General features: G+C 42.8%; 13 protein-coding genes and 4 long non-coding RNA genes across 47 annotated transcripts; 11 read left to right on the top strand and 6 right to left on the bottom strand.

The window, feature by feature from the left end:
• Positions 1 to 126,603: 126,603 nt before the first annotated feature.
• Positions 126,604 to 141,810, bottom strand: PDCL3 (phosducin like 3). Its single transcript, XM_006113551.4, has 6 exons — positions 141,531 to 141,810; positions 138,120 to 138,252; positions 133,221 to 133,311; positions 132,226 to 132,369; positions 131,192 to 131,400; positions 126,604 to 128,288 (listed from the first exon to the last, which is right to left on the bottom strand). The coding sequence occupies exons 1-6, from the start codon at positions 141,534 to 141,536 to the stop codon at positions 128,146 to 128,148; spliced, it is 726 nt and encodes a 241-aa protein (XP_006113613.1). The 5' UTR covers positions 141,537 to 141,810; the 3' UTR covers positions 126,604 to 128,145.
• Positions 141,811 to 143,579: 1,769 nt separating this feature from the next.
• LOC102459197 (histone H2A-like) lies at positions 143,580 to 146,015 on the top strand. The gene is made up of 2 exons (XM_006113550.4): positions 143,580 to 143,716; positions 145,426 to 146,015. The coding sequence occupies exon 2, from the start codon at positions 145,427 to 145,429 to the stop codon at positions 145,862 to 145,864; it is 438 nt and encodes a 145-aa protein (XP_006113612.1). The 5' UTR covers positions 143,580 to 143,716; position 145,426; the 3' UTR covers positions 145,865 to 146,015.
• Positions 146,016 to 151,082: 5,067 nt separating this feature from the next.
• On the top strand, positions 151,083 to 153,965 carry LOC102460152 (histone H2A-like). 8 transcript variants are annotated; one of them, XM_075917082.1, is made up of 4 exons: positions 151,196 to 151,237; positions 151,866 to 151,963; positions 152,171 to 152,359; positions 152,984 to 153,965. In XM_075917082.1, exon 4 carries the CDS (start codon positions 152,996 to 152,998, stop codon positions 153,407 to 153,409), a length of 414 nt encoding a protein of 137 aa, XP_075773197.1. In that variant the 5' UTR covers positions 151,196 to 151,237; positions 151,866 to 151,963; positions 152,171 to 152,359; positions 152,984 to 152,995; the 3' UTR covers positions 153,410 to 153,965. The 8 variants fall into 8 exon arrangements, with proteins under 8 accessions (XP_075773192.1, XP_075773202.1, XP_075773201.1 ...); XM_075917081.1 differs by lacking the exon at positions 151,196 to 151,237 and adding an exon at positions 151,270 to 151,405; XM_075917083.1 differs by lacking the exon at positions 151,196 to 151,237 and adding an exon at positions 151,329 to 151,350.
• A 9,771-nt stretch (positions 153,966 to 163,736) lies between these two features.
• Positions 163,737 to 164,515, top strand: LOC142827038 (uncharacterized). The gene is made up of 3 exons (XR_012901407.1): positions 163,737 to 163,930; positions 164,149 to 164,240; positions 164,452 to 164,515. It is a non-coding gene; the product is annotated as an uncharacterized LOC142827038 (long non-coding RNA).
• A 984-nt stretch (positions 164,516 to 165,499) lies between these two features.
• Positions 165,500 to 200,313, bottom strand: NMS (neuromedin S). Its single transcript, XM_075917050.1, has 13 exons — positions 200,159 to 200,313; positions 199,139 to 199,231; positions 176,535 to 176,728; positions 175,256 to 175,311; positions 174,393 to 174,440; positions 173,865 to 173,924; positions 173,745 to 173,771; positions 173,600 to 173,653; positions 171,488 to 171,562; positions 170,462 to 170,497; positions 170,022 to 170,063; positions 168,682 to 168,731; positions 165,500 to 166,517 (listed from the first exon to the last, which is right to left on the bottom strand). The coding sequence occupies exons 3-12, from the start codon at positions 176,668 to 176,670 to the stop codon at positions 168,693 to 168,695; spliced, it is 573 nt and encodes a 190-aa protein (XP_075773165.1). The 5' UTR covers positions 176,671 to 176,728; positions 199,139 to 199,231; positions 200,159 to 200,313; the 3' UTR covers positions 165,500 to 166,517; positions 168,682 to 168,692.
• On the top strand, positions 199,424 to 232,239 carry CHST10 (carbohydrate sulfotransferase 10). 7 transcript variants are annotated; one of them, XM_075916987.1, is made up of 7 exons: positions 199,525 to 199,658; positions 208,848 to 208,984; positions 213,206 to 213,303; positions 219,142 to 219,216; positions 221,917 to 222,151; positions 225,301 to 225,406; positions 229,693 to 232,239. In XM_075916987.1, exons 2-7 carry the CDS (start codon positions 208,885 to 208,887, stop codon positions 230,228 to 230,230), a joined length of 1,152 nt encoding a protein of 383 aa, XP_075773102.1. In that variant the 5' UTR covers positions 199,525 to 199,658; positions 208,848 to 208,884; the 3' UTR covers positions 230,231 to 232,239. The 7 variants fall into 7 exon arrangements, with proteins under 7 accessions (XP_075773141.1, XP_075773102.1, XP_075773096.1 ...); XM_075916981.1 differs by having other exon boundaries at positions 199,526 to 199,658; positions 208,845 to 208,984; XM_075916997.1 differs by having other exon boundaries at positions 199,626 to 199,762.
• A 25,642-nt stretch (positions 232,240 to 257,881) lies between these two features.
• On the top strand, positions 257,882 to 310,303 carry LONRF2 (LON peptidase N-terminal domain and ring finger 2). The gene is made up of 12 exons (XM_006113553.3): positions 257,882 to 258,597; positions 288,522 to 288,640; positions 289,620 to 289,742; positions 291,736 to 291,885; positions 294,089 to 294,314; positions 297,153 to 297,252; positions 297,614 to 297,728; positions 299,309 to 299,430; positions 300,704 to 300,862; positions 303,575 to 303,737; positions 305,014 to 305,163; positions 306,001 to 310,303. Exons 1-12 carry the CDS (start codon positions 257,964 to 257,966, stop codon positions 306,157 to 306,159), a joined length of 2,220 nt encoding a protein of 739 aa, XP_006113615.3. The 5' UTR covers positions 257,882 to 257,963; the 3' UTR covers positions 306,160 to 310,303.
• Positions 310,304 to 310,447: 144 nt separating this feature from the next.
• On the top strand, positions 310,448 to 871,884 carry AFF3 (ALF transcription elongation factor 3). Of its 8 annotated transcripts, XM_075916945.1 has the most exons (26): positions 310,448 to 315,237; positions 327,498 to 327,748; positions 329,854 to 329,952; positions 332,131 to 332,203; positions 337,915 to 341,453; positions 468,497 to 468,617; positions 473,068 to 473,865; positions 598,461 to 598,505; positions 666,056 to 666,142; positions 675,129 to 675,165; positions 684,246 to 684,297; positions 743,094 to 743,145; positions 760,533 to 760,573; positions 805,190 to 805,355; positions 821,320 to 822,354; positions 825,000 to 825,124; positions 828,815 to 829,016; positions 830,234 to 830,358; positions 836,678 to 836,731; positions 848,382 to 848,445; positions 850,449 to 850,585; positions 852,370 to 852,441; positions 854,626 to 854,719; positions 857,756 to 857,805; positions 857,927 to 858,141; positions 860,365 to 871,884. In XM_075916945.1, exons 7-26 carry the CDS (start codon positions 473,128 to 473,130, stop codon positions 860,502 to 860,504), a joined length of 3,531 nt encoding a protein of 1,176 aa, XP_075773060.1. In that variant the 5' UTR covers positions 310,448 to 315,237; positions 327,498 to 327,748; positions 329,854 to 329,952; positions 332,131 to 332,203; positions 337,915 to 341,453; positions 468,497 to 468,617; positions 473,068 to 473,127; the 3' UTR covers positions 860,505 to 871,884. The 8 variants fall into 8 exon arrangements, 7 of the variants coding, with proteins under 7 accessions (XP_075773060.1, XP_075773054.1, XP_075773069.1 ...); XM_075916939.1 differs by lacking the exon at positions 310,448 to 315,237 and having other exon boundaries at positions 324,956 to 327,748; positions 341,363 to 341,453; XM_075916954.1 differs by lacking the exons at positions 310,448 to 315,237; positions 327,498 to 327,748; positions 329,854 to 329,952; positions 332,131 to 332,203 and adding an exon at positions 335,038 to 336,120.
• On the bottom strand, positions 536,800 to 543,878 carry LOC142825195 (uncharacterized). Its single transcript, XR_012899647.1, has 2 exons — positions 543,565 to 543,878; positions 536,800 to 537,000 (listed from the first exon to the last, which is right to left on the bottom strand). It is a non-coding gene; the product is annotated as an uncharacterized LOC142825195 (long non-coding RNA).
• Positions 643,614 to 688,180, bottom strand: LOC142825196 (uncharacterized). The gene is made up of 3 exons (XR_012899648.1): positions 687,802 to 688,180; positions 685,017 to 685,113; positions 643,614 to 644,381 (listed from the first exon to the last, which is right to left on the bottom strand). It is a non-coding gene; the product is annotated as an uncharacterized LOC142825196 (long non-coding RNA).
• A 33,319-nt stretch (positions 871,885 to 905,203) lies between the features above and the next one.
• Positions 905,204 to 1,015,721, top strand: REV1 (REV1 DNA directed polymerase). Of its 5 annotated transcripts, XM_075916874.1 has the most exons (24): positions 905,204 to 905,340; positions 907,511 to 907,616; positions 925,625 to 925,691; positions 930,426 to 930,558; positions 935,369 to 935,537; positions 945,157 to 945,309; positions 948,569 to 949,290; positions 950,197 to 950,304; positions 952,429 to 952,545; positions 961,322 to 961,451; positions 962,980 to 963,108; positions 963,854 to 964,008; positions 967,040 to 967,159; positions 971,328 to 971,548; positions 980,039 to 980,211; positions 989,660 to 989,762; positions 990,667 to 990,832; positions 991,447 to 991,649; positions 992,724 to 992,957; positions 1,003,851 to 1,003,971; positions 1,010,728 to 1,010,948; positions 1,011,218 to 1,011,374; positions 1,012,218 to 1,012,320; positions 1,015,295 to 1,015,721. In XM_075916874.1, the coding sequence occupies exons 3-24, from the start codon at positions 925,635 to 925,637 to the stop codon at positions 1,015,404 to 1,015,406; spliced, it is 3,807 nt and encodes a 1,268-aa protein (XP_075772989.1). In that variant the 5' UTR covers positions 905,204 to 905,340; positions 907,511 to 907,616; positions 925,625 to 925,634; the 3' UTR covers positions 1,015,407 to 1,015,721. The 5 variants fall into 5 exon arrangements, with proteins under 5 accessions (XP_075772989.1, XP_075772986.1, XP_075773001.1 ...); XM_075916871.1 differs by lacking the exon at positions 907,511 to 907,616 and having other exon boundaries at positions 905,207 to 905,340; XM_075916879.1 differs by lacking the exons at positions 905,204 to 905,340; positions 907,511 to 907,616 and adding an exon at positions 905,402 to 905,996.
• A 5,084-nt stretch (positions 1,015,722 to 1,020,805) lies between these two features.
• On the bottom strand, positions 1,020,806 to 1,083,051 carry EIF5B (eukaryotic translation initiation factor 5B). The gene is made up of 24 exons (XM_075916862.1): positions 1,082,869 to 1,083,051; positions 1,066,334 to 1,066,459; positions 1,066,159 to 1,066,243; positions 1,065,090 to 1,065,744; positions 1,064,387 to 1,064,607; positions 1,062,168 to 1,062,318; positions 1,060,021 to 1,060,119; positions 1,057,787 to 1,057,870; positions 1,055,686 to 1,055,775; positions 1,050,737 to 1,051,041; positions 1,047,436 to 1,047,543; positions 1,044,378 to 1,044,488; positions 1,038,827 to 1,038,894; positions 1,035,157 to 1,035,298; positions 1,033,253 to 1,033,384; positions 1,032,148 to 1,032,330; positions 1,031,887 to 1,032,048; positions 1,030,688 to 1,030,819; positions 1,028,782 to 1,028,913; positions 1,028,165 to 1,028,241; positions 1,027,868 to 1,028,032; positions 1,023,363 to 1,023,501; positions 1,021,910 to 1,022,071; positions 1,020,806 to 1,021,561 (listed from the first exon to the last, which is right to left on the bottom strand). The coding sequence occupies exons 1-24, from the start codon at positions 1,082,901 to 1,082,903 to the stop codon at positions 1,021,454 to 1,021,456; spliced, it is 3,672 nt and encodes a 1,223-aa protein (XP_075772977.1). The 5' UTR covers positions 1,082,904 to 1,083,051; the 3' UTR covers positions 1,020,806 to 1,021,453.
• Positions 1,083,052 to 1,091,241: 8,190 nt separating this feature from the next.
• Positions 1,091,242 to 1,109,515, top strand: TXNDC9 (thioredoxin domain containing 9). Of its 2 annotated transcripts, none has more exons than XM_006113543.2 (5): positions 1,091,242 to 1,091,399; positions 1,095,531 to 1,095,749; positions 1,096,698 to 1,096,816; positions 1,098,141 to 1,098,395; positions 1,107,698 to 1,109,515. In XM_006113543.2, exons 2-5 carry the CDS (start codon positions 1,095,561 to 1,095,563, stop codon positions 1,107,813 to 1,107,815), a joined length of 681 nt encoding a protein of 226 aa, XP_006113605.1. In that variant the 5' UTR covers positions 1,091,242 to 1,091,399; positions 1,095,531 to 1,095,560; the 3' UTR covers positions 1,107,816 to 1,109,515. The 2 variants fall into 2 exon arrangements, with proteins under 2 accessions (XP_006113605.1, XP_075772955.1); XM_075916840.1 differs by lacking the exon at positions 1,107,698 to 1,109,515 and adding an exon at positions 1,101,602 to 1,101,728.
• On the top strand, positions 1,101,918 to 1,103,615 carry LOC102457410 (uncharacterized). The gene is made up of 2 exons (XM_006113542.4): positions 1,101,918 to 1,102,566; positions 1,103,478 to 1,103,615. Exons 1-2 carry the CDS (start codon positions 1,101,918 to 1,101,920, stop codon positions 1,103,552 to 1,103,554), a joined length of 726 nt encoding a protein of 241 aa, XP_006113604.2. The 3' UTR covers positions 1,103,555 to 1,103,615.
• A 151-nt stretch (positions 1,109,516 to 1,109,666) lies between the features above and the next one.
• LOC102457002 (lysozyme g-like) lies at positions 1,109,667 to 1,123,274 on the top strand. 2 transcript variants are annotated; one of them, XM_006113541.4, is made up of 6 exons: positions 1,109,667 to 1,114,566; positions 1,115,071 to 1,115,159; positions 1,115,612 to 1,115,701; positions 1,117,715 to 1,117,911; positions 1,119,430 to 1,119,568; positions 1,121,896 to 1,123,274. In XM_006113541.4, exons 2-6 carry the CDS (start codon positions 1,115,117 to 1,115,119, stop codon positions 1,122,039 to 1,122,041), a joined length of 615 nt encoding a protein of 204 aa, XP_006113603.2. In that variant the 5' UTR covers positions 1,109,667 to 1,114,566; positions 1,115,071 to 1,115,116; the 3' UTR covers positions 1,122,042 to 1,123,274. The 2 variants fall into 2 exon arrangements, with proteins under 2 accessions (XP_006113603.2, XP_075772968.1); XM_075916853.1 differs by having other exon boundaries at positions 1,109,667 to 1,115,159.
• A 7,735-nt stretch (positions 1,123,275 to 1,131,009) lies between these two features.
• On the top strand, positions 1,131,010 to 1,147,748 carry LOC102456758 (lysozyme g-like). Of its 4 annotated transcripts, XM_075916781.1 has the most exons (8): positions 1,131,253 to 1,131,268; positions 1,134,329 to 1,134,436; positions 1,135,098 to 1,135,188; positions 1,135,340 to 1,135,423; positions 1,136,260 to 1,136,361; positions 1,137,857 to 1,138,053; positions 1,144,493 to 1,144,631; positions 1,145,618 to 1,147,748. In XM_075916781.1, exons 4-8 carry the CDS (start codon positions 1,135,342 to 1,135,344, stop codon positions 1,145,749 to 1,145,751), a joined length of 654 nt encoding a protein of 217 aa, XP_075772896.1. In that variant the 5' UTR covers positions 1,131,253 to 1,131,268; positions 1,134,329 to 1,134,436; positions 1,135,098 to 1,135,188; positions 1,135,340 to 1,135,341; the 3' UTR covers positions 1,145,752 to 1,147,748. The 4 variants fall into 4 exon arrangements, with proteins under 4 accessions (XP_075772904.1, XP_006113601.2, XP_075772896.1 ...); XM_075916789.1 differs by lacking the exon at positions 1,134,329 to 1,134,436 and having other exon boundaries at positions 1,131,010 to 1,131,268; XM_075916798.1 differs by lacking the exon at positions 1,131,253 to 1,131,268 and having other exon boundaries at positions 1,134,329 to 1,134,346; positions 1,135,098 to 1,135,186.
• On the bottom strand, positions 1,133,238 to 1,147,879 carry LOC142825107 (uncharacterized). 2 transcript variants are annotated; one of them, XR_012899619.1, is made up of 3 exons: positions 1,147,742 to 1,147,879; positions 1,135,519 to 1,135,662; positions 1,133,238 to 1,133,623 (listed from the first exon to the last, which is right to left on the bottom strand). It is a non-coding gene; the product is annotated as an uncharacterized LOC142825107 (long non-coding RNA). The 2 variants fall into 2 exon arrangements; XR_012899620.1 differs by lacking the exon at positions 1,147,742 to 1,147,879 and adding an exon at positions 1,141,896 to 1,142,679.
• Between the last annotated feature and the right edge of the window lie 5,554 nt (positions 1,147,880 to 1,153,433).

Below are 1,153,433 nucleotides of genomic sequence, written 5' to 3'. Positions count from 1 at the left end.
AGGATCTTTGATTAATTTTGGATGTCTTTTGGGAGCAACTGGCACCCGTACTGCTTTTTTATTTTTGTATTTCAAAGACAGATATTTTCTTTCATTGGGAAAGTGACCATTTTTATTATCTAAACATAGGCAGAGACTTTAAATTATGTGCCCACCGCAGGAACTCACATGATTGTAAACCACTTGTCAAGTCCCCCGGTGCTAAATTAGAGAATCTTCCGTCTTTTCTGGTTACCCCTGTATAAAGTGGGATTAATCTAAAGAAGGCTCTTAGCAGAAAATATTACAGTTACCTAACATACTATACATTACTCAAAACATCAAAATCACTTGAAGTAGCATATTCCTACAGAGAGGAGAAGGCCATTGATTGGTAATAATGGGAGTTCCAGTACATGCCAAATATAGCCAAGTGATAAACCTCATCAACAGATCAAGTTACTTTATATCTCAGTCACAATGGCTATATGATTTAATAGAACAAAACAGCTCATTTTAATTTGGGTCGAAGTGGGTGTCTACTCCCCTGTACACAGAATTTTAGGGTATATCTACATCGTGCAGCTTTTAGTGACTGACAAGTCTGTGTTGACACATCCCTGTCATTAAAAGCATGTGTGAATGCTGTTTGTTGGCAGTTCTGCCAACAAAATAATTCCACCCCTAACAAAGGGGTTTCACTTTGTCGGCAGAAGAGTGCTCCTGCTGACAAAGCAACATCCACTCTTTCACATTTGTCGTTCATAGGGGCTGGTGGGTTTAATCCCCTGTGAACGATAAAACGTTTATCATCCAAGTGCAAATGTAGACATACCTAAGAGGCAGAATTTCTGGCGCAAGTGACACTTTATATGGAAGTAAAAAGGATAAAAATGAGAGACACAGTTTAAGAATAGCATATATATATAGCAAATGTGTATCTGAATAGTGAGACTCTGAGAATTAAAATTAATAAACGGGGGAGATTTAAATCCCCACTTCATTAGCAATTGCGATACGTCTAATTTCCATCCTTTTTCCGAAAAAGGGATGCAATCTAGACGTAGCCTGTGGGAAGGCAGGAGAAGCAGAGTGACATGGAAGTGAGGTTGAAGAAGGGAAGTTATGTATGTAGGTATGGAAAGAATTTGATATCACTCAAGTTCCTTGTTCCATTTTAAACGAGAACTTACTGTGCACACAAGTCAGGGAGAGTTTGAAAGGAGATCAGTTCTCCAACGCAGTGGGAGAGCTCTCACTGATTTTCCTTTCCTGGCCTTACTTGAAAGAGAAGCTAAGGGAAGAAGCGGCAATACATAGGGGACAGAAGGAGGGGACAGAGGCTTAAGAGAGAAGGGAGAAATTTAACAAAGGGGAGAGAAAAGAAGGTCACAGTAAAATATTCAGTAGGAATGATCATGGATGAGGGAACGGGGAGACAAGGAGCTAAAGAAAACCACAATTAGAGAGACGTGGAGTGAAAATGGAATGATTTGAGAGGAAAAATGTACTGACATTCAAACCAATATAAATATGACAATATTTATTTGTATTTATTTATTTAAAATATTTTTACCCCGCCTCTCTATTTAAAATATTTGAGGCAGCTAACAAATTGTTTTAAAACACAATAAATAAATGTATATAAAATAAAATATAAGACCCCAAAGTGGGGGGAGGGGGTGAAGAGACATAAAATAGGCAGATGAAAGACTAAAAGAGAGGAAAAGATGAACCAAGATAGAAAGTAAAAGAAAGCAATGTGAGTAAAAAAAAGGAAATAAAATTAGGAGGAGTAACAAAGACAAGGGAGACACATTAAATTAAATATTTTAAAAAATGTTATTGGATGTACAAATTGGATTAACTCTTCTGGTTGTGTTTAGTGATGGCCTCCAAAATGAGTGAGTTCTCCACTTCGTTAGAGCTCTATTGTGTGAAATAAACCCTATGAATAGTCTGGCACTGCTGTTAATGTCCCTTTCTTCAAAGCCAGTTCTGAGCACAGATAGTAAAGCTGGGAGAAAAAGATAAAATGGCATTGCAAGTTTTGTATTCTTTAGTGCTGGGTTTACAATGGTGCCAGTGCTCAGAACAGCCCCTGGTCTGCCAGCCCGTTAACTCCCCTCCCCCAACCCACACCCAGCTTCTCTCTGCCTCTTGGCCAGACCTCAGTGCACTTCTGTCTCTGGGCAGTCTCCTCTTCCCACTACTTGTGGTGTCCCAGCTGAGCGACCTGGGACTGGTGCAGAAGCCTGGCCAGTCTCAGCCAGTTTGGGGAGGGGGTGAGACTGCCCAGGGCTGTTTGTCTGGACCCCCTCCAGGTACCCCTCTGAGGGCACCTGGCTAGGATAGGTCCTGGCCTGGCTGACTGTGCCACTCTTAAGGCTCCAAAGTGATTCCCCACCCTAGAACCATTCCTGGCTGCTCTGGTGGCTCTGTCTCAACACATCCTCTACCTGGCTATCTAGAAAGCTTTTTTATATTGATTTGTACACCTAGCACAGTTGTCTATGGAAGATTGTATGTGACAAATGACCACTGCGTAGGAGCTGCTTTTTTTACAAATGCATGGGAAGGCAGGGGATACAAGAAGCCTTCTCCACACTTGTGACTCTAGGGCCCGTCATAACAGCAATCTCTGTGAGAAGGCTCAGCATTTTCTGTTTCAGGGAGCAAATCTCCCCAAGCAGGATGGGAAGGAGTCAAGCTGTTGTCCCAGTTGGGTTGCCAGGTGTCTGGTTTCGACTGGAACTTCCAGTCGAAAAGGGAACGTGGCAGTGACTGAACACTGAAGGTTGGCTAGGCCACAGTAACTGGCCTTTGCTGTACTCCGCACAGCTGCTGACAAAGAGCAGTGGATGGCTTTGGCACCCAGTGGCAATGTTCCCTCTAAATTTTTCCATCCATGTGTAGAATAAATTGTTACGTGCACCAAGGCATGTACGGATGTGCACCACCAGTAGAAACACATACTGCCAGCTGCAGGTGCTGTGGGTGCTGTGGGTGCTCTGCTAATCAGCTGGGCAGCATATGAATCTCTCCTGGGTGGCCACCCAACCGCTCAGCTTACAGGGAACACTGCCAAGTAGCTCCAAGAGGTAAGTGCTGCTGCCTGAGTGGGAGTCCCGCCCACCTCCACCATGCCCCAATCGCCCTGGCTGTTGGGACTGATGAGCGACACCTCTTCGTCCTGGCCCCTTGCTTCAAAGGCCAGCCAATGCATAGAGTGGGACCAGTGCAGTGGAGAAGCAATTTGTGTCACACTAGTACAATGTGTGCTGTGTCATGCCCTAATGCAGTTGTGTGCAAACTGCACAGCTGAACCCTTAAAATTCATGTTGCATAAATAAAACACACTTCAAAATGTAGTCTCTTAGGGTATGTCTACACTAGCTCGTTAGCTTGAGCTAGGTAGGGTAATTAGGGCAAGCGGAGTTGCAAATGAAGCCCGGGATTTAAATATCCTGGGCTTCATGTTCCCAGGCCCCGCCATTTTTCAATCCCTCTTAGTCCGAACTCCGTGCCTCGTGCACGAGGAGTAACGATAGTTCAAATTAGGATCTTTAATTCGAACTACCTACTCTGTGCCGCGTGTAGCCGCGGGCATGGAGTTCGGACTAAGAGAGATTTAAAAATGGTGGCGCCCAGGAACATGCAAACGAAGCCCGGGATATTTAAATCCCGGGCTTCATTTGCAACTCTGCTTGCCCTAATTACCCTACATGAGCTAGTGTAGATATACCCTTATTGAGCTCATACAGCTCTTTGTCAGTAAATGCCAAGAGGGGCCGGGGAGGGGGAGAAGTCAGTGATACTGGTCTCATCTCTTCCACATTCAGTAGCTTCTTATGTAATAGCAAATATAAAGTCACATCACTTGGCAATAATGCTCTAGTACTTCCAGGAGTAACATTTTTATACCCATCCATGTCATGCTGCCTTTGTATTTTCCCAATTTAAAATGACCCTCTAACCCAGACTTCCTGATTTTTCAGCAGCACAATACAGACATGCCCTCCTGCCCTTTATCACCGGTCTCTTTTTAATGTTGTTTTAACCATCGCTGCTCTTGTGAGATGATTACAGAGACTTTGGAAACAAAGGCAGACAAAAGACAACCAGCCCACAAGAAATGCTAATCTGAATCATTGTTTAAAGAGTGAGTCATGCCTCAATACATGCATATGTCAGGCATACGAGTCTGGCATATACTCACTAGATTAATCAGCATCAGTTTTGTTTAAGTCTATTCTTATATGCTTATAATAAGGGAACACAGTCATATATAACATAGCACCTGTTTGGATGAATAATTATTGCCTATTTATCCAGGCACTTGAATGGCTTCCATCACTATAGTGTTTGAACTCTTCCCGCATATCAGTGAATTTATTCTCACAGCATGCCTGTGAGAGAGGGAAGTATTATTGCACCCATTTTACAGATAATGAACTAGGAATAGAGGGTGTGTCTAGACTACATGGCTCCGTCGACGGAGCCATGTAGATTAGGCAGCACGACAAAGGGAAATGAAACTGCAATTTAAATAATTGCCACCTCATTTAAATAAAAATGGCCTCTGCGCTGTGCCGATCAGCTGTTTGTCGGCACAGCGCAGCAGTGTAGACGAGGATCTGCCGACCCCAGAAGCCTCTGTTGACAGATCCTTTATGCCTCGTGAAATGAGGCTTACAGGATCTGACGACAAATGGTTCTGGGGCCGGCAGATCCCCGTCTATGCTGCCGCACTGTGCCACAAACAGCTGATTGGTGCAGATGAAGTGGCGATTATTTAAATCGCAGCTTCATTTCCCTTTGTCATCCTGCCTAATCTACATGGCTCCGTTAACGGAGCCATGTAGTCTAGACACACCCAGAGAGATTAAGGCTGCATGTATGCTATGTGAATTGGACCACAAATAATTGAATTAACTGGTCTGCTCTGGTATAAGCATCAATAGGTCACTACATCTACAGTAGCCATCCCCTTTAAGATGCAGTTATGATCCACATACACACATGATGGACCAGATCAGCTGCTGGTGTAAATTTGCATAGCTTCACCAATGTCAGTGGAGTTACACTGATTTACAGAAAAAACTTAGGCTATGTCTACACTACGTGTTTTGTTGGAAGAGGCAATGCAAATGAAGCTGATGAGCATTTTCTCGCGCTTCATTTGCATCGTCTATTCCTATCTATTTTTGTGCAAGAGGCTTTTGCGCAAAAACATGCAGTGTGGATGTGTCCGTTTTGAGCAAAAAACCCTTTTTGCACAAGATCCTTAAGCCTCTCCAGAGGCATGTGATATGTTTCCAGTGTGTGAAGGGGGCAATATGCCAGAATTTGCTAGTTTAAACAGGACCTAAATGATTTATTAAAAGTCAATCAGGAAATCTCCAAGTTCCCAGTCAGGGCTTAGCCACATAAGAATGAAGCTATAATATTATTTAAATTTACTATCAATTGGCCAATGTTTGTAAATCACACTGTAAATTACAAAGTTATGTAAGTGCTAAGTAGCATTTCCATTTTCTTCATTACTGATGCAAATATTTCTTTCTCTGATGTTTTTCTTTCATTTGTTTCAGAGTGGTGGCCGAGTTAGTCTGTAACACGAAAAACTTAAAAAACAACAAATAGTCTGGCAGCACTTTAAAGACTAACAGCAATTGCTTAAACTTCTATAACATTTAGAAAAACTGAGGTAATGTGTGATACATTAAACCAGGACTAAGCAAAAGAGTCATGTTAAAAATGTTCGTGATAATCTGTTTATCTTTCTCTCCCATGTTATAAGTTATGCATTTAAAATATATAATATGGAAGCATGTGATTTTTTCCTAAATAACTTCAAGCTTTAGTAAAATTCTGTGCTACATTATATGTAAACAATGTATTCCTATTTAACTTGTATTTCATTTGGCATTCATTCTGTACCTTGCAGTAGCATAGCTCCTTTTCCTGCAGGCAAAACTCTGCCTTGTTTTGACAGTCTTCCCTACTGGTTTTTGCTTTTGCATGAAAGAAATACACAAGAAAAGACTCAGCACAGCTTTGCAGGGCCTAAATCGATATGCCCAAAATTGATGAGGCATTTGTGCTTTTTTCATATCAAGCAAAGTAGTACTTTTTCCTGGGAGCTGGAGAGTCACGTCATTGTTCATCAAAACCCTAAACATCTCTGATTTTGTCAAAACAAGAGCATTGCCATTAATAAGGTCTTGATAGGAAAGCTAATCCTGATCACTGAATAAAGTTTGGATGAACTAGTTTTCAGGTGCAATGACGGGAGAAAAAAAAGGCACTCGGAAAATAATGCTGCAAAAATTATTCCAATACATGGAGGGGTAAACTGCATCATGTTATGAAATTAAATCCAAGAAAATTTACAACCTGAGCAGCAATCAGTAGCAGTAGTTTCATGAAGGGTTGATGTCCCAAATCTAAGGAAAAGCTTGTTTGCTTCCATTCTGTACAGAACAGCTCCTAAAGGGTGCATCTACACCGCATGGCTTAACTCGAAATAAACTATGCAAATTGAGCTACATCAATTGTGTATCTTATTTCAAATAGCTTATTTCTAAATTGGGAGGGTCTACACAGCACTTATTTTGAAATAAAGCAGTCTTCCTCCAACTGCCCTTATACCTCATACAATGAGGCTACGTCTACACTGGCCCCTTTTCCGGAAGGGGCATGTAAATTTCACTAGTCGTCGTAGGGAAATCCGCGGGGGATTTAAATATCCCCCGCGGCATTTAAATAAAAATGTCCGCCGCTTTTTTCCGGCTTTTAAAAAAGCCGGAAAAGAGCGTCTAGACTGGCCCCGATCCTCTGGAAAAAGTGCCCTTTTCCGGAGGGTTTTATTCCTACTTCAAAGTAGGAATAAGAGCCTGCAGAAAAGGGCACTTTTTCCGGAGGATCGGGGCCAGTCTAGACGCTCTTTTCCGGCTTTTTTAAAAGCCGGAAAAAAGCGGCGGACATTTTTATTTAAATGCCGCGGGGGATATTTAAATCCCCCGCGGATTTCCCTACGACGACTAGTGAAATTTACATGCCCCTTCCGGAAAAGGGGCCAGTGTAGACGTAGCCTGAGGGTTACAGGAGTTGGAGTAAGAAATCCTCCAGCTTGACAGCATTTTGACACTATTTGAAATAACTGCCTGCTGTGTAGACGCGGATCTAGTTATTTTGGAATATTGTTGCAGTGTAGACCTACCCAAAGGTTCAACATAGAACAGGGTCCAAAAAATACTAGAAATCATTTCAGATATGAATCATTTTTCTCCTCTCAGACACAGCACAGTGGCAGTTGATAGTGTCAGCAGGAGAAGATAGATAAGAACAATACAAGTGAGTAGGCAATGGGAATACAGAATCAGATTCTGAGCTGCAAGCTTGCCCTGTTTTGGTACTCCAAAGGCACTGGAGAGCAGCCTGATCCATAGCCGGGGAATCCCCAGGCAAGAGGGAGCATTCAGTATTGACCAGCATTGGCAGAGATGGCTGGAGTCCTTTGGAACAAATACTCCTTAAATGTCCTTTTCCCTGAGCAATTTCACAAAGCAGGCATTGCAAAATTCAGATAAAGATACATATAAACAAAAAAGCAAGTGTGCAGCTTTGCTACTCCTAGGTAGAGAGATCAGGAAAAAGAGGCTGAGTTTAGATTGCTTACACAAAAATGCTTCCTCCTTTTTGGGAGCTTTTCATGGACTTAGTGTTCCGTTTCTATGTTCCTTCCTTCCTTCCTTCCATTTTGAAGAGGGGCAAGAATCTTTTCATTGGCAATGTTCTGCCTAGGGATCAGATGGGCACTTCAAGGAACAGCCTTTCAAGAGAGTTAGTTTGCCAAAAAAAAAAAAAAGTATCTATCCTAACCTTTTTTTTCCGTACAAAATAGCTAAAACTGTTATGCATGTTGATTGTGACTTACATAGATGTTCACATTCTCAACTGGAATCAATTGGTCAATTACAATTTATAATAGCTGAGAATCTGGCCCAGAAACTCTGTTCAACTGGCTTTTTATTTAAATAAATTCTTACGGGAAGTATTTAGTACAATATTTCAATAAAATATTCTAGTTTTCAGCTATTGCTAGTTCTTTAATGTAACTTCTGTTTTCTCTCTTCTTTCCCTACCACACCTTCTGTACCACAAATGTATCTTATTCTGGGCCTGATTCCCTGCTGCATGACAAACTGGGGCATTCATTTACATATCTACAAAAAAGAGTGTACAGTGGGAGTAAAATACTTGATTCTGCTTGAGTAGCATTCTGCTCCCACTTTGCACATGTGCAAATGACTCTACAAGCATAAGGCAGTAGAGCAAAGAATCAAGTGAAGAATCAGGCCATTTATTTGTATATCAACATTTACATGGATGGTTCTACCTGAAGCCCTGATCGTGCAAACATATATGCTCATGTTTAATTTTACACATGTGAGTATTCCCATGAAATGGAACATGTCCATAATTCTTTTCAGGACTGGGATTTACCTTATTACTGCTACTTCAGGTATAAGGATTTCTTCAGGTGGGACAATGGCACATTTACATAAATCATGTGGGCTGGAAGTTAGGGCAGCTGTTATGTTTTTCTTCCTCTGAATTTTGTGTTTGACCTTTTCCAAGTTTCATTTTATTTTAAGAAAGTAAAAGCTCAAAGCAGAAAGTAATCAAAAGAACATTTTAAGTTTATCCTGTAAAGACTAACTAGGCTACCCCCTGAAGATTTATAATTCAGTCACTATTGACTGTGAAAGCAGCAGCAAATAGGAAGTTGGCTCTATTTTTCCTACTTCTCTTTCCTTTGCCACCTCAGAACTTGTTGCTGAAATACAAATATAGAAGTCTACAAACATTGAAGTCTATGGAGTTTTGGCATCAACTTTAGTGGGAGCAAGATCAGGCTCTAACCAATTAATTTGGTATTTAGGCAGGATTTTACTCAACGTTCATTTCAGGAGGGACCCTAATAGTTTTATTATACAAGTCTGTTCTTGCCAATAACACAGCATCTCTTAACTCACTCATAGGATTACTGTACTCCATCTTATAAGGGATTTAGCTCTTCCTTTAAAAATCAGTGGAGTGGGAATATATTAAAAGGATGAGAATGCTAAAAATAATTTCCAACAAAAATGCCTTTTTAAAATCTAGTGCTTTCCTGAATTTGGAAATATTTCATCTAGTAAAGGTTTTTACTCTTAATACATGTGGTGTAGATAGAAGAGTTGCTATTTTATTTTGGTCTATAAGCAAGATCACTGATGTAAATCCATTGGGCACTACAGAATAAAGACCTGAATCAAAATAGTAACTAACGTTGGAGTTAGGAGGTAAAAAAAGTAGACTTAATTACACACACATTAGAGATGGGGCGGATGTTGAAAAGGCTTAAATTAATATCAAACATAGCTCTTTTAAGGGATCTTCCTAGAATGAGAATCTAGAGCAGGGCAGTAGACTATTTTTTTAGAGAGAGCTACATGAATTGTTAAATTACTATACTTGAAAAATGGAAAATATCTGTAATGTTGAATGTTTTAGGTCAGTGTGTTGATCTGACAGTTCTAGTTAATTTTGATAGGGGTTCTTACCAATTAATACAAAAGGAATTTGAGAGGATCTGCTGTGAAATCCTGATCTCATGGAAATCAATGGCAAAACATCACCAATGGAGCCAGAATTGCTCCCTGATAGATCCTATTTTATTAGGTAGGACTCTGTCCTCTTCTCTGTAACTAGAACCATATCTTATTTTTTCATTTCATGTGTTATATTTCGGTTTGGAAATAATTTTAATGGTTTGTTTTTCCTTGTGTTTTATATTCTAATATTCTTCTGTAATTCTTTTAAAGCTTTTCCAAATTCCTAACAGAATAACACAAGTGTAGAGCATATGATAGTAGGGCTAAACAAGATCGCCCTAATTGGCCAGCATTTTGGTTGAATCCATACTTATCACATTCCTCATTTAAATAAGTGATTTATTTTTACGATTTCTATCTTATCACCAGGATATATAGCATAGTTTTCACAAAACAGTATAGAAATGAATAATTCCAAAAAAATTCTGGCATTAGTTGCAGTCCTCTTTTATCCATAAGTCTTCCTGAATGTCTATGTCATGCTTCCTCACTATGGTTCTTAGCATGTTCCCTTTGCAGTCAATGGAAAAAAGCCTAATTAATTGGACCCTACAGTCATTACCAGAGAATATTATATGAGAATCGATCAGAATAAAGGATTAAATTGTTTTGAATACAAATTATTTGATCCAGAAGCCCAACACCAACTAATTTATATATGAAGAAAGTGGAAAATACTGTATAACCCTAAGGAATTCTTTTAGCATTATGGTTATCTCTTGAAGATTCTACCAGGATGCACCTAAAACTGATCTGCAGATTATAAATTTTCTTTAGGGGGGTGGAGGGGAGAGAGAGAGAGAGAGAGAGAGAATGGCCAGGTTTTCAGAAGTGAGTTGCATTTTTCCCCAAGCTAACTTAAAAGTCCCCAAGCTTTTATGAAGAAACTTAAGTCCATTCCTATTTAGCAAAGTGTTTCAGTGCATGCTTAACTTTAAGTATGTGATTAAATCCATCTCTATGCAAAGTTATGTCAAATCTTTAAAGTTAAATGCATGAATATGTGCTTTACTGAGTCAGGACTAAATTATTCATTATTAGCTGCCATATTTTGTTTATCTAAGTCAGGCATCTTCTAATGCCTAGTAAACTTTGTATGACAACTAGTGAGTTTATATCCCTATAAATGTAACACAAGAAAATTAATAATACAACTAACATGATCTTTATCTCTCCAGACTTTGGACAGATCTATGCTCTGGCTGCACAAGGGGACAAAATATTGCATTAATCTGTCAGCTTGAGATATACCTTGTGTACGTGTTACATGTGAATGAACCCGTACAGCTCTTGAAGGGCTCAGCTATTAGAGCTCAGCACTCAGAAAATCAACTCCCAAAAGGAGTCAAAACCCCCAATAAATCTGTCTCACTCTGTGTAAAAGTTTGACACAGGGAAAGCTTATTAAGTCAGTCCCCTATATCAATGAAAAAGTAGTTGCTCCTCCATCCCCCATAACAATTATCTACACTGGGCTTGATCATGAACAAAATATTTTTATTAAGTATAAAAAGTGGGATTTAAGTGGTTGCAAGTGAAAACAGTCAGAAAATTAACAAAAACACTTTCCTAGTTCTAATCTGTCATGTGATTCGATTTATTTTAGATCCAAGGGAAACCAGGACACTTCAGGGATACTTAACCACTTTCTTATTTACTGCAAGCTTTAAGCAGTTAATACAGTTGTTTAAGTTTCACAAGTCTTAAAAAACAATTACAGTAAAACTCCGATAGTCCGGCATCCAACTGTTCGGCACTCCTGATACTCCGGCATCAAAATGCCAAGCGCTCTGACCAGCTGATTAAAAAGTCTGCCACTCAGTACATGTGCTGGCTGTAACCAAAGGGAGCATAAGGTTGGGGAAGGGGGGGACGGAGTGGGATTGTGTTACAGTATGGACAAGAGCATTTTGCTTCAGCGAAGGGGAAAGGGGAGGGGAAGGGGATGAGGATCAGGTTACAGCAGAGAGGAGATGCGAAGAGGAAAGGGAAGGGGAGAGGGAGGGAGATTGTGTCCTGGCCAGCTGTTAAGACGTACAGCTGTACCGGACCTCCTGATTCTCTGGCAAATCTGATAATCCGGCACCACCTAGGTCCAAAAGGTGCTGGATTATCGGAAGGCTACTGTACTATACAATTTAAACCTTAAATACTAAATTCTAAAATACTTAAATTCTAAAACAATTTATACAACACTAAGCAATGCAAAAGCAATTAATAGAAGACCTACTATAATACAATAATAACGTCTAGTTAATTTACATTTTGCCTGTATGTTACCTACAGTACCAGGCAGGAGGTCGTGGTTCCTTTTCTTTCCACGCATTGGAACACCATGCACTGGGTTGCCGGTGTGTGAAGGGCCTATTTACTTCTAGTTACATCAAACAGGACCTGTGGGTCAATCCTGCCCATTCCCTCTCATTCATTGTTCTTACTAAGCACATTTTATAGCAAAGCAAGACTTGGTCATTCTAATAATATTTACCAGTTGATTTTGTATTGTGTAGGATACATAAAATGCCCAATACTCTATTTGGAGTACATCCTGTCACTCAAGATGTTGCTTCTATGTATGTAGTTGACTGTTGTATGGCTGTGTAGTGCTCCCCGCCTGGGAGGCCATGCCTTGGCCTGTTAAAGGCCTCACGTCAGCAAATTGCATAGCTTATTTTGAGTGTGTTTCAAAATAGCTTATTTTGAAATTTGGCATTGTCTAAACAGTGCCAAATTTCAAAATAAACCACTATTCCGAAACGTCCCTTGATCCTCCTGGAACGAGGTTAATAGGGATGTTGGAATAGCAAGGCCATTAATTTGAAAGCTATTTTGAAAAAAATTGGCTTTTTTAAAAGATCCGGAATAGTTATTTCAGGATACCAGAAGTATCCTGAAATAGCGCCACAGTGTAGATGTACTCTTAGGGCTTACAGGACAAACCTGACCATTCACAAGTAATGGGTTTGAGTACCGAGTCATTAAGTACCAGAGCATTAGTGATGGTTTTCTGCTTATTAGGTGCACTTGAGGATCTGGCTTCATACTCTTAGTAATTCTAGGATAAAATTCATTGGGCCCACCATCCTAACTCAGACATAAAACTCCTCTTTGATTCCCACATATGCAAAAATAATTTTAGGTTGCCAGTATTTAAAAACAAAACAAAAAGCCCACCCAATTTTGACTACTATCCTGGTTATTAAAACAACTTATTCTTGTGCTGTGTGTTTGTTATAGAGTTTGTAGCCAACTTTAGATGAGAGGACAGATGGAGTTTTATGGTCCATAAAAAAACAGGTTCTGGTAATAAGTCCTATGTTACACTGGTATGTTCTGTTACACAATTAAGATTCTTCCTTTAGCAAAGAGCAACAAAAGTTGGAAAAGAATTAGAATCATAGCATTTTGACTTAGCATTCCTGTAATGAAGTGAGCAGAACTGCAGCTGCTATAGTCAATGATTTGTGTACTTCCCTTAGGAATCTACCCAGAAAAATAGCTTTTTGATTTGCTGGCACAAGGAAGCTTGGTGAGCTTTCTGGGATATTCAGCAATAGAAATTGATTCTTTGCTCTGAGGCTATGGCTAGACTGCAGGCTTCTTTTGGAAGAAGCTTTTCCGGAAGAGAGCGTCTACACTGCCAAAGTGCATCGAGAAAGCGATCTGTTTTTTTGAAAGATAGTGTCCACACTGAATGGACGCTGAGATTACTATGGGTGGGAGTGGCCACCAGTGGCTCGGGCTGCTCGGGCTGAACATCATGCTGCAGTCTGTGCACGTGAAACCATGTGCAGTGTAAGTGTGCAACACATAGATGCAGCTGGCAGTCCCTGAGCATGGGTGGGATCGTGGTGGCAGGCTCATGGGAGGTCACACATGTGCTGCCAGGGGAGGTGGGGGGATGCCATGGCTGGAAGCGGGAAGAGAAATGGCTGTCCAAGGGGGGTCCCTTGAAAGCGCTTGTCTCTGCAAGGCTCTGGCACCAACACTAAGAAGCAACTAATGACCTAAAGCCCTGCCTGAAGTGGTTCTGGGTGGCCTTTTTGCGCGAGAGCGTCCCATCAGTCTGGATGCTCTCTTTCAAAAAAGTGCATCACTTTTTCGATACGCTTTTGCGTGTGGACACTCTCTTTAGGAAGTTTTTTTGGGAAGATCCAAAAAAACCTTCTTCTGAAAGAAGCCTGCAGTCTAGACATAGCCTGTGTTCCATGACAGGCAACTAGTTTCTAGCACAGTAGTTGGCTGGGTCAAGGATCTCAAGAACCAATCCTGTCAATATTTACTAGTATTGTCAAAATGAACCACAGATGTAGGCAATATTCTTGTACTGCTTCCCTCCTGCCCACTTTCCTTTTGGCCCACTTGCCCACTGAGCTGGAGAAAAGAAGGAGTTCAACAGTTTTTTCCTTCAGTTCCATTACAAAACTCTGTAGTATAGACATACCCATAGCATCTTCTCTGGCTACCTGGAGCTGAAAGCCAGTCTAGAGCATTTCAAACTATGGTAGATGTGGAACTGCATTGATAGAGAGGTGAAAGGTAACATTGGAATTAAAAAAAAATCACCTGGTTTGAGTAAAAAAAGCTGAAGGGAAATGTACTTTTCTACATGCACATGCCCACACACAAAAGGGGGTACCTATATGATCTCTGCTTAAGAACAATGACATGATGTTAATTTACTTTTCAGCCTAGCATTCAGTGTGTTGAGTTTTGAGGCTCAAAAACTAGCAATGCAGGGACCAGGCATACTTGAGAAATCAAGGCCATCATCATTTGTAGCTATATTGGAAATTCTGCCATGTGTTTTTCACCTTGATTCAACTCTGGATTCTAAGTCTCTCTCTAATTAGTAATTACAGAGCAAATTGAAAAAAGTGGAAAGCGGGTAAATTAATGTGAAAGAGCTCTGGAATGTTCACATCAAGAAATTCAGAACTTACCACTTATGTTTTATATTTCTTAAAAAGGACAAGCTGATTTTAAAATAAATTGCTTCTTGACTCTCATGGATGGAAAGAGCTACGGGAATAATCTGAATCTACATAGCAAAGAGACTTGAAACCTTGACAGGGTTTTTTTTTTTTTTTGGTAAGAATAGGTCTCCAACATTTAATCCGATTGTACATTATTATTTCAGCTACGAAATTTTACCTTTAATATTCTGGAGTTATGTATTGAAGTGGAAGGTGGACAACTGAAAATCATTTGGATCCATGGTGAGATTTAATCTATCTGAAATAATCACAGATAGAGGGATTTGGGGGGTTTTGTGATTCAAAAATGCATTTTGCGGGTTGTGTAGAAGTGAGCAAAAAGAATGTTAAAGATATAAATGCTGTATGACAAAAAAAAATAAAGAACAGATGATCATAGATTCTGGCAGGAAATTTCTGGAGCTCTCTTTGAAGTCTGACAGCAGGAATTGATGCCAATCAGACTTTTATCTCTGACAATTAAATTAAGGAGCACTGAAAGAAGATACTGCAGTCATTACTTGTGGTGGGATTAGTTACCCTCAAATGGAAGAGAACCTCTACCTCTCATGGTGTTATTTAATATAGCTATGTCCATTCACACACTAGCTGGTCCTTAGACATTGAAAATGTACTGGAAGAAGCAAAGACTGCAGTTCAGAAGTTGGCTAATTAGGGCCTTACATTAACTCCTCAAATAAAGAGGAGAAGAAGTATTTAAAAAGCCAGCTGAAAAAGTAAAGTACACAGATTTGATTCTTATAAATCTACAAGGCCAACTTCTGGATTCTGTCAACCTCTTCATAACATTTACAGGTGCCTGTCTTGTAAAACATTGACAGTTGAGTGAAGTGAGGCACTACCTGCAATGAGGCTGCTGTGTGATCAGTGTACTAACCAAGGGTATGTCTACACTACCCCACTAGTTCGAACTAGCGGGGTAATGTAGGCATACCGCACTTGCAAATGAAGCCCGGGATTTGAATTTCCCGGGCTTCATTTGCATAAGCGGGGAGCCGCCATTTTTAAATCCCCGCTTGTTCGAACCCCGTGTAGCACGGCTACACGGGGCTCGAACTAGGTAGTTCGGACTAGGTTCCTATTCCGAACTACCGGTACACCTCGTGGAACCCGCTACACGGGGTTCGAACAAGTGGGGATTTAAAAATGGCGGCTCCCCGCTTATGCAAATGAAGCCCGGGAAATTCAAATCCCGGGCTTCATTTGCAAGTGCGGTATGCCTACATTACTCTCCTAGTTCGAACTAGGAGGGTAGTGTAGACATACCCCAATTGACTTACCATAGGGCCGAAACCAGGGATACATAGGAGTACCAAAAGGATCTTTAAAAGTTAAGTGTCAGATATGTAGGAGACTTAAAATTCTTCTGTGTGCCAGAGAAGAGCTACATGATAGGTCTCTGCTGCTTACTATGGATGAATAGAAGTAGCTGGCTGGTAGTAGATCCACTGGGCCATGACCCCCATGAGGTGAGCACTAGGTTGTGTCTCCTTGCTTCCCCCTTTACATTTTAGTGGCAGTCGTGGCCCTAACCAATTGTTGATGAAGATTCTTCCCTCGTCTTCATATTGTTTTCAGGCACAGAAAACCCCTTTCACTTAGCTACTCTGTGCCTCAGTTTCCTCATTTGTAAAATGGGGATAATGATTGGGAACTTCTTTTGTAAAGTTTTCTGAAATCTACTCACAAAAAGTGTTGTGTAAGAGCCATGAACTATTCCTACTTGAGCTCTGCTCTATTCCCAGGATTTGCCCCCCTCCCAGTAATTTGCTATAATCTTGTTTTAGATATTGAAATGGCAAGCAGAAAATAACAAATGCATATTTAATGCACTGCTGTATTTCTCCTGGCTTCTAAGGGGAAGAACTAGAACCATCTGACCTATTATAAATCCAAGTTATCCTTTGGCTGAGATACGCCATGCTTTTAAAACCAGGAATGCCCCATAGCATCACAGAAATCTCATTTTGGAGATCTCACTAAATAGGATTTAGAAAACTCACATTTAAAAATCATGCTGTTTAATGAAAACTTGTGACTGTTTTCTTGTGTTGGGTGAAATATTGCTTGAGGCTAAACAAAAATACAGAGTTTGTAAAATATTGCTGTCAGTCTGACATTCTGGCATCTCATCTCAGGTCCTTGATACATCTGACAGGCAATATTGATTAGTTACTAGAGTCAATATTTATAAATCTGTAACAGTTGACATGTATATTGACAGAATGGAAACTTACTAGATTGACCATTCATTGACCATTGATCTTTATTTAAGAGATAATATGATCCTAGATCAGAGGTCAGCAATCTGTGAGCCAAAGATTGCCGACCCATGTCCTAGACATTTTTATATTGCATCGGTGATGTGAATTTTCTAAGCAGCCAGTAGATTTGCTCTTCAAAGTCTCATTTTTCTTTCAATAAATGAGAAAACATGTTCACATTGGGCCAAATCTCTATCTGTGGGCTAAACCACACCTTTTTGTGACAGGGCATGCAAACCACACACTGGGGCCACACTGTGTTAATGAGCCCATGATGCTGAGTCAGACTGCCGATCACATCCATGAGCCATAGTTGGAGAAAGGAGCTCAAAGAGAAAACACACAGTGATAGGCCAGAGAGGAGAGCAGATCTCCAGTTTTCAGGTCCCAAGAGAGGGCTGGATGAAAGCAATTGCTCCTTGAATGACTCTTGCCTGATGATCCCTCCCTGAAGGTATCAATGCTCAATGCTGATCTATCTTTGATGGGACTACAGTATTTCTTCATATTAGTCTGTGAGGCTGGTAATAGAAACATAGCACACTAGAATTGGAAGGGACCTCGAGAGGTCATCAAGTCCAGCTCCCTGCCCTCATGACAGAACGAAACATCTAGATTATCCATGACAGATGTGTATCTAACCTGCACTTAAATATCTCCAATGATGGAAATTCCACAACCTCCGTAAGCAATTTATTCCAGTGTTTAACCACCCTGACAAACATTCTTTTATTAAAAGCCAGTGCTCAAGGTGATGCATGAACTCACAGCCTCAGCATATCTTTTCAAGTACTACTCTACAGGGCCTGTGCACTAACTAGTTGCCTCTCTGGAGCAGAATTTAATGCAGGGGTGGGCAATACACAGCCTGCAGGCCAAACACAGTTTGCCAGGCATCATAGTCCACGCTGCTTCCTGCAGCTCTTATTGGCCAGGAACCAGGAGTGGCCCTAGACAAGCTGCCGGCAACTGGCGCCCTAGGCGAAATGCACGATCAGCGCAATCGGCACCCATGCCTCCAAAACCCTTAACGGCCGTTTATCTTGGCGCCCTAGGCGACCTCCTAGGTTGCTTGTATTGACGGGCTGCCACTGCCAGGAACTATGGTCCACAGTCAACCAGACCTGCAAGTGGCCATATCTGTGGATGCTCAGGTAAATATAGCACCAGCAGCCTGCAAGGAGTTAACCTTGACTAATTGCATTTGTCCTGCAGGCCACTTATTGCCCACTGCTGACTTAACAGAAGCTTCTTTGAAGAAAGAGGGCCTTAAACACAAAGCAATTGTGCCACAGGCTGTTTGCTGACCACCTGAAACAAGTGGATTCCCCTGCCCTCAGCACAATCATTGCAGCTCCAAGTTCCTGCTCCAGATCATGACCACACTCTCTGTACCTCCATCCTAGACTCTTCACCCCCTCCTATACCCTTCCTCCAGGCCAGAATCCTCTCCTGCACCCATCTACCTCCCTCACCTTGTGCCTCCTGCTTCAAACCAATCCCCTGCCCCAGGTGACCCACCCTGTGCCTCTCCTGCACCCCTCCCCAAGACCAGAATCTTCTCTTCCACCCATACCAACTCCCGAACCCTACTCCCCAATCCCCGTACCCAACCTCCATCCCAGACTCTGAACACCCCCCGCCCCATAGAAAAGTGCAGCCCTTGCCCACTTAGCAAATATTGGAGTGGCCCTTCCATCAAAAATTATTGCTCATCTTTATCTTAGCCTCTGTTTGCCAGAAGCTGGGAATGGGTGACAGGGGATGAGATCGCTGGATGATTGCCTCTTCTGTTCATTCCCTCTGGAGCATCTGGAATTAGCCACTGTTGGAAAACAGAAACTGGGCTAGAGGGGCCATTGATCTGAACCCATAAAGTTCTTCTTTTGTTAAATTATCTGCCCATCTTGTTCATTCCCAAATGATAAGCAAAGGCACTACAGAATCCAGACATGAGCTTTACTGAGCCCGTTTAATTGTAATTTTAATTTAATTTTAATTTTTAATTCTGGTTCACATCAGTTGGAGCTGATGAGGGATTTGAGCGCCTGGGAGGAATCAGTTGTTGAATTTGTTTTCTCAACTTGTTCTTAAAATTCTCAATAGGAGGTAGACATTATTGCACTTTGGTTAGTATGAGAATGTCTCCCATAGGTGCCCCCTCCGTGAGTGCTCCAGGGCTCAAGCATCCACAGAAAAGAAATAGGGTCAGTTCCCAGCCACAGAGGTTCCACAGCCTGGGGCTGGCTCCCAGTGAGCAGCTGTTCCACATTGCTCTGGGTCTGGCTGCTCATCAGTGAGCAGCTGAAGAAAGTGCTTGGGGGAGGGAAGTGAGCAGTAGGGGAGGGGAGCCTTGAGGGAGAGAGAGGAGTGGGTGCCGGAAGAGACAGAGTGAGGGTAGGGTGGAGGTGAGGTGGCAAAGGAAGAGTCAGCTCCTGTTAGGTTTCCTGAGTGTATGCTTCTCTTGAGTAAAAGGGAAAGGAGACAGGCAGGACTGCGTTATCTGTCATCAATGGCTCTTAGCCAGGATGGGTAGGAATGGTGTCCTTAGCTTCTGTTTGCCTGGAAATGGATGAAGGAGAGGGATCACGTGAGGATTACCTGTTGTGTTCTCTCCCTCTAGGGTACCTGGTATTGGCCACTGTTGGCAAACAGGATACGGGGCTGGATCGACCTTTGGTCTGATCCATATGGCTGTTCTTATCTTCAGCTTGGCGCACTGGTGTCACTTTTCAAACAAAGCTGGAAGACTTGCTAGATCTGGACAACTTTGATTTCTTCTTTTCTCTTTCCCCTCCCTCGGTACCCAAAATGAAAACATCAATTTCTGATCTGGATTCCTAAGATATGGCACAATGTCAACGTACTTTGTTTTTAACCTGCATGACTAACAGTTATCTGACACTTTAAGTGATATTTCTCGACACTGCTCCATCAAATCCAAGTTAACTTACCGTGAGATTCAGCATCACAGTTAAAAACTTAAGAAGCCTCTTAATACTGTGGAACTATAACCTTAACCCTGGGTGGTAACATTGCCCCAACCTATCCTTCAGTACCATCTTCATTTATGTACAACTGGAACCCCTTCAATCTTGTTATTTCTAATGCTGAACAAATGCCAGCGCGTCAGGTCAGGTAAACTATTATTAGAAATGTGTTCTTCACAAGAAGTGGTTTAGCAGCAAGCAACAAAACATGTCCAGCTCTGCATTTCTGGAGGTTGACTGTTTGCCTTGGGGGAGTGGTAAGGCACACCACTGAAAGCAGAGGGCCTTACATAACCAGGCCAGAAGTGCAGTAACCTTTCAGATATGCAATGCCATGAGCTGTTTTGATATGAAACATCTGAACCTTTATGTGGCGGGCAGCACATGTGTAACCCCTCCTGTTCTCTAGCCCAGCCTGAGTTTATTCAGCATAGGGGAAGCCTTGTGACTTCTTACCCCACTCTGTGTGTGTGTGCGTGTGCGTGTGCGTGTGCGTGCGTGTCCAGACCGACTCAGACAAATCACCAGGAACAGGCTTTATTCTTTAAAAAGCATAAAACAGAATCATAGTAGCCCCTTCTCTCAGCATGCAGCCTGTGTGCTGCTTCTAGCACAGTCCCTGCTGAGACCCTTCCTGGGTGCAGGGGTTACAGCACACAACACAGCCCCTTACAACATGTTCCAACTCCCACAGTATCTAAACACCACAATAACCAAGTCCAGGTTCTCCCTTTGTGTCACTTAAACTCTTCTCAGGGTGCTCTATAGCCCTTTCTGGTCCTAGCTGTAAAAAAACCCATAAAACACAGTTCAGCAGACCCAACTCCCAGCATGCAGCCTGTGTGCTGCTTCTAGCCCAGTCCCTGCTGAGACCCTGCTGGGGGCAGAAGGCACATCCTGGCAGGAACCAGGAAGTTCTCTCAACATGCTGCAGTTTGTAGTCCGCAACTTGTAGTTCCCAGGGCTGCTGCTGAAACACACTGGACCTTGGGCTGCACATGGAAGAGCTGTTTGGGGAAAATTCATTTAGAAGCTTTAGTTGTGGGCCTTTGCAGCTGCAGGGCCTGATCAGATGGTATGGAGTGGAGTTCTGTGTGTCTCTTTGATGCATTGCTCTCTGGGTGGTGAGGAGTAGTATACATCACCTCATGAACAGGCTGGCGAGGGGTTCTTCCTCTCTTCCTGATTACGTGGAAGAATGGAGATCTGGGAATTTTGTGGCTGTAGAGCAGCCAACATACAGGCTGGTGCCCTGCTTTGTGTTTTTCTTTGCTTCTAGTCCCCTCCCCTGAGATGTGGAAAAGACTCAGGGGGAAAAGTTGCAACGTGGCTGGTACTGAAACTAAACAGGCTGGCTTCTTCTGCTGTTGTTTGCAGCAAAATCCAATAAGCACCTACTTAAAAAACAACAAAACCAAACAGCTAAGAGATGGATGGAATTTTTCAAACAATTGTTTTTCATTTACAAAAATAGCCTTTAAAAATCAGTCTTACTTTTTTTCATTTTTAAGTAAACATTGGAAAATTTAAAACTAAATCCTTTTTGCAGGTTATAATTTTATTTCCCCTTATCTGTTTCAATGACAGAAGGGAAATAAAGGAGTGATGGGAGGGATATAAAAAATAGATATCCCTCCTGACATTTTGAAACAAATATTTTTAATTAAAATCCTCAAGTATTTGAATAAACAAAAACTAGTTTCATTTCAAAACCTACTGGTAACATATCTTTGAAAGTTCTGAAATGTTGTTCAATTCCCCACTTTTTTGTCTAGTTTAACTGCTGAGACAGCTGAATGGCTACACCAAGTCATCCTAGACAAGGTATAGTGTTCCTGCTTAGCCCAGCAGCTTAACACCTTACGGAAAGCTAGAAGAGTGATCATTATAAGCAGGGCTCGACAAACTATGTAATCTATTCACTCGTGGCGAGTAGATTACAACCCGGAAGAGCCAGGTTCGGGCGATCTGCACATGTGCAGAACGATATGCGCATGCGCAGATCGATGGACAGCACGGCTGGCGAGCGGGGCTCACCACAGCTCGGCGAGCCCTGATTATAAGAGCTACTGCACTTGCTCAGTCCACTTCTCATTCCATTGGGACTCTCTTTTCCCTCTTGGTCAGAAGCCATAGACTACATCTATACTACGAGTTTTTGGGGCAAAAAATATTCTAATGAGGGACTCATTTGCATGAGTCATGATCTCATTTGCATATTTCCTGCTGATCCATTTTTTCGCTAGGGTTTTTGCGCAAAACCAAGCAGCATGGACGTTTCCTTTTTGCGCAAAAACCTTTTCCCGCAAGATCTTTATGACTCAAAAAAGGAGGTTTACCGATCTTGCACAAAAAGGGATTTTTAGGCACAAAAAGGAAAATGGCCATGCTGCTTGTTTTTGCGCAAAAACCCTAGCGAAAAACACGGATCGGCAGGAAGTATGCAAATGAGATTGTGACTCATGCAAATGAGTCCCTCATTAGCATATTTTTTGCAGCGAAAACTCATAGTGTAGATGTAGCTATAATGGCTAATCAGCTAAGTTTCCAGGTAAGCTGTAGGCAGCTGATAGCAGCATTAGCAGTTGCCCAGTTAGTACTGCCCCCAGGGAACAGATGTCAGTTAGGCTAGAAAGGGGGTGGTCTATAGAATGATAGAAGGGGGTGGTCTATAGAAAGAGGGTGGTCTATCGAAGTATAACACCCACCTGCTCCAGCATATCGGGAGTGGGGATCAAACCTGAGACCTCTGGAGTTAAATGCATAAGCCTTTACTGCATGAGCTAAATGTCACACAGATATAGTTACCCAGTCTCATTGTTCTGGGGGCCTAGCCACCACTAGAGGGGGATAGAGTTCCACTCCAAGCAAGCAGGGGGTTAAACAAGCTATTGGGTATTGCAGATTTTATGACTCCCAAACTTCAGTGCACCATAACTCATGGCTGCAAGGGAAAAACCACTGACAACCTTAGCAATTGGTTTGCATTGGGTTACTCTATTTAAATATTCAAGGCTATTTTCCAAAGAAAAAGGGCTAGGGACTTGCTTTAAAAGTAAGGAACCCCAAGATGATATTTGCAGTGTTGCATCTAATTCTGTAAAATGGGAGACCTGTGACCCTGGGCTTTGTAAGACCCAACGTCTAGTTCTGTTCATGTCGAGACAGATTCTATAGACTTATTCACTCCCTCGTTGGGCAAAATTCCCAGCTCTTAAATGGCATGTCAGACCAAAAATATAAATGTGTGTCACCGATCCTGAAATATGTCTTCATAAAGTTGCTCAGTCTTCCAGAGGTGTTCTTGATATTTTGCAGCATTAATATTTAAGCTGCGTTGAATTATGTTTTGCTTAAATAATGAGACATTAGTGTGTCAAGGTTATAATACAGTAATTGGAGGGGAAGAAGGAGGGGCAAAAAGGGCCAGACTTTACCTTTAATCCATGGACACAAGTCCTACTTATGTCAATGGAAGTTGTGTGCATGCATCTGAGAGTGGAATTTGGCCCTATGCGTCTGTTCTCTTTCTTGCAGTGTGCCCCTGTTCTGTTGCTTTCATTAGCACTAATAGGAGTCTTGTGAATTGACAGGAGAACAAATTTCTAAATTATTCATTGTGCTGCTAACCTGGCAGCATTTTCCTGCTTTCTTATTGTAATATTTCAAACTGCAATTATTCATGCATTGGGGATTGAGACTTTTTCAAGTGGTAACCTGTAAACATGCATTAGCAAAATGGGATCGCATTGCTCATAGAAGATGTCTCTGGTAAATAAGTCTTGTGTATCAGGACATCACTGTATCTTTCTTCCTAATAGGGATCTGAGTTTAACTTCCCTTTGTTAGCTCAGGTCCTGATTCAGGACAGCATTCAATTTACGCCCATACCTAGCTAACAGTGAATTTAAGTGGAGGCTTAAGTACTATCCTAAGTAAGGATACCTTCCTGAACCACAGTATTGCAGCTTGTAGAAAAATGAAAAAGATTCATATTTTCAATTCTGTTAAAATGATGATTTTTTTAAAGTCCTCAGAGTAGGGTTGGTCACAAGACTGGGGGAAACATGACATTTCATTGCATTTTTTTCCATTTCCTCTCTCCCCCAATTTAAAATTTCACAGAAATATCAAAAATAGAATAGTTTTGATCAGCTCTACTCAGAAGAAATGAAGCATCATACTATGACTTAAGAAAAGTTACGAATCATGACATAATATTCAGCAGAAATAGATTTGACTTTAAAGCAGGCAGTGACTGGTATTGTGGAGAAACTACTATGAGGACAGCAAACCAGGTAAATATTAGTTTGAATTTTCCAAAGTCCATTTAAGTCTGTGGCAGTCTTTCGATTTATTTCAATGGGTTTGCATTGGTGCTGAGTACTCAAAAGTGGTGGCTTCCAAAATGAGGTCCAATCATGGTCCCTGGAACACTGGCTGGTGGTCAGCAAAGAACTGTGCTGGGAACGTGCTTCTAGTTCCCCATACTTATTCCATGGCTAGATTATCCATTAGGTACAGTAGGCACAGTGCCCTAGGGCCTGTGAAAAATTTAAGGCCTACAAAAAATGTAGGGCCTAAAAAAATTAATAATTGACTCAAAAGTAAGAAAAGAAAACTGCTAAATCACATTCAATAATTTCCTATTTTTTATTAGAAAATGTGCAAACAATGAAGATCAATAAAATGCAGGTGTATTAAATCTTTAGTCAATAACATACATGTATAACATACAAATAACGCATGCAGTTAATACAGGTTCCCAGTAAGTTGGGCCACAGCGTGGCCTTCCAGCTGCTTAATGAGCCCTGTCCAAGAGCTTAAGGGTGCTTCTCAGGGAGCTGCCTTACTGGGGGAGGGAGTAGCAGTTCTATTCTCAGCAGTAGCAGTTCTATTCCGGAGATGGTGTTTGCCTCTTCCAGCTGATAGGGAGGGGACATAAGAAGTGGGGCAATAAGTGGCTGCGGGAGAGAGGAGTTTGGGGCATCCTGGCTGGGCTGGGAGAGGAGAGGATTGGTGTGATTACAGCAGCTGCATTTGGCTGCAGTTTCATGTGAGAAACCCAGCACTCCCTAGCCTGCTGGACCGGGAGGGAAGGAGAGGTGGAGCAAACTTCATGGGGGTAGGTAGATGGGGGAAAAGGGGGGTGAACATAAGAACATAAGAACGGCCGTACTGGGTCAGACCAAAGGTCCATCTAGCCTAGTAGCCTGTCTGCTGACAGTGGCCAGCACCAGGTGCCCCAGAGAGGGTGGACCGAAGATAATGATCAAGCGATTTGTCTCCTGCCATCTTTCTCCAGCCTTTGACAAAAAGAGGTCAGGGACACCATTTCTATCCCCTGGCTAATAGCCTTTTATGGACCTAACCTCCATGAAATTATCTAGCTTCTCTTTAAACTCTGTTATAGTCCTAGCCTTCACAGCCTCCTCTGGCAAGGAGTTCCACAGGTTGACTACACGCTGTATGAAGAAGAACTTTCTTTTATTAGTTTTAAACCTGCTACCCATTAATTTCATTTGGTGTCCCCTAGTTCTTCTATAATGGGAACTAATAAATAACTTTTCTTTATTCACCCTCTCCACACCACTCATGATTTTATAGACCTCTATCATATCCCCCCTCAGTCTCCTCTTTTCTAAACTGAAAAGTCCCAGTCGCTTTAACCTCTCTTCATATGGGACCCGTTCCAAACCCCTAATCATTTTAGTTGCCCTTTTCTGAAACATCTCCAAGGCCAAAATATCTTTTGAGGTGAGGAGACCACATCTGTACACAGTATTCAAGATGTGGGCGTACCATAGTTTTATATAGGGGCAGTAAGATATTCTGTGTCTTATTTTCTATCCCTTTCTTAATAATTCCTAGCATCCTATTTGCCTTTTTGACCGCTGCTGCACACTGAGTGGAATTTTTCAGAGAACTATCCATGATAACTCCAAGATCTCTTTCCTCATAGCCAAATTAGCCCCCATCATACTGTACATATAAAAGGGGTGGGTAGGTGCAGGCATCTGTGTGGTGAGGTGTGGGGAGTTTGTTAGGTGTCCTGACTCACTTCTGTCTGGGCTGCAAGTGCTGGTGCAAGGGAGAGACAAAGGACTCTCTCCTGGGCTGGGGGAGGGTGGGAAAGCAGGCTGCATTGGAGTGTGGTGGTGGTATGCTGATATGCTGGGATATAGGCGCATATGGCTATATGGGAAATAATGGGGATGCTGCTGTGGAAACTTCATTTTCTCATTAATGCAAGAGAGGGAGCTTAGTCAAATATATCTTCCCTTTTCTTTTTGAGGCTGGAGTGAGGAGGGATTGGTATTAATTACCAACTGATTGGTGAGATAATTAAAAGATCTTAAATATGCCAGGAAAATATGATGGGGGGAGGGGGAGAGAATAATGTAGTACCCACTGTTAGACTTGTGACGCATAAAACAGTGACTCCTCAGCAGTTTCAGACCAAAATATTTGTTCAGTATCAGGAGGGAAAGATAAAGAGCTTGCTTTTGGCCATGTTGAGTTTGTTAAGAAGAGTTTGTTTGCCTGGAGATGTTAGCCTGAGTTAAAATTAGTTTTTTTAGAGGGAGACAGTTACAGAGCAGACAAATAAAGAGGTTGCAGAGATTCTGCATTAGCGGATCTTAATGCAGGATCTGACCTCACTTGTATTAGTGTTTTTCCATTTTAAAGCAGTTTGCTTTTGTAGATAAGGATTATGTGGATAGGTCTAGCTCATGACATTTGCATGATTACATTTCAAAGAAAGTTTACATAGGTGTTAATGGCTTAAGTTATGGAAAGAAAAGGATTCTTTTAACAGATTTTTTTGTAGTGTTGTAGATATTTGAAGACTCTGATTTTTATTTTTTTTAAATATCCTGTGTTACTAATTAATACATAGTAAATTGTTAAAACTGGAAAAACTTTGCCATGGAACCTGTTTATTTGTTTGGCCTTTCAATTAGAGTTGGATTCTAGACAAGTTATTTCCATTACATTTTAGAATTTGTTTGGGCAGGGGCATTAAGGCCAGATCTTTTCCTATATGGTATAGTTCTGGCTCTTATCAGTTGATGGGCATACTATGTGTGATGCTAGGTGTGTTGTAGGATGAAGACTGTATCTGAAAGCTCTTTAAAAATGGATCTGCCTACTAACTCTGAAGCCATGTGTTAAAGTGCTGCTCTGGAGCTTCTACTCTTTGAGTAGGTGACATACACAATGTGAAGATTTAAAACAAGGATAACATTTATCTTTGTTTACAGGTCTCTGATTCACTTGCATAGTGATCCTAAACATTCTTTTAAAATACCCATCACCAACCACCTGATGTTTTACTTTTCTTCCTATTTTCACATTTGTGGCTTTATTTGCTTTCTGTGTTGCTTTATTACTTTTTTTTATTGTTCTATGTTTGTGCACTCTTAATTCAATTAAGAATTGACATCCCATAGAAACTGTAGAAGCCTGAGTGCATGCCTTTTCTCTTTACTTTCTAAGTAAATAGTGTATTAATATTTGCAAGGAGAGCATGACTGTTTCCAGTTGACTCATAGATTGCTTTAGCATCTTAGAGCTCAGATATGTGTGGATAATACATATTTTGGTGTGTTTACTAGCTTGAGTTGTTAGAAAGAATGATAAAGTCCATGTAGTCCCATGGTAATGTTCATTTTCTTTTTATTTGATATTAAATAAATATCATAAGCATTGCTCCTTGTTAATTATCCCTTGTTTTAAAATTTTTGTCTTCCATACCTACGAGCTGTTTAAAGTATATATTTATATCTAGGTTTTTTTATTTGTCCTGGTGGTGCACATAAGAAAATTCAACCTGCCCAAGGATGGAAAATGTTAGAGGGAACACTGCTTATTAATACAGTGTTTGCACATCACAGTGGTGTTTCAGAAACCCTAGGCTATTACTAAACACTGGTTCTAGCAGAAATGTATGGCCAGCATCAGCCAATGTACTCTTATTTCGTAAATGACATTGAACAATCTTGAGACACAATGTTGCCAAGTTATCAGCTCTGTGGCGCAATGCATTGCTCTGTGGATTTTACAGTTGTAGCGGCAGCAACATCACCTTGCTTTTCTCCTTATCAGCTGATTAACTGTCACGTGACTCCTAAGTATAATTGTATACAACAAATGGCTGTTATTTTAGAATGAAGTACCATGAATTTCTCACACCTTGCCTCTTTCAAGACCGAAAATTAAAGTGGGTGGTATTAGGCATATAGGTGATAGGACATTTCTCCCTTATATATTTCTATATAGTCTAATTCAAGGGCCTACAATTATGAGAATGCTTAGGGCCTATGAAGAACTTAAGAACATAAGAACGGCCATATTGGGTCAGACCAAAGGTCCATCTAGCCCAGTAGCCTGTCTGCCGACAGTGGCCAGCACCAGGTATCCCAGAGAGGGTGGACGTAAGACAACGATCAAGCGATTTTTCTCCTGCCATCCCTCTCCAGTCTCTGACAAAAAGAGGCCTGGGACACCATTTCTATCCCCTGGCTAATAGCCTTTTATGGACCTAACCTCCATGAAATTATCTAGCTTCTCTTTAAACTCTGTTATAGTCCTAGCCTTCACAGCCTCCTCTGGCAAGGAGTTCCCCAGGTTGACTACACGCTGTATGAAGAAGAACTTTCTTTTATTAGTTTTAAACCTGCTACCCATTAATTTCATTTGGTGTCTCCTAGTTCTTCTATAATGGGAACTAATAAATAACTTTTATTTATTCACCCTCTCCACACCACTCATGATTTTATATAGCTTTATCATATCCCCCCTCAGTCTCCTCTTTTCTAAACTGAAAAGTCCCAGTCGCTTTAACCTCTCCTCATATGGGACCCGTTCCAAACCCCTAATCATTTTAGTTGCCCTTTTCTGAACCCTTTCCAAGGCCAAAATATCCGGCCCTGCTTATTGCCAGCTCTTAAATGGCATTAAAATAATATAAAATGCACATTGAGTACTCTCACAATATTACCTTCCTATATAAACATTTACTATAGTTGTCAGAGAGATATGATGTGATCGTGAATGGGGAGAGAAGCAGCCCCCACCACTGTGAATGGAACAGGATACGTTTCATGAGATAGCTCTCTATTAAAATGTGCTCCACACAGTCAATGTGGAGAACCCGAGCCAATGGCCTAAATAGTCAAAAGTGACTAGTGATTTGGGTGTCTCTCTTTTTGAGTGCACAACTAGAGACACCCACAAGGAGCCTAATTTTTTTAGAGGAAAGGTGCCCCACACTTTCTAAAAATCAGACACCTACAAGCTTTCTCAAGGTGAGTATCCAAATATGGAGATAATCCCAAATCACTAATAACTTCTTGAAATTTTGTCCTTAAAGTACATGATATGATAGCAACAAAGCATGGGAAACAGCAACATTCAATTTTTGGTCAAAATGAAGTCAACTGATCTGCAGCGCCCCTGCCAAAAACATCAGTTGCAGCCTTAAGTATCTGTTGGCATCACAAGAAAGAAGAATCAGTGCTGAAAGTAGTGAAAAGAAAGCCATTACACAGGATTCTGTACAGTGTGTACTTTAGTGTTTGAAGATGGTAAGAGGCTTTGGGAGCTATAGCAGTGTTTCCTGCAGTATTGCCAAATATTTTTATATGAAACGGTTTGGCAGAGTTTGCGGGGGGGGGGGGGGGGGGGGGGGTAGAGTGCTGGCTGTGCTAAGGGCCTGATCTTTCCCTTTCTGAAATAAATGGGATTTTTTTCCTGAGTAAGATCTGAAAAACCACATGATTTGACACTAAAAAATTAAGCTTCACAATATTACTGTGTCTAATATTATCCCTCTGGGAGCTTAAGTGATTTGCTTAAAGTCACACACAGGGTGTCGGGGGCTGAGCCAGGCATAGAACAGAGTACTCCTCTTTTCCAGGCATGTGCTCTCACCACTAGACACAGCTCCAGATGTAAAATGTAATCCACAAAAGGAAGATAACGTGAAATTAAAGCTGCCTCTCGGTTCTTAACATATCTAAGTATAGCACTGCAGCACAGATCTAGGGCTGAATCTCATTGCCTTACTTATGCAAGTACTGCTACTGATTTTTTTTTCTGCAGAATTACTTACCTGAATAAAGCAAGCAAGATTTGATTCATAATGCGTAATAGTCAGACCCCTGCAATACTGATGGAGAAAAGGAAGAAACGGGATTGTAACTCTACTTTTAAACTCTGGATATCTTTGCTTTTGGGGGTTTCAATTTGAGGTTTCAACCAAACTTATTATATAAAAAGTACAGCTTAATGTGTGCTAATAACGGGTGCTCTATTAGTTAAACTGCCAAGGAAAATAATACTGGTGGAGCTCTAGGTACTGCCTGGCAGCAAAGAAAGGAGAGGTTAAATACAAAACACACCATATGTGAAAGAAGATTAATAAATACAACAGGGTCAGTATTGGACTTTTAATGGTCCTAATCTGTTCATTGACCCAGAGTGAGAGAGAGAGCAACTGTAGGCCAGTTAAATTGGCTGAGTGTTAGTGACAGAAAATTTGCAGCACCTGGGGGTAGCTGAAGGAGAGTGGATTGTGTGAATAAAAAGGAAACGGGGCAAATAGCAAAAGAAGATCAAAAGCAATTACATTTCACAATTATAGGTGTGACAAATGCGAAAGGAAACTCGTGTTTATAGGATATCAACAAAATACAAACCGTGAGATTGAGTAAATAGGAGGGAAATAGGAGGGAACTGAATCAGAAGCTTCTCTCTAAAAATATCTCCCATGCACTCACAGAGAATAAATAAATAAAAAAGAATCACACTGAGCTGCTTCCCAGGGATTTGAACTCTGACAAATAAATGCTCTCAAAAGGCTTACTGGGAAAAGCTTCTAAACCATCACTACCAATCTCTATTCTGGTTAGGTACAGGATAGGGGGTAATGCTGGAAACCACCAGGATTTAACAGAGGAGCACCCAGATAATGCCATCATAACAGTTTTAGGACTTTTAAAAACGATTTTAGACTTAGTTGTCAAAACTCAGTCAGGGCTGAAACTAGCACATACAGGGAGGGAAAGCAAAGTTACATGGCCATTTGAGCAAATAATGGTTTAACAATTTTATTTTTTTGAAGAAAAATGCATGTAGTTTCAGATTATATTTATTCTGTCTGTAACATATGTGTGGAGGCACTAGTCATGGCTACCCAATTTAATGAGGAGCTGAATTTTACACTTCGGCTGTGTCTACACTGGCGCGATCTTGCGCAAAAGCAGCCGCTCTTGCACAAAAACTTGTTGCCTGTCTACACTGGCCGCGTGTTCTTGCGCAAGTAAACTGACGTTCTAATGTATAAAATCAGGGCTTCTTGTGCGAGAACTCTGACGCTCCCACTCAGGAAGAAGCCCTTTTGCGCAAGAGTTCTTCCTGAAGAGGCCAGTGTAGACAGGCAACATAAATTTCTTGCGCAAGAAAGCCCTATGGTTAAAATGGCCATCAGAGCTTTCTTGCGCAAGAGAGCGTCTACGCTGGCATGGATGTTCTTGCGCTCTCTTCTGGAAGAGTTTTTGCGTGAGAACGCGCCAGTGTAGATGTAGCCTTCAATTACAGCAGGGGTTCAGCTTCTCTGGCCTGCTTCCTCCCTTTTGTGCCGCTCCTAGGGCCATATTCTGCACACCCAGAACCCTCTGTGCCCTTTACTTCCATGAGACCAGGATCTTTAGATGTTTAGATCTTTAGATGTTTAGAATAGATGTATTAAGGGCCTGGTCCTGTCCTAAGAGAGGCAGGAACCCTCTGATGTGGACTCTCTCACAAAGCTAACTTCTGCACTTGTACATATAGTTTATTACTGCAACTGATTTTGCAAGTCTGAATCCAACTTTATAACCTACAAAAAGAGAGGCACACGTCTTCAGTAGGCTTCCTGAAAATTCAGCTCCGCATCACAACCCTTCTCAGAAAACTAAAAGAGGACACTGAACTGTTTTCATCTGGCCACAAGACCAGCTCCTTCCCTCCCCACTCCTCCCACTGCACCCCCTACAGAATTGCTGTATATAGGGAAAGGGTACATACCCCAGAGACGGATTGCACAGACTTTTTAATCTTTTGAGGGAGGGAAAAAATGCTGTAACTACCATCTCCTTAGACAACCATCTGAAAGTTTTCTACAACTGTGTTCTGTTCCCTTCCCCATCCAGCACCGTCCTCCCCTGGACACCTCTCCTCCATCATTGTTCCACAGGGCTGTGATGTCGAAAGGAACTGGAAGATCTGGGGTGGGAAAAGCACTGAAACCTGTGAAGGAAGGAAAAAAGACCACTGTAACTTAACTTTCTCTCTTAGGCAACCAACTAGGGTCAGGTCCACCCTCACTGCAGCGCTGATCTCCCAGTAATCGAGCCTCTGGCGGTTGATTTAGCAGGTCTAGTAAAGACCCACTAAATTGACTGCCAAACGTTCTCTCATCTGGTACTTAGCCAGAATGAGAAGTGCAAGGGAAATCTATTATGGTTACCCTATCCTCACCCCCAACGAGAAAGCTTTGCTGCTGCAAGTACTAGTGCAAACAGTGCTTTGTTGGCAGGTGTGCTGTCTTGCCAACAAAGCAAACACCGCTGGTAGGGGGTGGAAGTTTTTTATCTGCAAAAGTGCTGATGAACGGTATTTAGACACATTGCCAAAAGCTGTGCAGTGCAGACATACATAACATGACAACATATAAACAAACCAAAGCAGCTTTTTAGGAAGCAAATTTTGGTGGAGCCTTTTTTTGGTCTAGGGAAAGGGACAGGGTTAAGGCTCAGAAATGGGAGGTAGGAGAGAAGGGTTTTTCTGTTCCTGGGTCTATTAACAACTTCCTGGCCATGCTATAGGTCTGACAGTGCTGACACATTTGCTTTGACAAATCCATGTTTTAACACAACACAGTTAGGTTTGTCAGTGTGAACAGGACAACTTGATTAATGTAATATGCTAAGGAATATTATGATACTATATATATCGTGTAGAAGAAAAGGAGCAATCTCAGCTGTGAATATTTTAGTGGGCGTTGTCACTTTTTTATATTGGCTGTTTTCAATTCAGTAAAGCTCCTAGACTGTGGACAATTTAAGCCAAAAGGAAGGGGAAAAATACTGCAGCTTGAAGTACATTTGTGAATAGCATTTGTCAAACTAGATTACTGGTTCACCTAGTTGGTATTCTGCAGACATCAGCCCATAGTACCTGATGCTTCAGAGGAAGTTAATGAAACAAAAACCTACCATCATTGAGGGTAATTTTTTCAAACATGCCCGAGTGACTTAGGAGACCATTTTCATAAGTGACTTGTCATCACCCAAACTTTTGCCAGTTTAGTTAAACCGGTAAAAAGGCTGTGGGTCGAGTGGCTTATTTTGGTTTTGTTTACATTAGTTTCTAATAGATTACCTGCAATAAGGTAGCTTTAAACCAAATACATGTCCCTGCAGCCTGTTTGCACTGATTTAACTAGGTGAGTTTACATTTAGGGTATGTGTGCTCTTCACCAACTATACTGGCATAGCTGCTGACATAATCCCATGCAGTTTATCCTGAGAGATGATGGTAACTAGATCAACAGGAACCATGGATTTTTCACACTCCTGACTATTGTAGCTCTCTCAATCTAAATTTTAAGTACAGACCAGGCCTTAGTTGTACAGATGCAGCCCTCTGTGTAGGCAAGCCTGTAGGCCCTTAGTCTCCTAAATCCTATTGGTTTTCAAGGGACTTGGTTTCGAAGCTGCCTAGGTACTTTTGAAAATTTAACCACAATGCTGCATAGGTGGGATTCTGGGAACATAGTCTCTAAGGACCACATCCTCACAGGTATTTAGGTGCCTAACTCCCATAGATTTGAGACAACTATCCGGGGCCCCAGTCCTGATGGTGACTCTGAACACTGGAATACAAATACCTATCATGGTCTCATCCTACATAACTACAGATGTAACTATTGATTATCAGTGGCCTGACTCTGATAGTTTCCAAATACCTGTAATTCACGTTAATGTAACCAGTTGCCCTCTTGATATGCCTGCACCACTCTACTTGCAAGCACACTTTTCCAGTTGTTTTATATATCTTTATTTTTATCTTATTCCATTTATTTTTACTGAATAAAAATTCCCTGTGGCCTTGAGGACCTCTTTGAATCCAAGCACTGTTGACTGGGCAGGCAGGATGCAGAATGATTAAGCTTCCACAGTTCAGTCTTTATCTTCTGATCTGAACCACTATTTATATTGAAAAAAATATAGCCCTGGTTGGGATGTGACTATGCTGAGGACAAACCCCTTCATCCACAAACATTTATTTAGGTAAAGAAATACTGCTTAAGCTCCAGGCACCAACAGCAGGGACAGCTGGAAAAGTGGAAACAATCTGAGAAAGAAAAGAAAAGAAAAGAAAAGAAAAGAAAAGAAAAGAAAAGAAAAGAAAAGAAAAGAAAAGAAAAGATTATATTATTTTTACATAAAATCCAGGAAAGGGATAGATATTCCCACAATATGTTGGAGAATATTTAACCCTTAGAAGACCATGATCAATTTCTGAGTGGATGATAACTGGAAACAGATGCTTTTAAGGTGCTAAAAGTGAGTTTTATAGGCAAGTCTCAATTTGCGCTTTCTTTTTGCTGCTAGGATGTCTCCCAGACCTACATATGATCTGCCCCACCCCCACCCCGACCCTGTCCCAGTTACCAGTTCCTGACTCATGACTTAGCTCCAGATAAAGGCAGATAGATAACTGGAAGAATCAGGGATACATCTGGTGTGGAAGCAAGGGAGAGAGCAGATGTTCAGGTAAAAGAAGAAATGTACAGCATGTTAGTGGGCTTGTGTAAAATTGAACCCTTTTAGGAGGTTGCAAATGGGTGAAGCAACCAGGAGATGGTTGAGTCTAGTGGCAGGGTGGGGAAAGAGGTAAGTCTCTCTCAGCATTATATTATACTACATGTTTTTTTTTTTTTAGTTTTGATTTGCCAGGGTTTTTTTAAATGTGCTGATAAGTACCAGTGTTCTATCCAAATTATTTTGGCCTAATCAAGTGAAGGAAACATTCACAGAAGGCAAAACATGTGCCTCTGTTGGTTTGAGAGGAAGATAGGAACTTCAGGTCCAATCCTTTATTCCCTGCACACTCTGAACTGGCACTGATTTTTGGAGAGGGTTGAATGCATAAGAGATGCAGAACTGCAGCTATGCACACACCTCATATGGAAGTTTGATCTGCTAGCAATGTCAGCCTAATGTCCAGACAAGGGCTGTATAGTCCCTGACAGAAAACTGAAGAGATTTTAAATGGCTGCCAGAATGCACTTTGTGACTAAAGTGGCAACTCTGCTAAGGAAGCATCTGGCACATTTGTTCAGATGAGCAAAAATTAGGTCGCTCAGAAAACTAGTTGATGTTCTTCTTGAAGAATAGAAGGCTAAAAATGTGTAAATCGAGAATGGCCAAATTATTTTCTCCGATTAGAATGTTTTATTTTATTCTGAGCAACTGCGCTATTTTGTGAATGTATTAAACAGTACACTATGCTTCATATAAACAATCCTCTTTCTCCTGACAGTAATAGGAGTTTAAAGGCAGAGGTTGGTTAAAAGGATTTAGGGTCAACTACTTTGATGCATTATATTGCTGGGTATTTTTAATAAAGACTTTTCAAAACATGTTACTTGCCTTTATGTTGAAGTAAACACGTATTTTTTTTTGTTTAAGATAGACTTGTTCCCCCAATACCATTATGCAGGGGGAACTCAGATCTTTAAATATTATTTTGCTACACACATTTCATAATGAAGTTATCGACCATGGGCTATTAGTTTTCAGATACCTTACAAGACATATTTTGTACAAAATTATTACAATAGCTTGTAGTGCGTGAATTCAGTGGTGCACTTGGTCACAAGATAAATTAATGCATATGGTGCATTGGCATGCATTTTTGCTTGATCATGAAAATGTGAAGTACCTGAAAAGAAGATCCAAACTGTGGGTAAGTACTAATTAATCTCAGTGTTGCCATGTGATTGGTTTAGCCAATCACAATCCAGATTATTTAAATACCACTTTATAACATAGAAGAATGTGTTTTAAATGAAGTCAATAAAACATGGCTCAGAATATATAGTTTTTCATTTTCAAAGAGCTTTATAAATAAACCAATTTATCATCACTATGTGACGTATTTAGAATTATCCCCATTTTACCAAGAGGTAAACTGAACCCCAGGGAGGCAAAAGAAAAAGTAATTTGCCCCCAGCCCTGTAGCAAGTTAAACACAAATCTAGAACAGAACTCAGGGTCTTCTATCATCCAGTCATGAATTTAGACAACTGGATCCTGCCTCTTCCTGAATTCTCTCGTTCATTCTTTATTTTAATTTCTTGGAAGGATTTTGCTGCCCACATAAATCACAAGTGCAAAGCCTTTGACTGGCTTGCTAGTATTAAAATAATTTAAAAATAGAATTATAGATTAAATGTCTGTATTTTGAAATAACATTAATGAATACTGGGTATCAGATAGAAAGTATGGTCAAAAAAAGCTTGATCCTCCCAGTCACCTTTTGTGTACCTGGCCTTTACTGCAGCGTTTTCATTTTTTTGTATCTTGTCCTTCTCTGATGTTCAGTTTGACAATTTCATTGTTATGTTTTCCTAAAATAAATTGTTCTAATTTTCCTGTTATGATCTCAGTATTGCACTTTAGCAACATTGTGAACACCCATTTTGCTAAACCTATGCCTAGCTCAGATCTGATTTGCAATAGAAAAAATTTTGCTGACACAGGTATTCTGATTTAACTACACTGAGAAACATTCCCTGTGTAGGAGCAGCTTCTACTGGCAAAAAAGTACTTTTGCCAATATAGACTAGTGTACCCCAGTTTCCAAAGAGATGCACTTTTTTGCTGGTATGACTGTGTTACAATAGAGCTTTTGGCATTTAGAAAAATGCCATTTAGAAAAAATATCACATACCTAAACTATATTTTTTCTACCATAAAAAGCTTCTAGTATCTTTCTGAAGTGAGTTGAAATGTTTGTATTTTGCAGCATGTTTTTCCCAAATGAATAAACAAAAGGAAACAAACAGGGAGAGAAGGAAATTCCATTTTGGTAAATGATTCTCCTTGTGGGAAGCAGAGTAATTTTTGGTGACATGAAAATATTTAGTTGTTTCCTTCTTTCCTCTGTGCCAGAAACCTAAAACATGCAACCCTTGCTGTACAGCTGTCTGCTAATTCTAAAGCACTTAGGCTACATCTACACCACACACCACTGACTGTGGCTGGGTATGCAGTGTTGGGCGAAAAGCAGGCTGCGTCCACAGTGTGCTGTGTAGCTACATGTGTCAATTGAAGGCTCTGGTGAAAGAGGATCAGCAGGGAAAGGCTTCAGCAGCTCCCCACTGCCAGTGCCTGGGCACAGATAGATAAGGGAGTCCTGGCTAGGGTGATGAAGGCAGCCAAAATGTAAGTGCAGCCATCCTCAAATTTAGGTTTCTTGGATGCAAAGCAAATTATCAAGAGAAAAAAAAAGAATAAAGGTCTTATATTCCATGCCTATAAGCTTGCTTTGATAGCCAATGTACAGTACGTATTTCCACTGCTTTACTGGGGATGCAGTTAACTGCTGAAATATCCAAGTAATGGAAGCAAAAGACATTGCAGTTATTTCACTACAAAGCAGATTCATGTCTGGGTTTGGAGCCCATCTCATCTCCCATAAAGGTCAGGATTGTCTGCATCTTGGGTTTGGGGTCTGGCCTACCTCTAATCCCCCATAGCAAATGCTGTCTCCTGACTTTTTGAGTTTTTCTCCAGAAATAAGTTTTTCTCCAGAAGGCAGCTGGGCAGTCTTTTCCTGCCAAGTGCGTCAGAAGGCATCCCGTCTTTTATTCATTACTTTTTCACTCTCCCTTTGCCTTAAGTTAAAAGCAGTGTAGCTGAGTGTGCACAAGTTGCATAGGCTTCAGCGAAAACGTATTTGTGGGATCCTTTAAATGTCAGGTTACATCATGTAAGCTGCGGAGATCACATTCAAACAATTGTAGAACTATTTTCTTGCCCCACAGAGCACACCAGGATGCCATTTAGCTGGAACCTGAAGCTATTGGTATCCCGCTGTGGTATCATGTGCGGCAAGCCCATGTGATTGTTCTCCTGGGGCATTTATTACATGCGTCTTGTTAACTCTAGTTCAGTCAAAATAATTGTGTTCTCTGATGCCTGACCTATTTTTTCATAATTTAGCCCCTGAATGCAGTGCATTTCAGTTGCAATAAACTCTTCAGCTAGAAATATTTTCCTGGCAAATATAACACAGGAACTTTTCATGGAATTGCAAGACTTTGGAAATGTAGTTTTATTAATCCAACAGTATCAACTTCCTAATGTATGCAACTTTCAGAACGGACCTACTAGTTAAACATACATACTAGAAGAGACTAATCAATTCCAGAAATTAATTTTTTTCTTAACCAAACCAATTTTTGCAGTCTTTAGAAAAAGGAATATCATTTGAGAACTCACATAATATCTTGCTAATATCTGACCCTTAAAGGAGTTCCCAGATCATATTCTTATTCAATGGGAAACTAGGATTCATTGTTATTCCTAGTATGATAAGAACAACCATTTAGTGTCCCTGAGGCTTATGCACTGTGACTAAGAGCTTGATTCTGGAAAGCATACTTATTTAAAATTACTTAACAAGATAGCTAATGTCAGACCTATTAGAAAATCAACAAAAATAAACCCTGGTTCCCTAAGGGACATGCACAGGCCTAACCTCCATGATTACTTTTTTTGATGTCATTGGATTTGCTCACATGCTTGAAGTGAAGCATCTGCTTAAATGCACAAACACTGAGGTCTAAAAAGTTCTTGTTTGAAAGCTTGCTTAGAAAATGGGCTATACAGCGCTGCATACCATGACATACAGGGATATGGTACATGAATACAACATAACAGTGGATACTGGGATCCCATGGAAAAGTTATAATACATTTGTTTATTTTAAAAATAAATGCTGTGGCTATATTTTGACCTCATTAGCCTTAAAACATGGTACCTTTTAAGCAGAGCCGGCCCAAGGTACGGGCCAACCGGGCTACCTCTCAGGGCTCCTCATTGTAGGAGGTGCCGTGCAGGGCCACGCATTCAGCACGCTCCCAGGGATGGCGCCGCGCGCCTGGGGCGCATGAATGGCTGGGGCCGGCCCTGCTTTTAAGGCTTACATTTCCTGGTGCTAGCTTCCTTTTCATGGGTTTAAACCACATATACTATTTTGTATCCACAGACATTTTTGCTGGCAATTTAGGTCACTTAGCCATCTAAATCTCTGATTTTTTGGGTTCAGTCAGAGACAGGCACAAATGGTGGTCGGAGGAAAACTGCACCCAAACGACACCCATAAAAATGGAAGTCCATTAAAGCCTTGGCTCCTGAATGAATTATGCTCAACAAATGGCATTATGGAGGTTTCCTAAGTAACGTATATGAAATGAAACTCAGCTTCCTTTGTCAGCTTGCTCTGTTGACTCACTAAAGATGCTGAACCACCTAGTTAGGGGAAGAGAAAGGAGGGTTCATATGAACTGGAGGCAAGCAGTCTCACTAAAAGATTTGAACTGCCATGAAGCAAGGATTCATGACCAAAGGCATAAATGTGTGTGTTGCCTAAAAAAATTAATCTAGTCTTTTGCTACATCTAATACACACAGCACACAAACTAACATCCCTTGGGTTTTGGAAGACTATGTAAATCAGAACTTTTGGACAAAAGTGAGATAAATGGACTTAACCTGATGGTAGCGACAGGGCTTCAAATTTCTGATTTATTCATTTGTCATTTATTGTCCTTCCCAAACGTAAATGAAGATGGCTTGGATTTGAAAACCTTTATTTAGGATTTGTTGGCTTTTTATTATTATCATTAGTCTGTTAAAGCTCCAGGCAGCTATGGAAGAAACTTTATGTTTCCTACAAAAGAATGTTTAGAGCAAGGGGTGTAAGTAAGCATTGTAGTTGGGTGTTCACTGACTTTTGTTGGGACATGGGAGCATGGGGAAGAACTGGTTCCTTTCTTAAAAATAGTAGATGAGGCTGAGAAATGGATAATACCCAACTAAACCACCTTTTAGAACTAATTTTCCCCTCTTCCCCCCCAAGAATCACAATTACTACAGGGGTACGTGGTATCTCTGTGGGCTAGAAACCGAGTTAGTGTTAGATGAATGAGATTTCTGTGTCCTATCCTGGTTTAGACATAATGCCAATCTAGTTCTGGGTTATTAGAGATGGCTAATTTCCCAAGACCTGTCATGGTTTTGTGATGTGCACAAAGGGGATTTTGTTGAGGACAACCAAACTCATTTTCCCTTGACAACTGATTGAAATTTACACCTGGATGTCCCAAAGGGAAAGACCAAGCCATGTATTTAGCAGCCCATCAAGCACCCAATCTGAATACAAATATCATCATAGCCTCATCTGAACTTTTTGGGATTACTGTAAGATTCCTCTAGTTAGACACGCATGAAACAGTAAGTAAGTACTCTGAAGTGGCTTATCCATCCAAAGAAGAGCTGACATCAAGATACATCAAAGAAAACAATGAATGCATACTGCTCTGACCTACATATTTCACTCTGAGAGACTCAACTACATCTGCTAGATCACTAGGAACAACTGTTATCCTCTAGAAATGAAGAATCATTTCTATAGAGGATAAGAGGAGGGGAAGCTATGGTCCTCTGCTTGGGCACTGAACATTTAGTCTCAGCTGTATTGATTGAATTTTATGATTGAATGCAATCACGGCTGTGTCTATATTTTTCTTTTACAGTGAAACTATCAGGCAGTGACATATGCTGTGCATGTAACCTGGAAGAGAGTTCAGAGAGGCTGTTGATGAGTCGCAATCCAAAAATAGTATTGGCATCTTCTACTTTGGAGGACAGGATGCTGAACAGTTCCCTTGCTTTTGCTCTACCATTATATATATGTTTTCTTCCAGTTATATATTCCATCCTCTAAAATATGTAACAGAGTGAGGAATATAATTACAATTAAGAGTCTTCTCTCCCATGCTGTTCCATAATTAAATAACAGCTATAATAGAAATCCTACCCCTTCTTGCATCAACATCTCAAACTCTTATAGGCTTTACCAAGGTCACATTTTTTTAATCTTAAAATATCTTACAATAGATCAAGTACAAGGCTGCAATTTGAACTATTCACTGAAAGAAAATGTAGTATCATTAGACAAAAACAAACTTAATTGGCCTACTGCTGGATATTCAGAGATGCATACAGAAAGGCTAGAAATCTGGACAAAGGAAAAATAATCTTATCCTATTTAATTTTAAAAGAATGTATTATTAAACATATATAAGAGGTGAAAACTTGGAAACATATTTAATTGGTAGGTTTTAGTTCACCAGATTTGTTTCATTCTAATAAACCAGAATATTTGTGTGGACCTCTTCATCTTTAGAGGTGTTGGTGATGGAGCAAGTTGTTAAGACTTCAGCTAAGCAGGGGAAAAATACCTTAATTAGTAACAACTGCACTAGAAATGAGGCTGTCTGGCTACCAACCTGCAGAGACTCAATAGGTAGCTGTGACTGTAGCCTGATTCAGCTACACAAGGTACTGAATACAGATTACAAACTGAGAGACTTCCATCTACCAGTCAGATGGAAAGTAGTTACTGCTGCATTGAACAGAGAAATGCCAGCATGCAAGCAGCTTCAGGGGAGATTATTTCCTTCGCTGTTTAGCCAAAGAGCTGAGAATCTGATCTGTCTTGTGCTTACAGTTAAAGAACTCCAACAGCTACAGAATGTGGCACATGGACTTTGTGGGTAGCCCCATCGAAACCCTGAAAGATTCTGGAGATGTGCCCTCTCTAATTGCAGTAGCTGGCCATTACACAAGATGGCTCAAATGAAGTCATCAATAGCTTACTTCCTGTCTATAACAGATAGGTTGGTATGAAGGAGATGCTGAGTCATGGTAAGGCTCTTCAGCAGTACTGGTTTTGTCCATGAACTCCCAAAGTTCTTAGTGCAGGGGGCCTGCTGGGGTCATGTAGAGAGCAAACTAGAAATGGGAAAAAACACAGAAGGGCTGTGTCTAGACTGGCAAGCTTTTCCGCAAAATCATCTGCTTTTGCAGAACAACTTGCCAGCTGTCTACACTGGCCGCTTGAATTTCCGCAAAAGCACTGATGATCTCATGTAAGATTGTCAGTGCTTTTGCGGAAATACTATGCTGCTCCCGTTCGGGCAAAAGTCTTTTTCCGAAAAACTTTTGCGCAAAAGGGCCAGTGTAGATAGCAGAGATTTATTTTCCTCAAAAAAGCCCTGATTGCGAAAATGGGCTTTTCCGTTAAAAGCGTTTCTGGAAAATCATGCCAGTGTAGACATAGCCAAGAGGTTTTCGTGTACTCAGGCTATTCTCCATCAGCTAAATGTCACTTGATTAAGTTAGGGCAACTGGCATACAAGTTAAGACACTTCTCAGGGTGCTCCAATATGTGTAAGGGGCCTAAAAGGCTTCTTGCAGCTGCACCATAGGAGAAGGGGTGTCAACTATCTCTTCTAGGTTCCTCACAGGGCTCTGTACTCACATGAGGAGTCTCCTCAAAGTCCGTAGGATAGTTTGTGTATGATGCTAAGCACACACATGTACAGGAGGAGGACCTTATTCACTTACCAAAAAAACCCCTACTATATTAGAACAGTCTTTAAGGGCATTAGGTAGAGCTGGGCCTGTCAAAGTTGATGATGTCTCTTTAAATCTACTGCAACATTTAATATTCCTTGAGATATGTTATGTGTTTCTGTCTCTTGATATTTAGACAGTTATTGTGCCAACTTTTCTTCTGAGGCATCAACCATATTTTCTGACATAAATCTACTTCATGTATCTCACAACTCGCTCTATTTTTTGAGATGGCTTGCTGAATTCATCTGAGTGTCCAGGGCTTAAAGTTGTTATGGCCATGGTAGCAACATCTGGCTGGCAGAAATAAGGGTAGCCTATCGGTATTTTTCTGACCTGTGGTTTATTGTCTACTTAGATCCTCTTCTTTTTATGGAAAGATTAAAATCAGGCACATTCTTGGTAACTGGAGAAAGCAGATGAAGGCAGGTTTATTTTTTTTCACTGCATCTTGAGCAGGTGTTGTGAGAGGAGACATTGTGGCACATGGTGTGCAGTGATGCCAGACTGCATGAGTTAGAAATTAGAGAAAAACATGAAGAACATTTTTTTAAATCCTCTGTTTTTCTAAACAACAGACAGTTTGTTCTTTTTTAAAAAAAAATCTGTCTCATGCAATTTTCGTTTCTGGTAATAAGCAGCACCCGGTCATCGCCATCTGAACATCTGACTTCAACTTAGTGGCTTATTAAAAGGGGGCAAGCAATTTGATAGAATCACCTCTCTGGATTTTATGGACTGATTTTTGAACCCCATGCTGCATGGATGCCACATAGCACACAGGCAGTAATACAATGGCAAAAATCAAAGACATCAATAACAAGTAAGGGAGGATTTAAATCTCCTTTATATGAACAGTGAATATACATTTTACTACTATGAGACTGGGTATGCCAGCTCTTGATAGGACATCTACATCTGAAACTTTGTCTTGCCACTTAATATTCATGATTCTGCGAAGGAAGCGAAGGTGGAAACTGCTCAATTTTTTCTCTTGGAACAAGTAGGTAGTCCAGGTCTCAGATCCATAAAGCAAGACACTTAATACGCATGCTTGGTATATCAGTATCTTTGTTTTCAGTGTCAGTTTGGGATTGTTCTCTGCTTGTTTTGTAAGTCTGCCAAAAGTTGTGGCTTCCTTCCCAATTCTGATGTTCAGTTCTTCGTCCATGGAGAGATTTGTAGTGACAGTAGACCCAAGGTAACAGAATTGTTGAACCACCTCTAATGAACTGTCATTCAGAATGACTTTGGGTGGTTGAGATGCACCGTGGGCAAACATAATAGTTTTCTTCACACTTAGGTCGAGAGAGAATAGTTTACTAAGTCAGGACAGAGAATCCATCAGTGCCTGTAGCGTGTCTTCATTATGTGCAACAAGTGCTGCATCATCTGTGAATAGGAGTTTTCTAATGAGGACTTTTTTTACCTTAGTTTTAGCCTTGAGTCGTGTTAGGTTGTAAAGAGAACCATCTAACCTTTTGTGGAGAAATACATCACAGTGAGTTTAAAAATGCACAGTTTAATAGGACTGAGAAGAATATACCAAAGAGGGTAGGAGCAAGGACACATCCCTCTTTGACTCCACTCTTCACCACAAAGGGTTCAGATGTAGATCTATCATAGTACGCTGTTGCTTTCATATCTTCATGAAAAGATATTATGAGCTTCAGTGGAGTTGGTGGACAGCCAATCTTAGTTAACATTTTGTACAGTCCTGATCTACTGACTGTATCGAATGTGTTTGCTAAGTCCACAAATGCTATAAACAGCAGCTTTGCTTGCTCTCTGCATTTTTCTTGTAGTTGTCGAAGAGAAAAAATCATGTCCATTGTTGACCTGCCAGCCCTGAAGCCACACTCTGTTTCTGGATAGATCCAATTTGCGAATTTTTGCAGGAGATTAAAAATGACACGGGCAAATGCTTTACCTCTAATGCTTAGCAAAGAGATGCCTGTGTAGTTGTTACAATCCCCCTTATCACCTTTGTTTTTATAGTAATAGAGATGTAGCTGTGTTAGTCTGGTCTTGCTGAAACAAAAGACAGGACTATGCAGCACTGGCCCACGAAAGTTCATCACCTAATAAACCATCTTGTTAGTCTTTAAAGTGCTGAATAGTCCTGTCTTTTGTTTTTATAGAGAGTAATGATGTTTGGGTCCCTCATATCATCCCGCTCGCCAACATTTTATAAGTAAGTCATAAAGGAAGGGGATGAGGACAGCCTTGTTAGCCTTCAGGACTTCAGCTGGAATCCCATCTTTAACTGGTGCTTTTCCACTGGAGAGAGCATCAAGTACTTGGGAAAGCTCTTCCACTGTAGGCTCTACATCTAGCTCTAACGTTTCTGGAAGAGTTGGAATGAGGTTATCAAGTTCAGGATGTATAGTACGCTCACGGGAGTAAAGACTTAAGTAGTGTTCCACCCATCGGGACATCTCTTGCTTTTTATCTGTAATCATCTGTCCATTTAGATGTTTCAATGGAGCAACTTTGGTAACATTTGGTCCAAGTGCTTTCTTCAGTCCATCAGACATGGTTTTCAGGTCATCCATATCAAATGCTCTTTGAATTCCAGAACACAGATCAGCCCAATACTTGTTTGCACACCGCCTGGATTCTCTCTGAAGAATAGATCTTGTATAGCGGAGATGATCTCTTGAACTTTGCGATGGATTCTTTATGTTATTCAGAAAAGCCTTGTTTTTTTCTTCAAGAAGAGGCCTGAGAATGTCAACGTTTTCATCAACCCAGTCTTTGTTGGAAAATTTCTGTTTTCCAAAGGCAGATGTGGTACATTCGTATATTGCAGCACTCAGCATGGACCATGTCTTGTCAACAGACTGCTAGTCAGGTGTGTCTTCCATTTTGTGAGTGAATTCTTCTGCAAAGACAGAGCATTTCAGTGCATCTCTAGTATTAAGGGTGTTAACCTTTGGTTTTCTGCAATCCTTTGACGTATGGAGTTTCTTTGGAGCAATTTTCACTCTACTGATAATCAATGCGTGATCAGTGTCACAAGTCTGCACTGTGATACTTAACGGAGTTGAGATGTTTTCTGCGGACCAGTACAAGGTTGAGTTGATGCCAGTGACCAGATCTGGGGTGGTACCATGAGACCTTGTAACAGTCTTTTAAGTTGAAAAAAGTATTAGTGATGGAGAGATGATTCTGAGTACTGAATTCAAGAAGCCTTTGACCATTTTCATTCATTTTCCCAATGCCGTGATGACCTAGGCAAGTGGGCCAGGACTGGTGATCGCATCCTACTCTTGCATTAAAATCACCAAGGATGTACAGTTGTTCACCGGACAAACAGGAATTGACAACTTTCTGAAGATTACCATAGAAGCAATCTTTGTCTTCAGTGCATGACGTTAGTGTGGGTGCATAAGTACTTATGATGTTAACATATCCTGACTTAGTGCTAAGCTTTAGGGATATGACACATTCTGATTCAGCTATGGGTGTATTGATAGAGTTCATCAGATTGTTTTAAACAGCAAAGCCAACTCAGTAAAGACGGCGTTTCTCTGAACTCAAACCCTTCCAGAAGAAGGTTTCTTTTACTAATGCAGCATCTACCAGTCTGGTCTCCTGGAGAGCAGCAATATCAACATTCAATTTATGTAACTGTTGGTCTATGACTGCTGTTTTACGTATTGAATCCATGTTTGTAAGATCAGGATCAGGTTCAAGTCCAGGACACATTGTCCTCACATTCCAGCTACCAAGCTGGAGGCAAGTTGGCTTATTGTATCAACTGTAGTAGCTGTGTATAGCTGTGTGTGGGTAAGTGTCTCCTCCGGCGTGCTGCATTGCCTGGGCTAGGTTTGAGGAAAGAGCGTTGCCCAAGCGGCACTATCGCCCTCTCGGTCACCCCAGTTAGATCCAAAGGAAAGACAAAAGCCAGTACGTTAGAAACTGAGGTGACTGCAGGAGATGCTAGAAAAACAGATTGGATGAAACTTCACTGTTGACCGCCTTAGGGTCTCCACTCCGGATTATCTGTCTGGGTTTACTCCCATAGCCTTTGGATCTCCCGAACCTACCCACAAGGCAGTGGGGAATTTTTTGTCATGGTTCTCTTCCCTGGGGTGATGTAAGGAGTCGCTATCCCTTGGATGCCGGTGACCAATCATGGTTCATACTCCAATCGGATTATCCAAAGTAATCCAGGGACCCAAGTATCCCAGACCCTCAACCAACAGAGTGATGCGGTAGGGCAGCCTTATTTAATGGCGGGCTACACTCTCCATGTCACAACATCGTCATTGGGCACTTGTGACTTTTAGTCAGAGCATCAGATACCACCCAATGTCCCGTCACACCCTGGTAATGTTGCCGGTGCTGGTCCGTGGCTGCATAATCGCACGACAAAGTGCACTTATTTTGCACTTATTTAGCAGCAAACCTCTGAAAAGAGGCCCCCTCCTATCTGCCACCTGGAGACGTGCTGGGTAGCATTCAGCTCTGCCAACCGGACATGAATATAGCCCTGTCGAAAACTACAGGTAAGACTTTCAAAAATGACTAAAAGATATAACCATGTGGTTTAGCCACAACAAATCCTGCATCTCAGCAGACAAGCTGACCCTTGCAGTCTCTTCTAACTCTGTGGTTCTATGACTCCCATTAAGTGGAATTTTGAGCATAAGTCCTTTTTGTAAGTTTTGAAGATCTCAACTAATGGGTCAGACAAGTGTAGTGATGGGGAAGTCACAAGAAACCCTAAAATGTAAATTTTACAGCCACTTTTCCCAATAGAACCACATTTTAAATCAATGTTGTACAGATTAGGTTTGTGCATTACTCTGAAGATGTAAAATATATTATAACAACTATTTATTATCTCTGCAGGTTGTACACTTATGTAAACATCTCTTCTATTAGCCAATGTCTGTGTCCTGAAATCAAAATTCAAATATGATCAGCACTAGTAATGTCCCAGCGTAGTTCCACAAAAAATGAGAACCTTCAATCACAGAAGTTCTGAACGTGACAGGATATTTGCACTAAAGTCCTATTCCAAAGCTCTGACATGTTGTTTTCTGACTATTCTGCAGGTAATGCCCCAAAACACTACTTTTGTAAACGAGAATATAGCTGTAGCACATAGGAGTGCAGGTACTGTGAGCTCATTCATAATAGAACAGTCTTCCAGATGCCAAAACAGGGCATTTCCTCAGACTGTTTTGAATTTGCTGCATGTGAATTAGATAATCTGGAGGATTTCCAGGCATCTTTTAAGGACTCTGTCTTCTTGCAAAAATAAAATAAAATAAAATAAAATAAAATAAAATAAAATAAAATAAAATAAAATAAAATAATAACAAAAAAGATTCTGGGATGCTGTAAAGGACTCTCTCTTGCTCCTGCTCTCTCCCTTTCTCTCTCTCTTCCCCTTTTGGCCAAGGACATATCCCCAGGACATATCCCCAAGGACAGGTCCACAAGCTCCCATTCCAATGATGGGCTCTGGGAATGGAAGGTATCCCAGATGCCCTTTCTTCCGGGTTGCCTCAGACCTAGCTTCTTTCCTTCCTCCTTGAATAACTACTGGGGGAGGAGGATTGGGGAATGGACCCAGGGCCACCCACTCCTCTGGGGCCCGGCCCAGGGATCCTGTAAATAGCTGTTGTCCACTAAGTGTCAATCCTTACAGTTCCACTGCTACTCATTCTCTGGGCCACTTCCCCAAGGATCTGCTCCGATCTTGCCCTCTCTCAGGGCTTTATCTCAAAGTCCCAGCAGCATCCGATTCAAGGTTCTATAATTCTCCTTACCCACCACGTCCATCTTCAACCATAGACCTGGGCTTCAGCTAGGCCTGCAATCCACCCTACACACTGACCTGTCCTAGGTACTGCTGCTTTCCTAGTCAGTCAGTCCCTGGTTCTGTCTGTCTTGTGCTCCAAAGAGGAACTGACAGGGCCTGGCCCAGCAACTTCTTTATACTGGCTTGCTGGGCCCTGATTGACTGCAGTGGAAGCAGCCACTCTTGCTCATCCTGGGGTGAAGTGCGGAAAGGCCACAAGCCTCCAGCAGGGCGGTTTGGGACCTAGTTCACCCCATCACAGATACATTGTGAGCAAGACATAAGAAATAATTCTCCCTGTCTACTCTGCATGGATTAGTCCTCAACTGGAGTATTGTGCCCAGTTCTGGGCACCACATTTCAGGAAAAATGTGGAGAAACTGGAGAGGATCCAGAGAAGGGCAACAAAAATGATTAAAGGTCTAGAAGACATGACCCAGAAGACTGAAAGAACTGGGTTTGTTTACTTTGGAAAAGAAAAGACCGAGAGGTGACATGATAACTGCTTTCAAGTACTTTAAAAGGTTTTACAAGGAAGAGGGAGAAAAATTGTTCTCTTTGACCTCCTTGCAGCAAGGGAGGTTTAGGTTGGACATTAGGAAAAACTTCCTAACTGTCAGGGTGGTTAAACACTGGAATCAATTGCCTAGGAAGGTTGTGGAATCTTCATCACTGGAGATACCTTTCAGGGATGATCTAGATCGGGGGGTTTCAAAGTTGAGTTGCAGGCTCGCCTGCATAAGCTGTTGGTGACTTACGAGACACTTTGTTTATCTTAAGTGTCCATCAGCACCTGGCCTCATAGCTCCCATTAGCTGCAGTTTGCCTTTTACAACCAAGGGGAACTGTAGGATGTGGCGTGGGCCAGTCTACCGCTTCCCACAGCTCCCCTTGGATGAAAACTTCCAATTGCAGCCAAAAAGAGCTGTGGGGCTCTGTGCCTATGAACGCTTAGATCAGGGGTTCCCAACCTGGGGTACGCGTACCCCCAGGGGGTACGAGAAGCTTGTCAGGGTGGTACAGGGACTATTTGGTAAATAACTAGATTATCCTAATTGAAATATTCCAAAAGTAGTAGTGTTAGTAAAAAAAAGTTGTGGATTCTAGAGTCTAGAATGTATTTCCTTTCATATTGAATAGGGGGTACGGGAAGGTTTACTAAAAGCCAAGGGGGCACAGGGACCAAAAGAGGTTGGGAACCCCTGGCTTAGATAAACAAAGCGTCTTGCAGCCCGTCTGTGGTTATCAGGATGGGCCCCTGACCCAACTTTGAAAACCTCTGATCTAGATGGTGCTTGGAGCTGCCATAAGGGCAAGGGACTGGACTTGACCTCTCAAGGTCCCTTCTAGTTTTTGTATTCTGTGATTCTATGATTACATGATTTGGTCTTGCAGCAAGGTATTTTCCCTCTGGCTATGAAGACATTAAATTACCTCAGATACATCACTTTTTGCCATAATTCCATAAGTTAAATTTTGCCTGCTAGGCTTTAACATAACCCCATTCTAGTTATGCACAGTAATCTCTTTCATCTTGTTGAAATAAATCCTGACTAAAGGATTGTGCATCATCCATTCTCCTGCAAAGAAGGACTAAGTTAACCTCCATATCAATAATGGACTAGAAGTATTTTATATTGCAAAGGTAAAATGGATATTATGGGACAAACCCAGACCTGTTGTCAGTAAAAATAATTATATTAACTTTATTAGGGTATGCCTACACTACAGCACTAATTCGAACTAACTTAGTTCGAATTAGTTAATTCGAACTAAGCTAATTCGAACTAGTGCATCTAGACCTAAAAACTAGTTCAAATTAGCATTTTGCTAATTCGAACTAGCATGTCCACACTGAGTGGACCCTGAACCGGGGTTAAGGATGGCAGGAAGCAGTACTGGCAGGGCATCAGATTAGGACTTAGGGCGTGGAGCTGCTGCCTCAGGCTAACCGAAGGCTGTGCTTAAAGGGAACCGACCACCATCCCGGACAGACAGTTCTCAGGGGTTCCCCCCCAAGAGTCGGTCGAGGGCGGGGAAGTAGGGGCAGTTGGCAGCCCCTGCTGCGGCGCCGCCCCTGGTGGCGCTGGCATACGCCTGACGCAGCTGCTTTACTTTCAGGCATACCTGCTCCTGGGTGCGCCTGTGTCCCTTTCGGGCCATGGCGGCTGCTATGTGGCCGTAGACAGCTGCGTTCCTCCACCTAGTGCGGAGATCATGGAGGTTGGGGGCCTGCCCTCAAACCTCAATGAGGTCCATGACCTCCGCACTAGACCAGGAGGGCGCGCGCCGTCTATGGCCCCTGGGTGCTGGGGGACTGGGCAGGGGACAGCTCGCTGGCACTGGGTCCCTGGCTTATCATGGGGCCACTGGTTCGGGGCAGAGACTGCTGGCAGGGCTGGCTGTGTCAAGTGCAGTCTGGCCAGAGTCTACCTCTTTAAGGGCCCGGGGCTGGGGGAGAGGAGAGGAGTTTTCCTGGTTGTGCCCAGAGTGGCCACCAGAGGAACCTTGGAAGGACTAGCCTCCCACTAGTTCGAATTAAGTGGCTACACAGCCCTTAATTCGAACTAGTTAATTCGAACTAGGCATTAGTCCTCGTAGAATGAGGTTTAGCTAGTTCGAATTAAGCGCTACACTAGTCCGAATTAAGTTCGAACTAGCGGTTTGCTAGTGTAGCGCCTATCAAAGTTAATTCAAACTAACATCTGTTAGTTCGAATTAACTTTGCAGTCTAGACATATCCTTAGAGCTTATAAAAGGTCTGAATGTGGCCCTTTATGAAATATGTTTAGGAATTACCATCAGATGTTCCTCATCCTGTATTAGTGCATTAGTTGGATAGTCGCCACAGCATTTCAGAAATAATTTAACTCCTTTGAAACACAGCTTATCTCTCTAGGGCCAAATTTTCACTCTGTTACTCTTGTGCAATCCCACTGAAACCAATGGATTGTGAGTGTAGATGAGGATAAATCTGTCATGATTTCACTTCTTCCTGCTACATTCCTATTCCTTTCTTCTTATGGCTCCCTCTCTTCCTTACATTCATTTGCTTCTTTTTTTCTTCAACATCACCTCCTTTCTATAAAGAATCCTTATTTCCTCATCTACATTTATTCATCAGAAAGATTGAAAAAGACAGAAGCAAACAGAACAAGAAAGCTATAGGAAGGAACTTTAATTTTTTTCTTCACCTGTTTATATTTTATGTATCAGCAATTTCACTTTTGTCATAATAGAAATTTCTATTTATATGATGATTAAATTAAATATTGCAGCATTATTATTAAGCAGGATGGTAATTTACAAAGGCCCCCATCAGAATAAGAGTCATGATGGCTCATAAACACGTAGGAAGACACTGTCCTGAAGAACAGGGGAGAGTATATATATAAATATAAATATATATATATATACCTGTTGTACACTTACAAATAAATTGAACAAAGATAATTCAGAAATACCTGACTGCCCCTCACCTTGTCCCTTCTTTGTTCTAGACTTGAATCTGCCTATTGATCACCTCTTTATACCTGTTAAATTAAATAGACTTATTTATGAAAAGTAAATAACTGTACATTTGCCTTCACCTAACTTAGCTTCTTTTCAATCCGAAAAAGAAAGCAGCTGATAATTAAATAAAAAAATCGATGTATAAAAATCAGAGTATAAATGCTCTTTTTGCACTGTCAATTATTTTTTAAAAATTGACTGCTTAAACTAATTCCAAATTGAATCTCAATTGCATACACCCACAGAGTAAAAAGCAGGCATTTCAGACTTTCACAATATAAGTTCAGTTATACATTCATATCAATTTTTTTTGCTTATTGAGACATCAATAATAGATGTTCTAAATATAGGAATGACTAACAATGGCTTCAATGCAAACTGTAGAAAAAACAGATCAAAGAACTGCAGCAATCAGAATTTCAAACAACTGGTTCCAACCAGTACATAAAAGTAATGATTACTGTGTTTGCCTCATTAGAAAGGCAGCTATCATACAGCCCTCTACCTGGACAGAAAGAAATGAGTTAGCACAGTGCTTTAACATGATTTGCTCTATGCCTAAATAATGTCTCTTTTAGTGCATTTTGCGAAAAGAATGCTAGGACATAAAATCCTTCATTCTAGATAATAGTAAAGAACTGTCACGTTTCCATTTTTCTAGCACTTTGTCAGTTTGTATAAAATAATCAGCATCACATAAAGGCATGCTAGATGATTTCAAGAACTTCTGGAGACTTCAGAGCAGTGATTCTGACGCTGCGTCAAACAGAAATGACAAAATGGTTAAAGATGTCTGAACACCCTTGCAAAGATCAGTTTCATCTCTTCAAGATACAAACCTTGACAAGAAAGTACCAATACAATTCAAGAACTACAGCCTTCCATCCAAGAAGATTAGTTGTGGCCGCTACAGAAGAATACAGTCTCAGGATCTAATTTTCAAAAGTGATTAGTAATTTTGCATTCTTCAGTTTGGGCTGAACCTGAGTCACCATAATGGGTGATCTACAGAGTGTAGATGAGCTGCGAATCAGGCTTTTTTAAAGTGTCTCAAATTGTACACCACAAATGAATAGTCATTTTGAAAATATAGGCCCAAGAATAAAAGACTAAGCTTTTTAGATGAGTTCCCTGTTTTAACATAGCATTATGATATCATATACAAGGGTTGAACAAATGTGATTGTCTGGAAGGTGTTGGCTAACTACTGTGGACTGAAGGTGAACTCCACACCTTGCATGATTGGGTTCTTAGACAATTAAACTGTGCCAGATGACAGCTATGTTTTGTGTAACCCACACACACCTGCTGGGTGTGGTGTACTGTCCTATGTAATGGCACTTAGACCACTTACAGAGAGAAAGAATTAATCTGCTCTACAGCCTTAGCTGAGAAGTTCCAAGGTCCCAGATTCAGTTCCGCCTGTGGGAGTTATATTTGCACATAGGAAAGTTAGGCATTCCTGTTCCCGAAGGGAAGGTGGTTCTTTCCTTCAACTTTCCAAGTCTTGAAAAAAATTAAAAGTTGAAGTTTGTCTGAACAATTAAAAGATGCAAATTATTTTCCAATTTTTAGTCAATACCGGTGTTGACCTCACTGACTATGATTACTCTTTGGTGTAAATCCACTGTGTTGGAGTCTCATGAGGGATTCTATTTGGGGGTGACAGAGTCTTTCTGAAAGTGGGGAGTCCATGATTTCTGGGTCCAATCTGATTTGTATACTGATCTGGGTGGTCCTTTTGGGATCAGAAGAAGCTTTAACTGGGGACATTGGTTTTAATAATCATTCATCCCGATAAGCAGTGCTTCTAGAGGTGATACAGAGGAACTGGACTATCTGACTCCTTGCTAGCCAGGGTGGTGAAACGGAAGTTCTCTTTTTTGACTGGTTTGGTGTACCTTAAATGTGGAGGACTGGCCATCTTGTGTTCTGACTTCCCTTTTTCTCAGCAATTTGTCCTGAATTGGATACTCTCTGTAGTGTCCTATGAGAGCATACATTGTTTACAGAGCTCTAAAGTGCAATTCACCTGGGGTACCGTATTTTCCAGCGTATAAGACGACTTCTGATGTTAAAAAACATCCCCCCAAAATCGGGGGTCTTCTTATACGCCAGGTATGGCTTTGCAAAGCCTCGGGGGAAGCCAGCGGCGGGGCATCCCAGGCGCGCCTGAGCTGCCCCGCCGCCGGAGCCCCTCTGCGGCTTTGCAAAGCCTTGGGGGAAGCCGGCGGCGGGGCAGCCCAGGCGCGCCTGGGATGCCCCGCCGCTGGCTTCCCCCAGGCTTTGCAAAGCCGCGGAGGGGCTCCGGCGGCGGGGCAGCTCAGGCGCCCCTGGCTCCTGCAAAGCCTCAGAGGCGCGGGACCCCGCCGCTGTTGCGGCTTTGCTCCCGGTGCCTCTGGTCTGCTGGGGACCATCTCCAGCAGACCAGGGACACCGGGAGCAAAGGAGGCGGAGGGGCGCTGGGGTATAAGACGAAACCCTATCTTTTAACTAAAAAATTAGGGGGTCGTCTTATACGCCCAGTCGCCTTATACGCCGGAAAATACAGTAAGTGACTGCTCCTTCGGGCCTGGAATTGTGTTGTGACTTGTGGTGTAAGGGGACAGTCTATCATAAATGCAGACTTGCCTGACTGGCAAGATAGATCATGGTATCCTGACCCTAGGGAGTGCAGGACCCGGGACAATTCCTCTTCACACCCGGCACACCTCTTCCCACCCTTGCTCTGTTCCAAATTGTGCCATGCTCCACCCCTTTCCCCAAGACCCATCCCTTTTCCACCCTGCCTAGTCCCATCCCCACACTGCCCCACCCCTTCCCCAAGTCCCACCTCCTCCCACCACTGTTCTGCCCCACATTGCACCCTTTTCCCTAAGCTCCCTTCCCCAAGACACATGACCCAGGAGATTACTAGGGGGTGGGGGGAGAGGATGGCAGGGCACCTTGGCCCCGCACTGTAGAACAGACTGTGGGCAGGGCCCAGCTGGCTGAAAGCGCCCCTCCCCCACGGACTTGGCAGGCATGCTCACAGGTGAACTGGTGTATAAGAGACCCTGAGACAGCTCACTTAGGGCTGACAGCTGAAGGGGAAGGACCTGTGGAGCCAGCTCCAGAGCGGGAAAAGCCGATGCAGCCCGACCTGATGCAGAAGCCGCTACAGCCCCAGCAGCAACTGCCACTGCCACAGTGACAGCCCTGGCCCTGGAGACAGGCTGGGGTACGGTGACGGGGAGATGCGCAGGATGGTAGGAAATGGCCCAGGGTGGGGAATTGCAACTCCGAGTGCTCAGCGTGTTGTGGGGAGGGAGCCTTGCTGAGTGAGCCATGGCCCAAGCTACTTGGAACCCAGTGGAGTGGGAGGGACTGAGTCCCCATACCCCTCCCTCTGCAGCGCTCCAAAGCAGAGGTCGCCCCTGAAGCATGTGGACTAGGCTCCAGAGCCGTATTTACCCCAGAAGGGGGTGTACTTCAAAGACAGGGCTGCAGGGCCATATTGACCCCAATAGAGGGGCACCACAAGGACTAGGCCACTAGGCCATATTTACCCCAACAGAGGAGAGTGCGGCAAAGACTAGGCCCCAGGGCCGTATTTACCCAGATAGAGGGAAGTGTTACTAAGTTTGGGCCTCTGGACCGTAGTGATCTCGATAAGGGGAGAGCACTATAGGGACTTAGGGAATGTCTAAACTACATCCCTTTTTCGATAAAGGGATATAAATTAGACATATCGAAATTGTAAATGAAGCTGGGATTTGAATTTCCTGTGCTTCATTTATATAATGACGTCCACGACTTTTTTTTGAAAAGATGCTGAGGTTTTTTCAAAAAGATGCTGACGCTGAGGAAAATGAGGTTTACAGGATCTTTTGAAATGGGGCATTTCTGTCAAAAGATCCCCATCTTGACAGCTTTTTTTTTAATCCGAAAAGCTGCACTAACCCCATAAGAGGAGGATCTGAGACTCACACTCCAGTCATTGGGTCGTGCAGATCCTGATAGTGGACCTGTAGGGGGATTTTGACCACGGGAGTCCGCACGAGGGGAGCCCGCCCCTAGACAGGGGGCCTGGTGCCAGCAGCAGAGGTTGGATCTTGTACCCTCACTGTGGTGGCGGGAAGCGGAGTGAACCAGCCCCACTGTGCTCTACTGAGCCCTGCTCCCAGGTAATCCCCCAGCTGCCCTAAAGCACGGAGCCCGGGACAGCCACCCTGAACAATCCTATGGATGGGACTGTTTGTGATTCCATGTTAAGGCTGTTGTAGTGTTTGAGGAGTTTATACTTAATAATTGGTTAGTGAAATCTAAGTACAGAACTCACAGTCAATTTGAAGTTTGGTGCCTGCTTCTTAACAGCTCGTCCTGAGGTTGATACTTATGGTCTTGAGCTTCTCCAGACAGTTTAATATCCTAATTTGGAGGGACTTGAATCTTGATTTCTCAAAGCCCAGGTGAATGCCCTAACCACCAGACAATAGAGTCAATCTCTTTCTGACCCAAGGCATATGTCATTATTTATACAAAGTTGAACAGTTCTAGAAACTGAAAGAGAGACAGACTGACTGGAGAGCCAAGGGCTTCACACATTCACCAAGGATGTGGGAGACCCAGGTCTTCTTAGTTTCTGCCGTGCCTGATTCAGAAAAGGGACTTGAACCTGGGTTTCCCACAACCCCAGGGAGCAGGCTAATCTCTGGGCCATTAGCTATTCTAGGATCACTTTCACTCTGGGGGGGAAAACTGCAAAAGATCTCAGGTTGTCCTGATGCAGAATGGGACATTTTCTGAAATCTCAGGAAGTTTTGTGGGATGTGGAAATTCTAGTGATGGGACTGCAGGAAGAAGTTCTGTCCGTCAGAAGAGATGTCCTGCTGAGACTCTTAGGAAGCCCCCATGATACTTTTTGCAAAAGCTGGGGTAACATATGCCCATTTAACCACTTCAGCACTTGGAGGAAGGTGACCTACTGGAGTCTGGTCGGTAGATATCTGAATTAAGAAAAAAATACAAAACTACTATTGATTTGATCTCAGTTCTTATACTGAGACCATGACTGTAGGATCTCTATAGCCAGTTTCAATTGTATTCACATGTCCTTAAAGGCACTCCCAAAGTTACAGGCATTTGACTGACACATATATGCACATACAAATCGCAGCTCTCCTGCACCCAGACCCTCGAGGGAGCAGGCACGTGCTGTCCAGAGGACTCTGGAGGAGATAGGGGGGCAGTCACACAGCCAACAGCTGGAGAGAAGCGGCACTTGGAAGGGGAAACTGTTGCCTCTTTCCAGCTGCTGGCTGCACAGCCGCCCACTTCTCCTCCAGAGTCCTCTAGCCTGCGCTTGCACCATTCACCACCTCCTGGTGAGCAAGGCTGGGTTCAGCCCATGGGGGAGGGGAGGGAGTATGGTGGCTGGGGGATGGGGCTGGCCATAGGAGCTGGTTCAGAGCCCACAGCGAGAGTATGTATGGGACAGTTGGGGGATGCCCAGAAGTCCCCTTCAGAATCTCCACCTCCTTCTTCATCCTCCTCTAATTAAACCTGCCTTTCCTCAAGCATCAGCATTCAAGGTTAAATAAAAAACTATTTCTACTATTTTTCACTGCAAATATACAGTATTTCAACTTCATTATGGACTAAATAGGCTTCTGTGGGTGAGCCGTTTATAACATGGTTTCTATGGGAAAATGAGTTCTGAGTTCCAAATAACCAACTTACAAATGAACTTTTGGAACACAACCCGTTTGTAAGTTGGGGACTTCCTGTGCATATCTTCACATTTTTTCCCTTTTGGTTGAGGTGGAAGGTTGGATTTATATTTTATTAAACAATAAAAATGTCAAACTGAACTTCAATTCATTTTGCTGCCAGGTGATTCTGGCTGACACAATGGTTTGCTTTTGAAGCCACTAAATGCAGTTTGCCAAATAAAAAAGAAGGAATGAAAAGACATATGTGATCAGTTTCATCTAGAGAATCCTGCTTCTCATATGCAGGAAATGAAAAGATCAATGTACTTTTTTCTGCTTCTGTTGTGGCAACATTGGTCTGTTTGGGTGGCTAGACCATCAACCCCTTCTGTTATTTCAGTGTATGCTGGTGACATGTATTCAGCGGTGAGCATTCTTTGATGGGTTTAACAAAACATTGCTGGCTGACCTATCTGTGCTGGAGACATGATTTCATTGCTGTTGTCTGAAAACAAGACAGTTGCTTGTCCCTTCCAGCTGGAATACCACACTGTTCACGTGTTCCCAAATATTTCTTTATCTGGACAACGTTACTACCTTCAAGTCCCCCTAAGAACAATAGCCTCTCTTTCTTCCCTCTCTGCTCTCCTCCTCAGAATCAAGGAATGAATTATTTTTGCTCTAATTTACAGATTAATCTGGCTAATTGAGATGAATCTACTGCAAACAGAAAATTAAATGATTGCTTCTTGGGACAACTAGTTCTAGAGCAATGGTGCACAGACTTTTCCAGTTGCATCCCCCCTAACTAGTCACAAAATTTGCCATGCCCTTCTCCCTCCATTACTTGTGATCTGAAACTGATTTTTTGTTTGTTTTTTCCCCAAGGACTTTACCCAGCGATCAGACTGGGATCCTGCAACCCAATAGCAAGAGTAGGATAAAAATTCAACAAATATTGCAGGACCAGGTGGGAGAGGCTAGTGCAGGGTGGGACAAGAGCAGGATTTAAAAAAATAGTCCCAAACAACATACACACCTTGGACAATGATAGGCTGCCCTTACTTCTGCCCTGCTAGCGGTAGCAGTGCTACTCTCAAATCTGGGTGGTTGAAGAGCAGCAGCTAGTGGCGGGGGTGTTCATGTTGTTTGTGGAGCAGGAGGACTCTTTTTAAAACTCCACTCCTCTCCTGCCCCACAAAACCCCCTCTATTTTTATCCCGCTCCCGCTGTTATGGCAGCAGAACTTGCAGGACTCGCAGGATTTCAGTTTTTTTGTGCCACCCCCAAGAGATCCTCCTGTACCCATCCAGTTTTCACCCCCTTTGTTCTTTAGCACACAGTCAGATGTTAGTCTCAGCTTAATACAACGTAGCACATAGGAGTTGATTCAAAAACCCACTCTGGGGAGTCAGTAAGTAATAACCAGAATATTATTAGATTCAGTATCCTCAGGGCAGTACCAAAACCAAAGCATCCTGGGGCAGATTTTCAAAGTCTAAATATTCTGCTCCCCTAGGATATCAAAGGAAGCTTGAGGGAGGGGTGGAACTGGCTTTTTTTTTTTTTTTTTTTTTTGGCCTTTGAAAATCCCCCCCTAAGTGGAGAAATTAACACAGCGAAACCAGTGGGTCCACTGATCTAGGCAATAGGACTACATCATTTAAGGTAATCAGCTGCTCATGGCCCAGATGCTCCAGGGTATTTAAGTACCTAAATCCCATTGAGCAGAATGAAATTCCTTTGAGTTTCTGGACCAAAATGCATTGCTAGATCAGAGCCAGGGTGCTCTCCACTTTGCAGGCTCAGCCAGGTGGCAAGCCTAGGCACCGGTTAATTATGCACCGGTTTTTTATGTTAAAAATATTTCCTTTATCCATTTAACACTTGTTGCCAGATTTCCTGCTCCTCATAAGGGGCACAAGGGGAAAATCTGGCAACAAGTGTTAAATGGATAGAGGAAATACTTTTTAAAACATAATGTATAATTAACTGATGCCTAGGGTTGCCACCTGGCTGATATTTTTAAACTGGCCTGATTGATTTTGTGCTGCCTGGTCACTTAACAGATGTAATGTGCCAAAGATTTTTTTTTCCACGTGTAGGGTTGCCAGGTGTCCGGTTTTGAACCAGATAGTCCAGTATTTGAGCTTTCTGTTCAGGAATCAAATTGAGAAAATATAAATGAGAAAATAGAACTGTCCAGTATTTTCTAAACAAGATGTAATGTAGATTGTGATGAAATGTCAAGTGTGTCCAGTATTTTTGTTGAAACCATCTGGCAACCCTATCCATGTGGGACACTTTAAAAGACTCTACAATTAATTCTCCTGGAGTCTGTTAGGATTAACCCTCCTGTGGTGTCATGTTAGGATCATGTAAGAATTATTTTTGTGTACAATGGTTCTCTTAAACTTTTAACAATAATTAGCTAGAGGTGGCCCCAGGATCCTTTCTATTGGTGGGAGGTGATCAGTGGCTGTTTTCTCCTGAGTGTCAGTGGTGGCAATGGCACAAGTTATAATTGAGGCAAAGATCTGAGTATAGGCTTGTCTACATCAGTGGCTCTCAACCACAGGTACACAAAAATCTTCTAGGAGGTAATCAGCTCTTGTAGATATTTGCCTAGTTTTATACGTAGAAAGCACAATCAGCACAAACAATGATTTGTTTATTCCACATACAGTACCTTGAAATGTAGGTACAATATTTCTGTGCCAGTTGATTTCTTTTAGAATGATATGGTAAAAATGAGAAAATAAGCAATTTTTCAGTAATAGAGTACTATGACTTTTTTAATTTTTATGGCAGATTTTGTAACCAAATAGTTTTTAAGTGAGGTGAAACTTGGGGGTGCACAATGTAAGTTAGACTCCTGAAAGGGGCTGAGAAAGGCTGAGAGCCACTGGTCTGTATGGCTCTGCAGTGTGGACTACAGATGGGGTGTGGCAGGCCAGGTCATCAACTGCACTGTGCTGCTCCGTAACTACTCTAGGTAAATCCTGCTAGCATGAACAAACAGGTCCCTAGTTTGAAGTAAGGTTGTAGAAACTGTAGAAACCATTTCATATTTAGCTAGAAGCCATCTTGTATAACAGAAACCATTTCAGCTTTTCTCTCAAGCACGTAGACCAGAGTGAACTTTCTGTCACCCCGTGAGAAGAGGCCTACAGGCTGGGCTATTGGTATGTGTTAATTGGGCTGGTTGGGACAGGAGATGTACTCCCTCGTACCTGGCCGCCATCTTGCTGATAAGACTTTGTTTTTCCAAGTTTAATTGATGATTTCTGTAATTGGATCCCCTGACGTCAGACTGTTTGGTTAAGGGTATAAAAATACTAGGATTGATTGTATTAAGCAGCCTTTGTGGGCCTGGCTTTGCTGTGACCACATTTGGCTCATGCTGTGCTTTATTAATTAATAAAGCTGTTTGTTAGCTGCCTAAACAGAGAGGAGCGTTTTTGCTTCGACAATGTCCTGTTTCAAACAAGACAATGTTAAAAGTGACAGTTGGCATGAGGAAGGTCCACACATATGGGAGATAGAAGGGTGTATGTGAAGAAGTGTAGTCCCCACACCAGTCCTGGAAGAGCTGAATTAAGCCAGGCTGGCACAATCAGTCAATGAAGCTGCAAACAGGGGAAGTTTAGGGTGTGTGGCAGCCACTAATTAGAAGGAAGCTCATTTGGGAGGGAACAAATGGGGCTTCTATAAAGCCAGGAGTGTGGGCCCAGTACTGTGCTGGGAGGAAGCTTGTAGTGTCTTTTCCTGAACTGGGGAGGCAGAAAGGAAATAGGAATCCCTAATGAAGGCTTTTCCCTGACCAGAGGTCTGACTAGGCCATCTGGTGAGGGAAAAAGCTTAAAGAAGGATGGTAAAAAGTAGTACAAGGAAGAGAGCAGTACGGTTTCTGAGGATCCAGGCCATAACTCCTCACTCTAGGGCCCTGGACTAGAACCCAGTGTACAGCTTGGGCCTGTGTTCTTCTGCCAACCACTGCAGAGTGGTATTGGTGGGGGCAGCGAATGGGGAAAACTGAACCCCTGTGGAGTCCCATAGTGAGGGCAGTGTGCATGAGGAGTGCCCAATGCTGCTGGGGCAGAGACTTTGAATAGGGTTACCATATTTGAACTTTCAAAAAAGAGCACACTCCTGAAAGGGAATGTATCTGTATCAGGGTCTACCAACTCACGTTGTATTCATTTGACATGGCACAATGTGAACTGGTAGATACTGATATAAATGGACACGCCCTCTCAAGAGTGTCCTCATTTTTGAAAGCTCAAATACCCTCTGGCTGCTTGGAAGGGGAAATCAGTATGGCCTAACTGGAGGGATGAGTCACAAAGAAGCCATGCTGTGATTCTATGAGTGGGAGGAGAACTGCAATAGCAGAAAAGGTGAGGTACTGAACTGAGCAGAATGAATTGCCAGAAGAGGGTGGTACCTACTGATGAACAGAGTACTCTATGAGGGCAGGTTATTTCATAATTGTTCTCTTGAAAGTTTATTACTTGTGACTTCTTTTGGCAGAGACTTGGAGTTGGCCTATGTGTGAGACAGGATATTAGATAGATCGCTGGCCTGAGAATTGCAACAATGATGGTTTTATATTCTGTGGTTTAGACAGCCCTACCCCTCTAAAATATGCTCCTGCTTCTAGTGATGCAGAATGAAGTTCAGTGAAATACAGTAGCTAATCTGTGAATGGTTACCTGTACGTAACATAGGGTTGCCAGGTGTCTGGTATTGAACTGGACAGCCTGGTATTTGCATCTTCCATCTGGTAAAAATATTCAGAAAATACCAGACATCTAAAATGTCCGGTATTTTCTGTTTTTCCTGAGGCCTGCCTCGGGCGCCCAACGTAAGACCACTTGGGACATGCTGCGCAGCTCACACTGACTGGTATGGGGGGAGCGGCCCAGGAATTAAAGGGGCCATGACCTGGCCTTCTTTTTTTTGCTCAACAACTTTTCCTGTGCCCCCTTTTTTTTTCCTCAACGGAATTCTTTCCTAGCTTGGGGGAGGGGGAAGGAGGGGCTTGGTATTTTTTGTGAAACCATTTGGCAACCCTAATGTAACGTGCTCTGAGCCAGAACTTTTTGTGGTAACACGACATGGAGAATGTGCTGGAGAATGACATTTCTTACTTCAAGTTCATTTGTCAGTATTTTTCAGGTATCTGGATTTCAAAGGGAAATAACCCTCTTCTGACCTGATCTAGCCACTTGTTTTCAGCAGTTGGCAGGTTTTTTTGTTTGTTTTTTTAATTTTCATTGAGAATTATTGTAGCAAATGAAATACGGAAACTAAACAGCAAACGAACTTTATGGAAAAATTACATTTTCAAGCCTGCCTTAGTGATTCACGCCCTCTTTCCCTGGTATGATTATTTATGTATTCTGCATTATATTAGCACCTTACTAAAAGATGGTCTCTGCTCCAAAAAAGATCAATCCAACAGTTCCTAAGAGAACTCTTACATGCAGTCCAGCTCAGTGTATGTAAATATATTGCATAGGACTTCTCAGGCCACTGATCTGTATCTTCTTTCTGGTAATTCTGCTAGTTTCTTGTCAGCAACAGGCAGCCAGCTGTTTCCCTGCTTGGCTTTCCCTACTAGCAATAAGAGTTGATTCTCCTGGCCTTCCCTCTGTAGCTAGATCCTAGGCTGCTCCTTACCTGTTTCTCCTGTGCACATGCAGTCTCTGGCCCTTCACTGAGCCATGTCCTCGCACAGTACTCCTTTGCCCTGTATTCTGGGGATTATTCAACCCTCCACTGACTGGCTATTGAACTGGTGAGTATGACAGTACTATGAAATGAGCCCACTGGTTCATTAGGCTGTGTAAGTAAAGCTTTATTACAATGAATGGATATTTACTTGCTTCCCAGTTAGGTATGGGTTAACCTCTAGCTCAATTTGGTAAGCGAAAATAATACAATATAAGGGGTTAAATCTGCCAGGTTCTTATTCCGATGAGCATTCCCACTGAAATCAAGGGGTCTACTTATGTAGATAAGCTCTAGATATGAGTAAGACCTTTCCGGGATGGGCTATATAAAGTTAGGCTCAAATGAAGAGTGCAGCACAACCAAAACTCTCACTCAATATGTGTCCTTGGAGAACTGGCAGGACTAAATTTGTTTGTAGTGTTGTAGGTATGTTAATCTCAGAGTGTAGAGACACAGTGGGTGAGGTAATATCTTTTATTGGATCTACTTCCATTAGTGAGAGGGAAGCTTTCAAGCTATACAGAACTCTTCTTCAGGTGAGATTTAAATTTAACAGAACATTTAAAATACATTACTAGTGGAAACAGCTACAAAAATCACAACTTTTTTCAATGACTATTTTTCCATGTGATGCCTTCTGTCAAAGGAAAATCTGTTCCTCGCTCAATACACACACACTGCCTCAGTTCATCTGTACACATGTTCTGAAATAAGTGGCAGGCAAGATTAAGGTACATGACTTTGACATGCAAACCACAGGTCTCTCTTAGGATCCTTTTGCTTTATCTCTGAGCTGGACATGCAGTTCTGTTTCTTCTGAAGTATTTGTGATAGCTACAGTATTTTCCAAGGAAATATTTCTTGGGGCAAGCTTTAGTCAAACTTAATCCAAATCACTCTATGCAGCTCTGTTTGTTGAGAACAGTTCCTTTGCTCCATTGCTGTTCCTAGAATATTGCAGAACACAATAAATAACAACATTAAACTCAATCCCCTTAAGGGGCAGTTATAGTGGAGGGTCATATTTTCCTTCATTCCAATTAACCTACTTGTCATATTCAAAGGTATATGCACTCAATAAACTGCCCTAAAGTGCATCTCATGCTCTTTTAATAATACAAGCGGGGGCAGGGAAATAGTTCATGCTATGCTGTTAGACTTGTCCTTGGTATTCTATCTTATGGAGGAAACACTCCGAAATTGAATTTTTTAAAAAATAAGAGGTTAAACATATAAACAGGCTGATAGCTCACATTTCCTGAGCTAGAAATATGCTCTTAATCTTATTATTCCTGAGTGGCCAAATCCTTAAGGGCTTCTGCAGATTTTATTCAGTCCTTCCTCAGGCAAAATTCGTACTCAAGTTAACTGATACTTGCCTGAGTAAAGGGCACAGTAGAATCTCAGTGTTAAGAATGCCACAGTTACAAACTGATTGATCAACCACGCACCTCATTTGGAATCAGAAGTACACAACCAGGCAGCTGTAGAGACCACTGCCTCCTCCCTCAACTCAATAGTACAGTACAGGTATTAAATGTAAACTACTAAAAGGAAAGCAGCATTTTTCTTCCTCATATTAAAGTTTCAAAGCTGTGTTATGTCAATGTGCAGTTGTATGCTTTTCAAAGAAGAACCATGATGTTTTGTTCAGAATTATGAACGTTTCAGAGTTATAAACAAGCTTTATTGAACAGAGTCGTGAACACTTCAGGAATAAGAACTGAGGGCTGGATTCTGCAAGCCCGAGATTCCAGTGGGTTAGATTGTGCTTTGTTTTCACAAGACATCACCATAGGGGGGCAGGAGGGAAGTGAGTAAGGACTCCTCTCTGTTAGAATGACCACCCAACCCAAATTGGATAGGATGGTTCCCAAATGCAGGGTTCAATTCCCAGTCCTGGGTCGGATGACTCTGGAACAACATTTGTCTTGGCTCACCACTTTGTGCCTGCCTGAGGCTCAGGGGCAGTGCCAGCCTCTTCCTGGTTGAAAGAGAGGGAGCTGAGATGGGCCTTAGCTGCCCCTTGCCATGAGATCCCAGATCCTGTTTCTCCTCTTCCTCTGGAGGTCTTGTACCTAGCCAGGCCAGATGCTGGAGACTGGTAGAAATAAGAGCCATCCAGAGAACCTGGGCTGTTGTGGGTAGCCCTGGATCCACCTCCTGCTCTAGGCGGTGCGCCCCATGGGACAGCAACATAGGCCGGGGGTTACTTCTGAACACCCTGGCACTTCATGCAGGACAGATGGGAGGTCCAGAGCTCCCTACAGTTCTTGTCCTGGCCCAGCACTGGCCTGGCCATAGGTGAGGTCTCTGGGGGAAGAAGAGGGCAGAGCCACAGAAGGGGCAGGGCTTCTCCTGCATGTATCCTGCTTACGAAAAGGTAGTCACCCTCCCCTCCGTTAGCGTGACCCACAATACAGCTGCCCAGCAACAGAGCCCAAGTGCTACTGAGAGCCTGGATACAGCTACTGAATTCTTGCTGGCTCCAATATGGCTATTAGCATCCAGTAATTGCAGCTGTTCTTGGTTATAGACAAGGCCTGAAATTTCCCCCCACACGAGCAACTTAGCAAACAAAGAGAAGGGGAAGGACGGGAGTGGGGCTCTGCCTTCTCCTGATGGTTTGCAGAACAGGCGGATTGCAAGGAGGAAGGGAAACCTACATGCTCTGAAACGATGTGGAATGTTTGTCACAGGGAGCATTTTGTGCCTTTGAGGTAGAATGCCTCCTGGTGCTCTGCCTGGAACTGTGTAGCTCTGGTTGGCCTGCAGCATGAGCCTGTGCATGCAGACCCTGCCTCAGCAAAGCATGTAACCCATATTTAACTTTAAGATTATGCTTATGTGATTTTTTTTCTGAATTGTGACCTAATGTACATATCCTTGCATAGGGCTAATATGTTGGGGGAAAGGCATCAAGGAGAGCCTTATTGAGGGTGCAGATACAAATCATCTCAATGTGCAAATGCATAGCAAATACGGCAGGCAACTAGCTTGCCTTAACAGAGACATCTTGAAATCTTCCTTCTTGTGTTTAAGTTCACTGAAGAAGTGGAAAGTTGGCCAGATGACTAGGGAGGAGTATAAAAATATTGCTAAAGCATGCAGGGGTATAATCAGGAAGGCCAAAGTGCAGTTGACGTTGCAGCTAGCAAGGGATGTGAAGGATAACAAGAAGCGTTTCTACAGATAAGTTGGCAACAAGAAAGTCATAGAAAATATGGAACCCTTACTGAATGGGAAGAGGCAATCCAGTGATAGATGATATAGAAAAAGCTGAAGTACTCAATGCTTTTTTCCCCTCTGTCTTTACAGACAAACTCCAAGACTGCTGCACTGGGTAGCACAGTATAGGGAGGAGGAGAGCAGTGATGAAAGAACAGGTAAAGGACTATTTAGAAAAGGTGGACATGCACAAATCCTTTGCGCAAGATCTGATGCATCTCAAGGTGTTGATGTTTGCAGAGTCGTTGTCTTTAAAAACTCATGGTGATCGGGGGAGGTTCCAGGACAATTGGAAAAAGGGAAATGTAGTGCCCATCTTTAAGAAAAACAAGAAGAAGAATCCAGGGAACTACAGACTGTTCAGCTTCTCCTCAGTCCCTGGAAAAATCGTGGAGCAAGTCCTTAAGCAATCCATTTTGAAACAATTGGAGGAGAGGAAGATGATCAGGAACAGTCAACATAGATTCACCAAAGGTAAATCACTCCTGACCCACCTCATTGCCTTCTGTGACGAGGTAACTGGCTCTATGGATATAGGGAAAGTGGTGAATGTGATATTCCTTGACTTTAGCAAAGCTTTTGATATGGTCTCCCACAGTATTCTTGCCAACAAGGGTATGTCTAGACTATAGGGTTTTGTCGACAGAAGTTTTGTCGACAGATATTGTCGACAAAGCTTCTGTCGACAAAGAGCGTCTAGACTACATCCAGTTCTGTCGACAAAGCAAGCCGCTTTGTTGACATAACAGTGTGGACGCAAAGGACAGTGTAGATGCAATAATGCCTTCTATCGACAGAACTCTGTCGACAAAAGGCGTTATTCCTCGTAGAATGAGGTTTACATACGTCGACAAAACTGCTGAGTTTTGTCGACATTATGTCGACATAACTCAAAGGCAGTGTGGACGCAGGTATAGTTTTGTCGACAAAAGTCCACTTTTGTCGACAAAACCCTGTAGTCTAGACACACCCCAAGTTAAAGAAGTATGGATTGGATGCATGAACTATAAAGTGGGTAGAAAGCTGGCTAAATCATCATACTCAATGGGTAGTGATCAATGGCTTGATGTCTAATTGGCAACCAGTATCAAGTGGAGTGCCCCAGGGGTCAGTCCTGGGGCCAATTTTGTTGAACATCTTTATTAATGACCTGGATGAGGGAATGGTTTGCATCCTCAGCAAGTTTGCAGGTGACACCAAACTGTGGGGAGAGAGAGATACACTGGAGGGTATGGACAGGGTCTAGGGCAGGCCTACTCAACGTGCGGCCCATGGGATGCATGCGGCCCACAGTCCATTTATTTGTGGCCTGCGGTGCAGTTTGGGTTTATGTGTGGCTCAACGCATGGCCCGTGGGTGGGATCCTGTGAACATGCTCCACAACAGCGACGCATCTCCCAGGCAGGGTGAGCACTGAAAGATGCAAGCAGATGGTCTGGCTGGAACAGACGGGTACAGGGTGTTGACATTTCTAGCCCCCAGGGAGGAGGTGCCGGGAGTACCAGAGCATTGTGTGAACGAAGCTATTTGCATATATTTGCATATATATTTGCATTTATATGCAACCACACTTAAGTTGTGGCCATTGGCATGTGCTGTGAGTATCACTGTGGCCCCCGGGGCTTCCAAAGTAGAGTAGCCCTGGCCTAGGGTTACCTAGACATATTGGAGGATTGGGCTAAAAGTAATCTGAGTTTCAACAAGGACAAGTGCAAAATCCTGCACTGAGAATAGAAGAATGAGAATGTTTTTTAAGTACATCAGAAGCAGGAAGCCAGCTAAACAACCAATAGGGCCTTTGGATGATCAAGATGCTAAAGGAACACTTGAAGATGATAAAGTCATCGTGGAGAAGCTAAATGAATTCTTAGCTTCAGTCTTCACGGCTGAAGATATTGGGGAGATGCCCAAACCTGAGCCATTCTTTTTAGGTGACAAATCTGAGGAGCTGCCCCAGATTGAGTTGTCATTGAAGAAGGTTTTGGAATAAATTGGTAAATTTAACAGTAACAAGTCACCGGGACCAGATGGCATTCACCCACGAGTTCTGAAAGAACTCAAATGAGAAATTGCAGAACTATTAACTGTGGTTTGTAACCTATCCTTTAAATCAGCTTCTGTATCTAGTGACTGCAAGATAGCTAACGTGATGCCAATATTTAAAAAGAGCTCTAAAGGTGATCCTGGCAATTACAGACCGGTAAGTCTAATGTCAGTACCAGGCAAATTTAGTTGAAACTATAGTAAAGAATAAAATTGTCAGACACATAGATGAACATAATTTGTTGAGGGAAAGTCAACATGGTTTCTGTAAATACCTTACTAATCTGCTAGAGTCCTTTGAGGGGGTCAACAAACATGTGGACAAGGGGGATCCAGTGGATATACTATACTTAGATTTCCAGAAAGCCTTTGACAAGGTCCCTCACCAAAGGCTCTTAAGTAAAGTAAGTTGTCATGGGATAAGAGGGAAGGTCCTCTCATGGATTGATAACAGGTTAAAAGGAAACAAAAGGTAAGAATAAATGGTAAGTTTTCCGAGTGGAGAGAGGTAACTAGTGGGGTCCCCCAAGGGTCTGTCCTGGGACCAATCCTATTCAACTTATTTATAAATGGTCTAGAGAAAGGGGTAAACAGTGAGATGGCAACATTTCCAGATGATACCAAACTGCTCAAGATAGTTAAGACCATAGCAGACTGTGAAGAGCTTCAAAAAGATCTCACCAAACTGAGTGATTGGGTAACAAAATGGAAAATGAAATTTAATGTTGATAAATGTAAAGTAATGCACATTGGAAAAAATAATCCCAATTGTACATACAATATGATGATGACTAATTGAGCTACAACTACTCAAGAGAGATATCTTGAAGTCATTGTGGATAGTTCTCTGAAAACATCCACTCAGTGTGCAGCAGCAGTCAAAAAAGCAAATAGAATGTTAGGAATAATTTAAAAAGGGATAGAGAGTAAGACAGAAAATATCTTAATGCCTCTATATAAAACCATGGTATGCCCACATATTGAATACTGTGTACAGATGTGGTTGCCTCATCTCCAAAAAGATATATTGGCATTAGAAAAGGTTCAGAAAAGGGCAATAAAAATGATTAGGGGTTTGGAACGGATCCCATATGAAGAGAGATTAAAAAGACTTGGGCTGTGTCTAGACTGCATCCCTTTTCCATAAAAGGGATGCAAATTAGACACATCGCAATTGCAAATGAAGCGGGGATTTAAATCCCCGCTCCCCGCTTCATTTCCATAAAAATGGCTGCCGCTTTTTTCGGGCTCGGAGCTTTGCCGGGAAAAAGCAGCAGTCTAGACGTGGATCTTTCGGAAAATAAAGCCTTTTCCGAAAGATCCCTTATTCCTTATTTTAAGAGGAATAAGGGATCTTTTGGAAAAGGCTTTATTTTCCAAAAGATCCACGTCTAGACTGGCGCTTTTTTCCGGCAAAGCTCTGAGCCGGAAAAAAGCGGCAGCCATTTTTATGCTAATGAAGCAGGGGGGATTTAAATCCCCGCTTCATTTGCAATTGCGATGTGTCTAATTTGCATCCCTTTTTTGGAAAAGGGATGCAGTTTAGACACAGCCTGCGACTTTTCATTTTAGAAAAGAGGAGACTAAGGGGGGATAAGATAGAGGTTTAGAAAATCATGACTGGTGTGGAAAAAGTGAATAAGGAAAAGTTATTTACTTATTCCCACAATATAAGAACTAGGGATTACCAAACAAAATTAATAGGCAGCAAGTTTAAAACAAACAAAAGGAAGTTTTTCTTCACTCAGCACACAGTCAACCTATGGAACTCCTTGCCAGAGGATGTGGTGAAGGCTATGACTTTAACAGGGTTCAAAAAAGAGCTAGATAGATTCATGGAGGTTAGGTCTATTAATGGCTATTAGCCAGGATGGGTAGGAATGGTGTCCCTAGCCTCTGTTTCTCTGGAGGTGGGTGACAGGGGAGGGATCAGGAGAGGATTACCTATTGTGTTCCCTCCCTCTGGGGCATCTGGCATTTGCCATTGTCGGCAGACAGGATACTGGGCTGGATCGACTGTTGGTCTGACCTAGCATGGCTGTTCTTATGTTCACTGCTACAGGCTGGGGACTAACTGGCTAAACAGCAGTTCTGCAGAAAAAAACCCAGGGATTATAGTGGACAAGAGGCTAGTTATGCATCAACAGTGTGCCCTTGTAGCCAAGATGGCTAATGGCATATTGGGTTGTGTTAGTAGGAGCATTGCCAATAGATCGAGGGAACTGATTATTCTCCTCTAGTCAGCAATGGTGAGGCCACGTCTGGAATGTTGCATCCAGTTTTGGGCATCCCGCTACAGAAAGCATTTGGACAAATTGGAGCGAGTTTAGCAGAAGGGAAAAAATTGATTAGGGGGCTGGAGCACATGACTTATAAGGAGAGGCTGAGGAAACTAGACTTAATTAGTCTGCAGAAGAAATTAGTGAGAAGGGATTTGACAGCAGCCTTCAACTACCTGAAGGGGGTTCCAAAGAGGACACTATAGTCAATGGTGGCAGATGACAGAAGGAGGGGCAGTCGTCTCAAATTGCAATGGGAGGTGTCTAGATTGGATATTAGGAAAAAACTATTTCACTAGGAGGGTGGTGAAGCACTGGAATGGGTTGCCTAGGGAGGTGGAATCTCCATCCCTAGAGTTTTTAAGGCCAGATTTGGCAAAGCCCAGCCTGGGATGATTTAGGTGGGGTTGGTCCTGCTTTGAGCAGGGAGTTGGACTAGATGACCTTCAGAGCTTTCTTCCAATCCTTATCTTCCATGATTCTATGACTACTCTTATGCTCCATGTGAAGAAGGGCTGCAGAATCAATTGGAAAGTAAGGACCTTAGGATTTGTCCTAAGAGCTCTCTACCCTACAAAGGACTTGAATTTTAAGAGTGGATTTAATTATATAATATAAAGCATCTTCCTTTTAGGCAGAAATCTGGGAGCAATAATTACTGAGGTGTCTTGGGAGCTGTTTGTACATTGCATACGGTCTACACCGTCCGCTCTTAACTAGGGTGAAGAGAGAGAGAGTAGACAGAAGAATCACATGACAATCTAGAAGATTCTTTACATTTTATGTTGTTCTCCTGCTCTATCCTGGCTCTCTGACCCATGTAAAAATCCATGTGGTAGTCTTCTAAACCATCCTGAGCCTATGAAGTTTATCCTGCCCCTTGACACTCAGCTCTGTTGGCTAAGAAAGAAAGCACTAAGTAGCCTGAATTACTACAATCACATAATCAGTTAATTTAAATATCCATCTTACGTTGGAGAAATACAGTTACTGAGACCAAAAAATCTTTATTACAGGGACTTAATCAAGGAGGCAAAGAAACACTCACATAATTTTATTTCTACAATCACTTCCGCATGTTCCTTTTTCCAGTAAAACTATTTCAAGCATCTAAATGTTTTCTGACAGCTAACTTGGTAAAGGATGACTTTTTTTTAAATTGGGGTGCTTCTCAACATCAGAAGAACTCACATCATAAAGAAGCATTAATGTGCAAAATCAAGGTTGGGAAAGATGAGGCCTTTAAAAGTCTAATGAAATTAATTCTGCTCATTAATTATGGCCTCAAGAATATGTATGTGGGGCTAATCTCATTTCTGCGGTATATGGTAATGTCTGAAAAATGATTTTTTTTTCTGGATTTCCCAGTGACAGGGAATGTAGAGAAATGTATATATATTACATATCAGTGCTACATTTGGAATGATTATATATAATTTTTTTCTGTGCAGTAAATGCTAGTCAATGTAAGACAAAAATAATAAGTCTAATATTTAATTTTGTAAATGAGACCTATTTTCGTCTCAGTGATTGAAATAGGTTTTTTTCATTTTTGGTACATGGTATGCTTTTCTCTTTGCTGTCCACCTCACTGCTTGAATTTGTAAAATCTCTGTTCTTTACAGTTCACCAGAATGAATTCCAATTTCAGCCCTTCTGTCTTCTTTTTAAAGAGGGAGCCTCAGAATGGGGTATACTTAATAAAGGGGAACTTTTATGCGGAAGGTTTTTAGTTTGTTTTGTTTTGTTTTTTTGCCAGCAGCTTTCAATATTACCTTTGCTGTTACCTAAGACTATATTTGATGTAAATAAGATACTGTCATCTCCATAAGCAGCCTGCTCTTCTACTTGATCCTGCAAGGAGGACTAAGCTTGTGATTATTTGCTAAAAACAAATAAATGTGTGTGTGTGTAAAAGAAGGTAGAACTAGTCTTTAAGTGCAAATAAATAAATACCTTAACCATCAGTGTGTTCAGCAGCTCTCTTATCTCCAGAGAGTTCATCCTCCTGTCTTTTTCATCACTTTCAGTGCTTGTACAAATCCTCCAGCTGTCCTGTATCTACTTAGCCTAGAGGCTCCTTGGGGAAGAGACTGCAGCTCAGGTCTGCATAGATATTTAGGCATCTATCTTTCTGTTAAAAGCCATGCACTCTTCTAGCACAACAGCAAAATAAACATAATAAACAGTAGCATAGGCTGCATTGGAAATACAGCAACTATGATATAAAAAACGACTTACAAGGAGCTAATCTCAGTAAAAGCCTTGGAGAGCAGACATAGAAAGGAACATGAGAAGTGGGCTACTGTGAGGCTCTTAGAAGGGAAAGGTAGACTGTCCTCCCTCTCAAATAAATTGCCACCTATGCCCTGGTTAGTGGAGGCTGCTGACATTTAAAAACAGGCTGGCAACATTAATATGCAAAGGCCAATTCATAGTACTAGTTAAAAATGATCATCTATCCATATTTGATTGTAAACTGGTTAGTCAGTGCTTAGCCAGTCTGCAGCAAAGAACTTCCATTGGCCTCAATTTTCTCTAGTATGTCTCTTCATGCTTGCTTCAGGGGGCGTTGTTTCCATCTTGTTGCCTTAGTGTTTGTTGAAGACACAGCCTAGAGGCAAACTTTTCCCCAGCAGTGCCTGCCTTTATTGAGCACTGCAGTACATATATTTGACAGTGTTAGTTCTGCACTGGTACACTGTTTCCCAAACCGGCTGCAAGAAGAATTGTGCAAAAACATGTGTTGAGTGAGAACAGTGACTTCAGTTCATGGGTGAACATTTTCTTTGATTTTGACACATGTAGAGATCTCCCTTCCCCACATCTCAGTTGAGCTTTGAATCCGAAAGCCTCAGAGCAACAACCAAATTTTACCTGATTTCACTTCAGGTTTACAGACAGGGTCATGGGCTACAAACTGTAGATCCATATTCTGAATACTCTGAAGTTTTGGGGATGTTCAGACCTAGGATTTTGGCTCAATCCACCATACAGGTAAGGGCCAGCTATAGAAATTAGACCCAGATCAAGGTTCATATTCCAAGTCCCATCTCAAGCCCTCAGAGCTCCATGTGGCTGTGATCTAGGGTATTGGTTTGTTCTCTAGTCAAAACTATGTGAAAATGTGACTTTTGCATGAAAATGTTGCAATCTTGGGAGTCTTTTAGCAATCTCTGTCTGGTTTTTTTTTCTTTCTGACATTCAGAATAGGAAAAAAGAAATTGTAATGACACTTTCTCACTGCTCAAGTTGCCAGAAACATTCAACAGCATTCAAAGCACTGCAAATTGAGCATTTATGCAAATCTCTGTAGTATGAATAGATAATAAATGCACAGGACTCCCTAAGCCAGCGATTGTCAAACTGGGGTTCAGGACCAGTGTTCCCTCTAAGATTTTCCATCCATGAGTGTGACGGACCGGGCCGTGTCTGGGCACAGCTGAGGGCGTCCGCTCAGGGCGAATTGCTCAAATCCGGGGCTCCTTACAGCTCCCAGACTGGTGACCTCTCCAAACAGGCCACAAACCAGTCCCACAGAGCGCTTCAGCTGCTGGCCTGAAGCCTCACGAGCAAAACCCCTCTGACACCCCAGCAATATCCGTGCCCCAGATGGCCCCAGGCCTCATACACCGGTGGGGGGTCCTAGCACCCAATCCCACCTACCCCGAACAAGTTCTGTCCGGTTCCAAGAAACCAGCCACAGATCCCTGGTTAATTTACCCTTTGGACCTTACCCACAAATCACGCTGGGCCAATCCTTTAGCATCTAACAACTAAAGGTTTATTATTACAATAAAGAAAAGCATGAGAGTAAGGTTGTTAAAGAATAGTACATTACATGCACCGAATCTCCCAGTTCTCGATGCAGGCTCTAGCAGAGATGTTACAGCTGCTGGTTTAAAAGTTCTTGTTGCGCATCCTAGGATCAGGATGGGTCCACAGTTCTTTCGGGCTCTTCGATCCCTGCATTGCTGCCTCTGGGATGAAGTGCTGAGCTGAAGACCAAGATGGCGTCGACCACATGGACTCTTTATACATCCTCCCTGGTCTCTTCTTGGCTGCAGCAGGTCACCTGGCGCAGCGGCCTATCCCTGCTGGCAGCTCTCAGGTGTCAGCCCTCATGCTTTAGGAGTGTCCTTGGCCCATCGAGTGCCATTGTCCCACAGGGTCCCACTAATTAGCATGTCCATAGGCTGGGCTCTGCCCAATGCTCAACCACATTCAGAGAAATATTCAGTATCCACACAGACTACAGATTCCTACCTACACACACAGACATTATGCAACCACATAAATAGCGTACACAGGATCAGCAGACAGTAAGCTCCTATTCAACACCCCATATGGCCCCCCTTTTATACCATTTTTGGGGCCAACACCACCCCATGGGTGCAGCAGTGATCTGGCTGCTCCCTTCAAAGTCCAGTAACGTGACAATGAGCTTAGTGAGTTTTGTCTTGTGCACCAATATTGAGGTCATGTGCACTTGTTTGGATGTGTGCCACTCTGACACCTACCAGTGGTGCTGCTCCCTGAGGGTATGTCTACACTACAGAGTTAGTTCGAACTAACTTTCATAGGTGCTACACCAGCGCTCCGCTAGTTCAAACTTATTTAGAACTAGCGAAGCGCTTAGTTCGAACTAGGTAATCCTCATTTTACGAGGATTAAGCCTAGTTCGAACTAGCTAGTTCGAATTAAGGGCTGTGTAGCCCCTTAATTTGAACTAGTGGGAGGCTAGCCCTCCCCAGGTTTCCCTGGTGGCCACTCTGGCCAACACCAAGGAAACTCTATTGCCCCTCTCCCGGCCCCGGACCCCTTAAAGGGGCACGGGCTGGCTACGGTGCCCGTGCCAGGTGCAAGCCTGCCAGCACCCAGCCAGCAGACCCTGCACCTGGCACGGCTCGAGCCAGCCACCCGATGCCCCCCAGCCCTCCCCCTCTTCCCGGGACCAGGCTGGCGGCTCCTGGGAGCTAGCCCGGGACCGCAAGAGGCGGGCACCCACCTGGGCTAGTGCGGACATCGTGGACTACGTCCACGATCTCCGCACTAAGCGCAGGAAAGTAGCCGTCTAGGGCAGGAGAGCTGCCAGCCTGGCCACCCAGGAGCAGGTGTGCAAGAGAATCAAGGGGGTCCACTGAGACCCCCGACCCTGAGCCCTGAGCTTACAATGGCCGTCCTGGGTCAGACCAAAGGTCCATCTAGCCCAGTAGCCTGTCTGCCAACAGCGGCCAACCCTAGGGACCTTGGAGGGGATGGACCGAAGACAGTGACCAAGCCATTTGTCTCGTGCCATCCCTCTCCAGCCTTCCACAAACCTTTGGCAGGGGCACCACTCCTACCCCCTGGCTAATAGCACTCCATGGACCCAACCTCCATGATTTGATCTCACGTCCCTTTAAACTCTGTTCCAGTTGTAGCCTTCACAGCCTCCTGCAGCAAGGAGTTCCACAGGTTGACTCTTTGCTTTGTGAAGAACAACTTTCTGTTACTAGTTTGAAGCCTGCTACCCATTCCTTTCCTTTGGTGTCTTCTAGTCCTTCTTTATGGGAACTACCGAAGAACTTTTCTGTATGCACCCTCTCCACCCAACTCCTGCTTTTAGAGACCTCTCTCCTGTCCCCCCTCCGTCTCCTCTTTTCTAAGCTGAAAAGTCCCAGTCTCTTTAGCCTCTCTTCATATGGGACCTGTTCCCAACCCCTGATCATTGTAGTTGCCCTCCCCTCTCCCAGCCTCTCTCTTCCCCTCTTCCACCTCCTTTTCCCAGTCTCCCCCAGTTTTGTTCAATAAAGACAGATTCCATTTTTGAACACAATTGTCCTTTATTTTGTACATCAAGAAAAGGGGCTAGGGAAGGGTAAGTGGAAGGAGGTGAGGGAGGAATGGGGTACGAACCCCCGATAGGGAGGACTGGGCTGGCTCTGCGGGCTTCTGGGGGTGGAAGCTCTCCTGCAGCCCCCCAATTGCCCCCTCTCCCCAGATGGCAGCCTGCGGCAAGTGCAGCCGGGCTGATGGCCGAGTGCTGTGATGTGCCCAGTGTGGGCACTCTGGGTACTCAAAGCCAGGACTGGTTTGCAAGCGGGGCACCCCTGAGAACTGTCTGTCCAGGGTGGGGGTCGGGTCCCTTTAAGCGCAGCCCTCGGCTAGCCTGAGACAGCATCTCCATGCTCTAAGTCCTCCTCTGATGCCCTGCCGGCCCTGCTTCCGGCCATCCTTAACCCCGGTTCAGGGTCCACTTAATGTGGACATGCTAGTTCGAATTAGAAAAACGCTAATTCAAACTAGTTTTTAGTTCTAGACGCGTTAGTTCAAATTAGCTTAGTTCGAATTAACTAAGTTTGAGTGCTGAGACTTGGCGGAAGCAGGCTTCAGTCCCTCGCTCCTGGGTTTATGTAGTAATTTTTGTTGTCAGAAGGGGTTTGCAGTGCAGTGAAGTTTGAGAGCCTCTGCCCCAGCCCAAAGGCATTTTTGATTGTATCATAGGCTATGTCTAGACTGCAGGCTTCTTTCAAAAGAGGCTCTTTCGAAAGATCGCGTCTAGCCAGCAGGCGGATCTTTCGATAGAGGAAATCCGCTTTTTCGAAAGAGAGCACCCAGCGAGTCTGGATGCTCTCTTTCGAAGACGGCCTCTTTACATTGAAGAACGCCTTCCTTCGAAAGAGGAACTTTCGAAGGAAGGCGTTCTTCCTCGTGAAACGAGGTTTACCGCCATCGAAAGAAAAGCCGCGTTCTTTCGAAATAATTTCAAAAGAACGCAGCTTGAGTCTGGACGCAGGGGAAGTTCTTTCGAAAAAAGGCTACTTTTTTCGAAAGAACCCCTGAGTCTGGACACGGCCATAGTGAAGACACACTCAAAGATTTGCTTGACCCTTATCTGCCCCCATTTCTTCCATTGCACTTGAGTTGCAGTGTGGCCCATGAACTAATTTTAGCCCCAGCGATAAATACTGAGGTTTTTACTTCTGCTGCAGAGGAAAGGTGGGAGATGACTCAGGAGTTATATTCCATAGTTCTGAAACACAAAAATTAGGTGCGGTGCTATTTTGTAGCAACTCAATGGGTAATCATAGCTCACGTAAGGCTAAAACAGATTTGTGCAATCTGGAAGAAAATAGTCACAGCCATATATACCAAAGGATACAATTAAAAAAAATGAACACATATGAAAAGGACAAATCAGAACAGAAGGAGGATGCGGGGGGGGGGGGGGGGGGAGAAGGTGAATGCCTGCGAGTTAATGATATTAGAGGTGGGGAAGGGTAGATGTCTGTGAGTTAATAGTATTAGAGGTGATAATTGGGGAAGCTATCTTTGTAATGGGTAAGATAGCTGGAGTCTTTGTTCAGCCCCCCGCAGAGAGTGTCGAATTTTAGCGTGAATGCCAGTTCAGAGGATTCTCTTTCAAGTGCAGATTTGAATGTCTTCTGAAGTAGGATGCAGGTGAGTAGGTCATTGAGACTGTGTCCTTTCTGGTTGAAATGGCAAGCAACTATTTTTTCTTTGTGATCCTGTCTAATGTCTGTTTTGTGGGCATTGATTCTTTGGCGAAGTGTCTGAGATGTTTGTCCAATGTACATAGCAGACGGACACTTTCGGCACATTATAGCATAGATTATATTTCTGGAGGCGCAGGAATATGTATTCTTGATCTTATAACTCACTTGGTTAGGCCCAATAATGGTGTCAGCAGAGTGAATATGTGGACAAAGCTGGCAACGGGGCCCTTGTGTTCATTTTTTTTAATTGTATCCTTTGGTATATATGGCTGTGACTATTTTCTTCCACTATTTGATCTGAGGAAGTGGGTCTGGCCCACGAAAGCTCATCATCTAATAAACCATCTTGTTAGTCTTTAAAGTGCTACATAGTCCAGTATTTTGTTTCAGTTACCACATAGTATTTGTTTAAAAACTATAGGCAGCCATCTGTACAAATATCTCTTATTAGTTATGTGAGTCGGAGCAAGTGTGTATGTATGAAGCTTTATGGGCTCGTTTCTTACTGCTACTTCGGGTTTGGATAGGGTTATGCATAATGGCTACTGGGGATACATTTCATTTCCTGCACATGCTTTTGTCTGTTTCTAGCAACATTGTTCATTTTTTCTTCTTTGTTGAATAGTATTCTCCAGCTGATGTGTTTGAATCTAATGAGGAATTTGTTCTCATGTAAGCATCTAGTTAGGCAGGCACATTTTTTAATGAATTTTATAGGTGAAATAATGAAACCATATTTTGTGTGCCTTTTCAATGTCTTTGGCTTTATTTGTCTTCAGCAGTGTATGCAGATCAGACAGACTATTGCCAAGGAATGAATCAATACAATTTGTCTCTTTTCATCTCCGTGTGTGTATGTGTGTGCATGTGTGTCAGAAAGGGCGGGGTGAACTCTTTAGCGCATAGAATCATTCAGGATTAAGCATACCTAGACTGTAATGCAGCTACCTGAGCTGTACACTGACTCATTTCCCCCCTAAGTCAGAGCTGGGCAATAATTTTAGACTAGGGCCCACTGCAGAAATTTTGAAGTGGGCCCCAGCCTACCCCTGAAGGGGCAGGGCTAGAACACTTTGGTGCTTCCCTGCCCACAGACCCTGATTGGCCTGGGGATGGGTTGAGTGCATGAAGTCTTTGCCCTCGCCCACCTCAGAGAGAACCACCAGCTGTTCAGAACAGCTGGCAGTTCCCTCTAGGCACCTGTGCTCCCGGCAGCCGGAGGAGACTACGTGCTCCCCCAGACCAATCAGGACCTGGGGGTAGGGGGAGCACAGGAAGTCTCGCACTCCCTGCCCCCATCCTGCAGGGGGTGCTGTGCTGAGAGTCAACTGCCAGCTGAGCAGCAGCTGGCAGTTGATTCTAAGCACCATGTACCCCTTGCAGGGTGGGAGGAGACTTCATGCATTCCCCCTCCCCGAGGCCTGATTGACCTGGGGGCCGGGGAGCGGCAGGACATCTGTGGGCTGGTTAAACCCACTTGGTGGTCCAGAGCCAGTCCACGGAGGCCCTTTTGCCCACCCCTGCCCTAAGAGCTTATCTACAGGTGTAGTAATGCCTCCGTCACTAACACTACCCCATTTACAGTAGGCTAATTGTTTTATCCAAGTTGAGACAGGAAATCAGGATCAAAGCTGGAATTACTATTGAACATGTAAGAGTTCTCATCCTTATCCTGGACTTCAGATTACTAAACTAGCTTGTCTGTGAGTACAAAATAAAAAAGTAGGTATCAATAAATAAATGCTGTTTGACCAGAACATTCATAATCGCCAGGACTGGTTTGCTAACTGCAGAAATGTAGAATTTCACTGAGGTTTGGTTGGTGGCTGTTTTGAGTTGAGTGCCAGTAAAAGATGCCAGATTGACTGCCCGTGAAACAAAAAGGGTAAAATCCTGGTCCCCAGGATTAAACGAGTGGGGTTTTTGGCATTGACTTCAATAGACACAAGAATGCACCAACAGATACAGCGCAGGCAACAAGAGTACAAAAGTTCCCAATTGCTTTATGGTTCTGCTTCACTTGCCATTCAACTACTGATCTGACAGTAACAAGCCTGATCCCACAAGCCCTCCCCATGCAGAACTCTCAGTTCAGTCGGAGGTCTACACACAGAGAAAGGCAGGATCAGGCACCAGGGCACTAGTTGTGATAGGGACACCAATCTACTAGGATTTGAACTGAGATCAAGAATTCAGGCAGGTTGTCATGTGAGTAGACATCAGATAGTTTCATAGAATCCCAGAAATCAGGAGGTCATCAAGTCTAGTCCTCTGCCCTCATGGCGGGACCAAGCATTGTCTAGATCAGGGGTCTCCAAACTACGGCCCGGGGGCCGGATGCGGCCCGCGAGGCCCTCTCATCCGGCCCGTGGAGACCTTTTTGGATTCAAAGGCAGAAGAAGTGAGATTGTTTCAAAACCCATTTGAAGCAGATGTGGCCAGTTGCCCAGATGAACTGCAGCTGGAAGTCATTGAGTTGCAAGCAAATGACCTCCTTAGGGACAAGTTCAAAATAGGACTGGTGGGTTTTTACCAGTTTTTGCCCAAGGAAGACTTTCCTAATGTCAAAACTTTTGCATCAAGGTACCTTTCAATCTTTGGAACAACATACCTGTGTGAACAAACATTTTCAAGAATGAAATACGTGAAGAACAATTTGAGAACAAACTTGTCCGATGATAATCTCAGGTCACTGTTGATGTTAGGGACAACAAATCTAAAGCCAGAAATGTCTGCTATTTTGGCATCCAGGAAACAATTTCACCATTCACACTAATACAGGTGTTCATGTGTAGTGTATGAATGTGTTATTAAATAATAACTGAATAAAATAATATTAAATAAATAATTAAAAACAACATCCATGTTTTGATTGTTTTTTATTTGGACCTCAAGTGTGTAGTCTGCCCCCGAACTGCTGTTTGATAGTTAATGCGGCCCTCGGGCTGAAAAGTTTGGAGACCCCTGGTCTAGATCATCCTTGACCGGTGTCAGTCTAATCTGCTCTTAAATATCACCAGGGATCAAGATTCCACAACTCCCTTAGGCAATTTATTCCAGTGTTTACCCCCCTAACAGTTAGGAAGTTTTTCCTAATGGCCAACCTAAACCTTCCTTTCTGCAATTTAAGCCCATAGCTGCTTGTCCTACCCCCAGAGGCCAAGGAGAACAATTTTCTCCCTGCTCCTTGTGACACCCTTTTAGATACTGTACTTGAAAAGTGCTATCATGTCCTCTCTGTCTTCTCTTTTCTAAACTAAACAAGCCCAATTCTTTCAGTCTTCCCTCAGAAGTCATGTTCTCTAGACCTTGAATCATTTTTGTTGCTCTTCTTTGGACTTTCTCCAATTTCTCCACATCTTTCTTGAAATGTGGTGCCCAAAACTAGACACAATAGTCCAACTGAGGCCTAATCAGTGCAGAGTAGAGCAGAAAAATGACTCCTCGTGTCTTGCTCACAACACTCCAGTTAATGTATCCCAGAATCATGTTTGGTTTTTTTGCAACAGTGTCACACTGTCTTATGTTTAATTTGTGGTCCACTATGACCCCTGTATCCCTTTCTACAATACTCTTTCCTAGACAATCACTTCCCAGTCTCTCTGGCTACGTCTACATTGGCCCCTATTCCGTAATAGGGATGCTAATGTAGCACTTGGGAATAGGCAAATCCACAGGGGATTTAAATATCCCCCGCGGGATTTGCATTTTCATGGCTGCCGCTTTTTTCCGGCTTGTAGATAAGCCGGAGAAAAGCGCCAGTCTGGACACGATCCTCCGGAAAATAAGCTCTTGAAAGTGGGAATAAGAGATCCTCCGGAAAAGAGCTTATTTTCCGGAGGATCGCGTCCAGACTGGCGCTTTTCTCCGGCTTATCTACAAGCCGGAAAAAAGCGGCAGCCATGAAAATGCAAATCCTGCGGGGGATATTTAAATCCCCTGCGGATTTGCCTATTCCCAAGTGCTACATTAGCATCCCTATTACGGAATAGGGGCCAATGTAGACGTAGCCTCTATGTGTGAAACAGATTGTTCCTTCCTAAGTGTAGTACTTTGCATTTGTTTCCATTAAACTCTATCCAGTTCACCCCAGACCATCCCTCCAGTTTGTCCAGATCATTTCAAATTCAGTTACTGTCTACAGAGACTAAACTTAAAGCTGTGACCAAGATACGAAAGGTGCTATCCTTCAATCTTTTGAGTCTTCCAGGCCACTTCAATATTTTTTTAATGTGTGTGTTTCGCAATAGGGTACTTTTCTGCAAGCATATGTAATGGTGCTTGTAAGTATTGTATTGGTTTTTAGAATGGCTTCAGGAGCGGGGTAAACTCTGTTTGTTTGTTTATTTAATCAATAAGTCTCGTTATTCTGTTTTAACTTTTCTAAAATAAAAATGCAGTTTTTGTTTATTTACTTGAAACTCTTCTGTCATCCATAATTTATATTTTGCAGTATACACCACTGTATTTCCAAACTACAGTACTTGGGATGGATGGCATGATTTATGTTAAACAAAGCTGCCTTTTGGTTATTGTTTTTTCCTAGCAAGGTTGCAATAGGAAATCAAAGCTCTTATTCTCCAGTCTACAAAGTGGAATGAGCAAGAGACAAACCAGAAGTAGAGGATTGTGAAAGCCTCTGAATTCTTTTTGCATAAAGAGAACTGGGGGGAAAGGGGAAGTGAATGGTTGGGGGACAAGCAATTCATCTTTGCATTCAGTGTCCATATTTTCCTAGGACGAAATATGAATCTGAGAGAGACCCTAATATTGGACTCAAATGTTAATTTTCCATATTACCTCTTGAATTTGCACTGTTTACAATAATGAATTAGATTAGGCTTGGTTCCGCTTCTTGACACTGCTCTGGCCATTTAATTTGGAGAGGATTTATGGAAGGTGCAAATGGAATTTAGGGTATTGCTATACGTAGAGCACTGCAGTGGCACTGCTGCACCAACATACAGGTGCAGATGCTCTTTGGGTGTGGGGAAGCAGCAGAGGGAAGGGGACCATTCAGTGCAACAGAATAAATCTTTTCACAAAATTGCAAGCTGGTAACTTGCTGCTTTATCAAGCTGCATCTCCGCACAGGGAGGGGGAAAACTACCACAAACGAAACAGACGGGGGGAGGGTGGATCATGTCTCTGTCCCATAATAGGCTGAGTGAACCCCTTGATAATCACTTTTACCCCAAAGGTGGGATTGGGGACAGGGGAGAACAAAGACTGGGGAGCAGGGACCATTTATTACAAACACAGGGTTTATCAGCTCAATCTTGGCAAATATTGAATCCGGAAGGAGAAGGGCTGGAGGAGTGTGCATGTGTGTGTGGGAGCAAGAAATGAGTCTCAGCCGAGACTTGGAGGGAGGAAAGGAGACTTCTGGTGGGAGAGAAGTGTGAGCTTCCAGGGTCAAGTGGAAAGGGGATAGAGGCAGGTTAACAAATAACTGGAGAGAAAAGGACAAAGCTACTCTGATGCAGGGACTAGGTAGGGTTGCCAACCATCCAGGATTGTCCTAGAGTCTCCAGAAACTAAAGATTAATTTTTAATGAAAGATTATGACGTGATTAAACTTCCTGGAATACATCGAACCAAAATTCCCAATCCTAGGATTGAGCTGGGGCAAACACCCCTTCCCTCCATAACCCAATCGTTGGACCTTGTGACGGCGCGTTGGGGTTCCCCCGTCTCCTGCACCCCGAAATGGCACAAACAGACTCCACCAGCCAGTAGAATTGAGGGTGGTTTATTGCTCCTCCAGGATACAGCATAGCACAGATGTAATCTGGTTACAGGAACTGGGGCTAAGAGGCCTCAGTGCCCCCCTTGAGATAGGGGAATCCCAGCCTCCTCCCCAGTTCCTTCTCCCCTGCTTTCCAGCCAGGAACTAACTCACTCTCCTCCAGCCCTGCCCCCCAGCCAGAGCAGCATTCCACCTTCCTTTGTTCCTCTCCATGGGGGGTCAGCTGGCCAAACCAGTTGGGATACCTTCTTTGCATAGTGACTCATCGCTTGTCTGCTCGATGGTGCTACAGACAGCAGCCAGAGAGTTAGCAGGTTACCCCCCACTACGTCACAGACCTCTTTTGGGCTGACCTCCATTAACCCTACACATTACCCCCTGCCAAATGACAGAAGGTGGCAGAGGTATCTCTCTGGTGCCCCCTGATGCTGCCTACACATCATAGGGCAGCAGCTTCTCCAGCTGTTCTTGCTCTTTAGTGTAGGGCTTGGAGTAACTGTGCAAGTCTCTAGTTAGTACTGACACCAACTTCAGCATAGTTACGGCTTTATATTAAGAATGTTCACCTGCCAATATAGTGCTGTATGAGTCTTAAACCTGTGTGTGTTTCAACCCGCTACTTCTATTCAGCTCTCTGAAAAATATTCTGTTTGATGTTTTCCTAGACATCCTCTTAAGGCATTACTTCAACTTTTTCTCTAGAGCTGCCCTTTCTGAAGTCATTATTACTCATTAGGTATATTGTGCAGAAAGCAGAAGTAGGTCAAGGATGAAAAGCCCCATCTTAGCAAGCGGCGCAAGTGTTGTACAAAGCTATTTTCAACTTTCATGTGATGAAAAAAAAATGTTTTCTGCAGGATGAAAGCTGTCAGTGCTGACTTACAAATGAATGCCAAGCGTGTAAAACTTTCACTTCAGATTTCCAGTCTTTCATATGTTAAACACATTGTTTTAGAACCCTGTTTCAAAGATAACGCTGTGTGTATAATGTGTACCATCTAAATCCTGGCAACAATATACACCAAATCAAGGGACAGATCCTCAGAAGTTTGACTGTTTACATCAGCTGATGCTTAGCCCCCACGAATCCCTAAGAGGAAAGGAAAAAGAAGGCAATCCACACTGGCTACTTAAAAATCAATTTCTTAGAATGAGACCCTAGATTATGACTACTGGAGAAATAACTAATGCCCCTGGCTCATGACATCAAAAGGGTGAATTTGCGTCAGCAGGTCAGAATGACCTCTAAAACATGGACGGTAGCTCTAAAAGCAATGCCTCAATACAAATTGTTGTGACATGGCTCTTCCTTTGACTCATAACTTTCTGGTAAAAGCAAAGCTTTAATTTCTCTTTGGTTAGTGTATTAATCAGATTTCAATTTGTCAACAAGGTTATTTTTAGGTATAATATAAACAGTCCATCCAGATTAAGGATTTCTGAGGTGATACTGAATCTTTTTAAAATGGTGATCATCTCTCTGATAGGCCCTGATTTAGCAAAATGTTTAAACTAACGTTTAGCTTTAAAGCATATAGGGGTGTAAAATTCTGTTTAATTGGTTACCTGGTTAAACTGATGTTTAACCAGCTAACTGATTAAAGGGGCAGAGGGTTTAGGGCAGTATGGCCAGGCTGGAATGCCCCTGTCTGTGGTGGGCCCTACGGAGTTGGAGCAAAGTCCTGCCCCACCAGTTAATCTTTCACATCCCTCAAAAGCATATGCTTGACTTCAGTGGGATTTAAACATTTGATTTCAGTGGGAATTGGAGTGTAACCCTATAATGTGTCCCTTAATAAAACAGAATATATTGGAAGTACTTTTGGTTATTGTATGTGCAAGCCACAATATTGTGTTATTTGAGTATTAATTTATTTAGTGCTGTTTTATGTGTAAATGAATTTTCTTGTTTATAATCACTCAGCTCTCTGTCCAATAATAATGATCACATTATTCTGTTCCTGGCTTTGTTGCTGCCCTGTTGTGTGTTGTTGGTAGCTCACTTCAACCTTTTACTACCCTTCCCACCTTCTCTGTTTAGATCGGGGGCTGTTGACCCACAGAAAAATCAACTGGGGGCTGCACACAAGTAAGAAACAAAACAAAACCATCACTGACATGGCCCCCAATTGAGATGCAGAAGAGCACTTCCTACCAGGGGCTGATGAGTGTGCCATGGGGCCCAGGGCAGTGCCGCGCGTCCCCGGGCAACGAAATTTCGCGGGGCCTCCACTTTGACACGGCGCATGCGCCGTGGCACCACAGCACATGCGCGGGGCCTTGGGAAGCACGGGACCCGGGGCAGCTGCCCCACTCGCTCTGCTCTAAATCCACCGCTGATTCCCACATTCCCCTCACACACCAGAGCTTAGTGGGGCCAAGGCCCTAGTAGATTTTATGTGCTCTAGCCCAGGAAGGAGGCACCGGGGGGGAGGGGCTGGAGCACCAGCACAGGCTCCCCAATGCTGTGGGGAGCCCAGAACACTGAGGGCCAGATCCAGGCAAGCTGGGGGCTGCATCTGGCCCCTGGGCCTTATGTTCCCCACTCCTTGTTTAGATTGTAAGTTGTCTGAGGAAGTACCCAGCACCATGGGTGGCAGGTGAAGGCCCAGTTGGGGAAAGCAGTTGAAGCCCCATCCCTTCCATCTAAAGCCACACCTCTTCCCCCGAGACTATGCCCCTTCTCAACGTCGCCCACTCCCACCCCAGCCAAGCTCCGCTTACCCCCAGCTGAGGGCCGGAGTTGCCATGTGGCACGGCCCCAACCTTCCTTAGCCACAAGGAAGCAGGCTGCCACACAGCACTGGGGATCCGGGGAGCTGCTCGGTGTGGTCCTGGCCTTCCTCAGCTGCTGGGCTGCCACACAGCATGGCCCCAGTCCCTCCCTGGTGGCTGGGCAGTATACGCCACTTTGGGAAGGCATTGTCTTCCCTTGCTTACATTACCCGCCATGCATTCCTGGCACAATGCGGCCTTGATCTTGGGTAGAGCCTCAAGGGGTTACCACAGTACACACAGATGATATAATATCTTTATTTCTCCTCTTTTCTTGATGCTGATATCTGCATTCACCATGCACGTAATTCACGTGGTTATCTGATTGCTAATTTCAGAAAAGTATGAGCTAAATCGAGGGGAGTGAATTATGTCTATCTGTTTAGTGTCTTATAACAAAGCCCATCCTGACAGCATCAGAATATCCAGGTCTTCCATGCACTCAATAAGAAAAATCATATCAACAAAAATCATATAGTCAACAAAAAGAAAAAGAGCTTTAGAAACAAATTGCTCCATGTATAGAATCAGAAAGAAATCTTAGGTTAGAATTTTCTTCTAGACATTTCAAATGTATTTTCTCTAAATTCCTCCAACAGATTTTAGATTTGTTAACATGTTGTTTTATAGAGCTGACACATCACTGAAGAGTTCCAACTCTGAAATTGAACTCCTAGTGCTGACATTGGATTTCCTGGAGGCAGCTTTGAATGGAAATGTCTTGCTAGTCACAAAGGTGGTTAGAAAATGCAGAGAGAGGGGGAATAACTGTGGACCAAACCAGAAAAGTATGAAACCAAGAAATTCTGCTTGGGCTAAGCAAAGGAAAGGCTAGGTGTGTAATCAAAGGGGAAAAGGAATGTGAAAAAAACACTTCTGCCTGAAATGTCCACACAGGGTTGGACATTTCAAAAACAAAAACAATGCACAGTAAACTACTACCGGTTGAAACTAGGGATGTAAAGGACTAGTCGACTAGTCACTCCCCCCACTTGCTGCCTCTATCATATAAAGGCAGCAAGCGGAGGGGGGGGGGCAGAGGGTGAAGAGAGGAGTACTTAAAAGTGGCAGTGCTCACAGAGCCCAGGTTTAGCTGGAGACTCCCCAGCTGACCTCGGACTCCAAGCAGCTCTGCTGCTTTGAAATGCCAGGTGGAGCCTGGGATCAGCTGGGAACTCCCCAGCTGACCTCAGGCTCCATGCGAGCCCAATGGGGGCTCTGGTGCATTTCAAAGTGGAAGTTCCCACGTGGAGCCCTGAGTCAGTGGGACTTCCCGCTGGCCCTGGTCTCCACACGGCATACCATTCCACTGGGGCTCTTGAACATTTCAAAGGCGGAGCACAGAAGTGCTTCTCAACTAGTTGAGTAGTCGTTTGAGATCATGGACATTCGGGGCATCCCCCCCAAACCTGAATAAGGTCCATGATCTCCACCCTGGACCAGGAAGGCACCCGGCTTCTCCAGCCCCTGGAAGGCTCCTGGGAGCTGGCAGACTGCTCCTGGGGAGCGGTGGAGGGCTGGCTCTCAGTGGCTTGCTGGCTCATGTTTTGGGGCCACTGGGTCAGGTGCCCCAGTGCCCACTGCTGGCTCTGAGCTGGCAGGCTTGGAGCTGGCACAAGAATTGTGGCCAGAGTCTACCCCTTTAATGGCTCTGGGGCTGGGGGAGAGGAGAGTAAGTTTTCCTGGTTGTGCCCAGAGTGGCCACCAGGGCTCCTTGGGAAGGGCTGGAGGCCTCCTATTTCGAATTAAGTGTCTACACAGCACTTAATTCGAAATAGCTATTCGAATTTGGCGTTACTCCTCGTAGAATGAGGTTTACCAAATTCGAATTAAGAACTCTGCTATTTCGAATTAAATTCGAAATAGCAGTTTGCATGTATAGACACTATTAAAGTTAATTCGAAATAATGGCTGTTATTTTGAATTAACTTTGCAGTGTAGTCATAGGATTGTGTAGTCAATGGATTAAAGAGTTAGAAATTCTTGTGTGGTGTGATCACTGGTGATATTTAAGAGCAGATTAGACTGACACCGGTCAAGGATGATCTAGACAATGCTTGGTCCCGCCATGAGGGCAGAGGACTAGACTTGATGACCTCCTGAGTTCTGGGATTCTATGAAACTATCTGATGTCTACTCACATGACAACCTGCCTGAATTCTTGATCTCAGTTCAAATCCTAGTAGACTGGTGTCCCTATCACAACTAGTGCCCTGGTGCCTGATCCTGCCTTTCTCTGTGTGTAGACCTCCGACTGAACTGAGAGTTTTGCATGGGGAGGGCTTGTGGGATCAGGCTTGTTACTGTCAGATCAGTAGTTGAATGGCAAGTGAAGCAGAACCATAAAGCAATTGGGAACTTTTGTACTCTTGTTGCCTGCGCTGTATCTGTTGGTGCATTCTTGTGTCTATTGAAGTCAATGCCAAAAACCCCACTCGTTTAATCTTGGGGACCAGGATTTTACCCTTTTTGTTTCACGGGCAGTCAATCTGGCATCTTTTACTGGCACTCAACTCAAAACAGCCACCAACCAAACCTCAGTGAAATTCTACATTTCTGCAGTTAGCAAACCAGTCCTGGTGATTATGAATGTTCTGGTCAAACAGCATTTATTTATTGATACCTACTTTTTTATTTTGTACTCACAGACAAGCTAGTTTAGTAATCTGAAGTCCAGGATAAGGACGAGAACTCTTACATGTTCAATAGTAATTCCAGCTTTGATCCTGATTTCCTGTCTCAACTTGGATAAAACAATTAGCCTACTGTAAATGGGGTAGTGTTAGTGACGGAGGCATTACTACACCTGTAGATAAGCTCTTAGGGCAGGAGTGGGCAAAAGGGCCTTCGCGGACTGGCTCTGGACCACCAAGTGGGTTTAACCAGCCCACAGATGTCCTGCCGCTCCCCGACCCCCAGGTCAATCAGGCCTCGGGGAGGGGGAATGCATGAAGTCTCCTCCCACCCTGCAAGGGGTACATGGTGCTTAGAATCAACTGCCAGCTGCTGCTCAGCTGGCAGTTGACTCTCGCACAGCACCCCCCTGCAGGATGGGGGCAGGGAGTGCGAGACTTCCTGTGCTCCCCCCACCCCCAGGTCCTGATTGGTCTGGGGGAGCGTGTAGTCTCCTCCGGCTGCCGGGAGCACAGGTGCCTAGAGGGAACTGCCAGCTGTTCTGAACAGCTGGTGGTTCTCTCTGAGGTGGGCGAGGGCAAAGACTTCATGCACTCAACCCATCCCCAGCTTTGATAGCAGAGTCACCACCAGCAGCAGTTTAGAGGTAAAGATGGCATGTTATTGTATTGCCACCTTATTTCTGTGCTGCTGGTGGCCAGGTGCTTTCTTTAGAGCTGGGCACCTGGCCAACAGCTGCTGCTGTCTGGCCACTCAGCTCTGAAGGCAGCACAGAAGTAAGGGATTCAATACTGCAATCCCCCTAAAATATACTTGTGACCCCTCTGCAGCTCCATTTTGACCCTCAATTTGGGACCCTCAATTTGGGAAACATGGAAAATCTCCATAGTATAAAGTAAAAGCACACAAAAGACCAGATTTCATGAGGAAAACCAGGTGTCATGGTCTCTGACACACTTTTTGTGGCTGTGAATTTGGTAGGGTCCTAGGTATAGAAAAAGGTCTAGCCTGATCTTATTTTAAGGTATAAACCAGGCCTATCTACATTACAGAGATAATATTGGCATAGCTGTGCCTAAATAGACTGTGTATACACAGCATACATTGACAAAAGGATTTCCCCCCTCTTACTAGGAACATCTTGCGTCCCTGTGTCAATGGAAGCACAGTATACTGGGAGTCATGTTGGCAGAGCTATTTCTGTAAGGGATGAGTTGATACAGCTTTCAGGTGTAGACTAAGCTTAATAAATGATGGGATGGATGGGAGGGATACTACCTTTTTCTAAACATCCCAGTATTCAGTAACTAAATTGCCTGTAAAGGGTTAAACCCAGAACAGTGGGTATCCAGGAAGTGTTGGCAGGGACTGAGGAGAGCCAATGAGAAGAAAGTGTGAGATTTGAAATTGAAAGTAGTGATGTATCTGCTGCAGTTTTTGTATGGTTTTAGAGCAAGAGCTGGGGAGATAAATGAAATAAACCTTGGGAGCCAGACATGGAATTTCCAGTAATATTCATGTCTAAAAAGGACAGAATCTTGGAATAACAAATCTGAGTAGACAGGGAATGTGTAGTTAGATGCAATCAGATTATTATTATTATTATTTTATTATTATTATTTATTTCTGGTTTGTGAACTCTGTGCTGAGCCCATGTAAGACTCCTTCCCCCCCCCCCACACATATGCCTCCATAACTGAAGCTCAGGGGTAGATGACTGTTTTGCGGGGCCCCAGGCAGCATAATTCTGCGGGGCCCCCCCTTGCCACGGCGCATGCGCAGTGACGCCATGCGCATGCACAGCGGCGCCACGGCGCATGCGCGGGGCTTTCTGAAGCGCAGGGCCCGGGGCGGCCGCCCCGTTCGCCCTGCCCTATATCCGCTCCTGCTGAAGCTAAATCCCAGGAAAGTAATTCTCTGTGTTTTAACCTGTTTTTCTCAGTTACTCTGTAACACCTGGCAACCAAGTATGATTTACTAAGTATGGGTATGTCTACACTACCCTTCTAGTTCGAACTAGGAGGGTAATGTAGGTATACCGCACTTGCAAATGAAGCCCGGGATTTGAATTTCCCAGGCTTCATTTGCATAAGCGGGGAGCCGCCATTTTTAAAACCCCGCTGGTTCGAACCCCGTGCAGCGCGGCTACACGGGGCTCGAACTAGGTAGTTCGGACTAGGCTTCCTATTCCGAACTACCGGTACACCTCGTTCGGTGTACCGGTAGTTCGGAATAGGAAGCCTAGTCCGAACTACCTAGTTCGAGCCCCGTGTAGCCGCGCTGCACGGGGTTCGAACCAGCGGGGTTTTAAAAATGGCGGCTCCCCGCTTATGCAAATGAAGCCCGGGAAATTCAAATCCCGGACTTCATTTGCAAGTGCGGTATGCCTACATTACCCTCCTAGTTCGAACTAGCGGGGTAGTGTAGACATACCCTATGCCTTTTTTTGTTTTGTTAATGAAATCACCGTTTTTAAGACAATGATCTAATTCCTGTGTCCTGAAAGGCAGGAGAGTCTCTGTGCCTGAGACTAAGGATACGTCAAGACTACATGCCTCTGTCGCCAGAGGCATGTAGATTAGGCTACCAGGCATAGGAAAATGAAGTGGCAATTTAAATCATCGCTGCTTCATTTAAATTTACATGGCTGCCGCGCTGAGCCGACAAACAGCTGATCAGCTGTTTGTTGGCTCAGCGCGGTAGTCTGGACGCGCGGGGGTCGACATTAAAGGAATTTGTCGACCACCCAGGTATGCCTCCTGGGATGAGGTTTACCTGGGTGGTCGACAAATGCCTTTGATGTCAACCCCCGTGCATCCAGACTATCGCGCTGAGTCGACAAACAGCTGATCAGCTGTTTGTCGGCTCAGCGCGGCAGCCATGTAAATTTAAATGAAGCGGCGATTATTTAAATCGCCACTTCATTTTCCTATGCCCGGTAGCCTAATCTACATGCCTCTGGTGACAGAGGCATGTAGTCTAGACGTACCCTAAGAGGTCAGCTATTAGAAAATTAGTTTGTTTTCAAGCTCTCTCCAGAGGAAAGATAAAAGAACTTAGGGATACCCCACAGGAAGAAATTCCCAAGTGAGTCTTCCTGGGTTTGGAAAACGGATTTTACACTTGGTTGGCGGCAGCATACCACCCAAGTGAATCTGTGACCTTGTGTGGGAGGGGAGTTAAACAGACGCCTATAGAGGCAGGTATTTTTAAAGTGTCTTGCGGGGAAATGCCAGAGCAGGGAACAGCCTTGACAGGTGAGCATTTGTAAGATGAAGTCATGATGTATCTATGCTCCCTGTTAACAAGAATGTGAGATGGGAATTTTTAATGTTGAATTTAGCCTGCCTCATTCTTAAGCATAGGAGTAAGGATGTGAGAGGTTAATCACTTACCCAGTAAGCATCACCCTTAACAGTTAACTGATGAGGGCTAGAGCAACAGACTCAGGTTGTCCAGAGCAGCCCTTGTCCATAGTGGGCCAAGTGCATTGCAGGCAGCATCTGCTCCAGATGACCAGAGCTGCCTGGGCCCACCGAAGACAAGGCCAGGCTGGAGCAGCTTCTGGCTGCGGTGGGGTGAGGAGAGGGTGCAGGCAGAGTATGGTCCAGCCAGACTGAAACAGCCCCTGCCTGCAGTGGGAGGAGCCACTCCAGCCCAGCCATAGCAGGCGGGGAAGCGGGGAGGGGCACTTCAGCTTAGCCAGGCTGAAGCAGCCCTTCCTCTTTCCCTCCCTTTAATTGGTTAACCGATTAAACATTGTTTAACCGGTTAACCAATTAAATGGGATTTTATGTCCCTACATACGAGTCATGTAAAATGTTTAGGATTAAATTGAAATGTGAAATATATTGTAAGGATGAAATGCCTTATGATTCTGCATCAATAATATAAACCAATTGTATAGGTAACCATGGCTCTGCAGTGTGTATAGTTACAGTACAATTTCTCTGATAGTTGATGTTGTCTTATAGGTGTGAAAAAAACACTGTATATTAAATCTGATCTGCCAGATCCTTGCAATCTCTGAGCAAAAGGTGTTTCAGTCTCTAACGTTCTCCTAGAATTTACTTTTTAGCTCACGTTACTGAACATTGATGCATATTTAGGGGAAATTATGTACATGTGCTTTATGTAAGGCAATAATGTGATGGAGTTTTTTTCCTTCAGCAAATCAGGGAGTTTCTTTCAGTTTAAGTTTGCATTATTGACCCACTGACCTACTTTCCTGTATCTGCCTGGCATAACTTGGTATCCCCGAAACTGGAGATTTCATCTCCTCCACAGATTTGTTATGTTTAGATTCTGTGACAGAAAACATTAGAGTAATGACACTGCAAATAAAAATGAAATGTGAAGGGGTATTTGGTGCTGCAAGTGTATTTTTATTTAATTGTGTAACTGTTATCCATCATGATAGATTCGTCTGCTTCCTTATTTTATTGCCTTGTGTGTGTTTTATTGGATTTCCTTCTCTCTCCTTCACATTAAAATGAAAAATGAGTTGTGTACAGTTACCCAGATTCTAAGCTGTGCTGCTTCTCTATCAGTTACAGGCTGAGAGTGAAGGAAAAGGCAGACATAATGGATCAGTCAGGAAAGGCATCTTCTGCCGGTCTTAAATCATCTGCTTGACAGAGAAGCTGAAATTGCTAGAAATAAAAAAGTTCCTTGGCAGCTCAAAACAGCATATAAAACAAATCCTATTTTTCAGTGAATTGTAAATGTCCCCATCTCAGATAACATTTCTACTTGAATAGGAATGGGAACTGATTGGAGAATTAATTTTCTCTGGCTGCATCATTAACTGACTTTGGATCACATCACCTCCTTAAAAGGAGTGCAAGCCAGTAACTCGGAACAATGATGCAGGGAATGATCCAGTGTTGTGTGTGTGTAAATACAGAGCGGCATCTCTTCAGCAGAGGGATCTGCATATTTGAAATTACTAAATAAAGATTGACTGGTTAAAAGGCTGCAGAAAATGAACAACGAATGCTTATCAGAAGTGACTGACAGCCTGCGTCCAAAGCTGAAATGAGGTCCTTTTGGCCTATTCCTTTCAGCTGGTGTGCAATGACAGGAGAAGAGATGACAAGGAATGTGATGGATTGTGATGTAATTGTCTGACTAATATGTCATACTGCCCTTTTCCCTATTGTATTAAACCAAAATAACTTCAGCATATTACTGCACTATCTAGCTGTACACTTATTTAGTCTGCTCAACAACATAATACGTGAGTGCCTCTCCAGCATTGACAAACTCATCCTCACAACACTTGTGCAGCAAGGAAATGTTATTTGCAGATGGGGAATTGGGATTAAGTGACTTTTCCAAGATTACACAGGGAGTGCCAAGGAGCAAGGATTGAATGCTCATCTCCTGACTCTCAAGATGGTGCTCTGACTATTAGATTATCTCTGCTCCCCTTCACATATGCCATAAAAAGGCAATTTCAGTGTTTAGTGGTAATACAGGATAAGGGGCTGAATTTAGCCATGTAGGGAGTGGATGCATTTCCCACTGAAATCAATTAGTTCATTGCTTAGATTGCGAGTGCAAGCTGCTAGGTTTTCTAGTGTGTTCTGAAAGTTATCTACTTCCCCAAGCAGAGGAGGATGTAAAAAGGAGCAGAAGTGAGAAGTTTTAAACTCTGGTTAGAGATCTGTGATTTGGAGTAAGAAGGAGAAGCTGCTGTTGGTGAGGTTTTATTTCCATGTACTTGTATATTTGACTTATGGAAAAGGTGCCTTAGGGTATGTCTACGCTACATGGCAAAGTCAAATTAAGATATGCAACTTCAGCTACGTTAATTGTGAAGCTGAAGTAGCTTATCTCGGCTTTTGGTGCTGTATACACTGCAGGAATTTGAAGAAAGAACACTCTCCCTTACTCCTCGTGAAAGCAGATTACCAGCATTGACCAGAGTGCTGCTCTCACTTTGTATTAATGGTCTTAACTATAACGCTAATTGAAACCCTGGAAGATTGACAGCAGCAGCTTCAATCTTCCTCTGTAATGTAGATGTACCATTAGAAACTGAAATATGTACTTTAAACATATTAATTACAAATCTATATAAATAGGTCAGTGGGCAGTGTCTGACAACTCTTGTGTGCTACTGTAACCCACACACCTCATGTGGTTCACTGTCCCATGTAGTGGCACTTAGAACACTTACAAGGAGATATAAGAACAAGTGAGCTCTACAGCCTAAGGTAAGAACCAGCTGGCTTTATAGCTCAAGCTGTAGAGGCTCCTACAATAAGCTCCAGAGATTCCATGTTCAAATCTACAGTTTTTCAGGTATGTTAAAGGTTGTTACAAGGAGGGAGAAAAATTATTCTTCCTAACTTCTGAGGCTAGGACAAGAAATAAATTATCTTAAATTGCAGCAAGAGCGATCTGGGTTCAACAGTAGGAAAAACCTTCTGTCAAAGGTGCTTAAGAACTGGAATAAATTGCCTGGGGAGGTTGTGGAATCTCCATCATTGGAGATTTTTAAAAGCAGGTTAGACAAACATGTGTGAGGGATGGTCTAGATCAGGCATGTCCAAAGTCTGGCCCGCGGGCCAAATGCGGCCCGCGGTCGGATTTAATACGGCCCTCCGCTTCTCCCGGCTCCCCGGTGCTTTTTTTAACTGGCGCGCTCAGCGCGCCGCTTCGGGCCGCTGCCGCGGTCCCAAACCCTGCCCCTGCACTCCGCTTTGGGGCTGAGAGTGCAGGGACAGCCCCCGCTTCCTCCCCCTCTCCTGGCTCCCCGGCGCTCCTCTGACTGGCGCCGCTTCCGGCCGTGCCGCGGCCGTCCATGGCGGCCGCTGCGGTCCTAAAGTCCACCATGTAGGGCACGTCCGCAGCCCCGCTCCCCTGCTTGGCTACGGGTTCGCCCTGCCCCCGGGCCGCCGTGAGGCCAGCGTGCCCTGCACTCTCCGCCCGCCTCTGACCCTGCAAGCCCTCTACCTTGGGGCTGAGAGTGCAGGGACGGACTCCGCAGCTGCTGAGATCAGGGACTGCCTTTGAACCAGACCTAGCCTATGTACTGCAGTCCAGATCTCAGTTTCACCCTTCACATTAGTGTAGGCAAGTTTTTTTTTCAATTGAGATGAATACATTGTAAAATCTCAGTTAATGTCAGTTGGTCTAAATCAGTTATAAATCTATTTGGACACAACATGTATAGTTGGTGTTATGTCGTTTGCCGTTTGCAATAAACTTTGCATAAAATAGTTAATTTGCATTTAATTTTAATGGTTCAAAGAATGTCAGGCAAAATGGTCGGCCCTCACGCATGTTCACTTCATCAAATCTGGCCCTCTTTGAAAAAAGTTTGGACACCCCTGGTCTAGATGGTGTTTGGTTCTGCCATGGTGCAGGGAACTGGACTAGATTGACCTCTCAAGATCCCTTCCTGTCCTCGAGTTCTATGATTTGGGATTTGATCTAACTAACGGGTTTCTCATACTATAGGGAAATTGTGACCGCTGGGCTAGATTCTTATATATTAGCCATTTTCACTGCAGGACAGTGACATTTGGTATATTAGTCTAAGTGATGAAAAGCAGTTTTTAGCATCAGGTTTCAGACTGATGGGAAGGAGGTGGTCTTATTTACCTAAGCTTTATCTTCAAACCATCCTCTGCCTTCAGCCTAATTCCACTCATTCATGTAACCAAAATGAGATGCCACTCAGAGTAGATTGTACTGAACTTCATAGTATGATCGTCGCTCTCTTTCTTCATGCTTTGATCAGCAGCCATTTAAATTATAGAATCCAAGCCTGTTGGGTCTTGGGTTGTCCATTAAGGTGGCTTTATTGGTTTATTTCTGGCTCATATTTTTTAAGATTATCTTCACAAGTATAAGAGTGACCGATTTAGACCAACATTTTTGAAAGGATGTTAATTTTGAATATCTGAATTATCAGGTTCTGTTGATGTCAGTGAAAACTGATTGGTTAGTACCTCTGGAAATTCTAAAGGCCCAAAGTTAGGTACACTAAAATGGAAGCACTGCAAATTAGTTGGCATATTTTTAAAATGATGGCCTTGATTTTTTTTAATGAAAACTCAGATTCTGTGACACAAGATGCAGCTATCAAGGAAAGATATTGAATTGCTGAGCCACTGGGACCTGGCTCAGTTGAAGTCTTGGCCACCAAGTACCCAAAGTGTGTCACATTGCTTATAAAGTCCTCAGCCCAAAACAATGTCCAAGCATCTTAAACCCATATACTCAGTTTTTATGCATTTCCTTCCACCCAATCCCATGATAGGATATAAGGGCACTCCCTAGCCCAGTCCCTTAAGGGTAAAGGCAATTAATCAAGACAGTCAAGCCAATTAATCCAGACCTAAGAAATAGAGGAAATATAAAGCATTACTTAGGGGTAGCAAGAGAGAAAACAGATGGCTACAAGCTGGGACCTTACCTATAGGTTTGTATAAACTGCTGGTTTTGGTTGCTTTCCGTTTTATTAATGTAGGTTTTTGTTCTGTCTGGACTATTTATAAGTTCCCAAAAAGGAGTCACTAGAACAAGAAGTCCACAACTGACGTAAGCCTGCCTGCCTGTCTGATTACATGAGCTGGTAAATGAATGCACTCATGATCATACCTCACTTCTCAGCTTTTATTTGCTCGTCCCATATTCACTTTGTTTGGGTCATGTTTAGCTAACCCTTTTTATAGACTAAATTCCACACACACCCCTTACAGATTGGAAAATATGAGCAAGGCTTTTGTAGAAACAGAAAAGGAACTTGACGAATAGCAAATACAGAGATTGCCCTTATTTTTTTTATGTGTTTTGAATGGCACAAAATATATTGTGAAGAAATAGATCATCCATCTATTTACTGAACTTAGGGTCAATCCTGCATCCCTGTGAGGAATTGAGCACCTTGTTCCCACTGATTTCAGTTGAATGTGAGAGCATACACCACCTCACAGGAGTGCTCAGTGTCTTGCAGAATTGAACCATTGAGTTTCTTATCTTTCTTCTGCGTCTCTTCTTCACTGTTTGTTCAACCAAAGAGTTATCTGTCATTTCTGTCACTTTCATTTCCAGTGTGTCAACCCGGATTGTGAAAAGTAAGCCACCATTTGCCCATTTAATGGAGTACATCACTGCAGATAATCCATCTGGAATGCAAATTAGTTTTCTGTTACCTGGTTACTGTTGTTAAATGTGAATGACAGAGGGAAGACAGATTTAAGGTACTGTAGGTTTAGCGTGCAGTTAAGAATATATCAAACGCAATTTTGTTCTAACAAGTGTGTTCAGGATGGTTATATAGGAAGTGCATACAGTTTTTTGTATTTGTGTATATTTATAGGAGCCTTTGAATTCATAGTTAATTCTCTTAGGGTACGTCTACACTACACACTTATTTAAAAATAAGCTATTCCAGAATAGTTATTCCGATATAGCTTATTTCAAAACAGCACGTCTACATTGCAGGGGAGCCTCAAAATTAGTCTGAGGCAGGCTTCCCTAATGTAGACATGCTATCTTGATTTAAAGCCCCAGGAGGCACTGGGGAGGAATAACTTAGAATGGGTCTGGTGAGGAGCTATTTTGAAATAACAGATGTGGAGCGTCTACACACACCTTATTTCAAAAGAGCTATATCGGAATAGGCATTATTCCTCATAGAATGAGGTTTACAGATTTCGGATTAAGCCATCCATTATTTCAAAACTATTTCAAAATAATGGAATGGCTGTGTAGATGCTCACATTGTTATTTCGAAATAACGCTAGCTATCTTGAAATAATGATGCAGTGTAGATGCACCCTGAGGGTATGTCTACACTACCCTCCTAGTTCGAACTAGGAGGGTAATGTAAGCATACCGCACTTGCAAATGAAGCCCAGGATTTGAATTTCCCGGGCTTCATTTGCATAAGCGGGGAGCCGCCATTTTTAAAACCCCGCTGGTTCGAACCCCGTGCAGCGCGGCTACACGGGGCACGAACTAGGTAGTTCGAACTAGGCTTCCTAGTTCGAACTACCGTTACTCCTCATTTCACGAGGAGTAACGGTAGTTCAAACTAGGAAGCCTAGTTCGAACTACCTAGTTCGTGCCCCGTGTAGCCGCGCTGCACGGGGTTCAAACCAGCGGGGTTTTAAAAATGGCGGCTCCCCGCTTATGCAAATGAAGCCTGGGAAATTCAAATCCCGGGCTTCATTTGCAAGTGCGTATATGCCTACATTACCCCTCTAGTTCGAACTAGGAGGGTAGTGTAGACATACCCTTAGAGTGTTATGTTGACAAGACATGTCCCCTCACTCCACCAGAAGACTTTAAATGGAATTTCTCTGGCACACCCATTATTCCTTCAGAGGAGATATTTGCAACCCTATTGTTAAGGATTTGACCACAGGCTAAATTCTCATCTCAGAACTACTGTTGTAAATCTAGAGTAGCTCCGTTTGGTTCAATGGAGTTGCTTGGGATTTACTGCTGTGTAAATAAGAGCAGAAATTTGTCCCATGTTTCTATTTTCAGGATGTTGAGATAATAATAATTATAATTGTGTGATTCAGCACCTTCTAAAGATCTTAAAGAACATTATGAACACGGGGGTAAGTATTATTATCTGAATTTATATATACCTTAAAATGAGATACAGAGTATGTTTGAAAGCTCATTTGAGTCGAGCAATATCTTTCCATAGACATCAATGAACTTTGGATCAACCCTAAGGCCAGGTCTGCAGTGGGCTTTCTGTTGGTAGAATTATGTCAGCTAGGAGTGTAATTTTAATGACATTTCTACAGTCACAAAAGCCGTATTGTAAATATACTCGTAGTGCTATAAAATTGCTTTTGCAGCTATAGCTCGTTTCAGTACACATTGCATCTGTATTAACAGGGTTTGCAATAATTGTAAGGTGTAACCCAGCCATGGTCAAAATGTCTTACCTGCAAACAATTTCATCCCGGGTTTTATCTGTGTAGAGCAGGAATGGGCAATAAGAATCCCACTGCTTCTTGTAGCTCCCAGTGGCCAGGAACAGTGAACCACAGTCAACTGGAGCTTCAAGTGGCCATACCTATGGATGGGCAGGCAAATAAAAATCCAGTGGCCTGCCAGAGGCTAACCCTGGTGAACTGTGTCTTTTTTCTTTTTAAACTGCAGCACTAATCAGTTAACTTTACCTTCTAGTTATTGACAAATATGTGTAGACTTAGTTTCAGATTAACACAGTTTGTGCCTGGGAATATATTACTATTCTCTTAACTATTCCTTTTCCAATTCACTTTTTCTTGCTACTCTGCTGCATTAACCCAGCTTAAAAATAAACACTTTCTTCCCCCCCAAGGACCCCCTTTTTCACTGACCTATTTTGCTTTCTCGTACTTCTGTTTTTTGTTTAGTATGATGCATGTTTATTGTATCATGAGCAAGCACATAGTACAGTGTTAACAAGAAAATAAACTGCTCTGAGACTGAATCTGCTAACAAATTGTCATGCAGCACAGGAAATGAGGAACAATTAAATGCATCACTGTCAAATAGAGGTCACTGCTCCTTTAAGGGATTAACATGAGTGCAAGGTAACATTCTGTACCATTTATTCATCTAACAATGAAACTACTGCTGAAGTTTTAAGTTGCTTGTCGTTGAAAGATCCTAAACCCTTAAAATCAGTTTCTCCCGTACAATCAGGCTTTCTTTTATATATTCAGAGCAAAGTGCTGCCCTTAAACTCAAGACACGTTTTCTTGGTAGTGCTCCTTGTAAAAATGCTGAATAAATTGTACTAATGGTGTAGGCTTGCTTCTTTTTGTCCCCACAAAGCTAGTTAGCATAGAATCCAACTTCAGTTAAAGAGTCCAGTTTTTACATGAAAGATATGTGGAGACGTTTGTGGAGAATGACCTATTTTACTGCATCTGGCATGATGAGATATCAATTAAATGAACCAGACAAAATGAAACTTTGTATTTGTGAACAAAGTAAAAGCATAGTGAAGTGTTTGATTGCAAATACCAATACATTTTCATTGTCACTCATATGGATATACTGAGTCTTCCTATCCACCCTAAATTTTGAGTACCATGGTACAGTAGTTTTTATTTTTTCCTGAGCTACGTCTAGGATTTATCTCTAAGGGTACGTCTACACTGCATCCCTAGTTTGGACTAAGGGCTTTAGTCCGAACTAACGCGTCCCGGCGCGCACTTCCTGTTTAGAATCAGCTGTGATTCGAACTAGCGCGCCGGCGAGATCATGTTAATGAAGCGCAGGATATTTAAATCCCCGCTTCATTAACTACTTTGGTCTTCTCCATTTGCATCCCTAGTCCGAACTAGGGATGCAGCGTAGACGTACCCTAAGGTTCACATAGTGGGAAGTATACTAGAACTGGAAGGGACCTTGAAAGGTCATCAAATCCAGTCCCCTGCCCTCATGGCGAGACCAAGCACCATCTAGATCATCCCTGATAGATCTAACCTGCTCTTAAATATCTCCAGTGAAGGAGATTCCACAACCTCACTAGACAATTTATTCCAGTATTTAACCACCCTGACAGTTAGGAAGTTTTTCCTAATATCCAACCTAAACCTCCCTTGCTGCAATTTAAGCCCATTGCTTCTTGTCCTGTCATCAGTGGTCAAGGAGAACAATTATATGCCTAACTACCTTTTGAAGGGCTGGGGTTTATTGTTTTTGGCTATTGAGAGCTGAAAATTTCTTAAAGTTATTTCCACATCAGATTGGTAATAAGAACATATGCAGTGAATCCACCACTTGGAGAAATTTATTAAACAGCCTTTGTCCTCAATCATAGTCTGGTCTCCAACAAAGAAGGAGCTCTCGGGTGATATGGTATATGTTGATTATCATGCGGTTGCCATATATAAGTCATTTTGAATGAGACTGTCACACCTCAAGTTTGGTTTGCTCTTGAGTGGGCTTTATGAATTTCATAGTTGCTTTTGTCACCTATGTCTGGCTTGTCCTCATTCGTTCCTCAGGAAGGCAAGTCAATTCCACACCATTCTGTGTTCTTTTGTTTGGACCAAAAATGCTCTGGGCCAATCCCTTGATAAAACTTGGCCAAAAAATGGAAGGATGTGCTTGCAACAAAATAATAGTTGTTTTAATAAATGGGCGGGGGGACTCACCCTGCTATCACTGACCAGAATTTTGCCTCATTATTGCAAGTTGCCTTCACTCTTGAAGTGGCAGAGACTATGCTTTCGCAAAGTGGTCTCTCTATAGTGGCCAAATCATGAGCGATGCATTTGGAGCATGTTGCAAAGTAGCTAGGGCACAGCTACAGATGTCTAGAGCTATTGGAGGGGCACACATCCTCTCACCTGGAGAATCCTATACCCCTGTGAGTGTGACATTTGTGAACTGCAGCCTCAGCATCTTTCTTGGAATGGAAGATTAAACTTTCCTTCTCTGCTCATAGAAGAATCCAGAGGAAACTCTACAAGGAAATCTTCTCATTTCCCTGAGCTCTGCAGGAGTATTTGTGCACAGTAACGCAGTCTAGCCTAGACAAAGTAGTTCTTTGGTCTAATATGCAAGGTTTCACAAATAGGGCCACCAGGGGCTTTTCTTGGGGGATGGGGAATGGAAGCAAAGTAGCGGTCCCTTCTCCTCCATAGCATGCCTGGTTGCATGGCCTTGTGTGTTGGTTGCTGGGACTGGCCGAAGGAATTGGAGAAGCAGGCAACTGGCAAGGTCCCCACCTTCCCAGGAGCGGTGGGACTCGGGTTTTGTCCTTCAACACTGAAGTTGCAGGAAGTAGGCTCTGGCTGCAGGTGCTTCGGGTTCTAGCCCTGGTCTCCTGTTGTGCAGCTTCAGGCTCTGTCTTCCAGCTGCAGGGCTTCAAGCTGCAGCCCCCTGCTGCCTCCTTTGGTCCTTTCTCTCCCCCCCCCCCCCCATCTGGGGCCCAATTTATCACCAGACTGTGCTAGGGCTGAGTAAGTCTGCTTCTGGGGAAAGTGACACCTGTATGTTTGCAAATAGCACTTTTCACAAAGGCTTGTTAGCTAGCAATAAATACAGGACAATGAATTGGGCATGTGTATGTGCATATTTATTTATTTTCCTGAAGCTAATTAAGCATTTTAGGGATAAGTGTGAAAGTGGCCACCAGCAAGAGTTGGTGGTCTCACTCTGAGACAACCAAAACATTTGTCCCAAGAAGTCCTGGTCTAATGCCTTCAATTGGTGTTTTGTCTGGTTAAGCATTTAGACCATGATACTCTCTGACTTCAGTTGGGGTTTGCTGACACAGAGGTCTGCATATGTGGATTTGAAGAAGCTGGGCCTTCGTAAGAACTTCAAGATTTAGCCTCTGTGGGATTTTTTGTGAGAGTAGTGGTGGTAGGGCTCAGACCTGAATTATTTAGTGCTGATCAGCACTTTTCAGATGTTAAATGCTATACAGGCAGTCCCCGAGTTACACGGATCCGACTTATGTCGGATCCGCAGTTACGAACGGGGCCCGTCTCCCTGGTCTCCAGCAGACCAGGGAGAGGAAGCAAAGCGGCGGAGCACGCAGGCAGCGGACAGCCCAGACGCGTCTGGGCTGTCCGCTGCCCGCATGCTCCTTGGCTTTGCTCTGCTTTGCTCCCCGTCCCCCTGCTCTGCAGACCAGGGGGACGGGGAGCAAAGCGGCGAAACACGTGGGCAGCAGACAGCCCAGACGCCTCTGGGCTGTCTGCTGCCCGTGTGTTCTGCTGCTTTACTCCCCGTCTCCCCGGTCTGCAGACCAGGGAGACGGGGAGCAAAGCAGAGCAAAGCCGCGGAGCCCGAGGGCAGCAGGACAGCCACGGCGCGTCTGGGCTGTCCCGCTGCCCCCGTGCTCCGCGGCTTTGCTCCGGACGCCTGTGGTACAGCAACTGGGGTGCTGCCGGCTGGTCCCGTAGCGCCGCTCTGGGCGCTACTGGACCAACCCGGCAGCACCCCAGCTGCTCTGCCCCAGGCGTCCTGATTCAGCCACTGCTGGTCAGTTTCAGCAGCGGCTGAATCAGGACGCCTCGGGCAGAGCAGCTTGGGTACTACTGGGTTGGTCCAGTAGCGCCGAGGAGCAGCGGCGCTACTGGACCAACTCAGCAGCACCCCAGCTGCTCTGCCCCAGGCGTCCCCAAGTCAGCCGCTGCTGAAACTGACCAGTGGCTGACTACAGGAAGCCCCTGCCCCGGGCTTCCTGGAATCAGCCGCTGATCAGTTTCAGCAGCAGCTGACTTGGGGATGCCTGGGGTTCTTAAGTTGAATCTGTATGTAAGTCAGAACTGGCGTCCAGATTCAGCCGCTGTTGAAACTGATCAGTTTCAGCAGCGGCTGAATCTGGACGCCAGTTCCGACTTACATACAGATTCAACTTAAGAACAAACCTACAGTCCCTATCTTGTACGTAACCCGGGGACTGCCTGTACTCTAGTATTATTTTTGAGCATTGTAGGGAACTAGCTGGAATCGTATTAAGGGTTGAGAGAACCCCTCCGCCCACCTTAGACAAAAGTTGTGTGTAATCCTGCTCAGCAGCTTTTGGCTGAGTAGTGTTTTGGGTTGGGTGGGAGGAAGGCAGAACGGAAAAATTGAGAAAAGTGAGGGGAGAGAGAGCACAGTGGCTGATCCTGGAAGAAACCTACAGGAAGATTTTTGGGTCTGGGGAGCAGGTTGAAAAGGATGCAGTTGGTGCAGTGAACAAAAGAAGCATTTCCTACCTTCTGCTTTCAGACACAGAGCTCTCTACATTCTTGGTAAATAAACAAATCTGCACTAACCCTTCCCCCGCCCCGACTTTATTAATTTCTGGTTCTAGCTGAACATCCCCAGGGCCCCAAAACTTTGGCTAGCTGCTGGGTTCAGAAATGGGTAAACGTTACAATTTATTTTAAAAATTAACTTCAGTTATTGGAATTCCCCCCCCCCCCCCGTGTAGTTAGAAACATCTGTTTTTATCCTAAAGGTTTAAAAGTTTCCCTCTTCTTGCTGATGGATTCATTTTGCAATAGTTCTCCCTCCACAGCCTACACCACAGAATTTTAGAGATACTTTTCTAAATTACATTTGATAATCTACTCAAGTAGACTCTTCAGCCCACACAGGTATCTTTCTCATTATCCATTGGCTAAGATATTCATCCTACAATTGTATCTGAAGCTTGTACATATGGAATTACATAAAGTTAAAAGAAGAAAGATTCTTGACAGCTTATTGTGTAAATCCTTCTGACACAGTTTCCACATTTCTGGTGGAGATGAGAACTGATCACTACAAAGTAAGCCAAGAATTCCTGAGAGACATATTGACTGCCTTTTGATTTTTCTACCTTGAAGTTCAAAGAGCATGAATAAGTTCATTGTAAAAGGGAAGAATTGAGTTATTTTAAGAAATAAGGAACACGCTTAGCATGAAGTACACTAAGAACTTGAGAAAGAGAGCTGGCCATGAAATAAGTCAGTTTGGTGAAAAAAAACTCTGTGTGAATTGAATGTCATAATTTTTGTTTTTGGACAGTAGTGTTAATTCTTAACAAAGATGTTCTATCATTTAGAAACTACTTTTTTTTTCTTGGGGATTGAGCTCAGTGAGAAATGTAATGCTGTAAATTAAATTACGTAAATTGTGCTTCATACTGATTGCCGAGTTTGGTAACTATTCCTTTTAATATTTTATTTAGGGCTAGTCCCACAAAGGAGACTTAGGTTCTGTGTAGCAACGCCTCAAATGCATGTGTCCTGCCACTTAATGGAACCTATACTCCCAGATTAGGCCATCAGGCTTTCTATACAATGTACGGGGGCAAGTTAGTTGTCTTAAGAAAGGGAATCCACAAAAGCCAGCATAAATGGAGAGCCATGTAAAATTGACATTTCCTATTGGTTAAGAGATGCATGTGGCTTAAGCCTATCCCCTCAACAGGATTCAGGGCAAAGTGGTCCAGCATAGCTATTGGGCACTACTACAATATAAACCTTAAACAGTCATACTACTGCTGCTACTATTACCAATAATAATCATAATACAATGACAATGGGCTCTCAAATTCATATGACAAGACTTGGAAGCCAAATCAGTTACATACAGCAGTTTAGAGCAATTCTCTTTATAGTCCCTACCACACAGGGGCTTTGATCCCTGATTAAGAACCCTAATAGTCAGTGATAATAAAGTAAGTTGGAGTTAAGATTTCAATTTTAGACAGACCAGAATCTTGATGAGTGACAACATGATTCAGTTCCGTTAAATTAGGATAGAAGTTTGGAAGTGTCTTCTGCTTCCCTTAGCTCACCTCATGGAGAAAAGTTCTGCAGCTCTGAAGCCAACTGGGAGGACTGGCTGGAAAATGAAGTTTCTGTTCTGAGGGAAGTTCTGGCACTTTGAAATTGACCATTCATTATCAGTGGTAAATAGGTCAATGGAGGGATGATAGGAGTTACTATAGAGAACTTTCTGGGTGTCTGGCTGATGAGTCTTATCCACATGCTCAGGGTTTAGCTGATCGCCATATTTGGGGTCAGGAAGGAATTTTCCTCCAGGGTAGATTGGCAGAGGCCCTGGAGGTTTTTCGCCTTCCTCTGTAGCATGGGGCACAGGTCACAGCTGGAGGATTCTCTGCATCTTGGGGTCTTCAAACTATTTGAAGGCTTCAATATCTGAGATATAGGTTAGAGGATTATTCTAGGAGGGGGTGGGTGAGATTCTGTGGCCTGCATTGTGCAGGGGGTCAGACTAGATGATCATAATGGTCCCTTCTGACCTTAAAGTCTGTGAGAGCAATTAGAGGTGCTCTGCTTTGATCTATGGATTGGAATTTGGCAGAGGCAAGATTAATATAGCAGAAATATAAACAGATAGAAATAGAGATGTGTGCATGCATACATACAAGTGCTTTTGTATATAAATACCACCGAAGTAATATGGGCCTTTAAAAATTTGTTAGCGAGGAAAGTTGTATTTTTCAAAATCAAACTTCTGGTAAAACCTAGTTCAGATTGTGATTAGAAATTGCGTGAATAGTTTTGTAGATAGCTTAACTGTTTTATAATGTATCCATAGAAGCCTCTGTACCCTGGTGGAGTCAGTTAGCAAACAAATCTGTCTGCTGATTTCAAGGTAGTATGAGTAATGATTGAGAATAATTTTTTTTTTCATTCTGTCATATATTAGTGACATTAAGTGAGGGATTTGTCATACTACTTACTGGTGGCAGAATGTCTCAGAGCTTTAAGGAGCACATTGCAACACACACTACTTTTTCAAGAACATTTGGCTAGTAATAAAGTCAGGGCCTGCATACGCAGAGTGCTTATTTCCTTGGGTATCATATGAATAAGTTCCAGTTGTGTTTTGAGAGTAGCCAGAATGGCTCATTCTTCCAAACGCATCGTGTGGCAGTGGCTGACCAAAGACAATTTAGACCAGGGATCTCAAGCTCATGGCTATCTATGGTTTGAGTATTTCCACAATCCGGCCGACATTTGGCTGCCAAGGGTGTGTGTCTTTACCCATCCATCCCAAGCCCATCCCCTGCTCTGTCCCCACCCTGCCCCTGCTCCCTTTCCCCAACTGTACTCCTTCCCCCAAGCACTCTCCTCCAAGGGACGTGTCCTTGGGGATTGCCAGGGGCTAGGCACAGGGTGGTAGCAGGTGTTGGGCTCCTGCACACTCACTTTGGTGGTGGGAGCCATGGGGAAGTGGAGCAACAGGGCTGGCCCAGCAGATGGCAGCAGAGCAGAACAGAAGCTGCTGTGTTGCTCCGCTTCCCCATGGCTAACACCACCATGGTGAATGCAGGGGGGAAAGGAGGAGAAGGGCCTGACCCCTGCTATCAGCCCCAGCCTGCCTAGGACCAGGTGGGACAATCTGAGTATGGGGGGATAGGACAATTGGGGCAGCCATTGCAGGAGCCTCCCAAAGCATGTTGCTGCCCTGAACTGTGCTATGGATGGGATGGCTCTGAACAAATCTCCTCCGGGCCAGAGGGATGTGCCAGCAGCGCTTTGGAGCTAACTGTCAGAAGCCGCTCTAGCTCCATTGTGCTGACGGTGGCGATGGTGGAAGTTCAAGGGGGGAGGTTGAATCTCCTGGGAGTGACAGGCCAGGTCAGGGGACATCCACTGGGGTGGAGGGAGCCCACTGGGAAGATTTGAGGACTGGCCCTGAGGTAAATTGAGTTTGAGACCCCCTGGTCTAGTCTCTCCTTCCACTTCTAGAGATTAGCTTGGCCACTGGCTAGAAACAAATGTTCCCTGACTGGCAATCTGAGTGGGCCGCCTGTCACCACATGGCCTTTTTATAAGGTTGGCAGCAGCTGGGAAAGGGAGTATCTGAAGGATGCCCCAAGAAGCAGTCTTCTCTCCTTAATGTGAGTTAGGGGGGAGCATCAAGTTTCCTGGGCAGAGCTGCCAGGAAGGCATGGGGATACCACAAGGGCACTTGTCTTTCTCTTTTGTGAGATGGGCTCCCTCTCTACCCCTGGCAGTAGGACTGTTGTGTGATGGTAGGCAGTAGGGCTGTTGTGTGGTGTGGTAGGGCAGCAAATTTCTTCCAGTTTCTTCTCCTTCCTTCTTCCCCAAATGTGTGAGGGAAAGCATCATCAGCTGCAGCATGTAGCTTCCCCTTCTACTTAGAGTTGCCAGATGGTTTCAATGAAAATACCGAACACACTTGACATTACATCACAATCTACAGTACATCTTATTTAGAAAATACCGGACATTTAAATTTTCTCATTTATATTTTCTCAATTTGTTTCCCGAACAGAAAGCTCAAATACTGGACTGTCCAATTCAAAACTGGACACCTGGCAACCCTACTTCCACTCTATGGAACCACTTTTTCAGATGACTGTAGGATAGCTAATGTAATACTGATTTTTAAAAAGGGTTCTAGAGGTGATCCTGGCAATTACAGGCCAGTAAACCTAATGTCAACACCAGGAAAATTGGTTGAAATGATAGAAAAGAATGGAATTATCAGACATAGAGCAACGTGGTATGTTGGGGGAGAGTCAACACTGCTTTCATAAAGGGAACTCCTGCCTCATCAATCCATTACAATTCTTTGAAAGAGATCAACAAACATTTATAAGGATGATCTAGTGGAGATATACTTGGACTTTCAGAAGTCTTTGAAAAAGTCCCTCTTAAGCATACATGAGATAAGAGGAAAAGTATTCTCATGGATCAGTAAGGGTATGTCTACACTACCACCCTAGTTCGAACTAGGGTGGTAATGTAGGCAACCGGAGTTGCAAATGAAGCCCGGGATTTGAATTTCCCGGGCTTCATTTGCATCTCACCGGGCGCCGCCATTTTTAAATGTCCGCTAGTGCGGACTCCGTGCCGCGCGGCTACATGCGGCACGGACTAGGTAGTTCGGACTAGGCTTCCTATTCCGAACTACCGTTACTCCTCGTGGAACGTGGGCTTCGTTTGCAACTCCTTGTGGGCTTCATTTGCAACTCCAGTTGCCTACGTTACCACCCTAGTTCAAACTAGGGTGGTAGTGTAGACATACCCTAACTGGTTAAAAAAATAGAAATAAAGGGTAGGAATAAATGGTCTGTTTTCACAGTGGAATGAGGTAAATAGCACAGTCCCCCAAGAACCTGTATTGGGACCAGTACATTTCAACATATTCACGAATGATCTGAATAAGAGAGAAACAGTGAGGTGACAAAGTTTGCAGAGGGTACAAAAGATGTTTAGGTCCAGTGTTCCCTCTAAGCTGTGTGGCAGCACAACTTCACAGGTGATTAATCAGCCCTGCTCAGTCAGAGGCTCAGGGCTCCACTTGCAGCCCGTCATCCCCCTGGAGAAGCAGGTCGCTATTGCCCTGTGGAAGCTGGCCACCCCCGACAGCTACTGCTTGATGGGACATCAGTTTGGCATGGGGAGGTCTACTGTTGGGGCCGTCTTGATGGAGGTAAGTCACTCTCTGGGGACAGTCCATTGGGGGGGGCATAAAGGGGACAGTCAGGACCGGGCAGAGGGAATGGGGGATGGGGTGGGAGTGGTAGATGCCCTCCTGGCCTCACCCTGCTGTGGTACAAGGTGGGGAAGAAGGGTTGCTTGAGGGCAGGCTCTTGGGGTCTGGGAGGGGAGGAGTGGGGGAGCACCTCTCATCAGCTCAGGCAACTCCTCTAATTTCCTGTTATGTGTGTTTCTATTTGTCCCTTTCTGCAGGTGGTGACGGCCATCAATTTGGAGCTGTTTCACCGGACTGTCTGCCTCGGAGACCTGGATACCATCATCACCAGATTTTCAGGGCTAGGATTTCCGAATTGCGGTGGAGCACTTGATGGGACTCACATCCCGATCCGTGCACCACCCCATCGAGCAGCCCAGTACATTAACAGAAAAGGCTAATTTTCTATGGTGCTGCAGGCCCTGGTCGACCACTGGCGACAATTCACAGACATTTGTGTCAGGGGGTCGGGCTGGGCACACGATGCCCGGACCTTCCGGAACTTGTACCTGTGCTGCAGGCTGGGACATTCTTTCCAGAGCGCAACTTTGCAGTCAGAGACGTGCAGATGCCCATGTGCATTCTGACTGACACGGCGAATGCCCTTATGCCGTGGCTCATGAAGCCATTCACTGGACACCTGGATGCGAGCAGGGAACTGTTTAACTCCCACCTGAACTGGGCTCGCTTGCAGGGTTCACTTTAGGCATCTGAAGGGCAGGTTTAGGTGCCTGCTCACTTGCTGGACATGGGGGAAAGCAACATCCCCAAGGTGGTTGCTGCCTGTTGTGTGCTGCACAACCTGGTGGAGAGGAAAGGGGAGGCCTTCCTCTCAGGGTAGGGGACACAGGCTGATGTGGAGGGGAGGCAGTTTGGTCAGCTGCCATCCGCCAAGCCCACTAGTTGGGCCCTGAGGGAGAGATTCTCCCAAGGAGCCTGATGACTTTCCCCAGGGCCTTCCAAATGTGGGTTTGCTCCACACCCCCACCGCCTTCCCTCCCAAACCCATCCCTGCCCCACTTTGTACACATACACAGAAGAGAGAGAGACAGGTGTGCTTTACAAAATGCTTACAGTTTATTGCACTGTTGTATGTAACAAAACCAGTATAACTCTTTTGTAAAGAAAAATAAACTGTTTGTTAACAAATTAAAGTGCTTCCCTTACAGACTGTCACTGGCGGGAAGGGGGATGTAAACCTGGAAGCAGGGAGAGAGGCTCAGGGCTGAGGGTGCCGCCTGGATGAAGAGTGTACGGGTACAGGGGCCTGTGCAGAGATGACCATGCATGCGGGCTGGGACAGTAGGGGGCTGGCCAGGAGGTGGGGTTGCACCTGGGTCTAGGATGGCAGGGGGCAGGACCAGGGACAGGACCTGGGAAGGCCATCACCTCCTGGATAGAAGCTCAAATTGCAGTGCACTGCTGGACAAACTCGTCCAGCAGGCAACTTCATCACTCTGCCTCTGCCTCTGCCTTCATCACTCTGCCTCATCCCTGCATCCTTGCAGGACTGAGATGTGCTGGTGCGTCAGGTCCAGGTACGTGCACCAGTGCTGAGGGGTTCCATGCAGCTGTCTGGGTGGTGGAACAGGTGTGGTGCACCCCTCCTGGAGAGATGGTCTGGCTGTGGAGGACAAGAGGGAAAAGTTATCAGTCATGCATGCTCACACTTTCCTGAGAGGGCATGCCCTCCTTCTCAGCAGTCAGTGCCTGTCCTAGAGTCAGAGGATGCTTATGTGGTCTCATCAAGGCATGGTGTGGCCTGGCCAGCCGCTACGGCCTCCCTAGAGTCCAGAAGGTGTACAGGCCACCATCCTGCCCCCCACCCCACCCCCACACACCATGGCCAAGCAACATGGACAAGTGTCAGGCCACAGTTGGGGTTCCTACAGGTTGCTGAGAGGCCTGAAGCTGCATGGCAATCCCAGGGTCCCCAACCCATGCCTGCACCTGGCATCACTGTCTGCAGGAGCAGGTGGTGCCTCGCACCCAGATGGGTGCAGGGATAGGACAGTCCTCTCTGAGATTGGCCATGTGTGGGGGGCCCCCCCAGGCTGTGATCCGCATGACACGTCACAGTATCGCACCATCCACTTTGCTCCCGCCTCCCCTGCCCTGTGCATGTTGAACCCTCACAGCACTCACCTGATGTTCCCTCCCCGGTGTCCAAAGTTGTCTGGGTGTCTGGCTCCTGGGTGAGGGTGATTGTGCTCCTGGTGTCCTCCTCCTCCTCATCTTGGAGCTGCTGGTCCTCAGGGATGTCATCCTGGATCTGCGGCCGCTGCTGCACAGGGGTCTCCATCCCTGACTCCACAACCTTCAGTGGCGACAGGGGTTCCTCTTCCCCCCAGGATCCGGTTCAGGTCCTCATAACAGGTGCAATGGTGTGGTGCTTCCCCAGAGTGGGAGCTGCGCTCACGGGCCCTAACATGCCCCTTCCTCAGCTCCTTCACCTGTGCTCTGACTTGGTCTGGTGTGTGGGAGTGTTGGCCTTTCTTTGCAAGGCCATCAGCCATTCGGGCATAAATGTCCACATTTCTCCTCCTGGACTGCAAGGCCTGCAGAGACTCCTCCTTGGACCAGAGCTCCAAGAGGGCTTTGAGCTCAGGTGCAGACCAGGAGGGTGCCTGACATTTGGTGCCCCTGGCTCGGTGTAGGGCTGTATCCCTGGAAGGGGCAGGGGAGGCTTGTGCCTGGGACATGGCTCTGAGTGGGCCTACCAGCAAAAGCCAAGCAGTCAGGGTCCTGCTTAGAGCTGGCTTGCTGCCACAATGCTACTCCTGGATGCCTGTGCCTTTAAAAGATGACTACAATCAGGAACAATAGAGGTGAAAGGTTTGGCAAGGAGTGTCCACCAGGGCTTCTTCCTGGAAGCCTTTATTTTCGAAAAAAAAAAAAAAATCCACACATACCTTTTTTTGACAGATCTCTGTTGAAAATAGCATTGTTCCTCATAAAACAAGGTTTACTGCCCTCGACAAAACCGCCGCGTTCTTTTGAGTTACTGTCACCAGAACACGGTGGAAGTCTAGACGCAGGTAAAGATTTTTTGAAAAAAAGGCCACTTTTTAAAAAAAATCCCTGTACTCTAGACCAAAAGAGAATACGGTGCATTTCCTATCCTATGCTGGGATGGGAGGATTTGCTCCAAAAATCCTCATATGGGCCAGTGGATCTGAGCCCCAGTTGATCCATAATACTTAAATCTTATAAGCCTATTTTCTTTAGGGGTTTTTTTAATTACATTTTGTATGCCACCTCAAACTATTCTAAAGCCAACATGCCTAATGTATTCTAAGATGCTTGACAGAGATTTGGGTGATTAATGAAAGCAGTGAGAACTCGCATTAATAAAAAGTGTATTTCAAACTTTTCAGCAGTTAGTATTGATAATGGCTTATTTCCCCCAGTGAATTCTTTTACTCTAAATCTTCAGACACTTTAACATTTCTTTGAATATTTGTTCCAAAGCCGAAGATGGTATCTAGGCTCTTTCCCACTACTTTTAGTGATCTCCAAAGATGAGAGAGAATCTGTTCTCCTTTGAAAAGCATTGTAATATTCATTTGATCCTGTACCTGGAAGTGTTCTTATTAAAGAAGATGGAGAGTATAAAATGTATAGAATCCAAAGTGTTTTCATTTTTAATGTGCCAAAATAATACATATTAAATGTTGTGCATGGATGTCAGAGATTCCTCCATCAATTAATAGGTGCTGGTATGTATGGGCAGAACAGGTTCTGTGAGAATGTCAACTAGATTTACTTTTTTTTAGCAAAAGATAAGATAATGAGGCAGAAGTGGGGTTTTTTTTCAGTTTCCTAACCATCTTCCTAAAAACAGCCTTTAGCATTGACCCTTGTTGTTCCCAAATGTATAAGAAGCTTCTATGTAATTCTGGGGCTCAGGTGTTTAATCTTCTTTCTACTGTATGTGCAATATGCCTCAGGTGGCATGTGACCAGGATTCATCAGCAAATTTGGTTTGCTGCTTGGCACATTAGCTTCCCTGGCCTGGCTCAGGTACTGGTAGGGGAGTGATGCGGACGCTAATCCATGCTTAAATAGTTCACCATTTCAAAAAGGATATTTTGGGCAGAGTCCTCCCTCAGTGCATATGCATGATGCTCAAGTATGCCACTGATAATTGTATACATGAACCTCTGAGGGAGAATATACTTGGGCATATGCCTGAGACAAAGCAACCTAAGTATGGGTTGGGTTTTACTTTCAGCCCCCACAGATGGAAAGTGTATATCCACCTGAACAGAGCTGGGGAGCTGCTAAGAATTCTAATGCACTCACATAAAGCTTGAATGGTCCAACACTGTGCCAGTGGGGTGATTGGGAAGATGGCATGCATCTGTCTAACCCAGGGCCAATACGTGGTGCCACTCTGCAGCTGTTCTGCAGCCTCTGTTCCAGACTGTCTATTGCATTGAGTCCAGGGCCAATTGACTTGGCTCACGCCCAACCCTGCCTCCATTGTGATCTTCCATACCAGATTATATTGAGCTGGGACAGTGATGCCTTGTGCAGCATGTAGCAAGGGTGCCACCACCCCAGTATAGCCGCTCTGGCACCAGACATCTGACACCATTCCAACGCAGTTTTGCATAAAACAAGAGCTTTCCGCTGGCTCTCATGTGTGACTTTCACCCTGGGAGGGGATTGCTATTGGATTCTGTCTGGCATTTCAACTTAAGCCACTGTATGATAGAGAGAGGTGAGGCTGAAGAACAGTAATAGTATACTACAGTGTTATTTTAATAGGATTACTCTCTTGTGATGTTTGAGGGGTTTTTTTTCTCTCTCTCCCTCCTCCCGCCTCCCCTAAATTTTTCTCTGTCCTCTATCAGGCTTCTGTGTTAATGCCCTCTGGTGATACTGAATTCTATCCAAGCTTCACTTCAAAAATTCCACCTGTGTTAATTATTGTTCCAGGAGGATGTCTTGCCCTAGAGAGAAAAGCTTTTTCTGATGCCATCTGTCTGGATTCCCCTCCCCCCCCCCCATGACAGGGAGAGCAGTTAACCATTCAGTACTTCCAAGGGAAATTTTGTAGCCAGTGAAGATAATCTGAATGACCCTGGTGCCCCAGGAAGGGAAGTGTTGTCTCAAGTGTAGTATGCTATGTATGTTACCTATCCACCTACTTCAGTTAATGAGGCTCCTGCTTCTTCACACTGGTCAAAATAAATACAAAGCTTTCTAGCCCTGAAATCACCATAGTGAGGTTGCCATGGTAAAAAAGAAAAGTGCAGTCCAACCATCACCGATTAGACGGAAAGAGATGACACAAAAAGAAGCACTAACACTGCATTGGCATCACACAGCATTTTGTCAGACCAGCACTATCAGGATGCAGTGAACTTCTAATTTTAGTTTATATTTTTGTGCTCCATATAAAACTAGTCTCTCTGTTCAATATTCATTGCTGTCTGCACAGCTCACCAGCAAGGATACTAGCATTGTTAGGGATTTTGTTTTCTTGTGAGAGAGGTTGGCTTTTTTTAAGAGTGGTCTGAGAATAATAGAGGGAGGCCAGAGATTCCTAAATCCTATCTTATTATATTACTGACTCCTCCTGTAGCTTAGGTCCAAGTAACATAACCAAGTTGCCTCTGTTTCCCCCTATAAAATAAGGACAGTAGTTACAATTGTGCTTGAAATGGAACTCCTGATCCAAGCCTACCTGCATTTGGGGGAAGTTCAGCACCATTTCAATTTTATGACCAGAGCTGCAAATTCAGGAGGTGGGATGTGTGCATGTGGGGGGTGGGGGGAGATGCTAACAATCGCTTTCCCTCTTCTACACTCACTGTGAAATCTTGAGAAACCAGGAGGAAGTGCAAAGCAGGATTGGGAGAGAAGGGGTGAATTAGGAAACCAAGTATTTTCCAATACAAAATATTGTGAAATTCTGATTTGACCAAGTCATACTTATGTTTGATCATTGGCAGCGGGGAGGGAAGGATTATTTTAGCACATTTTTATTTCATTTTGAGAAGTGTTTTTACATTTTTAGGAGCAGCAAGGTCTGATTAAAAACCTGTCTGTATTTTTGTTACTTGTTTTTTATTAACATGATGGACACACGCACTAACCCAGAAAGGGGGCAAAGGCTTCTTACTTTGGATACAGTCTTTCTTCAATGCTTATCATACCATAGCTCTGAAGCAAAGAGACTGACTACTTACTAAAACCAACAAGGGCCTGATTCTTTCCATTTATAGGTCATGTTGCAGGGTTTTTCTCTTGGTAGACCTGTCTTCAGTAGAAAAGCAGAATGGAGCAAATGGCCCAGGGAAATTCTCCTTGAGAGTTAAGCTTTGAAAATGATCCGACCCTGGACAGGCACTATAACAAAATATGAACAGAGTTTATAGCTTAGAACAGGGCTATTCAACACACGAGTCATTGCTCATTAAAAGTGCTGTCATATGGGTGGAAATTGGGTAAATATTGCATTTCATTAATAACAGCAGAACTGACTTAAATGGGGCCTGCATGTTGTATAGTCTTTCCTTAATTGTTGTATTCATGTCTATCAGTGTGAAAGAAGCTATTTGCATATATTTCCATATATTAGAAAAAGTTCCTAACTGTCAGGGTAGTCAAACACTGGAATAAATTGCCCAGGGAAGTTGTGGAATCCCCATCTCTGGAGATATTTAAGAGTAGGTTAGATAAATGTCTATCAGGGATGGTCTAGACAGTATTTGGTCCTGCCATGAGGGCAGGGGACTGGACTCCAGGACCTCTCGAGGTCCCTTCCAATCCTAGTATTCTATGATTCTATGATATTTGCATGTATATGCAACCACACTTAAGCTGCGGCCCTTGGCATGTGCTGAGAGTATCATTGTGGCCCTCAGGGCTTCCAAAGTTGAGTAGCCCTTGCTTAGAACCTGAAAAGACTAAGTCACGTGCTTACTTCACACACTGAGTCAATGGGACTACTTGGTGCATAAAGTTCAGGCTGCACCTGAAGCTTTGCAAAAAATGTGTGTAAGTCCCTTTTTGAAGACTGAACTCAATGTGAAGACTATGTATATACATGGTGTCTAGATGCTATGGTGACAGATGCATTAGAAATGCATGTAGTCAGTTATTATTGACTTATATGGTCAGGGCTCGACAATTATGGCAAGCTACTCGCCCGTGGTGAGTAGATTTTAGCCCAGCACGGTGCCACAGCGTGATCAGCGCATGTGCAGCGCGGTCTGCACATGCGCAGCGTGCCGAACTGGGCAGCTGGCAAGCGGGGCTCACTGCCGCTTGTCAAGCCCTGCATATGGTGATATCACTGTTTCTCATGAAAATCATATGAAAATCATGTTTTGGCTTTAATCTTTTAAACCAACATTGGTGTACTGTGAATGTTCAGATTTTTATTTTATTTTATTTTATTTTATTTTATTTTATTGCAATAAACATCGACATGCCCATTGTTTTTCGGTTAAGTGGAGTAGCTTGAAAGAAAATTAATGCACTGAAACCAGATAAACATGACAGGTATATACGTAGCTTTTATCAGTTAAATTAGAATGTCAGAAAGACTATGTCTGTGTTCAATATAAAAATATCATACTAATATGTGATACTGTTAAAAACCTTGAAACATAAACACTGGGATGTAGTCTCATATGTTCAGTGAGGGGTATCAATTTTTGCCCACTAGCATGAGTGTACTCTCAAATGGCCCAGTCTACTAGACACAGTGCTAATTATCAAAACCAGCATCACTGATATTCCACTGGAATAAGCAGTATGTGAAGGATTAGCCCAAGGAAGTTGCGATGGTACCTTTCCATGGAGAACAATGCCATCTTGTGGGCAGTTATAGTTTCCTCTATAGTTTCCTGGCATATTCTAAGAGAGGATCCTTCATAATAATTTAATCACCTCTTTTTACCTCATTACTCCTAGTTGCCTGAAATGCTCCAAGCAGAGTCTGAATCATTAAAAAGCAAAGTTAAAAAATCGGTGTATGAAAAAGGCCTCTGAAAAGAGATCAGATTATTCCCAGTCAGGAGTGGCCCGAGGCCAGCTGCGGCAGCTGGCACCCCAGGCAGAAGGCGCAATTGGCGCCCCGGCCTCCACGGCCGTTAATGGCTGTGATGTAATCATCGGGCTTTAACATGGCACTGTGGCCGTGGCAGAAAAGCTGAGAGAGAGTTCTCCCGGGGTGCTCTAGGTAAAATGTCTTTTGAGGGGAGTAGGTAACAGCACGCTGGTTTACACTGGCACTTTATAGCACTTTAACGTGTGTGTGTGTGTGTGATGTTCCCTGTAAGCTGAGCATTTGGTGGCCACCCAGAAGAGATTCAAATGACACCCAGCTGATTATCAGAGGCCCCACAGCTCATAGCATGTGTTTCTATCTGCACATGCCTCGGTGCACATCATACAATTTATTCTGTGCATGATGGAAAAAATAAGAGGGTGTGTGAGTTCTTTTTCATATCCCTGAGCCAGAAAGATGCAATTCAGTAAAGTGAAATGCCTCATCTTCTCTTGCAAAGTGGTACACTGCAAGCTTTTTGCTCAAAAACAACTGTTTTTTCGCAAAAACACATGGAGCGTCCACATCTTAAATGCGCTTTTGCGTGAGGAAATCAAGAGTAAAATGGCAGAACAGAGGGCTTTTTCCATCACAGGTAAACCTCCTTTTATGAGGCATAACTCCCTTTTGCGCAAGTGTGGACACTCCAGAGGGGTTTCTTGTGCAACAAACCCCTATGGGAAAAAGCACAGGTGCTCTGATGGCCATTCTCTGAATGGCCATCAGAGCTTTCTTGCACAAGAATGTCCATATAGTGTAGATGCTCTCTTGCACAAATAGGGTTGCCAGGTGTCCAGTTTTGAACCAGACAGTCCAGTATTTGAGCTTTCTGTTCGGGAAACAAATTGAGAAAATATAATTGTCCGGTATTTTCTAAATAAGATGTAATGTAGATTGCGATGTGCTTTGAGCTGTGGACAGGCTCTTGCGCAAGAATTTTTTGCACAAAAACTCTTGCGCAAAAGGCTTCTTGCACAAGAAGCATGTAGTGTAGACATAGCCTTAAATTATTATAATAATTTCTTTAAAAATCCATTCTTTTACAGTAAAATTAATCAGAGTTGAAAATAGAGACCAACAAAGTTCTGTAAATTAAGATCTATTAAAAAAATCCTTTAACAAGATGAATAGAATTATTAGTTATTCACTTAAGCCTGAATTCACCAATGGATTTAGGTGCTGCTCAGAGCCTTAACTTTTTGGCTCTGAGGAAATCACTACAAAGGCAATGGCATCCCTAACGTCTATTGAGGAGCGAGGCTCGATGCATGAAGAGAGGTAGGTGTTAACAATGTGATTCACAAAGTTTTCCTGCTTTTTATGGATGTCTCTTTGTAAAAGAAAAAAAAAAAGAAATACCTGTATACATTCATAAGAACATAAGAACGGCCGTACTGGGTCAGACCAAAGGTCCTTCTAGCCCAGTATCCTGTCTGCGACAGTGGCCAGCACCAGGTGCCCCAGAGAGGGTGGACCGAAGACAACGATCAAGCAATTTGTCTCCTGCCATCTGTCTCCAGCCTCTGACAAACAGAAGCCAGGGACACCAATTCTATCCCCTAGCTAATAGCCTTTTATGGACCTAACCTCCATGAAATTATCTAGCTTCTCTTTAAACTCTATTATAGTCCTAGCCTTCACAGCCTCCTCTGGCAAGGAGTTCCACAGGTTGACTACACGCTGTGTGAAGACATTTCAGAGTCAATTGCTGAGTTTGAAAAGATCACTGTAATATGAAAACAAAAGCTTCGAGTTCTTGGAAAGAGAAGAAACAAAGACCAATCCTGAATAATATGTCCAAAATGCCAAATGTGCATAGAGCACTGTAGTTGTACACTTATAGTCTGAATACATTATTAGTACTCATTTTTATAATTACCACAGATGTAACATGTTTTGCAAAACAGACAAATACTTTCTGACCTGAAGAATTCACATTCTTTGCAAAGCCGCTGAAGGTTAGCACAATTTGGGCATGTCTAACACAATAAGACCAACCACGTTTAATCTTTTGCTTGAGGAATTCCAGGAAATAACTGGTTCCACAGTGCAGTTGATTTTGAGTGCTCAGTCGCTCCCTGAGTTACGAACAAGTTACGGACCAACACTTGATCTGTAACTCTAAGTGTTTGTAACTTGGATCCCATAGAGTTACATGGCGACCGCGCTGTTTGTAAGCGCGGATTGCCGTTCGTAACTCGGATCCGCATTTATGACTGCTTTGTTCGTAAGTGCAGATGGTCGTAAGTCGGGGAGCGGCTGTATTCATAGATTATAATAAATAGATTCTGAGGCCAGAGGAAACTAATCATCCATTCTAACCACCTCCATAACACAGACCAAACGTCTTCCATGAATTAATTCCTGATTGAATTAGAAATATCTGATCTCGATTTTAAAGTTACCAGTGATGGAATAAAAGTAGGACTGTTAATTAGTCACAGTTAACGCATGAGATTAATTCAAATGAATTGAAATGTTTAAAATCACAATTAATCACAGTTTGAATCACACTGTTAAACAATAGAATGCCAATTAAAATTGGATTACTCACATGCATAAGGGCTTGGTGGACTGATACCTTATTCTCATTGTCCTGAACCTTATGCCTTCATTTACTCCATTGCAAATTAATGTAAAATGGTTCTATTCTGGTTTGGTAGAATTTTACATCCATTCTATGCTGATATATGGATAATGGAGATTCAGACCCATAGTCCACTCAGAACAGGGCAAGATGTCTTGGCAGGAGCAGTATGGAAAAGCATGCATTGCAGCTCTCTAGAGCTGTGTCTAGACTACACCATTCTTCCAGAAAAAAGATATGCAAATTGCAACTACAATTTGCGTAGATTTTTCCGCTTTTTTCGGAAGAGGCTTTTCCTACACTGGGCCGTATGTCAGGAAAAAAATAAACATCCCTTCTTCCTCATAAAATGAGGTTTACAGGGATGCTGAAAAAACACGTCTGCTCTTCCAAAAAATTTTTTGGAAGAGCAGACATGTTCCTTGGACATGGCAGTTTTTTGGGGATACCGTTGGTATCCCGGAGAAGCTCTGTAGTCTAGATTTACCCTAGGCTATACCTATAGTGGGGATAGGTGATGTCAGTTACCAGTGATGCAAATAAAGGTACTTTTTTATAAACTTTCAGTTCACTTAATATAGCTATCTGTCAGGTACCTACTTACTAACTACAAATTATAGCTATGTAAGCAAACAGACTTTAGAGTAAAAGTTGCTCCTATGGTTGTGTTTTACCCTTCATCCTGCTGAATGTCATGGTTAAAAATCTGTTCATTTGATGGAGGTGCCTATGTATCTGGTTAGTTAGGGGGAGATTTCCACAGCAATGCATGAAGTAGTTACCCATACCAGGGCAGTTAATAGACTTAGTTCACCTAACGTTCCCCATAATGTTGTAGCTGTTGGGCTAGTTTGCCTTTGTTATATTTACTGCTACTGTATCCTAACTTCATTATATTCACGGTTACATTTTATTTATTAGATTCAGCAGCAATACAAATTAACCTACAGACTTTCATCCTGTAAAGATATTAGCTTCAGTAAGTTAGTATAAATCTTCAGGCCTATAATATCTAATCAAAGAAACTTGGTACAGACTAACAGCCCAGTGGAAAATCCCAGTTTTGGGGGATCAGAAAATAGAGATAAGTACATCTGGAGACATAAAGCATTTGAGATAGTCAGTGTTCTGTGTGGACTACAGGGAGAGGAGTACGTAATCGTCATCATCATCATTATCATCATTATCATGCCTGGTGAGGCTAAGTGGAGGATGTTGGTTACCTACAGTAATCTATGGCCAGTTTTGAGTGGTAACCAATCAAAAAGGTGCCAATATATATACCAATGTGTACTTTGGAGTGTCTCATCACAAATCCAAATTTCTGTTTTACTCTAAAATCTCATACTTTGATGGGGAACCAAGCATATCCCCCTATTAACTATAATCCTAGGGAAAAGTCATTGTTAGCTCATAAAGAGACCCACTTCATAGAAATTACTAAAAATATGAATAAAGCAAAACCAGCTGTTCCCCCAATTAACAAAGGAAGGTAATGAGTCTGTAACAATCCCTGATGTGGATGTTGGATTAAAAGAATGGGTATAGATCAGGGTTTATTGAGATTATTTTCATTATTCTAATATACAATTTAGCAGGTATAAGCAAAGTCCTAGACAAGTAATTATCATTGAACGCATTTATTATATCTATAATATAAAATGGCGCACATGACACATCCCAGAAATATACCAAGAGTATCATCTGTATAATACTCAATCTCCACCTCGAGGGGGGGAAAATAGCATTGGTATATAATAACATCTGACCATTTACATCCGTGCCAATGTGAGGGGGGTTCATTTTACATTTCACCCCATCCGGGGCGGGGGGGAGGGGGAGTATAGCCAATAGAACTAACCTGCCTGCTTGCCTATAGATACAGAAATTTATTATTTCCTTATGGTTTTGATGATGTGTTTATTATAAATTACATTAGGTTTCTATTGGCGTTAACACAACGGACTTACAGGCCACATCCTATATGATGAGCTAAGGCAAAGTTGGCATGCACATGCCTGGAATCTTTCACCCAGAGAGCAAAGTCAGTGCTCCTATATTTGGGACCTTTCTCCTAGATAAAGCAACCTCAATGGCATCGGGCTTCCAAGAATCCCTCAAACTTAGCAAATACATCAATACATAGGAAAACCTGAAATAACTAGTTAAGACCAGACTGAAGAACCGTGTAGGGCAGAAATAACAAATGTGATATACAACCACAAAAGGCCCATGTTACTGAATTGACATATATGAGAAGTTAAAAATCAATATTATTTTGACTGACGGGAAAAAAGACACTTCAACAGTAGTAAGGTGAGGAAATACAAATAAGTAGAAAAGGAAACATCCCCTACTGAATATGATCAAACATAAGGTCAGTGTAACATACGATAAAAGTGACATCCTAGCTTAGGGGAGCTAGGAAAAGATGATATAGTTCCTGGGAGGTGCCAGAATGACAGCTAGTGGTAGTGATGAGGAAGGCGAAGGTGATGAGGAAGATGATGGCGAACAGCTCAATTGTTCTAGAAGGAAGGGTGTGAGAGTATGATATGGAAATATATATGTACATTCCCGATCTATCTTATGAAATTGGGGTGTTTGTGACTGTGCTAAATGTATTTAATAAACTATGTGTAATTATACAAGAGTTCCTATAGTGTGAGTGTTGCAACTGTGCACATCAGGATTCCCAATCATAGAATAATTGAATACTGGGCCTGATCCTTGGACAAAGGACCTGTCAACCCTAAAGGTGGTGACCAGAATGCGTAATCTAAAATCAGCCTACAATACTGTAAACATTTATCTGTTCAGAGGAGGTGTGATGTGATTATTGATCCAACACTGCTGAGAGATTAACTGAGCTCATTGTCCACATCCTACAGATTTAATTTCTGCTAAGGATCCAAGCTAAATGATTGGCTAGAAAGGGCACAAGTACATGATTTATAAAAAGCAGTTCTCACACTTATCTCTATGCCAAGAAGCATAGAAAACATTTAAAGATGCACTGTACATAGGTCTCAACTCCATGACAGAGTAGCTCATCAGATTTCATTCTCACATTTGCCCTCCTTTAAAATGACATCTTTTTACTCCCAAAGCAGCAATGGATTAAGCAGCTCATGGAAAAATACAAATCCATCTTTTAATCCAACTACTGCATGTATCACTATTCTGTATTTCAGTGACTTCTACTAAAATGCGAAACAACAGCTTCTCCCTCCCCCCTCCCCAGCAGATAGTATTGAAATTATGTGGCTAAGAGTAAATCATAAATACCAATGACATGGAATACACGTACAGGTAGTGCAGAAACTGCTACTTTGTGACATTTATAAAAAGAAGGAAGACAGAGAACCTATTCCACAGCTACCGCTTCAGGCCTTTCCTTCATAGGAAGGGAAGACCAGAGTGAATTATGTAACAGTGGGTTCTTTACACACACACCCTTCTTGCATGACAGCACTGTTTAGATGTATCCTTAAGAAGTGGAAAGGGTCACCTTGAGCCAGGAATAAACACTCCAGTTTCTTGGATACTTGGGTGCATAAGTTAACAGAAACTGCAGTCCTTGTTGGGCCCAGACTTGGTCTTGCTGGTAGTCCTGTAGCAATTCCACACCACCCTTTAACTTTTGTTGCACTATTGGTCTATTCTGTAGCAGGATAATAGCAATGAGCAGTCTCAGTCCCATTGACTTTTTTTTTTTTTTAAATCAGGTTAGTTTCTATCATCAAACCGCACTAGGCATGTTTCATGGGTGCATAGATTTAAGAACCATCAAATACACAGCCTCTGTTAGAGATGAAGTAGAACCTCCTACTGCTGGGTTGAACTTTGTCAAGTATGAATATTAGAACAATATTAGACATCAGGGATGGTCTAGATGGTACTGGGTCCTGCCATGAGGACAGGGACTGGACTCGACCTCTCGAGGTCCCTTCCAGTTCTAGTGTTCTATGATTCTATGGTTTTGTTTAAAGAAACCAGCCAGATGAGGTAATAGCTTGTAACAGATTAACTTCAGTTGGTGAGACAGTCTTTCAAGCTCTCAAAAGTTCATCTTCAGCCATGGAAAAGGGGTTTCCATTAAAATTACGTTCAGTTTAAAAGCCAATACAGCAGGTGTCAGCATTTTGTGCATGTCTGAGGAAGTAACCAAGAATGTTTAATTTCTGGCTCTACTCCTTTTAAGTCCATCCCACACAGTTAAGAAAGAATTGATTAGTTGAACATAAGATGACACCACTGGATAATCTGCAGCAGGAGCAGAGAACCCATAGGCCAGGTCCAGCCCTGGCTTACTTAGGTCCAGCCTATAGCGAGGCTTGGGGCTTCAAGCCGCATTCGCACTCCAGCCTCAGTCTCCGAGCCTTGGCACCTCCATCTGGTGTAGCTGGAATCCAAGGGGAGCTCAGGCAACTTGAGTTGTATGAGTAGGGGCCAGGTCAGGGGGCTTTTTTTTTTGGGGGGGGGGGGGGGAGGTGAGACAGGGAGTTGAGGTTTTTTCCTCCTCATTGGTATATGCCCTCAACCTGTTTCTGTGGGTCACCGCTTCCCCCCCCCCCCAAAAAAAGGTTCCCTACACCTGGCCCACAGGTGGCATTATGTACACTGCTCTTTTATTATGGTAAAACCCCTTTATCTGGCATACTGGGAAAGCAGGGGGTACCAGTAAATTAAAAATGGCAGTCAACTAAGAGGGAGGGATTTGGAAGGTGGGCCTGGGGCAGAGCATAAGGGCTGCACAGCACAGGTTCAGGAAGGGCTTAGGGTCTCATATGGGGGAGGGCAGGCACTCATCTCTCGCAGCCCCCACAAGTGGTTCCCCATCCCTGCTGCTCCTGGTGGAAGCACAGCCAGGTGGCTCTGCAGCAAGCAGGCACGCTGCCTCCAGCTGGCCAGGAACCACGGGGGGTGGCACCTGCAATGGGCCAAGAGCCACAGGGTCGGGGGAGGGGAGAGAGGAGGAGAAGAAGAGAAAGAGGATGGAGGAAGCCTGCCTAGCCACACCTTTGCCAGCAACAGCAGAGATAGGGAATGACTAGAGGGGAGTATCCCCGTGCAGGTTCCACACCAACTGCTCTACAAACTGGATTTTCTGTGCAGATCAGAAGTGCCAGTTTATTGAGCTCATCCATTGGTGCATTGCCACATAAAAAGGGTTTTAGTGTACTTCAAAAACTCTCATCCCAATTTCAAATATGATCACAACCAATATTTATATTGATGTATCAAGGCCTCTTCAATATGCACTGGAAGAATTTCTTCCCAACATACAGATCACTTCCACACTGTAGTATTGAGGTGTAAGAAAAATCCAGATATGCAAGAATAAAACAATCAAGTACACAGACAGGTATCAAACAGTCTGACTAGTATTTCAGTGCTTGTGTTAATAGAAGTTTGTTTACAGACAAGCTTAATATACAATTAAGTTTTTACGTTCAATCAGATGACAATGCTGACATTTTAAACAGAGCAATTAACTCAGAAGCTTCTAATCAAGTTTTCACAATACAAGGAGACCATACTGCTGTGGTGTCCAACCAGTTCTGAAGCAGTAGCCACTAGAGTGAACTAGCCCCATTATTCTGAAAATGTAAATAATATGGTGGCTACTACTATAGCCAAATAGCCACGAGACTAGCATGCTGGACACCACGGCCATACTCCACAGGTATTCATTGCTAGGTAGTATTGAGGCCAAGAGCAATCTTTGTTCACTATTTCTATTGCAGTAACACCAAAGGAACAGAGTCCCCTGAGTTAGACAGTGTTGATCCCCATAAGAAGGCAGTCTCTGCACCAAAAATCTTACAGACTAATATGTAATTTAATTAAAATAGCAGATCTTTAAGTTCCACTAATTCAAATAAAGGGGTCAAGTTAAAGCCATCCAGCTGAAATCTTCCAGAAGCTTATCTCAATATAACAAAGCTAAATGTTTTATACTTATTAAATGCTCAAATTCTATACTGTGCTTCCACAGACTCCATCAGCAACATAACAAAAGGTGTTTAGGTAAGCTTGTCAGCATAGTCATGTGCCACTTATTAGCATCCACATGTAGACAAATAAGACATGTAGGTAGACAGCAAGCCCAGTCTGAAACAGGCATGCAGCTTTCTTAAACTTCAGAATATATATAAATAATTAGGATGGCATTTTAATTTTTTCCCTCCTCCAAGGGCTTGCTATTTTAACAAGAAGTAGCTGTGGCAAATGCTGGAAGACAAAGTTTTTACTTTAATATAATAAAAAAGGCACCTCTTAACATCAAGTCCATTGTGAATGAGGCACCAGTTTGGTAGCAGCACTAAAGCATTATAGCGTTAGTCAAGTGAGTATTCTACAAGTTTATTAAATAGGTCAGAGACTGTTCTTTAGGCAAGTTTGCCTCTGTGCCCAAATGTGCGTCTTGATAAACAGCCTAACAAAAGGACTCTGAAGCCTTAACTTTACTGCAGCTGTTGAAATGCACCATTTATTGCAACTTATAAGATATTTACATGAATATATCTTAAGTTATTTAAAATCAGTGTATGATGTTCCATGCCATATAGTACTTAAACTTGTAGGTCTCTCTCTGTTGCAAAGATTTACCAAAACAAAAGAAAAAATGATCACTTTTCCTACTATGTCTATTTTTAAAAATGTGGAATAAGATTGATTGTGTCTCCATTTATAAAAGTATTTCAAACTGTCAGATTTTAAACAAAGTTGTAATAGATACAAAGCTGGAAATTGCTAGTAAAAGACTGCCATCTTGAAAAACTATTCTTCCTTAATTGAGGCATCAGTGGAAAGATTAAGGTGTGTCAGGTGGGTTTTGTCCAGTATATTGGATATGAACTTTGGTTGAAAACGTACTGCATCAACCTTAGATGATGGTAGAGGAATTAATCATCTTCAGAATCACTGTCCCTCCTTGTTGGAACAGAGCACCTAACTGAGGATATCAACTGGTCCTGGATCTGTTTCCTGGGGTTTTCCTCTAGATCTGTCTTGATGGCACCTGACTCTGAAATCTTCCACTCCAGTTCTACATGGAATTAAAAGAAAAGAGTGTCTCATAAGGATGGAGGAACAGAATATGCTCTTTCAGTCTCAGCCTTCTCTTTTCTGTAGCATACATAACCTTTTACTATATGAAACAGCCAGCATTTTACAGACCATATCTTTGCAGATTAAAATGTACAAGATGAAAGCATGTATGATATGGACCAATCAGTGGTACACTCCAGCTGCTGAAAATGTTGCTAGAGGGATAGAAGTTTCTTGAATTACTTAATGACCGAATGGTAAGAGACAAATAGATTACTTAATAGAAGGAAAAAATACAATTCCATTCACACATCAGAATTAGATAATTTTACAGAGAAACTTTAAAAATACAATTCATTCACTTCCCACATCCCTTGCGCTGATTAGTTCTTTCACAAGAGAAGGCTCTTCCTTCTGAGAGCAGGCCTTATTAGAGGCTCAAATTGGATGACTTCCTCAAAGTGGAAGAAAGTCAATACCACACATTCAGCAGACACCACTCTCCTAGCCCTGCTGGCAGTCCAATCATGAAAAACTGAATTCTGTTAAACAAAAAGGAAATGGGTATACCGCACATTCTCCTCAATCATTCAAAAATCACCCCCGAATCGTAAATCAAAAGAAGAAGAATTCAAAGAGTGCAATGGCCAGAAGTGATCCTTATGTGATAACTAACCTGAGGTGGTATAACACGTACCTCCAGGAACCTGAAAATCAGTTAATTTAAATTCAATTACTTTAAATGAAGGGATGCATGCATTAAGTATCCCTAAGCCTGACTTACAGAAGCTGGGCCTGGAAGACAGGGAATGGATCCCTTGATAAATATCCCTGTTCTGCAGGGGCCAGTGCCAGGTGCTTCAGAGGGAATGAACAGAAGACTGGATACTGGGCTAGATGAACCATTGGTCTGGACCCAATATGGCTGTCCTTATGCTTTTAGACATGGAGAGCTGATCATACTAGAACCTTTAATTATTTCTCACTTTGATGTACAGGCAGTCCCTGGGTTACGTACAAGATAGGGACTGTAGGTTTGTTCTTAAGTTGAATCTGTTTGTAAGTCGGAACTGGCGTCAGCCACTGCTGAAACTGATCAGTTTCAACTGCGGCTGAATCTGGACGCCAGTTCTGACTTACATACAGATTCAACTTAAGAAACCCAGGCGTCCCCAAGTCAGCTGTTGCTGAAACTGATCAGTGGCTGATTCCAGGAAGCCTGGGGCAGAGCAACTCTGCCTGGGGCTTCCTGTAGTCAGCGCTGGTCAGTTTCAGCAGCGGCTGACTTGGGGACGCCTGGGGCAGAGCAGCTGGGTGCTGCTGGGTACGTCCGGAGCGGCGCTGTGGGACCAACCCGGCAGCCCCCAGCTGCTCTACCCCAGGGGTAGACAAGAAAAGCCTGGTCTGCTGGGAGGGGGGGGGGGGGAGGCACTAGCTGCACCCCCCCCCCCCAGCAGACTAGGGAGACGGGGGTGGCGGGACCGCCCAAGTCCTCCACGGCTTTGCTCCGCCTCCCTGGTCTACTGACCTGGGAGACGCGGAGCAAAGCCGCAGAGCACGCCCGCAGGGGGACAGCTCAAGCGCGCCCGGGCTGTCCCGCTGCGGGCGTGCTCCAAGGCTTTGCTCCCCGTCTCCCTGCAGACCAGGGAGACGGGGAGCAGCTTTTCTTGCCCCGGAGGACGGGGGCGGCGGGACCGCGGCGCATCTGGGCGTCCCGCCGCTCCCGTCCTCTGGGGCGAGAAAAGCCCCGTTCGTAACTGCGGACCCGACATAAGTCGGATCCGCGTAACTCAGGGACTGCCTGTAAAATTAGCCAGGCTCTACATTTAGATTTAGTTGTTCCCAAAGCCATGCTCTCATTAGTGAATTTTCCATTGGAAAGCCAGGACCACTTACCGTAGAGAACTACACGGAAAATGTAAAAAGTGTTAGTTAAACCAGGACTATGGTTAGTGAAATCTATTTGCATCCTTCTACAAAATAGGTAAGTGATATAGCTCAGTACAGCACTTGAAACACAAATTATTGGTGGTGTATTTCTCTAGCACCCTCAAATTCATTTTAGGTTACAGGGCAGAACCATTGGGAAATTTAACAATATCATTTTAATTACAAGAAAATTCCCTATTGAATCAGGCTAAAAGCTTTCATTCCATTTCCAACACATGGGAAGTTTAGTTTTATGGCTGACATCCTTGATGCACCATTTAAAAGTTTTGTTCCCCTTCCCTCTACTTTCAAAGAAATGCTTTTGCAGACAAGCTTAAAGAACATTCATAAGACTAGAAAACATGGTGCTGAAACACCTTGTCAGACCTCACGTACAGAACATATGACATGCTTATCAAACATCTGCGTCAAGTCTGTTAAAAGGTTCAGCAACGTTGGTGGCCTGTGCTTAGATTATTTGCAGCAGGACTACATTGAATCCTGGCCTCAGAATCACATGAGTTTATAACACTTCCTCTTGGAGCCCAGACTCTGACACTGTTTCAGAAAGGAGAGACGCATCCTGGTTACTGCCAGAGATGCAGCAGAGCTGGGAAAGGGGGAGATAGAGGGTCAGGCAGCACATCTTCAGGCTTTCAGCAACAGCGGGGGGCAGGGTCACACTCACTCACTCACTCACTCATATATTCCAGGTACAACCAACTATGGAGGGAAGAAACAAGATACAGTTTTTATATATATATTTTTTTTGTTTTAAATATACTGTTGAGTCAGAAAATATACACAAGAAATGTAAATAATTGTGACACTTCTATTATATTTTTTTGCCCTGTCACTAATTCCCAGCCTCTGCATTTCAAGATCAGTGCAAACATAACATACGGAAGATTAGTTAAACAGGTTACAGACATTTTATTTTTCCTATATAAGATACCAGATACAGCCACTTACCATCTCGTGTCAGGTTCATGCCACCAAACACTAGAGGCCCAACAAACTGGGCCTTGATATCTCCTTCAAAATATATGAAAATTGTTGGCAGGTTCCTATCAGGGTAATTGGGTATGCAGGTTGTAGAAATGGCTTTGATAAATTTAACATCTGGGAACTTCCTCGCAAGTCCACTTAAATGTTGATTTATCAAGGTACAGAGGGGAATTCTGTTAAAAGAAAAACAGGTCAAAAGAAGAACTAAGAAACAGAATATCAAGAGTAGTCCTCCACAAGGAAAGCTAGAAATATCAACCTATTGAACAGTATTTATGTATTAGAATTTATAAAACAATTTCAGGATATTACTACAGTGCTCATCACCCCAGTATAAGATTAGAATAATTCGTTACAGTAGTTCAACTAAGATTTTCCACTCTATTATAGGGAAAAAAAAGTGTACAAGATTCCTTTTTTAGCTTAGAATAGTGACAGAAATGGTAACATGAGGTGAAAACAGAAGAATCAAACTTGTATTTGTATTAAGAAGATGAAGTAAAATATTGTGTACTACGAAGAATTGATAGCATGTAAATTATATTAAAGATAATGAACACAAGCAAGCTTTTTAATCATTTTTACAACACATTTATTTGCAAAGTAGTGAAAACTACTTTTGCTTCCTTGAAAAGCTATTTTGTAACATCAGTGGAGTTGAGTGCTTTACTTGCCCACATTTTGTGCAGCAAGAGAAGACGGGCCACATAATTGCATCAGATAGAGAAGGAGGCTGGTGATCTTGAGGGCATAGCTTCAAGTGCATTTATATAAAAAAGGATTATGCCTGCCCCCAGATTTTCTCTGTGATTAGGATCCAGTGTACTTTGGTTGTAAGTGTTAAGTGTAACAAGTGTGTTTCTTCTTAATTTTAACTGACAGAAATCTGGAATTAATCCTTTAGTGTCCATAACACAGTTATGCACTTGTCTAAAGGTATTATCATTGTTCATTAATAGTTTCTGAAAATGCTGAGTGTTTAAAAACAGCATACTTACCCTTGTTTGTAAAGATGCAGGATTACCCATATACCCTTGCCAGCTTTGGTGACTTCTTGAACATAATCCTGTCCTGAAATCTCTAGAATTTCCCCAAATTTGTTCTTTATTTGAAGTGCTTTCCATTCTGCTATCCTTTGCTGTCTACACAACAAGGAGGGTAAAGATGGGTGAAGATAAATTGAGCAGGTTTGAAAACAGATGCACTTATATAACAGAACAATGATTAGACAATCAAAGTCACAGGTTTTGAAGTAGAGAGGAATGATAGAAGTCTCTAAACACCAGGATAGTGAAGGAGTGTTTACACAGGTTCACGTTTAAATAGAAGAGCAGTCTAAACCCAATTAAATTATTGTATCATAGTAGAGTAAAGTCATAATATTCAACTTCAGACTCAGTGCATAAAATATATCTTGTTCCTGAGATAGAGGTAAATAGGTAAATAGCTAAAAATACGTAGGGACAAGTTCTCCACTATCCTGCACGTTGAACAGTCATTTGTATCTATACAAAATAATACCAAGTCTGAATGACAGGTGTTTTTTTTTTTTACTCCCACACTATAGACTTATAACTGATTGTTCAAGAAAAACATGATAGAGATTCAGACCATAATCTCTCTGCCTCAGTTTCACTAAGGCAAAATTTTTTAGAAGTCTCCAATATTTTAGGTGCTAAACTCAAGATCTGATTTGCAGAGGTGTTTTGCACCCATTGACTTTAACATGGGTTATGGGTCAAGAGTACCTATGAAAAGATGAATCCTAAATAGGGTATCTAAGATGTAGACCCAAGTGGATTAGTAACAATAGTATGCAGTCTTTTCAACCAGGGTACAAACCACAGGTCTTCTAACTCCCGGTTTTGGGTCCTATTAAGCACACCTTTCTCCCCTTTTCTTCAGAAAAATGAAAATCCAATTGCACTGTATTAGTGTGTAAGGACGTAACCACGATAGTTTCATTTAGGCAGTTCTGCAAGCTGGCTCTCACCTGTACATTTTGACAGCTTGCTCGTCTTCCTCATTAAACTCATCTTCATTTTCTTCTAGCTCTTCCAAAGTCATGTCTTCGTATGTTTTCACTAGAAGGGGAGTAACATAGGGTTAGCAATATTCCAAGGAAGATTAGCCTGTGCAAGTTCTTTTTTTTCCCCCCTGCTGTTTTTCTAAGTTATTGAACAACACAATAAGACTACTTACAATGATTTGAGAAGGGAGTTCAGAAATCCTTAAATTCAGCATTTTGAACAGGCAGAGGGATGCTTGGTGCTTTATAAGCACTCCTCTCCCCAGATTTACTACACTGTAACCTCAGTACTCTGCAGGGTCTCTGATTCACGAAGACCCAGGATACAGACCCTGTCAGGGGAAGAAGGAAGCAGCTTTGCGCACTGCTGCTCCTCCAGCTGGGAGAAAAGCAGTGCAGAGGCACACTCAGCTGAAGGCTTTACCATGCTGCTCCCATAGTGGTGGGGGGTATTGGCTGTAAGTGGCAGGGGATGTCAAGCGACAGGTAAGCACTCCATTCTCATCCCCCTCATTCCCTCTCTGACTCAGTGAAATTTTAATCTGGCAAATCCGGTTTCCCAGGAATGCCAGATTAAAGAGGTTCACACGTATTGTAAATATCTGGGACGTAACTGCAAATACTTGAGCTTGATCCCTTCTAAACATCAGTTCATGTTGCTTATCCTGTGATCCCAGTGAACAAATACACATTGCATTAAGATTAAGGTCTCAACTAGGGATGTTAAGTAACAATTAATTTGCTAGTCGAGTAGTCAATGGAATTTCCATCCACTACTGGTCTAGTTGATAAGAACTTCTGCATTCTGCTTTTGAAATGTACAAGAGCCCCAGCAGGAACTCTTGTGCATTTCAAAGTTGGAACACTGCGTGAAGCCCAAGGCCAGTGGTAATTCCCGCTGACTCTGGGCTCCATGTGGGTGCTTCCGCTTTGAAATGCGCACGAGCCCTCACTGGGGATTCTTGTACATTTCAAAGCTGGCACACTGGGCTCCCCACAGCATTCAAAACAGCAGCAACGGATGAAGCGGCTGACCCCAGGCTCCTTGAGTAGCTGCTGCTTTTAAAGTGCTCCCCTTCCCTCCCCTTGCCACTTTTGATCGAGGCAACAAGGGAGGGGAGGGAGGCGGAGCGACTAGTCGACTATCCGATATGCATTTGCTTATTGGATAGTCGGCTAGTCCTTTACATCACTAGTCCCAACAACATACAGTAAACTTTTGATAATACAGCACCTTTAGGACCCAGGGGGTGCCAGATTATCAGATATGCCTGATTCTCGGAAGGGGGGGCTACAAGGGGTCTGGGGTAGGGTGGGGGAGATGCCACCCCAGACCCCTCATAGCTCCCCCTTCCGATAATCCGCTCTGCCCCAGGCGTCCCCGATTCAGCTGCTGCTGGTCCGTTTCAGCAGTGGCTGAATCGGGGACACCTGCAGCAGAGCAGCTGGAGTGCTGCCGGGTTGGTCCGGTAGCGCCGCTCCTTGGCGCTGCGAGACCAACCTGGCAGCACCCCAGCTGCTCTTGGGGACACTTGGGACAGAGCAGCTGGAGTGCTGCCGGGTTGGTCCCGCAGCGCCACTGGGCGGTGCTACGGGACCAACCCAGCAGCACCCCAGCTGCTATGCCCCAGGTGCCCCTATTCAGCCTCTGCTGAAACTGACCAGCAGCTGATTCCGGGAAGCCCGGGTCAGAGCAGCTGGGGTGCTGCCAGGTTGGTCCAGTAGCACCGCTCCTCCGCACTGCGGGACCAACCCGGCAGCACTCCGGTTGCTCTGCTCCAGGTGTCCCCCAAGAGCAGCTGGGGTGTTGCGGGTTGGTCCCGCAGCCCCAAGGGGCAGTGCTATGGGACCAACCTGGCAGCACTCCAGCTGCTCTGCCTCCAGCTTCCCCGATTCAGCTGCTGGTCAGTTTCAGCAGTGGCTGAACTGGAGAAGCCGGGTGAAGAGCAGCTCCAATTGTCTGGCTGCCCCAGCACTTCCGGGTTCCTGATGGTGCCGGACCATCAGGAGTGCCGGAGCATTGGATGCCAGACTAATGGAGATTTACTATATTCAAGTAATGAAATTCAGGATTACATTCACCAGCCTCACACCATCATCAACCCTATTCCCTTGCCTCTCCCCCACCGTTAACTGACTACTTTACAAATTCATAACTATAGCCAAGCTAAAACTTACTTTAGACAATGATATCCATGTCTTTTGCAAAGGAATAAGCAAAGTTGTAAGTCCAGAGAAGAAGATGGCATCACGAAATGGGCCACCCAAATACCGGAGAGAATCTGCTGTCATCCAGAAACAAAACCATCACTCCAACTATGCTCCCTTACCAGTCAGCTTCCACCCCACACTCAAACTCAGACAACGTATCATCAAACTACAACCCATGCTCTAGAGTCTATGGGGACCCCATGCTGACAAATCTTTTCTGCCCCTCCTCTTCTGGCCTCCAAACAACCCCCCCCCCCCACCACCACCACCTCCAAGCTCATCAGAAGGAACTCCTTGCATACAAGGGCATGCCAACTCAAAGCAGCACTAGATTCTGCTGGAACAGATACATCTGCAGCTTTTGCAACTCCACTGCTAAACAATCACCACTCTCCAAAGCATATCTTTCAAGAGCCAGGAATCCTCCACATGCCCATCACACTATGAGGTGTACCTCATCCAGTGCATTAAATATCCCAATAGCAACTACACGGATAAAACTAGATAATCACTATGCTTTCAAATGAACTCACTCAGGGAAGCGATAAAAAAGATCACCCTATCATCTGTGGGTGGGCATTTTCCCCAAAGCAATCACTATCTGACCTATTCATTCATAACCTCAAAGGAAACTAGCCCAAGTTTCAAAAGATGAGCTTGGGATCTTAAATTTAGCAATGTTATGAAAATCACAGAATGAACAGACACATTGGATTTATAGCTTCTTATAACATGTAGCCCCCTAGCCTGTCATGACTAGAGAGGTGTTAACAGGCCACTCTGCCTTGAATAGTCCCTTAGAATAAGTGTTAACCAATCTGTTCCACCTGCTCTGAGTCCCTTTCCCAGAAGAGCTCTGAGTGTGTCTGGAAAGCTTCTGTCTCTCACACTAACAGAAGTTGGTCCAATAAAAAAAAATTAAAGAAACAAGGAGAATTAGGTAATGTCCTGGGACTGACATGGCTACAACTATGCTACATACAACAATGGAAGATATCAAATTTTGCCATCTGAAATGACAACTCCACAACATGATGAAAAAAGAAGCATAACAACAATATTTATTTCCTGAACAAATGCAAGAAACAAAACAGAGATGAATCTGTTATAGAAGAGGGTAGGGAAGGTTCTCTGGCTTGCAGTATGCGTCAGGTCAGACTAGATCACGATAGCACCTCCTAGCCTTAAAGTCTAGGAGTGTTCAAAGAATACCTCACAAGGCATATTTTGTACAATGACTATTACAAAAGTGTGCAGGGAGTGAATTCACAGTGCTTAGCGTCAAAACCATGTGTGAACACATAAATCAATGGAAATTTTTTCCATAGAAAGCTAGCCTGCTCACAATGCTTGCTAAACCCCCTCTGTCTGCCACAGCTGGATTGTAGCCTCCCCTCCTACCTGTGCTGCAGCAGGAGGGGGACTCCTGTGGCCAGATGGGGGCTGGACCATGGGGCCTGCCCCAGGATTGGGGCTGGGGACAGGTTGCTGTGGCCAGATGGGGGCTGGGCTCTGATTGGGGCCCTGCTGGTCAAGCTTCATTTTAAATCAAGTAAAATATTATGTCCAACAAAAAGGCTTTCAACATCATCTTTATTTATGGTAGGGGAGGGGAACCTTTTGGGGTCGGGGACCACACAACTGAGAAGGAAAAAGCGCCTCTCCAAAGACCCCCTCACTGATGTGGCCCCCAACTGAAACATCTCACTCCTCTGGTGCTCCAGCCCCACGGGTAGGGGAGAGAAGACTGAGGTTCAAGGTCTCAGGCCAGATTAACTCTTCTGGAGTTCCAGGGTTAGTGGATTTGTGGGGCCTACTAAGCTCCAGGGTGGAGCCAAAAATGAGGGGTTCAGTGTGTAGGACAGAGCTGCTAGTGAGTGGGATACAGATGGGGGTGCAGGATCTGGGCAGGAGGTGCGATGCAGGAGGGGGTGAGGATGCAAGGTGGGGTGCAGGACCAGGCTGGGAGTAGGGTGTCTGGCCAGAATACCGGGGGGGAAGGGAGAAGGGGGAGACTGCGCAGCTGAGGACGCAGGTGGAGGGACAAAGATGATGTAACTCTGTCGTCCCGCAGGAAAAATGTGTGCGCACACAGAGAGAGAGAGAGAGAGAGATCAAATTTTAAACATAATCAAAGAAAGAAAATTGCTGCTTGAAAACTTACTAGAGTCAAAAATCCAGAGTTATATTTGTTGCAAATAGACAGCAAAAACCATGAATGACTTGTTGATTTACTTATTTACTTTGCATATTTTGATGTGATGTTAATAATTTATTTTTTAACAGTTCACAAAGCTTTAGCTTTACTGGCGGTGACATTGAGATTATATTACAAAATAATCGTCTGACACCCTACCCCCCCACAAATAATTTCCTAGAATTGTGAACATTTAAAATCTATTTTAAGAACCTAAAAAAAAAGTTTAAAAACGATCAGTAATAGCTGCCAAAGTTGTAAACAAAATGTAATTCTACCAATTCTGCTATGTTATTTATGTTTTAATATAATATGGCTCTACTTTTGGTATCCTGAATTAAAGGAGAAAAAGTTTGTTTCTCATTTAGAGACTTTAAAAAAGTAACTGGACATGCTAATATAGAAATGGCTCAGGATTTTAGTTTTCAGTGACCTGTTCTTGCCTGATCACTCACCAACAGATTTTTGCCGGAGGACCTGCTGTTCCTGCTCCTCTGCTGCATTCTCGTCCTCTTTTAGTTTTTCCTTTGGAGGGAGGATGCCCTTCTTACGCAAAATGTCATTCCATTCGGTATCTGCATTGGGGTCCTAAAACAGAACAAAACAGAGGATGTGCACCTTAAACTGAATGAACACTTCTACCACTTCCACAACTGGAGTAATTTTATTGTATGGGCAATGGAGAGCACACACAGAATCTCCTGCTGATGGGATTTTTATACACCTTAAGCAGAGGATAGTGCCCTGCAAAGAAACTGATTCCTTGCTCCACTCTCTTCTGTTCTCTCTCAAAACCCTACAGAAGAGCTTCTGAGAGTTCTCAAAAAAAGGAGAATGCTGCAGCGGAGTCTGTAACTTCCTTAATTGGGGCAGGAAAATGAGAAGATCTGAGTCATCATGAGGGCAGGTAAAGACGAAGCAGAGCAGGGTGTCTATCCAAGGTTTTTTTTTTTTTTTTTTTTTTAAAGCAAAAGCAAAGATGACAGAGGTTACAGGATTGGTGACCTCCTTATGGGCACAACTAGCTAGGAAAACAAAAAGAAAAACCATTTTTTCTACTAGGAAAGTTTTCACCAATGGAAAGCTGCAAATGGCAGCCCCCAAATTCATTCCTGCCATACTGGCTTTTTCGACCCAAAGAAGTTGCTTAGAATACATTTAAAAACCAATTTTGTTAAAATTGCACCAGTTTGTGAAAACGTACTTATGATTTGAGCTCAACCCAAATCACTACAGAATCAAGTTTACCTAAATCTACATAATCATCTTGGACTAAAACAGGATATTGTACTGATTTAATAAACACAGTTAGATAAAATGTGTATGTAGACATGGACTAATGTAAGATCCAGAATGTACTAGGTTTGGGATTCAAACAACACAGAAGTAGTAGGCTCTTACGTCACTTCCTTCCAGGAAGAAACTTTTTAAAAAGTGTTCTTCCAGGTTTCATTGTTTATGGGCAACATTTAGATGTAATGCATAAGATAGTAAAACAAACTGTTGAAAAAGTTAACAAAAATATTTTAAAATAAATTGTAAAAAAAAAAATACTGTTTTGAATAAATGCACATATACAGCCACCCCTAACCACAAACAAAGTGATTTTGTATGCCTCTCAGGACAAGGCACAGGAAAGCTGAACAGAGGTCAGACACATAAAACATACTGCCATCATGGAAGCATAACAACATTGTGGGAGTCAGAGGAGTTGACTTGGGTTTTCTTTACTTTGAGATTTAGAGACATCTGCTCCTCACATGGACCTGAAAGAGTGGTGGGTAATTAAGGCAACAAACTGGGACCGAGGACGTACAGGTTCACTTAGTGGCTCTGCCACGGACTCCTTGTTCCCTAGCTCAAGCTTATAAATAGGGCTACTATTCCTTACTTTGTTAATACAAAAATTGCTCAGATACTTATGTGTTTCCCATCATTACAGTATCTACATGGATTACTTGGGTGACTAATGCAAGATTTACTTCTATGGGTTAAACCTCTCTAGACCGGCACTTTTGGGTCCAGGAATATCTGTGGTTTGGGATGATTTTATTTAGCCAGATGTCTACTTATCATGGATGCAGCCAAGTTTCATGCGGTCCCCTAAAGTTTGTTTATAGCAACCAGTCCTGGCCCTCAGTGCTCTGTGCTGTTATTTAGCTCTAATTTATCCCTAAATATCTTCTAAGACCCCAATAAGCAGTGGAAGTGTTGGTAGTGCTGCTAGACAATATTGACCTCCCATGGTTCGGCAAATTCTCTGGTCCCAAGAATGCCAGATTAGAGGTTCAATCTGTATAAACTTTACAGGCAATATAGGGCCCATCAATCTTCCAAAGCTATCATTCTCACTCAGATCAACAGCACTGTAATTTCCAATTGCAAGAACAAATTTTAGTGACAAGTGTCACTAAAGGCAGAAATTGGTCAAAAAAATGTGTAGTATTGGTGACCACTCATATTTCAGACTAAGAACACAATATCCCTTTCCTGACAACAAGTCCTTTCTGGCAGACAATGGCTTACAAGACATCAAAATAAAGACAAAGCATGTTGCCAGTTTATGTCAAGCAACCATTTACATGTTCATATCTTCTGAATGAGCACAGGCAGAATTGTGCCTGCCCCCTTATTTTAAAACACTAAGTATCATAGGATTGTTTGGAGTAAGACCACTTAAGTCAATTAAATTAGGCTTTATTTTGAGGCAGTGTTGGGATTTTTCACTTGTAATATAAATATAAATGCAGTCATGACTGCTTACAGATATTTGAGGCCCTGGTACATCCTGTTTAAGGAATCCCACCCCCTCCCACTCACTTTAGATCAGTGGTTCCAAAACTTTACGCCATCACGTTCCCTTTTTGATTTTTGAGAAACATTCACGCCCTCCTCCCTCTCAATAAGAGCAAAACTTGTTGAGAAAAAAAGAAAAGAACTTACTGAGGCTGAAAAACAAAAATAGCAGCAAAACTTGCTATTGAAAGGGGCATGGGGGGGGGGGCTGGGTCACCTCATGCCCCCCCCCCCCCTGGAGTTTGGGAACCCATGCTTTAGATGTTACAAGTATTTTAGGGTCTGCAGAGTTTAGGGCCTGGTAGAACTGCCCCCCCTTCAGCTCTGATTGTGGGAGGAGTTATTTTAAGGCAACCAGATGTCCCATTTTTATAGGGCCCATCTCCTGACGTTCGTGTCCCACTTAAAAAAAACCCCACACTTTCTCTCTAGGTACTCTACGTGTGTTGATATCCAGAACTGAAGATTCGGGCGACAAGCAGAGCCACAGGAGTGTCCGGGGACAGGCGTGATAAGGGTGCGCAGTAATAGCATTTATTGGACCAATTGTTTAGTGGTGGAAGAGCCAAGCCTGGGAGCCACCAAGTGCCCTTCTCCCGGATTGCTGCCCCACAACCTGCTACTCCCCAACAGCGCTTGGCCCAGGGACAGATGTCACGTGTCTCTCCAAGGTCCTGGCTCGGGGGGGAGGGTGGTTCCCCACCCCCACGCTGCAGCCCCGCCCTGACGACAGCTACTCGCGATGCAAGAGGCGCGCCCAGACCAAGCGGAAGGGGAAAGGCGGCGGCGGCTTTTTCCCTTTATATGGGAAGCTCCGCAGTGCAACACTGTAACCCGAGAAGCGCCCGGCGAGCCAGCCGCGCGCTCCTTATGTGGCTATGGGCGGCCGGCCAGCTCCCCGCTCCCGAGCCCGGCTCCTCCTGGCAGCTCCCGGGCGAGCCCCGCGCAACAGGCCCGGGAGGGGCCGCGCTGCATCGGGGCCGGGGGGACACACGCTCCCCCGTCTGCAGCCGGGGGGCTTTACCCGCCCTTCCCCGGCCGCCGCCGCCTGCCTCCCGGGGCCTCCTCACCTGCATGTTGGCCCTGACACTGCAGCAGCGGCGCCGCCGGGCAAGGTCCCCCCTGCAGCGCCCGGAGCCCACGTGCCGCCGGCTGCGGGGCGAGTCCCTCCCTCTGCGTCTGGGGCAGCGCCGCCGCCTTCCGGAGCAGCCTTATTCGGCAGCGGGGCCGCCCAGCGCCCTTCCCCTCTGCGCTCCTGGGAGCTGGCGGTGGGGGGCGCCCGGGGAGCGGGGACTAATCCTCTCGCGTGCACTAGTGACACGTGCGAGAGCGGCCGCGTCTCCTCTCTCAGGCCTGGGTTTTGCTCGACTGAGCATTGCACAGCTCTCCCGGCGCTCAGGCGGTGCCCCCACCCCAGGCCCGTCACTGAGTCCTGTCGGAGCGCGACAGCGTCTGGCGAGCTCAGGCTGTCCGTCACTATTAACCCCTCCCCCCCTTGAATTTTCCCAAAATCATCCATCATCATTTCCTCATTCAGAGAGTCTTGGAACCAAAGCGGTGGGAGGGTGTGGGGGAGATAGCTAGCTCTTCCCTTCACAGATGAAGGGGAACGGATCACAGTACTAAGAATTGGTGTTTGTTTTAAGTGCAAGGGATCATACCTTCAACAAGCCCGTTCTTGCACAAGAAAAACTACAGTAAAGCTTAAGAACACAGGGCTTTTTGCACAAGAGTTATTCCTCTCCCCATGAGGAATAAGCCTTTTTGAGCAAGAGCTCTCGTGCAAAAAGGCATGTGTAAACAGGCAACAGCGGTTTCTTGCACAAAAAAGCCCTATGGCTAAAATGGCCATCAGAGCTTTTTTGTGTAAGAGTGTCCACACTGCCATGGACACTCTTGCCCAAAAGCACATCTCTTGTGCAAAAGCACATGGCAGTGTAGATACGCTCTTGCGCAAGAACTTATTGCGCAAAAACTCTTGTGCAAAAAGTTCTTGTGCAAGAAGCCTGAAGTGCAGACATAGCCTCGGGCTTTGTCTATACTGCGCTGTTTTGTGCAAGAAATATGCAAATGAGGCAAAACGTGAAATATTGCCATGCTTCATTTACATAATTAATGAGTAGCCACTTTTTTGCAGGAGGATTTTGCACAAAAAAACCCTCTTGCGCAAGATCCGTTCTTCCGCATGTTTTCAGGAAAAACAGCTCTTGTGCAAGAGGAGGTTTTTGCACAAAATCGAGCCATGTAGACTGCGCAAAAAGTGGCCACTCATTAATTATGCAAATGAGGCACTGTGATATTCAACACTTCACCTCATTTGCATATTTCTTTTGCAAAACAGCGCAGTATAGACATAGCCTTAGATTAACACATAATCCTGAAATCAACATCTCCCATACTCTTTCATAGGCTGCTCTCTACTTAGTGTGCTGGCTTTTGTCTATCCCATTCAGTGTCACCCATCTCTCCCTATAGAGCTTAGGCACCTACTTCAGACTCTGTAGGCCCTAGGATTTTCAAGGTGCCTATAAGTGAGGGAGTGTAAAACCACTTTGTGCAACTCAGCAAGAGACCTTAGGTATGCTGATTGACCTGCAAGTTTAATAACTCTAATGACAAATGGATTATTGGAATTATTAATATTTGAAATTATTAGTGTGAGAAATCACCAAGCACAAATGTAACCACCAATTTCTTTATTCAATCCAAAGTCCAAATAGTACATTATTATAGTTGCTCTAAACATGCCTAAATAATCAATTTATTGTATCCAAACAATAACTAAGCATTTGATCAATTTGATTACAATCAAGCTAAATCCAAGGGTGTTTAAACCCATATTGGCCAGCTTCAGCATAGTCAGGCAGGTATTAGCAAGGAATCCTTTAAGAGTTTACTTTTTATACCATTTCACAAACAAGTAGTGTCATTGCCAATTATTGACTTTAACTGAAAACCAACTGGAGATAGTCCACCCATATTTCCAGTATTAATCTGGTTAAGACAAGAGAAACTTCCTCCACTTCTCAGGTGTTTGTAATAGATTTCTTTCTTTTTCCCGGTAATAAAGCTTACTCTTTTGGGGGCATGAATGACTCATTAATAAGCCATGTGGTCACCTGATCTAGAATAACAGCTGCTAATAAAATGGCTACCCTTGAGAGGTTAAAAAGAAGGCAGTTAGCTTCTATTAGAAGAATTTGCAGGTTAGAGGTGGTAACAAGCTTGGGCTACAATATAGAAAGATTTATTGAAGGTAATGGGAATTGTCTTGTTTTTTAGTTAATGTATACCTGAAAAGTAAAAATATTACATTACAGGGAAAGCATTGTTTTTTTTTTTGGGGGGGGGGGAATAATAATATTGGGATGCATGTAAGGTAGAATGTTTTTTATGCATATCTATGTAGGTACTAAGGTTCTTCTGGATTCTATATATGACAAAGTAGAACTATTTAGTTTTTCTTTTTAGCCTAATAAATATGTATCTCTGTGTGTGTGTGTGTGAGATCACACACAACTATGAAACCTAGATTTAAGATCAGTTGTCTTTTTAACCCTGTATCCTACCTTCCCTAAGTACTAGACAGAAGAGCTTTAGTAGCTCTATTAAGTTGACCTCAGAATGCTATAACCTCGAATAACTATAGTGAAAGCTAGTTACATCAATATCTACTGAGAAGGCAAAAACTGTGATTAGTAACACCTGCTTACATTTGTGGTTTGATAAAAATAAGTCTTATAGTGGCTCCAACACCATAAAATAGTAAGAGCTAGGAGTCATAACATTATCTATAAACTTGATCTTCTATTCTAGGATTCCTGATCTTTATTTAGGTGGGTTTTTTTTTTTAAAAAAAACCTCCCTTATTAAGCCTAGAGGCATCTTCCTTTAGTGGGTGTTTCCCACAAAACTCTCCCTCTCTGTAGCTTTTCCAGAGTAGTATTTAAGAACATGTTCTTTAGTAGTTGTAAGAATTCTTTGCACTTGAAAGTGGCTAGTCACACTACTTGTCTCTTGAGAATAAACTTGGTTGCTCCAAACCAGAAAATAAGCTTAAAAAATCCTGTGGTTACAGGAGAACCAACTATCTCTTAGCTATTTTCTGATAGCTTTATTTATATACAGTAAAAATAATTTGAACTAATTATATAAAACCTGCTCTCTTAACTATGAATAGAGTAGATGGTGACCTGGATCTTCTTTTGGCAAAAAGAACCAAAACTACAGTTTCTGAGCATACTATTTTTGACTAATTGTCTTGCAAATTTAAGGTAGGCATGCATGGCAGAAATCTACTTTACCAAATAGTAAACCATCTATTATGAAGCAGATGACTTAGAGCTCATGACTAGTTGTGAGCTGTAATTCAAACCTAAATCTATTAGGCTATGTCTACACTGGTGGCTTCTTGCACAAGAACACGTCCATGATGCCATATGCAAGCTGTGCTGTTGCACAAGTACCCATGGCAGTGTGGACGCTGTCTTCATCAAGAAAGCTCTGATGGCAATTTTAGCTATAGGGCTTTCTTGCACAAGAAATCCCTGCTGAGTGTCCACGCTGCCCTCTTGCGCAAGAGGTCCTGCTCAAGAGGGCTTACACCTCATAAAAAAGAACATAGCGCTTGTGCAAGAAGCCCTCTCTTATCACGCCGTACTGTAAATTTCCTTGCACAAGAGCTGGCGGGCAGTGTGGATGCTCTGCAGATTCTTGCACAAGAATGGCTGTACTTGCACAAGAAGCCACGAGTGTAAATATAGCCTTAGGAATTTGTAGGGTTTTTTGATTGTGTGGTGGTTCCTCCCCCAACTCAAAGTAGCGACCCAATCTCTGTATTGGAGCAGGAGGCTATATGTAACCCTGCTACCATTTTGACACCTGTTACATAGCTGGAACTCAAGCGCTGGAATGGTGTCACAATGCCCTGACTAACATAGTTCTGCTTCTGTGGTTTGATATTAGAATGTCTGGGCGGGGAAAGAAAAATGTGGTGGCTGCAAAACCTGCACTTCCGTCAAGAAAAAGTAAGACAGCAAGGGCTGGCCTGCAATTCCCTGTGGGACGTATCCACCGGCTTCTCAAAAGAGGGAACTATGCTGAGAGAATAGGGGCTGGAGCTCCTGTTTACCTGGCGGCCGTACTGGAGTATCTGACAGCTGAGATACTGGAACTGTCAGGAAATGCTGCCCGTGAAAACAAGAAAAGCAGGATTGGGCCACGGCACATCCAGCTGGCTGTGCGGAATGATGAAGAGCTAAACAAGCTGTTTGCGGATGTGACCATTGCTGAAGGAGGAGTTATGCCCAACATTATTTCCCAGCTTCTTCCCAAGAAAACACTTAGAGATCCTCTAGAAAGTGGGGATCCTGCTGCTTCCCAGGAAGAATCCAGTAATTATTGACCGCCTTTGTTTGTGTGGGTTTCTGTACTTGCTGACTAGTGACTCTTGTTTGTCCATTCTCCTATATATGTTAACACTGCTAAATAAGACTCTGGTAACCATTTTAATGTTTGTCTTTTTTAAAAATATTTAATAAACTTTCTAGAATTCAGCAATTGACTCAGTCTGTTTCCCTTCAAGGAGTTGGGAGTATTAATCCTTTCTCCAGGAAATGTCTAGAATGCACCTGTTAAACATGCTTCTCTAGCACTCATCAAAACCAGCATAAGAGGGGAGTTAGCAGTACCCCAGGCCCTGCATGGGGCTCAAACATCACATTAAACCTCCAGAAAGAAGAATGGAGGGAGAAAACAGATCTTTTACCTAAAGATGCAATGCAGGTGAGCAGATTAATTTCCCTTCCTCCCTCCCCAGAAGAGAAAGACCTCTGCTTCTATGTGCTAAAATAATAAATCTGTTTTCATGTATGAACTTGTAATGGAGTTAAGTACAGAACCTTCAACAGTTATGCGCATAGACTGGATTATTATTCACTGACCAGCTAAAAGTCACTGATATATTGAATGGTTCAGCAACAGGTAGTTCTCTCTGCCTCTTCAGGGACACTGTCCAGAAAGGAAGGATACCATCAGTGCTGATGGTGAATTTAAATAAAAATCTTTAACTGGTCACACTCAAGTACCACAAGGCAGTGAAAATGTCTCCATTGAGGCTCTAATCTCCATGCTCAAATGAGGTACAGCTCCTAGCTGACCTAGGTTTCTGGCATCTACTAGATATTTTTCTTCCTTCAGCCACCATCTGTTAGACAGGAAGGAAAGTCCCTGCCATGACTTAGCCTTTCTTGCATCTGAGCTATTTGTCAGGCCTTAACTCTGGGCCACAGAGGTCCACTATTATGCTGCTCTAATGGAATAGCTAGATTCTCCCTCCCTGCCTACCGCCCTCCCCCCACATGAGCTTGTGGAGTCTTTATGCAGGTTTTAGAATGCCCTAATCAAACCAGGGATGACTCGAACTGTAACAAAATAAAAAAACTGGTTCAAAAGTGGTAAAGTTCACGGAGGATAGGTCTGTCAATGGCTTTTCACTGAAGTGTGGGTGCGGGGATAGCTGTTGCCATGCCCATGCTAGGCTTCTAGAGACGATAGGTGAGAATATCTTTCCTTAGACCAGTTTCTGTTGATGGAGATGAGCTTTTGAGCCACTCAGAGCACTTCTGGGCTGGGAAAGGTACCAGCAGCAGCCCTACACTTAAAACACTACAGCTGCATCTGAGCCACTGAAGAGGCAGAGAACTTCCACATAATTAATCCACCTCCCACAGCTATGGCACTGCTTCTCTCATTGATGTAACTAGGTTGATGGGATGGTAACAGCTTCACTAGCTGGTGTGGATTTTCACACCCCCTGAGAAACACAGTTAAGCTTGATCTGTTCAAAAGTGTACTAGTTAGAAGTCTCCTGGCTGTAGATAACAGATTTGTCTAAACTATAAATTTAAGTTGATCTAATTTACATCATCATGGAGGTGCCATAGTGATTAGTGTGAATGTATACTCTTTGGCTGTGTCTACACTGGGCCACTTATTCCGGAAAAGCAGCCGCTTTTCCGGAATAACTTGCCATCTGTCTACACTGGCCGCTTGCTTTTCCGGAAAAGCAATGACAATCTACTGTAAAATTGTCAGTGTTTTTCTGGGAAAAACTCTGCTGCTCCCGTTCAGGCAAAAGTCCTTTTCTGGAAAAACTATTATGGAAAAGGGCCAGCGTAGACAGCACAGTAGTCTTTTCCGCAAAAAAGCCCCAATCACGAAAATGACGATCGAGGCTTTTTTCCAGAAAAGCGTGTCTACATTGGCACGAACACTTTTTCTGGAAAAAGTGCTTTTCCGGAAAAGCATCCTGCCAATGTAGACGCGCTTTTCCAGAAATACTTATAATGGAAAACTGTTCTGTTTTAAGCATTTCTGGAAAAGGGTGCCAGTGTAGACATAGCCTTTGTTCCTTGTGGGGGGCCGTGTGCCCCCTCACCAGTGGTACCTGTGTGGGGTGTTGAGAGCTTCTGACAACAAGCCACGGTCAGTTGCAGCAATGCAGCGTCCATGTAGACACTACACTGATCTAACTACATCAACCTTGACTCTGTCTCCCAGAGAAGTGAAGTGAAACTGGTGTCACAGGCAAATTACATGGGCAGTTGAGAAAGTTTACTCTAGACAAACTAGAGTTTTAGGCTTTGATGTACACTGCTTTGCATCTACCTAACTCCATAGTGTAACAGACCAAGACTTGATGTGGGTTTGCTTTAATCCTATTACTGTACCAGTGGTAACAGACCACTCTACCTCTGTGCTAAAAACTTATACAATTATTGTTGTAGTTTGAGTATCTGTTCCACCTTTTGTTCAGAGTCCCTCCTCAGTTACACTGACATTCAGAGTCCCTTCCCCAGTTCATAAGACCTGTGTGTGTCTTGAAAGGTCATCTCTCTCGAACAGAAGCTAGTCCAATATAATATTCCCCCTCACATACTTTGTCTCTCTAATTTAGCCAAGATTAGGATGCAACCTGTGCTCTGGATGTCCCTAACACTCCAACTAGCAGAAGCTGGGGCTGAACAACAATGGAGGGCCCACTTGAAATTGAATTCCAGCCATTTGAAGCATTTCCTTTGAAGCAGCTGGTGCTGGCCCCCATCAGAAGAGAAGAGGCTAGGCTAGGGGGCCAGTTGGTCTCGCTCTATAGGCTCTTCTATTCTTGCTCCACAGAAGTAGGGTGAGTGAGGCAAGAGCAGCTTATACCTGTTCCATGTAATGAATGCTGGGTAATAGGGTGAGGTCTCCAATGCTCTTAATAAGGTGACCATATGTCCCATTTGAGCCAGGGCAAGCCCTTTTTAAAGCCCTGTCTTGGGAGCTCTGATTTTTTTTTTTTTTTTTTTGCGCAAAACTGGGCATTTGGTAATCATGTGCATGGTTTTGTCCAAAAAAGTGGGGTGCACATGACCCATAACAGTGCAGAGGAATGTGGGGGTGAGGTGAGGCAATGCCATCCCTGCATAGGAGGAAGGGCTGGAGAGAGTGGCTCAGTCTGAGCCAGGCCCATGCAGGCTGAAGATGGGGGGGGGGGGAGGTGTCTGGGTCAGCCCTGTGTGCAGGCAGTAGAAGGGGTTCCAGCTGGCCCTATCCATAGGATGGGGGGGTGGAGCTTGCTTGGTCAGGTCCCGTGTGGTTTTCTGTTTTCTCTTTGGGAAAATATGGTCACCCTATCTTCCCTCCACAATCTATGCAGGCTGACCTCTGTGGCTGCAGAGCAACAAGGATCTCTTCCTGGCAGGCTAAAGCTGGCCAAACACTTAATTTATCTCCCTTTCTGATGAGAAAAAGCCTTTTGAAAAATAAAGAAAACATGTAAATCTTCATATATTAACCTTGGACAATTTTTTAATTCAAATGAAACTTCCCTATGCACTATCTTGGGGGCAGGGATGTTGGGAGGGGAGAAGAAACGACCATGGAAAGGCTACATCTAAACTACGATCTTCTTCTGCAAGAAGAAATGCAAATAGAGCACTCATTTGCATTGCCTCTTCCTTTCCCTTTTGTGCAAGTATTGTCCTTCCCAAGCTGGCCAGGACTACAAGGCTATGTCTACACTGGAGTGATCTTGCACCAGAGATATGCAAATGAGGCTGAGCGTGGAATATTGCCGAGCCTCATTTGCATATCTACTGAGCCACCATTTTTGCAGAAGAGGCCCTTACACCAGAAGGAGATGTCTACACTGCCCCTTCTTGCGCAAGAAAAACCCTCTTGTGCAATGCCGCTATGCTGATTATTTTCAGGAATAGCGGCATTGAGCAAGAGGGTTTTCTTGCACAAGAAGGGGCCGTGTAGACAGCTCCTTCTGGTGCAAGAGCCTCTTCTGCAAAAATGGCAGCTCAGATATGCAAATGAGGCTTGGCAATATTCCACGCTTAGCCTCATTTGCATAGCTCTGGCGCAAGATTATGCCAGTGTAGACATAGCAGCAGTGAGGAGTCCCTAGCTGGAGTTCTCCCAGCAACACAGGGAGATCAGACCCACCTCTACCTCTTGGTAGCTCCTGTGGTTGCAAAAAGCTCTACAATCTAGCTCTGAAGGCAGCACAGAAGTAAAGGTGGCAATCCTCCCGACAACAGGTTTGTGCCCTGCCCCACTAATCTCCTTTTGGTCAGGACCCCATGGTTACAATACCATGAAATTTCAAGTTTAAACTGCTGAAAATGAGACATTTACCAGTTTTCAAATCGTGGCTGTGAAATTGGCCATAACGGACCATGAATTTGGTAGGACCTTGTTTAGAGCTTTTAGCCCAGAGGTTAAAACTCTCACCTTGTGTCACCCAGGTTCAATTCCCCTCTCTGCCTGATGAGGAAAAAGGTTTTAAACGGGGATTCTTTACCTCCCAGGAGAGTGCTACAGGATATTCTGATAGGTGTGGAAGGAAGCCCTCCATAGCTCCTGTGGGAACTGTCCCACTGTGTATTATAAACATTTAAATAGTGGGGAAGAAGACGTGAGGAAAAATAAAGACTCTATGGCAGTACTGGTGCTCCAAACATGTTTTAATTATTAATCCAAAGTGGAACAGCTTCAACAGTGGAGACTAGAGAAGCCCTGTGTCAGAATTTCACATAGCTCAGTCATTAGAGCATGATTCCCAAGATGTAGTCTCTCCCTCTTCAAATCCTCCTGTCCTCTCAGCAGCAGGGGGGAATTGAACCTTAATCTTCCACACCAAAGGTCTGTGGGCTAAAAGTGAACAGGTTGTTCTGAATTGAATTAAGGGCTTGCCTAACCCATTTGCACAAGAAGTTGCTTAGCCACCTAACTGAGGGGTTCCTGTTCTGAAGCACTAGCATGGTTAGGTGCCTTAATCCAGGCTAGAAGGAGATACCTGTCTCTGTGTGGGGCAGAGGCCTTAAGACATGCCTAGCAATAGTTCCCATTGCTTGATGTAGGTGGCTTCTATAGACTGCATTCTGAGGTGCCACTTTCTCCCCATTCATTATAAAAGGAGCCTACGCACCTATCTCAGGCTTTGTGTATCAGGACCTAACTATCTTGTCAACAAATAGAGAAACAGCCTCTACATGGCAGGTGTTTATGCTCTTTCCCTCTTCTCCAGTTTATCATTTTGGAGTGTGTGGGTGTGTAATTGAATCATCAGTAATCCAAGTGGGCTCCATGATCTGGAGTAGAAACTGTTAATGAGTGGCTATGACTGAAGGGCTTAAAGAGTAGTTTCCACAAATAAGAGAAATCTGTTAGATTCAGAGGGCAGTGTTCCTGAGCAGGAGAATAAGTAAAGCATTTGGTTAAGGTGAAGGTATGTATGTTTCTCACTAGGAAAAGATATCTTGGGGGGAGGGTCTTCTGCAATGATCTATGAATTTTAGTTTAAGCAGAACTTAAGTAACTGTATTTGATGTACAACAACAGGCAGGTTTCTAAGATAAATCAATTAAGTTGCTCTTATTGTTTCTATTCTGTCAAAGTAAGTCTCTAGTTAGAATTTATCTTCTCCCTAGCCCTGATACTGAGATAAAGTCTCTGATCCCCTGAAGGTATTGCTGTTCAACATCTGAACTCTTTTTCAAAACTTCTCTTGCTTTGCATCTGATCCCCCTATTTACCTATCACTAGCTCTAAATAGAAAACTTCAACTACTCTTAAATCTTATTTCTCTAATAATTGTAGGTTTCAGTACAGATATTTGGAGGATTAAGTAGGGAAGAAGGAATCACGAACTGCAGGTCTCTAACTACCTAGTATGGTTCACGTATTGAACAGTAGTAGTTTTTACAAACTTTAGGGGTGGGTTAAGTTTCAAACTATATTGAGGTTCCCTTATTCTAACATCACAAAACTCATGTCAGGGAGTTGTACAAAAAAACCCTCAAAATTCTGCTTGCTTTTCTGTCTTGCAGTTGCTCACCAGTTTTTGTGTTTGCCAGGGGCTGATTTGGTGAAATTGTTTAGTTTTCCTGCTTGGGGTCCGCAGTGCTGCAGGAGAGGATCTTAACATAGTTTTCATGCAAAGCTTCTTGAAGATGTAAGAATCCTGAATATGTAAAGCCTTTATTTATTCTACCTCTCTAAACTAATTTGACTTTTCCTCTTAGAAAGGGGCCTGTTCTTCTGAAGCAGCTCTCCAGGTTAAGGGTTGTCAAGATGGCACACCTTTCTCTCTGTGGCAGAAAGTTCTAGGCAATAGGGAGGGGGGAAAAAAACTTCTTTGCTTTTTCTACCTGCTCCACAGGAAAACTGCCATCTGAATTTACTGGAGACTCTTGATAGGCTGTGGTTTTCTCTTGACCAGTCTTCTAACCAGCAGGCTGACTCAGGCTACTTCCTCAGAAGAGAGCCTGAGGCATTTCACTTGATAAACTGCTGCTAAAAAGTTGACCTCTTAAAATCAGGACGTTCCTCCTAAGGAGAACAAATAAAGGTAGGAAAGGGAAGGGTGTATGTAAGCTTGCTGCTATATTAGTGGCTTCTGTGCTTTTTTTTTAATAGCTTAAGAAACATTGGGTACTGCAATGACATCCCAGAGCTTGTCTACACTTAAAATGCTAGAGTGGTGTCACTCTGATGCTCAAGTATAAACACTTCCTATGTTTAGGCCCAGTGGCCAGCAAGGTGGTGGGGGGAAGGTTTGAAAAATGGGCACCCTCTGACCTATAGTACATGCCCAGAGCTCCTACTGAAGAGTGAGGTTGGGGCTTAGGGGCATTGCTTGTGTCCCAGCAAGGGGTGGGGCAGGGGGACTACAGGCAGAAGAGGGAAGGACCCCTGTCTGGCTTTGTCCCAGGGCCCCACAAAACTGATCTGCCTCTACCCAGCAGTTCTCCTTTTGTAGTTAATCCACCTCCCCGAGAGGTAGACGCTTAGATGATGAAATAATTCTTCCATGAATCCAGGATTGTCTGTGAGGACTTTAGGCATACTGGCTACTCACTGGATTTTGCAGACCCCTGAACAACGTAGTTAAGCCTTCCTCTGACTACATAGTTAAGCCTTCCTCTGACTAATGGTAATTCTTACTTCCCTCTCATTACATTCTCTATGCTAGGTTGATATTAGGATGTCTGGACGAGGAAAGAAAAATGTGACCCCTACAACTGTCTCCAAGACAACCAAATCAGCAAAGGCTGGTCTGCAGTTCCCTGTGGGACGTGTCCACCGACTTCTCAAAAGAGGGAACTATGCTGAGAGAATAGGGGCTGGAGCTCCTGTTTACCTGGCGGCCGTGCTGGAGTACCTGACAGCTGAGATACTGGAACTGTCAGGAAATGCTGCCCGTGAAAACAAGAAAAGCAGGATTGGGCCACGGCACATCCAGCTGGCCGTGCGGAATGATGAAGAACTAAACAAGCTGTTTGCGGATGTGACCATTGCTGAAGGAGGAGTTATGCCCAACCTCCTTCCTGCTCTTGTTCCCAAGAGCACAAAGTTGCCTAAGCAGGGATTGAAAGATGGCCAGTCACAGGAATTCTAATAACAGCTAACCTGCTGGAAGTGAACTGTTCCTGCCTTTCTCTACAACACTAGCACTTCACCCACATAGGACTCTTGGTTCTAATCCATATATTTATATACAGACTGCATGTCTTCACTGCTTCTAAATACTGAGCCTCCGAAGGAGTCCCTCTTGTGTGTTTTTAAATGTCTTTGAAATAAATACTTAGTGCATGGAGAACTCCTTGAAACTTGTGTTCTGAAGTACACGGATGCTTGAGAAGGAAGATGCTGTTCCACTATTTAATTGAAGGACGCTTGGGCCAGGATTTTCAAAGTTATTGATTGGAGTTAAGGCCCATTTAAAATTAGGCTCACTTCATGCACCCAGAGGGTGAGTGCCCAGTACTTTCTGGTAAGTGGGATCTTCTTATACTATCTAAAATTGAGCACTCAAATGTACTTGGCAGTTCAGGGAACCCTTAAGCTGGCTTTTTCTACAGTGGTGATTTCCCCCATTGGGCTCAATTCCCCAACCTGACACTCTGAGTGCAGAGATGGGGAAACAGCTAGTAGAATAAACTCTGTAAAACCTGTCTCTGACTCCCAGGCTTTGTCTACACTACAAGTTTTTTGGGTTTTTTTTGTTTGTGTTTTGGTTTTTTTGGGGGGGGGGCAGACAATATGCTAATGAGGGACTCATTAGGATGAGCCATAGTCTTATTAGCATATTTTTTGCCATTTTCCTTTTGCACAAGGCAATCCACAAACTGGGGAAGATAGGCACTTGTGCCCCTGGGGTGAGTGCAACAGCTAATGTGGTAGGTGGCTCTAAGCATGCCCACCAGACTGGGTTCCTATTCAGTGTCTGGCTGGAGGAGGTGCAGCTGCTGCTACTTTCCACTTTTGTAACTCCTAATGTGATAGTTAATAGGAGACCAGATTTGAACATAGGTTTCCTACACCTCTGATATCTGTACTAATGAGCCAGGCACTATGCTCCACTTGCATGTGGAGCTCCCTCAAGTTCTCCAGTTGCTCTGATATCTAAGCATGTATATGTGGGGGGGGTCTTGTCACAATTCAGGGTAACTGCATGCACCTGTATTATCCCTCTGTGGGCCCTGGAGAGCACCTGCTCCTGGCCCCTCCCTCATCCCCTTTTTCAAGTACAAAAGCACTTTTTGCTAGCCCCTGACTACATGTTTTCTAAATGGCACTGGCCCTGCCTGCCCAGCAAGTCAGACCCTCTAAAAGACCTGCAGAGGTAGTTTGCTTTCTTTCCAGAGGTTATGAACAGTGTATAGCCACACAAGAGTACAGTGAGGGCAGAGTGGGAGGCCAGTGGAATAGGAACAGTGGGGAGGTTGAGGTGGAGCAGGGGAAAGGAGGATAGTGGGGGAACAGGAGGAGGTAAGGGGGGCCCAGGACAGTAAGGGGGTTGGAGAGACTGTGTGGGATGGATGGGGGTGTGCAACAGGGGCAGGGGAAGTGGGTGACCATGGTGGAGGGCAGCAGGGTGGCACAGCGGTAGGCATGGATCTGCTTTCTGAGTTAACAGTTGTAGCACACCATTGGGGCGGGCTGCTAAGGTGCTTCTTCATTTAATGTTGTTAAAATCAGGTATAAAGATGATTATATCAAGAGGAAAGGTCTGTATGTTACTGGGAACATTGTGGGGAGGGGAAATCATGTTTTATTGTCTCAATCAGATGATAGTTAAAGATTAAAATATCTGTCTTGCACTATTATATCAGTTAGTGCATTTTCTTCCCAATATGCAGTTATTCCAAATGGTGTACTTTCTAGAGGTTTAACTACCCAACTTCACATTCAAAAGCTCTGGCTCTTCCTTTGGGATACTCTAAGGCCCAGATCCACACAAGGAATTTATGCAGTGTCACGCTCACCATCATAGTGTCTAAGTGCCTAGAAAATCACAGGAACACCACTGCGATCCACAATACCCCAGTTAGGTGCCTACGCTCTCTAAACAATGGGCATTTGGGGGCCCCAGGCAGCTGCCAGACTGGGCAGAAAGCATTCCAAACATTCCTTGGCAGCCAGCCAGGCAGAGGGCTCCTCCCCTCCAAGGCTATGTCTACACTGGCGGCTTGTTGTGCCAGAAGTATGCAAATGAGGCTAAGCATGGAATATTGCTGAGCCTCATTTGCATACCTAATGAGATGCCATTTTTGCAGAAGAGGCTCTTGTGCCAGAAGGAGCTGTCTACACTGCCCCTTCTTGCGCAAGAAAAGCCCTCTTGAAAATAATCAGCGTAACGGCATTGTGCAAGAGGGTTTTTCTTGCGCAAGAAGGGGCAGTGTAGACAGCTCCTTTTGGTGCAAGATCCTCTTCCGCAAAAATGGCAGCTTATTAGGTATACAAATGAGGCTTGGCAATATTCCACACTTAGCCTCATTTGCATACTTCTGGCGCAACAACCCACCAGTGTAAACATAGCCCAAGTGGGGCTGCTGCAGAACTTGGCATAGGTCGGGCGTCCCCTTCCCATGCTGAGCGTGGCAGGGCTTAGTGAATACTGTGTCATCAGCATCTTCATGCTTAGGATGCTGGCTTTGTGAATTCCACTCCTAGGTGCCTGTCTCTCCTCCTCCATTATGTAGGGGGCTTGGGAGAGGATTGCTGCAATGTTGTCCCTGTGATATTTTTTTTCTAGGTGCCTAAAAGTCAAGTTTTCTGACACTCAGTGTCACAGCTCCTAAACTCTTATTGTGGATGCTGTTGGCATTTTATGGCACAATGTGGCTAGGACCGTACATTTCCTTCTTTCCCCTTAGTTTTATTCATAGCCTTTGCCATCAAAATAGCCATGAGGCTCAGTGGCATGTGAAAAGTAAGGGTGGCCACATGTATCTCTTCAGTGTAGGTCTATAACAGGGGTGGGCTGGATTACATGCTCTGATGGGCTAGTCGCAGCCCACAGCTGTAGTTTGCCCAATCCCTGGTCTAAAAGGTAAGCATGCTAGAACCAAACCTAATCTGCTATGCCCTGTATTAGGAGGTCCATGTGGAGGCCAGCCATGGATTAGTCGGTAGAACAGCATACTTTAAAGGAGAGAATTGTCACTGAAAACTGTGTAAGTGGGAGCAACTGGGTGAATGAGGTAGGAGTTTGGGTTGCTGGGGGAACTGGGAAGCAGGAAGTGGTGGTAAGCCTGTTAATGATGCAACGTTTGACCATAACTGAGACCAGAAAGGGGCACTGAAGACAATACCCATTTTGTCTACTAGAATCCTGGCTACTGGATTGTTTCAGAGGGCCAGAACACAGACGATAGATGCCAACCAATCCATGGCTTCTTATGTGCTTTTGAAAATCCCAGTAGGCACCTAAATACCTTTAAAATTCTGGGGTTTAATCTTGCTGCCTCTGGTCTCCAACCTCATGGGTAAATTGCTTATTAACTAGTTAATGCCTCTGGAGCACTTGGCAGCTGCAAAGTGCTAGGAATGTTAACCTGCCATGACTTTGAACGAAAATAATTCATTGAAGCAAGAGGCATTTAGAGCATGTGTGTGCAGGAATGGAACAGCTGATTTCTTAGGACAGCAGTGAAAATGACGCTTTTCCTAACCGCAGAAACAACCAGTACTGCCTGAGTGTCTTCCTTAGAGATGCTGTGCATAGCATCTGTGAAGATATTTTTTTCCCAGCAGGATGGTGATAGGATTCTATGACCACCAAGACTCAATCCACTCATGGGAAAAAAAAAAAAAAACACTGCAAGTGAGTTATTAAGCATATCAACTTTCATTATATTAGGCACCTGCTAAGTTTGAATGGCCAGGGAGGGGGGGGATGTCACTCAGATTCTTTAAGCTGATAAAATCACACCCACAATAAATAAAATGTATGTACAGTTACCGACTGACTGGATAATCTCTGTCTACTACCCTTGATATTCTGTCAGGCAATGTCTACACTGCAATGCTATTTCGGGATACAGGAGTATCCCGAAATGGCTACCCTGCGTCTTCACGGCAAGCCCATTATTTCGGGCTCACTATTCCAACGTCCCTGTAAATCTCATTCTGCGAGGACTAAGGGACATTTCGGGACAGAGCTTTATTTTGAAATTTAGCGCTGTGTAGACAGCACCAAATGATGAAATAAGCTATTTCAAAATAGCACTGAAATGAGATCCGCAATTTGCGTACCTCAAATTGCGTATCTTATTTCGAGTTACAGTGCCATGTAGACGCAACCTCAGAGCCAGGGGATGCATCTACGGGAAGCCTGTTCTAGCTCCTATTGAATGAATGGAAGTCTTTCCTTTGACTTCTGTTGGAGCTGGAGTGGGCTATTGCTTTGTTCTTTGTTTTGAACTCTGCATAGCTAGTGATAACAGCACTTCCTCCTTTTGGTGCTCTATTATGTGTGTATTGGCTGTTTCTTTAGAGTCAGGTGTGCCTGTAGAAAAATGGTACTGTGGCTATTGATATAGTGCCCGTGTGCCATTAGCTTCTTTGGGAGTGGTTTCCCTATGGAACTGGAGCACTCAAGTCAGGAATCCATTACTAGTGTCACCACAACCATGCCAAGGCTTTTGATCCTCGGAGCATCTATCCTTAGTGATTCAATAGTAAGCTATTTGCTTAGTGCTGACCGTGTGCTGGTCACGGCAGCATCACAAAGAAAAAAATTGTCCCTGCCCTGGGTTTGCAGCCTAAAAGACAAGAAGAGGAGACTGGTCACATAGGGAAAGCCAGAGGCAGGAATAATGTAAGGTTTTGTTTCCTGTGAGTTGATCATGGTGAAAAACAACCAACAGCCTTGAGGGATGAAATGAATGGAGAGATTTGAGATGGGGACAGAAAGAACAGTGTTAAAAATACAGAAGACCAGTTATTACTTTTCTTGATAGAGTTGCCAGTGTATTAAATGTTATACAGAGTTTTCTCCGAACTATTTGAGTGCTCTCTCCACTACAAAATAATTTTCTTCTTCAGTTCTGTGATCTTTCTAGCTAAGATATTATGTTCTATTTTTAGAATGTAACTGAATCTCATGTCTTCAATCCCAGTGTGCTTTTTTTTAACACCTTTGAATCACTCCTCAAGCCATCCCCTCCACTTGCCTCCCCTTTTGTGTCTGCACAGGATTTTCAATTTCTTCCCAGAGAAAATTGACAAAATATGATGTGACCTTCCTCTCTTCTCTCAGCTCATCTCCCCCCTTTTTTCTCTTCCCCATCACAACTCTCTTGTCCTCTTCCTGTCATAGATACTGAGGTTTCTCATCTGCCCTCCTCTTCTAGCCTTGCCACTTGTGCCAATCTGGTCTCTTTTGCACCTACTCTCACCCCATCCTTTACTCTTCACATTAACTTCTCACACGCCTCTTGCTCTTCCCTTCACATTGCCACAATGCTTTCGTCTTGCTCTTGCTCAGCTTAGCCCTGCCCTTGACCCCACTCACCTCTTTAACTACAGCCCTTTCTCCTGGCTCCTTTTCATTTTTGTGATAACTAAAAGGTGCTTTTTACAATTGCTGCCTGGAGTTCCTCTCCTCCAGTTCCATCCTAGATCCTCTCCAATGTGGCTTCTGCCCTTTGCACACCACTGAATCAGCTCTTGATGCAATCCCTACTGATCTCTTCCCAGCTAAAGATCGGATCCAGTACTCCAATCTCATCCTTCTGGGGGGTCAGCCACCTTTGACACAGCTGATTATGCTCTTCTTGAAATCCTATCCCCTCGAGCAATGGCTCTGTTCTCTTCTGGTTTTCTTCCTAGCTCGCTCTTTGCTCTTTCAGCATTTCCTCTCCAGCAGCCACCTCATTTGCCCTTGGTTCCCTTCTTTTCTCCTTCTACACCTTATCCTTGGGTCATCTCAGCCACTAGCACAAATTCAACTACCATCTCTGTGCTGATGACTCCACTACTCTAGGGTCTACTGTCCTCTTCTGTCCAAACTAAAAATCTCAGTGTTTCTCTGACATCTTGTAGATGTCTAGCTGTCAGCTGAAGTTCAGCATGACTAACATAGAGATAATTTTCTCCCTCAAGCCATCTCTGCTAATTCCTTTCCCTAGTAGTTGGACACCTGTCATCCAAGCCTGTAACTGGCCCGTCTTTAACTTGGACCTCTGTCTAGCTCCTCACATCCAGGTTATGTCTAAATCTTATTGATCCTTTCTGTATAACATCTCTAAAGCTATGGTCTTTTCTATCTATCATTTCAGCGAAAACTCTCCTCCAGCTCTCATCCTTTTATCTCTCAATTACTGATACATCCCTTTCTCAGGCCTGGATTACTGTAGTCTTGCTCCATTCTTATCCAAGTATGAAAATCATTTTCCTCCTAGCCTATTGCTTTGGTGTTGTCTTTGAATTCCTCCATTTGGCTCCCCTTTTTCTAGTGCATCAAACATAAGCTGAATTCATTGTCCAGGGGGGAATTATCCTCACACTATATATCTTCTCTGTCATTGAGAAGTCAACTCCTATCTCCAATCAAGCCACAATGTCAGCTTCTGGTGCTCACTTGTTACATTTGCAAACAAACATCTTCAGGCTTTCTCCCATGCTGCTTCCTCCCCCCACCCATGCCTGTAAGAAGCATGCCTGTATGGGTTTTGATCTAAAGAGGTTTATAAAGTCTGTCACTGTCCAACATTAAACATCGATAAGTAGGTTTGGGGTTGAACAGAGGCCTTTGTTTTACTTAATTACTTGGGAAACCCCCAGCAGCATTCATTCCAATTTGAAAGTGTATTGATTAAACACAAGAAGAAAAGGAAAGTCACAAACATTTATACTACAACTGGCTGAGTGATTATGCAAAACAACCTAAACTTTTACTGTTTCTCTTTTTGGGGGCAAAATAACTCTTCTATTTTCAGAACTACCTTTCTTTGAAAAGAAAAACATTAATATTGCTCTGTCTTGATGTGTAGAGGGCATTTACTTATCCTGTTCTGAACAGACTGACAGACACAAGGTAAAGGAGAGACAAGGGTAGAAAAATGAGTGAAATATGGCTTTTGCGGATGTTTTGGAACACTGGGTCGCTAGATAGTTACAAGCAGATATTTGAGCTGGTAGGTTGACCATGACTCCTGCTGTTTAGCTCCTGGTTTATAGTCTGGTCAGGGACATCATCTGATTGGACTTTTTCTGAGAAAGGCAGTCTTAGATACATACAGTACAGCTGACTTCTGGTTGGGATGAAAAGCCTGGAGTGGGGGGGGGGGGGAGAGGTGATAGGAGGAAAGAAAGGGGGGGGGGGGCAAAAAGAATGCAACCAGAGAAGGGAAAATAATGCAGGATCTTATCCACCCCTGTAGGGCTGTCCATTAGCGATCCCATTGATGGGCTGAGGATTGGTTTTCATGATAATATGGTAACTTTCAGTACTCACCAATGAAAACAAATGTCCTTGAACAGTGGTGCAAGTAAAATCCATGTCTTACCAGAGGGCTAGCAGCTAAGGAGGGCATGTGGCCTCTCCATATGACCCTCTATGTGACTCCTGACTGCCCGGCCACCAGCCCGGGACTCCCAGGTTCTCCTCATTTTCTCCTCACATCCATCCCATGTTACTGGGGGAGGGGGGGGAGACACTCCCCTGCTCATGTTGTGCCAGAGATAGGCCCTGGGGACAAGGCTGGCAGCTGGTGGTACAGGCAACAGAGGAGCTGCTCCTTTCCCCACTGTTTCCCCTGCCATCAGGCGAAGAAGCAAAACCATTAGCCCCACCCCGCAGCCCTCTCCTCTGGCAGGACCGCCGCTGTTCCTGTCTGGTATGCCCTGCCAGCTATTAATAACTCGCTAGTACAGCATACTGGAGCGTATCAACCTGCTTGCACTGCTGTCTTTGCAGAAGATCAAGGTCAACTGGCCACCTTCTCTGAAATAAAGTCCTTTAGATGAATCAAGATGAGTTGCAGTGCTGGCAGGTCAGGGAATGGGCTGGGATGCAAGATGAGACAGGAGATAAGAGGGAGAGCCAAAGGGAATCATAGAATACTAGAACTGGCAGGGACCTTGAGAGATCAAGTCCAGCCCCCTTCCCTCATGGCAGAACCAAGCACCGTCTGGAAGACAAACCCTAATAGATGTCCATCCCACCTGGTCTTAAATATCTCCAGTGATGGAGATTCCACAACCTCCTTACACAATTTATTCCAGTGTTTAACCATCCTTACAGTTAGGAAGTTTTTCCTAATGTCCAACGTAAACCTCCCCTGCTGCAGTTTAAGCCCATTGCTGCTTGTCCTATCATCAGAGACCAAGGAGAACAATTTTTTCTCTCCTCCTTGTAACACCCTTGTAGGTACTCGAAAGCCACTATCATGTCCCCTCTCAGTCTTCTCTCTTCTACACTAAAAAAGCCCAGTTCTTTCAGTCTTCCCTCATAGGTCATGTTCTCTAGACCTTTAATTGTTTTTGTTGCTCTTCTCTGGACTTGAATGGATGATGGGGCTTTTTTTATCTTCTTTAAAGAAATACCAGAAGGGCAAAAGTGGGTGGCATAGTCCATCCACCTTATTCTTTTGTCCACCAATTATCCCTCAAACCAATTTTGATCTGCAAAACTTCTGGTTTCACATCTGGGCTTCGTCTACACTGCACCTCTCTTGTGCAAAATCCTATGCAAATGAAGCACGGATTAGCATATTGCCACACTTTAGTTGCATAATTAATTAGGGGTCATTTTTGCGCAAGAGGCTTTTGTGCAAAAAGGAGCTGTGTAGACGGCTCCTTTTTGCACAAAATCCTCCTCTTGCGCAAGAGCCATTCTTCCTGAAAAAAATCCCGCACTTCATTTGCATAGACTTTTGTGCAAGAGGTGTGCAGTGTGGACATAGCCCAGATGTGAAACCAGAAGTTTTGCAGACCAAAATTGGTTTGAGGGATAATTGGTGGACAAAAGAATAAGGTGGATGGACTATGCCACCCACTTTTGCCCTTCTGGTATTTCTTTAAAGAAGATCAGTTTTATAATTTCAATAGTTCCTGAAGTGCATCAGTGTGGACACTTTACTTTAGTTTAATCCAGCTTCTTTGTCTGATTCTCTTGCACTTGTTGCAAACTTCAGCACCACCACCAACTTGACTTATTTTTCATGGTTATTGTACACACTGTGAACTTTCACACACTTACATTTGAGCTCACAATAGGGATACACTTTGTAGGCCCAATGAGCGCAACAGAACTTCCTGTAAACATGTGCAGAGCTGCCTCATTATCCAGCTACAAAACTCCATTTAAAGTTCCTCTTTGCTGCAAGGCCTACAAAAACTTGACACCTGCAGAGCTCCCATCATACTGACCAATATTGTCTCATTGTTTCCTTGTGCTCCCCGATAGTCTGTCCATCTCTTGCCTTATGCCTTGATTCAAAGCCCTTTGCAATAGTCTCTCTCTTTTTGTTTCCGCATTTGTACAGCACCTAGAACAGTAGGTTCCTGGTCCATAACTGGGGCTCCCAGATGCTATATTAATATTACTACTACTAATAATAATTAATTATTATTATTATTAATAAGTCCAAAAGAGTTACTTTTCATTCAATTTAATGCTGATATGAAAAATGCAAGCTAATAAGTTGGAAACAGATTTCCATCCTCTCCATCATAATGAAGGAGAAATGGCCACAGATTTTTCATCAAGTTAATTCCAGATAGCAACCAAATCCAGGGCCCTGTCTATGCAGGAAGGATGGAATCATGTGGCAAGAAGCACTGCAGTGCCTCCAGTAACTTTGCTGATTTTTGCACAGTATTATAATTCTCCTTTTGACATTTTTCAGACACATCTGGGATAAAAGCTCAGACAACTTGCTGAAATATCACACTGATTTTATTGTGCTTCACTCTCCCTTTCAGCATCAAGTGGTTACTTGATGAGGCTTAAATGATTCGGTACCAGCCAAGTAAATTGAGATTGGTACATGCTGCTCCTGGAGAAGACTAATGTGGTTTATTTATGACTCTGTCAAGGAATAATTAAGCATCTGGCATACATCACTGTCCCCCTCACCCCCATCTGTGAGCTTTGTTTTTGCTTATTTCACATTTTGTTTTTCCCTTTTCTGATCTAGTCCAGTGGAATTAGCACGACCCATTTACTAACTCATCTGAGATCCAATTACTTTGGCTTAGTTGCTACAAAACTTCCTTACTCATGGATTCTGCAGCTCAGGGAGGGATTCAGCTGTACTAAATGTACTTCCTTTTTACTCTTGACTTTCTTCCATCCATTTAAGATATGGGCCTGATTCTGCCTTCACTGAGGTGCTGCAAATTTGGAGCAACTCCCAATGGAAATACACGGTTGTAGCACCAATGGGAGATCACGGTCATGTCGTTGTTTCTCTATGAACATTTCTGCAGAGACCATGACTGTTGCATGTTGGTGTAACAGAACTGCTGCAAATAATATTCAAAGTAAAACCTTCCTTTGTCCTAGGCAAAGGCTGCTGTCTTCCAGAAGAAGGCTGTCAGACTTCTCCTTCCTTTCCAGGGTGCCTGGAAGGAATGACTCTGCAAGATTGAAACACAACTCAGAGCTACCTGGGAACATGCAGAGGTGAGTCTTCCTTCTGCTTTTAAAATTTTCATTCTGACAAGTGACACCTGAGCGTGGCAGCATGCACTTGTCAACAATCAGTCTGATTTAGGGCCTGACGGAATCATTAGGTCCTCTAATCTGATGTCATGCACAATATAGGTCAGAGAGCGTCATCCAATTACTCCTGTATTAAGCCCAATAATTTGAGTTTGGCTAAAGTGTTGGGTTTTTTTCAGAAAAGCAAGGACTGAAGACATGAAGAGATGGGGAAACCACCACTTCCTTTGGTAGTTTGTTCCAATGGTTAATCATCCTCACCATTACAAATGTGAGTCTTATTTTTAATGAGGCTTCAATTTCTAGATGTTTGTTCTTGTCATATCTTTCTCTGCTCTATTAAAAAGCTTTCTGTTACCTGAAAGTTTCTCCCCATGAAAGTACTTATATGCTATGATCAAAACTGTTCCTGTATTTTAATATTATGTATCCAATTAATTTAGTTTTGTTTAGTCCCTCTGAATTCTAGTTCTATTTTCCAGGGGACAAATGCCACAGGCTGCTGGCCAGACAAAAAACAAAACAAAAAGAAAACAAAAACAAAAACTCATGACTTCAGCAGACCATTCAGATGTTCTGAGAATGACCCTTTGTATCATTGTTCTGCCATTGCAACAATCTTATCTGAAGCATATCATGTAAAGTGTCTATGAAAATGTTACATTTTCTCCAGAATGATTATTCTGGTTATTCCTGTATTATCACTGCGTCAGAAGTTATGAATACTGGCTATGTATCTGTATCTCAAATGTAGATGTTACCTCAGGAACAAGGTAGTTTACAGCTCATCTTGCCAGCCCGTTGTGAATGGGCTATTCATGCTTAATGGGTCATTAAGAAGAATCAACTCTCTAGGTAGCTCTTCCTTTGGACCCTGCAGTAAGAATATGGGAAGTGGCTGCCCCTGTTTGTCATCAAAGAATGTGAGGACATGTAATATACTCATGTGACCCTGGACTCCATCTTAGGCCAATAACTTTCCAGAGTTAATAAATTTCCTGGCACATGGCAGAGGATAGAAAAGGCCTCTGAGAGAGCTCCATTTTGTCTCTTTCCTGCCCTGATTCTCTGGACTATGGATTTACAACTAAAAGGAGGAATTTGAACTATGACCTGAGGACCTTCCAATATTTTGGATGGTACCAGAAAGACTTTATATGCCTGCAGTCTATTTCATCACTGACACACCTGAAATAAGAACTTTTCAATTTATTTGTATGTATATGATATATTAGCCATGTATAACTCTCTTCTTGCATGAAACAAAAAACAGGACTATGTAGACTTTAAAGACTAAGAAGATGATTTATTAGGTGATGAGCTTTCGTGGGCCAGACCCACTTCCTCAGATCAAAGTGGGTCTGGCCCACGAAAGCTCATCACCTAATAAACCATCTTGTTAGTCTTTAAAGTGCTACATAGTCCTGTTTTTTGTTTCAGCTACACCACACTAACATGGCTTCATTTCTCTCTCTCTTCTTTCATGTTGTTGTTATTATTAAACCTTTAGATTTTAATTACTACATGATTGGCATCAATGTGATTATTGGGTAATATCTGGCTATACAACCCCCACATTATACAGTGACCTGGCTATGTGGCTGATCTCTTGGGATTAGAAGGACCCTGTATTTGTTTTCAGAAACTGCTTATCATAGAGACCAGTGTCTGGGTGGTGAGAAAAGGACTAGGATGCCTAAGAGGACAGTATCTCTGATTTCTTGTTAACTGAGACAGAAGTTTACTCTTGTTACTAGCTTAGTATAATCTAATGATCAAATAACCACCAGTTTGGGGTGAGTCTGCCCCATTTCTCAGCTGTTTGTCCTGAATCTGGTATTCTCAGCTGTGACCCACTGAGGCACAGTGACAAGCACATCTCAGAATTTGGCTTCTTATTTATTCTTTATGTTGCCTACTAGGGGAAGGGTGGAAAAGGTAGACCAGAGTTACCACTTTTGGCAAATTGTTTGGTCAGATAGAGTCAGTTAGTAACAATTGTCATAAATCAGTGTCACTCAAAGTAGCTGATTTGAACCAATCGGTCTTCATGATTCAGCCTTTTGTTCTTATTTTGCAGAAGATAATTCAGTCATGAAAATGATGTCCTGTTGTGCTGTTTGGGGTAGAGCAATGTGTACTCAAACTCTAAGTAAAAACACACTGCATTGTCATACAAAGGGCATGTCGATCATGTATAATCCTAACAGAAGTCATGCTATATAAAAAAAAAGATAGAGATAACATTTTGAGAATGGTTCTTCGTCATATTACCTTAATAGATGTTATTGGTTTCCTGTAAATAAAGAACTCTGCTTTGGAGCCAGACAAAGGAATGTAACAATAAAGAGTGACCACAAGTGTGCATGGGTAACTTTACAATGAAAAAATTAAAGAAGTACAAAGTAATTAATACTGTAATTTATTACGGGACAGTATATTCTAGTCAAATTAGTCACTTAAAACAATAGACAAATAGTCCAGTGGGATTTTTTCTTTGTATAAATCATCTTCAAGTCAACCCATGAACTTCACATTACATGGAATTCTGAAAGAAATTAGCAGATGTTAGGACTATACTTTGTGTTGAGCTTTGTAATTGATGTAATGTAAAAATTCAGTCCTGTGTGTCAGTTCCATCCCAAAACTAATGGTACAAAATGTTAGCCTCTGCAAATAGTAGTGGATGAATCTCAAAAGGTTTGAATAACTATCCAAAGTCCACAATGATTATCTGAACTTATGAGGTCTTTCACCCATACTATAAATCTTTCCTCCCTACATTTTTTCCCTTCATCACCAAGGTCTACCTCCCTCTAAGAGGCCTTCTTCTTGAAGACTGGGGAGCACAGTGTTTATCTTGCAGTCCATTCAGCTGAGCCTTTAGAAGACTCAGTGAGTAAAACTCAGGCACAACAATAAGTCACACTTTAGTTGATACAATAACATGGGAATGGGACTTATTTGTTGCCACAGACCTTCTGTTGGCCATGGTGGAGGGTGAATTACATTCAAAGTGTTTAAGAACATGTTTAAGCTAACCACAGTTAGAAATATGTTGCCAAAAAGTTCATTCCATATCTCTCCATTCATCAGCTACTGGATCCGTGGCTTGTTTCTTTCTTAAACGTTTAATACCAAAAGTATATTTTGTAGATTTTTTTTCGCTGTCATTCTAGTCACCATCCTCTCCTTCAACCAGCATTACCAGTTGCAGTGAAAACAGATGTCACAAACAGAAAATAGTGACCTCTTTTTTTGAAAAGTTCAGAAAGGTTGAGAGAGGATGGGGATGGTAGAAAGAGTATGAGGTTTCCTTTATAGATTAATATATACTTAACTTACCATTAAAATGTAAATGACTTTAACACAACTATCAAGAAGCGCACACACTGAAGCTGAGCCATCATGTGCTATTATAGCCCATTGTCTTACTTCACCCAGGATATGTCTACATTACCACCCTAATTCGAACTAGGGCGGTTAATGTAGGCAACCAAAGTTGCAAATGAAGCCCGGGATTTAAATATCCCGGGCTTCATTTGCATCTTGCCGGGCGCCGCCATTTTTAAAGCCCCGGTAGTTCGGACTCCGTGCCCGCGGCTACACGCGGCACGGAGTAGGTAGTTCGGATTAGGCTCTCTACTCCGAACTACCGTTACTCCTCATGGAATGAGGTGTACCAGTAGTTTGGATTAGAAAGCCTAATCCGAACTACCTACTCCGTGCCGCATGTAGCCGCGGGCACGGAGTCCGAACTACCGGGGCTTTAAAAATGGCGGCGCTGGCAAGATGCAAATGAAGCCCGGGATATTTAAATCCCGGGCTTCATTTGCAACTTCGGTTGCCTACATTAACCGCCCTAGTTCGAATTAGGGTGGTAGTGTAGACATACCCCCACCCATCTACCTTCTGTTGTTTGTTGTTAGTCATCTAAAATTAGGTCCCAATCCTGATGTCAGTGAGATTCCATCAGAGTGCAAGGATCAGCATTAGTGGGTTCTGATCTAGGTTCAGGTGGCTTTTGATTGCAAGCATTACAGGGCAGAAATCTTGTCTTAGTATTTTTCTCTGTGGAGCACTTCACATGCTTTAGGGTACATCTACATTGAAACACTAGTTTGGGATACTGGGTACCCCAAAATAGCTATCCCGCATCTTCACAGCAAGCCCATTATTTTGGGCTTGCTATTCCAATGTGCCTGTAAACCTCATTCTACAAGGCTTAAGGGGAGTTTGGGAATAGCGCTTTATTTTGAAATTTTGCGCTGTGTAGACTGCACCAAATGACAAAATAAGGTATTTCAAAATAGCATTGAAATAAGATATGCAATTTGCATAGCTCAAATTGCATATTTTATTTCAAGTTACAGTGCAGTGTAGACGCATCCTTTGAGTGCTGTGTAAATAATAGTATTTCTAAGTTTGGAACAGGGAAATAGCAAAAAATTGTTATGCTTGTATTACCACTTTGAAAGAGCATAAAAGTTCTTAATGCTCACACTTCATAAAATACATTAACTTCATTAGCTTGTTGATAGTGCACACAACACCCCTGATCTTTCAAGTGGCTCTGTGCAGACAGATTCCTCTCCCTATGCAGAGCAACTAGCAGTGAGAGGGATTACATGTGCAAGAAATTATTTCTCAATAACACCTTCCGTCTCAAAGATTATTTATTAAGAAAATAGAATGAAGCCTTTTAAAATCACCTTTCAGAGTCCTATTCACCACCATCTTCAATAGTTCTTCCATTTCTAGGCTGAAAATGTAATTAAATAATATTGAGGTACAGAGATCAGACAAGCAAACACTGCAGAAAATGGTACGTTTAGGAAAAATCATAAAATTATATGCCAAATTTACCACAAGTGGATAACCGGTATGGAGTGGAAATAGGACTTATGTATGGAGTATGCAACCTAGGGTCTGTTCATTCAATCTCTGGACCGACAGCTGACAGATCTGACTTATTTTTCATTCGGCACCTTAGCTCCAATTCAACAAAATACAAAGCCCTCTGACTAACTCTAAGCACATGAGTCATTCCACTGAAATCACTTGGATGACAGACATGTTTAAAAGTTAGGCACATGTTTAAGTATCCTCCTAACTCAGGGCCCTGCTTACCTGTCAGGGCCTATTTTTACTTGATTCCTCTTCCTCTGTTGGTGGGGAGCATGTGAAAATAATTTTGCCCATGTCCACATAGTGCATCACTGGCTGAATTTGGGTTAGAACAGTGTCTGCAGCATTCTTACTTTGGGCAATGATCCAACAGTCACAGTGAGGGGGGAAATAAACCACAGATGATTTTTCATACGTTCCATTTTTTTTTTGGCTGTATTCACTGAATGTGATTATCAGATCATTTGGTTAGTGCAGTACTAATATTTATGTAAAAGAAAATAAACCTTTTCCACCACAACTCCTCTCTCGAAGGCTACGTCTACACTATGAGTTTTCTTGGCAAAAAATATGCAAATGAGTGACTCATTTGCATGAGTCGTAATCTCATTTGCATATTTTCAGCTGCTCTGTTTTTGCGCTGGGGTTTTTGTGCGAAAACAAGCAGTGTGGATGTTTTCTTTTTGTGCAAAACTCCCTTTTTCCACAAGGAGGTATACCGATGCACATAAACCCCAGCACAAAAACGGATCAGCTGAAAATATGCAAATGAGATCATGACTCATGCAAATGAGTCCCTCATTTGCATATTTTCGTCCAAGAAAACTAATAGTGTAGACATAGCCTAAGTGGAACATTTCAAGAGGTAATATTTTAAGGGTCATCCTTGTACAACAAAGTTTTAATCCATTACTGAACAGGACTTCACAGTTTTTACACCTTTTATTCTAACAAAGCACAACATTAACTCCCTAAGCTTGTCAAGCAATGACTTTAGACTGCAGCATCTACAGAATACCAGGAACATTTTTTAGCTGCAAATAGTTTAATATTTTTAGATATAAATAGCTTTATGTTGTTTTCTATGCCAATGTGAAATTGCTTATAATTCAGAACTGTATAAAGAAAAAGACAAATCAGATACCCTGAAAAGAAAAAAAGGCCGTCCCATGGTACCAGCACTGTCCTGTAAAATAAGACACACAACCATTAACAAAATATATTTCAATTATAGTATGGATATATTGACAAGTCTTTGTGTCATTGTCAGAGTTGTTGTCGTCAATAATTCAAGGAGCCTTTCAAGCAGTATGCAAATAACTAGATGCTGATCGTTCCCAATGCCCATTCACCTGAACTACTGATTAAACATTAATACCCAGTAGGCATTGTCAAGAACTATCCATTTCGTTGGCTGGAAATATATTAGAATACCACAATTAAATATGATGTTACATGGACTTTAGAAAATGTCTTGTAGGCTGCTTTAGTAGTGGTTGATTATCTCTTGGAAGCAGCAGGTGAGCTAGTTCAGAATAACTGTGGTCTCAGATTTTTATTTTAGTCTAAATTAAATTAACATACCTTCTTTGTAAACTCTGCAGCAGCAATTTGTGATTCCTGTAAGGTGATAGCACATATCAGTTTCAACATATCCATCTGTTCATGAGGTGTTCATTTCCTTGGTTTTGCATATTAATCTTCTAGTACTGGTTTTAAGTACATTGCTCCAATCCATTTTTGGAAGTGAGAATGTTAAACACAAATCAGATTGTTACAGAGAATCTAGCAGGAAATCAAAATTTGCTGTCTGTGTAGTAAGTATCTCTTTAACCGATTTCAATGTAAAATATATTGTTGTCACTGAAATGCAAATTAAACACTCATGCTCTTGAGAATCATGCAATGCTTGAACTGAAAGGAGTATAAGGAACAATATTCACCAGGTTTCAGAATAATATTGACTTCTGTGATCTTGTTGAAATGTGGTTGGTTCCCCATCTTTAAGATTTCCACTGATATTTTAAATCCAATCTGGGTTGCTGCTTCTAAACCCAGCCCATGCTGTGACCACACTTGCATCACTGAAGTCACTGCAAGTTCTGCCGTTCAAGATCAAGCCTTGTGTCAATAAAGCCTCTGATCTTTCAATCTGATCTGCAAGGACAACCCTTTTACAGCCCCGCTGACTTTGACTGGACTTTAAATGGTCCTTAAATGAAAAAGGCTCGTTTAGTAATATCAGGAGAGATCAGTGGCAGCAATAGCTACACCAGGGATTGGATTTAGCTATCAGGGATATGTTTTAAATATGTACGTAAAATGGAAGATGAAAGTAAAGATATAAAAATAAAGAAGATGGAGAGGGGCCAGAAAATGGGGAACTGACAGTAAAGGGGGGGGGAAGAAGAGTAAAGTTTGAAAAGGGAAGGGAAGGAACTTAAATTTTAAAATGAAAGCATAGAGAAGGAAAGAGGAGAGCCCAGACAGAATATAAAGCAAGAGGACTTCCCTTTGCTAGATGCTCATGGTTCCAATATGGAGACAATGATTTATAAAACAACTGAAATTTTAGTTCCATAAAATACGATGGAAGAAACAAATGCATACTGGATCAAGGAATCTTTTCATTCTTCTCTCAGAGAGCTTTGAAGCAAGGCGCATTAAAGGATGCACAGGGGAAGACTACAACAAAGAGATATCATGAACACTAGTTTTGTACTAAGATGATCAATTAGACACAAAACATTCAAACATAGTCACTGACTAAAAATTGTTGATAGTCTGGCACTTCAGAAACCGACATTTACAATACATATTAATTTATTTTAATGCAGAATCATTGCAAAACCCAAGCTCTGTAATGATCATAGATTGAAAATTTCAAAGTAGTCTAGTTGAGATAAAGACCTAAATTCAATGAGATTTGGGTGCTTACTGCTCCAGGCTCCTTTGAAAACCCCAGATGTAAAGCTTATACAAAGATTGGAGGAAGAAATTAAATTCTCTAGCCAGTTCTTTAAGTAACTTGAAGAATTGTTGCACACTTTGGGAGAAATCTTGGGCATTCTGCTATTGACATCAGTGGGGCAAAGATGTCATAGCCCGTTTTAAAATGTAATCTTAATGTTTTAAGCAAATTCTAATCCACACGTCCCACAAATGTATAAGGCCATCTAAGAGGAGGATCTACTCAATAAGAATTTTTTTTTATGTTAAGGTTGAATTTAGCCCAGAGTTCCCAAGGTATTGGGGAAAATTCAAGTGGGCCAGAGATAGGGAGATTCATGTCAAAATAGGCATGTGAAGCTGGATAAAAGGTGTAATTTTTAGCTGATTGTGGTGGAAAACCTGCAATCAGCATTTTGTGGGTTTGTGGTTTAGCTAACGTATTAAATATATTCACAGCCAAGATCTAGAAGACATTTGCTTGGTTTTTATTTTGTATTTTTTGGGGGTGAGGCTGTATATTAGAACTCAATGTAAATATTTTAATGCTTTTTATTCAATTTTTTAAAATGCATTCAGAATTAGAAACTAAAGAAACTGACAAAGTATAGAAAAGCTAGAAAAGCACCTTTTAAAAATCCTTCCTGTAATTATTTTAAAGTCATTGTACATGACCTGAATAAACTGATTGTTTGAAACTTTAGAATCACGGTACATTATCGTTTTCAGACTAAAGCCATTCAGATATAAAGGGGGGTTCAAAGAGTTCTGTAATTTTGGTGGGTAAAGCTCTTGAAAGCTAGCATTAACTAAAAAGGTACAATAGGAAAAAATGGCTTTGGGGCAAGGATGCCATTTCGGGAGGGAGGGAGGGAGAGAAGGGCAGCAGCCGTGCACTCCGGAACATGGCTTGCTTTTCATTTCATTCCCCAGACACTAAGGCTATGTCTACACTGGTGCAATCTTGCACCAGAGCTATGCAAATGAGGTTAAGCATGGAATATCTCCGAGCTTCATTTGCATATATAATGAACCACCATTTTTGCGGAAGAGGCTCTTGCGCCAGAAGGAGCTGTCTACACTGCCGCTTCTTGTGCAAGAAAAACCCTCTTGCACAATGCCATTATTCCTGAAAATAATCAGCGTAGCGGCATTGCGCAAGAGGGTTTTTCTTGCACAAGAAGGGGCAGTGTAGACAGCTCCTTCTGGCGCAAGAGCCTCTTCCGCAAAAATGGCGGCTCATTATAGATGCAAATGAGGCTCGGCAATATTCCACACTTAGCCTCATTTGCACAGCTCTGGCGCAAGATCACTCCAGTGTAGACATAGCCTAAGAGAGTGAGGGGAAAGTACTTGCATTCCATGGTTGCCTCTCACACATGGTTGGTAAAAGGAGCTCACCAGCAAGGTGTGAGAGGCATGCATGCAATACAAGTATTTCCCCCTCATTCCCTTAATGTCCAGGGAATGGGATGAAAAGCAAGCCGTGGCCCGAAGGGCACTGTTGTTGCCCACACCCACCCACCAATATTCTACCATTGCTTTGGGGCCCTCCTGGCTGGCTGTATTCAACATGAGCTAAGAGCCTCAATATCTCACAGGCTTAAGCCTTTATAGATGATTAAGCAAGGTACTTAAGCACTGAAATCAATGAGTCTACTCACTTGCTGAAAGTTAGGCATATGCTTAAGTACACTGCTGAATCAGACTTAGTAAACATCTTGCTCACATACTTATTCTACGCAAAAGTGATGATTTTGTTAAAATACTGACCCCAGGTTTAAGTGGATATGCTGGTTCTTGAACTCTTGAGTAGTGAAATAAAAACTGCATAAAAAGAGCAATTTTAGAATATAATCTTATCAAATCTAAGAGCTGAAATTATATGCATATATTACTAAGATGAAGAAATACTTACTCTTTTATACATGTCCTCATTGTTTTCCTAGTAAAGATAATGATGATAGTCAAACTCTATTAGGTTAGACAAAATATTGAGAAAGATTTTCTTCAAGGAAAGAAAATCATTAGACCTTACCTCATCTATCTGCATGTCATTAAAAATAGCATTACAAAGATCCATTACTTTACCGGAGATCTAAAAGATAAATAGATTTTTTTAAAACATAGATCCATTTTATAGTATATTTTGTACATAATTTTTATGGTAAGAAGCCTGATTTTCATTTCACAAATTTAAATCAAGAATAATTCTACTGAAGCCAAAGGCATTATACCAGAGTGGAGCTTAGTGGAGCTACCAGATATAAAATATTATGTAATTTTTATATCTGGGAAAAGTTGATAGCAAATGAATTAGGTCAGTATACTCATATGCTACATACAAAACAAATTCTTAGCATCATTTAGTGAAATTAGATTGATGGGAAAATAGAACATAAGTCAGCAGAACCACTTGCATCATTCCAGCTAAGTATTCAACAGCATTGAAGAGATGGAGCAGGCATTTACATTGATCATTTCAGATGCTAATTATAATTGTTATGGAATAGTCAATGTATCTGGAAGAGTAGAGTCAGTTCAATAAATTATAAAGTCAGTTTACCTTCGGTTGATTAGATAGCTCTGTCCACTGACTGAAACACATTGCTAGCTTAAAAATAAAGAAGAGACATTAAGGTAAGTTATATACTGCATATATAAGTAATATAAGTAATATGTAAGTTATATACATATAAGTAGTATGTAAGTAATATAAGTAGTATAAATAATATGTAAGTTATGTACTGTGTATATGCTAAATATATGGTAAGATATATACTGTATATTAACCTGTATTTTAGTAAGAGATATTTTAGTGTTAATAATATTTTGTCAAGGCATTTCCTGATTCAGCTATCTGACACTGAATGTGTATATTTTGTTAAAATAGGTAGCAAAGGGCCATTTTAGATATATTTGCAAATCAGGAGGTGATCAAGTGGACATTCCTCCAGGTCATGTTGTTGTTATTTCATTGTTTTTCAATTCAACCTCAACTGTACCCTAGGTTTGATCACTGCATTGTCTTATATTTCAATTAATTTAGGGTAATTGTAAATACACGAGTAGTTTATTTTTAGCATTGTATTAGCTTGCTTATTCTCTTAGTAAAGCAGATATAAATGATATCAGCCTTGTTTCTCAGAATTGCAGTATGGTCAATGATCTACAAAAAGCACAAGTGAGCCCCTAGACCCACTCCTGAACTACCCTCCCGTTAGCCTTCAACTGCATACTTTTGTCCATGTTTTGTTAGCATGGTGAGCAAAGAGTTTTAATAATGCTTCCTTAGCCACTGGCTAACCGGAAAATGTTCAAGTGTACTCTGTTTCTCATTCCCTAATGGAAATTTAGCCTTGTTTCTGGTGCCCCCTGCACTGTGTTAAAAATATGCTTCCAGTTGATTGCCATGTTATGAAACCCTACCTCACTTTGAGGAATGTCTGGAGCATCCATAGTGCGAGAGCCAGGCTGAGGAAACCCTGTTGAGATAAAGCATTCACCAATGTAATTTCCAACGAAGGGTGACTGCCCTTCATTTAAAAGCTACCCCAGTACAAATTCAGAGAGAGGATTCTCCAAGAGCACGTGGAAGCTATAACCGATCAACAACTAGGGTACAATTAAATCCTAGCGCAGGCTAAAACAGGAGGGCTTAGCAGGGATGCTTGGCTTTGCTAATTTTGCTAAAGCGCCAAAAAAGGAGGTATCGTCCCACTGGGGAACGCTAGAGCATCCCCCCACCCCCGTGCATTGCCTCGGCAGACCTAGCTGCGGGGATGAGCAGAGAGGAGCATCCCAGTTCAGCACCCTGGACAGAGGCGCCGGCAGAAGAGACGGTCTCCAGCCTTGTCTCCTCCAAAGTTTCCCCGCTCGCTTTGGCCTCTTGCCCAGTCCTAGCACTGACAGCTGGTGCCATTGGGGGTAGCTCCGCTGAACGGAGGGGACACTGGTCCCACGGCTGTGTCCATTTCCTCTCTGCCCGACACCCGCTGTGGCGGCGGGGGGGCCCTTGCTCTTTCCACAGACACCTCCCTCCCCGGGCACTGTTGGAAGAACCTGCTGTGCACCTCTTAGGCTCAGCAAGCAGCTCCTGTCTCATCCTGGTGCGGGACACATTCCCCGGCCCCCTCCCGCCCTGCCACTTCAAAGGAGAACTGCTTAGCCTTAAGAACCGCAGGTCCCCTTCTTCTGCGGGGTTTGAGAGCGGACAGCCACGTCCTTTGCTTAAACAATCCGCAGCCTTCAGCCCTGCAGCCTCCTGCTCCTTGGAAGAGCCTGAGGCGAGAGTCCAGGTCCCGCCTAGTTTGGACCCACCAAAATAGGACATTTCTGAGAGGGAATGTATGTGTATCAGGATCTGCCATCTCCCGTTGTATTCATGTGTATATGTAGCATATATAGTATACAGTATACAGCGCATGAATACACCGTGAGCTGGTAGATCCTGATACAGATACATTCCCTCTCAGGAGTGTCCTCTTCTTTGAAAGTTCAAATATGGTAACCCTAGGACCAGCTGAGCTCCGAGTGTGCAGGGACCCCAGGCTGTCCGAGTGGCAAAGCGGAGACGGGGGTGTGTGGGTGGGTGTAGGGGTGAGGAAGAGGAATGAGTTCAGCTTCCAGTATTAGCCCAGTTGTAGTGACTATTCTTTGTCCATCTGGCTTAGGTACGGAGGAGGCAGTGTCGGGGCTGGGGTCTTACCTGAGCTGAACTGTAGCGCACAGAAGCAGTAGAGAGCGAAGCTCAAAGGGAAGGGGGACGGATGCCGCTTCATTTTCAGCCACCGGTTCCTTCGAGCTGGGGACAGACTTCGGTGGCTCTGCCAGGACCGGAGCATTTCACAGCAGACGTCAGCTGGCCGGGAGGGTGCTCAGCCTGTGGGCGACTGGCCCAAACTGGAGAGCGGTATTTGTGTTACAAGTTGTAGCCCATGGCACGGGGAGCCAATCAGCACTTTGCACGGGCCTGGGTTTCTCATCAGTGTCACGCTGTGCCCTGCTTTACGCAGCAATCTCTCTTAACTCAAGGCCATAGGTTAAGGGTGCAGGAGCGCAGAATGGCGAAGTGTCGAGTCTTTGGTGCATCTCTGTGTGTAAAGAACGCTCGCCAGGAAAACCGCCCTTATGCCAGCAGGCTGGCTACATACATTGTTGCTGCATCACAGACTTTCTCGTTATTGCATGCACACTGGTCTGCCTACTGATAGGTAATCAGAGCTCAGCGAAAAGTTTGCTAGGAAAAATTAACTACAATCGATCTGCAGTTCTTTGATTATTTTTTTTAACAAGACTAAAATGTTCCTACAAAGTAGGTATGAAATAGCTACGGATACAATATTTCTACTTAATCACTGTTCATTGGGAAGCCGGTGAAGTCTAGTGATTAGGAAGTCATTTATTGAAACCACTTCAAAAGTCTAGCTTATCAATAACAAGGGGAAATGAAGCAAAAAGAAGCATTTCAAATGAGAGAGGCTCAGGTTCCTTAAAGTAGAAGAGAGTGATGTACGTTCTGCTTTAATAAATCCAGGGAACTATTTCTCCTTATGCCCACTCTGGAAAATAAAGCCTTTAAAAGAATGGGAAATTTTATATAAGACAATAGTTGCCTTATTTGCCAGTTTTATTAAGTAGGTCATCACTTGTAAGAAGATTTCCTTTCCATTACTTCCCATTAATGTCTAAATGTAATCATTTCTAAATGCCATGTATCATAGTATCTTCATGTGTTGTAGAAAATGCTGGGATCAGTTCAGAAGGAAAATGCAATTCTTCAGCTTATTCTGCTATGATCACTGAGTTCTACTTTGAAGTGTGCTGCCAGGTTTTATTCTGCTTTGGTTCTTGGGGGGGGGGGGGGGGTATTTTACGTTGTCACCAGAACATAGCAAAGGCAGATTGCGCCTGATTTCCTTTTGTGTGTGTTCTAAAGCTTTCGGCATGCTGCTGTAATTATTTTTTCTCCAGTTCCCTACAGTTTACACGAGCTAAAATATCCCTGATACGGTGGGCGATTGCAGCTGCCACAATGGGTTGCAAAAGAAGATGATTTTTTCCCCAAGAGCTTTTCGAGTGTAGATATGCTTGATTGAAGGGGTAGGTGGCTGGTGTAGCCGACCCGTTCCTCAAAGCTTTTCCCTTTTCCAGCCTTCCTGGGTTGTCTGAGCCATCTGTTCAACAGTGCCCATGAGAGCTCCCCTTTCCACCATGTTTAGAGCTATTTGGTTGGCCGTGTTGTCTTTGCAAGGTATGAAAGGCACGAAGAGTTTTGTGTATCATTGATACACAATTGGCACTGCAGCCCATGCTGTCTTCTGTCCTTCAATACTTGCACACCGACACTCCACAGGTCAGAACTGACAGGACTGCTTCCTTGGAGAACGGAAATAAATTAGCCGATTAGCCAAAGTAGTACGATTCTGTTCCTGAGAGGACACGCAAGCGGGACAGCAGTAGCTGGCGGTGGATGATCTGAGAACCACTGGTAGAATGAGCCGCCTCAGAATAGTTGTTTTCACCTCTTACCAGTACGATGCGAACGGGTGGCACTTTTGCTACCCCACCGCGATTTTGGTACAGAGGGGTCTAGGCTGTCCTGGGGACTCTGCTGTTGTTGAAGCTGGTCTGCTATCATCCTCTGCAGCAGCGTGACTAGAAAGAAGAGCTCGAAGGCTGGCTCTGCATGAGGTTGGTGGCACAGCACGCGGAGGGTTTTTGGTCTCTGCGGAGGACAAGCGAGAGATCTCTTGCGTGATTCCTGCCGGGGTTAGAACACCTGCTTCCGATAGCCCTGGGCCACACACATTCCTCAGTGCCATAGGGAAAGGCATGGGTGCGGGGGAGGGGTTACTGGCTCACTCATAAGAATAGCCAGCTCTTCAGTAGTGTTGATCCTCAGAGTACTGGTATGTCAGTAGCACCATTCTCATTTTATTGATGGGGAAACCACATAGAAACAACGTAACTCGCCTAAGGTAACCCAGGAGGCTAGATACGGAATCCAGGTCTCTAGTCAAGCACCTTAGCTTCTAAACTATACTTGTTTCCATGAGTCTAGTACAGTGGCCTCCAACCTTTTAAAGCACAAGATCACTTTTTGAATTTAAGTGCAATCCAAGATCTACCTCTAATATAAATACCCTTGTCCCTCCTCCTTTCTGCCCCTTCTCTGAGGCCCTGCACCCGGTTCTCTCCATCCTCCCTCTCTTGCCCACCCACCCTCACTTTCACCAGGCTGGGGCAGAGGGTTGGGGTGCAGACTCTGGTCTTGGATTAAGGGATCTGGAGCATGAGTGGGGCTCTGAGCTGCTCTTGGGGCAGACAGGTGGGTTACTGGAGTGGGTTCTAGGTGTAGGCTCTGGGAGGGAGTTCGGATGCAGAGATGCTCAGGGCTAGAGCAGGGCTTTGGGCGCAGGAGGGGGTTTATGACTGGGGTAGGGTTTCAGGATGTGGGCTCCGACTGGGCACTGCTTACATCAAGTGGCTCCTGGGTGGTGGTGCAGTGAGGCTAAGGCAGGCTCACTCCTGCCTTGGCCCTGAACCACTCCATAACGCAGCCAGCAAACTCACTCCCGAGTCCTGTTGTGTCCCCTCTCTGCTCTGTGGAGAAAGGATACAGAGTGGGAGTGGGCATCTTGATCTCAGCACCCTCCTCTCCCTCCGCTGCCCTGCTCTGCACAGAAAGCAGAAGGCTCCTGAGGAGACAGCTCCAACGTAAAAGGCAGGAGGTGCGCAGCAGTGCGGGAGGGCAGCTGAAGTGCTGGCACTTGACAGACTCTTGGCCAAACCAGACAGGATCACCTGTCAAAGGCTCCAAGATCTACCACTAGATCCTGATCTACTTGTTGGTGACCACTGGTCTAGTAGCTGGGATGGAGGGAGAGCAAAGGGAGCTAGCATCTGCGTGGCGAGGGACTGACTCCAGCATGGGAAGTTCCTAATACTGCTCCTAAGGTAGTTCCCTAGTGGCTGTTGCCCTGTGCACTGACATCTCACCCAGGGGCTAGTCCCCTTGTCCTATCACCTGTCCCACCCAAACAGCTGGTACACATGTTCCTGCCCCTCCCCAAGGCCAAGTGTCTCCGAAAGAACTCAGCAGTGGCTGGAAGGTAGGATCAGGCTGGGCCAGGGAATCCTACCTCATCCACAGCAGCCACTTTGAGCTCATGTGCCACAGGCCAATGAGGAGTGCCATGTCTCCCCCAAGCTGTGCTCTCATTTCTCCCCACCCTGCCCCACACCTGCATTTTCAGAACATAGCCACATACTGATCAGCTCTCACCCTGCCAGATGTTGTGGGGGCAGAAAACACTGGTGGGGAATGGGAGGACAAATAAGAATATTGGGGGATGCTAGCATCCCCCCCACACACACACACACACACATACCTGGTTCTGCCTCCCCTGGATTCCAGTACCTCTTTCTGAAGCCTGTATGTGGCTTTCCTGGTCAGGTCTATGCAAATTTGGACTCAAGAGCCTGTTTGGATTTGTTAACCCTCATCAGTAGAGCTTTTTTCACAGCAGGATAAGTTTGGAGTTGCTGTTGAGAGCAGGCAGTCTGAGTTCTTCTGATGTAACTTCATTGAAATTAATGGAGTTGCACCAGCATAAAATAGGAGTAAAGTGGGGTGGGGGTGGGGAACTGAACTCAGCCTCTGGCTTGCTTGGATCTAGTCCATGAGGCTTGGGGCTCCCCCACAGCATTGGGGAGCTGGCGCTGACACTGACACTGAAGCCCCCACCTCCCCTGCAGGACTGGAGCACCAACTCTGGCTCTGCTTCATGGGCCAGTGTCAGGCAAGCTGGGCCAGATCCGACATACAGGCTTTTCCTCATTGGGGGAGGAAGCGGCTCCATGTGCGGGCACTCACCCTCTCCCACCTCACTTCGGCTAGGGAAACAGCAGAGCTAAGGCTTCCCCCCCCCCCCCCCGGCTGCTCTGAATGGCTATAATCGTGGCCAATAGGAAGAGCAGGGGCGGTGCCTGGAGATGGAGAGAGACATGGAGCCATATGTGCCCCCAGGAAACTGTGCTAGGTAAGTCCCCCCCATGTCAGACGCCACACCCCATCCCACTCCTGCACACACTCTCCAGCCCAGATCCCCACTCTGCCTCTCCAGCCCAGATCCCCACTCTGCCTCCTGCATCTCCCATTGAAGTCAATGATATTACTTATGTACTCAAAATTAGGCACATTTAAGGACTATGCTAAAATAAGGCACATAAGCTCAGTTATTAAAACATCAGTTACAATACTCAAAACAGTAGTGTCCCAATGAAGGTATAATAATCAGGGGAGGAATAGGAGTGCATGTATTTAAAGAACAAAACACACAAAACAATTACTGCATGGAAAATTATTAACACATTCTCTTTCCTTAAACCAAATTTCTTTTTCTCCTCCCGTATATTTCATTTCAGTGGTGTTAGCTGAAGAGACAGCATTGCCAATAGATTTATCAGTGCCAAGCCAATTTAATGAGTTGTAATTTTACTGTACAAATGAAATCCCTGCTTGGAGGTCCAGAACTCCCTGCACTAGGAGAAAGAGAGGCCATGAGAACTGAAGTTAATTCCCTGCTCCTCAGCTCTACACATGCACACATACAGACAGGGAAAAGAAGGCACTTTGCTGAGGTGATAAGAAGCAGAGAAATTATCTGTGGGAGTCAATAATTTTGGAATATAGCTAGTCTCAGTAGCATTTCAGCACCTGTGACTTCCTAACAAAAACATGCTGTGACTAATAATTGAAGAATATGGAGAAATTTGGCTGAGACAAAAGCAAAGAGGAGGGCTGGTTTCCAGTTTGTAAATGGTCTCCGCAATGAAAGTTTGCATGTTACTAAAGAACTACAGAAATATCGGCAGGATTTAGCTACACTGGCATTCCCATTACATTCTAAGGGTATGTCTACACTACCACCTTAGTTCGAACTAGGGTGGTAATGTAGGCAACCGGAGTTCAAATGAAGCCCGGGATTTGAATTTCCCGGGCTTCATTTGCATAAAGCTGGGCACCGCCATTTTTAAATGTCCGCTAGTGCGGACTCCGTGCTGCACGGCTACACGCGGCACGGAGTCCGCACTAGCGGACATTTAAAAATCGCAGCACCCGGCTTTATGCAAATGAAGCCTGAGAAGTTCAAATCCCGGGCTTCATTTGCAACTCCGGTTGCCTACATTACCACCCTAGTTCGAACTAGGGTGGTAGTGTAGATACACCCTAAGTTATTGAGTCTGAGTTCCTAGTGCCCTGCACCTTCTGTGGTCCTTCACAACTGAGCAGAGTGGGTCTACAATGCTACCATTCTGATCTATTAGCATTTTACACCCACCCCGCACTCAGTGTGCAAGGTGGTGGAGAACCAAGCCCATTGAGACCTACAGGAATCTTCCAAGTGCTGACCAGCTGATGTGATGTTAAATGTGACAGTCCCTGTTCACTCATTATGTGTCTGTAATGGGGTGCACTCGCGAGCCAAGTGCATGTGCCGTCTCTCTCTCTCTCGCTCTGCTGTTCGGTGATTTAGCCCTTCAGCTGAGTCGCAAACAGTTTGTATGTTAAATGAAAGAAAGCAACTCCTTTCCAGAAGATAAGTCCAACAGGGGCCCCTTTGTAATATTTCTCTCTGTTTGCCTCTGCTCTGAAATACAGCGATGCCCCCAGGGCTTCTTCCCTGAAGGCAACATCTTCACCCTCTCAGGACCTCTCTGGCTCCAGCCCTACTGCTGAGTTGCTCTAATTCAGTTCCTCCACTCAGAGAGCCTCACTTTCCAGGCCACTTGCCCCCTAGTCATGGTTGGGGAGATCTGGACCTAACCCAGTCCAGAGATCTTGTAGATAGCAGCTATGTACAATGTTCTTTTTAATAACTGCTTTGTTGCTAGCATTCCCTGGGTCACTTCCCCATGATTCCAGCACAATTTTTCACCCTTACCTCAGGGCCTTGTCCTGATGGAATCCCAGCAGCCAGCCCAGTGCACCATCTGTTCCTGCTCTAGCAAGGAACTGAGCTCACTCAGAACTTTCAGATCTTCTTATAAGATACGTCTAGACTGTGGCACTATTTTGGGATACCGGAAGTATCCTGAAATAGCAACGCTGCATCTTTAAATGCACCCAATATTTTCCAAAATAACAAGTGTGCTATTTCGGCATCCCTGTAACCTTCATTCCATGAGGGTTAAGGGATTTGTCAAAATAGTGCCTTATTTTGAAATTTGGTGCTGACTACATAGCACCAAATTTCAAAATAAGCTCTTTCGACCTAGACTTGGAATAAGCTACACAATTTCCATAGCACAAATTGCGTAGCTTATTCTGACAGAAGGGTTCTGTCTAGACGCATCCATACTGACCTACGGACTCTAATTGACTGCTACGTTAAGCAGCTTGGAGGACCTCTCTATAGCCTTTTTCTGGGATGAGGTGTGACCTCCAGCAGGGGGCCTGAGGGCCTAGTCAACTCCATTACAGTGTCCTACACATTCAATCTGCTCTGTTTTAAATTAACCTTTCTCTTTCAGAGTGAGACTGATTTTTTTCAAAGCATCTCAAAACTGCATGGATTTACTCATCCTGCTAATTTCTGTGTTTGTTATATACCAAGACATCACCTGCATGGAAAAGTGTACCAGGCAAACCTGTTAGGATCCAAGAAAATCATTTCTGGAAATGTTTGGTGCTGAATATATGAGGAATGGACGCATAATGAAACAGTATGTTGGAAACAGGATGATGCAGAAAGAGGGCTTTCCCAGAAGACTGCTTTAGCATCTAACTCTCTTTCTCTGCACACACTTTTATTAAGTTATGCAAGGTCCACACACATGCACTGGGCTTCAGAACTACAACCATCCCCACACACCAGCCAGTGAGTTCTTCTGTTTTCTTTCATTTTTCTTTGGCTTTCCCTAGATAGAATATAACACTGAGGCATGGATTTTGAGAGCAAAGGGAGCCACTGATGTCCTCAGTTATATTTTGTACTCCCTTGCCAGCTTTCTTAGTCATGTGAAGACATGTGGATACATTTAGGCTGTGTCTAGACTGGCCAGTTTTTCCGGAAAATCAGCCACTTTTCCGGAAAAACTTGCCAGCTGTCTACACTGGCCGCTTGAATTTCCGCAAAAGCACTGACTTCCTACTGTAAGAAATCAGTGCTTTTTGCAGAAATACTATGCTGCTCCCATTCGGGAAAAAGTCCCTTTTGCGCAAAACTTTTGCACAAAAGGGCCAGTGTAGACAGCTCAGATTTGTTTTGCTCAAAAAAGCCCCAATCATGAAAATGGCGATCGGGGCTTTCTTGCGCAAAAGCGCATCTAGATTGGCACGGATGCTTTTCCGCAAAAAGTGCTGTTGTGGAAAAGCATCCGTGCCAATCTAGACGCTCTTTTCCGAAAATGCTTTTAATAGAAAACTTTTCCGTTAAAAGCATTTCCGGAAAATCATGCCAGTCTAGACATAGTCATATAGTTCACTTTATGGCAGTTAATGTTTTCCAGTTTCTTTCATAGGAAAGTCCTTGTATTCTAAGTCCTTGTATTGCCGGCTGGAATCCATCCTAGGGGAGATATAAGCCCTTATATTACATATATTATTTGTCAAAAAACTGGCATTACCCAGGTCCTTCAGGTCAGGGGACGGGTGGTGGGCTGGGGTGCAAGAGTCAGGCCAGGGCCTTGTGCATATGAGGGGAGTCAGGAGGCTGGGGGCATGGAGAGTGTGAGAGTGGGTGCTGGAAGGTGAGGAGGAGCTTAGGGCATTTGATGGGGCCTTCTGCCGCCCCCTCCCCGCCACCAGGGGCCTTCTGTCTGCCCCCTCCCAACTTCTCTGGTGCTGCAGCCAAGAGCTGCGGGTTAAGGGTTTGGAGTAGAGGGGTTACTTACACATTCAGGTGGTAGGCAAGATAGCGGCGCCCCAACACCTGCTCTCCACTCTCTTGGGGTATGTCTACACTTGCACCCTCTTTTGAGAGAGGGATGCAATTAAGACAGTCAAAATTGCAAATGAAGCCAGGATTTAAATATTCCTCATTTGCATATTCACGATGTGGCACTATTTCGAAATAGCGCTATTTCGAAATAACAGATGCTGTTAAGACGCAGTTATTTCGAGAGAAAACCCTTCTCTCGAAATAACCCTTATTCCTCAATGAGGTTTACCAGTTATTTCGAGAAAAGGGTTTTCTCTCGATATAACCATGTCTTAACAGCGTCTGTTATTTCAAAATAGCGCTATTTCGAAATAGTACCATAATGCAAGTATGCAAATGTAGCACAGGATATTTAAATCCTGGCTTCATTTGCACTTTTGAATGTCTTCATTTGCATCCCTCTCTCGAAAGAGGGTGCAAGTGTAGACATACCCTTGGTGGTGTAACTGCCCCCCGTGGTCACTCAGTATGGCTCTCCCCTGCAATCACTGACCACTCAGTGGCCACTCTCAGTATTGCATCCCTTCTCTCTGTGCCCCTCCCTTTCCATGTTGTGGAAAACAATCCCATTCCTGGCACTTCCCATTTTCTTGGCACAGTCAAGCCCTGAGCTTGCTTTTAAGCTAGGATAAGAGGAAATTGCATATCTAATTTGGTGGTCCTAGCTCTTACTGTTTAGGAGGAGCTCTTGAACAAACAGACTCCCGGCGGGACCGATAGACAGACATTTCTAAAATATATGTTTTTTGGAACTGCAATGACTGCTTCCCTAGTATCATTGGCAGGGGATGTTGTGAAAGGCAAAACTAGGGGATGCCATAAGGGATGTTGTAAAGGTCAAAAAAGAGCTAAATAAGTTCATGGAAGACAGGTTCATCTATGGCTATTAGCCAAGAAGGTCAAGGAGGCAACCTCATGCTCTGGGTGTCCCTAGATACTGATTGCCAGAAGCTGGGAGTGGATGACAGGGGATGGATCACTCAATAATTGTGTCTGTTTTGTTCAATCCCTCTGAATCATCTTAAACTGGCCTCTATCAGAAAACAGGATACTGGGCTAGATGGACCACTGACTCAGTACGGCAGTTTTTATATTCTTACGAGAAGCATTCAAAACGGATAGCTACAGATTGTAATCTTGATGTTTTCTCCATGATCAGACTTCAGTGAGGTGTCAAGCAGGGCAGCTATCTGGAATGTGTTTCAATAGGTTTGCCTAGGGGTAAGTTAGATAGATGTTCAGCATACAGTATAAAATGGTCTTCATAATATAAAATGGCATTCACAGTTTGATACAGGCATGACAGCCATAAAGGTTCTCCTTAAAATGTGAAGAATGAACACTTTTTAGAGCTAATACAAGACTCAGTTTCAGTAAACTTATTTGGAGAATTCTTTCTGTGTGTTTAAGACACGGGTAGGGAACCATTTTTGGCTTGGGGGCTGCTGACCCACAGAAAAATCAGTTGAGAACCACACACACGTGAGAAACAAAAAAGAAAAACAAATCTTCACTGATGTGGCTGCTGACTGGGAAGGGGAGGGACACGCCCCACATTCTCCTCACACACCAGAGTCTAGGGGCCCAGGCTTGTAGATTTTGTGTGCTCCAGCCCCATGGTGAGGCAGTGGGGGAGCTGGAGTGCCAGTGCAAGCTGCCCAGTGATGGAGGGGGCTCTCAGTCTCAGGTCCCAGATCCAGACAAACAGGGGGCCATATCCAGCCCCCAGGCCTGAGATTTCCCACCCATGGTTTAAGACTAAATCTTTCTCTTTGCAGGGAGCAGGCTTAAAGAGGCCCACTTTTATGACAAGTCATATGTACACTTCAAATTTTGGTCAATGCAAGTTGGGGTGGTGTCCAGCTGCCAAACAGTACATATCACTTATACTCATGCATAATTTGGCTGTTTGCATTGGCGTTCCATGTATTCACTAGAAGCGCTTCTGGGCTACATCTAGACTGGCATGATTTTCCGGAAATGCTTTTAACGGAAAAGTTTTCAATTAAAAGCATTTTTGGAAAAGAGCGTCTAGATTGGCACGGACGCTTTTCTGCAAAAACACTTTTTGCGGAAAAGCGTCCGTGCCAATCTAGACGCGCTTTTCTGCAAAAAAGCCCCGATCGCCATTTTCACGATAAAGGCTTTTTTGCGGAAAAAAAATCTGAGCTGTCTGCACTGGCCCTTTTGTGCAAAAGTTTTGCGCAAAAGGACTTTTGCCCGAACGGGAGCAGCATAGTATCTCCGCAAGAACACTGACAACCTTACATGAGATCGTCAGTGCTTTTGTGGAAATTCAAGCGGCCAGTGTAGACAGCTGGCAAGTTTTTCCAGAAAAGTGGCTGATTTTCCGGAAAAACTGGCCAGTCTAGACACAGCCGTGTTGATGCAAAGTGAGATGTACCCTAAGTAGGTATCCCAACATGCCACATTCTTTTCTCAAGCAATGGATTACCACTGGAAATACTGAAATGCCAAGAGTGATTCTGGAGGCCCCAGCCTTCCACTTCTTATGAAGATCTACACTGGCCACATACCTTGCCTTACAAACAACACCCCATTACTACAACCCAGAATGGTAATTGCCTTTTTTACAACAGCATCACACTGTTGGCTCACATCCAATTGGTGATCCACTATAAAGCCCTGTTCTGTTACTAGCCAACATTCCCCATTTTGTATTAACACTTTTTATTTTTTTCCTTCCTAAATGTAATACTTTACATTTCCCTTTACTGTCTTTCATCTTAAGCATTTCAGACCAATTCTCCAATTTGCAAAAATCATTTTGAATTGTAATACTGTCCTCCAAATGTTAGCAACCCCCTTCAGGTTGGCGTCATCCATAAATTTTATTAACACACTCTCTATTCCATCATCCAAGTTGTTAATTAAAATATTGAATAGTACTAGCTGCTTGATCTTTCTGTCTTTGTATTGATTTTTATATGAAAAAACAGGCTATAAAATACAAAAAGATAGGCTTCAAAATACCACACACTTCATGGGATAGCTGATAGAATTTTACAGTTTTATAACTTGTCAAAGCTGCAAGACCAGACAATACAAAATTGTACAGTACTACAAGGACATAACATTTTTCAGAGGGGGATTTCAGTAATAAAATAGAGGAAGATATACATAATTAGGAAAAGGAGAAAAGGAAGGAATGAGGGAAGGCAGGGAAAAGCAGAAGCGGTTAGGTGGAATGGAAGTTTGGCTTTCTTTGAGCAGTTAACATTTTTAATCTGAACATATCTAAAAACAGGTCCCGTAATTCTTTGAAATTATATAATTACTCTGTAATGGCAAGACATTCCTTCTTTCTGAATACCACTGATATCCTCCACATAAGTCTACTCTTCTTCTTCTTTTGTTGGTAAAATCATGCACTTAGTGACCATTGCAGGCTTCAAGAACCAAAGTCTTGGTAGGTGGTGGAGTTAAACCCACCTTAGCAGGTACATAACCTAGGATATCATATTCAGAAGAGGTTTGGCTGTTGAAATTGAGCACCATTTTAACTCTTGCCCATAGCTCATGCATCAGGGTCCCATTTTCCTTACTGAAGTGACAACAAACAGAGGATGAGGCCTTTATCTTGTGCAACCTATTTAGCAGTCAATAATTTTAAACAAAACCTTTTGTTGCATCAAGCACAACATAAGAGCTGCAGAGGCATTTTTAACATTATGTAAAATGCTGGGCCCCAGTGATTCTTTTAAGTGCTATGATAAATCCTCTTCCCTTCCTTTCACAAAGAACTTCAGATAATGCAGTTCCTCTTCAGTAACAGTGCATATGTAATGTACATGGGCCTGCGGAGGTTATGAAGCATTTCTAAGGTTCCCAGTAGTTATAGGGCCTATATGTTTATAATTTTCCCAATATTTAACCATTTGGGCTGGAATTTTCAATGCCAGCTGTTTGCCTCAGGCTCTCTCTTTTGTGTTTTTTTTTGTTTGTTTCAGGTGAATGGTTCAGCCATTTCTGATAACAAAGCTTGGGGAAAATAGTTTGCTTATGTCCTAGGGTGCCCCATGCTTCCACTCTTTCTGGGTGGGCTAGCACCATTTTCAAATTACTGTCAGCCACTATAGCCCCTACAGGGCTCCCCATGGCTACAGGTGCAACCTCCAATGCACAGAGGCCGTCTGGGATTTACTTGAGCTCGAGCCGGGTGACTTTGGTTTTGGACTTAATCTGCCACACCACCAAGCAGATGATGTGGTTGCAGCAGCAGAGCCTCCAGCAGCGGAAAATGGAAGATGAGGACAAGGATGAAGAAGAGGATCCCAAGCAACTTAGAGGAGCTGCTACAGGAACAATACAGTTCCATTTCTGAGCTTGGGAAACCAGTGTCAGTTGCTGGGAAAGGATCATTCTGCAGACTTGAGATGACCAGCAGTGATGAGTGAATTTTAGGGTGGCAAAGGCAGCCTTTTTTTGGAGATCTGTGCTGAACTGGCCTCTGAGTTATGATGGCAGCCCAGGTGGTGTCTCCTACCTGTTGAAAAGCAAGTCACCATTGCCACCTGGGAGCTGGCAACCACTTAATATTGCTGGTCCACAGCAAACCACTCTGATGGAAGCCAACAGACTTACATATAAAAAATGGGGCCATTGTCATGCAGGTGTGCGATACCATGGGGAAGGTATGGTCGCACCAGTTTACATAGTTTGGTACCGTATTTTCCGGCGTATAAGACGACTTTTTATGCTAAAAAACATCCCCCCAAAATCGGGGGTCATCTTATAGGCCGGGGCTTTTCTCGCCCCGGAGGACACAGACTGCGGGACCTCGTGGTCCCGCTGCCTGTGTACTCCAGGGTGAGAAAAGCTGCTCCGCGTCTCCCTGGTCTGCAGACCAGGAAGACGCGGAGCAAAGCCGCGGGGGATGCCGGCAGCGGGGCAGCCCAGGCACGCCTGGGCTGCCCCGCTGCCGGCGTCTTCAGAGGCTTTGCTCCCAGTGTCCCTGGTCTGCTGGAGACGGTCCCCAGTAGACCAGGGACACCGGGAGCAAAGCCGCAGCCGTGGCGGGGTCCCGCGTCTCTGAGGCTTTGCCAGAGCAAAGCCTCAGAAGCGCGGCACCCCGCTGCCGCTTCGGCTTTGCTCCCGGTGCCCCTGGTCTGCTGGGGACTGTCTCCAGCAGACCAGGGACACCGGAAGCAAAGCCGGGGAGGCGGAGGGGCGCTGGGGCGCTGCCGGTTGGCCTCTTAAGGGGGGGTAATCTTATACAGCGAGTATAAGACAAAAACCTATCTTTTAACTAGAAAATTAGGGGGTCGTCTTATACGCCCAGTCGCCTTACACACCGGAAAATACGATAATTATCAGATTATTCATAGTTCAGTATCCCTGAGGTTCCCCAACTTTTTTGAGGCAGTTGGTGGGACTTATGTGCTTACTGTTTGTTCCTTGCACCCAGCCTAAGAGTTAATCAGCAGGAAGGGGCATTGCTCTAAGGACAGGTTGACGACCATGGCAGGTTCGCAAACACAAATGCGGGGTGGTGTGGAAAGTTTCACAATGCTAAGATGTCATGTAGTCTGTGACAGTTACAGCACTTGGACAGAATACAAACTCTCTCATTATATTGTATGACAGCAAGAATAAACAATGATCTTAATGCATCATTACTCAGCAAGTCCTGTAGTATTAAGAAAATGATGTAATTTCAAACATCAGACAAGATTTTTGTTGGCCTCAAACACATTTCAGCATGTTGGAAAAGATTTTTCAATGCCTTATCCTTCCTTATTTCCATACAATTCCATTCAACACTATGGATTTATCCACCCAGACCACTAGAGTTTTAGTTTAAAATAAATGCAAGTGAATATACATTAGAAAAACATTTTGCTTAGACCTGTGCAAACCTGAGAGGATTGTTTGGTGCATGCAAATTTGACTCTTCCTAAGGTATACATCAGTACTGGTAATGAACTGAAGGGCTACCTGGAGACTTAGACTATACACTACCTCAGATCCAGGCCTGGCCTTGGGGCAAGGTGAGCAAAGCGGTTGCCTTGGGCCCTGTACCTTCAGGGCCCTGCACTGTCCATAGGGCTGGGCTGCTAATGAAGGCCATGCACTTCATAGGCTGTCATGGTGAATTCCCCAGCCCAGAGTACACACAAGCCACATGAGCTGGGCCTGACCAGCTGCCCATGAAGCTTGTGGGGAGCAGAGCAGCCTGTAGGACCCATGCCCGTCCAGCAGGGGAGTTAGTTCAAGTCCTACCAGCTGCTTGGAAACTGCACAGCCTGCTGGCAGGGAGGGCACAGCCCCACTTATGGCTCTGATCTGGCCCTTCCACCTGCAGGGAGCTTCCCATGCTGCTGCTCCCTTTGCAAGGCTGCAGAAGAAGTCCCTGCCGTGCAGTTCCCTTTCTCTGGGGCTACTTCCCTCGCTTGCCAGTGTAGGGATAACATCTTAAAGTATTAAAAATGATTCCCCCAAGTGGAAGTGACTCCCCATAATTTGTTCCCCACAACTAAAAGTCTAAGTAGTATAAGTTTAAGTAGAAGAAGCATATAAGTGTTTAGATTTATTCTTGTTAAAGTGTTTAGATTTAGTGTTATCAAGCTTGATAAGTGTTTAGATTTATTATTAATTATTATTTGTTAAGATTGTTAAATGTTTACATTTATAAATTATTGCCCCTCTAGAATATAATTTGTTAGGAATGTAATATTAGGTCATGTAACTTAAAACTGTTAAAAATATAATACTATGTAGCCAGAAACAGCTCCCCTCTCTGCGTCCCAGGGCATGCTCAAACTTTTGCAAGTGGCTGCTTGTCAAGCCACTAACTCTGCTCTGGGAGCCAAGCCCTGTAATTGACTAAGGGTATTGTTCTTCAAAGCATTGTGAAGCAATTAACCCTAATCGCAAAGTGAAACATTGTAACTATAACAGTAACTAACTCAGCAGTCAGAGAGAGAATGTTTTAAGTAAGAAATGCCACCCAGAAACTTTTATAACTTTTTGTAACTACAACTCTTGTACATGTAAAATTATTATTATACAAAATACTGTATGTGAAACATTAATAAGGGAATGTATGTAAGAGAGAAAGAGTGCTTGGACAATGAATGAATGAATGGTTTGAGAGGTGCCAGCCTGAGAATGAAACATCAAAGGGCTGAAGAAGGCGTCAGGCGCCAGTGCAACCAAAAGGTGTCAAGTGGAGAAAAACTGGAGGTCCACCCTATGAGATCACTGACAAGCACCTGGCAGCCACCCTGAAGACATCAGCATGATGCAGCAATTCCCATAGACTGGCATAGGAAGAAATTCCTATAAAGATTAGACCAAAAGACTATGGAGTCAGAGTAAAAATTTTGCTGCCAGCCCACGAGGAGCTTCAGATGCGCATCTGATCAGGACTTCGCTCCCCACTACCATCACTTGTGTACAGAATACCTGGCCAGTATTCTGTCACAAGCAACTTCCAGGCTGGTAACTATAACAAATACATAGAACCTGAATGAATGGATGAATGATTGAATGAATGTTTTATATATATATATATATATAAAGGTGTATAAGGGTTAAATAGTGATAGGAATATGTAGCTAAACAACGTTGTTTGCTTCTATCTTTTCTTTATTATTATCTTTACAATAAATGTGGCTTTTTGCCTTCTCCTCCTCATAAGATCCTGCTTGCTTTTATTGGTGCGCTCCACCTACAAACTTCACCTTGCTGGCAAAGAAAACGCTGCTGGAGCCAGGGCCTTGCGGTGTTGAGTACTCACCATCCACCGGCTGGGTCCAGGGCCCCACTCCCAGCATCCTGCTTTGGGCCCTGCAAACCCTTTGGTCGGGCCTCCTCAGATCTCCACGAAGAACCCAAGCACACACATTCAAGGTGGTCTGTTCTGTGCTAGAAAAAGGATCTGTTGTTGACTGGTGCCAGGATAAAGTGCAGCTGAATTAACGCTGAACATGGCTCAGCTGCAAGTGTTTGGCAGGCAGACCGCTTTCAGCTCCATTTCAGAAATGGAGGCACAACAGCTGAGCCTATGTCTGGCAACCACAATCTACAATAGGTCTTTTTTTCCCTAGTGTAGACTAGGTCCCATAAACCAACCTGTGCTGGAGATGTTGGGAAGAAAAACACCAGACAAAAAGAGGAAAGAAGTTGGGCCTCTATTATGGTGTCTGAAAATTTTCCATGCATCTTGCAGAGATTTTAGATTCCTAACATCTAACATCTTAGATGCCTAACATTCCTAATTTCTAACATTTTCCTCACTCAATTTAAGCTCATTCCTTCTTGTCCTGTCCTCAGTGATAAAGGAGACAAAATAATCCTTTTCCTCTTTATGACAACCTTTTATATATTTCATATATGACATTTTATATATGACAATATTTTATATATATTGCCCTTCTTCAGTTGTCTCTTCTCCAGACTAAACAAATCCATTTTTTTCAGTCTTTCCTCAGGGGTCATGTTTTCCAAAATTGTATAATTTTTTGCTGGTCTCCTCTGGACTTTCTCCAAGTTGCCCACATTTTTCCCCAAGTGTGGTCCCCAGGATGGAACACAAATAGTGGAGCCCATATCAGTGCTGAGTAGAGTGGAAGAATTACTTCTCAAGTCTTGCTTACAACATTGTTGCTAATGTACCCTAAAACGGAGTGGCAACCTAAGGCACACTTGGCAATTTTCACTGGCTTGTGAGCCACCCCTCTGGATACAGGGTGCAGGGAACACTAGCCCCCGGCTCGGTGTGCTGCTATTTCTCTTCTCCCGGCTGGGACAGGGTTCATGTTAGTGTGGCACAGCAGCAACAGCCTTCCTACCCCGGTCCCTGCCAAGAATTAAGGTGCTGTGGATGCTTTGCTGGCAGGCAGCCGGAGCAAGGTGGCTTCCTGTGACACGTGGTTTCTGGAGCATTTTTCAAATCCCTGCCACCCACTGTGGCTACCCCACCACCGCATGCTGCACGGCCTCCTCCCTCTCTCCCCAGTCCTGCCATGCCACCTCCTCCTCCATCTCCAGGCAGGCGTTTGTTGTTATTACAGTGGCTGCAGCCACAGCCATAGCCATTGCTGGAGGCGGGGGCAGGCGGCAAGGCTGGGTCTTAGGCAAAACCCAGTGGAGCCGCTCCGGGACCTCAGCACTTTGGAGGGGCCACACGGAGCCTGGCTGTAGCACTGCAAGGCAGGGTCCACTCAGGCTCGGCAGGTGCGCTCTGTGTGCTGCCGCTCTCTCCCCTACCCCTCCCCACGCTCCTGGGGGAGAGGCAGCACATGGAGCTGCTCACTCTGCTGCTCTCTGCCATGAGCCAGGTCTGGCGGGGAAGGTCGGAGCTTTCTTCACACCCCGCCCCTGCATGCCCTCCAAGTGTGAAGCCAGGGCTAGTGCTGCAGCCTCGCAGCTGTGAGGGCTCCCCACTGTGTGCAGGAGAGGGGGGCTGAGCTCCCTCCCCATACCCACGCTGCTGGGGGAATGGCCGTACACTGTCTGGAAGCTTTTCCCTGCTGCAAGGGGATGCAAAGCCAGGTAAGCATCCCCCCTCATGCCCAGTCCCCCACATCCCAATCACCCTTGTTCATTCTCCTCCCCCTGCCAAGACCCTGCATCCTCAGCTTTTGTGTTGGACATAAATTAAAATTTTACTTTATTTAAAAGGAAGTTTGATAAAGTAACATGAGAAAGTTAAAACGCTTAATCTGGATAATAAGTTACATTAAACCAGACCCCCGAGCTGCAGCTGGTTCAGAAAATATGGTCACCATACCCAGCCTGTCCCCACCCAGCCACCTCCACCCCCTTCTTCCTCCAGCATACAGATGTGTGAATAAGTTAAATCTCGGCATGCCACTTCTGAAAGGTTGCCAACCCCTGTCCTAGAATGATGTTTGCTTTTTTGCAACAGTATTACATTACTGATTCATATTTAGTTTGTGATCCATTAGAACTCCGAGGTCCCTTTCTGCAGTACACTTTTCTATGCAATTGATTATTTCTTCCTAAGTTGCCAGTAGACCATACCTGTTAACTTTAGTGTCCATGTGGTTGCAGTTGCCATTCTCATTGCCTGCAGAGAGAAGTAACTTCCAAGGTAGCTGGGTCCTAGTCCATTCTAGGCATTGTAGATGGTAAAACAATAGTAATAACTAGACTGAGGCTAAGTCTACAGGGGATAGTTAAAATTAAGATATACAACTCCAGCTATGTTTGATTCAGTCTTTGGCGCCATCTCCACAGTGGGAGGTCAATAGGAGAAATGCTCCTATCGACTTCCCTTACTCCTAAAAAGGAGAAGGAGTACTGGCACCGATGAGGCCACCCTCAGCATTAGATAGAGGGTCATTATTAGACCCACTAACTCAGATGCTGGAAGATGAATCACCAGAGCATTGATCTGTCAGTAAGTATAGATGTGGCTACAGTTCTTTGTATCAGTAGGTCTCAAAGCAGTTTGTAAAGGAGTCCAATATCATCATTTCCATTTTATAGAAGGGCAAATAGAAGCACAAAGAGATGAGTGACTTGCCCAAGTCATCCAGCAGCTGAGTGGAAGAGCCTGGAATAAAACTCAGGTTTACCTGAATCCTCATCTACTTCTCTATCCACTTTAGGTCACACACTGCCAGGGGTGTGTGTCAGGGGGTGTGTCTAGACTACACCTCTCTGTCAACAGAGATGTAAATTAGGCACATCGAAATTGCTAATGAAGCAGGGATTTAAATATCCAATGCCTCATTAGCATAAATATGGTAGCAGAAATAAAGCCTTTTTCAACATTTTTGAGGAATACAGGATCTGTCAAAAAAGGCTTTATTTTGACAGATCCACGTCTAGACTGCCGTTTTTTTTAAAAACCTCGGTTTCGAAAAAAGCCGTGGCCATATTAAAATCCCTGCTTCATTAGCAATTTCAATGTGCTTGATTTGCATCCCTCTGTTGACAGAGGGCTATAATCTAGACGTAGCCCCAGATGAAGGGCAAGTCTCTTAAAGGAATGGTCTACTGTATTTTTAACGATAATCAATATATCGTATGAGGCACTGGTTTGATGTACTTTCATTGGCCTGATCTGCTTAATAAATTGTGTATAACATCTGCACCAGTTACAATTTCCATGTGGCCTCTTTGGTCAGCGTCCAGTAGGACACATTTACACTACAATAGCCAAGCCTAAAAAGGCATGGATTATAGTGACTAAATCCTCATCTAATAGGGGTGTTGCCTTCTGGTTAGCTATTGAAGGAAGAAACCATTTAATTTAGTACATTAAGTACTACTTCCTGGGGCTCTGAATAAGGTATGATACATTACAAGTTAGTGACTGTGAGAGAATCTTGGAGTCAAACTCCCTACACTGGTTAAACCATATGATGAGAGTCTGAGAAGGGTGAAGCAGGAATAATAGAAGTGGGTAATAGGTTTAAATTGAAGTGGACTTGCCCTGCTCTAATTTGTACTTTCTTTTGCTCTATCACTGTAGAACTTACACCACTTTGAACTCACCTACTAAAGTGTAATTTATGACTGATTATTTCAAAGCTCTCTATGGGATTTAGACACTCAGTTCCCATTGACTGTATTGGAGATTGGACATCCAAATCCTCTAGGCAGCTTTGAGAACCTTTCTTTATAGCTTTATTGTCTCTGAATCTGAACCTCTGTCTGGAACAAATAATTATAAGGAATAATCCTGTTCCCAAAAAAGCTATTCTGATTCTTGACAGCACGCCCGTTATTTTGAAATAGCTTTTGAAATAACAGGCATGCTATTCCGATGTCACTGTAAATCTCCTTCCACGAGGATTAAGGGACATTTCAGAATAGCGCAAATAAGCTATTTTGAAATTAACTCAAAATAAACTGTGCAGTTTGGGTAGCTCAAATTGTGTAGCTTATTTTGAGCTAAGGGTGCAGTGTAGACGCATCCTACGACTTCAATATGTTCTGGGGTGGCACAGTGTCTGGATACACTGAACTCTCTGCATAATTGGAACCTTAATTTGTTTAGCCACAGAAGTGCCCCTGAAATTAATGAGAACTGTCTGGCTAAGTCCTTTTTAAGCGGTCTTTGAAAATCTCAATGTATGTCTTCAGACATTAATTCATTATCTATTTTTTCATATCACATATGACCCTGCACTCTAATCATTTGTATTGCAGGAGGTTTCCAACTTTTTCAAAATTCTGTTTGGCCATTTATTTCATAAGAGAGAACTTGTCTCACTACCCACCTCCTTTCCTTGCATCTCAGTTAGCTCTCTGAGGGTACGTCTACACTACAACGTTAATTCGAACTAACTTAGTTTGAATTACTTAATTCAAACTAAGCTAATTCGAACTAACGGATCCAGACTAAAAAACTAGTTCGAATTAGCGTTTTGCTAATTCGAACTAGCATGTCCACACAGAGTGGACCCTGAACAGAGGTTAAGGATGGCCGGAAGCAGTGCCGGCAGGGCATCAGATGAGGACTTAGAGCGTGGAGCTGCTGTCTCAGGCTAGCTGAGGGCTGTGCTTAAAGGGACCCGACCCCCACCCTGGACAGACAGTTCTCAGGGTTCCCCGCTTGCAAAGCAGTCCTGGCTTGGAGTTCCTGGAGTGCCCACACTGGGCACATCACAGCACTCGGCCATCAGCCCGGCTGCACTTGCCGCAGGCTGCCATCCGGGGGGAGGGGACAATCGGGGGGCTGCAGGAGAACTTCCACCCCGAAAAGCCCGCAGAGCCAGCCCAGTCCTCCCCATCGGGGGCTCGTACCCCATCCCTCACCTCCTTCCACTTACCCTTCCCTAGCCCCTCTTCTTGATGTACAAAATAAAGAAAACGTGGGTTCAAAAATAGAATCTGTCTTTATTGAACAAAACTGGGGGAGACTGGGAAAAGGAGGTGGGAAAGGGGAAGAGAGAGGCTGGGAGAGGGGAGGGCAACTAAAATGATCAGGGGTTTGGAACAGGTCCCATATGAAGAGAGGCTAAAGAGACTGGGACTTTTCAGCTTAGAGAAGAGGAGATGGAGGGGGGATATGATAGAGGTCTATAAAAGCAAGAGTGGTGTGGAGAGGGTGCATCAAGAAAAGTTCTTCATTAGTCCCCATAATAGAAGGACTAGAGGACACCAAAGGAAAGGAATGGGTAGCAGGCTTCAAACTAGTAACAGAAAGTTCTTCTTCACAAAGCAAAGAGTCAACCTGTGGAACTCCTTGCTGCAGGAGGCTGTGAAGGCTAGAACTGGAACAGAGTTTAAAGGGAAGTGAGATCAAGTCATGGAGGTTGGGTCCATGGAGTGGTATTAGCCAGGGGGTAGGAGTGGTGTCTCTGCCCAAGGTTTGTGGAAGGCTGGAGAGGGATGGCACAAGACAAATGGCTTGGTCACTGTCTTCGGTCCATCCCCTCCAAGGTCCCTAGGGTTGGCTGCTGTCGGCAGACAGGCTACTGGGCTAGATGGACCTTTGGTCTGACCCAGGACGGCCATTGTAAGCTCAGGGCTCAGGGTCGGGGGTCTCAGTGGACCCCCTTGATTCTTTTGCACACCTGCTCCTGGGTGGCCAGGCAGGTAGCTCTCCTGCCCAAGCCGGCCACTTTCCTGTGCCTAGTGCGGAGTTCGTGGACGAGGTCCATGATGTCCGTACTAGCCCAGGCGGGTGCCCGCCTCTTGCGGTCCCAGGCAAGCTCCCGGGAGCTGCCAGCCTGGTCCCAGGAAGAGGGGGAGGGCTGGGGGGCATCGGGTGGGTGGCTCGATCTGTGCTAGGTGCAGGGTCTGCTGGCTGGGTGCTGGCAGGCTTGCACCTGGCACGGGCACTGTAGCCAGCCCGTGCCCCTTTAAGGGGTCCGGGGCTGGGAGGGGGACAGTAGAGTTTCCCTGGTGTTGGCCAGAGTGGCCACCAGAGAAACCTGGGGAGGGCTAGCCTCCCACTAATTCGAATTAAGGGGCTACACACCCCTTAATTCGAACTAGCTAGTTCGAACTAGGCTTAATCCTCGTGGAATGAGGATTACCTAGTTCGAACTAAGCGTTCCGTTAGTTCGAATTAAATTCGAACTAACGGAGCTTTAGTGTAGCACCTATGAAAGTTAGTTCGAACTAACGTCCATTAGTTCGAACTAACTTTGTAGTGTAGACGTACCCTGAGTTATTTATTCTCCAGGATCACCTAGGGAAGGCACTGGGAAATTTACAGCATTGCCAATTCCAAGTGTCAAAAAATCATGAGATACATGAGATGTTAATAGACAGTAAATGTGGGGCTCTTTTATATGATCTCTGGGTGTTTGAGCCTCTGGGATACAAGGTCACTAGAAACCTGCTAAGAAAGAAAGCAGAGAATCCCATGTAATCAGCTGACTCCAGGAATTGGGGTTTAACAAGTAATACTCACCAGTTGATTGTACATCTAGCAGTAGCAGCCTTGCATTTAGGCCTCGATTCTTCGATGTGATCTACGGGCAGATTCCTGAACTGGTCCCTGACCCTAAGGAAATGGAGATCCAGAGGGTAGGACTGGGGCTTTGGAAAGTCCACCGGTTAGGCTTCTCCGATTAGATAAATATTAACCCGGCTGGACAGCCCAGGACGATTTGCACGTGGGGATTTCAGCGAGCAGCGCCGCAATTAGAAGGGAGGACGGAAACTAGGTCCCCGGCGCTGGGGGCTGTGCTGGGTCGCGCGTCAGGCCCGGGGAGGGAGCAGGGCGGAGAAGCCGCCTGGGGAGGCGCTGCTGCGCCTTGGAGGTGGGGTCTCGCCTGCGTGAGCCCCCCCGGCCCCGGCAGGGAGCGGGGCTGCGGCGGGGCCGGGCCGGCCTCTCCTCCCCGAGGAGGCGGGACGCGAGCTCCGCGGGGCCCGGCGGGATGGAGGAGGAAGCGGCGGCTCCAGGCTGGCCGGGGAGCCGCTGAGCCCGGGTGAGGAGGAGACTTGGGCGGGGCGCGATGCAGCCACCAGAGCCGCTTCCCCCGGCCGCCGAGTGAGGGAGGCCCCGGCGCGGCTGGGGGGGAGCGAGGCTGCGGTGAGCGGCGCTGGCGGGCCCGGGTAGGGGGGGGGGTGCGGCCGCCGCGCTCCCCTGCTGGCCCCGCGGGGCTCCGAGCGCAGCGCCCACCCCGCGCGGGAGGCGCCGCCGCTGCCGCCGAGCCTGGGTCCCGGGGCGGGGAGGCCTGGCTGCAGGGCGGGGGGGCCGCGCCGCTCCCAGCTCCTCTGCCGGAGACTTGTCTCTGCGGGGCAGGGATGCCGCAGCCCGGGCAGAGAGTCCATCTCCCCCTGGGCCGGAGCTGCGGCTGCTGCTCCCGCTTGGTCCTTCCAGCCTCCCTGGGCGATGCAAAAGGGCTGCGAAAAACCAAGTGGAAATGGAGGACTCCTAGGTCCAGTAATCCGCTGCCCCTCCTCAGCCCGGCGTCCAAAGCCTTACGTGGGGCTTTCCAAGACCAGGGAGCTGGGACAGGGCTGCACTGAAAACACGACGTCCCCGCAGGCCTTGTAGTGCTGTGTCTGCGCCAGCACTGTAGTCTGCAAAACAGACAGTGGGCAGGAGTGTGAAAAACACCCCCCCGGCAGACATAAGTTTCCTACAGCAGCGCGGTTGCAGCAGTACAGCTGAGCTGCTGTAAGGACCGTAGGGGCCTGCACTAGAGAGTCATGTGGCTGTAACTAGCTGGCTGGGGTATGAATTTCCTGACTAATGCAGTTATACTAACTCAGTGGTTCCCAGCCTTTTTTATTCTGCAGATCGCCAAATCCATTCCCAAGCCTTTGGTGGACTGGCATCATTTTATTTGCATATTTGTGTATTCATTATGCAAATAATAAATATGTAAATAAAATACCATCCACATAGCCCAACCCAGCCCCTTGTTCCCCGGTGCCTAACACTCTTTGATCCCCCGGGCCTCATGCTCTTTGACCCTTTAACCTTTGATCCCTACAGCCCATGCCAATAGCACTTGCCCCGTGTCCCCATCACACCTTCACCCATCACCCCTTTGCCCCTACCCCACTCCTGCGCTTCCCAGAGTGAAGCTGCCCCCTCTAGGGAGCTTGGCGATTACTGCTGCATGGGCAGGGGGAGTGGCCCTCCTCCTTTGCTCCCTCTCCTTCCCCAAGCACACCTTACATCCCCATGGAGCATGGAGTCCTGGCCAACCACCATTACCTGGGGAGTGGGAAGGAGCCTTCTGTTCTGCCTTCTCTTGCATTAGCTTGTAAAAGTGGCCAGGTGGGCTGGAGGGAGCGCAGAGACCTAGGGAGGCACCTCCTGCTCTGCCTCCTCCTGCCACTGCCAGAAAAAGCGGCTGCAAGGCAGGGGGAGTAACCGTTGGCAGTGCGTGCCTCCTTTGTGCCCCTTCCCTCCCCAGGCGCGGTGTGGGGAGGAGGAAGGGAGACATGCACTGCCAATGAGCACTCCTGCTCTGCCACCTCCTGCTGCCGCGTGAAACACCACGGCTGCTGGAGCTGAGCCACCATGAACAGCCAGCTTGAGCTCCGACAGCTGTGGCGGCCCAGCAGTGAGTGGTCTGTGGCCTGGCAGCAAGTGGTCCGCAGCCTGGCAGTTGGTAACCACTGTACTAACTCACCCCCTGTGTGTCTGGGGGGGTATGTCTACACTAGCCCCCTAGTTCGAACTAGGGAGGCTAATGTAGGCATTTGAAGTTGCAAATGAAGCCTGGGATATTTAAATGTATTTATTTGCATCTTCCCGTCCGGGCGCCATTTTTAAATCCCCTTAGTCTGAACTAACTGCCCGCGGCTACACGCGGTAGTCAAACATTTGACTGCTGTTGACATTTGACTGCTGCAAGGTGTAACAGTTAACGTTTGACTGCTGCATGTAGCCGCGGGCAGTTAGTTCGGACTAGGGGGATTTAAAAATGGCGCCCGGATGGGAAGATGCAAATAAAGCCTGGGATATTTAAATCCCGGGCTTCATTTGCAACTTCGAATGCCTACATTAGCCTTCCTAGTTCGAATTAGGGGGCTAGTGTAGACATACCCTGGGAGTGTTTCTCCTGTGGACCTAGCTACCGCCTCTCGAGAAGGTGAAATAACTACACCGATGACAGAGCTCTCTCTCATTGGTGTAGAAGTGTCTTAAACCCTACAGCAGCCTGTGGCCATGTAGCATTTTTATTGTAGCCCTACCCTTAGACACATGCAATGTGAACGGTTGGGGAGAAAGAGGATTCCCTGGAAAGGTGTAGAATCCTGGCGATCACTTATACTCCCTTATTTGAGCAAACAAGGTGGGTGACATTTTTATTGGACCAATTTATGTTGAGAGAGACAAGCTTCTGAAAGTGTTTCTTAAGGTCCCTTATTTGTAATTAGTCTTTTTTTTTCCTGTGGGTGGTTCACTTGTAATATTTTGGTGAGCAACAGAGAAAGCCCATCTCCAGAGAATAGATCCAAAGCAAATATATCCCAAATATCTGTAACTTCTCATAAGTGAGTAATCAAGATTAAAATGCCTAGTGGGAGAGATTTTCCTTGCATAATAGTTCTATTAAGAATGCTGGAAGGCTAAAAGTAATGTGAGTACACTCAGTTCTCTTGTTCAGAGTCAAGAGGTGTTGTCAGAAGTGTGAGGTATACTCCAGAGAGACTTGTCTAGCAAAAAATGAAGGAAATCTGCTGGGCTTTGTGATTTTTCTTCCCTTTAATAAGATTAATTGAGAGAGCTCAGAAGGGATGGGTAAACATGAATGTGGGAGTCAATGTACAACACTGATAAACCAAGTGCCAAGACCATAGGGATTAGATAATAATTGACAGACTCTTACCTGGAACCAAATCAGCTCAATTGTACATTAGTTTTGTTCAAAAGAGGTATTAGTCTTATAAGAATGTAGTTAGTGTTTAATCTCTATTAAATGCTTGTAAATTGCTGCCTGCATTCATCTCACTTGTATATAAGAAAATATGTCAGTTTTGCTTGAAAACTGAAAATATTTGCTCTGAACTTGTGAACCCAGTCATGGGAATCCTCTCTTCCATCCATTCAAGAGGCCTATCAAGATTCAGTGCCATTAACAAACATTATGACACAAAGGATAGATGTACTGTATGTCTGTGTCATACTTTGCAAATACTATATGCAAGATAGCTCAGCTCATAGACAGAGAGACTAAATGTAAAAGATAAAATGGGGTCACTAAAGAATTTTTCATCTCTTGGCCAGTTGAACTTTCACAGGGTCAGAGACTCTAAACTGAAGCAAGGTGTTCCCCAGTGTTATCCCTTGGTTTGACCCTCAAGAAACATCTAGAATTGACAGATCACTACAACTCTGCCTCTATTAGAATTTAGTTTGCAACTTGTTTGTGTTATATGTAAGGCCCTATCAAATTCACAGCTGTGAAAAATGTATCATGGATTGTGAAATCTGGTCTTTTGTGTACAGATTTAATGTGGGAGGTAATCAGGGGCACCATTTATGGGGGGCTATGGGGACAGTAGCCCCCCCCCCGAGTCTGAACCCCTGGATTTCATGTTTAAAGTCTGTTCAAAGATGCATGCCCTGACTCCAGAGGCAGTTCTTAAATGCAACAGTTTGAGCTGCTTGCAGCTTTGCCTTTGGGGTAGGGAGTTTGTTATAAAAAGAGAGAGGGGTGGGGTGATTAAGAATAACAAAAGGCTGGGAATTCAGATAATTGAAAGATCCTTAGATCATCATGAAAACATTGCTGGATACTCCACTTAAAAGATGGGGAAAAAAGCGTAGGAATGAGTGAGTGTTGTGCTGCATGGATCTGCATTTGGGTTGCTGATTTTAAACTTATTACTGTTCTTGAAAAAGGGGTGAACAGTGACTAATCCAAAGGTGTCTGCAAATAGTTACAAAGGAATCACACAAAACTGGGTGATTGGGCAACACAAGGGCAGATTGAATTCAGTGTTGATAAGTGCAAAGTAATGCACATGGGAAATTATAATGCTACTATAGATACAAAAATGACGGGGTCTAAAATAACTGTTACAACTCAAGAAAGATCTTGGAATCTCTATGGATAGTTCCCTGAAAATATCTGCTCAATGTGCAGTGGCAGTCTAAAAACTAAAAAGCTAACAGAATATTGAGAATCATTAGGAAAGGAATAGATAATAAGACAAAATATCATATTGCCTCCATTTAAAGTCATTGTATGCCCACATCTTGAGTACTGTATGCACATACAATCTATCTTTTTTAAGAAGGGATTAGGAAAAGGTACAGAAAGGGCAAAAGAAATGATTAAGGGGTAAGGAACATGGATATGAGGATTGATTAACAAGACTAGGACTTTTCAGCATGGAAAAGAAATGACTAAAAAGTGGAGGGATATGTTAGAGGTCTAGAAAATCATGAGTGGTGTGGAAAACCTTCATTCCTTCACTAACATAACACAAGAAGTTGACCCAGTGACATTTATAGGCTGCAGATTTGAAACAAACAAACAAAATAAATTATTTTTTCACAGTCAACTTGTGGAACTCTTTGCCAGAAGATGGTGGAAAGGCCCAAACTATAACAGGGTTCCAATAAGAACAAAGTAAGTTCAGGGAGGATAGGTCCATCAATGGTTGCTAGTCAGAATGGGCAGGGATGGTGTTCCTAGGTTCTCAGAAGCTGAGAATGGGCGACAGAGAATGGATCATGACAATTGCCTCTTCTCTTTATTCCTTCTGATGCACTGGCATTAGACACTGTTGGAAGACAGGATACTGGGCTAGAAGGACCTATGGCCATTCTTATTTTCTTATATACAGCTGAAAGTATCTACCCACTGCTGCACCTCACTAGACTGCACTCTCCTTCTAGAGCTGAGAGGAAGCCCTGGGATCCTGACAGGGTCTCTCTCTCTCCCCCCAGAGTTAGTAATAATGTAAGAATATATATTAAAATGTTAAGGCTAACTAGTGTCCCTTAAGTGACAAGATGTCAGAATATGTTAGTGTTAGAGCTGAGTGGATCTAATATTTATTTAATTTTCTTTCTTTTATGTAGGAATTAGATACAGTGTTCCTATCAGCTAATTGTTAAGTTGTCTGCCAAAAAAAGCAGAGTTTTCCAGTGTCTTAGTAGCCCCTGGATGAAGATGACGATAACGGTGTATGTGTGTGAGAGGGGTGGAAGGAATTGGTTCCTCCACCCCCATTTGGTGCTTGGCTTGTACTGAGCATGCTCAGTAACACTGCTGAAGCCACTGTCCTCAGTCTGCCTCCCATGCTCTCACTCTTCCCCCACCACCATCACAGCATAACACAGGTTGTCCGCCTCCAGATCTGAAATTAAGCCCTGGAGATGAGCGTCTCAAAATGGGGGTCCCAACCCAAAAGCGGGGCACAGGAGGGTTGCAAAATTATTGTAAGGATGTCATGATATTACCACTCTTACTTCTGCACGGCTTTCAAAGCTGGGTAGCCGGGGAGTCATGGCTGCTGGCTGAGGACTCAACTCTGTAGGCAACAGTGCAGAAGTAAGGGTAGCAATACCATACCATGCCATAATTTCTCCACAGCTGTTGTTGGTGGCCCTGCCTTCAGAGCTGGGCTCCTGGTCAGAAGCTACCAATCTTTCTAGCCACCTGCAGCAGTACAGAAGCAAGGATGGCAATACAACAAACTTCCTACAATAACCTTACAATCCCTCCCCAACCACTTTTGGGTCAGGACTCCTACAATTACAGCACCCTGAAATTGCAGATTTAAATATCTGAAATAATGATATTTATTATTTTTAAAAGCCCAAATTGACCAAAATGGATCATGAATTTGGTAGAGCCCTAGTTATTTGTTAGCTTGCTTTAACTGTAAATAATGCTTTTTTTTCTAGTTAATAAAACTAGTTAAGGTTATATTACAGAATTGGCTACAGACATTGTCTTTGGTGTAAAATCTAAGATGTAAAATTGTTCTTTGGTAAGTGACTGGTCTTTTGGGATTGGAAGTAACTTGCATGTTTTTGTAATTTTTGGTGGAAATGACCATTTACCACTAAGTCCAGCTTGCCTGTGTGATATGATAAATTGGAGAGTCCATGGGGACTGTGTTTGACTCCATGGTAAGGCTGTAATAATGATCTAGGAGTTCACATTTGTTACTGGGTTGGTGGAGTCTAATTATAAAACATACCATCAGTTTGAGGCATCTGCCCTGTTTTTGACAATTTGTCCTGAGGCTGACATTTGCGGCTGTGTCACTCCAGGCAGCGTGACATTTGGTGTAGTCTTGGTGGGATTCATGTGCCTCAGGGTTATTTGAGTTTATAGTTCATAACTCCAGTGCTATTAAAAGTTTAAATTTTACATCGAGAGTTTTTAAGGGCTTAAGATTAGTCACAATGAGTGAATCACAGTCAGATGAGGGCCTTGAAACAAACGACTTTGAAAAATTATGCAAAACAAAAAAAATAGGGGAATATATAAAAACTCTGAGGAGTAGACATGTTAATTTTTAACTTTAAAAACCATGAGAAGTCCCATGGCACTTTAGAGACTAACACAAATATTAAAGGATTATGAGCTATCATGGGTAAAACCCACTTCATCAGATGAGTTGGAGTGGAAATAACATAATTCAAGATATATATAACAGCAAAAGAAGTACCTGTCAATTGTAGGACCTGTGTTAATGAAGCTAATTAAGTGGGCTGGATGCATCCCCATATGCCAAAATAAGGATATGCATGCCATCTATTGCCTCTCCACAGTTAGTGGAAGCCCATTGCTGAAAAGTTATCCATTATATCCTCTGCATTGCCAAGAATCACAGTCTTACATAGCAGGATGTGATTAATAGTCCTGCACACTTACATAACAGTGAACCTTGAGAGAGATTTCTCGACTCCAAATTGACTCAGAATACTGACTGACTGGTAGCAGTATGGCATTGCAGGTTCTCGCAGTGCAATCACCACTTGTTTCTCCGCTGCCAGTGCAGCTCTCATTTTAGTGACCCTGCACTAAAGGGCTAGGCTGAGTTCAGCACACAGATTCAGGGATGTGGCCTGTCACATGTGTAAGTTTTGCAGCCGCTGCTTGTCATCCCAGACCTGCATGATGATGCCATCCGCCAGTTAGTGTTTTTTTCTCAGGCAACAGAATGGGGGCTTCACCATCTGAAGCTTCTCCGTGACTGCCACCAGCAACCTTGAATTGTTTCTTTCTCTGTCCCACAGCCATCTAGTCTCCAAGGAACTGCCATTTCCCCTGCAGCTCCTCTTGCAGCCATACAAATACTGTAGTATCAGGTGTGTTGTACTCGGAACTCTCACCACAGTAGTGAGAGCTGTATAGACTCCATGAGTCTATCAGAGATAGCTGACAGCGAGGAAAGATGCATGGGTTTGTAGGACTTTGAAAGAAGAAATAAAAATTATGGTATGCAGATGAAACTGGGGGATGAAGACAACTGCATTATGGGAAGTTGACCTCATGCTCTTAATCATCCTGTGAGATCAGCTCCCTTACACATCACATTTCCAGGTGTAATAGGACCATTCACCAACCCTGTGTGTCACAATGTTAATTAATGGCTTGTTTAATCTTTGTAGGCCTCTGAAAGGCACTGGAGTAGGGGGAGGAGATGCTCAGATGACAATTTCTGTGCCTGGGTTCACAAGTTCAGAGCAAAGATTTTCCTCTTATGTATTTCCTTACAGCCTGAGATACAGGTCCTCTCTTCAGTGTGAGGGGGTATGAGCCATTTTGGATGATAGTGCTTAGCTTCCTCAAGTCCAAAGACAACCTCATGGTTTTATATTTTTTAGTTATCCAAAGAAGAGGTATTTTGAATTAGTGTGCTGGGAGGAGGGATGGAGTGAGTGGGGGTGGGAAGGGTGAAGCCTCGGAGAAGCAGTGCGGAAGTGGTGTTTGTATAATTCTGGAGTGGGCAAAAGGGCCTTCACGGGCCGGATCTGGCCCGCCAAGCAGGTCGATCCAACCCTTTGCTGCTCCCCCGCCCCCAGGCCAATTAAGGCCTGGGAGCGGGGGGGGGGGGGGGGGGGAACAAGTGCAGTTTCTTCTGCCCTACCTGCTCCTTGCAAGAGGCGTGCAGTACTTTGAAGCGCCACGTGCTTCTGGCAGGGAGGAGGCTTTGTGTGCTCCCCCGGTTGGCCTGGGGTGGGTGAGCACGGGAAGTCTCTTCCCACTGCCAGAGGCATGGGTGCTTAGTGGGAAGGGGGACAAAGGGGCTCCTCCACCCCGAGACCAATCATGGTCTGTGTGTGAGGTAGCCTGAAGCATCCTGGCCCCGCCCCTTCCTTTTGAGGTTCCACCCCTTCCGGTGCGTCCCTGGGCCTCCAGCAAAAAATTACTTCCCACCCCTGGTATAATTAAACAGTTGGCAACTGTAGGGATTTGCAAAAACACTCAACTTTGGCTTAGCTGCTTCCATAGAAGTCAGTGGGAGTTTTACCAACCAGGGTTAGACTAATGTTGAGTCCATTTGAAAATCCCATCCTAAAAATGCATACATATGTGTATTCAGTTAATATTTAATTATTATATTTTTATTTTTAATACCGAATTCTGTCTCTCTCAAATTTTTTTTTTTTTTTTTTGCTAAGATGTCAGTTGCTGATCAAAACTAAGCAAAGCTCACGTGCAACCTTCCTACTCCAACATATCTGCAAACTGCCTGCATAGGTAGCCAAATGTTACTCCATCCTCTTCCCCATCCCTTTTTGTTTCACCACCTGTTGTATTTGCCTTTAAACCAAGAACTAGATTCTGCAATTTCCCTGGAGTCCTGTTGACTTTGATGGGGCTCTATAAGAGAAAACAGGCTTGCCGTATGGATCTAATTGCAGGATGTCTAATAAACAGACATGTCTTTGGGGGCAGGGATATTTTTTTACTACCGTTTCATACAGCATCTAGCATGATAACAGCCATGACCAGACTAGAGCCTCTATCACTATAACACTAGTAATACAATTATATAACTGTAGAAGTATTAAGTATATTAAAGGCTATGTTGTTACAAAATTTAAACCTCTAGGTGTATTTGACTTTAAGCAAAAATATAATATGTATGTTTTAATGTCAGCTGTACAAAGTACTGGTTTTATGAAATAGAAAAATATATTTCGTATGTCATAATTTTTACTTTTTTTTTTTAAGCAGGAAGATAGAAAAAATTATATGGCTCCCATCTGACAACATGCACCATCAGTGGCTGCTGTTAGCTGCATGCTTTTGGGTGATATTCATGTTCATGGTTGCTAGCAAGTTCATCACACTGACTTTTAAAGATCCTGATGGTAAGTTCACCTTTAATTAAATTTGAAATAATACAGACTATTGAACAAAGTTCTGTCCAAAAGTGGCAATATAATAGTTGTGCCCAAAGCAGAACCCAAACATGGTCATCAATTCATTTATTTTGGAGAATTAGAGATTGGAGGAATGCCATTTTATTAATTGCTAGCAAGTGACGATGCTATTACTTCTAGAGTTTACATTCTTGTTTATAAAGATCTAAAAGAAGTAACATTGTTACCAGATCCCTACAGTTTGGAACAGAGGGAATCACATTTTGAAAGTCTGTCTTTTAATAAGCAGTTTCTTGAACCAATTCAATGTCAATATCTTAGTTTGTAAACAAAATGCTGTATTTTTGCAGCAATGCAGAACAGTTACTCAAATTGTTTCGCATTCCTTATTAGCGAGATAGGAAACTTCATAGTAACTATGTAGTCTTTATTTTCTGCATCATTTTAAATACTTGCCATCCAGTTACAGCATTGAAGAGACATTATGTAAAGTTTGATTTACAATACCAGTATCCTAACCTGTCCTGCCTCACTCCTTACATCAGTTTTATCCTCTGCTGTTTGATTGGCAAATAGCTTATAGGCTTTTGTTTAGCCTAAGTATCCCAGATGGTATTAGACTGATAAAGAGTTTAAAGCCACTTGATAACATTACACAGCATGTCACATTCTCTGTACACTTATTGCTGTTGCTGTTAAGAAGCAGACCTAGAGGGAGTGTATGATGAAAACACCGACATAACATGCAGATAGTGTTTTTGAGTGTGCATGTGTGATGTTAGCATATACCTGGGTTCTCGTCTCTTTTTAAAAGACACTTAACAAAATATACCTGTGGAGAGTAAGGTCATCAGTTTGGTTCTTTTCAATAACTTGCCAATGGATAAATGACACAATAAGTTCATTTAAATAGCATGCTTGGTAGTATCTACAGTATTTCAGCCAGGCTTATAGAGGTGAATTCTTTGTAGCTATTCTCACATCAGGCTATTTCTTTGCTTTGATCTTGCTGCATGTGAGCTGATCTGACTTTAGGACAGCATATAATTTTTATAATTATGTGCTATGCTTATTCTTGAAGCAGTAAATGAAATAAAGGTGATCACTGATTTCCCAGCACAACGTATGGCTATCTGCATCTTCAAAATGAAGCTGCATGTCCCAGATTTCTAGGAGGAAATATTGAGAGAATTCATATGTAATAATATATTTTTAATCTTTTATTTGTAATACTCACTTACTCCTTTCCTTTCCTTTCTCCTCCCCCCCCCCCTTGTTGTTGTCCCTGCCAATTTTTTCTGTTTTTCTTTGGGTGGACACTGATTCCATTCTGCCCAGAAATGCTGTTGGAACAGAAGACAATGTAATTCCTTAGGCTCCAATACTGCAAAGCCATAAGCAACATAATTAACTTTACACACTGTGAGTAGCCCCATTGATTTTATTGGGACTATTCACATAGAGTGTGTACATGGCTCTCCAGACTCAGAGCCTTATTTATTGTGCTGAGTAACTGCCTTCCAGTGATATTGTGGAGAATGCAGACAGCTGTAAGAACAATATTTGTTAGCTAAAGATTGCTGGAAAGGGATCATAGACTTGGTTTTTTTGTATGACTTACCAAAATGATGGCTGGGAGGAAAGCTGTCTACTCATGTAAGACAATTTAAAGATTGAAAATACTGTTTGTTTGAGTTTGTTCAGTCTGTTTTTATAAGGTGTTTGTTTTGCCTAGATAGTTTTCTATGGGGTAGCATTTTAGGTCTTTATTTGATCTTGTGATTGTTTCTGACTTATTTTTACTAATGTTTTTGCACGTTGGGCCCATGTCCTGCAATGACCAGTGATTGGGCAGACTGCTTCATCTGTGCAGTTTGGCTCAGAAGTCCTGCCTACAGAAGCTCGTTGCAGGATGGGGGCCTTAGAGCTGAACTGATTCTTGGGTTCCATGTTGGTCTCCAGTGAGACATGATTCACTTTGCCTTCTGTTTGACTTTTCTGTCTTATCTGCTTGTCTCTGCAAAAATAAAAACCGACTTCCTTCCCCTGGTCTTTGCAGAAGTGGTAGTTTTAATTTTGTTTACTCTTCTGCTGGGATATATAAGGTTTTAGCAAGCATTGATTGTCCTCCTTCTCCTTATTTTGCTAAAGTTACATAACTTTTTTTTTACTACCACTTCTTAATTTTCCTATTATTGTTCCTGAACTAATTTGAAAGAATAAACTTGCCTGGCAGGTAAGAACTTCTGGTCTAGTTTCAGCAATAATACATTTTCACCAGGATTCATGATCATCCTTAAATTGCAGACAGATAGCTCTTTCAAGTATTTTTATACATCTTTACATTGCTCTCACATTTGTATAGAAGTGCCATATACTGTCTTGATGAATTATTATTATAGGACAAATCTTAAGCCATAGGGCAGAAGGTTGGGAATCTTCATTTACTTGAAAGTTACAAATAGAAATCTATTTTAGAGGGAAAGGAGTGTGTTTTGTGTGTGAGAGAGAAGGACCTAGAGAGAAACATCTTTGCAACTGTAATTTAGGTATAATTTATACTGTGGGTAGTGCCTATTAGGGACGTTAAATGTAGATTAATTGGCTAATCAAATAGTTGATGCAATTTGCATCGACTATTCAACTAGTTGATAAAGGTGCCTCTGCCTTTGAAGTGTAGCAACACCCTTAAGGCTGTTGCTACACTTCAAAGACGAAAGTGCTGCAGGGAGCACAGGGCCAGTGGGGGACTCAAGCAGTCCTCTACTGGCCCCATGCTCCCCGCAGCGTTTCATAGTGGCAGCACTGCATGGAGCCCGGGGTCGGCGGGGGACTGACCCTGGGCTCCATGCGGCACTGCTGCTTTGAAGCACGCCCCCCACCACCACCACCTTGCTGCCTCTTTCTGATAGAGGCAGCAAGGGGGAAGGAGAAGCGACTAATCGACTAGTGTGTTGACTATCTGATAAGCATTTGATTATTGGATATACTAGTCGATTAGTCATTCATATCCCTCGTGTGTATGAGCTTCTGTCCTAAACCATTGATTTCTAAGTAATGCTTTCATCATCAAAACAATATGTGCTTGCTTAAACAGAGTGCTGGTGTTAATGTGTAACTACACACATACACTGGTTCTAGCCTCTGGAGAGAAAGCAAAGTGCAGACAGCAGACTTTTGGGCGGTGTAGCTTGTTGCGAATACCACAGTATAGGCAGGGAACTGTGAAGCCTGAAAAAACCCTGGTCAAGAGTAGGGATGTGAATGATTAACCAGTTTACTGGTTCTGGTTAACCAGTGGGGTCCCAGGCAGGGGGTGCTTCAGCTATATTGAGCCTGCTGCAGGAGTAGGCCCTATTGGCTATAGGTGTGGCTTGGGTGTGCTGCAGGCAGAGGTAGCCCCCGTCTGTGGTGGTGGGAGCTGATTCAGCCTGGCCACGGAGGATAGGAGCAGCCCCCCAGGCACCCTTTTAAAATCAATTAATCAGTGAAACATTACATTTAACTGGTTAACCAATTAAACAGGATTTTACATCCCTATTCAAGAGGGAGACAGATGTAGGCATTGGCCCAAGAGAGGTGAAGGCTCAGGAATCGAGAGCCTGGAGTGGGTACACTCATGAACCACAAGGTGGGTAGTGCCTATTATACAGGCACAGTTGCTCTGTATGGTGACATTTACAACAGGAAAAAGCTGCATGCTCAGATGAGCAAACAGTGATGGATTAATTTTGTGTTTGGCTAAACTTAGCTGAGCTTCCTGAAAATAAAAATCTCTGCTGTCAAATCCATATAGTTATGCTCATTTATCTACTGAACATAATTTAAATATCATACATTAGTGTCTCAATATATGAAATGACTAGCTAAATCTTTTTTACAGCCTTGGATTTATGAATTAGTGTTTCTTTGCTCTTCCTTGCGCAATCTGTTAAAAGATTAATAAAAATATAGGGCAATGTTAATCTGTAGTGTAATTCTACTGAAATTATACCAGGGTGAATTTGGCCCATAGCAACTAAAATCCCAGAAGAGAACATCCTCTAACATATTCATGCACCATATTGTGCCATATTTGTTTTTTATCCTCTCATTTTGAAGCAAGCCCTAAAATGTGCTTGGTGATTCAAGAATTGATACCAGTGTTGGCTATAATGTGGAAATAGCAGCCATTTTTCTATAATTCTTTTCTCTCTCATTCTTATCTAGTATATGGTGTCAAGCAAGAGCCATTAATGCTGACGGCCATGACAAAAGTTGAAAAGATACAAGTGCCAGAGGAGAAACGTTTGCCCGAAGAATCCCAGGTGCCTTTTGAGATGACTGTTACGTTTGCTGAAAAATATGTGAAAATACAGAGTTAATGAAAGAGAGCTCTTGTTTTAAGGCATCAGGAATCGCTGGAAAAGAAATAAGTACTTGACTCTTATATTTAGAATAAAGTTAGGTGAACTTCATACCCTTCTTCATAGAGTTGTCTTGGGGTTCACTCAGTTCTGGGGTCCCTCCTTGTTACTGCATCTGGGGATTCTGTATTGATCTGATATCCCCGTCTTTGATTGCTCACCCTTGGCCTCTTTCTTTCTCCCCACTCAGGCTACTCCCTCTTTGTGACTTGCCCTGTGGTAGCTCTCAGGAGCCAGGATGCTGCTTCTTCATGTCTCAGCTCTCGACCTGTCACTATTTAGTTTTCTCTTTTCATATTATCAAAGTCCCACGGGACAAGCTGTTTCAGGCAGTCTTCTGATCCACTGCCAAGTCTGCGCCACTTTCCCGGTAGCTGGCAGGGCAACCCAGGCTCAGCCACTACTCCAGATTCCTGCCCAAGGACCCTGAGCCCAACAACCATGCTCTGCTCAAGCTCTGACTCTGTTGCTGTTTCCATAGGCCTTTCCTACCTCTCTAGAGACTGACTACAGTGCCTCTCCCTACAGAGTGCACCGCTCCCCCTCACCCCCCGGTTCTTTTTTTTTAATAAGCCTAACCCAGCTCCTCTTCCAGTTGGGCATTATCATTTATTAGGCCCCATCAGCTCCTGGCTTTCCTCCAGATGCAGCCTTTAAAGTTAATTGGCCTATTCCACCTGTTCAGGGCTCATGTGGGTTACACACCTCGTCACAAGAATCACAAAACTGGTGTGTGGCTATAAACCTCTTCCCCCCAAATGGTGTAAGGCAATTGTTTTCTAATAGCGAGTCAGCTAAAAAACTGCCTTGATATCTAAAGCAGCATTTCCCAAACTATGGGCTGCGGCCCACTATTGGGCCACGGGAAAAAAATACCGGGCCTCAGGATGGCTGCCAAGGTGTTCTGGGCTCCCGGACTGCCTGTGCAGCGCCAGGTTCCCCAAGCCCTCAGCCGGGCTGGGCGGATGCAGCCGTATGTTTCAGGCTCCCAGCAGAGGCACAGTGAGGGTTACCAGGTGAGCTCTTATTGCTGGCTGTGGAGCGGGGGGGATTGGATGTAGGCCGCAGGGAAGCAGGGTCGGGGCAATGGAGCTACCAGGGGGAGAGGGAGATAGGGAGGGGAACCGGCCAGCAGAAGCAGGGGTGGCCGGGGGGGCCGGAGCAGTGGGGCTGGCCAGGGGAGATCGCAGGGGGGACTGGCTGGCAGAAGCAAGGCTGGCCGGGGGGGGAAGGAGACGGGAGCAGTGGGGCTGGCCAGGGGATATCGCGGGGAGGGGACCCGGCTGGCAGAGGCAGTGAGGCAGGCTGGGGGAGATCACGGGGCTGGCTGGGGAACCGGCTGGTGGAAGCAGGGCTGGCGGGGGCAGCAGGGCTTGCCAGGAGAGATCGGGAGAGAATTGGCTGGCGGGGAGCGGGACAGTTCAGGGCACACGCAGATCCTGAATAAAAATGTAAAAGCAGTGCCTTTTAAATATCCCCACTGCTGACAGTGAGGTTTAAAGGCACCACAATGTGTCAGAGAACCTGATGCATTCACCATCGGGAATGAGAATATGGATAAAAAATTCCAAAGATGGTGTCAGCTTTCTGAAAATAAATGAGCCTCTTTTCAATACAGGCAGTCCCTGGGTTACACGGATCCGACTTATGTCGGATCCGTACTTACGAACGGGGCTTTTCTCGCCCCAGAGGACGCGGGCCCTCCCTCCCCCCAGCAGACCAGGGAGACACAGAGCAAAGCCGCTGAGGACCCGGGTGGCGGGACCCCAGCACGTCTCGGTCCCGCCGCCCACGTCTCCCTGGTCTGCTGGGGGGGAGGGCGCAGTTAGTGCGCGCCCCCCCCCCCAGCAGACCAGGCTTTTCTCGGGACGCCTGTGGTAGAGCAGCTGGGGCGCTGCCGGTTGGTCCCGCAGCGCCGGTCTCGGCGCTACTGGACCAACCCGGCAGCACCCCAGCTGCTCTGCCCCAGGCGTCCTGATTCAGCCGCTGCTGGTCAGTTTCAGCAGTGGCTGAATCAGGATGCCTGGGGCAGAGCAGCTTGGGTGCTGCTGGGTTGGTCCCGTAGCGCCGAGGAGCGGCGCTACTGGAGCAACCCAGCAGCACCCGAGCTGCTCTGCCCCAGGCGTCCCCAAGTCAGCCGCTGCTGAAACTGACCAGCGCTGACTACAGGAAACCGAGGCAGAGTTGCTCTGCTCTGGGCTTCCTGGAATCAGCCGCTGATCAGTTTCAGCAGCAGCTGACTTGGGGACGCCTGGGGTTCTTAAGTTGAATCTGTATGTAAGTCGGAACTGGAGTCCAGATTCAGCCGCTGTTGAAACTGATCAGCGGCTGATTCCAGGAAGCCCGGGGCAGAGCAACTCTGCCTCCGGCTTCCTGTAGTCAGCCGCTGGTCAGTTTCAGCAGTGGCTGAATCTGGACGCCAGTTCCAGCTTACATACAGATTCAACTTAAGAACAAACCTACAGTCCCTATCTTGTACGTAACCTGGGGACTGCCTGTACATGATGTGATGGTGCAGGGTTTTATTGGATTACAGTCCATTTTTCCAATCCATATTCCCTTAACTTGCTGATAAGAATGTTGTGGGTGGCCGTGTCAAAAGCTTTGCTAAAGCTGGCCCTGGGGGCTTTGGGAGGACCAAAACTGACGTATTTGCATATTCATCATTTTCTTAATGAATGTTACCGGTCCTCCGAAAGCTCGTGAATGGATTTACTGGTCCCCATATCAAAAAGTTTGGGAACCTCTGATCTAAAGGGAAGAGTGTATTATGTATTGTGTACTCCTCGCAAAGCTAGCAAAAGTTGTTACCCTATCAGTGAGCCACACATGTAGAACCCAAAATTCTGGGCAGTCTCTGATGCAGTCAGTGGGGTGGTACATTCCTTGATGGCAAAATTTGGCCCACTGTATTTATTTTTTTAATTAGACTGTATCTCCCCTCTTTTCCCCCGCTCCCACCATTGGTTCCTTTAGTTCTCTGTGCAGTCTTTTTGTTTTTGTCTTTTGCTCTGCCTTATCCATTCCACTTTCCCCACACATACTCCTTTTTGTGTGTTTTGTGCATTCTCTGCTCCACATGTCAAGGTTTGACCTAAGCAGAACATGAACCCAATAGACTTCATTATAAGTTGAACTTTCTAGCTTGCAATTTTCAGTGATTGGAAATGAGGCAAAACAAGTCTGCTACTCTCTAATTTACAGAGACATGCCAGTAACCCCTTGTCATGGAATAAAACATTGATGAGAGAGACAGTTCTGGTGATATTCTGAAGGTGGCATCTTTTTCTCAGCGTCTCAAGTAATTTCATGGCTGCTTTTTTTGCGTGTGGTTGAGGTTGAAATTGGAATTGAAGCCATTATCAAAATACTCAAAAGCACTGGGTTTTGGCCAATTCTTTGATGTAAGGAGGCAATATTGTAAGTGTATAAAATTTGCCCTTGCATATCTGGGGAAGAGTAATAGAATGCCTGGATCCAAATGTATCTCCTGCAGAGCAGTGCCGTTAATCCAGAATACATGCAAGGTAATGTTCACAATCAGACAAGCAATCTGCTAGGTTTTTCAGATTTTGTTATGGCCAAAAGAGTTTGGAGAGGAATAGCAGGAGAATGCAGGAACCTGTTTTCCCATGGAGAATTGAAGTGGAAAACGAAAAGGCTTTTAATTAGCCTTCTTTTGTATCTTTTACAGACAGTATGTTTGAAGCTTTTGATACTGTGAATGCTAACATGGATGGCAGTGCTTAGGTTTCTGAGCTCCCTTAATCAAATCCTTCTGAACTTTACTTGTGTAGCAATGAGCTATCATAGCTCAAAGTGAATAATGGAGTTATTCAAGAAAATAAGATGAATAGGGTTTTTTCTTTCACAATATGTTTCCAAGATTGGTGCTGTAGCAATGAAGGTATTCAGCAGAGTTTACAAAGCTTTTAAACTTTTTTACTACTTTGCACCAAAAAAAAAAATGAGACGAGAGGAAAAACAAGAGGAAAATTCGAGTGAAAATTAGTTTGTGAACATTTATGTTTTCCTCATTATCCAAACATTGTAGATGAAATTTGGTTCGCTGGACTCTTTGAGTTGAGCTATAGTGCACAGGGCCAAATATTGATTGAACTCCTGTTTCAAAAGCTATTCAAACAGCTGTCTCAAGATGGCTCACTGGCTTCTTAGACTCACTTAAAATGACTGCTGGAGATGTAAGCACACTTTTTCTTTTCTTTCTCTTCTTTTAAACCCTTCCCACCATTTGTAAGTGAAATTTGTTTGCAATGTTCCCTCTAATCTTTTCCATCCATGTTTGGATTTTGCGGAATAAATTTGCTTATGTTCACTGAGGCATGTGTGAATGTGTACCTCCGGGAGAAACACTAACCTAGCTGTGGGCATTCCGCTGAGCAGCATTGCAATTTCTCCTGAGTGGCTGCACAAGTGCACAGCTTACAGAGAACACTTGTTACTAGCCCTTTTTCTGGAAGAATGGCGCCTCACAGTGTAAACCAATCACTGGGGAAGCTTGATGGTAGCAAAAAATAGATTCCTCTCCCCCCCCCCCCCAAAAAGTGAAGCTAACCAGGCAAGCTATTTATAAATAAAGTACTCCCTCCTTTTTTAAGATTGGTGGTCATTACAGTTCTGCCAGATGCTTGCTTGAGACTAGAAAGGGGAGACAATTAAATGGATGGGTCTTAATTCATCTGTTCAAGGGGAGGGGTAAATGTTGCCATCTTCTGCTGATGATCCTGTTCCATCTGACCCTGAGGAGTCCCTGCTAACATCGGTACTCTCTTCTATAGACCTTTTAAGGTGCTCACTTCCTGTGGGTCTTAAGTGGCCCAATGGAGATGGATGAGGTAATCATAGAGCTTAGTGAGGAAGTGGGTCTTGGAGAGTGCTAACTGAATGAAGAGATTGTATCAGGAAGGGAGAAATTGGAGGTTTGGAGCAAAACAGAATGGCAGAAGGAGAGCATCAGAAGCATTGAAGAAGGGGCCAGAATGTGCTTCAGGTCTTACGTTTCTTTGCTCTTTCCTTGTAAGCTATAAGTTGTTCACCAAGGCCTCACCCCTTTTCTAAAAGATTCAAGGTGTTTGTTTAATCAGGTAATATTTGATCCTGTGCACTAGAGCTCAACTTGATGAGTCCAGCGAACTAAATCTTATCTAGAATGGTTAGATAATGAGGAAAACACAAATTTTCACAAATTAATTTAAAATACACACCTTGGACTTCAAAAAAGCAGATTTTGACTCCCTCCGAGATCTGATGGGCAGAATCCGCTGGGATGTTAACATGAAGGGGAAAGGAGTCCAGGACAGCTGACAGTATTTTAAAGAAGCCTTATTGAAGGCACAGAAAGAAACCATCCCGACGCGTAGCAAGAGAGGCAAACATGGTAGGAGACCGGACTGGCTTACAGGGGAAATCCTTGGTGAACTTAAGCAAAAAAAAGAAGCTTACAAAGAGTGGAAACTTGGACAAATGACCAGGGAGGGGTTTAAATGTACAGCTCGAGAATGTCAGGGGGTTATCAGGAAGGCGAAAGCGCAAATGGAATTGCGACTGGCTAAGGATGTGAAGGATAACAAGAAAGGTTTCTACAGACATGTTAACAAGAAGAAGGTGATCAGAGAGGATGTGCGGCCCCTAATGGATGAAGGAGGTAACCTAGTGACAGATGATGTGGGGAAAGCTGAAGTACTCAATGCTTTCTTTGCCTCTGTATTCACGGACAAGCTCGGCTCCTGGACTTCTGCGCCAAGTGACGCAAGATGGGATGAAGATGGACAGCCCGTGGTGGGTAAAGAACAGGTTAGGAACTATTTAGAAAAGCTAAACGCACATAAATCCATGGGTCCGGACTTAGTGCATCCAAGGGTACTGAGAGAGTTGGCAAATGTCATTGTGGAGCCTTTGGCTATTATCTTTGAAAAGTCGTAGAGATCCAGAGAAATCCTGGATGACTGGAAAAAGGCAAATGTAGTGCCCATCTTCAAAAAAGGGAAGAAGGATGATCCAGGGAACCATAGGCCGGTCAGTCTTACCTCAGTTCCTGGAAAAATCATGGAAGAGATCCTTAAGGAATCCATATTGAGGCACTTGGATGAGAGGAAAGTGATTAGGAATAGTCAGCATGGATTCACAAAGGGCAAGTCGTGCCTGACCAATCTGATTAGCTTCTATGATGAGGTAACTGGCTCGGTGGACATGGGGAAGTCAGTGGATGTTATATACCTTGACTTTAGCAAGGCTTTTGATACGGTCTCCCACAATATTCTTGCCAGCAAGTTAAGGGATTGTGGATTGGATAAATGGACGGTAAGATGGATAGAAGGATGGCTAGAAGGCCGGGCCCAGTGGGTAGTGATCAATGGCTCGATGTCAGGATGGCGGTCGGTTTCTAGCAGAGTGCCCCAAGGTTCGGTTCTAGGACTGGTTTTGTTCAATATCTTTATTAATGACCTGGATGAGGGGATGGATTGCACCCTCAGCAAGTTTGCGGATGACACTAAGCTAGGGGGAGAGGTAGATATGCTTGAGGGCAGAGATAGGGTCCAGAGTGACTTAGACAAATTGGAGGATTGGTCCACAAGAAATCTGATGAGGTTCAACAAGGACAAGTGTAGAGTCCTGCACTTGGGACGGAAGAATCCCAAGCATAGTTACAAGCTGGGGACCAACCGGTTAAGTAGTAGTTCTGCAGAAAAGGACCTGGGGGTTACAGTGGATGAGAAGCTAGATATGAGTCAACAGTGTGCCCTTGTAGCCAAGAAGGCTAATGGCATATTAGGTTGCATTAAGAGGAGCATTGCCAGCAGATCCAGAGATGTCATCATTCCCTTTATTCGGCTTTGGTGAGGCCACATCTGGAGTATTGTGTCCAGTTCTGGGCCCCCCAATACAAAAAGGATGTGGACGCATTGGAGAGGGTCCAGCGGAGGGCAACTAAAATGATTAGGGGGCTGGAGCATATGACTTATGAGGAGAGGCTGAGGGACTTGGGTCTGTTTGGTCTGCAGAAGCGAAGAGTGAGGGGGGATTTGATAGCAGCCTTCAACTTCCTGAAGGGAGGTTCCAAAGAGGATGGAGAGAGACTGTTCTCAGTAGTGACAGATGGCAGAACAAGGAGCAATGGTCTCAAGTTGTGGTGGGAGAGGTCCAGGTTGGATATTAGGAAAAACTATTTCACTAGGAGGGAGGTGAAGCACTGGAATGGGTTACCTAGGGAAGTAGTGGAGTCTCCATCCCTAGCGGTGTTTAAGTCTCGGCTTGACAAAGCCCTGGCCGGGTTGATTTAGTTGGAATTGGTCCTTCCTAGAGCAGGGGGCTGGACTTGATGACCTTCTGAGGTCTCTTCCAGTTCTATGATTCTATGAATTTTCACTCCTATTTTCCTCTTGTTTTTCCTTCCTTTTCGTATTTGTTTCTTGGTTCAACCCCTTCTTCTGAGGATAAAAGCACGTAAGCTTAGATTGCCTATCACCAGCTTGGCCCAAGTCTCTATATTAGTAACCCTTGTTCTTAGGCTAGTTCAGAAAGGCCATAAGCTTTATTACTCTGCATGATCTGTAAGGCGGTAGCAGTTTTCAGCCACATAAACCCAGGCTGCTTTACTTTAAACTGTTAATATGGGGATTTTTAGGGAATTTCCATAAACATTCCAATATCTCACTGTAATGGAATAAGAATGCCCTGTATGCTTTCTGGAAAGCCAGGTCCTAACACAGAATGAAATAATTGAAGGTCTGATCATTTCCACAAAACAGAGCTTGAGCTGTTTACCTTGTTGCGTTCTTAAGATATTACTGCTCCTCTCTTATCTCTGCTTATCTTTCGATTGAGGGGTTGCTGTGTGATTCTGTAGTTCCTCCTCCCCATCCAGAATACTGTTAGGTCCTGCCTCTGTTGCTATGCAAAGTGAATGGATGTTAACATTTGCTTCATGGCTGCTCGTTGGGTTCTGAAGACCATTCACAAAACTGAGCAGAATTTGGCCAACTTCACTTTGCTGCAACTTGGAGAAACAGGTGGCTTGGAGCTTTCTATGTGTGTAGATACAGGAAGTCAGCATAGCATCAGTTTGCATCTGGGCCATTATCTTCCCATCTGCAAAGGCTAAAAGTCTTTTGTTTCAAATGAAAACTTAAGATGAAACTGATAGCTTACTCTACCATCCCACCACCTGGAAAATGTCCTGCTTTTCCACTGTTAAGCCCAGGTAAAAGCATGGTTTGTTCCTTTCTATACAGATAAGTCCAGGCTTCATAAAAATTGCTGTATAGAAAGTTTCTTACCCTCCTTGATAATGGTTGAAAATCACCAGTCGCTCCAGTATCAAACCTGAGGAAGCCAACAGAAACCAACTGGGATGATGTAAATTTAGCAATATTTTTATATAGAAGAGGGGGGAACATACTTTACTAAGATAATTAATGTATTCTCTTACTCCCTAAAATTTGATCTAGAAGTTAAACTTTTTCTTTTTTTTTTTCCTTTTTTTTTTAAAACAAGCCAACTGGAAAAGTTATTTCTGAAGATCTGATGCACCAATCCCTGGTCCATGTGAAAAGGATTGAGCTTCTCAGCAACGTGTGCAGAGATACGGCGTTGAGAAATCTCTCTCATACGACCATTTCCAAATTTGTCTTGGACCGAATATTTGTTTGTGATAAGCACAAGATCCTGTTCTGTCAGACGCCGAAAGTGGGCAACACTCAATGGAAAAAAGTCTTGATTGTTTTAAATGGTACCTACTTGCTCTAATGAATGTAAGGGTTTTCTTTGAGGGGGAAAGGGCAGAATCACTAGGATGAGGAAAGCATATAAACACATTTATTTACATTCTTCTTTACAAACAGATACTTAATTGCAGTTATTCATTCCTTGCAGTTCCATTTAATCCTTTAAAACAAAGTCTCCTTTTTGAAAAATAAAAAAATTACCTTCTTTCCACTAGAATAAATATCATTGCCACTTTACCTCAGAAGTGACGCGAGCCATTGAGGATTTATTTGGTGGATTTATTTTCACTGCAGGCTGGGAGAGGAATTTTACAAATGAATTGTAAAGGTTCATAGTCTCCTAAAACAGGGGTAATTTAAAATTTGCAACTTAAACCCGACAACAAAAGGAGCAATTGTGATTTCAAGTGTCTAGCCATAAGAAAAAGTTTCTCTTTTCAGCACCATTGTAAGATTCCTGTGACATGAAGCTGAAATTTCTATTTTTTACAGCAATTCTCAGTTTTCAATTTGGCAGCTGCTGCAAGTAACACTGGGATTTTGTATATACATTATTAATGAGCTATGAAGAATCTATCATACACTTAAAAGTGTTGAATTGTAGCCTGCTCGGTGAAAATAAATTGTAGAATGTTACACTAAATGCAGACTTAAGTGAACGGTTGTATGCAATCAGTGATGTCAAAAAAGGGTACATTCTCTCACCTTTCCTGTTTGGTATTGCCACCGAGATCATTTGAGAAACAATGGCCAGAAGTCCACGTAAACAAAGGCTAGAAGTCCAGAATTTCAAAAAAGACAAGCGTTAGTAACTAATTATTAAAAACAAAATCTAGTGAGACCCCCATCCCAGTAACTCCCAACTCAAGCATTTTAGTAGAAGGCACAGGAATACAAAAGGTTAGTCTATTACACATTTTGGCAGTAATGTGCAAGCCAGTCGGGAATGTAAAAAAAAAAAAATGTTATGAATTGGCAAGCCAGCAGCAGTATTCACCATCTTAAACAAAATTTGGTTGATAGAAATCTGCCACTTAACGACCAAACTACAAAGTATGAACTCAAATGCTATTTCAACCTTAAGGTATGGATGTGAAAACTGGAAATCCACTAAAGGTACAGACAGACGACCAAATGATTTTGGAAGCAAATGCATCATTCAAATACTAGATATTGATTTAAGTGAATTGTAATAAATCTGAGATTTATCAGGAACACTTTATTCGAGTTATCGAGAAAAGATGGTGATAATTTCTGGGCGGGCCTGGCCAAAGAGTTTGCTGGGCCAAAGGCAGCATGCTGTGGTTGGCTGCGCTGTCCACTCAGGACAGTGAGCAAGCAGCCGGGTGGGCGGGAGTTGGGCAGCGTGGGGCCTGTGTCTGGGACATGAGTTAAGAATGAAACCACAGCATCTGCTCACGGGAGCTAGAAGTACATATAAAAGGGACTGATGGAAAGATTGTCTCCACTGAACATTACTGAGAGAGGGAAAACATATGGGACCTAAGGGATAGGCAGAGTGGCTCAGGAGAGATGAGATGGTGGATACCTGTCTGGGCCTGTCCTTAATCAAGGTCTGATAGCGCACAACGGATTCCGATCTCGATGTGCTTATTGCAAAGCTTTAGTTAGTATGAGCAACACAATTGATAGGTAGATATTTATAGATCATCTTACCTCCAGCTTAACGGGTCTGGTAGTGACAGAAAGTTACCACCATTTGATTAGCAGTGGCTTATGTGAGAAGCATTTTGTGGGCTTAGTCCAGTTTCCAGTAGGCAATTGCCTGCTGATGAGCAGCACCACCACAATTGGCACTAACCAAGTCCTTACTGAGCAGCCTCAGACGACAGACCTAACAGTAGTGATGCCTTAGAGGTGACCTTTGCAGATCACGGTTGACACATACTCCAGGGGCAGTCTGGAGTAATTGACCCTGCTATTGTGAGTGCTGGACCTTAGCTCTGAATTAAATTCGCACAAGAAAAGGGGAAGAGGGGGACAAAAGGTGTTAATTTGTAGAATGGACAACATTGAGGACATTTAGGCTGTGTCTAGATGACAAAGAAAAGTTGGGAAAATACTCAAATTGTGAACTGCAATTTGTGTATCTTTTTCCGCTTTTCTTCCAAAAGAGGTTTTTCTGACCTTTGGCCTGTCTACACTGAGCCAAATGTCGAAAAAAAGCCTCTTTCAGAACATCTGCTTTTCCTCGTAGAACGAGATTTACAGGGATGCCGAAAAAATGCGTCTGCTTTTCCGAAATTTTCCCAGAAAAACTCTGCAGTCTAAACGTATCCTAAGATCCCAACCTGTGCAATTTAGTCACTAGTTTTATGGGCACTGGTGTTTCCTGGCACCAGTGTGACTCCAGTGATGGGATCACTCAGTTATAGATGGGCACTGGTGGCTTTCATGAGGATTTGTGGATTTGATTACTATCCTTGTCTTTCTGCCCATGTGGAATCCCACTGAATTCCATAGAGCTCTTTATTGTCATGTAACTGCACTGCATGTCTACTACTGCAGGATTGTAAGCATGAGAGGGTAACAGCTAATTAGCATAAATTAGCTTACAGAACCATGTTAAAATGACGTTTGGAGGCTTGCCATTCTGTATTTTATTTTCTTATGCAACACCCAAGGATCTGACATTTGGCACTTCTTAATGTAGTATTTGTTTAATTCAAAAAGGACCCAAGCAAAGGGAGCTTGTCAGGAGCGTGACAGTGAAGTGTTTCGAGTTGATGTGGTTCAGGTAGATGCTTTAGAGTGTGTCAGTTTGCTGGAAGCTAAAGCAAAAACCCTTAGCTTCTAAGTCTTTCCAGCTTGGTTATGTGAGAGCAAGGTTGTGGGAAGGGAGGGGAGGGCTGCTTGATGAGGCTTATTTACATGCACTATTAGAGACTTGAGTGCTGGTTTGGTTTAGAGAAGAGTTGCCATGTACCAAATCTCCAAATGTGTATTATATTCAGTGTTGAACAGCCGTTAGTGTTGCAATCAGAATCATCCCTTATTTAACAGCTTTTGTACCTTGTAACCAGAGATACTAATGCCATGGGAGAAAGAAAAGCCGTATAAAACAACACTGTGAGATAAATACTCTTCCCCAACTCTTTTAAAGGTAACTTTTCTGTCTGTATTCTTTTTCTAGGAGCATTTTCTTCCATAGACGAAATCCCAGAGAACATTGTACATGACCATGAGAAGAATGGCCTTCCACGCTTATCTTCCTTCAGTGACTCTGAAATTCAGAAACGGTAAGAGGTGATTTGATTTCCGAGGGAGATAAGTTTCTGACCCAGAGAAAATTGGGAGGCTAACACATTAAAATGCAGATCGAACAAAGGAGTTCTCAGTTGTTGTTACACTGGTATTACCCCTGGTGTTACTCTACTGATTCCATTGATGTTGGTGTTACCATCTCATGTTGACTTCAGAAGAATAAAAACAACATGACTGGTGAAATGGAGAGAAGACTCAATTCCAGGTTGTGCTTGGGTATGTTTCGGGATTTCTCTGGTTCATCTGGTTATGTAAGTAACACATAAGTGTTTTAAATAAAAGATAAAGATCTCTTTCTCAGAAAAACTTACAATCTAAGGGCCAGATTATTTCACCCATATTCACAGCAACAAGTGCCTTACTCCATAAGTAATGCCACTTAAAAATCAATTGAGCCATGAGAAGGGTTGAGGAAATAGAAGGATGAGGGAAAAAATGATCGTGGTCACTTAGGAGACTTGTTCCTGGAAGGCTATGAAAAATGTAAGAGACACAAGCCTTGTGGATGGAGAGAAGTGGTAGATGTGGTATATCTTGACTTTAGTAAGGCTTTTGATACAGCTTCAGATGACCTCATTGACAAACTAGAGCAGTGCAACCTAAATGGAGCTACTATAAGGTGGGTGCATAACTGGTTGGAAAACCATTCCCAGAGAGTAGTTGTCAGTGGTTCATAGTCGTGATGGAAGAGCATAACAAGAGGATCCCTCAGAGATCAATTCTGGGTCTGATTCTGTTCAATATTTTCCTTAGGTTTTTTTAGATAATAGCTTTGGGTATGTCTACACTACAACGTTAATTCGAACTAACTTAGTTCGAATTAGTTAATTCAAACTAAGCTAATTCGAACTAACGGATCCAGACTAAAAAACTAGCTCGAATTAGCGTTTTGCTAATTCGAACTAGCATGTCCACATTAAGTGGACCCTGAACCGGGGTTAAGGATGGCCGGAAGCAGTGCCGGCAGGGCATCAGAGGAGAACTTAGAGCGTGGAGATGCTGTCTCAGGCTAGCCGAGGGCTGTGCTTAAAGGGTCCCGCCAGTTCTCAGGGGTGCCCCGCTTGAAAACCAGTCCTGGCTTGGAGTGCCCTGAGTGCCCACACTGGGCACATCACACCACTCGGCCATCAGCCCGGCTGCACTTGCCGCAGGCTGCCATCTGGGGAGAGGGGGCAATTGGGGGGCTGCAAGAGAGCTTCCACCCCCAGAAGCCCGCAGAGCCAGCCCAGTCCTCCCCATCGGGGGCGTGTACCCCATTCCTCCCTCACCTCCTTCCACTTACCCTTTCCTAGCCCCTTTTCTTGATGTACAAAATAAAGATAACATGTCTTCCAAAATGGAATCTCTATTTATTGAACAAAACTGGGGGAGACTGGGACAAGGAGGTGGGAAAGGGGAAGAGAGAGGCTGGGAGAGGGGAGGGCAACTACGATGATCAGGGGTTGGGAACAGGTCCCATATGAAGAAGAGGCTAAAGAGACTGGGACTTCTCAGCTTAGAAAAGAGGAGATGGAGGGGGGACAGGATAGAGGTCTCTAAAAGCAGGAGTTGGGTGGAGAGGGTGCATACAGAAAAGTTCTTCATTAGTTCCCATAAAGAAGGACTAGAGGACACCAAAGGAAAGGAATGGGTAGCAGGCTTCAAACTAGTAACAGAAAGTTCTTCTTCACAAAGCAAAGAGTCAACCTGTGGAACTCCTTGCTGCAGGAGGCTGTGAAGGCTACAACTGGAACAGAGTTTAAAGGGAAGTGAGATCAAGTCATGGAGGTTGGGTCCATGGAGTGGTATTAGCCAGGGGGTAGGAGTGGTGTTCCTGCCCAAGGTTTGTGGAAGGCTGGAGAGGGATGGCACGAGACAAATGGCTTGGTCACTGTCTTCGGTCCATCCACTCCAGGGTCCCTAGGGTTGGCCGCTGTCGGCAGACAGGCTACTGGGCTAGATGGACCTTTGGTCTGACCCAGGACGGCCATTGTAAGCTCAGGGCTCAGGGTCGGGGGTCTCAGTGGACCCCCTTGATTCTCTTGCACACCTGCTCCTGGGTGGCCATGCTGGCAGGTCTCCTGCCCTAGACGGCCACTTTCCTGTGCCTAGTGCAGAGATCGTGGACAAGGTCCACGATGTCCGCACTAGCCCAGGCGGGTGCCCGCCTCTTGCGGTCCCGGTCAAGCTCCCGGGAGCCGCCAGCCTGGTCCCGGGAAGAGGGGAAGGGCTGGGGGGGCATCGGGTGGGTGGCTCGATCCGTGCCAGGTGCAGGGTCTGCTAGCTGGGTGCTGGCAGGCTTGCACCTGGCACGGGCACCATAGCCAGCCCGTGCCCCTTTAAGGGATCCGGGGCCGGGAGGGGGGCAGACGAGTTTCCCTGGTGTTGGCCAGAGTGGCCACCAGAGAAACCTGGGGAGGGCTAGCCTCCCACTAGTTCGAATTAAGGGGCTACACACCCCTTAATTCGAACTAGCTAGTTTGAACTAGGCTTAATCCTCGTAAAATGAGGTTTTCGTAGTTCGAACTGAGCGCTCCGCTAGTTCGAATTAAGTTCGAACTAGCGGAGCGCTAGTGTAGTGCCTATGAAAGTTAGTTCGAACTAACATCCGTTAGTTCGAACTAACTCTGTAGTGTAGACATACCCATAGAGAGTACATTTATAAAGTTTGTGTGTGATACCAAGCTGTCGGGTTGCAAGTGCTTTGGAGAATAGGATTATAATTCAAAATTATCTGGACAAATTGGAGAAATGGTGTAAGATAAATAATATGACATTTGAAAAGGACAAATGTAAAGTACTTTGCTTAGGAAGGAACAATCAGTTGTACATATACAAACTGGGGAGTAACTTTCTAGGAAGGAGTACTGCAGAAAGAGATCTGGAGGTTATAATGGACCACAAGCTAAATATGATTCAACAGCATAGCATTGTTGTGAAAAAATCTGAACATCATTCTGCGTTATATTAGCAAGAGCGTTGTACATAAGACACAATAAGTAATTCTGCTCCTCTCCATGCTCATTAGGCCCCAGCTGGAGTACGGTATCCAGTTCTGGGCACCACATTTCAGGAAAGATGTGGACAAATTGGAAAAAGTCCAGAGAAGAGCAACAAAAATGATTAAAGGTCTAGAAAACATGATCTATAAGGGAAGATTGGAAAAAATGGGTTTGTTTAGTCTGGAAAAGTGAAGATTGAGAGGGGATGTGGTAACAGCTTTCAAGTACCTATAAGACTGTAACAAGGAGGAGGGAAAAAATTGTTGTCCTTGATCTCTGGGGCTAGGACCAAGTAGCAACAGGCTTAACTTGCAGCAAGTGGAGGCTTAGGCTGGACGTTAGGAAAAACTTCCTAACTAGGGTGCTTAAGCACTGGAATATGTTGACTAGGGAGGTTATGGAATCTCTGTCACTAGAGATTTTTAAGAACAGGTTAGACAAACACCTGCCAGGGATGATCTAGATCAGTGTTTCTCAAACTATTTTTTTAAAGTACCCCTTTTTATTAAAAAAAAAAAAAAAAAAAAAAAAGTACCCCCTTTAAAAAAATTATAAATACCCCCAGTAACTATAGTTTTCAGACATATTTTTGTTTCTACCATTGCAACACATTTGTTTAAACAACTTAATCGTAGCTGGTGGGCTACGATTAAATTTTTGGTTGTAAAAAGTACAAAAATAATAAAGCGCTGTAAAACTTAAAACTTACCACTGGTCGAGAAACACTGATCTAGATGTTGCTTGGTCCTGCCATGAGTGGAGAGGGCAGGACTAGATGACCACTTGAGATCCCTTCCAGTCCTATGATTCTGTGTATTTTTGGTTTAGTATAAGACTAAGTATTTTTATAAGCCCCCTTGAAGGGGCTTGAGAAGGGATAGTTCTGTAACAGAAAGGTAACACCTCATTTGAGGCTACTTCCAAAGCTCATTGAAAACAGTGGAATAACTCCCATTGCTTTTAATAGCCTTTGAATTAGAATGCTGAGTAATTCCCAGATAAGATCTGTTCTAGAAACTTCGTCACAGGCCTTAGAGGACATGGATTCAGATATTTTGTCTCCCATGAGTAACCCTACTTAATAGGTGACCATTTGTACATCCTGTTTTATTAAAACAAATAGAACATTTTATTTCAGGTGTTATTGGTGTCATATTCAGAGATGGACGAAAAGTGGGATGCTACTTATAAATCATATTCCTGGTATTTAGAGGTTATTTTTATCTCGGTTTTGTAGCTTTTCGGTATGTAGTTCACTTTTTCTATCTGTTTTGTTTTAGACTGAATTTATACTTCAAGTTTTTTATTGTAAGAGATCCTTTTGAAAGACTTATTTCTGCATTTAAGGACAAGTTTGTCCACAACCCTCGATTTGAACCTTGGTACAGGCATGAAATTGCTCCTGGCATAATTCGGAAATATAGGAAGAATCGCACAGAGACCAGGGGGCTACAGTTTGAGGACTTTGTGCGCTATTTGGGGGATCCAAACCACCGATGGCTTGATGTTCAGTTTGGTGATCACATTATTCATTGGGTAACATATGTGGAACTTTGTGCCCCGTGTGAAATAAGGTATAGTGTGATTGGACACCATGAAACCCTGGAAGATGATGCTCCATATATTTTGAAAGAAGCTGGAATAGACCATCTGGTATCATATCCCACAATTCCACCAGGAATAACGGTATACAACAAAACAAAAGTAGAGCATTATTTCTCAGGAATTAGCAAGAGAGATATAAGACGCTTGTATGCCCGCTTTGAAGGAGACTTTAAACTCTTTGGATATCGGGAACCAGATTTCTTGCTAAACTGATGCCTAGAAACTGAAGGCATGTCTATCATATTAACTGAAGTATATGAATACCAGCTGCAGCACTGACAAACTGATATTAACAGTACTGTACCATTGTTTTCTAGCTTTTTGATGTTGCTCCATTTTTCAGTGTAATATTTGTCACATGTACAATTAGGGGTTCTTAACTGTTAGCCACTGACCATGTTTTCAACATATGACATTGCAGTCTTCTATTGTGAATGAAACTATCATCCAACATATACAATGTCATTTATCCCTTCTTTCCAAGAGAAAAAAAAACAAAAAACAATAGGCTATACAAGAACATAAAATAGAATGCAATGTAAAATGTTGTAAAGCATTTGTAAAGATGCCAGTTTTGCTGTAGTATAGCTTTGTGAAATGTAAGGGGACCTGATGCTTACAGAAAGAAATGTGGAGTCTTTCATTGGCTATGAAAACTAGAGATGACATAGGACCAAAAACTGATGATGCACTAGACAAGCAAAAGATGTCCAGATTCTACTGTGGCTGCTATGAATTGTTGTGCTGAGCTAATGCTGTTTCTTGCAACACATAAAATGAGTCTTAACTTGACAGAAGCTTCAGTCCTATCCTGAAAGGGCAGATTTCAGAGGCCATTTGTTTTTATTTATTTTGTGTCATGGTGTCATCTGTACTTATTACTCGTCTATCAAGCAACATAATTGTTCATTTTAGAATTATCATCTTCCAGATTTGTATAGTGTCTGAAAACTTGAGGTGGAGCATTGACCCCAATGAGAAATTTAGAAGGACTCTTGGGGAAATCTTGAGGAAAACTAATTAAAAAGTAAAGATTGACTGTATTTGCAAGAACAAACATAGAAGCCCAGGCCCACTTTTTAAATACTGTGCATTTTAACATGGTTTATTTTCTAATGTTGCAGGCTGTTACAAATATCAAATAAGCCATGAAAACAAGAAAGCATATGAACATACAGATTGCCATAATTAACTGGACTAATTGTCCATCCACTCCAGTATCCTGCTTTCAGCAGTGATCAGTACCTGATGCTTCAGAGAAAAACAAATCACTTCACAAAATGTACCTCCCCAATTCTGAATGAGAAGATTCATTCTTGACTCTTTCAGGTGGTCTGCTGGCATAATGCCCTAAATCAAAGGTGCCCAAACATCATGCCACCAGCTTGGGCAACATGCCAGGAGTTCGGGAATTAAACTGGTTTCTACATTTGCCTGTGTGCACACTGTTCGTGTTTAAGAGAAGTATTTTTGTTTTGAGTTCACCAGCAATAAAATCTTGTGTAGTCAGCTTTGCCTCCCCATCCTGCAGCAAGTGTCAAGAGGGAAAATCAGATAGGATACTGCGAATCCTAAAATGCAGCTATTTGGCTGCTGAGCTTCATGGCAAAAGGATGAATTTTGAAGCTAATAGAGTCTGAACTTGCGTGGCCAGAATAATGAATGATGGCCATAAAGTTATGGAGTCTCTCTCTTTAAATCCAGCCACAGTATTTGTCTGAATTGCTTTCTGTGGCAGGGCAAAGGAAGTATGTCACATCTGTGAACCTAAAGAAAGGAAAATTGGTGCCAAATTAGACACAGGCTGCTGTCTGCAAAAAGGAAGGCCTGCAGTGTCTGGATGTAATTCCAGAAGCATATCGGCAGACTGTTTGGTATAAAGGAGAATTGTTTACTGAGAATTGCTCACAAAAGAACAGTCTGAGGTGGCAAAGCTTGAAGTGCTCTTGTTTTTCTTGAAAAAGCAGCAGTTACAATGTTTTAGATTTATTACTTCTTAACTGGTAATTAAAGGATGTAACAGCTCTGTTATTTTTATATGAAGTCATAGCAAAGTATATTGTTAAATGCATTTCAGAGCTAATGAGCTGATTGATTACCTCTCTTCTGAATTAAAATGTAACAGTGTGAATAATGTATAATGAATTAAGGCCTTAAAATTTAATCCTAATAAAGGTGAAATAGAATTATTCTTTCTCAAGCAAAAGATACTGATCACATAACTGTGCCTGAATTTATTCTTCTTAGCATAGTGTTTGGTACTTGTGTTCTAATGCAATGACCTACTAAGTTCTTTTAAATTACTATTCTGTGACTTTTTTGAATGGTTCCATACTACCAGCTCTCTGCTCATGCACTTTACACTCTGGGCTTGAAATGCTCATGATCTTTTTCTTAATTTGTAAGTAAAATATACTAAAACAATATCCCTCTGAGCTATTTTTTTCCATGTGGAAATCTTCATTCTTTTGTGGTGAATAGTATTTCAGGGATAATTGTAGATGAATATTATAGAAGCTACTTAACACTCAGGTCATGTCTCTGCTAGAAAGTTAGGTCAGCGCAAAGTATGTTGGCATAAAGCCTCCTCAGAGAGTAATAAAGTGTCTTTATGAAAGTTTTGTTGAGATCTCTCAGGAAAGTCATTGGGATGAGAAGACCAGGCTTAAGAAGGACTAGGTTAAAATGGTAAAATCCATTCAGAAGGAAGAGAGGAAAGGCAGACAAGTTGGGGGGGGGGGGGGTGGAGCACGGAAGCCTGCAACATGGGGAGAAGTGGCCTACATTGGGTGCACACAGAACACATGAAATAAGGTGGAGGTTTTTCACCCCAGCTCCTTTGAGGTTTGTCATGAGAACATAAGAATTAAATCCCGTTTAACTAGGTTAACCTAACATTTAACTGGTTAACTAGCTAATCAGGATATAGGGCCAGGGGACTGCTCCAGCCTGGCTGCTCCAGGACTGCTCCATTTGTGGCAGGCTGCTCCTGAGCACCAGTTCATTGTTACCTGTTCACATCCCTAATGGCCAGACTGGGTCAGACAAGTGGTCCATCTAGCCCAGTATCTGTCTTCCAACAGTGGCCAAAACTAGATGCTTCAGAGAGGGTAAACAGAACATTCTGGCAAACAGAGAGGCTAGGGACACTTCAATCATGGTTTTCCATTCCTGCCCATCTTGACAGATAGCCATTGATGGATCTATTCTCCAAGATCTTATCTAGCTCTTCTTTAAAATTCTGCTATAGTCTTGTGCTTCACAGCCGTGGTTCCCAACCTTTTATATACTGTGGACCAGCAAACTCATTCAAAAACTTTTGGCAGACCAGCACAAAAACATTTGCATATTTATTATGGAAATGAATGTATTTGCATATTCATTCTGGTAATTAATTTTAAGCAATACATGTTGTTATACATTGCATCTGTACGCACACAATACATATCATTGTAACAGACTTTTTATTATTATCCCTCCCCTCAGTATTTGCTTTCTACCTTAACAAATCATACATAACACATCGCTAGCTACCCAAAGTTTTTTTTTTAAAGCAGCCCAGCAAAACATAAGGCTGCCGCTGCAGAGGGGGAAGGAGGCAGGGAATGGAGGGCTGCTCTGGCTTTTTTTTAAAGCGGCCCAACAAAACATGAGACTGCCAAAGGGGTGCTCTGGCCCCCTCCCATCCCAGCCACATTCTTCCTCCTTCTTTCCCTCCTTTCTTATGTCTCCTTCCCTACCAGCATACTCTTGTTTGGACGTGGAGTAGGGAGCTTCTACTAGTGAGGGAGTGCCTCCCCCCCCCCACCAGGACGCTCTCTGCAGGTGGGGCTCAATTAGCAGTGGCCACACTGCTATGCAGCTCACAGGGAAACCCATCAAGCCATGGAGGCATGGCCAGGCAGAGTACCACAGCCTGGCAGCCAGCGGCTCGTGGCCTGGCACCAGTCCATGGACCGAAGATTAGCGACTACTGCTTCACAGCATCCTCTGGCAAAGAGATCCACAAGTTGACTATATGTTGTGTGAAGAAATACTTTCTTTTATTTGTTTTAAACCTGCTACCTATTAATTTCATTTGATGACTGCTAGTTGTTGTGTTATGTGAAAGAATAAATAACATTTCCTAATTTACTTTCTTTACACCAATAATGATTTTATAAACTGCATCATGTCTTCTCTTTTCCAAAATGAAAAGTTCTAGTCTTAATAATCTCTCCTCGTATGGAAGTTGTTCCTTACTCCTAATAATTGTTGTTGCTCTTTTTTGGACCTTTTCCAATTCCTAAATATCTTTTTAGAGATGAGGTGACTACATCTGCACACAATATTCAGTATGTGCACATACTATGCAGAGGCAATATGATATTTTCTTACTATCTATTCCCTTCCTAATGATTCCCATTGTTAGCACTTTTACTGCCACTGCACATTAAGCGGATGACTCCAAGAAGTCTTTCTTGATTGGTAACAGCTAATTTGGACCACATCATTTTATTCGTATAGCTGAGATTATGTTTTCTAATGTTCATTACTTTGCATTTATCAACACCGATTTTTATCTGCCATTTTGTTACCCAGTCATCCGTTTTGTGAAACCCTTTGTAACTCTTCGAAGCTTGTTTTGGTCTTAACTAGCTTTAGTATTTTGTATCATCTGAAATGTTTGCCTACTCACTGTGTACACCTTTTAGATCATTTAGAAATATGTTGAACAGGATTGATTCCAGAACAGACTGCTGGGGGACACCACTGTTTACCTTTTGCAATTCTGAAAACTGATCATTGATTATTATGCTTTATTCCCTATCTTTTAACTAGTTACTGATCCATTAGAGGACCTTCCCTCTTACTCTATGACAGTTTGTCCTTGAAGTAGTATCTATATGGGTGACTGTACATACTAAGCTCCACTTCTCTTGCTGGTGGCCTGGCTCTCACCCCCTTTCAAACTCCCTTTATGTAAAATGACTCAAGCAGGTTAGCGAGACTCAAAAAATCTTCCTGCTGACCCTCCTCAAGGCCCAGCTTGCACTCGTGATGAACATAGTCAACAGGAATCAGTAAATTGTAGGTGGAGGGAGGGAATAGTGTTTTGGGTTGACTAATTCTTATGTAAGCTACTGCCCTTTTACACCATTCTGTCACTGCAAAGTGATCTTAAGGTAGGCATAAAATTAGTTTACATTCACTTTAAGGCTAGGGTTACCAGGTAGACCCCCCCCCCCCAAATACCAGACACACTTGATCATGGGCGGGGAGGGACCGGCAGGGAGGGAGGCAGGGCTGGCCGGGGGGGGGGGAGGCAGGAAGCAGAGCTGGAGGGGATCGGGAGTCTGGGGGGCTGGACGGGAGGAAGGGGGTCAGGAGGAAGGGGGCGTGGGAAGCAGAGCTGGCGTGGGGGGGGGGTGCAGCCACTGGCCACAGCCAGAGTCCAACAGGCTGTGCCCCCGACAGGCACTCCCTCTAGTTGCTAGTAGAAGCCGGGCGGGGGGGGGGGGGGGGGAGTGGCTGGAAGCCACTCCCCCTGCCCAGCTTCTGCATGCAACCAGAGGCTTCCAGCTGGGAGGCGGGGCCACGATTGGCGCTGGGAGCCTCTGGTTGCATACAGAAGCTGGGCAGGGGGAGTGGCTGGGAGTCCCAGCCATTCCCCTGCCCCGCCCGGCTTTTGCACATGACCACAGGGTTCTCAGCGCCAATCCCGGCCCTGCCTCCCAGTCGCTCCTCCACCCCCGCCAGGTTTCCATCCGGTGCCCAGCCAGAAATTCAGAAAATACCGGACACTGCACATGTCTGGTATTTTCTGAAATTTTCTACCGGACAGAGGGCGCAAATACCAGACTAGAAAACTGGACACCTGGCAACCCTATTTAAGGCCCCTTTACAGAGTGGTGTAAAGGGACCTTAGTATAAATAAAAATGGGACCCTAAAGGCTTAACTTAGCAAAATAGTTAAGGCATCTGAATAACTCCTCCCTGTGCCTGGACCCATAGGTTACCAGATTTACAGATAGCTGCAACTGCGAGATAGCAGGGGGGCAGAGAAGTGTACTGCTAGTGAAAAATCCCCTTGCAGTGTGATTAATTTGCAGCAGAATGTGTGTCCTGTGGCACTGCTATGTGGACAGTTGCAGAACTACATTCTATTAGCAATGAACCCACAGGGAGATTGTTTAGAAAGCATTGGAGGCGGATACCTCCCTCTCTCTGGAAGAGAACTGAATCTGTCTCCCTCAAGTTCTCACCGTACTTTGGTGCTGCCTTGTGCAGACCTTTAAGGGGAGAGCTTTTGGTAAACATGTGTTTAACTTTAGGATACCCCATTGGTTTCCCCCTTTGTCATCTGGAGCAATTGCTTGAGGAGCCATACGGCTCTAAATGCACCATAGTATGGCAGGCCTGATAACGAGAAGTGCCCCTGCAAGGCAAGCAGCAATACACTTCCAGTTGAACAGCTGACGATAACAGGCTGACATTACCCAGAAGAACTAGAACGGCTGACAAATGATGATGCTCAGTGCTAAGTAACATTTAATCATCATTTCTCATTATTAAGGAAGGCAGGAGTGCAGAGGAAAAGGAATGTATGTTTGCCTGCAGTCATAACAAGCAATGTCCTTGGCAAAAATTCCAGACAGCACAGAAATCGCACCTGATAGTCACTCTAAAACCCCCTTTGGAGAAACTAACATTCCTTTTGAAATAACTATAAATTATACACCGATCGTGATTTGACAAATGTGGGCTATTCTGTCGTTTTTTCTGTTTCTCCAATCTGTAGCCTCTTTATATTTCTCAGTATTTGGTCTCCCTCCCTGGCTGTATAAGATAATGTGCTGTGACATACACTCACCTCCTTTGCTGCCCATATTGACGCAGATGGTAGGTCGCCATCTCCCTGAATGCATATCTTTATAATGTGATTACTCCACAGTTTAGAATATGGAGACAGAATTGCTATGGGTTACAAATGAGTTACTGTGGCTGTGGGGATCTTGGTGATGTGACATTTACTGCTTTTAAATCTTTCATCTGCCTTGAATGCTATGAATATTGCTAACTACATAATTAATCCTTTTTTTTTTTGTCCCTCAGTTTATCCAGCACTTCTGTTCTCACTACTTAGGTGGGTTCCTGATCATTCCTCAGCAAGTTACATTTGCAAACTGATATGCTGCAAAGTCTTTGTCTAGATCCACTTGTTTTTCTCTCCTCCAAGGACCCCACTTCCCTGGCCCAGCTAGAGCACTGGGCTGAGAGGGGCCAGTCCCCCACATATTGCCAGGAGCTGAGGCAGGGCTGGGGCCTGGTGGGCCCTGGATGCTAAGTGGTACCAGACCAACCCAAGCCCACTCATGGCTACACTCCTGCCCCCCACCCTGCAGCCAGCCCTGAGAGCTGCCCAGAACATGCCACGTGGTGCTCTGGTGGCGATTTAAAGGGTCCGCTGCTGCTCTTGTGATTGTGGAGGCAGCCAGGAGCCCTGGGTCCTTTTGGATTGCGGGACCCCAGAGCAGTAGCCCTCTTTGCCTTCCCCCATCAGTAGGCCTGGATGAGGTCCAATAATTAGGGTTAGTCGGTGGTGACCAGAACTGGATGATGAGTGCTTGGTCCACTCATCTTCCTCCTTTTTCTCGGGAACAGACCAAGCAGCCTCTTTTACACCAGCCTTTTGCCCTTCTCTTTGGGACCTGAACTCCATGAATAGTTTTGCAGGCATGAGTTGGCTGCTCCTGCCACAGTTGCTGGGGACCTTTTCCCTATCGCTGACTTCATCTCATCAGCGCCGACCCCAAAGAACTGCATCTCAGCAAATCACCATATCAGCTGGTTGTACATTTTTGCCCCTTTACTTTATATCCATTTTTTTCAAATAGTTCTGCATTTTATGAACATAATCTCTGTGCTTTCATGTGTCAAGAATTCAAAGTTTCTAAATGTCAGATAGTATGCCTGTGGATTAATCTGAAACCTTTTTAATGTAGCTCCTTTCAACTGATCACACACCATAGCATTATTTACACCCATATCATCAAACTCTTGTTAGCCTTTACCACTCAGTTTGGGAAGTAAGATGGTCATTCTCTAATCATCAGAGATCTGGGGTATTCTGCACATACTTTTGAAAGTACAGGCAGTCCCCGGGTTACGTACGAGATAGGGACTGTAGGTTTGTTCTTAAGTTGAATCTGTATGTAAGTCGGAACTGGCATCCAGATTCAGCCGCTGCTGAAACTGACCGCCAGTTCTGACTTACATACAGATTCAATTTAAGAACCCCAAGCTTCCCCAAGTCGGCTGCTGCTGACACTGATGAGCGCTGATTCCAGGAAGCCTGGGGCAGAGCAACTCTGCCTCGGGCTTCCTGTAGTCAGCGCTGGTCAGTTTCAGCAGAAGCTGACTTGGGGACGCTTGGGGCAGAGCAACTGGGGTGCTGCTGGGTTGCTCCAGTAGCACCCCTCGGCGCTACTGGACCAACCCAGCAGCACCCCAGCTGCTCTGCCCCAGGCGTCCTGATTCAGCCGCTGCTGAAACTGACCAGCAGCGGCTGAATCAGGACCTGGGGCAGAGCAGCTGGGATGCTGCCGGGTTGGTCCAGTAGTGCCCAGAGCAGGTGCTGCAGGACCAATCCGCAGCCCCCCAGCTGCTCTGCTCCAGGGTCCAAAACAAAAGCCTGGTCTGCTGGGGGGGGGCACACTATCCGCGCCCCCCCCCCCCAGCAGACCAGGGACACGGGGAGCAGAGCAGCAGCGGCAGCGGGGTGCCGCGCCTCTGAGGCTTTGCTCTGGCAAAGTCTCAGAGGCGCGGGACCCCTCCCCCCCGCGGCTGCGGCTTCAGTCCCGGTGCCTGTGGTCTGCTGGGGACGGTCCCCAGCAGACCACAGGCACCGGGTCTCAAGCGGCAGCAGCAGCGGTTCCCGCGCTTCCGAGGCTTTGCTCTGGCAAAGCCTCGGAAGCGCGGGAACCCGCCCGGTGCCCCTGGTCTGCTGGAGATGGTCTCCAGCAGACCAGGGGCACCGGAGCAGCTTACGAACAGGGCTTTCTCACCCCGGAGCTCGCAGGTAGCAATCCGCTACCTCGACCTCTGGGGCGAGAAAGCCCCGTTCGTAAGTGCGGATCCGACATAAGTCGGATCCGCGTAAGTCGGGGACTGCCTGTACTCAAATATTCGTCAGTGCAATCTGCCTTCCAAATCTGGGCACAATTTGTTGCATCTGAGGCTATGTCTAGACTGCAGGCTTCTTTTGGAAGAAGCTTTTCCAGAAGAGATCTTCTGGAAAAACTTCTTCCGAAGGAGAGCGTCCACACCGCAAAAGCACATCGAAAAAGCGATCTGAATGGACGCTATCTTGCATTTCAACTGAGATTACTATGGATGGAATGGCCACCAGGGCACCTGTACTTTTTCCTCTTTCCTCTTCTTTCAAAAGAACTCCCTCTTCTCCGTCCACACACACCATTTTCTGAAAGAGCTCTTTCGCAAAAAGACATCTTCCGCATAGAATGAGGATTACCAATGTCAGAAAAAAACCCTCTGTTCTTTCGATTTTCTTTTAGAAGAACGCGATTGCAGTGTGGGCATAATTGAAGGTTTTTTTGGAAAAACATGTTGTTCCAAAAAAGCTCTGTAGTATAGACATACCCTGAGTGATCCCTTGGGAAGGCCAGGGATTACCCATGGGCTGAATGTTATGTTGTAGTTCCAGATTTTTTAAGATTATGTTCCATTTACATCTCCCTTTCTTGGGTTTCTGCTACCTCTTTTTCACTCCTGTGCTCCCAGCTCTTTGCCTTGAATAGATGCTCCTTTTCTCAGGCTACTTTTCCCCTTTCATGGGTTCTCTCTACTTTCTCCAGCTGTATGATCTCTGTCTTGGCCCATTCTAACTGCCGGGACACCCCACTGGGATGTGTGTCAGGCTGGTTTCCTACCCCAACTTTGACCTCAAGCATTTTTGCAGGTTTAGTCAGTTCTGTCTGATGCTTACAATATTCCACGAGTAAAGCTGTTTTTGTGTGGTTTCCAAACCACAGATTGTGCACAGTTTTTCCAACTGCGAATCAGTACGTTTAGCAAGTGTCTCCAATTTACTCATCCTTTCCTTTGTTCTATCACCCTGACTTGAAACAAGCAAACAGAAAATACCCCTTTTTCTTTACTTGTTTCCTACCTTCTGACTGTTGACTCTCTATTTATATTGGCTGGTATATAAATATCTGGAGCATGACCCCGGCTAACCAGCAGGTGGAGTAGACCCTTTCAACTATGCCACATTGATAGTTCCTGGGGGGTACTGAGCATTGTGAGGAAGCTCACTTATCACCTGTACTTATCTGTGTCAGTTCCCAATCTCCACAGGCCAGAGGAAAGAGCAGCTTTCCCTCCCCCCTCCCCATCTCAGCTTCACAAGCCCCATTGGCTCTCTGCGGGTAAGTAATAGGCACACTCTAGTCCCTGAGGTGTTCAAATGTCACCCTGGAGTGTCCAGTCCCATCCCACTGGACACACACACTACTCACAGATTTGCAATCTCCAAAGAACCAGTACAGCCTTGCCCTCTAGTTCCTCAGATCCCCACTCTCCTGAACACACAGCACTCAGATATGTTTATAGTGAAAGCAAGCGTAAGTCTATTTAAACAAAGACCAGAGATTCAATAGCAGGTAGAAGAGGTGGAAGTGAAAGATTACATGTAGAAAAAAGCATAAAATGAATGCTAGAACCTAGAATTAACTAGATACACACACGTCTGGTAGAGTATAGATTACCCAAAGTCCTGACAGCTTTTTACAGCCAGGTTTGGCTGTGATTCTCTTTTCGGGAGATGGACATGCTACCAATTTGTCTACTCGGTGAAGGGCCCTTTCTATTCCTTTGCCTCCTAAGATATACAAGTCCCATCCTTAATCTTCAATCATAAACAGAAACTTGCCTGCAGTTTTGTTCCTTTCTGTAGATTTTCTCTCAACAGGTAGATTTTGCAACATTGTGACTGGCACCTGGCTCATTACACAAATAGGCCTCCATTGTGAGACAAACAATATACTGTGAACAAATGATCAGATAGACAGAAAGGCATCTACTACAACCTGCCCAAAAGGAATGTGTCTGAGATTTCACCTCCTGGTGACCTGCCTTGCTTCCCAAACCTTAGGAACATAAATACATAACTTCTTAAATATTATCTGTGCATACCTTGCACAATGATTATGATGACTGGAGGGTTCTTGGCTCTGTAGAAATCTGACGTGCCACCCTTCTGTGAACTATTTCATATATTTGACCAAGGGGATCTCTGTAAAACACAATGCCCCCAGGTTCTAGCTGGCACCAAGCAATCCCTTTGGTGGCTGGGGAGGGATGTGGCAAGTGGCAGACTGGGAAGGGGATGGGGGAGAGAAGGGATGTGGCTAATAGTGACAACCTCGGGGAAGAGGCAGGGGAAGTGGAGAAGAGGAGTGAGAAGTGACTCACTAGGGTTATGTCTATACTGCAAGTTTTTGCAGCAGAAAATGTGCTAATGAGGGACTCATTAGCATGAGTCACAACCCCATTAGTATATTTTCTGCTGATTCTTCTTGCGCAAAAAAAAAGCAGCATAGCTGCTTCCACTTTGCACAAAAAAACCCTTTTGTGCAAGATCCTTATGCCTCTCCCAGGCCAATACCAGACACCTGGCAATCCTCCATGGAGACCTCCTGCTCCTCCCTCCAGAGGACACAGGGATGTGCTGGCCGCTTCTGGGAGTGGCATGGGGCCAAGGCACTTGCCTTAACCTTGCTGTGTTGCCAAACCTTTAGAAGCCTAAAATTTCCCAGATTGGCTTCAGTAGCCTCCAGGACATTGAGCCTGATTCTGGGAGGCTCCTTGTGAAACCAGGAGGGTAGGCAACCCTAACATTATAACCCTAACAAGTTATAACCGTTGAAAATTTCAGTTTGTACATACTCAGTGCAGAGAGAGTTTGACAGCTAAAATTTTCAAAGAGAACATAACCAGGCCATGCATAGCTGATTGGGAAGGCACAGCCTCCTCCAGGCTTTCCCACTTGGCCCTCCATACAATTTCTGCATCCAATGTGCCCCTCAGGCCAAAAAGTTTGCCCATCCTTGTTTTACACCTTTAAAAAACTACACTGAAAGAATGTGTAAACCTTGATATGAATACTGAATGAATTCCTTTGGAAAAGTCAAATGGGTGCCCTCTAATGACCAAAACATGAATAGCATCAATCTGTGACAAATACTGATCATACAGATCCATTTTCTTTTGTCAACATAGATTCACGTGAATTCTAGGACTAACACTCCACGTGTTTCCACTCCTGCCGAGAGAGAGAGAGTGTAAAAATATTTTGTACAAAATCATTAGGTAGCTATAGGCTAGTGGGTGCTATAAAAAGTACGAGACATAAAACTGGCTCCTCTTCATTTTCTTATGCTGTATTGTTCATTGTATTAATCTAAATTTCTCTACATGTAACTTACTTAAATAGTTTTCTATCAAATAATATGAAGTCAGTAATATAAACCTGGCATAGTAACAATTAGTGAGAATTGTTAGAAGACCTCTTGTTATATCATGGTTTATTTGGTGCATGGGATTTGTGTGTTTCCTGCACCTAAAATACAGAATATTACAATTAATTTAACTGCAGATGGATAATACGGTTTTTTTATGAGAATCACTGTGTGTATGTATAATGTACATATCAAATGGTAGTGACAGTAGCAATTGCATGCATAATAGTGCATTGAGAATTTCACTTAAAGCAGGACTAACAGCCATCTGTTTCATACTGTAATTGAATTTGATCTCCAAACTTGGCTCTGGATGTAGGAAGGAGAGCTGTGAAAGGTGGGTCCAATACTTCCTTTTGCAAGCAAATGGACAGGGAGAGGTTAGGTAGTAGAGACATGACCAGGGCAGACATGCTGCTGGGTGGATATGACACACTTGTGAGAGGCATTCCAGAGGTGTCTCTGAGGCATGGTTCCTTTCTGGAGATGTTCCTGGCATGGTGCAGCTACACACTCACCTTAAAGGCACAGTCTAGCTTAAGCAGTGCTATTCCCTTCATTAGTCATAACCCAATGGAAATTTGCCAAGTTTAACCAATGGCAGTAGTCAGCTCCATCAACTACTTTTGTTTTTGGATGCTGTCAGCACCCTGGCTGCAGGCACAACATGAACATTTAACATTTTTCTTTGAATTTTGTTTTTGTCTAAGCGTGCCAACCCATTCTATCTTATTGTGGCCATGTTGATCCCAGAATATTAGCAAGTCAAGGTGGGTGAGGCAATATCTTTTATTGCACCAACTTCTGTTGAGGGAGAGAAACAAGCTTTCAAGCTTACTCAGAACTCTTGTTCAGGTCTGGCAAACCTTAAAAAGAACGCTGCGTAAACTCAAAACTTGTCTCTCTCACCAACAGAAGTTGGTCCAATAAAAGATATTGCCTCATCCATCACGTCACTTTAGGGAGGCAGGTTGGGCTTCAGGAGGGAAGGGATTGAATTCCAGGGGTGGGTGGCATGAGGGCAACTGAGGGGGAAGGTAGGTATAGCTGTTGTGCGGGAGAGGGTATTTGAGACTGAGCAGGGCAAAATTTTGGGGAGACAGGGAGCTTTAGCATGGGTAAGGCTAGGAGGGAGAGGAGTCAGTGTGTCAGAGTGAAAGCCAAGGGTATGCCATTCTTCTGTACCTCTCCTCCCTTTTTTATTTTACCCTTCCTCCTTGTCTTCTTTGTATGTAAATTATAAGATCTTTGGGAGCAGGAAAGAAGTCTTTATGTATGTAGGCATTACAAAATATGAAATACCAAAGTTAAAACCAAGTATGTTGACTCCGTCCTCCCACCAGTTTACATTACAAAATAGTCTTTACTTATAGAATCATAGAATCATAGAATCATAGGACTGGAAGGGACCTCGAGAGGTCATCGAGTCCAGCCCCCCGCCCTCAAGGCAGGATCAAGCTCCGTCTACACTATCCCTGACAGATGTCTATCTAACCTGTTCTTAAATATCTCCAGAGAGGGAGATTCCACCACCTCCCTTGGCAATTTATTCCAATATTTGACCACCCTGACAGTTAGGAATTTTTTCCTAATGTCCAATCTAAACCTCCCCTGCTGCACTTTAAGCCCATTACTCCTTGTCCTGTCCTCAGAAACCAAGAGGAACAAATTTTCGCCTTCCTCCTTGTGACACCCTTTTAGATATTATGTGATCATATTATTGCTTAAATATAGCTTTTTCTCCACATAGTTAATGCCCTCTCTTTCCTTTAATGTATTCCTTCCTACAGCCCCACAGCATGTAAGTTACACCAAATTTGAATCCTTACATTCACCTAGACCTCCTTCCACCAGGTAATCAATGCACAAAACTTACTTGTCACCTCAGAATTTGACCCTCGGTCTCTTCCATACACAAACATATTGCTACCTTGTTAAACAATACACATTAATCATTGTTTTATCCCCCTTTCACTGTAGACAAGATTAGATTTTAGCTATTTACCATCTCCTAATTCAATGTGACCCAATTTAGCTCCAGAGGGAGTACATAGACAGGAGTGCCTTGATAGGATGACCCAGTCATCTAGAATTTCTTTCACCTCCTTAACCTAAAAACGTGATCTCTCACTCACACACACTGCTTTCAAAGTTTGCAACATGTCATTTGGGTGTGACACACTGGGCAGAACACGAGCGGCAATTTCACCTGTCAAGGAAATTCTTCTTTTGCATCAGCACATTCTGTTGACTCACCGACAGCTTTTTATCTCTGCGGCTTTGTTTAGCAGCGGGAGGCAACGTGCTGCAGGTCAAGAGAGACTGCGATTCCACATGCTTGTTGAGGTTTCAGCCATTTGTCATTTTTCATTCTGGATTGCAAGTATGCATCCTAAAATAAAAATGGGACTCTGACATATGAGTTCATAGCTGGCGAGGCCAAAGTCTGAACAAACATTTTTTAAAAGATTCATTGCAAACTCATATTATTCCCCAACATGGGCCAGCACACCACAAAATGAGCTCTACTTCTGGGCAAGTCTCCCTACTGCCCACAGGATGGGGAGTGCTACCTCCATGGCAATAGTCTTATCCCACTTCCTTGAAATTCCCCTGAAGCTTCCCTGATGGTTATAGGGGATGCTGCCCCGGGGTTCCGCTACTGCCTGGTGGCTCCACACTCCCCCCTGCACTCTGCTGCCTCCTGAGGTTTTGAGCTTTACCCAACAGCTTTATTGATGCCCGGGAAGCAACACACTCCATCCAGCAGCCCCACTGCTGCCCAGCAGCTCTGTGCTCCACCAAGTGGCTCTGCTACCACTTGCATGGCTCTGTGCTCCCCTCTCCCACAATCCCTGCTATGGCCTGGGAGGATCTGCGTCCCCTTCCAGCAGCCATTCTGCTGCCCTCAACCATGACAGAGAGCTATACTCCCCTTCCTCCAGGGAGTGGGGGCTCTATGTTCCTCCCAGCAGCTCTGTTGTCCCTGGGGCTCTGTTTTGGTCCCCTAGTTTGGCAATGCTCCTGGCCCCAGACCAATGTCTTATCCCTGTAAGTGTGATGCTGGACTAGGGGTATTGCCAGATCAGGGAACTCTGGATTACAGAGTTTCAACTTGTACCAGTTAATCATTCACATCCCTACTAGAAACACATGCTGCTGGCCTTGGGCACTCTGCTAATCAGTGGAGTAGCATCTGAATCTCTCCTCGGTGGCCGCCCAAGCGCTCAGCTTACAGGGAACACGTCTGGAGGTGCTTGTGTACTACTGGTAGCCTTTCCATTGGGTTGTCAGTATGTACTAGGATATGAGATGGTCTCATGTTTGGAGTACCCCAGGCTCTGGGGAAGCCCTCTATCTTTGTTCCTTTACCTATATTTAGAGACACTTTCCCCTTCCCCACAGCTGAAGTAAGTCAAAGAAAGCTGCTTATGACATGAGGGTGTGAGGGGCAAACTAAGGATGTTAAGGACTAGTTTACTATTCGATAAGCAAATACTTATTGTATAGTCAAGTTGACTGGTCGATTTCCCCCCCTTGTTGCCTCTATTAGATAGAGGCAGCAAAGGGGGGAGGAAGATGGGGTACTTCAAAGTGGCAGTGCCGCACAGAGCCCATACCAAGTTCCGTGCCTCAAAGGGGTGCGGCGCTGTCCCTTTGAAAAGCCATGGTGGTATTTCAAAGCAGCCATGCCGTGTGGAACCCGGGGTCAGCAGGGGACTCTCCAGATGACCCCAGGTTCCACACGGCATTTCCCCAGAGTCCCCTGCTGACCCCAGGCTCCATGCAGGCGCTTCCGCTTTGAAATGCACAAGAGCCTCTCACTCACCTCCCTGCCAATACCCCCCCATCCCCAACCCGCTCATTTATCTCCTGTACCGAGACCCTGCACCTCCAGCCCCCTCACACACCTCTCCTCTAAGACCCCACCTGAACCCGCTCATTGTCCCCTCTACTGAGACCCTGCACCCCACCCCCTCAGTCACTATCCTGCTGCGACCCTGCAACCTCAGCCCCTTCACTCACAGCCCTATTGAGACTCTGCACTCCCCAGCCTCCTCACACATCCCTCCACCAAGACCCTGCATCCTCAGCCCCCTCACTTACCCCCTCCATTGAGACCCCACATTCCCAGCTTGCTCCTGCCCCCTCCTCCCTGGCAAGACACTTACCGCCAGCCTGCTCCTGCCCCCTTCCCCTGGCCAGACCCCCCCCCCAGCCAGACACCCTGCCCCCAACCCGCTCCTGCATCCTCATCCCTGGCCAGACACCTACCTCCAGAGAAAGCGAGGTTGGCGAGTGTAGCTCTCATGGTCTCTGGCCGTGAAAGCCGTCAGAGAGAGGAGGTTGGCAAGAGTAGCGAGCAGGAGGCACAGCCTACTAGTAATTTTTATCCTTTATTTTGAGTCTTTGCTACAGATTACATTCTCCATTTGTGCTTTGGTAGGTTGAAAACTATGGAGCAGTCATGACTTCTAGTTGGCTATATTTTTAAACTGAATATTGAGTGTGCCTTTCCATTGTTTGTATTTCAAGATCAGTCTAGTTCCCTTCACTGTTTTTGAGTTTATGTACAATATTCCATACATGTGAACATCTACTATTGAACATCATTAAATGTGCTCTACAAACTACTTCATCTCTCAGGTATCAATTCAGTAAAAGCATTTAAACATATGCTTAAATCTTTCTTCTCAACAATGTACTTGTGTGGTTTTAGACGCCTTTGGAAAAGCTGCCTAATTAACCATTAAGGGCACATCTATACTTACCAGAAGATCTTCATTCCAGAGTTCAATCTTCTGGCATTCGATTTAGTGGGTCAAGTATAGACCCATAAATCGAACACGGAAGGCAGCTCCCGCCGGTGTCTAATACTCCTCTCTTTGTGAGTAAGAGAAGCGAACAGGAGCACAGTGTGGTCGCTGCCAAGGCTCAGGTTAAGGTAAAACAACTCCTTTGCACAGCTGGCATTGTGTACTTTAAGCTGACCTTTCTGGTCTAGTGTAGACCTGGCCTAACTAAGCAGTCTCCCATGTTTTTCTAGCTTGTGCTAACAGTAGATAACTCTAACAGGATAACCTCCGCTTGGGTATCACTGTTTGTGGGCATGCACAAATTTTGGAAAGTTGCAAGCAATAGAATAAAATACATTAGCAAAAGTGATGATATATTTATTTTATAGTTCTGGAGCCCTTTATAATAGAACATACCAATTGCTTTCCAGACCATAATAAGTACTCCTGAAAACTGTGGTTTTTTAAGGGTACTGGCCTATTCAGCAGAAAGTGACTTGACTTAAAGAAGGGTGAAAGCTTTTTACCATGGAGTTAGAGTAATATGGAGCTGCTCAAAGGACAAGAAACTTCACTGAACATGTACTGTCTGCCTCCCACAGCTCCCAGTGGAGTGGTATTTGATTGCCTCGCAACCCAGAAAGCTCTAAAACTGACATCATTCTTCTGTGTAACTTCTTGCTGGAAAACTGACTGGCTCCTTGCACTTACCTGGAAAGACTCGTCTGCCCTGCCCATCAGCAGTCTTGCAAGCAGGAAGTGTCATCTGAATGTCAGCCCACATCATCAGCCAATAGGTGCTCCCCGTGATTTGTATCTTTTGTATGACAGGTTGTAATAATTTTCAGGCCACCTTGGATTCCTACGACTTCCTTGCTGACAGCAGTAATTCTAATGTCAATCCAATGAGCACTTCATTCAGGGTGTGTCTTCTTTACATTTCTTCTTGCTTTGGCTCATGTTGTCAGCCTGAGAAGATGCTGACCCCATGTTAGGATGCTGTGAGGGAAGCAGAAGACATTCTCTGAACATACTTTATAATTTCATTATTTCTGTGGACATCAATATGGTGACATCTCTGTTTTTCAGTTTGCGCTGTTAAACACCTAGAGAACACACACACACACACACACACACACACACACACACACACACACACACATTGTTAAAAGAACATTACTCAAGTGATAATGTCGAGCCCTCAAAAGTTAGGAGACTATAAAGACAATATCATAATGTACATGCAAAAGGGTGCTGAATTAAGATTTTACTTGCACAGACAACATTAACATTAATCCCTACCTTTTGGGCACTTGATTTTGCAACCTTAATAATGTTCTTTTAATGTTATATTTGTGTGTGTAATATTACATAACTTTTAAATTCCCCATTAACTCTTTGTCAAATAATAAAAAATAGACAGCCTTCTCAAGGCCAACAAAAGAAAACATATTGGAATTTGGAGGCCAATGCCATTTTGGAGTTAAAAATGTTAGATGTTCAAAAAATCCAGCACTTAATGAAATTCTTGAACTGTGTAATTTCAAAGTTCCTTTTCCAATCTTGTTTTCTAAAACTCTTCAGGAACAATTATCCTCTGATATACATTGTGACACAGGAAAGTTCGGGGGATTAGTTTGTTTCAGGGGAAGCTGGATGTGAGAGTAGGGTTGCCAGATGGTTTAACCAAAAATACCAAACATCCCCGCTCTCCCTCCCCCCCACCAAAAAAAACCAACCCAACACTGTGGGAAAAATTCTGTTGAGAACAAAAAGGACCCCGAGAGTTGTTAAGCAAAACAAAACAAATAAATAAATAAATAAAAACCCAAAACAACGTGGCCCCTTTAAGAAAAGCTTTTGAGGCTTTTTGGCCCTAACAGGCTGCCAGCAGCCATCTGCTATCTTGTCTCACTGCTCCGGGCCTGACAGCTCTCCTCCGGAACCCAGTAAGCACCTGGGATTTTCACCTCCTAACCAGGAAAAATCAGAAAATACTGGACATTTTGGGTGTCCAGTATTTTCTGAATTTTTTTTTTTTACCAGACAGGAGGCGAAAATACCAGACTGTCCAGGTCAATACTGGACAGCTGGCAACCCTATGTGGGAAGTTTGAAAATGGATATGTATGTGCGATGGTTAATGGGAACCTGGCATCAACCTAGTTAGTAGTGAATGTATCTATCAAACTAGTGGTATAGCCCTCTGTGATGCTTTTCTTCGAAAGCAGGCAGACTCATGTAGATGTTTAATGCTTGAACTAGCATTATGAGGGTACTACTGAGAAGGAATAGGGAGTAACTTTCAAGGCCCCACTACCGTGATGGCTATATTGACAAAACAGGGCTCTTAGGCCTTGATCCAACCCCATGAAAATCAATACCATTGACTTCAGTGGAGGTGGACTCATGCCTTTTGTCCCCTATAGTAGGCAATATCTTAACCCTATGGAATGACTCCAGTTTAAAGAAAAATTAAAAGTTTAGCTTAATTATGTAGTTGCAATCAAGGTCATTTATTTAGAGACTCTAGAAAAGTAAAGATTGTTATTGAAACGTGTGTGTACATATGTGAGATGAAGAACTACTTGAGAACCTGATTTCCAAAGGATTCAAGATGCCATGAGGCTGGAGCATGCAGTTTCATGGCACCGTCGGTTCAGAACGCCTAACAGGATTTATTCTTGGTATGCTTATTAACTGTGAATAAATAGCCCTGGCCCTGGTGTACACTAAGTTGTCTGAACAAAATGTATTTCTCTTTTGTTTAATTTCAAGGAGGAGGGGCTGTTGTTAACAAAATAATTAATGAACTTATTGTCTCCCCTTTACTTTTGTTTGCATTGGAATATCAATCTGCTTTGAAAACTTCTTAGTACTATATATAATATTTTCCCCTCTATAACTATATAGTTCCTAAAGTACCAGTGCCTATAGATTTATCTCCTTAGTTTCTGAGCACCTCAATTCTTCCCTCCTTTTGCTGTGAACCCTCATCACATTTGCAACAGACCATCAGCTTTTCCCTCTGACACACTTTTTATTCAAACTACTAGGCTGTGTCTAGACTGGCAAGTTTTTCTGGAAAATCAGATGCTTTTCCGGAAAAACTTGCCAGCTGTCTACACTGGCCACTTGAATTTCCGGAAAAGCACTGATGATCTCATGTAAAATCATCAGTGCTTTTCCGGAAAAACTATGCTGCTCCCGTTTGGGCAAAAGTCTTTTTCTGAAAGACTTTTGCCCAAAAGGGCCAGTGTAGACAGCATAGTACTGTTTTCCGCAAAAAAGCCCCGATCGCGAAAATGGCGATCGGGGCTTTTTTGTGGAAAACCGCGTCTAGATTGTCCACGGACACTTTTCCTCAAAAAGTGCTTTTGCGGAAAAGCATCCTGCCAATCTAGACGCGCTTTTCCGAAAATGCTTTTAACGGAAAACTTTTCCGTTAAAAGCATTTTCGGAAATTCATGCCAGTGTAGACGTAGCCCTAATGTCTGCTGTAACCTGTTCTCCAGGAAGATTTCAGGGGAAGGCTAAACTCTGAAAAGCTGAAACAGAAGTGAGACAAGTTCAAAGAACAGTTAATGTACATAGGCCCATTTAGGGATTAGCGAATTCTTACTAGCATTGCATAGGATAGGGGTGGGGAACCTCAGGCCCAGGGGCTGGATGCAGCCTCCAACTTGCCTGGGTCTGGCCCCAAAGCTCAGCTCCGGGGAGCCCGCAGTGGCACTCCAGCCCCTCCCTCCCACTGCCGCACTGTGGGGCTGGAGCACACAAAATCAAGTAGGCTGGACCCCCTGGGCTCTGGTGTGCAAGGGGAATGTGGAAAGTGTCTCTCTCTCCTCAATTACGGGCCACATCAGTGAGGGGGTTTTGTTTTGGGTTTTTTGGGCTTCTCACTTGTGTGTGGCCTCTGACTGATTTTTCTGCAGGTCAGTGGCCTCCGACCCAAAAAAGGTTCCCCACGCTAGCATAGGAGAACCAAGTCAAAGGCATCAGTGACAGTTGGGACACAGCAGCTGTGGAGCAGAACACAACAGGCTCTGCCGTTACTGTTCACAAAGAGACTTAGGGCACTTAACTGTCTCTTGAGTAGGGATGTTAGCATATAATCGAGTAAATGATTAATCAATAAGCCTAGGCTTATTGGTTAAGCCTATTGACTACACTCACTACCCCACTTCGCTGCCTCTGTATCAGAGGCAGTGGCGGTGGGGCAGAGTGGAGCCGGTGACTGTGAACAGTGGCTTTGAACAGACTCCCCATGAGCACCTGATCCATCTGCCTCTCCCCCACCCCCACACTGCTGCATCTCAGAGGCAGCAGCATGGAGGGGCAGGCAGGAGCCATTATGAGTGAGAAGCCAGCTTTCAAGCCAGCTCCCCATGCGCATCAGCTCCCAAGGACCTGCTTTCCCCCCCACCCCTCCATTGCTGCCTCCTACAGAGGCTTAAAAGCCAGTTCCCCGCAGCACCAGCTTCCCAGTGCTGGCTGCTCTCCCCACTCCCCCCCCCCCCACAGCTGCCTCTATTAGAGGCAGCAGAGAGGGGGTGGAAGGGCAGGGGAGGCAGCCTTTATCTGCAGGGGGGTCCAAGCTCCCCACAGAGCAGCATCTGTCTGTGCGGAGCTTGAATCCCCCACAGACAGAGGCTCCTGCCACCCTGCACTGCTGCCTCTGTAACAGAGGCAGCAGCATGGGGTGGTAGGCAGCCAGTCTGCATGGGGAGTCTGATACAGAGGCAGCAACATGGGGTGGCAGAGGGGCTTCCTAGGAGTGGGGCTGAGTGCACTGGCTGCCGCCCCCATCCCCAGGGACTATAGAATAGTTGTGTAACTAATAATAGTTTATGCAGTTACCTGACTATTCAATTACATGATAGCTAACATCCTTATTTTTGAAGTGCCTAAATATGACATTTAGGTGCCAATATCCTCAGCCAACCTGTGTGTGCCCCTCCTCTCCTCCCCCGCCAATGCAACCTAACCCTGTAAGGTGTTTAAATGCCAAGTTTTCACTGGTGGGCATTGGGCAAAGCCACTTAAAGTTCTGACGCTGCCAAACCACTCAGTGTCCTAGATCAGTGGTTTTCAAACTTTTTCTCACAACTCAGTGGAAGAAAATTGATGCACATCGCCCAGTATAATTATATCTTTTGACTAGAGTGTGGGCTCTAGGGTGGGGCCTGGAATGAGGGGTTTGAGGTTCAGGAAGGGGCTCAGGGCTGCGGCAGGGGATTGGGGTACCAAGTTGGGTACAGGTTTATCTTTAGCAACACAGTCAGCAGACCAGTGGGGATTCTAAGGTTGTCTTCCCGCCTGTCCTGGCCCCACACGCCACACTGTACTCCAGAAGCAGCCAGTAGCAGCAGGTCTGAGTCCTAGGCAGAGGTGCGCAAGCAGCTCTGTGCACTGCTCTCCTACGCAGGCACCAGCCAATGGGAGTGTGGAGCCAGTGCGTGGGGTGAGGACAATGTATGGAGCCCCATGGCCCCATGCCTTGGAGCTGAATCTGCTGCTGGCCACTTCTGCAGTACAATACGATCCGTGGTGCTATGACTGACAGAAAGCAAACTGGTTAACCTACAGCAATGAGACCCCGTGCCTGCCATTCCATGACCCAGTACAGTCACAACCAATACCTTGAAAACCATTGCCCTAGCTCATGCCTAAGTTGAAGCAGGCTTCACAAAACAAGTCATTTTCCTGCCTCTCTGAAATGCAGGGACGGATCAAGTAGGGATGCTGTGGACATGCCTAACCCACACAACTGCCATGGGGGGTGGGGTGAGAATTTGGGGGGCCAGCTAGTGTGTTATTGGATTTAGAGTGATTAGGGCACTTAACTGGGATGTAGGAGAACCAAATTCAACAATCTTGGTTATTCAGGGGGCTTCCTCAGTCTCTCCTATTGATGCTGTTCTTTGTATAAATAATTCAGCATTTGGTGGCGTAGGGATTTCAACCTGACTCTCCTGGGCTAGAGAATTAAGTTCTCATTTTCTTTTTCTTTCTCAATGAATATTCAGTTGTTTATACAAAGTGGAACAGCGTCAATGGGAAAAATAAAAGACCCACATCAAAGCACATTGGTGGGAAGTGAGAGATCTTGGTGCAAGACCCTGTTTTAAATCAAGTAGAGTAAGAATTGGAAAGCAAGTCTCCCATAGCACAAGTGGGGGCTCTAACCACTGGGCTATAAATGGATGCATGGATGGGGATCTCGCCTTCTGTGGGGGGGGTTTTCCATAAAGGGTTCCTTGGCTTAGACACCCATCTCCAGGAGAAAAATCATGGCTGTGAATCCTGATTGGAGATAGTTTCCCTCTAATCTGTCACTTAAGTGCCATCTGTGGGTCTCAGACCTAAACCCGCCTTTTTCTTCTGCATGCCTCTGCTGGCTTGCTTAAGCATTCTGTTCAGCTTGCTTACTTTTAAGAATCCCTTTCTTGGGTGCCTAACTCTTCCCATATAATGAATGAGGGTGGGAGCTTAGGGACCCAGTTCTGAGAATGCCGCTCGATGGCAGGGTGCCTAAGAATGGCATTAATCTCATTTGTGAATATAGCTGCCAAGAGTTATTTAAGAAGGTGACATTTCTTCCCTGCACCACTGGGGAGAGAAGAACATAGTACCAAAAGTGAGAGAAAAGGGCAAGTGTGTTCAGACATTACCAGCAGTCCACGTCGAGCACAGGAGAACAAGGAGGAATACAAGGCAGTCAGTTTAAATTGCAGAAAAATAATTTTGTTCTCTGACAATAGGGTGTCTTAATGAAATAGGTATTACCATCTAAGGAGAATAAATTAGGAGAATGTTGATTATGTTACTAATTAAAGGACTTTGGAAGATTGACTTAGTGAAAGGCACTCTTGGAAAGTACTCAGCAAGTAAAATTGAGAAAAGAACTGCAGCATTCCAGTTAGACATCACAGCAGCAAATTCAAAGACTGGGATACACTGTTATAATTGTGCCTAAAAATGTACCCCACTTGTTAGCCTAAATGTGGGAGAATAGATAAACATTTATAAAATATTCTCCCAGAGCCCCCCAGTGCCAGCCCTAACTCCTCGAGCCCCCACCCTTCCACTATCCCCCAGCAACAGTCACTGATCCGAGTCTCCTGCACCCAACCCCGCCATGCCAGCCTCCTGCCTTCAGAGCCCTCCACTGCCAGCCCCACATCCCAAACGCCTCAGTGCCAGCCCTATGCCCCTTAGCACTCCCCATCACCAGACCCTCCGGCCCCCATGCCAGCCTCTTGTTTTCAGAGCAACCACTGCACCCAACCCCCAGAGCCTCCCCAGTGCCAGCCCCCAGTCCCTAATATTAGCCCCCCCAATGCCAGCTCCCCCAGGATGACCTAGTGACCCCCAGTGTCAGCCCCCCACTCCTCAGAGCTCCCCAGTACTAGCCCTGCTCCAAGCCCCCTGTGCCAGTCTCCCACCTCTTAAGAGTCCTCCAGCACTAGCTGCATCCTCAGAGCCCCCAGTGACTGTCCCGCCCCCCTCACCTGGCCCTGCCCTGCCTCCCAGCTGCCAGCTGAGTGCTGTTGCCTGGGTTGCGGCTGCTCTAAGGCTGCGATGCTAGGCTCTACTCAGCCCTCCTGCTACGCAGCAAAGTGCTCTTCTGCAGCCAAGAAGAGACCCACTGCTGCCTGGCGCTGGTTGGCTGAAAGGCATGGCAGGACACACCTCTCCTAACAGCTTTGGCGAGACCCCAGCTCCAGCTCCCAGAGGCCTGGCAGCAAGACCGGCCACCGACCAGTGGTTGGGAACTTCTGCCCTCGGAGACAAAATAACAAAGGGATGGATTATTCCACTTATCGATCTTTTTGGGGTTCTAAAAGAAAATACTTTTGGGGAGAAAAATAGCAGGAGAAGCTGTTCATCAAAAACTGCAGCACTGAGCTTTAGAATCACAACTGCCACCCCACCATCTTCTGAGACCCTGCGATCTACTCTAACAATATTTGGCCTTCACTGTTGATCCTGATACTCTGACCAGACCAAGGGAGCAAGATGCCTCCTCCATCTGCTTTAGCTAAATCCCAACTACCACTTGAGATGAGAGACTTCTCTCATATACACACAACCCTTGCATGTCCCTTTTCTTCCCTGTCTTATTTCTTCTCTTTCCTCTCTCCTTTTTCCTTGTCTTGTAAAAGTCCATCTTCACCAGCCAAGACTGTATATTTTGCAACACTGATGTAAGCCAGTGATGAGACAGGCATCTAAAAGCAATGCCCGTAGCAGCCTGACATGGGTACAAATTTGTCAGGTCTCAGAGTAGAAAATTAGACCGTGTTTCTTCAGCAGTAAGGCTGCAAATTGCAGCTCAACACTAGATACAGAAGCTTTATTTTTTACCTTTGCTGATAATTTCTCTCCCGCTTTGTATGTGTTTGTCTTTGTTTGTCTTTTAGGAAAGGAGATCAAACTTCAACAACAAGAGCTCCAGTCCACATCAAATAACTTGTTCTCTTTCCCCAAAAAAGAGGGTCATTACCATCTTTATTATAATCTAAAAATCTTTCAGATTGGGGGAAGTGGAAGCATCAACTAAAATCTCTCTCCGGATAAAGGGAACAATACATATTGTCAAACTGAAATTTTATTTAAATAATTAACGTTTGAAATACTTGAATTGTTCCCTTCTTGTGTTTTTAATAAAAAGTTTAAACATTGTAATCATGTGTTTTCTGTGGTACTAAGCAGGCCGAGGTCTCTGTACACGAAACGTTTTTTAAACTGTTCAAAGTTGGATAGTCACAGGGTCGTGTTAACACCTTTCCACCTTAATTAACAGACTAGCTACTATTCATTACTGTCATGAGTGTCAGTATTGGTGGCAAAAACTAAATCAATCTAGACAGACTTGCAGATGAGGTGGATAAGCCATCTCAGAGCAACTAGAAGACATTCAGAGAAATCAGTGATGTGCCTGCCTCCTTTCCAGAAGAGTAATGAGAGCTGAGAGCTGTTAGAATGGGCCCCTTTGCTAAGAACCAAAGTTAGGATCAGGAGGCAGAATCACCAAAAGTTCTTGCCACTCCAGCTCAGGATTCCAGGAGCCAGCAGATAACTCTGAGAAATGGCTCAATTGTAATGGTTGTGTTGATTTCACTGCCATCAGCCTCCCAAGATCTAACTGGTCCTTGTCAAGATGCACTAATATAGTGGAACAAAATGCTCCATCATCTACCTAGCAGAGATGTAGGAGGAGGTTGTGAATAGAGCATCGAGTCTTCTCTCATCAACAAAACAGGAGCAATGCTGTTCAATCCCACACTAATGTCCTATTACAGTAACAAAAGTAAAAATCCCAGGAAAGGGATTGATGAGACTTTTAAAGGATACCAAGATAAGCTTTAGGACACTAGCAGCTCAGTCAGTGAGGATATGAATACTGAGCAGCATGAGTAAGTCAAGATGACTTTGCTGAAAATGTGAAAGGTGTAAAACTTGTAAGAAGTTAACATAGCTGAAGACAGATCAGAAATATTATTGCTGTGGCTGTCAAGTAAAGAGGTACAGCCACAAGCAAAAAGGCTGTTGGTTAGGAATTTGTCTTGGGGAAATAGGCAAACACACCTTCTATTGTGAAGCTGTACTTCGAAAAATCACTATGAAAAATGCACTCTTACTTTTTCCCATTCGCACCCTGTTCCTCAGAGTAATTTCTGCATGCAGTATGTCTAAAATAAATGTTGTCTCCTTTAGCCTTGCCCAAAGAATTGGTTGTCTCATGCATCGTCAGCTGCTTGTAACCAAGTTCTGGACGCATTATCTTTCACTGTTGTTACTGCACCCGCCATAAAGAAACCCAGCATGAGTTTCAGATCCCAATTTGAGTTGACAGGGCTGTTAGTTAAGAGGGAAAGGCTTCACGTTACACATATTAAACTGAGCGTCTGTGGGCCGGCTTCAGCCAGACAATCAACACCCGGGGAATTTCGGGCTGCTCCTTTCACAAAGCGGGTCTGGCGGGATCGTACCTGCACTGGCAGAATAGTGATAGAGATGTAGCCGTGTTAGTCTGGGGTAGCTGAAGCAAAATGCAGGACAATGTAGCACTTTAAAGACTAACAAGATGGTTTATTAGATGATGAGCTTTCGTGGGCCAGACCCACTTCCTCAGATCAAATAGTGGAAGAAAATAGTCACAACCAGATATACCAAAGGATACAATTTAAAAAAATGAACAAATATGAGGGCTAACGCCTGCTTCCCTCGGACACGGCTCAACAAGCCCATCCACGGGGCTGAAATCCGCCCAGGGACGGCGCAGAGCACCCAAGAGCCCTTTGCATCCACGCACAAGGGCTCGCACTGCAGCGGCGCGCTCGCTGCCCGGCTCTGTCTCCCTGCCTCAGGCTCCCAGCAGCGGGGGCTGCCCTCCCTCAAGCGGCCGCCAGAGAGACCCTGTGCAGCGGGGGACCGCGGCTGGGTGCATGTGCGCCGCCTCCCACCGCGGCTGGGCGGGGGCGCCGGTTACACAATCCCCTCCCCTTACATAAGCGGCTGAGGCGGGGACTGAGCCAGGCAGCGCCGCCCCGCGGGCCGGAGCCTGCCGGGAAGGAGGCGCGGCATGGCGTAGGGGCCGGGGCTGCCCGGCGAGCGGCGCGGCATGGAGCCGGGCGCCGAGATGCTGCAGGTGGCCGAGGAGGCCTTTCTCGGCGGCAACTTCGAGCTGGCGGCCGAGATCTACGGCTCGCAGCTGGCCGAGCTGCCGCAGCCCGAGCGGGGCCTCTGCCTGCGCCGGGGGGACGCGCTGGCCCGCGCCGGCCGCATGGCCGAGGCCCTGGAGGCCTACAGCGCCGCCGCCCGGCTGGCCCGCCCGCGGCCCGAGGAGCTGCGGGAGCTGGCCGAGAGCCTGGCGCTCCGCCTGCGCCAGAAAGCGCTGCGCCTGCCGCCCTGGCCCGCCGAGGGGCCGAGCGAGGCGCTGGGCGACCCCGCCTGCTGCCGCCCGCCGGCGCTGCTGGGCTGCCCGCTGTGCCGCCGGCTGCTGTGCGAGCCGGTGACCCTGCACTGCGGCCACACCCGCTGCCGCCGCTGCGCCGAGCCCGGCGAGTGCGGCTGCTGCCACCGGCCTGGCCCCGGCCCCGCCAGCCCCCGGATCAACGTGGTGCTGGGCAACCTGCTGGAGAAGTGGCTGGAGGGGGAGAGCCGGGCGCGGCGGCTCCGCGCCGAGGGGGACGAGCTGCGGGACGGGCAGGAGTTGCCGGCTGCGCTGGAGAAATACAACCAGGCGCTGGAGACCGGTGAGTGTCCGCCCAGGTCCCGGCCCTGCCTCCCCCAAAGTCCTTTGTCTTGGGCGCTGCCTGCAGGAGAGCCCAGGGAGGGCCGCACTGCACGGGATCAAATCCACGTGGGTCAGTGTGTCCAAGCCACGCCTGGTGACTGGTTCTGCTCAGTTTTGCCTCCAGTTTACACTAGCGTTGTGCTAAACCAGTTCCCTTGGAATACCTGGGGGGCTTAGGCTAAGTGCAAAGCACTGAGTTCTGGGAGATGAGTGAAGCCTATCCGTGTAGTCGGGGAGGGGGAGAGTGGTTGAGGGTTCAGCTAACCTAGGTGCACACTAGTAATAGAAGGGTTCTTAATGAACCCCTTATAGAGCTTCACACACACACAAACCTTTCCAACACTGGTCATCTGAAGAAGTGGGCTGTGCCCACTAAAACTCATGATACCATCTACATGTTTTGTTAGTCTATAAAGCGCTACCACACTATTTGTTGTTTAAGTTTTTCCCTTTTGGAAAAGGTCCTTTATGTGATCACGAGGTGTATGTGTTAAGAGGATAGAATGGTTCTTTGTGAGTCTGTTTAGTACCTTTACCTTTTCGGTTCTCTTCCTATTTCCAGTATCCTAAAGCAGTAGCACCTTCTGCTTTTGTTTCTGTATATTCCTAGGGACCAACAGCAGAGGAGTTATACTATTTTTATGATGCATATGGCTTTGAGTTGTCCATCAGTTTTTAGGGCTTTGCCATCATTTTTTCTTTAAAGGTTTTTTTTTTTCGGTTTTGTAGTTATACGATTGGTGTATTAAAATATCCATGCAAATGGGGTGTATATGGGGAAACTCAAGGTGCTGTCAAAGGAAGTGAAATAAGAGACAACTGCCTAGTTAGACATCTAAATCTAGTTTAGTCACTTTAATAGAGTAATTGCATTCACTTAAACTTAACTGTTCATCAGTGGGGGGGAATTCTCACGGTTTTGCAACCATGAAAGTGAAGCAATATAATTCATTTCATATGTGTACTATTTGTTACCTTTTTTCCCTTGGACGATATAGACAGAGTAGTTGGTTTTGCAATTTATGTCTGCTTAACACTGGTTCTTCTTGATTAGTCAACACTGCAGTTGATTCACTTGTAAACATAGAAGGGGGACTGTTTGTTCTTGGAATGGATAGTGAAATAGCAAAGCAAAGATGGAAATATATACAGTACGTCCTGTTATTGAAATTTTGTAGTCATGGAAGCATTTCTGCTGTTCTTGAACTGAGAACTTTATTTTTGGAAACCTGTCTTGGGAAAATTTTGATAGCTTCAGTAGTTTTCTACTTAAGCAGCATTGAAACAGCGCTTTCTTGAATCAAAGTAAGTGTCCACACACAGACTTGCACTGACATATCATGGCACGTGAATTAACAGTTTAATTATTTTGGTTCAGGTTTGTGTAGACAGGCCTCTGGAGTATTTCATCAAGCTTTCTCTAAAATGATTTTGTGAGACTTTATGCCTCAAAAGTTATTGGAAAACATACCCAGTATCTTTAATTCAAAGAAAGGGCTAGTATTTGCAATTTGTAGTGGCACTGTGTTTGGAAACACATTGCCAAGTAACAGTTTAGCTAGCATGACAAATTTCAAATTAAGAAAGATTAAGTCTGATGCTGTAAGAAAGCACAAATAGTGTAAAACATCAGTTCTTACTGTGGTCTGAAGACCACTACTTGTGGTGTTGGCAGATCATGGTGTCCTAAGAGCACCTTTTTAAATAGATACTTAAACTTTTAAAAACTGTATAAAACCAGCCTGTCTCTGCCAAGCTACTCTTTTGACAGGAAGAGGAAAGGAAACAGCCATTGTCAGTGGTAGGAGCTGCTAGCAGTAGAGAAATGTGTAGGGGAGAAGATAATCAGTTGGTAGGGTAGCATATGGAGGTAGGGGAAAAGAGCCAGGAGAAATGGCGGACCAAGCAGTAAAGTAATAATGTGCAATGAATATAAGAGAATAGGTGGGAGGCAAAGGGAAAAAGAGAAACAAAAGTGGAATTATAAAGTAATTTCTTGTATTATCATAGACTGGCATGACTTTCCGCAAATGCTTTTAACAGAAAAGTTTTCCGTTAAAAGCATTTGCGGAAAAGAGCGTCTAGATTGGCATGGACACTCTTCTGCAAAAAGTGCTTTTGCGGAAAAAGTGTCCATGCCAATCTAGACGCGCTTTTCCGCAAAAAAGCCCCAATCACCATTTTTCGCGATCGGGGCTTTTTTGTGCAAAACAAATCTGAGCTGTCTACACTGGCCCTTTTGCGCAAAGCTTTGCGCAAAAGGACTTTTGCCGGAACGGGAGCAGCATAGTATTTCTGCAAGAAGCACTGATTTCAGACAGTAGGAAGTCGGTGTTCTTGCGGAAATTCAAGCGGCCAGTGTAGACAGCTGGCAAGTTTTTTCCACAAAAGCAGCTGCTTTTGCAGAAAAACTTGCCAGTCTAGACACCGCCTAGATGTTTTTCCAGAGCCATGCACATATGATGGCTGTTTCCATCACTACAGTGAAGTTCTCCTTTTGTGTCGGTCTCCCCAAGAAGTGAGCAATCAAGCAGGTGCTCTTTGGTTTGCATTTCACTACACGTGCATATGTTTGTATTATTAAAGCAGCCCCATTTGATCATGTTAGTCTTTGATCTGCCAGTTTGTGTACATAGGCTGTTCAGGCATCACCACGTTGAACACCCTTTATCATCCCCTCTAGGAAGGTTCTCCTGTGGTTCCGAATCTGTTTCAGTGTGTGTGTGACTGTGTGCAGTAGTGTTCCTGTGAGCTGAGCACTTGGACAGCCGCTCAAGAGAGATTCAAATACTGTCTGGCTGACTGGCAGATGCCCAGAGTCAGCAGCACTTATTTCTGCTAGTGGTACACATCTGCATATGCCTTGGTGCACATAACAAAACTCATTCTGCACATGGATGGAAAAAATTAAAGGGGACATTGGTGTACAGTCTTTCATGCCATAACCGCAGCTGTACCTTTGTAGCTGTTTTATCTAAAGGCATAACTGTTGTTGTAACTCCTTGTGATTTTTAAGATATTTGGTTACTCTTATGTGACCATCTAATGGATGCCTTGTTGTAGTGGGGTGAAGGAACCCTGCACTCTAGGGGAGCTCTAGGAAGGTCCACCGGGGGGGAGGGGGGGATTGCAGGGGCTGCCTGGCAGCTGGAGACTCACGGGCAGAGAAACCTGCACCCAAGCGGAAGCCACGGCCAGAGCCAAGGGAGCCGCCGGTGCACTTGGTAGGGGAAAAGTGGCGCCGATGGATAATGTCACCTGCCGAGTCGGCGGGGAACTTAAAATGGAGCTTGGACCTGGGGGCGGGGAGAGGGGGAAGTGAGAGTTCCCCACGCACCGCTGGTGCAAAGTTATAGGTGGCGGGGGAGGAAGTGGCCCAGGGCAGGGCTGTAGAATCCGTGAGCAAGTGTGTTTGGGGACCACAACCCTGTCTGCTGGTCAGGGACTGGCATCCCTGCCTTAGGGCCCTGGGTCGGGACCCAGGAAAGAGTGTGGGCCCAGGTCCCCTTACCCTACCTCCAGGGCTTGGCAATTTGGGAACTATTAGCACACAGCGATATTGACTCTGCAGTTGTCGGGGACTTCAACTATGTAATTGATATTGAACCAGTATATTAAGTTGATGAATTAAGGGCACATTGAAGGAGGGAATACGAACGGTATATAATAAAGTACTTATTGGGGACCCAGATTGAGAGTGGCTCCTTTCCATGGTCAGGCCTTTGTACACTTGTATCTTTCAATTGTGGTGATCTTTTCTTTAGCCTGCTCCCTTCCTTTTGCTACCTGGTGGTGCAATGCCAGCCAGTTAGTCCAGGCTATTCTTTGGCCTTTGGCTTTAGACTATCTGTTATGTGACAGTTGGCAGTTTGAACAGAATATAGTTTCTTAGCATGAATGGACTGTTCCCATATAGTGTACTATGGAGTAGCATGTGGTAGCAGCAGTGGTTTGCAAAGTCTCTGGATTAGCTTCCCCACAGTGAGATGACTAGCTTTTGAAGGATGTTGTTACAGACACTAACTTTTTTCCTTTCATCTTTTCTATATGTGCTTTGAAGGAAAGTGTTTGGTCCTAGGTCATCTCCAGGTAGAGAGGATTCAGATGATTAATCAGTGGTATTTCATTCCACTTGATGGGTAGTTTCCACTTGGCTTCTGGGTGGCATAGGTGAACAGCCATCACTTTTGTCTTGGTTGGGTTGGTGTGCAGCTGGTTCTTGATGTAGTGAGTTGAGATGGTGCTTGTAGTCTGTCTTTTAGACAGTGGCAAAGTCCTCCTTCTGGGACATGATGTGTCCGAGATCACTGGCCTCTGTGAAGATTCTCCTATTGCTCTGTATGGGCTGGCTGAAGTTTGGTGCTAGCCCACTGTCCTATGGGAAGCAGTTGTGTGGTCTTAGGTGATTCCATTTCTTACAGTTTTACATAAAAAGTCTCTTCTCCAGAAAAAGTCAGATGAGCTGCTCTAGGTGGTAGTCATTCTATGGCTGACTTTTTGGTCAGCAGGTTTTGGTAGCTGATTATATACAACTGATAACCATTGGTTATCCCTTTCTTGAATTCATCTTCTGTGTACTGGGGGATGGTTAGTAGTTTGCTGGTGCAGGACTTTCCTGACCTAAAGCAGGCTTGTTTTGGTATTGGATCCTGTTAGATACAAAGTGAAGCAATTGAAAATTAGCATTCATAAAGTTTTATAAAGGTGGCATAGGAGTGATACTGGCCTAAAATACTTTGTCTGAGGCATTCTTTCCTGACTCCAGTAGAGCTATTACACAGGCTTATTGTCATAATTTGGGTAATCTAAGGGTTGATGAATACTTGTTTAAAAAAGGCATAATGCCCATAACTTGATTACACAACCAAAGTACTTACTTTGCCTCCTGCATATGTCAAGGCTAGTTGCTTTGCCATTCTGCAAGTGACTTGTTCTGGCATTGAGTTTATGTACAGCAGGCTGAAATGATTTTCCTTCTAATCAATTTGCATTCTAATTAGTATTGTAGGTCACTTGCTCATAGCTTTCCTGTTGAACAGGAGCTGTTGTGGCTGTGTGTGGGGTGCTCTACTTTGGGTCATTATTCAACTTGTGAAAGGTCATCAATGTTTTCTTATAGTTTGGATTGTCTATTCCTTCAACCATTTATTTTTCCTTTCTTCTTAAAACTTGTTAGTTAGGGTTGTCCCTGCTGTGATAGTGTCTTACGAGAGAGGATCTCTTTGGTATTCTTTTTTATTCAGCTGCTAATATGGGAGCAAATCCTACTATGCGCTCAGTTCTGCGTTCTTGCACTGAAAGTGATTAAAAGTGCTGTAGTTGCTATAGCGGGAATATGCAAACGGAACAGGTAGGCTCTCCTTGCTAATGTTATGAAAAATGTTTTGAGACTGTTTATGATGTATTAGTGTGAAAGCTTGAAAATGAATGCTGATAAATGCAATAAAAATATTTTTAGTCCCACTATTGGTTTTTGTACCCAGTGTATCAGACTTCAAAATGAAACACTTATCTGCCTGCAGTCGGTGACTCATTATGCAGCATTTCTAGACTATCCTCTTTCATACTGGTGGTGAAAAGGTCTTTTTTGTAAAGCAGGGGTGGGGAACCCCTGGCTTGCCTGGATTCAGCCCCCAAGGCTTGCATTCCAGAGCCCATGCTGGCACTCCAGCCTCCTGCTGCCCCATCAAAGGACTGGGGCACCCAAAATCAACTAAGTTGTCCCCTTCTTCCTCCCCCCTCCCCCCCCCGCTCTGGTGTGTAAGGGGAATATGGGTAGTGTCTTTCTTCTCAGTCAGGGGCCATATAAGTGAAGGTGTGGCTTTTTTTCCTCCCTTCTCACTTGCAATTTTTCTGTGGGTCAGTGGCCCCTGACCCAAAAAAGGTTCCCACACCCTTGATGTACAGTATGTATTGGAACACCTGCTTGACTCTGCTATTGATGCCTAGGAGAAACTTGTTTGTGATCAGATCTGTGAGCCTTTGGCCATACACAGTTACACTTTCAACAATAATTGCTAGAAATAACTTCCAGTGTTTACAATTGCACTGTCAAAAGTTGACATGGCTGTGATGAAATCAAAGGGCTCCATGTCTTTCACTGTAAAATGTGAAACCATGTTTTGACCCACAAAAAGGAGCCATGATCTGTGGCAGTGGTCTCCAACCTTTTTAAGCACGAGACCACTATTTGAATTTAAGTCAATCCAGGATCTACTTCAAACCCAAATATCGTTATCCCGCCTCCTTCCTTACCCCTTCTCCAGGGCTCTGCCCTGCTCACTCTGTGGAGATGGGATACAGAGGTGTGAAGAGGGGGACACCCTGACAGTAGTGGGCCCCCCTCTTCTGCCTCGCCACCCTGCAGAGCAAGCAGACTGCTCCCAGGGACAGTACACAGTGGGAGGGAGGGGCAACTGAAGTGCTGATACTTGATACCCTCCTAGCCAAACCAGTCAGGATCACCTGTGAGAAGCTCCAAGATCTACCAGCAGATCCTGATATACTGGTTGGTGACCGCTATGGATAGGCTTGTCTACACTGCCACTTTACTGCACTGTAACTTTCATGCTCAGGGTTGTGAAAAAATACTTCTCTTCAGCACAGCACCTTACAGCATTGTAAAGCACCAGTGTAAATAGGCTTCTAGCTGCTGTTAGTTATACCACCTCCACAAGATGAATAGCTACAAAACTAGGAGAGGTCTCCCATCATTAGTGCCATGACCATACTGTCATAGCAGCAGTGTAGACAAACCCTGAATGTGGATACCATTCTGTCCAAACAGACATGTCATTTTATTTAGGCAAAAAGAATACTTGCAAAGTAGGGATGTTAAAGCAGGTAATTCACTAACTGTGTAACCACTGAGATTTCCAGTAGTTATACAGTTACACATACCTGCAGTGTGTGGGCAGCTGTTGGCTCCTGCCTGTTGCCCCTTTTGGGGATCTGGCTGCTGCCCTACTGGCTCTGATAAAGAGCCAGTAGTATGGGGTGGGAACCTGCATGTAACCCTGAACAGTAACAGATAAGCCTGGGCTTATCAGTTAACCATATAAATGGTTATACTTTTATATCGCTAATGCAAAGCATTCCCCATCTTCCACAGGGAAGTTACACTATTTGTTTTTCCTGCTTTCTTCCCCCCCCCCCCCCCCCCCCCCCGCTCCACTTTTAAAATTACAGTACTGTGCAGAACAATGAGTTAAACTGTGCTCACTTTGGGTATGTCTGCACTACCACACTAGTTCAAACTAGGGTGGTAATGTAGGCAACCGGAGTTGCAAATGAAGCCCAGGATTTGAATTTCCCGGGCTTCATTTGCATCTTGCTGGGCACCGCCATTTTTAAATGTCCGCTAGTGCAGACTCCGTGCCGCGCGGCTACACGCGGCACAGACTAGGTAGTTCGGACTAGGCTTCCTATTCCGAACTACCGTTACTCGTTTCATGACCTAGAATAACTCTTTTATTTAAAAAAAAAAAAAAGGTATTGAAACCAGGATAAACCTCAAAGGGAGTAGTACCGGGAGGGAATGGGACCAAGCACAATCTGGACTAGAGAAAATCCCATCAGTCACCTCTCTGCTTCCCAGCCCTCCCAGGGCTTCTGGCTTACTTTCACGCTACGTAAATGGATGTATATCTGCTATGAGAAGTTCTGGGAGAGGTCTGGGATCCAGGTTGTGTTCCATGTGCTTAGGACATCATGCATTGCAGCAGAGCTACTTGGGCAATTAATAGCTGAGGACAATGTGAATGACGGGCCACAGCGAGGTAGCATTACATTGGGTTGTCACAGAGGGTACATCTAGACTACATGCCTCTGGCGCCAGAGGCATGTAGATTAGGCTACCAGACATAGGAAAATGAAGCAGCGATTTAAATAATCGCCGCTTCATTTAAACTTACATGGCTGCCGTGCTGAGCCGACAAACAGCTGATCAGCTGTTTCTCGGCTCAGCGTGGTGATAGTCTGGACGCGCGGGTGGCAACATCAAAGGTATTTGTCGACCACCCAGGTAAACCTCATCTCAGGAGGCTTACCTGGGTGGTCGACAAATACCTTTGATGTCACCACCCGCGCGTCCAGACTATCGCGCTGAGCTGAGAAACAGCTGATCAGCTGTTTGTCGGCTCAGCGCGGCAGCCATGTAAATTTAAATGAAGTGGCGATTATTTAAATCGCCGCTTCATTTTACTATGTCTGGTAGCCGACAGCTGTGCATGGGAGAGCATCACTTTTGGGCTAGGAAAACCAGCACTGAGTGATAGGATGGCATTGTCATGAAGGTGTGGAATGAAGAGCAGTACCTACAGAACTTTCAGATGCATAAAGCAACTTTCCTGGAGTTACGGACTGAGCTGGCTCCTGAACTGCAGTTGAAGGACACCTGAATGAGAGCTGCCCTCTCTAGAGAAGCGAGTTGCTATTGCATTTTGCTAGATAGATCTGTGACTCTGGAAAATGTAGATAACCTAGTGGCTGGTTTTGCTGAAATGGGTGTTACAAGCTCTGGCAGGGCAATCGATGGTACACATTTCCATTATAGTGCCACCTCACCTAGCCTCAGAGTACATCAGTTGGCAGGACTACTTTTGGACATTCAACAGATATAAATACAGGGTGATCTGGAAAGGTGCATTATACAGGCATTGTCAGGAACTGTGGTCTGTACAGAAAGCTGCACGCTGGCACTTTCTTTCCAGACCAGAAAATTAATGGTGGATGCAGAAATGTCCATAGTGATCCTATGTGACATGGCTTACTGTCAGCCGACGGACAGGGCAGTGAGTCCCTTATGACCGGCTGAAGTTCTTTTAAATTGTGCTTGGTTCTGTTACAGCAACTGAAGGAGTCAGGTTAAAGCTTAAACAGTTACTATTTTATTGTTACAGGGTAAACTTAATTGTTAAATGCTACTACTGTGTTACAGATAACACAGACACTACAAAGGACAGGACAGAAATTACACTAATAAGTCACTTACAGGTACCATGAAACCCTTTGGTTCTCTGAGCTCTTATTAAATGCATGCAAAATAGACACATAGCAGGTATATATTCTCACCCCTGCGTTCCAGACTTGGCGTGGCCAGCGTCTTTCTCTCAATCCCTTGGGAAGAAGTAGGGCGAGGTTGGGCGTCCCACAGACCTCGGGAGACAATCAATACCTGCCAGCAGGTATAGATGATTGGAGCTCAAATGGGGTGGGCTGCTGAACCTCTTTTATACCCCTTGGGTCATGTAGGCTTCTTCCTGGTTTCAAGTGGCCAATTAGGAAAAATGGCTTTGAATACCTAGTTTCCCAGGAAGGGTGCAAAGCATAATTTACACCTGGGAAAATGCAGACAATGGGCACCTCTGGTATGTGATGGGCGAAGATTCCTCTCTGGGACAGTGCAGGCGTGTCAATTACTGGTACTAGCCATCAGGGCGACGGGAGGCCCCAGGTCATCAGCTAGCCCATTTACTGTCTGGTTTCTGTTTATGGTAGAGTCAGGGACAGGCAGCACACCTGTGTTCCCAGGGCATCAAAGGCTGACTGCCTTTCTCTTGCTCTCTGGGGCAGGGGGGGGAACAAGATGGGGTTTGTGGAAAAACAAGATGGGGTTTGTGTCTGGCTACACTTACCCTTTACACTCCTGGCTCATGAAGCCTTACACAGGGTACCTGGACAGCAGTAAGGGGTGGTTCAATAACAAGCTACGCTGATGCTGCATGGGTTGTTGAATGTGCATTTGGTAGACTGAAAGGGGGATGAAGGTGTGTGTATATGGCTGGCTGGACCTTTTGGAGGATCATATCCCCAAGGGAGTGGCCGTACGCTATTGCTATCATAAGGATGAAGTTTGGAACAATGTGACACAGCGCCTGAATACTGTATACAGTTTGAACAAGATCTACCAATAGTGCTGTCAGAGGAGCTCATAGAGTGCCTGTCAATACCAGGAAGGCTCTGAGGAACCACTTGGACAATGAGGGGGGCACTGACATTCCATGTGTTGGGGATTGCTTCCCTGCCTCATCCCACTGGTCATTCTGCGGGAGGCATTCCGAGGGATATTGCAGTCTTCTACAGAAGCCAGACTGAAATGGTGTGGGTGGTCTCACAAAATAAACTCGTGCAGACCTGGATCACATTTGTGTTTGTTGATGTCTTTCAATTGGAATGCTTGCTGGTAAGGATGGTATGTGTTGTTGGAAAGACTCTCAATGGTGTTAACATTTAGCTGTCAGTCTCAGCTGCTTTGGAGTGGAGTGTGCTGGGGGGGGGGGGGGGGAGGGGAGGGGAGTTATCTGAAAGATTGCCTTTGGATGCACTAACTTGAACTTTAAGGAGTTGTAACTTAAACTGCTGTCAGTAAATGTGCTCTCCAGTCTAGAAACAGTTTTATCATATGCTTTAGATAGGAAGACAGTGAAAGGGTTTCTTTGAGGACTCAAGATGCTTCAGTACTCTCTAGTGGACAAACTGCTTAAAAAAGTCATGGAGTTCAAGGCTAGAAGGGAGTACCAGATCATCCCATCAGACTTCGGTATATTAAGTCTCTCCACACAATAACTACCCACACAATAACTGTAACTACTGAAATTGCACTGAAGTGTCTCCTGAGGCGGGGATAAGACAGTTGTCACAGGCAGAGAATGAGAAGGATCAAGGTGCACCAATGCCTGCGGCCCCTTTAGTGTCACTCCCACAAATCCATCCTCCTCTTACCAAGAATCTGAGACACTTATGTCGGATCCGCAGTTACGAACGGGGCTTTTCTCGCCCCGGAGGACGTGAGCGGCGGGATGCCCAGATGCACCATGGTCCCGCCGCCCGCGTTCTCGGGGGCGGGAAAAGCTGCTCCGCATCTCCCTGGTCTGCTGGGGGGGGGGAAGCCCCCCCCCAGCAGACCAGGGAGAGGCAGAGCAAAGCCTCGGAGGACGCTGGCAGCGGGACTGTCCCGCCACCTGCTGTCCTGCCTCCCGCGTCCTCTGTGGCTGTCCTGCCACCCGCGTCCTCTGTGGCTTTGCTCCGCGTCTCCCTGGTCTGCTGGGGGGGGGGGCGCCCTTCCCCCAGCAGACCAGGCTTTTCTCGCCGACGATGCCTGGGGTAGAGCAGCTGGGGCGCTGCCAGGTTGGTCCTGCAGCGCTGCTCCTCGGCGCTACTGGACCAACCCGGCAGCACCCCGGCTGCCCTGCCCCAGGCGTCCAAAGTCAGCCGCTGCTGAAACTGACCAGCGGCTGACTACAGGAAGCCCTAGGCAGAGTTGCTCTGCCCTGAGCTTCCTGGAATCAGCCGCTGATCAGTTTCAGCAGCGGCTGAATCTGGACGCCAGTTCCGACTTACATATAAATTCAACTTAAGAACAAACCTACAGTCCCTATCTTGTATGTAACCCGGGGATTGCCTGTAGATGTCTGGATTCAGGAAGCTCTTCTCTCATAAAGAAATAATAAAAATATATTTTGAAGCTGGGTAATTTAAAAAAAAAAAAAAAGACTGAAACCAGACAGTGAGAGCTGCTTTTTGGAATATCAGGGAGCTAAGAAGAATTATGCCCCTTCTCCTGGGCTCAGTTATACATGAAGCACATGGCCAGGCAGGCTGGCTGACTGAGAAACATTTTAAGCTTGGCAGGCACGCAGGCAAGTTTGGCAGCTGACAAGTAAATCTCTTGGCCACAGTCTGCTTCTGGCACTCCAGCTCTTTCCTGCCCCAACTCTCTACCCTCCTCCCTCTCTTCCCCTGCCCCCGCTCAACATACCCAAACCCTCTGTCCCCCTCTTACATTGACACCCCCTCCGACATCTGGCACCATTCTCCTGCCCTAGGTCACAATCCCGCCCTACCCTAGGTCACATCCCAAACCCTTGCACTGCAGTCCTCTGCCCTAGGTCACAACTACCTGCTTCATCCCAACTCCCTCCCAGACTCCAGTGTCCCTCCTGGACCCCAGTCCCTTTACCTCAAGCTCCCTTTTGCACCCAACCTCCATTACAGACCCTGCATCTCCATTAATATTATGGAAGAGTGCAGCCCTCAACCACTTCCCAAAACCTTAGAGTGGCCCCCATAAAAAATTATTGCCCATCCCTGCCATAGATTGTACCTGACTTCCTTGCATAGAATGAAAATAAATATGGCATACGCTTTTTGTATAAAGCAAGTTCTAAAATTATTGGCAGTATAGTCCAGCAGTTAAGTTTTGCTTTCCTTTCAGGTTTTGTGTGTTTGTTTTGTATTGCCTATTGTAGATAAAGTTAAGAAGATACATTAGAAATAGTTGAGTTGCATATATCTGGCATATGCTCTGTTGTCGTTTAAAGAGTCTAGTGAGTTTACATTGTCGTCTTTAATTCCTGTGAGGGGCTGAGAGGAATTGTACTGCATGTTCCACACCACACTAGGAATGTAAATGAGTAATTGATATGGATATGTCTAGACTGTGGGGGGTTTTCTGGGATACAAGGTGTCCTGGAAAAACTCTGCCATGTCCAGGGAATGCGTCTGCTTTTTTTGTGTGTGGAAGAGTAGATACGCTCTTTTGGAAGCCCTGTCTTCCTCCTCCCACGAGGAAGAAGGGCTCTTCCGAAAGGGCTTTTTTCCCCTCTAAATTTGGCCCAGTGTAGACAGGCCAAATTTCAGAAAAGCCTCTTCCGAAAAAACTGTTGGAAAAGGGTATGCAAATTGTGGAGCGCAATTTGTATACCTTTTTCTGATAAAGCCCTGTAGTGTAGACATAGCCTAGCTGACAAACCTAGGCTGATCAATTAGTCAAGTCGACTACTTGCTGCCTCCCCCTGTCTCTGTATCAGAGGCAGTGAGGGTGGAGGGGAAGCAGGAGCCGGTGCTGGGGAGGAGCTGGCTTCCCCTAGCACTATCTCCGTGGTGCTGCCTCTGCGGCCGCGCACAGAAGTTGCTCCAAATCCAGTGGAGCAGCCTCTGTCAATGGTGAACCTGGGCCTGCCACAGGCAGAGGTTGCTCTGACAGCAGCCCCTGTCTGCAGCAGCCCCACAGGGCTGGTCCCAGCTCCCCACTGGGACCCCCTGCAGACAGGGGCCGCTGGACCCAGCGTGAGCCAGGATTGAGCAAGCCCACCTCAGTTTCACCTTGCGCTAGGTCCGGGAGCTACCCCTGCTGCAGCTTTGCATTTTAAATGTACTAAGAGGTGGGTGGGCAGGCAGCCCAGCTATTATTACATTTACACTGCAAAGCTGCAGCGAGGGTGGGTCCCGGACCTGGTGTGAGTCGGGACTGAGCCACCTTCCTTTATCAACTAATTGTGTACTGGATAAAAATTCCATCGATTTACACAATTGGTGACATACCAGCTTCTTAACATCCCTATCCCTGGAGCAAATGGAATCTGGGCTGTGATCAACTCTGGGCTGTGATCAACTCTAGTGCAATAGCAGACTGGTCATTGAACAGGGAGGGAAACTGTAAAGGGAATTCAGCTGCCAGAAGTTCCTTTCAACTTCTTTTGATAGCAAATGTTGAGCTATGAAGCCAGAAGAACATGTTCTTGTCATGCATCTGAGCATGTCATAAGGCTAAAGGACCCCTCTCAAACTTAACAAGAGAACAGTAGTTTTGTGACAATAACCACAAGGTTTCATTCTTCATACTCACTTGGCCAGCTGGAGTGTTTTAATGGCATTCCAAGGTGAAACTTATGCACAATACTGCTATTTAGACTTTCCTCTCTAGAAAAGTCAGCATGCTCATTCTGTTCAGATATGCAACAGGATGAATATCTCCTAAGATAACTTTGTGGAATTCTGCTCAGAAGTAAACATGGCAAAGCTCTGTTGAAGTTAGTGAGTTTGTTTACCTGGAGACAGTATTTGGCCCTTAGACTTTGTACAGTAGTTAACATTCTGGAACCCAGGCTGTACATTTGCGTAATACCTGAGCATGAACTTTCCCTAGCATGAGCCCAACAAAGCTGGATGTTATCTCTGTATAAAATACACTGATTTGAAGTAATAGTAACCATTATTTAATAAGGGCTATAACCAGGGCTTGACAAATGGTGGCAAAAACCACTTGCCAGCTCCATACTGCGTAGGCACAAGAGCCGCACTGCGCATGCGCGCGCCACGAGTGAACAAGGCATGCAGCTGAAATCTTCTCTCCATGGGCAAGTAGATTGCATAGTTTGTCGAGCCCTGGCTATAACAATACATGGCACTTAAGTACTACTAGCTAAGGGTATGTCTATGCTTGCTCCCTAGTTCGAACTAGGGATGCAACTGTAGGCAACCAAAATTGCTAATACAGTGGGGATTTAAATATCCTGTGCTTCATTAGCATGATCTCGCCAGCACATTACTCTGCTCAACAGCTGATTCGAATCAGGAAGTACATGCTGGGACACATTAGTTCGAACCAAACCCTTGGTTTGAATTAACGTTACTCATTTTTTTAGTTTGAACTAGGGCGCAAGTGTAGACATACCCTTACACAGCAGTTTTCTCTCAAATCTAAAACACACTTTACAATGCTGTTTGCAGGCCCTGAGATAATTGTGGAATAAAGTAAAAGGTTCGGGAATGTGGCTAGTCCCAGGGAGGTGCAGAAACAGGCAAACTATTACTTAATATCTTTTGAACTTTTAATAAAGGACTTCTACATATAAATTATTATTTTATCAATTATTAGAATGACTAATAAGTAAAATGCAATACAGTAAAGAAAATTCCTTGAGGTTTCTCTAAATCCCAATAGTTGTTAACAAGAGACTAGGTTATTAACAGTTACATTTACATCAGCCTTACTTATAAGACTAATCATTTATCTAAAACTTTTAACACTACTACTTAATACCTCTAAACAATTTCAGATAACAATATTTACATTTACAGACACACCAACTATAACATATTTGGTATACATTACGCTCGGTATACGTTACGCTCTACAGGAACTCATTTGGTTCAGTGAGTGGGAGGTGGCCCTCAGGTGATCAGTCCTCAGACCTGGCTCATATTCTGCCTTCCAATGTTTATTCGGGATTCCTCAATTTAATACAGGAGGGGAAGCTGTTTTAGAGAGAGCTTTTGCACGCTTTTTGTGATAGGCTAGCAGACCCTGTCTGTTAAGTGACAGGAGTAAGGGGGTGAAATGGTTTCCTGTTTTTCCTTTTCTGCCTTATCGAGCATGGCAGTCAGCACAACCAGCACGAACTTTACATTAACTTTTCATGTCTGGCTTCGGTTCCTGTTTTTTGCTGATCTTTAAGTTACATAGTGTAAGGGTTTTCCATCAAGAGGAAGTTGACCTGTTGCTCGGATGGCAATACGTGCGAGAGGCCTGGCCAGTAAAGAGCCTGCTTTCACAATAATGATGAATTCTGAATAGCACATGCAACACTTCTTTAACTTCCACAGTTGGAAGTGACAAAAATAACTCGGTCCATTGCCTGATGCCATTGTTCTCCTAACTTTCACCAGACCCTCTTCTCATTCTGTTGTGTGTTCCTGTTCCACCCTTCTGCTGCCCTCTGGATTCCTCCTTCTGCCCCATAAACCCTGCAGGAATGCTTTCATTTCTGTAAGAGTTGAAGGCACCAAAAGCTGCCCATGCAGAAAACTAAGCTGCTGCTTCTGATGTGCAGTGGGCTCCTAGAGAGACTACTTTGTACGCAGTGCTAGGTAATCTAGCCCCCTGTGCCAAGTTTTCCACTCGATCAAACTCTTCTAGTATTCCAACCTGCATCAAAATTAGTGGCTTGTGCCTACTGATACCTGTAACATCTCTAAAATGTAGGCATTGATGAGAATGTTCACAGAGCTTGGGGGCAGGGTCTGTTAGGGAAAAGACAGTTCAGAAGAATGGTGGCAGTGATGCCCTGCCCTGACTCCGTGAGTGGAATTTGCAGGAGAATGATGTGGTGTTCCCATTTCTGAGAGTAGCAGGAGGGGTGGTCTCTTGAGTATGTGTTTGGAATGATATTGGTAGGAGCCCTGCATGCACATTCTCTCACTATTGTGTAAGTGGCAGGTCCCCACTTCTCAATCTATTTAAATTCTTTGGGATGGGAACAGTTTTCTTTAGTCTGTTTGTACATTGCCTAGTGCAGTGAGGTCCAGACCTATGATGAGGGTACATGGGACAGTACATATGGACCATAGGTTGAGAACCATTGTGCTGTAGTCCTCTCTCTCTCTCTCTCTCTTTCTTTATATTTGAGAGCTTGTCTGTCCATCTGTGAAATTATTAGAGGAGCTCCTGAACAAATAGAACTAGAGCCACAAATTAGGTATGCAGCTTTCTTTTACCATAAACCCTGACCTTGCTTTAAGTTGGTTGTTCCATGACAATGGGATGTGCCTGGGATCTGATTTTGTTCCTCATCAAATGGAAAGGGAGGGCTCTGAAAGCAGGGACAGTTATATTCTGGAGTGACAGCAAGTGCATCAGGTCTGGGGAACAGCTTCCAGCAGGCTAGCCAGCACAGCCCCCACCACCATGGGGCACCTACGCCCTGACCTTACTCCTTCTGCATACCCATGCTTCTGCCCCTCCCTTGACTCCTGCATCCTTGAGTCCCTCTTCACACCTCCACAGTCCCATGCCCTGGAGAACCTGAGAAATGCTGGGTAAAGACCATTATTAATTGCTAGAAGATTTAGGCTGGCTCCTCAGCCTGCTTGTTTTGCTTTTTAGATGAGCTGGGTCCTGTCTAGGAGGAGGAAAGCCTCACCCGGGCCAACCCTTTAGAGCAGTGGTTCCCAACATTTTTGAGCATACAGACCCTTTTTCAATCTATTAAAATTTCCTGCACTGCCCCCAAACAGTACAGCTGTTTACAAACATTCCATTACTTGACATGTACAATAGTGCATGAAGTTCAAGGGCGGAACTTCAGGAATGTGGGTGGGGGGTGGGAGGTTGGGCAGCAGCTGTGCATGCCCGGATGCGGCTTACTTTTGATCCTGTTCTCTGGATGCTAAGGGAGCATGGAGAAAGTGCTTGCATGCAAGCACCTCTCTCATATCAGCCAGGCATGAGAGGCATGCAGTACTTTCTCCATGCTGCCATAGCGTCTGGAAAATGAGATCAAAAGTAAGCCACATACTGCTGTGCGCACAGCAGTGAGGGGCGGGGGGAGAAAAGGAAAAGAAAAGTAAGGCTTGGGCCCACCAGGGGTCCACTTTCCTATTTCTGTGGACCCCCAGGGGTCCACAGACCCCAGGTTGGGGACCACTGCTTTAGAGGAATCTGAATGTGAGGCCAGCAAATTTGGTTTTGGAGGTTGGCTACTCAGCACTGACTTAAGCTAGATCATGCTGACTAGTTACCTGGTGTTCAGCTGAATTCCCAGTTAATACTACCAGTGAGATAGCAAGATGTTGAGCATCCCTAGACATTAGGCATTTGACCTCAAGCTATTGTTCTCCTGGCTTTCTTGGTGGTTACTGGAGCAGTTTCACCTGACAAATAGACTTAGGCTAGTGGGTGTTAAATTTTTTCGAGGCATGTACGTCCTGCCTCGTGCTTTTTTTGTTCATTTGCTCAGTGTCCTCTTTTCCCACATTCCAAGTTTGTTCAAAACATTTAATTTCTATTTTGGTGCAAGGCTGTCTACTCTTTGCCCATATAAACTTGTGGCAGAAATAGGAGCAAAGAGAACTGGGTAATTCAGAGACTAAAATGCTGGTCAGCTGCTATAATTTCTGAGCTCCAGGGGAATATTTTTGTAGCTCTGCTGAATGTCAGAAGACCACACATAGCGCCTATGTCCTACTTCAGGCACTCTCTCTTGTATACAGGCCCATACATTTTTATGTAAATGGTATGGATGTGATTTTTATCTATATATTCACTTTGTTATAGTAACCTGTTTTCTACCCAGTATAATCAAAAAATGATTGTTTTTTAGACTTTTGGCTTCACCTCTTCTTTCTCTTCAGCTTTTGGTCAAATCAAGAGATAAATATCCACATCCATGGTTCAAGAGTTCAAAAAATAGTGTTTAAATATTAGAGATGTAAAACCCCATTTACTTACTGAAATAAACATATTTAATTGGTTAACTGATTAAACAGATTGGGGGGGGGGGGGATCCTGCAACAGCTGGGCTGAATTGTTCCTTGTGCTGGGGGCAGAGGCTACTCCAGCTTGATTGCTTCTCACTCAGTGCTAGGCTGCTAGCTTCCAGCCCACAAGGGCTGGGCGTCTGCAGCCTTGCACAGGAGGGAAGCAGCAGCTGAGAGGGCCGTTGGCTTCCTCTCTCTAGACCTCAAAGGCAGTGAGCTCCCAGGCAGACTCTTCTCTGTGGGGCTTAGAGCAAGTGCTGCCCCGGGGCAGTGACCCCACCCAGTCTGGCAGTGGCTGGCTTGCTTCCTGGGGTGGGCAGGATCCCTGGCCAGAGCTGCATTGTGCCCACCAGCAGAGTACCCCTTCAGAGTAAGGGACAGGGAGGCCAGGCAGTGACCCACTGGCCCCAGAGGCATCTGCTCCGCGGCAGGTTCACCCTGCACCCCATACTTCTCAGCCAATGCCAGCAACTGGCTAGAAGGCAGGGAGGATGACCAGCACCAGGGAGTACTTCAGGCTTATCCTGGAGGACAGCCTTTTCCCTTCTCTTCATCCCTCCTCCGCCCACCACCCTGTTTCCAGCCCCATGCGAGGCTGCTGAGTCCTAGCGCACATGGCCTGCAAGGCAGCAGCCCCATGGGGTTGTAATAGGCTTCTGCCCACCGTGAGTGGGTGGGGGGGTCTGTTCCCCCATAACAATTAACCTTTACCCAGTCACATCTCTATTAAATATGGACTCCAGTGACTGAAGCTATTCTCTTAAATAAGCTGTTCTGATTACAACCAGTCTTTCTAGCTCACTTTCAAAAACTGATCTAGAAAAGAGACAGCAGATTTCATATGGGGGGGGGGGGGATTAACTTTAAATGCTGACACTTTGTTTTAAAAAAACAACTCACAACTTTTATAACTAAGAAAGCATGGCCTTGCATGTGAAATATTTAGGTGCCCCCCCCCCCCATTGGAGTTCCCATATTTTTTCCCCAGCTCTAAGAGTTGCTTCAAATTTGGAGTATGAAAAGGAGAATATATTCACAGCCAGTTCAGTCCTGGATTTTACCATGGGTCCCAGGTTGGGAAATGGCCTCTAGATGAATATGCTAAAAGAAATAAATGTTCAGGAAAACATTCCTGGAATTGGGCAACTATTCTTCATTCCACTGACAGTTATGATAGCTGTAGAGAATGTCATGTCCCAGGTCTGTTCCTCTCCGTGGTTGAGAACTCCTACTCCGTGTTCACAAACACTTTATCTGTAGTCTGCATCCCACCCTGAAATAGAGGTCTGAAGAGTTAGAGCTGTGGTCACCAACCCGTCCATCACGATCAACTGGTTGATCGGGGGACTCGACCAGTTGATTGCGAGGCATTTGGGGGCTCCCCTACTTCTCCCCACCCCCAAGAAGAAGCCCCTGCTGATGCTACCTCCAGCGACAATGGAGGTAGCGCCGGCTTCCTGTGGGGTGGGGGAGAAATCCTGCAGCTGTGCACCACATCCAGTGTTTCAAGAAGTGCGCAGGCTGCTCCCACCCTCCCGCAAACAGCTGGTGTTTCCTGAAATGCCAGGTCTGTCATGCTCCAGCAACTTCCTTTCCTTGCTGCCTTCCTGTACGGGGGGTGGGTGGGGGAGAGTAGGAGTTCCGGGACTGCACCAGCGCCAACTACTCAGGAAGCGTGCAGCTGTCGTGGGGAGTGGAGGAGCAGGGTGCACACTTCCTGAGCAGTTGGAGGTAGTGCAGTCCTGGGATTCCTACTCTCTCTGTATGTGTATGTATAAATAAATTTTAAAAATACCCCTCCCCCCCCCCCCCCCCACACACACACATCAACACCCACACCCTGCACAGGAAGGCAGCAGGAGGAAGGAAGTCGCCGGTGCATGACAGACCCAGCTGTTCAGGAAATGTTCTGGATGTTTGGGGAGGGGGAAGTAGCTCATGTGCTTTCTGAGACCCAGACCTGGCATGCAGCTGCAGGATCCCCCCCAGGTGCTGACCCCAGATGTCCCTGTCCCGTCCCCCTGGCCAGACCCCTCCCCATCCCCATCAGCACCCTGCCACTTGCCCCAGCACCTTTTCCCCTGCCCCCACCATCACAGTTGGGGCCACATTAGTGAGGCTTGGGGGGGTTTGGAGGAGTTGTTTTCTTTCCATCTCACTTGTGTGGCCCCAACTGACTTCTGTGGGTCAGTGATCCCTGACTGGAAATAGCCTCCTTGCCTCTCTGATAAATAAAGACAATGCTGAAACCTTTTGTTTCACATAATATTTTATTTAAAAATGAAGCCTGGCCAACAGGCCCCCATCTGGTTGCAGCATTATAACACTCCTGCACACACTTCCCCTTCCCTTCTGCCCCCACCTCCACCCCCAAATCTGAGCCTATCGCACACTGGAACCCCCTGTCCTGAGCCTCTCACATCCTCAGTCTTCTGCCACAACACTCCTGCATCATTCACACACCATAAATTTGTGTCCTGAGCCCATCATACTCCAGCTTCCCTGCCCTGAGCCCCTCACACATCCAACCCAAACTCCTGCACCCTCACATCCACAAGCCTCTGGCTTGCTCAGCACCCCAACGCTCCAGGGGACTCCCTGGAGCCCCCTCCCCAAGCCAGCATCCCCTTCTCCACATCCTCCTGCATTCAGATTCCCTCCCAGAGCTTGCATCTCTCATCCCTTCCCATGCCCAAATACCTCGTTCCAACCCCAGAGCTTGCACTTCCTGTCTCAACCCAATGAGTGTGTGTAAGGGCAGGGGATAGCAAGTGATGGAGAGGAGGGGAACAGAGGGTGGAGCCTCAAGGAAAGGGTGAGGTCTTGGGGAAGGGTGGGATAGATCTTGGCTTGTCCTGACATTTAAAAAGCGATCTTGGGTGTTAAAAGGTTGGAGACCACTGGGTTAGAGAGAGGATCTGTGTGCTTGCTAAAGCCAGAAATGAAAGCAGATCCTAAAAAATAGAGAAACAACTGAATTTGTGTTCAGAATTGTGGGCCTCTACCTATGTCGGGGTGGGCAAAAGCCACTCAGAGGGCCAAATCTAGCCCAGCTATGGCTTTGATCCGGCCCATGCAGCTGTTCCAGGTCCCCTCTCCCCTTAGTGCGCTACCTGGGAGCTGGAGCTGTGCAAGCCCTTTCAACTGCTTCTAGTTAAAGGGCTTGCGCCTGTCAGGCAACAGTCCCAGGGAAGGTTAGAGTCTTTAAACAGAAGCTGTCAAAAAGGCTCCCATGTTCTTGGCTCCCAGGCAGCTCACTAGCAGCGAGGCCAGGAACAGCGAGCCCTTTAAATAGCAGGAATTGAAAGGGCTTGCGGCTCTTGTCTCTGGCTAACGTGATGCCTGGGACCTGCAGAGAAGGCGCAAGCTCTTTCAACTCATTCCATTTAAAGGCTCTGCCCTTTCTGTCTGAGGCCCCACCCCTTCTGGGGCAGCCTGCAACCACTTCAAACATTTTTGAAGTGGCTCCTGCTCAAAAATTATTGCCCACCCCGACCTACGTCACAGTCTTCCTTTAACTAGTAATGAGTTCTGTGACAGTAAGTGTTTTACAGCACCACACAGAGACCAGGACTCCCTTGCACAAAGGCAGCAAAGAAGATGCCTGCTGCAAAGAGTATCAGCCATGGTGTCCAACCAGTTCTGAAGCAGTAACCACGATAGTGGCTACTGCTATAACAACCTAGTCACATTATTCAACCCTCATGGCCCCACACTCCATCAGCCAAATAGCTACATTAGTGGCTACTAGTGTGTGGTGGAACCTCCAGTATTCAGTCTTAAGTGCCTGAGTTGCATTAAAGCAGATGTTAATAGCTCTCCCTTCTGCCCACCCACTGAAGGATCTCTCTACCCCAGTAGAGCAGTGTGGAACTATCTGAATTGTTCACAAGAGTAATGGTCTAATATCTTGTCGATAATAGGGAAAGGAGGGTCAGGTTGACCTAGATTCCCCAGGTGATAAAGAGGACTGGCCTATTGCTTATTTGAATCACTCTGGAGCATTTCCTGGCTTCTGTGCATAAAGTGCCTTATTTGGCTTTGCTCCAGTATTTCTGAAAACGGAATAGTCTAAAGCAGAAAATAAAATTAGATTGTTGGGTGGAGGATGTTTTTTACAGCCCCTTCTAAAAGTAATCAATGTAAATTCTAATTTGCAACCCCTAAAAAGCATAATTTAATTCTAAAATAAGAATATAACCTTGTTGTGAGATTTCTCACAGGACTAAAAGTGTCTAATCTCACAAAACAAACACTCTTGCAGCTATAAATGACATAGGGATTTTATTTTAACCAAATGAAGTACCTGTCTCTGTAGCATGTGTTTCAAATGAATGATACCCTTTCTGGAATGGGTATGATACCCATTCCAGAAAGGGTATGATACCCTTTCTGGAGCTAAAAAGGAAACTGTCCTTTAAGTGCCCTATATATCAAATTTGTTTAAAATGTGACTTGGAAACATGCTTCTCTTTAGCTGTTGCACGTGCACAGAAAATAGAATGAAAGTGGGAGTTATGGTTACCTAGAGACAGTCTCGCCCACTCATTCGTATAAGGTAGGGATTTTTATATCTGGATTATTATTTTTTTATCTTGAAGATTTCTGTTCCCATTTTAACAATTGAATCCGCTTGATTGCAAAATAGTACTATTATTGGTTTAAAATACTCAGTTTTACTTGAAAATTCAGATGAGAGAATAGACTCTCAAAAGTTAATAGTTTTAAGTACCCGATCCTGTGGTTACATATGCACAAGCAGATCTGATTGCAGAATCCCACTGGAGTCTATATGGCTATACCTGGTTGCAAGAGTCTGTATAGATTACATTATAAGGTCAGGACATAAATGAGTCATGGTCAGATACAGGAGTGGCTAGGAAAGCATGTAACTTCCAATGGGATGAAGGATGAGAGAGAATAAATAGCAAACAGGTTATGGGATTGATTGTGAAGTACATTAAATGTTTCTTTTTTTTAAATTAGGCACACATGAGAATAAGTGCAATTAATTGATACATGATGTACTTACAAGAACTTTATTTCTAAGACCTTTTTTATTTTTGGTAGGTTAACTGATCTCCCTTGCTATAATGGGGAAAGGGAGGAAGTAGAGTGGGAATGCAGGGTTTTGAACTAATAACTTGGTAATTGGTTTATTTTTGTTTAGTTTTGGTACAAAGTTCATTTCAGGACACTTTTATTTTTCACTTTCCTGTTCAAATGTTTTGAGTTTACAGAAAATAAGACTAAAACAAATCATAATTATAAAAATGAGAACTAATAGTGTATTTCACTAAAGTATGTGCATTACTTTAATATTTTATTGGGATAGCTTTTTTACAGATGTGCAGAGTACTTTAATTCAAAGACTAGAAGGGGTGCTTTTTAAAAGTGTGCATCCTCCCTCCCAGAAAAAAGATAATCTAAATGAGTGGTTCCTCAATCCTTTTCTATACCACAGATTGGCAAACCCATTCACAAACTTTTGGTGGACTGGTAATGTTGTATTTGCATATTAATTATGCAACTAAAAATACAAATAAAATGTTACTAGTCCACCAAAGTATATATTCCATCCTAGTAAGCAGCTAGTCAAGTGTCCGATAAGCAAAGGCTTATTGGATAGTTGACACACTAGTCAACTAGTTGCCCTCCTCCCCCCATCAGATAGAGGCAGAAATGGGGAGGGGAAGATGTGGGGATGCTGGGGCAAGCTGACTTAAAAGCCAGGTCCCTCAAGCTCCATGGGAGGGGGCAGTGGCAGCATTCCAACTTCGAAATGTATGAAAGTCCCCGCTGGGGCTCTTGTACATTTCAAAGGCAGAACATGCACTAGTCCTTATTGACTAATCGAATAATAGATGGAAATCCCGGCCCCCAAAGCTGCTGTGAACAGCCAGCTTTGGCTCCAGCAGCTGCTGCGGCCCAGAAGCCAGTGGTTCTGGCACCGATCAGCGTACTGGTGGGTACCACTGATTTAAACAAAGAAAGCAATGCTTTGAAACAATAGGCAAAATATATCTGTAATGGTGAAGTTTTTATTTGTAAAGTTTGTATTGAACTAATCAAATTTAGTGCTACTAATACAATTTTGAAATTACTGCTGTTTTTGTGGGGCACCAATCCTTCCCCCTGCCCCACTTCCTATGCCCCTTCCAGTTGGTTTTTAAGCTACTTACGTTTGGTCTTACAAAAAAAGTTCGTAGTCTAATTGTAACAGGGATAGCTACTATTTATTTACAGTGCTCAGCATGATGAAGCCCCAATTCTGATAATGGCCTCTGTGTTACAAATTCATTGAGTAAACCTCAAATGGGGAAAGAGGTGGACAGAAATATAAGTGGATGCTTTCAATGTCTTCAAAGACATCACTGCTATGTTTTTCTGAGAGCAGTTCTACCACTATGAAACTGCCTTGCCTAAGACAAGTGGTTGATGACCAGAGAAAGGCCAGGTGTCTTTCCTTGAGACTGCCAAGACAGCATATATTGTGGGGTTTTTGTTTTTTTTAAGATTAAATGAGGTCTTGGAAACTTCTTCACTCTTCCATCATGGCATGCCATGTGTGTGTTTCATTTAGCAATGCTAAAATTCCCTTGCCCTCTTTCATGAGAGTAGGAGAGCATGAGTCTTGTTTGCCTCACTTGCTTTCATAATCAGTGGTGTCAACATTTGTTAAATAGGGCTTGCAACTTGCTCCCTCTATTGGTTGCATAGCCAAAATACTGTGTGGTCATGCATTGGTCAAAGATGTTCTTTACACAATTACACTTTCAAATCCCTACTAAACAGTTAATTAATGAGCCTATGCTTATCTGTTAACATTCAGTTACACTCAGGCTCCCAGCACATGAAGGGAGCCATCTTAATAGCTTGCTCCCAATGCACACCAGTTCCCAACGAGCCACCTGCCTGCCACCCCACACTTCTGTGCTGGTATATTAGAGGCAGCAACACACGGCAGCAGGAGGAGCTGGCTGATGTACGTGTGAACTGCTGGAGTGTTCATAAGTTACACACTTACTTAATTACATGCATTTTAACATCCATATTCTTTAGTTGCTTTTGTTTTCTTCAAAAAAGTTCTTTATTGAACTATAACAGCCTTGGGCCAAGTTGGTCTGATTTCCCCAGTAACAATGCTGACCAACATGGACAAACAACAGTATACCGCTGAAGTTTCCATAAGCCAATGTGTAATACAGAAGATTATGCTCTAGCACTTTGTATACTTTTGTCCCACAGAGAGGTATCTAATATTATAGTAGTGTCTAGAGTAGTAGTGTAAGTGAGTAGTTGACTACTCACTTCCCTCCCCCTCCCCCTCCCCGCCTCTGTACCAGCTTAAAAGCCATTTCCCCCCCAGCACCATCTCTGTGCTGTCACCTGCCCCACAGCCTCTGATAGAGGCAGCAGCGTGTGGGGCAGGGGAGCCTGCCATAAAGCAGCCTCTGCCAGTGCTGGGTCCAGGTTTGCTGTGGGCAGAGGCAGCACAGACTGGGAACTGCTGAACCCTGCACGAGCTGGGACTGAGTAGTCCCAGCTCAGTCCTGATTCATGCCTGTGCTCCTTTGTCAGGGAGCAAGGGGGAAAATACCCAATTTATTGCATTCCTCTCTGGCTGGGGAGAGCAGGTGGAGCTGGACCTTCCCCAGCTGGGGAACATGCTGTGCCTGCTGGAGTTACAGCAGCTATGGACAGGCACTTCTCACCTGGCCCAACCCGCTGCAGTAAGAGGGCTGAGGTGGTCCCTCTCCTTCCCCTCCCACCCCCTGAAAACCTGCATACTAAACCCCTCTGCAGTTTAAATGTAGTAGGAACCAGGCTGCTTGCACGCCTGGCTCTTACTATGTTTTAGCTGCAGCAGAGGTAGCTCCTGGACCTGGCACGAGCCACGACTGAGGATGCCTTTTCTTTTCGACTAATGGTGTAGTGGATAAAATTTTAAATTGACTACACAATTACTGGATTACCCACCTCTTCACATCCTTAGCCTAGAAGCCACAGTAGGAATCAAGGTCCCATCATGCTAGGTGTTATACCAATGTACAAGGAAACTACTGTACCAGGTAAATTGGAAAGTGAAAACATTGGGTGGAACTGGGTTTTGACACCCAATTCATGAAGTGGTATATTTACATAAAAGTTCTGGGTGATTAGGATCTTGATGGGGGAGAGGACAGGAGGGGTTAGCAAATCTAAGTATGCACCAGAATGCTCTTGAATCTTTATCTAATGATGACTTCTCTTTAGTTTTTTAAAGTGAACAGTGATTTTTTTTTTTTCTTCTTCCAAGTTGACTCTGGGCAGTCTAGGCTAGTGAGTGGGCTGCATGAGTGGCCCTCCTCTCTGTGGGCTGCGAGATTGTCATGACAAAGACCTTCTCCTGGGATATAGTACTTTTGCTAACTGCGCTTGCATACCTAAAATTTGTGGGGTGTACCAGTTGACCTGTAGCAGTGCTTTGGGTGCAGAGGGAGAACTGCACAGTTGAAAACCAGTGGAATGTGACAACCCTGTGTATAGGCAATGGTAAACAAAATGTTTTGCGAGCCACAAGTAAAGCCCCAATAGACTGCAGGTTGCCCACCACTGCTCTAGCAGCTTAGAGAGTAAAGCTGCAGACATCTAAATTATGTAGCTGATCTGATGTAGGATTGCTTCTTTGTTGCATTTAGTGATGGAATCACAAGGTAAGGGGAGGAAGCTAGTTATTCCCTCTAGATATGTTTTGTTCTGGGTAGAATTTAGAATTGCTTTTACTGTCTCTTGCTAACAACTGAGATAACTAGCCAAGTTTTAGTAGCAATGGCAGTGAAGTTTTAAATGTATGTAGTCTGTTACCAGGAGGATCTTTTCATTGATAAAGGAAAAACCATGCTGAGAATCTAGATTACATTGAGATGTTTTACAAATCAGACTTGCAACCCATGTTAAATTATTTTCTGGGTAGTGCTATAAATATTTATATATTACCATTAAAATAGCTTCTGGACTGGTGAAAGCTGAAACCTCTAAAATTAGAGTGTTGGGAATGGATATGAAAACTAGAAACCAGTAATGAGCCATTGTTCAACAGTAGATGAAATAGCATGTGGGGGCTCTTTGAGGTGTTTAGGGGAGGAGACTGGAGAGAGAAAGCATCTAATAAACCTGATATGGGAGAGATAAACGGCTAAAAAGTTTTCTCCTCTAACATTCTCTACTGTGGCAATGTATGGAGGCTTGCACTAAACAGCATGTGTGTGTTGCAAGGAGTAGTGACTTCAATTTGTTCCCTTCTTATAGCCAAGCAAGCGTAAAGTGGTTTCATAGAAACCATCTTGCTGTTTGGTTCCCCGTCCCCTTCTTGTGACACGTGCATGGTAATCCTTCCAGGCTGCATGCTTGCTCAAATGAAGAAGTGGCCTTGTTCTTTAAATACCATGCACAATTTGTATCTCTCATGGATTTAATTGGTGCCTTGCCACATCATGAGTAAAAATGGACTGATTGAGGAAAATCTTGATCCACATCACAGCAGTTGTTTGATTTCTAGCTCTGTTCAAAGAAACCTTCTTAGAAACATTTTGAAAATGGCTGTTTTGGGAGGTGGTTATCTCTGGAACTCTTGGCTCAAATATTCCCAAATGTGGGTCATTAACCCTTCCCTGCACTCCCACAAGGCATAGAAAATTTCAAGAAAATCCAGTTCAGCCTTTAAAAGCATTTGAAACATTACATTTTAAACTGATGGGTGGAAGTGCCCTGGTCTTCCATCCTATCTATCTGTACCACAGTAGGTCCTGAAAGGTATGAAGTGCATTGATTTCTGTGTGGTGCTCTCATTTAATGAGAACTCCCCATGCAGATGAATTCAACCTGAACCAATAGCTCTGGGAGTGATTCACATCTTCCTACTGGAATGCCTTAAAGCCTGTGATATCCATTGATATGGTCCTACCAATTTCATTGACAGAACTTTTTTTTTTTTTTTTTTTACGTACAGTAAAACGCCAGTGGTCCGGCACTCCTGATAGTCTGGCACCCAACTAGAACCCAGAAGTGCTCTGGCCAGCTGGACAATTGGGGCTGCTGTGAGCCCCATGAGCGCTTGCAGATGGGAAGGGGAAGGGAAGGGGAGAAGAGGGGAAGGGGATTATACCCCTGTGACGGATCTGCCGGGACCTGCACTGTGTCCAGGTGGGGGGGTAGGTGGGGAACGGTGTGGCGAGGGGCGAACCCTCCGCCGTTTCGCAGGAAGGCGGGGTAAGCCCCATGTAGCCACTGGTGACAGGCCAGCTGGGGAAACCCAGCCGCTGGCCTGCAAGCGGCAGCGGAGGAGAGGGGGCGAGAACTAAGTCCCTGAACTTGCCCCGTTCCGGCTGCACTGAGGCCCGCGCTGCCACCGAGAGTTTCCGGGGGGGAGCGGGCTCCCCATCCCCTCTAGACTGCAGTAGTTATCGCCGAGCAGGGGGGTGAGGGGCGGCGCTGCAGACCAACCTGGCAGCACTCGAGCTGCTCTGCTCCACCGCTTCCCCAAGTCCGCCATTCATCAGTTTCAGCAGCGGCCGTGGTATCTTCTAATTCAGAGCTGTAGTATTAATCATCAAACTCCATATACCCAAGTCCTTGAGGAACTAGTGGGAAAAACACTATGATTAAGTGGCTTACAATGTGCAATTGCCACCAAAGTATACAAGGCTTAAAAGTATCTTAGTTATCTGACATTTTATCTTCTACTATATAGTTGAGAGTTTGTGAGTGAGTCTGTCTGTCATCCTCCCTCCTAAATTGTAAGAGCTAGGACTGCTGAATTCGGTGTACAGCTTTCTATTTTATCACAACTTAAAGTGAGGCAAGGGTTTGGTTGTGCATGGGATGGGGGCTGAAGCTCTTTCCTCCTTCCCAATGCACATGGGGATACACACAACCATATAGAAAAGAGAATGACCAGGTAGGTGAAAGGGGACAGTTGGGACAGCCTGCCTCCCTCCGGGGGTGCCCCACACTCCTGTTCCCCAGGCACCTTTTGAGGAAGGTGCAGTCGTGTTCCTCCCCCCGCCAGTCATACGTGAACATTGCTGGCTGTTCTCCTTTGTCGGGGAGCGAGGGGAAAATGCCCAGTTTGCTGCATTCCTCACTCTGGCTGGGGAGAGCAGGTGGACCTGGACCTGCCCCAGCTGGGGAACATGCTGTGCCTGCTGGAGCTACAGCAGCTATGGACAGGCACTTCTCACCTGCCCCAAAGCTGCTTCAGTAAGAGAGGGCTGAGGTAGCCCTCTTTCTCCCATGGAGGGGAGAGCAATGTTGCCCAAAAGAAATTCTAATGCCACCCAGCTGATTAGCAAAGTGCCCATGGTTAGGGGTGTGGGTGTGTGTGTTTTTCCTTGTGGTGCACATTCACACGTGCCTGGATGGACATGACATAAAATATATTCCACATATGAATGGAAAAAATTAGAGGGAACATTGCAGGAGAGGTCTCTGGGACAGGATCTTAGTCTTGATTTCTTGGGCTCTACTCCTGATGATGGGAACTCCCTGCAGCCCCAAATTGACACATCCTTCAGCAATTCTGGGGAATTAGAAATAGTTAAAAATGGGAGGAAAAACAAATAAAAATTAGTATCAGTTGTCAAAATTAGGAGGGAAAAAAAGTGCCATGCTGAGAGAGGAGTGTACATAGTCTTACAGGAAGAGAAGGATTTTTTTTGTTTCTAGTAGATAAGCATACAAATAAAATACTTCATTGCATTAGCATTTTGGGGGATAACTCCAGTTCAGACCAAGATAATGTGTTTACACATGTATTTATATTAACTTCATGAAGTTCTTAACCTTCTCTCCTTTGTTTTCCAGCTTCCTGCAAATGTTCATTAATAGCACAACGAGCAGAACTGTGGCTAACTATGAAAAACTACCAGCAAGCTCTCCATGATGCAGATGCGCTTTGTCAAAAGAAACCCCTCTGGGCCAAGGTATGATACACTCCTGCTTTACAGAAAGAGCTATATATTGGGATCTCTTATTGTAGCGAGGACCAAACTTGTCCGGATTGCTTTTGGAAGGTTTTTGGCAAGCAGCTGGGTTAAAAATATGAAGGAAGGCTTAAAGTCTATACGAAACCATGAGATCTGTGGTGCAACCCTAAGTTTGTACTAATGCCTGGAATTGCTATGGCTTGTGTTTCCATTGGCCCTTCATGCTAAGGTCGACTAATCTGTTAAAATGGAGATGTTGGTGGGTCTGGGAACCGACCCAGACCTGGCAAAAAGGGAAACCCCACCCTCCCCCTGGGTAGCATTTTTCTGAGGAAATGCCACTCTAAAATTTGGTTCGTCAGAGCATGTCTCTAATTTTCAGATGTAACCTATGGCTTCACTTTTTTTTGCGGTGGAGAAGGCAGTTAGACACTGGAATAGTATTGGTAATATGGTAAACTTGAAGCAGCCCATGGAATGCAATGGGGAAAAAATGAACTCTTCTTTGCAAGTGATAGGCAGAACAAGTGCAGCATCAGAAGCTACCCACTCTTGCCTCAGATATATCTGCAGGTCCCCAAAATCTCCTTATATGGCTATAACCTTCCCCCCCCCCCCCATTCCCCTGACTAATGCCAGACTTTCTCAGTTCTGAAGTAAAAGGTTTACCTATAGGTTTTCTCAGATGAGATCTCTTGACACTATCCAGAGGGTCTGAGGAGCAGGGCAAGAAGTTCAGAAACAGCTGTGTTCCATTCCTGGTCTTGGCAACCCATGGAAAGGCCGCAAGAAGAGGAATGAAGCATGCACCTTGCTTGTAGATCAGAGCATTGCATCCTACTCACCAACCTATTTCTGAACTCTTTTCTATTTAAAACAGTGCAGTGTGACTTGAGCAAATAGTGCTGTTCATTAGTCTCCTTTTACAATCTACCACTTTGGAAATGTCAGTTTCACACACCTTTTACTCATGCAGAGTCATTATGTGAAAGCGTATGCTCTTTCTGGATTGGGAAGGACTGAAGAAGCACTGAAGGAATTTCTTTATTGTGTTGCCTTAAATCCTGAATGGAGCTTAATGAAAAAAGAAGCCCAAAAGGTACAGTAACTACATCCTGTTCTCCCCCACCCCTCTTTTTTTTTGTATGCTGTGCCCTATAGTTATGGAAAATCTTTGTATTCAGATACTTTTCATGTTAATAACATTTTGGCACTGTATTGGATAAAACCATTGTGCACCTAATTGCCCAGTATTGTACCATGGGAGAGACTTTTATATTTGTTTGATCACCTCCTTTGTCTGCTTGTAGGTGAGTTTTACTAAATGGTGTGCCATTCCACTGTTCTGTGGCAGCAAATTGCATGCACTCGTAGATTGAAATGAGGTCTAACCTCAACTTAATGGTGTCTGTCTAGTGCAATAATTACTTCTAGAATTTCAGGGAACAGTCTAGGTATCCATGGACACAGGCCTTTTTGTGTGTGTGTGTGTGTAAGGGGGGGGTGGAGACAGGGTGCAAATCAGAACACCAGTAAAGCATTATTCTGAAGAAAATCAGGGTCCTCAAACTCACCCATGCTACATGCAGAGAAATTGGAGGGATCAGCTCTGTTTCCTGCAGGGGAGGAGAATCTGTAGCCTGAACTTTTGAGTCTTACACAGAATATTGTTCGCGGTAGTAGGAACCAAGAGGATGGGAGTTGAGGAAGAAGGAGGGGTGCAGACTCTAGCAGGGGAGAACAAGGACCGTGATATGGAGAGACCTGCGAGGGACAGGAGGGATACAACCTCTGCCATGAAGGAGAGGAGGGGCGTTTCAGGGAGTCTCTAAGAGAGGGGCACTGTGTAGGTGGCACAGTGGAAAGAATGAATGAATGCCAATGAATGTGTTCAGTGAGTTCCTCTTAGAGCAGCTGCAGAGTGTGTGCCCCTTCACTGCACCATACAAGCGCTTCAGGTGTCCTCTGCATTTCTCACTCATGGGAATGCACCAACTGTAGTTCCTGAATGGCAGAGCTCAAGCTAGCAGGAGCCATTGGAGCACTCCTTTCCTTTTCCCAGGACACTTTAGCCATCTCAGTTCTTTCCAACTGTGACCTGCTGAATGGATCAGTGCACCTTCTTAACTAGTTAATTTTGTGGGTAAAATTATTTAGCGTTGATATGTTGTAAATCTTTTGGTTTCAAGACTTGCTTGCCAAACAGAAAAATAAAAAGCACAGTTTTAAAATGTCATCTCCAGCAATGTTTCTGGTGCCCAGTGCACTTGGCATGCTTAGGTAAGGGACTCTTTTTTTTTTTTTTTTTAACATGAGCCAAAAAGGTCACTGGTCACTAAAGGAAAAAGAATCCCCCATACCTGTATTTTAAGACTGAGAGCAATCAGGTTGGCTGATAACATATGTTTGACCTGAGGCAAAAATTACTTTGTCGGATCATGACAGACAATTGATGGTGTTGATATTATCTGAAGAAATAAGGCAGGGCTCATTTTCCTTCAGTTGTGCATAGAGGTTAGATGTCTGGGGGAAAGAAGGGGGACACAACATATCTTTGCAGATCATCTGAGCAAGTCGACCACTCAAATGCACGAGTTTCTAGATCTCATGAACATTTAGTTAGGCTAGTCTAAAATCCTTATTCAGTTAGGATTCCATGGCCCCACCATCATTTGAGTACTACTGTCTCGTGTGTGGGAATATGTCAATGACACTTGAAGAAAGGAAGGTTACCTGTGACAAGCATATTCTCATTCCCTGCATCCCCCCCCCCCCCCCAACCACCACACATACACTGCTTTGTAACCCCACTTAGGTCTTGGTGCATAGGGAAGGAACTTTGAGGCAGGTGGAGTGCTGTACCTCTTTTATACCCTCTCTGGAACATTGTGTTACCTGAAGGGAGGTTTGGGGAAGGTATGAGAGTGTTCCCAGAGCTACTGCTAGCTAGAATTCTAACCATGCAGGCTACACTTGTGAATATGCAGAGCATATCTTGGAAAAACCCTGGTTACATGCAACTGACTTGATTTACGACTACACAAGTTTGTTTCTGTAACTCCATCTCTAAATTCTTTTTCTCCTTTTATTAGATAATGTGTGAGATGTTTTTCCCAGCCTTTGAAAATGTGCACGACAGCCTAACTGCACCTTTCTCTAGTCGGAATTCTTACACAAGATTGAAACCTGCATTTTTAAGCAGCTTAAATACTGAAGATGGTTCTGCTGCTGGATGTTCAGAGGTAAAGAATAATATATTAACAGCAGAAGTATTGTGAAGCCTCTTGTAATATCTGATCTACCTGATTTGATTTGCTTTTTATGTTTTTATACAAGCTTAGTTGTTACTACTTGTGCATCTTTTCCTTTCAAATTTTAGGGAAAGACTCTTGCTTTCATGCAATATATAAAAGGAGGGAAGGAAGCATGAATTTTATATTTTAGATCTCATTTCTTTGTGGGTCTGTCTACCCAGTAAAGAGAGACCTATGGCTCTCCAGGACAGCTGACTCAGGCTTCTGGGTCTTGGGCTGTGGGGCTGTTTCACTGCTGTTTAAACTCCTGTGCTTGGGTCCAAACCTGAAAGTAGCCCCACAGCCTGAGCCAAGTCAGACAGCATGGACTAGCCCTGGATTTTTCTTTCCTGTGAGGACTATGGATGTAAGCCTAGGCTTATCGGGTAGTTGAGTCACTACTCAACTAGTCACTTTCCTCCCCCTCCCCTTACTGCCTCTGTACCAGAGGTGGGGGGAGAAGGGGAAGAGGAGCCAGCGTTACATAAGAACATATAACAGCCATACTGGGTCAGACCAACGGTCCATCTAGCCCAGTATCTGGTCTGCCAGCAGTGGCCAATAACAGATGCCCCAGATGGAGAGAACAGAACTGGTAATCATCACATGAGCCCTCCTCTGCTCCCCTTCTCCAGAGAAACAGAGGCTAGGGACACCATTCCTACCCATCCTGACTAATGGCCATGGATGGACTTAACCTCCATGAATCTATCTAGCGCTTTTTTTTTTTTTTTTTTAACTGTGTTAAAGTCCTAGACTTCACAATATCCTCTGGCAAGGAGTTCCACAGGTAGACTGTGTGCTGAGTGAAGAAAAACTTCCTTTTGTTTGTTTGTTAAACCTGCTGCCTCTTAATTTCATTTGGTGACCCCTAGTTCTTATATTGTGCGAGTAAGTAAATAACTTTCCTTATTTTTTTCCCACACCAGTCATAATTATATAGATCTCTATTGTATTCCCCCTTAGTCTACTCTTTGCTAAGATGAAAAGTCCACGTCTTTTTAGTCTCTCCATCTACGGGGGGGGGAGGCTTGGAGTCAGAGGCAAAGCAGGGGAAACAGCGTGAGCTGGGACTGAGCAATTGCGCTGGGGTCTCAAACACTGTGGCTCTACTTTTTAAATGTAATAAAAGGCCGGGCTCTTACTACATTTAAAAAACAGAGCCCCAGCAAAACCCCCTTATTGACAAATGAAGTAGTTAATGGAAATTCAATCGACTACTCGAATAGCCTCCTAACTGCTATTTAACATCCCTAATGAAGCAACCCAATATAAATAAATTGGGGTACAGCTTTCTAAGAACCAAATTACTGTTTTCATATGGTGTGCCATCCTGGATGACAGAATGATGTCATCAGTGTCCTCGTGCTGCCCTCTGCCTCTGACCTCAGCTGCTTGCTGTGGCCAGCCTCTGTGCCAATGTTCCCTCTAAGTGGCGCAGCGGCATAGCTACAGAGGTGGTTACTCAGCCCTGCCCAGTCAGAGGCTTGTGTGCAGGGATCTGATTGACTGGGAGGGACTGATTAATCATCTGTGTTGCTGCGCCACTTGGAGGGAACACTGCTCTGCACTGTTCCTCTGGGCATGGGCCTCTCTAGCTCTGGCTGCTGCTTCACATCCAGGGGGCTGTTGCTGCCAGGGAGGAGCTGCTGGGTCTGGGTCTCCTCCATTACCTGAGCCTCTCCTTCCTCCCCCCTGCCCATGCCGGGTCCTTCTACCATCCCAGCCCGACCTCTGCCCACTTCCACTGAGACCCCCCCCCCCCCCTCCATCTCCCCCGCATTCTCGGCCTGCTCCTGCCTCCTCCTTCCAGCCAGACAATGTGCCCCCCCGGGGGGTCGGGGGGGGGGGAGGTTGGTGAGTGTAGTGAGCAGGGAGTGAAGCCCCTTAACATTTTATTTTTGTTCATTTGTGTGTGCTTTGAGAATGCACAATTACAATAAGTTGGGAATGTCTAGAAAAGATTGAGAATTGTAATGACAAATAGCCCTCCATTTCTGAACTAATTGGAGCAAGTATCTTCTGTTAGTGCTGTTTCAGATCAGTTACCATGTTGCCACCATGACACTAATATCTGGATTCTGTCCATAGAAATAGTGCAGACAAGGAGGAAACAAAATCTGACTTTCATGCAGTTTGTCTCCTTTTTCAGGATACTGTAATCAGGTTAACAAAAGCTCTGTCCCAAGAACCGGATGTACTTCGAAGCAGTGATTCTTCCCTCTCTCAGAATGTACTGGATTTGCATTTTGAAGACAATAAAAAGTCATTGGGAACTATCCTCTCCAGCTTACCTGGTGCACGTTTAAAAAGAAAGCTGTCCAGTGACTTCAGGGATTTACAAAGCTCGGATGTCCCTAATAAGATTCCTAAAAAAGGTCTGTTCTGTTGGGGGCGGGGCAGGAAGGGAAGAGGGAGGTTTGGCACTATTCTTAAAATAGATAAGAAAATGACATTACTTCATTACTGTTGGTAGGTAAAACTTGGTGACAGAGAGCACTTTCCTTTTAGTGCCTAGCAAAGTTATGAATTTAAGCTCCCAGTTTCATCTTTTGGAGGGTGTTGTGTAGCTTTCCTCTGAGGTTGAGGTCAGACATAGAGTAATCGCCTTAGTGCAAAGTGTGAACACACCCCACTTGTGAAAAGGGGCAGACAAGTGGGGTGTGTATCTTTTGTGTGTGAGGTCACTCAAGGCCATAGCAGGGAGCTTGCATCTGAGTTTAGTGTGCGGAGGAGGCGGGAAGTTGTTTGAAGACTAGAAGAGGGAAGATTTTTCAGGGTGGGATTCCTGTGGGCTATGGGTTGTAATTGTTTGATACCCTGTAGTGTGGGTGCTGGTGACAAGTTGAGGGGTGGGTGTGTGTGGTCAGAAGGTTACATGGCTACAACATGACTTCAGACAACTAGGGATGTAAAAGACTAGTTAAAAATGTAACCATTAAATCCTACCAGTTACAATTGCTTCAGGCTCTGCAGTGTAAAGCTTATACTGCAAAGCCCATAGTGTAGCCAGATATGTCCCCAGATTAGAGCCAGCAAAAGGAATGGAAGGGGGGTATCAACTAGTCAAAAGACTATCCGATAAGAAAATCCTCTTTTGACACTTTAGTGTAGTCTAGATGAGCCCTAATAGCTTATCTCTTGTTCTGCTGATGACCGGAGTACTGGAGTTATTAGGCCTCTGAGGTATAGCTAGACTTCAGTCATCTCTTTTTACATGAAATAGATGCACAAGTAAGCCTAACGGGGAGCTAATTTGCATAGAGTCCTAGGTTAGCCCTGGTCTACTCTAGGGAGTTATTTCGAAATAGCCCCCCCCTTATTTCTAAATAACAAGTGGAGCATCCACATTACCAAGCCTGTTACTTTGAAATGAGGGGCTGGTTATTTTGAAATAACAACTCTTGCTTTCCTTGGAGAATAAGCTTATATCAAAATAGTTATTTCAGGAGTTATTTCAAATGTAGTTATTTTGAAATAATTTCCTGTTAGACATGGCCTTGGTGTCTATCTTCCACAGAGTACTTTTAAAGGAGCACTCGCCCTTTCCATTCTGCCATTTGATATCTATATAAGCACTTGGTGTGCATTTAACTTTAACATTAGATCTCTACAGGGTTTATCAGTGTGAAGGAATGCTAGATGGGAGTCATGTGCTATATAGTGAAATAATTGGTTAATGGATGTTTTAAAAATCTCCGTTGTGAAACAATGAATGGTAATACCAAATCTTGAAGGTTAGAAATCTGCCCTGAAACCTACACAAGAATATCGCTGTCTGTTTCCACCTCTCCACCCAAAACACATTTCCTCTGATTTAATAGGAATACCCTTCCACCTTGTTGTGATAGGATAACTCCTTCGGAGTGACCTGTGAACTGCAAACTCTCCCATTAACTGGGAGGTTGGGGGGGTGGGGTCTATCCTTCCCCTACCTTCACAGTAAGGGATTTAGAGCCATTTCACACTTCAGCTATCAATTTAAGGTTCACACAAGATATGATGCCACCTTACTGTCTGCTGAATAGCCCGTTAGGGTCTTGCTGTTAGTCAGGGACTCCTATTCCAGGTATAGGTTAAAGGTAAACCTTTTTCCATGGAAAAATGAACAGTCTTTTGGCCATGGGACCCCAATGCTCTCCTCCCCTACTGTATATTTGATACATTCCAGAAGGCTGTGTACAGGTTATTCTATAACAAATAAAGAGGAAAACCTTAATTTTTCATGTGGCGTCTGTCTTCAACCACTAGAAGGTAGGAGGGCAGTTACCGATGGTATTGGAACTTTTGCTTCGTATTTCTAGACTTTCTACTGCTTAAGCTTTTTGAACTACTATATTAAAATGACCTGAAAAAAGATGCTGTTCCTTCAGTGAGTTGTGCACAGATGAAGGAATCTTCGTGCGGAGAGCTTATTGTAGGTTCAGACCTTGTAAGTGCCAGAGTAACCATAATGGAGCTTGCACTGCTACGGAGCTTCTGGGTACAAACAACTGTTAGAAATATTCTCTGTGGGAGACAAAACTTGCTTGTGTATTTTTGGGGCATGTGTATGTTTAAATCCAAGAATTTAGGAGTCTTAGACTTAGGCTGAACCTGTGAATTTAGTAATGTCTCTTCAGGCTTCTGCATTTAAATACTTAGCCTGCTTAATATAGTTACAGAGCTTAATGCTGCAGGCTGTGCTTTAAGTTTAAAGTTCTTGGAAATAGGAATTCAGCTATACAGAACATACCAACAAAGCAGACTATGCTAGAAGCTCACTAACTCTGTTCACTCTTATACACAGTGCCTACCCTTGAGAATCTAAACATTATTGCAACATTGAAGTTCTCAAATTCAAATGTTAGCAAATTTAACCTTTGGCTTCCTCCCCTCCCTACCTCCCCCCCCCCCCGCCCCCAAATGCAATACTCCTGACTTCAGAGAGGGAGAAGGGTATTTAAAAACAAAGCTGGATTTCTTCAATTAATTTTGCTTTTGGGGTGGGGGTTTTTGTTGTTGTGGGTGTGGGTGTTTGTTTTGTGGGGGGTTTTCGGGGGGGGGTTGGTTTTTTTTTTTTTAAATTAAAGCCTATTCCCAACTCTGAAGTGTTTTGTCTACTTCAAGTTAATTGCAGGAACCAAATATGGTGTGTCGGCTCCGTTTACATAATGTGCCTATATGTAGGGGATGCTTTACTGGTATGTTTATACATAGCTATCTTTCTATCTTAGATGGAGATACTGTACTTGAAAACTCTGTCTCATCTGCATTACGTGAGATACCAGCAAACCTTGTGGATGCATCTGACTTCGAGTGTTCCCTCTGCATGAGGTATGGCTGCGTAGAGCCAAGAGTCTTCCTAAACTTTAGACCAAGTTTTGAAGGAAGGGTTATACTGGAAGCTATTCTAACACGAACTAAAGGGTTTGTTACATAACATTCATCACTTTTTTTTTGTTGCAAGTTTGAGTGGAGAGGCTGAAATTATTTTTTGTAACACATTGGGATAATTTATTTTAAAAATCCCTTTTATGTTGTAGGGTAAAGAATAGATAATATGTCACAAGATTCATGGGGGAGGGGGATAGCCTTTTAAAACACACTTAATGATTCGTTAATACTTTTTATTGCTTTTGTGTTGGATGTAAACTTATAAAGAACCAATTTTATTTTTCCCAACTGTCTTATTCAGGTTATTTTACGAGCCTGTTACCACTCCTTGTGGACATACATTTTGTCTCAAATGCCTTGAGCGTTGCCTTGACCATAATCCATATTGCCCACTCTGTAAAGAAAAGCTCTCTGAAGTAAGTTTGTATTTGCAAGGTTTTGGGGTGTTGTGGGGGGAGGGGTCTTTGTATTTAAAAAAAAAAAGGAATGGTTTGATTAGAAGCACTTATTAAGTAAGGTCTTGATATATTGTGCAAACTCTCTTTACATGCATACAGCTGAACAGTATAGGGCCAACATGATAGTCTTGGTATGCTCTCTCCAGACATAGTGTTAGGTTCAGGCTAGAGTACCAATCAAAGTTGTACATGTTACTTTCTCACACTGAAATGAGATGTTAATTTTTGCCTGAGCAGACTCTAGCAAAGACTGTGGAAATGCTGAAGAGGCTGTACTATCCCTTCAGTATCTCTTCTGATATTAGATTAGTGAACAAAGTGTGATTCTGTCCATTCTGGTGTAGAGAATGTGTACTCCACTGGGGGGAAATCTGGTTCCCAAATATTTAGACTCCTTAGGTGGCAATAACTTGGCAGCTTTAGAGTCAAAACTGATTATGTCCTTTACACAGCGTGAAGAGAATTAGAGGTGGGCAAAAATTGTTTGGGCTTTTGTGATGTTGGTGATGGAGAGAGAACAGACACTTTTGCTGAAAAATGCTGATTTGCATAGGCCAAAACACTTCAGATTCCTGTCTGTGTGAGATGGTTGTTTCAGGCAAAACGGGGGGGGGGAGAAATGAGGGGGGGAGAGCACAGAAGAAATTCAGAAATATCAAGCCAGCATTGTTTGAACCTTTTTGAAACCTAAATGTTTTGTATGTGTTTGTTAGATTCACATAATGGGAGGAGGCGGCGAACCACTTACATCCTTTAGCCCGGTTAAAGCACCCCTCCTCCCTCCTGCTGAGGCTGTTACATTTTGCATAAATGATCAAATATTTATTGGAGCAGGGACTGGAACCTAAGTGTTGCCTGTCCTCTCAGGTGAGTGCCTTAACTACTGGGATGTTATTCTTATTTGTCGGCGCTCTCTGGTCCAGTGACTACTTAAACACTTTACACAAAATGGAATCGCTTCAACAGGAGAGACTGAAAATTGCCCTCTAAACCAGAATATTACGGTACTCGCTTGATAGGAGGGGAGATCTGGGTTCAAGTCCCTCTTCTAGAGTGGGAATTTGAACCTGGGTTCTCCACAATCTTGGTCAGTGCTTTAAGAGCTAGGTAGTAAGAGACCCTCAATATCCAAAATGTTTTTTGAGGTTTTTCCAACTTTTTGTTATACTGAAAATGCCAACATATTGCAGGCTTGATTTCTGTCAACTGAATTGCAATTCACCAGCAGTTCTGAATAGATGGAAAAACAAGTCAATTTATTCGCATAGCTTTGAAGAATACACTTTTTTTTTGTAGACCTTATGATGTGCACTTCTGTAAGTATACGAACACTGAAATGGATAGTGTATCCACTCTTGCATCCCAGATATCTCAAATTTTAGGAAGGGAGATTAGAACAACTTTACAGCAGGAAGCTGCTGCGTTGGTTATTTTGTCACCTTTGCGAGTCCCCTTGAGCTATCTTGCTCTTGGAATGCAGGCTAGATATAACTGATTATAAAATATTAGTACTTAAAGTTTAACTTTCTTCTCTCTAGTTTTTGGCAAGCAGAACTTATAAAAAGACTATCCTTACAGAAGAACTAATAGTTCATTACTTGCCAGAAGAATTGTCAGAAAGGAAGAAAGTTTATGAAGAAGAAATGAAGGAATTATCAAAGTAAGTTATTTTTCTGTTGTATCTAAATGTAAAATTTTATTTTGATTCAGATTATTGAAGAAACCTTTAATTTATTTATGAAAGTAGGTTTCAAGGGCTTCCATAACATGCCAGCACTGGAACAGATTTTTAGTAGATGGTAATCAAGACAAACTAGGCTTGGATGTGGGAAATGAACAACATCAATGGAAAATAATTTTGTTCAAGTTCTGGAAATAGATCAGCTATATTTATTACTATGAATAACCCCTTCCGACCCATAATTTTAAACTAATTAAAAATTATTTCCTGAAAGCAAGAAGTGGAATGGGGGATTGGGAGTAGGAGAAGTATGACATTGAAGCATATGTGCTTCATCACAACCTTATAAGTAGTTGGCTGCTTTTATCCATGATTATTTGCACTTGCTGTATCGTGGAGTTTCAAATAATCAACACAAAATAAAATAAGATTGTATGTTACAAAGCTAGAGAGGCTGAAAGTTAACTTTGTTCTTGTGTTCCCCTCCCCTTCTCCCTCCAGCCCCCCACCATTGAATTGCTACCAAACATCCACCTCACTTTGAAATACAAGGATTGCTTGCCAGCCATGTTTAAAATATATGTACAGATTGAACCTCTCTGGCTCGGCAACATCTGTGATCTGGCATGATTTTTAGTTAAACAAATGCCTGTCAAATGCCTGCTTTATCATGGGCATGGCCAGGTTTCCCACGGTCCCATAAAGTTTTACAGCCACCAGTCCTGGTTCTCAATGCCAGTAGCCCTAAGTTACCCCTAAATGTCCTCTGAGTCCAGTAAGCAGTGGAAGTGTTGGTAATGCTGCTAGACAATATTGACCTCCCATAGTTCTGCAAATTCTGTGGTTCAGCAATGGTTCGGTCCCAAGGGTGCCAGACTAGAGAAGTTCAACCTGTAGTATACAGTAATATTTATTCTTCTGAAAATTGCAGATAAAAGCTGTGAAGGATTCGGTGAGATGCAAATTAAATGCTTTTTTTTTCTATGCATATGCTTGAGAAAGCAATTTCACTTTCCAGTCTCTTCCTCCTATTAAAACTAAGAATGGAGGTTTTGGTGCCTAAGTACATTAATAGCAGGGACAGCCCTTGGCGCTCTAGTGCCTGTGAAAGCTAAAATTTTTGTTGGCCAACAACTTATTTTATGAGAAACAAGTCTGAGAAACCACTCTAGTCAAACCTCAGCTCTAATGTTTTGCGCTGAATACAGTATGAGTGAGGAAACTGACTGTTCTCGTGTTTGTATTTTTGCAGTTTGAATAAAGATGTTCCCATCTTTGTGTGTACCATGGCCTTCCCTACAATCCCTTGCCCGCTCCATGTCTTTGAACCTCGGTATCGGCTAATGATAAGAAGATGCATGGAAACTGGTACCAAGCAGTTCGGCATGTGTTTAGCTGATGAACTAAAAGGGTAAGGAATCGTGCTGAGCCACATCCTTACTGTAAGACCTGTGGAAGCCAATGGAGAATTATAGGTACTACTTGTCTTCCATAGCCAGTTGGATTCTTTTTAGAGCCTGTGATAGGAGATACAGATATTACAGAGTTTTGTTGCAGTGTTTTTTAGAGAACCTTATAAACATCCCTCTTTCTGGGTTTCACATTGAGATACTTAATAGAAAGTTGACTTATTCTAGCCATCCAGAGTAATTCCTGGAAAGCATGTTTCAATGTGATTCACTTTGGAATAGTTGGGTTGTGTTTACCTAGAAAAGGGTAACATGTCGAAAAACTGCAAAGCACATAGTGTCAATTTTCTTACTACATCATATGATTGTTTTGAAGTCAGTAGTACCACAGAGTCTATTATGACAATTCCTGAACCATGGGTAAAGGTTCTGGGTAAAGGTTGACTAAATCAAGGTGAGGGTTGCTGTTCTCCCTAGCTGCTCTGGAAGGGTACATCTAGACAAGGATAAACCTATGGTTAGTCTGGGTCAGCTGATTCAGGCAGTGAGGTTTGGGCTGAAAAATTGCCTTGTAGACATTCAGGACTTGAACCCACAGAGGGTGGGATCCTAGAGCTCAGGCTCCAGACACAGTCCGATGTCTACACAGCAATTTTTAGCCAATGAGGCCAAATTTGCTGACCTAGACTAGCCCAGCAGTGCCATGGGTCTTTAATCCCTGTAGAGATGTACCCTAAAGCGTTTTCCTGGCTTCCTAGCTTTGGGTTTACATCGGACTTCTATGAATACCCAGGGTTAATAAAGTTGGACCATACAGTAAGTGTTTGAAGTGGGGAAAATTGAGCTCTTTGAAGGAGAATTCTGTGCTTGGTGGATGAGGACACTGCAGATAAGCTCTTTTTTTCTGGGAATTGAAGAATCCTGCAGAAGTCATGGAATGTCCCTTGATTGCATGGTGTCACTGCCACATGGATGGTGGAGTCTTACAGCAAAGTGCTCATTCTTTTGAAAGAGGGAGTTAATGGAGAAAAATTGGGTTCTCTGTTCTGTCCACAGAGCATGTAGAACTGTTTGCTTCCCAAACCATCTGCCTTTGGGGGCTTGGCTGGCTTGGTAACATGGAAATAACAGAGTGTAAAGTGGCTTTTCAAGTATGACTGTTCTAAGGGTTTCTCTGTAAGACCATCTCTGGCCTACTTCTTTCTGGCACAGACATTCCCATCACCTTGCTTACCACCTGACTTTTTTTACGGTACCTGGCACAACATAGTCACGATCTTGGCCAGTATCCTTGTTGTAATGTGAAGTAGTACCCTACTGGATCCATCTGCCATCATGGCTCAGCAGTAATTATTTTACATTTTAATTCAGGGTTTTAGTTCCAGTTGCCGCCTTGTAAAAGGGTGTATTGTAGAACCCCATTCACAGGGAGTTTGTATGGAACAGGAGAAGACTTTCCTGACCAAATACCTCTTCCTGCTATTTTTGCAGGAGGCACTGGCAGGGTGGGGAGGATCTGGGAAGATTCCTCTCCCCTGTTTTCACTATTTCCCCTATGAGTACTGGATGGCAACTTCTGTACCTTCCTCTTCCCCATCCCCTTCCCTCCCCCCACCCAGCCAAAAATAAGGAGAGCGTGCGTGAGAGAGAAGTAGTAGTAATCCCCTCTCAATGTATCACTTACAATCTACATGGTGACCAATCCTCTTAGGCTATATGTCTAGACTACATCCCTCTTTCGAAAGAGGGATGTAAATTAGACATCGAAATTGCAAGTGAAGCCGGGATTTGAATTTCCCATGCTTCATTTGCATAATCACATCATAGCATTTTTTGAAAAAATGCCTGTTCAAAAGTGAAATGGCAGTCTAGAGGTGGTTCTTTTGGAAAGAAAAGCCTTTTTCAAAAGATCCTGTAAACCTCATTTTTTGAGGAGTACAGGATTTTTCAAAGAAGGCTTTTCTTTTTGAAAGAACCGTGTCTAGACCACAGTTTCACTTTCGAAATAGCGTTTTTCGGGGGGGAACGCTATGACGCAATTATGTAAATGAATCATGGGAAATTCAAATCCCAGCTTCATTGGCAATTTTGTTATGTCTGATTTACGTCCCTCTTTCGAAAGAGGGATGTAGTTTAGACGTACCCTTAGAATGCAAGTTATCAGAATTTGCTTATAGTGGAGTGTTAGTTAGCTTTCAGTTTCTTGTGTCAAGACTGTTTTTGCTAAAATGTCCCACCACTGTCTTCACTGTTGGATCTGAACCAGTGGTGGCAACAAAGAGGAAAATTTCAGAGGCAGCCCAAGTGCAATAGAAAACATTTACTTTACGTGCACATCTTCTGCATCATTTCTAGGCACATCTGCTTTACTTAGCAGTGTAATGGAGCGCGCGCTCTCTCTCTGTCTCTCTGTCTCTCTCTCTCTCTGTCTCTCTCAAATTATTGTAAAGCCCTGCATAACTGGTCACCAGTACTCAGGAGCGCACAGCATGAAATCTGCCCCATGTATTTAAAACCCCACCTCTCTTTTTTCCCCATATGTAATTGTGCTTTTAAAAAACTGTTGCTTTAATCATGAAGTAGGTGTGTAAGAGTGTTACTAAAAAGCAACATTGTACACAGGAAACCACAGATTTATTTTTGTTTATTACCAGAGCAACGCAGTATGTGTGTTGGTTGGTTTGTTTGTTTTAAGTGCCCTTTTATCATTTCAGGTTTGCTGATTATGGCTGCATGCTAGAAATCAGGGATGTAAAGTTTTTTCCTGATGGGCGTTCAGTTGTTGATACAGTTGGTGTTCGTCGGTTTAAGGTCTTGAACCATGGTCAGCGTGATGGGTATAACACTGCGAACATTGAATATCTTGAGGATAAAAAGGTAATCTTTGTGCATTCATGTTAGCTTGGATTCACTTAAATGATCTGTCCTTGTCACATCTCAAGTTGATGTTGTGCATTTATGACCACGTAAACAAACATCTTTATTTTTGAAACCATTGAAGCTTAATCCTCTCTGCCAGAGGTCATACATCATTAATCTCAGGATAGTTTCAAACCTTTGATACCTGAAAAGATGTAACCTATCCTATGATGTTTAGATCAGGTTCTAAAGTAGCAGTTAAAAAGGACACTAATTGAAAACCCTTCTAAAGACACTTACATCTGAGTTTTATTAAAGTGCTTAGGATTCCATACTTTTGTTTAGAACTCATTTTAAAGAGAAGAATTTAGTACTAATACATTTGGTAACTCAGATGCTTGTGTGCACATCAGGAAATCTAGCTTTATATGTGCAGTGAATGGGAAAATACTAATTACAAGTTCTTTTCTAAAACCTGAGCTATACCACATTTTAGCGAATTTTTGTGTGTGCGTGCGTGCGAAACAAGTGATATAGTATGCAGGTCACCCCAACTGACTGACATTCTTGTACCACTTCAGTGTTCTGGCCTGTAAATGGCAGTGAGAAGTCCAGTTGGGTCACATGATTCTCAAGCAGAATTTCGTGGTTAACTGCAAGCCTGTTAATTTCTAGGAGGGTGTTTTCCCAGTTTATGCTGGGTAGTTCAGTTGCCAGCAAACACACAGAAAAAGAATAGGGATAAAATGTATCCAAGGTTAAAGTGGTCTAATATTCTGAGATACTGCCCTAGGTTCCCAGTGAATAAAGGTGAACTATATAGTCAGACCAAACGTTTGAAGATGTTGCCAGAAACTTTAATACCATCTCTGGTATTGGAGTCAGTCTCACTTGTGTTTCTTCCTGCCATCCTTCTATTACTTCCCCCTTCTGAGTACAACTTCTACAAAGTGGTGTTGATTTCAAATACAGTAGAATCCCTTTATGCACGAACACTTGCAGGAGGACTCCTTATCCTCAATAAGAGAAATTCCTGAACAATTGAAGATGTCAGTACTTCTGACTTGATTGCTGACAGGACCTAAAGCTTCTGCTAGAGAGACCACAAAACTGACTGGCATGAGTTTGGGATAAATGAGACTAGTCTAGCTGGAGACATCCATTTTCCATAGCATAGCCATCCCTTAGTAAGGAGTAGTTCTCACTGTTGAGCATAATTGGGTGTGAGGCATTTTAAATTGTACAGAATATGAAATCTGACACTTTTTTTAAATATTTTTTTTGGGGGGGTAAGGTGGAGGGAGCGGAGTATGAAGAACTTGTCCGTCTTCATGATTCCGTCTATGATCAAGCTGTTGCCTGGTTTACTTCTCTTAAAGAAAACATGAAAGCACAAATTCTCAGTCATTTTGGATCAATGCCAGGAAAAGAATCTGAGCCACAGGTAAATATTTCCTACAAGTGCATAATCATTCTTGGTTTATGTATTGTCTAGACAGATCTCTGATAGAAGGGTCTAGTGTGTCTCAGATACGTCATACTGATGTATTACTCAGTTCTGGTTCACTAGAATCAAGGTTGGGGAAAAACATTGCCAACCACTTTTTGGCTTCTAAAGATGTTGTTGCTACTTAATGGCACAAAGGGAACATTTGAAGTTGGTGTATACATCAAGAACCCTCCCCTTCCCCCAGTATATAGATGGGCATTAGTTATACCTATTCCTAAAATAAAGGAAAAGTGGGAGGGAAGATTGTGAGCTAGGGATATTAAACTAAATTTAATAAACTAATCGACTAGTTGATGGATTTTCAGTGGACTGTCTGGGGAGCCACAGCAGGGCTAGCTCCTGGACCAGGAGGTAACCCTGCTGCGGCTCTGCCTTTTAAACGTATTAAAAGCTTGTCGGCTCTTAATACATTTAAAAGACTAAAGCGTGGGTGGGTGGGGGGCCCCAGTGGGAGCCACACCCAGTGGGTATCTCACCCAGTCCCAACTCACACCCAGTCCCACTGCCAACTGTGGTTTGGGGGGAATATGCTTTTAAGTTGGCTTCCCCCCAGCACTGGCTCCTGTTTCCTGCCCTCCCTTTCTCCTCCCACTCCCCCCCCCCACGCCCCTCCCACTGCCTCTGGTAGAAACAGCAAGGCGGGGTGGGGGGGCAGGTCGACTATCTGATAAGCTTTTACTTATCAGTCAACTAGTTGCTTACATCCCTATTGTGAATGCTAACCTTTAATCCATAAACAGGTTATCTATCTATTTTTTTTTTCTCTTGTAGAGTAACCCTAGTGGCCCAGCGTGGTACTGGTGGCTTTTGGCAGTGTTGCCATTAGAAAACAGGGCTCAGCTGGCTATACTTGCTATGACTTCCCTTAAAGATCGTCTTATTGCTATCAGACGTGTATTAATATTTGTTACACGCAAGAGATCCAGATGACATGAATTTACTTGTGAACAGGCACTGACAGTTTATTGGTAGATACGGTTTTAAAATGCCTCATACAGAGATGAACAATTTCTAGTCATCTGACATTCGCTATTCTGGATGTTCACCAAACTTTGCACTCTCATCTGTAACTAATAAGCACTCTGTGCCTGTCGTCCTGGTGAAATCTGAGCCTCTACGAAGTTGTGCTACAATTACAATGTAGTTGGTAGCTGTGGATAACTACTTTGAAGTACTATTCATAATCAAGAGTTGATGTATTTAGCCTGTGAGAGACAGAATTTAAAGTACTAGAACACCACACACAGCCTATGTGCAGTTTGGATTTACACTGAGCAGATGAAAAAATTCTCTGCAATGGATCCCAGAAGATGGATTTACCAGATTTTTTCCTAAAGTGATAAGCAAAAGGAAAACTGAACTTTCCTATGGAAAAAGAATGCACAAAGTACAAAGCTCATGGGATGGTCTCTTAATGAGTTGGTAGATTCTCTCTGCACTCTCATCTCCTGCTTGTTCAAGAAATATTGGTCTGTAAAAACAATTTTCAAGATGATGATTTTGGAGGTTGTCCAAGAGTAGTATTTATACAGTCAAGGCTGTAGTAGAGGGTGTTTGTCGAAAAGATAGTAGCTACTGAACAGTAATTTGGTAGCCGTAAGTAATCCCTTGTGTTGTGATTTGCATGTTGTAGTGGAATGAGTATATCAAATGTCAAAGGAATGCATTTATTTTTAGAAAATTGAAGTAACTCCAGCTGGTCTATTATCATGCTGTGCGTGCGCGCGCGCGCGCACACACACACAAAAATTCCCTAAAACATGAAACTAGTCAAAGGCTGTTGTGAAATAACTATTTCACTCCAGGTACTGGGAAAACATACTATAATACTCAGCTGATGTGTGTGTTCTTAAAGTAAATTGGCTAGGATAAGCACTGGGGAAGAGTCCATTTCTCTTCCCACCTGCAAAAGATGTGCCAAGCTAATCTTACGTTGGATCAATATTTGTTTAAAACTTAAGGATTAAAAGTTAGTGTTATGATTTATATCACAAGTGCTGCACGTGGTTAGAACCTAGGTCTGTGACAACGCCATGAAAGGAGGTCCAAACTGAACACTAACAAAAGGCAATTCTCAATGCAAGCTTAAGTAAGGTATCATCTTCATTTGTTTTGGTTTTTAATTGATACTGTTTTTGTTAGTATGTTACTTTGATAGCTGTTAAATATGTTGCTGATTAGTCAAACTGCTTAATTTTCTAAATAGCCACTGAAATAATCAACAGTGTTACTAATTTAATGGCATAGTTTCATATAAATAGAAATAATTTTACCAACAGGAAAAGTTAACCAGAATATGTGTGCTCGAAGCATAGCAAGTTGCTTTTAGAGGCACTTGTTCATGTGCAATGCTCTGGTGTCTTAACTAAATGTTTTAAGTGCCTAGTTCCTAGTTTGCTTTAAATCTCTCTCCCCCCTACCCTCCTTTGGTCTGTGAAGATATTAAAAATTTGCACATGAGTTCTGGAAGAAAACTGCATACACAAATGCATTAAGACATATTAACTGCCTTCTTGGATACTGTAATTACCACCTGTGTGGTCTAGGAAAGTAAAGTATCTAGTGTAGTGGTTTTCAAGGCTTTTTCACTTGAGTTCACCTACAGAACTTTGAAAGGAGGTGGAAATCTAGACAGACATAGTCTGTTGAAAACCAGTGATCTAGGTAACTTTTCTTTCAGCAAACCATTACCAGAAGTAGTTTCTATGATCTGCTCTGAATGTACTGTAATTGCCTCTACCTTGAACACACCTTTTATAGTTAAATATTGATTTTTGTAACTATCCTTTGAATTGTGAAAGTGCATAACTTACAACCAATGATGATGTAATTTCCACAATAGCCTTGCTGCAAGTTCTGCTACCATCATAAGAGTACTAAAAGTAAAAGCTGTATGAGATTGAAGGAGTGGAGAAGGCACCAGAGCCACAAAGGTGTGTTTAAAAAAAAAAAAAAAAAAAAAGCTTGAAGCCTTTTGGGGTGCACCCTCCTCCCCCATCCTTGCATTAAGAACTCTTATATTTCATCCAAGTGTGGTATTTTTTTTTTCTGGTAAACCCATGCTAGACTACCAGCACTTTAGGTAGCTCACCTTCTTAATCTGGTAACCCAACTGATTTTCAGCTGCAAAAATGAATTCTTTGAGCTTTCATGTAGGGCAGTTTTGGGGTTCCCACCCTCACCCCCCCACTTGCCACTCTTACCATTGTCTTCCGTTCTGTCGTGGTCTTGCCCTTCTCATTAGTATCTCTTTCCTTGTCTACTCATGCATTTGAGATTTAATGTGTTGGTTGCAAGGGGACACTGATAGAATCATATAGTCTTAGGCCCTGAGCTGTACTTAATCTTACTAATACACATACCCTTTAAGAACTGAAATGTTAGTAGCTGTTGTCTTGATTCTCATTACTGAAGGCAATGACTTAAGATATCTGTTCTTTAAGTATTTTGACTAGAGATGTTAAACTTTATTTTGTAAACATGTAACTGCTGAATTTTTTTTTTTAAAGCAGTTACACACTTACATGATGGAGGGCAAAACGGAGCTGGTATGCGTGGGGAACCAGCTTTTAAGCTGGCTCTCCATGCATGCCAGCTCCTGTGGAACCATCTGCTCCCCCATCCTAACTTGAGGCATGTACTGCCCCCCCATACAGAGGCAGCAAGGGGAGAGGGGAGGTGCATGTAACAATTAGGTTTAACTAGCGAGCCAAGGCTTATTGGTTAATTGTGTAAATGAGTACATGTTAACATCCCTAAGTGATACTATGAAACAAAGTGTAACCTTTTTCATACATTGCAGAACAGCAATAAGGATGACAAGTAATATTGTTTTGGGTTGTTTTAATTCTTTCAAACTATTTCTAGCACAGTGAGGTCCTGCTCCATCCATGACTGAGGCTCATGGGTGCTATGTTAATTTAAACTAATGTTTTTCACTTTTAAGCGACTCTCATTTTTGATAAATATTATGAAATAGGATATGTATGCAAATGTTAAACCTGCAACCCAAACTCACTATTTCTTCCAAAACATCAAATATTGGATCATATAGCAAATTTAAAGAGAAACCCTATTCTTGGTTACTTAGTCTCAAGGGGTACAGTGCATGCTTTATTCTAACCAAGTTTTTCAGTTGTGGCTTATGCAGCTGAGAATAGTAAGTAGATGAGAGAACCAATTGCCTGTTCTCTAGATCACAGGCAAATGTCCATATTCCAGCTATCTTACATCTTTACCGTAGAGACAAGAACAAAGTACAGTTTTAAAACTGAGCTTAGCAGCTGAAAGACAAATGTTTCACTTCCCTTTAACACACTACATTTTTCATGCTTACTTCTTAGCCTACCCAATGTTACAGGAAAGCCTCCACTTCAGAGAGATTCTTTATAAATCATAAAGAAGCAAACATGCCCAGACCTTGTTTTTCACCTTGTGGGTCACCTCTAAAGACTTCAAAAATAGCTTTTTAAACTTCACCTTTCATCTTTCAAGAAGCATATAAATTATTTGTTTGCCATCAAGGCCTTAACTACTGTATTTGAACATGTCCAGACTGTTTCATCCATTCCTTTGAACTTCTAACGTGCCGATCAGTTTCTTCCTGTGCTCCTTTCTATGTTCCAGTCCATTTAGAAACTGAAATATAAAGCTATTGTTCAAGAAGCTGTAAACTTTGTTCATATTAAATTTCACAGTGGTGGAATTGGTACTTGGTAGCGCCTTAAACTTGCAGTCGTGAAATGATTGTATCAATAACAATCTCATCTGGAGCTTGTGACCAGATTAAAACAAGTATGTGTAATGTAGATAAACTTGAAACAATTTTTTTTTACTGTTTTGAATCTACTTATGGAACTGTATGTACATATGTACAAATATAAATTAAACTGCACCATTTTGTATTTAGTAAATTCAGGACAAATCCATGTTCTAACCACATTTGGCACTTGTTGCACAAGCAAAGCCAAACTTTTTTAAAAGATTGTGATGTTCATTTCATGTGTATTTCCAATGTTCATGGGAAATGTATTTAATTTATGTGACATTTTGAATAAACAGATCACATTCAGAAGTGTCTTTTTTTTTTAAACAATCCATTGTATGTGAAATGTCAAGATTAATTGGAAGTTAAATTTAAGTGTGCTGGTGTGTATGTATTGCTGTTGGTTTGGGTTTAGGGGACTGTAGGTGCTTGTGATCTGCTCCTTGTATTTTTAAACACCTTAATTAATCTGTAAATCTGTCTTGGTGCAAACCACTCTCACAACTCTTGTGTGTTTTTCCAAGAATGCTACATTAATATGACTAGAGCTCATGGGTGCTACGTGGAGTAGGGACTGGAATTTGTATTTAATTGGCATTAACAAATTGCACTCTTTGTAATTTCCAGGAGCTCTTATAGATCACAAGTGAAAGAGGATTGTGGGAGAATGTATTGCACTTCCTACATAAAAGGTACTCCTGTGTTCTTCCTTTTTTCTCTTCCTCTTTGCAGTCTTTTCTGGCACTTAAACACCTCCTTTTTTTTTTTTTTTTTTTTTCCTCAGTTGATCCTTCATGAGATCTGTCTTACAGCTGTCAGTCTATTTCTATGGAGAAAGAATTAACTGTGAAATTTGTGAATAGGAAGAAGCAGAACTGTTGGGGTGTGAGGGTAGTAAAGACCAGGAGAGACTAATACATTGTTGTTGTGTTTTTTAAATTGTGGGGTGATAAAGCAAGGATATGGATGAAGGCTATGTAATTACCTTCCTCTGTTTCAGAAGTTCCCACATAGGGAGCATGGATTCATTTTTAAACCTGACAGGTTTATAATTAAAATCTTTCTAGATTCATTCCCCCCCTCAAACATTGAACTAGTTTATTGACTTTAACATTCATAGTTGAGACACTGCAGCCACCCACTCCTATTTCAAACTAAATAGATGTACCTTATAAAATGTCAGGATGTATTCTCTGCTCAGAACTGCCTTTTGTTTTTCTGCCTACCCACTGTTAACCCTCAAAACTGTATTTATATATTTTAAGAGGGAAAATGTTGACTGATTTTTGTAGACTAGCTCAGTGGCTCTTGCCATGGAGGAAAGTGTCAGACATGGAAGCTGCCTAGAAATAAATATTCTGGGTTTTTTTTTGTTTTTTGTTTTAAATGAAATGGGCTGACTTCAGCCATTTTTGTGTTTCCCTTCTATAGGTTTTCTTTGACTACTTGAGCAGTTGAGCTTCAGTTGTGGTAGTGCTCTGGTAGAGTGAAAGTGAAGATCACCTATTCAAGTAATTATCTATATAAGTACATTAATAATGCTGCTTTACCACACTAAAGAAGATTTCCATTAGCTCTCCAAATTCCTGGCACAGAGGCAATTAAATGAGCCAGAGAAGGATCTGTGACTGCACTTGTCACAGCTAACACCATACACACAACTACTTTGAGTATAATGGGAGAGGAAAGCTGCACACTACAAATAAATGTTTCAGTAGCAAGAGGTTTTTCTTGCAGTCTTTTTTGTTTGTTTTTTGTTTTGTTTTGTTCCCCCCCCCCCCAAGACCATTGTATGGCAGAGAAAGGAAAAGCTGTGTCTGTGTGGATGCTCCTTCTGTTCCATCACCAAAATTGTTGACTTTTGGTGAAAACTGGCAAGAGTAGGCCAGGCCTAAGAGTTCTTTCAATCTTACAGGATACCTCCCAGACTGAAAACTGTAATGGTGGCTAAATGTTGTTCTGCTGGGGACCTTCACTCAGTCAGAAGTAGAAATGCTGCCATCTTATCTGTGGGCAATTGTTACTGTCCAACAGAGCTTACATTTTTGAACTGGAGTGCTGAAAACTCACTGCTGCTCACTACGACTCTATGGAGTGTTTAAAAAAAAAAAACCAAATTCTGATGAAATTAGAATAACAAATGTGAGACTATTACAATTGGTGCACAGTGAAAGGCAATTTGAGTAAACTAGTTGTGAATAACTGCTCTCAACAGCAATGTTTTTACATTCATGGAACAATTTCTTCATACAGTACTAACTGCTGGGATGTGACTTTTTTTATTGACCCTTTTATATGCTGTGGCTTATCTCTAAATCAAAATTCACTCACTGAGACGATGTTCTGGCACTTTGTTCTCTGATAGAGCTTGATTAATGAAACAAACATTTTAGAGGGGAAAATAATTTCACGTTTAAATGTGATTCATCCTGCATTTGTTCAGACCCATAGCAACATCATCCTAAAGGAGTTGCATTATCTGAGCCTGGCTGAGAGGCTGGGGCCCAAGAACCAATGCAGCAGAGATGGTTTGAGAGGTAAATCTTGTATCCTCCTGTGGAGCCACTCCTGAATGTGTGTGGGGGGAGGGGAGTAAACAAATAAAGGCAAGGAAATCTTTGAGGTTCTTCTGTCTAGGAGCTTTTTATGGAACTGTGCAGCCTATTCCTAGGGGAAGAAATGCTGATTAGCTAATTTAGACTTTTCAGTAATGCATTAAGTACATAGTAATGGGGGTTGCCTTCATGCGAAGCACCCACATTTTCATTTAAATTCTCCTCAGGCTTTTCAGTATTTAGCATTAGTCCTCATTTGCAGATTAATGTTGGTTTAAGAACTGCCACAAGTAGGCAAGCCATTATTTTGTATCATGACAGTGAACTACGGGAGAGTCTTCATGAAACCTTAACTGAGCTGGGAATAGTTCAAGGAACAGGCATGGTATGTGGGAGTGCAAAAGTTCATTTTAAGCATATACAGAACCAGAGATGTTGTCTGTGCACCTTAGTATGAGGGGGTCACATGAACACCCCCTCTCCCCACCCCCCCAGATTTCTGCTTGGCTTGGCAGCAGAGGAGAGGGAAAGGACATGCTCAACCCCTTTCCCTTAAAGCTGAGCCCAGGCAAAGAGCAGAAGGGGAGGGACTAGTCACTTTCCATGCCTGCCACTTTGGGTTTCTGTTCTGTGCAGTGTGGTGTCTGCTTGAGAGGCCAGATGGGAAGATGGCAATGCCAGGCCACCACCACCCTAGGTGCTGTTTCTGGGGACAGGGACCAAGCAAGCAGGAGTACTATCTCCATGTTTCCAGCTCACTTAGCTCCTGTCCCTGGCAGCCAGACCGGAGGGAGGAGGGAGAAGAGTACTGCCACCATCTCCCTAGCCAGGCTTTCTGCATGGCTTGCACAGAACAATGACCTGGAGCAGCCAATGTCAGCAGCTGTGAGAAGCAGCTTTATCTTGTTCCTGCCTTTGCCCCCCTGCAAGGGATGGAGGCCTTGCCTTTGGGAGGGAGGTACAGTGGGAGGAAAAACAGCCTTCTCCCTATAGGTAACTGGTGTGGCAGTGAGAGCGAGGCACCCATGAGAGTGTGGCAGCCTGGGTCAAGTGAAGGGCAGGGAGGGTCACTGAGTGGAGAAGTGGGGTGCACACATGTCCTCCCCTTTAGATTCCCCTCTTCTCCCTCACCCCAGTATCAGGAGGCAGGAATTGTCTATGCTGACGTGTGATTGTACAATAGCCACAGGAATTGCCGTAGAGCTCTGTCCAGTATAATATCCTGTCTCTGACAGTGGCTTCTACCTGATGCTTCAGAGGAAGGTTGAAGAAACCTTTGGCAATAAAGAATAATCTGCATAAAAGCACCTTTTGAACCCCTCAATTAGCAGCTGGTTTGTGCCCTAAAAAATGAGCGTTGCTTGCCCCTGTAAACTTCTGGATGTGTTTAGGTTTAAAAAAAAAATCCAATTGTAAGAATATCCAATCCTTTTCTGAAATGTTTGTGCCTCCATGATCCCCATATAGCAATGAGTTCTGCAAGTTAATTAGGCACTGCATAAATTGATGAACATTAAATATGCTGCTTTTCAGTGTCTTAGAATATCTGTTCTTTTAGAAGAGAATACAGGTACATCGAAATGCCTGTTCTACTTCTCTATGCCATTCAATGCCCTCTAAACCATTATAGTCTTCCTATTTATCAGATATTTCACTCGAGTCATAAACAATTTTCTATTCCTCTGCTTTTTGTTGCCTGTCTTTGAACTCCTATTTTACTGCTATGCCTCCTTTTTTTCTTTTTTTAAAGACCACAGTATTTCAAATGAGGTCATACTGGACTGGTTTATGTAATAGCATTATAGTACTTTCCATCCTGTTAGAATGCATTAATAACATTCTGTTTGGTTTTTATTTTTTGACTGGTGCTAGACTGGATTTATCTGAATTTCTGACCCTTTGCTAGGACCCTTTGTCTTGCAGGGGTGGCTCTTTAAGGAGGGCATTGCCTTCCAGGCTATCAAACAAGTAATTTTTGTTAACAATGATGGTAATTGACTCAGTGTGTGTCTGGCCACATTGGAATGCCATCAGCCTCCATAGATTGCTAAAACAAATCAAAACATCCTAGATTAAAGTAAATAATGCTACCTTAGAGGGGAGAACTTGTGCTAAGACACAGATACTGTTGAGGTCCTTCTGATTGGAAGAGATCTTCTGTAAATCCCTCTTTCACTGCTTAGCCTGAATTTAAAACAAAAAAACTAGCTGCCTGTGAATATGCAGCTGCTTCTTTCAGTTAATATATGCCTGTAGCTGCATTTTTACATAAGTGCTTAGTGCTGAAAAGCCTCACGACTGGAATCCAGGGGTTAAATATTTCTTAATTCTAGCATGAGTCATTTGTCCCTGCTTTGGAGTCGGTCTGCTTGCAATCACGTATTAGATTGGAGTGGTTCCTGGAACAGGAGTTCCCTGCTCACGTCTGACATGAACAAGCTCAGGGAGAAATGAAGAAACTGTTACAGTACAGCAAATAATAACACGTAGGGGCCCTCTGCTTACAAAAAAAGAAAAAGGGACGCCAGCTTGCTTATTCTGGATTATCTCAAGACTTCTTGTTCCCATCCACCCTTTTTGGAAGGTGGGGCAAAGTTTTGGGTACATTGTGTCTGAGGGTTGAAGGTCAGGTATGCTTAAGTACTATATTGAAAAGCGAGGAGGAGGAGCAGGCAGTCCCTTATACAGGTCAGTGGGCAAGGTTTTTACAGTTGTGCTGGTTTAAGCTCACAATACGAACTATGAGGTGTGTTTTGAAAAGAGAACCAGATGGGGAATATAGATCATTTCCCTCCACTGATTCTGCTCTTTCTAGCTCCTCCAGGACAGTCACTACTTAGACCAAACTCTGAGTTATATAGCTCCTTTACTCCTTTAGGTTGTCATGGAAAGGTGGTAGCTGAGAGTGATCACCTCTCAACCTCTGGAGATAGGTAATGTACCTAATACAGTGACCAGTAACTGCTCTTCCCTCAGTCATTACAGTGCTGCGTAAGCATTATCTGCCTGTTTGTCCAAAGAAACTGGAATGTTCTCTTAGATACACCCAAGCCTCCTTTAACACAACCTCCCTCATTCAAGCTTGCCCCCAGGCCCATTCCCACCTGCCAATAGGGTTGCTAGGTGTCCGGTTTTGAACTGGACAGTCCAGTATTTGAGCTTTCTGTTCGGGGAAACAAATTGAGAAAATGTAACGGTCCGGTATTTTCTAAATAAGATATAATGTAGATTGTGATGTAATGTCAAGTGTGTCCGGTATTTTTGTTGAAGCCATCTGGCAACCCTACCTGTCAGAGCTGAAACAGCTTTCCCCCTTGGCTTCAAAATCTTTACTGCTGTCAGCTCCAGGTTTTTGCCAGTTACCTCCTTTCTTGGAATCAAATTCCCTACTGGTCCTACAGATAGTTCTCACTCCCATATCCACAAGCATCTCTCACTGACCCACACCAACACTAACAGTCTTACTATTGGTCTGATTTTTGGAATCCATGCTGATAACGGTCATGAGTTAGCTATGAAAACCTAGCTAGACGGCTTCTCCTGACTACAGTTGGTCACACTATTGTGTGAGAGGATTTTTTTTCAGTGGAGAGTAGTGTTTGGATATAAAAATCACTGCAGAAAATTTGTTGCGTGCAAAATATTGCGTGGGTTTTCTTCCCTCTGCCCCTTTGTCTCCTTCGCTTCTCACCCCCCTCCCCCCTTCTCTTCTGAGGGCATAAAACAGAAAAGCAGAGAAGGTGGAGGGAAACAATACTTTTCCCAATGTTTTAGAAAAAGATTTTTTTTAAATTACACACAGAGCGCGCGCGAGAGAGAGGTGGAGTCACTTTCCACTCCTTTCAGGAGGAGGAGGAGGTAGAGCCAAAAGAATTAATCAGGATGGTGTCAAGTGTCTGAGGGGAATCAGAGGAGCTAGTGTATTGCTCTCAATGACATGTGCAACGCCGACAGGTGCAGCCTGAATCTGGGGCTTCTGGAGCTTAGTGAATGAGCTTCTATAGCTTTAGCTAACAGTCAGCTGGCTCTCCGCTCAGGCTGTGGAGAAGATTGTTCTTTTTCTCTAAGTGCCACTAAGCGAACTACACCCAGCAGGTGTGCAGGTTACACATGCATCTAATTTTCATCCCCCAACTGATGAGCTAGGGGGAAAGCCCTCGGAACAGACAGTGTTTGCACGGACGTGCTACTCTGCCTTCGTGAGCAGCATGATGGCATTGCTTCGCTGGAGTGATTGTTTTTGGCTGGTGTTGGGTTACAGATCGCTTGACTGCAGGGGTAATTAAATACTGTCCTTATTAAAGGGCTGCAGAACTATGCTAAGCCTGGCCTGATTGAAGAGGTCTCTCTAAGCTGAACTGCCCTTGCTAAGTAGGAGGTGGGGATGCTGAATCCCCGGGGAGAGGTGTCCCTACCTAAGTGGGTGGGCTCTGCCTAAGAAGCCATAGGCATCATTTAATGCTCCCTCCCTGCTGTTCAAAGGCAGAGCTGATGAGACTCAATGGGGGATTCTTGTTTTGTTCAGTGATGACTGCGACTGAAATCTCTGATGGCCACGTGCTTGATCCTTACATGTGGTGCGGGCTGCTCTTGCAGTGGAAGAGACTGTACAACCTGCAATAGCAATGAGGTTTCCCACCAGCTGTGGAAATCATCTGAGACCCAGTGGCACTGGAACAACTTGCTTGGGGGTGGGGATGCTGAGAACCATAGAACCAAATTGTAAACCCTGTTGATGGGAACTAAGGATTTAAATGTTAACCCATTAAATGTAATGCTTAACTGGTTAACTGCTTAAATAGGATCCCGGGGCGGGGAAGAGGAGTTGTAGCACAGTGCAGTGGGCCCAGACAGGATGGAGTGCAAGCCAGGGGGTGCAGCAGCACCCCCAGTTCCAGCATCTATGTTGTGAGCTGGGCTAAGTGGTGGGACCTGAGCACATGATGTTGCAGCAGAGAGACAGTGGTAGCAGGGGATGGTGGCAGCAACAGCCAATGGCACTGGCTGATCCATGGCAACTGTGAGCCAATTGTGGTAGCCCTACAGCTGAGGTGTTGGTCAACACTCACCTCATCCCCATTGACTTCTGCATAGAAGGTGAATGCATGTGAGTCCATCTGTGAATTCAGGGCCTTCATTGACCAAGGACAGCAACTTATAGTGGGGTGGAGTGGAGGGAGAGAGGAGAGTGGCATGTTAACAGAATATTTGTTTGACTTTCACACTGCAAAGTGAGAAACTGAGGCAAAGAGCACTACCCAACATATTTGTGGTAGGTGTTTTGCTCAGGGCCATGTGTTGTTGAATTGTCATTGCCCCCAATTCTAACGTCCTTTATTCTTTTTGTTAAATCTTTCCTTTGCTATACACACTGAATGACTGGAAAAGGTGAAGTATTGCTTCTGAGATATCAGGGCTGGTGTTTAATTTTCCCAGATTACAGGGTGGGATCCTGAGCCGGTTCTGCTTTCAGTTGTAAAGAGGAACCTGTAGGTGTTAAACTTTGCCTTTGTTTCTGCTCTCTCCACCTGTCAATAAGGTTCTGTACAAAACTACCTTAGTAATTCACTCTAACAGCCAAAAATCAGGTTTTTACCAACTTACAGGTAAGGTCAAAATGTCAGTCATTCACTTGTATATAAACAGTAGTACTGACATTTATTCACTCTATTAGACCTTTGTTTGGGTTACCACTGGTGACCTAGCACTCTTACAGAACGTTAGTTAACATCTCAATGTGCTTGTGTAACCAGAAGTTCAGGATATTCTGTGTACAACTGCTAATACGCTCCCCTTCCTTCTCCTCTGTTTAACTTTTAACTGAACTGCTGGCTTGGTTTCAGTTCTTTGAGAGAACACTACAGCAAGCATAACTTTGAACTTAGATTTTAATATCTCCCAATCATTAGTAAAGTGACCATTACACAACGGCTTAGTAGGCTAAGGTCATGTCTACCCCACAAGATAATTTTGAATTTATTAAGTTTGATTTTGTTTTTAGCAAAGCAAAAAATGTTGAAGGTGCATGTCCCCAGTATGTGCAAGAGTTCAACAGTGTGCGCTCTCAGTAGGATGGATACTGTTAATATTGACAGTGAGGCACTGTGGCTAGCTATCCCACAGTTCCTGCTGCCCTTTTGTATTCTGGATTAGGTTCCCAGGGCTTGATGGGATAAAGACCATGCAGCAAGTGGTTCTTGGTATATGTTGTCAATGTCCCATAATGCACTAATCTCTTTCTCTTCCCTTAGTTCTGCCCTGGCCCTCCTTTGAAAGGAACAGCAAACAATCTTGTCACAACCCTTTTTACTTGGTTATCCGTGCAGACACCATAGCATGGCATGCATGGACCCTGTTCAGCAGCAAAGTACTATGGTAGTCACTGCAAACACCTCATGCCTTATGCTGTGATATGTCCAGAGCCTAGCCAGGAGCAAGGAAGAATGCAAGGAGAGCACAAACACAGACCTGTATGAAATACTTGAGTGGAGCAATCAGCAGATGCTGGTGACAGTCAGTCCTTTTGACACAGTGGAACGCCAGTTCTGGTGCCATGAGACAAGCACAGACCAGTTGTACCACGTAGTTATGCAGCTATGGAATGATGAGCAGTGCCTACAAAACTTTCACGTGTGTGCCAACCCATATCCAAACATTTCTGCCTTTGCAGCAAATAGAAGAGTCTGGTCTGTGAGTACTTCTAGCTAGCCACACTCAGTCCCTGTTAATTTGATTCCTGTGCTTTAATTTTTGTTTGGCTGGGATGCATTTTGTCTGTAGGTCTGAGACCTCAGCACACGAAACCACATATTCCTCTCAATGTCTCCAAGACTCTGACCATTGAGAGTACTGGCTAGCTCAGCAGTGGTAGCAAGAATGAGAGTTCTGCATTGTCTTCACTGCCAAAGGTTTGGTGAGGGGCTGTGAGGAGGGTTACAGCATAATCAGAAATGCATGATATTTATCTCACTGAAAAATGCCAGTAGAGCAGGAGTGGGCAAGACCGCCTCTGTGGGCTGTATATGACCTGCCAAGCCAGTTGATCTGGCCGGTCACCACCCTGCCGCTCCTCTGCCCTCGGGCCAATTGAGACCTGGGCTATGTCTACACTATAGGCTTTTTGCTCAAGAAGCTTTTGTGGAAGAGATCTTGCGCAAAAACACATCCACACTACAAAAGCACATTGCAAAAGTGATGCGCTGTTACGCAAGAGAGTGTCCACACTGCATGGGTGCTCTTGTGCAATAAAGCTCTGATGGCCATTCACAGAATGGCCATCGGAGCACCTGTGCTTTTTCTGATAGGGGTTTCTTGCACAAAAAGAACCTGTGGAGCGTCCCTGTGGAGCGTCCCCACATGCCTTTTTGTGCAAGAACTCTTGCACAAAAAGGAGTTATTCCTCGTAGGGAGAGGTATACCTACACTGCAAAAAGCCCTCCATTCTACTGTAAATGTTTTGCACAAAAATGCGCTTGAGGTGTGGACACTCCATGGGTTTTTGCACAAAACCTCTGTAGTGTAGACATAGCCCTGGGAATGGGGAAGTGTGCAAAGTCTCCTCCCCCCACCAGGGTCATGCAGCACCAGAGGGAACTGCCAGCTATTCAAAATAGCTGACACTTCTCTCTAGGTGACGCACACCTCTGGCAGGCTGGAGGCAAGAGACTCCTCAGCCGCCAGGCCCTGATTGGCCTGGGGGAAGGATGAGAGGAGACTTTTCACTAAGGGCGCACAGAGCCCAGAGGGAACTGCTGGCTGTTAAAAATAGCTGGTAGTTTTCTCTAGGTGCCAGGGAGTGTGTGTGTGGGGGGAGGAGGGCAAAGACTTCACATACTCACCCCCGGGCCATCAGGGTTTGTGGGTATGGGAGAACCTGAAGTCTCCTAGCTCCACCTCTTCCCGGGGAAGCCCTGGGCCACTTCAGAAATATGTGAAGTGCACCCCCTTAAAAAATTATTGCCCACCCGTGGAGTAGAGACAAGGCACCACAATTTTACCGAGTTACCTATGTGAGGACAACATGGCTGACCTTGCTTAATTTTCCTTGTGGTAAAACTAAAGTATTTTGTCACCATTAGGCTTTTACAGCAGGTTAGCAAATTCATGTTAGACATCTTTTAGCAGTGAAGACAAAGACCTCTAGATTGTCCACCAGTGGTTTTCGCACCATGTTGTCTGACCTTCTCAGAGCAGCTGTAATCCATGCAACATGGCTCTGGATATTGGTGTCTGCTAGTGCTCTTAATATTAGTACAGCTGATGCTCCACCAATGTTAACCAAGACAAGGGACTTTTCAAAAGCTTACTTGGTGTAGAGCAGGCTACACAGTGCACCACCTTTTTTAAAAGTAAGCTTGTGTGAGCTGCGTAAGGGATTTACAGATCCGCCTCTCACTGAGCCCCCGTTTGTCTGTGTTCATTCCTTCCTTTGCTAAGAGAGGATTGTGACATTAGAGCAATTTAGCTACCAGCGATGCTGTGATTTCCATACACTGTTGCAGCTTGAACTGTGAGAGCCCTCTGGAACACTTCTGGCATATTTGTGCTGAGCTGGAGTGGCGTTCTAGTGCATTGTAAACAAATAGATGGTTGGTTACTAGTTTTGTTCTGTACTTTGCAGTATGCATGGCTGGTGTCTCTGGTGAAATGATGCATTCTGGCACTGTTTTTTCTCTTAGGACTAAAGCACTAGTCTGTAGCTGTCCAGTGTGCCTTCAGTTCAGCCATGTTATCTTGAGTGTGGTATCCCATGGGCCTTGCTTAAGCAATGACTCAGTGCAAGAAGAAGACCAAGAGTAGGGTAGGCCCCTTATTCCATGGAGGTGGTTGAGAACAGTAGCAGAAAATGTGTGAGCAGCAGAAGAGCTAAATTACTTTTTAGTTTGTTTTCATCCATAAGATGATTAGTGATTGGACACCTAATATGGCAAATGCCAGTGAAATGAGGTAGGATCAAAGGCTAAAATAAGGAAAGAACAAATTAAAAATTACTTAAGTTAGATGTCTTCAAGTCCCCAAGGTCTGATTAAATGTATCCTAGAACACTCAAGGAGCTGACTTGAGAAGATATCTGAGCCATTTGCAATCATCTTTGAAAAGTCATGGAAGACTAGAGAGATTCCAGAGTACTAGAAAAAGGCAAATATGCCCATCTATAACAAGGCGAATAAGGACATCCCAGGAAATTAGACCAGTTAGCTTAACTTCTATACCAGGAAAAATAATGGCACAAATAATTAAGCAAGCAATTTGCAAATATTTAAAAGATAAGTAACAGCATGGATTTATTAAGAATAAATCATGTCAAACCAACCTAATAACTTTCTTTGCCTGGGTAACAAGCATTTTGAATGGGGAGAAGTTGTAGATGATGTATATCTTGACATTAGTAAGGCTTTTGATACAGTTTCATATGATTTTCTCATAAACATGGGAAGTACAACTTAAATGGAGCTACTATAAGGTGGGTGCATAACTGGATGAATGACCATTCCCAGAGAGTAGTATCAGTGGTTCACAATCAAGCTGCAAGGGCATAATGAGTAGTGTCCCATAGGGATCAGTTCAGATTCTGGCTGTCTTCAATATTTTCATTAGTGATTTAAATAATGCATAGTGAGTAAGTTTATAAAATTTGCGGACAATACCAAAGTAGGGGGGTTTGCAAGTGCTTTAAGGATAGGATTGTTTCGAATTTTAATCTGAAGTAAATAGGATGAAATTCAATAAGGGCAAATACATAATGCTCCATTTAGGCAGGAACAATCAGTGAGAAATTACTATCTAGGAAGGAGTAATGTATAAAGGAATCTTGGGGGTTATCATGGATCACAAGCTAAATTTGAGTGAGCAGTGTAACACTGTTGCAAAAAAAGCAAACATTATTCTGGGATGTATGGCAGGAATGTTATAAGCAAGACACAAGAAGTAATTCTGCTCTACTTCACTCTGATTAGGCCTCAGCCAAAGTATTATATGCAGTCCTGGGCACCACATTTCAGGAAAGATGAGGACAGCTTGGAGAAAATCCAGAGAACACAAAAAATGATTAAAGGCTTAGTAAACATGACATGAGGGAAGATTGGGGAAAAAATTGGTTTGTTAATTCTGGAAAAGAGAAGACTAAGGCTGTCTAGACTGCAAAGAAAAGTCAGAAAAAGATACACACATTGTGAACTGCAATTTGCGTATCTTTTGCCACTCCTTTTTGGAAGAGGCTTTTCCGAAATTTGGCCCATCTACACGGGGCCAAATTTCAGAAAAACCTCCTCTTTTGGAACATCCCTTCTTCCTCATACAAGGAGGAATACAGGGATGCCAAAAACTCATCCGCTTTTTCTGAAACTGTTCCAAAAAAGTGGATGCGTTCCTTGGATGCAGCATAGTTTTTCCAGGATACCGGAGGTAGACGTAGCTTAAGAGGGGACATAATAGTTTTCAAGTACATATAAGGTTGTTTCAAGAAGAAGGAGGAAATTGTTCTCCTTCACCTCTGATGATAGGACAAGAAGCAATGGCCTTAAATTGCAGTAAGGGTAGTTTTGGTTAGACATTAGGAAAAACACTGGAACAACTCAGATAGTGGGGTTGTGGAATCTCCATCCCTGGAGACGTTTAGGAGCAGGTTAGTAACACCTGTCAGAGATGGCCTAGATAATACTGTGTCTTGCCATGAGTTCTCTTGCCAGAGAACTGGACTAAATGAACTCTCAAGGTCTCTTCCAGTACTACAATTCTATTATATGGTGCTGGGGAACTTTGCTTCTGTTGCGTCGCTTCTGCCCTCTGACAGTCCAAACAGCAAAGGAGATGAGGAATTTCCTTGTTCATTATCTTTGTTTCCTTCTTACCAGAATGTAAGCTGCTGGGGCAAGCCCTTTTGACAAGTTGACTGTTACTGGGCAAACTTTTTTGTAAACCATTATGAAGCAAAAGCATAAATGTTCCCTTTCTAGCATGAGATACAGACATTGTAAGTAGGATTAATACACGTAGTCGCTTACAAGCATTTCATGAAGTCTAAATACATTGTGATAAGCCAGATACCCATCTTATCCGGGCTAAACGCTGAGCAGGACTGTTGGCAGTGCTGAGTTGAGGCCTAAACTCTTGGCAAGAATGGGCATATGCTCTGCCAGCATCACAATCACCTTTTAAAAAAAAAAAACATTTAAATGTCTGAAGGCCAGGGACTTGGATGGCTCAGAGAATTAGTAATGGCTTTACTACTTATAAATAATAATAATTTTGTACTTCACTAGTGCCAAGATGACCCAGGCAGTGGCTGTCAGGAAAGAAGACTAATTCCGAACACTGCTTGAAATGCCCACCTGTAAAGAGGCATTCCCAGGACACTTGATGCTGTTATGCAACGCTTTGAAACTCAAGAGATTTGAAGCCCCTGTAGGTTTTGAAGTTATATTAAGTGTTGAATGTGAAAAGGTAATCACTGTGATGGAAAGCCAAGCAAAATGAATAGGGTCTAGCCACGTGAAACAGTAATGTAATATGCTTGCCCAGTGTAGTATAATGCTCCAGTTCCACAATCTTCAGCCCAGTGTGCACAAAAACAAGTACATATAAGCTGTTGGTTAATTATACTATTTTTCTTTATCATAAACAGTTTATCTGCTGTTACTGAATATGCATTTGTGTACACGTGCTGTTCTCACTGTAACTCCACAGTGAAAAATCCATTACCAGTCAATTCAATTCTGTGAAGTAATGGAGTAAGCCACAGTAAACAATCAACTTTAGAAGGTTAATAAATTGCATGAGTTGTTTCTCTTTGCTTTTATAAATAAGGGTGGCCTCAGTCTGCTTTATTTTTTAACATTATTAATCTTAATGGAAAAAGTGCATAACTAAATCTAAAAAGAGTGCAGTGTCACAAGTCACTGTTCCTTGTCCAAGCTCTACAGGTTGTTGCATTGTGGTACAGATCTTGCATTGTCCACCTAAAGCTAATAACTACAGGTGCTGGAACACTGCCGAAAAGTGTTCATGAACACAGGCTCAAATTCTAAATGACTGTTCAAATTCAACCCAGAGTAGGCTCCTTTTTATTTGCCGTTCAGCAATAGTCTTAAATAGATTGCGTTTCACACAACTATCTGTTCTTCTTATGGTTACCCATATTTATATAGGGGAAAAACGGTATTCTAGGTGCTATTCTGTTTTGCTTTGGGGTTTTGTTTTTTCAGTTTTAACTGGGGACCACTAACATTATTACATGACTTTGGTAACGAACTGCATATCACAAACCCCAATTATTTAAAGTAAAAAGTTTGCAAACATCCTGAGGGCTTAATTACCTCGCAGTACTATTCAGTAAATATAACTATGAGTAATATACTTGCAAACATCATAACGGGTATCAAGTGGGCAGCAGGGAGGGACGGGAGGGTAGATTTCCTCCACTGATTTGAAATTAACATTTTAGTTTCCTGTACTGATAAGAAACAGCCGTGTATTTTATTTTTAGCCGATAAAGATAGAGAACAGTCATGGACTGTGATTGTCTATTCCTGCAACAGAAAATACTTAACTTAAATTCTTCTAGGTAAAAAAGAAAATGTACAGTTGTTTGGCTCTGACTTCACTTGTTTACATGGGGCAGCTTGCTTATGGATTAGGCAAAAGAAACAAAATAAGCACTGGTATGTCCATAGGTATTCATGCAAAAGCTCCTGGAAAGACCTCTTCAGGCTAACAAGAAATGTATTATTGGGTGATATTTATTTTAGAGCTCTATTGTACTGAGGAGAGGTCCCTCAAGATGCCTCAACTAGAAAATATGTTTCCCGCATTGCTAGTCTTTCACTTTTAGTTGAGAAAATTAGCGTTTATGCTTCAGGTTCGAGAGGACCATGGCAAAACATTCTGATCTTTTGACACTTACTAATGAAATAAATATTGATAGCAGAAGTCCGGGACCACAGCTTGAGTTTTACCATTTCTTTCAGTTTTCTGATGGGTCTGCTTAGTTTACACCCTAATATACCATTATATTTGTATCTTGGGGCCTCAAACACGGATACGTCAAAAACAAAATTATAAATAGGCTTTATGAAATTCCATTTTTGTCTAAGAAGATTTAATACCAGTTTGTAATTTCTTTAATTTTTAACTTAGTCATAGTGGCAAAAAATGTAATTGGAACTGGGCTTAAGTCATCTCTGATGGGGGATGCAGAGCCCTCTGCGCATGGCTGATGGGCCCAAGACACCTGGATTCAAGGTGAGGGGAGAAACTGTGCTCCTGACCCAATGGAGGAACAACCTATTTCAGGGGCAGATGAGTTTTGCGGGGCCCCCCTTTGGAGAAAAAATAGAAAAAAGGCATCAAAGGCGCAAATTGAAGGCTATTTTCATATTAAATGTGAATTGGGGAAATTTGATAGAAATTTAATTTAGTTGGATAATTTTATTTTAATTATATTGTAATTCATTCTTAAACAAAATTCTGCATTAATAATTAAAAGTTTTCATTTGTATTTAAGTCTATTATAGCTGTCTAGCCCTTTTGGCAGCACATTCTTCAATTATGTCATTAAAGTCCATTTCTTTACCCAGGTTGTTTTCAATCAATATAATCAAAAGACCTACAAAATGCTCCTGGCTCATAGTAGATCTTAAATAATTCTTTATTAGTTTCAATTTAGAGTGCCCACTCTTTCGGTAGTACCACTCTGATTATGTGAGCTACCCTTCCTCATCCCCTCTCCTAACACCTCCCTCTACACACTTGCCCTGCCTCTCTCCTCTGGTACTGGTCCCTCCCCTGCAGGTGTCTGCCCTTCTGCTTCACCCCCAGAGTCCCCTGGCACCTGCACCTTCCCTTACCCCCTTCCCTCACTGCCCCTGCCCCTTTGCCCTCTTTTTCCCTGATGCCCACCCCCTCATCACTCTCTGCCCTCGTTCCCCTCATGTCCCTGTGGCCTCACACATTACTTGCTCCATCCCTACCTTCCTCATGCCCACCCCTTCTTTCAAGCCTTATCCTAGCACCTCCCCCTCCAGCCCTCAATGCCCTTACCCTCTCCTCTCCCAGCATCACCCTCTCCCCCTCCCACTGACACCTCCCCTCCGGCCCTTTTCCTCATTGTCTCCACTTGGCCCCCTGGCATTTGTCTCTCCTCTACGCAGTCCCTGGGTGCCCTCCCCGCAAGCCCAAGCCCACCTTCTGCCTTCCAGTTTGCGGACCCACGTGCCAGACCGCACGGCGCAACACTGGGCTGCGCAGTTTTAAAGTCCCGGACCGTGACATCGCACCACGCCCGGGCGTCCCCCCTCCCAGCTGGTGTGTGGCATTTCAGCAGGCCACGCATGCGCTCCCTCAGCTCTACAGTGCCCCATACTGGCCAGCGCTGGGGAATTTAAAGTGCGGGGCTGCGGTGCCGCATCACAATCCCCCCTCCTTCAGCAGACGGCCCACTGGGAAATTCCTGGTATCCCGCCGGGCCAGTCTGCCCCTGTAAAAAACTCCAACGCTGGTGTGGGGCCTATTGAAGCACGGGGCATTCGCCCTGCCCTATATCCACTGCTGACACACTGTGCCAGCTGCAAGCCCTGAGGGAGGTCGCACCACTGCTGAAGGGCTCCTGCCTGGGAATGGCCCTTGTGCTTTCAGTCACTGAGTGAGGGAGCACAGCTGCATCAGCAGAGCTTGTAAGGACTCTGGTTTGGTTTTGGAGACAGTGCTGCTGGATTCCTGAAGACATGAGGTGAAAGGGAGGCTGCAGTCCTGATAGGACAGAGCAATGACCCCTTCTCAGGTCCTGCCTCCCTGTGTTCCCAACCCATGAGGACTATAACACTGGAGCTGTAAAGGGCTCCCTGCATTGCCATGGGCCCCATAGCATTGGCTCCCTGCAGGCACTGTGTGTGGAGTAGGATGAGCTACTAATTCTTATCCATTAATTTTTTTCTCTTCAATTTTTCTGACAGGTGAAACTGATATTTACCCACACCTAGCAATTTAACGCGAATCCTGCCAAATCTTACCATGATGATAATCTGAGGTTATCTGGAGTAATAAGCACCTCCTGATCTGAACAAATGTTGAAGTAAAAGGCTCAGGAATTTCTTAGCCCAGCTGTACTTATTACCTGACTGTGACACCCTATGAAATATGGGAGACACTTTCTGATATTAACACCAGTATCTTAAAATTGCAAGGAATCAGACCAGTATGTCATGTAAGAGATCTGTGAACATGTTACCATTTGCCAAGTATGATAATCTTGTTTCTATGTTTGAATCACCTTAGTGTTATGAGTTATAAATATGTATGGTACATCTGTGTTTCCAAACTTGTGCTGTGTTTTTGGGTGACACTCCCAGACAGATTAGCAACAACACTGCCTAGCCTATTTGCTATAGCCCATTAAGGATCACCAGCTGTACAAGAAACCCATTGAAAAAGACCAGGACTACATGTTATGAGCCAGTAGTCATGTAGAGGCATGTCTATGGAAACAATGCAAAGGCTTTTCCATGCCATGTGCTATGAAGCTTTTGTTTGGGACAAGGGAACTACAGGCCACATGGCAAAGGATATATAAAAAAGCAGCTGCATGGTCTCCATTTTGTCTTCAGTCCTGCTTCTTACTTCTAGAGTAACTTTTCTACAAACTGAAGTTCTGAACAAAGGACAGAAAGGACTGATAGAGGAGGTATCTGAGCCTTTAGCTATGATCTTTGAAAAATCATGGCAGACAGGGGAGATTCCAGAAGACTGGAAAAGGGGCAAATATTGTGCCCATCTATAAAAAGGGGAATAAGAGCAACCCAGGAAACTATAGACCGGTCAGTTTAACGTCTGTCCCAGGGAAGATAATGGAGCAGGTAATTAAGGAAATCATATGCAAACACTTGGAAGGTAATAAAGTGATAGGGAATAGCCAGCATGGGTTTGTGAAGAACAAGTCATGCCAAACTAATCTGATAGCTTTCTTTGATAAGATAACGAGCCTTGTGGATAAGGGAGAAGCGGTGGATGTCATATACCTAGACTTTAGTAAGGCATTCGATATGGTCTCGCATGATATTCTTATTGATAAACTAGGCAAATATAACTTAGATAGGGCCACGATAAGGTGGGTGCATAATTGGCTGGATAACCGTAGTCAGAGAGTTGTTGTTAACAGTGCTAAATCCTGCTGGAAAGGGATAACAAGTGGAGTTCCTCAAGAGTCTGTTTTGGGACCTGTACTGTTCAATATCTTCATCAATGATGTAGATATTGGGATAGAGAGTATGCTTATTAAGTTTGCAGATGATACCAAACTGGGTGGGGTTGCAACTTCTTTGGAGGATAGGGACATAATTCAAAATGACCTTAGCAAGTTAGAGAAATGGTCAGAGGTAAACAGGATGAGGTTTAATAAAGAGAAATGCAAAGTGCTCCACTTAGGAAGGAACAATCAGTTCCATACATACAAGATGGGAAGCGACTGTCTAGGAAGGAGCATGGCGGAAAGGGATCTAGGGGTCATAGTGGACCACAAGTTGAATGAGAGTCAACAGTGTGATGCTGTTGCAAAAAAGGCAAATATGATTCTAGGTTGTATCAACAGGTGTGTTGTAAGCAAAACTCGTGAAGTCATTCTGCCGCTCTACTCTGCACTAGTTAGGCCTCAGCTGGAGTACTGTGTCCAGTTCTGGGCGCCACATTTCAAGAAAGATGTGGAGAAATTGGAAAGGGTATAGAGAAGAGCGACAAGAATGATTAAAGATCTAGAGAACATGACCTATGAAGCTAGGCTTCGTGAACTGGGCTTGTTTAGTTTGGAAAAAAGAAGATTAAGGGGGGACATGATAGCGGTTTTCAAATATCTAAAAGGGTGTCACAAGGAGGAAGGAGAAAATTTGTTCCTCTTGGTTTCTGAGGACAGGACAAGGAGTAATGGGCTTAAAGTGCAGCAGGGGAGGTTTAGATTGGACATTAGGAAAAAATTCCTAACGGTCAGGGTGGTCAAATATTGGAATAAATTGCCAAGGGAGGTGGTGGAATCTCCCTCTCTGGAGATATTTAAGAACAGGTTAGATAGACATCTGTCAGGGATGGTGTAGATGGAGCTTGGTCCCGCCTTGAAGGTGGGGGGCTGTACTCGATGACCTCTTGAGGTCCCTTCCAGTCCTATGATTCTATGATCCAAGCTATGAATGTGTTCCAGAGGGACTTTCAAGCCAGCAAACTCCCCAACAGAGCTAAGAACCTTGAACTCTGTAGTCTTATGTATGTATCTGATTGCTTGACTGTTTAACAACTGTCTTCTTTCTCGTTCATTCTTTCTTTTAGTTTAAGACATCAAGTAGTGTGGTGTTTGGATAAAATTCCAACTAATATCAACCGCGTAACGTGGCTGACATTTGGGAGTCTGGAGAACATTTTGTACGTGTGAGTAGAGTTTTTAAAATAAGTTCTTGCTGTACTGAATCTGGGTGCTGACTGGGAGCCAGAGACCTGGAATGCAATAAAGGGGGTTGTGTGATTTCTTTTACAGCTTCTTGACAACCAGTGGGGGGAAATCAGAAGCACAGTTTGGTCAGTGAGTTTAACCACCAGTTTTGGGAGTATCTGCTTTCCCTTTTGCAGCCTGCTCTGACCTTGCTTTTCAGTGAGTGCTGCCTTAGGCACACCCAGTCTCACAGAAAGCAACCTCAAATTATCATACCAACACCTTCCATTAATCATTGGGTGTTCCAAAAACACTTCAGAGCTGGTCTAACTCTGCTGCTGTTGAAATCAGCCATTAACCTCAATAAAAACAGTATAATGAGAACACTGAACTTCTCTAAAAATTCCACCCTGAATATTCAAATTGTCAGTGTGGCCTAGGGGTAGAGCACTGGGCCGGGACACAGAGAACCTGGATTTTTAGCTCCATTTTGGCTATTGGCCTGCAGGGTGTCCTTAGGCAAGTTGTTTCCTCTCTGAGTGTCTTTTCCCCATCTCTAAAACGGGTATAAAAAGACTGGGCCATCTTTGTAAAACACTGAGATCTACTACAAACAAGTGCTAGATATTGCTATTTACTATTGTTAATGAGTGGAAATATTCAGTAAAAGGGAGGAGTGAATTAGTGATGGCCTATCAACCTACTGCAAGGTGTTTATTTTTTAAGGTAGAAAATATTTGTGGCTCTTCCAGTTACCTTACCTCTCTCCTGTTTCTACAGCCCTCCTTGTCACTCTTCAAATCAGCAAGGAGTTTCTCCCAGAACTGCTACACTGATACCCAATTCAGGTGTGAAACCCAGATAAGAGTAGCTAGAATTCTCCCAATGAAAATGCACAATACAAAAAAAGGACCCTGACTGGGAGGCGAAAAGTCCCTCTGACTAGTAGGAATTTGCAAGGGAGCAAAGGGAAAACAAAGTGTTATGTAGGTCCAGGGAGCACAGATACAGGTATTCACACCAGGTATAAGTTAAGGCTGGATTCACAAGGGAGATGTAAGTGCATGAGGGGACTCCGCGGGGGTGCATCTCTCGGGTTCTCCTGGGGGGGTGGTCCTGGCCGCGGCCCCTCGCCCCTGCCCCGTGCGGGCCGGGGTCGGACCGTCACAGCACGTACCTGCCTTTTAAGGGCTCAGGTCCAGTTTTTAGGCTAAACAAACTGCTCAGCTGCTGCAGGACATGTGCAAAGCTGACTGAGTCTTGACATCACTGGGCGATCCGGTGCCCTAGCTCGTTCCTCAGGATGGGTGAGATTCACAAACTAGGCATTTCCCCCTACTGGGCCTGACTCCTAGTATGCTCTGAGCACATTGTTATGCTGCAGCTCCCCACACCTGAAGCCCATTACCCCTGTGGTTTGAGCACTCACTTGGGAAGTGGAAAGCAGGTCCAAATCTCCACTTGCTCTGATTTGGTGCAGATACTTAAAGCTATCCCACCTTCCAGGGGAGTTCCCTGCCACTGGCCTATGGCGTACACTAGGCTGGGGGTTCTCTTCGTACTGGAGAAATAATTGAGAACACGTGCACATGACTGACTCTCTAGTCTGGTGTTTAGAACACTCTGGAGGCCAGGGTTGAAGGCCTTGCTCCATATCAGACAAGGTAGCCTTTGAACATTTGTGTCCTACATTTTAGCTGAAAGCTCTCACTTTTTCGGGTGCCTGTCCCTGTACTGCAGCAGGAGCCTGGGCACCTGGGATTGTAAATTCCACCAGGTGGCAGGAAAGGAAAATGTTAAGCACTGCAATGCCCAAGTTCCCATTGTGAATCTAGCCTCAGTGCCTTCCACTGTTAACGGCTTTCCTTCAGCTACATTTTAAAATTCTCAGCACCTATTGGTTCTGACTATCTAAATGAAGGGCCCTGAGCGTAGACTTTAAATGGCAAGCAGGGGAGTCCAGTTTAATATCCGAGCTCGCTGGTTCTCTTATAAGCTGTGATGGGCATTTTAGAAATGCCTAAGAATGATACAGAGATAGAAACAGGCACAAAATAATTGAGATCATTCTAAAACATTTTGAATCTGCCACAAGAGGTCACTATAACCATTAACAATGGGTAAATGTGTCTCATAGCAGGGCTTTGAACACTGATACATGTTTCCTTTCTTCACAGTATATTGACAGAGTAGAAACTAAGGGGCTACGTCTACACTGGCCACAATTTCCGGAAAAGCCATGCAAATCAGGTAAGTCAGGATAGGGAAATGCGCGGGGGATTTAAATATTCCCCGCGGATTTAAATAAACATGTCCACCGCTTTTTTTCCGGCTTGGGGAAAAGCCGGAAAAAAGCGTCTAGACTGGCGCGATCCTCCGGAATAAAGCCCTTTTCCGGAGGATCTCTTATTCCTACTTCAAAGGAATTCAGCAGTTTCGTTGACGCTGGTAAACCTCATTTTACGAGGCATAACGACTTTTGTTGACAGAGTTCTGTTGACAGAAGGTGTTATTGCATCTAGGGTTGTGTCTAGACTATAGGGTTTTGTCGACAAAGCAGTTTGCTTTGTCGACAGAACTGAATGTAGTCTAGACGCTCTTTGTCGACAGAAGTTTTGTCGACAGTATCTGTCGACAAAACTTCTGTCGACAAAAGCCTGTAGTCTAGACGTACCCTAAGGCTGTACTTGATTATTTATTTCCCACATGCTACATCTGTTTTATAAGGTGACCCTATGGGCGTAGTATTCTTTCATTACTAAATTCAGCACAAGAATCCTACCTATGAAAAATACAGAGGCTGTTCTTTCCTTTTCCTCCCTAAGGAGCAACCTTTGCAAATAGACCTTGTCTGCACTACAGAATTTTGTTGACACAAGTTATGTTGACAATCAGAAAGAGCTATAATAACATTGCTACTGTATGTTCACACTGTACTCCTGTTGGCAGAGCATCCTCCATTCTTGGCGCTCTAGCATTGACATTAAGAGCAGAGTACTATGACTCATGTGTTACGTGAAGGAGAAAGTGAACAAGGAAATGTTACTTTCTCCACCATATTCATGATTTTATAGATCTCTATCATCTTCCTCCATAGCCCTGGTCTATTGTTTCAAAATAATAAATGGAGTGTCCACAATCTGAAGAAGTGGGTTGTGCCCACGAAGGCTCATGATACCATCTACATGTTTTGTTAGTCTCTAATGTGCTTCAGAACCATTCATTTTTTTAAAAAAAAAAATTCACTATGAAGCCCCTTATTTCGAAAAAATGAGCTGGTTATTTTGAAAGCTGTACTCCTGCTTTCCCTGGGGAATAAGATTATTTTGACATGGTAATTTTGGGAGTAGTTATTTTGAATTTAGTTTGAATTTAGTTATTTCAAAATAATTTCCTAGTGTGGACATGCCCTTAGTTGTCTCTTTTCCAAGCTGAAAAGTTTCAGTCTTATTAATCTCACCTCACAGAGAAGCTGTTCCCTATTCTTAATTATTTTTGTTGCCCCTCTTGGTACCTTGGTACCTTTTTCAATTTAAATATTTTTGTTAAATGGGGGCAATTAGAACTGTATAGAGGACTAAAAAAGAAACAAGTTAGTTTAAAAATGTTGTAGGACTTCAGAATATACATGCTAATAGATGAGAGCAGTTAGAAATTTTCAAAAGAAGTAATAATGTCACTTGATAATCTAGGATTAAAACCTGCTTGTCAGATACATTCAAGTAGTTCCACTGATTTCAATAGGACTGTTTGTGTGAGTCAGATAAAGGAGATTTGGCCGTAAAATTTTGGGCCAGATCCTACCAGCTGGTATAATTCCACTGACTTTAATGCTTCTTACCAAATGAGAATCTGACCCATTGGCACCTCTCTCACTCAATTAGAATCACATTCTAGACCCAGTGTGTCAAAGTCATTTGGTGGCAAAGATAAAATTACATTTTTAATTATGTGTGAGCTAAATCTCCAAATTAGGGCCATATTCCAAACTTGATCCCTCAGAAATCTTTCATTGATAACTGGGGGCACATTTCATTTGGCCTTTCAAGATCCTCCTCCTGTAACTATTTGATTTGCCCATGCAATTGCTGCCACTGAACAAAATAGTTACATAATTGCATGCCCCCATTTAATTGAGATTGGTGCGAATATTGGATTAACTGGTGATTCCCTGAATTCCTAGAGCTTGTCTACACAGAGAGATTGACGGGCGCAGCTATTACAGAGTAAGCTATGTTGTGATAGATATTTCAGAATACATCTTTTGTGGACATTCTATTCTGAAATAAAAGTCTCTATTTCAGAACCATTGCTGTGCTTTGTGTAAAGTGACTTATTTTGGAATAGCATCCTCGTAGGGAGCTATTTTGGGATAGCTTTTTTGGGGGGATAGCTATTCATGGTCAATTTACTTGTATTGGTGAGCTCTTAGTGACTGTGTTGATTAGCAATGCACTTGAACGAACGTACATTTAAGTTATATTATTTCTGTGATAGGATAAAAGACTTCACCTTTTAAAGAAAAGCAGGCTCTCTTTATGCCTGTCTTTTAGTTTACAGCATGTACCAGAACTGTGCTGTAGGATTACTTTTGCCCAGCTGCAGTCCACCCCTAGAAAGAAGCTGTATTCATCCTAACGGCAGGATTTCTATTAACACAGCAGTTACACTGTCATTTGGGCAAAAAGCCAAAGTCAAAACACTGCTTCACTGGCTCTGCCGCTGTCCTGATGTCACATCCCCTCCTTTAGCGCCCCTGAACATACTCAGATGAAGCAGCCAGTTGTTAGCTAGAGGCAGCCGCTCTCCACAGAAACAAGAGATATGAGCCATACGTGGAAGACCAGCATAAAAGCTCTATTTGTGTTCATTTAGGAGTCAAGGGTTGGTGTTAACTCCAAGCAGACAAGACTAATGTTGATTGCTCTCTGTGAGGCTTTAGAAAGATTGTCCATCTTCCGAGTCTCTTAAACTGCTCATGTGAACTAATCTGTAAACAACTGGACAGGCCACTTTTCACACTTTTGAGAGGTTCCTCCAAAATCTCATATTGAAATCTCCCTCCCTTCCCCCAGAACTAGGGCACAGATTCTCAAAGGTGCCTACCTCCCACTGAAATAACTGATTTACATTCCTAAATATCTTTGGGGATTGAGCCCAAGTGCCAAAATGTGGCCATACTATGCATGTTGCAAATACCTTAGATAAGATTAGATGGAGCTAAAAGGTAGAGGGAACTTCAGTGAGTTATTTTAAATATACTTCTTGAAAAGGTAATTGGGAAGTGACATTAAGTCAGTAGGGAAACACTCAGATACATCTTCCATTACAACGCACGTTCTACTGTTCAGTTCATGATCAGAGTACGGAGAGTACACATATAGTATTGATCAATAACTGGGTTATGCTTAATGATGATGGTTCAAATATTTAGGTGGGAAGTCTAGTGTGAGTTTTGCTTCAGAAAATGAGTTTGTGCATTTCTTTAAAAAAGTGTTGAGCACTAAGGCAATGAGAGTTAGCATGTTTGTTTGTTCAGCATCACAGAGCCATAGATGCTACTTACACGAGATGAGGGGATGTATTTTATTGGGGAAAAATCACTGAAATTCAGCGCTTCCCCACATGATTTGGAATGCATTTAAACAGAACTGCATTCAAATTCAAGTGCAGCTGGTCACAAATAGAGATTCGTACAAGGTGCTCCACTTAGGAAGGAGCAATCTATTTCACACATACAGAACTGGAAGCAACTGTCTAGGAAGCAGTACTGCAGAAAGGAATCTAGGGCTCATAGTGGACCACAAGCTAAATATGAATCAACAGTCTGACTCTGTTGCAAAAAAACCAAACATGATTCTGGGATGCATTAACAGGATTCCTGTAGCACCTAATAGACTAACAGAAGTATTGGAGCATAAGCTGACGAAGTGGGTCTTTGCCCATGAAAGCTTATGCTCCAGTACCTCTGTTAGTCTATAAGGTGCTACAGGAATCTTTGTCGCTTTTGCAGATCCAGGCTAACATGGCTACCCCTCTGATAATTAACAGGATTGTTGTGAACAAGACACGAGGAGTCATTCTGAACTCTGCACTGATTAGGCCTCAATTGGAGTATTGTGTCCAGTCCAGAGAAGACTGAAAAGGAACATGATAGCATTTTTCAGGTATCTAAAAGGGTGTCACAGGGAGGAGGGGAGAAAATTGTTCTCCTTGGCCTCTGATGATAGGACAAGAAGCAATGGGCATAAACTGCAGCAAGGGAGGTTTAGGTTGGACATTAGGAAAAACTTCCTAATTGTCAGGGTGGTTAAGCACTGGAATAAATTGCCTAGGGAGGTTGTGGAATCTGCATCACTGGAGATATTTAAGAGCGGGTTAGACAGACCTCTATCAGGGACAATCTAGATCAGTGGTCCCCAACCTTTAGAGGCTCCTGGGCGCCGGGGCCGGGGCCGGGGCCGGCTGAGTGCCTTGTGCCGTGGGCCCGGGGTCGGCGCCACCACCCGAGCCGCGCGCCCGCATGTGCCCTGGGGCTAGGGCCGCCCAAGCGCCGCGCACCAGGCACCGGTGCGTGTCGCACGTCTGGGGTCGGCTCCTCCAGTGCGCCGGGGGCGGGGCTGGCCCAGGTTGACGGCAGGCGCACACAAATGCCGTGGTGGGCGCTATGGAGCCCGCGGGCACCGCGTTGGGGACCACTGATCTAGATGTTCCTGCCATGAGGTCAGGGGACTGGGAATTGATGGCATCTCAAGGTCCCTTCCAGTTCTAGTATTCTATGATTCTAAGGTACATGTACACACATGTAATAACAAGTGAGAGCTATTGAAGGACTATGTAGCAACAAGGAAAAAAACTTTATTTCATTCATCCCTGTAAGTCTGGGCAATGTTATGCTAGTGTTTCTAATTATCACAGTAGTTTTACATGCATGCATAGGGAAGTAATCAGATCCTTCTCGGATCTTGGGAAGACTGATACAGGCAAGAAAACAAGAGTCATTACAGGATTTATTTGATATAACAAGAAGGTTTAGCTCTCACATAAAACATTAATGAGGTAGCGGGATGTAGGTGTCGCCGAGTTACCTGATTTATTTTTATATTACCATGGTTCTAGGGCAGAGCAGGCCTGCAGTCACAACTGCCAAAAGGTGCCCAGTAGAGAATCTGTTCCCCAAAAGTGTGATTAGAGACCCCCAAAGCTGGCACAGTGCCCAGGCTCTATTCAGACACCAAGGGAGTCAGTGACTGGATTCCTTCATAGAAGCCTAATGAGTGGATGTGTAACTATTGACAAGTGGATTTGTACCTGGGGCTTCTGGAATTTAGCACAAGAGTCTCTACAGCTTGAGCTACATAGCCAGCTCCTTCACAGATTAGACTGTAGAGCTCACTCATTCTTTTCTCTACCTATAAGTGGGCTAAATGTTACTACATGGGAACGTGTACCACACCCAGTATGGGTTACAGATGCTTAAGCAGAGTTACTACAAATGGAAAAATCACAGACCTTATTGAAGCTGTTGGGCATGTTAGCCACCTCTCTTTCAAACAAGATGCGGGAACAAAGAAATTCTTCTTTGTTTAGTGATATCTGAAACAATAGAAGCAACTAAATTGCACGCAAGTCCTGGGCAGAGGATGGGCATGTGGGCTGAGCATTTCTCTCTGGGCTAAGCCAAACACAAGGCCTGGAGAACTGGTTGGCTTGCCACTGTGTGAAAGGAACCAGAAAGCAGCAAGGAGTAAGCAACACATACAGTGTAAGTGTAACCCTGGGAAGAACCCAAAAAAGAGAGGGGTCTTTTTGGGCAAAGTGCTGGCTGGAAAGGCAAGCTTGGAAACTATCTCCAGTTTACTGTGTTTAGGGAGACAAGTCTTGGTGTATATTCTCTGTAAACAAATGAGATTTTACCTCAGAAATTCCTGTCCCTATCATCAATTGTTTTCTGCTAACAGAAACAACTCAGCAAGACCCCAAATACTGGCCAATCACTTGGGCCAACGGGCAACAGTCCTTTCATGCTAATCCAGGCTGCAAGAACAATGTGAAAAACAGGCCACTGGGTTCCTTTCTGGAAAGCCCACCCCTTGAGCTGAAGACAAAATTAGACTTTGGTCATCTTAGAACCAACCTCTGCAGTTAATCCTGTCCCTCATCTACATAATATACTGGAACCATCCCATGTGAAGAATTACCATTGTGACCCACAGAGAAACATCAGGTGTATCACAGTAACCATAGCCAATGGGTTTGATTGATCATGATATTTCCATTTCATCTTTCCATTCCCACATGTGAAAAAGTTCATTTCAATGAAGGTGTGAAGAACTACTATGAGTGTGGAACTGTGTCTATATTTTGGTAATGTTGCTACATAGGTGATGGGAGATGTGCTATAATTACTTATAATTCTATGAATGTCAGGAAATTGAATCTGGGAGAGAAGTTAATTGATGGATAGGTGAAGCCATGTCATGTCTAACTTGGATGTAAATATTCTCTGTTGGATCACAGAAGGCTTATTCAGTAAACACATGAGGCTTTTAAAGGGTAGCGCTGAGAAGAACCCATTAGTATTTTTCCTTAAAGAAGAAACCGCCTTTTCTCCCTGGGGAGAACATAGGGTTATGACAAACTAAGGAGAAGAACATCCCACTCTAGCTGTCAGATCTGAATGTCATCTCCTGCCCTTCTGACTGGCATGCCTAAGAAACTGGTGGTCTTTGTGCCTGCGGGGAATTAAGTCTGACTACTGTAATGTTAAAATCTCAAGTGATGCAGACAAGCATGAGTCAGCCTGTATGTCACAGTAGGTTTATAATGCTGAAGAAGAAATTTACTCTTGAACATACTTTAATTGACACACCAGATTTATATACATGGAAAGGATAGCTTTCAAAATAAAAGATGACAGACTATTTCAACAACAGCTGGTCTAATTCCTTGGAACTATACTAGCAGATGTAAACAGTTATGTTATGTACTATATTGGTAAATATCATTTCTTCCCTTGTTTCATTTTTTCTAAATATATACATGTATTTCATAATATAGCTACACCTGGTCAAGATGTTAAATGTAAAAACTCTGCTCATTATGGGAGATTCGCCACTGACTTCATTAGCCCTGGGATTTCACCCAGGAAGTCTGTACATTTATTTTGAGATTTTAGTAATAATATACACTCTCAGATTGAAGCTAGAGTGTTTTTCCCCATCAGAAAAAACTGTGACTTAAATATTCTGACTTTCTTATCTTTCTTTCTCTCTCCATTTTTCTAATTTCTGTTTCTTCCCATCAACACCTCCTCCAGCACTGCCGAGTAATGATTACTGGTGAACTACTGCTTCTATTTCCGCTCAGTGATCCAAAAAACAGCAAGCTTAGAGAGTCCTGTCATGTTCCATACTAGACCCAGTGGTTTAAGCCACTGGTACCCAAACGCTTTCAATCATGTTCCTCTGCACATCCAGTTCGAGTCCCCCTGGGAGCTAGGGTAGAGGTTAGGAGCATAGATACCAATTCCATGAGTGCTCCAGGAATGGAGCACCCACAGAAAAATATAATGGGTGCTCAGTACTCACTGACAGGCCCACAGATCAGCTCCTTCCCCTCCCCACCAGCCCTCCTGCTCACCAGTGACTCTGCTGATCAGCTCTTCTCACACCCTTCCAGAGCAGTTGGCCTCTGGGTGTGAGGGGTAAATGGAGCATATGGTGGAGCTAAACTGTGCTCCAGGAGGGGGAGGGGTGAATGGGGCAGGACAGGCTTGGAGAAGGATGGGGAAGTGAACAGAATTTCTCTCATCTGAGCCTTCCCTGAAAGCTGCTGCAGGTTCTGACAGGGACCTGGACTTTTAGTGTCTGGGGGGCTGGGACTGTGGCTGGAACAGACCTAGGGGCAGAGTGGGGCTGGATCTGGGCCAGTTGTGCCTGCATTCTTGTAGTTTGGAGACCATTGGTTTAAGCCCTTCTTTATAGAGCTCCCACGGATTCCTGCAGAATGCTTACCTGGCCCAAGCTGTGCTCCTTTGGGCTTGGATCCTGACTCCATAGGTGCTGGAACTAGGGGTGCTGCAGCACCCCCTGGCTTGAAGTGGTTTCCATTATATACATGGTTTACAGAGTGGCTCAATGGCGCTCAGCGCTCCCATTATACAAATTGTTCCACTTCTAGAGCCCTCTGCCTGCAGCTACTGAAGCCAACTAAAACACCTGCTTATTTCACTTTGTGAACTTTCATGCTTTGTACAGTGGTCTAAGGTGCAGGATTAGGCCCTTAGACCACTGTACAAAGCATAGAATGCTTGTAAAGTAAGGAAAAAAGCCTTAATAACAATAGGTCATCAACAGACCATCCTAAAGCCTGCTCCATGCAGCTATGTAAAAAAGGTGGATTTTGATGTATGCCTGGGAGTTAAAAATTGCTAGAGAAGAGATAATTGCATCCTTTTGCATAGTCCATCAAAATGACTTTTACAAAACCACATGCAGGCTCCAAACCATTATGGATTTGTGTATGCAGATTTTGTTTGTCAGCTGCTTTATGGTAAGTAACAGAAAAATGTCAAGAGACATAGTGTGACTGTGTTCCATTAGCACTTATTTATTTACCCTACTGTTGAGGAGAGGAATCCATTGAAATAAATCCCTGCTAGAGCAGTCGACCAGTTAAACAGGAATGTGCTGCCCACTCACCCATAAAACACTAATTATTGCGGCAGTACCTCTCAAATGAATCCCTGCTAACAGGAAACCATTATGAAACTCATCAATTTTTAGTGCAACTCAATCAGACTGCACACAGTCAAATAAATGTATATTGAAATGCTTAATAAATACAATTTTTCAATGGTGTTGCACTGTTGTCTGCGCAAATCCACTTTGACTGAGGGCTCAGTGATTTTGCAATTCATATGAAGGACATATAGCCCAGGAATCTGTTTTCTGCTTATTGCATTTTGGATATAGGGGTAGCTCCAGAGAGAGAACAAGAAGAATTCTGTAGAGTCCTTTTTCCTTGAGACCTAATGTTATTCTTTAATATCCATGTTTTTCACAGGTAGATAATAACATCCCCCAAAATATAAAAAAAACTTGTAATAGTAGTTCATGCTTAAGATGCATACATGAAAATATGTACTGTCACATTAATTTCTTTTTAGTTACATCCAGATGCAATCAAATCTTTTGTAGAATGTACGTTTGCCACAAGGCATGAAAAATTGATTGTGCAAATTTCTGTCTCCTAGAATTCATATGGAGGTTTTCTAAAATTGTTCTGTAATAATCAAGGAAAAGACATAGGCTAACTGAGGGACAAGGCTCTATGTACATTTTCATGAAACACTGGAATATGTATGTTTTAAAATGTTGTATACTGACAACTTTGTACACATCTTAGATCTTCTACATCAGCCAAGAAACTCTCCTCTGGAGTTATGAGAGAATTGCAGAAATCCATTCGCAGACAGATCACACTATTGTAAGACAAGGTGGGTGAGATATCATCTTTCATTGGACCAACTTCTCAGGGTGAGAGTCTATCGTGAACGGTTAAGTTTAGCTGGCTGATGAGCTAAAAATACTCATTAAACTTTCAATTTTCATTTTTGGTGGAGAAACAGGTATACATTACTGAGTTACACCTCAGCTCCATGGAGAAATGTGCCTCTGTGTACTACTGAACACTGAGTACAAGGCAAAGGGGGCATGTAGTGTATTCCTAACCCACGGCACATCAAAGAGATTCCATGTCCTGGGTTTGATGACTCTCTATCCAGAAAGAGTAGGGGACAAAAATCCTGGGCATTGACAAATGAGGGCCACAGGTAGAGCTGTGTCAGTGGCATTACCAGGTCAGTAGGTATGGTTTTTGGTGCCAGGGAACCAGGCAATTGTGATAAAGTATGTATGGTGTGTTAGGTTGTGTTAATCTTCCGAAAGTGAAAGACCATATGCAACACTGTGCAGAAATATTGTTGGCCAGGGTGTCTTCAAAGTCCATTGGTTATCTCTCCTCCCACAGAACTTAGGGTGACTAGACTTGCTGTTCATGCTGGGATTCATAGTTAGGGGTCATCCATGCTAACCATAAGAGAGAATTACTGTCCCCTATCTCATTCTTGATGGAAGCCACATGACTGACAATGACCCTACATCTGACATTGTCTGGAAATCAAGCGCCATGTGACAGATCAGCTGGTCGCAACATAGACCGAACATTGTAGCTTTTCCCTTACGATTGTGCATGCCAGGACTTCAAGAAACATTGCTGAAGTCATGGTGATATTCATAATAACTGACTTAGTGCTGGGCAGAACAGCATGTAGAATGGTGAAAGCCTGAGGTTGGTTAATACTGGGGACAAAATATGTGCCCCTATAAGCTCATGCAGCCCTGATTTCAGTTTATGGTATTTAAATTTTGAAGTACACATGTTTGGTGGCACTGGGACTCCATGCTCATGTGTGCTGCAGTCCCACAGGCATCATATCTACTGACAAACTTTGGGTGACTGCAGTTTTTGTGGTTGCCCTCAGAGACCGATGTGTTTTTATAACAGTATTATTTACTCTTCATGCTTTAGTAACAACTCCAGATAGCTATGTGGAACTAAGCCACAGACTATGTGCTACATTTTGGTTTGCCTGTCTGCATGGTATAGTTTGTTTGGAGAGCTATTGTTAAGTAAGCAATAGCTGGTTGTGATGTTACTGCCTATTTGGGAGCTGAGTAAGTCTGCAATGGTTGTAAGGTATTTTCCATTCTCCTTGTTTCCTATATATAGCTGTCTTCTATTAATCTTCCTGTGTGGGCATGGATTTTCCTATCTTGTTAGGGTTTCTTTGTCCAGAAATTTACCTCTAAACATCCTTTTCCTCTTTTTCTGTCAGAGGACTTAACAGACTTATCTTATGATGAAATGTGTCTGTATATGGCTGTAACAGACAACAAATATTTCCTGGTCTTCCATTTTGTGTGGCCAGATGGGCCTTTTATGGACATGCTGCTGTTGCCCACACACAGCAAATAGGCTTGACTGTTGGGACAGCTGATTCAGAAATTCTGGGCTTCTACAGTCCCCTTTGATTCAATGAAGGGGTCGTTGCTCAGCTCCTTTGAAAATCAAAGGCTTTGTGATTTCATGTATATGAAAAACTTCTATTCTCATGCTGGTCCTATTTTTGATGTTGCCACTTGATTGTTGCAGAACTCTTGAGTGTTACTTAAAGGTGCTTAAAGGTTGCTTTCACATAGGCAGGCCAGCTGCCTTTTTTGAGTTTCAAATACCTGCAAGTGCTGATTCCTCCCACCCTGTTTCTCCACTCTCAGTCCCTGAGAAGGCAGTGACTAATGATCATAGGAGATTCTGCACAAGATTTTCTTTTTCTCCCATTTTACAAGAAGCCACTCTGCATGATACTAGGGTTTTGGCCGGTACAGGAAGCAAGAGTTACCCTTAAGTGCTTACTTAAAAGGCATATATTTTAGTGTCTTATATTTTTTTCAATCTATACACACCAGCGAGCTATAAATGATGGGTAAATACCTCAAACAAGAATAAAGAGGTTTGCTGAGTAGTGATAAATAATAAATTACGTTGGAAAAACACATCTGCTTTTATTTATTTATTTATTTGGCCAGGCACAATTTCCACAAGATTCTGATAAGGGTGCCACCATTATCTTTTCATGACTGCGGCCCTAGGAACTTGTTCAGCCCACAGCAAGAGCCTTTTATGTATCTACTAATGTGTTGATTCACAGAGCCTGAACAAGGCTGCTGATCTGAATAGTAATCAGATTCTAGCGTACGCTGTCTCTTTACAAGAACCATGGACATTAATAACGTCTCAGGGGAGTGGCTGCAGCTGTAATAAAGAAAAGATCCGCAATGTTTGCACAGCTCTCTTCATTCATTTTGCTATGTAGTGAAGTGGGATAATAAGGCCTTTACAAAATTTAGATGACACACTTGTGGGGATTTCTTTTCTTGCAAAAAAAGTAACAAACATGTTCCTGCCCAGTTATGATTTAACGACATTGATCTTTCTAAAAACTGATCCAAGATTGCCCTTATATGAAAGTCCAAGCACAAAAGTCATCTTTGAAAATGACTTAAGGGAATTTGATTTCTAGTTATGGAGCAGGCAAAATACTATGTTGCAAACATCCAAATTTTAACTGTTAGTCCACAATGAAAACCAATGCTGAAAACCAACTCAGGAAAATTAACTCTCTTATGCAAATTAAATTAAGATAAGAGAATTCAACTGTTATAAAACACCGATAATTAATTAAAGGAAGTGGTTATATAGCAAGACTGTAAAAAAAAAAAAAAAAACCATTAAAAGGATTCCTTCAACTTTTTTTTTTTTAAAATCACATCTTTCTGAAATTAGCTTAGCTACTTACAAATAACACCAGCTAAGAGTCGTATGAAAGAAATTAGGGGGAAAAAAAATCTCATTTTATTTTGTGGATTTAACAGCACTGTAGATTGCCACATCTTACTCACTTCCATGAAGTTAGTAAGCTTCATTGTTTCCCTATGGAGGAGGAGGTCAGTTAGAGACACATCCTGCAAAAAAAATATAGGTGACTAACTCTGGGACTTCAGGTGATAATTCACGTTTGTAAAGCTGAGTGTGTAAGTGTTCTCCGGGGAGCTCTTAAATACCTTTACTGATCTGGGCCCTTATGGCTACATGGGGCCCAAATGAAGTCAGATATAACCTCCACCATCACCTTCCCTTGATGTCAGTGGAGCTCCTTAAAGGCACAGTAGGCAAACCATGTGGAGCTCATTGAAGGACTGGGATCGTCACCACCCAAAGGCAGCTAATGAAGATGCTGAGGTTCTCACAGACCACACAGTTCCTTCCTATGGCACACAGTGGATTGTCTAGTCCTGCTTTTCTTTTTCAATATGTAATTTAATGTAGGACTTGTTAGTGTTATTAAGTATGCGGAATACCATACACAGCCTATACAGCATGGATGACAACATTACAATCAACAGTAAACTTTTTTCCCATTGCTTGGCCTTTGAGTATTTAAATTCACAACTGTAACACTGAATGAGCATATGTTATATATTTTAATTTCCCCATATCCTTTCCCATTGAAATGATGGGGATAAAGGAAGAATTCAGGCCTTTCAGTGTTAGGACGCTTGCAAGCTTCTTGATCCAGAACTATGAGGCTTTTATAGTCTACAAGTTCCATTGGCTTCAATACAGGGGATCGTGCACTGATTATCAGGACTTGAAAAGGAGCCTCTTGACACGATAAATGCCTCTCCCCTGGGTCAGTACAACATTATAGTTACAAATGTAAACAAACACAAACATTAACAGCTCTTTACAGGGCTGGCAACTCTTGTGATTTTTTTTTCCATGGGTCTCAAGGCAATTGATTTTTTTTTTTTTCTTAACGCATCAGCTCCTACCGTAGAGGTGGGCAAATACTGGCTGGGAATCAGTCCTCCAGGGTTAGCTCTTGGGAGGCCCTCACTGCTATATGTACCTGCACAGCTCCAGTTGGCTTCAGATCACCTTTCTTGCCAACGGCAGCTGTAGGAAGTGGTGTCCTGGTCCATGCCACTTCCCACTGCTTCCACGGCAATCCATGGCCAACAAGCGCTGTGATTGCTGGGACCTGCAGCCATCCAGGTAAATATAGCAGTGGTGACCCGCGAAGGGCTAACTCTGATGAACTTCTGCCGTGTTACTGCCCACCGCTGCCCTAGAGTTATGCGAGTGTAGTGGCAGGCACTCACTCCCCAACTTCATGTGGAATTGCAGTTACCTCTCTGCCTCGGCTTCCCCTAACAGGCTTTCAGTAAGGATGGAACACAGTCAACCAGGCCCTCTTGGGGTCTGGTTTATTTAGTCAACCACTGAACATGGTGCATGAAGAACCTTTCTCTTTTTCTATAAACCCCCAGGCTTCTCCAGTGCTTGAAGATCTATTCTCTCTCTCTCTCTCTCTCTCTCTCTCTCTCTCTTGCTGAGTCTGGTATCTCTCAGGCTTACCCTTCCTGGAGAGCATTTTAAGCTCTCTCTTCAGGTGTTTTCTCTCTTTGTATTCTTGGGGCTACTTGGCTCTCCAGGACATCATCACTGGAAAAAAGAATCTTTTCTAGGCTCCTGCCTCATAACCCTTTATAAAGCCCATCTGTTCCTTAATTAACAGACTGCTATCCAGTTACTTGTCCAAATAACTATCCCCAGGTGGAGCTGGGATGGCTCATTCTCCTCAGTGGAGTAAGTGTCAGGGAGAGGGCCTGCACCTGGAGCAGTGAGACTCAGCTTTCATTTGAAAAAAAAAAATTGAGTCTCTAGCCCTTGTGGCTGTGGATAAAAAGCTTGACTCTGTGACCCTGAAAGCTCAGAAAGTAAAAGGCAAATAAAGAGAACCTACATTTTTGTTATATTTTTTAATTCTCCTGTTTGGCAGGCCAAATTCTGATTTTGAGGGCCTGACTTGTAATATTTGGATATTTTTACTTGACGACGGTGTCATATTAATATTCCCCATTGTAAATACATGAAGGGTATACATTTAGCAGGCTAGCTGGCAATCGGCAATATGTGTGCACATGTTAATGACTTCATACATTTGCCTGACGACATCAAAAAGGTAAATGACAAAGAACTTGTAATTGTAAAACTTTCAGTAATTGCATTGCTGGGACTTGCTTGTTTTTGTTTCATAGGGAATAAGATTAAAAATGGAGTGTCTTTCACATTAATGTGTTACTTTATGGCTGTGGCCTTCTGCTGCAGAACTGTGATGGGTCTGGGATCAAAATAGCTGCACAAGCCATTGCAGGCTTGAAAAATGGACTCAGCTAAATATGGGTGCACAGAATTAAGAAATGCTCTATCTGTGCATGTCATTAGAAAGTCAGAGGAGGAGGGAGGAGAAGGAAGGGGCGGCGTCATCCTCAGTGATTTCTTGTCGTTGTCAACAGCCGATACAGTGAACAATGGGATCCCTTCTCTGATGGGTGCTGGTGGATAATGTTTGCTTTTGTTCCTTCTTCCATTCATTCATTCAGGCCTGACCCTAGTTCAAGCGGTTTGTTTTAACAACTTCGACTATAGCAGTAACAGCAGCAGGATAGCCAGGTTTTGCTGAGTGTGGAATTTGATGATATGGCTATACAGTAGGACCCTTCTATCAAAATATAATTATTGTCTCCAGAGCGGGGGGTGGGAAGGAAGATGGGAGAATGATCGCCTTCTCTACAAAATAGACACATTTAAAAAGAATGGTAAAGGAGAGGCTGCTATATTAATTGGGGGATTAAAGGATTTCTAGGTAGAATGGCGCAGAAGGCTAATTTTAATGAAAAGCTAGAAGGGATACCATGTCTTAGATCAGGGAATAGGAAACAAACCAAGAGAAGGCTAATTCTTTTCTACTTCCAGTGGAGTCTTTATAAGATGTCACTGAATTCTAAGTTTTCACTTGCATTTTTTTTAAATCCACTTTCTTATGAAATGATGTGCTGTTTATCTGAGGTAAAAATGGAGGCCTACAGCATATTGAAGAAAAATGTAAGGCAGAAGAAAAGATCTACAGGAGCTTTTAGGCACACTCAGATTTGCAGCAACAGCAACTCTTGGCATACGGGGCTTATAAACTTCCACTAGTGTCAGGCACCATGGTCCTTCATCAGGGCAAATGTCTAAAGAAATGAGGGGAATCCTGCAGCTCCTTGGGATTACACAACAGCTGTACTACTTCTCCAGCTCCACCTCCCCCACAAGTAACACTGTTTTACTGATAACTTTATGTGAGGAATAAACAAATGGGAGCAGAAGAATTTCTCTAACAAACTTACTGAAAAGGATCTGAAAAGCAGAAACCGAGGAAGAATAAGCAAATGTCCATGTAAACAGATTGTTTCTAAACAAAATGAGGAATGTTCAACTGAGCCCCGCTTGCTGCTCAAGTTGGCACAATCTGCATTCTTTGATGTTGGTTTCAAGTTAATTAACTAACAAGGGGAGGCTTTTTGGTTTTGTTCAAGAAAGGTCATTACTATGGATCCTTATGACTTTGAGGCACTCTCCATAGGGCAACATACAGAGCGCAAGCATTCATGCTGATGTTCTGAGATCCAGCCACGGTTGGGGATGAGGCTGTGTTGATTACTTTCCTGCAGAATCTGACAGGAACAATAGTTTCAAGGTGGACTTGCTCATGTGTTCTAGAGAGATCTCAGAGAATGATGATAGGCAATTGATCATTGTTCTCTCCCATGTCACTGCTTTTGTTCAATGGGAGCTGGAGCACGTGACATATGAGGAGAGGCTGAGGTATTTGAGTTTATTTAGTCTGCAGAAGAGAAGAGTGAGGGGGGATTTGATAGCAGCCTTCAACTTCCTGAAGGGAGGTTGCAAAGAGGATGGAGAGAGGCTGTTCACAGTAGTGACAGATGGCAGAACAAGGAGCAATGGTCTTAAGTTACAGTGGGAGAGGTCTAGGTTGGATATTAGGAAAAACTATTTCACTAGGAAGGTGGTGAAGCACTGGAATGGGTTACCTAGGGAGGTAGTGGAAACTCCATCCTGAGAGGTTTTTAAGTCTCAGCTTGACAAAACCCTGGCTGGGTTGATGTAGTTGGGATTGGTCCTGCCTTGGGCAGAGGGCTGGACTTGATGACCTCCTGAGGTCTCTTCCAGCCCTAGGATTCTATAATGCATATGTGAGGCCATTGGGGGAGACTGAGGCATCCTGGGTAGTAGCAACATGATACTCAAGCCTTCATCTATTTCTTATCATGCTATTTCCCCATCATCCTCCAATATGTGGCAGAAGGAGGAACCTAGCTGACTTCAACTCAGTCCAGACACCGGGAGGTGATGTCTGTTGACAGGAAGATATACTCTGAAAAGTGAGAGTCTGTAACTGCTGCTTGTGACACAGTGCTGGAAGCTAAGAGGCCAGACAGCACTCTGATCACTTAGACATCAATCATTTCCCCAAGAGATGACTGACTGGGGAAGATGCAGCTAATTAGCCGATCAGGCTCAGAGGGCTGATTGTCCAATTAGCCCATCAGATGAGGTTTCTGAGGAATCAGAGGATGGTGCTAGAGTCTGTCCCTGTTATCTATCTTCAGGTATGTACATCCACATGCCATCAGTGTGGTTTACAATCTTGGGCTCTTAATGGCTTAATTTGTCATCTCAGATTTTCTGGTAACAGTGGTGACTGGGCACAATTATTTCCCCTCTTTGGCTGGCCAAGAAAATGCAATCTTTCTTCTCAAATGCAGACCTCACTCCAGTTATGCACAGATTTCATTAACTCAGCTTGGTGCCTATAATGTGCTATATCTTGCTCCACCCTTTAAGTTAACCCAGCTAGTTCCAACTGTGTTTTTATATAAGGTAAACCAACCAGAGTGTATTACATCCATCTTCTAGGCTCTGCGGTTCGTTCTGGACACAACTCAAGCTGTTGCTTCAAGTCCTAAATAAATTAAGGGGCCTATTTATTTTGGAGATAGCATTTCTAGTCATGGCAGATATAACTGATGGATGATGACTCAGTAAAGAAAGGGTAGAACCAAAAAAGTTGAATTTTCGGAGAGGTGGAGAAGGCCATTCCTGATGGCAGGACCTCAGCTAGAGAATTTGCTCCTCCTGTTCAGTCTTAGATGTTTTCAGCAACATCTTGGGTGGTAAATGGGTGTCTTTTAGCATCTGATCACGCCCTTATTGTTTGGTTTCCCACCCTTCTATCCCCTTTGCCCAAAGCTGGAATTCTTTGTTTTCAGTTCAGACTTTTCTCACTTTGAGTGGAAAAATACAAGATTCAAAATGGGTTCTAGCATCAGGTGGACTGGGTACATGCCTGACAGGACCAGCCACAATCCAGGCTTACAGGAAAAGCAAAACAATTCACAGATTGTTACCTTGAGCACCCAGCCATTAGATTCTTAAGTGCCGCTAATGGCTCTCACTACAAATTCCAGATTTATAAACAGATTCATACTTCATATTTGTAACTTCCCATACAAAAATGAGACATGCACAGAAATAGAATATACAGATTCAGCAGATTGGAACTTTAAAAATTGTTACATGATGCATTTTGCCTAATGGGTCTTCGAATTATGCATTTTCATATTCATAAGCCATTTTTCATAAAGCATGGGGAGGCCCTGTGACAACAAAATTAATCAAGCTAGTTAAAACCAAAGCTGACTGCAAAGAGTTACAAAGAGATCTCACACAACCGAGACACAAAATGGCAGATCAATTTCAATAATGATGAGTGCAAAGCTATGCACATTCTATGTACAGCTAGGATTACATTTTACAAAGTTATGGGATTTAAATTAACTGTTACCACTGAAAAAATAAATCTTGGAGTCATTATGGATACTTCTCTGACAATTTCTACTCCAATGGGCGCTGTAGCGGTCAAATAAAGCTATCAGTATATTAGGAACCATTGGGAGGGGGACAGACAATAAGACAGAAAATATAATGGCACTGCATAAATCCACCTTGAATAGTGTGTACAGGTCTGGTCACTCCATCTCAAAAAGATAATAGAAATGGAAAAATTATACAGAAGGAAAACACAAATAATTAGGGAAAAGGGAGCATTTCCATATGAAGGCTATGTCTACACTGCATTCCTCTTGCGCAAAAGCCTATGCAAATGAAGTGTGGATTAGCATATTACTGCACTTCATTTGCATAATTAATTAGGGGCTGTTTTTGCGCAAAAGGCTTTTGCGCAAAAAGGAGCCGTCTACACAGCTCCTTTTTGTGCAAAAATGCACTCTTGTGCAAGAGACGTTCTTCCTCATTTTTCTCAAAACACCTCGGCTACATCTACATTGCAGGCTTCTTGCGCAAGAACGGCTGTTCTTGTGCAAAAACTTGCAGAGCGTCTACACTGCATGTACGTTCTTGTGCCGGTAAATTTACAGTACAGCGTTGGAAAACAGGGCTTCTTCCAGAAGAGTTATTCCTCTCCCCACGAGGAATAAGCCCTCTTGCGCAAGAGCTCTTCCACAAGAAGGCAGTGTGGACAGGCAACATGAATTTCTTGCGCAAGAAATCCCTATGGCTAAAAGGGCCATCAGAGCTTTCTTGTGCAAGAGAGTGTCCACAAGGCAGTGTGGACGTGCTCTTGTAGAAGACCTTTTGCACAAGAATTCTTGTGCAAAACAGTTCTTGAGCAAGAAGCTTGCAGTGTAGAGGAGGGAAGGTTTCAGAGCCTGGACTTCAGCTGAGCCCGAACATCTTTACATTGCAATTTTATAGGTTCTCAGCCTGTCAGCTGACCCGGGGCAGCTGTGGGTGTGTGGTGTAGCCGTGCACTTAAGTGTCTAGGGCCTTGATGGTTGTCTTCAGATTTTCATGTGTTTATCAGCAAAAGCTGAACATTCCCCCCTCTGCTAGGGTATTGGAGACCAGTGCAAGGTCTAACACCATGAAGACTCATTTATGCCCCAATGATAAAGAGCACTTGTGCTGGCATTTGCATGGGGGTGAATTTCACCTGGGCTTTTGAGGCCATTGTGCATCTGGGGCAGGGCTGGCATTTGCCAGTCCTTCACAAGTTTTTTAGGGCTGGCTTATCAACATCTGACTGGTCTCTACTCAGGAAGTGGAAAATGAAAAGTGCTTAAGAGCCAGGTCTTATTCTGGCTAAATTGGTAACTCAAAGAATGTGTCTTGACACATTCAAACTGTTGCTACTGCCTGAAAGAGGGCATCAAGGGCAAATTTCCTGAGTACAGTTTATTCTATAAGCATAGTGGGATAAGTGGTGGCACTGGAGTAACTTGACATGTGCTCAGTAAGAAGATCTCTGCTTATAGATCATGTGATTCTCTCCCCCCAGGTGTGTGTGCGCACGTGCACACACACACACACACACACACACACACACACACACACACACGTTGCTTAGCTACCTGTAGCTCAGAGAGTCACGTGCAAAATGAAGCCTGTAGGGACATCAAGTGGGCATGTGACACTCTGGGGAAATCTGAATTAATAAAGCACTTGTGACACACGGTTCCAGAGCACCTAGCAACACAGTGAGTGTGGGAGCAATGCAGAATGTCACAGCAGGCACGTGACTGGAAAGCAGTGACATTCGAAGAGCCGTGGAGAAATGAAGAGAGGAGCAGGTGTTCCGGGCTTGTGAGGCTGAAGCCACTAATTGAGTGGATGCCGGCAAGAGGGGGGGTGTTGAAATTCCTAAGCTCTCGGACTGCGTGTCTTGATGTGATGTGTTTCTGGCCCTCTTTGGTAATGGTAGTAGAGGGGTCATCAACACTGCTGCCTACAGGGTAATCATCCACCTCTGACAACTTCCTTTGAGAAAATTCAAAGGGGCTGCCTGTCTCCCCTTTGCATGTCCCCTCATGCCTGATTGCACATAGCAGTAGTACACTGGACATCCACTTGGCTGCTTACTTCTAACCCCATGCATTGCAATAGGAGCTGGAGGTGAATCTGAATAGATAGCTAAAAACTAGTTATTAGGGATGTTAACTAACAGGTATTTGTGTAAACGTGTAACCGCTGGATATTTCAGCCTGATCCTGGCCTGCATATTTATACCTGCCTCTGGAAATTTCCACTACATGCATCTGACGAAGTGAGTCTTTGCCCACGTAAGCTTATGCTCCTACACTGCAGTTAGTCTATAAGGTGCCACAGGACTCCTTGCCGCTTTTGGATATTTTAGTGTTTACACTTGGGGGCAGGGAAGATGGGAGGCCGTGCTCAAAGAGAGTTTGCTCCCGCCTGCCCTCCCCCCTCCCCCAGCCCCATTGCCTCTGATAAAGAGGCAGCAGCATAGGAGGCAGGAGGCTTCATGGGAGCCCGTGCTTGTGGGGAGCTGTTTTGTAAACCTGCCCCCACTGCCTGGGCTGCTGCCTCTGTGGCCCTCCCACCGGCATCCCCTCTTGCTGCCTCTGATACAGAGTCTGCATGCACCCATAGTACGGCAGCATTGCACGTGCAAGCAATGCTAGTCATTGCTTACAATGCTATCAGCATAATAATGTGGCTTTCCAGCATGGATTTGTTCTGAAACCTCAACAAGACAGAAAAATGTTATTTGCTGCAGGAGTGAGGGGACAGAGGTTTGTATCAGATTTGTGCCATACCAATAAAACATATGTAAATCATACCATCCTTGCAGGGCTTGGACACTGAATACGGCACTTGTCTTGTAGAATTTTATTTTTACATTGGGGTCCTGTTCCTAATCCGGGCTTCACTAAAGAACAGGGCGTTGAAAGGTTTGTTTAATGTTTTGAACATGTGTGTTTGTTTTATTAGACTTATGGTATATTTCTGACTTAAGGATTGCTAAACAGTTTTGTTTGACTCAAGTCCAAAGAGCTCAGTAAAAGGCTAATGGCTTATCTACAAAGTCCATACAAGCACATATTCAACAAATCATAGTTGTATTATTACTGTTCAAAAGTGGGTCAGGATATTTTTTCTAAGGTAAACATCCACGACTGTGTATTAAGCACTATGTAGATGTAGGTCAGGGCTTACCCAAAATGCTTTGGCTTGAAGTTGAAATAGTCAATATTGAATGAGTTGCTTTCCATTGTATTTGCTTTGTCATTCTTTATATACATGAAATGCAATGACTATGTTAATGCAACCAGAAGGTTATGAATTGAAATAGGGAGGAAAAGATGGGAAGTGTGAGAGTTCAAGTTCTCATAGTGATATTAATTCCCATTGCCCATAATGAATATCAAGGTACATATGAAATTATAAAGTAGTTTATTTTAGAAATGTTATTCATGAATGATGTGAGGCAGTGATACTGCACAATCCTTAACTCATCCATTTTTTGACTTTGTGTTAAAATGCGAATCTTAGCAATACATTTAATTTATCTGGCTTTTCTTTACTTAAAAAAAATACAATTTCATATGGGTTACCCTTTTAACTGTTTTGTTGCCTTTTCCTCTTCCAAGAGTGAGAGGAACAGATCTTTATTTTCTACCCATCCTGGTATCTTTATGTAGGACAATGGACAATCAGGCTCTATGCTCTAAGCCAGAGAGGAAAAGCTGATCACCTGACCATAACTTTCCTCTTCCCCTTCCTGGTCTTCCATTCCACTTAACAAATATCTAATGAGGTTAGACAATGAAGTACACACAATTTCCCTGAGAAATATGCAGTGCAAACCCTCGATAAACTAGGGATGTTAAAGCGTTTTATATAGTAACCACATAGCGGTTACATGGTTACACACGTTGCAGAATCTGGGGAGGAGGAGCTTCAGTCCCTGGTCTCTCCTGCTCTCCTTATAGGGCACATTAAGGGGTGGGAGGACTTGGAGCTTGGACAATCCCAGATGGGGTTGCATGCCCTCAGCCAGACCCTTTCACCTGCCTGGTGATTCTGTCTCATTTCTGTTTGGTTGTATGAGAAGCAACCTCATTCCAGCTATGTCTCACTTTCCTGACACAACCAAACCCTGACCTTGCTTTGTTAGGATAAGAGGAAGCTGTACACCAAATTTGGTGGTCCTAGCTCTTACTATTTGGGAGGAGTTCTTGAACAAATGGACTCACAGATGGATAGGCAGACGAACATTTCTAAAATATATTGATAGATTATACAAAGTTCTGCTTAAAGCCGTTCTTTCCAATATCCCTTCATCTGATTTAAGGGTTTGGTCCAATCTCCAAAGTTTTTCTTTGTTCTCTCAATCTTTTTATTGGCATACTATTTTGTCCACAAAGTTTTGTTTTTTGTTTTACCAAAGTTACAAACACAAGTCCTCCACTTTTAAAGGACTTTAATTCTAATGTACAATAGATCAGAAGCTTTGGGTCACCATATCATGCCCATCAGTGCTCCTACTTGGCAAGAATCTTGAGCCTGATCCTGGGAAATCTCTATGTGGGTGAATAAAAAAAACCTATTGAAATAATTGGAAATCTTTAATTTAAGCTTTTGGTGCAGAACATCCATTGTTTTCAGGTCTCAGACTGTCAAAGGAGAGCAACTAGCAGCTCTTCTTAACAAGTAGGAAGAGAAATAGTATATCCACTTTTCTGGCTATAGGAGCATAGCTCATTGTCCATAATCTCATAACCTCACATTTCTGAACAAATGTGATTGTGTGTGTGTGAGGGAGAGACAATACTATCTTTCCCCCCTTTTTTTACATTAATTTTTCTTTTCATTCCAGTTTAAGTCAGTATCTTGCTGCAATACCTTGCTGTTAGTTTTTAATGGACTGTAATTACAATTTGGAAGCAATCATGTAAATCAGTTCCATATGTTTAAATTGCAGTCCTGTGCAGCAGAGTTGTATGATTCATTGTCAAAGTGGTGTGTAAAATTAAGTGTTCCAGCTAATGAAATACTTCTGAAATGCTGCATACGTCCTCAGGCTGGACATCTTCAGTTTAGTTTTATAAACTTGTAAGCTTGGAAGCAAGTGGTTTCTTGGAACAGCACTGTGAAATTACTAATCAGTACTATGTATAGTGTGACGGGGGCTAAATGTTTCTAAGCTTAACAAGTTTTTCATGAGAATATCCATTTCCCACTCCACACATATTAAGCAAATGTGCCCTGGTTGGTTCTGCATATTTAGAGCAAGAAACTAAAGCTATGATCTCCTCACTAGTCTTATAGTGTAAGGAACATTGCCCATTGGTTGGCATACAGAATTGGAAGTCAGCCAGTCTGGGCTGAGCTCTGCCAAAATTAAGCTGTGAGACCTGGAGCAAAATGCTCTGTATTTGTTTCCCTTTCTGTAACATTGGGGAAATGATACCTATCTTCATAGGGGTGTTCCCAGGTTGAATTTCACTAATATTCAGACAGAATTCCTTGTAATACTTGCAAGCTTCCATTCAGGTAATCAAGTAGTAGGATGGGCATTTTTAAAGATTTTATCTATAACTTGATATTTGCAAAATCCTCGGGTTACCGGTGAGACAGAGTGGTGAAGTGCAGCTCTGATAATGTAATTGGATTCACACAATGGAATTTTGCACCCATACAGACATGACCCCACCCCTGCGCGCGCGCACACGCGCACACACACACACACACACACGCACACACACACATTGAAGAAGCATCTCTGTGTGAATTCAGGTGTTCATCAAAGTGGGTCTGATCACAGAATCATGGTGCATATTGTTGCTGTAAGGGCTGATTCCCATGAACTGCTGTATTAATGATTTTGCATATACAGTGCAGAACAAATGCAAGCAAAATGGTCACAAAAGGTGAATAAGGGTCAATTTTCCAGGGAAAAACAGTTGTGTTCAAATTGAATATTGAGAAGTGCATTTCAGAGTCTGTGGGTGCCTCAACTTCTTCTATTGCTAATTGGAAGGAACGCTGGTTATATGATATGTGCAGTGAAATGTAATTGGAGAAGCTGATTGGACACACCTTTATAATTATCTAAACGTGCAATAGTCATTGTCCTAATGAGGTATTTCAGTTACTTTAGATTAATGAATGTTTCCAGTGAAGAGTAAGTTTACAACTTTGTTTCTTTTCCTGGACAGATGATGGCATTGTTGTACTACTATATACTGTAAAACCAACGAAGGCATTCCCAGAATGAACTCTCTATTTGATTTGTTCTCTGCACACTTTAGCAGCTTGAGGTTTTGCATTTGCTTTTCATGTCTTTGGTGAAACAGATGAATGCTATAATAGCAGTACTTTCTAAAAGGAAGACATGAAATCCTTACATTTTATAATAAAAAAAGTGTTACAAACCTCATTGTAATTCAGACTTGAACTGTTCACCCTGTGCACGTCCAGAAACTCATTCTCTAATACTAGATGCAATGATCTCTGGAGGGAAGTTTTCCATCTGCTTCCTTATGATGTTAAGCTGTTAGTGCAGTTCATTATTTATTACATCTCCTGGTTTATGTTGAGCTATGATTTTCATCTTTAAGAATTTGGGTTAGTGTAAAAATTAGAATTTGCATCTCATAGAGACTTTTTTTAAACATATGGGGCGGGGAGGGAGGCTGCAATTGTTCCCAATATGCTTTTGGGTTAGCAGATCATTTACATTTAATTCAGTGATTGAGAGCTAAATTAATCAATTGAAGATTGAGATAAGTGTAGACTTACAAATATAGCCTGATTCTGCCACCCTAATTCAGCACTTTACTGTGCCTGACTTCAGTGGGACTACTTGCAAAATAAGATCCTTCTCAGTCATGCAGAATGAAGCTCATAGTGAATACCTTAGTTATCCTGATATATACCCATGTGCATATGTCAATATGAACACCTGTTCTTGCGCAAAAACTTGCGGAGAGTCTACACTGCATGTGCGTTCTTGCACAAGTAAACTTACAGTAAAGCGTTGGAACAGAGGGCTTCTTGTGCGAGAATTATTCCTCTCCCCACAAGGAATAAGCCCTCTTGTGCAAGAAGGCAGGATGGATGGGCAACAGGGGTTTCTTGCGCAAGAAACCCCCATGGCTAAACTGGCCATCAGAGCTTTCTTGCGCAAGAGAGCATCCACACTGCCAGCGACACTCTTGTGCAAAACCATTCTTGCGCAAAAAGCCTGCAGTGTAGATGTAGCCATCTGTGTATAAAATCAAAGCTCACAGATACATGTTCAATTTATACACTCTTCTTGTGAGGCACAGGATTTTGTGTACTATTTACACTATATCGAAGAAATGACAGACTGTGGGGAGAATAATAGCTCAGGAAGACTGTTGCTTCCCTCTAATTGTTACTTTTTTCTGGAAATAGAATTCTTGTGTTTGGTTCATACTGTTTCTTTGCCACTTGCATTTAGAACGAACAACAGTTTAGGTGTCATGAAATAGCTGAGAGGGATAGTTTGTGCAGTTATTTAAATTGTACAAGAAGCAACTCTTAATGTACTGCATCTTGCTTACAGAGATGTCCTATGAGGCATACCGGAATACAATCAGAATCTTATTACAATGTAATTAAAGTATCAGTTTTGCCTGTGAAATATTATCTAGAATAGCCATAGAAAGAGCTCTTAACAGCAGTGATTGCTTTGGGATAAACTTATGTGTTTCCAAACAGCAGCAAAGAAAGTTTAGCCTATCATTCTCACATGCAATTTCTACTAATGTGATGGAGACTTGGAGATAAAAAGAGGATTGTTCTGTCTTCTGTCATGTTTCTGTGTCTTAATCTTAGAGATGTTAAGATAAACTCTCTCCATATTGTGGTGTTATAAAACCCAAAATTATCAACTCTTTATCATTTATAAAAGAACAAAGACTATGACTGCTTTAAGCAATATCAGAGTAAAAATACCTTTAACTGGGGAGAGGGGAAGGGAAGAAAGAGAACATCAAAAAGTTGCCAATACTTGCTAAAATGTAAGTTAATTCTTGTCAGACTTAATGCATTACATTTGCGAGTATCTGGCAAAATAATCACAGAAAGATAAAAGTACCAAAATAGATTAACTCTGCTACCTTGTAATAACCTATCTGGGAATGGGATTACTTGGTTATGCATCTGTTCTTTCAAATTCTGAATCAGTCTCCTTTGGTGTAAGTCAATGCAGCTTTTGGACTTCAAGTCAAGATAGTTATGTTGATTTGCAGCAGCTGAGAATGTGGTCCATTTATAAGATGTCAAATTACGCTCATTCGCAAATATAAGCATTGCTGGTAGTGATACTTCTACAAACTGTTGTCTAACAAAATGAGCTTATACTTGATGTTTTCAGTTGCTTAGAAATTTGCCAAACTTCAAATGTTAAGGCTAAAATTTTCCATGCTGGATTTCTGTCTTTTGACTCAGGATGGAAGGTTGGATTGTTTGTTTGTTTTTTCTGATTTCTTTTTGTTTGTTTTTTCAGCAGAAACAGTTAGCCATCTATGGTTATGTCTACACAGCAGTGTTATTTTGGAGTAACTGATATTATTCCGAAATAACTTAGTCCGCATCTACACACAAGCAGCTATTTTGACATAATATCAAGCTGGAGGACATCTTACTCCCACTCCTGTAACCCTCATTGCACGAGGAGTAAGGGAAGTAGAGGGCAGAATGCTCTATCATGAAATAACTGCTGTGAAGACAGCACCAAAAGTTGAAATAAGCTATTTCAACATAAGCTACACAATTAGCATAGCTCAAGTTAGTCACTTATTTCGAGTTTAGCCTTGCTGTGTGGACATGCCCTAGGAGAACAACTATTGGGGAAAAATAAGTTTTACTACCTTTTTAAAAAAAATTAAATGAAATGTTTTAATATAGATCTCTTTGAAATGCTCACGCACACCCAGGGTTGTGCAGAGCAAGAACTTGATATTTGGTGGCAGGATGATCCTGGGATCAGGCAGGTGCCTTCAGCTGTCCTTATAAAAATCCACTAAATTCTGACCCAGTTTTAAGCCTCTGAAAACTACCATTTGCACATACTCAGCAGGGTTTGTGAGACTTTTAGACTTTACTTCAGCCACACAGATGTGCCTAACGTGCTAGCTGTACTGAGCATGCTCCTAAGCAGAGTTCCCTAGCATGTCAACTGTATCAAACTTGTTTCCAGGAACATAGTTAACATTCTGGTCTAGGAGGTGATAAAAAAGCATTGGGGAAGGAATGATGGGTGCTAGGAGACAAACCATTGGTGCTAATCTTAGCTCCTCCACTGAATATGTAACTTTCTGCATTTCACAGCACTTCTTATTGAGCGTGGCCTCTGCTAATATCGTTTCCACCCCAGTTGACAAATGGGTAACTGGGAGGTTATACAAAGTCACTTCTGGCAGAGCTGAAAATAGAACCTATGGGCCAGGTTCTGTGATGAATCTCTTGGGAGGCACAGAAGGGATGGAGGAGAAAGGGCAATGTCAGCAGTGATTTAAAGCTGAGTTTGCATCTCCCAGGTTCTGGGCTGCTCTGAGAGCCAGCAGAGTCCTAGGAATACGTTAAAATAAAACCGTTCCTGGGGCTACAATATGGCAATTGCTCTCAGCTGGTTATGGGCTTCTCCACAGCCCAGAACTATCATCCACTTTTTTTTTCCTTCAGTTTTTGACATGCCCCTTTCCCAATTCCTAGAGTACAGTGCCGGCACATGCTACCCTGGCACTAGGGGAATTCCACACTTACAGCCCCTGAAGTATTGGCAAGGGGCTAAGAGGGTGAGGCTAGCATCTTCCCTTATGGCTTCAATATGGCAGACTCAAGTCTCCTCCACTCTAGCCACACTGTCTTTGAGAACAAAAGTGTGGGATCTGTGTTTGGCAGTGCCAGAACACAGCTGTAGAACCGAAGCATTCCTCTGATAGCTAGGAAATAGTTGTGCATGAGACTGGCAAAGTATGTGCCAATCCTCCCTTTTGTGGTGGGTCCACTGAGAGTAAAATGCCTAGTATTGTGACCAGTTACTCTTGTAGCTCAGTCAGTAGAGTTTGATGATGTAGATTTAAAGATTCTTGCTCCATCCCTGTTGATAATCTGTGTAGGTTTCTACATGGTTCGACATAATGCAATTTCCATCTGTTACAATTTGCTTTTTAAAAAACATAGGGAATTCAATACAAAGAAAATTACATTAAAAGAATGATAATGTTGCAAAATCAAACACTGAAAAGTCTGAATTCCAGTTGCCCATCACATCCCTGACATTAACTGTGTGGCTGTGTCTACACTGGGCCACTTATTCCGGAAAATCAGCCGCTTTTCCGGAATAAGCTGTGAGCTGTCTACACTGGCCCTTGAATTTCCGGAAAAGCAACGACGCTCTACTGTACAAAATCAGCCGCTATTCCGGAAAAACTATTCTGCTCCCACTCGGGCATAAGTCCTTATTCCGGAACACTGTTCCAGAAAAGGGCCAGTGTAGACAGCCCAGTAGTCTTTTCCAGAAAAAAGCCCCGATCGGGGAAAATGACGCTCAGGGCTCTTTTCCGGAAAAGCGCGTCTACATTGGCCACAGACGCTTTTCTGGAAAAAGGGTTTTTCCGGAAAAGCAGCCTGCCAATGTAGACGCTCCTTTTACGGAAAAACTGAAAATGGAATAGTATTCCGTTTTAAGCAGTTCTGGAAATTCATGCCAGTGTAGACACAGCCTGTGAGTAACTGCTCAGTAGATTGACTAGGGCATTGATAATCTGGCCCACTGGCAGGCAATGTTGGTTTAGTTTAAAAACAGGGGAATTAAAAAAAAGGCATGGTAACCTTTCTGCTTGACCTTTGGTTTTACTGTTGATGTGTGCTCACAATGCTGAGAGGTAGAAAGGTAAATATTCTCCATTGTTTATTTGAGAGGCAACCTCCTCACTAGACCAAGGCACCATTGAACAGAAGTTGTCCCATTAGGACTTTTTGGACACTGCTGAATAGGAAAAACTTGAACAGCATCCATCCACATTATGCATAGTTCTGTTAACTTAAAAAGAAGCCTCCAACTAATCCACTAAACCAGGGCTACTCAACTTTGGAAGCTCCAGGGGCCACAATGATACTCTCAGCACATGCTGAGAGCTGCAACTTAAGTGTGGTTGCATATACATGCAAATATATATGCAAATAGTTTATTTCACACATGAATACAAAGATTAAGGCAGGACTACACAACACACAGGCTCCATTTAAGTCAGTTTTGCTGCTATTAATAAAATGGAATATTTACCAGATTTCCACTCATATGACAGCACTTTTAATGAGCAATGACAGTCCAGGAATTTAACTACTAAAACACCTAACAGAAGACCATTATATTAATTACTACTTTGTTTTGGCTCCCACCTGCAGGCCATGTGTTGAGCCCTGTGTAAACCCCCACTGCAGCATGGGCCGCAAACAAAACATGCGGCCCATGGGCTGCGTGTTGAGTTGCCCTGCACTAGACAGTTCTTGTACAGGGCATTGATTGACTAGGGCATTGATAATCTGGCCCACTCACAGGCAATGTTGGTTTAGTTTAAAAACAGAGGAATTAAAATGTTGTGTAACTTGTCAAATAGGAAAAGAATCATTAAGACAATATGCTTGTTCTATCCACAAGATGGCCCACTGAAGGCAAATGAGGCATTGTGTATCATGAAAGGACAGAGTCCTTGTTGATTTTCTTCTTTTGGTTTGAGAGGTGAATGTAAATGATGTGGGGCAAATGACTAGTCTTTTAGGACTGGGTGGGAATAACCTGAATATTGATGTGATTTTTGGTGTACGAAGCCATCTACCCATAGTTCAGCTTGTCTGGGTGGCAAGCTAGACTAGAATGCCCAAAGGAATGGTCTGTAACTCTCTGTTAACTCCCACAGAACTATACCAATCTTAACACCTGTTACTTGGCTGGTGATATTTAAATATAGAACATAGAACCATTTGGAGTTTTGCCTTGGTTTGGTTGTCTTTCACAGGTAAGAGCATGAATGGTGGGTGAAACACAGGCTAGGAGAGACTAGTTCCTGCCCTGGACCACCCCTTCTACCTGAAGCCCTATCGTCCTGCCTCTTTCCACCTCAAGCCCATTTCCCCCTACAGCGCCAAGCAGCATGCAGCCTTCCAGAGCACCAGGTGGGTGCATCCCCCCCTGCCCTGGTGCATCAGGTGAGCAACATGTGCAGTGTCCCTCCCAGCCCTGGTGAACTGGGCAGGCAGCACATGTAGCACCCAGCCCCAGTGCACTGGACAGGTGGGCACTGTGTGGATCCCCTTTCACCCCAGCCCCAGAGTACTGTGCAGTGTGGTCCAAATTCTGGGAGCTACCCTGCACTGGAGACCTAGCTACTCCAAGTTCCAGCTACCCTAGCTCTATTCCCAGTAGGTTTCTCTTCCTGAAAAAGGAGCAACTTGCCTGAGATGGGGCTGACAAGCAGCAGGACAGGACCTCTGGACAGAGTGTGGGAGAGGCCACACAAGGCTGTTTGGGGATGCACAGCTTTTCCCTGCCTATGAGACATGCTGAAGGGATAGCAGCTAGATCCTTGAAAACAGATGGCCTTCTCTGTCTAACTAGGCTTGATCTTATCTAATCTAAAAAGCTAAGCAGATTTGGGTCTGAAAGATTCACCTGAGAATATCTAATAATCTAGGATTGTTGCTTTTCTAACATAGTATCTGCTCAGAGAAAAATAAAACAATTAAATAATTTTTTGTAGAAACTATTTGTATGTATTTCATGTCTTTTCTGATGGCTGCTTGGTAGCAGTTTGGCTGTGTTACGAAAGCGACAGGAGTTGGATTCCTGCTCCTGATACCTTATTTACATTTGGCTCCTTGGCACACTATGACAAAGCATCAGCTGCGAAATGTCAGTCATGGTTTTTATTTGGATGGGGGAAATGTTCAAATTCAAAGAATATGCAAGCACACTAGCATCTGTCTTGTGCATCATGCTGCAGCCACTATTTTATTGGCTACTGAATTTCTTTGGATAGTTGCAGTTCTGATTGCACGTTTTTTTCTGATTCTTTTATTAACTATTTTGTATATTTGGTTTTCTTTAAAAATTCCTCTGTGCATTACATCATGCTCTGTTATCCTACAGCATAAGCATGTGCTCTTGTAGTTCACATCTGTATATCTCATACAAGGCTCAGCACTATCCTATGAACCGTGTAAGTCAGTTGGCAGATGACCAGGATTCATCACTAAATTTGATCTTCTGGTTAGATCATTAATTTCCTTGGGCTGGGTATGGATGGGAGTGTGATTCGAATGTTGATCCATTATTTATTTAAATATTTTTACACCACTTCTCTATTTAAAATCTTCAAGGCAGCTTAAAATTTTTTTTAAACACAATACAAATATATGTAAACATTTAAAATATGAGACCCCTGAGGGCTATAAAACCTGCTAAGAATATTGAGAAGAGGAACATACACATATAGACTCAAACACCAATAAAATCACTTGTATTGAAGTTGCATGTTGCCATGATAGACTGTGGTTTTGTGAGTTGGGCATTCAGTTATTTTCATATACAGTAAGAGTGGCCTACATCAGGCTCATTTTCCTTCACACTTACCCTCCTGCAAAAATTTTATACTGAGGGCTTTTGACAAATAGAGCCCTCAGCTGTGGTTCATTAAAAAATAATCACCAGGGATCCTAGAAACCTATTTGTGACAAAAATGTGGAATTTGTGTTTTTTTACAGAAAATCCTTAGTTTTTACATTTTGTGAAAAAATTAAAATGTTAACTATGAACTAAACTTTACTAAAATGAGGAGTCCTGTGGCACCTTAAAGACTGAGCTACATCTACATTGCAGCGCTATTTCACTGTACCGGAGGTAGTAATTTATTTTGAAGTAAGTGCTCTGTAGACAGTGCCAAATTTCAAAATAAGCTATTTCAAAATTAACTCAAAATAAGCTAACCAATTTGTGTAGCTCAAATTGAATAGCTTATTTCAAGCTCCAGGTGCAGTATAGATACACCCTTACAGATTTATTTGGGCATCAGCTTTCGTGGACAAAGACCTACTTTGTCAGATGTATTCACCACTCCAATGCATCTGACACAGTAGGTTTTTGCCCATAGAAGCTTATGCCCAAATAAATCTGTTAGTCTTCAAAATGCCACAGGACTCCTCATTGTTTTTGTAGACACTAACATGGTTACCCCTCTGATAAATTGTAAGTGTCTCTGCCTCTGTAATGCTCTGCTGTGATTGTTCTGGTGGCTTTCCACATCTGAAAGTTCTGCAGCCATTGCTCCTCAACCCATAACAATGCAATGCTACCAGTCCGTTCATTTCCTGGGACCAGAAATGGTACAGCCACCCTGTCCAACTTCTGTGCAACTGCTAGCTGCAACCAGGAATTGTTCTGTTCTATGGCGTCCAGCAGGGCTGTTTGAAGGACGTCACAATGTTCCATGCAGCAGCTCCTGTCTCATCCTGCAGTATTTCCACAGTTAAAGCAGTAGGTAAAGCTCACAACAAGAGTGCATAATTGAGCGGGGTCGTTTCTTCTCAGGCTATCACATATGTACAGCTCATCACAAAAAAAGTACAGGTTGTCTGTCGTTGATGTCAGGGGAGAGAGGGAAGAAACTGTGCTGGTTTTAGGCTATGTTTCAGAGAAGTGCTTCAGCCTATGCATAACATAGCAAGCTGTCTCACTGGAGTAAAGTATCTTATTGAAGCAAAGCCATTGTACATACAGCACATTTTTCTCCAAATTATTTGCTATATATTAGAGGCTGCCTCTGCACTCTCCCTACTACTGCCCGGACCCAGCCAGCCACAGCCCCATCTATTTTAACCCTTCTGGAGTTTGCAGGAGTGAAAGATTCTGGTCAGGTGTGATATAAGGCAAGGAACCTGGTTTGCTCTGCGCCATACTGCTCAGGGCACCTTTGGGGATAGAACCAGATGCGTTCTGCCACTGCTGTTGTGGGTGTGAGCTGCCTGCTTCCTGAGCGAATCACTTTTTGCCATAGCTGGGAAGGATCTAGGAGAGGGGGAGTAATGTGCCTTCCATGGACTGGGGCGAGAGGAGGACACTGCCCTCCTCCCCCAAAAAAGTTTGGAAGCCTTTGCCTTAAAGCATCCAAGCACTGTAGTAGCTTTGATCCAATATCATGCCAAGTCTAAAGGTACACAGAGAACCACAGCTGGAAGATAACACTTTAATTCACTAGCTTCCTTTTTGTTTGGTCCTGATCTATAGTTTATCTGCCCATTTTCAACACATTACAAATGTGCACACCATGGCCGCTACTGAATAGAATAGAAACCTCTCTACTTGATGAAGATTTCATAAGAGTCTCACCTAAGCACAAATGCACCTCATGATTTTAAACCAGTAAACTCAATCCAGTGCAAGATTACCAGACAGAAGAATTCAAGTTATAAGAATTGATTTGTGCAGCCTTTCATATGATCCATAATACCCTGTTCACTACTAATCCTATTCAGATCAGCAGTGCAAAGGGGCTGGTAGGTCTGGTATGCTGTACCAGTATGGTATTTTATCCAGTTACTGGAAAGACTCTTTGCTGGACATCCTTATCCCCTCTACTGGCTGCTGCGCCTCTTTGTACACGGCTGGGGCCCACAAGTTGGGGCTGGGAGCACTACGTCAGCCTGAAGAGCTACTGGCGTGCTGCTCCTTTCCCCACTGCCCCGCCCAGAGGGGAATTCCAGTTCTGCCCCCAGCCCTGTACACAGATGCAACAGCTCCATGTGGGCGCAGGGAGCAGGGCTGGGAGTTCTGCTCCTTTCCTGGCCGAGAGTGGTAGCGGGGAAGGAAGCAGAACTTCCATCAGCTCCTCTTGCTGCCACATTATCCCACCCCCGCCTTCTTAGTCTAGGTGATGTGGGATGGGGAGGTGAAGAGTGTGGAGATCCTGGGCTGGGGGCAGGGTGCAGTCTCATGGGGAGGGTCATGTGGGGAGGTCAAATACCTCCCCCTTTAGCTGGTGTGCTCTCCCCTCTCCCGTTCTGATAAGCATTTTTGTTTACTTGCACCACTGATTCAGAGACAGTAATGCATTTTGCAAAAGTAGTGTCTCATTCTGCAAAAGTCCCTCACAGTGGCTTATGCAATTAGCCCCACTGACTTCAGTGGGACACACTCACGTTAATACATGCAATTTGGCATGAGTAAGTTTTGCACAGCTAGGCCCAATATGGATAAATGCAATACAATATTTCTATATCAGTTGTTTTACTGAGATGGAGTACTTTTTATTTCGAAACAGCTAGTATTTGAGAGTGAATATCTGTGTAAGGGTATTATACACATTCTATCCAGAACTGAAACATCCAGGGAGTGGAAAGCCAAGACATGCAAGCGGAAAAAATGCATTCCTGAAAGCATCCTCTGTCAGCTCTTTCCTAGTTTCCACAGCACAATGTAGAATTGATTGGCACTTCTTCATTTCTTTCCATGTTGTCATAATAACTATTTCTTCATTTCCTACAGTCCTGTTCTACCAGTAATGATGAATGCAATACAAACACACACACAGTAGATTGGCTCTTGCTAGCACTTAATTTCCTCCTACCCTGATCCTTAAAACGGGAAACTAGCTGATGGTTATAAGTGAGGCAAATGTACCAGAACAATGAATGCTAGGTTTTGGAAATAAGGATATAACTGTTACTGCTAAATAATCATTAGAATGTTTAATTACAGAAACTGAATTCCTCATGTACCTAACTACACCTGTGTGACATCTGGAAAATTGAACTAATCAATCACCTTAAAGGAACACTAACTTGGAAATCACATTTCCACATGACAGAGTTGTACCTACTATTGTTACAAATAGCCTCTAAGATTATTAGGATGGAAAGAAAACAAAGACAATAATTTTTCTCAATCTGTTTACTTTGTGCATTTGACGGCACTTGGTATGGCATCAATTGCATTGTTTTGTTGAATGTCAGTTACATTGCTCCTCTGTCGCTCTGGCAGGGGCTTGCAGGCACTGTCTGCCTGGTTGCGAGGAGACATTTACAAGTTATAGCATATGCAAAGCTGAAAATGAAGAGCCAATAGGCAACAGTAAGTCCTAAAAGAAATGGGCCCAAGCATATTTGGTGTTGCTGCGGGCCTCTCAAAAGACCTTTACGAAAGCATCAGGAGGGGCAGAAGAACTTGTGTATTGCTTCTTTTTAAGGAATTTTTCTTTAATGTAAAGGTGTGCAGTTTCATTGGCGCCCCTTCACACAACTATTTTTAAAAATTAGTTTCAGAATATTCAAGTTGTCAGTGTTCCTTAAAGATTGCTAAGCTTATCTGCTTTGAACAAGATAAAGAAGCACAACAAATTTCCTACACTGACGCACCTTGAGGCATACACTGGATCATAGACTTGGTCAAAAATTGCTGACAACTTTTTTTCCCCATCAAAAAAGAAACACTTAACAGAGAGATCAGTCTTGATGCAAATTTAATTTGGAAAACTTCTCAGATTTCCTAGATGAAAATTGGCTAATAGCTTGATGGTTAGGGCTCTCACTTGTGTTACGTAAGATCTAAATTTCAGGCCCTACTCTCCCCAATTCGGATGAGCCAAAATATACAGTGAGTTTCTCTCTAAATCTCTCCTGTTATACAAATAATTAAATACTCAATGGGCCAGAGGGCAAAGTTGGCTATTTTGGGGATATCTTTTTATGTTTGCGCAAAAGCAATGAGGAGTCCTGTGGCACCTTGAAGACTAACACATTCATTAGGGCATCAGCTTTACTGGGCTGCAGCCCACTTTGTCAAATGTATGAAGTGGAAGCTTCAATATGGCGGGGATTTATACATACCTATAAGGATGAGATTGTTACTGTACTGTGTAGAAGACCAGTGCTAATGAGGTTAATTGAACCACCATGGATGTGGCCCACTTCCAACAGCTGATAAGAAGGTGAGATTACAGCGAAAGTAATTTCCTCCTTTAGGTAATGAGAGTGTCAGCTCCAGTCCCTTTTAGGATTCATTCTGAAGGTGCCAAGTTTATGTATGAATTCCAGCTCAGCAGTTTCATGCTGCAGTCTGCGTTGAAGAGTTTGGTTTTTTTTTTTGCTCGAGTATGGCAACTTTTAAGTCTGTTACTATATGCCCAGGGAGACAGAGGTGCTCTCATACAGCCGTTCCCCGAGTTGCGAACGGTCGAGTTACGACCGTTCGACTTACGACCAAAGCTCCCATGGAGCGGTCGTAAAGGCGGTCCCCGAGTTATGAACGCAACCCGCGCTTACAAACAGCACGGTCGTGTGTAACTCAATGGGGTCCGAGTTACGAACAGTTCGAGTTACGGACCAAGTGTTGGTCCGTAACTTGTTCGTTACTCGGAGAGCAGCTGTACTGGTTTTTTAATGTTACCGTGCTTGATGTCTGATTTGTCCATTTATTCTTTTGCATAAAGACAATCCAGTTTGTACAATAGACAGAGCTATGTAGCACTTTAAAGACTAACAAGATGGTTTATTAGATGATGAGCTTTCGTGGGCCAGACCCACTTCCTCAGATCAATATGTGGAAGAAAATTGGCACAACCATATATGTCAAAGTGATACAATCAAAAAATGAATGCATGTGAAATTGACAAATCAAATTTTAGAGCAGAGTGGGGGCGAGGAGGGAAGGTTAGTGTCTGGGAGGTAATGACATAGGGGTGATAATTAGAGTCTGTTTAGACCTATAGATAAAGTGTCAAATGTAAGTATGAATGCTTAAATTTGACACTTTAAGTATGGGTCTAAACAGACTCTAATTATCTCACCCATTACAAAGATAGCTTCCCCTATTATCACCCCTATGTCATTACCTCACAGACACTAACCTTCCCTCCTCACCCACGCTCTGTTCTAAAATTTGATTTGTCAATTTCACACGCATTCACTTTTTGATTGTATCACTTTGACATATATGGTTGTGCCAATTTTCTTCCACATATTGATCTGAGGAAGTGGGTCTGGCCCATGAAAGTTCATCACCTAATAAACCATCTTGTTAGAACTATGTAGCACTTTAAAGACTGTCTTTTGTTTCAGCTAAAAAAGACTAACATGGCTGCTGCATCCCTATCAGTTTGTACAATGTACATGATATGGGGCATTGATGGCCCATGATAGCATATATCACGTTAGTATATGTGCAGGTGAACGAGTCCCAGATAGTGTGGCTGATATGATTAGGGCCTATGATGGGATTGATATGTCACTGGGATACGTATGTGGACAGAGTTGGCAACAGGGCTCTTTGAAGAAACTGGTTCCTGGGTTAACATTTGTGGTGTGTAGTTGATGGTGAGCCTTTAGATTGAAGGGCTCTCTGTAAGCAAGGAGTGGCCAGCCTCCCAATGTCTGGGAGTGAGAGATCATCATATAGGCTAGGTTGTAGATCAAAGGTGGGCAATAAGATGGCAGCGGTTTTCCCTGGTTAGCCCCTGGTGGGCCACCACTGTTATATTTACCTATGCCTCTTCAGGTATGGGTGCCTGCAGCTTCTGTTGGCCACAGATCACTGTGCAAGCATCTGAACTGCAGAGGTGCAGGGAAATACAGTGGCATCAGCCCACCTGCAGCTAACCCTGGTGAACCACAGGCTGGTATTTGCCTACACTGTTGTAAATTCTTGATGTGTAAGAGGTTTTAGCTGGGGGCTGTAGAAAATGGACAGTGGTGTTCTGTTACTTTTCTTGTTGGGTCGTGTCTGTCCTCTAGTAGGTGACCTCTGGGTGCCCACCTGGCTCTGTCAATCTGTTTCTTCACTTCCCCAGTTGGTACTGTAGTTTTAAGTACTGTCATTTTAGAATCCTAGATTACTAGGACTGGAAGGGACCTCGAGAGGTCATTGAGTCCAGTCCCCTGCCCTCATGGCAGGATAATTTTATAACCTGGAACGCCATCTGACCCCCAAAGTTACCATCCTATATCTATCTTCTGTTCAACATACAAATTATTGGAGCAGGCAGATTTCAGGGCAGGGCAAAGTTGCTGTGACCAAATGCATGCACTGACTAAACATTGAGTCCAGCTTCCCATGACCGCTTAAAACTGCTGCAGCTTTCAGTAACTTGTCATCAGCCAATGACACTGTTTGGCACAAGGGCCTAATGCTGAAGCTATCCAAACTGTTTCAATGGGACCAGACATTTTCACTCATTAGGTCTGTTTTTAGACAGACCATTCCGTGTCCCATCTTGGAAGTCAGGTTAGGAAAAAACTGGAGTCTGCACATTGGCCTCCCACAGGGATCAGTACTGGCACCGTCCTTATTTATGCCGGAATGACATTGCACAAGTTTATTTATACCAATGATCAGGCACTAACAATGCTGTCTATGCCATGCAAAGAAGCAGACAGCACTCGTAACACAGATCTGAAGAGGATAGAAAACTACTTTTAGAAACAAGAAGCTCAAACTAATCCATCAAAAGTGGTGTAGTCAGCTGCCATCTAAACAATTCTGAAATTAAGATGATGCTGACTGTAAAATTCTGTGGCAACACAATTTAAGGTTGCCAGCCGTCTAATCACGCTGATCCTAACACCCTTGCTATGTCCCTTTCCAGCCCCTTCTCTGAGCCCCCCCCATTCCATCTCCCTTCCCTCCTCTGTTTGCTCTTCCCCATCCTCACTCATTTCACTGGGTTGGGAAAGAGGTTAGGGTGCAGGCTGTGGGACTGAGGCCAATGGATTCGGAATGTGTGGAGCTACAGGGGTGAGCCTGGAGCAGGGGGTTCGGGTACAAGAGGGGGAGTGCAGGCTCTGGGAGGGATTTTGGGTGTGGGAAGGTGTCTAGGGGTGTCCCCCCCTCAGTTGGGATCTCTCCCATACTGGCCCAATGGCTCAATCTTTAAAGCCCTCCCTCCTGTTGGGGGAAATACGGCCTCTTGGCACAGTCTTTAGAGTTCCCCTCTTGGGGTAATACAGCCTTGTGACCTAGTCCTCAGGCTGGTCAGCTCTCCTGGATTTGGGGCGGTGCAGGGAGGGTATAGGGGGATCCGGTCCCTCCTGCTCCCCCAGATCCCACCTCAGGGCCCTATGGGCAGTAGCTTGGTCCACTGCCTGCTCAGCAAGGGGTTCCTCCCCGTAACCTGCTGAGCAGTCGAAGACCTGTTCTTCCTTGCCCTGGGCTGCTTCCTACCTCCCCGCCTTTCTCCCGTGGTTGTACCTCTCTGTGGTCTCTGGGTCCAAGGCTGGCGCAGCCACTGGGGCAGTCATGTCGGTCCCGTTGGCAGGGACTCCTCCAGATTAGGAGCTGGCCTTCTCAGTCCTTCCCCTTCGGCCATCAGCCCCAAGTGAGCTGGCTCCAGGGCCTTTTGTGGTGCGGCTCACTGGTGAGCATGCCTTGCAAGGCCGCGGGGGAGGGGTAATCTCCACCAGCTGGGCCCTGCCCATAGGCTCACTTATAGTGTGGGGCAGGGCTGCCCCGTTACAGAAGGGGATCAGATCTGAGTCAGGGATTGGGTGTGCGAGGCATGGGCTCTGCCCAGGTAGCAGTTACCACAAGCAGCTCCCAGTCGGCGGCACAGCAGGGCTAAGGCAGGCTTCCTGCCTGCCCCGGTTACTGGAAGACTTGAAATCAATTCGATTAAACTAATAAACCTGCCTAAAAAGGTACTAGTTTTACTGTAAAAACCTATATTTTAAATGTATCTTTTCCAGTGGTTTAGGTGGGGGTTGTCCCTAAGGGATTTTCCAGGGAAAGCCACAGCTAGCTAACTTTCCCCTAGAAGCAGACAGACAGAGCCCTTCAATCAAGAGGAGGCAACAAGTAATAAATTCTTTGAAAACAAAAATATTTATTTAAAATGAATGTTACCGTAAATGCAGAGAGAGAAGCAATACAAAGTTACAGGGGGAAACATGAAACAGCGCGGCAAATAGACACAGTACTACACTTGCAGTTTCAATTAACTAACAATATATTCATTCACTTAATATTAAACAAGAGTATGCCCTAGCCTGGCAGGTATTAAATGGCTAGGAAGAACTCAATCAAATTACAGGCATCCAGCTTTATTTACACTTGAAATCCATACTCCCTAGGATGTTAAACAGAGAAAGATTTTGACTTAGAAAGGCTTTTCTAAAATCCTTCTGAATCCTCTCTCGAATAGCTCTTCTGCTCGGGCACTGACTGGGTTGCAGAGTTTGGGAAGTGTTGTGTGGTGAAGGGCTGCTGTCTGGTGAGGTGCTCTTTGCTGCCTCCTCCTGAGGTAAAGCTTCTCCTTAGGCAGGAAAGATAGAAGCCTGTTGGCTACTGCTGCTGGGCTACTGCGAAGCCTCCCATTGGCCATGCCAGAAGCAGTCATTGCAAGGGGTGACCCCGGGACCCTGGGTGGGCTGCTCCTGCAATAGGTGTGTCTCAGGCAGCCTGTCTTTGGCTGGGTCCTACTGGACCTGCTGCTGCTGCTCTGCAGGTGCCTTCTTTCTTTCTTGCATCCTCCAACATTCTGCTCTCTTGCCGGTCCCTATCCATGCAAAGTTTTAGCCTCCCAGCTGTGGCCTTTATATACTGTTTGTCCAATCAGGCTGACTTTTACATGAACCCTAGCCACTTCCTGTCTAAGAGGACATGGCTAGGGTCCAATGTACTTTTATATGCAAAATTTGTATTACCTGCAAAATTTGCCACCTCACTGTTTATCCCTCTCTCCAGATTGTTTATGAAATGTTGAAGAGGATACGTTCCAGTGTGGACCCCTAGGGGACATCACTTATTGCCTCTCTTCATTCTGAAAACTGACCATTTATTCCTACCCTTTGTTTCCTGTCTTTTAACCAGTTATCAGTCCGTGAGAGGACCTTCTCTCTAATCCCATTTCTATGGAGTTTTGCTTAATCAACCTCCACCGGAAGTAGAATTACCATTGCGTCACAAGGAGTGAAATTACTATATCACCTGCAGTGGACCCCTACAAGCCCGAGAGATGGAGTCTCCCATTCTGTTACATCAACCTATAATCACAATTATTGGATTTTCTATTTAAACTGTTATTTTTATTTCTTTAAAGCCTTGTTCTTAAAACTAATTACTGTTTGAAGTATGTCAAAGGGGCCTGATATTACCTCCCCTCTATTTATGTTCTGTTAAGTCAGTTAAAATTTTGGCAGACTTTAAACCCCTTCCATGTTTTTTTCTGTGGATTTTGAGTTTAGAGCTTGATAGGGCATTTTGGGCAACTGAGGCAAAACTACCTTGCCACATCCTGACCCTGTGCTGCCCCCTGAGATGTCCAGCACATCTCTGCAGCCCCCTGGGGCAGGCAGGTGATTCCATGTGCTGCCTATGCCCACAGGTGTCACCTCCATAGCTCCCATTGGCCATGGTTCCTGGCCAATGGGAGCTGTGGAATCAGCGCTCAGGATGGGGGCAGTGTTCAGAGACCCCTGCAAGGGTCGCATGTGCAGGAACTTGCCAGCTGCTTTCAGGAGAAGCACGGGGAAAGGCAGAAAGGGAGCCTACCTAAGATGCACTGTGCCGCTAGACTTTTAGTGGCCTAAAATCTCCCAGATTGGCTGCAGTAGCTTCTAGATTAAGCCCAATTCTGGGAGAATCCCAGTGAAATCGGGAAGGCTGTCAACCCTAAGCAAGCCCCCGTGATGCTAACTCCTGCTACCTGGGAGTCTTACTTATCAATATCTGAAGCAGATGATCCACAAAATGCAACATTGCATAAATAAAATCTAAAAGCCAGCATGTTCTAGCAAGGTTTGTGATGTTCAAATGCTAGGAATGGTAGCACTGGCTTTAATTTATTCCACAACTGAGTACTGTACCCTTCATAGGGGAAGAAACTTCTACATGAACCTAGTTGATATCCAGCTAAATGCTTCTGTGAAAATAGTAAATGACACCTGAAAGCCCATTCTGCTCCTTAGCTTTCAGTCCTCACAAACATCCTCTCTCCTGCCATCCAGCAAGAGATGTCTATGGTGTGTGAATAGAAGAAAGTTCTCACCCACCATAGGCTCCCACTCAATGGTGACCTTGTTCTCACACCTCACATTTACTGCTTAGTCCTGCCAAGGTTTCTGGGTGGCTGGAGAATTTCTTCTATAATCCTATTGCAGCCAGTAGACACCTGACAGATGAGGAGGCTCTAGTGTAAACAAGCACCTCCTAAATTATTCCACCATCAAACCACTTGGTTTCTGCTCTGCCAAAGATACTGGACAACCATCAACTGTATTAGGCTGTTACATGGACATTCACACAGCTGATGCATGCATGGAGAATCAAGGATTTGCCAAAGTGTGAATGCAGAGATCTTCAAACCATCAAATATGTTGTGGAAAAAGAGCCCCATCTTTTTATTTCCAGGCAGTATAGCAAAGGTTCACTCTGCATCTGCTGGAAACCACAAATGGATTTCAAATTGTAAATGTTATAGCCATATGAAAGAAAGGAAGTTATTAAAAAATAGGTGAATAAATTTTGGGGATTTTTTCTATTATATATTTAAGAGCTGTACTTTCACAGTTATGCGATTTTTGTTTTGTATGGAATTCTGTTTTAAAAACTGGATTACTTTAAAACTTGTTCACTTTCACTGTAGTGAAATTTGGAACCATAAACTCTCACATGGACTTTGGATCTGCTTATTTCTAATATATACATGTAATCCAAACCTGAAGGTTGTGATAAGATGGTCTTCACAAACCTTTCTTGTCCTCAAAGGAAATCAGTACATCTTAGTTCAGCTTGTTCACAAAGGATGTGATCCAGCTTTCATTGAAGTTATTGGGGGGAAACTCACATTTAATTTCAATTGGAGCTAAATTTAAGACTTAAAATCAGAGGTCTCCCAGATAATGTGCATTTATTATTTATTTATAATATTTTTACCCCGCCTCTCTATTTAAAATATTCAAGGCAGCTTACAAAATTTTAAAACACAATATATAAAAAGTAAAATAAGACCTCAAGCGGTTCCAGCAGTCCTAAGAGGGTGCTAAGGAGCGATTGTGTCAACCACCTGGGCTACCTCGATGTTCAATGTGTCGACCATGGTATTGACAAGACCACTAGCCGTAACAGCCGAACAATTCCTCAGGGACCTCAGGAAACCCTCCGGATCTGTCAGCCTCCAAGGGCAGACTATCTTAATTGGTCCCCCACCTCTGTGGAGAGGAAGATTCCAGAACACTGGAAAAGGGCAAATATTGTGCCCATCTATAAAAAGGGGAATAAGAACAACCCAGGAAACTACAGACCGGTCAGTTTAACGTCTGTCCCAGGGAAGATAATGGAGCAGGTAATTAAGGAAATCATATGCAAACACTTGGAAGGTAATAAAGTGATAGGGAATAGCCAGCATGGGTTTGTGAAGAACAAGTCATGCCAAACTAATCTGATAGCTTTCTTTGATAGGATAACGAGCCTTGTGGGTAAGGGAGAAGTGGTTGATGTCATATACCTAGACTTTAGTAAGGCATTTGATACGGTCTCTCATGATATTCTTATTGATAAACTAGGCAAATATAACTTAGATAGGGCCACGATAAGGTGGGTGCATAATTGGCTGGATAACCATAGTCAGAGAGTTGTGGTTAACGGTGCTAAATCCTGCTGGAAAGGGATAACAAGTGGAGTCCCGCAAGAGTCTGTTTTGGGACCCGTACTGTTCAATATCTTCATCAATGATGTAGATCTTGGGATAGAGAGTACGCTTATTAAGTTTGCAGATGATACCAAACTGGGTGTGGTTGCAACTTCTTTGGAGGATAGGGACATAATTCAAAATGACCTTAGCAAGTGAGAGAAATGGTCAGAGGTAAACAGGATGAAGTTTAATAAAGAGAAATGCAAAGTGCTCCACTTAGGAAGGAACAATCAGTTCCATACATACAAGATGGGAAGCGACTGTCTAGGAAGGAGCATGGCGGAAAGGGATCTAGGGGTCATAGTGGACCACAAGTTGAATATGAGTCAACAGTGTGATGCTGCTGCAAAAAAAGCAAATATGATTCTAGGTTGTATCAACAGGTGTGTTGTAAGCAAAACTCGTGAAGTCATTCTACCGCTCTACTCTGCACTAGTTAGGCCTCAGCTGGAGTACTGTGTCCAGTTCTGGGCGCCACATTTCAAGAAAGATGTGGAGAAATTGGAAAGGGTACAGAGAAGAGCGACAAGAATGATTAAAGGTCTAGAGAACATGACCTATGAAGCCAGGCTTCATGAACTGGGCTTGTTTATTTTGGAAAAAAGAAGATTAAGGGGGGACATGATAGCGGTTTTCAAATATCTAAAAGGGTGTCACAAGGAGGAAGGAGAAAATTTGTTCCTCTTGGTTTCTGAGGACAGGACAAGGAGTAATGGGCTTAAAGTGCAGCAAGGGAGGTTTAGATTGGACATTAGGAAAAAATTCCTAACTGTCAGGGTGGTCAAATATTGGAATAAATTGCCAAGGGAGGTGGTGGAATCTCCCTCTCTGGAGATATCTAAGAACAGGTTAGATAGACATCTGTCAGGGATGGTGTAGATGGAGCTTGGTCCTGCCTTGCGGGCGGGGGGCTGTACTCGATGACCTCTTGAGGTCCCTTCCAGTCCTATGATTCTATGAAATAGTTTAAACTTAACCAGGTAGTGATAGGTCCATGACAAAGGGAGTGTAACCACATCCCTTACCCCGAGATCTCTATCACTCTTAGTTCAAAGAACCATATCGAGCATATTACCTGCCATATTCATGGGGGCAGTCTTTTCTACGGATAATTCCAAGGTCATCATGGTTGCCATGAAGTCTCGAGCCAGACCAGACAGGACAGCCTCGATGTGAACATTCACAAAACCAAAAGTCTCGGGTCCTCAACACTACGTCCAAGACTACCTCAGCCAGCTTGAGCAGAGCATCTGCTGTGCAGCGAGGCAGGTGGTGCGCCAGTAGAACACCCAACCTATCCCGGCTACCCAACACCGGACACAAACACTCAAATCTAGCACTTTGTTGGACTGGGGCCTTGGTCAGTGAGATGGTATCCTGATAGACAATCACCAATCTCTCTCCCTGGCTCTCAAGCTGAGGCTGGTGCTGGACTGAGAACCCAGCCAGGCACAGTTGGGAGGGGTCAATGCCTCCCTCCACTCCCAGCCAGGTCTCAGTGATATAGGTCAGTTGGCCACTTCATCCAGGATTAAATCCTGGCTGATCGCTGTCTTGTGGGATACTAACCTGGCATTCAACAACAGCACCATCAGGCCTGACGGCCAGCTTTTAAGGTTCCCATGGTCACTGAGGCTGGGAGTAGGACCAGAATGAGGAACAGCCCATAACCGTCTAAACCTCATTCCCCTCAGTTGGCCCATCCTGATCCCACCACCATATCTTGCCCTGCCCATCACAGCTCCTACTATGCCATCTGAACCCTCCCTTTTAACCACCCCACCTGTGGTATAACACATAACGAAAAAAAGCCCACAATGCACACATCTACCCCTTCCTTGACTTTCAGTGTGGGCAGGTAGAGGGAACCTTCTCTCACCAAGACTCTTCTCCCTCCCTCTCTGCTCTCACCAGGCACTGAACAGGCCATCACACAAATAACAATAAATAAGAAAGTTCTATTCAAAGCACTTAATTGATTGGCTTTCCAGATTTTAAACTGGTGATACTGTGACACTGACAATCAATTTAACTTCCATTTTGTTGGGAGTTAAGAATGAACTTTAACATATTTAAATGTTTTATTTTCTACAGCCTTATTCTTTAAGGTCATAAATAATACTACATATAATTCAAGCATACTCTCAGGTGTGAACTGATGACAGTATACAACAGTAAATAAATTTCTGGATTAATTACAAGTGTCATTTTAAATTTAAAATACATCAAAATATTTTTAAAAGATGAACAAAGCAGTCTTTTCTATTTTGAAATGCTTAATATTTTAATATTAACCAAGAAGTTTTAAGTATTTTATTTAATTTTTTTTGGTAGTGATCAACTTTTAAACTCATTTAATGATAATGCAATGTTTCTTTCTATTGAAGAGACTTAACCACATGGGTATGTGGTCTTATCAAAGTCCCATTACTATTCTGTCAGTTTCTCATTTGTATGCAAATCCACTTGTATCTAGCTTATTTTTTGGAAAATAGTACTAACATACCAGCAAGCCTCTCTTTAATTACGTGCATGTCTGTGTGTACTATATTTGTTACTGTATATGAACATTAACAAATACAGTATATTATGTCATGTTCATGAATAGTGCTCAAATCTTCCTCCAATTATTATCATGACTCCTCTGTTACTATCACCCAAGGGTAACAGCAATTTATAATATATCATTTTATACACAATATTCATGGGAGTTTCTTTCTTTCTCGCTTTCTCTCTTCTCATTTCTTCCTTAATAACATCCACTGAATAACATTTCTTAAGCCTCTTTCTTGATTTTCAATTTGTAAATCCTTGACCATTGCCAAAAAATGAACTGCATTATACACAAACAGAAAATGAGAATCTGCTAAACATCTTCCTTAGATTACCTCTTTCATTTTGTAGTCCTATGCAAACTGCAAATAAAATCCTGTGTCATTAAAAGTGTGGGCAATTCTGCTGTAACATTCAATTGTCCTCAAAATGGCACATATATGTGTTATAAAGGGAGCATTAATGAGTGTCTGTAGTTTGCCCATCAGCAACCTATGCTCAGCCTTCTAGTGCAGATTATTGCTGCCAGGAGCAGAAATAATCTGTGTGTGTGTATGTTTTGTAAGGTTCATTTCTGGGTTACGGTATGTGCAAATACAAATATACAGATCATGCCATCTGACTGATAGACCCCATTCCTAACACTCATCTGCAGAGGGGCCTCTCCCATGGAGAGGCCCCTCTGCAGAATTTAGAAAGATCCAAGATTGGGCAAAGAGTAGCTTCCCTGTTTTTGGCATCCTATGCTACGTGGGTCCTTCTGTATAAGATTAATGTTGCTTGTTTTAGTGCATAAAAATCGGTTAACTCTTTGCAAAGCAATATGTAAAAATAGAAGCATTCTGGTAATTAGTTCAGAAAATGTTCAACTACAGATTTTCAAAAAATTGAAAGAGAAAGATGTACAAATGTTGCAGTTTCGCATTGGTGGCATTTTAAAGTGAAAAAATAGTTTTGGCTATCTCAGGAAAAATGTAATGACAAATACAATAGTCTAGTCAGTGAAGTTGCACAAGTAATTTTAGAATATGTGTAATAGGTTTGCATTCCTATAATGTGTGCATACATAAGTACTGTGGGCAGTGATGTATGTCTGTGAATATGTAAGAGAAAATCTCACACACATAAAACCAACATCTAGCAAAAAAAACCCAAACAAATAACCCTTTCAATAGGTACTAAAGAGAGAATATAGTGAATTCAAAACAACAAAACTTCTGCAATTACTAATAAACCTGACAATTTGATTTATGATTGTTTTTTCTACTGCAATCTGATGACAGATTGATCTTTATGCAAAAATTAGCAAGGTTTAAATTGGTATCATATGGCTCTTAATTCAACTGACAATATGTTAGCAATTAAATTCTGCTTAAGCTATCATCAGCGAGCAAACCACAGAATGTGTTAAATGGGATGGCAGTCAGAGAACCAGCAAAATACTTTGAAGCATAATTCTAAAGGCTGACCAGTAAAATAGGGAGCGATAAATAGCTACCGAAAAAAGACAGGGTTTTTTTGCACAAAGAAAATGAAACTGTTACTGGTTCTATATTAATTATTTTATGCTGGAGGAGTTAGGAAGGAATTCCTTTTCCAACTCTCCCTTCTGCCACTTCACTTCAGTGACAGCTCTGCACAAATAGGGAGATGCATTCTGAGAGAAATCCTGGAGATAAGCCAGTGAGAGTTTTGCCACCATGATTTGATTTTATGGTTGGTTGCTTGGTTTGTCTTTGGCTCATTTCATAGGGATTATTTTTTATTACTTGGGGGATCAATATGCCTTTGTTACTAGATACGAAATCTCACGTGTGTTTCTAACTTGGTTTCTCTTCTCAAATTCCTACCCACTTTTAGCTAATATAGGCGATTGCTCTGAAACAGCATAATCCACTTCCATGGCATTAATAAGAAAACAGGTATTTACTCCAAATATTAACCTCCATTGCAACATGTGGTTCATTGTGCATGATTTCTTTAGCTCTAAACTCTCAGATGCCAGCCTCTCCAAGGATGGACACATTTTAACTTCTACTAACTACAGTGAAATGAAAACCACAAGTACTCAAGTGTTTTAAGAGCCAAAAATTTATCTTGTTGAAAACAACCCTTAGCTTAGTTTGTTTAAAAAAACATGAACATCATTAGTCTGACTTCTATAGCAGTAAGTAGGACGAGATCATCTTAAATCGTAGAGTAGGATTGACTTTTTGTTTTAAATACATTATGGAGGCATTCAACAAAATAATGTAGTGGAAACATCTATAAATGTTGCATCATATGGAACTTCCAGATGGGATTTTGTCTGCTTCCCTTCTCTCTCTAATATTGTGGTTCTTTATTAAGTGTGTGTACTCTAGAAAATGTCCAGTACCCTTTGTTTAGAAAATACAGTGCCGTGCTATTAACCCTAGTGAACTGAAAATTTACTCTTACTACTCCATCATCATCACTGTCATTATTTACTTAGAAGATTTCCATGGTATCACTTTCTATGTTGCAACTTGATGAATGTATAAGACTGCAGTATTCCAGAAAGGAGTTTAGAATCTTATTATGGGGAAGCTCTAATGTATACATTAATCCTGAAATAGCCCCTTCTTTTTGTACCATAGATGACAAAATCATAAGCCAAAAATATCACTTTTTTAAAAAATAGATAAAATAATAAAATACTCCTCAAATAAAAATACCCCTCTTGTTGTAGGTCACGGTGTAATCAAACATCTGTGTCAATATAATAATTTACAAGGTATTTGCACATGATACGTGGCATCCTCTAAGGATACTAAATTAGACATAACTAAAGAACAGTAAAATACTTAGGAGAAGACGTAAAGGGTATGTCTAAACTATGGGTTTTTTTCAAAAGAGGATATGCAAATTCTGCGGGAAGTTGCGTATCTTCTGATCGCTCTTTTGAAAGTGGGTCTTTCAAAAGTGAAAGTAGTCTGGACATAGTTTACAAAAAAACCACCCTTTTTTGAAAAAGTGCTCTTCCTTAAAAAAGGAGGTTTACTCGGTTTTTTGAAAAAGGGAAGGGAGGTTCTGAAAAAAACCGCGTCCAGACTACTTTCACTTTTGAAAGACCCACTTTCAAAAGAATGTTCAGAAGATATGAAAATTCCCGCAGAATTTGCGTATCCTCTTTTGAAATCCCCCCTGTAGTTTAGACGTATCCAAATAGACATGCATTCAGGGCATATCCTGTTCTACCTCTGCACATACAGAGTGCCAGAGTAGTGAAACATATGAGACTCCACTAAAAACAGGTGGCTCAATCCTAGTTTTCCCTTTTGGTGGAAGATCATGGTGTCATCTACAGACCATCAATTTCCTTGATCCCTGTCAGTTTGGCTTTCCCCCGGCTACAGAATGGACCCAGTACAGAATTATTTGGCTGATTACTTACTTTTAGCAGTGGATAAAGGTCAAGAGTGCCTGCTGATTCTTTTAGTTATGTCAGCAGCCTTTGAGTGATCAGCTATTATGAGATTTTGTTAATCTTGGCTTGGATAAGTAGCATATGGAAGAGTTCTGCCCCCTTCTTTCCAAGGGATTCCAGAGGATCATTTTGGATGTCTGTCAAGGGAATTGTGCACAAGAGCTCCATGGTGTTTTCTTTTTTCCTCTCTCCTTTTCAATTCACCTCATACATCTAGTGGAGAAAATAGGCTTTGATGCCATCAGTATGCACAATAGAATGATAATGCAGTTCTAGCTTTCTCTGTCATCAAATCTAGACTCAGTTCTTAAAGCTGGGTGGGAATAAGCAATAGGGAAAAAATAAAAATTGAGCATGTCCAATAAGGGGCATACGTGATGCGCTGTCTTACCAAAGCTAATGCTTTCAGATAGTCATAGGCTCTTTCACCCTTTTCAGAGCACTTTAAGAACAGCCTGGACTGCTTGCTGCCTCAGTTTCTCATTGCCTTGGTGAAACAGGGACCTGGGATGAGAGAGAGCTGCAACAATCCAGAGAAGATAAAGGAAATGCTGGTAGGTTAAGGGAAAGATTGAGAAAATATGGCAAGAATACTTCCTGTCTCTACTCTCTGGATCTACTTAATTTAATATATTTAGATAACATCCCCACAGCATATGAGGTCCTGACTCTGAGCTCTCATGCATCATTTTACACTGGTGGGAATATTTCCATTGTTGTTAGCAGCTTTTGATCAGGTCCTCTTTGCAGAAAATGCAGCTTTTGCCAGACTTTGGTCATTTTATGACAATTGGCATAGTCCATCAATTAAGAAGAGAAACACCAAAATCATTGTATAGGAAGCATAAGATAAATTGAATCCAAGTTGTCCAGAGATGCATAAAACTATGGGATTAGCTAGTCCTAAACCAATATGTCTGTTACATTTCCTAATTTGTGCAGTCACTTAACGTTACAGTGAGTATGGCTCATTGAAACAAATTTATATGCAGGAACACTATTTTAATCTTAGTCTCAAATTAACTTTCATTAATAGTACCTACCTTTTCCATCTGTCAACATATTGCCACCTTTTGGCTTTTTAAGAAATAAAGTAAATATAGAAATATTAAATTATTATCATACAACCAGAAATAAGAAAATATTAGAATTCTCAAGTCTGTAACTCCCCCTCCCCCCCAAAAAAGTGGCTTTCAAATTCATACGGCCTGTTTAGTATAAGTGTATATAATGTCCATAGTTTTAGATATCTTATTTAAAACTTACTACTAAAATGCTGTTCAACCAAAATATTATAATTAATTATCTTTTCCTTTATTCCTCCACAGTCTTTCCTATACAAGGTTTTCTACCTTGATAATTGTTAACAAAAACCATTCTTCTAACTTTGCCTATGACATATACCCTATTACTTAACTTCTTTTTTATTGGAAACAACTGCTGCATATGCTCTTCTGTAGGATGCAATTCAGAAGCAATACTAATGCAATTAAATGCAGCTGCTACACAAAATATATGGCTTTTCTGTATCTCTGATCAAAATTGTATCCTATATATTCGGGACACAGTGTTGTGGAGTGTGAGGCTTCATCAGATCAGGTGATATAGTCATATTGTTCGTAGTCCTGTAGCCTTCCTCCTAGCTTATTCTTGTAATGGGTATTCCTGTGTTGACAGACAGTCACTGGAGACCACAAAGATAATCCGCTGTGCTGCTGTTGAACTGTACCAACAAGAGATCTGTGTCTGTGCTTGCTCGTTAAGAGAGTGAGAACTTTGAACTATATCCCTCTCTTCTCTGAAACAAATTAGTACTTCTAAATTCTCCCTTATCAGGCTTAAAAAGAAAAGCATTCTAGTATCAGATTAAAATGCTGTACAAAAGTTATTATGCCATCTCCAATATGGCTAAAATTTATCCACAGATGCTTTTAAAGAAACAAGGACTTTTCAAGTAAAGAATGGAAATTATTGTGTGATGATAGGAATGTGTATCTATTTTTCTAAGGATGTGCTGATTTAATGAATGAACTAGAGAGAGATTACTAGAATACTCTAAGGGTACGTCTAGACTGCGGTGGGTTTCCGGGATACTAGAGGTATCTCGAAAAAACTCAGCCGCATCCAGGGAACACATTTGCTCTTCTGCAAAAAAAAAAAAAAAAAAAAGCAGAAGAGCAAATGCACTCTTTCAGAAGCCCTGTCTTCCTTGTTCTATGAGAAAGAAGGGATCTTCTGAAAGAGGGGGATTTTCTGAAATTTGGCCCAGTGTAGGTGTGCCAAATTTCAGAAAATCCTCTTCTGAAAAAAAGATCAGAAAAAGTTACGCAAAATGTGGAGCGCATTTTGCGTACCTTTTTCCGAAAAAAAAATGTAGTGTAAACCTAGCCTCAATTATAGCTTAATTAAATATACATGTTCAGGTTGCTTATGGCTTTAAAAAGTCTTAAACCAAATGGTATTTAAGTGATGATGTATGGGTAAAATGCAAATAGAGAGATAATGGAATAAAGTAATTACAATACAAACCGGCTCAAAAGCTTGAGACAATAAATATCTAGCAAACAGGAGCAGCCCTTTTCTCTCTTGGTGTGCTTTTGCAGAATTATATGACCCAGGAAAGAAAACATTAAGAAATTCTGATTTTACCCTGCAGTATAGGGAAATACAGTTTTGTTAATGCTTACCGTAATTCTTTCTGCTTGGTTCAGACAGTTATATTTTTATGAATCTTACATTACTTTCTGTCACCCTCTAGGCAACAATATAGAGTTATTACAGTATAAAGGAAAATTCATCCTGTTGAGCTGATACTTGTTCAAGTCCTAACCAAGTGAAAGTGTGTGCTGTCTCTCTCTCTTTTTAAAAAATAAATAAAATGAGGAATAAACAGATGCAAGGAGTAAAATGAAATGCCGGATTTATAAAATATGAGACACAGAACAACAAAATTTAGAAAATTCCAAGTTAAATTTGACAGTCTGGGTCAAATTCAAAGTCTGACGAAGTTAACAATTTTGTGCTTATTAAAGGTATTTCACCATCAGCACTGGAAACTGGTCTTTTGTTATGCTCAAAACAGATACTGCACAGCATGGGAATATAACTCCCACATCCATTCAGTACTTAGCCTTCATGCCAAAACTGCAGGCAAGAGAACTAGTTGTTAGAAATTGCACTGTGAATAGCTGTTTTTTAGGCATTTAGCTAAAATCACCAGCTCATTTGACACCATCAGTTTAGGATTAAACAAAGACTGTGACTGGCTAGCCAACTACAAAAGCAGTTTCCCCTCTCTTGCTGTTCACACCTCCACATCAGCTGCTAGAAGTGGGCCTCATCCTCCCTGACTGAATTGACCTTGTTATCTCTAGCCTTACTCTTGATTGGTACTATTTTCTTATGCCTGTATATTTATACCTGCCTTTGGAATTTCCACTACATGCATCTGATGAAGTGGGTCTTTGCCCACAAAAGCTTATGCTCCAATAAATCTGTTAGTCTATAGGGTGCCACAGGATTCCTTGTCATTCTAGCTCATTTATTGTAGCTCACTGTTGAGCTATTTGACTATACAGGCAATCCCCGACTTACGCGGATCCGACTTACGTCGGATCCGCACTTACGAACGGGGCTTTCTCGCCCCGAAGGTCGGGGCGAGAAAGCCCCGTTCGTAAGCTGCTCCGGTGCCCCTGGTCTGCTGGAGACCGTCTCCAGCAGACCAGGGGCACCGGGCGGGTTCCCGCGCTTCTGAGGCTTTGCCAGAGCAAAGCCTCAGAGGCGCGGGGAACCGCCGCTGCTGCCGCTTCAGTCTGGGTGCCTGTGGTCTGCTGGGGACCGTCCCCAGCAGACCACAGGCACCCAGACTGAAGCCGCAGCCGTGGCGGGGTCCCTCGCCTCTGAGGCTTTGCCAGAGCAAAGCCTCAGAGGCGCGGCACCCCGCTGCCGCTGCGGCTCTGCTCCCCGTGTCCCTGGTCTGCTGGCGGGGGGGGGGGGGCGCAGCTAGTGTGCTCCCCCCCCCCCAGAAGACCAGGCTTTTGTTTTGGACTCTGGGGCAGAGCAGCTGGGGCGCTGCCGATTGGTCCTTCATTCCTCTCTCTCAAGAGGAATGCAAATGCAGACACCTGAAATTGCAAATGAAGTGGGGATTTAAATATCCCATGCTTCATTTGCATAAATACATTATGGTGTTATTTCGAAATGGCGCTATTTTGAGATAAACCCTTCCCTCGAAATAACCCTTACTCCTCATTTTCAAAATAGCACCATAACATGATTATGCAAATGAAGCATGGGATATTTAAATCCCCGCTTCATTTGCAATTTCAGGTGTCTGCATTTGCATTCCTCTTGAGAGAGAGGAATGAAGTGTAGACATACCCATAGGGAGTTATTTTCTTCTCTCTATTAATTGTATAATAGAATAGGTCCTAAGTTGTTGGTCCATATGCTAGTATTTCTTCTCTGTTTTAATTCCATTCAGATAGACCATTGATCTGATCCAGTACAGCACTTCATATAGTCCATATAGGTATCTTGCTGCATGACAGTGGTCTATCTAAATTGAAATCCTATCTCTAACATAGCTTCCTCTGTAGTAACGGGGCTCTAAGAAACCCTTGAGGCAGGCAGTTTTGAGAACTTATTCTGATGGTCCCCAATAGTTAAAGATTGGCTTAAATTCTGAAGTGTTAGAACTAATTGAGGGTCCCTTCCAAAACTCCTGTTTGTTATTTTAGTATTTATTCCAACTGAATATTATTGTTATCCTCATAAATATCTAATCCCATTTTGAATACTGCTATTTTTTTTGCTTGCTGTGAAATTTTGTCACAATGAGTAATTGGGTAATTATGTCTTTTGTGAAAAAAGGATTTCCTTTTGTGTGTGTTAAATTTCTTTCCATTCAATTACACTGAATATTTCCCTTGTTCTTAAGTTATTAAAAATTTGAATAAGATTCCCCAGTCGTCTTCTCTCTGCTCTTCATTATTTGGTCTCCTGTCTAATGTAAACAGTTTCAGTTTCTTCAGTCTCGCTATATATGCAAGAATTCCCCACCCAAACCTTCATATTGACTATCTCACATTCTCCTCTGTCCTTTTGAGGCAAATGAACAGTTTTCCAGATGAGGTAATTTATACAATAGCATTATAGTTTCAGAATTATTCTCTATCCTATTCCTTATGTGTGGTATTTTGTGGTATGTTTTTTCTAATTCTGCTCATTGAGCAGAAGTCTTCACTGAGCAGTGCACAGTGATTCCTGTTTTTTTCTGACTAGATACAAAGTTAATTTAGAATCTCTAAAACGTCTGAGTAGTTTACATTATTCCCTCCAATGTACAATGTGTAGCATTTGTCAACACTGAGGGCATGTCTTCACTACAAAATCAAGCTGATCAAATCTGTGTCTAGTATTGCAGCAGTAATCACATTGCCTGTTTGTGTCTATGTGCTTTGCTCCTTGTATCGTCAATGCATACCCTCACCAGGAGCACTTGCACTGTTTAAACAGTCAGTGTGGGGCATTGTTGGACAGCTTCTGAAAGCCAGCAACAGTTAATGTAAGCAACAGTGAGTACACTGACACTGTGTTGACCTAACTACATTGTCATCGACTTTATGTGGCTCATGGTGGTAGAGTTATTCAGTTAGTGTAGTGAACAAGTTACATCAGTAGAAGTGAAATTTTAGCATAGACCCTTAAATAGGTTGACATAAACAGCTTTGTATCAGCTTAACCCTTTTGCATGGACAATGGCTGACTTTCATTTGCAATCCTTCTACTTGGCTCCCTCTTCTGCCCTGAAAAATCCTCAGTTAAAAGAAAATTAGAATCATCAAACCATAGGGCTGGAAGAGACCTCAGGAGTTCGAGTCCAGCCCCCTGCCATTGGGATGAATCCCAATTAAATCATCCCAGCCAGGGCTTTGTCAAGCCAAGACTTAAAAACTTCTAGGGATGGAGATTCCACCACCTCTCTAGGTAACCCATTCCAGTGCTTCTCCACCTTCCTAGTGAAATAGTTTTTCCTAATATCCAATCTAGACCTCCACCACTGTAACTTGAGACCATTGCTCCTTGTCCTGCCATCTGTCACTACTGTGAACAGCCTTTCTCCAGCCTCTTTGGAATCTTCCTTCAGGAAGTTGAAGGCTGCTATCAAATCCCCTCACTCTTCTCTTCTGCAGGCTAAATAAGCCCAGATCCCCCAGCCTCTCCTCGTAGGTCAAGTGCTCCAGCTCCTTAATCATTTTGGTTGCCCTCCACTGAACCCTCTACAGTGCATCCACATCCTTTCTGTAGTGGAAGGGGGGCCCAGAATTGGACGCAATATTCCAGATGTGGCCTCACTAGTGCTGAATAAAGGGGAATAATCACTCCTCTAGATCTGCTGGCAATGCTCCTCCTCCTAATGCACCCTAATATGCCATTAGCCTTTTTGGCTACAAGGGCACACTGTTGACTCATGTCCAGCTTCTCATCCACTGTAATCCCCAGGTCCTTTTCTGCTGAAGTGCTACCTAGCCAGTTGGTCCCCAGCCTGTAACAATGCTTGGGATTCTTCCGTCGCAAGTGCAGGACTCTGCACTTGTCATTATTGAACCTCATCAGACTTACCTGAGCTCCTCTTGGATGTTTCCAGGCAAACTCCCCTATTGGCAGCTGCCCTTACCCAGAACTCTTCCCCCTAAACCAAAATGCGTATGTAAAGCAGAGGACAAGCTGGGTGAAGTAATACATTTTAAGCTATTGATTTTGTGAGGAAGGTGCTTGAACACTACCGTTACAGTTATGGGCAGCAGTGTAAGCCCCTAAGAGAATCAGTTGCTGTCCTCACATTAGGCATAAAATGGGCATAGTTCTGTATGATGAAAATGTAACCCTCCCGAGGACAGCTTCCAGATACCTTTTAAAGTGATGCAGGAGGTACCTAAAATTTCCAGTGACATGCAAATCATCAAAGATTAGTTGCCTGTGTATGTCACTCTCATAGAAATGTGAATATCAGAGAGCATTCTTTACAGTATTCTGTTTCTGGCATGTATAGAACGTGTATTCTGGGTAATGGTCATGAGGACATTTCTAACTCCTCTACTCCACAACAATGATTTCTTGGCTAGTTGATCACTTATTCTTGAAATGAGATGAATCCTAGTTTTGGTTGGTGTAGAGCATATTGTTTCAGCCCAGCCAGGTTATATGGTTGCGAACAGCAGATGATTAATACATAGCTGCAGTCCCACTGACAGCAATTCAGGGCCAGGTAGGTAGTTTCTTTCTTCCCCAGTTGATGACCCTGCTGTTGTTATTTTAACTCCTTTTGAAGCAGGAACTTGACAGTTTGTTTCATCTGTCATTGGTTTACATTTCCTACGTTCCTTAAATCTCCACTTTAGAGCCTCCTTTGATTTAACTCCATGTATTCAGTCACGCGGCAATTCAAAATTGAACAGGGAAATCAAATCATACATAATATTTCTTAGACACAAGACAGATTCTTTTGATGACAAATCTAAGGAACTGTCCCACATTGAGGTGTCAATAGAAGAGGTTTGGGAACAAATAGATACATTAAATAGAAATAAGTCACCAGCACCAGATGGCATTCACCCAAGAGTTCTGAATGAACAATAGTATGAAATTGCAGAACTACTAATTGTGGAATATAATCTATCATTTAAATCTGCTTCTGCAACAGATGAGAGGATAGCTGATATCTCACCAATTTAAAAAAAAAAAACTTCTCCAGAGGCAATCCTGGCAATTACAGGCCAGTAAATCTAACTTCAGTACCAAGCAAATTAGTTGAAACTACAGTAAAGAACAAAATTATCAGACACGCAGATGAAGGTGATCTGTTGGAAGAGTCAACATGGCTTTTGTAAAGGGCAATTATGCCCCACCAATCTATTAAAACTCTTTGAGGGAGTCAACAAACCTGGGCAAGCATGATCCAGTATATTATAGTGTCCTTGGACTTTCAGAAAGACTTTCACAAAGTCCCTCACCAAAGGGTTTTAAGCAATGTAATCAGTCCTAGGATAAAAGGAAAGGTCTTCTCATGGATCAGTAACTGGTTAAAATATAGAAAACAAAGGGTAGGAATAATGGTCAGTTTTCAGAATGGAGAGAGGTAAATGGTATCCCCCAGGGTTCTGTACTGGGACAGTAAATAGTCTGGAAAAGGGAGTATATGGTGTGTGTGTGTGTGTGTGTGTGTGTGTGTGTGTGTGTGTGTGTGTGTGTGTGTAAGTTTGCTGATAATACAAATTTATTCAAGATAAGTCCAAAGTAGACTGCAAAGGGTGACAAAGTTCTCACAAGATTGAGTGACTGTGTGTGTGTGTGTGTGTGTGTGTGTGTGTGTGTGTGTGTAAGTTTGCTGATAATACAAATTTATTCAAGATAAGTCCAAAGTAGACTGCAAAGAGTGACAAAGTTCTCACAAGATTGAGTGACTGGGCAACAAAATGGCAGGTGACATTCAATGTTGATAAATGCAAAGAAATGCACATTGGAAAACAATCTCTCAACTAGGCATACAAAACAATGGGGTCTAAATTAGCTGTTACCATTCAAGAAAGAGATCTTGGAGTCATTTGTTGACCATTCTCTTGAAAACATCTGCTCAATGTGCAATGTGAGTCAAAAAGCTAACAGAAGGCTAGGAAACAGATAGATAAGACAGAAAACACAATAATATCACTATCATTCCATGGTATGTCCACATTTTGAATTCTGTGTGCAGTTCTGGTCAGCCCATCTAAAAAAGAAGACTGGGACTTTTCTGTTTTGAAAAGCGAAGATTCAGTGGGTATATGATAGAGGTCTATAAAATAGTGACTAGTGTGGAGAAAGTGAATAAGGAAGTGTTATTTGTGTCTTCATATAACACACGAATCACAAGTCACCCAGTGAAATTAATAGGCAGCAGTCTTAAAACAAACAAAAGAAAGGGTCTAGATGGATCATTGGTCTAATCCAGTATGGCTGTTCTTATGTAAATATACTCACACGCTCAATTATGTTATTCCATACTGTCAGGTCAACGCTTTGACAGTAGCTCTGAAGAAGACTTCCCAAAACTTCAAGATGAATTTCAACCAAAAGGGGATATCATAAGACTTCATTGAGAAGTGATTGGGAAAAGGAGAAAGCTAGAAATGGATAGAACACATCACATACACAATTAAGGGATGAAGAAGAGTAGCTTTAATGATATGTATTTGAGATGGTCTGTGACTCCATAAATTATGACAATAATGACTGTATGGCATGGGCTGACTATCTGTGGGAATGGTTTGGAATGATGGCACTTTTCTCACTTTAGAATGAAGTGTCCCAGTGGCATAAAGGATTGCAAAGGATGATATCTCTGTCATCATGGCATGCCCTACAGTAGATCTTCAGGTCCTGGTGGTGACAGCATGCCCACGGTCTAGCTGAAAGTCACAGAAAGCTTACAGATAGCAATTTGTATCTGCACAGGGCTTTCTATCTGCAGATGCAGATATCCATAGCTAGAAGTCAATACCTGCTGATCCACGGGACTCTACTCCCAGAAAATGCAGTGGCCAAAGGAGAAGAATCTGGTGTTGCCACTCCCAGGAGCATGTGCTCATGCTGGCAACTCCTCTCAGCTGTGCAGTGGTACCTCCCCCAGCTGTGAATTCAACTGCTTTTCCTGTCTGGGGTCATACAGTCCTGTTGGGGGAGTGACTGAAGGCAGTACAGCCACATAGCTGGGAGCACCTGCCAGCAGGGGGAGCTGGCTCCTGGAACAGTGGCACTGCATTCTTCTCCTTTGACTGCTGCATTTCCCAGGAGTAGAGCCCTGTGGATCAATGTCTATCCACAGATTTCTGAATCTGGGGATAGAAATTTATATCCGCACAGGGCTCTTGCTGAACATTGTTAGTAGTTCAGCAAAGACCACCTGACTCTACTTGTAGAATGGTTTGTAAATGTTGTTGTTCTAAAATGAACCATAATAATCTTCCCCTAGATGTCTCCTCATTTGCTCTTGCCAGTTTTTGTCTATGTAGTGCAGCCTTAAGCCCTGTAGGAATCTACGTTTGAGCTGCTTTTCCGTTGGTCTCTCCTTGGCTTGCCTTGGAATGAAACAAAGATTTCACTATGCACTAGGGTCTTAGTTTGTTTCCAATATTCTTCTGTCTAATCAGCTAATATGGTCAGGCAGATATCTCTGTAACACACTGACTTTCTTTAGGGAGCCATTACTCCAGGAGATGCTTTCAGTGGATACAACTTTAAAAATGATGCAGTCAACGAGAATTATAATTATAGAAAGCTATTTATCAGGCAGAAGACATATAAGAACATAAGATCCATCTAGCTCAGTATCCTGTCTTCTGACATTGGCCAATGCCAAGTGCCCCGGAGGGAATATCTGGAACACGTAATTATCTAGTGATCCACCTTCCTGTCGCCCATTCCCAGCTTCTGATAAACAGAGGCTAGGGACACCATTCCTCCCTATCCTGGCTAATAGCCATTGATGGACTTGTCTCACATAAATTTATCTAGTTCTTTTTTTAACCCTATTGGAGTACTGGTCTTCACAACATCCTCTGGCAAAGAGTTCCACAGGTTGACTGTGTGTTGAATGAAGAAAAACTTATTTTTGTTTATTTTAAACCTGCTACCTATTAATTTCATTTGGTGACTCCTATTTCTTGTGTTATGGAAATGAGTAAATAACTTTTCCTTATTTACTTACTCCACACCAGTCATGATTTTAGTCATCCAGAAAGAAGGAGATAAAAATATATAGCAATCACCTTACAAAATCTGATGTTCAAGAATTTGAAAATCTTTTTGAATGAAAAGATCAAAGATAACTTAAAACATTACTCCTAGGCTATGTCTACACTGTGGTTTTTTTTTGCGGAAGAGATTATGCAAATGGTGCACTCATTTGCATATCTTCTTCTAATTCATTTTGCATAAGAGGTTTTGCCACTAAAAAGCCCCATGTAGATGGGGCCATTTATTGAAAAAAAACCTCCTTGTTCGCAAGATCCTGTAAACCTCAATATTTGAGGAACGAGGGATCTTGCAAAAAAGAGTTTTTTCCTAACAAATGGCTCCATCTACACAGGGATTTTTAGCAACAAAACCTCTTCTGCAAAAAGAATCGGAAGAAGATATACAAATGAGCATTCCATTTGCATATCCTCTTCCACAAAAAAAACGCCGTGTAGACATAGCCGTAAAGTCCATACACTAGGAAAACGACTCACTGCTGACAGTGGTTGTGAGCAATAAGTCGTCTCCTGGTACTCGTTTAACTTGTGTTGAAAATTGCCTATTAGTACAAAGAGACAAAACTGTCTTTGGCACCTTCTCAGTGTGGTTGATTCAACATAAGTGATGACCCATTACTAGCAACCAATGTCAGCAACTGGTCATTTTCCTAATGCAGAAAGTGTTTATGAAATTGTCAGGCAACATTTGTCTCTATTCATAGGCATGAGGCAGTCAGTGTAAGTGACAGAGTGATTTGATTATGCACTACTTTTTGTTCCTTATTCCTCCCTCTCTCTCTCTTAAGCAGACTGTGTCTGAACCTAGACCAATCATTCCATATATTTACTTAAATCTCTTTATCAAGTTTTCTCTTTATGAGAACACCTACCGTTCCAAACAAAATACACATAAATTCATCTGAAGCCATATTTCTTCACTGTTGCTGGGGATTTTATAGTTCAGCAATGTCTTGTTGTTCAGTTCAAATCACAGGCAAGACTCTGTTGTTCAGTTCTTTTGTTTCTAGATTAAAAATATTACCTTTCCCCACCCAAATTCTCATACATTATTTTAAAGCACTTCTGTTTAGCTTATTTTGTGAAAGTTTTCTGGGAGCAATATTTTTCACTTGTCCCTTATTTTATTTTGCATTAAAATTCTCATGTTCTTCCTCGAGATAGTGCTGAGTCACATTAAAGACTGTGATTATGAAAATATAGAAAAGATCAACTTTTAAAATACAAGTTCAACTATCTTGTAGCAAGAGTTCATTATGTAAGACATTTAAATTAAATATGTCCTTTATAGATGACAAATCTGAGGAACTGTCACAGATTGAAGTGTCATTAGAGGAGGTTTTGGAATTAATTGATAAACTTAACAGCAACAAGTCACCAGGACATTCACCCAAGAGTTCTGAAAGAGCTCAAATGCGAAATTGCAGAACTATTAACTATGGTTTGTAACCTGTCCTTTAAATCAGCTTCTATACCCAATGACTGGAAGATAGCTAATGTAATGCCAATATTTAAAAAGGGCTCTAGAGGCGATCCCAGCAATTATAGACCAGTTAGTCTAAAGCAGTGGTCCCCAACCTTTTGAGGTTGTCGGGCGCCAGGGGGCGTGGCCGTTCGCCCGCCGGGCACCAGGGGGCGGGGACACTTGCGCGCCCGGGGGCGGCCCCCCCCATAGCCACTTGCCCGGGGCCGGGGCCCCCCCATAGCCACGCACCCGGGGGGGCCGGGCCCCCCCATAGCCATGCGCCCGGGGGGGCCGGGGCCACCCCCGCAAACACCCCACAAGTGCCGCGTGCCCGGGGCCGGCGCTTCCCCCTCCCCCCTGCAAGGGCCGCGCGCCCGGGGCTGGCGCTTCCCCTTCCCCCCTGCAAGCGCCGCGCGCCCGGGGCCGACGCTCCCCGCAAGCGCCGCGCCATGTGCCCGGGGCCAGGCCAGCCCCGAGCACCTGGCGGGCACCGTGTTGGGGACCACGGGTCTAAAGTCAGTACTGGGCAAATTAGTTGAAACAATAGTAAAGAATAAAATTGTCAGACATGTAGAAGAACATAATTTGTTGTTGAAAAGTCAACATGGTTTCTGTAAAGAGAAATCATGTCTTACTAATCTATTAGATAAACTTAAAAAAAACAATCAAATAGTCTGGTAGCACTTGGTAGACTAACAAAACATGTAGATGTTTTGTTAGTCTATAAAGTGCTACCAGACTATTTGGGGTTTTTTTTAAGTTTATCCTGTACAGACTAACTCGTCTACCCCCTGAAGCGTCTTATCTATTAGAGTTCTTTGAAGGGGTCAACAAACATGTAGACAAGGGGGATTCAGTAGATGTAGTATACTTAGATTTCCAGAAAGCCTTTGACAATTTCCCTCACTAAAGGCTCTTAAGTAAAGTAAGTTGTCATGGGATAAGCGGGAAGATCCTTTCATGGATTGAGAACTGGTTAAAGACAGGAAACAAAGCATAGGTATAAATGGTAAATTTTCAGAATGGAGAGGGGCAACTAATGGTGTTCCCCAAGGGTCAGTCCTAGGACCAATCCTATTCAACTTATTCATGAATGATCTGGAGAAAGGGGTAAACAGTGAGGTGGCAAAGTTTGCAGCTGATACTAAACTGCTCAAGATAGTTAAGACCAAAGCAGACTGTGAAGAACTTCAAAAAGATCTCACAAAACTAAGTGATTGGGCAACAAAATGGCAAATGAAATTGCATGTGGATAAGTGTAAAGTAATGCACATTGTGAAAAATAACCCCAATTATACATACAATATAATGGGGGCTAATTTAGCTATAACTGATCTGGAAAGAGATCTTGGTGTCATTGTGGATAATTCTCTGAAGACATCCACGCAGTGTGCATTGGCAGTCAAAAAAGCAAACAGGATGTTAGGAATAATTAAAAAGGGGATAGAGAATAAGACAGAGAATATCTTATTGCCCTTATATAAATCCATGGCATGCTCACATCTTGAATACTGCGTACAGATGTGGTCTTCTTATCTCAAAAAAGATATACTGGCGTTAGAAAAAGTTCAGAAAAGGGCAACTAAAATGATTAGGGGTTTGGAATGGGTCCCATATGAAGAGAGATTAAAGAGACTAGGACTTTTCATCTTAGAAAAGAGGAGACTAAGGGGGGGATATGATAGAGGTATATAAAAGCATGAGTGGTGTGGAGAAAGTGAATAAGGAAAAGTTATGTACTTGTTCCCATAATATAAGAACTAGGGGCAACCAAATGAAATTAATGTGCAGCAGATTTAAAACAAATAAAAGGAAGTTCTTCTTCACACAGCACACAGTCAACCTGTGGAACTCCTTGCCTGAGGAGGTTGTGAAGGCTAGGACTATAACAGGGTTTTAAAAAGGGCTAGATAAATTCACGGAGGTTAAGTCCATTAATGGCTATTAGCCAGGATGGGTAAGGAATGGTGTCCCTAGCCTCTGTCTGTCAGAGGGTGGAGATTGCTTGATCATTACCTGTTCAGTTCTCTCCCTCTGGGGCACTTGGCATTGGCCACTGTCAGCAGATAGGATACTGGGCTGGATGGACCTTTGGTCTGACCAAGTGTGGCCCTTGTTATGTTTCTTAGTTCTCCTGCCCTCCACAAAAACTCTGCCTGGACTTTTTCTTCAGGGAAAATTTACAAATAGAGGAAAGAGCACAAAGGGTGGCAAAAGCGATGATGAAAATGGTGATCTTTTTTTTTTAATGTATAAAATGCATTTGGGTTTCAAGTAGACATGTAACTCTAGAGAGAAATATTTTCTTATTTAAATAATGCCAAGCTACATATGTGAAAAGAAAGGTCTCTTTCCCACCAAGGAAGTTAAAATCTTGTCTAGATATTACACTGCAAGGGATAACAAAATTAAATGATTGAGAGGAATAAAGGTTAACACAGTAAGAGGTCAATATATACTTTATTTAAAAGAAGAAGAAAAACCCTTCTAACCAAATATATGATGATTGAAAGGAATACATTTAGGAAAGAGGACAGGAATGGAAGTTGATGTCAGAAGGCTAACATAGAGCAAGGATTTGAAAGAGGTGAGGTTCTATACATACAGAATCCGAATTGATATTCCAGTCATAGGGACTGGCCAGGTAAAATGCACAGATTCGTTAATTGAAAATAAAACCAGTAAAGCCACAAGCCTGATTAGCAGAGGATAAAGCAGAAGCAGGATAGTATATGAAGCAGAACATCATGTTGGCAGGGGAAGAGCTATGTACTTTGCAGAGTAGGATGAAGTACTTGAATCTGATGTACAAGGAGCCTGAAGAGTACTCCAAGTTCTGGTTCTCAGAAAGAGGAAGATGTCATCACTCTCAATCTTTAGAAGCCAATGCACAATAGCTGAGATGTTTCAGTCACAGGAAGGGTTTGAAAATCTCCACTAACTTCAGTGGAATTTCTCCCAATTAATACTGCTGTAAGTGGGAGGAGAATCTGGCCATAAGGGTAGGGAACAAAGGAACACAAGAGTAATAAAAGGTAAGTAAGTTAGAGTGACTCATGATTTAATATATTTTAAAAAGCTAAAACAAATTTCTTTGCTTACATATTGGGTTATCGAAAGTGAAAGGATTTTTACAATTCAATTCATTTTGTAGTGGTTATGCAGTTGTTTACTTTTTGCATTGCTGTTTGTTAGAATCAAAATGTACATAGCACTTCATAGAAACATGTGCAAGGTGATGTAGCTCCATGGATCTGGCCCATACAGACAACCAAATTCTCCAGGGTCTTGCAGGATGATTTTGGTAGCATTGAGCATTTTAAACCCACTTTACACAGCTGTAAATGACTGCATATGGTGCCTGGCAGTAAAGAATCAGGTCCAGAATCTCCTCTCTGGGGTGCAAAATCTAGGTTAAATGCAAAGCAGGGGCAGGATTTGATAATGCCCAGGCAGTACTCAAAGAAGGAAAAGATGAGCACAAAAACAGTACTGTCATTCTGTCATGTTTCCAGGAGTAAGCGAGAGACTGACCCAGCCCCAAACACAAATTAGAGCACTCACAAACCCACTCTAACTTGCTCTGGCTAGATTATGTCCCAAACCTCTGCATACTGGAATGCTCCCATCCTGCCCCCCAGTGGATCATGTCATGATGGTATTCTGAGGTGGGAGAGTGAGGATATAGAGCTGTCAGAAAGCTGACTATGCTTAAAGGGGAAATTATGGCTGCCACTGATTTTGCACCTCTTTGGCTATGCAAAAATAATCTAAGTGGAACTAAGACTCTGGCCCATTATTTCTAAACCTCTCGTGATAAGCTTATAAATGAAAGTTGTATGCATTTTCCAACTTTTTCATAGGGTGGACCACATCTGAGCAGAAAGATTTTCAGGGACTACTTTCTCTCTTAATCACAGTCCTGCAGACCACCCTTCTCATCTGTGATCATATAATATGTCTGGGGCAACTGTAGCAATTGTTCAGAATTTGGAAAAATAATTTTCTGAAAGTGTTTAGAATTAGCTTCTTCTAATGTAATTTAGCAACAAGAAGTCAGGAGACCCACTGTCACATGATCAGCGATCTCTCACAACTGCAGTTTAAAGAACCATGGCTAAGGTTATTAGTTTATTTGAGAAGCAAACATAACGGGCTATTATGTTGATTTTTGTTTAAAATGGTTTGTTACATTTTATGGATTGTCTATGGTGAGGATTTTTTTCTTAGCCATCAGTGTCTAGTGTCTATTGGCAGTGACTTACACTGGTGCTGTTTACCCAAGTTTTAAGGAGGGATAAACTGTTTCAGTGTGACATTGCAGTTTATATCACATTAGCTTTTCTACATTAAGGGTTGGTGCTAGTAGTGGCTAGCCACCAATGGCTAAAATCCACAAGGATAAGCAGGGCCTAAACCAAAGTAAATGCCTGCTAGTCTTAGGAAACTTTAACTTGGATATCTTTTAAGATCTAAGTGAAATAGCAAAGTGCTTTTTACAACAAAATTGGTTGGAAATTTTGAAATCTATTGGATACTGTATGTTCCCAATATCTTAGTTGTGTGGTACTTTTCATTATATCTATTTCTTAAAGTCTGAATGTGAGGGGGTGCTGAGAACCGGTAACTGGCATTCCTGGCAGCTGGAGGAAGAGTGCTCCACACTTCCTAAAATCAGGCTCGCAGTGGGGAGGCACCAGCACAGGCTCTTGCTCTTATGATTATTAAGTCCTGCCCTGAAGTACAGGGGTGAGGACTAGATGCCCTATTGCAGCCCTTTCCAAGCCTACACTACTGTGATTCTCTCCCTGGCCGTTTGCCAGCATCAGTGGCCCTGGGCTTTTGCCCCTCATTCCCCAGCGCTGTGGCAGCCTGGAAGAGCGAGAAGGCTGGGCTGTAAAGGTGTGGCGGGCTTTGGGGGCAGCGGGGACCAGTAAGAGAGGGGTGTGTGTGAGAGAGCAAGTTGCAGCTGGAGCTGTGTGGCGGGAAGGGGGTGGGTGGGAAAGTAACACACACAGTTCTCGTCTGCCCTCGCCCTTTCCTCCTCCCTCCGTTCCCCTCCAGGCAGAAGCCCGGCCGAAGAAGGAGCCAGTGCCCGGAAAACAAAGGCGCAGGCTGCAAGCCCGGCCTGGCGGCAGCCAGCGCTACCTGACAGACACCGACACGGCGCGGGGCTGTGCGGCGAGCCCGGGGAGGGCGCCGCCGGAGTGACTCACTCACACACACACACAGAGGCGCGCGGCAGCAGCGAGCAGCGCAGCAGCCCGTGGGCGGGCGGCGGCAGGGGGCCCGCGGCTGGCTGGCTGCTGTTGCCTTGGGCAGCCCCGACCCCCGGAGGCGCAGGGGCGGGCTCGGTGCGCCGGCGATGCCCCGGGGAGGCTCTGCTGGTGCAGCCCAGCCGCGCTGACGCTCCCCCGCCTCCGCAGCGGCATGGACAGCTTCGACTTCGCCCTGCTCCAGGAATGGGACCTGGACTCCCTCTGGTGAGCGCTGCCGGCCGCCCCCTGCACCCCCCATCCCCGCCCCCGCCACGCCGCACCTGAGCCGCTCGGCCCCGCCGGGTCCCGCCGAGGGAATGTGGCGCTTCGCCGGAGCCCGGGGGAAGGACCTTCCCTGCCCCTCGCCGCCAGCAGCCCCGGCTCCAGCCCGGCTCGCGGCGTGTCCCTGCCTCCCCCCGGTCCTTTCCCCTCAGCCCGCTGTACCCCCGCCCCCATGCCTCTTTGCCCCCCCCCCGCACCAGCTCCCTTCCTCCCACTGCCCGCTCCCCACTCCTGCCCCCTCTTTGCTCCCCTCCTCCCCCTCTGTGCCCTCTGCCCCCTCTGCACCCCTGTGCCCCCTGCCCTCCTTCTCCTGCCTCCTCTGCACCGCCGTGCCTCTCCCTTCCTCTCAGTCCCATTGCACCCCTCACCAGCCTGTGTCCCACAGGGCGTCGCACCCCTCTGCGCCCCCAGGCCAGCCTTTGTGGCCGGTGCTTTGGAGGAAGAGCCAGTATCGGGCAGGCTGAGCGGGCGCGCGCCGGGAGCCCATTCCTCGAAATGCCATTGTCCCTGGGAACCCCCTCCCCCCCGGGCCGCTCAGGGGCTGGTATTTCCAGGTAGCCGGTCCGGGTGCAGCACATGGACACCCCCGCTGGGGGCTTTGCCACGCTTGCCCGCAAGCAAACGGGGAACAGCAGCGGCGGAGAGGAGAAAGTGCCAGTCCCTTCCGAGCAGGCGGGGGGCTTTTGCTTGTGAATCGCAGGTACTTTGTGGTACTGGTGTGTGCTGCTCCACGGTGTGTCACTGTTGTTTGTAGCCCCCATCGATTAACTCTTTTGTGCACCAGAAGGCGAGGGGTACAATGGAATTGTACTCAGACTGTCCATGGCCCGAAGTGCATGTATTGTAAGGAACCTTTTTCTGCAGCAGTTTAATTCCAGCGGCAGGTGCCTTTGAATAACCCCCGTGCTCCCTCCGACACCCCAGCTATTCAGGTGGTGTAATCATTTCAGCGCCAGTGTGTATTATTGCCGTAGGAACTCGTGTTATGTTCATTTAGAGGAGAATTTGCTAGAAGGACACTAACTGCAGTTTATGTCCTGTTAACCCGAATGGTGTTGGGAGTTGAAATTATTTTTTTGCCTTAAATCAGTTGTGTTGTGTTTCTTTAACCTTTTATGTGATCTTGCATGCAGCAACTACAGTTTATCTTTTCCATGACAGGCGTAACAAAGTAAGCTGGACAAGCAAATCCATTAGTGAGCTTCCTCTTACAAAAGATCTCATGATTCATGCAGTGCATAATGTTGGCTTTTCTAAATGCATACATTGATGGCATACAATATAATAAAACTTTTGTGTTGTTATGGGAACATTAAAGATCAGATGTAATAGAACAATTTGTTACTACTCTATAAAACTTGTTAATTACAGTGTTGCTTCCTGTGATGCCAGTTAAAGTTGTCTAAATTTCAGTAATAATGATCAATTTTCTGTTCATATCCAAACCATAACACTTGTCTCTGTTTTTAAATGTGCAGTCCACAAACACGGTTTTAAAATCGAATCCCATAAACTTTATATTTTATCAAGGTAAGAGAGGTTGAAAGTAATAGTACTTTGGTCTGGTTTGGATTTTACTTCACCCCCACTTTCTCTCTTTTTTTTTAATGGAAACATGATGGCCATTAGTCCAATTTATAGCTTAGCTGTTACATTTAATATTTTAAAATTGAAAAAGTTGAGACTATAATTTTGGAAGACCAGCTAGTACTGTGCCCAGCAATTGCTGCTTTTCATGACCCATTTAGCATGCTTTGAGTGTGATGGAATCACTCTGAATATAGTGTGATAGATTCTAATGTTTTAATTGATAATATTGATCCAAGGGACATTTCTAGTCTCCCAGGTACATGCTTTCTAAAAAGCTCTTTATGTGTGTGTAGCAAGATTTTAAAAAAATAGACTAACCATTTATTTACCAAGAATAAATGTTGCAAATGAAACATTATAAACAGCTGGTAATAGTGAGTCTGAGCCTGCATTCCTTGCTCAGCTAACCTGAAGTCTTTGCAGAGTTGGGTGCACAAAAAATTAAACAGTGTGCCTTCTAAAAGGGAATCCTATACATTAATCATAACTTTGCTACATAACAAGAGTTTCAGAAGTGTTGTTTTATGTTTGCATTTTTTCAGGAAAAAAGTGTAGATGTGTTCCGCTGAATGGCTTGGTGAATCTGAGGTTGTTTGGTGGAAGTTTATCACAGAGTAGCTATGTTAGCCAATGTTTCAGAATAAAAAACTCAGAATAATCTAGTGAGAGTAATCGCAGAAGTATTGTTGTCAAATACAGTAAGCTTACAGCATGAATATTAGTAAAATGACAGTTATCACTGGGTGATCCTGAAACAACAAGCACAGGGGTCTCTGGGGTTCTTTATGATTGTGGGCAATGTGTATATGTCATGCTGTCTTTCATCTATGCTGCCAGCTTCTTTCCTGTGAACAGACAGGTTATTGAAATATACAAAGAATCCTGCCTTATAGGACATATGCGCTAACCAAAATAAACCTTCTAGATCTAATTTTAGACTTAAAAGGCTTGATGCCATCCTTCTAAAGGTGCATACCTATCACAAAAAAGAAAAAAAATGTACCAGATAGGTGAAAAATGCCTTCATGGCAAAGGGCAACCCAGATTTAATTTTTCATACAGCAAGAATAAATTTTCTTCCTCGTTTTTTGGAATGTACTGTACTCCTATTGACAATTTGTGCACTTAACCAATGACAGAAAAGCTGCTTTTTGCAGTACTTGATCAGCATTTTGCTGAAAAGTAAATCACTACATATTAACATGCTTCTCTAAAGTTCTTTCATTTTAAAATTTCTGTTGTTGGAAAATCAAAATGGTACAAAGAGTTATGCCCAAATCAATAATAGCACACAATACTCAGGTCTCATCGAAGACAGTGTAAATACCCAAACTACCAAATTTGGTGAATTTGCCTTCCAATTCATAAACATTATATTTTTATTCTGCTGTTCATGTGGTAGCATACAAAATATAATATAATATTTGTAGCATATACATGGGCTAGAAACCATGTATATGATTCTCTCTCTCTCTCTCTCTCTCTCTCTCTCTCTCTCTCTCTCTCTCTCTATATATATATATATATATATATATATATATATGATATTTATTACATGGCCTTTTGCAATTTACAATATAGTAAGCTGATTTTTACATTGAATTGCAGTTTCTGCCAAGTCACAACCATGCCAATGGCATCCCTCAACCTCCTCCCCCATAACTAACATATTTCAAATGGGAGAAGCCAGGGCTGGCCTTCCCATGAGGTGAACTGAGGTGTCCACCTCAGGTGCCAGACTGTGGGGGGGCCACTAGGACCCAGAGTGTAGAAAATTGTCTGCTGCTGGCCCAAGTGAGGGGAGATGGGGGCATCATTTGAGCTCCCTGCTTCAGGTGCCAAAAGGTTGTTGGCTGGCCCTGGCAGAAGCTGAGTGTGACTCAATTAAAAAATCCAACAGAACCACACACTTGTCACATAAGCAAAACATGATCATGGGTGTAGGATAAAGTTTGTTGGCCCTTTTTGGAGAGATCTGCATAACTCATTCCTCTGTTACTGGTGATAGTGCAGTTATCTCAACTTCACAGCAATATCAACTTTGTACCACAATCCCATCCCATAGATTATCTTTCTGTATCAGTTCATTTCTATGTAATATATAGTTTACTAGAAGATATACCTAGTGTTGCCAGATCCTTAACTCATTTTCTTCATTTAAATCAAGAGTGGGCAATAATTTTTAAAAGGGGGTCACTTCACAAATTTCTGAAGTGGCCCCAAGCCACCCCAGAAGGGACGGGGCCTTGGGCAGCAGGGATGGGGCCAGGAGACTTCTTGTGTTTTCCCCCCCACAGACCCTGATTGGTAGTGGGATGGGGGAGTAGGTGAAGTCTTTGCCCTCCTCTCCTCCCTCCAGCGCCCAGAGAGAATCGCTAGCTGTTTTAAAGCAGCTGGCAGTTCCCTCTAGATGCTGCAGTAGGAGGAGATCTTGCACACTCCCCTCTGCCCCCAGGCCAATCAGTGTAGGGGCGGGAGAGCACGTGAAGTCTTTCGCCACCTACTCTGCCCTGCTAGGGGGGCGCGTGGTGGTAGAGAGAGTTGCTAGCTGTAAGTCAACGGTTCCTTCTGATGCTGCGTGCCCCTGGCAGAGGGAAGACACTCAATTGGCCTGGGGGTGGGGAAGCGGCAGAGGGGCTGCAGGCTGGATCTGGCCTGTGGAGGCCCCTTTGCCCACCCCTGATTTAAATCATTGCTCTAGGGTGGAGCTGGGGATGAAGGGTTCAGTATGCAGGCTGCTCTAGGGAGAGGAGTCTATCAGCCCTCTCTTACTACAGCAGGTTGGGGACAGGTGAGATGCGCTTGTCCATAGCCATTGCAGCAGTCATAGCCAGGGGAGGGGTATAGCTGGAAAACAGACAGAAACTCTGAATTGTATAGGAGAAGATTGCTTCCTCTTTCTCCACCCCTGCCCTCTGATGGCCCAACAGGGTTTTAGCTGTCCTAGTCCCCATCTCTGTCTCCTTGTGTTCATTCTGCAGTATAACTGTCCCTCCTGCCAGGCTCCTTCCTTTCAATTTTATGTAAAACAATCACATTTAATGTGCATCCCATTATCCTGAAACAACCAAACCCTGGCTTTGCTTTAAGTTATGGTAAGAAGAAGCTGCATACCAAAACTGGTGATCCTAGCTCTTACTGTTTAGAAGGAGTTCATGAACAAATGGACTTGCAGATGGATAGACAGACAGATGCATATTTCCAATATAGCAAGTAAGATTTGTACCAATGAAGGGGCCAAATTTTCGACTGCCTTGCAACCAGTGTGTTCTTTTACACTATGCAAAATGGGCTATTCTGATTTTATGTCTATTTTGGTCTAAGTAAAGCAAAGTTCAAGGTAGTAGAGAATCAGGCCAAATGAGTTAAGTAAAAGTACCAAGCATGGTTTTGTTTTTAAAAAAGAAAAATCATACAGCTGTCCTGCCTGGATTCAGTTAGGTACTGTACTTAAGCATGTGTCCAACTTTAAACATGCGAGGAATCCTGTTGACAATTTTGTAAAGGAACTATTTGTGCTTAAAGTAAGGTACATACTTAAGTACCTTACTGAACCTGGGTAAATATTTACAAAAATTTGTAAGGGCTAAATAACATTATTGTGTTTATTAATGCATTTACTTATCATGTTATAGCATACAAAACGTAAAGTGTATGCATATTTAAGCATGAGGCATGTGAGTCCTGAATAAAATGATGGTGGTTTAGGCACAAGTAGCAAAGTGCATAATTGATTAATATGTTGCTGATCTGTTGCTTTTGTGGATATTTTGAATTGTCTTCAGTTTTGTAGTATTCCTAGGATTGTAAATAAATACAAATGTAACTGTGTAGTTTCTAAGTAGAGGTCAATGTCAAATGCCACAGTGTAAGGTGGCCCACTGTTTTATACAGACCATGTATTGAATTACTAGTTCATTTGCTATCTTTGGGTCTGTTCCTGCTCCATTTGAAGTCAATGAGAGTTTTGTTTGGAAGCTGCTCTTAACAAAAAGTGGGTAGACATCCAGCTATCTTATAAAAGAAGCTTTTGTAACTTTTTGATCCAGGGCAGTCCAATTTTTAGTCACTAAGCTTTTTATATTTGCACAAGTTGAGGTCTTTTTTTCATTTTGTACAAACTATTCACTAGAGAAGATTCTGGAAAGCTAATTTTACAAATAGTTCCCTAGACATCAGAAAATATTAACATTTGTATTTTCAGTTAATATTGCACAGATTTTTTTTCTTTGAGGTCACTTAACCTATGGATATCTTTCCTTCCTTAGGACAGGGACCATAGTTGAACATTACAGATACACTAATACATTACAGTAGTAATAATAATTTTATGTAAGTGTTTTTTCATCTTACTCTTGAGCTCTGTGAACATCTGGTGTACCCTGGGGTCACATTGGACTGAAACTGACAAAGAATACAAGAAGAAGCTGAAAGAGAAAGTGAACTCCAGGAACTGTATACTTCAGAAACTCTCCAATTCAAAATTGGGGAGCTGACTGTTAAACACTGTGAGCAGTCAGTCTCACTTCGTGTTACTCAGTTGTGGAGTACTATGCCTCAGTATGGTCACACTCAAGCCATGCATACAAAGTGGATATTTAACTTATTCAAGTCTATAGGGTAATCAGAGGGGGGCTTTGAAATGGACTGCTGTGTTGTAGCTATACTGCGTCATGGGACCTGCACTATCATGAGGCAGAATGCTTTCAGTAGAAAGGAGAGACAAAAATAGGTGCATGATGCAAGGTGCACACTGCATGAACACGTTCCCCCATGCAAGGTGAAGTACAGAAAGAGCTTTGCTTCTGAAAAATCCCTTACTCTGTAGTCTTCCTCTCTGGTATTTTGAGGTAACAAAATGTTCTGACAGAGCCATGTTCTCCAGGATTACCAGCATTCCCCCAACAACTTCCTCCAGTTATTGACCTCAAAAGGCAATAATGGTGTGCTCTAAATAGTTAGGTTGCTAAAGACTGAACCATATGATCAAATGGAAGTCAAGGAGTATAGGGAGTCTACCTAATGCAATGACCCTGTCAACATCCGGTACTCTTCAATATAAAGGACAGCACCAAGGTATTAACTGACATTTTGGAGCAACAAGCAGTGATAATCTTAATCTTCAAGATCCTACAAAACTCTGAGTCTGTCTTCAACTGTCCCTTATTTCTTTCCCTTTGTCATCTGCCTCTTTTTACTAGCGATGCCATGCTTCAAGCCCTTGTTTTCTCTCTCTCTCTCTCTCTCGGTTCCATCTTTGTGCCTTTTTTCCATTCTATGCACTCCATCAATCCTGATTAAAAAAGCCACAGCTTTCTCCTCATTAAAATCCAATCTAAAAATTCCCCCTTTCTTTGATAAGTGTGAGTAGACAATAACAATGATGATAATAAGTTATTCCTATCTATGGAATTCACAGTGTGTTTTTTCTCTCTTTTAGACTGTAAACTCTTGGGTCAAGAATTGCTTTTGTTTGTTCTTTTCCAGTCCTGAACAAATCGTATCTGCTAGATCTAATAGAAACAAATAAGAATATAGAGCTTTTCAAGTTCAAAATGCTGTGTCCACTAAATAATAATGCCTTAAAAGTATGTCCATGTGAGCACTTATTTGCTAGATGTAGTGTGCCAATTTCTTGGCTAGTTTAAATCAGCATAACTCTATTGTCACCACTGCATTATGACAATATATAGAAGTTGAGGATCTGGCTCTTCAAGATCTGGTATATTATCTCTAATTTGTGGGTCGCAGGAAATCAAAATTTATAAGGAATAATATATTTTCCTTCCACATATTGGTTTTTAGTCTGAAGAATGATATTTGAGGAAGACCGTGGAATAGTATGTTTTCCCTGTGCTCCTCCACTGTAGACAAGTTGATGATCCAAAACTAGCAGTTTGATATATACTGATAAAATCTCTCCAGGCCTTCCTGCTAGCCATCAAACCGCTAGATTTATGTAACTGTGGATATGCTTTCTTTGAGGACTATGAGGATGACAGGCAGACAGCTCACTAGATTATAGAAAAAGAACTTAGGGGAGGGTGTGCTAAATTGCCAGGCTCACTCAATAAAATATAATGATGCTGGGGAAAATATCAGACCTGAAAAAACCTGTAGAAGACGAGAAGAAAGGCCACTAAAGGGGAAAGACAGAAAGGAAGCTTACATCATATCCAAATACTTCTTATAATCCATCTATAAGAAATGGCCTAATCAATGCTATCTCATATGGAAAAATGAATACTTTAAAATGAAATATTTTAAACTTGAAAAAGTTAATATCACAACATATTTTGTCATTTCATTTTTCTGGACATAAAACATTATCTCTGACTTTCAATGAACAGCAAAATATGAAAAAAGAGTGCTAACAACTGTTTACTATATGTGCTAATCTCATAATAACATCATTAACAACATGGCTAATAAAAATGGAAATAGGAAGGAAGGAAAACTGATTTTCAAGAAAGGCTAGAAAAAGAAGAGTTTTGAACTTGGTGTTGAAAGTATAGGGAAGAATACCATACATCCCTGAGGGATATAATACTTTGATCAAATTCTGATTAATGGGGTGGGTATAAGGATGTCTGGTTGATGTTTGGTGGCTTGTGATGTACAAGCGGTCAGTCTAGATCAGCGGTTCCCAACCTCTTCCAGATAGGGACCCATTTTGACAATTCATGAAGACTTGTTGACCCAAATCAATTCAAAAAGGAGGTGGGAAGAGGGCCAGAGCCAACTGTGGAGACACTTGGCGACTCTTTTGAAATGTAATGGCGACCCATCTTTGGGTTCTGATGATCAGGTGGTCCCACCTAGCATTAAACTATAAGTGTATTTCTTTGGGGGGAATATATTGACACACGCCTCTGATTTCAAAGAGGAAAACTGTGCTTTCAAAATATCTAGATTATAGATATTTATAGATAGTAGAAACTCCTATCTTTAGGACCTGTTAACTATGGGTACATCTATGCTACAGAGAAAGATCAAAACTGCCACTGTCAATCTTCTAGGGTTTGAATTAGCATTATAGGTAAGACAGCTAATTCCAAGTGAGAGCAGCACTTTTGTCGATGCTGGTGACTTTGCTTTCATTAGGAGTAAGGGAAGTCAAAGGAAGAGTGTTCTTCTTGCAGTGTGGACAGCGCCGAAAGTTGAGTTAAGCTGCTTCAACTTGAGCTATGTAATTAATGTCACTGAAGTTGCATATCTTAATTTGACTTTGCCTTGTAGCGTAGATACACCCTGTGTAACATGCTTCTTCTCCCCCTTGCCTTTACTCACTCCCTTGCCCCCGGAAAATTTAAACTTCTTGTTGAAAAACTGAAAAACATCATCAGAAAATGTTGTTTTAAACAGAAAATCCTTATACCACCACAGTGCCTCGTGGGAGTTGTAGTATGGGTGCCTCATGTCTTCATTCTTCTCTGTGGGCATGTCTCCCTAGCTGGACTAAATTTCCCATGATGCACCACACTCTTCCCCTTCCAGAGTAATTGTAGTGCATCTCAGGGAACCCCTAGCCTTTGTGTATTTATGAAAGATTTAGTCTAATCGGATAGCACAGGAGAACAGGGACATGAGGCATCCAGACTGCAGCTCCATAAGCACTGTGGCAGCCTATTTGAATAGAATGTTTTGCTAAAATATTTTAGGTTTTTGACTTTTCAACACAAAAATTGAAAGCAGAAAAGCCATGTATAAAATAATTTTTGCAAACATTTTGTTTCGTTAAATACCTAATTTTCTGTTGAAATTTAAGTTTCAACTAATCCTATGTAGAATACTGTTTTCATAGTGTTAGAAAGAAGGCTAAGGATGCAATATTCTTTCCATTGAAGTCTATGGAAGAGCACGTATTGATTTTAGTGGCATGAATCAGGTTCCAAGAGAGGAGAGACCGACAGTTCTAGCTTAATAGCTGCTTAATGATCCACTCATTTTCTTAATAATCAGATACTTCATACTTAATATACATATAAGATTTTATTTTAGGAAGAGATGCATTATAGTTACTAGTATTAAATGAGTGTGGTGATAGTTATTAATATGCTTTGTGAATATTTTATGCATGTTTTCAAAAGTGAACAACACAAAATATCTTTGTTTATTAAATTTCTTTCTGGCTCCCATAATAACTCCTCTTTCCAGATAACATCGATGAAAAAGTAGTAGTTGCTAGCAAGAAACATTGATTGCATTTTATTTTATTAGGAGTACTAACAGACTTACCTAGCATTTGCCCCTTCAGGGTAGGGGGCTGGCAGTGTGGGTGGGTGTAGGAGGCAGGGCAGGGCCTTGGAGATATTGAGGTGAGCAGTGCAGCAGAATGGGGATGGGAGGGTGTGAGAGTGAGGATTGGGGTGTGAGAAGATGATCAGAGCCGGGCATCCCATGTGGCATGGGCCTTTTCTTTCCCTCCCAGCTACCAGGGTCTCTCACTACAGCCCTCCCCTGGTCACGAGGGACCTTTTCTTTCCCCATAGCTCTCTGGCCACCAGGGGTCTCCAGATAGTGTATTTTCAATGACAGATATCGGGGTGACTGGTGCCCGTGGGGAGGGGAATAGGTGCAGGGAGGATCACCCAGAGGCCTAGGGGGCATGTGGAAGCACACCATTTAACAATTAAAATGTTGGTGGGAACATAGGAGGGTGGTGCCCCTCCGGAGTGCTACCACGAGTCACCTATGATGGCCATTCAGTTCTGGAACTCACTTTTCATAGTTTGAGGAAGCACAAGTTTGTTGGCAGGCAGACTGCAGTACTCATCTGTTTACGTGGACTTTTGCCAGTGAGAATGAGCGTGGGCCAGGTTCAAGGTTTGTTTTGAGATGAGAACTTCAGGTCTTTTAATATTGAGTCAATTTATTTAATGTCCATTTTGCATTTAAAAATTATTGTACATGTGCTTAGAAATTTTTGTTATGCACATTTTCTAAATTTAATAAATCAGTCAAAATAAAACATAAATGGAGACATCTTAGATAAGAACTATAACTTTTCAAGTTTACCTACCCTTTATCATCTTCAAACAAATTGGTGCTGGTGCTTCTGTGTTCAGAGTAGAAACATGAAAGCATTCCTTGGCTAATTCAAATCATATTGAAGAATCCAACTAAATAACAATAAGAGATAATTAAACAGGTTTTATAAAACTGTGTGATACTGGACTAAAGTAAAAATATAAACCAGGTAAATGAAAATTCAAAAATACATCCTAGTTCTTACAGGGATATAAGCAACAATATTTTGAACTAATTACATGTGATGTAAAGTACATTTAAGAAAACCTCTCAGAGAAGAATTAGAACTAGAACAGATTAGCTGTTCTTTAATGGTGATGACTGTAGATCTTTTGATTATTTGGATGCTTTTTCTAACTCCCATTGCTCAGCTGTCTTGACTAAATCACTAAGAAGCTGTTCCTAGTTTCATAGTGTGATGATAATGTCAATAAAATTATTTTCAGTCAGAGTGATAATGTCTTAAAATGAAAACTATGCTACATTCTAGAATATTTGCTAATGAGATTTAAGGAATTACTTGAATATTCATAGTGATTCTTAGGAAGAACAATTTAATAGATTTCCAGGTAGATATTAATTATTTACTGTCTTGAAATACTGATCAGAGACATTTGTACATTACCTGCTTTTCTCAGTCATCCTTCTTTTTCATTTCTGTTTTTATTTTTGTGCTCTATGCAAACGTTTAAGCTCTTTATCACTGAAAAGGGAAATAATTTATACGAGCTATTGTAGCTGTTTCATAACTTATTTCAATTTATTAAAAACAAACAGTGCTCATTCCAATGCTGAGTATCTCTGCAAAGCATTAAGATTCACAGTATCAAAATATGATCCAGATGGGAGCAAATGCTTTATGATCAGTCAAGGAATATAGCTTGTAGGAGGCCTTAAAATGCTATCCTGATAAAAATTTAAAGACTTAGAAGAACGTAGGAATGGCCATACTGGGTCAGACCAATGATGCATCTAGTCCAGAATCCTCTCTTCTGACAGTTATCAGTGCCAGGTGCTGCAGAAGGAGTAAATAAAATAAGACAATTATTGCATGATCCTTTTGGCAGTCAGAGACTAGGGAACTCACTGCCAGGGGATGTTTTGAAGGCAAAAACTATAACTGGGTTTAAAAAAAGAGTAAGTTAATCTGACCATCTTGGCTAATATCCATTGATTAACGTGGTTGTGGGTGGTTTTTTTGTTGTTTGTTTGTTTGTTTCGGTTTTTTTTTTGGAACCCAGTTATAGTTTTTGCCTTCAAAACATCCCCTAGCAATGAGTTCCAGATTGCTAGTACATTGCGTGATGAAGTACTATCTTTGATTTGAAACAAAAAACAGGACAATGTAGCACTTTAAAGACTAACAAGATGGTTTATTAGGTGATGAGCTTTCATGGGCCAGACCCACTTCCTCAGATCAAATAGTGGAAGAAAATTGTCACAACCATATATACCAAAGGATACAATTAAAGAAATGAACACATATGAAAAGGACAAATCAAATTTCAGAACAGAAGGGAAATGGGGGGGGGGAAGGTAAATGTCTGTGAGCTAATGATATTAGAGGTGATAATTGGGGAAGCTATCTTTGTAATGGGTAAGATAATTAATGTCTTTGTTTAAACTTAGGCATAAAGTGTCGAATTTAAGCATGAATGACAGTTCAGAGGATTCTCTTTCAAGTGTGGTCTGTAAAGGTCTTAGAAGCAGGATGCAGGTAATCAAGTCGTTGAGACAATGTTCTTTCTGGTTGAAATGGCAAGAAACTGTTTTTAATTTTATCCTGTCTAATATCTGTTTTGTGGGCATTGATTCTTTGGGCAGTGATTCTTGAAGTAGATGACAGACCCAAGAAAACCAACAATAGAACACCACTTGTCATCACCTACAGCCCCCAACTTAAACCTGTCCAACACATTATCAATAAACTACAGCCTATACTGGAACAGGATACTAAACTCCGAGAGGCTCTAGGAGACAGACCCATAGTCTCCTATAGACAACCACCTAACCTCAAGATGATTCTTACCAACAACCACAGGACATACCACACTAATACCAACCCTGGTACCTTCCTTTGCAACAAACCCCGTTGCCAGCTTTGTCCACATATTCATTCTGCTGATACCATTATTGGACCTAACCAATTGAGTTATAAGATCAAGAACACACATTCCTCCTCATCCAGAAATATAATTTATGCTATCATGTGCCGAAAGTGTCCGTCTGCTATGTACATTGGACAAACGTCTCAGACACTTCGCCTTTGGCATATATGGTTGTGACAATTTTCTTCCACTATTTGATCTGAGGAAGTGGGTCTGGCCCACGAAAGCTCATCACCTAATAAACCACCTTGTTAGTCTTTAAAGTGCTGCACAGTCCTGTTTTTGTTTCAGCTACACCAGACTAACACGGCTACATTTCTATCACTATCTTTTATTTGATTTGTTTTAAACCTACTCCCCATTAATTGAATTGGGTGATGCTTGGTTCTAGTATGATGTGATGGATGGAATAAATAATACTTTTTTTTCTCCACATCATTCATGATTTCACAGACCTCTGAAAAGACCTGTTTGAAGCAGTATAAAAGTAATCATTGTAATAGAACTACAAAGCTAGGAAACAGTAACATGAGTATTTATTCGGTTGGGTAATTTAATATTGTTTACATCTGTTAAAATTGAGTATGGTTTATCAACTATTGTACATTTTCCCCACTTTTTGGAACTGTAACTTATAAAAAAAGTATTTGCCATGATAAATCATTTCCGTTCTTATAAATCTATATATTATATAATGTACTTAGAAAAGTTTGATAATGAAAACAAAAGAAATAGGGAGCCGAGGGAAATATGATCATAATGGTTCATTGAGGTACATGTAGAAATCTTATCAAGGAAGAGTTAAGGTTCATATATGAACTTTTTACAGACAAGTTGGGGAAAAATATCTTTTATATAAAATTAAATAATGTTAAGTAAATGCTTTTTTCTTTTTAGAAAGTAATACAGTAGAACACCAGAGTTACAAACTGGCTGGTCCAACCACCTACTTAATTTTGAACCTTAATTATGCAATTAGGCTGCACAAACAAACAAAGCAAACACTAGGTGGTACTGTGTTAAATATACACTACTAAAAATTAAGGAAAAATTAAAAAGATTTGATAAGGTAAGAAAGCTATTTCAGTGCTTGTTTTACTTAAATTAAGATGGTTAAAAGCAGCATTTTTTCTGTATAGTAAAGTTTCAAAGCTGTACTAAGTCAATGTTCAGTTGTAAACTTTTGGAAGAACAACCGTAGGGTTTTGTTCAGTTACGAACAACCACCATTTCCAAGCTCTTCATAACTCTCTATAGCCGTGGTCCCCAGCACGGTGCCCGCGGAGGCATTTCAATGCGCCCGCCAGGTGCTCGGGGCTGGCGTGGCCCCGGGCACATTGCGCACGGGCGCTTGCGGGGGGAGTGCGCTTGGCGGGGGGAGTGCCGGGCACGCGGCACTCGGCGGGGGCGGGCGCCGGCCCTGGGCACTCGGCGGGGGGAGCGCCGGCCCCGGGCGCGCGGCCCTTGGAGGGGGCCCTGCCCCCGGGCGCGCGGCTATCATAGAATCATAGGACTGGAAGGGACCTCAAGAGGTCATCGAGTCCAGCCCCCCGCCCGCAAGGCAGGACCAAGCTCCACCTACACCATCCTTGACAGATGTCTATCTAACCTGTTCTTAAATATCTCCAGAGAGGGAGATTCCACCACCTCCCTTGGCAATTTATTCCAATATTTGACCACCCTGACAGTTAGGAATTTTTTCCTAATGTCCAATCTAAACCTCCCCTGCTGCACTTTAAGCCCATTACTCCTTGTCCTGTCCTCAGAAACCAAGAGGAACAAATTTTCGCCTTCCTCCTTGTGACACCCTTTTAGATATTTGAAAACCGCTATCATGTCCCCCCTTAATCTTCTTTTTTCCAAACTAAACAAGCCAGTTCATGAAGCCTGGCTTCATAGGTCATGTTCTCTAGACCTTTAATCATTCTTGTGGCTCTTCTCTGTACCCTTTCCAATTTCTCCACATCTTTCTTGAAATGTGGCGCCCAGAACTGGACACAGTACTCCAGCTGAGGCCTAACTAGTGCAGAGTAGAGCGGCAGAATGACTTCACGAGTTTTGCTTACAACACACCTGTTGATACAACCTAGAATCATATTTGCTTTTTTTGCAACAGCATCACACTGTTGACTCATATTCAACTTGTGGTCCACTATGACCCCTACATCCCTTTCTGCCATGCTCCTTCCTAGACAGTCGCTTCCCATCTTGTATGTATGGAACTGATTGTTCCTTCCTAAGTGGAGCACTTTGCATTTCTCTTTATTAAACCTCATCCTGTTTACCTCTGACCATTTCTCTAACTTGCTAAGGTCATTTTGAATTATGTCCCTATCCTCCAAAGAAGTCGCAACCCCACCCAGTTTGGTATCATCTGCAATGGGGGGGCCCCCGCCCCCGGGCGCGCTAGTGTCCCCGCCCCCTGGCGCCCGGCGGGCAAACGGCCACGCCCCCTGGCGCCCGACAACCTCAAAAGGTTGGGGACCACTGCTCTATAGTTCTACTATACATTGCAAAAAACCAAACAAACAAACCAAACAAACCCAAACCCCACTTTTATGCTTGTGAGAGTATTTTCAAATAGAAGACCAAATACTGTACAGCATTTAGTCTTTACTCAAGCAAAGTTATCTTTGGAGTCAATTGCAGTTTTGACTGAATAAAGATTCCATGAATTAGCCAATTAATTGTAATCTGAGTTGCATCAAAAGTTGACAGCTAACCAATAAAATCATGATTCATGGCACAACAGCTTCACTTACTACTTTGTAATCTTAATAGATTTCATTATATTGTGCTTTTGTTCTTTCTTTCCTATGCAGTATTCAGATTAATAACAACCATCTTCATGAAACCAATAGTTAGATTTTTGCTGCTTTAACAGGATCAAATGATAAGATTATGGTGATCAATCTCTCCTGTAGCCAATAATAAGAGTAAAATATTTTAGGGTACCCTGTTGGGCATGGACTTTCTTAAGAGTAGGGTTACCAGGTATCTGGTTTTCTACCGGACAGTCTGGTATTTGCGCCCTCTGTCCGGTAGAAAAATTCAGAAAATAGCGGACATGCGCAATGTCTGGTATTTTCTGAATTCCCAGCTGGGCGCTGGATGGAAGCCTGGCTGGGGTGAGGGAGTGACTGGAAGGCGAGCTGCGATTGGCGCTGGGAGCCCACTGCAAAAGCCGGGTGGGGAGGGGTGGGATGGGGCGGGGGCATTGGCTGGGACTCCCAGCTACCACCCCGCCTGGCTTCTGCAGGCAACTAGAGGCTCCCAGGGCCAGTCGCGGCCCCGCCTCCCAGCTGAGAGCCTGTGGTTGGATGCAGAAGCTGGACAGGGGGAGCGGGTCCCAGCCACTTCCCCTGCCTCTGCCCGGCTTCTACTAGCAACTAGAGGGAGTGCCTGCCGGGGGCGCGGCCTGTTGGACTCTGGCTGCGGCCAGTGGCTGCACCCCACCAGCTCTGCTTCCCACCCTCCCTTCCTCTGGCCTCCCCCTCCTCCCATCTGGCCCCCGATTCCCACCAGCTCTGCTTCCCGTCCCCCCTTCCTTCCTCCTGGCCAGCCCTGCAGCCCCCGACCCCTGCCAGCCCTGCCTCCTGGCCAGCCCCACCCTCCTCCTGGCTGGTCCCCTCCCCCCGCCCACGATCAACACTGAGGGAAAGGTGATCCCCCCCAAAATAACATCACTGGAGCCCTCATAACTCTGAATCTGACCTTAACCAAGGAGAAATGCATGGTAAGCAGAATTAAGGACAATAAGGAGTTTTTAGAAAAAATATTAGAACCAATAAGAATTATCACAATGATATTGGTCCAGTACTAGATGAAAACGATAGATTTATCAAGAGCAACAAAGACAACACAGAATTATTCAATACATGCCCTATGTGCCAAGAAGTTCTCCCACAATTCATTGAGACAGAACACTAGAGTAGCTCAGGTTACTGCAGTGCAAGTACCAAATAATGTACTCCATATTCTAGTAACATAGATGATTGAATACAGGAGCAGCCTAAGCTGCATAATCGGGTATGGCTTTGTAATGTAACTGCTCATATCCAAGGTGGGATAACTTTGGCTGTGTCTAGACTACATGGCTCCATCGACGGAGCCATGTGGATGAGGGTTGTAGGCAAAGGGAAATGAAGCAGTGATTTAAATGATCGCCGCTTCATTTAAATTTACATGGCTGCCGCGCTGAGCTGACAAACAGCTGATCAGCTGTTTGTTGGCTCAGCGCGCTAGTCTGGACGCTCCCCTGCCGACATCAAAGCCCTTTGTCGGCAGCCCCGTTATTCCTCGTGGGATGAGGTTTACTGGGCCTGCCGACAAAGGGCTTTGATGTTGGCAGGGGAGCGTCCAGACTAGTGCGCTGAGCTGACAAACAGTTGATCAGCTGTTTGTCGGCTCAGCGCGGCAGCCATGTAAATTTAAATGAAGCGGTGATTATTTAAATCACCGCTTCATTTCCCTTTGCCCAATAAACAAATCTACATAGCTCGGTCGACGGAGCCATGTAGTATAGACGTACCCTAAGTGCTCAGACTCCAGTGATGATCAATTGAGTGTATGAAGTCTGAGTTTCAAAAATGACTTGCGCTCTCGGGAGTCCACATACACCCAAGATTAAGTGCAGTAGTGCTTTTAATTAAATTTGGCTGGCCTGAGAGAGGATAGAGAGTGCAGCTCGAATGAGCACTACTTAGTTCTTGAGTGCTGCTAGTCCTCCAATCTCTTCCCACAATTCCCCTCATTCACAGAAAGGACACACAAATGCTCCCAAAATATACTGGCAAAGAATTCGTAGAGCAGCTCTGTTTACTGCATTGTTGAGAACCATAGGATGTGCCCCCAGCAGTATCAGCACCAGTGGTCATGGAACAATTTTTACAGTGGAGGTGCTGAAAGCCAGTGGTCCTCATATGTTTTACCTGGCATCACTCTTACCTCTATCCATGCTCCCTTTCCCCAAAGCAGGGGCCAAGACTGACCCATGGCTTTGTTGGGGGATGAGGGCATGGGACACAGACAGGGTAAGAGGTCTGAGGCTGGGACCAGTCAGAGGTTGAATCAGAGCCCCAAGTGCAGGGCCAACAGCTGGGACCCTTTGGGGTTGAGAGAAGAGCCCTGAGTGGGGGGGTCCATCAGTGGGACCCTGATGCAGAGCGCACAAAATCTGGGAGTGCTGCAGCGACAAGACCCTTAGCTCTCATGCTTCTGATTAATGCCAATATTGAGTGAGTGCAGTGCCAGTAGACACTGCATCTCAAGTGTTATTTTGAAGTGTGGCCACTTTTTCTTGAACTTGGAGAACATGAGAGGAGTAATTCAGGTGTAGACAAGCTGAGACAATGTCACAGTGAAGACTTACTCTGTCACAGATGTTCTTTTTAAATTTTATCTGACGTCCATCCATGCAAGAGACACTAAAGAGTGGGCAGTGAACCTTAGAGAGATGGAGGGCAATAAATTTCTAGGTCTGTGAAGTACTAGCTGTACACACGAGGAATTGTAATTTAAATACAATGCAGCAGCTGTCATCCTTGTAAGTACTTCTGTATACATGTGTGACTATTTCTAGCTACAGTGAGGTTAGGGGTGTGTACCTGAAGTTTTCAGTGCAGTGGGAAAGAAGAGAAGTATGTTACTTCTCAGAAAATCAATAGCCTTACAATTTTTTTTGAAAATGTACATCTGTCTGTCAGTCTGTGAGTACATTTGTTCAAGAATTCCATAATTTTAAGCAAGGTAAGGGTTTGGTTGTGCCAGGACTATGGGGTGTGGCTGGAATTTGATTGTTTCTCAAAAAATTACACACATAGAAAATGGGAAGTGACTGTATAGGAAGGAGTACTGCAGAAAGAGATCTAGGGGTAATAGACTACAAAGTAAATATGAGTCAACAGTATAACACTATTGCAAAAAAAGCAACTATGACTCTGGGATGCATTAACAGGAGTGTTGTAAGCAAGACACGAGAAGTCATTCTTCAAAATGATTAAAAGTCTAGAGAACATGACTTATGAAGGAAGACTGAAAGAACTGGACTTGTTTAGTTTGGAAAGGAGAAGAGTGAGAGGTGACATGATAGCGGTTTTCAAATATCTAAAAGGGTGTTACAAGGAGGAGGGAGAAAAATTGTTCTCCTTGGCCTCTGATGGTAGGACAAGAAGCAATGGGCTTAAATTTCAGCAAGGGAGGTTTAGGTTGGACATTAGGAAAAACTTCCTAACTGTCAGGGTGGTTAAGCACTGGAATAAATTGCCTAGGGAGGTTGTGGAATCTGTATCACTGGAGATATTTAAGAGCAGGTTAGACAGACATCTATCAGGGATGATTAAGATGGTGTTTGGTCCTGCCGTGAGGCAAGGAACTAGACTTGATGACCTACAAGGTTCCTTCCCGTTCTAGTATTCTATGATCCTATGATTCCCCTGTAGAATGACCACAGGGGAACAGCAAGGGACCAGAGATAGGGACTGGGACAACTATAATCTCATTGGGCCTGCAGGAGGCAGGATGGAAAAAGGGACAGCTATCTAGTATATATTCCAGAGAGTTTGTCTATTTGTGTCTGTCTGTTTCCTCCAGCCAGGGGATGTGAACCCCTCCCCCAGTTGTGCCTGCTGCAGCGGCCATGGACAGGTGCTTCTCACATATGCCTAAGCTGCTGCAATGAGAGAGGGCTGTGGTAGTCTGCAAACAAAACTCCTCACTCCCAGCCTCACCTCAGAAAAATGCTTTAAATGAACAAAAACAAAACTTATTTGAGTTAAGGATCTGAGCAACTCTGGGTAAATCTAGTGAATTCATAGGGAAGATTTAATAATTTAAGTATGGTGTATAGGATTGAGAGTCCTTCTCAAGACAATATTATTTTGAGTTTAAAAAAATTTTAGGTGCCCAAAATACTGCACAAGGAAAGAGGCTGTTCTTTCTAGTTACTGCACTCCCGCATTAAGAGTAAAGAGAGGAAATGTCAAAGTAGTACAAAGATATCTTATAGGTGCAAAGCAAGACTTCCTTGTACTTCCTCTCATCTAGGACTTGGTCGGCTCTACTGAAATTGATGGGAGTTTTCCTGTCAACTTGGATGAGAATAGGATCAAGTCCCTATTGAGGAAAATGAGAATAGGATCAAGTCCCTATTGAGGAAAGTGACAGTAGCTTTCAAACTTTAGACTGGAACAGGCTCCTTTTTCCTGCTCTCCACCCTGCTGATTTCTTTGAGTGAAAGGTGAAAAGAATCTAAAAATTGCAAGAATAGGAGGGATGATTTTTAATAAGATAACATTTCCCTTTCATTTTTATTTTCTTTGGAAAAGTAGCTTTTTATCATCCTGATTTGGGATAAACTGTAATGAAACAAGGACTGTATATCACAACTTGTTTAAAAGAAGCATATTCAAGAGTAAAGTTGCTAGCATTCATGCTGCTTTCAATAAACCTGAAAGTGTTTTAAGATATTACTAGATCTTATGGTGCTATAGTTACACTTCATAATAAAGAAAATTCTATGATTATTTTAACATGGTTTTCATTGCCAGTTCAGGATGGTGCCTTTAGGTCTATCAGCAATGCCTGGAGTTTTTACCAGGATATTGATTATAGTAATAGTAACATTTATGTTGGAGGAAATTAATGTCTGTCTTTCTCTGGAAGACATTCTTATAATTGCCTTTAGCCTGATACAGAAAATTGCCAACAGCCTCATTGTGTAGAATATTTGTAATGAATGTGGAAAACTTAATACCACATCAATCGATTACTTATCTAGAATTCCTTTAGATTCCAAACAAGGAAAAGCTCTTCTTACAAGAAAGATTTTGAAAGTTGCAGAAGCTCACAAAAGAAATATAAATTAGGAGGAAAGCTTTGAGAAGATCATGAATAAGTCTATAACATGATAGCGTCATGCATTGAAGTTCTCTTACAGGATACATGGTCTATTATGATTTTGCAAACATTAATCTCTAAAAGGTCATTCAAAGGGAATAAAGTGTTCTGATATGGGTTTCAGTACATGTAAAGTCAACTTTTGGGGGAAGGTACATGAAACTTTTCTTAACTTGTGACTTATGGTCTTGCAGGCTTGCTGACAGGGAGCTGCTCCTGGGCCTGGCAATTCAAAAGGGCCCAGAGCTCTTGGCTGCTGGTGCCACTACTGTGACAGTGGTGGCAGCGGCCAGAGCCCTGGAGTCTTTAAACCACTGCCTGTGCAGCATGCTCCAGGCAGTTCTGAGGGCTGGCCAGGGTGAGGGAATGGCTTGCTCTGAGTGGTGCTGAGGGCTGGTTGCTCCCAGCCCTGCCCCTTGCACCCGAGGCCCCTTCCATGAGCGCAGAACTGGGCCATTCCCCTCGTGCTCCTGGCAGGGCGGGAGGACCCTTTGCGCACTCCCCTGCCCCAAACAAATTAAAGCCTGGGTGAGGGAGAACACACAAAGCCTTCTCCTCTCTACCCTCGCCCTGCGAGCTGCGCATGGCGATTGGCCCTGGGCCTGGCAATTCTGTTGCCCCCTCCCCGTGGTGTTGATGTCACCAGTGTCAATATTTTTACTCAAGTAGGCAGTAACCATCTTGCTCTTGATAACAGCAGAGTATGTAAGAAATTCTTTGGCGATAACTATAGTCTTCTTTTCAGCGGAAGTCCTATGGCAACAGAGTAGAGCTTAAATCATGAAACACACTAACAAATGGGGGAAGTAGCAAACACATGTTGACTATTTTGCTTTGAAAGTGTAGTATCAGAGAATAAAATGTAGTAGTGGCTCTAAAGCAGAAGTGATCTTAGAACCTCTTGTATGTACTTTTAGTCTTTTTCGTGCTGGCCAGGGTGTTTGATAAGTTTAGAAGGGAAAAGGATAGCATAGTATTGATCTAGGAGACTGCTTCCTGAGCTTGATGAATATGTCATCAGACTACCAGTCACAAAGGACTTTTTACAACAAGGTAGAATCGTCCATCTAAATCTAAACTCTCTTATCTTAATAATGTGGTTATTGAAAGGGAGGGAACACTGAAAAGAAAAAAAATCAATTCAGGTACGGTAATACTCAGACAATGTTATTGCACAGCATGAGTACAAATTAAGGGAACACTTAAGCATCTTGGAAATACTTTGGTCACAGATCTAAAGAAAAGAGCAAAGAGCTCTTGAAGGCCAAAATATATCACACAATAATCCATAAGAAGGTGCTCATTAGCAGACTAAATTGCTAACTAAGTTGGATGCTGAGACTGCTACTAAGACTTTTCAGCTGTATAATCTGAACCACTAACATATTTTCATTATATTTATCCTCTATTATTTCTCATCACCACTGAATCAGTTAGAAGTATCTCTGGGTTGGTTTGAAAAGACTGCTGTTGATTTTGTTGAACCAACTAGTGTGAAGTCATGCTAAAAGTAAATTCAGCTTGCCGATGGGGTACACAGATTGTAGCTGTCTCAATGCCCACCTTTTAGGCACCAGTCTTTCCATACATACAATGTACGAGAAGACTCAGGTGATTCACAAAAGCCAGAAAACTGAGTGTCTAAGCCACTCACCAGAAAATGATGAGAGGCTCTTGTCTCCATTCAGGGGTCACAACCATGAATTCTCTAAGTGTTAGGCCCTGAAACCTAACACCTTTCTCTTAAAAAATGGAGGAGGAATAGGAGATGGTGCTGCCCATTATGCTCAATTTCCCAATGGTTAGAGATTAATCTCCTGTGCCTGATGTGAAGCATGGGCTTGAATCAAGATCTCCTATCACCAACCATGAGGGACCCAAACAACCAGGCTGTGCGATATTATTGGCTAGGTCTCTCTCAGTCTCTCGCATTGAAGCTATTTCACTTTGCACAAAATACCTAAATATTCATTTGACCAGAGAGAATAACTCTACTTTGGTGTTGAGGACACATGAGAGACCCAGGTTCCAATTCCTCCATCAATGAGAATGTGTTTTATACAAGTTTATATAAAGTGGAACAGAATTAATAGGAGAGATTTGGAGAGTGCTGTACCCCCAAATAACTTATGGCTTATTGGTCAGGGTATGTACCTGTGAAAGCTGGGTTAAAATCTAGGCAGAGTGAGGATTTGGGTTGCCCACATCCCAGGTGATTGGCCTAATCACTTGACTATTTGCTATAACAGACACCATCATCATATACATACAAGTTTTTTAGAAGAAGAGAGAAAAAATGTTCTTAACCTCTGAGGGTAGGACAAGAAGCAATGGGCTTAAATTGCAGTAAGGGAGGTCTATGTTGGACACTAGGAAAAAATTCTAATTGTCAGGGTGGCTAGGCATTGGAATAAATTGCTTTGGTTGGTTGCGGAGTCTACATCATTGGAGATTTTAAAAAATGTTAAAAAAGCACCTGCCAGGGATGGTCTAGATAATACTTAGTCTTACATGACTTCAGGGGACTGGACTAGATGACCTCTCGAGGTCTCTTTCAGTCCCATGATTCTGTGATGCTATTATTATCTTTTGTGTGTCATGACTCCTCTGAGAACACTACCAGGCCTGCCAAGCGAGATAGGTGGCAGGAAATGCCTATTTTGAGATCTTGGATGTGAGCTTGATGCTGAGCAGCTTGGTAGTATCAAGACTTAGGTGGCTTTGCACGTGCCCATCAGCATGAATTTAGGAGCCTTGGAAGGGGTCTTCAAAAGCAGAAGCTTAGGTGCCCAGGAATTGAGGACTTTTTTGGGCAAGAACACAAGAATGGCCATACAAGGTCAGACCAGTGGTCCATATAGCTCAGTAATCTGTCTTCAGACAGCTGCTTCACAGGGAATGAACAGAACAGGGCAACTATTGAGTCATTCTTCCCATCTAGTTCTAGTCCAATGCTGGTTTGGCAGTCAGGCTACGTCTACACTGGCATGATTTTCCGGAAATGCTTTTAACGGAAAAGTTTTCCATTAAAAGCATTTTCGGAAAAGAGCATCTAGATTGGCATGGACGCTTTTCCGCAAAAGCACTTTTTGCAGAAAAGCGTCCGTGCCAATCTAGACGCACTTTTGCACAAAAAACCCCGATCGCCATTTTAGCCATCGGGGCTTTTTTGCACAACACAGTACTGTGCTGTCTACACTGGCCCTCTTGCGCAAATGATTTGCGCAAGAGGGCTTTTGCCTGAACGGGAGCAGCATAGTATTTCCGCAAGGACACTGATGATCTTATATAAGAACGTCAGTGTTCTTGTGGAAATTCAAGCAGCCAGTGTAGACAGCTGGCAAGTTTTTCCGCAAAAGCAGATGATTTTGCGGAAAAACTTGCCAGTCTAGACACAGCCTCAGAGTTTAAGGGACATCCTGAGCATAGGGTGGCATCCCTGACCATATTTGTTAACAGCCATGTAATGGACCTGTTCTCCATGAATTTATCTAATTCTGTTTTGAATCCAGTAATATTTCTGACCTTCACAACCTTCCCCGGTAACAAGTTTCATGTGTAGCTGGTATATTGTATAAAGAAGCAGTTCCCTTAATTTGTTTAAAATCAGGCATCTATTAATTTCATTTCCTGATCCTTGGTTCTTTTATTATGTGAAAGGGTAAATAACACTTCCCTATTCACATTCACCATCCCATTCATAATTTCATAGCTCTTTATCGTCAATAGACCATTTTCTAAGCTGAACAATCCCTTTTAATTTCTTCTCATATGGAAGCTGTTCTACACTGCTAGTAATTTCTGTTGCCCTTCTCTGTACCTTTTCCAATTCTAATATATCTTTTTTGAGATGCACACAGTATTCAAGATGTGGGGGTACTATGGATTTATATAGTGGCATTATAATATTTTTTTGTCTTCTTATTGATCCCTTTCCTAATGGTACCTAACATTGTGTTAGCTCTTTTGATTGCTGCAGCACATTTTGCAGATGTTTAGGCAAATATTCAGGAGGGCTTTAAGATCTATTTATTGAGTGGTAATAGCTAATTTAGAATCCATCATTTTGTATGTATGTAACCCTTCTGCCAGAACAAGCTAATTGCAGCAAGGGCCAGGTTTAATATCTAGGGGTTTCCTCCCAACAACATAATACAACGCCGGCTCAAGCCCCCACCCAGTGACTTGGGAAATATTACACACCTCTGGGTGCCTCAAAGCGGCAATTCTTCCCCTCCTGCAAGCACAGAGCCTTGGTATAGCAGCAAATCTTTAATAACACAAGGTAAACGATATCAGCATTGAAGTGGGAAAACACCATAACTCAGATTCATAAACCAGACATGAGCAAAGACCCACCCTCCAGCCACAAATCACCCAAGGTCCCCAAAAGTCCAACACTCCAAAAGTCTCTCGAGTCCAGCAACCCAAAAATCACCCAAAGTCCAACACCCCAAAAGTCTCCGCCCCTGGTCAGTGTCGCCCCGGGGTTCAAAAGTTCACCTGGAAGGGTTTTACCATCCCAACTTGGGTGCAATGGAGGAGGCAGGGGTTGATACACCTTTTGCGGTCCACCGGCAGTTCCACCTCTCCGTAGGTTTCTGCTGCCGCTGTTGATGCAAATCACTCCGCCACACTCCACCTGCTGTCCTGTGAGCCGCTCCAGCCGTACCACAGAACAGTATCTGCTCCGCCAGCCCGCTTTGGTCCACGCTCCCCAGCTGGTAGGTCCAGCAGCTGCTCCACCGGCCGCCCGTCAGTCATCCCTGCCAGCCACTTGCCTGCATCCACCAGTCACCCCCGCAAACTGCTCTGCTAGTCGTCCCACGATCTGCTTTGCTAGTAGCTCAGCAATAGTGATTTCAGTTCACAGTAGATTTCAGCTCTTCAGCAGTATGGCACCAGGCTCCCCTCAGTACACAGTGATTTCAGCTCACAGTAGAAGAGCCTCAGTGCAAGTGCACTATTGGCTGACAGTGAAGCCAGCAAGAGAGGAGGAGGTGCAATTGGTGTGTTTTGGGCCCTCAAACAGGGCCCCACCATCAGGTACAAAAATCTGTCCCCAGCCTCTCTCAGTCTGACTGGGTTTGGAACCCATGCCCCTTGTCTAGCGAGTGCTACTTAGTTTATGGCAAAACAGTTCCACTATTTGATTCACATAATCAGGGTAACAACACTTTATCCCCCCTGCCTCTATAACAGAGAAACTTGAGATCCTACAGTGGCCAAAGTGACCATTTGGCTGCTGAGAGCACATACTAGGCAGGATGGGCGTGCCTATGCAAATGAATCAGCCCCTGAAGTCTTTTTGTATCACTTGCCACAATTCACCCCCAGATGTCAGGGTAGGGCTTATCCTGACCCGGCTTACATCTAGTTGAGATTTTTTTTCAATGTGCATTAATTTACATTTATCAACACTGAATTTCATCTGCTATTTTGTTTCCATGTCAGCCAGTTTTGCAAGACCTCTTTGAAACTCTTCACAGTTAGCTATTTTGAGCAATTTTGTATCATCTGCAAATTTTGCCTCCTTGCTCTTTATGCCCTTTTCCAGATCATTCATGAACATGTTGAACATCCCAAGTCTCCACTATATGGGCTCATCTAGACTACTTTAGAGTGTTGAAAGAGGATATGCAAATTCCACGGGAATCTTATTCCAATCTCACTTCTGAAAGCAGTTTAGACGCAGCTTTTTTGGGGACTCCCCCTCTGTTGAAAAGCTGCATAAACCTCATTTTTTGAGGAAGAGAGATCGGAAGAAGATATGCAAATTCCCGCAGAATTTTGACACTCTAGCATAGTCTAGATGAGCTCCATTTGAGGGATTATTCTGCTTACCTTTTCCCAGTATAAATACTGATAATTTACCCCTAGCCTTTATTTCCTGTCTTATAACCGTTACTAATCATCTTATCCCAGGACTGCTTACTTTGCTTATGAGGCTTTGGTGTGGGACTTTGTCAAAGGGTTTCTGAAATTCTGAGTACACTATGGATATGTCTGCATAAACCCGAGCTTAAGCCAGAGCACAAGCCTAACCCTCCTTGTCTCTACAATGCAATTGCGCTAAACCAGGACTCAGACCCAGGATTCTGTAGTGCTGCAAGGTCTGAGATTGACTTAAGTCAGATTGGGGTGGTGTCCAAGCACCATTGCTTTGCAGTGTAGACACACCCCGCTCTTGCAAGGTCCTGGTACCCAGTCTGAATCCGAACACCTACACAGTTAAACAGCTGCTTAGCTGGAACCCCAAGATTATGAATCAGATGGCACAAGCCAGCCACACAGTAGACCTAGTCAGTGTTTAGGGGCGATGATATGTAGCTAAGTAATCAGTGTGACACAACGGTTCCTGCAGCACAGGCCGCATATCAGCTTTGTTAAGAAAGCCAGAAACATTCCCTCCTTAATGGAGGTGCTGATTGGCTCCAATGGCTGTGAGCCCAGGTCTTCTTTATTGCCCTTCACCGATCAGGAAAGACATGGGTCCAGAAGGCAGATTGTGTAACAAAAAGGCTCTTATCAGCTGGAACCAGCATAACTAGCATACTCAACCTGAGAAAACTAGGGGTGGACTCTTCGCCCTACCCAAATTCTGCTTAGTGACAGTGGAGAAGCTAGAATTGTGAAGGAGCTGGTTGTGATTCCCTAATCCTCAATTACTCAGCCCTGGCATAGATTAAAGGTGCAGCTCTAACTCATGGGAGAATTTCATCTAGTGTTGCTTTGCTCTGTTGTGCTCCCTTCCAGTTCTAAACCCCAGCATGTACTGTCTTGCTCTTACTCTCACAGCGGGGATTACATGGCAGAAGAGCTGTTTTCTCCATCTTTATACTGCTGGTGCTCTCCCTTGTGCGGGAGAAATTCTTCACTGGCAATTTCTGGCTGCTTAGGTGCAAAACAGCCTTGCAAACTGGAAAATATGACCCTTAGCCCTCTCCAGATCTCATACTGCTTCTGAAGGAGGATATTATTTACCATGAATAAGGTGGTAAAATCAGGTCTTTATGCCGCTCTGGAACATTGGCTCTGTACTGTATAGTTAAAAAAGCTATCTGCCTGAACTACTTTTACTTGCGATATTTTCTCCAAACAAATAAAAGCAATATAATTTCCATGAATTTGACAACAGCAATTGAGTTATGGGCCGCAAGAACCATTTCTTTACATTTTTAACTTCTAACCTATGATGTATAACTTGGCCCTCCTTTGAGAATAAGAGGTTAGTGTGTTATTGACTTTGCTCTAAATTGCATTTCATTGTATTAAAGAGAATCTATAATTTTTCTATGAATCTAGATATACTATTATGTATGAAATATTTGACTAGCACATAACTGTAAGGCTAGATTTTGAAAAAAACCAGTCATCTACGATGCTAAGATGGTATTTAGTGAAAACACCCCAGAGGATTATTATTTAAAATGGTCTTATTCGAAATTTGATTTTATGTAGTTTTGCTGATCATTTCCTTTGTACTTAAGGATTGTAAATATATTGGGCACACTGTTTCATCTGCACTGGAGGTAGGAGAAGAACTGAGCTAATAGCTTACAAGAGTATTGTATCAATTCAAGATCAAGGCTAAAATGACACAATAGAGAGACAGTGACAACCTCTTTCCTAATTGTCACTCCTGGTCATTTTTTAATTAGAATTTACTGGATGGAAAGAGGCTAACGAGGTATTTCTGCACAGAAACAGAAAAACTTTCACAGGTTGGACCAGCATCCTGAGGACCTGACTGGTCCTGAACAAGGGAGCTTGCTAGATCAGTGATGGTCAATTCTAACGCCTTTTGCTGCTGGCCTTTGGCCGTTCCTTGGGGGCCACCAGATTCCCAGCCAGGCTCCCCTCATAGCTGCTATCCCTGAGCCACGGTGCTGGCCCTGATTGGGCTCCAGTGCTGGATCTGACTAGGCTTCTGCCCCTGGCTGCCAGACCATCTTTGCTTCCAGCCCCTGGACTGCAGGACTCCCAGCCAGCCCCTGGTCCCAGCTGTTGGGACTATCTGGTCCAGGAGCTCACTTGTCCAGCAACATCCATGGTCCTATGTAGCCAGACAGCCCCCCCCCAATCTCATCCATCTTATTTGCCTCTCTGAAGCATACAGGGCAGAGAAGGAGCAGTAAAATCAGCATAGTCTATGCTGGCTCATCTGATCCTGAGAAGCTGAAAAAACAGATATGTGGAGAGAGAGAGCGATTAAGGCAATCAGCATAGCCATTAAGCTTTGATCTGCTTTGATGCAAGATCAGGATATGCGAGTGTGCCCGGCTGGCACCCATGTTGATACGAACACACAGTCCCTGGGAGAGGAATTTCCCACTGAGAAAAGAATGCCCAGTACTTCCAATTTAGTTATCTCTCTTACAAGTGTAAATTAAGTTCACAACTCCCTTGTAAGAACTGGTCTCACAAAAGACAGACCAGCCCCATTTGGCATGACAGACAAGAAAGAGAAAATACGTGACCCAATGAGTATATAAGATAGGTCCAGCACACACTCACTTTGAGTGTCATTCTACCCTCTACCTGCTGGTCGGGTTAGGTGTTTGACCTCCCGAGGTTCTATGGGGACACCCACCTCGTATTTTCGTCTTTCCTAGGAATTGAGGGACCGGCCCTGGCCTGACATGCTGGAGTCGAGAGGCACAGAAGGGGGTAAAAATTGTACCTGGATGTGGTCCTCTGTCTTAAGTGTACACATAGAAAGAGTAAGCTGTTACTTGGTACCATTATTTCTATTTTTCTATCTTTATCTTCTTTGTAACCATTTTTAAGATCTATATTTTGCTAGTAGTTAAGAAATAGAACAATAGCCATTGCAACCATATGATTTATAAGCTTCCTCAATAAACCTGTAACTGTTTAAGTTTTAACCTGACTCCTTCAGTTGCTGTAACAGAACCAGGCACAATTTAAAAGAACTTCAGCCGGTCTTAGGGACAGATATAGGGAGAGCTTGGGTGTTTGGATTTGTGTCACACCCAGGTGGCACAATCCACTGGGGCACCTTTCAGTCTTTCCCCAAGGCTGCCCGCTGCGAAGGAATTACGAATTCTAGCAGCTGAAATCTAAGGTGTAATAAGCTCTTCCTATAAACTCGGGGCGTCTGAGAGCCTGTTGGCTGCCCTCTGCGACGGGACCCCGGTCCTAGCAGTAAAGTCACAGATGTTAAACTATTTTTCGGGGCACCCTCCAGCCTCCTAGGCTGCCCACTGCAACGAGACTTTGTGTCTCAGCAGTTGAAGACTTGGGTGTAACACACACGCACACACTGCCCTGACCGTCGGCTGACATCCTACTGGACCTGGATGTTGCCGGATCAGAGAGGTTCAACCTGTAGTGTAAAATGGAATAGTCCAGTATTCCTATTATCCGTCTATAGGGAGTTGTCAGCTTTCATAATATTAACCCTGTAAACAGCATGTGCAGCAAGATATTTTAAAATATGTATTTTAGATGCCTCTCATGTATTACTAGCAACTCATTTTTCTCAGGTCTCTTAGAATCACTGTAATTCCTCTTTCCTTCTTGTCTTTCTATATAAAAAAGATCTTCCAGAGTTTTCTAAATAGTGCTAATTCCCAAGGGTGACTTAATGGACACAGAATGGATAAATCCACATGACAATCCACTTTACAATACGGCACAGCTGGCATTCTCTGCTCATGTTCAGCTCAGGAATAAATAGGGAAACTGCATCAATGTAGAGTGTGGGTCAGTGCATACTTCTTTATCGTGTCCTGCAAATGACCTCTTTCCTCTTACAGAAGATGTGATACACAAACTTGTACATTTTTTTAATGAGTCAAATCACTAGAAGTCATTTGCATGGTATTTGAGGTAAGAGTATGCACTGGAGAAACTGGAGTTTTTATCTATTCGTTAAAACCTCAAGATTTTAGTCTTCATTCGTTCAATAGAAGTACTAATAAAGCCTATGCTTTCAACTGTCAGTACTCTGTATTCTTTTTTAAAAGCATAAATCACTTAAGTAGAAAAATAGAAAAAATAAGTAGAAAAATATTTACAGAGCTAGACTGGATTCAGAATTCCTGCTACTTGTGGGAAACCCAAACCCAGAAGGTAGATGGGGAATAAAGTTCAGGTTGTGTATCTGACAACCTGAAACTAATATATACAGGGAAAAAATCTTTTGAAATGAATGAGACAATTTGGAACAGGCAGACAGGTTAGATGGTTAGCTGCGCAAGACAGTGGCTGTGTATATCTTTGTACAGGACTTCATACAAGAGATTGAATGGGACCTCTGATATAAATGTTAAATAACAAATAAAAATAAAAAAGAACAATGGAAAATGGATCTTTTATGAACCTTAGAACTGTCATAAAGCAATTTCAACACTTTGAAATGGCCAAGTCATTTACTGCATTTACTCAATGCCTTTTTCTTATTAACTCATACCCCAAAACCTGTGCTGGTGAGCTATATACATTTTAATTTGAATATTTTGGGATCATAAACTAACCCATCTACTTGATACACTACTAATTACATTTTGTTTGTGGGCAAATGATTGGCTTACTTGTAGGACACTGAATATGCCCCTGCTTAGGGGTACATAAAGTATTTCAAACTGGTTTTTCCATCTTTACTACAAGTAAAATAAGAAAAAGCATTATTTTCTATGTCTACTTATCATAGTCACAATTGTGTCTTAAAGGTTTAACAATTTTCACTGCCAGAAGTAAAATAGTGCCAGTTTAGTTGCACTTTAAGTGATAATATTTCTATTGAATGTCTACAAAGGACAGTATTTTATTATTGCTTTTGGAGTAAAAACATTTTTCTCTTACACTGGCCATGCTATTCTGTAAACTCTGTATTCTGTTGCTGTTGCAGTAACCACTTATAGCAACTGAACAATAAAACATTCCAGTCACACAAGGTCATTCTCTAATAATTTAAAACTGCCTGTTACAACCAATAACTTGAATGCTGAAAATCAGTGCAGCAGTTATAAAGTCTTGGAATATAACTTTTCATATAAGGCAATGGTTTTATCACAGCCATGGACATGCAAGTGACTTGGGGCATAAAATTGCTGCTAAAAAAAATGGTATATTTCCACAAAATGCTCAGATATCTACTTATAACAATTACAACAATGGTGATTTCACATCTGTTAGAAAGACAGTTTTAATCTATAAAAGGTTAAGTATTTGACAGTTACTTGTTCTCCCATACAGATTAGCTGCTTGAAATTTAACTTTTAGATGTTCTTAAGCAACCAATTCTTTAAAATTTATTGTGTAAAACCACCAAATAGAAATGGTCTAATCACTTGTAATTAAGAAGTCAGAAATCTGGGAGACTTTTTTCTCCTTTCTCATAAAAATCACTTTCATAAATATTTTCACCCAAAAGAAAAGGAAGGTTAACAGTACATTATTTTCAATTCCCTATATACAGGTTTATAATTGAGCATTATAGAAGGAGGATTCTATGACTAAATGTGTACAACTAATTACCTAGACTTAATAAGGGCATTTTGGAAGTACACAATGATTCTTTCACACTGAATTCTATGAAGTAGATTGAAACAGGGTGGGTGGGAATATGAGTATTCTTTTTGCCCTACATTTGCTTAAGAATGAAGACAAGAGGTATTTATATAGTAGTAGAAAAATCTCCAGATTTCTATAGTTTGTTAGTCTTTTCCTAAGTGTCTTAAAATGTGATGTGTTAAACCCCTTGCATGGAACTGTATTTAATTAAAAAGTATCCTGTGGAAGTCAGAACTTTTTTCCTGAATGGCATTTATTTAGCTATCAGGAAACATGTACCTAATTCAAATTAAAAGGCTTATTTGATTGCATGTTTGGTTAGTGGCAAAAGAACAAATAGAACTCCAAAAGTCAAGCACACATACATGTTTGCTGCTACTATGTGTGTCTGCTGTCTGGTGTCAGAAATGCAGCTGGAATGTCTTTTTCGTCCTCCAGCAGGAATGTGAAAGCATGCACAGTTCCACTTCAGGAACTTTATAACTGTCACTTATACTCATTGCCGTCTCCCTCCCCAAAAATGGGCTCTCTGGATTTTTCGTCCACACATCCAAATTAGGCCTATAAAGGTAGCCAAGTCAAAAGTGAAGCAACAAGTTCAGGGAAGAGGGAGGCTGCAGCTCAATGACTTGAATTTGCACCATTCGAGTCATTGAGGTTTTTTTTTCATTTACAGAAATGGGAGCAGGATCGTATCCCAAATGAGCAAGTTGCAGGAATTCACAAAAACATAACTTAAAACATTTCTTTAAAAATCAGACTTACGCATCCACAAAGTTTCTCTGGGCAACTTTTTCTTTTGCACCAGTCATAGTGGTCTCCATGTGTGGGAATTTTTTTTTTTTGGACAAATAGTTATGGGTAATGCAAGCAATGGGATCAATTCACCCCTTGGGCTCAGAGTTTTCAATCTTTCCCCTGCAATCCACGTCCATTGTGTCAGGAATATACCAAAACAAAAGACAGGACTATGCAGCTTAGACTTTAAAGACTAACAAGATAGTTTATTAGGCGATGAGCTTTCGTGGGCCAGACCCACTTCCTTAGATCAAATTGTGGAAGAAAATTGGCATGACCATATATACCAAAGGGATACAATATATATGTATCATATATATGTCTATGGTCATAACAATTTTCTTCCACAATTTGATCTGAGGAAGTAGGTCTGGCCCACGAAAGCTCATCGCCTAATAAACCATCTTGTTAGTCTTTAAAGTGCTGAATAGTCCTGTCTTTTGTTTCAGCTAGACCAGACTAACACAGCTACATCTCTATTAGGTATATACCAAGAGAGAAGCAGCAGAACTGCCACTGGCTATTGGCAGGGAAAGACCAGTTTCAGCTGGTACTCAAGCTCATCTCCCAAATACTGTCACTTCCTCATATAGTGTATTGTTATTTTGCCTTCTTCACATTTTTCCTCTTTATTGTTTACTAATCGTACTACCTCTGAATATACAGGAAAGGCAGACATTTCTTGGGCCTTATATCCAAGGGTCAAGTTTATCCTGAAGAAGAAAACAATTAGTGTGGGCAGGGTAGCCCTGACACAGAGGAAACCTACATGGAGGGGTGCTTGTCTTTTGGAATGGCCTGTGGTGGGTTCAGAGCACCCAGGAATAGATGTCTCAGAGTGTTCCTAAAGCAGAAGTATGTTCCCATGGGAGGAATAGACACAGATAGGCTGAATATATGTAGGGTGGTGGTTGTGTATGGTGCTGGTTCCTGTACTTGGACAAAGGGGTAGGTGTCTCTCAGTGGGGAGGACATATTCAAATTAAATGCTTTGACTAGAGCTGTTTATAGGAGATTCTATTATGTCCACTTCTGGACATTTTAAAGAAGATGGATAGAGGTAGTCTGTAATCTTGGATTGGTATTAACCATTTTGTTCTTATGCCCTACTTAGCTGGTATCATCATGAGTCATTATAAATGAAGAAATAGATGAAGTCTGCCAGCACCACAATATTATAGATCATTACAAACACATTATAGAATAATAGCTATCTAGTCACTGTAAGTCTGCTGTTGGCTCATTAGTATATTTAAACTGAGCAATAAAAAGGAGTTAATAAAATATACTTTAGAACTTGAATATAAGATTTCATGTAGCATTTTGGCTTTTCTTCAGCTTGCTGAACGATACAGTAAGGTTTTTTTTTTAAAAGGTCAGGTTATTTTATTTAAAGCCTGAAAAAGTATTCATGGCTGAAGAATACAACCTCTCCTTATTTTCTTAATGGTGATCTCTGTTTTGTTACATATTAAGCAGCGCTCAGTGAAGCCCCAGCAACAGTTTTGTTTGCAAATTATAATTAACTGTTTGAGAATTGGATAAATAATGCAGTGCTGTCCTTAAAAGCACCTTATAGTTCTTAAATATTGTAATTGCAGTGTAGAAAATGAATGATGTGAAGATTTTGATAAAAGCTTTTTTCAAATTATTTAATCACTTCTTTCTTCTTTCTCTGATTGCCAGTGCTGTAAGTCTGACCTCTAATCCATTGTATAGCTGTCTTAATTGAAAAATTAGAAATTGTAGTGTAATTTCAAAATGGAGCAGTATGTATTGGGGCTATTTGCAAATCAAGCAATATATAAGATTTTAAATTCATATTCTTCCAGGTCTATGGTAGTTTGCAGAAAGCAGTATTAAAAAAGACACTTAGCTAGCTTATTTTAAGAGCTATTGGATCAGCTAGATTTTCAGCTGATGTAAATCATTGTAGCTCTATTTAATTAAATGGAACTACACTGGTCTACACCAGCTAAGGATCTCACTTTGAATCTTCATCTGAAATCCATGCCTTAGTTATAGTTGTCAGTTTTGGAAAATATTATTTAGGTTAATTGAATTAATTAAAATAAATATTTGTGTTTTAAGCAAAACAGTTTGTTGTAATAAGATAACAGACTCATTGTATGCATCCTTTTCTTTGCTGGATTTTCTTCCTTACAGATAATAATCTTTCCATCTCTGTTCCATAAATATGCATGTCATGTTCAAGTTTCTATTTAAATGCATGCATCAGTAAAAAGCACTGCATTTGATTAACTTTATTAACAATAAATAATCAAGTATACTGTTTTATGTTAGCTCCTATTGAAAAGCAAACAATCATGTGAGTAACTTTACTCATGTGAGTACTGCCCTTGATCTTAGCAAGATTGCCCACATGAGTAAAATTAGTCAAATGTGTAAGTGTCTGTAGGATCAGTCCTTTATTGTGCAGCAGCCTTTAAAGCTTTTACTATCTGGCAAGCAATCATTTAAATCCTTTTAAAAATATTTATGGCTTTTTTGACTAATTGCTTCTTACATGACTTAGAGCATTTTGCACTGGTACCATTTGTTAAAATACACCCAGATGCAGGCAGAGCAGAATCATTTTTCAACTTTTTAGTGTCATTTTTATAGACAAATAACACTTGTAAATGATGGATAATAGCCAGTAGAATGCTGTGTTATATAAAATGTGCATGAATTATATTTGCTGGGAGATAGAAGGTTAACTTGTCTATGAACTAATTGAGAAGCTTTATAGTAAATGCATAGCGGTGTGTGCACATTACAAACATGACTTAAACCAGTTTAAAAAGGGGTTTTCCTTCTCTTGGGGATTATTCATTATCTCATCCTCTTTTGGGGGGCAAACCGGTGTTTAAAAATGAAAGTCTAATTGCAATGAATCCATAGGAATTAAAACAGCAAGAAAAGAGGAGGTGTGCTTAATGGTATGATACATCAACACTTTAAAACCTTTATCCCAATCTTGCATGCACTCTGTGCTTAGAACTCCTACTAACTTCAGGAGGAATTTGTACACGGAGAATTTGCAGAATTAGGCCTGAATCTCCATTCACTGTCGTGCATAAGAAAGATTACTAGGCAAGTATTAAAAAAAACCCTGTTGTTTTGTTTCCTACAATTCATAGTTTACTTTAAAATATTTATTCTCATGTTGTACCTTAGTGTGGCGTCTACACAGCACCCTAAATACAAAATAGGATATGTAATTTGCACTATGCAAATTGCACATCTTATTTTGATTGTATTTTGAAATAGCTTATTTTGAAATATTGGACATCTACACAGTGTCAAATTTTGAAATAACATGCTATTTTGACATATCACTTAACCCTCGTGGAACAAGAGTTACAGGGATGCCGATATAGCGCACCTGTTATTTCGAAAAAGATTACGACATTACGGGCACGTTTAAAAGATGTGGGGTAGCTATTTCGGGATACTTCCAGGATCCTGAAATAGCCCCACTGTCTAGACATACCCTTATTGATGAATTAAGAATAACTGCTTTCCCTTTATTCCAATAATATGCAGTTGTTGTATATAACCTGTGGTAGTGAACCAAAGTTTGTGACTGGTTTTGAGTGATGACAGTTGGTGTTTAGGTATATGAAAGTTTTTGACCAATGCCATGCAATGACCAAATAAATAAATGGCTCTGTTTGCAAAAAACTTTCCTTGTGTATACAATATAGAACCTGAATTTTGAGGACACTTAAGCATGGGCCTAACCTTAATCATAAAATGGAATACTCACATACTTGAAGTTAATCTTGTGCATAATTCTTTGCAGGATTGAGGCCTATGTATTTTAATTTGATTAAAACATTTAATTTATGTGTATTATTTTTGCTCTGTCCTCTAGGTCAGCAATTCCCAACCTTTTTTCTACTGTGGCACACCTCAAGCTTCAGAGGTTCTTTTCCCCCACCCTGGTTGCAGGAGAGTAGAGGAGAGGCAAAGAGCAGACCCCTTGCTTAGACAGGAGGGAGGAGAGAAGAGAGGGGGATGAGCTCTGATTGATTGTCCCACCCCTGAAGGAGGTGGGACAGTGAGAAAAAACAGCCAGTCAGAGGTGGCTTCCCTCCCTTGTTCTCACTCCTCCCCTACTCCCCCCTCCCCCCCAAAAAAATACCGTGGCACATCTGTTTGGGCCTGATGACCGCAGGGTACCACAGCATACTGGTTGAGAAACACTGCTCTAGGGTTCTTCCATTTTCCTTTTTATTCTCTTTGATAGGTACAACATCATGGGCACTTTCTGTCTAGCCAAGGAGTGCTGGTTCCAGTTTCTCGATCCTGCCCATTCTTTGACTAGAGGGAAGTGTTATTATCAAGCAACACAAGCACCCAGCAATTGAGTGGTTTTTCCCAGGTCCAGTTGACAGTGGGTGCTTGGGACTGACCTGGTGATCCAGACTCATATCCCCATCTAACTCTGTAGTACTACCACCCTTCCTCCCTCCTCCCAATTTATTGTTTTAAGTATTATACCTTTTACAGGCAGTCCCCGAGTTACGCGGATCCGACTTATGTCGGATCCGCAGTTACGAACGGGGCCGTTCCTCTCCCTGGTCTCCAGCAGACCAGGGAGAGGAAGCAAAGCGGTGGAACACGTGGGCAGCGTCTGGGCTGTCAGCTGGCCGGGCGCTCCGCGGCTTGGCTCTGCTTTGCCCTCCCCCCCCCGTCCCTCTGGTCTGCAGACCAGGAGGACGGGGGGGGCAAAGCAGAGCCAAGCCGCGGAGTGCGCGGTCAGCTGACAGCTGTCAGTTGTCCGCGTCCTCCGTGGCTTGGCTCTGCTTTGCCCCCCCCCATCCCCCTGGTCTGCAGACCAGGGGGACGGGGAGCAAAGCAGAGCAAAGCCACGGAGCCCGAGGGCAGCAGGACAGCCACGGCATGTCTGGGCTGTCCCGCTGCCCCCGTGCTCCATGACTTTGCTCCGGACACCTGTGGTACAGCAACTGGGGCGCTGCCAGTTGGTCCCGTAGCGCCGCTCTGGGCGCTACTGGACCAACCGGGCAGCACCCCAGCTGTTCTGCCCCAGGCGTCCTGATTCAGCCACTGCTGGTCAGATTCAGCAGCGGCTGAATCAGGACGCCTGGGGCAGAGCAGCTTGGGTGCTGCTGGGTTGGTCCAGTAGTGCCGAGGAGCGGCGGCGCTACTGGACCAACCCAGCAGCACCCCAGCTGCTCTGCCCCAGGCGTCCCCAAGTCAGCCGCTGCTGAAACTGACCAGTGGCTGACTACAGGAAGCCCCTGCCCCGGGCTTCCTGGAATCAGCCGCTGATCAGTTTCAGCAGCAGCTGACTTGGGGATGCCTGGGATTCTTAAGTTGAATCTGTATGTAAGTCAGAACTGGCGTCCAGATTCAGCCGCTGTTGAAACTGATCAGTCGCCGGTTCCGACTTACATACAGATTCAACTTAAGAACAAACCTACAGTCCCTATCTTGTACGTAACCCGGGGACTGCCTGTATTTATATTTTTTGGCATTTAATTTGTGCAATGGTTTTAATTTAACATTTAAATAAATATTTGGAACACAGGTGGAATTTAAGCAATTTCTTGCTAGGATTCAGTAGAGTTCATGCCAGCATGCATTCTTTGTCCTTTTTCAAAGGTATTCAAGAGATACAAATGCAGAACTCTGGATAATATCCTTCTAGCGATGGCATCTGGCTTCTTGGCAGACTCCTGAGGCAATTGGCAGCCTTGCCTTTAGATCCAAAACTGGTTCTTTAATAAGTTGTTTTTTTTTTAGATGGCTTGTCCTTCTGGTTGTCATTTTTGCTTGCATTGCCGTTTGATTTTTGGGGAATTACTGCCTTTTTGATCATTTGAGACCATGTCTAATCTGTCAAGCTAGTTGTGCGGTTTTATGGTAAAAGAGGTGTTTTTATATGTATCTAATGTGGTGTCACATGCATATTTTATTGTGATAATAGGGTGTGTATACACACACATCTTTTTTCTGAATAAATCAAGAGTCAAAAGTACAATATTCCAGTGGATTGTGTGAGTATTAGGTGTCAGTAGCATCAGCATAGGTAATGATGTGTTGAGATTTCACTCTGATCTAACACAATGACTCATCAGAAGGCAATTGAATTGTCTGTGTAATCTTGTGTTTTGTTAAATGATTTACTGCTTTGTAATGGAAACATTCTTTGGTGCCCCATCACGTACGTGTGTGTGTGTGTGCGCGCACACACAGTGATAACATTTTAGGCTTAGGATACTCTGAACTTTTATACACATAAAATAATCTTCTTTATTCAAGATAACTGAATTGATCTACACCTGGATTACTTAATGGAGCTGTTTAGATCCAGTACCTGCTTCCATCTTCTGATAGTGCTAACCTGCCTCCAACTCATTGGCAAGTCTGGTCACAGAGATAATGGGAAGCTTGAGAGACAGTTTGAAGAGAAGCAGGTATTGGGAGGAGGCTGAACTCGGCAGGAAAATGGGAGGCAAGGATGTAGGTTGCAGGCAGAGTGAAGGAAGCTTGAAGGAAGACTTTGGGAGAAACAGAGCTTTAGAAGGGATGTGTGGTAATGCTGGAAAAAGAGGTTTGTGTGTGGGGAGAAAAGATCAATGTTTGAAAGTTTCCCCTGATGCCAGAGCCCAGCCCTCTTGTGGTGGGGTGGGGAAGGAAAGGGGAGAGGAGGAAACTGTCCTCTGAACATGCCTTTTTCTAAGGTTCATGGAAAAAAGGTATAAATGTAGGCCTCGGCCCAATAAAGCAGGATTCTTATGTAAAGTTAAGCATGTATTAAGTGGTTTGTTGTTCTGGGACTAGCACTCCCTTTCTGGCTATCTAGAATAATGTCATTGCAAACTTTGAGGAAACTGTATGGGTTTACAGATTACAGCTTCTCTGTAAGAAGTATAGGCTATCACGGTACCAGGTAAGTAGGCCAGAGAGAATGTGTGGCTAGTAATTCAATATATTTAGCCCCTTACACAAAAAATAATCCCATTTGGGATCCGTGCTAGGGATGAGCCAACATGTGGTGATTAATTACACTTCCTGCAAAAAGAATATATTTAAAAAAAATATCAACATGTCAGTATATGTCATGTATAAAATAAGATTAAAAAGAACAGCCTTATATTTTAAAAACTGTAGATCCCATTTGAAAATTTACATATCTGCTTTACCTATATACTGCCTAATTCTTGAGGTCTCAGAACTATGAGAAATTATGATTGCATTTAACAGTACATCACTTAAGTCAAACAATTTACATAAATAATCTCATCTTTAACTCATCCTACCTATTGAACAGTGTAGGAAAGTTAGTAATCTAATTAAAATGGTTTGTTATTAAATAACTTCGTACATTTGTGAAACATTAATGATCCCATCCTACCAGTTTCAAGTAGAATTGAAATTACTGTACTTGTATTCAAGTTTTAATAATCTTGGGGGAAAAGCAAGAAGCTACTTGAGTGTGGAATGTATTATATCACAAGACACTGGTTTCTCCATTTTAATTATTGACTTTATTATAAAGGCACTTGTTCAGAATCTGTGACTAATTATGTCCATTTCTAGTTCTCATTCCTCTTAATGAATTATAGCTGATACTTAAATTATTTCCTTATATGTCATTATTGGGGAGAGTTAGCAACTGGAACTTGATAGTGTACTTTATTTTGTTTTAGATATTGTAAATATGAGTTGAAGTGTTGGTAATGAGAAGTTCACATGGTGGTTTCCATAAAAAGCCAACATTTGCTATCAGCAAACAGTGGAATCTCAGTTATAGAAGTGTTTTTCTATTCTTAGCATAAGAAATAATTGCAAAAATTTACAGCCACTGTGTATTCACTATTTAAAAATCTTGACTTTTTTAGTAACAATCAGATCTGAATTAGACTAGGATTTATATTTGTATTCTGTTTTGTTTTCTCTGTTTTGGTTAATAAACAAAAGATTGTTCTGTGGAACAGATAGCTATACAAATTGTTATTGAATCTTCATTTGAAGTTTTGATTTTCAGGATTCTTTCTTGTCAACTTTTTACATTTTCTTAAGGTGAAATTTAACCATAGGTGTCTGTTCACATACTTGTACTTTGTTAAATGAAATTTTCTTTCTGGCAGAAGTTCTAAAATGTGAACTCGATAATCTAAAATGTGGTTTACTAATTACTAGAAAATAATCTAACTTCACATTTTTTAATCATGAACTTTATCCTTTCAGATTCTCCAAGTTCCATTTTTGCACACTGCTGCCTGTAAATCTTGTCTTAAGGAGCACTGACCCAGCTGTTAATTCATGTTATTAAACTATGACCATGCAGCCACCATGGAAAATCTGTCAGCGTTGACTACTCTGTTTAAATTAGTGAATGCCATCAAACCCTATTCATATGCAGTAACAGCATGATGATGTAAACACTTAACTATTAAACTTGGTGATTGCATGGTGACTGAAACAGACAATGAATAATGTTAGCTGAAAGTAGTACTATAACAATGTCAATACCATTTACACAGATTAGAAACAGGAAATATCAACTAAAACATGATCTGTTTACATTCAGAAATTAACTGTCTGTTAGTATGTAACTTAAGTGGAATTGAATATTTTAAATTTTGAATCTTGTGTGTAATTTACTATATATTAGAGAAAGTTTGTGTGACTGTCTGTCTGTTCAAGAGCTCCTCCTAAACGGTAAGAGTTACAGCCACCAAATGTGACATGCAGCTTCCTCTTCCAACCAAACCTTGACCTTGCTTTAAGTTATATCCGGACAATGGTATGTGCATAAAATGTGATTCCCATCAAAAGGAAAAGGAGGGGTGTGATAGCAGGGGTAGTTATACTCATGAATGACCACGGGGGCAGGAAGCACAGGGGACAGCTATACTTCAGAATGACCACAAGGGGAAGCAGCTGCCCACCGGGCCGCATGCCCCTCCTGCCCCTGTGAGCAGCCAGCAGGCAGGCCTTATGCCTTCCCAGGGCTGGCCCCATGGAGAAGCTGGTGTTGCGGGCTGTGGTGCCCCAAGCTGTTCCCAGGGAGCAGCCATCCACCACCCCCTGTCCTGAGCCTCCCTCCCCATATCTCCCAGCCTTCTGCTCTGACTCTTGCACCCTCTGCCCCTGCCCTGTGCCCCTTTTCCTCCCCAACCCTGACTCTAGCACCCTCCACTCACCTGCCTTGAGCCCCTCACATTCCTAAGCCCCTGCCCTGACTCCTGCTTCCACCTCCCACAGCCTCAGACCCCATGCCCTGAAGGACCGAAACAATGCCAGGTAAGTCTACTAGTACTGTATAATGTTAGCACAATAGCGCTACATAAAAATCTGTACTCATTTCACATAATGCAGTTGAATGAGCTGAATGATTATCATGTATTGCTTTTGAGTTTATGAATGCTTAAGATAGTTCTGCTTCAGTGTGACATTGATTTAATCAAAGTTTTTAAACCAAACTGCTTACTATTTAAATAAAATGTAATTCTGGTAATTTGCAATGCTGCAAAGTTACGAGCAAAAATGGGGTAAAACACTGAGGTCATAAAGAGAATGGTATCCAGTCAGCATGTTTTTATTTAATGACACCTAAGGAATTTATGAAGCAAAGTACCATTGATAGAATCTGCTGTCTTTTTAAAGCAGGTCTCATTGCCTAAGATAAATTTGTCTGGCTAATTGAACCATACACTTCCATAGTATACTGCATATAAAACTGGATTAGGATATAAATATAATTAAAATAAGCATGTCCTTCTAATTAATAATTGTTTCTGCCTTTTTAAGCACATTTCAGTTGCCTATAGTAGCCATTCTAGTATAAACTAAATAATAGAAGCTGCAGTAATAGATGTAAATTAAATATAAATTGTTCAAACCCTGACAAATTAGTGTAGAACAAATACTAGATGTTTTTATTTATAGTCTGTGATATTTTGCTTTTTCTTTCTTTGTTATATTGTAAATGAGGTAAATGTAGTCTCTCTTTTCATGAGTATGACATGTGCGGGTCCTGACCCTCCAAAAAGATGAGGGGGGTGGGGAAACATACACATTTATACAAAGACATTCCTTTTGTAAGTAATATGCAGGAATTCTGAGGATTTAACAGTATCACTATTGTAGCTATACTTACTTGTGTATTGTGAAAAATAAAACATGAGTGGTTTAAGTATGGAGTATGCAGGTACAAAAGTAATAACCACGATGCAATAAAATATTTTGATTCCCCTGGGTGCCTCCTCAAAGAATGTATTGCACTACTTAAATGCTTTGCGTTGATGTTTGCCTTGACAAATAAATATTGCCAAAAGTGCTTTCTTTTTATGATGGCTGCAAATAGAAGATATAAAGTCAGGGATAGGCGCAACAAAAATATCCCAATAAGAAGCAGCATCCCGATTTTAATTTGCAACAAAGGATATAATTCTTTTCACATTACATAGAGGTCACATCAGAATCTAAAATAAAGAACCAGATAGTGTACCACCAACATACTTTCAGAACTGGAGTATTAATTTTTAAAACTATTATTTAAAAAAATAAAATTGTTGGTAATGGTTGGTAAATTGTTGAAATATGTTTTGAATGGGATGATTTCATATAATTAAGTATTACACTGGTTCTCCAATAATTAAACTGGTTTCCTGATTGCTTTCAGATACCATTAAATGTATTGATCTTCATTTCAAAAGTTCTGTGTGGCTTTAAGCTATGTGAGAGAAACTACCCTCAGTTGCAACAATGCCTCCTGCAAAGTGGGGAGCACAAGTCCCAAATGTCTTTATATTCTAAGTGGAAAGCAAGCTGCTTTAGAAAATGCTTTCCCCATTGGTCAGACAGACTCTGTTGACCTTTTGGGCTTACACATTTTTTCAAACTTTTGAGAGAATGGAGGCAGTAAGGGAGAAGAGGATGCCGTTTTTTATGGAATGCCCTTTGTACTGCTGACTGGGAAAAGGAACAAAAGTTGCCTGCTTTTTGTCCAGAGATGTTTTCATAAAGGCTCTTCGTAATTGCAGTTTACTATTTAAAAGTATGTATCCTTAACAAAGTGTTCTTTGACTAAAAAAAATCTATTGATTTTGCATTGGGGTATCTCAGGCATCAGCAGGTGGATTCTGCCCTGTTGCACTTGGACCCAAACCAAAAGCCAATGTGTTGCCTCCTTATACTCTGCTGATTTTAGACAATTTTTTTTATCCCCTTCTAACCTATAGGTTTACCCCCTACTCTTGTCAGGTTATTTCCATTTCTGACCTATAAGAATATATCAAGATTCTGTTAGCAGGTAGAACTCATGTAGTGTGTCTTCACTGTAGAGCTAACCTTGGCTATAATTCAAATATTGACCCTAACTCTTCTTCCAGCCATACTGAAAACATCCAACCCAGGACTCAAGATTTTTTAAGCCCACTGCTATTAGGTATGGCTGAGGGCATAAGCTTGAGCTTAGCTTCATATCAGCCTGGGCTCACATTTCACCCACTTTGCAATGAGCATGCAAGTCCAAGTGCTGTAATAAGTTGTCTAATGCGATCTCACAGTTCCACATACGTTCTGTTTTTTTTGTGTAACAATGAGTAGTCCTGTAACACCTTAGATACTAACAAATATATTTATATTTTCTGTTATAAATTGTGAGAGTCTCCCTTTTTCTCTCCACTCTGCTCATCATACACACACACACACACACACACACACACACACACACACACACACACACACACAGAGGCAGTCCCCGGGTTACGTACAAGATAGGGACTGTAGGTTTGTTCTTAAGTTGAATTTGTATGTAAGTCGGAACTGGTACATACTGTAGGGGAAACTCTAGCCAAACATTTCTCCAGAGCTCAGTTTTATTCTCCCATACCTCACTTCCCTCAGTCCTTTATTCTCAAGCTGAGGTGTCTGCTGAGAAAAGCTGCTCCGCGTCTCCCTGGTCTGCTGCGGGGCTGGGGGGGCGCTAGCTTCGCGTCTCCCTGGTCTGCTGGGGGGAAGTAGCTAGTGCGGGGTTGCCTCACCCCGTTTGTAAGTAGGGATCCGATGTAAGTCGGATCCATGTAACCCGGGGACTGCCTGTATATATAATCTAACCCTTCTGCTGAGTAGGCCTGGCAGTAACCAGGGCTGGGTTCGATATCTTGGGGTCCATCTCACATAGAACTGGCTCGAGCCCCCACCCAGTAATCTGGGAAATTCACGCACCCCTGGGCGCCTCTGAGAAGCAATGCTTCCCCACTCGCAAGCACTGAGTCTGAGTGTAGGAAAGAAACATTTAATGAAACACAGAGAGAAGTCATACGGCATTAACTTGGGGAAAACACCACAAACAGAGTTCATAACCCAAACATGAGCCAAGCCCTCCCCCCCAGCCAAGAATCGCCCGAAGTCCAAAGAGTCCAACACCCCAAAAGTCTCTGTCCCTGGTCCGAGCCACCCAAAGTTCACCCGCAGGGTTTCACCTCCCAACCTGGGTAGAAATGGGGGTGAGAGATAGATAGGGGGCACCTTATACGAAACTCCGCCACTCTCCACCAGCTGTCTCATCCCACACCACTGGACGCTCCGCTGGGTGCCTGCCGCTGCTCCTCATCTGCCGCCGCCTCTGGTCGCCGCTCTTCGCCTGCCGCTGCTCCACGCCACACCGCTGGTGTCTGCCACTTCAGTGGCTGCAATAGATCTGGCTCTCAGCCAAACCAGTGATTTCAGCTCTCAGTGATTTCTACTCTTTAGCCACCAGCTGGACTGGCAAATGAATCCAGTTTTCACTGGACTAGCAAAAGAAAAGACTCCTCAGGGGCTGTGTCTAGACTGGCCAGTTTTTCCAGAAAATCATCCGCTTTTCTGGAAAAACTTGCCAGCTGTCTACACTGGCCGCTTGAATTTCCACAAAAACACTGGCTTCCTACTGTAAGAAATCAGTGCTTCTTGCAGAAATATTATTCTACTCCCGTTTAGGCAAAAGTCCTTTTTGCGCAAAGCTTTTGCACAAAAGGGCCAGTGTAGACAGCTCAGATTTGTTTTCCGCAAAAAAGCCCCGATCGCGAAAATGGTGATCAGGGCTTTTTTGCGGAAAAGCGCGTCTAGATTGCCACGGACACTTTTCCGCAAGAAGTGCTTTTGCGGAAAAGCGTCCGTGCCAATCTAGATGTTCTGTTCCGAAAATGCTTTTAACAAAAAAGCACTTTTTGTGGAAAGGTGTCCGTGCCAATCTAGACATGCTTTTGCGCAAAAAAGCTCCGATTGCTATTTTCGCGATCGGGGGTTTTTTGCGCAAAACAAATCTGAGCTGTCTACACTGTCCCTTTTTTGCGCAAAAGGACTTTTTCCTGAACGGGAGCAGCATAGTATTTCCGCAAGAAGCACTGATTTCAGACAGTAGGAAGTCAGTGTTCTTGCGGAAATTCAAGCGGCCAGTGTAGACAACTGGCAAGATTTTCCGCAAAAGCAGCTTGCCAGCCTGGACGCAGCCATAGTCTCTAAAGTGCTACAGGACCACTTGTTTTTTCAAGTTACAGACTAACACAGTTACCTCCAGAGACTTTCTTGTCTAACTTGTTCTTTCATCTGCACTGCATTTGAACTACATGTTTGCCTGTTCCATTTCTGCTTTCACCGTATTTTGAACAGACATGTCATCCAAGAAATCCTACTCCTATTGCTGCCAATTGGCAAGAAGCTAACACCAGCCTTCTGATAAAGCTGTGAAGTGATATCTGCAAGACCCGCTAGAACACAGAAGGGGCAGACAAATTCACCCCTAATTCACTGAGCAGCCCAGTTTAATGCACTACTAAGAACCACGGGAAAGCCTTCTAGACATCTGGTCCAGCATACAGGCTAATACAGCACCATTGTGGATGCAGCCACACAGCTCTGGCACAGGAAGGGCTTTGTTGTGGAGACTCTCCACTTGGCTTAGGCTTGCCAGGGCTAACTTTGCAGTTCAGACATAACCATGGAGTGCATGGTCATTGCCTTTCTGCCTTTTTCTGGCTCCCTCTCCAACTCTCTGTCTCCCAAGCGTAAAAGCAATTTAATTGCTTTAACTGTACGTGAAACAAATTCCTTTTACCAGTGCAATCCAGCATTTTAAATGTGAACACCCCTTCTGTGTGGTTTCAGAATTTATGTTCTCATAAAAATTGGTGTACATGGGATGTCTAGTCTAGAGTTACTAGTATAGTCATCACGTTTACGGTCACACCTTCAGAATGTAGAATCTGAAACAAGTAAAGTATGTATCATCGGATTCCAAAACAAATGGTTATAGTTCTCAAATGTTTATTCTCATTCATAAAACTCTTCATGCAGCATTCAGCAGCCCCAGCCGCAGAGCTGGATTAACTTTTCTGGGGCAGGGCTAATAGATTTGGTGGGATTCTCTAGGTTGTGGGGTGGGGCCAAAGCAAAGGTATCAAAGTGGGGGAGGGCTAAGGTAGAGGGAGGAGGATGAATACTAGAGGGATGTGGGCTCTGACTGGACAAGCTCTGGGGTGGGGCATTATTCCATTGTACAAAAAAGACACAGAAAGGTTAAATGATCTGCTCAAGGATAAAATAATGAATAGTGTCAAGACTAGAACTCTGGAATACTTTGCTCCCAGCCTCATGTTTGGGGCACTAAACCATACCAGCTTTTTTATTAGAAGGTATTAAAGTTTCACATCTTCTTACATAAGGTTTAAGCAAAATCCTGGGCAACTTAGTCTGATATAAATATATATGTGTGTTTCATAGAATAACAGAAGATTAAGGTTGGAAGAGAACTCAGGAGGCCATCTAATCCAACCCTCTGCTCAAAGTAGGACCAACCCCAACTATTAGTGAAAATATACTTTAAAAATAAAGTATGCAGTGCTTTCTCCCAGTATGAAGTATCCCCCTGAAAGCTATTCCTTCCCTACCCCTCACAAATACGAGATATTTAAAATTTGTTGAAGTTCTGAGAATAAAGCAGCTGTTTGGGAGATAGGGTACCATGTATCATACCTCATCAGACCACTCACTTACCCACAGGACTTTGAAGCCAAGATGATATTCATTTATAAGCAGCATCTGGCTTTTTTGGCAGGCTACCCACACAGTTATATTGGTGCCTTTGGAGTGGCTTCTGCATCTATCACATGTTTCAGTTGCTGGATGACTTCCTCTCATTTTGTCAAATGCTGAGGCATTTAAAAAAATTATCTGCCTGAAACTGAAGCATTCCTTAAATTAGACATAATGCCTGTATGTAATAAATACTTAAAGGATTTTTAAATGACTGTTTTTTCCTTAGTTATATTACCATTAGTTAGTTTAGTGCTCTGTTTTTCTTTCTGAAAAATGTCCTTTATTGTTGAGTTCGTAAGTAGGCCATATCCTGGCATATCTTTTAAAATAAAAGCAGAGCAATAAGACAGATTCACCATTAAAAAGAAAATGTGTTAATTTGAAATCTTTATTGGTTATAATGAAAAGTAAAATACTGCATTTCTTATTGTATCCCATGTAAATAATTAAGTGTTTGTATGTATCCAAGGGTGCTCCTGCACACTATTTCAAAGATGGGTAGCAGGAATTCTGATATGAATATTCACCTCATAGACTCAATGAATAATGAATAACATAGTAAAAAATTCTAGGTAAGCAGAACAAATTAATTATACTTGTCCCATTGTGCAAAAGCTTCAACATATCCCTCATTTAAAGATGGCATGCATTTTCATTCACTTATGGACGTAAATGGTTATTTGGGGGGGGGGGTTGCCAGTTTTGCCTAACTTCTTTTTCTAATTTTGATTTTATGCCATTTGGGGCTATGTGTCAAAATATGATGGAATTGCAGAGGCCAAGCTGGATTTAATGAGCAAGAAATAGGAATTGATGATGTATTTGTCTGTTTTGCACTTTCCTAATTTAGATTCTAAGAATAAGTGATAGGTGGTTAACTTTTTAATTGGGCAAGCATAAACTCGAGTTTTTGCTGGCATTTTCAGTATTTGAAGGGGACCGTTTGCATTTAATTAACTGCAATTAAAATGTGTGCAGTTGATTTTATAGAAACTGGTGAGTTGTATAGCATAATACAATCAGCTTAACTGGTAACATTTATGTCTTAAAGGAACACAGTATATTGTTTGTAAAGTACTTTCACTTTTGAAGTAAAATACATAATAAAACACAGCTTTCTTGTTTTCTTGAGGCCACGATTCTTACAGTGGAGCCATTATTTTTATTAAAATATCTGTATATGTGGGTATAGTATCTGATTTTGACATGATGCTGTTGTTCAGACTCATATTACACTTCTACCAGGTTTGAAATGGTATCTCATTATTCCTTATATACAGGTATAATCCTTGCAGACTCCTAGTACAAACTTAGGAGCTATCACTGGGGGTCTGAGGAGAGTGTTTCTTTGTATAAGTCACAATGTCATGTGTTCATATGAGAGAAAACCTTACTGGCCTCTCCCCTCCAGCCAGAAGAGGCCTTTTCTTCCTCCCATAAGTCCTCCCTTGGTTGGCAGGGGTCTCCTCTCCTCCCCCAGCCTCCTCCAGTCAATAGGGCCTGTCACTCTACCCCTGGCATCCCTGGCTGGCAGGGGCAAAGGGCTCGAGGGAGGAAGGGTTTATGGCACGGGGGCTATTTTCCTGGTCTGGTGGCAGGCAAGATGGTGAGCCCCAGTTTTCCACTCTAGTGGTGTTGCTGTCCCCAGGGAACATTTTGCAGTATCAGTTCTCTCCAAATAGCAGCCCCCTCCCTTTCCATATTTTGGAAAACAGTCCCCTTATCAGCACTTCCCATTTTCCTGGCATAACTTCCCCCTACCTTGCTTTACATTAGGGTAAGAGAAAGCTGCACACCAAATTTGGTGGCCCTAGCTTTTACCATTTAGGAGTTCTTGAACAAATGGACTTGCACACAGACACACACTTATAGATAGATAGATAAACTCTCTAAAATAAATCTATCTGTTTGTTTTATTTGAGAACGCCTTTTAAATGGTTAGAGCTAGAGCCACCAAATTTGGTATATAGATTCCTCTTATCATAACTGAAAGCAACGGAATGGTTTGGTTGTTCCAGGAAAACAGGTTTGTCTGGAATGGGATTGCTTCTCATAAAATCAAACCGAAAGGAGATAGAATCACCAAATCGTTTGCATTTTACATAACTGAGCAAATGTTGAAAGAGACTGAACCAAGATGAGCCAGAAAAATAGGTTTATTTAAACCTGTTTAAATAAACTTTACAGAAAAGAGATACAACAGAGACATTTGAAGTGGTGCTCTGTTTTGGCAAAGCTAAATCAATGCTTACGCTTTGAAAACTAGAAGAAAGTGGAAACCACACTGGAAACCACATTGACCATAGTCCTTTTTGTTAAAACATAGCAAATAACAAGAATGTTTAGGGATGAAGGATAAAATACACTTGCAGGAATTCCCATTTAAAAACTTATATGGAAAATTTTTAACAATTCCTTATTTTAAGAAATCCAAAATAAAAATAACACTGTATTTTTGAAAATCACACATTTAAATAAACCTTTTATTCCTTTTATTTAAAACAAAACACCCTTAATTGAGTTAAGGACCCAAGGAATGATGTTGGGTAAACCTTCTAGTTATAATGTACACATGCAGAACTCAAATGAACTTTAACGACAAATCATGATGGTTACTCAGTTTTACCACCTTTCTTTATAAAATAATATATTTATCTATGAAATAAAAATGAAAAAACCCACAATCAGGGTACTGAAAAACATATCTACTCAGTAAACTCAAAACCAAACTCAATGAATATCCACTAGATGCCCAAGGAAAAAGTATTTTTGCATATATATGAACTGTGATGACTTGCAGTGTGATAGGTTCATTATTTGTTTCATATTCCAGCATTTGTGTAGTTTTCATAACATTGTAAATCCTGATTTTAAAGTGCTCAGGCTGTCATACATGATCCTTTTTAAGCCAACTAAAACATAATATAATACAAAATGTACATAATTTTCTTGATTAACCTTGATGAACCTTCAGTCATTATCCATTATAGTAACAGTAAATTGAAATGTTGCTTTGTTAATAAAACATGTATGGACGTTTTCATGAGTCATAGAATTGATGGTTACTAGCAGCTGACATTTGTAATGGAATATTGTACTTTATCTTTCCTTGAAAGTACAATATTACATATAGCTGCAATTATGCATCCCATGCTTCATGCAGAAGGCAGGTAGTACTGTATTTTGATGTCTTCATGAATTTTATTCCAGAATTAAATTGCAGTGATAGTCAAGACTTTTTACAGATTTGTATCCCTTGAGAGCTAAGTATCTGCGGAATGTTTTTTCACTCACAGTTTGTATAGACTCAGCTATGTTGGGGCATTGTTAGGGCTAATGAACTTAAATTAAAATTACCCCAACAGATTTGTCACCTGGAAGCTGGACAAGTGGAAGGTGCTCAGAATGTGCCAATACTCAAAGGCCATTTAGAAGTTTCATTTAAGGCTTGATCCTGCAATGTGCTGAATGCTCCGATGTGCTGAGCCACCAAATCACATAAGCATATACTTACAATTAAGCATATGCTGAAGTGTATTGCTGGATTGGGGTCAGAATGCTTTTCACCTTGCAGAATCAAGTGCCAAGTGTAGACTCTAAAAGAAGAGTTCCTGGACATAGGGACTATCCACCGCACTTAAATATCCATGCCTAGATATGGCCATCCAGCCATATTTTATTTCCAGTGTAGACCATTTCTGAGAGTTCAGTACTCTATTTTAATTATTATTATTTATTTTAATAGCACCGTAAATGATACATTTCACTTCACTCGTGCATAAAATTCATAGAGCATGAACCGATTTGCAAATCTAAATTAAGAGCTAAGCTGAAAGGAATTCAAATATTAGACATTCACCGTACTAGGAAAAAAGCAGGTGCATAATTCACAAAAGATGCCGTACGGCTGGTAGAAACAACATGGAAAATGCAATGGAAAGCAATGGTTTTATCATTTTTATCCCACTGTCTAGCCATCTAAGTTAAGACCTAACCTGACAGCGTGGAAAAAGATGGATTTTTTAGATAAGTTATTAGAAATGCTTAAGTCAAGCCTACATATTAAACTTTTGTCAGCATAGCTGTGTTGGTCAGCAGGGCTGCCGGATGGTTTCAGAAAAAATACCGAACACCAACAAAAACATGCCAGGAAAAAGTTTGTTGAGCAAAAAAAACCAAAAAACAAACCAACAACCCAAACCACCGTGACCCCTTAAAAAACCACATGGTGAGGCTTTTTGGCCCTAACAGGCTGCCAGCGGTTGCCCACCATCTTGCCTCCCTGCACCAGGCCAGGCAGCTTCCCTGTGGAACCCAGTAAGCACTAGGGTTGTCAGGCTGCCTCTGTATTGAGCCGGACAGCCCGGGATTTTTGCCTCCTGGCTGGGAAAAAATCAGAATGTACTAGACATTTTAGGTGTCCGATATTTTCTGAATTTTTTTTTTACCAGGCAGGAGGCGAAAATACCGGACTGTCTGGTTCAATACCGGACATCTGGCAACCCTATTAGTCAGAAATGTGCTACATCTGATCTCTGATTGACACAGCAGTGCCTAATGTAGATGCAGTTTTAAACACAACTTCACACATTTTCTTGTTTAGCTGGTATGGTATACGTCTAATGATCATACGCTCAGTTTTCACTTTCTGTGCTGTCTTTGTAAACTATATGTGGCAGACGCCAAGATTATGCAGTCATTCAGTTTATGGTTATTCACTTTCTAGGTAGTTCTGTTACAACGTTGGAATTTAAAAAAAAAATTATTGACTTTTCTTGTGGCCTTTGTGCTTTTTTTGTTGTTTTTAAAAGTCTTAAGGACAAATTTGGAGGCATCATAGCTTGGCACATTAGAATTGGAAGAGTATTCTATGTGTAAAGGTGCCTAGGAAAATTAAAATAGTTGTGGCAAAATTAGAAAAAAATGGAGTATTGTGTGTGACACTCTTCTTTGGCAGGCCCAGTGTAATAAGAGACTTAGAATACGTCTACACTACATGGCTCCGTCGACGGAGCCATGTAGATTTGTTTATTGGGCAAAGGGAAATGAATCGGCGATTTAAATAATCGCCGCTTCATTTAAATTTACATGGCTGCCGCGCTGAGCCGACAAACAGCTGTGTGACGGACCGGGCCGTGTCTGGGCACAGCTGAGGGCGTCCGCTCAGGGCGAATTGCTCGAATCCGGGGCTACTTACAGCCCCGACTGGTGACCTTTCCACACAGGCCACAAACCAGTCCCACAGAGCGCTTCAGCTGCCTGCCTGAAGTCTCACGAGCAAAACCCCTCCGACACCCCAGCAATATCCATGCCCCAGATGGCCCCGGGCCTCATACACAGGTGGGGGGGTCCTAGCACCCAATCCCACCTACCCCGAACAAGTTCTGTCCGGTTCCAAGAAACCAGCCACAGATCCCTGGTCAATTTACCCTCTGGACCTTACCACAAATCACGCTGGGCCAATCCTTTAGAATCTATATCTAAAGGTTTATTATTACAAGAAAGAAAAGCCTGAGAGTAAGGTTATTAAAGTACAGTACGTTACATGCACTGAATCTCCCAGTTCTCGATGCAGGCTCTAGCAGAGATGTTGCAGCTGCTGGTTTAAAAGTTCTTATTGCACATCCTACGATCAGGATGGGTTCACAGGTCTTCCGGGCTCTTCAATCCCTGCAGTGCTGCCTCTGGGATGAAGTGCTGAGCTGAGAACAAAATGGCATCAACCACATGGCCTCTTTATACCCCCTTCCTGGCCTCTTCTGGTATGCAGCAGGTCACCTGGTCCTCAGCCTCTCTCTGCTGGCCTCTCTTAGGTCTCTGCCCTCCTGCTTTAGGTGTGTCTTTGGGCCATCAAGTGCCATTGTTCCACCGGGCTTCACTACTCAGCCTGTCCATAGCAATGCTTAACCACATTCAGAGAAATATTCAGCTTCCACACAGATTACAGATCTACACACACAGACATTATATACTCACATAAATAGTGTACACAGGATCAGAAAACAACAAGCTCCCATTCAATACCCCACATGGCTCCCTTTCATACCAATTTCTGGGGCCAACACCCCCACCTAAGGGTGCAGCAGCGATCTGGCTGCTTCCCTCCAATTCGGTAATGTGACAAGTTGATCAGCTGTTTGTTGGCTCAGCGCGCTAGTCTGGACGCTCCCCTGCCGACATCAAAGCCCTTTGTCGGCAGTTCCGGTAAACCTCATCCCACGAGGAATAATGGGGCTGCCGACAAAGGGCTTTGATGTTGGCAGGGGAGCGTTCAGACTAGCGCGCTGAGCCGACAAACAGCTGATCAACTGTTTGTCAGCTCAGCGCGGCAGCCATGTAAATTTAAATGAAGCAGCGATTATTTAAATCGCCGCTTCATTTCCCTTTGCCTACAACCCTCATCTACATGGCTCCGTCAATGGAGCCATGTAGTCTAGACACAGCCTAACTGGGATATAGGCAGGAGCACAAAGATCTATGTAAGGGCCGCAGAATTTACCAGTTCTCATTCAGTATTGAAAGCTTGATGCCTGCCTGCAGGCTCTAATGCCCACTTCTTAAATTTTCAAACAAAGCACCCTTGTGCTTTTTTTCTATACTGCCCCTTATGCCTGAGAGATTAGTTACTCCCTATGAACATCTGAAACTAACTCCTTATCCTTTTTAAAACTCTTTTGCAGTGAGGTCTACAAAAGCAGCATTAACAATGGTTAGGCATCTAGTATGCTGAGATCATTGCCTTTCGTGATCACCATAGTATCTCATTGTTTCCTTCTACTCCCCTGCCTGTCTCCAACTGTTGTCTCTTGTCTTATATTTAGACTGCTACTATGTCTTCACTACCGAATTTTGCTGGCAGAGAGTATGCAAATTAAGTGCTGATAAGCATTTTGTTGCACTTTATTTGCACAATCTATTTGAGCCGTTTTTGCGCAAAAAGAAGCAGTGTGGAAGTTTCCTTTTTGCGCAAGATCCTAATCCAAAAGCTGGCAGTGTAGACAAAGCTGAAGATCTTTGAGGCAGAGACTCTTTGTTCTGTGTTTGTACAGTGCCTACTACTAAGGGGCCTTGGTACATATCTGGGGATATAAGGGGCTACAAGTGTATATGTAATAATAACTTGGAAAGTGCTTCTCTTTTGACTCCTAATCATTTTTTAAACATGGAAAAATAATTTTAAACATAATAAAATATAAAGGTTCAAATCAAATGCATTCTGTAGCGTGTTTTGTGCTCTTCAAGTATGGTTTACTGTGGTTTGGCATGATGGAAAAAAGTGTGTGTGTGTGTGTGTGTGTGTGTGTGTGTGTGTGTGTGTGTGTGTGTGTGTGTGTGTGTGTGTGTGTGTGTGTGTGTGTGGCGGAGCGGGGGGAAGTGGCAGGTGACAAATGGATGATTTTCCTATACATTAGCTACAATTTCAGATTCTCCACAAATAAGGCACCCATTTAAATCCTTTTTAGTTTTGTTTCATAAGTGGTATTTGTGTTTTCTGTGCTGATAATAAAAGGTGCAAATTCGCTCTTGCTGGAGGCTTATGAAGGTGATGAATTTATTGCACATAAGAATAAACCTTAAAAATAACATATTAGGGTAATAATCCAAAATTCCATTAACTTTTGGTATTTATATTTAGAAATAATAAAGCTCTTTTTTATTTTCTATTTCTGTTTCAAGTCACTACTGGAACTCTTTCAATTTTAGGTCATTTGGGAGATATTAAACTTCAGAGCACCAACATCTTAATGATCATATTAGAAGGAAGTTAAAAATAAGTAGTCTCAGAGAGGTAGCTGTGTTAGTCTGTAACTTAAAAAAAAACAAACTAGTCCTGTAGCACCTTGGCCCTGGTCTACACTACGGAGTTATTTTGAAATAACCCCCCTTAGTTCAAAATAATAAGTGGCGCGTCTACGCTACTAAGCCCGTTATTTCAAAATAACAAGCTGGTTATTTCAAAATCTGTACTCCTGCTTTCCTCGGGGAATAAGCTTATTTCAAAATAGTTATTTCAGGACTTATTATTTTGAATTTAGTTGTTTCAAAATAATTTCCTGGTGCAGACATGCCGTTAGGGTGCATCTATACTGCACTTGCAGGTTGAAATAAGATATGCAATTTGATCTACAATTTTGATCTAATTTTGAAATAAACCCCTATTCCAAAACCTCCCTTAACCATCATGGAACGAGGGTTACAGGGATGCCAGAATAGCAAGCCTGTTATTTCAAAATATATTTTGAAATAACGGTCTGGTTCAAAAGATGTGGAATAGCTATTTTGGGATACTAGAGACTAACATATATAGCAGTGGTCTCCTACCTTTTTACACCGAAGATCACTTTTTAAATCTCAGAACAGGCGAAGATCTACCGCTGTGCCCCTTCCTTGAAGCCATGCCCCTTCCTTGAAGCCCCGCCCTCTCTATTCTCCTCCTGTCCATCACTTGGTATCCCCAGCCCTTACTTACACACTCTGATAAACAGTTTTATTTTTAAATTATGCAATATATAAAATTAAAATCACGTATTTATAGTTATGAAATAAATGGTCTGATTTTTATTCATGCTATTTAAATCTAAAATGAAGCATTTATAATTATACATTTTGTGGGGACAGAGTTCTGCGGCTGGGGGCAGGGGAGAGAGAACAGGGTGCTGGGAGGGCAGAGGACAGGTTTCTGCAACTGGGGACAGGGTGCCAATGGGAACAGAGTTCAGGGAGTGAGGACGGGAATGGGGACAGAGTTCTGTAGCTGGAGACAGAGGAGTGGGGTCTGAGGAGTGGGGACAGGAGGCAGGGTGCCAGTGGCAGCAGAGAGTCCCCTGCATCTGCCTCCTCCCATGATTTTCCCACCCGTCCCCCGAGGGAAGCCGGCACATGCCTCCTCCGGGCCTGCCCCTGCCCCCTGTGGCGCAGGGAAACCCCACGCATGCCTGCCTCGGGGCCAACCCCCTCCCTCCCGCGGCGGGGCCAACCCCTCGGGCGCCTGCCCCGGGGCCAAACCCCCCCTTCCACAGCACAGCGGCATGGCCCATCCCCCCCTCCCCTCTCCTCCGGCAGCACGGCCAACCCCTGCAGGTGCCTGCCCTGGGGCCAAACTGCCCTCCCATGGCGCAGCCCGGCCCAGTCAACTCCCCCACTCCACTCCCGCAGCACGGCCAACCCCCGCGGGCGCCTGCCCAGGGGCCAAACCGCCCTCCCACGGCGTGGCCCGGCCCAGCCCAGCCACCCCTCTCCCCTACCGCAGCATGGCCAAACCCCGGGGCTGACCCCTGCTCCTGCAGCGCAGGGAAACCCCTGCACTCAACTCACCCCTCCGGCAGTGCAGGGAAGCCTCGCACTTCTCCTCCAGGGCCAACACCCCCTCCCCCAACATGCAACAGAGCTGTGGGAGGGGAGCAGCCTGCACACTTCCGGGCTTCAGACAGGACTTCCCGTCCACCCCGTGGGAAGCCGGCACTACACTAGAGGTAGGTAGTGGGGCTTCTTGGGGTGCGGGGAAAATGGGCGGTGGGGGTGCCCGAATGCCTCGCGATCGACTGGTCGAGGCCTTGCAATCGACCAGTCGATCGCGATCGACAGGTTGGTGACCACGGATATATAGGATCATGAGCTTTCGTGGGCAAAACCCACTTCCTCAGATGAGTGGCGAGAGAGAGCAATGTTATGATAATACATAAATGTGTGCCACAAATGCTGAATGCATGTGTATGAATGTTATGTATGTAGAATGGCACATTTTAGAATGTGATGAAGTTATTCTTTCTGAATAAAAATGCTAGAATTAAAGGCTGGATGCATTAGTGGGACATTGTAGTTTTGTTGCATAAGAAAATGTTGCTTGCTCTTCCAGTGGTAAAACCATGAATATTGCTTTTACATAAATAAATGTCCAATTTATCTAGAGCCTCTGAATGTTCTTATGTCCTCAGGTTTGTTGGACTAAATCAACCTATTTCTGAATCCAGATTTTCAAAATTGATCAATTTAGCATATTGTGAGTTTTGGATATTTACACACTAAAATATGAATTGCACATAAATGATACTGTCAATGTGTATGTTCAGAAATCTATATGGTACATTCAGATGTAGGTTCTGCATGCATTAAATTAATTTTATAGATGCAATTTAGGAAGCTCTGAAAACATGGTTCCTAATTTCAGTCCTTGAACTTTCAGGAAGGTAATTAAAGCACTGTCCAGCTGTTACCTGCCACTGAATGAATGGCTAGTACACGTTGAACTTGTCTAGTCTGGCACACTCTGGCCAGCCAATATCCATGGTCTGGCATGATTTTAATTAGCTGGATATCCACTTACCCTGAGAATGCTCAAGATTCCTGCAGTCCCATAAAGTGTGTTTACAGATACCAGTCTTGTTTTATGCTGTTATTTAGCTCCAAATTTACCTCTAAATGTCTTCTAAGAGCCCAGTAAGCAGTGGAAGTGTTGGTAATGCTTCTAGACAATATTGACCTTCTGTGGCCCAGGAAATTCTCTGGTGTGGCACTGGTCAAGTCCCAAGGGTGCTGGAATAGAGAGTACAAGACTCTTTGTAGTCCTGTGTGTATGGTACTCTTTCATGTTTAATACAAATCATAAACAGTCTATAAAAGATAAAGCATCAAAGAATCCTGTCTTTAAAATTTCTCAGAGCTAAAGTTTTAAAACTGATTTTGCAAAGTGAAAAATGAAATTTAACCAGACATTTTTGTTAAGAAAGAGTAATTTATTGGATATAAGATGAAAAAGCTGTGAGAGTAAACATCAATCTTGTCTTAGACACATGTCATTGATTTGATGTTTGCTCTGTGCTGCTGCCTGGAGGTAAATTCTTTGAAATAGCAAGGTAGGTGTTTTATCGGTCTGTGGATAGGTGCACAGCCTGCTCTGTTACTGCTTTTTTTGAGACCCTGTTACATCTTTATGTTCAATCAAAGAGAAAACAGTAAATCAGAGTAATTGCTTTACCCCACGGCATTTCTATTTGTAAATGGAAAATATACTGTAAAAACCTTCAAATTAACTCTGCTGTTTAAACCAGATTAAAAGTCTAAAAAAGTCACTTGGAACTCAGTATAGAAGTTTATTGATCATGTCAACTAGTTCATTAAAGTCTGACTCTTTGTTCTAATTGAACCAATGCTTTAAATTTCATTAGGGAAAGTATATAACTCTCAGAAATGCAGAACTGTCATCTCCAAAAGCTTCCATTAGGAATAGGGATTGCCTGGGTGGTTGGTGCAGCTGGGGCTGAGGTCCCACCTCCCATGGAGAGGAGGTAGGGCAGCGAGCAAAGCACGTCCCTGCCTCCCCAGACCATCGGGGTGAGTCAGAGAAGTGAGGCAGTGCACCAAGAGTTCCCCAGAGCACTGGGGAGGGGCAGAGAAATGGGGCAGCACGCCGAGCACTCCCCAGCCTCCCCGGAGCACTGGAAAAGGGCAGAGAGGTGGGGGAGCGTACGTGCAGTTCAGCTCCTAGAGCACCGGGAAGGAGAGGAGGCAGGGCAGTGTGCTGAGTGCTCCTCAGCCTCCCTGGAACACCGGGGACAGGCAGAGAGGCGAGGGAGATTCATGTGTGCAGGCAGTTGCGTGGTTCCAGCCTCCTCAGCCAGGAGCATGGGGGAGGGCAGGTGCTGGGGCAGCAACACTCTGTCCCCAGAATGCCTACAGTAGGCAAAATGTGGGCGTGTCCAAGCTGGCAGTTTGGGAAGGCAGAGCCTTCCCCCACCTAAGCCCCCAGACGCCCATGGGGTTTTTAAATTATTATTTTTATTTAGGAAAAATGGAACTGAAACCAGTAAATTGGCCATCAAAGAATTTGGTTGTAACCAATGAAATGGAAAGCAAAACAAACATGAAGTGTTAGTACTATTATGCTACATAGCAATTTAACAAGCAAAAAGCTGGTTCCTATCTTGTTCCTGGATGGGTAATCTTTCTGTGGTTTAAAATACTATGGGGCTACAGTAATCACACTATTAATGTTGTAAGACAGTTTCCATTTTTACCTCATGTTTTCACAACCACCAGCCAAAATCAGGGCTAGATTGATTCTCCACTGCATTATACAAGTTTTACCCAGGAACTACTCAATTAAGGTACTCCGTCATAAAACTAGTGTATTGCATGGAGAAACTTTAAAACTAAAAAAAAAAAAAACCATTTACAGCCTGAAATTTTGTATATTAAGTAATAGATCCATTGTGAATTTTTAGAGAAACTTTGAGAGTATTTGAGTAAGCAATTTTTAAGTTGTGAGTCTTTGAAATATTATTTATTTATTCATTCATATTTTTTAAATAGTTCTAACTTTAAATGTTCATAATTCAAAAGTGGCTTGGGCTAAACCTTCAAATATTTTGCATATGTTTATCATCACTTGTATATAGGTTTAGCTTTATTGTTTGGAATTCATAAATCTTTATTTGTTTTGGTTTTGAAGGCAATTTTCTTGTGAATATTTTAGGTTCTATATATGTGCTACCATTAGGCTACATCTACACTGGCCCCTTTTCTGGAAGGGGCATGTTAACTTCAGAGATCGTAATAGGGAAATCCGCGGGGGATTTAAATATCCCCCGCGGCATTTAAATAAAAATGTCCGCCGCTTTTTTCCGGCTTTTAGAAAATCCGGAAAAGAGCGTCTACACTGGCCCCGATCCTCCGGAAAAAGCGCCCTTTTCCGGAGGATCTTATTCCTACTTCAAAGTAGGATTTCTCCCCCCCCCCCCGCGGATTTCCCTATTACGATCTCTGAAATTAACATGCCCCTTCCGGAAAAGGGGCCAATGTAGACGAGCCCTTAGTGTTTAGGAACTTAACATTGAAACCCACAGACTGTTATTTCCATGATCTTGAAAGTAGGCATTGAAGTCTATGGTGCTTCCCTGTGGAGCTTGTAAATGCTGATATGAGTTAGGTTGCATCTACACAGCACCCTAAACTCGAAATAAGATATGCAGTTTCCTATATGCAAATTGCATATCTTATTTTGATTGAATTTCAAAATAGCTTATTTTGAAATTTGGCGCATCTACACAGCGCCAAATTTCAAAATAACTTGCTGTTTTGAGCCATCCCTTATCCCTTGTTTAATGAGGTTTACTGGGATGGCGTAATAACGCGCCTGTTATTTAAAAAAATATTCTGCAATAACAGGCGGCTTGTGTTGATGTAGGATAGCTATTTTAGGATACCTCTGGTATCGTGAAATAGCTGTGCAGTGTAGATGCACCCTTAGAGAAGAAGGCTTTGATACAAGAGAGGAAGTCTGCATGCACTGTGATCTTTGAACACCTGGTGAAAAGGAGGATTTAACCCCCAATGATGTCTGGATGATGTGATTTTATTGAACAACAGAAGTCCACATAGACTTTACATATATGCTACACTTTGAGATGTAAAATTAGCTATGTATTTGCCATCGTAAGAAACTGACTTATATTAATGTAAAAATGGATTATATTTTTGTTCTACTTGGATTTGAGGTTGTAAAAATGTTATATGTGTAGATAGTGTATGACCCTGAATTTTAGGAGAAGAAATCTGAAGATATAATGTAGCCAAATAATAATGTCATACCCAGGCATGGGCTGTCTGACCTTGTGGTGAGAACAGGAGTCAGACTGGGTCAGATACAGGGAGGTCAGTGTCCAAGACAGGCCAGAGGGCAAACCCCAGAGTCAGGTGTCAGGGATGGTTAGTTTATCAGGATATCAGAAGGAGTGGTTATTGGGGTGGATGCAGTTCTAACTTGTATGGACAATTTCCTGTTTCTGTATTTGGGTTAAACAGAAGCTGGGGACCAATCAAGATCCTCCAGGGTTCCACCAATCAAATCCCAGGACTAGATACTGTTCTGGAAGATGGTAGTAGGTCACTGGGTAGCCGATAGGCTCCCTGGAACTGCCTAGTTCCTTGTAGAATATTGTTCAAGGCTCATGGTTCCTGACAAATAAATAGATTTCCAGATAGAATACAAATAAGATTACAATATTAGATCAGCTAGAAACTGTTTTAGAACATATGCAGTTTTTAAAATTTAAAATTTGCTATAATTCAAGAAATACCTAAATATTGAGATTACTAAACAAACAGTGCAATTCAGAGTTATGCTTCTACATTATGACTAAATGCAACCAACCACAGTCAAGTTATTCTACGTTCACTTGCAGGTAGATCAAGCTGAAATAGGAAATGTTTTGTGTTTTCTTTCCTCAAGTTCCTTTACAACAGGAGAAGATCCTTCAAGTATAGACTGATATAAATGCCAGAACCAGTATGCGAATAAAATTTGCATACTCCCATGTGTATCTTATACTTCTTCCAAAATATTACAGTGCGAAGATGGAAGGTCTAGAAGCAAAAGACTGATGTCTGTTTTGGAGTTCCCATTGATGCTCTGTGACAATTTGTATAGCCTCTGAGAGGTGAAGCAATGCTCGTGATGACAGATAATATTTGGCAGCAATATGGATATATTAGTCCTTTTCCCTTACAGCACATATTGCCTGGACCACCTGAGAGCTTGTAAACTGATGAGGAAAGGGAATGTGCTCTCAAGTTGAAACTGGAGAATACTCTTTTCAATTTGAGTTGTTCAGCCTACTGGTGAGCTGGTTCTAGAATGCTACGCCCCAGAAGACAACAAGAAGCTTGTAAGGTAGCGAAGCTGCAGTGTTTAAAACCTCCGTCTTTTCAGGTGGCTATCTTCTCCAACACTAAGATCCTGTTACTCTTTGGGTGATTTGTGAGAGATTAAATTCAGTTTTGGGTGAGCCAAGTTTTTTTTAGGTAAAGCTACCCATTTAGGCCTTCCCCCTGAGTTGCCTGTATCTATTTCTAATTCTATAATTGGGGGGAAGGGAAGAATTGTTTCTTATGATATCAAAACAAGCAAAAGAGAACCTGTGAATGCTCTTGTCAGTATTATGGATGGTTTTTTTTTCCTAGAAAGGTTTTAGTGTTGCAAAGTGGTTTCCCTCAAATTCCTGAGAATCCAGGCTTCTATCTATAATTCTTTCCAGTTAGGGCTTGTGCTCACTAGCATAATTCTGAAGAGATATTTTAGTCTACCTAAGCATCATACAATGTCCACTGTACCACTACAGAGTCTGAAATTAGATCATACACATTTATGTAAATATTTTTTTTATTTTAGTTAATTTTTTGTAGTACCATAGTGCCACCTAGAAGAATCAGTGAACTAACCGCTTTCTAATCCAAGCCTTTAAGGACAGATGGATACAATAGGCATGATTTTCTTTAAAGCCTGGTGTGATGTAGTGTTGGTACCTTGCTGGTTGCTAGGCTTGGGCTGTGGGTGACCCCCACTGGCTGCTGTCTGTACCACATCCCAGCCGAGTAGTTGATGGGTCAGGTAGGTAACCTGATCTACTGGCTACCTTCCGGGTAGAGGAACAAAGGGAGGAAGGCGGAATATAGCCCCTGGCTGGGGGACAGGGCTGGAAGTTGGGCAGTTTCTGTCTGGTATCATGAAGGAAGCAGCCTTAGCAAGGGGCTGGGATTTAGGGGCCCAGTCTCCCCCATCTCAAGGGGGGCTGAGGCATCCTAGGCTTGCCCTGTTACCAGATTACATCTAGGCTGTGCTGTATCCTGGAAAAGCAATAAACTCCCTCTATTCTACTGGCTGGAGGAGTCTGTTTGTGCCATTACAGGGGTGCAGGAGTCAGGGGAACTCCAACGCGTCGTCACACCTGGGTTTTCCAGAAGAGGTTGCTAGCCTTTATTGAGGGATGTTTTTATATAATTCCAGAAGATGGTCCTTTGTTTTGATCCAAATTTTCCTTCTAAGAAGGAGAAGTTTGGTATTGCCTGGATGTCTGAACTGCAAAGTATCTGGTAACTGCATAGTTTAGACTGTTCTACAGGAAATGTGTACAGGAGGGAGAGGACGAGAAAGGGAGAACTGGAGAAGAGAAGAAAAGGGAAGGGAAGAAAGTCACTTGAACCATAGTAATGATAGTGTGATAACAATCCATTGAGCATGAAATGGGATTACATAATTAACAGGTACATTTTCCTCTGTTGGCATGTGTTTTGGCAGAGCTTAAAGCTGAAATAAATCTATATGTGCTTATAAAGCAGATTGAAATACCTAGGATAATATGGAGACAAAGTGGGTGAGGTATCTTTTATTGAAACAACTTTTGTTAGTGAGAGAGAGCAAAACTTTCAAAGCTGGACCAGTAAAAGATATTATCTCGTCTACGTTGTGTCTCTGATATTGTGGGACTGATACGGCTACAATAAGACTGCAGAGGATAATATAAACATTATATGAATGCAACATTCATTTATTCATATATAGATGTCAGTAATGCAAACATTTGGATTGCAACGCATATGCCAATTAATATCTTTATAAGCACGAATTCAGCGTTATAAAAATTACCTTGTGTTGCCTATGAAAATCATTTAAACCTATCCTTTTCCAGTTTGACATTTGTGAATTATGTAGAATATACTGATTTTAAATGTTTGAAAATAGTTTGCTGTTTGATTGTCTAGTTTTCCCTAGCTGCCTATGCTAAAAAAGCTACATCTATATTTTTTGAGACACGCAGGGCTCGTCTACATTGGCCCCTTTTCCGGAAGGGGCATGGTAATTTTTGAGATCGCAATAGGGAAATGCGCGGGGGATTTAAATATCCCCCGCGGCATTTAAATAAAAATGTCCGCCGCTTTTTTCCGGCTTTTAGAAAAGCCAGAAAAGAGCGTCTACACTGGCCCAGATCCTCCGGAAAAAGCGCCCTTTTCCGGAGGATCTTATTCCTACTTCAAAGGGCGCTTATTCCGGAGGATCGGGGCCAGTGTAGATGCTCTTTTCTGGCTTTTCTAAAAGCCGGAAAAAAGCGGCGGACATTTTTATTTAAATGCCGCGGGGGATATTTAAATCCCCTGCGCATTTCCCTATTGCGATTTCAAAAATTACCATGGCCCTTCCGGAAAAGGGGCCAGTGTAGACGTAGCCGCACGGAAAAAGTCTTGCAATGTGTAAGAAACCTGTGCCCTGGGAGATTAACACAGTGTAGCATAAATGCCTAGATAGGTATACACACATTTTTGGTTGTTTTTATATTTAAAAGATCATTTTTACAAAAAAGAAACTATTTGATTCATTTTCCATTGACTAAGGTGTTTGCAATAAATAAATTGTAGCAGTTGGCCTATTCTCTTTGAAACAAAAGAAATAAATATACCTTTGGTGACATATGTTCATGGATTCTTGTATATTCTTGCAAATAAGATGCAGTCTTCCAAATACTAGAGATTTTGCCATCTGCCATTAACAAAGGAACATAACTTTCAACTTGCAGCAGTTTCTAAGGTACTATTTATAATTGGCTTATTAGTCATCATGATGCTGCTTTGTCATTTGCATAGCCATTCTACATTGTTGCAAGTTATGAATTCCATTGCTAAGTCAATATCTAATTCTGGATGTGTAGATAGGTGTTCAAAGAAATAGAAAGTATACTTTTTTTTATTGATTTTTCTCTTTTTTCTATCAAATGAGGGGAGAAAAAAAAGCCCCTTGCTTTATCAGTGAATGTCACATTGGTGGGTTTTGTTTTGTTTTTTGTTTTGTTTTGTTGTTGTTTTAAATCTGTGGGTGCCAGAGTGAAGATTCATGCACTCATTTGTTTTCTAGAAACTGGCTAGGGACCAGATGTATAAAGCCTTGAAAGGAGATGTCTGCCCAAACTGTCTATAGACTAGATACTACATATAAAGCTTTTCAGAGGCCAGAGTTTCTAAATGGGAGGAAAGGTAGCTCAGGATGAAAGTGATGAATTATAGCCCAGAAGGCTTTCACTTTGTTTTAACGGAGTGTGAGAGACTTGGCTGGAGGGCTGTGTCATCCAAGAGCCACCGCAAACAGAAAGAGAGGGCAGGCACATCTCCAGTCACTTCAGCGCCATCTCTTCATCTGATCTAAGTTTCTCTTCTACCCGCCCACCAGATTTCTTCACACATTTACCTCCTTGGCTTTCAGGCTTGGTCTCCTTGCTCAGCCAGTCCTAGTCTCTGTCCCCAAGGGTCCTTGATCCAATCTACTCTCCCTCAGCCTTCCCCAGCAGTGCCATAGATCCAGCCCTTATCCCCTCCCTTCTGCATTTAAATCAGACAGCTGCCTCCTTTGTGCTGCCTTGAAGCCACCAGGTGTCATTGAGAACACAATAGAGGCAGGCTCCCTTCTCTCATTTCCTGTACCCAGCTTGCAGTGGCCATTGATGGGGAAGGGCAGCTTTGCCCCATAGCCTAGCCCTATGCTGGAGCATGCTCAGTCAAGTTATGGGTATTGCAGATGCCCTATGAAAGGATGGAGCATGCTCTTTGTGAGGACAAAATCTCTGGACCTTTTAGCTGTTACTCAATATGTACCAGAGATTAAGTGAAAATTGCACTTTTTCAAACTTGTCCAAATGTTAGCAGTTTTTCACAGGGACAGCAAAAGGCATATCCGTGATACAAAGGCTTTCAGCTCAATGATCCAAAGGCCGGAGATGCTAGAACTTTCTAGAGAAAAGATAGTCCGAATTTTTTTTAACATTGTTTCAGTATGTTATTACTTAGCTTTGTTTTCAGAAACAGCTAAACTGTTTTGGCTGAACTTTCTCAAGAAAATTCATTCTGAGGGTAAAACCTGGCATGAAAATCTGAGCCCAAACAACTAGTTTGGCAGAAATATGCAACTGAAAATGATGTTGATAATGTGAAGTGTCAGGCAATTTTACCATGCATGCAGTGCTATCAACCCTGACTATAATATAATTCTTGTTGTTAGAAAGTCACTTATCAATTGACCACACTGGAGTCTCTGGATGGTATGGTGTTATCTAACACCATTGTTATCTTTTACATGGCACCTCTTTCCTCTCTCCACATTATGTGTGGCATATGTTCTCCATCTTCTCCCATGATGGTTGCTAAATGGAATCTCACCTGCACAAGGCGGATTCCACTGATGTACTAAGTCTTTCACCAGTGCCTCTGTACAATCTAAGGGGCCAGTCTAAGAGGCCAGTCTGGACCAGATTATCCCATCAGGTCAAATGGATCAAGTACTGGTATTTCAGAAGATATATTTTAAGTACATTCATTGCACATACAAAATGAAAAATTGACAGCATTGAATAAAAGTTTTCTTTAAGCAAAAGATAAAGTATATCTTAAGCAGCAGCTTTGTCAACTTTCTCTGCACTTCTCTACCTTAATTCTACTTTGAAGAGAAACTTCCTTTGGTTCCCATTGTACTCTTAAGTCTGCATACTCAGTGTTTGGCCTCTGAGCTGAGACTGCTCAGAGATGCCAGTTGAGATTGTGGTAAACACCTGTCCATTAAGAATTAGGCTCAGATGTTCATCTCACACAGATCAATAAACAGATAGTGGATTTTAGTGTCCTTTGGTCACTATTAAGACATTATTTTAAAATGCTAACTATGTCTACATATTTTGGGTGTTTTCAGTACACCTAAATCTTAAATTAATTGCAACAGCTTTAGGCATTGTAACAGTCTTCACAGAGGCATATAGAGTGAAATCACTTGGGCAGATGATTTAAAGTCCATTTTGACTAACTAGACAACTAATGAGAGAGACAAGCTTTGTTTTATTTATGGCCAATACACTTATATGACGCTAATATATTTTCCGATGTACAAAATTATAACACAAAAAAAAGAGGAAAGCATTAGCTGGAAAAGCAAAATATTAAGTCATCTTTTTAAACTAATAGTTGTAAACAACTTATAAACCTGTTTAGGCATTTAGGCTTGTTTTGCGATGAGGACGAAACTTCAGTTTGCAAATCTGTATATGTTGCTTGGAGGCAATATGGAGACAATGATCTTCATCTCTTAGACTTACGGTATATTAAAATAACATTTTAGAATATTTTTTATATTTCTTTCAATATTGGGGCCTTTAGTTTATTTCCAAAAAGAACATAATTGTTTTATGAAGTGATATAACTTAATCCCCCATCTCTCATCATTCTAATACTCATTTATTCTCTGAAGTTGTGATGGTGTCAAATCAGTTAGAATTGATTCAGCATTATTTTCATGACTTGACTGATTAGCAGAGATCTGAAGAAGCAGCATAACTGGGAAAACCACCACAGCGTGTAGGTTCAATTGCTCTTTGTGGAGCTAGTTAATGAAAGAATCACTACAGAAACACAGCTATGTAAAAAGGAACATTGTTATAACATGCAGAGGATATGTAATAAATGGAAATATGTTCATAATTTCTATTTACTTTTAGTTGTAATTACCATGTGTCATATGAGAACTCTCAGTACTCAATCAAAGTTGCTTCTATCTTGTCTGCATCGCATTTCAGACAGAGAAGTTCAGCACAGGCTCAAGTTTGCTCCATGGTGTGTGGTTTCTTTTGTTTTTTTGTTGGCTTTCTTAAGAATTTAATTATCTGTTCTATGAGAAGAAAGCAGTGGCATACCCAGAGACCTGAGCTTCCACTGACGGATTAGATTGGCATTAACCTGATTCATGTTCTTGTAATCTGTGCCATCTGTCTGTGAACCACAGTTCTTCACATAGATTCACATTGGTTTATGGGCTGCCCTTTAATTTTTTTTAAATTCTCTCTTTGACACAGTGTCTTTGAACCAGACAGAAATGTTCTGCGAAGGAAAGAATGGGAGAGGAGAAATCAGGAGGCACAGCAGGAAGATGGCTCATTTAATACCAGTTACTCCCTCTTCAGTGAACCGTACAAGGTAGATGTTTCCCAAATGTGCAGCTTTTTATTTATTTATTTATTTTTGGACAATGTTGCCCAGGCTTCAGTAGTCTCTTACAAGTGTTGGTCTCAGAAAACTCACATATAAATATTTATGGTTCATTGAGAATCAGATAAGTTTACATCAGTATTTACAAGATTCAGTAGTAAATGAAAATGAAATAGTCTCTTACCTCGATTATACAGCATTGAATCTAAGAGTCAAAGTGATGGTGCTTTACTACTAAAAAACAACTGTTAGAATGAGGTCAAGCTAACATAAGAACAACAGAATGGCCATACTAAGTCAGACGAATGGTTCATTTAGCCGAGTATTCAGTCCTAAAGAGTAGCCATTGCCAGATGCTTTAGAAGGAATGAACAGAATAGGGAAATTACATGATCCATGCCCCGTCACTCAATCCTAGTAACTGCCAGTCAGAGACTTAGGGAAACCCAGAGCATGGGATTGCATCCCTGACCATCTTGGCTAATAGCCATCGACATAGCTACTGTCCATGAACGTATCTGTTTCTTGTTTCAACTCCAGTATTACTTATGGCCTTCACAATGTCCCCTGTCACAGGATGACTAAATTTTGTGAAGAAACACTTCCTTAAATTTGTTTTAAGCCTGCTGTTTATTAATTTAATTGAGTGACCTCTGGTTCTTGTGTTGTGACAGGGAAAGTAACATTTCCATATTTACTTTGTCCACCCCGTTTGTGATTTCATTGATTGCCATCATAGCCCTTTACCTCCCCCCTTACTTGCCTCTTTTCTACTCTGAACAGTCCTAGCCTTTTTAATCTTTCCTCACATGGAAGCTGTTCCATAACCCCTAATCATGTTTGTTTGTTCTTCCAAATCTATCATTTCTGAGAAGTGGCAACCAGAACTGCATGGATATTCAACATGTGGTAGGGTACCATGGATTTATATAGTGGCATTTTAATATTTTGTGTCTTATCCATCCCTTTCCTAATGCTTCCTAACATCCTGTTAGCTTTTTTGACTGCTGCCGCCCATTGAGCAGATGTTTTCAGAGAACTATCCATGATGAAGCTAAGATTTCTTTGAGCGATAACAGCTAATTTAGACCCTATCATTTTGTTTGTCTAATTGGGATTATGTTTTCCAGCGTACATTACTATGCGTTTACTGATGTAAGGGGACTGTTAGCCTCTTACTAAAACTCTGCGGAAGTTTTTGGTTCGCCAGCTCCCAGTATCAAAAGGGGAAGGGTCCATGAGACTGACAGACCCCAGAGACAATGGAAAGCAGCCAACACTCCAGCTCAGCCTGATTGACAGGTTGATAGGCCAGTGAGGAAAGTGAGAGGCCAGGCCCCGTCCTCCCTGTGACCTGGGATTTTTCTGGGTCTCTCTGAGCAAGGTGAGAGCTGAGAGACAGCTAAAAGGAGCACACTGTGTGGAGAGGCAGTCCTGCAGCAACAGAGCCAGGCACACACAGCCCAAGGAGTGCAAGCTGTGCTGAGGGGCAGTTTTGCAGCAACAGAGCCAGGCACACACAGTACACGGAGCTGTGTTGAGCAGCAGACTGGCAGTGCTCAGAGAGCCAAAAGGGATAGAGAAGCAACGCAAGGAGCTGGAGACTGGCAAAGCAGCACAGCCTGCAGCTGGGTGTGGTGAGCAGCTGGTATCAGCAAAGGATGGGGAGAGGCTCTGGGCAGGGAGATATCACCAGCCAAGAGGCCCAGCAGGCCAGACTGGGAGAGGGGTCTGGCCACTTAGAGCTTGAGGCTGTGTGGTCACTGCCAGAGCAAGCGTGTCCAGCCTGCAGCCCCCCTGCAGCACATCCAGGGCCTCTAAGGGGCCTATAAGGAAGAGACTGTGAACTGTCCTTACACTCTGCAGACTGCTGTTTTGATGTCCTCGTGCTACAGAGCCGGACTGTGTGTTCTCATTTAACCATTCTCATTTTTTCCTTATTCTTTTCTCTTTAATCAGTTGATGTTTAATAAATTGTATTTGCTTTGAACCTTATGAAATGATCACTGGGCCAAGAAAGCATGCAGTGTGAAGAGAGCACCTCGGAGTGGGGACACCCTAACCCCTGCCCTTAGTGACTACAAGGTTGGGGATTAAGCCCCAGGAAACCTGGGCCCAGCCTTGTTGGGGTTTCGAGGACTCTGCTACTCAGGAGAGTGGAAGGGGAGCCCTCAGGATCAGGGAGGCTGTGGGGTAAAGGAAGTGGGAGCGGGGACTCAGATCCTTTTGTTGGTTCATTTCACCGGGGTGGTATAGAAGTCAGGAAAGTTCCCCACAATAGCGGCACCATTCCCTCACTTACACTGACACTGAATTTCATCTGCCTGTTTGTTGCCCATTCATATTTATATCATGAGTCCAATGCAGGTGCCTGTTTAGCAAGATGCTAAATAGTTTGTTTGTTTTTATTCACTATGAGTGAGACAAACAAAATTGGTCTGAAGATACCATCTGCAGTCCCACATTCCAAAAGGAGTAGGCAGAATTCCCCAATTAAGGTCAGGCCCATACTAGACTTAAAAGGTTGGCTTAAAGTATGCAACTCCAGCTACATAGGATACGTTGCTGGAGTTGGCTTACCTTAAGCCAAGCTCGGAGGCATCCACACAAGGAGAGGCTGATGGGAGCAAATGCTCTTGTTGGCTTCCCTTACTCCTCATGACTGTAAGGAGTACAGGCACTGATCTAAAGTGAACGCCTGCACATCCAAATTGCAGTGAGCACAAATGTGCCTAGTTTATTCATTTCTTTTCAGTTTGTGACTAATTTAAATCAATTATAATTGAAGTTTATAAAAAGTAAACCAAAAATCCCGCCTTCTTCATGCTTGGTATTGGCCTGAGTACTGTTGGCCTGTTGTAGATTTACTGACATCCTTTTTCTTTTTCACATTCTCTTTGTTCTTCCTATGAGCTATTCCCTCTTCAGAAGCAAGAACCCTGAGGTTAAATCTTAATTCTAGTTAAGGCAATGGGTGTTCTGCCATGACTTTAGCAGGATGAGGATTTCACTTCTGATGAAGGAAAAGCAGAAAATTACAAGCCTCTAATCCCATTTCTTTTGAAGATAGTTTACAGGGTTCTTGCTCACCCACCTGCTTCTCTGTAGAGTCTAGAAGCATCTATGAAGACGTGATGTTAATGGTTATACCACTATTTACAATTAACTTCTTGAGACAATAGTTTTCATTTATTTGTATTGATTGTCTTATTTCTTTGGGGAGCTTTTGCCTGCTGCTTGAAGGCAGTGACTTGGCCCAGGTAGTAGCATACTCTACATTTGGGAGGACGGAAAAGGCTACTGCTTGTATTTCATCTCACTGCCACTGCCAGAAAATCTTAAGAACTTGTGAAGTTCTACTTGTTTTCTGTAAAAGAGCCGAGAATTCTGTCATAAATGATATTTTCAAAGAAGTAGCATAACAGTAATATTTCCCCCATCCTATTAGCTCACTTTCTTTTCTTAAGGAACCTACTTAATATTAGAATCAGCTCAAAATTTGAAGTAGGCTGACTGGTAAATTTAGTACTGTTTCAAGTTATAATATGGCCTCCCTTTTGAGCAATATATGCACTTCTGTAAAGAACACCAACTGGAGGAAATCAAGAACTTAGTATTTTCATTCATGGCGGAAGCGTGACCATATCTTGAAAGGGAAGCTTGCTGTGGACCATAAGGATTTAATGCCAGGCAAGCCAGGCAGCAGTCCAGAGCAGTAACATATGTTCAAGTAGTCGGGCAGCCAGCAGGTCAGTCCATAACAGAGGCTGTCTGGGGACATGGTCGGAGTTCTTGTAGACGTCCGTAGCTGGAAGGGTCCATCCAAGGGACTTGGTCAGTGAATTAGGGAAGCGAGGTTGGCTGAGGCAATGAAGTAGGGTCAGGTGAAGTGGCAAGTTAGACTGGGGAGCAACCAGCAGACACTGGTATGGGGCCCAGAAAGCTTCCTCTTCCTGTTCAGACTTTTATATAGTCCAGTTACTTAATGAAAATGCTGCCTGTCTCCGATCATGGGCCTGACAGCTGTGGACTTGTTGGTTGGGGTGCAGTGGCTAAGGACCTTGTAAATCTCAGTTCCAATACTTTGCTCCTAACAAAGGAAATTTCTTTATCGTGACCAGGTTTAATCCAAACCATTCTGAATAGTTGCAATAATAAATTTTCTAGTTTCTAGGTAATATATTTTAACTATAGTGTGACACCAGTGATGGATTTCTTTTTTATGTACTCTAAGGCTCTTTACAGCTTTTCCAGTTCAGGGTAGATTTAAGATGTTGACAAGTGTCTTCAGAGGCATAATGATTTTTGATCTCGTTCCTCATCTGTGTTGCCGAATAAGGCCGTGCTGCTTCACTAAGGAGAAAAGCACAAATGGAATGGTTTTCTTTTACATTAATTGTTACAGAACATTTGATTTTTGTTTTGTTTTGTTTTGCAGACTAACAAGGGAGATGAGCTCTCAAATCGTATCCAGAATACACTAGGTAACTATGATGAAATGAAGGACTTATTGACAGATCGATCCAACCAGAGTCATCTTGTTGGAGTTCCAAAACCTGGGATTTCTCAGGCACCTGTGAACAAAACTGATGAACATTTTATTGCAGATGGAAGACCACAGCCTACTCCTTCCATTTGCAGCTCTTCATCTTCCATTCCAACAGCTCTGTCTGGTCAGCAAAGCAAGAGCCCCAAAATGGGTTGGCAGAAAGCTGGGCAAAATGTTTCTGATGGCCAGCAGAGGGCAAGCAAGCATGGGCACAGATTGCTTGAGTCACACAACAGTGATTTCAAAATGGCTAACCAAAAAACCAGCCTGGAAAAGCTTAAACATTTTGTATCGAGTCCCACATCATCATCTGCCAGTGCGGCACCACAAGGTAGTTTAAGATCTGTGCTTGGAGACAGTGCTAGTAGAGCACAACAGCAGTCAAAACTAAATAACAATGCAGAAATAGGGTCTCAGGCTCAAGAAAGGTCAGCAAAACACAGCACTGGGCACTGTGTTCAGAACTTCCCTCCTTCACTTGCTTCAAAGCCTAATATAGTTCAGCAGAAACCAACAGCTTATGTAAGACCAATGGACGGTCAAGATCAGGCTCCTGATGAGTCTCCAAAACTAAAGTTATTGTCAGAAAGTAACAAGCACTGCTCGTCATATAGGGGAGTACCTTCTAATAAGTCTGATTCAGATATGACCAAGATGGAAAAATGTAACATTCCCAAGCAAGAAGAGGTAGGCATTTTAAAATATTTCATATTATTGCCAAATACATATTTCATATATTGCCAAATATTTCATATCATTACCAACACAGTATTGGTATTTAACATTTGCAAACTGTTCCTCTTTTAAAACATTTTATATAGTGGCTTTAACACTTTTTGTTTTGTTTTTAAATTTAATGTCATACACTGTAAATCATAACCTAGTAGTTAGATTAAAATCGTATCTGAGATAAAGGCTTAGAACTCAGATGCACCTTACAAGTGCTAATTTTCAGTTAACATGAGTTATGGAATATTAATCACTTGAAACTACTCTGGGGGTATGTCTACAAAGTGCGGCTATTTTGTGATACTAGCAGTATCCTAATATAGTTGCCCTGAATCTTAACAAGCTGCTCGTTACTTCAAAATATTTTTCTAAATAATGGGCACGCTATTTCGGCATCCTTGTAACCCATGTTCCTCGAGGGTTAAGGGATGTCTCAATATAGCGTGTAATTTCAAAATTTGGCACTGTGTAGATGCACCAAATTTCAAAATAAGCTATTTCAAAATAGAATTGAAATAAGATATGAAATTTGCATAGTACAAATTGTGTATCTTATTTTGAATTTAGGGTACTGTGTAGATGTACCCTGGCTGTCTAAGCCTACGTTCTGAGGAAAACTATAGTGACATAAAATTTAATTTACTTGTTCAAGTATCCTGCTTGTTACTTCTAATTTTTGCCATATTTTAATGGATTTCTCCCTTTAGCATTCATTGAACTATGACAAATGATCAGGTATAGTTTTAGGGTTTTAGTTTTAGTTTTAGGTATAGTTTTACCTGTCTTCGTCAAAATTGCTTCACGAAGTAAATAACATATATAATCAATGTTAGTATTAAAATGAGATGAGAGACTAAGAAGAGTACTGGTTATTCATATCATTTGCTTTCATTGCAATTGTGTCCATTTCAAAATGATTTCTAAAGAGATTAAGACAAAAATACATATGATATATTTTCTCACAAGTCAGCCTCTTATAAAAAGCCAATAAACATACAAATGTGACCATTTGTGACAAACAAGCAAGCTTACAGGCAACATTTTCAGCAACTTTTCAGGTTAGAAAAGCTTACATGCAAAGTTATTTACTTATTCCCACAATCTAAGAACTAGGGTTCATCCAGTGAAATTAATAGGCAGCAGGTTTAAAACAAACAAAAGGAAATTTTTCTCCACTCTGCGCAGTCAACCTGTGGAACTCCTTGCCAGAGGATGTGGTGATGGCTAGGACTTTAACAGGGTTCAAAAAAGCACTAAATAGATTCATGGAGGTTAGATCCATCAATGGGTAGGATGGGTGTCCCTAGCCAGGATAGGTAGGAATGGTGTCCCTAGCCTCTTTGTCTGGAAATGGGTGATGGGAGGGGTCATGTGAGGATTATCTGTTGTGTTCCCTCCCACTTGGATATCTGATATTGGCCACTGTCGGCAGACAGGATACTGGGCTAGATGGATCATTGGTCTGACCCAGTATGGCTTTCTTATTTCTGTTATATGTACTGTTAAAGATTTGTCCTTTGTTTTGGGGAAATTTCATATTTCATCATTGTCCCCATCAGATATAATATTTTAGAAGCATGCACCAGTCAACTCCATTTTTTAAGAATAGGTCTTTTAGAATCCAAGTGATAAGGCAGCAAACCAAGAGAGATCCAAAAAGCATTCACTTTCCAACATGAGGGAAAGCACATTCTGTAATTTTTCCTTCTTTTTTTTTCTTTTTTTTGTTTTGTTTATAAAATATTGGCAGACCATATGTGAGTTTTCTTCATGGTGTACTGAAGTTTGCCAGGGTAAAGTCAGAATCCTCCTTTGCTGGTTTCACATCTTCAGCTGATGTAAATTGGCATAGTTCCATTGATTTTTCAATGGAGCAATGCCAATTTACACCACTTATAGGTTTGGCGTATTTTCTCTCTTTGGCCTGAATGGCAGGGACTATATCAAGGCAGAGATCATTATCTCTTTTACTCTTATTTGAGAGGTATAGTGATTATTTAGCTGCTTTAATTTTTCTGCCTCTCATATTGGAAAATGAATGCTTTTTGGTTCTCTCTTGCTTTACTGCCTTCTCATTGGGATTCTAAATGGCCTATTCTTCAATGAATGCCTCTTTACATTTTTAGGAAACCAAATCTCTATGAAAGCAATTGCTTTGTTTCAGCCAGTCCCCTCAGGCCCTTCAAATCCTATGATTATTTTCGCTTAGTGAATTATCCAGCAATTCAGAGCAAAAGTGAAGTGATTTTTTTTTTGGCCTTGAAAGTGATCAATTTAGACTTGAGTAAGATTTTCAGTAGCCACTGGAATGGGTCAACTGCACAAAATACCATTGCACTCACATATGTATTTCAAATTCAAGTAATGGCATGTGCTGCTGACAATTCAGTCATGCCATTCCCTTGTTTTTCTGGAGCAAATACATGCTTGGATACCCAAATGAAGGAGGTATTTGAGGAATAACAGAACCATGTGCCCTTGTCTGGCTCTTTCAGATTTTCTCCTTTGATGTGTGTGCCGCATCCTTAGGATTAATTTAAAGAGAAACTAGATAATTTCATGGAGGTTAGGTCCATAAAAGGCTATTAGCCAGGGGATAGAAATGGTGTCCCTGACCTCTGTTTGTCAGAGCCTGGAGAAGGATGGCAGGAGACAAATCACTTGATCATTGTCTTCGGTCCACCCCCTCTGGGGCACCTGGCGCTGGCCACTGTCAGCAGACAGACTACTGGGCTAGATGGACCTTTGGTCTGACCCAGTATGGCCATTCTTATGTTCTTATGTTCTAAGTTGCAGAAATACCAGTAAAGAGCCACTTAGTTTTTTCCATTTCAATTTTGGCTTCAGAATTTTTCACCTGTAAAATAATTTTGACCTGCTTGGTATCCAGTGAAGTTGCAGTGAATTATGTATTTTCCGAACTTGCCTCATTTTGTTCAAAGAATGGATACTAAATTATGTAGTCTGTGATCCAGTAGACATTATAGAAACTTACTGGGATGATTCTGGAAATTAACTGTCCAATTCATAAAATTACAAAAGCAGTGGGTGAATAAGACAAGATGTAATATGAAATTTAGTAAGTTAATACCATGTCACATGCCTTTTTAGTTGCAATCAGATTAGCTGCTTAGATGCTGGTAGACTGGTAAATGGACAAGATACTATCAATGTATAAGAATTTTTCATTTTTAGTGACTTGGAGGGAAATGTCTTTTGGGGTATCGCAGACCTTTGTGAGGATTTGGAGATGGAATCCAAATATTGAAAAGATGGTATGGCCATTTCATCTGACAAAGTTTGAAGTCTATTGTTTTAAATATTATTCATATACTTTTTTGTTTTATTCTATGCTAGCATTTCCGTCACAAATAGAGTAGAAAATGTTTCTATATTTTCTGTCAGTGCAGGGAGATGTATTAACCAAATTTGATAGATTATCACAGCTTCAAGTCCTGGGGCTCTGGTCTTCAGTATCTTGTCTCATCCATTTTCCATGCATATTGGTTCATCCCTTCTCTTTCTTCTTTAATATTTAAGCTCTTGTAATTTTATCATATTTCTCAAGATATTTGGGAATTTTAAGAGTCTCAATGAATTTTTTATTTCTGCTTTCAACATCGCAACATTTTGCCCTCTATCCAAAATGGCCATTATTTCCTGTTTCTGTCAATAGGACTGATGTCAGAGATGCCCTCAGCATAATAACCAGCATGTCCCTCTTCCCTTTGCAGAAGAAAATGAGGCTCTCATTCTCTCCAATGGGGCTGAAATTAAGCAGGTCTCAGGAGATGACAGTCCCTTAGTCACCATGTGAGGGCCAGGCAGGGGTCAGAAGTAAGGCTGTGATGGAAGTTGGGAAGAGGAACATGTTAAGAAATAAGACAGGAAATTGTGGGGAATGCAGGGAAGTATGGAAAGCAGAAGCCAGACTGAGTCCTTGTCTAGGCTTGAATGATGTTGTAGTGTATTCATTTTTACCAGCATGTATTAAGAGACCAGTTCAGAAAAGGCAGTGTATTCTTTAAGGGTACGTCTAGACTACCGCGTTTTGTCGACGGAAGTTTTGTCGACAGATACTGTCGACAAAACTTCCGTCGACAAAACTTCCGTCGACAAAGAGCGTCCAGACACATTGAGTTCTGTCGACAAAGCAAGCTGCTTTGTCGACAGAACTCCATAGTCTGGACGCAATGTTACAGGCAATAACACCTTCTGTCGACAGAGTTCGACATTATGTCGACAGAACTCAGCGGTAGTGTAGACGCTGGTATAGTTTTGTCGACAAAAGTCCATTTTTGTCGACAAAACTAGGTAGTCTAGACACACCCTAAATAACATGTTAATGTGATCAAGTCGAGGGAATTTAAATTGAGCAGTTTAACTTATGTTAAATAATGCACACTGCTTTTGTATACTAGATTTTTAAAATGTATTAGTTCAATCATGTTAGCTGATCTATTTTAACCTGCCTTTTATTCCAGCAGGGAAATTGGGGTGCAAAAGGAAATTGAGGGATCAAAGGGAAATGTGCAAGTAGGAAAAGTGTGAAAGGCAGAAAACTGTGGTGGAAAAGAAAGGGAAATGTGTGAGCTAAGTGAATATAGGGAGTAAGTAGGAGATGAGAGACAGGGGGACCTTGAATTGGGCAGCTGCCTACCCTGTCCAAGTAGAGAAGGAAATAGAAAGGGAATGGTAGTTCCCTGCATCACAGGGAGTAAAATTGGATAGGGTCCATCTTCTTTTAGAAAACATTTTTCTGTAGGCATTTGAGGTTTTATTTTGAATTTGAGGTGCTTGTTCACAAATTGGGTATATCCTCTAAATGTGAATAAATCGGAAGATGAAAAATGTGATTTTATTTAATTAAAAAAAACCTCATGATTTTGTAAGCAATCTCCTCACTTTCTGAGGTCTGAGTTACAGTTTTTGAATGCTTGAGTTTGGCAATACTGTTGTGTCCCAAGTCTGTTGATAGCTCTAGCAACTGTGCTCGCTTTCACATTTACCAGTCTAGAGGACCAGTCAGCTGGAAAAATGAACAGATGATAAAGCAGTCAAAGTTAGGATCAAGTGTAAAACAGAAAATAAGAAGCAGTGTAAGATGAAGTGTGTCTCTTCTGTTGTGGTACAAACTCTTCTTTGATATATTCTTGGAGGTTTTGGGTGCAACAGGCCTCATTTGGCTGTGGTACAATTATAATTAACTGGAAATAAAAGTACCTGAATACTGATTATGGACCATTACTTTTCACTATGTGAAAAGGGTTGATTTTTAATGTAGTCCAATACCTCATTTAATATTGTTAATCAGATATGGAAACTTTCAATATCTTGACACAAAGTAAAGCTTATAACATTTTTAAAAAATTGTTTTAATGAGACTATCTTGGAGAGACTGCATGCATAAAGGTATCGGTTACTCATTCAAGATATTAGACTTTAGGAATCAGGTTCATCAGTGTTAATCAGAATCCATACCCAACCTCCTGGTCCTTTCAAAATTATGATATTGCTCTGCATAAATGATGGTCTCTCATCTCAAGTACTGCTGTTTCACATTTTGTATTTTACTGTAAATTACTTGTGAATTATATTACAGTGGATAAAAACTTAATGTGCTGCACAGAAGAGCAGAGAAATGTGATACTGTAGTATAGAGGAAAAAAGGCAAGAAAGGAAGAGCCTCTTATTTCTTAAAAAATTTTATGCTAGAAAAAAACATAAAAATTAAAATGACAAGTAAGCCTTTGTATTTGAATTGCATTTTAAATACTATATTGTAGTCTGTTAGTCTTTATTATTATGTTGAAAACATGAGTTTTAAATATGTATTGCCCTCTGATAACTCTGCTTTGCTTAGTAGTGTGAAACCAGAAAATCCAGGAATTCTGTTTGAGAAGTGGCTACTAATCTAATGGTGTAAAGGGCAGTTTTTGTTAAATATGTGAACATATTTATGTGAAATTCAGATAACAGCATATTTGGAACACTTTTTTATTCCTTTTCATAAAGTTGCTTACACAATTTCTACAAAAGTTATGCATAATGCACTACATGGTGAGTTCCTCATTACATTTTTCCTCACTGCTTGGTCAGGCAAACTCCTAGGCTACGTCTACACTACGAGTTTTGCCACAAGAGCCTATACGAATGAAGCATGGATTAGCGTTTTCTCGCGCTTCATTTGCATACTCTCTTCCAATCCAAAAACAAGCAGTGTGGACTCAAAAAAGCAGGTATACCGATCTTGTGCAAAAAGGAAACGTCCATACTTGTTTTTGCACAAAAACCCCTCACACAAAAATGGATCAGAAGAGAGTATGCAAATGAAGCACGAGAAAATGCTAATCTGCACTTCATTTGCATAGGCTCTTGTGGCAAAACTTGTAGTGTAGACGTAGCCCTACTGAAATCACTGGGCGTTGCTTGAATAACAAACTCACTGTGATGGCGTATTGAAGTAATTACTTGCCACATTTAGAGCTGGTGATTTTTTTTTTTGCCAGAATATTTTTTTCAGCAAAAATGCATGTTTATCGACACACAGTATTTAAGAATTTAGGTCTGTTTTGTTAAATTTCCTTAAACCCTCACCCCTCCCGCCAAAATATCTGAAAAAATTAAATATTTCCTTTGACTTTTTTGAAACAAACTATTTTAATTGAATCACTTGAGGATTACAGGTGCTATTCATTCCCTCTGAAGCATCTGACATTGGCCACTGTCGAAAGACAGGATACGGGGCTAGATGGGTCAATGCTCTGACCCAGTATGGCCGTTCTTATATTCTTTTGATTTTTTTTTTTGGTTAAAAATAACTTTTTATTTTTTGAAACTATCTTCAATTTTGTTTTTTAATAACATTAACACATGCTCAAAATTGGAAGAAAATGTTTACTTTCAAGAGAAACTAAACGTTTAGTTCCACCCAATGTTTGTTTCAGAATTGTCAGTGAACTGAAGCATCCATTATTCTCTCCATCGTCGTCTCATCAGTGTCTGGCAGCAGGCACTAGCCACCATTTTTCAATAATTCATGCTAATTATGGATGTCATGAGGTAAAATTTTTTCTCAGTGAGTTTTATTCAAGGATGTTGAATAAAATAAAATAAAATAAAATAAAACAGTAACCCCCCCAAAAAATTAGACAACATATATGCATGTGAGGAAAAACTTAAATGTAGCTACATCTCATCTAAAAGCAATGTCATGATTGAGAAATGGGCAGTCAGAGCTAGTGGTCAAAGTGGGAATCAGGCTAGGTTGGGTAGTCTCAGAAGGCAGAGTCTGAGACAAGCAGAGGGAAAACCAAGTCAGGTGTCACAAGACAGGTAGAGTCGGAAGCTAGAGTCTGGGATCTCTTACATGCAAGGTCTCAAGCAGAGAAAGGGAAACAGTCTGTTTTATTGCTCAGACAGCTCCCTGTCATGGCCTTCTAGCTTATGTGCTGGTGCCCGCTAAAGAGTGGGTTGTGAAGAACTGCCACTCAGATGCTGCTGGCTGGTACTTCCTGTTGAGCCTACCCTCACAGGAGTCTAGCTCAAGATTCTTGTGGTGATGTGGAGGTGTCAATGGTACAGAACTCCCATGAGTCTGACTTCTAGCCTGGCAAGTCTTTAAAGTCGAAACTCCAGTACACAGTAGATAGGAAAAATTGTCATAATCAATACTTGTGCTTTCACTATAAAGACTGTGTATCAGTCAAGAAAATGGAAGATACTCTGCATCAGCACAATGAGATGCAAAGGTCTGAAGTTTAATTCAGGAGCCCTGGTTCTCTGTGTAAGTGGTAACTTCAGGGAAATAGTGGAACACCATTCTCTTCTTCAGTACCCCCACTTAGGCTATGTCTTCACTACAGGGTGGATCTATGGTGCATGCAAGCGATCCATCAGGGGTCGATTTAGCGAGTCTAGTGAAGACCTGCTAAATCGACCACAGATCACTCTCTCATCAACTCCAGTACTCCAGAACAAGATAAGTTAGGGGAGTTGACAGGAGAGTTTCTTCTGTAAGCCCAGCCACGATGTGGACCCAGTGATAAGTAGATCTCAGCTACATTGATTTAAGCTATGCTACTAATGTAACTCAAATTGTGTAGCTTAGATCAGCTTGTCCCTGTAGGGTAGACCTGCCCAGAGTCCAGGAAACTGATAGTTTTGGGAAATGAACCACAGTTTTTCTCCTCTGAAGCCTGATGTTTTGAGTGATGTCTCACCAGGCAGGAACGAAATACAGATGAACTGTGGAAGGTGTTTTTTGGGTCCATGCAATGTGAACACATTTAACAATAAATCAGTAATTTTTTTAGATGATTTAAGACTTGCTAAAAGAGGTTGAAAACTTGATTCTGTTATATAATGAAATTAAGTGCGGTGTGAGTTTAATAACAGTTGTCGATTGTACTGAAGTACTGTAGAGTTGGGGATCAACAACAAAATACATACAACTTTGTTCAGTGATCTGAAACAGCCATAAATTTTAGTCCATTGAATGCATGTATAGGGGATGTATGGAGATTTGTATTTTTACTTAGGAGAATGTACTAGTGCAGATTACAAAAAAGGAATGGGCAAGTGGTGTTGGAAATCTCAAACACAGGGTGAACCAAATGTAATAAGACTATTGTATGGGTAATCCATTGTTTGGTTAAGATAAGATAGCTTTTATGAATTCCTCTTCCAGGATCCTGCAATCAGTGATGCATATAGTAACTTTACACCTGTGCAGGCTCATTGAACTCAGTGTTACTAGTGCATAGAGTTAATTTGGCAATGTTTGCAGGATTGAGGTCTTGTCTTCTAAGCTTTTATCTGATTATATATTATAGTGCTCTTTATTTTTTACTATTTCCATTCCCAACCAAACAATTAAATTAACCCTTTGTATAAAATAACATTCTTCTGTGGGAAAATGCTACATAAATATATTTGACATCTTTGCAAAATCAAGAACTATATTGCTTTGATTCTAAACGTTTTGTACGTATCCCTTTCCATATAGTGCGTAATCTACATTGGTTGTGATGGTGAGTTACTTGTTATTCCTCGTTATTCTTTGACTAGTACAATAATCACTGTAGGAGAATCTCTGATAACTGGACACATAAGTTATGATTGTTGAGGGACTTCCTTAACTTATGCAGCTTCTTGCCAGTATTTTCCCAAGTTTGTTTTTTTGTATTTAATGAAAGACATATATTTTGAGCTTTGCAACAAGGGTCTCTTTTACTCAACTCCACTTGTTAGTAAAATTGATCTTTCCTACAGATACCACCGGTTCAAAAGGTTTACATTTTTAGGATGAGGAAGAGATCTTAATGAATGTTAGAATTCTATATTTTATTAAAAAGGGTGCATTCTGTCTTTTCCTCCCAAGTGAACTGGATGGCTTTGCTTTTGTGAATAATCTAGAAGCAATATTAGGTATGTGAATAGAGTTCCGTTATACAGGATTGCAATGCTTTCATTCTGCATAGTAAGCTAATAACAATGTTGATACAAGAATTAAGATTTCTAGAACTGGAAAGCCAAAATTTGGTAGAATTTTTAATCAATCTGTACTGCTTGATATTAATGGATGAATTTAAAAAAATTCTGACTGCCAAATATTATCTAATAAACCTTTTAAAGAAATATATCTTCAGACTACTTGCATATTGTTTTTTATCTGCTCAGTTAACATTCACTGTTTTAAATAATTGTAAATGCATTGGGATATTTTAAAATTTAACACAAAGTATCAGGACATGTATCGGGAACCACGGCCATTTAATGCAATTAAGTAGAGGCTACTTGTGGATTTGCATAAGATTTAATACATCATTGTTCTCCAGTGAGCAGGGTTCTCAAGCTCCCATTTGTACCTGCTCTGACACTTAAGAACATAGATTTAAAAAAGGGGGTTGGTGTGTAGGGTCTGCGGCTCTTACTACATTTAAAAGGCAGAGGCACAGAGGGGAACCCAGGGTGAGTGAGGACTCAAGCAGTCTCCACTTGTACCATTTCCACTGCTATGTCTCTGCCTCCCCTTCCCCCCGCAGAGATGGTGCTGGCTTCCGGCTCCCCCCAGCACCAGTTCCTGCTCCCCCTTTGCAGCCTCTGATACAGAGGAAGCAAGGGTGGGAGGAAGCAACAAGTCAAGTAGTGACTCAACTACCCGATAAGCCTAGGGCTTGTTGCTTGCAGCCCTACCTTGTGCTCATATGTACATCAATGTGTGCAGAAGAAAGCCCTAAAGATGGTCTGGGATTTTTCTAAATTATTCACCAAAAAGGTTTCCTTAATTTGGTATACAGTTTCTTTTCCCAGTCTTTAATTATTTAGAGGAGGTCTACTCAACTTTGGAAGCCTCGGGCCACAATGATAGTCACAGCACATGCCAAGGGCCTCAACATAAGTGTGGTTGCATATACATGCAAATAGCTTATTTCACATTGATGGGCATGTATACAAAGATTAAGGCAAAACTACACAACACACAAGCCCCATTTAAGTGAGTTCTGCTGATATTAATAAAATGCAATATTTACCCAATTTCCACCCATGTGACAGTACTTTTAATGAGAAATGACACTCCAGGAATGTAACTACTAAAATGCATATCAACAGAAGACCATTATATTGACTCGCCGTTGTGGAGCGTGTTCCCAGTGGAGGCCATGTTCAAAGGACCCAACCTACCGGCCACGTGTTAAGCCCAGACTGCATAAACCCAAACTGAGCCATGGGCTGCAAACAAATGGGTTGTGGGCCGCATGTGGCCCGCAGGCAGTATGTTGAGTAGCCCTGATTTAGAGTAACATGAAGTTGCTGTCACTGAACATATGAGCCACTTAAGGTCAGATATGATTGATGAGCCAGAGAACCAAAGGAAAATGTGGAGGGCTGGAAAGAGCACTGATAATTTCAACCCAAGAAATGACTGATGTGTGCCATTTGATAAATGGAATTAAAAAGGTCAGCTCTCCAATAATCATGGTTAATGCATCCAGTGGAGTCAAACACCATTTATTGTTGGTCATACATTCAGTTACTGTTAATGAAAACAAAACATCCCCAATATTTTCACAACTTATTGATCTTCCACGTCTTAAAGTTTCATTTGCTTAGTGCTTCAAAATACAGAAGATCTGTCCATATGGTATTGCAAAACAGCTTCCCAGAAAAGCAATTAACAGTTATTCTGAAGAAAAAAAGTTCAGAAAAGATAACAACATAGGCATCTGATTTCCTGTCATTCTTGGTTAACTTTGTATGAAAAGGGATAGTTTCCAAATTAAAGCAGACACTGGCCCCGTCCCAAGAAAAATGCATCTGTAAAAACGTATGTACGTTATGTATCCATACAGTTTCAAAATTCTTAATTGTATTTGATATATATAACAATTTCATGTACTGAACCATATTATTTCATGCATTAAAAACAGAATGCAAGATACTCAAGTTATTGTATGGAACAGCATACTAACATTTCCTTCTCTACTCACAAGAAGAAAGAGGCAATATTTGCAGCTGCAAAACATTGCTATTTCAGTGAGAGAAATATACAATATCATTCCTGCTGATCAAGTTATTACAGTTACTTTAATTTCTCATAGCAAATATTAAATATGTAAGCAAGGTTTACTTGTGAGGGAAAACGAATGTAGAAACTATGAAGGAAGTGGAGCTGAAACACAGATTCCAGATTGTTGAGGTCCAGCATTTCTAGCTGAACCAATCTGTTGGTAAAAATTGCTATTCATATCCTTCTGTATTTTCTGCAAATGGCTGTAATGGAGGTTTGTGCGATGAAAAGATTATATCTTGTTTCCATCTATATACTTGGCCAACTACATGTTCAAGAAGTGATAGAATTTAAAAACGCATGTCTGTATTGTAATTTTTTTTAAAGTTGTAGTTGATTTTTTTTCTTGTGCATCCTGGAGATTATTTTAGTTCAAATAGCTACAATACCATCTATCCAGAAAAAAAATCTATTTTTGCACTTATATATTCCAAAAATGTTAGATATTCTAACATATTTATATTTGGTGCAGCTAGTTCTGTGTATCATGAGAACAGGTAAAGAAAGTGTTTTTTTGATTGACTATGCCTGACTAAAACCCATGATTAAAGAGTAGATTTGGCTAGAACTATAGGTTGGCACTCATTTTCTTTTCTCTTGAAGTTTGAATTACATTCTAGAGGACAAACTGACTCAAGGAAATACATCATCTTATTCATTCCTCATAGAAGTGCCAGTCTAGAATCAAATCATGTCACTGAAAAAATGACACGGAACTAGTAGCAGTTTTAGGGGGGAAGAGAGCAAGAGTGAGGTCTTGAAAATCATTGTAAGCAGAAGGTAGCTGTCAGAATGGGCAGAAGGACGGTTGGATAGTTCATGCGCTAGTCTGGAATTGGGAGACCTGGATTTAATCAGCGGCTCTGGATTTAATTAACTGCTGTGTGTGGCCTTGGGCAAATCAATTAGACTCTGTGCCTCAGTTCCCATCTGTAAAATGGGAATAATGACTTCCCTATTAACTAGGGAATTATCTAACTTAAAACACGCAGTGCTACCTACACCAAAGAGAGTGGTTCTCCCATCAGCGTAGGTAATCTATCTTAAAAGGCAATAACTAGGTTGATGGGGGAAAGGGGGATTCTCTAGTGGCTGGATCACTTCTACCATCAACCTAGTGCTGTCTACACTAGAGTTACATCTGATTAGGTGAGTTATGTGCTATGAATTTTTCACACCTCTAAGACACATAGTTATAACAACCTAATTTTCTGTTGTTGATAGGGTCACCATCAAGGTACCTCAAGAATAGAGGACAGTTGCAGTTAGTGCATAGGGGGCCTGGGCAGGGGGTTGTGTAGGGATTCAGGAGTCAGAGCTGGGAGTGGAAGGGTGGGTGCAAGGGGGAGGGGGTAAGGGCACCATTTTGGGAAAGTGGGGGGCTGCAGTCACACATACTAAGTCACTGCTGCTCTTCCTTTTTCTCTGACTCTTTCTATGTATTTAAAATATATAGATTTTATTCAACGGCAAACTGAAAAATCCATTATTCACACAATCTGTAGTCAGATTTCTGTGTGCAAGACCTGGTTTGTAATGTTCCCTGCCACCCTTAATCCTCCTGCATATGGGGATATTATCTTCAGAAGTACATTTTTCAGCTCACTTTTCCCTTTCCACACAAGAATGAATCCAGAACGTAACTGTCAGCCTCCCCAAATTCTTACTCCGCTCTGTTTCTCATTAGCTTCTGCCATAGGATAACCCAGTCCCCCAGCTAGAACCCCACTGGAGAAATTCCAGAGCTTCAAAGCTGCAGGCTATTTTTTTTTTAAAGATGTGTTCTATTTCATGAGTTTTTCCATGGGAATGTATGAAAAAGAGACTGTTTTGGTTGACATTAAGTAAATTCAAGGTGATCAAACACAAAGGAGCTGTACTTTTACCTTTAAGTGAAATCCTCACAATATTCCTTACCTTTCAAAACAGAGACTTTGGAACACAACAGTAGTGTTTACATCCTATTCCAAGGAGAATGTTGCAATCAGCTATTTCTTAGCCTTTTTGTATAACAAATGGCATGTATATTTCATGTAACTTGATGCTGTTGTATAAATCAAGAAGTGACTAGTGTAGACTGACTCCATATAACATATAGTTTCACAATTCTATAAACCTTAGACTATAACAATAATCCTCTTGCTAGGGAACAAAAGGAAGATATAGTATCAGCTGTCATGTATTGGGCGTGTAATCCAATACTCTCATTAAGTCATCCAAAATAAATTGTATTATGAGAGGAACTAAAATGGGGATAGGTGGTAGATGTAAGCTCCTTGAAGGCAGATGAGGTATAAAATAGGTTTATGCAGTTACATGCCAAATACCTTTGGATTTTCACTAAAACATATTGTATAATATCACAAGCCCATGAAAATTAGTCCTGTGCACACAATTAACTTTCTTGTTTTATGTCCCTTAGTTGTTGGGCAGACTGTATTAGTTTTGCTAATGCTTCCATAGGTATGTAACTTGGGCTATGTCTAGACTGCAGGCTTCTTTCAGAAGAAGCTTTTCTGGAAGAGATCATCTGAAAAAACTTCTTCCAAAAGAGAGCGTCCACACTGCCAAAGCACATTGAAAGAATGATCTGCTTTTTTGAAAGATACACTGAATGGATGCTACCTCACATTTAAACTGTGATTACTATGGATGGAGTGGCCACCAGCACGCCCGTGGTTTTTCCTCTTTCCTCCTTTTCCGAAAGAACTCCCTCTTCCCTGCCCACACATGCCTTTTTACGAAAGAGCACTTTCGGAAAAAGTCATCTTCCTCGCAGAAAGAGGATTACCAATGCTGGAAAAACCCCTCTGTTCTTTTGATTTTTTTTTGTGAAAGAATGCTATTGCAGTGTGGACGTAATTAAAGTTTTTTTAGAAAACAGCCATTTTTCCGAAAAAAACCCCTCTGTAATGTAGACATACCTAGTGTGTGTAATATATGTGGTAGCATTCTCTTTCTAAGTCTTGGAAAGAAATTGTTGGTGGCCTATGCTCCCATAAAAGCTAAGGGCGAAGAAGATGATTCTCTTTCTATTTGAAATATACAAGATTCTTTTCTAGTTAGATATTTGACCATCTATGATGATATCCTTGTAAGGTCTCTTCCAGATCTATGATTCTATGATTCTATGATATCCAGATAATCTTCAAAAAACGAAAATAATATTATTAACAACAGCATTTAGCCAAGGCTCTCAAAGTGCTGTGTAAGAATTAATTAATGTGCAATACCTCTAAAATATGTTATATTCATCCCAGTTACAGAGTAAACTGAGGCACTATCAGGTGCAGTCACACAAGTGTCATAGCGAGGAATAAAAATAATCAGAGTTAACTTCCAATTCCATGCTCCAACTTTTCCATTATAGATTTACATAAAAATAGAGTCAAACATAAAACTCTTCCCTAGCCTTCATCTTGGCAGTGAACATTACAGAAAAGCGCAAGGAAAGGATTAATGTTATACTTCAAATTCATTGCTGTCTTATCACCATATTTCTCGATAAAAGTAGCTCTTTAGGTCAGTGAGACAGAGACAGTTCCCGTGTGGCTATGTCACTCATGGTTTACTTCTTCCATGTGAATTATTCACTGATCGTGTGCCTTAATGGGAGTTTTGCCATTGCCTTAATTGAGAGCAAAAGCAGGGCCTAATATGAATGAATGTTATTTTCATACATAGTAGAAACTTCTTTTGATGAGGAAGATATTGCCTGAGGGAAGATAATATGCTTACCTCATTTTTTCACTTTTTTATTTTTATAGTTTTTGTTCTCGAAACAAAGATGTAATAATTCTGATTGTTCCTGATAGAAACTCATTTGTAACAGTAACACAGTATGAAGATCAGTTGCTGAAAATGGCAGTTGAATTCAGAAATCCATTTGAAATGCTGTACTGTATTAACTGGTAACTTTAAGTTACATCTCCAGAACATCAAAGGAGTTTTCTTACCAATATTAGATGCTTGATCACCTTGTGTATGTCCTAACTAAGATATTTTGCTTTCTTGTTCAGAACTAGTTTCTCACTGAACCTGAATGAATAAATTCACATTTGATTTCATGATGCATGTACATTAGGAATTATGGCATATATCTTCACATAACATAAAATGACCTCAGTAGAAAAGAAGCAATGGCTTTAAAATGCAACATTGAGGTTTAGGATGGCCATTAAGAAAAACATTCTAACTATCAGGGTAGTTAAACACAGGAATAAATTACCTAGGAGGTTGCAGAATCTCCATCCCTGGAGATATATAAAAGCAGGTTAGATGAACACCTGTCAGAGATGCTCTAAATAGTGCTTGGTCCTGTCATGAGTGCAGGGGACTGGACTTGATGACCTCTCAAGGTTCCTCCAATTCTACGAGTCTATGATTTTAAGAGACTGTAGAATACACTGAAAGAGGATTTCTTAGATATGCTGATGACTACTGTGTAAAGATCAAGAGATGAAGAGCTGACTTTTAGAAAGTGCCACTAAAATTACTGCTACAAATCTTTGAAGATTTGATAAGTAGCAAATCCAATTGCCTGCTGTGTAATCTCAGAAATCTGCTTGGCAATTTACAAGTTTAACCTCTAGTCCGGCACACTCTAGTCCAGCAACGTCCGTGGTCCAGCATGATTTTTGTTAGCTGTATGTCCACTTATCATGAGTTTGTACAAGTTTCCTGTGGTCCCATAAAGTTTGTTTACTGCCACCAGTCCTGGCTTTCAGTGTTCTGTGCTGATATTTAGCTCTAATTTCCCTTAAATCTCTTCTAAGAGCAGAGAAGTATTGGTAATGTTGCTAGACCAGAGGTGGGCAAGATGCGGCCCTGGGGCCAAATCCATCCCACCTAACACTTTGATCATGGACTGCATCTGGCTGCTTTCAATTTATATCCTGTTGCCCCTGCCACCAACTTTCCAGATGGTGGCTCAGGCAGCATGATCCTATTTAAATGGCTCACAGCTCACGATCGTGGCACTACCCTTGTAGGAGCCGGAGACACAAGCCTTTTAAATAGCCGTAACAGTCTCAAGCAGCTTCCAGGCAACACGGTAGCAGCAGAGCCAAGAGCTGTGAGCTTTTTGCTGTGTTTTTAACATAACTCTGGGGGGAGGCAATTCCCCAGTCACGTTCCTTCTGCCAAAGGTCCCTCCTTTCTGAGTATGGAGTCGGCCCATGACCATGTACCAAAATTAAGTGGCCCTCCTGCAAACATTATTGCCCACTCCTGTGCTAGATAATATCGACCTTCTGTAGTTCGGCAAATTCTCTGGTTTGGCACCAGTCAGTTCCCGAGGGTGCTGGATTAAAGAGGTTCAACTTCTAGGTCCACTCCACATGGGACAGGGCTAGATGCAGGGATTGCCCAGAGGTGCCAAACCTTGCCTAGAATTGAGCTCAACCCCATGAAAGTTACCTGCATGACACCATGGAGCAGGTGGGGCCTGGAAAGGATCATTGAATCCACTGCTTCTGCATGAATAATTTTAGAGTAAAATATTTATTTAAATAAATCAACTAGAGAAATCAAACACGGTTGTACTAAAAGCTACCTTCTCATGTTTCTTGGGTAATTCAACTAGTGAACAAAAAAGGATTTTTCCCTAGATATATGAGAGGGTCCATTTAATTAAAAATATATAAACCCAATTATTTCCCTCCCTATTTTAAAATGGTTATGGACATTAAGCAGATAATATGAACAGGGTGACTTTAAAGTAGTCTGTGTAATATGAAATACAAAGCACAATACAATTACCTTTAAAATGGTAAATTGTAAAGCTATTAAAAAATTATTTCTGCCTTCCAGGTGTGAACTTTCTTTTAAATTTGATGAAGTCACCCTCTAAGCTGTTAAACTATTATCAATGAGCAGACTGTGCATTTTCGAATACTTACTGTGGAATTGAAAAAGACTCCATAACGTTCCTTTAGTTTGTTCATCATTTTTGTTTGATAATTGTACTAAAATCAATGACAGCTATGGCATATAGAAATTGGATTGAAGAAAGTATAAATATAGTCAGCAATTTAGGCTGTTCTTCCTCAGTATGAAAATGTCTTTGGATAATAAGTGGATTCCTATCTAAATTCATGAGTTCTTTTATGACACTTTGGGTTAAGCCTGAAATAGATTAATCTTTTCCTGATAAAGTTTCATAAGCTGTAATTTCTCCAGTGACCACATTTAATTGGATATTAAATAAAGTGCTTATCTTTACACCAACAGGTTTTATAGCCTGCATTTTTTTTTCTGAACTATATTTCACAGTTTAAGTAGTAAGCACACACAAATGTTTATTTAAACCATGATTATAGAATATTCCTCAAAAAATCCTTGCAGACAAATATAGTAAGTTTATTTTACTTACTTTGTTACATGCTATTACTTCTTGCAACTTTGTGAAATTTATATTTCAGATTATGAAAGCTGAGCAGAGTCAAGTAAAAAGGATGATACCACCCAGAGAGCATTCTGAGGTGGTATTTGAAAACAAGTCTTAAGGAAGAGGTTTGTGCTTAATTACACTACTGAACCAAACTATCCAAAGGACAGACCTCTTGGCTTGCTCCTTAAACTCTTCCTCCTGGTGTGACAACATTATGGCTGCTTTTGCGGAAAAACTTGCCAGCTGTCTACACTGGCTGCTTGAATTTCCGCAAGAACACTGACGATCTCATGTAAGAAATCAGTGCTTCTTGTGGAAATACTATGCTGCTCCCGTTCGGGCAAAAGTCCTTTTGTGCAAAAGGGCCAGTGTAGACAGCTTAGATTTGTTTTGCACAAAAAAGCCCCAATCGCAAAAATGGCGATCGGGGCTTTTTTTCACAAAAGAACATCTAGATTGGCACGGACGCTTTTACAGAAAAACGTCCGTGCCCATCTAGATGCTCTTTTCCGCAAATGCTTTTAACGGAAAACTTTTCCGTTAAAAGCATTTGCGGAAAATCATGCCAGTCTAGACGTAGCCTATGGCTATTGGGGTTGACAGTGAGTAGCTGAAACGCCTCCAGGTAGTCAGTCCCACTGTTAACTTTGTATGTGGAGCTGATGGCTGTATTGCCTATATGGGAGTTCCTGTGCCTGTGGACAAGAGAATTGCTGTATCACTCTGGAGACAGACCAAGAACGTGGGAAGCTGCTTCCTGGTAGAGGTCTTGTGGCCTGTGGAAGAATAAAGTGAGAGACACTAGTGTATGTATGTTTTTCAATAAAGCAAATTATGTTGACCAGTGAGTAGGATTACTGAGATAATTGAAGGCTCTCAAAATTGCTAAGGACTCTCAAACTGTGATGGGCCTGTTCACGGAGCTCACTTTCCAGCTCCTTGCTTCCTAAATCAGGTGAAACAGATTTGTATAGTAATTGCATTCTATGCTGTGATCATCCAGGCCGTAATGACTCTGAGGATGCCAGCACAGATCATGCAAGAGTCATGATGCTAGAGTATTACAGAATGTGATCTTGTACAGGAAGGGTAAGTGGTGATACTAGTTCCCCAACACTGTAGGGACATTTAATAGTGTTTCAATGCCAAATGTGACCATCCTTTGTGGCCATGGCTGATGAAGCCATGCCCAGATGATGGTGATGTCAACAATGATTTTCTACATGAGGGACTGCATAAAACAAGAGTTATTTTACTTCTCAGATTTGCCATGAGCCCTGTAACTTCTGCAGGCCTTTTCTTTGAGCCAGTCATTGGATAAGACATGCTAGGCATGCTAGCACTGTTGTACAGCCCTTTCATATGCCTTTGTGGCAAAAATCAGAACAAGATTGTGAAGGTTATTCACCATCAGACTGAATTCCACAGCATGGATATATTGGGCCACTTTTTGTATGAAATGTTGTTTCCCTGGACAGATGTGCAATCTTGTTTTTTTGAAATATAAACTTCCATTTTTAGATTTTTCTCTTTAGAGTGCTGTTCATTCCCCTGCCTGTCACTAAATTCAGCTAATAAACTCTATGCAGCAGGTATTATTTCACCCAGGGCTTCAGGATGATGGTAAATCATTTTTTTCCCTCAGACACATTGGATTTCAAATAAAGTAACAGTGTTAGGCCAAAGAAAGAGAAGACAAATCCTTTGGATTTTTTATGGCTAATAACTCTAGATTCCAGGGTCATTTTGTGCACAAAGGGATGTTACTGAATGTTCCTGTGGATGCCTGTGACCTAATCTACCAGTAACCACCAAAAGTGTTGACCACTATGTTGTCAGGCCATCCAAGGTGGTGACAAATGATTTCAAGACAGGCTTACGAGATGATGAATGTTCTATGCAGATTCAGCAGAGAAATATGCACTACCTGGGTCTCTGGGGCATAAGTTCTGCAATGCCTGAGATCAGAGAAAGATAAGCTATAGTGAACTTGTGTATTGGCTTAACTTACAAGGTCCAAATGTAAGTGGGAAAAGGCTGTGGAACACTTGATACCCCAACCTAATTACCTAATTAAATGGATTTGTGAATTGACTGTAAAATATTTTCATGGGTTATTTTTAATTGAAATATGGAAATCATACTTGCCATTGTGAGGAAACTGGGCTGAGGAGAACAGTTACACCAGTATAACGACAAAAGCAACATGCGTGCACTTCTAGCCACAGAATTGTTTCCATAGCCATAGGGTTCTTCCTTCAGCCATTTCAATCGTCTAGCTCTACTATAAAAACCTTGTATGATGACTGAATGATGTGGTTGCCAGATCACTTCCTCATTCCTGCTTTCCTTCTTTTCAGATATCAATTCATCCAGTTCAAATTCCCTGCTGGCCACAAGGTTGAGTTTCAGTGGCTGGTTTTGAGTGCCTTGCCCAGCAATGCAAGTTATAGGCATTTAAATGTGTAGGGTTGCTGATGTAGCCAGAAAAGCCTTCTTCAATAGGTTGGAGACCAGGCACATAGAGTAACACCTGCATTCCATGGCAAACTACACGTTCTTCTAACAGCATTGAGTTAAAGGGGATGAGCCCACTCTTATGGTTACAGCAAGTATGGGTAGGAACTGCTTTTGCATGTATCTGGAGAATCATGTTTATAGCTGGTTACAAGACTAGAGCTGTGCAGCAGATGTGTGAGAAGGCACCTGGTTAAATATTACTAACTAGTAACCAGTTATTAACTGTGTTCTATGCACTTTTAGTCAGACAATCCCTTGGCCGATTAGAGGCATGGTAAAAAGTTGGTGTGCAGATGTGAGGTCTGAATCTGTACACTGATGTCTTTTTACCTCACACCGGCAGTGTAAAGTGTGCCTTAAAGTGTGTGTGGCATTTATGTAAATGAGAATCAGGCTTCTGGTCGGTAACTCTCCTGTTTCTCTTTCACTGAAGGACTTGACTTGTAATGAGCTCGTTCAAGCCTTCTGGCCGTGGAATATGAGAGATTAATTAATCTGTTGTCATTGTACAGATGTTAACCAAGAGATCAATATGGTTAAAACATATGTGGTTTCTTGGATTGCACCTGCTCTGGAAGGGGAAGGGTCAACCTACTGCAAAAACTGAAGAAGACCTCTTTGAACCCTGCTTACTGTGTGGAGTGCTGGAAATGTTCAAGAAGAGGTGAATTCATATGAATGGATTCACCGCTCAATGGTAGCTCTGCAACTAGGAGTTCTTTCAGAAATGAAACTAATGATTAGATTAATGTAGTAAATATATTCTGCATTCAAATAATCCATGGACTAAATCAGCATAGCTCCACTCATGCTGAAGATCAGCTACCATAAGAGATATTTGGACCATGAACTCATTTGTAGGATTGATGTACTGGGTGGGGTGCGGATGCATCTGGCTGGCCCCCTTCACTAGCACACATTAGCCAGGGGCATATTACTCCTGAGGAAATTCTGCACCACTATGCAATGCAGAATTTTGTAGAAATTAACATGTTTGCAGAACTTCCTATCCTTCACAGAAAAGGGCTGAAGTGCTGCTAGCTACTGCTAGGGGCCTCTGGGCCCAACAGAGCCCAGCTGATGCACAGAAGACATTGTTGGCGGGAGGGAGTGGGAACTAGAGAGTTCCAGGCAGGTGAAATTCCCAGTCTGCCCTGAGAGAAGAAGATGGCAATGTGCAGGAAACACTGCAAGTCTGCAGCTGAGTATCAGTCTGTCTCTCCCTTTGAGTCCCTGGGCTTTGGGGAGAGAGTGGGACTGGGTGTCTAATAACTAGATATACAGACAGTGCAATTCTTTGCACATTGGTTCCCATTAGAAACTTGGCATTTACCACTTGTAGGAAATTATAGCACTAATAATGCATTAATTAATTGTACATTGTACAATATGAGACTGATTTTCAAACAGTGGCTTCCTTTTGGAAACATTCAATGTTATCCTGTGCTATGAACACATCTTCCAGGCATTAGTACCTGTGCATGCTGGAAACAGAACTTACACATTTAAACTCTGTCACTTGAATATGAAGGTGTTAGACTTGATATCAATTATATGCAGAGTTACTGGTGCTTGAAAAGGGCACAAGCAGATGATTTTGTTTGTGCAACTCTGCTCACATAATGGAGGCCAGCTTGGAGTCTCTTTTAAAATAAGGCCTATGTATATTATAGGGTTTTCAACATTTACTGAAGTTGCCAAGCTCTGTTCACCATCTAAAACTATTTATATTTAATTCTAGACACGAACATGTATTAAATGAATGTATTCACTAGGAAAAAACATAATAGCATATTGAATGATTTAACATATGCCTTAAAACAAACCCTTTCTTGAAATTACCAGCATAACTCCTTAATTATCCCCCAATAAAATTGTTCAACTTATGTGTTTTGCATTTACAACCTATTTCTGTAATTGGCACAAATTTCTAGAGAGGAAACAGAAACTCTTAGAATTCCCATGTCTTTGTTATCCAAAACACTCTCAGAATTTTGTGTGGCTCATATTATGCACGTGCACCAGTTATAGGGATTGAGTATGTTTTATATTTCATATTGGTAAACTCATTTTACTTTTCTGTGTTTAATGATATACGTCTTAGCTTTAAAAGGGTGACATGATTTCCTTTTAACTAGATTGTGCCACATGACTTTTCAAAATGTGTGGCTAAATGAAGCAGCAATAAATTTAGTGAATTTTATGATTAAAAGGAGCCTTTCTCTTGTTTCTTTAAAAAATGTAATTTATATACAGTAGTCCTGCACTACAGTTCAGAAAATGATTGGAAAATTCCATTTTATAGGATAGGATAGTAAATTTTGGTGCAGAATTGAAATGTGGCTCTACGTGGTATTGTATTTCATCATTCACTGAATGATTTTGATGAGCAACAATTGAGGATTAGCATGTAAACTGTTCCCATTGTTTCATATTTAAAAAGTGAATATTTAAGAGCAGAAAATGCAAATTTGTTTCAGTTGCCTGATGCACATTTTTCAGTATGTAAATGTGCCACATCTGTGTATTTGTTTTGCTGCAGACATAACCAGCAAGAGTTTAGTGATGAAATCTGTTCTTAATTATGATAGCAGCTGTTGGAGGAGTAGCCATTTTTTTCCTCCTGATGTGAAGTTGCCTGATTTACTTGTTTTTCTCTGCATTTGATAGGGCTGCCAGTGCAAAGAGAGAACTCTTTGTGAGTGGTTGCTATTTGTTTTCTGTGAGAGCCTAGTGCAAATTGACTAAATCTGCATAGCAGGCTAGTTTTCTCTTTTCCCTTCCTGCAATGCAAGCTGTTGTACCTCTGCTCCAGCACAAGAGGCCTATAAAAATACCAAACAAACGAGTGAGCTGTTAAGTGCTCTGGCAAGTATCTTAGGCAGCAGTTCATGTACATTAACTATGTCTTACTGATGACGAAAAATGTTGGATGCTAGATCCAGGACATATGGTATTAACATATTTTTTTTTATAAACAGTTTGTAAATTAGATACCTTTTTCTTCTCCAATTCTTTTTTTTCCTTATACAAAGCTACCAAAGTTCTGAAATTCCTAAGCCCTAAGCACACTCAAGTTAGTTTAATGTATTTGCTCCATTTTCTGATGAATATGAGGGGGGTTTTCAAAAGGTGGTATAAGAAAGTAAGTTCTTGTTTGGAAATGATGAATCTCATTTTCATAAATGTACTTATGATACAGAGCAGTGGCAACTCAACTCTGTAAAAAAAGTATCATGTCTTTTGCATTTTAAAGAAAAACTAGAGGACTGTACCCCCTGCTCACTGCACCTTCCAATCTCCCTCTCTCTGGGGGTAGGTGTCTGGCAAAGGGGAGGGTGCAGGAGCGGGCTGGGGTAGGTGTCTGGCCAGGTGGGCGGGGGGAGGAGCAGCCTGGGAGTGCAGGGTCTCGGTGGAAGGGATAAGTGAGGGGGCTGAAGATATATAGGGTATGTCTAGACTACATGCCTCTGTCGGCAGAGGCGTGTAGATTAGGCTACCAGACATAGGAAAACGAAGCGGCGATTTAAATAATCGCCGCTTCATTTAAATTTACATGGATGCCGCGCTGAGCCGACAAACAGCTGATCAGCGCGGCATCCATGTAAATTTAAACAGCTGTTTGTCGGCTCAGCGCGATAGTCTGGACGCTCCCCTGCCGACATCAAAGGTATTTGTCGACCATCCAGGTAAGCCTCCTGGGATGAGGTTTACCTGGGTGGTCGACAGATACCTTTGATGTCGACACCCGCGCATCCAGACTATCGCGCTGAGACGACAAACAGCTGATCAGCTGTTTGTCGGCTCAGCGCGGCAACCATGTAAATTTAAATGAAGCGGCGATTATTTAAATCACCGCTTCATTTTCCTATGTCTGGTAGCCTAATCTACATGCCTCTGGCGACAGAGGCATGTAGTCTAGACGTACCCGAAGTCTCAGCTTGGTGGTGAATGAGGGGGATGGGAGTACAGGGACGGGGAGGCTGTGTGGCTTCTGCCCTGCCTCCCCACCGCTTGGAGCACTGGACTGGGGGAAGATGAGAGGGAGGAGGCCAGGCCGCTGAGGGCAGAGGGCGTGACAGGATGCAGAATGACATGTTGATATCACTCTCTTGTCCTCAGGAAAACAAAATCTCACCCACACTCACACTCACACTCACACACACACAGCGCAAATTGACTGGAAAATGAAAACTGAGTTCAGAGAAGACCTGTTTTTATTAGTTGCAGAAGGGTAGCCAAGTTAGTCTGTAACTGGAAAAACTTAAACAATGAATACTCTTGTAGCCCCTTAGAGATGAAAGCTCATGATACCATCTACATTTTTTGTTAGTCTCTAAGGGGCTGAAAGACTATTCGTTTTTTAACATTTTCCTGTTTTCATTAGTAAAACTTTTGTATTAAGCCCTCAATTTTCAAACTGCTTATCCCCACACAGACCAATGATTAATTTCACATATAGTTTATTTCACTATCATGGGCCTTATTTTGGAATTCAGTCAGTCCTAGTCTTAAATTGACATCATCCATGCTCCTTTTGGGTTCTGAACATCATGTAAGTCTTATCCCATACCATAAAAGTCATTGGAAGCTTTGCCATCAACTTCCAAGAGATACAGCAAATCAAGTCGTATAGATTTGGCTTTTTTTTTTTTTTTTTAAAGAACCACTTGCCACTATCTCCAAAACAAGAATACGATGAATATATCAAACTTTCACTTTAAAATATGAGATTGTTTGCAATCTCCCTCAGTAATATCCTATCCCTAAGTAATATCTTATTACTTATCATTTTGTTATCTCACAAATCTTAGTGGGGGAGGGGGTTAATGGAAAGAGCTGCAAAACAGTGAGCTTAGGAATGCAAGTCAACTTCATTTTACTTGTTTATAAATTAATGATAAATCAAAGGTTAGGTACTTAAAATAGCAGATGAATTATGGTTTGAATTTATAGACTTTGTAGTTTAGCACGTAAAGTATGTGATCTGCTTAGTTTGTCTATGCAAATAATTAGTTTACAGCAAACTGTAATCCTGACTAGCTTGCCACAAACTAACTGTCCACTGATAGTTCCTTAGTGCACTTTGATGTAGTAGTCTTTGAAATGACTAGATTAATGAACTGTTAATGCACATCAGCAGAATCTATCTGGTCAGTTAGTTCGGGGCCGGCTAGTGTAAGGTAGAGTAACACTGCAGTTTGCCACAAACTAAATGTCTGTATAGACAAGCTTTTTGATTCTGGGGTGATGTGCAAATTGAGAACTCTAAAGCAGGAATGTAGGTATTGTTATGATTTCTTAATTGTTGAGAAAGTTTGGTCTTAGCTGGGTTACATACTTTTCAAAAGAGAAATTAGAAAGCTGCGTTGGCTACACTGAGGATTTCGGCCACTGGTGATCAGCGGTGTTATGACTAAACTGGCACAAACCATCAGTATAGATTTGCAAGAAGCTACAATTTGCATTGCTGCAATTGCTGCCAACCAAAACCAGGGTAAAATACATCTGTGCAAATCTTGGTTTATGCTGTGGCTTTGTGCCAGCACCTCTATGCTGGTGAATAGCTACTGACTTTATTTTATTAAGTTTTCTATACAGCTTCCATGTGGCCAATTTCTCCCCTTCAAGCTGCACACATAGCCTCCCTCTCTACTTCACTGACAGATTTTGGTCCTTTATCACTTACTCACCTATGAAGGTTTGGTGCACTGGTTGAAAGTTCTCTATAGACTTCCTTCCCCGTTGGTATTTTTTTAGAAACTCAGTACTTTTCCTTCAAATGTTTGTTCATATGCACATCCCACTAAAATAAGAGTTTGTTGTCTTTGAGCCAGCAGCGTTTGCCTGTGTTATGACAGTCCAAGGGCTCAGCATTCAGGACACAAAAGGAAGGAACCCACCAATCACCATACGGTTTTCCCTCTGCTTCCTGATGTCATGATGCAGCATCTTGCGGTCAGTACTTTGGAACATGCTGGCATCTTTTTCATTGTTTCACTCTAATATAGTACAGTTAGTTTTTTAGTATATTGGTTAGTCGAGCTGACCACTTTTTATTTGTTTAAATTTACCTAAAATTCTAAAACTTGATTTCTGGTAAAGGGAGAAGGATCTTGATTGAAATACTAATGTGTCTATTTTCTAGACTATAAGTTCTCTGAGGGTGCATTAACACTGCACCACTATTTTGAGATAACTAATGTTATTTCAAAATTACAATGTGAGTGTCTACATAGCCATTCCGTTATTTGGAAATAATTTCAAAATAAAGACGGCTTATTCTGAAATATGTAAACCACAATCTATGAGGAATAATGATTATTCTGAAATAGCTATTTTGAAATAAGGTGTATGTAGACACTCCACTGCTGCTATTTCAAAATAGCCCCTCGCCAGGGCCATTCTAAGTTATTCCTCCCCTGTGCCTCCTGGGGCTCTAAATAGAGATAGCACGTCTACATTAGGGAAGCCTTCCTCAGACTAATTTTGAGGCTTCCCTGCAGTGTAGACATGCTATTATGAAATAAGCTGTTTTGGAATGACTATTCCGGAATAGCTTATTTCAAAATGAGTGTGCAGTGTAGACGTACCCTGAGTCAGATAGTGTCTTAACCATTAAATCTATGTATTGCAGAATGCCCAGCATGTTGTGTAAATAATTGTTATACATTTGAACACATGCTTGTAGTTGTGAAATATTGTTCATATAATATTCTGTTTGGAAAAATCATTGACAGCATGCTGTAAGTATTAACAGTGTCATCTTAGTTTAATTTCAAGATTCAGTGATAAATATGCAGAAACGTTACTCCATTGCGTCAAGTCACTGAATTTGCCTAGATGATAAAGTGCAAATGGATAATGTTGAGAGGGGGCTTACAGCGTCAGTAATTGTTACAAAGATTACTCTAATAGAGGAAGTGCATATAATACTAATGACCCTGTAAAATCATATGTAATAATTCTCTAAAATTATTACACTTTTTGAAAAAAGGCATCTTCATCAAAATATTCTCTGCTTATTCCAGCTTTTGTTGCCCTACTTGCATAATCTGAGAAGTGTTTTATTTTTATGTTGGGGAATGCATTTACACTCACAAATGGATTCATAGATTCAGAGGCAGAAAGGTCCATTGTAATTGTGTTGCGTGACCTGTTACATAACATAGGCCATGGAGAAACAAAGAAAGGGCTGAGCCACATGTACATGTAACTTTAACTTTTAGGTAGCCTGGGGGAGCATGAGGGAGGATATGTTCTTCCCTTTTAATCAAGGAAGGCATTTAAAGATGCAATGCAGATTAAAGACATCACTTCCTTTCAGCTGATAGCTTCATGCCTGTCAATGAATAAGTGCGGGGTTGGGGGGAAAGGAGTATTCTTCTCCTCTACAGAAACAGGACTCAGAATGGACTGTCTGTCCCTCTCACTGCGAGTTAGGGAAGAAGCTCCATAGCAATCCGTCACTGCTAGTGATGAAGATATGGGATGTTATCCCCTGCTTAGCATGCCTCAGTAATCTGAGGTAAGAGACAACCTACCTAAACAATGCCACATTTTTTGCTTTTTAAAAAACAACTTCCCCCTGCAGAAAGCAGATTTGTTCCCACATGACGGAGATACACACATGCAGGATTTACCCTATCAGACCATGTCTACACGAGGAAACTACAGTAAAACTCCATTGGTCCAGCATCTGATGGTTCGGCACTCCTGATGGTCCGGCACCATCAGGAATCCGGAAGTGCTCCGGACAGCCGGACCATTGGAGCTGCTCTGCCCCCAGCTTCCCTGATTCAGCCGCTGCTAAAACTGACCAGCATCTGAATCGGGGAAGCCGGGGGCAGAGCAGCTGGAGTGCTGACGGCTAGGTCCCGTAGTGCTGCCCCTCGGGGTTGCGGGACCAACCCGGCAGCACCCCAGCTGTCCCCGATTCAGCTGCTGCTGAAACTGACCAGTGGCTGACTTCAGGAAGCCCAAGGCAGAGTTGCTCTGCCCCGGGCTTCCTGGAATCAGCCCCTGATCAGTTTCAGCAGTGGCTGACTTAGGTACACCTAGGACAGAGCAGCTGGGGTGCTGCTGGGTTGGTCTCCACAGCGCCAAGGGTTGGCGCTACCAGACCAACCCGGCAGTGCCCCAGCTGCTCTGTCCCAGGCATCTGGATTCAGCCGCTGTTGAAACTGACTAGCGGCTGACTCCAGGAAGCCGGGGGCAGAGCAACTCAGCCTCGGGCTTCCTGGAGTCAGCTGCTGATCAGTTTCAGCAGCGGCTGACTTGGGGACACCTGGGGTAGAGCAGCTGGGGTGCTGCCGGGTTGGTCCAGTAGCGCCGAGGAGTGGTGCTGCGGGACCAACCCGGCAGCACCCCAGCTGCTCTGCCCCAGGCGTCCTGATTCAGCCGCTGCTGATACTGATCAGCGGCTGACTCCAGGAAGCCCAAGGCAGAGCTGCTCTCCCCGGGCTTCCAGGAGTCAGCTGCTGATCAGTATCAGCAGCAGCTGAATCAGGACGCCTGGGGCAGAGCAGCTGGGGGGGCTGCCGGGTTGGTACAGTAGCGCCGCTCCTCGGCGCTGCGGGACCAACCCAGCAGCACCCCAGCTGCTCTGCCCCAGGCGTCCCCAAGAGCAGCTGGGGTGCTGCTAGGTTGGTCTCGCCGCGCCAAGGGTCGGTGCTACTGGACCAACCCGGCAGCACTCCAGCTGCTCTGCTGTAGGCGTCCCCGATTCAGCCGCTGCTGAAACTGACCAGCAGCAGCTGAATCGGGGACGCCTGGGGCAGAGCCGGACTATCGGAAGGGGGGCTATGAGGTGTCTGGGGTGGCATCCCCTCCCTACCCCAGACCTCTCATAGCCCCTCCTTCTGATAGTCCGGCAAATCTGATAATCTGGCACCCCCTGGGTCCTAAAGGTGCCGGATTATCAGAAATTTTCTGTATTTCAAAATTACTAAATTCGACTTAACTGCCAATGTAACAAATTCAAACTAGCGTGTCCTTACTACGGGGAAGCCTTGAAATTAGTTTGAGGCAGGCTCCATTAATATGGATGCATCAGCTCGGACTTAGAGCCCTAGGAAGAACTGGGGAGTAATTAGTTCAGATTACTCTGTGGAGTAATTATTTCAAAATAGCAGCACCAGAGCATCCACTCTACTGTTATTTTGAAATAACTCCTAGCAGTTTTAGCATTACTCCTAGCAAAAAGCAGGAGTATAGATTTTGAATTCTGCAGCCCAGTTATTTCAAAATAACGGGCTTGGTAGTATGGATGCTCCACTTATAAATTCAGCCTTGGGGTGGAGGGTTATTTCAATATAAAGTCCTAGTGCAGACGGGGGTACATGCTACTTTCTCCCATGTCCTCCTGTCATCTTATTAGCTTTCCTTGTTTTATATAAGGTCTACCCTCCTGATGCAAAATGATTTCTGAGGGGATTTTGCGGTTTAGGTAGCATAACTTCTCCTGATTGGGACACGTGGCTTCAAAGCAACATACAATATTATGCAGACATGTTGATCACAAGATATTAGAGAGACAAGGGGTGACAACTTCTGTTGGTGAAACAGACACACTTTTGAGCTTATACAAAACTTTTCTTCAAGTCTGGCACATGAACTCAGGTAGTGAAATCCTGATCCCATTGAAGTTAATGACAAAACTCTCATTGACTTAAGCAAATTTTCTCAAAATTACGCTGGTCATAATTGGGGCTTGTGTTCTGTTTTGCACCATCACTAATGGACACCTTTGCAAGATTGTACCTATCTGTATTTCATGCAGTATATTACTTTAAATATGTTCAGTACTTATAGATTCAAAAAACTCCAGGACACAGATAACTAGAATATAAAATGTGTTTTGTGAAAGAGACTTAACGGGCATAGATCATTAAGATTATTTTGTGAATAAGTCACATGTCACAACTATGTGACCAGCTAAGTTAGTTGCTATAAGGAATATCAGTGCTGGCAGTATAAGACAAGTGCTTCATTATATGCAGTGTTGATATGAAAAAATGCAGAGGGTATTTATTGTTCTCCGCATGTTGGGTCACCTTACAATGAGCTACAATAAATGTTTAATTCATGACCAAGAAATATATGATTTTTAGTAGGTTTTCTTGCTGGAGTACAGCTCTCTATGCCTTAATTGGAAATTAAATTAAATTTCCAATTAGAAAAGTGTTTTTCATTTGTCAAGTATTCCCATCAGAAATCTTATAGAATTTAATTTTTTATCATTGTTACTATGTTAAGCTCTTCCTTGACTGTTTCTCAGTTGTGTTGTTTCTGTCTCATAAGAGTCTGTGTGTTTGAATTTATTATTGCATATATTTGTTGAAAGATTCCTTTATTTAATTAATCCATTTTTCCAAAAGAAAATTTGATGGTAAATAATGAATAATTAACAGCAAAGTTTGAAAGCTGTTCATTTTTTGAGCATTTGCACAATATTTTCAATAAAAACAGAATTTAGTTGTTTATTTTCATGAACATGCTAATAAAAAAGGTCCCAACTTAGACCCAGGGAACCATATTATCCACTTGCCAGAAGGCTTAGACTGGCACCTAATAGACATGAAATGGAGTGGATAGTAATTGCCATTTGCGTTCATATGGAGATAAGGTCAAGTCCCAGTGTGTCATACCACATCTTTTTTTGGAGCACTCTTCCTTTCAGTTCAAGATGGACCATCACTTGCTGAATTTATAGTTGCCATGGGCTGGGCCCCTCTCTTAAAGAGAAGAGGGCCACAAACTACATATCAGATGTTAATATGATCAGATGATCAGTTAGTGGACTATAGAGCTGAAAAGTTGGATTAATAAGATGTGGCTTGAATCTCTCCTCTCTGGAGGTCTGTGGGCAGTTGGATTTTGTTTTCTAGGTAAGGTGATGAGTTGAGTGTAGGTGCGTGTGTGTGTGTGTGATTGTAATTAAGGTTTTTAAATTTCTTTTCCCAGAGAGTTCTCAGGGAGCAACTCTAAAGGTATTTCACTGCTGTATAAATTTTTTGAACAGCACACTTACTTGGCTTATTTGGTAACACTTCATGATGAGCTCACACGTTATACAATACATTGAAATAATTCCAGCTTTAAATCAAGCACCAATTAATTCTTCAGTCTAGGATAGGGTAAGATGAAGGCTAATCAGGTAGTAATTTTAAAGTCATGTTCAAAACTTCTTCCTGATTCCACTTTAAAAAAATCAGACTAGTCATTTAGATATGAAATGTAACTTCTGTATAACAATATATTTAACTGCATCTGGGTATGTCTACACTACCCTCCTATTTCAAAATAGGAGGGTAATGTAGGCATACTGCACTTGCAAATGAAGCCCGGGATTTGAATTTCCCGGGCTTCATTTGCATAAGCTGGGCGCCGCCATTTTTAAATTCCGGCTGGTTCGAACCCCGTGCCGCGCGGCTACACGCGGCACGAACTAGGTAGTTCGAACTAGGCTTCCTAGTTCGAACTACCGTTACTCCTCGTGGAATGAGGAAGCCTAGTTCGAACTACCTAGTTCGTGCCGCGTGTAGCCGCGCAGCATGGGGTTCGAACCAGCCGGGATTTAAAAATGGCGGCGCCCAGTTTATGCAAATGAAGCCCAGGAAATTCAAATCCCGGGCTTCATTTGCAAGTGCGGTATGCCTACATTACCCTCCTATTTCGAAATAGGAGGGTAGTGTAGACATACCCTCTATTACTGTAATAGGTAAACAGCTGTTTTCTTTTTTCTTTTTTTTTTAACCCCAAATCACTGCTGAGGTTAAATTCCTTGAGAAGCAATGTTTAAATGCCAATCAGGAATGTCATCTTCTGGAATTAATGAATATTTGTGCTGGTTTGAGTGTCTCTAGTGCTCTGATTACAGATTTGATGCGAGGCTCTTATTAAGAATGTCTCATTAATGCACTACTTCCCAAAGAGGAAAAATCATTAGGACACATCCTCTCCCATTCAGCAGATCACAACACAAGGTCCCTGTCACAGTCATTTAAAAATTAGATGGAACCAAGCAACCTAATTGAAACAATATCTGCAGCAGTTATAAGTGCCACTGCAGATCCACATGTGAAGTAATAATTTTCTGTAAAAGAATTCATAGATAGAAAACAAAAGAAGAGTCTGGTTTACAATAAAGGCATAAGAATCCTGTCAAAGCTGTTTTATAGAATTAGATGCTGTTTTTAATGAAAAAAAACCCTTTTCTACAAAATACTAAGTCAAACTTGTGTTAAAAGTGAACTTGAGAGGAAGAATGTATATATTTGTTACCCAGTATATTATCCAGATAATGTCTTTTAGAAATGTTCTGTATTAAAAAAGGCAAAGACAGATCAACACCATGATACATATTTCCTTAAGAGACCATAGTAAATTCAGCCAGTAAAAAAGTCTTTAAATCACATTCCATCATCTACATCTATGTATAGTTAAAACTGATGTAGAAGTATTTTATAGAACGATGGCAGGAGAGGCGAAAGGGCTACTTTCAAGTCTCATTGATATAACTGATGACAAGGAATAATAATAATTCTGTCAGATATAAGCACTACTGGAGAACACTGAGAGGAACAGCTTAAACTTCAGTGAGCTATCATTATAATACATCTAAAGGTCAACACTTTTTATTGTATAGGTATATAAGGTATGTCAAGAGAAACTTGAGACTGTAAAGTCATTAGGTAAGTTGCTGGCCAGATTGTGTAGCTCTTCTGTTTCCTCACATTATTTTTTACAAAGCTATGTTCTGATAATAGTACTAAGAGCAAAAATGGCTTGCACAACTATTCTATGAACAAACACTGCCAAGTGTAGTGATTGCAGATAGCAGAGCATAATGCATTGATGCACAGATCCCTTACACAGTAATGCTGATTCTGTTTACCACACCTGTTTTGACTTGATTAGCCTTTTAAATAAGAATGTCTTAACTCTGCTGTCAGGGTGTCTTGAAGGCTCATGGATCTTTACTCATGAATAGGGCAGCAAAGATCAATCAAGACACTTCTTCTGTGCAATGCAAATCTGCATGGAGGCAGTGGGTGAAGCTCCCAGCAATCCCCCAGCCCTGCCCCTGCTGCCCAAGGTCCAGCCTCTGCAACCCAGAGCCAAGCCAAGCACCTCTCTACTGGATATGGAGGCCACCCCTCCCGCAGTGAGTGATGTGTAACCTCGCCTCTCTCCCCCACCCCAGCCCGGGAGCATGGTGGGGGAGGGGCGAGCACAGGTGGTATGTAGCTCCAGCCTTCCCCCAGTCCTGGCAGATCACTCCAGGGAAGGTGGGTGGTACATGGCTCTGGAGGGTAGGCGTTGGACAGCACCCAGCCATAGCATTTCCAGCCCTGGGAGGACTGTCGTCACAGCCTTAGCCTCGGCAGGGCTGAAGCCTAGACAGCCCCAGGAGATGGGGGAGATGCACTGAGAGGGTAGAGGTAGGGGGGCAGGAGCCTGGGGGCAGAGTGTGGGTGGGGCTGGGCTGGCAGTTTGGGAATGCATTGCCTGCTCCTGCCTCTTATACCTGATGCCCATGCATATCAGGTAAGATGCACTGCTCAAAAACGTAGCCAGTATTCAATTAACAATGAGCCCCCTTGTTACATCTATAAATGTGAACTGTTGGTTCAAGATGCATTGTTCCACCTGCCATACACAAGACTGGCTCCGTAGTTATTATCTAATATGAATTTACATGCAACATTATCTTCCTAACTGAGCTAACATTATCTGAAACACATTTATGTTTTGTATTAGATGTCCAGGGTCACAACAGATAATTTGAATGAATGTTTCACTGTGTATAATCCCAGATGGCCTTCCTACAATATATGACATTTCTGGAAAATGCTAAAGGCTGCTCAGCATCCTTGACGTAGCCTTTTTCTTTTCTTGTTTGGTTTTCCCCAAAACACATGCTTGCTGTATTGAGCTTACAATTTAGTCTCTCCACCTTTCTCCCCTACAAATGGTGGAAAAACAGTAAATAGCATACTAATACTTATATAATGAAGAAAGAAACAAACATTATGCCCTTGACACACAATGCTGGGAAGGGGCAGGGAGAAGGATATGCGTATATGTTGTACAACTTATATTGGTAGGTGCAAAACTGTAATAGAAAATAATGTAAATAAATGATAGGATATTTAAAAGGATTCAACTTTGGTGTACACATGGGGTGTGTCTAGACTACATGCCTCCTTCGACGGAGGCATGTAGATTAGCCAGATCGGAAGAGGGAAATGAAGCCGCGATTAAAATAATCGCGGCTTCATTTAAATTTAAATGGCTGCCCCGATCTGCCGATCAGCTGTTTGTCGGCAGATCGGGGGAGTCTGGACGCGATGCCCCGACAAAGAAGCCTTTCTTCATCGACACAGGTAAGCCTCGTGAAACCAGGTTTACCTGTGTCGATGAAGAAAGGCTTCTTTGTCGGGGCATCGCGTCCAGACTCCCCCGATCTGCCGACAAACAGCTGATCGGCAGATCGGGGCAGCCATTTAAATTTAAATGAAGCCGCGATTATTTTAATCGCGGCTTCATTTCCCTCTTCCGATCTGGCTAATCTACATGCCTCCGTCGACGGAGGCATGGAGTCTGGACACAGCCATGGTGACAGTGAAACCTATGATAAAAATAACACTCACTTTAATGGGAGCAGAGTTAGGTCAATGCTGAGTGCTTTTGAAATTCCCACCAAAATAGGTTTGTTTTTTTAGTTTTGGTTTTTAAGGCCAAAGCAAGGGCGCTCTCGCTCTCTCTCTCTCTCTGTGTACTGTATTTCTAAATTCTCTTCAGGCTGGTGGTGATTATTGGGCTATTTAATTTTTTGGGGAGGGGAGTGATGTGTGTGGGGCATCAGGGGTATATATGCCATGCAAAGCATAGTAAGTGAATTCTGTAAATCAAGAGAAAGGGAGCTGTTAGATATGCTAATCAATTCCAGGTAAGGAAGTTGTGTTTAAAGAATCAAGAGGAAATTTGACTCATACTACTGGGACTTCATGGGTGGAGTACTGAAATGGGACTCAGGACTCCTGGGCTCTATTCCCAGGCCTAACATGGATCTACCGGTCAGTTTAACGTCTGTCCCAGGGAAGATAATGGAGCAGGTAATTAAGGAAATCAGATGCAAACACTTGGAAGGTAATAAAGCGATAGGGAATAGCCAGCATGGGTTTGTGAAGAACAAGTCATGCCAAACTAATCTGATAGCTTTCTTTGATAGGATAACGAGCCTTGTGGATAAGGGAGAAGCGGTGGATGTCATATACCTAGACTTTAGTAAGGCATTTGATACGGTCTCACATGATATTCTTATTGATAAACTAGGCAAATATAACTTAGATAGGGCCACGATAAGGTGGGTGCATAATTGGTTGGGTAACCGTAGTCAGAGAGTTGTTGTTAACGGTTCTAAATCCTGCTGGAAAGGGATAACAAGTGGAGTTCCTCAAGGGTCTGTTTTGGGACCCGTACTGTTCAATATCTTCATCAATGATGTAGATATTGGGATAGAGAGTACGCTTATTAAGTTTGCAGATGATACCAAACTGGGTGGGGTTGCAACTTCTTTGGAGGATAGGGACATAATTCAAAATGACCTTAGCAAGTTAGAGAAATGGTCAGAGGTAAACAGGATGAGGTTTAATAAAGAGAAATGCAAAGTGCTCCACTTAGGAAGGAACAATCAGTTCCATACATAAAAGATGGGAAGCGACTGTCTAGGAAGGAGCATGGCGGAAAGGGATCTAGAGGTCATAGTGGACCACAAGTTGAATATGAGTCAACAGTGTGATGCTGTTGCAAAAAAAGCAAATATGATTCTAGGTTGTATCAACAGGTGTGTTGTAAGCAAAACTCGTGAAGTCATTCTGCCGCTCTACTCTGCACTAGTTAGGCCTCAGCTGGAGTACTGTGTCCAGTTCTGGGCGCCACATTTCAAGAAAGATGTGGAGAAATTGGAAAGGGTACAGAGAAGAGCGACAAGAATGATTAAAGGTCTAGAGAACATGACCTATGAAGCCAGGCTTCATGAACTGGGCTTGTTTAGTTTGGAAAAAAGAAGATTAAGGGGGGACATGATAGCGGTTTTCAAATATCTAAAAGGGTGTCACAAGGAGGAAGGAGAAAATTTGTTCCTCTTGGTTTCTGAGGACAGGACAGGACAAGGAGTAATGGGCTTAAAGTACAGCAGGGGAGGTTTAGATTGGACATTAGGAAAAAATTCCTAACTGTCAGGGTGGTCAAATATTGGGATAAATTGCCAAGGGAGGTGGTGGAATCTCCCTCTCTGGAGATATTTAAGAACAGGTTAGATAGACATCTGTCAGGGATGGTGTAGACGGAGCTTGATCCTGCCTTGAGGGCGGGGGGCTGGACTCGATGACCTCTTGAGGTCCCTTCCAGTCCTATTATTCTATGATTCTACTAGGTGACCTGAGCAAGTCAATTCCACTTTTGTGCCTCAGTTTCTTCCTTTCTAAAACAGGGATAGATTAAAGATGAGCCTTCTTTTTTGATTTGTATCTTCTTTGTAAAACACTTCGAGATCTGCTGATGAAAAGTGCTGGGAAACAGCTAAGGATTATTACTAGGTGTTAGAAATGTGGTAGAGTTCCATAACCAAAGAGATTTCAGGAAATTGATATCTGGTACTCTGACTGAACTGCCAATTTGTGCATTCAAATTGCTGGTGTTTTTTCATTCCTTTTACCTCTTTTGAAGAAACACTTCTTTTTGTTAACTCTATATAGTAAAATATTTGCATGTACTTTTATCTGACTGACACAGCTTTAAAATTGTTTTCATAAAACATGACTGGGAATAGTCTCTTCTACTAGGTGTTTCCCATGTGAAAATCCAAGTCCACCTCTTTGTTTTCCTTGGCAAAGGTGTTTTCAAACGTTTTCACCATCATATAGACATACTATTTCACCTTTACATATTGAAGTATGTGTGGCTGAAAAGGTCGATGCTGAGTTTGGCAGCTGAATGTTTCCTGAATGAAGAAGAACCAATGAATGAATGATAAAGATTCATTTTTTGAGGCTGAAACTCATACACAAACACATTACATTTATCTGTTTTTCTTGTTAGAAGATTTACCCAGTGTTGCTTGAATCCTTAACTCAAGTAATTTTAGTTTTTCTTAATTTAAGTCAGGGGTGGGTGTCGGGGGCCCCCCCCCCTTGACGGGGGTTACCACCCTCCTCCGGGGTATCATCCAACCAGGTTGGGCCTCGGCCCGAAGCATGGTGCCCCGTTTTTGGGGAAATACGGCCTCCTGGCCTAGCCCAAAGTTCACTGCCCCCGCAATAGGGGAAATATGGCCTCATGGCCTAGTCCAAAGTTCTTTATCCCAACCCCCACTCGCCGGGGTCTCGGGCAGCAGGGCCCTAGTAGCGGCGGGTGGCTCCTCCCTGCAACGCCCCGAGCCCCCAGGGGCTTTTGCAGCTCCCTGCCCTGGGTCGCTTCCTGCCCCCAGCCTGGCGCGGCCCCACCTGCCGGCGTTGGCCGGGCGGCTGTACCGGTACTTCCCCGGTCAGCGTCAGCGTTGGCAGGGTCCGGTCCGGTGCTCGGGTCCCGGGGCGGTCGGTCGGCGGCTCCGGCGTTGGGGCCGAGCCCGGCTGAGGCCCGGCAGCGGCGCGTTCAGCCCTTTTGGCGGCTCCCTCTCTGGCCGGTGGGTGCCAGATCCATGGGCCCCAGTCTGCCCCTTCTGAGCAGGCCAGCAGCCTTTTATACCTGTGCTCCCCTTGGAGCATGCCCAGTAGGGTGGTGTGGGTGGGGCCCTCTCTGCCCCTGGCACCAGGTGGTTTCCCTGGGCTTGAGTGCGGGGCGGGGCCGCCCCCTCACAGTGGGGAACCTCAGGCCTTGGAGCCAGATGTGGCCCAACTTGCCTAGATCTGACTCCCTGGGATTCAGAGTCCCCCTCCGCCCCCTCCCCCCAGCACTGGGGAGCCTGCACTGGTGTTTTAGCTCCCCTGCAGTCTCACCGCAGGGCTGGAGAATCCAAAATCTACTAGGCTGGGATCTTCTAGCCTCTGGTGGGCAATGGGAATGTGGGGAGTGTCGTTCTCCTCAGTCAATGACAGGTGTGTGGTGTGTGTTTGTTTGCTTCTCACTTGTGTGTAGCCCTTGACTGATTTTTCTCTGGGTCAGTGACCCCTGGGCCAAAAAAGGTTCCCTGTCCTCGATTTAAATTCTTTCTCTGAGAGATGGCTGGGGATGAGAGGATCAGTATTCAGGCTGCCCTGGGGAGAGAGGACCTCAGCTCTCTCTTACCGCAGCAACTTGGGACCAGGTGAAAAGCACCTCTCCATGGTAGCTGCAGCAGGGTCAGCCAGGGGAGGAGTTCATGTCCCCCAGCTGGGGGACAGACAGACAGAAGCACAGACAAACTCTGAAATATATAATAAATAACTGACTTTTTCTCCATTCCTGCCCCCTGCTGCTCCAATGGTGTTATAACTGTCTTGGTCCCTATTTCTGGCCCCTTGCTGCTCCCTGTGGTCATTATACAGTGTAACTATCCCTGCTAGTAGACTTTCCATTTTATGAGAAACCATCACATTTCAGGCAGATCCCATTTTTGTGGCACAACCATAACTTACCTTGTTTTCACTTATGATAAGAGGAAGTTGCATACCCAATATGGTGGTCCTTGTGTAATCCAGACACGTATTGGGAGGGGCCACTGTCCCATGTAGAGGCCGTTAGACCACTTACAAAGAGAAAGAATGAGTTTGCTCCACAGACTTAGGTGAGGGGCAGTTGGCTTAAGCAGTAGAGTCTTATGAGCTAAACTCCAGTGGTCTTGGTGTTACACTGGCTCGTATGAGGAGATCTTGAAGAAACAGACTCATTCACAGACGAATTCCCTAAAATATATATAGTAGAGAATTAGCATTGGGAAATTAACTGGCTAGTCATAGCAATAATTTATCTACCCTGTTTATAAACAATGCTTGTTTGTCTGGGATCCCTTAACCTCCTACCTGCTGTCTTTATGTCTTTAAGCTATGAGCACCTCACAACACAGGCAGTTTTCTTTTTTGTTTAGGAGACTCCAGTAATAAATATGTATAGATAAGCTACAAGGCAATATCATTGGCCCCAAAGAATTTACAATCAAAACATGATTATTCTGTAATCAAGTGGAGAAAATGCTGAGTCCTTCCATCAGCAACTTTCATAATAGCTTATCTCTCTCTTCTAGCTCCAAATAGGAGGCAGTATGGGAGTTTTGCATAAAGATCAAGGGGTATAAGAGGGTCCTAAACAGACCCAAATATGAACCTCTGGGCCAAATTCTGCTCTCATTTCTACCCAAGTGGCCCACACCCACAAGTCAGCAGTGATTGTTTGGGTCCAGAATTTGATCATCAGAGTTCACATTTGTATTGGAAGTCAAGGTGAAAGAGTTCTGTCACTGTTTATGCTGTATATCAAATTAACTTTGCATGAATATTATGTCTTTCAGGTTTACTATTCTGTGAATTATAGCCTTCATGTTTAAAGTGTTAAAGTCTGCTGTATTACTGAGCAGCTATCAATATAGCATTGCTTTGCATTAGCAAAAAGGAAGAGAAAAAAACTCTCTTAAACTGAGGACTGTCAGGGATACTGTGTGTATGTTGGGACAAACCAAACAGCCTCCAGGGGACTTATCTCCACTGCTGCTCACTTCATGTTTTATCCATTAAATGAATATGATGAGGGTATTTTTTCTTGTTTCTTGACATTACTTTTTTTACACTGGAACAATTTAACATGCAGTAGTCTTAGCTCTAGTTTTACTGAAGCAGAAACATCATCTAAATTGTCATTGATGAAATAAATTTCTATTTAATTGTGGAAGTCTATTAAAGATGAACTGCTTCTTTAATTGTGTGCATATTGAATACAAAGACTTGGGTTACGCAGGTTTTAAATTTGTCAAGATTGTAATTTACATCAGATTTTTAACACTGCAGGATGTATGTGTTTTCATGGACTATATTTTAAAATATATATTTCATTAATGCAGTCGCCTTACTGTATATTTTAGAAATGTGCATCTGTTTGTCCATCTGCCTGAGAGTCTATTTGTTCAAAAACTCCTCCTAAACACTAAGAGCTAGGACCACCAAATTTGGTGTGCAGCTTCCTCTTATAACTTAAAGCAAGGTAAATGTTTGGTTGTTCCAGGCCAATGGGATGTGCCTGGAATTTGATTTTCCAATAAAGTGGAAAGAGTGGAGTCTGGGTGGAGGGACAGTTATACTGCAGAATGACCACAGAGGGCAGCAAGGGGCCAGACAGCTCTAACCCCATTGGGCCAGCAAGAGGCAGGGATTGAGAAAGGGACAGTCTGTGTTCTGTCTGTCCCCGTTTCCCCTGGCTGTGCCCACTGCAGTTGCAGAAGCCATGGAGAAGTGCTTCTCACCCACTGCTGCAAAGAGAGAGGTCTGGGGTTATTTTCTCTCTCCCTCACCCCCCCTCTTCCCTGGGGCAGCCTGAATACTGAGCTACTCATCTCCAGCCCTACCTCAGAGCAACTTATTTGAAAAACTTAAAAAATAATGAATGATTCTGCAGCACTTTAGAGACTAACAAAAATGTAGATGGTGGTATCATGAGCTTTTGTGGGCACAATCCATTTCTTCAGATGAATGGAGTTAAGGAGTCCAGGGTACAAATAAATAGCAGAGAAAGAGAAGGGATGGGGAGGGGAAGAGAAGTAAAAAATAGGAAAAAGATATTGTCAATTAGCGTGTCCGTGCAAAATGAGGCTAATAGAGTGGGCTGTAAGTACCTGTTGTTTAGCTTTTGATGTCATTAGGGTGTGGAATGTAGCGGCCCATCCAGTTCAGGTCTGTGTTCAAACCTTGATTACAGGTGTGAAATTTGTAAATAAAAAGAAGTTCTGCAGCTTCTCTCTCCGGCTGGTTTTTAATTGTGGAAGTCTATTAAAGATGAACTGCTTCTTTAATTGTGTGCATATTGAATACAAAGACTTGGGTTAAGCAGATTTTAAATTTGTCAAGATTGTAATTTACATCAGATTTTTAACACTGCAGGATGTATGTGTTTTCATGGACTATATTTTAAAATATATATTTCATTAATGCAGTCACCTTACTATATATTTTAGAAATGTGCATCTGTTTGTCCATCTGCCTGAGAGTCTATTTGTTCAAAAACTCCTCCTAAACACTAAGAGCTAGGACCACCAAATTTCTAGACCCCTTACTCTAGAAGTGGGTTGTGCACACGAAAGCTCATGATGCCATCTATGTATTTTGTTAGTCTCTAAGGTGCTGCAGGACTATTTGTTGTTGTTTTTTCAGTTACAGACTAACACGGCTATCCCTCTGAGACTTTAAAACTTATTTGAGTTAAGGACCCAAGCAATGCCAGCTAAATCTTCTAGTATTAAGTAAGCATAGAGAGGATAACTGTCAGTATAGCTCACTGCTAGTAAGAATCAAAGCTATTTTAAAAGAGCATTCAAAGTGAAGTTAATCAGAAAAAAATTATAACTTGATTAGTTTACGCAGCAACCCAAGTTACCCCTTTAAACCCCCCCCCCCCCCCCCACCAGCAAAACCACTGTCCTGTCTCCTTTATTGATTCAGCCTGTATCTATTTTGCATTTTTAAAACATCTCATTAGCTCTCTGTGGAATTCTTTCACAGCCTTGAGATGGTTTTACATGGTTGAAAATAATGTTGGTGTCACAATTATTTATGAAAAGCATAAAAACAGTTACTGAAAAGGCGGAGACTTTCTGATTGTTGGGTTTTCCCATAACATTAATTACAATAATGCATGTAGCCTGGTACATTAATTTTTGCAGGCATCTTCTGTTTGTTGTGACAGGGTGAGAGGGCATACATGCCAGGGCTGCCAAGTAAGATTTGTATTTGCAGGATGGTTTTGACAGGGTTATCACAGTGGACCACTGCTTGCCTCCTACACTGTACAGACTGTTCTCTTTTTCAAAGACTGACTCATCTCCTCTGCATGTGATGCAGAAAACACATCAGAGACAGCAAGAACTTCCTAGATCTTGAGAGAGATTTCCCCTGAAAATGGTAATGTACAGTCTTTATCTGCAGCAAATCTTGGCAGCCAGTGTTTTCCAAGTCTTGCTTTATCTTAAAGGTATTGTAACCTAATGTGACCCATGTGATCTTGTAAATTTTGTAAAACTTCAAACCATCTTTGGTAGGTTATTGCTCTGCAAATGCTGTCCTGTAGTTGACAGAGCAATTGTAATGATCTGTAAGGAACTAACATTATCATCTTAATTATCATAAAGCAGTGCTTTTTCCCTAATTTTGCAACATTACATGTTATTTTATTGTTTATACTTAAATCCAATTTTACACCTAACTAATGGTAGTGAGTTGTGCATTTGGTGGTTGTTAATGTGATGGGTTAGGTCACAGAGATCCCCTTGAGACTCTCACTTGATGGGCTGATCATACAACTGAGCTCACATACCTGTCCTCTGGGGTCCCCACCAGCCTGTCCTACTGAGCCAGCAGCTCTGGTCTCTCCCAATAAAGGCACAGTTGTAGTTATATCCTACTGCAAAGCAGCTCAAACACTGAGAGCAGCTCAGCTATGGAAAGGCTCAGTCATAGGAAACTGAAATAGCACCCAATGGGACCAGAAGCATGGATAAATCCATCTTACTCTGCATAAAAGTTTTACACGGCACAAGCTTATATGGTCAGTCCCTTTATCAATGAAAGAGAAATATGCACAGCTTGCTGTTCCCCCTTATACTGGGTTTAACAATAAATAAAAGTGATCTTATTAGATCTAAGAAAGTAGGATTTAAGTGATTGCAAGTGATAACAGACAGATCAAAGTAAGTTACCAAGCAAAATTAAAAAACCCCACAGCAGCTAAACTTAATATTCCCAGAAACTTTGTTGCATGTAATTGTTTACTCTAACAGTAGTTGCAATCATCTTTCTCACAAGCTAAGCAACCTCCAACTTTGGGCTTGATTCTTCCCTTGTTCAGTCTTAGATGCTTCTAGCAGTCATATTGGTGATAAGCAGGAGGTGTCTTAGTAGTTCACAACTACCAACTCCTTATTGTTTGATATGCTGCCTATAAATTAATTTTGCCCGAATCAGGAATCCCTTGTGTTCAATTTCAGTCCTTTTTCCCTTCCATAGAAAAGTACCACATTCAAAATGTGTTCCAACATCAAGTGACATGGGTGCACGTCTCAGCAGAACCAAACATAGTCCAGGCTTACAGGAAGAACAAGGCTAATCACATATCATTGTCTTGAGGACTAAGCCATTAAGTTCCTTAAGTACCACTAATAGCTTTCATTAGCACACCTAGATCTAGAACCAGGTTTATACTTCATATTCTTAACTTCAAATACAGGAATGATACCTGGACATTCAGAAAGGAAAGAATTTTCACTTAATTTGAGGCTCTTTCGTGTATTCATCAATATAACACATTCAGGGTATGTCTAGACTACATGGCTCCGTCGACGGAGCCATGTAAACTAGTTAACCCGACATAGTCAATGAAGCGGGGATTTAAGTAATCCCCGCTTCATTAAAATAAAAATGGCCACCGCGCAGTGCTGACAATCAGCAGATCCAGCACAGCGCAGCAGTCTAGACGTGGATCGGTCGACAAGGGAAGACTTTGTCAACAGCTCCTGTAAACCTCGTTTCACAAGGCATAAGAGAGTGGTCGACAAAGGCTTCCCTTGTTGACCAATCTGAGTCCAGACTGCCGCGCTGTGCTGGATCAGCTGATTGTCGGCACTGTGCGGTGGCCATTTTTATTTTAATGAAGCGGGGATTATTTTAATCCCCACTTCATTGACTACGTCGGGTAAACTAGTTTATATGGCTCTGTCGATGGAGCCATGTAGTCTAGACATACCCTCACTGTCATTCCAGAAATGAATGCAGGATTTTAAAGATGAGATCTTTACTCAAAAATCTATGTCTTAAAATGGAAATCAAGCTAAATTTAAATTTACATATTGCTGTATGGTTTTGGATATACTTGAATATTCATCAGTGAGTAGATATTACCCATAAGTGAAGTGGATTTTGGTTTGAGTTTATAATTTAGTCACCAGATTCCACAAACACTTAAATAGGTGCATAACGTTATTCACAATAGAGAGTGAATTGTTGATTAATGTGATGTGTGATCATTATTTCACAACTCTGGATAGGAAAAGGGATACTCATAGCAAAATCAGGGAGCCTCTCTCTTTAAAAAGACAAAACTCAATAAGCATGACTAACTAATAACATATCACAAAGAAACAATTAATCTTTGTATGTAATTATTTGGATAATTACTTGTGTAAAATACATTTATATCTTCTATAGTTACTCAAACTGTTACATGGCAAGCATGTGTATGAATGCCATAGAAGAATTCCAGAAGAACTTTTAAAATAAAAGAACGCTCTTTCTACTTTCTTGTCATTCTAATGCAAAATATATAGTTTCTTTATATTTTGCACTGAGGTCAACAAAGGGCAAGCAAAACCAGCATTACCTGTTAGCCTCTTTTACCAGTCATTGTGCTGACACTTTGAAACATTTTTCTTTGAGTGAAAGAACAAGCTGAAAGCAAAGCTGATTGGTAGGTTCAGAGCTGGCAAGTCAGTGAGTGGATACACATAATACATTGATCATGAGTTCTAGTGTGGATAAGGTAGTTTCTTTTATTGGACTATCTTCTGTTGGTGATAGAGGCAAACTTTTGAGCTACATAGAGCTTTTCTTCAGATCTGGGAAACACGCATAGTTTCACAGATAGTGTGGACTAGATTGTTTAACATAAGTTGTATACATTTATTTCAAAGTGAAATAGCCCAATTACATCTGTCCAATCAAAGGAAGGAAAAGAAAGTAGAGGGAAAAAATGGCAGCCGTGAGGTGTTAGCAGGTTATAGACTGTTGTAATGAGCCATAAATTCAGTGTGTCTATTCAGTCTGTGATTTTTGGTGTCTAGCAATGTTATGAATTTCAGTATCCAGGTTTGTCTTTGAAGGTGTAATGCAGATTTCCTTTGAGAATGAAGAATGAGAGGTCAGAGACAGAGTGATAGTTTTGTGAAAAATGTTCACCTACAGGTGATATGTTTTTGTCTGTGATAATTTTCCTGTGCGAGTTCATTCAAGAGAGGAGTGATTGTCTGGTTTTCTAATGTTAATGTAATCTGAGTCTACAGATGTTAATGTAATTGCTTCATCATTTTAGCTGACTGCTCTCTGCTGTCTTTAACAGTTTATTTTGTAGAACAAGTTCATTGCATCATGATGTTGCTGTCCAAAGGTATATCATGATGTCATAATATGCACCACCATCACATCTGCACAAAATTGTTTGCTTGATTCTTTATTGTTCCTGCAAGGCAACGCAATGTGATTTTTGTCAAAGTGGACCATCTCCTCAAAACTGTTGTCCCATGAACAACAAACAGGACATGTTTGCAACCCTTGGTGGTGTTCTGTTGTATTCCACTGGGTATGCATGGACTAAGGAAACAGATTTCCATAAAGCTGCGTGTCCTCTTTTCTACCTCCACTGCTGCCTATAATTATTTCATTAGTACCACATAAATGGTGTTAGCACTCCCTCTCCATGGGTGAAGAGTTTTTTCCAAACTTCTTTTGTTCCTGGTTAGGAGTGGAATCAGAGCAAGAACCTCTTTTCTGTGCCAGTTGTTTGTTTCTTTCCAAATAATTCCACATTGTGTTCTCTTCCTGTATGCACATCAGAATGAAACTTCTCAGAGTAATTGGAATAAGAGGAGACTGAAGAGCAGAAGGGGTGAGAATGGTGCAAATAGTGCATTTTTGGCAATATTCAGAAGAAGTGCTGAGGGCATCAGGAGGTCAACATGAGGTGAATGAACAGAGAATCTAAGGATGCAACATTGCACTCCAAAATATCTCCAGTATTAGCAATTAATTAGTCCTCACCCCCCATTATTAAATTCACTCTTACCCATTAATATTTTTGTGCTCTCCCTGATTCATTATTTTTGCTCCAAATTTTCTCTTCTGTTATCTTAAATAAGCTACGTTTTCTCTGCTGCACCTTGTGAATCTTTTGGCTATACACAAATTTAGTATATATGTTTATTTTAATCTATTCTTGTATATAGTTTAATGCAGCTTAAAAGAAAAAACAGTGGGACAGATCCTGAACTGTTAAAAATCAACATTGCTATAATGCAATCAATGGGAGGTATGTGTTCTACATCAGAGGAAGATCAGACCTTTTATTTCTTTTATATGCTGGTTTTGGATACCTCATGCACAGAGATATTTTAGACAAAAAAGCTGCCTTCAGAAAAGTGACTAGCTGTGACATATACTTCAGTGTTAAGGATGTTAAATTGCGGTTAATTTACTAGTCAAGTAGTCAATGGAATTTCCATTGACTGCTCGACCAGTCGATAGGCACTTTCACCTTTCCTCCAGTGGGGGCTCTTCTATATTTCAAAGGAGGAATGCGGAACACTGCGTGCAGCCCAGGGCCAATGGGAAGTCCCGCTGATTCCAGGCTGCATGCAGGCATGCCAGCTTTGAAATGTACAAGAGTCCCCATCAGGAGTCCCCAACTGACCCCAGGCTCCAGGTGGTGTTGCCACTTTGAAACGCTGCCTTGGCATTTCAAAGGGCAGCTGAAGCGGCGTTTCAAAGGGGCAGCACTGCACAGCTAAGCCAGGCTCAGCTGTGCAGCACTGCCCTTTGAAGTACATATTTGCTTATCAGATATTAAAGACAAGTCAACTAGCCTTAATCAGTGTTTCACAGTGACAGTTCCATTCAGTTACATTTCAAATCTACTTCAGCAAGCAGCAAACACATCTTTGGTTTGGCTAGAACTTTACAGGATTCAAAAAAGAGCTAGATAGATTCTTAATTTTTGTTCTGCTCTGTACTTTCTCAGCTTTTCTGCCCATCTCTTCTTCCTTTCAATGTCTATTTTTCAGGGATTTTTCCTAATCTTTTCCCTCTTTATTTCTTCCTCTGTCCATCCCTCTTTCTTCTCTTCTCTGTTCTCTGTCACATCTTTTCCTACTCTATCCTGGGATAAAATGTCTTAAAAATGAATAGTCCTATGGCACCTTAGAGACTAACAAAAATATATCTATAGTATCATGAGCTTTGGTAGGCCCTTCATCAGATGAGGTTCCTGTCTCTGAAATCTCTATTGTTTTTCTTTTTCTGCTACACTCATTCTACTTCTCTGTGTGATGTCTTTCTTGACCCCATCGTCATCTCTATTCCTTCTCTTTATGTCTCCTGTGTATCTATTATTTCCTCTTTCTCCTATTGGTATTCTTCCCGCCTCCCCTTCAGAGATCTGTCTTCTCTGCGTTATGTATTCCCCATCAACTTGTGTATATCTCCTTATTTAAGCCTGCAGGATTCTTTCCTTTCTCAGTCATTGAAACAGTAAGCACTGTGTGCCCACAAATTGTTTTAATGCTGTTTGCTAGGTGGGCAACTCCCTTCTCTTCCTCCTTCACTGAGATAGTGAAAGGTGGATTCTCAACCCCTGTTCCAGTCATAGTTCAAAATAGCTGGAAAGTTGCCTTAAATGGGTAACTAGGAGTTTTCTTAGCATAACAGAATTGAGTGCTACAATACCATTGCTGGGTCTGTGCCAGTCCTATCCCTCCCCAAGTAGAGGCATGTTTGCTGCAGGGGAAGGTAGGGAAATGATGGGGTGAGAACACACTATTGTCTGGCCAATCCTTGGCGTGAGGAGCAACCTCCGTGGGACCAGTGCAGTCGGTGTAATTTAAAGATATTTTAAGGGTGCTGTTAATTATGGCATGGAACATTTTGATATAACGTGGGGTAAAGAGAAATTGAGGTACATTTAAAAAGAGTCAAGGGGCAATTTTGGACAGTGCCTAAATCTGCTTTCAAAGTTTATATGAGGTGTGTCCTGTGAAAAGCCAGATCATTTCAGCTCTAGTGAACCACCACAAAATCTGGTAGATACAACTTTTTCAGTCACAGATTAAAAAAACTTAAACAACAAAAGGTCCTGTAGCACTTTAGAGACTAACAAAAAAATATACTTAGTATCGTGAACTTTTGTGGGCACAACCCACCTCTTCAGATGAATGGAGAAAAAAGGGTCCAGAGATACAAATAAACAGCAAAAAAAGAGGGGAGAAGGGGAGGGAAAGGAGAGAAAAAAAACCTGTCAAACTGTCCATGCTAAAAGAGGCTAAAAGGGTGGGCTCTAAATGCCTGATACGTAGCTTTTGATGTCATTTGGGTGTAGAATATAAGGCCCATCCAGGAAATGTCTTTGTTCAGTCCCTGGGTAAATGTGTCAAATTTGCGTATGAAGGCCAGTTCTGCCTCTCTCGACATTCCGGAGTCGGTAAAACACAATGCCTAACTTAGCCTCCTCTTCTCTCCACCCACATCTGTCTGTAATCAGCTGTCACTGTGTAATGGCATGCTCCTTGCTCTCCTGCAAACTTCTGTAACCATGTGATCCTGGAATCACCCAGAATCCACATATTGGTAACCCTGAAAATTGCCCATGCAACTTTAATTCTGCCTTCTTTCCACAGTGCCTCAGTACACTTGATAACAAATATACCTTTACTCTGGCAACCGTATTGTTTCTGAAACGTACAGTCTTTTCACTAGCTTTTACAACTATTCACTTTTACCCAGAGATTTCTATGTAACACTACTTATTACAGGATAAAAGGTGAGGAAGGGGGGAAGTTGTCCACACCACCTTCCCTCTACCGTCTTGAACAATGTTTCAAATGCACATATACAGCATTGTTGTAGTTGGGTTAGTCCCAGGGTATTAGAGAGAGAGGATGGGTTAGATAATATCTTTCATTGGACCAACAGAAAGCTGTTGTTGAGAGAGTCAAGCTTTCAAGTTCACAAGTAGCTCTTCAGTTCTGGGAAATATGTTCAGCATCACAGCTAACTACTGTACAATGGAACAGATTGTTTAGCATAGGTTGTTAACACATATTTCAAGGGATTTTTCAAGGAGAAGTTGCTCATTAACATTCTCCATTCATAAGGAGAAACGAGGGGGGGAAATCCGAGCATGGAGATTGGTGGAATACAGAATATTGTAATAAGCCACAAATCCAGTGTCTCTATTCAGTCCATGATTTGTTGTGCCTAAGAAAGTTAGGAATTTAAACTTGCAGATGGTGAGACTCACAGGCACTGTCCTTTAAACCACTTGCCACAAAGGCCACTGTTGCCTCCAGGACACAACTGACTTCCTCCAGAAACTCTGCAATATTAACAGCCTCCCTCAGAACACCGTTCTTGCCAACATGGCTATCACTTTCCTGTACACCAACAGCCCTTAAATAATTCCTACCTCAACTAGTTACAAGATAATAGAAAATACTCGTATATCCACCCCATACATATTAACTGGGCAGGTGTTAATGGGCCACTTTGCCTTGAACTTCCCCTTGAAATGTGTGTAATCTACTTATATTAAATCTGCTCCTTCTTGTAGGTAGCTGTGACACTCTGAGTACCTTTCTCAGGCCTGGAGAAGAGCTCTGTGTAAGTGCAAATAGCTTGCTTCTCTCACCAACAGAAGCTGGTCCAATAAAATCTATTGCCTCACCTACCTCCATATACATGTACTCTAACTCTCACTGACTCTTGGCACAATATTCTGTGTTTGCTTTCTGAGAAGGTCCTGGTGCTCCTCCCTCTCCTTTTCTTTTTTTCTTTCTCTTTCTCTTCTTCACTCTGTCTTTCTCCAGGTTGTCTGCAATGTTCATACTATGGCCCAGAGTTTGATACAAGGCTGGCTTGCAGGACCTCATTGCATATGTCATCCTGAGTCCTCTTCTTTCTCTTCCTAATTTAGCTGAGGCAAACTGCCAGTGTGGAGTAGAAGCCCTGATGGCTGCAACTGCAGCACCTGCAGATAAAACCTGAAAAAGCTATCACTGTCAGGTTACGTCTAGATTGCATCCCTTTTTGGTAAAATGAGGGATAAGGGATCTTTCGGAAAAGGCTTTATTTTCCAAAAGATCCGTGTCTAGACTGGCGCTTTTTTCCGGGAAAGCTCCGAGCCGGAAAAAAGCGGCAGCCATTTTATGCTAATGAAGCGGGGGAGATTTAAATCCCTGCTTCATTTGCAATTGCGCTACGTCTAATTTGCATCCCTTTTACGAAAAAGGGATGCAGTCTAGACACAGCCTCAGTGTATTCATGATGGAAAGCAACACTTCAGAGGTTGAACTCACTTCCCTTGCTCCTCTGAAGTTTTAAGCTTTACCTTCTCTATTCTGCTTGGGATTGCGCGTGAATGGCACTGATCACAGCACCCGCCATAGCAGGGGCAGATGACGATTTTGCGGGGCTCAGGGCAGCACAATTTCGTGGGCCTCCCCCCTTTGACACGGCGCATGTGTGGGGCTTCTTGAAGCCCAGGGCGGCTGCCTCACTTGCTCTGCCCTATATCCGCTCCTGCGCCATAGTGAGGATGGCCTGCAGCGGGTTGGGAAAATGAGGAGGGAAATGCTCAGCTGCATGATTCTAGTGGTCTAGGGCAATGACACTGAATAGCAGCACCGTTTTAGTAGACGGTAGTGATTTTACCTGATATCTCACTCCTGAGGGTAACAAAGACAGAGAGAGCACAGCTGTTGCTAGATTTCTGAAGCCTTGCGAGGCCATATGCTGCTAGACTGTGTATTACAATGGAACTGCTTAAGTTATCACTGAGAGTTATGGGAAAGTGTCCTACCATGAAGGAAGAAATGAGACAACCCTGCCTAGAAATTCTTAGGAAAGGACAGCAGAGTGCCTCCATGAAAATGTCTTGAGATCACTCTGGAGGATTTCTGGAGTGTATTTATGGATTTATGTGTGTATACAAAAATGTGGGTCTGCATCCAATTCACATCCACCAGAATCAGTCCATAATCCTACCACAGTCTGCTAGCTGCCGTTTACCTATATTAGAATCCTCACCCAGAGCAGCAAACCATCTCATAAGGGCTGGTGGGAGGAGGGAGTGGAGATGAGTGAGTGTGTGTGGGGAGGGGCTGGGTCTTGCAGGAGCAAGGGGCATGGAGGCAGAGCCTTGAGTAGAAGGAGCAATGTGGGCGGTGGTGAGGGGCATATCACATCAAAGCTTGCTCCTTAATTCTATGTCAGTGTAATTTTTTGCCATTGAATTGAATGGTATTAAAAGGGTAAATACAAAAGCACTACTAAGTGCTAAAGGCATTGAAACAAACTGCCACAGAAATTTACAGCTCTAAAAACAGGTCTTGATGAAGCAATATTAAAATGTCATGAATCACTAAAAGAGCATAGTGGGAACCCAAGAGAATGTATCCAAAATGTACACTACGAATTGAACTGTGAGTTGTACCTCCCTTCACCAATACCCCCTGGTCGGCAACATCCATGGTCTGGCAGGACCACGGATGTTTCTGGTCCACAGAGCCCAGGAAGAGGGAGGTCTGGTGGTGGGACAGGAGGCCTGTAGGGGGCACCAGCAACTCAGCCGGGAGCCCAGTGTTGGGGGGGAGAGGATGGGACACAGTGGGAAGTTCTGGCCCTAAAGTTGGCCAAGGAGCTCTGGCCCCAGCCCTGGTGGCAACTAGGGAGCTTTGGCCCTAGCCCTCCGCCCCAAACCTGGCTGCACAGCTCTGGCCACAGTCACAGAGACAGGTGGCTGCAGAGCTGACTGTGGCGCTCCAGCCCCAGCAGCAGTGGGACTGAGCATCTAGAGAGCCAGGGGGGCTGGAGCAGCAGTAGGGGCAGGGTGGAGCTCTAAGCTGGTGGCAGCATGGGCCAGGAGGGGAGGGACCTTCCCTGGTCCGGTGAAACCCCTTGTACAGGACCAGTCAGGTCCCAAGGATGCCGGACCAGCGAGGTCCAACCTGTTATTAGGCCTGCCAAATGGATTTAATGTGGAGATTTAAAGTGTGTGTTGTTCATCAGCACCTAAACCTTTGACTGAACGTAGGCTTGAGGCCTTTTATGGTTAAATAATACAAAATTATGACAAAAAATCAAGAATTACAAAAGAAAAGGGAATGATGGGTCCTAGCCAGGAGAAAGGAACTCTGATGGCTTCAGGGTCCCTGAAGTTCTACAGAGCTCCCAGTGTGTTCAGTACTTGATTCACAAGTGGTACTTCATTGTGACTCCTGCCACAGCTCCCCTCTGCCACCTTTTCTGCCCTATTACTTCTCCTTCCCATGACCCAGTCTTGCCCCCAACTCCACCTTCTACCTGAGCTTCTCTGCTGAGACAGCTGTGCAAAGGTAGAGGAGAGGGGCACCTGAGAAGGCAGGGCATGACAGGAAAAGTTTGTGCACCAATGTGTTAAAGTAACACACAGATTGTACATCGGTTGAAATACTAGCACGCGCAGTGTATCCCTTTGTATTCTAATACACAATGTGGGTTCTTCCTTGGCTGGCTAACATTGTTTCCAGTGGAAAATTTATTAGGAGGTTACAGTGGTTGATCTTATCTTCCTGGCCTGACAACTGTAAGTCAAGATGTATAAATATAAATACATTAAAATGACAGCATGTGGGAAACAGACTCACAATTTGAGGAGACTATAACACATTCTTTGGAGAATTTTCTGTGCTATCAAGATTTTGAGAGAGGAAAAATATCACCAATAGCAAGAGTTAAGCCTCTGCTGTATGGAGCCACTCTGAGGTCTAACCACATAGATCTGATTGCAGTTTTGGGATGTGATATGTGTGAGGAAATTAGTGTAAATGAATGAAAACCTAAAAAAATAGAGAAATCTTGGAATCAATATTTTTCCAGCAGAATTCTGAAGAGAATATAGAAATAAAACATGCTTCCCATTTGTTAGGTTCTAATCTAATAAAACAATTGAAAATTGAAAGAGAGCATTAATTATAATAGCACTTAAAATAGTGAAAAAACCAGAAGACTGTACAAATTGTTTCCCAGTCTCACAAAACGTGGATTGTACAATATTAGCAAAGTTAATGACTTCACAGATTACAATTTATTATGCTGGACTTGGCTCACCATAACCAAGGGGGATTCATTAGAAATAGATTACAATGTACAGTAATAATAGACAATTACTGAATGTAATAAATCAATGTAAAGAGCGGGAAGATCCAGAGTCTGTCTTTTGCATTAGAAGCAGAATAACTCTTTGATCATGTAAACTTGGGGCATTTAGTTTTTATTTTCAAATTTTACAGCTAGATCAATTTCAGCAGAAAGACCTGCAAAACTACAAGTCACCTCCTATCTGAAACAGTGGCTGAAATATTTTTTAGAGAGAGTATATGAATGGTACATTCATATTTTTTTCTCATCCAACACCTATATTACTTAACTTATTATTTTGATTTTTTTTATCCAGTACCGTTAGACTCATGAAATTGAGCATTTTTTCTAGTCATAATTAACCTGTGGAACTCATTGGTACATATAATCAAGGATGTGTGTTTAGTAGGATTCAAAATAGAATGAGACATTTATATAGGTTATGAGAATATCTGGCAGCTACAGTTACTCCAGGGCATAAACTAGCATATAACTGATGGAATGAGGAAGAAGCTTCCCCTCTGAACATACCAATTCATGATAGTCGACTACTGAGTTATTTCTAGTCTGTTCCACTTACCGTATAGTACATCCCTCACTGCTGTAGTAGTTGAAAATCTGAATTTAGTGTACCTCCCTGTGAACTGTCTACTACTTGGTATTGCCAGGAATGGGATCTTGGACTGCATACTAGATCACTGGCCTGAGCCAATAAGACAATTTATGCATCTAAAATAACTAGAAAGAGCCAAGTCTTTAATATTATCAAGATGACTGTTTTAAAACTCATGATAAATGAAGATCTAAATGGCCTTTCATATTGTCCCTGTATGCCAAGAATAACTTTCCCAGTTACATATGCCACGCTCTCTCTGCCTGCGCCTCCAAGAACTATTTTGTAAAATGTTCTAACTTTAAAGGGCACATCCAACACTTTGTAGATCTTGTTTGTTCTGTTTTCCTTCTGTCTTCAGAATATATACCATAGCATTCAGCAAAGGGACAAGCCATCTGTTTGGCCTGAGGTACCTCTTTGAGTCATCTAATGTATTTATAATGCTTTGATCAATAACAATAATATGAATCCGAGAAATTAGTTATAAAATAAAGGTTATAGTTCAATTAATTTTAGATCAGCTGGAATACAAAATGTAATTGCATTGGGGCAGTGAATTCAGAAATTCTGCAAAGGAAGTGAAAAAGTCACAGAGTTTTCATTACAACTCTGTCAGAGTCACTTGTAGGTCATAAAAATCGTTCTGGATTTCTGCTCCTCTGTTACATAACATTTTTTGTTTGTTTGTTTTGGTTGTTGTTTTGTAATCTCCTCCTCCTGACCCACCCCCAACCCAACTCCTTCTGGTTCATCAACGTGTTTGTATTCCTTCCTCGTGCACAGCTTGTGCACCCTTCTGGAGGCCACTCTCTTTTAGTTTTGGTCAGCACCTGGAACTGTGGATTCCTGATCTTTTATTAGCTTTCCAAGCATTACTGCAATATAAATAATAATAAAATCAGTCTCTCCAAAATGGTTCATTCTGACATGTTCATCTCCCTCATCCATTTTTATTGAATCTTTTACAAACTATTATCTGATTCCATAGATAAAGGTAAATTATTTTTATGTTTAAAAGGAACAATGCTTCATTTCATTGAGGCAGGTTAGAGGTTTAGACTGTGAAACAGAATCCATAATTTGTAAATATAGGATTAAAAAAAAAGTTCTGCCTTAGAAAAATCTCTTGATGCTGTTGGATAAGTTTTAAATCTGAATCTAACTGTCTGGTGTCTGTAGCCAAGTGCAAGTAAAAGCTGAGGAAATCTACTAAATCATTCTCTGCTCTGCACTGAACTGTATTAGAAATAGAACATGGTTTTTATAATGTGTACCTCTTGGCTCTCATTAAAGACTCATAGAAATGATACACTGTATTTGAAAACCATAGATTGGAATATAAGTACATTCGAGTCTGGTTTTTTGGGCTAGTGCCCTGGCTCTCGGTGGTAAATTTAGCTTGTTAATGTCTGATGCTTTAAAGAATACAAAACGCCCTTAGGCTAGTCTTGTATTGCACCATATCCGTATAGCAGCTACAAGTATTAATCAAAGCTTTTAAACTTATGTAATGGATTGTCCTTGATAATCTGTAACTGAGTGTAAACCCCACAGATTGGTTAGCAGAGTCTGGATAACCAACCCTTCCTGCAGATGCTTCACTATCTTTTCTAAGAGAAATTTTTGACACACTTGCACAACTTTGCACTGTACGCTCAAGCACAGATCATGAGCAGGGTGCCATGTAGTTATTTTGGGGCAGACATTCAAGTCCTGATCTGCTAGGTGCTGGGACTAGGGTTGCGGGAGGTGCTGCAGCACACCCTGGCTTAAAGTGGTTTCCATTGTATACGGGATTTACAGTTTTGTTCAGTGGCTCTCAGCACCCCCACTGTAAAAATTGTTCCGGCATGCCTACCTGATCCTGCAAAGACTTTCACACAATTTAAGCTATATGTACTTCAAGTGGTTCTGCTGGGCTACTTACAAGTACTGTCCCGTGGACTTCAGTGGGCTACAAGGCACTGCCAGTGGGAGGTGTCTCCTTTCACAGTCTGCTGCGGGGATTGATAAAGTCTCAACGCTGGGAATTTCTGTCTCTCCCACTTTAAGAACAAGAAAGTGAGATGCTCTATATCCCCGCTGGAACCAGAGGAGGCTATTCACAGCTGCAGGTCTGAGATATTAATTCAGTGTCTATTATAGATGTACCAGGGATCTAATTTTTTTAGGGCTTATAACTTTCCCCACGAGCATCAAAGAAGATATGTGATAAACAGGATCAGGACCTAAGAGCCTTTCATACAATTCTGGGTAAAGAATGAGTTTTTGATGTAACCTTCTGTTTCCCAAATATCATGGTAATGGACATAAGGAAATTTATCCATTAAGCAGTTTATCTCAAATTTTAAATAAATGTCTTGACAGTGACATTATTTCACTCAAGATTAATCTAAATGTTAATATTCCCTTTTGATCTCTGAATCAACAGTTATAGTGATAGTCAGGAACTGTCTGTTTACATGGTTAGCATCTATAAGACATAAGTAAAGACAAGTATCTAGTATTACCTCTAATTTCTAATAATACAGGTTTGCATATCCTAAGTAGTGTTGAATGGCCTTAATTACCAAGCTGAGAGGGGTTGAACGTGCTTTGAGGATAGGATGAAAATTCAAAATAATCTAGAGAAAAGGTCTGAGGTAAATAGGATGAAGTTTACCTCAAATGAAAAGTACTTAGGAAGAAACAATCCATTACACACATACCATATGGAACTGTCTAGGAAGGAGTACAGGCAGTCCCCGACTTACGCGGATCCGACTTATGTCGGATCCGCACTTACAAACGGGGCTTTTCTCGCCCCGGAGCTCACGGGCGGCGGATCGCCACCCGTGTCCTCCGGGGCGAGAAAAGCTTCTCCCGGTCTCCCTGGTCTGCTGGGGGGGTCCAGCAAAGCCGCTGGACCCCCCCAGCAGACCAGGGACACCGGAGCAAAGCCACCCAGGCGGGGGGAGTCCCGCTGCCTGGGCGGCTTTGCTCATTTGCCCCGGAGCATAGCCGCCCAGGCAGCGGGACTCCCCCCGCCTGGGTGGCTTTGCTCCTGTCCCCCTGGTCTGCTGGGGGGGGGGGTCCAGCAAAGCCACTGGACCCCCCCCCCCAGAAGACCAGGGACACCCGAGCAAAGCTGCCACCTGGGCCACTTTGTTCCCGGGCAAACGAGCAAAGCCGCCCAAGCGGCGGCTTTGCTCTGGTGTCCCTGGTCTGCTGGGCGCGCTTGGGCTGTTCCGCTGCGGGCGTGCTCCGCGGCTTTACTCTCCATCTCCCTGGTCTGCTGGGGGGGGGGGATGCAGCTAGTGCCCCCCCCCCAGAAGACCAGGCTTTTCTTGCCTACCCCTGGGGTAGAGCAGCTGGGGGCTGCCGGGTTGGTCCCCACAGCGCCGCCCCGGATCACCCTGGCAGCACCCCAGCTGCTCTGCCCCAGGCGTCCTGATTCAGCCGCTGCTGGTCAGTTTCAGCAGCGGCTGAATCAGGATGCCTGGGGCAGAGCAGCTGGGGTGCTGCTGGGTTGCTCCAGTAGAGCCGAGGAGTCGCGCTACTGGAGCAACCCAGCAGTACCCCAGCTGCTCTGCCCCAGGCGTCCCCAAGTCAGCCGCTGCTGAAACTGACCAGCGCTGACTACAGGAAGCCCCAGGCAGAGTTGCTCTGCCACAGGCTTCCTGGAATCAGCCGCTGATCAGTTTCAGCAGCAGCTGACTTGGGGACGCCTGGGTTTCGTAAGTTGAATCTGTATATAAGTCAGAACTGGCATCCAGATTCAGCCGCGGTTGAAACGGATCAGTTTCAGCAGCGGCTGACGCCAGTTCCGACTTACATACAGATTCAACTTAAGAACAAACCTACAGTCCCTATCTTGTACGTTAACCCGGGGACTGCCTGTATTGCGAAAAGGGATCTAGGGGTCATAGTGGACCACAAGCTAAAGATGAGTCAACAGTATAACACTGTTGCAAAAAAAAGCAAACATCATTCTGGGATGCATTAGCAGGAGTGTTGTAAGCAAGACATGCAAAGTAATTCTTCCACTCTCGTCCACACTGATTAGGCCTCAACTGCAATATTGTGTCATTTCTGGGTGCCAGTTTCAGGAAAGATGTGAACTAACTGCAGAAGGTCCAGAGAAGAGCAACAAAAAATGATTAAAGATCTAGAAAACATAACCTATGGCCTATGAGAGATGATTGAAATAATTGGGTATGTGTAGTCTGGAAAAGAGAAGACTGAGAGGGGACATGATAATAGCTTTCAAGTACCTAAAAGGTTGTTTAAAAGGAGGAGGGAGAAAAATTATTCTCCATAACTAGAGCTCTGCACAGATTCAAAATTTGTATCTGCATCCACATCTGTATCTGTAAAAATGAGCCCAGGATATCCACATTCATGTTTGTGGATGTGGAAACCCATGGATATAAAGTGGATATTTGCAATTTTGCAGGGTTCTAAATAGAAAATGTTTATTCGCATTCCCATCCTTATCCAGAAAAATGAGTTGTGAATATCCACATCCACAGATAAACCAGATATCTGTGAATTTACAAGGCTCTGCCCATAACGCCTGATAGGAAGTTTTTCCTAATATCCAAACTACACTTCCTTTGATGCAATTTAAACCCATTGCTTCTCGTCCTAACAGCCAGAGTGGTTAAAAACTGGAATAAATTGCATAGGGAAGTTGTGAAATCTCTATCATTGACGATTTTTAAAAGCAGGTTAGACAGACATCTGTCAGGGATGATTTAGTTATTACATAGTTCTGCTATGAGTACAGGGGGACTGGACTTGATGACCTCTACAGTTCCCTTCCAGTTCTATGATTCACATATTTTTCTCACATGCCTCTACAGGTTGATTCTGAGTGATCTGGCCCAGGATTGTTTAACCCTTTCTGGCCATGTGTCATACTTGCATAAGATTTATTTCAACTATGTAACAGTAGTATCAACAATGTTTTTTATGATCATATTATAATCAGATAATGTCACACCCTACAATTGCAATATCATGAACTTTCACATTTAAATAGCAGAAACAATGAAATGTGCAATTTTAAAAATCCCGTGACTGTGAAATTGACCAAAGTGGACTGTGAATTTGGTGGGGCCTCAGTTAGGGTCTAGACACAATCCAATTTTGGGGTACATCTGCACAGCAGGGCTAAAGTTGAATTATGCTACACAACTTGAGCTACATCAATTGCGTAGCTTAAGTCAAAATAGTTTAATTTGGTTTTAGCGCTGTCTATGCAGCAGGAAGTCAAAGGAAGAACACTGTTCCTCAGACTTCCCTTACTGTTTGTGAAATGATGGCTATCAGGAGTCGGAGAAAGAAGTCCCTCAGCTCAACATTATTTCGAAATAAAGGCTTGTAGTGTGGAAGAACATCAATTATTCTGAAATTATGCTGCTGTGTGGACGTACTCTTAGTTTCAAATATTCTTTAAGGGAATTATAAGTGATACCTTGTATGTCACAGACTGTATAATAGTTATTGGTTCTGTTCCATATTAAAACCATAGCAATCTTATAACATTGTGTTACATTAGTCCAAAGCAGGAGTAACTACACTGAATTCAGTTGAATTTTTACATCACTGTAAGTACTGAATCAGGGCCAGTAATTACCTTCAGGAAGATCATTATTCAGATACTTACGTAGATGGTCTTGTTTAGGAAAAGTGTATTTTATGTTCTTACAGAATTCCATTAAGCATGTAAAATCAACCTTTCCACTATCCTGACCTTTCTCATTGTCACAAGGCTAAGGAGTAGCTAACAGGTTGCTTTTCTATCCTAATAGGTTTGTGTAGATAATTGAAATGTGCTTTTTATGTGAGTTATGGGTCATCAGAGTTACGAGAGTTAATTGTTTTCATTTATATCAGGTTTCTGGGACTAAACTGTAAGCAGAGTAGTGCTTGTGTTTGCATTTTTTAAAAAAATTTTGGTACTACATGCTTTCAGCTGTATACGAACATTTATTTCAGGATATACAAAGCTGCAATGTAATTTGTACACAGCTAAGGTTGCACTTACTCAAAGTGAGAGCTAGGGAACAGCTAGAGAAGCAGCTTGCAGTAAGAAGGTGCAGAATGGTATTTTGAAAGGTCGTTGTACAAAGTTGTCTTATTTTCTAATGACCTATGTAAGATCCAATATTACAAATAGCCATCAGAAAGGAATATGGTGAAAATTAAGCTTGAAAAAATTTCCTGTTAGCATTTTATGAGAGTCAGGATTATCTCCTTTCATTGCCTTGTTTCTGGATTCTCTTCCATGGTTTAATTGATTTGGTTATGTCATTTTAATTAGCCATGTGCTGCTTTTCATGCTCCACAGGGTTGATGTGTCTCCTACTTATGACCTCTGTATTCTTAAAATAAACGGTACAATAAACATTTTAAATGGTCTTAAATCTTTTTTAAAAAGATAATAAATACTAAATAATATTAATGCTTTACAGAGTTATAAAAATTAAGAGAAAATAAATAAAAATCCCTCATGGACTTAGTTCATGTTCTGAATCAATGGCTTGCAAATTTTAATTTGTATAGAAAAAGAAGATATTTTTGAGTTTGAGAATAAGAAGTAGCATAAAATTGGGAAACTAGCAGATGTATAATTCCATATTGTTTGATTCTTTAGAGATTTAATTGAAGTGGTTGTGGGGTAGGGTAAAACCAGTCTCATAGAATGTTCAGTACAGTACACAGCACACTGAATGTGAACAGATGGCTTTGTGTAATTGTAAAATTAAATATGACTGATTCATTTCACAGACAAATTATAATCAGGTTTTAGGATAAACGTAATTGTAAACATTAATACAATAAATTTGAGGATAATCGTTCTTTCTAAATTTTATTTTCATAAGATGGAGATTTGTTTCCCAGGTATGCATTGACATATGGCTATGACGATCTGTGGAGTTTGTCAGCTGAGGATCCAGCCTATAGACTTATTTCCCACTAACCCATGCTTGCTTCTTTAAATTTTCGGGTGGAAATAAAAGAAAACTTTCTCATGTTTTTGCAACAATTACAAATAGGTTGGGGGAAATATCACTCGATGTATACTTCAGCATGCAGTGAGAATTCTATATGAACATTTAGATATTGTTCTATTTACTGGGCTGTAGTTATTTTAGCTGGTTTTACTTGTTTATCTCCTGCAAAAATTTACTACATCCAGACAAACCTTTTCCTTCTTCTTTTTTTTTATTGGATTTCCTGTATCAATTGGTTTAGGTCAAATTTGTTTTGGTTCTGTCTGGGAAGTGTTTATTTTTACACGGGAACTGTTCTATTTCTTTTGCATATAGGGTACCCAGAACTGAACACATTAACACAGTGGCTACGTCTAAACTACACCTCTCTGTCGGCAGAGGGATGTAAATTAGACATATTGAAAGTGCAAATGAAGTCAGGATTTAAATATCCTGCGCTTCATTTGCATAATGGCAGCCGCCGCTTTTTTCGAACAGGGCTTTTCTAAAAAAAAACCCGGCAGTTTCGATGGGGCATTTTCGACAGAATTGCCCCCATTTCGAAAGATCCTGTACAGAAAGAGGATCCTGTACTCTTTCTGTACAGGAGCTTTTGAAATGGGGCATTTCTGTCGAAAATACCCCATCTAAACTGCAATTTTTTTCCGAAAAGCCCCATTTCGGAAAAAAGCAGCTGCCGCCATTATGCAAATGAAGCACAGGATATTTTTGATACATTTAATTTACATCCCTTTGCCAACAGAGGGGTGTAGTTTAGACGTAGCCAGTAGGTCCCATAAAAAATAACATTGACTAAAATCTGTGTTGGTCAGCTGGCAATTGCCAGGCCACATTTAGTCTGCTGGGCAATAATGAGTTACGAAGGACTATATGGTGCTGTATAGCTGATTGTCAGAAAATTTCCAAACAGATTTAATTGGGAAATGCTAATTTGTTGAAACTGAGATGGTTTGTGGAAGTCAGGGTTTGAACAGAAATTGTTTTTCTGCCAGTTTATCTGGTGTGCTGCTAGTGACTCAAGGTCCATGGATTGAGGATCCATAGCTCCACAGAGAACTACCTCGCGCTGCTGTAGAACCATATGCCCCAGGGCATCCAGGGACTGTAGCTCTGAGGCAAACCCAGTATCCAAATGGAAACGAAAAAGTTCTCAAAATGTTTGAATTTTCTTTGGCATGGATATTGAGTTTGCCAGCTCTTACCAGTGCATTTCCAGTCACACTGACATTTGGGATTTTTCAAACGGTCCTTGTTTTTGGTAAGAAAAGCGCAATATTTGTTTTGAGGTGTTAGGTTCGCTTCAGTAGAGCACATTTCCACCCATAATGAAGCTTTTGTTTATTTGCTTATTCTCTGTAAATGCACCTGTGCTGGAACCCCTCTCTGCCTGTCACTAAAATGTGACGGAAGGCTCTCTGATATCCCGCACAGCGCTACAAGCAGCATTGGATGCAGTGGATATAGCAACCAGGTCTATGGCAAATGCACTGGTGCTGAGGAGAATGTCATGGCTGCAACTGTCTGGGTTTCCCAAAGAGGTACAATAAAACATTGAGGACCTTCCATTCAAGGGAGAGAAACTCTTTGCCAAGGCAGCGAATTCATCTCTCCACTCCCTTAAAGATACTAGGGCGACGCTCGCGCATTAGGGATTCAACTGCCTGTATCCAAGAAGAAACAATACAAACAGTATAATTGGAGGTTCACAACAACAGGGTACAACCAACAACAAAGGCATTATGAGAACAAGAGCCATGTGAGACAGTCTAGACAAAGACAATCAAATGAGCAAACATCCCATACGTCCAGCTCCCGTCAGCAAATTTGAGGTGTTGGTTGAGGGTACGGTAGTCCTCAATCCTCCAGGGCAGGCAGATCTAGGGAAACAGACATGAAGGGTGAAGGAATTGAGCTTGTGTAGTTTGGGAAAAAAGAAGACTGAGAAGGGGATATGATAACAGTTTTTAAGTATCTAAAAGGATGTCACAGTGAAGGGGGGGGGGGCAGTTGTTCTCCTTGGCCTCTGAGGATAGGACAAGAAACACTGGGCTTAAACTGCAGTATGGGAGGTTGAGGTTGGGCCTTAGGAAACACTTCCTAACTGTCAGGTTGGTAAACACTGGAATAAATTGTCTGGGGAGGTTGTAGGTGGTCCATCAGTAGAGATATTTGAGAGCAGGTTAGACAGACATCTGTCAGGGATGATTTAGACCATGGTTGGTCCTGCCATAAGGACAGGGGACTGAACTTGACCTCTCAAGGTCCCTTCCAGTTCTAATATTCTATGACTAGCGGGAGTTACCTGGCGTTGCTTGGGAAAGTGGAGGAACAAAATTTAGAAAAACGGTAGTCCATTATTGTTTTTTGAATAGTAGAAAAGTTGCACTGAGTTCTACATGGATTAAAATATATAAAGTATAAAACAACCAATTTTACATGTTATCATCAAAAACTCTATTGTAAACTGTATATTTTGTTTCATTATTCTTAACAAATATGTGCAATTTTTTTCCACTTCCAACTCTTGAACACACAACAGAGTTGTTCATATGAAAAGCAAGATGTCTCTAAATCAATTCCAACTACTTTAAGTGACTGTCCTTGCACTTTGTCAGTATACATTGTGAAATATAAGTTGACAGTTGATATAACTGAGGTGAGGACCCTGAGGAGAGGGAGGGGGAAGGGAGCTGCATGCCTGCCGCCGGCGCCTGAGCCCGCCCTTCGCTTACTTGTCCCTCTGCCGGCCTTAGTGAGTGACTGGCCCCGCCGCTTCTCCCCGCACTACCAAGCTCCGTACAGCCTGGGGAGAGGCATCGGTCTCTCATCTCTTCTTTCCTACAGTCCCTTAAAACCTTCTCCTGGATCAAAGGTTATCCCCATGCAAAGTTTGGTCGTGGTAGCTCTTATAGTGTCCAAGTTATTAGCGCACAAACATTCTCTTTTAAGGGAGAATATATATTAGATTCTATGAAACCTGGTACAGATAATAATTCTACCTCGGCCTATCTACAATTTGGTGGCATTATCCCAAATAGTATTCCCTGAAGCAAGTGAATGGATATTGAATTAAGTAAATTGATATCACGCCTCTCAATTTTGTGTTGGTAGTAAATAATTTACCTATATTTACTGTATGTAAATCAGTAAATTAGCACAACATAGCCTTTGCTTTTTTGTGAACTCACCATTCAATGTTAAAATGTAGTAAGCAAATGGAAAGTGTATAGCTTTCCAGATGATCTTTTATTACAAGATATGTAAGATGATGTATAGCAATCCAAATAATAATAATAAAATAAAAAATAGGTACATGACAGAATAAAAGTTCATTACAGAGTACACAGTATTTATGTATATTTGTCCTTATTTGAAATGATTATAAGACCAGCAAAATGGATTCTCTTTGATCAAAAGGAAGATGTTCCTGTGGTCAGTGTCTTAAATTCATAAACAGCCTTTCATCTTCAGGATCCCAAAGTGCACAGAGGCACAGGAAACAATGTACAATACCATACTTTTGTATGGTTCTGTACAGTGTTGTCTGTTTACATTGCAAGTTTCCTGGGGCATGGACTATGTCTCATCCGTGTTCAGTGTAAAGACACTCAGTAATCACCAATAATAAGAATATTGATTTGAAACTGATCCCACCTCTTCACTTAGATAACTGACCCAAAGTCAAGGGAAAATTTTCTGTTCCCTGAAACAAATTGTACCCTATTACTCTATAATTATCTTCCTGGTACTGATACAGCACAGTAAGCATTCCTGCTCTTTTACTGGTTAGACTGTGTGATGCATAACTAAGTTTTTGTTATGCTTTCATCACAGTTATTTATACATTGACTCATTTAAGGACCTTGTCTAGGAGCACTCTTTACTGTTTATAAAATGCAGTGACCTCCTTCCCCTTACCCTCCAAAACTAAAGTTTAAATAAAGTAATACAATGCAGTATTGTATCTTCTGATGTTAATCAAACCTTGTAGGCTGAACATCTTATTTCAATTCATTATGTGGCTATGAAGGAAGAAAGGTTCCTCATATGCTAAAAAAGAATGCAGAAAGATAGGGACAGAAGGCTTTGGGATGTCTGTCAGTCAGAATAGTCTCTCTCTAGAGCAAAGCATTACATACTAGCAAGGTTCCAGTAGCAGCATTGTAGAACCTCTTCTCAACAATCTTGTTGTCTTCACAACGTTGAGGGAGAGGGAATAAGCAAGGTACCAGCAGCACCACCAGGAGATCTGAAGATCTCCATTGAAAGTGAGCCTTCAGTTATACTCTGCCTCGTGTATGTGCCTTTCCAGCTAAACATCCCCTGTGGAATCCAGTAGCATCCTCTAAAGCGCACAAAGGATTTCTGACTTATGTGCAACCCAAATAACTTTTTGGTAATGATAACAAATGAACCTCCCACAGAAAGGATCAAGTGAGCCTCCCACAGAAAGGATGTTCAGGAGCTTGTTAGTGTGTAAACTAGTGTACATTTTGAAAAAGTTCAGTTTCTCTTCATTTCTCAATTGTGATCCCAGAGAGCTTTCTGAATGCTGCAGTAGTTGAGCAGGAGGAGTATTTTCAAGGTTGTTGCTTCTTTTTTTCCTGTGTGTGCATGTGTGTGTACCTACACATATACACATCTGAAACAATACTGAATATACATTTTCAGTATTGTTAGCCTGTTTCTCTATATCGCAACCTGTGCCCTATGAGAACTTCAAGTCCTGTTTAACTTGTGTTAATACAGACTGTCTGTCAACAGTCTCTTCATGTAAATATTCCATTAGCTCCCTAAGGGAGCCATTTTGCTTTGAGCTACTTAGCACTTGGTCTGCCAGAGATGGCAGCTCTGAGGAGGCTTGTTCCCAGAGGAACAAGGTTAACAAAACCCAGCACTTGTCTTGTCTTCTTTTTCCCCTGGTTGCTGTAATGAATGCAGAGTTCTTTTCTTGACAGTTTGGATATAGATCCCTTACATATGACAGCAGCTTCTATCACTGAATGCTGGCTGTCAAGCTCAGTTTGCATGTCCAGTGATATATTACAAATAACGGGCCTCAGTTTGCATGTCTGGAGTTCTCACTTTGCAGCATGAGCTGAATCTGACCATTTGTCCCAACTGTGTCACGGGCAGTCTGCTGGCAAAGAGAAAGCCAGCTGCTCAGATTGCCAATAAACTATTCAAAGAAGCAAACCAGGATAGTAAGACACATGGACAACATTACTGGATTGGAGAAATACCAGCAGAATCTTTGGGCAGCAGTTATACAGTTTGTCAAGATTATGTGGTTTTTGTTATGGGAAGAGAAATATTATTAGAGATCTCGGTATATATATAGTTAATAGATAAAGTTAATCACAATGAAGAACATATACATATGAGTAAGAACATTTTTTAAAATAGGCTTCAAGTTGTTATAAAGTGATACATAACTTTGGTATACACTTGGAATGTCTTCCTGCCCCACTGGAGAAAAAAAAATTTAAATTTAAATAATATTTTTCACCCGATGGTGTGAATCCCTGCTGAAGATCTAAAATGTGGCAGAGATGCCATGCTTATGTGCAAACATTAAATATAAAAGTGTAGCTCGGTCTAGAGCCAGTAGCTTTAGCACCTGAATGATATATTATGAGCAACAACACCAGGCCAGCAAATTGGGGGGGGAAGGCAAAAGAGGTAGTTGCCCCAGGGCACTGGCTACTACCACTACTACTGTGGCAGTGGTAGCACCGGGAGCCTCAGGCCCTTCAAATCGCCACTGGAGCACTGAACAGAGCATGGCTTTGAGGGCTGAAGGGCCCAGCACCATGATCAGGGCAGCACTGAAGGCTGGCTGCCCCCAGCCCTGCCTCTTACACCTGAAGCCCCACCCCTTCTGGGGGTGGAGAGCCAGCCACTCCCCCCGTACGTTGCTCAGGAGCCCATGGAAGCTGTTGTCTCCCCTGAACAAGACAGTTCCATTTCCTAAGGAAAGAAATTTAATATTAATGTTAAGCCCCACAACATTAGAATTTTTTGTGGAAATCTATGAAACAATTTTTTTTAACCTCCATTGGTTCCCAGACATAAGCCTTCGGTCCCGTCTTCAAATCGCAGAGTTGGCTTTAGGATTTCGGATGACTGTCAAATATGCAATTCTTTTTAAATCCTCAGAACTTTACTCATTTTATGAAGGATGCAAATTTTTAGGACACCAGCAGCCACTTCCACCAAAAGAAAAGAGGGTCAATTGCATATGCTGTGATTCATAGTTTTGCACATTAAAACAAAAAGAAGGTTTTCAAAGGGCTGACTGTCTAAAAACAACCAGGATCTGAGCAATATGACATTTCCAGCCTTGAGGATTTTATGTGCAATCTGGTAACGTTTAGCACTTATGTAACACTGAACTAATATTAATTAATTGTCACAGGCCCAGAAAGTGAACTTCTTGCTCCCAATCATTCAAGTAGTCCTACTGAATTAAATGCAACTACTCCTGAAAGCAAGTGTCAAAAATTTCCAGCTACAGCCGCTCTCCAAGTTACAGAGCAAGCACTTGGCCGTAACTCAGTCTGTTTGTAACCCGGACCCCATTGAGTTACATGCGACTGCGCTGTTCATAAGCACGGGTCGCGTTCGTAACTCGGGGACCGCCTTTATGACCGCTCCATGGGAGCTTTGGTCGTAAGTGCGAACGGTCGACCTCGACCGTTCGCAACTCAGGGAGCGGCTGTATCGCTGGCCAATAAGGCAGTGAATTTAAGGAACTCATAGGAAATATCCTGTTGGCAGCTCCTTCTTTTTTTTAATTTGGGAGCTACAGCTACAGTGTTTTCACTCATGGCAAGCACAACATTGCAGCCAGGGCAGATCAAGGGGTCTTAAGTCAGTAGAAATCAAACCAGTTAATGCATCATAGGCCAAAACCAATGACTTCAATTTCCTCTTGAAGCTAGCTGGAAGCCAGTACGCATCCTGGAATACTTGCTACCATCATGATCTTCCTGTCAATAAATAACGGGAGGTGAATGTGGGCTTAAGTTCTCGGGATCCAATGGTTTCCTTTTCCCATACTGTGCACCAACCTGCAAACCCACCCCAAATAGAAATCAAGAGATGGGTCACCTGTGCAAGTTATGTCTGCCAATTCAACCACTTGGGATAGTCCCAGGGCCAGTCATATACACCATACAGTCTTGATGAGAAATTTCATCCATTCTTTCAGGAACATTGCAGTGCATTTGGGTGCAATCTGTACCTGAATATTAGTCTCATTTTCATTCCAAAACTCACCATATTCATACACTGTATTTGATGCAGATCTGAAGTGGGAGTCTGGATGGCAAACAATCCGGTCCCACCACCTTTTGATTCGTGTCAGCTGTAAAATTTTATACTTTGGAATGGAACTCCAGCATAGCTTGTGTTTGCTATACGGAATATGTATAACAATGCAACATTATTTTCTTCTCTTCTGACAAGATGGTGTAGACTAATAATCATGTAATCTCTGTTCATACCAAAATGCTACATTTTTGTCCTTGAGAGAATTGTTTAGAGTGTCTTATGATCATAAAAACATAGATCATTTCATCAGTACTTGTAAGTAAGTATTGGTCATCCACATGCTCATGCCTATGTAAAGCAGACTGTCTCCTATCCCCTTCAACACTTTAGCCTGAGAAAAGTACCAAATTGACCACTCCTAATGATCTCTATTAAACTATAGGAAAGGTACAGGACAGACAATAGTGTAGTGCAACTTTCCCACACATCTATCCACCACTATGCCTCACACTTGTTTGGGGAGGGTCATCAATGGAATACATGGGTAGTTAAGACTCCATGCTCATTCAATCTTTTATTTTTCTGTGGAGAGACTACCAATACCTTTGCCAATTGTGAAAGTGATTTCACATATTTTAAGCTATCATATCAGACCATATAATAATGGCTCTATTACCATCAACTTCCGATCTAATACTAAGATATTATGGCACAAGGAAGTTTCCTTGCGATTGTATCATGCTAAAAGGTGTTGTTAAGCAGCTGTGCATATGTGGCGGGCCCCTCCTGCTGGGTCCCCGACACCCTTGTGATACAGTCTATCCCTGGCCCTTTAAGCCAGGCCAAAGGCCCTCTGGCCTGAGTCCACAAAACAGTCTATAGCTGGCCCTTTAAGCAGGGCAAAGGCCCCCTGGCCTGAGTCCACAAAACAGTTTATACCTGGCCCTTTAAGCAAGGCCAAGTCCACAAAGCAGTTTATCGTTGTAGCGGGGACGCACCCCAGGTAGGGGGACCCGGGCCCACCCTACTCCACCAGGTCCCAGCCCAGGGCCTTGTGAGCAACCAGGTACCGGGTCACTCCCTCGGCGGAGCCATCCAGCCAAAACACACCGAGGTTCTCGGGCCGGGAGAGGCGGCTCCCGCTCCTGCCCTGGGCCACTTCCTACCTGGATCCCCGGGCTTCCTTCCCCTGGACTTGCCCAGCTGGCTGCAATCTCCAGGCCGGTATCCCCTCGGCAGGCAGTCTCCAGGTTGCACCAACTTGCCTCCGCCTTCCTTTCGGCCTCTCCTGGAGTCCCTGGCAACCGCTGAGGGAGAGTTCCCTTCTCCTTCAGCTGTCTCCCCAGACTGAGTCCTGGCCCAGGCTTTTATAGCCCTGCTGCAGCCCGGGCATGCTCGGTAGGGCTGTGGGGGAGGGGCCTCTGCAGCCAGGTAACCCTGGCTGGGCCCTGTAGGTTCAGTGCGGGGCTGCCTCGCCCCATCACAGCATATGACTGGTGTTTTAACAAATAGTAACTGTTAGTAATAAATATGTAAAGGGCACAACAGTGACTGGGTAGTGCCTCTTTTTCCAGAGCATCTTCATATGTTAGAAAACCAGAAAAGAATAAAGACAGATGTCTGCTGGGGTGCGGGGGTGGGAGGGGAGGGGGAAGGGGCTGCTACCAGGTTTATTAATAATAAATGTTTGTGTTTCTAAGTTATACTTTCATTTTCTAAAGCAAAAATTATTAAAATTACTCTGAACAATCTACATCAAGATAGATCTGATTGTCATTTATTCGCTTTGAAATAATGGGAAAAACATACATTTTCCCAGAGCCTGCGGCCTCAGGGGGAAGACAGGGGTGACCTGGCACACGGCATCCTCTTTAAATTGAATGTAAAAGAAAAAATACTGCCAACATGTACATAAAAGACATTTTATGTGGTAGATGCAAATTAGAACAAATTTTTAAAAATAATAGGAGGGAAGTGCTGGGTTGAACAAGCTGTAAATTATTTATTCCCTTTGGACAACTACACTACAAGGAAAAAGAAAAGCTTTTATAAGAATTGATTGTGTACTAGCACATTATGACTGGAGCAATACCATACCATACTAGTTTTTCAGAGCTTTTATTTCTGTAATATTTTTATATAATAGCCCAAGCAATAAATACAAAGCAGAAATTTCTTTGTGCTCTTTGTGCGGTGGGATAATGCAGCACTCTTGTCAAGCAGAAAACTACACCGTTCATCATTTATCTTATTATTGGGTAATCTAGTATCTTATGTGGGGATGTAAGTTCATGAGAAGTCTATATTGTGAATTACAAGAAAGATTGTTAATCCGCTTTAAGAACAAGATAGAGGGTATATCTACACTTCAATGCTATTTCAGGATAAAGCGCTTATTATTCTTGCTTCCTGTAAACCTCGTTGCACGGGCAGTAAGGAAGATGCCAGAAGAGTGATTTATTTTGAAATTTAGCGCTGTGTAGACGTTATCACGAAATAGCTCCTGTGTGTAGACGTACCCTCTGTCTTGTTATATTTCTTGAAGGGGATTAACAATCTTTCTTGTTATTCATAATCCAGACTTCTCATAAATTTACAGCCCCACATCAGATACAAGATTATCCAATAATAAGATAATGATGAAGAACATAGTTTTCTGCTTGACAAGAGTTCTGCATTATCCCATAGCACAAAGAGCACAAAGAAATAAGCTTTTTTGAAATAAGCTATGCAATTTGCGAAGCTCATTTAGAGTTATGCGCTACCATGTAGACGTACACAAATAGAATTAGGCGGAGAGTGTTATGTGGACGCTAAACAATGGGAAATGTGGTGTTCCAAGAAACAACTGCTGACTTCCATCCCGTCTGTGGTTTCCACGAAAGAAGACTTATGGACTGGTGTAAAATATTTGTCTTAACAAGTGTCTTTTTGATGTTTTCCCCACACATTTTGGGTATGTCTACACTACAAAGTTAATTCGAACTAACAGCCGTTAGATCGAATTAACTTTGATAGGCGCTACACAGGCAAACTTAATTCGAACTAGGTAAACCTCATTCTACGTGGACTAACGCCTAGTTCGAATTAAGTAGTTCGAATTAAGGGCTGTGTAGCCACTTAATTCGAACTAGTGGGAGGCTAGCCCTCCTCAGCTTTCCCTGGTGGCTGGCCAACACCAGGGAAACTCTTCTGCCCCCATCCTGGCCCCGGAGCCCTTAAAGGGGCACGGGCTGGCTACAGTGCCCGTGCCAGGTGCAAGCCTGCCAGCACCCAGCTAGCAGACCCTGCACCTGGCACGGCTCGAGCCAGCCACCCGCTGCCACCCAGCCCTCCGCCTCTTCCCAGGACCAGGCTGGTGGCTCCCAGGAGCCTACCTAGGTCTGCAAGAGGCGGGCGCCCGCCTGGTCTAGTGCAGACATTGTGGACCTCATCCACGACCTCCGCACTAGGCACAGGAAAGTGGCCGTCTAGGGCAGGATAGCTGCCAGCCTGACCACCCAGGAGCAGGTTGGCATGAAAATCAAGGTGGTCCACTGAGACCCCCAACCCTGAGCCCTGAGCTTAGAATGGCCGTACTGGGTCAGATCAAAGGTCCATCTAGTGCAGTAGCCTGTCTGCCGACAGCGGCCAACACCACGATGTCCGCACTAGACTTGGTGGGCGCCCGCCTCTTGCGGACTTGGGCAGTCTGGTCCTGGGAAGAGGCGGAGGGCTGGGTGGCAGCGGGTGGCTGGTTCGTGCCATGCCAGGTGCAGGGTCTGCTGGCTGGGTGCTGGCAGGCTTGCACCTGGCACGGGCACCGTAGCCAGACTGTACCCCTTTAAGGGCTCTGGGGCCGGGAGGGGGGCAGACGAATTTCCCTGGTGGTGCCCAGAGTGGCCACCAGGGAAAGCTGGGGAGGGCTAGCCTCCCACTAGTTCGAATTAAGTGGCTACACAGCCCTTAATTCGAACTACTTAATTCGAACTAGGCGTTAGTCCACGTAGAATGAGGTTTACCTAGTTCGAATTAAGCGCTCCGCTAGTTCGAATTAAGTTCGAACTAGCGGTTTGCCTGTGTAGCGCCTATCAGAGTTAATTCGAACGAACATCTGTTAGTTCGAATTAACTTTGTAGTGTAGACATACCCTTAGAGACTAACAAAAATGTAGAAGGAATCATGAGTTTTCATGGGCACAACCCGATTCTTCAGATGTTTAAAGTTAATTCATGGTGTTGGCTTGGGCTTTTCAGATTCATTGTGTGTTCTAATGTTTCTGGAAACTCTAGTTTTATCAAAATGTGCCACTGAAATGCTCATTTCTTGTTAGATATTGCTGTACTAAGTTTATACCTCAAAACATTAAAATACAACTTGTTATAAGCCTTTGTTTCTTTGGAAAAACTCTCAACTCTTGGCTGAGGCAAATTATTCATTGTTTCTTAATGGTATCTTGTAGCGCAGTTATAAATTAAAAGAGATGTTGAAACAACTAATACAATGTTTTGGTGGTGGAATGCCAAAGGTGCAACTTTTGGTCATAATTTGTACTAATGTAAATTATGAACTGACATTTATGAACTCTTTTTGGCATCAGACATAAAACTTCAGCTAAATGTAGAACTATTGATCTGCACTTTTGCAGGCAAATACTTTCACACAGGTCAGAGTGGTTTTTGCCCTAAGCCCTTAATAATGCCAGATTGTTAAGTTAATAAATGGATGGTTTAAATTTTATAGACTAATCATTTGCAGTACTCAGAGTTTACTCTTCTATAATAATATAAATATATTACTATGTATTGCACTAAAAAAAACTTTATATGGTAAAATTCACTTGACAAAGTTTCATAGATTTCTGAAGTTAATATGGATTTGTTTTCGTCTTGGACATCAGAGAGCATCTTTTATTATTTACTTAATAAAAATGTTTTATTTATTACTTATTTGTTAAGCACATAATAGCATAGTCCCTGCTAGGAAGATAACAATAATAATGCTTTATGTAAGAGAAAATAATGTGGTGGGTGAAAATTGAAGCTTTTTCTATGACTTTTTTGTCATTTATTTGTGTCAGATGAATTTATATATTCATATTTGTCCTGTTATTGCATTTTGATTTGCTTTATTATATTTTGTTACTTGCGCATTTATATTTTTTTCATACTAAATCTTAATAGTATGAAATTGAATTGGTTTTTTTTCTAATTTGTGCAGTCCACACTGAGTCTGTTTATATCAAATATAGTTCAGTTAACTAATGTTAAAGAGAAAAGAAAATCTAGACACTAGGTACATATTATATTAGCATGAAAAAATACACTATTGTAAATTCACTTACTTTAGTGGAATAAAGGTAGTTAAAGTACATGGGATATCTGATGATATGAGCATATAATCATAAATGACATAGAAAGGAGTTAAACATTTTTCATATAAACAAATGAGAAATTAATTAACCATGATACAATAAGAAACTAGAAGAAATAAAAATAGAATTGTGCAATGTAGCCTACAAATTAATTATTCAAATATTCCAATAATCAAGCTTATTTAGAGAGATGCAAACAGGAAAAAGTTATGAAGAGCACTGAAAGTGAGAATGAGTTTGATTGCACCCAGAAGTGAATAAGAAGTCATTACAATCTTTGGAGTACTAATGTAACATGTTTTCTTCTGCTGGCACTTGAAAGTAAACAGGCCGCCATATTTCTCAGCTGATATAGGTTGAGTTGGGGTCCTATATGGAATACATGGCATGGTCCATAACAGTTTAGGACCAAGCTGATGACAAAAGGCACCTGCAGAAATTAGAGCTACCTTGGATGCGTGGAACAACCAGGCATGTAGAGATACTCCTAAACTGAAAAGCAAATTGAAAAAGAGTAGTTGAATATCTTTGAAAATAGGGCAGATTTCAACTCTAAATGCTTGATCCAAAGCCCATTAAAGTCTATGGAAGTGTTTCCATTGATTTCAGGAGACCTTGGATCAGATCCCAGATGTTCCCAAAAGCTGACCCACATTGCAAATGTTTTATCTGGGTTGAGTTTCAAGAACCTGTCTCCTCTAAGTCTGAATCTCTGCCAGTCACTGGAAAAGCAAAGATATCATCTGTCTGGTTGAACTGAAAAAGTTCTAAATTATCCAAAGAACATTTATATTTATATTAGAAATCCAGGGTTGCAACTTTTTTAAAAATATAATGGCATTTGGGGAATTGGTCTAATATCAACAAGATTAAATTAAATTAAGAGAAGTGCAAATTAGATCAAATGTAGATTTGGGCAATAACTGGTTAGGCACTAGTACTGGATCACAAACTGAAAATGAGTCAAAATGTGATGCAGTTGTGAAAACTACAATATCATTCTGAGGTGTGTGAATATAGGTTGTATGTCAAACATGGAACCTTTCTACTCTAGTGGGCACTCAGGAGGCTTTACCTGGAGTGTCTACAGTTGTGGGCATCACACTTTAGGTAAGATACATACAAACTGGAGAGTGCCTCATCCCAGGGGGCTTACCTGGGTGGTCGACAAATACCTTTGATGTCGACACCCGCGCGTCCAGACTATCGCGCTGAGCCGACAGCTGATCAGCTGTTTGTCGGCTCAGCGCGGCAGCCATGTAAATTTAAATGAAGCGGCGATTCTTTAAATCGCCGCTTCATTTTACTATGTCTGGCGACAGAGGCATGTAGTCTAGACATACCCTAAGTGATCAGCGGGGATGCTAAGGCAGGCTACCTGAGTGTACATCTACACTACAGAGATTTTTCGGAAAAGTGGCCGTTTTTCCGAAAAAACTTCAATTATGTCCACACTGCAATCGCATTCTTCCAAAAGAAAATGGAAAGAACAGAGGGGTTTTTCTGACACTGGTAATCCTCATTCTACCACAATGAAAGCTTTTTGCGAAAGAGCTCTTTTGGAAAAAGGTGTGTGTGGACGGGGAAGAGGGAGTTATTTTGAAAGAAGAGGAAAGAAGAAAAAGCACAGGTGCCCTGGTGGCCACTCTATCTATAGTAATCACAGCTGAAATGCAAGATAGCATCCATTCAGTGTGGATGCTATCTTTCGAAAAAACAGATCCCTTTTTCAATGCACTTTTGCGGTGTGGACGCTCTCTTTTGGAAGAAGGTTTTTCGGAAGATCTCTTCCGGAAAAGCTTCTTCCGAAATAAGCCTGCAGTCTAGACATAGCCTGACTGTTCTGCACACAGACTATGCTGCACCCCAGAAGCAGCCAGCAACAAGCCCAGCTTTTTGGTGAGGGAGAGGAAGACTGCACAGGGCTCCATGCACTGCTCCTGCCCTGAGCACTAGCTCCAAACTCCCACTGTCTGGGAACTACTGCTGGCTGCTTCTGGGGCAGAGTATGGTCTGTGGTGCCAGAAGAGGCAGGAAGCCTGCCTTAGCACCTCCACTTGCATTGCAGACTGGGAACTGCTCAAGCTTAGCCCCTCCTGCTGCAGTCCTGACCCCCTCCAAAATCAAGAGCCCCCCTTACACTCCAAAGCTCTTGTCCTCGGCGGCACCCTGTAGCCCAAATTCTAGTCAAATTATGTTGGGTAATGGGAATCAACAATTTTCTTCAACTGGGTCATGAGAAAAAAAAGTTTCAAAACCACTGGTCTAGATGTACTTAATTTCCCTCAGGGCTGGGGGATGGAATAGATGATCTCTTGAGGTACCTTCCAGGCCTATATTTCTTTGATTCTGTGCTTTTCAGGCTTACTGTGTTGCATGCTGTTGCTAATAATGCAGTATGTACATGTATTTCTTTTGTAATAGTAAACATTGCTTGATTGAGGGCTATGGAAAGTGCATCAAATGTAGACATTTTTGTGCTATTTTGCATGTTTGGCAAATAGTGTTGGGGATAACTAATTGGCAGTGCATATAACATAACAGAATGGAACAATTCATGTTTAAAATATGTACATATTTTATTATACTAACAGACAAGATATGGAAATAACAATTGGGAAGATAAGAGATTAGTATAATTTTAAAAATAGCTAGTGTTATTCCAGAGTGCATAGCTATCTATTCTTTCTTACAGTTATTACCAAAGATAAACCATATGATAGATGTATAGTATAACATTATATAAATTACAGAATCATAGCTTCTACAGATCCTAAATACCATCCCTTTGGCATTTCAACGGCAGTGGTACCCAGTTCTTTTGCTTCATCTATTGTACATGGAAAAACTAAATAAAAAATTTTAGACAACTTCTGTTTCAGCAATTTTAGTGCTCAGTAAAAGTTGGGAGGAAATGTGACAGTAACATGAAAGACTTGATTTGAAGGTTTGACAGGCGAAAGCAAAAGAAGAATGGAGGGAGGAAGATGGGGAAGCAATGGGATGAAGAGAGGTGAAGAGGAAAGGCTACATCATACAAAGGAAATCTGACAAAAAAATCAATCTGGGTTAATTGATAGAAAATTGGGAAGAAGGGTAGGAAAAAGGTACCAAGTCAGGCAAAAAAATATTTTTTTAAAAGTGTGCCTATAATTTATAACAATGAAATAAACTATGTTATCACTTCTGGACCATCTTTCTTGTTACATTGGTCCTATTAATAGCATCAATGTACATAATCAGTGGAATTCTCACACTCAAGCAGACTTGCCTGGAGATGTCTGCAAATCCCTTACATGTCACTAGGCCACAGGTGAAGTCAGTGGCATTGCTGCTCAACTTTTGTGAACATCCAAACAGGCAGTGGACAACAGTATGGCAGACAAGTTCAACCTCAACTTCAGCAGGTTTAGCCTGCATGTGTGCCAGTATTTATTTTTGAAGGGCATTCTGTGTTAAACTATTAAAAATTCTGCACCAAAAATTAAAATTCTGCGCAAAATATTTTGAAATTTTGCAAAATTCCAGAAATGGCAGCGTAGACCAAAGCTGAGCAAACTGGTTGTCTTGACTTTCCACCTTGATAAAGAATTATACAAAAGCCAACGTGTCTGAGTCATTCTTGATTGCACATTTGACCATTCATGAGCACCTCAAGAAAGGAGTCTATAAAGCAAAGACTTGCAGCATTAATCAAAAGGTAGCCTGAACAAGCTGGGGAACAACTACCTCAATTGCAGAGTACACCAGTTTGTACAATTGTGCTCCAGTATGTACAAGAAACCGCCATAGCTGGGGGAGGAGGGAGCAGCAGGAAGCCAGCGCTAAAGCCCCTATGTGGCCAACTCTGCCTGGTGGGGGGGAAGCAGCTCTGTGCGCTGCCATTCCCCCTCAGTCCCAGGTAGCGGAGCGGCAGTGTAGGGAAGTTTTGTCCCTGCGCTGACCTGCAGGCTCCACCCTTGTTGCTCCCATTGTTGGGAATCACAGCCAATGGTAGCAGTGCGGGATGGGGAGACAGTGCCTGTAAGCATAGGGTGGCATGGAGTCACCTTTGCTCCACTCTGGGAGCTGCACAGGTAAGCACCCCATGACCCCAATCTCCTGCCCCATCCTGCACCCAACCTCCCACCCACACCTCGCAGCCCCAGTTGACTCCTGTACCCTACATCCCTACTCCTCCACCCTCAGCCTGCTCCTGCACCCTACCACACGCCCAGACCCTGCACCCCCACTCTCAGGCCATTCCTTCACCCTACCTCCAGCCCAGAGCCTGCACCTCCACTCCCTGCCTGTTCCCCAGCAGCCCCCTCCCACATACTGAACCCTTCATTTTGCCCCACCCCAGAGCCTAAGGGGCCCCTGCGAATTCTACTAAACCCAGGTCCCCAGTACAAGGGGAACCCTGGCATCCTGAGTTACAGGAGTGAGCTGAATGCCTCTCTCTTTGTGTGTGTGTGTGTGTGTGTGTGTGTGTGTGTGTGTGTGTGTGTGTGTGTGTGTGTGCGCGCGCGCGCGCGTGTGCGCTCCTCAGTTGAGGGCCAGGTCAGTGAAGGTGGGTGGTTTTTTCCTTGTGTGTGGCCCCCAACTGATTTTTTTGTGGGTCACTGGCCCCCATCCCCAGAAAGGTTCCCCACCCCTGCCAGAGAAGATGCGTCTACTTGATGCACAAGTGGAAAATCAAAGACTCCCCTTTGCGCAACTGTGGTAAAAACTAGCGATGTAAAGGGGTTATTGGTTAACTGGTTATCCACTAAGCATTGACCTTATTGGGTAATGCTTATGGGTAACTGGTTAACCAGTGTTAACTGGAGCAGCTGCCTGTCCTTAGCACAGCTCTGTGGGTCTGGCCATGCTGGATCAGCCCTCTATCTGTGGCACACTGCATCAGGCCGGACTGGGCTGGAGTAGTCCCATATCGGCGTCATGCTGGGGGTCAGGGGCTGCTCCATCCCAGGTGGGCCTGCTGTGCTGCACTGTAGAGCAGCTCCCTGCCCATGGGGTGGTGCGGTGGGCCCATCCCAGCCAGAGAGTTCCCACCAACCCAGCCTGGCCAGAGCAGCCTGCCATGCCCTAGGAGGAGGGAGGCTGTTCCAAGGTTAACCAGTTAAATCTAACATTTAACCAGTTAACATTTTATACATGTTTTCACTAGGGATGTTAATTATCGTTTACCATGCTTATATCATAACATAGTGTCCCAAATATGGATTCAAAGGTGAATTGCATGGTACCCACAACAGTCAGAGAGGAGGCCTTGAAATAGTTTATTGGCCTACAACAGCACCTATAGAATATTGTTCTGCAGATTCCATGTATGCATGCATGAGAGAGATCAGTAATGGGCTTATACATCTATTGATGAGTCCATTAGGAAACCCTGGATTATGCCTGTAAATTGGTATTAGTTTTGGAAATTTTGGATATTATCCATGGGATAGTTCATTAAACTAAATTAGTTCTGACATTAAATTGTTGTGACATCCTGACACTAAATTGCTACTTAAGACTTAGGAATTTTAAAAAATTTTGAAATGTTATTTGGAAATAACTGAATACTGGGGTTAATAAACATGAATGAATGCAAAAGACCAAGGACTTTAACTAAAAACATGCTTATTCTTGTTAAGAAAAGTCAGCCTCCAGTCTGGATGTGGCATTCCAGTTTTGGGCAAACCGTTTAAATATTCTACTCCTGTGGCTATTCTCTGCCAGAAATGTAATTTTAAAATTCTGCAAAATTCTATATATTCTTTTTGCCAAAATATCTGTATATAGAGAGCCCTGCATGATACAAAATGTGTATCCCAAAGTGAGCAATGGATAGCTGCATTAACATCTATGGATGCGGATAGCCATAGATATAAAGTGGATATCTGCACATTTGCGGGGCTCTATATAATCATGCTGGGACGAGTTATTTTAGGTAATTTGTTTCAAAATACCTGTCAGCAGTTGTGTCTGTAACAATATAGACAACAAAAAAAAGAGTCTTCCAGGAACAGAGTTATAGAAATAACTCAGTTCCTGTTTTTCTTTCCTTCCCCACAAAGCCCAGTTGTGGGCCCTATCCCAGAACCAGACACCCATGACAGAACCCAGCCATTGCACACCCCAGACACTTACACCCCTCTCTCCTTGAGCTCAACTGTGAGGCTCTCCTAACGCAGACACTTGCACCCCAGAGCTCAGCTGTGGGGAGCCCATATGCTCACATCCTCTGTCTCCCACAGCCCAGAAATCCAGAGAGAGAAACAGCCTGATCCTGGATCCCAGGTTTCTACAGCATTTCCTGCAAGCCATTTCCTTCCTTCAGAGCATGCTGGGAACTGCAGCTGCTAGGAACCCTCTAGCTCTGACCTCAGGAAATATCTTCTATTTGTGAGCTGAAGAGCTGGCTCTGTCAGGTCCAGAGGCCCCTAGTAGTGGCCAGAAGCTCTGCAGCACCAATTCTGTGCAGATCATAAATTCTGCAGAAATACAGTGGTGCTCCGTGGCACAAAATTCTCCGAATTGTAGTATTCTCAACAGGGGAGCCAGTCAAGTCAGATACAGTTGTATGTTCACACTCCGGTTACTAAGAAATAGCCATCTGGTGATTATGCAAATCCTTCAGTCTTTGGCCAATAGAGTATCAGTCATCCAATGAAAATACAGGAACTTGCACAATGTATGGTTACAATTTACTTATGCAAATCACATTCCATAGCTATTCAGAATTGCACAAGTGAGAAAAAACGGTTCCATTTTGGATGAGTAATGCTACAGCAGCCCTGCACTTTGAGTAGCTGGAACCTATCTATTTCAGTGTAATATTTTATAATCTCTGCTATTGTACAGAAAAAACTTGATTCTGAAACAGAACCATACAGACATAAGAATTAATGGCTCACTCACTTTCTAAAATGTGGCATACTTGCCCCCTCACCTTCCACTTCTTTCTTCTAATTCCAGCACAGGTCATTCCAGCTAACTTTTTTTTATGAGGAGGGGGTGGTTAAAATATGCATTAAAGTCAACAATTTAATTTTCTCCATAATTAAGGAGAAAAATTATGACTTTAATAAAAAACACCTGAAGCAGATTAAACAAAACAAAAATTGATTGAAAATGGGCCCCTTAATTTATCACTCATTCTTGTGTATCATGGTATCTGAACAAGACAATGTGTAGCTATTATAGGGCTATGTGTTACCAAACATGGGAATAGTGCAGAGTGGCTGATGTGTTGCTGGAGGTGCATACCTCCTGCATCACAGAGGACTTCATGGTGTTTCTGCATCTGCCTCTGGGTTTTAATACAGACATGTGCACTTCTCATCTTGCAGGACCAGAAACTGAATGAAGCAGAGGGAGAAGGTTTCTGAGGTAGATTAGGTTTCTATGCAGCTATTTCGGATCTTCTGCACATGCTTCTTGTTGTTACTGCTGTTATGGTTCCATGTCCTGCAGGAAATAGCAATATACCACATAACACAAGCTACATTATATTGGCACGGCAAGCATTAGCATGGTAGCTGAGGTTGTCTCCCGTTTTCTATTTAAAGATTGACCTTTCCAAGTCCTCCAAAAATTGACATGTTAAGTCAGATTTCTTTGAAATTTGATGTGCCTCAGGGTAGGATTCGTAATCCAATTTTGGGTCATTAAGGTAGAGGGGCTGGGGAAATATAAGACTTTTCCATAAAGTTTGTAGGGACTTTAAAAAAATATATTCATTCATTCATTCTAGGAATGATTCTATTGCAGTGACATGGTCACATGGTCTCAATTTGTCAATTTTTACCCAAGCCTGTGAATGGTACCACTAACTCTTTGGGAGGACCCAAACTGTGCACACCTCTTTGTTGGCTCAGATGTGCAGGAAGGGTTACCATTCACATGCAGCAATATAGAAAAAAAGTGAGAAGGTTTCTATGCAGCCTCTTTATATTTGCATGGGTAGTTTGAGGACATGTAAATGCCTGATTCCATTTCTAGCCTGAACCTTTTTATACCTGCACAATAAAGGGTTAATAACCTCTGTTGTCCCTGTGCAAGTTGTCTCTGTTATAATAGCCTGGTTGGATTGTATCTGGAGGGTTCCTGTGAGCTCAGCAGAATAGCTGGCAGCTTGTCTGACCAACATTTTTGTTATGCTGGGTGGGGAAGAACTGGAGATAAAGGACTTTTTGTGTGTGGAAGGAATATGGGAGGAGGGAGTCCTGGGACAAGGACAGAGGTTGCTGCTGTGGAGTGATGGGAAATGACAATCGGTGGCAGGCAAGCCTTGAATTGTTTGTTTGAGAAAAATCTGTATTTTGTTAGTGTGGACAAGTAGCTCAGGGCACACTAATGTGATGTTTGCAAAAGCCACATAGCATAGATATTTGAAACTGGCAGCGCAGGTACCCTGACCACTGAAAAAGAAGTATATGTGCTGCCAAGGTTGCCAATGTGTGGATTTGGGCAATTCCTAGGTCACGAGGTTGCAGAAGTTTGCAGGACAACATGGCTTAGAGATGGCTAGTTTGGGTGGAGAGAGGTGATCTGCACTGGCATCATGTTTTACCTAATCTGCAATGATTAACCGGTGACTGCAGAGGTTGGGATCTACTGGACATGGTGATGGTTCACATGGAGGGAAATGACCTTGGCTTTACTCCTGATCTTTCAGTGTATGAGAGTAATTTGGACTTCATCATAGGTTTGTGTCCAGGAGCTTTGGTAGTTTTCTTGGATTTGGCTGAGTCTCTGAATAATTGCCACAGTGACAATATGAAAGCTGTTCACAAGGGTTGGAAGAATGTTTATCCGGAAATTAAAGGGCTTATGGTTGCCCAGAAGATGTGTATTTCATGGCAGAGAAACATTACAGGCTCTGACACCGCACTCTCTCTTGGAGATGGGGGTACATCTATTGGACAGGGGTCAGCAGATCTTTGTCAGACATTTGGAACAGATACCTGTCTGTGATTTCTCCTCCTGTCCCTGCCACAAACTCCATCTTCAAACCTTTCTAAAACATGACCAGGAACACAATTCCTTGATTGTCCTTTATGCAATGCCTGTGAGTTGGGTTCTGGGAAAGGGGTAGGAGGAAGTAACTGAAATGGAACGTTTGTATACCAGGGCTTGTAGACGTCAGGGAAATGCATCCCCTGCATGTGGTGGTGGGGGAGGAGAAGCTGTGTACAGTAATGGGGAAGAAGCCAGGCTAGAGGGAAGAATACAGTGGCTAGGCCAGGGGCAGGCTGGCTGAGGTGTATTGAAGCAGGGCCTGGTGGTTGCACAAGGAGATACAGCGCCTGGGAGATGATTGCACACAGCAATCTTGGCAGTTTAGGCATTTGGATTAAAAGGCTGAGAGCCAGGCTGGGATTGGCAAGGGGGCCAGCATAGGCACAGGAATAGAATGCAAACAAGTGAGCTGTGCAAAACGGGACAGACAGAAGTACTGGACTTGGGCTGGGAGGCCTGTAAGCTAAGTGTGTGATTGCCTCTGGGAGAGGGGTGGCCTCGAGGGACTACCTCTGACACTGGACTTGAGGTTCTGTCTTCTTAGTTTTGTACTTGACTGCCTTTGAGAGCAAGGACATGAGGAATGTTGAATTTACTATTCTTTTTGGTAACTTTAACGCAAGCATGTCTTGGGGTGTTTTATTTCTGGCAGGTCCTCTAGTAAAGGAATTCACTTTGCTACTTATGCATGTGAACTTTTTTAGGAATCTGCAGGGTCTAGGGCCGGAAGAGTCTAGTGCTTTGAATGTCTATGGCACTTGCCTTTGATCATATCAAACACCCAGCATGGCCACTACCATTCAAAGTGACACCCTGCAGCAAGGTCACTTACAATATGATATTCCTTAGTGGGGAGATGGGAGGGAAGGATACATTCTACCTGCAGCTCCCTCGCTCCGTTCGTCCCCATCCTACCCCTGGCCACCTCTGCATTTTGGACACTTGCCACTATTGAACAAAGCAAGTAACTGATTAATACTTGTCTGCTGTAAGTTCAAAAATTTCGGTTCCATTTGACGTCAGAAGAATCATGCATATCGGCACTACTTCCCATTTATGGCTTCTGGTGGATGAGATTATTTTTCTCTTCTTTTTTGTATAAAATCAAACTGTGATTGGGTCAGCTATTTATGCTTATGCTGCACAAATGTATGAAGTATGGTAATCCTTGAGGTCATAGTACTGCTTAAATACCCAGTAATGGAATCAGAGAGTCAGCATGGGACTGAGAGCTAGCAGCATCCTGAATATTCACATTTTAAACGCAAGTTTCAGTCAACAAAATAACATCTGTGACTGCTTGATGTGCATTTTTCACCCTGAAAACTGAATCAATAGCAGTTCAGTTTTATCTGAAATTTGTGCTGACGTGATTCTTTTAAAGGAAAGAGCAGTTACCCTGACCCTGGAATGACTGAGAGTGATGAAGATCTTTTCAGGTCCTGGCGATGTCATAATAAAGTTAAGCAGCCTTTCTGTTAGTGGTAACCGTTCTGAGCACCAGCATCAAATATTTAAAAGAAGCCAAAGCCAGATCAATCATACTTCTGGAGACTGAGTCTAGTGCATGTCAGTGCAGTTCATCCTTGTTTAATTACTCGACCATTTGCCAGGGATTTTGAGTTGCTCATGTAGACTAGTCAATTAGCAATATTTCCAGTTGTGTGCTGGTTTGCTGGCATTTTTCTATTTTCCAGGATTATGCACCCAAGGCCAAGACTGTGAAAACCTAATTTTTATTATTTTATTTTTAAATAATATGTATTATTCATCACGATCTCACCAAGTGCTTTTCTGTTACTCAGAATGAGAAAGTAGAGTATCTTTTACTGGACCATCTTTGATGGTGGAAGAGACAAGCTTTCAAACTACAAGAGAGCTGCTCTTAAGATCTGGAAAATATAACCCCAGAGTGCTAAAGGTTAATTCAAGGTGGAACAAATTGTTAAACGTAAGGGATCAACACATGCCACAAGGAACCACTTAAAATGAAGTGGGAAATTCACACCACTGCAGTAATAGAACACAGAAAGATTAGTAGGATACAACTTTTGCAATGAGTCATAAAACCAGTGTCTCTGAGACCATGATGTTTAATGTCTAGCAGAGTTATGAATTTAAGTTCCCCTGGGAATCTTTTGAGGATGTTGTGCAGGTTTCCTTTGAGGATGAGGACTGATTGGTCAGACATGGGGTAATCACTTTGTGTAAAGTGTGTCCCCACATGTGATAATGTTTTTTGTCTTTCATCATTTTTCTGTGTGAGTTTGGGAGCACAGAGATTGTTTGGTTTCACACACACAGTGTTGTGATAGAGATGTAGCCGTGTTAGTCTGGGGTAGCTGAAGCAAAATGCAGGACAATGTAGCACTTTAAAGACTAACAAGATGGTTTATTAGATGATGAGCTTTCGTGGGCCAGACCCACTTCCTCAGATCAAATAGTGGAAGAAAGTAGTCACAACCATATATACCAAAGGATACAATTAAAAAAAATGAACAAATATGAAAAGGACAAATCACATTGCAGAACAGGAGGAGGATGCATGCCGGGGGGGGGGGGGGGGAGGGGGGGAGGAAGGAAGGTAAGTGTCTGTGAATTGATGATATTAGAGGTAGGGAGAGTGGGATGTTTGTGAGTTAATGGTATTAGAGGTGATAATTGGGGAAACTGTCTTGGTAATGGGTGAGATAGTTCAAATGTTTGTTAAGTCCTTTTTGTAAAGTGTCGAATTTTAACATGAATGACAGTTCAGAGGATTCCCTTTCAAGTGCAGATGTAAAAGGTCTTTGTAGCAGAATGCAGGTGGTTAAGTCATTGAGAGAGTGTCCTTTCTGGTTAAAATGGCAAGAAACTGTTTTCTCTTTGTGATCTTGTCTGATATCTGTTTTGTGGGCATTAATCCTTTGGCGAAGTGTCTGAGACGTTTGTCCAATGTACATAGCAGACGGACACTTTCGGCACATGATAGCATAGATTATATTTCTGGATGCGCAGGAATATGTGTTCTTGATCTTATAACTCACTTGGTTAGGTCCAATAATGGTATCAGCAGAATGAATATGTGGACAACGCTGGCAACGAGGTTTGTTGCAAGGGAAGGTACCAGGGTTGGTATTAGTGTGGTATGTCCTGTGGTGGCTGGTAAGAATCATCTTGAGGTTAGGTGGTTGTCTATAGGAGACTATGGGTCTGTCTCCCAGAGCCTCTTTGAGTATGGTATCCTGTTCCAATATAGGCTGTAGTTTATTGATAATGTGTTGGACAGGTTTAAGTTGGGGGTTGTGGTATTTGATACAGTAGGTGTTCATTGTTACCCCAAAAATATTCTCACTGGAGACCGCCCAGGGTTACACTAGTATGGGTTTATTTCTACTAGGTAAAACTAAAGAGGAGAAAGCAGCCACCAAAGGTTTAAACTAAAGAAGATAGAACTCTCTCTCTCAGACACACACACACAGAGACAAGGAAGCAAGCAAGCAAGCACACACCCCTCCATTCATTCACTCATTCACACCCATTCATTCCTGCCCTCAGGCACTCACACACTTACACAGACATATGGGTTACAGAAGGAGACAAGGCATGTGGATCCTGGAGGGTCTGTCTGCTCATCATGGCTGGGGAAGCTGGTCAGGAGAGACACTGGAGAGGAGCCTCTCAGGATGAGGGGAAAGAAAAAAGAGAGTGTCTCACCTGTGCTCCCTCTATTTATATAGTGTCTGAATGGCTCCTGTGACTCATTCACCTTGTCATCAGGGAGCATGTCCAGACTTCCCTTTATCCAGCAGGGAGCATGCCCAGACTGAGATGATTCATTGAAATGTGCTCCATTGTTCCAAGCTTTCTTCAAACACACTCTCACACTCTCTCCATTCACTCAGGGGAGAATGCAGCTTAGGGAAAGTTACAAGCAAGATGGCTGAGCGTTACACAGATCACAAAGTTTGACAAATCACAATGAGTTGCAGTTTAAAACCTTAGACCTTACAGTTTAGTGTAGCTTCAGAAAATCCATGTATATAAATCTAGTGAGCTCAGGCGGAGGCTTTTTTATGCAACATTCATCAGGAGTAAATGTAGAGTAGGCGGATTGTATTTTTGTTTTGCAAAATATTGTAATAGTGATAAAAGGGTTGGAACTCCCAAAATAAGCATTCCTTTGTGCCTTCAATCTGAAATTACCTAGACCTATTTTAATATTCTTCCATAGTGTAGAGCAAAGTCCATCAACTAATTTGTCAAGTAAAGGGAATAAAAATGCAGAATTACAACTGCACTGCAATGGAAGTGCAATATATAGTACATTATAATATCTGTATAAATACCAAATTAGTTTTTATTATAATTAAGTATTATTATAACTTATCATCACAACAGTTTCTTACCCTCTGATCCTGCAAACATTTATTTATGTGCTTAACTCTACATGTGGGAGTTGTCCTGTTGAGTTCAGTGTAATACCGCTCCTGTGGGTTAGTGTTTGCAGGTTGGGACCTGACTGACTGGACTCTTAAAAAAAATGGATTGCTTAAGTGTAAGAAAGTGCACAATTTAATTGTTCATTGGGTTTATTGGAATCTTTAACTAACGCAGTTGCCAGTAAATAAACTGCTAAGTAAAAATAATGACAGTCTATGGGGGATTTTAAAATTACAACGAGAAATAGAGAGCCTTGTTTCACTGTTTGTAAAAAAAAAAAAAAAAAAGTGCTAAAACTGAGCAACTCAGTTTGCAAACCTGAAATTAAGAATGAGTTCAATGCAATTGTAAAATGATGTGATTTTAAAACAATCAGCAGGCATGAATGCAGTTAAAGATATAACAGATGGGGATAGTGTATGTTAAAAGCAATCTTCTAACAAGAGACTACACAAAACCTGCTCCCATTGAAGTCAATGGCAGTTTTGCCATTAACTTTATTAGGATCGGGATCCAAAAGATAGCATGATATTATCTGGCGTTGGAGTTCTGACATCAATATATCTGTGCTCTGACTTCATCCACTCTCTTTTCCTCATTTCAGTCTCTGCAGTGTTCTCCTACTTGGCCCCAGCATGTCATGTCATCCTTACCTCCCTTATACCAACCTGTCTTCATTTGATTCAGTTGTGTTCCTTGTTCATATTTCTACTCAAAACACTTTATTCTACGCTGACTTTCTGTATACTAACTTGCTAAATGCAGATGGCAGGCTTCTCTGCAAAGCCTCCTAGCCTGCAAACAGGACCAGGAAAATGTCTGAAAGTTAAAGTGACATTTTAGCATATAATTTTACCACAATTTTGAACACACCACACTTTCAGCTCTGGATTCTTCAAGATTCCGACATGACAGCAAGGGAGGAAGCTGCAGGAAGGCATCTGGAGGGTTATACATGGATCTGTGCATGGTCTGTAGTCTCAAGAATTTCTTTCTGAATGACTGGGCTTTCATTTTCTACCTACTGAAGTCAATAGCAATGCTCCCATTGACATCAGCAAATTCTGGATTGAGCACTGTCAGAGGAAAGTAGATAGCTCATTAATGAAATCTGTACAATTTTAACATAAGAATGGCCGTACTGGATCATACCAAAGATCCATCTAGCCCAGTAGCCTGTCTGCCGACAGTGGCCTGCACGAGGTGTCCCAGAGGGGGTGGACCGAAGACAATGTTCAAGTGATTTGTCTCCTGCCATCCTTCTTCAGCCTCTGACAGAGGACAGGGACACCATTTCTATCCCCTGGCTAATAGCTTTTTATGGACCTAACTTCCAGGAAATTATCTAGCTTCTCTTTAAGATCTGTTATAGTCCTAGCCTTCACAGCCTCCTCTGGCAAGGAGTTCCACAGGCTGACTATACACTGTGTGAAGAAGAACTTTCTTTTATTAGTTTTAAACCTGCTACCCATTAACTTAATTTGGTGTCCTCTAGTTCTTCTATTATGGGAATGAATAAATAGCTTTTCTTTATTCACCCTCTCCACACCACTCATGATTTTATATACCTCTATCATATCCCCCCTAAGTCTCCTCTTTTCTAAACTGAAAAGCCCCAGTAGCTTTAACCACTCTTCATATGGGACCCGTTCCAAACCCCTAATCATTTTAGTTGCCCTTGAATTGAGAGGAGATGAAAACATCACTGAAGACTGAGAAATAATATTGACCAGATCTACACTAGTGAACTGACAGTGGCATAGCTATACGGGTATGTCTGCCCTAGGCAGCTTTTAGTGACAAGGCTGTGTCAACACAACCCTGTTGCTAAAAGTCAATGTGTGTGAATGCCAGAGAAGCATATCTAGTGTGACACTGAGACAAAGCTGAACACGACCACTTTTGGGCAGTAATGGCAGGAAAGATGCTGGGGACTGAGGGCAAGGAAACTGTCTTTTGTTGTTTGCTACTTACTATGCTCACAGAAATTGCACTTTATGTACATTCTTTGTAAATAAATAGGGGTATGTCTACACTACCCCGCTAGTTCGAACTAGGGGGGGTAATGTAGTCATCCGCAGTTGCAAATGAAGCCCGGGATTTGAATTTCCCGGGCTTCATTTGCATGAAGCCGGCCGGTGCCATTTTCAAATGCCGGCTAGGTCGGACCCCGTGCCGCGCGGCTACATGCAGCACGGACTAGCTAGTTCGGATTAGGCTTCCACGAGGCGTACAGCTAGTTCGGATTAGAAGCCTAATCCGAACTAGCTAGTCCGTGCCACGTGTAGCCGCGCGGCACGGGGTCCGACCTAGCTGGCATTTAAAAATGGCACCGTCCGGCTTCATGCAAATGAAGCCTGGGAAATTCAAATCCCGGGCTTCATTTGCAACTGCGGATGACTACATTACCCCCGCTAGTTCGAACTAGCAGGGTAGTGTAGACATACCCTAGGAGGGGTATCTGACTTTATCAGCAATTTTTCCTCCTAACGGAAACAATGCACAAGACCCCAAATATGGACTAACTGCTTGGGTGTAAAGGGTTGACGATATAAAGGAACCTAGGGAGCTTAAGCCTATAAGCAGATAATAACAACGAGGTTCATCTAGTGCACTGTATCTTGCTACCTTTCCTTATGGCCAGAAGTCACGCTAGTTGCTCAGCTCAAACTCGGGTGGGAGAGATCTTGGTGGATTCTAGTGCCATCAGAGACAACCTGCCTGTCGCTACTCACACTCTCCTTTCCCTAAATTTCTTGGTCAAACTGGGGGAAGTATGGCTGTGGGTTGGAGAGACAGAGACAGGACCTACGAGAGGACTATGGAGAGAGAGCTAGGAGAGATTAGAAAGTTATGGAAAAACAGCAACAGTTTTTAGTTTTATTAGCGGGGTCTGTAGATGAACGTAGTAGAGTTGTGTCATTTTGGACAGCTTGGATTAGGCCCACCAAGAGGGTGGATTGAAGGGGGCAGTTGCCCTGGGGCCTAGTGATTCAATAGCAGCATTGGGGAGCCCCAGGCCCTTTGTTCCAGGTGGCTCTGAGCACTGTCGGGGGGAGAGCATGGTGTGCTCCAGGCAGCACTGAGGGCTGGCTGCCCCCTACTTCACTCCTTCTGCCTGAGATCCTGCTCTTTACAGGAGTGCAAAGCCAGCTCTGCTACCTTGTCCTGAGGCCTGGCAAGTCTGTCAGCACTCTTGGCTTGGATAAATTTAAAATAAGCATGCAATGTGAATACTTGGAGTTTTCCTGAGCTAAAATACATTTTCAAACCTCGGGTGGTTTGCCCATTGCTGACGCTGACATCACACATAGTCATTTCATACAGTTCATGTAGTTCACATAATTGTATAGGGTTCTCTGAGTGCTTCTGGCTTGGAAATGAAAGAGAATTTTGGAGTTTACCACTGTCGGAAAAACCCCTCTGTTCTTTTGATTTCCTTTCGAAAAAATGCGATTGCAATGTGAACGTAACTCAAGTTTTGTGGGAAAAATGGCTGTTTTTCTGACAAAACTCTTTGGTATAGACATTTTATCTTCATTTTATCGCAGACTTTTACAAATGTTCATGAGGAAGCTCCTCTCATAAAATTGCTTCAAGCCCAGCCCTTTTTCCCATCTCTTCCTACTTTCCAGTGACTCCGCTATAGCTGCAGCACTTTAAGCAATTGCCATTTCTCTTTTTCACTCTCCAGTGAAAGCTGGGATATTTTTCTTCCCAGAGTTTAATAGATTTTTAAATGTAAAACAAAATCCTTGGTTGTGGTGAACAGGCTCTGGGATGAAAAAACATCCCAATGTTAAAATGTAATTAACCTAAGCTCTGGGGATCCCACTTCATGTGCAGTTCTCCTGTTTTTTGAGAGGCAGGAGTAAAGTGTAATTTACTGAAAGTTGTCTATACTTAAAATACTACAGGAGCACAGCTACACCTTTCTAGCACTTCTGTGTTGACTCTTCTGACATTGACAGGACAGGTTCTCCCATCAGCATAGGTAATCGAGGTCTCTGAGAGGCAGTAGGTAGGGCAACAAACTATTTCTTCCTTTGTCCTAGTGATGTCTACACCAGGACTAAGGTCAGCTGAACTACATCACTCAGGCCTTTGGACTTTTTATATCCTTATCCCACATAATTAAACTGAACTAATTTTCTAGTGTAGACCTGACTTTAGATTTGGATCAAGGAGGAAGTCATTGGTCAGCTAGAAGGTGGATCGAAGGTGAGGCTTACACGTGCAAATCAGGATGGTTCGCATGACTGATGCTAGTGAATTCTTCCCAACATGCTCTTTTTTTAATGCTAAGAGTGTTTGACAACCGTCTTCATTTTCAGGTAGACTGTTTTTTATAGTTTTTAACTGCTGCCAATAAGAAATGGCCCGAATGCAGCATTGTTCTTGTGTATTTCCCCCGCTCCCATTTGTTCAAACATATGGTATATCTCTTGTAAAGGACATTTTTTCTTGACATCATGGCAACAGTTCCTTATACTTTAATCAGCATAATTTTGTAACTACATCTTTGCATTAAAATTCTCTTACTGCTTTAATATCACATCATAATCACATCATAACAGATTCTCCATGACTTTGCACTGTAATCTTCATATGATCATTGTGACGTTTTGAAATAGCTTTTGCTTTGTTTTACATTTAAAGCTTTATAAACAACCTTTGCATATTCTCATTACTTATTTCACAATCCTAAATACCCAAACTGCTTCTAAATGTTTTACTTTTAACATAGCAGAAAGAGCTACAGTGAAGTAGCTTTACAAAGTGCAACAGAGATACAAGTTCCTTGCAGTTTTAAAAATGCTTTTTCCCTATTGTGAACATTCCATGAGTACTAGAATGGCATTCATCATTTTGAACTCTTTTCACTGTGCTTCATTTGTGAAATGACATTTTCTGTGTTCTCTGTTAATATCAGAGCATCCTAAAAGTAATCTTGATTTTGCAGCGCATTGGTAATAGACTAGCCATTTTTCCACTGTCCCCAAAATCTCTGTATCAACAGTATTTCTTTCATTATAACATTTATTTATCAAAGTTTACACTGTTTTGACTTTTTGTAAAATAACAGTGAAGATAAATGGATCAATTGACCCCAAGAGCAGTTTATTTATCCCTTTAGTCACACTTCAGTGGCAAAATCAATACTGTTCTGAAATATCTGCCATCAGTGGTTCCAGTAAATACTGACATTCCTGAGCATGAGGAACAAAAATTTATTATGAACTTAGATATTTTAGTACTTGTATTGATTTTGCTGGGGATGCTTGTGAATTTTTATTTATCTGTAGCTAAGTAAGTGACCTTTGTTTCAAAAAAAAAAAAAAATCCACAAATATACATCTAATACTGTCAATGAAAAGGACCTGTTTAGGATTGCATGTCTTTTTTTAAATGATGTATCACACAGTGCTGTGTATTCTTTTTCATATTGTCTCTGTATTTTGAAACTGCATAGTACATGTATTTTTTATACTGATACTGTTGTCATCTGCTTGATATATAGCAGTTAAAACATTTTTATGAGACCTGGATTGGTATTGACTTGATATAAGGCAAATGGATAGATGATAGTGATCTGAAACAAACAAGGAAATATTAAGACGTATTAAATGCTCCTCTTAATTGATAGCTCTTGTTGATGTCAGTGGGGATTAGGCACACATATAGGAGCAAATCTTGCCTTCCTGTCCCTGAAGGATCTGAATGTAGCTGTTAGGCTTCATTCGGAGGGGGAAGGGTAGGATTCAAAGAGACCATACAAACAGCATAGACCCAGGGCTCTATAAAGTTTGTGGTCTTTGGAACCCTTCAGTACTCCAGCAGGAAACAGGTTTTGTAGATGGGAGGGGCCATCTCCCTGTGAAGGCAAAGAGGCTGCCACATCAGTAAGACTCCAAAAACTACTCTGCTACTGTTTTTTGTGGCCTGTGGAATAGTCTTCCCCTCTCTCATCCACAGTACAGAGTCTATGTTACTCGGACAATACATTGAAAAGAAGATGTAGGGCTTTTTACAGGCATATAGAAGGCACCATCAGATCACACTGTCTGACTCTCCTGGGGTATGTCTACACTACCCTCCTAGTTCAAACTAGGAGGGTAATGTATGCATACCGCACTTGCTAATGAAGCCCGGGATTTGAATTTCCCGGGCTTCATTAGCATAAGCGGGGAGCCGCCATTTTTAAATCCCCGCTGCTTCGAACCCCGTGTAGCGCGGCTACACGGGGCTCGAACTAGGTAGTTCGGACTAGGGTGCCTATTCCGAACTACCGGTACACCTCGTTTCACGAGGAGTAACGGTAGTTCGGAATAGGACCCTAGTCCGAACTACCTAGTTCGAGCCCCGTGTAGCCGCGCTACACGGGGTTCGAAGCAGCGGGGATTTAAAAATGGCGGCTCCCCGCTTATGCTAATGAAGCCCGGGAAATTCAAATCCCGGGCTTCATTAGCAAGTGCGGTATGCATACATTACCCCGCTAGTTCGAACTAGCGGGGTAGTGTAGACATACCCCTGTATATCACAGGCCTCCAATACCATCAAGCATCCATACACTAAACCCAACAACCCAGTGTGTTGTGTGTGTGTGTGTGTACACACACTTCATGTTTGCATAAAGCAGTGAAGCCTGTAGAACAGTTGTATTTTGGAAGAGTAAAGATATAACAGTGTTTGAGTTCTCCAGTGCCTGAAATTTTGGGAGATGGGAATTTTTTCTTAGTAGATCAAAATTTGTGAACCACAAGCATAAAACCCTGAAATGTTACCTGTTTGTTCCCAGTTACCTTTCAAAAATTAAATGTGTATTAGGGATGTAAAATCCTGTTTAATTGGTTAACCAGTGAAATGTACTGTTTAACTGGTTAACCGATATAAGGGAGGACTGGTAGAGCTAGGCTGAAGCAGCTCCCCTACCCACTGTGGCCAGGCTGGAGTGGCCTCCGTGCTACAGGTAGGGCCCATCACGAACAGGGGCTGCTCTCGCTGGACTGGAGTGTCTCTGTCCACCGCAGGTCCCGTGGGGTTGGAGCAGTTCCTTGCATGTGGTGGACGGGAGGCTGCTCCAGCCCCCACCAGTTAACTGGAACCAGTAAGCATCACCCAGTAAGGGTGATGTTTACTGGTTAACAGGTTAACCTTTCATATCCCTAATGTGAATTACACATTTTTACAATTGTACAAGCTGACATTTAAGTCTAAGACCCTCTCCAATTCACTAGAGTTGTACAATGAAATAACCACCAATGGCTGCTCCAATTTTGTTGTCATGCTGCTAGCTTTATAAAGTTATTCTTGCAGAACCAACAGCGGAGGGAATAGCTCGGCAGTTTTTAACTCTCACTTCATCTGAGATTTTCCTGGATTCCTTTTTTATCTTACATACAGAAGTCCCCTGTACTAGCTACAAGAACTGATGGCAAATCATTAAAGTCCTGTTCAGATACAAATTTTGTATCTGCATATGTATCTGCGAAAATGAGCTGCGGACATCCACACTGACATCCGCGGTTACAGATACCCATGGATATAAAGCAAATGTCTGCAAATTTTCAGGGTTCTAGATACAAAATTTGCATCAGCATCTGCATCCATATCCACAAAAATTGGGCTGCAGCTCTTTGCATCGCCATCCGTGGATGCAGATAACCTCAGATATAAAGCGGATACCCTCAGATTTGTAGAGCTCTACACATCGCCATCTGGGTTCTAGAACAGTTTTTATAGTGGGGGTGCTAAGAGCCATTGAACAAAACTCTGACGTCTATATGCAGTGGAAACTACTTCACATCAGTGATTGTGGCAACATCAGTTTTAACCTAGTTCCAGTACTTATGATCATTATTGTTACTTGGAGGAGGATTAGTATTTTTCAAGACCTCTACTCAGAGGAAAAGATGAGAAGTACTATATATGCCAGTGTTTCTTAAACTTTTTAAGACTGAGGAACACCAAACAATATACAGGGAACACCAAGGATTTTTTTTTGTTGAGGGGAAAAAAAAAAACCAGCCCCCAGGGAAAATTTGTCAAGCAAACAAAAAAAAACCAACCCCCACTGGACCAGGAGGGAGGGTCTCGAGGCAGGGTGTCTGGCCAGGAGGGAGGGTGCAGGAGGGGACTTGGAGCAGGATGTCAGAGCAAGCATGGAATGCAGGGTCTTGGCAGGGGGAGGGGCATGAGGGGGACACTTACCTGGCTTGGCACCCTGCTGCTGAAGGGAAAGCCTCCAGGGAGCTTTCTCCTCTGGGTGGAGGAGGGGGGAGTGTGGCGAGCTCAGTTTCCCCCCAGTCCGCTGCCCATGTAGCGGGGAACCCAGTGCAGCTGCAGCACCAGGTCAGGTTTCCCGCTGGCAGGGCGGGGGTGGGGGGAGAGTAGAAACCCTGACTGTCCCCGCCAGATTAAATTCTGCCGCTTCCACAGCAGGCTGGGGAGGGGCACAGGGGAGAGAGAGCAGCCGTGCATGGAGGGCAGCAGATCCCGAGCATACCCCATAGGTGGGGAGCGTGGCAGAGACTGAGCTGGGTTCCCCACAGGCGGCAGTTTTAAAATGCCAAGGTTTGGGAGCTGCTCCTCAGCTCTTGCCACCGCTCCCCCTCCCAGCAGCAGCGGCCGCTGTAGAAGTGGCCGCCTGCGCACGTGGAGGAGGAGGAGGAGGAGGCTATGCTGCAGTGGAGGCCCCATGGGACAGGGGCCATCCTGTGGGCTGGGGGGGAAGGAGGGGCAGCCACAGCAGGAGCTGTCTATGGGCTCTGCAGGGGTTGGGCGGGTGGGGCAGTATTTTTTCTGTTCTCGCTGCGGCACACCTCTGACTGCCTTACGGCATACTGGTGTGCCATGGAACACAGTTTAAGAAACGCTGGTATATACCAAGGGTGAAATTCACTCCAGTGCAGCCAGCCAGCACAAGGTCTGTGTACAAGCTGTGAACCTTAAGTATTTCATAGCCTTATGCTATGAATGTTTTTCTTTATGAGGAGTTCTTGCATTCTCTTGGTTCCCCATTGCAGATAAATTCAACAAGTCCGTCTAATACAAAGAACAGTATTTTCTCAAAGTTTTCTTTTTTCATGCCACTGCGTCCTTTAATAATTAATTATTAATATTATCCAGAAGGACATATTGTCATGAAAATGGCCTGATTTCTGAAAACCTACTAACAGGTGATTGACTACAAGCTTCCTCAAGATTAATCTTCTCCAGAAGGATCATTTTCCCTAGCTCCATGAAGTCTGAGTAAACCAGAGAATACTTTCATTGCAGGGATTATATAATTAAAATATTTTTATAGAGTTTGTGTGTGAAATAAGAGCAGGTCTGATCCAGCAAAGCATTTAAGAGTATGCATAACTTTAAGGTCAGTAGTCCCACTGATTTCAGAGACTGAGACTACTTGCACTTAAAATTAAGCACATATTTAAGTGTTTTACTGGACTGGACCACATTCCTGTAAAAAGCATTAAATAGTTACTTAGATTCATACTAGTAGAGAGGAAGACTCTCTTCTAGAAGCAGGATTTTTGACTAATTGACTTTATAGAACACAGACTGCTGCTGTAACTGTGAGCTCTGTAATTATTACATTAAACATGGGGTAAATCTGTTAGCACTGTTCAGTTGGATCCAATACTCCGGAAGCACTAGCATAGATTTATTAGGAGATGGGGGAAATTTAAAATAAGTATTAAAAAGCCTAATATGGCATGGTGCAGTCATCTTTTTTTTTTCCTGGCGCGCTTAACTAGCGTGCGGCTCGTCCATAAAGAGTGATGAATCATTCTTTAATTATCCAATGCTTTTGTACATTTATTGTCATATACCTAGCTACAAATGAAGTGATGATAAAATACATGCTGATTTTTTTAAAATAAAATCTTGCCTCCAAGGCACTAAATCCTCTGCATATCTGAACTTAAACAACCTGACAGGACTTTACTTTTACCTATTACTAAATTATCAACATACCATTTCTAATTAAAGGGTATTGCTCTGAACTCATTATTCACTATGTATAATAGACTCCTGATCAAAATAAGAAATAGTTGGTTTGATCGCTTGCCATCCCAAGGGAAAATGTCCACTTAGAGAATACTTCAAAACTGGTAGGTGATGTGCAGCGAGGAGCCAATCCAAAATTAAATGATTCCACCCCCAGCTTCTGTTAATACCAATATCGTTGATAAAAATACAGTCAGATCATGAAACAAGGCAGATATTTATGGTCTTGGATTTAGAAATACTAGTCTTATCTCCCATGTTCCCCATGCAGTTCAGAATGTTATATTATGCTATGCAAGGCTGTGATAGTCCTATACACAGACATATAATACATATTTATATCACATAATGTAGATGCTCAACACCAGATGCTGAGAACAATGCATGTGGAGCCAGAAAACAATAGTTCCTTTGATTCTTTTGAAGTCAAGCCAAATGTGAAAATGAGTAGTTACTTAGGATGGGATTTTCAAAGGAGCTTAAGGTTTTTTTTATGCTTAGCTCAGTGGGATATGGGTACCTAATTCCCTTGGGCTAATTTGAAAATCCCATTTTAGAGTATATTTTTAAAGACTAAGAATGAAATTGCTTTGCAACTAAGCTGTGAAACATTGCATAGAATGTCTTCTGATAGTTAGTGGAATTTTAGTTGTAGGAAATCTAGTGTGCATAAGGAAGAAACAAAATCAGCTGCTGTCATTTCTAGGCAATGTGCCTATTCTTATATATTTTTTTTTAAATGTAGAATAAAATTTTAAAAGGTTTAAACTTTAAGGGCATGTGGTTGTTATCTTCATTTTTATGTCAGTGAAATTAATTATTTCATATCACATTTGGACCTAATGGAGATCGACTGTCTTGTTTTCCTACAGTAATGATGTGTACTGAGTTGAAAAAGAAGATGTTGGAGGATAAAAAATAGTGCTGTGACTGCTATTGATTAACTGTCTTGTTTGCTTCATTGTTCAGGCCTCATTGGCCTCTTGGGCAGAGGAACACCCAAGTATAACATCTCTGACATTTTCCTGAAAAGATGCATGCTTTAACAGTGACAGCTTCACTTAAAAAAATAAAGTTTTGATGTGTGAATGCTGTAGTCTTCGCAAAAGAAACCTGATGGATTAGAGCCGACAAAAGAGGAAGGTTTCTGAAACATTCCTCAGGTCAGTTTCATATCAAAAATAGATGTAGTAGCAAGTGTCTTTACAATGATGACAACACTCACAGTATCCATGTGTTTAAAAAAAAACGATTGCAGTCAGTGTTAGTGGAGAGGAGCAATAAAAGCTGAGTTTATCTTCAAAGGCAGAGCGCTTAGAATATTCTTACTTAGGTGCTCAGTTTTCATTAAAAGCTACAAATAGTCGTGAATTCCAGAAAACTTGAACATGTGTGTGTATGCGTGTGTGTTAAAAAAGAAGAATGCTTTCTTACTTGAAGTAACAAATAGTTCCATTTAAAATTTTTTAAGAAAATTCTGAATAGAACATTGTCGTTCATAATCTTCTGGCAGTTGACTTTTTTATATGCTGTTCATTCTCTTCAATGCTTTTAATGCTAAATATGATTATGTATGACAGTGTTATATAACTGTAAACTGATTAGATTCAATTAAAATAATAAGTCAATGAATAAACACATTAAATTCCATTATGGGATCTTGCTTATTACAGGCAATAAACCATAATTCATCCTGTATTGTCTAGCAAGATGTCCAAGAGGATCTAATATTCTGGATGATTTTATATACCATTTGTGACAAAGTCTATAAGCATATAAAGATGATTTAAGGACTGAGTGACATCCAACATTAGAAATGCCCCAGATTTTGTCAATTTATGTTACAAAGGACCAGATTCTTCCATTCTTACTTTACATGAATATAAACTTACTTCATGAGGAGTTTCACTGGAGAAAAATGATATGCTATGTGAGGGGGTTTGGTGGAGGAGTGTTATAAAATGGGACTCTGTCTCTAAATTATATCAGTTGGACAAGAAGCAACCCATGTCTCACAACCTGTTCCTCTCCCCCCCTTCTCCCCCCCCCCTTACTAGGTGTTAGCATGGTTTCCCACCTGTGGAAAGGGGTGGGACACCTGTAACTCCAGGGACTTTTTTCTACCTACTTAAGAGTGCAGAATGAAGCACTCAGAAGTCAGGAAATGGCAAAGTTAAGGTTACATGATAATCGAACCTACAGCATCACTGTGTATGCATTGTGATTTAAGCCCAGTTTTAAAGACGTTTAGGCATTGCTGCACACAGTGTTGCAATGCCACTTAGAAACCAAAATGCTGTTGACAGTCTCCCTTGGAACATAGGCTGCTAAATTTCCAAATCCCTTTTAAAAATTAGATTAGTCTCCTAAATCATGTAGATGTTCCAGCATTGAAAACAGCAATGCCTAACTACCTTTAAAAATCTGGTCCTTAGTGATTTATTATATGGCCCAAGTCCTAGTTCTGAAATAATATACTGTAGTAATTTTTTCAAATATAAAGCTTCATAAACATGCTTATAGTATCTTATAGTCATGTATACTACAAACATGGGGCCTGATTGCATACTTAGTATTTCTCAAGTTATCCAATAACATCAGAAAGTACTTGACAGAGAAATATTAGATGCTGCCACAATTACAGTAATGTAAAGAAAACATGTTAGAGTTGTTTTATTAAATGCATTATGGAAGCATGTCATGCTGAATAATAAGGAAGAGATTAGTTCTAGACATAACATGCTCAGTTCTCTCACAGCTTCTAGCTTTGTCAGACTGTGCATCTCCAGAAAGTAACTAAGCATGCTCCAGTCCAGGGCTACAGGGCTAGATCCAGATTTTCCCTGTAATAGGTGCTCCAGTTCAGGTTGTGTCCTGGCATTGGAACTGATGTTATTTTGAAATAACAAAGAGCGTGTTTACTCAGCAAGCCATTATTTCAAAATAATGTTAAGCTGGAGGACTTCTTACTCCAACTCCTGTAACCCTCATTTCACAAGGAGTAAGGGAAGTCAAAGGAAGAGTGTTCTTCCTTGGACTTCCTGCTGTGTAGATGGCACCAAAAGCCGAATTAAGCTATTTCAACATGAGCTACGCAAGTATAACTTAATTTGACTTTTCCCCTACCGTGTAGACGTACCCTGATAGTAAGGAGTTTGTCTCTACTGTTCTCAGTGGCTCCCCTCCTGGCTTCCTGGCAGCATAGAAATGGATGCTGTCTGAGTCTGATGTAGAAGGGACAAAAGCCAAATCTAGGGGGGAAGGAAAGGGAGTAGAATGGGACAAGATGGAGAGGCTGAAACTGGATACAAGGCGAGATAAATTGTGAGTAGTACTGGCTGGGAATGAGATTGGGACTAGATGTAAAGAGCGGAGAGAGATTGGAAATGGTTGGGAAGGATTTTTGGACTTGGAGTGGAAGCATCCAGATTTGGGAAGAAGTGTGAACTGGGATGAAAAGCTTATGCTAGCTGTAGAGAAGTGGATGAATGAGGCGTAATTTCTTCATTATGACCCAAGAGGAGTCACCCCCCCAGGGAAGGGTAAGCTACATCTTCCAGAGGTTGAGCAGTTGAGACTGCCAGGACAGTAGAATGAAGTGACACCATTTCTCCTGGCCATATTTATGCCCTAATCAGAACCATTCATTTCTGAATATACAGTAAAACTCTAGTGGTCCGGCATCCAATGGTCCGGCACTCCTGATGGTCCAGCACCATCTGGAACCCGGAAGTGCTCCGGGCAGCTGGACAATTGGAGCTGCTCTGCCCCCGGCTTCCCGGAGCAGACGCTGCTGAAACTGACCAGCGGCTGACTTGGGGAAGCCGGAGGCAGAGCAGCTGGGGTGCTGCCGGGTTGGTCCTGCAGTGCCGAGGGGTGCATCCCCCACACGCCACTCCAGACCCCTCATAACCCCGCATCCGATGGTCCGGCATATTTGATAATCCGGCACCCCCTGGGTCCTAAAAGTGCTGGATTATCAGAAGTTTACTGTACTCTGATTGACTCTGTTACATTAACAGAGCAGGAGTTGCAAAGTCTATGCACCATTGGTACTAATCTTCAGGCAGCTTTACTGCTACCATGTGGCCTGGTTATGCTGAAGGAAGCAACCAAACCCTAAGGATGAATCAAATCCATTGATTTTTCTGTAGATTTCCCCCCATTTATTATATTTTAACAGTAAATACAGGCTGATTAAAAGAAAAAACATAACCTATTAATCTTTCAGTAATGAAACTCCATTTTCTGGACTAGCCTTTGCATACCATTTCATAGAAAGACCTTTTGGAAAAAGTATTTTGAAATGTATAATCTCATTAATAAGGTTGAAGCCTTTTATGGAGGGTAATTAGAGGGAGAAGTCAAGAGACCAGGATTCTGTGGCTCGTTTTCTTCTGACTTCTTGTGTGACCTAGAGCAAGGCAGTGTCAGCTTGATTTTTCTGAAGCATTTGCTAATTTAATATTCCTATTGATTTGAGAGACCCTCTATTGAGCTGAACCCACACATCCCACTCTGTGCCTCAGTTTCTACTTCAGCAAAACTAAAGTAATGAATTAGGTTCTAGTAAACGAGTAGAGCTAGTCAAAATGTAGATTGTATACAAATGAGGAAACAAGGAATGTGAACTGTAGGCTAGGGGATGTAAAATCCCATTGAATTGGTCAGCCTGTTAAATACGATGTTTAATTGGTTAACCAATTAAAGAAGAAGTGGGCATGTGGGGGGGCTGCTCCATTCCCCACAGGGCCCGCCATAGGTTGGGGCTACTCCTGCCCAGCTGGAGCAGTACCTGCCTGCAGCACACCCAGATCCATTGTGGACAGAGGCTGCTCCGGACAACGTGGCTGGGGTAGCTCCTTGCTCACAGCAGGCAGGAAGCTGCTCCAGGCCCATCAGTTAACAGAACCATAAGCATCAACCATTACAAATAATGTTTACCAGTTAATTGGTTATCCTTTTACATCCCTCCTGTAGGTATTGCTTCTTGTAGATGTTTATATTCCAGTCAAGTAAGCGCAAAATGAGAGAGTCTTCTCCATTATAGGGCTGTCAAGAAGCTCTAGGGATTTTTCTAAAATGCAGCAAGATGAATAACTATTTGTCTTCAAATATTTCTTCAGTTTCAGTCATTCGTTCAATAGGCAAAGCCTTTCTTACTCATTTTTGTAACTTCTATATCTTCATAGGTAAGGTTCTAGACCGTATAAATGTATCACTTACTGATCTGTATAGTTCTGTATTTCACTCTGATTTCTGAGCCAGGAATCAAAGGGCATTACTAGATACAGTAAGGGCCCACAGCTACAGTTCCTGATGCCTAATTTCCTCCAGTGATGATTATTTGATATAGTATCATTGTCTTCTTTGTGTCTTACTTGGAGTGCAAGCGTGCAGGGGGAGTCAGTAACTGATTTCGGATGCAGTCTGGAACTGGGATCAAAAGCCTAAGCAAGTGAACAAAGCTGCAGACATGAGGCATAATTTGTTCATTATGCACCAAAAGGAGTCATCCCTAGAGAAGGGGGTATGTGATATGTAGAAATCTCATGGAACTATAATTCATTATTGTATTAACTGTAGCTAGTAAACCATCCAAAGAGTTATATGATCCAGCCAGAGATGGTCCACATGAACTTGTCTTCAGGTTCTCCAAGTTCAATTACACCATTGAAACAATTAATCTTCTTTATGTGTGTGGTTATAATAAGGAAAACAGTTGATCTTAGGCCGTTCCTGGGATCCCAGGCAGTAAGATACTGTGCATATGCTTACGTCTTTCACAGCTGGATAGTTTCATCCTAATCACTAGTGTATTTCTCCAACATTTTGACCCCATAAAAACATAATGTCATGGGATGCTTAGATTTTATGATAATTTATTCTGAAGAGTGTGGCTTTTGAATCTCCCGTATGCAGTTTAATGACAATATTCTTATAATCAGGCAAACTTCAATGTTCCTATTAAAATTTGTACTTTCATTTTCCACACACCAAAAAATAAGCTTGATGATGATTTACAGCAGCACCAGAGACAGGGGCAGAGAGTCAGAGAACAAGACAAGTGAAGACCAATCATGCTAAAATGAGGCATGTTTTGCTGTTGTTTTCCTTCCCTGTTTTTTGGATTGACTCCAGAGAAGCTCTCTTCCTACAGTTGTGTGTGTGCTCATGCATAAATTCAGGTCAAGTATAAAACCTGATTTATGTATTCATGGTAAGAATGTGTAATGTTTTTATCAACAGATACCAAGAAATCTCAACTAATTTAGCTCGTGACCTTATTCTTTCACCATTAACAGTGGAGATAGTGTATGCTTAATTGTTAATACATTCAGTTCAGTAAATTAGAGCTGCTTGAAATTTCTACTAATCGTTCCCATTGAGGATTTCCCAGGACTAAGTGATGCTGAATATATTAAAAAAACAAAAAACAAAAAAAAACAGACACACAGGTTCGTGAGATTTTCTGGATCAAATATAATTTAAGGGGGACAGTATTCCTAAATGAGATTTTTAAAAAATTACTGTGAAAAAGGCACCACTAACTAAACACTGTTTATGGAAAATATGCATTGCGTGAATCTGGCCCTCAAAGTGTATAAGTGCTATGGGGTTATTCTGCAAGGAAAGAATTAACCAATATATAAGGATAAAAGTAGAAAAATGGTTTAATACCCAGCACAAAGATGTTTTTGAATGAATCAGTCTTTGCTATTTAATTTACATTTTGAGGGCTCATTAGGATGATGAATGACACTGCTGGAGAATAAAACATACTTCCTGAACAAAAGAAAATCTCTGTAGCCTAATAACATTTTATGCCAGTACTTACATTTGTCAGAAGTGGATGCTATTTATCCCTATGATTATTTAAAAATCATTTTTATTGTCCTTTGTGCTGTGTCCTCTTCTGGGAATTTTAATTCAGAGTTTGACACCTACTTATTAACTTCCTTGAAGTATGGAGTACAAAGGCTTATACTATATAAAGAATTCTACACAGCCATGTTTATGTTGCCTGCAGCTGTACACAAATTAGCTCAGTTTGGATTCATTTCTTTTTGAAATAGAAAGTGTTTTGGAGTTGTGTAACCTTTACCCCCACACTAAAGTAAATGAGAACTGATTGCTGCGGAATCAGAGCTATAAAGAGGAGGAATTTTCAGCATTTATTTTACATATTAGAAATATGCAGTAGTTGCAAACCATCTGCCCTATTCTTCTCACTCTTCCTTTCACAATGTGTTAAAATATCATCCTTAATATTTCAAATTTCAGGTTGGAGCCTCTCTTTAATGAGTCAGTGATCATTTACTGTCTTTTCACATGAATGCTTTTACTGTAGTCATAGGAATAAAGAACATCTACACAGTTACAAACATAAATTTGAAAATTGAAAGCATGTTTTGGTAAATTATGTTTCATTACATAATTGTATTTTTACAGTTTGTCTCAGAGGAGCTACTGTTTTATACCATGTAAATATTAAAGGGTTATAATTTTCTAATGCAGAAGCCTCATTTTACTCTTCACATTCCCTCAAAAAAAAAATGCTGTACTCCTTACAATAGAGGAATCAAACCACAGGAATGAAATTAAGTCAAAGATGTCATTTGTATTACAGAGGAAATGTTTCAGTTGCTCAGTTAGCTTTTTTTGTGAGACCACATAAACTAGATGGCATACAGTTTTGCTTCATTCACTGTGATGTGATGTACACATACTTTATCTTGCTCTCATTTCTCTTTCTAAAGTCATTACTCATTCTTCATGATGGGTCAGGCTGACAATAAAATTGCTAGCAGTATAGCAGCAAAAATTATTTTCCTGAATGGAATTCTGCTACCTATTCTAACTTCAGCTTTTCCCACTGTTTTTGGTAACCTTATTCCACCTGTGAAACAATTGGATTTCAAGTGATAGAGAATAATCTTTGTATACACAGCTTTTAAAAGAAACCTTTGTGGTGAAAGGAAGTGCACATAGGTGAAACTGAAAACTATTTAACATTAGCTAATTTTGATTCACTTGTAGCTGCTGAGAACATAACCAATGCCATATTGCCTCTTTGTAAAAGGCACATCCAGTCATAGGTAGCTGGTTTAAAAAAAAAAAGGAAGTACTTCTTCACACAATGCACGGTCAACCTGTGGAACTCCTTGCCAGAGGATGTTGTGAAGGCCAGGACCTTAACAGGGTTCAAAAAAGAGCTAGATAAATTCATGGAGAATTGGTCCATCAATGGCTACTAGCCAAGAGGGGTAGTACCAAAAGCAATGGCATAATAATGAAAACTGCATCTCTTTTCCAAATTGTGGCGTCATTTCTGCATAGTGTTCTGTACAAGTGCACTGTAGTAATTCTGTGTAGCCTTGATTGATGCTCAGTGCATCACATAGGATCAGGGCATATGTTATCAATATTTTGTCATTAACCTAGCTTTCTGTGCATTCTCCTTTTGTGTATTTGTGTATGGAAAAATGTATAATGCTCATTTTATAATGATGACTTGGTAGTGGCAGGTTCCTACTGGGAACATTTTCAGGCAATTGTAGAGATGGAGGGAAAGGAAAAGAATATATTTTTTGTAAATTAAATGCTGATAGCTTAGTTCACAAATCTTCCACTGTGCTGGATATAAATCATAGAGACAGACATATATATTAGATACAACTGAATATTCCCAAAATCAACGATGCTACTTTTATTGGAAGATTGGACTTCTATAATACTGATGATCCAAAAATGACACGGAGTGGGCATTTGTAGCAATAAAAAGGAAAAGTGGAGCTGTTTTTCATTTTTAGAAGCTGCTCTGATACTAATAAGTGATGATATTATTTTAATTTATCTTACTTTTATATGTATTATTATTGTTACCACTACTACTACTATATAGTAGTATCTAGAAACTCGATCAGTGCAAAGCACCATACAGACAGGCAACAAAGAACAGTCTATGTCCAAGAAAGCTTGAAATTCCCATAGTAATGGTCACTTGCATCCATATAATTGTTAATTTTAACACCTGAGTTATGAAAGAATTCCTTTTCACTTAAACAAATGCTTAACTTTTTCCATTGACTTAAGACCTTTGTTGAACTGGGGGTTTACTGCTTTAATTTCTACTGCTTTCAAATGAGAGCCAATTTTTCCATTTGATTCTGGAGCCTGTAGTGGTGAATAGCAGTTTCCTGTATAATTATTAATGATTAATTATTTATGATAACACACTTGTTTACTGATTGTTTTATTTGATTAGATAAACTAATAATGATTAGAATATTTCTTTATTACACAGACATTTACATTTAAAGTAGTCACGGATCAGTCTGCATTTGTGTTCACTGAAGTTTTTAGTCATCATTTTTATAATTATTAAATAGTGATGGACACATCTAGTGTATAAGCACCACTGTGTAGCATTTTTCTAGTGCTGTTATCATTTTAAAAATATGTGAAATATAGTTATAGTGACAATAGAAAAGAAAAAGCACAGTAGGGTGTTGTTATTATAACCGTAGAGAACTAAACAGAGTACTTTTTCCCAAGGTCAGCTGCAGGAAATATACATATTTCATGAAAAGACTACCTTTCTCTCAGAAGCCATTCAGTTGGCAGAGTAGAGCTATTCCCAGAAAACTAATTCCATTCCACAGATTATTTTGATTTGTTTATTTTGAATTGTGGTTTCATTCCAATTCAAAGCAAAAACAAAAAATTGTTAAATTGTTCATAAAGGATAGTCTGTCTAGACTCCTGGCTCAGAGGCAATCTACCTGGCAAGTGTGCCCCCAAGCTGTGAATCCTGGAAGCTTTGGTTTCCCCAACTTGGAGGCAGCCTGCATGGCGGGCTGCTATGGAGCCAGTCAGACAAGCTGTCAGAAAATCAGACAGGTTTCAAAACCTGCAGGATCCATCAAACACCTGCCTAGTTTCTGGAAAAACTTCATCAAAACTGAGCTATCTCCAGACTGTTTCAATTTAAATGAATCAACAAATTCTTATGAAAGAATATTCCATCGGAATTGTTCCCACCAGCTCTGTGGCAGTGTCAATATAGAACTGACAACTTCTAGTTGCCAGATCTTTTCTCTAACACACAAAATATGTTCACAAATAACTAAGGGTATGTCTACACAGCAGCGTTATTTCAGGATAACTCATGTTATTAGAAATAACAATGCACGTCTACATAGCAAGCCATTATTTTGAAATAATGTTGAGCTGGAGAACTTCTTACCCTGACTACTATAACCCTCATTTCATGAGGAGTGAGGGAAGTTGAAGGAAGTGTGTTCCTCCTTTTACTCCCTGCTTTGTAGACAGTGCTAAAAGCCGAATTAAGCTATTTTGTCTTCAGCTACACAATTGATGTAGCCAAAGTTGTGTATCTTAATTCAACTTTTGCCTTGCTGTGTAGACACACCCTTGTATTCTATGCTGGCTAGAGTACCTTGTTTAATAATAGTACTTCTCCAGCAAAGACAGGGTCCCAAAAAACCTTTCCCAGGAAACTTTCAATTCACCTTCTGTTAATTCCATTCTTTCCCTTGATAAGTGCAAGAGTGGTACTAAAAATAGCACAGGCACATTTGTGTTCCTTTTGGAGTTTTGATTATCCACTTGGCCCAACAAATTTTCTAGCAAAGACTGAGCAGTCACATAAGCAAACAAAAGATTTTACAAATGCTATCAGTGCTTCGTAGAGGGAAACAGAAAGAGGAAGCCTTCCAAATACGAATAGCCTATTGCAGCCTCCTGACTCTAGTGTAGCTCTTTCATATTGCATTCTTATCAGCTTTCTCTTGCATTATATATTGTATTCCTACACTGTAATATTAATATAGAATTGAAACTAAAGACCATCAAAAGCTTTCTATGCTCATTTGAAGAGAGCTGTAATATCCAAAACCTTCCAAACAGTTAACGTACAATGGGATGAGAAACTCCTCATTTTTATAACACATAAACAAGTATATATAAATATAAGAAATTTTCATCTTTATAATTCATATTTTCTGAAAACAATGAGTGTAGAATAAACATAACCATCAGATGATTACAAATTATTTGGTCCAATAAACAAAGTGTGACAACTGATTAACAACATGGTATTAAATATCACACATTCAATATATCCTTTCTCATGCAAAACAGTTTTGGAGCAGTCCATGTCCATAACAAATATATATTATGCAGATAGCTTCAACACAATGCATAGTTCTCTGTTTGTTATGCAGTGTACGAACAAGAAGGGAAGAGATTTTTGTGTTCTATTCAGGGTTGCCACTTTTCTAATTACTGATAACTTGGGCCCCAAAGCCCCCCTCCTGACATACCTCTTCACCCAAGACCCTGCCCTTTCTTCATCTCTTCCCTCATGCCCCACCCTTTTCTCTTCCCTACACTTTACCCTCTTCCTCACCTCTTCCCTCTTAGACTCCGCCCTACCCCCGCCACTTACTCATCTACCCTGTCCTCTTGTTGCTTGCTGGATCATCTCAAGAGCCTGCCTGCAATAAAAAGCAGCCCCAGCTGAGCAGGAGCTAGTGTAGGTTAATGACTCAGCACCACCTCCCCAACCTTTGTGGTAACCCGACTCTTGGTTCAGGTGCCATTTAGGGTTGCCAGGTTCCTCTTTTTGACCAGACTTCCCAGTCAAAAACTGGGCACTTGGCAGCCCTAAATGGTACCTGAACACAGAAGCTATGAGTGACAACCCTAGCTCTGTGTACTATATTCATTTGTACTGAACAGTACTACTCATTATTCCGGAATCATGATTTGGGAAAATCAACATTTATTATTTCTGGAAACAACCTGGCTTTTAATCACTTACTTCATGCATATTTTATATATCATAATAGCTGTCTTATAAAACAAATTATGAGACATTAATGTAATCAATGGGTTTCAGATAGCTTTTTATTCTCACAGGTTAAGGTATTGATCAAATATTCTGTATTCAACTGCTGGATAGTTTCATAAGTCAAGACTGCTACTTTGCTATTGACCACTAAAAATCTCTTCATATAAATAATAATAGGCTTACTTCAGAGGAAGCTTTGATTCCCCAAGACTTAACTGAAATATTTACTTTTAAAAGTTCTTTTTAAAGTGTTTTAGCATTTGTAATATAATTTCAAAGGTCTGTAAATGCTATCAGTTTTGCAATTTCAGTCATGTTATTCAGCTTAAGCAAACCTGCATGAACCATTTTTGAAAGTAAGACAGAAAGGTGAAACGTCGATGTCTGGACATTTCAAGAAGTCTTTTTTCCCTCTGTATTTTGGTACCCAATAACAACTTGATCCAAGACCATACCAGAATCACATAAAATATTTTTTTGTAAAAGCAAGACAAAAAAGTTGAATGTGTTGAGAACAAAAAAGTCTTTGTTGATTTCCATGTAAGGATCAAAGACATGGAATGAATATCCTTAAACTTAATTACCTTTAATTAGGCTGGGGAAATAAATAATAAGTCAAAAGCAGCAGAAAAACAATAAAGAAAATAGTAACATATTTATAGCATTTATTAACTTGGAAATATCAGCATGAATAAAATCAGTGAGTACATATAATAAAAGCACAGTGGTTTCTCAATCAGAAGGTTTCCACTTCTTTTGCCACTCTGAATTCTTTCTATATTGGTTTGTTTTCTGTGCTTCCTGTAATGATTCTGTTGCTCTGAAGAACTTCCTAGTTATCAATGTGTATGGAAATCATGATCTGCTTAAAAATGCATGTATATGAGCTCAAGGAAGAGTATGTCTATACTTAAAACATTACAGCAATGCAGCTGTGCCACTCTAATGCTTCTGTATAGACACTATCTAACCCAATGGGAGGGGTTCTTCCACTTGAGTAGCTAATCTACCACCATGAGAGGTAATAGCTAAATTGATGGAAGAGTTGGCTGTCACTCTGAGATGTAGGTTTTTCAGTGTAAGTTCCTAGTGTAGGTCAGACCTGATGCTTCTGTTAGCTGTAGCAGTAGCTTCTGTTAGCTGTAGTAGGGCTATTTTCCTTTTTCTGTTTATGCCTGGAGTGAAACTCAGGTTATATCTAAACTTGGAAGTAGGAACATGATTTCCAGCTCACATAGACATACTTGCACTAGGTCTCTTTGAGATAGCACATTGAAATTAGTATTATAGCCACAGGAATGCAAACTATAAAATTGTACTATGAAATTTCATCCCATTTCTGTTACTCTAATCTTCAAGGTCATCCAGACTGTACTATTCCAATCCTCTTCTGTATTGATGATGCATCTGAACTTTCTATCATCGGCAACTGCATTAGCACACTCTTACTTTTTATGCCTACGTCTTTAATAAAAATATTGTGTAAGATTGGCCCCAAGACTAATCATTGCAGAACTCCACTGACAACCTCCCTCCAGTCCACTAGTTCACTTTTCAGCCCAACTTGCTACCTTCTCCCCTTTAGTCAGTTCCTTTTCCACCTTAACAATTTTTGCACTAATCCCCACCTTCTTTGATTTAACTAATTTCCCATGTGGCACACTATTAAATGCTTTATTGAAGTCCGTGTGATTCGATCTACAGCATTTTCTGTATCTAAAAATCTGTTATGTTCTCAAAGTAGGAATTCAGGCTGGTTGGCATGACCTACCTTTGGTAAACACATGTTGCACTACATCCCCTTTTCCATTTACCTCCATTAATGTAATTATCCTTTCATTCACACTTTGTTCCATAGTCTTACATACTACTGAGGGCAGACTAACAGTTGTGTCTATAATTGCCTGCAACATTTTCTTTTCCTTTCTTACACAGAGATACTATTTTAGCAATTGTTCAGACATATGAGACTTCTCCTAAATAGATTTATTAGAATCCTTGCTTCCAGAATAGCTACTGCATGTGCAAATTGTTTCAGTATTCTGGGATGGAAGTTATCTGGGCCCTCTAATTTGAGTGCATTGAAATGTTTTAGTTTAGTTTCCCCGTCTTTGTTGACAGCCATCCTGTGAACTTGACATGATTCTTGTGAATTTCATTGCTGCCCATCCCTGAAGAACAGCAGCGAAAAAACAGCAAACTGGTTAGTTTCTCATTGCTATTCAGTGATGGGCAGCAAAGCGACTGATGTAAATCATGTAAACTGTTGCCAGGTATCCTGGGATTCACCTGCTCCAGGTAGCTGTGCCACGCATACAGCCCCTCAGCAGCGGACTTAGGGCTTCTAAACTCCTGGACCAGCTGGCTTCCCAGTCTGCCCAACTCTCACAGCCTGGAGAGTCTGTTATCCCAAGATTTGAGCAGCCAGGGGAGCCAACAGGCCCAGGAGTCAGCACAATGGCATGGAGCATAGTGGCCCTGAGAAACCTGGCCCTGGGTTCCCTGCTGAAGTGTTGGGAGTGTAGCCCATGAGAACCACAGCTTGAGCTAGGGCTCTCTGGATTGCCATACTCTAGGCTCCAGTTTCAGGGATGTTAGAAGCCCAAGAGCCCCAGAGTTTTCAGGGCTTCCAGGGTCCCTGCTATGGACCTGGGAATTCAACCCTGACTACAGCCAAGGATTCCAGGATTTTTAGGCCTTTCCCTCAAATGCAAGAAGCTTGGAAGTCCTGTGGTCCCCAGCCAAAAGACAAACTGAATAGTGGGGCTGCTTCAGGTCTTTGGGCCACATTCTGTAGCACCTTGTTAGGTGAGCAGGCAGGAAACCAGCAGGTTCCCAGTGGAACTGTGGCAGGCAGGGTTCTGACCAAATCTTTTGTCAATTCAGCAAAAAAATGGCTGATGCCAAAGGGTGCTTGTGAAACATTTAAGGTTTGATGAAGCAGCATGTTCCAGTGAAATGACAATCAGTTCTAGTTTCAGTGACCAGTTCATTCCACTGCCTTAGAAAAATTGTATGTAGAAGTCTGATCTTTGCGAGAAGAGCCGTGCAATATCTTGGTTTCTCTTCCATAGTGACAGACAATCTGCAATCTACTGCAGAGGCCTGTTTAACAGGGACACTCTCTTAGGCTAGGGTTGGAAAGCAAAAATTTGCTGGGCTCTTCAGGTATTGGAGGTTTATTTCAGTTAGGATTAGATAACACTGAGAAAGCAGGCTTCAGCAATAGAACATACGGAATTAGTCTCTCCTCCATAAGGATCCTGGTATTTCAGAACCATGGAACAGTTATAGATGAAGACTAGATCAAATTTTACCTCCTGGCAACCTAGGCTATTTTCATTGTGTTTGTTTCATGCTCTATGCAGCTCCCCTGGGTGTTCTACAATCAGCACCCTTATTTTGGCCCTGGTGAAAATGGCCTTTCTTGTGGCCCTTACTGTCCACGCGGAGTGTCAATTAAGCTAACTTTCTTGTTTCCGACAATGACAGAGTAATCCCTTGCCCTGCTCTGAGCTTCCCCTTCCCTGAGGTTAATTCAAATGTTTGTAGGAATCTGAATTTTATTCTCCATTCCTTTTGAACTTGAATTTGGTGTTGTTAGAGCCCTGCCGCTTATCTCTTTTGGGATGGGGAATTCAGACTTCCTTTGTGTTCTTCTTCAGGTCCAAAGAAAGGGCTTTCTGCTTCCAATCTAGTCACTGATGAATAAATTTGCATATATTTTAAGGTAGAACCTCCCATGCCCCAGAGGCATTAGAGTTTCAGTCCAACATTTTTGGGGGTCCCTTTTAGCAGGGTGTTTTTGTATTAAGGAAAGATTTTCATAGAATTTTGTATTCCAAAGCCTTCCACCACTGATAGATTTAACCCTTTCTTTGCTACACTCTGTAATCACATAACCTTTAGCTCAGTGGGAATGAATACCAATTATCATTTATAAACAGTTCCTCTCATTATGCTCCTATTTATGGCATCTTTTATAGCTTGCTAATTACAAGCACATAAAACAGAAATATTTGGAGTTAAATAATGTAAATAGGGATGTAATTGATTTTCATGTTGAATAATTGCATTGATTTATTGTTAATTAAAATCTTTTAAAAAGATCTTTTGGCAAATTAATCCATTTAATTAATTGCATAGTAGTAGCTGGTGGTATATACATATTATGTTACAATAAGATTAATAGTTCCATAATATGCTTTTTGATAAATGCTACTGCGTTACAGGAATGTATTAGGATTATTGTATATTCTTCCTGGACAAATACACTAAATATATTACATGACTATGATTCTGTCATCCTGTTCCTAGTGGACAAATGTCCACCCCCCCAAAAAATTATATTCCAATTGACATTAATTGGCCCAGCTGCAGTCTCATTAAAGGACAGGCCAAGAACTGAATGGGATGGGAGAATGCACTCATCAGTTGCACAGAAGGTCTCTGTAGGTTACTGTGGAGGACTATTGTGGGCTGTGTGAGAAGCTTGCACTTTCTGTAACAGTGCTCTTACAAAGGCAAAGGACTCCAGTTTCCATTACAGAAACTTTCCAATAGAAGATTATTATGTCAAACAGTTAATCAATTGAATATACCTACAGTGTGCACTAATATAATGCAGTACAGTTATATACTGAGCAGAAGGCATTTTCAAAGGATTTCAATTAGCTTTTTTTTGAATGACATAATAATTAGTGGTGAAGGAGGCATAAGGATGCAATTTTGCAATCTGAGTTGTTCCTGATAAGTGTTGAGTGCCTTCCATTCCTGATGACTTCAATGGGAGCTCAGGACCCTCACCCAGCATCCTGTAGGATTGGACACCTTATATTGCAGTGGCATTTTTAATTACTACAATCTTATTATATTTTGTAACTATGTGGAAAGAGAATGTAATCACAACAGCATCCATTGTTTTGTTAGAAAAGAAAAAAACCATGAATATACTATGATACAGTATTGATTTGATAGTCACTCTTTCCTAATAAAAATAAAAACTTTATATTTTATTAATAGAACAATGCAGTTCTTGCCCATTACACTCCCTTTTATTGTTCTTGGACTGCAGTGTTTTTTATGAATAAAATGTTGAAGTCTGTTAAATTGCTTAGCTCATCTGCCAGTGCCATTCACTTGAAGTTCTCAAGCTATTTTCATATAAACTGGTAGTATTGTAGCTGTGGTAATTGATTGTTCCATTGTCACTAGTGATGGGTAGAAAGGAGATTTGAGGGATTTTTTTGTTTTATTTAAATTTTTAAAACATCCACCATTATCTATGAACATACTTACCTGACAATGACTCTTTTGCTATTAGGCTATTTCTAGACTACAGAGTTTTTTTAAAAAAACTTCACCTGCGTCTAGACTGCCGTCCTGTTCTTTCAAAATTAAATTGAAAGAACGCAGTGTTTTTTTCAACAGTGGTAAACCTCATTTTACAAGAACGCCTTTTTTTGAAAGAGCTCTTTTGAAAAAAGGCATTCTTGAACGCAAACCGGGCTTTTTTGAAAGAGAGCATCCAGATTGCCTCACTTTTTCAAAAGACTTGGGGCTGTCTAGACAATCTCTTTCGAAAGAGGCTTATAGTCTAGACATAACCTCACATTCTTAGTTCAACTGTGACTGAAAGATGGAACTGTTAATGTAGACTTGCTTTTCTTTTGTTCTCACCCAGGCTATGTCTACACTACAGAGTTTTTTTTTCGGAAAAACAGCCATTTTTCCGAAAAAACTCGCAGAGTGTCCACACCTCAAGTGCATTTTTGCACAAAAAAATCAAAAGAACAGAGCGAGTTTTCCAGCATAGTTATTCCTCATTCTATGAGGAAGAACACCTTTTTGCAAAAGAGCTCTTCCGCAAAAAGGTGTATGTGGACGGGGAAGCAGGGTTTTTTGTGCAAAAAGAGGAAAAAGGCACAGGTGCCCTGGTGGCCATTCTGTTAATGGCAATCAGAGCTTACTTTTGAAAGAGCGTCCATGCAGTCTGGACGCTCTCTTTCGCGAAAGCGCATCGCTTTTCCGATGCGCTTTTGCAATGTGGACGTGCTCTTGTGCAAAAAGTTTTTGTGGAAGATCTCTTCTAATAAAAAGCTTCTTGCGCAAGAAACCTGCAATCTAGACATAGCCCCAGTCTGCTTGTATCTTTATCTTTATACTGGGTGAGAACAATAGGTGCAACTTAAGTTAGACAAACGGCTTCCTTGGATGGTGAAATCCTCCCCTCTATCTCTTTCCTTTGCACTAGGTAAAGGGCCAGAGCAGTGGGAAAGAGACTCTAAAAGCCCTCCATCAGGAGAGAGGATTGTCCAGCACAAACACTACGCAAGGCGAGCATAAGGCTTTCCTTCATGGGCCCCTTCACAAGCCCTGGGGTGTGGGGCATGGTGGATCATAAAGAGATGTGTTGGTGGGTTGGGTCCCAGCATGCAGTGCTACAGAGGTTTTGGCCATGCTGAAGCCCCTAGGACAGCCAGAGGCTGCTGTAACTCAGGACTTCAAGCTGTCTAAATGGTGCTAGAGGTTACTCTAGCCTCCAGCCAGGCCCTTCTCAACCTTTTTTTTTTATAAAGTATCTCTTTAAAAAAAAAAGTTATAAGTACCCACAGTACCTACAGTTTTCAGACACACACATTTTTTGTCTATAATTGCAACACGTTTGTTTAAACAACTTAATTGTAGCTGGGCGGGCGATGAAATTTTTGGATATAAAAAGTACAAAAATAATAAAACGCTGTAAAACTTACAACAAATAGTCAGTTTTCTTCAAATTTCAGTTGTTTTGATGTACCCCCCCAGACTTCTCTCAAGTACCCTCAAGGGTACTCATACCACTGGTTGAGAAACACTGATCTAGCTAATTTGAAGAACAGTCTCAGTGAGGCTGCAGCAGCATTGACTAGCTGCTGAAGTACATACCCAGGATTGCAGGCAAGTCTGAATACTCTGGGCAGCTGCCCGTGCTGCTGAGGCTTCACTGCTATTGTCATTCAAGATAGGCAACCCAGACTAGTTTTGGTCATGTTTGCACATGCATTCATCACCGCTGTGGTTACATTGTAGACATGCGCTTACAGGCGTAGCACAGAATCTCACCCACATACCTTAAATGGCCACATCTCCCATTCACAATGGAAGTACGCTAGATCAGGCCCATAAATTGTCTGGACAGTTGGCTAATAAAAAGAAAAGTGGATTTCCAAAATAATTTTCTGTGTAGTATGTGCTATTTCAAAAACAATAGTTTGCAGACCATGTTTTTCTCATTATTAAATGCAACCTCTTATTCCTCTCCATTATTTGTCTATTATAGTGGTTCCTAAACTGTGGTCCATGGATCAAAAGACAGACAGCTAAAACTACTTTCTTAATATTTCTTTTCCATTGAAACAGTTGCTGTAGTTGTCACAGGCATGTTATCTGAGCAATGGTAGAATCACTTAAGGAGAGGTGGTCTATCAGACAGTCTCATTACTACCATCTTACTACAGAAGAACCCTTATTTTGCAAACTAACTGGGGATTTTGGAAGTCACAAAATAGAACGCCTCAATTATAGTATGTACAATGCATATGGTGAAGTATGGTGCACTGCTCTGCTTTCATCTTCACCTTCATACCATTATGAAACAAATTCCAATGCACTGAAGGCATCAGAATTTAAAGGGATGTTTACATTTAGTTGATAATTTTTAGTATTGTTATGTAATTATTTTTCTTTTGGCAAGAAAAATGAATAATAGAACGGGTCTGTCATGAAACTGGTGTTGGTAAAGCTCAGTTTCTGTAATTTATTCTGTGAGGTTTGGAAGCCATCTTGTTCTGTGGCTTTTCAACTTCCACCATTACCTTTCTTCTGTGATGACTCCCCATCTCCCCCAGTCACCAAATGTCACTGTACTTACCCAACTGGAAATTATCAAATGACGCTCTGTGATGCTTTGACTATATTTCAGCTACCATGAATAAAACAGGCTCTGTCCAATTAACTTGTTCTAAGCAGCTTGCAGTCAGGGCATTTTGTGTTCCAATTTGCCTGTAGGTTTTTTTTAATTCATTTTCTTCCTAGCCAGAGAGTCTCAATTCCTGGTACAAATCCTGGGTCATGTTAGCACTCAAATTACTGAGTGATCTAGGACTAAGATATCCAGATCCTTTCCACGGAGCAATAATATGTTGCTGTTTTTTCAGTATACACTTCTAAACCTTTTTAAAAGAAAATCCTTTCAATGTTTCTCCTTCTCCCTTTTTGAGGAAAGAGCATTGTTGCAAGTTTCCATTATATGAAAAATAGTCCCCATAATAAATATAAAGAATCCATTTCAGGAAAAGATAATGAATATATTAATTAAAATGACAGAGTTTATTAACAGTCACTGTGAATTATGTTTGAATAACATTTGTATTGTAATTAATACAACATTTTCATCACAGAGCCTGAGTAAAATGTTTTTCTACTGTCACGTCCCAGGTTTTAGATGCCTTCCTAGAAAAAAACAATCCCTTATAAAATTAAAGCAAGTCTTAGGTCCAAAACAGAGTAATAAAAAGCCTAAGAATGAATAGCTGGTTTTTGACATATTATAGCCAATTGTATTTTAAGTTATATGTAAAGAACTAACATTGTAAAGGCAAGCACCAAAAAATGTAGGAAATGTGAACTAAAGTTTCTGGTGCAACTTTGTGTTTTTTATGAAAGTTGAAATTCTGAGAGAGAAGATGTCACCAGAAAATAGTGACAGGCTGATAACCATGTCTGATCTATTCCTATTCAAGCCCTGCTTGTCTGCATCCTAAGATAAGAGCACAAGACCTGCTGAATAATACAGACAGTGAAGTACCAGAGTTAGGGTGTGTCTAGACTACTGAGTTTTGTCGACAAAAGTGGACTTTTGTCGACAAAACTATACCTGCGTCTACAATACCGCTGAGTTCTGTCGACATAACGTCGACAGAACTCAGCAGTTTTGTCGACGCTGGTAAACCTCATTTTATGAGGCATAACACCTTCTGTCGACAGAGTTCTGTCGACGGAAGGTGTTATTGCCTGTAGGGTTGCGTCTAGACTACAGGGTTTTGTCGACAAAGCAGCTTGCTTTGTCGACAGAACTGAATGTGTCTAGACGCTCTATGTCGACAGAAGTTTTGTTGACAGTATCTGTTGACAAAACTTCCGTTGACAAAACCCTGTAGTCTAGACGTACCCTCAGTGAGGGAGAAGAGACTATACAACTCGTCATCTGCTCCTTACACCCAGCCCATCTTCTCACAGTGGCTAAAGTAGATTAAAACAAGGAGCTGTTAGTGTAACTACAAGGAGGAAAGGCAGCTGTGGGGGATTCCTGTTCTCATGACACAACGAGGAAAAGGAGATCTATAACTTTGCTTTTAGCAATGAAAAGAGATTGGCATTGATAAGAACTGGTCAAACATTTTCCAATGGAATGCTTTCCTTGAAAAATTTTTAAAGTTAAGTTGAAATTGAAACTTTCCATGGAATGTTCTGTGTTGGTTTTGATTTATATTTAGTGTCAATCTTTTTAAATGTAGCATTTGAGAAAGTGATTGTTTAACTTTATCAGAATGAAACATTTCAGTGTTTTGTCTTGACAAAAGGACTCTTTCTTTTGAAATCTGTTTTATATTTTAAATTATGCTATAACATTTTTAAAAGTAGAAAATGAAACAAAACATTTTAGTTTTAACAAAACAAAATGTTTAAGAATGTTGTTTTGCAGGAAATTTTGAAGTTTTGGGGGGTTTTGTTCTCGTGGGGGTTTCTCATTTGGAAAGAAAACAAATTTCAAAATGTAGGAATTTCCCATAAATCAGAAATTCGGAGTTTTATTCAGCTTTTGCTGAGGCTCTTACCACAAATCTTTCCTTCCTGTAGATCAAAGGGGTGGATGCAATTGCTGCTCCTGCCATTACATTTTCTCTTTCTGAGCCGGAGCACTAACTCTATGCCATGGAGTATGCTCAGTGCAGTTGTCACATTCGGGAGTTTTTTGGGCAGTTCAACATGCTCCATATAAATGGAATGTTCTGACACCTAAGCAGCAAACCTCTAACAAAATCCTACTAAGCAAGGGCAAATGGAATTTTTTAGCTTTACAACTCTGCCAAATCTAGATACATTTTCATGAAATAGTAAAATCCACTTCTCTGACCCCATGATTATCATCCACATGCTGATTTTCAATGTACTGGTCCTTTTAAGATGTAAAGCTCTTCAAATAAATGGTTGCATGGGCAGAAATTTAGCACTGGCAAAACTCCTTGATTTTCCCTAGTCTTCTTATCAAAAATTGTGTAAGTGTTTTTGCTGAAATTTTCCTGATACACCATCTAACAAAAAAGCAACAGCACTGAGACAGATCAAACATGCAATATTGCAACCCACACAATAGAAATTCTGCAAACCTGTAAAGAAGTGAAAACAGGGCTTATAATGGAAAGTACTTAATTAGTGGCATAACTAGTAGCCCCTACCTTAAATCAAAATGCAGAAATAGTTTTTTTACATGAGATGAGCAATGTCGAGTGTAGGCATGAATGCAACACCTCAAGAAGAAGGACAGCAAGAAGAGGGAAACACTTGTTATGAAACATATTAATGAGTCTGAAGTTTCATTCAGTAGTGGGAATTGATGCCTTTTATTTCATTAACAACCTGGTCCACAATTCTTCTGTACACTTTATTTATATAGCCCATATATTGATTTCAATGGGAGTTAGACATTTAACTGTCTTTAAGGTCTGTCCATAAGCAGTTTTTTTAAAGCACCAGTTGTTCTAATATTATAGTACTTTCAATCAAGATATCTTTTATTCTTTTTTTTTTAATCTGGAAGTTTTCTGCATTGAAATGATCCACTGTCTTGAAGATTATGGAAACCAGCTTTTGATAGATAAGCAAAACAGAGTTTATGCCCATGCATTTTTTTCAGAAGAAATTTTCAGTCCAAGTTGTAAGCACTCATCACCAGTTACCAAATGGAACTTTAACTTGCTCTGCATGTATGAATTCCAGCAACAGAATCTTACCCATTGCTTGGTAGTGTAACCTGCACCTATGATTTCATCCAATTACAGTGCTTATGAAGGGTGGCAGTTTGAGCAGAGAGAAAGTGATGTACCAGAAGAGTGTCAGAATAGAGTATAGAATCCTTGCAGTCAAGAACCCACTTTAGAAAGGACCCCAAATGTACCATCAGCTGACACCAAGCTGGCTGCAGATACCAAGCTGGCCCAGCTTTTAATGCCAGTATGGCAAGAAGGACCCAGACGGAGTGGACAGAGGTCAAGGATATAAATTAGGTATTCCTCAACTTTTAAAATACTTTAATAAGTCTTAATTCACACTGAAAGCAAAATGCAGTAAGTTTTGGTGAGTTAGTAGAAGTACTTAATGCAACACAAATAATGATATAAAAAGCTTTTGCCATAATAATCTCTTACGGTGAGGCTATGTCTGTTCTACAGTTGGAGCTAGGGGATGTAATTCCCACCTCATATAGAAATACTTGCACTAGCACTTATCTTACTAGTGCTCCATCTACCTCTTCTGCCCCCCCCTCCTCCATGAATACATACTTGGGGTGGGTCAGCCATGCTGCCACTCACTGCTGCCCATGCTACAATGGCTATGCTGCTATTTTTGGGATGCTGGCTTGATGGGAACAAGTGTGAGCATGTCGGCGTTAGCTGAGTAACACCCCCCCAGCTCCAAGTGTAGATGTAGCCTAAATTTAAACTAGATTGCTATGGGAGATGGGTCTACCTTTTTTTCAATGTAAGGCTTTAAGAGGAGGAGAAAAGTCTCATAAAGAGGACATTCTTTCAATAGAAGTTCCTTTACATATCACTTTGTGAAAGCTGTTGGTAAGAAAAAAAATAAGGGACATTATAAAATAAAATATATACAGATGTAGCTTTCTTGCAATTACAGTACATCCCATGTCCCAAGAATTTGGTGCAGTCTTTATTCAGCTTCGTTTCTTACAGTGCTCTGTGCTTTGCATGGCAATTAGCTCCTTGTGTTATCAATGATGTGATGCTCCTGGCTATTTCTGCAGAAATAAGTGCTGTTATCCTCGGCTGCAGATCCTCACATTTTCCTGCCAGACTCTGGGTGTGCATGTTCGTACAAATGTTTGGTGTTGTGTAGGGCTGCTCTGACTGAGAAATGAAGGTAATGAGAAAAGCATCAGAGAACTGAAGGAATCATGCCCACTGCCTTTGATAAAAGTGAACTAGAGTTGCCAGCATTTCCCTGGGAGTTCATTGGAGGTTCAGGGAGGCAAGTCTGTTGTGATAGATTTAAAAAAAAAATAGTGACAGACAAATGAGTTCATCCAAGTTAGTATAAATAATACATTAGTAACAGTTCAGCAATTCAGCACGAAGTAACACCCACAAACCTGACAACCCCACTCCCCAAAACCCAGAGTAATTAAAATGTACATTGTGCCCATCTTTTGCTTTATGTACATTTTCAAAGAGGGAGAAATGATTACATTGTTCAAAATTATAGGCTCTTTTTATATATTTATGTAGGTACAGGGACATGTAGGCATTTATAACAAGAAGTCCTGTGGCACCTTAAAGACTAACAGATTTATTGGAGCATAAGCTTTCCTGGGCAAAGACGCACTTCATCAGATGCATTTATGTAGGTGTTTATGTAGGCACTTACATAATAGTAGAAGCTGAACACAGTTTAAAATGGGCAGATTCATCCATTTAAATAGGTGAAAGATTGGAGAGGTGTATAGCATTTACTGATCATCTGAGGAAGTGGGTTTTGCCTATGAAAGCTCATGATTCTAAATATATATATTGTAAGTCTATAAGGTGCTCCAGGACTACTCGTTGTTCCTTTAAACTTATAGACTAATGTGGCTACCCCTCTGAGTATTTACTGCATGTAAGTAATAGATTAAAAAAACAATAACATTGTAGTAAGGCAAAGTTACAATAAAATGTTAACTTACTACATTGTACTTGACTTATTCAGGACCAGATTAATATTCAAAAATTTTGGCCTTCTTGCTGGGGAGCCCTCCTCCTCTGCGTTCATGAAAAAGGGTGACCATATTTCTGAGTATCTATTGCCTTTTTTGCCCTTTTCTTCTGTATGTATTGGTATGAATGTTTTTCCATTACAGGACAATTCATATTTTATTATGCCATAATTCCATATTTGGGGGGTTACATTTATGCAGCAGTGTGCAATATGAACTCTAAATACAATAAAAAGTCATTGAACATTGAGTAAGCAGATCAGAGGATCTTTAAAAAGCTGGTATTCTGTTATAAGATTAATCTCTTTAATAATTTCCTCCCCAAGCCATTTAATTCATACACATTAATAAGACAACCACCATATGTACATGTTCCTCCTTCCTGCAAGCCCTCCAACAAATCACCTATTGATGCAAACTGCAGGTGGAATTTACCACCATGTAAATCTTTTATTAAAATATTTTTGCAAAGTTAAATTCATCATTTTGAATTCAGAGACTTGTGGATTTCTGTGGCATTTTGGAAAGTGAAAAAAATATTATGTAGTGTAATCTTCTAGATACACATGTATTGGTGTGGTATTATGGTGCTAAAAGGGCAAGATCATGGAATGAGACTGTTATAAAGAGAAAAGGGGACACCAATTTTTTTCCAAATAACGTTTCCTTATTTTCCTCTGTTTGCCTGGACCTTGTGTTTCTCTTTCATTATCACACATTAGAAGACTATCAGGTCACTTGGATCAAGATATAATTGTGAGCAGTAAAGTGTTTTTATTTTCTGCCTTGAAGTGTAATGGGCCAAGGAACAATATTTTGGCTTAATTCCATGGTGGTAGAAAGGACGAATCTGTTACAAGTGAATATTTTCAAATGTACTTTATTATACTCGGAGGAGAAAGATTTAATATTAAAACACAAAAATAGATATTTCTGAATTGAGTTATGAGCAAATTTAATCTATTTACCTTTGGTATTTTGATCTTAACAGTAGAGCAACACCGGGGGCGGGGGGGGGGGGGGGGCTGGAAATCACGTTAAGAAAGAAGATGACATCTTCTGCCTTCTTATATAAAACCAGCGCAAATATGAATTGTAGACTTTTGGTGGGGGCATCTGACTTGCTGCTCTGCAAACAAGGCCCGTGGCGTGCCAGGAGGGCTTTGTGTGCTCAACTGTTCATGATGTTGATGTCATGAAGCATAGAATGGCTTTTTATTTTTAAAGGGCGGGGGGGATCTAGGGAGAGGAGAAAAACAAATCAGCTAATGTGGGAGGGAGGAAGAAAGTCCACAGTATTTTGTGATTTTTCATGTGTGTGTTTTTTTCTTGTTAGTTCCCTTTATTAGCAGCATCAAGTACAGGCAGTCCCCGGGTTACGTACAAGATAGGGACTGTAGGTTTGTTCTTAAGTTGAATTTGTATGTAAGTCGGAACTGGTACATATTGTAGGGGAAACTCTAGCCAAACATTTCTCCAGAGCTCAGTTTTATTCTCCCACACCTCACTTCCCTCAGTCCTTTATTCTCAAGCTTAGGTGTCTGCTGAGAAAAGCCGCTCTGCGTCTCCCTGGTCTGCTGGGGGGGAGGGGGACGCTAGCTTCGCGTCTCCCTGGTCTACTGGGGGGAAGCAGCTAGTGTGGGGTTGCCTCACCTCATATGTAAGTAGGGATCCGATGTAAGTTGGATCCATGTAACCCGGGGACTACCTATATTTCTGTTTTATTGTTACTCCACCAGTAACAACAAAAGCAGCATATTACATTCTTTGAGTAATCTGTTGCAATGATGAGTTCAGAATGGGTCTGTTTTCAATTGCTTGTAGTACCTTTTAACCAGTGATTTGTCAACAATGAGTAATTCTAGAAAGACGCTTTATGTTGCACCTAGTTCTTTTTCTGTTGAAATCGGTGGCATAACTCCTATTGGCTTTTAAGATGACAAACTATATTACAGCAAAAGGGTTAAGGACAATTCATTTGTTTAATAACCAAGGTCCATATTCAGCAGCATTTTCCAGGAGTCTTGACAATAAAAGATTCATGAGTTCCCATAACCTGGCATGAAATAACAGCCACAAAAATTTATGAAACATAAATTATTCTCTGCTTGTATATGACTGTCTTAATTCTGATATTGTTACCCCCTCACGCTTCCAAAGGATATGAATTCAAACCCTCCCTCCACTCTGCCAGGAAGTGTGCTACTTTGGTTATTATATTATGGGTCTGCTCTCAGAATGGTCTTCCAAAAGAACTCTGCTATTAACATACAGAAGTAGGACAAACAAATTTGTCTGCCAATGCCATGTCTTCAAACCTGCCATTTGTTATTTCTTACTTAAAAAATATTTTCCTCTTTGTTTACAGGATAGCGGGACAGGAGATAACAGCTGTATTGAAGAAATTTTGCGGGTAGGAACTCTTTAATTACTCTGTTCTTATGCCATTAAATTTACCCTAGAAAGAAAGAGAAAGTGTAAGTAATAGAATTCCTCCTCTGGTACTTGTGTACTTTTTTAGATGTGACTTTTCTAGAAAACAAGTAAAACATATAAAAACAATGCTTTGCACTTGCTACTGCTGACCAGACATTTCCCTGGAAGCAGACAAGGGAACTAAATTAAACACTAAAATGTGTAAGCATGTTTCAGGTTTACAAACCAAGTTGTGTGTGTGTTACCATTAATCATGATTGTTCAGAAACTTAATTGGGGGAGGGCAATTCTCCCGTTTGGATATGATTAAAATCCATTGTGTGGTTATATTATTAATGACATTGTTATGTCAACATCTGCAAAGTTATTTGCAGAATACCAAATGTCCCCAATTCTGCTCATGTGCGGGACTTGGCAACCATTCTCTGGGGGATGCCTTTCTAAACAAATGGGCAGCCCCCCTAGATTATGCCTTTCCCCCCATACCTCTCATCCCAAGAGTCCTACGCAAAATCCTGAGAGACAAAGCCCTAGTCATCCTGATTGCCCCGTCATGGTCTTGCCAAACCTGGTACCCATACCTTTACAAGCTAGCGATCCAGCCTCCCCAGCCTCTACCATACCGGATAGACCTATTATCTCAGGACAATGGCAGGATACTACATCCCCAACTCCATACCCTGAATCTTCAGGCGTGGCTTCTTTCTGGTTCTCAGAGATAGAAGACCGCTGCTCGCAGAAAGTAAAAGACATCCTCCTCCATAGCAGGAGGCAATCCACGCGAAAAACCTACCAGCAGAAATGGGTACGTTTTTCTCACTGGTGTCAACGAGCCAAAGTGGAACCCTGTGTTTCTCCACTGAATACCATCCTAGATTACATTATGGACCTTAAAACATCGGGACTGTCAATTTTTTCTCTAAGAGTACACCTCTCTGCAATAGCAGCATTTCATACCTCGGTGGATGGCTTCTCCATTTTTAACCATCCTATCACAAAGAGGTTCCTCAAGGGACTCCAAAATGTGTATCCACCATATAAAGCCCCACCCCCTTTGTGGGACTTAAATCTTGTTTTGGACTACCTGACCAGACCTCCCTTTGAACCATTGGCAACAATACCACTTCCCTTCCTTTTTATGAAAGTCTGCTTCCTCTTAGCCATCACCTCTGTCAGAAGGGTGAGTGAACTTGCAGCACTAATGTTGGAACCCCCTTACACAGTTTTCACAAAGGATAGGGTCATACTTAGACCACACCCGACGTTCCTGCCTAAGGTCTGTACGGAATTCCACCTCAACGAACCGATCATATTACCTACCTTCTTCCCGAAACCACACTCTTCACAGAGAGATGTCACCCTGCATACTCTGGACATCCGGAGGGCTCTGGCCTTCTTCCTAGAAAGAACAAAACCATTTCGTAAATCTGAAAGACTTTTTATTTCCATCCCTGAACGATCAAAAGGGGCACCAATATCATCACAACAAATCTCAAAATGGATCTCGACATGTATAATCAAGTGCCACTCTCTAGGCAATAGACCGCTACAGCGCCCACCACTAGCGCATTCCACCCAAGCCACGGCTACCTCTACAGACTTTCTTGGCACTGTCCCCTTAAGAGACATTTGCCGGGCAGCAACATGGTCTTCAGACCATACTTTTGCTAAACACTACGCTATCCTTCCACAACTCAAGAGTGATTCATCAGTTGCCACAGCAGTACTCTCTATCACTGCTAAACTATGACTCCGGCTCCCTCCAGCCTTACATTGAATACTGCTTTGTAGTCACCTACAGTGGAGCACCTATGGGGACACTACTCGAAGAAGAAAAGGGAGTTACTCACCTCGTGCAGTAACAAGTGTTCTTCGAGATGTGTGTCCCCGTGGGTGCTCCACGACCCTCCCTACCTCCCCTCTGCTCAGAGTCAAAATTCTCGGGCGGAGACGAGGAACTGAAAGGGAGGGAGTTGAGCCGCGCTCCTCAGGAGGTGGGAAGGGCTTGAGATGCCTCCTGGGCATGCGTGGCTCAACAGGGGAAACTGCTATACAAAGCTCCGATCTGCAGCTCAGGGCAACCCCTCACTTACAGTGGAGCACCCACGGGGACACACATCTTGAAGAACACTCGTTACTGCATGAGGTGAGTAACTCCCTTATCGTCATCAACTCAGACCTACATAAGGCAGGCCAGTCTTCTTTGAGAAACACTGCTCTAGAGATAATATAAGGACTCCTGGAAAGTTTATAAAGCCTGCAAGGGATATCTAAGATCTACAGGAATCCTAGCCCTGATCCTACTTCATCCACCAATTTACATCTGCTGCATCAAATTATAATGACAGTGTCTGGCATCATAAAGTTTTCACCTACAGGGAGGCTATACAAATATTTGAAAGAAGCTAGGGAAACTTCAAGTCAAAAACACCATTTAATTACAGTTATAATGATAGACCAACACAGAAAAGCCTTACTAGAACAAATGTTTGCCAATTTGTACATTCTAAGTGAAAGGCAGCATTTTAAAACCACAAAAAGCAAAGAAAATCATAGTTAAGGTTCTGTACATATCCTTAACTCTGTCCCTCCCTAGCTACCTCAGTGTTTCTGCAGCCATCCTCCACACTTTCTCAGAATAAACTATGGGCTGTCCATGTGAGAGTCATGATCAATGTTCCCTCTAATCTTTCCCATTTTTGTGAAAATTGTATCCATCCGTGGAATACATTTTTAGGTGCTCCAAAGCATGTGAGAATGCACACCATCAGTAGAAATAGAAACCTAGCTGTGGGCATTCTGCTAATCAGCCGGGCAGCATATGAATCTCTTCTGAGAGGCCACACAAGCGCACATCTTACAGGGAACACTGATCATGTAATCCCTTTGGTTTATTTTGATTATCTTTTATTAGTCTGTGTTCTGTGCATTTTGTAATGAATGTTGGGATTTGGGGTAAAAGTGTATTTTGCTATACAATCTGCTTAAAATTGGAGTAATAGTAGTGAATCATCCTACATCTCCATTAATTCAACTGTTGTAGCCCACCCCTGATATACCTGGAGCTGGAATTTGCTGTGGAATTGAAAAATGTATGAGATGAATTTGGTCTGGTTGTTAATATAGTCTTTATGGGTGACTTCCTGGATTTTTTTTTAGTATTTTTGTTGAAAGGAAATAAATTTCTGAAATCTGAATTCTGACTGGGCTAAAAGTAAAACTTAGGTTGACCTAGCTACATTGCTGAGGTTTGTGAAAAGTGTCCCGTGTGATGTAGTGAGGCCACCCAAATTGCCACTGTCGATGTAGCTAAGTCAGCAGGGTTCATCCATTTCACTGTTGAGCAGGAGCATATAAAGCATATGTGGGGGTGTGAGGCGGTAGGGATTGCTTGGCAGGGTATGGAGGTAGGTAGATAGAAGAGGGCTGATGGGCAGCAGAGGGCACTAGGAATAAGGAAGTCTTTGGTTAAGAGGGGTAGGTGAAAACAGTATGTGGATGGGTCCCATGAGAAGAGAAACATTGTTTAGAGGAACACAGAGAGCATGGGGGAGGAGGGGTACAAGCTGTGTAGAAAGGGCATGGGATACATAGAGAAGGGAGGACCAAAAGCAGGGAATTCTAAAGGCCCGGCGACCTGACCACATCATCTTTCCAGCAGCCCAGAGCTGGATTATGAAAGGGGCTTTAATGGCTGCAGCCTAGGACTCCGAGCTAAGCAAGGGACTCCCTTAGCCCAGAGTCTTGGGATGCAGCCACTAAAGCCCCTGTGTGCCTCTGGCCAGCTCTGCCTGCTGGAGGGTGGCAGAGGAGGTGGCATTGCATGCTGCTGTTCCCACTCCTACCCTGGGCTGGAGCAGTGCATGTTGCTGAGAACTCAGAGAAGCTCTCTGCCCTAGCACATGCCTGCAGGCTTCTCCCCCCCCCCCCACTCTTCCTCCCAGACCCCGCATCCCCAGCCTATTCCAGCACCCTACCTCCTCCTCAGACCCCACATTCCCATCCTCAACCTGCTCCTGCACCCTCCCTGCCACCCAGACCTCTCACCTTCACCCCCTGCCTGCTCCTAAACCATCCCCCTACTCCTGCACAGAACCCTATCTCCTGCCCAGGCCCCATACCTCCGTCCCCCTCTTCCTGAACATTGAACCTCTCTCATTTTTTGCCCTATCCTGGAACCGTGGGGCACCCACAAAATCTACTAGCCTCAGGCCTCCTGGAGAATTAACCCAGCCCTGTAGCAGCTCTGTCTCTTTTATACCAATGGGACTCCAAATCAGATATCTCCACAAGTATGGGTGTGAAGTAGGCATGCAGATATATGTGGCCTGGGGGCCTCCATTTAGAAAACCTTGGCACTTAATAGCTGAGACACTGAAAATAATTTAAGCCCCATTTCCTTTGCAGTATGAAACTAATCCAAGTATGCAAGCCAATATGATTCCCTGATTAAACAAAATACATAAATAATAAAAAACCTGTTAAAATGTATATTTTGTGTTCTCTTTTCTTCATTTTCATTTTTGATCTCTTAGGTCATTAGCAAGTTTACTAATTCTCCAGCTGAAATCATTGAGTCAGGCATGAAGTATTCAGGCTTTCTTAAATGTGAGCAGTTGTATGCATCAGTGAGATCAGCTGTGCACCATCAGTTGATTGAATTAAAAACAAAAGTAAAAGGTAAATTAGGAACTGTCTCCAGAGGAAAAAACCTGTAAAAAAGGCGAGATGTTACCAAACACGCTGTCATTCTGAGTGATTGTTTTAGGCAATGGAGGATGTGTCGATACTTAGAAGAGAGAAAAATATCAATTTCGTAAGAGGTTGGATGTCAGTTCAACGAACTGTAGACTACTGCTTTATAAACGTTAGTGACTGTAAGATTCCACTGGCTTCAATTAAGCTCCTGATCTTGTTGGGCATTTGAAGATTTACAGCATACAAATATGGTAATCAGCAGTATATTTTCAAATACTGGTCTTGCTTTGTAAACCATAGGGAATGTTCAGATAGCGTGAGAGCCTCTTCACTGGTGCTGACCAAGCATATTGGATCGGTTGGATCAATAGATACCTTGGAGTACCGGAGTACATTATTGCAGTCTCACTGCTGAAAAGAAATGATGGGAGGTGGTTTGGGAGGAGGGTAAAGCTACAAATATGAAAATGCTCTTCCTGTTCCAGTAAATAAAAAAACTCCATCTGACTTCAGTAAGATCAGGATTGCCCGGTAGGGAGCTGCAGGATCTAGACAAAGGGAGGCAACTTTGGAAAGGGGGAGTTAGAGGAGGAAAATCAGGAAAAGTTACAATATGAAAATTTTACTTGCCAAGTATTTATTTCTTATCCACTGCTCTCCAAGTAATAGAAACCTGACTCACATGAAATACAGTGAAACAACCCCAACATTTTTAAAAAATGCATCAGATGCATAAAATATTCATTTTAATAATAACTCAAAGAATTGTTTAAGATGTTTCATGACAATATTTTATTAATAATACGGTGTATTTTAATTCAATTAAAGCACATATGTTATTCCTAATGAACACTGATTTTGCTATTTTTTCATGTCTGTTCTTTTTATCTGTCCCTCTCAAATAAACAGAAGCACACCAAAAATTATTATAACAGTAGACAACTATTTTCATCTTTATTTTTTATCCTGATGGTCTACACTGGGTGTGGACCTTTCCTTCAATACATCTTTTTAAGGAACCATGCCAATTAATATCAGAAGGAATCATATGGCTAACTTCCCACACATTGCTTTGATAGTTTGCACCTTGGCCATTTGATAAACTTCTAAAAATGATGAAAAGGCCCTAAACCAATAAAGCTGCAGTCTGAAAATTACATGTGAGCTGTATAATTCTAGCCTATTAATAATGCGATCCTTACTGCTCTGTCATCCAATTTCCTTGCACAGAAGGCTAAATGATGCACAAGCTTCTGGTACCAGTTTTCAAATATTATGGTCCAGCAAGATGACTGTTGAAAATTGAACCAGTAGCATCATCACATTAATGCATATTAATATGGTTCGTTTTTTAAATAATTGTAGTGTTCAAACTAATATCTGCTCCATATATATTTATTTTAACTGGGCATTTGTACCACATTCACCACTGTTATATCTGAGCTCCTCTATGGTTCACTTGTGATAATTGATAGGGGTCATGATTTGTCCTTTGGATCCCACAGACACATATACAAATGTAGGAGACTACACAATAGATTCCCATCAAACAAATCACACTTAACTCACCTTTTCTACCACATGACACGTTTCTGTTAATATTATTGTTTCAGAAGATCTTGCATTTTTTACAGTACATGTCAATGTGCAATATTTTGTATGGTATTTTAATCCTCGGGCTTAATATGTCTCTGTGCTATTGCAAAATTCATTTAACAAAGACGACAAGGAGTCCTGTATCTGACGAAGTGGGTCTTTGCCCACGAAAGCTTATGCTCCTACACTTCAGTTAGTCTATAAGGTGCCACAGGACTACTCGTCACTTTTGGAGATTCAGACTAACACCTATTTAACAAAGAGAAATTCGAAATGTATTCTGTGAAATGGGAGAGAAGGTCTAAAAGCCCTTATGGGATTTTTTAAGTAACATTAGATTTTATTCTTAAATGTTTCAATACTGCGATACTTAGGCACTTTCTGTTGCATTGTCCATTAATGCAGTCTGGCATTAACATTTGCTCTGGAGATACAGTATGTGTCATGACCAGGATATGGCCAGTCAGACCATGAGTTAGGAGTGAGGCCGAGTCAGACACTGGGAGGTCAGAGTCCAGGATAGGTCCAAGAGCTAAGCGAGAGTCACAGATCAGGAAGCAGGTAGGTCAGAAGCCAGAATTCAGGGTCTCTCATGAGCATGGTCTGGAACAGAAGCAGGCAGTCTATGTTGTTGCTCAGACAGTTCCTATTCATGGCTTCCTGGTTTACATACAAATAATGGCCAATCAGGGAGTTGTCTGAGGCTGCCCCACCTGTCCTGCTAGGCAGTACTTCCTGTTGAAGCCAGACTCACAGGGTCCTACTCTAAGCCTCTTGTGGTGATGTAGTGGCATCAAAGGCCTAGAACTCCCACAGTCTTGGTCCTAGCCCTGCAAGTTCTTGCAATCTGTTTAAAACTTAATGGAGGTTGTGCAACATTAGAAAGCAAATGTCACACAATGAGGTGTAGATGGTGTGACGTAATAATCAAAGGGCAGAGCTGGAGTCATTGTCAGGAGACAAGCCACTGGCCAGAATGAGGAGATCAGAAGTAAGGCAGGAATGCTGGTCAGCATGCAGCCCTGGGGCAACTGAAAGCATGGTACGCCTTGAGCAGCTACTGTGCTGCTGTTCCTGTTAGACTTAAATTGGGATCTGTTGGCCCTTCTGTCAAAATTGTTAGAAAAGAACAGGTTACTCAGAGGTGGATGGGGTAGAAGGGAACCTTTATTGCAGATACTTGTTCTGTCTCAGACCTGCTCTCCCCAGCCTTGGGATATGACAGAGCAACAAATTAACCACAGGTACACCTTTTAATCTTAGTTAGTATGTAAATACACTTGTCAATTACATCACTCTTTAAACCCTCATGTAGTAATGTGAGCCATAACCGCATGATGAATATAATTATACCTGCCCCTGTTTACAGCTTTTTATTTGATATAAGCAGTTCTCACATCACAAAACTCCTTATATCAGCAACTTACAAGGAGGAAAGGATATGTGATCCTGAATGTATACTTCAGAGCGAATAGGAACAAATAAGGGGTAAGGAAGATAGCATGGTTAACACATAGACCATTCATTAAAAGTTACATCCTGGGTATAGCTGTAGCTTATCTATCCTAAGCAGGCAGTAAAGGAGGAATCAAAGTAAGTCTATAATTCCATAGAAGCAATGTCTGCCTGAGCCACACCCCATAACCATGGTTGCAACTACCAAAACCCCTTATTTAACCCCTATGCTCCCCCACACAGTATAATCATTTAGTGCAAGTTCATTGGGTCCCACCAAGCTCGTTGAGTAGTTAAATGTCTGTGCCTGGAGCCAGCTATCAAGATAAGTAAGTTTCTGATATCAAGATATGTATGTTTTAGCTAAGAGCTTTAGACAGTTATTGGGCTGGACAGATGATTGCAATTAGAAGTGCAGTGAGCTGTCATGAATTTTGGGTTCTCAAACTAGTGGAAATTCAGAGCGTTTCTGAGTCGGCCAGTTCAATCGCGGAGTCTAGAGATTAGTTACTAGTGAAGGTTTTGTAACAACCTCCTAAAAACGACTTGCAAGGTAACTTTGTCTCTCAGGGTATCAGGTGGAGTTCGGGGTTCTTTGTGGGGCACAAATACCTGATATGTGAGGAACTGGCAGAAAAAAAGAAGCAAGCCAGCAAGGAGGAGCTAGTGAACCCTCTCTAATGTCTACCTGATTGTTTAAATTGCTATGGTGGGGTAATTGTGAATGCCCTAGTCCTGACAGACAAAATAAATGAGAACCAAGAATGAGAGTTTAGGTGCCTCTGATACAAAAAATAAAATACTAATTTCTCCCTGTCTTTAGAATATATTACAAACCTAGGCAAGATGCACACATCATTTCCTTTCTGGGAGGAGAAAAGTGATTTTGGGTTATTAATCAGGCCGGTGTGAGGGGTAGTCTTCCAACTTGCCCCCAAGTTACCCCAGCTTCCCTCCTCCATGCTCCAAGCTGCTGGAGCCTCCCTTCCTGGGGAAAGGCAGGAGAAACACACTGCCTGAGCCTCCCTCCTCATGTCCTGGCTGGACAAGGGTTTAGGTTTAGTTTTAGCTTACAGTGAAAACTCCCAGGCCTTGCCTCACCAATCTCACCCCGCCTCCCCCAGTATTTTCATGGGTGGAGGCAATCTATGACATAGAAAATATCCACGTGGCATGTATCTTTCTAAGACTGAAGATGTCCAATAGGAACTTTCATGATTCAGAGTGGGCACCATCCTTCCCTATGTATGTTTACACTGCCGAGAACAATAGGATGCAGTGTTTCTGGATCTAGGTGCGCTACTGCACCCCTGGGCTTGAAGTAGTGATAATAAACCAAATACATAGTTTCCTTCATCAGCAATCCTTCTATCAAATAGTTTCCAACACCCCGATGGGACCCTAATCCTCACCAAGACCTCTAGACATTACCACAGCAGTGGTGGTGGTGGTAATAAGAATACTTCTTGATGGGTTTCGAGGATGTGTTTTTGTCACCAGACTCAGTTTATTTTTTTTAATATACCTGATTTACATGAATATTGACTACAGATGAAGTAAACTAAAAAGAAAAGGACTGGCAGGCCAACTTCAACTAAAAAAATGTAATATCGTGTAGGAATTTGTAAGGCCGTCTCTTTATCTTTGGGAAGGGGACGCTGTGCAGCATAGCTGCCATAACTTGGTGGGATAACAAAATGGGCTTCTTGCAGGAAAAAGTTCATACCAGCTGTATCAGTTTTCCACAGACTTTATTCATGAATATTATTGAATTATTTACTCATTGATACTGAGCAAATATCAAACAAATTCAAGACATTATTAATTTTCATAGCATGCTATGAGTGCATATGTGATGGTTCATTATGTCCCCAAGAATTCATCTCAGACCAGAGTAAGCAAGAAAGTATCGGATTAAAAAAAACCCCATAATCCCCAGTCCAACCTTCATTGACTTCAACCATGGATGTTGAATTAATTGAGTCCTAGAAAAGAAAATTATATGTATTAAATTAAATAAAAAATGTTCATTTATGCATGTGAAATTTGTTTCGAATAGGAATGCCTCCCCTTACAAGCCCAATCAGTATTAATAAACAATAGTTTAGAATGGACATGAATAATGTTTCTCAGACAGTTTGTTAGTAAGAATGGAATCATCAGAAGTAAGTACAGGTTGGACCTCCCTGCTCCGGCACCCTCTGGGCCTGACTAGTCCCCAAGGAGGGAGTTCGCTGGACCAAGGGAGGTTGGCCCCTCTGCTGTCAGACTCTGGGCTCTCTCGGGAATTGTCAGCAAATTACTTCACTCCCCTGCTCTGGGGCCACCGAGCTCCCAGCTCCTCAGTCAGCCCTGGGGCTGCTGGGGCATCATGGCCAGCCATGGGGCCTCTAGCACTCTGCAGCCTCCTGGCTGCCCTGGGGCATCATGACTCCACTGCCCAGAGCAGAGGCTTTCTGGTCCAGCAACATGCATGGTCTTGCCAGACCGGAGAGTCCCAGAGCAGAGAGGTTCAACTTGTATAACTTTTATTATAGTCAGCGGGAGCCAGGTATGTATGTATCAACAGCAGAATAAAATGATAAATATAGCTGCTGCTGCTGCTAGTCCCCCCACCCCCGTTCTCGCATATGCTCCAAGTCTGGAAGCTGAAAGGTCTAACAGCTCTATAATATAAAAAAGACAAGATTCCGAAGAGAAATTTTTACAGGAAATTGGACAAGAACTTAATTTTATTTTTACAAGCATTGTAAACTTCCCCTGGGCAGTATAACTTAAGCATTAATATGATCCAACTCATAACCTTCTGTAAAAGTTGCTTGTGTGATTTAAATATGGTAATCTAATCTTATTTGGGGTTTTCACAGATTTCTTCTTGTTTCCTTTTCTTTCTCTTTTAATTCCAGGGAGCTGTAGTTTTCTAAAACTGAAATTCTCTTGATGGTGTTTTAGCTCCTTTGTATCAGCCTGACAATGCACAAAACCTAGAAAAGAGCCTGAACTGGCCAGCTGGTTGGAGGAATTCACAGTAGATGCAAGAGACAGAGTATCTTGTTTCTGTGCCACTGCCTGTGCCGGCCCTATCATGAGGCATAGGAATAAGAACATAAGAACGGCCGTACTGGGTCAGACCAAAGATCCATCTAGCCCAGTAGCCTGTCTGCCAACAGTGGCCAGCACCAGGTGCCCCAGAGAGGGTACACAGAAGACAATGATCAAGCGATTTGTCTCCTGCCATCCCTCTCCAGCCTCTGACAAACAGAGGTCAGGGACACCATTTCCATCCTCTGGCTAATAGCCTTTTATGGACCTAACCTCCATGAAATTATCTAGCTTCTCTTTAAACTCTGTTATAGTCCTAGCCTTCACAGCCTCCTCTGGCAAGGAGTTCCACAGGTTGACTACACGCTGTGTGAAGAAAAACTTTCTTTTATTAGTTTTAAACCTGCTACCCATTAACCTCATTTGGTGTCCTCTAGTCCTTCTGTTATGGGAACTAATAAATAACTTTTCTTTATCCACCCTCTCCACACTACTCATGATTTTATTTACCTCTGTCATATGCCCCCTTAGTCTCCTCTTTTCTAAACTGAAAAGTCCCAGTCGCTTTTACCTCTCCTCATATGGGACCCATTCCAAACCCCTAATCATTTTAGTTGCCCTTTTCTGAACCCTTTCCAAGGCCAAAATATCAAAGGCCAGAATGTGGCATGCTGTCAGGGTAGAGCTGGCTAGTGTATACTGTGCTTTAGCGATCCCGAGCTAGCACATGGTGCTTTGGGCCTTTTGCTAGCTGGTCTAGATTAAAGTAGGTGTAAGGTTGTTCAAATCTATATAGACTTATAAATTTGGCCAGAGAATAGTCTACTTTCTCTGCTTCACTGGCTAGAAACTGACAGAGCCATGTCAATTGCAGTGCTGGAAGATGCAATACAAACTCTAAATACACAGCTGGTCCCGGATGCTTGGGATGCTGAAAGCTTGTTGATCTGTCTGTCAGTTGCCTGTGGTGGCCTTTATTTTGCACTGACCTGAGAGCTCAGTGATTATTTAAAGTCAGAATAATTTATAACACATCCAGAATTACTAGCCAAGGATAGCAGATAACTTACAAAGTTTGACCTTCCATTTACCAGTCTGTTTAACATGATTGTCTCCCAACTTCTCTCCCCCCAAAAATCCAGTTACTAAAATTGTGTATAAGCATATCTCATCCTAAGGATTAGTTATTCTGGAAAATTTGGTAAAAGTCATAGTTTATAAGCCATATCAATTTTAAATATGCAAAAAATAAATAAAATAAGACAGTGAAATTCCTAAATAATAACTTCATTTAAAAAGTGTTAAGATTGCAAATGTGTTTTAATAAAACCCAGCTAACTCCAGCCAAAATTTCTTTATAGAAATTGCATAACTTACATTGCACTTCAAACCTGAATTCTGCCCTTGCAGTTTTCAAAAATATATTCAAAGGTCTAACTCTAGGGGGCAAAGTTAGGGTTGGGTGAGCAATGTAAGTCAATATAAGTGATCATGAGTGATGCAAGTCGTGCTGCTTTTGCCCTGGTCTACACTAGTGAGTTATTTCAAAATAACTCCCCTTATTTTGAAATAACAAGCAGAGCATCCACACTACCAAGCCCGTTATTTCAAAATAAGGGGCTGGTTATTTCAAAATAACAATTCCTGCTTTCCACAAGGAATAATGCTTATTTCAAAGTAGTTATTTCAAAATAGTGCTAGTGTGGCTGCTCCACTGCTGCTATTTCGAAATAATTATTCCCCAGAGTCATTCATAGTAATTACTCCCCAGTGCTTCCTGGGGCTCTAAATTGAGGTAGCACACCCACATCAAGGAAGCCTGCCTTGGACTAATTTTGAGGCTTCCCCATGGTGTGGATATGCTATTTTGAAATAGTTATTTCAGGCGTTGTTTTGAAATCAATTATTTTGAAATAATTTACTAGTGTAGACATCCCCATTATATCTTCATAGTCCGGAGCTATTCCATCCTCTGCCAGTGGACTGCTACTCTTATAGTGCCAGCCCTTCTCTGAATACAGACTGGCACATTTACTCATACTAAATTGTTTGTTTCTGTATTATGCACAAATTGCCACAGAATAATAAATTACTCATCCATCCCCTACCAGACTCATTTTATTAAGACTAAAGATAAGTTCTTACCAAGACTGCATTTGGCAAAAGACTAGTGCAGTGGCCCACAGTCTGATCTGCCTGTAATCAGTGGTCTGTGGGTTGCTTCTTAGCATTCCACAGGATGACATTTTTGTTCAGTCACATTTTGGGTGATTTTATACACGTAGAGAACTAATATTGACTGAAGACCAGGACTCTAACAGGTTAAAAAAAGAGCTATATAGATTCATGGAGGGTAAGTTCATCAATGGCTATTAGCCAGGATGGGTAGGCATGGTGTCCCTAGCCTCTGTCAGAGGTTGGGAATGAGTGACAGAAGAGGGATTGCTTGATGTTCTGCCCCTCTGGGGCATCTGGCATTGGCCACTGTTGGCAAACAGAATATTGGGCTGGATGGACCTTGGGTTTGACCTGATATGGCCATTCTTATGTAATTTATATTGCCGTAAAACTAAGATGTCAGAAGGTTTAGGAAGTATGCAGGGGCTTTTTTTTTCTCCAGAGCTGTGAGGTTCCTTTAGTTTGGAATTATGATTGCAAATCTTCAATATCACTCAGACTACTTAAGGGTACAGCTACTGAAGCATATTTAAAAAAGGTCAGACCTTTTGTATCTGCCACTTACATTCTGATTATCCTCCTAGAGGCAGAACTCCTCGTTTTGATATACAGTGAATAAAAGACACAGGTTGAAAGAATCAAGATAATGAATTTGCAGGATAATTTTACTAATTATCTTGTTTCTTATCACAGAACCAAGGCACTGCAAGTCAATCCTACTGCAGTTATTAATATGCAATGCCTAAAGCTGTTCTTGTAACATTTATTACACGTTTACCTAACTAGCTCCACACTAGACTGATTGATTTCTATTGTATTTATAACTCTGAAAAATCACTGAAAAGGTTCCTTGTTTTTGCTCTAATTTGCACTATGTTAAATTATGTACTCAGAGACAGGAAAGATTGTAATAATCTCTTTTGAACACTGTAAATGTTAAGTAATGAAATACAAGTAATGAATGGGTGTGTTTCTGTCTGTCGTGGGGGTTATTAAAGAGACATTATCAAGGAAAAATGAGCTGATTTCTAATTTGTTATGGGGGAGCGGAGAAAGAGCAAGCACGCACTCTAGGAAATCAGGCACTAATAAAAGCAGCATGAGATTATGTCTGATTCCTAGCTATACCTATCAGGAATATGTGGGAGAAAGTACAGACAGTCCCTTCTGTATCTTCTAGAAAAAAGGCAGAGGAAGGAGACAGGTGAGGAGTGATGTAAAGGGGTGTGTCCCATGCAGATGACGAAGTGCTTAAAGAGGCCTCAGAAGCCAGTTAATTACCAGATTGTACCTGGAGGGGTGTAAAGTCTCGATGATCAACCAGGATAGAGAATAGCTAGGCCTTCATAAAGGTACAATGGGTAATTGGAGGGGGTGGAGAGCAGAGCCATGAGGGAAGTTGTTTAAATCTGCCTTGGCCAAACAAACATAAATGCAGTGTCAGGTAGAAAGAAAGCATGCGTGCTACTACACATTTGGAGGTCCTTTTTTGTTCTATAGAATCTTACAGATCTTTGGCAGTAACCTTGACTATTGCAGTATCTGCTAATTTGCCAGCATTATCAGGGAGCATTTTTGTTACTAGGTCAGATGCTCAGTGACAGTACCAGTGAAGTTTCTGATGTTGCTTGTTCTTCATCATTACAACCATATCTGAGCATTAAATGTAATGAAATGAGTTAGGCGATGCCCACCCTAGCACTTCTATTAGTAAAACTTGTGTTGATCAGGAGTGTGAAAAAAACACACCCTCGATTGACAGATGTTTTATCCACAAAAAGTGCTGGTGTGGACAGTGCTTTGTCAGTGGAAGATGCTCCTGACAAAGCTACCATCTCTCATTGGGTGTGGTTTTATTTTGTCAGCAGAAGAGCTCTCTCATGCTGACAAAGAACAGCCATGTTGCATTCCTTGTAGCGACACCACTGTAGCAGCACAGTTGTGCCACTGTACGGTGCTCAGTGTATACAGGCAGTCCCTGGGTTACGTACAAGATAGGGACTATAGGTTTGTTCTTAAGTTGAATTTGTATGTAAGTCGGAACTGGCTCCAGATTCAGCCACTGCTGCTGAAACTGACCAGGGGCTGACTACAGGAATCTAGAGGCAGAATTGCTCTGCCCCCAGCTTTCTGGAATCAGCCACTGATCAGTTTCAACAGCGGCTGAATCTCGAGCCTGGGACAGAACAGCTGGGCTGCCAGGTAGGTCCCTGCAGGACCAACCCGGCAGCACCCCAGCTGCTCTACCCCAGGGTCCACAACAAAAGCATGGTCTTCTGGGGGGGGGGGGGGCGCACTAGCTGCACCCCCCCTCCAGCAGACCAGGGACACGGGGAGCAAAGCCGCAGCAGCGGCGGAGTCCCGCGCCTCCCCGGCTTTGCCAGAGCAAAGCCTCAGAGGCGCGGGACCCCTCCGCCTCCCCGGCTTTGCTCCAGGTGTCCCTGGTCTGCTGGAGATGGTCTCCAGCAGACATGGGGCACCCGGAGCAGCTTTTTTCGCCCCGGAGGTCGAGGTGGCGGGACTGCTGCGCTCTGGGCGGTCCCGCTGCCTGCGAGCTCCGGGGCGAGAAAGGCCTGTTCGTAAGTGCGGATCCGACATAAGTCGGATCCGCATAACTCGGGGACTGCCTGTACATAAAGCCTTACTCAGGTCAAGTGCTGAGAATGTTCTGCAAGCCAGGGGGACTTACATTGGTTTTCAAGTGTGATCACCATATTTGCATAAACTGTTCCTCATTTTCAAGTGATGCACACTGCATCACACAACAAAACAAACCCCTAGGTACTCAGATGCACACAGTCACCCTTCTTCATGGAATGCAGCTTTTACTGCCCGCTGCATAGCCAACCAACTCTGATAGCCAGTATGTGAGGGATGGTGGAGCAATGGCCAATACCCATCCCTCCTCCCTTCTTTTGGGGCTCTATGCACATTTAGGAGATCAGTGACAGAGCTCTTCTGGAAGCAGAAACTGCAGTTCCCCTGACCCACATATAGGCCAAGCAAGGTGCGGGGAACAGCACTTTACTGCCTGTCCCTCTCATATCACACCTGCAAAAGGACCAGGTGCAATCTGATTCCTTCAATTTATTTCTGTGAATTTCACATTAGATGTTGTAGCTACTCTTACCCCGTCCCCACTCCATATTTATTTAACAAAACATTTAACTCCTGGGCCTAAGTTACTGGACATTTACCATTTAATGAACTCCATTATATTGTGTATGCATTTTCCTTTAAAATAGCATTGCAGACTCTTCCTGGAAGTGGCTATAATATCTAAGTTTTTGATAACTAAACTCATTTGGTGTTTTATTTTCTTCGCTCAGATTATTTCCCTGAACACTACATAAAAATACACCATAATGAAAAACAATAATAGGAAGGAACTTGGCTTAATCAGAGTCACTTAACACTCTTGTATGCTTGTGAAGTGTTTTTATAACCCAGAAACAAGGTCAGCGGCGTGAAAGTAGATCTTTAAGTTAGCTGAAAATACTTGTAATATTAAAAGAAAAATCAAAGCTTGTTTTCTGCCATGCAAGTTGCAAGTAAGGACTCTGGAGTACCACAGTAGTGTACTTTAATAAGGTATCACCTCAAAGCACTGTTGCAGACAACCAGAGGACACAGAATAATCCAGACCAGGGAAGATCTGCGGAGAAAAATTGAAAGGCAACAGGTTCTTTCCAGATAACTGCATAAAAACCTAGAGTGCTCTGAAAAATAAGCATTTATCATGCTGTTTTTTCTTTTAGTTTACATTTTATGGGATTTTTTTCTTCTAAAAGCCCTTCAAAAACATTAAAAGCAGAAATAAAGTGCTCTTTGGAGGTTTTAGTTTTGTTGATGTACAAAATTGGGAGCCTACTGTGGTATAAATAAAAGCTTGTACGTAAATTCCTAGAATACTAAAAGCTGCTGACTAGGAGATTAAGATGGTCTGAAGTCACTGACTCAGATCATCAACAGTGTGCCGTTAGCTGAAATGATTAATCACTTTGGTACAAAAGAAAAGGAAAGGAAATTTGTTAAAAAATAAGCAGGGGGCACAGTGCTAACTCCTGGGGCAAGATGATTGGCTGTTTAATAATGTATGACAAAGTGTGTGCCAGATCAAAAGCAAATCACATGCAGCTGGCAGAAGATGAAATGGCATTAGGCAAAATATTTGTCTCGATATGAAGACTATTTAGGAAGTTACTGTACTGAAGGCTATTAGACCATTTTTAAATGATATTTTGGTTATAAAAGCCCCATATAAAAAACACAGTATTTTTAATGCCCATATTGAGTTTATCATAGTCAGGTTTTAAATGCAAAAGCGGCGAGGAGTCCTTTGGTACCTTATAGACTAACCGAAGTGTTGGAGCATAAGCTTTCGTGGGCAAAGACCCACTTCGTCAGATCTGACGAAGTGAGTCTTTGCCCACGAAAGCTTATGCTCCAACACTTCGGTTAGTCTATAAGGTGCCACAGGACTCCTCACCACTTTTGCAGATTCAGACTAACATGGCTACTCCTCTGATACTCGACAGCATGCAAGATTTTAAATGATCATTTATACTTTGCAAACTGCTTCAGTAATGAGAACTATGGCATAAGCGTGTGTATATATTGTTATTAATCTGGTATGATATCATTGATTTTAACTCTTACTGTACCTCTGATTGAAGAGAGAAGTTTTGGGATGCATACATGTAGCACCTTTATCCTTCACTTTCCCCCCTTTTCCCCATTTGCATCGATGGCACACACAGTTTAAAATGTAGGTGAGGGAAAGGTCTTGGTTGAGTTTTCTCTATTTATTATGGCATTGGATAGGCTTGGATTAGTGACGGTGATATATAAGGGCCAGAGAAAGGAGCTTTCACTTAAAGATTCCTTCTTATTGAAATGTCACTTTCTAAAGTTCAGTATGTAATAATCTACAGTTTAAGCACACAAGAAGTTTCTGCTGGATTTGGGTTTAGGATGGCAGTTCTAGGATTCTGTGCTGCTGTGGGTGGTTTGGACAGAAGAGGGGCAGTGAACACTCTACTTGGAAAGGCACCTTTTGACTCCTTCTCCACTGAGCCCCAAACCAATCCCCTGCTTGTCACATGCTGCATGCCAGGTCCAGACTGCCCACAGCAAAAACTCAGCTGGCACTTCTTACCACATTTAAACTTTAAGCACCACCAAATAGAGGCTTGTGGGACTAAAACTAGAATTCCTCTGCTTCCACATGGAGCTTCTGAGTGCCAAAGGAGAGGCTCCATCCTACCATCCCCTCTGACACATCTCTCAGTCTGCACATAAACAAAAGGTTCTGTGAAAAGAATGCAAAGTCAAACACTCAAAAACTAAGAAGTGCCAGAATTACATGTCTCTGTGCAACCTTAATTTAGCCCCTTTGGGTGTATTCTTTATACTACAGGCTTTAATTAAAAGAACACATGCTATTTTTCCATAAGAGTACCTCATCCTATGCAGAGGATGGATGCTGCTCAGTTAATGAGCCACTATTCAATATTGTTTTCTCCTATTGGTCAATGTGTAGCCCTATGCCTTATTCACGGCACACTATTCAAATCCTACTCTGATAAAAGACTTTTGTAATTTCCTTGTGGGTTTTTTTTCCTGTAGGAATGATATTATCACGATGTTACCAATGGGAATCTGAGGCACACAGCGGTGAATGTCAAAAATGTACATTAACTGTGGGGGTAAACACCATGGACCTGTTTTTTCAGAGAATTTACCCTTATTTAGCTCTTTGCATGTTCACAGCATAGCTCCCAATTAATTCAGTTGAAGCTGTGAGCTCTCTGCAAATTAGACCCCAAGATCTCAATCTAGCACCCAGGAAATGAGGACTACACATTTGGTGACCACACATGAAGTGGTTGGTTTAAGTAACTGGCCCAGCATGTCACAGGGACTCTGTGGCAGAGGTAAGAATAGAATCCAGTTCTATTGAGCATCATTTAATTCCCTTAACTATGAGACCTTCCTTTCTCTGCCAGCAATCTCCTGTCTGTTCACAACAGCTCTTCCAGATTCTAAAACAATGAAGCAGGGGTACTACAGACAACAGACCCCTTTACTATACAACCCTGATTAATCCATCCCTACAGCAGGTCCATTCTGTGTACTGAATGAGGAATGTGGAGTAATAGTATGTGATCATGTAACTAAAGGCTGGGTCCTATTGCATACGCACAAGCAGGTTGTGTTAAGGTTCCACAGGCAACCTTCATGCTGGTATTTCCTAACTCCTGAGTGCTTGATCTTGCCACACTTACATTCCTGTAATATAGTTTTTGTGTGTAATTTCATAGATTTTTGAAAAAAGAACACTCAAAGAAAAAAAAAGAAGCAGAAATTCCATGATGTGGACTTCTGCATGGTTAATTAACAGGTTTAGAACCTTTAGCTCCTGAGTACAGACCTCTCCCATGTGATCTAATTAAGTAACTGACAGCAATTGTAGTTTTCTATCATCTGCAGTTCACCACCCACTACACGTGGATGACACAAACAATTTGCCAGTGGGTTTTGCAGATAGTTGTTGAACACAGAGGAATGTTGAGGGTCTGGAATCTTTGGTTCCGTTCCATTTTTTGGAGGGTTGTATCCTTTAAAATAACAGACATTTCTATTTCTGTTCCCTCCATCCTGTTCCAGTCTTGTCTTTTCCCCACACTCATCCATGTCCCTTCCGTCAGTCCTCACCATAGTCACTGTGCCATCATCATCTAGCCAATTGCAGTGCTTCACTCAAAGTACAGTCCAAATTCCAGTCATCCCTCCACCCAGTCCCATATCCCAGTCTCTCACTCTTCCTAGTCTTTTACTGCAGGGTTCTTGCCTCAGTCTCCTTGAACAGCCAATCTCAGTCAGCCCCTTCTCTGCTTCTGATATCAGTCTTCCCACTGCCTGTCCTTTTCTCTCTTACTCTAGCTTCATATTCAGTAACCCAAAGCTACTTGTCCCAATCTATTCCTTCCACCCCACCTCTGCCAGTCCAATTCTTGTCCCTTCTACATTCTAGTCAGGTTGCTTCCTCCTCCATGCTGCCAACTGCACTCATTTGGTGAAGTTAGACTGGAGGGAAGGAGTCAAAATCAGGATTATAAATGGAAGATTGCTAGAGGGATATACTAACAATAAGTGGATATAAGAGTGTGTACATTTGGAAAAAAAGAGAGAGCTGCACTTACCGTTCGTGCAGATTACTACTTATGTATATTTTTGTAATTACCAGCAATATTTAGTTTGTGTTGTCACTCACTAAGAAAAGGCATAGCTACTGAAATAAGTGAGCACTTAAGGAAAACCCAGACCTTTTATATCTGCCACTTATTTCCTGATTATGTTTCTGGAGGTCAGGCCCTTCATTTTGACACTTAATGAATAAAATGCCCACGTTGCAGGAAATGGGATAATGAATTGTGAAAAGACATAATCAGCAATGACTAAATAATTAAGGGAATTGAAATGTAGAGTCACTTGGGAATGTATTAATAATAACACAATTTTTCCATATGCTAAAGAATTCTGTCTGTTTTTAGAAAATCAGTCTCACACATGCTCTATGGCAAAAAAAAATTAATGTAGACTAATAGGAACTGTAATTAGATGTTCTGCTTTCAAACAGCTGAATAAAAGATGAAATCATATAGAAAGTATATTTAGATACAAGCCAGAAAGTAAACTGATTATTATTCATAGTGCTGTTAATAGGAGCTGTAATTTATGCATCTAGTGGGAATTATGTTAGGCAATTAGGAAAGGGAGTCACACTTGACTTCCCTTTATGCATTTCCATATTTATATATTTTTCTATATCATGCCAATGTCTCCATCTCTCTGGTTACCTTTAATCCAAATAACTGTCTAAAATAATATCCTGACAAGGAAAATGGCTCTTAGAGCTCAAAAGCTATCCTTTGCCTAGATTAAATAAAATTTCACATGCTTTTGTTTGATCTCATCAGCCGATCACATCAACTTCAGCTAATCAGAACTAGTACATGACTTTTTAACTTCTGTTAGAGCGTCACCTTCAAATGCTTGTCATGGAAGTGCTGGACTACCACAGCTGTGGTTTTGTGCCCAGGACAAACCTCCTTTAAATTCTACCCTTAGTCTAGCTACCCAGCATCAGAATCAGTAGTCTAGTGTTGATAGCATGTCGCTAACAAACTAAGAGAGAGGCAAGATAGTTGAGCTAATCTCTTTCATTGGACCAATTTCTTCTAGTGGATGAGCCAAACTCTGGAGCTTCCCAGAGATCTTCTTCAAGGGTATGTCTACACTACCACCCTAGCTCGAACTAGGGTGGTAATGTAGGCAGCCGGAGTTGCAAATGAAGTCCGGGATTTGAATTTCCCGGGCTTCATTTGCATCTCGCCGGGCGCCGCCATTTTTAAATGTCCGCTAGTGCGGACTCCGTGCCGCGCGGCTACATGCGGCACGGACTAGGTAGTAACGGTAGTTACTAGGGAGTAATGGTAGTTCGGACTATGAAGCCTAGTCCGAACTACCTAGTCCGTGCCGCATGTAGCCGCGCGGCACGGAGTCCGCACTAGCGGACATTTAAAAATGGGGGCGCCCGGCTTTATGCAAATGAAGCCTGGGAAATTTAAATCCCAGGCTTCATTTGCAACTCCGGTTGCCTACATTACCACCCTAGTTCGAACTAGGGTGGTAGTGTAGACATACCCCAAGTCATGTCTGCACTAAATACAGATGTGACAGAGAGTGAAGCATAAGGGGTTCTCATGCAGGGTAGGAGAAAAATGAAATGGGCAATTAAGAGTTAGCAGGCAGTAGGAAGTGTTACAAAAATGATTGTCTTAAGGCATAAAACCACTGTCCTTATTCATGGTTTTTAGTGTCCAGCGGAGCTATGAATTTAAATTCTCAGGGCCATCTTTTGAAAGTTTATGCAGGTTTTCTTTTGTGGATGAGGACTGAGGGGCCAGATATAAAGTGATCACTTTGTGAAAAGTATCCAGCCAGGGGTGTTTATGTCTTTGATCATTTTTCTGTGTGAGTTCATTTGGGAGTGTAGCTATTGTTTAGCTTTATCCACAGAGTAGTTGTTGGGCTATTTGATGTACTATATAAGGTACATCATATAATGTGACAGGCATGTGTAGAACCCATAGATCTGGACAGGTGTGTTTTATGTGTGCGTGTGTTTTGATTCTCATAGCAGTAGAGATATGGCAGCATGTTTTTCATCTGTTATTCTGGAAGGGTCTGGAGCAGCTTTGAGGCGGTGTGTCCTGCTCTGTGAGGTGCTCGCTTCTGGTTATGAGTTTAGCAAGGTGGAGGATTGTTTGAAAGACAAAAAGGGGGCTCAGGAAAGACTTTTATTAGTATGTGGTTGTAATTGTTTGATGATAGCCTGGAAGGGTTTTGGTGGTGGTGGTAGTGGGGTAAGTGACAAATAGTGGTGTGTGAAAGGTTTTAATGTATTACTTACCTATCAATGGGATCTCAGTCTCACTCAGTCACATTATTTCCTTTATAAATGATTTAACGCTCACTAGAAGGGTAATTTCCATTTGTGTAATAATAATAATACCTTGTGTTTTCATTCAGAAATTTGGGACTGTATTAATAATTAATTAATTAACCTTCACCGTGCTGCAGAAAGGTAGGTAAAAATAATTATATCTGTTTTACCAGATGGCCAAAGTGAAGCATATATAGTTAAGTGATTTGCGGAAAGAATAAAAACAATTCAGTAGCAGAACAAGGATTAGAGTTTAAGAACTAAAATCAGCCCTGGATTAAGCAGGTGCAATTTCCATTGCCTGCAGTGGGCACTGCACACACTTGCTCCAGGCCTGAATAAATAATTTTTATGTGGTCTAAATCCCCTAATCTAGACATAAATCCCTCCTGTTTTATATGCATAATGCTGCATTTTAGACTGTTCTGTACTCATAGTCTCCATTAATCCTCACCTATTTATTTCCTGCAGCACCAAGCTGGACGTCCCAAACCTGTAGCAGGTGTTAAAATTCTTAAGCTCCTGAGCCTTCCTTTCTAACTTGGTTGCCATGCCTTCCTGTCATGAGTCGTTGCTTCTGCTAGTCCAGAATTTCAGATTGTTTGATTTGAATATGAGGGGTGGGGGATTTGGAATCCCACGCTATCATCCAGGTCTTAACAACACCATTTTCTGTGTGGTACTCTACACTGAACTCCGGAAAAATACTTAAGGTCTATTTCTACCAGAACTGTCCTAGAAATTAGGTGTCTGATTTCTTGGCCCCTACCCAACACTATCTCCTAGCTACAGGTCTTATTTTTTTTGGCTGCTGATCATCTTTTGTAATTGGGCTGGCAAAAATTTCCATTGCCTTTCTCTCTTCACCCAAGCTCTAACTGACAGCTGCTCCTGCCCCGCTCCATTACCACAGATGGCTATACCAACATCTAGCAGTTGTTCTATCCCTCATCTAGTTTACTTCCGCCTGTCATGTTAGTGACATCCCCAGCCACAACAGAAGTTGCTCCCCAGAGCCACATTTGTGACTTCCTTACATTAATACTCACAGTGGCCCTTATATAACAATCTCACACTGCCTCTTACCACTGCCTCTTTATAGCTTGCTGTGATATCCCTCTCATCTGCCTCGTAGTAACTGGAAAGCTTGTTGTGCTCTTGCAGCTATACAGAATGTTTATTGCAAACTGTAGAAGGACATGTAAAAGGTGTAAATGTATATTTACATGCATTTTATTCCTTTTCGTCACAGTTGGTGGTTACTTTTAACTTCCCCTATTAAACAAATCTTTTTGTTGTTGATTCCCCTCCCTGAGGCGTTCCACTCATCTGGTTAGATACATTTATTCTAAGAAGTGGTGTTGTATCTTGGAATGGACTCTCTGAGCTTAACGCGGGAAAATTCCCATTGTTGTGCTGCTGAAACATTGATATATATGAGTTTGTGCATCTGTCTGTCTGTTTGTGAGTCTGTCTGTCCATCTATGAGTCTTCCCCTCAGCAGTAAGAGATAGGACCACCAAATTTGGTATGCAGCTTCCTTTTCTCCTAACTTAAAGCAAGATCAGGGTTTGGTGGCTCCAGGAAAACAGGATGTGCTTGGAATCCAGTTGTTTTCAGTGACATGGAAAGGGAAAGGTTTGAGAGCAGGGACAGTTATGCTCTGCAATGACCACTAGGGGCAGAGAGCATGGGGGACAGTTATACTACAGTGTGTCCACAGCAGGGAGGCTACACCAGCAAGAGAGTGGTCGGTTGGGGTTTGGGCTCTCCATATTGCCAGCCACCAGCCACAGGTAAGTGGCCCCCCGTTCCAAGCCCTTCCCACCCAGCGCTCCGATGCAGCATCAGATGTAGGGGGAGCCCTACTGGTCAGTGGCCCTGCCTCCTCAGCCTCCCTCCCCGCCTGGGGAGCATCACCAGGGTTGGGCTGCACAGCCCCAGACCCCTGTAGGAGCATCACAGGTGCCGGGCAGCACAGCCCCTCCCCCAGGAGGAGCTGGAGGGGGCAGACAGCTGCCACTGTGGGTGGCCCTAGTGAGCCCCAAAGACCTGCCAACCATCTCTCCTGAGCCCCCTAGCCTGAGCCTTCCATCTCCTCCCCTGAATACTTCACTCCCACCCACTGCCCTGGCACCCTCAATCTCTGCCCTTACTCCTGCACCCGCACACACACACACACACACACACTGCCAGCTACCTGCCCTGAAGGACCCAGGCAATACAGGGTAAGTCTTCTAGTCATTACATAAATGCAGTGTTTTACTGCATTAACAAAAACACATGATTGTTTAACAGAGTCCATTACAGAAGATGGAGGCTTTAATGATCTCTATGGATTTTTAGTTTGTAAGAGGACATTATGAAGCTGTCTTGGTAGGGTGCTGTTTTTATATGTGAAAGAAGTTGCCAGCATTGTACAGCATTTTTATATCTTGTTGCCTAGCAACATATCATAGTGCCCTTATTGCAAAAGTGTCTGCTTTCTCATTAAAAATCTTCATGTTGTTCCTTAATTCTGCTAACTTAGCCTTGTTATTGATCTTATGCTGCTTCTTCCTATGGACTGAGGTTCCATCCATTAGCTTCTTAAGAAATATAGCAGGTCTTAACTGATTTGGTTTCACAACTAGGAGACATGTATTAGTGCTAATCTTTGGTTTCCCTGTTCATCGCCATTTGTTTTCAATCAGGAAAACTTTGTATTCAGAATCAGAAAGGTCATTGATGTGGTGATATATTTAATAGATGGATCACAAAAGTTAAAAAAAACCCAACAATGATTACATTGGACTTTCTGCAAAAGACTTAACATTTCCACGGCATTTTTTCCCTTTAAAATAATATGCAGCTTCTGCTTCAGTTCAGTATTGCTGCACACCCTTATTATTGTATCATTGTAAAAGGGCACTTTATACTTTGGATTTGCTAAGGTTACGCAAGATGTTGAGGTCTGGGAAAACTTACTCCTTCCAAAGTATGACTTTTTTCCCCTTTGTGAAAAACAGATGTATTTAAAAGTGCACTTTGTAAAAACAAGTGGCAGCATTTATAAGCATCTGCACCATAACAAAACACTGTCTACAGGAGGAACATTTATTCATGTCAGCACAATTCCTGGTTAACTCCTTGAGTAAAAGCTCGGTCTTCCTGCACTCCACGTGCTATCTAGACACATGCTGTGATTCAAGCACGTGTCCTACAGATGCTTCTTCAGACTCACATGGAACAAGATCACATGGACTGCATGAAAGAACAGTCAAGCTTTGGAATTGCCATGCTCAGGAAACAAGGAGCTTCCTGCATCCTTCATATACAGTAAATGATACTTATTATACTCACCCTTAACCCTTTACTTACTAGCTTATTTTAATTGTATTCATTAATCAGACTTTAATACATTGGTGATGGTCAGTAGAGATACTGTAAAGTTGAGGTGAGCAGTATTATTATAATACCTGTTCTTAATTAAACTATTTTGGATTAAACTTGATATGTTTAAACCACTTAAAATAAATTCTGCTCTCCCTACACATACATACACAGCTTCTTTTAAGCAATAGATGTGCATTTCTGAGAGCTGAATCTGTGTATCAGAGGACAGAATTTGGCACATAATGTCAGAGCAGTCATTTTTTTCAAAGTTGTGTGTGTGAAGAGACAGAGACTTAATGGTAATCCAGTCAGCTGTTTTTAAGCTGCAAAACAAATTATAAGACTGGGTTATGTTCTAAAACTTTAGAGAGTGCTAATTGTTTAAAAGAAACATTGTAAGTAATTAATGTAAGATGTGGACTAATTAGTTTTGTCATCAAAAAGAAGTGAAAATTGTGAAGACCAAAATATTTAACTTCGCAATTACCTACTGCACATACATGAAACTTTTTCCAATAATTTTCACAACTTTTAAAAACAAGTAATTACATGCTCTAATTATGTAATTATGCATACTAATTATGTCATTAAATCTAATTATAGTGATTATGTAATTATACAATAATTGATACATAACTGACATGCAAAAACCTGCATATGTATTATTTCACAAACAGAACAGGTTCCATATTAGCCATTTGAGACTATTAAAACCATGTGGCTTTATTGGCGGGCCTGAGGAAGGGATTTGGGCCAGTCGCTCATTTTCTAAATCTCTTTGTTTCTCGCGATTGGTGCTGAAAAAATTTCTTTTTCTCATAAGTGTGTGCAGCTGCCTCCCACTAATTTCAACAGAAGCCATATGTGAGCATCCAGTGATGGAATTTAGCCCTAAGAGCAAAAGAAAACATGGGCCTCCAGTATATATTGACACAAGAGACTTGGACTAGATAAATATTTGTCACTCAATAATCACAAAATGCTGCAACCTGATTTAATTAATTTCTTCATATTGGTATGGCTGTAGTATCAATATAAGTGTTCGAAAACAGAGAGCCTGCTTGAAGACTGTGGAAAAATATATATTGACTTTAGTAGGAGCAGGAGCCTGTCCCATGGAAGGGTTATGGCTACTTCCTCTGTACACCTCATATATATATATATATATATTATTTAATTTTAAAAGATGCCTGTCTTTTTGTCAATTACATGTACACACAGATCTTCTTGAGCAGGCACAACTCATAGGATTGCCAGGTGTCCGGTATTTTCACCTTCTGTCCAGTAAAAAAAATCTGAAAATACTGGACCTAAAATGTCTGGTATTTTCTGATTTTTTTCCCCTGCCAGGAGGCAAAAATACCAGACACCTGGCAACCCTACCACACTCAGCAACTGGGCCCAGCTCCCAGGCGCCCCTGACCCAGCCCCTGGGCCCCTCTTGGACCTTCCCCCCCCAACCTCTCCGAATCCCCACTCCTCCCCACTTACCTGGTTCCGCAGGGGAGATCTCTTCCCGCACAGAGTAAGAAAACAAGATGACCACCGGCAAAAAAAGAAAAACCTCAAAGGCCTTAAAGGTGCCACGCTGGGTTTTTTTGTATTTTTTGGTTTTTTTGTTTTTTGGGGTTTTTTTTTTTTTGCTTAATAACTTTCAGGGTCCTTTTTTTTCCCCTCAACAACTTTGGTTCCCCCCCCCATATTTTTTTCTCCACAGTGTTTTTTTGAGGGGGAGGGGAATGTTTGGTATTTTTGGTTAAACCATCTGGCAACCCTAGGCACAGGCCTATCAGGACTCCACATGGGGTTGCCAGGTATCCTGTTTTGGACCAGAAAGTGATGTTGAAAAGGGGATCTGGCAGTATTCAGCCAGGTGTACTGTTGACCAGACACTAACTGAAAAACTTAAAAAATAACAAATAGTTCTGCAGCACCTTAGAGACTAACAAAACATGTAGATGGAATCATAGTTTTCGTTGGCACAACCCACTTCTTCAGATGAATGGAGTTAAGGGTAAGGTTGCCAGATACTTTCCCCAAAAATACCGAACATGGCAAGGAATGTCCCAAGTGGCTTTCCATCCGAGACAAACAGAAAATAGCATGTTCGGTATTGTCTGGTTGTTTTTTTTTTAACCAAAAAGAGGCTGCAGATACTGGCCTGTCTGGGCCAATACTGGACACCTGGCAACCCTAGGATGTGGTCCAGGGCCTCAAAGTGGGGGCAGGCCTCTGGGTCGGCCCCTGGCTGGCAGGCCCAGGAGTAGGCAAAAATACCAGCTACACAGCCCTTAATTCTAACGACTTAATTCGAACTAGGGGTTAGTCCTCGTAGAATGAGGTTTACCTAGTTCGAATTAAGCACTCCGCTAGTTCGAATTAAGTTCGAACTAGCGGTTTGTATGTGTAGCGCATATTAAAGTTAATTTGAACTAACGGCTGTTAGTTCGAATTAACTTTGTAGTGTAGACATACCCTGAGAAAGAGAGGGAATTGAGGGTGGGAGGATTGTCAATTAGAGTGTCCAGGCTAAATAAAGCTGATGGAGTGGGTACTAAATGATCTTAAGTACCCTGTGCTTGGTTTTTTATGTCATTAGGATGTGGAATATAGTGGGCCATATATGCAAGGTCTTTGTTCAGACCTCTGTTGCATCAAACTTGTAAATGAAATTAAGTTCTGAAGATTTTTAGTTTGTGAGAGGACACTATGAAGTTGTCTTGGTAGATTACGGTTTTTATTTGTGAAAGAAGTGACTGTCCTCCTCCCTCCACCCAATGTGTTATATAATTCCTATAAGTATTTGCTGATCCCACCACAGAGGTGGCTGAATTTCAGTGATGTTTTATCCTTTGTATGGAAAACACCCCGGGAACAAAGATGTAAATAATTATAAAATGTTATTACTAATATTTGATGTGTATCTATGCAAAAGAATGAAACTTCCACTACTGTGTTATCTCTTTCTCTGGGTACGTCTACACTACAGCGCTAGTTCGAACTAACTTAGTTCGAATTAGTTAATTCGAACTAAGCTAGTTCGAACTAACGCATCTAGAACTAAAAACTAGTTCGAACTAGCGTTTTGCTAGTTCGAACTAGTAAGTCCACATTGAGTGGACTCTGGACAGGGCTTAAGGATGGCCGGAAGCAGTGCCGGCAGGGCATAAAAGGAGGACTTAGAGCATGGAGATGCTGTCTCAGGCTAGCCGAGGGCTGCGCTTAAAGGGTCCCGACCCCCACCCCGGACACACAGTTCTAAGGGGTGCCCCGCTTGCAAAGAAGTTCTGGCTTGGAGTGCCCTGAGTGCCCACACTGGGCACATCACACCACTCGGCCATCAGCCCGGCTGCACTTGCCGCAGGCTGCCATCTGGGGAGAGGGAGTAATTGGGGGGCTGCAGGAGAGCTTCCACCCCCAGAAGCCCGCAGAGCCAGCCCAGTCCTCCCCATCGGGGGCTCGTACCCCATTCCTCCCTCACCTCCTTCCACTTACCCTTCCCTAGCCCCCCTTCTTATTGATGTACAAAATAAAGATAACGTTTCTTCCAACATTGACTCTGTCTTTATTGAACAAAACTGGGGGAGACTGGGAAAAGGAGGTGGGAGAGGGGAAGAGAAAGGCTGGGAGAGGGGAGGGCAACTAACATGATCAGGGGTTGGGAACAGGTCCCAGATGAAGAAAGGCTACAGAGACTGGGACTGTTCAGCTTAGAAAAGAGGAGACGGAGAGGGGACAGGATAGAGGTCTCTAAAAGAAGGGGTTGGGTGGAGAGGGTGCATTCAGAAAAGTTCTTCCTGAGTTCCCATAAAGCAGGACTAGAGGACACCAAAGGAAAGGAATGGGTAGCAGGCTTGAAACTAGTAAGAGAAAGTTGTTGTTCTTGACAAAGCAAATAGTTAACCTGTGGAACTCCTTGCTGCAGGAGGCTGTGAAGGCTACAACTAGAACAGAGTTTAAAGGGAAGTGAGATCAAGTCATGGAGGTTGGGGCCATGGAGTCCTATTAGCCAGAGGGTAGGAGTGGTGTCCCTGCCCAAAGTTTGTGGAAGGCTGGAGAGGGATGGCACGAGACAAATGGCTTGGTCATTGTCTTCGGTCCATCCCCTCCAGGGTCCCTAGGGTTGGCCGCTGTTGGCAGACAGGCTACTGGGCTAGATGGACCTTTGGTCTGACCCAGGACGGCCATTGTAAGCTCAGGGCTCAGTGTCGGGGGTCTCAGTGGACCCCCTTGATTTTCATGCACACCTGGTCCTGGGTGGCCAGGCTGGCAGCTCTCCTGCCCTAGACGGCCACTTTCCTGTGCCTAGTGCGGAGATCGTGGACGAGGTCCACGATGTCCGCACTAGCCCAGGAAGGTGCCCGCCTCTTGCGGTCCAGGGCAAACTCCCGGGAGCCGCCAGCCTGGTCCCGGCAAGAGGGGGTGGGCTGGGGGGCATCGGGTGGGTGTCTCTGTGCCGTGCCAGGTGCAGGGTCTGCTAGCTGGGTGCTGGCAGGCTTGCACCTGGCACGGGCACCGTAGCCAGCCCGTGCCCCTTTAAGGGGTCCGGGGCCGGGAGGGGGGCATAGAGTTTCCCTGGTGTTGGCCAGAGTGGCCACCAGGGAAACCTGGGGAGGGCTAGCCTCCCACTAGTTCGAACTAAAGGGCTACACAGCCCTTAGTTCGAACTAGCTAGTTCGAACTAGGCGTTAGTCCTCGTAAAATGAGGTTTACCTAGTTCGAACTAAGCGCTCCGCTAGTTCGATTCAAATTCGAACTAGCGGAGCGCTAGTGTAGCGCATAGGAAAGTTAGTTCGAACTAACGTCCGTTAGTTCGAACTAACTTTCTAGTGTAGACATACCCTCTGTCTCTACTACCTATGCAAACATTTTGGATGAGATACATTATCTTGCAATATTTTGTATGGCAAGTCTATGTAAATGCCAAGCAGTGGTTTTTCATAAGCAAGGCGGTTTCAGAAGGGTAAGGATATATTTTCTGTTGAGTAATCACTTTCCATTTATTTTTCACACTATCTGATAACAAACATCTAGTTTTAAGTGTTATCATTCATATATGTAGAAGTGTAATTTTGATTTGATCCATATTCCTTTGAATGCTGAAATTGTTTGAAAAACTTTCTTCTTTGGTTCAAAATTCAAAGAATATCATATTACAATTATCTTTACATGTCACTGTTTGTATTACTAAAGTAAATGTTTGTATTACTACCAGTAATGTGTACTTTTCATGACAGGGACTGAGTATATGTAGAAAAGACTAAAACTGAACATTTATTTATTCATGGTGGGATAAATTCAGCTCTGAGAAGAGAAGCCACCCAAAGCCTATATTTACATCCCACTTATTTTGAAAGCTTCAGTGGGAATTACAAGATGAGTCAGTTTTATGCAGGCCTTCTGCTCAGGGGCAAACCTCACTCCAAAGAAAAATCCTCATACTTCAGTACTTTTTTGTCACCATCTTACCGATATCACAATTGTGTTTAGGGAAACTGACCAATCATAAGCACAGCATAGAGATTTGAATTTGTTTCTTAGATAGGGTACTGCCTTACCTAGACTCCTAGCTCAGGGCTGGGCAATAATTTTTGCCCGGGGGCCACTTCAAACATTTTTGAAGTAGTTTCGGGGCTTAAATGGGAAGGGAAGGGGCTGCCCCACCCACAGACCATGATTGGTCTAGGAGTGGAGGAGCCTCTTTGCTCCCCCCCCCACTAGGCACCCATGGCCTGGAAGACGCTTGGGGATGGGGCCTGGGGATGGGGGAGCGCGGGAAGCTTCCTGCCCTGCAAGGAGCCCGTGGCACTTTGAAGTGCTGCGGGCTCCTCGCAGGGCCAGGACAGAGCGAAGAAAGCTTCATGCAGCTCCCCTGCCCCCAGGCCCTGATTGGCCTAGGGGTGGGGAGCAGCAGGGCCTCTGTGGGCCAGATCCACTGCTTGGCAGGCTGGATCCAGCCTGCAGAGGCCCCTGTCCTAGGGGTTGGGAATGCTGCAGAGCCTGAGGTAAAAGACATGTGTAATGAAATCCAGTGGCATCTATGGATTTCAAAGAGAGCTCAATCCATCTGTCTTCAGTCAGAGGGAGGGTTGTAGTGATGACTTAGGCCTTGTCTATACTACAAGATGAGGTCCAATATGTTAAGGTGGATTTTTAGCATCTGATTTTGCAAAGTCCAAGATGCATATTCCCACCGCATACCAGAATTCTATGTAGTTCAATATAGTGCATTCCCAACGGGCTGGCTACTATCAACTTTGACAGCGATGTGCTGTGAGTTGCTATCCTACAGTTCCTAGGCTCCCAGTGCCCAGTGGGACCAAAACAATTCGGTGGGTGGTTCTGAGTACATGTCATCAGTATCCCATAATGTACTCATCTCCTCTTTCCCTCCCCCCTCCTCCACCCACTTGAAAGCAATCATAGAATACTAGAACTAGAAGGGACCTCAAGAGATCATCAAGTCCAGTCCACTGCCCTCATGGCAGAACCAAGTAAGGTCTATATCATCCCTGATAAATGTCTGTCTAACCTTGTCTCAAATATCTCCAGTGATGGAGATTCTACAACCTCCCCAGGCAATTTATTCCAGTGTTTAACAACCCTGATAGTTAAGAAGTTTTTCCTAATGTCCAACCTAAACCTCCATTACTGCAGTTTAAGCCCATTGCTTCTTGTCCTGTCATCAGAGGCCAAGGACAATTTTCCCCCTCCTCTCTGTGGCTAAGTCCACATTGTAGCCTTTTTTCGGAAAAAGCTACTCAAATTGCTCTCTGCATAGCTTTTTCCGATTGTTTTTCTGGAAGAGGCTTTTCCGCCATTTGGCCCCATCTAGAAAAGCCTCCTCTTTCGGAGGAGCCCTTATTCCTCATAGAACGAGGTATACAGGGCTCCCCAAAACAGTGCATTTGCTCTTCTGCAAAAAAAAGCGGAAGAGCAAACACATTCCCTGGACGTAGCAGTATCCCAGAAAATCCCCGTCGTCTAGATGTACCCTGTGACACCATTTTAGATACCTGAAAACTGCTATCACATCCCCTCTCAGTCTTCTCTTTTTGGGTATGTCTACACTACAGTGTTATTTCAAAATATCTTATTTCGAAATAGTTAATTCGAAATAAGTTATTTTGAAATAATGCATCTACACATAAAGTGCATTTTGAAATAGTGTTTTGCTATTTCGAAATAGCTCGTTTACACTGATTGGACGCTGAATCGCATTTAAGGCCAGCTGAAACCGGTTCCAGCAGGGCATCAGGTCAGTAGTTGCTTTGTGTGGCTGCTGTCTGAGGCTATCTGAGGCTTGTGCTTAAAGGGACCCCCTGGACAGCCGGTTCTCAGCTTTCCCTGCTTGCTTGCCAACCTCGCTGAGGGACAGCAAAGCATTTTTCTCTCTGACTGTTTGGTTGCCCTCACTTGGGACACCACAGCACTTGGCACCATGGAGCCAGAGCAGCCCCTGGGCACTCTGCTGCTTCTTTTGGATCTTTTGCTGCAAGCCTGGCAGCAAGTTCTGGAGGCTGCCTGGCAACTTCTGCGGCAGCCCAACCCCCAGGTCCTCTTCCAGACCCCCCTGGGAGCCGTGGAGGAGCAGTGGCCGGATGCCAGTGTGCCCCGCCGCGTCTGCACACCAGCAGCGACTGGTGGGACCACATCGTCCTGGAGTTCTGGGGAGACCAACAGTGGACCCACAACTTCAGGATGAAGAAGGACACCTTCCTCGAGCTCTGTGAGTGGCTCGCCGCTGCTCTGCCATTCCCCTCCACAAGCGTGTGGCCGTCGCCCTATGGAAGCTATCCATGCCGGATAGCTACCAATCCGTTGGCAACCAGTTCGGCGTGGGGAGATCCACCGTCGGAGCAATGCTCATGCAGGTATGGCAGTCTCCGGCCATTGTGCCAGGGGATGGGGGCAAGAGGAGGGGATGGGCTGCCCCAGGGAAAAGGCGGGGAGGGGGTGCAAGTCTCCTCCATTGGAGGGTTTGTTCTGTCCCAGCCGCATTTCGGACTGCCCGCAATGGCCAGGATTGCGGGGGGGAGGAGGGTTGCTCCTGAGGAGTGGGGATGCGGGGCAGTGGTGGGGAAGGAACACTCTTAGCCACCCTGGTACCCCAGTGACTCTCGGTTTTGTGTGTCCCTCTGCAGGTGGTCAAGGCCATCAACAGAGTGCTGCTCCTCAGAGTCATCCGCTTCACGGATTTGGACGCGGTCATCGAGGGGTTTGGCGCCCTGGGCTTCCCCAACTGCGGGAGGGCAATTGATGGGACACACATCCCCATCCGTGCCCCGGAACACCAGGCCTCCCTCTACATTAACCGGAAGGGATACTTCTTGGTCATCCTGCAGGCCATGTCTGACCACCAGGGCCGCTTCCTGGACATCAACATGGGCTGGTCCAGCAAAGCACACGACGCGTGGGTGTACCGCAACTCCTCTGTGTGTCAGAGGCTGCACGCTGGGACCTTCTTTCCTGACCGCCACATCAGGGTCGGGGATGTGGACATGCCTGTCTGCCTGGTGAGGCATGCAGCCTACACGCTGCAACCCTGGCTCATGAAGCCCTACACAGGACACCTCAACCCCTCCTGGCAGGCCTTTAATGCCAGGCTCAGCAGGGCCCGTGTTGTGATGGAGGGGGCCTTTGGCCAGCTGAAGGCCCAGTTTTGATGTCTTCTCACCCACCTATACCTCTCCGAGAAGAATATTCCGCACGTGGTGGTGACGTGCTGTGTGCTGCACAATTTGTTTGAGCGGAAGGGGAAGGCTTTGCTGCCAGGCTGGATGGCAGAGGCCGACCACTTGGCTGGCTTGTACACACAGCCCTGCACGGCTGCCAGCCGGGAGGCCCATCGGGAGGCTACCGGTATCCGGGAGGCCCCATGGGAAAGTTTCCAGACAGAGGAGGACTAAAGTCCCCTTGGCGTGCCCTACCAGGGCCTTGTGCTCTATTCTACCCTCATGTCCTTTCACTTTTCCCTCCCTAATCCCCCTTCCTTATGTCAAATAAAAACACGTGTTGCCAAAAAAACCTCTATTTATTGACCATAACTGGGGTAGGCAGTGATGAGGGTGGGAGAAGGGAGGAGGAAACCTGGGAGCAGGGGGCTGGAAGCAGGAGGCAAGGGGAGGAAGGGGGAGGAGAAGCTCAGGGTTGGGGGTCTTGCCGGCCCACTGTGGGTGCGGGGGCCTTGGCGTCTCCGGGGGGGAACAGGTATGAAGGGGAGAGCAAGGGGGCAAGAAAGGAGTGGGAGAGGGAGCAGGAGTGGGAGGATGAGCAATAGCTGGAGCGGCAGCAGACAGCAATCTCTGCGCCATGACTGCAGGTGGTTGCGGATGGCACGGCCCTGGTCACGCAGCTCCTGCAACCTCTCCTGCCGCAGATGGAGGTCTTCCCTCACCCAGTGCTCCTGGCTGTGGACCTGCCTTTACAGTAACCCCAGGTGCTGCCGCTGGTATCCTTCCTGGTTCCAGGTGTGCCTGCTGGCCCGGGTGCGGGAGCATGTCCTGGGCAGGGTGGTGCGCCCTGCACTCACAGCTGGTGCAGCTGTGGAGAAACCAGAGAGGTGGTCAGTTAGTTATCCCTGGAGACACAGTGGGTAAAGCCCAGCCCCCCTCAGCAAGGTGAGGACAGCAGGTCTCCGCACCATCCTAAGTGGAGTACTTTGCATTTGTTTTTATTAAACTTCATGCTATTTATCTTAAACCATTTCTCCAGTTTGTCCAGATCATTTTGAACCCTATGCTCCAAAGCACTTGCAACTCCTCCCAGTTTGGTATCATCTGCTAACTTAATAAGCATACTCTCTGTGCCAAAGCAGACCCCTGCGGAATCCCACTTGTTATGCCTTTCCAGCATGACTGCAAACCATTAATAACTACTCTCTGAGAATGGTTATCCAGCCAGTTATGCACCCCCCTTATAGTAGGCCCATCTAAGTTGCTTGTGCCTAGTTGATAAGAAGGACATGCGAGACCGTATCAAATGGCAAACAATCTTTTCATGCTCTTATTTCCCTGGCTCTCCATGCAGATGCCATAACAAGGCAAGTACCGACAAAGTGCTATGGTAATCTTTGCAAACGTCTTGTGCCTTATGCTGCAGTATGTCCAGAACCTATTCAGGGCCTGTCAGAACAAGGAAGAATATCAGGCAGCCATGAAGCACTGTTTGATGCATCTGTGTGAAGTGCTCGAGTTGAACAATTAGTAGATGCTGGCAGCATTCGATCCTCTTGACACAGTGGAATGCTGGTTGTGGTGCTGTGAGACAAGCACAGACTGCCAGGACCACAGTTATACAGCTATGGGACAATCAACAGTGGCTGGAAAACTTTTGCATGCATAAGGCCACTTTCATGGAATTTTGCAAATTGCTTTCCCCCTCCCTGAAGTGCAAAAATACCAGAATGAGACCCGTTCTGACCGCTGAGAAGTGAATGGCAATAGCTCTGTGGAAGCTGGCAACGCTGAACAGTTACTAGTCAGTTGGAAATCAATGTGGAGTAGGGATGTAAAATCCTATGTAAATTGTTAACATGTTAAACTATAGGTTAACACGGCACGGTGGACGTGGCTGGGCTAAAGTGCTCCCTGAGGTTAGGCATGGGGGGCCTGGCTGGGCTGGAGCAGCCCCCACCTGCATCATGGGCTGCTCCAACCAGGCTGGATACCAATTAACCGGTTACCCTGGTAAGCATGCCAGTAAGGTAATGCTTGCTGGTTAACCAGGTAACAAGTTAACCCTTTACATTCCTAATCTGAAGTGGAGAAATCTACAGTGGATACCTAGAAGCTTGAAGGTAGGAGGGAGAGGGGGTCTCTATGTGGCAGCAAGACAGAGGCTCAAATTATGCTTTGTTGGGTATGAGCAAATGGAGATGTGCTGCCGGTGGCATTAGGTACATATACAGCTTCCCTGCTTCATCTGGGTTGCCGTGCACGGTATCAGTCTTCTCCAAATTACACAGAGTGGTCGGGAGCAAATGGTGACTGAATGTTGCCAGAAACCTGGATCTCATGCTGCAACGCTTTGTGCAGCAATGATACCAGATCACACTGCTGGCTTGGTGCAGAAAGGTGTCCTACCCTGGAGGATGGAATAAGCAGGCCTCCCCTGAAACCTTGTGAGGAGGATGAAAGCATTCCCCTGTGAGAGCTCTATAGAGATGTTCAGGGAGGATCCCCACTCTGTCTCTAGACACGTTAACAAGCTGTTCTGGGGAGCCCCCGCTATATAGCCAGGGTATGTCTACACTACAGAGTTAGTTCGAACTAACGGACGTTAGTTCGAACTAACTTTCCTAGGCGCTACACTAGCGCTCCGCTAGTTCGAATTTAATTCGAACTAGCGGAGCACTTAGTTTGAACTAGGTAAACCTCATTTTACGAGGATTAAGCCTAGTTCGAACTAGCTAGTTCGAATTAAGGGCTGTGTAGACCCTTAATTCGAACTAGTGGGAGGCTAAGGCTTCCCAGGTTTCCCTGGTGGCCACTCTGGCCAACACCAGGGAAACTCTATGCCTCCCTCCCGGCCCCGGACCCCTTAAAGGGGCACGGGCTGGCTACGGTGCCCGTTCCAGGTGCAAGCCTGCCAGCACCCAGCCAGCAGACCCTGCACCTGGCATGGATCGAGCAAGCCACCCAATGCTCCCCAGCCCACCCCCTCTTCCCGGGACCAGGCTGGCGGCTCCCGGGAGCTTACCCTTGAGGGGATGGACCGGAGACAGTGACCAAGCCATTTGTCTCGTGCCATCCCTCTCCAGCCTTCCACAAACTTTGGGCAGGGACACCACTTCTACCCCCTGGTAATACCACTCCACGGACCCAACCTCCATGACTTGATCTCACTTCCCTTTAAACTCTGTTCTAGTTCTAGCCTTCACAGCCTCCTGCAGCAAGGAATTCCACAGGTTGACTCTTTGCTTTGTGAAGAACAACTTTCTGTTACTAGTTTGAAGCCTGCTACCCATTCCTTTCCTTTGGTGTCCTCTAGTCCTTCTTTATGGGAACTAATGAAGAACTTTTCTGTATGCACCCTCTCCCCCCAACTCCTGCTTTTAGAGACCTCTATCCTGTCCCCCCTCCGTCTCCTCTTTTCTAAGCTGAGAAGTCCCAGTCTCTTTAGCCTCTCTTCATATGGGTCCTGTTCCCAACCCCTGATCATTTTAGTTGCCCTCCCCTCTCCCAGTCTCTCTCTTCCCCCTCCCACCTCCTTTTCCCAGTCTCCCCCAGGAGGCTGTGAAGGCTAGAACTAGAACAGAGTTTAAAAGGACGTGAGATCAAGTCATGGAGGTTGGGTCCATGGAGTGCTATTAGCCAGGGGGTAGGAGTGGTGTCCCTGCCCATGGTTTGTGGAAGGCTGGAGAGGGATGGCACGAGACAAATGTGTTGGTCACTGTCTCCAGGGTCCCTAGGGTTGGCCACTGTCGGCAGACAGGCTACTGGGCTAGATGGACCTTTGGTCTGACCCAGGACGGCCATTGTAAGCTCAGGGCTCAGGGTCGGGGGTCTCAGTGGACCCCCTTGATTTTCATGCACACCTGCTCCTGGGTGGCCAGGCTGGCAGCTCTCCTGCCCTAGATGGCCACCTTCCTGTGCCTAGTGCGGAGATCATGGACAAGGTCCACGATGTCCGCACTAGCCTAGGCGGGTGCCCGCCTCTTGCGGTCCCGGGCAAGCTCCCGGGAGCCGCCAGCCTGGTCCCGGGAAGAGGGGGAGGGCTGGGGAGCATCGGGTGGCTTGCTCGATCCATGCCAGGTGCTGGCAGGCTTGCACCTGGAACGGGCACCGTAGCCAGCCCGTGCCCCTTTAAGGGGTCCGGGGCCGGGAGGGAGGCATAGAGTTTCCCTGGTGTTGGCCAGAGTGGCCACCAGGGAAACCTGGGAAGCCTTAGCCTCCCACTAGTTCGAACTAGCGGAGCGCTAGTGTAGCGCCTAGGAAAGTTAGTTCGAACTAACGTCCGTTAGTTCGAACTAACTCTGTAGTGTAGACATACCCTGGCTATATAGCGGGGGCTCCCCAGAACAGCTTGTTAACGTGTCTAGAGACAGAGTGGGGATCCTCCCTGAACATCTCTATAGAGCTCTCACAGGGGAATGCTTTCATCCTCCTCACAAGGTCCACGATGTCCACACTAGCCCAGGCGGGTGCCTGCCTCTTGCGGTCCCGGGCAAGCTCCCGGGAGCCGCCAGCCTGGTCCCGGGAAGAGGGGGAGGGCTGGGGGGCATCGGGTGGGTGGCTCGATCCGTGCCAAGTGCAGGGTCTGCTGGCTGGGTGCTGGCAGGCTTGCACTTGGCACGGGCACCGTAGCCAGCCCGTGGCACTTTAAGGGGTCCGGGGCCGGGAGGGGGGCAATAGAGTTTCCCTGGTGTTGGCCAGAGTGGCCACCAGGGAAACCTGGGGAGGGCTAGCTTCCCACTAGTTCGAATTAAGGGTCTACACAGCCCTTAATTCGAACTAGTAAGTTCGAACTAGGCTTTATCCTCGTGGAATGAGGATTACCTAGTTCGAACTAAGCGCTCCGTTAGTTCGAATTAAGTTCGAACTAACGGAGCGCTAGTGTAGCACCTATGAAAGTTAGTTCGAACTAACGTCCGTTAGTTCGAACTAACTTTGTAGTGTAGACATACCCTATGATATGCCAAGTACTGCTGACTTTGGCCAAGGCTATAGTAATAGCCCTGGTACAGCTGAGCTCATTGCTCAGTGTTGTTGAAAAGAATATCTTTAAAAGAGGTATAACTGCCCGAATTACTACTCTTTTACATGTTTTTAAATGAGACAGTAAAGGCCAAGGGCATTTTCCCCCTTTAATATCATTAAATCCATCATTAAATCTCTCAGTGAATGCTGAACTTAATGGTGCCCTCAAGTATCAATACTGATGCTTAACTCTGCTAATATTGTTGTGTAGATACAGACACAATAAATAACATTCAGCTACAATGGTATTAGAATAATTATTGGATTTAACAATATAAATAGCAGGACTAATGAGACTAAGCATCAAAAACTAATGGCAGTGTGTGAACTCAGCCAGTGGGGCTAAGTGTGGATAAGGACTAACAGCATGGCACATTGACTCTATCAATAAAACCAGCCAGACTCTATTAAATGCTTTACTGCTATCTGGCATTAAAAGATTAATTTGAACATATAGTTTTAATGTTTTATTATCTCACTATATAACACCATAGCTTAAAACTCCAGGCTGCTTCTCATTAGCAATTATATTATGTATTGGCTTCCATTTGCTGAATTACCATCACAAAAATGGTGACACTCTATTTTACCTTCCCTTTCTTTAGACGCCGTTGTCCTTTGTGATATAATCCTGCATGGCTGATGATCAGAATGTTTACCACTCATGTCTTTTATACTCCGTATTTTGAAGATAGAATTTTCATTCTTTGTCAACTAAATGACAGTGTATTTCACCTTGTCTCAACATATTAGATGTTCAATATTTTCATTATCTTTGCATATTATTGTAAACATCTTGGCATATTTTGGATCCAGGTTGCTTTTCATGAAAAGCATATAATGATTGTGGGTACTTTGCTGTTCCCTGAGTTAAGTAATCTACAGATGTCTCCATCTTACTCTAGGGGAATATCTGATTTATTCTTTTGTCACCTGGATTCTCTACTAATGTAAAGCTCTGTTTTATGATTGCCCTGACAAAGTCCTGCATAGATTAAAAATAGTATAGAATTAGACATCCAGGGTGTGTTTTACTAGAGGATGAAAAGACTCATTCAGAATAAAAAAAGAAGCAACCTATGGGACTAACTGTAGTCAGTAAAGGTGAAGTACATCTATGTAGAATGCCCACTTAAGTCTTCAATAGAGTCCTTGTATGGTCTCTTGGGCAAAATTTCTCTCTCTGCCTAGACAGCCACATAATGAAATTTGATAGATCTTTTCAATAGAGAGCAAAATAAATGAACATTTGGTGTCATAAAACTCCCTGCAAGTATTTTAAATATTTTAAAGTTCCAAAGTTAAAATTGATCTTTCTGGTTCCCTACTAAAAGAATAATGGATCTGATTATTTAAAATAAAATCAGTCTCCACCAGGTAAAAGAAAACAGTGCTGTGCTAGATATACATTCCCATCTAAAAAGCTAAATTAAGTGAATGGTAAGGTTACATAGATAAGCACTCAGAAGTAAATAGATTAGTCACCCACAGTTAAATGAAAAATAAGCAAGCATTTACAACCTTAAGCCTATTTCCTTGTGAATATTCATTGTGACATACAATTTAATTTTATAAGCAGATACTGTTTGCTGGCATATTATTTTAGGAGTGTTTTAAAAACTTTTGTCAGTTTTTTTTTCATACCACTCCACCCTTAAAAAGCAAGATCTGTTTTTACTGAGGGTCCTTTTAGCAACAGCCTGAGAGCAACTAGAAATTCTGATGTAATCTATCAGGTTCACCAGTTTAAATTTAATCAGTTTTTTAAACAAATATAGTTAAACTGGTGCCAACCCCTGAATGGACACTGTTATTTCAGTTCAAGTGTCCACACAGCCCTTACCAGTGTTTTAACCAAATCAGTTTAAAATCATACCTTTTATTTAAATTCATTCAACTTTCTTGTGTGGATAAGCCCTACGTTAAGAGTAAGGTACTATTGTCTTTTGTGGTCACTAACTAAATGGACTTGAAAAAACTTAAAAAACAATGAATGGTCCTGCAGCACTTTAAGAGACTAACAAAGAAGTGGGTTGTGCCCACGAAAGCTCATGATACCATCTACATTTTTGCCTCTAAGGTTCTGCAGGACTAGTCATTGTTTTTTAAAGTTTTTTCAGTTGCTGACTAACATGGCTACCCCTCTAAAAAGTTAGATGGCATCATGAGCTTTCGTGGGCACAACCCACTTCTTCAGATGAATGCAGCAGGGAGTCCAGAGCTGCAAATAAATAGCAGAAAAAGAGGGGATGGGGAGGGAAAGGGAAGGGGATAAAATGGTCATTTAGAGTGACCATGTTAAATGAATGGGCTGTAAATGTCTAGTACTTAACTTGTAATGTCATTAGGGTTTTGAACAGAGCGCCCTACCAAGTAAAGTCTTTGTTCATACCTTGATTAAAGGTGTCAAATTTGCAGATGAAGGCGATTTCTGCAGCTTCCTTTTCCAGATGGTTTTTCAAATTGCTTTGTAACAGGATAGTCACTTTTAGATCCATTAATGAGTGCCTGGATAGGGTAAAATGTTCCCTAACAGGTTTCTGTGTGTTACCATTTCGAATATCTGATTTGTGTACATTAATGCTTTATTGAAAAAGACTGTCTAGTTTGGCCAGTGTACATGACAGAGGGGCGTGTTGCTGGCACTTGATGGCATAGATCACATTAGTGGATATGCAGTTGTGTGAGCTTCTGATGTGATGGCTTATGTGGTTAGGTCCTGTGATGATGTCACTTGTATAGATGTGTGGACAGAGTTGGCACTAGAGTTTATTGAGGTGATGGGTTCCTGGGTGGATATAATTGAAGTATGCTGTGTGGTTGCTGGAAAGAATTTATTTCAAGTTAGGGGGTTCTCTGTAAGCGAGGATTGGCCTGTGCCCCAAGGCCTGTACAAGTGAGGGGTCATTGTCCAGAATAAGTCGTAGATTGTTAATGATGTGCAGGAGGAGTTTAAATTGGGGGCTGTAAGTGATGACTAGTGGTGTTCTGTTATTTTGTTTCTTGGTCCTGTCTTGAAGAAACTGATGCCTGGGTACTCATCTGGCTCTGTCAGTTTGTTTTTTCCAGTTCCCCAGGTGAGTATTTTAGTCTTAAGAATGCCGGATAGAGATTCTGTAGGTGCTTGTCTCTGTGGGATTGGAACAAATCTGGTTATATCTTAGGCCTGGCTGTAAACAATGAATTGGGAAATGTGTCGTGGATGGATACTAGAGTCATGTAGGTAAGTATAATGGTCGGTAGGTTTCTGGTTTAAAGTGGTAGAAATGTGTCCGTCATGTAATTGTACTGTAGTGTCAAAGAAGTGGATCTTTTGTGTGGACTGATCCAGGCTAAGGTTGATGGTGTGGAAATTGTTGAAATCCCTGTGGAATTCTTCAAAGGTCTCTTTCCTGTGGGTCTATATGATGAAGAGGTCATCAATGTAGCATAAGTAGAATCATAGAATCATAGAGCTGGAAGAGACCTCAGGAGGTCATCAAGTCCAGCCTGCTGCCCAAGGCAGGACCAATCTCAACTAAATCAACCTAGCCAGGGCTTTGTCAAGCAGCGACTTAAAAACCCCTAGGGATGAAGATACCGCCACCTCCCTAGGTAACCCATTCCAGTGCCTCACCACCCTCCCAGTGAAATAGTTTTTCCTAATATCCAATCTAGACCTCCACCACTCTAACTTGAGACAATTGCTCCTTGTTCTCCCATCCGTCACTACTGTGAACAGCCTTTCTCCGTCCTCTTTGGAACCTCCCTTCAGGAAGTTGAAGGCTGCTACACTTGTCCTTGTTGAACCTCATCAGATTTCATTTGGCCCAATCCTCTGATCTGTCCAGCTCACTCTGGACCCTAACCCTGCCTTCCACCGTATCCATCTCTCCCCCTATCTTAGTGTCATCCGCGAACTTGCTGAGGGTGCAATCCATCCCCTCATCCAGGTCATTAATAAAGATGTTGAACAAAACCGGTCCAAGAACAGATCCTTGGGGCACTCTGCTAGAAACCAACCAGCAACCTGACATTGAGCCATTGATCACTACCTGTTGGGCCCGACAGTCTAGCCAGCTTTCTATCCATCTTACAGTCCATTTATCCAATCCATATTCCCTTAACTTGCTGGCAAGAATATTGTGGGAGACCGTATCAAAAGCTTTGCTACAGTCAAGGTATATCACAGCCACTGACTTTCCCATATCCACAGAGCCAGTTACCTCATCATAGAAGCTAATCAGATTGGTCAGGCAGGACTTGCCCTTTATGAATCCATGTTGACTATTCCTGATCACTTTTCCCTCTTCCAAGTGCTTCAAAATGGATTCCTTGAGGATCCCCTCCATGACTTTTCCAGGGACTGAGGTAAGGCTGACTGGTCTGTAGTTACCTGGATCGTCCTTTTTCCCTTTTTTAAAGATGGGCACTACATTTGCCTTTTTCCAATCATCTGGGATCTCTCCCAATCCCTACGAGTTTTCAAAGATAATAGCCAAAGGCTCCGCAATGACATTTGGCAACTCCCTCAGTACCCTCGGATGCATTAAATCCGGGCCCATGGATTCGTGTATGTTTAGCTTTTCTAAATAGCTCCTAACTTGTTCTTTCCACACCAAGGACATCTCATTTTTTGAGGGCTACATGATCTTTCAAAACGGGGCATTACTGTCGAAAGATACCCGTCTTGACTGCTTTTTTTCGAAAACCGGCTTTTCAGAAAAAAGCTTTGGCCACCATTATGCAAATGAAGCATGGGAAATTCAAATCCCGGCTTCATTTGCAATTTCAATATGTCTAATTTACATCCCTTTATTGAAAAATGGATGTAGTTTAGACATACCCGCTGGGTACTAAGGGATGAGAGCTGAGGAAACATTCAAGGTCAGCCTTAAAGATGTTGGCATATTGTGGAGCCATGGCAGTGCAGCTGACTTGAAGATATAAATTGTCCCCACATTGGAAATAGTTGTGGGTGAGGACAAAGTCACATAGGGTATGTCTACACTACCCTCGAGGTGTACCGGTAGTTCGGAATAGGAAGCCTAGTTCGAACTACCTAGTTTGAGCCCCGTGTAGCCGCACTGCACGGGGTTCGAACCAGTTGGGTTTTAAAAATGGCGGCTCCCCGCTTATGTAAATGAAGCCCGGGAAATTCAAATCCCGGGCTTCATTTGCAAGTGCGGTATGCCTACATTACCCCGCTAGTTCGAACTAGCGGGATAGTGTAGACATACCCAGAGTTCTGTTACCAGGTTTGCAGTGGTGTCATCAGGGATAATGTTCCTGCCAGTTTGTAATCCATCATTGTGTGGAATGTTGGTGTAACGAGCTTCTACATCTCTGGTTGCCAGGATGGTAATGGAAGAGTACGATTTTCTGAGTTGATTTCTGAATCTGAGGTGCAGGGGGGCGAATAAAGGGTTTTTTTTGGGTGACCTTACCATGTATTTTCACATTTTAGAATATTTTTGTAGTTTGCGGGGGGGGGGGGGGGGAGGGTGCTTGGTCATGTGGAACCTTAAATATGAATTTCTGGGCTGTCGATCATTTGTGGTTTTGAGAAAATTAGTGTTCAAGAATTTTTTTAAATGAAGTTTTTCAACCTTAATTCCTCATTTACGTTTTTTGTTTGTTTCTGTTTTTGTCTCGTAATAATATCATGATACTTACCTAGATTACAAGGATAGTGGGAGTCTGTAATATACCTACACATCTTCAGATGAAAGGCAGTGTCTGCTGAAAGCACTAAATATTATTATTTCAGGGCTTAAAGCTGACAGAGCTTGAGGCAATGATAGCTTTGAAGAATTATCTTAATATAAACAGTAGATAACAACTGTACAGTTACAGAGTGCCTAACTGTCTGGTGAGCATACTTGTGGCTAAATATAATATTACGGTTTTTTGGGTTTTTTAGAGAAAATGCTAGATTTATGCAGCCACAGGGGCGGGGGAGTACAAAATAGGAGTGACTGCTGGGACTGATCCATCTTGCTTCAGGATGTGTTGGAAAGAAGCTGGAACCATGGTGGGAGTTATATGGAGGCATATGGCCCAAGCTGGAGCTTGGGGGGAATTGTGCTTCTGGCAGGCACAATGTTTCATAGGAGGGCAAGAGGAATTTGGCTTCTGTGATACTCTTGAAGGTAATGCAGCATCTGATCCTCTCTGCTAGCCAGTTCAGTGGCCCTTCTTTAGAAACTCTCAGCTGCAGTGGTAGTTTAATGCCCTTCTTGTGCCTAGTCTCTGAGCAGGTCTGCAAGTAGGTGGAATGCACTCTTCCTCCAGCTGGCACCAGTACAGATGTTGTGTCCTAGGAACATTAAACAATATGTACATTAATTAAAAGCAGTCCATTTGTGTCTGCTCATTGTGTCTGCGACCCTGAGAAACTAAGAGCAGCAGCCACAACAATAATATAAGGACAGCATATTACCAACACATCTGAAATGATGTAAAAGGGCAGGATAAACAGGTTTCCTTTTCAATTGGTCAACCCCCACCTGCACCTCTCTCTTCAACATTTCCCCAAACCACCTCAAACATAGCAACAGGGCTTAGATATTATTATTTTCCAAGTGTTTCATTCTGCTGCTTTACAGAACAATATCTTCTTTTGAGTTACACTCAGTTTGCGTAAGCAGTTCTTCACAATCTCTGTGAGTAGGGTGACAAAATGTCCCAATTTTATAGGGACAGTCCCAATATTCAAGGCTTTGTGTTATATAGGTGCTTATTTTACTCTCTCTTTTTCTCCCTTTCCTGATTTTTCACACGTGATCTCTGGGTGGGATTTTCAAGAGTGCTTCAGGGATTTAGGAGCATAATTCTATTGAAAGCCAGCGAGACTCGTTCACCTAAATACTGATATGCTTTTCAAAATAACCTCCTCTTTAACATTTTGCTCTCTACGCAGATTTTCCGTGGAAGCATTGACATCAATCCTGTTAATAACTACCAAATTAAAAATAACCACAACACCCCCCAAAACAAACCATGAAGTGGTTTTGTTCAAATATGTATCTGTTGTCAAGCCATATGCTGATAACCGGGTGCAAATTTAGTGCAGTGAAACAATGGAATACTGTAGTTATTTTGGGGAAGTATGGTGTATTTGTGTTTAATTTCTTCATATGGAATTTTTGCCGTGTAACTTGTGTCAGTGAAGTAGTTTTCTACTACACGTGAATACCACTGTTAGACAAGGGCTTACACAAGTAATTCTCATTGGAGAGGATGGGTCTGATTCTCCAGTGCTTTGACATCTTGTGTTAGCATTTATACCTGTGAAAAGTGAGTGTAAAATAGTGCCAACATTATTATTTATAATTACTCATATTTCAATAATATCTGAGAACTCAATCAATTAGGGACCCCAGTCATAGACCAAGACTCCAATGTGTCAGGTTCTGTACAAACACAAAACAAAATGTCAGACCCTGTCCCAAGGAGCTTGCAGTCTAAGTAAATAATATTTTATTTGTGTTATCATAGCACCTAAGACACCTAGGCATGGACCTGGACCCCACTGTGTTAAGTGCTCTACGTACATCCACCAAAAAAAACGATCTCTGCCCCCAAAGAATAAGAGGCAACAGGTGGCTTAAATAAACAGACAAGGAGAACTTCGTGAGGAAACAGCAATTATCTGCATTTTTTGTTTAAAATAAATAAATAAATGCACCCTCTTAGTAATGAGTGCCATACAGATATAGATACAATAGGTCCTGAGTTTTATTTATTTATTTTTACACACACTATTAAATGATGTAAAAATGAAGAATTTTGAATGGACTTTTTTTTTAAAGAAACCCTAAATTTTAAGGAATGTGTCCTCGGTGTTAGTAACTGGAAACGAGTCTAAGGCCAAAAGGGACCAAGAGAACCCCTCCCTGCCAGCTGAAGCCCCAGTCACCTGCATTCCCCTCCCCCAAGCACTGAAGTCACAAGTCTTGATAATCTCTGCTTTGCTGAAAGCAGGAGTTGAGGGGCTGAAGTCCCGACCCTCACCCCACCAAAACTGAAGCCAGGAGTTGGCAGGGATGAATCCTGGATCCCCAGTGCTCCACGTGTGGCAGAAGCCCCTGAGGCCATGGGCAGAGCTGGGAAGTGCTGGGGATGTTGCTCACCCCAAAACATCAGTGGAAGTTCAGGGCAGTCCTGGAGGCAGACTTGCCCCTCCTCTTTCCTTGCTCTCTGGCCAGTTTGGAGACAGGAAGCCAGAGCCAAGCAGGGCAGAGCAGCTGCTCCTTTGGCTGGTGCCATGACACAGGCAGCTGTGTGTTCCCTCTTCTCCTGCCGCTCCTGTTGGTGCAGGGGGTTGCAAATGCCCCTCTGTCCCTTTTTATAGGTTGGCCAAATCAATCGAGAAGTTTAGTGTAACAGTAGGAGAGAAAAATGGTATTTCTTTATATAATGCCAGGTAGCTGTCTAATTATGTACCTTGGCAGGTGCTTGGCCCAATTTTTATATACAGGTTGTGCTTCGGTACTTATTACACATGGATGTGCTCTTCCTCAGGTACACAAAGCGGGTGCAATAAGTTTCTTACCATCTTGTTTCCTAGCTATAGAGACATCTTTTCCTATAGCCTCTGGGGGTTCAAATAGCCTGCAGGAGCTGTTGGAGGAATTGCCCCCGAAATTCTGTATAGCTAAATATGGCTCCTAACATGTACCATCTTCTCCTTTAAAACATAGTTGAGCCATATATGAGTAAAGAGAAGTTTTTATAAAACCTGTTTCAAAGCATTTGTAGTAAATATAAAAGTTTGTTCTGTGTTTTGACTGTTAATATAAGGGAAATCATAAACACATCAAGATTGCATCCTCCATGCTGGAAGAAATCAGTACAAGCTGAAAGATCCCATTTTGGGAACATTAGCTAACTAGGATCTGGGAGAAGAATGACGAAATCTGCCAACTGCCATATACCAATCTGTCACTCTGGTGCACAATCAGATGTTTGATCAACTGAATTTTCTAATGTAGATAAGGCCAGAGATAACCCTCCCCATACCACACCCCAGTAGTGAGGATATGTAGTTTCCACAATGTTCTCTCTTCATGCTTGCCTCGGGTGTGAGAAACTGAACTTGAGAAGAAATAAAATTTATTTGATCTTTTGTTTAGACTTTGACCTCTGAGATGGAATAGCTCACTAATACACCCATAAGAATATTAATTGGAGGCCAGCTTTCCATAACATTAATAAGCCGCCACGAATATTTTAAATAGAGGGGCGGGGTAAATTTTTTTTAAATAAACAAATTAAATAATGAATAAATTTCTCCACAACAAGTTATGCTTTGATTTCATTATTTCGACTAACTGAATTATTCTGTCTAAACTAAGGAAAATTTTACATCAGAATATAAGATGTTTTTGGTGCAGATAAGATGACCATACTCATGTGTAATATGTTTCTGCATGGCTAAATATTGATCCATTTACCATATGCTAACTTGAAACATTTTCTCCACTAATGTACTGAATTTGAAATTTTGGGCATTTTTTACCACTTCTTTGTCCATGTAAATACAGTCATTTGTCAGTTCCAGGTAAACAGCCTAACCCATATAGCTTGCTCTTTATTTTTATCCCCTTTGTTTTAATTCCTGGACATTTTCCCAAGGTAATCCTGAATCTACCATGCTGTTGCTTTGTTAATAAAATGCAAAAATAGCATGTTTACTAGGGTCTCAAAAATGCCTACCCTGTGCACTTTTTTCATTATTATTTGAAACCATGCAGAGATCTGGACCTTGAACTATCCTAGGTCTTTTCCCCCTCTTACTTTTCCTCCTCCTGCTCCCAAGAGACCCAAGAGGCAGCCATTTGTCTTCATTATCCACTTCTGCTAGCTTGCTGCCAACTGAGACCAGAAAACTAGCTGCATCAGTCTTGCATGGCAATTCAAGAATTAGAATCCATAGTCCTTGGGTGCATGAGGTTAATGCACTAATAAAGATTGTACCTTTATTAACCACATAATCGCAGCGTGCCTGTGCAAGGCTAGTTTTCAGACAATTGTCACATCACATGGCCTACTGCATTCATTTGAGCACATAACTTCCTAAATAGATGCAGAGATTGAACATAGGAAATAAGTAAGTGATTCATTCCTCTTTTGATATATGATAAATATGCCAACTATTTCTGAGCAAGCTTCTAGACTCTGGTGGTTTAGCTTGACAGAGTTTGGTTTTTCTAATTGTCAGAGGTGGGAAATCTTCATTACTTAAATTATTATATCAGAGATCTAAGTATAGTATATATCCTAACTAGAATACAGTACTTGCAAATTTTAACTCTTTTAAGTCTTCCTGGTCTCAACTGGGCTTAATAGCTCCGGGTATGTCTACACTACAAAGTTAGTTCGAACTAACTTAGTTCGAATTAGTTAATTCGAACTAAGCTAGTTCGAACTAACGCGTCTAGAACTAAAAACTAGTTCGAACTAGCGTTTTGCTAGTTCGAACTAGCAAGTCCACATTGAGTGGACTCTGAACAGGGCTTAAGGATGGCCGGAAGCAGTGCCGGCAGGGCATAAAAGGAGGACTTAGAGCATGGAGATGCTGTCTCAGGCTAGCCGAGGGCTGCGCTTAAAGGGTCCCGACCCCCACCCCGGACACACAGTTCTAAGGGGTGCCCCGCTTGCAAAGAAGTTCTGGCTTGGAGTGCCCTGAGTGCTCACACTGGGCACATCACACCACTCGGCCATCAGCCCGGCTGCACTTGCCGCAGGCTGCCATCTGGGGAGAGGGAGTAATTGGGGGGCTGCAGGAGAGCTTCCATCCCCAGAAGCCCGCAGAGCCAGCCCAGTCCTCCCCATCGGGGGCTCATACCCCATTCCTCCCTCACCTCCTTCCACTTACCCTTCCTTAGCCCCCCTTCTTATTGATGTACAAAATAAAGATAACGTTTCTTCCAACATTGACTCTGTCTTTATTGAAAAAAAACTGGGGGAGACTGGGAAAAGGAGGTGGGAGAGGGGAAGAGAAAGGCTGGGAGAGGGGAGGGCAACTAACATGATCAGGGGTTGGGAACAGGTCCCAGATGAAGAGAGGCTACAGAGACTGGGACTGTTCAGCTTAGAAAAGAGGAGACGGAGGGGGGACAGGATAGAGGTCTCTAAAAGCAGGGGTTGGGTGGAGAGGGTGCATCCAGAAAAGTTCTTCCTGAGTTCCCATAAAGAAGGACTAGAGGACACCAAAGGAAAGGAATGGGTAGCAGGCTTCAAACTAGTAAGAGAAAGTTGTTCTTCTTCACAAAGCAAATAGTTAACCTGCGGAACTCCTTGCTGCAGGAGGCTGTGAAGGCTACAACTAGAACAGAGTTTAAAGGGAAGTGAGATAAAGTGATGGAGGTTGGGTCCATGGAGTCCTATTAGCCAGAGGGTAGGAATGGTGTCCCTGCCCAAAGTTTGTGGAAGGCTGGAGAGGGATGGCACGAGACAAATGGCTTGGTCATTGTCTTCGGTCCATCCCCTCCAGGGTCCCTAGGGTTGGCCTCTGTCGGCAGACAGGCTACTGGGCTAGATGGACCTTTGGTCTGACCCAGTACGGCCATTGTAAGCTCAGGGCTCAGTGTCGGGGGTCTCAGTGGACCCCCTTGATTTTCATGCACACCTGGTCCTGGGTGGCCAGGCTGGCAGCTCTCCTGCCCTAGACGGCCACTTTCCTGTGCCTAGTGCGGAGATCGTGGACGAGGTCCACGATGTCCGCACTAGCCCAGGAAGGTGCCCGCCTCTTGCGGTCCAGGGCAAGCTCCCGGGAGCCGCCAGCCTGGTCCCGGCAAGAGGGGGTGGGCTGGGGGGCATCGGGTGGGTGGCTCTGTGCCGTGCCAGGTGCAGGGTCTGCTAGCTGGGTGCTGGCAGGCTTGCACCTGGCACGGGCACCGTAGCCAGCCCGTGCCCCTTTAAGGGGTCCGGGGCCGGGAGGGGGGCATAGAGTTTCCCTGGTGTTGGCCAGAGTGGCCACCAGGGAAACCTGGGGAGGGCTAGCCTCCCACTAGTTCGAACTAAAGGGCTACACAGCCCTTAGTTCGAACTAGCTAGTTCGAACTAGGCGTTAGTCCTCGTAAAATGAGGTTTTCCTAGTTCGAACTAAGCGCTCCGCTAGTTCGATTCAAATTCGAACTAGCGGAGCGCTAGTGTAGCACCTATTAAAGTTAGTTCGAACTAACGTCCGTTAGTTCGAACTAACTTTGTAGTGTAGACATACCCTCCCTTAGTTAAAAACAGAACAAAACTATCAACCCTGGATTTAAAAAATATAATCATAAACAATTTAAATGAATCCATGTGAGAAATAAATTGTCACTGCACTGGTTTGTATTTATCAAGTTGTCTATTGTGAAGTATGGATTAAATATTGTAGAATAGGTAATTTGCTGTACAGTTCCAGCAACACAGTGAAACCACATTCCAAAATGAAAGTTTACCATACAGGCATTTGTGATTTGTCATAGAATGAGTTGATCCACAGATCACATTACAAACATTCATGATTTGGAGTTATTTCATTCTGTAGAATGCCACAGAAACCAAACATCTGGAGATTTAATGCTGAAGGTAATTATGCTGTAGTCTGCAAAATCTCTGACCTTCCCTCCTTTCCAAGGGCTTAATTCCTCTCTCTCTCCTCTTTTTCTGTGAGAGAGGGAAGGGTGCTGGGGAGGTGATGTAAATCAGAGATAGCTCCATTTAACACAGTAGCATTACAACAGTGTAGAAACAACAGTGTGGTCAGAATCAGGGCCCAAGTCTCTGCCCTTCCTCCTCTCAGATCTACCTAAAGACAAAAATATTGAGCAGCAGACAGATTTTTCAAGCATATCTGTAGATGGCACAGCATTGGAGAGTTACAAGAGGGGATTTGTTTATAAGTGTGGGTTTTTTTGTTTATTTGAAATGAAGAAAAAATAATCCTTTAGTGAAGTTTGTCTTTATTGGTTCTCGTCATGCTCTCTAGTTTTTGAGCCCCACTGGTATGATGAATTGAAATTGAAAGATGTAAAGGTGTTTTCTCCTTTACAAAATACACAATGTAGATAAGACAAACTGAAGGATAGTCAGGTCACTACAGATGATTAGGAAAATCTCCTTTACATAAAAAGGAGATTGGGCTGTGGAATAAATAAAAAAAAAAAGCCAGGGAAGCCGAAGTATGAAACATATTAAAGAGAGACATGAGAATTGAAACTCACATTTAGCGGCACCTTACTCTGTGATTAATTCACTGTTCCAGTGGTACCAGTCATGGGGTAAGCTATCACTCAGCATGAGTTAGGATGGTCCTTAGTGGGGAAAGTGAGTAATGGATGGACCTCAGAAAGTGTGTTGGATTGGTACTCCAGAGTTTGGATACTCAGCCAAATAGCTTCTTTGAGGCTGCATCTTCATCTCTCCAAGTGAGCCTTTAATAGTTCCCTAGCTCTTCCCTCCATCAGTAGATGAATGGAATCGACTGGATATAATAGGTCTGGATTTTAATAATGCATTTGACACTGTAAAACACTGAGAAATTAATTACAATTTAAAATAGGTGGATTAAAAACTAAGAGATCATAAACAGCTGGTGCTAAATTTCAATAAACCAAGTCGGTCAGTGGTGACTTAATAGTGTGCCATTAGTTTCAGTATAGGGACCTTATTTAACAGCTTTATTAAGATCTGGAAGAGGTAGTAAACAGCACATTAATGAAATTCACAGATTATACTATTAACGAGATACAAGCAGCAGTTAAAACAGAAAAATACTATAAAGTGACCTATAGAAGTTAGAAATAAGGGCAGAAAAGGATAAAATGAAAATCATCTTGGAGAAATGCAAACTAACCTAGCTGTTGAAAAAGTATCCACAGTGCATACATGCAAGGCAAGGGAGAAACCTGGGAAGCAATAGCCCTGTAAGGGATGGTAATGCACAGAAAATTAGACATCAATCTGCAACATGATATGACTGCAGAAGGAATATGCTTTCTAGGCTTGCATAAAACAGGCCTTCATGGGATTGATCTTGTAAGGTACCAAGTGCCTTCCAATCCCACTGACTTTAGTATGAGTTGAGGGTGCTCAGTTCTTTACTTACTTGGATTCATATAATGCCATGAGGTACCAAGTCCTATGTAACTTTAATCCAAGCATTCCCAAAATCTTGCATTAAGTTTCAGGCACCATGTTATCAGAAATATGACAAACTAGAAGGTGCTCAGAGATAAGGAATAAAAAAATATCGAGGAATTAGATGAAGTGATAAGTGAAGACGGAATAGAGTTTCTAGGTATGTACAGCTTGGCTCAGGAACAAATACAGGGATGGGAACATAACTATATTATGTATATTTGAAGAGTCTAAAGATCTAGACATGGGTGGAATTGTTTAACATAATACACTGGGGAAGTAACTGGCATTAATGAAATAAAATTAATAAAAAGAAAATATGTATTAATTTGTTTGATCAGACCAAACATTCAGCAAGGGAAGTGCTTTAGGCTTTGAAATATTCCCCCAGGAGAAATGGTGTCAGCCTCATTACTTTGGATGTTGGAAGCTAGCACTAAAGCACTGAGGGTGTAGCCGGCTCTTCAGCTGGTGTCAATCAATATGGCTCCACTGAAATTATTGGATGTAGGCCAGCTGACACCAGCTCAGCATTTGGCCTCTGTTATAGAGAACAGTTTTATAACAACAACAAGGACTAGATTAGAGTTTTTCAAACTCTGATCTGTGAAGAACTTGCTGCTGATTCAAGGAGACCTTGCTTCTCTACCCATTTCCAGCCGATAGATTGTATTAAAAGTCAGCTCAAATTCATCAGATACTTCCCTAATATTATTCCTCTGTCTAACAATTACTGTTGTGTCCCCAGGGATATTATGGGATTGTTGTAGGAAAGAGAGATGGTCTGTGCAGTCATGTAGTAGGGGGAAGGTGATATATGCTCTAACCAATACAGTTTCAGCAAAGGAAAATTATGTCCACTAATCTCTTAGAATTCTTTAAACATGTCATAGAGTAGTGGATAAAGGAGAACTGGTTGACATAAATGGAATTCCTAAGGGCCTTCATCAAGCTCCCACAGAAGAGACTACTGAACGAGTTTCATGGGGATAGCCATCTTAGTCTGTTTCAGCAGAAACAAGGAGTCCTGTGGCACCTTAAAGTCTAACACATGTATTTGGGCATAAGTTTCCATGGGCTGGAACTGACTTTATCAGATACATGTGATGAACTGGGTTCCAGCCCACAACAACTTATGTCCAAATACATGTGTTAGTATTTAAGTTGCCACAGGACTTCTGGTTGTTTTTGAAGAAGCTCAGTAATTGAGCAGAGAGATTAAATATTGTCATGGATCAAGAACTGGGTAGGAGGTAAAGTAAAGAATAGGCTTAAAGGGTCAATTTTCATAATGGAAATGGTTAATGGACAGGTGTCTAAGGGTATGTCTACACTACAGGACAAAGTCAAATTAAGATGCACAACTTCAGCTACGTTAATTGTGTAGCTGAAGTTGAAGTAGCTTAACTCGGCTTTTGGTGCTGTAAACACTGCAGGGAGTCAAAGGAAGAACACTCTCCCTTCAACTTCCCTTACTCCTCATGAAAGCAGGGTTACTGGCATCAACTGGTGTGCCCCTCTAACTTCGAATTAGCTGTTTTACCTAGACCACTTATTCGAACCCTGGACGATCAATAGCGGCAGCTTCGATCTTCGTCTGTAGTGTAGACGTACCTAAAGGTCTGTAGTACATCCCATGTTATTTAACTAAGGCCCATGTCTTAGTTAGCAATGACTTAACAACATTGCAAAAATAACAGTTATTAAGTTACAGAGGATGAGACAGGTCTATGAAGCTCTCTAGAGAGACCTAAATAAATTAGGCGACAAATGTACATTGGAGGCAAAACATTCTGCTATTTTTATATCTTACGGGGTTCTAAATCAACTTTATAAACTTGAGAAAGGGATCAGCATTACTGCATAGAGCTACATGAAAAATTCTGCTCGATGTGCAGCTGCAGTCTAAAAAGCAAACACAATGTTAGATTGCACAAAGAATGGGATGATGAATAATACAGAACAGAATATTCTAAAGTCTTTATATAAATCAATAGCATGGCTTCATCTGAGTTTTGTGTACAGGACTGGTCACCACATCTGAAAAAATTAATGATACAGAGATGGTAGATTGGGAACTTCTGTTTTCCCTGTTTCATAACACAATACAAGGAGATATTTGATTAAATAAAAAGTGGGGAAACTCTAAACTGATAAAAATAAAATATACTTTTCCACATAACATATAATTGAAACTGTGGTGCTTATTGACAAAGGACGTTACAGAGACCAAGACTTAATTCAAAGTGACTGGATGTTTATATTATAACAAGATTATCCAGAGCTGACATAATGAATGATAAAACAGTTTTATGGGGGATATTAAACATCTTTCGTGACTTAAACCAATCTCTAATGAATAGATATTAGGATGAGACCTAATGTGTATGTAGGAGGAGGGGGTTAAGTTACTCCACATTTGTTATTGTAGGGTTCTTATACCTTTCCCTGCAGAGTGTGGTGCTGCTTATTTTTGGAAACAGAATAGGGAATGAGATTGGTGTTGAATGTGATCAAGTCCTATGTTTTATTCACTAGATTGGATGAGCCTATAGGTCTCTTCCACTTCTAGTGCCTATGAGTCTGTGCTTTTTCTCATGACCCTTAACAGCCGTTTACCTCCTCTTTTCTGTCCTTCATGAATTAGTCTTTATTCTTGGTTATCTCCTCGTCCCCTGAATTTCCCTTACTCTTTTTATGCTATTGGCATTAGAACCTTTTAACACATTCTCCTAACTTCTTCTTGAACCTTCAGTGAGAAAGTTTGATAGGTAACAACTGGCCATATTTTTGACTATGAAGCAAACAAATACTGCAGTAAATAGGGGAAGTTAGTCCCAAGTAAATCCACTGAAAACTTGAATTCACCACTTTTTATTAAACTAGAAGTTTTCTGAACCTTTTCACCTACATAAACATTACTGGTTTCAAATGCCATACAGAGAGATGGATAGTGCTAGATAGGGAGCATTGCATTCAGTCTAGAATCATTACTGTTACATATTTACCACTGCACAGTACTTTTTCTGAAAACTAATTACAAGTTAGGCATACAGAAGAAAACATTGCATAACTAGTTATTATTCTACAAGAAATGCCTTCTTACTCAGTTATTTTTGCTTAAACTAATTTTACAGTTAGGGTAAATATTGTGGATTTTTTTTCATCCGAAGGTTTCCTCTTCAATCTGAATAAAAGCTGAGTTTGCATGTTGTCTGACATTACCTGCTTCTGACTACAAAACTGAACATTTGTATTCAATTAGGCTACGTCTACACTGGCCCCTTTTCTGGAAGGGGCATGTAAATTTCACTAGTCGTCGTAGGGAAATCCGCGGGGGATTTAAATATCTCCCGCGGCATTTAAATAAAAATGTCCGCCGCTTTTTTCCGGCTTTTAAAAAAGCCGGAAAAGAGCGTCTAGACTGGCCCCGATCCTCCGGAAAAAGTGCCCTTTTCCGGAGGCTCTTATTCTTACTTTGAAGAATAAGCCAGTCTAGACGCTCTTTTCCGGCTTTTTTAAAAGCCGGAAAAAAGCGGCGGACATTTTTATTTAAATGCCGCGGGAGATATTTAAATCCCCCGCGGATTTCCCTACAACGACTAGTGAAATTTACATGCCCCTTCCGGAAAAGGGGCCAGTGTAGACGTAGCCTTACTGAATTCTGATTTACAATAGGTGGAAAGGAAAATAGTTATAGTATAATATGCATTTGTGCGTAAAATAATACAATGTGTCAGTATGCACCTATGAATGAATTTGAACCTATGTAAAATAAATGCTTAGTAATACAGCATCTAGTATACCCGGTAATCTGCTGCATTATGTATGTGAATAATTACTGAATATAAAGATGTAAGAGTCACGGCATTTTTTTTTCTAATTTAGAAATTATATGAAATTTTAGAATGGTAGAAATGTAGGGTTGATAGAAGCATCAGAGATCCTTTAATCCAGTTTCCGGCACTGTGGCAGATTCAAGTATAGGTAGACCATCACTGACAGGTGTTTTGTCTAACCTGTTACAAAAAACTTCAAATGACAGAAGTTCTACAATCTCCCTTGGAAGCCTATTCCAGTGCTTAACTGTTCTTACAACTGGAAAGTTTTTTCTAATTTCTAATTGAAATCACCTGTTCTGCAAATTAATATGATATCATCTTACCCTACCTTCTGTGGACAGTGTCTTCCACAGCTTCAGTACATTTAACAGCACTTTTAATATTATTGCACCTGTAGTATATATTATTTCTTAACAGTCCAAAACAGTGTGTTTGAAATATTGCTTTCAGGCCTGCATACAATGCATATCTATATTGTAACCCCATGCATTCAAAATCATGAGTAATGAAACCCTCTCTCTCTCTCTCAAAAAAGAAAGAAAGAAAAAAGATTTGCTTTATAACCATGAGGTTTTTAAAAACAAGTATTGGATGTGTTTTTTTATTTGCCTTCTGGTTTTGGGTGTGTGTGTGTCATGTTTTCAAGCATTCATTCACAGCTACAAGGGCTGGAAACTTTCTGTTTTAAAAGGAAAGTGATAGTCTCATATATTAACTGTATTTCAAGAGCTGTTTTATCACATGCATCAAATATCATGAGACCAGTCCCAGAATGGTGAGAGAACTGGCAATTTTCTGCAACATTTTCAAGAGATCTGACAGTATTAAGTGTGTTGGCCAAGGATTATATGTAACTCCATTGGGGAGGGTAACCAAAGACTCCCCAGGGACTAAGAGTTGGGGCAGAGGATAGGCAAATTAACACAGTTTTCAATACTTAGAGAGAGGTGCCAACAACTGAGGGAGTTTTCATGTTCTAGTTCAGACTCGATTCTCCAGAGACCAAGAGACAAAGAAAGAAACGTTTGGATAATTAGCCTGAATTTAAACTTTAGGACTTCTTTCTGATAGAGCAAATGGACAGGAACTTCTCTTCCAGAAGTGTCCCAGGGTTGTAAGGACTTTGGCCCAATGAGGCCTCAAGACTGATGGGTGGTAACCTTAGAAGCACACACGTAGGTTCTTCTTTTCTTCTAAAATGTTTTCTCTGTTATACTTTCACTTGAAAAATAAATGTACCTGCTTAGAAGGAGTCGTTTGCAATTTAACTGTGGGCAGTTGCACTATTTATTGCCTCTGAGGAGAAAGCAAGGTTTGTTCAGGCAGTCTGGCTTGCTGAAGACCAGATAGTGTTGGCAGGGAGCTGTGCAGACTGGAAAAAACTTGATTAGGATAGACCTATATTTCCATCCAAGAGAGGAGACAATTGATGAGCTGAGAGACTACTATGGATGCCTTGGTGTCCACAAAGACAGAGACCTACAGATGCAGTTGTCCTGAACTGTGACCACATTCTCAAGTGTATATTTCTAGATTTATTTGACATTGAACTTGTAACATCTGAAATTTTGTGGTATACAATATTTGTTCCAGTTTTCAAGATTTTTTGACTGGTATTCTCAAAGGGTATGTCTACACAGCAAAGTTATTTCAAAATAACAGCCATTATTTCTAAATAACTTTCCTAGCGTCCACGCAGCCAAACCGCTATTTTGAAATTAATTTGAAATAGCGGATTGCTTATTTCGAATTTGGTAAATCTCATTCTATGAGGAATAATGCCAAATTCAAAATAGCTAATTCGAAATAAGCGCTGAGTAGATGCTTATTTCGAAATAGGGGGGCTCCAGCCCTTCCCAGGGTGCCCTGGTGGCCACTCTGAGCACAACCAGGAAAACTTCCTTTCCTCTCCTCTCCGCCAGCCCCGGAGCCCTTAAAGGGGTAGACTCTGGCCACAGTGCCTGTGCCAGCTCCAGGCCTGCCAGCACAGAGCCTGCAGTCACTGCCCCTGACCCAGTGACCCCACCATGAGCCAGGCAGCCAGTGTCAGCCAGCCCTCCACTGCTCCCCGGGCCCAGTCCCCCAGCTCCCAGGAGCCTACCAGGGGCCAGAGAAGGCAAATGCCTTCCTGGTCTAGTGCAGAGATCATGGACTTGATTGAGGTTTGGGGGGATGTCTCCAACGTCCAAGATCTCTACACTAGATGGAGGAATGTGACTGTCTACAGGAGGATGGCTGACAGCCTGGCCACCAAAGGCCACATGCGCACCCAGGAGCAAGTGCGCATGAAAATCAAGGAGCTGCGGCAGGCCTATGACAGGGCCATAGGAGGTAGGTCCCAAACAGGGGCAGACACCTGTCCCTATTTTGGCACCCTGGACCACATCCTGGGGGGTGGGATGGTCCGTGCCATCCCAGGGGTCATTGATCCTGGAGCAAATGGCCCTGACCAGGGCATGTAGGAGGAGCGCCAGCAACTGCAGGAACCCAGAGGGAGCGTGCCACGCAGCCAGGACCCCTGAGCCATCCCAGCAGACGCATCACCAGTGTCATCCGGGGAGGCAACAATATGTGAGTGCCATCACTGTCTCCTTATTGGGGGGCGGGGAGGGAGACCAGGGACGCATGGGCCTTGCTTACCACAAATCACGCAGCAACCTGTGCATGTGAGAGCATGTGCCGTGCCACCCCTGGGCACGTGGCCCCAGCTGGCTGCCACACAGGCCTTGGCCTGTTAGCCATACACATGTGTGAAGAGACATGACATGCTCCTGACCTCGGGGTGGGACACAGCAGGACGCCCTCCCTTCACAAGGCCATTGTACACAGAGGCAGGGGACATCTCCCCCCACCTCACCCACACTATACACAGCAGAAGGGCATGGGTACGGTCTCGAGACAGCTCCCGCTCCTGGGGATAGCAGGACATTCCGAACATGGCCCGTGTGCAAGTACATTGGCTCTGATGGTGCAGGCACGGTCATCCTCACGTAGAAGAAAGGGGCTGGGCTTCACCCACTGTCCCCCCAGGGAGAACTGACCACTTCTCTTCTTTCTTCACAGCCGCACCAGCTGCACGTGCAGAGTGCACCACCCCGCCTGGGACATGCTCCCACACCAAAGGGCTCCGCAGACCCACCCGTGCAGTGGAGGGGTATTGACAGCAGCACCTGGGGGCACTGCGAGCCCTACACCGCACCCTCCAGAACTGGGTGCAAGAAGACCTGCAGCTGCAGCAGGAGCAGCTTGCCCAGGGCCATGCCATCTGCCAACACCTGCAGACCCTGGTGCAGAGTGTGCTGCCTCCTGCCGCTCCAGTTCCTGCTGCCTATCCAGCTACCGCTCCTCCTCCCACTCCTTCTCCCCCATCCGCTTCTCCCTCCACACCCTCCATTCCCTCCCTACTTTCTGTCTACTCCCTATCCCCACTGGGAACGCCGAGGCCCCCACATCCACAGTGCTGGGAGACAGTTGGCCCAGCGAGACCCCCACCTCTGAGCATCCCCTCCCCCTTCTTCCCCTTGCTTCCCCCTTCTAGCTCCCTCCTCCCAGGTTTCCTCCTCCCCTCTCTCACCCTCTCTCCTCCCTTCTCCCACCTCATTTCCCCAGTCTCACCAGAGTTTCATTCCTCCCCTTTATTTAGTTTTGTTAAATAAAGACAGTTCATGTTTATGAAAAAATGTGTATTTTATTTTACATCAGGAAGGGAGGTTGGGGGGAGGGCTAAGTGGAAGGACGAGGAATGAAGCATAAGCCCCCAGTGGGGCAGACCAGGGAGGCCCTTAGTGCTCCTCAGGGTGGAAGCTCTCCCGCAGGGCCTCCTGGATACTGCCAGCCCCCTGATGGATCTCCTGGATGGCAGCTTGCAGAAAGTGCAGCCAGGCTCACAGCAACGCATCCAAGAGAAGCAGCACAGTGCCCAGAGGCAGCTCTGGCTCCATGTTGCAGAGTGCTGTGGTGTCCCGAGTGAGGGCAACCAGAGCATGCAGAGACAAAATGCTTTGCTGTCCCTCATTGAGGTAGGCAAGCAAGCAGGGAAACCTGAGAACCAGCTGCCCAGGGGGTGGTGGTGTCCCTTTAAGCACAAGCCTCAGATAGCCTCAGGCAACAGCCACACAAATAAACTCCTGACCTGATGTCCTGCCGGACCTGGTTCCGGCCGGCCTTAAATGCAATTCAGTGTCCACTCAATGTGGACGCGCTATTTTGAAATAGCAAAATGCTATTTCGAATTGCATTTTGTGTGTAGACATGTTATTTCGAAATAGCGCTGTAGTGTAGACATACCCAAACAGTATTAAGAAGAAATAAATGTTTTCGTTTTACAAAATCTCTTTTAAATTTATTTAGCCATTTCTGGGCCGTCAGCATTAAAAATTAGTTACTATCTTGTGGCATAAAGCTTATAAGAGAGAGGATTGATTTATCATAACAATTTTGTCCTTTTTATTAATTTTTTAATTTTTTTTATAATTGGAAATTCAAATTTAGTCAAAAATATGCCACCTAATCCCAATGTAAAATATCAGTACAATAAAGGCAAATTTGGAGGGGTAAGATAAAATGGATTTCCTTGAGTAAACATCAGAGTTTCTATGAATTCTGTGTCACAATGGGTTTTATCTCAAACTAAAATTATGTACCAAAGCAGAAAGTAAATAGTAGAGAAACTAGTAGAAAAAGGCCATCAAAACCATTTTTGTGAAACTGTGGATAAGAAATAATCCTAAGAAAAATATGAAAGATTTTAACATCTTCAATAAGGTCGCCCCCGCTTTTAATGAACACTCTGATTCTCTCCATGGTTAGAAGTTTCATTGCCAAATCCAGGAAGATGATGTGGGAGGACAAAGCTATCCTGCTGTAACAGATTGGTTTCTATACACTGAATAGCAGACTTCTCAGAAGATGTTTCTGTTGACACTGAGAATTCAGCAGTCATATAACCCAGGAGAATTGGCTCTTAGACAAATAAAAATTTTAAGGGCTGAGAAGCATATCTTAGAAATGTCCTAGCTTTAGGGCAGAATTACTAGCAATGCTTTCTATCTGCATTCCTAGTTCCACAGCTGCAAGAGCTGAAGTGAAGCATTCCCCCCCCCTTAGGAAGATCCTGGGTATATTTTTGAGCTAAGTGTTTCTTTCTTGGTTTCTGTGGGGTCTGAATTCTGCTGAACTTTATCCCCTGGAGGAAGCAAATATACCTTTTGTTCATAAATGAAAATGGGTGTGATAGGCAAAGAACCCCCAACTTTTAAATGTAAGTAATTTAATTCTTTGGTGCGATGGGATGAGATAGTGGCCCAGGGTCTGGCCTGGGAAGGTGTTTAGTGTTTAGGTCACACAGTTATAGGCCTGGTGAACCGTACTACAGTTCTCCATTCTGTAAAGATATAACCATAATAAACCATTACTGTAAGAATTCATTTTTCAAAAAAATTTGTTTTTCAAAATGCGTCTTGATGAAGTGGGTCTTTGCCCACGAAAGCTTATGCTGCAGTACATCTGTTAGTCTATAAGGTGCCACAGGACTCCTTGTCATGTTTCAAAATGTAATTAATTGATCTTTTGAAAAATTATTCCTTGCATCAGGCACTCATAGCAATAAGGAATAGTTCTCGTGTATAGCCAGCTGTACAGTGGTTGGCTGTCTGTGTGTAAAGGATTTGCTGTATAATAAAAATTACTGTGTACAGCTGTTGGTGGCACTTATCTGATAAGAGAGTCATACGATGAACAATCTGCCTGAAAGAGCTGAAAGGCACAGCAATTCTATAGTGAAACTTCAAACCAGATGATGCTCTGATTAGAGGCACCCACAGAGATTACACAGGTATAATAAATCATTTGAGATTTTAACTTCAAATAACATAAAAGAATGCAGTTTTTATTAGAAAATAAACTGTTTATCAAGAACATTTTGAAGGTGACATTTATAACTCATAAACCATCTTGGAATGGTTAGTTAGATTACTTCATTGGCAGAACACTCAGAGACTTTGTTCTGAAAAAGAATTAAGGCAGGCCATGAAATAGCCATTGTTATTGAGCAAGAATGCACAGCTTGTTTATACCTATTTCTTTTTTCAAATAAAAACATTTCATATTTTTTTAAAAGTGGTGATTTATAGAACTGTAACAGTGGTGTTACTAAGTATTAAATACAATTCTCAGCACAACTGACTAGTATAATATGGAGTGACTGTAACTGCCACAGAGCAGGTTTGAACCTGGGAGACTTAGTGTAGGAGCCTCTACAGCTTGAGCTATAAAGCCAGCTGCCTCTCAGTTTAAGCTGTAGAGCTCCCTTATTCTTATCTCTCCCTGTAAGCGGTCTAAGTGCCACTGCATGAGACAGCGAACCACATTAAGGCTATGTCTACACTGCACCTCTCTTGCGCAAAAGCGTATGCAAATGAAGTATGGATTAGCATATTGCCATGCTTAATTTGCATAATTAATTAGGGTCCGTTTTTGCACAAGAGACTTTTGCGCAAAAAGGAACGGTGTAGACTGCTTCTTTTTGCACAAAAACCCCTCTTGTGCAAGAGAAGTTCTTCCTCATCTTTTCAGGAAGAATAGCTCTTGCACAAGAGGGGAGGTTTGTGCAGAAAGGAGCCATCTACACAGCTCCTTTTTGGGCAAAAGCCTCTTGCGCAAAAATGGCCCCTAATTAGCAATATGCTAATCCACACTTCATTTGCATAGGCTTTTGCACAAGAGAAGTGCAGTGTAGACATAGCCTAGGTGTGTGGGTTACATGGCAACAGTACATTCAATTAATGAAACAAAACAGAGAAGTGTAAAACCTTCAGAAAAAATTCTCCTCGTGGTAGCGAGTGATACTGAGGCAAAACATTGCTTGCTAAGCAATGTTTGGGTCATGCTGATTAACCTGTCATGCTTGTTGCATGCACATAATTTTTAGTATTAATTTTATTAATCCAGAGTGCACCTAACATCATGGCTCATTTAAACAAATATCAATCTATGAGTGCCTGCAATGGGCAGCAGTACTAACCCTTTCTCCATAAAGCATCAACCCATAAGGAAAGAGTTCAGAATAATAGGTAAAGACTGTGCCTTAGTTTAGACCTTTCTGGTAAAGAATTTGCCAAAAAGAGCAACCTTCAACCACCCTTTGAAGTCTAACTCTCTCAGACTTGAATGATGAAGGATCTGCTTACTTAGAAGGTGCTCTTCCAATTCTATATGCAGCCAGAAGAAGGTATACACATCTCCTTACTAAAACAAACTAACTAATTTGGTAAATGTAGAGAGAGGACAAAAAGCTGAGTGGAAGACAACTTGTGTGAAAGTACGTTTACACTGCAGCGTTAATTCGAGTTAACTTAATTCAAAATAGTTAATTTGAATTAAGCTAATTCAAATTAGTGCATCTACACACAAAACCTATTTCGAAATAGCGTTTTGCTGTTTCAAAATAGTGCGTCCACACTGAGTGGACCCTGAACCGAAGTTAAGGCTGGCCAGAACCAGTGCTGGCAGGGCATCAGGTTAGGACTTAGTGTGTGGGGCTGCTGCCTGAGGCTAACTGAGCTCTGTGCTTAAAGGGACCCTACCCCCACCCGGACAGATAGTTCTCAGGATTCCGCACTTGCTTGTCTACCTCGATGAGGGACAGCAAAGCAGTTCTGCCCTGGAGTGCCGTGAGTGCCCGAACTCGGGACACCACAGCACTTGGCCACATGGAGTCAGAGCTGCCCCTGGGCACGCCAGTGCTTCTCGTGGGGTCGTTGCCATCAGCCCGGCTGCACTTGCTGCAGGCTGCCACCCGGGGGGTCAGTCGGGGAGCTGTCAGGATCCAGGAGGCCCTGCAGGAGAACGTCCATCCTAAGGAGCGCCCAGAGCCACCCCAGTCCTTCCCACCAGGGGCTCGTGCCCCATTCCTTCCTCACATCCTTCCACTTACCCCTCCCTAGCCCCCCTTCCTGATGTCAAACAAAAGACATGTATGTTCAAAAATAGAAACTGGGTTTATTGAACAAAACTGGGGTGGGGGAGGGGATGAACCTCTGGGGAGACTGGGAAAAGGAGGTGGGAGAGGGAAAGAGAGATTGTGGAAGAGGGGAGGGAGAAACCTGGGAGGAGGGAGCTGGAAGGGGGAAGCCAGGGGAAGAAGGGCCAGGGGAAGCTCAGGGCCCAGGATTGAGGGTCTCGCTGGACCAACTTGATTTTCATACAAACCTACTCCTGGGTTCGCATGTGGCTTTTGGTGGCCAGGCTAGCAGTTATCCTGCCATAGACGGCCACATTCCTCTATCTAGTGTGGAGTAACGGTAGTTCAAATTAGGATCTTTAATTCGAACTACCTACTCCATGCTGCGTGTAGCTGCGGGCACGGAGTTCGGACTAAGGGGGATTTTAAAATGGCGGTGCCCGGGAACATGCAAATGAAGCCCGGGATATTTAAATCCCGGGTTTCATTTGCAACTCTGCTTTCCCTCATTACCTTACCTAGCTCAAACTAACAAGCTAGTGTAGATGTACCCTAAGAGACTGACAGGACATTGAATAGAGGATATTAAGGCCCTGCTGAAGTAAAATGGCAATTGCAGGTATAGCAGAATTTCAGAGATACAAACACCAGAGTTACAGAGTGACTGGTCAACCACATACCTCATTCCACACTGGAAATATGCAACCAGGCAGCAGCAACGAAAAAGAAAACCCAAAACCAAATGCAATACAGTGTTAAACATATACTACTTTGCCTCTATTTTTTTTTGTGGTGTATTTCTTCTGCACAATAATGTTTCAAAGCTGTACTAAGTCATTGTTCAGTTGTAAACTTTTGAAAGAACAACCATAGCATTTTGTTCAGAGTTAGAGATTACAGTTACTCATACAGAACAATCTGGATCATGGGGCACCAGCAGACATAATTTACTGAATTACTGTAGTTATTTTGTTTTAACAAGGAGATGTTTCAGTACTGTTATATGTAAATGTGCACATTTAGGAACAAAGAACATAGGCTGCAATGATAGGATGGGGGATTCTTTCTGGGAAGCAGTGTCTCTCGGATTTTGAGGATGGTGGTAGATAATTTCCAAAAAATGGGCTTCCAGTGCAATGCTGTGGCCAGTAGGACCAGTGCTATCTTTACATGCATGAAGAGAGGAATCTCAAGTAGGAGCAGAGTGGTTATTTTACCTCTGTATTTGGCACTTCTATATTCGGCTCTCATACAGTGTCCAGCTCTGTCACAATTCAAGAAAGATGTTGATACATGGGAGAGGGCTCTAAAAAGATCCATGAGAACTATTGAAGGTTTAGAAAACAAGCTTTATAGGGAGGAACTCAAGGAGCTCAATCTTTTTAGCTTAACAAAGAGATAGTAAAGGCATGACATCAATACAATCAGCAAGTGTCTGCAAGGAAAACAAATATATAATCAGTCTAGCAGAGAGAGGTATAACACAATCCAGTGGCTGGAAGCTGAAGCTAGACAAATTCAGACTAGAAATGAGTTGTAAAAATGTTAACAGTGAAGTTAATGAACTATTGGAACAGTTAACCAGGAGTCATGATGGATTCTCCTTCACTAGCAATGTTTAAATCAAGATTGAATGTTAGCCCATATTTCATACCTAATTACTTGGCCATTAACTGCAATTTCTCTTCCTTTTACTACAAGTAGGGAAATAATCTTTTGTGTTTCTTTTATTCTCACTAACCTGTATTTGTTGTAGGCCATTCACAGAATACGTAGCATGACTGAAGCTTAAATGCAGTTCATCAGACAATCACACTTCTTGCACTCAAGAAACATTAACCATTGGAAAAAATCAAACTCCTTTTAAAAACATGCCCCCAACAATCTTTGATTAATAATGCAACTCATTGTTAACTAGATTATATATAAACTAGATGTATCCCAGAAATTAAAATGTATCTGCTGAAAGTTACATATATATGCCACTATCCATCGCTGCTACTATGCCTTGTATTATACTGCTTTTTAAAATATTGTTTAAAGTACAATATTATTTTCTAGGAGATGACCCATTCCTGGCCTCCACCACTCTCAGCTATTCACACACCTGGAAAAGTGGAACAGGGAAAGTTTCCATTTCTGAACAAGGTAAGAAATTCTATATAGTCTAGAAACCCATCTCCCCCTTCACCTGAATATGCAGCCTCAACTCTGATCCCCCAAAAACCTTATTCTGCCACTAGCTAGACTGCTATGTATATATTTGCAGAAGACAGAGAGAGAGTATATGGGGTAGTGCTGTAAAAGTTATTGCATGAGTCTGGGGTAAGTGTGAGGCATGTGCTGGAGCTGTGGGGAAGTGATCCAGGGAATTAGAGCAGCAATGCAGTTATGTAAGAGGATATTGCAGACAGCTGTTAAATCAGGGGTGGGCAATCATTTTTGATGGGGGGCCACTCCAAGAATTTGGTAAGTGATGGAGGGCTGCACTCTTCCATAATATTAATGGAGGAAGTGAGGGGCCTGGGATAGAGGTTGGGTGCGGAAGAGAGGTAAGGGTAAGGAATTGGAGTGCAGGAGGGTGTGTGGGGTCTGGGAGGCAGTTTGGATGGAAGTAGTTGTGACCTGGGACACTGGACTAGGGTGCAGGGGTTTGAGTTGTGCCTGGGACAGGAAAAGGTTGTAACCTGGGGTGCAGGGGTTTGGGTTGGGAGCTAGGGCAGGGGACTGGGTTGCAGGAGCTTGAGATGTGACCTAGAATGGGGGGGGGGGGGGGGTTGTTACCTTGTCCAGGGGATTGGGATACAGGAGGGGGTGCAGGGATTTGGGTTGGGACCTAAGGCAGGAGGGGATTGTGATTTGGAGCAGGAGATTGGGGTGTCATCTGGGAGGAAATATGGGTGTAGGAGAGGGCCAGAGGATTTGGGTTATGTGAGGTAGAGGGGCAGGAGTGGGGGACAGAGGGTTGGGAGAAGGAGGAGGCTGAGGTGCCAGAGGTAGGCTCTGGCTCGGAGACTTACCTGGGTGATTCCCAGCCAGCAGCCCAGCACATTTCTGAGGTAGCCTGCCTGCCTGCCCCGCTGCAGGGTCCATGTATGTGGAGGGGAGGGGAGCATAGTGCTTCGTGTGCTGCCTGTTAGTCAAACAGAAACTGACCAATGGGATTGTGCTGGGGACGAAGCAGAGCATGAAGCCTTCTCCCCCTTCCCCTCTGGGCTTACAGTTGTGAAAGGGAAACTGCCTGGCAGCTGCTTTTCTGAGCGGCGTGCAGGTGGGGTGAGGCAAGCAGGGAGCCTGTCTGGGGCTCCCCGCCACATCCGCAGGCTGGATCTGGTGGGTTGGCAGGCCGGATCCAGCCTGCGGGACATATTTTGCCCAGTCCTGTGCTATATACAGGGGCCCTAGATTGGGACACAGAGTAAGGAGTGGGCTGGGTCCCCCTTAAGCCTCATTAGCCACTGGAGGGGAAGAGGGCTGGACTCTGAGCCAACCCAGAAGGGGAACAGAACTATAGTAGCCTAAAGCTGGAGAGTTGTGGCCAGAAAGGCCTTAAGAGGGCGAAGACATTGCCTCCAAGAAAGGAGGCCTCACCCCACCTGCATGCTGCTCTGTTACGGATAGGGGACACGCTGAAAGACAGTAGAGGGTCCTGAGAGAAGCCCCTGTTCGACTTTTATCCTATAAGGGGTTTGATTTGTTTTACAAACTGTGTGAGACTTGGCCAGAGGGCTGAGTCACTGAAGAGCCACTACAAACAGAGAGTGCAGGCACACGCACTTGGCCAGGGACCACTCACGAGAGGTGAGTGCGACCCCATTACTATGTAGAAAAAATATTTAAAATCATATTAAGGCATTTCTCTGACTCCCTCTGAGTCTCCATAATTATGTGTTTTGTAGACTCAGAAATACAGAGATTTAAATAATTTTATAAAGTTCCTAAAACATGCATAAACTATTTTATTTTCTCTAACAGAATGTGACATATGCATAGATCAGACAATGGTCTTGTGTAGCTTCCCCATTCGTGAGCACTGTGATTATCCCAAATTCTTAAAACCTCTCTAAGCATACCAGAAATCTGTGGATTACATACACACATGTGCCTGGCAATCTAACAGCAACACAAGGATAAGTGAGGGATATAAAGATCTAAATGCAAGGATCTAAATGCAGGATATAAGCTTTGTTACTTACTTTCAGCAGATATGCAGAGATTAGGATGCTGAAGGCATCTTGTTCGTTTTCTGTGGAATGGTGTGAGATCAGTACAGGTCATTTTTAGTGACTTCTTCAGTCAACTCAAGGGACAGTATTGATGGACTCCAGAAGAAGTACCAGCATACCATCCCTCTTCAGCACAGGGAATATCCCAGTGTCTGAGAGTATTTTTGAGTTAGGGAAGGGGAAACAGAGAGAAATTGCCTCATGGTTATGATCTTGGAGAACTCCTTCCTCCTTCAAAGTATACAAAGTAATTTTGCTCATGCTCAGTCTTTTCATAGTAATAAAATATCAGCATTTTTAATTCTAATACACACTGAACTATTCTTAATCTGTATCTCAACTGATTAGTGATAGGACAGCATGAGACTTGCAATTTATTAATTAGACTATTAAAGTTTCAGGGATTATAAAAATTGCAGCCAGGCTGGATTTGGAATCGTTCTAGAAATTAAAGCTAAATTATATCTATCTATATCGATATAATGATATATTAAGAGAGAGAGCAAGAAAGAGAGAGAATACACAGCACAAAAATTAAACCTATATTAATGTTAAAGGTCCAAGTTAAATCTTCAAGGAAAGGAAATTCAGTGTCAAATTTGAAATGTGCAGACTGTGTTGGATATCCTCCATCCCCTCACGACAATGAGAGTTCATTAAAATATCAGATCAGAAACATCTCTTTATCTAGAAGAAGGTTTAAAGATCCATTTTATTCTTAATTTTGAATTTCCTTTCTTTGTGGGATTAATCTGTACTCTATAGTTCCTTTATTTTTCATTTTTCAAACCTTAAAGATAATTGAATCCGTGCATAATAGGACAACCCATATATTCCTCTACTATCTTTACGAGACTTTGTTAGGTACAAATGATCATGCATTATCGTATTGCAGTTTTATTACAAACATCTTTAAAAATAAAATGTAAATGAATAATTAAATCTGCTAAATAAGAGCATGCTGGAATAAGGCATAAGAAAACTAAGCTACATCTTAGAGCCCCACAGTATCAGAAGCCTCTAAAAAAGAAAGAACTGATTCCCTTTCAAATGTTATTAAAATTGGTTGATAAATAAAGGAGAGATGGGGAAAAGAAGATTCTTACTAAATATAGGCATTTTTGTTCAAATATGACAGAAATAAATACATGTAGCACAAATACCCTTACCCTGCCCTAATCCTTCATTAATTGTTCATTATTGATATGTGGGAGGCCAGGGCTGAGTTAAAAAATGGTAACTGCATTGTAAAATTAGTATTTCTAAGAGTAAGTCTGCTATAATCTCCTAAGGCAGCATATTGCTGGCCATGGACAACTGGTAAAATTCTGACTATGCCTTCATAACTTATTTAAACAAACAGATAGACAAACAAACAAACTCACTGCTGGGGAAAACGTGAAGTGTCATACAGCATTCACACCAAGCTCAGACTCATATGGGAGTCAGCCTAGGAATGAGCTCATGCATAGCATGTCCCTTGGCTGGTATATGTTGGACCTCCCTGATCTGGCACCTTGGAACCTGCGTGGATGAGGGATTTTGCCAGACTAGGGGAGATCATTTCTGGTCCCCTTGCCACCAGCCCCCAGTCTGGCTCTGCTCCTAGGCTGGCCTCTTACCCAGCTTCCTCTCCACCACCAGCCCTGCTTACCCCAACAGCCCTGCCATGGAAGCTCATGGTCCCACCACTGGGGCTCCCATCCCCGCTGTGTTACACCACTGCTCTGTGGCTCGCACTCCCATCCCACCCATAGCTGACCACCCCCGTCACTGGGGTTCCCAGCCCCATGAGCCCTGTCACGGCAGCACTGGCCCTGCCAGCCCTCAGTCTCACTACTGGAGGTCCTGGCCCCACCACAACAGAACAATTCTCCGTTGCCAGGGCTCTCAGTTCTAGCAGCCCTGCAGCAGCTGCACCGCTGCCACTGCCATGTCTCCTGGCCCTGCCACAGCAGACGACTGCTCTGCTGGAGCCCACTAGCATTACTGTTGCCGGCTCAGCTGGACTCCCGCAGAAGGAATCCCAGCCTCTGAGCCCCCTGAAGCCAGCCTGGCTGGGCTCCTACTTCTGGCCCTCCACCGGGACTTTCTGGTCCAGCACAAAACTTTGTGTGGATACATTTTTTATTTCCTTAACAAAATTAAACAATTTTTTCATTTATTCATATAAAAAGGGTAATTTTCCTTATTTGTGGGGTCATCTCTCTCTCTTTCTCTCTCTCTTTAAGTCATAATCCAAGATAAGATTTGGTTGGCATTCCCTATTGTAGAAACAATTTTGTGTCTTTTTTTAGTCTAACTTTTTTTAGTTAGATTATTATTCTATTTTTACAGTTTAGTCTTTGTATATATGCAAATATAAAGCTCTTGTATTTATATATTTAGTGTCTTTTTTGTCACAATAATAAATTCATTTTTTATGGAATGGGGCTTCTTACATTTGACTTAGCTTAGGTCCACAATATCATAATCTTGCCCTGCTTGTGAGAAAGAGCTTTCATGTTCATGTTTACTCTGTTGTGTGAAAAGAGGATGCAGTAAATTCTGGGGATTGCGTGGTTCTTTTGCTTCGTTTTTGAAAGAAAGAAAGAAAGAAAGAAAGAAAGAAAGAAAGAAAGAAAGAAAGAAAGAAAGAAAGAAAGAAAGAAAGAAAGAAAGAAAGAAAGAAAGAAAGAAAGAAAATTAAGTACTCCATGTCTATGTAGCTATGTACAATTGTATGAGGTCACTATAATGTTGGTGTTTGGGGACTATTTTCTCCACTCTCAGAGAACCTGTCTCTCTTCACAAGTGTGTTACATACACATTCTTAACAGAAGCTTAAATATTGAGGTCAAGTGATCCCTCCCCGGTCACCAATTTTCAGCCTCTGACAGACAGAGGCGAGGGGCACAGTTCCTACCCATCCTAGCTAATAAGTATTGATCAGGGGCGGGCAATAATTTTGATGGGGGGCCACTCCAAGAATTTGTAAAGTGGTTTGTGGCTGCACTCTTCCGTGAAATTAATGGAGGAAGTGTGGGGGTCTGAGATGGAGGTTGGATGCAGAAGGAAGCTTGGGGTAAGGAAGGGAGTTTGGGTGAAGGAGGCAGTTGTGACCTGGGGCACTGGACTGGGGTTGGATTATGACCTAGGGTGGAGAATTGGGGGTACAGGAGGGGGTGCAGGGATTTGGGTTGTGACCTAGGGCAGGAAGGGACAGGGAATTGGGGTGCCAGATCTGGGAGGGGGTATGGGTGCAGGAGGGGGGCAGAAGATTTGGGTACATAGAATGGGGGGCAGAGGGTTGGGAAAGAGAAGGGATGGGGTGCCAGAGGCAGGGTCTGGTCAAGAGACTTACCAGCTAACAGCCCTTTCCTGAATCAGCCTCCCTGCCAGCCAGTGTTCCCTTGCAGGGAGCCCTGAGCCTCTGACTGGGCGGGTCTGATTAATCACCTGTGAAGCTGTCCTGCTGTGAATCTTAGAGGGAACACTGCTGCCTACCCTCCCCCTCCCCATCCCTCCTCTCTCCCCCAGGCTGCAGCTATGTGCTCTGGAACCCCTTGTGCTTCATGGCTGTCTGTTATTGAAAGCAGCCAGGAACTGGCCAATGGGATTGTACTGGGGGTGAGCACAGCTCATAAAGCTTTCCCCCCTACCCTCCAGACTCACAGTTTTTAAAGAGAAACCACCCTGCAGCCTCATTTCTTGGCAGTGTGTGGGTGGGGCGAGGCAAACGGGGAGCCTGCCTGGGGCTCCTCTCAGTGTCTGCAGGCTGGATCCGGTGGCTTGGCCCAAGCCTGGTATTGATGGACTTATTCTCTGTGAATTTATCTAGTTCTTTTTTGAACCTGTTAAAGTCTTGGTTTTCACAACATCCTCTGGCAAGGAGTTCCACAGGTTGACTGTGTGCTGTGTGAAGAAATACTTCCTATTGTTTGTTTTATGCCTGCTATCTATTAGATGTGAATGGCTCACCTTTACCACATATAATTGCTTTTTAAGAATTGAAAAAAAATGATGCCTGGAAAGTTAGATAGTTTGATTGCATGCTAGAGTAGCATTTGAATTCAAAGATATCTCTCATCACATCACTGCCGCAAACTGCTCCTGCTTATTTTGTGATTATACTCCAAAAGACATAAGGGGGCAAGCTTTTATATAAGGATGTGAGGAGTTGTCAACTACCCAGTAAGCCTAGGCATATGAGGTAGTCGGGTCGACTACTTGCTTCCTCCTCCCCCTTGCTGCCTCTGTGGCCCCAGGTCCCGGGCACGCAGCGCCCCTTACAGCTGCCATCAGGCACCCCCCATAGGTTGGTGCCCTGGGCAGCTGCCTGGTTAGCCCCCCCTTAATCCGGCCCTGGCTGGGACCCCCCATGGACAGGGCTGCTGGACCTGGTGCAAGCTCAGCTTAGTCCCATCTCACGCTGGGTCTGGGTCCTACTCCCACTGTGCCTCTGCATTTTAAATGTTGTAGAAGCTGGGTCGCCTGCACAACTGGCTGTTAACTACATTTAAACTGCAGAGCCACCGCAGACTTCCCTTATGACTAATCATGTAGTTCAATTAGTGGATGACCTGCCTCTTAACATCCTTACTTTTATACCTCTTCATCAGAAGTAATAGTAATTGGGGCAGATCCCCCAAAGTAGACAGTTTAAAATATAAAACGTGTTGCCATATTGTGAAGTGTAGCACAGATGATAGCTTATAAATCTTATCTATAAATCTCTTAGGATAGCATTGAAATTTAAGAATCTGCTCAGCCTGGTCCAGGTGAGAGGAAGGATTTAACTGCACCAAGACATGGGCATAAATAAATAGTCCCCTTCTTATTTGGTTATCTGGGGGAATGGGTCAGTGTCCTGAAACTGACATGGTACAGAGCTGCCTTCCTGTGGCAAGTTAGTTTCTGGCTCTCTAGCCTCCCTTAAAGGAGCAATACTGCTTTTTTGAAAAGTCAGAGAAAAATCCACACCACGTAATGTGCAGTGAGATCATATCTGGTATGTAGTTTGGCTGTGAATAACAGATTCATATTATAGGTGTGTAAATTGCAAACCGAAACCCTGCAGTCTGGCAACTTACATTTCTAGAGTTGATTTAGGGCTGACCCTTCAAGATTCTGATTGCTCCCATTTTAGTGACCCTGGTTTACTTGCAAGTTGAAGTTGCTGAGATGTGCTATGAGCTTAAGTGTTTACGTTTTCAACCGTGCTCCTATTCAACTCAATGGAAAAGCTCCTTTTGATTTTAATGAAGCAAGATCACTTCCTTAGTGGATTTAAGTGTGAATTTCTGCATTTTCATTCTGTTTATTTCAGTAAACTTAACTTTAAATGCCCAAGCTTCTTTGTGTTTTTAATTTTTAGGAAAAACTATACTCTTCTTGATTGCTTTTTTCCTTCAATAATTAATAAAGATTTACTGACATAACCACAGCATAACGACATTTTTAGCCTGGAAATAAAAATAATAATTGCATGTTATATTGAGCCCGTCTGTTAGCTCAGAACTCCCATCAGGACTAAAGTTTTAGCTGCAAATCTAACTTCTTCTTTGAAAGTAACATATGTATTAGTATGTTTGCCTGTTATCTCAATGTTGCTGTCTTTATTGTCATAATTGAGGAACACACCAAAATGGTATAGTGTTATAAAGTTTATTTCATACATAATTGGAGTTCTGCATGGAATGTTTGCCCTCCTTAGCTCATAATCCATTTCTCTTGTGTCTCCTCCACCCAATGATGGCTACCCTGCATGACAGTCAGAGACACCTGTCTTTATTATTTTTTGAAAAGAAGGGTGGAAATACTTCAAATGATTTGGAACCATTAAGTTGACTTAATGTTTGTTAAAACTTGGTGATGCAGTTCAAAGTGCTCAAAATGTTTTTGGAGAAATTGCTAAACTGAAAATTATATGATATAAGTGCTGTGCCATACTTATGGTAACTAAGATTCCATCTTTAGCTATTGTAGAAGGCACCCAAAGAACAAGAATCCATAAATAATACACAGTAATACAGCACCAATATGATGTTAGTACATATCATACTTTACAACCTTTTTCATATATTAAGCCTGAAAATAGTGCATAATTGCAATGAATTATTTAAAACAACCAATCTAAACTAACCTACTTGGAAGATTTAATGCACGGCAGACTATCGGTGTTTTTCTAAAAGGTTCTAAATGTTTCACTAGAAATGTTTTAGGTGCTTTTGTGAAGTTCAGTTACAAAACCACTTCTGATAAATATGTATCTGCTGGTCCACTGAATACTATCTTGAGTGACAGAGATAATGTACCAAGGCTATGTTTGAAAACTAGGTGTTGATTTAGTTTGGTTTTTATTTTAGCCTAATATTTCAGTATGTCTAGTAGCTAAAAGAACTAGACTCAGGAGAAGGGTCTAAACTTCCATTCTCCAGTGCTGTGGGTATCAATTTCCTGATCCATTATGGACGTGGCTCTTGGGATCCTCGAGGTGAGGAGAAAAGATTAGCTGTGCTGCTCCCAGAACAATCTGATGGCCTATGAAATGATATTGGCAAGAACTTCAGAAATAATCATTTGTCTGCCTGTCTGTCTTCTTACCTAGCCTGGTAGAAAGTAATAGCCCCTTGTGTGCTAGTTCAGTAATAAGTGAATAATAAGCTGGAGATTGATAGTGAAGATAGAAAAAATATACTATTAAAGGGTCATGGTTGAGAGATAAGTATAAAAAGCCTAGAGTAAATGCATTTTCGAGGGAATATTTGATTTTCTTCTTATAGTTGGAAATGATGCTCTGTGATTAGGATGAATGAATGATTAACAACACTGTTTAGCAGTATTACATTAACTTACATTCAAACTACTCTTTCCTTTAAAAATTACCAAAAAAATAATACATGATATGCTTTTCTTTATTATTTTAGGAGTCGCAGCAGGTATCTACAGGACACAGCACTCCAAGTAAGAATTGCCTGAATTTACACCTGGATTTGGTGAAGATGCTGATTGTGAATGTGAGAAATAAGGGAACCAAGGGCTAGATAAGAAAAAATAGAAACATGAATCATATTGGTCCAGGATCTCAGTTGGCAGACTACTGTTTTGTCCAAATGTGGAATCTTGGGAGTCTCAATCACTATCGACCTATATTGTGGAAGGGGAGGGAACAATCCCTTTAGGTTGACAATGGAAGGAACAATTTGCTGCTTCATTTTAAGTTCCACTGAATATGTGAGAGAATTTAAAGGGAAAAACAGTTGCTTCTCTAAAATGATAAGAAGTGGGTTTAAACTCTATTTATACACATACATGTGCGCACAACACTAATCTCCAAACTGTCTAAAATTCTTGAGAGTTTGGTTTGTTATTTTTTTTATGTATTTATATCCCACGGCACTGTCAATATATATGGTGCTATATAATACATGAAGTATGCCAAAGAAATAACAGATGCTGCTTCAATGAGCATTTAGTTTTGGGCTTTCTTTTGTGTATACATTTTGGCAAGGATGAGGTGTAGAGAGTTTACTTTGCTCCCATCCTTGCCTGTCCTCAGACTAAGTGCACAGACCATGTTACAAAACAGTAGTACTTTAATTACATTTAATTACTGGTAAAACACTTAGCAGCTGTGTTTCAAAACAAGGACTGAGTTGTTCTATGAAACAAAGTATTAATCCTCTCTTCTCTGACCCCTGTGACTGGTATTAATGTTCTCTAGTACAGATTAAAAATACATGGCCCTATCCTGTTCGTGACATGAAAGCATCCCAACCAAAGACTCTATTTTGTTAGCTTCATGACCTGTCAGCTAGCACGGGGCACTATTTGCAAATTACAAAGCTGTGTTTGAAGATGACAAATGCTCTGAGCAGTAGACATGGCTTTGAAACCGACTGGTCACCCACTGGGTGCAGGAAGCAGACACCCAGAGGAAAATGGTAGGGGACTTCAGGCCATTAATACGGTATGGCACTTTGCTAAGGGAGGTTCAGGACAGTGGAAGATGATGTGGAGAACAAGCAGGAGGTGGTGCCACTTAATTGCCAGCATCAGTTTGCTATTGCTGTGAGCACCAGTACTAAGGAAGTAATAAAAAGGCAAAGAGAATGGGGTTCTCTAGAAAAAATAATGAATGCAGTAATGAGAGAAGGAAGCACTAAAGAGCCATAATAGATAAGGCTGTGCAAACACTTGAGGAATTCTGAGCATTATAAACACAAGAGCGGAACTAGAGTGGTTTGTGATGACATCGGAATGTCACAATGTTTACAATACCTTTGGTCATCATTATCCAGTGTTTTATTTTACCTATTTCATAGTCTTTGCAAAATATTCATAGTAAAGATGATTCAAATTGAAGTGGGTAGCAAGGTTGAGGGAATAAGACACTCTCACAGCCAGGTCTTTGCCCAGAACACCTCTTGAAACTGTGAGCTTGTTTTGAGGATTTGGGATATTCTAACAAATGACTCCTGGGGGAGCAGGGGACAAGTGTCAACATAGCCGCTATCCTGTTATACCCAGTCACAAATCTTTGATGTTCCAATTAGCTGATAGACTTCATATTATCTGGTTTACTTTGGGGGTGATCTGAAGCTTGTTGTTAAAGATATTTTGGCTTCAGCTGTTAAAACCACTTTCACCATAAATATTAATAATTTTGCATTTCAGTAGTGTCTTCCAAGGCTCTCAAAAGACTTTACAAACATTAATATGTTTCATTACTGTGATGACTGGTATGTATGTTGCCTTCCTGCTCCATATTCCTATTTGTTTCCTCGTTTCAGCTCCCTGAACTCAGTGTTCTAGCTCCTGTTCTTCTGGTGGCATGTTGCGGGAGGATGGTAGATAGTATTTGGGGTGAAGTTACTCAGGGCCTGTGGCTACATATCTGCCATTGGGACAGTTATGTTTTGTTCAGACTGTTGATGACTCACCGATTTCTCTGGAGGTGGGTGACAGGGGAAGGAACATGTGAGGATTACCTGTTGTGATCCCTCTCTCTGTAATAGGAGGATCACCTGTTGTGATGCCTCCCTCTGCCATTGGCCACTGTTGGCAGACAGGATACTGGGCTAGATGGACCTTTGATCTGACCCAGTATGGCTGTTCTTGTGTTCGTTTGTTCTTATGGTTATTACATGTTTTGATTATGTATCTACATCTTACATCGTATTCCTTGTGTTTTTCTGATTAAATTCAGGGATGCATCAGAGTGTAAAATTATGGCAATAAGCATTCCTATTCTTCAACTGTTAAGTGACAATACTTTATTCAGAATTTTCAGAACTGTGTGCAAAACCTCTATGATGCTGCTAAGGTTACTCTTGCAGCAGAACAGCTTAGGTTGTGATGGCATTGATATTTATTAGGGCTGTTTGATTAATCTCAGTTTTAATCATACTGTTAAACAATAGAATGCCAACTGAAATTTATTAAACATTTTGGGTGTTTTTTGGCACTTTCAGATATATTGATTTCAGTTATAACACTGAATACAAATTGTATAGTGCTCAATTTATATTTTTATATGTATTACAATTTATTTGCACTCTAAAAATGACAAAATAATATTTTTCAAATCACCTCATGCAAGTACTGTAATGCAATCTCTATGATGAAAGAGCAAGTTATGAATGGAGAGTTTTGTGTTATTAGATAAGTGCGCTCAAAAGCAAAACAGTGTAAAACTTCAGAGCATACAAGTCCTGCTTCTTGTTCAGCCTATCACTAAGGGTACATCTACATTGCACCCTCAAATTGAAATAAGATACACAATTTGCGCTATGCAAATTGTGTATCTTATTTCGATTTTATTTCTAAATAGGCTATTTAGAAATTTGGGGTATCTACACAGTGCCATATTTTGAAATAAAGTGCTATTTCAAGCCATCCCTTATCCCTCATGCAATGAGGTTTACAGGGATGGTGAAATAGCGTGTCTGTTATTTCGAAAATTATTTTGAAATAGCAGACGCATTCCTTGGCTGCGGGGTATCTATTTTGGGATACCACTGGTATCCCGAAATAACACTGCAGTGTAGACGTACCCTATGACAAACAAGTTTGTTTACCTTTACAAGCGATAATGCTGACCACTTATTTATAATGTCACCTGAAAATGAGAAAAGATGTTTGCATGGCACTTTAGTAGACATCATAGCAAGGTATTAACATACCAGATATGCTAAACATTCATATGTCCCTTCATACATTGGCCACTTTTCCAGAGAAATGCTTCCATGCTGATGACACTCATTAAAAATTCATTAATAAATTTGTGACTCAACTCCTTGAGGAGAATTGAATGTCTCCTTTGTTTTATCCATATTCTGCTGTGTATTTCATATTATAGCAGCTTTTGATGATGCTCCAGCACATGTTCATTTTAAAAACACTTTCACTGCAGATTTGACAAAACTCAAAGAAGGTACCAATGTGAGATTTCTAAAGATAGTTAAAGCACTCAGCCCAAGATTTAAAAATCTGATGTGCCTTCTAAAATCGGAGAGGGATGAGATGTGGAACATGCCTCCAGAAGTCTGAAAAGTGCAGCACTCCAGTGCAAAAACTACAGAAGCCAAACCACCAGAAAAGAAAATCAACCTTCTGCTGGTGGCAACTGACACAGTTTATGAAAACGAACATGTATCAATCTGTACTGTTTTGGATCATTGAGCAGAACTGTTATCAGCATGGATGCATGTCCTATGGAATAATGGTTGAAGCATGAAGGGGCTTATGAATCTTTAGCATATCTGGCACATACATATTTTGTGAGGACATCTACAACTGTACCATGTAAATTCCTGTTCTCGCTTTCAGGTGACTTTATAAACAAGAAGTGAGCAGCATTACCTCCTGTAAATGTAACCACAGGTGTTTGAGCAATTGGTTGAACAAGAAGTAGGACTGAGTACACTTGTAAACTCTAAAGCTTTACATTTTTTTAAATTTTTGAATGCAGTTATTTTATGCATAATTCTACATTTGTAAGTTCAACTTTCATGATATAGAGATTGCACTGCAGTACATAGGTGAATTGATAATTCACCTAATATATTAGGTGAATTGAGAAATACTATTTTTTATTTGTATCATGCAACTATTTGTAATCAACATAAATATAAAGTGAACATTGTATACTTTGTATTTTATGTTGTAATTTACATCAATATATTTGAAAATGGTATTCTATTGTTTAACAGTACAATTAATAGCAATTAATATTTTAAATTACACAATCATTATTAAGTTTTGTAATGACTTAAAATCGCTAATATTTGTGATGAACTCAAAGAGCCAAAATCTTCCTTTGATGTGTTGATCCAGCTCCTCAACAAATGTAGGGAGTGGACATTCTGTTCTGTTAAAGAGGAAAACATTTTTAAAGCTTGCCCATCAAAGCAGTGGGTGAATCTGCATGTCATTTGTGGTGGATTGTCCTTGCCTTTGAATTCAGGGATGTTCTGACGATCAAGTTCAGGGATATCTTTGTGATTGGGATAGCCTGAGCAAAAGGCTACTGGCTGAAGATGCTAAGTTTTGAAGCCACAGTTGCTTCATAGAATGAGGTCGTTGAGAGGATTCAGGCTGGAAGGTGTTCTGTGTCTCAGACAGCTGCTAACTTTGGGTATGTCTACACTACCCCGCTAGTTCGAACTAGCGGGGTAGTGTAGACATACCCTTTGTGTCTACATTTAAACTCCCATTAGCTGCTTATCCAAGTTCCAAGTTGTACAATGCTACCTACTGCTCCACTCTTTGGCCTCAGCAGAGAAAGTTGCCAGCTCCTCACTGTTTCTGCTCTGGCAGTACAGGTCACTTAGCCAATTTCTCTGCCTGTGTGGCTAGAATTGCTCTGTGACATGCTTGTGTGAGGGAAAGAAACTTTAAGCCAGTCTGTTACAGCGCACTGGTTCACAAAGATGGGAAACCTGACGTTTATATTGTAAATGTGGAGATGCACAAAAACCATCTTTCCCAGGGACCAGATGTTTCCTTTAGGACAATCTCCTCATGAGGCAAGGCACTAAAGCTGGAATCCCATAGTGTAATGGTCATCTTTGCTGAGACCCTTCCTGAGCATACTGCTATTTTGAACTAGGGCTAACCTGACTGTAGCAAGCAGTTTTTGACCTTCTAGAGAGCCATCTTTCAGACTGAGACACTTTCTGATGAGTGTCTTGCTCAGCGGGTAAATCAGTCTTTTTGAAGGAAGTAGAGAGATAGCAGGCCTGCAAAAACGTAGGACATTTTTTAGGATTCTTGGCAAACTTTAAAAAGGATTGAGGTAGGTGGGGAAGAAAATGTCTCATCACCTGCTCAGAAAATGATACCCTGAGTTGAACAGGATTAGCTGTTTGTTGAATTGCCTGTACCCCACAATAGTACCTTCAACTAAGAGGAAGCCAGAGCAAATTGGTTGTTGAAGTTTGTAGGAGGACTTTGAAGAGGAGGATCTCAGAGTGTGCATAAGTGTAGGATCAAACAGCTCAGGTAGTTCAGATAAGCAACACCCTTTTATTATGCTTAACAAGCTAAATCTAATTTCCAAATCTTTAAATATTATATATGCTTTGCACATACATGCTGTCTTGAATTTCTGTGGCTCATTGACGTAATGGTGCAGTTTGCTTTCTGTGGACGAAGTAAGGCATTAATTTTCCATTCTCCCTTACTCCTCTATTCAGTAAAATTGCTCTTATCCCTGAAATGTTAAGTGATTGTCAGCATTAAAGCTGCTGCAAACATTCACTGTAGAGTAATTCATTAATATCCTGTTTGGCTAAATAGCATCCCTGCTACAGAACCTAGTCTGCTTTCCTTATTGCCACAACACTAAGCGCTGCTAAGAGCCAAACTAACGTAATGAAGCTTTTCCAGTTGCAGTACACAGCTAACAAATCACTCAGGACTTCACACCCCATTTTCCTGCAAACCCACCAACGTTCACTGTACTAATGTGATATTAACTAAAGTATTAGTTACAAATAGATTATCTGTGTTGAACTATTATTTGTTTTGGGATGTGGATTTGGTATTGCCCAATATTTCAGGGCAGATTGTTGCTAAGCCAGTCTATGCACAGTATATCCAGTGACAGGCATAAAGCCACACAGAACAAGAAAGAACACCTGAACTTTGGGAAATTCAGAGCCAAATTTCCCAGCTCCAACTTGTCAACTGAATCTGAGCACCACAAGACTTAAGAAATTTGGATTCAAATTTGCACATCACTGGCCCATGTCTAGTCACGCCCAAATACAGACTTTATCTCCCCCTCAATTTCCTCCCCCCAAAATTAACCCCATTTTCTTGGGGAGAAAATGATGACACAGGTACTTATATTTTAATTAAAGCAACTGTGTAGGGAGGCATCTAAGGGTGCATCTAGACCATGTTGCTCTTTCAGGATACCAGAAGTATCCCAAAATAGCAACAGTGTGTCTTTAAAAGCCCCCGCTATTTCCTAAAATAGCAGCCGTGCTATTCCAGTGTCCCTGTAACCCTTGTTCCGCAAGGGTTAAGGTTTTTGTCGGAATAGTGCCTTATTTTGAAATTTGGCTCTGTGTAGACAGTGACAAATTTCAAAATAAGCTCTTTCGATTTTGACTCTGAATAAAGCGCAAATTGCGTAGCTTATTCCGACAGATGGATGCTGTCTAGACACACCCTAATAGTTACAACTGGGAGTCAGTATTCCTGAGTTCTAATTCCTGTCCCAGACAGTAAGTTACTGTATGATTTTGAATAACAACTTCAACAGCTCTTTCTTTTAATCAGGCCTCTAAAATGGGTTTATAGGATGTTGGGTCTTAATTAATGTAATTATATAACAATGTAATTATACAATGTAATTATATAACATATAAAAATTATTTTATGATCATTCTGTGTGTAGAATTATAGAATACTACAATTGGAAGGGACCTCTAGAGGTCATCAAGTCCAGCCCCCTGCCCTCACAGCAGGACCAAGCACAATCTAGATCATTGCCGATAGATGTCTGTCTAACCTGCCCTTAAATATCTCCAGTGATGAAGATTCCACAAACTCCCTAGCCAATTTATTCCAGTATGTAACCACAAGTACTGGAAATCTAAACCCTTAAAACATATTTACAAGAGTAATATCTGTAAGTTTTTCCTAATGTCCAACCTAAACATTCCTTGCTGCAGTTTAGACCCATTGCTTCTTGTCCTATCATCAGAAGCCAAGGAGAACAATTTTCTCCCTCCTCCTTATAACACCCTCTTAGATACTTGTAAACTTCTATCATGTCCCCTCTCAGTCTTCTCTTTTCTAAACTAAACAATCCCAGTTGCAAAAGCTTGATAAAAATAGATATGACAAGCTTCATGTCAATGCTTCTGATTGGTTTAAAATCATGGATCTGTTTTTAAGGCTGGTGATAAGAACAACTTTTCCCTTCCTTCCAAAGGTAAACAATATTTCAGTCCTCTCCCCCTCCCCCACTTAGCCTAGAAGGTCTAGAAACATCTGTTACATGTTACCAAAGCATCATGGAACAAGTATGTAAGCTAAGCAAAATCTCCTTTCCTAGACCCCTGCTCAAACAACTATTTCAGCTTGTCTCAAGATTGCACTGGGAAAATACCAGGAGTGAAATCCAGTTAAGTCAATGGCAAACCTCCCATTGACTTCAAGGGGCTAAAATTTCTCCTCAGAGGTTCATTTCATACCTTAAGTCTTTCCTCGTTTGGAAGTGGAAATCAAACTTGAGAATTTTGGCAACAGCAATTAAATATGTAACACGGAAATTCTTGTAATGTCTTGGGAGTCTTATCCAAAGCCCTTCAAAGTCAATTAGGGTATGTCTACACTACAGCACTATTTCAAAATAACTCGCGGTATTCTGAAATAACTTAGTCTGCGTCTACACAGCAGACAGTTATTTCGAAATAATGTCAAAATACTATCAAACTAGAGGACTTCTTACTCTGACTCCTATAAACCTCATTGTACGAGGAATAAGAGAAGTCGGAGGAAGAGTGCTTCATTTCTAAATAAGTGCTGCGTGGACGCTCCCTATTTCTAAATAAGCTATTTTGAAATAAGGTACGCAATTGACTTAGCTCAATTTGCGTAGCTTATTTTGAGTTAAGCCCTGCAATGTAGACATACCCTTAGAGATTTTGTATGGAGTTCAATGGGTGTGAATCAGGTGTGTCACTCAAGAAAACACTGAAGCAATTTGACGAAGGAAAGCATTTTACCCCTCACATTGCAAAGGATATCACAGAATACAAACAAATTTTAATTTGACAAAACTCATTAAAACTGAATGGAAGAACACTCACACAGCACATCAGTGACCATTGATAAAGAAGTAACTAGGCTGTTGGCTTAGCACAGAAACAAAATTTTGCATGTAGACTATAAATAAGTACAAGCAAGGTGGTACAATTCCAAAAACAATACAAAAATCCAACCCTCTCAAGGCTGCAGCCACAGTTATTTGCGTAGCCTTAAAGTCAAGTTCTAGATAGCCTAGCCCAAAGATGGCTGTGTACCCTCCACAATTGTGTTAGAACTAGGGACTGTCTAACACTGGGGTTCCTTGGGTTATTCAGAGAGAGTATTCACAAGGTGAATCAAACAGTTTATTTTGGAGCACGGGGGAGAGGAGAGATCCCAAAACCCATCAGACTGATCTGTCACCTCAGGCCTATAATGATTAGGTCCCCAAAGCATTCTGTTTTTCTGTCTTGCCGGCAGCTAATCTTACAGTTTCCTGTCTTCTTGCTAGGGATCTTATAGGCATGAAATTGTCAGACCTGCTTTACAACTTGTCACTAAGCACATGTGCATGTGACAGGACAAGTCATATTAGAGTTAACTCCCAGTTTGCAAGTTCTCAGGTAGTACCCTAACTGTTTGCCATAAGGTATTTAAAAAGCATTCTTCTGCACACTTTGAAAGTGTTAAAATTAGCATGATAATGTATTGACCTCTAGCACCATAAAGATTTTTACATTCACTCATTTTTCATATTATTTTTCTTCTTTTTTAAGGGAAAGACGATACTGAGCAAAAGAATACAGAAAACAGTGCATCACATACATCGTAAGTCAGTTTTATGTTTGTGATCAGAGATGATTGCTATGTTTTTATCTGCTTTATCATGCCAAATGGTGTGTTTGTTTTCATTAAGATGAAGCTCTTTTGCTGATGCTATTCTTTAAAAGGCTTTTAAGTAATGATATATAGTTAATTGCTCATAAATCATTAGCATCCTTTAATGTGAAAGATCTTGAAAAGTGAGATGGCTCTGTATCGAGCTGATATCAACAATATTAAATTGTTTTTGGTGGAGTGAGTGAATGAGGTTGGCTTTTACAACTGGAGAGGTCCAACATTATCTTAAAGCTGCAGAAGTTTTTCACATTTTCCAGAAAATATCATGTCACCTATGCCTTTGATGTACTGATGTAATTTTAAAAGTCTGCAGTCTGCAACTTCACCTCTGAATTACTTGAAATCCAATTATAGCTACCTCTGGTCTCTCTCAATTTTGTTGATGTTTTTGAATTAACAAAAGCAGTTGAGAAACATATGAGAGCAGGCATTTGCAATATATCAGTGTTCACCTTTACTTTAATGTAACAGTAAAAGTTTTCCCAGCTTTTTTTTTTTTAAGTCTACAAGGAAATTAACTGATTTACTGTTACCAGAATAAACCAACTCTTCAGAGGGACACAAAAAACAAAATACAGGCTAGGTCAGCAAACTTGATTTCTCTCACATGAGTTAGGAGAGGTTTGAATTTCTACAAAATCACTCACCCTTTCAATCCCGTTTGAGTGGGAGAGGAATTCTTTTCAAAGTGCAGTCATATGAATTTTAGAGAGTGTCTCATCTGCAATTTGTGTCCTCTAGCTCCTGTTATTTAAATTCAGAGTGTTAGATCATGTAAGTCTTTCAAAGTGTCATTATTTGTTGCACGGCCGAAAGTAGCCACAGAAAGTACAATGTGCGATTATTGAATGTTTTGATTTCTGATATAAATATATATTTAAAATATCCTGAAAATGAATCTAAAAACACGTTTGACATATTGTATGAATGACTTGTGCTGTAGATGTTTCTGTAGAATGTAATTACAATATGTTATATTTAGTCAAACGTGTTTAATAAACAAAGCACTCGTTCCATTATGTCTTCTGATAATATGACTGTTGGGAATGGTTAATGTTGTAGGTTGGTATAGAATGCTTCCAATAGTTGCCATTAAAAAAAATGATATTACAATGAAGACTTAAAGGAGAAGAGTTTTAATGCCATCTGGAGGTATCATGGAGAAATGAACACTTATTTTTGCTAATATTTAATATGTAAAACATAAGCAGACATAATCTTGGGGTTGGGTCATATTTTAGTGGGGATATATACGAGGTTTACTTATTCTTTTTAGTAAAATTTCTTGAAAATTCTGTAAATTGTATTATGTGAATGCAGAACTTCCTACAAGTGTTTGTGGCAGACTAGTTAAAGTGTCATTAGCAGACTGTAGTACAGGCAGTCCCCGGGTTACGTACAAGATAGGGACTGTAGGTTTGTTCTTAAGTTGAATCTGTATGTAAGTCGGAACTGGCATCCAGATTCAGCCGCTGAATCTATACACCAGTTCTGACTTACATACAGATTCAACTTAAGAACCCCAGGCGTTCCCAACTTAAGAACCCCTAGCTACTGAAACTGATCAGCAGCTGATTCCAGGAAGCCTGGGGCAGAGCAACTCTTCCTCGGGCTTCCTGTAGTCAGCCGCTGGTCAGTTTCAGCAACGGCTAACTTGGGGACGCCTGGGGTAGAGCAGCTCGGGTGCTGCTGGGTTGGTCCAGTAGCGCGGCCGCTCCTCGGCGCTACTGGACCAACCCAGCAGCACCCCAGCTGCTCTGCCCCAGGCGTCCTGATTCAGCCACTGCTGACACCGATCAGCAGCGGCTGAATCAGGACTCCTGGGGCTGAGCAGCTGGGGTGCTGCCGGGTTGGTCCAGTAGCGCCAAGGAGCGGTGCTGCGGGACCAACCGGCAGCGCCCCACCTGCTCTACCACAGGCCCCGGGCTTTCCTCCACATCTCCCTGGTCTGCTGGGGGGGGGCACTAGCTGTGTCCCCCCCCAGCAGACTAGGGAGACGCAGAGCAAAGCAGCGGAGAACCCGGGCCGGACCGCGGCGCTTCCAGATCAGCGCCGCGGTCCGGCCCGGGTCCTCCGCGGCTTTGCTCAGTGTCTCCCTGGTCTGCAGATCTGGAAGCGGCCGCGGGTCCGGCCCCGGGTCCTCCGCCGCTTTGCTCCCCGTCTCCCTGGTCTGCTGGCTCCCACAGCAGACCAGGGAGACGGGGAGCAGCTTTTCTCGCCCCGGAGGAGGCGGGCGGTGGGACCAGGCGTCCCGCCGCTTGAGTCCTCCGGGGCGAGAAAATCCCCGTTCGTAACTGCGGATCCGACATAAGTCGGATCCGCGTAACTCGGGGACTACCTGTAAATAAATTGCACTAGAATGTGACCTTATTCGTATTAAATAGTATGTTTCCCAATGGGTGGTTGTCTTGTTGAACCCCATTGAAACTGTATACTCCTCTACTTCATAGATTCAGAGATTCCAAGGCCAAAAGGAACCACTGTGATCATCAAGTCTAATGTTCACTATAACACAGGCCAGAGAACTTCCCTAAAATAATTCCTAGATGTATCTTTTAGAAAAGCATCCAATTTTGATTTACAATTGTCAGTGATGGAGAATCCACTACAGCCCATGGTAAATTGTTCCAATGGTTACTTATGCTCACTGTTAGAATTTTACACCTTATTTCCAGCATGAATCTGTCTAGCTTCAACTTCCAGCTATTAGATCATTGAATACCTTTTCTGCTAGATAAATGAGCCCATTATTAAATATTTGTTCCCCATGTAGGTATCTGTAGACTGTAAACAGCTAACCCCTTAATCTTCTCTTTGTGCATCTAAATAGATTGAACTCCTTGAGTCTTATCACTATAAGGCATGCTTTCAGATGTAGTACAGATTGAACCTCCCTGGTCCAGCCCCCTTGGGACATGACTGGTCCTAAATGAGGGAGTTTACCGGACCAGGTGAGGTCAATTCCATCCCTTTCCTGATGGATCTCAGGCTCTTCCAGGGTTCATTAGCAGACCTAATGGAACTCTGTCCCCCAGCCGCTGGCTCCCAGCTTTGCTGCCCAGTCCCTGCCGCTGCAGCTCTGCTGCCCTGGGACCATCAGGCTCTGCTCACCCTAGGGCTGCCATAGCTCCAGTGCCCAGGGACTGCTGTGACTCCACTGTCCCTGGGTTGCTGTGGCTCTCATGCACTGACACTGCCACAGCTCCAGGATGTCAGGGCTGCTGGACTCCATTATTCCAGGGTTGACGCAGCTTCCCGGCTCCAGCGCTGCCAGGGCTCCACTCCTTGAGGCCGCCACAGCTTCTGCAGCTTTGCTACCCTGGGCCGTCGGAGCTGCTGCTGTGGATCTGCTGCTCTGTAGCCACTGGGGCTCCACTGCTCCGGCCAGCCCCATGGCCACCCAGCCTCCCGGATTTCCCTATGCTGACTTACCTGATTTGCATCCCTTTTCCGGAATTTGGGGCCAGTCTAGACGTAGCCTAATTGACTTATTCTCCCCCTACAGATCACTGTAGCTTGTAGCTGAACTATATCTCCTGGACCGGTTTTCCAACTGGCAAAGAAATCTTGAAAAAATGCCAGACCAGAGTGTGAGCCTTCACATTAGAACCCAGAACCTGCAAAGACAGAAGCAAGGATGAGGAAACCATTGTGATTAGTTTGAATGAGTGTTTAGCTGGTGAGGTGGAAGGAGCATGAATCTTTGCTGGGCAGAACTGTAAGGGACCCTTGAGCTTAAGAACATTAAGAACTACTTTTCGGGGGAAGGTTATCATTCCTGGGGAAGGTTTCAGAGCAGTCCAGTAGGAGTCATTAGCCTGCTCATCTCAGTAGAGAACAAGTGGTATTTCTGAGACTGAGGGAAGAAGCATAAAGAGCTTTAAAGGTTTCTCATCTTTAAAAAAATCCATAAAACAATTCACATTGGCCTTGATAAAAGTGAGAGAGAAAAAATGGGAGGAACAACTTAATTGTTTTTTCCCTTAACTAAAGTCTTTTTTTGGCTTGTTACAAGCCACAGGTACAAATCTAATGCACATGGTTACAATGGCAGTTTATTCATCCTTTTCCTACATTTACTGCCTCCCTATAATATAATGGAGATTGCCTATCTCCTAGAGCTGAAAGGGACTTTGAAAGATCATTGAGTCCAGCCCCCTGCTTTCACAGCAGGACCAAGGACCATCCCTCACAAATTTTTGCCCCAAATCCCTAAATGGCCTCCACAAGGATTGAACTCACAACCCTGGGTTTAGCAGGCCAATGCTCAAACCACTGAGCTATCCCTCCCCTCAACATTATTCACACAGCTTGGAAAGGACAGGTTTATCACCCCTCTGAATCAGGCAGAAATATTGAATTGAACATTTACATGAAGTCTTTCTCAGAGATTACCACTCATTGAGCCAGTATTCTCCAGGACAGCAAAAACAATCACATAACTTGTCTGGATTTCTCCTGAGTCACTTGACCAAAGGAAGTATCTGCAACCTTTCAAAGCAGAGAAGACTGCAGTATATTTTTAGTAAACATACAGCCAATGTTAAGCAAGTTTTATTTCTGCCTGTATTATCTCTCTATGTTTCTGCAGGAATTATCTCTAGTAATAATATTTACCACTTAAAAGAGCTTTATAACATTAGCTTACTGACTGGATCTTTGAAGACCTCAGGAAGTAGATGAATAAGCATACTTATCCTAGTGTTACAGATAAACTGGGGCAAATATCAGTGTGTGACTTACCCAAGACTATACAGGAAGCCAGTGAAAGGTGATATTCTGCATACGGACATGCCAGGATGACTGTAAGAAATGGCCTAAAGATTGCATTGACATGAGCAGTCAGTAAGGAGGATTTAAGCACACCAGAATTTTCTCCACATAGATTCATGTTACTTGTGACTAGGAAGACCCATACTTAAATATAGATTTTAAATCAAAAGCACTCTGGATCGGAGGAGCTTCATTTTACATTATCTTATTACATAGAGAAGTTCATGGATGACCTGATCAAAGCTTCCCTGAATGTTTAAAAGCTATACATCTCAAGAAGGAATTTTTCATGGCTGGTTGAAAATTTTGGTTTTGTTATGGGGTTGGCTTTTGTTGACCAGTTAGTTGTTTTTTTTTAATCGGGTTTTCAACCAAATTAATATATTTTCAGAAAGTTTCTGTTTAAAACAAAAAACAAACAAAAAAATCCCCAGAAAACTTAAATCTTTATTCCCCCATGATTGGCAATTACTGTCTGAAATTAGTTTAGTGCTTGGCAATTTTCAGGTAAAATACTCAATTTTGCCAGCCAAAAACTTTAAAAGATTTGTTTTCTTGACATAAGTAAAAAAAAAAAAAATGTGATCCAAGTGGGAAAAAAATCATTTTGATTACCAGGGTCTGTGCCCCATGCATGCCACACTCACTGATCTCCCTCTCTCTTGGGAGTAGGTGTCTGGCCGGGGGAAGAGGGCAGGAGCAGGCTGGGGGGATAGGTATCTGATTCGGGGGAGGGTGCAGGAGTAGGCTGGCGGTACATGTCAGGCTGGGTGGGGAGGGTACAAGGAGCAGGCTGGGGGTAAGTGTCTGGCCTGGAGTCCATATGCTCGAAAAGGTTGGGAACCACTGGTTTAGGGGATCTCTTTTAGCAGTGTGAAATATATCAATACTCCCTTCTCTCAAAAAGTGACACTGCAGTCCCATAGGGCCAGGATTTCATGCCAAAAGTCTGAATCAGAGCAGATGGGACGCAGTTAATGTGAAATTCCACTTGTATTAAAAATGACATAGTTTACATTGGTCTCTGGGACTTTTTTCTTTTGAAAACAACTTTGTGTCATATCACTTACTGCTTTGATGTTTTTGAAAGGTATGTCTCTCAGGGTATGTCTACACTATCCTCCTAATTCGAACCAGGAGGGTAATGTAGGCATACCTCACTTGCAAATGAAGCCCGGGATTTGAATTTCCCGGGCTTCATTTGCATGAAGCCAGCTGGCGCTATTTTTAAATGCCGGCAGTTCGAACCCCGTGCCGTGCGGCTACACGCGGCATGGAGTAGCTAGTTCGGATTAGGCTTCCTAATCCGAACTAGCTGTACTCGTGGAATGAGGAGTACAGCTAGTTTGGATTAGGAAGCCTAATCCGAACTAGCTACTCCGTGCCGCATGTAGCCGCGCGGCACGGGGTTCGAACTGCCGTCATTTAAAAAAGGCGCCGGCCGGCTTCATGCAAATGAAGCCCGGGAAATTCAAATCCCGGGCTTCATTTGCAAGTGTGGTATGCCTACATTGCCCTCCTAGTTCGAATTAGGAGGGTAGTGTAGACATACCCTCAGAGATCTTAGAGAAAAAAAATGTATCTTTTTATAATAAACGAACCTAGTGTTTCTCAGAGTGATGGAGATGCTGAAAATTGTCGAGATTAAACTCTGGTATTTATCAATGAACCAAGTTCCTGGCCAAAGGAAGATGCTGGCTTTGCTGCACTGTTTCACCTGTTTCCAGGCTAACCTTCTAACAGAGCCAGATTTTATTTCTGTTAGTCTGGTCATCCAGTCCAGCAATGATGTCTAGAACTTAAAAAATATATTACCAAGCTTCCAAATTCCTGTATCCTCTTCCAACTAGTTTTTCATTTATTGTTTCTCTCCACACTCCCTATCAGTTCAAGCTGATGATTGCAGAACTTCACAAAATGTGCCTTTTTTACTCCTCCTTGTTTGCTTCCTTATCTGACAGATGCATTCTGCCACTTTCTAGGAACTTGCCTTCCAGGGTACATCTGCAGAAGCAAAAGGAGCAAAACACAATGTGCACTCACAAAGTTTGAATCATACAAGATACATCCATCTCTTCCTCACTTTCTCTCAGCAAGCATGTAGCATAATCACAGCACTAAACATGGTGAGTTTGACCCTGGGGAGATGGTGCAATACGGGACAAAGATCTCAGGAATTTCAGAAGGTGGCTCAGTACAAGCACCTACGAACACTATTCTAAATAGTGGCACCATTTTCCACAGGCAGGGGCAATTGAATCTGAAATCACACTATTGAGGGGTAACCAAAGATGCAAGGGAACATCTCTTGCATTGGTGCAGCTGCAGATTGGGTCCTTATGCTGCTTGATTGTGTGCTGCTTTGGTTCTTCCAGAAGTAATTGCTCCTTGGCACAACAAAGTTTCCTACGATGGATGAAGAAACAAAGCCTCTTTGTCATGGAACCGTAGGCAGAGGATTGCAGAGCAGCCGCGGGAAAGTTTCCTAGAGATCCCTATGAACATTTCCTGTAAGATTTTGGTGTCTATCTTTGAACTTTTCCACAAGACCCCCATTGCATAGCTGCACAATGGGATACAAAGTGGATGCGAAGAGTACCTACTCTTGTTAATTTCAATACCATCTCCCATGCTCAGCACGTAACAAAATAAATGATACCTCTAGCTCATGTCACCAAGCAAAATCAAAGCAAAATAAGTACTTACCAGAGCTCTCCTCTCCTGCTTCAGGCATTCCAGAACCAGACTCTTGATTGGCTAGACCCCTCCTGAGTCAAAAAGAAGACCTGGTTTGCCATGTCATTGCATGACCCTTTCGCCAGTTCCACATCCCCCTCCAGTTTGATTTCCTCATCCATTGCTTTGTCCTCAGGATTGACTCTGCTGACCACCGTTTCCTGTCCCCCCTCCAAAGTATCCATAGAGTTCTTGGCATTGGAGGAGGGCTTGCTGCAGAGGATGTCATTCAGCTCTTTGTAGAAACTTTGCATATTTTCAGTGTCACATTAGAGTGATGGTTGGCCTCCCAGGTTGCCTTCTGGCATGCCTGCTTCAGACCCTTGATTTTAGCACAGTAGTGCTTCAGGTCCCTTTTGTGCCCCTTCACATCCATGCCACGAACAATCTGTGGGCAGGTGTCAAAGTACCTATGGCTGGATCAGCACTGCAATTGCACAGCCACCTCACTCCACAGTCACAAAAGATCCAGAAACTTTGTTGTATACCAGGCAGGAGAGTGTTTGTTGCAGAAAGCCTGCATGGGTCGGTGGGAAGATGCGATGTGAGATGTCCACGCTGAGCAAACAGGAAGTGGAATTTCAAAAATTCCCTGGACTGTAAAGGGGAAGAGACACAACCTGGCTGCAGGGAAGTAGACAAAAAATTTCTTACCAGAGCGGCCATAATGGGAATTATGGGACGTTTCTTGGAGGCCACTTAGGGCAAGCTAAGCAAGAGCAATGCCTATTCTGACGCTGCGTTGCTCTAACTTCGTTGCAAAAAGCTCTATGCTACTTGGTGAAGTGGTTTTATTTTGTCAGTGTAGCAGGAGAGTTGACTAGGTGGGAGGAGCATTGCTGTGTGAACACCTCCAGGCTGTGTCTAGACTGCAAATTAGACACATCGCAATTGCAAATGAAGCGGGGTTTTAAATCCTCCCCTCTTAAAATAAGGAATAAGGGATCTTTTGGAAAAGGCTTTATTTTCCAAAAGATCCGCGTCTAGACTGGCACTTTTTTCCGGCAAAGCTCAGAGCCGGAAAAAGCGGCAGCCATGTTTATGCAAATGAAGCGGGGGGATTTAAATCCCCGCTTCATTTGCAATTGCGATGTGTCTAATTTTCATCCCTTTTATGGAAAAGAGATGCAGTCTAGACACAGCCCCACTATTTTGTGACAAAACCTGACTTTTATTGTCAAAACTGTAGTGTAGACAATGCCTTCGTAACTTCGTATGTTCTTTCATCCTAGGATCTAATGTGTTTATACATCCTAGGATCTAATGTGTTTTGATTAGTAACCTCCCAGGTATAATAGCTACTCATTTATTATCTATCTTTACCATGCCTGTTGCACATAAAAGTAATTACAATCACTAGAAGCTGCCCTTATGTTGAATCTACTCTTGACTCAGAACAGCAGGGGAAGAAATTTAATTTAATAAGTGACACAGCTTGTAAATAAATAATGATATAGAGAGACTTTTGTCAGTTTTAAAATTTCCCACAATATTCAGCATTATTTCAAACTCTATGCAAAAAGCCAAGAGACATGTTTGATAGGTTTGCGTAAATTGTGGATTAATTTATGTTTGAAGAAATTCACTTGGAATAAAATTAGCCAATTTAAACAGCTAAAATATAATATTACATAAGGAAATGGACTTCTTTAAGTAACCAGAAGTATATCTTTATCTTACCTTTACTTTTATCTTACCACTATTTTAGTTGGACTTCTTTTGGGAGCGGTTCATTGAGTATTTTGAATGTAGGATTACCTCTAAATATCATGGTGGTTAATGAGGCGATATCAGGAAATCCTGGAGGTATACTGTCCTATGGAAAATTATATTTTATGTGAACTACTTTCAGAAATGTATGCATGGTCCAACTTGCTCACCCTCTCTCAAGAAAGTGATAAATTGACTCATAGACTCTTACAAGTTTTTTGTTGCTGAATTAAGATTCCTTGTTGCCTTGGTAACCAGTTTTGGAACGACTGTACTCTGGGTGACTGCTGTCTGAAATCTGAAACCCTCTGCTGTACTGTGGAGTTTGGGTTGATACTCAGTTTGTACATTGTCATCAGTTGTATGTAGTATGCTGCTGTTTTGTCCAGTGAGTTTAAGGGAAAGAGAAATAAAATGAAATAAAATCACTACTAAAGAAAATTAATGCAAAGATAACTTTTCAGTATTTTGGGCTCATGTTCATATATGTATTACTTCTTTTCCCCCACTAGTTACTTTTGGTCAAGGAAGGCTTTAATGTGAATCAATGCTGAATCAGTGGTTCGTGGAGAGTTGAGGTAGGTGGGGGGTGGAAGAGAGAGAGAGATAGAATTCTGTCAAGCTTCCAAATAAAATAAACTATCATTTTGTAAGAAAGAAATGCTAAGACTGAGGTCATGGTATGGAAAAAGTCTGTTTCACAGACTCTTTAGTGTGATTTTGGGCCATTTTTTTCAATGGAGATATTCCATTAACATTTGAACACTAAAGCTCATCTAGGAATGGAAAGATTTTGGAATTTGAAGATTGTTCATTTTCTACTTTGTGCATTTATTATTTTAATTGCAAAAAAGATTTTTTTTGAATGAGATGCTTCTTGGTCTGTTTAATTATTTAAAAATCATGAAGACCTTATTAAGGAAATTTAAATAAACGACAAGGCAGTGAGCTCACAAAGCGACTTCATAAGCTTGGCAGATGACTTTTTATTTGCTATCCACTGAAATACAGAAAGATATTGAAACCTGAAATTGAGATGAATTTACTACTGTTGAAATGTCCTGCTGTTCAGCTATGAATAGTTAAGACTTTTTTAACCATAAAAATTAATTTGCTGACAGTTTCAACATAAGTTAATTTGTCATAGCTAACCAGGCAAATTAGTAAAGTTCTCTTGCCTTAATTTCTGGACTTGGATCTGACAGTCATAGAGCATTAAACTATTTTTAGCTGTATGGGAACAAATAACTCTTTGAATCTTATGAGAATGTTATTACAAGCAAGATTACTGGTTTTTGATTTGCTAAGCTACAACTAGAGTCTGCCTTCTTCAGGGTAAGAATATTTCCATATTATTATTATGACACCTTTAGTATCTAAAGAGTAAGGATATTGTATACCTTGTGTACGTTGACTTTAACCATATCATTTTTTGTTAGTATGCAGACAACGTGCATTTCCCAAGAGATGTAGAATGAATGTATTGGCAGTATGAGATTTGTGATAGGCTTGAGGAGTCAAGAAGATGACACACTGAAGTGATCAAACTAGAAATTGACCCGGCCAAAAGTTTGGATGAAGACAGTTGTTCCAAAGTTTATTTTAAAGGGTTGTATTACAGATTGTTTCCAAATCAAATCTTTGCCTCTGATTTACAAAGATAAAAGCAAACTTTTAGTCCTAAGTAGAAGACAGCATTTGGTCCAAGAAGTAAATATAACTGGGTCATTTGGAAATAGTGACCATAATGTAGTAAAATTTAACATCCCTGTGGCAGGAAAAACACCTCAGCAGCCCAATACTTTGGCATTTAATTTCAGAAAGGGGAACTACACAAAAATGAGGAGGTTAGTTAAACAGAAATTAAAAGATAGAGCGCCAAATAGTAAAATCCCTGCAAACTGCATGGAGACTTTTCAAAGACACCATAAGAGAGGGCCAATTTAAAGGTATACCCTAAATTAAAAAACACAGTAAGAGAACAAAAAAGTGCTACCGTGGCTTAACAACCAAGTAAAAGAAGCAGTAAGAGATAAAACGGCATAGTTTAAAAAGTGAAAGTTAATCCTAGTGAGAAAAATAAAAAGGAGCATAAACTCTGTCAAATTAAATATAAAAATATAATAAGGAAAGCCAAAAAAGAGTTTCAAGAACAGCTAGCCAAAACCTCAAAAAGTAATAGCAAAATGTTTTCTAAGTACATCAGAAGCAGGAAACCTGCTAAAACAGTGGAAACCCGGATGATTGAGATGCTAGAGGAGCACTCAAAGACGATAAGGTCATTGCAAAGAAACTAAATTAATTCTTTGCTTCAGTCTTCATGGCTGAGGATATTAGGGAGATTCCCAAACCCGAGCCATTCTTTTTAGGTGACAAATCTGAGGAATTGTCCCAGATTGAGGTGTTATTAGAGGAGGTTTTGGAACAAATTGATAAACTTAACAGTAACAAGTTACCAGAACCAGATGGCATGCACCCAAGCGTTCTGAAAGAACTCAAATGTGAAATTGCAGAACTGTTAACTTTCTTTTATAACCTATCCTTTAAATCAGCTTATGTACCTAATGACTGGAAGATAATGAACATGACACTAATATTTAAAAAGAGCTTTAGAGGTGATCCTGGGAATTATAGACCAATAAATCTAACATCAGTATTGGGCAAATTAGCTGAAACTGTCATTAAGAAGAGAATTATCAGACACATAGATGAACATAATTTGTTGGGGGAAAGTCAACATGGATTCTGTAAAGGGAAATCATGCCTTACTAATCTACTAGAGTTCTTTGAGGGGGGTCAACAAGCATGTAGACAACGGGGAATCCAGTGGATATAGTGTACTTAGATTTTCAGAAAGTCTTTGACAAGATCCCTCACCAATGGCTCTTAAGTAAAGTAAGTTGTCATAGGACAAGAAGGTAGGTTCTCTCATGGATTCACAACCAGTTAAAAGACAAGAAACAAAGGGTAGGAATAAATGGACAGAGGTAACTAATGGTGTCTTCCAACGGTCCATACTGGGACCAATCCTATTTATAAATGATCTGGAGAAAGTGGTAAACAATGAGGTGGCAAAATTTGCAGATGATACTAAACTGCTCAAGATAAAACAAAACAGACTGTGAAGAACTTCAAAAGGATCTCACAAAACTAGGTGATTGGGCAACAAAATGGCAGATGAATGTTAATATTCATAAATGCAAAGTAATGCCCATTTGAAAAACAATGGCAACTGTACTTACAAAATGATGGGGACTATTTTAGCTATAACCACTCAAGAGAGAGATCTTTGAGTCATTGTGGATAGTTCTCTGAAAACATCCATTCAATGTGCAGCGGCAGTCAAAAAAGCAAACAATGTTAGGAATAATTAAAAAAGGGATAGAGAATAATAAAGAGTCTATTTTATTGCCTCTATATAAAACCATAGTACGCCCACATATTGAATACTGTGTACAGATGTGGTCACCTTATCTCAAAAAAGATATATTGGCATTAGAAAGGGTTCAGAAAAGGACAATAAAAAAAACAGGGGTTTGGAACAGGTCTGTACTGGTTCCTGTCAGTGGGAGGCCATGGTCCTGTTCAGGGCAGGGAAAAAACAGTCAAGCAGTAGCTTTTGGGTAAGCCGAGTGGCAATTTATGAGCCCAAGCCCTTGATCAGGGCGGGGCAACAAACAGTAAAGTAGTTTAACAGTCCAAAACCCAGGCCAGTCTGCAGGATGACCCCGGGGTTGGTTCTCCTTGCTGGCGGAGAGCCAACTAGTGCAAGGGTTTCTCTTCCTACCTGGGGAACCTGCCACCCAAGGGAAGAGGTGCAGGGAGGATGCGGGCCCACACGCTCAGCTGTGTCCCAGCCCAGATCCCTGACAATGGCAGCACGGTGGCCACTGGGTCAGCGGGGTTACGGACCACAATACGCTGACCAGGGCTGTGAGTCAGCGGAGATCCAAGCCGCAACCTGCTGCCCAACCAACCTCCAGAGGGAGAATTGAGTGCTGAAAGTGATATGTGATCACTGCAGTGGGGAGGAACCCAGAAGAATGGAGAGAAGGTTCTTCAGCTGCATAGCCTGAGATACAAACAGAATTACTTGGATAAAGAGGAACATTCATTAACAGGTGACTTGACAGCTAAATAGGATCTCAGGGGTTTAATAGTTATGTGCAGTGCATACAGTATAAATACATTTATATCTTTAAATGGTGAGAGAAGTGCACATATGTGAACAGTGATTGTTACATTGATTGAGGGGCCTAAATGGCTGGTAACAATCTCAAGCTGCACATAGTTCACTATGATCACATCGGCTGAGAACCAATTAGCAATCTTTATAGTCAGACATGGTGAAAAGAAAATAAGTAGCCGCAATTCCTCCTTTTCAAAATTATATTTATTCATTTTAATTGACTTAAATTGCCAAGTTCATCCTCAGTACAAGCCCATTTACTGCAATGAAAGCACCACCAGCTATGAATTTGGCATAAAATGAACAAGTTCCTGTGTCTTTAAAAACCTAAAATCTTTTGTGCCTGGCTGAAAAGCAAACACCTTGAGCTGGAGCCCTGAGCAAGTTTTAATCTCATCTTGATTCTGTATATGCATGTGTCATTTGGATGCGCTCTCAGATACATACTCTCTGGCTTGCTTTGAGGAGTGTCTTTAACCCATGTTTCATTAAAAACTCAGCAGACACAGAATGATTCCAGCTGGAACACTTGGTCTCTAGCAGGGAAGTGAATAAATATTCTGGGTGCAAGTGAAATCTTAACTTAGAACTCCATAGCGGAGTTAATTATTGTTTAACATTGAGAGGCCCTGTAAGGCATAAAGGGAGGGGAAGCTGCTGGGCCCATTCCCTCACTCTGGCCACAACATCCAACAAGCTTCTGAGGAATTACGATAATCAGCCCATGTTTTATATAAAGTCATTAAGTGTCCCAAAGAGCTGTGCATGAAAATTAAATAACACAAGAAACTGACCCCACAGTCACTGGAATGTAGAACAATGTGTGTCATTAACATGCCAAGAAGCATGTGCATCCTGCTGTATTGTGGACCCAGCACCTATGGGAAGAGTTCTGTGGACAGCCTGGAAGCCCCAGTCCTGCAGAGCTTCTCTGCAGCCCTCCTGGAATCACTTAGCTTTCCAGAACTTTTCTTCGGACTCTGGGTACTATATAGTTTCTGCTAGCTCATTTTTTTCTTATCTCCTTTATGCCTCTCTTCATCTGCTATATTTCCACTGCTTCCAGAAGCGATATAGCATAAGCATGAAATGTTAGCTTTAGTTAATAATTTTCTTCCTGTTATAGGTTTAATATAGGCCTTTTTCAATATTGGCAAGCAGAGCTATTTTATCAAATGGCCTGTTATGTTGGTGCATTTTAATTCATTAATTTTAGTAGGAAGGAACGAGAAACTCTGACACACTCTTGTGTTCTCCTTTTCACATTAGGAATCTGTTTAATTTCAATGAAAAGTTTAGGGACTAGTAGTATCAGTGAAGTCCCAGCACAATATCTTCTGTGATGATCTGAGCAAAGCAGAAGGAGCTAGGATTTCACCAGGGAAGGAGATGTTTAAGAAAAGTGAAGTTAAAACTTATTTTTGTGCTGAGTATCCCCTACAGCCTGGTTGGGGCAGGCATTCAGCACACATTTCTGGGATCAATTCAGTTTTGATTTTAGCTTTGCAATTCAACAAAATCAACAACTAAATCTTTATGAAATGCCTTGTTATCAATAAGCCAGGTTATATCTACTTTTTATTTTGATATTAGGACCTAGAAAACTTTCCCTACTTTTCTAGCAACATGCTGTAGGGGTCTGTTCATTCTCTATGAAAGACAAAACATAATATATTGGCAATTTTCATCATTTAGATTAAAGGGATTAAAGGGAAGACTCTCTTTGTACAGGGAACAAAGCCCTTAGCTATGATATTAATCTGGGTTTTCATCATTCCTAATGTAGTTTTGCAGTTTACCTTTAAATGAATTTGCTTTAAACTTCTGAGTAGGTTATTATACAGCAGATTGTCTGGACATGGAGGCGTGGAATGTTTGGCTCTGGCCAGAGAGACATGTTTTCACGGGGTTCCACTCCATTTAAAATTCTTTCCGTTTTGCCATTTCATGGAGGCCCACTTAAATAAATAACTGATAAATGCATAAAACATTCTAATTGGTACATTTTTTAAGGACCAAGACTTTTTATGTGACCCTGAGTGAGAACGGCGTTTGTTAAATGAATTGCTTTTTAAATGAAACACATAAAGAGAATTTTTTAAATCCTTCATTGTTCTTCAAAATGTTTTAGTGCCTCATTAATTCTTGATTAGTCTGGTTGTTAAGAGGCCGTTATTATGTGGTAATAAGGTGTAAGAAATTACCTCTGGAACTGCAATAGTATCATATAAATGGGCTATAATTAGTACCTCATCAGGTGTTGAGGCCAGGTTTGATGGGTATAAATCAGTGATACTCTAAGGGTGGCCTGTGGCCCACCAGTTGCCTGCATAACCTTTCCAAATGGCCTGCTGAATGAAATGTTAAGATAACAAAGCAATGGAGCCTTGGTTGAGGAGGAGATATGTATGAGGCACTCTCTCTCCTACAGAGGGCTCCTCAGAATGAAAAGGATTGGTAAAAATTAACACTCTCAGCAGCTTGCTGTACTTCAGGAGTTCACCAATCTTATCTGTTTATGATCTGAATAATTAAAATTAAGTTGCAATAACATTTATGTCTAGAATTTCCGAAGTTGTCTGGTGGTCATATAAATAAAGCCAAATCTTAATGCCAACATCTGTATGTAAGAAAGAACAATTGGAGCTTTTGGTGTAAACATAGCCTACAAGAGATGTCCATAATGCCACAGTTTAAGTGAATGTAAGAACAAAAGAGGTCCCATCCAGCCCAGAAGCCTGTCTTGCAACAGGGGTGAATGCCAGGTGCTTCAAAGGGAATGAACAGAACAGTATTTGTATGAAGAAATACTTCCTTTTGTTTGTTTTAAACCTGCTGACTATTCATTTCATTTCTGACCTGTAGGTCTCATGTTATACTTCTTTATTTACTTTCTTCACGCTAGTCATGATGTTATAGACCTCTATCATATATCCTTAGTCATCTCTTTTCCAAGCTGAAAAGTTCTTGTCTTATTAATCCCTCATCATACGGAAGCCATTCCATATCCCCTAATAATTTTTGTTGCCCTTCTCTGCACCTTTTTCAATTCCAATATATCTTTTTTGAAATGGGGAGATCATATTTGCACACATTATTCAAGAGATGGGTGTATCATGAATTTATATAAAAGCAATATGATATTTTCTGTCTTATTATCTATGCATTTTATAACGATTCCCACATTGTTAGTTTTTTTTTTAACCGCTGCTACAGATTGAGTGTTTCAGAAAACTATCCATAATGACTCCAAGATCTTTCTTGAGTGGTAACAATTAATGTAGATGCTATCACTTTATATTTCCCAATGTACATTTATCAACATTGGATTTCATCTGCCATTTCATTGCCCACTCAGTTTTATGAGGTCCCTTTGTAATTTTTTGCCATCTGTTGGACTTAACTATCTTGAGTAGTTTTGTACCATCTTCAAATTTTGCCACCTCACTGTTTACCCCTTTTTCCAGATCATTTATGAATAGTATTGGTTCCAGTACAGACTCCATGGGGATACTACTGATTCATCAGGAGCATCTTCCCTCTTATCCTATGACAATTTACATAATATCCCTTGGTGAAAAACCTTGTCAAAATCTTTCTGAAAAATCTAAATAAACTATATCCACTGGATTCCCCTTGTCTACATGCTTGTTGCCCCCCTCAAAAAATTCTAGTGGATTGGTGAGGCGTGATTTCCTTTTACAAAAACCATGTTGACTTTTCAGCAAAAAATTGTGTTCATTTTAATGTCTGACCATTTTATTCTTTACTATAGTTTCAGCCAACTTGCCTGGTACTTAAATTAGGCTTACTTGCCTGTAATGACCAGGATTGCCACTGGAACCTTTTTAAGATATTGGCATCATATTAGCTATTCTCTAGTCATCTGGGACAGAAGCTAATTAAAATGTTCATCAGAATTCATAGAACCAGCAGCCATTATATATTATTAGTATTTTTGTACAACTTCACAAGCTCAAAGCATTGTGCAGATATTAACTAATCAATCCGCATGACTCCCCTGTAAGTAGGTGGTTAAATATCATTACCCTATTTTACAGATGAGGAAACTGACAGAAAATAATTTGTTCAAGATTGTGCTGAGAGTCCATAGCAGATCTAGCATTAAAAGTCAGAACTTCCAATTCTACGATTGTCCCATCCCTCCAGACCAGACTGCTCTCCAGCTTGTAGACCCACAGGATTAGAAGACCTCAAACATATATTTATTATGGTTTAGCCAGACATTGTGGTGTTACGTGCAAGCTTTGATCAATTTACTATGAGAATTAACAAAGTAGCTTTCATTCTAACTGTGTAGAAGAGATGTGAGTGTTGAGACAGTAGGACAAAATGAAGTTTTGAATATTTCTAATTAATGGCATAGTAAAATTCAATAAAGTATTGCAATTCAAAAGAATTATTTAACAATCAGGTGAGGACATATGCCATTAGGTTTCTGGGCTTGCCTGCATGCATCGAGGGGTGTGATTTGGTTAGAGGATTTTAAGGTGTATTGGTGTACTTCTTTTGGGAAAAAAAATCATAAGAACAGAGAGATAATTGTGGGAAAGAACAATCATCTTTTAAATGCTAACTTTGGTAGACTTGTACATAAATGGAAACCTGCAGGAGGAAAGATATTCTTTTATGAAAACTCAAGAACTTTACAATTATTTTTCCTGTTTCCTCTTTTTAATTTTGCTAAATTCTTGGGCTCATCATGTGAGTTTCAATACTGAATTTAATACTGTGTGAAAAATATTTGCTTGTATCAGTTTAGAATTTGTCACCTTTCAATTTTATTTAATATCCCTTTGTTCCTGTGTTCTGAGTCAGAGGGAATGGAAGCTGTCAATCTACCCTCTCTCATCTTGTTCATACAACAAAATTTTGCAAGCACAGCTATATTGGTTGGGAGCATTAAAAAAAATCACACACTCTCTGGCCAATATATTTATGCCAGTAAAATCTCCAGTCTGAGTGCAACTATGCTAACAGAAGAGTGATTTTGTTAGCATAACTAAAGTTGTGAGGGAGGTGGTATAGCTATGCCTGCAGAAGAACTCTTTGGGTGTGTCTAGACTACAGAGTTTTGTCGACAAAAGTGGACTTTTGCCGACAAAACTATACCTGCGTCCACACTACCGCTGAGTTCTGTCGACATAACGTCGACAGAACTCAGCAGTTTTGTCGACGTATGTAAACCTCATTTTACGAGGAATAACACCTTCTGTCGACAGAGTTTCTGTCAACAGAAGGTGTTATTGAATGGAAACTGTCCTTTGCGTCCAGACTACCATGTCGACAAAAGCAGCTTGCTTTGTCAACAGAACTCAATGTAGTCTGGACGCGCTTTGTCGACAGAAGTTTTGTCGACAGTATCTGTCGACAAAACTTCTGTCGACAGAAGCCTGTAGTCTAGACGTACCCTTTCTGTCTACATATACTGTGTGTCCATTAAGGGTATGTCTACATAGCAAAAAACAGTCATGGCAGCAGGGCTCAGTGCCTGGGACTATGAATTTGGGCTTGTACTGCAGCACTAAAAATAGCTGTGTAGGCATTCAGGTTCAGGCAGGACTTGGACTCTGAAGATTTGGGAGTGGAGCAGGTTTCAGACCCAAAGCCCAAATGTCTCCAAAGCTGTTTTAGTGCCAAGGCATGAGCCCCATAAGTTGAAGTCTACAAACCCAAACTCTGAGTGTCACTGCTGGTTTTGTTTTGTTTTGTTTTTTGGGGGGGGGGGTTTGCCATATAGACATACTCTCAGGGGCTTAGCCACTTTAACTAGACCAGCTAAGGTGCAATAGTGTAGACATGAGCCAAATATTACTCAGGCTTGTATAAACTTTTTATGCCCTCCCTAAAGTAAACAATACAAGTAATTTCAGTCATGGGCTCTTTTAAAACATCCTGTCATGTCTCCAGATATTGGACCTGTGACTCCATAGTTTAACAAGCTCACTTTCGAGCTTCCTAAAGCTGTCTCTTTTTTGAGTTAACATGACATCATTACATCATCGGGACTATGCAAGGGCCTTAAGCCCCATGGCTCCCCACCAACATAGCTTTGTTAGTCATTGCAAAGTGGAAGCTATAGTGTATACAGGAATCACATTTTTACCTCTATGGGTACGTCTACACTACAGCACTAGTGTTGTACCAAATAAAAGCAAGCAGGATCTTATGAGGGGGATAAGGCAAAAAGCCACATTTATTGTAAAGATAATAATAAAAAATAAAGAAAAGATAGAAGCAAACAACGTTGTTTAACTACTTATTCCTAACACTACTTAACCCTTATACACTTATATATATATATATATATATATATATATATAAACCATTCATTCATACATCCATTCATTCAAGTTCTGTGTATAGTTACCAGCCTGGAAGTTGCTTGTGACAGGATACTGGCCAGGTACTCTGTACACAAGTGATGGTAGTGGGGAGCGAAGTCCTGATCAGATGCGCATCTGAAGCTCCTGGTAGGCTGGCAGCAGAACCTTGGACTCTGATTCCATAGTTTTTTAGTCCAGTTCTTATAGGAATTTCTTCCTATGCCAGTCTATGGAAATTGCTGTATCATGCTGATGTCTCCAGGGTGGCTGCCAGGTGCTCATCAGTGATCTCATCGGGTGGACCTCCAGTTTCTCCACTTGACACCTTTTGGTTGCACTGGCACCTGACGCCTTCTTCAGCCCTTTGTTGCTGTATTCTCAGGCTGGCACCTCTCAGAGCCATTCATTCATCATCCAAGCACTCTCTCATACATTCATACAGTATTTTGTATAATAATAAAAGTTGTAGTTACAGAAAGTTTCTGGGTGGTATTGCTTAAAACATTCTCTGACTGCTAAGTAAAGTTAACAATGCCCTTAGACAATTACAGGGCTTGGCTCCCATAGCAGAGTTAGTGGCTTGACAATGCATTGTTACAATGTATCTCTGCAATGTCAATTTCAAGCAGCCCCTTGCACAAGCTTGCGCATGCCCTGGAGCACAGAGAGGGGGGGGGCTGTTTCTGGCTACATAGGATTATATTCTTAACAGTTCTGAGTTACATGAGCTAATACATTATATTCTAAAGGGACAATAATAATAATAAATCTAAACATTTAACAATCTTAACAAATAATAATAATAATAATAATAAGAAGAAGAATTAATAATAAATCTAAACACTAAGTTGTGGGGAACAAATTATGGGGAGTCACTTCCATTTGGAGGAATCACATTTTTAATACATTAATATGTTACCCCTACATACTCCCCCTTTTGACACTACGATATCTGGTATACTCGTAGTGTCACTTTGTATTTAATCTGTTTAAGAGAAGGTATCGTGAGGCAACATGTGTTTGTGATTGTAATGTAACAAATATTCTTTTTTTTTTTTTATCCAGGTTAGGTGACTTTGCCCAGAGGGAGAGAAAAAATAGTGATTTTATCCAGGGCAGCTTGGGCAACAGTCTGAAACCCAATTAACAGTGCATGAATGTATATGCTCTTATCCCACATAGTGTAGGCATTTTTGCATTTAGCCCTGAAAACAAAATTGGTGGTGTGCCTCAGTTTCCCTTTTTACATCACACACCAATTTTGGAATTCCCCTTTCTTAGGTGAGAAGCTTCAACACTAATTACAAGTATGAACAGTAAAATACCAGTGTAACAAGGCTTTTGAACATACAATGTGCTCTTGGGTACAATTTTTTTTTTAACCATTTCCAGGGTTTTGGTACAAAATCCTGCACATTGAACATTGTTACATTCTTAGTAACTGCAGTACAGTGGTTATGAAAGTTAGCATAAGTAGCAGGAACAAATTCATCCCAAGTGTACGCTGACAATTTTGGGTTTTTAGGTTGGAAAACCTGCAGCCTTCCTTGGCCACATAAGTCTTGCCTCATTGCCCTGTGGTTTTAAATGCAAAGCTCCCTCTTTCAAAGACAAAAGGCCTGACTGGGTGTGCCTCCCCTGGGAACACTCCTGTCCCAAATACACTGACTTCCCAGCAAGCTGGTCATACTCAGTTACTTGGTTGCCAGACTGCTCCAATTCCCTGGGTGATTCTGCCTCTTCTGAAACAACTATTAGTCCCTTTGAGATCTCTCCACAGCCATCCACACTGGGTTTTTCTAAATGCAGTTAACATGTTTAATGCTTATTGAACCTTTCCTGCCTAGGGCAGATTATCTTTAACATAGTATACTAGTTAGTAAGACAGACAGACATGAGACAAACACAAAACATAAAACAATCTTTGTTGCAACAATACATCCATGGTGTTGTAGGGTATTTAGCTGGTACCAGCTTGTCCTGATTTTCTGAAAGACAAAACAAGAACATGCTTCTACCCCTTTGGGGGTGGCATTATTATTTACATACTTTCTCTTTTACAAATATGTTTTTATTCCTCTCTGCTTACACTTACTCCTATAGTTAAATATTTTTGTTTTGTAGGCAAAACAGGTTTTAATGGTTTTTACCCCTTCTTGTGGGTGAATTACCCCACTGTGTAATTATTAAATTTAGGAGGTGTACTTTAGTTTTTCTCTTATACAGCAGACTAAGTTAGTAAGTTTCTGCTGTGTTAGGTTTATGAATAGAGAGTAGCCAAGAAGCACTATTACTATAATGCTGGGAGGGTTTTAAGTGTGAGATGTGTTTCCAATGATTATTTTAACATTTTAAAGGTTTTTTTTTTTTTAAAGAAAATCATGTACATATTACAGGGTTACTTATGAACATTAGCATCAAATAACAAGTAGCCCTGTGGATCTTACCAATAGGTGTTTAAGTATCCTGTGATAGCATGCCTTTTATTTAGACAACTTAGCTTTGAGACCAGTGTGTTTAAAACCATCTTGAAATTTTTCCATATGCAGACCCCTTTTTGTTCTGGTCTCAGGGAGTTTGCTAATCAAACTATTTATTTACCTGCAAACATTTTTTTTTTTTTGTGTGCTGCCAGCTAGGGCATTTGCACCACAGACACTTTCTGGCTTGCTTTTAGATTAAAAGCTGTTTGTAGCTTTGTCTTAAAAAGGGACACAATAACTTTTGCCAGAGATTTACAGTTTTGAGTTTTTACTTTAAGTTCTGCTTTCTCACACAGCAACCTGAAAAGGAAATTACAACCTGTTGTGGCTCCTGGAGCCTTCACAGGATTTTGATTTGTTTCCAGTTTTTACCTCCTTCTACAATATACATTGCTTGTCACAGGAAAATGTGCATTCTTTGTTTATAATGTTATTTAGCCATATTAATTTTTGCATCGGGTGTAACTATTTCTTTTATGCTCACTGAGTTTTCCTATACTTTTATTAAACAACTTGGTATGAAATGGCTTTACTAAAAACAAAACAAACCAATTTATTTTAAGCATACAAAACAGTTTATTAACCTACAAAACAGGAGTTCTGGATCTTAAAAACTTCACCTACTATTTACACTATATTTACACACAGATACATGCATATATTCTCTGAATATTTTTAACACTATTTTTACATTCCTGTACAAAGATTACATTCACTTTTATTTATTTGGGGGTAGTTAAGTTCCCAATAGTACCCTCTTGAAGTTTTTTAGTTAAATTTGCCTGGATTATTTACAGACACTCTTTTGGAAAAGGGCCCCTTTTTCCTTCAGAATGGCTGCAAAGAAACCAAGAATTTTTTTCCTATAACATTTTAGCATTTTTACAACTGCTCAATTTCTTCCATACTCTGTAGAGTTAACTTTTTTTGTGTTTTTTTTTTCTTAAAACACTTTCTTATTTCTTAAAATGAAAACTGGCCTTGCTTCAGATATTACTTCTTGTAAGTATTGTTTTAAGAATTTAGATTTTCAGTGCCTGTACTTACTGCTTTTTCCCAGTTTTACAAGGCCTTTAATTTATCTTTTGCCTGCCTGCTTGTCTGGGCCTGATCCTGTTTTTCTTGCTGAATGGCCCTTTTCCATGGACACAGGCTTTGTCCCATTACCAGTTTAGTAAGGAGGGTGGCCTTGTTCACTAAACCCCACACCTCCTGGTCCTTTTTTTTTTTAAAGCATATTCCTGAAAACTTTGAGAGTGCTACTTTAACTCTCAGTACCCATCCTTAAGGGACTCTAACTGTGTCTGGGTACTGAGGGACAGACATTTCCAACTTTTTGCTTTTGCAGCAGAGGCTTTTACATTTTGCAGTTTCCTATTTGAATGTTTATAATTAGTTAATTTGAGGAACACCTCATTACAGGTTTCATAGGAGCCAAATTGAAGTTGTGGGTTTTTTTTCCCCTTTTTCTTTTGGGTTTAGCTTTTTCTGCAGAGAGAGATTTTTTTTTTCTTTGCAGGTAGCTAAGTGGAGGTAACTGTTATTACATGCCTCCCATAATCATTAAATTGCTGCTGCATATCCTTTGGCAGCATTAGAAGGTTTGTACATGAGGATATACTGTGCCAATCTATCCTCTAGGTCCAAAACATTACAAACATTTTCGAGGGCTTGTCCAAGGACTGTGCCCATATCTCTGAAGGATTTGTTTAAAGGGTGTTATTTCTTTATGAAAGGTGAGGTTAGAGCTCCTTCAAACTCTATTCCTCCCTCTGAGACTGCTTTTCCTGGACTTTTCTTAAACATCTTTAATACTTGTGTAGTTTCCTTTATCACCCCTGAACCCTTGCAGCGAGTGACACAGCCTAGACTATTAATTAATAATCGTAGCTTCTTTTTACAGCCTAAATTATTTTAATAATTGTAGCTTCTAGTTACACAGCCTAGATTATTCCAATGAATAATCGTAGCTTCTTACACAGCCTAGATTATTCCAATAATAGTCGTAGCTTCTATTTACAGCCTAAATTATTTCAATAATTGTAGCTTCTAGTTACACAGCCTAGATTATTCCAATGAATAATCGTAGCTTCTTACACAGCCTAGATTATTTCAATGAATAACCATAGCTTCTATTTACAGCCTAAATTATTTCAATAATTGTAGCTTCTTTTTACTATGAGCTCTTTTGTGAAGCCTCTACCCTCTGGAGGTCAGCAGGCTTTGGTTAACCGAACTAAAAAGAAAGAAAAAAAAATAGAACTGCTCTTTGTAGAGTCAGCTGTGTGCACACTAATGTTCACAATACCTGAGGCTTTTTACCAATATTCCCCCTTTCGCATTCTCCACCAAAATGTTGTACCAAATAAAAGCAAGCAGGATCTTATGAGGGGGATAAGGCAAAAAGCCACATTTATTGTAAAGATAATAATAAAAAATAAAGAAAAGATAGAAGCAAACAACGTTGTTTAACTACTTATTCCTAACACTACTTAACCCTTATACACTTATATATATATATATATATATATATATAAACCATTCATTCATACATCCATTCATTCAAGTTCTGTGTATAGTTACCAGCCTGGAAGTTGCTTGTGACAGGATACTGGCCAGGTACTCTGTACACAAGTGATGGTAGTGGGGAGCGAAGTCCTGATCAGATGCGCATCTGAAGCTCCTGGTAGGCTGGCAGCAGAACCTTGGACTCTGATTCCATAGTTTTTTAGTCCAGTTCTTATAGGAATTTCTTCCTATGCCAGTCTATGGAAATTGCTGTATCATGCTGATGTCTCCAGGGTGGCTGCCAGGTGCTCATCAGTGATCTCATCGGGTGGACCTCCAGTTTCTCCACTTGACACCTTTTGGTTGCACTGGCACCTGACGCCTTCTTCAGCCCTTTGTTGCTGTATTCTCAGGCTGGCACCTCTCAGAGCCATTCATTCATCATCCAAGCACTCTCTCATACATTCATACAGTATTTTGTATAATAATAAAAGTTGTAGTTACAGAAAGTTTCTGGGTGGTATTGCTTAAAACATTCTCTGACTGCTAAGTAAAGTTAACAATGCCCTTAGACAATTACAGGGCTTGGCTCCCATAGCAGAGTTAGTGGCTTGACAATGCATTGTTACAATGTATCTCTGCAATGTCAATTTCAAGCAGCCCCTTGCACAAGCTTGCGCATGCCCTGGAGCACAGAGGGGGGGGGGCTGTTTCTGGCTACATAGGATTATATTCTTAACAGTTCTGAGTTATATGAGCTAATACATTATATTCTAAAGGGACAATAATAATAATAAATCTAAACATTTAACAATCTTAACAAATAATAATAATAATAATAATAAGAAGAAGAATTAATAATAAATCTAAACACTAAGTTGTGGGGAACAAATTATGGGGAGTCACTTCCATTTGGAGGAATCACATTTTTAATACATTAATATGTTACCCCTACACTAGTTCGAACTAACTTAGTTCGAATTAGTTAATTCGAACTAAGCTAGTTCGAACTAACGCATCTAGAACTAAAAACTAGTTCGAACTAGCGTTTTGCTAGTTCGAACTAGCAAGTCCACATTGAGTGGACTCTGAACAGGGCTTAAGGATGGCCGGAAGCAGTGCCGGCAGGGCATAAAAGGAGGACTTAGAGCATGGAGATGCTGTCTCAGGCTAGCCGAGGGCTGCGCTTAAAGGGTCCCGACCCCCACCCCGGACACACAGTTCTAAGGGGTGCCCCGCTTGCAAAGAAGTTCTGGCTTGGAGTGCCCTGAGTGCCCACACTGGGCACATCACACCACTCGGCCATCAGCCCGGCTGCACTTGCCGCAGGCTGCCCCAGAAGCCCGCAGAGCCAGCCCAGTCCTCCCCATCGGGGGCTCGTACCCCATTCCTCCCTCACCTCCTTCCACTTACCCTTCCTTAGCCCCCCTTCTTATTGATGTACAAAATAAAGATAACGTTTCTTCCAACATTGACTCTGTCTTTATTGAAAAAAAACTGGGGGAGACTGGGAAAAGGAGGTGGGAGAGGGGAAGAGAAAGGCTGGGAGAGGGGAGGGCAACTAACATGATCAGGGATTGGGAACAGGTCCCAGATGAAGAAAGGCTACAGAGACTGGGACTGTTCAGCTTAGAAAAGAGGAGACGGAGGGGGGACAGGATAGAGGTCTCTAAAAGCAGGGGTTGGGTGGAGAGGGTGCATTCAGAAAAGTTCTTCCTGAGTTCCCATAAAGAAGGACTAGAGGACACCAAAGGAAAGGAATGGGTAGCAGGCTTGAAACTAGTAAGAGAAAGTTGTTCTTGACAAAGCAAATAGTTAACCTGTGGAACTCCTTGCTGTAGGAGGCTGTGAAGGCTACAACTAGAACAGAGTTGAAAGGGAAGTGAGATCAAGTGATGGAGGTTGGGTCCATGGAGTCCTATTAGCCAGAGGGTAGGAGTGGTGTCCATGCCCAAAGTTTGTGGAAGGCTGGAGAGGGATGGCACGAGACAAATGGCTTGGTCATTGTCTTCGGTCCATCCCCTCCAGGGTCCCTAGGGTTGGCCGCTGTCGGCAGACAGGCTACTGGGCTAGATGGACCTTTGGTCTGACCCAGGACGGCCATTGTAAGCTCAGGGCTCAGTGTCGGGGGTCTCAGTGGACCCCCTTGATTTTCATGCACACCTGGTCCTGGGTGGCCAGGCTGGCAGCTCTCCTGCCCTAGACGGCCACTTTCCTGTGCCTAGTGCGGAGATCGTGGACGAGGTCCACGATGTCCGCACTAGCCCAGGAAGGTGCCCGCCTCTTGTGGTCCAGGGCAAGCTCCCGGGAGCCGCCAGCCTGGTCCCGGCAAGAGGGGGTGGGCTGGGGGGCATCGGGTGGGTGGCTCTGTGCCGTGCCAGGTGCAGGGTCTGCTAGCTGGGTGCTGGCAGGCTTGCACCTGGCACGGGCACCGTAGCCAGCCCGTGCCCCTTTAAGGGGTCCGGGGCCGGGAGGGGGGCATAGAGTTTCCCTGGTGTTGGCCAGAGTGGCCACCAGGGAAACCTGGGGAGGGCTAGCCTCCCACTAGTTCGAACTAAAGGGCTACACAGCCCTTAGTTCGAACTAGCTAGTTCGAACTAGGCGTTAGTCCTCGTAAAATGAGGTTTACCTAGTTCGAACTAAGCGCTCCGCTAGTTCGATTCAAATTCGAACTAGCGGAGCGCTAGTGTAGCACCTATTAAAGTTAGTTCGAACTAACGTCTGTTAGTTCGAACTAACTTTGTAGTGTAGACATACCCTATGTTGTCTCAGCCACCCCCGAGCCTTGTTGCTGACGGGCCATGTCAGCCCTTTCCTGCTGATGTGAAGGCTCCAGGGGGACTAGCTTAATATTGCCATGATTCATCTAAAAAATAGGCTATACAACTTGAGCTACGCTAATTGTGTAGCTTAAGTCAAAATAGTTTATTTTAACTTTTGGCGCTGTCTAGACAGCAGTTATTTTCAAAATAGACCACTCTTCCCCCACTTCCCTTACTCCTCATACAACCAGGTTTACAGAAGTTGGAGTAAGAAGCCCGTTATTTCGAATTTATTTCAAAATAACAGGCTCACTGTGTAGACACACCCTTTGTACTCTGAGGATTGGACGCTATGTGGTGCTGACCACCCCTGACCCCACTGAAGCTAATGTGAGGTGAGGGTTCTCACAACCTCATACGATCAGGGTCAGAGCAAAGATAGGTGCCCTGCAGATATTGAAACATAAACCAGTGTAGATAACTATTAAATAAAACTGCTTCACTTCTTTCCGTATGAATGTGCCACTAGCATTGTAACCCACCGTGTTCAAAAACCCCACCATATACAAGCAAAAATAACACATCTCTATTATGGAGTAATCATCTGCCAAATGTAACTTTAAAAAACCAAGTTTTGATAGAAATCTGTAAATGCGCCAAAACTATATTGAAATTTGAAGGTTATTTTAGCCTAGTGTCCTGGGGCTCACTGCGGAGTAGCGACCCCAGCAGCCCTGAGGAAGCGGAGCCTCAGCAGCCCAGGAGACACTGAGCCACAGTGGCCCAGGAACTCCAGCGATCCTTGTAGCCCTGGGGCAGCAGAGCCCCAGGGCAGGAGGGGAACCAGACTGGCTGGCAGCAGAGCCAGGTGGGGAGCCTGGTGGAGTCTGACGATGGATCTCTGACGATGAGTTCATCACCACAGGGGCAAGTCCCCCTAGTCCGGCAAAATCTCTCGTTCGGGACTGATCAGGCTTGCCTTGATCCAGCCCCTCAGGCTCAGCCTCCTCCAGCACTGGGGTCCCCACATTGACACTCCAACCCCAGTGCTCCTCCATGGGGCTAGAGCACACAAAATCTACCCTAGGTCCCCCTAGGCGCTGGTGTGCAAGGGGAATGTGGGGAATGCCTTTCTCCTTCTTAAGCTTCAGAGGGATAGCCAAGTTAGTCTGTAACTGGAAAAACTTAAGAATAAGGGGTATGTTTACACTACAAAGTTAGTTCGAACTAACAGATGTTAGTTCGAACTAACTTTCATAGGCGCTACACTAGCGCTCCGTTAGTTCGAACTTAATTAGAACTAGCGGAGCGCTTAGTTCGAACTAGGTAATCCTCATTCCACGAAGATTAAGCCTAGTTCGAACTAGCTAGTTCGAATTAAGGGCTGTGTAGCCCCTTAATTCGAACTAGTGGGAGGCTAGCCCTCCCCAGCTTTCCCTGGTGGCCACTATGGGCACCACCAGGGAAACTCTTCTGCCCTCCTCCCAGCCCCGGAGCCCTTAAAGGGGCACGGGCTGGCTACGGTGCCTGTGCCAGGTGCAAGGCTGCCAGCACCCAGCCAGCAGACCCTGCACCTGGCACGGATCGAGCCACCCACCCAATGCCCCCCAGCCCTCCCCCTCTTCCCAGGACCAGGCTGGCGGCTCCCAGGAGCTTGCCCGGGACCGCAAGAGGCGGGCACCCGCCTGGGCTAGTGCGGACATCGTGGACCTCGTCCACGACCTCCGCACTAGGCACAGGAAAGTGGCCGGCTAGGGCAGGAGAGCTGCCAGCCTGGCCACCCAGGAGCAGGTGTGCAAGAGAATCAAGGGGGTCCACTGAGACCCCCAACCCTGAGTCCTGAGCTTACAGTGACCGTACTGGGTCAGACCAAAGGTCCATCTAGCCCAGTAGCCTGTCTGCCGACAGCGGCCATCCCTAGGGACCTTGGAGGGGATGGACCGAAGACAGTGACCAAGCCATTTGTCTCGTGCCATCCCTCTCCAGCCTTCCACAAACCTTGGGCAGGGACACCACTTCTATCCCCTGTCTAATACCACTCCATGGACCCAACCTCCATGACTTGATCTCACTTCCCTTTAAACTCTGTTCCAGTTCTAGCCTTCACAGCCTCCTGCAGCAAGGAGTTCCACAGGTTAACTATTTGCTTTGTGAAGAAGAATTTTCTGTTACTAGTTTGAAGCCTGCTACCCATTCCTTTCCTTTGGTGTCCTCTAGTCCTTCTTTATGGGAACTAATGAAGAACTTTTCTGTATGCACCCTCTCCACCCAACTCCTTCTTTTAGAGACCTCTATCCTGTCCCCCCTCCGTCTCCTCTTTTCTAAGCTGAAAAGTCCCAGTCTCTTTAGCCTCTCTTCATATGGGACCTGTTCCCAACCCCTGATCATTTTAGTTGCCCTCCCCTCTCCCAGCCTCTCTCTTCCCCTCTCCCACCTCCTTTTCCCAGTCTCCCCCAGTTTTGTTCAATAAAGACAGATTCCATTTTGGAAGACACGTTATCTTTATTTTGTACATCAAGAAGAGGGGCTAGGGAAGGGTAAGTGGAAGGAGGTGAGGGAGGAATGGGGCACGAGCCCCCGATGGGGAGGACTGGGCTGGCTCTGCGGGCTTCTGGGGGTGGAAGCTCTCCTGCAGCCCCCCAATTGCGTGTGCTCCAAAGGTTAACAGTCACTCCTGTAATATTTTAAATTGACTGTAAACTGCAAACACATAAGAATTTTACGAAAATATTTTGAAAGCTGTTTGTTAAGTCTTTTCAATAGTAACAACTTCTGTTGCTGTGATTTTGAGGATAATGGTACACTGAATATACAGAGTGATTTATATATATATCCCTCATTTTTGTCCATTTTATCTCCACTGTGTTCAGAGTACTAAATACATTTAAAAGACTAAGAAACTCTCTATAACTGAAATCTTTACTCTTAGCAGTAAAATTATGTCTGAAGTTAATGTAAGGGGCCAAATTAATTGGTGATGTAATTCCATTTTTACTTTAAGGAAATGACACCAGCAACTAAACTGACCCAGTGTATTTAATTAGGTGATCTGCTTTGATTATTAAGGTTGTCAGTATTAATGATCCCCTTTAGAATTCATGTAAAGTGCACATTATACACACACACACAGTATATCTGCATTAAAAGTATATTTATTTGTATACAGGCAGTCCCCGAGTTACGCGGATCCGACTTATGAACTGGGCTTTCTCGCCCCGGAGCTCGCAGGCAGCGGGACCGCCCAGAGTGCAGCGGTCCCGCCACCTCGACCTCCGGGGCGAGAAAAGCTGCTCCGGGTGCCCCTGGTCTGCTGGGGACCGTCTCCAGCAGACCAGGGACACCTGGAGCAAAGCCGGGGAGGCGGAAGGGTTCCGTGCCTCCCCAGCTTTGCCACAGCAAAACCTCAGAGGCGCGGGACCCCTCCGCCTCCCCGGCTTTGCTCCGGGTGTCCCTGGTCTGCTGGAGACCGTCTCTAGCAGACCAGGGACACCGGGAGCAAAGCCGCAGCGGCGGCGGGGTTCCGCGCCTCTGAGGCTTTGCCAGAGCAAAGCTTCAGAGGCGCGGAACCCCGCCGGCGCTGCGGTTTTGCTCCCGGTGCCTCTGGTCTGCTGGGGACTGTCTCCAGCAGACCAGGGACACGGGGAGCAAAGCCACAGCGGCGGCGGGGTGCCGCGCCTCTGAGGTTTTGCTGTGGCTGCTCCCCGTGTCCCTGGTCTGCTGGGGGGGGGGGGGTGCAGCTAGTGCGCCTCCCGCCCCCAGCAGACCAGGCTTTTGTTGTGGACCCTGGGGTAGAGCAGCTGGGGTGCTGCGGGGTTGGTCCTGCAGGGACCTACCTGGCAGCCCAGCTGTTCTGTCCCAGGCTCGAGATTCAGCCGGTGTTGAAACTGATCAGTGGCTGATTCCAGGAAGCTGAGGGCAGAGCAATTCTGCCTCCAGCTTCCTGTAGTCATCCCCTCGTCAGTTTCAGCAGCAGCGACTGAATCTGGACGCCAGTTCCGACTTACATACAAATTCAACTTAAGAACAAACCTATAGTCCCTATCTTGTACGTAACCCGGGGACTGCCTGTACGTTCCTTTTTATTTAAATACCAAAAAGATACCTATCCACAGCTCTGAGTGCCCTAACCATTATTTAAAATAACTACACTCCTAAGGGATAACTGCCCAACAGCACAACAAAATCTTAGTCACAATAACAAAACTAATTTATCTTCCAGTAATTCAAAGTACCCGAATATATCCCAACCCTCTCAAAAGCCCCATCAACCTATAGCCTGAGTTCTTCCCAAAAATGTCATCTCTGAAATGTGTTCCATAGGTTATCAGTTTCTGGATATTTTGGACCAAGAGAAGAAGGACAAGGTTTTAGAGTCAAGGGGCTCTCACAGAGAATTGTAATCCAGGCAGTTTATTGTCTCGTTCTCTTTCCTGTACCAAGAGGCTGCAGTTTGACTCTTCTGGTTATAGCAGCTATGGCAGTGGCATGCTGGGAGAGACAGAGCAGTGCCGGATTCATGCACAAGCTAAGCAAGCTACATCTTAGGAACTCAAATTATGAGGGGCTACAAAAAAAATTACCTAAGAGAGGCCTCTTAATTTTGACGTAGTTTAGGGCCTCAGCATGTCATAATCCAGCACTAAGACAGAGTCTCTGAGACAGTCATAAGCCATTTTTTAGCCCTTCATTCTTTAAAACTAACTCCTTAAATTGCACTCCAAAATCAATAGGCAGCCAGCACAGATCCTGCATCACTGTGCTCGTGTGGCAAGTGGTTGTCTCATTCTGCACCAATTCCAGTGTCTGAATGAATTTAAGATGTAGCTTCATTGTAGGACAGATCACAAGAGACTAATCATGAGGTGACAAAGGAAAAGCTTTGAAAAAGGCAGCAAGTTATGAATTGAAAAGAAAAGCTTGCAACCTCCTGGCCAGGTGCTGATGGAAAAACAACTGCCCCTGGACACTGTGGTGACATGGCAATTGAAAAGCAATTGTTTGATATGATGCTAGCTCTGAGTTACAAACTTAAGCAACCAGTGGTGGATACGCACCTTCAAAGATGCCACCTGTGTGTTGCCATAACCTCAAGCTCATTTCCTCAACCATGATCAGCAGAAAACTTGGCCCCATTTTACTCCCGTTTCAACCAGAAACTGCTTGACTTTATCACTGTGGTCAGGCCATATGTCTACTTGCTTTACTAGTAGTAGTAGTAGGAGGAGGAGGAGGAGTATTTATTACATCTACAAGCCCCTAGCAAGACCAGGACCCTGTTGAGCTTAGCACTTTACAAACACAGAACCAAATCAGCCCCTACCCCAAAGATCTTGCAATCGAGGTCTAAGACAAGAGACAAAGGATTAATACAGACAGACTGATGGTGAGTTTACAAGGAAATAAAGAGACATTACTGGTAAGCAAAATTAGCATATCTGCAGACTAACCATTGTCAGGATTTTTTTATTTTTATTGTATGAACCTCACAGCAGAGGAGGATTTTGAAGGGGGACAAAGAGTTAGTTTTGCTGATGTTAATGTGGAGCTTCTCCCAGATATGAGGGGGAGTTTGGAGAAAGCACAAAAATGCTTGCTTGTAAATTTTACCCACTGGGCGATGGAAGCTGACCTCACTGGTTACTCAGAGGCAGGAGTTCACCTTTTGATATTGTATGCCATCTGATAGGTAAGGCGGGGATAAGGTCATGAAGGGCCTTGAAAGTGAATTCAAGCAGCTTTTGTTTGATGCGATGGAGAAGCGGGAGCCAATGAAGGGATGCAAAGAGGCAGGTCAAAGCCACAGGCAAGAAAAATGGTTGTAGCAGCAGCACTCTGAATAGATGTCAGCAGGGCAAGACCGCATTTGTCAAGGGTGGGGAGAAGGATACAGTTATTGTTGAGATGCAAGATGATGGGGCCTTGGATGAGAGTTTTAGCTGTGTAGATGGATAGGAAAGGCAGTACCTGAAGAGTGTTCTGAGGGAAAAAATCCACAAGACTTAGAGACAGCCTGGATGTGAGGACTTAGAAGTCTGGTCTCAGAGGAGAAAATAAGAATGGTTGTGAAATAGAAGCTTATTGAACCTTACAGTATGGAGAAGTGGAAGTGGAGCAACCTCCCTGGGGAATTGGAACAATTGCTCTCAATTACCCTATGTAATTTTTAGTTTTTTTAGACTAGAAATATTGATCATGCTACATCCTGTCTGGCTCCTCAATGTGCATGTTACATGTCTCCTTTCCACGCCACAAGTACTTCCAGATGTAGACATACAACTATCACTTTGATTAAACTTGCTTCCACTTAAAAATGAAATAGTAATTGTGGTCAGTCAGTCATAGAAGCAGGGTTAGGGCAAGGGTTAGGGGATTTTAAGATCCTAGTGATTTTAACACCTCTAAAAATTGGGCAGGGCTCTGGATTTCAGCCACTTGGGGGTTGGAACTGCAACCTCAGACGGGCCACCAGGGCTCAGGGCTTTAGCTGTGAGGTTCCCTGCAGTTTAAGGATCCAGATTTCAACCCCAGCACTATTCTGCAACTGACCCTCTGAGCTCTGGCATTCCTCCCCTGGCTGAAGCAGAAGTGGAGCCATGAGGAGCCCTGAGCCGTGGCACCCCCTGAAAGGCTGAAACCAGGAACATAGCTGCGGGGCTGACCCCCAAGCTCCAGTGCTCCCCCTAAGTCTAAAGCTCTGAGCCCTGGTCTCCTATGGGGCAGAAGCCAGGAGCCCTAATGCCCCAAAAGTCAGAAGATCTGAGCCCCTTCCCAGAACCCTGTTCTTCTTCTCCCTCCCTCCACCCCCATGCACTACCAATTCCAAACTGCCCTTCACACAGCCCCGTGGCTGAAGTTGTAATGTCTTGTTCAGAGTTACAAACCTTTCAGAGTTATGAACAACCTCCATTCCTGAGTTGTCTGTCACTCTGTGGTTCTACTGTAGTACCTGACATCCAACAGATTCAAACTGCCTTACATCCATACCTTACTCCTTCAACTTACTAGTCTTGCAACATTTATGTGATATAAAGTTAGAGCTTTATTAGCTCCTAGCCCATCTTTGTGGACCACAGTGTGAGTACAAATGAGAGCAAAATATAAAAATCACTTTGCAGAAAGCTTCACTTAACAGTTCATGAGCAGAAAAAAATCAAAGAAATTAGTGTTGATTCCTGGATGCAGTTCAGATGCTGAGGTTAATTTCAAGCACTTTAGCAATCTGAGTCAGCCTAGATGATGCAGTGCTACATCTCACAAGATTATAACTAGAATTTGTCCATATCCAAAACGAATTTCTGGGTTATTTTGAGATTATTCACCTTTTTTCAAAGATTTTACCCATTAGAAGTGAGCTGATTTAGGGAAAGGTGTTATCAGGTGTCATTTACACTTATGGGTTGATTTCAGATAGCGAATGGTTGGGTGGTCGGGCTCAGCTGCCAGTCAAAACACAACTTTTTATACCACAGTCTTATTAGTTAAAAAGTCATATTTTCTTCAAGTGACATTACAGACCTGAAATATCACTTTTGAGCCATGTAATGGCCCTGAAATATGACTTTTTCTCACAAACCACTAGTGTGGTATTGCCAACATGCCAAGCTAGTGTCCAGAGGAAAATTTAAGAGTGGTGATAAAAAGGAAAAAAAAACAGAAAACAGAGGTTTATAATGGAAATGCTGACACAAGCGTGAATGATGAGAGATGAAAATTCATAATAGCGTCTAGAAGTGTAACATGCAATCCAATTGATTTCCACATATGAAAGAATGACCTATAACTCAGAAGATACTGGATGTCAACTGAGTTATGAGAGTTGTTCCCTTGTGTATATTTAAAGTGAGATATTAAAATGAAATCATAACATGATTTAATGTATGAGAGATAATGTCCTGATTTGACCAAAATTAATTTGTAAAGTAAAATATGCTAAATATTTTCTGGTGGATACTACATACTAGGTAGTGTAACTCTGCATTCCATGTATAGCCTGTAAATGGTAGGAATAAAACCCTTCCAATATCAGAAGGAGCAATCATCAGTTACTTATTTCTGCTGCTGTAGGGTTTGAAAGAGTTTGTTACTGACAAATGGGCAATTACCCATTTTCACCCACCAAAAATGATATATTTAAAGAATTGCATGGTGATATCAGCACCGTATGAACAAGAGACACTCCGAGGTGCACAGGGTTGCTACAGCCAAGATGTTGTGGGGTGACTGATACCCATATGCCCCCACCAACCTGGGTTTCAACTGCAATAAGGAATTTTAACAACAAACTCATATCAGTACTACAACCAGGTTAGCTGCCATGGTAGCCATGCTGGTGCAAGTCCTAGTGTAGACCAGGCTCCAGCAGATTTCAAGCACTTTTACCATCGCATCGATTAACCCTGCTAGCCTATGGTACCGTGCACTTCCTGTTGATATCAGCTCTCATCTTCAGAACACTTGCTCTTTCAATGCAGTTCCCTGGAAACATACTCTGATGCCTATGATAGCCAGTGGCACTGTTTGAACAGCTCACTTTTCTATTACTATCCATAGCGATTCTGTTGAGCACGTTGATTCACTTAATATTTTTATTTCATTTGATTCTACATTATCTTTCACATACAGTGCCACTCCGCCACCCACCCGGCCTGCTCTATCCTTTTGATATATTTTATATCCCGGTATGATTGTGTCCCACAGATTTTCCTCATTCCACCAGGTTTCAGTGATGCCTATTATGTCTATCTCCTCATTTAATACGAGATTAATGGCACATTTAATACGAGGTACTCTAGTTCACCCATCTTATTAGTCAGACTCCTAGCATTTGTGTAGAAGCACTTTAAAAGTCTGCCACTGCTTATTTGTCTGCCCTTCCCTGATGCATTGGATTCCTTTGTATGCGGTTGTTTGTCTGCTCTGGCCCATGGTTTGCTCTCTCCCCTCCTTTCTTTTACGCAATTAAGTTGCGTAGCTTAATTTGACTTTTGCCTTTCTGTGTAGACATACTCTAAGAGATCATCATAAGTCCATTCCCATATTTTGGGTAGAGCTGTTGGAAATCAAGCTGAAAACTCAGGAGAGAGAAAAAATCACTAATGTACAGTCTTCTGATGTGTTTTTATTAGTGTATCACATTTGTGAAAATGTCTAAAATGCAACCAGTCTATATGGGAACACCTGCAGTGTGAACTGAATACATTAACTCCTGAAACTTGGAACCTATTCCATACAGGCAAACCCCTCTGCCTAGGTAAACTCCACCGAAGTCAGCACAGCTCTTTGCCAGCAATGAGATCTGCTTGCACGGACTTCACTGGGAATCCACATAGGCAGAGAGTTCCATAGAGCAGAGAAGCTTGCATGATTAGGGTGTGTCTGCCCTTCAAAAACAAAACCACAGCCACCCATCACTACAAAACAGCAACACATCGGCCTGCCGCACTGCAAATCTTCTTTACATCATGTTCCCTTTCCTCATGTCATGCCATGAATTAAGTATTTCACACCATATTATTTCAGTAATGAAATATAACAACAATTTGGAAATGGCAGGTATTATGAAATGATAATAGTATTGAGATGATTTTAGCAATGAGATTTTTATTAGAATTGTATTATTTCGAAAGTGTTGTGGAATTGCTCTTTCTAGTTTATGTGCAACCCAAGTCTGTGAGTGAACAGGAAAGCAATAAAAGTCCATTCTTGTGCCAAATGCCTTTTATACTCCTTTAGAAATATGCAGAGAGGCTCTACTCTTTTTACATTATGAAAATGTTACTGTATGTTTTATTTTAAAAATAATTTTCTCTCAGTCTGATCAAATAAACCAGTGGGCTCAGTGTGCGCAATGTGGAGCTTTTCCAACTACTACCTTATCTCTCTACTGATAATACTGACAGAAGGGATAATTGCTTGCATTGTCAAGAGTACTGTTTATATAAATGAGAGACAAATGCCTGTTGAAACTTTACTTGTGTATACAGAATAGTGAGAGGGGTTTTGATAGCAGCTCTAATTACCAGAACTGGGATGGGAGGGGGTTCCAAAGAGGATGGAAAGAGGCTGTTCTCAGTGGTGACAGATGACAGAAGAGGAGCAATGGTCTCAAGTTGCAGTGGGGGAGGTCTAGGTCTTGTACTCCTGGGCACCAGAGCTCTCTGGACCAGTAATCTCTGTGGTCCTGCTGGGCCACTGATGTCAGATCAGACAGTTCTCAATTTAGGAGGTTCGACTTGTACAAAAACCTAAGAATCCATCTCCTAAAAAATGTGCAAACTTAATCCTAATGCACTGTTCTTACTAATAGCTATAGAAGAGTGATATTTCACCTCATACATAATGACATCTGTGTTTCCAGTAACCCTTGACTTCCCAAGCATAGCAGAACTCTTATGAATTAGTTCATGATCAAAACAATGGTGAAATCCATGCAAAGGTTCCTACTGACCCCAATGGGCTTTGCATCAGAATTTTAGGAGACTTTAAAAAAAAACATATTTTGTTATATAACATAGCCCTTTTTGAACCACATGGCTAGTAAAAGTCAGGGGATGTTCCCATTTATTTCCAGGGAATGTACAAAGTCCTGATTTCTGAATAAAGTTCGAACCGAGAACCAGGGATAGCTTCTTTGCTTGCAGCCCAAGTATCTTTACCAGACTCAAAAGACAAGGCTTCTCTTACACTCTGAGCATAGTGTGAGCCTACGTCTACACAGGGAGAAAAGACTCATGGAATGGCCATGACTGGCTTGAGTCAGCTGTGGGGTTAAAAATCACTTTAGAGTGTAGGGACATGTCTACACTAGGAAATTGTTTTGAACTAACTAAAATTAACATAACCCCTGATTTAACAATACCACATGTCCCCACTACAGGTATGCATTGGAAATGGTTAGAATTATTCCTAAGTAACATATACACACTGATTGGAGTCTGCCTTGGACTTAGAGCCCCTGAAAGTGTAAGTGCCACCTGGTAGATTTAAACCTGGGCCCTTTGGAGCTTATTGTAAGAGCCTATACAGCTTGAGCTGTAGAGCCAGCTTAGGCTGTAGAGCTCCCTTATTCTTATCTCTCGCAGTAAGTGGTCTAAGTACCACTACATGGGACAGTGACCCACACCCCATAGGTGAGTGGGTTACAGAAGCACTCTGGGGAGGGCACCAGGAGGGCAGATAAGTCCTGTGGCTGCTTCATCAGGCAAGCTGCAACGTGTGCTTTCAGGAGCTCCTCTCTACAGCTGCATCTCACATGCCACTCCTCCATGCCTCCATCCTAATGGGACCCAAAGGGATGCAGTAGGAACATGTCTTCTCATGCTCTGGTTACCCTTGCGGATGCCACAGCACTCTCAGCATGGAACCAGAGCTGCTGCAAAGCAGTGCAAGACTTACAGGCCTTCCAGAGTGCCCGCATGTTGTTCCAGAAGGACAAGGGCCAGGACCTGAAGGACGAACCCCAACGTGGGCTGCAGCTCCTGCTGCTGTGCATGCCCCTCAATCCCCTGGACACCATGAAATGATGCTTCTGTCAGAAGCAGACAAGTTTGGACTGGCGAGGCTGCATCGTTTTGCAGCGATGAGACAAACAGCAGTGGCTCTAAAACTTCCACATGCAGAAGATCACCTTCTTGGAGCTCGGCAAGTGGCTTGCCCCTGCCCTCAGGTGACAGGACACCCACATGCGACCCACCATCCCCAGGTAGAAGCATGTGGCCATCGCCTTGTGGAAGCTTGCCATACCCGACAGCTACAACTCTGTCAGGAACCAGTTCGGCATGGGGAAATCCACAGCTGGGGCCATGCCCCTGCAGTTAGCCAAGGCCATCGACCACGCGCTGCTATGGAGGGTGGTCACTCTGGGAAACGTGGACAGCATCATCAATGGCTTTGCCACCCTGGGCTTCCTCAACAGTGGGGGGGCCATAAACAGCACCCACATCCCTATCCTGGCCCCCAACCACCATGCCTGAAACTTTATCAACAGGAAGGGGTACTTCTCTATGGCACTGCAGGCCCTCATGGATCACAAGGGACACGTCACCAACATCTTACCCTACATCCCTCCACCAAAAGGTGCACAAACCTTGCATCTTCCAGAACTCCTGCCTTTTCCAAAAGATGCACACCAGCACTTTTTTCCCCGACCACAGCATTAGACTCGGGGACGTGGACGTGCCCATCATCATCCTAGGTGACACAGCCTACCCCTTGCCCCCCTGACTCATGAAGTCTGGACCCAACCAAGGAGCACTTCAGCACCAGGCTGAGTAGGTGCTGCATGGTCGTGGAATGCGCGTTAGGTTGTTTAAAGGGGAGTTTCAGGAGTCTCTTCACCCATCTGGACATCAGTGAGCACAACATCCCCTTTGTGGTGGGGGCCTGCTGTGTGTTTCATAACCTAAGTGAGAGCAAGGGGAGACTTTTCTGCCAAGGTGAGGGCTGAGGCGGAACGGCTGGCCAGAGTATTTGAGCAACTGGACACCAGTGCCGTAAGCAATCCACATCAGGGTGCTGTGCTCATCAGGGAGACCTTGAGGGAGAGTTTTGTCCAAGGCCAGTTGGGAGACTCTCCTCCAAGACTCTCCACAAGGGGCCCCTTCGTTCTTTGTGTGTGTGTTTCCTCCCCCACCCCTGTCTTCCCCTGCCCTTCCTTTCTACCTTTCTCTCTCCCCTGCAGAGCAAATAATAAAGACATGTTTCTTGAAAAAACATGACTCTTTATTGGGGAGACACATAACAAGAGAGGGACTAGGGAAAGAACCTGGAATGGGAGAGGGGGCTCAGGGATAGGGGCTGAGACTGACGCCTGCCTCTGGGGAGTCAGGGGCCTTTGGCTACCCCAGAGGTTCCACCACTCCATGTTATAGGGCCCTGGCAGCCCCTGGGGATCCTTGGAGGGGAAGCCGTGGGGAGGCTGGCAAGGAGGTGGCTTGTGGCCCACTCCATGCACGATGCCATGCACTCCATCACCACATCGTGTTAGTGTGCCAGCTGGTCCCAGACAGCCTTCCTTTCCCAGTCGGCCTGGCACTTCTCCCAGTCAGCGACCCACATCTGGCACTCATCCTTGAGCCCCCGGATGAGGGACTGCAGTCAGGCCATTTGCTCCTGCATCAGGTCCTCAGGGGTTTTTCTCCTCTGGTGGATCCCGCAGAGCTGGGTAGATAGCATGGGCGGCGGGGGATGCACCAAGCTTGAAGCTTGCCCGTTTTTGAAGAAAAGTGACCAGGGCAGTCATCACAGGAGACAACGGCTATGTCTACACTGGCACCCTTTTCCAGAAATGCTTAAAACGGAACAGTTTTCCGTTCTAAGTATTTCCAGAAAAAGTGCGTCTACATTGGCAGGATGCTTTTCCGGAAAAGCACTTTTCCCGGAAAAGCGTCCGTGGCCAATGTAGACGCGCTTTTCCGCAAAAAAGCCCCCATCGTCATTTTCGCGATCGGGGCTTTTTTGCGGAAAAGACTACTGTGCAGTCTACACTGGCCCTTTTCCGGAACAGTTTTTCCGGAAAAGGACTTTTGCCTGAACGGGAGCAGCATAGTTTTTCCGGAAAAGCACTGACAATTTTACGGTAGATCGTCATTGCTTTTCCGGAAAAGCAAGCGGCCAGTGTAGACAGCTGGCAAATTATTCCGGAAAAGCAGCTGCTTTTCCGGAATAAGTGGCCCAGTGTAGACACAGCCAGCGTGTATAAAGCCTAGCCCACATCTCTAAGCCGACACCAAAGATCTCAGTTCAGACAAAGGTAATGTGGTTTGAGCAAGGCCATACGTTGCCTAGACAGTGGGCACTTTCCAGCAAGGGCACAGATGTCCCAGGGGAGCATCGCAACACCCATGGCGCAGGGACAAGCAGGTATGGGAAGGTGCCAGCCAGGCAAGGAGCCTGTGGATGAGAAGAGGGGACGGGGTGTCCCTGCTTCCTACTGTGTCCTGCACAAGCCAGGTCCAGCTCTTGCAGCATCCTTCAAAGAGAGAGAACCTCTATCCCTGCCTGCTAGAGGATGGTGGGCATGTTGGGGGAGGCGTGTGTGAGCAGCAGACGCTGCTTGCCAGAGAGCGTGCTATTTGATTCTCCTCGCTTCCTCCCAACAAAGACAGTGGGGGACATGACCAGCCCTGCTCCCATAATAGCAGCAGCTGTGTGGTGCTACCCCGGAGTATCCACTCTGCTCCTTCTGGTAGGCTTGCTGCAGCTTTTTTATTTTCATCTGGCACTGATCAATTGTCCAGGTGTGCCTTTTGTCACCTAGGATGGCAAGGCTGGCAGCAATCTGGCCACAGATCTCGGCATTTCTCTTTCTGGTGTGAAGATCCTGGAGGTTGGTCTCCGCTCCCCAGACCTCAATGAGGTCCAGGATCTCTGTGCTGGTCCAGGCCAGAGCTCTCTTGCGTCGCTGGCCATTGGCAGCTGAAGGAGCAGCAGGAGTGCTGGCACCCATGGGAGGGTCTGCTGGACCGTTGGGGTCACTGGTGGCTACCTCACTTGCTGCTGTGTCACATGGGGCTTTCACAGCTTACCACGTGGGACAAGCCTGTCTCCTGCTGCCAGGAATTTTAAGCTCTGTAGGAGGAGGGGAGCAGTGGAGATGCTGGGTGTCGCTAGAGCAGTCAGAGCTGCAGCTGCGAGAGGCCTCCGGGAGATCAATTATTTTGAATTAGCAGCACTGGAGTGTCCACACTAATGCTATTTTGAAATAAGTGGCCTGTTGTTTCAATATATCGGGCTTGGTGGTGTGAATGCTCTGCTTATAAATTCGGCCTAAGAGGAGTTATTTCTAAATAACAACTTAGTATAGACCAGGACTAGATGTTCAGGCTCTGGGCTGCAGCCTGAGTCTGAATGTCTGTGCAGCCATTTTTAAGCTCCAGAGCCCAAGCCCTGCAAACCTGAGTCAGCTGATCCAAGTCAGCTGCAGGCTTTTTAATTTCTAAATAGAAATCACCATAGACTCCTGCTTGGATATTTTTTCTGGCTGGCTCCTTCTCTCTCTCTCTTTCTGTGCTTCTGTCTTCACCTTCCTCTACATATAGACACGCACACACACTCCCTTACACAAAAGAGTACTCAGCAAAAGCTGTACTACACATACACTTCAAAATTCCAAGGCAGGGTTACATCTTTTTGGTCTAAGGTGGGGCTTCTGATTAATGCATCCTTATAGGTACGTTCATTTATTGTGTACCTTAATTAAAAGTGTCCAAAAAAAGGACAATCATATCTCATGCTTCAAGGCCTATACTTGATGACCTTTCAGAACCAGGAAGAATTTGTTCTATGGATAAGAGCTCGTCAAGGGTAGCTTCATTCATACATTCAGATATTGGTGTTCTATGTATTTGCAGCTGCCAAAGGTAGAAAGCTGGATTAGGCAAGCTAGTTGTTCTATTTAGCATAGCAAGTCCAATGCTGTCCTAGAATGTTAGAAGATTTCTGAGAATTTAATACAGCTATTAAACATGTTCACTGTAGAAATCTAGTATTTGGTTTACACTCAGCATCACAGAAAACCAGGCCCTCCAATGGGAGAGGGAGCAAAGTAAGCAGTCATCCCCTGGCCTGGTGATTCAAAGGGCCCCAGGGCTCATGGCTGTGGCTACTGCGGAGGAGGCTAGAGCCTCAGGCCCTTTAAATCACCACCAGAGCATCGCATGTCTCTAAAATCTCCACTCTCCCATCAGCATAGAACAATTACATAAAAGACCTACCACTGATGCAGTCTCAGACACACATGTATTAATGGTTGGTACAAGCACGGGTTGATTTTTTTTTTAATGTTGCTCATTGTATGTGCCCAGATAGATGGACAGAGGGTTGACATGCCTGACTTTGTATGGAGAGGCTGTGAGTTCAACTGTGGTACCCAAAAGTGTACAATCCATAATAATTTAATATACTCTGATTTCCACTCAATCCAATGGGTAGAGCAAGTTGAAAACCAGGGGTGGGCAGAAATGATTTTTTTTAAAAGTTTAAAAACATTTTCATTTTGGAAAAAATTCACCTTGAGCAAGTTGATGAATTTTTTATTGAAATTTACTGGGGTTTGGTTTTTTGTTCCCTCCCCTCCTTCCTCTCATTTTATCCTATTTTTCTTTTTTGTTAGTTTTGTATTGAAAAACTCAAAAGGCATTGTGGGTGTTATGTAAATTGCCTGTTCACCAATAAAACTAACTTGGGGATGGAAATGCTGTAGCTCATGCAGCAATGTAATGACTATTTAATGGCTTTTATACCATAAATAGCTAGATTTTCTCCTCTTCTTTCTATTTGCATGCTCAGTGTTTAATGCATCTGCAATACATTGCTAAGTAGTCTGGATAATTACATTCTTATTTAGTCACAAGCTGCATGCAGTGCAGGGCTGTATGTGCCAGAGGCTGGGTGGCTCAAAGGACTAGTGATAGGATATGGAGCTTTTCATTTGCAGGTCATGGGAATTGGAATATGATCCATATAATAATCCATATAAATGCTACTGTGGGTGTAAAATCCGGGGCTGGCAGGGCTAAGTACAATAAAAAGGAGAGGGTTTTGAATATGTTCAGAACAAAAGACATGCTTGCAATGGGAATATGCCCATTATTAAAAGAAGATGGTAAAATTGTTAATACACATTAAGAAAAGGCCGAAGAGTTAAATACTTCTGACTGTTGTATATTTGGAAAGAAGCAGCATGATGTGTTCGTAGCACATGAGGATGAGGATGTACCTTCCAGATCACTAATAATCCAGGAGGATGTTCAACAATGTCTATGAGGGATAACACTTTTTCTAGCTGAAGACCCAAAGAGTTCTTAAAGAACAGGCTGAGGAGATCTCTGATATTCATTTAGATTAACTTGTTATATACCAGGAAAATTCTAGAAGATTAAAAGAATAACTGATGTTGTGCCATTATTCAAAAATGGCAAGCATGATGTCCTGGGTAATTAGAAGCCAGTTATCCTGACATTAGTGCTAAGCAAAATAATGGGAAACCTGATATGGGATATAGTTGAAAAGTATATTTAATAACAATAATGCCAGCCAACATAATTGTATGGACCTTGTCAAACAGCCCTGATCTCACTTCTACAGGCGATTAGAAGTTTGATTGATATTGATATCTATATAGATATAGTAGGCTTTTATAAGATGTTTGCCATATTGTAGCGTTTCTGAAACTTTTTAAGACCGAGGAACACCAAACAATTTTTTTTTATGGGGAACACCAAGGATTTTTTTATTTTTTTTAGACCAAAAAAAAAAACGGCCGGGGGAAAACTGTTCCGGAAAAGGGCCAGTGTAGACAGCACAGTAATGTTTTCCGCAAAAAAGCCCCGATCGCGAAAATGACTATCGGGGCTCTTTTGCGGAAAACCGCATCTAGATTGGCCACGGACGCTTGTCTGGAAAAAGTGCTTTTCCGGAAAAGCGCCCTGCCAATCTAGACGCGCTTTTCTGAAAATGCTTTTAACGGAAAACTTTTCTGTTAAAAGCATTTCCGGAAAATCATGCCAGTGTAGAAGTAGCCTTGTTGTATAAAGCAACTGATCTTACATTTTTGTGTTAACAAATAAGCTTATTTGAAATACTTGTTTTGGTTATAATTGAGCATTAGCTGTACCTAGCCATCTGTTTAGTATAGGTAATCAAGATCATAATACCATGTGTGTCTCTTTTCTAAAAGGAAAGAAACATGTATCTGTTTCTCATGAAGTGTTCATGATTTTTACCAGGTGAATTTCTTCCTTCAATTAATTTAAAACGACGAAGGCTGAAGTTACATTTGTGGTATTAGTGTCCCAAACCTGTAACCTTAACTCACAGGAGTATTGATGACTTATGAAAATAATCCCTTTAACATCAGCAGGGCTGTTTACATGAGTAAGGTCTCATGATATAAGGATTACAGAACCAGGTACAGATTTCCCACTTTTCTGGTAACAGAGGCAAAGTTTTCTAAAATGTGCTTCCAGTAAAGATTTTCTGTCAGGAATCTGGAGTTATTTTTCTTCTCCCTGTATCAGAGTATGAAATTTTTTGAAGCAAATATACAGCAGACTTGAGCACCTGCCATTTATGGTAGATGTTAAATACAGAACGTAAAGCAGTACAGGCTGGACCTCCCCCGTCCGGCACCCTCGAGACCTGACTGGTCCCAACAAGGGGATCTGCCAAACAAGGGGAGGTCCCTCCCAACATGGCTGGTGCTGACCCCAGCGAGGACTCCAGCCAAACTCCGCTGCTGCCTATCCGGCTGGAGTTCCGGGGCTGCTGGGGCTCTCTGGCTGCTGTGGTTTCTGGGCAATATTACAGGTGAAAGGAATAAGATAATTTGCCCCCTTAAAATATTTTTCAGCTGAGTAAGTGTACCAATGTACACTGAAATGAGCAGTCAGTTGACAGATTTTTGCATTGAACACCTCCTCTCCACGGCAGCAAAATGAAGACAGGCCCATGCATGGAATTTAATGGCAGGCCATGGCTTTTATTCAACTTGAACACAAAGGAGGTGTGCTACCCACCAATCACCCTACTCTCCTATACCAGGCATTTAATTGGTTCCAGTGTGGGTTACAGGGCTCCTCACCATAGAATCTAAAACACAGAATAGGATCTTCTCAGCTTATGCCCCCCAGGTCTCAGTCCTCTCTGAATCCTTGCACCTTTACCCTCTGCTAGGGGAACACAGTGTGCAGAAGTATGGAGACCTCTGCCCACAAGGGCCATGAAGTCTGACCTCAATCTTATCCCATAAGCCCAACACCCATCACCAAAATCCCAGATTTTTTACCTCTGGGAATCATGTATTTTATCCCTACAACTACACTGGCAACCCACCACAAGTTGAAAGGAATAAACAGCTCCATCCCAGCATCTCAGATAGGTATGGAGTGTTTTCATCCTTAACCCCCTGTTGCTTGATGGTGCTGTGAGGAAGGGTATAAGGCCCCTGGTCCTCTACCAACAAGCCCGGGGAGAAAAAATTCCTTTTTAGCCCCCAAATGGATAGACCCCTGTGCAGATACAAAATTTGTATCTGCATCCACATCTGTATCTGCAAAAACGAGCTGCTGATATCCACGTCCGCAGATGCAGCCACCCATGGATATTAAGCGGCTATCCACTGATTTGTGGGGCTCTACAAATGGGTGATCAGCTAGACCCACAGCATCTGTCAGGCTCTATTCCCATTCCTAGTTCAGGTGAGTAGGGTGAGGCTTAGGGTTCCCTCTAAGCTGCACGCCTGAGCAGCTGCGCACAAAATGTTTTAGGTCCACCCATCTCTCCTGCAGAGCTGCACAACAGCACTCACAACCACTCACTTTCCTGCTGGACAGGAAGGTGAGTGGTGGTGGCGGTGGTTGTGTGGTGGGGCTACTTGGCGTGAGCGGCTGGCCTGTCCCGCCCCCCACTTGCTCCAGCTGGTGCTGGGGCACGGTGAGGCTGACCCTACTTGGCCAACCTCACTGACTCCAGTTCTGGCTACGGCTGGTGGGGTGCTGCAACCCAGTCGTGACCGGAGCCGCATGCCAAGCAGCAGCTGGTCGGATGTCCCCAGCTGGGACCGGAGCTGCCACCTGGTAGGAGGCGGCTGGTCGGGCAGCCCCAGACAGAACTGGAGCCATCACATGGTGGGAGGCGGCTGGTTGGCAGCCCCAGGGAGCAGAACCGTCATATGGTGGGAGGCGGCTGATCAGGCAGCCTTGGTTGGGACCATAGCTGCTGCATGGCAGGTGGCAGCCGGTCAGGTGACTCTGGCCGGGACCAGAGTTACTAAGTGGTGGGTGGCAGCAGCAGCTGCTCTGGGCTGGAGCAGGAGCCGCCAGTTGGTGGGTGACAGCAGTAGCTAGTTGGGCAGGCGCCAGGCAGCAGCCCTGGTACCCTTACCCCAGGAGCTGCCAGCCAGCCAGCTGGGAATGTGGGGCAGTGCAGCCCTAGCTCGCCCCTCACCCACCAGGTGAGGGAGCTGGGCCACCCAGTCCTACTTCTCCCCCATCGAGTAGCTTCCTTAGGGGCCAGACAGCCCAGTCCCGGGCCCACCCCCTGCAAGAATGGGCAGCAGATTCAGCCTTCCCCCAGCAAGGAGCTGTCACTTCCCTGACCTCTCAATCCCCCATCCTGAGTTCCCCCCTGCACTCCTGCGCCACCCCATATCTCCCACCCCCTGCAGGCCCGGGTCATGCATCGTGTGTGTGTGTGGGGGGGAGGGGAACCTGGTGGGTGTCATGGTGGTGCACATCTGAACAAGCACACATTATGTCAATGTTGGTGTACAAGACAAAACTCATTCTGCTCACAGCTGGGAAATCTTAGAGGGAACACTGATGGGGCTCCACATGACCTGGGAACAGGTGAATGATGGCTAATCAGCACCCCTTCTCCCACCTCATCCTTGGGTGCCAGAGAATCCTCATGGGAGGAGCCACATAATATCCCTTAGTGAGTGTCTCCGTCCTTTGCTTCTGGGACTGTCCCCTTTCACCACTGGCCCCATCCAGTTCCCTCTCCAGTTGAGGCAGGTTGAAGTCATTTTTGCTGAGGTATTCTTCAACTGAGTGAAATCGCACCATTTCCCCCTACTTTTATTGCATTGGTACTCAAAAAGTAGAAATAAGAAAAATAAATGATAGAAGTGCTTCAATTCAAATGCATAGACTGTCATTTATTCACTTGGCCCTGGTCCACACTAGGGAGTTATTTTGAAATAACCCCCCGTAGGTCAAATTGCAGACTGTCCACAGTACCAAGCCTGTTATTTCAAAATAATGGACGGGTTATTTCAAAATCTGTACTCCTGCTTTCCTTAGGGAATAATGCTAATTTCAAAATCGTTATTTTGAATAGAATTAGTGTGGATGCTCTGGTGCTGCTAATTCAAAATAATTGGCCTCCAGAGGCCTCTCACAGCTGCAGTTCTAACCACTTTGGACACACCTGGCATCTCCACTGCTCCCCTTCTCCTGCGGAGCTAAAACTCCAGGCTGCAGAAGGGCTTCTTGCATGTTGGAAAGCAGTGAGAGCTACATGTGAGACAGCAGCCAGCGAGGGAGCCATGACGGACCCCAATGCTCCCTCAAAGCCTCCCATGGTTGCCAGCACTCCTGCTGCCACCTTGGCTGCCACTGGCCAGGGGTGCAGGAGAGATCCAGCCTAGACTGGTGCGGAAATTGTGGACCTCATTGAAGTATGTGGGGGAGGAGACCAACCTCCAGGCTCTCTGCACCAGGAAGAGAAATGTGAACATCTATATCTAGATTGCCACCAGCCCGGCTGACAAAGGCCACAACCGGAACCGGGACCAGGTCCACATGAAGATCAAAGAACTCCAGCAGGCCTACCACAAGGCCAGGGAGCAAAGCAGGCACTCCAGAGTGGTACCGCAAACCTGCCACTACTTTGGCCACCTGGATGCCATCTTGGGGGGGAGGGCGGTCGCCTCCTCCCCCTCACCCCGTCATCGTGTAGTCCAGCAATGACAGGCCCGGCATCAGCCTCCGGGAGGACAGGGTGGCAGATGACGCCGACGAGGAAGAGGAGGAGGAGGAGACCTTCGATATTTGGATGTTTAGCTCCCATTGAAATTAATGAAAATTGGGTGTCCAAATCCCTTAGGGTGCATGTACACAGCAGTGCTTAACTCAAAATAAGATACGCAAATTGAGCTATGTCAATTGCATAGCTTATTTTGAAATAGCTTTTTTCGAGTTTTGGTGCTATCTACACAGCACTTATTTTGAAATAGAGCACTCTTCCTCTGACTTCTCTTACTCTTCATAAAATAAAGGTTACAGGAGTCATAGTAAGAAGTCCTCCAGATTGACAATATTTCAACATTATGTCAAAATAGCTGCCGGCTGTGTAGATGCGAACTATGTTATTTCGAAATAAGTAGCATTATTTTGAAATAATGTTGCTGTGTAGATATTGCCTTAGAAGGCTATTATTATTCCACTCACTTTGTTTCTGTTTCTCATTATATCAAAGTCTTTCTCTGTCCCCCTCTCTCCCCATAGCATCTGAGTGATAGAGGCACTCACAGTTGAAACCACTTGACTGGATAATGTAGAAACTAAACAGCTGGTTGACCAGACATTTTTCAGTGTCCAGAACTGTTGCTCACCTCGTTTCATTATATCTGCACCTGTTGTAATTCATTGCAGAAAAATAAATAGATACATTGTTTAATTACAGAGCATGATAAACTCTAACTTGAGTCTTTTAAAGCCTTTTCAATGGTCTAGCACAGATTCCATGAAGGATTTATAATGAAGTGCTCATACCTAACTGTTTTATCACAAAGGTCTCTCCAGATGAACCTCTGGTGTAAAATCCATAAATTCTGTTTCTCAGATAACTTCTTTGTTCTCCACTTTTCTTTGTTCTTCATTTGCAGAGTTTTATTTTTCTTGTCTCTTGAGCTGGTCATGGGCATGGTGATGTTAACTGCTCTATGAAAACCTCAAAATGTGGGACTAGTGATATCATGAACTGGACTATATTGCCTGTATATTGAAAATGGCCAATAGTGTTTGTAATTATAGATGGTGTTAAAATGTCTGTATTTATACTGTTAGTATTTCTCACCCCTCCTTACCCATCACCATAAGTCTTAAAGGGAAACAAGATGACTTTCTATAAATATATTAGAAGCAAGAGGAAGACTGAGGACCGGGTAGGCCCATTGCTCAGTGAGGAGGGAGAAACAATAACAGGAAACTTGGAAATGACACATTTTTTAATGACTTCTTAGTTTCGGTCTTCACCGAGAAGTCTGATGATGAAGAAATGCCTAACATAGTAAATGCTAGTGTGAATGTGGTTGGTTTAGAAGATAACATACAAAAAGAACAAGTTAAAAATCACTTAGAAATGTTAGATGTCTGCAAGTCACCAGGGCCTGATTGAAATGCATCCTAGAATACTCAAGGAGCTGATAAAGGAGGTATCTGAGCCTTTAGCTATCATCTATGAAAAATTATGGAAGACAGGAGAGATTCCAGAAGACTGGAAAAGAGCAAATATAGTGCCCATCTATAAAAAGGAAAATAAGAACAACCCAGGAAACTACGGACCAGTCATTTTAGCTTCTGTGTCAGGAAAGATAATGGAGCAAGCAATTAAGGAATTCATCTGCAAACATCTGGAAGATAATAAGGTGATAGGTTACAGCCAACATAGATTTGTAAAGAACAAATCATGTCAAACCAATCTGATAGCTCTCTTTGATAGGATAACGAGTCTTGTAGATAAGGGAGAAGCGGTGGACGTCATATACCTAGACTTTAGCAAGGCATTTGATACAGCCTTGCATGATCAATTAACTAGGCAAATACAACTTAAATGGGACTACTATAAGGTGGATGCATAACTGGCTGGATAACTGTTCTCCGAGAGTAATTATTAATGGTTCACTATCCTGCTGGAAAGGCATAACACGTGGAGATCCACAGGGGTCTGTTTTAGGACCGGTTTCTGTTCAATATCTTCATCAATGTTTTAGTGAGTATGCTTCTTAAGTTTGCAGATGATACCAAGCTGGGAGAGGTTGCAACTGCTTTGGAAGATAGCGTCAAAATTCAAAATGATCTGGACAAACTGGATAAATGGTCTGAGGTAAACAGGATGAAGTTCAATAAGGACAAATGCAAAGTACTCCACTTAGACAGGAACACTCAGTTTCACACATACAGAATGGGAAGCAACTGTCTAGGAAGCAGTACTGCAGAAAGAGATCTAGGGGTCATAGTGGACCACAAGCTAAATATGAGCCAACAGTGTGATGATGTTGGAAAAAAAGCAAACATGATTCTGGGATGCCTTAACAGGAGTGTTGTGATAAAGACTCAAGATGTCATTCTTTCACTCTACTTTGCACTGATTAGGCCTCAATTTTGAGTATTGTGTCCATTTCTGGGCACCACATTTCAGGAAAGATGTGGAGAAATTGGAGAAGGTCCAGAGAAGAGCAACAAGAATGATTAAAGGTCTAAAGAACATGACCTATGAAGGAAGACTGAAAGAACTGGGCTTGTTTAGTTTGGAAAGGAGAAGACAGAGACGGGGCATGATAGCGGTCTTCAGGTATCTAAAAGGGTGTCACAAGGAGGGAGAAAAATTGTTCTCCTTGGCCTCTGATGATGGAACAAGAAGCAATGGGTCTAAATTGCAGTAAGGGAGGTTGAGGTTGGACAGTAGGAAAAACCTCCTACCTGTCAGGGTGGTTAAACACTGGAATAAATTGCCTAGGGAGGTTGTGGAATCTCCAACTCTGGAGATATTTAAGAGCAGGTTAGATAAACATCTATCAGGGATGGTCTAGATGGTACTGGGTCCTGCCGTGAGGGCAGGGGACTGGACTCGATGACCTCTCACGGTCCCTTCCAGTTCTAGTATTCTATGGTTCTATGATTCATCAAAGCACATGCCTAAGTATCATTCTGAATAAGGATGAATGTAAGCATGATCTGCACCTGGGCACTTTACAGATAAGATAAATTAGATACACAAAGGCAAGGACCCTTTTGGACTTTATGTATTTTTCTTGTCTTCTGCCATCCTTGCTTAAAGGAAGAGGTGCCTAGGGTTTGTTTGTTTGTTCATTTATCATGCCAGTTACAATGGAAATGTTTTGTTAAAGAAAAGGCTCTTCAAGCATGCCAAAAAAAAAACCAGAGTAATTAAAATGTACATTGTGCAAATATTTTGCTGTATGTATATATTCAGAGAGGGAGAAATGATTACATTGTTTAAAATTATGGGCATTCTTTATATAAGGCCATGTCCAAAGAATGTGTCTGCTTTTTTGGAAAAGTTTCCGAAAAAGCGGATGTGTTCTTTCGGCATCCCTGAATTCCTCTCGGTGAGAGGAATAAGGGATGTTCTGAAAGAGGTGTTTTTTCCTAAATTTGGAAGGGTTTTTCTTGTGCAAGAAGGGGCAGTGTAGACACTCCTTCTTGTGCAAGAGCCTCTTCTGAAAAAAATGGTGGCTCATTAGGTATTCAAATGAGGCTCGGTGATATTCCACGCTTAGCCTCATTTGCATATTACTTGTGAAAGAAGCCGTGAGTGTAGACATAGCCCTAGTGTGGTTACTGAGCAATGCAAGTGGTATCCAGACCACAGCAACACTTAAGATCAAGAGATTTCTACAGCATGGGCTGGGCACCAGCTGGCTTTTAGCTCAGAGGGTAGAGGCTCCTATACTCCACTTCAGAGGTCCCAGGTTCAAATCCACCTGGTGGCAGTTACATAGGTATTTACATAATAGTAGAAACTGAATGTAGGTGTACAGACTCTTGGTTGATATGAGCTTACTGAATCTCATCTCTGGCTCAGTCTATATCAGCCATACTTCAGTATGGCTCGGGAGAAGAGGGGAGCCAGGCCCACACACTGCTCTGGGTCCCATCCCAGGAATCCTCTCTCAGCAGCCATCTTTTGCCTTCCTTCATTCTCCCTTTACTGTCTCCTATTCTCTGGGCCACTTCCCCTGTGACACTTGGATCTTCTTGGCCCTTGCATCAAGGCCGCAACCTGGCCAGTGTCAGGCCCGTGTCTGTCTGTCTCTTTATCTCCCCTAAGCCTGCCCAGTACTGTTGTCTCCAAGGTGCTTCTTCACTGGGAAGCCGTCCTGCACTCACCCTGGTCAGGACCTAACTGCCTTCTGCACTGCTGAGTAGCTTCTTATAACAGGGCTACCCCCAGCAAGTTGCTCTCCAATAAGCCCTTTCCTAATTGGCCAGGGTTCTGTGAAGGCTCCCTCCAGCCTACTTTAACCCCTTCCCTGCAGGAATGGGGCAAACGCACCACTACAAGGCTAAGTGGGAGGGGGAGAGAAGGGTACTTCAAATCAGAGAAGATTTGAAGGAGCATTTTGACAATGAGCCCCAGGAATATGTCCTTCTGTAATACAGTGAGCCAGGCACCATTTTTTTCCACTATAGTATGACCCTTTTAATGATTGCTGTGTGTGCATTCAGTGTACTCTGCAAATGATCCTATTGACACTCTATGTGAATTACAGATGTAACCACCATGTGCAGGAGACCAATAAAGGTTCATTTTCTTTCTGTACATTCATTTTTATTTAACAGCTATGCAAACATTTCTATACTTACAAGAAACTAGACAATGAAGAGCACTTTTTAATGAAGCTTTCATCACTGGGTATATGTCCAGCTGTCAGTGTGAAACATATCTCTAAGGGCTTGTCTTCATTACACGGTGAATCAACGTTGCAGTGATCAATCCACTTGCAGACGATTTATCATGTCTGCTTAGATGCGATAAATCAACCTCCAAGTGCTCTCCTGTCAACTCTAGTACTCCACCAGGATGAGAAGAGTAGCCAGAGTTGAAGGGAGAGCAGCCCCCGCCAACCTTATCATGTGTAAGACACCGTAGTATGTACGTGGACTTTGGCTGTGCTATTTGCGTAGCTGAAGTTGTGTAGGTTAGATTGATGGGGGGTGTAATGTAGACTAGGCCTAAAGGTGAGATACAGCAGTGGGCCAAGAACATGTGAGGAATGTGTGGGGGAACATGAAAGGGAGTTCTGAATTGAGTTGCAGAGGGAGGCAAGCAGTCAGGATAAACCTTAGCATGTCTGTTTGGTCCTCAAGTAACTGTATCATCTGCTTCTGCTCATTTCCTCTCCTCGCTCTCTGTTCTCAGTGCACACAGCATGTCAAAAGCCCTAACCATCATGAGCTGGGCACGAGTGGGAGGGGGTAAAATGGGACAAAGGGAGGGGGCTCAGGAAGAGAACCTTACAAGTGTCTAGAGATGCTATTTTGAAAACTGGCACCATTTTCCACAGTCAGGTGATAGAAGATAATATCTCACTTCTGAGTGTCACTGAGGGTGCAGACAGGATCTATATCAGTGGTCCCCAACGCGGTGCCCGCGGGCGCCATGGCGCCCGCCGGGGCATTTGTATGCGCCCGCCGACAACCTGGGCCAGCCCTGCCCCCGGCGCACTGGAGACACCGGCCCCAGGCGCGCGACATGCACTGGCGCCTGGTGCGCGGCGCTTGGGCAGCCCCAGCCCTGGGGCACATGCGGGCATGCGGCTCCGGTGCCGGCCTCAGGCGCGTGGCTTGGGCGGCGGCGCCGGCCCCGGGCCCACGGCACAAGGCGCTCGGGTGGCCCCGGCCCCGGCGCACATGCCGGCGCCGGGTGCAAGGGCATCCCCGCCCCTGGCGTGCCCCAGGACGCACGGCCCCACCCCCGTGCACCCGGCGCATGAGTGGCCCCGCCCCGGGCGCCCAGCGCATGAGTGGCCCTGCCCCCGGGGCGCCCGGGACCCTCTAAAGGTTGGGGACCACTGGTCTATATAGTGTTCACCTGTGTTCTGCTTTGGTGCTTGCAGACAAAATGGCTGACAGACACAGAAGGAACAAAACAGGAGTCCTGAGGAATCTTCAGCAGAGGATTTCAGAGTACCCCCTTCCCCAAAAAAAGTTTCCTAGAGATCAATACCGAGTACTCCTGATACAACCTGGTGTGCATCAACAAACTTTTCCACGGGGCTCCCTCTAGCTACACAGAGGAATGAGACGCAGATGGATACACTGACATTGCAGCACTTTAACTTCATTGAAAAAAACTGCATGCCTCTCATCATAGAATCATAGAACCATAGAGCTGGAAGAGACCTCAGAAGGTCATCAAGTCCAGCCCCCTGCCCAAGGCAGGACCAGTCCCAACTAAATCAACCCAGCCAGGGCTTTGTGAAGCCGAGACTTTAAAATCTCTAGGGGTGGATACTCCACTACTTCCCTAGGTAACCCAGTCCAGTGCTTCACCACTTTCCTAGTGAAATAGTTTTTCCTAATATCCAACCTGGACCTTTCCCACCGCAACTTGAGACCATTGCTCCTTGTTCTGCCATTCATCACTACTGAGAACAGCCTTTCTCCAGCCTCTTTGGAACCTCCCTTCAGGAAGTTGAAGGCTGATATCGAATCCCCCCTCACTCTTCGCTTCTGCAGACTAAACAGACCCAACTCCCTCAGCCTCTCCTCATAGGTCATATACTCCAGCCCCCTAATCATTTTGGTCGCCCTCTGCTGGACCCTCTCCAATGCATCCACATCCTTTTTGTAGTGGGGGGCCCAGAACTGGAAACAATACTCCAGATGTGGCCTCACAAGAGCTGAATAAAGGGGAATAATCACATCTCTGGATCTGCTGGCAATACTCCTCCTAATGCAACCTAATATGCCATTAGCCTTCTTGGCTACAAGGGCACACTGTTGACTCATATCCAGATTCTCATCCACTGTAATCCTCAGGTCCTTTTCTGCAGAACTGCTACTTAGCTGGTTGGTCCCCAGCCTGGAACAATGCTTGGGATTCTTCTGTCCCAAGTGCAGGACTCTGCACTTGTCCTTTTTGATCCTCATCCAAGTGGTTTTATTATGTCAGCATAGCAAGAGAGTTAAATCAGCAGGAGGAGCACTACAATGTGTTCCCCTCCATTGTTTTGTCAGTGAAAGCTAACTTTTGCCCATGAAACTGAAGTGTAGACTAAGGATGTTAAAATGCGAATATCTAGATAATCATATAGGCGATACAATTTGTATCAATACATGATTAGTCGATCAGAGCCACAGAGGGGTAACTCCAGGAGCCGACTCCAGCCAGGAATGAGCAATCCCAGCTCATGCCAGCTCTGGAGTCACCAGTGCTGCGGCGCTGCATTTTAAATGCAGTAAGAGTCTTTGGGCTCTTACTACATTTACAATGCAGAGGTGCAGTGATCAGCGTGAGCCAGGACTGCTCTGTTCCGGCTTGTGCTGAGTCCTGCAGCCCCTATTTGCATCAGACAGCCCTGGCCAATGAGTATAGGGGCTGCTTGGTGGCAACAGCTTATCTCTATGGGGGTGAGGGTGGTCTAGCTCCCATCTGGGACTCCTGTGGATAGGGATTGCTTCACAGCAGCATCACCCGTCCCCCCTCCCACTGCCTCTAATAGAGGCAATGGGGAGGGAGGGCAGGCAGCACCCTGTAGACAGTGCCAGGGGGAACTAGCTTTTAAGCCGGCTCCCCCCAGCACCAGCTCCTGTCCCCCCGCACCTTGCTGCCTCTAATAGAGGCAGCAAGCAGGGGGGCTCACCATAGAGAGCACGGGGGAGCGGCAATTGCTTGAGTCCCTGCTCACCCCGCACTCCCTGCGGCACTTCTGCTTTTGAAATGTAGAAGAGCCCCTGAGGACTCTTGTACATTTCAAAACCAGAAGTGCCTGCAGTGGGAACAGCACGAGCAGGGACTTAAGCAGTTCCACTGCCCCTTTGCCCCTCTGCCCCTCTGCCTCCCCTGCCTCCTACAGAGACGGTGCTGGAGGGAACTCACTTAAAGCTGGTTCCCCCCAGCACTGGCTCCTGCTTCTCCCCTTGTTGCCTCTCTCTGGGGCTACGTTTGCTTTTTGTGGAAGAGGAAATGCAAATGAAGCACTCATTTGCAAACCTCGTGCTCTCATTTGCATATTTTCTACTGATCCTTTTTGCGGAAGAGGTTTTTGTGAAAAAAAGGCAGTGTAGACGGGGCCATTTTTCGGGAAAAAAAACCTTTTGCACAAGTTCCTTTATTCCTCAAAAAATGAGGTTTTCAGGATCTTGTGCAAAAGGTTTTTTTTTTCTGAAAAATGGCCCCATCTACGCTGTGCGTTTTTTTCCGTAAAAACCTCTTCTGCAAAAAGGATCGGAAGAGAATATGCAAATAAGAGCACGAGATTTGCAAACGAGTGCTTCATTTGCATTTCCTCTTCCACAAAAAACAAACAATGTAGATGTAGCTTGATAGAGCCATCAAGGGGGGAGGAAGTGACTAGCATTTGCTTATCAGATAGTCAACTAGTCAACTAGTCACTAACATCCCTAGTGTAGACGTGGGCTCAGTTTGCAGCCAGATATTGCTGAAGCTGGCATTTCAGTTTTAAACCTCTACAACAGAGGCAGAACTTTAAATATATAACAGTAAATCCAGAAAAAAAAGCATCAGGGTTAATTGTGGGATAATAGGAGTTACCCTTTACAGTCCAACTTTCCACTACTGGAGTTGGAGGTAGCATCAGCCTTTCCAACCTTGTAAAGAGCATGAATTAACCTGGAAGCTGAAACCGAGCTATTTCTCCAGCAATGAGGTTCTCTGTGTTCTGTAGCTGCAGTGGGTAAACCAGTGGTGTCAGTAGTGAACTAGTGAACCGTAGCTGCAAGTCTTATACAAGGATAGGTAAGCTATGTGCTCCTTTTGGCTATGGTGTTCCTTTGCTTCTTTGTGATCTTGTGAAATATACACCCTGCTACCCATTTAAGAATTAGATTTTTCAGCTGCCTTCTCAGGAGATTAGGCACAAGTACAAGGAGGTGGTTTGAGATGATTACATATGTCTCCTTTTATATATTTACTCTCTGGGATCACCCACATTGCAGAATGCGTTTAGATTTTTCACCAAACTTTCTTTTGGAGGCAACACTAAATTACAGATTCACCTTTCCCAGACTACAAGAAAACGAGCTACTATTCCAATGACTATTATTAGAGACTTTTTAAAAGACATAAATCCCTTCACTGGAGACCTTTCAAAGAGTGGATCCCCTCACACTTCTTAAATTCCTTTAATTGCCAGTTCAAGGTTGCAATACAATTCTAAGAGGTTAAAAACAAGCTATTTTTTTGCAAGAAAATTTAAACATTTTGCGGGTGGTTTGGGAACAGGGGCGTGAAATCCCCCTTAGAAAAGGTGAGTTCTTGTCTATTTTCAAATGAGAGGGATAAATTCTCCTGAGCATTGTGGCTTTATAGTATTGTTTAATTATTTCAATTGAGAAGTCAACATTACTTCAAGCCTAAAACAGAACAAACACATGGCCTTTGTGAAACATGAGGTCACCCTCATTTGATGTCACAACGCTGCCAGTGTAAATAGCTACTAGAAAGAGCTTTGAAAATTCTAACTCTAGTGTAGTAATCTTTTCCTCTTTTGGGAAATTCCCACCTATCAGCATCAATAATGGTCTTTTATAGAATTCAAAATTGGTCATATATTTCTTCTAATTACAATAATCTTCTCAAACTCAGTTGCTACAGTAGTAATCAATTGATTTCCTCAAGTATTGATGGTCAGCAAGTTAACAAGCTAGTCAGCAACAAATAAAATATGTTATGTCTTAATTATTTGGGTGTTTTAAATGTATTTTTTCTATTATTTTTTCTCTAGAATGCTAGAAGATGACCTCAAATTAAGTAGCGATGAAGAAGAGAATGACCAGGTATGAGCTACTGAATGCAAATGTAACCTGTAGAATGTTTAGATACAAAGACTGATTTATTCAAGTAGTATTACACTATTACTCTTTGGAGTATGCATACAGGTTATTAAAATAGTTTAAAGTACTATGGAAAAACAGGTTTGCTTGTTTCATGCCAGGTTGTTTGTTTTCTGTATTTAATGAAAATGTGCTACATGGTTCTTGATTTATTAGCTTGTAATGCAGAAATATTTCTGGATAAGTCTGTTTTTAAAATAAAGAAAGAAGTAAACATTCAGGTCAAAATCTTCACACTTGGATGGTCAGGGCAAGGGTTCTAAATCTATACATGACACCAAAACCAAAAATGGCCTGATTTTCAAAAGGTGCTCTGCTCCTGTGTCTATCATTGAAGTCCTATGTTGGTACTCAAATGTAAGGCATAAATTTAGGTGCGCTGGTGTGAAAAGGTTGATCTAATTGCTTTTCATTTCTCTTTAGTTTGGCTTCTTCTCCACTTATGCTACATCTATACTGTAGCCTTCTTACGGAAAAGCATATGCAAATGAAGCGTGGCGTGGAATATCGCCATGCTTCATTTGCATAAGTAATGAGCAGCCATTTTTGTGCAAGAGGCTTTTGCGCAAAAACGAGCCATGTAAATGGCTCCTTTTTGCGTAAAAATCCCCTCTCGCTCAAAAGCCTTTCATCCTCATTTTTTGAGGAAGAACGATATTCCATACCGCGCTTCATTTGCATATGCTTTTCCGCAAGAAGGCTACAGTATAGACATAGCGTTAGAGATGGGGCATGATTCCCAGTTCATTGAGACATAGTCATGCTAACTCTTATTGAACTGGAGCAGTGATTTTCACTCTGTTGTCTCTGGATTCCCCCAGAGTCTACAGACTATGTCTAAGATTTCCAAAGAGGTGTGCACCTCCATTTGAGATGTTTTTGTGGTCTACACATGAAAAAAGGTTGAAAAACACTGACCCTAAGGCAGTTTTTCTCATTGCCCAGTCTATGGACCAGTGCCAGTTCCTGAGATCTCCCTGACACAGTTTAAAAAGGCAGCAAGCCAGTCCCTGGTATTGAAAAGGTTGAGACACACTGAGCTAGAGCACTAAAAATAGTAGCACATACACAACAGCACAGACAGCACTGAGCAGCAACATGGGCTAGCCACCGAGAATGCAAACCTGCCTGAGCAGATGGGTGTCCATGCTACTGCAGCTACTCTACTGGTTGTAATGCTCTGGCTCTTGACAGCTACTGTGAGTATGTTTATACAAGCTCAAAATCACACCCCTCGCTCATAGTGTAGACACAGACTAAGTGTCTGTATTTTAAAACATGCTGCAAGCTATTAACAAGTCAATAGCTCTTGATACTTATATTGGACTAACTTTTCACCAATTTTGAATAAAACTTGAGTAAAACGTGGGTGTTAAGAAGATTCCATGCCCGGATTTAAGTTGCATACAGTATATATAATAATTATTTTTGTTCAATGTATTTCATATGAGGGATTTCAAAACATTTCTGAGTTAATTATTGTTCTTGCATATCTAGAAAAGTTAATGTGCAGTATATAGAGAGACTAGGGCAAAGTGAAATAAGGGACAGAGCAAAGGCTTTGGGAACAGTAATTGAGTGAAAGGAATTGTTGGTTCAAGGAGCAGGATTTAGGAGAAAAAGTTAAGGACTTAGGAGTCATAGTAAACTGCTGAGATAAGAAAGAAGAGTCGAGTCTCAATAAGGATGGGATTTGGAATCATGATAACTGGGGACGGGGTAGCTGTTTCTGAAAATGGAAGAAAATAGGCATGTGGATCTATATCTTCCAATGCAGCTAGACATAGGAATAAGAAGGTGTATGCTAGTCAGGGAATTTACAGTATAAGAACATAATACATTTGGAGGAGAGGAAAGTTGCTGTTAATTCCTGACTCCTTCCCCCACAGACTTGGCATCCTTTTTTCTCCCAGTGCCACAACATCTTCAAGCTAATAATACCTTTCCCGTGCTCAGTAACTGATATTGTGAATGTTAGCTTCTGGAATACTAAGTACTGAACAATAGAATATTATAGTATCATCTCTTTGTTTTGTATACTCTCTCCGGGTATGTCTACACTACAAAGTTAGTTCGAACTAATGGACGTTAGTTCGAACTAACTTTAATAGGTGCTACACTAGCGCTCCGCTAGTTCCAATTTGAATCGAACTAGCGGAGCGCTTAGTTCGAACTAGGTAAACCTCATTTTACGAGGACTAACGCCTAGTTCGAACTAGCTAGTTCGAACTAAGGGCTGTGTAGCCCTTTAGTTCGAACTAGTGGGAGGCTAGCCCTCCCCAGGTTTCCCTGGTGGCCACTCTGGCCAACACCAGGGAAACTCTATGCCCCCCTCCCGGCCCCGGACCCCTTAAAGGGGCACGGGCTGGCTACGGTGCCCGTGCCAGGTGCAAGCCTGCCAGCACCCAGCCAGCAGACCCTGCACCTGGCACGGCACAGAGCCACCCATCCGATGCCCCCCAGCCCACCCCCTCTTGCCGGGACCAGGCTGGCGGCTCCCGGGAGCTTGCCCTGGACCGCAAGAGGCGGGCACCTTCCTGGGCTAGTGCGGACATCGTGGACCTCGTCCACGATCTCCGCACTAGGCACAGGAAAGTGGCCGTCTAGGGCAGGAGAGCTGCCAGCCTGGCCACCCAGGACCAGGTGTGCATGAAAATCAAGGGGGTCCACTGAGACCCCCGACACTGAGCCCTGAGCTTACAATGGCCGTCCTGGGTCAGACCAAAGGTCCATCTAGCCCAGTAGCCTGTCTGCCAACAGCGGCCAACCCTAGGGACCCTGGAGGGGATGGACCGAAGACAATGACCAAGCCATTTGTCTCGTGCCATCCCTCTCCAGCCTTCCACAAACTTTGGGCAGGGACACCACTCCTACCCTCTGGCTAATAGGACTCCATGGACCCAACCTCCATCACTTGATCTCACTTCCCTTTCAACTCTGTTCTAGTTGTAGCCTTCACAGCCTCCTGCAGCAAGGAGTTCCACAGGTTAACTATTTGCTTTGTCAACAACAACAACAACTTTCTCTTACTAGTTTCAAGCCTGCTACCCATTCCTTTCCTTTGGTGTCCTCTAGTCCTTCTTTATGGGAACTCAGGAAGAACTTTTCTGAATGCACCCTCTCCACCCAACCCCTGCTTTTAGAGACCTCTATCCTGTCCCCCCTCCGTCTCCTCTTTTCTAAGCTGAACAGTCCCAGTCTCTGTAGCCTCTCTTCATCTGGGACCTGTTCCCAACCCCTGATCATGTTAGTTGCCCTCCCCTCTCCCAGCCTCTCTCTTCCCCTCTCCCACCTCCTTTTCCCAGTCTCCCCCAGTTTTTTTTCAATAAAGACAGAGTCAATGTTGGAAGAAACGTTATCTTTATTTTGTACATCAATAAGAAGGGGGGCTAAGGAAGGGTAAGTGGAAGGAGGTGAGGGAGGAATGGGGTACGAGCCCCCGATGGGGAGGACTGGGCTGGCTCTGCGGGCTTCTGGGGGTGGAAGCTCTCCTGCAGCCCCCCAATTACTCCCTCTCCCCAGATGGCAGCCTGCGGCAAGTGCAGCCGGGCTGATGGCCGAGTGGTGTGATGTGCCCAGTGTGGGCACTCAGGGCACTCCAAGCCAGAACTTCGTTGCAAGCGGGGCACCCCTTAGAACTGTGTGTCCGGGGTGGGGGTCGGGACCCTTTAAGCGCAGCCCTCGGCTAGCCTGAGACAGCATCTCCATGCTCTAAGTCCTCCTTTTATGCCCTGCCGGCACTGCTTCCGGCCATCCTTAAGCCCTGTTCAGAGTCCACTCAATGTGGACTTGCTAGTTCGAACTAGCAAAATGCTAGTTCGAACTAGTTTTTAGTTCTAGATGCGTTAGTTCGAACTAGCTTAGTTCCAATTAACTAATTCGAACTAAGTTAGTTCGAACTAGCGCTGTAGTGTAGACGTACCCCCCGTGTTTAGAGCAGTTAATATATTTTTTTCCTTTTTAACTATTTGTGTGTAGTGCATTAATCATTTCAATACCTTTACTCTGTTGTCGCATTTTCCTGATCAGTGTGCTGGAAGATAGATCCAGCAGATGGCAAAAGGAAGTCAGTGTCTAAAAATATAAAATAATTAGTCTTAGATGAAGGAACCATTCCAGGGAAGATGTATTAAATGGAGCTATCAGTCAGATCATCTATATGCATCATTATTTCTTAATCAGAATTCCCGAAGTTCGTGATCCCAATCCTGGGCTTCACCCATGATCCAAACTATGCTTGATGCTACTTTTGCCCTCTTTCCCACTAGTCCTCTGGGAGGCCAGGAGTTGAGATGTTCCTCAATGTCAATTAGAGCATCTTCAAGGGTGTTCTGGTGTATATCATCTCCTTATGGCCTCTAGGGTCCTTTGCGAATGGCAGAATATTGTACACGTATGTAAGTGTTGTAGAAGTTCCATGACTTTGTCCTCCTTCCCTGGATAAATGTTCTATAAAAGGGGCCAGGAAATGTAACTGCTATGGTGGTTCTTTGCCACCCAAGAATTTCTCTGACATGTCGGCTGCATCTAGACTGGCATGATTTTGCGGAAATACTTTTAACGGAAAAGTTTTTCCGTTAAAAGTATTTGCGCAAAAGCATGTCTAGATTGGCACGGATGCTTTTGCGCAAAAAGTGCTTTTGCACAAAAGCATCCATGGCCAATCTAGATGCGATTTTGCGCAAGAAAGCCCCAATCATCATTTTAGCCATCGAGGCTTTTTTGCGCAAAACAGTTCTTCGCTGTCTACACTGGCCCTGTTGAGCAAGTATTCTTGCGCAAGAGGGTTTTTTCCCGAGCAGGAGTGTGAAAGTATTTGCGCAAGAAGCACTGATTTTGTACATTACAAAGTCAGTGTTCTTGCGCAAATTCAAGCGGCCAGTGTAGACAGCTGGCAAGTTTTTGCACAAAAGCAGGTGCTTTTGCGCAAAATCTTGCCAGTCTAGATGCACCCTAGATGGGTAAGAGCATTATAGCAGCTTTGTGCCAACAAAGAGGTATACATCAACTGCAGCAGGGCTGAGAATGTAGTTCCCTTTTCTGAAAGACTTCAGCTAAATAATTTGTATATATTGTAAACAATTGATTTCTTAAAACACTTCCCATTGGAAAACTGATCTTGTGGTTAAGACACTAGACTGAAACTGATGTGGTTGAGTTCAGTTCCTGGTTTTACTAAAGACTCTCTGAGTGATCTTGAGCAAGTTGCTGAATCTCTCTATGACTTGGCTCCTTATTTGTAAAGTGGAAATAATCATACTTCTTTACTCCCATGCATTATCAATTTTGTATACTTAGATCGTAGGATCTTCAGGAAATGGTCTCTTTATTGACGTGTATTTATACAGTGCCTCGCAATATGGGGCCTTCGGGTATTACCATAATACAAATAATCCTTAGTGATTTCCCTTTTTGATGAGAAGAGTAGTAGCTGTTCATCTGACTAGCAGGAGAGGGGCTTAAATGAGAGCAATCACTCTTCAACCAGATTCAGAAATACCTTTCTCCATCTGAACTTCATGGTTTCATCCCATGCCTCTAGCTGACATTCGTCCTTGGCTCTTTACCAGGCTTTTACCCAGAAGCCTACTTTACTTTCCATCTTACTTTACCCACTAATCTCAGATTTGAGTCAGAGGAACAGGAAGGAATGGAGACAGAGAAAAATATATGAATGAATTTCAAGTTTTTATATAACTATTTATATTATCCTTCAGAATAATTATAACCATGTAGTTAATTTAGGGGATATTTTACAAGAACTGGAAAGCTTTTATTTTTTGCCATTATTTAAATCACAAAAAAATATATTTTTTTTAACAAGAATTCAGAATTTAGAGGGAGATTTTATACTTGGTTTTGAAACAGCCAAGTCAATGAAAAATGCAGAGGTTATACAAATGAAGCAAGAACTGACACATTTCAAAACTGATGTTTGGAGAACTGTGACAAAGCAAGACAAAGTGAATGATGAGAATTCAGAGGTCAAGATGGTAAATGGGTACATGAATAAGTAGAGGAGTGACCAAGGCTTTGTTGAGTGTGGACTGCATTCCAGGGAATACAACAGGCGAGATTTCCAGACTTGGTAGGTACAGGGAGGCAAAAAAGAATGGTACTGAACTGTGTGTGTGTGTGTGTGTGTGTGTGTGTGTGTGTGTGTGTGTGTGTGTGTATGTAAGCTAGCCTACAGTAATTACATTATCCACACATATTAAACAGTCAATTTTAATTACATAAATGTATTTTTTCCTTTAATGATCATAGTTTATCCATTTAAACTGATCATTTTAATTTTACAGGCAGTGATCTGTAAAAATAGGACTGATATGTAGAAGGAAAATTTCCAGTTGGCATATTTTACTTCATACACATTGAAGAAAATTTTCCTTTTAATCCCCAATCAATATTTAAAGAGCACACAATTAACAGATAGCTCAGTAGTTAACATAAATCTGCACGTTAAAGAGCCACTTCCTTTTGATTTATAATGCATAGAGTAATAATTTTGTCATCATCTCTCTGAGAAAGTGTCTGACGCTTTGTAGCATGAAGATGTCAAAAGTGTAGTTAAGATTGTTCAGTGTACGGAATTGTGGTGGTTATTGCCTCTTGGTTCCCTGAAGTGTGGAATGGCACATGAAACATTCCCATTAGAATACTCTGCTCTTCATTGTAGAGGTCACTGGATAACTTAAATCAGTCTTGAGTGTAATATTAAAAGGAGATTGCCAGTTGTAATGTGAGCAGTTCATTTTTTTCTTCTTTGTCCTTTTACAATATGAACATTTCCTAACAGAAAGCAAAGATTTTAAAGGGGAAAAAACATTCTGAATTCATTTATGCAATTCATATCAATCAATGGACAAATACATTAACTAATTGCTATACATACATGAAATAAGAATCTAACATATTTTTGCAACCTAAGTCTGTTTCCTTGAATGCATTTTTCTCCTTGGGATCAGATTGGTTGTCGCTGAAGTTCTGTAGCTGTGAAAATTTATTACCCACAGAGTCAATCTACATTCGGGCTGCCAAGTCTGAATAAATAGAGTCATTGTACTTGTCTGGAATATGTAACCAAAGTTCAACTAGTCAGCTTGACTTTCATATCCTAAGAGATTCATAAAAGCCAACACCCTGGTATGCGCTTGTGATTCCTGCCAAAATTTTGTAAAATTGTAGAAACAGAAGTTGAAGAAGCAGTCAGAACCTGGTCTGAGAACATGGCTACAAACTCAAACCCCTGATATATTTGAAATAAAAAAATTGAGTTCTAATACTTTGCTTAATAATAATATGAATAGCAAACGCAGGTAAATATGGAGATTAAAGAGCTGTATAGAGGGTACATAGGAAATCAATGAATGATTATCTCGAACACTCCTTAATACACAAAAGGAAAAATTAGAGCAGCTTTTACATGTAAATAGCTCCCTTCTTTAGGCACTGATACCAATAGACAGATACTGCATGATCATGCTTCAGTATTAGAGTAATAGAAATGTATGTTTTCTTCCATTTAAATATACACTATTGATGCTTAGCTTTAATATAATCCTAAATGAATATACTGCTGTCAGGATTCTCAGTAGCACAGGAATTTAGACAACACTAGTGGAAAGCTAATAACCCTTTGCTGTCCTTGTGAATGAAGCAATAGTACATTAGTCCAGTCACTCAGTCACAATCAATACAGCTATATCTCCCCCGTCAGAAAAGAATTTGTTTTTAGAAGGCCTGAAGCTATCCTTAGTGAATATGTTTTACTATAGCCTATATTATCAATATATGCAGTATTTGAATCTGCCACATCTGCCTTTGGAACACAGACATTTCCAACAAAGACTGGATTGATGAAAACGTTGACATTCTCAGGCTTCTTCTTGAAGAAAAAAACAAGGCTTTTCTGAACAACATAAGGAATCCATCACAAAGTTCAAGAGATCAGCTCTGCCATACAAGATCTGTTCTTCAAGGAGAATCCAGGCGGTGTGCGAACAAGTATTGGGCTGATCTGTGTTCTGGAATTCAAAAAGCATTCGATATGGGCTACCTGGAAACCATGTATGATGGACTGAAGAAAACACTTGGACCAAACATTACCGAAGTTGCTCCACTGAAACATCTAAATGGACAGGTGATTACAGATAAAAATCAACAGATGTCCCGATGGGTGGAACACTACTCAAGAATTTACTCCCGTGAGCGTACAATATATCCTGAACTTGATAACCTCATTCCAACTCTTCCAGAAACGTTAGAGCTCGATGTAGAGCCTACAGTGGAAGAGCTTTCCCAAGTGGAAAAGCACCAGGTAACGATGGGATTCCAGCTGAAGTCCTGAAGGCTAACAAGGCTGTCCTCATCCCCATCCTCTATGACTTATTTATAAAATGTTGGCAAGTGGGAGTGGTCCCTCATGATATGAGGGACACAAACATCATTACTCTCTATAAAAACAAAGGTGATAAGGGGTATTGTAACAAGTACAGAGGCATCTCTTTGCTAAGCATTAGAGGTAAAGCATTTGTCCGTGTCATTTTTAATCGCCTGCAAAAACTCGCAAATCGAGTCTATCCAGAAACACAGTGTGGCTTCAGGGCTGGCAGGTCAACAATGGACATGATTTTTTCTCTTCGACAACTACAAGAAAAATGCAGAGAACAAGGATAGCCACTGTTTATAGCATTTGTGGACTTAGCAAAGGCGTTTGATACAGTCAGTAGATCAGGACTGTACAAAACGTTAACTAAGATTGGCTGTCCATCAACTCTACTCAAGCTAATAATATCTTTTCATGAAGATATGAAAGCAACAGTGTACTATGATGGATCTGTATCTGAATCCTTTATGGTGAAGAGAGTCAAACAGGAGTCAAACAGGGATGTTTCCTTGCTCCTACCCTCTTTGGTATATTCTTCTCAGTTCTATTAAATCGTGCATTTCTAAACTCACACAGTGATGTATTTCTCCATACAAGGTTAGATGGTTCTCTTTACAACCTAACATGACTCAAGGCTAAAACTAAGGTCAAGAAAGTTCTTATTAGAGAACTCCTATTCGCAGATGATGAGGCGCTTGTCACACATAATGAAGACACGCTACATGCACTGATGGATTCTCTGTCCAGAGTTAGTAAACTGTTCTCTCTTGACATAAGTGTGAAGAAAACTGTTGAATTTACTCAAGGTGTATCTTAACCACCCAAAGTCATTCTGAATAACAGTCCATTAGAGATGGTTCAACAATTCTGTTACCTTGGGTCTACTGTCACCATAAATCTCTCCATGGACGAAGAACTGAACATCGGAATTGGGAAGGCAGCCACAACATTTGGCAGACTTACGAAACGAGCATGGAACAATCCCAAATGGACATTGAAAACAAAGATACTGATATACTAAGCATGCGTATTAAGTGTCTTGCTTTATGGATCTGAGACCTAGACTACCTATTCATGCCAAGAGAAAAAATTGAGCAGTTTCCACTTTCGCTGCCTTCGCAGAATCATGAATATTAAGTGGCAAGACAAAGTTTCAAAATGTAGATGTCCTATTAAGAGCTGGCATACCCAGTCTCATAGCAATCCTTAACAACAGAAGACTCCGGTGGCTTGGCCATGTGAGAAGAATGAGTGATAAACGCCTTCCCAAAGAAATTCTCTTTGGTGAACTAACAAGTGGAGCAAGGGCAAGAGGAAGGCCAAAGTTAAGATTCAAGAATATATGTAAAAACACTATGAAAAGGTTTAACATCAATCCAAGCTCTTGGAATCTACATCATCAGAATGCAAATTATTACAACAGAGCACGTCATTTTTCGATAGGACCTGTGCAAGTCATGCAAAAGAACTCCACCTCAGAAGGAAAAAGTCTCACTCATGAAAATGAAAGTAGACTGACATGTAGCTATTATAATCAACTATGCAAATCCAATATTGGATGCATAAGCCATGAAAGAAATTGCAGATCCAGGCACAACTCATAGATTGTCACTGCCGCTGCTTACCACCGTCTCTCGAGACAAATGGCCCATATATATACATATTATCATACAACACTATTTCTTGAATTTCTAGACATGTATTCACAATCAGTACAATATTAAAAGAAAAGGCCATGCAAATATAATTCTCCAGAATCAAATAATTTTTAACAAAACTAAATAAATCTAATTATAGCTTCTACATTTTAATGTGAATGTCCCAGATCATTTGAAAAAATTACTTATTTCAATCTGTAATGAGTTCCAAAATTGGAAGTTAAATGGCTACATGTGGTTCCCCCTCCCTCCCCCCCATAAGATTTTAGATCAACATTTTTCAATCTTGCCATTTGTTTCACTGCAGGTAAAATTGGTTAAAAAAAAATCCAAAAATGTAATCAAAACCTATCTGTCCTTTCCAAACTAATTTGGTTCTCCAAGATGTTCTGGAAAGCTTGTAAAAAAACAACTTTCCTTTGGGTAGGACAAGAAACCTATCTCATGGTATTTTGACACACCTGCTTTTGGTCCTGACCTGAACTGAGAAGAACAGAGATGAGCAAAAATGGAAGTAAAAACAAAAAAGTTTGGTTTGAAGGATAGATGAGGTCTCAGGCCCATTCTTACTTACTCTGGACTGGTTTATTCATCCCTCTGCTTTGTAGATAATGTTGCTGTATTTCTTGATTGGAAAAAAATGACCCTCATTATTAATATGAGCCTTACTTACCCAGGGTAAGTCCATTATTTTCTGCATGAAAGAAATGACACTTTGGCATCAAACCAAACCAAAATCTGGAACAAAATTTAAGTAAGTCAATGGAGCCAATTTTCAGCAACACCCTGGTTTGCCAGAACTGATTTTGAAAGCTTTGTGACATCTAAACTTGCACTTTAGTGAGAAATGACAAGACTAAGATTGCCTCACTGAAACTGACCGATAAAAGAACATCAGAGTTCCGTCAGGTCATGTCAAACTTGGCTCACATCATGGCCTGTCTTACAAAATCAGATTCCATGTATGGAAGTCAGGATCAAGTTCTAAATCTGAATACAGTTGTCATGACTCACAGTGGTAACATAAACTTGAGATTGGCCTAAATCACAAACTTCGCCAAAGTTTGGGAAAGATCACAATAGATGGCATTGTGATTTAGGATCTTCTCTGGTAGCAAATACTTTAAAATACACGGCAAATTAAACAAATGCAAGCACATCTTTCTTCTCTCCCCATACCAATGCTGTTGCTAAATAAAGTTGTTTCTTTGCAAAATCTCCAAATTTTGTCTAGTCCTACTATCACAACTGTTGTCCAAACCTGAGGATTTCACACCTCCTCATTGCTAAAACCTGGCCTTGTTGTTATCAAAAACTCTTCCACTGAAATGATCTATTTTACTGGCTATCTGACTGTGTCAGCCCCAGTCAGTAAGGGCCCTTCTACACTATGCAGAAGAATCCAGTCAATATTCTGGGTTCAGTTTAGTGGATCTAGTATAGACCCGCTAGATCAAACTCAAAGAGCGCGCCCATGGGCACCGATGCTTCTGCTTCTCACAAGGAGTAAGGGAAGCTAACAGGTGCGTTTGCTCCAATTAGCCTCCCTCTCTGTGGATGGTGTGGAAACACAATGTAATTTACATAGCCAGAGTTGTGTATCTTACTTTGACCTTCCCATGTAGTGTAGACCAGGCCTAAGAAGCTGATCTGAAAACCATTAAATCCCTTCAGAAACTCCTGCTAACTTTACAAGGCCTTGGATCAAACATGAAATCTTTTTGCTAGTTTTTTTCTTGCCTTCCACGTCAAATTTAAATCAAAACCCTTTACAAACTAGCCCCTGCACCTCCCATTTCTCTAACATCTCCGCTAAAAACTGCACAATCCACCTCTGCCTCCCATGCCCTCCTCCCCTGCCATTTCCATTCCTTCTTCCATGTGAACAACTATACATGAAACCGAGGCCATGTTTCAATCCTCTGCTCATCTCCTTAAAACACACTTCTTCTATGAAGACCAAAAATCCCAGTGGTCCTGTCAAAGTACAGTTAACAGGCAGTAATAAATAATTAAAATTACATAACTTTTTTTTTTAATGAAGCTTACAAGTCAGTAACTCCACCACCCAGTTACTTGCATACTGCTGCATTCCATCCACCATTCCATTTACCTGTCTATGTCTACTTAGTATAACTCAATATTTCCTGTTCTGGGGGAGTAAGCTCTCCATCCAGAGGCAAGAGACTAATCAGGAAGAGGCATGAAGTGAAGAAGATGAGTATGGCTGAGAAAATCTGCAGAAGCCCTGATCTTTCCCTCCCAGTCACTGCAAAAGTGCTATCATGTCTGCAGATTACATCATAGGCAGCGTCTTGAAAACCACCTATTTTCCTTCCTCACCCTGCACTCTCCCATATTTATTTATTATTTATTTAAAATAATTTTACGCTGTCTATTTCAAAAATTCAAGGCAGCTTACAAAAAATATTAAAACACAATAAATAAATGTATAGAAAGTAAAATACAAGACCCCAAATTGGGGGGATCATAAAACCTGCTAAAACAGGAACTGTCTGTAGGCGCATCCTACATATTCAAGCCAAAAGACTCCATCTGCCACCAAGCTACATTTCTCTGCATCTGTGTATGTAACCCAAGCTTGGTGTGGTATCACTTTTGGCAGTGCACCTTTTTATTCCTGTTTAAATAACCTCCTCATTTCTGCGTAGTTCCCCTTAAATGTTACAATGATGGCCTGCTGTGGTATTTTTCTTTCCACCGGGATGTTAAATTTACTTATATGATGGTCACTATTTGGTCTGGCCCATATTTGATTATTTATCAGAAGAAAAATTAGAATATTAGCCAAAACACCCACAATATTTTAGTGATAAATCGTGAAGGTATTCAAATTCTCTCCATGACAAATTTTAAACTAGTTGCTTAGTCCTTATTCTTTCAACCAGCTCAATCACTTCTAGGAATTATGAATAACATTTAACATACTCTCATCTTCTTTCTTGATGGATGATGAGTTGTCTTCAATAAAGTTGTTAATGATGTAAAATAAAATGCAAATTAAATAGCACAATCAAAATCAAACTATTAAAAATAGTGGCAGAAGCAATAGATGATACTAAATACAGTACTACCCTTTTCCCTGTATCATTAAGCAGATAATACTGGCATATTTAGAAGCATGGTAAATCACAGAACTATTCCTGTAATCTCATTGGTAGAATATCCTGCAGTCACGCAACAAATTATTTTCCTTGTACAATTTCATACCAGCTTGATCCAGGTGAGATATTTGTGAGAAGTGTCAGATGAAAGCAAATTGAATTTTTCTATAATTGTATTCAAACATATTTTCAAATGGTCATTGCAAACATTTATTTCTCGGAGGGGGTAGCAATTTAAAACAACTTGCAACTTCTACCTCTCTGGAATACAGGAAGCTTTCTGGGCCTTTTTTTCCCCTTCACTCTGCAGTATGTCCTGCCTCACAGTCTCAGAGGGAGTTCTGCACAGGTCAGCAGGGGGCAGCAACATCCAAGAGGCTCAGACAGGAATGCGGGACTTGCGAGTCAGCAATGGTCTTCTTTTCTTTTCTTTTCTTTTCTTTTCTTTTCTTTTTTGGTTCTTTCAGTCCTGCTGCTCTCTGAAATCATTCTGTTCCCAGAAAGGGCCACCTCTTCGGATCTCCTTTTCAAAGCTGGCTACAGGCAGATGGGCTACCTCAGTAGGTGCACGGGGGGCCAGCTGGCAGGACTGGATGCAGTGCATTCAGGTCACGGGAGATATGGGGAATTCGGATACCACCTTGATGAGCACAGTATGAGCACATAAAAAATAGAATAAAGAGGAGCATTGTTCAGTCCATCTTCATCCTTCATCTAGCCATCTCTGTAGAGATCAGCCTCTGTCTAACCTTGAAGGGAAATGAGTCAGACCTCTTCTTCTCTCAAAACAGCCCCTAGTCTTGGGAGTTAGGGAGTGGAATGGGCACTAGATGGTCCTCTCCCACTTCCCATCCCCACCAAGTATCCTTAAGCATGGTCAGGGACCCATCTCCCTCTCTCCACTTAGCCATAATGGCAGTGAGTGAAAAGGCTGCATGACTCAACTCTAACCAGTATGCATTCTGACCGTCAGAGCAAAAATTGACTAACCCTTAGGGCACTTGGCTTTTCTCACAGAAAAGGTTTTGTCCAACAATGATGTGCCAGAAGAGGGAGACTTGTTCTGATGGTGTCTTTTCTAATACACTGGAAAGTGCAGGGCTTGTTGTCCATCCAGGCAGTCCATATTGCAAGATCTCTCAGAGTTGATTGGCTGAGATGTCTGGAGCTGTGTCTAGGAAAATGGGCCTTAATCCCAAAGACCTTTCAGACAGGGCGTGCCCAGTAGGAGATCTCCAAAAGTGGATAGCAGAGAATTTCATATTCTCAGACTCTGTTTTTTCCTAAGAAACTACAGGCCTCTGCCATGGACATGCTCTTATTTAGCTTGAGAGGACCACTGACCCACAGCATGGCACTCCTTCCCATATATTCCCTGGGCCCCGCAAAAGGTTTAGACTGTAAAAGAAACTCTCATCCTGACCAGACAGCCAAGGTATTTTGGATGTGGTATATAGAGTTGGGCACTTTCTACATCAACTGACAAAACATCTGGTGACATCTGCTCTAGAAAAAACGCCATTTAAGATCCCCGATATTCCTGAGGTGGCACTCATTTGACCTGATACGTGTCACCAATCCCAAATCATCCCTATCTAAAACAAGCCTGGGACAAGTAGAACTACAAATGTGCGGGGCGATGATGTACAGGCAGGTCCTACTCCATCCCTCAGGTCCTAGGATGCCTATAGGGGTGTTCAGAAAGGGAGCATCCCTTAGTACCTTAAAAGAAAAGCATCCTCTAGAATGTTTTCTAATAGGCTCTCACTTGCTAATCATCCAAGTTTTTGGGGGTGGTGGTGAGAGGGGAATAAAAATATGCTATGCTGACACCAATTGTATTTGTATGTCAATTTACAATAGTACTCTTCAAGTTATCTTAATCCACCCTTGAAGCCCTGAGCATTGGGTTCTTTGTTCTTGCTTTCCCCTTACTGAGTACTGATTGCTATTTCTATCCTGGTAGCATCCAGTGAATTTCTATTATGGAAACACCAATACCCAGCCAGATTGGAGAGCTCATTGTGCTAGAAGTTATATAAACTTCTAGAACTTGCAGAAGTTGTATAAACTTATAGGCAGATATGGACTATATGCCAGACACGTGAGTGATCTGGCTGTGAATCACATGAAGATGCCCGTTCCCTAATTATTCCTAACAACAGGGTCCCAGGACAGTCCTTTCTTTATTCCTGTCATAAACTCTAGTTTCCATAGGAGTCAAATCTTTAACCTTCCTTCATTCTCTTCTCTCCCATAACAGGGAAGCTCATGGTACTCGATAATTGGGGCTAGTGAATCGTTATACAGGAGTCAATATTTTTGCACTCTTTTTAAGGGATCAGAGAAGGAGAATGGTTTAGTGGCTAGTTTTATGTATGGAAGAAGCCTGCATATCCAGACTCCCATAGCTACTAAGTACTAAAGATCACTCCCCCAAAACTATAGCTATCTCATCAGCAGTGAGGCGCTCAGCCTCCATGGACTACAAGGCATCAATTTGGAAGCTGCTCTATTTTTTTCTTGTCATTACAGTGTGAAGTTTAACCTGTCTGTAGAGCCTTTCAGACAACAGGTTCTGAAAATCAGAGCCCAAGACATTGCCACCTAACTCTCCACTTGTACTATGCCATCCAGTGATGATAACATGTAATGCTAGGAATTAACCGTTGTAGACTAGTGACTATCCTTTCACAGAAATGACTTCAGTGTTGCCTTATAAACTAAGCTGTGCAGTGGCAGATGACCAGTTAGTAAGCCCTGTGTTTTCTCTGTTGCATTGTGTGAGATGCTAAGTTATCAGTGATAACTAAGAGGCAAGCCAGAAGGACAGGTTGCACAAATTCCCTGACAGCAGAGATAGCTACCTGTATGCAAGTAATCAAGGAGGTGCAGAACATTCCAGATTGGTCATCCCTCTGAACAGAAATTTGCTTTAGGACAGTCAAAATTACAGTTCAGCAAGCCAGAGTGTGAATCTCTACAGCTCACCACAAAACAAGACTAAAATCTTCCTTTTCTCCCATAAGGAAAAAATGCTGTGTACTCCTACCTAAGGATCATTTTCACTGTTCTCACCCTGCCTGTCAAGGCCACCTTTCCGCCCAATATCACAGCTTTTGATTGGCTAGAATGGTTTCTGGTGAACTGTACAAGTCACTTGCTTTCCAGCAAATCCCTCAGAAGCCAAACATCAATCTGAGAACTATTTCTAAATGTACTAATCTGATAAATGCAAAGGCAAAATTCCTATTTAACACACTGCCCCTTGACTCTATATTCTACTTAGCCAGGTGCTTCTCTTGTTCCACCTCTCTAATCCTAAAAGAGGGAACAAACTAGACATATACAATTATATTATAGCCAAGACCTTAAAATGTATCATCAGAACATTACAGATTTTATAGTAGCTTGCAGTTAGTTACTGTGCGGTAGCCATGTAACCACCACCTGAAATGATTCAAATGGGGGAAAAGAATAATAATAAAGAGGCAAGCTAGCTCATCGGCAGGCTTGTAGGTCCTATTAGATTTGAAAGGATATGATTTCTATTCCTAAAACTGCCAGTTAACATAATAACAAGCACCGTGTTTCCTCACTCCATCCAAAGACTTGTAATAGGCAAGAATTGGGAGCCAAAACAACAACAGGTCTGTCCTGTATGGTGTAGTCATAAGTTGCCAGCAAGTAATTATGGCAGTGGTCTTGAAAAGCCTGCAGCAGCTCTGGCAGCCTTTGCTAAATGTTTAAGTATAGCCACAGCCTCCATCACAAAAGGAACCAAATATATGATATTTGTTTCTGTGGAAGAATGGGAGGAGACTAATGGTGAAGGAGGGAGCAGTACTGGAGGTGAGGGGAAAGAAAACTAAGTCTTCCAGGGTTTTCAGAGACCTGTAGAAAATCATCTAAATCGAGTGGTTCATACCTCAGATATTGTGCACTGCTTTGACAGTCCTCTGGTTTATGGCGTACTTAACAAAGTCTTATATTTACTAGACTGGAATGTCCATTTTACTAGATGCTTTCTGCTATTTTACTAGTACTTTAAAATTTGGACACGTGACAAAAATGTGCGTAACACATTTTTTAAGTGTTGATTGCGCTCATAATTTTAAAGTCAGAATATAAAATAAACATCTCTGCCCTTTCTTCCAGCAGGCAGCACAGAGATCTGCTCTCCGCATTCTGTCTGACAGGTACATTTTGTCATTTTTATGAACTATAAATTGCTTTATGAAACGTTGAGCTCTATTTATTGTGGCATATAACTCATAATCGGATTTTGTCCCCAAAGTATCTATGAATTGGGATGTTAAACATTTTGCATGCTTGGATTTGTCATGCATGTGTGGAGTTTATTACTGCAAAAATCACAGACTTCTTGTATTTCATACAGAATATGCAGAATCCCTTGCTGTGATACCAAGCAAGAGATAAGAAACTTACTGGAGAAGGCATGAATGATGCAGTAAATTCTGAGCTTTAGAGTATGCTGAGATATATTTAAGCTCATTTTTCAGCAATAAGTACTTAATTTATTTTGACTTTTGCCAGAGCCATTCACTGGGAATTACTCTTGTTTTGTTGAGATTTTCTCAACATTAATTTATGAAGGATTGGGTTTTGGCTGCAGAGGTATTTATTTTATATTTGGATGGTAACTGTTGCTTTAGCCAGAAAAACAAAGGGACAAATCCTTATATTCTTATTTCATTTTTACTCAGTCTCTTTTCATGTAAAATTCCCATTGACTTTAGCAGTAGTCTATTCTAAATATGGAATTCAGGATCCACACCATACTAAATATTATTAGGCTGTCGTCCACTACAGGTATTTCTACTAACTGACCATTCTGAAAGAGGATTGATTGAAATGCAAAGAAGCTTTCTGAGGTAGTCCTGATTTATTTTTATCCCATTTTGGGAATGGCAAAGATGGTACATTTTAGTGTCTATGAAAAAGATCTAGCAGATTTACATTTATCCACAAATGAGGTACTGTGTCATGCAGAGTGACACAAAGTAAATTTCCTCATGCCTCTTTGGCAGCCACCTCTACTCCATCTAACCCACTCTTCCCCCTCCTCCCTGGGAATAAGCAGTAATTGACTCAGTAAGCCAGCTAAGTCTGGGCTTCTCCAGAGCAGAGCCTGTCACTTAGGCTGAATTATATGTTGTGCATGGGTGAATAACGTTTCTCTATACCCTGAGGCAGAGACAGCCAAAATTATCCCTCCTCGGTATACAAACACTGTTTTGTTTAGTTTCTTTTAAAAGAAGAAAAACTTTATCCTAACAAGCTGAGTGCATCACACATGCTGTTAGCTAAGTCAAGTCCTCAGTTGTTGGGCATGAAAGGCACACAGATATCGGCCAGATTTGGCCAAAAGACAGGCAAGAAAAAAAGCCTGAACAGCATCATGCTCCTATACCTCAATACATGAAAGCTCTTCCACATAAACAAAATGTCTTTGAGGTTCTGTGGGCATTTGTAGGTGTTGCCGCAAGGAATGTTTAGGAATGTCTCATGATAGGACTTTTCAGCAGGGGTTGTAAGTCACAACTTAGGTGCATTGACAAAGTTACAGAAGAAGATAGAAGAGAGCAGGCCTAGAGAATTCAAGCAAACATAATCAGTCAAACATAATCAGCTTTTAAAATTCATAAGTGATGAAATTATCCTTAGCATTCAGGAAATGAGAGGCTGGTGGGGTGGGGAGGGAGAAAACGTTCTTCTCTTCCAGAAAATACTAGCAGTTTTTCCATCAGCCATAGGTTATATTTCTTGCCATATTACAGCCAAAACAATACCTATACCTAGGGCCCTACCAAATTCACAGTACATTTTGCTCAGTTTCATGGTCATGGGATTTTTAAAATCCTAAATTTCACTATTTCAGCTATTTAAAGGTGAAATGTTATGGTGTAATTGTAGGGGTCTTGACCCAAAAAGGAGGTGTGGGGAGGGATCACAGTGTTATTGTAGGGGAGGTTGCGCTATTGCTACCCTGACTTCTATGCTCCTGCTGGCAGTGGTGCTGCATTCAGAGAGGGGTAGCTGGAGAGCAGTGGCTGCTGACCAGAATCACATCTCAAAATCACAAACAGCAGCACAGAGGTAAAGGTGGCACGGCATGGTCTTGCCATCCATACTTCTGTGTTGCTGCTGGAGCGAGGCACCCAAGCAACAATCACCGCTCTTTGGACACTCATCTCTGAAGTCAACATAGGATATGTCTTCACTGCAGAGAAAAGTTGGAAAAGGATATACAAATAGCGAACCGCAATTTGCGTGTCTTTTTCTGTTTTTTCCAAAAGAGGCTTTTCCAAAATTTGGCCAATCTATACGGGGCCAAATTTTGGAAAAAAACTCCTCTTTTGGAACATCCCTTATTCCTTTCACTGAGAGAAATACAGGGATGCTGAAAGAACACGTCCGCTTTTTCGGAAACTGTTCCGAAAAAGCGGATGCATTCCTTGGATGCGGCATAGTTTTTCCGGGTTACCTCTGGTATCCCGGAAAAGCTCTGCAGTCTAGACATAGCCATACAAGAAAGGGTGACAATATTGTCATTTCCTAAAATAACCTTGTGATCCTCCCCTTTTGGGTCAAGCCCCCAAATTGAGAAACACTGCTCTTCCCCATTAAATCTGTATAGTACAGTATAGGGTAAATTTGGTAAAAGCACACAAAAGACCAGATTTCATGGAAGCAGACCAAATTTCACAGTCCATGACCTATTTTTCACGGCTATGAATTTGGCAGGACCCTACCCATACCCGCTGGTCTATTCCTTACCCTTCTCAAAAGTGGTCCTAGTGACATTTGAGGAGGCGAGGGAAAATTAATGTTCTAGTTAAGAGAAATTATAGTGCTTTTAAAAGACCTTAAAAAGCTATTTGCTAAAAGAGAGAGGGGTAATTCTTTTAACCTTGTATGTGTGTATCCCCACCAGTTGTCAGCTTCTTTTGACAATAGTTTGTAATGAATTTATGGGTGGATAATTGCTGTAGGGGGTGGAGCATTGATATGCTTGTCTCTATATTAATAAGGAAGAGAGGCAGGCATGGTTGCTTTCTGGAAATGTGAAGAATATGCAAAGTGCTGTTGGGAAGAAGAGTTTCTATGTGTGTAGCATATGAAGTGCCTCGGCATATGATTAACTTCACTGGGTATGTAATAAATAGTAGATAACTGTGATCAAAAAAGTATTTGTGTGATTTATCAAGCTGAGCAACTGTACATTTTGCAGTGAAGCAGGAGGTCAATCCTGAAATCTAGGGCAAGCAGAGCAATAGAAAATTGCAGGGACTAAGAAGTTAATCATACCCTTTGACTGTTTCCATCTGTTTTTGAAAGACAGAGTCAGTATAGTGCTAGCAAGGATGTTTCACAGCACCAGATCAGGAATTAATTTTTTCAGTGAATCTTCAAATATCATTTGCAGTAACATGGGCTTATAAAAATGTAATTTAATTTCATGGGGATAAATCATATAGGACAAGAAGTGTGAGCATTTTTTTAAATGTGTGTATCTAAAAAGGAGAAGCAGTAAAACACCAAGAGGAAAACAGACATTAACAGCATGGAACTATGAGAATATAAGTGGTTGTGTGGTTAAATTGTGCGTGTAATCGTCTTTGAGGAATCAGCTAGCAACTGGGAAACTCTTATATTTTTATGATCTTTTGAGGGATATTTTTCAGTGACCTATCTAACCATCTTGCATTAGCTTGGGTCAAAGGGGAATTTACTTGAAGTATTGTTGAACTGCTGCTCTGAACAGTGACTCCCATGTCTGAGGACTAAATGCTTGTCAGTGGCCAATGGGAATATTAATGAAAATTCTGTAATTTCTGTATCAGTTTTGAAACTTCTCAGTGCATTTCATTGATACACACATGAATAGTACACTCCCTTTGGACAATGACATTCTCTTTGGGCACTGAACATGATATATAAGACAAAGGGGATTTTCACTTTCATAATGGCTCCAGTAAATGAAATTACTCCTCCCACTGGAAGGGATAAGGACATAATTAGTTGATATTAGGTTGTTCTTCAGGACGGTCTCACAGGCTATGTCTACACTGCAAAACTACTTTGGGGTAGCTCTGGTATCCCAAAATAGCTATTCCACATCTTATATCAAAATATAACAGGTTCACTATCCCCACATCCCTGTAAACCTCATTGCACGAGGATTAAGGGATGTTTCAGAATAGCACTTTATTTTGAAATTTGGTGTTGTGTAGACAGCAGAAGTAAACAGCTACCATCCTAGATGTAGGCAATGCTACACAGGAGGAGCAGTACTATGGCCGGTTTCTTCACAGGCAGCAGGAGGAGAGTAGGTACAAGGAAAGACAGATCCTGGTCCCTAGGATTACTGCATGGCTGAATCGGGTCTGCTGCTTTTCTTTTAGGTGATATTGGGGCCTTATTCTGATGTATTCCTCTCCCACCAGTGGAGGCTCTCTGTATTTTCTCATAGCTGTTTGGCTTTGGAATAGGCTACAGAAAATCCTTCACTCTTCCCCACCCCTTCATGTCCCATCTTTACTGTAGGCTCTGATTACAAGAGGATCATGTTGAACTGCCATTCGGGCAGGTACTGTCTTTGAACAGGCAAATTCTTAGATATTTTGTGGAAGGTAAGCTGCTGACTGAGAGAAAGTTATTTTTTTCTTTTTCTTTTTCCGTTTGTTTCTTTTCCTTCTCTCTCTCTCTCTCTCTCTCTCTCTCTCTCTTTAGCTTTGAGGGCAAGACATTTCTCCTCAAAGTGGGCCACTGCTTGATGAAAGATACGGCGCCATTGGGTTCAGTTGGGGACTTGCTCCTCCCAGCTTGTGTTGCCCACATCAGTTTTCTTAAGATATACTTTCAGTGTGTTTTTGTAGCCTTTTCTCTGATCTCTGACCATGGGTAAGCTGAGAGCAAAGGACTTGTTTTGGGAGGCAAGAGTCTGGTATCTACATACAATGTCCAGCCTAGAAAAGTTAGGGCATGAGGCTCCTTGTTTCAGTACTGGTGACATTAGTTTCAGTGAGGATACAGGCATCAGTGCAGTGGTCTCGTCACTTGACACAAAGGATCTTCCAGAGGCATCATTGGAGGCACCTCTCTAGACTCTTGAGGTGCTATCAATAGGTCACCCAGGTTTCACAGCCCCTAAAGGAGTGTAGGAACAATAGTTATCTTGTAGACCTGGATCTTGGTGTCCCGACATAGCTCACGGTCCATGAAAATGTGTCAGAGCAGTTTCCCAAATGAAGCCCTAGCACACTGGATCCTATGCTGGACCTCACTGTTGATTCTTGCCTTTTGAAAAAGTTGGCTGCTTAGTAGCAAAAGTGCTCAGCTGTCTCCAAAATCTGACCCTCGAGGGTGATTTGTGGTGGGTCATGTGCACGGCCTGAAGCAGGTTGACAGCTTCAGTAAGCATGTGTGAGGAAATCCAGTTTGGAGTGAAGGTCAGTCTCAGTGTGAGAGAGAATGACACAGTAATCAACATACCGAAGATCAGTAATGGAGGCCCTGAAGACTTTAGACTTCAAGCAGAGATGTTGAAACTTCAAGAGCCATCCTTCATTCTGCATGGGATGTCAACTACATTGAGGAGGTGAACTTTAGCAAGGACCAAAATGACTACTTAATAGATGGGGGGCAATAACCCATCCTTGCTTAATCTGAGTTTTGATGATGAAAGTTTCCATCTCAAGGACATTGCAAAGAACTGTGGCAGTCATCTGACCATGAGGAAGTCTTAGAGTCTTAACAAATGTTGAAAGACAGCCAAATCTGGCCAGCACCTTCCATAGGACTTCGTGATTGACAGTCAAAGGCCTTTGTCAAATTGATGAAGGCCATGTACAGGTTCTGATTTTGCTCCCAAGTCTTTTCTTGGTTTTGACAAGCCATGAAGATCATGTTGGTGGTCTAAAATGGCACTGAGATTCTGGCAATATTTCCTCATTTTGGGAGTGCATGGATGCAACATCAGGCCATAGGTTGGAGCTGTTTAAAAAAGGAATAAACGGTCACCAGGCACATGAAAGGTCTGTTATGCAGGCATCAGGAAGAAGCTACATGTTTGTATACTTTGAAGCAGTGTTCATCAGTCAATTTTGCATGCAAAACTTCTGGTTTACTCAAATAGAGTACATCAGTGGGGAGCATTTTTTCATGAAAATGTGGAATATAAATAGAAAAAGTACCAGGGTTTTGGTTTAGTTTGACTGGGGGATTTTTTGCATAAAATCAAAGCTGAAATCATTCATTTCAAATGTTTCAAATTGTGGTTCATAGATTACCATAAGCAGTGTGCATTAGCAATATTTCTTAATTTATAGCAATTCTACACTTTGAACTCTGTACTAAAGTTAAGTGACCAGATTCTCAGCTGGTATAAGCTGAAGTATTGCCACCAACTTCAGTGGAGGTACAGGAGATTTCACCATCTGAGAGACTGACTCCAGGAGGTTTGCAACATTTCCGGTTTTTTAAAAGCACATTGTTGAATTTATTTAGACGATTGTACACCAAACCGGCATTTAAAGTTAAAAATGCAGTTTTGTCCTCTGTCATTAATTAAATTATAAGGCACTGTACTACAGTCAAAACTGTTTTTAGCATTCCCTAAAACAGAGGTCTCTCCTTTTCTTGTGCAGTTGGAATGTTAATGAGATTCATGTGAGATAATTACTGAGCATGAAAGGCACTCTGCTTTATTTATAGAGCCGGTTGGAGATTCTCTAGTGGAATGGTTTTCCATCAGAGAATGCAGATTTGTTCAAATTGGAATGTTGTGGCGAGAGGGTTTAATTTTGACTAAGGTCAGATGGGGATCAGGCAGGTCTGCAGTGGAACCCTCAGGCAAATTTTGAATCCTACTTAATTTCCATTTGAATCCTTTCCTAATTTTCCTATCAGCTCCTCCGGAGCTCACCTGGTGGGTTACCAAGGAACCCAGGCTTCCAGACTCCCAAATCTTCAGCCACCTGCCTGGTTTATGGTGGGAAGCTGATGCCCTGGGAACTACCAAGTTCTGTGTGTCTCAACTCAGTGGGCAGTCCCATGGCTTGCAGACCTCCTGGCTCCCTATCAGCTTGCCAGGATGAATTTTATTTTAAAATAATCAAAACACACAGTTTATGCATTCCAAAATGAATTTTTGTTGTTGTTTCACCCCAAATGTTTTTAAAAAATTGGGTTTACTTCCAAATTGAAATGAAACCAAATTTTGAAAGTCAGAACTCCTCAGCAAAACAGAATTACTGTTCTCTGCGCAGCTTGATTTATCCATAGTGGGGTGTCCTACTGAAAAACCAGCAAGTGAAACCAAACCTGAGACCTTTGGTGCTTAATGCTTGAGCTGAAAGCCAGCTGGCTCTCAATTAAGGCTGTAGAACCGTGATCACCAACCCATCAATCGTGATCAACTGTTCGATTTTGGGGCGTTTGTGAGTAATTGCAGCCCCCCCCCCCCCCGAAGTAGCTTGTGTTGGTGCTATCTCCTGGGATAGCACCGGCTTCCTGTGGCATGGGGATAGAAGTCTCACAGCTGCGCGCCAGATCCAGCATCTCAGGAAGCACGAGGGCTGCTCCTTCCCTCCCCCAAACAGCTGCCATGCTTCCTGAAAAGCTGGGTCTGGTGCACTCCCTTTCCCCTGCTGCCTGCCTTCCTGTGCTGGCGGGAGAGAGGGGAAAGAAGGGAAGTCCTGGGCTGAGGATCCTCCTCCCATGCAGGAAAGCAGCATGAGGAAGGAAGTCCCTGGCTGTGCACCAGACCTGGCTTTTCAGGAAGCACACCGGATGTTTGGGGGAGGGGAGGAGCAGTGCATTCCACAGGATCCCCGGGCACCAGTCAAGCTGTGAGGGTATGTCTACACTAGCCCCCTAGTTCGAGCGGAGTAACAGTAGTTCAAATTAGAGATCCTAATTCGAGCTACCTACTCCGTGCCGCATGTAGCCGCGGGCACGGAGTTCGGACTAAGGGACATTTAAAAATGGCAGCACCCTGGAAGATTCAAATGAAGCCTGGGATATTTAAATCCTGGGCTTCATTTGCAACTTCGAATGCCTACATTAGCCTCCCTAGTTAGAACTAGGGGGCTAGTGTAGACATACCCTTACTGTCCCTGCCCCCTGGCCAGACCTCCCAAGAGTACCCTGCCCCCTCCCCCTGCCCAGTCCCCCACGAATACCCTGCCCCTACCCCCACCAGCACTCTGCCCCAGTCCCCACCAGCACCCTACCCCCTGGCCAGACCCCCACCAGCACCTTGCCCCGATCCCTGGCCATCTCCCACCTGCCCCAGCCCCCACCAGAACCCTTCCTTCTTCCCCGGCCCCCACTGGCACTCTACTCCCTGGACAGAATCTGGCCAGACCCCCACCAGCACCCTGCCCTGCCTCATAGCCAGACCCCCATCCAGCACCCTGCCCCTGCCCAGAGCCCCCTCTGCTACCCCACTCCTGCCCCAACACCCACCAGCACCCCGCCCTTGCCCCCTGGCCAGACACCCACCAGGACCCTGCTCCTGTCCCTCCCTCCTGGCCAGACACCTACCCCCAGCTTGCTCCTGTACCTTATTTTCCACCCAGATTCTGCCCCCCCCCCCATCCCTATTCCACTCACTGTCAGCTCTGTCCCGCACACTGGATTCCTCATTTTTGCCCCCACCTCAGAGTGTAGAGGGACCCACAAATTCCACTAACCTTGGAACCCCAAAAGAATTAATCTGTCCTGAGGCCTTGAACCTCAGTCCTACCTACCCTCCCCCATATGGGAGAGGGTAGGTAGCATACCCCCTTTTAGCATAATTTAAACTATACAATCTATAGATACTATGTTCCACTGTCTTTGCAATTTGCTTTTCATACTAATCTGAATGCTGTAAGGATGGGTCTCTTCTATACTTTATGCATAAACATAGCTTCTATTCATACTTTAGGAACTCTATAGGGGTGTCTAGACTACAGGGTATTTTCGAAAAAAGTGGCCTTTTTTCAAAAAAACTTTCCCTTCGTCTAGACTGCCACCGCATTCTTTCAAAATTAAATCGAAAGAACTCAGTGGTTTTTTCGACCATGGTAAACTGCATTTTACAATGAAGAACGCCTTTTTTCGAAAGTGCTCTTTCAAAAAAAGGCATTCTTGAATGCAAATAGGGCTTTTTCGAAAGACAGCATCCAGACTGCCTAGGTGCTCTCTTTCAAAAAAGCGGCTTACTTTTTCGCAAGAAGTGATTGCAGTCTAGACGCTCTCTTTTGAAAGAAGCTTTTTTGAAAGGTTCTTTTGAAAAAGCCTCTTTCGAAAGAGGCTTGTAGTCTAGACGTAGCCCTTTCATGCGCATATGCTAATGGCATGAACAGGGACATTGGCTGGTTCTCACAGTACCTTCCACATCTTAATGACTTAACCAAACAATGGAGGTGCTAATTGTTTTATCAGCTTCTTGTAATTACTTGAACCATCTACTCACGGTCTCTCTCTTTTTTACCCTCCTTTTTTCTCTTTTCTTTTTTCCTCCGCCCCTCCCCCCTCCATTATTTATTCTTGGATCTTGACTTCTAATACTCCAGTCATCTGAAGCAGTGAGATGCACCCATGAAAGCTCATGATACTACTTACTTGTTTTGTTAGTCTTTAAAGTGCTAATAGACTGTTTGTTGTTTTTTATGTTTTTCCTGTTACAGACTAACTCAACTACCCCTCTGAAGCTCTCATATACATACAAAGGGAAGAACAGACCCCTCCGTGTGGAAGTGCGTCAGCCAAATAACTCACAATCTGTGCTCCCTTATTATTTATTGACACAGTAGAGTATAAGTGTGCCAACGAAGTAAATAGATGATCAAGAAAAACCTTTTTTTTTTAAAATTCCCTTGTTCTGATTTACACAATAGATCAAAATGATTCTAGAAAAGTCATCGAGACCTGGCAAGTAAATCACACTCTTCCTAATTACCTTTTCAGACATTTACTGCGCTTTTGTGAGTGCGTGAACTGACCCTGGCTTTATATAGTATACATTTCAAGTTCTGCATTGTTTTAAAACTAAGTGATTACTTCCAACAGTGACAATGCTGGTTGCTGTGTAGGGCCCCGCCTGACGAACTTCGTGAAACACTCTCTGTTCTACTGCATTGCCTCATTGTCCTTATCCTCTGTGTTTCTCCTGCCCTTCTAACATTTTGGAGTGAGGAGAGGAGCAGGAGATACAGATCCCCTAACGTAGCTGGCTTCCCAGTGTTACCGTTTTTTTTGGCTCTCCAACCCTCACCTTATTTTCCCCCTTTTTGTTCCCCCTATGCAGCTTCACTTCCAAGCCTTTCCCTCCTGAGATGTTTGGTTCCCTGACCCTCCTTCACTGTTTCTTCTTTTCTTGCTCCCCAGGAGCCTTCCTACCTGACATGCTTTGCCAATGCCTGCTCCATCAACTGCTCAGGCCCAGCTGCCCAGTGAGAGACAGGTTTATATTGGCTCATGGTGTCACATTAAACTCTTTTGGAACCTAGCCAACTCACCACCCGCTGCTGAAAGGTTAATGTGTCCTGCACAGTTAGAGTGAATTGACCTCTTTTTTTCCCTCCCCCTTTAACAATTTTATGTGAATCTGGCCCTTCTCCAAATGCATGATTCATAGCATTGGCTAGAACCAGCTGTAGTTCAAGCAGGCTTCCCCCTCATAGCTGTGTTAATGCTTTGCAGCCTCACATGCTAAATACCTCCTTTGGCAGGATTGTGCTCTTTCTGAGCAGAGACTCACTGTGGTCCTGGATGGTTTGGTGTTTTTTTTATGATACAGACAAGTGTCCTTTCATTTGCCAGGTGACCTCAGCAGAAATTAATCCAGGCCAACAGTGGTGGATTAATGCATCCTGCCACTTACCCTATTAACTGAAATGACCTTTGTCTTCAGACCATGAAGGTGCACAAAGGACACTCAATCAGACATGACAATTAGTAGGAATTGTTTATACTTTGTAAATCCTCTATTCTGCTTCCCTGACTGTCCACTACTGCCCCACCCTCACAATCCCTTCAAATAGTTATTTCCTGAGGTAGCTTCCTTTAAGGTCATGAAGTCCCTTTTCTCAAATCTTACATGTTTGATATTGAACAATGACACCATGTGGAGATAACAGGATTTGTAAACATTTGATACTTCAGTGTGACTATCTGAAAATAGATGATGGAACTATTCTACCCCCATCACCCAATAAAAAAACACTTTGAGGATCATTTAGGAGTCTTGACTGAGCTAGAATAGTTGCCGACGGGAAAAGGGGAAACCTTGGGAAATTAACAGTCTTTTTAAAGTTCTCAGAGAAAAAGCCTTTTGCCCTAAATCTTTGCCCTGAAAAGAGTTCCAGGCATGACTTACTATAAATCTCATGGGGTCTTTTTAACCCTCACAGAGCTCTGCTTAAAAGCACTGAACCACGCCAAACTGCTAGGACATCAGGATGGTGTTGCGGTTTTTCCCTTTCAAGCTTGTCTATTGTCTTCGTAGCGTATTGCCAGTGTTCACAGGGCCAAATGAGATCCTGCCCTTTCCTTTAATGTACTCAGTGCTCTTTAGTTTACAATCTGTGAGGTCAATAGGAAAACACAGAAAGAAATCGCCACCAAATGCCGACCTTTACTGGTTTCCTTGTCCATTTCTGATTTCTTATCCCAATTGTTCTTACTTAATTGAACGTGGCTTTTCTTCTATTCTAAAAACTAGCTAAAGTGATTATTACAATAATTCTCAAGAAATGAGCAATTCTAGAGGCTCTGTCAGGGTCCTACTGCACTGATTTCCAGGATGGGGAAAACTCATTTTACCTATTTGAAACTTTACTAGAGCAAATTTCTCATTTGAACAATTTGGTATTCCTATGCTGCTTGCAGAAGGAGGTATATGGAAGCAAGGTGCTGCTCAGATCAGCATATCAGGTTCTCGTAAAAGGGCAGGCCTGCCAACAGTGGGGGCTGACCCGGCAATTCAAAAGGGCCTGGGGCTTCCAGCCACCTTTAAATCATTGCCGGAGCACCATGTGGTGCACTCTGGGTAGCTGCAAGGACTGAGAAGGTTGGGGTGTACTGTGGTCCAGGCAGCACTGAGGGCTGGTTGCCCTGGCCCTACCCCTTCTGCTTGAGGCCCCGCCCCTTGCAAGAGCGTGGAGCCAGTTCCCCCCACCTTCCCCAAAGGTCCAGTGAGACCATTGACTCCTTTGTAGAAAGGTCGGGTCTGGCCCACGAAAGCTCATCATCTAATAAACCATCTTGTTAGTCTTTAAAGTGCTACATTGTCCTGCATTTTGCTTCAACTACCCCAGACTAACACGGCTACATTTCTGTCACAAATATTGATCTTCTAAGTAGAGATGGTCAGAAATTTTCAACAAAACAATGTTTCATCGGAAAATGCTAATTTGTCAAACTCAAAATGATCCATGAAAACATCTTGGGTATGACAAACTTTTGTGGAATCAGAGGAAGGGTTCTGATGGAAACAATTTCCTGGGAAGCACATAGCTTTTCAAAACCACCATGAGTTTCCAAAAGAATATTTCTTTTCCTGAGTTTCTATTTCATGAGAAATTTTGGGGAAAAAAATGATTTTGGTCCAAATAGAACCAAAAAACAATTTTCAAAATGTTGAAATTTCCTATGAAGTGAAACTTCCAAGTCTCATCCAGTTCTCATTGTAAGATACCCAGCGCAGAAGAAGAACTAGTTGTTTTCCCTGTTCTCAGGATCAGACCCACCATTCTTCTGTCTCCTGCTGCTGGAGAGAATCTCGGCACTGCTCTTGGATTTAAATTACAGAGGAAAAACATTTGTCAGTTTTGCAAATCCAAAAAGAAAAAAGAAAAAAAAAATTCAAGAAGTTAGCAAGCCCTAAATTCTTCTGGGATTGTCCATGCCTGATTGAAACAGGGATGTGCTGTGATCTTTAGCTCAACCATAATTTTAAAATCATTATCTGCATCTGCATTCCATCTGCTGCCAAGTGTTCTTTAATTTAAATCTAAGACCATTTATATTTGCAAACACGTTTTAAAATGCCCCTTTTTCTGTATTTGTGAAGTGAAATGAGGACTGGGGACAATTGGTAGCTCTGGAGACTGAAGAGCTCCCATGTCATGTCATGTCTTTATTGTCAGGAAAGAGTAAATGCCCAGTTGCTATAGCACTTACGCAATAATATTGTTTGCTTCCTGTGTAGAAACTATACATATCTCATATCCCTGCAGTCAGAGGGGAAGTCCTTATAATGAGGGCTTTAGTCTCCATCATCTTGTTGTTTGTATTTCGAAGGCAGTCAGACTTTAAAAGTGCACTAGTGCTGCATACCTTTGATACGGTTAGCTAAGCTGAGCCAAATCCACATTATCGAGATTTGAATGCTGATATTCTGCTCTCTCTACATTCACATATCTCTAAAGGGAGCAAAATACCAGAGCAAGTAGCCCCCCTGAGCAGAATTTGGCCTTACTGTAGGAATTCTGGTGTTACAATGCATTAGTGAAGAAGCAAATTTGCCTGTGGTAGTGTCCCATTTGTGTAGCAGGAATTTATTAATGTAACCTTTTAATACATACAGTAGAACCTGAGAGTTACAAATACCTCAGGAAGAGAGTCTTTTTATAACTCTGAAATGTTCATAGCTCTGAACAAAACGCTATGGTTATTTCAAAAGTTTACAACTGAACATGGACTTAATGCAGTACTGAAACTTTAGTGTACAGAAGAAAAATTATGCTTTACCACCTTTTTAAGGTAATTTGCTTTTAACAAAGTATTTTACTATATTTGACTCATATTTGCCTTCCCCCTACCCCTGATCTCTGCTGCTACCTGATTGTGTACTTCTGGGTCTAAGGCAGATGTGTTGTTGGCTGGTCAGTTTGTAACTCTGGTATTCGTAACTCGGAGATTCTAATGTAGCAGCAAATCCTGCCCACACACTACTACTCTCTTGAGCTCTGGCAGGGCTGGAGCACAGTGGAAGCAGTGTATTTCCACTGCACTGGATGGAAAATAGAAGACCTCCCAGATGCAGAGCCAGCACGCCTCTTTGTCCACATTAAAGTTCAGCTCTGTGAAGGCATCACATGCCCCAATGCATAGGCATTCTAGTGAGAGAGGAGTTTGGGAAGGGCTGGTTAATTCCCAATTACACAATCTCACTAGCAACCTTCTCGGGGCAAAGCATCAACTGTGAAGCAGCATTAGCTGTGGTGGCGAATGCAGCTTGTATAGTCAATGTATGAAGAGCGGGGGGGGGGGGATGAATTCTGAAAGAGAAGATAACTCTTTTTAATTATGAAAATCTGAGCAGTCTTTTTTAAGATCATCATCATTATCTGAACCTATACCATTGCCTCAACTAACATATTTCATTATATTGTCAAACAGTGATAGGCTGCAGATTGGTTGAGCCAAAGCTTAACTAGTTTTGATATCTCCGACATTTCATAAAATGCTCTTTCTGTGCAAAATAATTACCAAAATAGTGGCACTTTTCTTGTTTAGACATTATTCTTGGCTCACATGGCTTTTGCAAGACACTAAAATTAACAGCATATGTTTCCAGTGCTGCAATGTAAACAGTTTTTGTTTACTTGGGCAGTGATTGCCTAAGGTTTGTTTTGAATTTAAGCCAGAATTTGTAAAAGGCAATATTCTAATCTTGATTTTTTTTATTTGATCTTTGTAACATGGTGGACTCTCCTCTGTGGCACCTCCCACTGGATATCCTGGGAATTAGCTCCATCTTTGTGTAGGGCACTCTCCTCTGGTGCTGTCTCACTGCTGTCTCTTCACTTCTGGGCCCACATTTCTCCCTGGACCATGGTGTCTCCTTTCTAGGCATTGCCATCTGAGTGTGCTATGCTTTATTGTCTCTTCCCCCTTCTGAGGGAGTAGCAATGCACTATCCTATCGCTCATCTCAGTGGCCCATTGCAGTCATCAGTCTAGCCCCCTGCAAATTGCAGTCTCACTTGTCCACTCTCATCCTTGGCAAGTGTGGGAAGAAAATGGGGAGGGTAGGGGGAACAAGCCTGTCTGCTACTCTGAGTCCTGACCTAGGAACCCTCCAGTGGCAGCTTCTCTCTGCCCTCCTCTGACTCTCCCCTCTTTCATTCTCCCATTTCCCCATCATAGCCCCTGGCACCTTCCCTTCCTGTGCCTCCGGGCCCTCAATTAAAAGTCCTCTTGCTGCCCAGTATTGTACTCTCCATGGTCTTAATGGTGTCCTCCCTTATTGGGACCCAGCTTCTTCTCTCTGAGCACCCTTGAGGGAACTGAACTCCTCCATCCCTCAGTTCCTGTTATACAGGGCTTGTTTGGCTCTAATTGGCTGTTTTTCAATCTTCCTTCCTATTGGCTTCTTCTGATCTACTCTCCTATTGGCTGTCTGTGATACAGTCTCTCTGGGACTGCCTTTAATCATTGCATAGGGCCCTGTCACAATAATTTATAATATAATATTTTAAAAGATCGTTACTTATTCTTTTTCTTCTCATAAAATCAGTTTTCACACCCTTAAAATTTAGTTGCTGCATTTCTTATATCAGATCTATACTTAATTACAGTTAGTTCTCCTGCTTGTCATTTGGTCTGGAATCATATCCTAAAATGTTGGAGAAAACTGAATACATTTGCAAAGTTTTAGTCCATGAGATCATCCAGCAATTTGTAACTGCAGATGCTGTCTGTCTAACTTCATTTCCCCATCTTAAATAATTATGATATTGTTTCTTTAAAATCCGTGATAACAAAAGCCAAAGTGATTTTAAATAATCCAGAGACATATGGAATTGTTCGGGATAAGAAAATAACAAAGTGCTGTGACTCTTTAAACATGGAAATCTACCACAGAAACCACAGCAGCCTCTTTGACAGGCTGCTGTAAAACCTTTCATTTACTTTGAAGTTTGGTGTTATTTATGCCCTTTTGAGGTTTGCAGACTAAGGAAATAATCTATTTTAATAATGTGAAGCCTTCTTGTGACCACCAGTGATGGGAATTTCTGCCATTTCCTGTGCCTCAATGACAGGGCCAATGGGAGCTTTTTTTAAAAACTTTTAATGTTGCTAGTGATCAATGGCATGACATCACCTACTGTTAACAAAAGTCTGTCAGATTAATACTTGACTCTCATTCATAGGATTACATGGTTAGTGAGACTCTTTTGTGTCCTCTCTTTATAGTGATGTTATTTTATTATATTAATAATTCAGAGCAATGACTGGCATTGTATATTTAATTCAAACTTATTTTAATTATGACTGTTGATCTACCAATTTTTAATTTTTTCCCAAGTTTCTTGCCACTATGGTATCACCTCTTGGTAACTGCAGCTCTCTTCAGGCCAGCTAACAAAGGGAAAATTAAAACAGTGTCTCAGGCAGGAACAGAAAATATATGTTCCTGCCTGAAAGCTTCTCACCTCCTAATTACCCTGCAATTGCGAGGTTTAAAATCTAATTTATGAGCGTGGACAGAATGCCTACATTAGTCCATTATTTCATTATGATCTTTCATTACGGATGTCAGGAATACAGTTCTCAGTGCCACAATGTTATCAGCTGTTCTAGATAACATTGCTGTAACACACCCACATTGGAGAGAAGCTTTGAAAAAGTTCAGAACAGTCTCCAAACAATAACATTTTATAGAAGGTGTGAGATGAAACCCTAACATTGAAAAACTGATGGCCTGTTAAAGATTCTTCAGTATTCTTACCAAAATGGAAAACAAACACAGAAATGTCTGGAACAAAAGGCAGTTTCACAGTTTGCTGCTCTAATATCTCACACACTGTATAAAGCATACCAAACACTACCATTCATCAAATAAGCTGTTACGTATGATTTCAAAGCACTGCAACAAAGACTGCAATAAGCTAGTTGATGTACTTGTAGAAGTGGTGCACAGTGAGTGGCAACATAGATCTTTAGGGTGTCAAACACGTGTAGAGAGGGCTAAATACTGTAGAGGGGGCTAAATTCCATTTTTAATTATGGCGTAAAAAATTATGATTACATGTATCCACAATCCACTAGGGTCTCCAATTGGCATCAATAGATTGTTTGCACTGTGCACAAAAGTAAACTATGGCCTTCATGTCGTAACAAAACTATTAGGGTTCGTTTATGTATTTTGTGTTCAGTACTTGATTACTGTATTCAGTATTGCTCAGTGGAAGACTATGCTCACATTTACAACCATGACTATTGATGCCCTTTGCTTCTCTTCTTTCTCCATCTTGTTTCTGTTCCTCTTCCCTATGTGTACTTCCTCTCCCATCTCTTCTCTGCATATCCTTACCTACAACTACTCCCTGTTCCTCTCCTCCACTCACAGGCTTCTTTCTGGTACGTCTAGACTACATGCCTCTGGCGACAGAGGCATGTAGATTAGGCTACCCGACAGAGTAAAATGAAGCGGCGATTTAAATAATCGCCGCTTCATTTAAATTTACATGGCTGCCGCGTTGAGCCGACAAACAGCTGATCAGCTGTTTGTCGGCTCAGCGCGATAGTCTGGACGCTCCCCTGCCGACATCAAAGGGAGTTGTCGACAACCCAGGTATGCCTTCCCCATGCCACAGCTCAAATAGGCAATTTAGTAACTAATGCTTACATTTAAAGTGCCATTAGGTTTTCGAGTCAACAGCTCAATGAGATCCATGGTAGGTGGAGAAGTTCCCACACCTCATTGCTTGAGACTGTCTGCATGCTCTGGCAGACAACAATGTAGCAGTTTATACTTATTCATTTTTGAAGGATGTTTTTGCAGCTGTGAGGAATAGAAAACTTAGTTTCATTTTTTTTTAAAGGTAGATGCTTCAGATTTTGAATATATTACAAACATAGCATGTGGGCTTGATGTTTGAAACCTGTGAGCTAGACAGAAAATCTGAAACCCCACTAACACATCAGCATCCTTCTTAATCACAGTGAAGGAGGACAGGAAATGTTCCTTCCACTCATGAGAAGGTTGTTAATAATATCGTTTAGGGTTTTTTTAACATTTTTACTTTTACTCTATTTCTTGTTATCTGGGAATGTATTACAACTTGAAAGAGCCAGTACATATGTTCTCACAGTTGGACAGCCCACTTCCCTCCATCCAAGTGGCAGCTTTGGATGCAGGCTTCAACACCTTTAAAAGCTTCTCTCTGGATCCTGCTGCTAAATTTAAATTCTGTGTGATATGGGGATATACGCTACATTACACTGCACATCCGATATCATGGAAGATATTAGCAAAGCTGTAACCAGGAGGAGTCTGTAAGAAGTACTAAGCCTGTGATGATAAAAGCTCCTGAAAGAAAAGAGGCCTTTATGTTTGTTAAATTGCATGGAGAAGAAGCTAGCAGCTTCTTGTGGACATTGTGAGGGAGAATCATCTTTGTTGAACTATCCCCATCTGTCACTGATAGGGAGAGGCAGGAAAAACAAACTTTCCAAACCCTGAAAAAGGACAGACTGAAGAACAGACTAAATAAGATACACATGAGTTCCTAGTACTGTAAGAAACTTAAAAATATGTGTGGCTGTTAGGAACAGCAAAACACATGAGGTACAGGATGATTTACTCAAAAATATATCTAGGACTGGGGCAATCTGAGCCTATAAAGACAATTACATCAAAACACAGCATGGTTTAAGACCAAAATGTTTATTAAAATGTCATACAATTCTAGTGCTGTTTTCCTTCTATTAAGCAGCACTTTTAATATAACAAAGGATTAATAATATGCTGCGTGAAGGTGCATTCCGGGAACCGCTGTGACTAAACACGAGTCCCACTCTGGATTAATAAATAAAATTATACAGGCAGTCCCCGAGTTACATGGATCCGACTTACGTGCGGGGCTTTTCTTACGTGCGGGACGCCCAGATGTGCCACGGTCCCGCCGCTCGCGTCCTCCGGGGCGAGAAAAGCTGCTCTGCGTCTCCCTGGTCTGCTGGGAGGGAGTCCCCACCCCCCAGCAGACCAGGGAGACATGGAGCAAAGCCGTGGAGCACGCGGGCAGCGGGACAACCCAGACACGCCGCGGCTGTCCCGCTGCCCACGTGCTCCGCGGCTTTGCTCCGCGTCTCCCTGGTCAGCTGGAGGACCGGGGGGGGGCTCCCCCCAGCAGACCAGGGAGATGGGGAGCAAAGCCCCAGAGCACGCCGGCAGCGGAACAGCTGCGGCGCGTCTGGGCTGTCCCGCTGCCCAAGTGCTCCGCGGCTTTGCTCCGCGTCTCCCTGGTCTGCTGGGGGGGAGCGCAGCTATTGCGCCCCCCCCCCCAGCAGACCAGGCTTTTCTCACCGACGACGCCTGGGGTAGAGCAGCTGGGGCGCTGCCGGGTTGGTCCCGCAGCGCCGCTCCTCGGCACTACTGGACCAACCCGGCAGCACCCCAGCTGCTCTGCCCCAGGCGTCCCCAAGTCAGCCGCTGCTGAAACTGACCAGCGGCTGACTACAGGAAGCCCGAGGCAGAGTTGCTCTGCCCTGGCTTCCTGGAATCAGCCGCTGATCAGTTTCAGCAGCGGCTGACTTAGGGACACCTGGGGTAGAGCAGCTGGGGTGCTGCCGGGTTGGTCCCCGCAGCGCTGAGGTGCGGCGCTGCGGGGACCTACCGGGCAGTGCCCCAGCTGCTCTGTCCCAGGCGTCCAAATTCAGCCGCTGTTGAAACTGATCAGCGGCTGATTCCAGGAAGCCAGGGCAGGGCAACTCTGCCTCGGGCTTCCTGTAGTCAGCCGCTGGTTAGTTTCAGCAGCGGCTGAATCTGGACGCCAGTTCCGACTTACATACAAATTCAACTTGAGAACAAACCTACAGTCCCTATCTTGTACGTAACCCGGGGACTGCCTGTACTAATCAATTTTTAGCTTATTTCTCCCTCCCCATTTATTTTGTTCATGAACAAACAAACCTTCCACACTGTTTTCCATGGACAGCATATACAAATTGATTCAATTCACATTTGGATCTTACTTTATTATTTGAAATATGAAGTACCATTGTTTCTTAATATAGATTTAATCTACTATATATTTGAAGGTGTTTGTCTGTAAGTGAGAGATTCTGTTTGTCTACCTGACAGTTTATTCAAGAATTGCTCCTAAATATTAAGAGCTAGGGCCACCAAATTTGATATGCAGTTTCCTCTTATTATAACTTAAAGCAAGCTAAGGGTTTGGTTGTGCCAGGACAAAGGGGTGTGCCTGGAATGTGATTGTTTGTCATAATGCAGAAAGGGAGGGCTCTGCTTGCAGGGACATTTATACTGCATAATGACTACAGAGGGACAGCAATGGGCCAGAGATATAGGGCTCCACCATTATTCTGAAATTATACTTTCAGGACTGAAACTTTATGATGGTGTGTCACGATGGGCTGGGTTCCAGTCCCCTCACTCAAGTGGAATATTGCATTGCTCCACAAGTACTTCTATTAAAATTGTGGTGTAAACTACTAAACCAAAATAAAAGTATCAGCATCTGCCTTGTGGACTGTGACTTTGGGATCCTTCCCCCAGTATCAGACCCTGAAACCAACCCACATGCAAATATTCTGCATCTTCTGAGCATTTCTTCCTGTATTGTTTCTTGAGTTTCTTGGGGTATGAGATGCAAATGAAATCTCACATGCAGCTCCTTTGAAAACACATGCTACAGTTGTTTTGCACATGGCAGAAAATAGTTTGTGCTTAGTGAAACAGAGAAAGTATTTGGAGAACCTTTAAAGGGATGCTGCCAGTTTCAAAATTATTGGCTTTTAGCCACTGCTACTCTCGGCTTTGTTAGTTGCTCTCTTTGGCCCTTCCCCAGACTGTTTAATGCCTTGTGTGATGATAAACAACTATGTATTTGAGCATTTATAATTTTTTACAGCATCTCAGAGACAGCTCTTTGATCCAGTGTAGACTAACCGAAAACAGAATGGTATTCAGCATAAGAAATTATGTACAGAGACAAGTGGTAAAATTTAAAACCTCTCTGTATAGTTCTTTAGGCAGAGCAGAGCTAGTTACAATAAACTCTTTCACAGGACATACTGTAAATTTCAAGACCGTGTGTAGACTAGAGCAGACAGGCTGAGAAAGTCCTTTGGGAGATGACAGAATATGGCTTGAGTTAAAGCGTAACACAAAAACTAGCAGTATCAGTGCTAAGAGTCAGCACACTTCATCGTGTATTTAAATTTATTACACCCACTCGAACAGTTATTACAGTAGTTAGTAATTTTATCTGCACAAGTTCATAAATATTTAGACTTTCAGAGCATAGAGACTGATGTTTCTGGACAAAGCCATTTTCACAGTCCTGTTGATTTGAAGCCAAAGGCTGAACTGTTGTTGTGTGACACATTGTGACACTATGTGTGGAAGCGATAAGAAATTCTTTTTTTTTTTTTAGATTGTGAAATACGGGGTTGGGCTTGTTAGTAATACTCTGACACAAGTTGCCAGTGTGCCAAAACAAAAAGAGTGAGACAGATGCCTCTCTGGGTGCATAATATGGGCCAAACTTCCCCTAATAGGACATTTAGGGTACGTCTACACTGAACGCTTATTTCAAAATAAGCTATTCCAGAATAGTTGTTCCAAAATAGCTTATTTTGAAATAGCATGTCTATACTTCAGGAAAGCCACAAAATTAGTTGGAGGCAGGCTTCCCTAATGTAGACAGACATGCTATCTCGATTTAGAGCTCTAGGTGGCACTAGAGAGGAATAACTTAGAATGGCCCTGGTGAGGGGCTATTTCGAAATAGCAGAAGTGGAGCATCTACACACGCCTTATTTCGAAATAGCTATTTCGGAATAGGTATTATTCCTTGTAGAATGCGGTTTACAGATTTTTGAATAAGCCATCCATTATTTTGAAATTATTTCGAAATAACGGAATGGCTGTGTAGATGCTCATATTGTTATTTTGAAATAATGCTAGTTATCTCGAAATAACAGTGCAGTGTAGTTGCACTCTTGGAAGGACAGCAAAACACAGTTGATACTATTCTGTATTTGAGTGATAAATGCAAAATTGACCTCAAATTCTTTAAACTGATTTTTCCCCAGATGATATAAGTCACTGAGAATGAATCCGTGCCACTAGAGTCTAAGTTTTTAAGACAGTGGGATTTTTGAAAATGTAATCTGCATTTTTAATCAAGTAGCACAACTGATTAAGGAATATCCAGGAATTCTATTTTCTTCGACTAAATCCAAGTCATAGTTTTCTGCAGTCCAGAAGAACAATATTTCATTCTAACCCTTTTCCTGAAAAGCGCTCCATTTGCCCAAATGCATTCTTTGATATAATTGGAATCAGACTATAAGCAGAAGTCTAAAATACAATGGCTAGGAGCAGCAGGTGCTTTCCTCGCTTTCAGATTCTTGAACCTGATTAGAGATCCCAGTATCTTAGCAAGATAGTCTAAAGCAGAATTTTTCAAACTTGGATCGAGGTGCCATCAAGGTAAGATGCTGCCAAGCCTGTGCCGTTTTGTTTATTTAATGCATCAGTTGCCACAGAGCTTCACAGCTACCATTGGTTGTGGTTTGATATTTCCAGCCAATGGGAGCTGTAAGGATCCGTGGCTATGGACATGTTAAGTAAACAAAGCGGTGCTGGCCTACCGGTGGTTTACCCTGGCAGCCCCACAATCCACGTTTGAAAAGCAATCCACGTTTGGACAGTATAGGTTAGCGATGATTGTTCAATGTAATGCCCAGAATGTAAGTAAAACCTAAGAATTATGAACAGCTCAGGAATGGAGAGTGTTCTGAAATGCTTAAACAAAGCATTATGGTTGTTCTTCCAAAAGCTTACAACTAAACAGTGACTTAATACAGCTTTGAAACTTTACTGTTCAGAAGAAAAATGCTGCTTTCTCTTTAATTTTTTGTGTTTACATTTAACACACTGCAGTACTGTCTTATAATGGATATTGCCTATCTCCTAGAACTGGAAGGGACCTTGAGAGGTCATTGAGTCCAGTCCACTGCCTTCACAGCAGGACCAAGTACCATCCCTGACAAATTTTTGCCCCAAATCCCTAAATGGCCTCTGCAAGGATTGAACTCACAACCCTGGGTTTAGCAGGCCAATGCTCAAACCACTAAGCGATCTCATCCCATCTCCTTCCCCTCCAGTATTGGGGGCACTGTATTTGCTTTCTTTCTCTCTCTCTCTCTCTCTGTGCTGCTCTCTGGTTGCAAACTTCCAGTTTCAAATAAGGTGTATGCATGACTGGTCATTTTGGAACTCTGGTGCTCAGAAGCCTGATGTTCTGCTGTATAGGAAGTTCTGGTTCCAGTGTTTTGGTGTGACCACATGGGCAACAGTCCATCTCTCAGTTTTGTAATCTTATCTTTACTGCAGTCTCTGCCAACCTGCAACCTTCATTATTTCTCTCCTCCCCGTTGCTGTCTTTCTCAGGTTTCACACCTACTGCTTCAACTTCCTGGTGTCACTGTTCCTCCCACCTTGTGCGCTTACTGCTTTCAAATTCTCAGGCTGAAATTATACATGCTCAGATTGATAGCTGGTGCTGTCCTGGTCTAGTTGACCCCTTTTCTCACAAAAGGTCAGGAACAAAACATTGTTCTCATTTGCCATAATTTACTGGAATCTAGTTTATATAAAACTTGGCCCATTTTCCTAGTGATTTGATCCTTCAGTTTAGAATTCAGACTCCCTAGCTATCTAGTCTGTATCTCTATCTGCAGTTTTATAGCACATTTATCACTGGTGATACACTATCTTTCCACAGTGGCCAATCCTAAGAGGATGTGACCACTAGACAGTATTATTGCTATTCCTCAATCTGCCTCAGTCCTGCCTGATTAAATGGTGGTCTTTTTTACAGTGTGCGCCAGTCCTTCCCAGATACATCTACTACTATAGAAATCACTCCTTTTAGCTCACAGAGCCAGGTTGCTATTGTTTTCAGACAACACTCTGTAGCTCAGTCCTAGTGAATCGTTCTCTCTTATGTCTTTTAGAAAATGACAGCTCTCCATTCCCTTAACTGGTGACGGCATTCCTTTCTTTTTAAAGGGAGCCCTACAGTAGTTCCTTGATTTCTTCCTTTTCTGAGGGGAATCCTCAGTGTATCCTCACTTGCCCTCCTCTTCCCCGGCAGTCCCAGATATAAAAAATATTCTTTGAACCAATGTGTGCCTAACAGTGCTGTACACTTTGGGGCCTTCCACCAGGCAAAAGGACTTGGATCTCTATTACTGTGCTTCATTTTTTTCTGCTGACCAAAAAGAAACCATGTTGAGCTCCAAACCTTGTATTCATAGCTGAGTCATCTCTTCTTTTATCTCTGGCTTATCAGCCACGTTACCTAAGAATATGACGCAGGGCTGGATTACCTAATAGGCAGACTAAGCACATGCTTAGGGAACCAGCAAAGCAGGGGCACATAAAAAATGTGATTTTACGGTATAGTATTGTTTTTATTTTGAATTACAAATGGGGGGCACCATAATGTGGAGACCATGGGACTCTGTTCCGGGCGCAAGGATTGTTAGGAAGAGATGGGATCCACCTAACAAAGAGAGGAAGGAGCATCTTTGCGGGCAGGCTTGCAAACCTAGTGAGGAGGGCTTTAAACTAGGTTCGTCGGGGGACGGTGACCAAAACCCTGAGGGGAGTGGGAAAGTCGGATACCGGGAAGAAATGCAGAGAGGAAGGGGCAAGAAAGGAGGACCCATGTTTCGAATGGAGAAGATAGGACGATCAACTGGTTACCTGAAGTGTTTGTACACTAATGCGAGAAGCCTGGGCAACAAACAGGAAGAACTGGAGGCCCTGGCCCAGACCAAGAAAAATGATTTAATTGGGATAACAGAGACTTGGTGGGATGACTCACATGACTGGAGCGCTGTCATGGAAGGGTATAGACTGTTCAGGAACAACAGGCAGGGGAGAAAAGGAGGAGTTGCACTATATGTAAGAGAGCACTACGATTGCTCTGAACTCCAGTATAAAGAGGGAGAAAAACCTGTTGAGAGTCTATGGGTTAAGTTTAAAGGAGCAAACAACAGCATTGATGTTGTGGTTGGTGTTTGCTACAGGCCACCGAATCAGGTGGATGAGGTAGATGAGGCTTTCTTCGGACAACTGAGCGAAGCTTCTAGATCGCAGGCCCTGGTTCTCGTGGGGGACTTTAATCACCCTGACATCTGCTGGGAAATCTATACGGCAGTACACAGGCAATCCAGGAAGTTTTTGGAGAATGTTGGGGATAACTTCTTGACACAGGTGCTGAAGGATCCGACCAGGGGCCGTGCGCAGCGTGACCTTCTGCTCACAAACAGGGAGGAACTAATAGGGGAAGTGGAGGTGGGTGACAACCTGGGAAGCAGTGATCATGAGATGGTAGATTTCAGGATCCTGACGAAAGGAAGAAAAGAGAGTAGTAAAATACACACCTTGGACTTCAAAAAAGCAGATTTTGACTCCCTCCGAGATCTGATGGGCAGAATCCCCTGGGATGTTAACATGAAGGGGAAAGGAGTCCAGGACAGCTGGCAGTATTTTAAAGAAGCCTTATTGAAGGCACAGAAAGAAACCATCCCGACACGTAGCAAGAGAGGCAAACATGGTAGGAGACCGGACTGGCTTACAGGGGAAATCCTTGGTGAACTTAAGCACAAAAAGGAAGCTTACAAAGAGTGGAAACTTGGTCAAATGACCAGGAAGGAGTTTAAAGGTATAGCTCGAGAATGCCGGGGGGTTATCAGGAAGGCGAAAGCGCAAATGGAATTGCGACTGACTAAGGATGTGAAGGATAACAAGAAAGGTTTCTACAGGCATGTTAACAAGAAGAAGATGATCAGAGAGGGTGTGCGGCCCCTAATGGATGAAGGAGGTAACCTAGTGACAGATGATGTGGGGAAAGCTGAAGTACTCAATGCTTTCTTTGCCTCTGTATTCACGGACAAGGTCGGCTCCTGGACTTCTGCGCCAAGTGACGCAAGATGGGATGAAGATGGACAGCCCATGGTGGGTAAAGAACAGGTTAGGAACTATTTAGAAAAGCTAAACGTACATAAATCCATGGGTCCGGACTTAGTGCATCCGAGGGTAATAAGGGAGTTGGCAAATGTCATTGTGGAGCCTTTGGCTATTATCTTTGAAAAGTCGTGGAGATCGGGAGAAATCCCGGATGACTGGAAAAAGGCAAATGTAGTGCCCATCTTCAAAAAAGGGAAGAAGGATGATCCAGGGAACTATAGGCCGGTCAGTCTTACCTCGGTTCCTGGAAAAATCATGGAAGGGATCCTTAAGGAATCCATATTGAGGCACTTGGATGAGAGGAAAGTGATTAGGAATAGTCAGCATGGATTCAAGAAGGGCAAGTCGTGCCTGACCAATCTGATTAGCTTCTATGATGAGGTAACTGGGTCGGTGGACATGGGGAAGTCAGTGGATGTTATATACCTTGACTTTAGCAAGGCTTTTGATACGGTCTCCCACAATATTCTTGCCAGCAAGTTAAGGGATTGTGGATTAGATAAATGGACGGTAAGATGGATAGAAAGATGGCTAGAAGGCTGGGCCCAGCGGGTAGTGATCAATGGCTCGATGTCAGGATGGCGGTCGGTTTCTAGCGGAGTGCCCCAAGGTTCGGTTCTAGGACCGGTTTTGTTCAATATCTTTATTAATGACCTGGATGAGGGGATGGATTGCACCCTCAGCAAGTTTGCGGATGACACTAAGCTGGGGGGAGAGGTAGATACACTTAAGGGCAGAGATAGGGTACAGAATGACTTAGACAAATTGGAGGATTGGGCCACAAGAAATCTGATGAGGTTCAACAAGGATAAGTGTAGAGTCCTGCACTTGGGACGGAAGAATCCCAAGCATAGTTACAAGCTGGGGACCAACCGGTTAAGTAGTAGTTCTGCAGAAAAGGACCTGGGGGTTACAGTGGATGAGAAGCTAGATATGAGTCAACAGTGTGCCCTTGTAACCAAGAAGGCTAATGGCATATTAGGTTGCATTAAGAGGAGCATTGCCAGCAGATCCAGAGATGTCATCATTCCCCTTTATTCGGCTTTGGTGAGGCCGCATCTGGAGTATTGTGTCCAGTTCTGGGCCCCCCACTACAAAAAGGATGTGGACGCATTGGAGAGGGTCCAGCGGAGGGCAACCAAAATGATTAGGGGGCTGGAGCATATGACTTATGAGGAGAGGCTGAGGGACTTGGGTCTGTTTAGTCTGCAGAAGCGAAGAGTGAGGGGGGATTTGATAGCAGCCTTCAACTTCCTGAAGGGAGGTTCCAAAAGGGATGGAGAGAGGCTGTTCTCAGTAGTGACAGATGGCAGAACAAGGAGCAATGGTCTCAAGTTGTGGTGGGAAAGGTCCAGGTTGGATATTAGGAAAAATTATTTCACTAGGAGGGTGGTGAAGCACTGGAATGGGTTACCTAGGGAAGTAGTGGAGTCTCCATCCCTAGAGGTGTTTAAGTCTCGGCTTGACAAAGCCCTGGCTGGGTTGATTTAGTTGGAATTGGTCCTGCCTAGAGCAGGGGGCTGGACTTGATGACCTTCTGAGGTCTCTTCCAGTTCTATGATTCTATGATTCTATAATCTTTTCAGTGCTTAGGGCCTCTAAAGATCTTAATCCGGCCCTGAATATGGGTAGTTTTTACCCAGGGAGGGGGGGATAGATACCCTTACTCCAATTGTGTTACCTTCTTCTGTGAGCCTTAGTATGATCTCAGAAGGGCAGAGAAACTTATAACAGGAAGGAAAGAGGAATTTGCATGGAGGATGATACATGCAGTTCCTCATAAGTGGGACTAAAATGTGTTTATAAGGTACAGTCTTGCTGCCCTCATGAGGTAGGAAGTGGGGTTTGAGGAACACATGGTATGTGGAGTCTGAAAATAGCAAACTCCCAGAATTTATTTCTTTTTTCTAGAGGAACTCCAAGAGCTGTAGAAAAGTGCCCGAAGCGTTGATACTATTTGATTCAAAAAATACAACTGACCTCTACTGCAAACACTAAACACGATAAATCTACAGGTGCTCATGGGTATGATTGTCTTTTTCCCATGCAGCAATATGGACCAACTGTCTTACCCACTGCCCAGAAGAAGTTGGGAAGGCAAACAATATGTTACATTCTTTTTTTTTTTTAAATGGAGATTGCCTATCTCCTAGAACTAGAAGGGACCTTGAAAGGTCATCAAGTCCAGTCCCCTGCCTATACAGCAGGACCAAGTATCACCCCTGATAAATTTTTGCCCCAAATGGCCTCTACAAGGATTGAACTCACAACCCCGGGTTTAGCAGGCCAATGCTCAAACCACTGAGTTATCCCTCCCCTGCTGGCTCTCACATGCAGCAGGATTGCTGAAGCCATATATATAGCATATTACTTCATTAACTTACCCTCCCCACACTCTGTCCCCCATCCCCTGCCTAGAACATGAAAAAACACAATGGTTATCATATGGCATCACACATACTTTTTAAGTCCAAGCCCACCTTGCCAGCTCCGCAAGTGCCAAGCAGCATGAAGCTGAACTGGCTAAAACAAAACTGCCAGTGTAGTATAAAGCTCAAAATTACTTTAAAATACTATTGATGGAGGATGGTCTGCACAGAAAATTCTGTTCCATCCTGAGACCTCGTGAGGAAGCCACACAAGTGAAAAGCTACAAGGCTGATCTCAGCCAGGGCATCTCTTCTTGTCTGCTTGTGGAAGAGGAAAAAAGAGCCTTTGAGTGATGATGCTACTGCAGCCTGTTTGGTTTGATAGAACATTAGTCACAATGAAAGAGGATCCTCACATAAAGCACATCAAAGATTGGGAGAGTATTTCCTAGCTACAGTTTTAGATCTCTAATTCAAAGACACCATGCCTGCTTTCCTCCCAGTGTGCAAGGTTGGGCCAGACAACTACAGAAGATTCTTAGATATAAGGTTCCTAACTGTGTATAAGAGTGGATTAATGAGGTAGAAAGAGAAAAGACAGTCTGTGGGGACTGGATGAAGGAATAATAACAAAAGCCATCAAAACCCTTAAGTCATAGGGAGCAGATATGCAGTGCTATATTATTCTTGGTTCACAACTTCTTTCACATGCAACCCACTCTCCTACATGCCCAGAAAAATCTCTTCAGGAATGGCTCCCAGATTTACTCTGAAAAAGGGAGGATAACAGGAATTGATAGAGTATCTCTGTGTGGTTTCAAAGCGTATTGTAAATCCTCAACCCATTAATCCTGAGAGGTGCATGTGAAATGTGAGACACTGTCTGTAGTGTTTTCTTTTCCTGTTGCAGTATTTACGGTTTTTAGGAGACTAGTTATTACCATTGGGAAGATATTTGAAGGCCCAGACTGGAAAGAGTTAACTTTCCTGGACCAGGGAATCTTGCTGCTCATATTCAGCTGATGCAAGGTCAATGACAAACACACGGAGGAAGTCAGAGTTGCTTTATTTTTCTTGTGAGCAGGTCAAATAAAACACTGCTGATGCTCCATTTATCTGGTGAGACAAGCAAACACTTGGCAGCTGAGGAAAGCATACATTGGAATCTGGCACCAGTCTCCCAGCACAGCTGTCAGCCTGCTGAGTAATCACTTCATCTCAAGTTAATGCAACTGCAGGTTTTTAGCACCCTTTCATCTCACGTGCCCAGGCACACAGCCTTCTGCCAGAGCGACAGATACCTGCAATGCTATTATTAATTTCTTTTGTCTTTTTGGCAAGAGGGCACTTATTTTGGCTGGTTTCTTCTGTATTTCTTTTTCTAATCCTTACAATATCCTTTCAAGGTGGGAGCTGCCATTTCACACTGCTGCTTGTAGTAACAATCAAACCACAAATGGGGGGGCTGATAAAAAAGGTTAGACTGAATTTCCTTTTTTCTGTGAGTTTGAAAGATTTTTTTTAAATATTATTTTCAAGGGAGGGGGTTATTTGTTTGGGGAGTTCATATTTTAGCAATTACAAGTATCATAAATGCCATAGACCTCATTCTGTAGGGACAGCTGATTTCCCATAGGTTTGCATTTTTGGATAATACCTGCAGCCTTGTCCACACAAACTATTTAAGCAACTCCCAAGGACAGTGTTAAAATATAGGTGGAGTCTTTGAACTCCATTCTTAGCAGCTGTACTTCACTAGCTGTCCTGTGCCAAGATGGTACTGCTAAGAGAATGTAGCACTTTTACAGAAGCATTATGTATTGCAGCAAGCCAAACAACCTCCAGGACTCTCACTCATCATGACTCCCCTTTCAGATCTCATCCATTACATCAGTGGTCTCAAACCTTTCTTATGCCAAAGATCAACCCAGGATCTATCCTGCCCCTTCCCTGAGGCCCAACCAATTTCTCCAAAGCCCCATCTATTCAACCCCATTCTCTTCCTCGCTCTCCACTCCCCATCACTCATTTTCATCTGCCTGGGACTGAGGGTAACCATGCAAGAGAAGGTGAGGGTTGCAGGTTTGGGTGCTAGGAGGGACACCAGGTGGGGGCAAAGTGTTAGGATGCAGGAGTGAGGAGGTCAAGCTCTGGGAATGAGTTTTTTCCAGCCTAAAGCCACCTCCTGCACCCAAACTTTCTCCCAACGCCCATATGCCTCACTCCTTCCAGCTCTGAGAGGGAGTTTGGGTGCTGGAGAGGGCTCCAGATGGGAGCAGAGTGTTGGGTGCAGGAAGGTGTGAGGACAGTGGGCTCTGGGAGGGAGTTTGGCTTTTGGCTCAGGGCTGGCACAGGGGGTAAGGGTGCAGGTTGCAGCTGGGGAGCACTTACTACAGATGGTTGCATGCTGCTCCTGGAAATGATGGCTGGCTAAGGTCAGGTAACCTCTCCGAGCTGCCCCTAGAGGAAGGGGGTCTCCATATGTTGCACTGCTGGTGAACACCTGCAAGTGCTACCCCTTTTGGTCAACTCGCAGCCAATGGAAGATGTTTTGATAGTGCTAGAGGCAGCACAGAGCTGCCTTACCCCCCAGGGAGAAGCATGGGGCTAGGTAGAGGCAGCCTACTTGAGGATCACGATCGACTGACAGAGGCTCCAGGATTTACCAATTGATCGCGATCAACAGGTTGGTGACTCCTGCATTATATGAGTAAAATATGAAAATATGTTTCTGTTTTCTAAAGATATCACTAGACTTGTGGGAACAGCTCTGCTGAAGAAAGGGGAGTGATTAGGTCTGTTTTGTGCATTCAGTCCCAAATAGAAGGCCATGGCAGGGCTACCCACTCTGTCTTTAGTACACCATTTTTAAAGGTCAGAAAATGAATTAATTTGATACCTAAAATCAGTCACTAATTATACCACAGGATGTATCAGCAGCTAGGTAATTTGCTGAATATGTAATATGCATTTCTGTACTGCTTTCTAGCTTAAGATATGAAAGTGTTTTACAAAGTACAGTGAATTGAACCTCATAACACACTGTAAAACAGGTAAATGTTATTGTCCCATTTTGAAGATGATGAAACTGAGGGGACGTCTACTCTTCATGGCTCTTTCAAAATAAGCTATTCCGGAATAGTTTATTTCAAAATAGCATGTCTACCCTGCAGGGAAGCCTCAAAATTAGTCCTAGGCAGGCTTCCCTAATGCAGATGTGCTATCTCGATTTAGAGCCCCAGGAGGCCCCGGGGAAGAATAACTTAGAATGGTCTCAGTGAGGGGCTATTTTGAAATAGCGGCAGTGGTGCATCCACACATGCCTTATTTTGAAATAGCTATTTTGGAATAGGTGTTATTCCTCATAGAATGAGGCTTACAGATTTCAGAATAAGCCGTCCATTATTTCAAAGTTATTTTGAAATAACAGTATGCCTGTGTAGATGCTCACTTTGTTATCTCGAAATAAGTGTGCAGTGTAGACACAGTGTGAGGCACCAAGAGGTCAATTAGCCAGATCAGGATCACTTATGTAGTCCATGGACGAGCTGAAAATAAAATAGAGGATTCCTGACTCTCAGTTTTGTGCTTTAGCCCCAAATACATCTTTCATATATGAAAACCTGGGGACAGTTGGCAATTTGCAGGTGGGACCACTGAAAACATTTTCCAGCAGGGATGCTGAAAGGCTAGTATTCCATTACTGTTCCTTTGTATATATACTGCCTCCTAGAACCAGTATTTCAAGAAATTGTTACAAGAGTGGAATGGCCCAATACTCAAGTACAAAGGTTCGAGTGTGTTTTAAATAGATAGACACTGAAGGGTATTTGAAAGATGCATGTGGATGCTAGCAAGAAAGGAGCACTTCTTGCTGCCTATCCCTGTGATTCATTGCTAATTATTAGCGCTAAGGCATTCCCAACTGCATGCATGAGAGACTCTCACTATCTTTCCTGTCAGGCATTAATGATAATGAAACAAATTTTGGCACAAAGCTATCAGTTTGTACTTTGAGGAACTACCATGCAGAATTTGCTCCCCACAAAGAAGGAATGTGTTTTAATGAACCCTAACTGGTTTTAAGGATTAGGAAGGATGCTACTGTACTACAGAAGCATGTGTCGGGGGAGGGGGAATAAATTACGCTAGAAGCAGGGTTCCTTTAAAATTAGGGGCATACTTTATCACTGTGTCTGAAACAATATTACATATACTAGGCAAGAGCCTTAATTAATGTAACTTAATTGAAGTCAGTGAAGCTATGTCAGTTTACACTACTGGAGGACCTGACCTTCAAGTATTGCTTTTTTACTGACACTCTTGTCTGGCATATTTCTTCTTGATTTTTAAACTTCTTTGAGGCTGGAAATAGATTTTCTGAACCTTGGGAACATTTGAAGTCTCTTTACTCTCTCCTGGCTGTTTCCCAAATCTCTGACATTCTCAGACTCAGAGCAACTTCTTTTCTTGGTAACGCATTTATTTCTCAAAGCTAGCCTGATCCCCAGAAGTGTCATTTGTTTACCAAAGGCAGCTCTTCTCACTGCTTGTTCCATTGTGCCCCCTCACCCTACCCACAGAGACTCCTGAATATATACATAGGCCAGAATTTCCCCACTGACATTGTTTATCTCAACATTCCTCTTTTAGTGGTGCAAATTAGCTCTCTTTTGCTGGCTCAAAGGTTGTGGCAGTCTTGAACATTAAATAAGATTTTGCTTTATCCAATTGTACAGAGAAATTCAAGACTGATTTCTTACCTGCAATATTTGTTTAAGTTCCTAGAAAACATGGTGGCACACCCTGAAGATATTGATCTGTAAGCTAAATTGCAGTCTGCCCCCTTCAGAGTCATCTGTGATGTGCAAACCATCATGTTTAAAAGTGTCCTATCCTTCTTGATGCTTTATGACCCATGTGACGGCGCGTTGGGGGTTCCCCGTCTCCTGCACCCCGAAATGGCACAAACAGACTGCACCAGCCAGTGGAATTGAGGGTGGTTTATTGCTCCTCCAGCACAGCGCAGAACAGATGTAATCTGGTTACAGGAACTGGGCTAGGATGCCTCAGGCCCCCTTGAGATGGGGGAGACTGGGCCCCTAAACTCCAGCCCCTTCCCCTAGGCTCTCCTCCATGCCCTCCGACAGCCAGCAACCAACTCCCTAACTTCCAGCCCTGCCCCCCAGCCAAGGCAGCATTCCACCTTCCTTTGTTCCTCTCCATGGGGGGTGTCTGGCCACTGGTTTGCATAGTGACTCATCCTGTTTTGCTGGGTCGTGGTCCCCACGACAGCCAGTGGGGGTTACCCCAGAGCCAGCAGCATAGAAACCAGCCAGGTACCCCCACTACGTCACAGTTCTCCCCCCTCCGAGAGCGAACTGAGCAGGGTCACTCCGCTCGTGACCTAGGGAAGTTCGGGTCCTCTGCGTGGGAACCCGCCCTGGGGACATGGGTGCTCCCCTTGACTCGGGCCGGCCGTGGCGAGGCCCCACATGAATTGGCTTCCCTCTGTCCACTCGCCGCCCCGCTCCAGGGCGACTGGCACAGGCCTGTCCTCGGGGGTCGCACCCACCCTTCCACTGGCCTTGATCTCTGGCCAGGGTCTCTCGGGCCGGGGCCATGAGCCCAGCGAGCCTTCTCTGGACAGCCAGGACGGCTTCCACCCCCGATGCTCCATCCAGGGAGGACTTCCCCTCCCATAACTCTCTCAGCAAGCCCAGAGGGTCTATCTGGGGTAGAGACCCCCAAGCCGCTTTCCTCCTGTCTTGGGCCTTCCCGCCCCTCTGGCAGGAGTCACAGGACCGGCAGTACCGCTGCACGGCTGTAAAGATTCCCGGCCAATAGAAGTGCTGGAGCAGCTTCAGCCGGGTGCTCCGGATCCCCCGGTGGCCCCCAACGGGGACATCGTGGGCCAAATACAGCAGCTTGAGGCGATACTTTCGGGGGACGACCAGCTGCCGCTGGACACCCCATGCCCTCGCCTTCCTGGGGGGGAGCCACTCACGGAACAGGAGCCCACGCTCCCGCAGGAATCTCTCCTGGCCACCTCTCCCCCGGGGCTGAGCTGCACGGAGGCCAGCCTGGTCCCTCAGCCTCTGCAAGGAGGGGTCTGCCTGCACCTCAGCCTGGAATTCAGCTGCTGAGGCAGGGATCGGGACCTGTTCCCCACCTTTGTCTAGGTCCGGAGTCCCAGCCTGGCTGGACCCCGTGTCCACTGGGATGGGACCCTGAGGACGCTGCCAGGAGTCCTTCCCTGGACCCACGTTGTCAGCCCCCCGCTGGCTCTGGCTCCGGGTAGTGACTAGAGCCCGCTGGGATTCATGGGGCCACTCCTCTAGGTCATTCCCCATCAGCACCTTGGTGGGCAAGTGCGGGTGCACCCCCACTTCCTTGAGGCCTTCCTTCGCCCCCCATTTCAGATGCACCCGGGCTACAGGCACCTTAAACGGGGACCCATCTATGCCCTTCAGGGTCAGCTGCGCGTGGGGTAGTATCCGCTCCGGGGCCACTATGTCGGATCGGGCCAGAGTCACCTCCGCCCCCGTGTCCCAGAAGCCCGTCACCTTCCTACCATCCACCTCCAGGGGTATGAGGCACTCGCTCCGCAGGGGCCGTCCTGCCCCCACCCGGTACACGGAGAAATCCGCCTCCTGAGAATCAGACCTCCCAGGGGAGGTGCACTGAGCATCCTTCCCCTCTCTCTGAGCTGAGGTTTGCCTGCCAGCCCCTGCCTCTGGGGCAGCCTGCCCTTCCCCCCGCCCCAGCCAGTTAACCCTGGAAAGTCCCCGGTCCTGGGACCTGGTGCACTGAGCCCTCTTGTGGCCTTTTTGCCCACAGCGATGGCAAGTTAGGCTTTGGGCTGTCTCTGTCCAGGCCCTGGCTGGTTCTCTGGGGCGCAGACGACCTGTTCCTTGGTCTCGCCCCGTAGTTGACTCCCTCCGTCGCTCAGCCGAGATCCGGCCTCTGCGCGGTTCCCTCTCTCTCCGGGACTCCCGCTCACACCCGGACCGGCTCTCCGTGAACTCATCCGCCAGTCTCCCGGCCTCCTGGGGGTTCTCTGGTCTCCGGTCCTTGAGCCACAGCCTCAGTTTGGGTGGGCACGCTTCATAGAACTGCTCCATCATGACCAGCTTGAGCAGCTCCTCTGCGGTCTGGGCTCCGACTCCAGACACCCACTTGTGGCCGTATTGCGCCAGGCGGGAGGCCAGGTCCACATAGGTCTCCCGTGGCCCTTTCTGTACCCCCCGGAACTTTTTCCTGTACATCTCGGGGGTCAGCCCGAACTTGTGCAGCAGGGCCTCCTTGACTCGGTTGTAATCCCCTGGCTGTAGGTCCTCCAGCTGACTGAGCACTCCGGCCGCCTCCTGGCTCAGTGCGGGGATGAGCTCCTGCAGCCAGTCAGCTGGGGGAACCCGTTGCAGTCCACAGGCCCTCTCAAAGGAGCTGAGGAACCCGTCTATGTCGCCCATGTCCTTCAATTGGGCCACCACGAGCCTCTCCACGCGCCTGGCAGTCCTGGGACCCTGGGGCCCATCCGCACTTGGCGCAGCCAGTGCCCCGCCGGTTCTCCGCTCTGCCATGGCCAGCTCATGCTGCCGCTGCCTCTCTCGGTCCTGGCGCTCCTTCTCTCGGTCCTCTACTTCCAATTCCCTGATCCGCAGCTGGATCTCCAGCCGCCGCAGCTCCGCTTGGCTGGCCCCTGCCCTAGATGGGCTACGGCTTGCAGGCCTCCCGGGAGACGCTGTCTCATCTCTCCGGTGGGTTCCAGCGCTCCTCCCCCTCTCTGAGCCTGACACACTCTCAGGGGGGGTCTGGCTGCTTCCCCTGGGGACAAGATCCTGGCCCTGTGGCTGGTCATTCTCTTCCAGCTGGGTAATCAGCTGGGCCTTGGTTGCTTTCCGCACAGGCAAGCCCCTCTCTCTGCACAGCCCCACCAGCTCTGCCTTCAAGAGTCGGGCGTAGGCCATCTGCCCGCTGGTCCCCTTGGTGCAGACTCACCAGTCTAGTGCTGCAGCGCCCCACGATTCCCAGGAACCGCTTCGCTCTGTCTCCAGCACGCCTGGCTCCAGGGCTCTTGCTTCTACTGCGCCTTGTCGCTTGCCGCTGGGAGCTTCATCCACGGGGTGCAGTGCATCCCACTTCTGACACCAGTGTGACGGCGCGTTGGGGGTTCCCCGTCTCCTGCACCCCGAAATGGCACAAACAGACTGCACCAGCCAGTGGAATTGAGGGTGGTTTATTGCTCCTCCAGCACAGCGCAGAACAGATGTAATCTGGTTACAGGAACTGGGCTAGGATGCCTCAGGCCCCCTTGAGATGGGGGAGACTGGGCCCCTAAACTCCAGCCCCTTCCCCTAGGCTCTCCTCCATGCCCTCCGACAGCCAGCAACCAACTCCCTAACTTCCAGCCCTGCCCCCCAGCCAAGGCAGCATTCCACCTTCCTTTGTTCCTCTCCATGGGGGGTGTCTGGCCACTGGTTTGCATAGTGACTCATCCTGTTTTGCTGGGTCGTGGTCCCCACGACAGCCAGTGGGGGTTACCCCAGAGCCAGCAGCATAGAAACCAGCCAGGTACCCCCACTACGTCACAACCCATCAGCATCCTTTGGCCTGTTTGGTCATCAGATCCAGTTGAACTAGCTGAAGAACAGGTTGGTTATGACCGTTTTGTTATAGTATTACTAGAAGATTTACCTGACATTGCTCGGATCCTTAACTCAAATATGTTTTGTTTTCTTCAATTAAATCGTTGTTCTAGAATGGGTCAGGGGATGATGGGTTCAGTATTTGGGCTGCCGCAGGGAGAGAGGACAACCCCAGCCCTCTCACACTGAAGCAGCTTGGGGCGAGGTGAGAAGCACCTATCCATGTCTGCTGCAGCTCCAGCAGGCACAGTCAAGGGAGGGATGCATATTACCTGGCTAGGGGACAGACAGACACACAAACAGACAAACTTCTGAAATATATAGTTGATAGCTGTCCTTTTCTCCACCCCCTGCTGGCCCAATGGGGTTATAACTGTCCCAGTCCCCATCTCTGGCCCCTTGCTGCCCCCGTGTTCATTATGCAGTATAACTGCCCTCCTGCTAGGCTCCTCCCTTTCCATTTTATGACAAACAATCAAATTGCATGCACATCCCATTATCCTGGCACATCCAAACCCTGGCCTTGCTGTAAGTTATGATAAGAGGAAGCTGTATACTAAATGTGATGGTCCTCGCTCTTACCATTTAGCAAGCATTCTTGAACAAACAGACTCACAGACAGACAGATGGATAGACAAACAGATGTACATTTCTGAAATATATAGTAAGATGATAGTATGTAATAAACTGCATGTTGGTCATATCCCATTGATTAGTCTCCGTAATTTTCATTGGGAGAATTGTCTTGAGAATTCTACTCAACGTTTTTTATGTGTGTATTTCTATTTTTTAATAGACTTTCTTCTCTGGCATTCATCATGGTAGTATCTAGTGGCTGGAACACTTTTGGAGTTTCCCATGGTTCTGCTCTGGTTGTGATGCTTTTCATGCTGCTTTGTATATAGCTAGAGTCAGATTTAGAGAAAGAATAGTTTAGATTCTCACTGCTATGCAGATGGCACTAGTTATATATTTGCGGTTTTCAGCTGTGAACCATAAAAGGGACTGTGTTACTACTGAGCAAGATAGCAAGTTGCAAGCAAAAATCTGGATAAAATTAAATCTTAGCAAAGTGAAACTATACAGACCTGTTGGGGTTGAAAGTATGAAGAATGGACATTTTCCTGGCCTTCCCTTTGATGGGAAAATGTGTCACAGGGTCAGTCTGTCAAGTAGCCTTGGCATGGTCCTTGATCAGAGTCTAATACTGAGATTCAGGGGGCCTGATTCTCTACTACCTTGTAATCTTGGATCTCATTTGTTGCTCTTCAGAGTGGGCAGAAAACACTATCAAAATACAAGGCACTGGCGAAACAGGTTCAAGATTGGGTCAGCGGTAGTCAGCGCTGGTTTACTTCCTTTTAATCAGTTTAATAAGGTTGTCGCACTGCAACTTCTTCTCTGGCATCTCGATACCCATAATGCATATCTTTGTAACCCTGAGGTTGGATTACTGCAATGCATTCAATGTTCTCTCTAAGGACTGTTCTACACTAAAGGAGAAAGTCGACTTATGATATGCAACTCCAGCTATGATAATTACATAGCTGGAATCGAAATATCTTAAATCGCATTTTGGCACTGTCCACACAGTGGGAGGTCAATGGGAGCACATTCTCCCTTTGACTTCCCTCACACCTCATAGAAGTAGGAGTACCAGTGCTGATGGGAGCGCCCTCTCAGTTTGAATTCACTAGACCCATTAATTCAAACCTTGGAAAATAGACTGCGGCAGCTTCGATCATCTCTGTAGTGTAGACAAGCCCTAAGAGTCACATATGGCCGATGCAGAATACAGTGACACGACTGTTAGTAAAGGTAAGGGTTGTGTAGTTGTCTGCACTGTGTTTACATTGGCGTGAACTAGGTTTAAGAGTTTAATTTTACATTTAAGGCTGCATTTGTGCTATGAGGCAAGGGTGAGATTCCCAGCTCATACAGACGTATGCTAGCTCTCATCAGAGCTTGTGTACTAAAAATAGTATTGTAATCACGGTAGTGCAGACTGCAGCAGCACCATGATGTTAGCTGCCTCGAGTACAAACCTGCCTCAAGGTCCAAAGTATGTACATGGGGCTGTTAGCCGGATCTTATGCTACTACACCTACACGACTATTTTTAGCATGCTAACTCAATCTGGGAATCACACCTCTGGCTCGCTGTGTAGATGTAGCCTAAATACCTTACGGAGCTTTTGGAGCCCTCTGTATAGTGATCTCTTGCTCTCTTAGGTCAGGCAGAGTGGGTATTCTTATTGCAGGACTTTTTGAGTGTGTCTAGACTACAGGGTTTTTTTAAAAAAAAGTGGCCTTTTTTAAAAGAAAACTTCCCCTGCATCTAGACTGCTGCCGCATTCTTTCGAAATTAAATTGAAAGAACACGGAGTTTTTTTCGACCGCAGTAAACCTCGTTTTACGAGGAAGAACGCCTTTTTTCAAAAGTGCTCTTTTGAAAAAAGGCATTCTTGAATGCAAACAGGGCTTTTTTGAAAGAGAGCATCCAGACTGCCTGGGTGCTCTCTTTCGAAAAAGTGGCTCGCTTTTTTGAAAGAAATAGTTGCAATCAAGATGCTCTCTTTCGAAAGAGGCTTGTAGTCTAGATGTAGCCTTTAAGGGTAGTTACTTCCCAGATTTTTGTTTAGGTGCTTTAAATAAAAATACCATTTCCAATATGCAATTATTTACTCTAAGTAAGACATAAGTCCATATACTACTCTGTGTGTTATTTGCCACACAGATTAAAATACACGTCTGTTTTATTTTGACAGCATGCATTAGCATGCTTAAGCAAGAGACGTTCAAAATAACATTAATTGAGCCATATTCACGGTTGATGTTTTTTAAAAAGAAAGTAAAAAAGAAATGTGCAAGAGTTTTCACAGTGAACCACCAAAGTCCAATGAACACTTTTCAAAAACATGGTGTATTCTCAGCCAGGGAGATAGTAGGAGGATAGGAGATTATCATATATTCATTGAAAATAGAAAAAACATTTGTATGGTTTAATTTTTTTAACATATTGGCTATCATTATAGCTGCAAATATAGATTTACAGATGTTTGTAAAGAGTTCAACAGTAAATTTTATATGTTTGGCTGTAGTAATGATTTCTATTCCACAGCCTAGAAAAAGCATTACATGTCACAAGAAAGAAATATTACTGTTTTTTATCCCTCATCCCCTGTCTAGGAATTCTGAATACTTTAATCAATGCCAAACAAAAATGATGGGCTAGAAATTAAAACCACAACCACCAGAGGCAGGACATAAATGTGCAGATGTTCTCTGATGTTGGGGAAGCTTGTCAGAAAGACATGGATAATGGTTTTCTGAGAGAGCCTAAGAATCTAGTCAAGTAGGATGCTCTCAGAACACTGACTCCCTTAACCGCTTCTTCAGAAAATGCACTTGTCTTTTCAGATTTCATAGTGACTTGCCTTGTTCTTACCATTTCATTAGCAAGGCTAATAACTAGAATCTATTACTAGAAGTAAATAAAGTGAGAAATGCCCATCTCTGATTTACTGGACCTCTCACACGTGTACACTGCCGATCAGTCCCAAAGTAGTGACAAAACTCAGGAGTCCTTTTACAGTCAGGCTTCTTTATCAAGTACAGGTTGGACCTCTCTGGTCCAGCATCCTCGAGACGTGACTGGTCCCAAACGAGAGGATTTGCCGGACCAAGGGAGATCTCTCCCCTAATGGCCTGTGTTGCCCCAGTGCCCCAGCCTGGCCCTGCTGCTACCCTAACCCCTGGGGGTTCTCTAGCTGCCACCAGCTCAGCTGCTGCCAGGGCCGGAGCTCCTACTGCTGCCACTGGGGCTAGAGCTCTGCAGCCACCTGGCTCTGCAGGTGGGACCGGTGCTCCACATTTGGGGCCAGGGCCACAGCTCCCTGACTGTGGCTCAGGCTGGATTTCCCCAGCCGCTGGGGCCAGAACAGGGCTGGAGCTTCCTGGCCACTGGGGCCAGAACTCCCCATTGCACTGCCTTCCGCCCCCCCCCCCCCCCCCCCCCCGGGACATGGGAGTCCTGGCTCAGTTGTCCCCCCACCACACACACCATGCCCCTACCTTACCACCAGACCTTCTTGTCCTTGGGCTCTCTGGTCCAGGAACATACATAGTCTTGCTGGACCATGGATGTTGCCGGATCAGAGAGTCCCAGTTTGGGGAGAGACAACCTGCATCTGCATATCTCTTTTCAGTGTTGTACAAATGGGTGCCCTGAAAATCTTGTGGCTTCCACATTTAAACAATTACAGAAGGAGACATTACAAATAACAGCACACACCATTCGTAGTGAGTTTTTAAAGGCAGTCACTGTGTCTGGGTACATGTTCGGACATGATAATAAACACATCACCACAGAAATGGGATTGTATACTCTCCTTTACTAGTCTCTGCAGCACTAGGCTACCTAACTGGTGTGGGCCTCTGTTAATATACAATTTCTGCCTCTGAAAGGGGAGCCCTGATTGGAGTTCTTCAGCAAAAGTAAATACATCCCAGCTGCGCCTGCTGCGTTCACTACCTTTTATTTATTGTTTCAATCAAAACATACAGGGCCAGATTTCCTATGTGGTCTGGTTCCTTTTTGCCTCGGGCAGTGTGAGGCGGCTTGATACTGAGACGAGAATTCTCCCAGTGCAGAGAGTGCTCAGCTATCATAAAGTCTGTGGAACCAGCTCCTTCACTGGCCCTTGGCTAGGTAGGGGACATGCCAAGGGGGCAGGAAGGCAGTACATAACTTGTGCAAGAGGATGAGCACCTCTGGGCTTGCCTCATCAGTTACGAAACTTGCTTGAGCCACGGCACCTAGTTTCTTGAGCCCCAGCACCTCTTTTATTACCAATTAAGCACTGCAGAAAGGGGATATATTAGGGGTGAGAGAATAACTAGGTACAGAAAGTGCTGCTGCACCAGTCCACATCAGGCAAATGGTCCCTTGTAGACCTTTAACAGCTGGCCTAAGTGGGAGCCTCCTGTTGGGACTGGGGCCAGCAGCTCCACAGAGCAGAAGAGCAGGAAGTTACAAATGCCTTTCTGACAGCCTTCCGCTTTCCTACACTGAGTGCATCTCAGTTTCGGAAAAAATCTTACCCACAAATTTCTTGTCTTACAAGGCTTGCATCAAGTATCAGATCATTGCTTTCTAGGTAGGGATGTAATAGTGTAATTGCTTTCTAGGTAGGGATGCAAAAGCGTATAGGTTAATGCTATAGACTACACGCATTCTCTCTCCATCCCTGCCTTTCCCAGTACATTTTTTAGCAGGCTGGCCAGCAGCTCAGAGCAGTCCCAGCTTGGTTTGGGTCCAGAACTTACCCTCACTGCAGCTCTACATTTAAAGTGTATTAAGAGCCAGAACCTGGCTCAGTTCTGACTCGCACTGCACCCAAGAGCTCAGACCCCCACTTTGGACAGAGGCAGCAGCACGAAGTGACAGGCAGCCAGTCAACGAGGGAGCTGGGTTTTAAGCTGGTTCCCCTCGTGGACCAGCTCCTGCCTGGCACCCCACGCTCCTGCTCCTGACAGAGACGCAGCAGTGTGAGGGGGCAGGAGGCTCCCTGGGAGTGGGACCAGAGAGCACTGGCTGCCAGCCCCACCTCTGGGGACTATTGAATAGTCGACTAACCAATAAGAATTCATGAGGTTAACCAACTATTCAATTAACCAATATTTAACATCCTTATTTCTAGGTGGTATTAGTGGATGAAAAGAAAGCACTAGATGTAGTATATTTGAATTGAAATTAATTATTTGACACAAAATATCCCTGAAATGAATTCTTATTAGCTTGAATAAAGAGACGAAGATATGAGCCAGTATGGACTGAAGGATGTAAACAAGGGCAATGATAAAGAGTGGTGTTTTGAGCGGGGAGAATATGATTATTGGGGTACCAGGGTGTTTGGCTTGGACTCATTTAACATCCTTATTACTGGTCTGGAAGAGGAAGTGAACAGCCATTTAATTCAGTTTGCATTTGATACTAAATTAGGAGCTGTGGCAGACACCAGTGAAAGCAGAGAAATAAATCAAAAGCACCTGGAAACATGGGCAATAAATAACAAAATGAGATTCAGTTTGAAAAAATGCAAGCTAATATCTTTGGAAGCACACCATCCAAAATACAGCCATTAGGTGAGAGAATCCTGGAAGCAGTAATTCTGAAAGAGATACAAGGGTGTTAAGGAGCAGCAAACTACATGAGTTTGAAATATGATATTACTGCCAAAAAGTCAATGTAATTTAGGTGCACATATGCAGGGGGAGTGCATCAAGGAACGACAAGGAAATGGTCCATCTTTATATGGCTGTGGTGTGAACACACCTGCAATATCATGTTCAGTTTTGGGCTTCTCATTATCAGAAAGATACAGATAAATTGGAATGAGTTCAGAAAAGAGCTATAAAAATGATCCAGCACCTGGAGGAACTGTTGACTTATGAGGAAAGATCAGAGAAGCTATATACATATAACTTGGCTGAGAGATGGCTGCAAGGGGACAGAAAAACAGTCTACAAATATTTGATGGGTATAAACACCAAGGGGGAAGGAGAATGGTTTAAGGGGATCGCTATGAGTAATGAGATTAAATAATAAACAGCAACAATAATTTAAGAGGACAAATTTAAATGGAATAGGAGGAAAAACTTATAGCAGTGAGATCTGTGAGCTGCAGAGTAGTTTCCCATGGGATGAGGTGAAAGCTCCATTTATATGAGTCACTTAACACCAGACTGGACAAATCACTAGAAAATGTACTGTACTATAGGGAGGCTTCCATTGCCTGAGGAATGGATTGGATGTCTTAACAGTCTCAAATATTTATGGCTGTATGGTACTTTAATATGTTTGGTCAATTAGTTACCTGTGAAAAGAATATATTTTCCTATTGTGTGGGGATCCAGAATTTAATGACCCAATCCTGTAAAACTTATGGGTGTGCTTAACTTTTAAGACTGTAAGTAGTCCTATTGACTGCTCACGTGTTTAAGCATATGCTTAAGTTTCTGCAGGATCAGAACCTTAGATCTAGCAGAGTTCTGCGTAAACATTGTACATATAGCTAACTAAATCATCTCTATTTAATATATGGAAAGAATACAAAAGAGTGGTGTCAGCAGGAAGCCCTGAAGAAAAGTTACTCTAGGGCAGGGGTTCTCAAACTTTGTGATACCGTGACCCCCTCTAAGTTGCTCGTGACCCCCTGGGGGATTGGGACCCACACTTTGAGAAACGCGGCTCTAGGGGATTTTTTTTTAGTTGACCAGTAATATGGAGTACATCCTAGTTTAATAACCGTTAATCTTTGCCATCTTGCTGCTTTCCATTCTGGGAAAATGAGTATTCAGCAGACATTGGGAGACTGTTTTCTATAGTCCAGTTTTACCAAAATTTGATCTTTTTGAGTGGTCTGACTTGGAGATGTACTGTTAAAACTACTGTTAAATATGGAAAAGGCAACTTGAAAACACGATCTTTCCTCATACAAGGCAGAGGTGCAGTGGCATATTAGTATAGAACTAATATTTATTCAACCTGGATATTTTTCCTATTAAATGAAAGTTATTTTCAGCCCATCTTATCCTTAAAATCAGCAAAGCCCAGGTTGCCAATATTCAGGCAGCTGTGAGTTATATATACTCTCTATAACAGCAGAAAGTGGAACTGCCTTTTTTTGGTTTGTTTTATGTTTGTTTGTTTGTTTGTTTTTCTTTCCCCCTTGGTGGGTTGTGCGTGGGGCTGGCAGCGTTGTCGTGCCACAACCCAGTAGCAGAACCTCAGGACTCTCCAGCAAGAGGTCAAGTAGCAGCAGCTCCAGTGAATCCGAGAGCAGTTCAGAATCTGACTCAGAGAGTGAAAGCAGTTCCAGTGAGAGTGACGGCAGCAAACCCTCTCATTACTCCAGCCCAGAGGTAAGGACTCCTGCTCTTTATGATTCAGGGAAGCAGCTGAGATTATACCCACTCGGGCCCTTAGCTAGCTAAGAAAACACAGGGAATCTGTAAGTAGGCCAAACAAACAAACAAATGGGAATGGAGGAGGCCCAGGGAGCCCTATCTCTAGGTCTTTCTGAAATAAATTCCTCCACAAAAGCAGCCCCCAAAAGGTATCAAACTAGGGAATTGTGATCTAGATTAAATTATCATAACTGATTTAAAGACTGTACTCAAAGAGTAGCTTTCAGTGTTTCACTGTCAAACTGGGAGAATGTATCTATTGAGATGCTGCACGGGTATGGCTTGACTGCGGTATTATTCAGTATTTTCATTATGCATGACTTGGATAAGAAAGTTAAGAGTGTGCTGATAAAATGTGTGGATGACACCAAGATGAGAGGGCTTCCATGCATTTAGGGGTACAGGGTTAGAATTCAAAATGATTTTGACACATGGGAACATTGGTCTAAAATCAAGGAGATGAAATTCAGTAGGTCAAATGCAAAATAATACACTTGGGAACAGTGGTGGGGGAACAATTTTTAGGGGCGGGGGCGGGGCCAGGGCCGGATTAAGACCTTTAGAGGCCCTAAGCACTGAAAATATTATGGTGCCCCCCATATGTAATTCAAAATAAAAACAATACTATACCGTAAAATCTCTTTTTTTTTTTTTTTTTTTTTTTTTTTGGTGCCCCTGCTTTGCTGGTGCCCTAAGCACGTGCTTAGTCTGCCTATTGGGTAATCCAGCCCTGGCACAGGGCTGTAGAGCTACACATCCCTCCACCTAACCCCCTCCGCGCCCCTCACCATGCCAGGCTGGGGCCACAGATGAGGGCAGCTGCAGAGCCTCTGGCTGACCATTGGAGCCCCAGGGCCTGCAGCAGAGCTGCTGGGACCCTGAGGGGCAGCAGACCTCTCAGCAGCTGGGACCAATGGCAAAAGCAGAATCCACAGGCCCAGGAGCCCCAGAGGCAACGGGGGACCGTTGGAGCTGGCTGCTGAGTCTCTGAGCAGCAGCGGAGTCCCTGGGCATGGGCTGGCAGCTGGGACCCTAGTGCGGGGTGCAAAATCGGGCGGTGTTGCAACACTGCTAAGTCCCTACTTCACATGCCTATGCCTGGGAAGAGAAGATCAAATGTATAACTACAAAATGGGGAGTAACTGGCTAGGGTATAGTTCTGCTGAAAAGGTATGTGAAGGCTATGAGCCCTGGTCTACACTAGGGAGTTATTTCAGAATAACTCCCCTTATTTTGAAATAACAAGTGGAGTGTCCATACTACCAAGCCCATTATTTTGAAATAAGGGACTGGTTATTTCGAAATCTGTACACCTGCTTTCCACAGAGAATAAGCTTACTTCAAAATAGTTATTTCAGGAGTTATGATTTCAACATACGTTATTTTGAAATAATTTCCTAGTGTAGACATGCCCTAGAAGATCACAAATGGAATATGAATCAGTAGTTTGATGCAATTGCAGAAAAGGCTAATCTTCTGGGATGTATTACCAGGCATGTAAGGTTTGTAGTAATTGTGCCTCTCTACTCAGCACTGGTAGGGTCTCAACCAGTTCTGCACATCATATTTTAGGAAAGATGTGTACAAACTGGAGAAAGAGAGTCCAGCGAAAAGAGAAAAAAGTTTAGAAAACTTAAGGTAAGGTTAAAAAAACAACAGGGTATGTTTAGTCCTGAGAAAAGAACTTTCAGGAGGGGGAATATGATAATTATGTTAAGAGGACTCTGATCAAAATTGTTGTCCATATCCATTGAAGGTAGGATATGAAGTAATTGTCTTAATCTGCATCAAGACAAATTGAAATAGCTACTAGGAAACGCTTTCCAACTATAGGGAAACACTGGAACAGGCTTTCAAGGGAGGTTGTGGAATCCCCCATCACTGGAGATTTTTAAGATTAGGTTAGACAAGCACCAGTTGGAATGGACTAGGTCAGGGGCAGGCAAGTACCAGCCCATGGGCTGGATCTGGTCCACCGTGATTAGCCCTTGGCAGGCTGCTGTTGCTATATTTACGTACACCTCTGCAGGTACAGATGATTGCAGCTCCCCTTGGCTGCAAATTGCCATTCCCAACCAATGGGAGCTGCAGGAATCAATGTCCTGAACCATCACTGTTCTGTTGCCCACCCCTGATATAGGGATACTTGGTCCTGTCTTTGTGAAGGAGGCTTGGCTGGAAAATCTCTTAAGGCTGCCAATACCTCAGACCTACCCAAACGTAGGCTACAGCTACACTGCGAACATTTTCCGGAAGAGGAAATGCAAATGGAGCACTCATTAGCATTTCTTGTGCTCTCATTTGCATATTCTCTTCCGATCCTTTTTGCGGAAAATATTTTTGTGCAAAAAAGCACTGTGTAGACGGCGCCTTTTTGCACAAAAACCCCCTTTTGCGCAAGAATGCTTATTGACTCATTTTTTGAAGAGAATACGCAAATGAGAGCACGAGAAATACTTATGAGTGCTCCATTTGCATTTCCTCTTCCGGAAAAAATTCGTAATGTGTAGCCATAGCCCTACACACACACACGCGCGTATTCAAAAATCCAGCATCAGATTGCAAACACACATGAATCTCAGACAAATAATTCTGCTTTACCATACAACACTGGATTTTGACAACTATGTCTCTCAATCTCTCCTCATCTTAAAGAAGTAAATTCCCTTGTTATAAAATCAAGAATACACTAAGTATGCTATGTAACATTTTGGCATTACATTTTCCACCAATCAAATACAAAAGTTCCAAAAGCACACCTATGGCGTGATTCCCTTGGTTTTGTTGTTCTTGTTTTACTCAACAATGTTCTTGCCTTCTCTCTGCCTCTCAGTATTTTTCATATTCATTTTCAGTTAATTTTTCATTTCTCCTTTCCCCTTCCCCACATCTCTTCATCCAGTCTTCCCTTTTCTTTCCTCTTTCTTCTACATTCCTGGGCTTTTCCCCATGTCTCTCTTTTTGCTGTCCTATTTCCGCCTCTACTCATTGGTTTCTTTCCACTCAAGTTCTCATTCTTTCCCAGCAGATTCTAGTCTCTTTCTCCAGTTCCCTACTGCAGACATCTGACTTAATGCCTCAATCTTCTCTTCCATATGGAGTTTCAACAAACCTTCTATTTGGGAGGGTAGGGGCAAGAACAGGAAAGGGGGATTCATAGGCAAGCAGGTGGCAAAGGAGAAGAAAAAGTAGAAAAGTCTGGTGACCTATGTGGGGAAATGGAGAGGAAGAAATTGGTGTGCAGGCAAAAAAAGAGCATGGTGAGCACCCAACACATGTCAAAATGGAAGTATGTCTGTTTCCTTGTCGGTGAAGTATGGAATTGAAAATAGTTAATTCTCTTTTCCTCAGGTAAAGAGCATAAGGGGAGGGAAGCTAATTGATGGTGTCAGGCTAGAGTTTTCACGATGCTGGGCAGAAAGGATGTTAATCCGGACCAAGGATCATGTGACCTTGGAGGAACACACCCTATCCAAATCTGTAGGGCCAACTCTATGTGTGTTGAAGGTATCGATACTTGTGGTCATCAGGTGATTGTACTGTTCCGACAGATAGCTGGCCCCTTGTCATTACAGCATGCGGTTTGCCTTTCCAGAGCTTGCTCAAACTGTAACTTTTTCCAAGTAGTTCTGGGGAAGGCCATGACATTAACCTGTATGACGTGGTGGTTGATCCAGCTGAGCAGGCCATTTGTGATGCCCTCAGTGTCCACTACTATATCAGGTCCAACATGTATCTGGCTGTGTGCATACCTTCCGAGACTGCCTGTGTGAAATCCAGGGGGTTTTCTATTGGACAAAAAATCAGCTGCTAACATGTCTTTGTCAGCGTCTATGTAGAAGTGATCTCTCCAAGCACCATGAACCTGGGTATTGCAGCCCTATTCTGGGCATCCGGTCTGTGAGTTCATAAGGGACCAGGATAGGGATTTCATATTAGGGATGTAAAATCCCATTTAATCAGTTAACCAGTTAAAAATTACTTTTAACTGATTAACCAATTAAGCGGGATCCCACTGTGCTGCTAGCTCCTGACCCCATGGGGCTGCTGGCTCCTGGTCCCTGGCCCCCATGGCTACCGACTCCTGGCTGGCTGGCCTCATGGGGCTCTTAACTGCCAGCCCCAGGAGCTCCCCGCTGCTAACCCCCAGTCTTGCAGTGCTGTTGGTTAACCAGTTACTAGTAAGCATCATCCAATAAGGGTGATGCTTACCATGAAACCAGTTATTTCATATGGAGAGCTGTAGACCACAAGCAGTCTTAGGTTCCTTTTTATCCCTCACCACACAGATCATAAGTACATATTCAAATATTTTTATTTCCGGAGTGGGGTATCTTCTGCATTTGCATTTAGAGGGAAGGAGGATTGCTGCTCTACCTCCTCTTTTATTTTTCTAGCTCATTTTGGGATATTTGTGCATTGAGTAAACTAAAACTTACTTTAACTGAGTAAACTAAGGTTTCCCTCCAACCAGGTTTCAGTGATGCAGGTCAGGATAGATGTCTCATCAAATATCACAGTATAAGTGGGCCTAGTTTTATTGACTACCAAACATGCACTTGCCATCAAGAAGTTGAGGGTTTGAGCCTCTTTCTCTGTTGAGGCCAGGAACGAGTGTGTTGGTGATGGCGCTGACTTCATGTGTCTAGTTGAAGGACTGATGTCATGTGCGGCATCCTTGAGCGAGGTCTGCTCATCCCAGTGACAATTTTGGGTTTGGGATGGTGAAGGATAACTGGATCTGAGGTCCCTTGAAGGGCCAAAGCTTCCTACTCTCCAGATTCTAGGAATCTGGCATTGTTGTGCTTTCCTCCAATAAGTGATCATAGTGGTCTCTGTAAGGGAGATATTGGTTAGAAAGATTGCAGAAGTAATAGATTGGGGGGAGGGGAAGAAAGTTGTAATTGGTCAGTTAGCTGTTTTGGAGAGGGAAGGGCATAATTCCCTGCCATCTAATTGAAGCACTAAACTACTAGCATGCAGTTTCCAGTTATCATTCCATCCCTTCCACAGGATTTATTATCCCCACCCTGGTGGATCTTCCTGCTTCCCGAGGCATCTCACTTTCAATGGCTTCTCCCACTCATCCCTCTAGATTTCCCCCCCTACCTCCTACCCCACTCACCCCAAGGAGAACATTTTCTGTTTGCCATCCCTTCCCTGTCACTTCAAATTTAAGTGGGAGCTGTGGGGAGGGAAGAGAGTGTTGAGGCAGCCTCTTCTCTGAGCCTCCTCCAGTTCCCACTGTGCATTATGAGTCTATATTTCCTGACTTTTGAAATCTGTAAGTAGGAATAGGGGCTGAGAAGGTTTGTATTAGCATTAGGGATAGTTCAGTTCTACTAACATTCCTTGTTCAGTGTTAGAAGAAAACATGACTCTTTTTGTGAGCCTTTATCATTGTCACATGATCTACTGCTGTGAAGCACAGAAGGAAGAGGAGCGGCTGGGGGAGAAGTGGAGAAGCAGCTGGCTGGGACAGAAATACACTGGCAGCTACAGCACAGCTGCCCTTCATAACAACACAAAAAATATGGATTTATCTGTCCTGTTTTGTACTGAACTAGGCCCAGCCACCTGAAAAGGCTGTGAAAAGTAAACGTCCCTCCGGCTTCTCTGTAATGACTAACATACACCAGCTGCATAGTTCTTTTCTTTTCAAGTGTCCTAAAAGCGTTTTTCGTGACACTGTTGTCCCAGGAGGTAATGTTGGGTCTTAGGCCTTGTCCAGCACCTGTCAAAGCTAACAAGACTTGCAGGGCTTTGCCCTCCCCACATCAGCAGGGTGTGACCAAGGCTATGTCTACACTGCAGAGCTATTTCAGGATACCAGATGTATCCCAAAATAGCTATTCTGCATCTTTAAAGCAGCCCATTATTTCAAAATAGATTTCAAAATACCGGGTGCATTATTCCAGCATCCCTGTAGCCCTCATTCCACAAGGGTTAAAGGACATTTCAGAATAGCGCTTTATTTTGAAATTACTTCAAAATAAGATGTGCAATTTGCATAGCACAAATTACGCTCCCTGTGTGTTCTTGGTGTTCCCTCAGATCTTATATATCAGTGTCATTGACCCACTTCTCTGTTGCTACGTGTGCAGCGGAAGCTACAGCTGTGATTCCCAGCTCACATACACATAGCGAGCACAAGGATAAATAGTGGTTTAGCCGCAGTACCACAGGGAGCTGCAGCACCGAACATGAATCCACCTAACCCTTATGGACATGTCCTCAGCCTTGCCAAGCCTTTCCACCACTGCCTGCCCTATTGCAGCTGCACTATTCCATATACTCCTGTGTCTCTTAGTGAGCTGGGCCAGCATGCATAGACAAGTTGGGAATTACACCCCACCGTAGGCACCAAGTTATAAGGATCTGTTTCGCCTGTGCTCCACCAGTGTTTGGTCTTATATTTTCAGAGCCATCCTGCCCCCGGCCCCATGCTTCAGGGTGACCCAGTGTCCAGCGCAGCTTGGGGCATTAGTGGCCTGGCGCCAGCCATAGTAAGGAACCCAGCCTCACCCACTCTACTCTGCCTCTGCCCACCCCTAAAAACTCCCCAATGTAGTGTGGGGGAGTATAGACACCTACACCTTTCTAAAGAGAGCAGAATATTCCCCTGACTAATGCTGTGCTGGCAAGTGCAAAGAGGGGTACAGAGGTGATATAAGTTGGATGCCTATGATTTGCTAGGGGGTCACTGTAATCTAGTGAATCAGGTGTGGGCCATGTTTTTCCCTGTCCTCTTCCCCACAAATAATTGAAATTTCTAGGGGGTACTATTGAATTGATGGAAAGTTTCCAGTGAAATTTTGCAAACATTTTCTCCCATTTCACCATACCAATCATCACATGCCATTGCAAAACAGTCTTCCTGAGGTTCTTGTATATGATTTTTTTAACTCCACGGCTTTTCTTTGGGTGCAATTGGATTCCAATTGTATATTTAATTCAAAGGTGCAGTATTGCTGACTGCATGCATTCAGAAATCATGTCCAGCCCCCAGAGTCATTGGCTTAAAAAGTATGAATTGTTCAAAACAATGTTTTGGAGAATGACAGTATCTAAGGTTCATAAGTATAGCCACTTAAAAAAATTGTGGGTGACCAGTTCCATTCAGAAGATTGAGTGGGACATCAGTAGGATAATACAAAGTTGGCATGATATTTCCTGAGAACTTTTACCGCTGGTTGTTGACTAATGAGAAAAATTAGATAAGAGTAAAATTCTTCATGGTCTAACCAAGGGCAGAATTTAGCCTGGTGATGGTTTTCAAGTCAGCTATGTAACATGCACAGTGATTAATCATTTCAAATTTAATGTAATACAGAAACAAATTTTGTGTCACTGAGGACTTCAAGAGATTTTCCCACTGATTTCAGTGGGGTCAGAATTTAGCTTTTTATGTCTTCTGCCACAAAAGACAGCTCATATATGAGTGAAGCTGTATCCAAACCTCATCTTCAGTGTGGTTTTAGTGGTATAATTAAAGATACTATTTAGTGGTATAATTAAAGATACTGTGTCATTTTTTCCATACATTCTTATTCCACCACCACTTGTTTCGTTTCATTCAAATTACCGATTGAAAGAAGTACTAAGAAGCATTTGGGCATTTTTTCTTAGCCATAGCTGCATTTGAAATAATGATGCTTCTTAGAGTGCTGTCCCTGTGGGTACGCTACTCTAGATGCTGGTCAAGGTTCCCTCTAAGCTGTGCAGCAGCACACCCCCACAGCTGTTTAATCAGCCCTGCCCAGTCAGGCAGCTCTATGCATGGAGCCCTGAGCCTCTGACTGAGCGGGGCTGATTAGGCAGCTGTGGGGTTGTGCGGCCATGCAGCTTAGAAGGAACTTTGATGCTGGTGCATTCTTGCACCAGCGATCGGAGACTTTTCATAGCAGTGCCCTAGCTATGCATCACGAATGCACAGTCAGCATCTGTTAGAGTCATTGGTGTCCATTGACTGCATGAACAGCATAGCTCCCTGAGTTCCTTTTCTATTGTCCTTGGCAGCCGATGGAGCTCGCCACGGTTACCCTTTCTTCACCTGAAACGACACAAGGGATAGAGATTTCCTTTCATTTTCCTCATCCCAGTTGTTCTACCTTTCCTACGACCTTCTTTGTTTAAAATTATTTTTTTCTTCTTTGGGATTTCCCAACAGTTGGACCTTTGTTTTTCCCCCAATTCTACAATGGCTAGTCACAGTGCCTGGCGCACCAGGATTTAAAAAGTGTGATTCTTGTAGAGACTTCTGATGGACATTCCTCCTGTGTTAAATGCCTAGGAGAGGCCACCTCTCCCTCCAGTGCCCTCATTGCTCCAACTTACTGGCCAGAGCGAGACATGACAGGGAGGTCCCTCTCAAAATGATTTTGTTGGAGAAATCTCTCCATCCCTCTGACGATGATCCTGCCACCGCTCACAGGGCATCTACCAAGGACGAGACCTCTATCACATCCAGGAAAAATCCTTCCTCTCCAACCAACAAAAGCTGGGCTAAGCCCAGGACTTCTCCTACCAGGTCCCTACTGCTGGTGCTGAACTCTACTAGACTCAACACTGTAGATAAGCTGGGTATCTCCAGCACTGCACTGACATGGGCACAGATGGCGCAGAAACACTCACACTTGGATCTGCAACATAAGGCCTCTGCACTGGCACCGAATGCATCGGCACAGTATCCGGCACCATAGTCAGCACTGAAGTTGGCCCGTGCCAACATACCGCCCCCACTGGCATCAGTGTCAATGCAGTCCTCAGCACTGCTACCCCAACCACCAGCACTGCTCAAACCGGCACTACAAAAGAGTACGCTAAAGCAGTCGTTGGCACTGGTGCAGTTCCTCCAGCATAGTAACATTGAAGTTCACCCGGTGCCACGATCACCGGTCTTCCGCACCAAACAAACTGTTCATTCTCTTCCATCTCTGGCATCATCCATTTCCTATAGTGATCCAGACACAGGACCACAGGATAGCAGATTTTCCTCCCAACATTCTTCCCCCACTCACAGAAGACCACCTGAAGAACTGGGACCGATGAAGCAAACCCATAGAGCTCCTCCACTTCACTGGTACAGATAGCCCTAGCCATATGCACAACCCTCATATCCTTGTCAGTGGCCAAACTGGGACCCAAGGTCCTTCTACAGACATCACTATATGACACTATCAACACCAGCCAGAAGAGCTATTACATCTTCCCCGCACCAAACCCAGGACATTCATTCTATAGGCCAAGAAAAGGAACTTTCTGAGGATGATAAGCATGAACCAATTGAAAAAGAACAGAGGTCCCCACTCCATAACTCTTCTTTGTCACTGGATGATACAGTGATTCCAACAACCCCTACTCCCATATATGAATTGAAACACTTTCAAGAGCTCTTTAAGAGGGTGGCTATGGCTCAAGAAATAGATCTCCAGGAAGCCCAGGAAAAACAACACAGACTTCTGAGTATCCTGCAGCCCTCTACCAGTATGAGGACCACCCTTCCCATGGACAAAGCCATTTTAAATCCTGCTGATACAATTTGGCAGACACCTGCATCAATCATGCCCACAAACAAGAGAGCCGATAGGAAGTTCTTTGTACCTGGTGACGACGTGGACTTTTTATTTTCTCATCCACAACCCAACTCCCTTATTGTGGATGTAGTCCATCACAGAGCCAAATACTTACAGTTCCACTCTATATCTCAGGATAAAGACCATAAATGCCTCGATATTTTTGGGAGGAAAGTATATTCTTCTGCAACCCTACAACTCCATATAGCCAACTACTCTGCACTACTAGCAGACTATGACCAAACAAACTATAGGAAACCCCTGCCTTATGACGGCCTGAGTTGCAACCCCCCCCCCCCCCCCCCGCACCTACAGCCATTTTTTAAAGTGCAGAAGGGTCTGAAAACCCCCAACTTACATCCTCAGCCTGCATTTACAACGGCACCTATCGTAAATGTGGGTTCAAATTATGACGCCCCTGACTTGTGACACTATCCCAGGAACCGATCGTGTCGCAAATCGGGGGCAGCCTGTACTCCAAACTCCAGGATCTTTTAGAGCACATCCCAGATCAAAAACATCAACAACTTTAGGCAGTTATACAAGAAGGTCAGGCGATTTCCCATACAGCCCTCCAAGCAGCCTTTGACATGGCAGACACAGCAGCCGGTAGAATGGCAACTGCTAGCATTATGAGGAGAGCTTCATGGCTACCAGCCTTCAGTATTCCATGCAAGACTCTCATACTATACTCTTGGCATGTACACTCCCCCTAACAAACGAAGGACGTACACCTCCTATCTCAAACCTCGGGACACCTGTAGACAGAATCAGAGACCATTTGACTTCAGACACAAACAACAACCACAAAACACAGGCCACAAAGACAGGCTTTTACATCTCAGTCACCCACTTCCAATCAGCAATTCTGAAGGCTTGCTGGGAGGGCATGAGCAACTTCTCCACAGCACCACAAATAAACATCACACAACCTTCAATTTGCTCATTGTCTGTGGCCCTTTTCCCACCACTGGCCCAATAAACATCAGACTGATGGGCCTTGGAAAGAATCAAATTTGGCTATTCCATCCCCTTTACTTCTATCCGTCCTACTGATCCCCCTGCCCTGCTCTTCAGGGACCCTTCCCACGAGAACCTCTTACACTTGGAAGGTCAGAATCTACTAAAAATAGGTTCTGTGGAAATTGTTCCATCTCGTTACTAAGGAAGGGGGTTTTATTCCAAATATTTCCTCTCACAAAAGAAAACAGGAGGCTTGAGATTGATACTTGATCTCAGAAGATTAAACAAGTACATACGCAACTAAAGGTTAAAGATAGTGATACTTGCCACAATTATACTGGTACTAGACAAAGGAGACTGGTTCTCAGCCCTTGACCTGAAGGACACTTATTGTCATGTAACAGTCTATCTAGCTCACAGATGTTTCCTATACTCTGCCGTTGGCACAGACCACTACCAGTGTTGAGTTCTGCCATTTGGCTTATCAACAGCTTGAAGAGTCCTTTCCAAGTCACTGGCAGCAGTCATAGCTCAGCTCCAATTCATCTCATACAGCACAGTAGGGATATGCCTCCAAATTCTTGGCCATATGGCTGCCACAACATATGTCGTTATGTTTGCAAGGTTACATATGAGATGCTTTCAGACCTGGCTTGCCACTGTACATGTCCCTTCTAGAGATCCCCTACACAAAAAGATATCTGTCCCACAATTTGTACTTTCTTCTCTAGACTGATGGCCCAATATACTCCAAGGGGTTCCCTTTCATCAACATGCACCAGTTTGCACCATAACTGCAGATGCCTCCCTCCTGGGTCAGGGAGTACATCTAGAGAGTGACACCGCCCATAGAAAGTGATCTTTTCAAAAAACCAAGTTACACATCAACATACTGGAACTCAGAGTGGTCTGCAATGTCTGCCAACACTTCCTCCTATATATCCAGAACAAGTGATCTGAATCCTTATGGACAACATCACCTATATCTACTATAGCAATCACCAAGAAGGGGCCTGATCAAACGTCCTCTGTACAGAGGCAGTTAAGCTATAGAACTGATGCATCCAACACTGTATCACAGTCACAGTGACTTACCTGCTCAGGTCCCTCAACACCATGCACACGCTCTTGGCCATATGTTTTCTGAACAACACCAGTGGGAGATAAATGCTATTGCTGTTCACAGCATATTCCACAGCTGGGGATACCCTCAGATTGACTCTTTGTGATCCTTACAACTGCAAATGTTGCCTCTTCTGCTCCAGAATGGACCTTGGGAAAGGGTCACTTGACAACACCTTCCTTCTCTAGTGGAAAGCACCTCTCCTATATGGTTTCCCCCAATACTCCTTATTCTCCATGTTATTCAGAAAATATGAGAAGACCAAGCACATATCATAGTCATAGTACTATCATGGTCAAGACAAACTTGGTTTCCATACCTTGGCTGACTAGCTTTCTGCAAACTCTGCCATAACACCCTAATCTCCTGTTTCAGGATCATGGTTGCACACCACATCTAGACCTAACAATGCTGCATCTCAAGGCATGGTTACTCCATGGCTCCATGATGCTGAAAACATCTGCTCAGATAGAGTGAAACAAATATTAATAAATAGCCCATGCCTCACTACCAGGCATACTTACACATACAAATGGAAACAGTTCTCCCTATAGTGCCAATGCAGGCAACACATTTCACCCACCGCAATACCTCTCTCTGATATACTTGATATCCTATTGGACTTAAAGGAATCTGGGTTATTCCTTATCTCACTAAAAGTCCATCGAGCCACTATCACGGCATTTCATGACCAGAAGATGGCTTCTCTCATGCCATCACCAAGCGCTTCAGTATTGGCATTCAGAATACATCTCCCATGGTCAGACCTTCTACCCCAGCCTGGAACTTCAATGACGTCCTCAAGAGTCTCACAAGACCCTCTTTGAGCCAGTATCCACATGCTCTCTTCTTCACCTTTCTCATTGCAATGACATCAGACAGATGTGTTGGAGAAATAGCCGCCCTCATCCTCCCCATACACATTATTTTCACCAATTCAAGGTAACCTTATGACCTCATCCCAAGTTCCTCCCTAAAGAACTGTCCTTCCACATCAACAAACCGATTCACCTACCTACCTTCTTCCCTAAACCACATGACAATGCAGGCATCCCTCCATACACTCGACGTTTGATGGGCTATTATCTTCTACTTTGACAGAACTAAACCCTGAAGAAAGTCTATGAGGCTTTTCTTTTCAATAGCTCAGGGTATGTCTACACTACAAAGTTAGTTCGAACTAATGGACGTTAGTTCGAACTAACTTTCCTAGGCGCTACACTAGCGCTCCGTTAGTTCGAACTTAATTCGAACTAACGGAGCGCTTAGTTCGAACTAGGTAAACCTCATTTTACGAGGATTAAGCCTGCTTTTAGAGACCTCTATCCTGTCCCCCCTCCGTCTCCTCTTTTCTAAGCTGAACAGTCCCAGTCTCTGTAGCCTTTCTTCATCTGGGACCTGTTCCCAACCCCTGATCATGTTAGTTGCCCTCCCTTCTCCCAGCCTTTCTCTTCCCCTCTCCCACCTCCTTTTCCCAGTCTCCCCCAGTTTTTTTCAATAAAGACAGAGTCAATGTTGGAAGAAACGTTATCTTTATTTTGTACATCAATAAGAAGGGGGGCTAGGGAAGGGTAAGTGGAAGGAGGTGAGGGAGGAATGGGGTACGAGCCCCCGATGGGGACGACTGGGCTGGCTCTGCGGGCTTCTGGGGGTGGAAGCTCTCCTGCAGCCCCCCAATTGTCCCCTCTCCCCAGATGGCAGCCTGCGGCAAGTGCAGCCGGGCTGATATCCGAGTGGTGTGATGTGCCCAGTGTGGGTACTCCGGGCACTCCAAGCCAGAACTTCTTTGCAAGCGGGGCACCCCTTAGAACTGTGTGTCCGGGGTGGGGGTCGGGACCCTTTAAGCGCAGCCCTCGGCTAGCCTGAGATAGCATCTCCATGCTCTAAGTCCTCCTTTTATGCCCTGACTGCACTGCTTCCGGCCATCCTTAAGCCCTGTTCAGAGTCCACTCAATGTGGACTTGCTAGTTCGAATTAGCAAAACGCTAATTCGAACTAGTTTTTAGTTCTAGACGCGTTAGTTAACTAATTCGAACTAAGTTAGTTCGAACTAGCGCTGTAGTGTAGACGTACCCTCAGCGATTAAAGATCAGGGCATATCTCCCCAATATCTTTCTAAATGGATCTTCTTATGCATCCATACTTGTTATACCTCTCACAATAAACAACCACCACAAGTAAAAACAGCTCATTCCTCCAGAGCTGTAGTCACAACTACAGCCTTCCTCAGTGATGTCCTACTGGCCAACATCTGTCGAGCTGCCACCTGTTCCTCCTACCATACCTTTGTTAAACATGTCATACCAACTGGACCAATCCCTGCAGCCATAGCAGGTCTAGCTGTACTCTCAACCCTGTCCGGAACACAGCTCCAAAGCCTACCTCCTGAAACCAGACACTGCTCTTCAGACACCTAGGTTACATCTACACTGTAGTCTTCTTGTGGAAAAGCTTATGCAAATTAAGCTTGGTGTGGAATATTGCCATGCTTCATTTGCTTAATTAATTAGCAGTTGTTTTTGTGCAAGAGGCTCCTTTTGTGCAAAAAAACCCCATGCGCAAAAACGGCTGTTCATTAGTTATGCAAATGAAGTGAGGTGATATTCCACACCGAGCTTCATTTAAATAAGCTTTTCTACAAGAAGGCTACAGTGTAGACATAGCCCTAGAGTGGAGCACTGACAGGGACCAGCACTTGAAGAAGAAGAGGAAGTTACTCACCTTGTGCAGTAATGATAGTTCTTCAAGATGTGTGTCCCTGTAGATGTTCCACTACCCTTTTTCCTCCCCTACTTTGGAGATCAGACAGCTCTTTCCACAATAGAGAAGGAACAGAGAAAGCCATATCACTCATGGAGTCAGCATACACCGATGGCTCTAACAGAAGCCAACTGCACATGTGTGACCAGGCAGGGGACTGCTATGAAAAGTCTCTGATTGCCAATGCGAGCACGCACCGACACCTAAAGTGGATCACCCACAGTGATATACATCTCAAAGAACCATCTTGACTGCACAAGGTAACTTCCTCTTATTCTACTTCTTCACTGTTCAAACACCATTGTGATTTAGATGCATGCTTAAAACTTGAGCATGTTATGATACAAATGAGGAGAAAAATTAATAGCTACACAATACATGTTAAATGATGAACTGGCAATATCTCCACACTCAAAAATGTTTGGATTATCTTGCATGATTCTAGCATTTGTATACCAGGCTGGGCGGGGGGGGGGGACAGCAGTATCTACAAAGTTAGCTAAATAATGCAATTAAAACTCCCTTCTAGTGCCTAAATATCTTGTCTTTACTAGCAATGTTATAAGACACAAAATCTATCTCCCTTTTTTACTGCCTATTCTTTATTCTGTAGTCTTTTTTTCTGTCTTTCTATCATCATTATATTTTCTTTCATTTGGAAAGTTGGAAGCATTTCCCAGTAAAGTGGATGTCAATAGCTCACTGCATGAATCACCTTTTAAGAAGTATGAATCACAGTAGCTGTCCTCCTTCCCAACCTCATTCAAAACTGAAAAATACCACTTCTGCAGCACACCCTGTCTCTAACAGACTGAACTTTCGTCATTCTGTTCTGTTCCTAACGTCAAGGCCCCCATGAATAGCAGAGGAATTTTATTTAACTCCATCACTGGGTACTCTAATAAATGTAGTACATTTAAAGAGAGCACTAGCTTTACACTCTCTATGGGTATGTCTACACTACCCTCCTAATTCGAAGTAGGAGGGTAATGTAGGCATACCGCACTTGCAAATGAAGCCCGGGATTTGAATTTCCCGGGCTTCATTTGCTTGAAGCCGGCCGGTGCCATTTTTAAATGCCGGCAGTTCGAACCCCGTGCCGCGCGGCTACACGCGGCACGGAGTAGCTAGTTCGGATTAGGCTTCCTAATCCGAACTAGCTATACTCCTCATTCCACTTTGAATTAGGAGGGTAGTGTAGACATGCCCTATCTGTCTTTTATGTCATTGGGTTTTTTTCTTTGATTCCACCACATTGGTGGCAAGGCTTCTCTCATATTCTAAGGTACCAGGTAAAAAGAAGTATTAATTCCAGAAGCTGAACCCTTACCTTGTCCAGTGAGACCAGCATAGCCACAGTTTTAGATAAAACACAATGTGAGCCCTGTGGTTTAGTTATTTTCACTCGGAGCTTATACAGCATCTATACCAATACAGACTGTGACATTCCTCACAGTTGGAAATGTATTAAACACTGTTTTGTTTGATTTGCTTTCAGCCTGAGCAGCCATCATCAAACAAGTGGCAACTGGATAAGTGGCTAAATAAAGTTAATCCTCACAAAACACCTATTCTTAACCAAAATGATAACCATGGACTGGAGAGCAATCAGTATTATAGCAGGATAAAGGATAAAGGACAGGAGTGTGAGAAAATACCAGCTATTTGCCAAACTGACCTTAGAGACAAGGAAATTAAGAACCCCAGCAAAGAGGAGCTGAGGCTTAGAACTGCTAGTAAAGCACCAGGAAATAAAGGAGGGAAACAGAAATCACCTTCTACCACTGGAGCTGTTTCTGGAGACAGTGGCCCTCTGAAAAGGACGACTTGTAAAAAGCAGCCAAGAAGAACAGAGAGGACCTCTGGTGGGGATGCCTTGAACTGCCATGCATCTGAGGATCTCGCCTTGAGCCAAATATTTTTGGAAAATAACATCTGTGAACAACCTAAAGCCAGGCCCTACAGCAGCAGAACTGGGCACAGAAAGGAATCCCGCTCTGCCGCTGCATGCGAAAAGAGACGCACCAGAGGACCAAGCAAAACTGCACCCAAATCCAAGGAATTTATTGAGACAGAGTCATCGTCTTCATCATCATCTTCAGATTCAGAATCTGAACAAGAGGAATATCCTGTGCACAAACCTCAAACTGTGGCCTTTGCTTCAGGGGGAAACGACCAGAGGTTGAAGGACTCCGTGATCAGTAACACCAACAAAACTAACAGCAGCTGCAGTGCCTTTGGCTCCATTAATGCCAGGACTAGTAATGATATAGCAAAGGAGCTGGAGGAACAGTTTTACACGCTGGTTCCTTTTGGCAGGAATGAGCTCCTGTCTCCTCTGAAAGACAATGATGAGGTAAAATCACTGTGGGTCAAAATTGATTTGACTCTTTTGTCCAGAATTCCAGAGCATTTACCTGAGGAGCCATTGGCAATGAGCACTGGAGCAAAAGAAGAAGCTAGCCTTCAGCAGAGTAATAGTACAGACCCACCAGCAGAAAAGGTTGTGCCAAAATCCAGAAGGAAACGCAAGGTAAGCTGTATTGGGTTTCTTTGATTTTGGAGGGGCTGTACGGGAAAGCCTGTTTTGTGTATTCCTATCTGTCTGTCTATATGATCTATTTACCCAAACAGTATAACGTGTATGTATGATGCATTTAACAATAATACCTTATTTGAATTCGACTTTCTGAAGCAGTGTTTCATCACAACTCAGTCCCCTACTGTGTGCGTCTTTGAACTAACAACAGTCCTTTAAGGAACAGGAGAGGAAAAATACTGATAAGCAAAAGTAAAATTTCTAGCCAGCAGGGGTCAAAGTTGCCAGAGCCCACAATGCATTTCCAGTTGACACATTGTCATTCCCCCCTCATGAAAACAGTGCCCTTTACAGGTTTTTTCTCAAAATGTGGACATCTGAAATGGATGCCTATCAGGAAATGAGGAGAATGTAGCAGTGTGAGCAAAAGCAATACTGAGTCTTCACTGTGTGGGAGGGCAGGAGAAGGGAGATAGTGAATAGCATCTGTGTCATCTCAAGATGTTGATAAAGGGCCCGATCCTGCAAAGGTACCACATGTAGCTTAACTTATGGTGTGCTGGTAAATTCATGATCCATTTGGGCTGATCATTTTTCTCAGTTATATCAGTACAATCCTGTGTAACTCAGTGGGTATAACTGAGTCCAGACTTTAGCCCAGTAGCAGCCATTACACCAGCCAGGGATAGACTGAGTGCAGCACCTCTCTGGTTATGTCTTTCCTGCAGCCAAGACTTACCTATATTTCTCACTCTGCCAAAATGCACCAGCTTTACACCAGCTGAGGATTTCCAATCCCCATCTGTCCAGTGAGAACAGCTTTCTAGTGCAGCTCTCACTCCATGGCTACATCTACACTGCAGGAATTTGTTGGCAGAGGCAATGCAAATGAAGCGCCCATTTGCATTTCTCGTGCTCTTATTTGCATAGTCTCCTCTGATCTGTTTTGCGGAAGAGGTTTTTGCGGAAAAAAACGCAGTGTAGACGGAGCCATTTTGTGCCAAAAAAAATAAACTCTTTGGCACAAGATCCCTTATCCCTCAAAAAAGGAGGTATACAGGATCTTGCACAAAAGGGGGTTTTGCCCTGTCTACACTGTGTTTTTTTTCCACAAAAACCTCTTCCAAAAAATGGATCAGAAGAGACTATGCACATCAGAGTGCAAGAAATGCTAATGAGCACTTCATTTGCATTGCCTGTGCTGACAAATTCCTGCCATGTAGCCATAACCCATGTGTAATTCTGAACACAGCTCAAACATCGTACAGAGAGACCCACTGAGCTTCCCTTCTTTCACAGGAATGTCTGCATTTCATCTGGTTTGTACTGCCTAGAAAGTAGTATGCAGTAATCGTGGGAGAGTGACCAGGAATGGTCAAAGAATGGCAGAAGCATAACCATAGCTGTGCCACTATGACCCAGGAAGGGTCAATGGGATATTACCTTCTTGTGTACACTAGAGAAGACAGAAAGGCACAATGAAAAAGGATAAAAAAGGGCAGAAGACAAGGAAACAGCACCTGACCCATTATAGATGAATGTCATAAGGGTACAGCAGGCACATTGGTATAAGCAGAAACAGGTTTAACTGCTGCAACCCATCACTATTTTCTAAAAACATGGGTAAACTAGCAACACAAAGAATGTACTAAAGATGTAGGATGATCATCATTCCCAATGAAGGAAGGCCAAGCTATAGACACAATACTAATGCCGAAACACCAGGCCTGCCTGTATTATGTAAATAGACAGAATGCTGTTGCCATGAAGGAAAGCAATGAGTGAAGCCCACCCAATGGGTAACAGAAGGAACTCAGTCCTGTAGGAGACTGGACCCTTGATAACAATGGAAATGGATATGGAGTTCGTAGGCAGGAAGGCGAGCAATAAGAACATCTGGAGAAACCCTAAGAAAAAGAGAGATAGTAGGACTTATGAAACAATGACAAGGGACTAGGCCCACTAACATGGGGGTAAAGAGGGCAACAGCCCTGGGGCCCCACAATTCAGAGGGGACCAGGACTCCCAGACAATACCGTTGCTACTGCGGCAGTAGCGGAAGTCAGCACTCTGGGCCCTTTAAATCGCTGTGAGTTCTGTGCAGATCTGAAGACTGAGAGGGGCATGTTATGCTCCAGGGAGTCCAGAGGACCCCTTCCACGCGAAGCCCTGCCCCTTCCTGGAGTGCGGAGCCCAGGGGCCCACAGAGGCTGTCGGTGCCCCTGCAAAGGACATGGGACCCATAGAAGAAAGTAGGGGAAAGAAAGGAAGAAAGTGAAAGGAGACCAGTCTGGGTGTGAGTAAGAGATGTAGAGGAAATTAACAAAACAGATATAAAAAGATAATGTCTAGAGATGAATGGAGATAAATGGTTAAAATAATTGTCACTTTTCTTTCCTACTCCTTTGCTTGCAAGTTGTCTATAAAAATGTTGGGCATTTCAGGGCAGTGAACTGTCTTTCTGCATGTCTGTATAAACTGTGGACTATATAAATAAAATTAAATAATAATAGTTAACACTGGGTTACATCAAACTACAGGCCCCAATTTATTGTAATACCCAGGAATCTTTTGCATCTGTACATGCGAGTTGTGTCACCTATAAAATTCAAAAGATGATCATTTTTCTCTTCATTCAGTGTGAAAATGAAGAAGAGGATAGGGAGATCAAAAAGACTCATTTAGAGCGAGATTGTTCTTCACGATTAATTGCCTCTGCCCCAGGTACTTCAGCAGCAAATCATTGCAACAAGAATGAACATAGGTATGCAATTTCCTTGTTATTTAAAATTTAGTCTCTACAATTAACTAAACCATAATATGATCTGTTCCTTGGCATTTGATAGTGTAGATTTTTTTTAATTATCACATTTTATGTATAAAAATTATCCTAATTAATTTTCTCTCTCTCTTGCTCTCTCTCTCTCTCTCTTTTATTTTTTTTTATATATATATATATATATATATATATATATATATATTATGAATAGTTATAATATGCTCCTAACATAATTGTACTCATATTTTTATTCTGTTACATAAAGAAGTTGTGAGTTCCCAAATGTTTGGATCCAGGAATAAATAATTATAGCAACAAAAGGACAGTAAACTGAAACGTTACAGTATTCCTAGGAATTGTGTTCTGGACATCATTCCAACTAGGTTATCATGCTTATTCCTTTTTACCCACCACCACATTGTTATGAGTTTCAAAATCAGACTTTGCTTATTATATATCTCATTTCAATATAATAATTAAGCAGTGTACCCTGAGGACAAAATAAAGAAAAGTACTCGAATTGATGCTTGGAATTCTCAACTCTTGCATACTTTAAGCACCAGACAATCTAAAGATTACAGGCAAATATTTTCTATACTATTTGGTATGTTTAGGACACACAACTTGTTGTGACTATAAAAACAGCCAAAATTCCAAAGGATACAAAGCATGAAATGAGTGATGAAAATCCACCTATCTGTTTGCAGAGATTTGTGCAAGCTGTCTTACTATCATTCTGTCAGTTCTATCATGCACAGTTTCTTCCTAGATTGCTAGCAAGAAATTTGAGTCATGTATCACCTTAGATTTCAATTGCATGCTGCTTAATACAGCCAGGTTATTGAGATATTAAAAAAAATCCTTTTCATTATATTTTACAGGGCAAATGCAAAGAGGTACCTTAAAATTGATTATTTTTTAATATTAAATCATAATTAGTATTCCTTGTATATTCATTTATGTATACTTATTTCTCTTTTCAGCATTGTAGGTTCTGAACAATTCTTATTTATAATATTGAACAAATGCAAAGGAACAACTTCAGATACATTTTGTATATTTAAAATATGCATTTAAAATATCTGTCTTCCTATAACTAGCCTATGTTACATAAAATAAAAATATCACATGTAGTAGTGTATTTTATTGTGGTTGATAGGATGCAAGTATACCATTCCTATTACCAATGTATCCTACAATTTTACATCACTGTCATTCTCAAAATGATCATCAAAGTCTGACATGTTTACCATTCTCTGAACCAGTTTTTTCCTGGAGTTAATTCCACACCTCCTAAAAGTGATAGAATGTGTGTCACATGTAATACAAGCAGAGTTTCCAATACCAATCGCATATAAAAAAGACACCAAATAAGTTCTTAAATGCTCCTTCCCCATCCCCTATTCTTTTTTCCTTTCCCCTCCCTTCAAGGTAATTATGTAGATTGTATTACCATAACATCTCCCAATCCTTAATGTTTTTATCTTCAGAACCTTTCTGTGAAGTAGGGCAGTCCTGTTATCTCCATTTTACAAATGGGAGAACAAGGCACAGTGAGTTTAGTGACTTGCCCAATGTCATGCAGAAACTCATACAGCATGTTACTAAACACAAGTCATCCTGAGTTCCATGCTAATAACCTAACCACTTGATTATCCTTCCCCATGCTGTTACACTTCAAAGCAGCTGCAGCTTCTTCAGGCTACTTTATCCTTACCCCCTGGTAATGAGAGGGCCCCTACCAAATGCACGGTCCATTTTGGTCAATTTTATGGTCATAGGATTTTATAAATCATGAATGTCATGTTTTCAGCTATTTAAATCTGACATTTCTAGAAACTTCATTTTTGTAATTGTAGGGGTCCCGACCAAAAAAGGAGTTGCAGGGGGGGTGTCACAAGGTTAGCCTGGGGGAGGTGTCCTTGCTATTCTTACTTGTACACTGTTGCTGGTGGCAGCACTTCCTTCAGAACTGGGCAGCTGCAGAGTGATGGCTGCTGGCTGGATGCCCAGCTCTGAAGCCAGAGCCACTGCCTGCAGCAGCAGCGCAGAAGTAAGGATGTCAGGGTATGGTATCCCCACCCTTCTGCACTGCTGCTGGCAGGGCACTGCCTTCAGAGCTGAGTGCCTAGCCAACAGCTGCCACTTTCTGGTCACCCATCTCTGAAGACAGCGTAGAAGTAAGGGTGGCAACATTCTGAACCATGCTAAAATAACCTTGTAGTTCTCTCTGCCCCTGGAAATTTGTTTTGGGTCAGGACCCCCAATTTAAGAAACAATGCTCTCCACTGTGAAATCTGTATGGCACAGGGTAAAAGCACACAAAAGACCAGATTTTACGGAATGGGCAGCACCAGATTTCACATCTCTGATGTATTTTTCATGGCTGTGAATTTGGTAGGGTTCTGATAATGATGTAGGAACCCAGCTGATCAGGACAGAGCTTCTAGTTGAAAAAAAATAAAGTTGGAGTATCAGCAAGAGGCTCCTAAATATTTTAAATTAATTTTAAAATCCATTATCTTTTCTTCCCAAAAAATGACTATTGACCATTTGCTCACCTTGACTGTCTCTTTCATATGAAGTGTAGGCCCTTAAAAAAAACCTTTAGCCATACTTTAAAAGTTCCACCTTATGAGCCCACAAAGGTATAAATAATGAGCTATGGTTTCTGCCTCCTCAAGTTTTTAAAGACTCATAAGATAAATGAATAAGTATTTGGTAGCCTAATGTTTAATTAGTCCTGGTCTCTGAAATGATGTGGTGAAACATAGTGTATTTTGTATCTTATTCACTTTTGAGACAATCTATATTAAGGGTCTAGTGTCTAATACACTACCTATAAAGAAGTGCAAACTGTACAAAGGAATAAGCTGAGTGAAGGGAATGTGCATTAGAATATTCTATCTACTCAGTCTCGAATTTAGTAACAATGCAAAATTATCTCCCTTAAAAATGTTTATACTCTGTTGGTTTAATTTTTCAGTTAAGTATTTTCTTCAATTCAGTACATGGAAAGTTTCTTTATAGTTTATTGTTGTTGTTGCTACTTGCTTGGTTTTCCTATTTGTGGCTTCTCTTAAAATGGCTTCTGTAATGCAGCCTTCTCTTTTAGTGGATGTAGTAATGCACATTGTCTTGTTTTCATTGTGAGCTTACCAGCACATATTTCTTTGTCTTCCAAACCTGCCCCAAATTACTGTAAATTAAATTACCAAAACCTGGTTATTGAGAACAGAGACATCTTCTAGCACATTCCCTGTTTAATTCACATATGGTTTTATTGCTGGGGCCTATAAATTGTCACCTGTTATTGTGAAATAGGACTCCATAACCTAAAGTTACACGTTAGAGCCTCATCTCCTTCTCCAAGTAACCCTTAAAAGACAGTGAGCAATTGCCCATTTATCTCCTTATTTTTTCAAGTACTCTGACAGAGACTTCGTAATAACCCCAGAATGAGTATTTACCCTGGAGGGAAAGAGAAGAAACATGATCCAAATTTGTAAATGAACTCTAGGTCCTGATACTGTAAAGTTGTTTCCAGACATCAATAGACTTCATCTTGCCAGCAGGTTTAAGGTTTTAAAATTCAAAGTTTTGATAATATATAAAACATTTGCCTTTCTCAAAGTCAGCTTTCTGACACTCTATTACTGTAATTTCCATTTCTAGCTTGGCAATACCAATAAATAAAAATGAGAAAATGCTTCAGTCGCCCATCTCACCCCTCTCTGATGCATCAAAACACAAATACTCCAACGATGATTTAACTTCTTCCTGTAGACCTAATGGCAGCAGTCTATTACCTTCCATGTCCTCCAGCAAAAAACATAAGAGTGAAATCCAACCACAGCCACATCCTTCAGACTTCAATGTAAGTTTATGTTGTTGATCAAGAGCCTATATCTGGCAGCAGGAAACTGAATTTTAGCCTGAGCCTCCTCAAGTCACTTCTGCTCAGGGCAACTGGCCTGTTCCAGAAAGGGGTGAAGAGGGGGAAGAGATGGGGGGAAGTAATTATTTCTGATCTAACTTTGAGATGTTTTGTTTAAATATGTTGTTCTAAATTAGTTAGGTGTTTCTAGAGTCTCTCACAAATACACTTAATAAACAGAAAGAAAGAAAATTAATTATTTGAAAAACAGCCTCTATAAAGGGCCTTGAAAAGGCATTTTTAATGTATTGGACTGACCAATTTCTCTTTGTAAATGTACATTTTTAAACACCATTGGTTATGGACTCATTTGGTGTTGTAATTATTTGATATCTGGAAAATAATTTAAATTCCTTCCAAGATAAATGTGTTGGGAACTGGAAGTAAAAAGTCATTACTTTATGATCCAGACCTTTAGCTAATGCATTCCACTGCAGTTTTCTGCATAGCCTGTCACTGCTTCATTTGTTCAACATTTTAATAGTCCTTAAGTTTTATGTATCTGAATATTCATCTGAAAATATCCCACTGAACTTATCTGGGTGTCCCATACAGAAGTTGAGAGCTCATGAACTGTAAATGTCAAGGTTGGCTTTGGTTTAGCAAATCTGCCAATCTGTCCTAACTACCAAGACCACGTGATAGTGTGGATTACTTACAGAGAATGCAAGGTGTTAGATCATGGAGCTTTCTATGGAGACCATCATTCAATTGTCTAAAGCAGGAGGAATTTCTTTTGTCTGAAGCAGAAGGAATTTTGTTCTGTTGCAATTACTGTCAAATAAGAATAGCAGCCCAAATTGGTGTACATTACAGCAACAACAACAAAATCCAGTCAAGACATTGAAACATGGCTGGACATGTGGAATAACAACAACTGGTCTATGATTTAATAACTATACTCATTGTGTTTTGGCCCTTCAACTAGTAACTAATAATTCTGTTTCTTCTTCATATCATCTTGAAACTAGAAAGCTGTTTACAAATAACGGCTAGCAATATCTGTGAATTTGTGGCTATCAGTGACAAGTTAGTTACGTGTCCTCCCTGTTGAAATAGTGAGCAAACCAATATGCAGACAAACTTCCATTGTTTATTAGTTGCATTTTCCAACTCAGTGGTCAAATTCTCAATGTGTTCTGTATTGTTTGTTGTAGAAAACGGTTACCATAAATTCAGAAAATGTTCTCTGCAACAAGCCACACTCCCAAACAGAGACTTGGCCATCTTTATCCTGTGCACACAAAGACTGCAGAAAAACAAAGCTCATCGTCGATGATATGTAAGTACAAATGCCTTTTTTTTAAAAGCTACTGTTTTATGAAATAAAAATAAATCATGCCCAAAAATAGCTCAGGCATGGCCAATGCCATCATGGTATGATACATTTTTAGCTCACTGAATTGTAAATTGAACATATTGTACAACTCCTGTTATTGTTATTGCAAGTTACACATCTACTTCTCCAAACACTGAACTAGATCCCTACACCATCAAGTTTGGTAAGAGGTCATTTGATTTGCTTCTTGAACCTGAAATATATTTGAATCCAGAGGTTGTGTTGTTTCATTGTTTTTTTTAAAAAGGTCACTTGCTATTTATAGTCAGAGAGAGGAAAGATTGGGAATTGTGCTGGTTTGGATATTGTAAAGCCAAAAACCAAAAAGGATTTAACTCTGTTTATTCAAATTCCCCATTGCTCCTTATAAAAAATGGCTCCACCGTGCAGTCATCACTCATTTAAAGGATTTTTAATGGCTTGTTCATTTTTCAAGGTACTTTATCATGTTACATATCAAAATAAAGTTTAAATTCCCATTGGTTCAAATAGACCCGTTACCTTGCAATGACCTGATCTTTGAATATTTGTCTTTCTGAATAAAAGGGGTGAGATTCTGTGTAAATTACAGTAGTCTCCCAGGACTGCTTTTCCCTAGGAAAAAGCTCATCAGTATGAATTAGAAGACAAAATGCAATCAAGAAACAGTTACAATACAACTGTTGTACCTCGGTCTGATGCTTCCTCAACCTGCTGATAAGAAACGGAGTGAGGTTTTTTTTTTCAGAATGCTGTCACAGGCTCTAAGACTGTTTTTTCACTATCTCCATCAACTCAGAGGCTTTTATCACTTGCTTTCTCCATTAGTGATACATGTGACTTTTTCTGGCAGACATCTGCAATAAAACTGCTTAACCTTTTCAGAGAGAGCAATACAATAAAAGCTGTTCCCGTGTAGTGCCTTCCATGCAGCATGTCCCTAAGCAATTTGCAGCCCATAAAAATAAAAAATAAAAGCAATCTAAAAAGCAGAAATAGATAAACAACAGAAAATAAATATATCTTAATTTTCCCCTTAAAAATAGTACAATAGGCAGCTACTATTTATAAGTAAAGCATTTCCACAATTATCCTCTGAGCCCTTTGTCTAGGTATCATCAGAAATCCTTGACCTTCAATCCCAAAATGGTACGTATGGAGGTCACTGAAATGGGGTGGATTAGACTGATTGCAAATATCCAAAATTAGCAAAATTGACTCACACATCAGAAAGATCAAATTAGCAAACAGAATTTTTCAAATTCCTCTGATACCGTATCATGGGTTTTGAAGAAATGCAACACATAATTTTAAACCTACTCTATCTAATGCCCCTAACGATGGCTTTCCCCAAAAAATTATGCCCAAAGAAAATTCCAGCTATTAAAGAACAAAACTCTAATTACAGTAATCCAGCTGTAGATTATATTGTCCGCTTTAATCAGCGATCATACTATAGAGAGAGAAAATCCCACAAATTTGATTTAAAACAACCTCTCTGATTTGCTTCAACCATTCAAGAACTCTTCACTTTTTTCCCCAACTTGTTTTCCTCAGATCATTGAAAACAGTTATATCTAATGATACATCGGATCACAATTAGGTGAATGAAAAGTATCTTGCTGAGCAGAGTACCTATTATGAAACTGGATTTGCCTAAATTAAAATGCAAGCAAAAATCTGCTTTCTCTGCATGTTGTGAATATGCTTCAAGACGTGCTATGAAAATTATGTGGGGAAGTTCTGTGGCCTGTGTTGTTCACAGCAGGACCGATAGCACCATGGGGCAAGGGATGGGGAGGGCCAGATCTGCCTCAGAAGGGGTGTGGCCTCAGCCAGAAAGGGTAGATGTGGGGTAGCCAGCCCTCAATGCCACCCAAAGCATGATGCACACCCACACATACCCAGCCTTCAGAGCCACATGGAGTGGTGCTCTGGCAGCGATTCAAAGGGGGCCAGGGCTCCAGCTGCTACCACCACTGCTGCAGTAGCAGCAGTGGTGATCAGGCACCCAGGCCCTTTAGAATCACTGGGCCTTGGGGCAATTGCCCCATTTGCCTCCCCGCACTGCCACCGTCAGTGGGCCTGGTTATTCAGGAGGTCAGACTAGTTGATCACAGTGGTCCCTTCTGGCCTGAGGATCTATGACTCTGACATGTCAGGCATAGAAAGTGACTTCTGAGGGATATATGAGTTACTGTTTTCCACACTGTATACTTCACTCAGATGTACAGGATTTGTTAGCCATTTGAAATGTACGCAACGGTATACATTTTAGAGGCTGTGTAATAACATCACAGATTTGTCTATACTGCAGTGTAAGCCAGAGGTTAATAGGACTCGAATCGGCTGATCTGTGTTAGAGAACCTGAGGCTTGAGTGTCCATATTAATTCTTAACCCTGTGCTGAGAATTTTCTAATGTAGGTTCAAAGAATTGGGGGCTTTGGTGTCCACCCTCAGCACACAGACTCGAGTCACACTAAAGATATCTCACACTGCCAACACGTGGCCACTTTAGCCCTTCACTTGTGGTGCACTGTGGGAAAGCTTTACTGTCCACCCTGCCCATTACAGGAAGTTTAAACAGCCTGCCTTCACAGTCTGCCGAGCAACATGGAGAAGTTTTCTTGCTTGTATTTTCACTCTGTATCAGAAGAGCTTCTATGAGACTCTGATGGACATTTCAACAGCATTTTCTTACCTAGGAAAGGCATCTGAGAGAGTTTTGGCTGGAGTGGGATAAGGAATCAAAAGAGGACGAGTACCCTGGCATGGCAGACTCATAGCAGCTCTATTAGCTTTTTAACTTTAATTCCAGGGATTCCTTCCCTAACTCCTCCACCCCACCCCCACCCACAAAAACCCAACAACAATAAAAAAGCCCCAGGGTATTGCATTTACCTGGTTCTGGTGCAGAATTAAATGACTTCCATGCCAAACAATCAATATTAAGGTTTGGCCTTCTCCAGCCTAACCCCTAGCACCTCTGAATCCACTCATCCTCTCCCAGTGAGGGGAAATGACCATTCTCATTAAGATTGCCTCAGTCTGAAGACTTAGGCTACGTCTACACTGGCATGATCTTGTGCAAAAACTCTTTAGCACAAGAGTTCTTGCGTTAAAGTAGTTGTGCAAGAGAGCGTCTACACTGGCATGTGCTTTTGCACAAGAGATATGCTTTTGCACAAGAGCATCCATGCAGAGTGTAGACACTCTCTTGTGCAAGAAAGCTCTGATGGCCATTTTAACTACAGGCAGTCCCCGACTTACGCGGATCCGACTTATGTCGGATCCGCACTTACGAACGGGGCTTTCTCGCCCCGGAGGTCGGGGCGAGAAAGCCCCGTTCGTAAGCTGCTCCGGTGCCCCTGGTCTGCTGGAGACCGTCTCCAGCAGACCAGGGGCACCGGGCGGGTTCCCGCGCCTCTGAGGCTTTGCCAGAGCAAAGCCTCAGAGGCGCGGGGAACCGCCGCTGCTGCCGCTTCAGTCTGGGTGCCTGTGGTCTGCTGGGGACCGTCCCCAGCAGACCACAGGCACCCAGACTGAAGCCGCAGCCGCGGCGGGGTCCCTCACCTCTGAGGCTTTGCCAGAGCAAAGCCTCAGAGGCGCGGCACCCCGCTGCCGCTGCGGCTCTGCTCCCCGTGTCCCTGGTCTGCTGGGGGGGGGGGCGCAGCTAGTGTGCTCCCCCCTCCCCCAGCAGACCAGGCTTTTGTTTTGGACTCTGGGGCAGAGCAGCTGGGGCGCTGCCAATTGGTCCTGCAGCGCCCGCTCTGGGCACTACTGGACCAACCTGGCAGCACCCCAGCTGCTCTGCCCCAGGCGTCCCCAAGTCAGCTTCTGCTGAAACTGACCAGCGCTGACTACAGGAAGCCCCAGGCAGAGTTCTTAAGTTGATTCTGTATGTAAGTCAGAACTGGAGGTCAGTTTCAGCAGTGTCTGAATCTGGACGCCAGTTCCGACTTACATACAGATTCAACTTAAGAACAAACCTACAGTCCCTATCTTGTACGTAACCCGGGGACTGCCTGTATAGGGTTTTCTTGCGCAAGAAATTCATGTTGCCTGTCTACACTGGCCTCTTGCGCAAGAACAATTGCGCAAAAGGGCTTATTCCTGAGCGGGAGCATCATAGTTCTTGCACAAGAAGCCCTGATTTCATACAGTAGAACGTCAGTTTACTTGCGCAACAACACACGGCCAGTGTAGACAGGCAGCAAGTTTTTGCGCAAGAGCAGCCTCTTTGGTGCAAGATCGCGCCAGTGTAGACACAGCCCTAATGTCTCCCCTGCATTCTCCAGGCTAATAGGCTCTATCAGGTTTGTTTCAGGCCTCGTGTTTATCTCTGAGAATTGGTCTTTTCAAGCCTCTCACCTGCAAATTGTAATGAAATTACAATTTCAAATACCACTTTCAAGTCATGCCCTTACTCCTTATTAATGTAAATTAATTAATGCAGTCTCCAGATTGCTACAAAGAAGACCAAAATGAATACCCCAAACAAAACATGGACATTGTCAAAATTGACCCCTTGCTGAGCATTTAAAGGGCCGAGAAGCAGCTGCAGCAAGGTGGCTGGTGCATGCTCTGAGGGCTTCACATCGAAGAAGAGGGATACAGGACACCCAATCAATTCTTCCATCAGCTCTACAGACCAGACAACAGCAACAGGGAGATGCAGAGAAATCACTTCTTCTCTGCCTTCCCTTGTGTGTGATGCATGGAAAGGGAAAGACTCAGAGCTGCCACTTTTGGTTCTTTACTGGAGGAGCAATAGCTCAGCATTTTGAGCATTGGCCTGATAAACCCAGCGTTGTGAGTTCAATCCTTGAGGGAGCCATTTAGCAGTCTGGGACAAATCTGTAAGGTATGGTACTTGGTCCTGCTGTGAGGGCAGGGGACTAGATTGTATGACCTCTTGAGGTCCCTTCCAGCTGTGAGATAGGTATATCTCCATATATATTATCTTTCCTCTCAGGCCCACAATCAAACATCACCTCTCCGACACAAGGGTAGGACATTAAGAGTATTTTATTGCAGGGAATACACTGTTTTCTGTTAATAAGCAGTTCTTTGCAAATTGCAAGAGGAAAAGTGACATGTACAAGGTGGGAGAGGGTTACATTGTCAATTATAAAAACATTCTATATACATGTAACAAACATGGTCTGTGGTTAGTGCACTGGACTGGGACTTAAGGAATACAGCTGGTCAAATTACAATTTTTTCAGTTCTCTAGCAACTCAAAAATATTGGAAATGGGGAGGAACTGTTTTAGGTCAAACGGAAATGAAAATGTTGATGACTTGAATGGTAAAAAAAATTGATCTAAGGTTGCATGATTTTTTTTATCATTTTTAAACAATTTTGAGTAACTTTATTTAAAAAACAAAGGATTGTTTTAAACAAAAAGTTACCTTGAAGCAAAATAATTAAAACATTTGATTTTGGAAACATAAAATGAAACTTTATGAATATTTAAGGTTTTCTTTTGGCCAAAACAATTCCATGAAATCAACACAAATTCTTGAAGTTTTTGGTCAACCTAAATCTGCCTTTTTCAATGCAAAATGATGTCAGCCAAAATATTTCAACCAGATCTAGACCAGAACAAAGTAGAAAAACTAGGTTTTAGCTAGGGATATTAAAATGTGTGTAAATAAGTAACCATGTAATGGAAGAAAATTTCAGCCATTACATGGTTACACACAGGGTGGGAGTCAGCTGTATTAGAGGCAACAGGAGAGAAGGAGACGGGAGCTGTTATGTATGGGGAGTGGGCTTTTAAGCTGGATTCCTGCGTGTACCAGCTTCTGCAGAGTTACTTGCCTTCTCCCCCCCCCCTATAGAGGCAGCAGCACAGGGGCAGGGGCAGGCAAGAGCCAGTGCTTATAGGGAGCCAGTTTTTAGCTGCCTGTCCTCCACACAGCTGCCTCTGATGTAGAGACAGCGGGGCCAGAGAACAGAAGCTGGTGCTTGTGGGAAGATGGCTTAAAAGCCAGCTCCCCGTGAGCACTGGCTCCCGCTTCTCCCCCTCACCACGTTTAAGCATGTAACTGAAAAATTCAGCAATTACACATTTACGCAAATGCACACATTTTGACATCCCTAGTTATAAGTACCTCAGAGGCCCAGTTTGGTAAAAATCCTGACATAACAAACACAATTTAGTAATGCCAATATAAAACAGCTAGGAATACCAAGTACAGATCATTATTTGGTTTAGGGCGCAATAGTCTATGCGAAGGCATAGCATCCTCTCCTTTTTTCTTACCAAATGTCAGGATCCTAGGCTGGGCAGATGGAGCAGTGGATGAAGCAAAGTGCACCATCCTTAGGTAAATATGGCTCTGCGTTTAGAATGATGATTTAAGTTGTTTTATTACATGCAGTTATGAAAGTCCTAGTCTGGCTTTTATAATACTTCAGTAATGCTCTCTCTGAAGAACATTAAAATATGCACTTGGCTACAGTTTTGATGGTTAATTGAACTTTTACTACCTGCTTTAATGTATCCTCATAAAGCACCATACACAGCGAGAAATAATGTACAAATGGTAAATTATGTAAATAAAACAGAAAACTACACAATATATAAACCTAGATGGAAAATATGTTAAAATGCGGTTATAATTAAAATTGTATATTGGAATCTAAGCTATGTAGTACTTGATAAATCCAATAATGTTGACTTCCAAAGAGATTGTTTTTGTAAATACTGCTAGCTTATTTTGTGAAGAACTGCTTTTATTGATTTGCTTTGTATGATTCATTTTTGCCTGCATTAATTTGCATTTCTTTTGCTAAATTATCTTCTACACTACCTATAATTCACAGACGAAAACAGATGACCGAGATGGTAAAGGGAGGTTCTCAGACCTGTTGTGATCTGTCACATATGTACAGTACATAGAGAAATAGACACACAAATATTCATTTCACCTGAATAGTAACACCATTCTTAGGCTCTCAGCAGTCTGGAAATTCTAAAAAGCTGCTATTAGAAGGAGAGTGATTATAATGCCTGAAGCCACGTTACCTCATGCTGTGATCATGTGCAACGTAAGAAGTAATGGACATGCTGTATTTCCTGATGGCTTTTGACAAGTTCCTAAAGAAAGTGGTGGGCTTTCTGGACAGTAGTGAATTGTTTGACCAGTTTTATCCAGGAGTCAGACACAGACATGGTACCGAGATTGCCCTTGAAAGTTACGCATGCTCTGCATACCACTGTGGAAAAAGAAGCCTGTCCTTGTTGTTCTATCAGAACTCTCAGTGAGGTTTTTTTATTTTGTAAATGGCTGGATTCTTTGGCACTGCCTAGGTGACTAGCTAGATGTGACTGAGAATGTGTTGAACTGGTTCCAGCAACGCTTGATGGAGCTACCCAGGCAGTGTGGTTGGGTCAGTTTTCATCAAGAGGAGTTGATTTTATATAATGCCGTATTATCCCAGCTCATTCCAATGAGAATTCACCCCGGTTCCTGAGTTGGCGTCGATGCTTAGCAGTCTGTCTGTTGCCTTTCAAAGAGTAATGTGATATAGTCCATGTTGTAATTCATCTCTGCTTTGCTGAAGAAGTCTATAGCCATATCAATATTGTGATATTCAGGAGTAAAGTTTGACATACAGGTAAATTTGTAACTAGATTGTCCATAAGTTAGTTATACACGCAGGCTGATGTCAAGCATTTGCTGAAAAACAAGGAGACAATTTTGTTTTTACTTATTTTGCAAGCACAGATTCCAACACCTTCTGGCAGAGAATGCCCAGGGCATCCCTTAGGCTAAGAATCCAAAGTGGGTTTGGGCTCAGACCTTCCTTTGATTTCTCCTCAGAGATCAAAGTATTTCTTATTTCACCTCAGGATGCCTCCCAACAGCAACATCCAAAACATCCAACAACTCAAAATAAAAGGAAGTTTATTCCATGTAGGAAAAAGAGAGAAGCCATGGGAATAAAAAATCTGAGATTACCACAAATACTGGTATTGCTACAAATCTCTTTGGGAGGGGGACCCAGTCACAGAGGAAGGTTAGGTAAATGGAAATGATCTTAAAAGATGCACAGATTTAAAATCATTATACATCGATAGGCTCTAGAAAACCTTTAGCATACTCTGTTGTGAATTTCACAGGTAATCATGTGCATCATTTGAGAAAGGTATAATATATAAAGTGCACAGGATCTGAGCTAGAGATGCTGAATAATTAAATTGTCCATGGATTCTGCACAGTAGAGAAGGGATGTGACAAGGTTTCTAAATTCTTCAGACCATAATAATCCATTGTGGGCCTGAGATACTGTATCTGCTAGAAGTGCACAGAACATTCTGAAGATTTCACTGCAGAACATCATAATTTGTAAATGACCTGTAATGCTGTATTTAAAGGGCCAAAAGGCACTTGTGTGCAAAATGTGAACTAAACATGAAACTTCAAACCTTCCTTGTATTGGAAAAATGTCATAATAAAAATCATTAGATAAATTGTAAACCCTCCAAAAAACAAAATATTGGCCTGTGTCTTAAAAACAAAATGGCTAATTTACATAAAATCTAACCAGAAATTTCATCTTCAAACTTTTTCACAGCATACACATTTGTAAGCTGATTAGCATGTTTGAAGATTTGTGGCATTGGATTGCAAAATTATAGTTATACTTGAAGGTCAGGCACATTTTTCACTATGGAGAGTTGAGTGCTTCTCTATTGGTATGTGTTTATTGACAATGTAGAATCTAGACATACACATATTTCTTTAAAAATTCCCTTAATGATAATATCTTGAAGAAATTTAAATGTGCTGTATTTGTGGATTTATGAATATGGACTTTTCTCCTTGAATGGGGGACAATATCACAATTTATAAAAATATGTTTTAATTCAGCCTTACAGTCCCCAAAGTCACATTAAATGACATAAATTAAATCTGTATGAATTAGACCTAGCTATAAAAATTAATATTCAATTATTTTTAAAAATCAATAATTCAATTAATGCCTAAAAATAAACTGCCAAAAATCAACGTTTTTGCACTGCAAATAATAGGGATGTCAGCGTGTAAACCACTACATGATAAACCAATAAGCCTGGGTTTATTGGTTAATCTTGTTGACTACAGGCACTGCCCCCTTCCCCCCCATACTGCTGCCTCTCTATCAGAGGCAGCAGTGTGGGGGGGAGTGGAAGCCAGTGCCTGTGAGGAGCTGGCTTAAAAACTAGCTCCCCATGAGCACTGGATCTGCCTGCCCCTTCACCCCCATTCTGCTGCCTGATAGAAAGGCAGCAGCACGAGATGGCAGGTGGGAGCCAGTCTGTGAGGGAAGCCAGTTTAAAAACCTGCTTCCTGTGCAGACTGACTCCCATCTACCACCTATGATACAGAGGCAGCAGTGTGGGGTGGCAGAAGCCCCTGTCCACAAGGGGGGGAACTGAGCTCCCCACAGACAGAGGCTGCTCCACAGCAGCAGTACAGTGTGACAGGGGGCTCCCCGGGAATGGACTGGGAGCGTGATAGCTGCCGACCTCACCCCCCAGGGGCTATCAAATAGTCGTATAACCACTAAAATGTCACTATCCAATTACACATATCTAACATCCCTAGTAAATAAAGAGGGGGCCCAAGTTAATACCCCGCATCCAGCTCAGCTCAAATTTAGGGAGCCTATTGTCTTTTCCATTTTGCACCTATCTATATAAATGGCCCTAATTGAAACTCTAACTCTCAACATGCTGAAACTTGGGGAAAGTTCAGTTGCAGCCTCCAGTCCACATTTTACAATTTGGGCCTTTCTATAAATAGTGCCAAGCTCTGCTACCCTTCCTCCTGTGGGGTAGCACCCTGCTGTACAAGTAGTCCCATTGACTTTAGAAGAGTGATATAAAGAGTAACCCACAATTACTGTTTGAAAGTGAAATATATTAAAGCACACTAGGGTACATTTAGTACACACCAACAGGGTCTGCATACACTAATAAATGAGCAACACGTTAGTGTGCTTTAGAAATCGCATTCCTATAATAGCGACGAGGAGTCCTGTGGCACCTTATAGACTAACTGAAGTGTTGGAGCATGCAAGTGGGTCTTTGCCCACGAAAGCTTATGGCTCCAACACTTCAGTTAGTCTATAAGGTGCCACAGGACTCCTCGCCGCTTTTGCAGATTCAGACTTACACGGCTACCCCTCTGATACTTGATTCCTATAATGCGCATTATCCCACAGACTACACGAGCCATTTGGCTCAGTGCATTGTGACAGAACCTGCAAAGGTGGAAATTATTACTTAAATAATGTGCATGTCTCATGTTAATATTTTCATTGCTAATCATAACTGCAGAATAACTTGCTAATCATAACTCTGGAGCAGTATTACAAGCTAGTGAGCCATTTACAAGTTTTACCATTAATTTCTATGTAAGTAGAATATAATTACATTGCCTATCTTACTTGGTTTTTGTAGGCTGCCAGGACACTTTAAACAAAATATACACATAGAGAAAGATTGTGCATGGTGGTGTGTGGTAGAAGAAAAATGTTAAAGATATGAGTTTGGGACGATCTTGCAAATGACAAAAGTGATAAATCCAAACGTTGGCCATCACTTGCTATTATATATTTTGTTTCATAGAATCATAGAAATTTAGGGCTGTAAAGGTGCATCTGCACAGCAGGGCTTAACTCAACATAAACTACGCAAATTGAACTACGTCAATTGCGTAGCTTATTGAGAAATAGCTTATTTCTAATTTGGGAGCGTCTACACAGCATTTATTTCAAAATAGAGCACTCTTCTTCCGACTTCCATTACTCCTTGCACAATGAGGGTTACAGGAGTCAGAGTAAGAAGTCCTCCAGCTTGACAGAATTTCAACATTATTTCAAAATTACTGCCTGCTGTGTAGATGCAGACTAAGTTATTTCAAAATAACACTAGTTATTCCAAAATAATGTTGCTGTGTAGATGTACCCTTAGAGACCTCAAGAGGTAATCTATTCCAATGTTTCTCAACATCCGGTCCATGGACCAGTGCTGATCTCTGAGATCTCCTGATGTAGTTTAGAAAGGCAGCAACCTCATCTCTGAGGCTATGTCTAGGCATCAGTGCTATTTTGGGATAGCAGAAGTATCTCAAAATAGCAATTCTGCTTCTTTAAACATGCCCGTTATTTCGAAATATATTTCAAAATAACGGGTGCGGCATTCTGGTGTCCCTGTAACCTTTGTTTCATGAGGATTAAGGAGCTTATCTGAATAGCTCTTTATTTCAAAATTTGGTTCTTTGTAGACAGCGCCAAATTTTGAAATAAGGTATTTTGGAATTACCTCAAAATACGCTATGCAAATTGCGTAGCGTAAATTACGTAGCTTATTTCGAGGTAAGGGTGCTATGCAGACACACCCTGATATCAAAATGGTTGAGGAACACTGATTTCTAGTCCATCACCTCTGGGCTATGTCTACACTGGCATGATTTTCCGGAAATGCTTTTAACGGAAAAGTTTTCCGTTAAAAGCATTTTCGGAAAATCGTGTCTAGATTGGCAGGACGCTTTTCCGCAAAAGCACTTTTTTGTGGAAAAGCGTCCGTGGCCAATATAGACACGCTTTTCCGCAAAAAAGCCCCGATCGCCATTTTAGCCATCGGGGCTTTTTTGCGGAAAACAGCACTGTGCTGTCTACACTGGCCCTCTTGCGCAAATCATTTGCCCGAACGGGAGCAGCACAGTATTTCCACAAGAACACTGACGATCTTACATGAGATCGTCAGTGTTCTTGCGGAAATTCAAGCGGCCAGTGTAGACAGCTGGCAAGTTTTTCTGCAAAATCAGATGATTTTGTGGAAAAACTTGCCAGTCTAAACACAGCCATGCTGAGGCAGGCTTCAGTATACCTAAACCCATTGTGACTGTTGTCTCTCTAATATGATATTTAAAATCTCAAATGATGACGATTAGTCCAGCCCTGTAATCTTGGAAAAAGAAACATTGTAAATCTGGGGTGAAATTCCACATTAAGGGGATTTTGAACCAAGATGGTGTCTCTTCTTCTTTTTTTTCTTTTTCATTTTGATGTCATTTGATGGAAAAGTGGTAGACTGCAACCAGCTCCCATTCTCGAGCATTTTTAACTTACCTATATCTGTGAAAATGGCTAGATGTATTAAAAAAGCAAAGGCTCTGTTACATTTGAAGAAAATCTGTCAAATATTTTTTATCAGTGTAATTAAAAATTAACCAGATTTTACTTCTGTCTAACCTCACTTAGTCTCCCGTTAGCTCAAAACCAGTGCATCATTATCCCTCCAAGCTATAGTTAAATCTCCTGGAAAATATACGCAGCCACCTGCATTTGAAAGAAACAGGTTAAACAAGTTTATTATTAAATTGCAACATTTCTTTATTCTAAATTAAGCACAGTGATTAATTGGAAGGGAGGGGACTCAATGTTGTTTCTTTTGGTTTCCTTAGCTGTTATGGGTCCAGTACCACCTGTGTAATTGTCATTGGCAGCTTTTGACTCATTCCATCCTCCTAATGTAAAAATGTTAAATCTGCATCTTCGCTGAGATACATAAAAGGAAGCCTGTTTTTAAAAAATCTTGGGAAATTCCTATGATGCTGGCAGACCAGATGCCAGCTCTCCAAGGTGCCTAGGCCTCATTGAACACTGACAAATGCGTAGCTGGAGAAGCCTGTGTGTTAGTGTTGTAAAAATAGGTGTTCAGCGTATAAAAATAGGTGTTCAGTGTTCAGATTTTATTAAATGCTTGTAGGGTGCTGCATGTATTATGCTTACTTAAAATATCTATACTCCATGTCATAAGGTTATTTTAAGCATTTGCATTATAATCATCTATAATTGTGTAAGTCACCAAGCAAGAAAGCAGCACCAATTAATGCAGAAATGCATACTTTCTACAGAAGGTGTTAAGTTCTGGCCAGTTAGGCTATGTCTAAACTACAGGCTTCTTTGGAAGAAGCTTTTTTTGGAAGACAGCATCCACACTTCAAAAGTGCATAAAATGAGGATTACCAATGCCTGAAAACGGCTGGTTTTCTGACAAAACTCTGTAGTGTAGACATACCCTAAGAAGGCCCATTGAGTCAAATGACCCATTGTGAAATATTAAAGAACAAAGACATTGATGATTGCCCCCCCCCCCCAATATCCATAAAGAGATGTGAAGATGGATTCATCCCATCATCTTGAACTAGATAAGAACATAAGAATAGCCATACTGGGTCAGACCAAAGGTCCATCTAGCCCAGTAGCCAACAGTGGCCCGCACTAGGTGCCCCGGAGGGGGTGGACCAAAGGCAATGATCAAGTGATTTGTCTCCTGCCATCCTTCTCCAGCCTCTGACAAACAGAGGTCAGAGACACCATTTCTATCCCCTGGCTAATAGCCTTTTATGGACCTAACCTCCATGAAATTAGCTAGCTTCTCTTTAAACTCTGTTACAGTCCTAGCCTTCACAGCCTCCTCTGGCAAGGAGTTCTACACACTGAGGCTATGTTTAGACTGCAAGCCTCTTTCGAAAGAGGCTTTTTCGAAAGATACTTTAGAAAAAGCCTTTTTCGAAAAAGAGCATCTAGACTGCAAGCAGAACTTTCGAAAAAGCAAGCCGCTTTTTCGAAAGAGAGCACCCAGGCAGTCTGGATGCTCTCCTTCGAAAAACCCCTGTTTGCATTCAAGAACGCCTTTTTTCGAAAGAGCACTTTCGAAAAAAGGCGTTCTTCCTCATGAAATTAGATTTACCGCCGTCGAAAGAAAAGCCGCGTTCTTTCGATTTAATTTCGGCTACTTTTTTTGAAAAAAACCCTGAGTCTGGACACAGCCTGAAAGAATGGAATAAAAATCCCTGACAAGAAGGAATTTGTCTCTATGTGGATTGAGTTCTGAGTGGTGAAGCTTCTTAAGCATAAGCAAAATATCCCTAGCTGTTTTTCCTGAGTTAGTCCTAGAGGACTTACAGAGCTGGCATATAACAGCAGTTTAGATTACCTTTTGGAACCTAATATTATAACTCACCTGTGTGTGAATCTCGCTCTGCTTTAACCTGGTAAATAACTCTCTTTTTTAAGTTAGTAGGTCTTTAATTAGTTTATTATAGGATTGGCTACAAGTACTGTCTTTGATATAAAAGTCTCAGAGGGGTAGTTGTGTTAGTCTGTAACTTCAAAAATGAATAGTCCTGTAGCTCCTTAAAGACTAACAAAAATATATAGTATCAGAGCTTATGTGGCCAAAACCCACTTCTTCAGATGAAGTGCTACAGGACCATTGTTTTTTAAGTTTCTTCAGATGAGATGATCTTGAGTGGAGGAAAAAAAAGGGAACCCTCAGAATAAGAAGGGAGAGGGAGAAAAAATGTACCTGTCAATTGTAGTCCTGGTGTTAATTAGGTTAATTAAGTAGTGGTCAATAGGGTGTTGAATGTAAGAAAAGTTGTTTTTATAATATGTGTATCAATTCAAGTCTTTGTTCAGGCTGAGGGAGACAGTGTCAAATTTGCATATGAAGGTCCATTCTGCACTCTCTCTCTGTAGCTGGGGTGAGGTGGAGGTGGGGGGGGGAGTTTGTGCTGCGTGTCCTGGGGTAAGGTAGGGGAGGGGTGGGGAGTTGGTTTGTGCTGTGTATCCTGCAAATGTGAGAAGCAGGATTTTATCCCCACCCCTGGCTGGGCTGTGGGGGAGCAGATTGCACAGGGGTAGGTGGGGGAAAGGGTGGTGGGTAGGTGCTGGCATCTGTGCTGTGAAGTGGAGGCAGGGGCAGTTTGTTTCGGGTCTCCTGACTCACTCACCGCAGTCCTTTCTGTCAGGGTGCCAGGGTGTGTGCCAGGACATTGCATGATTACATTTCAAACAAAGTTTACATAGGTGTTAATGGCTTACTGTAAGAAAGAAAAAGATTCTTTAACAAATATTTTTGGAGTGTTGCAGATATCTAAAACTCTGATCTTAATGATTTTTAAAATCCTGTGTTACTAATTAATACATGGCATATTGTATTGCATTGAGGCCAAATCTATGCTATGTGGTAGAGTTCTGGCTCTTATGAGTCAGAAGTAGCAAGTACTATGTGTGATGCTAGTTATTTTGTAGGCTGAAACCTTATTTGCAAGCTCTTTGACACATGTATCTGTCTACAAACCATGAAGTCATGTGTTAATTTGCTCTGGAGCTTCTACTCTTTGAGTTGGTGACACACACAAGATAAAGGTTTCAAACCATGAGAACTTTTTTCTGTTTTTACAGCATTGGTCCTAAACATTCCCCAGAGAAACTATATAAACCTTAGTGAATGCCTTTTACTCTCCTTTCCAGTGTCAGTAAATGTATTAGTCATGCTCTCCTTGCAAATACTATTTCTAGTTGGCTCATAGATTTGTTTAGCATCTTAAAGCTGAGCTATGTGGGTATAATATGCATTTTAGTGTGTTTACTAGCTTGAGTTATTAGGAAGGATGATGATACATGTACTCCAAAGATAGTGTTCATTTTCTTTTTCTTTTTTTTATTTCACATTAAATGTCATAAGCATTTCTCCTTTTTAACTATTTCTAGTTAAAAAGGAACAATGCTTACGATATTTAATATGAAATCAAATAAAAAATGTGCACCAACAATACAAACAATAATATGTGTGTGTGTGCTTGTTTGTATTGGTGGTACACATCCACACAGTACCTCAATATTGATGTTGCACATAAGAAATTTCAAGCCACCCAAGGATAGAAAATGTTGGCGGGAACACTGGTCAAAAGACTTAGTAAGATCAACAATAATTACATATAGGTCTTCATCTTGCTCACACCACTTCTTCTGAACTTTCTGGACTGCAAAGATCTTGTGTGAAGTACCGTGCCCAGGGCAGAGGCCATAAAGGCTTTCAGGCAATATCTTCTCTGCAAAGTGATCAATTAGCTGGTTTAGCATGGCCCAGGTAAGTGTTTTTCATGCAATGTCAAAGAGTGAGATGCCACAATGGTTACTGAAAGAGAACTGGTTGCCTTTCCTTTTGTGTAGCTGAATGATACTGACATCTTTAAATTCCTGTGGTGCAGCATCACGTTCCCAAACTTTAGGTAGAAGCCAGTGAGTTTCCTGATCAGCCCATTCTTAACCCGTTGCTGTACCACGTTACATTGGCTTTCTAAGCAGCACATAACAACTGTGTTAAAAGAACATTATTAAGGTTGCCAAGTCCAGCACTCAAAAGACAGGAATTGCCAGAATTCAGGTTGTCTTTGCAACCTAATTCAGCCCACTAGTGTGTATGCATTATGATACAATCTTTAATGGCATGATCACATGTATTTTTTCCATATGACCACGCTGCCTCATTCAGTGGACAGCACTCAGTTAATGAGCAGCTCTTCGATATTTGCTTTATCCTGATTGTTCAGCGTGTGAACCGATGCCTTATTCATTGCAAATTATTCAAACCCTGTTCTGAAGACTGAATTATTAATTTCCTCATGGACTTTCACAAACATTAATTTATTTTCACAACACCTCCATGAGATGACAGGGTATTATGGGTCAATATTGGCTTGAGATACGCAATTCCAGCTACATAAATAACATAGGTGGAGTTGACATACATTAAGCTGAGCTAGAGTGCCATCCTCACCACAGGAGGTTAATGGGAGAAATGCTCCCATCAACTTCCCTTACTCCTCTTGACAGTGAGACGTACCTATGTCAGCAGGAGTGCCCTCGGTGTTTGATTTAGCATGTCCTCACTAGACCCGCTAAAATCAAACGCCAGAAGATCAACCACCAGAGTGTCGATCTTCCCAATAAAGTAGACATGCCCCGAGGCACAAAGAGATCATCTAAAGTATCCACTTATATAGGGTGCCCAGTTGGAGATACCTACAATTTTATTTTTCAGGATATGTAGTATTATATAGCACAAGCACTGGTGCCATTAAGTTCACCTGGATCTGTGAGTACTCCACACTTCCAAATGCCAAATCCCTGGGTCTCTGGTAAGGCACCCAGAAAATGAAGAACACACAATTAGTGATGACCTGTAAAAAGTTTGGTTTAAGTGACTTGCCCAGAATTATGCAGGGATTATGTGGTAGAGGCAGTTCTCCAAGACAGCAGTCACCTTATCCATGAAATCATCCTTTCTGTTCCTCCAAGTCCCTGCCTCATTCATGACAGTCTTCCATATTCTGCAACATAATGAAGCAGGGGTCCATATACAAATAGTCCCCTTCATTACACAACCCTGATTCATTCCCAAGCATGTCCAACCTATACACTAAATGAGGTTGGGATTCTTGGAAAAAATAGTAGGTGATGATGTAATTAAAATCTATACCTTAATGCATAAGCACAAAGGGGCCAAACAGATTGGATGGATGGATGGATGGATGGATGGATGGATGGATGGAGGCAGTTTATTAGAGATTTGGACCATTAGGGGTGTCCTGACAAATATGGTGGGCATTGTGTAATGAGACAGTCAGATATGAAAATGAATATTCTGTATCACGTGGGTGCCAAACTTAAGGAAATATATCACATTTTCAGCACTACTGAATGGATACTTCATAAAACATCTTTCATTTAAATGGAGAAAGAATTTTCTTGTGTCCAAATATGATCTAAAAGTTTTCATCTGACTTTTTTACTTTCTTCCCTATGTATCTATTTTCATTTACTTGCTCTGTTCAGTACCTGTGTCTGTTTTGCAGATCAAAACTGCACTAATTTGGGAAGCAGTTTATATCAGCCATAAAAACAAATGTTATTAACTTTCTTTCCTTTGAATTATTAACTTCTCAAAAATAAGAACAGCCATAAATGCTTTTGTCTCTATAGGGAGCAATCTGGAAATACAAAATGCATTTTTCCATATTAAGTGCATATTCTTTGCAAACATGTTTGCAAATCAGGGACAAAATAAAACTGAAAATATTTTGCACTTCAAAAATAATGAAATATATTCTTATTCTGCCATTGTAGACCACGCAATGCAGATCAGTTTATGCAAGAAGCTAAGCGGAAGAAGCATAAAGCAGATGCGATGGTGAGCACATTTTATTTTCAGTTATGTTGCTCCATATTATTTTTTGTAATGGCTCTTCTTCAGTGCAACATAGCTAGGGTAATTATAAAATCTATTATCAGGATGACTGGACTTGGTAAATTAAGAAGTGTTTATACAATCAAGTTGTCATAGCCTAATAAACTATGACTTAAATAACAACCTACTAACATCAGCTCTTGGATAAATGAAAATTTCCATTTATTCTTTTGCTTTAATTAGTAACTATAGTAACAGGTCAAAATTTTGAAAGGTATTTAGGTGCCATGGCTGTCATTGTTGCAGCACCTAATTGAGTTAGGAACCCAAATCTCATTTTCAAAAGGATTTAGGAACCTAAAAGACACTCTTTGTCAATAGCGCCTTTTGAAAATGAGACTTAGGCTCCTAAATCAACTGGGCATAGCAATGCTGAGCACAAATACTTTTAAAAATCTGGGTCATAACAACGCTATCAGATTTTCAAAATGTCTTTTTTTCCTGTAGAGCTAGCCATCTAGCCACTGGCTTGACATACCTCACTGTGACCAGTGGACTGGTCCAAAGATCGTAGAAACTAAAGGAAAGACTCCCATTGATCTCAAAGTACTTTGGATTAAGTACTTTGGATTAAGTACTTTGGATTAAGTACTTTGCTCTCAGGCCAGAAGAGTCCTGGTTTTATTACAGATATTTCCATCCAAAATAATGTCAGTACACAGATAATCATTTCTCTGTTTGATCTCTAGGAAATTCCAGTGTAACCACCCTGGCACAACTGACCAATGCAGTAACAAATTCCTGACCCTAGCTTTGTCTACTCTCATGGGCAGCCACGGTTTCCCTATAACAAAGTGGTGGCTGAGGCTGTATGTGGAACTGAGGCACTCTTCCCCCCACCTCAAAGAACAGCGGAAGGAACATGCTGGGGATAGGACAGAGCACACAGTGCTCTGACAGCTCTTTAGCTAGCACAGCAAGTCCCTTTGGCTGCTCTTAGGGAGGCATGTTGCCAATGCTGCCCAGTATCAGGGGAGCAGAAATGTGACTTGGAGTCCACATTCTTTGGCTATGCTGAGCCTAAGTTGCCCAAGGAAGCAGAAGCAGGGGTATGTCTACACTACCCCGCTAGTCGAACTAGCGGGGGTAATGTAGTCATCCGCAATTGCAACTGAAGCCCGGGATTTGAATTTCCCGGGCTTCATTTGCATAAAGCTGGCCGGCGCCATTTTTAAATGCCGGCTAGTTCGAACCCCGTGCTGCGCGGCTACACACGGCACGGAGTAGCTAGTTCTAATCCGAACTAGCTGTACTCCTCATCAGGTTTTTCCTGATGTCCAACCTAAACCTCCCTTGCTGCAATTTAAGCCCATTGCTTCCTGTCCTAATCTTTTGATTGATCTCCTTCTGGATCTTGACAGAAACCAACTAGTGCAAATGCATGCTAAATCTGGACAAGAAAAGGAATTAAAAATAACTTCACACGTTAAAACCTCAGAGCTTTGATCCACGTCTCATTTGTATTTTAGGGGGAAATTTCATCCTCATGATCATTTTCTAGATCTTACCTGCCTTGATTATTTTCCTGTAGCCCTCTGGCAAGAACTCAACAAAACTCCAACATTATGTTCCTTATTTCTCTTAGTTAGAAGCTAGTCATTCCCTTTCTTTGTTCAGCATGGAAAAATTGTATTTACATCCAAGCATGATGAGTGATAAGCCTTTTGGGTCATTATGTTTTTCTCTGGTTCTTTTTTCTCCTCCTGCTCCTTCTTTTGTTATTTTATCCAAAACAGTTTGCTCAACTTTAGCATACATTTCCTTGATGTTAACTTTTTCTTTGTTGTAGTGTCGCTTCCTCACAACCATATTTGTCACTTAGAATTGGAAGGTCTGTTCTGTGTCAGCTTGCATCTACCATACTTTGGTGTAATTTGTTTTGCTGCTGTTTGTAACCATAGATTGGTGACTCCAGTGTTTCTCTGTATCCTTATTTTATCTGCCAGGTGGAGAAATTTGGAAAGGCACTGAATTATGCTGAAGCAGCATTATCATTTATTGAATGTGGAAATGCCATGGAACAAGGCCCGATGGAATCTAAATCCCCTTATATGATGTATTCAGAAACAGTTGAACTTATCAGGTAAGTTAGTAGGGAACAATAGTCCTGTTTGGGTATATTTCCGTCGGGAGAACATACCTTAATGCCTTTAAACATGGATAGAAATTAGAGATGGAAATATATTTTTTAAAAATCAAAAACAAGGAACCCCAGAACAGCAATAATCATCATTTGGGGTTATCAGTACTAATCCAAGCCAGATTGGTAGTGATTAAAAATCAATGCGATCCCATTGCTGTTTGTTAGTCCATGTGAAATACATTGGTAATCGCAATCCTGTTCCTGCTGGACAAGCATTCACATCACAGCCCTCCTCTCTTATCATAGCTGGCATTAACAGGAATCCTTACTGACAGTCTCAGCTAAGAAAGGAAAAGATTGAATCAACTTTGAATCAACTGAGCTTTTTTTCTCATCCAAAGAATTGGTCCGTCCAGCTGGTGAAGAAAATGTGCACGGCTGGTGGCCATGTTATTCTTTCTCTGTAGGTAGAGACTTTCATTCCCCAGAGCAGTTGGCGATGCAGCTTTCACTCACACTAATTTCTCTTTCCAAATGTAATATTTCTAACATCATAGCTCTTTTAAAACAATTGTTTTCTTCCAGATTTCTCTGCTGATCTAGCCATATTCTCATTTGTGTAAACAATTCCACTGTATTGTGCTCGCAGTTTGGGATTGCTTCTCATGCTCTTTAGTCATAGTAAAGCAAACTCAGCCAGCTGACTCTGACAAGAAGGAATGACATGAGACAAAATACCTTTTACCCACCACTATAAAGCTCTCTATACTTTGTCCTACCCCTCCCCCACCCAAGCAGCACAGTTGCCCTTCTCCCTCTGCTTTCTCTTCTCTACAGTATATTTATGGTCATGTCTCTGTGCCTGAATTTTGTTTAGAGCTCCATCTATTCATGCAGCAAGGATTTAGTAGTTATAAAATGCTTAAGAGCTGCCTGCTAGGTGTAGTCCAAAAAAGTAACTGATATATCACGACAAGTGCTTATTGAAATAAGGTGCAGATTATCATGCACACGTGTATTTGCACTGATGTCAGAATTAGAGTTTGATAACAAAGAGGATGATGAAATACAATCAGCTCATTACAGAAAACATGTTTTTTTTTCTGGAAACAAGCCCAGAGGTATTGTATGTTGCTCTAAGCTTGACAAGTGCTTAGGGGCTGAACCAGAAGCTGAGATTTCCATGAATTGATCTGGCACTGGATAGCACATAGATTCTTGAAATAGCAATACTACAATTGTAGATCTTTGAAGAATTTGAACGTCATAGGAGCAAAATAAGTGTGAGCCAACTGCTGCCCTCTGCTGCACAGTGCTTAGAGGAGCAAAACCGGACAGACATGCTCAAAATTTGCAGTATGAGGACATCATTGTCTCCATGGTAGTCTCTCTTCTGCTCTCAAATCCTGTGGAAGCCTTTTTGCAGAGTTGGGGTTCCACAGGGCTGGAAAATATTTTGAGAGGGTTACACAGGGCAAATCAAGAAGCATTAACGTGACAAAGCAGGATCCCCTTAATGCTGTCTGGATTTCCAAGGGATTTACTGCTGGTTGAAGAGCGTTTATTAGACAAGGAGGGAGAGAGAACTATTGATGGAACGGCTCCAAAGCGTGGACTGAAAAACGCAATGTGCATCTGTGGAGACTGAAAGAATAAATATAGTGGGGCACATTGTGAGCTGCTGTAAATCAGTATAGCCTCATGAATCCAGAATATGATCAACAGCAAAGTAAGGGCTGTTCACACACACTGGCCTTAATGCTGGATTTTCCCCTTTTTTTAAGGTATGCTGTGAGATTAAAAACCCACTCAGGCCCTAATGCCACTCCGGAGGACAAACAGCTAGCAGCATTATGGTTAGTAGATCATTATTTACTCAAAGATGACTTTGATGCAGTGAATCAGTCCTTGAAAATCAAATACTTAATGCTGTCAGGTAGAAGGCTTGGTTTTGTGTTGTCGTTGACAGAGAGAGAATACTTCCTGATCCAAGAAGATTCAGACCTCTGTTATCTGCTTTTCCTTGTATTACTGTGCCTGGTCTGAGTTCTGTTTCTGTAAATAAGCAATTCATATTTATTGGCTGTGACAGGACAGCTATGGCATCTCAGTATAATTAATTTTTAAGTGCCTGATGGTCTGTGTTTTTATGACTGATGCGCTTTCCTTGTAACAGCGTCTCAGTAATTTCTTCAGTGTATAACATTTTAGGTTCAGTCATCATAAATTATACTCATATTGTATGAAGGGTTAGTAAGTTGATAATTAAACAATTTGGATTCACTCTCAGAATGAAGATTTCCAGATATATGCATTTAACTTTGATTCTTTAAAACATTTGTTGAACACTAATAATAATGTTATTAAATTTAAATGTAAATGTTAACAACTGTATAGTTAACATAAATCGTATCTATTACATGTTTATGGATTCTTCGTAAATGGGTTTTACAACAATTTGTTCTTAACACCTGTAAAAATGTATATTTAGAATCTATAAATTAAACAATATTAATGTATCATTTTATATAAAAAGAAAACACTCTTTAGTGATCTATTTTTAATTAAAATATGTCCTTTGTCATTGCTTTGATATACAATTGGCTGCACAAATTAGATTAACAACAATATGTTTTTAAAATCCTTAAGTGACTAAAAATAGTTTTAAAAATTGTCGACCATGTCTATTTCTGAGTTTTGTAACGTTTTCCAGAACAGACATAGTGTTTTAGCATGTGCAATTTAATTCAGATTCATAAAGCCACTGCCTCTGTTTAAGCAGAAAGGTCACAGTGAGGGAAAGTAGGCAGAGGACTCCTTCAGCACAGAATAGCAACCCTAACTCATTTTCTGCCACATAGCAGATGAGTAGACATCATTTGCATATGTACTGTAACCTATGAAGGTGACAGTATGAGAATTATGAGGACTGTAAGTCCATTGTATCCTTTGGCTCTGTACAATGCAAACTGGGCATGCTGCCATGCAACTAGTTTATCTGATTCTGATCTCCTAAGGAGAGACTGGCCTCTGGTGGTAAAAGAGGAAATTTCAAGGCTGCAGATCTAAAAATAGGCAAACACTATGAAAGAGAATTATAACAACCCTGGCTAAAATTTGCGACTGTGGCTAGTGATTCTGGGTGCTTTGATTTGATTTGGGTGGCCCAATTCATTTTAAGTGGGTGAGATTATCAGAAGGTAAGAACACTGCACTTTCAGGATGCTTTTAAGTATCTCAGAATGGACATCCAATACCACAAATAACTTTCATAATCTTGGCCTCTGTTACCAAAAGTAAACAAGCATAATGGATTTTTGTTGTGTTACATACTGTTGAACAATCCTCCCTCCCCCCCCCCCCCCCCCATGTTGTGAATACTCAAAAACCTGATAGCAAAGATAAAACATTGTGAATGTATCATTTATTTGTCCATTATGGTTGTTAGGTGTGTTATGTAGATGGAGGATTGTAGAATCCCCACCATTGGAGGTTCTAAGAACAGGTTAGACAAATATCTGTTCTGGGATGGTTTAGGTACACTCAGTCCTGCTTCAGTGCAAGGGGAAGCTAGACTAGAGGATCTTTTAAGATGCCTTCTTGCTCTTCATTCTGTGACTGTATAATTATTATTAATTACATTATTGTTTATGCATAATAAAGGTGCCTAATGCTCTACAGAAACCTTAGAGGCAATGGCCAGATCTTCCCCTAGGCTTCCCTTTTGTTTTAGTTATTACTGCTTAGCATGCTCTTTGTACAGGAATCCTCAGGCAGAATAAATTCTTTTTAGCATCCTCTAGTCCGCAGGGAAGGCATAAAACTAGGGAAGTGTAGCCAGGTTAAGGGCATCCCTGTTCCCTGGCAATCTCCAGTTACTAGAAAACTCCGCTGGGAATCACAGGCCTGAGACTGTTCTTATTTACTCTATTGATGAGGCTATTCCTGGGGTACCAGGGTCACGGGTCACAAAGGGCACCTTTATGCTTTCAAAGTACTATAATACATTTTATATTGTGTCATCTTTCTGTTTGTCCTAGTTATCGCTGTTTGGCACTTCTATACTGGAGAATGTTCCGACTCAAGAGAGACCATGCTGTAAAATATTCAAAAGCACTTATTGATTATTTCAAGGTATTTTCATGTTATATTACATTTTCAATTTGCTAATAATTATGTGAAATAATGTATCTTTTTTAAAAAGAGTAGTCCACTTAGACCCAATCCTACTCCCACTGGAGTTTTGACATCCACTGCTTCAGTGGAAGCTGTTAATTTCCAGTCTGCTGTTCTTTATTCACCAAAGCACATGCCTCTAATCTACAAAATGTATAACTTGCTGAAGGAAGTGAAGCTCACCATGTCCATGAAACTGACATATCCTGCCCATTTTCCAGTTTCTTGATTGTCTGATATGATTCATGATGCTCTGCAATGAATAGGTTTTACACCATTCACAACAGGAATCCACTTCAGGATGCACTTCAGGCTAGATTTGGGGACTTTGAGCTAGCTTCGTATTTGGAATAACTTGTAGAATTCCTATTTATGGACATCAGCATGTAAGAAAAGGCAAAGGGACAAATTCTTCTCTATGGTACTGGGCTGGAGTCCACATTGGCTTCAGTGGGAGTTGCATACAAGTATCTGTGGTCAGAATATATACCAGCTCGGCACACCTATGATTGCCTCCGCTATCTATATTGTTTTCTCCAAAGAGTCCCTTCAGTTCTCCACTCTCTCATAATAAAGTGTGCCATTTTATTTTTAAGATAGAAAGTCATTTGATTCTTAAAATTTCTTCCAAAGTGACAATATTTCATTGGAAAACATCTGGAAATCAAAACATTCCACATAGATCTATAATAGAGTTGGTCAAATATTTGGCCTACAAATATAATCTTTGTATTTCTAGATGAAAAAACAAAAATTGTTGGCTGCTGCTACCCTACAAGTCCTTTTTATATCCTGAGATATAAATCAGAGATCAGTGAGGGTATAAATGCTCAACAGTGCTGATTTTCTTTGGGGACCCTATGTAGTCATTTGGCTTGGGTATTTTAGTATATTTTTTAATTTGGAGGAAAGGGGAAAGAGCTTGTATCTTCCTATACATCAAATAGAAGTAAATTTTCAGCACAGATATTTTCATGACCAAATTATAAACCCATGAAAATAGACAGGAAAGGAGACAAATCTTTTACTATCAAAGTGAAATTGGTGTCACCAAAAGTGGATGTAAATCCTGAGTAATATTTAATTAAAACTGTTGTGTTTCTCTAATAATCATCTTTACTTTATTGATAAGAAATCAGTATATATTTTAATGCTGTAATCTGCCAATTCAAATAACATCTGTAGTAAAAATTGGAAATTCAGTCCCACAATCATGTGAAATGCTTCTTAAAAGAAGAAAGAGTGCTTTCTACAGAGAACAAAGGTGATGTTTATTCGTTATTATACTAACATAAAGGTCATAAAAAAAAGTGTGGGGGTTGTTTTGCAGGCATTCTGCTGGTATAATAATTCTATAGATTCTCATTCAAAAGTAAAGTAAAACATAAAAAATTGTTCATTTGTCAACTTTTGCAGTAGAAAACAAACCAATTCTAGACTTTCATATATTTGAGTCTCAAATCTTAGAAAATCATTTAACATGACACTCTAGCTGCATTAAAAATCTGTCAGATATACTGTCAAATAAGGAAACATCTCAAAATTTGTCACACATTTCCAGAGTAAATTAGATATCTCTTTCTTTTAAAAAAGAACAAATATTTAAATCTTCTTTTAAACTTTTTATTTCCATTTTCAAAAAAAAATAATAAAGCAGCGATTTTTAAGAAGTCACAGACATTTGGGAGTTAAAGATTTTTTAAGAACATGAGAGATTCCTTTTGGGTCGTGAAAGCAGAATAAAGCTCAGAGTAGAATCAGTGGTGAGGGAGAAGGAGCTGTAAGTTAGACTCAATTATGCTTTCTGAGAGCTACTTTCCTCCTCATACTGGTGTCCAACACAATATAAACTAAATAGGACATCGGCTATTTTAATGTACATTGTAAGTGTACCGTACCTTCTTCCAGCTCCTCGATGTGTAAATTACTTGTTCTTAGGGTACATCTAAATTACATCCCTCTTTCGACAGAGAGATGTAAATTAGGCACTTTGAAATTGCAAATGAAGCCAGGATTTGAATTTCTTGCACTTCATTTGCATAATCACATAATGGCGCTCTTTCAAAAAAGCGCTATTTTGAAAGTAAAACCGCGGTTCTTTCGAAAAGGGAAGGCTTTTTCGAAAGATCCTATAAACCTTGATCCTGTTAAGCCTTTCCTTTTCGAAAGAACTGCGTCTAGACTGCGGTTTTACTTTCAAAATAGCGCTTTTTCAAAAGAGCGCCATTACGTAATTATGCAAATGAAATTCAAATCCCAGCTTCATTTGCAATTTTGAAGTGCCTAATTTACATCTCTCTGTCGAAAGAGGGATGTAGTCTAGACGTACCCTTAGACTCTCTTACCCATCAGCATGATGGACCCTAAGTGGTTTTGAGGGAATCTAGCGGAATCTTAAATGGATCTCTGAAACCAAGGTGAGGACAGTCTGGTCTGGATGTTGGAGACAAGAGTCAGAGCCAGAATCAGGAGTCAAGAGTAGTATTGGGACAAGATAAGAGCAGGGCAGGAGCAGGACTAGGGACAACACTGGAATAAGGCCAGGTCTGGAGCAGGCTGAGTGCCGGGGAATCTGTCACCCCTATTGGGCAAAGGAGAGTTCCAAGGCATGAAGCAACATTGATCGATACTCAGCTGGTGTTGTGCCTCTGAGGCTTGTAGACCCACTCTGAAAGTCACCAGATCAGCTCCTTGTTTGTGGATTGGCTGGAGCCTAACACAGGACTGGCTCATCCCTGCATGTGGCTTAATCAGGCTCTGGTTCAGGGCAGACTCATTGCCTCATACTGAAAATAAGGGAGTCCCTCTGACATCACCCTTTGTTCCACCTCTCAATTTGACCCAGTGGACTTTATGGCATCAGGGGACTTGAATGCACTTTCCACACATATCACCTCTACTTTTTTGCACCCCATCTTTACATTCTCTTTGCTGACATTAATTTCGCAATCTGTTTAAATTAAAAGTTTGTACATTTTTTTGTTCCGTTTACAGAATTCATCAAAAGCTGCCCAGGCCCCATCTCCATGGGGTGCCAGTGGAAAGTAAGTTCACTCATCATACAGAAATTATGTCTGAATAGCAGTGAGAAATGGTGTTTGCTAACTTCTGCTATTTTCATGTTTATCCATGTCACCCTAACATGGCTATAATGTTCTGTTTCAGGAGCACAGGAACTCCATCCCCCATGTCTCCTAGTCCTTCTCCTGTCAGCTCTGTAGGGTCCCAGGGGAGCACTGGGGCCCCTTCTCCCTCTTCCACCATCAGCATTCCACAGCGTATTCATCAGATGGCAGCCAATCACGTCAGTATTACCAACAGCATCCTGCACAGTTACGACTACTGGGAAATGGCTGACAATCTAGCCAAGGAAAACAGAGGTATGTAATCTAACACACTAAAACCTGGTATATGTCTTTTAAAAACCTGCCAATAAGACAAAATATTGACCGACTTTGACCATGGTCCTAGTGAAAGGTTTACACTAAATCCTGGATTACAGAGGTGTATTCTTTACTCCTATTCATGGCCTGTCCCATAAATTAACATAAACGGTTTTATCAGCAGTCCTACTCAGAAAGAGGAAAATCTTACTCTACCTATAAAAAAACTTTTTCATCACCAGCATTCCCTCTAAGCTGCGGGGCAGCAAAGCTTCACAGATGAGTAATCAGCCCTTCCTCCCCACCCCAGTCAGTCAGCTGCCTGCACAGAGCCCTGAGCCTCTGACTGAGAGGGCCTGATTAATCACCTTTGAAGCTCTGCAGCCCTGCAGCTTAGAGGGAACAGTGCTCATCACTTCACTCTGGCATCCCGCAGCCCCTCTCACCCTTTTCCCCAGCGCTGTCTGCTTGGCCGCCAGGAGGAGAGTGTGGGGCTGCCCAGGCCTCGGAAAGCCTCCCCCTCCCCCTCTGACAGCCATGAGGATAGCGCAGGGCACACGAGGCCTGGGAGTGCCCCACCACCCCCTCCAGCAGCCAGGAGGAGAGCGCTGGGCACACAAGGCCTCAGGGCAAACCTCCTCCCCCTCCAACAACCTGTGCCAGGAGAGGGGGGTTTAAGGTTAGGCCGGTGGGGGGGAGAGAAAGGGTCCTGGCTGGCACAACTTGAGGGGGGCTGAAGAGGGAACCTGGACTGGAGCAACACCCACCCCTCCCTGGTGGCCAGGGGGAGAGCCAGGCCTGCCTATCCCCACAGAAAAAGGGTTGGTGAGTGTAGCAAGCAGTGGGCACCACTCCTTAGTATCACTAATTTCTCTTTCATTTGTCTCTCTAGCTCTCACCCTTTTCCAGGGATAGAGTCACAGATAAATGACAGCCAATCAGGAATTAAATTTATCTTTTGAGTTCATTTTAATTCTCCTTCACAGAATTGAAATATCTTGTGTCAGAGCTGTAGAAATGGCTCTTTTTGGTCTTTTGTTCTTATTTTGCAAGAGAAAACAAATCAAATGCACGGATGACAGTCTCTAGTGATGGTGACTGCTACATAGACTCATATTTTAGCATGTATAAGGCATTAACGTACAGCTGTAGCACTCAGTTGTCTGTGGACATGTAGGACACCTCCCCTCTGACTATGCAGAGCCTGTGCAAACATCTATGGTGTAAATCCCATTACTCTACCTTAGCTCTGACACGGACAATTAAATCGTAGATCATCATTACATGGCAACTGGATAAACATGCAAGGCTAGGTTCTGTTCTGATCACATGAGGGTTTGAAGGTTGGTGGGGGAATAGCAGAGTTTCACCTCCTGTCTGTGGCTTAGGTAAGCAGCATGGATGCTCCTTGCCTATGCTATTCTGTCAGGCCCTATAAACTACAGCTGGCCCCTGCTTGGCATAGCTCTTGCAGGAGCAGTGCCTCCTGGGACTTTCTCAATTATCACTTCCTCTAGAATCCACCTTCAGTGGTGTGGCAGCAATAGCATAAGAAATATAGCTACAGGCTGAATTCATTTCCACTTATGTACATCATGAATTTTAGGCAGCTTCCCTTGTTCACCTCCTCCAGCATCATGGAGCCACATGGCATCAAGATTCAAAAGGGCCTGCATGACATGAGGATTCAAACATGCCAGAGGGTAGGATCACCTCCCATCTCCTCCAAGTTCTGACTTCCCTCCACATACAGACTTAGACAGGACGAAGGTGTCAATAGTTTTTACTTAGTCCATCTTCAGGCAAAGTTCCCTCATGGTTTAAATAGAAGTTTACCTGAAAATTATCTCAAGATTTGGCCTACCCTCACCCATATAGTTTCATTTTGAAAAGTGTTTAGGTCACGATAATTTGTGTATTTGAACTATAAATTATGTCTTTTTTTTAAGGATGCCACTGGCAAGTAACTCTTTTACACATGGTCTCAATAAGTGACAATGAAAGAAAGAATCAAGGAATTAGCTGTTTAATTTTTAAAATGAAATTGTTGGGAATACTCTGTTCATTGACCATAGAAGCCTTCAATAAGCCCATTAACCCTAAACTTTTTTTTTTTTTTATAAAATATACAGTGGGATTTAATTGGTTAATAATAGCTGTTACCTAGTGATAAATAGAAATGTGACTTTCAGTATTCTCATGCTTAATATTTTTCCATAGAATTTTTTAATGACTTGGATGCATTGATGGGACCTGTCACCCTACACAGCAGTATGGAACATTTAGTTCAGTACACTCAGCAAGGACTTCACTGGGTACGGAATAGCGCTCATGCAAAAGACTGTGTGCCATTCAAATGAACTATATAATCTCCCATGGACAATTCAGTTATTCTGGACACTGTGCTACAGAAATAATCCACCATAGCATTGACCCAAACAAAGGTGAATATTTCCTCAATGTTGAACAATGTTTTTTCAGAGTGTGGGCATATATGTGTGTATACAGCTATATCTCTTCAAAATGCATTGTTCCATAGCAATCTCCAAACATCCTCGTACCCTGGACTGAACTGACCACAGATGTCTTAATAAACATACATATTTCCTATACCCGTGCTTAGAAAAAACTCAGAAACCAAAATCTTAGGGGTTAATTGAACCAAGTGCAATAAACACAATGGCTCCTAATCAGGAACGCACTTAAGTGTGTGTTTAACTGTAATCATGTGCTTAAAAGCAATTACTTCAGTAAAATTTAAGCATGCACTTAGGTGCTTTCCTGAACTGAGGACAATGAGAGGCTGATGGGCCGTTTGGCAGCTCCATAGAACTTTCAGTGCGAGTGCACCCCCTCTCTCCTAATTCCTAATTGGGGTGTATGGATGAATTGTGTAGTCTGAAAAAATGTGGAGCGAGAACGCATTAACTTTTGTGCAATAAGTTTCAATAGCTTGCATTGTTGTTGTTTTTAATTTCTCATTCTTTTAAATCGCCTTACTTCCTGTTCAGCTTCTTTTAATCAACATTATTATCAAGGAAACAGCCTGAAAAATGGAAGTATTGGTAACAAGAAACTAGAAGAGAGTCTGGAAAATTGGACTGTCATTACAGGAAAGAAGTTAAAACAAAAATACTGCAACCCAGTTAGCAAAGTCCATTTATTGCATATACACACACATCTGTAACATTTATTTGCTTTGTGCACTGAGGCTTCACCTTACTGGCTCTGGCTTTGATATCTCTTCCATCTTAAAGTAGCTTGTTTGCAGTTTCTTGTAGGCTGTATCATGCCATTACATGAAATTCCCTTTATCTTGGAAAGCTGGGTTTGCTGCTCACCAGACTAAGCACTGTGTCCTATCATAATCCTCTCACTCTTCATGCATAATCCTCAACTAGGCTTTAATGTTTCTTGATTTATGGGGTGTTTTCAGACCCTGTTGACAGGCTGTGTCTTTTGTGCCAAGGGAATTAATTCTGAAGTAATTGCAGTTTAATTTGGATCCGCTGAGGTCATGGCCAGTTCATAACTAATGTGTTGTGCATTTTTATTCTTGGTTAATTTCATTTTCACTCATCTGGAAACATTTGATTGTTTTTATCTGAAATGTAATTTTATTGGTTATTTTGCACCCAGCTCTATTGCTGTTACTCATGCATGTAGCTACAAAACCTTCCATTGGATCACACAAATAAGAGCCAATAAATGTCTGTCTTCACTGCTACATTCTATTCAGATGTATCTCAACATTAATACGATGCTGGTGCAAAAAAATCACCAATAGCAGTTACATATCAAGAAAGAAAAATAGCCACTTTTGTAGTTGCCTTATATACTGTAATATCCATCTCTGATGCATTGTATTTAAAACTGTATATTGGATAATTTTGCCAGAGGCAGATTAAGGTTTGCTGGGGCATTGGCCCTTCCTACCCTTTCTACCTGTGGTCCTGCCCCCATTCTGCCCCCTCCACATGTGACCAGCCCACAGCCCTACCTTTGTCTGCCTTTTCTCCAGGCCCTGCTCTTGCTTCAGCCCCGGTCCACACCATTTCACTGCAGCCCCAGGACTGGAGAAGCTCTGCCCCCACACCACAGACCCAGACCACAGAGAGAGTGAGAGCTTTCCCAGTCCTGAGGTGCAGCAGGTAGCAAGAGTTCCTCCAGTACCAGAACCACAGACAGGCTTCCACTGCCAGCCTCTGGCTTCTGTTGGGAAAGGGTCAGAGGGTGCTAGGAGTGTCCCCTGGCTCCTGCCAGGGATGGGGCCAGGAGGCGCTGGAGGCTTCCTCTGTGGTCAACCAGCTTCTGCCGGGATTGGGAAGCACTGAGGGCTTCCTTCACTGCCAAGCCTGCCTTGCCTGCCTGGCACTGCCGCTGGAATGAGGGGCATGGGGTTGCAGGCATGGGGTTTCCCCACTGCTGCGCCCTGCGCTGCTGCCAGAGAACAGGGTCAGGGATACCAGAGGGCTTCCCCTGCTGCTGCCCTGCCCAGCGCTGCTACCTAGGAGTGGTCAGGGTACGGGGGCTTTCTCCACCTGCCCAGGGCTTCACAGCCCCCATAGTTAGCCAGGGCCCCTGAGCATTCATCCGATAGGCCCAGTGGTAAATCTGCTGTTGGATTTAGCTTGTTACCCATTGTCTTACCATACATCTTTTAATGTGGTATGTCGACACTACCACTACAGATGTAATGTCCTGTTAGTAGTTACGCATGCACTACCTTTGATCAAGCTAACACATCAAATGTAGCAGAGGAGCAATCCCAACTGAGAACCCCAGTAATACTCTGGCAGCTAGCCCACTCTGCCATGGCTACTGCTATCTTTGGTGTACAAGCTCCAACAAAGCAAGTGAATACATCTATCTGAGCTGGGAATTATACATCCAGCTGCAGTGCAGACACACCCCATGTCATGTCCAGATTTCACTTTGCTTGTTGCCTGTTGGAAAAGAAATAATGCCATGTTGCCTGTTGGAAAAGAAATAATGCCAATAGTTCAGTTACAGTTGTTGGAATATAACTTAATCAGTGCTTCTCTGATTATTACCTGCCTGATGTCTGCTTGTGAGAGTCTGCTGGTGATTTCCTAGATGAAGAAGTGATTTAAATTATCTTAACACTGTGAGTAATTTGGTTCTATTCAGATACCTGTGTGAGAATTTCTGTCCAAGCAGACAAGTTAGATTTGCCTCTGCTTTCTTTGGTGGTTGCTTTAACATTTGTCGTGTGTGTGTGTGTGTGTGTGTGTGTGTGTGTGTTTGGGAATTATCATCTCTAATTTATGCTGGTTAAATTTAGAAACTTATATTTCTTGCCTTACGCAGATTTTAATGTGGCATTGGCATTTCATGTAAGGAACTTTGAATCATAACCCTTCCGCTATGACTGGGGATAATTTTTTGGAATTTCTTTGGCCACAATATATATGGCAATTTTACAGAAATTCAGGAAAAGTTAATGTCCTGTCATTGTAACATGTTTCCTGACTCCTAAGGGTTTCTTGGATATTTGTGCCCTGTCTTGTAAAGACGCGTTTATGCTGAATCCTTCCAGCTAAAATACACATCAAAGGCCATGGAAATGGTACATTGATTGTAGTTTTTGTGCTGGAATTACTTATGCTGAGCTCATGTAAACAGAAGAAACTCCATTGAAATCAACAGAGCAGGACCCATGTAGCCCAACAGAGAACTAGACTTCTGTCCACAATGCTCCTTACAGCTGGTCAGTTTGATGTCTTAGAGCATGCTCTTCAGCCACAGACATGTGTTTCATTTGTACAGTCTGCTTTTTGTCATGATTGCTGCTCTTTAAATAATTACAGATTCATGTAGTATGAATGACATCCAAAGACACTTCATTTCATTCAATTGGGGCCTGATCCTGATCAGTGCTGTGGGGCCTCAGGATCTGATCCAGCAAAGTCCTTAGTACAAGCAACACTTTAAGTACATTAGTCGTCCCATTGATTTCAGTGTGAGCTGAGGCTTCTGAGCACGTTGCGAGATCAGGCCCTCAGAGACCGCCCTTATTTTGCTAGCCACTTGCAAAGTCATGCCTTGTTTGTTTTAACTCATTGTTTCAAGTCCATGCACGTGATAAAGGTTCTCTTCTCTTGTATTAGAGATATCATTTCTATATTTCAGAGGTGAAGATGTCAGATGGTACAAACCCCACTCAAAAGTGAGATTATGCCTGGAGAGAGAGGTTTGGTAAAAATCAGAAATTTCTGAATGTGACAGATAGCTACTCTGCCAGCTGAAGAGCACAAATCCACTGAAATAGTATCCAGTAAAATGTGTGCCACAGTTGGACACAACAATGGCAGTACAATAAGGTTGTTTTTGCATTCAAAATGCCCTGAGGCGCTCTGAGATATTCACACTTAGGCCCTGGTCCTGTAAGATACACACCAGGGAGTGCAAGGATGAGCGGAAGATATGCATAGGTTCAGATATGGCTGAACACCGAGCATAGTCATCCATCTTATGTGGCGATAAATCCCAAGCCCGTTCCATAGTCCCCTCTTAATTCTAAATATCACAGGGTTTAACATGAAGGGGCATAGGCAGATGTTGGGCATATCTGAGGAGACATGGTATTCCCTGTATGCACAGTTCCTCTCAGATATTTAGTCCCCTAACTCCCATTTATTTCCATGGGAATTAAGTACCTTGGAGGATCTGGACCGTATCCCTCAGGATGCAAAATTACTGCTTATCTGGGCTTTCCTTTTGCTACTAGAAGTAACTTGGCACCCTGGGAAGCAGTAGTCACATTAATGCAGAATCAGATTCCCTGCTCTCCCAGTACAGCTCATTGCTTTTCACCTGTCACTTATACATGCAGAACACTTCATCTGTCCTGTACAGAATCAAGCCCTCGGTGTCAATATGCACCCATCCCTGTACACTTTATATCAAAATTATGAAAAAGCCCTATCAGTACAAAGGATATTACTAGTGTCTCCCATTGATCGAGTACATGTCACTGAATGGCTGTATCACCTCAGAAGAGCAGTAATTGTTATCAAGATAATGTGTGCAGCTAATTGATTTGTAAGACTCTCACCTTGGCAATGGTGCAGTAGTATCTCTTTCGTAATACCAATGTTCACCCATTTTTCATGGCTGTGATATAAATCTGCATCACTAAAATGCCAGGATATTTTTTAAGACGACATTCTCTTAGATCTGGCTAATCTGTGCTTAGTTTATCTACTCAAGAGACTTTACTAGTCACCAGCCTTAATGCATATACAGTATTGAGTGACTGAGTCACAGTGTTTAATCCTAATGAAACTGGAATTTGCAAATTGACTTGGATTAACTGTGTCTGCTACTGCTAGGTTATAGATGTGACATTAAATGATTATGGTTTTAAACAAAAGAGGTTGAATTTTATGTAAAGAACAGTGACTGGATTCCTTAATCTTTTTAGAAGATTTTTTAAATAACATGTTGTCAAAGTAATATGTTTTTTAACTTTCCTAGAATTTCGGAAGGGTTGCTGGTTCATGGTCATAGCTGTGTTAATGACATTTCCCTTCTACACTCTGTCTAGCCTTTACATAATCTGCTTAATACTTAATATGTCAAAAAAGAAATGTTTCTTTTTCAGAATGATTGCCAGCACTCTCCTCCCCCAGTTCAGTTGAAAGCCCTCAGACTAAAGAATAAAATCTCCTTGCACATGCTGACCCCATACAAATAACAATGATGGAATGAATTTCTTACACGGAAGACAGAAGTATGGCTGGCACAGATGAAAAATGTCTTTCCTTTTGATAAATTTTTTGTTATGCAATGAATTCAAACTCTTTCCTTACTTATATGGAGAGAATTATCTGACCTGCATCATCTCAGCAAAAACCAAAATCATGGCAGTGAGTCTCAGAATCCACATCAAGTGACTCAGCTTCATGGAGTGAACGTTATGGGCAGTGGTGCAGACATCTGGAGCCGGGGCTCTGGGAACTTCCTCCTTAACATGTGGGGGAGGAGGCCTGCTGTGTAGATGTACCCAGTGAAGTCTAGGGCAAAATTTCCTTCAACAGAGCCAAGATTTCACACTATTTATCAGTTAACGTGTTATAAGCTGTTTACAAGATCATTGGGAAAATCTTCCCATACGCCTGGATAATCCACCCGAGATCTGAAATTCCCCACAGTTTTTACCCATGATTCTCTCAAGAAAGCATTGTTTGTCACACAATCTATGTCTACACAACAGAGCTTTTTTGGAAAATGGTTTTTTTTCCGAAAAATCTTCACTTACGTCCACGCTACAATTGCGTTCTTTCGAAAAAAAAGTCAAAAGAACAGAGGGGTTTTTCCAACATTGGTAAACCTCTTTCTATGAGGAATAAGCCTTTTTCCAAAAGAGCTCTTTCGGAAAAAGGCATGTGTGGACGGGGAAGAGGGAGTTCTTTAGAAAGAAGAGGAAAGAGGAAAAAGCACAGCTGCCCTGGTGGCCACTCTGTCCGTAGCAAACACAGCTTAAATGTGAGATAGTGTCCATTCAGTGTGGATGCTATCTTTCAAAAAAGCGATCTGCTTTTTTGAAAGATCACTTTGGCAATGTGGATGCTGTCTTTTGGAAGAAGTTTTTTTGGAAGATCTCTTCTGGAAAATCTGCTTCCAAAAGAAGCCTGCAGTCTAGACGTAGCCACAGAAAGAAGTCGGGGTCCCCCCACCTCTTTTACATGGGGATATTAGATATCTCCCATATCGTCCCTTTGCCTCCTTTCTGCCATCTGATCCCAGCAACTGCTTCTAACCCCTGGATGTTCCCATGTGTCCAGAGCTTTCCCTACAGAGACTGACTCGAAACCCATCCTCAGAGTGGGGGTTGCACAGCACAGAGGGGAAAGTAGTGCAAGTAATCATGGACTCCATCCATTAACTTACACAGCTTTTCCCGGCAGGGCTAGCCAGGGCAAACTCAGAGGAACATGCCAGCCTCTCTCCACTTCCAGCTCTGTGGAAATCGAATTCCACAGAGCTCCCCAGAAAAGGCATTTATGGGGTCAAGAGGAGTGTCCAAGAGGTGGCATTTCCTCCAAGGGCACAGGCTCCTTTCTGTGCATGAACACAGAGGGGGACAAAGTGCTGACGTTTCCCAATGTGTAAAATGGGGATGCTAATAAGTCAAGTTTTGTAAAGCACTTTGCAATTTTCAGGTGGGAGGTGCTACAGAAGTGCTCAGCCTTGTAAAATGTTGAGCCATATGAGTGAATTTCACTCCTGGGCAGTGGAGCTAATACATCACTTACATCTCAAAATAGGTTCCCTTCACACTCACAAAATAGGATTGAATTGTGGCATAAGCTATGTGGGGCCTTTGCATAGGAGTGAATTACACCCTGTATAAAAATGCCAAATATTATTAGCATTACTAGCTAGTTTCATTTGGATCAAAAATAGCATGAAGACATACATTCTTGACATATTTATATTTTTGATCTTAGTAGAAACCAAGCCATACTAACAAACGTAAATAGGACAAAAAAAGTTAACCAAAATAACTGTCTGTCCTTCAAAATGTTCAAATGGACTTTTAATTTCTCTGTGTCAGTTTGTCCTTCCCTGAAAGAAATATTTTTCAGTACTTACGGTCTTTAACCAATAACATCATAAATGCTCAGATTGTTTGTTTTCCCAAATCCCCAGCTTCCCGTTACTCTCAGTCCTAGCCTGAATGTTGTCTTTCAGAGCAGTGCCTTGCAGAATGGACTAATCTCTTTATTTGGCATAAGAAAAATTATGTAACTCTCACAAAATATTTCCATCTGTCCATGAGTCATCTGAGCTAATTGGTATGGCAAGTCAATTAGGGATACATTTTCAGCATAATGCACAGGGAGTTAGATTCCCGACTTCCATTAACGTTAATGAGAATCCCAGGGTTAAATGCCCAGGCTCCACATTACCAATTTCCTTCTAAAGGTCAATAGCAAAACACTTTGATTCTGAGGAATAAATACCAGTCATATCAGCAATGGACACTCTATTACTGCTCAAACCTCAGTAAGCAGAAGAGATTATAAACTGATGTGCCTCTCTAGCTGCTGATGTTATTGGTGTTGCTTAAAAATCCAACCATATTAGTCTTCCTTTTCTTAGCAAGATCATTTTTCATAGTTTTCCCTGGGGTGGTCTCTTCTACCTGCAACTCTGGACTCATCATCCCAAGAGATCTTAGAAAGAAAACTTTTCCTATGGGAGGAAATTAGTAAGGTTACATTTCCCCACAGAAAAGTAATTGTTTACTCTTTTCTGTTCTGTTATTGAAAGATGTGTTTTTAATAAGCACTTTCACCCCATTGCCTGGATTATTATACCTGCCTACATCCTGTTACAAAACAAGCAGATTTTCAATTTGCATAGAGCACTGTCTGAAGACACCAGGGCTTCTAGTGTCTCCCTAAAAACATACACCCCAATGAATTAATTCATTCTGTTCCCTACTCTGAGCCTCCCAGCAATTAATTTTGCTTCACCTCAGCCCCCCATAATCTCCCCCCCCCCCCCCCAGCACAGCTCCACTTCTCCTGCAGCACCAGAGATTTTCTTCACATTTTCCAGGCCTTGGGCTGCAAGGATAAAGAGAAGAAAAGGGGAGGAACCAGCATATCATCCTCAAGAAGAGAAGGGGGAAGAGGGAGCAGAGCCTCTCTGAAACGCTGAACTATTTCTGTTCCCCTTTCCTTCTCAGTCCCTTTGTATCACCTTTTCCCTCTAGCTCTACCAAAAAACTTTGGTTCTCTCCTGAGGAGAAAGAGAGAGCTTGGCTTGTCACATGCAAAAGTTCTGATTGGTTGCCCCTCTCCAGGAGGCAGGGAAATGTTGAAGGAGGGGTTCCCTGCAGAGCTGTAGAAGGGACTGAAATCCTCAGAATTGGCAAGGCTGGATACTCCATGTGATATTGCAGGCACTGTAGTCAGGAAGATTGAGGTGATACCTCCACCACCTAACACACATACATGGGCTTGCCTCGTGCCATGATTTTTTCTTAAATAGACATTGCTATTTTATGAATCTGCACAAAGATCACTGGACGTTGCCTATGCAAAGACTTATTATTTTATGTCTTAGATGTCATACATTCCGCATCATGAATTCTCAGCAAGATTAAACAAAAAGATAAAGAGGAATGGGAGTCCAACTTTAAATACAAAGGGACTAATTCTGTATCTGCAGTGATTGTGGAATTTCCATAGACATCAATACACGTCCTGTGTTGCAGAATGAGGTTCAGATAACTTTGGGAACTAGGATGTTATGAAAAATTGCAAAAATACATATAAAAAGTAAATACCTTTTTGCTTGATGTTTTCAAGGGCATTCTCAAATATACTAGACATAGGTCAGTTTTGGAATAAGTGAGCACAAATCCAGTGAGATTAGTAGTTACGCCCAGGCTGAATGTGAGCCTTGATGCCATTAAGGTGACTATGTGTTGCAGTTTAGCAATGTAGGGCTAGTACACTATTTCTTCATACATGTACACCTTGCTTTCTATAAACAGGTCAAGAAGCTTTTGTGTGAGCCATAAAAAAAAGATTTGGGCTATTTTCATCACAGACCTGTATTATGTGAATTCTGGTACTCTATAACTGAGATGTACATTGCATCTTTTTATGGAAACTGAGAGGCATGTTTTGATTCATCATGCAGCACATGAGCACAAACCCAGCTGGACAAAACTGTGAGTTTCTCCTTGCTGAACAACTGAGCATTAATGGTGGGCTCTACATGATCCTTATAGCACTCCAATTCAAGTCAATAGAAGTTTTGTGTACAACTAACAGCTAGAACATGGCCTTCAGATTTTAATATTTTGTGAATTAATCTTTGTATGTAGTTCCATTAAATACTGGCCATACTAGATTCATTTAAACCCACTGTTGGAAAGTATGGCTGTTAAAACATTCAAACTTCACTTACATCAGTTTTCTTCTTGTTCCTATATTTACTATTATGATTAATTAACATTTGTATTGCAGTGGTGCCTATGGGCTTCAACCACGTCAGGATCTCTTTGCATTAGGCAGTGGTAAAGATAGAGGGAATGACAGTGCCTACCCCCCAAAGAGCCTCCATTCTGAAAAATAATACATTACAGGTGTATGAGACAAACAAGTAAATGGGAGGGAGCGAGGATAACAAAAACAGGATGCTTTAACATAGACTGGCTGTATGTGCAATTTTTAAACCAATCTGTAGCAATAATCACAGTAGCAGTAACTTTCCTGTCTGTTATGTTAACTAATGGTAGAACCAGTCTGTAACTGATAGTGGCTGTCTGACCTAGTTGTACAGTCTCCTGTTTTATGACTAGAATTATTTTTGTACCCAGATGTAGAGAGCGTAATTCCAAATCTCATTTATGCCAACTGTGAGCAAATTCCTGTATATCATAATATTATTAGAATCAATATCAGTTTAGCTCTGCTCCTATAAATGTTGGTTTATGTGTCTCTCCAATGGTGCTCTAGTTTTGTACTGGAGCCATCACCCAGACAGCCAAAGCAATACTGCAGCAAATTTCAAGAGAGCATTCTGGACTTTACATTTTTTAGTACCTACACAACATAAGTACCACCCCTCCACATGTCCCTGTATAAAAGGCAATATTGTTTACACAACTGAACAATTTAGTAAATGGGAATATTCTGTACAGTAATTTATGCTGTAAAATATGTACATATATCCTTGTAGCATTCATGAATGGTTTGAATTGCTTTATTTATTAGATCAAGTGGCATTTTCTCCTCATTCTAGAATACTTTAAATTATTTTTTCTGATGGATTAATTTTTGACTATTTGCCGCTACATTTTGACCCAATTATGAAAAAAATATGATTTACGGTAAATAGCTATTTTTTTACATTTAAGTAGAAATAGTAAATTGACTGTCCATCCAAATAATATATATCTGATTATGACTAAAAGTAAAAATCAAATACTCGTATCTGTGTATTATAGTATATAATAGAAATCATGTGCCACATGTGATTAATATGAACAGCAAGAGCTTTAGTAGCTTTCATATGCTCCATTTTTTCCTCTCTGAGACCAAAAACAATAAACCATTTAATCTCAAATGATCCTCAAGAGAGCCCTATTTTCATTTCTTCCTCGGGCATAACTCTCATTGGTTTCAGTGGGAATTTTGTCTAGTAAACATGCAACATAGGGACCTCGAAAAATTAATGTCTTGCTTCTGAACATTGCTTGTTCTTGGTAGTCATTCAGTTTTTTTTTTTTTTGTAAGAAATATAAAGTAACTACTACATCTGTACCATCCAGTAACTCTCTCTTTTCATGCTGTAAAAGGGAGGCATGGGGAAAAAATTACATTAATAAACAACTGTATTTGTTCCATTTCAATGGCTAAAATAGGAAACTTTTTAAGTGTATCAGTTCCATTTCAGGCTAAAACAAAACAAAGGGTTTTTTTGGATTTCCGTTGCTTTACACAATTCAAGTTCAAATGTACAAAAATTATGAATTCCTTGACAAGTTGTTTTACTATTTGGAGATTTTGCTGTTTCTACAGTTAATTTGAAAGTCACGTAGCACAGTTTCTGGAATGATGAAAAATCCTACTGTAATGTAACAGAATGAGCCTTAAGGATTTGTAAGAATAAGCACTTTTATATTAAAAAGTAAATATTAATTCATCAGTAAGATTACTTTTTTAATGTGACAATAAACCATGAAATCAACATCCTTCTCTCTCAATTTTGTCTCAGCTGTCTTTCTTACACATTTTTCAGAGTGAAAAAATACCATATTTTATGTTTTTTGCTTAGCAGTATGATCATCTGTATTACTGATTAAGATTTGTACCCTTGTCCACGCTTCAGATAGAGATGAAGTCATTTGAAATTATGGTGTGAATAAAGACATTTTCAAGTGGGTCATCATGTTAACAAGGAAGTGGAAATGAAGCTGTGTGATCTCCCAAAGGAAAAAATACTTTAAAATGCAACTACTTTTTTGGTGGGAGGGGGATTTGAGGCGGAGGGGGTTAGGATGGGAGATTGGATTTGTTTATAGAGTGAGGAGCATGGTGAACAAATAATCAATCTCAAGTTTTTAGCAAGTTACATTTCATTTAGATTTAAGGATGCAAGAGCTATTAATGGCTCCGTTCCCTGCTGAAACTTGTAGTGGGAGGTGGAGTTGTACTATCCCTATCATGGACTAAGGAAAGGCTACCCGCAAAGAGATGATGGCAGTCTACAGCTACAGATTAGCAATGTGATATATGTACAACAAAGGCTAAAGTAAATCAGCCCTTTCACTGATCATTTAACTGGTGCCTACTGTCTTCCCAGCATTTGGTTACCCTCCCATGGAAACTTTTCTGGAACTGGTCCTTTAAATTTGGCAGAGCCCTTACATGGCCATTTTGGCAGAGCCCTTACATGACCATTGTGCAAGCCCTCACTGCTGGCTGGTAAGTAGTTCTGGTTTGCCTTTCCTACTGAGGAGGAAATAATATGATCTCACAAGCAACATGTGTGTTGGAAAGGGAAACATCTGGCCCTACCACCTGGCTGCTGGTGGATGGGTGCTGGCAGAAAGAAGCTGTACTGTGGGAGGTAGCTGGGCAAGAAGCAAGAAAGAGCAACAGACGGAGTAGTTGGTCCCTGAAGCTGGCAGTCAGGAGTTCAAATAATTTTCCCAGCAGACTATCCATAGAGGGAAATACTAGCTCAGGGATATCATGGGCAACAAAAAAATAGTATGTAGCATACATGTGTACACCAGATAAACAAGTTTTATACTTTGCAATTACACGACTCATGAACTGGTATGACAGAGACGCTTTTCTATTAATCTTCACACAAAGAAAATCTAGTAGTTATGAGCTGATCCCACCACCCAGATATACCTTTGTCCATTGTACATGGGAGGGCGTGTTCATCTGGGCCAGGCTTCTCAGGTAGGGTTGCCAGGTGTCCGGTTTTGAACTGTACAGTCCACTATTTGAGCTTTCTGTTCGGGAAACAAATTGAGAAAATAGAACTGTCCAGTATTTTCTAAATAAGATGTAATGTAGATTGTGATGTAATGTCAAGTGTGTCCAGTATTTTTGTTGAAACCATCTGGCAACCCTATTCTCGGGCTTCTGTCACAGAGGCCAGGTGGTTCCCAGAAGGAATTCCAAGGCATCCAGGACTGGATTGAGCATCATCTGCCATGAAGTATAAGGAGTACAGTGGTGAGTATGCTGTTTGACTGCCATTCACATATGCCCACAGCTAATTGGACTTTAGTGCCATGTTTCTGATGATAGCAGATAGTTCCACAGTTGGACAAAATTCAAAGGATATTGTTTTCAGCAGAACTACATCTGCTTAAGTTAGGAGTGCATTTGGCCCCTTAAATACATTTGTTCAACTTCAAGATCAGAAGTGGCTTTGCTGTTTGGGTTCTGTAGCCCTGTATAGTATATGTGTGGTCCTTACAATTCCTAATTCAGCTAATAGCTGCATTGCCTTATCAGTTTTGTCCATTCAACGTCAGACAAAAGAGATAGGCACCATAGATGTTCACAGAAGCAAAAGAGGGCATGGCTCAGCATTTGTGTTGTGTTCCCTGTCAGTACCCAACCCAGGATGGGGAAGCTAATGAGCCAACCAATGAACCACAGTCAGTGATTAATCTGGTCATGTGCCACCTGAGATACCTTGCTCGTATACTAAGAAGAAGATAGAGTCAAAGACCAGAAAAGACCATTACAATGAGCTAGTTTTACCAGCTTCATAAAACAAGCCATAGAATTTCACACAGGGATTCCTTCCTCAAAGGCTACTAAAGATAAGCTAGAAAGACATCTAATCTTGATTGGGAGACTCAGTATTACTGGGAGAATTTACCTCATCCTTTGGTAATCAGTTCTAGTGGATAATGATGCTAATTTTAAAAAATTGTTTTAGTTCCATTTTGAATGTTATTAAACTCAATTGCTGATCCAGACTAAAATCAGAAGCTGGAAATGGAATGTATATTTAAAGAAAAAGGTTTCAGGAAAGAAAATTGCAATGTAGAAGAATATCTTGGATACAATTGAATTTAACCAAGTTTAACAAAGGATGTGATCTTGTTTTCTAATCTAGCATTCCAAGCTCTAGTCTACACTAAGGAGTTATTTCAAAATACCCCCCTCCTTATTTTGAAATAATAAGTAGAGCGTCCACACTACCAAGCCCATTTATTTCAAAATAACAGGCTGGTTATTTCAAAATCTGTACTCCTGTTTTCATCAGGGAATAATGCTTATTTCAAAATAGCATTAGTCTGGATGCTCTGCTGCTGCTATTTTGAAATAACTATTTCCCAGGGTAATTTGAAGTAATTAATCCCCAGTGCTTCCTGGGGCTCTAAGTCAAGGTAGCGCATCCACAATAACAGCACCTGACTTAGACTAATTTTGAGTCTCCTGTGTTGTGAGAACATGCTATTTCGTTTTAGTTATTTCAGAATAATTTCCTACTGTAGACGTGCCCCAAATTAACTACCTAAACAGAAAATATAGCTCCAAGTGCAGCTACAGTGTGGAACCAGTCATGGGCCATATTTCCCCCTTTTGTTCCAAAGTTATATTCATGTCAGTAGAAGATATGTATTCTGAGAAAAATATGAATCACTATTACAGACTGCTTTTGTTTCTTAAAATAAAATTCTATATACTGTAAAGATTGTTTGTTTCAGGAATCCTGTAACATAAGTAACAAGTCAATAAAGGAGTAATGTAAGTATCTACCAGGACTACATACTAGCAGATATTGGGCAGGTGACTTTCCCCACTGTGATGGATCAGGCGTGGTCTGAGCACTGCTGAATTGCTCAAAACCAGGGCTACTTACAGCCCTCGACTGGAGATCTTTCCCAAATAGGCCACAAACCAGTCACACAGAGCACTTCAGCTGCCAATCTGGCCAGCAGGGAAGCCTCACAAGCAAAACCCTCAGGCACCCCAGCTTTCCCTGTGCCACAATCAGCCCCAGACCTTGCACACAGGTGAGAGGTTATAAAACCCAATCTTACCAACTCTGAACAGATCCTCCTGGTCCCAAAGAATCAGCCACTGTCCCAGGTCAATTTACACTTTACATCTTACCCACAAGAGCATGCTGGGCCTTTAGAATCTAAAATCTAAAGATTTATTAATAAAAGAATGAAAAGGTTGAGAGTAAGATTGTTAAGGAGAGTACATTACATACATCAGTCACCAAGTTCTTGATGCAGTGAGATGTTACAAACTGCTAGTTTAAAAGTCTCTGCTGTACATCCTGTATTGGGATGGGTCAGCACTCCTTCCCGGCTCTCTGTCCCTAGCAAGGATGCATCTGGAATCAGGAGCAAGACTGAAGACAAGATGGAGACAGCCTCATGGGATTTTTATATTCCTGGTGTCTCCCAAACTGGAGCTGGTCACATGATCAAGTGACCTATCTCTGTTTCACATGCAAGTAGCGATTATGCACTGGCTAGTCTGCAGGCTTCCAGACTCATTCCTCAGGTGTGTATTGGCAACTCTGAAAGCCATTGTCCTTGGAACAGTGCTAATTAACACAGCTATTCACTGAACAATCCTTCCTCACAATAGGCAGTCAGGTGCATTGCTCCCTCCTAGCCAGAGAACATTTTAAATACAAGAATAGAGCCCATATTCATAACTTCACATACAAAAATCAAATAAGTACATGAGTGTCATACGTAGAATCAGTAGAACATAAGCTTCCATGGCCCACTTGGTACAGAATTTGGGGCAAACACCACCCGTGAGTGTAACAGTGATCTGTCTGCTCACTTTAAAATCCAATAATGTGACACCTACCATGAGCTTTGTCCAGTCATTTACTAGACACCATTGCTGCACAAAAGGAAGGGCTTTGTGTGAAAAGCTACCACTGGTGTAAGTGTGTAAGAAATTCTGATTTAGTAGCATGCATGCCTACACTGCACTCATTTTACATTATTGTAAGTGACTAAAGTAACAACTTATGTTAAGCAAGTTCTCCTCCCACTCTTTCATCTCAAAATATAAACATGTCTTAGTCTCTCTCATCTTAAAAATACTCTAACTACCACCCTTTGCCTGTCCATCTCTAAGCTCATCAGAAATGTTGCTCACAATTGCAATACCGGAAGTCCTCTCCTGCAAGTCCAACCTAGATCCTCTCCAGTTCAGCTTTGTCAATTCTCCTGACTGGTTTTCCCTTTTTTGTGACTCTGTCCTCTCATGATTTCCCTCTTATCTCTCTAAGCCCTCCTTCAGTGGGTCTTTCAGTGGGTCTTCCTCTTCCCTCCACCCCCCCCCCCCCAAACCTGTGGAAGTAACACAGGGCTCTGTCTTTGGATCCCTTCTCCTCTTCTTCTGCACCTTGTCAGGGTAATCTCTTCTGTGAACAGAGTCAATACCATCTCTATGCAGCAGTTGCACAACGCTATCTTTCTACACCAGATGTATCTGCCTCTGCCCAAAGTGAAATTCCATTTCAGTACCTCATATGTCTAGTTATCTGCTCATGTTCGTCCTGGCTAATGTAGAGCTCTTAGACTTCTCTCCACTCCCATAATGCACTGCTACCTCTTTTCACAATCACTGTGGACATCTGCATTCTACCTATCACTCCAGTCTATACCTGGGAATCCCCTTCAATTCAGACCTCTCACTAGTTTCCCTTAGTACTTCCCCACACCCAGTCTGGGTCTAAATCTTGATTATTCTTTCCATATGTTTCTAATATATGGCCTTTCCTAACCTCCCACACAGTCAAAATTCTGATCCAAGCTCTACCTGTCTTGCATCTCAATTACTGCAAAATCCTTCTCTCTGGCCCTTAGAAATGCCAGCTTGCTCACTCAGAATGCTGCTCCAAACATCATTCACCAAACTTGTCACCTCTCTCTTTTAATCTGTCCTCTGGCTCTCTCCCTTTTCCATCACTTCAAACAGAATCTGCCTGCCTTCACTCTCAAGGCATTTAATGATCTATCCCCAGTGTCCATTCCCACCTCTGATGGGCCCACAATGTCAGCTTCCATTGCCCGCTTGTTAAACTGTCAAACTAACAGTCATGCTTTCTCCCATGCTGCCCTGACACTTGGAAATACTCCCCGTAAGCACTCCCTTCCTTTCCAAAGATGCCTACAAAAAACTTGACACTGGCTTGGCTGCTGGTGCTCTGCTATCACTGCCTGTCATGCCAACCAACAGTCTCCTTGTTTCCCTGGACTTCCTAAGCTTCCTAAGCTGTCCATCTCTGTCTCTTGTTTTATATTCAGCATATAAACTCTCAGTGACAGGCACTGCCTTTTTGTTCAGTGCCTAGCATAAAGGGTTGTTGGTCTGTGACTCTGGCTCCAGCCCCACCCCAAACACCTCAGTTCCAGCCCCAGCCAGAGCCCTCACCCCCTCCAACACTCCAACTCCCTACTCCAGCCCAGTGAAAGTGAGGGAGGGTGGGGAAGAGTGAGCCACGGAGGTGAAGGAATGTAGAGAGCAGGGGCACAGCCTCAGAGAAGGGGCAAGGCCTTGGGGAAGCGGCAGGCTCGGGTGTTTGGTTTTGTGCAGTTAGAAAATAGGCAGCCCTCCCCTGCTCACACAATGTGCCTGCTTCTCGAATGCCTTGTAGGAGGTCTAACTGCAGAAATGAACAGTGACTAGTCAAGGTGAATGCAACAGTATCATCTAGCTGGGCAACTGGCAGCAGTCTAGCTAGTGGAGTTGCAGCTTGTGCAGATTCAACTCATTATTTTTATGGCTAGCCTCATGATGTCGTGTCTGACGGAGGGAAATTGGAATGGGACAAAGATAAGTCTTACAAACTACCCTAAGCTTTGTCAAGATTAGAACTGAGGTATGTGATTTGGCCACGTTTTCTAGTTTGTTTTTACTAACAGCTAAAACTCTAGTCACGACAAGGCACATTGGAACTTTAAGGTGTGTTAAGCTGGTCAAGTTAAACCCTGTGGTGGGTAAAGCATTAGGCTTTAACTTAGCCAGCTTAGCCCATAATGAAGTACAACTTGCCTTGTTTTGACTAGCAATTTTGAAGAAGTAAATATGAACTAAGAACACGGCTATCTCCTAGGCTATGTCTAGACTACTCTGAAGTGTCAAAAGGGGAGCTTTCGAAAATGAAAATAGTCAGGACACGTCTTTTTTTCAGAAAAGCCCCCCCCCCCTTTTCGTAATGCCGCTTTTCCTCAAAAATGAGGTTTACGCGGCTTTTCGAAAAAGGAGGGGGTTTGCCAAAAAAAACTATATCCAGGCTACTTTCACTTTTGAAAGTTCTGCTTTCAAAAGTGAGATTGGAAGAAGATTTGCAAATGTCCTGTTTTGACACTTTAGTGTAGTCTAGATGAGCCTCTCGCCGAAACAAAGCCAGATGGAGGGAGGGCTCAACTATGCTTTGACTGAAGGAGGACACTTCAGATGAGATGGAGTGGTCAGCAACTCTGAGCAGATGTGCATTTCTTAGTGGCTGTTACAAAATTAAGCTCTAACCTGCAAGATAAACAGGGATTTTTAGCTTCACTGTATTAAATTACATTTTCATCAGGGAATTTTTTTCCAACTGTACATCACCGTCCTCCTCTGGAAATAGAGAAGCCTGCATGGAAAAAAAGAGAACAGAAGACATACATCGGGAGTTTTGGTGAATATTACCTGTGCCTCAAGGCTTTTTCTGACTCGGATCATCTCTCTTAACTTCTCTGTGCCTCATTTGCACCACCTGTAACAGCACCACTTATCTACTTCACAAAAGCTGTTGGTTAATTAATGTTGATGGAGAGCTTTAAGCTCCTTTAATGGAAGGCAAAATATTGTTGAGATTACACCATTTTTCACACGTTATGAAAATAGTATAGAAATGTAACAGTTTTACCCAAGTTTTACCCATTTTGGACTGCCTATTCACTTTCTGGTTCCAAGGAGCCATTTTTTTAAGACATGCGGGTGGTTTGCCAGGCACAGCTGATATACTGTTGGCATTCAGATGAAACTGTAATTCTTTTAGCAATTAAAGAGAGATGATGCTAACTGGTGTTTTCCTTATTTTTTTAACAGAATTGCAGTGTTATTCCCATCCTGGCTGTAATAGTCTCTAAATATCTTTTGTTAATTGGTTAGATACTTCCCAATGTCTCTAATAAATATTCTCTTTTGGTTAGAAAGCCAGAATTACATGTGTGTACAAAATAATGAAACTTAAGCATTAAATCGCTCCTATGGGCCAAATCCCTAGGTCATCACTTAGCTTTTCTTATGCAAGCTTTCACAGTCCTCACTGGGAGTTCCACTGAGTCAGATCTGACTTTAATAAAAGAAGTTGTTGTACCCTGCTTTCTAATTTAGCAAAAAAATAGACTAACGACTTTTTTTGCTCCTTACATTTTGTAAAGACGTGTTCCATGGCCATTGTAGCAAAGAGGGGTGGTTCCTTCGGAGACTGACAGTGAGGGAATGCCAGACACCCCGACAGGACAGCCACACCTGCCATGCCAGAAGCAGAGGGATGGGACAGATGCAGGTAGTATAAAAGACGGGTGCTGTGCAGCTCATTTGGGCCACTGAGAGAGGCAGAGCCCACTGAGGACTTCTGCTGCCCCAGGGACTTGTCTTGAACTGTCCAAATTACCAGACCCACCCACTACTGAGGAGTGGCTGGGATAACCATTGCAATGTACCCAGGGCAGTGTACCAAAGCATTTGTGGGGCCTAAAGTGTCATGCTGGGCAGCTCGCAGTCAGGGCATTGAGCGAGGGGACAGACAGACAGGCACTGGGCAGCACGGGGCCCAAGGAATCACTTTGCTCACCTTGCCCTAAGTCCGGGCCTGTCAATGTGTTGTGGCTGGATCCCTGCTGAGCCAATGGCAGATCTCTCTGCCAGTTAGGGCCCTGGGATGGGCAGTGGTGGAGTCATGTGGGCCCACACACCTCAACCTTCTGCCTCCCTATTAACATTCCCACTGATCTTTTCCATCCGTGTCCGGATTTTTTCCATCCATGTGCAGAATAAATGTTATGTGCACCAAGGCACTTGTGAATGTGCACCAGTAGTAGAAACACAAAACCTAGCTGTGGGCGCCCTGCTAATCAGCTGGGCAGCATTTTAATCTCTCTTGAGAGCTGGTCAAGTGCACAGCTTACAGGGAACACTGCTCCTGACCCCTGGGTTGGCCGCCTCTTCATCTTCCAGTAGGAGGCCTACATGAGTCTACTGTGTGTGCAGAGCTAGGACTCTAGACTCTGTTTGGCGCTCTCCCTGCCTCAGAGCTGGAACCCTAGAGCGATGGTGCCCCACCCTGCTTGAGGGCTAGATTCCTGGTTTATTTACTGCTTTGCCCTGCCTGAGAGTTGGGGCCCTAGACTGCATTTGGTACCCTACCCTGTCTGAGGGGCTGGGATCCTGAGCTATACCTGGCTCTACCCTGCCTGAGGGTTGGGCTTTACACTGTTTGCTGTCCCATACAGCCTGAGGGCTAGGGCCCTTGTACCACTAACTGCTGTATCTTGTTGGGGGGCTTGAGTCCTGTGACTGCTAAGATCCCCCTTATCTGAGACTGTTTTCCAGGGCTACGTCTACACTGTAGCCTTCTTGTGGAAAAGCGTATGCAAACGAAGCTCGGTGTGGAATATCGCCACGCTTCATTTGCATAATTAATGAGCAGCCATTTTTGCACAAGAGGCTTTTGCGCACAAGAGCTGCAAAAAGGAGCCATCTACACAGCTCCTTTTTGCACAAAAGCCTCTTGTGCGAAAACAGATAGGTAGATAATCCCAAAATGACCTAAAGACCCCTTTATGGTTACATGGCAGAAGTTGCTCTTCAGGAGGGTTTTGAATGCTGAGGGAACAGCAATCTTAAGAATCAGATCAGAAAAAGCATCTTGCGTGAGCCGGCAGAGGAAAGGCGGGCAAGAAGTGTCTCAAAGCTGGCATCGCTGGTGACACAAAGGGACATGGGGATAACATGGTATGAAAAAGAGCAGATGAATAGTGAGGGGTGGAATTATGTAGGGGCTTGAAAGCAAGGACATGAAATTTGCGTTTGATGCAGTGGACCAAAGAAAGCCAAGAGCAGGATTCAAAGCTGGGAGGATATGGTCAGACTGATGGGCAGTGGAGTCTTCTCTGGCAGCAGTGTTTGTACAGAATGAAGTGAGGCAATGTGTGCATTCAGGATGCCAGCGATAAGGAGGTTGCGGTAATAAAGACATGAGATGACAAGCTACGTATTGACTGTCTGAACCTCACTGTAGCTAGCTCAATAAAGACATCTGCTCAATGTGCAGCTGCAGTCGAAAAAGCGAACCAGGTGTTAGACTGCATAAAGAATGTGATGGAGAATAATGCAGAGCATATTATAATTCTTTTATATAAATCAATGGTGCCGTCTCATCTACAATTCTGCATGCGGCACTGGTCAACCATATGTCAGAAAGGCTACTGCAGAACTAGATGGGGTTTCAGAGAAAGGCAACAAAAATGATCAAGGGCATGGAAAGAATGTCACCTAAAGAGAGACTGCAAAGATGAGGATTGTTTATCTTGGGACACTAAGAGGAGACATCATAACCATACATAAAATAATGGTCTAGACCATAAACGAGGAACTTCTATTTGTGCTGCCTCAGATCACAGGAACAAAGCTACATTCAGGGTGTGTCTAGACTACATGCCTCCGTCGACGGAGGCATGTAGATTAGCCAGATCGGCAGAGGGAAATGAAGCCGCGATTAAAATAATCGTGGCTTCATTTAAATTTAAATGGCTGCCCCGCTCTGCCGATCAGCTGTTTGTCGGCAGATCGGGGCAGTCTGGACGCGCCGCGCCGACAAAGAAGCCTTTCTTGATCGGCACAGGTAAACCTGGTTTCACGAGGCATACCTGTGCCGATCAAGAAAGGCTTCTTTGTCGGCGCGGCGCGTCCAGATTGCCCCGATCTGCCAACAAACAGCTGATCGGCAGAGCGGGGCAGCCATTTAAATTTAAATGAAGCCGCGATTATTTTAATCGCAGCTTCATTTCCCTCTGCCGATCTGGCTAATCTACATGCCTCCGTCGATGGAGGCATGTAGTTTAGACGTACCCTCAGTGAAATTAAAAGGCAGGGAATTCAAGGCCAATAAACAGAAATACGTCTCTACTAGTGCAGCTCCACTGGCGAACCTCAGAATCTGATAGAGCAGTGCAAGGCATTTTTACCACCTTGTCATCCAACTCTGAGCTGCTGCCATGCATAGGGTACACACCTGGTGAACTGTGGCTATGACGTTTGCTAATGTAGTACAGCATCAGTGTGCACTTGATTCAGGCTTGAAATGTAAAGGCAAAAAATTTTTCTTTGTAATTACAAGATTCTGACGATGCTGATCAGCTCCTGTGCTTACCCCTCAAGCCCTGCCACAGACTCCTCTCACAAACCCACAGCTTGCTCTAAGCCAGCAGGTCTCAAACTTCATTGCACCATGACCTGCTTCTCACAGTTAACATTACTACACAACCCTGGGAGTGGGGAACCAAAGCCTGAGCCAACCCAACCCCAAGCCAAACCCAAACCCTGTGCAGGGAGGGGGAGGCAAAGCTTGAACCCCACCATACCAGGAAGAGCATCCAAAGCCGACGTCTAAGTGCTTCAGTCCCACACAGGAGGCCCATGATCTGAGGCCTGCTGCCCAGTTCTGAAGCTGAAACCCTGCTGCCCAGGAATTAAACCCCGGGGTTTCATCTTTGGCCCTAGCGATGAAGCTAGGCTTTGGCCGTGGGTCTCAGCCAGTCTAACACCAGCCCTGGTGACCACATTAAAACAGGGTTGTGACTCACTTTGGGGACTCTGCTGTAAACACACCTCATGCCTCTAGTCTATCTTACAGCTTGCAGTCAAGTGATGTGCATGGACTGTCTTCCTCAGTCCTTCCTACTCTCAGTCATCAGTAGTTAATGCCTCAATAGCTTTCATCACAGTATAGTTTTGACAGGTGCCCTTGCCCTTGCCCTGCCCCTCCCCTGGTGGGCCCTTCCCCCCCCCCCGTGGGTCCTGCCCCTACACCCGCCCCCTTCCCATGGTGCCTCCTAACCACGTCCCTTCCATGGTCCCTCGCAGCTCCACCCTCCACGAGGCTTCCAAGGTGGCAGGACGGAGCCATTTTGGACGTGGGCTTTCCAGGTCAGGGAAAATGGAGGCCGGCTTATCCGTCTAAAAAGAAAAGAAACAGAAAAAAGGGAAGAGAGAGAAATCGGGGGAAATGGAATAACCCCACAACCTGCACACAGCTTCCAAGATGGCTCCCACTAGGTGTCCGTCCCCATCAGCAACCAGAATGGTAGGAGGCGAGATGGAGAGCCCTAGGAACCGGCCCTCCCTTTAGGCGCATCCAATAGATTTTCAGCTCCAAGCTATAGACCGGACCAATAGAATTTAGCAGGGCGAGCCCCTGCGGGGACCAATGAGAGACAGAGAGCCGTTTTCCATTTCAGATATAGGCTTATTTAAAAAAAGCCGCCCAACGGCCATTTGTCCTCGTCTATAAAAGCTGGCTTTTTTCACAATGTGTGGTTTTAAGGTCAGGCAATACAGCCCTATGGCCGGTGTCAAGACTCATTCAGATGGTGAGGAAACCGAACGCCTCTACGGTGCCCTGAGGGCCACTCTGCTGTCTCAAATAAACATATTGTATGTTGGAGAGACAGAACCAAAAAAGCGGGGAGTATTGATGCCTGTGAAAGAGATGAAGAGCAGCAGGTGGAAAAACCCAATGCCCCCTATGGCGGATTGTCATGATCATGAGGGTTAGCCAGCAGCCTGGGGATTAAGGGGTTAACATTACCTAACCCAGGTAGAGTTGGCCAATAGGAATGTAGGTAGGAATTTCAAACTGGGACAAAGGAATTTTGGTTTCTCCCTCCTTTGTCCTGGGCAGTTTCTCTCCAGCTACTGAGGGAGTCAGACAGAATGTCTCCCGCTAAGAATAGACTCTTCACTCTTCTGTAAGTAGGGCGGGGAATTCCATTAGGTTTTATTGGTTTATGGTTTGAGAAATGGGATCCGATGTCTGTGCACTTTTTAAAAATGTCTTTTTTGCTCTCCTTTGTAACTAAGTTCTAGGCCCATGGTGGGGTTCCTCCACCAGGAGTATTACTTTGTGACTTTTCCATCTAGTCATGATGCTTGCAACAGGAATATTGTGGTGATAATAAAAAGGGCTGGGCTAGGAGACACCATGGGAAAGGGATAGGGGAGGGGTGGTACCCATGAGTGGAGGGCCCACCAGAGGCGGGGCGGGGCAAGGAGCAGGGCACCTGTCAAAACTATACGGTGATGAAAGCTATGGAGGCATTAACTACTGTCATCCTGTTTGTTGCCATGTCTCTTCAGAATACCCTGACTCCAGGTGTCCAGGTGCCTTGCCGATCTCTCCCCACTGACCAAGCCCCTATTGCTCACTTGTGTTTTTCATTAGCAACAGCTAGATTGCTTTCTTCTCAGTGCTCTCACTGAGAACCTGGTTCTCCCCTGCTGCTTTGTAACATGTTTCCCATATGCTCTAAGTGGCCTACTGCAAGAGGAGGTACAACCCTGGGGGCCATTCTCTTAATATCCCAAGGTATCCACCCATTTTCCTCCTGCTCTTTCCCCTTCTGCCCAACCTACATCCTTCATGTGTCATATGGCACTCATATAATGAACTTCTACAACTAAAAAAGGGGCGAGGAGTCCTGTGGCACCTTATAGACTAATTGAAGTTTTGGAGCATAAGCTTTCGTGGGCAAAGACCCACTTTGTCAGATGCATGTAGTGCACTACATCTGACGAAGTGGGTCTTTGCCCACAAAAGCTTATGCTCCAACACTTCGGTCAGTCTATAAGGTGCCACAGGACTCCTCGTCGCTTTTGCAGATTCAGACTAACACGGCCACCCCTCTGATACTTGTACAACTAAGACTCTGCATAAATCAAAAAATTATTGAAGCTGAAATGTTAGTGTGTCCCCCTACCCCCCCCCCCCCCCGACCTGCCCAATAACCCACTTTACTGTTTATCTGTAGGTCCTTCACTGGTCTGCTTGTCCTGAAATGAATCTATGTATCACAAGCTAATATATCGTTTTGCTTCATACACTGACCATGGTGACATGTTCCCTGGGCCATATTAATCCCTGATGTAATTCAGCATATGTTACGTGCTCTTTTTGTGAAGTAGCTGCATTTGTGTTCTCTGTTCTCTGTTTGGTGCTGCTTTCCTAATTTTTAACCCATTAGCAACAGTCTATTGACAGTAATTATTAAGATCATCATTTGAAAACTATTGTGTCTCTTTTCAACCTGAGTGAATAATCCCTCTAACATTAACCTTAGAACTGAAATCATGCAAACTATTTGACCTCAGTTGCCTCATGCAGCGCCTGCTCCAAATCTAACCTTTCTGAGACAACCTTAAAAAACAATAAATAGAATTGCAGCACCTCAGAGACTAACAAAACATGTAGATGGTACCATGAGCGTTTGTGGGCACAGCCCATTTCTTCAGATGCCTATGAAAGCTCATGATACCGATCTACATGTTTTGTTAGTCTTTAAGGTGCTGCAAGATTATTTGTTGTTTTCTAAGTTTTTCCAGTTACAGACTAACTCCACTACCCCTCTGAAGCTTCCTGAGACAGTGGCCCAAACTGCATGTGCCATTCTAGAGAGGTGTAATAATTGTCTTTCAAAGTGCTGGTATTGCTTATTTTGTGTGGTTCACTGCTCCATCAGTCTAGTATCTTGTTGCCTTTTTATTGCAGCTGTGCACGGAAGTGGCCATTTCTATAATGTTTTCTCCACAATAACCCCCAATTCTTTCTCTGATCAGCGTGCTGTATTTAGCACACATTCCCTGCTTTTGCTCTTTGTTCCCAGACTAATTACTTTTCATTTTCTATACTGAGCAGCATTTGCCATCTGCTGGCTCATCAACTAAACGATCCAAATCCCTTTTGAATACGCTTCCATTGTTCCTTATTTTCTCTGTCTTCAGTTTTACCTTCAGAATAGTACAGACTTCCTATAAACAGCTCAGCTGATCTACTTTTGCAGCAGGAGCCTGGGACCCCATAGAATTCTCTTACTCACTCTGACATCTCTCACTGGCTCTACACCTTCCTCCATTCATAAAGCAGACTGTCAGTTGTGGCGCAGACTATCCAACCCACATATGCTTCACGCTGTTTAAGATAAATGATGGCTTGAAGCCCTGGCCTTGCACTGGGGATGGTGCAGAGCAGTGGGTTGTGAGACAGCAGATAGGTTGGAAAGCTGGTGCTTCCAGGGTGCATGGCTGCTGTGTGCCATCCTCAGTGTGGCATGCTCTTCCCTGCAAGGCTCCGCAGCTCTGCTACCTGGCACTGAAGGGACAGGGCGTCACTGAGCCCTGTGTGTCAAGCAAAGCCTATTGGTTGGTGCACCCCACACACAAATGGAGGGCCTCCCTGTGGGATCAGACAATTGGAATAAGGAGAGCTTAGGACCCCGGGTGGGGGCTGAGCAAACAAACAGTTGCAGCCCTTGGGAAGGGCAAAGCAAAGGGTCCATTGCCCCAGGGCCTCCTGGCTGGTACAGACATTAGCATTTGGGGATTCTGACTGCCTGAGCAAGGCAGAACAAGCAGCCTGTAGTCCCTGGGCAGGGCAAAGCAAACAAACAGCCACCTCTAGTGGGAAGGGGGGCAGGAAGGAGAAACCCAGGCCCACCCTACTGTACCTACAGCCCTTTCAAGGAGGGAAATGCCCAGTTACAGGTTAAAATATTGGCTTCTAATATATTCCCTGAGTCACTTTCTACTGTAAAGTACATCTCAGGCAGCTTCTTAGCTGGCAGTGGCCTGGTGTCCCAGTCAGTTTTCACAGTGAGTTGGTCATCTGCCACATAGTCCAGGTTGACAGTTCCTACTGCTTGGAGGGTCACAGGCACCTATGTCCTATGTCCTTCCTCCTCCTCAGGCAGCCCCGACTGAATGGTCCTTTTACCTGCAGCATGTGCAGAAGGGATAAGGAGGTGTGATCTGATTGATCAGGCCGCCTGGCCCAATGCAGGGTTGTGCACCGAACTCACAGGGCCACAACCTTGCCTCTCCCCTGACCCTTTTGGGGTAGTTATTGGACCTAACTAGGGGAGTACAAGGATTGCAGTTGTGTCTTGCTTTCTATAGGACATAAAAGGGTCTCACCCCAAATGAGCCACTAGTGCAGGGATGGCAACAATTTGGTCCCTCAGGGTACACCCATTTTTCTCAGGCCCCACAATGCAATTTCAAGATCTAAGAAACTCATCTTCATGGCTAAAATCATACAAGGAATCCAGTAGCCCCTTCAAAAATGTCAGCTGTGTGGGAGGTGCTATATGGGGTGCAGCCAGGTTTTGTTTTTAATTGTCTTTGGGTATGTCTACACTACCCCGCTCATTCGAACACTGTGCCGCGCGGCTACACGGGGCACGAACTAGGTAGTTCGAACTAGGCTTCCTAGTTCGAACTACCATTACTCCTCGTGGAATGAGGAGTAACAGTAGTTCGAACTAGGAAGCCTAGTTCGAACTACCTAGTTCGTGCCCCGTGTAGCCGCGCGGCACAGGGTTAGAACGAGCGGGGTTTTAAAAATGGCGGAGCCCCGCTTATGCAAATGAAGCCCGGGAAATTCAAATCCCGGGCTTCATTTGCAAGTGCAGTATGCCTACATTACCCTCCTAGTTCGAACTAGGAGGGTAGTGTAGACATACCCTTTGTGGGCAAGTTGTGAAAGAATGGTGCAGGTGCTACTACCATTGGAAAGCAGCATGCCTTTCACTTCGCTGATATGGATTCCACACTCCACACTGTTTTCTGTAGGAAACTGTCTACTTTGCAACAGCAAACCTGATCTAGAGGATTCCAGTTGTGCTTTTTCTTTGGTGTGTGCCTCATCTGGGATATTGTACAGGTAAATAATCTGTTGGTTTATCTGCTGTGAAACAATATCTATTGCTGTTAGAATCATATCTGGGGTACGTGCAGGTAAGAGAAGAATTTAAAAACTACTAATCAGAAGACTTTTGGTAGGAGTGACCATCTGATGGGCATGCGACAACCTTCAGAAGTTCAAGAGCCAGGGTGGACCTGCTGGGGTTTGAGATGCCTGCCAGGAGACAGGCTTCAGCCCTGTTCCTGCTGAAGCCCCAAGCTCCACCAGGCATGTCCCATGGTACTGAAATCCCAAGATTCACCATGGCTGGGAAGAAGCTGGAGGTGACATGTGGAGGGCACATGCCCCCGGGATTTTTGCCAGAGTTAGCTGACCCCAGGGGCAACTGGTGCTTTGGGGGGAGGGTTCAAGGAAAGCTACCCAGAGGGGAATGGAGGGGACATGTGGGAGCATATGGGGCTGTGCACCTCCTGAGTGCTTCCATGAGTCACCTATGGCTGGCTTGGCTCTGTCACGTGGTGCCAATAAACCCCTCTGTCCACAGCAGCTGTTGGAGCTATCAAGCTGGGACCTGTGGCCATGGAGAAAGGCAGCAGCAAACAGCTAGGAGTTGCAGGATGGAGAATGGGGCGAGGGGCTCTGCAAGCCACACTTTAATTGTAAAAGAGCCCCATTTGCTTACAACCCACAGTTTGGCCATCCCTGCTCTAGGCCTCATTCTCCACTGCCTGCACACTGTATGGCTACGTCTAGACTGGCCCCTTCTCCGGAAGAGGAATGCAAAGCAGGCAAGTCAGAATAGGGAAATCTGCGGGGGATTTAAATATCCTCCGCAGGATTTAAATAAACATGGCCGCCGCTTTTTTTCCGGCTTGGGGAAAAGCCGGAAAAGAGCGTCTAGACTGGCGCGATCCTCCGGAATAAGAGCATCTAGACTGGCGCGATCCTCTGGAATAAAGCCTTTTTCCGGAGGATCTCTTATTCCTACTTGCAAGTAGGAATAAGAGATCCTCCGGAAAAGGGCTTTATTCCAGAGGATCGTGCCAGTCTAGACGCTCTTTTCCGGCTTTTCCCCAAGCCGGAAAAAAAGCGGCGGCCATGTTTATTTAAATCCCGCAGGGGATATTTAAATCCCCCGCGGATTTCCCTATTCTGACTTGCCTGCTTTGTATGCCTCTTCCGGAGAAGCCTATATTCCTTAATTTATGTGCAAAACAAGCACAACAAGCACAACAAGAGTGTAAAACTCTACTGAATCAAAATGAAAGCATTGTACATAGCATTATGTTCACGAGGAACATGCAAGAAGCAAAGCAACAGAGAATCAGGCCCCGTGGTTTGCAAATGGAATAAGATGCTTTGTACACCGACCCTCACCTATGTATGGTCCCTGATCTCAGACTGCTTTTTTATATGGCTCAAAATCTTTTTTAGGGACTATATCTAATTTATTTTCTTCAACCTGCGTATTTCCATTTCCTCAAATTCCACATAAATGGGAGATAATTTGAAAATGTATTGTATTTCATAGCCAAGTCTTAATAGGATCCTATAATTAACTGAAGATACTGCTTGAATCATTCTCTCTTCCTTGGACTAAATAGCCAGTTCAGTATCTTGAAAAAAAATCCTACTGTAAATAATTCCATCTGAGTGTCTAATTTAAGAGACTTTGGGGCTGAATTTCAGAGCTGTTACATATTCACTTTTCCTATTAACATCCTCTCCCTTGTAGGATAAAATGGCACTTACAAAAGATAGTTGCTTATCCTTAGAGATACTGTTCTGCTAGTGACTACACTTAAGCTGGAGAAGTTATTTACAAATATAGATGGAAATCCTTCCCATAGTTCTCCTCCTGGACCCAGATTTTCACAGACAGTTTCATGTTACAGACATGACATAATTCAGTCACATTTCCCCTGAGTAGAGAGGTACAAAAGAGACATGCCAGGCCATTGATAACTGAAGTTAGCATTTATTTAAGAATAAAACTGGACTGCTTTGAATGTCCTTGTCCAAAATATTAGCCAAGTTTGTCAGGCCTTATGCTCCACTGTCAGCATTCATCTGCCAGTCTGAAATGCAATAACTTCTGAGCACTGAATCCCATCCATTGCAAAATTTCAGGGAACATCCCAGTCATCGATTGCCTGAACTCTACTGATTTTGGAGATAACTGTAATAGCAAAGATACAAACCATGGTATCCATGGAGCCACTGGTGTCTGCTGATAGACCCCATTAACACCCTGCAGCATAACTAGATCCCTGGGCATCCTCATATAGATTTGACATGCTGCAACCCAGAATGACAGAGGAGAAAAAAATTGTTCTCCTTGCTTGTTTACTCAGCCAGCAGGGGTAGTCAGAGGCAGAGGAGAAAAAAGAGCTTCATTAATTCCTTCTTCCTTTCTAACAGCTAGCCTCCTCAACTCCTGCTCCTGGTGGGGGAGACAGTACCAGACATTCACCTTACCTTGCAATCTGAAAGGAAGGATGAAATGTAATACATGGGGAGTTGGAGAGTTACTAAGCGCTCCTGGCATGGTGTGAGACTGGGGGATCCTGCTGTAGATTGAGGGGGCAAACAGAACCTCAGGTAATGGGATTGGGGGACCCAGGTGTGACAGGTTCAATCACACAGTTTCCCCCATGAGACTGTCACTCGATGTTCTGGTCATGCCACTGAGCCTGCCTACCTGCCCTCTGGAGCTCCGCACCACCCTGTCCTTCTGGGCCAGAAGCTCTAGTCTCCCCTCAGCAAAGGCACAGAATTGGGGTAACAGCCCCCCAGCAGTGCAACTTAGCGGGTGAACCACCTCAGCTTGATAATAAGCAAAAAGTGTTTTCATTAAGTGTAAAAGTAGAATGTAAGTGGTTGCAAGTGAAAACAGATCAAAATAAGTTACTAAGCCAAAATAAACAAAACACACCAGCTAATCCTAATACATTAAGAAACTTGTTACATGCAAATTCTTGCTCTGTTGTTCTAATCATCTCTTTCACAAGCTAGGCAGCCTTCTAGCTTGGACCCAATCCTTCCCTCTGTTCAATCTTAGATGTTTCCAGCAGGCATCTTGAGTGGTAAGGGGGGGGGGAGGGTCTCCTGGCATCTGTGAACTACTACAATTATTTGATTTCTCTTTTTATATCCCTTTTGCCGAAGGCAGGAAATCTTTGTACTCAGTTCAAATTTTTCTCACCTTTAGTGGAAAAGTGCCAGATCCAAAGGTTCCCAGGATCAGGTGGCCTGGCCACATGTCCTGGCATGACCACCCACAGTTCAGGATTACAGGAAACACAAAACCATTCACAGATTGCTACCTTGTGCACTGGGCCATTAGGTTTCCAGAGTAACAGTGATGGCCCTCATTAGTACATTTAGATTATATCTACACTGTGGGGGTTTTCTGGGATACCGCTGGTATCCCAGAAAAACTCCGCCATGGCCAGGGAACGTGTTTGCTCTTCCGCTTTTTTTTTTCAGAAGAGCAAACAAGTTCTTTTGGGGAACCCTGTATACCTCGTTCTACAAGGAATAAGGGCTCCTCCAAAAGAAGAGGCTTTTCCAGAAAAGCAATCAGAAAAAGCGATAGTGTAGACCTAGCCTAAGAATGATAAACAGATCCACACTTCATATTTCTAATTTCACATAGAAGAATGATACAAGCACAAGAATAGAATATACACATTTATCAGATTGTAACTTTTAAAATATGTTACATGATGCATTTTTCCTAAAGAATTTTTGAGTTATGCATATTCATAATCTAATTTTCATGAACCATGGGGGGCATGACACCTGGCATCGGGAGAAACGGTGTGGGGTTACAGAGAGACCCTGGTGAGGACTAGGGATATAAAGGGATGTGAAGGCAGGGACCGATCCGTCGTTTCAGCTGGTGAATCCCCTGCCTGTGGCAGGGGGTGTATTCCAGCCCAGCAACAGGCAGGGGCCCACTCCAGCCAGGATGGAGTGGCCCCCTCTGCTTGCCCCCCTTTAATCAGTTAAGCAGTTAAATAATATGTTTAGCCAGTTAAATGGGATTATACATCTCTAGTGGAGACCCTGGCATGGTGGGGAATGGGAGCACACAAAAGCATAGTGGATGGGGGAGGGATCGAGGGACATTGGTATAGGAGACACAAAGAGACTCTAGCAGGATGGAGATGGTTGGAATTGGGGGAGAGGTACATGGAAGGCATGGGGGAAGTGGGAACAGGGGTACAGACAAAGACACTGGCTTGAAGGGACCTGATATGAAAAGAGAAAAGAGTTGGAGGCTCACAGAACCAGTGCCAGAGGGAAATGGGATGGGGGTTGCAGACAGTCCCTGAAACAGAGGGGAAAGGGTGGCACGGAGGGAGCTTGTGGAGGCCATGGGGACAAGCAGCCCCCGGTGTCTGCAATAAGTTTGGCCTACAGAAGCTGTGCAGTGCACAATCCCTTAGCATAGGCGTGATGAACAATATACATCCTGCACTGTCCTTGTAGAAAGCGTCTTGAGTAACCAATTAAAACTGTCTCTCTGAAACTCTTGAAAGCTTCTTGTGCACAACATTCAGGCCAAGCCAGACATGCCCTCTGCTGCCAAAAGTGCCTCCAATTTCATTGCACCAGACAATGAAACAAGCCCACGTTCCCTCTATGAGCATGCAGCCTCCTCAGCCCACTACTGGGTCTTCAGGTAGTAGTTAATGCAACTGCAATTACCCCATAACAACCACACAGGCCTTTTTGCCTATACGTACCAACAATGTTCATTGAGATAGCATCACCCCTAGTCCCACAACACCCAGGACCACATCCCAACTCCCAAGCCCCCGGTACCATTTTTCTTTTATTGTTTTTAAATAATAGCTGTTGTGTCAGCTCTAACATTCCTGCCATTTCTTCCTGCTGACACTCTGCTCTGTCTGTCCTATATTATCACACACTTTCTTACCTGGCTTTGCTTATTCATTTGGTAAACATTATGGCTGGCATGATTTTCCGAAAATGCTTTTAACGGAAAACTTTTCCGTTAAAAGCATTTTCAGAAAAGCGCGTCTAGATTGGCAGGATGCTTGTCCGCAAAAGAACTTTTTGCGGAAAAGTGTCCATGGCCAATCTAGACGCAGTTTTCCACAAAAAAAGCCCCGATCGCCATTTTCACATGGCATAAATCAGCCACTCTATTATAAGTGTTCTAGTATTTGTAGACAGCGCAATCACTTTTCCTTCTCCAGTTTCCTTCTCCATTGCCCCTTCTCCCTACCTTTCCTGCATCATTTGCTAGAAAAACAGAGCCAAATCTGAACTCATATATACCAAAGTCTAACTCCATGTCATAAAAGTATCATGCACAAGAGAGACTGACTTTTCATTTCTGGACCCAGTCACATAGATCAGTATTCATTGATTTCACTAGCTGTTGTTACACTATGAAATAACTTGACTTCAGTGGTGATTCTACACATTTTTCTCCACCCTCCCTTACCTCCATGCAGTTATAGATCCCATGGTGGACTTGTTCACAAGAATGTGCCAGATCAAATGACATCCAAGGACTTCTATTCTGCAGGCATAAGTTTTCCTACAGATTTGCCCTATGCCGGGTCGGCCCACAACATTTTGGCACCTGAGGCGGGGAGCTCAAATGACACCCCTATGCCCCTTCACGGCACCAGCAGCAGACACAATTTTCTACACTCTGGGTCCTTGTGGCGCCCCCTCCCACAGTCTGGCACCTGAGGTGGCCGACTCATGGTAAAGCCAGCCCTGTCCCTATGTATGACGCTTAGAAATTTTAGGCTGATCTAAAATTCCAGGGCTATTGTTGTTGGAAGGGCTGCTCAGACCACTGTTCAGCTTACTGATCACAGAGAACTGCAAAGCAACCTTATGCACTACTTCTTTACTCTGAACATTCTGAGATAGTACATTGGTGCAAGGGGACAATTAAGAGTTTAATTGACATGTGGACAGAAGACAATGTTCAAGCCAGTTGAGTTCTGCCAAATGCAATCACCAGATCTATTGTCACCTTATGGAAAGTGGGATCCAAGAGACTGCAGGGTAGTGACAGAAGAAAATAAAGTCTATGGAGGTTTGACACAATTGGGTGAAAATCTCAGGTAAAGTCTGGCAATACTGAACCACTTGATCCTATTTCAAGGAGCTGAAGCAGGTGCTAACATTCACCCTGACCACTGAACCCATTAATCTAGTGGACAACAAGGACACTGAATTTGTGGAGTCAGTGAAGGAGGAGAGGGAAAATGAAACTGAGGAAGTGCTCTGGCAACAGAACAAGGAGCAGCCTTATTCAGGTATTGTGCAAGCTCTGAATTATTACTCTGTGATGTGAGTGCAATTTGTGGATCTGTCACTAAGGCTGGGAATGGAGCCAGGGCTCCTGAGGCAAGCATGTGGGTTTGTTATGGTTCTGGTGCATGCTATCCTTCAGTGTGATAAAAAAAACTCTTGCTGCTATTTCCACCTTTGAATGTGCCCTGCTGAGAACAATATTTCCTCTAGCTCTGAGTATCTGAGCAATTAGTAGTGTCAGTAACACACACACACATACATCCAGCCCCCTTTCTCCAAGACTAAATGAATTACAAAACTGATTACAGCATGGCTGCACTTCTTCATGCTTGTGATGGTCAAAGAGGCATCTAGTAAGTTCATTGATACGCTCTTTTATGCTTCTAGATCATTGGCCCATTTTCCCATAATGGCTAATGCAAGCAAACCATTCCAAATATATGGGGGGTGGAAGGAAATGATTTTATACAGTGCAATTAATACATTTGTGTAATTTGGTCTGGATGTCCACTAAATTGATGAGTAATATAAGATGGCCCACTCCATCTATTATATATTTTGAATAATTTGTTTGTAGATTTGTTTGTGCAAAATAAAGTCATACTTCTCAATTACCTACAGATACCAAATTTGGCATAAACAATCCTGCCACTTAAATTAGCTGAATGCACTACATTTTACACTGGAATATGCCAGGTGAAAGGTTTAAATAATGGTTTTTGTTTTTCTTCAGAAAAAAGTCATTACTATTATGATTAGAGTTCATAAAAATATTTACTAACAAAATTAGAAGTGAGCTGCCTACTCAACTGTCCTTTCAGTGCAAAGAAAATGTTTACTGTTACAAATCACAAAATAATTCAAATTAGTTACAGATAGAGTAATGGATGCTTTACGAGTTTCTGATTCAAATTTACTATGTAGGTAATTATTTAATAAAATGAATAATGTTTGAAGTTGAAAGTCTCCAAATTTAAAACTATTCTTTTAGGGTATGTCTACTCTACCCCGCTAGTTCGAACTAGCGGGGGTAATGTAGTCATCCGCAATTGCAAATGAAGCCCAGGATTTGAATTTCCCGGGCTTCATTTGCATAAAGCCGCCCGGCGCCATTTTTAAAATCCCGGCTAGTTCAAACCCCGTGCCGCGCGGCTACACGCGGCACGGAGTAGCTAGTTCGGATTAGGCTTCTAATCCGAACTAGCTGTACTCCTCGTGGAATGAGGAGTACAGCTAGTTCGGATTAGGAAGCCTAATCCGAACTAGCTACTCCGTGCCGCGTGTAGCCGCGAGGCAAGGGGTTCGAACTAGCCGGCATTTAAAAATGGCGCCGGCCGGCTTTATGCAAATGAAGCCTGGGAAATTCAAATCCTGGGCTTCATTTGCAATTGCGGATGACTACATTACCCCCGCTAGTTCGAACTAGCGGGGTAGTGTAGACATACCCCTACTTCCCTTTTGCAAGCACATTAACAAAAACATGTATTACATATATTTAATTTCTTGAACTTTCTTATAAGTGTAGTTTGCACAAAATGACTTTGCCTGGTCAATGACAGACCTCACCTTTTTATATACATATTTTCCCTAATACAACTAAATTTTCCCTTTAATCATATCTGCCTTATACAATCTTGACTGTATTTAGGTTGGATTCCATAGTCTACTCTGGCCACTTTGCATCACTCACAAATTAAGAGACACTCCCCACTGGTGCAATGCCATCAGGGAGAGGCAAAACCACCAGCTGCCTTGCCTTTACCCCACCCTAGAGGAGTGGAAGGGGAGGATCAAACAGAGGCTGAGGCTGAATGTATCTTCATTATGCCAGTTCTTCATTGAGGGAAAGCCCCTCACATTATTGGTGTAAATCACAGTACTTCTTGGCTGTTCTATTTATGCTAGGATGAGGTTAAAGCTGTGATAGAGAGCTGCAACCAGCTTCTTCATGTCATCCCATACACCAAGCAGACCTTTGATGTACTTATGATTATTTCCTACTAGCAGAAATAGCCGGTGTGGCCCGGGGAATGTAGTAAAAGGTGTGATGAATGAACTACGTCAATGACATTAATATAGCATATTTTACTGGAAATACTTTTCTCTTATATATTACTTTACGAAATTAACATAGCTAGTACTTTTTCGGTTATCATAGGGAAAGAATCTCTTAGTTGCAGTTTATGTGACACGCTTAACAGAAGAGTCCAGCAAATGCCTATGATCAGGCACCACTAAAAGCTAATTAGTGGCCCAATTGCGGCTCTGGGGGAACCGATTTTGAGATATAACCAATCCAGTTATTTAAGTTAGGAAATCCGTAGTATCCGTGCAAAATGTTGTGTTTCTATGATCAGGCGCTACTAAAAGCTAATTTATCAGTGGGCCCAATTGGAGCTCTGGGGGAACCAGGGAAACCAATTTTGAGATATAACCAATCCAGTTATTTAAGTTAGGAAATCAATAGTATCCGTGCAAAATTTGGTGTTTCTAACTCTTACCGTTTCGGAGATCTTTCAGAACAAACAAACAAACAAACTTTTGGAAATATTTATAAGAAGATTTTCTTTGCAGTTCTGTGCTAATTACTTTGCTAGCTTCTGTCTTCTGACCAGATCCCTTTCTTTTATAAGACACTCTTTTCACCCAAGCCCCAACTGTTGGCTGCCATTCTTTCTCATAATGCTGACCTCTCCTCTTTTCCTTCCTTCAGTTGTATTTCAGTATTATTCACCACAATTAGAATGCCTATATTGCTTTAATGTATATTATGTTGCATATATTTCTATTTTCATGGATTTTTAATATGGTGAAAACCAAAGCAAAAATGAATGTTGACTACCTTACTGGAATAGCTACTTGTGAGTTAAAGCCCAGGGATAGAAATCTCTGATAAGTTTTCTTACTCTTGAAGGACCAATAAGTATTGTTCCCCAGCAGGACTGATAAAATAATAAAACATGCATTACTTCTAAAAATCTGATGTTATGGTGTTTTAGAAAATAACGACTAGACTAATCATGATGAAGGGTATATGCAAGTGGCGATGTGTACTATATTATATAGTGACAAGGAGTCCTGTGGCACCTTATAGACTAACATTCATCAGAGCATAAGCTTTCGTGAGCAAAGACCCACTTTGTCAGATGCATGTAGTGGAAATTCCAGAGGCAGGTATAAATATACAGGCATAAGAAAAGAGTACCAATCAAGAGTAAGGCTAGAGATAACAAGGTTAATTCAGTCAGCGAGGGTGAGGCCCACTTCTAGCAGCTGATGTGGAGGTCTGAACACCAAGAGAAGAGAAACTGCTTTTGTAGTTGGCTAGCCATTCACAGTCTTTGTTTAATCCTAAACTGACGGTGTCAAATTTGCAGATGAACTGTAGCTCTGCAGTTTCTCTTTGAAGTCTGTTCTTGAAGTTTTTTTATTGCAGGATGGCTACTTTTAAATCTGCTACTGTGTGTCCAGGGAGATTGAAGTGTTCTCCTACAGGTTTTTGTATATGACCATTCCTGATATCTGATTTGTGTCCATTTATTCTTTTACGTAGGGACTGTCCAGTTTGGCCGATGTGCATGGGAGAGGGGCATTGTTGGCACATGATGGCATATATTACATTGGTAGATGTGCAGGTGAATGAGTCCATGATGGTGTGTCTGATGTGGTTAGGTCCTGTGATGGTGTGGCTGGTGTAGATATGTGGGCAGAGTTGGCATAGAGGTTTGTTGCAAGGTTTGATTCCTGAGTTAGAGTTACTGTGGTGTGGTGAATAGTAATTGGTGAGAATTTGCTTCAGGTTGGCGGGTTGTCTGTGGGCGAGGACGAGCCTGCCTCCCAAGGCCTGTGAAAGTGAGAGATCATTGTCCAGGATAGGTTGTAGATCACTGATGATGCGTTGGAGAGGTTTTAGCTGGGGACTGTAGGTGATGTTGGTGTTCTGTTGGTTTCTTTGTTGGGCTTGTCTTGTAGTAGGAGTCTTCTGGGTACACGTCTGGCTCTGTTAATCTGTTTCCTCACTTCCTCAGGTGGGTGTTGTAGTTTCAAGAATGCTTGGTGAAGATCTTGTAGGTGTTTGTCTCTGTCTGAGGGGTTGGAGCAAATGTGGTTGTACCTTAGTGAGTGGCTGTAGACAATGAATTGTGTGGTGTTTCTGAGATGGAAGCTGGAGGCATGAAGGTAGGCATAGCGGTCCGTAGGTTTTCAGTATAGGGTGGTGTTTATGTGACCATCACTTATTTGCACTGTAGTGTCCAAAAAGTGGATTTCCTGTGTAGATTGGTCCAGGCTGAGGTTGATGATGGGGTGGAATTTGTTGAAATCATGGTGTAATTCTTCCAGAGCCTCCTTCCCATGGGTCCAGATGATGAAGATGTCATCAATGTAGCGTAAGTAGAGAAGGTGTGCTAGTGGATGAGAGCTTAGGAAGCGTTCCAGGTCAGCCATAAAAATGTTGGCATATTGTGGGGCCTTGCAGGTGCTCATAGTGGTGCCACTGATTTGAAGATATAAATTGTCACCAAATCTGAAATAGTTGTGTGTGAGGATAAAGTCACAGAGCTCAGCCACCGGTTGTGCTGTGGCATCATCAGGGTTACAGTTCCTGACAGCTGGTATTACATGTGTGGGATGTTGGTATAGAGAGCCTCTACATCCAGGATGGCTAGGATGGTGTTTTATGGAAGACCACCAATGCATTGTAGCTTCCTCAGGAAGTCAGTGGTGTCTCAGAGATAGCTGGGAGTGCTGGTGGCATAGGGTCTGAGTAGAGAGCCCACATACCCGGACAGTCCTTCAGTGAGAGTGCCAGTGCCCAAGATGATGGGGCATCCAGGATTTCCAGGTTTGTGGATCTTGGGTAGTAGATAGAATAATGCCAGTCAGGACTCTAAGGGTGTGTGTGTGTAGATTTGTTCCTGTGCTTGTGTAGAGAGTGTCTTGAGCAGATGATGCAGTTTCTTAGTATATTCCTCAGCGGGATCTGAGGAAAGTGGCCTGTAGAATGTGGTATTGGAGAATTGTCTGGCAGCCTGCTTTTGGTAGTCGGACCTATTCATGAAGACAACAGCACCTCCTTTATCAGCCTCTTTGATTATAATGTCAGAGTGGCTGGCATTGTGTTCCGCACAGCTGAGGTTATGGGGCAAGTGATGCTGCTTTTCCACAATTTCTGCCTGTGCACGTTGGTGGAAGTGTTCTATGTATAGGTCCAGACTGTCATTTCGACCCTCAGGAGGAGTCCATGCAGAGTTCTTCTTCTTGTGCTGTTGGTGGGAGGGTATCTGTGTGTCAGTGTGCTGTTCAGTGTTGTGTTGAAAGTATTCCTTGAGTCGGAAACGGCGGAAGTAGGTTTCCAGATCACCGCAGAACTGTATCATGTTTGTGGGAGTGGTGGGGCAAAAAGAGAGTCCCCGAGATAGGACAGACTCTTTTGCCAGGCTAAGTGTGTAGCTGGATAGATTGATGATATTGCTGGGTGAGTTAAGGGTACCACTATTGTGGCCCCATGTGTTAGGTAGAAGTTTAGACAGCTTACAGTCCTTTTTCCTCTATAGAGAAGTGAAGTGTGTAATGTAAATATCCCGTCTTATTTTAGTAAAGTCCAGCCATGTGGACGTTTATGTGGAAGGTTGTTTTTTTATGAAAGTCTCCAGATTTGAGAGCTCTCTTTTGATGTTTTCCTGTTTCCTGTAGAGGATGCTGATCAGGTAGTTCCTCAGTTTCTTTGAGAGTATATGGCATAATCTCTCACAATAGTCTGTGCAGTATGTCAATTGCAATGGATTTTTCACCTTCAGTCCATTTGGTATGATTTCCATCCATTTGCATTTGGAGAGAAAGATGATATCTATCTGTACTTGTGCAAGTTTCTTCATGAGGTTGAAGGATTTCCACATTATATAGTTAAGTTACATTCCGCATTATTTAGTTAAGTTGTAACTAAGCTATGAGACAATAACACTTTTATTATTTGTCTCTAAACAGTAGTAGGTCAAGGAAACCGCTGCAGTAATCCTATGGCTATTATAAGTCTAATGGAGGCATCACAATAATAGTCTGTATTAATATGGCAATGTATAGGTTCTGAAATGTCTGAGTGATTATTAACTGCCATTGGGACATAGTAGATCTCTTCTGTAGATCTCACTATAGGTCCTTGCTCTTTTACTGCATCCATGGCTGATATTTACTATCTCTGGTGCTGTCTTTAAAAGCCCTGTGATGTTTTCAAGGAATACCATAAAATACAGTGTGTAAATTTTGTTGAGAACTCATCTACAGCTGACTTTATCCTATAAAGTGAGACTGTTTTCAGACTGGGGAAACTCAGTAATATGGGCTGTCCCTGCAGTCTTTCTCCCTTGCCACTAGATGTCAGCACAAGCTAGTTGCATTCAGAAGGTGAATCTTTCAATCCTTTATTTCACTTAGTTGCATTTTGTTAAAACATAATTATCCTTGCACTTTAATCCCAGAGTGCAACCATTTCTAACCAGAGCCATTGTGGTAAATGGCTAAGACTGTCCTTCAGTAGATGGTACTGATGAAGCAGGGTACAAAAACAGAGGATGATGAGATATCTAGAATGGTTGTATGCAGACTGTTTGGGCTGTCTGCAATGCAGCACCATCTCTAAGAGATGTGACTAGATTGATTTCAAGTTAGTGCAGCATGCGCTCCCCTTGCAATGTGTTCATCTCCCCATTAGGTGCCGCTAGTGTGCGACAGAGTCAGTTACAGATCCGTCAATGCTGTGCAGTAATATCCTTTACCGAGCTGCAGGGCTGTCAGCAAGAGACACAGGCTTGAAGTTGTTGCAGTGCTGATTGGAAGTGTCTGTGCAATGATCCTCTTCCATGAGAATTGACTCTGGCTATGCATTCCTTATATCAATAGCAGTTTTATTTAATAAACCCAGAAGAGTCCCTGCAGGGAGGATTGAATGTATTACTTCTAAAATGCCAAAGGGCCCCACTCAATATTAGGGGTAGATTCTCTTTACTGTTCTGTCCCCTGTGTACTGCCTGCATGGAAAATGCATGCAGGTCCAGTGCTAGGGATTCCACCAGCATGGTGGTTTCATGAAGACAGGAAATAGCCAGAGCATGTTGTGTTTGGGCTAAACCTATCCTAGCTAACCTAAGTTAATGCTCCTGCTTGTCATTCAGCCTTCTGCTCCAGAACTGCCACCTCCCCCCCCCCCCCCCTTCCAGACCTAGATCTAAGAGGGAAACATAATAATAAAAATAATACTATCAGCCAATCACATAGCACCTTTAAAAATTCATCAGGCTGAAGATGACAGGGGGTGTGAGGGAAAAGATGGGAAACATTATACTGAGAGAGATTTAGGCCTCGATGCTGCAGCTGTATCCACCTTGCTGGAGACTCAGCCATTTGGCCAAACTGGAAATGGAGCAAACTTTTATGGGACACTTTGAACTACCCAGTGGCCATTGTGTCTGTGCTTGTTATATCCCTAAATTAGTGTCCCTCAAATAATATGTCAAATAATATGATAAAACATATTGCATCCAGAGAGTCCTAAAATTATTTGTCGTAAATTACTCAAGGGTTCAGGTAATTCCCTGGAGGTATGTTCAGAAGGACTAATTATCTCAACACACAAAAAGACAAGATGTTGTCAGATCAAACTAGAAAGGTATGCAGTGAAACCTTTGTTATCCGGCACTCTGTTAACCAGAAAACTTTGTTATTGCCCCCAGCCACAATGCTGTCACATTTTCAGGCACTAGGCCTGGCTTGGTTTACCATGATTGGCTTAACAATTTTTTATTTAAGAAGCACTAATCATCTTTAATTCAAAATAGAATGTGAGACCAACTGCCTTGCACTACAAAACTACCAATATTAAAAAACTTGAGTTTTACTATTATTGTCCATTGTTTTCTCCTAGGTTGATGGGACCCTCAGATAACCGGACTTTTTAGATAACTGGAACGCCCTAATCCCTGAGTGTGCCGGATAACACAGGTTTTACTGTATCCGCATTAGCAGTAGCAGCATAGGCGTGCGCAGCACATTTCATTAGGGTGTGAACCTAGGGAATTTTATTTTTTATTTTTTTAAAGGTGGACATTTATTGAATACTCAGTCATAAAGGACATTATTTTTATTCATCAAACAAACCAAAGAAACTAAAACTTAACTAAACTTATTTTTTTTAAAATTAACTACTAAACTTTACTTAAAAAATACAAACTTAAGTATGGGACATTGTACTTCTTAGTTTGTTTTTTACACGTGCGATTCGGCGCTTATTGCATAATACAGCAATCCATACTTTACAACTAAAAGAGTGTATCAAGAGATTAAATTAAAATGCAAAGTCTTTTTTTTTGGTGACATTATAGGGTTACCAGGTAGTCTTAAAAAAAAACGGACACGCTTCATGGGGGGGGAGACACCGGCCGGGAGGGGAGTGGGGCTGGCCCAGGAAGCAGAGCTGACGGGGGGGGGAGTGTCGGGGCTGGCCAGGGGAGATGGGGGGGGGCAACGGGAAGCAGAGCTGGTCGGTGGAGGGGGGGCGGAGTGGGGCTGGCCGGGGGAGTGGGGCTGGAGGAGTGGGGCTGGTGGGGGGAAGGAGGAGTGGCCGGGGGAGCTCAGGAGGAGGAGGGGAGAACTGGTTGTTGGAAGCAGCATTGGCAGGGGTGCAGCAGGGCTGGCCGGGGAAAATCGGGAGGAGAAGTGCGGGAGAATCAACTGGCCGGCCAGGAAGGGGTAGGGGAGAGGAGCGTATCAGCCAGTGGGGAGCGGGACTGACCCAAGCAGTGCAGATCCCAGGGTGTTCCCGCCCCCTGCACAGTCCAGGCGAAGCACGAGTCAGTCCGGCTGCGGCTCCACCACATGCTTGACCAGTGCGCAGGAGCACAGACTGGGCTGCCCCTCCTCTTCACATGAAACCAGGGCTCCCAGAGCTGATTGTGCCCCGCCTCCCAGCCAATCCCCCCACCAGGCTTCCGGGCGCCCAGTCGGAAAACCAGAAAATACCCGACATTGCACATGTCCGGTATTTTCTGAATTTTTTTTTACCAGACACAGCCCCAAAAAACGGGACTGTCTGGTAGAAAACCAGACACCTGGCAATCCTAAGACACATGCCAGTGAGTAGCAGCAACAAACTATTCTATAGCACCCTCAATAAAAGAATGAAGCAATGGTGTGCATTCTGTGCAAGGGAATTCTTTGCTGGCCTAAGGCTGGCTCCTGAGAGTATGTCTGCACTACGGAGAAGAGCAAAGCTGCTGCTGTCGATCTTCCAAGGTTCAAGTTAGTGGGTCTAGTTAAGACATCTAATTTGAACTGAGAGGGGCACTCCTGTCGATGCTGATAGTCCTGTTTCCATAAGGGGTAATGGAAGTTGAAGGGAGCGTTCTCCCTTCGACTTCTTGCTGTGTGGACAGTGCCAAAAGTCGAGTTAAGATACTTAGGGTGTGTCTAGACTACAGGGTTTTGTCGACAAAAGTGGACTTTTGTCGACAAAACTATACCTGCGTCCACACTACTGCTGAGTTCTGTCGACATAACATCGACAGAACTCAGCAGTTTTGTCGACACTGGTAAACCTCATTTTACGAGGCATAACGTCTTCTGTCGACAGAGTTCTGTCGACAGAAGGTGTTATTGCATGTAAACTGTCCTTTGCGTCTACACTACCATGTCGACACAGCAGCTTGCTTTGTCAACAGAACTGAATGTAGTGTAGACGCTCTTTGTCGACAGAAGTTTTGTCGACAGTATCTGTCGACAAAACTTCTGTCGACAAAAGCCTGTAGTCTAGACGTACCCTTAGACTTCAGCTACAGAATTAACATATCTGAAGTTGCATCTCTTAATTCAACCTTATCCCGTAGTGTAAGCATAGTGAGTTAGCAGTTTCCCTGCTCCTGCATGAGGAGTATATCATTGGATGAAGCATGGTTCCACTATGCCAATTCTTTGTTGGATGCAGGATCTCTGAAGCCCCCTTGAACCAGTCTTACCCCTAGGGATATGCAGGGACCCTCCAGGATGTACATCAATTTGTCTAGATATCTGCCTAGTTTTACAAAATAAAAAAACACTAGAGCAATGGGAACACACTAACATTTCAGAGACAATGCCTTGTGTATACTGCGCTGTATCCTGTGCGCTGAAATGCACTATTTATACTCCAACTGATGTATTTAATAACAGGTGACCCGCACGCCCAAGGTGCGGAGTGCAGACCCGTGCCTGAGCCGCTTGTCTGGGTGCACCCGGCGCCCCGTGCGGGGTATCAGTCTCGGGCCGCGCTGAGCCGCTGCGCACGTGGGCTCCGGCGCCCTGGCAGGCCAGAGAGTCACTTGGCGCAGCCGTCCCTGAAACAGCCGCCTGTCATTTAACTGCGGCGCGGCAGAGCAGCCCTCGGCCCGCTAGGGGGCGCCTCTGGCTCCCCTCCCCGCCCGCGCAGCCACCGAGCGTGGGAGAGAGGCGTAGAAACAGGATCAGCGCGAGCTTTTTTTTTTTTTTTCCTTCCCCTCCTTGCTTTCCAGACGGTCACGTGCCTAGGAGTCCTCTCGGCGGCGACTGCTGCGCCGCACGCGACTTCTCCGAAGGCGCGCGCCGCTAGGGGGCGCTCTGCGCAGCTGGCGCGAGCCTTGTTGACCGAGCGGCGGTTGGCCGCGCCGTGTGTGTGTGCGTGTGGGGGGTGTGTGACGCGTTCACAGGAAGAAGCGGGGGCGGGCGGGAGGAGCTGGGGACACCGAGAGGGGAGGGGGGCGAGCGAGGGAGCGCGCGCGGGCCGGGGCTGCCTGAGCGGAGCGAGGCCGGGCGGGAGGGGGAGCGCGATGTGAATCCCGTTGTACGGCCCGGCCGGGCAGGCGGCGCCACCTGGGAATGTGCGACTGGCAGGCACGGCGACAGGTGAGGCCCGGGGCGGCTGAGCGAGCCGGGCCCCTTCCCCCGCGCGGTGCATCCCGGCCCCGCGAGCGCCCGGCGCGAGGAGAGGCGGCCGGGCCGCGGCCTGCCCCTAACTGCCGGGGACTCTGGCGGCGCTTCCTTGCCCGCGGGCCCCGCGGCGGCCGCAGGGGGTGGGCGCGGGGCCGCGTAACCGCCCCCCCCCCCAAGACACACACTAGTTGCCCGCGCGGGGAGGGGGCGGCAGGGGTCGCGGGCAGGGGGCGGGGCGCGCGAGCTGCAACTTGCCCGGGGCCGGGCGTGCTGCTGTGAAACCTGCCAGTGTGGGTCAGCCCCGCACCCGCCCGTGTCACATGGGGCCTCTGCCCTCAGACACAACACCGGCCGGGCAGGGCCACGCAGCGCGGGGCGGAGAGGAGCCCCTGGCACGGGGCTAACCCTCCCCCAGTGCCGCAGCACCCATTCGTCCGGGCCCCGAGCTAGGGCGCCGCGCGCTTGTCTGCGGCTTCCCCGCCTGCCCGTCACAGCGATGAGCCCGGGTGTGAATGTGGCACAGCCGAAAGGAAGGGGGAATTCACGCTCAGTGTGTTTCCTGACGCCACTCTCCTCCGCTCCCCCTGCTTCTTTTTGCTGCCGCCTTAGCATTGACTCGACCCAGGATAGTAAGCAACAGCTGCTGGGAGGGCGGGCGAGCGCATTACTTGCTACTCCTAAATGGGGAGGGATGGTGGGAGGGGAAGACTGGTCGGTTTCCTGAGTGATTAGGGGTTTGTTGACAAAAATCGAACACTTCAAGATTTTATTGTTTTTAGCGTGTTACTGTTCGTGTGTCAGCTACAACAAAATGAGAGAGTAAGATGTAAAGATTCCTGGTGCGTGATTGCAGATGAAATGCAGATGTTTGTTCTTGAAGCACTTTTCTTCTCCTTTTTTGGTTTGTGTGTTTGACTTAAGAGCCAGGTCTAATGTGAAAATTCAGTACCATAGTCCAAAAAAGCAGAAGACTATTGATGATAATTATGTCCAAGATGTGTAGAAAAATAAGCTCACGTAGAGGTGGTTTAATTATCAGTAACTGCCAGAGGTCATAGTTAACATAGAACTATTTCAGAGACTAGCCTATTAAGAGTTGAGATAATTAACACTCAAATCCAAAATCTCTGCAGACCTCTTCCTTTGCTATCTTGTCTCCAGAGTGTTGTTAGTGGCTCCACATGACATTGGTCTTTTGTGCCATCACTTTCTTTCACTGGATTGTTTGACTGAATCTCTTAACTTGTTAGTAAATAATTCCATCCTGTCAAACTGGAGGTCATTGGTAGGACAGCATTAGGAAGCACCTTCCAGCACCTGCCTTATTTCTGGCTTGTAAATAATTGAAGATTATTCACTACTTAGCACATGTTTGTTTTTAAGCTGTAAGAATTCAAATAGTATTTGTTACAACATTTTTCTTAGTGTCCTTAGAGTAAAATGTCTAACCACTTGTGTAATGCATACTTGTTTTCAAGGTGTTATTCATTAGATCATTGTCCCCTGTATTACTGGTCAAATAAAGCAATGGTCTGGGCTTTTTGGGTGGCTTATTTGATTTTCCTTTCCCATTGATCAATGAAATATAGGAATATTGTAGGGGCATAATTTGGTGTAGCCTGAAGCCCAATGCCCAGATATCTTACTGCTGACTCCCTTGACTTAGTACATATGTGGTCTAGAGAAGTGAGAGATCAGATTTTTAACCTTGCTACTGTTTCAGCTTCTCTAAAGAACAAATATTAAAAGTTAAGTTTAAAAAAAAATAGGATTTACAACAGGAAGAGAAAATTAGTTACCCTGATGAGGAAAATTAAATTGACTTGTCCTCAACAATTAGTGGAAGATAAATATGGTTGATCCCATTATGTTTTCCAATTTAATCTTTGTTAAATAGTAATAACTTTAACTAGAATTAGTAACTACTAGTAGTAAATTAAAGAATATTTTCCCTCCTGGAATTAGTACTTGGGGGAAAATTAATGACAGATATATATTCCTTTTTGAGATCGCTTAACTCCTATTAGTAGTAGTTTTGGGCAGTAGGTGTGTAGCAAGGGAATTAAATTTTATAATACTGAAAATTCTCCATTGAAGAAATACTATTGGAACAAGTCTGGTGGTAGTTCTGTGCTCTCCACAGGGAGCAGCAGAACAAGAAATACTGGAAGAAGAAAGGGAGCAGGAAAAAATGAGAACTGCCATGGAACTGTTCAGGGCCTTGAAGGATAGCAGCTTGAATGCAGAAGGTAAGGGGAGGAAGTAAAGGCCTGAGCACCATGCAAGAAAGATGATTTGTGGAACCCTATATAAAGGCATTATGTGAGTTGCTCTAGGTATTTCATTGAGAAAAAAACTGTATTGCATTTACTGTACTTCGTTGTGCCTATCTTCTCCATTTTGGAAAGCACAATTGAAAACATTGCTGTTGTCTGGAATGGAGTATCCTTGTTATATGCTGTCATCTATGATGGAAGATGGTGCCTTGACAGTTTTGTAGTGTAGAAACCCAAATTAATATAATATTTGAGTCTGGGGGAGAAAGAGCTGGTCTTTGCACGTGGCAGTTCCTTCAGGAGAATGCAAAGGAATGTACAAGCTTTAAATTCTATGGGTTGGAGTGCACATCCATTACGGGCCTTTGTTCTCAAAACTGACTGAAAAGTATCACTACTTTGGAGTTGTGCCTTGTGGCTATTCTATTTGATTCACCTGACTAATATCTCAATTGGAATGCTTCCTGATGAGCTTTCACTCATTGTGATATAATTGACTAGCAGAGGTTATCCACAGTCACTTCGTGGAGCACTTCAGAATTTGACAGAGGAGGCTAAAAAGTGGTGACTTGTGAAATTTAGGGCTTGTCTGCATTTACAGGTGTGTTGCTGTAGTGCTTAGTGCAGATGCTGCCTGTACTGACAGAAAAATTTCTCCTAATAGGCAGTAACTTTGTCAAGAAACTCTGAGCAATGTAATTATACTAGGGATTTTAAACAGGATTTTACAAGTTAACTGGTTAAATATGTTTAATTAGCAAACCAGGAACCTGTGGGTGGTCAGCCTAGCCATGCTGGAGTAGCTTACCGGTTAACCCTTTCCATCTCTTAAGTTATACTGAAATTAATTTGTAGTGTAGACAAAACTTGGTTGTCATTCTAAAGCTTTGAGTCTTCCACTTGATGGTTTATATGTGCCACAGTCCTGAGACTATCTGTCAGAAACCAGACTGCTTTGCTGTAAGAAGAGAGAGCTAACTGTATTACTTGGGTTTTAGGTCCTTTGTATGTTCATTGCCGTGTCCCTTAACCATTGGTATCTGGTCAAATCATAACTCCAGGGGGTATTTCATTATCTGGCTTGTCTGAATTCAGCTTCCACTTTCTGTGGCACAGAAAATCATCACAGTACCAAAGCAGCTGTGCCTTTACAAGCACCCAGGGACTCTGGCAGCTGGAAAAGATACAACTGTCTTTTTCCAAATGGCTCTGTGCCAAGAGGAAGAGCTCTGCTAGCATTTGCACGTGTGGATTGGCTCATGAGGTCAGCCTTCCTGCAAAGAAAAGGACTTCCTTAGATCTGGGTCACATGGTACTTTCTCTGCACATCGATTACATGGAGTTCATGTGCCTGCACTCTTAAAAGTTGAACTCTTAGAACCCTGTTGGATGGGATGATAGAAGAGATGGGTTAAACTGTCCTTTGCGCTGAACACAGTGATTCTAAAACTGTTTTTCTATCTTAGGAGATTTTGGAAAGAATATTATACATGGATGGAAGCATGCCTCCTAGCACCAGATGATTGTAAAGTCCTCCTTAAAGGTGTCGTGCAAAGATAGGGGGAGTGCAGTTTATGCCATTTGGGTCTGATGCATGTTTGTTTCGGCTGTATTACGGAAAAGTGGTGTGAAAGATTTGTTTTATCTGTTCGTGTTTTATGTTAGAAATTTGGGTCACAGTTGCTTTCTTGGGCTGGAGAGCTGGTAGGACTGGCAGATAACTCATGAGTAAAATCAGATTTGAGAGCAGAAGCCATTTTTATTCAGACTATTTAAAGAGGTGCTGTCAAGCTGCATTTCTGGAATTATCCAGTTTAAAACTCAGTTTCAAATAAAGCCATTTTTAAATATTGTAAGAATGACCATATTGTGTCAGACTAATGGTCCACCTAGCTTAGTTTTGTGGCTTATGACAGTAGCTATTGCCAGATGATTGAAAGAGAATGAACAGAATAATGAAATGGAGTGATCCATTCCCTATCACAGGGTTGAGCAAGACACTGTCAGTGGGCAGCATCCAGCCTGCCTAGCCCTTTCATCTCAGCTGTGGCAGCTCCCAGCCCCAAACCCTAATGCGTTGCCTGGAAGGCACAAGCCCTTACAACTCCTGCTATTTAAAGGGCTCGCGTCTTCCAGGCGGCTGCCAGGAAATGCATTAGTAGCCACGCGGAAGGTGCAAGCCCTTTAAATAGTAGGAGTTGAAAGGTCTCGTGCGTCCCTGGTGGCTCCCAGGCAATGCATTAGCTTAGGCCAGGAGCTGCAAGTCCTTTCAATTGCTTCTGTTTAAAAGGCTTGTGCCTTTCAGGTAGCCTATGGCGTAAGCCTTTTAAATAGAAGCAATTGTGAAAGGGCTTGCGGCTCCCAGCCCCGCCACGTTGCCTGGGAGCCGTTTGGAGGCACAAGCCCTTTCACTTGCTTCTATTTAAAGGGCTCGTGCCCTCAGGACACGTGTTAAGATGTGCAAGCCCTTTACATAGGAGAACTTAAAAGGGCTCACAACTCCCGGCCCTGCCGCTAACATGTTGCCTGGGAGTCGCAGGGGAGGCGGGAGCTCTTTCAGCACTTGCTATTGCTAGAAAAATTGGCTATGGGGCCCTGTTTGTCTGTGGACAGATGTGAACCTGGGGGAAGGTGGGGAGAGGCTTTGCACATTGTCCCCATCCCCAGCACAATCTTAAAACTCCCATTGGCTGGCTTTCAGCCGATAGGAGCTGTCTGTTTGAAGAACAGGAAGCAAGCAAAATACCCTTGCTTCCACTCCCCTCAGGCCTGCAGCTGTTCACAGATGCACATGGGTCTGAGCAGCCTGCTGGGGTTTGGAAGGCAGGGAACCTGATGGGCTGCCTGCCAGAAGTTGTTCAGGTAAGTGTCTCCTGACCAAAGCCTGATTCTGGCGCTCCAGCCCCTTCCTCCTCCCAGCCCTCTGCCCCCTGTCCCGTTCCTGATCCCAAACCACACATAACCTAAACTCTCTGCCCCCCCCCCCCATCCTGCACTCAGACCCTCTCCCAGGCCCTACATCCCAGTCATCTGCCCAAGATCACATCCCCCTCCTGCACCTAAACTCCCCCCTAGATCCCACACCCATGTTGTGGGAAGGAATTAAGGAGTAGAGGGGAACCTCAGGTTTGTGGGAATAGGGCAGGGATACCTTGGGTTAGTTAGAGAAGCCCCTACTCAACAAAATGTCTGAGCAAGCCTGACTGCTGACAGGCTGACGATCCTCTCACTGGCAACTTCATGCTCCACCCTAGTGTGGGAGAGATGAATGGCTGGGGAGGGCACCATCCGCAGTCTGCAATGTACTCTGTCTGTCTGTCTCTGCATGTGTAAGGAGGGGTTTCCTAGCACAGATAGCAGTGTCAGGAGTGGGGAAGGAAATAGGTCATTGCTGTGAAGAGAGAGGTCTCCCAACCACCCACCGCAAAACAGTACAGCTACACCTCACTGCTGGCAACCAAAATGAAGCGGGCAGCCAGTACTGGGGAAAGAGGAGGGTCTCTGATACTCCTCTTTGCAAAATAGTAAACACACTGCTAACTTGCCTTTTGCTGCTTGCAAGCCAGACGCTAAGGATGGAGGAGGAGGAAACCTTTCAACTGTGCCTCTGCTGCTCCCCTGACCCCAGCGTCTCCCCACCTCAAAAAATCCCTCTGCTCCAGACCCTTTCCTCAGACTTCCTGATACACAAGTGCTCCACGTAGTCGCTGTCAGGCAGAGCAAGTGGATGGGGCTGTGTGCTCTCTGCTGAAGGGCCGAGGTCAAGAGGGGAGTAGAAAGATGCAGTTTGGGGGGTCCTGTGTGCCCTCTCCAGTCTTTGTCCTTGGAGGTGATGTGTCAGTGTCACAAATGTTGGTTTTATGTAGCAACTATGTTGCTGTTACTAACTGGACAACTCACAGTAGGGAAAGTATTCCCAGGGGAAATGTGTAAGCAGCGGTTGCTCTTACCGGGTGTTGATATAAACATCTACTGTAGTTCTTTGTATTTGTTTTAAAACTGCTGCCTATTTCGTTAGGTGATTCCAGGTTCTTAGGTTGTGTAAGGGTATGTCTTTTTTAACCTCTTCTCATGTAGAAGCTATTCCATATCCCTGGTCATTTTTGTTGTGCTTTTTTAAGATGAGATGACTTGAATTATACATAGTACTCAAGGTGTGAGCATACCATGGATTTATGTAATGGTATTGTGATTTTTTTTGTCATCTTATCTGTCCCTTTCCTAATGACCCATCATTATTGTATGTAGATTGGAAAAATCATCCCAATTAGGGATGTAAGTAACTAATCGACTAGTCAACTATCCGATGAGCAAAAGCTTATTGGATAGTTGACACACTAGTCAACTAATCACTTTCCCCCTTGTTGCCTCTATCAGAAAGAGGCAGCAAAGGGGGGAGAAGAGGAGGGGATGCTTGGGGGAGTTGTCTTAAAGGCCGGTTTCCTCCATCTCCGTGGGAGACGACAGTGGTGCAGTGGCAGCGTTCCATCTTTGAAATGTACAAGAGTCACCACTGGGGCTCTTGTGCATTTCAAAGGCAGAACATTGCGTGGCACTTCCACCTAGGAAACGTAGCAAAAACCGCACAGGCTCTTGCTACATTTCAAAGTGGAAGTACCCTTACCAGTTAATCAAATAGTTGATGGAATTTCCATTGACTATTCGATTAGTTGATTAATCTCATTTTAACATCCCTAATCCCTATGTACATTTCTTTGCACTTAACACTGAATGTCGTCTGCCATTGTTGCTTAGTCACACTGTTTTGTAAGAATCCTTTGTGACTCTTACTCATTTCACTGTTTGCTCCTTTTTTCACATCATTTATAAATATGTTGAACAACACAGGACTCAGTACAGATCCTTGAAGGATCCTAGGATTTACCTCTCTGGAAACTGGTCATTTATTCCTGCCATCTGTTTTTCTTGTCTTTTAACTAGGTACTGAGACATAAAAAGACTTTGCCTCTGATCCCAGTGCTGTCTATTTTGCTTAAGAGTCTTTAGTGAGAGACCTTGTCAAAAGCTTTCTGAAAGTCCAAATACACTGTATCCAATGGATCTCCCTTGTCCACATATTTGACCCTCCTCTACCAAAATACAGGTTGAAACTCTCTTTACCGGGATTCTCTGGTCCAGCAACATCCATGGTCCGGCACAGATGTTGCAGGGCCAGAGAGTCCCAGTGGAGGGTCAGTGAGAAGGATCCCTTCAGCATTGGTAGGGCAGTGGACTGCCCACAGCGAGCCAACAGTGGGGATGCCCAGCGCGTGAGAGAAGGGATGCTCAATGGGGTTGGAAGACCCAGCATGTGGTCTGGGAGCCGTGGTAGCTCAGTGGACCAGGGAGATGCAGTGAACGGATGCCTGGAGGATCCCAAAGCCCCAGTGTGGCACATGTGGCTGCCCTGCAGGTCCTGGAGCCCCAGCACAGTGCATGTAGCTGCTCAGCAGGTCTCAGAAATCCACTGCAGTGCACATGGCTACCCAGTAGTTCTTGGAGCCCTAGCATGGAGCTGTCCGGCAGGTCCAGGAGCCATAGCAGCGATAGCTACTCCATGGAGTCGGCAGGAAGTGGGGAGCTGGCCAGGAGGCCAGTGGTAGGGGTCCAGAAATGACCTCTCCTGGTTCGGAAAAAACCCTCATCCAGGTCCAGTCAGGTCCCAAGGGTGCTGGACCAGGGAGGTACAACCTGTAATTGTAATAGATCAGTGAGGCATAATTTCCTTTTTCTAGAGCTCTGTTGACTCTTTCCCAGCATATTGCATTCATCTATGTATCAGATAATTTCTTTCTTTTAAAACAATGGAAGTCTCTCCCATGAATGTAAACAAACTTGTTTGTTAGTAGGGATGTTACATGTCGATTAATTGAATAATCATATAACCATATCAAATTTTAGTGGTTACACGATTATTTGATAGTCCCCAGGAATAGGGACAGCAGCCAGAACACTCCTGGTCTCTACTGATACAGAGGCAGCAGTGCACAGTTCCCCATGGATAGAGGCTGTGCTGGCATCTCACAGAGCAGTCTCTGTCCATGGCAAGTCCAGGTCCACAGTGGACAGAGGCTGCTCCGTGGCAACCTCCCCTGCCCTCCCCCTCCTTGCTGTTGCCTCTGATAGAGGCGGCTGTGGGTGAGGGGAGAGAGCAGGCAGCTCCATGAAGCTGGTGCTTGGGGAACCAGCTTAAAAGCAGCTCTGGTTCCTGCTTGTCCCCTCCCCCCCACTGCCTCTGTGGGAGGCAGCAAGTGGGTGGGGGGCAGGTTGCTCTGCGGGATCCAAGAGGCGGGTGGAGGGGAGCATGTAATTGATAGGATTAATTGATAAGCCAAGGTTTATTGGTTAATTGTTTAGTCAACTACACATGAACATCCCTATTTATTAGTGATATATGCTGAACAAGAAGTAGGACTGAGTGGACTTGTAGGTGCTAGAGTTTTAGTTTTTTTAGTGTGCTGTTATGTAATAAAAATCTGCATTTGTAAGTTACACTTTTATGATAGCGATTGCACTACAGTTCTTATTCTGAGGTGAACTGAAAAATACTATTTTTACAGTGCAAATGTCTAATAAAATAATATAAAGTGAGCACTCTATACTTTGTATGCTGTGTTGTAATAGAAATCAATATTTGAAAATGTAGAAAAGCATCCAAAATTAATTTCAATTGGTATTCTGTTTAGTAGTGCAATTTAAACATGATTAATTTTTTAATTGTGATTAATTTGTTTTGAGTTAATGGCATGAGTTAACTGTAATTAATCAACAGCTCTAATTTTAACTGATTTCCAAGCCAAGAATCATTGAGACTTGAGTATCATTTGGAGGCTTTGAGGTCTGAGGAGCTCTGCTTTCTCCAAAGAGTTTAAGGTGATGTCTTCAAGACAGAGATCACTGTATATACTAATTTTAAAGGTTTTTCTCCTTTCCTGTAGAGGAAAAACTAACTCAATTTTTTAAGTGCCTAAATTAAATAAACTGTGGGAAAAGTCCTCAAGCAAAACCAGGGCCATTTACTGTTATCTCTAATGTAAAAAGCAAGCAGAAACACAATCTCCCATAGTTTAAATGAACCTTCTTTATGTTTGGGCTTCCAAATCTGATGAGCTAAATTTAGTATCTTTGATAATGTATTCCTTGTTTGACAAGAAGTTCTTGTGCTCACTCCTTTTAATCTTTTGAATGGTCAGCAGGCTGTCTATTGATATCATTTTAGGAAGGTTCTGTCATCCTTAAAATCCGTATTTTCTTTCTCATTCGGGAGGGAGAAAGGCTTCAGTCAAACTGGCTTATAACTTTCCTTCCTTCTCACAAAAAATGGCAGGAGTGAATCTATCTTCTCGGACCTGCCTTCATCAATAGAAAGCAAGTTAGAAACTGTTTAAAAATATGAATGGCTTGAGAAGAGAGTGTTGAGGGAGAGGGGGAAGAGAGATTATGTATATAAAAGTTATATTAGAAGATGACACCCAGGAAAGCTGCAAGTTGTGTGCTTTATCTGGGGAAAGGCCATTTTAACTAGAGGCATTCCTGCATCTGTCTCCTCAAAACAAAGATGTGGCTGTGTTCTGGATACTGTTTTAGGCATCTACTTTAAGGTAGACTCCTTCAAACCTCTCCAGGTCAAGAATCATTGATACTGGAGGCTTTGAGGTCTAGTGAGCTCTGCTTTATCCAAAGAGATTAAGATGATATCTTCAAGAGCAGAGACCACTGTATAAACTTAAGGAACGTGATGTCTCTGAATATCACTTCCATTGAATCTGGAAGAGACTATCAGACAGAAATAATTTCCATATGCTGAGAAAAGGTCCTGAAAAAAATACTTTAGGATGAGAATACAACACTTCAAAATAAGCATAGAGGCATGCTGTATTGAGAAGGCTGTATGGATGGTCTGTGATTGGGGTAGTAACAAGCCTGAAAGAGCTGCTGACACTTCAGCTCTTAAACACATTGAACCAAGTAACTAAAAGTATCAAAGGAATTTCTGGAAAGAGACACTCTGAAAGACTGCAAAAACAAGGGTAAGAGAGAAAAAACACGTTTTGTTGAAACTCAAGATGAAATCCTCAGGAACAGATCAGAAAACTGTTGCTGGCTACACAGCTGCAATTGTGATGAGCTCCTAAGCGGACTGTGGCAAGCAATGATCAGAAACACTTGTTCCTAGAGTAGTGATAGAAATGTATCTGTGTTAGTCTGGGGTAGCTGAAGCAAAATGCAGGACAATGTAGCACTTTAAAGACTAACAAGATAGTTTATTAGATGATGAGCTTTCGTGGGCCAGACCCACTTCCTCAGACCAAATAGTGGAAGAAAATAGTCACAACCATATATACCAAAGGATACAATTAAAAAAAATGAAAAAAAAAAGTGTTCATTTTTTTTAATTGTATCCTTTGGTATATATGGTTGTGACTATTTTCTTCCACTATTTGATCTGAGGAAGTGGGTCTGGCCCACGAAAGCTCATCATCTAATAAACCATCTTGTTAGTCTTTAAAGTGCTACATTGTCCTGCATTTTGCTTCTTGTTCCTAGAGGGCAGTGAGACATAGGGTGTGTCTAGACTACCTAGTTTTGTCGACAAAAGTGGACTTTTGTCGACAAAACTATACCAGCGTCTACACTACCGCTGAGTTCTGTCGACATAACGTTGACAGAACTCAGCAGTTTTGTCGACGCTGGTATACCTCATTTTACGAGGCATAACACCTTCTGTCGACAGAACTCTGTCGACAGAAGGTGTTATTGCCTGTAACGTTGCATCCAGACTATGGAGTTCTGTTGACAAAGCATCTTGCTTTGTCGACAGAACTCAATGTGTCTGGACGCTCTTTGTCGACGGAAGTTTTGTCGACAGTATCTGTCGACAAAACTTCCGTCGACAAAACGTGGTAGTCTGGATGTACCCATAGGCACTTGGTCTCAGAGTAAGTTCAGCCTACTTGTAGTATGGACAGCTAAGGGTTTGATGCAGTACACAACAATCAAATTAATATCTTGTCTAAACGTGGCTTGCACAACATCTCAACAGCCTGTATTCATTGTTGCATGATCTGTCTTTCAGCCTGACTCATGTTGACTAGAGCTGTTGCATATTCATCCCCACAATTCCCGAAGTTGCTTTTATTCTTAGTGTATCACAATCAGTTCTCCCAGATTCCAAGTGTACTGTGTCAGTGTACAAAGTTTCTCATTCTACACAGCTCTGATGCATACAGATACTACTTCAACATAAGACCTGTCTATGGCTCCATCAGCAAATATAATAATAAACCTAAGTTCCTGTAGTCAAACTTATGTAAGAGACTTTATAATGGCTTGCTGTGATAAATACAACAATTTCCTACAATATCTTCTGGAGATATTACTCTATTAAGTATATGTATCACTTTGGCCAGGAATTTGATTTATTTCCATGGCAGGTTGCGGGATGACTGCAGCCTTCCAGTATGCAAGAATAGTGGGTGGAGATTAGGCAAAATCACTCATGGTGCACTGTCTGCAGTTGGCAAAACTCTCATATGCTAGTTCAGACAGGATTCTTCAGAGACCATCAGGCAAAGAGAGGTCTTTTGGATAATAGCTTGAGTTTAAACTGACTAAGGATCATCTTTTTGATCTAGCAAATATACACAATATTCTGTGTAAGGGGTCAAACCCCAGTGGTTATTAAAGTCTTGGAAGGATTGACACCTGCCAAAGCCTGAGATTGGAGTTGTGAGGATTTTTTTTTAAAAGCATGCACATAGATTATTTTTAATGTTTTGTCTGTAATCCTTTTATTTTAAGAAAAAATGTGGTAACTCATAACTGCTGTGGAAGTTATGCTGGTCATAACTTTTTGAAGAGTAGCAAAGTGGAACTCTGATACTTGTATGTACAGTCTTTCATTTCAGGATTATTCTAAGAGGGGTGGGTGATTCTGTGGCCTGCATTGTGCAGGGGGGTCAGACTAGATGATCATAATGGTCCCGTCTGACCTTAAAGTCTATGAATCTATGAATTTCTTGACCTTTAACATAGATAGATCCAAGATTAAGGTCAGGTAGGCAAACTGCAGACAATTTCAAAATCTCAGAATTTGAAAGTATTCCGCAACATTGTGTAGAACTTTTGTATCTCTTTGTGTTGGATTTTCTGGAGCAAAATAACATCCTGCTACCATGTATTTCACATACATAGAGGTAGAGGGAATTAATTTTAAAGGACTTGAGTATTCATGATTTTTGCAAATTATACATTTCACCTTTCTGACACAAGACTGGATGTTCAGCTTTCTATGCAGTCTGAAAAGTGAGTTTTACTATTAACTTCTCATACTCGTTAGCTTGGTTTTTGTGTCACATGCTTTATGCATTCAGGATTTTCAGATTTATCTTCTGATTCATGCTTGTTGGCCTTTTTACTCCAAACTCTCTCCTTTTACAGCTTCTACCCACAAGTAAAACTTTTCAAATGTTTTTAGTCAGCCACTTCTGTGCATGTAATATTTATACAAATGCGGGTAAAATACCGTAGTAGTCAGGGATTGATTGGAATAAAATTGCCTGACATCAGCAATCACTTGCGATTGCAAATGACTGTAACAGTATTAGAGGTCATTCCCTCCTAAAATCAGTTCAAACTACAGTACTCTATAACAGAATCAAGTAATGAAGTTTATAGTTTATTTTGTTATAAAATGATACTTTTAACCCTAGAACTTCAAAAGTAATGAAAATATATATATTTTTAAATTGTCTCCCTACCAATAATTATATGTTGTCCCCCTTTTGCCCCAATCCTCAATTTAGGGTTACTAATACTCAGAAGTGTGTTATAGCACAATTTTTGTCTCCTGATGGAGCAGCCCTTGTTATAGAAGACCCAACCAAGAATGGGTCTGCATTGTGCTAGGCATTGTGCAAGTCCATAGTAAGAGTGTACTTGCCCCAAGAGCCTGTAGTATAGTGCCAAACGCAGTAATGGTTTTGTGAAGTGGAAGCTAGAACTGAGATCCCTGAAGCACATATAGGCCACAAAATATCCATTAGATGGAAACAATTTTTAATCTTTGCTGAGCTCAATTCAAAGTGTTGAGCTACATAAAGAAGGCTCTATAACTCATTAGCAGTATCATGAGAAGTCCAATCTCCGACAAGGAGGAGGCATGCATTCTGGAACGATGCATTTACCAAATGTATTTAGACCTTTATGGAGTTTGTCCCTGTTTGTCGACACTGGAAATCTCCCATACATTCCTGTCAGTCTTTATGCGCTGGATAATAAAATGCTGCACTTTGTCTTAAAGGAACAGCTCTCATTAACCAGAATGCCAAATACCACAACACCCAGTTTAGTTCTGCATACATTGTTTTGTTGTATAATATTTCAACAGTTGCTCCAGGGTTTGTACTAGAACTAGTCGTGAATTTTCTGATGAATCCTTTTTTAGTTGGAAAATGCTAATTCATTGAAACTGAAACATTTCCTGGGAGCATAACCGTTTCAGAGAAACTTTCTTAGGGCCAGCATGGAATTTCTGGTGAAAACCAGAGAGAGCATGCAACCAACCCAGATAGCCAATAGCCTGTGTTCAGGGTACTCACCTGGAATGTGGGAGATTTCAGGCTCAAATCCTGGGTCTTCCAGATTCAGACCAGAAACTTGGACTTAAGTTTCCCACATCCTAGATTAGTGTGTCAGGGACCATGGTTCTTAAATGCTAGCCGAAAGAGCTTATCGATTACAGGGGTGGGCAATACTTTTTGATAGAGTGGCGGCACTCCATGAATTTGATAAATGATCAAGGGGATGCACTCTTCATTGATGGTAATAGAGGAATGCAGGATGGGGTGTGGAATCTGTGAGAGAGTTTGAGAAGGGTTGTGACCTGGGTCAGGAGACTGGCATGAAGGATTGGGTGCAGAGGGTTTGAGTTCTGACCTAGGGCAGGATAGAGTTCTGGGCTGGCGATTGCGGTGCAAGGTCTAGGAAAAGGTATGGGTGCAGGATCAGAATCTATGCGGAGGGTTTGGGTTATGTGGAGTATGAGTGCAGGATGAGGGGCGGAGGGTTTGGGTTACATGGGGTAGGAGGGCAAGAGAGGGAGAGGTAGTGGGTATGGGTTACATGGAATAGAGGAGCAGAGGAACAGGATTGGGGGGAGGGAGGAGTTGGAGTGCCAGAAGCAGGCTTTGGATGAGAGATGCTTACCTATGCAACTCCAGGCCAGCAGCTTCCTTCAGCCAGCCTCCTTGCCTTCCGTGACCCTGCAGACTGTTCAGAGCAGTCAACTGCAGGGGCCATGTGTACTGTTCTGATGGCTGCGAGCCCAAGGGGAGGGGCACTTCACGTGCTGCCTTTTCTTCAAATAGGCAACTCCCATTGGCCAAAGCTATGAGATTGTACTGAGGGTGGTGGCAGCGTGTCAAGCCTCTCCTCCCTCTCTCCTGGGCTCGCAGAGTTCAGAGCTGCTCAGAGTAGCATGCGGGGGCAGAGGGGCAGGAAACCTGTCTGAGGCTCTGGCGGGCTGAATCTAGCCCACCCCAGCTTTAGTAATTTCCAGCCTACCACCCAGTGACCTAACTGTTGCCAAAACTAAATGCTGAACTCGGACAGGGATCCATATTTGTATTTAAACCAAGAACAAGAAGTTGTCCCTGTGACTGGCTTCTCCCTGCTTACAGCTGCTTCTGCATGATCACTCATCCTGCCTCCTGACTGCTACTCCTGCATTGCTCTCTAGTCTGTCTCATTTCTGTGTATCTCATCTGGGTTGAGTTCCTGTTCCAACCTGTAAGTCTGATAGCCTGTGTCCCAAAATACAGGCAGTCCCCGAGTTACGCGGATCCGACTTATGTCGGATCCGCAGTTACGAACGGGGCCCTCCCTCTCCCTGGTCTCCAGCAGACCAGGGAGAGGAAGCAAAGCGGCGGAACACGCGGGCAGAGGACAGGGCTGTCCGCTGCCCGCGTGCTCCGCAGCTTTGCTCTGCTTTGCTCCCCGTCCCCCTGGTCTGCAGACCAGGGGGACGGGGAGCAAAGCAGAGCAAAGCCGCGGAGCAGGCGGCCAGCTGACAGCCCAGATGCGTCTGGGCTGTCAGCTGCCCGCGTGCTCCGCGGCTTTGCTCTGCTTTGCTCCCCGTCCCCCTGGTCTGCAGACCAGCGGGACAGGGAGCAAAGCAGAGCAAAGCCGCGGGCAGCGGACAGCTCAGACGCGTCTGGGCTGTCCGCTGCCCGCGTGTTCCGCCGCTTTGTTCCGCCGTGTTCCGCGTGTTCCGCCGCTTTGCTCCCCGTCTCCTTGGTCTGCAGACCAGGGGGACGGGGAGCAAAGCAGAGCAAAGCCACGGAGCCTGAGGGCAGCAGGACAGCCACGGCGCGTCTGGGCTGTCCCGCTGCCCCCATGCTCCGCAGTTTTGCTCCGGACGCCTGTGGTACAGCAGCTGGGGTGCTGCCGGTTGGTCCCGTAGCGCCGCTCTGGGCGCTACTGGACCAACCCGGCAGCACCCCAACTGCTCTGCCCCAGGTGTCCTGATTCAGCCACTGCTGGTCAGTTTCAGCAGCGGTTGAATCAGGACGCCTGGGGCAGAGCAGCTTGGGTGCTGCTGGGTTGGTCCAGTAGCCGCTGATCAGTTTCAGCAGCAGCTGACTTGGGGATGCCTGGGGTTCTTAAGTTGAATCTGTATGTAAGTCAGAACTGGCGTCCAGATTCAGCCGCTGTTGAAACTGATCAGTTTCGGCAGTGGCTGAATCTGGACTCCAGTTCCGACTTACATACAGATTCAACTTAAGAACAAACCTACAGTCCCTATCTTGTATGTAACCCGGGGACTGCCTGTAGTTCTAACCGTTTAGGAGGTATGTCTCTGTCTTCAGTGGGAGCTGTTTCCCTTTGTATGTTTAACTAATTAATCATTTGGAGGGAGACTGACTTTATAGTCACCAAATTGGGCAGAGCATAGAGCTAACTAAACTTTAGTCTTGCACATTGCAGGCGAGTGCTCGCACTAACTTTCATGCATAAATTTTCTCTCAAATGGATAATCAGCAAGGTTTAAACCAATAGCCTTCAGATCTACAGCATATACCTTTTCCACTTGAGTAGTAAGAGTAATTGGGTGGGGGAGAGTGTAGTGTTTCTTTCTCTCTCTCTCTCTGTGAACCAGCTCATACAGGGACATAGAGCACATGCTTTACCACTGGGTTACGTAAGTATTTGAGAGAGAGTAGAAGAATGCTGGGCATCATAATTTTGATATCTATTCCTGGTTTGGGTAGCAGCATTTTCTAGTGGTCATGGTAGTTGTGGTATGTTTTCACCAAAGGATATTCTGCCTCTGCATCTGATCTGTGAAGAGTCATTCTGGGGTCAATGGAGCTTCTGGAAGAAGGAGTTGTTATAAATCTCAGGAAATTAACCCTCTCTCTGAAATATGTCCACCCATGATCAATCTTCAAGCCCTGGCATCTTCTCCTTTCACGCACATCCCCCCTCCTCCCCCCACTTCCAGGACAATCTTGTGGCAGCTCAGAATAAGAAGTCAAACACACATCTGTTCAAAATGATTTTCCATATAGTGAGCATCATGTCATCTTTCATAGCTCTGATCCCCTGAACCAGTAAACATGCACATCCCTTCCTTTACCTACTTTTCTGGCTCAGTATATGCGTGTACAGGGAAAGATCAGTTAGTTCTAACAGTCCAGTATTGCTGGAAGAAGGCCAGTGAATTTTTCCAAGAGATATCACTGCTGGCTTCTTGGGCCATCAGTCATCACCAGAGCTGCAAAATTATAGGGATTCTTTCTCAGCCCAGGAATCTCTCTGACCCCACCCACTGGCTTCTGGCCAGGTGGGTCATCTAGGTGCAGCCCACCAAGGCTCTGGGAGTGGTGCTTCCCCTTCTGGGTCAGTGGGCAGCCACTCCGACCCACTGCAGTCACTGACTAGCAATATTGTACATGGGTGGTAGCAATTGTGTTTAAATAGTTTTATTAATTATCTGTATAAAGTGTATGTTAGACAATAAAAGTTTAGTAAGTTACTGTAGATATTGAACACTATAATGCTGCGTGTAATTGCAAGAAGAAAATACTACATTCATCAAGGGTTGCCTTGCATATTAAAAATGTACACACTTGGACTGAAGTGGAGATGAACGTAGGAGATAACCCAGAGACTCTCTACACAGCTAAGCTAAAAGGGGTAAAAAATGAGGGTGATGTCATGCTAGGAGTCTACTACAGGCCTCCTAGCCAGGTGGAAGAGGTGGATGAGGCCTTTTTAAACAATTAACAAAACTATCCAAAGCCCAAGATTTTGTGGTGATGGGGGACTTCAACTATCCAGACATATGTTGGGAAACTAACACAGCAGGGCGCACAGGCTATCCAGTAAGTTTCTGGACTGCATTGGAGGCAACTTTCTGTTTCAGAAGGTTGAAAAAGCTACCAGATGAGAAGCTGTTCTGGATTTGATTTTAACAAATAGGGAGGAACTAGTTGAGAACTTGAAAGTGGAAGACCGTATGGGGGACAGTGATCATGAAATAATAGAGTTCATGATCTTAAGGAAAGGTAGAAGGGAGACCAGCACAATTGAGGTAATGGATTTCAGGAAGGCAGATTTTGATAAGCTCAGAGAACTTGTAGGTAAGGTCCCATGGGAAGCAAGACTGAAGGGAAAAACAACTGAGGAGAGTTGGAAGTATTTCAAAGGGACGTTGTTAAAGGCCCAAAAGCAAACAATTCCGCAGTGTAGGAAAGATAGAAAATATGGCAAAAGACCAGCTTGGCTTAACAAGGAGATCTTGCATGATCTCAAAATAAAAAAGGAGTCATATAAAAAATGGAAACTAGGGCAAATAACAAAGGATGAATATAGGCAAGCAACACGGGAATGCAGGGGCAAGATTAGAAAGGCAAAGGCACAAAATGAGATCAAACTAGCTACAGGCATAAAGGGAAACAAGAAGACCTTTTATAAATTCATTAGAAGCAAGAGGAAGACTAAGGACAGGGTAGGCCCACTGCTCAGTGAGGCGGGAGAAGCAGTAACAGGAAACTTGGAAATGGCGGAGATGCTCAATGACTTCTTTGTTTTGGTCTTCACCAAGAAGTCTGGAGGTGTGCCTAACATAGTGAATACAAGCAGAGAGAGGGTAAGTTTAGAAGATAGGATACACAAAGAACAAGTTAAAAATCACTTAGGAAAGTTAGATGTCAGCAAGTCACCAGGTCCTGATGAAATGCATCCCAGGATACTCAAGGAGCTGATAGAGGAGGTATCTGAGCCTTTAGCTATGATCTTTGAAAAATCATGGCAGACAGGGGAGATTCCAGAAGACTGGAAAAGGGCAAATATTGTGCCCATCTATAAAAAGGGGAATAAGAACAACCCAGGAAACTACAGACCAGTCAGTTTAACGTCTGTCCCAGGGAAGATAATGGAGCAGGTAATCAAGGAAATCATATGCAAACACTTGGAAGGTAATAAAGTGATAGGGAATAGCCAGCATGGGTTTGTGAAGAACAAGCCATGCCAAACTAATCTGATAGCTTTCTTTGATAGGATAACGAGCCTTGTGGATAAGGGAGAAGCGGTGGATGTCATATACCTAGACTTTAGTAAGGCATTTGATACGGTCTCGCATGATATTCTTATTGATAAACTAGGCAAATATAACTTAGGGCCACAATAAGGTGGGTGCATAATTGGCTGGATAACCGTAGTCAGAGAATTGTTGTTAACGGTGCTAAATCCTGCTGGAAAGGGATAACAAGTGGAGTTCCGCAAGGGTCTGTTTTGGGACCTGTACTGTTCAATATCTTCATCAATGATGTAGATATTGGGATAGAGAGTACGCTTATTAAGTTTGCAGATGATACCAAACTGGGAGGGGTTGCAACTTCTTTGGAGGATAGGAACATAATTCAAAATGACCTTAGCAAGTTAGAGAAATGGTCAGAGGTAAACAGGATGAAATTTAATAAAGAGAAATGCAAAGTGCTCCACTTAGGAAGGAACAATCAGTTCCATACATACAAGATGGGAAGCGACTGTCTAGGAAGGAGCATGGCGGAAAGGGATCTAGGGGTCATAGTGGATCGCAAGTTGAATATGAGTCAACAGTGTGATGCTGTTGCAAAAAAAGCAAATATGATTCTAGGTTGTATCAACAGGTGTGTTGTAAGCAAAACTCGTGAAGTCATTCTGCCGCTCTACTCTGCACTAGTTGGGCCTCAGCTGGAGTACTGTGTCCAGTTCTGGGCGCCACATTTCAAGAAAGATGTGGAGAAATTGGAAAGGGTACAGAGAAGAGCGACAAGAATGATTAAAGGTTTAGAGAACATGACCTATGAAGCCAGGCTTCATGAACTGGGCTTGTTTAGTTTGGAAAAAAGAAGATTAAGGGGGGACATGATAGCGGTTTTCAAATATCTAAAAGGGTGTCACAAGGAGGAAGGAGAAAATTTGTTCCTCTTGGTTTCTGAGGACAGGACAAGGAGTAATGGGCTTAAAGTGCAGCAGGGGAGGTTTAGATTGGACATTAGGAAAAAATTCCTAACTGTCAGGGTGGTCAAATATTGGAATAAATTGCTAAGGGAGGTGGTGGAATCTCCCTCTCTGGAGATATTTAAGAACAGGTTAGATAGACATCTGTCAGGGATGGTGTAGACGGAGCTTGGTCCTGCCTTGAGGGTGGGGGGCTGGACTCGATGACCTCTCGAGGTCCCTTCCAGTCCTATGATTCTATGATCATAGGACATAGCATGTGCCCTGAGGACTTACTATGGTAGATGCCTCATATCTCATAAATAAAGGGTTGTTTTATATATCTCTTTTCTGAGGATGCAATTTGCAGCTTCTGCCTTTATTTTAGGTTTTGATTATGCGCGTGATCTGTTTGTTTGGAATCACCTAAGTGGAATTGGAAATCCTGCTAAAAATCAAACCAATTATGCCTTTGTTTTTTATTTCGTAAACAGAAGCTTCACTATGAGGCGAGGTGGATGGAGGAAACGAGCCAGCAATGAAGATGGCTGGGGGATATGGGTATGTTTAAAACCAAAAAGCTTTTTATTGGAAGGGGAAATAAATGCTATGTTCTTAAAGCTATTTTCATTTTTTTTAAAATACAGGTTGAACTTCTCTAGTAACATCCATGTTTTATGGCCTGCTTTTAGTTAGCCAGTTGTCTGCTTATGGGTGTGGCCAAGTTTCTCAAGGTCCTGTAAAGTTTTTTTACCGCCACCAATCCTGGCTCTCAGTATTTTGTGCTATTATTTAGCTCTAAATGACCCCAAATGTCTTCTAAGAAACCAGCAAGCAATGGAAGTGTTGGTAATGCTGCTAAGCGTGAACATGTTTTTATGCTTTATCTACTTATTTGCTTGTGCCAATATAGTACATTTGTGTAATAACACTAACACTTTATGAAGAGAATTTTATAAGCTTTGGGTAGGCATAGGCTTATACAGAGTGCATCAGTACAGTCAAACATTATTAAGCAGCATTGCAAACATAGTTCCATTTAATCAGCTCACTACAATATTGATCTCCTGTGGTTCGGCAAATTCTCTGGCTCTGGACCTGCTAGGTGCCGAAGGTGCTAGACTAGAGAGGTTCAACCTGTATGTGCATGCATGCAAAGGGCCTCAAAACATGCAGAAATATATTTGTTCCACTTGAGACTGTCAGGTTAAAAATTATTCAAAAAAATGTCCTGACTTCAGTGAAGGCTGTCCAATGAATTGCACTTATTTACTAGTCCATTCCAAACTGTTGAGCAATTTCAAACAGCCTGCAGTTAAAAAAAAAAAAAAAGAACAACCTATTAAACGAGTTAATGCTTTCTTCATTCTTTTCTCTGCCCTTCCCCCTTGGAAAAAATAATAATAAACATTAAACTACAGATGGGCTGTTCAATGTTTTTTAACCCTGTAAAGTAGAAATAGGAGCTTTTTTTGCCTTTGGGGAGATTGTTTGATAGGTCTGTTTTGAGATATTTGAAGTTTTCCTCTTTATATAAGTCCTTTATAGTTGGACATGTAATAACTAAGGCACATAAATTTAGACAATTACATACCACACCACTCTGTGTCCTGTATGTGTAGAAAGAAAGAAGTCATGAATTATTTGAGGAAAACTCTATGGCCTGTATTATACAGGAGGTCAGACCAGATGGTCACAGTGGTCCCTCCTAGCCTTGCAATCTCTGAAGGTTAATGGGTTTGAGTCTCTACTTACCCTTAGAGCACATAGGCCATGAATTACCATCCAAGATCACCCTCTGTGGCTGTATTCATTTTCATTTTACTTTATTAGTAACTCATACAATAAGAAAACAAACTCCAGCCTAAGCTTCCTCTCTGAGCTTGACTTTCCCTGGGGTTTCTCCAGAATTTCCTGTGAATTAGGTCATTCTCCCTTAGAGAGCCACTCCTCTACCCCCTCCCCCCCATCATATCCTTTACCGACAGAGAAGAGGTAACAAGCACACCTTTATAGCAGGTCTGCACACAATCCTTTGTGGGATTCTCACACCTGCCACCCACATAAGTAAAATGAAGAGCCCTGCTACATTGCTGTCATAGTACAGTAGACTTCTGATAATCTGGAATCTTTGGGACCTAGGTGGTGCCAGATTATCAGATATGCCGGACTATCAGGAGGTACTATAAGATGGTTATAGATACATACAGTATATACTGTATACAAAGTGTTTTTAACCTTTTTTATTGTAACACAAGCACTATCCAGTATCACACAATGCCAGTGGCAGACTGACTCGGTCCCATCTGGTTTCGCTTGGTTCAGCTCCTGCCTCTGCTGCCTTGTAACTCGTTTTTTGCCAAAGCTTACTCACTAGGCTCTTGCCCTTTTGATGCTGGACTATTGGGAGTGCCGTACAATTGGATGCCAGACTATTGGAGTTTTACTGTACAGCTGTTTAATCAGCAAGAGTTTGGATGAAATGTATTACTCATGATTGCAGTGAAAACATATGAATTTGGCTGTTCATCCAAAATTAGTTTAGGGAGGTAAAATGAAATTTACACCAACTATTTTATGAAGGGTATATCTGAGTTTTCAATTTTGTTGAAAATGATCTGTGGGTATGTCTGCACTACAGCGCTATTTTGAATTAACTTATTTCGAATTAGTTAATTCGAAATAAGCTAATTTGAAATAACGCATCTAGACCCAAAAACTAATTCGAAATAGCGTTTTTCTAATTCGAAATAGCGTTTTTCTAATTCGAAATAGCGCGTCCACATTTAGTGGACCCTGAATCGAAGGTAAGGCTGGCTGGAACCAGTGCCAAAAGGGCATCAGGGTCGGACTTAGTGTGTGTGGCTGCTGCCTCAGGCTAGCTGAGGTCGGTGCTTAAAGGGACCTGACCCCCTATCCCAGACAGACAGTTCTCAGGTTTCTCTGCTTGCTGGTCCACCTCACTGAGGGACAGCAAAGCATTTGTGTCCCCAAATGCTCTCTTGCCCTCACTCGGGACACCACAGCACTCTGCAACATGGAACCAGACCTGTCCCTGGGCACGCCGGTGCGTCTTGTGGTGTCGTGGCCATCAGCCTGGCTGCACTCGTTGCAGGTTGCCATCTGGGAGGTCCATCGGGGGGCTGTCAGGATCTTGGAGGCCCTGCGGGAGAGTGTCCACCTCGAGGAGCCCTCAGAGCTACCCCATTCCTCCCTCTCGTCCTTCCACTTACCCTTCCCTAGCCCCCCCCTTCCTGATGTAAAATAAAAGACACATATTTTCAAAAATATAACCTGTCTTTATTTAACACAACTGGGGAGGGGGGATGAAACTCTGGGGAGACGGGGGAAAGGAGGCGGGAGAGGGCAGGAAAGAGGGTGAGAGAGGGGATGGGGAAAACTGGGTAGAGGGAGCTGGAAGGGGGAAGCAAGGGGAAGAAGGGAGAGGCAAAGCTCAGGGCTGGGGGTCTCGCCGGGCCAACCGCCTCCCAGCACGGCGGAGGAGGGAGCCTCGGCTTCCCCGGGGGGATGGGGAGGAGAGTGCGGAGGATGAGGTGGGGGGTGTGGACGTTGAGGAGGAAGCAGTGGGAGGGGGGCAGGAGTGGGAGGAGGGACAGTAGGGGGTAGCAGGTGCAGAACCGGCACGGGGCACCATGCTATGCAGCAGGGCCTGCAGGTTAGAGTTCAGCGCTCAGTCCTGAGCAAGCTGCTCCCAGTGGAGCTGCAGGTCCTCCAGCATCCAGGCCTGGATGGTGCGGTGCAGGGCTCGCAGGACCCCCAGGTGCTGGTCTCAGTACTCCTGCCGTATGCTGGTGGTCTGGAGCAGGCCGCGGGTGTGGGAACATTTCCTGGGCGGGGTGGTGTGCCCTGCATGAGCAGCTGGTGCAGCAGTAGAGAAAGAAGAAAAGTGTTCAGTTCTCACTGGGGACACAGTGGATGATGCCCAGCTTTCCCCTCCATCCCGCCCCCCCAGGACGTGAGGGCAACTGTGCCCTGCACCATCAGAGTCGATGTGCTTGCGCAGAGGCCATGGTCAGGATGTCTGGCTCTCCGTGGGACTGGGAGCTGCCCCAAGACCGCATCCATGCCCCTGTGCAGTGTATAGTTGGCCGGGGCTGGGGGGAGATGTCCTCTGCCTCTGTGTAGAGGGTGTGTGTGAAGGGAGAGCATCCTGCTGGGTACCGCCAGGTCTCTTCACACACGCATGTGCCTATTGGGCCACGGCCTCTGGGTGTCACGCATCTGGAGCCATCTGCCCAAGGCTGGCATGGCATGTGTTCGCATGTGCACAGGTGGCTGCGTGATCCGTGGGAGGCATGGCCCACGCGCGCAGTATCTGGTATCCCTCTCCCCCGGGTAGGAGACAGTGGTATCCCTCTCCCCCGGGTAGGGGACACTTACCTGGTATGGCCTCCCTGGACGACCCTGCCGACTCCGGTGCCAGAACAGCTGGCGGTTGTCCCTCTGGTGTGCCTGTGTCGGGGCCCTCCAGTCCCGGCTCGCTGAAGGAGTCGGTCGAGGGCGGGGAAGTAGGGGCAGGTGTCAGCCCCTGATGTGGCCCTGGTGTACAACTGCCACAGCTCCTTGACTTTCAGGCGCACCTGCTCCTGGGTGCGCCTGTGTTCCTTTCTGGCCATGGTGGCCACTATGTGGCTGTAGACGGCCGCGTTCCTCCACCTAGTGCGGAGATCATGGACGTTGGGAGCCTCCCCCCCCAAACCTCAGTGTGGTCCATGACCTCCGTGCTAGTCCAGGAGGTCGCACGCCGTCAACAACCCCTGGCTGGCCCCTGGGCGCTGGAGGACTGGGCGGGGGACAGTTGGCTGCCACTGGCTGCCATCGTGTGGCCACTGGCTGAGGGTCTGCGACTGCTGGCAGGCCTGGCTCTTGCACATGCCCAGTGGCAAGAGTCTGCTCCTTTAAGAGCCCCGGGGCTGGGGGAGAGGAGAGGAGTTTTCCTGGTTTGGCCCAGAGTGGCCACCAGGGGGAACTGGAAAGGGCTGGAAGCCCCCTAATTCGAAATAAGTGTCTACACGGCACTTATTTCAAATTAGCTATTTCGAATTAGGCATTATTCCTTGTAGAATGAGGTTTACCTAATTCGAAATAAGGGCTCCTCTATTTTGAATTTATTTTGAAATAGCGGTTTGTATGTGTAGACAGCTATTACAGTTAATTCGAAATAATGTCTAACTCTGTAGTGTAGACATACCCTGTTTCATGCCTAGGCATCCGAAAATGAAAATAGTCATTGCTTTGGTTCATGTTTAAACTTCTCTTTTAATTAAATTCTAGGGAGGGTACATGTCTGCAAAGGTCCAGAAACTGGAGGATCAGTTCCAGTCAGATGCAGTTATACAGCATCATAAGGATGGAAAATCATCCAATATCTTTAGCGGAGTTGCCATCTATGTCAATGGCTTTACAGGTAAAGTTTTGATTTTTCTCAAAAACGTTGGGTGTTTCTCATTTATCCTAATGCCTGTGTACACTGCTGGTGTGGTCTAAAGGAGTCTTATTGTAAATGAGAATCAAGCTTTAAATATGTGATTCTGAATAAGAAGCTACAGTGGTATAAATACAACTTAGGTATGGTTGTAAAATATTGCATGGAACTTTGATTAAGGCTCAGGTGGCTTTCCATACAAAATCATTTTCTTCAACTAGTCATAATTGTTCTAGTTGAAACTTTGGTGGCCAGGCTGGCAGCTATCCTGCCATAGATCGTCGTGTTCCTCCGTCTAGTGCGGAAATCATGGACGTTGGGGGCATCCCCCCCACCCAAACCTGAATAAGGTCCGTGATCTCTACCCTGGTCCAGGAAGGCGCCCGCCTTCTCCGGGCCCTGGAAGGCTCCTGGGAGCTGGCAGACTGCTCCTGGGGAGCGGTGGAGGGCTGGCTGCCAGTGGCTTGCTGGTTCATATTCTGGGTCAGGGGCAGTGACTGCTGGCTCTGGGCTGGCAGGCTTGCAGCTGGCACAGGCACTGTGGCCAGAGTCAACCCCTTTAAGGGCTCCGGGGACGGGGAAGGGAGTGGAGTGTTCTTGGTTGAGGCTGGAGTGGCCACCAGAGCGCCCTGGAAAGGCTGGAGGCCCCCTATTTTGATATAAGTGTCTACGCCATAGTTATTTCGAAATAGCTATTTCAAATTTGGTGTTATTCCTCGTGGAATGAGGTTTACCAAATTCAAAATAAGCGCTCCGTTATTTCGATTTAATTTTGAAATAGTGGTTTGGCTGTGTAGACGCTAGTAAAGTTATTTTGATATAATGGCTGTATTTCAAAATAACTTTGCTGTGTAGACATACCGTCTGTCTCTGTGTCTCTGTCTCTGTCTCTTGCTCCTGGCTCTCGACTCTCGGCTCCCGGCTGAGTTGTCGGTGCCCCTTACAGTGCCTCTGGCCTGCTTCCGCCAGAGCTCCCTCTTCCTTCGCTCCGTAGTCCAGGAACATCCATGGTCTTTACTGGACCAGAGAGTCATGATTAAGGGAGGTACAACCTGTACTAAGTTGGATGGCGTTTTGCATACAAGTCAGAACTTTATTTAAGAAACTGAAACTTGATTAGTCATTTTAGGGTTAATAATTTTGTCTAAGATGTTTTAAAAGGACCGCCATCAGCCATCAAATCAGAATAAAAAAAGATGCCATCAGTAGTCATTTTTTCACCATTTAATAACATGTATTACCATTGACATTGTCATTAAGCGAGATGTGGAGAAATTGGAGAGAGTCAGGAATGGGGAACAAAAACAATACAAAGTTTAGAAACAGCCTAGGAAGAAGGGTTAAAAAGGCATATTTAGTTTTGAGAGAAGATGACTGAGGGGAAATCTGACAGGTTTTCAAATATGTTAAAGACTATTATAATATTGTGATCAGTTATTCTCCATGTCCACTGAATGTGGGAAAAGATTTAATCAGCTAATCTGCAGCAAGATTAGATGTAAGGATAGTTAAGGAGTGGAACAGGTTACAAGGGAGCTTGTTATTGGAGTTTTTTAAAAACAGCTCAGACAAATATCTGTCGGGGATGGTTCAGATATACCTGATCCTATCTCAGTGCAGTGGAAAGGCTTGATATGAGACCCTTAAAAGTTCTTTCTAGTCCTTTATTTTTCTGATTTTGAGATTATTGGCAGTAAATGTTTTTCTTTTTATCTGTGTCATGAATTATTTTTTAAATTGAATTTAGAGTTCTGGAAATGCAATATGTTTATATAATTTCTAAAGAACTTTGAATTCTGCATCCATGCTAATCCTAACTTTGTATTTCCAAACTATCACATCATGGAGTATCCCAGTCACATTGTCAGGTAGCAGATATGTGGGTATGATGATCAAATTTATATTTTGATAGATAAGTGGGCTCTTCAGTGCATCTTGGCTGAAGCAGGCTTAAGAATTGAATAAGTAATAACACATGAGTATATTGCTATTAATGGGCAATTAAGATAAAATAGTCTGTGATTAGGTTAGTAAATATGTATTATGGAGAGTAGGGTTGTAAGATTCATCTACAGAATTGAGGTGCATATTTCTCCTGAATTACACAAAGAAACCCAGAAGTGTTTTTGAAATCTTCCAGAAGCCACTGTTTCAGGGACCCATTCACTGGAATATGGGATAGTTTCCCGTTCGGTAGTAGATTGCAATGGCGTTGAGCAGCACTAGTGTGTACGTTGGGCAAAACTGAAACAGATGCGAACACAAAATAACATCGACGAAGACATGAATCCAAAGTAACATAGCTGGCATGGTCTGCATTGCTGGCATGTAATTTAGTATACTGACTCTGGTTCAGTTTTTAGTGTACTAAAACTGGCCTATTAGTTGAAATCTTTTGTGTGTGTTTTTTTTAAAAAATGGCTCTCAAACTTTCCAGAAAACTAAAACCCCTTCCAGGAATCTGATTTGCCTTACATACCCCCAGTTTCACCTCATTTAAAACATACTTGCTTAAAAATCAGACATAAAAATACAAAGTGGCACAGCACTCTCTTACTGAAAAATTGCTTACTTTCTAACTTTTACCATACAACTATAAACTAATAAACCAATTAGAATATAAATATTGTACTTTCATTTCAGTGTGTAATGTATACAGCAGTATAAATAAGCCATTGCTTATTATGAAATTTTAATTTGTTCTGACTTTGCTAGTACTTTTAGTACTGCTGTCTATTAATTGCAGTTAACATTTTTTAGCTAATCGCATGAGTTATCACAAGTAATTGCACTCTTCAAACAACAAAATATCACTTGGAATTTATTAAATTTTTGCATGTTTTTCTACATCTTCAAATATATATTGTGTTGTAATAGAAATTAAAGTGTAGAATGTTCACTTAGTATTTTTATTACAAATATTTGCACTATAAAAACGATAAATGAAATAAATAGTATTTTTCAGTTAACCTCATGCAAGTACTCTAGTACAAACTCTTTATCAGATATTTTTTGTTCCATAACTTCATTCAAAGCCAAAACAATGTAAAACGTAGTGCCTAGAAGTTCACTCAGTCCTAATTCTTCTTCAGCTAATCACTTAGAACAAGGTCAGGCAAAAATGTTGCCTGTGGGCTGGATCCAGCCTGCCACCATCCCGTGGACCAGCAGGACCCTCGGACAGACTACCTACCCGTTGTGGCTCCACATGGCACTCAAAGCAGCTGGCCGTAGAGGTCCTATGTATTTCTGCATGATTCATATCCCTTGAGGGACAAGGACTCCTCACACTGCTTTCCTCCCCATCTTCCCCAGAAGGTAGAAACCGATCTTCCAATGACGCGCACTGTGCAGAGACACACAAAGAAGGTACCAATATGAGACTTTTAAAAATAGCTACAGCCCTCCACCCAAAATTTAAGAATCTGAAGTGCCACCCAAAATTTGAAAGGGACAATGTGTGGATTATGCTTTCTGAAGTTTTAAAAGAGCAGCACACTCTGATATAGAAACTACAGACCCCGAACCACTAAAAAAGAAAATACACTTTCTGATAGTGGCATTTGACTCAGATGATAAAAGTGAACATGTGTTGATCAGCTGTGCTTTCAATCGGTATTGAGCAGAGTCTGTCATAAGCATGTACATATGTGAACACCTATTCTCACTTTCAGGTGAGATTGTAGGATAATGTTGCTTGCTGCTGTTTTGCAAATTGTGACCGAACTTGTTTAAGCAATTGGGTAAACAAGAAGTAGGTTTGAGTGGAGAAGTAGGCTCAAAAATTGGTGTTTTCTAACTTCAATGTACCACAACCTCATTCTGGCAACAAAAATTACTACACAACTCAATTTTTTTTTGATTGCTCAATTAATTTTTTTGGTCACGTGACAGCCCTTTTGTGGACCTAGGCAGATATCTAGATGAGTTATTGTACCTCCTGAGTTGAGAATCACTGCCTTAAATAATGGAAAAATGTACCTATAATTTTTCTTTTCAGATATTTTCAGGTAGGCTTCCCCTAGTTTCATTTTGGATTTTTAATTTTTTTTTTTGAGGTGATATAGCCTTTTGTATTTGGCTGTTCCTTAAGAATATTTCTTGTTTTACATGATTGGTTTTTGATTTTTAGAGAACTCCTTGCTTTCTATACAATTCAGGAATTGAATGGGCAGATTCTAATTGGAAGTGACTATTTATTGGCAGTTGGTCAGTGATGCATGTAAGCAAAGAGAAGGCACTCCCTCAGCTACTAGTATTTCAGAGAGCCAAAAGCTGTAGAGCTTGAAGGGAGTTTCTCACGTAAGCTGGAATTTCAAAATTAGGAATCCTGTGGTAATATAAAAAAGAGTTATAAGCAAGTAATTTCTCTTATTTCCTAGGAATAAACTGTTTTAATCAAGGTCACATACAGAATGTCATTAATTCCATGTTGGGAAAATACCAATCAAAAGATGTAAAGCAAATTCACTTGATTTTGTTGTATGTTAATGATTTTGAGAAAGGGGCCCTGCTTAAATACTTAACTGTTTTAATTGAACCTGATAATGAAATCTTTGTTTTTGAAATTCTCATTTCTGGAAAGACTATTTGCCTAAATTTCTTGTGGCTTTGTTTACTTATATTCTGAAGAAATTACTTAAGTTTCCTAAGAAATTATTGGGTTTTCAGGAAAAAGTTGCTCTGCATTTTAATCAACCGTTGTTCTAGATATCTGTGATTCTGGAAGTGTACTTAGAGACAAAAATGCAGGAATACTTTTTCTACTAGTGGATTTTTGTTAATTTTACAGATCCTTCAGCTGATGAATTAAGGAGGTTAATGATGTTGCATGGTGGCCAGTACCATGTATACTATTCCAGATCCAAAACAACGCACATCATTGCTACAAATCTTCCAAATGCCAAAATAAAAGAACTGAAAGGGGAAAAGGTAGTTCGACCAGAATGGATCATAGAAAGGTAAAATTAGAAGGCTGGTGATCTGACTGTTTAGTTTTGCATTTGGTGCATTTCATTAAAAAAGAAAATGCCTAGAAATACTACATCCTGAAAGTTGTATTACAAGTAGTTTATGGTTTTATTTTTAACTGAGTATTGTATTTTTATAGCAATCCAGTTTGGTTTTTAATTAACAGATCGTGTGCTAAAAAACCAAAAATTTTAAAGTTCGTATTTCTGTATTTGGTGGTTGGTGTCAAAACAGAGAAACCTAAAGGTCTGGCGGGGACTTCAAGATGCCATCTAGTCCATCCTCTCCATACTGGGGCTGGACCAACTATAGCTAGACCATCTCTGACATTTGTTTGCTCTATTCTTAAACACCTGCAGTGAATTCTTCCTTTGTAACTTATTCCATTACTTAAATGTATAGTTAGTAAATGTTTCCTAATACATAATCATAGAATCATAGAATAATAGGACTGGAAGGGACCTCGAGAGGTCATCGAGTCCAGCCCCCCGCCCTCAAGGCAGGACCAAGCTCCGTCTACACCATCCCTGACAGATGTCTATCTAACCTGTTCTTAAATATCTCCAGAGAGGGAGATTCCACCACCTCCCTTGGCAATTTTTTTCCAATATTTGACCACCCTGACAGTTAGGAATTTTTTCCTAATGTCCAATCTAAACCTCCCCTGCTGCACTTTAAGCCCATTACTCCTTGTCCTGTCCTCAGAAACCAAGAGGAACAAATTTTCTCCTTCCTCCTTGTGACACCCTTTTAGATATTTGAAAACCGCTATCATGTCCCCCCTTAATCTTCTTTTTTCCAAACTAAACAAGCCCAGTTCATGAAGCCTGGCTTCATAGGTCATGTTCTCTAAACCTTTAATCATTCTTGTCGCTCTTCTCTGTACCCTTTCCAATTTCTCCACATCTTTCTTGAAATGTGGCGCCCAGAACTGGACACAGTACTCCAGCTGAGGCCTAACTAGTGCAGAGTAGAGCGGCAGAATGACTTCACGAGTTTTGCTTACAACACACCTGTTGATACAACCTAGAATCATATTTGCTTTTTTTGCAACAGCATCACACTGTTGACTCATATTCAACTTGTGGTCCACAATGACCCCTAGATCCCTTTCCGCCATGCTCCTTCCTAGACAGTCGCTTCCCATCTTGTATGTATGGAACTGATTGTTCCTTCCTAAGTGGAGCACTTTGCATTTCTCTTTATTAAATTTCATCCTGTTTACCTCTGACCATTTCTCTAACTTGCTAAGGTCATTTTGAATTATGTTCCTATCCTCCAAAGAAGTTGCAACCCCTCCCAGTTTGGTATCATCTGCAAACTTAATAAGCGTACTCTCTATCCCAATATCTACATCATTGATGAAGATATTGAACAGTACAGGTCCCAAAACAGACCCTTGCGGAACTCCACTTGTTATCCCTTTCCAGCAGGATTTAGCACCGTTAACAACAATTCTCTGACTACGGTTATCCAGCCAATTATGCACCCACCTTATTGTGGCCCTAAGTTATATTTGCCTAGTTTATCAATAAGAATATCATGCGAGACCGTATCAAATGCCTTACTAAAGTCTAGGTATATGACATCCACCGCTTCTCCCTTATCCACAAGGCTCGTTATCTTATCAAAGAAAGCTATCAGATTAGTTTGGCATGACTTGTTCTTCATAAACCCATGCTGGCTATTCCCTATCACTTTATTACCTTCCAAGTGTTTGCATATGATTTCCTTAATTACCTGCTCCATTATCTTCCCTGGGACAGACGTTAAACTGACTGGTCTGTAGTTTCCTGGGTTGTTCTTATTCCCCTTTTTATAGATGGGCACAATATTTGCCCTTTTCCAGTCTTCTGGAATCTCCCCTGTCTGCCATGATTTTTCAAAGATCATAGCTAAAGGCTCAGATACCTCCTCTATCAGCTCCTTGAGTATCCTGGGATGCATTTCATCAGGACCTGGTGACTTGCTGACATCTAACTTTCCTAAGTGATTTTTAACTTGTTCTTTGTGTATCCTATCTTCTAAACTTACCCTCTCTCTGCTTGTATTCACTACGTTTGGCACACCTCCAGACTTCTTGGTGAAGACCAAAACAAAGAAGTCATTGAGCATCTCCGCCATTTCCAAGTTTCCTGTTACTGTTTCTCCCTCCTCACTAGGCAGTGGGCCTACCCTGTCCTTAGTCTTCCTCTTGCTTTTAATGTATTTATAAAAGGTCTTCTTGTTTCCCTTTATGCCTGTAGCTAGTTTGATCTCATTTTGTGCCTTTGCCTTTCTAATCTTGCCCCTGCATTCCCGTGTTGCTTGCCTATATTCATCCTTTGTTATTTGTCCTAGTTTCCATTTTTTATATGACTCCTTTTTTATTTTGAGATCGTGCAAGATCTCCTTGTTAAGCCAAGCTGGTCTTTTGCCATATTTTCTATCTTTCCTACACAGCGGAATTGTTTGCTTTTGGGCCCTTAACAACGTCCCTTTGAAATACTTCCAACTCTCCTCAGTTGTTTTTCCCTTCAGTCTTGCTTCCCATGGGACCTTACCTACAAGTTCTCTGAGCTTATCAAAATCTGCCTTCCTGAAATCCATTACCTCAATTGTGCTGGTCTCCCTTCTACCTTTCCTTAAGATCATGAACTCTATTATTTCGTGATCACTGTCCCCTATACTGTCTTCCACTTTCAAGTTCTCAACTAGTTCCTCCCTATTTGTTAAAACCAAATCCAGAACAGCTTCTCCTCTGGTAGCTTTTTCAACCTTCTGAAACCGAAAGTTGTCTCCAATGCAGTCCAGAAACTTATTGGATAGCTTGTGCCTCGCTGTGTTAGTTTCCCATCATATGTCTGGATAGTTGAAGTCCCCCATCACCACAAAATCTTGGGCTTTGGATAGTTTTGTTAATTGTTTAAAAAAGGCCTCATCCACCTCTTCCACCTGGCTAAGTGGCCTGTAGTAGACTCCTAGCATGATATCACCCTCGTTTTTTACTCCTTTTAGCTTAACCCAGAGACTCTCTACACGGCTATCTCCTACGTTCATCTCCACTTCAGTCCAAGTGTGTACATTTTTAATATACAAGGCAACCCCTCCTCCCTTTTTTCCCTGTCTGTCCTTCCTGAGCAAGCCGTACCCTTCCATACCAACATTCCAATCATGCGACCCATCCCACCAGGTTTCTGTAATACCAATGATATCATAGTTGTATTTATTGGTTAGCAATTCCAGTTCTTCCTGCTTATTACCCATACTTCTCGCATTTGTATATAGGCATCTAAGATACTGATTTGATCTTGCCTCCCTGTTGTGCCCTGACCCTCCTTTCTCCTTGCCATTATAGGCCGTAGTCCCCCCCATTTCCAACCCATCTCCCAGTCCCGCACATGCAGCACTTACCTGTGGGCTTTGCTCACCTGCCCCCGTCAAACCTAGTTTAAAGCCCTCCTCACAAGGTTAGCCAGTCTGTGTCCAAACAAGGCCTTCCCGCTCCTGGAAAGGTGAACTCCATCTCCGCCAAGCAGTCCTTCCTGGAAGAGCACCCCGTGATCAAGGAAGCCGAATCCCTCCTGGTGACACCATCGTCGCAGCCAGGCATTCACCTCCAGGATGCACCTCTCTCTGCCCGGGCCCCTACCTTTGACAGGAAGGATAGAAGAGAATACCACCTGCACTCCAAACTCCTTCACCCGTACTCCCAAAGCCCAGTAGTCACACTTGATCTGCTCAGTGTCACACCTGGCAGTATCATTTGTGCCCACATGGATGAGTAGCATGGGGTAGTAGTCAGAGGGCCGGATAATCCTCGACAATGCCTCCGTAACATCTCGGATACGGGCCCCTGGCAGACAGCATACCTCTCGAGACGAGCTGTCAGGGCGACAGATGGGTGCCTCCGTTCCCCTTAGAAGAGAGTCTCCAACCACCACTACCCTACGTTTCCTACTCGCAGTGGTGGCAGGAGACTGCTTAACCTTGGTGGTGCAAGGCCTGGTCTCCTCCACTGTGGGGGGTGACTCCTTGTCTCCTGCTGAAAGTAAAGTGTAACGGTTATGTAACAACAGAGTGGGAGGGTTAGGAGCAGGGGTGGAACACTGCCTGCTGCCGGAAGTAACCAGCTGCCAGTGCTCACCCTGCACCACCGCCTCTTCCATAAGTGGCTGGTCAACAGTCCCACATCCTAGGACAGTGACCTCCGTGGACTCTACAGGAATACTATCCAGGAATTCCTCATGGCTTCGAATGCTCCTCAGCCTGGCCACCACCTCCTGTAGCTCTCCCACCTGCTGCCTGAGAGATTCCACCAGCAGGCACCTTTCACAATGGTTGTCTCCCCCAGCCTGGAGATCACTCAGTGGGAATTGCAAGCCACAAATACAGCAAGACCACACCAGGACCTGGGTAGAGGCATCCATGCTCAGGTTCTCTGTCTGGATACAGGCACAGGTGGAGGAGACAGGAGAAGTACTGGCAGAAGCGCTACGGGTCTTCATCACCATCAGTCACTCCCTCTTCAACTCACCTGTCTGCAGTCCCCTGTCCGCTTCGCTCCCCTAGTCGCACTGCTCTGGCTTTTTAAAGCCTGCTTGCCTAGGTCAGGCCTGCCCCCTTCTGAGTCACACAGGGGAAGGCTGAGCCTGAGGCTAATCAGAGGCAATCAAGGGAACAATGGCAGGCTCTCAGTCCCAACTGCCACAGAAGCTGAAACTGAAACTGCTAGCACTCACCTGGATTCAGACTCTCAATTCACACTTCAAACTGTAAAATTCAAACAGTCTGGCGCACACACACTCACACCACAGCTTGTACTCTCACCGGGTAGCCTCTTCGGCGGTGGGGTCGCTTTGCTCTCCCTCTTCAACTTCCCTGTCTGCAGTCCCCTTTGCCACAGATAAAGACTTCAGTGGACATAGTGAATAGCTGATCATAATTCTCTTTAAAAGAGCCTTTTACATATTTAGAGACTCTTAAATTTCTGCCCCAGTCTTCTCTTCTCTTTGGACTAAACTTACCCCAGTATTCTTAACATTTTCTCAGGTCATGTTTTCTAAATATATCTTTTCAGCTTCTCTCCTCTGGTTTCTCTCCAACTTACACACTTCTTTCTTGAAGTGTGACACCCAAAACAGGACACATCAGTATATGTCAGTCCTCATGGGTGCTATGGGGAGCAGAATAATTTTGGTGGAGTGATATGTTGTTTGTTCTTTTTCTCCACAGTTTATGGATATTGTGTGTTTTTAATCCCATGTATGGTTTACTTAATATGTTTTAACTTGAATGTGAGAACTATAGGTTGAACTTTTCTGGTCTAGGACTCTCTGGTCTGGCAGGACCACAGATGTTACTGGACCAGAGAGCCCATGGACCAGAGCCCTGGCTTGGGGCTGCAGATCCCCGACAGCCCTGACTTGGGGCTGCAGAGCCTGGCAATCTGCTGACAGACCCCGGGAGAGCCCTCAGTCAGTCAGCAGAGAGGGGCTGATCTTCCCTGGTCCAGCAAACTCCCTCCTTTGGGACGGGTCAGGTCCTGAAGCTGCCAGACTAGGGCATGTAATCCATTTCTGGTTCTGCTATAGTCAGATATTGTCTAGGAGCAATCTCCTTTTGCCACCATTAAATAAATGAAAAGCAGTTTACCTTACATAAAATATTAGATGGTTCTGAATAATCTGACAGGGTACATTTACCTGAATAAGTGGATTTTTTTATTTTCATTGCCACTGTGGGTTGATATAAATCACCAATTTCAGTAGTGATTTAAATTAGCAAGCAGGAAATCAGTTATTAATTTGGAACAGTGAGTGTGATTAACCTGTGGTTTAAACAACCATTTTAGTTTCTTGTATCTTCAACACAAAACACCTTTTTGGAAAATATGCTTTGTTCAGACAAGTAACTAGGCTCAATATAGAGATAACTGGATGAAATTTAATGGCCTTTGATATGCAGGTGAGGCTGGGTAATCTAATAGTCCCTTCTGGGCTTCAAATCTACATATCATTGAGTGTTCTCTGACTGTTGGGATCAAAGATCTCAAAATACTGACATAAAATAGAACTAAACCTAAACCTAATTCAGTTTTATCAGTCTAAGGGAAATAGTGAAGATACCTAAGAAGTGAGATCTTCTTAAATCTTTTTAAAGATTGGAAATATGCCACCATAATACATACATGTCTTTAAAAAAAATTGTCAGGAGATTCCGGAAATTAGTCTGGTGAGACTTACCTAATTTCCAGGGGGAACCTCTGCTCCTGATTTGTAATTAAGGATAAGTAAAATACTTAGAAAAAATATGAATTGGTACAGTTAAACCCATTCAAGTTTTTAAGGGATATTGTGATTGTCCAACATATTAGTTTTTTGAAATCTGGAATAAAATAGAAAAAATTTACTTGAAGGATAAAATTCAACAGCTTTTAATGTCATATTAATGTCATAAGAAAAATTAGAATATAATGGTGTGATAAAGGAAATATTATGGCAAGGTTAAGTTGTGGGGAGGAGAAAAGCCCAGTAAACAATTCTTTATAGTAAAGACCATTTACTAATAGGTTGCACTTAAGGTTGGGACTGTTAATATACTAAGGCTTGATCCTTTACGGCACCTAGTGACTCAAATGTGAATTGGGAATGCAGCATCTTGAGAGATCGGAATCTTGATTGGCAAAAAAAAGTAAATAGAAAACTGAAGTTTGATAACTTACTTTTGTTTAGTAAAATCTTCAGAGGTTTGAGAGACATTCTGGGTAGATTTTAACACATACAGGAATTGATGGGCATCATTGCAGATGAAATATATTAGTTATAAATGTAAAGCAATACCCTTGAGCTGAAATTATCAAAACATCTCAGCAATTGAAGAAAATATGCTTCTGCACTTTGAAATGGATGTTGTGTTATAGTACAAAATATGTGTTACAAAATAATGAAATATTGGAAAACCTCTCAAAAGAAAGTTACATTGTAGGTTATAAAGATCCTGAATATGATGATACAAAAGAAGAGGTTTTAAATATGAAAATAGATTATAAAAGTTTAGATTTCATCTTGAAGGCAGAAGTTAGAGAGGAACTGCAGTATTCGTATATTGTAAGGAGACACTAGAAATTGACCATGTGTCCCATGGGATTTTTAATCTCATTTGATACTATAAGAATAAGGAGAAAAAGAAAATAACGGGAAAGTCTCTTTAGAATAGCCTCACAAAATTCGGCTCTTCAATAGAGGTAGATAGGTTTTTTTTTTTTTTGTTCTTTGTTTTCTTTTTCCTGATGAGTGAATAAAAAGACACTTTTTCACCATCCTAATAGTAAAGGGTGGGATAAGAGATGCTGTCCCTAGGCTAATACACTTTCATGGTCATTTTTTAAAGTTGTAATAAAAGGAAGTATTGTTTCATGAAGCATATAATCAACCCATAGAATTCATTGCTCCAGGAGATCATTGGTATGTCTAGACTGCATTTTAAAACTTGTGACAGAGAGCTTCAGGTTCTGGGTCTACAGGCTTGAGCTTGCATTAGAGCTTTACGAAGAGCTGTGTAGACCTTTGGGCCCAACCCCAAACATCTATGCAGCTGTTTTTACTGTTGTATCAAGAGATTAGGACTATAGACAAGGGCTCTGAGGCTTACGATGGATTTTAAAATGCAGCCTAGGTATACTCCAACCCATTGGGGTCTATTCTTCACTGAGATTTTAACTGTTAATGCAGCGTAATACAGTTTACAATTAGTCTGAGCTATTGCAGTGTAGACAGTGTCTGTGGTTGGTGAGTGGCTGATGCAACTATATCAATAAGTTAATCTCAGCATAGAAGATATAATTTTTAAGTACCATTTTTTAATTCAAAGTTGACAGAAAAACTTTGTAACTATTGTCACTTTGGATTATTCAAATTCATGTGATGCCGTGGAAAAAAACTTCATACTGCAGGAGTATAAATGCTTAGATGTAACACCTATCCTTTCAGATATAATCAATGATACTTCAACATTTTTATTTTTAACTGTATTGGTTAATTCACATTATTCATAAAGGACTATCATTTAAGTTTTGTAAATGTATCAAAATATATTCAATTAATCTGTTGTTGGGAATTTCCCTATTGTAGTTGTTTTGATTACACTTTTCCCTAGAAACCTTCCCAGTTCTTTCTCAAAATTCTAACTAGCTAGTTTCTCTAATTGAGTAACATGATCTCCCTTTACATTCTTCCCTAATTGTAACTTAGGCAGCCAAGAGAGGCTTTTCCCCCCAACTAAGCCCCTTAGCAGAATACAGGTCTCAGCTAGTTAGGAAATATAGAGAAAGAAGTATTGAGGTGTTCGTAATAAATGGTTTTGATAAATCCTCTATCTCTGAGTCCTCTTTTAAAAGCTTTGAATGTACTCTGATCATTTGATTCTCAAATCCATCTCACCCTTCCCTGTCATAAAAAGGATTTCCACGTGAACAACACCTTTGTTCCAAAGTGCAATATGGAGATCCACCTGTGTCTAGAGAAAGCGATAGTTGCTAGGAAAGGAGTATGGTGTCCACCAGCATGAACAGAGGTCAGGAGGGAAAGATAAAATCTTATTCAGATGGATTTTTGTGGTTTGGATCCCGCTCTCGAAGGCCCAATAGTGTGGTGGGTAGAAGCAGGGCATACCAGAAGCATGGAACTGGGATAATCAAGGACAAATCTTAAGGAGAAGAACCTCTGGAGACTTTCTCTTTTTTAGTCCCTGCTATGTATTCCCTCACAAGAGGGGACAGTTGAGCTTGTAGAATTGTGGATACTTTAGGAACTTCTAATAAGTGAATCAGATTCTGGTGAAACACCCTTTCTGATTTTACATGGTTTTTTTTTCTGGAGTTTATCTATCTGTTTCAGTGCTCAGAGTTAAATGGGTCTCCCAGCACAGCATTGAACTGAGACATCTAGTTGATAATATTTCTGTAATATTGTGAATATGCTGTACTTAAAGTCCAGAATTTGGAACTGAAGTATTGATGTTCATTAGACCAATAAACTAAAATTTGTATACTCTCCTTAAAGCTATTTAAGTTTCTCGGTGAGACTATACGTGTGTACGTATGCAAAATGTTGTATGTGAATAAAATATATATTCATAAACACAGTTTTGCTAAATGAATATTTGTTGCTTATTTTTGGTTATACTTGTAGAGCTGTTATTGTGGTAAGAGGGCTTAATTTTGGTCTATTGTACTTCAGATAAAATGACTTTCACATTTTACATGTTATCTTTCTAGACTTCTTGAACAATTAAATTTCTTAGCAGTTGAGACTGTGTAAAGCATTTATCAATTTTACTGTCATCTTAGTTACTCAATCCTTGTTACATATCTTGCACTTAATTTTTTTAAAATTTAAAATGATTTTTCCCCATTTAGGTACATTTTACATCAACTCTTTACAGGGTCAGATAACACAACTGAAATATAGACAGCTAAAGGACTGGGGGGGGGGGGGGGGAGAAGCATGTATAGCAAGACAGCAAATTGTAATGTTCAAAGTATTAGCTTAATATAACTAAGATAACATTAGTTTGCTTTTTTTCTGAAAGCCTTTAGTGATAAACTTTTTTGCTTCTTTTCTGTTTCAGCATAAAAGCCGGGCGTCTCCTCTCATACATTCCATATCAGCTTTACACCAAGCAGTCAAGTGTTCAGAAAGGTCTCAATTTTAATACCATATGCAAACCTGAAGATCCCATGCCAGGTCCTAGCAATATAGCTAAAGAGCTCAACAACAGGGTGTAAGTGTTTCCAGTCTGTTGAAGCTGTTGATTTGCCAGCTATAATCAGTTTTAAATAAGTGATAAAATGCTATACAAATATTATCTCAAAGCATTTTACAAAGGAAGTTGTGTGTCACTGTCCACATTTTACAGATGGAAAATTAGAGGCATAGAGAGATTGAAATAAGTTGTCTAGGATCCCATAGCTAGAACTAGAAGAACCCATATCTCCTGTTTTTGATTCCATTGCCTTGGCTCCTGTACCATAGTGTTTCTGTTATAGGATGTAGTGAACATACTACACAACTGTATGAAAACAATGTGTGTTTCACACATTAAGGCTACGTCCAGACTACAAGCCTCTTTCGAAAAAGCAAGCCCCTTTTTCGAAAGAGAGCACCCAGGCAGTCTGGATGCTGTCTTTTGAAAAAGCCCTGTTTGCATTCAAGAACGCCTTTTTTTGAAAGAGCACTTTTGAAAAAAGGCATTCTTCCTCATAAAATGAGGTTTTTCTGTGGTTGAAAAAACTGCCACATTCTTTCGATTTAATTTCAAAAGCAATCTAGACGCAGGTGAAGTTTTTTTGAAAAAAGGCCACTTTTTTTCGAAAAAACCCTGTTGTCTAGACACACCCTAAGAGAATCTGGTCAGATATACAGAAATTATGTCTTTGATTTAAGATGATTATTCCTTTTGATAAAGGTTTGGAGCAAGTATGAATTAGGGATGTTAAATCCCATTTAATTTTTTAACTGGGGCAGATGGGGGCCGAGGGGTTCCTATGGCGGGCAGGGAGCCCCACTGATTAACCAGAACTGCTATGCGGGTGATGCTTACCAGATAATTGGTTAACCTTGCATGTCCCTGTATAAATGAATATAGTTAATAATATGTTTGAAAATAAGTTTAAAATGCAGAACTAGCTTGTAGACATTGTTGCAACTGAAAATTTAGCAAACCTCAAAGGGTGGATACGTATGCATAAGGAAAAGTAATTGTATTATGAAGCATTTTAAAAAAAGAACAAAATTGGAGGGAAAATAGACTCTAGCAGCTGTCGTTATAAGTCAGTCTCTAAGGGTATGTCTACACTGCTACCCTAGTTTGAACTAGGATGGCTAATGTAGGCATTCGAACTTGTAAATGAAGCCCGGGATTTAAATATCCCGGGCTTCATTTGCATGTTCCTGGGCGGGCGTCATTTTTAAATGCCTGTAGTTCGAACTACCTGCCCGCGGCTACACGCGGCATGGACTAGGTAGTTCGAATTAAAGCTCCTAATTTGAACTACCGTTACTCCCGTTATTCCTCCTGCAATAAGGAGTAACGGTAGTTCAAATTAGGAGCTTTAATTCGAACTACCTAGTCCATGCCGCGTGTAGCCGCGGGCAGGTAGTTCGAACTACAGGCATTTAAAAATGGTGCCTGCCCAGGAACATGCAAATGAAGCCTGGGATATTTAAATTACGGGCTTCATTTGCAAGTTCAAATGCCTACATTAGCCACCCTAAATTCAAACTAGGGTGGCAGTGTAGACATACCCTAACAGATTTGAGAGGGAGTGAGGCTAAGAAAAAATTTCCTCCATGGGCAGATTATTCCATAATTGCCCGCTTTGGGTGTCTTGCAGATTTCCTCTGACATCTAGTATTGGCTAGAGCCCTAGAAAGGATATTGGATTAGATGGGCCTCAGGTCAGATTCAGAATGATGGTTGTTTCTATATGTCACACACAACATCATTTAATACTTGTTTTAGTAGATTATAGACCCGGCATAGCAACTCTCAAGTATGTTTCAGTTTATTATGAAATTGGTGACAAATGAAAGTGCTATAGTATGCACATACATAACATTTCTTTTTTTCCTTACATCCATATGTGATATTATAGTCATCTGAACCCTATTTTAATGTTGATGGTAATTTGGGGATGAAAAGAATATTCATACTTTTATAAATATCTGTTTAACATGGCTATTATGAATGTTAAAACTTACTTGGATACTATGACTATTAAATAAGTGCCACTGGGAAAAACATTTTTACAAACACATAGCTATTTGAAAATATTGTTGATCTGTATAATGTAGTTTATAATTGCAGTAATCTTAAATGAATTACTGTCTCAACTAATTGGCTTTCTGGTCTTATTTACATATCAGGTAGCTAATTACCAATTGCTTTTTGGATGTGTGTTTAAATGGCTTTCTGTGGGAGTATGTAGACCAAGAAGCCACTTAATTTTGGAAAAGTCTAATTTTAAACCCTCTTATGTTCATTGGTATTATTATAATATTTCTTTTTGAGGTAAAAGTTTTGTGTTCACACAGTATCAAGGTAAAAGTAAAGAGCTAATATACCTGTGGTACAACACTTGTTTTTTGTTTTTTTTAATATCCATAACGTGCAAACAGTGTTTCTTAAAGAAAACAAATCTCTAAAAGCCATAACTATTGAGTTTATAGATCTGGAACAAGTTTTAGCTAGGAGAAGATGAGATGGATTTCAGCAAACTATTTTAAATCTCCTAAAAGGAGAAATAGATTTTTGATCTTTGCACTGAACACTTTCTGTTATACAAGGGTATAAAAATTACATCTTAGATAAAAATGGAAGTCATTCCCTTCCAGTAACCTTACATTATTAGCTTCAGTCAGGTAGCCGAGTTAGTCTGTAACAAGAAAAACTTAAAAAACAACAAATTGTAGCACCTTAAAAACTAACAAAACATGTAAATGGTATCATGAGCTTTCGTGGGTACAACCCACTTCTTCAAATGACAGGAGTGTTAGAAGTCCAGATCCAAGAATAAATAAGGGAAGGAGAAGGGAAAAAAAACAGGAAAAAAGAAGAGACAGTACATTATTAGTGCTTTCCAACCAGTGGTTAATTTTTTTCCAAATTATTGTGTTGCTCATGTTATTTCATCAAATTTTATCTTACTGAACAGCTAGTGAAAGTTTTTTCTAATAAGAGAACATTATTAATACAGGAGTAATCTTTAACTCTTATATTAATAATACTATAGCAAATCTGCAAAAGTTTGTACACAAAATTCTGACCTTTTGTGGTGAAAGATCATAGTTCAAACTCAGAAATTAAAGCCATGTAATCTTCTGGTAGATTATTAGAGGTAGGAGTTTGCATTTGAGCATTCAGAATCCCTAAATTATGTATATTATTTGTAGATGGATATGTAAACACTTAAGTTACTTCTTAATTAACTGATATTTGTTTTCTGTAAGATTATTAACTGACACTTTCTTATCTGTTTTAGAAATTGCATAATAAAAATGTATGAGACTGAAAATGAGATCAAAGCTAATGGAATCAATAGCTGGAATGAGGAAGAAAAAGAAGAAAATGAAGATTTAGTTTTTATGGAGCTGGAGCAAGTCTTTCCTGGGAGGAAACAAAATGGAATTCAACATCACAAAGACAGTGCTGCCATTTTTAATGGACACACTCCCAATTCTACCAGTGCCTTACAGACACAGGATTGTGTGGTGCCCTCTGGCAACAGAGTTGCAAGCAGGTTCTCTCCAGGCTCTCTGCAGGAGGACGGAAAGACTGAAAAAGGCATCATTGACTTTAGAGACTGCACAATGCAGCAGTTGCAGGAAAGCAACAAAAACACAGACCTTTTAAAGAATCCACATAGGACTATGAGTAATTCATTCTCATCTTCATCTTTGCACAGTAATACTAAAATAAATGGTGCTCACCACTCCACTGTTCAGGGGCCTTTAAGCACAAAAAGCACTTCTTCAGTACCTACTCATAGCAAGGCCACTACCTTATCATTGTCCAAACCTTTGGACTGCAGTTTTATTTCTGACTTTTATTCTCGTTCAAGATTGCATCACATATCTACATGGAAGTGTGAATTGACAGAATTTGTCAATGCCCTGCAGAGAAAAAACAATGGTGTCTTCCCGGGAAGGGAAAAATTAAAAAAATTGAAAGCAGGCAGGTCTGCACTTATGATAGCTGACACAGGTAGATATTTAAGACAGCTTACTTAAAGATATCCTGTTCCTTCAGTCTTATAGTAGGCAGCTGATTAAGATTAGACATGTTAGCTTTCTGTATTCGACACATTGAGGTTATATGAAATAGTTATTTATGTGATTTTTTTTTTTTTTTTGTAAATCAAAGTCTAAAGGACCTTCATTTTTTAGTTTTAAAAGCAAATTATGATTTAGTATGAAATTCAGTTGTAAATAAAAATCTTTACTGCAGAATTAATTAATTTTTCCAGAGCTTGCCAAGCTATTTTGGATTCCTGAGGATAAACACTTTTATCTTACAAAGGATTGTTTTGACTGCCTGTGCTAAGGTTTGTGTCTGTGTAGGTACACTGGGGACCAAAATTCCCATTATAGGGAAGGTTTAAAGTCATTCAACACTTCTTCTCTTGTGAGCAGAGAAGAGATTATTGAGAGAGAAGGACTGCTCTGATCCATGATCAAAAAGTGAAGACACTTTCCATTGCAGATTGAATTTTAAAACGATTAAAACTTAGTTATTCGTATATATAGTAACTCCTGGAAATAGACTTGTTTTTGTAGGATGAAGAATGTTAATTGTGAGAACGTAAAAAAAGGGATAACATGGCTATGATGTCTCACTTAGTAGACATTACATTTTGTTTTTAAACTTATAGCTACATTTCCACAATATTCTTATTCTATTGTATTCTATTCCACAATATTGTATTCTGTTTAGTGCATTTAATAGTACATTTTATTTTTTCTTGAAAGGCGGTCAAATAGTTGGGTGGGGTAGGTTATGAAAAAACTGCTATATTTGGAAACATCTTTATAAGTCCTTGATAACTAACATGAGTACTGCAAAAATTTGTAAATTAGGTTTCAAAATTTTGTTTGTATTTGTTTATACCAGGTAATGTTTCTGTCTTAAGTTCATCCAAGCATCAGCGCTGTATAATGCACATGGATATGGATTGCTTCTTTGTATCAGTGGGTATTCGAAATAGGCCTGATCTCAAAGGTCAGTTTTCATATATTTTTAAATGTCAGAAATTAGTTAGGCAACACTGAAAATGCACTTGCTGACAACAAGAAAAATAGATTGGGTGAGTGCTTTTCTTCTAATAATTTTACCTGGTGGTGTGAGAGTACTGCTGTCATATTGCCAGGTTGTACTGCTCAGTGCCCCACACTCAGTGGATACATGTGGAAGGAAAAAGTGGAATTTTCCTTGTTGCCTCCTTTCCAGCATGTAGTACCACAGGAAAAAAAGAAAATAGTTTTTTTCCACTCTCAGCAGTTAAAAGTGTGAAAAGTAGAGATATATTACCCCTTCAAAATTAGAAATGGGGAGAGAGCTCAGCTGTATCTGAACCCTGTTGGGATGACTTATCTTTTATTATTAAGTATAGGCAACCTGAATTTGAGTGTTTTCTAATTTAGAAGTGCCTGATTTTTGCAAACCTAAATGGTCTTTTAGCATGTTATTTCCTATTTAAATTCCTAGTGTTTTTATTGGTGGGCGGAGGGATGTTAAAACTAAAGAACAGAAATTACATCACATGGAACGGTTTTGAACCTCTCCTGCATGAGTCGTCAGCAGACTGAGTGCACTTGTAGATCCACAGCACAGATCTCTCCCTGACAAACTAAAGGAGTAACTGGTAGCAAAACTAGGCAGTTATTTTTTCCAGTGTCCTAAAGGGGTCACGGATGTCTTCCCGTGGGGTTGCCGGCTGGGGGCTGAGCCCAGCTGTTGGTGGCCACGCGGTACTTAGATCCGGACAGGGTCTGGGCATGCAGCATGGCACAGCATTTAGATCCGGTTGGCTAGTGGCTGGGCCCAGCAGTTGGTGGGCCCCGCTATGCGGGGATCACAGATCTAAAAAGGTTGCACACCACTGTCTTACACAACTGTTTGCCAGAGAGCAATATTGGTAATCAGAAATCCTGAGGTTACGTCCTGGCTGTGGAAGGAGAAGTGGTCACACAGTTACAAACAGGACAGATAATTGTATAGATCTGGCAGACACATTCTGGAAGTCAGTGTGTATACCAAAAGTGATTTTCTTTTTGTTATCCCAGCTGTAAATAGTAAGAATGATACTTGCCTGTCTTCTAAGGTAAGAAATATGTGACCTTGCTTAATAAGGACTGTCAATTGGAAAAGGAGAGAATAGAACTTATTGTCTCCTTGGCCCTAGCTCAGATATCTTCCCCACAGAACAAAAGACATTTTACTGCCCTGCATATACAGGCCTTTTTTCCTTTACTACGCAGAAGTCTATGGGGTTTGGGAGAAAATGCATACAGAAGGACGTTGAGGCAAGGAATCATGCTCAATGCAGATGGAATGTTCAGAGATTTTAGCATTTAGATGTACTGTGCAAATGGCAATTTTATTAAGTTTATATATCTACCAGTTCTGGATATATTTTCATAGGGATGTGGGTGCCTCTTGGATACTAGGGTTATTCCCCTCCCAAATTTCAAATATCTGTTCCAAAGTATGGAGAGATGATCTAGAGTTTCAGTTCATATATATTGCACTGTTTATGCTGAAGTGTTTGAAAAACTTCAGCCTGAGAGAGACAAGCATGGAAAAGTTTAGAGATGATTAAAATTGCAAAAGTTCAGACCTGAATGGCTGACTTAAGTGTTGGTGTGATCTTGCACCATTTTAGTTAAATTGTTTCAGATGTGTTTTACTCTCTCACTCTCACTCTCACTCTCACACAACCTGGGTTAAATGACAGGGGCAAATAAAATGATTTAAGACGGCAATGCATAGAAGTTGCAATGGTTTGACTAAATTGGTACAATATCAGATGTCTAGTTAAGCTCTGAATCTTCTGCTTAGGGAAGCCATTCCACAGAAACTAACATAGTTGAAATCCTTTGAAACAAAAACTGAAAATTCTTTCCCCTCCCTCTCCCTTTGACCTGAAATTCTAACCAGTTAAGTAACTTGATGTTTCTAATATATGTCACTTCCTTAACTGCTGATTCCTTAGTGCCAGATTATATAACTCTGAAAGAATGGTGTTGAAATAAATGAAAAAAATTAAACATTGTTAGAAACTTTGCCTTGGCATGATATTACTATAAATGTTTATTATATACTGATTTTAATTATTCTTCATAGGAAAACCAGTGGCTGTTACCAGCAACAGAGGAGCAGGAAGGGCACCCCTTCGGCCTGGTGCAAACCCACTACTGGAATGGCAATATTACCAGAATAAGATATTGAATGGCAAAGCAGGTACAAATAAGACTGATTTTTTTAAATCACAGTACTGCTGAAGAATCTTACTGAATTTTTTTTTTTTAAATTTAGGATAAGTACTTTTCATTGAGTTGACCTCAGAAAGAGGGAGAAATTTAATTTTTTATAAGATGGTGTTCTCTAGCAACAATATAAATTTCTTCTGTAATAGTTTGCTATCATGACATTCTGCTAATTAATTTAGTTGAGAATGGGGATATATTTTAAGGTAATTTATTTATTTCCTTTTTTGGTTAAGGGTGGGAATAAAGTATATTGTTTCAGTAAATGTGTGTGTTCTATTTTAAAATAACATAAGCATGTAACAGGGGTGGGCAAGAAACGGCCCATGGGCCATTTCCAGCCCACCACACTGTTTGATCTGGCCTGCCCTGTTGCACCCCTGCCACCAGGCCAGCCGAGATGTGGAGGCGGACACACGAAGTCTCCTCCTCCCGCCAGGAGTGCGTGGCACCAAAACAGTTTGCAGTTCCTTCTACGTGTCGTGTGCTCCGACCAGGTGGGGCTGAGAGACTTTGCGCACTCCTCTGTCCTCAGGCCAGTTGGGGTTTGAGGGCAGGGGAGCATGCACAGTCCTCTTCTCTACTGCCCAAAGACGTGCAGCACCAGAGGGATCTTCCAGCTGTTCAAAATGGCTGGCAGTTCCCTCTAAGCGGGAGGGTGAGACCTCCTGTGCCTCCCCTGCTCCATGGGGAGTGCAAAAGTCTCTCTGCCCCGGCATGTGACTCCTAGAGGGCCCTGCCCCTTCTACCGGAGGCTCTGCCCCTTCCAGGGCTGGCTCACAGCCACTGCCAACATTAGTGAAGTGGCCTCCCTATAAGAATTATTGCCTACCCCTGACATAAACCATCTATGATCACTTACACCTGAGTCAGTGTATCACAGAGGAGCTAGTACAAATTATCAAAAGTTAAGGTTGCTAAAAAGACTTATTAGAAAGCAGAGGAGAGATGTAGAAACAGCAGCATGTTACCAATGAGAAACTGGCTGCTTAAATATAATTATAGACCTTAAAGCTATATATGTTTGAAACCGTAGACTTAATGTAGCTTCCTTTTAGAATAGTTTAGTTGCTGGAAAGCCTGTGAAGAATTCAGTTAATTCTGTCCTCGCTTCAATATTATTTCCTCCAATGGACAAACGTCTGATATTGATTATCAAAGAATTTATCCTTCTCCCACAATACTTTAGACATTGTTTTTCTTACATTTTATATTCTGAAATAGCAATATACAAGTGTCAACAATAAATTACTGTTAACATTTAAGACTAGGTGTATTATTCAATCTGAAGTATTTTTAGTATGAAAAAGTGGAACATTAAAAATAAATAACTTGCTTTATATTTATTCTCCTGGCTATATTGTTAATTTTCTTAGTTCTTCTTCAAGTGATGTCCCCATGTGTGCTCCATGTTGGTATCGGGCTCGTCCCAGCGCCATGGATCAGAGACTTTTACAGTAGTGTCCAGTTGGGCTGCACATGCACTACAGGCAGGTGGTTTTCCTGCCTTTGAAGTTAGCACACGTAGCCTGACTCCTCTCAGTTCCTTCTTTGCTGCCCTCTGCTATGGATGGAGCTCCAACCTCTCTCTTCCACATGTCATTTCTGTGGAAGAAAAGAAAGAAAATTAGATAAATATTGTAGACTTACCTGTTCCTGCTTGTTTTTCTTTTGTTAAACAGTTCATAGTTTAAAAAAAACCAGTTTTTACTTCACCTTTATATAGTTAATAAAGATAACAGCTTACTGCCGTACAGCAGCAAGCTGCAGTGAGCTACAAACCCCCTTCCCCCCGCCCAAAAAAATAAGAGAGCGCTTTACTCATCAATAAAAGCGACGAGGAGTCCTGTGGCACCTTATAGACTAACTGAAGTGTAGGAGCATAAGCTTTCGTGGGCAAAGACCCACTTCGTCAGATGCATCTGACGAAGTGGGTCTTTGCCCACGAAAGCTTATGCTCCTACACTTCAGTTAGTCTATAAGGTGCTACAGGTCTCCTCATCGCTTTTGCAGATTCAGACTAACACGGCTACCCCTCTGATACTTTACTCATCAATAAGAGTCACAGCAGCAAGCGGCATAGTTTACCACCTGACGAAATGCTGGGCTCTCCCAGCTTCAAAAAATGTGAGAAATGCTGGGACACTATGCCAGCCTCTGATAGCCAAAGCAAATGCATAAGCTATCTGGGAGAGACGCATGTTTCACAAAAATGAATTCATTGTCGCAGTCTGACCGAGAGTTTGCAAGGACAGAGATCTCAGAATGTTTATGCCGTCCTTTGATAAAGCCCTAGCTGGACCCCCATCCACATAGCTGGGGCAATAAGGGCTTGGACACAACCTCCCCCCAGGGGAACCTCTCAAGCCCTTCACTGCAAAGAGCGCATTCAAAAATGAAGTCCCCACCAGCCCGCTCCCTCCCGTCACGAATTAGTAAGGGAGATGAACCAGGCACCTCAGACATTGAAAAATCGCAAGCCTCCTCACTAATAGGCTCAAAAACACAGATTGGAGACTTTTACAGCAGTGACCAGTCGGACTGCACATGAGCAAGAGGCACGTGATGTTCCCGCCTTTGAAGTTAGCGCACACAGCCCACCCAAACTCAGGCACAGAACCTGGTGGGGTGCCCTTCCACCAAGATCAATCATCCAAACAAATCACTTGGGCGCCTCGCTTCTAGATAAGGATGCCTGCTTGCAGCAACAATATGTGCAAATGAAGTGGTCCAGCAATGAGTCCAGGTTTCATTTCAACCTGCTAGAGCTTCGAGCAGTTCACAACACATGCAAACACTTCCTCCCATACATTCAAGGATCTTCAGTGCGTATCCTTACCGACAATATGACCACAATGTTCTACATGAACCACCAAGGGGGCACCAGATCCCCTTCCATAAGTGCTGAGGTGATTTGGCTCTGGAATTGGTGTATTCGCTACAACATAACCATCACAGCGGCATGCCTACCTGGGTACAAGAATATCATGGCTGATACCCTTAGCTGTCACTTTGTCACAGAGAACCTATGTGAATTGAACAGTCGAGTCACCCATGTTCTATTCCAACTTCTGGGTTCACCGCAGCTAGACCTCTTTGCCACCAGTCAAAATTCCAAATGCTCCCAATACTGTTCAAGAGCGGGCATAGAGCACAACTGTTTGGGAGACGCAATGCTCTTCTCATGGAATACTCGCCTCTTAAATGCCTTTCCTCATGTCCCTCTGATCCCCAGAATTCACCACAAGATACAGACAGACGGGGCCCATGTAATTCTAATAGCCCCAGCTTGGTCTCGGCAGACATGGTTTCCAAGTTTTTATCAACTATCTCTACGACCTCCCTGCCCACTTCTGATTTGCCCGGATCGCCTCTCCCAGAGTGAGGGTGTGATCCTTCATCTCCAGCCACAAACACTGTACCTGATGGCATCGTCTCTATCTGGTCCTCGGAAGTGAAGCCACAGTGCTTGCAACAAGTAAGAACTGTACTAGTACATAGCAGAAGACAAACTATACGTAATACTTATCTGCTGAAATGGCAACCATTTATACAGTAGTGCACCTCTCAAGGGAGTCCAGCATTCTATGGCTCCACTCCACTTAATCCTGGAATTCATCATGCACCTAAAACAAAAATTTATCTCTCTTATCACTCAGAGTTCACCTGGCTGCTATCATGGCTTTTTACCCCCGATAGATTCTCCATATTTGCCCACCCCATCTCTAAGAAGTTTTGGAAAGGCCTAAAGAACCTTCACGCACCACGTACACCCATACCTTCCATGTGGGATTTAGAGCTGGTCTTCCACTCACTCACAAAACCACCCTTCGAACCAATGGCACTTTCATCACTTACCTTTCTCATCATGAAAATGCTGTTCCTGCTGGCAGTCACGTCTGCAAGAAGGGTTAGTGAACTTACAGCTCTCATGGCCCCACATCCATAAGCAAACTTTCACAAAAAATTATTCTACAATCCCACCCCTCTTTCTTATCCAAAATTTTTTCTGAATTTCATATCAATGAACCAATAGTTCTTCCCACTTTCTACTCCAAACCGCATCACTTCAGGGACAAAACCATATTGCGCACACTGGATGTGAGAAGGGCCATTGCCTTCTATTTAGACAGGACTCAGTCTTTTTGACTATCATGGAGACTGCTTGTGTCTATGGCCAAAAGGTCTAAGGGAAAACCACTCTCTTCCCAGCATACATCAGAACTATGTCCTGTCTTACCACTTGCTACTCATTCCAGAATAGAGCATTACCCATGACTCCCAAAGCTCATTCCACCAGAGCGATGCAATGTTAGCTGTCTTCCTCAGGGGAATGTCGCTCCATGAAATATGTCAAGCAGCCACGTGGTCGTCTAACCACCTATTTATGAAGCACTGTGCAATTCTACCATGACTGACATCGGAAACCGCAGTAGCTACTATGATCCTCTCCATGGCCTGCAACAAGTAGCTGAAGCCCGCTTACCATTTAACTGGGCACTGCTACATAGTCACCAACAGTGGAGCACCATGGGAACATCACTCGAAGAAAGAGAAGTTACTCATTCGGTGCAGTAAAAATGGTTCTTCGAGATATGTGCTCCGTGGGTGCTCCCCTACCCACCCTCTTCCCCACTTCTTCGGGCATTAACAACTTGCCAGAAAGGCATCAAAGAAGAAACAGAGAGGATTTGGGCTGCGTGCACTAACTTCAGAGGCGGGAACACCCACGTGCCTCTTGCTCATGTGCAGTCTGACTGGTCACTGCTGTAAAAGTCTCCGATCTGTGGCAATGGGACGAGCCCGACCCCAACAGAGGAGCACCCACAGGGACTCTCATCTCAAAGAACCATCATTACTGCATTGAGTAAGTAACTTATTTTGTAAACGTTTAAAGAAGTTTTTAACCATTACCATTTAATTTCAGCTTGATTTCTAGAAATCAGATTTTTTTTTTAACTTCTTATATCATCAGCAGATGCAACAAGTAGTGTTGGATTAGAATACATACCACAGTAACTTGTTGATGTGCAAGGTAGAATAGAATAGAATATTCCACAACTATGTTGTTTCTGTAGTATTAAGAGTAAAAAGTTGTCTTTGTCAATAAATTAAGCAGATCTTGGGGGGAAAAATAGAAAGCAGATATCTGCCATAATAAATTCCTTGTATTTGTTGTTTTGCAGTAGCATAATCGCAACCTAAATCAGAAAGAAAGTAAAAAAAAATTAGAACCATTGGCCCTTCATCTTTTCTTAGTGCCTTTTAGGATATTCAGTACTAAGTCTAATGGATTCGTAGCCTCATGTGTAAGACTTGAGTTGTTTATAATAAGGACAGTTATTGTTTATAGGGATTTACCCTTGTTGAACTATAGTTTGTCAGTGAACAGTTGGTAACATAGTTCTAAATATGGGAATGCTAATACTTTCTAAGGCACTGTACTTTGATTAGAAGGTAATTTGTTACACTTTGGAAGCGTCTTGGAAAGCTAAATAGCTAGATACAATTAAGGAAGATTAGCTAACATACTGGGTGATACACACATTCAACCCTAACTCATCTATGATATTTAGTGTGCTGGTTTCAGAGTGTGTCAGGTTCCATATGTTACAAACTCATTGTTCCTTATTACAGCAGTTTTTCTTGGAAGACCTCAAATTCACTCCTTTTACTTCAGCATCCCCTCTTGCAGGCAGGCAGGCAAGCAGCTCTTTTTCTTTCTTAATGCACAGCCTGACTATACAAACTATAATTTGCCAAAAGGGTTTTTCTCCCTAACACACTTTTTAAGCTTATTAACTACAGGTTCATTGCATTTTTAAAAAGCCTTTTTTATTAATTTTTGTCTCCACATAACTTTTACCAATAATATTAAGAGAGATTATTATGGATTTTCATAAAAATGTATCTGGTTGTCGTCTTCTTGAGGAGAACAAAATTAATTTAGTGCTTGATGACTACTTTGTAGCTTTAAGTGAAAAAGTTGTACTGCAAAATGCATAGGCCACTTTAACTTTGCTAAACTTTGCTATATCCTAGATAATGTTCATGAAACACTTCACAGCAGGAACAAACTGCACTGTTCAGTGCTTGATAATATGGTCCAGTAGGCACAAGGGATCATGTGAAATAAACCTATTTTAAAAAAAAATTAAAAAGTCAAATTGTGCTCTATTAAACATGTGCAACCTGTTGGGGACTTACTTGTTGAGGACATGAGAAGAAAATTGGGCCCAAATATTCTTTTATTTAAATTCATTTTACATCTATTCTCAGTGTAGAGCAAACTTCATTGTGTCATGCTATCTAAACTGATCTCTGATCTTGCTTTCTTCTGAACTTTCTTCTTGGATATAATATGGGGAAAGGGGGAGAAGTAAATCCATGTGACTCACTTAGCTTGACCATTTACAGAATCCTTCCGCTTCAACTACTGCTTTTGCAGATTGCTTCTTCAAATGATACTGGTTCTTGCTTTTTGGTCTTTATTGCTGGACAGATATCTAGGAATAGTAAAATCTTGGATACTCTGTGAAATATTTCTATTCTTTTTTGGATTCATCCAAAACTATACAACTTTTACATTTTAAAATTTGTTGTCTTTCTCACTCCATAGTCCAATTTGGAGTAGCTTCCTGAATGGTAGAAATTACACTCTATATTAATATCTTTAAAATTTGTGCCCCAAAACTAAGGGATTAGTTTACACGCACAATTCAGAGATTGAGGTGTCTTTTTCCTAACCAGGATTCACAAGATGTGAATGTTTTAGTCTTTCTTTCCCTACCTGCCAGTATCTCCAGTTTTCATTCTATACAGCAGTGGTTTTAACTATCACATTAGTTATAAATTTATTCTCAGCGATTTCTTTTTCACAGACTATGGGTCCTGGCCTCTGATTTCTCCATTTGTTGCTCCATATTCACCATGCACTGTCTGGTTTCCCAGCTTTTGATGAGCGATTCTCTACCTTGCCTTCCAGTGAGGACAATGTGTTCTGCATTGCCCAGAATTTCATATGAAGTGACTTCATCAGCTCATGGGATGATCTGCTCTGCTACGCTGTGGAAAAGGTTGGCGAGCCCAGTGAAGATAGACAAGATGACAACAACATCTCAGGCCAGGGCACAGGAAGGCACAGACTAAATACACTGTTCTTGTCATTCTTATCTTTATTTAGGGCATAATTTTGCTCTTTGTAAAATTGCAACTTCAGACATCTTAGGTAACTTAATGAGTACCAAACAATTTTTTAAGAAATAAAACAATAAGTAAATTAGCAGAAGTTCCATAAAAAGGCAGATGCACATGAGTCAGGTTTTGTCCTCCATTACAACATTTCCTTTGGTCTGGTAACCACCTTTTAAGTGGAGATAGCAACATACTTCTTTTCAAACTAAAATTGTTAATTTGTAAGCTGTTACTGCCATACAATATTATTGTTCAGTGTGGGACTCCACAGCAATAACTTGTATACGGTATTACATTGCAAATATCTATTGTATTAAATAGACTACAGTAATGAAAACCAAATCTAAGTTATACTTTTATTTTAAAGCCAACAGTAGCTTTTTGTCCATATGATATTTCACCACTTAGAGTTCAGCTCTTGATTCAGAGCTTTGGGTTTGGGTTTTTTGTAGCTACTCACTTTTTTCTGGCTGATGTACAGTTTGAGTCAGTGTGTTTATCTAAGGATCCTTAGAATCATGTTGAGGTGCAGTGAAAAAGAATCTGAACAGAATGGGGAATGCTTTACTTTATCCCAATTTCCTGTATCTCTCTGTCATACATTTCTCCAAATGTATGTAGTACTCAGCTGGATTGATTCAGGTCTTTTTAACTTAGCTCAAAGTAGGATTTACAGAATTAGCTAAGGATCTGTCTCATCCTCTTCTTTAATAGTTTGACACTGAAGTATTTATTTAGCATTGCATCATTTTGGTCCAACAGAACTTTGGAATGCTGTATTAAATTAGATGCTTCGAATCCCAGTAAGCGAATCATCAGAGGCCAGTAACTGAAACTTTGTCAATGAGTTTAACAATGAAGCTGAAAGTTGTGAATGATATAGAAGTATACAGCAAGACTTATATCTGTTCTTATTTCCATGATCTGAAAATATTCTTGGTATTTCATTTAACTTTTAAAATTCTGATTTGAGGTGTGTAAGTGGAGTTACTTGATGATGCTTTGATTAAACAAGTAGAGAGATTACACTAAGTTACAAGAAGGCTGATCTGTAGAATTTCATTTTAAGTTAATATTCTAAATTTCTGTACTTTTTAGCTTTTAAAAAAAGCGTGTAAATATGGCAAGCTAATGATAAGCTTTGAGAGTCTTGCATGTAGCTTATAGGTTGCTTAAAGAAATCTCTGAAGTTTGGCATTTAAATCTTTTTTTACAACCATGTTAAGGTTATTGATGGCTCTCTCGACTCACAGTATTATAGTATGTATTTTACTGGCCACTCGCCATCTACATGTTGGTCTTGGATATTATGGAAAAAAAAGTATAGTTATTCGGCAATAGCATCATATTTTATTGTCCTTCAGAGATCAACCCCATAAATGGGTGTTAATAGATGGGTAAGTTATTACAGGATATGAACCAATATATTGTGAAGAATTTTCTTACCCTAAAATATGAGCACAGAAACTGCTGAAAAATTTCAGTTGTGATGCATTGATTATTTCTGATTAATACAATAATATAAAAACAAATATAAATTATTATTTTTCAAACAGAACATAGAGTTCCTGATGAACTGGACTCATCACCCTGGGAGAATCCAGATTCTGCCCAGATGAATGGAGGTGAATTGGATATTTCTGGTTTGTCAATGGCTGAAATTGCATCTTGTAGTTATGAGGCCAGGTAGGTAGAAATTATTTGTCATAGTGGTTGTAAAATTCTGTCATACAGTGCTTGCAGATGGAAGGTGAAATATCTATTTACATTGCTTTTATTAATCAAAACATGGAATGCTTAGTCTTTGTTTCAGAAAATTACATTTAAATAAGTTATGCTAGGCATCAGCACAAGAAGGGAAAATATTTCCTCTCCCTTTTTACTTTAATGACATGTTTTAAGCTGTGATCTAATCAGGTCTCACAAGCTAAGCATATTTCAGTTGGGCCACAACCACGAAAGGAAATCCAAGGTTCCATATGAAGTGATGTTGTTAATTTAACAGGTACTGTCCTTCTCTCTGAAACTGACCCAATATTTTTTCATGGCATTAGAAATGTACTGTAGGAGGTCTCCCTCAGATGAGGTATAAAGTTAAAATATTGACTGCTTATGATCACTAAATCTAATGGTGCTTTTTGTACAAATTGCGCTGAATTCCCTATGTAGCCTGGTCAAGAAGGGAATATCCACTGCCTATAATAACTTATTTTCAGTATAATCTTAGACATGAAGTAAATTGGTTTCTGTTGCAAATAGCATCCTAATGTTCATTATCCTGACGGAACCCTGGCTGGAGTGTTGTTGGGCAGGAGCTGCTTTTTCTCATGGCTTGGTTTTGCAAAGATTTTATTTGCTTTATATCTCAATACAAAACTTTACACAATTGTACCATTTTAATAAAATATACCACATATATCCTTTCCTTCTGTATGTTCTAGCAGAGTTATCCTGTTGTCCATAGTACATATTCTGTCATAGCTTGAGCAAGGAGATGGCAGCAAGTTCTGTCTGAAATATTCTCTCTCTCTCTCTCTCTCTCTCTCTCTCTGATTTACCCAATGTTGATTGGGTCCTTAATTCATAGAAGTATTGCTTTTCTTCATTTAAGTCATTGCTCTGGGTTGGGCAGGCTGCCTTCAGGAGAGAGGACAACCCTAGCCCTCTCTCACCGCAGCAGCTTGGAGCCAGGTGAGAAGCTCCTGTTCATGGCTGCTGCAGCAGCAGACACTGCCAGGGGGGCGGTGCATGTCCTCTGGATGGGAGACAAATAGACAGACAGACAGACACACAACTAGACAAATTCTCTGAAATATATAGTAGATAGCTGTTCCTTTCTCCGCCCCTGCCAGTCCAGTGCAAGCCCACACAGCTTCCCATAGCTCACCTTGATTGGAAAAGGGAAACCGCCGCTAATGGGAGCAGCTAGGCTCTGTGCCTATAGACACTTTGATAAACAAAACATCTCACAGCCCCCCAGTGGCTTACCTTTGAAAACCCCTGTGTTATAACATGTTCATGGGTGGAGAAAACTCCTGTATATTTGTTCTTTGTCTTAAGTAGTGGTGTGGGAACTTATACATATTATTATTTATTTGTATTATGCCATTTATGATACTTAGGTGGTGCCCGCACACACCTTTAAATATCTGAATCTTTGAGATTTTTGTGAAGAGCAACTCTATGTAATTTACTTGATTTTATTTTATTTTAGACAAGTTGGTATAAAGAATGGAATGTTTTTTGGCCAAGCAAAACAGCTATGTCCAAGTCTTCAAGCAGTTCCATATGACTTCCATGCATACAAAGAAGTTACACAGACAGTGTATGAGACATTGGCAAGGTAAAATTCATTCAGTATTATATACTCTTTTGCAGTGGTTAAGCATGTTTTCATTTGCCACATTCCCAAATGCCATCATGTGGTATAGGATTTTCATCTTCATGGGTCTGTTTTCCCCATTTCCCTTCCCACTTCCAAACAATTCCCATTTCAGATCTTCCTTTTGTAGTAACTTTCTGTCTTGGCAAGATAGTGGAGGATAGTCAGCTTAGATGAGATTGCCCCCTGTTCTGCTCTGTATCTTAAGGTCAAATCCTGCAAAATGATCAACATGTGAATCCTATAAAAGTCAGTGTCAGAACTTCCACAGACTTCAGTGGGGAAAAAGACTGGCTTTCAGTTAACAAATGTTGTAGATGCTGCTGCCCTTCTAAGACACCAACATTTCTTTAGATACATTTTCAAGAATTGAATTTTAGAATAAATTTAAAGAAAATTTTACTTCATTTCAATGTGGGGGGAAAAAGGGGGGCAATTATTTTAAGGTGAAGAATAAAATATTTAGCTTTCCTTCTCTAACTACTCTTTTAAAAGTATGATGCATACTAAAATTAGTCCTAGACAGTAGTGTTACTATAATTTGCTATACTAATATTTTAAAATGCATAACTAAGTGGTGAGAATAAAATGAAAATAAAATAATAGGAAATACCACCACAAAAGGAAGACTTTACGTGCTACATATTTGTTTTAACAGATGGTGAGCTGTTGCTGCTGTTTCACCTCCTTTACTTTGTGTTGTTAGCTATACTCATAACATCGAAGCAGTCAGTTGTGATGAAGCACTAGTAGATATCACTGAAATCCTTGCAGAGACCAGAATGACTCCTGATGAATTTGCAAGTGCTATCCGCACCGAAATCAAAGACCAGACTAAATGTGCTGCCTCTATTGGGATGGGTTAGTACTTTATTTCATATTTACTTACAAGTGTCACGTGCCATCCTTGGGTATATCAAAATTACATAAGGGACTGCTAAAACAATGAGTTTTCATGAAATACAGAAAACATTGCCATTAAAATAAATTTTTTAAAAGTATCTTAGATGGAAAATGTTAAGCAAACTAACTTTAGTGGTTACTACCAGTTCGATTTATAGTACTGACAGTGTGGAAGAACTTTACTTCTGGGACACTTGGTGTTCATTTTTAAATAAATATTAAGATATCTTTTTTTAGTAGATTGATAAATGAAAGCAGGTTAAAACATATTCAGTTACCATCCCATATAAAAAGGGAAAGTAATAAAGAGCTGTAGGATGGCATGATCTAGTATAGCCCATAAAAGGTGTTCACTAAAAATAGAGTTAGTCAGTTTCATAAGCGGTACACTATATGAATTCACATCTTTGAAAATTTTCCATGCTTGCTTTTTCTTTTGCCTTGTCCCCCTTTCTCTGTTCTCCCTTTTTCTCTGTTCATAATCACTATTACAGATTGAACTTCTCTAGTCTGGCAGCCTCAGGTCCTGACCAGTGCCGAACCAGATAATTTGCCAAACCCCGGGAGGTCAATATTGTGTAGCACCATTACCAACGTTCCCATTGCTCACCTGGCTCTTAGAAGACATTGAGGGGTAAATTAGAACTAAACAACAGCACAGAGACTGGTGACTGTAAACAAACTTTATAGGACAGTGGGAAATTTGGCAAAACCCATGGTAAATGGACATCCACTAACTAAAATCATGCTGGACCAGAGAGTGCCAGACTAGAGAGGTTTAACCTGCATAGAAATGAGAATCTGGGAATAAATATTTTGAGACAAAATTCATTTCTGATTTAAGTTGAAATCCATTACTGTAGGTCTTTGAACTTAGACTTCTCCCATTATCTCTTATTCGTTGTAATTAAATTAAACATAATTCTCCAGATTCCTGTTTGTGCCATGCTTTGCCTTGAGACATATTTGGAACCTTTTATAGCCCTATTTAATGTGTTTATTCTTTGTTTTAAAATAATATTTTTACATTTTCTGAGCATACCTTTATATTCTGATTTCAATTTTGTACCACACTCCTCTAGTCAAATATTTGTTCCAGAAATAAGCATATATCAAAGTTTTAAAAGGAAATCAGTCTGCAATCACTGTGTATCCAGTAGTTTTCTAAAATTCCATATTATGGGAACAGTACAAGGACTTCAACCTTAGACTAGAATAAAACAATGGAAACAAAAGATATGTGGCCCAAAGCCTATGACTTGAAAGAGACCTGAGTTCAGTTCTTTGTTCTGCTACATACTTTGTGTGACCTTGAACAAGTAATGTAGGCCGTCTCTCCTTGGGAAGGTTGCAGCAATTTAACGTAAGATGTGAATTTAAACTGATTATATAGCTCAACTAGAGCAAAATCCTGTGTTGGGCACGCCTGTTCCTGATATAGGGTGTGTTTGAGTGCGCTTATCTCTGCTATAATAGTGTCCTTTTGGTTTAATTTAATTCAGTTGGGAACAGATATAAGTTAGATTGGAATAAGAGCATTTGCACAGAGATTTCACTGGCTTAATTAAGCCATTTTATTAAATTAAAACATGTGAATATTGGTAAAAAAGGCCTTAGTTTTTAAGTGTCTCAATTTTCCATCTTGTAAAATAGTACAATCGTATTTCCCACTTCACATAATGCTGTGAGGCTATATACAGTAAAGATTGTGTGTCACTTAGATACTACAGTAATGGGTGTGGGCCATATAAATACCTGACACAGATAGAATGGTGGGAATATTAAATGACATATTACAGGCAGAAGATGGGACACCAAAGGAAAATGCGACATGGAATCTTTTATTGATGTCATAAATTTAAATCTTATCATGGTTCTCATGATGTCTGCATTGCTATTATTGACCAAAAAGACATTAAATAATGTAAAGCTTGTAGGGCAGAAGAGACAGCGCACAAATTGTAAAGGGTGACATTTACCTAACTTTTTGTAGTTTACCATATCCTACAGCAAGGTGTTTTGGTAGCAGTGGCATCACAGAATAAGACGTGCTAGTGCACCATATTGGAGTGGTAGCTGGCTGGACATGAAGAAATCTGTAATCAGAAAAAAATTGTTGAATGTGTGCTAAATGTCCCCCTCACTCTGATTTTTGTGGGACATTTCAATAGCAAAACTAAGGGAGTTTTATTCTTTTTGTTCTTTAGTAGGTAACAGGGTTCAGAAATGCCCATTTTTATCATATAATTCACTTTTTAGGAAGGTTGACAGTTTATTATACTTACATTGAATGCAGCATCTTTTCAAAATGATCTACAGCATTTGATACACAGACCTCACAAGTTCAGTAGTCAAATTAGTGATCATCATTACACAAGAGTTGCAATGGTATGAATTCATTGGTTCATATACTGTATAATTCTCACAGCAAATTACCGACCATATATTTTTTATCATCTATAATTGGCTTATTACATATTAGAAGCATCCTTGGTTAATAACTTAGTTTAGCTAATAATTAATTCACATTTTAATAACGTGCTGCAAAGAGCCACAAGAGACACATTAGAGAGAGACTTGTGGCTCATCAGCCTGTCTGAGTGTCTATGATGTACAATACAAAGATGCTGTAATTTTACTTTTTAACTATTTTGATAGTTATGTTATCTATTTCTACAATTGTAGAGTATTCACTGCAGTTTAGTGCATTAATGTATTTTGTAATGGATGTGTTTTTAGTTTAATATTGCAAGTAGAAGTTAATAACGTAAAGAAACCCTTTTTTCCCTGAATCTTGCCAATTACCAGAATGGAAACATGGACTACAGAAACAAATAAATGCTTAAAAACCCAAAGTGTTGTTTGGGGAAAGATTGAACTATGGCAATATGCGTCTGTGCCTTTCTCCACATCCTTTGACTAGGAAAATGCTGTTTATGATGGCAGAAATCAGCATAGGCATCCTTTAATTACTTGTTCATTTTTACAGGTTCCAATATTCTGCTGGCCAGAATGGCAACTCGCAAAGCAAAACCAGATGGACAGTATCACTTAAAACCAGAGGAAGTGGATGATTTTATTAGAGGTCAGCTAGTTAGCAATCTTCCAGGTATGTTTTTAAATGGAATTCTTCATCTCCTTCTTTTACAAGGATTATTTTTTAGACTGACATTAGAATTTGCTGTCTTCTACAAATTGATGTCCAGTATCAATTAAGGAACAAATTATTTTTCCGAAATCTCATGTAAAAGAGATTAGTCGTTATTTAAGGTTATTTGATCGGCAGTATAAAAATATTTCATCTTTAGGACTATGTGCCGAATGCTGCTGTCTGCTGGAATGCTCCTTTTCGTTTCTCTTGTCATTTTACATGTTTCTCTTTGAATCTTCTTTAAGAATAGAATCCATATTAAAAATCTTCTGAAGCCATACAGTATGATGAGTTGGCAAGGGATGGACTCAGCTTAGTATTTCAGGCAGCCTGACACTTTGCCTTCTTATTTCTTGAGTGTGACATCTCAGAGTTCATGCTGAGTTGTTACACACAGGGCTGAGGACAGAAATACGCGGGCGGGATGGAAGGGTAGCTTTGGGCCCTCCCAGAACGGGCAGAGCTTAGAGCTAGCCAGCCCTTCTGCACTGTCCAGGCATTGCTGCCTATGACTCCAGTGGCAATTTAAAGACCCCGGAGCTCCTGCAGGTAGCCGGGAGCTCTGAGCCCTTTTAAATATCTGGGCCCTTTGCCCTCCCCCACCTCAGCCCCGTTGACAGCCATGGTTACACATGGGTAGTTACTGTTAGGAGTGTAATGGAAAAGTCTCTTAATATTATGTGCTTGTCCAATTGGTTAGTTGGCTCTGTTATGAATGGTTAATGTCAGGATCAAGGGAATAATTTTTAGAAGGGGGCGTGCACGAGAAGAATTGTAAAATTTGGGGGAGTACCAGAGAAAGGGTATGTCCACACTACAGAGTTAGTTCGAACTAACGGACATTAGTTCGAACTAACTTTCATAGGCGCTACACAAGTTCGAACTAGCGGAGCGCTAAATTCGAACTAGCAGAGTGCTTAGTACGAACTAGGAAAACCTCATTTTACGAGGATTAAGCCTAGTTCGAACTAGCTAGTTCGAATTAAGGGGTGTGTAGCCCCTTAATTCGAACTAGTGGGAGGCTAGCCCTCCCCAGGTTTCCCTGGTGGCCACTCTGGCCAACACCAGGGAAACTCGTCTGCCCCCCTCCCGGCCCCGGACCCCTTAAAGGGGCACGGGCTGGCTACAGTGCCCGTGCCAGGTGCAAGCCTGCCAGCACCCACCCAGCAGACCCTGCACCTGGCACGGCTCGAGCCAGCGACCCGATGCCCCCCAGCCCTCCCCCTCTTCCCGGGACCAGGCTGGCGGCTCCCGGGAGCTTGCCCGGGACCACAAGAGGCGGGCACCCGCCTGGGCTAGTGCGGACATCGTGGACCTCGTCCACGATCTCCGCACTAGGCACAGGAAAGTGGCAGTATAGGGCAGGAGAGCTGCCAGCCTGGCCACCCAGGAGCAGGTGTGCATGAAAATCAAGGGGGTCCACTGAGACCCCCGACCCTGAGCCCTGAGCTTCCAATGGCCATCCTGGGTCAGACCAAAGGTCCATCTAGCCCAGTAGCCTGTCTGCCGACAGCGGCCAACCCATAGGGACCCTGGAGGGGATGGACCGAAGACAGTGACCAAGCCATTTGTCTCATGCCATCCCTCTCCAGCCTTCCACAAACTTTGGGCAGGGACACCACTCCTACCCCCTGGCTAATAGCACTCCATGGACCCAACCTCCATGACTTGATCTCACTTCCCTTTAAACTCTGTTCTAGTTCTAGCCTTCACAGCCTCCTGCAGCAAGGAGTTCCACAGGTTGACTCTTTGCTTTCTGAAGAACAACTTTCTGTTACTAGTTTGAAGCCTGCTACCCATTCCTTTCCTTTGGTGTCCTCTAGTCCTTCTTTATGGGAACTAATGAAGAACTTTTCTGTATGCACCCTCTCCACCCAACTCCTGCTTTTAGAGACCTCTATCCTGTCCCCCCTCTGTCTCCTCTTTTCTAAGCTGAAAAGTCCCAGTCTCTTTAGCCTCTCTTCATATGGGACCTGTTCCCAACCCCTGCTCATTGTAGTTGCCCTCCCCTCTCCCAGCCTCTCTCTTCCCCTCTCCCACCTCCTTTTCCCAGTCTCCCCGAGTTTTGTTCAATAAAGAGAGATTCTATTTTTGACCACATGTTTTCTTTATTTTGTACATCAGGAAGGGGGCTAGGGAAGGGTAAGTGGAAGGAGGTGAGGGAGGAATGGGGTACGAGCCCCCGATGGGGAGGACTGGGCTGGCTCTGCGGGCTTCTGGGGGTGGAAGCTGTCCTGCAGCCCCCCAATTGCCCCCTCTCCCCAGATGGCAGCCTGCGGCAAGTGCAGCCGGTCTTATGGCCAAGTGCTGTGATGTGCCCAGTGTGGGCACTCAGGGCACTCCAAGCCAGGACTGCTTTGCAAGCGGGGCACCCCTGAGAACTGTCTGTCCGGGGTGGGGGTCGGGTCCCTTTAAGCTCAGCCCTTGGCTAGCCTGAGGCAGCAGCTCCACGCTCTAAGTCCTCATCTGATGCCCTGCTGGCACTGTTTCCGGCCATCCTTAACCCCAGTTCAGGGTCCACTTAATGTGGACATGCTAGTTCGCATTAGCAAAACGCTAATTTGAACTAGTTTTTTAGTCTGGATCTGTTAGTTTGAATTAGCTTAGTTCGAATTAACTAATTCGAACTAAGTTAGTTCAAATTAGCGCTGTAGTGTAGACATACCCAAAGGGAGTTTATAAATATGAAGAGACATGAATAAACAATAGGAGAGGAAAGAGGATAAAAAGAAGAATGGCTTTTTAAAAACTTGTTGATATTAAGAAATTCCCACTGAAAGAAGGGTTGGAGAAAAATGAGGAAGATGGAGAAATAACAAGTTGGTAAGTGGAATGTAGAAGAAGAGATCTTGGAAAACTGGGTATTCTTGAGTTGAAAGAAGGAAGTATTCCTTGAAATTAGCCAACAGAAGGATGGAATAGTCAAAATGAGTGGAGAATACAATGGAAATGAACTACAACACATTAACATTTTGTTGTACACTGTCTAGCCATAATGGACTTAGAAGTATGACTTACAGAATTATCTTTCGTTGAATTTACTGTTTATAAAGATCTTCAGTTATTTAAAACACTAAATTTGAGTTACAGGAATCTGTGTAGAGTGTGCCTTGAGAGAATAGTAGAAATTTGCTAATTTGTGGCAATTAAATGTATGCAATTGTAAGCCAAAGTGCTTTTTTTGTATGTAACAAGATAGCATTATATTTTTATAACTACCCACCATTTACAGGCAATTAACTTTTAGAAGCTTCATTTTTTTCTTCATACGTAATTTTAGTATTTTCCATAGTATAATGTAGTATGCTTTAATTTAAAAGTCCTTGAAAGTTTTTTTGTGTGTTATTTGCATTTAGTATTTTTCCTGACTTAAGCACTCCCTTCTCACTCTGCCTTGCACATGTAGTAGGAAGATCCTGGGAGCAGGTCAGCTGAAGGGCAGAGCAAGGGTGGGTGCAGGGGCAGTTGAACACACTCTGCCCAGTTGAGCAGGCCAGATAGAACTGCTAGGCAAGCTGGATCCGGCTTATGGGCCATATTTTGTCCACCCCTGCTAAAATAGCAAAATTAACACTTTTGGATACCAAGTGGTTGGTAACTCACCTCATATAATTTGAGCTATCTTTCCCTTCTGAAATACCATGTTTCCAACCAAGTAGCAAATGAAAATAGAATTTTTCTGGTTTCCTTTTGGGTGCCAACGCTTCTGTACGGTTTAAAATATCTCATTTGTTTTATTTTTGCATTGCTAAAATGTGCTAATCAGACTACTGTCTTAATACTGCCCTTTTGCTCAGTATTGTACAAAGTGTAGAAGACAATGTCATTATCCAAAGGGTTACAAGTTAAAAGCAGTATTTTATGTTAGTGAGACTTCACACTGGAAAAAGCATATTAATAGCAGTAACTGCAGAATTCAGGTCTTACTAAATTTCAGTACAAACTAAACAAATACTGTACACAATACAAAAATTGTAGGTCAAATCATAATGCAGCCAACCCCCGCTATAAACTTTGAATTGGATATGAGGCAACTTAAGAGTGAAAGAGCATGGAAGTGCTTTAAAACTAATGAACTGTGGATTGTGTAGACTTAACAGAAAAAAATTATTTATTCTCTTGTTAGGAGTTGGTAGGTCAATGGAATCCAAGTTGGCATCTTTGGGAATTAAAACTTGTGGAGACTTACAATATCTTACTATGTCAAAACTCCAAAAGGAATTTGGTCCAAAAACAGGACAGATGCTCTACAGATTCTGTCGTGGTTTGGATGACAGACCTGTTCGAACAGAAAAGGAAAGAAAATCTGTTTCGGCTGAGATCAATTATGGTATAAGATTTACACAGGTAAACTAAAACTCTCTCTTGTTTTTGAGGATTAAATATTTATTATATTTGAAAGACTTCCTCTCACGGCAGAAGATCCTCTGTGTTTCACATGAGTATTTTGAATGCCCTCATTTAGACTTTGTTTTGGGCATCACAGCCACAATCTTAGCAGTCATATTGATAAACCATTATTCTCCCCTTAACATTTTGTTCCTGGGACTGATTCATCACTGAAATTCAAATTCTGGTTACTCATGTGGCAATACCTAGTACCATACCTAGACTCTTGTGCGGATTAACTAATTTCTGTCTTTTAAAATACTGAATTTTTGAAATCTTTTTTTAACTATAACAATGCTAAAATAATGATTACCTTCAGAAAGAAGGCTAGTATACTATTGATTGACAAATTAAATATGTATGAAAATTATGCAAATTAAGACCACATTTTCAAATCTGGATGCCCAAAGCTAGACTACACATCCATAGTTAGTCTCCTAAACAAAAAGCCTACTGGGAGAAGGAATGAGTCCTTGCATTTTCATTGACTTTAGAATCAATACAGGAATCTAGGGTTTTGTCTATATACACACTAATCTACTCCCATTTCAAAGCAGGGTCCATTATAGCAGTGGTTTTCTACCAGGGTTGAGATCCAGGTATGTGGAGATATTTGCCTAGTTTTACAACAGACTACATAGAAACACTAGTGCAGACAGCACAAAGTAAAATGTCATATAGACAGTGACTTGTTTATATTTCTCTATATACTGTACACTGAAATTTAAAGACAGTATTTGTATTCCAAATGATATATTTTATAATTATATGGTAAAAATTAGAAAATTACACTGTCACTGTGTCCTATTCAGTAGTGTGCTCTGACACGTTTTTATGTTTGTCTGATTTTGTAAGCAAGTAGATTTTAAGCAATGTGGAACTTGGCGGTTTTGAAAGGGGCACAATAGTCTTGAAAGGTTGAGACACACAGGGTTTTTAAAGCATGCTAGAGAATGGGTAGATCATCATAGCCAATTTCTGAGAGTCCAGAAAATTTTTCTTTTTGTAATTTCCTGATGTAAGTGTTTGATTTCTCAAACTTTCTGCATCAGTGTTGGGAGTCAGTGTTGGAAGTTTTTCATTTAATTTTGGAATTTCTTTTTTTAAAGGGTAAAATATTAAATGGAGAAAAATGGAATGAAATGTTGCTAAATGTTCACTGAGGAACCCTTAAGTAAAGTCACTGAAATTTAGGTCCAGCTTGCCATGGAGTACATACAACTTTGGCAGTGATCCTCAGCAGAAGTACTGCAATTGTTTCAGACTTAAAGACTTTAAGAAGATCTCTTGAAAGTTTAGAACAGCAATAAGAGATTGAGCATTCATTTCTAATTGTGCAGAAATTGGCAGCTTAGGCTCCTATGTGTATCAAAGAAAATCTTCCAAATTTCTCCAGGTAGTGCCTTTATGGGTGCTCCACTGTAGGTGTATCTTTGCCTGTAATTGGAAGTTTTAGGTAGCAGTGTCCTTGCAATATTCCTTCTTCATGATCTGCCTTGAGTGTTGGCAATCTCCCCTTAGTTCCCTCTTGACTGTCTTCCCTGTTGAATGATCCAGCAGTTGTTTCTTCCTTATCTGTGTCATTAGCATAATTATTCATTGTTTTTGTTTCTTTTGTTCTCCTTAGGAGTTAGTGTTTCCATTTTATCCCATTGGGATAAAAAAAATGAACTTTACCTTTTGTTTCCTGGCCCCAGGACATTTAGAGGACTCTTCTTTCCGTTACAAAAAAAAAATTAGGGGCAAGAACTTTCTTCTGCCTTCCTCACTGCTTGAAGGTGTTACTTCCCTCCCCCAGGAGAATGCTCTGCTTCAAGAAGTGCGTTATAGCTGAAGCTGTAAAGTCTCATGCATTAAGCTGCAGAGGTCCAGGTTCCATTCTGCCTGCTGGTGGTTACACAGACACTTGAAGGTTTTTTGAGAAAGGGTAGCTGCCTCCAGACATTCACATGTCCTAGAATGAGTTGATTCCTGCAATGGACAGACTCTGTCACTGTATCCCATTCCTGGAAGAGTTCCATATCCTTTAGAATTGCTCCCTATGACACTAGCTAATGCTGAGGTCTTGGATGAGCAGGGAGCTGAAATTAAAACTCTTCCTTATGGAGAAGACACTTCAGCTTCTAGGGGACTCTAGTGCTAATCCTGGGTCATTCCCAGAGCATTCAACTTCAACATCAGGGTACTTCTGCTATGAGAGCTGCCATACTGCCTACTCGCACTTTGGTCTCAAGCTCCAAGGTTGTGGTACTGTCCCCTAAGGACAAAGCCAAATACTGTACTGCCTCCAAAGGAGCAGCATCAAGAAACTCTTTGGTACTGAGTGCGATAAAGCTCCCATCTAGGGAATGTTGTGCACTTTCACAGCCATCATACCACCGACACTCTTCAATGGTACCAAGTGAGCCAATGGTACTTCAAAAGCTTCAGTATCCTAGAGACCTGACATTTGGGGAAGAACCACTATTCCCATTATTTGATACAGGGACCTTGCTACTTTGCACATCCTGGAACCCAGAATCACCATAAGCACTAGTCTGTGTACCACCCTTTCCCGGTAACAAGTCTGACAGTGAACAGGAGGATGTCATTTTCCTAGCCTTTCATCCTGGCCTGCCATCAGAATACAAGGGTCTTCCTTAATTCCATTGAGCTCCTTGGGCATTCCCACCACTCATTCTCCCTTCCCCTCCCCACAGCATGGCTGTATTGAGATCTTTGGGCAAAGTACAAATCCCATATTTGAGGGCATTTAGTGTCTCAGAGACTGCCTGATGATCTACAGCAGGGGTCTCCAAACTTTTCAGCCCGAGGGCCGCATTAACTATCAAACAGCAGTTCGGGGGCCGACTACACACTTGAGGTCCAAATAAAAAACAATCAAAACATGGATGTTGTTTTTAATTATTTATTTAATATTATTTTATTCAGTTATTATTTAATAACACATTGATACACTACACATGAACACCTGTATTAGTGTGAATGGTGAAATTGTTTCCTGGATGCCAAAATAGCAGACATTTTTTCCGTAGACAAAAAGGTCTCCACGGGCCGGATGAGAGGGCCTCGCGGGCCGCATCCGGCCCGCGGGCCGTAGTTTGGAGTCCCCTGATCTACAGCATCACTGTCCAGACCCCCTGAACCAGAGAAGGAAACTTGAGGAAAAGGAGGAAAGGTTTGAAGGAGAAGCTACCCCTTCAGCAAACTTCTTATCTTCGCTAGATGAGGCTGTACTGCCCTCCTAGTCTCCCACACCATCACTAGTTGCTGATTTCAAGAACTTCCAAGATATTATTAAGATGGTGTTATGTGAGCTATAGAGTTCCTTGCAGGAAGTGGCAAATACAGATCACACACTGGTGGATATCCTGCATACCACCTCTTACCCAGAATTGCTCTCCCAATTAATGAGGCAGTTCTGTATCCTACCAACATCATCTGGCAGACATGAACTGGCAAGAGAGCCAATGAAAAATACTGCATCCTTCCCAAAGAGGCAGATTTCCTGTTTCAACATCCACATTCCAACTCTGTCATAGTGAATGTGGTTAATGCATGTCATGCCAATTCAACCCCATGTGATTGGAATTGGAAAAGGTTAGATCTCTGAGAAAGGTGTATTTGTCAGTGACATTTCAGTTTAGAATCACAAACTACCAAAGCTATGGTGGCCAAATTATTGTTATATTAATTATAAAAAACTTAATGCATTTTTAGAACATTTACCAGAGAAACAAAAGGAATACTTTCAAGTGATTGTCAGAGAGAGCCAGTCACTAGCCTGAATGGTGTTACAGAAGGCACTCGACAAAGCTGATACAATCGGTTGCTTAGTCTCCATTAGGGATGTAAACAGCCATTAAAACAGTTAACCAGTTAACAATTGCAAAGCATGTGCAAAGCAGCTAGGGCTTGGGTCCCACCAGGGTTTTGGTTCTGCTGCCTCAGTGGGGCAGGAGTCCTGCCTGCCAGATGTGCAGGGGGCTGCTCCAGGCCGATCCTCCAGGGCAGGGGATTGCTCCTGGGGTCGGTCTGATGGGGTTTGAATAGATCTGGTTGACCAATAACCTGGTAAGCATTGTTTGTACATCCCTAGTCTCCATAGTAGTGGTAATGAGGCAGTCTTATTGGCTACACCTCATTGTAGAGCTGCAGACTACAATGGAAGAATTTCCACTCCTGCATCCCAAGCTTCAGCCCTGAGCTTACACTCTGTATCCCTTATTGCAACCCATATCCCCTCCTGCATCCCAAACCCCTGTCCTGAGCCCTTTTCCAGAGGAGCACCCCGTACCACCTCCATATCCCCATAACCAACTCTGGACTCCTCATCCCAGAGCCTCTTCTACCCCAACACTGCTCCAGCCTGGATTTCCCCCCTGCACCCAAACACTCTTCTAGACCTTGCACCCTTCAGTCCTTCCTCTACCCCAGCCTCCTGTCTCTGGAGCCCTTCCATGCTGCAAAGTCCTCGGCCACAGCCCAGAGAGCCTGTACACACTCAGCAACCCCTGCTCCAGCTTAGTGAAAGCCTAGTGAGTGAGCATGGAGGTAGGAGAGGGCATGGAGTAAATGGGAGAGGAAGAGCTTGTGGATGTGGTTCTCACATTGGCAAAAAAAACTTTAAATGGCTCCCACTTCAAAAATAGTGAAGAGCAATGCACTATAGAGAGTCACTACCCTCACAAGTCTCAGAGCAACAGGCCAAGCCTCATATTGGCTAGGAACTGTCTGCAGCTGGTAGGTCATATGATAACATGTGTCTTTGTCACTCCAAACACCAGATGTTCATGAAATGTTTTGAGATGTGGCTTACTCTGTCTATTCCCTGCACAGAGACAGACTAACCAAACTGCTATCACTGCTTTCTTCAGTATATCACTCCCTGGACTGGTGGAAAGAGCTATTCAGTGTCCAAACAGGCATTCTCTTCATGCATCCACCACCAATGCTGTTTTTAATGACACGTGCCTCCCTGATAGGCTGGGGAGCTAACCTTCACACCATAAGGTTCAAGACAGATGGTCTTCCAGAGAAGTGACCCTCCATTACAATCTTTTAGAATTAAAGGCTCTCTGGACTCGTGTTACCTTTCATCAAGAATGCTCAAAGGTCATGATGGACACAGTGGTTTTGGAGAGGGGAACAGAGGTCTCTGCATGCTGCTCCTGACTGCAAGCTCTGCCCCCAGCATGTTTTACATAAATTGCTAGGGAGGGAGTGCCAGATATGCTGCTTCTCTGCATGGAATCACTCAAATATTGGCATTGATGCATACATCACAACATTCTCATCTCAGCTGTCTGTCTATTGGGAATACAGAATGTGACAGCCAACAGACTGTTGGAACTTTTTGCATGACCGTGAATGGGAACTGAACTCTAATTATACATTTGAATGTTTTGTATATATTACATCAGAATTTTATTATAAGGGTAAGGGAAGTTAACTCAGAGGTGTTATAAGACATATCTGCCCTTTGGGGATCTCCAATTACAGATCTGGAACAAGAAATGTCCTTGTTACTGCGCCAGGGCCATCCCAAGTAAACATTCACTTGGGAGGTGCCCTCCTTCTCCAATAGGACTAGGACTTCTTGTGTGCCTTTCTGCCATTTCCTCTTCTGTCCCAGGTCCTGTTTCAATTCAGTTAAACAAATTGTGAGTTATTCTGAATGTACCCTCCTGGCCAAGATAGGACCGATTCCTGCACCCGACAGAGATGGCAGTTCCTCTTCTGCTCATTCCCCAGTTTCTTTCTCAAAGCAACAGGCTGATCATTCACCCCAATCTGCAGTTCCTTCACCTCCATGCTTGGCTCCTTCTTGGTGCCAGTCTTATAAGGTAGAATGCTCTGACAAAGTGAAAGACATGTTGCTGCACAGCCGCAAGTCAATCATTTACTTTGTACTTACCTACAAAAGTGGAAACTGTTATAACTTTGATGTCATACTAAGAACACAGAACCAATCTCATCTTCCTTCCCTCTCTTTTTAGATCTCAAGAAGTCAAAACTCTAAACTGCCTTAATGTATACCTTACAGCCATAACAGCTTTCCACCATTAGGTTGATGGGCACAGTATGTTCACTTACCTGTTGACACGTAGATTCCTTAAGAGCATTGGGAAATATCTTCCCTTACTTTATCTCTTCCCACCCACGCCAATCTGGGATCTTAACCTTGACCAGACCTCCCTTGAGCTCATAGCAATTTGCTCTTTGTTACACCTGTCCATGGAGACAAACTTTCTAACTGCCGTCATCTCAGTTAGGCACAAAGGAGAAATCATGACCTTCATTGTACACCCAACTTGTCTTTTTAAAGACAAGTAACTCGGAGGCCACATCCCAAGTTTCTCCCTAAAATTGCATCAACTTTCGATGTAAATCAACAGCTCCATCTTCTTCAACCACATTGCAACAATAGGGAGGAGTTTCTATATATTCTAGATCTTAGAAAAGCACTAGCATTTTTCTTAGATAGGATTAAGGATTTCAGGAAGTCCTCTAAACTCTTTCTTTCATTCATAGAAAGATCTAAAGGCTCCAAAATATCGTTTAACACTGCCCAAACGTGTCTTGAGTTGTATTAATCACTGTTATCAAGGGTTTCATCTGTATTCCTATTGCTTCCATCTGTATTCTGTAGACATCTGTATGATGGTCATTCAAGATGTGTGTTCCTATAGATACTCCATAACCTATCCGTGATGGGGTGTAGTCACAGAAGGCCCCTTGGGGGTGCATCCTAGAGTCCTGACAAAGCCACTGACACTCACCTTCTCGCTCTCTGGGGCTTCTCATCGCCCTGACCAACTGGGCCGGATCTCCTAGTTTCCCCCAGCCAAGGCACAGAGCTGAGATTACAGCCCCCTCTGCCACCCAAAGAGCAATACAGACACTGAATCTTTTCAGGTCTGTGGTGAATGTAGTTTTGGGCCCAGCTTCCAGGAGCCCACTTCCTAAATGGGATCAGATAAATAAATCATACAGGTAAGCTCCCTTTAACAATGAAAGAAGGATGTGCACACTGATTGCTCCCCCCAGTTAACAGTTATTTACACTGGGCTTGATAGTAAATAAAAGTGATTTTATTAAGTATAAGCAGTAAGATTTAAGTGGTTGCAAGTGAAAACTGGCAAAGCAAAGTAGGTTATTGATTTAAAATAACAGAAAAAACAGCTAGTAGTTTTAACACTAAAAGCTCAGTACAAATTTTCCCTAAAACTGTTCTTATTTCAGCTAAGCCTCCAAACCAGGGAAGATCTTTTTCTTGGGGTTCTCTGGTCGTCTCTTGGGAGTGACATGCCAACCAAAGACAAAGGGGCAGCTTGCTTCCCATTGTTTTATAGATTCCACTTTGGGAGGGAACTTTGAGTTCTTCCCCCACCTTCTACGGAAAATTACCTGGTCAGACCCTACCACTTGGGGTTATCACATGTCTTCCTAAGACCAACCACTGCTTAGACTCAAAGGACAAAAAAGAGTCTGTTTACTGGTGATCACTCAGATAGTGAGGAAAACACCCTTGGTGGCTTTCATTTACACATTTAAAACCATAAACCATTCCATGCCCCGTATTTGAATCTTTACATACGAGACTGATACATACACCAAAATAAGATATACAAATCCAGCAGATTGTGACATTAAAATTGATGGGTTAAATGAGGTATTTTGTCCAAAGCATCTTTGAGTTATGCATATCTGTATTCATAAGTCAATTTCATAAAGCACAGGGGGTGGGGTGAAAATGTCACACTACCCTCCTCCCCTCTACTTGTTAATTCTCTAAGAGATAGTCTTGAGGGAGGGAGAAAGAGCACATGTGTAGTCTGAACTGACACCGCTACCTAAAACCTCTGATTAGAGGTGCAAATACACCTACAGTAGAGCATCCAGGGAAACACATCTCAAATAACTAATGTTGATTCCCATTGAATGTCCTGTCTTCAGGGTTCATGCTAGTTGTCATCAAAATATCTTGAATAAAGCAACTTGAACTTAAAATGGCTCTATAAAGAAGTTGCACTTTTTAGTAGGAAAATAAAACTAATTTTTCAATGTTCCACATCCCCAAAGTGTGTATGGTTTACCTCAGAACATTCTTCTATGAATACATATTACAAAATATGAAATTTGCATCCTGAAACTTGTCATACATCAGAATATCAGTATGCATGTAATGAAAATTATCCTATTCAGGGGCAAAACAGGTTAAGTTCAAAGAGGCATTTTTACCTATGAATTTTCTTGCTGTTGTTAGTTGACTGTGCTCTTTTTAAATTGTTTTTAAAACTTAGTGTCAAGATTTTAGCTTCATGCCAAAACTGCATAAAGTATATTAATTTAACTTAAATACTTTTAATCTTTAAAGGTATTCAATAGATTTCATTATTATCTGCATGAGAGAAAGTGATAAAGTACTTTCCCCCTTCCTTTTAGCCTAAGGAAGCAGAAGCTTTCCTTCTGAGTCTTTCAGAAGAGATCCAACATAGACTGGAAGCTGCTGGTATGAAAGGCAAACGACTAACTCTTAAAATCATGGTCAGAAAGGCTGGGGCCCCTGTAGAGCCTGCAAAATATGGAGGTCATGGAATTTGTGACAACATTGCCAGGTAACCTTGCATAGAATTAAAAATGAATCGTAGGTATGCATGTACCTCAGAAACACTTTAACTGGCCGCTTGTTTGTTTATTGTTTGTTTATGAACTGGCGCCGCGGCCACGGGGCCTCGTGGCTCCCATTGCCTCCATTTTGTCCTTTGCAGCCAAGGGGAGCTTCAGGAAGTGGTGGCTCGGCCCACGCCACTTCCCACAGCTCCCCTTGGCTGCAAAGGACGAAACAGAGCCAATGGGAGCCAGGGAGGCCAGTTAGTGTTTCTGAAAGTTGTTTCCACGTTACACTTTCAGAAACACTGATATAAAAGGTATTAAAGATTCTCAGTGCCTTTCAGAATTGGGCTTTATATGGTACATAGTATCTCTAATAGCTGCAGTAGTGTTTTCAGACTTCATATACATTTTGCTTAATACAGTTCTAGGTGGTGGTCTTTTTTCCTGTAGCAACATAATTAGACTTTATGATGTTCATGCAAAACAAATCTTAAATACATTTTCCTCTGATAATCTTAGCACAGTTTAAAGACTAATATCTCTCCTTCAAGTCTCCTTTATAAGGAGAAAAATAATTTCATTATGATGACCTTGAAATAAGCAGAAGTTGTTTGGACTAGAAAGTTTTCTTTAAAAGGCTTACATCCACAAAATCCACTAACCCTGGAAACTCATAAGAGTAAATCTGGCCTCAGGCCTTGAACCTCAGTCCTCTCTAACCCTGCCCCACCATAGGGCTGGAACACCAGGGAAGTGAGGTGTTTCAGTTGAGGGCCACATCAGTGAGCGTTGGGGGGTTTTGGAGGGAGGTTTTTGCTTCTCACTTGTGTGGTCCCCAACTGATTTTTTTCTGTAGGTTTGGCCCGACACAAAAAAGGTTCTTCAGCCCTGCCGTAAATAAAAACAATGTTGAAACCTTTTGTGTTGGACATAATATTTTACTTCATTTAAAATTAAGCCAGACCAGCAATCTCCCAACTGGAGCCCAGACCCCATCTGGCCACAGCGTCATAACACTCCTGTAAACCCCCCCCCCACACACACACCCCAACTCTGAGCCCATAATACACCTGAACTCTGCCCTGAGCCCCTCCTGCCCCCACATACCCAGACTCCTGTACCCCCACATCCTCACTCCCCTGCCATAACACTCCTGTACCCCCACACACCACAACTTTATGCCGAGTGCATCATATACCCAAATCCCATGCTCTGAGCCCCTCATATACCCCAACCCAGACTCTTGCACCCCCACATCCGCAGCCCCGATCATAAGACTGATAGACAGCCTGAATGCGTGCATGAAGCTGGATTTGGCCAGTTATGGTGTAAACTTCAAAGTAATGTGCCAAAAGATGCAGCAGCAGACGTCCCATTAAATAAAGTCTTTGGCTACGTTTAGACTGGCATGATTTTCCGCAAATGCTTTTAACAGAAAAGTTTTCCGTTAAAAGCATTTGCGGAAAAGAGTGTCTAGATTGTGTTTGTCTGTTTGGTTTGATTGTTTGTTTGAAGGAGCTTCTAAAAGGTTTGAAATCTAGAAGCCTCTGTTAATTGGCTGAGCCTCAGTCAGGGGCTACCAGAGCTATATAAGCCGGTGACTCAGCGATGAGGGAGCTTGCGAACATGAACAGCTAACAGGAGAGTTTGGAGAGGGAGGTTAGAGGGCACTACTGACTTCAGACCTTTTTAAAAACATAACTCTTAAAATCTATATTACAGAGGTTTAAAAAGAATCCCAGATTACACTTAAACTTATTCATTAGAAAAATGGAGAGAGAAGCCCAGCAGCAGAGTGGGGGCTATCCTGTTTATTGCGTCGAGTGTAACATGTATGATTACCTGCCCTGTGGGCGGGTGGCGTATGTGTGCACTCGTTGCAAGGAGCTCCTGACCCTCAGAGACCGAGTTCAGGCTTTGGAGGCCAGGGTGGCTGAACTGGAGGAGCTAAGGGAGGCAGAGAGCTATGTTGATGAGACTTTCCGGGACACTGTAGTACTGTCCCACCTCCAGTCTGAGAGCCCCAGTGCTCTTAAGGAGGATGAAAGTCTCAAGGGAACAGAGCATTCAATGGGAGCAGAGGGAAATCATCCCGTAGTTGGGACCCTCCTCCCAGAGGATGTTGCGGTATCTTCTCGCACTGAGGATACCTCTGAGGGGGAGGGAGTGCCAGTTAGGAAGAGGCAGGTGTTAGTAGTAGGTGATTCGATCGTTAGAAACATAGATAGCTGGGTTTGTGATGACCGGGAGAACCGTATGGTCACTTGCCTGCCTGGTGCGAAGGTTGCGGATCTCTCGAGGCATCTAGATAGACTTATGTGTAGTGCTGGGGAGGAGCCGGTGGTCGTGGTACATGTTGGTACCAATGACATAGGGAAGGGTAGGAGAGAGGTCCTGGAGGCTAAATTTAGGCTGCTAGGAAAGAGACTGAAATCCAGGACCTCTATGATGGCATTCTCGGAAATGCTTCCAGTTCCCCGCGCAGGGCCAGGTAGGCAGGCAGAGCTTCAGAGTCTCAATGCGTGGATGAGACGATGGTGTAGGGAAGAGGGGTTTAGATTTATTAGGAACTGGGGACACTTCTGGGAGAGGGGGAGCCTATACAGGAAGGATGGGCTCCACCTAAACCAGGGTGGAACCAGACTGCTGGCACTAAACATTAAAAAGGCCGTAGAGCAGTTTTTAAACTAAGAGATGGGGGAAAGCCGATTGGTGCGGAGATGCATGTAAATCGGAAGGAGACTTCTCTTAGAGGAGAATCCATTGATAGAGATTCTCTAAGCTGTAATCAGAAAGAGAGGAGGGGAGAGGACAAACCATGGGCCAGAGCAGACAAACAACCGCATTCTAAGGAATCCAATGCATCAGGGAAGGGCAGACAAATAAGCAGTGGCAAATTTTTAAAGTGCTTCTACACAAATGCTAGGAGTCTGACTAATAAGTTGGGTGAACTGGAGTATCTCGTATTAAATGAGGAGATTGACATAATAGGCATCACTGAAACCTGGTGGAATGAGGAAAATCTGTGGGACACAATCATACCGGGATATAAAATATATAGAAAGGATAGAGCAGGTCGGGTGGGTGGCGGAGTGGCACTGTATGTGAAAGATAATGTAGAATCAAATGAAATAAAAATATTAAATGAATCAACCACATTCCATAGAATCGCTATGGATAGTAATTCCATGCTCCAATTATAAGAAATTAGCAGTAGGGATATATTACCAACCACCTGACCAGGACAGCGATACTGACATTGAAATGCTGAGGGAGATTAGAGAGGCTACCAAAATAGAGAACTTTATAATAATGGGGGATTTTAATTACCCCCATATTGACTGGATACATGTCACCTCAGGAATAGAAGCAGAGATAAAATTTCTCAATGGCTTAAATGACTGCTTCTTGAAGCAGCTGGTACAGGAACCCACAAGGGGAGAGGCAATTCTCGATTTAGTCCTGAGTGGAGCGCAGGATCAGGTCCAGGAAATAACCGTTACAGGACCGCTTGGGAATAGTGACCATAATATAATAACATTCAACATTCCTGTGGTCGGAAGAACACCTCATCAGTCCAGCACCCTGGCATTTAATTTCAAAAAGGGGAATTACACAAAAATGAGGCGGTTAAACAGAAATTAAAAGGCACAGTGACTAGAGCCAAATCCCTGAAAGCGGCACGGAAACTTTTTAAAGACACCATAATAGAGGCCCAACTTAAATGTATACCCCAAATTAAAAAACATAGCAAGAGACCTAAAACAGTGTCACCGTGGCTTAACCACCACGTTAAAGAAGCAGTGAGGGACAAAAAGGTATCTTTTAAGAAGTGGAAGTCCAATCCTAGTGAGATAAATAGAAAGGAACATAAACACTGTCAAATCAAGTGTAAAAATGTAATAAGAAAAGCAAAAAAAGATTTTGAGGAACAGCTAGCCAAAAACTCAAAAAGAAATAACAAAATGTTTTTTAAGTACATTAGAAGCAGGAAGCCTGCTAAAAAACCTGTGGGTCCCCTAGATGATCGAGCTATAAAAGGAGCAATCAAGGACGATAAAGCCATTGCAGAGAAATTAAATGATTTATTTGCTTCAGTCTTCACGGCTGAGGACGTAGGGGAGATTCCCGAATCTACACCGTCCTTTGTGGGTGATGAATCTGAGGAACTGTCCCGAATTGAAGTGTCATTAGAGGAGGTTTTGGAACAAATAGAAAAACTTAATGTTAACAAATCTCTGGGACCGGATGGCATTCATCCAAGGGTTCTAAAAGAACTCAAATGGGAAATTGCTGAGCTATTTTCTGTGGTTTGTAACCTATCCTTTAAATCGGCTTCCGTACACAATGACTGGAAGGTAGCCAACGTGACACCAATATTTAAAAAGGGCTCTAGAGGCGATCCTGGCAATTACAGGCCGGTAAGTCTAACTTCCGTACCGGGCAAATTAGTCGAAACAATAGTAAAGAATAAAATTGTGAAGCATGTAGAAGAACATAATTTGTTGGACAAAAGTCAACATGGTTTCTGTAAAGGGAAATCCTGTCTTACTAATCTATTAGGGTGTGTCTAGACTACAGAGTTTTGTCGACAAAAGTGGACTTTTGTCGACAAAACTATACCTGCGTCCACACTACCGCTGAGTTCTGTCGACATAATGTCGACAGAACTCAGCAGTTTTGTCGACGTATGTAAACCTCATTTTACGAGGAATAACACCTTCTGTCGACAGAGTTTCTGTCGACAGAAGGTGTTATTGAATGGAAACTGTCCTTTGCGTCCAGACTACCATGTCGACAAAAGCAGCTTGCTTTGTCGACAGAACTCAATGTAGTCTGGACGCGCTTTGTCGACAGAAGTTTTGTCGACAGTATCTGTCGACAAAACTTCTGTCGACAGAAGCCTGTAGTCTAGACGTACCCTTAGAGTTCTTTGAAGGGGTTAACAAGCATGCAGATCAGGGGGATCCAGTAGATATAGTATACTTGGATTTTCAGAAAGCCTTTGACAAGGTCCCTCACCAAAGGCTCTTGTGTAAATTACATGGCCATGGGATAAGAGGGAAGGTCCTTTCTTGGATTGAGAACTGGTTAAAAGACAGGAAACAAAGGGTAGGAATAAATGGTAAATTTTCAGATTGGAGAGGGGTAACTAGTGGTGTCCCCCAAGGGTCAGTCCTGGGACCAATCCTTTTCAACTTACTCATAAATGATCTGGAGAAAGGGGTAAGCAGTGAGGTAGTAAAGTTTGCAGATGATACCAAACTGTTTAGGATAGTCAAGACAGAAGCTGACTGTGAGGGACTCCAAGAAGATCTCACCAAACTGAGTGATTGGGCAGCAAAATGGCAAATGAAATTTAATGTGGATAAGTGTAAAGTAATGCACATTGGGAAAAATAACCCCAACTATATGTACAGTATGATGGGGGCTAATTTGGCTACGACAGATCAGGAAAGGGATCTTGGAGTTATCGTGGACAGTTCTCTGAAAACTTCCACACAGAGTGTAGCGGCAGTCAAAAAGGCAAATAGGATGCTAGGAATTATTAGGAAAGGGATAGAAAATAAGACCCAGAATATCTTACTGCCCCTGTATAAAACTATGGTACGCCCACATCTTGAACACTGTGTACAGATGTGGTCTCCTCACCTCAAAAAAGATATTTTGGCCTTGGAAAGGGTTCAGAAAAGGGCAACTAAAATGATTAGGGGTTTGGAACGGGTCCCATATGAGGAGAGGTTAAAGCGACTGGGACTTTTCAGTTTAGAAAAGAGGAGACTGAGGGGGGATATGATAGAGATATATAAAATCATGAGTGGTGTGTAGAGGGCCAATAAAAAAAAAGTTATTTATTAGTTCCCTAAATAGAAGAACTAGAGGACACCAAATGAAATTAATGGGGAGCAGCTTTAAAACTAATAAAAGAAAGTTCTTCTTTACACAGCGTGTAGTCAACCTGTGGAACTCCTTGCCAGAGGAGGCTGTGAAGGCTAGGACTATAATAGAGTTTAAAGAGAAGCTAGATAATTTAATGGAGGTTAGGTCCATAAAAGGCTATTAGCCGGGGGATAAAATGGTGTCCTTGGCCTCTGTTTTTCAGAGGCTGGAGAGATGGCAGGAGACAAATCGCTTGATCATTGTCTTCGGTCCACCCTCTCTGGGGCACCTGGTGCTGGCCACTGTCGGTAGACAGGATACTGGGCTAGAAGGACCTTTGGTCTGACCCAGTATGGCCGTTCTTATGTTCTTAGATTGGCATGGACGCTTTTCCGCAAAAGCACTTTTTGTGGAAAAGCGTCCGTGCCAATCTAGATGCGCTTTTCTGCAAAAAAGCCTTGATCGCCATTTTTGCGATCGGGGATTTTTTGCGCAACACAAATCTGAGCTGTCTACACTGGCTTTTGCCCGAATGGGAGCAGCATAGTATTTCCGCAAGAAGCACTGATTTCTTACATGAGATCATCAGTGCTTTTGCAGAAATTCAAGCGGCCAGTGTAGACAGCTGGCAAGGTTTTCCGCAAATTGCGGAAAAACTTGCCAGTCTAGACACAGCCTTTGAGTACAATGTTTCATTTATGATATTATTAATCATTGTCAGTTATTAATAATATTAAATTGTATATTTTCAGTCATGCAAATGGACATTCTTATATGGCTCTTTGTTCGCCACTTATTCTGAATTTTGATATAGTTTGGTTCTTTGGTTTAAAAAGATTGCTGACCCTTGATCTAGTGTTAAAGGGAGAAGTAAAGCAGAAATGAGAATCAGCTAGGGTTGTCAGGTGTCCGGTTTTGAACCGGACAGTCCAGTATTTGAGCTTTCTGTTCATGAAACTAAAAACTGAACTAATCTAGGATAAAAATGGAAAATATAGGAGGAAGGAAGGAGAGCTAAAGATGTCCAAATCAGAAATAAAGGGAAACAAAGAATATTAAGAACAATATACTTACACAAACAGGGAGGAAAGGGGAACAGAATATACTTCAGATGTTAGAATGTTGAGACTTGTTGTGTTTTATATGTATTATTATAGCACTTAAATGCTTTAATTTTAGACTAGGGTCCAGTTATGTTTTGTGCTGTACAAACAGAAAACAAAGAAACTTACAATATTAGGCATTGTCTACACTACAAAGTTTTCTAGGCAAAAGTTACGCCACGTAAAGTACTTTAATTAAAACTGCTATTACATGTGCACGCTAGCTCCCTTGTTTGTAGAGTGCATCCACACTACAGTTCTTGCAGTGCACTGTGGTAGCAAATGGCCACAGAGTGCTTTGGGAAGTGTTTGCAATGCCTTATGAAGCAGGTACAGCATTACATCATACAGGTTTCTTAATCCCAAAGTTACAGGGGCATTCTAGTAGGTTGTCAGCTGCTTTTTCAACTAAAGTGGGAGTGGGGGGAGGAAGGGAACTAAGCAGGCTGCGTGTCCTATCCTGGGGAAAGGGAACAGCACCATTCCCACACAGCCTCTTGCTCTGCCGCAGTCTCTCTCGAAGGAGCCTATTGTGCTTGCCTGCCTATGATTCTGTGATTCTCTCTGGCTACGTCTATACTACAGACTTCTTGTGCAAGAAGCCTTTTGCACTAGAGTTTTTGCGCAAAAACTTCTTGCGCAAGAGCACGTGCACACTTCAAAGCACAGGGCGGAAGCGATGTGCTTTTGTACAAGAGAGCGTCCACACTGCTGGACCCTCTTGTGCAAGAAAGCTCTGATGACCATTCTGTGAATGGCCATCAGAGCACCAGTGCTTTTTTCCATAGGGGTTTTTTGCTCAAATGTTCACATTAGCCTTTTTGTGCAATAGTTGTAGCGCTAAAAGCAGTTATGTCTCAGAAAAGGTGGTTTACCTATGGTGGAAAAAGTCCTCTGTTCTGCCGTTTAACTGTCCATTTAATTACGCAAGAGCTCATTTGAAGTGTGGATGCTCCCTAGGTTTTTGAGAAAAAACAGCTGGTTTTGCGCAAAAACCTTGTAGTGTAGACATAGCCTCAGAGTTTTTCCACAGCTTCCTCAGCTGCCAGGAACAGCATTAAGAGTAGCTTTGTGAGCTCTCTGGGGTGAGAAATGTCCAAGCAGTACTGCAGTCTCTCCCCCCAGTCTGCCTGCTGCAGGTATTCCAAGTACAGGCTAGAAAATGAGCATTCCAATGATTTTTCTCTGTTCCCCAAAAGGAGAAGCATGATCAATTGACAGATATTTCCTAGAGTTTTGAAAAGGGAGGAGCACATGCCTGCATAGAAGCAGAGATCAAAACGGTGAACAGAGCAATCAGGACAGGCATTGTGGGATACTGGCAGAAGCTAGTTCTGTCAACAAAACAAACAGCAGTGTCTTCACTGATGCTTCATCGTTTTATCTTTTCCACAAAAGATGTTATGCCTCCTGCTAAGATGATTTTTTTTGTTAGCAAAACAGCATTGTTTTTCTGTCAAAAGTAGCTTTGTAGTGTGTACACCTCCTCTGTTTTGTCAATAAAAGGCAGCTTTTGCTGACAAAACAGTGTAGTGTAGACAAGGCCTAACTACAAGACAACAGGTTGATACAGACCAAGCAACAGAGAAGTATAAGTGTGCAATGAGACAATAATGAGAGGAGATAGCATGTGGTATATGAGACAGAAGTGGGAAAGGAGGAGTCTGTGACACCAGTGCATCTTTCAGGGCTTGAAAGAAAGCAGACTACCTTGGATTTTGTTGTTTCCAGTCCAGCTCATCTGAGTAAGTGGGTTTTACCAGTGAAACTCATGATCCTATGTATTTGTTGGTCTCTAAGGTGCCACAGGACTACTCATTGGTTTCAGAATTACTAACATAGCTACCCCTCAGCAACTTGCAACTGAAAGAGTTTAGCTACAGACTACTGTATGCCTCTCGCTACTACATGTATGTTAGGGTGATTTTAATAAATAAATTAATGGAGATTACCTATCTCCTAGAACGGGAAGGGACTTTGACAGGTCATTGAATCCAGTCCCCTGCCTTCACAGCAGGACCAAGTACCATCCCTGACAGATTTTTGCCCCAAATCCCTAAATGGCCTTTACAAGGATTGAACTCACAACCCTGGGTTTAGTAGCCTAATACTCAAACCACTGAGCTATCCCTCCCCCATAAAATGATCTATTAGATCTTTAATGTTAGTTAGTTATTAAAGACAAGAATGTATTCCCTCTTCCTCTCTAACCTAATAATCCAGAAATTTTTTAAATGATCTCAGACTGATAATCATCTCTCATAAGTATTTATTTTAGTAAATGTTTCTATAGTGATTTCTCCTGGTTTTCTGAAAAATTATTGTTCCAGTTTTGTGGACTGAGAAATTACTTTTCTCCGTGGTACAAATAGTATATATTTCTTTGAAGTGATGTCTGGAATTAATAGCATAAAGTTGCTTTAAGACTTGATAACACATCTTTTCTTTAACTGTATTTTATTTGCAGAACTGTAACTCTAGACCATGCAACAGATAGCGCAAAAGTAATTGGGAAAGAAACACTAAACATGTTTCACACAATGAAACTGAACATATCAGATATGCGAGGGGTGAGTTAATAAAACTGAGAATTCAAGTTTCTGTTTTTTTACTTTCCCATTCTGTGTTGATATAGTTTATGCAACTTTGTTTGGCTGCACACATTTAGATTGATATTAAAAGAGTAATAGTTGCACATACGAAGAAGTACAACTTCAGTATTTGGAAAGTTAGTAAAGTTTTCATAGTTTCACAGTTGAATATCACAATTACAGTTAACAGATTGGCAGTGAATAATATACTAGCTATGTAAATGTAGAAAAAGGCCTAGTAGCCATCCATTCACCACCTATTTCATGCTGTGTGGCCAGTCATACACTATCTCAGGATTTCTCTCCCAAGATTTTAGAAAATTTGCAGGTAAACCTGCAAATGGTACTACGCACCCTTGAAGTGTACAAAATATGTTTTTAAATATCTGTAGATTTATTTTGGGTGTTACTTTGGACTAAATTTAAAGGTGAGGGGAGCTTTTCTGGGCAGGGAATATACCTCATAGAAAATAAAAGTCTGTTAAGTTTGTTACTATCTCACTTTGGGGGAACCCTGCTCTTGTGCACTTGGCATTTACCTTCACTGTTTGATATTCAGGAACTGAAGTGGTAAGTGTAACATAGAATCTAAATTGTTCATGTAGTTCTGTTGACATAGCCTTTTTCTTTACCCCAGAGAAATGAAGAAGGTGGCACTTTTGTAATGTCTTAGCCGTTGACATGGGGCTGATTTTATTTTTTAGTGTCCGCAGAATATTTTTCCTGTAAAAATAAGTGGATGTTTTTGGTCAAGAGGGCTGGAGGAGTTTATACATTTTTTTAAAACCTCCATTAAATTAATGACTGCTTAAGTTACACTTCTTAGTTATTGTTCTTGATTTTGTGATTAGAAATAAGGATACAAATGTGTTTTTGTTTTGAGGTTGGAATTCAGGTTCATCAGTTAGTTCCCATCAATAAAACCGCTTCAGCTGTTTCCTCTCGCTCATCAGTACCATCTGGACATTTACCTGGGGGATCCCATTCAGTTATTGATCTTCTTCATGTTCAGAAACCTAAGAAACATTTGGAAGAAGACCATAAAGAAGGTCAGTAGCTACTTATACTGAACAACCTGTTCTACCTCGTATTTAGCTGTGATATTCTTAGAGCTCTTCTTTAGGTCTGGAAAATATACTGTGTAAGCTGGAAATTTGTTTTTTTCACCAACAGAAGTTGCTTAATAAAAGGTATTACCTCACCCACCTTGTTTCTCTAATATCGAGGACAACACTGCATGCTTTAAATTGCTATGGTTAGTTATATTTTGTGTTTGTGAAAGTATTGGCTTCCTTTTGGGAAACAACTCAATTTACCATGATTTTGCATCTGAACATTTTTTAACAAAAATTCAGTGCAAGTTAATGTAAGCAATAAAGACTTTGAGTGCATATTTTGCTCTAAGTCCCCCCTTCCCTCCCGAAAAAGAGCGACATACATCTTAGTTTAGAATCAGAACGTCTAAAATCTTGAAAAGTTAGTTGGATAGCTTAAAGTAGATATTTAAAGCAGCAAAAGGTTCTCATTAGCCATTTCCATTATTGCACAAACTACCAAATGTTTTTCAGTAGAAATATGGGGTAACTCAAATTCCATACCATGCAAAAATATGTTTTTGAACTTTTAAGAGAATCTCTCTATGTATTGCTTTCTACATTTAAAGTATTTGTGGCGGCTATGGATCTCGAAATATCGTCTGCATCAAGAACGTGCTCTTTTTTGCCATCTCTCACTACCCATGTGACATCCGGTCTCAATCCAATTACCAGCAAAGTTGAGTCTGCAGCCAAATGGAATGGTTTACACAATCCTAGAAGTGTAAAATCAAGACTTAATTTAAGTATTGAGGTTCCTTCACCGTCCCAGGTAAATATGAGGGTTACAGAACTTCTGATATATGTTTGGAATTTATTGTACAGGAATGCAGTTCCTATTTTTGGTGGAATTAACACAAGCAGGAAAAACTGTCATTCTTCCAGTATTTTTCTTCCTTTGTACAATGTCAGAGAATAAAACTGGGACTAAAAAGAAGATACTCTGAAATCAGGGTATTGAATAGATTACCCTACACTCAGCAACTCTGAAGCTCTTTAAAGAAATAAAAACCTTGGTTTTAAAAATCACAAAGTTCTGAAAACTTAACTCAATCTTGTGATACTTTTTTGTGATAATGCTAGTATATGATAAAAATTAAAATGTTAGGAATTTAAATATGTATTTTAAATTATGTATTATGTACTGATCTTATGTTATTAATAGAGACTATTTTCCATGTAGACTAACTGTTAAAGGGGATTTTTACGAAGTCCCGTTTATGTTTTCATGAAGGTAGAACCCTTAAGCACTGTTAGTATCCTTTTGTTATTGTCCTGTTCATCCTAATATCTTAGTAGAGCTAAATAAGAGTTCTGCTCTACACTAATTAATTGTCATGGTAATTTTGCTTAACATATTAAAGTTATATAATACAAAAGATGAAAATATATTTAGGTACAAAACTGAGTGATCAAGTTGCTGTATTGCTGAATGATCAGTTCAACTTGCTTTAAACCAGACAGTAGACAGATGTTTAAATCAATATACATGTTGCCCATATTTTATTTGTATTGGTTATTTAGGGTTATAATGCAGATTAAATAGATGTAAAGGAAAGTTTATTATAGAAGATATTTATTTATTATGTTAAATACTATTTGTAAATATACAAAACTAAGCACTTGCATCTACTGGGCAGCTTATAATGTTAGGCATTTTCCCTTTTACTTCATACAGCTGCCACAACTGTTAGTACAGTCATATTCCAAGGTAGCTTCTGTTATACAAATTAGGGTGTCAATTGTGTTACAATTTCTTCTAATTTCAGTTTAAAGAGTCATAGTATTTATTTTATAATCTTCCCAGAAAAATCTAATGGCCTTTTTATTTTTATTTTATTTGCAGTTAGATCTGTCTGTCTTGGAAGCACTGCCATCTGATCTCAGAGAACAAGTAGAGCAAATGTACACCATTCAACAGGGAGAGACTTATAGTGATAGTAAAAAAGAGCCCATAAATGGGTGTAACAGTGAGTTTCTGCCACAGCCAGTTGGAGCAGTTCTCCTACAAATATCAGACCTCCAAGAGCCAAACAGTAATGCAGGAATTAATGTAATTGCCCTACCAGCATTCTCGCAGGTAGAGTATACTCTAAAATAAGTGGGTTTTAACATGGTGTCAAAAAATATGAGCTTTGAATCTATAGTAATAAATAATTAACAAATTAATTTATCCAGGCAAAATTATTATAATTTGAGTCCTTCAGAACATATCCACTAAGGCCACTAAGTATTGAGCTCTGCAACTTTAGAATTTTTATCCTGGGCTCAAAGTATAATATATGTAAATGAATTATAGTCGCCAGTATTTCAGCATCTGTGACTTGGGGAAAAAAATTGACATACAGGTTCTGCAATTACTCCTAATTTTGAAATAAAATGAGATGTAGGACCAGTTTTTTCCTTGCACTTCTGCTGTCTTGGGTTATACGAATAGTGCAAAGCAGTTCTAAAATAAGCATAGCTAGCCACTAAAGGATCAGCTCCTTGTAGATAGATTGTTTGTTGGCATAAAGCTAGAGTAGTAACTCCCAGGCCATACGTAACATGCCGACCAATTTAGTGTGTGTTTGTGATGGGAAGGAGGAGGAATGACAAAAGTTTCCATGTGTCCCAGCAATTCCCAGATGCTTTATTTGTTGCTTGAGGCTGCTATTGCAAATTAGAGAAGCCTAAGGACTTCTGAATCATGAAGACTCCTGGACTGGTGCATGGTAGGACCAAGATTAGGGGAGTGCAAAAGTGGCTTTATAGGATGATAACTTGAAGTGGTGGATGAATGCTGTTCATCTTCTCTTCAATCCCAGTCTAAGATGGATCAGATGGGAGCTAATTCTATATTCACTGTTCTCAGGATACTATACTTGACTAAACATCCCATTAGGTGAGGGGGGGAATTGAACTAGGATCTCCTACACACTGGCTGAGTACCCTAACCACAGGATTAAAGGTTGTAATAGAGGCCTTTCTCCCCAGCTATTTTGTGTGGAATTGCAAAAACAGCTTCGCCTCCTAAGCTGTGTAACTCCAAAAAAGGGGAGTTGAGTTCCCAGCTGTAGATTGCAAACAGAGATAGATGTTTCACTCCAGCCTTGACTTAGGTGCTGAAGTTGCTGAGGGGTAGGGCTTATTCTTCTCATTACCATTTCCAATTTTCTAGCTTACACTGTCCAGTGTCCTGGCTTTTGTGCATCCTGTTCTGAAGTGTGTAACTCAGACTTTGTGGGTTCCAGTGATTTTTTCTATGCATCTAATTGTTAGGTATTAGGGTTGGATCTACAAAGGGACTTTGCCACAAGTTCTCAAAACTTAAAGTAACATGAGTTCAACAAATCTTAAATCTGTTACTATTGGTAGCTTAATGTAAAACAATATGTGGTCTTGCCTAAAATGCCTTCGTGTCATAAACTATATTGTAATGAGAGAATATACCCTAGACACATTGATCATCATCCTATTTATAGCAATTGTTAATATGTTGGAAGATAGTTATCCGGTCCCACCTCCATCTCCTTTTCTCAAAACTAAAAATGCCCAATATTTTTTCTTTTCTCATAAACCAGATTTTCTAAATGCTTTCCAATTTGTCCATATGTGTAAAAGAAAAGTTATTTATATTTGAAATTATTAATGAATCTGTACAGTAGAACGCTCCAAAAATTGAAATATTATGATTGTTATACTGCAGGTGTGGAGTATTTTAGCTATAACAGCTCAGCAGATGTAAATTATTACAAATTTATGCCCTGCAATTACTTCTTAAGTTATTTGTTTTTCAACTCTACCTCACTTTTGTCTGAATGAGAGGGTGCCTGATTAATCAGCTGTTTGGTTTTGTTCATTTGGAAATTTGTGGGAAGTTTTCACTTATTAGTTCTGAGGTTCATGTTGTAAGAATCCATATAGGTTTAATTCATTTGTTAGCCTCCGTAATAGTCATTTGCAATATAGAAAAAGCTATACGATATGTAATGTTTGAAGTTTAAAGCGGAGTAGTTAAGTAGTAATGAATACAGGTTTTTACGTATATTTATAACCTAATGACATGTGTTTGCTGTATTGAAGTTAGTTCTTTGTGTGCTTACTCATGTCCTTTCCACATTAGGTGTTCGCATGCCGCAAGAACAGTTGCTGGAGGTTTTTCACTCCATGATATCTGCTGGGCTAGTTCTAATGCCGTGTGTTCTTGTGCCAGTATGAGACCTTGCATCCCCTCAGTTCTTTCTTACTACCCATGATGGTTGCTGGAACAACTTCTCTTGCCTTGGCAAGACATTCAGTCAGTGGTTCTGTTGTTCCTTCCTTTCTTTCACAAGTCTAGTTACCGTCAGTTATTTCTTTTAGTAGTAGTATACATAGTGATAGCCTCCACATTTAGCTCAGAAGGGCATCCTACACTCCTGGGGCTGGGCATGCCTTATTCTCTGGGCTTCAATCCTTGTGCCTCCTGTGGCAAGCCCATGCCAGTGGGGAACCTACACTGCAGCTGTCTGAAGTGTCTGGGGGGTGGATTACATTTGAGAGCATTGCCAGATCAAGCCTCATGAGTGAGGACAGGAAGGTTAAGCTAACTTCTATCCTAATGGAAGCCAGGAGTAGACAAGTGTTGGAACAGAGCTGGTCAGACATTGGTAGGGTGTGCTTCTCCAATGGAACAAGTGTCCTGGCTCTGTTTCCTTATACTAGTACTGAGGAAGAAACAAAGATCCAAGAGGAGACTTTTCCCAGAACTGAGGAAGAATAAACTTGGGAAGTGCACCACTTCTTTACTCCCACTCTGGCACCTTCGACTGAATCCTGCTTGGAGGTGCGGTTGAGTCTAGTACAAGACTGTACACCAACATCAAGGGGTCGTCATAGCACCAACTGGATTTCCGTGTAATCCACCTTGGAGGGATTTGCAGTGGCCAGGGACCAATTGGTTCTCCCAGTACTGCCAACCCTGGCAGAACAAGTTCTGGAACGAGCAAGGTCATCAAGCAAGAGTGAGTACCTTGCCTCAAACTCTTATTCTGGCACTGACTCCACTGGTACTGACCACAGAGGAAGAAACTACTGATGTCTGCAAAGTGTTCACTCCTCTGACACCATTCCCTGGACTCTCAGCACCAACTGATAAAGGTTACCAGCCCTATGGTCCCTCCATGCTGATTTGTCCTTGGGGTCAGAAGTGAAGTTGTACAGCCAACCAGAGGGCCAATACTAGTACCTAATATGTTTTGTGAGATTCTGGTGCTGAGGCTCCTCCAGTCACCTGTCCTCATGGACAGTGGCATTTGCAGGAATCCATAGGGTTTTCTCCTGGTACTTGGGAGCATCTTCTAGCCATTCATACAAGGCAGTGTTTGAGAGAAGGTCTTCTCTACTGTGCCACCCAGACTCAAATACTGAGTGCACTATTGATACTCAGGAATTACAGCTGCACGATGTCAAAGCAACATGCATGAGTCTAACTTTATCTCAAAAACTGGCTGATCAATACCTGGTCAGAGGTCCAGGAGAGAGCCAGCATCAGTCTGGTCCAAGCTATCTTCCAAGCTCTGGGTCTGTTGGTAAATGAGCATGTCAACTCTCATCCCTGTGTAGCGGATAGAGCTTATTGGTGCAGTGCTTGATTTTATCCGGACTAGAGACTTCCTCCTACAAGCAAGCTGTCAGACAATGTTGGCTCTGATATCAAAGATCAAGGCGCACTGCATCACAACAGCCAGTTTCTGCCTCAAGCTTTAAGATCACTTGACAGCGTGCACCTACGTGGTACAGCATGCAAGATTGTTCCTCAGACCCTTTTTTTATTCCAATGGCCTCAGTGTTCTCACCGAGTTGTGTTACAGTTCCTGCCCTATCCTCAGCTCCCTCAGCTGATAGAGGAATCCTGATCAATAAGGGCAGCATCCTTTTGTCACATCCCAGACTCAGTACCTCTAATCTCGGACTTGTCCAGTCTAGTTGGGAGACTCACCTTAAGCATCTTAGAGTTCAAGATCTGTGGTCCCAGGTGGAACCCCCTTGCATATAAACATCCGCTCACAGCAGCCTGCGTACGATGCCAGGTGTTTCTACCCCAGATCACAGGCAAAGCTGTGCAAGTACTCATAACAGCCATGTTTTACATCAGCAGGCAGGGAGGAGCTATTGGATGCTTGTTGGACTACTGTACAAAGCATTCCATCCACTTCAAAATTTCTCGCCTTCGGGAGCCTGGAACACTAGGATAGATCATCACCTCTGCAGACCTTTCTTTTCTCACCATGAGTGGTTCCTTAATCCTGATGCAGCAATATTCATCTTTCAGAGGTGGAGTTTTCTCCTTGTAGACTTGTTTGCACCCAAGCAGAACAGGATATGTCAGCAGTTTTGCTCTCTACCCTTTCACAGCCCTTGTTCACTCACAGTGTTGTACCAATAAAAGCAAGCAGGATCTTATGAGGGGGATAAGGCAAAAAGCCACATTTATTGTAAAGATAATAATAAAAAAATAAAGAAAAGATAGAAGCAAACAACGTTGTTTAACTATTTAACCCTTATACATATAAACATTCATTCATCCATTCATTCAGGTTCTGTGTATTTGTTATAGTTACCAGCCTGGAAGTTGCTTGTGACAGAATACTGGCCAGGTATTCTGTACACAAGTGATGGTAGTGGGGAGCGAAGTCCTGATCAGATGCGCATCTGAAGCTCCTGGTAGGCTGGCAGCAGAACCTTGGACTCCAATTCCATAGTCTTTTAGTCCAGTTCTTATAGGAATTTCTTCCTATGCCAGTCTATGGAAATTGCTGCATCATGCTGATGTCTCCAGGGTGGCTGCCAGGTGCTCGTCAGTGATCTCATTGGGTGGACCTCCAGTACTTGGTTTTCTCCACTTGACACCTTTTGGTTGCACTGGCACCTGATGCCTTCTTCAGCCCTTTGTTGCTGTATTCTCAGGCTGGCACCTCTCAGAACCATTCACTCATCATCCAAGCACTCTCTCTCTTACATACATTCCTTAATTAATGTTTCCCATACAATATTTTTGTATAATAATAACTTTACATATATCAGAGTTGTAGTTACAAAAAGTTTCTGGGTGGTATTGCTTAAAACATTCTCTGAGTGCTGAGTAAAGTTACAATGTTTTAAAGAGAACAAGCCTCAATTATGTAACAATGCCCTTAGTCAATTACAGGGCTTGGCTCCCATAGCAGAGTTAGTGGCTTGACAATGCATTGTTACAATGTATCTCTGCAATGTCAATTTCAAGCAGCCCCTTGCACAAGCTTGAGCATGCCCTGGGGCACAGAGGGGGGGCTGTTTCTGGCTACATAGGATTATATTCTTAACAGTTTTAAGTTACATGACCTAATACATTATATTCTAAAGGGGCAATAATAATAAATCTAAACATTTAACAATCTTAACTAATAATAAGAAGAATTAATAATAAATCTAAACGCTTTAAGTTGTGGGGAACAAATTATGGGGAGTCACTTCCATTTGGGGGAATAATTTTCAATACATTAATATGTTATCCCTACAACAGATGTCTTCCTACTCCTATGGACAGAGTACCTGTTCATTGTGTTTCCCCTCCATTTCTCTTGTGCACAAGGTCCTACTGAACATAAAATGAGCATTCTTATAGCCTTTGCATGGCTGCATCAACACTGGTTTGGCATGCTAGTGGATCTGTCAGTATCATCCCCATTGCTGCTCTTTCCTCTCCTGGACCTTTCTGCTCCATTGACTGTGATAGCTCCATAGTTGAAGCTGGCCCGTTCAGAGCAAGTCTGCAAGGTCTTCTAGTGGGAAACCATCTTCTAGAACAGCTTAGTTCACAAGTGGAAGTATTTTTCAATGTGGTTATCTCAGTGAGGTTTCTCACTGACTCAGTCATCCCTCCATTCTTTGTTGGAGTACGTGCTCCATCTGAAACAATAGTTGTCAGCCATTTCATCAAGCAAGGCACAGATAGCAGCAGTTTTAGCCTTCCACTCAAACTCACTAACACATTTCTCTATAGGACCTAAATCTGGTCCTGTCAAGACTCTCAGGCCCCTCTTAGAGCCACTGGCATCATGTCCTGCATTTGAACTTCTCCTGAAAGAGCACATTCCTGATGATTACCTTGGCCAGGAGAGTCTCAGAAATCAGAGCCTTTACATCAGAACTCCAGTGTATGCCATTCTTTATTAACTAGATTCAACTGTGGTCCCATCCAGCATTCTTTCAAAGATGGTCTTACAGTTTCATAGAAATCAGGCTATTTTCTTCAGGAAATCATACAAGAATTCAGAGAAGCAGCATTTCCACACATTCGATGTGAGACATGCCTTGGCCTTCTATCTTGAGAGGACCAAGCCATTCCATAAATCCATACAGCTCTTTATGGCAGTAGCAGACTGGATGAAAGGTCTACTGGTTTCACTTGGGAGAACTTCATTCTAGATCAATTCTTGTGTGTGTACATGCTAAGAGCAGGTGGGAATCCTACCTCCTGCCAAATTCACTGCCCATTTAGCGAGAACTCAGGCTTCATTTCTGGCAAAGGTCCTCATCCAACACATCTGCAGAGATGTGATGTGGTCTTTGGTATATACCTTGTCCTCCAACTATGTTATCCCCAGAAGGGTGGAGATGATGCCAAGTTTAGGTAGAACATTGTTGCAGGCCATATATCAATGAATTTCGAGTCCATCTCCTTGTATGCTGCTTAAGAGGTACCTAACATAGTATGGACATGAGCGAGCACTAAAAGAAGAAAAACGATTACTTGCCTTTTCACAACTGTTGTTCAAGATGTATTGCTCGTGTCCATTCGATGATCCATCCTCCTTGCCCATATGTCAGAATTAGCTGTCAAAAAGAAGCTGAAAGGGTGCGAATATGTTTGGGTCCCTTATACCAGTGTATGAGTGCTTAGCACCAGAGAGCACTAGAGCTAGCCAATGGATGCCATTGAGGAAGAAAATCTCAGGCGACTGTACACATGTTGCATATACACCTAGGCTGTGTCTACACTGGCATGAATTTCCAGAACTGCTTAAAACGGAATACTATTCCGTTTTAAGTTTTTCCAGAAAAGGAGCGTCTACATTGGCAGGCTGCTTTTCCGGAAAAGCCCTTTTTCCGGAAAAGCATCTGTGGCCAATGTAGACGCGCTTTTCCGGAAAAGAGCCCTGATCGTCATTTTCGCGATCGGGGCTTTTTTCCGGAAAAGACTAATGGGCTGTCTACACTGGCCCTTTTCCGGAACAGTGTTCCGGAATAAGGACTTATGCCCGAGCGGGAGCAGAATAGTTTTTCCAGAATAGCGGCTGATTTTGTACAGTAGAGCATCGTTGCTTTTCCGGAAGTTCAAAGGCCAGTGTAGACAGCTCGCAGCTTATTCCGGAAAAGCGGCTTATTTTCCAGAATAAGTGGCCCAGTGTAGACACAGCCCTAATGTGGAATGGACATGAGCAGCATGTCTTGAAGAAAAGCAGTTATGCAAAGGTTAGTGACTGATGTTTAGTATGATGAGTTAATAAGGAAAGTTCATTTATAAGATCTTAACTTTACAAGAGATTTGTTTTGTCTCAAAGTTTCATCACCATATTAATAATTTATTACAGATATAAAGACCAACATAAAGTTTGAAACCTTTGCAAGGTTAACTTTCTGTTTAGTTTTTTAAGCTATGTTTAAGACATTCAGGATACACAGATAATTACTTAAGTGTCAGGCAATTAGTTAATTTTGTACATACAACCTTTAGTGTGGATTTCTATCTTAGTACAACTTACGAAGTGCTACTTTAAGCAATGAAAGCAGAGATGCATATGCACAAGTTAAAAACAAAATAAAATATTCTGTATATGATTTTATTTGAGAAGTTATGAGAGGCTATTATTAGACTGTTGCAAAGCATATACACAAAGAGACTGTGTTCATACTTTATGTGCAAATTCCTGATTCTTGGGGTGCTTAACCATTCAGCTTTTAACTTTTCAAAAAATATTTTAATAGAAATGCCTATGTTTTTAAAAGTAATTCCAAGTTCTGGAAATTTTCGGCTGGATTCCACTGTTATGTGCTATAAATACAAGGTGTGCATTCAGTAAAGCCAGGACTTCATCCAAGGCTTACCTTATTTACTGCACGTCTTATGTGTTGAAAACTTTGTGCTGGGCATGAAGATTTCAAATCTGAAAAAAATCTGTGCCAAGTGCATCAAGATTTACCTTTGTAAGCAGATGCACAGTTTATATGATGTGAGTATTCATTAGAGAGGTAAGTTAGTATGTGTGAACAGTGCAGCCTGTCTTCTGTACAAATATTTGTAGATCTCAGTTGAAGATCTTGAAAAACAACAAGACTTGGCAGAATCGTTTGTAATTATTTTTATAATTCTGATGAATAATATCAGTGTTTATTTTTCATCATTTTTTCAATTTTTATTGATTTTTTTTTTTAATTTTCATAGTGGCACAAAAATTTGCATTTTCAGCATTTTTAACTTTTTTTAATCATTTGTAAATTTTCACAATTATGGGAAGTTATGGAAGGGGCCAGACAATAATTAATGACAAAAGACACTGAGATTCAAAAAGTTAAAGCTTTATAATTGTTAAAACACAAATTGTCATCGTCTTGTGTGAAAATACACATAGTATGCTCAATTCAAACTCTGATACGTTCTTAAGCACCATTTTTCTTATCTTTCCTGCTTGTACATTTCTGTTATTCTTGATGCAAGTATATTTTCATCAGTTTGTGTGTGTGCAGATAAATTGTTGGTTTAGCAACACTTACAAATAAAATTCTAACCTTCTAAGCCTAAAAACATGTAATTCTCATACATGAAGGTTGTTTTTTCCAAAGCCTTGTAATTTCACCAGAATCTAACAATTTTCACTGGGAAAACTTAAAGCCAATTCTCAGTAAAATCTGTCTCCCTACCAAATTAATTTTTGTCCTCACCCATTTTCGCTTTTAGACCATTTCAAAAGGGTCACAAGAATTTTTTTGTAATGGAGGAAAGTGTACATTTCACCCTGAGTGAAAATAGCGCTCTTTTTTTTTTTCCACTAAAAACTTGCAAAGGCAAGTATTTGAAACTTTCAGAACATTGAGCAACTCAAAACTGGAGAATAATAGCGTATATAGTATTTCTACTGGCTCATGAAACTTCATCTGAATGTTCAAAGAAAAATCTAGAATACACTACACTGTTATCTTGACTTTCTGAAACCCTGTTATCTGTACTCTGCATTACCTGAGTCCCTTCCCTGTAGAGGATAGGTGCAGAGCTTTGGATAATAGACCAGAGACACCGCTCCCAGCAGCCCGGAGGCCATGCTGCTGCTGAATGGCTCCTGCAGCAACATGGGAAATCCGCTATAGCTCCCCCCATCATGACCCTTTTTACTTGCTCCTATGGTTCCAGAGGGCTCTCTGCATTGATGCAGTACTGGTGACATCCTATTGTTGCAAGCCTATGATGCAGGGAATTGTGGGGTTGTAGCAGAGTAAAGCACTATCCTAGCCAAGGGTCTGCTTTCTGCCTTACCTTGAGCACAACCTCTTCTTCTCACACATGCACCTTGTGCCTGCTGTAATCAAAAGGGCGCAAGAGTGGCATCAAAGGGAGGCTTCTCCAGCCCTGCTGTCATGAGGAGTAAGTGAATGGAGCCATGATGTTAGAGTTGAAGAGGTCTTCCTTTGCTGCTCCTCCTTTCCTCTGGTCTACTATCAAATTCCCAGGTCACCAAATAAAATCCAAGTTCTCCATTCTATTTGAATAATCAGAAATATACTCTATGGGCACGTTTAAACTAAGTTCCTCTTCCAAAAGAGGAATGTAAATGAGCCCAATTGAAAATGCAAATGAAGCACAGATTTACAAATCTCGCACTTCATTTACATAATTGCGTGAGAGTTCTTTTTTGAAAAAGGGTTTTTCGCAAAAGAAATCTCAGTCTAGATGAGATTCTTTCAGGGAAAAAACTCCTTTTTTGAAAGAACCCGTACTCATTTTTTCAGGAGTGCAGGTTCTTTCAAAAAAGGGTTTTTTCCCTAAAGAACCCCATCTAGTCTGCAGTTCCTTTTTTGAAAAACCCTTTTTCGAAAAAGCATGCTCACATGATTATGCAAATGAAGTGCAAGATTTGTAAATCTATGCTTCATTTGCATTTTCGATCGGGCTCATTTACATTCCTCTTTCGGAAGAGGAATGTAGTTTAGACATAGCCTATATCTGTGTTCCAAGCTCTGGCCAGATCAAGATGGTAATGAATGACAGAAAATTATTCATCCCAAAAGTAAAAATCTGTATAATCAAAGGGGGGCTAGTTTAGGGAGGAAGAAAGGCTACTACCCCCCTCCAAATCTAGTAAAACTCAGGTAGCTAGATAAATGTATAGACCCTGCACTCAAGGAAATGCAAGTTGCTTCCAAGATGCTCCATTTGGGAAGCATCATATTTAAAAAACTGCAGGGTGCAAGAATTAGGAGGAACCAGATGTCATCCCTACTAGCATTGAGGATAAGGGTGAGCAAGGAATGCTTCTGGGTGTCTGTCCCTGGACAAAAGTTGTTTTGCACGTGCTCCCATTACACATATGTGTGTGTTTTAAAGGCACAGCTTAGCCCAAAACATTCAGCTAGTATTTCCTTAAATTGATTATTTTCATAATATAAGTATTTTATTGAATTGGTACTCTGAATGTGATATTTAAATTGACTTGATTATAAATGCGACTAAATAAATTAGTTCTAAAATAAATTGCATTTAAAATGCAATTGAAAGAAAAATAATTTAAGCTTTTCTCTCATCAGAAATGTATATAGAAATGCAAATAAGATATCTTACAATATTTTGAATTTATCTGAACACAATAGACACAGAGCGCGAACGCCTTTCTCATGTGGGTAAACAAGAAAAAGTAAACATCAAACACTCTTCCTTATCAGTAGATAAACCTCTAATGAATTATTTCTCATTGTTCAGGTGGACCCTGAGGTTTTTGCTGCACTCCCTACAGAGCTGCAAGAGGAACTAAAAGATGCGTATGATCAAAGGCAAAAGCAGCCAGAGAACATCATTCATCAGCAACCCATCAGCACCTTTGGTGAGTCATTTAAAAAAAAAAAAATTATATTAGTCTTATATCTGGAGCGTTGTAAGTTTTGAAGGGACTTTTTGCAATCCTGAAGAAAATTTAAAAATGCAACTAATTCATCTAAAAGCACACCAGAGTCTAAAATCACTCCTATACATTTTGGCCCTGCCCCAATCCTACTGTCCAATCCACGTTTTTTATAAGTTTAAGCATGAGTGTGTTCTGAATTTTGATAGGGACTTGAATAGTTTCTGCGTAGCTCCAGGATCAAGGCAGCATAAAGAAGACTTAAAGATCCTCTCTTCCCCTGTTCGTTAAAGGAGCATGGCTAACTGTATTGGTAGATCTAGCCTTCTGGCAATAAAAAGGGAAAAGAGTAGGTAGGTAAGTATAGATTGAATGCATATGTATGCCTAAAATATGAGATGACTAAGGGCTGCTATGGATTGTGTCGCTTCTGATCTACATTCCAACTAGTTTTTGTTAGGGGCTATTTTATCTGGTCTCAGAGTGACTAAGTAGAAGGACAAGCCAGCTTTCTCCAAAAACTGCCCAAAGAAGCAAGTTGGTGTAGTACAAAGCAGAGAAGCTAAGACAGATGTTTGTATCGTTAGAAATGACTTTTACACTGTCACTGTTGCACTATATCTTCAGTTGGATCACTGCCTTTGTTTTTGATACTGTTTGTCCTTTTCATATGTGTTCCTTTTTGTAAAATTGTATCCTTTGGTATATCTGGTTGTGACAGTTTTCTTCCACTATTTGATCTGAGGAAGTGGGTCTGGCCCACGAAAGCTCATCAGCTAATAATCCATCTTGTTAGTCTTTAAAGTGCTACATTATCCTGTTTTTTGTTTCAGCTACACCAGACTAACACAGCTACATTTCTATCACTATCCATGTATGTGTGCTTGCAGAATGAGAACCTAATTTTAGATGCTTCTTTGCATTTCCCATGACTTGAAGATAGAATTCACCATTTAGTTTAACTTATATGTTCAGTGTCTATTTATAGATTGGGGACAGAGCACTGACTTGGACACACGAGACCTAGTTTCTATCCCTGACTCTCTGGCTTATCTGCTGAATGATTTTGAGAAAGTCATTTCAACTCCCTGTGCCTCATTTTTCCCATCTCTAAAACAAGGATAGTGGGCTTTTACATCAATTTAAAAGCAATTTGAGATCTGCTGATGAAAAGCTCTATAAAAGAGCTTAAAGCTGTTTTCATTGTTTGTGATATATGCCACCAGATGTTTTGGTTTTACGCAGTTGGTTCCAGTTAGAATCTGGAAATTCAGTTTTGAAAAATGTTGTTCCCAACTTTTCAGTTGGAGACTGGATCCCTTCTTTTGTCCACATAGTGTATTTTGCCATTGACTTTCAGTAGAGTCTGGATTACACCTCTCATGACCTTTAAACTTGACCTAGTATTGTGTGTGGACCAAGTAAAGTAATCAAAGCATCATAGTGGCTATTTAGTTAGTCTGCTGCATTTTGCTCCAGTTGGAATTTTTTGTGCGTCTCTCTGGTTTCGTTCCAAATTACACAGTACATTATACTAATCAGACCTTGAATTCACAATTCATGGGTCCCTCTATTAGGTTTGAATCAAATGGGAGTGAGTATAGTTTCTTGGCTTGCCAGAGGCAAAAGAATAAATTTTTATGCTGTTTCTAACGGGTGGGCATTATTATTGAGGACTCTACAATTTCCCTAGGTTGCCTGCTTCTTTGAGAACAGAGAAGCAGTTTGCCTGATTAAAAGCCACTATAGTGCTGACTAGGTGAGGTTCAGCATTTGCCATTAAAAAGAATACTAAGCTGAGCATCATCTATGTGCACTAACTTAATAAATTAATAAAAATGTCCTTTAAAAAGTTTTGCATGAAACACTATCAACGACTGGAATGATAGGTACAGATAAGTCATCTTGTGTATGAATAAAGCTCTTCATTTAGGGTTTTTATTTTTTTATGCTCTTCTGGGAATTAATCTGTGTTTTATTATAAAAATTTTAAAATGAGTAAAAATCGGTGCAAACAATTAAATTCACAGTATTCTGGGTAAATAGCTGGGTTAATATTGGGGGAGTGGGAAGACAGAAAAAAGAAACAAGTGGGGAAAACTAAGAGTACTGAATGTTAAAAGCAGCTCTTCAAGTGATTACTCATAAGCATTCCAATGTGTGCGCACATGCGCAACATGCACTATCCTTGGAAGACTTTTCCCTAGCATCCCCAGTGATGATGCTTCACGGCATTGTGTATATATCCCTGCACACCAACTCCTGCTTCAGTTCTTTCTTTCTTTTTTCCAGTGAGGGTGGTGGGAGTTTCTGACTCGTTTAGCAACTAGTTTTTCCCTAGTGCGCAGTTTCAGAGTTTTGTTGTATAGATAGAGCTATCAGTTAGATTAGATAGCTAGCTCTTCTGTTGGGATTTCCTCCTCTGCTATCTGAAAAGGCTGTGGGACATGCAGTGTCCCCGAGAGTTTAAACTCTTCCTAAGTGTGGGAAGAGTGTGCCTAGAGAGGCAACCCACATGTTGCGTGTTTACAGTGTCTTGGAGTAGGCCATCAGCAAGACAAGTGAGGGGTTTTAAGCCCTGTACTAAACATGAGAGGGATCAGAGAGTTATAATGGAGTTGACAATTCCGCCCAGTCATGCAGCTTCAACTCCTTCAGTGCATAGCACACTGGTGTTGGTGTGGGATGCGTCCGCACCAAAACAGTAGGAACAACAGGATCACCAGCACTGATCCTTGTGTATAAGGTAATTCCTTGGTATGGCACTGTTCCCCCTCACTGTTATCTTAAAAACACAACAACCGACCGAGGACACGCTCCCTCCAGGAGGTCTAGTAAGGCTGTGGAGGCTGCCGTAGTTCCAGCACCGTTGGCTTCAGCGCCCAAGGCAGGCCCATCTAGTCTGATGTTGGTGGACCCTCTGGAGCCTTTGGTGGTGGAGGACCTGGATTCGCCCTGCACCCTGATACCTTTTGAGGACACATGGAACCTCATTGAGTTTCAAGCACCGATGATGGTTGAACAGCCCCACCATCTGCAGGTGGCACTGCTGACAATAGCAGCACCACTTGTGGCTTCCCCTCCTGGTCTGGTCTCGGTGCCCCCTGTGTTTATGTCTGAGGCACTGCATAGTACTTTGCAGTTGGCACCAGTGACAGCTACTACAGTGTCATATGCAGCCACTGCTATGGCTCACCCAGTACCTTCAGCATTGGGCCCCTTCTCTGCACAGCCAAAACTGAAATACTGTGGCAAGCCCGCAGTCATGAGCCAACATGGAAACTCATCACAGCACTGTTTGCTGGCACTGTCGGTTTCTGCTCTCCCATGGGTGGTGTCGGATTACACATCAGGTTCCTATGTGGAGTCCTTTGTGTCCCACGGTTTTTAGTATCAGTCTCACTCTTGGCACCGGCCATGGCATAGAGATTCCTTGACAGCACTAGTGCAGTCTTGGCCACCCCAGTGGCAGATGCTGATGTAATTGCCCTTCTGGAATCTGTGGGCATACCACCAGAGTTGCCTCGGTGGTACTGTCAGCTAGAGTGGCACCATCAGCAGCATCTTCAATGTAGGCCTTTCCCTCCAGTGCCGGAGGCACAGGCCAGGCCAGGCGACCAAGTATCAGTGATACCATGCCTGAACCAATCCCTCAGGACCAGCCACAGGATGGAAAAGCAGCGGAGGACCTGCTGGCGGGAGGGAATCCTCCACTCCCGGTGGCAACCTTGTCATAGTCTTTGAATGAAGCAGTAGTGGGCATGTCCTTGTCTCGTGCCCACCAGAACCACCTTCAGCAAGTGGCCCAGAACCTAGCCTGCAGGTGGAGGAGGTGGTGGAAGAGGCGGACCCTATTGTGGGTGTCCTATCACCTGCAGGTCTAACCAGGGTTACCCTTCCCAATATCAAGTCTGTCCAAACGACCTCCAAGCTCCTGTGACAGCCCACTTTGTGCTACAGCGGGACTATGAGCACCTATTCACGCACCCCCAAGCCAGGTCTCTGATGGTGAACGTAGTGAACCACAGGGAGTGACAACGACAGTTGGTTGTGTGTGCCCAAAAACAAAGAGGGTGAGGCGCTGGATCTGATTGGGTGTAAGGTGTATTCCACCGGCAGCCTTCAGTTCAGGTTCTCAAACCAACAGGCACTCTTTAATCAATATTTCAACTCCTGGAATGTCCTCTCAAAATTCCAGAAGCTCCTGCCTTCAGAGGCAAGGCAGGAATTTGCAGCAGTGGTGCAGGAGAGCTGCATGGTGTCTGGAAACGGTGCTGCAGGTAGCCCTGGATGCAGCAGACTCGGTGGCCTATATGATGGCCGTGGGGATTGCCATGCGATGAAACTCATGACTGAAGATGTCAGGTCTCCCACCTGATGTGCAACGCACCATCCAGGACCTGTCATTTGATGGCTTGGTTCTGTTTGCAGAGAAAAGAGGCTCCTGCCTGCATAACTTATTCCATGGTCACCCTTAAATCACTAGGGAACCATATTCCCTCCCTTCAGTGCAAACATTTTAGGCCTTAGCTACAACCCCACCCTGCCTGTCTGCCCAAGATGGTGTCACTGTCAGTCAGGACATTTTTCTCCCAATATTCTTCTCAAAGCCACATACCACTGATGAGGAACAGCAGGGTGCTTTCTAGATGTCAGGCATTTTATCTGGAGTATACTAAACTGTTCCAGCTTTTCATTTCTCTTTTGGACCATATAAAGGGTCTCCCAATTATGTCACAGTGCCTCACACTGTGCTATCACTTGGCTAGAGTGCAGGCCCCAATTATCACAGCCCACAACACTCAAGAACAAGCCTCATGAGCACACATCCCCATTCAGGACATCTGCAGGTCAGCTACCTGATCCTCTTTTCAAACCTTCATGTCTCATTACGCCCTCACCCAGCAGTCCTGTTATGCCCATACAAAGCACACAAGATCTTTTATAGGGGAGAAGGCAGCATTCCACATTTATTGAGAATACAACAGTTAGCATATGCTTTTCAGTCACCCACACATACACACACCACGCACACAGTCCTGCCAGTTGATGTTATAGTTACCAGTCCAGAGTCTGGATCAATCTAGTGGCTGGCTAGACTGGTCACAGAGGCGAGCTGGGCTTTGTTAATCACGATCCAATCTTCTGGAGTTGGTGGCAAGACGAACCCAAAGTCCCATGGCAAAGCACCCTGTTTTTATAGTCCTTTGTCTCTGTTGAAATCTATGGATTTTGGTGTGTCAGTTTGTGACCGATTACTCCTTAATTGGTGTTATCTTTTGATGTTAACACTCCACAACACCTCCAAGAGGGTCATCCTGTCCTGTATTGAGTTAATCAGTTGTCTTTAGGGATGCCAGCTTCCACCTTAGGGTCACCAATCTGCCCTTTCTTAATCGTGGATGCGCGTTGATGGTTCTCTGGCGTCGATAAGTCTCATTAAATTTCTTCACCCTTCCTCTCTTGACCATCTGGTTTTAAAAATGGCCTTCACGCCTTATCTTTTTCTGATGCATACATTCCTCATTCACACAGTCTTTTACAGAGACCTTCAAAGGTATGGAAACAGCAGTATTTTATTTTGAGCAATAAAAAAAGCATTGTAAATTAAACCTTACTAAATCTTGTAATCAAAATAGTTCACATTTGTGGCCCGGACCTTCAGCATTCCTCTAATCTTTTAAAATAGACACAATACAAGATCCTGTCTCTTACTTACAATACCTTAAAAAAAAGAAAGGTAAATTTAACTAAAGGGCATAATGGTCTGTCCCTGTCTTAACATCAGTACAGACACTGGCAGTCTGTCAGATGCGTTTCTACCAGTGCCCCAGAGGGTCACAAAAAAGGGTGGCTGGCAGGATGAAATTAAGTTATACATTACTACATTATTAAACCTGAAATGTATATATAAAATCCCACTCTTACAGTCCTGGCATGATGCAGTATTCAGCAGAGCTGTGTTGTGCTTGGCAACAAGTTATGGTCTGACCCCTCCTCCATACGAACTGCTGGTAAGTCATATATTGGAATGCACATGAGCAATCACTTGAAGAAAGGTTACTTACCTTTGTAACTTGTTCTTTGAGGTGTGTTGCTCATGTGCCTTCCAGACCCACCCACCTCCCCCGTTAGACTGTTCTGGCAAGAAGAAACTGAAATGGGAGTCAGGTCAGCAGGGGTATATGAACAACACTGTGTGGCGTCTCCACAGCAGGCACCGCAGCTGACCCAATTGGTACCGCTAGGTAAAAGTCTTCCGATGATCATGCACGCAGCCCGCGCACACATTGGAATGGACATAATCAACACATCTCAAAAAACAACAGTTACAAAGGTAAGTAACTGTTCCTTTCATGCTGTGGTCTATTTAATGAACTGTAGTTAGCTGCATCATACATAATGCCTCTAGTTGGTACTGAGCCTGTTGTAGCCCAAATACTGTAACATATAGAATTTTATGTGAATTAAATTGAACTCAAAGCCACTACACAGTACCTCTACTAAATGTAACGTAGAGGACTGTCTTAACACAATCACTATTTTCATTTACTTCAGTGGTTCAATGTTAGCTTTTGTGGAACTTGGGAATTATTTTAGCAGAAATCAAAAACCAACAGGCTTTGTCTGTGATAAATTGGATGATTGCGCTGTAGATTTCACATAAATGTTATGATTCTTGATTTCCATTAAAAAATATAAGAAAGTTAATGATCACATATATTCCTGCTTTTTCAGTATCAAAGAATCCTTTATTACAATTGAAGCAAGCAACAGTGAAAACTAAGAAAAAAACCAGGAAAAAAAATCAACACAGTCCTGTGAAAAAGATTCAAAGTCCTTTGAAAAACAAACTCTTGGCTAGCCCTGCAAAACACATGGTGGCTTCTTCTGGAAGCCCACAGAAGCTAATAGATGGTTTCTTAAATCAGGAAGGTACAGCCACTGGTAAATCTCAGGTAATTTTAACAGAAGTAAAAGTTTTCAGTAAATGATCTTTTTATTTTAATGAATGCTGTTTAGAATCAGTCTTTGTTAAGAGTTATTATTGTAGCTGCTTAACGTACTAAGTAGGACTTGTGCTGCTTTTCTTCCCTCTTGTATTTGTTTTTCAAAGTATTAAGAGTTGTTTTGCAGTATTTTGCTCAGAAAACATAGCTGTTACATATTTGAAAATCACTCTGATAAACTTTGAAGCATTTGGATAATATTACTTTTTTCTGAATAGGTGGAACCAGTTCCATCAACCTCAAATACTTCAGGCCCATCAGCTTTGCAGACAGCACAGTCTGGCTCAGTTAGACCACAGGTACCAAATCTAGCTGGAGCTGTTGAATTTAGTGATGTAAAGACCTTGCTCAAAGAATGGATTACAACTATTTCAGGTAAATTGTAATTCATATAATTTGGTTTTCAAACATACCTGTGATGATGATTCTGCGTACATCACATGAACAACTACATGGAAAAACTAAATTTCTATACCAATCTGCTTTGTGCTCCAGTGTCTCTTGCTGTTGTCTTTTCCAGTTGTCCTGGTCTCTCTCTTCCTCACAACATTGGGATAATTAGATTACTTCCATTCTTTCTTGCATCTATGCTTTTGCCAAACTTTATTGAATCTCTTTTTATAACACTTCTAAAAGCTACCCCTTTTGTCTCAGACATTGTTTGTGCCTTGGTACAACCTAATTTATTGTGGCTATTCTTCATTCTGTCCAACATTGCACCTTACCACATTTAAAGTGAAAGTTTCTTCTATGGAAAGTATTTTTTATCAGAAAGGTGAACTGGGAGGTTTCTTAGTACATCTTGTAATTCTTTTATAAGATTGCAGAAGAGCAAAAGTATAAAACAATTGTTAAAACCTGTACTTTAATATAATTGGAGACAATTTTGCCACCACCTTGATATCCTGAAAAATCTGAGCTGGCTTCATTACCAGTGTTTTGAAACATATATTCCATTATAAATGCATATCTCTTTTACCTTTCTGTAATAGCTGTGCTGTCACTTGTTCTTATAGAGAAAAAAAAACAGGTCTGCTGTCCAGATTTCTCAGTATCATGCAGTCATTGCATATGCAAAACTTCAGAAGACTTCAGTGGGAGATGGGAGGAATGAAGGGCTGCAAGATCAGGCTCCCAAATACTAGACACAGCAGAATTTATTTGATTCCACATATGCTTGAAAAAAAGTTCCCTATAATATCTGTATTTTTATTATAGATCCTATGGAGGAAGACATTCTACAGGTTGTGAAGTACTGTACTGATCTGATAGAAGAAAAAGATTTGGAAAAGTTAGATCTGGTCATCAAGTATATGAAAAGGTAGCTTAATTTTGTGTGTCAGTGCGTGTATTTTAGAGAGTTTGTGCATCTGCATGTGTCTGTCTCCATCTGAGAGTCCATTTATTCAAGAATTCCTCCTAAATGGTAAGAGCTAGAACCACCAAATTAGATATGCACTTTCCTCTTATCCTAACTTAAAGCAAGGTCAGGGTTTGGTTGTGCCAGAACAATGGGATGTGCCTGGAGTTTGAGTGTTTCTTATAAAATGGAAAGGGAGGGGTCTAGCAGGAGGTAGGCAGGAGCCTGGAGGCTTGGGAAAGAGATCAAGAAGTGGCAGAGGGGATTGAAATTGACTGGACTGGGAGGTGGAACTTACTGGGTAAGGAGAATGGATAAGAAACTTGTAGTGGAAATTGGAACTAACTAGATCAGAAGAATGGATTGAGATGAGGAATCAGTGATGGGATAGAGATGGGACAGGTTGGAAAGGATGGAGCAAAGGGATCAAGCTTGGGGTAAATAGGCAGAAGAGACAGTCCATTGGGGAGTACATTTCCCTTCTAAAATTTGAAATGGAAATCAATATCCCTGAATCAGTGTCACTGTTTCTCTGTCTCGGCAAATATTTGTGAAACCCATTAGCGAGGTGTCTCATTCTTGCTAACCAGTGGTGTCCCCCAAGCATCTGTCCTGTGACCAATCCTGTTCATAAATGATCTGGAGAAAGGAATAAACAGTGAGGTGGCAAAATTTGCAGATGATACCAAACTGCTCAAGATAATTAAGATCAAAGCAGACTTAAAAAGGATCTCACAAAACTTAGTGATGGGCAACAAAATAGCAAATGAAATTTAATGTTGATAAATACAAAGTAATGCACATGGGAAAAAATAACCCCAGTTATACATGCAGGGGGATGGGCACTAAATTGGCTACTACCACTCCAAGAGAGATCTTGGAGTCATTGCGGATAGTTCTCTGAAAACATCCAGTCAGTGTACAGCAGCAGTCAAAAAAGCAAACAATGTTATGAATCATTTAAAAAGGAATAGAGAATAAAACAGAATATCTTACTGCCTCTATCTAAATCCATAGTACGCCTATATCTTGAATACAGGCAGTCCCCGGATTACGTACAAGATAGGGACTGTAGGTTTGTTCTTAAGTTGAATTTGTACGTAAGTCGGAACTGGTACATATTGTACCCCTGGTGTCCCCGATTCAGCCGCTGCTGAAACTGACCAGCAGCTGACTACAGGAAGCCCGAGGCAGAGCTGCTTTGCCCCGGGCTTCCTGGAATCAGCGACTGATCAGTTTCAGCAGCAGCTGACTTGGGGACGCCTGGGACAGAGCAGCTGGGGTGCTGCCAGGTTGGTCCCCGCAGTGCCAAAGTGCGGCACTGCAGGGACCAACCCAGCAGTGCCCCAGCTGCTCTCTCCCAGGCGTCCAGATTCAGCCACTGTTGAAACTGACCAGCAGCGGCTGAATCGGACACGCCTGGGACAGAGCAGCTGGAGTGCTGTTGGGTTGGTCTGGTAGCGCCGACCCTTGGCGAGAAAAGCCTGATCTGTTGGGGGGGGGGGGGGCGCGGAGGATGTGGGTGGCAGGACCGCAGCGCGTCTCAGCGGTCCTGCCGCCCGCGTCCTCCATGGCGAGAAAAGCCGCTCCGCGTCTCCCTGGTCTGCTGGGGGGAAGCGCCCCCCGCGCTGCCGGAGGTGGCGACAGTGGGGGAGGCACCCCGCACTAGCTGCACCCGCCTTTCCCCCCCGTTCGTAACTAGGGGTCCGACTTACGTCGGATTGACGTAACCCGGGGACTTACTGTACTGCAAACAGATGTGTTCATCTGATCTCAAAAATGATATTTTGGCATTAGAAAATGTTCAGAAAGGGGCAACAAAAATGTTAAGGGGCTTGGAACGGGTCCCATATGAAGAGATTTAAAAGATTGGGACTTTTCAATTTAGAAAAGAGCAGACAAAGGGGGGGGGGGGTATGATAGAAGTCTATAAAATCATGACTGGTGTGGAAAAAGTGAATAAGGTAAAATTATTTATTTGTTCCCAAAGCATAAGAACCAAGGGTCACCAAATGTAATTTACTGGCAGCAAGTTTTAAACAAACAAAAGGAAGCTTTTCTTCACGCAGTGCACAGTCAATCTGTAGAACTCCTTGCCAGAGGGTGTTGTGAAGACCAGGACTTTAACAGGGTTCAAAAAAGAACTAGATAAATTTATGGAGGGTAGATCCATCAATGGCTGTTAGACAGGATGGATAGGAATAGTATCCTTAGCCTCTGTTTGTCAGAAGCTGGTAATGGATGACAGAAGAGGGATCACTTGATGATTGCCTGTTCTGTTCATTCCCTCTGGGGCATCTCGCATTGGCCACTGTCGGCAGACAGAATACTGGGCTAGGTGGACCATTGGTCTGAACTAGTATGGCCGTTATGTTCCTCCTCACTGTCTTATAAAGGATGGCAACCTACTACTCTCATCAGTTACCAGTTGGCTTAGTACAGGAGGTTTATGTGAATATAAAAATTCAAAGGCTGCTCATGAGTTAAAGGGGTGTGTCAGTATAATGATACATTGTGGAAATGGGGGCGGGGCTGTTCTTTTTTACAAACATAGTAAATTACAGACAAAAAAGCTATATTAAAAGAACATTATTAAGGTAGTAAACTCCAAAGTTAGGAAATGCTAGAGGTTGTACAGGCAAGCTTTACTTATATTCTTTAGTTAATGACTACTATCGTAATGCATATGGCTAAAGTAGCCAAATTAAGGTGCTAAAGTAGCCAAATCTGGCATAGGTATTCATTAGAAATCTAGAAAAAAAATATTGTTTTTGAAATAAAAACTAGTCCAAACACTGTTTATGTTGAGCTGCTGTGACTAATTGCTAGTGGTTTTTTTTTATAGTTTGATATTGGAAACACACTGGTATATATGGATTTGGGAAAGATGCTGCTGTATTTTTCTAAATATGTCCACAAATTTTTTTCTTCCCAGGTTAATGCAGCAGTCTGTGGAATCTGTTTGGAATATGGCATTTGACTTCATTCTTGACAACGTTCAGGTGGTTCTACAACAAACTTACGGAAGCACATTAAAAGTTATCTGAACTTAACTTGTAATAAAGAGCTTGAGGGGAGCCTGGAGGTTTCTGCTAGCCGTGCCATAAGTGCTTGTGAGGTATTTGCAAAGTGCATGATAGTAAGGCTCTGAGTTTTTTATAATTTTCCATTTCTTTTTAAACAAAAAAGTGTTTTGTACATTTCTTTTCAAAAAGTGCCAAATTTGTCAGTATTGCATGTAAATAATTGTGTTCAAATTCTTTTATTGTAGTATAGACTCTATTTGCAAAATGTTTGTTTATAAAGTTTTATGGATTTTTACAGTGAAGTGTTTACAGTTGTTTAATAAAGAACTGTATGTATATTTTTGTACTGATTCCATTTTGTCAGTGCTTCAGTTTGAATATAGCTAACCCTTTATTAAACCTATAGCGTTGAGTCATTTTACTAATCTCTGCAGTGGTCAGCATTAAGTTCTCAAACAATTTGAGAAAAATGCATCAATACCTGTTTATACAGTAGTCTAGAATACACAGTGTGACATCTTAAAACTACATGTGATGCTTTGGGTTGAATCTTACTTGCCTTTGGGATTATAAAGCCAATGCTTATAAACTAATGCATAAACTGTGTTCTGTACCTTTGTAGATCCACGGAGTATGAAAGCAAAAGTCCCATACACTCTGTACCTCACACACTTAACCAGAGGAGGGCGAGATGCGGTCTGCAGACCAGATTGTGACCACCAAGCCATTTGATTAAGCCTGTGGCTGCCCTGCCACTCCACCACCCCAAAGCCAATCGAGACCTGGAAATGGGGGACATGCAAAGTCTCTTCCCCTCCACCAGGCCCACAGAGGGAACTGCCAACTGTTTTGAACAGTTCCCTCCAGATGCTGTGTGCCCCTTGCAGAGCAGGGAAAGACTTTGGCCTGGGAGCAAGGGAGCATGCAAAGTGTCCTTCCCCCACCAGGGTAGGCTGCGCTGAGAGGGAACACCCCCCCCCCTTTTTTACCTGAGGCCCTGCCCCTTTGGGGGTGGCCCGTAACCACTTCCAAAATTTGTGAACTGGCCCTTGCAAAAATTGCCCCCACCCCCACTCTATTGGCCACAAAAATAAATCACAGCAGTTTTGTGTCTCAATCAGAAAAGAAACTATTACAGTAGTGTTCAGAAATGTTTAAAATTATTTGCATATATGTTTAACATTTCACATCCAGGGTTGGTATACTGGGGTCACTGCTCACTTCTTTTCTCATTAGCTAGGAGAGCAGTATCAGAGTGAGAGACATGCTTGGGTAGCTCAGAAAAAGTTGGAAGAGCGTGCTCTTGGCAAATTCAGCTTCCACCCTGATTCCTTCTCAGGTTTTTCATTAGTTGGGAAGTGCCAACTGTGGGATTTTAGTAAACTTATCATATTGTGGAGTATGTTACACTTAAAACCACTATGGGATGTTTCCATTGTTTTGGGGAGTGTAAGACATGCAGTGAGCACGAAATGGCAGATGAATGCAACAATTAACACAGCATATTTTATACAGAAGCTGATGCAAATAGTAAAATCTATAAAGGCAACTTTATTTCATGTCCTAAGCATGTTCAGTGTTAGTTTTCAGCCCTGAGTTGCACATACCACCAAGCTGGGAGGGGTTGCAAGTGCTCTGGAGAATAGGGTCAAAATTCAAAATGATCTGGACAAACTAGAGAAATGGTCTGAGGTAAACAGGATGAATGCAAAAAGTACTCCACTTAGGAAGGAACAATCAGACTATGTCTACACTACAGAGGGTTTTTTTGGAAAAATGGCCATTTTTCTGAAAAAACTTGTGATGCGTCCAGTATGTTTTTGCGCAAAAAAAATCGAAAACAGGGTTTTTTCCAGTGTAGGTATTGCTCATTCTACAAGGAACACCTTTTTGCAAAAGAGCTCATGTTATTTTGTGCAGAAAGAGGAAAAAGCACAGATGCCCTGGTGGCCATTCTGTGCATAGCAATCAGAGCTTACTTTTGAGAGAGCATCTATGTAATGTGAACGTGCTCTTTTGTAGAACATCTCTTCCGAGGGTAAAAGCACTCAAGCTACAGCTGCCTACACAGCCTTCCTGAACAATGTCCCTCTAAGAGAGGTTTTTAGAGCTGCAATGTGGTCCTCAGACCACACATTGGTGAAACACTATGCAATACTATTACAACTAGCCCCTGATTCAGCAGTGGCCACTGCAGTCTTGTCCACCGCTGCCAAACAAATCGAATACTGCTCTATAGTCACCAACTGTGGAGTACCCTCCAGGACATCATTTGAAGAAGAAAGGGGAGTTACTCACTGCTCCATGACTCTCCCTTCTTCCCCTTTACTCTGACGTGGAAGAAGAACTGAAAGAGAGGGTCTGGGATGCACGTGTCAGGCACTCAGGAGGCAGTGGTGCAAGATGCCTCTTGTGCTTGCATAGCCCAAGGGGGAGGGGGGAAAACTGATTTGCATTTCTGGGTGACCTGTCACCCACAGGGACACATCTTGAAGAACCATCCTTACTCTGCACCAAGTGAGTAACCCCCTTAGCTCAATCATTTAAACTCTTAGTTGTCCATTTTCCAAACTGAAAAATCCCAGGCTTATTAGTCTTCTCTTACAGAAGCTGAAAATATTCCCTAACCATTTTAAGGAGCCCATTCAGGAACTGGGCAACCAAGTTTTTTGTCTGCCTAAAGATTTGGATTGTCATGTAACTAATTGTGGATTTGTCCAGCTTACCCTGCTTTCCTTCTCAACAGCAAGGGAAGACACTTCCTAATTCTTAGGCACAATAGTGTGGTGATGGCCCTATACTGCAAACAGAAATTTCATTAATGCCCCTTCCCATCTATGCAAAAGGTGTTCCTGCTATCTCAAAACAGCTCACCTTCTGAGTATAGAGAACTATCTGGCAGAATGCTTTAGCAGCTCTCTCACCAGAAGTGGTCACTCTGCTTCAATATAGTCAGATACTTTGACCTGGCTGACACAGCAGGAAGTGTCCTCAGAGTCCATGTTCTCTGATGGCCTTTTCCTGGTGTGGTAGAAAAAGAATCTTATGTATGCTCACCCTCCTACCTAAGTGTTCAAAAACTAAAAGAGCACTATGCTTATGAGCACCTGTGTGGCCTTGCCAGCATTGAGTCAGCAGAGAGGAATACCATTCAGCTCAGACCTGGTCACAGGACCACAGTTACTCTCATTGAATAGCTGAAAACCACTGTCCAGGTCCACCTTCCTACTGAGGTGGAAAAGATTCTTCTACTGAACTTGAACTGGTTCCAGAGTCCCCAGATGCCAGCCCTGCCATACCTGCTGAACTACTTTTGATAAGTTGAAAGGTCTTCACATTACATGCAGTCCCCCCAGTTACGCGGATCCAACTTACGTCGGATCCGCAGTTATGAACGGGCCCTCCCTCTCCCTGGTCTCCAGCAGACCAGGGAGAGGAAGCAAACCCGCAGAGCACGCGGGCAGCTGACAGCCCAGACACGTATGGGCTGTCCACTGCCCGTGTGTTCTGCTGCTTTGCTCCCCGTCCCCCTGGTCTGCAGACCAGGGGGACGGGGAGCAAAGCAGAGCAAACCCACGGAGCCCGAGGGCAGCAGGACAGCCATGGCGCGTCTGAGCTGTCCCGCTGCCCCCGTGCTCCGCGGCTCTGCTCCGGCCGCCTGTGGTACAGCAGCTGGGGTGCTGCCGGTTGGTCCCGTAGTGCCGCTCTGGGTGCTACGGGACCAACCCAGCAGCACCCCAGCTGCTCTGTCCCAGGCGTCCCCAAGTCAGCCGCTGTTGAAACTGACCAGCAGCTGACTACAAGAAGCCCCTGCCCCGGGCTTCCTGGAATCAGCTGCTGATCAGTTTCAGCAGCAGCTGAATCTGGACGCCAGTTCCGACTTACATACAGATTCAACTTGAGAACACACCTACATTCCCTGGGGACTGCCTGTAGTTCATCATTGTAAACCAGCCCCTCCCTCTACAATTCTGGGTGAAGAAATTACCAGACACTTTATATCCTTGAACAAAGGTGCCTATTCCCCCATTGGGACTTACACCTGGTATTAGCACAGTAGTTTCCACCTGTTCAACCAATGCTTGAGGATTCTTTTTTGATAAAGGTTAAAAAAAATGTTGGCAGCTATTCTCTCTACAGGCAAAGTAAGAAAATTGAGCAGCCTGGTATCTGACTCACCATTTATCATCTCATGTAAAGAGAAGGTCTGACTTTCCCTTCATCCAAAATTTCTCAAATTAGTTTCTTTCTTCCTCAGAGCTCTTTGGTTCAGGTGAGATTCTACATATGGAATACTAGGAGACTGTTAGCATTTTACTTGGATAGGACTAAGTTAGTTATACTATCCCCACAACTGTCCACAGAGACAGAATGAAGTTGACATTCATACATCTCTTGTGGATTTCCTCTAGTATGTCTGTGCGTTATTCCTTCATACCATGTGACTTGAAACTCATGCATTTAGCTCCAGCAAGGCCCAGTTTCTGTCTACTAAGGACTGGAATCAGTCAGTGTTACAACTTTGTCTTCAGCACTGACTTCTGCTTCTCATTTATATAATCTCCCAGTCTGGAAGGAAATCCAGATTAGTAACAATTCTCCCTTTCCCCATATAAAGGTAAAGATGCCCAATATCGGCTGTAGGAAAAGCACTGGAATTTTAACCAAGCTCAGCATATAACAAAACATAGCCCTTCCCACAAATGATCTTGAAGGTCCTGAATGTCATCTGGTTGCTGCATGTTTAATGAAGAAAAAAAAAAACATGCTTACTTCTGGATCCTCTTACAAAGAATGTTCAAGCTATCTCCACTGCCCCCATAGTCCAAAACAATGTCTGAGAACAGAGTAGTTAAATCCAGGGATATTACAATTAGGTTATTTTAGTAATCCAGAAAACACAATTTTTGTCAACTTTTATAGGGGAAGGCAGTCAGCAGTGTCCTAGCCAGGCCCAAACCCACTGTGGCTTGGCAATTTAAAAGGGAACAGGAGCCCGGAAGCCTGCCTTCCCCTCTCCCCTCCGCATTTTAAATTGCTGAACCAGTCAACTTGGCCGTGAAGCCTAAAAGTCTGGCTCAGCTGCTAGACTGAAAGCACACTTACTGCATCTTGTCTGCCTCTGGGGACACTTTATCCCTATTTAACACTACTTGAATAAAACCCCAGAAGTTCTCTCAGAGCTCCTCTTATGGCAGACTTTTTGGTGCTTTCAATATCACAGGGGTCCCACAACGAAACCAGTAAAACTTATGACCTTTTTCTGTGCTGGTGGGGGTTGGCAGCACAGCAGAAAACCACTTTTAAAATGGACCCATACAAATTGTTATCTGTTGGTAGTATAAGATGTAAACTTCACCTTTACAGAACAGCCCATAAACAGATGCTTTATTTATTGAAACAAGTTATAACAAAAGGGCTAATGTGTCCATTTCCTTTATTTGTGGCTCTGCTTTGTAATGATTACAGATTAAGTTGACTTTCATGAACTGTACAAGCAATAAAAGATGGCCCAGTATGCTTTACATCATTGTTTCACACAAAGCAAATACAGAAAGATCTGATTACCTAATTTTCTATTTTAAAAAATTCCTATAGGCACAAAGCAGAATAGGGAGGGGGCAATCAAGGAAAGAGGTATGCATAAATAAAGAAGTATTTCTTACATCAAAAATGTCCAAGAACCAAAGTCTGCAGAAGCTTGGATAATCAAATACTGCAGTACTGAGATCAATATAAAAGTGAAAGTTTCAGTTCTGTAATAAAAATTCAGTATTTATTTGTTGATTGGGGGGTGGAAAAGGGCAAACTTTAAAACAGCAGCCACTAAAAGGGAAGGGCCATGGGGAGAAGTGAACAGGCACAGTGGAACCGTGGGGACATGTAAATTGAGCACTGTCAAACCAGTGTAAGTTTCTTGGTTTCTCATGGAAAACATTTTAACCACAGATTTTCCTCCCAAACGCAAGTCCAACAGTCTCTTCAGTACTCTGACTTTGTTGGCGATTTTAGAACAGGAATAATGAGTAATATTCCAGCCTGCCCATTACTTGAAAAAAATAAAAAGACTAGATTATTTCGAACACTTTCTTCAGTTCTACAATAAGTTGCCAGTCAGATTTCTGCATTTCGTCTCTGAACCAGTCCTTTAGGGCATCAATGGACTGACGACTAATCTGCAAATATACAAATTATGAATATTAGAACATACAAGGGTTTTAATGACATTATTCCCCAAAATAATGGAGGTCTAAAGGACAGCACCAGGCTAACTGTGAGGAAAGTTCTAATAGCAGCTTTGCCCTGATGTGCTGCTTCACTGGGCAATCCACTTTGCCTCAGTTTCCCTTCCCATCCTTTTGCCTACTTGTCTGGAGTTTAATCCCTTTGGAACAGTGGAGGGGACAGTGCTGAAAATTTTAGAATTCCACAGCCTCAAAGCAACCTCTACTTCGAGTCAAGTTACCAACACACCACCATTACCTATTCAAATAGAACAGCATTTCTCTCTAGGAAATTTTTACCTTACTGACAAGGATATCTGTTGCTTCAAAGTGTCGCCCATACATTTTAGGAGATTCACCAGGAATAGGTTCGATTTTAACACAGACTTCTTGGCCTTTTTTTGCAACATCCACTTGTTTGTGGTTCACTTCAATACTTGTAACTATTCCGATTTCAACGAACTGTAATACAACATAGAAGCTGTTAAACATGCAAAGGGAACTCCACACAAATCTCACCACGATTCTGTGGCTTCTCACATTAAATTCTGTGCATCTATTTTCAAGACTGCAACATAACCCTACAGTAGCGATGCGAGTAATACATACATTTACATTTAGAACTCATGCAATATCAAAAACTGGGTTTAAAATTGATTTAGAAGATCAGCATTTTTTTTTTAAAGCAAAGGTGCGTTCACCTCCTCTTGCCAGCTACAAAGAAGTTCATTTTGATCACTGTAATTAGAGCCTTACCAAATAGTCCACTGTGGTCAATTTCACAGACATAGGATTTTAAAAATGTCATGATTTCAGCTATTTTAATCTGAAGTTTCACAACGTTGAATTTCTAGGAATCCTGACCCAAAAAGGAGCTATGGAGTGGTCGCAAGATTTTATAGGGGGTTGTGATGCTGTTACCTTTATTTCAGTGCCACTGCCTTAAGATCTCAGCAGCTGGAGAACAGTGACCACTGGCAGGCATCCCAGGTCTGAAGCAGAGCCACCACCCACAGCAGCACAGAAGGATGGCATGGTATGGTATTGCCATCCTTGTGCACCACTGCCTGCAGAGCTGGGCCCTCAGTCAGCAGCCAACTCTCCTGCCACCCAGCTCTGAAAGCAGCAATATAAAAACAAGGGTAGCATGGTACAATAATTGCCACCCTTACTTCTGCACTGTTGCTGGTAGAGTGCTGCCTTCAGAGTGGCAACACTACAACCCCTCTAAAATAACCTTGGGGCCCCCCTGAAACTCCCTTTTGGGTCAGAACCCCCAGTTTGAGAAAGGCTGGTCCCTGTAAAATCTCTAGGGTAAAAGCCCACAAAAGACCAGATTTAACGGGGTGGGAGTGGGGAGGATGTCTGGATTTCACTGTCCAGGACACATTTTTCATGACTGTGAATTTGGTAGGGCCTTAACTATAATTTGGTGCTGTGCCATAGACACTGCTGGGGAGGGCTTTAATAACATAGCCTCTCTCAACTTATCAGGTAGTCCTGCTTCTTAGCCTCGTGCTGTTTCCTCTGCTACATCCCAAAGTCACATAACCAGCAGAAGCATATACACTCACTCCAAGCCATGCTCCAACACTGGCCTATCGTTAGAAAAGAGGCTCATTGTAGGGGAGAGAGCAGCGTCCTTGCAGAGATTCTGTCCTTGTGAGATGCATATTTAGCATGTTGCCCTGCCGACTTCATCAGGCCAAAACTTATATTGTGCTGATGATAGAAAGATAAAAATGCTACTTACATTTTTGCTAGGTACACATATGAGAGTCCCCTGCTTCACCTGGCCTGCTTCCACCGTTACACCCATCACTATTGGGTCACGAGAGTTGAAAATAAACTGAGGGAGTATTTTCATCTTGCAAGGAAATACTGCAATATGCCTAAGAAAGAACAGGGAAGGAGCATTTTGAAATGTTTATTGGAACATTGTGCATAGTGACATTTACACACATGTGCAAACCCACTATTTTAGAGAAGAATATTCAGCCAGTAAGAACATATTCTAACTCAGTGGTTCTCAAACTTTTCTAGTGGGGAGTCCCTTATAAATTAAAAAGGCTTTTTTGTATTTAACATCATAAATGCTGAAGGCAAAGCTGGGTTTTGGGTGGAGGCTGATAGCTCACAACCCTGCCTCCTCCAAATAACATTGCAACTCACTGAGGAGGTCACGACCCCAGTTTGAGAACCTCTCTTCTAAAGAGGCAAGACTCCTCCCCAAGCTGATGGTTGCCAGACACCAGCCAATACCAGATTTTGTTTATCTCTAGTCTGCTTTTAGTCAAATCAGATCACATAGGACAGTAGTTTGAGAGAGCTTGATTTTGACTAGCTTGAGCAACAGAGAACAAAAGAAACTACAAGAATACCAATTAAAATGCAATTGTCTTTAAAAAGTAGATGCAATACTGCAAGGGTCTCACATTTGCCACAATGGCCTTCTGATCAAATTTACTTATTTTACCCATTTTTACAAAGCAAATATCTTTTTAATTGCTAGCTCTGCAAACTCAATGAGAGATCCGAGGAGCAAACTGTGTTCTTGCTTGTTTGCACAACACCAGCAATATGGATTCTGTGGGTCAAATATGGCCTACTAGTCACCTCTGCCATCTGTCAGGGATGGTGTAGACGGAGTTTGGTCCTGCCTTGAGGGCGGGGGGCTGGACTCGATGACCTCTCGAGTTCCCTTCCAGTCCTATTATTCTATGATCTTTGTTTCACCAGGCTGAGAAATAGCCCTACAATGGAACCTGGCTAACAATTGCATAAAATGTGCAAGTAGTAAAACCCAACTCACTCAGTCCTTGTTTTCCTGGCTCTGCAAGTCTAGTCAAAGCGAGCAGTTACACTGCTTTTGTCACAAACAGAAAAGATCCCTAAACCCATATTCCTGAGGGAATTCTGCTCAGTGAAGAGACAACCCTCTGCTCCCGGACACGCAGCACTCTGACAGCGCAAGGACTGGGCCTGCCCCAGATATCTGTGTCCCAGGGAAGCTGGTGGGGAGAAGGGTTTGCAGGGTGATGTTCCATTGCGATGCTGGAGAATCCACATTTATTTATTGACAAATAAAACTTGCCACATTTTAAAATACTGTAGGTAGAATTTTTAACTTGGTGCAGAATTCCCTCTGGTGACAACTCAGCAGGATTAGCAGCCCCGCATTAGGTGTGGGCAAGCAGGCTCAACCCAGACATGGAGGGTTAACGCGCATGTGTGGGGGGGGGAGGGAGGCAGGAGGAGAAGAGAGGGGAAGAATCCAGGTGAAGGACGAGAGGGTTCTGCGTGGGCCAATCCGGGTACAGGCAGCTCAGCAGGAGATGCAGCAGGGAGCTGAATGCACAGGGGTAATGGGATTCTTCTGTAACCATAATATAATAAAATGTAACATCCCTGTGGTGGGAAAAACACCTCAGCAGCCCAACACTGTGGCATTTAATTTCAAAAAAGGGGAACTACACAAAAATGAGGAAGTTAAAACAGAAATTAGAAGGTACAGTAAAAAAGAAAATCTCTGCAAGCTGCATGGAAACTTTTCAAAGATATCATAATAGAGGCCCAACATAAATGTATACCCCTAATTAAAAAACACACTAAAAGAACTAAAAAAAGAGTCACCGTGGCTTAGTGAGGTAAAAGAAGCAGTGAGAGATAAAAAGTCATCTTTTTAAAAGTGGAAGTCAAATCCTAGTGAAGAAAATAGAAAGGACCATAAATTGTGTCAAATTAAGTATAAAAATATAATAAGAAAAGCCAAGAAGGAATATGAAGAAAGTTAGCCAAAAATTCAAGTAGTAATAGTAAAATGTTTAAGTACATCAGAAGCAGTAAGCCAGCTAAACAACCAGTGGGGCCCTTGGACGATCGAGATGCTAAAAGAGCACTCAAAGATGATAAAGTCATAGCAGAGAAGCTAAATGAATTCTTTGCTTCAGTCTTCACATCTGTGGATTTTGGGGAGATTCTCAAACCTGAGCCATTCTTTTTAGTGACCAATCTGAGGAATTGTCCCAGATTGAAGTGTCATTAGAGGAAGTTTTGGAATTAATTGATAAACTTAACAGTAACAAGTCACTGGGACCAGATGGCATTCACCCAAGAGTTCTGAAAACTCAAATGGGAAATCGCAGAGCTATTAACTATGGTTGTAACCTATCCTTTAAATTGGCTTCCATACCTAATGATTGTAAAGCAGCTAACGTGACACCAATATTTAAAAAGGACTCTAGAGGTGATCCTGGCAATTACTAATGTTAGACTTACCAGTCTGTATCAGGCAAATTAGTTGAAGCTATAGTAAAGAATAAAACCTGTCAGACACATGGATGAACATGATTTAGGGCGTGGGGGAGGGGGAGTCAACATGGTTTCTGTAAAGGGAAATCATGCCTTACTAATCTGCTAGAGTTCTTTGAGGGAGGTCAACAAGCATGTGGACAAGGGGGATCCAGTGGATATACTATACTTAGATTCCCAGAAAGCCTTTGACAAGGTCCCTCACCAAAGGCTCTTAAGTAAGATGTCATGGGGTAATAGGGAAGGTCCTTTTGTGGACTGATAACTGGTTAAAAGGAGGAAACAAAGGGTAAGTATAAATGGTAAGTTTTCAGAGTGAAGAGCGGTAACTAGTGGTATTTCCCAACCGTCTGCCTGGGACCAATCCTATTCAACTTATTTATAAATGATCTAGAGACAGGGTAACGAATGAGGTGGCAACATTTGCAGATAATACCAAACTGCTCAAGATCATTAAGATCAAAGCAGACTGTGAAGAGCTTCAAAAAAGATCTCACCAAATTAAGTGATTGGGCAACAAAATGGCAAATGAAATTAAATGTTGATAAATGTAAAGTACAGGCAGTCCCCGACTTACGCGGATCCGACTTATGTCGGATCCGCAGTTACGAACGGGGCTGCCCCAAAGTACACGGACTGCGGGACCTCGCGGTCCTGCCGCCCGTGTACTCTGGGGCTTTGCTCTGCGTCTCCCTGGTCTGCAGACCAGGAAGACGCAGAGCAAAGCCGCGGAGAAGACGGTGGCGGGGCTGCCCAGACGCCCCGCGGCTGTCCCGCTGCCGACGTCCTCAGAGGCTTTGCTGCCCGTCTCTTCCTGGTCTGCTGGGGCGGGGGGGGCGCAGCTAGTATGCCCCCCCCCCCCCCCAGCAGACTAGGCTTTCCTCCGGACGCCTGTGGCAGAGCAGCTGGGGTGCTGCCGGTTGGTCCCGCAGCGCCACTCTGGGCGCTACTGGTCCAACCCAGCAGCACCCCAGCTGCTCTGGTCCTGATTCAGCCGCTGCTGGTCAGTTTCAGCAGCGGCTGAATCAGGACGCCTGGGGCAGAGCAGATGGGATGCTGCTGGGTTGGTCCAGTAGTGCCGAGGAGCGGCGCTACTGGACCAACCCAGCAGCACCCCAGCTGCTCTGCCCCAGGCGTCCTGATTCAGCCGCTGCTGAAACTGACCAGCGCTGACTACAGGAAGCCCGAGGCAGAGTTGCTCTGCCCCGGGCTTCCTGGAATCAGCTGCTGATCAGTTTCAGCAGCAGCTGACTTGGGGACGCTTGGGGTTCTTAAGTTGATTCTGTATGTAAGTCAGAACTGGCGGTCAGTTTCAGCAGCGGCTGAATCTGGACGTCAGTTCCGACTTACATACAGATTCAACTTAAGAACAAACCTACAGTCCCTATCTTGTACGTAACCCGGGGACTGCCTGTAATGCACATTGGAAAAAATAATCTCAACTATATATACACAATATGATGGGGGCTAATTTGGCTACAACTACTCAAGAGAAAGATCTTGGAGTCATGTGTGGAGAGTTCTCTGAAAACATCCACTCAGTGTGCAGCGGCAGTCAAAAAAGCAAATAGAATGTTAGGAATCATTAAAAAAGGGATAGAGAATAAGACAGGGAATATCTTATTGCCTATATATATAAAACCATGCTACGCTCACATCTTGAATACTACGTACAGATGTGGTCGCCTCATCTCAAAAAAGGCTGGGGGCAGGGCCCAGAGGCAGGCAGATGCTAGTCAGGGGCACACAACAATTGAGCCACCGCTCCCCCTCCCCACAGCGATCAGGGCTCCTGGGGATGCCAAATGACACGATGACAGTCATTTCCTCTGTTGTCCCACAGGAAAAGTTTTTTTTTGTTTTATTTTACACACACACACACACACACACACACACACACACACACACACACACACACACACACGTTTAAGGACAACTCTCACTTACTTGAACTCTTCCTGTTTCTGTTTTTTGTAGTCTTGCCTGTATTTTGTAAAGGCATCAAATAAATGATATATTATTTCTGCACTAAAAATTCGAACTCCTAAGCTATCGGCCATCTCCTGGGCATCTCGCTCAATCCGCACATCAAATGCCAAAATTACTGCATACCTGCAAGTTAAAATTTTAAAAAAAGTAAGCTGTGCAGTATCCTATAGAACAAGTAATAGCAGAAAGGAAAGAGTCTTTCAGAAACTATCATATACTGTCATGAACACAGCAGCATAAGAAAATGCTACTTACTGTGGATCATGTTCCAGCATCACTGAGGCCTTCATAACATCCTTTTTATGGACAGGGCCTATGTTAATTCCAGCATACTGTGGGGGAAAAAGCAATCCATTACTATCATGCTCTTCCTCTACTGGCATTTTAAAGACTAACAAGATGGTTTATTAAGTGATGAGCTTTTGTGGGCCAGACCCACTTCCTCAGATCAAGTAGTGGAAGAAAATTGGCACAACCATATATACAAAGATAGCTTCCCCAATTATCACCCCTCATGTAATTACCTCAGAGATACTAACCTTCCCCACTCACCCCCACTCTGTTCTAAAATTTGATTTGTCTATTTCATGTGTGCTCATTTTTTTTATTGTATCCCTTTGGTATATATGGTTGTGCCAATTTTCTTCCACAAATTGATCTGAGGAAGTGGGTCTGGCCCACGAAAGCTCATCATCTAATAAACCATCTTGTTAGTCTTTAAAGTGCTACATAGTCCTGTTTTTTGTTTCAGCTAGACCAGACTAACCCAGCTGCATCTCCATCGCTATTCCTCTACTAGAGGAGCAGAGTTACGGTGTGAAATGTAACAAAAAAAAAAAATAAAAAAATCAGAAAAGCCACCAGGTACTTACTGGCACTTCGGATGTTTTAAGAAATTCAAGTAGTGCCTCCAAAGAGCCTAAAGTAGAAGCCTGGACATAAACGCCTTTCTCTTCTAACTTGATAGCATTCAGTGTTTGCTTCAGTTCATGTATTAATTCATCCTTTAAAAGAAAAACAAGTTTTTAGAAAAGCAAGTTTTTAGCAATCTTACCAAAGTTGGAGCCTGCTAAGCTCCAAAATTCCTCTATATCCATCCGTGGCCTCATAATGCACCAATCCATCAATAAGGTGTCTTGCTACCATGTGCCAAATTATATAACTGGCCCTTCCACTTTACCATTCCCTGGCTCAATAACTGATGTGTCTGTCTGAATAAAGAGAAGTGTCTTCTCCCCTATCTCCTGAATAATAGCTGCAAGAATCATTAGTCCCCATGGAATCCTACCATATCACAAAGCTTTGCAAGAGGGTAGATTTTGTATTGCTATTGAGTCAATTTTCTTAAAGTGTCTCTGGGCAGGGCACTTAAAGTATTCTATTTGTAAGTACTCTAAAGAGAGGCCACAGGGAGCTAGACACTCAGGATTACAACAGCACCCATCACAGACAACAGCATTTACTGCATCCTCAGTTCTCCTTGGATTGGTGGCAAACATGACCATTGTCAACTCAGTAGTCCGCCCCACAGTTTATCCATAGTGCAGGGGCATCATGTACCAGCTCAAACTGCACAACGTCATTGACACGACTAGGATCCTTGGTACCAACACAGACACTGATGCAGTCTGCATCTGCTGGGCTGGGACCAGTTCCATTTTCAATACTGATGCTTGTTTTGAGCCCAGTAGGAGTTTGGAGCAGATACCAGTATTCAACAACTGTTCCTTTGGTAAGGATGGCACTATGTAATTAGGCTATGGGTGGTGCTGAATGCTAGAAGCTCTGCCAGGAGTGGCTCCACTGCCAAGCTATTTGGAGACATCCTCACAGTTGAGTTTAGGGGCTTGTTTCCCACCTCACTCTTGATCATGAAGGTTGCTGAGACACAGTGGCAGTTATAGGGGGTAATGGAATCGGTACTGTTCCAAAAGTAGAGACAAAGGATCATGGCCTAGTTCTAACTTCTCGCTAATCTGTATCCTTATCCAGCAGCTTCCCTAGAAAGACCCGCAGTGAAGTCCCAAGTCTGCTAACTCTAGAATAACGACATGTATTTTCCAGTAGGATCCCGGACAGAACCGCCTATCCTATAGCCACCAGCAGAGGGAGCTCCTTCTCCATTAGGACATCGTGAAGCTTTGGGACAGTCAAATATCATTCCACAAGAACTCCAGTGGCTCCAGCACCAGACAATGCAGTAAGTACCTGAGTCCTCCAACACTGAGGATCACAGATTGCACGAGGATCTGCTCAGATGCATGGTGTTAGTCTCAGGTTCTCAGGCCAGGTTTGTGCACAAAAATTACCCTTATATTGGGCCATTGGCTTTAGAGAGTTCCCCTCCCTAAAGGAAGCAATACTGAAGCCTGCTAAACCTTACAAAATGTGTGGTATGATACTGTCACCCTCACTTCTGTGATGCACTACAAACAGGGGTGCTGCCGTCCAAGCTAGGCGCCCAGCCAACAGCCACTGCTCAATGGATGCCCAGCTCAGTGTGCACAGGAAATCTGTATTCCCCCCCTAAAGCTTCTATATTAGAGTTACAGATTACAGTGTTAACACAAAACTATTACATGTTACAGAACTTACAGAACTGTTTTAGATACAACCAAAATGGCTAAGTTTTCTGCATACTGAAATAATGACTGTGATCATAAATTCCTGTTTAGAAGATTTTCATTCTGTTACTTTTAATCATTCAGTGGCTTTTCATGTTACTTGGCATTCCATTACAGATCCTCCTGGATCTGTATATGTTCAGCAATACCTCACCTTAAGAACTGGGATCTCATCCTCTTGATGAGCCACAAGCAGGGGCAAACCAGCCAATGTTTTCTCTAAGTCTTTCCCAAGAATCTTTACACCCTGGGCTGCAATAACTTCTTTGTGTTTTTCATACTGGTTCTGAAGAAAGAAAAAAAATATATATGCATTTAAGAGTTCAGGTGGATGATTAGTAGCACACAGTATGGGTTTAGCTACTCAGCACAGATCACTTGGTCATACGTCCCTCTTTTTCCATGCCATCAAAAAAATAGTCAAAGATGCCCGAGATACGCCACTTTCCATGATTCCCCTTGGCTGCAAAGGACGAAACTGAGCCAACGAGAGCCGTGAGGCTCCGTGTCTGCAGCACCAGTAAATAAACAAACTGGGGCAGCCAGTTAAAGTGTTTCTGAAAGTGTTTCCATGGTACATTTTCAGAAAAACTGGACTAGGATTTTATAATGGTTCCTCTGGGCTTAGGTCTATGAAATGCTTCAGACGCTTACTGCCTTCATTTCAAGTAGAGTAACAGAGAAAAGCTTGCCTACTGCTCATCAGGTTCTAGCTTCTCCTCCTCTTCTCATAAGTCAGCCTTTTCACTTCTATGGCTCTTCAGAATGAGCCAGAAGAGAAGATTCTAACATTCCTGTCTACTCCCTAGCTACACAATCCTACTGAGATCAGGCTGGCCCAGTTTCCTATCCCTCCTATAGCACAATACAGGCTGCAGCACCATGCAAGAGTTTCATTCACGTTGTCTCAGGACACCTTGTCCCGCCACCAGGACACTATAAATTACTGATGCACTGGTTCAGTAATTTCACTCCACATTTGAATGCTATTGTTTAAGAAGTCTTTCTACACGTTGTGTGCACATTTTACAGTCTCTCCCCTCCACATTATGCATAAACCTGGATAACCAGAAGGAGTACACTTTGATGCTTAATATACATAGGTGCGGCTATTCTTTTATCCTTGCCCTGAACCACATCCACAATTAGACATCAGTGGGAATACGGATGCACTGTAACCTGCAACTTCCATTTATTTCCCTCACTTTAATTCAGTCATCTTTGGTAACTTGCTACTGTGATGTAACGTGTATTGAATACTGTACTCATCTGGGTTCCCTATTCTTCTAAATAGTTTGTTCTAATTCTTAACGCTTCCCTAACAATGCCACCTGCATCATGCTGTTCCCATACCTTAACTCGGAGTTCCTTCATAGGGGGAGGTAGCAGAAGACCTCTAATCTGAGTTACTATAGGACCTTCTACTCCAGGGACAATAATGGTATCACCTTCCTTCAGACGTCCATTAATCAAAATTACATCTATGGTAGTACCCATGCCTGGAAGTGCCTTGACCTAAGAGATGTGAGAGAAGAAAAATTAAACACTTATATCACCCACAAAAAGGATAAAAGTCTGACAGATAAATATGCTAAAGCATGCACATTGTCTTACCTCCATGACCTGAGCTCTCAGTTCCTCACACTGGGCCAGTCTCTTGTTCAGCATGGTTTGTGTCAATTCAACAAGAAGGGTTATCAGACTCCCCATGCCATCCCCAGTATGAGCAGAGGTAGGTACCAGAGAAACAAAAGTGCGGGGATCCTTATTCTCATAGTACAAAGCAGCATTCAAGCCCTAGAACCAGGACAAAGTACAGATGCACAGAAAATTACATCACCAGTAACAGTTAGCATGTAACGAGATTAAATGGTTCGATAACACATTTCAAATCTTGAATTCAAGTCATAGCTTCATTTCAGTAGCATCTTAATAATGCAACCTCTAATTTCACACTTAAAGGAACAAAAGAGGGCAAAAGACAACAACAGCTCAGAATAAGAGTAAAGTATAGAAAGCTAGTTACTATATTTTAAGCTTATAAGCAGCTTCTATGCAATCGGTAAGAGGCTGAGAAAACTAAGTATTGCTGCCCTACAATCATACTGGTTTGAGGAAAAAGAGGGGATTCCAAAGAGGGGGAGTGTGCAGAAAACCCAGTCCGTTTTTGCTGCCCTCACTGATGCTACATTCTCATCAAAGTGCACAAGGACTGGAATGGGGTGTAGAGAAAGAAGTTTTTAACCAAAATAAAGCAGATTTTCTATTTTAGTTTCATTGGTTATGTTTTTTTTCTGACCCTTCATTTGTGTGTTAGTCTGCTACTCATATACAGGCAGTCCCCAGGTTACATGGATCCGACTTATATCGGATCCCTACTTACAAACGGGGTGAGGCAACCCCGCACTAGCTGCTTCCCCCCAACAGACCAGGGAGACGCGGAGCTTGAGAATAAAGGACTGAGGGAAATGAGGTGTGGGAGAATAAAACTGAGCTCTGGAGAAATGTTTGGCTAGAGTTTCCCCTACAATATGTACCAGTTCCGACTTACGTACAAATTCAGCTTAAGAACAAACCTACAGTCCCTATCTTGTACGTAACCCGGGGACTGCCTGTACTATAAACTCTCTCTTAAAGCCTGACTCAAAGCAAGCCAAAAAGTCATTCACCTCTTCTCACTTCTGTTAACAGAAGAAAGTTAAATAATCCACCAGCCTACCTGTTGTGCAAATTCCACTATGATAGCTTTTGCACGTTCCTCAAATTCATCTTTTGTATTTTTCTTCTGCTTCTTTAATGTTGCAGCTACATCTGTATCAGGGCTTTTTTTCCAGTCATATAACCTATCAATCTTGAAAACAATTTTAATACAGTTATGTCATGCCTTGCAATGTTCAGAAGTGAATTCTTTGGTTATACCTGCAGAAGTCAACTGTCATCTATCTTATATATTCATACTTATGAGAAAGTTTAATTATTGTATCCAGATGCCAATTTATCCTATTTACCATATGTAATTTTCAAATATAAAAAGAATTCCAGCACACATGTATCCGATATTGTAATGGAAAAATAAAGTGTACTGGAGAATATTTCCCAAGTGTAATAATTACATATTTTTAAAATCACAGACAGTTACTGTCTTTCAATATATGTTTGAAGTATTTTTATACCGAAAAGGTAATTTAATTACATGTATTTCATCAAGTTAAAGACTAAACAAGATTTTAGCTTCCTGAAAACATGACTCTCTGAAGTCATGACTTTTTTTTAAATAAAAAACATTCTTGGTGTTTATATAAAGTGAAGAAAGGATACACAAAGCTCTTGAGTAAAGGATATTTAATTGTTTATAAATGTATTTTAAAGCTTGTTAGTGAACTTGGAATTCCTTTCGTGCAGCAGCACAACAGAAACAATATCAATAGCAATTTTTTTGGTTTAAGGTGTTTAGAACAAGCACCGAAAACAATGGTATTACAGAATTTAGGGCAATTCCCAAGGAAATTTTAAAAGTAGGTCAAGGTTAGTGCAAGGAATTATGCTCATTTATTGCAAACCCCTACTTAAGAACTGCTTCTTTCACAATGCTTATAAAAGTTATGTACATTAAGATAGTTTTAACTAGGCCACAAAGTAGTACACATACCTACACTGAGTAACATGATTTTATTGCTGTGACTATCTTCATCACCCTATACATTCTTACCTCTTTTAACCCTCACACATTGCATCACATTTAAAAAAAGTTAGGACTATGGAGGTCTTTGAGAACAGGACCTTATCTTAAGGTACTTTATGAAACAGACAGAACATGGAGGTGTTTAGAAAAAAATATCTGATGGCCTCCACTATTAAGGTTTAAAACACTTTAAAGGTCAATGCCATCCGCCAGTAGGCAAGAGTCCTTTCAGTAATTGCACAGAGGTTTCTCAACTCCCTGCCACCCTTAATTCTTAATACTTTGAAATCATAATGCAGTTCTTTTGCAATATGCATTAACACCCATTTAAAAAAAACCACTGCTGGTATGTCACATAATATATGGCAAAGCAAATCTATCAATACAATTTCGTTTTCTTGGCACTATCTGTATAGCCCACTTCAAAATTCATGCTATCTAGTACATCAGGATTTCCTCAGTGTCTGTTTTTCTTCCCATACAAATATTTCACTAAAATGTACACAGCGATGTAGCTTTTATCTTTATTTTGTAAGAAATAAAAATGTCTATCAGCATACCTGATAATGCTGGCTAATTATTCAGTTCTAAAGACAAACTGATGTTAGTTTAAAAGTCCCACATCAGTGAAAGAGGAAACAATCGCACTCCATCTTTCAATTTTTGCAACGTAATAAAGAAAAGACCAAAAAACTACTTCCAGGAATGTGAACAAAACGGAAGAGCTATGAAATGAACTAATAATAAACACTTCTTTAAGGAGACTCCTTAAACTCCTCTGCAAAGCTAAAGATGAAACTCAACTGAAAGAAAACTAAAAACCACTGCTTCAGCTCCTACAATGACACTGTTCATACACACAATTCAATGAATGGACAAAACAGCACAGTATATAATTTTATACTGAATTTCCTACATGAATCCTTGAAAGGCCATCTTACCTTGTTGAGAGCTACTATAAAGGGACATTTCTTGGCTTTAAGCAGGTTTATAGATTCAATTGTCTGGGGCTCCAAACCATGCATGATATCGACTACTAGAATAGCAATATCACAAAGTGAGCTTCCCCGATTTCTTAGGTTGCTGTGGCGTTAGGAAAGAAAGAAAGAAAATCATTCATACAGTAATCTGAATATTCCATACAATTTTTGTTAGAAAATCATTTTTTTAATATTAGGGTCAATTGATGTTCACCCCCCAAAAAAGTGAAAATCTTGTGATTTCCATCAAGACACTGCCATGTTACTCACTCTTTCCAACAAATGCAAAAACTGATTAAACAACATACCAGCTATATACCATTAATAGAGCATCATTTCCAAAATGTATTAGTGCAATCAATATTAGCTAACACACTGTTCCTACCTTGCCCTTTCCGAATAAGATTATTAAGAAGATGATAGAGCAATTTTCAAAAGCCCTAAATCAGATCACTCTACTCCAGTTTTAAACTTAAGTGTGGGCAGAGACTTTAAACCAGGGGTCGGCAACCTTTTCAAAACAAAGAGCCAAACTACATCGAAATTGAGAACAAGTGGTCAACAAAGAGCCGTATAAGAATGCCCATTTGCATGACTGAAAATATCCAACTTAATATGATTGATAATTGACATAATGATTAATAATAGCATAAATGAAACACTGTACTCACAGACTTTATTTAACGGGACTTCTGCTGTTGCATGTTTTCACATGTTTCCATAACTGTTCAAATCCAGCTCCATGCTCGCATTCAGGCTTTCAATCTTATGGCAAAGGATGGGGATGTGGAGTGTGCAGGAGTATTAGAATGTAGGGATAAAAGGGGCTCAGGTATCTGAGGGGCTCGGGGTTGGTGTGTATGTGGGACTGCAGGAGTGTTATGATGCTGCAGCCAGATGGGGATTGGGCCCCAACTGGAGGTTTGTCAGCCAGGCTTCATTTTTAAATAGAGTAAAATATTATGTCCAACACAAAAGGTTTCAACATTGTCTTTATTTATGGCAGGGGTGGGGAACCTTTCTTGTGTTAGGGGCCACTGCCCATGGAAAAAAAAAACCAACCCCTCCAGAAACCTCCAGCCTCCATTGATGTGGCCCCCAACTGGTATACCTCACTCCCCTGGTACTCCAGCATCAAGGGAGGGGGATGGGAGAGAAGGGCAGAGAGTATTGAGGTTCAAAGTTTCAGGTCAAGTTAACTCTAGGGTTCCAGGGTTACTGGGTTTTGGTGCCCTACCCCCACCCCCAGGTTCTGGGGTGGGGCCAAAATGAGGGGTCCAGTGTACAGGACAGAGTTGCCAGTGAATGGTATAGGGATGGGGGTGCAGAATCTGGGTAGGAGATAGAGTGTAGGAGCAAACAGGGAGTAGGTGGCTGAAGCATGGTACTGGTGGATGTCTGGCCAGGAGTTTGGATTGTGACTCAAGGCAGAGGATTGGGGTGCAGTGTGTAGGAGGTGGTATAGGCTCAGGAGAGGGGTAGAGGGTTTCGGTTATGTGGGGTAGTAGTGGGGGGGAGGAGGAGAATGCTGGAGTGGGAAGGAGGAGGGGTTGGGGTGCCAGAGGCAAGCTCTGTCCGGGATACTTACCAGTGAGACTTGCAGCTCAGCACATTTCTCCAGCAAGAGCAGCTCCTCCCTCCACAGGCTGCCTGGCCATGTGCTTGGTGACTAAGAGCCTGAGAGGAGTGGTGATTGGTGGGTCACATGCTGCCTGTTCTTGAAAACAGGCATCTGCCATTGGCCAGAACCAGCCAACGGGATTGTGCTGGGGGTGGGAGCAGCCATGAGGCGCTGCTTCCCCCTCCCCTGCCTGCTCACAGCATGTGGAAACAAAGGACCCTGCAGCATAGGGGTGGGCAAAAGGGCCTCTGCGAGCTGCATCTGGCCTGCCAAGCGGGTTGATCTGGCCCATAGAGTCCCTCTGCTGCTCTGCCCCCAGGCCAATTAGAGCCTGGGGGTGGGAGCGCACACAAAACTTCCTCCTGCCCTGGCAGGACCACGCAGCGCTTTGAAACGCCACGCGCTGCTTGCAGGATGGGAGATGTCACACACGCCCTCGCCCCCAAGCCCTGATTGGCCTGGGGGTGGGGGAGAGCGTGTGAAGTTTCCTCTGCCCTCCCCCATGCCCTGCAAGGAGAGTGCAGCACTTCAAAGTGCCGTATGCTCTCACAGGGCGGGGATGGGTGAAAGAAGCTTCACGCAGCTCCCCCGCCTCCAGACCTTGATTGGCCTGCGGGTAGGGGAGCGTGCGAAGCCTCTTCCCGCCCTGCCAGGGGCATGGGTGCCTAGTGGGAAGGGGGGTGAAGGGACTCCTCCACTCCCAGACCAATCATGCTCTGTGGGTATGGCAGCCCGGAAGCATTCTGGCCCCACCCCTTCCAGGGCAGCCTGGGGCCACTTCAAAAATTTTTGAAGCGGCTTCCGGCCAAAAATTATTGCCCACCTCTGCTGCAGCAGCTTTGTGTGTTGTGCATGGAGCGGGGCAAGCTGGGGAGTCTGCCTGGGGACAGGCCCATTCCAGCTAGCGAAGGGTGTTTTGCCCTAGCCTGCTGTAGCGCCAATGTGGGCTACCCGCTGCAAGGGACAGTATGGGGGGGGGGGGGGGGCGCGCACGCTGGGCTCAAGCTTCAAAAGAAGCTTATCTGGCTCCCTCTTGAGCCATATTTGGCTCATGAGCCATAGGTTATCGACCCCTGCTTTAAACCTTTAGTGCCCTAGAAACAGAGTTCAGGTAACCTGTGCAGAGTTATCACATCATCAGTCTCTAACCACATTAAGAGGTCAGCTACTCCTATTTCTCTCAGAAAGTTAACACACTGTACAATCATCTTACCCATACATTGATGCTAGCTGTTTACTCACATTGCTGAGCTTATAATGGAGGTTTATGTTACATACTGTGTGGAATGTAGCATGTTTTTTATATTTGTTGGTGTAGAAGGAGGTTTGTTATGAAGATGCTGAGTTTTTCCACCTTTGGTAGGAATGTGGTGTGTAGGTATTAGAGTACAGCTAAAAGGCATCCTAGAACTTATAAGAGTGCTGTTGGAGGATGTCCCCTTTAACCAACCCTAATTCCGTTTATGTTACGTTTTAGTTAGAGATTCATAAGGATCCTAAAATCAGTAAGTAAAATGTATATGAAACCTTTTAAGAAAGTTAGCTTTCATAATCTCTAATGTCCAGACTCATTTAGGCTCTATAACAAGCCATAATTTAGATCACTGACTATTTATCTAGAGACTAAGATGGGAAAAGGTCTTTTCCCTAAGATTTCAGATAAGCATTTTCTCCCAGGCAAGTTTTTATATTTACTATTCAAAGATAAATATTGATATTTTAGATAGTTTGACCAAGGATGGGAAAATTATACATAAAATGTTTCACCCAACAGTGATTAGCCCCATTCAAAAGGCAAGTGTTAAAAAACAAAACAAAAGCAAAAAAAAAAAAAAAAAACAAGCATGCCCACATAGCCCAGGTCAAATATAAAAATTATTATTTTTTTAAATATAAAGTAGCAAATTCATCCTAAATTCTACAACTCAATTAAGCATCTATGTCTATAATAACAGTTAAGTTTTAATTAGTTATTAGCAAGACCTTTTAAATCATAACAATAAAAGTTACCTGAAAGACTCATGTCCTGGAGTATCAATTATCAGCATTCCTGGAATTTTTATGTTCTCTCTGTCAAACTAACATTTTCAAATATTAGCCATCTTGAGTAAAATATATAAGAAAATAAATGTAGAGCCTTAGCAGTAGTCATGAATATCCAACTAAGCATTTTGAGAATGGAAGACACCCTTATCCTAACAACAGCTCTTAAAAATGTCATCATGTCACAATAAAAGCAAAGCCAGTTGGGTACGGGACACTCAGATGAGGACATCATATAAGGAGAAGTTACTTGCCTTGTACAGTAATTGGAGGTCTTTGAGATGCGTCCTACTCTGTGTGTCTACTTCAGGATGTGTGCACACCATGGACTCTTGATCAGAGATTTTATCAGCATTGCTGGCAGGTGTCCTAGATAGTTTCATGTTCTGGTACAAGCATGGTGGGAAGAGGAGGGCTTATCCATTGCCACTCCAGTTCCCCCTGAACCACAAAAGTCCAGCAAGAAGACTAAGGAAAGGGGGAAAGAGTGGCTAGTGGAACACTCATAGGGGGACACATCTCAAAGAGCTCTAGTCACTCTACAAGGTAAGTAACCTTTCCTCCTTCAAGTAGCATACCTATGGATGCTCCACTTCAAGGAGATTCCCAAGCAGTTCCTCAATTACTGAATGGAGTGCCAATGAGGTGATTCAGTACAAACCATAGAACAGGATCACCAAAAGGCACACCAGCACTGGGGAAGCAAGCATAACAGAACTGTGTTAGGAAAATTTGTGCAGCAAAGACCAGATGGCTGCTGTGTAGATGTGAGAGACAGGTATGTTTTTAGTATAGTCACAGAGGTAGAATGAGCTCTGGTGGAATGGACAATCCCCACCTCCCTACCTTCAGGGAGCCCCTTATCCTGCCTTCCTTGTGGGGCAGCTGGTGCTGGCCATGGTGACACTCCCCGAGTGGGTGGGGCTCGAACCCACAACCCTGAGGTCCCCAGGCCTAAGAGAGGGACAAGTCTGAAATTTTATAAGATGAAACCCATTTGGGGGACAATCTTTGGGTAGAGACTGGGTGATCCATGATCGAGATGAAAAGCCTAGGAGAAGTCCTAAAGGACGTATTACTGTCAAAGTGAAAGGTGACAGCCCTTCTTGCATCCAGTCTATGGAGGCTCACTTCTTCTCTTGAAAAGTGAGGCTTAGGATAAAACACATACACATGAATCTCCTGATTAAATGTGGAATTCTGAAGAAACACATAAGTGAGGATGTGAACATAATGTTACTTTATCATGACAGCCATGTACAGTGGGGGGGACCTCCCACTCTTCTGGTCAAGTGATCACTATAGGCGGAATGAGGACTTGAGGGACAAACGGAGGAGGAAACAGTGCCCCATATGTGGGCCTCCTCAGCACACTGAGGACTAAACTGAGGTCTCATGGAGGAGTTTGCTCTTTGATAGGAGGGGAAAAAAATTAAACAGGCCTATAATAAACATGGTAGTGGAAGGGTGAGTGAAGACTAAAAATCTCTCAACTGTGGACAATGAAAAACAGCTTGGTGAACCTCAATTAAACTCAATGACAATTCTTCTGGTTTTTAAACTGAACAGGCAAATTAAGAATGCACACCAGGCAGGATTTAAGTACAGGTACAGATCAGTAGCTGCTCCAATCTGGGAAGTGTTTTCACTTCTGCAAATAAGTGTTTTCCTTGTTGATGGCTTTAAGCTATTAAGTACAGGCAGTCCCCGGGTAATGCGAATCCGACTTACGTCGGATCTGTACTTACGAACGGGGCTTTTCTCGCCCCGGAGGACACGGGCAGCGGGGACCGCCCAGACGCGCCGCGGTCCCGCTGCCCGTGTCCTCCGGGGCGAGAAAAGCTGCACCGCGTCTCCCTAGTCTGCTGGAGGAGCCCCCCAGCAGACCAGGGAGACGCGGAGCAAAGCCCCGGAGGACCCAGGTGGCGGGACCGCGGTGTGTCTCGGTCCCGCCGCCAGCGTCTCCCTGGTCTGCTGGGGGGGGGGGGCGTGCAGCTAGTGCACCCCCCCAGCAGACCAGGCTTTTCTCGCAGACGCCTGTGGTAGAGCAGCTGGGGCGCTGCTGGTTGGTCCCGTAGCACCGCTCCTCGGCACTACTGGACCAACCCGGCAGCACCCCAGCTGCTCTGCCCCAGGCATCCTGTAGTCAGCCGCTGGTCAGTTTCAGCAGCAGCTGAATCTGGACGCCAGTTCCGACTTACGTACAAATTCAACTTAAGAACAAACCTACAGTCCCTATCTTGTACGTAACCCAGAGACTGCCTGTAGTACCTTTTGTATCTCTGAGGAACAGTCTTGTTCTCTAACAGAAAGTCATCAAATAGGCGGTTTTTGAAATTAAGTGCTAAGAACCTGGAGTGGGTGATAGATATTGACTCCTCAAAGAGATCTGCTGCTATCAGAGGGTGAAGAAGCAGTTAAGACTTGCACACATGCTCTGATAACCAGACCTTTCTCTGCCACAGCAGGGTTACAAGACTTGCTACTCATTTCTCCTGTTGCAACTTGTTTAGGACTTTGAGCAGTAACGGTCTTGCATATAGCAAAATACAAGTCCAACGGATGACAAGAGCATCTCCTGTCAAGTTGCAGACGTGCCCTCTCAAATAGAATCATCAGCCTTTTATATTGGATGGTGTCTCAAAAGAGATCTCTATCTCCACATCAACCCTGGTAAGACATGTCCTTCAGAATACATTGCTGTTCAGCTGCCTCTCAGGACTGAGATGGAAATGCCAGCAGAACAAGCCCACCGTGTTCTGCAGGATTGGTATATAAACTGCTGAGACCTGTTTGTGTTGTGATACACAGCAGTTTTATTCTGATAGGGCAGCTCCTAATGTGGGTCTGGAAGCATTGTCAAGCATAAAAAACCACTCTGAACTCCATAATATGCAGAATCACTTCCTAAGGGGTCCGGAGTGGCAATTGTTGGCTAGGCATCCAGCTCTGAAGGCAACATCCTGCCAATAGCAGAGCAGAAATAATGATGGAAATACCATACTGTGCTCTTTCCTTCTGATGGTGGCTTTCCCTTCAGAGCTTGGATCTCTTTTTTTGGATTGGGACCCCTACAATTACACTATTGTGAAATTTCAGATTTAAATAGCTGACATTTATGATTTTTTAAATACTAGGACCATGAAATTGACTGAAGCGCACTGTGAATTTGATAGGGCCCTGGCGACGGAACATGCAGTCATATTACTGGCATTGAGTGAAGCCTGGATAGATGACTAGGTGACTGTCTGGCCTTCCAAGGATTTCATATTGTCTGGTCCTGAGGCAAGTGCTCAATAAAAAATGAGAGCTTCAAAGAATTGATGAAATTATGATTTTACCACTAAGGCATTATAACTGGCTACTCTGAACTGCAAAGAGGCAGAGGAGGAATTCTTGAAGACCGGAAGGCCCAGCAATTTCAGCTGGTTGTTGGGTGGCGTTGAACAGGGTGCATGCTGTCCTTTTCATTTGATAACTGCCTCGACCACCAGGGTAGCAGATGTAGGGTGATAGACTCAGGTTCTTCAGAGTACAAACATCCTTGTAGGAAAGGAACTTGGGAAATACTGGGTATTCCCAACAACCTCAATCATTAGTACTTCAGGTCGAACTGGAAATGGTACTGAAGAACAATCTGTGCGCTCTTGTCTGCTGGCTATGGAAGATGGTGCAGATGACATTTTTGGCTTAACCTTAGAGTCACTGTGCTTCAGAAGCACCAGGTGCAGTGCTGGTTTTAGTGCCACCGCAGATTAACATCTCTAGCTTCTTGGTTTAGGACATGGTTTTCTTGATGATGAAGAATCAGGTACTCTTTTCAAGGCACAAGGGTAACTTTCCCCTTCTTTTATCTTATTACTCCGAACAGGGTCTCTTTTTGAATAGTCTGGGCACTCTTTATTGGTCCCTTGGGTCTTTACTTACCATAGTAACAGTGATTCAATTGCACATGCTCTATGAACAACTGATTCCAATTTACAGGGAGGTGACTTCAACCCCACAGGTATCAGGGCACTCTTCATCAACAGAAGTTTTACATTGTCCTCTCAGTTTTTCAGACATATTTCTGAAATTAAGTTGCTCTTACATTTGGAGGTAATGAGAGTCTCTCCAGAGGCAGCTCAAGTACCCATCACTGTTGGAAAAAACACCTGTGGAGGATTTGACAGGGTTTGAAGGCCAGGGTTTTGATCATAATACCTTATTTGAGGTTGTGGATTAGTGCCAGAGTTAAAAAAGCCCCAAATCAGTGAGACGAAAAAAATCCGCAAAAAAGTGAGAGAAAGGGAAGCCCCACTCTTACAAAAACACAAATTGTGCTAAATAACTGAAAAAGAAATTTTAAAAAATTAAATAATAAAATAAGTGAAAGAGTGGCAAGCCACATAGCTAGCAAAGGGAGCTGTGATGTTCCATCTCAAGCCACAGATGACAGACGGGAAATGAAGATGTGGTGTTCTTCCCCTATACATGCTCATACCAGAGAATGAGGATCTCTTGGGCACAGACAAAGGCTTTGCTGATGAAAACTCCCACCTTGACGTGAAGCACCCATAAGAACACAAAGGAAACTTTCAGAAACCATATTTCATGCAGATATCTTCTAGCTTTTGAGAACCCATGCTATTGCTTTAAGAAGACACATGAATTTAGGATTTCTATTGCATTAAACCCAACTAAAGGAAACAGACCGTTTTTGCCATCTCAACCATCTTGTACTTCCTGCATCTGAGAAACAACATCCCAATAGATTTTTTTAAATACTGTCAAAAATAGTTTTGTATAAATCACTTCTGGAAAAGTTGTTTTAAGTTGCTGTTGGTGATATGAAGAACAGCTCTCCTTCAACTTATGATTGGTCTTCAGACCAGACAAATGTAGTAGGATTGCATTTTTTTAAATAATAAAAATAGACGGTTTAGTGGTTATCTAGATAAATTGAAACTGAAATATTTAATTTATGGGAAAATGAATGTCCCTTGAAAAATGACTTTCAATGGCAACATCAGTTTCTAATATTACAGTTTTAAAATTAAAGTTTGTTGCCTGATGATACAACTTAGCTTGTGACTGCATGCACTGAAATTAAGTAGAAACCATTTTACATTTCTTCAATAGGTTTTAATAAAGATGTTCAATATATTTTAGCTTCCAGGAGTAGTCCCAATTTCTAACCAAGTGACTATGTTGACAAAATACCGACAACATACATAGGCATAAGTGCATTTTCTTGAATGGAGCAGATGGCGGATAGGAGGGATTTTTTTTAAGAACAGAAATTACAAGTTGCAGGGCAATGTTGTTACTTGAATTCAAAAATTAGAGAATTTCTTTAAAAAAGTCAGGGAGAAGAATAAACTCAATACAAATAACTGTATGCCAGCTAGGTTTTTTACATACACAAAAGTGGAAAAGTTTCACAGAAACTATCATGCCACATCATCTAATAAGTAAGCAGATCACTTTATGAACTTTTGGACCTCAATCGAAGGTCTTCAAAAATGCTATTACTTACATTTTTCACCATCTTAGTTTGTTCATTAATGGCTTCCAGGGGAACATTAGTTGCTCCAATCTGCTGAGTGATACCACCTGCTTCACCGTCTTGTACATGAGTATGACGGAGCTATGAAACCAAAGAAAACAAAGGAAGTATGAATGCACAGAGGAAAACAGAAACAGGACCTGCTTACAGAAGGGAACAGAACATCTTATCTGGGAAGGCTCATTAATTATTTCTCACTTATTTTGTAGTGTGCGAGTTTTTATTTAAGAAGTTATAACTAGGGATGTAAAATCCCCTTTAATTAGCTAACCTGTTAAACATATTGTTTAAACAGATAACCAATTAAAGAAGAACAAGAGGGGGAGCCTCTGCGGCCTGGCTGGAACAGCCCCCTTGCCCACAGCTGGACTGGACCCTCCCACTGCCGCAGGCAGGGGTTGCTCCAGCCCAGACAGGAGAGCCCCTGCCTACGACTCTCCCTTTGCATCTCTGGTCATAACACATGCAAGAACGTAAGGAAGGGTCAGACAAAAGATTCACCCAGTCCAATATCCTGACTTCCAACAAGAGAGCACCAGATGCTTCAGAGGGAGTGAACAGACTATTGCAAATGAGTGACCCATCCCTTTGTCATTCCATCCCAGGTTCTGGCTATCAGAGGCTATGGGACACGCAGACCATGGGATTGCTTCTCTGACTCTTGGTTAACATCCACTGCTGGACCCATCCTATATGAACATATTAGTTCTTTTTTGAATCCCAATATACTTTTGGCCTTCACAAACAAGCTCCACAAGTTGACTGAAGTACTTCCCTATGTTTGGTTATTTTAAACCTGATGCCTATTAATTTCATCAGGTGATCACTGGTTCTTGCATTATCTGAAGAGGCAAATAATTCCTTATTCACTTTCTCCACAACATGTGTATTTTATAGACTACCGTATCTTCCCTCGGACATGTCTTTTCTAAATGTACACAGTCTTTTAATCTTCTCATATACAGGAGCAATTTCATACTCCTAATCGTTTTTACTGCCCCCTCCAATTCTAATCTCTCTTTTTGGAAATGGGATACCACAGCTGCACATAATACTGAAGGCCTGGTAATACCATAGAATTATATAGTGACATTATATTTACTGTCTTATTACCTATCCCTTTCCTACTGGTTTCCAACATTTTTTGTGGTTTGCTTTGACTGCACATTGAATAGATGTTTTCATAGACCTATTCATGTTTACCCCAAAAATTACTCTCGACTGGTAGCACCTAATTTAGAACCCATTATTTAGCACATGGGATGGACAAAAGCAGCCCATAGGCCAGACACAGTTTGCCAGTTAGCCCCGGTGGGCCACCAGACACTGTTCACATACACACCTACAGGTACAGCCACTCACAGTTTCCTTTGGCTGTGCCTGAACCAATTCTCACAGCACCAGCAAACTGTGGCCAACAAGAGCTGCAAGAGCTGTGGGCATGCAATAAAGACTCTGGGAGCCTGCCAAAGGTTAATCCTTGCAAAGTGCATCCAGCCTGAGGGCCACTTATTGCCCATTCCTGATTTAGCACGTATAGTTGAGGTTATTTCTCCCCTATGTGCATTACTTCGCACTTATCAGTGTTGAATTTAATCTGACATTTTGTTGCCCAACCACCCAGTTTTGTGAGATTCCTTTGTATCTCTTCAGTTAGCTTTGGATTTCACTATCTTGAGTAATTTTACAGCTCATCTGCAAATCTTGCCATTTCACTATTTACCCTTTTCCAGGTAATTTATAAATATGCAGTACAGCACAGATCACAGAATTACATTATGTTTACTATTACTGAGTGTTCGAGATATATACACTTCTTGGATCATACCCTACCTGTGCAATGATTATTGTATTGTCTCTGAAATTTACAACAGTAAACTTTTGTTTAGAACAACATTATACAGTAATATAATTCTGGGCTCTATTTAATAGGGTGTTACCATGTTACAGAATTAGTATATTTACAACGTAACAGGTCATTTCTTGTGATTTTTATTTAACTTAATGGACTTTCCAATTACATATTTAACAAAATCAGGCAGGTCCATCAAATGCCAATATTAAAATAATTGGACAGCTGTGGAAGATTATTTTGCAGATAAAAGTACACTAAGTATTAAATAAAAAGCAACCCCCTTAAGTAGCTATTTCTCTCTGTTTTACTAGGAACATAATTTTTCCATAACCACCAATCTCCCTTCCTTCTCTTGACTCTCCTCCCCCATTTCCCTACAGTTGGATTCCTTTTCTTTTTTTCCGGTGCAATGTGGTTTTAGTTGTATACTACACTTAGTTGCTACTATCAGACAAAAGACTAATTATTCATTTCTCTTTGTGTAACCATTTCTGCTAGGAATCCCCAGGAGGATTTCAAAAAGATGATCTGACAATAGATATCCAATAATTTGTGGTATCTGACAATGAACTGCAGCATCCCAGTGTTCTTTAAGGACTAGACAAAGTCATAAAATCTCTTCACAATTTTCCCAATATTTATCTCCACTCATTTTTTAAACCTGAATAGTACAAGGTACCACTGAAACATTATCTTAAGAAAGCTTTCCTCTATGGTGCTATATATTTTATTGAGGTTGCTGGTCATCTTCTAGAGAACACCCTAGAAGAATGGAGTTATCCATCTATCTATATCCCTTTCCCAATGTGTCATATTTGGACTATTTTGGTTAGGAAAGTTATCTTCCACTGTATATTTATAAGCATTCTAGGATTACTGCAGCTTATTTCAGGTAGTAACAGTTACATTACATTACATTATTGACAAACCAGAAACTTGACAGTAAACAGACACAAACATATCATACTCTAAATCAGTGTTTCTCAAACTGTGCTCCGCGGAGCCCCAGGACTCCACAAGACATCTCCAGGGGCTCCACGAGGTTGACAAACTAGAAACATTGATAGGTACAACACATACAATCAGTGGACAGCTGGAGCTCTGCGTAAATTTACATGCATGTAAAGGGCTCTAGAGCCCAAAAAGTTTGAGAACCACTGCTCTAAATCTTACCTTATCTAGAATTTTGGTCTTTCCTGTGTCTACGTGTCCAAGTACACAGATAACTGGCGCTCTCAGCTTTTCAGTGTTTACATTTTTGTTATTTTCAATACGTCGTTTCTAGCGTGAGAACAAAATGAGACATGTTATATATTAATCTCTAGCTTTTAAAGTATTGCAAACAAACAAGTGGAGAATTACCTAACGTTTTCAGCAGCACCTTAAGGAAAAGCTGGCAAGGCTTTTGCACTAGTTCTCCAAGCTAAAATTCAAATTCCATGAGAAGAAGGCAATGCAGATGGTGTGTTAAAAAAAACAGTTATTATTTTAACCCTGTAGCAGTTAAAAAGTTTAGCAGTTACAGGATCACATGCTGGCTCCCTGAGACAAGGGCCAGAAGCCGGTGTGCTTCCAGCTGCTAGCCCTACTCCCAGGGTGTACCACTCTGCACTGCAGACTCTCATATGGAGGCAGTGGTGTGGGGCAGCATCCAGCTCCCTGGGAGCCGGATCAGGCGGCGGCATGTAACCATTTGCGTAACCAATAAGCTCTTGCTTATCAGTGATCCATGTAAACAGTTACATTCTTACGTCCCTGCTGGACAGAGGTTTTTCTAGTTCAAGTATAATTTTCATCATCTGCATCTGGATTCAATATATGTTGAGCTAGATTATTTATATTCAAGGAGAACATCTGAGGTCCTGAGAGCTAATCTACGTGCAATAAGGCTAACTTGCCCCTTTTGTCCAGCTCCTTGACATTGTTTAGAAATCAGAATTAAAGGTTAGCATCTGGGCCAGATCTAATTACATTGATTAAACTGTATTTCAGCAGATTGAAATTAACATTCTCAATTTTAAAAGCAACAATCTTGTGACTTCCCCCCCAAACACAATTCCTTTTTTTGGTCCGAACCCTACAACATGATGAAATTTCAAATTTAAATAGATAAAATTGTGAAATTTACTATTTTTAAAACTCTAGGACCATGAAATTAACCAAAATGGACCATGAATTTGATATCGTCCTCTGTATGTGTGTGTCCAGGATGTATAGCAACAATGTGATTTGGGACAGCTAGTATGGTTTGGAGTATGTTTTATTATGCATACTAGGAATGTGAACAACTAGTCGACTATCCAATAAGCAAAAGCTTATCAGACAGTTGACTAATCACTTCTGCCCCTTTGCTGCTTCCATAAGAAAGAGGAGCAGATGCTTCAAAGCGGCAGTGCTATGTGAAGCCTGGGACCAGACCCCAAGCTCCACACGTCACTGCCTCTTTGAAATGCCGCATGAAGTGTGATGCCGGGTTTCCCGCAGCATTTCAAAGCAGCAGCGCCACATGGAGCTTGGGCCATTCAGAGTCCCCAGCCAATAAGCAGTCACTTTGAAATGCTACAGGGAGCATGGGGCCAGCAGGGGACTGCTTGAGTCCCCCACTGGCCCCTTCTCCCCGCAGCACTTTCAACTTTGAAGTGTCGGAACAGTCCTGGGGCTGTTCCTACACTTCAAAGATGGAAGTGCCCATATCAACTATTCGATTAGTGAAATAATCGAAATTTTACATCCCTAATGCATACATTTCAAAATTTCCTTAGCAGATGTAACCAATTATTAGGTATGCATTAATGAAAATTACAACTGCTAAATCTATTGTGCAATATCCTGAAAGGGGAGGGGGAAGCCAATATAAAATGTTAGTAATTGAAAAAACAAAAAACAAAAACAAAACAAAAAAAACAAACACACCACACAAAAACCACAACCCTTAACTGTAGAAATCTATTAAAATTCGAACAGAATTTACAAAAGATGGAGTCATTAGTGGTGATGCAGCATATTTCCACCCTTCAAGGAAGCTTTCCTTTGGAAAAAAGGATACTCTTAGCCATATTGAAGGAGATTATACTCCGTACAGTACAGGAGTTATATGAGTTTTAAGTGAAGACCCATCCAAGTAAGTCTAAATGCATTAATAAAAAAATGAAGCTGTGTTAAGTACTGTTGAAAAATCTTAATTTTTTGCAGAGAAATTAATTGCAAGTCTATAGACCGTCAATAAGTTCACTGAAGATGGCTATGGATACGTGCACTAATATATTGCTTGCAGTGTTATTGTAGCCATGTCTGTCTCAAGATATTAGAGTGTGTCTAGACTACAGGGTTTTTTCGAAAAACTTCCCCTGCATCTAGACTGCTGCCACGTTCTTTCGAAAGTAAATCGAAAGAACGTGGCAGTTTTTTCGACCGTGGAAAACCTCATTTGAAAGTGCTCTTTTGAAAAAAGGTGCTATGTAACAGAGTTCTTGACTCGAGTCCCACGACTTGAACCCAAATCCGACTTAAGTAGCTTGGTTGACTCGACTTGGGTTCATTGTTTGTGACTTGAGACTCGACTTGAGACTTGCTAATTCTGTTAAATTGACTTGGTGAAAAAATTGTCCAAAAATGCCGATATTAATGGCTTGTACAAAAGTGACTTGACATTTTTTAAATTAAGACTTGAGACTCAACTTGGAACTTGAACTATAGTGACTAGACTTGGACTTGACAATGTGACTTGAAGACAACACTGCTATGTAATGCAAACTGTGCTTTTTCGAAAGAGCATCCAGACTGTCTGGGTGTTCTCTTTTGAAGAAGTGGGTTGCTTTTTCAAAAGTACTGGTTGTAGTCTAGATGCTCTTTTTCGAAAGAGGCTTTTTCGAAAGTATCTTTCGAAAAAGCCTCTTTTGAAAGAGGCTTGAGGTCTAGATGTAGCCTTAGAGACACAAGGAAAGAGAGATAATTTTATAGGACCAACTCTTGTTACTGAAAGACACAAGCTTTTGAGCTCACTGAGACATGAAAAAAAGCTTTTGATCTTATATAAAGCACTTTTTCATCTCTCTAAAGTTCAAAAGCTTGTCTTTCATCAACAAGAATTGGCCCTATAAAATATATTACTTAACCCACCTATAGATTAGCAATTATATTATAGTATTATTTTAAGAAGCTTCAGGGGATAGCCGAGTTAAGTCTATAAAGTGCTACCAGACCATTTGTTGTTTAAGTTTATCCTGTACAGACTAACAAAACATGTATATGGTAAACTCCAGTCATCTGTAGAAGTGGGCTGGGCCCAAGAAAGCTCATGATACCATCTACATGTTTTGTTAGTCTATAAAGTGCTACCAGACCATTTGTTGTTTTTTTAAGTTTATAATTTTAAGGTGAATTTAGAAGAAAGTATGGCTGAAAGTCCACTAAAATTCATAACGTTTTCATGCCACAGATGAAAAACTTCAAAGACAAAGCTGCATCCAGATACCTCAATTCTCCGCTTAGCTTTGTCATAAGCGCGCTCTTCTTTTGTACGATCATCATCAGAATCATATTCAGAACCAGAGCTTATTTCTTTGCTTAGCTTTTTCTCCGAATGTTTTCCAACAGCTTGAGACTCTGTTTCTCTCTCATCTGAAGTTTTTTCATCTTCATCTTCACTTCCCTCACTTTCTCCAACATCAGACTCTTCACTCTCTTCCTCCTCCTCTTCCTCATCATCATCATCCTCTTCCTCATCTTCCTCCTCCAGTTCATGGTGTTCCTTGACTTCAATGTGCACAGGTTTTCCCTCTGGCAAGAGAAGAGATAAAACTAAAGTAAAATACTTTGTCCAGATCACATCCCCCAAATCCAACATAAACAGGAGTTGTAACTGTGATCAGATTTCATTCTATAAACATAACATGGCCTAATTTTGGTTTATCCATATGAAAGAATAGTCAGCTAGACAAAATATGGGAATAAATGTGTAAGTTTAAAATATAAAACAATGTAATATTGTCAGTGTACTTACCTCCAAGAACAAATCTGGCTGATCTAAGGAACCCTTTTCCAAATACAGGCAGTCCCCGGGTTACATGGATCCGACTTACATCGGATCCCTACTTACAAACGGGGTGAGGCAACCCCACACTAGCTGCTTCCCCCCAGCAGACCAGGGAGACAAGAAACTAGCGCCCCCTCCCCAGCAGACCAGGGAGACGCAGAGCGGCTTTTCTCAGCAGACACCTCAGCTTGAGAATAAAGGACTGAGGGAAGTGAGGTGTGGGAGAATAAAACTGAGCTCTGGAGAAATGTTTGGCTAGAGTTTCCCCTACAATATGTACCAGTTCCGACTTACATACAAATTCAACTTAAGGACAAACCTACAGTCCCTATCTTGTACGTAACCCGGGGACTGCCTGTATTAGGAGGAATAATACACACCATGCACTTCACTTGTAAATACACATATAGTCAGTGTAGGCAAGAAATAATGCTCCAAACCTAACAAGTTCAATTTGGAGTCGATCAATTTTTCCATCAGAAAGATGTGTTTTAAGTTTTCTAAAACTTCAGGAATTTACAATTAGCATAGAAGTGACTAAATCTTTATAACATTGTCAAAATTGTAAAACATTATAAAGAATGTATATTTTCCAGTAGAATTCCCTTGTAAAGGGAGGTTTGTTATCAATTACAGTTTTTTTTGAAAGATGTATGTGTGTGTTCATACTTGTGTAATATGACACTCGCCATTGGCGATGAACTACAGCAAGGGTGGGCAATAATTTTTGAAGGGGGAGCACTTCATGAATGTCATAAGTGGTTGCAGACTGCCAGGGGCCAGGCTGCAGGCGGAAGGAGTGGGGCCAGAGACTTCACGTGCTCCTCCACCCACAGACCATGACTGGCCTGGAGAGTACATAAAATCTTTACCCCTGCCCTGCAGGGGGGCATGTGGCATCAGAGGGAACCACCAGCTGTTGGTGGGGGAGGAGACTTTGTGCACTCCCTTGTCCCTAGGTCTCAATTATCCTGGGGGAGGGGCAAAACAGCAAAGTGACCACAGGCTGGATGAAAAAGCTCGGCCGGGCCACAACTGGTCTGCAGAGGCTATCTTGCTCAACTCTGAAGTACAGAACCTTGGGGAGGAGGGGAGGTTGTAACCTGAGGCAGGAGTGCAGGCAGGGATGCAGGGATTTGGGCTGTGACCTGGAATAGCAGATTGAGATGCAAGGCTTGGGAGTGGGTTATGACCAGAGGAGTGATATAGGAGGAGATGAAGAGTCTGGAAAGACATATGGGAGCTGGAGAAGGGATGCAGAAGGTTTGGGTTACATGGGGTACAGATGCAGGAGGCAGCAGAGGGGTAGAGAGAGGGAGGGGCTGGGGTGCCGGAGGCAGGCTCTGCCTGGGAGACCTTACCTGGATGGCTCCCAGCCAGCAGCCCAGCAGGTTCTTTAACCAGGCTTCCTGCCTTCCATGCCCTTGTACTATGGATGTAAGAGTGTAGTCAATTAACCGATAAGCAAAAGCTTATAGGTTAATGCTATAGACTACACACATTTCCCCCCCGCTTGCCAGTAAATTTTTTAGCAGTCTGGCCAGTAGCCCAGCTCAGTCCTGGCTTGTGCCAGGTGTGGGACCTACTCCTGCTGTGGCTCTGCATTTAAAGTGTATTAGAAGGCAGGCAGGTAACCAAGCTCAGTCCTGGCTCACACTGGGTCCGGGACCTATCCCCACTGCGGCTCTGCATTTCAAGTGTATTAGGAGCTATGCGGACAGGCAGTCTGACTCATTCTGGCTCGCATCGGGTCCAGAAGCTCAGAAACTCCTCCCCCAAGGACGGGGGCTCCTGCCACCCTGCGCTGCTGCCTCTGTATCAGAGGCAGCAGCACAGGGCAGCAGGCCAGCGAGGGGAGCTGTTTTTTAAACTGGCTGCCTCTGATACAGAGGCAGCAGTGCAGAGTGGTACAGGGCTCCTCAGGAGTGGGGAGAGCACACTGGCTGCTGGCCTTACCCCCAGAGACTATAGAATAGTCGAGTAACCAATAAGAATTCATGAGATTAATCGACTATTCAGTTAACTGATATTTAACATCCCTACCATGTACTGCTCAAGGCAGCTACAGGGACCACGTGAGCCTGAAGGATGGGGTGGGAGGGGCACTTCACATGCTGCCTGTCCTGCAAACAGGCAGCTGCTATTGGCCAGAGACTGGCCAATGGGAGCTAGTGGGGGCGGGAGGAGTGAGAGAAGCCTTTCCCCTGGACTCTCAGCATTTACAGAAGCACATGGCCCTGCAGCAGCTGGCTCCACTGAATGCCTGAGTGTGGGCGAGGCAGGCCTAGAGCCAGCTGAGGTTCTCGTGGGCCTGATCAGGCGGCTTGGCAGGTTTTGCCCAGCCCTGAACTACAGAGCTCTCTTCAAAGCTGCATCTGCTGAAGAGGTGTGTAAGTGCACTCTTGTGACACTGACATTTGAAGTCTGAGCTGTATAAGGAAGTGCACACCCAAACCTCCTTCTTAGTATTGTAGTTTAAGAGAAGGTACTAAGTACATACAAGAAATCTCAAGATAGAGGAAGGCAGGAAATGTGGATACACACAGGAGACTTAAGAGGTTGCTTGCTAGTATCAGTTGCTTTATACGGGGTTTTCTGAGCTTTCTTAATTGTTCGAGACTAGCAAATAGTACTGCCCAGAATGAATCTTGGTGAGGAGTTTATATGGAACTATGCTCTGTACTATCATTCTCCCAAACAGATCACTGGAGCATGATGTAAGTACAAACAGCAGCACTTGGAGGTGGGATACATCAACTTCACATTGCTCTACTTAACTACACTAGTGAGTTGTGCTTAACATATTCTACACAAGCTACAGTGTCCCTAATCAAGTCAGTCCTCAACCCTGTAAAAAACTGGTCCTTCAAGTTCTATATAACTCAGATAATTTGTATAGAAACAGGCTCTCCCTGACTTAACCCACATGTTAGATAGCTTGTCTAATGGGTTTTGTTTATTTGAGGTAAAAACAAAGGGTTCTTTTTTCATATAAAATAGGACAATTTATTTCCTCTGGGTAGGCATATGGTCAGCTCATGAGGCACAAATAGCTCTCTAATGTGTCACCTGCAGCTCTTTGAAGCACATGGTATTAAAATACTGATTTAATTATTAACCAGTCAGGATCCTTTTACTATGTTATTAACCACCTATAGTTGATGACAATACTAGATGAGTCACTTCGCAAACCTAACTATTTCCTGTCCCACTATTTAAATACGAATGTATAGTACTAGTAAATGAAGTAAATATCACTGCAAGTGGGTACTTATGCACCCCAGACAACAGATGTGGCTTTGAAGAGGGTCCCAACACCTTGATGCCAAATCTCCCAAGGGAATACAAGAATTAACAGTCGTGGTTTGACTGGGACTCTGCATACTGGGATTGTTCCCAAGAATTTAGCCCCTGCCACTGTCCCAAACACTGTGCAGCTGAAAGCAACTCTATCACTGCTGTATACACCAGCTTCCCAGCTGCTCAGGCAACATGTGAACAGCTTGTTGCTAAGCCTGCTGATTGCCCACAACTATGTCACTGCAATGCACCAAGCCAGTCACTTCACATCTATTCTCAGTGGGAGCTCAAGACAGCTACTTCCACTGAAGAGCAGATGCCCAATGACATTTCTAGGAATCTACACTAGTGAAAAAGAAGCAAGATGGGGAGAACTCTGTATTTGGCAGAATTCTCCACTTTGATGGGAAACAAGGGAGTATTGTTACAGGATTAAGCAAGACAGACGGAATTTTTTCATTATTTATCTGTAATAGAACAGTTTCAAAAGGAGCAAATTGAGAGAGCCCCTCCTCAGATTTCCACCACTAGGCTAAATTCCAAAGGAGGTCCTTCTTCTTCCTCTCCCATTCCTTCTAAAACAGTGTAGGTGACTAACACCAAGGGAGGGTTTTCAGATGAGAATCCCAAAGGAAGGGACCTCCCTGAAGCCTGGACTCTATCACTGAGAGGTGGTAGGAGTTAGTACATACCCTATATGCTTGGCACCTCCCACTGGGAACACCAGGCAAGGAGCTGCCAAGATTTTGTATATCTCATTGTAAGGCACCTGTTTCTCCTGGTTCATTGTACAGGGATCCCAGGCTTAACAGTTGGTTAACTAATTAAAGAGGATCTTACATTCCTATCTGGAGTAGTCAATCTCAATAAAAAGTATCTTAAATTCTCATCCTATAGCAGTTTCTTTATCTTTCACTTCCTTTTCTCCTTAAGGAGAGGAGGAGGGAGAGATACAATTCTTTAGTTAAATGATAGGTAGATTAATCTGATGTGGTCATAATAATCAGCACGTACTGTTAAGGAACAATGTTAAACTTCTCTTGGATATAAAAATACTACCAGACCTCTATTTACTCTCACATACCCACCTTTTTCTCTCTCTTCATCACTGATCATTGCTTCCCAGTCATCCAAACCCGCATCTGCCGTTTCTTCTTCTTCCTCCTTTTCTTCTGAAACTGAACAAAATCCATGTCTGACTAAAATCCGCACTAGGATTACAATATCCATCTTACACAGAAGTGCAAGAAATACCAACAGATGATCACAATAAAAACTGAGACACTTATTTCTCTTCTGACAAAGTGGCAGGTAAAACTTTTAAGCTCACAAAACTAGCATTACAGCAAAGCTGCAGAAATGTCAGATTCCAGAGTTGCTGGACTCCCCAGAAAATTCATTATGGTTAAAAGTGGGGGAAATTACAGAGTTAGACCTTCAGTATATGCAGTAGTCCTCCGTAACAGGTTATACTCCCAAACAATAAATCCACTCTTTTGTGAGACCACAAAATCCCAGCATTTTGGGGAACAGATCCATTCTACTCATGAGTTTGGGACAGTCTATCACTCAACAACTCTTACTTATATTAGTGGTGTAAAATCCTAAATAATTCATTAACGGGTTTAATATGACGTTTAACTGGTTAGCTGATTAAAGAGGGGCAGGTGGAGGCAGGCAGCTCCCACCAGTTAACCGGAACTGGTGGGCATCACCTATTAGGAGTGATGCTTACTGATTTTAACCTTTCACATCCCTAACTTCAGTCTCAGGGGACTCATCTCTAAAGGTCTCCATTCTTTGGACAAGATTTCTTTATTGTTCTAGTATTTGGCTGCCATATCATATACACTTATGTCAAGACCAACATGTCTTTAATAGACTAGTCCCCATTAATAAATTATCCACATGTAAGAGAAATTAGAAGATTTTGATTCCATGGTGAGTTTGAGGGTCTGTTTTTGGCATATGCCTATTTAAATTAAAAAAGTGGTAGATAAACAGATGCTTATTCAAAGCTCTATACATCTCAAGACATTATTTGTACACCACAACAAAACCCCCTGATATTAAAATAAATTATTCCAATAGGAAATCAGACAGATACTCAATAACTGAGATGCCTTCCCATCTTTTATCATTATGGGAAGTTACTTTTAGATTTGACAGTAGCCTTCAACTACCTGAAGGGGTGTTCCAAAGAGCATGGAGCTAGACTGTTAGCAGTGGTGAGAGATGACAGAACAAGTTGCAATGGCGGGGGAGGTCTAGGGTGGATATTAGGAAAAACTATTTAATCGTTTCACTAGGTTAAGCATTAGAATGGTTCTCTCAGGTGAATTGAAGGTGGTTCAAAACTTCAAGGGTTTTAAGGCTAGACGTGACAAAGCCTTGGCTTGAACAATTTAGTTAGGGTTGGCCCTGCTTTGAGCAAGGTGTTCAGACTAGATGACCTCCTGAGGTATCTTCCAACCTCCTCTTCTATGCTTCTTTGAGAGAACATGGTTTGGAAGACTGATCAGACCCTTTCAAAGGCCTGGTCTGTAGTATACACCTTAGGACTACTGAAATGCAATTTATAAGTGGACACAATAGTATAAATTATTTGAAAAATCTTAAATTTATTGTGAATTGTGTGTTTATACATTGATTTATAATTTCAAGGTATTTTCGCACTATACAGAAAGGGAGATGTGCCTTGGTTATAGAATATCTGGTCCTCATAATAATCAAAGGAGAAGATGATGATGCAGCAACACGTTCAAAAAAATGAAGTAAGCTTCTTAAAGCATGGCTCTGTGTTTTACTAAGTGATCCACTTTTAAAGTTTGTGATGAGTAATAAATAGAGTGAGGACAACAAACACAATCATGAGTTTAATACTTCATTACAAAGACCTCATCTTAAAAGCTTTGTGCTCTGCACACCAGTGGAGTACATTCTCACTCTACACCTGTTTAGTTTCCCATGCCAATCAATACAAACTGCTGAGCATTTGTGAAAACAAATCTGTGGAATCGAGACCTCCTGACAATGAGAACCAAAAAGCAAACAAAAATCTAAAAAAAAAACTTCTCTAGCACCAACTCTTCAAGCAATGCAGAGTTCTGAGACTATTTTAAAGTGACTGTGTCAGGCAACCTATATTTTATTACTTGTTTCAGCCAACTGTTTGATATTACTACTGACCTGGTTCTGAAAAAGGAATCTCTTCTTGTACAGGTGTAACTGGTTCTACAACTTCTTCAGGTGGAGAGGTTACCTCCTGGGTTTCTGAGATTGCAAGGAAATAAACAAAATCACTGCTACATTGTCTCTGTCTGAGAACACCACCTGGAGGTATACTGTCAACTTAGTAAAATACATTTTATCTCTAGATTCCATTTTAAAGCTGAACTGTTACCAAGAAAACAGACTCACCATTATACTTTAGTAAGACCAAGCCAAAAATGCATGAACTCCTGCCTATTGATCTAAAATAGAAGGCTAAACAGTTCCCAAAGAATGCATTTCTCAAACATTAACAGGCTTGAAAATGGATACATAAATATTTTGTCAAGTATTGGCTAATCAGGATTGTCACCAATTCAAAAACATCAAGATTCACCTCATTTATCAAAGAGATACAATAAAATGTTATAATACAAATATGTTATCAGATCTCTCTCTATGCATCCAAACAAAGAAGGAGAAAATAATTACTGAAGTGTAATCTAAGTTGGTGGTTACTTTCTCAATTACCAAAGTACTATCCTCACAAAGGAAATATAGCTGCTTACCTTTCAGCATAATTAAAAAGACACAAAAATCAAAGAATATTTTAGATGTTAAAATTGTTTACATATTTCAATTTACAAAACTCTTTTTGGCATAACACAGATATTATTCTGAAAAACCTGTAATAATCATAAACACAGAAGAACTGTAAAGCAGAAAAATTATATGCAATCTGTTAGATATCTATATCCAACTGCTCTGACAGACTCCAATGATTCAAGAATGAGCATCCTCCCTCATCTCTTTCATGGAAAATGAAAGTTTCTTGCAATTAGTTGGAAAGATTGTGAAAAAAATGCACAACTGAAATAACACTGTCTTAGAAAAAGATCACCTTTCATCTTCAATAGGGTGTTCTCTCAAGCCTAATGATACATATCAGATTCTCAGACTATTTGGGTACACAAATTTGTGTCCCTGATCTGCACACACAATTATTGCAAATGTGCTTGCAAATTATAGATGCAAACTGAATGTAAAAATGGCCAAAAGGCAAAAGAGAGCTGGCCTTAACCATAACTGCATCACTCTCTCACAGACAGGACCAGATTTCCAATTTGGCACGTACCTGGGGTGCCTAAAAGTTAAAAGCAAATTAAAAGTTTGACTTTTAATGGAAAACACAATAGGTCAGATATAGGCAGGGGGAAGGGCAGTTAAAGATGCTGTGCCTAGGAGTGCATAAGATGTAAATCCAGGCTTGCTCACAGGACAATAGTTTTATTAACTGAAGTTTATGGTGTGGACGGGAGGTTAAAGCCAAATGCTACCATTACTCTTTGTGCACACTTTCCTTGGTCATTAGTGAATAATCATCATGACCTGAAATAAGTGCACGGCTATAACTTTGTAGCTCGAGCCATGGACCACAATTAAAAAAAAAAAAAAAAAAAAAAAGGTTATTTTGAGCAGCGTGCCAAAGGAGCAACCCATAAGGTTGCCAGATAGTTTCGACAAAAATACCGGACACACTTGACATTACATCATAATCTACATTACATCTTATTTAGAAAATGCCAGACATTTTTATTTTCTCAATTTGTTTCCCTAATAGAAAACTCAAATACTGGACTGTCCAGTTCAAAACCAGACACCTGCCAACCCCAGCAACAGAATATATCAATTTTCCTTGATTAAACAATTTATCATGTCTGTATTACAAAAGCTGTTTTTCCGCTTAAAAGATCTAGTCATTCCACAAATAACTAGCTCAGGGACAAATTTTAAAGTGTATTTACCAATTTTCAGAGTTCAAAAAAGGTTTTCTTCTGCATCAGTAATCTGATCTTTCATTGATAAAAGGCTCAAAAGTAAATCAAAAGGCAATAAATCTTTATCCTAAATAAATATGACTCACTCACTTCAGAAATATCAGTAAATATAGATTATAATCTTTGATGTTGATCCTCAGGCCATAAAATAATGCCATCTACTGAGTCTTCATGATACATTTGGGGAACATAAGTTTTGCTCTACAGTTCATTTTCACATCACCAATATTGTTAGTGAACAAGAGGTAAAGAAAATGAATCTATATTAGAGTCAATGATGAAAATAATGGCAACAAAAATGTGAAATGAAAGACTGAGCTAATTTTGTTGACTATTATATGAAGTAAGAATTTTTTACTAAAGACAGACACTCACCTTCTTTGTTTTCCTGTTGCTGCTGTTGCTTCTTTTTCTTCTTGTCTTCATAAATTGGCCTCTTCTTTGGCACAGAATCTTTGGATGGCACTTCAACACCTGCAAAATGAGAATTAAAACAATTCAAATACTAAAATTAATAGAGCTAACCTGGTAAATAAGTAACCAAGATGGCAAACTAAAATAAAGGTAATGTTTGATTTAAAATTAAAGATCAAAGTTTTCTAAACATGCCTAAAAATTAGGCTAAGTTTATATTTAGACATTTTAGGGGCCTGATTTTCAAAAAGGGGCCAGTGACATGCATCTTCATGTGGCATATCATAGCTTTGGGGGTTAGGGGGAGAGAGAGAGAGAGAGAGAGAGTCAGATCGCTTATGCTCAGGAGTCTAATTTTAGATTTTAAACTTTTGACTGCAGGTTTGTTTGTTTTTTTAAATGGAGATTGCCTATCTCCTAGAACTGGAAGAGACCTTGAAAGATCATTGAGTCCAGTCCCCTGCCTACACAGCAGGACCAAGTACCACCCCTGATGAATTTTTGCCCCAAATTTCTAAATGGCCTCCACAAGGATTGAATTCACAACCCTGGGTTTAGCAGGCCAATGCTCAAACCACTGAGCTATCCCTCCCCCCAAGTTTACATTTGGTCCCATAGGTAGACACATTTCAAATTTAGCAAGCAATTAGAAATAATCAGTAAATGATCCTTTATTCTGGAATTTCACTTCCAACAGGCCTGACAACAAACCTAGTATTTTAGGTCTTAAGTAAAAAAAAGAAGGCAGGGAAGAAACCTAAATACTTTAAAGAAGGCTAAGTAGGTAGTACTTTACCTGTTAATAGCAGTATTGTGCTTCTAAAGTTACATAAATAAAACATGAACATCGATGCCTTCATTTTATACCTCATTGGAAAGACAGGGCCTCCAGTGGAACTCTTCCCTGATTTACTATAAGTTAACTTTCTAGCATGAGAGTAGAAAGTTGACTTAGTACAAAAGGAGGGGGAAGGATTGCCACTGAAGTACCAAGTATTTGTTGCAACATCCTAGGTTCCTCTTATATGCCTTCCACTTTGTTTTCAAAGCCAAACCCTGCAAAGTTTGAGACCTGGCACAATTACACAGAGGTATGCAATTTTGCAATGAATCAGCAGGATTCCAGAGAAAATTAGTTATAAACCATAGCAGTAAATATAGAGACACCATGGGTCTTAATGAAGAGTTTTTCATTTTAAAAAAATCCATCAAATCTTGCATAAATCCCTAAATGCTTTGAATCTTGACTACCTGAGATTGCAGTCTATTGTGCTAAAAGAAAAACCATTATGATCAGGGGAGATACTCAAGCTAGTTCTCTCCAGATTTAAAAAAGGCAAGGGCCTTCACCTATGGAATTCACTTCCTCTTGTAGTCTGCTAGGAACAAAATCACTTACTTTCAATACATGCTGAAAGACACATCTAATTTTTCTGGTCTTTGAGATGTGGGTGTCAAAGAAAGTGATACATCATAGGGATTTATTTTTGGCTGTACCTGATACATAGATTGAGGTGGCAAATATAATGTATTAGACATTTTTCCCTTCTTGTTCTATAGTTATATTTCATTACCTGCAGAAGCGCCTAGAAGCACTGGTTTAACTATTGTTAAGGATACAGTTCTCTCTAAGAGACCATGGATTCCATGACTTTCTAGGACTACTTCTGGAGCCACCATCCACTGCAGCCATCAAGGGGAATGGAGGATGACAAAACAACTGGCCCTCCAGTGTCACAGTCCTGGTCCATCGGAGCCGCAGCTGCCAGTCACTGCAAGCCCTGCCAGCATTTTGTTTGTGCCTTCTCCAACCCTCCTCCCCCACCTTTTGGTTACTAAAAAGGAATCAGGGACAGCTCATAGGGGTTCGTGAATTTTTTTTAATTGTCCACAACCTATCCCTGACAGAATCAGATTTATTAACAATATTTATAGTTAAATACAAATATTGCCTTGCTTGCCCACAGAAACATAGTAGTTTCCCACATGGCTTATTTGGCATATTCTGCTTGAACCAGTACTGCATGTGACAACAGAAGATAAAATCTGCAAAGTTTACCTTGAGCATAACTGATCAAAGAATTTAGACCTTTAGGAAGACTACTTACCCTGAGCTTGGAGTAGTTTAAGAGTAGCCTCTGCTCTGGCTCTAGCTTCTCGCTGGGATTTAGTTAAAAGCTTTCCCTCCTTTTTCAAACGCTCTTTTCGTTCCTTCTCTTTTTGTTTCTTCCTTTCTTTTCTTTCTTGTTCCAATCGTTCCTATGAAAATAAACAGTGTTACAAAAATGCATAGTAATATTTTTTTCTATGATTTAGAGAGAATTTTTAAACTACAAGGATTTATTAAGACATTTTATAGCTGGCAAGCAGGTGGCCTACTACTACTTCCAGTGGGTTTTGACTATATTGAATCATAGGGTTGGAAGAGAACTCAGGAGGTCATCAAGTCCAGCCTCCTGCCCAAAGCAAGACCAATCCCAACTAAATCATCCGAGCCATCTCTAGGGATGGAGATTCCACCACCAACCTAGGTAACCCATTCCAGTGCTTCACCACCCTCCTAGGCTATGTCTAGACTGCAGGCTTCTTTCGAAAGAGGCTCTTTCGAAAGCATCTTTCGAAAGAGCATCTTTTGAAAGATCGCGTCTAGACTGCAGGCGGATCTTTTGAAAGAGAAATCCGCTTTTTCGAAAGAGAGCACCCAGCGAGTCTGGATGCTCTCTTTCGAAGACGGCCTCTTTACATTGAAGAACGCCTTCCTTCGAAAGAGGAACTTTCGAAGGAAGGCGTTCTTCCTCGTGAAACGAGGTTTACCGCCATCGAAAGAAAAGCCGCGTTCTTTCGAAATAATTTCGAAAGAACGCGGCTTGAGTCTGGACGCAGGGGAAGTTTTTTCGGGAAAAGGCTACTTTTCCCGAAAAAACCCCTGAGTCTGGACACAGCCCTAATGAAATAGTTTTTCCTAATATCCAACCTAGACTTCCCTCCTTCCCCCCCCCCCCCCCAACTATAACTTGAGACGATTGCTCCTCATTCTGTCATCTGTCACTACTGAGAACAGCCTCTCTCCATCCTCTTTGGAACCCCCCCTTCTGGTAGTTAAAGGCTGCTGTTGAATCCTGCCTCACTCTTCTCTTCTGTAGACTAAATAAGACCAAATCCATCAGCCTCTTCTCATAAATCATGTGTTCCAGTCCCCTAATCATTTTGGTTACCCTCCATTGGACTTTCGCCAACGTGTCCACATTCTTTCTGTAATAGGGGCGGGCTACAGAATTGGGCACAATACTCTAGATGTGGTCTCACCAGAGCTAAATAAAAGGAAATAATCACTTCTCTAGATCTGCTGGAAATGCTCCTCCTAATGCACCCTAATATGCCATTAGCCTTTTTGGCTACAAGGGCACACTGTTGACTCATATCCAGCTTCTCATCCACTGTAATCCCCAGGTCCTTTTCCGCCAACAGCTGCTTAACCAATTGGCCCCCAGCCTGTAACAATGCTTGGGATTCTTCTATCCCAAGTGCAGGACTCTGCACTTGTCCTTATTGAACCTCATCAGATTTCTTTTAGCCCATTCCGCCGATTTGTTTAGATCCCTACCCTCCGTATGCATCTACCTCTCTCCCTACCTTCAGGTCATCTGCGAACTTGCTGAGGGTACAATCCATTCCCTCAACCAGGTCATTAATAAAGAAGTTGAACAAAACCAGCCCTAGAACTGACCTTCTGGGCACTCTGCTTGATACTGATTGCCAACAGACATTCGGGATGTGAACGACTAGTCAACTATCTGATAAGCAAATGCTTAACTGACAGTCAACAGGCTAGTCGACTAGTCACTTCCTCCCCCCCCTCCCGCCCCTTGCTTCCTCTATCAGAAAGAGGCATCAAGGGATGGGGGAAAAAGGAGGGGGGGGCTTCAAAGCGGCAGCACCGCTTGGAGCCTGGGACTAGACCCCAGGCTCCATACAGTGCTGCTGCTTTGAAACCATGCTCCCCAAGGCGCTTTTACCTTTGAAGTGCCCTTACTGACTAATCAAATAAGCCAATGCAGATTGCATTGGCTATTCGATTAGCCAAATAATCAAAATTGTACATTCCTACCAGACATCAAGCCATTGATCACTACCCGTTGAGCTTGACAATCTAGTCAGCTTCCTATCCACCTTACAGTCCATTTATCCAATCCATACTTCCTTAACTTGCTGGCAAGAATATTGTGGGAGACCATATAAAAAATAAGACCCTAATCCTGCAACCTACTGAATGAGTTTTTACCTTTTCCCTACCCCTCACCCATACCCATCTGAAAACATGCAGTACCTCCTCTTTACGTTTAGCTTCTAGTTCCTCAAGTCGCTTTAAGCGCTCTTCCTCCTCTCTCTTTGCCCTTTCCTCCTCCTCTTTCATTTTAGCCAAGGCTTCTTGCATAGCTTTCACTGTGGCTTTACTGGGACCCTTTTTCTTCTCTTTCTCTTTCTCTTCTCTCTCACCCTTCTTTTTCTTTTTGTCTTTTTTCTTTTTGTCCCCTTCATTATCATCAGCTGCATAAGAAAAAGATGGATATTCAGGGTTATCAGAAATTCAATTAATTTTTTTCAGATTGTTGTGTTTTTGCTTAATTCTAGATCTGAGAAACATTGCCGATTCTGATTTCATAGTAAAAAAGAAAAAATGCCTATTAAAATCATAGCAGTAAGACCCTAAAACGTTCATATAATAGAGGTCTAAGAATAATCAAGGGGTGAAAAAATATGTTTGCACTACAGAGCTATAAATATATAATGCAGTGAGAATTCACCATCTGGCACTTGCTTTCTATACACCTGGACAACAAAGGCCAGGGAAAATGCCCATGGATAAACTACATACAAGAAAAAGCATGTGTATACGCAGCTAATACACTTCTATTACTGACTAAGGAAAAAACTGACATCTTCACAGGTTTGCCAGTTTTTGGCTCATTAAAATGGGGGGACAGGGGAAATCTGATTGCATCAAATGTTACTCTTCTAAAATTACTAACCTTCTACTGTTGTGGGCGCTTCTCCCTTTTCCCCGGAGGCAGCAGCTGGTGTAGATTCAGGAGGAGCTGCCTCTTCCGCTTTCTTTGGAACCTCTTTCTGCTTCACCTGTTCTTTTCCAACTTCCAATTCTTCCTTTTCCTTCTGTTTTCTCAGCTTAGCTTTTTCCTCCTCACGTTTTTTCCTCTCACGCTCTTTTTTTTCTGCTTTCTTTTGAGCCACTGTTTTTATTTTGAATGAAGACTCCTCTTCCTCTTCCCCACTTTCAGCATTAAGAGCAGGCTTTCCCTTTTGGTTTTTCTTTTGACCCTTTTTAGATTGGGAGAAGTCATCCGATTCATCATCACTCTCCCCCGAGGACACTGCTCGTGTACTCTCTTTATTTTTCTTAATGTTAGCTTCATCCTCTTCTGAAAGGTCTGGCTTTTTATTTGATTTCTGAGTTCTTCCTTTGCCTTTCTTAAGCAATAACTCACAATCGTCATCACTGCCAGAGTGCATTTCAGTTTTTGGTTTCTGAGTCTTTTTAGATTTTGTATCCTTACCTTCCATTTCTTCACTGTCATCGTCATTATCAAAGCTGATTTTTTTACTCTTCCCTCTCTTTTTTTTGTCTTGTTTTGAGAAGCTGAATTCTTTGTCATCATTCTCTACTGTCTGGTTATCAAACAAATTATGTTTATTTTTCTATGGAAAATTAAATATTTTGAAATGCAAAGTTCAGAGATCATATAACACTCCTCTTACTGAGGGTATAGTTTAAATAATAGTAAAAGAATACCTGAACTAAACCAAAGACAGCCCACAATAAAGAACACTGTATTTATTCACTATTTTTTCTAATGCTTCTATTGTGTGAAAGAGTGGTTTAAGCTATCACTGTTTGCATCTAATGCAGAAGTGTCATTAAAAGCAATTGTTATTTTAAAAGATTAGTAAATTTTCATTTAAGGCCTCCTACAATACAACAGCACCAAAACTGTTACGTAATCTGAGAGTAAAGGCTTAGACTACCCAAAACCCACCCCTTTCAAAAGGCTTTCTATTTGTCAACAGCCCCTCAACTTTCACCTTTTCTGAAGCAGGTTCTTTGTCACCCTTCCCATCTTGTGCCTCTAGAGATAGTTCTTCCAGCTCTTTTAGGATATCATCTTCACTAAGAAAAAAAGAAAGAAAGTTACAAATCACTTAAATATTTGATTATTTGTAAATAAATAAAATAATGAAAGGGACAAAAATTACTTACTCAAACTCTTGTTTTTTCTTTTCTTTTTTCTTTTTGCCTTTAGATTTTTGTGGTTCCTGCTCCTTCGCAGCACCTGCTCCCTCTATTTCAGCAGCAAGAGCATCAAGGTCAATGTCATCTTTGGCACTAAAAAGAAAAATAAAACAATTTTACTGAAAGCTAAAATTAAAAGGAAGTCATCTAAAGGAGCGAGTCACCAAGATTAGTACACTTAATAATGTCCAGACACCTCGAAATGAAACATATAATTGGGATGTTAAATCACATTTAATTAGCTAACAGGTTAAACATTAAGTTTAACTGGTTAACTGATTAAATAGGGCAAGCAGGGAAGCCCCTGTCGTGATGAACCCCAGGCCAGGCCCAATGCAGATGGGGGCTAGGCCAGCCGGACTAGAGCGCCCTTGCCCGTGGTTGCCTATTTTCTAACAAATTCAAAAGAAAGCCTATCCAGAGCTCTAAGCACACTAGTTGTCAAGAAAAATATACAAATTATTTATAGGATGAAAATAAAGTGGTAACGTTTCTCCTTCAGCATTTACATCACCAAAGCATAACAATACAGGGATTCTCAAGCTTATCTAATCATGTGCCCTTTCTCTGTGCCTACAGTGGTTTGTCCTCAGTGCTCCAACCCCTACCCTATGTCCAGCCCACAGCCACTGCTCTCCAGTGATCCAGAGTGGTGGCTATTGGCTGGGCACCTAGGTCTGAAGGCATCACCACAACCAGCAAAGAAATTATTGTGGCAATAACATAGTAGGTCATCCTTTATTTCTCCTCTGCTGCCAGCAGTGGCATTATCTTGGGACATCTGGAGTCTGGCATCCAACCAACCGCTACCACCAGCGCTCTCCAATCTCCCAGCAAATTTGGTTTTTTGTCCTAAAGCTTCTCATGTCCCCTCCCCCACAGCTTCTCCCGGAATACTTTCCATAAGTAATACACACACACACACTGGGGAGATTCCCTCCAGTTTGAACATCTTGGACGTAGCATGATTTACTTTGTGATAAGTCCACAAGTTCATCTTTACCTCAACCACAGAAGTTGCAGAAAGAAAAGATCCTTTACATCAGGGCTGGGGAACCCTTTTTGGGTTGGGGGACAACCACCCAGAGGGGGGGAAAAAAATCAGTTGGGGGCCGCACACAAGTGAGAAGCAAAAAACCAAAAACCATCCCTCACTGATGAGGCCCCTAACAGAGAAGGAGAAAGACACTCCCCACATTCCCCTCACACACCAGAGCCTAGGGGGCTCAACCTAATAGATTTTGTGTGCTCCAGCCTCACGGTGAGGTAGCAGGAGGACAGGAGCACCAGTGTGGGCTCCCCAATGCTGCCGGCCCCTCCCCCCTCTCATGAGCCTCTCACCCTTGCTTTATATCATATAGCTCATCTCTCAGCCAGTGCCACACACTTCCCTGTATCACATTCTATAATATTTTCCTCAGTCTAATCTTAGGAGTCCAAGTTTCCACCACCTTTTTTTGAATTATTGCTAGTTAAACTGTACTTTAATATTGGTTTTTAAAACTTTCCTCCTAATTCAATCCCATTACCTAAAGTTATATTTTCTTGTACCACTCTAATTCCTCTCCATTCTGAGTAACCCTCTGTAAGCATACAAATTAATTCTTTCAATCTTTCCTCAATTCAATCTCTCCAGCCTCAGCAATTTTTTGTTCATTTCTTCTATTGAGACATCTGAAGGAGACCTTTATGAAAGTATCATGTCCAGCAATTAATATTCCCAGAGGGGAAATTCTATTACCTTAACTCCCTGCCTCATGACAAAGAATTTGGGTATTCAACTCAAAAACCCCTAACCTTACCATTTTCTTTTTTTGACATTGCAAGCACTTGTCTAATTTTCTACTTGTGCCTCTTCTAGCAGTCAGCATCTTCACCTGAAATAGCAGGATTTGCTGTACCACAGACATGTCCCTCACACACTAGGTCCAAATGCAATCACCTCAATTATATTCTGAAATGCCTGCCTATTTCATGGATTCATGAGTACTACTGAAATTGGACACAAAGTGTCAGACTCCCTATATCTAAAAAAATATCACAAAAGGAAATGCACTTTTTAAAACCAGATTTTCCAAGACAGCAAATTTCAGAATTATCAGTATTGACAAGCTCAATCATTCCAAAAGCCAAACAAACAAAAACCCAAGAATCAGTACCCATCGAATTATGAGATTTTAAAAATATAGTTTCAGTCCTTTTTGTTCGCCATTGGGCGTTTTAGCCAAGTTTTCTACATTTCTATAAAAGCTAGGAAGGCAAAAATTTGTTTTAATTAAATCAGATTCTCACAAAACTTCTTGACTCCAGGAACTAGGACTTGGGGGGAGGGGGGGGGAACAAATATTGTAAAACTTGTTATAAAACAGTGCTGGCATAATTATAACATTTGAACATTCAAAATGTTGCTACTCTTTTCTTAATGACAGCCTGCTTTACTAAAAGGCTTCGCCTACACAGCAAGATCTTCTGGCAAAAATATGCTAATGCAGGACTCATTTGCATGAGTTGCAATCTCATTAGCATATTTTCTGCCATTTCTTTTTGCACAAGGGGTTTTTGCACAAAAAGCAGTGTGGATGGGGTTCTTAAGGACATTACTTTTATCCTTTCTTGGCAGTCCATGACTCCCAGGGAGGGTGGGTATTGAACCCACCATCCTCAGCTTCCCAGGTGAATGTCCTATTCTCTAAGCCATGCCACCACAAAACCCACCTCGCTCCCTTCAGGAAGTCCCTTATATCCTGTCTTGGCAGTCTCTGGCTCAAAAGGCATAAGGATCTTGTACAAAACGGGATTGGGGGAGTCCACACTGCTTCTTTTTGCACAAAAATCCTTTGCGCAAAAAGAAACGGCACATAATATGCTAATGAGAGCACAACTCATGCAAACAAGTCACACATTCGCATATTTTTTGCCGGAAGATCTCACAGTGTAGACATAGCCAGAGTTATTTGGTTTTGATTTTGTTTTGTTTTTTTAAATTGATGTGACCAAGCAGTATTCTGGAACGCGACAGAAGTAATTATTTTCACTTCAACTTTTCCTTCTCTGTGATGGACATGAGAGAGTCAAGGAAGGGCCTCACTCGCTTAGGACTTTATCAGCAGTAAAGATAGACTATTATATTGCTAAAAATAAATACTAATAAATACTGCTGAACAAGTAAGTCACAAGAATATATTAGGAATGTTAACATGTAGTCGACTACACGATTAACAGATAAACCTGGACTTACAGATTAATCCTATCAACTACACTAGGGATAGACAAAAGGGCCTCCGTAGGCCAGATCCAGCCCACCAAGTGGGATAGTTTGCTCTTGTGACCTTCATTATGTCAATTGGAAAAACTGTTAACTCTCTAAAAGTGTTTTCCTCCTTTTAGTTTCTTCCAATGGGATTTTACCTACCAACTCTGAGTTTCTGAAAGTCTGCCATTATAAACTCCATTATTTTTATTGTCCTAGTTTCCTTCCTACCATTTCTTTGAATAATGAATTTTACCATTTCATGATCACTTTCACTTAATTGCCTCCCCTTTCAAATTGTCCTAAGCTGAGACCATATGACAACTTAAGCAATTGTGAGAGGATCCCAAGTGTGCAACCTAGATTGTGGGACCAATGAGCCCTCTATCCCATTAACCTGGGGTATCCCTCTCACACTGATTGTGTCAAGTAGGGATGAGAAAGGTTACCAAGTTACTGGTTCCAGCCCTTTCTGGTTAACCAGAACAGCTCCCCATTCCCCTCTTTACTGCAGAATCACCACCCTGGGAGCGGATCTGGCACAGCCCAGCCACCAATACAAGCTTTAGAAGACATTTGGGAGCTTCTAGGACCCTACCCTCAAACCCTTTAGCCTCTGCATACATATTATGCCTCTCCCTCATTTCCCTCCCCCAAATTTTTACATAGCTTGGGGGTCTCTGCAGCCTCAAACTCAGTAAGGCTTGCTGGGCTCTAAAACCTACAAAGACTCATGGGATTTGGCCTCCAGAGATCCTCTTAAAACTCACAGAAGGTGGTGGGCTCCCAGCAACCCTAAGGTTTACACCGGGGTGAGGAACCTTTTTTGGCTTGGAGGCCACACAGGAGAAGTTTAAAAAACAAAAACAAAAAAACAAAAACAAAACCAAAAAAACCCACACAACCCTCAGTGATATGGCCCCTAACTAAGAAGGAGAAAGACAATCCCCACATTCCACATGCATACCAGAGCGTAGGGTGGTCCAGGCTAGTAGATTGTGCGCGCTCCAGTTTCACAGTGGGGCGGCAGTGGAGCTGGAGTGTCCAATGCTGGGAGGGCAAGCAAGCCCCGAGCCTCAGGAGCTAGACCCAGGCAAGCTGGGAACCATATCCAGCCACTGAGCCTTTGTTTCCCCACCACTGATTTACACAATGGCCTGGTGAGAAGCTAGTAAGCTTTAAGAATCTCAATGAGGACTTCCTGAGGTCTGGAGAAATAGTAAGTGCAGAGAAAATAAAGGAAGAGAAGGAATCCTCAGAGCCACCACACACAAACATTCCCCAGTGTCATTAGATCAGTGTTTCCCAAATAGTGCTCCCAGGAATCCTAGGGTTCTGCCAAGTGAAAGTAAGGGTTCCGCAAGAACCCAATCACTCCCCCTCCCCGAGCCAGAGTGAACCCAATCACGCCCCGCCCTGCACCCCCCCGCCCCCAAAGCCCATTTTCAAGGGGCTGCCAACTGCTGCGGTCTTAGGGGCAGACTGGTGTTTTTTTGGTTTTTTGCTTGACAGTCCACCTCCCCCCTTTTTTTTGGTCAACTAGTTTCCCCCAGAGTTTTTTTTTTTTTAAAAGGGGTTCCGTGGCCAAATCAGATTGGGAAACACTGCATTAGATCTTCTAAATTAGGCCTTACTTCCTATCTGATTTGTTGAATGTACAGGTGCAGCAGCATAGGTGTGGGGACAGAAAGAGGAGTTTTGGTTTGATACAAAAAGAACAGGAACCATTTATATCTCCCCTTTACCTAGGTTCTGCACAGGAAAATTAGCAATGGAACCTCTTTCCCAGCTGGCTTCTTCTAATTCCCAGCTCTGTTTTTCATCCTGAGATAGAACTCTGATTCAATCTCCTATCCTGATATTATTTAAAGTTAAAGTTATAATCTGAACATCTATTCTTTAGTTCTATACATTTGATCTACAGATACAACTGACAATTTTTCCAGTACTAACTGGATTCAAGCAAAAGTTCCTTTGATAATTTTTTTGCCAGGGCAAAAATCTGGGGCATATTCACTCACACTCAATTGCAAACTAAACTATGAAGCTGCTACTATTATTCCACAATCAGCTTGCAAAGATTTAATATTACATCTTAGTTTAAGAGTCATATTTGTTTGTAGTTGGGACACACTGAAATAAAAATAGCAATTAGTCGAGTTAACTTTGAGAATTATATCATTTAAGCTTTTTGAAGGTTTCTGGCTCAAAAGTCCCCTTATATTTTCTACTTTAATATTTTATACTAAGTAACACAATGTTCCAAAATTATGCATGTTGTTATAGCCATTTACTGAAGTGTAATGTTTTTACTAAATTTCCCCCAAAAAATCTTGCATACAGGAATCAAATCATTAACTCACCATTCTGGAAAGTATTTCAAACAGAAAACTTAAGTAAAGATACAGCAACTCTCTCTGGTCAAACAGCTATAGAAGAACTGTCCAATAGCTCTTGTACTTATAGGATTCCAAGCAGTTGCAAGCTATTGAGTCAGAAAAGTGGAAAATCCCTAGTGATAATCATGTGACCTGAGAAAAGTTATCTGAGAGGCTTGTCCAAGGGCAAGAGACAATTTTGCTTTAAAAAATTAAGTATTGGTATGAACTCACTTCAACAAAACAAGAAATGTGGTGAAAACAAACACTCAAGGCAGGCCAAATAATTTTTGTGGAAGTGGTTACATTAAAAAAAAAAAGCACTCTGTGAAAAAAGTCCTTTTCTGATGTAACATCTTGCAACAACAGCAATCTTGAAGTTCCACACTCAAGTCATGAAGAAATCACAGTTAATCACAACTCAGGTTCATTAAATCCATAAATTATGTTCTAGCATGTATTTATCTCAGTTTTAACATGCCATGATATCGGTCTTCTTTTAATGGAATTTTTATATAATATTTTGGTTACAGACAACACTGCAGCAGTTTTACACTTTGTTGATGCTTGGAATGGTGTTATCTTTGTAAAGGCTAGAAACTTGGGAGGGAGGTTGTTTGGCTTTTTAAACAGAAGTCTAGGATTCTGCAGAGGTTGATAGGTATAGATCTACACCAGCAAAAGCAAAGATTAAGCTTTTTACAAAATGTACACTTTTGAATTTAAAAGTAACAAGATAAAAGCATAACATGTTTTCCTATAACATAGCATAACACGTTAGCCCAAAATGTTGTGAAATAATTTCACACTCATTTCACTCATTTCTTTTAAACTTCCATTTGAAAATTAGGGATATTAGATATCAATTAAATAATCATGTAACCTCATCAAATCTTAGCGATTACATGATTATTAAATAGTCCCAGGGGACAGAGCCAGTAGCCAGTGCACTCTGGCCCCCCACTCACAGAGGAAGCAGCACTGGAGGGCAGGGGAGTCCCTGGATTAGAGGAAGCAGCACGGGGTGGCAGGTGGGAACCAGTTTGTAAGGAAAGCCCATTTAAAACCAGCTCCCCACACAGACCAGCTCCCGCCTATCACCCCACACTGCTGCCTCTGATACAGATGCAGCAGCACCTGTTCACAGAGGGGCTAAACTCCCTGGGGATAGAGACTGCAGCAGCATCTCAAGGAGCAGCCTGTATCTGCTGCTTTTAAGCTGGCTCCCCCCAGCACCAGCTCCTATTCCCCTCCACCTTGCTGCCTCTATGTTAGCTGATTATTTAGCCAATATATGTAACTTTTATTCAAGGAGCAACTGAGGTGGGGGGAGGGGGAGAACGTGAGTAGTCAGTAAATCATTGACATCCCTAGCAGTAGCAAATACTTAAATATAGCTAGAGTCTTAATACCACAAAGATCCTTGGGTGTAAGTCTCAATACTTGTGATCTAAGTATGACAAATAATTAAATCACCTTTAGGTCAACAAAACCTAAAAGACACAAAGTTAAGTGACTTGCCAAATATTCCACAATGATCCCTTAGCAGAAATAAGAGACGAACACAAGGCCGAACTTTCACTACAAGGATGGTAAAATTCTATAAGCTCTCCCTTGATCATTGAGCTTTTGTCACTTGTATTTACACTTGCCCTTCCTCATCTAACACTCTCCTCAAGCTAACTGACTGGAACCTGGGTGGGTAAGTATTGTGTGCCAATGGGATAGCAAGGGCACTCCACAGCTGCCCCTTGAATAAAAGATACATATATTGGCTAAATAATCAGCTAACATTTCATCTTCTATTTTCTTTTCTAAGGCTTTACGCTAGAACCAGTACTTTCTGGTTCTAATTCAGGAGTGAGCAATAGTTTTTGGTGGGGGAGCCATTCCAAGAATTTGATAAGTGGTCAGGGGTCACACACTAAGATATTAATGGAGGAGGTTCGGGCTGTGGGATGGAGGCTGGGTCTAGAAGGAAGCTTGGGGTAGAGGATTGGCGTGCAGGAGAGCGTAGAGTCTGAGTAAGTTTGAGTGAAGGAGTAGGTTGTGACCTGGGGCAGGGGATAGGGATGCAGGAGGGGGTGCAAGGGTTTGGGATGTTACCTGGAGCAGGAAATTGAGGTGCAAGAGGGGGTATGGGTGCAGGTGCAAAGGGTTTAGGTTGTGACTGCTGTCAGGAAGTTGGGGTGCAAGGTGCAGACTCCCAGCCAGCAGCCCAAAAGGAATATCAGGTAGGCTCCTTGCCTGCCATACCCTGCACACTATTCAAAGTGTCCAGTTGCAGGGTCCACGTGCACTGCTGCACGCCCCTTAGAGGGGAGGAAGGCCTCCGTACAATGCCTGCATTGCAAGCAGGGACCAGAGAGCTCCCATTAGCCAGTTTTCGGCCAATGGGAGCCGCAAGGTTGTGCCAGGGCAACAAGCAAAGCTCCCCTTCAGAGGTGCGCAATGGCCTCCGCCACTTCGAGTGATGTTAGAGGGCACAGCAGGCAGGAAGCCTGTCCAAAGCTTTTGCTGGGCCGTGGGACAATGACAGGCCGGATATGACCCACGGACTGTATTTTGCCTACTCCTTTCCCAATTAGAGTTTCCATTTCAGATTTTTAATCTTTTTCAAATACTATCTCTCTCAAACGTGAAGACTAGAAGTCAGATTATGTAAGACACATCTTGGACAGATCTGTTCCCTTGCTCAGCAAGTATTAAACTAAATAAAAAAGAAAAAGCCATTCAGCCATGCATGAACTGAGCAACTGGAGCAGTAGAGTTTATCAGCATTGTTGGGAAGAGGGGCCAAATTCTCATGGGCTATATCAATTCAGATCCATTAAAGTTAATTAATGGAATTATACCAGAGTAACTTATTGTTTCAAACAATGAGCAGTCCTATGGCACCTCTGGCTGCGTCTGGATTGCTTTCCTTTTCCAAAAGAGGAAATGCAAATGAGGAAAAAGGAAATGCAAATGAAGCACGCATTAGCATGTTCATGTGCTTCATTTGCATATCCTCTTCCGATCCTTTTTTCAGAAGAGGTTTTTTGCAAAAAAGCAGTCTAGACAGCCTCAGAGATTAACATGAGCTTTTGTGAGTAAAACTCACTCCATCAGATGAGCTGAAGAAGTTACAGAATATTTTTTACACACACACAAACACACACACCCTCATCCTAGATCGGGGTGGCCAACCCATTAAACAAAGAGAGCCGAACCAGAGGTGGAAAAAATGCGAAGGGCTGCACCAGAATAGAGAAGAAAAGACTCTGCCCCTTTAAAAACCACGGATTAGGCTTTTTGGCCACATCAGGCTCCCACCAGCCAATGCCATCTTACTGATGCTGTTCTGCCACAGCGGATGGCTCCCTTGCACCCGGTGAGCACAGGGAGCTGGGGGTCGTTTGTAGGGGCACATAGGGCAACTTCGCAAGCCACCGGGTAAGCTTCGCAAGCTGCACTTTCAGGGGTTAAGAGCCACACGTGGCTCATGAGCCGCAGGTTGGCCACCCCGCCCTAGATTCTGTAATTCCGCTCCAGCTCATCTGATGAAGTGGGTTTTATCCACAAAAGCTCATTACCTAATAAATTAGTTAATCTCTAATACTACATCTACACTGCACCTCTCTTGCACAAGCGCCACTGCAAATGAAGCGCAGATTAGCATATTGCCACGCTTCATTTGCATACTTAATTAGGGGCCATTTTTGCACAAGAGGTTTTTTGCGCAAAAAGGAGCTGTGTAGATGGCTCCTTTTGCACAAAAACCCCCCTCTTGCGCAAGAGCCATTCTTCTCTTTTTCAGGAAGAATGGCTCTTGTACAGGAGGGGATTTTTGCGCAAAAAAAGAGCCATCTACACAGCTCCTTTTTGCGCAAAAACTGACCCTAATTAATTATGCAAATGAAGTGCGGCAATATGCTAATCAACGCTTCACTTGCATAAGCTTTTGCGCAAGAGAGGTGCAGTGCAGATGTAGCCCATGGTGCCACAGGACTTCTTGTTTTTTTAAAAGTTACAGATTACCACATCTACCCCTCTAAGACTACTTTTTCAAATCCAGCATCCCAAGACAGGTATACAATTCCAGTTTCTACATCAACAAGCAGAGCCAAGAGGAAACATATTACCTATTATCCAGTGAAACTAAAGCAGAGGTTCAACATGACGAGTGCTCTGCATCAAGCAGCCTTTCACCAAAAGTCTGGGAAATGCAAACATGATCATTGAAGTGTGTCTTTTTCTTTGCAAGTGCTACAGGTAACAAGCTATGCATCTGACTACAGACAAATGAACAATTCTTGCTCAACACTTTCTAGTTTAAAAAAATTAAAAACAGTTCTGTGTAAAATAAGCACAACTTTAAAGGCTTTCCAGTTTTTAAAACAAAAGAGTACAGTAAACCAATAAAACAAGAAAGCTGCATCACTAGACAATAGTGCACTCATTGCTCATGTTTCTAAAAGGAAGCGTTTATGAGAATGATTTTGCTGAAGCAACTCATGATATCATGGCATAATTTCAGTTATATCAGCACTGCTCCAAGTGAATTAAAGAAACACTAGCCATTTTAAATAGTCACTCCTGCCTTTTTACCTTTAATATTTACTACAAGTTTTCCAGGAACACAGGGAAAGAGGAAAAACAATGTACATGTATGTATCTTAATTTTGCATCTAGTGACCTTCACCATGTTTTTGGTATACAGGCAGTCCCCAGGTTACATACAAGATAGGGACTGTAGGTTTGTTCTTAAGTTGAATGTGTATGTAAGTCGGAACTGGTACATATTGTAGGGGAAACTCTAGCCAAACATTTCTCCAGAGCTCAGTTTTATTCTCCCACACCTCACTTCCCTCAGTCCTTTATTCTCAAGCTGAGGTGTCTGCTGAGAAAAGCAGCTCCACGTCTCCCTGGTCTGCTGGGGGCGGGGGGGGGGGCGCTAACTTCGCATCTCCCTGGTCTGCTAGGGGGAAGCAGCTAGTGCGGGGTTGCCTCACCCCGTTTGTAAGTAGGGATTCGATGTAAGTCATATCCATGTAACCGGGGGACTGCCTGTAGTATAGTGTTTTGGGGGGCTCATACCCAGCAGCAGAGAAAAACATTTAAAAACAATGAATTGTTTGCAAGGCTATGAAATTGACAAGAGTACATGTATTACCAGGAACTACTTTTAGGCTTTTAGAACTAGTAAGATTTCAAGTTGATGGTAGCTCTTCAAGGAAATAACCACAGAATAATTAATTTACAGTACATGAAAACTTTTTCCCATTAGAAGTCTGAAATTAAATCAAACTTTTCAGAGTGTGCAAACAGCACACCAATTTTCTTGTTTCTTATTTTTAAGTGGAATATGCCTGTGTTATCTTACTAAATGAGACTTACCATCTAGCTTTGGAATGCCATTAAAGACATTCAGATACTGTCCTTGGTCCAGATCTCCTCAGACAAGGGCGAGAAACACTAAGGAAGCATTACTTTACTTACAGAGTAAGAAGGGTAAGAAAGTTATTTTCAAACACTAATGCACCCCCTTCTTGCAACACTAAGCATAACATGAAAAAAAATGGCTGTTATCTTCTGTGTGTGGGTATATAGAGTAGAAATGTAAAATCCTGTTTATTCGGTTTACTGGTTAAACATTAAGCTTAGCCAATAAACCCATTAAATGGGGGGGGGGGTTTCCACAGCACACACCAGCCCCTACCAATTAACCATAATCAGTTAATCATTAACTTCTTTAATACAGAGATGGCCTGGAAGGTCTTTCTCTTCTTACTTCTGATATTAGAAATCTAGGCCTTTTTAATTAATCTCTGGGTGCATCTACACAGCAGGGCTTAAACTTGAAATAAGCTATGCAAACTGAGCTACGTAAATTGCACAGCTTATTTTGAAATAGCTTATTTCGAAATGGAGCACTCTACCTCCACCTTTCCTTGCTCCTCATACAATGAGGGTTACAGGAATCGGAGTGAGAAGTCTTCCAGCTTGACAGTATTTCAACATTTATTTAGAAATAACTAGCACTATTTTGAAATAACTTAGTCCGTGTCTACACAGCAGGCAGTTATTTTGAAATAATGTTGCTGTGTAGACGTAACCTTATTCTAGAAAACCACGGTTGACAGCAGAAGCTAAGAAGCAAACAAAACCTAAGAAAATATGCAAATTTTGCTCCAATTCTTTAAAAGGGAGTCAGACTCATGACATATTTAATAGCTGGAAAAATAAGTAACTACAGAACCAACACTTCTAGACCTTAGAATCATAGAGCTGGAGTAGACCTCAGGAGGTCATCAAGTACAGCCCCCTGCCCAAGGCAGGATCAATCTCAACTAAATCAACCCAGCCAGGGCTTTGTCAAGCTGAGTTTAAAGCTCAGAGAACTCCTAATCTACTGTGGATCATCTAAGCAAAACCTGGTGAGAAAAATAAGAACTTGTATTTAAGTACTGTGGGGTTGTCTTTTAAAAAGTAGAAACTCTTTCCGCACCTTGTTGACACATCCTGCAAAGATGCATAAGCTTCCCCTCTGACACACACATTCCTTCACACATCAGATTTAAAGAAAATGATGGTGCAAAGTTATAGCTAGGCAAAGTTAAAAATGAAACACTGACAGAAGAACTAGATACCAAGCAACAACAATACAAACTCTCTTGTTAACAGAGGATAGAGCTGCCGAATCATCTTACTACGTTAGGAACGTTAACTGTAACAATAAGGCTTCGTTTATTATAAGCACAATGAATAAAAACCAATGTGTTTTAAATTGATTTAAAAAACCTGCTCAAAAGTAGGTTAAAAGTAGGACGTTAAATTGTGTTTATTTTTGTAAATGTGTAATCGCTGAAAATTAAGTGGTTAAATGTTTATATGCAAGGGGAGAGGTGGGAACCAGTGTTCACTGGGATCCAGCTTAAAAGCTGGCTCATTGCAAGCACCAGCTCCTATTTCTCTCCCACACCGTGCTGCGGTGGGTGGCTACATGTAACCATGAGAGTTAACCAATGAGCCCAGGCTCATCGGTTAACCGTTTCTATGTGTTCACATCCCTACTTAAAAACAGGCTCCCCAAGAGCACCAGCTCCCACTTGCTTCTTCCATCCCCCCCGAAGGTTAATCGTGTATCCTAATACATCCTTATTATGGACATCACAATAGTTTTTTGGGGTGCATCAGAAACACCAATACTATAAAAGAAGCACAAGAGCAAAAACTAGTTAAATGACACTTGCCTATTTAAAACTAGTTAAATGACACTTGCTTAATTGCAATACACAATACTATGTTATACTGTAACTCTTAATTTATCTAGTTTATCTGCAAAATCACCTTTGTACAGTAAAACTCCGATGGTCCGGCACTCCTGATGGTCCAGCACCATCAGGAACCCGGAAGTGCTCCGGGCAGCCGGACCATTGGAGCTACTCTGCCCCCAGCTTCCCGGATTCAGCCGTTGCTAAAACTGACCAGCGGCTGAATCCGTGAAGCCGGGGGCAGAGCAGCTGGAGTGCTGCCGGGTAGGTACTGTAGCGCTGCCCCTCGGGGCTGCGGAACCAACCTGGCAGCCCCCCATCTGTCCCCGATTCAGCTGCTGTTGAAACTGACCAGCAGCTGACTACAGAAAGCCAGGGGCAGAGCAGCTCTGCCTGGGGCTTCCTGGAGTCAGCCGCTGATCAGTTTCAGCAGTGGCTGACTTGGGGACACCTGGGGCAGAGCAGCTGGGGTGCTGCCGGGTTGATCCAGTAGCGCAGCTCCTTGGTGCTGTGGGACCAACATGGCAGCCCCCCAGATGCTCTGCCCCAGGAGTCCTGATTCAGCCACTGCTGAAACTGACCAGCGGCTGACTCCAGGAAGCCTGGGGCAGAGCAGCTGGGGGGCTGCCGGGTTGGTCCAGTAGCGCCGAGGAGCGGTGCTGCCGGACCAACCCAACAGCACCCCAGCTGCTCTGCCCCAGGCGTCCCCAAGAGCAGCTGGGGTGCTGCCGGGTTGGTCTCGCCGCGCCAATAGTTGGCGCTACCGGACGAACCCGGCAGCACTCCAGCTGCTCTGCTGCAGGCGTCCTGATTCAGCCTCTGCTGAAACTGACCAGCAACGCCTGAATCAGGGACGCCTGGGGCAGAGCCGGACTATCGGAAGGGGGGGCTATGAGAGGCCTGGGGCCAGACCCCTCATAGCCCCCCCTTCTGATAGTCCGGCATATCTGATAATCCGGCACCCCCTGGGTCCTAAAGATGCCGGATTATCAGAAGTTTACTGTAGTAGGGATATTAAATATCGGACAACTAAATAGACCTTCTCCTTCCCAAATTAAATAGTCCTTCTCCTTTCCAAAATCCACTGATCCTGTTCTTTCACATCAATCTTAACTTCAACTGATCTGGACAATATAGCCTCTATAGACATATTCACAGAAAAAAAATATCTAAAGTCAGCTGTGGAAGTATGATGCTCAGAATTAAAATTTTTGCATAAGTGTAATGCAGAAGAATTTGATGTATTCATTAGTTATAAGATAGAATTAAATGTTCATATGAAAATCATTGTTGAAAATAATTTTTTGGAGAGCTGTAGACAAATTAGAAAGAATCCAGAGAAGAGCAACAATTAAGGGTAAAAAGGTTAAAAACTGGACACATTTAGTCTCGAGAAAAAGACAACTAAGGGGAACCTGAAAACCACCTTCAAATATGTTAAGTAAGAGCTGTTAAGAAAAGAATGATGATCAGTTGTTCTCTGAAGGTAGGCTAAATAAATAATGGGCTTAATCTTCAGCAAAGGAAATTTAAATTAGATATTAGGAAATACTCTCCAACTATAAAGCATAGTTAAACATTGGAATAGCCTTCTCAGGAAGGTCATGGAATCCTCACAACAGGAGGTTTTTATGAGCTGGCTAGACAAAACACCTTATAGGGATGATCTGGGCTTACTTGGTACTGCTTCCGTGCAGGGCACTGATGTTAAAGCCTTTAAGATTCTGTCCAGCCCTACATTTCTATGATACTATTATTATTATCCACGTGAATAACTTAGTTTTGATATTACTGTCTTTCCTAGGTCTTCTTGAAGAGTTCCAGTACTCCCATTTCTCACCCTCCCATAGCTGTTTGTTGCAGTAAAATCCCCACAAAGCCTTACTTCCAAAACTCCCTCTAAATTTTTCCACTTATGGTCAGAATAAATTTTGTACGTGAATTAAGGCATACACAGATGTGCACTACCAGTAGAAACACGCTGTGGGCATCTGATAATCAACTGGGTGGCATTTGAATCTCTTCTGGGCAGCCACCCAAGTACACAGCTTACAGAAAACATGGCTACTTCCTTCCCCAGTCTTCTCTCCCCACTGGCATATACTGCTCCTCCTGCTGCATTCTTCTCCTGAGATGCACTCACCAGAATGTTCCCCTGACGTGTGCATGCATAGGCACCCCTAGCTTGCTACCAAACATATATAATACTGTATTCAACAGGATCCTGAACTGATATGGAGTCGGAATGGGGAAGGGAATTGGATAAGGAGAAGAGAGGAGTCTGAATTGCAAGGCTAGAAGGAAAGAAGAGCTGCATTTTGAGAGATCACAGGAGGGGAGTCAAGTAGGAGTTTCTTTCTCTTCTACTTCTGCCACCTCACACATCCTCAACCCTTGCTCAAGCCCCACAGGAAATTTGTAGGAAACCCAAGGTTGAGGAAACAGTGAGTCTACACAAGGCACATCATCCCAGCTTTTATTTTAGCCAGAAGTGTAAAACACAGATATTTGAAAAATAGTACTAGGATTGAGAAAGGACTCTGTTGACCAACCAAACTGCTTTGAAGTGACAAAAATACCTCATTCCCACCTATGTAACTACAGTCTAACTTTTAGCAGTAGACACCAACCTTTTAAAGCTCATTAACATTTTTTAATTTGAGGCAATCCAGGATCTACCTCAAACCCAAATACCTCTGTCCCACTATCTTCCCCACCTGTTCTCCAAGGCCTTGCTCACTGTGTGGAGATAGGACACAGGAGTGGAGGGCACCCTAACATCAGTGCCTCTCTCCTCTGTCTCCCCCACCCTGCACAGGAAGCAGGAAGCTGGAAGAGCAGGTTTAGGGCAGAGGGCAGGAGCAGCACTGTAGTGGTGCACGGTTGAGGAGGGAAGGGAGAGAGGGAAGGACCGCTGACATGTGGCCACTTGATGGCCTCCCAGCCAAAGGAGTCAGGATCACCTGTCAGAGACTCCAGGATCGGTGACCTCAGCTTTACAGGAAGGAGTATATTCAATGCCATCAATAGTGTGTGATCAACCCCAAGAGCCTTGCACCTACAGACATTTCTTCCCCCTCAGAGCTGCAAAACCCAAGGCAGATGTTTCAGCTTTGGTCGGATCCGGTACAGCCCATCTTGAAAGACACGTATCCAAGTGTCTCTGGAGAACGAGAGCAGCTCAGAGAACATGCAAGTGTCGCTCTGGAGCAGCGCTTCCCCTTTGGCCCCCGCGCTCTGCCCCGCTTGCAGGCCGGGCTCGGGGATGTGGGAGGCCGATCAAACCGGTGCGGCGGGGGGCAGGCGGCTGGCAAGTCCCACACGCGCTGGTCTGCGCGGCCAGCGCCGCTCCGCGCATCGCTCAGCAGCCCCGCGAGGCGGCGCCAGTCACCCCGCGCTGGGCCGGGCGCCCCCGCGGCGGCTCCCAGGCGGGGGGGACACGACACCGCGCGCGGGGACCCGCCCGGGGTCGATGGCGGCTGGGAGGGGCCGGTGCGCGCGCGGGCAGCTCCGGCCCCGCAGCCCGGGCACGGGGGTGGAGAAGGCCCCGCGCTGTCACCGCCCCGCCCCGGCCACGAGCCCGCCCGCCCGGGGGGAGGGGGCAGCCCGGGCCGCTACCTGTCCTCGCTCTTGCTCTTCTGCTTCTTGCCCATGGCGGCGCTGGCTGGTCACCGCGCGCGCGCGCGCCCGCTCGCCTCAGCAGGGTCCGGCCGGCCACATCCACAGGCACCTGGGTGCATATGGGGGAGAGGCCGCAGTGCGCAGGCGCCTTCACCCCGAGACCTGACGCGACGGCGGCCTGCGGAAAGGGCGCGAGACCAGGGCGCGGGAGGGACCCGCAGGAGCTGCGCGAGGCGCCAACGGCTGCTGCCAGCGCCCCCTCGGGCCGGAGGGGGAACTGCGGCGCCAGGCGCCCCCTCCCCTCTCACTGCCGGCCCCGCCCCAGGCTGCCCAGCCCTGGGCCCCTCTACTGCCCCCTGCTGCCAAGGGCCAGAGGAGGAAATGCCCCGCCCCTTCCCACTACAGAGCAGGGAGCCAATGGGATCCAACAGCCCTTGTTTCCCCTCCCTGCCCCTCTGTGCCTGGGCCCAGCGCTGCCTCCTGTGGCACAGGGCGGAGGAGAAAAGGGGGGTGGGGTTGAGAGGATTCATATTTGTAAAGCACTTGGCTATTACTGGGCAGCAAACAGTTACTGCCAGTATGCAGGCCCAATATAAAGTCCCCCCATGGTAAGACTTACCTTCTAAATCAGTGCCTACTCTGGCTGCCCAGCTTTTTGGGACACCACAGCTTTTTTTGTTAGTGCCATGGAACCGGAGCTGCCCCAGGGCATGCGATGGCCCCACACGGCCACGCTGTAGTTTCTGGAGTGTGCAAACTGCCTTCCTGGCCCTGTCTGAGCTCCACTCAGAGCTCGTGCAGGGCCAGCAGGACCTGTGCATCCGCACACTGCAGTGGAGAGGCATTTTTGGAGGCGGGGCACCAGGTCTGACTAGTGGGACCAGCTGGTCATGGAGCAGTGGGATGACCAGCAGTGGCACCAAAACTTCTGCATGCAGAAGGCCACATTTTGGAGTTGTGTGCCTAGCTTGCCCCTGCCAGTGATACAACACCTTCCAGTGATGCAACACCCACCTGTGGCCCACCATCCCCCAGAGAAGCAGGTTGCAATTGCCATCTGTAAGCTCGCCAACCCCAGATAGCTACCAGTCGGTGGGCAACCAGTTCAGCATGGGAAAGTCCATGTCAGGGCCCTTGGAGGTAAGGGACTCTCAGGCTGTAGTCCCTGCAAAGGTGGGGGAGTCCTGGAAAAGGGGGACCCTCGGGAAAGAGGGCCTGGGGGGGTGAGGAGTCGGGGGGGTGAGGAGTCGGGAGGGGAAGCCCTGTCCCCAAGGGTTGTGTTGTCCCGCCCTCACTCCATCCTGCTCTGGGGGGCAGCCTCATAGGGGGTGACTCCAGGGGCTTATGGGGGAGGGGAGGAGGCAGGCACTTCCCAAGGGCATAGGCACTCCCTCTCATTCTCTGTTTTGTGGCTTTGTCTCCTTCTGCAGGTTGTGAGGGCCATCAACTTCATCCTGCTGCACAGGCTCATTGCCTGGGAGATCTGGACCCGATTGTCACAGGATTTGCTGCCCTGGGGTTCCCGAACTGTGGGAGAGCTATAGATGGGATCCACATTCTGATCTGCACACCTGAACATTGAGCGGCCTAGTATATCAACCGCAAGGGCTACTTTTCAATGGTGTTGCAGGCCCTGGTTGACCACCATGGACTATTTACAGATATGCTTGTCAGGTGGTCGGGCAGGGCACATGATGCCCACATTTTTCGGAACTCCAGCCTCTACGGGAAGCTGAAGATGGGCACATTCTTCCCCCGCCGTGACTTGATAGTTGAGGATGTGCAGATGCCACTAAGCATTGTGGGGGATGCCGCCTACCCCCTGATGCTGTTGCTAATTAAGCCTGATACCAGCCACCTGGACCCCTGCAGGGACCAATTTAATGCCCACCTCAACTGAGCCAAGATTCAGATTGAGTGCGCTTTTGGCTGTCACTTATTTTGCCTGTTTGTCCATGCAGTTAACAGGTGTTTTATCCTGTACAGGATGATTGGACTGTACAGGATGATTATGGAAGCTTGGGAAATGCAGGAAGTTTAGTTTGAAGGCACTTGGTTTGGCAGATGAAAGTGCTTTCAGTGTAGGCACTTGCCGTAAGGAGAGTATATTATAGAAGATGGTTGCTAGACAAACTATCTGATATGAGGTACTTGTTATTGAACACATTCTCTGGATCTTTATCTCGTCCTCCATATCCTCAATTCTTCTTTCCCCCCTAACGCACCTCTATCCTTTTCCTTTGCAATGGCATCTCTGTATTTACAACGTTACCTTGTAGTTAAACTGCATATTACAGATTCCAAATTCCACTGTTCTGTAATTTGGCCCCATACTACATTGCATGTCAGATAAGGCATAATTCAGGGGACAGAAACTGTGCTAGGGATCAGCATAAAGGCAGGTGATGCACAACTCAGCTTTTATATGTCTGAACTGACTGGTGGGGAATAAGGAGGTTTGCCTGTCAGCTAGCCTGTGATACAGAAACTTTTTAAAATACCACAGTAAATTAGGAAGATTGGTCAGTGCAGGAGTACAACTAGAACAGTGGTACCTTTTTTAATTCGTGACCCTCGGAACAGGGAAAATTTTTGTTGAGGAAAAAAAAGCCGGTAAAATTTTGGTTGACCAAAAAAACCCCCAAACAAACCAACAACACGCTGGGAATATTTTGTTGCAGCCCCTTTAATTGTTATGCCAGTCTGCTTGCCCTGCCATTCCCCTCACCCCCACTGCGCATACGCCAAGCCAGGAAAAGGAAATACCGGCCAGCCCAGATCAAAGCGCTGCGACCCCCCCAGGAAGCCAGCCGTGACTCCCTTCAGCACCCTCTCACTCAGAAATGACTTGCTTGATTATTGGTCAGCTTTTGGAAATCTTACAATTCCACTCTACATTAGTACCTTTTAAAGAATTACAGTGTTTTTAAAGAAAAAAAGGACAAAGGTCACGGAGAAAATTTCTTGGCAAAGATAGAGGAGAAAGGTCTGTGGTTCTGACAGCTTGTGTACTCAGTAACACCAATCTAATCATGAGAAACACACTCTAGTAAAATGGGTCGAGTCTCTTGTTCATTACACAAAAATGTAAAGGAATGCAAATCCTAGAAGGTACCAGAATTTAAAGCAAACTTTGAAGCTCTTATTAATGGCACCCAAATGTGAAGAGTAACTAGGAGCTGAAAGGCTGTGCTGGCACACTGGCGTACATTTGTATTCTGTAAAAAAAAAAAAAATCACTGAGAATTTATAGCTGGCTAGTAAGAGACTACAAAAAATCCCAATGATAACTAAACCTGGTGATATGCTAAACAAAAAATAAAGTTTCTCAACCACACTTGGAACTCTTTCCATTGCTTCACTGACTCAGATATTCTACGTTTCAGAGTGAGTGTGTGCTGTCTGTGTCACTTGTTTGCAGGGGTTGTGTTGGGGGATTTTGAATTGATTTCTGAAGGTGGAAAATGAGGGGTGTGTGCTGCTGTGAGAGGTTGTATGTGTTTGGGATTATCGTACTCTATGGATGTGTTATTTCCTTGTGCTAGGAGAGTGGCATAGATTTGTGGAGGTGGTAAATGCAGGGTGCATGTTGCATTGTGACAGATGGGCCAAGTGAGCCATCATCCCTTACATAACCAATATAATTGTTGCATGCAAATTAGCTATATTAGCTGCATGGTGATTGGTTGGGTTACCTCTGACATTAGAACAGCCTAGGACTCTTGGCATGGCATATACATGCCGGGGTAGCTGGGAAGTGATGGCAATTGGTCAGGTGCCCAACTTAGATGGCAACCCAACTGGCAGCAGCACAGAAAGAAGGATAGGATTTTATGGTTATTGCCACCCTTTCTTCTGTGCTGCTGCTGGTGAGGCTCTAACTTCTAAACTGGGTAGCGACAGAGCCTGGGCACCAACCACACAAGGCAGTCTGCCGCCTACAGCAGCGCAGAAGGTCTGCTACTACCATTGTTCCTTTTACGCCAATGCACGTAGTAGCACTGCTTTCCCAGCTGAGAAGTTAGAGAGTAGCAGCTGCTGACAGGACACACAACTCAGAAGTCAGAAGAGAAGCAGAAACATCACTGCAGAGAGTGCCGCAGAAACAATGCTGGTTTCCTACCAGGTCACTACCCCCGATGCCAACACATTCAGATGGGCACCTAAGATACTCCACATATCTCTGGCACCGCTGAGTCCCAAACGAAGGTGATGGAGTTGGGACATCATGGAGACATGATGACTCAAACCTCACCTGTAAGGGTCTCGATGTTGCATATCTTCCAAAGCATCATGCCTCTGCCTCCGGCACTGATCTTGCAGTCAACCCCGGTAGAGAAAGCCAAATTGGCACTAGCTGCACTGATTAAAACCCCACAATATCTGATGGCAGCAGTGCATCAGCACTAGTGAAAGTATTTGCTTATCAAATAGTCGACTAATTAACTAGTACTTAACATTCTTAGTCAAGACATTCTGTTGGATGAACATACACTGGCCCAAATTTTACAAAGTTGCAATTAGGGATGTGAACAGTAACTGATTAACCTGGTACCTGGTACCAGGAGCAGCTCCCCACCTGCATGGGCTGGAAGCTGGCAGTCCCACATGCACAGGCTGTCAGGGAGCCGTCTGCCCCTCCACACGGCTCCCCCTGTACACCAGTTCCTGGGGAGCTGACTGCCCCCTTCCCGCCTCGTATGTAACTGCATTACCGCTGAAATTTTCAGTGGTTACATGGTTACTTAATTAAATGCATTTTAACATCCCTAGTATGCAGTGTCTGCAGATATTTCCTAACACACTTAAAGAATGAATCAATTCACACCAACAACATTGACTGTATGTTTTACATCAATCGCTGGGAGAAAAGGGAGTCTCAATCACACTCATTATGCATCAAAATCATGAAACTATGGAACTGGTGTACACACCCCCATGTAAACTTTTTGGCCTTGTACCTTCCCAGGTGTCAGAACTCGATGGTGAACATGCTAAGTAAATACTTCTCTCAAGAACACAAACGGGAAATAAACAAGGGAGTCCTGCAATCCATATTCCACCCAATAGGGCACTCATCTCATTGACTTATTTGCATCCCCAATTAACTACAAATGCTCAGTGTTCTGCTCCAGAGCAGGAGTGGGACCATGATCATCAGGGGACACCTTTCTCATCACATGGGACACATGGAGATGATGTACGCATTCCCACCAATCCCCTTGATATCACGCATAATATACAAGACACAAATTGGCAAGGCCTACTCATCCTGCGTATCTTTTTCCACTTTTCTTTTGAAAGAGGCTTTTCCGAAATTTGGCACTTCTACACAGCATGAAAATTCAGAAAAATCTCCTCTTTCGACACATCCATTCTTCCTCATAAAATGAGATTTACAGGGATGGCAAAAGAGCAAGTCTGCTTTTCTGAAATTCCAGAGCCAAGGTCTCCTCGTGCCCCCCCATTGCAATGCACTCATCCCTCCCCATGAGCCAGGCATCCCCAGTGCCCAGAGCACCCTGCCCCATTCAAGTCCCTCCCCCCGCCCCCCGAGCCAGGCACCGGACGAACAGGACAGCTGGGTAAGTTAATCTTACTTTTAAAGTCGCTGCTCCTGCCGCCTGGCCCAGCTGCCTCAGCTCACATTGTGTAGAGGGAGGCATCACATGGCCAGCTCCCAGATCTCTGCTGGTCACGTGGGCCAGAGCAGCATGTGCTCCGCTCCCACCCCAGCCCGGCGACCCCCTAGCATGGTGCCTGGCAAGTGCCCTCTCCTGCCCCCCTTTGCTACGACTCTGCTGCGCTCCTCACTCCCCCGCCCTCACCAGATGTGGCAGGGGAAAATTGTTGCCGCTGGGCTTCCATCCAAGGGAAACAGGAAATACTGGACATGTCTCATGTCCGGTATTTCCTGTGGGTTTTTTTACCGGACGGAGCCCGCAAATACCAGGCTGTCCGGGTGAATACCGGACACCTGGCAACCCTAGCTCCACTTCAAGTGACTGTAGCGTAGTTCCCCTCAGAGATAAGGAGAGACTTCAGGTTAATCTGTGCTATAAGTACCTTGTTTAGGAATGCTATTGAGGTCAATAATAATGCTCCCACCTTCCCACCAAATGAGACTGCAGCAGCTGCATCATCTAGCTATGGGGAACCCTGCTCTACCTGCAATCCCTGTGCAACTGATGCTTCAAGTCTCATCTCCTACCCCACATGGGAGCTCCTGCACCATCCTTCAGAGAGACTCCCCTGCCTAAGCCTCACCCTGAAGGAACAGAGGAGAGCAGTGCAGCACCCACAGACAGCAGTGCCTGGGCCTCGGCAGGTGTTGCAGGATGGTGTACTGTTCTGCTCCACGCTAGCGTGTGACTTGTGAGTGTTTGAACATTATCTTTGAAAAATCATGGAGATCGGGAGAGATCCCGAATGATTGGAAAAAGGCAAATGTAGTGCCCATCTTCAAAAACGGGAAGAAGGACGATTCAGGGAACTATAGGCTGGTCAGTCTTACCTCGGTTCCTGGAAAAATCATGGAAGGGATCCTTAAGGAATCTATTTTGACGCACTTGGAAGAGAGGAAAGTGATTAGGAATAGTCAGCATGGATTCACAAAGGACAAGTCGTGCCTGACCAATCCGATTAGCTTCTATGATGAGGTAACTGGCTCTGTAGACATGGGAAAGTCAGTGGATGTGATATACATTGACTTTAGCAAGGCTTTTGATATGGTCTCTCCCAATATTCTTGCCAGCAAGTTAAGGGAATGTGGATTGGATAAATGGACAGTAAGATGGATAGAAAGCTGGCTAGAAGGCTAGGCCCAGTGGATAGTGATCAATGGCTCGATGTCAGGATGGCGGTTGGTTTCTAGAGGAGTGCCCCAAGGTTCGGTTCTAGGACCAGTTTTCTTCAATATCTTTATTAATGACCTGGATGAGGGGTTGGATTGCACCCTCAGCAAGTTTGCAGATGACACTAAGCTAGGGGGAGAGGTAGTTACGCTTGAGGGCAGAGATAGGGTCCAGAGTGACTTAGACAAATTGGAGGATTGGGCCACAAGAAATCTGATGAGGTTCAACAAGGACAAGTACAGAGTCCTGCACTTGGGATAGAAGAATCCCAAGCATAGTTACAAGCTGGGGACCAACCAGCTAAGTAGTAGTTCTGCAGAAAAGGACCTGGGGGTTACAGTGGATGAGAAGCTGGATATGAGTCAACAGTGTGCCCTTGTAACCAAGAAGGCTAATGGAATATTAGGTTGCATTAAGAGAAGCATTGTCAGCAGATCCAGAGATGTCGTTATTCCCCTTTATTCGGCTCTAGTGAGGCCACATCTGGAGTATTGTGTCCAGTTGTGGACCCCCCACTACAAAAAGGATGTGGACGCATTGGAGAGGGTCCAGCGGAGGGCAACCAAAATGATTAGTGGCCTGGAGCATATGACCTATGAGGAGAGGCTGAGGGAGTTGGGTCTGTTTAGTCTGCAGAAGAGAAGAGTGAGGGGGGATTCGATAGCAGCCTTCAACTTCCTGAAGGGAGGTTCCAAAGAGGCTGGAGAGAGGCTGTTCACAGTAGTGACAGATGGTAGAACAAGGAGCAATGGTCTCAATTTGTGGTGGGAGAGGTCCAGGTTGGATATTAGGAAAAACTATTTCACTAGGAGGGTAGTGAAGCACTGGAATGGGTTACCTAGGGAAGTAGTGGAGTCTCCATCCCTAGAGATGTTTAAGTCTCAGCTTGACAAAGCCGGGCCGGGTTGATTTAGTTGGGATTGGTCCTGCCTTGGGCAGGGGGCTGGACTTGATGACCTTCTGAGGTCTCTTCCAGCCCTATGGTTCTATGATTCTATGTTGGGAGAAGAGATTTCACTGCCAGCCACTCTCCCTGGCTGTCCAGTGACCTCAAAGTGCTTGACAAACGCGAATCCTCTCAGCCCCGCTCCCGGTGAAGCCGGAGGCGGCTGCTGGGCGCATGGTACAGAGGGGAAGGAGAGGTGCAGGGAGAGAAATCAAGTTGCTCGAGTCAGGCAGCAGCTGGGTGGTGGGGCTGTTGGACCCTTTGCTGGCTCCCTGTTCTCTGCTCTGCCCGCTGGGCCACCCCAGGGAATCAGGGTCTTTGTTTTGTGCTGTGTGCAGCGCCCGCCCCCATTTCCTCCTCTGGCCCTCAGCAGAACGGGGAGCCAAGGACTGGGCAGCCCGGAGCAGGGGCTGGGGGAGGGGCAAGCCTGGGTTGAGTGAGCAGTGAGAGGGGAGGGGGCGCTTGGCGCCGCAGTTCCCCCTCCGGCCCGAGAGGGCGCTGGCAGCAGCAGTGCGCTCTTCGCGCAGCGGCGGCAGGTCCCTCTTGCGCCCTGGTTTCGTGCCCTCTGCGCAGGCCGCCGTAGCATCCGGTCGCGGATGAAGGCGCCTGCGCACTGTGGCTTCTCCCTTCCCTAGCCGGACCCGGTGCGTAGTGAGCCAACGGTCATCGTTGCCGCCGGGCACGAGCTGCGGCGCGAGACTCACGGCCGCTACACGCGCGCGGACAAGGTGAGGGAGCGGGGCCTGCGAGCAGCCCGGCCTGACCAGTAGCGTTTCCTTCGTCAGACCAGGGGCCAGCTGCGGGCCGTGTTCCGGGGGGAGGCCCGGTATTGTTACCGACCGTTTGGGGGAGCGGGGGCGTTGCTGGTAACGCTCGCAAGCCGCGCATGCGCAGTAGTCCGTGTTTACTTCTGCAGTCCTTCCTCCCGCTGGGGTGTGGCACCTGTCGGGGCGTGGGGGGGGGGGGACAGCAGTCTCTCCTTGGCTCAGGGCCCTGTCGCACCGTGTCCACGCTGTGTTAGTGACACTCTGCACTGGGCCGAAGTTGCAAAGGGGTTACCCAGCGGGAGGGGGGCGTAGCACGTCGCCCCCCCCCCACACACACACACATTCCCCTCATCTGCACTGGTGGGACACGGAGCTGCTGTGAGGTTTGGATCCTGCTCTCACCTTCAGGGGCAGAATTATTCAGAAAAGCAGTTTCACTTCACTCTTGTTTAAGCACCCAAACATGCTTGTCTTGCCCCTCCCCTGAGGACCTATCCTGGTCCTTCCCTTGCTCCTCCCATCCCCCCTCCACCCATCACTTACTCGCTTTCTCCAGGTTGAGGTGGGGGTTGGGTTGTGGGAGGGGGTTCTGCGCTGGGCAAGGGGCTAGATATAGGAGGGCATGCTGGCTCTGGGAGGAGTTTGGGTGTAGAGGGGCTCAGGTGGGGTTTGGTATACAAAGGGGTTGGGGGTGTGGGTTCTGGGAGGAGGGTCAAGCTAGGCCTTAGGCACAAGAGAGCTATCTAGACACCTAAAGGGAGGCATCAGTGCACATGACCAAAGACAAAAGCATGAGTAGGGGATTGAACTCTGAAAATTTAGCTAGTTTAGACACCTACAGAGTTAGGCAGAAGCCAGTGACTGGTGTTGTGGATCACAGTGGTGCCTGAGATTGAAGTGCCTTTTGTGAATCTGGACCCTCCCTATCTAAGAATCTGAATGTGCTATTTTAGCATCTGACCTATGGAATCAGAGAATAGGATATGACTGGTGAGTGCATGTGTGATCTTCCTGAAGAAAACTGTCTGTATATTATTTCCTAATAGGACAAGGTCAGTCTCGCTTTTCCTAACATTTGATTTTGCTACAGAGCACTTAGAATCATAGAGTACTAGGACTGGAAGGGACCTCGAGAGGTCATAGAGTCCAGTCCCCTTCCCTCATAGCAGGACCCAGTAATGTCTAGACCATCCCTGATAAACATTTATCTAACCTACTCTTAAATATCTCCACAGATGGAGATTCCACAACCTCCCTGGGCAGTTTATTCCAGTGTTTAACCATCTTGACAGTTGGGAACTTTTTCCTAATATACAACCTAAACCTCCCTTGCTGCAGTTTAAGCCCATTGCTTCTTGTTCTATCTTCAGAGGCCAGGAAAAACAAGTTTTCTCCCTCCTCCTTGTGACACCCTTTTAGATACCTGAAAACCACTATCATGTTCCCTCTCAGTCTTCTCTTTTTCCAAACTAAACATGCCCAATTCTTTCAGTCTTCCTTCATAGGTCATGTTCTCTAGACCTTTAATAATTCTTGTTGCTCTTCTCTGAACCTTCTCCAGTTTCTCCATATCTTTCTTGAAATGTGGTGCCCAAAACTGGACACAATTCTCCAATTGAGGCCTAATCAGCTCAGAGTAGAGCGGAAGAATGACTTCTCGTGAATTGCTCACAACACACCTGTTAATGCATCCTAGAATCATGTTGGCTTTTTTTGCAACAGTGTCACACTGTGGAATCATATTTAGCTTGCGGTCCACTATAACCCCTTGATCCCTTTCTGTTGTACTCCTTCCTAGACAGTCGCTTCCTATTCTGTATGTGTGAAAATGATTGTTCCTAAGTGGAGCACTTTGCATTTGTCCTTATTAAACTTCATCCTGTTTACCTCAGACCATTTCTCCAATTTGTCCAGATCCTTTTGAATTATAATTCTATCCTCCAAAGCAGTTGCAATCCCTCCAAGCTTGGTATCATCCACAAACGTAATAAGCGTACTCTGTGCTGATATCTAAACCGTTGATGAACATGTTGAACAGAACCGGTCCCAAAACAGACCCTTGCAGAACCCCACTTGTTACTCCTTTCCAGCCCGATTGTGAAATGCTAATAATTACTCTCTGGGAACGATTATCCAGCCAGTTATGCACCCACCTTATAGTAGCCCCATCCAGGTTGTATTTGCTTAATTTATTGATAAGAATATCACGCGAGACCATATCAAATGCCTTACTAAAGTCTAGGTATACCACGTCCACTGCTTCTCCCTTATCCACAAGACTTATTATCCTATCAAAGAAAGCTATCAGATTGCTTTGACATGATTTGTTCTTTACAAATCCACGCTGGCTGTTCCGTATGGTCTTCCAAGTGTTTGCAGATTTCCTTAATTACTTCCTCCATTATCTTTCCTGACACAGAAGTTAAACTGACTGGTCTGCAGTTTCCTGGGTTGTTTTTATTTCCCTTTTTGTAGATGGGCACTATTTTTCCCCTTTTCCAATCTTCTGGAATCTCTCTTGTCTTCCATGATTTTCCAAAGGTGAAAGCTAAAGGCTCAGAGATCTCCTCTATCAGCTCCTTAAGTATTCTAGGATGCATTTCATCAGGCTCTGGTGACTTTCAGACATCTAACTTTTCTAAGTGATTTTTAACTTGTTCTTTTTTTATTTTATCTTCTAAACCTACCCTTTCCCACTAGCATTCACTATGTCAGGCATCCCTTCATCAGACTTCTCGGTGAAGACCGAAGCAAACAAGTCATTAAGCATCTCTGCCATTTCCAAGATTCCTGTTACTGTTTCCCCCTCCTCATTGATGAATGGGCCTATCCTGTCCTTGGTCTTCCTCTTGTTTCTAATATATTTATAGAATGTCTTCCTGTTTCCCTTTATGCCTGTAGCTAGTTTGAGCTTGTTTTGGGCCTTTGCCTTTCTAATCTTGCCCCTGCATTCCTGTATTGTTTGCCTATATTCATCCTTTGTAATTTGTCCTAGTTTCCATTTTTTATATGACTCCTTTTTTATTTTTAGATCGTGTAAGATCTCCTGGTTGATCCAAGGTGGTCTTTTGCCATGTTTTCTATCTTTCCTACGCAGCTGAATAGCTTGCTTTTGAGCCTTTAACTATGTCCCTTTGAAAAACTGCCAACACTATTCAGTTTTTTCCCTCTGTCTTGCTTCCCATGGGACCTTGCCTACCAGTTCTGTGAGCTTACCGAAATCTGCCTTCCTGAAATCCATTGTCTCTAATTTGCCATTCTCCCTTCTACCATATCTTAGAAATGTGGTCCCCAATCTTTTGGTGCTGCCGGGCGCCTGGGGACGGGGCCACTTGTGTGCCCGGGATAGTGCCGCGCATGCGCCACGCGGCTGGGGGCAGGGTCGCTCATGTGCCTGGGAGTGGGGCCGCGCGTGCGCCTTTCAGCCAGGGGCGGTGCTGTGCATGCGCCACTCACCCAGCAGCTGGGCAGCACATGTGCCTTGCACCCAGTGGCAGGGGCCACGCACCATGGGCTCGGGGCGCAAGAATGGCTTGGGCCTTCCCTGGTCACTCTGCGGGTACACATAAATGCCCCAGCGGGCTCCAGGACACCCACGGGCACCGCCTTGGGGATCACTGCCTTAGAATCATGAACTCTATGATTTCATGATCATTTTCACCCAAGCTGCCTTCCGCTTTCAAATTCTCAACCAGTTCCTCCCTATTTGTTAAAATCAAGTCTAGAACAGCTCCCCTCCCCCCTCCAATAGCTTTTTCAACCTTCTGAAATAAAAAGTTGTCTTCAATGCAGTCCAAGAACTTAGTGGATAATCTGTGCCCTGCTATGTTAGGTTCCCAACATATATCTGGATAGTTGAAGTCCCCCATCACCACCAAATCCTTAGCTTTGGATGATTTTGTTAGTTTATAAAAAGCCTCATCCACCTCTTCTGCCTGGGTAGGTGGGCTGTAGTAGATGTCTAGCATGACATCACCCTTGTTTTGTTTTGTTTTTTTTAACACGTAAAAGACTGGCCCGATCAGGATATAAACTAAAGACTTACTAGATATTGTTTTATGACAGCCTTCTCTGATTTCATGTATTTTGAAGTTTTAAGGAGTGTATTGTATAGCCAGAAGAATGGCTGCTGATACATCTGTTGAAAGACTTTCAAAAGTTCTGGAAAATCAAATGCTTCAGACTACTCAAGTAGTGGAAGAACAGCTGGATGCTGAGATCCAGAAATTGGACCAAATGGATGAAGATGAATTAGAACGCCTTAAAGAAAGGAGGCTTGAAGCCCTAAAGAAATCCCAGCAACAGAAACAGGTAATTTTCTGGCAGCATTTTAGATTGTCAACTTCAAAGAATGGCATTTGATACTTTATGCACTATAGCAAAGAGTACCATAGTTCACTCTGTTTGTGTTTTGATAGAAAATCTCAGCGAAGGGTAGGTGTGTTAATAGCTGTACATTTGTGCTGTGGCCTGAAATTTGGCATAAATCATAAAATACAACATGTCTAACATATTTGAATTTTTGGCCTCGATTACATCTATAGAGGGGTGTATTTTGCTTAAACTGGATTAAGAGAAGATTAAGCAAATAAACTGATATTGGGATTTGATTGTGTTAATATTTAAGTGATTGAGACCTCAAATATTATTAATTGAAAACACCAATAATGCATACTAGATATGTGAAATAGTGATAGAGATGCAACCGTGTTACTCTGGTGTAGCTGAAACGAGAGAGAGCTACGTAGCACTTTAAAGACTAACAAGATGGTTTATTAGATGATGAGCTTTCGTAGGCCAGTCCCGCTTCCTCAGATCAATATGTGGAAGAAAATTGGCACAACCATGTATACCAAAGTGATACAATCAAAAAAATGAACGCATGTGAAATTGACAAATCAAATTTTAGAATAGAGTGGGGGTGAACGGGGAAGGTTAGTGTCTGTGAGGTAATGACATTAGGGGTGATAATTGGGGAAGCTATCTTCATAATGGGTGAGATAATTAGAGTCTTTGTTTAAACGCATACATAAAGTGTCAAATTTAAGCATGAATGATTCACGGTAGATTTTGCCATAGTTTGTCAAGCCCTGATTATAGATGTCATTTAAGTTTTCAAGTGGCAGCATTTATAAAAATATATTCATATTAAATACAAATGTGCCGTGTTAGGAAGTTCTCTCTAAGTAATGTTGCTCTCCTAACAGATTAAATACAATTAAGAAATAGTGTACTAACTTTTTGTTTTCTCGTGATTAGGATTGGCTTTCAAAAGGACATGGAGAATACAGAGAAATCCCAAGTGAGAGAGACTTTTTCCGAGAAGTCAAAGAGAGTCAAAATGTGGTTTGCCATTTCTATAAAGATACATCCTTCAGGTACAATGAATGCCTTATTTTAAAGAGATTCTTGTGATGCTAAAATGTGTAAAAGTAAATGAACTATGCCAAAAGCAGCAAGTGGAATTGAATTTAGAGGCTGTAAAATCAACAAACCTTAAATCTCAATGGGAAAGGGGGGGGGGGTCTGCAATTAGTAATTTTTCATCTAAAACCAAATAAACATCCTGAACGTTTAACCTGGGGCTCATTTTATAATACCATCAGATTGTGTTGACTAGCTTGGTAAATTGATATCTGAAAATATTCACTACAGTCTGTAGACAGAATTTCTAGAGAACTGTTTTGCTTCACATCTGCTTAGCTTTGAGGCAGGCAGCTCATTACTGTTGAGCTGAGCAACTAAGAAAGGAGCATAGACTAAGGGAACTAGGTATTCATTTTGGAATAACAGGTTTGCTATTGGAAAACTTAGTAGCAGAGCGAAAAAATTCGCTGGTGATTGTTACATCTCTAATTTATACAGTGATTAACAGTGTAGTTGATTAACTGATAAACAAAAGCTTACAGGTTAATGCTATAGACTACACGCATTTCCCTCCTCCCCATCCCCCCTGCCAGTACTTTTTTTAGCAGGCTGGCCAGCAGTTTGGCTCAGTCTTGGCTGGTGATGGGTCTGCCCCTACCCCAGACAGGGGCTGCTGCTACCCCACGCTGCTGCCTTTTTATCAGAGGCAGCAGCACAGAGCAACAGGCAGCCAGTCCACGAGGAGAGCTGGTTTTTAAACTCCCAGCTCAGAGTGGCAGGGTGCTCCTCAGGAGTGAGGACGGAGCGCACTGGCTACTAGCCCCGCCCCCAGGAACTATAGAATAGTCGACTAACCAATAAGAATTCATGAGGTTACTTGACTATTCAATTAACTGATACTTAACATCGCTAGTATAAACCTCACTAACTTTACTTCTTTAAAACTTGGGCTTCATCTTGTTCCTGTTGAAGTTCAATAAAGAAATTACCAAATACTTCAGTGGGAGCATGAACCATCCCCAATAAAAGATGAGTGTTCTCTATGAACTGCCAGAAGCCAGAGGTTTCAAGGAAGTAGCGTATTGTCCCGAGTTCCCCAGCCACAATGTCAGTTGCTTATCTTGAAATCCAGATAATGTAAGCTGAAACTGTTAGTTACTAGTAAAATAAGGAAAAATAAAATATTCCAAACTTGTTACTCTTCCCCCCTCCTTACCCCCTCTATAATGTTGGTTCTTAAAGTATGACTTTTAAGGAATAAAGCACTGAAGTGGACTTAAACGATTTATGGTGTTTGTAATACCTATTTTAATTTTTGTTTTTGTTTTTTCACAGATGTGTGGTATTAGATAAGCATTTGGCAACATTAGCAAAAAAACACATTGAAACAAAATTCCTGAAATTAAATGCTGAAAAATCTCCATTCCTGTGTGAGAGATTGCACATCAAAGTAATTCCCACTCTAGCATTAGTAAAAGATGGAAAAACACAAGATTTTATTGTTGGCTTTACTGATCTTGGTAATACGGATGACTTTACCACAGAAACCTTAGAATGGAGATTAGGCTGTTCGGCCATAATTAATTACAGGTAAGTAATAATATTTGTGTTTAATATGGGAGAGTTATGTTTACAGATTCTTTTTTGCATAAAGACTATTGATCATGTTGATATTTAGTGTGTGCAGTACCCAGGTGAGCTAATAATCCAGCTGTTACAGGAAAACAAAGAACTGCCTCTCTGAAAGTATTGGGAAAACTTCCTTTTCTCAAGAATAGTGAAAACAAAGATCTGAATTTTGGGCTTTAGAGTAATCCGTTCCAACCCACTCTCTTTACGGCTGCTTCTTAACGAGTCACAGCTGAAGGCCCAGCCTTGCTTCCCAAACTGACTACTGTGTAATTCAGTCTTTTCATGATACCTTTACATTTCAGTGAATGGATTTGACCCTTGCACTGTTCAGCTAAATATGAGGCATGTGCTTATCCAAGATGATAGCAAAATATAGGTTAAATATAATTTGACTTTAAAAAGTCTCTTACTGAAAGTGCAAATGATTTCTATTATGTTGCATTTGTGTCACATAGCTGGTGTCTTATATCTCTTTTTATATCAAACAATTTTTTCTGCGGGACAACAGAGTAACATCATCGTGTCACCCCACCTCCAGCTCCAGGCACCTCCTCTGGCCCTTACATTGCTCCCCTATGGGGGGGGGGGGGCAGTCATTTTAGGCCACCAGCACCAGCTCCTGCCTCTACCTCCTGGCCCCAGCTACCTTCTGCATTGACAGCTTCCCCCTCCCCCCCCCCAGCAGCCTGCAGACCCTCTTTGTTCCACACTACCATTGCCACTAGCCAGATCAAGCCCAGAACGCACACCTCCACCTTTCACACCGACAGGTTGGCTGCAGCCACTCCTTGCGCCAGGTTACCATCGCCATTAGCTACCTGGGCCTGCCCCCATGCTCTGGCTACCTTTCCTGCTGACTGGCCTCTTCACCCGCATCCCTACTGGCTGCAGCCCCTCCTTGCACCACGCAAGCCAAGACCCCGTACTTCCAACCTGCTCAATCACTGCCTTCCTGAAACCCTGCAGCTCCAGCCCCCTCACACACTGTAGTTCTACCGCCTCCTTCCCCCGCCTCAAGGTTGAAGCGCTGGCTTCTTACAGGGGCGGGTTGGAGAAAGCCCCAAGACTCCTCCTGTGCTGCTGCTTCCATTCCCCCTCCCCCAACTGGGGGGATAGCAGTGGGGAAAGCACTTTCCTGCACTGCTGTTCACCCAGCTGGAAGAGGGGGAAGGGAAGTGGCAGCTCACAGGAAGCCTCAGGGCATGCTCTCACCCACCCCCACCCCCTGCAGGAAGCCAGCACTGGCAATTCAATCTCGCTGGGTGTGGGGTGAGGCTGGAGTGCCGGTGCAACCTTCCTGCTGCAGGGAGGCAGAAGGGGGGGCTGAGCTGGAGCAGGTGAATAAGGGGAGAGGGTATGAGGGAGGGGATTGGGGGCGCAGGGTCTTGGCAAGTCAGTGGGTGAGGGGGTTGGGGTTTGGAGTCTCAGCTTGTGGCGGGCCCCAAGGCTGGAGCACCAACGTGGGCTCCCAGCATGGTTCCAGCCTGCTCTTCACCACCCTGCTAAGAGTGTGCACCCCCAGCTCCCTTCCTCATACCCCTCAAAACTGAAACCACGAACCCCCAACCCCCTGACACAGCCCCTCCCGTGAGATCCTGCACCTCCTTACACATCCCTTTCACCAAGCCCCCGCATCCCCAGCCTGCTCATGTCCTCTCCCCCCTAGCCAGACACCTACCCTCAGAGAGGGAGGGTTGGTGAGTGCAGCTCTCTCGCTCTCTGGCCACAAAAGTTGCCAGAGAGAGGGGTTTGGCAAGCATAGTGAACAGGGGACGCAGCCCCCTAGTGATCACTAATGAAAATAAATGGATAGTAAAAACCAGGGGTAGAGTTCAGATTATTGTGGGATCTGCAATTTGAATTTAGTAACTTGTGGTTAAAAGGTCAACCTTGATATCACATTGATATAGCTTCTTTTGATTTAAATATTCTTGGCTTTTTTTTAAAGCCAAGCTATTAAGAATAGGGAAAGTATTCCATTAAACTAATCTGCATTTATTCAGATGTATCACCAAATTGTAGAATGTATTTACTCTACTTTTTTTTAAAAAAAGAGGGATTCCATCTGGAATGAGAGGAATATATTGTAGTCTTCTGGGAGCTGAACCATCGTTCTCATACTCAGTGCCTACGCATTATATTTTTTCAGTACATTTTATAGAGCTTTGGGATTTTTTTTTTTTTTTTTTTGGTATTTCATTACTGCTATAAGGGTGTGCCTACACAGCACAGTTATTTCAGAATAATGGCCGTTATTCCAAAATAACAATTTGAACATTTACACAGCAATTCCGTTATTTTGAAATAAATGCAAAATAACAGACGACTTATTCCAACTTCTGTAAACCTCATTCCACAAGGAATAACTTTTCTTCCGAAATAGTGGTAGTGCGGACACTCCACTACTGCTATTTCAAAAAAGATCCTTAGCAGGGGCCATTCCAAGTAATTACTCCCCAGTGCTTCCTGGGCCTCTAAATTGAGGTAGTGCGTCCACATTAGGGGAGCCTGCCTTGAACTAATTTTGAGGTTTCTCTGTAGCATAGATCTGCTATTTCGAAATAAAGTATTTTGGAGTATTTCTTCTGGAATAGCTTATTTTGAAATAAGCGTGCAGTGTAGACTTACCCTAAGAGAGTCTGGGGGAATGTCTGCTTTGTCTTCCCTTTCTTCCACATCAGTAACAAGCAAGTACAAAGAGGGTGACCAAAGAGAATATATTAGCAGGATCCAACAACTGAGGAACAAGTAGACTTGCTTTATTATAACATATATCGGAAAACCTATTTTGTGAATGTTATAGTGTCTTGAATCTAGTAAATATTGATGAGCTGGCTCATTCCTCATGTGGTAAAACTTAGAGGAAGAGATGAGGGTGGGAGGAAACCTGTATTAGGCTCTCTTTACAAAGTTTCTCCCATCGGGCTACATTAGCCCTCCCTCTGCAAAATGAGTCACAAACCCTACAGACCCCCAGAGATCCCCTGTAGGCTACAGCCATGTGTGGCTGTGCATGCCCACAGTACTCTGGAATCCTAGTTTCCTGTGTCTTGCTTTCTGGGCTCCTGACTGTGATTCTCCTCACGACTCTTCAGGAAGAGGAGGCAGCTGCATAAGCAATGTAATGCTTTCTCTGATAATCTCTGGCTATGTTTACATTGCAGGCTTCTTGCGCAAGAACAGCTGTTCTTGCGCAAAACTTGCAGAGCATCTACACTGCACACGCATTCTTGCACAAATAAATTTACAGTCAAGCGTCAGAAAACGGGGCTTCTTGTGCAAGAGCTCTGATGCTTCGTATGCAGAAGAAGCCTTCTTGATCAAGCGGGCAGTGTGGACAGGCAGCCAAGAGATTTTGCACAAGAACTGGCCTCCCAGGAAAAAACGCAGGTGGCTGCTTGGACACTACGTACCTGGATTCATAGCTCACTACTTCCTGCTTGCTGGACCCCCCCTCTTAAAGGCACACACAGGCTGCAGATGCCGTGCGGCAGCATCAGCACAGCCAGCAGCTCCACCATGTGGCTCTGTCCTGCTGCACCCAGGGGTCCCAGGATGTCTGCTCCAGAGGCACCCCGAGACCCTGCACCCGCCTCCCAGCAGCCACACCAGGGCTCCCAGCAGGCCCGGAGGGGCACTAAGCGGCACGCACCATGCTGGTCTGGGGCTGAAGTCAAGGCTCTCCTGGACTTTTGGGCACAGGAGGAATCCCTTCACAATCCTGGTGCCCATCACCGCAAGGCTGATACCTTCAGCTGCATGGTCCAGGTGCTCTCGGACCAGGGACATCCAGCCTGGACCCTTGAACAAGTCCGGGCCAAGGTTAAGGAGCTGCGCCTGGGCTATGTCCAGGCCACTGAGGGCAAAGGGGCAGGAGCCGACACCTGCCCCCACTATGAGCACCTGCACACCATCCTCAGCGAGACAGCAGTCCAAGGGTCCTCGCTGGCAGTGGACACCGTACTGCACACCCTCGTGGTCAGGCCACCTGGTCTGGAGGAAGAGGACAGCCTGACCACTGGCTCCAAGGACGAGGGAGAGGACCGCCCCATCACCCTCCACCTCGAGCCAGTGCCCAGCAGCTGGGATGCTTCCTGGGCCTTGTCTGAGGCCAGCAACCAATCCTCTGGTGAGTGTAGTGCTTCTTCCACACAGGGGAAGGGGGCAGCATCAGTCAGGCAGTTCAAGCTTACGCAGCACATGCAACCTTGTGCACCTTGACTGTGTGGCACGTGGACACAGCAGGCAGCTCCAGGGTATGCCTGGGACCCTGCTGCTCATACACATCCTGCCCCGGGCGGGTGAGCCAAGCCAAGCCCCAAGGGCACAGACCACACCCCACACATCCCAAAGGTTGCCGCACACAGACCGCAGGCAACCATGCTTGCCCATGTGACACAGCAGTTGCTCCTGTGGAAAGTGCAGTGAGCCAGCCCTGTGAGCACAGCCCCAATGGAGCCCCTCGGCTGTCCCTGAGGGAAGCCCCCACTGTGGCCACACACTTCCCAGGGCTACTGGTCTGAGGTCAGGGGAGCAGGGAAGCGGCCAGCCCAGGCCTCTGGGCCACTGAGTCTTGCTGCAGGAACAGTACACTCCCCAGTAACCCTGGCTGCGTCTCTGAGGAAATCAATGACAGTAGTCTGAGAATCCAGATCTCGTCTGCCACACTTGCTCCCATGTAATGTGGGGATGTGTACGCAAACATAACTACAGCATCAATGGTGTGTGCTCACAGCCAGTGACAAGAGAAGAAGCTATGTGCTCTAAGTTGGAGAGGAAGTTTGCACAGTGCTATGCAGACACACTGCATGCCAAGTAGCTAGGACACAGACAAAGGGGTCTTCATTCACAGTGATGTCTCCCAAGGGTTACAATCCATGCAGGATCACTTCATTCCCAGGATTTTGAGCTAGTCCTTTATGCGAACATACACACGGGACCGATTGGACCCAAGCTATAGTTGTGTGGTGTTATGTGGGGCTCAGGGACAGTGTGGGCAGGGCTGACTGACCCCTTCGTTGTTTTCTGTGTTCTCTGCAGCAGGACCAGCTGGGAGCGAGGGACCCTCCAGTCCTGCGGCGGTGGCAGCACCAACCACCCAGGCACCAGTCCAGTAGGCCAAGCAGTGTGACCAGCTCCTCTGGCGGCAAGTCCAGGCCATGGAGAGGATGGAGGCGGCAGTCACCACCAAGCTGCAGGCTGACCTGGAGTGGCGGCAGCAGGCATGGGAGCAGTTCCTCCAGAGGTGCGACAGGATGTGCAATACAATCTCCATTCTCACGTCGCACATTGGCCATCAGTATGGCCTTGCCACATCCTCCTACCCTCCCTGCTGTGCCCATGCTCCCTCTAGCCACTTCTCCTGCTGCCTCTACCATGCCTGCTCCTGCTGCACCCCGTTCTGCCCACCTCCCCATGCTGTCTGCCCCAACCTAGCCTGAAGAACTCTGAGGCCTCTGCATTCGCAGAGGCACTGGCAGAAGCAGCCGCTCCCAACAATAGTTCCCCCTCCCAGTTCAGAGGCCCCTCCCACTCGCCCCCCTTCTTTCCCATTGTAAATAAAATTACTGTTTACTCTTGTTTAAACTAAAAACTATTTTGTTTATTGGGAGGTGAGAGGAGGGAAGGGTTGGGAATGGGAGGGAGATGTGGACAGGAGACAGAAGCGACCCTACTGTGGGCCTGGGAGAACATGTCCTTCAGGGCCTCCTGGATGCACAGCCCATTGTGGTGCGCCTGTCAGGTGGCGGCTGTGTGGGGCTGCTGAAATGCCTGGCTCTCACCTGCCCTCCCCTTCGACTCCACTATGTTGTGCAGCACACAACATGCTGCCACAACCTCAGCGATGTTCTGCTCACCCATTTTGAGACGAGTGAGCAGACAACAGAATCACTCCTTCAGCCGTCCAAAGGCATGCTCAACCTGGTTCAGGTGGTGGTTGAAACATTCCTGCCCAGGGTCCATCCATCCGGTGTACGGCCACATCAGCCAGGGCATGAGGGGGTAGGCCACGTCCCCCACAATGAAGAGTGTCATGCGGATGTCCCCAGCCATCAATTCCTTCTGGGAAAAGAAAGTGCCTGCCTCCATCCTGCGATACAGGCTGGAGTTTCTCAGGATGCAAGCGTAATTTGCCTGACTGGACCACCCCGCATAGATGTCTGTGAAGCGGCCGCATTGGTCCACGAGGGCCTGGAGCACCATTGAAAAGTACCCTTCCGATTGATGAAATGGTCTGCTCAATGCTCCGGTGCCAGGATGGGGATGTGGGTCCCATCAACGGCTCCCCTGCAGCTGGGGAACCCCAGGGCAGCAAAGCCAGCCACGGTTGCATTCACCTCCCGCAGTCAGATGACTCTCTTGAGCAGGATGTCGTTGATGGAGGGAGTGTGGGCTATACTAGCAGAGAGAAAGAAAAGGGACAAGCCAGAACTGAGAGGCAAGATCAAATCAGTATTTTAAATGCCTATATACAAATGCAAGAAGTATAGGTAATAAGCAGGAAAAACCGGAAGTGCTAATAAATAAATACAACTATGACATTGTTGGCATCACAAAGATGTGGTGGGATAATATACATGATTGGAATATTGGTATAGAAGGGTACAGCTTACTCAGGAAGGACAGGTGGGGAAAAAAAGGAGGAGGTGTTGCCTTATTAAAAATGTACATACTTGGACTGAGCTGGAGATGGGCATAGAAAATGTGCATGTTGAGAGTCTCTGGATTAGGCTAAAAGGGGTAAAAAAACAAGGGTGATGTCATGCTAGGGGTCTACTACAGGCTGCCTACCCAGGCGAAAGAGGTGGATGAGGCTTTTTTTAAACAACTAACAAAATTATAGAAAGCACGGGATTTGGTGGTGATGGGGGACTTCAACTATCCAGATATATGTTGAGAAACTAACATAGCGGGGCACAGACTATCCAATAAGTTCTTGGACTGTATTGAAGACAACTTTTTATTTCAGAAGATTGAAAAAGCTATTGGGGGGAAGCTGTTCTAGACTTGATTTTAACAAATAGGGAGGAACTGGTTGAGAATTTGAAAGTAGAAGGCAGCTTGGGTGAAAGTCATCCTTGATAGGATAATGAGTCTTGTGGATAAGGGAGAAGCTGGGGATGTGGGTGCATAACTGGCTGGATAAGCGTTCCCAGAGAGTAGTTATTAATGGTTCACAATCCTGCTGGAACGGAGTAACAACTGTCTAGGAAGGAGTACAGCAGAAAGGGACCAAGGGGTTATAGTGGACCGCAAGCTAAATATGAGTCCATAGTGTGACGCTGTTGCAAAAAAAGCCAACATGATTCTAGGATGCATTAACAGGTATGTTGTGAACAAGACAAGAAGAGAAATTCTTCCACTCTACTCTGTGCTGTTTAGGCCTCAGTTGGAGAATTGTGTCCAGTTTTGGGCACCACATTTCAAGTAAGATGTGGAGAAACTGGAGAAGGTTCAGAGAAGAGCAACAAGAATTATTAAAGGTCTAGAGAACATGACCTATGAAGGAAGACTGAAAGAATTGGGCTTGTTTAGTTTGGAAAAGAGAAGACTGAGAGGGGACATGATAGTGGTTTTCAGGTATCTAAAAGGGTGTCACAAAGAGGAGGGAGAAAACTTGTTCTTCCTGGTCTCTGAGGGTAGAACAAGAAGCAATGGGCTTAAACTGCAGCAAGGGAGGTTTAGGTTGGACATTAGGAAAAAGTTCCTAACTGTCAGGGTGGTTAAACACTGGAATAAATTGCCCAGGGAGGTTGTGGAATCTCCATCTGTGGAGATATTTAAGAGTAGGTTAGATAAATGTCTATCAGGGATGGTCTAGTCATTCATGGGTCCTGCCATGGGGGCAGGGGACTGGACTCGATGACCTCTCAAGGTTCCTTCCAGTCCTAGTATTCTATGATTCCATGGCGTGGACAACCTGCAGAAGGGCGCACAGAAACACAGGGAACACACCGAATGAGACAGGGCAGGTGCATGAGCCCTTGGGGCGGGGGGTGCTCACTCCCGTGTGATGCCCTGCGGTGCCCTTTCCCCACAAATACACCATGGCCCCCTCGGCATTCCTCCCCTCCCCATACCAGCAGGCCTGTGTGAGGGATGGCCGGCACAAATCCCTGGGTGATGGGGCCTCCCCCCTCCAGCCTGTAGACTTCCCTTCCCCCGGACAGGGAGTACAGCTCCCCCGAGGGCCTTGCCTGCATCAAAACAGCACCTACTTTGGACCTGCCCATCCCGAACTGGTGTGCCACCAAGCAGTAGCTGTCTGGGTGGCCAGCTTCCACAGGGCAATGGTGACCCTCTTGTTCATGGTGGTGGCGGGCCGCAGCTGGGTGTCACGTCTCAGGAGCACAGGGGCTAGCCAGCCACGCAGTTCCAGGAACGTCTGCTTCTGTATCCTGAAATTCTGGAGCCACTTCTGGTCATCCCATTGCTCAAGGACCAGCCGGTTCCACCAGTCGTAACTGGTGTTGAGTCTCTAGTAACACCTCTCCATGGTCGGGTAGGGATGCCACAGCGAATCCACCGCATCTGGGGAGAGGGAGTCCAGAGTGAGCTCGGCGTCAAGCTCGTGCAGGAGTAGCGAGGCAGCATGGAGCAGCAGTTGCATGCACTCCAAAATGGCCATGTGGGGCCAGAGCAGGCACAGTGTTACCTCTGGTTCCATGGCATAGCAAGGAGAAGGCAAAAATCCACAAAAGCACTAAGGCACAAGCTGTGGTGTCCAAAGAGGCACAGGGCAACCACAACAGGCACTGCTACAGCTTTCAGTCCCTACAAGAGGTCCCAAAGCACGCAGCAGCAGAGAAACGGCGGTCCAGGGAGATCCCTTTAAGCACGTGTCTCAGAGGAGCTCTAGCCTCTGCCCCTGGAAGGTCCTGGTGCCCTTTTGCCCTGTCCAAAGTAGTTCCGAGGAGAAGTCTTTGTGCAAGAGCATCCTGCCAGTGTGGAAGCTGTCTTGCTCAAAAGTGCATGGCTTTTGCAATGCGCTTTGTCCAGTGTGGACGTGCTTTTGCACAAGAACTTTTGCGCGAAACAGTTCTTGCACAAGAAGTCTGCATTGTAGATGTAGCCTCTCGGTTTAGTGATGGGGAAGATTGAGGATATAGAAGGAATATGCTCCTTCTACCTGCTATTGATCTCAGTCCCCCTGTCTTTAAACAGATGTGTCCAACTAGCTGATTCTCTGGGTCTGTGCTCTTGTCTGTTAATTTATCTTGCCTTTTAGTTTTAAACAGCAACATTTTATTTTTTTCTAGTGGAAACTTGATGGACCCACCTTTTCAGAGCCAAAAGAAATTTGGAACCAGTGTCACAAAGCTGGATAAGAAAACCATCAGAGGAAAGAAATACGATTCAGATTCTGATGATGACTAAACACTCAGCTAGAAATCTTTGTATATCATTCTTTGTTTAAACTGGATACATTTCTAGGAATGTTTTTCTAGTCTATTGATTTCAGTATGTTTGCACATAATACTCCATTTTTCTGTACAATTTATAAACAAAATCACATTTTGAAGACATTCCAAATATTTGTTTATTTTTAAATGTCATTTATAGGTTGAAAATCTGAGCCCCTTTGAACCAGGTATCATCTGAGAACTGACTATATACATTTAATTCGTTTCAAAACATTTCAGTAATCTGTACTTCAGTGGTATATGTTTTATACCATTTATCATATTTTCAATAAAGGAAACTTTAAAGGGTCAAGAATTGCAAAGAACTTGATGGTGCAATGTATCTTACAGCATTGCTTGCCTTATAGTGCCATAGTGTAGCATTGACTAATTTAACTACATTGGACTAGGAACTGTAAAAACAATTTTAGCTTTTGTTATTTTTCGATTAGACCCTCAAAAGAAATTCCCATTTACCAAGAATGTACACTGCGTGTTGCAGCTTGCACCAGCAGGTAATAGTACACAACAAGTGTACAGAAAACACCTTGCCTGCAGAGTTATCTGATATGAAAATTCTGCGATTGTGAATTTTAGATGATTGTATAAGAGATTAGGCAGAATAAGAACAGCAAGAGAGACAATGTTTGTTAGTTTGTTTTTAAATTTGATGCAGTACAGTTTATTGCTCTGTTGCGCTTTAGTAACCAATAAGAGATCTTCAAATAATTGTAGCTGAGTTACAGATAAAACAAGGGAAACTGCAGAAAAATAATTAATAGAATTTTCATAATAGCAGTAATTTGGAAAAGGTGCAGTAGACCTGTTTCTTGGCGTGATATAAATAGTCAACTACTATGCTTTGCCTGTGGAGTTTTTTTTATAACCAGACAACTTTATGCAACTATATTACATTCATTTTAAAAAAGTGATGAGTACAATATAAAATTAAGAAAACAATGTCTAATACAACTACTATAGAAATCAAGGCAAGTCATTTTAGCCTTTTACATTTTGTAGGCATTAAATGTTAGTGCAGTACACCCTGCTACAGTGGTCTCCTTCATGGCCTCTCCTAGCTTTGTGAAAACTTGTCCATACTGAGATACTATTTGCTTAGCATCCACAGAATTAGGCAAGATCAATAGTGATTGTTTTGTTGTCTCTGAAGATCATTGAAGTACGAATGGAAGAAAAAGTGTGTTGCAAACCTCAAAATGTATGCAAAATTGTGGACTGTGCAAAGTAAGCTAATTTAAAACAAAATTGCAATGGAAGCCTAATATTTAAAAGTTGCAATTTCCACAATATCGCAAGCGAAGTAGGATTTTAGTAATAGAAGTATCTTTTTTCAGAAGAAGTCTCTCTCTGTGAAGCTCTGAGGCCAGCATGCAGTTCAATTTGCCTAGCTGAGGAAAGGATGAGTTTTTTCCTTCAGTGTTCATAAACACTAGTTCTTAATTTCCTCTTGGGAAATAAGCATCGTTGGCAATTCCAGCTTCTTTTGGCCCATCAAGCAAGATGAAGACTGAAAATCTAATCAGTCTCACTGCTTAGTAGTGAAGAATACTTACCAATGGGCCAGCCCACCAATATATTTCTCTTAAGTCTGTAAAACGTAATTATATTTTGTTTCAATTCATGTACATTGAAATAAAGTTATTTGAAATCAGATAGTTTAGCTTGTTTGTAATGCTTTTTATCCAGAGAGCTGTGTGCCAGTCACACATTTTAAGTTTCTTTTGACTTTTTAAGAGAGCATCTGCTAGTTAAAATTTTATCTTAGCAGTGGCACACTTATTTTGTTGAAAGAACAATACATCCACTTGAGACCAAATCAAGTGCTAAAAATTATTTTCTCTGTTGGAGGAAGAGAAGTGCCAAAACAGGTTTTCTGTGCATTCAAATCTCATGTCAGTATACAGTGTTTGGTGGTGTGATCTTAAAATATAGTTGCAGAGAGAAGAGTCCTGTTCTTGCATCTAGTTTTGCTCGAATGAATGAATGTAATAGTTCACTAGTAGTTTCACATACCACAACAATAATCAGACATTTGTAGGCTGAGTTCTGCTGCTTTGAGTAGACTGGGAAAACATGCAACTCTTAGGGTACGTCTACACTAGTCCCGTAGATCAATCTAGGGAGGCTAATGAGGGCGACCGAAATGGCAAATTAAGCCCGGGATTTAAATATCCCGTGCTTGATTTGCCTGTTCCCAGCCGGTCGCCATTTTAGAAATTGACTAGCCTGAAGTAACTGCCCGTGTCTACACGCGGCAGTGAAACGGGATTCCGATTTAAAGCCCTAACTCGAATTAACTGGTATTCCTCCTGCAATGAGGTTTACCAGCTAATTTGATTTAGGGGCTTTAAATCGGAATCTCTTTTCACTGCCGCGTGTAGATGCTGGCAGTTACTTTGGGCTAGTCAATTTCTAAAATGGCGACCGGCCGGGAACATGCAAATCAAGCATGGGATATCTAAATCCCGGGCTTGATTTGCAATTTCGTTCGCCATCATTAGCCTCCCTAGATGGATGTAGGGGGCTAGTGTAGCTTTACCCTTAGTCATCATCCTGAGCGCTACATCCTGGCTGCGTCTAGTTTGGCATGATTTTCCGGAAAAGTTTTCCGTTAAAAGCATTTTTGGAACAGAGCGTCTAGATGGGCACAGACGCTTTTCCGCAAAAGCACTTTTTGCAGAAAAGCGTCCATGCCAATCTAGACGTGCTTTTGTGCAAAAAAGCCCCGATCGCCATTTTCGCGATCGGGGCTTTTTTGCGGAAAACAAATCTCAGCTGTCTACACTGGCCCTTTTGCACAAAAGCTTTGCACAAAAGGGACTTTTGCCTGAACGGGAGCAGAATAGTATTTCCGCAAGAAGCACTGATTTCTTACAGTAGGAAGTCAGTGCTTTTGCGGAAATTCAAGCTGCCAGTGTAGACAGCTGGCAAGTTTTTCCAGAAAAGTGGCTGCTTTTCCGGAAAAACTGGCTAGTCTAGACACAGCTCCTCTGTGTAGGCCTTAGGAAAAGTAAAACTGTTACCATGAGTGCAATCCTGGCATCTATGGTTATTCATTCAGTTTGTCTCACTTTCAGAGTATGCATCATAGTCTGTTTACAATATGAACATCTGATATACAATTGTGTATTTCAGGTGTACACCTGTAGGATTATGCTTCTTTTATATTCCTTCTTAAATTACAGATTGAAACTGATAAACAAAACCAAAAATAGGCTGGCCCTTTTTATAAGATGCAAGTGATTCCATCCCCTTAAAGAAGTGTTCTGAGTAAATATGAAATTTAAGGTGTCTCAATCAACGGAGTAGGAAGTGGAGTTGAAGTATCTATAGCATAGAAAGCGTAAATGAAAATAATTTTTTACTGGGACTGGTCTATACATTTAAAAACCCAAATGAATGACAGAACAATTGTTTAAATCTTTGAAATTGGCTTTTTCAAAACAAGAGAATACAAAATTAGCAAGGAACAAAGATAACGCACCTCTCAAACAGTATTGGAAATACACAAGAAAATTTTCCCTATTGATAAGAATGAAGACTGGGATTGGAGGATGGAGGAGAAAAAGTAATTAATGACACTTTCAATTTCCTCTGTACCTGTGTGTATGGTAGTCTGATACATGAGTTGATGGAGGAAAACAGTCTTTGGAGCAATAAAACCTGCACTAAGCCCTGATTCCTCCAAGAAGGGTAGTCAGTTACTGCAACCCAATTCAAGGAAATACAATTCTGTATTACTACATGTTCAAATAATGTCTAAAAGTGATGATGTAGATGTGAAAAAAAATGTAAGGTGAACTTCAAATCAACTATATTTTGCTCGTTCATCCGACAAGTCGGCAGGCACATCTCTTTTCTAGGGTCTGTTGCACTTGTTGCTAGGTAAGGCATGAACCCTGTAGTTTAAAGAAAGCTTCTTTAGGGACTAGATGTTATTTTTAAAGTGTTTCAGATCTTTCCCACTTCTGAAGGTTTTTGCATCTGCCCCTGTGGCAGTTATCCAGAATGCTTGCTCTTTAAGGGTAAACTTCACTAAAAAAGTTTAGATGGGGTGGATTTTACTGCAGACATATCTACATTTACAGTTGTCCAAGACTTGGCTGAGAGAGGAGACACTGTCAGAGTAAAGCTATTGCTTTGAAATAGCCCACACAGCATCATCTAGGCTAGGTGGTGATATGGTTGCGGTACTCTGCTTCTGAGACTTTCTACCCTGAATGATTATTGCTAATTGAGATTTTTCTCAGGTGTATTTGAGACTGTTTCAGCTAACCAATTTAATGAGCTCTATGGCTTGCAAGTGCTTTCCCGTGTATCACATGTGCATAAAAATTAGATTATTGTAAAGCACAAAAGCAAAATAACTCCCTCACAGTCGTCCCTCCTTATTAATTACTTGTTAATTATATAGTGTGCTGCCCTAAAAAAAGTTTGAGATTATTTCCTTTATGTGGTTTCCAAAATGTTGACTATCTTTTAAATGCAGCTTTTATAATAATGGGTTGTAGCCTTCATCTAAGCATGATAAAACTGTAAGACATATCCTTAAATTAATAATATAACCTTGAAGTGTCATATATTGCAATTGTGTCATTTACAACAATGTAAAGTCATTTGGTAATTACATGTTTATCAGTGGCAAACTATTACTTCCTACAACTGCAACTCATGCTTTGTAATATAATTCAGGGCATGTTACTTAGTAAACTTATGATTTTTAAATGGGTGTTTCCTCTTTGACCATATAATTGCAGAAATTGTAAAACTCAAGAGTGCAATCTGAGCAATGTGTTAGAAAAATTAAATATTTTCTTGTTTCTTTTTAAATATAGACACTTGTAAGAGAAGCAAAACATTCTCTGGACTATTTTTGAGTATTGATTTTTCACATGAATACATACAATACATAATTCTATGTTTTCTTTCATTAGAAACAGAACACTCTGTATGTGAAAACAAAGATACTGTGTGCCCAAGGATCTTAAAAAATATGAATCTGAGTGTGCAACACAGGCTTCTTAAGTAGATCTGTAGACAGATTCTTGTTTATCTCTAGGAGCTGTGAAAAAGCTGGGCCCTGGTTGACACTTGATCTAAAAAACTTCTCAGTGACTGTACCGCTACAGATCTAGATAGCATGACATTATATCACATGAGCTGATAAAATGTTTATGCTTGGCTGAAGGCGTAACCAGTCTCACTGAACTGTTTACCAAAATTAGATGCTCCCAGACTTAAAACAGCCATAAACAGCATTTCTCAAACACAGCCTGGGGCTCCCCTTACATTGTGCTTTCTTTAAAGAGATCTCATACTTGCACCTCTAATTGTTTTTGAGGATGTTCCTGTCTCCCAGATGCCAGACTGCTTTCCCTACATCTGTTCCAAAGGAAGGCACGTTCACAAGCGACAGCACTGAAATTTTATTAGTGAGATGATATTTACTTCCAGATAATTGGTAGAGATATTGAATAATACTGGGCCCAGAACTGATCTCTGTGGAACCCCACAGACGAGGGATGGGAATCCTCTGGCATGCTGGTTACACACAATACATCAGGGTTAGCCTCTGGTGGGCCATGATACGATTAGTTTACATGAGCATCTATAAGCATCGAGGTCTACAACTCCTAGTGTGCGCTTTTCTCCGTTCCTTGCCAATGGAAGCTGTGGAAAGCGACATAGGCCCTGCCACTGCTTCCTAAAGTACCCACTGGTTGGAAATGGGGAGCCACAGCCACTGGAAGCTGTCTGGCTCTGTGCCTGTGGATACTCAAGTAAACAAACCATCTGACAGCCCACCAGTGGCTAACGGTGACAAACCATGTGCAGCCCATTCAGAAGGCTCCCCACCCTTGTGCGCACCACCTTTTGATGTTGATCCCCCATTAAGAACATAAGACCAGCCATACTTGGTTAGACCAAAGGTTCATCTAGTGGTGGCCAATGCCAGGTGCCCCAGAGGGAATGAACAGAATAGGTAATCATCAAGTGTTATGTTCTTATGTATGCAGTTACCTTTATCAAACAAACTTGTAATTTCCTTGCAGAATAAAGTCAAGTTTGTTTGACAAGAGCTATTTTCCATAAACCTGTGCTGATTAGTATTAATTACATTTATAGCCTTTAATTCCTTATTGATTGGATCCCATATCAGCTCGTTCATTTTTTCCCCCTGGGATTAATGTCAGGCTAACTGATATGCAGTTAGTCCGGTCATCCTTGCTCTTTTAGAAGTTTGATGCAACATTATTAGTCTTCCAGAATGTCCCCAATGTTCGAAGTTTTACAATTTGAAATGTAACATCAGTAGGCCAGAGACCTCCTCAGCTAGGCAATCTAGGGATGTACAGTATGAAAATAATAGCATTCTGAATCAGTTGTGACCTTTCCTACTGACTCACTGCTATACTTTGTGCAAGTCACTTGTACATCAGCTATAAAAAAGGCTATAATACTTACTTCACTGGGGTGTTCTGAGGTTTAATAAAATAATGAGGGGCAACACTTTGAGATCCTTGGATGAAAGGCATTATATGAGTTCAAAGCATTACTATTATTATAATTTTAAACTTTACAAGACATGTCATTACTCTAAGTAGAACTCAACATTCCCAAAGCCAGAAGGTGGGTCATCTTAGTATATATATATAAAGCTCTTTACGTGCTTGATCTTGCAGGACAAAGCAGATTGAAGACTGGTGAGTCTGAACTCATTCATATTGTATTCTCTTGGAGTATAAGGAATCTTCAGTTTTACTCATAGTAGCGTTCTGTTTGTAGTAATCTAGTGACTGTCGTGTATTTAAGGATAGCGAAGCAATCAGCGGACTTTTAAAATTATTTTTATAAAAGGAATCTTTGAAGAAAAAAGTATGTTAAAAAGTGACTATATGACCAATAGTGTTCATGGAAATATCAATGATGTGCCAAAAAGTCTGCTCATTATTGCCCTGATCTATGAAAATGTTTGCTATTGATTTAATGGGTACAGAGACAGACTATCATCGTCTCATCCTTCAAAAGCTATCAAGCATGGGGCTTGTTACACTGAAGTCCATAAGTGATAAGCCCTGACCTAGAAAGTGCTGGTAAAAAGTCAATGAGCCTATGTTTGGATGTGGTTTGAGTAAAATCTTCCATTTGTGTGTTTGACCTTTTACTTAGTAATATTGCAAACTTTCTTAAATTCTTCGTGTTTGCAGAGTTTGATTTTCAGACAGTCTTGGGTGCCTGAGAAGAGCCATCCTCATGCTACTAACACTGATGTTTCTGGGTCTTGCCGCCCTTGTTGGTGAGTTAAGGGACATTATTTCTATTTCACTAGTCAAAAGCAACACTGGAAAGAGATTATTGTAGAGTTGGGAGAATGTAATCAGATCTGAGTTCTTCTACTATATAGAACTGTAAAATCTACCATATGAGTGACTCTTTTTGCGGGTTTGAGGTTCCTTGCTTACCATGTAAGCATATTAAACTATAAATGCTAAAGTACGAATCAGATACGAGACTAGAATCACAAAAAAATAACTTCCTATGTTTATTCTCAGCTAAGGTCATAAATGCTCTTGGTTGGCTGATGGCTTCAGTTAATTTCCAACTTTCTAGAAAGTAGAACAATTTGGTAATGCTAGGGCTAGTGATTCATTGTTTTTCCTTCAGAATTTCACTTAGTGCTTGCAACACTCTGAACAATACAGTCTTAAGATCTTATTTTATTTTAAATACCTCCCTTTAACTTTTTAGCTCCTTCTGCAAGTTATGGATGTTATGGTGATTTACATACTATGGAAACCCCTGTGATTTCCTGCAGGCCTGTACAAACCCCAACTTGTGGTAGGTAACATTCACTGCTTGATGGTTTGTACTTCAGGGCACACAGCTATTTGCACATGATGGAGGAACATTTTTATATCCTATTGTGACTAAGTTAAACTTTCTAGAGCTCCCTATTCAGTTAGTCAAGGGGGGAAAACCCTGTAGTTGCTACAAACCTTCTATTTGTGCTTCAAAATAAAGTGCTCTTTGGAGGGCACAGACAGTGATACTGAGTCTACAAAACAAACTGAGGGGAACTGCCAAGTGTTAAGGGCTACTCTTTGCAAATGTCTTTTGTCTCTGTCTGTGACGAAATGCCCTTTCAAGGTCCCACCTTTACAGCAAACATACTCTGAACAAAGAGAAGCAGACATAATCCCTTTCCAGTCAACACAGCTCCTTAATCACCTAAGCTTTTAGTGGCATTATCTCCACACAGGTGCTGAGCACACACATTCCTCAGCACTCCCAGACACCTCCTATTCTGGGAAAGAAGATTCCTGGAATCAAACTTGAGTCTTGACATCCTGAGCAAACTGGCCATTTGTGACATGCCAGATAAATACTGTACAGGACAAGGCCCAGATCAAAGGAAGACAGCTCTAGAGCTGTGATGATCCTTCTCCTTTGGGTGTCCCGTTTTGGGAATTCTCTCCCAATTTCCTGGGCATTTGTTTGAGGAGATTAAGTTTTGTGGGTGAGAAGTCTTTTTACTTGCGCTCCTGTTTGTAAAAGAAGATGTGTTAGAAAAAGAAAAGGAAATTGCAGCATTTTATTTCAGCATGTAGAAAACATCCAATATTTTCCTAGTCCCACCGAGAGTCAATGCCAAAAGTCCCATTGACTTGAATGGAGCTAATATTTCTCCTCGTGTAATATCTTGAAGATCTGAAGATAAACTTGGAAGATTAAGTACGAGGTGCATTGGTCTGTGGGCTCTATTTAAAGCCAATCAGGTTTCAAGGGGGAAGATTCCAATTTTTTTGCTTTCATTCCAATTCCCATTCATGATATAACTATGCCATCATCAGGCTAGGTAGAAGCTTGCAAAAGAGGCCTACAAGGAGCATTAAGGAAGGAAAATGATTGAATAGATAGCTCTCTTTCCTCCAAGTCAGTAATGATCCAATGATCCAGAATGCATTAAGAGGCTGGAGGTAACTTTTTGGAGATGCGATATATAAAAGAGTTCCCTTCCACCTTCAGTCGTGAAAGATGCCAGAGCACTTTTGTAAGAAGAAGGATGCTATACCTATTGTCTTGATCAAGCTCCGAGTTGGATCATTCCATTTTGTGTATTTATATATCTAAATTCCCCTTTGCTATATTGATTGGATACAGTATTCTCCACTTTCTGTCCTGCATTATTGCCATATGCTTTTAAATAGCCGCTTTACTTCTGAGTAGAGGTGACTAGAGTGATTCCTGTATATAGCGTAGTAAATTCATAAAACTTTTGTCGCTGAAAATTGCTACATAGTGTTAAGTTATGTTAAATACATGTATCAACTGTTTTAAAGCTTGCTGGGGAACTAGACAGTTAATATAGTTTCCTATGTTGCTTTTTAAAAATACAAATATTTTGACATATTTATCTTTGTGTTGTTTCTTATCATTTTATGGATAGTTTTTCAGAAGTCATTTAGAATCTATGACCTGCAGGTGCTTAGCACTTCTGAAAATCAGTCTTGTCAATTTTTTATTGAAAAGGAAATATGAAAAAAGACAGGATCAGGAAAATGATAGGGAGGAAGGAGATGTCAAGGACTGCTTCCCCATCCCTTTGTTACTGATTCAGAGATATAGAAAGATATATATTTATTGCCTTCCAGATTTCAAAAACTATGAACCATATTCCGAAATCAATAGGATTGCACCTGCTTTTCAAATATGTTGATCCATATTAAATAGCTGCAGTTTTCTAAACAGAAAATGATGTATTTGGAATTCTAACTGTCATTGTAAAACTGTTAAAACTGATTTTAACAAAATTACATGCAGAAATCACATTCACCTTTGCATTTGCTACAGGTGTGCTTACGGCACAAAAGATTGCTGAAATAGATATTGTACGTCTAAGGGCCTATCAAGCCCCTATTATGAGGGTTGCCAGAAAGACGTGCTTAGATCCAGCACTGGTTGGTGCAATCATATCTGTGGAGAGTCGTGTTGGAGCTGCTCTTCATGATGGCTGGAACCGTGAAAGAAACCGATTTGGCTTGATGCAGGTACAGAAGGAAGACCAGAAAAATAAAACTCCCAAAGAGTGAAATAGAAATATTATGCATTAAGATGTCAAGCCACTCTGCTAGCTTTCTTTGATAGGATATCAAGCCTTGTGGATAAGGGAGAAGCAGTGGATGTGGTATACTTAGACTTTAGTAAGGCATTTGACGTGGTCTCACATGACCTTCTTATCAATAAACTAGGGAAATACAACCTAGATAGGGGTACTATAAGGTGGGTGCATAACTGGCTGGATAACCATTCTCAAGGAGTATTTATTAATGTTCACAATCATGCTGGAAGGGCATAACAAGTGGGGTTATGCAGGGGTCTGTTTTGGGACCAGTTCTGTTCAGTATCTTCATCCGCGCTTTAGTGAGTATGATTATTAAGTTTGCAGATGATTCCAAGCTGGGAGGGGCTGCAAGTGTTTTGGAGGATAGGGTCAAAATTCAAAATGATCTGAACAAACTAAAGAAATGGCCTGAGGTAAATAGGATGAAGTTTGATAAGGGCAAATGCAAAGTAGTACTCTACTTAGGAAGAAACAATCAGTTTCATACATACAGAATGGGAAGGAACTGTCCAGGAAGGAGTACTGCAGAAAGTGATGTGGGGTCATAGTGGACCACAAGGTAAATATGAGTCAACAGTGTGACACCGTTGCAAAAAAAGCAAACATGATTCTAGGATGCATTAACAGAAGTGTTGTGAGCAAGACACGATAAGTCATTCCTCCATTCTACTCTGCACTGATAAGGCCTCAATTGGAATATTTCATTCCAAGAAATATCACATTTCAAGAAAGATGAGGAGAAATTGTAGAAGGTCCAGAGAAGAGCAACAAAAATGATTAAAGATCTAGAAAACATGTGCTATGAGGAAAGACTGAAAGAATTGGGCTTGTTTTGTTTATAAAAGAGAAGACTGAGATGGGACATCATAGCAGTTTTCAAGTATCTAAAGGGGTGTTACAAGGAGAAAGGAGAAAAATTGTTCTCCTTGGCCTCTGATAATAGGACAAGACGCAGTGAGCTTAAACTGCCTCAAGGGAGGTTTAGGTTGGACATTAGGAAAAACTTTCTGCCTGTCAGGGTGGTTAAACACTGGAATAAATTTTGTAGGAAGGTTGTGGAATCTCCATCACTGGAGATATTTAAGAGCAGATTGGATACACGTCTATCAGGGATGATCTAGACAGTTCTTGGTCCTGCCATGAGGGCAGGGGACTGGACTTGATGACCTCTCAAGGTCCCTTTCAGTTCTAGCATTCTATGATTCTATGTTTCTATGTTTACTTTAAGAAATAACATTATACTTTACCTTATTTAGCACATTGGGACTGCACTTATATACATACTTAAGTCTGTTCCTGTGCAGGAAAACATCTAAGCACGTGCTTACCTGTTGTCCCAAATAAGGATACATCCTTGAATTGTGGTCTAAAAGTATAAAGAAGAGAAACCAAAAGAGTGGTTTTGTTTCTAAGGAGAATGAAATTTTTTGTCTCTATCTTCTAGATTCCTGTAAACTACAATTTGGTTCCTGTAGCCTGGAACAGTGAAGATCATATAGCTCAAGGTGCAAATATTCTAGTTACTGGGCTAGAGGATATAAAGAGAAGGTTCCCTACCTGGCAATGGCAACAACACCTCAGAGGTACAGTATGTGCTGTATAACGTCCAGAAGTTAAAGGGACACTCTAGAGATAAAACATGATATTTGCTGATAAAACATGTTTTGCTGCATTATTAAGATTTTAATAGCTGCAGATTTTTAAAGCTGAAATTAATATAACGATATGATTTACTTTCCACCGTGTTTTTTCAGTTTACTTTTTGTATTCAATATGGGGGAGTATGACAGTTTTGTGTTGGACTATATTTTCTGGTTCTCATGCACTGCAGAGTGCGGTTGTGCTGGATTTCCAAAACCGTAGCAGACATTTTACATGGAAACAGATGTTTCCTTTTTATTGCAATTTAAATATCAAGAACATTTCTATTCATATTTCATCCCATAAAATTATTTCCATAAAAACATGATTTATTATTTGTATTACAGTTCCACATGGAGGGAAAGGGGGCCCACTGTTCCAGGAACAGCACAAAAACAGACTCAACAAGCTTACAATCCAAACAAGTCAGAAAGGAAGGAGAGAAAAGAGAAGCACAGAGCAGTGAAATGGCTTGTCCTGTGTCTCAGAGCAAGCCAATGACTCGACTCTCAGTGCAGGGCCCTCACCAATAGAGGACAGAGTCTCCACCAAAATCCATAACCTACATTTGGATTCTTAAGTATCAGGTGTAGGTTTGATCTAGCTTCCGCTGAGCTGAATGACAATAATCAAGTGACTTCTGTGGATGACGGTTCAGGCCTTAGCTGACTAGGCTATGTCTGCATTTCAAAGAAAGAGTCACATCACTGAGTCTTAGAGCCAGGTGAATTGACTTATGCTTCTGAAGCTCAGCGTGCAGGCCTGCTGACTTGGAGGGGGTGAGGAAAGGGAGCAATTGCCACCAGGCCCGGCGATTCAAAGGCGTCTGGGGCTCTGGCTGCCACTTCTCCGGCAGCAGTAGCAGCAGCCAGAGGCCTGGGCCTTTAAATTGCTTCCAGGCCACTTGCTCTGGGCAGCCCTAAGAGTTGGGGGTGGGGGTGTGCCACACTCCAGGTGGTGCTAAGGGCCAGCTGCCCTTGGCACTGCCCCTTCTATTCTTGGCACTACCACTTCTATCCTTGGCTCCGCCCCTTCTGGGAACACATTGCTGGGCCTCCCCAGTTTCCTCAGGGGCTGGCAGAGGCTGTTGGCTCTACTGTCGGCACGGGGGGCCCAAAACCAGTAGATAGTCCCACTCAGGCTGTAGCCTGGCCTCCAACACCCTGCTAGTTTTTACTCTATAATGCGTGCACCATGAGCCCAAGTCAGTTGACCCAGGCTCTGAGGCTTCTTGCTGGGAGCTTTTTTTTTTTCTGTGTGGATCTATCCACTGGCAAGGTTGCCAGATAGTTTAAGCAAAAATACCGGACACACTTGACATTACATCACAATCTACATTACATCTTGTTTAGAAAATACTGGACATTGATATTTTCTCATTTATATTTTCTCAATTTGTTTCCCAAACAGAAAGCTCAGATACTGCTGTCCGGTTCAAACCAGACACCTGGCAACCTTATCCACTGGCTCTAATACTAAGACAGTGTAAAAACATTTCCATTGAGTCTAGTGGAGCTGAATCAGGCTTTAAGTCTCTCCTCATCTGTCTGTCTTAGAAGTGAACTGGATATTAAGTGCATGGAAGAGGTCATATGTTGTAGTAGAGTATAAGGGCCCTGGAACTTAAACAGAGACTCAGATCCTTTTCCTGACATGTCTTTTTAGACTGTGAGCACATTGGGGCCATTTTTGTACTGTACCTGTCACGGGGGGGGAGGCCCATTATTGATTAAGACCTCCATGCAGTACTGTAATACAAATAATATATGCTATTTTAAAGCAAAGTTACATGATTAATTATGAATAGAAATGTTCTTTGATATGTAAATGTCTATAAAAAAGAAAGGTGGTAGGTAGGTAGGTGATGTAGTTAAATTGTGAACACAAGAGTGGGAATGGGGGAACTTATAATGAACAAAATGTGGTTATTTCAGGTGTATGTTGTATCTCATTACTTCATCCTTCATTTGTCCTGGCCATTTTAGAGTCTAGATTTTTTAAGGCAAATACTGTGTTGCCATCTGCATTCAGAGAGCACCAACCATGTTTTGGATGTTATTGCAATGTAAATAATAAATAAACAAATAATAAGCTGTTTGCAAACTTCATGCTAAGAATCAAGTACTCTCTAAATGCAGCTACACAATACCACAATTCGTCATTTTTCAATTAGATGGATTTTCACTGAAGCCACAATTTCTGGCTGAGATTTATTTGTTTTTCATTTGATTTAATGTATTTGTATTAACTACTTTGTGTCTTGTTTCAGGTGGGATTTGTTCCTATTATAACAAGGTTAGGAACATCCAGGTCAATGATGGAATGGACATTTGCAATTCGAACGATGATTACGTTAATAATGTTATTATTCGAGCCAAGACTCTGCAGAATAATGGATTTAGAATTTTAGAGTAATGTCGGCTTCCGGCTCTTTTCAGATAAATCATAATTCTCGTTATTATCAACCTGATCATGAGAGATCTGTATATCTGGAGAAAATAAATGTTTAATGTAGTAATCAAATAGTGATTGTAACCACAAAATAAATTGTTCCAGGGCTTTTCCCAACAATAGTGGAGCTGGAAGAACTTGTAAATTAATTCCACCAACACTCCATCTAAGCACCTATCATTAGTTTCAGTTTTTTCACTTGCTAGAGTTGCATGGACAACAGATGTTACTATAGATGTAGGAGTTAATTAATCCCTTCTCTAGGATTCCAATGGGTTGTGTGTGGGAGAAACCCAAGACCTCGGTGCCATTAGGCAAAAACAAAACAAAAACCTACAGGCCAGCAAAATCTTTACCTGTTGAGCCGGGGAGGCCTCTTGTACATTCTATTGTACAAAAGTGAGTTTGGAACTGCTCGTGCATCATCTAGATGGGAGGATGTGTGGTTTTCCTTTTATGTCTACTCTTGTACTTTTTTCATTCTCATGCCTCCCCTCCCCCAACAGGGAGGAAGAAGTCTTCAGCTCCATGGGCTCCTTCTCTTTACCTTATCCTGCTATTTTGTAAACACATTCAAGGAACTTCACTCTGTATTCTCAACCCAAGTTGATGTCTTTGCTAGCTGGCTCATCAATTGGCCAGTGAAGAAGCCAACCAGGCTAGTATACTGGAGGGCACACTGAGCATGCTCAGTATATCTTCTACATTAATTTTCATTAGCCAGACTCCTTCCAGTGGCAGATTAAGTTAACTATATAAGGTCAAAATCAGCTTTACATGGCCATATCCAAAAGGGAATATCTAGGTAGCCCAGAAGTCATGCAGAGCCTCTCTGGGGGGGACAATCCCAAAAGCATCCATTTAGTGAGTTTCCTGAGAACTATATGACGGTGACACTGCTTAGTAGTACAACATTGACAGCTTTAACTTTGTTGCAGTTAGATTGGCACCTTTGAGTATTTAAACGTGGATGTTTCAGTATCTGCTTCACTATTATGAAAACAAAACCAAAGAAATACTCTAGAAGCATCTATTTTTAACTGAAAAGATCATACCTGATGTTTAAGATTATTCTGTTTGAAAGTTTATTTTTCATTGTGGTTATATTTGGATATGTACATTTACTGACTAAATGAATAAAGGAAAGTGGTATATTAAAATGTTTTGGCAAATGAAACAAGACTCCATCTTTTCAGTTTCATGACCAAAAATGGGCAGCAATTTCAATTACCTAGAAATGGTCTAAAATTAATTTAAAAATATATGGTGGGTACAACTCCTGAAGTTTCTCTGAATTCAGAAGTCTTAGTATCCCTTATTAAACATAAAAGATGTACAACCCCAGTGACAATGATAATACTCTGTGGCTTGTCTGCACATTAGAACATGAAAAAATATGGAGTTCCGGCAAATAGTTTTTCTCCCTCTGCCTTGTAACAACCTTTTATATACAGACCACAGGACTACTAATTGTTTTTAAAGTTAGACTAACATGGCTCCCCTTCTGAGACTTTCCTTCATGTTATATTGTGCAATGCACAACATACCCCAATACATGGAAAGAAGTAAAGAATTTTGACCAAGAATGTGTTGTAGATCTGTACTGACAGCCTAGTCTACCAATAACCCTGCCCAGAGCCCCTAACCCATCCATCATGAAATTGTTTGAAGTAGTGCTGATCACTTGCATCAAGTTATTGTCCTTGGCCTTCCAGTACGGATGCTTAATATTCTTGACTTTGTTCTGGCTGTGGTGGAGCCCTTGCTCTGTCAGCTTCTTGGAGATGTGATCACAGACGATGAATTCCAGGTCTCAAGTCTCAGAATCAGCTTCCTTGCCTCTCAGCTGATTAGCGGAGTGTCTACAGCCAGCAGCATATGTTTCTACTGGTGGTGCACATCCACACATGACTTGGTGCATATAATAAATGTATTCTGCATGTGGATGGAAAAATGTAGAAGGAGCATTGATGCTGATGCTTGCACTGAAAGCTATGTGTGAATGTAGTTTTCAGACACAACTTGCTTAGATGAACAGCTTGGAGATGGGGGAGAGGAAAGGATTATGGAAAGGCATTGGAAGACTTGTGGTACACAAATAATGTTAGTCTGCATCAACACTGCAGACTTCCTCAGTCAGGGTGGGCTTACTCAGTCTTTAGCCTATGCCACTCTTAGGTAAGCCAACTTGAGTTAAAAGAATCACAAAACTTGAAAGAGTAGCTTTTGTGTGTGCACATGTCAAGAGTTTGGAGCATCTCTTGAATTGAAGTGAAGACAAAGTGAAATGGAGGTAAATGCTGACCTTAGCAGGGAAGAGGCAACTTGTGGAAGGCACTGCAGTAAAACTAGAACTGACAGGCCATTTTTTGCAAGTTTAAAAGTCACAAACATCTCATTACGAATAATTTCTTGTTTTATTTCATTAATGCTTAACCTGATTGAAAAATCTTACAGAAATCTGACCATGGGAATTACCGTCCAGTGTTTCCAAGGCACCTCATCTCCTTTTCTGGGAAGCCTGATGGCCTGCGTTGTTGTGAGAATAGTACAGTTGCACAATCTTAATTCTGAATTCTGTTGATAAAATGCATGGTGTGGGCATGACCTTGAGTCCAAGTTTTCTGCAAAGCTACTAATCTCACGGCAAGGATGTTGTGAAGTTAAAGGCAAAGCCAATTACTCACTGAATAAATAACAATTATATTTGCATAATTTCTTCCTTCAAGTTTAAAACAGAACTTCCCTGAACTGATGATTCCTGGTGACACTGCTACCATTAACAGAAATATTTTCCTCCTTTTCATCCTTGAGTTGTCTCTGCATTCTCAGGAAGTACATCCCAAACAGTGTGATCATGTATCTTGGTGTATGAATATTATTTAAACAAAAGACACACCAAATTGCAGGAGAACCCAAAAGTAGAACATCACTTCATATGCAGATGTGTTAGTTATCCAATAGTTACTGGCAGCATAATGAAAATGTTGTCAGTGACAGGGAGACACCCAAACTTGAATATCCTCACAAAAGCTGGAAGAAAATCCCCATTAATCGATGATATCAGAGCCAGTGATCAGTGGACAGAACCACAATATTGCCATAAATGAAAGTCACAGGCACCTTGTATGCAAGGCAGACACCACTTAGGGTATGTCTACACTTATAAGGGTATTTTGAAATACGTTATTTCGGAATAAGAACTTCTGAAATAACTATTTTGAAACCGCACATCTACACTACAGCGAAGCGTTGAAATTAGTCCAAGGCGGGTTCCCTTAATGTGCACATGCTACCTTGATTTAGAGCCCTAGGAGGCACTGGAGAGTAATTACATAGCCTGAGAGGGGTCTTGAAGTCTGCTTCTCAGTTCAGGAAAAGGGTCTAAGATAACAGCTAAATAAATAAATGGAGATTGCTTATCTTCTAGAACTGGAAGGGACCTTGAAAGGTCATTGAGTCCAGTCCCCTGCCTTCACAGCAGGACCAAGTACCATCCATGATAAATTTTTGCCCCAAATCCCTAAATGGCCTTTATAAGGATTGAACTCACAAGCCTGGGTTTAGCAGGCCAATGCTCAAACCACTGAACTATCTCCCCCAATAAATGCCAACTCCCCATAAATACCAACTCAGGGTCAAGAAAGGGTCACGGTTGATACATGATAGATGGAGATGGACTAATCAGATCATGAGGCACAAGGTGATTGGTGGTAGCCTGGCAACATCAGAGGGTGACAACCTTACATGTCAGCAGTGGTGTGTTTGTACCTGTATATAAGGTGGTGTCTTGGGGTATCTTCTTTGAATGACTCAGGGGGGCAATGGAAGTGTTTCATTATTTTGAACCATTTAATTGTTACAGGGTACAAATGTATAGTGGTTCAGTAGAGTCTATTGATAACTATTAATGTACTTTGCTTAACAATAAACATGGCCTGGCACCTTCGATCTATATCTGGTTTGTGGTCTTTGGGGGCTCTCTTGGAGTCTGCTGTGAAGACTAAGTGCACATGTCTACATGAGACACATCACTGAGCGCACACACAAGCAGCCTTCTGGTTCTCATCATCAATGGAGCCAGAGACGCATGAGGATATTGTGACAGTGAATCCTGACCCCTGCTAACTAACAGCATTGCTGGACAGTTGCATGAGTAACAACAGAAGACAGTGGGGTTTTAACCCACACTCTCATTCACCAGCTGATTCCCACCCCACTGCACCAAATCCTGCTAATCCAATCCATCGTATGCCTTCCCCAACTCAACAACCTTCAAGGTAATCCAACCAACTCCAACGCCCTCACATCCTAGACTGAGAATCCTCGCTGCTGTCGTAGCTGACAGCTTACTGTGACTTTGGCCATGTAAGAAATATTGAGACAAATTAAATGATGGCGTTTGGATGTTAGGAGATAACTTTTGAGCACCGTAGCTGATCACTTCTAAAATTCCAGGCATGTTCTAGGCATCAATAGGCAGAGATAGGGAAGTTAAATTTCTAGAAATTTTGAAGACATGGGGGAAAAAACAACCCTTATTTCCATGGAAATGGAAATTCTGGAAAAATTGAAAAATCTGCGGTAGCTATTTATTTATCAAAACTAAACTTTATTTACTTCTTCAAAATTCAGAATTGTATCTTGTGTAACTCAGCTAGCACATAAAAAGTTCAGTTTGGTATATTAATGAAATAGATAAGTATAGATTCTTTAGTTTTAATGCAAATAATAATGGTGAATATAGTTAATGCTAGGAATAGAGAAGCAGATTCACACTAAGACATTTAAATGCATTTTTTTTAGCTCTTGGCACATAAGAAACAAATACAAAATGTTGAAATTAGAAATACACAGGGAATAACTGGAACTATAGCTCATTCACAATCTCCATTCTCACACCCATGAACTTAAGGTTATAATCTTCGGGCTCAAAGTCAAATGTAAATAGACCTGACCTGACATTATCATGCAGCTATAGACAAAACTCATGTTTTTAGAGAAATATTTATTTTACATTCTTATTGGTTATTATTAGAAAGCATTTTGAAGGCCTGATGGGCAGAGTAACAATAACCTCACCGCAAAATATAATGGACAAACTGGACAGTCCCTACAGGAAAGAATTAATGGACACAAATCAGATATCCGTAAAGGGACCATACAAAAACCTGTTGGAGAACACTTTAATCTCCCTGGGCATTCATTAACAAATCTTCAAGTAGCTGTTTTGTTACAAACCAATTCCACAAGCCAAATACACAGGGAAGAACTGGAACTACAGCTTATTCACAAGTTCCATTCTCACACCCATGGACTGAATAAGGATACTGGATGGCTGGGTCATCATCAACCTACCAAACAATGAAGGCGACAATGGTTCCTTGTCTATGTAGAATCTCATGATACCATCTATATGTTTTGTCAGTCTTTAAATGCTACCTAACCATTTGTTTGCTAATTAATGGTTCTTATCTGCCTCTTTTGACTATCTAGCCTTTAGGTACTTAGAAACTATTTGTTTTTCCTATTACATTCCAGCTCAGCTTTCCCCTTGATATTTTTTACCCACTGCCTCTTCTTCTCCCCCCCCTCCCCCCCTGCCCTATTTATTTTGTTCCTGGACATCCAACACTGAAGAAGTGGGCTATGCCCATGAAAGCTCATGATACCATCTACATGTTTTGTTAGTCTTTAAAGTGCTACCAGACTATTTGTTGTTGTTTTAAGTTAATATTATTTTAAACATTCCTCTAAGCGTGTTTTCACTATTAATTCTGAGAGAGAATATTTCACATACCAAGGAGTCCTGTGGCACTTTAAAGACTGACACATTTATTAGGGTATTAGCGCATAAGCTTTCGTGAGCTACAACTCAGATGCTGAAGAGAGAAAGAAAAAGGAAACAGTGATGGGACTGTGCGATCAGTGCTAATTAAATCAGAGAGGCTGTGGCTCATCTCCAACAGAGATGAGAAGATGAGAGTACCTGAATGGGAAATTACCTATTGTAATGGGAGAAACACTCCAGGTGTTTGTTTAGGCCTTGGTTCAGGGTGTCAAATTTGCATATGAATTCCAACCCAGCAGTTTCTCTCTGCAGTCTGTTTTTGAAGTTCTTCTGTCTGAAAATGGCACCTAGCAAATTCAAAACCATGTGCGCAGAGATATTAAAATGTTCCCAGTCTTAATATCTGATTTGTGTCCATTTATTCTTTTGTGTAGAGACAGTCCGGTTTGTCTGATGTACATGGGAGAGGGGCATTGTTGGCACATGATGGCATATATCACACCAGTATCCCTGAATGAAGGACTAAACAAACACATGGAGTAGTTCTCCCATTACAATAAGTAATTTCCCTACTCAAGTATGCTCAACTTCTCACTACTGATGGAGATGAGCCACATCCATTCTGATTAGCACTGATGTCACAGTTCCATCTCTATATTTTTCTTTTCTTTTCTTTTCACTCACACCCCTATACAGCTCTATTACCCGAGGCTCGTGACTGACTGACATCTTCCTCTTTGCCCAGCACTCTCTGCCTTCTGTGCCTGGCTGGACCCCTAAGATGGATCCACATATGCTGGCACTGCATCTTTCCAAGGCAACATGTGTGTGTGTGTGGGGGGGGGGGGGGGGCACACAGGGACACATGTCAGCCACACCAGATTTCTGTCAGGTTTTGTACTAAAATGTGACCAGCAGCAGCCTTTCAGCCCTGCGTGGGAGGGTAGGGATGGGAACTGCATCCAACTGCAGGGGATGAGATGACCTGGGCTGTGTCTTTGCAGAATTCTTCTCTCCTCCAACCCTTGCTCCTTCCCCACAATGTGTGTGTCCCCTTCCTACTTACACAGGGTAGAAAGGCAGCTAGCACCTCCTGCGCTGGCCACTGACATAACCCAACTACCTCCTGTATCCTGGCTACAGCATGTGCCCCAGGGCCCAGGGATCCTGACTATAGGGTCTTCAGCAAAAATGACCAGGGAGATATCTGAGCAGAGGAGGTATCTAGGCAATGGAGCAGCCCTGCACTCCCCTGGGACAGTACCCAGGCAAGGGGTAGGAGACAGGCATGGGTGAAGAGGATACTAAGCCCCTGCCGCAGAGGCTGCTATGGAATCTGCAAGTTTGGGGCATGAGCAGACTGGAAATCGCCTCCCTTCACTCTCCCCCACTGCTCCAGAGCGTAGCTGAGGGGTGGAGAGGCTTCCTCATACTAGTGTTGTGTGGGGCTTTGGCACATGCAGAGATTTGCTCCTCTTAGCCAGCACCGTGAGCCAGAGGGTGTTAGGTTTTCCCAAGGTCCCAGCCCAGCCAGAGAGGCAGTGGGAGAAAGAAGGAGCCTGCTGGAGCATTCTTATCAGGGGCTGGTTTTCTGCACAGTACTAGCAGTGGGACACCCTGGCAAGGACACACAGGAGCTGTGGGGATGGGGCTAGGGGGAAGGGGCAAAGCAGGGAGAGGGGAGCATGTAAAGAGCTGGTGGGTGGGAAGCAGAGGGAAAGTGAAGCCACTACCTGGCTCCTGCCCATGCTCATCAGCCACTGCAGCTCACACCCCATGCCAGCTGGAAACGGGACACAGCAGGGGCTGCACTGATGGCTTCATGGGGAAGTGGCCAGCCCTTGATGCACTTCATTTTGCTTTACCACCAGCCTTGCACACCCATCCCCACCACCAGCTACTAGACGCTCCCACTCACCACTGGCAGGTGGGCAGCTGGTGAACAGGGATTCAGCCAGCAGCAGAATCCACCAGTACTGGTGTGTGTGGGGAGGAAGAGATAGAAAATGCCAGACAATTTGCCCTTTTTAAAGAAAAAGTCAGGACACTTTCAGGAGGGCTTAAATATAGGACTGTCCCTTTAAAAACGGGACATCTGGTCACCCTAGCCATTAGTTGCCACTGTTTTTTCTTTGTTTTTTCTTTGTTTTCACAGTCGCTCCTGAAAAGGTCTGTGACATCAGAACAGGACAGGGTGTGTTAGTCTGTAAGGGTATGTCTACACTACCCCCCTAGTTCGAACTAGGGGGGTAATGTATGCATACCGAACTTGCTAATGAAGCCCGGGATTTGAATTTCCCGGGCTTCATTAGCATAAAGCCGGCGCCGCCATTTTTAAAAGCCGGCTACTGCGAACCCCGTGCCGCCCCGTTCCACGAGGCGTACAGATAGTTCGGATTAGAAGCCTAATCCGAACTATCTAGTCCGTGCCGCGTGTAGCCGCGCGGCACGGGGTTCGCAGTAGCCGGCTTTTAAAAATGGCGGCGCTGGCTTTATGCTAACGAAGCCCGGGAAATTCAAATCCCGGGCTTCATTAGCAAGTTCGGTATGCATACATTACCCCCCTAGTTCGAACTAGGGGGGTAGTGTAGACATACCCTTACTGTAAACACAAGAAGGAGACCTGTGGTGCCTTAGCAGCTAACAAATGTATTAATTTAGTAATTATTAGTAACTATTTATTAACTAATAAATGCGTTAGCCTCTAATGTCTACGCAGCAACATTATTTCAAAATAACATAGTCCGCATCTACACAGCTGGCAGTTATTTCGACATGTCGAAATACTGTCAAGCTGGAGGACTTCTTACTCCTATTCCTGTAACCCTCATTGCATGAGGAATAAGGGAAGTCAGAGGAAGAGTGCTCTATTTCAAAATAAGTGCTGGGTAGACAAGCACCAAAACTCAAAATAAACTATTTTTAAATGAGTTACACAATTGACATAGCTCAATTTGTGCAGCTTATTGTGCAATTGCACCCTAAGGTGCCACAGAACTCCTCATTGCTTTTGCTTTGCTTTGGATTTTGTCACCAACTGCAGGGACAGGAAGCGAATGAAAAAGAGAACATGGGGAAGGGGAAATTCTTTACATAAGCTCTTAAAATTACATACTCATACCCTTCCTTAAGGATGTGGTGGTAAGAGACAACAGGCCTCTCTCTAGCATGCCAATGCATCTGATGGGCCAAATTTGAAATTTAAATCTTGCTACTGGGTTACACCTTTCCTAAATCAAGTCTCATAATGACAGACTCTGGTTTGTTTTAATTATAAACTTGAAACTATTTAATCACAGCTGATATAGTTGTTTTGAATAGAGGGAAGGAACCTTCCATGGTATATAAAGGTCTTCAAAACAAAACAACCATTTTCTAGGAGCAGAGAAACTGAAAACAGGTGAGTGTATTACCAAGCTTATTCAGAGCGGGACCTAATCTCTATTCTACTCATTAGTAAAATCCTTAAAAAACAAAAACTGGTCTGGTAGCACTTGTATTGACTAACACAACATATAGATGGTTTCATGAGCTTTCGTGGGCACAGCCCACTTCTTCAGATGACTGAGGTTTTGAGTTTAGGATGTGCAGACCTAAAATAAATAGGGGAGAAAGAAGAGGGAAAGGAAAAAAAGGAGGGGGAGCGGGAAACAAGGAGCAGACAGTATGGAAATATCAAAGGGAAAAACAGGAAGGCAGAACTGGCAATCAGTAAGCTCCTGAAGATTGGATAGTTAAAATGAAGCAGATAAGGATCAAAGGCAATAAATAGGGAGGGTACTGATGCAAGAATCTACACGCAAAGAGCTGTTTGCACCTTCAATAAATCCCTCATCCCGATTGAGGCCATTATCATGAGAATTGAACTTGCGGATGAACTGGAATTCCAACACCTCTCTGTGTATTTGATTGGCATAATCTGTTTGCCACAAGACAGTCACCTGGAGATCTTTTAAAAAGTGATTAGGTAGATTGAAATGCTGTCCAACAGGTTTCTGTATGTTCCCTTTACATGTATCTGATTTGTGTCCATTGATTTTTTCTCGTAGGGACTGTCCAGTTTGTCCAATATATATAGCTGTGGGGTATTGCTGGCATTTGATGGCATAGATCAGATTACTGGATGTGCAGTTGAATGATCCCTTGATTTGGTAGCTTATGTTGTTGGCTCCAGTGATTAATTCACTTGTATAGATATGTAGGCAGAGTTGGCATCACGGTTGATTGCAGGGCTGGGTTCCTGGATGCTTATGATGTGGTTGTGTAGCATGGTTACTGGAAAGAATTCGTTTCAGGTTGGGGGGGGTTGTCTGTAAGCGAAAATAGGCTTTTCCCCAAAGACCTCTGAGAGTGAGGGATCATTTTCCAAAATGGGTTGCAGATTGTGTATAATGTGTTGGAGGGGTTTGAGTTGTGGACTATACATAATGGCTACGTCTACATTTGCCTCTATTACGAAACAGGCATGCTAATGTAGCACTTGGGAAGAGGCAAATCCGCGGGGGATTTAAATATCCCCCGCGGCATTTGCATTTTCATGGCTGCCGCTTTTTTCCGGCTTGGAGATAAGCCGGAGAAAAGCGTCCAGACTGGCGCGATCCTCCGGAATAAAGCCCTATTCTGGAGGATCTCTTATTCCTACTTGCAAGTAGGAATAAGAGATCCTCCAGAATAGGGCTTTATTCCGGAGGATCGCGCCAGTCTGGACGCTTTTCTCCGGCTTATCTCCAAGCCGGAAAAAAGCGGCAGCCATGAAAATGCAAATGCCGCGGGGGATATTTAAATCCCCCGCGGATTTGCCTCTTCCCAAGTGCTACATTAGCATGCCTATTTCGTAATAGGGACCAATGTAGACGTAGCCAAAAAGAAGTGGAATTCTGTTATTCTCCTTTTTGGGCCTATCTTGAAGTGGTTCATGTCTGGGTACTTTTTTGGCTCTGTCAATCTGTTGTTTCACTTCTCCAGGTGGGTATTTCATTTTTAGGAATGTTCTATAAAGATTCTGTAGGTGTTTGTCTCTGTGGGTATGTCTAGACTATACCTCTCTGTTGACAGAGAGATGTAGATTAGGCACATCAAAATTGCTAATGAAGCAGGGATTTAAATATCCCATGCTTCATTAACATAAACATGGCTGCCACTTTTTTCAAAACAGTTTAAAAAAAAAAGGCAGTGTAGACACAGATCTTTCGAAAATAAACCCTTTTTTGAAAGATCCTGTAAACCTCATTTTTTGAGGAATACAGGATCTTTCAAAAAAAGGTTTATTTTCGAAAGATCCGCGTCTAGACTGCCATTTTAAAAAAAAAACCCTCCGTTTCGAAAAAAAAGCGGTGGTTGTGTTTATGATAATGAAGTGCGGGATATTTAAATCCCTGCTTCATTAGCAATTTCAACATGCCTAATCTACATCTCTCTGTCGACAGAGAGTTGTAGTCTAGACACCGCCTGTCTGTGGGATCAGAGCAAATCTGGTTGTTTCTTAGGGCTTGGCTGTATACAATAGATGGAGAAATGTGTCTGGGATGGAAGCTGGAGGCAGAAAGGTAAATGTAGCAATTGATGGGTTTCCAGTATAGGGTGGTGGAGAATTGTCCATCATTCAGTTGTACTGTAGTGTCCAGGAAGTGGATTTCTCATGTGGACTGGTCCAGGCTGAGGTTGATGATGGGATGGAAGTTGTTGAAATCCTTGTGAAATTCTTCAAGAGTCTCTTTTCCATGGGTCCATATGATGAAGATGTCATCGATGTAGCCTAAGTAAAGTAGGGGTGATAGGGGGCGAAAGTTGAGGAAACATTGTTCAAGGTCAGCCATAAAGATGTTGGCATATTGTGGTGTCATGCGGGTGCCCATACTAGGGTTTGTATTATAAATGAGCCATTAAGATTGGTCACAAAAAATGAATTACGAACGTCAGCAAAGATGAATTATTGCATCTTGATTCTGAATTTATTCTCCTAGCTTTCTTCAATAGTGTAACAACCTAATTTGTGTGAAAAAGGAAGACCTACTGTTATGGTCTCAGTCCTAGTATTTATATACAGAATTATTTTCTGTCTCAGTGTTTGCACATTCAGCCAAGAGCAACACTCCATCATTTCAAACATGGTTTCTTTGTACTGTAGCGCACATGGGCTAGCTGCCCTTTGTTATATTCACTGCCTTGCTTTTGGCATAGTCAGCTCAAATGCTGCATTGCCTTCCCCAGCCTGCTCCTGCACCCTACCTTCCTCACCCCCACATTTCTTTTGAACTGTATCTCCTGCTCAGACCTGCACCATGCCGTAGCCCATTCCCTGGCAAACTCCTCCTGCACACCGAACCTAGTCTTTTGGCCCCACCCTAAAAGTTAGGAGGGCCCCACAAAATCTACCAGGGCCAGGTAGGTTCCTAGAAGAGTTACTCCAGACCCAGGGAGAAGCCCTGAACCTTGGTGCCTTTTTTCTCCATCCTCATAGGGCTGAGAGAGGAGTGAGGTGAGCATCTTTATTTTTTCTGCATCTCAGTTGGGGGACATGTCTGTGAGAGGTTTTTTCTCCTTTTCACTTGGACACCAGATCTTTAAGGTTTGTTTGTTTTGCATCTTACTTATGTGTGGCCCCAACTGATTTTTCTGTGGGTCAGTGGCCCCCAACCCCAAAACCGTCTCTGCTGTAAGACATTTAGCTGAAGCAAATTAGCATAAATACAGTCAAGTATAACAGGCTGAACTCTAGATAAATGGCCTAACAATTACCTTTAGATGGCTCAACAGAAGGAGTTAAAATTTACCAGTAAATGCTACCACAAGGAACATCAAAATACTAACCACCAATCCAACTATAGAAAGGGTATAATGGATACAATAATGTGCTTGGATGGCAGTTACATGGATCAGTATGTTATCCTATCAAATCTGAACACCACAATAGTAGGTGGGTGAAAAGGCTAAATCTGGTCATGGAGCATGAGCTGATGGTGCGCTGGCCCTATAATAGGGCAGCCACCATATGGTTAAGAGTTCTTTCTGGGCTTCTTGCATCACTATCGCAGGGGTGGCCCTAGACTAGCTGCCAGTAACTGGCGCCTTAGGCAAACCATGCAATCGGTGCCCCCACCTCCAAACCCCTCAATGATATTGCGCCACCATTTGGCGCCCCATTTAACTTGGCACCTAGGCGACTGCCTAGTTCACCTATATGTACGGGCCACCCCTGACTATCTGTTTTCCACTGCTTAACCCTTCAGCTCACTGAGGAACTTGGTCCATCAGACACAGTGGCACGCTAGTGACAGAGCTGGTCTGTTGTATCGTACTACAAGGTCCTTAAGGAAGGGTGTGAGTATATAATTCTATGAGATTATGTAAAGAGTGGGGGAAGAACCGTATCGCAGTCCAATCAATTGGCCATCATTAAAATCATCATTACCCTCTGGAAGGGTCAGACAACAGCACTTCTTCTCACTTAGATATTTTGATTTCTATGCAGACATGGATTTATTTTCAGACTCTCTTGGGTGCTTGAGAAGAACCATCCCCATGCTACTCACACTGATGATTCTGGGCCTCATTGGTGAGTCTGGAGTCTCTTTCTATTTCACTGAGCTCACTGCCAAAGCAACTGTGGAAGTAGATAACTGTGGGGATGGGATGTGGGATAGGTTTTACCTCTCTGGCACCCCTGGGAGGAGGGAAGCCCTTCTCTCATGCTGGACATCCTTCTCTGGACAGCATCTTGACTGTAGCCTTGGCTCCAGATTTGGGGTACAGCCTCTGGCTTTGCCTCTTTGGGACTCTGCTCCCTGCTGGCACCTGGAGTCAAAGAAGTCCAAGATAAAAAGATAAAATATTTCCCACAGCCAAGCAAAGGACCAGTTCCCCACAGTCTCATGCAGGATACAGGCCAATAGGGAGGAAGGGTTGGGCTGCTTGTCCCTTGTGTGTCCAAACAACTGAGGCTGAATTCCAGGGCTTCAAAAATAAAAGCTGGTTCTGTTGCTTCTTGTATGGGACAAATGAGTCTGGTTCATGAGCAAATGGAATATAAATAAACCATTTCTGACTAATTTGGATAACTCTTTCAAGAAGTGGCAACCCTTGCCAAAAGTGGTAATAGGATGTTCTGCGTGAGGGGCACCTGATATAGAGGGAAAGAGGTTTTCATCTTTAGCCTCTTTTAGAGCCAAATTAAAACAGATCTCACTTTGCACAAGACTTCTCCTTCACAGAGGTTCTGACTCCTGGCTAGCAAGTTCTGCGCTCCCAGAAAACTCAACCCAGATCCCGCAACCTATGACACAAAACCCATCTGAGAGCGGAGCAGTGTCTGATTCATGACTTTGAATCTTTTCACTTTACTTATGTTTATGAAAAGTTCTTAAATTAAAATATCTCCATTCAATTTTTCAGGTACTTCTGAAAGTCAGACTGGATGCTATGGTGACATAAACAAAGTTGATACCACAGGGGCTTCCTGTAAAACTGCAAGAGCAGAAGGCCTAAGCTACTGTGGTGAGTAATGGCTGCTGTTTGGTTGCTGTATTTTAGCACGCAGAGTCGTCACAATGATGCACAGTATTTCACTTCTGTAAAGTACTTTGCAAGTATTCTTTGATTAAACCTCATAACATTCCTCTTGGCTAAACACCATTGTCCTCATTTTACAGAGACAGAGAGGAGGACTTACACTAAAATTTAGTAACACCAATGTCTTCAGTGGAGTTTCACTACAAATGATTTTGGCTCAGAAACAGATAGTTAGTTTTTTCCACGAGTGACTTTTTTTAAGGTGCCCAACATGAACCATTTAGGGGCTGATTTTCAGAACCACTCATGTAAGTGCCTCTAATTAAAAGGATTGGGAACTGTGGGCACTGTGTGATAGGTCAGTTAAGCTCTTTTACAGTTCATTGTCTCTTGCTGATGGGCCATCGGCACTATACCCACTTTTATTGTTGTGTCAGCAGTGGGTGCAACCCAAAGTAGCAAATATGAAATTACAGATAGTCACATCAGCATTGCTAACTTCATTTACCTAAATGATACAGGCATACAAATGGGATAATCCTATTCAGTTAATCACAACATCTCCAATTATATGTTACATGAGCCACCTTACATTAGTAATGATGACATATTCATATCATAAGCTTATTTTCATAAAGCATGTAAAATACCCTGTCCTACTCTGAACCCTCAGATACCAGGCTCAAGGTGTCCCTGTTTGGAACATCCAAATTTAACAATTACTTGTTAAACTTTGGCCCAACTGAAATTTCTAAAGCCAAAATTGGGATTAGTACTAAGAAATTCCTGACTCTCAGACTTGTGTTGAGTTCTCGCTATTTCACATGCACCTCAGATCAACAATTTATCTGGTATTGCTGGTAAAAATAGAAGGAGCTCCCTAGTCTTTTACTCTACAAATACAATCAGACTTAATGCCAATCCTCCCCATGTTGAGTAGAATTGAAATTTCCTCCTAATGTGGGAAGAAACAGTGCTCAGATGCCAAATGAAACTGAGAGGAAAGTGCAATTATTGAGATGTATCTCAAATTACAGTTCTCCCAGCATAAGTCTTCTGCCTCTACCTGTAAGAATTCCATCATTTTGAATCCACCTCTTGACTTTGAAGCCCCATATTACAGTCCTGTTTTTCTGGCCATAAAGGGGAGATGTGACTCCTCTCAGCTACTGCCACCATCACCCTTACATCATTCAGAGGGTGACAGGAAGCAGCTAATTCTTCCACTCTACCTGCTCAGCAAGCCCCTTCACCTTCACCTTCACCTTGGGGCCTAAGAATTAAATCCAGACTCTGCACATTATTTGAAGACACACTTTTTTTTGTCTTGAGACATTAGTAAAATTCATAATTCAAAATCCACAATACACATGACTTGCACAAGGGCTATCAGAGAGTAGAACGGAGCTCTGTACTTAAGAAATCTCTTGCTGATATAACAGTTATTAAGGAGACATCTTTACTCTCCCACTTACTCCAGGAATTAATGCTTCAGCAAAGATGGCGGAGAAAGACTTACCTACTATGAATAATTATAAAGCCATCATTAAGAACGCTAGCAGAGCAATTTGTATGGATCCAGCTGTGATCACTGGCATCATCTCCCGAGAGTCAAATGCTGGAACCCTCCTAAAGGATGGCTGGGATGAACTTGGAAATAAATTTGGTTTGATGCAGGTCAGTAATTGTCAATAAACTAAGCGTACAGCCAACTGCTTGGCAGGGAACCAGCTGCATTTCTCAATAGTGCAGCTTAGGCAAAGATTGAAATTTGGCCCACTGCTATTGTTGAGGCATCAACTCATGGCACGGGGGTATGTCAGACCTGTCATTAAAGAGGCTGCTGCTTATGCTGTAGTTTGAACATCAATTATTTCCATGAGCTCATGGAAGTACCTAATGAGCCTGAATTTTTCACCCCTCCACCCAGAAACTCTTTTTCTTGTTTTTAATATTTATTTATTTAGGAAGGATTATCTGTCTGTCTGTCTATCTATCTATTTTGGAATGTGTCTGTCTGTCTGTCTGTGCATCTGTTTGCTCATTTGTTCAAGAGCTCCTCCTAAGCCAGAGCTAGGACTACCAAATTTTGCCTGCAGCTTTATCTTACCCTCACTTGAAACCAAAGTCAGGGTTTGGTTGTGTCTGGACAACGGAAAGTACTGGACATGGGACTATTTCCGATAACATGGAAAAGGAGGCAGCAGAGAAGAGAGGGATGTGAAAGGGAGGGACACAGAGAGGAGGGACGCAATAATGAGAATGGCCACTGGGGGCAGCACAAAGTCAGTGGCCATGAGGGCTGGGACTCCTCCCTCTTGCCTGACTCCAGACCAGTAAAGAGCCTCCCTGCCCCAAGCCCAGAGCCCCCCACCTCACCCATGGAGTGCCTGTAGGACATGGGCAGGAACCACTGAAGGAGGGGGCAGCCCCCAGAGCCTCACCCACCCCCCACAACAGTATGCAGGCCATAGGAGGCTACTGGAGGGAGGCAGCTGGAGTGGGGGCAGTCCCCAGAGCCTGGCCCCTCCCCAGACAGCTTACAGACTGTGGGGCAGAGGGGCTGGAGAAGGGGGCAGCCCACCATGGAGCTCCTCTCCTCTCCCCCCCCCTCAGGCTTGCAGGCTGTGGAGGAGCTGTTGGAGAGTGGGGCCAGCCCAAAAGCACCACCCACCTCCACAGGCTGCAGGACAGGGTGGCTACTGCTCCAAGCAAAGCCACCCCTCAGAGCAGCTGTAGGCTGGGGTGGGGAGTAGCTGCAGGCTGAGGCTGACTGCAGAGCCCCAACCCCCACTCAATGAGTGTGCAGACCCAACCCACACCCAATGAGTGCGCAGCCCTGGATCCACCCTTTCAGGGTAGAGCCACCCTCCAGAAGTGCAACCCTGGCCTCTTGAGAGGAGCCGCTGGCAGAGAGCACTGCCATGGCCCCCTGGGAAGGTGTCTGTGATAAGCCCTCCCCCACCTCCCAGTCTCCTGTCCTGAGCCCCCTGCCCTGAGTCTTGCACCTTCCATCTGCCTTGACTTCTGCACCCCCACTTCCTTCCCTGTGAGTCCACCCTACTTTCCCCTGCCCTGAGGCTACCAACTCCTGTCTTGACCCCCTTACACCTCCCAACCCTTTGCTCTAAGACTCTCTCCTTGATGCAGAACCCTCACTCCAGCTTTAATTTTCTTTCATTTAAAAAAATATATAATAATTGACATAAAGCATGGATGTTTTTAATTTATTTTCCAAAAACATCAAAACTTTACTTCAGTTAAAGACCCGAGCAAAACTGGGTACATCGGCTAGTATTCAACATAAAAGCACACCTTTGCTGCTTTTGTTGCAGGTGGATGTAATCTGGGTGTTAAACAAATGCTAACTAAACAACTAAGTATTATACTTGATTTATTTGGCTGGGTACATAACAGATGCACCCTCCCATATTTTTGAACGATTCCTCAAGGACTGCACTATTTCTTTTGTCCACTAAGAGGTATCAGTAGCCCAGTAGTTAATAGCAGATGAGAGATTCATTCTTCATTTCCCTTTTGTGTGACCAATTCTATTAGGAAGACCCAGGAGGATCCCAAAGGGTCATTTGGTAAAATATCTAACGATATTTGGTTACAAATTGTGTTTCAATACTAGCTAATAACCATAGGTGTATAAAATCTCCTCTTTCACTACAAAAAACAACGAATGGTCCTGCAGCACCTTAGGGTATGTCTAGACTACATGGCTCCGTCGACAGAGCCATGTAAACTAGTTTACCCGGCATAGTCAATGAAGCAGGGATTTAAATAATCCCCGCTTCATTAAAATTAAAATGGCTGCTGCACTGTGCCGACGATCAATTGATCTGGCACAGAGCAGCAGTCTAGACGCGGCGCGGTCGACAAGGGAAGCCTTTGTCGACCGCTCTGGTATGACCGGGGGCTTCCCTTGTCGACCGCGCCCCATCTAGACTGCTGCGCTGTGCCAGATCAGCTGATTGTTGGCACAGCACGGCGGCCATTTTTATTTTATTGAAGCGTCGACAGAGCCATGTAGTCTAGACGTACCCTTCGAGACTAACCAAAAATGTAGTCTAAGGTGCTGCAGGACCATTAGTTGTTTTTTAAGTTTTTTTCAGTTACAGACTAACAGGCTACCCTACCCCTCTGAGACTCTTTCACTACAGTTTCTCCAGTGCTTATACCCATCTATAAAAATCTCTGCTTTCACTATTATTTCTCCAACACACCTCTGTCTCCCAATCCCTCTATCCCCATTCCTCTGGGATTATTTATCTATACAGCTCCTATTCCCAGTGTGTCATATAACCAGGGTTTAAATACTCTTGAAGTTTTCCAGTTTTTTCCAACTCTCTACTTTTTTAGTGAATGCTAGTACCCCAGTGTGGCCATTTAGTCCACCATTTAGTTCCACTTGTCTGAAGGAGTCCATCCTTGCGAACAATGAGATTTGGGCCAGGTCCATAGGCTGTGGCAGAGAAACAGATTCCTCTGTGAATGCCTGGATTTTACCAAATCTCCCCAGAGCAGGGCGGCACTTTTCTGTGACATTTTTCCTAGATACCTTCTGAGGAGCTGTTACCCCTCAACTTCTATCCTCAAACAGCAATTGAGCAGCTTTCTGCTGTATCTCCTCTTCCAGCAGGTGAATAGTCTTATCTTCTGTTGTACTTCCTGTTTAACATTTCTGGGGGTAGCAGAGTCTCACAAACCTGAGTACATATCAGTGAGTTTCATGGAGGTGATGTTTACTTTATCAAATCCTTACTGCAACACACTAGAACACGGGTTCCCAAACTGGGAGGTGTGCCCCCCTGGGGGGAGGCATGAAGAAACTCTGGGGGTGGGGGCGCGAGGTAACCCAGCCTCTTCCCCCCATCAAGTTTTGCTGCCCTGTTCAGTTCCTTTTTTCCTTTTTTTTCCCCTCAACAAGTTTTGCTGCTATTTTGGGGGGGGAGGGGCGTGAGGGTTTTTCAAAAATCAAAAAGGAGGGCGTGATGCCAAAAAGTTTGGGAACCACTGCACTAGAAAACTCATTCCAACTTAATCCTTTCTATTTATCATAACTAGTTGCACAAACCTTTTAGGGAACATAACCCTAAGCCAATCTGAACAATTTGTATGATTGGACTGCCAAAATGTGTCTGTTATAGATCTATACTGCTAGCATCCATCATTTAATTATACTCTAGATAGTGATTCTTTTTAAAGATATAGACTATAGTGTTAAAAATTGTTTACATAAATAGATCAGGCTACTTTGGGGCTAATTTTTAAGTTACTGTGCACTATTGACAGAGTAGAAAATAGCCCTGGGAAATGCAGTTAAATTTTCCCCTTTCCACCAAAATCTGAAATGGCAGCCCTGTCTTTTAGGTCATAATTTCCAAGACCAGAATGAGCCTTCTGGATGAACTCCTAACCTTGGACCGGACACTTAGCTCACCCTTGTGACTTCCCTCCCAAAGTGCAGGAAAATGAAAGAATCAGGTAGCTGTTGCCACTGAGCTACTCACACCTTGCACAGCTGCTGCTCCACCTGTCCACACTGGCTGACTGCACCATTCCTGCTCTGCGTTAGCAAGAGGAGTAACCTCTCTCTGCAGGATCCAGCGAGCCCTGCAGTAGCCTCTGTCGAGGATAGCAGTCCAATCTTAGCAGCTGAGGCTACCAGCAAGGACAATATTTAGCAGCAGATAGAACATCAGACAGCGTGTACTAGGCATTTTGCATACAAGTTCATGCATGCCTGGGCAGGACCATGTGTTCTTTAAAATGGCGTTCCTCATCACATGGAACCTCATGCTCATCATGCCGTCAGAGGCAGGGGTGCACAACAGAGGCAGGCCCTGGCTCTAATCTCTGGGTCTATAATTATTAGGCCCAGATTGGAAGGTGCAATGCCCTACATGTCCTCTCCACTTTCACTTTTTCCAGAGAGCTCAGATTTCATAACTCCATACTTAAAGTTTTCACAAACAGGAATGGGTTTCGTCCTGCAGCATTTTCAGGTGGTCACTTAATTCTGATGTTCCTTTAATGATCTCTCTTCTGATTCATCCAGTTTAAGATGCCCCTCTTTCTTTCATCAATGCTGTGTAGCTCTACAGCTCTCAGTCCCCCTCTCACTTTCTTCTCTGAGGCCAGTCTCTAGAACAGTGGCTGAACTTTCTATGGCAATAACTTCCTTCTTTACTGTTAGCAGCTTAGTTATCAGATCATCTTTTATGGCCTTAATCTCAGAGATCAACTTCCAAATGTCAGTTTTGGTAGCCATTTGATTTTCTTCAGCCCTTGGCATTTCTTCCTGATTTGGCAGCCATGTGCTCATTTGGAACTTGAGAGATTTCTTCACACAGCGAGCAAGAAACACTCCTAGGCTGTGTCTAAACTACGTCCCTCTTTCAACAGAGGGATGTAAATTAGACACTTCGAAATTGCAAATGAAGTGGGGATTTAAATATCCCACACTTCATTTGCATAATCACATCATGGCGCTCTTTTGAACAAACGCCATTTCGAACGCTCTACTCTGCACTAGTTAGGCCTCAGCTGGAGTACTGTGTCCAGTTCTGGGCGCCACATTTCAAGAAAGATGTGGAGAAATTGGAAAGGGTACAGAGAAGAGCGACAAGAATGATTAAAGGTCTAGAGAACATGACCTATGAAGCCAGGCTTCATGATCTGGGCTTGTTTAGTTTGGAAAAAGGAAGATTAAGGGGGGACGTGATAGCAGTTTTCAAATATCTAAAAGGGTGTCACAAGGAGGAAGGAGAAAATTTGTTCCTCTTGGTTTCTGAGGACAGGACAAGGAGTAATGGGCTTAAAGTGCAGCAAGGGAGGTTTAGATTGGATATAAGGAAAAAATTCCTAACTGTCAGGGTGGTCAAATATTGGAATAAATTGCCAAGGGAGGTGGTGGAATCTCCCTCTCTGGAGATATTTAAGAACAGGTTGGATAGACATCTGTCAGGGATGGTGTAGACAGAGCTTGGTCCTGCCTTGAGGGCGGGGGGCTGGACTCGATGACCTCTCGAGGTCTCTTCCAGTCCTATGATTCTATGATTCTATGAAGTGTCTAATTTACATCCCTCTGTCGAAAGAGGGATGTAGTCTAGACATAGCCCCAGTTAGATCTATTTTGTGGGGGCGGGAGAGAGGGGAAATCCACCTTCTGCATCTTAAGCTCCATATTATGGGGGGAGTTTACTAAGCTGAGGAGTGGATGGAAGTAGATTTCTATCCCCTCAGACTTCAAGCTTCAGGCAGCCATTTCAGTTCATCCCCCTGCTCGTTTGATGAAATTCAATTTCTTAGTGGCATCAGCTAACTGGGGAAAAGTCTCAGGCCAAGGTGAAAACCACCACAAACTCGTCCCACAAAGACCTGAGGGACAACAATGGATTTTTAGAATATTCACCTAACACAGGGGTGGGCATTAAAAAAATGGCAGCCCAGCAGGGTTAGTTCATGGTAGGCCACCACCGCTATATTTACCTGTGTCTCTGCAGGTATCAGTCGATTGCAGCTCTCATTGCCTACAGCTCTCTGTATGTGGCCAACAGGAGCAATTGGAAGTGTCATGGACCGGGACAAATCTTCCTACCACTCCCATTGGCCACAAACTGCAAGGCATGACCAACAAGAGCTGCAATCTTCCAATATCTACAGAGGCATAGGTAAATAAAGAGGTGGGGGACCACCAGGGATTAGCTCTGTATATCGGATCTGGCACACAGGATAGATTTTGCCCACCCTTGACCTAACATCTTAAAGCACAGGCTGCTTCTGCCAAGCCTGTCAGTGATAATCCAATAGTGACTTAAGTGTGCTGGTATATGGTGGCAGCAGCAGGCACCTCAGCAGAGCTGAATATCATCATTTATGGCTATAAGTGATATGGCACAGAAAACGCATTTTAAGATAAACCCTTTTTATTAGAAGAGTCCAGTGTACTAGTCCTTAATGTCTGTGTTGGGATTGCAGCAAGAAGTTCAGTAAATATGAAATACTGATTAATTTCTCAACCATGTCATGTGGAATATGCTGAGAGGAAAGAACAGCATAAACACATCATCTTTTTCAGAAGTAATGGTCTCTCTGTCCCTTCTAGATTGATAAACACAAACATCAACTGTTTGGACCATGGAATAGCAAAGTGCACCTCATTCAGGGCACAGGCATCCTTGCTGATAATATTAAATTAATCCAGAAAAAATTCCCCAGATGGACCAAGGAACAACAGCTGAAAGGTACAGCATAGACTATATTCAGTAGAGGAGCTAAGGGAACTTTTAGCACAAAAATCATGTTAAAGATTTTTTTGTTACTGATATTTTAAATGCTTTTTATTTCTAAGTATCATTTTTTCACCACTGATTCAGTTTGTCTATTTTGCATAGTTTGGGCAGTGAAACTAGATGGGTGTGTCTAGACTAGATGGCTCCGTCGACAGAGCCATGTAGATGAATTTACCTGGCAAAGGGAAATGAAGCGGTGATTTAAATAATCGCCACTTCATTTACATCAAAATGGCCACTGCACTGTGCTGATCAGCTGTTTGTCAGCACAGTGCGGCAGTCTAGACGGGGATCTGCCGACCCCAAAACCTTCGTCAGCAGATCCTTTATGCCTCGTGAAAGAAGAGTTAATTTGGCCTATCGGAAGCCCTGCACCTCAGTCTTCTCTGTCCCCCTCAGTCCTTGGGGCTGGAGTACCAGTGGAGTAAGGTGTCTCAGTTGGGGGCCACATCAGTGAGGGTTGGGGTTTTTTGGAGGGCTTTTTTTTTTTTTGCTTTTCACTTGTGTGGTCCCTGACTGATTTTTCTGTGGGTCAGTGGCCCTTGACCCAAAAAAAGTTTCCCCTTCCCTGCTATAAATAAAGACAATGTTGAAACCTTTTGTGTTGGACATAAATTAATATTTTACTTTATTTAAAATAAAGTTTGGTAAACTAACACAAGAAAGTTAAAGAGCTTAATCTGCTTAATAATTTCAATTCATATTTCCTTTCTTGCTGGTTAAATTAAAACATTCTTCCTATCTACAACACTAGCAAAATGGCTCGGATGTAATTATATAATTAACAGAGAGTTTCCATTAGCAACTGATGGGTTTTGGAAATATTTGAGTTGAGACAGGTGGGCCATGGGCCAAAAGGTTTGAGAACCACTCGCTGGAATTTTTATTTGTTTTTTAATTTTAAGTCTCTTTTTAAAAATTCCCCTTTTTTGTTTCAGGTGGAATTTCTGTCTATAATGCAGGACTAGAAAATGTCCAATCCTATGATAAAACAGATATTGGTACAACCAACAATGACTATGCCAACGATATAGTTGCACGAGCCAAGTATTTTAAGAGAAATGGATATTGAATATGAGAGTTTTTATTTTCAGATACATTGTGGTTCTTACAATAACAGGAATTCAGGAGAGAGACCTTATATTTGGGGAAGATTAGAAGCTGGAACCTGCAAACCTTAATCATGTAAATATGGCCATTGACTGCACTGAGAACTTGCTGAAATAAGGGTTTGCATTCTAAGGGTACATCTACACTGCAAGCTTCTTTCAGAACTAGCCAATTAGGCCGTCATAAGATGGGATTTTCAGGTCTCTTCTCCACATCGGTCTTCTCTCCTGAGCCTTTGGTCTCTCGCTCCGTGTGTTTGTGTGTCTCTCTCTTTCCTCCTCCTACTGCCTCCCTCCCTCTCTCTCTCAGCTCTCCTCTGCCTCCTGCCTCTCTGTCTCTCTCTTTCTCTTCTCCTCCCGCTCCTGCCTCTCACTCGGGGGACCGCGGAGCCCAAATGGCCGCTTGCGCCGCTTGTTCCCCTGCGGCGGCGCGGCTGAGCGGCACAGAAGTCAGCTGAGCGTCATGACAAGAGATGAAGGACATGAGTCAGGCAACAGTGCTGCCCAGAGGGAAGAAGCCAGCATTTCAGCGTTACAGAGTCACAGACATTGGGCTACTATATATATGATAAGCTTTTCCGGAATATAGTATCCACACTACAGAGAAGCCTCAAAATTAGTCCGAGGCAGGCTCCCTTAATATGGACGTGCTATCTTGACTTAGAGCCCCAAGAAGCCTTGGGGAGGAATAACTTTAGAATGGCCCTGATGAGAAGCTATTTCAACACAGAACCCGTGAAGCATCTACACACGCCCTCTTCTGAAAAAGCTTTGTCGGAAAAGGGCTTATTCCTCATGGAATGAGGTTTACTGATATTAGAAAAAGTCATCCGTTATTTCAACTTTCTGTCAAAATAATGCAATTGCAATGTGGACACCAATATTGTTTTTCTGGAATAATGGCTGGAATAACAACATTCTATTTGGGTTTTTAAAACTTTTTTTAACAATCACTCCAAGATCTCTTCTTGAGTGGTAACAACTAATCTAGACCCCAAACTTTTATATGTATAGTTGTGGCTATGTTTTCCAATTTGCATTACTTTGCATTCATCTGCCATTTTGTAACCCACTCACCCAATTTTGTGAGGTCCCTTTGTAACTTTTTTACAGTCAGTTTTGGAGTTAACTATTTTGAGTAGTTTTGTACCATCTGCAAATGTTTAAACCTTATAGTTTATCCTCCTTTCCAGATTATATATTCATAAGTATGTTGAAAAGTATTGGTCCAAATATCAGTGATATCCCTTCGGTGATATCCCTATTTACTTCTCTCTATTCTGAAAAATGTCAATTTATTTGTATTCTTTGTGTCTTGCCTTTTAACCCATAACTGATCCTTGAGAGGACCTTGCCTCTTGTCCCATGATAACTGGATCACCTTTGTCCACATGCCTGTTGACCCCCTCAAAGAATTCTAGTAGATTGGTAAGGCATGATTTCCCCTTACAAAAAACATGATGATTCTTCACAAACTACTCATTTTCACCTATGTGTCTGATAATCCTGTTCTTCACTATTGTTTCAACCAGTTTGCCCTGGACTGAAGTTAGGCTTATCAGCCTGTAATATCCAGGATTGTCTCTAGAGGCTTTTTTAAAAATTGACATCACGTTAGCTATCTTCCAGGTCCACCAACCATCAACACCCCCATTTCAGTATCAGAAAAGGATTGTTCTGGCCTGTACCACTTGGAAGGGTCACAGATACTACAGTTGCCCCTCTTTTCCCCATGCTGGCCAATGATAAGAGTAGCTCAACAAACAGCAAGCTGGTGCCTTAGAGGAAGTGTCTAAACAGAGGGCTTCTGTGAATCTCTGAGGCAAGCAATCCACCTGAAAGAGCAGGACCCACCAAGGTTGAGGGGGAGCTTTGTCACAATATTTAATGCTGTCCAACTCCATCCTTGGGCTATGTCCTATCTGAGCTCTCAGGCAGGTTCCTTCAGCTCACCTGGATACTTGGAAGCTGGCAGTCTAGGCAGATCCAGCTACTCCTTGGCATCAGGTTCCTCGAGGTGCCAGTTGGCTCCTCTGGCTTTGTCTGGCTACTCAGCCACCAGTAGTCCCTGTAGCTCTGGCTCTGTCTCAGCATCAGGCTGCCTGGCTCTTCCAGCTCATCTGAGTACTCAGCCACTGGCAGCAATCCCAATAACTCCAGTTCTTCCTCATTTGAGGTGCAGGCCACTGCGAGGCTGGTGGGCAGGTGCCAGTAGCCTGCATCTGGTTCCTTCCATGGCTCACTCCCAATTGTGCGAGAGGCACCATTTTTTATGCTTTCTGCTCTGCCACTGCATTTCCAGAGGCTGGGGCAAGCTCAGCCTGGCTATGCCCATGTGCACAGAGAGAGTGGTTTCTTCCCTTCTGGCTTGGAGGGAAGCCACATTGCCTCATTATAGCACCCATGACTTTGCAAAAAATATACTTCCAATAAATCACAAGGTTCCTCTTGAGTAAGTGCAGACACATGTATTATCATGTTCCCTAATTGCTGTACCAACTGGTCAAAATAGGATAGCTGTGATCTAGTTATTGTGAACGTTGCCAATAACTTAGCTATTGTATGGTAATTGATGCTCCAGTATCAATAATAAATAGAATTTGGCAGGAAGCTTACCAATGCTGATGCTACGGGTAACTCATTAGCACCTCTACTGTAAAGGGCTACATCACAGCATGGTGCCCTTTGGCATCATGTGATCTCTTCTTCTTCCCCTCTGGACTTCCATACTCCATAGAGGGAGTTGAAGTCCAGGATAATGCTCCAGCAACTCTGGCAATGGGTTCAGTTGGAGTGGATTGGCAACCTAAAACCACTGAACTCATTGCTGCTACGTTTCCTGTATGTCACACTTCTGAGTGTCTAGAGTTGTCCTATCTGGTGAAGTTCTTTAATAATCATGACCAGTGTAGGAACGGGTTAGGTATTTTGGGACAGGGCAATAATGATTTATATCTGGCATAAAATGTTTCCTGTCTGTAGTCGGTGAAGATGCAACCATGGTCCTTCATTTATGTTTCTTTGTTATGTGACGGTTCACCTCTCCCATCCTTTATGAAATGGACTTATGGACATAAACATACATAACTCAGAGGTGCTTTGAGAAAATTACTTCATGTAACCTATCAATCTTCAGGTCTTAATCCACTGGATCTGTTTATCTTATTTTTGGTGTATGTATCATTCTTGTGTGTAAAATTAGACACATGGAGTAGGGAATACGTTATGGACTTTAAATGTGTGAATGAAAGTCATCAAGGGAGGCATCAGTGTCTGGACAATCATATGCAAATGGCCTTAAGACCTTAAGTCTTAGCAGTAGTTGGTAGGGACAGACCAGGTGACTCCCTATGCACTAAGGGAATCTTTAAAAACAATAGGAAAGTAGGAGTCTTTTGTCTTTGACTGGCACACCCGAGGGAAGGAACCAAAGACCCCAGGGTGAGGAACAGCCCTGGTTTTGGAAGGCTTGGTCAGGAAAGAAACAATTTTAGGGTGAGTTTGTAGTAAGTTTTTGTAATAAGTTTGTACTGACATTTTAGTGTAGAAGTATCTAAGTGTTTCTATTATTTTGAGTTTGTAATCTACTTTGCTCTGCTTGTTCTCACCTATTACCACTTAAATCCTACTGCTTGTACTTAATAAAATCACTTTTATTTTCTGTCAAACCCAGTGTTAATAATTGTTACATGGGGGAGCAGTCAGTGTGTACATTCCCCTTCCGTTGTTAAAGGGGGCTTACTCAAATAATTCATCGGGGGGGAAGGGTTGATCCTATTTGGGGAGTGGTATTCCAGGAAGCTGGGCCCAAAACTGCATTTTCTTTGGACCTAGAGATTCAGTGTCTGCATTGCTTTTTGGGGGGCATTATTCTCAGCTCTGTGCATTGGCTGGAGGAGACCAGGGAACTAGCCCAGCAGGATAGGGCAGCAAGAAGTCCCAGAGAGCAAAAGGATGGTGGCAGTGGCCTTGTCAGCACCTCGGGAATCACCCCCAATGGGTCATTTGTGATTTCACCCCATCACAAATTATATTATGGCATTTAGGAGTGCTCATTAACCGCTTAATTTTCCTGTTTAAATTGAGACATTCCAATTAAAGAGGGGTTTGACTATGTTTATTAGATAAGGTTGCCATTTTGTTTGGTTATAACAACAAGGGTCTGCTATGTTGGGCAAGGTTCTTGTTCCTCCCAGAGAAGGAAAAAAGGTGGAAAGTTTAGAAAGAGAGGGAAAGAGAAGTTGGGAGTTGCTAGGAGAATGGGGAATCTCTATAAGGAGACTCGCGCTCTCATTTGTGGGGGAGGTGTCTCCAGATTACATCTTGGAAAGAGTGATCTTGTGACAGGCACCTCCCTGAGAAAAAATCTACTTCCCTCTCTTTCTCTGGAAGTATGCGGTAACTGTCAGCCTAAAGCAGCTGAATAGTTGGAATAGAATATCTTGGTGTTTGTTATTTTACTAGGGGTACACACACTTACTTGCAGATTCATTTTGGTTAGGAGAGCTTACCTGCACGCAAGAAGGTGCAAAAGGAGATTGGGTGGAGGTTCTTTAGGGAATCCTAATCTGCTTTTGTTCCAGTCAACATCCATCATTGTTCACTCAGCGGAGGTGGTGATTGCCAGCAGGCCACGGTACCAACTATGTGAGATAAGGCAGAAAGCTTCAATTGTTTCTCCTTTGTACTTACCTGTGTTTTTTATGTGTGGTAGTTCTAGCCCTCCATTTTCATCCTCCTATCCCTTCCTTTTCTACCTCAGTTCATTGTATTCATCCATCCTCTTTCCCCTAGTAACTAAAGAGATTTCGCAGCACTTTATAGACTAACGAAACATGTAGATGGTATCATGAGCTTTCGTGGGCACAGCCCACTTCTTCAGATCATCTGTGCCCAAGAAAGCTCATGATACCATCTACATGTTTCGTTAGTCTATAAAGTGCTACCAGACCATTTGTTGTTTTTTCTGTGACAGACTAGCTCAGCTACCCCTGAAACTCCTAAAGAGACTTCGGTTTAACATCTGGTGGGCTATATTTTATTTACAAGGTAAGCTCTTATGCCTTGCAGGAGGCATAAGGGGTCTGTTAAAAAAGGCTTTCTCTCTCGACAGATCCCCCTCTAGACTGCCACTTTTTGCCGACAAATTTTTTATGCAAATTAGGCATGGGATATTTAAATCCCTTCCTCATTTGCAATGTCGACCTGCCTAATCTGCATCCCTCAGCTGACTGAGGGATGCAGTCTCGACATACCCATAGTGTTTTCACAGACAATACATCATCCTAAATATGTTGATGTAAGGGCTGCGCCTCTCATGGAGGTGGAATTATTGAGTTGATGTGGTGGGTGACCTTTATTAACAGGAGCACCACTGTAGTGTAGACACATAGGTAAGCTGCCTTAAGTCGACCTTCCTCATGAAGATCAGGCCATAATGTGTCACTTATCTCTTGCTGCTGGAATTAATCTTGTCTTGCCTCATACAACTATTCTAGTTTTTTCTTCAAATTTATTCTCAGGGAATTTCATGCACTAAATACGCAACCCATGGGTATTACTTTTACCTCGTTTGGTGTTTTCTTTAACTTTTCTTCCTCAAAGAGGAACATGAAGTTCCACAGATCTTGATGTTCAGCAAGGATCTGGTTACTTTATTTTTTTGCTACTCCCCACCCAGATTTCAATATAATCTTGCACAAAAGCTTCAGGGGGTGTCTGGGAGATCATTGGGGTGTCTGAATTGGTCTGTTCCATAATTCATTTAGTAAATCACACTTCAGAAAGTGCCTCTTGCTTGCTCCCTATGCCAAAAAATATGGTAGGGGGATTTTCCCTACTGAGGCATAATTGTGGTGCTTACTTCCTCTTCAGCTGTTAACAACCAAAGTACACTAGGGCTGCGTCTAGACTGGCAAGATTTTGCGCAAAAGCACTTGCTTTTGCGCAAAATCTTGCCGCCTATCTACACTGGCCGCAAATATTTGCGCAAGAACACTGACTTTGTACTGTACAGGATAAGCCCAGAGGGCCAGTGTAGACAGCCACGTTGATTTCTTGCGCAAGAAAGCCCGATGGCTAAAATGGCCATCGGAGCTTTCTTGTGCAAGAGAGCGTCTACACTGGCACGGATGCTTTTGCGCAAAAGCAAATCTTTTGCGCAAAGGCACATGCCAGTATAGACGCTCTCTTGCCCAAATACTTTTAATGGAAAAACTTTTCCATTAAAAGTATTTGCGCAAAATCATGCCAGTCTAGATGCAACCTAAGAGGAGAGGCAGTGATCCAGATTACTCCACAAAGTTTTCCTTGATCCTTCATCAATAATGCAATCCAGAAGATTCCAATGTTTCGGGAGCTTGTTATGAGAGTTTTAGGGAGCTTATTAATGATGACTGTTTGACTCACTCTGCCACACCTTTTAGAATCTCATACACACAAGTGCTATTATCTATTTCGCACTACTAAAATACTTTTTCATTTGAATTTTTTCTAAGCTCAGTTCTTACAACTTTACATAAACAGACAAGTGAAACCACACAATAATTCAACAAGAAGCCTAAGTGAAAAAAGAAAGTTCCCTCTTCTAGTTACTGTAATCATAACACATAAGTTTTGTCTACATAAAATGATTTTTCATCAACTAGTTACACACATATAGTCTAAAGCAATCTTTCTCTCCATTGTCTTTTCTGTGTTTTCTCAAACATTGTGTGCCATTTGTAGCCTTTTACTTTATTCATAATAGATTTTGTGATGCTATCTTGCACCATGATGGGTTCAGCTCTGTTCATTACAGTTTCAAGTTCAACTAAAACACCTCTGTCACCCTCTTCAGATTTAAAGCCTATAGGAACCTAGGAAGACCAAAAAGAGAGACATACATTCACAAGTACCATTTCTAGTCTGTCTTACAAGTTTTATCAGACTCGCTAACAAGGTTATGTTTATCCGAGCATACATCAGTCCCAAACACCCCTGCACAAGTTACAAATATAGTCATACTCACAGCCCCAAAGATGTTCTTAGGCCACATCTATACTTATAGCTAAATCACCTTTTCTGAGTTCAGCACAGGGCATCAGTTTAGCAGGTCTTGTGAAGACACCGTTAGTTGATGGCAGGGCACTTTCTTCTTACCCCAGCTCCCCAAAAAGTGTAATGTTGATTGGTGGGAGAGCATCTCCTGTTGACATAGAACAGCATGGACACTGCTGTAAGTCAACCTAAGTTAGATTAACTTCAGGTACATTAGTGAAGTGGTATAACATAGGTCCACTTACAGCTGTAGTGTAGACTAGCCCTTAGGGTCTGATGAATTCTTCAGCAATTGATTATCAACAGAGGGATGGTTCTTGCTGGGATTTTCCTGGAGGTTCCAACTGTACACACCTGAGAGCCCTCTTTTATAGTGATTTTGACTACACCTAACACTGTATGTTTGTACATGAAAGCATCAATCCGCCTTTACTTATCTAATTTCTGCACTCCAAAATTAGTGAGAGGCCCTGTTTTTTATCCTATTTTCATCAGCATCTATCCACAATAGGTGCTCTGCAGTCAGGACTTACTATAAACAATGTTATAGAAAGTATCTTGTAAGTTGGTACATGATTAAAGCAAAACATTGCCCAACAATAAATGA

This window comes from Pelodiscus sinensis, chromosome 1, assembly GCF_049634645.1.
Source record: "Pelodiscus sinensis isolate JC-2024 chromosome 1, ASM4963464v1, whole genome shotgun sequence".
Lineage (NCBI taxonomy): Eukaryota > Metazoa > Chordata > Testudines > Trionychidae > Pelodiscus > Pelodiscus sinensis.
Note: the sequence above shows the minus strand (reverse complement) of the source record. Positions and strands in the feature narration are given on the sequence as shown.

Bases quoted from the DNA above. Each gene is read 5' to 3' on its own strand.
- PDCL3 (XM_006113551.4), bottom strand. The intron at 131,401-132,225 runs GTAAGTATGCTG...TTCTTTTAACAG, and splicing joins CTGCATCTTTACAAACAAGG to AATTCCCCTCTGTACCTTGA. The intron at 128,289-131,191 runs GTAAGTGGCTGT...AATTCCATGTAG, and splicing joins CATGAACCTGACACGAGATG to AACTGGAGTGGAAGATTTCA.
- LOC102459197 (XM_006113550.4), top strand. From the start codon at position 145,427: ATGTCTGGGCGGGGAAAGAAAAATGTGGTGGCTGCAAAACCTGCACTT.
- LOC102460152 (XM_075917077.1), top strand. From the start codon at position 152,996: ATGTCTGGACGAGGAAAGAAAAATGTGACCCCTACAACTGTCTCCAAG.
- NMS (XM_075917050.1), bottom strand. From the start codon at position 176,670: ATGCTCCGGTCCTGGCAGAGCCACCGAAGTCTGTCCCCAGCTCGAAGG. The intron at 173,925-174,392 runs GTAAACTGACTT...TTTATCTTTTAG, and splicing joins AGCTATCTAATCAACCGAAG to ATCTCCGGTAAAGTAATGGA. The intron at 171,563-173,599 runs GTCAGTATTTTA...TCTTTGTTGTAG, and splicing joins CATATCCACTTAAACCTGGG to TCTTCCCCTGTGCATCCTTT.
- CHST10 (XM_075916987.1), top strand. From the start codon at position 208,885: ATGCACCATCAGTGGCTGCTGTTAGCTGCATGCTTTTGGGTGATATTC. The intron at 222,152-225,300 runs GTACCTACTTGC...TTCTTTTTCTAG, and splicing joins AGTCTTGATTGTTTTAAATG to GAGCATTTTCTTCCATAGAC. The intron at 225,407-229,692 runs GTAAGAGGTGAT...GTTTTGTTTTAG, and splicing joins GACTCTGAAATTCAGAAACG to ACTGAATTTATACTTCAAGT.
- LONRF2 (XM_006113553.3), top strand. From the start codon at position 257,964: ATGGAGCCGGGCGCCGAGATGCTGCAGGTGGCCGAGGAGGCCTTTCTC. The intron at 299,431-300,703 runs GTAAGTTATTTT...GTATTTTTGCAG, and splicing joins GAAATGAAGGAATTATCAAA to TTTGAATAAAGATGTTCCCA. The intron at 305,164-306,000 runs GTAAATATTTCC...TTTCTCTTGTAG, and splicing joins GAAAAGAATCTGAGCCACAG to AGTAACCCTAGTGGCCCAGC.
- AFF3 (XM_075916908.1), top strand. From the start codon at position 399,707: ATGGACAGCTTCGACTTCGCCCTGCTCCAGGAATGGGACCTGGACTCC. The intron at 399,760-468,496 runs GTGAGCGCTGCC...TCTTTGACACAG, and splicing joins TGGGACCTGGACTCCCTCTG to TGTCTTTGAACCAGACAGAA. The intron at 468,618-473,067 runs GTAGATGTTTCC...TTTGTTTTGCAG, and splicing joins TCTTCAGTGAACCGTACAAG to ACTAACAAGGGAGATGAGCT.
- REV1 (XM_075916874.1), top strand. From the start codon at position 925,635: ATGAGGCGAGGTGGATGGAGGAAACGAGCCAGCAATGAAGATGGCTGG. The intron at 952,546-961,321 runs GTACAAATAAGA...TTTTTCAAACAG, and splicing joins GATATTGAATGGCAAAGCAG to AACATAGAGTTCCTGATGAA. The intron at 991,650-992,723 runs GTAAATATGAGG...TTTTATTTGCAG, and splicing joins AGGTTCCTTCACCGTCCCAG to TTAGATCTGTCTGTCTTGGA.
- EIF5B (XM_075916862.1), bottom strand. From the start codon at position 1,082,903: ATGGGCAAGAAGCAGAAGAGCAAGAGCGAGGACAG. The intron at 1,032,331-1,033,252 runs GTAGGCTGGTGG...TCCTGGTTCTAG, and splicing joins TAGTGGAATTTGCACAACAG to GGCTTGAATGCTGCTTTGTA. The intron at 1,028,914-1,030,687 runs GTGAGGTATTGC...TTTCTTTTAAAG, and splicing joins ATGAGATCCCAGTTCTTAAG to GATGAATTAATACATGAACT.
- TXNDC9 (XM_075916840.1), top strand. From the start codon at position 1,095,561: ATGGCTGCTGATACATCTGTTGAAAGACTTTCAAAAGTTCTGGAAAAT. The intron at 1,096,817-1,098,140 runs GTACAATGAATG...GTTTTTTCACAG, and splicing joins TATAAAGATACATCCTTCAG to ATGTGTGGTATTAGATAAGC. The intron at 1,098,396-1,101,601 runs GTAAGTAATAAT...TTTACATTGCAG, and splicing joins TCGGCCATAATTAATTACAG to GCTTCTTGCGCAAGAACAGC.
- LOC102457410 (XM_006113542.4), top strand. From the start codon at position 1,101,918: ATGCCGTGCGGCAGCATCAGCACAGCCAGCAGCTCCACCATGTGGCTC. The intron at 1,102,567-1,103,477 runs GTGAGTGTAGTG...TGTTCTCTGCAG, and splicing joins GGCCAGCAACCAATCCTCTG to CAGGACCAGCTGGGAGCGAG.
- LOC102457002 (XM_006113541.4), top strand. From the start codon at position 1,115,117: ATGCTACTAACACTGATGTTTCTGGGTCTTGCCGCCCTTGTTG. The intron at 1,117,912-1,119,429 runs GTACAGAAGGAA...TCTATCTTCTAG, and splicing joins ACCGATTTGGCTTGATGCAG to ATTCCTGTAAACTACAATTT. The intron at 1,119,569-1,121,895 runs GTACAGTATGTG...GTCTTGTTTCAG, and splicing joins ATGGCAACAACACCTCAGAG to GTGGGATTTGTTCCTATTAT.
- LOC102456758 (XM_006113539.3), top strand. From the start codon at position 1,135,342: ATGGATTTATTTTCAGACTCTCTTGGGTGCTTGAGAAGAACCATCCCC. The intron at 1,135,424-1,136,259 runs GTGAGTCTGGAG...TCAATTTTTCAG, and splicing joins GATGATTCTGGGCCTCATTG to GTACTTCTGAAAGTCAGACT. The intron at 1,136,362-1,137,856 runs GTGAGTAATGGC...CACTTACTCCAG, and splicing joins AGAAGGCCTAAGCTACTGTG to GAATTAATGCTTCAGCAAAG.